This window comes from Schistocerca americana, chromosome X (genome assembly GCF_021461395.2).
Source record: "Schistocerca americana isolate TAMUIC-IGC-003095 chromosome X, iqSchAmer2.1, whole genome shotgun sequence".
In the NCBI taxonomy this organism is placed as follows: domain Eukaryota; kingdom Metazoa; phylum Arthropoda; class Insecta; order Orthoptera; family Acrididae; genus Schistocerca; species Schistocerca americana.
Genome location: NC_060130.1, coordinates 147,627,537 through 148,780,969, shown reverse-complemented (window position 1 = coordinate 148,780,969; position 1,153,433 = coordinate 147,627,537). Strand labels below are relative to the sequence as shown.

At 43.6% G+C, this 1,153,433-nt stretch overlaps 3 protein-coding genes, 2 non-coding genes and 3 pseudogenes across 5 annotated transcripts; 2 read left to right on the top strand and 6 right to left on the bottom strand.

The window, feature by feature from the left end:
- The first annotated feature begins 92,335 nt into the window (after positions 1–92,335).
- LOC124557505 lies at positions 92,336–92,453 on the top strand (annotated as a pseudogene).
- A 134,190-nt stretch (positions 92,454–226,643) lies between these two features.
- On the bottom strand, positions 226,644–276,207 carry LOC124554688 (Down syndrome cell adhesion molecule-like protein Dscam2). Its single transcript, XM_047128315.1, has 3 exons — positions 276,089–276,207; positions 261,677–261,835; positions 226,644–227,006 (listed from the first exon to the last, which is right to left on the bottom strand). The coding sequence occupies exons 1-3, from the start codon at positions 276,180–276,182 to the stop codon at positions 226,699–226,701; spliced, it is 561 nt and encodes a 186-aa protein (XP_046984271.1). The 5' UTR covers positions 276,183–276,207; the 3' UTR covers positions 226,644–226,698.
- Positions 276,208–335,578: 59,371 nt separating this feature from the next.
- Positions 335,579–335,696, bottom strand: LOC124557262 (annotated as a pseudogene).
- A 6,662-nt stretch (positions 335,697–342,358) lies between these two features.
- On the bottom strand, positions 342,359–538,229 carry LOC124555873 (Down syndrome cell adhesion molecule-like protein Dscam2). The gene is made up of 5 exons (XM_047129935.1): positions 538,219–538,229; positions 399,769–399,950; positions 388,738–388,901; positions 374,332–374,437; positions 342,359–342,558 (listed from the first exon to the last, which is right to left on the bottom strand). The coding sequence occupies exons 1-5, from the start codon at positions 538,227–538,229 to the stop codon at positions 342,359–342,361; spliced, it is 663 nt and encodes a 220-aa protein (XP_046985891.1).
- A 358-nt stretch (positions 538,230–538,587) lies between these two features.
- Positions 538,588–1,145,301, bottom strand: LOC124555871 (Down syndrome cell adhesion molecule-like protein Dscam2). The gene is made up of 7 exons (XM_047129934.1): positions 1,145,219–1,145,301; positions 837,113–837,183; positions 743,755–743,885; positions 691,897–692,095; positions 615,781–615,945; positions 602,226–602,361; positions 538,588–538,723 (listed from the first exon to the last, which is right to left on the bottom strand). The coding sequence occupies exons 2-7, from the start codon at positions 837,147–837,149 to the stop codon at positions 538,588–538,590; spliced, it is 804 nt and encodes a 267-aa protein (XP_046985890.1). The 5' UTR covers positions 837,150–837,183; positions 1,145,219–1,145,301.
- Positions 988,223–988,297, top strand: Trnas-cga. The gene has a single exon. It is a non-coding gene; the product is annotated as a tRNA-Ser (tRNA).
- On the bottom strand, positions 1,022,596–1,022,713 carry LOC124557099 (annotated as a pseudogene).
- Trnas-cga lies at positions 1,088,086–1,088,160 on the bottom strand. Its single transcript has one exon. It is a non-coding gene; the product is annotated as a tRNA-Ser (tRNA).
- Positions 1,145,302–1,153,433: the final 8,132 nt, after the last annotated feature.

Here is a 1,153,433-nt window from a genome sequence, read left to right as displayed (position 1 = left end):
AGACTGCGATGGAGCTCCGTATGCCACGGCAAACTGGCTGACACTGACGGCGGCGGTGCACAACTGCTGCGCAGCTAGCGCCATTCGACGGCCAACACCGCGGTTCCTGGTGTGTCCGCTGTGCCGTGCGTGTGATCTACATCTACATCTATCTACATCTATACTCCGCGAGCCACCTTACGGTGTGTGGCGGAGGGTACTTATTGTACCACTATCTGATTCCCCCTTCCCTGTTCCATTCACGAATTGTGCGTGGGAAGAACGACTGCTTGTAAGTCTCCGTATTTGCTCTAATTTCTCGGATCTTTTCGTTGTGATCATTACGCGAGATATATGTGGGCGGTAGTAATATGTTGCCCATCTCTTCCCGGAATGTGCTCTCTCGTAATTTCGATAATAAACCTCTCCGTATTGCGTAACGCCTTTCTTGAAGTGTCCGCCACTGGAGCTTGTTCAGCATCTCCGTAACGCTCTCGCGCTGACTAAATGTCCCCATGACGAATCGCCCTGCTTTTCACTGGATCATGTCTATCTCTTCTATTAATCCAACCTGGTAAGGGTCCCATACTGATGAGCAATACTCAAGAATCGGACGAACAAGGGTTTGTAAGCTACTTCTTTCGTCGATGAGTCACATTTTCTTAGAATTCTTCCTATGAATCTCAACCTGGCGCCTGCTTTTCCCACTATTTGTTTTATGTGATCATTCCACTTCAGATCGCTCCGGATAGTAACTCCTAAGTATTTTACGGTCGTTACCGCTTCCAATGATTTACCACCTATGGCATAATCGTACTGGAATGGATTTCTGCCCCTATGTATGCGCATTATATTACATTTATCTACGTTTAGGGAAAGCTGCCAGCTGTCGCACCATGCATTAATCCTCTGCAGGTCCTCCTGGAGTACGTACGAGTCTTCTGATGTTGCTACTTTCTTGTAGACAACCGTGTCATCTGCAAATAGCCTCACGGAGCTACCGATGTTGTCAACTAAGTCATTTATGTATATTGTAAACAATAAAGGTCCTATCACGCTTCCCTGCGGTACTCCCGAAATTACCTCTACATCTGCAGATTTTGAACCGTTAAGAATGACATGTTGTGTTCTTTCTTCTAGGAAATCCTGAATCCAATCACAAACCTGGTCCGATATTCCGTAAGCTCGTATTTTTTTCACTAAACGTAAGTGCAGAACCGTATCAAATGCCTTCCTGAAGTCCAGGAATACGGCATCAATCTGCTCGCCAGTGTCTACGGCACTGTGAATTTCTTGGGCAAATAGGGCGAGCTGAGTTTCACATGATCTTTGTTTGCGGAATCCATGTTGGTTATGATGAAGGAGATTTGTATTATCTAAGAACGTCATAATACGAGAACACAAAACATGTTCCATTATTCTACAACAGATTGACGTAAGCGAAATAGGCCTATAATTATTCGCATCTGATTTATGACCCTTCTTGAAAATGGGAACGACCTGCGCTTTCTTCCAGTCGCTAGGTACTTTACGTTCTTCCAGCGATCTACGATAAATTGCTGATAGAAAGGGGGCAAGTTCTTTAGCATAATCACTGTAGAATCTTAAGGGTATCTCGTCTGGTCCGGATGCTTTTCCGCTACTAAGTGATAGCAGTTGTTTTTCAATTCCGATATCGTTTATTTCAATATTTTCCATTTTGGCGTCCATGCGACGGCTGAAGTCAGGGACCGTGTTACGATTTTCCGCAGTGAAACAGTTTCGGAACACTGAATTCAGTATTTCTGCCTTTCTTCGGTCGTCCTCTGTTTCGGTGCCATCGTGGTCAACGAGTGACTGAATAGGGGATTTAGATCCGCTTACCGATTTTACATATGACCAAAACTTTTTAGGGTTCTTGTTTAGATTGTTTGCCAATGTTTTATGTTCGAATTCGTTGAATGCTTCTCTCATTGCTCTCTTTACGCTCTTTTTCGCTTCGTTCAGCTTTTCCTTATCAGCTATGATTCGACTACTCTTAAACCTATGATGAAGCTTTCTTTGTTTCCGTAGTACCTTTCGTACATGATTGTTATACCACGGTGGATCTTTCCCCTCGCTTTGGACCTTAGTCGGTACAAACTTATCTAAGGCGTACTGGACGATGTTTCTGAATTTTTTCCATTTTTGTTCCACATCCTCTTCCTCAGAAATGAACGTTTGATGGTGGTCACTCAGATATTCTGCGATTTGTGCCCTATCACTCTTGTTAAGCAAATATATTTTCCTTCCTTTCTTGGCATTTCTTATTACACTTGTAGTCATTGATGCAACCACTGACTTATGATCACTGATACCCTCTTCTACATTCACGGAGTCGAAAAGTTCCGGTCTATTTGTTGCTATGAGGTCTAAAACGTTAGCTTCACGAGTTGGTTCTCTAACTATCTGCTCGAAGTAATTCTCGGACAAGGCAGTCAGGATAATGTCACAAGAGTCTCTGTCCCTGGCTCCAGTTCTGATTGTGTGACTATCCCATTCTATACCTGGTAGATTGAAGTCTCCCCCTATTACAATAGTATGATCACGAAACTTCTTCACGACGTTCTGCAGGTTCTCTCTGAGGCGCTCAACTACTACGGTTGCTGATGCAGGTGGTCTATAGAAGCATCCGACTATCATATCTGACCCACCTTTGATACTTAACTTAACCCAGATTATTTCACATTCGCATTCGCTAATAACTTCACTGGATATTATTGAATTCTTTACTGCTATAAATACTCCTCCACCATTGGCGTTTATCCTATCCTTGCGGTATATATTCCATTCTGTGTCTAGGATTTCGTTACTTTTCACTTCCGGTTTTAACCAACTTTCCGTTCCTAATACTATATGCGCACTATTTCCTTCAATAAGGGATACTAATTCAGGAACCTTGCCCTGGATACTCCTGCAGTTTACCAATATTACGTTGACTTTTCCTGTTTTTGGTCTCTGAGGACAGACGTTCTTTATCAACGATGATAATGTCCTCTCTGGTAAGCCGTCAGGTATTTTATCGTTTCGCCCATGGGGGGGTCCCTCTAACCTAAAAAACCCCCGTGTGCACGCCACACGTACTCTGCTACCCTAGTAGCTGCTTCCGGTGTGTAGTGCACGCCTGACCTGTCTAGGGGGGCCCTACAGTTCTCCACCCAATAACGGAGGTCGATGAATTTGCAACCATTATAGTCGCAGAGTCGTCTGAGCCTCTGGTTTAGACCCTCCACACGGCTCCAAACCAGAGGACCGCGATCGACTCTGGGCACTTGCTTGTACAGCCCTCTCGCAGTGTCCGGAGCAAGTATGGTGGGTCTGACACACCGGTGTCAATGTGTTCTTTTTTCCATTTCCAGGAGTGTATATAGTTCAGACTCAGAACAGCCTTCATCTAAAAGAGACAGAAATGGCTTTGAGGATATAGAAACAAGAGGAGTCAGATGGGGTACAGCCTGAGAGAAGAATGGTACCTGGATAGAAACAAGTGGAGAGCAGTCATAAACCACACATGGGCAACTGGAATGGAAACCCAGTGATGAAGATTAGACACACAGATAAGATATCTTCACTACTACTACTTAGTCTTGCCACTCGTATTCAGCCTCCTGCATTTCATTGCTTATTTTTAAGCCACATTTAACATGGAAATTGTACATTTTTAATCTATAATGCTACTGCTGATTGTCACATCATTCAAATGATAAACACAGGTAATTTAGTATCAGAAATGAGTTTTACTAGAAATCAAATACTCTTGAAAAATCAAGTTTTATAAAGTCATTAGCAATTCTTTTCATTACTTTGACTCTTTTCAGTACATCTATACTGTCATCATTGGATCTTGTAACATTATTAGTTGTACATGCTTGTTACAATAATGACACTCACATAGTGATGTTATGTCAAATAAGCAAGATACAATGATGACAGCATAGATTTGTAAGAACGGGTCATAGTAATACAAAGAATTGCTAGTGATCTTGGTAAACTTGATTCTTCAAGAATAATATAACTTTCAGATCACCCCCAAAGCAACAGAATGTTTATTGTTACTTACCATTCCAGTCTGCTAATGAATGGTAAACAACTTTATATCCTTTCAAAATTCCATTTATTTCTGTGGCTGGTGGAGAGGACCACATAACCAAGATGCTTTGTGAAGTAAGTGCCGTACATTGTACATCAAGAGGTGCTGCATCAGGAACTGGAAAAGAAATTACCACAGCCTAATAATAGAAAATACTGCTTATACTATGAAACCCTGTCATTATTTTAAACAACCAATTATGCGGTAATTTCTGAAACATGGAGTAACCAAACATTGATTTTAATTTCTAGCAACAGTACTCATCATTAACAACAAAAGAAAACAACTGACTTCATTATCCTGTGTGCAAGAAAAAATCAATTTACAGCTTGCTATTTCAATACTCAAGTTCACTAATTCATTTCTTTATATTTCTAGATGGAACTTCTAATGCAAATCACATAGATCATAGATTTCAGTGTAGGTTACTTGAATCATATATTTTGTACCTGTTTATACAATGTACTTCTGCTTTTCATTACAACAAACTTTAGCACGTCATAATAATCAAATCTATGTAAAGAATTTTTCTGATCACCTATGACCTGTTTACTTATAGAGGTATTCGCTACAACTGGTTTAAACGTTATCTTTATGGCATGCAATAGAAAGCAATACATATTAATGAGTTTGTGGGTGAAGCTGATAATGAACCCCTGGTAGCCCTGTTGTCCACTATGAAGATTGTCTGATTATAGCTGGTGTGGTTGTGGAGAAATGTGTGTTTGAAGTGGTAGCCATCATATCTTGGTGGTCATCAGTACATCTATCTCTTTTGCATCAATGTATTTTTCAAGGGCAGAAAATGAGATAGCTCTCTAATGTTGTTGAGCTTCTATGAATATGCTCTAATGTTAATGAATTCTCAAATGTTCTTGGAAAGAACTTGGAAATAGCACATATTGCATAGATCCACACTTTAACAAACTTGCTTTACCAATGAATTGTGCAATACAGTACAAGATATAGCAACAACTAATCAAAAAAGTGTATCTACTTATAGGCAGACACTGTGTAAACAAATAATGGTTAAGTGAGTGAACAAACTTAACAACATTGACATAATTCAACAATCAAATCAGCTAATACTGAATATAACAAAAAGGTAAGAAAAAATATTTAAATCCATTGATACAGTGACAAACTAAGATAAAAGTGTAAACTTCCCAACCGAAATAGTAAATTCACTTGGTTTCCCTGAATGCTCTCACAAAATTTTTCTAAACCACATCACGTAAGTGTAAATTTTAAATAAAAAATAAAAATTGAATCAGTATTCATACCATGAATTCAACTCATTTCAAATAACTTACAATTCAGGTTTAAAAGCCACAAAATTCTGGTAATATTAGTGTACAAAATGGCTATCAATGAAGCACAATGGTAAACACTTGAATGTTGTGCAGTGAATTTCACAGAACTGCATTTATCACATTCGAATGACTGTACGTCACATTGTGTTTCTTGAAGTTTTCCAGTGGACCACATATTACATCTTTTGTTTGAGCAGGCATCCGGGATATTATTAATTCTTGTTGCAATATTTTGACTGAAAACCTTTCAGTGATAATAGTCTTACCTCTGATGCAAGCACATTTCCTCCACAGTATTGTGTAAAGGCCAATTCACAGTGGCCATCATGCCACATCCTGTCAAAACATTCTGCAATGCGTTTCAAATGGCAGCATCCACACTGGCCATCCCATCCCATCATGTCACATCACAGCACCAACAAAGTTTCTTGGCAAGAAAGTTTTGATGGCTGATGTCATCCACCTGTTGTTGACCCCCAGACTTATTTCCTCCTGATATATGGCCATGTGCAGATATTCGTTTAGTTGTGGTTTAAGCGGTTAATATCAGATGTCTTTCTGTTCATTATTTGTTATAAAACTGTTACATTTTGTTCTTTTCTTAAAATTTATAATAAATAACAAAAGATTAATTGAAGCAATGAGGCAGCTGTCTCATTTGTATGACATGAGCGTACTAAATTACTTGCCCTCTGCTTAATTTATAAAGTTGATTTTCATACATACAGTACATTATTTAATATTTTACAATGAAACACATGCAATATGGCTGCAACTTGGAGTGAGGAAAGTACTGTGGATAGAATCAAATTGCTTAGTAGGTGGAATTTATTTGTATATTATCAGACACTTGTGCCATTTCATAAAGAAATTGCCTGAAACCTTAAGACACTGTTAGTTGTTTAGTTAAATATGCATTTGTGACAGACTTATTTACTGTTAAGTAGCTCTCTGGATTCCATGTGAAACAGCTTTGCAGGGACCAGTGGTCAATATTTATGTGTTTTCATTAGCTTAATCCCAGTACAAATAAGGTATTTGAACAATTAAAAGCCAAATACAAGGTGCAAAGAAAAACCAATATATCTTCACGGGAAGGGTATTGAGGGAGCTATGACTATTGGACAAAAATATTCACTGGACTAACAATGAAACTTAACCTTCAAAAAACCAATTTCTCACAAGATGTAGTGGCAGCTCATAACACTGCGTTTCTTTTATTAATTATGGGTGCAATTTGATGATTTGACATTCTAAAATATAAAACGAAGATTCCTCTTCCTCAAGCTCCTTGTATAGTGTATGAAATACCCTTTCTGTACCACATAATGATATTTTTCAACCCACCCTCTTTTTTGTTTTGTTTTGCACTTCTGTCTTCCTCTCTGATATAAGAGCTATCCCTGCAATCTGCAAACCATATGAGTCCAATAAATGTCATTTTTGTACAAATGTAGACTCAAATATTCACTTATATAAGCTACCATGTTGTGTATGTCCACTTTGCACATAAAAAGTAAAAACTGTTGAAAATCAACTATCGAATACTGCAATTTCCACGGTGGGGGATATTGACTTGATGTGCCACAATACAATGGACAGTGTGAATAAATGTTGATGTGACAGTGCCGTGATGGATAGTGTGAATTGGCCTTAACGCAATTTAAAAATCTACCAAGTGACTCATCTTGAGAATGGCTGAAAGGTTTTCAGCTAAAACATCAAAACAACGCGAACGAGTGCATGCTAGGACTGTTGATATTTTTAAAAATATTGGGAATCCGATATATCAGTATTAAAAAGAAATCATTATCAGTCCTCAATATATTCAAAGAAAGTATCAATATATCAATGGAAAAAATATTGAAGTACTGACCTATAAAAACATTGCCTGCACATTGTAAATATATTTCCAGTATTAGACCAGCATATTTAAGTATTGGCACATTATTAGATACTATGCACATCAACAAGCTAGTGCCTGCCTATTCCTCTCAGAGCCAGAACTGAAAGGAAAACATTGCACATTCACACTTGGCGATAACCACTTTGCTAACAATGGTAACTGCATGTAAGTGCACAGTAAAAGGTGTCTGATAGGTCTGTCATTTCGTTTCATCACATATCAGATTTGTCAGGCACATTTCATGTTGATATCCCTGTTTTTTTTGTTTCTGCCAATGCCAGTGACCCAGCAGTGGAATTGTTAAAATTGTGTGGTGAATTTAAATATTGCTGTTTCTGTTGGTAGTGCCCAAGTACCGATCACATCAGCATTTCCCCTCATATGCCTCCACCCACTGCCAGTACCAATCTTGTCATTCAGATTTTTTTCATCATTTTCAGCAACTGTTCTTGCTACTTGCATTAAAAATTGTTTTCTAATACAACTGGTGTGCTAGTTCTTCACATCAGAAATCTTATTGTTCCATTCACAATGCCAGCCCCCTCCCCAAAGCAATCAGGAAGTGATGAAAGCTCAAAAATCAGTAAGACTCTTTCACACAATGAAATAAAATTATGTTCTACTACAATTTCAAATACTTAAAGAAAATTGGGAAAAAAATATAAAATAAAAATATCAGCACTCGATATTGCTGTTTTTATATCAATATATTGAGGAAAAAAACATTACTGAAATATACTGATATTTTTTGGAAAAAAATATCTATATTTTATCAACAGCCCTAGTGGATACCCAAAAGATGATGAAACATATGTAACTTGTTTGTGTGTTGGACAACTACAAAACTTATTCATCTTTGCACCAAAATGCAGCAAATATAGTTTACATAAATATCCTTTGAATATTTTGGATGGTATACAAATGAGATTATTCAGATAGGAAATGGAAAAATTGACAAACCAAAACAGGTTCTTCTCAGTGTACAACACAGATTATGTTGTTTTCCATAAAAATATTTGTTATTGAGTTTTCTAAAACTCTGTGTTATGAACGTTTTCATTCTTAGCTTTACTAAATGTTTTGCCAAGTCAGTAGAGACAGTGTGTTTTGTAAGTAATATTAACTCTTTTACTAAAGGGCACAGTGACGTTGATTTTGAATTCTAGTCCTATCCAAAAATCACTAAGCAGTTCTAAGGCTTCCATTTAGTCCCTTGTTGACCAGTCTAGTTTGGCAGTTGAAAATAGCATAGCGAAAGCTGAAGTGCTAAATTTCACATTCAAGAAAACATTCACACAAGAGAATCATACAAACATACCATTGTTTGACCAGCAGACAGACTCCAGTATGGACATCCCTGACATAGAGAAACAACTGAAAGATCTAAAAGCACATAAATCACCAGGTTCAGATGTAATCGCAATTCACTTCTATAAAGAGAACTCTACAGCATTGGCGCCTCACCTAGCTTGCATTTATCATGAATCTCCTACCCTGCGAAAAGTCCCAAGTGACCTGAAAAAAGTGCAGGTGATTCCAGCACATAAGAAGGGTAAGAGAATGGACCTGAAAAAAAAAAACTTACAGACCAATCTCCCTAACTTCAGTTTGCTGCAGAATGCTTGAACATATTCTCAGTTCGAATATAGCAAACTTTCTTGAAATGAAGAACTTTATGTCCACGAATCAGCATGGTTTTAAAAAGCACCACGCATGTGAAACTCAGCCAGCCCTTTTCTCACATGATATACTGTGAACTATGGATGAAGGGCACGAGGGAAATTCCATATTTCAAGATTTCCAGAAAGCACTTGAGATGATGCTCAATTTCAGGCTGTTAACAAAGTCATGAGCATATGGAATAAGACCACAGATATGTGAGTGGCTCAAAGACTTCATAAGTAATGGGACCCAGCGTTTTATCCTCGATGGCGAGTGTTCATTAGACACAAAGGTATCATCAGGAGTACCCCAGGGATGTGTGATAAGACCAAAATCAGTTTATGGAGGGTACAGAAAGCCCAAATCTGGATGACTAGAGGGGGACTTGAAGTGTTGCTCTCCTGAATACAAAACCAAAGTCTTATCACTGCATCATCTCATTCAGTATAAATAAAAACTAAAAGTTAGCATCATATACGTAATAACAAACACAAAAAGCAGTATCACACTAAAATAAGGGATTATGGCACAGATCAAAAATTTTTATAAACAGTTTCTAAGCATATCATTAGGTGGTCTCCCTCCATACTTGAGAAGTCAGCGGGTCTGGACTCTTGTCCAGTTCCTGGTACTGTCAGAGACCATTCCTTGGTGGGAGCAAAGAAACGGGGTGCACTCATTCTCATTATGCCAGCTGAGGATATGCAATAGAGAGCTGGCAATGGTCAAGAAAGGAGTGTGCTGACCGCACATGCTTCACACAGCATCCAAATGATGCCTACGGCAGAGGATGACCCAGTGGCTAGTCAGAATTGCACAGTCCTCAGGGCCACAGCGCAGATCATTAAATAGCCATTTGGGATGGAGAAAATATATAGCCCTTCAGAACCAAGAACTGATTATTTTTTAAAACTGTTTGAGAATTCATAAGGACTTTCCTAATGTGTAGCAATAGTAGGTATTGATGATTTTTTAATGGGATGGTAAGTGGCAGAAATCATCAAAAGAAAGTAGATTTCCAGTGTTTTGACAAAAGTGGTATTATTAGAAATTTAGATCTATTTCAGACAGTGAAATGCAGTGAAAGGAATAAGTTGAAATCTTACTGAAGTGACTGCTTCAGCATCCACTTCAAATTAATCAGTAGACTAACAAGCAGGAATATGAAATCCAGTGCTCTCGAATGTAAATCACTACCTTAACTACTGTACACCTCTTTTGGCAATGTCAGTAGTCTCCTCACAAAAGTAACTTGAGTCATACAGGGTGTCCCAGGAGGAATACTCAATATTCCAGAATATGACAGGAATAATCATTCGAAGTAAAAAGGTCTAGTAAACATAGGCTCCAAAATGCATACATTAAGAACTATGAGTACATGTTCATCTTTGGTACTGTGAAACAAATCTCTGCTACTGTATGCTTCCTGCCTGCCATATTTTGGGAGGAGGTAGTGAAGGCCAAATCAAGAAAATATTATCTTGGAAATGTGGACTCTAACATGCATATCTTAAGAGCTATGAGCACTTGTTCAGTGTAAGAGATACGTTTTGCACTAGTGAAGATGAACAATTGCTCATAGCTCTTATGGTATAAATTTTAGAGCCCACGTTTACTTGACGTTTTGCTTCAAATGATCATTCCTGTCATATCCGTGAATGTTGACTCTTAGTCCTTGGACACACTGTATACTACTAGAAGGCCTAAAATCCATACAGTAATATAAAATGCCTAGCTCTCTTGCATATAAAATTCTTAAATTCAGTTGCACTTGGGTAACAACTAACTGAATACTCATATATCCACTCTAATAATTTAGGAAAGGTAAGATGAAAACCTACCCCCATGAACCATGGACCTTGCCGTTGGTGGGGAGGCTTGCATGCCTCAGCTATACAGATGGCCGTACCGTAGGTGCAACCACAACGGAGGGGTATCTGTTGAGAGGCCAGACAAACATGTGGTTCCTGAAGAGGGGCAGCAGCCTTTTCAGTAGTTGCAGGGGCAACAGTCTGGATGATTGACTGATCTGGCCTTGCAACACTAACCAAAATGGCCTTGCTGTGCTGGTACTGCGAACGGCTGAAAGCAAGGGGAAACTACAACCGTAATTTTTCCTGAGGGCATGCAGCTTTACTGTATGGTTGAATGATGATGGTGTCCTCTTGGGTAAAATTTTCCGGAGGTAAAATAGTCCCCCATTTGGATCTCCGGGCAGGGACTACTCAGGAGGACGTCATTATCAGAACAAAGAAAACTGGTGTTCTACGGATCAGAGTGTGGAATGTCAGATCCCTTAATTGGGCAGGTAGGTTAGAAAATTTAAAAAGGGAAATGGATAGGTCAAAGTTAGATATAGTGGGAATTAGTGAAATTCGGTCACAGGAGGAACAAGACTTTTTGTCAGGTGAATACAGGGCTATAAATACAAAATCAAATAGGGGTAATGCAGGAGTAGGTTTAATAATGAATAAAAAAATTGGAGTGTGGGTAAGCTACTACCAACAGCATAGTGAAGGCATTATTGTGGCCAAGATAGACACGAAGCCCATGCCTACTACAGTAGTACAAGTTTATATGCCAACTACCTCTGCAGATGATGAAGAAATTGATGAAAGATAAAAGAAATAATTCAGGTAGTGAAGGGAGATGAAAATTTAATAGTTATGGGAGAGTAGGAAAAGGGAGAAAAGGAAACATAGTGGGTGAATATGGATTGGGGAAGAGAAATGAAAGAGGAAGCCGTCTGGTAGCATTTTGCACAGAGCATAACTTAATTATAGCTAACACTTGGTTCAAGAATCATAAAAGAAGGTTTTATACGTGGAAGAATCCTGGAGATACTAGAAGGTATCAGATAGATTATATAATGGTAAGACAGAGATGTAGGAACCAGATTTTAAATTGTAAGACATTTCCTGGGGCAGATGTGGACTCTGACCACAATCTATTGGTTATGAACTGTAGATTAAAACTGAAGAAACTGCAAAAAGGTGGGAATTTAAGGAGATGGGACCTGGATAAACTGACTAAACCAGAGGTTGTACAGAGTTTCAGGGAGAGCATAAGGGAACAATTGACAGGAATGGGGGAAAGAAATACAGTAGAAGAAGAATGGGTAGCTCTGAGGGATGAAGTAGCGAAGGCAGCGGAGGATCAAGTAGGTAAAAAGACGAGGGTTAGTAGAAATCCTTGGGTAACAGAAGAAATATTGAATTTAATTGATGAAAGGAGAAAATATAAAAATGCAATAAATGAAGCAGGCAAAAGGGAAGACAAACGTCTCAAAAATGAGATCAACAGAAAGTGCAAAATGCCTAAGGAGGGATGGCTAGAGGACAAATGTAAGGATGTAGAGGCTTATCTCACTAGGGGTAAGATAGATAGTGCCTACAGGAAAATTAAAGAAACCTTTGGAGAAAAGAGAGCCACTTGTTTGAATATCAAGAGCTCAGATGGAAACCCAGTTCTAAACAAAGAAGGGAAAGCAGAAAGGTGGAAGGAGTATATAGAGTGTCTATACAAGGGCAATGTACTTGAGTACAATATTATGGAAATTGAAGAGGATGTAGAAGGAAGATGAAATGGGAGATACGATACTGCATGAAGAGTTTGACAGAGCACTGAAAGACCTGAGTCAAAACAAGGCCCTGGGAGTAGACAACATTCCATTGGAACTACTGACAGCCTTGGGAGAGCCAGTCCTGACAAAACTCTACCATCTGGTGAGCAAGATGTATGAGACAGGCGATATTCTCTCAGACTTCAAGAAGAATATAATAATTCCAAACCCAAAGAAAGCAGGTGTTGACAGATGTGAAAATTGCTGAACTATCATTTTAATAAGCCACAGCTGCAAAATACTAATGCAGATTCTTTACAGACGAATGGAAAAACTAGTAGAAGCCGACCTCGGGGAAGATCAGTTTGGATTCCGTGGAAATGTTGGGACACGTGAGGCAATACTGACCCTACGACTAATCTTAGAAGCTAGATTAAGGAAAGTCAAACCTACGTTTCTAGCATTTGTAGACTTAGAGAAAGCTTTTGACAATGCTGACTGGAATACGCTATTTCAAATTCTGAAGGTGTCAGGGGTAAAATACAGGGAGCGAAAGGCTATTTACAATTTGTACAGAAACCAGATGGCAGTTATAAGAGTCGAGGGACATGAAAGGGAAGCAGTGGTTGCGAAGGGAGTGAGACAGGGTTGTAGTCTCTCCCCAATGTTATTCAATCTTTATATTGGGCAAGCAGTGAAGGAAACAAAAGAAAAGCTCAGAGTAGGTATTAAAATCCATGGAGAAGAAATAAAAACTTTGAGGTTCTCCGATGACATTGTAATTCTGTCAGAGACATCAAAGGACTTGCAAAAGCAGTTGAACAGAATGGACAGTGTCTTGAAAGGAGGGTATAAGATGAACATCAACAAAAGCAAAATGAGGATAATGGAGTGTAGTCGAATTAAGTCGGGTGATGCTGAGGGAATTCGATTAGGAAATGAGACACTTAAAGTAGTAAAGGAGTTTTGCTATTTGGGGAGCAAAATAACTGATGATGGTCGAAGTAGAGAGGATATAAAATGTTGACTGGCAATGGCAAGGAAAGCGTTTCTGAAGAAGAGAAATTTGTTAACATTGAGTTTAGATTTAAGTGTCAGGAAGTCATTTCTGAAAGTATTTCTATGGAGTGTAGCCATGTATGGAAGTGAAACATGGACGATAAATAGTTTGGACAAGAAGAGAATAGAAGCTTTTGAAATGTGGTGCTAAGGAGAATGCTGAAGATTAGATGGGTAGATCACATAACTAATGAGGAGGTATTGAATAGAATTGGGGAGAAGAGGAGTTTGTGGCACAACTTGACAAGAAGATATGTTCTGAGGCATCAAGGGATCACAAATTTAGCATTGGAGGGCAGCGTGGAGGGTAAAAATCGTAGAGGGAGACCAAGAGATGAATACACTAAGCAGATTCAGAAGGATGTAGGTTGCAGTAAGTACTGGGAGATGAAGAAGCTTGCACAGGATAGAGTAGCATGGAGAGCTGCATCAAACCAGTCTCAGGACTGAAGACAACAACAACAACAACAACAACAAGATGAAAAAAGGAGAAGGTAGAATTATGTGTATTAATTTTTTACACCAAAAGTACTGCATGGTAGTGAGTGCTCTCACACAGGAAGGTACAAGTTTTCCATATTCTGAAAACTTGTCCCCTGCTCATATATTGTTTCAAGAAAAATCACACATTTGGACTTTGCAGTGCAATTTCTCACATACTAACAATACAAAAATGTCTGTCACAAAATTTTGTCCTGCACTGGGTTGACAATCTAGTATTATGCAGTTGGCGCAGTGGATACCATTTTGGGTTATCATGCGGGAGGTCAAGGGTTTGATTCTGGGTCAAGGCATATTTGTTTTTATTTGCTAAATGTAGTCTGTGTGGTATGCTATCTGGTGTTTTAATTGTCATACGGTGATTACAGTAGGTCTTCTACAAAACATTTTCAGTTATGTGCTACGAACACAGAAAAGGAGGTACAACTGTTTTCACTGGTCAACTTTTAAAGAAGCCTTTTGCACATTGTAGATTAGAATTGTTTCACATCACTGCATCTACTAGATTCCAAACCTGTTTTCTGTGAACCCTTCCTTGATGGTTCCACCGACTATTACCAAGTGTTATTCTCACCACAGTCAGGTCCATTATACAGTGTGAGTCACTAACCATTTCCACCTAGAATAACTCTGAAAGTATGACAGGAGCTGAAAAGTTTGTGGGACAAATGCTGCATGGGACAATAATATGATGTTGGTTTTTTTGTTGCTAGGTGGGGTCACATCAGAGATATGAAGGTTAACTTTGTTTTTTGAAATGGGATGCTATAGTTTGGTACTTATTTCCTGATAGTGGCTGTCAAGATGAATCCAATGATATGTAACAGTAAGGTCTTTGAAGGTGAACAAAGGTAATAAAGGTAGCATGAACATCCATTTACAGAAGGTGTTCAAAGTGATGACCATTGGTATCAGTGCAGTACTGCAATATTCTTATCATAGATTGAGTGGTATTGCTTATCACTTTGGTACTTACCGAAGCACATGCTCTGACAATTCCCTCTCGTATATCTTTCAAATAGTAAATATTCACCGAATACGGCGTATCTATCTAAAGTGCCATTGACATGTAAACACCATTCGATAGTTGTGCGGTACAACACTAATAGGAATGGCAAGACTAGTATCATTGAATCAAGTGAATGTGACTGATGTATTCCTTCTTAGAACAAATTGATATGCTTCTCATTTATGGAGAATGCCAACGAAATTCAGTAAGAGCTAGAGACTTATATGCTGACAGGTATCTTCAACGTACTTACCCTACATGTCGTACATTTAAATATGTGTGTGATAAATTCAGAACAACTGGATCTTTAATCTTCGGAAACATATCCAGCAAAGGAAAGTTGCTAATGGGGAAATGGAAATTGGTACTCTTGCCACTGTGGTCCGAGATCCTTGTACTTCACGTCAAATCGCAAGGGCATTTGGCATGAGCAAGAGTAGTGTTGTTCATGTTCTGCATCACCATAAATATCATCATTACCATATCAGTCTCCACCAAGAATTAACCTGTAAGGATTATATGCTTCGCGCTGAATTCTGCCAATGGGTTCAACTTCAGATTCAGACGAATGACACATTTATTAGTTTGATTTTATTTACTGATGAGGCTAGATTCATGAACCATGGAAATTTTAATTTGCATAACATGCATTATTGGGCAACTGAAAATCCATGTTGGCTGCAGCAAGTTGCACACCAAAAATCGTGATCAGTGAATGTATGGTGTGGGATTCTGGAGGACTGGATTATAGGCTGTTATTTCATTGAAGGAAAACTTAATAGTAGGAAGTACACCACATTCCTGCAGGAAACATTAGATATGTTATTGGAAGAAATAGCTTTAGGAATAAGGAACAGAATGTGGTATCAACATGATGGGTGTCTGGAACATTTTTTGCTGATGGCTGGCAATGACTTTCAGAGACAATTCCCAAATTGTTGGATTGGACGTGGTGGAGATGTGTTGTGGCCAGCTTGTTCACCATACGTGATGCCTCTGGAATTTTTCTTGTGGGGATTGGTAAATGAAATTCTTTGTAAAGATGTTCCAACTACACCTGAAGAGCTGCAAGAGAGAATTGTTAGAGCATACGTTTTGTTAACTGCTGATATGATTAGGAGTACCATTCAATCCACGATAAGAAGATTGCAGCACTGCATTGATACGAATGGTCATCACTTCAAACACCTTCTGTAAATGGATGTTAATGACACCTTTGTGACCTTCACTGACCTTCAAAGACCTCACTGTTACATATAATTGGATTTGTCTCGATAGCTGCTATCAGGAAATAAGTACCAACTATAGCATCACATTTCAAAAAACAAAGTTAACCTTCATATCTCTGAAGCAACCCCACCTAGCAACAACAAACTGTCATATTATGGCCCCCATTGTACCCATGCAACATTTGTCCCACAAACTTTTCTGCTCCTATCATACTTTCGGAGTTATTCTAGGTGGCAATAGTTAGTGACTCACACTGTACTTCTTTAGCACCTTATACCACCAGTAGGGCTAGCAACATGGTTAGCAAATAATTTGCAAACTTGGTTACAGTTTGTATTTATTATCACCATAGAACCACTAATTATGCCTTTCAACACCAAGTCTGATGAGCGCATTATGTTTAGTATGTATCTCCATGCATTATTATTATTATTATTATTACTACTACTACTACTACTATCAATGGAAATGGAAATGTGGAAACATCATGAGCATTACCATTAGGGAAACAATGCAATTTGAAAACAAACGTTTCTCAATCAGTGGTTTAGGGATAAATCAGCAGAAAAAAAGCTGTAAGAGAGGTGATACATGTTGGGTGGAACAACCTGCTGTGACTAATGACATGTTTATACTGCATGTGCTGTTCACCACACAGGGAGTAGTTGCTGGTGGAGTAATGCACCCATGGAAGATTCCATATACATTCAGACACATATCTTATTTTCTTCTTGTGTTATTCTAAACCATTGTTGCAGACTTATGGCATACACAAAGATGAATATGTGGACTTACTACTGGTCCTTGGTGCAACTAACAACCAGGCTGGTGTTGCCACACCTGAATATGTAGCTAGATATCCTGGCCAACATCATCCACACAAAAATGTGTTTCATTGCCTGGAGCTTCGCCTCAGGGAGACAGGTTCTCTCCTTCCACCCTCACGTAACAGAGGTCACCCATGGACTTGCCATACTCCAGCTTCTGAGGAAGCTATTCTGAAGGTTGTACACCAAGAAGCCCATGTTACATTACATTTAGCATAGCAAGGAAACTGCGTGTCTCAAAATACATTGCATGAGCTTGAGCTGCACCCCTATCATTATTCTTTAATGCAACACCTGTGTCCTGCAGACTGCTGTCTGCAGATGCATTTCTATGACTGCTTCCTACAACAGCGAGAAGCCAACGATGACTTCATAAACACTATAGTATGACCAGATGAAGCAGCGTTCACTCATGAGGGCATCTCAGTATGCACAATGTCCACCACTGGTGTGACAATAACCCACACATTGCTCATGACTATGGATACAAAGTTTGCTTTGGCATCAATCTCTGGGCCAGAATATTGGAACCATGAGTTTGGGTCCCTACTTGTTGCCTGTCCGGTTGACTGCATGAAATTATCATGCATTTCTCTCAAGCTATTTGCTTGGTGCACTGGAAGGTGTTCCCTTTCTTGTTTGACAGAGGTTGTGGTTCCAACATGATGGTGCACCTCCACACTTTGGAATTAATGTGTGATGGTAATTAGGCAGAACATTTCCACAGATATGGCTCAGATGGGGAGGCTTCTGCATTCACCTCACATAAATCCCATGGAAATCTTCCTGTGGGGATGCTTGAAGGAGACGTGTATTCTATTCTGCCCACACATGTGGAAGAACTGATAATGTGTGTTCATGCTGCTCTTGCATCTGTGGATGCAGCCATGTTGCGAAGAGTCCAGAGCTGTATGATCTGGTGGACTGCGCATTGTTGGGTTGTGCAGGGCACTGCTTTGAGCATCTGCTCTGACAACGTATTCTTGTGTAAACATCATTTAGCCATTAATATGAAAGTTAATATTCTCACTGGTTGCCAATATGCCACATCTAAGCAGATGTACTGCATATAATATAAACGACGAGTAGATGTTGAGTTATTTAATTGTGCAATCAGCTTTATAATCTCAAATTGATATTGTTTTTGTAGTTATTCTGTCCTAGAACAGTTAATTTGTTTCAACTGTCTGTTTCTGACTTGTCTGACCACGTTTTTGGTACCCTCACTGTTACAAAGCACTGTGCTATGTAAATATCTGTGCGGCTTATGAAATCATGTATACTAAGGTATTATACAGCACAATGAAATTGGCAAATAAAAATAAATACGCCTTGACCTTGACCTACTGCACACTACCCCAAAATACTGCCCACTCCACCAACTGCCCAGCACTGCTCATATATACTGACACAGGTAGTAACTGTTTGCTGATCTTTAATGTCCATTTACTGTCAGAAATATGCATAGGATGAAATGTTGTAAGAGACATTTCTGTATTGCTATTATGTGAGGAATCATGCTGTGAAGTCCAAATGCGTGAATTTTTCTTCACCCTCAGAAATCTGAAGCTTTGGCATGTCTGAGGCTAATGCAACACACATTAAGATGGCAGATTACTGGCCTGAGAGAATGTGATGCTTCCATCAGGGACATTGCTGCTCATGTGGGACAAAGTATTTCGGCTGTGCAACAGGTATGAGCAGAGTGGTTCACAGAAGGTGAGACAATCGACAACTCATCAAATGGCATTGAAGGGCAGATCTGCATCCTCCTTGACTCTGGCACATCAGTAGAACAGTGTAACACATTGTACACTGTCAGGGGTGAAAATCTACTGACATTTATTAAGGCATGGGTTATGTGTTGTTGTCCACTTCTGTGCCTACCTTTGACAAATGTGCAGAAACATGCTAGGTAGCGATGGTGTATGGAACAACATTATTGGGAACAGGAAGGGCATCAGATAGTGTTTTCAGATGAATCCAGGTTCTGTTTGTTTGAAAAGGATGGCCACATTTTGCTTCACCACAGACAGGGGGACCGGCATCACAGTGACTGCACCCACACAAGATACACAGCGCCAGCTCAAAGCTTTATTGTGTTGGGTGCTATTGGGTACAACCATAAATCACAGTTGATGCATGCCCAGGGCACTGTGACCTACATGAATGACATCCTGCAACCCATACATTTTCTGCACAATACCCTAGATACCATTTTTGAGCAAGACAATGAATTACCAAATGTTGCTGCATGAATGTGTACCTTCTTGCTGTCACAGGATGTCAGCCTTTTGCTCTGGACTGCCAGATCACCACACTCATTGCCAAATGAAAAAGTGTAGGATGTGATGAAATGACAGGACTGTGACTCAATGCCAACCACCACAGATGAACTTTGGAGCCAAGTGAATGCAAAATGGTTGGCTATACCACAGAATGCCGCCATTCAGGCCTTATGTGTGTCAGTGCCGCCATGCATGGAACAAGTTATCAGTGCCCTTGGCAGAACCTGTGTCTACTAGGCAACAGGACACATGCTGAACCAAGGTGACTGAAATGTTAATCATTTCTGCAGAACATGCTAATGTACAACCTATGAATATGAATGTCCTATCTACAGTTGTTCAAGGTGTTCTGTTTTTTTGTGAACATGAGTGTGCTATCAACACACACAGAACACTGCTGAGCTGAATAGGTAAATGGATATCTCCACACAGTCTTGTAAGATTTATTCTCATATCAACTGCAGTATGACCATTCCCGATAACATGTGTAACAAGTATGTAGGTGTTATTTTCAGTTTTATTGACATATTATTTGTATTTTCTCTGTCCAATAAAAGAATTGTTAAAATTGTCACAATTGATTTTATATACAGATATTATACAATGTGCGTAGGCCTATACTAATAAATAAAGGGCAAACTTTGTTAGCAAAAATCTCAAAAAGTTCTTGACTCAATTACTAAAAATTTCTACCCAATGCTCTAATAAGCATTCAGACAGGGACAGGCTTTATTTTTTAAAATAATAGCAATAACAACAACAACAACAACAATAATAATAATAATAATAATAATAATAAAGGGTGGGTTTCATGTCACAACTGACTACAAGAACGAAAAAAAATGTGTGTGGTGTGAAGATGTCCAGTTTCATTTTCTTCTTCATAGTCATTATTAACTACAACAGTACAGCATGTAAACTATTCATAATTTTAAACAAAAACTACAGGCAGGACAATGTGCTGTTTTGATTTCTTCCTCGAAGTTAGTCCTAATAGAAAACCTGTATATTAGGAAAAATGTATTTATGGTTTATCAGCTTATGATTAGAATACTACAATGCTGTCACAGTCCTCTTACACATCGTAATGATACCCATTTCCAGATGTTACTGAAGCTACTGTCTTCACAGGTGCAGCAGCAGGAGAGATCACCCTCATACCCTGTATATCAATGATCACAACCAATTTCCCCACTCATTTGATGTGTGTGACCCCAAATTAGTCTAGTGTGATATTTGGCTTAACAATATACCATTGAACACTTAACATACCTGTATAAATTTGTTTCCCACATCCTCCTTGAGTTACTGGCTATGCCTGTGCTGTGTTCTTCTCTGTCAAGCATAACAACTAGTCTGTCTCTGTTGAAGTATCACTCATTCTTCATGTTTTGCTGTCCAATCTTACTATTAATGTGAATATCACACTAGATTAATGTGGGACTGCTTTGTTTGAATCATTAGATAAAAGCTCACATCATAAAACATTTATTTGTAATGAGTGCAGACTGGATTATATGCAACACAAAAACCTCAAAACAACCATTACAATGCATGTAGGCATGAAAACCGTCGGAACATGCAAGATCAAATAATAAAAAACATATTAGTTACTGCATGCAACATATATAACAGTTGAACGTGTGCTTATCGATTGCAAGGAAGAGCATCTGTCATGCAAATATCATGACATTTAGAATGCTGATCTCATAATTTGTATACTTTGTGGTGGAGGTTAGGCAAAGCCAGTTTTGAGAATAGTTTTTAAAAATTGTAAAAAGAAGATCCACACCTTGTTTCAAATATTGTTCCTTCTTTGCTATTGATGTTGGTAATAAGCATATGCAATACAAGCTAGTTGTTTCAAAACAGTCGATATACACAGGTCCAACACCAAGATATACTGCACACAGAGGGGCATGCACAAGAACTCTGTAATATTTTATTACAAAAACAACATACAACCAGGAATTTTTTGAACAACATTAACATTTAATTAATGTTGCTGGACTAAAGTAATATTTACAAATTATTTTATATTTTGCTCCTATTGTAAACATAAACAATCTGACACTGCTAAAAATGTTTGGTAGTAACACTGTGTCTACAATAATTCAAAACATTTTTATAAGCAGAAAAGGACCATTCTGCATCAATTGATGTAATTGGACAATATCTGAAATTGGGTGCTGTGTTGCAACTATTGTTTCTGACAAAAGTTCATCCACCCCATTAATAAAACTATAAGTTTGGGATAAGTAACCTTATGGGGGTTACAACATACATGAATCCCTTAGTTGAATAGGGAGTGATGTGGGATTTTTCAGGTGTACCGACTAGTTGATACGCAAGCAGCTCCTTGCAAGGGAACTAGACGGTGACAGGATCTAGCTGAGGGTTATCAGGTCTCTATTGTTGGAGACAGTACAGAAAGACTTGGGTACCAGGCTTGGGAGGTGTAAATGAAGAAGCGAGCTTCTGGGTTGATCCCTTGGCCTGATTTTATTGCTTCTTCCAGAGTTTGCATGAACATGTCGAACAGCACAGACACTGGGTTATAATTTTCAATGAGTGTAGAACATAGTTGAGACTTACCAGAGACTCAAATTACTAGGACAAATAGCCTGCCTCACCTATCACTTTGACTCAAATCATGAAAAGGAGCAAGTTGCTCAAATTGAACCCTCAGGTTGTGTTACACATCACACTGTAAGAGACAATCAGCTACTGGTATGAGTAAGCCATGACAGGCTAACTACTCACACCCCACAGGTACCTACAGTCAAGAATGCAAGTCCTTCTTAGCGTACAAGCTTAACTGAATAGATTTTTCACTGTGTCGGCTGATGGACATGCGAGGCTCATCTGCTGGCAGGAAGTCTTGCACTGTTGAACTCTGCCCTGCTGCTCAATTAGTGGCCTCTTTATACTGTGTTGGGGCTGTCTGCTTGTAGATACTACATGACTGCATTGTATTTTCTCCCACAATTTGCAGTCAGCCAGATTGAAATCAGTGGTTTCTTAATAATGTTCACAACCTCATATTGGTCTGGCAAAAGCATTAAGTACTGTATGTCTTCATCTATGTTTCCAGGCTCTACTTGTTAAAATTCTTACTGAGATGGCTTACTATCATTATTATTATTATTATTATTATTATTATTATTATTATTGTTGTTGTTGTTGTTGTTGTTGCTGCTGCTGCTGCTGCTGCTGCTGTTGTTGGCAATCCCTTCATGATTTGGTCTTCACTAGTTCAAAACCTGGGTTAGTGTCCAAAATGTTTTAAAATTTTCTTTACGTTTTCTTGGGAATATCTCTGGCAATGAGGAGTTCACTAGTCTAATTTTACTCATTAGACTAAGTAGCTTAATTCAACACCAAATGGTATAGAGATTTGGGGTGGGGCACCAACGGTACACATGGATAGGGCTTTTAGAGCCCAGAAAAGAGCAATTAGGATAATAGCGAATATTGGTAAACGTCAATCCTGTAGAGAATACTTCATTAAGTATAATATACTAACAGTGTATTCATTATATGTTCTAAGGACTACACTGTTTGTAAAAGAAAATATGGAGCACAGTATAATAAATAATGATATCCATAGTTATAATACAACGAAGAAAGAGGATTACCACATAAAATTCAGAAATAAAAAAAGCAACTGATCATAATCCATTTTCTGCTGGAAGATTTTTTTGCAACAAACTGCCAAATACCACAAAAATGTTAAAAGGAAACATATTTAAAATAAAATTAAAGCAGCTGTTAATTGCTAAATGTTTGTACTCCATCAAGGATTTTTAATGTTGTATGTACTTTATTTCTACAACTAAACTATTATTATTGTTCATGTATGTGCTGACTGACTATTTCCATGACTGTAAAAGTAATTATCGACAAGTAAACCATTATTATTATTATTATTATTATTATTATTATTATTATTATTACTACCTCTGCCCCAGACTGCTCACCACTCTTTGGTGAGTTTGTGCTTGGCTACCTTGTGGTCCCAGCCTTCGCAGCATCTTTTCCGTTTTGTGCTGCACGTCTATCATCCTGCTGTTCTTCTCCCCTCCCCTCAGGAAACATGTCTGGGATATTTTTGGCAATGGGTTCTGAATTTTCAGTAGCTTTACATCAGAACAGCCCCTCATCTGTTTCTTCTTTCTTTCTTTCTTCATTCTCCATGCATATCCTTCCTCAGCTTCAGTGTTTGAGGTTCCTCTTTGTTTCCTTTTCCTATATGTGCACTCATGAAGGCTGACCCACATGTCTGCCACATAACAGGTTGTGATGCCACAGCTGAATAAAAATTTTAATTTTTTAAAAAGTTTGATATATTTGTATTAGAATACTGAAGTATTGATACATTAAACTTCCTGGCAGATTAAAACTGTGTGCTGGACCAAGACTCAAGCTTGGGACCTTTGCCTTTCGTGGGCATATGCTCTACCGACTGAGCTACCCAAGTATGACTTATGACTCATCCTCACAGCTTCAATTCTGCCAGTAACTCATCCCCTACCTTCCAAACTTTGCAGAAGCTGTTCTGCGAACCTTGCAGATCTAGCATGCCTGGAAGAAAGTTCTGCAAGGTTAATGTATGGCTCAAACAGTGCTATTAATGTGTAGAAAGTGCAACCAATATTCGTGTGACAGCGGCATTTATCTCTTAAAGTCATCTCGTGAATTTTAAGTTTGGAAAGCAGAAGTCTCTGATTTTTTCATATGATGGAATCCAGCCGACACATCATCTAGTAAAGATGGCTACCTCAGGTTGCGTGTCTACCATATGTTAATTCCATCACTGGAGATGCGTAGAGCCAATCAAAATTATTCTGCAGGAATCACTGTTCAACCACTGAAAGCTGCTCAACAAAAGAAACATTTAGTAACATTTCCATCTCAGAGTGTATACGAGGTGTTACAGTCACAGTTTTGTTCTGAAATGGAATAGATTCATGTTAAATACATTTCTGAGAATATTTATGCCCAATTCATCACCATTTCCGTGGTTTCTTGTCATTTTTGTGTAAAAGTCACTGGTGCGTAAAGTAAATTTGTTTATTTCAAAAAATGTGCAAAATGCACAATAACTGAAATCTTCCACATTATAACTGCTTCACGGTGCATAAGAAAATAGTTTTTCAAAAGTTTTGATTAATTATAGTGTAACTAAGAATATATGGTCACATTGTTAAAGCCACTTAAAGTCAAATTTGATGAAGTTTTGCTGTTTCAACTCTCAAATTGTTTCACTTAAAAAGTGTGCACTTTTTGTAAATTCTGCTAAAAGTAAAGATGGCTGCCATAAGTTGCTCCATATTGTTTCAGAGTAAATTCACTTTAATTAAAAGTAATTAAAACTATTTAAGGTACCATAAAAAGTCACATAAACTGAAAGGAAGATTAAAAATTGCTCCTTCAGGGCTGTCGACCAGACACAACTTTTTAGAAATAGTTTTTCTTTCAGTGGGTCTCAGCCAAGGTAAGGTTTCATGTTTAATGTGGTGTTCTGTGGCAGTGTGGATGGATCTGATGCCAGCTAGGTCATACTGAGTGTGAAATTTGAGTGTTCCACCAATAATTGAAAATCAAGTCCCTTCATCAACATTGCACTTTGGAAAGAAGCCCAAAGTAAATGATAGCTTTGCACTCAAAATTCTGTTAGGTAACAGGAGCCAAAAGTTTGTTATTTATTGTTAATTTCAATAATAACATTAATAGTAACAGACAGTGTAAAATACATACTTCAGTAAGTTAGTGATAGTATTTTGTGCTTGAGAAGTGAACAGCAGCGAGGCCTGGCTATAGCTGTAGGCTGGCCGCTCCCACCCCAAAGTAAATTTCACATTCGTTGGCACGGCATCAGCCATAACTTTCGCCTCTCAGAAGAATATGATCCCTATTCTGGACAACTGTAAATTCATTTATTTAAACAAACTCAGTTATATTAAGGCTATAGGGAGAAGCACATGTAGGTAATAAGCATTTTCTTCCCCAACTTCATTACAAAAAATGATACGACTCTGTGCTATTTGTACACTCTTAATTACTATTATGAATTGCTCAGAAGGGGAATTGGTGGGTTCAGTTAGAACATGACTGGGTAACACATAATTCCTAGCTCTGGATTACAGTTAGGGTTTGCACATATCCCCCTGGTACAGGCCAGGCCCAGGGAGGGGCGATTGTCAGGAGTTCAGGAGATGTGAACAACCACCTAAGCTGGGTGAGCCTCCCTCTAAGGAGGGGGGGCTGTTGAAAGAAACATGCCATCAGAGATTCTGGGAATCATGAGGGATTTTCTTGCAAATGAGCCAATCACCGTCTCAGTCTACATCTACTAAACATAAATGGAATGAGGTTAAAGATTCCCAGACTCTCCCAGCTGCACTTCAGTTCCTTGGGGTATCATGTACTGGAGGAGGTCAGTCCTTTACTATGGTTAATCCATTAATAGTTCAGAAAGATGTCGATGCAGTTGCAGGCCCTGTGAAATTCTGTCATTCACGTAATGGCACTTTACTTTTGGAGACGAATTGTGATTCTCAAGCCCCACAACTGCTTGCAGTCTCACTTCTCCTTCATGGCTATCTTCTTCATGTTGAGACCCATTGAATGCTGAATTCTTCCCATGGTGTTATTTACACAAGGTTCCTTGATGGTCTCACCCAGGGAGAAATCCAAACTTACCTCTTTGATCAGGGCGGCACTGCAGTCCATCAGGTAATTAAAAGCGTTGATGCAACCTTAGTGTTACACTCACTCACATTTTCTCACATTTGATAGGATAGTCCTTCCATCAAAGATTAAAGCAAGCTATGAATTCATCAGAGTTCAACAGTACATTCCAAACCTTATGTGATGCTACCAGTGTCAACATTTCAACCACATGGAATGTCCTGTTGAAACGGCCAAACCTGTTACTTGTGGTAGGGATGCTCACGAGGGTAGTTGCCCACCTCCTTCTCCCTGATGTATCAGGCCATGTCGCCATGCTGAGGTGACAATCTTTCAGTTTGCCCCTCTTCCCATTTCCCAGTCATGACTCTCCTCCAATGGAATGTTTGTGGCATTGAATACAACAAGGATGAAATATGGCTGCTCTTGGAATCTCAGCATCCACTTGTTTTCTTTTCTGCCTCCAGCAAACAAAATTGGATCCTCTTGCATTTCTTTCCAGTCTACTTTGACCTTCCTTCTGAGGATGGCATTCCATCTCATAGGGGAGTCATGCTACTTATCCGGGTTGTGGTAATAGTCAAATCACCTCACTGAACACCCGGCAGCAGTCTCTTGCAGTCCACATTTTCCTTCCTTGCTCCACATTTTCTCTCTGTAACGTCTACATCTCTCCATCATTCAGTGTCACCAGGAAAAGTTTTCTCCAGCTTTTTGGTCAACTCCCTCACTCCTTTTTGTTGCTCAGTGACTTTAATGCACACCATCCCCTCTGGGGCTCTTGCAGAGCCTGTCTGAGAGGTGCTCTCTTGGCTGACCTTGGCAATCAACTCAGATTTATGCCTCAACACTGAAACACCCACATTCCTTTCAGACTCCACACACACCTATTCCCATTTGGACCTTTCATTTGCAGTCCCCAGCCTGCTCATAATCTTGGGTGGTCCATTCTCTCTGCCATGTACTCGAGTGACCATTTCCCATTGCTATCTCGTCCTACTCCACGTACATGTAAATCCAATAGGCAGCTTTCTAAGGCAGACTGGGGGCTTTATTGCTCCCTGGCAACATTCAAGGAACAACATTTCCCCAGTTGTGATGGACCACGTGGAATACCTTACAAACATTATCTTTACCACCACTGAACTTTCCATTCTCACACTTCACTTTCACTACGCTAGGTCCCGGTCGCTTGGTGGACAGACACACACACGATGCAATTTGAGCTCTGAGATGTGCTCTCCATTATTCTATGATGGCGATCTGCATTGGTTATAAACTGTTGCATGCACAGTGTTGTCACATTCTTTGGGATTGCAAAAAGACTAGCTGGATTTCATTTACTAGTTGTTTGAACAGTTCCACTCCCTTTTCTGTCATGTGGACCAACCTCCAATGACTCTTTGGGACCATGGCCCATTCACAATTTTTGGCCTAACCATAACAGATGACATCACTGTGGATCCCATTATTGTCTCCAACTCCTTAGGCAGCTATCTTGAGGAGATTTTGAGCTCTGCCTCATTATCATCACGCCTTTCCTCCACTGAAAATGAGTGGAGGAGGCTTAGGTGATACCCTTCTCCTCTAAGAATCATGGATGCTACAATGCCCCATTTACTGTGAGGGAGCTAGATCATGCTCTCCCTTCATCCTAATCGTCCACCCCAGGGCCAGATAATGTTACATTCAGATGTTGCAACACCTTTCTCTTGCAAGCAAGCACTTTCTTCTTCATATGCAGAATTGCCATCTGGGCAGACAAAACATTTCCCTGACACTTGTGCAAAGTCATTGTAAGTGCAAACACCTTCCTCACACCTACCACCCCATTTCTCTCATCAGCTGTGTTTTCAAGGTGACGGAATGTATGATTCATGCCTGGCTGTTATGGTGGCTGAAGTCTCGCAGTTTACTGACCACTGCACATTTCGGATTCAGAGCTCTACATTCTGCAGTTGACAATCTCATCACTTTGTCAACCCATATGATTAATTGTTTTCTGTGGAAACACCAGATTATGGTTGTATTTTTTTTTTATTTGGAGACACCAGCCAGAGGACTGGTATCCTCTGTAGTCTCTACATGTGGGGCTTCCAAGGCTGCCTATCCTGTTTCCTTCAGGAATTTTTAAAAGACAGAGTTTTCAAGGACCATGTGGGTTACACCTTGTCAAGCACTTTAATCTAGGAGAACGGGGTGCCTCAGGGATTGATCCTGAGTGTCACCCTCTTTGCTATAGCCATTAACCCTATTATTGGCTGTCTCCCACCGGGCATCTCTGGCTTTCTTTTCATCAGTGATTTTGCAATCTATTGCAGTTCTCCATGGACTTGGCTCCTTGAGCAGTCTCTTCAGCAATCTCTCAACTGTCTTTGCTTGTGGAACATTCACAATGGCTTTAGCTTTCTCTGACAAAACTGTCTGTATGAATTTCTGACAGTGCAATGACCTTCTCCCACTGTCTTTATATGTAGGGCCTGTTGCTCTACTGTTCACTGAAACTATGAAATTCCTGGGGCTCGTGCTTGATAGAAAACTTTCTTGGTCCTCCCATGTATCTTACCTGGCGAGGTCCCTCAATGTCCAATGTGTCCCAAGTGCTACTTCCTGGGGAGTGGGTCACACACACTCTTCTGTTTGTACCAAAGACTATGAGTCTTCTGTTTATTCACCTGCACACCCATTCTTCTTACACTGTCTAAATACAATACACCATTGTGGAATTGGTTTGTCCACTAGTGCCTTTTACAATATCCTGGTAGAGAGTCTCTATACACAGCCGTCAAGCTACTGCTGTCATACCAGCATGATGTTCTGCACAGCAGATATGCCTGCCATTTGTCTGCCATACCTGGCCACCCATCCTAAGCCTCCTCCTTCGATGTCTCCTTTGTCTGCCAGCACAGGACATGTCTCTCTTCTTTGTTCCCTCTTGGAGTTTGCTTTTGGCTATTGCTCTGTCAGCTTAACTTCGCACTTCCTGCCCTTTACCACCTTGGCTTCATGTAGCAGCCCATATTTAACTTGGACTTAATTCGATTCCTAAGGAAACTACTCCAAATTTGATCTATCATAAGTTATTCAACCTTTGCTTGGAACTTAGCCTTAGTAACTTTGTGTACACTGATGGCTCTTAGACTGACCATAGTGTCAGGAGTATACCTGTCATTGGCACCAACGAATTTTCATATTGGCTTCCAGGACCCTGCTCAGTATTTACAGCAGAGCTCTCCAGTCTGTATCAGGCCATGCAGTACATCCTATGACATGGGTTTTTCAATTGTGTGATCTACCCTGACTCTCTAAATGCCCTTAAGAGCCTCTTTCCTATACACAGTCCATCCCTTAATGCAGTGGGTCCAAGGAAGCTTTCGCTTGTACACTCATAAGGGAGCCACTGTGATCTTTATGTTGACCCATGGTCACTTCAGTCTGACAGAAAATGAGGCTGCTGAGACTGCTGCCAAAGTTGCAGTCCTCCTGCCTTGGCCTGCTAATTTTTCCATTCCTTCCGATGATCTCTGTGTTGCTGTCTGTCAGTAGGTGGTGTCACTTTGGCATCACCACTGGTCTTCCCTACATGGGAACAAGCTCTGGGGAATTAACCCTCTCCCAACGGATTTGCTGACCTCCTCTCAGCCCTCTCGCCACAAGGGGATCAGCTTAGCTAGGTTGTGTATTGGACATTGTCATTTAAGCCATCTCCATTAATCAGGTGGTGATTCCCAAACACTTTGGGGCCATTGTCATTAACCATTGACAGTTCGCCATTTCCTGATCAAATGCTCTTTTTCTTAACCACTTATGCTCTAATGTATGTTTGCCAAACTGATTATCGAGCATTTTAGTGAACAACGTGCTTGCTGTCACCCCTTTTCTTTTTGTTTTTTGTTTATTTTTTTATTTTTTATTTTTTTATCCATTGTACTAATATGGTGAATGACATTTAATCTTTAGTTCAGAACCTCTGTTATCTTTATGGTGTGTTTTATGGACCTTTCTCCAAGAGGAAATCCTTGTTCTTAGCTTTTTCCTCCCATCGATTGGACTTAAGATATAGTTATTTGTAACTCCTTTTTCATATTTGTGTTCTGTTCAAGATTTTTAATACTCACAAGTATATGGGAAAAAAGGGTTCCAGTCACAGCATTCTTTCTTTTTTTTAAAACAAAATTACTGTAATCATTAAATGCTTCCTTGCACTAGCAAATTTCCAAAGCCTCTGCTTTGTTGTTTTCTGTGCCTCTAATGGCCTCAAAAAGTTCACTGTAAAACAACACAGCTTAAACTCACAAATCCCAATGAGTTACCACTGTTCTGGGTCAAGGGATTTTTGGTAGTTTTTCTGAATAGGTCTTGATGCGAGCACATTCTTTGTGGATGTAATCAGTTTATTTAAATTCCCAAATGTGGATTGTACTTCTTCAGCAATGCAATGTACTCTGTGAACAAAACATGTCACATGAATCAAATTTGTGTAAAATATTTGGAGAGCTTTTCCTACTTTGATTATATAGGGAGCAGTATCTGAGAGAAACACAAACACCCTTTTATCTCAGGATTCTGGAAATACTTTTCTAATAACCTCATTAACAAATCTAGTGATTGTAGAATGATTTGTCTTTTCAAGTTCTTTGCAGGCAACTAAATGGGATGAAGAAGGCTCTTATTTTAATGCACTGACAATTAATTTTGCACTGTATCGGCCACAAGTGTCAGTATTTTGTCAACTGAAATCCACATAATATTGTCCTGGAGTTCATTGCATATTTCTTCCAAAACATGTAGGTGAATTATCAGTATGTAATTTTTACACAATTTTGATTCCTCTGGAATATTTTGATTTAAGCAATATCTGTGCAGGAAATCTTCGAGGATAGGGTTTGTAAGATTGTGAAGAGAAACATTACTTGTGATGAATGTTTCACATAGATCCATTTTAAAGCAATCTTTTCTGTTACCTTTGGAGGTTAAATCCCTGCTACAGCCACTTGTCACTATCAAAAGTTGTTGTCATGGGCCTTCCCTTTGCATTTGTTTAATACAAAGACTTGTCTTGACATGCTGATCTGTTTGAAATTTTTCTTTGCACAAAACATATTTCTTGCAAACATGACAATATAAACCATTTCTGTCATATGTAAATGTTCCACGATGGTCAGCTACCCATGAAACAACATATCTAGTAATGACAAACAAAACACATTTTCCACTGATCCTGGGTTTCACATGAAACATAGGATGCCCAGTTATTTGTCTTGGCTGCCTTCATCCACACAGTCCAAAAACAAAATTGAAAATACTTGCAGAGACAGCATATAAAATGTACCTGACATTGGATATGTACTTGGTACTTCTGAAGTCATGGAAACAACTAAAATATCGACAAGAGATAGTGCGATAGCTTGAGAGCATGTCTGATGGTTACTGTGCATCGAATACAAGAATTTACTTAAGTATGTGCCCCAAAACTGTGTACACAGAATTGCTATGACGCATTACACAACTTTATAAGTTTACAATATAGTGATTTCATCCACTGATTTAATGACAGTATCATATGAGGATAACTGCAACTGCAATTGATAATAAATGCACTGACATTTACGGTGGAAAAGTTTTAGGCTTGTCTGGCTAATGTAATTAAAACCTGAAAACAGATCTGACTAGGGGAAAGTTAAAAAATGACAAAAAAATTGCAGAAGTCAGAAGGAATTTTACAAAACACATCAACAATAAATTTGGGGAAACTCAAAAATATCTACCATGGATCATAATTATCTAAGGCACTGGTGTGTATCAGTATTATTCTGAGCGTATTCCTCATGAAATTTGTTTTGCATTTCCCATAGCAAATTTCAAAAGTTCACGAAATCACCCATACGCTAAGACTCACAGAAGGCATACAAATATCATTCCATAATTACAAAATATTAAGTTGGTCCACAAATTCATAGAATTTTTGTTTGCATGTTGATATTCTGGTTGCTGTGGGTTTATTTATCAACTGTCATTTTTTATTTTGTACTTCACTGTTGCTATCTGTGTCTACATATTGTCACTTTGTCATTTGGAGATAGTGAGTGGAGTTTTAATTACTAGAAATGGAGTGACAAGTGGAGAAACTGGTACATCTCTGACATATCGTTCTATTTGAGTTCAATACAGTGGAGACAGCCAGAAATATTCGTGCTCTGTTTGGATATAATGCCACTGGGCAAGCACAGTAAAAAAAATGGCTTTCTCATTTTGAGAAGGATCAAATTTGACTGTAGTGACTCTCCACATTCAGGAAGATGTTTGAGGTTTGATGAAGATATTTGTAAAACTAGTCCAGCCACAGTGAAAGTAGTTGTACATAATTGATTTATCAGTTCATACAGTATAACAGGTATTTACATACATTTGCTTATTAAAATATAAAACTGAATGAAAAGTCCAACAATCCAGTGTAACTGTATTTATCTAAGTCAATAAGAGACCCACACAGCTGATTTTGCAATTTTTAAGTTGCATCTGCTGAAGTATATAAATGCTATGTGATGTGATATAAGGAATTGTTACAGAATGTCGTAGAGTAACAGATGGCATGGCTAGACAGAGTCATCAGCCTTCCTCAACTGATAAAAACTATCATCAATTATTAATATCCAGTCTGTGCTAAAATCATGAACAATCGTCACTTTACTAATTAAAATATGTTCCAGGGGCCCTATGTCAAACAACAGATGACGCCACTTGTAAATGTTATCCTGGGCCCAATATTGTCATGGATAATATTTATGAGGGGCATTGTCTGTTGTTTGACGTAGGCACCCAGGAACATATTTTAATCAACAAATTGAGGATAGTTCATGAATTTAGCACACACTGCACATTCATAATTGATGATGGCTTTTTTTATCAAGACGTTTTTCTATCAATAGAAGAAGACTCGGAACTTGGCCTTGCCATAACAGTTTTTACTCTGTGGTATTCTGTAACAACTCCATATATCATGTGACACAGCATTTGTACATACAAAAAGATGCAAAACCAGTTGTGTGGATCTCTAATTGACTTAAAAAAAAAAAACATCTACAGTGGACTATTGAACTTTTCATTCAGTCTGATATTTTAATAGTTTTAACACTTGTACATAAATACCTTTTATACTGTATGAACTGGTCCATGAATTATGTATTGATTAAGACCATTTAAAGGAATGAATCCACAACTATCCATGTCAGTGACCTGAGCACTGGCAAATGTGATTAACTGTCATCATTTGACCACTGTGCAACATTTGCATGCAATGGTGAAGGGCCAAAAATCAGGTGTATGGATACCACATACTCTAAGCCTAAACCACAAAAATCATCAGGTGGCCATACATACATCTCTGGTTGCTTGTTATCAACTGGCTCATGAACAGCACAGACCATACAATTACTGGTGATGAGAAATAGTGTCTTTATATAAGGAAATGAAAGGAACTGATTAGTCCAAACAAAGCAACAACTCACCATGCAAAGACCTGCGCTCTTCCACAAAAGATAATGTTGTGGATCTGGTGGAAGAGTGATGGTGTGGTGTACTAGAAATCGTTTCACAAGATGTAACCAATGCTGCTGACATTTACTGACATCTTGCAGACATAATACAAGAACAATGACCAGGACGACTGCATGACATGATACTACTCCACAATATCACCTGCCCGCATTCTGCTAGACTTACAAAAACACTATACAGGAGTTGGGTTGGGAAGTCATTCCACACACATCTTATTCATTTGATCTTGCATTCTCAGCTTTTCACCTTTTTCACACTCTATGCAACCACCTCCAAGGAACTTCCTTTCCATATGAAAATGCAATCCGAACACGGTTCGATGAGCTCTTTACCTCAAAACCTCAATTTCTACAGTTGCAGAATCAAAAAGTTATCCCAGCATTGGCAGACTGTTGTCATAGGACCACATGGAGGAGCAAATCTCCCAAGGTCATGGAATGTGTCAGCACATGAAATTACCATGTAAAAGTAATAACAGATAAAAATAAAATATTTATGAACAATAAAAGGCCATAATTTTAAGTAAATGCAATCAACAATACAACGTAAGAATAAGCTTAATTTTTCACGTAAATCCTCAGCAGAATAGAAGGAGTGACCCATGAGGAAACTCTTCAGTTTCAGTTTGAAAGTCCATGGGTTACTGCTAAGATTTTGAATTCTTGTAGTACCTTATTGAAAGTGGATGCAGTGGTATACTGCACATCTTTCTGCACAAGAGTTAAGGAAGTCTGATCCAAATGCAGGTTTGATTTCTGCTGAGTATTAACTGAGAGAAAGCTACTTATTCTTGGGAATAGGTTGATACTGTTAACAAGAAATGACAGTAAAGAATATGTCAAAACACCCAGCTTGTTCGTGAACTTACACCACTCATTGCCCGAACTGCCCGTTTCAGAACCAAAAATATACTTTTAGAATGGGAAGAGTTGCCCCAAAATATAGAATCATATGACATAACTGAATGAAAAGAAGCAAAGTAAACTAACTTTCATGTTGAACAATCACTTCAAATTGTAAAAATGACAGCATTAAGTCTTTGAACAAGATCCTGAACATGGGCTTTCCACGACAGTTTACTATCTATATGAACACCTAGAAATTTGAACTGTTCAGTTTCAATAATCATAGGCCCATTCTATGAAATTAAAACGTCAGGTTTTGTTGAATTGTGTCAGAAATTGTAAAAACTGGATCTTACTGTGATTTAGCATTAGTTTATTTTCTACAAGCCATGAACTTAGGTCATGAAGTGCACTACTTGAAACTGAGCCAATGTTGCACACATCATCCTTTACTATCAAGCTAGTGTCATCAGCAAACAGAAATATTTTAGAGTTACCCATAATACTAGAGGGCATATCATTTATATAAATAAGGAACAGGAGTGGCCCCAACACTGATCCTTGACCATACCATTTGACCATATGCCACTCAGAACCCAAATCACAGCCATTCTCAACACTGTGAATAATGACGTTTTGCTGTCTGTTGCTAAGGTAGCTGTCTGTTGCTAAAGTGCTGTAAATATTTCATTTATCAACACGAGCGGTTTCACAGCATTTACCTGCAGCTTCAGGTGCAATCTGTACAAAGTAATAGACAAAACCTCATGCAAGGCAAGAAAACATAACTAAAATGAAAAGATATATGGGATGAACACATTCAAAAATCAAGTCATGCTCTGATTGAGGAAAGAGAATGAGATGATGCAACATTTATAGTCAGCTATTATTTGCTAAGTAGTGTATCTCAATTATAAAATAACATAAAGCAACATAGAATGCTCCAGTGGTACCTAGAAAGGACGAAAACTAAAATAAGAGCTTCCTAACAAGACACTATTTGGTAGGTACAATACCACTAAATTCCACTCACCACAAGTACCTGGTAAGCTAATGGGTTCCCATATGCTGAAGAACTGATCAAAAACCTATTGTGTATGATCATTTAAGGGATTATGTAAAATTAAGCAGCACCGGTCCCTCATCTATCTAAAAAGGATTGAAAAATGTACTGGTAAAAACAACAGTTATTCAGTCTTAAAATATGGTTCATTTGTACAAATCCAATATAAAAATATTTTAAGGCTTCGCATTACACTGACACGGAGTGAAATGAACCTGAATATCATGTTGTACCTGCACAAGCGTGTGCACTGGGTGTTACTAACAAGTGGAAGCACCATGTAACATCATGGAGAGAAGGTTTATGTGGAGAGCACATGCACAGCCACAGATAACCAGGCATGTAAAATGATGGCTGGGCTGATGGGAAAGCTGGATAATTCCTTACAATGTGTTAAAGCCTGCATAAATTCCTAAAAACTATTATTAGTGCCAATGTTGTCCACAGAAAAGCAGCATGTTAATGGTTGTAAAATGGTTCAATATGGTAGAATTTTTGGGGAATTAACCACAATTTATGATTGAATAACTGGGTTTTCTTACCAGTACATTTTTCAGTCTTTTTTACGTAAGTGAGGGACCAATGCTGCTTAATTTTACATAATCCCAGAGATGATCGTATACAGTTGGTTTCTGATCATTTTTTCAGTACATAGAGACCTATTAGCTTACCAGGTATTGGTACTCACAGTGAGTGCAATTTAGTAATATTTTACTATATATATTTGATATTAAGAAGTTTTCATTGTAGCGTTCATCCTTTCTAGGTATCACAGGAGCATTCTATGTTGTTTTATGATATTTTATAATTGATGTCTGATACTTAATGAAAAATTGCTTACTATGAATGCTGGGTCATCCTGTTCTCTTTTCTTAATGAGAACATGAGATGTTTGGTATGTTCATCCTGTATATCTTTTCATTTTAGTTACGTTTCCTTGTATTAGATGAGCTTTTGTCTATTAATTTGTACAGCTAGCACCTGATGATGCAGCTAAAATGCTGTGAAACTGGTCATGCTTATAAATACAGTACTTACAACTGAAACAGTTTTATCTATAAAATGATATATCCAGGCTGTGCCTGCCCTGGCTACATTGTCTTTGGCAGTTATTTGCTGTGTTTATTTAATGCACAGGAAAATACTATGAACTTATGCACCAACCCAATGGTAAATGAACACAGCTGACAGAATTTGTTTATTAATTTGTACAGCTTGCACCTGTTGATGCAGCTAAAGTGCTATGAAACCACCCTGCTTATAAATAAAGTACTTACAGCTGAAGCTCTCGTATCTTCAAAATGATATATTCATGCTGTAGCTGCCCTGACTAGAATGTCTTCTGTAGTTATCTGCTGTGTTTATTTCACGTATGGAAAAACACTGCAAACTTATGCATCAACCCAATAGTAAATAAACACAGCTGATAGAATAGTTATACAAGTTTTCTCACACGTCAGAGATTACAGACAACTATATACAAAAATATAAGCGAAGTAAAAAATAGTGCATAAAAGTAATCGATCACTGTAATGTATGAAAGCAACATTTGTCCAATTAGGCTGTATTTATTTAGACCTTTGAGTGCTGCCTGTTTTCTCCGAACCCCTAAGATTCAATAACAAAAAACAATATTATTTGTTTTGTTGTCAAATATAATCTACCACACAGTGCCTACTGTGAATACAGGCTTCAAACAAGCAACAAATCAGTCATAACAACACATGAAAACAACAGTAAAGGTACTCAATAAAAGTTAGGGCATTTGAAAGAGTGACCTTACAAATTATGTGGTGTCTCCAGAAAGTAATAAAATTTTATGCATAAACAAAAATTTTAAGTGTTAGAAACTTCAGAACTCTTTAAAGAGTCCCATCCACCATTTATACATTTTCCAATGACTGTGCCAAGCAATACAAATATCCTCTAAGGCACTAGCAAAAATCTCACTCTGGTCATATGAATGATAACATAGAGTCTATGTAACTGATAAGAAAACTAAGGATGAGACCACCTTAGAGAATCTCATTGGGGACAATCCTATACCACACATAAATGACCTATACAGTTAGGAAAATTACAGCCTTGTTCAGAAAATACAAATTTCATTATAGATTCTGCCACCCTAAAACTGACAGGAAGACAACAATGCCTTTCAAGATAGTCAAAATTGCTTCAGTGTAAACACATTAATAATTAATCTGAATAAAACACTATGCATGAAAACTAAAGCAGTAGGTGTTATAGTAAAATCATACATGATTTGAATATGGTTTTAAATGAACAAAGGAAACAAGTATCACACAGCAAAGATTTTTGAAAACAATGGAAATGACATGTTACACTGTGACAGACAACATTCCAATCTTAAGAAAATTCTTAATCATGGACATTTTCCCGTGAAGATCTCAAGCACCACTGCCTAGAATGCATACTTCAGTTCAGCCACAAATTGTGGAATATCTGGAGGAGATGAAAGATGAAGTGAATGCATGTTTAGACTGCATTCAAAATATTGACTGTCTAAAATGCTGCCAACTGCCTGTTAAAGATAGAAGAATTCTTCTCTTCCCAAGTTTGCATATCTATGTATCCACAGAACATATGGAGGTAAGCAATACACTTTTAAAAGCAAATAGTTACCAATTGTATCCAATAGTATTTTAATTCCCTGTCAAGCTGCAGTATCAACATGGAATCTGACATACAGTGGCTTGCAAATGGCCAAAATTTCTCAGGGCTCCACAGGTGGCACAAGCAGAGGGCACAATTGGCATACCTTTTGATGGAGTTGAGTCTTTAAACACAAATGTTTGGTCGTGTACTTCAGCCTGCACCATTTAATACAATGCCCTACTATTGCTTATTTTAAGGTTTTCTCTCTTTCAGCATCCATTCTGGACTGATGTGTGCTTACAATGACCCTGCTGTTTCCAGCTGTCCATTCATTATTATCATTTGTTCCATCAGTCACCATGTCACAGTGTGCTGAACAGTACTGGAGATTTGCTACCTGTATTGAGTAGGATGGTCAAGTGGACACAAGGAAATTATTCACTGTGCAACAGTGGCTAATGAATTCTGAGTTTTTAAAGTTGTGGCAACAGCAATTGGAAGTACAGCAGCAGCACAACATGGAATTGGAAAGCCAGCTCATCCACATGATACAACAACAACATAGACAGCAGCAACAGCTGTATTGCCTACCTCTCAGATATTCACCTGCTCTAATGAAACACGTGAGAGTTGCTTTATTTGCTGTCCTACTCTGTGTAGGTACAAACACAGTTTATGAATACTAGCACTGGTGATCATTAGGAGACTGCTGGAATGAAACAGGTATTAACAATGGTGACTGACAGTGGAGATCATGAGGTGAATTAACAACCAACACATGTGCAGACCATAGCTGATTCATCTGACAGTATACCACAATCCTGGGAAAGACCAAATCACAAAACATTAATCAGTCAAGGTCAAAATACACTGGTATCCAATGGTGTAAGTAAGACTTCAGTGATTAGCGAGGCACTGGACACGATTGCTGGGTGCAGTATATTGGCAGACACTCATCAGAGGGCAACACTTCCTCATGTACTCGCCACAGTGGCTGCACCACTTTCACCTGGACCCCGACTATCTCTGCCGTGTTCTCTCTGTTGATACACAGGCCAACAGGGAATCTGAGTCACCCCTGGATACTAAAATTTACCTGCATTGTTATGTACTCTATGGCACAACAAGTCAGATATCTGGCCCTAGCCATCTGAGTGCTCTTTTACTGTCTTCCATAGTAAAGATACACTATCATATAACTGATAATTGAAGGAAAGGTTGTCGGGAAAAGATCAGTAGTAAAAATATGAACACCATGGCTACATAATCAGAGAGTGGTTTAGATGCACTTCCCTAGAATTGTTTCAGCTGCCAAGTCAAAAACAAGATTAGCCATAATGACAATCAACCTCCAGAGAAGTAAAGTAGCAAATTGTATTGATTGGTTCAGGAAATATGGCCTGGTAGTTTGATCTTCACTGAAATTTGTGATCTGCTTATAGATTACTACAGTCAACAAACCCTTACTGGAGCTGCTAGGCTGGAATTTAATCAGTGTATTCAGCAAAATAAGCAAACAATGGAGCTTCTGCTGCAGACACACTAAGTGTAGCACACACTGGTGAACTTTTGTGCAAACCATGTGGTACATCTTATGGTGATCTCTACTCTATGACATCATTATTTGTCTTGGCGTGTCAGCACAAAGGCCGTAGTATTATCTGACTCAACATTGGGTTAAGTGTTTAAAATCTCTAAATCTCATTAAGTTACAGCTTTAGAGCAAACTTTGTTTCACAGTATTAGCGTATGAAATCTTTCAGGCCAACAGAGGCGGCCGATCCCACCTGTTAGTGGTTGATGTTTTGGTATCAGCACATGTGGTTGATTTATGTATCTTAAGGGAAGTACTCGATTTCAATTTTTTTGGTATCATCAGTTGTATTTGAGCTATATAGGTCAAGGGAAGTCTAAGATTCCAATGTGACATCGCCAGCTATGTGTTTTAGTATTGTGAGCTACAGTTGACATGATGTAAGGGTGTTGTGTTGTGTGATGTCATGATGGTGCAGAGTTTAGTTTATGAGTGTGTCATGATTGTAGATGTCATCTTGTTGCGGTTGGTGGTGTCCTCTGGTGGTGTGTGTATGGCCCACATGTTTTGTAGTGCATTGGGTTCATTTGAGTGTCAGTGGTTGAAGTGTGAATTTGTCAGTTGTTACTGTTGTAGAAGAATGGAAATTAGTTTCAGTGCATTAAGAATTAAGTTTCCATTGTGTTTATGTCATTGTGGTGTCATTTGATGTTATTGGTTTGTTGTTTGTCACATGGTAAGTCATTTAATTCAATTTGTGGCTTCTTTTGTTAGGTATCAATATGACTTCTAAGTTTAATAGTGTGTGTCTGTGGGCTGAAATGGGGGACGACATATTGTCCGTCATTAAGTTTCTGCAACTTTTTGGGCTTGTGCCGGAGATAGTGAAATGTGGTGTATGCAAGCAGAATATGCGAGTTGGGCTTTTTTTTTTTGTGCGTGTGTGTGATTGGGGTTGCTGACCTAGTGTGTAGTACCAGAACTTTTTTGTGGTAAGCAATCAGTTTTTTGGGTCTATTGTTCACATGTTATGATGTTCAGTGTGGTTTTTATGAGTTGTTGGGTCAATGTTATTCACTGCATATGTTAGTGGTTGATGTTTTGGTATCAGCACATGTGGTTGATTTATGTATCTTAAGGGAAGCACTCGATTTCAATTTTTTTGGTATCATCAGTTGTATTTGAGCTATATAGGTCAAGGGAAGTCTAAGATTCCAATGTGACATCGCCAGCTATGTGTTTTAGTATTGTGAGCTACAGTTGACCTATATAAGTCTTGGGAAGTGACCAATTCCAATGTGTCATCATAGCTATGTATTTTGGCATCAGGAGCTGCTGTTGACCTATATAGTTCAAGGGAAGTGCCCAATACCAATTTTTATTTTTGGAATAGTTGGTCTTTATTTTGTGGCATTGACAATTGCGGTTGAGCTACGTAGGTGAAGGGAAGTGACCGAATCCTGTCGATATTGTCTGTGTAGCGGTATTTGGGAACTTTCTGGTGCTTTTATGTTGTTGTTTTGTGTGGTTTGGGATTGTGGTGTGTGTCTGTATTTGTGGTATACACCACTTCTAACAAACACCGAACAACGCGCTCCAGTATGCGGCCGCCAAATACATCGCTGGCCGCACTTCTCAGGGCGGCCAGCTGCTTCCATCGCTGGCCGTCTTCACACGCACGCTCCCTTACGTGACCGAGAAATACATCGTTGGCTGCACTTCTCCTTGCAGCTCGCGGCTACCATCGCTGGCCGCCTTCATGTGTGCGTGTTTGTCAGCACACAGCAATTGGCTACGCCAGGAAACATTGCGATTGGTTTTCCCTGGAAAACAGCGACCCCAGCCGACGGCTCCATTAACTAGCAAGCCTTATATAAACTCGGCCACCGCCGCAAACGACACTTCTCATCGGGAAGTGCAGTACGCCGTGTTCCAGCTGCTTGTGGATGACTCGCCGCACCACTCGAGGTTACCTGGCTCCTCGGCGGAAAATCTTGTGACTTCACTTGGAGAGACTGAACTTCACTGGACTTGGGAATAATTACGGAATGTGCACCCTGCCATGCACATTCGGACATTGGTATAACCAAACTTTAATTCTGCATTACTTCTGAGTGTGAGCCTGGGTAGACGCTTGGCTAACATGATTGTTAAAAAGTGATTTGTGATTTAATAAACCAGACTGAAGAGGTTATTGTGTTATTCCTGGTTATAACAGTATTTGTTCATATTTAGTTTGTCCCCACCCAAAAACCCCCAATTTCCTGCGCTGGTCCCGTTAGTTTGATTATAGTTTTGGAGGCAGATGTGTTTGTTGGTTTTATACGTATTTTTGTGTTTGTTTTGTGTTTATGTAATGACGTCATAGGCTCCATATTGGAGATGTTGAGAATGGTTGTTTCTGCCATTTTGGTGACATCATGGGTCAAAGCAGACATGTAGAATCTGACGCTTCTGTAATCACCTTCTGCGGTCACTGTTTCTACTAATTGACTATATGTTCATCAATCAACTAATGACACTTAGTCTGTTTCACAGAGCACCTGGCCCTTCTGTAGTCTGGTGGTGCTGGATGCAGTACTTAGGAAGTAATTCACTCTCCTCCTCATCGGCACACACAGACAGAAAAAAGTGTTTATCTTACCATTGTTTCATCCCAAAACTCATGCTGTATTTCCCACACATCATTACCAATGATTAGTGCCAACAGTTAGAAGAAGCAGTGTCAAAATAAATCATCCCCAGACTACAGCATCCTGTGACAATGGCTGTGACAAGCCCACACACTTGATAAGTATATTCCACAGCTGTAAATCAACAATGCTCCCCACTGCATTTCTGCTCACAGCACAGAGTGATGACATGTAAAAACCAGTCAGTCCCATTGCAGGGCCAAACAACTTTCTCAGCTAAGTATAGGAAACTTAACCTTTTTTAGTGGTGAACTCCTGAACAGCTACTAACATTCTCAGGCTGGACGAGTTCACACTTTTTGGGTTCTGGATTGAATACCAAGTTGACCTGGTCTCTAGCACAATCCCATTAAGGGAACTTCTTTCACAATAAGGTTTCTGAACTTTGTGTGAGCTGTGAATTTGAGATGAAAATATCATTAACACAATCATCAGTACCAAAAGTCTCTGGGGCAAGTACAGTGCGATCTGTTATGTTTAAACAATTTATTTATGGCAAAATTGGACAGGTTGGAAAGTTTAGAGGTCATCTCATCTGTATCTTCAAGTCATTAGGGAGCACTAGTGGTTGTCATTCAGAACAGAAACATGGCAATTAGATTATTTAGTGATTTCAAAGTTAGTAGCAATTCTCAGTACTATGTACATCTGAAAGCAATTGCTAGGGTAGAAAAATTGCTAGCCAAGTTGTTTTGAAAATCATGTCTGGAATTATGTAGCTAAGGTATTGTGGATTAATAAGATAGTGAAGGAGCTGTGTGCAGAATCAATAGTTTACAAGTTGCCAGAATGTTCTCAGATGGTTATCTATTAAAACAGAACAAAACTTGTTTTTGATAAACATTGTGGTTTATTTACGTCTTGACAATACTAACACATAACAGTAGGTGGAAGGTTGAATTTGCAAACCTTTATGTGGAATTGAAGATTTATGCATAACAAGTGGTGGAAAAACTGTGTTCAGGAAACAGAGGTTTCATGGAAATCGGTTTACCAACAAAAAAGAGGAAGCAGCTCAAAATGAAGAACATAAGCTCTCAGCTTCAGCGTTGAAACTTGGGATGGGAAAATTCTACAGATGCATGAATGATGTTGATATGGATTCCACTGGATTCAGTCTTATTGATTTAGAGCTTTTCTGCCAGGCTATAAAGTTTCCATGTTCATGTGTTTGCTGTAAAAATATGGAGTGCATGACAATTGTTGAAGAAAGATTTTAAATTAATTTGTAATTCATGTGGTTATGAATTTACATTTTCCTCCTCCAAAAAACTGACACTGGTACCTATGAAAGCAATTTTAGGTTAGTATATGCTCTAAGATGCCTTGGACAGGGCAGGAAAGGAGGTAATTTATTGTGTGGTTTTCTGAACATGCCTCCACCGTGTGCAAGGTTTGAAAAAATAAATAAAGGTCTGATACTGTATGCAACACTGCCAAAGTTTCTACGAAGAAAGCAGTGGAGGAATTGGTGGAAATAAACGGAAAAGAAATTGATCCTGGGGTAGATATTTATGACAGTGAATCTCCTACAAATGTTACTGAGCTGTGTGTGCTGTAGATGGGACTGGATGGAAAGGGATCACACATCTCTGTATGGAGTTGCATCTGTTATTGGTATTGACTCAGGTGAAGTTTTAGATGTATAAATTATGTCTAAATACTGCCACCAGTGTGTGACAAGGAAAATGTCCAACAATGAAGACAGTGAGAATGTGGGGTCACCGCCATACACCACACTAGCTAGGTGGTAGCCTTTAAATCGGCCGTGGTCTGTTAGTATATGTCGGACGCGCGTGTCGCCACTATCATTGATTGCAGACCGAGCGCCGCCACACTGCAGATCTAGAGAGACTTCCTAGCAATCGCCCCAGTTGTACAACCGACTTTGCTAGCGATGGTTCACTGACAAAATACGCTCTCATTTGCTGAGACGATAGTTAGTATAGCCTTCAGCTAAGTCATTTGCTACGACCTAGCAAGGCGCCATTACCAGTTACTATTGATACTGTGAATAATGTACCATCCAGAGCAACATTCACCATTAATGGATTAAAGTTAAGTATTCCACCAGCTATGTCCGTTTCTTCTAAATTCTAATTTCCTTGTCCTGTTCCAGACCTCACGCCAGCGTGCGTGAGCTAAATCGCGTGCCTTTCGGCTTCCTCTAGTAACACGGTGTGGGCTCTCCTGCCAACCACAACAGAGAAACTGTGGCAAGAAAAGCATGCAGTAGCATGCTCTACAAATTATAGTGGCTCACATGGGGGCATGGAGGCTGCTGCATTTGTGAGGATGTTATCCAGATCTGAGGACCAGTATGGTGTTAGATATGCTAAATACCTTGGTGGCAGGGACTCCTCTTCATTCAAAGCTCTAACAGATAAAAATCCATTCAATACAACAATAGAAAAGATGGAATGTGTTGGCCACACTGAAAGGAGGCTTGGTGGCAGGGTTCATCGTTGCTGAAAGAGAAGAAATGTGAAGTACTTGAGGATGGAAATCCACTAGAAGGAAAAGGCAGGCTTACTCTGAAAGAAACTGATTCTCTTCAGTTACTTTATGGGACAGCTATTAGGAAAAACACACATAATTTAGAGGTAATTAGGTTGCTGTGTGGGCAGTTTTTTTTCTCCAAACTATCCACTGACGAAACACCAATGCACAATCTTTGCCCGAAAGACGATTGGTGTAAGTTCAATAACAGAAATGAGAAGTATTCACATAAACACTCACTACCAGAACCTGTTATCAATGCAATTAAGCCCATATTCAGGTTTCTTGCAAACCCTGATTTATTGAGGAAGTGTCTTCACAGAAAGACACAAAATGAAAATAAAAACCTCAGTAATTTAATTTGGACTCAAAGTACTTAAAATAGGTGTCTATGATACAGTTTTATCTGCCAACAATGGAAATAATGGCAGAAATGAAGTGCTGAAGAGAGTTGGTATAGATCCTGGTGTGTTTAAAACAAAAGCATTTTACACCATTGACAAGAACAGGGTCAAGAAATCTAACAGATCTGCAAATACAGGCCAGGCAGATTTGAAGAGGAGAGAAGAGAAACCTGGAGGATGAGGAGTGCAAGCATGGAGGATTTTAAAATTGAGGTACGCTTATTACATGTAGAAGTACGAGAAGAAAATCTTTGAACCTCATATTCTCTGTTTTACATTTTGTACGTTATTAGAAGCCTTTCCTCAAAAAGTATATTCGCTAATGCTATGAAATTTTCAGGAACTGTTTGCAACATGTTGCTGTCTCCCTGGAACTAAAAAATACGAAATCCTGCAATTACATTCTGATTTTTAGATGATTGCATGTAGAAAAAAAGTTAATAGTGTATGTGCAAAATTAAAAGCTCTGTTAAAGATACAATTTGTACCATAAATTAGTAACTGTAGTTCAGTGGCCTTATAACAAAATTAAAAATTCAATTTTCTGGCAAAATATTAATCCTGCATCTTTTATTATATTTTTCCGTTAAATCACAGCTCTTTTGGTTCACACATGCAAACTTTTAGATTTGTACATTAATAAATATGGCTGTAATGATTTTTTAAATAAATGTTTACATTTTCTGTTACATCCCCCCCTTAAATAATGATGTACATGTCTAGGCTTCTGTGCTTGAAATTCTTCTAACTAGCTGGTCCTCAAAGAATTAAGTCTTAAGTGAGAGTCAAATGCTCTGCGATTTAAGAAATTCGTCGCACATTCCCATATGTAACATAATTCATCTTGCATAAAGGAGAATTTACTTTGATAGTATGTACACTGCCTTAAGAGATCTTACATTACATAATAAAAGAAACGGGAAATCAGAAATCCAAGAGCATGAGAATTTTGTAAACCATACCAAAATTCAGAATTCGGCTTAAAGTGCACATTAATATATCCAGATTCAAAATAAGATAGGTCCCAATCTGATATTAAGCTTTTCAGTGTGGTTTTTGGGATGCAAATTTTCTTGGAGTACCTGTACTGTATTACATCATGTTCAGTTCTTTACTATGGCATAATTTAATACATGCCAGAATATGAAAAAGTGCAATTGAAATTCAGTGAACAGATGAAACTAGCCAATAGCGTGGAATGAAACATTTCATTTAATTTGAAAAATATGTAAAAATATGCCAACCGGTTGCATGATTTTTACATATTTTTCAAATTTGTGTATACAGTTGCTGCAAACGTCAGCCATGTTCAAAGTTTTACATTTCATTTAAAATAAATTGACTGCCTACGCAGGAAAAATTAATAAAAATCAAATTTCTTTACCAAACCAACAAAAATAACTTCACTAATGCTTGACTGCTAAATATACAGAAATAAAATCAAATCAGAAAACTGAAACTAATTTTAACCTTCCGTAATTAGGTGAAAGTAAAGCAGCAAGCATCTGGTTACTTGTTGCTACTGCTAGCACAGCTAACAGCTACACTTTAAGTAGCCAGAAGTGGCAGAACGCACTGCTCGTACATGATCCAACTGTGCATTTGCATGAGCTCACTGGCAACTGCTTAAAGGAACCTATATGCAAACAGTTGTGATGGCAGACTCATTGGAAGCCATTTATTGTTATAAAGTATTGCACCAACTTTTTCCTCAACCCTTTGACATATTTCGCAGTTGGAAGACACTTGTGTGTGTGCTCTGGATTTTGTTGTTGTAAATAGCGCATCTCCTTTGCAACTGAAGTCTTATTTTCATTTTTTTCTCTCATTTGTTTTAGTGCTGCTGTATCTCTTTGCAGTAGTAGTGTACAGTAAAATGCTTTGTTGGGGTATCAGTTCTTACCAATCAAAACTACAAAAACGTAACTGAAAAATAGAAAAATTACCAGAATTCTAAAAATTCCCGGGTTTCTCCGGGGTGAAAAAATTCCTGGTTTTCCCCCAGTTGTCCTGGGGCATATACACCCTGCGCAACTTAACATGTCTTCTTTACAGTAAGTAGCAATTTATCTTTCCCTACATTTTTGATGTTCCTACCTGGAGTTTCCATTGTTTGAGTATTTCAGAAATAATACACAAAGTCTAACGCTGTTGACAGATACACAGTAACATGAAATAACCTGTAGATGAGAATCTCATTGTGATCATTAATCTGAGTGGAGGAATATATGCCATGATACACACCAATCCAAGAGAGTGAGGCACATTCCTCTATAGTTCTTACCAATTCTCAGGTACTGTCAGCCTTTTTCATTTTTTCGTGCACATAGTGTGAAGTATTTGAAGAAGACACACATCTCAAGTGTGGAATGGAATTTGTGGCAATTTAAATAGGTAAACTGAGAAGAAATACCTTTTCAAGCATAACAGTAGAGTCTCTTAGGATTGTGACATGCTGCCCTGGAAGTACATCAACAGCCATGAAGTGTACATCTGAGAATATTAAGATGACTGGTGTGCAAAAAGAAGACTAGTTTTGTCAGTTGGTCTGGAAGCAGCTGTGCTGCAACTTTGTCATATATTGCATATATTCACTGACTAATTAATATGTGTATGATTAAACAGAAGCATTGGTATTGGCTGCTTATTTAAAGAGAAGTACTGTTTGTCCACGATAAGTTGACGATTAGTGCAGTGGCTGTTGGGAACGGCCATGCCTCTGTGTTATGGCTGCCAAGAGGAGAGGAACGGTGAGGGGAAGGCAGAGTTGGCTACTTGCGGCAGTGCTGGCACCACTACCAACATTTTGTGCTTAACATGAAGTCGGAGTTGGCATTAGCAGAAATATTCTCCGCTTAAGTGATATTTCCATCAGATCAGAAATCACTTAATTTGTTAACATAGTCATGCTGAAAGTTTTACCCACAACTTATGTATTATTTATTTATTGCAAATAATGAAAAATGAAAGTACATGAATGTACAACTTATGACACTATGAATCAAAAATCAAAAACTGATTTTTGAATCTGTTTGCACATTGCATTTATTATACACAACATAGTAGTAATGTTTACAAAGTGCTATTAATTGTGCCTGAATGAAGTATCAAAATGATGTTCACTACAGATCACTGTCATTTGTGTTTGGTTCTAGATCATCATCATCATCATCATCATCATCATCAACATACTTGAGAACATGGTATAGATGGTAACTTCATCGATTGTTATTGCCCTTACTCCATCTTGTATCCAGCACTCTTGTTCCTGCAGCTGTACTTTCACACAGTAACCTTTCAGTTGTGTGCAGTACCTGACAGCAAAGCAGCATTAACAAGATTCTGCACTCTTTCCTTTGGCACATCACCACTGACATTGTTCTTGCTGAAACTGTGTTTTATATTGGTCCATGCCAATTTCATCAGATTTACATCACAGTTATAGGGTGACAAATGGACTATTTTATGGCCTCTGCTTTCAGCAATTTGATCAACAATGTACACTTTCACCACTTGTTTGTTTTCCTTTTTAGATAACTGTTCAGTCTTGCCTGCCTTGCAATCACTCTAACTTTAGAATCCTGAAATCAAATTTATTAGGCATTCTGTCAAACGCCCCCCCCCCCCCCCCCTGCTCCCCTCACCCTACGTCGTCATCCGGTAGTTTCGTCAACTTCAAAAAATTTGCAAGTTGATGAAAACAATTTCTTGCATGTAACTTCCTGACAAACTACCCTGTTTGTGCCAGACCAGGTTCCCAGGTTCAAGTCCTGATCTGGCACACAGTTTAAATTTGTAAGGATGTTTCAAATCAGCATACACTGACCTGCAGGGTGAAAATTTGTTCTAGTTTCTTGCATCTTGCTGCAAGCACTTGCCAAATTGTTGTTTTGAGGAAATTTTTCTCAAACTTACAGAAATTGTATTTGTTCAGTACTGACATGAAAATGTCAGTTTCAGAAATGAGAATGGCACAAAGACAGGTGGGCCGAAACAAATGTACCATTGTACTGAGTGAAAATGTTAGAGTCGGAAATGAGAATGTGACAAAGACAGGTGGGGAGAAACAAATGTACCATTGGAACCCATAAACACATGTAATCAGCACCACCAGTTAAGGAAGTGTGCGATGAGTTTACCAACAAACTTCTTTCACCAGAAGGGAAAGCAGAATGGCAGTATAGATGTCTTTAAATTTAAGCTGATTTTTTAATTTTACCATAAGCATAAATGCATTACTGTTATCATAAAAGTGGTAAATTGTGCATGCATAAATCAAAAAATAATTAAAAGACAGTTCACAGTCTCTTGTTGAGATACCGCTGCATTTTTGTTTCCTGTTATCGATTATTTGACTACACAATAGACAAGAGAGGTTTGAAATTTGGATATGATACCCTCAAAGTTTTTAATTTATGTGAAATGCTGTGTTTTTTGTTAACAGAATAGCATTTCCTGGTAACATCAATATGCATGCTTGTCAAATTTTTTTTATTCTTATGTTTCATCACAATTTTTATTCATTAATAATAAGGCATCAACAGCGAAGACTGCTCTGGTTTCTAAGAATAACTGCTCTTCTGCAACAAGTACTTGCAGAAAGGTCCTGAAATAAACTAGCTCCAGTGGACTGAACAGGTAAACCTGAGTAAGATTTTGTTCTAATGCAAACACCTCAGCAAGTATTTACAGAAATTACTTGCTAGTAAACACAAGCATTGACATTGGCAGCACTCAGAGACAAATGAATATCTTTAAAGTGGTGCCAACTTTCTCTACTTCTTGTAGCACAAGCACAATCATCAAGTTATTGTGCCACATGGAATGGGAGAGCAGATTAAATTAGTGCATGCTGCTCAGAGTTATTGTTTTATTCAAAGAAGATTCTGAAGACTGGAGAATAGGTCAAGTATAGTTATTTAACTATATATATATATATATATATATACACACACACACACACACACACACACACACACACACACACACACACACACACACACACACACTCTCCTGGAAATTGAAATAAGAACACCGTGAATTCATTGTCCCAGGAAGGGGAAACTTTATTGACACATTCCTGGGGTCAGATACATCACATGATCACACTGACAGAACCACAGGCACATAGACACAGGCAACAGAGCATGCACAATGTCGGCACTAGTACAGTGTATATCCACCTTTCGCAGCAATGCAGGCTGCTATTCTCCCATGGAGACGATCGTAGAGATGCTGGATGTAGTCCTGTGGAATGGCTTGCCATGCCATTTCCACCTGGCGCCTCAGTTGGACCAGCGTTCGTGCTGGACGTGCAGACCGCGTGAGACGACGCTTCATCCAGTCCCAAACATGCTCAATGGGGGACAGATCCGGAGATCTTGCTGGCCAGGGTAGTTGACTTATACCTTCTAGAGCACGTTGGGTGGCACGGGATACATGCGGACGTGCGTTGTCCTGTTGGAACAGCAAGTTCCCTTGCCAGTCTAGGAATGGTAGAACGATGGGTTCGATGACGGTTTGGATATACCGTGCACTATTCAGTGTCCCCTCGATGATCACCAGTGGTGTACGGCCAGTGTAGGAGATCGCTCCCCACATCATGATGCCGGGTGTTGACCCTGTGTGTCTCGGTCATATGCAGTCCTGATTGTGGCGCTCACCTGCACGGCGCCAAACACGCATATGACCATCATTGGCACCAAGGCAGAAGCGACCCTCATCGCTGAAGACGACACGTCTCCATTCGTCGCTCCATTCACGCCTGTCGCGACACCACTGGAGGTGGGCTGCACGATGTTGGGGCATGAGCGGAAGACGGCCTAACGGTGTGCGGGACCGTAGCCCAGTTTCATGGAGACGGTTGCGAATGGTCCTCGCCGATACCCCAGGAGCAACAGTGTCCCTAATTTGCTGGGAAGTGGCGGTGCGGTCCCCTACGGCACTGCGTAGGATCCTACGGTCTTGGCGTGCATCCGTGTGTCGCTGCGGTCCGGTCCCAGGTCGACGGGCACGTGCACCTTCCGCCGACCACTGGCGACAACATCGATGTACTGTGGAGACCTCACGCCCCACGTGTTGAGCAATTCGGCGGTACGTCCACCCGGCCTCCCGCATGCCCACTACATGCCCTCGCTCAAAGTCCATCAACTGCACATACGGTTCACGTCCACGCTGTCGTGGCATGCTACCAGTGTTAAAGACTGCGATGGAGCTCTGTATGCCACGGCAAACTAGCTGACACTGACGGCGGCGGTGCACAAATGCTGCGCAGCTAGCGCCATTCGACGGCCAACACCGCGGTTCCTGGTGTGTCCGCTGTGCCGTGCGTGTGATCATTGCTTGTACAGCCCTCTCGCAGTGTCCGGAGCAAGTATGGTGGGTCTGACACACCGGTGTCAATGTGTTCTTTTTTCCATTTCCAGGTGTGTATATATATAGGGAAACATTCCACGTGGGAAAAATATCTAAAAACAAAGATGGTGTGACTTACCAAACGAAAGTGCTGGCACGTCAATAGACACACAAACAAACACAAATATACACACAAAATTCTAGCTTTCGCAACCAATGGTTGCTTCGTCAGGAAAGAGGGAAGGAGAGGGAAAGACGAAAAATTGTGGGTTTTAAAGGAGAGGGTAAGGAGTCATTCCAATCCCGGGAGCGGAAAGACTTACCTTAGGGGGAAAAAGATGGGTATACACTCATACACACACACATATCCATCCACACATATACAGACACAAGCAGAGATATTAAAAGGCAAAGAGTTTGGGCAGAGATGTCAGTCGAGGCGGAAGTGCAGAGGCAAAGATGTTGTTGAATGACAGGTGAGGTATGAGTGGCGGCAACTTGAAATTAGCGGAGATTGAGGCCTGGTGGATAACGGGAAGAGAGGGTATATTGAAGAGCAAGTTCCCATCTCCGGAGTTCAGATAGGTTGGTGTTAGTGGGAAGTATCCAGATAACCCGGACGGTGTAACACTGTGCCAAGATGTGCTGGCCGTGCACCAAGGCATGTTTAGCCACAGGGTGATCCTCATTACCAACAAACACTGTCTGCCTGTGTCCATTCATGCGAATGGACAGTTTGTTGCTGGTCATTCCCACATAGAATGCGTCACAGTGTAGGCAGGTCAGTTGGTAAATCATGTGGGTGCTTTCACACGTGGCTCTGCCACTACAAAACCTTTCACCTGACTCCATCAACCTCCTGACCCCACCGTCACCCTGCACCCCTACCTTCTACCTTCTTCCTAAAATTCACAAACCCAATCATCCCGGCCGCCCCATTGTAGCTGGTTACCAAGTCCCCACAGAACGTATATCTGCCTACGTAGATCAACACCTTCAACCCATTACATGCAGTCTCCCATCCTTCATCAAAGACACCAACCACTTTCTCGAACACCTGGAATCCTTACCCAATCTGTTACCCCCGGAAACCATCCTTGTAACCATTGATGCCACTTCCTTATACACAAATATACCGCACGTACAGGGCCTCGCTGCGATGGAGCACTTCCTTTCATGCCAATCACCTGCCACCCTACCTAAAAGCTCTTTCCTCATTGCCTTAGCCAGCTTCATCCTGACCCACAACTTCTTCGCTTTTGAAGGCCAGACATACCAACAATTAAATGGAACAGCCATGGGTACCAGGATGGCCCCCTCGTACGCCAACCTATTCATGGGTTGCTTAGAGGAAGCCTTCTTGGTTACCCAGGCCTGCCAACCCAAAGTTTGGTACAGATTTATTGATGACATCTTCATGATCTGGACTCACAGTGAAGAAGAACTCCAGAATTTCCTCTCCAACCTCAACTCCTTTGGTTCCATCAGATTCACCTGGTCCAACTCCAAATCCCATGCCATTTTCCTTGACGTTGACCTCCACCTGTCCAATGGCCAGCTTCACACGTCCGTCCACATCAAACCCATCAACAAGCAATAGTACCTCCATTATGACAGCTGCCACCCATTCCACATCAAACGGCCCCTTCCCTACAGCCTAGGTCTTCATGGCAAACGAATCTGCTCCAGTCCAGAATCCCTGAACCGTTACACCAACAACCTGACAACAGCTTTCGCATCCTGCAACTACCCTCCCGACCTGGTACAGAAGCAAATAACCAGAGCCACTTCCTCATCCTCTCAAACCCAGAAACTCCCACAGAAGAACCACAAAAGTGCCCCACTTGTGACAGGATACTTTCCGGGACTGGATCAGACTCTGAATGTGGCTCTCCAGCAGGGATACGACTTCCTCAAATCCTGCCCGGAAATGAGATCCATCCTTCATGAAATCCTCCCCACTCCACCAAGAGTGTCTTTCCGCCATCCACCTAACCTTCGTAACCTCTTAGTTCATCCCTATGAAATCCTCAAACCTTCTTCCCTAACCTCTGGCTCCTACCCTTGTAACCGCATCCGGTGTAAAACCTGTCCCATGCACCCTCCCACCACCACCTACTCCAGTCCTGTAACCCGGAAGGTGTACACGATCAAAGGCAGAGCCACGTGTGAAAGCACCCACGTGATTTACCAACTGACCTGCCTACACTGTGACGCATTCTATGTGGGAATGACCAGCAAGAATGGACACAGGCAGACAGTGTTTGTTGGTAATGAGGATCACCCTGTGGCTAAACATGCCTTGGTGCACGGCCAGCACATCTTGGCACAGTGTTACACCGTCCGGGTTATCTGGATACTTCCCACTAACACCAACCTATCAGAACTCCGGAGATGGGAACTTGCTCTTCAATATATCCTCTCTTCCTGTTATCCACCAGGCCTCAATCTCCGCTAATTTCAAGTTGCCGCCACTCGTACCTCACCTGTCATTCAACAACATCTTTGCCTCTGCACTTCCACCTCGACTGACATCTCTGCCCAAACTCTTTGCCTTTTAATATCTCTGCTTGTGTCTGTATATGTGTGGATGGATATGTGTGTGTGTGTGAGTGTATACCCGTCCTTTTTCCCCCTAAGGTAAGTCTTTCCGCTCCCGGGATTGGAATGACTCCTTACCCTCTCCTTTAAAACCCACAATTTTTCGTCTTTCCCTCTCCTTCCCTCTTTCCTAAAAACAGGTAAATAATGAAATGAGAATATGGATATCAACCTTATGATACTCTGCTAAGGTGTGAAAAAATTCACAAGATATATGTAAATTTAAATTTTAAATGCTCAAATGTGTGTGAATTCCTAAGGGACTAAAATGCTTAGGTCATTGGTCTCTAGACTTCCACACTACTTGAACTAACTTATGCTAAGAACAACACACACACCCACACCCGAGGGAGGACTCAAACCTCTGGTGGGAGGGGCCACACAGTCTGTGACACGACACCTCAAACTGTGCAGCCACTCTGCACTGCAAATTTTAAATAATGAAGAATCTGGTGCAGGTGTAACATATTCCTTAAATGTTGTATGTAAAAAGAGGAAAGAATCATGCAATGGCAGAGTGATAACTAAATAAAAAGGTGAGACACACTAAAAAAAGTACGCTAAAGGGTATAGCATAAGTATAAATAACCACACTGCTATTATACCAATGAAAATAATCAATTTTTGAAAATATAATATAACTGGATAGATAAAAAGTCTATTCAGCAAGTAGTGGGAGGAGAAAACATCTACATCTACATCTACATCCATACTCTGCAAGCCACCTGACAGTATGTGGCGGAGGGTACCTTGAGTACCTCTATCAGTTCTCCCTTCTATTCCAGTCTCGTATTGTTCGTGGAAAGAAGGGTTGTCGGTATGCATCTGCGTGGGCTCTAATCGCTCTAATTTTATCCTCATGGTCTCTTCGCGAGATATATGTAGGAGGGAGCAATATACTGCTTGACTCTTCGGTGAAGGTATGTTCTCGAAACTTCAACAAAAGCCTGTACTGAGCTATTGAGCGTCTCTCCTGCAGAGTCTTGCACTTCATCTGGTGCAGTCCCCAATCATCAATTTTTCCATCTCATCTTGTCCTGTAAGTCTCCCCTGATTCAGAGTACTGAACATATAGAGGTTAAGGAAATGTGCAAGCTTTTAGGACCAGTGGCTTCCTCTTCTGCAGGAAGGTCAAAGGGGAACAAAGAGGGATGAAGGAAAACAACTAGCAAGGTTTAGGCAATGGGGAGGGTTCTGAAAAGTCACCCAGTACTCTGAATCAGGGGAGACATACAGGACGAGATGAGATGGAAAGATTGATGGTTGTGGACTGCACCAGATGAGATTTGAAAACCTGAGACCTTAAAAGTGGAAGATAGGATGATAAGCAAGACAGAGTTTACTGACAAAACATTGTGAAAGAGTCAAATATTATGTGTTGTTGGGGTGGGTGATGGGTAAAACTAGAAAGATCAGAAAATAACATGAAAGATACATTAAACAAAAAAGAAGTGAAGAAAGGAATAAGGAAAAAGAAAGACTGCTATTCGCCATAAAGATGACACACTGGCTTGGAGACAGGCACATGTAAAGACTGTTACACATTTAACTTTTGCCCAAAGCCTTCTTCACAAAAGAATAATCACACACATGCTCACACAAGCAAGCACACCTCACACACACATGACCACCATCTCCAGCAGCTCAGACTGGAAAGGAAACAAACACACATTGATTCACACAAGCAAGTACATCTCCACACACACACACACACACACACACACACACACACACACACACACACAACCATCTCCAGCAGCTCGGACTGGAAAGGAAACAAACACACATTGATTCACACAAGCAAGTACATCTCCACACACACACACACACACACACACACACACACACACACACACACACACACACACACATATATGACCATCATCTCCAGCAGCTCAGACCAGAATGGCATTCCTGTTTGAGCTGCCAGTCATGTGTGCATGAGATGTGCTTGTTTGTGTGAATCAATGTGTGTTTGTTTTCTTTTCTGAAGAAGGCTTTGGCCAAAAGCTGAATGAGAGCCACCTGTGAAATGACACATGTATTATACTACCTGTTACATAAACACTGTCTGGCCTTTTACATTAGTATGACCACCACCAAGTTACCAGCTAGGATGAATGGGCATTAACAGTGTGTATACTGGTAACATACAATATGTTGTTGCAGAGCATGCTCTACAACATGACAGTCATGACCTCAATGCCTATTTCACAACAAATTGCATCTGGATTTTTCTGCCTGACACCAGTTTCTTAGAACTCATCAGGCGTGGGATCCGGTATCACAAAACATCCTTTGTTCATTCTGGAAACCTCCTTTGTTCTCGGCAACCATCTAGTTTTAATTTAATTTCTCTGGTCTCAGCATTTCTTCTCAGTAACTATTTCTTTCTTCATTCTCTTTTAGTTTTCTATACCTTACATTTTATTATCTGATCTGAGTAGTTTTCCCTGATCCCCACCTGTACAATATATAATACTCCTAGCTTTCCTCTCTTATGTTTTGGCAGTGATCTTTGTCTTTCCACCTTTAAGCTCTCAGGTCTCAAATATAATCTGGTACAGTCCCTAACAATCAGCTTTTCATCCTTATCCCATCTGGTAGGTCTCCCCTCCTCTGGGGTTCTGAGTGACTTTTCTGGACTCTACCCATTTCCCAAACCTCGCCAGTCATTTTCCTTCATCCTTCTTCATTACCCTTCAATCCTTCTGCCAGGAGAAGGAGCCAACAAAAGCTTGCACATCTCCTTTAACTTCATTTATGTTTATACATTTTCTACTGCCACCACTTGGTGGGTAGATATTTTTACCTATCCAATTATATTACAACTACAGGGCTACCCTCTGTTAAAAGGAAGGCACAATAGTGGTTACTATGTCCTGTCTTTGGCAAAAAAAGGGCAAAATTTAGATGTCCCAAATCTACACAGAAGGAAAAATTCAAGAGAAAGATGAGATTCTCTAACCTATTACAGCACACCCTACCTTCTAAATACAAAATAGGCAGAGAAATGAAGAAGACAAACGTCATAAAGAAACAAATTAATTACACAATTAATATCAAGGGTGAAATTTTGTAAGATGATTATACTGTTAGTTTCTGCAAATGTCAGCAAAATTTACAAAACTTATGATTAAACATTTTCAGCATTTTGATTTCTTCCCACATTCTAGAGATCCCTCTCTGTGGCATCCATGTGATTTATATTGCAATGTAACTGTAATATAACTAAATATTCACACTGCACACCATAGTAATTATCTGCTTGTAGGGAACTAATTATTTGTATATATTCTGGTATTTCCAGTGTTCCATATTAAAATGATGGATGAAATTGTCTATCTAATTATTCTGGTAATTTACTAATCAAGAACAGTAATCAAAATGCTCCTTCAGCATAAAGAGCAACAAGGGAAAGGTCCACTAACTGACATACATGGATCCAAAGGTTGCAAAGGCATATAGATATGAAATTATGACTAAAGTGTTAAGAGACAGGACTGTCTCATATGTAACCCAGGCAAAAGTACAGAAAAGGAAAATTTGTAAACTTCTGAATGGAGCTGATGGCTGTCTCCCAGGGTCATTGCCCAAGTATGATGAAACAATATACTATCAACAGTGGAGGTATTCTATGTCTGATATGTAAGAGTGATATTTCCTCATGCAAAGCACCACTTGGTAATAACTGTATGATGTCACTACTTTTGCAAAACATAGAGGTGTGTTATAAAGATTTTGAATGTATTGAACTATACTTACCATCTTCATCTGTGGTTGCTGCTACTTCTTTACTCCGAGGACCTGCTCCTACTCTATTATATGCCTGCACCAGAACAGTGTACTCAGTAAACTTGCAAAGGTTAGTTAATGTACTCTGCAGCTCTATACCAGGGATCACTTCAAATGTCTTGTAATGAAATGGTTCACTTGAATTTGCTAGTCTGTATCCAATGTAATATCCCATAATCTCTCCATGTTGGAGGTGCTTGTCTGGAGGCTAGAAGAAATTTATTTCACATTAATAATTGCCCATGTGTGACTTGTATGAATATTTTTTCCTACCTCATAAACACAAACACACACACACACACACATACACATACACACACACACACACACACACACACACACACACACACACACACACAGGTAGCATGCACCTAAGCTACTGCAGAGGCATTTAATGTAATGACAGTCAACATACAACAATCAAAGTTTTATACTTGATTGCCTCTACCATATAATTTTGCTGCATGTAATTTATTATCTTTTGAGGATGTCAACTACTAGAATAATCACTCAAAAATACCATCTGAAACTAAAGAAAGGTAGGTAGTTCAACTAAAAGGCTGACCTATTTCTCAAAACATTAGACAATGGTAGACACTGATAGTTCTTGAGTATTGTGTTTCCTATGTCAAGGAACTTTCATGTTTTAAGTAAAAAGAAAAGTCAAAAAAGAGTGTTACAGTTGTAAGAGGTACTACAAAGGTGGAGTATGGGCCATTTCTGTCTCTGTATTATCTTAATAATAATGATAATAACATTTATTTGTCCATAATAACTTTACAGTCTTGACACTGGCTTCTTTTCTACATTTAAAACAATTGATATCATGCCATACATATAATGATTATATACAACAAGTGCTATTATATAAACATATACCACCACTGATATATTGCAGTCTTTGAAAGTAGAACTACTGATAATGTAGCTCACAAATCTTTGAGTGAGGATAAATATATTTTAATTAACACCTGTTTCAATTTGCCCCTAAAAAGATTTATATAGAGTTGCTTCATATCGTTGGGCAAACTATCATACAATTACCTTCCAGCTTTAAGTGGACTGTGATCTGTAGCTCTTTTATTACTCAGTATCCTATGACAATCCCATCTGGTTCTCTGATTGTAATTACAAATGTCTCTATTCATTATGCCTATTTCATCATTATTTTTTACAAAAATAATAGTATGAAGGACATTCCATGTATACACAGTCAGTAAATTATGATTTCTAAAGTAGTTCCCACAGGACTGATATTTGCTTATTTTAGCAATTGTCTTGACTGTTCTCATCTGAAGTCTGCATTTCCTATCTGTGCCGACTGTTTTGTTCCACCCAAGATTTCAATCCCATATTGTAAATACAAGTGTATTAATTAATAGCACACTTGTTAAAGACAAGAGGTGTTAATATTTGACAGACTTCTAAAAAAGGGCTGCAGCTAATCTTTTTACAGATGTAGCTGATATGCCATTTCCATGTCAGATGTTCATCAGTCACAATGCCTAAAAAATGTTCTCACTAAATGGCAGCATGAGAACACAAACACACATGTTAAAAAAGGTTTTACATATGTGAGCTCTCGGATCCAAAGGCTCCTTCTTTCAGTTGAAGGAAGAGGAAGAAGGGTGAAGGAAAAGGACTGGAGAGGTTCAGAAAAATGGGTAGAGTTTGGAAAAGTCACCCAGAACCGCAGGTCAGGAAAAACTTACTGGACAGGAAGAGACCTTCCCATCCAGTCCTGTAAGTCTGGCCTGATCCGGGGTTCTGAGTGACTTTTCCAAACTCTACTCCTTTGCCTAAATCTCTCCAGTCCTTTTCCTTCACCCCTCTTCCTTCTCCTTCAACCCTTCTGCCAAAAGAAGAAGCCACTGGCTCCAAAATTTTGCGTATGTAACACCTCCTTATATATGTTTTTCTCCTGCCACCGCTTGGTAACTTAGATTTTTTTATCCGTCCAATTACATTATAATGCTTAAAATTGGTTATTTTCATTGTTATACAATGCCTCGAAACTTATCATTATTGGATGTTTCAACTACAGCATATCATTGGCTATAATTTAACAAACCTCATTACAACAGTATTGTCCTTATTCAATATAAGTTTATTAATTGTTAGATATTTTGTGATCATTTCAAAGTTCTATTTATTACTTTAGATTCCTAGTTGTGCAGTATGACCCCAAATAATAAATGATTTATCATCAGCACAATTCAGTAGCTTTGAGTTTTGCAGTTGTTTTATGTAATTAAGACATACAACAAACATGAATGGCCCCAGAATACTTCCACAGGGGAATCCACAGTTTAGAGGCTTGTAAGCAATTTTAATGTTAGGATCTTGCTTTCATTCTCATATCAAAATTTAGTACACTATCTTCCATCATGGATATAGGAACTTAAGAAATTTAGTGTTGCTATTATACTGCAAGTGTCTAATTTGGATAACAGTAATCCATGATTATCAGAATCAAAGGCCTTAGATAGATCCATAAAGTTCCAGTAACTTTCATTTCCTTCCTCCAGTCGGTTTACCAGTTCATTGAAGTACTGCTGTTATTGTGGATCCCTTGTATCAGAACCCACACTGTGAATTGCTTAATATGTTGTATTTATGGAAGAAAAATTCCATCTGGTCTAGAATTAATCTTTCAAGCAACTTGCCAAGTGTTGAAGTCAGTGAAATTGGCCTGTAATTATTTATGCTAATGATTGCTTCATTTTTATACAAGTGATATCATTTTTAAAAGTCCAGGTAAGGTCCACTGGCCAACTGAACTGTTTATTAAATGCATTTTTCATAATGTAGATGATATGTCATCACAACCATAGATGCTTTTATTTTGAGTTGTAAGATTATTTTGATTATCACATATCCTGATACACTCTTTAGCTAAAATGAATTACGTGTTTTAAATGAGTTTATTTGCAGTATTGGTTCCACAATTTCTTCTCTGCTTGCCTTCCTATAATGTTTTATGAAAGCCTCACAAAATGCCTTTGGCTCACTCACCAATTCTCTTCTAGTGTTCTACTGCTATTACTCTTTCTTAGGAGGTAGTGAAATTTTATCTCTCTTTATATTTTCCTTCAATTTGTCAATTTCTAACGGAATTTTAAGATCCTTCACATAACCTGATTTTCTTAAGTCTGATTTCCTTTAGTGTTTTTACTACTGGACATGCCCAATTTCAACTACAGTTAAATATTTCACACAAATGGCCCCATTCTTCATTAATATCATCCAATTTATCTATCTTCTGCTATTCTTTATGTGAAAGTCCTCCTTAAATTTATTATGATCAGTTTTTATTTTATAAGTGAGTAAGTCACTATTTGGTACTATTTTGTGATCCATATTAATCTCTATGGTCCGAGAAAGTTCTCTTTTGTTCTCACTATTAATTCTTCTTATTTAAGTCTGCACTGACATGGTAAATTGAAGATTGTAAGTCAAGTGTTATTCTGGTTGGTAACAAATTTGTATGTACGTGGTTATGGCAGTGTCACACACCAAAATCCCTCAGATAATGTACAGTATAGCTTGAAGAGTGTATGTTCACATATCCAGTTATTATTACCCTTTTTTGTTTGTTGGTAGTTTATCCAGATGTTACTCTAAATGGCAGGAGTCTTAATCTACATCTACAACACTATTTGATGATCTATACAGGCCAACAATTATGCTGTTTTGCCAAGCTTCATTTTTGCTGCTGCTCATTCAAATGTAATCTCCACAGCATGTTCATTAACCCAATCAATGTTTTCACACTGAACATTATTTCTAACTTAAATTTCTTACCACCACCCTTTTATAGCTTTCTACAATTTGCACTAACAATTTTGTAATTATTTAACTTACAAGTCTCTTGGGTCTTACACCCAAGTTCATTCACTGTATATACATGTGGTTTGCTCTCTCCTAGAAATTCTGCAAATTGTTCTATTTTATTAGTGATATACTGGACGTTCTGGAACATTATTTTACATTTTTTGTCTCCTTTGTTTCTGTCAGCGAGTGTTTTGCCTTATCTGCAAACATAATTCCATTTCCAAGGTTGTCTTTCTCTCTCAGATGTGCCACATGTTAATACAGAGAGTAGAGTAAGTTCAACGAAATATGCTTACCAGGGAGTACAGATCTGTATATGTTAAAATAAGCTACTGAGTCATCAGCAAGGCAAGATCACACTAAGTAAATAGATTACATTATCTTATTGTGTCAAAGAAAAATTCAGTCTAATAAACTACAAAATAATATGATACAAGTTCAAGAGAGAAAATTTGCAGTACTGAGGATTGATACATATAAAAGTAAAAGGGGTGCACCACTCTTCAGGGAAGAGAGGGGGATAAGGTCAGACACAGTTAAAAAGAAAGGGCGGGTCTCTCAGACCCTCTGTTCACCCCGATGAATGAACTAGTACTTCCAAAAGCTAGGATTGAGCAACATTTTTCCTTTTATATGTGCTTCCCAGGAGTGGTAACCTTTTTGCCTCCTCAGAGCAAGTAATTGTGTCTCATAATTTACTACCTTAGCTTACTCTGTTCAACCCTTTCATTGTTAAAATTTATTTTGCATATATTTGAAAAATAGAAGTTCAAGAACTGTGTTCCTTTGTGAAAACTAATTCATTTACACTAACAATCTTTAAGCTTTGAAAATTGTTAAAGTGGAACAGATTCTCCTACAAATGTAACTACATCAATGTTTTCATGCGAACCCAGGATTTTCAGAGCGAAATTTGTAATTTTAAAATGATTTTATCAGGATAGCAGTTTTAGAAAAAAAATAACAAATCAGTACCAAAACATATTTATTCTCCTGACAATGAAAAACTTGAAATATTGCACACAAGTTTACATCATATATGAAGATGGGTTAGGCATACCATACACCATTATTTTCTACAATCTGTTACACTTTTCGGGGGAATAAACATCTCACTAAATTCAAATTATGTACCAACCAGCTGAGTTACTGAGGTGTCAGGTATTGTTAGAATGGAAAAGGTGATCTGATCTGATTTTCATGAAGCAGATGGACTGTACCACCAAAAAATACATACCAACCTGTTGGATTGCTCACTGCCTTCTGTATATCCATCCTGTAGACTGTAGTATTTTCCTCCAAGTGCTGAAAACATCTTGCTACATCGTAACACCAGACAGATATGAGATATAGATATCCCAGCACTCAAAGCTGCAATTACTTTAGTGGGACACGTATCTCATCAACCATCAGTCAAACACTCAGGTCTAATTAACAGGAATGTACATAAAATCTCTCAGGGTATCTACATTGCCAGTTAGTCCAATGTCAGATCACTGAGTCACCAGAGTTCTCAGTGTTCCTGACTCTTGCTCAAACCTACATACTTTCAGAGTTTCACACATTCCTTGTATTGAGTTGATTCATAAGTTAGTAGCATTTTTCCATAAGTTTAATAAACACAACAGATACACATAACTGAAAGTTCAGTCATTAATGATATATTCCCCTTCACTATTTACAACACTCAGTCAGCATTGTAGTAACTTTCTGATCCTATGACATGTGGCATCTCTTTACTTAATGTAATAGTTTTTATGGTTTCTCAGTTATGCATAAGAAATAACAGTTAATGTTCACATGCTGTGGCAAGATTATTTAAGAGCAAGGAGAAAATAATTGTGACGAGAATATTTTTTTACAATTGAGATGTAAGTGATAAAACAATGCAGACTCTTGCATTATCATCCACATTCTCATCCACATTCATATTCCATTTCTTTGCTAATCTGATTCTGAGTGCTGAATTTATGTAAGTACATGTTGAAAATATAATTTGAAAGCAGAATGCTATGTTAACGACAAGTTCTTTGTGGGAGAGTTTTGAGCTGGCTTCAACGAAATTTAACCATACTGTGTATATGAAAAAGCAATCTGCAATGTTTGACATTACATTAAAGAAGTTCAATGATTTTCCTGACGGGCAGTGTGTTCAAATACTTCCAGTGATCTCATTCAAATCTCACAAGCTGAAATCATAGAGAACTTTGACTTGGAGTCAAATAATTATGAAATATTACAATGTTTTATCTCATTAGGATTTCATATGAAACAAAGTTTTCTTGATAACAATTTATGAACCAAGGATATAGCATGATCACTTTCCAACTTCATGTAGGATTTCATTGTTATAGCTAAATAAAAGTAATCATAAACTCCCACCACATACAATGTTTAAGTGTGAGTAGTAAAATTTAAAAAAAAAAAAATTATTTTAGTATTTTTATTTACTAAATGACTGCAGAAATCGTGTGGGTTTGAGATGAAGAACTCATTGGGCCATGTTCAGAGTGCATTTTCAACTGGAAAGGAAGTTCCTCTAAGGTTGTTTGACAGAGAGAGGAAAAGATGAAAATCGGAGGACACAAGATTGGGTGAATAAGGTACGGTGTTTTTTGTCAGTCTAGCAGAATTTGGGTGGGCATTATCATGGAATAGCATCAGTTCACACAGTCTTCCAGGTAGTTATTTGGAAATTTTGGAAATTTGTGGTTAGGTACTATGGGGGCAAAGTGCTGAGGTCACTGGTCCCTAGTCTTACACACAACTTAATCTAACTTAAACTAACTTATGCTAAGGACAAAACACGCACACACACACACACACACACACACACACACACACACACACACACACACACACACACACACAAATACACACACACCCATGCCCAAAGGAGGACTCAAACTTCTGACAGGAGGAGCCACACGAACCGCGGCAAGGCGTCTTAGACGGTGCAGCTACCCTGCGCAGCCCTGGTTGTTATTCTTGGATTATGTCTGCAAGGCATCTCAGTTTTTAACAATAATTGTCAGCAATAGGAGTTACACCTTGAGGAGGCAATTGTTGTACACCACAACATCACTGTTCCACCGGATGCTTAATATTATCTTTTGTGGAAGTGGACAGGTCTTCACGTGGGCAGTTGCTACTTTGTTTTGGCTCAATCATTCCTTTTGTTTCGTTAGGTTAGCATCTTCTTTTTATTTAGCATGTATACCACCTAGTGACAGAGACTGCTGAGTGGATTTGATGTCTGAATGAAGATTTACTGCTCTTAAGTCATTGTGCAGAGTCTTTCCCATGACTTCCACTGTGTACGCTGATTTATCAGTGGTATCATCCTCTGCACACAGAACATGTCCAAACCATCACAGATGGCTTTCTCACATTTTCTTCTGCATCAGTGTGACCCCAAAATGTTTCCTGATTGTGCCATTGAAAATGTGATTACATCAAATGACACCACCTATTCGTGTAAGCATCTTAGTCTCCATGACCCCCCAATAATCATTCTGCCTCTTTTTTAGCTGTTGTTAGTATAAAGACACTATTTCTAGTCACCAATAATGTTACATAATATGAATAGTCAGTGTTGTTCACGAGTCATTTGATGATGAGCAAGCAGTGATGCACATATGGTCACCTACTGATTTTTGTGATTCTGCCATAGATTGTGTATATCCCATACTCCCAATTTTTTAACCTTTCCTATTGCATCCAAATGTCACAGAATGGTGGAATGATCACAGTTCACCACATTTGCCAGTTCCTGAGTACACTGACGTTGATCACTGTGGATTCATGTCTTTAAATAGTCTTCATCAAATGCCGAATGTCTTTCTGAATGTGGAATGACACTTAAGTCAAAATGTTCCTCCTTAAAATGAGAAAACGATTTTCTTCTCATCCTCTGTTGAATGGCATTATTCCCATATGTGACACAAATGTTTCTAACTGCTTCTGTTACTGTCATCCATCTACTGAACTCAAGCAGGAGAATACGTTGGGAATGTTTCAATATCTCCACTTGGCACTCCATTTTCTAGCATCCACAGCTCCACTCACTATATCCACATGACAAAATGACAATATGTAAAATCAAATAGCAACATTGAACTACAAATAAAAAATTACAGTCAATAAATACACCAATAGCAACTGGAATAACAACGCGCAAAATAAAAATGATAACAAGGGAACCTCCCCATCGCACACCCTCAGATTCAGTTATAAGTTGGCACAGTGGATAGGGCTTGAAAAACTGAACACAGATCAATCGAGAAAACAGGAAGAAGTTGTGTGGAACCGTGAAAAAAATTAGTAAAATATACAAATTGAGTAGTCCACGCGCAAGATAGGCAACACCAAGGAGAATGTCAGTTTAAGAGTGCCGTGGTCCCGTGGTTAGCGTGAGTAGCTGCCGAACAAGAGGTCCTTGGTTCAATTCTTCCCTCACCTGAAAATTTTACTTTCTTTATTTTCGCAAAGTTATGATCTGTCCGTTCGATCATTGACGTCTCTGGTCTCTGTTCACTGCAATAAGTTTAGTGTCTGTGTTTTGTGACCGCACCACAAAACCGTGCGATTAGTAGACGAAAGGACGTGCCTCTCCAATGGGAACCGAAAACAATTGATCGCAAGGTCATGGGTCAACCGATTCCTCCACGGGAAAACACATATGATATATTCTATACGACACTGGTGACGGCATGTGCGTCACATGACAGGAATATGTTGTCGACCCATCTAACTTGTACACTTGGCGAATGAGTAGAAAGATTCTTCTATCTTGCCCGATTTAGGTTTTCTTGTGCATTTGATAATCACTTCCAAAAAAGTGATGAAAACATAAGAGTTTGTCACATAAACTGAAAACAAAAAATTAAAATTTTCACTCGAAGAAAGGGGAAGACTTGAACCTAGGACCTCTCCTTCCATAGCTACTCTCGCTAACCACGCGACCACGGCGCTCCTTGACTGCCAGTGTCCTTGATGTTGCTTATCTTGCACATGGACTACTAAGTTTGTATATTTTACTAACTTTTTTCATAGTTCCACACAACTTCTTCCTGTTTTCTCGATTGATCTGTGTTCAGTTTTTCAAGGCCTATCCACTGTGCCAACTTGTAACTAAATCATAGGGGGGTGCGATGGGGAGGTTCCCTCATAAGAACCTATGCACCAACCTAATATCATTACTTACACAGTGTGTCTAATCAACAGTCACAGACTGCACATGTCATGATAATAAGAGTTTTCATCATACTACATCTACGTCTGTACATCTACATGTCTACTCCCCAATTCACACTAAAGCGACTGGCCAGGGATGCTTTGAACTACCTTCAGACCATTTCTCTACCGTTCCACTCTCTAACAGAGCATGGGAAAAATGAACACTTAAATCTTTCTGTACTAGCTCTGATTTGTCCTATTTCATTATGATGATCATTTCTCCCTATGTAGGCTGCCAACGATAAAATATTTTCACATTTAGTGGCTGAAACATCCTCAAAAGATCTCTCTGCAAAGAAAAACGCTTTTGTTTTAATGACTGCTACCCCAACTTGCTTATCATATCTGGGACACTCCCTCCCCTGTTTCATGATGATAAAAAACAAGATGCCCTTCTTCAAAGTTTGTTAATGTCCTCCACTAGTCCTATTCCATATAGGTCAGCAATATTCTAGTACATGATGCACAAGGACGGTTTAAACAGAGTTTGAAAGACTTTTTGATAGGCAACTCCTTCTACTCCATAGATGAATATCTTAACAGAGACTGTTAAGTCAGCTTAAGTAAAAATATCTGTTAGATTTCAGTTTTGACAACATTTGGTCACAACAGTGAAGATTAGGTATTTTGCGTATGATAAATTTATTAATAGTGGATAACAGTGTTTCATTCTGACAGTCGAAAATAAATTAATAACCTGCAGTAACCTGGGACAGCTAATATTTACAGAATTAACACACTGTCTCCTGACAAATGATCAGGGTAGTAAGTATTATATTCAAATGTTTTATGTTTTTATTTAATACTTTCTGACATGTTCCACACCAACAATAATCATCTCATTTTATGGGTCTATGGAATGAAAACTGAATCTAATCTAATCTAATTGTAGGCAGTCTCTTTAGTGGATCTGCTGCATCTTCTATACACTCTGCAATCAAACATAGTCTTTGGTTTGGCTTCCCCACAACATTATCTATGTAATTGTTGCAATTCAAGTTGTTTGTAATTGCAATTCCTTGATATTTAGTTGAATTGACAGCGTTTAAATTTGTCTGATTTATTGTGTAACCAAAATTTAATGGTTTTATTTTCGTACTCATATAAATGACCTCACAGTTTTTCTTATTGAGAGACTTTTCACATCGTACACATATCATGTCTAAGTCATTTTGCAACTGGTTTTAATCTCCTGATGGCTCTACTAGACAGTAAATGACAGACCCAACTGCAAACAATCTAAGAGGATTGCTCAGACTGTCTCCTAAATCATTTATGTAGATTGGGAAGAGCAACGGGTCTATAATACTTCCTTGGGGAATGCTGGATATTGCTTATGTTTTATTCAATGATTTTCCATTGATTACTACATACTAAGGCCTTTCTGACAAGAAATCACAAATCCAGTCGTACAACTGAAGTGATACTCCAGAGTCAAGCAATATGATTAGAAGTCCCTTGTGAGGAACGGTGTGATAAGACTTCTGGAAGTATAGAAATACAGAATCAATTTGAGATTTTCTATCAATAGCACTCTTTACATTCTGCAAATAAAAAGCTAAATGTGTTTCACAAGAAAATTATTTTCTGAACCCATGCAGACTTTGAGTCAATAGACCATTATCTTCGAGGTAGTTCATAATGCTCAAACACAGTATATGATCCAAAATCCTACTGCAAATCAACGTTAGTGATATGGGTCTGTAATTCACTGAATTCCTTTCTTAAGTATTGGTGTGACCTGTGCAACTTTCCAGTCTTTTGGTACAGATCTTTTATCATGCAGCAGTTGTACAAGATTGCTAAGTATGGGGCTATTGTATTAGCATACCCTGAGAGGAACTTCTGGTATACTATGCGGACCAGAAAACTTACCTTTATTAAGTGCTTCAAGCTGCTTTGGTATGCCAAGAATATCTACTTCTAAGTTACTCATGGTAGCAGTTGTTCTCGATTTGAATTCTGGATTATTTACTTCATATTCCTTAGTGAAGGAATTTTGAGAAAGCGTGTTTAATAACCCCACTTTAGTGGTGCTGTCATCAAAAATATTACCATTGGTATAGCACAGTGAAGGTGTTGATTGTATCTCACCACTGGTGTACTTTACGCATGACCAGAATCTCTTTGGATTTTCTGTCAGATTTCAAGACAGACTTTCATAGTGGAAGCTATTAAAAGCACTTGCATTGAAGCCTGCACTATATGTCAATCTTCTGTAAAACATATCCAATCTTGGAGATTTTGTGGTCTTTTAAATTTGACGTGCTTTTTTTATTGCTTCTGCAACAGTGTTCTGACTCCCTTTATGTACCACGGGGGATCAGTACCATTTTTTATTAATTTATTTGTTATAAATCTCTCAATTGCCTCAGATACTATTTCTCTGAATTTAAGCCACATCTGGTTTACACTTACATAGTTGGGAAGAAGTGGAACCAGTCTCTTAGGAACACATAAAGTGATTTTTTTCTTTTTTCATGAATTTGGATATTGCAGTGGTCAGTCCCTCTACAACTACCTTGTGATCACTAATCCCTGCACTGGACTCGCATTCGGGAGGACGACGGTTCAATCCCGTGTCCGGCCATCCTGATTTAGGTTTTCCGTGATTTCCCTAAATCACTCCAGGCAAATGCCAGGATGGTTCCTCTGAAAGGGCACGGCTGACTTCCTTCCCCATCCTTCCCTAATCCGATGAGACCGATGACCATGCTGTCTGGTCTCATTCCCCAAAAACAACCAACAACCAACTAATCCCTATATCAACCATGATGCTTTTATTTGCTCAGGATTACCTGTTGCTAAGAGGTCAAGTATGTTTTTGCAACCATTTACACTTTGAGTGGACTCCCGAACTACTTGCTCTAAATAATTTTTGGAGAAAGTAGTATCATAAATGCAACCTGATGGTTGTTTTAGAGATTTGACAAATACAGGCAAACCCAATCATTTACATATGCTTCATAGATATGCTTGGGTAAGAAATCCAAACTCCATTTTGCAGTTTGGTGCTTAGATTAGCATTTACAGTCACTGATATAAAACAGAATACATTGACAGTGAACTTCTCAGGCTGAACAGTGATTTTTTCAGGCATTTTTATGTTTGTAAGAGCTTCACATCCCAGAAAATTCAGATCTGAATTGTCTAAACGAGCCTACACTAGCTGAAGCCAGTTACATTTTATGGTAATTCAGAAGATCATTTTGAAATGTTGCAAAATGTAAAGTAGAATTAAAACAGCAGAAATTGTTGTTGTGGTCTTCAGTCTAATGACTGATTTGTTGCAGCCCTCCACACTACTCTAACCTATACAAGTCTCTTCATCTCCAAACAGCTACTGCAACCTACTTCTGTTTGAATCTGTCTGTGATACTCATCTCTTAGGCTCTGCAATTTTTAACACCCCCCCCCCCCCCCCCTCCCCACCCTCTGCCCCTTTGCAATGCCCTCCAATATTACATGGATGATCCTTTAATATCTCAGAATGTGTTCTATTGTTCTATCAACCAATCGTTTCATTTAGAAACTTTATGCCACAAATTTCTTTTCTCCCCCATTTAGGGCCCATCAGAACTTACAAAAATTAAATGTGATATGTGATATGTGCAGACTCTAGCTGCTTAAGGTTTCATGTTCTTCTTCTTCTTATTCTATTTCTTCACAGCACTGAGTAGATCTTCAGCCTGTTTTGTCTTCATTGAAGTGATCTGTTCTTTGGTTGTCCTACATATCTCTTTTCTATTAATTTATAATTGAGTCCAGTTTCTCTATTGTTTATGTTTGGTCTCTAAAGACACATCCTATAACTCTCCTCAAAAATTTCCCTTGAGGAAACTGTGTTCTTCTTTCATATTTAATGACTAAGGTTCACTTCCATATATTTGAGTCATTTTTGTACTTAGTTAATATCACAACCTAACAGATGAAACTGTGCCTCCTGTCTTATAGACTGTTCATGCATGAGGGACGTTTGAAAAGTCTGTGCAAGAATAAAAACTACTTATGTGCTTGGGGTAAACCTTTTTTATTTTTCAACATAGTCTCCTTTTACACTCATACACTTCATCCAATGCTGTTCTAATTTGTTGATCCCTTCAGAATAATAGGAATTGTCCAAGTCTGCAAAATAGCTGTTAGTTGCTGCAGTCACCTCTTTGTTTGAATAAAATCTTTGTCCCACCAGCCATTTCTTCAAATTGGGGAACAAATAGTAGTCCATGGGAGCCAAATTTGGAGAATACGAGTGATGTGAAACGAGTTGGAATCCTGTTTCCATTAATTTTGCGACCACAACTGCTGAGGTGTGTGCTGGTGCATTGTCGTGATTGAAAACGACTATTTTGCGGTCCAATCGCCGGCATTTTTCTAGCAACTCGGTTTTCAAATGGTCCAATAACAATGAATAATATGCACCTGTAATAGTTTTACCCTTTTCCAGATAGTTAATGAGGATTATCCCTTGCAAATCCCAAAAGACAGTTGCCATAACCTTTCCGGCTGAAGGAATGGACTTCGCCTTTTTTTGGTGCAGATTCTCCCTTGGTAACCCATTGTTTAGATTGTTGTGTGGTCTCCGGAGTACAGCAATGTATCCGTGTTTCATCCATAGTGACTAAATGATGGTTAAAGTTCTGCGAATTCTTCCTGAACAGCTACAAACCATCCTTGCAACACTTCATACAATTCTGTTTTTGGTCAAGCATGAGCAATATCAGAACCCATCTTGCGGATAGCTTTCTCATGTCCAAATGTTTATGCAAAATATAATGCACCCATTCATTCGAGATGTCCACAGCACTAGCAATCTCACGCACCTTAATTCTTCTGTCATCCATCACCATATCATGGATTTTATCAGTTCTGGACTCATAACCTCCACAGGGCGTCCAAAACGTTCATCACTTGTGCCCGCATGGCCAATCCAAAAATTTTGAAACCACTTATAAACTGTTCTAAGAAGGTGTAGGGTTCCCATAATGCTTATCAAGCTTCTCTTTAGTCTCCTGAGGTGTTTCGTCTTATAAAGTAATGTTTCATCACCACATTTTATTCTTTTTCATCTATTTTTTGACAATCATTCGACTTCCTTCATTCACACGAATGGCAAACACAAAGAAATGTATCAATTTGACTGAAACTATGTGTATGATCTTTCCAAAGATGCTACTAAGTAAACATGACCTTGATATGTGCCAGTGGTGCCATCTCTCGGACTTTGCACAGACTTTTCAACCGCCCCTCGTAGTACCAATTTGGAGCTTATATCATTTGAAGGCCATTACTGTAATCTTTTGCTGACATTTTTAGATGATAGTTCTGAATTTTTAATTTATGCAATGTACTGCAAACTGAAGGTCATTTCCTGTAGTCTGAATAACTATTCGGTCATTGGCAAAGAGCATAGTATTTGTGTGTGTGTGTCTCCTGATATTAAGCTGCCAGTTCCCTGAGGTTTCGGGCTTGCAGCTAGATGATGTCAACATCTTGCCACAATGTCTTGGCTGATAAGTTTTACACTCACCTGAAGACCACTGAATGTTTGTCAATTGAAATATTGTGCCAATATGTTGACATCACCCAGCTGCAAGCCCAAAACCTGATGGAATATTAATTACCTAGGAAAACTTAAAGAATAACATTAATTGGATGCCTTTTGATTAACTTCCAGCATCCAGAAGGTTTATTCCCCTACAGTTACTACAGATTTTTCTTCATCCTCTTTTATGGAGCAGCATCACCTCCACTGTGTTCCTCAATTCAGGTACCATATTCCAGCATTCATTTAAGAGATGTAAGAGACTCAGTTGTAACTTTACTCCTATGTGTTTAAGTAGTCTCTATGTTCATTCCTCTAGCCCCTATAACTTTATATTCCTAACGCATATTTCTTTAGAGTAACAGCCCATAAAATATTTTCAGCTATCTTACCATACTGGATAATTAAACCTAAAAAGATTTGTATAGTACACTGCTCTGAACATTTTCTTCTCCAAGAGAACTCTGTTGTTTGTCTATAAGCTTCACACCAAAATCTGAAGTCTGTGTGTTCTCCTCCTCTCACACAATTAATGAAAGAAGCAACATGCATACCACATAGTGCTTTTCAAATAGAAATAAAGTGATTGTGCTTACTTTCAGAAAGAAATTTTAGTATCTGCACAGGTGTGACAATGCTGCTACAATACACTGTCAGCTGGTGCACTTTAGGGGTTGACAATGACTCAACAATAACCAGTGAACAGGACCCCCTGAGAAGAAACAAAATTTGTTATGTGAGTCAATCTCTGGGTAGCAGAAGTGCCAGGTGGAGTTCACGGTAGTTGAACTCAGAGTAAGCATTGACCTGCTTGGTTTACTGCCACCCCCAGGTAAACACTTCTGTGTGATGTCCACAGCAGGTTTCCAAACTAAGCTGCTGTGATACCTATGCCAGCTTATCTGTGTCCAGTGCAATGTTCACTAGTGGGGACACTAAAGCAGTTTCATTTATACTTCACTTAATGTAATGTTATTAGTGTCTACACCTCTCTTTCACAACCCAGAGCTTGGCAAACAAAAACTATTTCATCAGTTACAGGAAAATATCCAAACCTACTTTTGAAAAATTTAGGCTGAGTTTAACACAATGCATATTGTAAATACAAATCTATTTGTTACAGAAAGTAGTGACATACTTTGATAAACACAAGTTGCACAGTTCTGCAATGGGTTCATTACCATATATAAATACGAGTGATTCATATGTTATAAGGATGTAGACATGGACAGGAAAAAATTGTTCCCTGATTTCCCAGTAAAAAATACACTTTACTTGGATGAAAATACACTTTTTCCTGGGTGGAGATACACTATATCCTGGGTGAAAGTTATTTTTTCATGTTAAGTGACAATATACTTCCTCTCAGAGCTGTAAAACTTATCAACCCTTTGAAAGGTAAAGGTTTTATACACCAGTGCAGAACTTCCCGGCACTTTACAAAATGAAACCTAGCAATAAACAACACACTTTGGAAAGCTCTTTGGTCCATGGCAACATGTACACTGCTTATTTTCATACTATGAAAGTATAAATATGAATACAGCACAGTAGCTTCCAAAGCACTGAAATCAAGATTGTGCTGTGTGATGCAATTATGTCAGCCAATCATAGTGCATGTCAGGTGCTCTCATCAGCCAATGAAAACAGATATTCAGAATATAGGACATGTGATACACACTGCCAATAGCAATATCACCCCAAAGTAGTGTGAACACACAAAGAGGAAAAGTTAATGGTTTAAATTAATAAATACATATTATAGCAGCAAGAAAAACCAAGCTTTAAAAATCAAATTGGTTGCCAAATTTTTTTGATCTTTTCTTCTTCTTCTGAGGGTGTTATTAGACAGGATCCTAAGAATTAAGCTTAAATTGTAGCAGCTGAATATCTCTAACAAGCACGATTATAAATTTCACTGCTGTCCACCGAACATTTCAGGGTTTATCGGCCTGAAAATATATTCCATCAAGCACTTTGGTTCTTCAATAGAAATGTGTGAAATTGCTCAAAATCTCAACTTGCACTGTTTTGAATGATGATCTACCTGTTGCCATTGTTATTTTATAATTTGCAGTCTACATAAGATCTAAAATAAATATGAAAAACTAGCCTGGAAGCCTGGTCTTTTTTAGTGTATGTTGCCCTAATAGATATATCAAACACAAAGAAGCCAGTAAAATTTTAAATAATGGCATAAATTGCTGGTCTTCTGGGCCCACTAAGGCACTGGTCCACAAAGTCTTAAGTTTCGAATGAGAGACAAACACTCTGTGGTTTAACAAGTTCACTGCACATTCTCTCATGTAACTTAATTCATTTTGCATGGAAGTAAATTTACTTCAAAAGTAACACTTCTCAAACTACTATTTGCAATATTTTTCTGCTACCTCTTAGACATGTAAGCAGTTGTGACATCATTTTCATCAAAATGTGTTTGTTGTCATGAAATACTGCATGTGTTTATCCTAAAGCCTATGACACATTTCGTTAATGAGAATTTAAAAGGGAGCATTACACAAAGACTGACGGAAATAGGAGCAAGAGACACAATAGAAGACAAATGGGTAGCTTTGAGAGATGAAATAGTTAAGGAAGGAAGATTAGTGTTGAACGTCCCATCAACAATGATGTCATTAGAGACAGAGCACAAGCTCAAGTTAAAGAAGTACAGGGAAGGAAGTCAGATGTGTGCTTTCAAAGCAACCATCCTGGCATTTGCCTCAAACAATCTCAGGGAAATAATGGAAGACCTAAATCAGGTTAGATAGATGTGGATTTGAACCATAGCCCTCCAGAATGTCAGTCCACTAAGCTAACCAATGCACTGTCTCACTCAGTATGAAAATAATAAGACAGCAGAGACTCAAACAGCTGGAAAGACAAAGGCCAATAAATCCTCAGATAATTTCATCAATTTGTTCCATTTGATGACACTATAAAAATTCAGCAGATGCAAAAGGAAACAGACAGGTAAAACGTGAGATTGACAGGTAGTGCAAACAAGAAGAGTAAGAATGACTTGACAAGAAATTTGAAGCTGTAACAGAAGTGTACATGACTACTGTAAAGATAAATGCAGCACATAAGTAAATTAAAGAATCCCATAGGAAACCAGGAGTGCCTGCATGAACATTAAAATCTCATGGCAGATTCAGAAAATACTGGTCTTGTGAAACACAATTAGTTTTTATTCTCATGAAGCAATGAGTGCTAGCAACAGGAGATGTCAAACTGATTCCATATTTTTGGATTTCCAGAAGGCTTTTGACAGCATTCCTCATTAGTGACTTCTAATCAAATTGCATGGCAATGGAGTATCCTCTCAGTTGTGTGACTGGATTTGTGATTACCTGTCAGAAGGGCCAGAGTTTGTAGTAACTGATGGAAAGTCACCAACATGCTTGCATGTCTGAAGGGCAATTCAAAGTACATTAGAGCAATACATTATTGTATTTCATGCCTAATAACTAGGCTCCAACTTTAATCATATGTGTCTTCCTGTACGGGACTCCAGAACTCACAGTATCCATGTGGCTATAGGATGTAGATGACAGTGGTGATGTGAAAGCTTGGATCGGTCCAGGGAGTGTGCTTAGATGGCCAAGGCAGTCAATGAAACCACTTGCATCAAGTAGAAGATGCAGGTTGAATTCCCAGCCAATGCACAAATCTTCATTGTCACCAATGCATCACACTGCCAAAGTTTAACAATATTCACAAATGCAATTAAGATTCTCATATGTTTTAGATTGTCTGCAGATGATGCTGTCATTTACCATCTTATAAAGTCATCAAATGATCAAAACCAATTGCAAAATAATTTAGACAAGATATCTATGTGATGCGAAAAATGGCAAATTCAGTTAAATATTCTGGGATTAATCACAAATAACTTACATTGGAGTGATGTCATAAATAATGTTATGGGGGAAAGCAAATCAAAAACTGTGATTTATTGGCAGAACATTTAGAAAATGTAACAAGTCTACTAAAGAGACTGCCAACGCAATGCTTCTCCACCCTCTTCAGGAGTCTTACTGTACAGTGTGGGATCAGCATGAGACAGGATTGATGGGGGCATCAAAAAGTTTAAGAAGGGCAGGTTGTTCTGTATTATAGTCCAATAAGGGAGAGAATGGCCTGGACATAATACGCAAATTGGGCTGACAAAAATGAAAACAAAGGCATTTTTCCCTGCAGCGCGACCTTTTCACAAAATTTCAACACCAAGTTTCTCCCCAGAGAGTGAAAATATTTTGTTGGTGCCCTTAGGGAGAAATGATATCATATTAAAATCAGAGAAATCAGACCTTACATGGAGCCGGCCGGTGTGACCTTGCGGTTCTAGGCACTTCAGTCTGGAACTGCGTGACCGCTACGGTCGCAGGTTCGAATCCTGCCTCGGGCATGGATGTGTGTGATGTCCTTAGGTTAGTTAGGTTTAAGTAGTTCTAAGTTCTAGGGGACTCATGACCACAGATGTTAAGTCCCATAGTGCTCAGAGCCATTTGAACCATTTGAAGACCTTACATGGAAAGATATAAGTGCTGGTTTTTTCTGTGCACTAATCAAGAGTGGAATGAGAGAGAAAGAACTTGAAGGTAGTTCCAAGAACCCTCTGCCAGGCACTTAATTGTAAACTGCAGAGCAATCATGTAGATATAGGTGTAGATGGCTAGCACTGAAGGGAAAGCTGAAAGGTGGAAAGAATACACATATAGTCAATATAAGAAAAAAACTGAAAGCAATATTATGGGCTGGGAAGAGGGGGTAAATGAAAATGAAATGAGAGATATGACACTGCAAGGAGCATTTTGCAGGTCTCTAAAAGATCTAACTCAAAACAAACTGCCTAGAGTGGATAACATTGTTATTGAGGCCCTTCCAACAAATGTATTTCAACCTGTACCCAAAATGTATCAGATGAGCAAAATACCATCAGACTTCAAGAAGAACATAACAATTTCAATTCCAAAGAAAGCAGATACTGACAGATGAGGATATTAATGAGCCATCAGTGAAATGAGCCACAGCTGCAAAATACTGACACTAATATTCACAGAAGAATTACAACACTGGTAGAAACTGACCATTGTGAAAATCAGGTTGGGTTTCAAGGAAATGTTGGAACATATAAGACCATCCTAATCAATAATACAGTTATCTTAGCACATAAATTGAAGAAAGGCAGACTTACATTTACAGCATTTGTGGATTTAGGGAAAGCTTTTGACAAAGTTTGCTGGAATACTCTCTTTGAAATTCTGAAGACATTAGGGGTAAAATAAAGGGAGCACAACCTTCATTTTATAATTAAAAACTGCCTTTTTCTTGCTGCAATGTATTTTATTTGTTTGAGAGACATTTAGCCTTTTACTTTAAGGCATTTTCAGTGGAATTTTGTTTTCATATGCACTATTTGAAGATTATAAAAAAATGCATGTTCTCTTTTTTTCATAAATAAGTGATTAGTCACCGTTTTTCAAGCTTTTGTCTGGCGTCTGCTTTTCCTCTCATTTGGTCACTTGCTGGAAGTAGTACTATAATTTCATTTACGAAACATAAGCACATATTCATGTTACAATTTTTTTTCTTCATAAGTGTTATGTTCCTTATGCTAATTGCTGTCGAGAACTATTATTCTTCTGTTACTAGCTGTAGATATTTTACTAAAAACTGTAACTTAAATTCATAGCTACTGTGTGTTCACTTTATGTGTCTGCCTATTTGTTTTGTTTACCTACATGTCAGGAATGTAACGAAGTATATGCTGACAACTACCATCAATTTCTGTTCTCTTTATATCTGTGTGTGTGCGTGCGTGTGTGTGTGTGTGTGTGTGTGTGTTTGTGTGTGTGTGTGTGTGTGTGTGTGTGTGTGTGTGTGTGTGTTTGTGTGTGTGTGAGGGGAGGAGAGGGGAGGGGAGGGGAGGAGTGGAGAGGAGAGGGGAGGAGAGGGGTGGGGAGGTGAGGGGAGGGGTTGGGGTTGGTTAGGCAGGAGAGATGTAGAAAGTTGAATGTGGGCTGTCAGAGAGTGGTTAAAAGTTTTGGTATTCTGTTAGTTTTAGTTTAAATGTTTTGTGGAGAAGTTAATGGAAGAGTGAAAGGAAAGGGTTGGGTGGTATTATGATGATGATGATGCTCTGTTGGAGTGTTACTCTATTGTTTTATGTATTAATGTAAACAGTGAGTTGTAATATTCTTGCAGGGTTAGGAGGTGCTTTTATTGCTGATTCTAGAGGTTGGCTTGTTATTGAGTTCTGTCAAAAGTTCTGCAAATGTGGAGTGGGTTTTTTATACTTCCAGGCTCTTGTGTTGCTTGATTTCAGATACAAAGAGCACATGAGAGCCTGAAAGTATGGTACAAACCACTCCACGTTTGCACAACACCTGAGAGAACACAATCATAAGCCAACCTCCAGAGAGGAAGACATGAAAATAATTAGAATCAACAATAAAGACACCTCCTAAGCCTGCAAGAAAATTGCCACATACAAAAAACCAAAGCAGAAAATAAAACACTGTTGAATGGTCAAGTACACAGGACAAAGAACTCACTGTTTACATCAGCAGATAAAATAACAAGAACAACACTCCAACAGAGGATTATTATCATAATAACAGAGAACAGAAATGAACAGACATTAGTTTTCAGCATATACGTTTTAGATTGGCAACATGTACATAAACAAACCAAATAGAAAGAGAAAAAGTGAACACAAGGTAGTTATGACTTTAAATCACAGTTTTTGGCAAAATATTGGTGATTGGTGACAGAGGAATAATAGTGCTCCACAGCAATTAGTACAAAGGAAATGAAAATTGTGAAGAGAAATTTTTTTAATGTGAATATCTGCTCATGTCTTGTAAGTGAAGTTATCGCTCAACCTCCAGCATGTGGCCAGAAGAGAGGAAATGCTGATGCCATCCAAAAACTTGAAAACTGATCACTTATTAATGTAAAAAACAAGATATGAATTTTTTTATAATCTACAAATATCACATAAAAATAAAGTTCTATCATTCTAGATTCCACCAAAGATGCTTAAAGTAAAAGATGAAACACATCTGGAACAAATAAAATACATTGTAGCATGAAAGAGACAGTTTTTATTTACAAAATGAATATTTTCATCCTTGCTACAGATGACGGCCATGCAAACAAACTTATAGTAAAAAACTTTTTTACTTATTAAGGAATCTGTACCAAAATAAAATACTCATAATTTTTACTATCTGTAACACACCAACATCAAAAAATGGTGAAAGCATGATTGTTAACATTTAAAACGATCAGCAGAACAGTCTCTGTGCACGCTTGTGATGAACACATACAAGCACACACACAAGTTTGTGCTGGATGGTGGATGTGAACAAACATGCACAGAGCAAAGCCTTCTGATGGTTTTAAATATGAGTCATGCTTTGGCCAGTGTTGTACTACTGACATGTTACACTCAGCAACAATGATGTGGCCAGTGTTATCATAAATTCCTCACTATGCCTAGTATATCTTTTTATCATCCTTGTGTTTTAATATTTTTATAAATAATGTATGTTTTAAAAAATTTTAAGTGTTCACATTAGCTGAAAGGTAACTTTCAACTCATTGCCATACATCTGAGTTATACTACGTAACAATGATGTTGTGGTCAACATGGTATGCAGATATTGATCCTTCATTTAGTGTGGTAGAAATCATATTAATTTATGTTTTAATATTCTTTAAATAATGTATGTTTTTTTAAAGACTGTTAAGTTCACATTAACTGAAAGGAAATTTTCTCTTTATTTTCATAGATTTAAATATGGTTGTTAATCAACAAACACCTGCAACTAGCAAACTGTAGTTTCATTTTCTATTGTGATCAAGACTATCAAAAATTTTTAACAAATGATACAGATTGCTGTATTTCCTCCACCTGACAATGTCAGGTATTACAAACTAGTGTATATAACACAGCATTATATTCCTTATATGGAAGTCATATTTTATACCACCAAAAACTGCCGATGAAGAGTAGTTCATTCTGCTGTAATTAGCAAAGTGTTATTAACAACCATCGTTACACTGTACCTCAAATATATAAATGAGCATAGAAAAATAATTTCTGTCCATCAAGATTAAGTAATCACCTGAATATGCTCTTTAATTTTATATATACAGGGTGGTGCAAAAGTCACTGGACACAGACTAAAACAAAAGATTCAGCTGTCAGAGACTGTGGTCATGTGTGTGTGTGTGTGGGGGGGGGGGGGGGGGGGAGGGGGGGGGGCATGCAAGTGAGGTGTGTGTTGTCTACTTTGGACAAAGGCCTTGTTGGCTGAAAGCTTATTGTGTGACAGTCTTTTTGCTGTGCCTAGCTGCGACTCAGCATCTCCACTTAATGGTGTGAGAAGCAACTATTCTTTTTGTAATATTGTTACATTCAATCCTTGATTTTCCATTGTTTGATTTTGTTGTTAGAGTGAGTGTATGTTTCATTAGAAATACAAACAATACTTACAATTATTTTTATGTTCAAACTGTTTTCTTTCTTCATTCGCCCTTTGCACTCCATGAGGCAGACACAGGGCGACTCCGCGCGCTCTTATTTAAATCGCCGCTACCTGGGCGGCAGTGCACCGCAGAGATTTGCGCAGATCTCTTTGTGGAAACAATGTGGCCGCTGGCCAACAATTGGGGTATACATTAAAACAAAATGTGTGCTTTCATTCATATATTTACGTAAGCTTTTACAGTACAAAACTTTCCATTGTGTGGTATTTTTTGAAACACTCTTCAGGATGGAGAGCTGGGTTTCATGAGCATGTTTCACAGTAATACACAGTTTCACGCCTGCCACCATTCTTTTTTCTGTCTGAGCAATCCTTATGCTTGTTCCCAGGAAGCTTGTTGATTATGTGAAACTTTCCATTCAAGCGTTCCTCGTCATCAGAAGTTGAACGACGTCCTCGTTTCTGTCCTCGAGTTCTTTCTTCGGCAACTAATCCTCTTATAACACTTTTATGGAATGCTTTGTGAGACGGTATTGTCAAGTTGTTTTTCTCGCAGTGGTTCTTGTATAGTAAATAGCTGTGTACAAGTCCTACCTCCAACAGCCAGAAGTATAGTTTTTGCCACCACTTGAGACTTTTCATTAGAAAACCGTAACTGGAAATAAAATGGTCAGATCAATCAACTCAACCCATCTTTGAAGTATAATCAATAATCACATTTGGTTTCTTTATTTCTTCCCTTCCCTTTCTGTTTCTCCTTTCTATAAGTGACCCTGAGTTGTTGGCTTTTGTAGAAAGCATGAGAACTGTTCGTTTATCTTGCCATGCCAGAACCATCATTCTGTTGTTGCAGAGGCATTTTATTTCATGCTTTCTTAGACGCAGAGCTCCTTTCTTGATTGCAGCCGGAAGGTTTTTGTGATTGGCCTGAATCGTTCCTGTCAGATGCACGTTCTGTTTCAACAGCTCATCAGCTAATGCAACACTTGTATGAAAACGGTCAGTGTACAAATGATACCCTGATTGCCCTGTAGAATTTCTGATATTAGCTAGCAGCTGAAGAACTATTCTCTCAGAAAATTTCAATTGTGGACACATCAATGACTCAGTTGTTACAGCGCCAAAATAGGGTATCAAACTGCAGATATAACTGTTTGATGAATCTGAAATTACATAAACTCTGAGTCCCCATTTTGTTGGTTTTTGAGGATTTTACATTTTGAATAATACATGACCCTTGAACGATATTGTAGATTCATCAGCACCTAAATACTGATATGGTCGATAAATTTCGAGAAACGTACCAGACAAGTAATTCAGTACATTTGTCACTTTACTCAGACATGACTGAACCTGACTGTTGACATGTGTAGCACTCATCAGATTAGAAACGTTAAGTGCCCAGAAAATGTGCATAAATCATCGGCGACTAAAACAGTCTGGAAAGAAGTTGGATGATTGTAACCATTCTCTTGAAAAAAATGTCCTGCAAGTTCTTATACTTTTGTAATGCCATATTGAGTAGCACACCATGGAAGCGTTTCATTTCTTCCATGGTAACATTTCTCCAGTCCCACCATGCAGCATGTTGTGGAAGTGGTGTCACTTTACGTATTTTTGATGTAGCATACCTATTCGTTTCATCTGCTATTTGTTGAAATAGGTTATCTGTAAAAAATAATTGAAAGAATCCGACAGGTGATGATGGAACAGAACTACCTTCCGTTATAAAACCACACTTTGATTCATCAAAAGGAAAATTTGTGAAGTCAGTGTCAGTGTCGCTCCACATTCGCCACGAATCCTCTGCTGAATCACTAGAAACATGCACATTGTCACTGTTTTCTTCGTCATTGTCACTCGAATTGTTTTGAAATGAATCACTATCATAATCAAAATCATTTTCACTCTTGTTTTCACTTAGAGATTGCTCTAAAAGATCTAAAATCTCTTCCTCAGAAAGGACTGTACGTGAAGAACTAGCCATTTCGAGCACGTGGACTTGAAGGTAATAATTACAATCTTTGACTTAACACAGCTGCTACTGTTCGACACTGAGTTAACACTAGTTCTCCTAGATGGCAGCACACTGCAGCAGTAATGCGTAGTAGACTCAAAATACGTCTGAGAGCTTCGAAAAGTCGTGTCGAATGAGGCTCGACATCGGAGCGGAAAACAAATTTCGTGATGCCTAGTGGCACTCGACATTGGAGTGGAAAGGGTTAAAACATACTTGAAGTCTTTTTGGAATATTGTTACATACTCCAGGGCATAATGTGGTATCACTGTCCAAATCATGAGATGCATCACCTATATATTATTTTAGTTCTGCAATGGTCTGAGACTTTTGAAAATAAACAAGTTCTTGATGACGACCTATAGGAAAAAATCCATGGGCGTGATGTCTGGTGAATGTGGAGGCATGTCAATATCTGCACTTAAACCAATCACTTTTCTCTGGAAAGTTTCGTTCAAACAATCATGGACAGCCATGGTATAATGTGGAGAACTACCATCATGTTGAAAGTAAATTCCTTGAAATTTTTCAGTACAAGTCATAAGTCCCAGTACCATGTAAGTCTGAATAGCTATCTCCTGTCACTGTTGCTTCAAAAAATATGGTCCAAGTATGCCAATTGATCATATTGCCTCCCAAATACTCACACCAGTGTGATTTAGTGGTCATTCTAATCAAAGATTGTGATTGCCAGTATACCAGTAAGTACAGTTATGTCTGTTAACTTGTCCACTTAACTTAAAATTGGTCTTGTCAGACCACACATTTTTATTAAATAGGTTAGGATCATGTGATGTTGATCAAGCATCAATTCATAACACTAGAGACATTGCTCTGGATCATCTTGAAGCAACCCACATTTCAAAAGTGGAATGTAAACTTTAAACTTCCATTTGCGTAACATTCTTCGCACTGATCTTTGTGATAAATCCAGCTCAGTTGCTAATCACCTGGTTGATTTTTGCAGACTTTGCGTCACAGCTTAACATACCTGCAGTTCATTTTCCTCTGTCAAGACTGTTGTTGGGCAGCCAGTTGTTGGTACATCTGTAACAAATTAATTTTCTTCAGATCTATTTCACATGTCACACACTGTTTGTCTAAATGGTGATTCTGATATAAGGTGTCTTCCCCATTCATTAACATCTGTAGTAGCACCACTTTTATAAAATGTTTTTAACACAAAAATCCTATCTTCCTTCATTATATTAGTGACAACTTGGAAAAATACAGCTGTAAACATGTGTCACATATCATGCTTTCAACAATTCACTGCTTTGATAATTGCGTGTGGCCTTTTTTTTTTCCTCTGCATTGTATACCAACTTGACAAGGTGTGATTATCACCATTTGGTAATAATAACTTAACAGGTGTGTGTGTGTGTGTGTGTGTGTGTGTGTGTGTGTGTGTGTGTGTGTGTGTGTGTGTGGTGAGTGCAACTTCCCTTTTCATAATATTGATACATTCCATCCTGGATTTTCCAGTTCAAATGTAGACACACACAGACAAAATGAAAGGACATATATTTGAGTGACTGTGTGCTAGGCAATGTGTTGTCGTATTCCAGTTCCAATTGCTTCTACAGTGTTCTGGCAGCTTCTGAAGGCATAAAAATGCCTTCCACCCAACAAAGTGAACCTGTGTAGCACAATTTAAAGGATATTACTTCCCTTATAATTCTAAAGTGCTATGCTTATTGTTTTTACCTTCCAACTTACAAGCAGAGTCTCTGAATCTTTCATTTTAACTCGGACATATTGTGGTGGAGCCTCAGGAACTTCCTCCATTGTTGTTACTGTGAGAATATTACTGTAATTAGATGTGCCAACAGCATTTACAGCAAAAACTCTTATGTGATACACATGTGCTGGCATGAGGTCACTCAGTGAGGCTACCTGCTGGAGTCTGTCCACCTCAATATGTGGAACATCGAGGCTCCAAGGCACTGTCAACATGTGTAGACACTGGTAAGAATTATGCTGTTTCTGAGATAAGCATACATCAATGAAGACATATTTCTTCCAAACTAGAGAGAATTACACACAACAAACATACCTGACACATTTTTATATTGGATGATGTATGATGTAATGGCACTGTTTCCATTATACGGCTCTTCCCAACTCAGTTTTACTGAGCGACTGGTAAAATTATTTACATGGACATTTATTGGCGGTTCTGGAGACTCTTGTACTATCAATTTTACCTCCAGCTGGTCACTTCCATAGTTATTTGAAGCCACACATTCAAAAGTAGTAGTATGTTCTCTTTGAAGATCCCAGATAGTCAGTCTTGAAGATGTTTCATTTTCTGATTCCTCTTCCTTCAATGTGATATTTGAGTAAAGTTTTCTGTCAAGCTGGTGCCCATTATTTAACCAAGTAATTGAAACTGGCTTATCTCCTTCAGCAGTGCAATCAAGAACTGCTGTGCCACCCTTCAAAGCTGTCACATTCTGGTATCCTGCAGTAAATCTTGCCGGGACTGAAACAGTGATTTGATCAACATTTTGTAGTTGTCAACAGAGACATTCCCGTTAATTGTGGATTGTTTGCTATTGAAACAACTGCTGAATATTTTCATGAGATTAATGATAGAAGAATGTAACTGTTAAGACTGAAGATGAATCCAGAAAATTTAAACATATTAGTATCACTTGCAGTCAAAATTTGACCAACTGAGTCCGTGGATCTGAGCTATGATAAAAAAATGTCACGGCATACACTCCACGTGAAACAATGAAATTTGAGCCTCTGCTCTGACCCATAGGAAATACTGCACTGAAGTTACAGTATTCTGGAAATAACCCTTTGATTTCTTTTTAACTCTTCAATCACTTGAAGGAGTTCTTGATACAGTGCACTGAAACATAAATTTTGTGTTAACAGCGGCAAATTAACATCTCCCTTATGAAAACACTGTGAGAGTTCTATTGTATTGCATAAAGTAAACCACAAATGTGAAACAATTTGCATTACAATTGCTGCACTGTGAATTCATCAAACAACAATTATAGCTCTCAGAATTATTTGGAATTACAGTATATTTCAGAACAACATAATTATCATTATGAACATCCACATTATTCCTATTAATTTTTCCATGCAAAATTTTTGTCTTTCTAGCTCTTTGTCTTTCTTTCTGGCCTGTCAGGGTTCTTCTTTGAGGAACAGCCCAAAGCAAATATATTTTCCGTATAATAAGGGAAAATATCATACATATTCAAAATGGAGAAACTGAAAATTAGGGACACTTCAAATTTTGTGGTTATGACAACAAAGGGACATAAAGTTACTTCCATTTACTCCTCAACAAAAGTAAATGAGAAAATGACGCTAATAAACAATGTCTGTTGCCCTGGACTGCTTCGTCACTACGTTTCACTTTCCATTGTTGGCAACATCAGCAGCATAGCTGTTGTGGCATTGCAGCTGCCCTGTAAGTGTATGTTACTTCAAATAAAGTATTTGCAATATTTAAAGATGAACATCTACAGAATGTGATTTCATAAAATGTAATTACTTTTGTGTCATTTTTACCATAGCACCTGATCAGTACACAAGGCAGAAGTTGGTAGCACTCCAATTTTTAGTCTTCACATAGTGGAGATTTCAATATGTGATACAGAAGGTATCATCAGAGTTATGAATATGAAAGCATCTGCTTCCTCTCACCAGTATTAATGGCTAGAACATATATGATTTTTTTCTTTGTGCACATCTATGAGAAAGCACATTTCAAATCATACAAGTTTCATTGACCTCCATGTATAATTAACGTTAAAAATTGGTACCTCAATTTTTGTGTTCACACCTTAATATTGTGATTAAAAATTTAGTGAGCTCATCATCTGCATTAATGAACTTGCGTTTTGCTTAATAAGCACAATATTTATACAGAATGTATGTAGTTTCTTATCAACTGAAGAAAGCTTAACAAAATCTTTGATCAATAATTCCATTAAAATATGAGATCACAGTTGCTGTTATTCATTGTGATGTACAGCATATTCATAAGTCAACAGCACACATCAGCACCCTGTGTCCCCTGAAAAATGTTAGAGCTCACTTAAGTATTTTACTAAGTGTTCTTTAGAAAAATCTGCAGTTGAAACTGCGTAATCAAAGTTTCATAAGATACTTGATGCTTTTCATGCGATCTCTGAAAACAGGGTGGAAGTCATAATCCCAGTCATTTGAACATTTTAAATAGAATTTTGCACACCCCAATAGGTGACAGCTTTTTGCCTCTTGTTTCTAGCCCCTCCTCTTCCAAATGATGAGTGAGGGCAGTATAAACAGGGGGTGGGGGGGGGGGGGGGGACTTTACACCATGCCACTGTATATAGTGTGCAAGCCTGATTGGCTGCTGCAGCAGCAGTTGGTTGCTCCTAGTTCCCACACATTCTGAAATCCAGCAGAACATAAGTTCCTTAGATGCACACATATTAGGAAGTTGTGTGTGGACTGCACTGCTTTTTACTGCTGTGTGCATGATCTAGATGGCTTGAAGCTCACTCTGGGACAAGATGAGGTGAATCACAAAACAGTCATGGCTGTCCTCCTATTTAGACCCATTAGTATATAATGGTTTGCAGTGCAGTGCTGGCATTAGGTGTTATCAAATGATATTTTAAATATGTTGTCTGATGTACTCTCCTTCTTTGATATAGAAGTTCTAGAATCAGTCTGGCCATCTTTGGCATCTAAAGTGGAAGCTGATGCTATTGCTGTGCAGCTGCTATTGTGCTGGTGCCATCACCACTGTCATCGCTATCAGGTCACCAGGGAGGATTGAGTGGCTTCCCAGCCTGTGCTGATCATCCATCAGCAGAGATCCCGCCAGTGTGGTCCTCCTATTCTGTCCACCAACGCCATTGATACTGGCTCCACGGAAGAGTGTAAGGGTGTAGTGGTGCACTTGCGTGGTCCACCACCACAAAATTTATATCCTGCACCGGTAGCGGTTGGGTGAAGCAAGCATGCTGCCATTGCCCACAGCCAGCATCCCGGCCCCCAGATATGGACATGTCAGGTTGCTGCCAGTGGGGCCTAGCCCACTTGCATCTTCTCCATTGCACACAAAAATTCTTGAGTCAGACTAGCTCTGAGCCAGAGTGCATTCAGTTGTCAGTAATAGGACCCTGCATTTGGAGAGTTAATAGCTGTGTAATGTTTCGCCAACCTTGTCATTATTCAGCGCATAGTTATTAGCCAGTGTAATATTTGCGTACTTACAAGGAAACCTCCCCATCACACCCCCTCAGATTTAGTTATAAGTTGGCACAGTGGATAGGCCTTGAAGAACTGAACAAAGATCAATCGAGAAAACAGGAAGAAGTTGTGTGGAACTATGAAAAAAATAAGCAAAATATACAAACTGAGTAGTGCATGTGCAAGATAGGCAACATCAAGGATCATGTCAGCACAGGAGCGCCGTGGTCCCATGGTTAACATGAGCAGCTGTGGGGCCAGAGGTCCTTGGTTCAAGTCTTCCCTCAAGTGAAACGTTTACATACTTCATTTTTACAAAGTTTTCATCTGTCCGTTCGTTCATTGACGTCTCTGTTCACTGTAATAAGTTTAGTGTCTGTGTTTTGCGACCGCACCGCAAAACCGTGTGATTAGTAGATGAAAGGACGTGCCTCTCCAATGGGAACCGAAAACATTTGATCCAGGAAAACACGTCTGATATATTCTATATGACACTGGTGATGGCATGTGCATCACATGACAGGAATATGTTGTCGACCCACCTAACTTGCACACTTGGCGAATATACAAACTTCTACCTTGCCCGATCTAGGTTTTCTTGTGGATGTGACAATCACTCCCAAAAAAGTGATGAAAACATAGAAGTGTGTCACATAAACTGCAACAGATGAATGCAACAGTTTCACAGTCGCACAGTTTTCTCTGTGCTCTGTCAAAACATATGTTTTTAACGTTTTCAAATTTTTCCGTGTGTAGACCGTCAAATCCTGCATATGTACAAGCAAATCTGAACATGTCCTGGAATTTTGGAGAGCGAAGTTGATTATGTGTGAGTGCCTGAACTCTGATAATTGTCTGAAAATAAAAAATTAAAACTTTTCACTTGAGGGAAGACTTGAACCAAGGACCTCTCGTTGCGCAGCTGCTCACGCTAACCATGGGACTACGGCGCTGCTGAGTTCACATAACCTTAAATGTTGCCTATCTTGCACATGGACTACTCAGTTTGTATATTTTGCTTATTTTTTCATAGTTGCACACAACTTCTTCCTGTTTTCTCGATTGATCTGTGTTCAGCTTTTCAAGGCCTATCCACTGTGCCAACTTATAACTAAATCTGAGGGGGGTGCGATGGGGAGGTTCCCTTGTTAGTGATTGTTGATAAAGTGTAAATACAGCAAATAACATTGCAGGATTTTGTAATGGAAGTTTTTAAGGCAGTTATTATAAAACATCATAATTAAAGGAACAATATTCACAAAGTGTAAACACATGTAAACATCTGAAGATGGCGTGAACATAAATTGAATGTTCTCTTAGAAATTTTGTCTTGATGCATAATTTCTTGGCATGGCATGTTGTGAAAGGGGTGCCATTCATATTGATTTGTTACCCCATAAAAATTAACATCCTGGACGCTATAGTTTTGACTTTATGCACTAGGAGCACTGCCTCACATGATGTGAGAAAGCACCCAGTGATATTAAGTATGTGTATCAGGGCCAGCAATCACCAAAAGTTGCTCATTCCCAGTCTAAGGCAATGGTTCTGTGATAATGAAAGGTTAGTTTCTGTCACTGATGGCAGTCACTATCCAATATTGTTTAGCTTATATCTATGGTAGTATGGCAACAGTTGTTCAAAAATCAGTAAATGACATCTCTCATCTCACCCAGAATCCTGGGAGATGATCTATTACAATACAAATACAATACAAACTGAAATTTGTGGGGAGGTAGACATTTAAAAATTCTCCTCAAAATCTCTTTGTCTTCCCTCTATTATTTAGTGATATTTTATTCTTGCTATATAAAAGTAAAAACAGCAGCTTCACCAGCAGTTCAACAAGAACATACGTAAAACAGTATCAAACACTGTAAAATCTAGGATGGGATAAAATATATATATATATATATATATATATGGAAAGGATAAATTACTACTGTTCAGCTGTGGATAGGCACAATGAACAGATTACATTTAAACTTTTGGGCAAAAAGCCTACTCCACAAATAGAAAGCACGCTCACACACACACACACACACACACACACACACACACACACAGTCACTGGCCACTGTATCCGGAAACAGGGGCCATGTTATTTGTTAGATGTGATTGTGTGGATGTGTGTGCGCGCCTTCCATTTCCAAAAAGCCCTTTTGACTGAAAAGCTTAAACGTTTATTAGTGTTTTCAATGTGCCTGTCTGTAACTCCACAGCTCCTCATGTGGTGAGTAGTAATCCATCTTTTCATAATGTTGTTCCCAACAGTATCACCATACACAGCTACTGACAGTGCCCTGATAAACAAAACATATTGGCCAAATTAAATATTGCTTTCATTGAGTTGTAGACAGACTATCCAAATCTACAAATGTTGAATGTAACAAGAACTGTGATGTCTGTCAATGACATTGCCATTTTATCAGATGTGGGAAAGAACTTGGAAGATCTGAACAAAATCTTTAAAAGAGATAAGATCAATATCAATAAAAGAAAAGCAAATGTAGTCAAATTAAATGAGTTGAATCTGAGGTTATTCAGTTAGGAAATGAGACAGTGAGAGCAGTGGATGAGTTTTATTGTTTGGGCAACAGAATAACTGACAGTGGCTGAAGTAAAGAAGGATAAAATGTAAACTGGCAACAGCCTTTCAAGGAGCAACAATGTCAACACTGAATATAAAATAAGGTGTCAAAGTCTTTTCTGTAAGTATCTGACTGGAGTGTAGCCTTGTACAGAAGAGAAATATGAACAATAAACAGTGTGCTACAGAAGAACACTAAAGAATAGATGGATAGACTGGATAAATATACTGTTGGAAAAAAATTGCGGCACCAAAAAATAATTAATGTAGGATAATGAAATTTTGGGAATACATTTATCTAGGTAACATATTTAAGTTACTAACACTGCAAGACTGCAGGTTAATGAAAGCATGAGGTAAACCAGTGCAAATGTGAAGTGCTGGTAAATTAATAGCCAGCTTAGCTGCTAGAATGTTGAATGTAAGCATGAAAGATGCATGCATTATGTTGTACAGGTGCAGGCTGACAATTTTCGGGATGGAGTTTCATGCCTGTTGCCCTTGATCAGTCAGTACATGGATAGTTAATGCTGGTTGTGGACAATGCTGGAAATGTTGTCTGCTGATGTAGCATATTTTCTTGACTGGAGACAGATCTGGCGATCAACCAGGACAAGTGCTCACACACTGTAAAGCATGTTGGGTTACAACAGTGGTATGTGAACAAGTGTTATCCTGTTGGAAAACACCCACTGGATGCTGTTCATGAGTGGTAGTACAACAGGTCGAATCACCAGACTGATGTACATACTGGCAGTCAGGCTGTATGGGATAATGATGAGACTGCTCCTGATGTATTACAAAATGACACCTCAGACCATAACCTCAGGTGTAGGCCGAGTGTGCCTAGCAAGCAAACAGGTTGGTTCATTACCTCAACTTGTGTCCTCTTAATCATGTACAGTGACTACATTCCTGCCAAGTCTTTCTACAATATAATAGAAGGGACATTCAGCTTCCCTTAGCCCTTTTACACAACCTCATTCAAATTCAGTGAGTTGCTAACAATGCCATCTTTGTCACTTTGAAAACATTCTTGACTAACATCTAGTCACCATGCCCAATCTCAAAGGTAACTAACACTCATGACAATTACAGCAAACTTACAGCACTACTGGTGCCACTCTTGTATGACTGGTGCAAAATCTCGACAGGCATCTTTCAGATACAGAAATACACCTACCAACTTCCATTTACACAACTTCTTCTTGGTGCAGCAATTATTTCTTCCATCAGTATCATTAACAGGTACTGAACTGCACTGGATATAAAATAAGTTGATGGCTAACGTCACCAAAGGGGCCAACGGCCTTGCCGCAGTGGTAACACCGGTTCCTGTCAGATCACCGAAGTTAGGCACTGTCAGGCTGGGCTAGCACTTGGATGGGTGACCATCTGGTCTGCCGAGCGCTGTTGGCAACCAGGGTGCACTCAGCTCTTGTGAGGCAAACTGAGGAGCTACTTGATTGATAAGCAGTGGCTCCGGTCTAGGACACTGACATACGATCAGGAGAGCGGTGTGCTGATCGCATGCCCCTCCGTATCCACATCGAGTGACGCCTGTGGTCTGAGGATCACACGGTGGCCGGTTGGTACTGTTGGGCCTTCATGGCCTGTTCAGGAGGAGTTTATTTTAGTTTTTAACTTCACCAAAAGAAGGAATCGAGTGATAGAAGAATGTAGGTTGAAGTAATTATGTGGAGATGATGAGGCTAGCACTTGATAGACTAGCATGAAGAGTGGCATCAAACCAGTCTTCCATCTGCAGGAGGAAGGAAGGAAAGAAGAAAAGAAGGAAGACTGGAGTTTGACGTCATGTCGACAATGAGGTTATTAGAGATGGAATACCAGCTGGGGACAGGGAAGGATGGGGTATGAAATCAGCCACGCTCTTTCAAAGGAACCATTCTGGCATTTCCTTAAGTGATATTGGGAAATCATGGAGAACCTAAATCAAGATAGCTGGATGCAGAGTTGAACTGTTGTCCTCCATCTGAAGAAGAAGAAGAAGAAGATGATGACAAGCACAACCAACACGAACTCCACCACCACCACCACCACCACCACCACCAAATAATTTACCAAGCATCTACTTCAGAAGCTTCTTTCTAGTGATGGATTTCTCTGTTATGTGCTCAGATTGTGAAATGGCCACTGGAGTGAAAAATCAGAAACGTCATCTCTCTGAAGATTGTCTGTGTGAGTGTCAGAGCATACCAGAGGGCACGTTGTTTATAAAAAGATCTACAAAAGGGACAAATTAATTTACAACCTCACTGTCTAGTACCTGAAGTAGTGGCAGGTGAATGATTGGCATGTGCCCTACCATGACTGTTGGGTGCAAGATGCTGGTGATAGGGTTCATCACTGATGGATACAGCCACATCACCTTTAAACCTTTCCCCTCTAAGATCAGTCTCATTATGGAGACTATGCAATCCAGGCACAGAGACTTCAATGTACTTGAGATGAAATTCTTGGAGAAATGAAAACATGATCATTCACTTGCAATAAGAGTGTGAGTCCTTCCACATGCCACTGTTGTATGACTGAAACAATGGAATTTGAAGCATCTTAACTAGTTTGTTACATAGAGCCTCTGTGAATGTAGAACCTCTGTGATGGATTCAAAGAGGATTGGTATTTTAAATGTTAGCAAAACCACTGGCATCTTCTGTACCTAAGTACTTACTTTCCTAGATATATTCATGGTGTTGGTGATACAGACTGTTTCTTATTGTTTCAATTTAGTTTTTCATGAATATGATATCCTTGCACAGCACATCGTCTTTATTGCATTCAACAAATCAGGCAAGAATGTTGCAACTGGATATTCACCTAGGCAACTGCCATGTAAAAGTAATGAGCCCTGATGAAGATCACAATTACTATCACATGTGTTCCACTTCACAATCTCTCCATGGGTTTGTGTGTCCTCATAACCTCACATAATACTGTTTAAATGCAGGGCTACTATGAATAATTCATTTGTTTTCAGAGCTCTCTATATTTTCCAAAGTATTACATGCATATTTATGACCGACACATTAACAGAACCATAAACTCACCAAGTTTGCATTTGCACTCTACAAATGTTTTATGAGTGCCTCTCTGGTTGCACAATACATATCCAATCAATAGTCAAGTTCGTTCCATACCTTATGTAGGAATATCCTGTCAATGTTCATCACTGCAGCACTGATGTGTTCTTGGAGCTATTCAAGTGTTCCTGGCAGTGATGGTAAGTCCTCAATGAACCCCCAAAAGTAAAAAATTATGAGGCATTACGTCAGGTGACCTTGGGAACCAAGGAAATGGGGCCACATCATTTTCACCACTATGCCCAATCCAGCAATGCAAAAGTTTTTCTAGGGACACACACTGATGTTCCAATGAGGTAGGTGCCCCATCATGTTTGAAGATGAGATTTTAGGAATCAAAAAGCAGTTGTGGAAACAACCACAACTGCAATATCTCAAGGTAAGAGATACCTGTCACAGCCTCCTCATGGAAGAAAAACAGCCCACACAGCTTCATCTGTGACACCATACAGAAAACATTAATCTTTTGCAAATCCTGTTCATGTGGCACAATTTCATGAGGATTCTTAGTGCCCCACACTTTCACATTATGGTGACCAAGCTTTCCACATAAATGTAAGGTTGTTCCATAGCTGAAAATCAGATTGGAGGTAAAATGTTCATTCTCAAGTGCTTTCTACTTTGTAATGCAAAACTGAAGTCACTGGCCATAATTTTCCAGTTTTAAGCATTGCACAAGCTGCAGACAATATGATTTGAAATGACACTACCATCCAAAAATCTTCCATTCAGTTTTCTGTGGTGTTCCAAGTTTGTGGCTTGTGCAGACCATTCATTTTTTTGAACTGCATAAAACCTTTCCCACTCCTGCTCCATAAATTGCATCTGGCACATTTCATCGAATGGTATTTTTCTGTTTACAGAGACAACCTGTGTCCCTACCTGTGTCAGCAAAAACACACAATGCTCTTTTTACATGACAGCTCTCTTCTGTATATCCTCTTCTGTGGATAATGTACTGTTACAACAGATAAGCATCACACATAATCCAGTACACAAAAACTGTTTCCTTGTTTTGTTGACATTTTGTCATGGCATGCAATAATAACACCAACTAGTGGGCACAGTGCAGACTCGATGAGTTAACAGCTCTATTCATGATCATATTTGCATGTGCAATACTTTGGAAAATGTATACCTTTAAAAATGAATGGCCATTCAGTCCTGTATAAAAGAGTGACACTGCCTCAAACATAAATCCTTCATACATCAAAAATAAGAAAACATTCACACAAGTGACAAGCATTATGTTACAGTTTGTTTATGCACTTTTAGATTATGCATCTCTATGTAAAATTCTACTGAATCTGAAAAAGGGCCCCACTGGCTGTTCACTCCAAATGACAGTGTTCCTCAAAAATCATTCATCACACCAGCATGAAGCTCTCTTTGGTGTTGAGTATTTTTTTAGACACATTTGTGTGGTTTATGCAGGGCTGCTCACTACATACTTAGGGCATATGTTTTGTGGGCCAGGTATGACCATGTCTCACCATGGCAGTTGTTTGTGAATAGAAGAGGCAAGTTACTAAGTACAGTCAAGGCATCAGTAACTGCCACAGCATTAGGAGGGGGGGGGGGGGGTTACACCAGGTTCAGCACTATGAGTTGTGCAAATCAGAGCCCACAGTGCTACAGTCACAGGCACTAATTTACGCAGTCATGTGCTCACATGATACTGATAAAACTGTATCCTTCTGCTGCTCCTGCTGGCAGCTGAGGTGCCATGCTGCTCTGATCCTGAGTGACATGTGGTGCTGCACTTTAGTCAGGGCACCGCTTTGCAGTAATAATTGTGAATGCCAATGAGCTCATCTAATCCTGGGATGTGTCATTGTGGCTTCTTGCTCCTCACCAGTTGACTGCCTATGAGTCCCCAGCCATATAGTGGTCAGTGCAGCAGCTACTCATCAGGGGAATGACTATGAGTTCACAGCCTCATGGGACTGTGTCACTATTAATCTTCCCTGCTCCTCAAGACATTGCTGTTCTCAATTTGTGTAGAGATTCATTCCCAGATGTTGTGCATAGCTTGGTTCTTGTAATAAACAGTTGTTATTGAAAAGCGTGTGCCTTTCTTCAGCAAGCCTCACTCCTCAGCCGGCTGCTGTGGCCGAGCAGTTCTAGGCGCTTCAGTCCGGAACTGCGTGACTGCTATAGTCATCAGTCCCTAAGCTTACACACTACTTAACTTAAATTATCCTAAGAACAAACACACACACCCATGCCCGAAGGAGGACTCGAACCTCCACCAGGACCAGCCGCACAGAAAGGTGTAATTAATACATGAATTAAATGAAAAGCAAGAAAAAAAATTTGTGCACTACGATGCCACAAATCAATTAAAAAAATTATTCCAAATAAATGGCCCCTATATTTTAGAAGATCGATATACACACTTAACCCAGGAAACAAAGCAAATAGAGTACATGCATTAATCAAATGATAATAAATCTGTCCCTGCACCCAGTAGTGTTCCGATGCACACATAACAGCTAACACATGCCATAAACAAACATATTTCATTCAGACATAATTTCATATTAAAATGAAAAATTTTAGAGTGTCTGTTTCATAATAGAGAATTGAGGAGAAGATCCATACTAACCATGGACAGTGAGGAAGGCCAGTTTGCTAAGTCCAATACCAATGCTGTTTGTAGCTTGGCATAAGTAAAATCCTTTATTGCTTGACTGAGTGTTATATATCACAAGGCTACCATTTTGCAGCAACCTGGAAAATATTGGCTTACATTAAGACCAACAAATAAGTCCCAGGGCTACTAAATCTTCACCACAGAATGAAGTACATTCAACACATTCAGATGTAAGTCAAAAACATGGGAATTAACTAACATATTTTTGAAGAGATTTAAAACTGTACCTGACCACACATCAACTGTCATGGTATAAAATGATGCTCATTTCAAATAAGCCTTTATTCTTACAGCATGCAGAGATCTACCTCTTATATCTTCACAAGTAACATTAGCATCAGAATTTTTCCCTAATATAAAACTTCTTGTGTCAATTGGATTACATTTAATTGCACTTATCTAATGGAAAATGGAAAACAAAGGTAGCATGTAACTAATATGTTCCATAGATTGCTATCATTTTCTTCTGTTAATTTGTAACTTGGCTCATTTCATATCCTTTTATGATGGAATATTCATAACATAATTAATAAATTAATTATCACACTTAAAAGGTAGTTTTGCTGTATGTCACTTGTCATATAATTCTGTTGAATTCACTTCTCTTTAATAGTTTAAGACTGGTTGAAGCACTCAGTCTACATACATATGAATGCTTCTAACTGGAACCTCTTTGTTCCAGTAATTTAAATCTCCACTTATTAGAAGTAGGTTCTGATGTAAGGGAGCAGTTTGAAAAGTTTACAGAATCACCATAAATGTCAGTGCTAGCATGAGGTTTCTGCATAATATTAGGTCATCTTTTATGAATAAACATATGATGTGTTAATGCTCTGGATAGAGATCTGCAGTTCAGACAGCTCTCTGTTGTTATTCTCATGTAGTGTTATAAGAAGATGGAAAAAATCAACATTCAGGCACTGATTAAGTAGTAGATAAGGACAGATATGAAAGAGAACACTGGGGGACTCTGGTCCTTCACATTCAATTGTAGCCAAGTGGACACACAAGTTCAAATTTGGTTGGAGTAGCTTAGATGATGATCTGAATAGTGGTCGACCAAGATGCATCACTACCCCAAAATCATTGCTAAAGTACTTAAAACAGTCATGGAGGATTGCCAACCGAAAGTGCTAGAAATTGCTGAAGCTGTAAGGATGTCATCTGAACAGGCACATCACATTTTAATAGTGGAACTATATATGAGAAAATTAGCTGCCCAGCTGGTTCTGTGACTCTTAACACAGACTTGGAATGCATCAGAATGGACATGTCTGAACAATGTTTGGCCCACTTTCAGAGCAACCAAAATAATTTTTTGCACCAGTTTGTGATCACAAATTAAACTTGGGTTCACTACCATACCCCAGAGACAAAGTAGTTGAAACATCATGTTGATTCACCACCACCACCACTACCACCACAAACGAAAAAAAAAGGCAATACAGTCAGGCTGAAAGGTCACAGCATCAGTTTTCTGGTATGTCAAAGGGATTTTGCTAATAGATTTTATCTTCCCACTGTTCAAACAATTATGGAACAGTACTACACTAACCTATGAGGCCAACTACAGCAAAAGACATGTGAAAAAGGTCAGGTTTGACAAGGAAGAAAGTCATCTTTCATTAAGACAATGCACCCTTACACACAAGTATCATTTTCATTGCAAAAGTACATGACTATGATACAAAATTGTTGTCACACTCACCTTTTTCACCTGATACGGCTCATCAGACTTCCACCTCTTCTTCCCCAAGCTCAAAATACTCCTCAGTGGAGAGACATTCTCTTCAAATGAAGAACTGACAGCCAAAATTAAAAGATATTTTGCAGGTCTGGGGGAATCTAATTTTTGAGATGGGGTCAAGGCATTGGAACACTGCTGGATCAAGTGCACTATTGTACAGAGAGACTACATTGAAAAATGAAAAAGTTTCACTGAGGTAATATGTTTCTTTCTATTCCATTCTGAGAACTTTTGAAACTACCTTCATAACATAACATACAGTTCTGGCTACAACACAAAATTGCTTCAAATTATCTGTCTTTCTTCATACCAATTGTTTTATTTTTATCTACTCTATCATTTACCATTGAGTGACCCAAGTTTTCACTTTTGATTCCCTTTTTAGAAATTATGACTAATGTCAATAACATTTATGCAAAGTAAGAACCACTTCTTAACTGCAATGAGATAATATGTTCAGTGAACTACAGCTTTGATGAGTTAATGCAATAAAGCCTGAAATGAATGCAATACCTAACTTTACACTTTCTGGCAGACTCAACCTGTGTGCCAGACTGAGACTCGGACCTTGACCTTGTGACAACCATTTCTTTTTCAATTCCTTCACTTTTTCCCGCAGGCATTTCACATTAACTTCCTTGCACATGACTGCTGGCTATAAGACTAGCAACTTCATCTTAGTTCATTTAATAACACCAGAGAAAGCTAGAGCATATTAACAGGATATACTTAGGATGATATATCACATCAATCACAGAAGTAAAGTGCCTGAAGCTGACTCTACAGTTGCTTTGAAATTGGTGGCAAATAAAGGAGTGGAGGTAACACAGTAAAAGAACCGCCTTCGCACATGTGCTCTGTTGTTCAATCCCTTCTTTTCTGCCCTATTTAATTAAGTGCTTTCTCATTAGTTATCTGATCATCCATCGTATGAAAAGACAATGAAAATGATAGATTGCTACTCATCACATAGCGGAGATACAAAGTTGCAGATGGGCACAACAGAAAGACTGTGTCAAACAAGTAAGCTTTCAAGCAAAAAGGCTTTCAGCAGAATTAGAAAACATATACACACACACACACACACACACACACACACACACACACACACACACACACACACACACACACACACATGATCACAGTCTCTGGTTGCTGAGGTGTGTGTGTGTGTGTGTGTGTGTGTGTGTGTGTGTGTGTGAGCTTATTTGTTTGAATGTCTTTTTGTTGTTCCTATCTGTGAATCAGAATGTCCACTATACAGTGAGTAATAATCTATCCTTTTCATAATACTGTCATTATTCCAACCAGGGTTTTCGCCGGCCGTGGTGGTCTCGCGGTTCTAGGTGCGCAGTCAGGAACCGTGCGACTGCTACGGTCGCAGGTTCGAATCCTGCCTCGGGCATGGATGTGTGTGATGTCCTTAGGTTAGTTAGGTTTAAGTAGTTCTAAGTTCTAGGGGACTGATGACCACAGCAGTTGAGTCCCATAGTGCTCAGAGCCATTTGAACCATTTGAGAGGCAACCTGGGTTTTCCACTATTTTATCTTATGAAAAGGATAGATTGCTACTCACCATAAGATTATGCATTGAGTTGCAGACATGCACAACGAAAAGATTGTTACACATTGACTTCTCAGCAAAAGCTCAATGTGTAACAGTTTTTTTGTTGTGCGTGTCTGCAACTCTACATGTAATCTTTATGGCAAGTAGCAATCTATCCTTTTCACAATATTGTTGGTATTCCAAAGTGGACTTTCCATTGTTTGAGACAGCCATCTCATTGGCTCACCTGTTTATTGTTGAAGTTTCACTTCCATGAAAGGCAATCTGGCTTCTGTAAAAGTTATGGATTATTTTTTACTCACTGTATTTTATCACTGCTACTTCCTGAATTTCAAAGTGTGTATTCCAGTCAACACTGTCAAAAGGTTTCTCTAAATTTACAAAAGCTATAAATGTAGGATGGTCTATTTTTAACACATCTTTTAAAATTAATCAGAGGACCAGTATAGTTGTCAGTATTCAGCAGCCATGACATATTCACCTAATTGTCTGTTAATATTCCCTGATGTCAGCACCTCTCTTCTATGGAATTGGCATTATTAAATTATTTTTGAAGTTTATGGGTATTTCAGTTGTCTCATATATGGTTCAAATGGCTCTGAGCACTATGGGACTTAACTGCCGTGGTCATCAGTCCCCTAGAACTTAGAACTACTTAAACCTAACTAACCTAAAGACATCACACACATCCATGCCCGAGGCAGGATTCGAACCTGCGACCGTAGCAGTCTCGCGGTTCCAGACTGCAGCGTCTAGAACCGCATGGCCACTTCGGCCGGCGTCTCATGTATCTTGCACTCTACACGGAATTGTTTTCTAATGGTGGGTTCTTCCAAGTATCTTAGTAATTTTGGGGGATGTCGTCTACTCAAAGTGCCTTGCCTCAACTTACATTTTCCCATGCTCTTTTTTTTTTTTTTTTTTTTTTGTGGTTTTAGGGCGCACAACTACAGTGGTCATTAGCGCCCAGACTAAATTATGAATGCACTGCGAGGCACAACTAGAAAGAACAACATATAAAAGGCACATTAACAGGCAAGGGTTTAAAAGAAAACAGCATAATCAAATGTCCTTAGGTTTGTCAAGCGGATAAAACGAAGAATGCGAGCACCTGCTCCTGGGTCATCCGCTAAAATTTCTTCCAGAGTACATGGAAGGCCAAGATCAATGTGCAGTGTGTTAAAATTCGGACAGGACGTTAAAATGTGGCGTACTACCGTCAGCAATTGCCCACATGGATAGAACGGCGCCGGCACAGCCGTCAGCAGATGGCGGTGGCTGAACTGGCAGTGTCCAATCCGTAACCGGCCCAAAACGACCTCCTCCCGCCGAGAAGGGCGTGAAGAGGTCGTCCAAGCCGTGGGGAGGAGAGATTTCAAGGCCCAAAGCTTGTTTTCAGTAAGTGTAGACCAATTGGCATGCCACAGCGATAAAATGCGCTGACAAATGACCCTGCTAAAATCAGATGAAGCCACACAACAAGAAGCTGTCGGAGGCTGGAGGACCGTAGCCTTGGCCGCAGCATCTGCAGCGTCGTTCCCAGGGATACCGACATTGCCAGGAACCCACATAACGGTAACTGGAGAACCGTCGTCCGCCAGCTGCTGAAGAGAGCATTGGATCCGGTGCACGAAAGGGTGAGCCGGATAAGGATCACTGAGGCTCTGGATGGTGCTCAGGGAATCAGAGCAGATGACATAGCAGAATGTCGGTGGCGGCGGATGTAAAGAACAGCTCAGCTGTGAAGACCGAACAATGGCCATGGAGCCGGTATGTGAAACAGTGTGCCCCGACAATAAAAGAACACCCAACACCGTCATTGGTCTTAGAGCCATCTGTATAAATGAAGATCGTATTAATGAACTTCAAACGAAGTTCGACAAACCGCGAGTGGTATACCGAAGCTGGGGTAACCTCCTTTGGGAGTGAGCTGAGGTCAAAGTGAACACGAACCTGAGCCTGGAACCAAGGTGGCGTTTAGCTCTCGCCCACTCGAAAGGTTGCAGGGAGTGGAAAATCAAGTTGCTGAAGGAGGCGACGAAAGCGAACTCCAGGGGGTAGCAGGGCAGATACATACAACCCGTATTGACGGTCGAGAGAGTCGTCAAAAAAGGAACGATAAGACGGGTGGTCGGGCATTGATAATAGCCGACAGGCATACCGACAAAGCAGTATATCGCGCCGGTAGGTTAGTTGCAATTGACCGGCTTCAGCATGAAGACTCTCGACGGGACTAGTATAGAACGCTCCGATCGCAAAACGTAACCCCCGATGTTGTATAGAGTTGAGACGGCGTAGGATCGACGGCCGTTCAGAGGAGTATACAAAGCTCCCATAATCCAGCTTTGAGCCGACGATCGACCGATATAGGTGAAGTAGGACGGTTCGATCCGCTCCCCACGTTGTACCGCTGAGAACACGGAGGACATTTAGGGAACGGGTACAACGGGCAGCCAAATATGACACATGTGGAGACCAGCTAAGTTTCTTGTCAAATGTAAGACCTAAAAGTTGTGTGGTCTACACGAATGGGAGAGCAACGGGACCGAGATGTAAGGACGGTGGAAGAAACTATTTGTAGCGCTAGAAGTTAATACAGACCGTCTTCTCGACAGAAAAACGGAAGCCATTGGCGACACTCCAGGAGTAAAGACGGTCAAGACAACGCTGAAGACAGCGCTCCAGGAAACATGTACGCTGCACGCAGCAGTAGATGGTAAAATCGTCCACAAAAAGGGAGCCTGATACATCAGGTGGGAAGCAATCCATTATTGGATTGATCGCTATGGCGAAGAGAGCGACGCTCAAAACTGAGCCCTGTGGCATCCCATTCTCCTGGCGAAAGGCGTCGGACAGGACAGAACCCACACGTACCCTGAACTTGTGGTCCATTAAAAATGCATGAATAAAAAGAGGGAGGCAACCGCGAAGGCCCCATGTATGCATGGTGCGGAGAATGCCCGCCCTCCAACAGGTGACGTAAGCCTTCTTCAAATCAAAGAACACAGCTACTGTCTGGCGCTTCCGGAAGAAGTTATTCATAATGAAGGTCGACAAGGTAACCAGATGGTCAACAGCAGAGCGGCGCCTACGAAATCCACATTGTACATTGGTAAGTAGGCGTTGAGATTTGAGCAGCCAAACCAAACGAGAGTTAACCATTCGTTCCATCACCTTACAGACACAGCTGGTAAGGGAAATGCGTCGATAGCTGGAAGGCTTGTCCTACCCCGGCTTAGGAACCGGGACAACAGTAGATTTGCGCCAGTATGTGGGAACATGACCCTCAATCCAGATGCGATTATAAGTACGAAGAAGAAAACCTTTACCCGCAGGAGAAGAGTTCTTCAGCATCTGAATATGAACAGAATCAGGCTCCGGAGCGGAGGAGCGTGACCGGGCAAGTGCACTTTTGAGTTCCTGCATGGTGAATGAGGCATTATAACTTCCATGATTCGAGGAGTGGAAGTTAGGTGGCCTTGCCTCCTCTGCATGTTTTCGGGGAGGAAGGCAGGTTGGTAATGATCGGAACTCGAAACCTCTGCGAAAAATCGGCCGAAGGCATTGGAGACATCCTCAGGGGCCACAAGGACGTCATTCGCGACCGTCAAGCCAGAAACTGGTGAGTGGACCTTAGTGCCAGATAGCCGGCGAAGGCTACCCCAGACAACAGAAGAAGGTGTAAAACTGTTGAAGGAACTTGTGAAAGCAGCCCAGCTGGCTTTCTTGCTTTCTGTAATAACACGACGACACTGCGCACGTAATCGTTTATAATTAATACAAGTCGCCATCGTAGGGTGGCGTTAAAAGGTGCCTAAAGCACGTCGACGAGCACGTATAGCGTCACTACATGCTGCGGTCCACCAGGGGACCGGTACGCGATGTGGAGAAGAAGTAGTATGAGGGATGGAATAATAGCGGCAGTGAGAATGACTTCTGTGAGGTGTGCGACCTGACTATCGCAGCTTGCGAAGTTTTGATCCTGAAATGTCGCCCTGGAAGAGAAGAGCCCCCAGTCTACTTTGGAGATGTTCCAACTAGTTGAGCACGGAGAGGGGGTATGATGCAGGAGATGGCTAACACAAGGGAAGTGGTCGCTCGAATACGTATCAGAAAGAGCATACCACTCAAACCGACGTGCAAGTTGGGTAGTACATATAGATAGGTCTAAATTGGAAAAGGTGTGAGTTGTGTCCGAAAAAAAAAGTAGGGGCGCCAATATTGAGACAGACAAGATTGAGGTGGTTGAAAACGTCTGCTAACAGGGAGCCTCTCAGGCAGGATGCTGGAGAGCCCCAAAGGGGATGATGGGCATTGAAGTCTCCAGTCAACAAAAATGGTGCAGGTAGCTGAGCAATAAGTTGCATCGTGTCTGCCCTAGTAACGGCAGACGGCGATGGAGTGTAAATAGTACAAATGGAAAATGTGAAAGTGAGGAGAGTAATTCAGATGGCAACTGCCTGCAGATCGGTGTGCAATGTGATTGGATCATAGTAGATATCATCCCAGACCAGCAACATAACCCCTCCATGAGCCGGAATACCTGCCAAAGATCTGATCGCATGTATGCGTCGATACCTCCCTGGTAGGCCGAGGAGAGGCGAGGACGGTACTGTATTTCCCCGCTGGGAGCGGCGTGGGCTTCCTACTAGCAGAAAACTAGCGAGCAGCCGAGGTGGACACTTTCTCTTTCACGCGAATTTCCTGTATACAGCGTTCATCCTTGTAGATGGGACAGTCGTGAGAGGACACTGCATGGTCACCCCGACAGTTCACGCAATGGGGAGACGGAGGTGGACAGTCACCCTCATGGGCGTCCCTGCCACAAGTGACGCATTTTGCTGCATTAGAACAAGACAGGCGGGTGTGGTTAAAACGCTGACACTGGTAGCAGCGTGTAGGTGTCGGGACATAGGGGCGAACAGAAATAACCTCATAGCCCGCTTTGATGCGTGACGGCAGCTGAACACTATCAAAGGTCAAGAAAAGTGTCCGGGTCGGTACAAGGACATTGTCGACCTTTTTCATGACCCTATGGACAGCCGTCACGCCCTGCTCAGCGAGGAAAGACTGAATCTCCTCGTCAGTCAATCCATCGAGTGATCTAGTAGATACGACAACACACAACGAATTCAAAGTGCGGTGAGCGTCCACCCGGACAGGAAACGTGTACAGGAGTGTGGTCCGAAGGAGTTTTTGTGCCTCAAAGGCGCTCTCAGTTTCCAACAACAAGGTACCGTTACGCATCCTGGTACAAGACTTGACAGGTCCGGCTATGGCATCTACGCCCTTCTGAATAACGAAAGGGTTGACAGGTGAAAAATCCTTTCCGTCCTCAGATCTAGAAACTATGAGGAACTTTGGGGCAGGCGGTAGTACTTTTGTCACCGGTGGCTGGTCAAGTTTCCGTTTTTGGGCAGAAGATGAGAGAGAAGAAGAGGGGAAATCCATTGCGGATGAATCCCCCACGATTGCCCAGCGTCTCCGATGGCGCGCTCCTTCCTTGTGGGGACCCTCTCAGAGGGGGCTCCCGCCTTAGGTGAATGTTGACACCTCAGGTCACACCTCCCGAGAACCGGACGGAGGGACCAATCAGCATGGTCAGAAGGTGTCAGCTCGGGCAATCACTCCTCCCCGGGCGCGGCCTTTACCAGGGGGTACTCACGGGCCCTACTTGTCTACCCAGGGCGGGGAATTACGCTTTACCCCGTCACCGGCTACGCGTGCGAACACGTGGGTCGGCCTTCAGGCATGCACAGGGAGGAAAGAAGAACAGCAAAAAAAAAAAAAGGGAGAGAGGAAGGACAGACTGTCTCAAACGTCGAGGCGGAGACTATAGGGTGGACAAGAAGGCAAGGAGAAGAAGGTAAGGAAAAGAAGGCAAGGTAAAAAGTAAGGAAGACAATGAGAGAGGGAGAAGAACAAAGAAAGGAAACAAAGTAAGGAAGAAACCGGAATAAGCGAAAAACCAAAATGACCATAAATGTAACTCGTTGAACCGGCCGTCTCTGGACGCAAATTTTTACCCCGGACCCGCAGGGGGGGGGGGGGGGGGGGTCCCATGCTCTGACTTCCCGCAGTACAGTCTTCCCCTTCTTACCCCGGACCCGCAGGGGGGGGGGGGGGGTCCCATGCTCTGACTTCCCGCAGTACAGTCTTCCCAATCCCATCTTCATCTACTTCTGCTTCCCATTCCGCAATGTATTCTTCATCTGCAAGTTCATTTCCTTTGTATAATACTTCTATAAATCGCTTTCACATTTCAATTTTCCCTTCTTGGGGCTTGCGGTCTGAGCTCTTGAAACAAGGTGTTCATGATTATAGCTCCAGTTTGAAAATGCTGTAGAAAGAGAACCATCGCTCAGAATGATGTCGAATTTGAACAGCATATTATTGACACAAGATGAAACATCACGGAACAAAAAACACTTTGGCCAACAGATGGCGCTGTAAAAGTCAGAACATGCGCACCAACACAAACATGGCATATGACTGTTCCTCAGTTTGCATCCGAAATGCCCAAAATGACTGTCTCCATGGAGCATCACACGCTGCTAGTAAAGTGTTTTTTTGACCATGTGCCAATAGTCCTGCGGAAGTTCCAGACACTTAAGGGTATGAGGAAAGGCATTGGTCTGATGTCTGCTAAGTGTCTGGAGAAAACGATTGCAAAATTCGAAAGACAGGTTTTTTTGAAGTGCAACATGGCAGAGGGAGGAAAGCAGAAGACTCAATGTCTGTAAGAGATCTGGCCACAGCACTGCAGTAGGAGTTGAATGGTGATGTGCAAACAAGCTGTGGATAAGGAATTGACTGAATGTTAGACGTGCTTGCAAGCATACTACATAAAATCCTATGACACATCCTGCATTGCTATCTACACACAATCACATGTTCAGGAGTTGCTTCCTGTTGACCTGTCACCAAGACAAATGTTGTGACCCGCCAGAAAGACAAACATTACCTATGATCACAGAACATTCTTTGGACAGACGAAGCCCATTTCCACCTACAGAGACGTGTCAATACACAGTGTTGCAGAACATGAGCAACAGAAATACTGCAAATATGTCAACTAGCACCGCTTCAAAAATAGCTGTGTGGTGCGGGTATGGTGACATCTTTTATTATAAGGCCATATTTTTTTGAGATAAATCCTGTGGGTCCTATTAGCTGTACAGCCACTAGTAAATGCTATGATATCCTTTTGCACTCCAATGTCATTCCTACCCCTCAAGAGCGTGGATGTGTGGATAGGATCATTTTTATGCAGGATGCCACTACTCCACACATTGCATAGCCAGTGAAGCAGCTGCTACATTTTGGAAATGGAATAATTATCAACTGTCATTTCCCATCAAGATCACCTGATCTTAATCCGTGTGACTTCTGACTGTGGGTTATCTGAAAGATATTGCATTCAGTGCTCCAATTATAAACGTAATTTAATTGAACGCATGCACTGCACACCGCATCATGAATGTGATCCTCGAGACACTCCAATCTATTATGGAACACACTGTTTCTCGATTTGAACTTGTGGCAAAAAGTGATGGTTAGCATATGGAACATGTCTTGCACCAGTCTCACGACTCTGAACTTCTGCTACCCCGCACACTGAACAGTACAGATGGTGTAATTTGCAACTCAAACCGTAGCCGTCCTATTGCGATTCATCTTTCTTTTTAGGTGACTCCATTTACATTAGGACGATTACAGTGCCATCTATTAGACAGCCTGTATTCATAAAAGTTTTTCTCTCTTCTCCGAAGGTTTCTTTGATTTTCTTACAGGTGGCATCTATTTTCCCCACAGTAACTCATGCTTCTACAGATTTCCATTTATCCCATAGCCATTCCTGCTTTGCCATTTAACACTTTCTGTCGTAATTCCCTTTGCCTGTTTCATTTTGCTAATTTTCTTCTGTTTTCTTTTTTATTCAATGAAGTTTAATATATCTGCTTTGCTTTCTTTTGTATATCTGTTACTCTGCTGTCTTCACTATTTTATCGCTACCCATCTGTCCCCTGTTGTATTACTGTCTCCAAAGCCTCATTTCCAAATGCTCTCTTTGAAACTCTCCATAATCTGTGGCACCTTCAGTCTATCAAGTTCAGAATTCTATAATTTCTAATCTTTCTGTAATTTCTTCTGTCTTATCCTCCAGAAGCAATAAATTGCTTTATTTCACGGTCTTCATAATCTGCAGATCTAATAGGCATATAAATTTTAGTACTGTGGTGGGTGTGGGCTTTACATCTATTGTGGCTACAATAATGCATTCATTGTGCTGTCCATAGGAGCTTATTCACATACTTGTTCTCTTTCTCATTATTAGACCTACTCTTGTATTATCCCCATTTTGTGTTGTTAAGTCTATGATAGCCTGACCCAAAGTCTTGTTTTCCCTGTCATTGCATTTTACTGACTCCATCTGCATCTAACTTCACACTATTACTTTTTCTTTTGTGATCTTCCTACCAACTTATTGGAGATAACAATCCACACTTCAGCCTGTGAATGCCAGTTGTGTTTCTCCTAATGATAACACATTCCCACGTAGTACCCACTGGACACCCAAATGGAGGCTATTTTATCTTCGAATTACTTTACTCAAGAGGCTTCTGTCATCGTTAAACCATACAGTGGAGCTGCATGTTCTCGGTAAACATAATGGCTGTAGTTTCCTGTTTATTTCAGTTGTTCACAAAACCCACGTAGCATGGTCACATTGATTAATGTTATAAGGGCAAATTAGTCAATCATCATTGTCTCTGCAGCTACTGAAAATGATGCTGCCCCTCTCAGGGATTATGTTAGTCTACCCCTCCACAGATAACCTGCCAATGTGGCTGCATCTACAGGAAGGATAATTTGTATTGTGAGTCATGAAAACTGCCCCATGGTTCGTGAGGACAACCAAAATGTTGGCCCATTTAATTGTGTTCTGCAGATAATTTTGAATGAAATATTTAATACAGTTATTCATATATAAATAACTTCGATCTTGTGATGAAGCAAGCTGGGATATTTTTACTTCCCCTCTTGTTTTGCCATCTGCCTCCTTAAAATTCATTTTTTCATGTGTGACTAATTACAATTAACATACGTGAGTATAACCCGCATTTTCATAAAAGAGAAAGGTTGGCCCTCAGTTTTAAGGAATACAACACCAGATCTAGTATTGTGCTTAGTTTTGTGTATGTCATCCATTTCCTAATTTATTTTGACTGTGCCTAGTTAGTATCTTTCATTATAGGGTAAAATCAGTTATTGTTTCGTAACTTATATGCTATTGTTGACTTGTAAACAATTATAAACGCTGTACTAATTATAAACATTTGGGAGGCGAAACAATAGCATTCTTTAATTATTTATTTGGCTCTATTCGAAAATATGTTAGCAAAGCCAGCCCTTAATTAATTCCAAAGCAATTACCAGTTTTGTCAAAAGTATTGTTTGCATAACTATACCTGTTAATTTCATGATTTAAACAAAAAATTGGGCCTAACTCTTGTAGTAGAAGAAACTGTTAAAAAGATGGAATTTTTCCATGTTTTCAGTTAATCGAATGAGGCGTGTTTTAATTGTAAATTCTGTAAATTAAACATCGAAAAATGTGTAGTTTCAGTGCCTATTATTGTGATGGTATATAAGGGCCCTAATTTTGGTCCAGAGACAGTCAGTCCACGGCCAATTTTCAGATGACAAACATGTACTGGTTAAATCAGCAACAATGCATCAACTTAACTGTGAAATAAGTGTAACACAAATAGGCCGTGTGTTAAAACAATGACAGTGTACGTTCAATACATACTGTATCATTTGGCAAGAACTGTGAACTGTGTGGTTCGGTTTTTACTTCTCATAGATATTCAACAAAAACTATCGTAGCAGTGTGCTATGAGACTTCTTGGCAGATTAAAACTGTGTGCCAGACCGAGACTTGAACTCGAGACCTTTGACTTTCGTGGGAAGTGCTCTACAATCTGAGCTACCCAAGCACGACTCACGACCCGCCCTTGCAGCTTCAATTCTGCCCAGTACCTCGTCTCTTCCCTTCCAAACTTCACAGACGCTCTTCTGGAAACATTGCAGAACTAGCACTCCTGGGAGAAAGGATATTGCGGAGACATGGCTTAGCCATAGCCTGGGAAATGTTCCAGAATGAGATTTTCACTCTGCAGCAGAGTGTGCGTAGATATGAAACTTCCTGGCAGATTAGAACTGTGTGCCAGACCGAGACTCAAACTCGGGACGGGCAAGTGCTCTGCCACCAGTTTTAATCTGCCAGGAAGTTTCATATCAGCGCACACTTCACTGCAGAGTGAAAATCTCATTCTGGAAACTTCCCTCAGGCTGTGGCTAAGCCATGTCATTGTAATATACTTTCTTCCAGGAGCGCTAGTTCTGCATGGTTTGAAGAAGAGCTTCTGCGAAGTTTGGACGGTAGGAGGCGATGTACTGGCAGAATTGAGGGCGGGTCATGAGTCGTGCTTGGGTAGCTCAGATGGTAGAGCACTTATCCACGATAGGCAAAGGTCCTGAGTTTGAGTCTCAGTCCGGTACACAGCTTTAATCTGCCAGGAAGTTTCATACCAACACATACTCCGCTGCAGAGTGAAAAATCTCATTCTGATTATCAAGTACAGTTCATGAGAAAAATGTACCTAAAACTGACAAGTATAACATTGTGGGTATAGAAGATACAATCATCCCTACGGAATTCTGTTAACATGGAAGCAATCAGGACATTAAAAATGGACTAGTGCATGCAAAGAGGCCTTAATTTGAGGAAGAAATTTCTGAGAAAGTATGTTTGGAACACAGCATTGTACATTAGTGAATCATGGACAGAGGGAAAACCAGGATAGAGAAGGATCGAAGTATTTGAGATGTGGTGCTACAGAAGAATGTTGGAAATTAGATGAGCTGATGATAAGAAATGAGGTGGTTTTCTACAGAATCGGTAAAGAAAGAAACATATGGAAAACACTGGCAAGAAGAAGGACAGCTAGGAATAATATCCATGGTAGTAGAGGGAGCTGTGGAGGATAAAAATTGTAGGGGAAGACAGAACTGGAATATATCCATCACATAATTAAGGATGTATGGTGCAAGTTCTTCTCTGAGATGATGAGATTAGCACATGAGAGAATTCCTGGTGGGTCACAAATATAAGGGCCCGTACCAGGTAGGATTGACAGAGAAAGTCAAAAACTAAAAAGAAGGGCAGCTCATTTTGTATTATTGCGATGTAGGGGTGGAGTGTCATGAGTATGATACGGGCGTCACCCTGGCAGTTATTAAAACAAGGTGTTTCCCTTGTGGTAAGATCTTTTCATGAAATTTCAATCACTAACTTCTCCTCCGATCACAAAAATTATTTGCTGATGCCCACGTACATACCAAGAAATTATCATTGTTAAGAAGTAGCAGAAATCAGAGCTCACATAGAAAGAGTTATTTATTGGTTTTTCTGATACTCTGTTTTAGAGTGGAACAGAACAGAAGCAGTCTGCAAGTGGTTTGATGAATCCTCTGCCATGAACTTAAGTCATCATCATCATCATCATCATCATCATCGTTCGTATGGCACACATGTGCAGTACGTTTATGATATGTAATGAATGTCACTGCATAAAACAAAAATAAATCAGTTAAATATTAATAACTAGGTTTCTAATCCATTCCACTGCTGTTGCATTAGCATTTATAAAATCATTTCAGATAGCATTGTAAGGCGCACTGCTCTCTTATACATCTGGCAGACTGTTTCAGTGAACCACAGTCACAATTTGGAGACTCCACAATACACAATTTATAGAGTGAGTCAGAGCATTGACCACACCCTAGTATGGATTCTACCTAATTTGACCCTAGTTTTCCTGTCAAGCTGTTCAGCATATAGTAAGGGCAGGCGTCTCAAACCAAGCCTGTTTGTTCGTGAGACAGGTATGTCATGGTGAATGGGTAGTTCCTTGGTGAAGCCCAATAAAGGTTCAGCAGCAAAGATGCTGTAGCTCATTTAGCGTTACCCAGGGTGCATGTGCAGTATTTTGCTGGGGACGTGAGCTAGCTTTTCACCCCATCACTTAAGTGTGGATTGCAGAATAGTCATCTAGATGTAGATACCATACAAGGCTGTCCAACTGAAGAGGAATGGAGAGTCCTAAAAATGGTGATCACAGAAGCTGGACAGACAAATATAAGCAGAATGATGTAATTGCAAAGAAACCTTACACAGCAGAAGAAATAGTTCCAATGCTCGATAAAAGAAAGAAACACAGAATCATAAAGTTTCAGGGAAAGATAGGTACATAGAATTGTAAGTCACTTAGTCATGAAATCAGTAGGATGTATATGGAAGATAAAGAGAAATAACTGCAAGAAAAATATGAAGAACGGAAGAAGGAAACAGGTATCAGGAGGACTGTTCCCAGCATATACAAAAGTCTAAATAACTTTTGGTGAAATAGAAAGCAAAGTCATCTACGTTAAGAATGCAAAGGATATTTCACTATCAAAAGCCCAGGAGAGAGTGTATAGATGGAAAGAGTACACTTTTCCCTCGATGAGGAGCAGAAGCTGTCTGCAGACATGACAGATGAAGAACTGGGTGTTGTGACTTGGCAAGACAACCAAGCCACTATGAGGAAGCCGAAGGGCACGCGTTTAAGCTCACGCAGGCTGGCGTGAGGTCTGGAACAGTTAAAGGAATAGAGACTAGCAAAAAAGGTACGTAGCTTCTGGAATACTTAACTTTAATCCATAATTGGTGAACATCGGTCTGACGGTACATGCATCACAAGATAAATAGCAAATGATAATGGCGCCTTGCTAGGTCGTAGCAAATGACGTAGCTGAAGGCTATGCTAACTATCGTCTCGGCAAATGAGAGCGTAATTTGTCAGTGAACCATCGCTAGCAAAGTCGGCTGTCTAACTGGGGCGAGTGCTAGGACGTCTCTCTAGACCGGCCGTGTGGCGGCGCTCGGTCTGCAATCACTGACAGTGGCGACACGCGGGTCCGACGTATACTAACGGACCGCGGCCAATTTAAAGGCTACCACCTAGCAAGTGTGGTGTCTGGCGGTGACACCACTCTGGGTATCTGGATGACATGGATATCCTTTATCAGAGACAGAGTTTGATAAAGCTTTGGAAGACTTGCAATCAGATAAGGTGTAAGACATAGATGAAATTCGTACACAATTTCTAAAATCACTGGGAGAACTGGCAACCAAATGATTACCCTAATTAGTATGTAGAATCTATACAATTGGGGACATTCCACTGGTCTATCAGAAGAATAATATCCACATGATCTCAGTGATAGGAAAGGCACATATATGTATGTGAGAACTGTTGCGCAATCAGATTAGCAGCTCATGCGTCCAATTACTCACAAGAATAAAGGAACGCAAGATTGAAAATCCGTTAGATGACATTCACTTCGGCTTTAGGAAAGGTGAAAGCCACAGTGAGGCACTTTGATTTTGTGTTTGATAGTGGAGGCAGGACATAAGAAAAATCTAAGGACTTTAATCTAATTTGTTGAGGTAGAAAAAGTTTTCAATAACCTAAAGTGATGCAGCATGTTCAGAATTCTGAGATGAATAGGTTCAAATGGTTCAAATGGCTCTGAGCACTATGGGACTCAACTTCTGAGGTCATTAGTCCCCTAGAACTTAGAACTAGTTAAACCTAACTAACCTAAGGACATCACACACATCCACGCCCGAGGGAGGATTCGAACCTGCGACCGTAGCAGTCGCTCGGTTCCAGACTGTAGCGCCTATAACCGCACGGCCACTCCGGCCGGCGAGGTAAATAGGTATAAGCTTTAGACAAAGACTGGTAGTATATAATATGGACAAGAACCAAGAGGAAACAATAAGAACAGAACATGAAGAGAGTAATGCAGGGCGCAGCAGCGTTCATAGTAGGATATTAAAAACACACCATCAGGCAGTAACTTAATTTATTTATTACCTCTTATGTCAATTAATAGTTAAAAGTATGCCATTTACTAATGTGTAAAGCATTGTCAATTGCGTGGATTACTTTTTGAATATGACTCCTGTCAAATGATGCCCCCTCTGCACAACAATTCATCTAGGCGGCGTTGGAAGCTTTCCGTAACCCGGCGTAACGTATTCCCTGGGACATTGCCGACAACAGTTCTGATGTGATCCTTCAAGTCAGGAATGGTGGCACAACGTGTTTGGAACACTTCTTGCTTTGGTTAGCCCCAAGGAAAAAGTCTGCACATGAAAGGTCAGGTGAGCGTGGCAGCCAGGAAATGTCACCAAAACGGGAAATCACTCTACCGGGAAATGTCTGTCGCAAGAAATCCATGAAAATTCTGGCTGTATGCAAGGTTGAAACCATAATTGTTCCACATCCACATCGACCATACTTAATTTGGGAAGAACGAGATTTTGCAGCATTTTCAGTTAGCGTTCACTGGTGACAGTTACAGCCACACTGCTGTCATCCTCAAAGAAGTAAGGGCCAATAATCCCTAAGGGAGCAACTCAACATCACACTGTGGCATGAGAACTGTGCAAGGGCTTGATGTGCAGTTCATATGGGTTTACATCACTCCAATAATGCATATTCTGTTTATTCACTGAATCACATAACTCGAAATGAGCTTCATCTGATATCAGGATGGTATGCAACATTTGTGGATTTTGGCGAAGGAGATCATGCATGGTTAAGCAGAATGTTTCACGTGAAACCCAATCACGAGGCCTAATTTCCTGAACAATTCGTAGCTTATATGGATGAAAATGGAGATCTTTGTGCAATATTCTCCTGAATGAGCGATCGGACGTATGCACAGTTTGCGCATGACTACGAGCAGATATTTATGGGCTACGCAGTAGTGCAACACGAGCATTTTCCATAGCTTCTGGTGTCCTCACAGTTCTTTTACTTCTTCCCGGTTTGACATTGCAAACAGAACTTGTTGTTCGAAATGCATGTACCCACCTCGCAATGGGCCGTCCATCTGGAGCTTTCCCATGACATCCCAAGTTGAAATGTTGCCGAAATAGACGCTTGCCCCTCTTCTTGCAGCGGTGTACCGTAGGTCTCTAGAAGAGCGTAGCGTTCCAAAGGATTGGAAAAGGGCACAGGTCATCCCCGTTTTCAAGAAGGGACGTCGAACAGATGTGCAGAACTATAGACCTATATCTCTAACGTCGATCAATTGTAGAATTTTGGAACACGTATTATGTTCGAGTATAATGACTTTTCTGGAGACAAGAAATCTACTCTGTAGGAATCAGCATGGGTTTCGAAAAAGACGGTCGTGTGAAACCCAGCTCGCGCTATTCGTCCACGAGACTCAGAGAGCCATAGACACGGGTTCACAGGTGGATGCCGTGTTTCTTGACTTCCGCAAGGCGTTCGATACAGTTCCCCACAGTCGTTTAATGAACAAAGTAAGAGCATATGGACTATCAGACCAATTGTGTGATTGGATTGAAGAGTTCCTAGATAACAGAACGCAGCATGTCATTCTCAATGGAGAGAAGTCTTCCGAAGTATGAGTGATTTCAGGTGTGCCGCAGGGGAGTGTCATAGGACCGTTGCTATTCACAATACACATAAATGACCTTGTGGATGACATCGGAAGTTCACTGAGGCTTTTTGCGGATGATGCTGTGGTGTATCAAGAGGTTGTAACAATGGAAAATTGTACTGAAATACAGGAGGATCTGCAGCGAATTGACGCATGGTGCTGGGAATGGTAATTGAATCTCAATGTAGACAAGTGTAATGTACTGCTGTAAGTAGGCTGTTTAGGTTTTTTATATTGGTAACGCCACATAGCGCTCTGATGAAAATCTCTGGCTGTGCTGTGTGTAGTCTGTGGCTAGTTTGCATTGTTGTCTGCCATTGTAGTGTTGGGCAGATGGATGTTAACAGCGCGTAGCGTTGCGCAGTTGGAGGTGAGCCGCCAGCAGTGGTGGATGTGGGGAGAGAAATGGTGGAGTTTTGAAATTTGTAAGACTGCATGTCATGAACTGCTATATACACTCCTGGAAATGGAAAAAAGAACACGTTGACACCGGTGTGTCAGACCCACCATACTTGCTCCGGACACTGCGAGAGGGCTGTACAAGCAATGATCACACGCACGGCACAGCGGACACACCAGGAACCGCGGTGTTGGCCGTCGAATGGCGCTAGCTGCGCAGCATTTGTGCACCGCCGCCTTCAGTGTCAGCCAGTTTGCCTTGGCATACGGAGCTCCATCGCAGTCTTTAACACTGGTAGCATGCCGCGACAGCGTGGACGTGAACCGTATGTGCAGTTGACGGACTTTGAGCGAGGGCGTATAGTGGGCATGCGGGAGGCCGGGTGGACGTACCGCCGAATTGCTCAACACGTGGGGCGTGAGGTCTCCACAGTACATCGATGTTGTCGCCAGTGGTCGGCGGAAGGTGCACGTGCCCGTCGACCTGGGACCGGACCGCAGCGACGCACGGATGCACGCCAAGACCGTAGGATCCTACGCAGTGCCGTAGGGGACCGCACCGCCACTTCCCAGCAAATTAGGGACACTGTTGCTCCTGGGGTATCGGCGAGGACCATTCGCAACCGTCTCCATGAAGCTGGGCTACGGTCCCGCACACCGTTAGGCCGTCTTCCGCTCACGCCCCAACATCGTGCAGCCCGCCTCCAGTGGTGTCGCGACAGGTGTGAATGGCGGGACGAATGGAGACGTGTCGTCTTCAGCGATGAGAGTCGCTTCTGCCTTGGTGCCAATGATGGTCGTATGCGTGTTTGGCGCCGTGCAGGTGAGCGCCACAATCAGGACTGCATACGACCGAGGCACACAGGGCCAACACCCGGCATCATGGTGTGGGGAGCGATCTCCTACACTGGCCGTACACCACTGGTGATCGTCGAGGGGACACTGAATAGTGCACGGTACATCCAAACCGTCATCGAACCCATCGTTCTACCATTCCTAGACCGGCAAGGGAACTTGCTGTTCCAACAGGACAGTGCACGGCCGCATGTATCCCGTGCCACCCAACGTGCTCTAGAAGGTGTAAGTCAACTACCCTGGCCAGCAAGATCTCCGGATCTGTCCCCCATTGAGCATGTTTGGGACTGGATGAAGCGTCGTCTCACGCGGTCTGCACGTCCAGCACGAACGCTGGTCCAACTGAGGCGCCAGGTGGAAATGGCATGGCAAGCCGTTCCACAGGACTACATCCAGCATCTCTACGATCGTCTCCATGGCAGAATAGCAGCCTGCATTGCTGCGAAAGGTGGATATACACTGTACTAGTGCCGACATTGTGCATGCTCTGTTGCCTGTGTCTATGTGCCTGTGGTTCTGTCAGTGTGATCATGTGATGTATCTGACCCCAGGAATGTGTCAATAAAGTTTCCCCTTCCTAGGACAATGAATTCACGGTGTTCTTATTTCAATTTCCAGGAGTGTATATTATGACTTTTGCTGACTATTAAGGTAAATACATTGTTTGTTCTCTATTAAAATCTTTCATTTGCTAACTATGCCTATCAGTAGTTAGTGCCTTCCATAGTTTGAATCTTTTATTTAGCTGGCAGTAGTGGCGCTCGCTGTATTGCAGTAGTTCGAGTAACGAAGATTTTTGTGAGGTAAGTGATTTGTGAAACGTATAGGTTAATTTAGTCAAGGCCATTCTCTTGTAGGGATTACTGAAAGTCAGATTGCGTTGCGCTAAAAAAAAATATTGTGTGTCAGTTTAAGCACAGTTATGTATAATTGTTCTTAGGGGACGTTTCATACGTCGACCCTTAGCCGAGGATACCTCACTGGAATTTTCTGATTTTTTCAGGTAGTTTTTGTTTATTGCTAGCGCGTAATTATAGAGAGAATCTCCTTTGTAGTTGCAGTCTTTCATTGTTGTACAGTAAAACAGTTGTGGCGTGCATGTAGATTTGCACCAAGTATTTCGGAGCTGCGCTTGCAATTAACTAGATATTATTTGCAGTGCTATGTTAATGTGTTCTCTTATTTTTGCTCTTAAAATTGTGCTTTTCTGTGTTATCGTGTGAAATATTGTGACAATAATGGCGTGTGAAAAACGTAACACTAGGCTCCAAAGTAAACTGAGAAATAATAGTGACGACGAGCGTAGCTTATCAGCACCACTGTGTAGTGAATTAACAGACATTCGAAGTAGTAACTTGGTAATTGTGGATAGGGAAATGGAGCGGGCGGCAAATAATGGTGTAGACAATGAAACAAGTAGTGAACAGGGAAGCATTATCGATCGATCGATCGGCAACAGCTCGCCTCAGGAATCCGAAATGACAGAACACAATATTGCAAATACTGTAGACTTAGGTTTTGGGTCCTCACCGTTTTCTCAAATGAGTCAAGACACGTTTTCTGCTTGTCAAAATGTGAATGTTGCCGGTGAAAATGCACTGCCGAAAAGCATAGAGAAACAGATTCCAGACACTAATACATTATTATTGCAATTAATGCAACAAATGGAACAAAACCAGAGACAAACAGAGCAAAAGCTTCAAAAGTTAGACACAATGGAACAAAATCTTCAAAAGTTAGACACAGTGGAACAACACCAGAGACAATCACAGCAACAGTTAGACGCAATGGAACAAAATCTTCAAAAGTTAGACACCACACTTGAACAAACACGTGAAGATTTAACTACTGAGTTACATAAAATCGAATCGAAATGTCAAAAAGTCTGTAATGACGTAAAAATACAAATTTGTGAGCATTTCCAACCTATTTTTTGGCGTCATGAAAATGCATTACAGAATCACGAAGCAGCCATAAAGGAACTGCAAACTATAGTTCATGAAAATCACGACACCTTGGAAGCTAAAATTGACTCAGTTGCATCTACCGATTCGGTTACGCAACTTGCAAAAACTCAGAAAAATTTAAAGGACACAGTAGATACTCTGAAAATTGGTTCAGAAAGACAAATGGAGGAAATCAGTTCATTATCAGAGAAAGTAGTAGAACTTTCGGATCAGCTAAATAAAAGATTCAAACTACGGAAGGCACTAACTACTGATAGGCATAGTTAGCAAATGAAAGATTTTAATAGAGAACAAACAATGTATTTACCTTAATAGTCATCAAAAGTCATAATATATTTAGCAGTTCATGACATCCAGTCTTACAAATTTCAAAACTCCGCCATTTCTCTCCCCATATCCACCACTGCTGGCGGCTCACCTCCAACTGCGCAACGCTACGCGCTGTTAACATCCACCTGCCCAACACTACAATGGCAGACAACAATGCAAACTAGCCACAGACTACACACAGCACAGCCAGTAATTTTCATCAGAGCGCTATGTGGCGTTACCAATATAAAAAACCTAAACAGCCTACTTACACTGCGAATACATAGAAAGATAGTTCCGTTATCATTTAGCTACAAAATAGCAGGTCAGCAACTGGAAGCAGTTAATTCCATAAAATATCTGGGAGTACGCATTAGGAGTGATTTAAAATGGAATGATCATATAAAGTTGATCGTCGGTAAACCAGATGCCAGACTGAGATTCATTGGAAGAATCCTAAGGAAATGCAATCCGAAAACAAAGCAAGTAGGTTACAGTAAGCTTTCTCGCCCACTGCTTGAATATTGCTCAACAGTGTGGGATCCGTACTAGAAAGGGTTGATAGAAGAGATAGAGAAGATCCAACGGAGAGCAGCGCGCTTCGTTACAGGATCACTTAGTAATCGCGAAAGCGTTACGGAGATGACAGATAAACTCCAGTGGAAGACTCTGCAGGAGAGACGTTCAGTAGCTCGGTACAGGCTTTTGTTAAAGTTTCGAGAACATACCTTCAACGAAGAGTCAAGCAGTATATTGCTCCCTCCTACGTACATTTCGCGAAGAGACCATGAGGATAAAATCAGAGAGATTAGAGCCCACACAGAAGCATACCGACAATCCTTCTTTCCACGAACAATACGAGACTGGAATAGAAGGGAGAACCGATAGAGGTACTCAGGGTACCCTCCGCCACCAACCGTCAGGTGGCTTGCGGAGTATGGATGTAGACGTAGATGTCGAGGGTAGCAGTAACAGAGTCGTTATTCTTGAAATAACTTTCTCAGCCATGGCACGATGCTGTGCACTCCACCACTCCATACCTCTGTCACACTCGAAATGGCAACTCGTTAGTATATGAATGCGGCACGAGCTGGCGTGCATTCTTGCATTATGTCACTGTACTACGCAAGTCAAATTACGCTATGAACGCTGTCGCACCCTATTAAAAGAGCAAGAATAGAGTATTTCTCCAATACATTGCTCAAATGCCTGGAGATGAAGCCATAGTTTCTTTGAAGTCGATTGCAAATAGCCTAAATGAAGACAATAAACATAGATTAAGAGGTAGAAAATAGTAAGGAAATAGCCTTTGCTAGCCATAAGAAAGAGGCTGGAATGTGTCCAACTAATACTTAAGGACATACGATGGTGTAAGTGTGGTCCACAAGAAGCCATTCAGAAATACATTATGTATCAAAAAACACACTTGGTCTTGTTCCTGCGTGTTTACTTGAAACAGATCGTTAATTTTTGATTTCCGCCCCACATTTCTGCAATGGTAAAAAAGTAACGGGCAATATATTGGAATATTTTTCAGTAAAATGAATGAGCAACATCAACAAACAGTGAATAAACAGGATATCTCAGTTTGATATACTACTGGCCATTAAAATTGCTACACCACGAAGATGACGTGCTACAGACTCGAAATGTAACCGACAGAAAGAAGATGCTGCGATATGAAAATCATTAGCTTTCCAGAGCATACACACAAGGTTGGCGCCAGTGGCGACACCTACAGCGTGCTGACATGAAGAAAGTTTCCAACCGATTTCTCTTACACAAAGAGCAGTTGACCGGCGTTGCCTAGTGAAACGTTGTTGTGATGCCTCGTGTAACGAGGAGAAATGCGTACCATTATGTTTCCGACTTTGATAAAGGTCGGATTGTAGCCTATCGCGATTGCGGTTTATCGTATCGCGACATTGGTCGAGATCCAATGGCTGTTAGCAGAATATGGAATCGGTGGGTTCAGGAGGGTAATACGGAACGCCGTGCTGGATCCCAACGGCCTCCTATCACTAACAGTCGAGATGACAGGCATCTTATCCGCATGGCTGTAACGGATCGTGCAGCCACGTCTCGATCCGTGAGTCAATAGATGGGGACGTTTGCAAGACAACAACCATCTGCACGAACAGTTCGAAGACGTTTGCAGCAGCATGGACTATCAGCTCGAAGACTATGGCTGCGGTTACCCTTTACGCTGCATCACAGACAGGAGCGCCTGCGATGGTGTACTCAACGACGAACCTGGGTGCACGAATGGCAAAACGTCATTTTTTCGGATGAATCCAGGTTCTGTTTACAGCATCATGATGGTCGCATCAGTGTTTGGCGACATCGCGGTGAACGCACATTGGAAGCGTGTATTCATCATCGCCATACTGGCGTATCAACCTGTGTGATGGTATGGGGTGCCATTGGTCACACGTCCCGGTCACCTCTTGTTCGCATGACGGCACTTTGAACAGTGGACGTTACATCTCAGATGTGTTACGACCCGTGGCTCTACCCTTCATTCGATCCCTGCGAAACCCTACATTTCAGCACGATAATGCACGACCGCATGTTGCAGGTCCTGTACGGACCTTCCTGGATACAAAAATTGTTCGACTGCTGCACTGACCAGCACATTCTCCAGATCTCTCACCAACTGAAAACGTCTAGGCAATGGTGGCTGAGCAACTGGCTCGTCATAATATGCCAGTCACTACTGTTGATGAACTGTGGTATCGTGTTGAAGCTGCATGGGCAGCTGTACCTGTACACGCCATCCAAGCTCTGTTTGACTCAATGCCTAGGCGTATCAAGGCCGCTATTACGGCCAGAGGTGGTTGTTCTGGGTACTGATTTCTCAGGATCTATGCACCCAAATTGCGTGAAAATGTAATCACATGTGAGTTCTGGTATAATGTATTTGTCCAATGAATACCCGTTTATCATCTGCATTTCTTCTTGGTGTAGCAATTTTAATGGCCAGGAATAAAATTTAGCCTTTATTTAGTTATGCCCATAGGAACAGGCAGCATCTTCAACAAAAAAGACTTCTGAGAACTGATGACTGTGAAGTGTTTTTCTTGTTGGTTGTATTTTATGTAGCTGCTGGCTCACTCCTTGTATTTGAAGCTGCGCCAGGACAATTCATGAGATCTGTCATCCAAGGACAATCTAATATATTTACATTTTCTTTTAATCTGGTTGCCATAGTTGATTCTTTTCAAGTGGAGGTCCTGTTAATTAGTGCCTTTGAAATACTGTATTTAGCCAAGGAAAGGCTTGACTTCTTAAAGTTCTGCAGCTGTTATTGGAGCAAAAGAAGATAACTTCTACTCATATCACAGAAAAGTATGTCCACTACTTTCCTTTTACAAACATATATTTCCTTGAATGGGTATACAGGTCATTAGAGTGACTCATGAATTTGAATACAACACATTACACATCAGATACGGCTCAAGGGCTCAACGTGATAATCCAGATTACAATATATCTCATTTGTCACAAAACCATGTTGGGTTTTACTTTCATCTTTGGAGAGTGTGGTTTCCGTTGGACTGTCAAGCCACCGCCAAGCCGTGATGCCTAAACGTAAAAGGCCCCGCAACAGCAGGTGAAGCCATTTATTTGTTGTCGTACCTTGCTGTTTTCTAGCATTCCACACCTCGTGTTTAATTCCTGTGCATATGAAAACAAACACCGGCGCACATTGTATGTTCTGCGAATTACTCCCAACTTAGTATCATTCATTCATGATCGTCTTTCCTTGCACTACACAAGAAGTGTGAAATGTCAAAACAGCATATAACACTACAATTGACTTCCAAACGATTTCTCTTTTTGAACCTCAAGGCAAGATAGCAGGCAGTATTCTGCTGTCGAATTATTGCAAACTTTTTCTTGGTTTTCCTCATAGACGTTTTAAAAATGGTTCAAATGGCTCTGAGCACTATGGGACTTAACATCTGTGGTCATCAGTCCCCTAGAACTTAGAACTACTTAAACCTAACTAACCTAAGGACATCACACACATCCATGCCCGAGGCAGGATTCGAACCTGCGACCGTAGCAGTCGCGCGGTTCCGGACTGAGCGCCTAGAACCGCTAGACCACCGCGGCCGGCATAGACGTTTCAATTTTTCATAATTTATACTAGTCAGAATGCTTCCACATCTTTACAAATACTGGTACTTTCTTGCCTTTCATAACAGCTTTCTAATGCTATTACTAAACTATGTGGCATTTTCGGTCTTCTAGAAGAACTTACGGTACTCATCGTGCAAACTGTTTGTGGTGTACACCATAAAACCTATGCGGAGACAATTTTTTAGCAAATAGGCATTCGAGCAATCTGTTGCTTCCTTATGAAGTTTTGTAATTAATAGCTGTTCAGAACTTGAAAACAGTAGCATTCATAGATGTAACAGCACAAACAATAAAAGCTTTCACTAATCTGACTGCAGGACACAAAGAGGTGAATTATTCCGCCATAAAAGTGTGCAATCATTTCATCAGTGGACTAAAGGCGTTGATGGACAATATGAACAAATACAACAATTAACTGAAATCATTTTTACTGGGTAACTATTTTTCAGTTCATGAGTTTACCTAAACATGTTTTAAAGTCACAAACACCAACACTCACAGAAAGCATGCTTTCATGGTCAGTATTTGTGTAATTTCTGATATTTGTTTATGGACATAAAGCGTAAATTCCCGACTAACAATTTGTCTTGCAGTGCCTGAGACGTCATCAGAGGCTCTGACAACTCAAGAACCAGTTACATGCCCGAACAACCTCAACAAGCCAAACTGTTTATATGCAGCATGCAACACACAGTTGGTGACGTCATCAGACCACTGCCTAAGATCGCAGGTTCGCCCCGACGTCTGCTGTGGAGCTTATGGTGGGATAGAGTTGGCACTGTTTGTTTTACTTAGCACTAATTTCAATTTTCCTCCTTTTCTCTTCAAACTGTTTTTGCGCTTTTGAATTTCTATGGCCTGTCTGTACATCCTAGTTTAGTAATTATTAGTTCCTACTAAAGCACAGTCCCAGAGAAATGAATTGGTGATTTCCTGATCCTAGCGCACAATCTACTTCTGCTGGCTTATCCATCTCACCCAGGCAACATTTTCTTTTGTGTTCCTTGCGTATCAGTGCTTCTTTTTGTAGTTCCTACTTAAATTTGGTTGTGAGTGCGAGGTATTTCATTCACACCTGCTGTGGCAAACGGCAGGTATAGATCCTTTGCAGTGTTCAAATATTCAAATATTTGCACATATTTATTGTTGGTTTAAGCACTGTATTTCATTGGAAGCCCCAGATATTTTGCTGTGTAGTGCCCTATCTATCTAATGATCGAGCCCATCCTCGAAGTACTGTCATTCACTGATTCTTTTAGCTTGGTCCACCAAGTTTTTACTACTCCTCTTTTCTGCCTGAGATAGTGATCGTAATTCCTGTGTAGTATCTATCTGTGAGAGTGGGGTTCATGTAGACTTTATGCCCTAAAGTTCCATCAAGTTCTCCATGCACCTTTACATCCAAAAATGAAATTTGATCTCCTTTCTCTTTTCCCCTATAGAACTTCATATTAGAATTAAAGAAAAAGAGAGAAAGAGAAACGCCATCTTTAAATGGTCGAACCCATCCTCGAAGTACTGTCATTCACTGATTCTTTTGCCTTGGTCCACCAATGGCCTTCAGAAGAAATGGCTACTCAGACAAAGAGATAAACAGTGTACCACATCCTAAGAGGTCTTGAGCTTCTAATGAAAAAAGGACCAAGTAAAGAGAATGTTTTCCTTACGTTTGTAGAAGCTGTCACAGATCGCATGAGTAAGTACTCAGAAAAACGGTATAGTACTGATACAATGTTTAAACCAAGAATAAAACTGTGCAAATATTTGAACACTGCAAAGGACCTACAGGACCTAAACCCACTGCTTTCCTAGCGGGAGTATATACTGCACTTAGGCCAAGTGTACGTAGGAACTACAAGAAGAAGCATTACAACCTCACTTAAGGAACACAAGAGCAACTGTCGCCTGAGCAACACGGATAAATCAGCAGCAATCCTGGCACGGAAAACCACCAAATTAATTTCTCTTTCACTGTAGTTTATCAGTATCCAATAATTACAATGCTATGATGTACAGAGAGGCTGTAGCAATTCGAAAGCACAAAAACAAGTTTTGCAGAAAATAAGGGCTTAAGTTAGACAGGTAGAGATATTACTGCTAAATAAAACAGCGCAAACCTTTTTCTACTGCAAGCTTCATTGCAAATGTCGGTGCGACACCGCGGTCTTAGGCAGTGGTCTGATGCCGTCACAAACTGACCACTGTGTGGACACAGAGCAACAGTTTGGCGTGCTGAGCTTGTTCGAGTCTGTGATTGCTTTCTGGGTTGTTAAAGCCTCTGCTGGTGTGTGTGTGTGTGTGTGTGTGTGTGTGTGTGTGTGTTGATACATGCCTCCATATTTACTGCTCAATGCCTCTGTTATTCGGTGACTGGTTGTCATGGCCTTGTCATCATTCAGAATTAAACCAAGTATATAGTATAGTAAAAATCGCAATGAAGCTGAATCATAAAATTTCCTGTTGCTTCACACACCTGTAATTGCTCATCGCAGTGTCAAGCTCTTCATACACAGGTGGTTGGGAGCCGTCGTCTTTCTTCCACTGTATTCTGGGAACAGGGTAGCCCTCAGCAGCACAAGACAACACTACCGTTCTCCCAACTGTGGTTTCTGTGTCAACAGGCTCTGCTCTCCATGAAGGGGGAACTGTACACAAGAAAGTTTGTTTCCTATTACATACAAATAAAAGAAAATATCTAACTTTGAGCTTACTACATCATTCTAAATGTAAGAATAGCACATTTACAGAATTCAGTATGCAACAGCATAAAAAACTATAAACTCAGCTGATAAGATTTTATTATATAGAATATTGTGACTAAAATGAAACTGGCCTAAAAAGTATTCTTAACATTTAGTGACAATATAAGCTAAACAGAAGAGTTCATTAGAAACTGTCAATGATGTCCATTTCTGATATCATCTGTAAAGAAGAGTACTCTAATTCTCTAAATAAGGCAACTTATTTTATGTCAGACTTAACAACCATTCACTGGGACATCTTTGCTTTACAAAATGTTATTTTTCCTTACATGCTGAAACTGTTATATACTTGAACATCGCCGGCCGGAGTGGCCGAGCGGTTCTAGGCGCTTCAGTCTGGGACCGCGCGACCGCTACGGTCGCAGGTTCAAATCCTGCCCCGGGCATGGATGTGTGTGATGTCCTTAGCTTAGTTAGGTTTAAGTAGTTCTAAGTTCTAGGGGACTGATGGCCTCAGAAGTTAAGTCCCATAGTGCTCAGAGCCACTTGAACCATTTTGAACTTGAAAATCAAAGAAAGAATAATGCTGAAATCATAATGATGTTGCTTAAATAATCTAGCTGCAGTCTACAATCAGATTTCACTATAAGCGCAATAAGTTAAGATCGACACAAAAGACACTTTACCCACATCAGGATCATTTTTTCTCTAGGAAGACCTGCATCTTCACCTAGAAATGTACTCCGCAAGGCACCATAGGGCAACTACTAATCATTCCCTTTCCTGCTCCAATCACAAATGAAGTGTTGTGCGTCACAAAGAGTTTCACAACTGAAATTTTGAGAGAGAAATTTCTGGGAAGAGTGAACGACATATTACTTCCCACTACACACATCTTGCAAATTACCACGAAGAGAAAATTCGAGAAATTAGAGCTAATACAAAGGGTTACTGACACTCATTCTTCCCACACACCATTCACGAACGGAACAGTGAAGGGGAATCAGTTAGTGGTACCAGAAGGCCCTCCACCAGACACTGTTAGGCAGCTTGCAGGGTATGACGTTGAGGTAGATGTGGAAAAATTACTGTCTACTCGATTCTATATGAGCTATAATTTCTGTAATCTTCTCTTCATGGTCCATATGCAAAATGTACTTTGGCAGCAGTAGAAATGTTCCGTAGACAGCCGCAAATACTCATTCTCTAAATTTTCTCAATCCAAGCTTATAGAAGAAGACGCTTTGGTAACGAAGGCTGATAACAAACAAGAATATGTTGCAAAAACTCTACAGTTCTTTCAGGAAAACGATATTTCCGAGCTACATGAGGACCCTACGCCAACTTCACAGAAAGAAGTCAGAACCGCTATTAACGATGCCAAAGCTCTTCTTAAACGTTTCCATAAAAAGCAGTTAATCAACATGAATTTGCAGCCGAGAAAATTACGAGCTCAGTTTAAAGTCCATAAAAAAGACCATCCGATCCACACAGCTTGTTCTCACCCGATCCATCCTATTACTAAGGTCAGGTGACGGCGGTAAGATAGAGAAGGGTCCAGATACAAACTATCAGAAAGTGAATCTTTATTTTGTTTCAATTTCCTTTCCGTCCCAGAATATTACGTATATCAAAGTATACACTTTGCTGCGCAAGCTCTTACTTGGCGTAGTACTTTTTTGAATGATCGCTGCAGACTTTTTGTCTAGACTGAAACAATGTTTTCAAGAGACATAAACTATTACATGTTTAACATACATCAAATTTATGGCTTGCCACAGTGTGAGCACAGAATTGTGTCGAACAAAATTCAAGTGCATCTGAACTAGCGCTCTAATAACATGCATATATACAATACAATCTTTGATTTGAAAACTAGCTGAGTAAGTAGCATTCTCTGGGTGCATATTTATTCAAATCTTCTATTAGTTCATCGCCTCCTTGTTTGCTCTCAGTCCCCCTCCCCCTCTCTCTGTCTATTTACTCCGCTTCCTTCTGTCCCTCTATTGCTCTACCTGTCTCATCCATCTCCTCGTTTTTACTTTCTCTGTTCATGTGTTCCTTCCTGCCTCTGTCCATCTTCTCCTCCCACTCCTGTCCATCTTCTCCGCCTCTCTCTGTCAATCTCCTCCTTCTACCTGTAAGTTCATCTCCCGATCACTCCATCTTTCTGTCCATCTCCTGCTCTCCCCTCTCTCTGTCAATCTCCTCGCCCCCTGTCTTTACAATCTCTCTTTTTCCTTTCTGATCATTTCCCCCTCCCCCTCTCTCAGTCTATCTCCTCCTCCCCCCTCTCTCTGTCCACCTCATCCTCCCCACTGCCCTCCTCAAATTATAATGTTCCAATGGCATTGTTAGCTGCAAAAGGTAGAAGACTTGCTTTATTGGTCCTGCACATTTTAGTGATTTTGATCGGCCATTCTCCAATTTCATTGTACAGTTACGTGAGAAATAGGTTATTTTGAGATTTTTATGGCGTTTACAAAACTGCATTTTCGCAAGTTACCGGTATGAGCGTTCTGGATACATAATTTATTTCTTAGCAAATCAGCTTTTGTAGTTCACAGTTCTGCCAAAGAATACAGCAGCTCTGAACTTCGTTGTAAATCAGTGTAAATAAACAGGTGTTTTTGGGAATTTTCAGAAGATATCATTCTTCTTTGCATAATCTATTATCAGTTTGTAATAAATCGGTGCTTGTAATTTAGTCATAGGCTGTATGTGGGAACAGGGAAAGAATTATCCCATTTTTTCCGGATTTCTCGGTTAAAAATACACTTTTTCCCAGGTGAAAATACACTTTTTCCATGTTAAATGACAGTATACTTTTCCTTGGAACTGTAAAGCTGGGTTCACACACGCAACTAATGTGGCTCCACAGCTCAAGGCTTTCTGTAGTGGCATCATGATCTACCGTTCACACAGGATGCCGCAAATTATATGTAGTTGCACAGCTTTCAGTGTGGTATCATTGGAATCACATGACTGTTATAGGGCAGGTTGTGGCATAATAGCTTTGACAAAAATTAAATACAAGGAAGCCGAAGCCCAAATGTTGGATCTGAAAATGGATTTCGCACAGCGAAGAATCAGGGGTCACAAACACGTTTACAAAAGAAATAACACTCGAAGACGAAACTCCTGCCTGCATTGAGGATAACCAACAGATGGAATGTCAGTATCATCTGCAGACAAACCACTCTTCCAAGATTTTAGAGTGTTATTGTATTCGTTGATATAGGCACTTCAGTAACTAATTTTTAGTTCAACAGCTGCCATGTCACACCAGGGAGCTATTTCCTGTATATAATCCACACATTATTTAATGCTTGGTCTTACAGATCATAATGTTCATACGATTCGCTTGTTTGGTTACACATATTAAAGTTAATTTGTTTATTCATCAAAAATATTTTAAGATCAGGAATACGTCATTGGTTTGCTAAAATTGCCTATACACACACACACACACACACACACACACACACACACACACACACACAGACACACACAAGCGCGCGCGCGCGCGCGCGCACACACACACACTGCTGCAGAAAACCATAGGTTGCTGTTTTTGTCCAGCCGCTGTGATCGAGTGGTTACAGGCGCTTCAGCCCGGCGCCGCGCGGCTGCTACGGTCGCAGGTTTGAATACTGCCTCGGGCATGGATGTGTGTGATGTCCTTAGGTTAGTTAGGTTTAGGTAGTTTTAAGTCTAGGGGACTGATGACCTCAGATGTTAAGTCCCATAGTGCTTAGAGCCATTTTGATTTTGCTGTTTTTGTAGTTCCACAAGCTGAGATAGTGTACCTGCCGACCACTGTTTTCAGTTTGTTCAGTAATAAAACGAAAATACACTGAAATCGAATGGATTACAGCAGCAATTACTCCATGATAACTGTGAGATAATACTCGTGTTTCAAAATACTGCCACCAGGGAGCAGTGGTGGAAGGAAAGTGGCGCAACGAAGTACAACCAAGCTGAACTTTTTGTGGCATAACTAATGTTGCGTCTCTTGAGTTACGCCACTAGAAACTGGGAGTTCACACATGCAACTGCAGTACCCCATCAGCTGTGGTGACACTTTTGTTGCTTGTGTAAACCCGGCTTAACTTATCAGTCCTTTGTGTGATTAACGTCTTATATGAAACTTCCTGGCAGATTAAAACTGTGCGCCCGACCGAGACTCGAACTCGGGACCTTTGCCTTTCGCGGGCAAGTGCTCTACCATCTTTATTTTTTTTTTTTTTTTTTTATCCAATGTCAGGCTTACCACCTTTGCTGACATACATTTTGTTGTACTATCGCATAAATAGTGTCTACAAAGTCCATATGTTGACAAATAGTGGCTAATTAGAAAATAAATTAATTAAGGAAATGAATAAAACTGAAAATGCCCAAATGAAAGACATGACGACATTGCGGATGGTACAAATACAAAAGAAACATGCTTCTGTAGCAATGAAATGAAATTCGTGTCGGGGGCGACACCTGCTCACGACCCGATGTTCGATAGAGCAAGAGAGCCATCTATCGACTCGTTCTCCAGACGTTGGTGTAAGACTGGGTCGTCTTCTCGAAATTAACTAAGGGTCCGTAAGTGTGATCGATGTCTATCTCGGCTTCTTCGTCTATCTCATCTCTCACCCGTCACACCCCATCTGGCCGGCGGGTCGGTAAATGTAAGTCGCAAGTAATTAGCGAAGTCTTGCCTATATTTCTTATGCTGTTGCAGCTTCGTGTGTCCATCCAGGAGAAAATGCAAAAAATCAATTTTGTCCTTTTCCGATTCGTTATACACGTAGCCCACCACCATTCGCCGCACCCATGTCACTGCATTGGCTTTTTGGACCGGGAAATAAGATTCTTGGGGGAAAAAAAGTGTGTCTGATGAAATTGTGTGAGGGGCGGAGCGTAACAGGAACGCCAATATCTGTTGTGCCAAGTGCCACACAGGAGCCGTCCCACTACATGCTAAACGATGTTCATCAGTGTCCACTGTTGCGCAGCCTAAACATAGTGGAGTGTCTGCCAAATGAATCGCGTGCCGCCGTTGATTCGTTGCGAACTTCCTATTTATTACCACATACCATCTTAGCTACCGAAGCACGACTCACGCCCGGTACTCACAGCTTTACTTCTGCCAATATCTCGTTTCCTACCTTCCAAACTTTACAGAAGCTCTCCTGCGAAACTTGCAGAACTAGCACCCCTGAAAGAAAGGATATTGCGGAGACATGGCTTAGCCACAGCCTGGGGGAGGTTTCCAGAATGAGATTTTCACTCTGCAGCGGAGTGTGCGCTGATATGAAATTCCTGGCAGATTAAAACTGTGTGCCCGGCCGAGACTCGAACTCGGGACCTTTGCCTTTCGCAGGCAAGTACTCTACCATCTGAGCTACCGAAGCACGACTCACACCCGATACTCACAGCTTTACTTCTGCCAGTATCTCGTCTCCTACCTTCCAAACTTTACAGAAGCTCTCCTGCGAAACTTGCAGAACTAGCACTCCAAGTGCAAGTGAGTCGTGGCGTGAGTCGTGCTTCGGTAGCTCAGATGGTAGAGCACTTGCCCGCGAAAGGCAAAGTCCCGAGTTCGAGTCTCGGTCGGGCACACAGTTTTAATCTGCCAGGAAGTTTCATATCAGCGCACACTCCGCTGCAGAGTGAAAATCTCATTCTGAAAGGTCTTATATACTGGTGTAGATCTTCCCGGCACTTCAGGAAAGAGAAGGGGTTTGGAAAGATCTTTGATGTGCGCCAATACATATGCTGCATATTTTCATATTACAAAAGTGTAAATTAGAGTTCCACCACACACAGCTCTTTAGTGTCTGAAGCACTGAAATAGATCACGATGTGCTTTTGTAAGCCAATCACAGTTCATGTCACATGATGCCACCAAATGATAACAGCAGATATTCACAGCATAGGACACATGATGTAGTCAGCCAATAGCAACATCACTGTTCAGTAGCGCGAACACACAAATAGGAGACGTTAATGGTTTAAACTCATATACATTGCGTAGCTACAAGAGAAGCCAAGTTTTCACATATAACATTGCTCTTGAAAATTAATAAGCTACAAGACAAGTTAAGCTTTCACATATAATATTGATCTTTTGTTTTGTTACACTTTAAGATACATCACACAAATATGCCAGTAAAATTTTAAATAATGATGTAAATGTCTAGTCTTCTGGGCTTGAAATTCTTCTAAGTGGCTAGTCCTCAATTTGTTAAATTTTAAGCGAGACTCAAATGCTCTGTGATTTAAGAAATTCATCACATATTCCCACACGTAACATAATTCGTCTTGCATAAAAGGAAATTTACTTTGAAAGTAACGGTTGTTAAACGACCAGTCACAATATTCTCCTGCGAACTGCTAGAAACAGGTTCTTCTCAACAGTAGAGCGCCCGGGAAAATGGGCATTACTACGCATGCACAGCTATGATGTCGTAGGAAGCCCTTATGTTCGTATGCACGTAGCCTTAAGAGATGTTACATTGCATCATCCAAGAAACAGGACATCAACTCTACTAAAATGCACAATTCAGTTTAAAATGCACATTTGTATGTCCAGATTAACAACGAAGTAGGCCCCAATATGATATTAAGCATTTCAGTGTGGTTTTCGGGATGCAAATTTTCTTGGGGTACTAGTACTGTATTATCTCACATACGGTTCTTTATTATGGCATAATGTTGTGTGTGCCAGAAGATAAAAATGTGCACTTGAAAGTCAGTGAACAGTTGAAACTAGCCAAAAGTGTAAAATGAAACAGTTCGTTTAAGATCAATTGTCTGCCTCTGCGGAAAAGATTAACAAAAGCCAAATTGCCTTAGCAAACTGACAAAAAAAACTTCTTTGTTCTGCAAGGTGAATGCTTCACTGCCAAAAACATGGAAATAAAATAAAATCAGAAAACAAACTAATAACATATTCTACCCCTCTGTAATTATGTGAATGTCATTTTAATTCACTTCGTAGCTCCTAGCCACAGAAATCTGTTTCGTTTTCATTTCATGTGGGAGCTGTAAACGAAGAGGAATTTTCATTTCATGTGGGAGCTGTAAACGAAGAGGAAATAGCAAAGCCACTACCGATAAACATGGGTAACGTGGAGACTACTCCCCTCCCCGCTACAATTCAGACTGCTCTGCGCATGTAAGATGGGTGTACCAAAAAAAATTTCCTGGTAGCATCTGGCTGCTTGTTGCTACTGCTGATACAGCGAACAGCCATACTTCAAGTAGCCAGAAATGGGAAAAGGTATTGCTCACACACAGCTCAACTGCGCATGCGCGTGAGCCCGCTGACAACAGCTCAAATGAACTTATATGCAAACAGTTGTGATGTCACGCTCATCGGAAGCAGTTTGTTGTTATGAAAGATTGCAGTCTTCATCCTAAAGCCTCTCTTGTTTAGGTTTTATTGCTGCAACATCATTCTGCAGGAGTGAGGTACAGTAAAATTCTTTGTTAGGGTGTCAGTTCTTACCAGCCAAATTACAAAAATTTAACTATAAAATAGAACGAAGAATTCCAGGAATTCTCCCAGTTTTCTCCCGGATGATAAAATTCTCGGGTTTTTCCTGGTGCGTATACACCCTGCTATTGTAACAGATTTACTAATTAACATATTGTGTTACGTCTAGTTTCCCCTTAAAGCGGTGTAGCCCTCATATTATCTGCATTTATCATAAATTAACTCTGTTTTCGATTTTGCTAACAACTACGATTAACATGAAAACGTTTTAGGAAACTAATAGTTTTTCCCAAAGGTTTTTATATTGCATTAATAGAAATCTTGTTTTGTGTATTTGCTTCAGTTTTTATTGGGAATCAACAACTCATTAGCTCAGGAGATTAAAAGATAACCAGAGGGCATAATTTAAAGTTATTTGTTCATCGCCTTGTAATGCACTGTAAAAGCGACACTGCAGCCCCAAAATGAGTTCTCAGAAATGGGACGTGTTGTCTGACGTTGTAAGCAGCTGGGAATTTCCCGGAGTACTGTCAAGTGATTGGCAGCTGCTACAAATCGGTGTGCTGGAAGAGGTCCAGAGAGTCGTTCACCTGTGACACCTATACCAGGTACCTCATATTATCCTCTCCTGTAGATCTTGTCTCCTCTGCAGGAAATACAGTATCTGTCATTACTCGTCCACTTCACTGAGAGAGGCATGTCAATGGTAGAGTGAGGCATCCTGTACAGCACAGATGTGGATGACGGAGGACTCAGGGTGTTGTACTGATCCCTGTAACTAACAAATCTGAGGTGCTGTCTTTCACTGAAACTGAAACTGAGCCAGTGGGACTCACTTCACCAGTTTTTGGGAAACCTGTTTAGTCTGATGTCAAGAGGAGCCAAACGCAAAATGGTAGAGGTCTATTAGTTGGCAGTTCAAATGTGCAGCAAATGATTGTACCCCTTAGGGAAATGGTAGCAAGGGACAGGATAAAAAACCAGGTGCACTCACTGCATGTGTGGCTGAGGGCCTCATTCAACATGTTGAAGAGGTTATTCCGGCAGCCACTGATTAAACACTGTGCAACCAACTGCAGATTGTTGCACACATTGGAACAAATGATGCCTGTCATCTGGGCTATTAGGCCATACTTGGGTCATTCCAACGACTGGCAGAGAAGCTTGAGAACATCAGCCTTGCTCATGGAGTTTCAACGAAGCTCACAATATGCAGAATTGCCACCAGAACTCATTGTGGCCCTTTGGTTCTGTGTTGAGTGGAAGGACTGAACCAGAGACTTCGAAGGTTCTGTGACAAGCTAGGCTGCGACTTCCTGGAATGCTTCGTAAGTTTGAGAACTGTAGTGTCCCCCTAAATTGGTCAGATGTGCACTACACATCAGATGTTGCTACTCAGGTAGCTAACTGTGACAGTTCCACACAAGGGTTTTTTGGCTTAGGCGACTCTTCACCCATTCCAGATGACGATAGCTGTAGGAAACCCATACATATAATTGTAAGATCGAAAGAAATACTTCTCACAGGTGAGAGAAATAAAATCCTAATGGTAAACTGCCGAAGCATTCATAACAAAATGCCACAGCTTGAAGTGCTCAAGAAAAGCAGTGATGCTCAAATAATGCTAGGTACAGAAACCCAGTTGAACCCTGAAATTTTTGGGGAAAATTTAAGAGTGTATGAAAAGGATATACTCTGTAGTGGGAAATGGGATTGTGAATTTGACGCAATAGACAAGAAACTTAGATCCACCGAGTTAGAAACTGAAATGGCAGTCAAGATTATTTGAGGAAGACTCAGTATCAGGGATGGGCATATAATGATAATGGGATCCTTCTGTCACTCACCAGACTCATCACCTGATGTACCGAAAACTTTAGAGAAAACCTCAATTCACGTATAAATTAAGTTCCCCAATCATACTGTACTCATCAGCGAAGACTTTAATCACCCAACAATCAATGGGTAAAATTACAGTTATACTAGTGGTGGGCATGGTAAACATCCTCTGAAACGCCACTCTGAAAACTACCTGGAGCAGATTGTTAGCAACCCTTCCCATGATGGAAATATGTTGGATCTAATGGCAACAAACAGATCTGATCCCTTTGAAGTGTACACATTAAAACTCATATCAGTGACAATGGCATGGTTGTGGCAACAATGATTACCAAAGAAGAAAGGACAACTAAAACAAGCAGGAAGAATAGACTGAAAAAGCAGCCAACCACTTGCAAACAAAGGTTTATTATCCCTTGACCATGGTTTTGATACTTGTAAAAATATCTTCTGAAGAAGTATAGGCGCTAATAATACATACAAACATAATAAAATATTGATAGATAAATATTTGTGAAGTAAACATCCTCACTTATTACATCACATGATGCCACAACAGATTAGATGAAGCCGAATGGCTCTTGCTATAAGCAAAGCTGATAAAACAAGAGTTATTGCAAACGGTTCAAATGGCTCTGAGCACTATGGGACTCAACTGCTGAGGTCATTAGTCCCCTAGAACTTAGAACTAGTTAAACCTAACTAACCTAAGGACATCACAAACATCCATGCCCGAGGCAGGATTCGAACCTGCGACCGTAGCGGTCTTGCGGTTCCAGAATGCAGCGCCTTTAACCGCACGGCCACTTCGGCCGGCAGTTATTGCAATCCATGGCTATAGATAGCGCCAGATTACATATATCGTACTTCAGAAAGACTACTTGTTAGTAAATGCCCACAGGTAAAGGCTCTTGTTAACATATAAATGTAACAGGCATCACAAGATAAAATATTTTCGTAAGTTACATGTACCTTATGGCAGAGGGCCAATACTACTGACGAAGATATTTTAACAAATATCGAAACCATTGTCAAAGGATAATAAACCTTTGTTTCCAACTGGTTGGCTGAAATTTCAATCTATTCTGAATTACAAAGGTGCTGTTTCACAGCCATGTTTAAGATTTTCAAGCACAAAGACATATATGCTCAGTATAGTAGATAAAAAATCAGTACTGTCACTCCTTCATCTTTCCTATTCCCAAGATTTCGATTTCTTCTTCTCATAACAAATTTTGCAAATATTGCCAGTAACAAACCCCGAGTTCTGTAACCATTCTATCCACCGATTAGTGAAGAAACTACTGGATGTGACAAACTTAATAGTGACAAGTAAACAATAGAGGTATGAATTAATGAAAACGTAAATGTATCAGAGTAACAAGTATATATATATATATATATATATATATATATATATATATATATATATAATGGTTCCACAGTAACATTAAAAAGATATGCAAATTCGTTTGTAAGCAGAAGCTGAAGTGGCAATGAGACCTATTGTCTGCATTAGAGCTAACTAGTATATAGTAGAAGAGATTGCTTAGTGTTATGGAATATATGAAGATAAATTGTAATGATGAACTCACCTTGTATAGAAAGAAAGGACAATAATAATGAAATTAAACAGTGTTTGTGGTTGTGACGTTAAGAACACGTCCTTGAAGTATTTATGAGGGTGGAGCTGGCCATTATTTTGGTGTAGTTTGAGCTAGGACACGCCTACAAGCTTACGAGTTGGAGGCGTAAACGCGACCGTAGGTACCCTTATGTTAGATGAGACAAAGCAGCTCATGGTGTCCTATAGGTTTAAGGAATTTAGCATAACGTATATCCATGATTACTTAATGCACTTTAGTGGTAGTCGAGAGAAACTACCTGTGGTTTCAGCATCCGATCGAGTGGAAATGGATTGCCACGTGAGCAAACTTATCAGCTGCAGTACACCATAGAAATGAAATCAATGTGCTATCCTGTGCTTTAAATTGTTACTAGAGTGAGTATTACATAAGTACATACACTAGCAACGTAATTGAATAACATAACCGCAGACGTGAAACATCATTAATAGCTCAGCATAATTAAACTTCAATGAAATGTGGAACTGACACAGCAGCGAAAGACCAATAAGTTAATTTAGTAATCGGCTAATCATAGTGTGTTTTGAACACTCAGCAATTGTATTCCTATTACCACAAGTTACTGAAATGTACAGAGAAGCTAAGAATGACAACTAATAATTCAGTATACTCATACCATCTCTAAGAATGAGATAGTTGACGATGAGTCAGCCTGTAAATAAATATAGATGTGTCACGTATGTACCGAGCATTGGTTCACGGTTCCGCCCCAGAATTAATAATTTGAGATTTAAAGGTTTCATGATTGTATGCCTTGGGCATAAAAATTTCTTTAATACCTGCTTAATGGTGTACTGAGCCATTTGTTTACCGATTTAATTACGGTAATGTAACAATGAGATTGAAATAGAAAACCGTTCTGTTAACTTTGATTCAGTAACGAGTGAGAGGTAAAATGTATATATCCCCTTTTCATTGTGACCCTCCCTTAGTAATTAAGTGAACGGAGTCTGAGGCATTAGTTTTGTTTGTTCTACAGGACAAACTAAATGATGGCAGCCTGGTAGCTGCGTGAAAGTGTGGAGTGACTTGGACACAACTCACGGTGACCCCTCCCATTTCCCCATTGCAGTACAGAGTGGACGTGAAGGACGCACACCATAGCAACTTCCCCCTGTACCCTTGTGAATCGTAATGCAGAACGCCAGCCAAAGCGGCTGCAACAACGTATGTAAAAGTGGAAGTGTTATTATTCGTGAAATTCTTTCATGTGCAGAAAAGACTGCTAAGACTTCATTATTATTTATTTTTGTAACAAGAATAACCATGTCAGTTTCTTTGTACCTATGTATGTAAAAATATCTACAGACAATTCAATAGGTTTAAGATTTTCACCTAATTAAGTGAAACTTGAGCCAAACATTTTCATAATTTTACATGTTTATGTATTTGAGGCAATATGTATGCCAAATTGTTTCATTGATTTTCGAAACTACTTAAAAGTTTGAGTAATTTTCTAGGGAGTATCATGCCGTCCGTTTAATACAGGTATCATGAATAATTTAATATGCATAGCGTTAGTGCTATGAATGTTGCAGACTTGCAATTTAGTATTTTATAAATATTCGTGTCAGTTTTTCAATTTTGCTTAAGAGGCAGTGAACATGCCAGCAATCTAAATAATTGGAGTAGGTAATAAGTTTGCTTTTAATATTTCAAAATGTTTAAATTTCAATTTTTCCATTTTTGTAGGGAGTTAAGTTGTATTCTTGCTTCCCCTTTTGTAATTAAATTTTTTTCATTTACATTCAAAAAAATTAAGTAGAGGGTGATGTAGGGAAGCAGCCTACTCTCGCCATGTAGAATTAATATGCTTTCCATTGTGTGCCAGCCTAGTCCGCTGTAACTAGCTATGACGTCACGAATGTTGCGCAATACCTTAAAAGTAAAGTAAATGATCTAAAAAGTTGATAGCGTGTCAGGAATGATGCTAAAATGATAATGTTAAGTTTCAGTTCAGTAACTTTAACAGTTTTCGAAATTTGGACTTTTTATATAAAAATCATTGGCACAACAGGAAGGAGCTAGAAGCTTCAAAATTTATATTATGATTCCTTCTTCATTGTAATTTAATGGAAACAACATGCTGGATCTCACAGAGTAATATTTTGGTTGAAATTCATGATTTTCTGTTTTTGTGTCCTAAAACTACGGAAGCAAGACAGACTAAGTAAGTGATTTGGCAAAGCTAGGATGTTTAGATTTAGGTAGAATGGAGATACGCTATAATAAAAAAGATGTGAGAAGTTTCCAAAAGGTAGCTATAAAACTATAGCTGTAGCGTGTCTCCAAAGGGCACGTTCAGAGCTCATCTATTGTGTGCAGTGCAACTAAAATAATTCTCTCGCCAAAAGTATTTAGCCTAGCCACATCAGAATTTTATTACAGATACTTACCTGTGTGCTGATTGCACAATTAAATTGATATCTTCATTGGCCTTCAGCGAATGAAGCAAATAATTATTTAGTAACTTGAAGTGGTGCTTCGCTAGCCCGAGCGGCTAGTCAGGAAGGCAAATGTTATCGGCTGCGCCTTCTGCGGTCCGCACCGCGGCTATATAAATAAGAGCGCTGTGAGGCTGCCCCCCTCCAAGGAGGCAGCTGCAAGCAATGGTGCTACGGCGCCTCCTGGCTCCTCGCAAGTTGAGAAGCCAACAAAGAAGAGGAGGCTGTGCCTACCATTCCCTGGAGTGGACAACGTGCAGACCACCCTCAAGAACATTGCCGCGTCACTGCGAAACGGGTCATACCCCTACTCAGACCACCCGTACCCCTTCACCCCACCCGACCAGCCTAAGCCGCCCCTCCCCCATCGACCGATCCCCCTCCACACATCCAGATACCGTGACGCGTTGATAGAAGCGCTCACGAAGAAAGAGTTAGCCACGATCAATTCACACCCCATCTTCACGCCCTCTCAATGGGACGACCTAGTTGACATCATAGATCTATGGGTGAAGGAAGAGTTCCGGTCTGGTAGGAGGAAGGCGGATCCCGACGTACAGGAACCATAGAAGCCCTTGAACGCCAACAACGCGAAAACAAACGCCCCCAATTTTAGTAATGAAAACCATGCGAGGCCACCACCAGACGTAGCGGAGACTTTTGCTGAAACCACCGGCCAGCCATTTAGGCTGTTCGCTTTCTACTTCTCCCACTGTCCCTCTCACTATCCTTTAATCTTTCTTTTATTTAAAAAATAAAAAAATAAAAAATCACAAAAAAAGGAAAAGCACAAAGTCAAGCAAATACGATAAAGCCAAGAATTTTTCTCCTCAAACCATCATGTTAGAAGGAGAAGCGCCTCGCGCGCTAGTACTTCGTTCCCAGACGAGGACATCTTTCTCCTTGAAGTTTGCGCAGCTAGTGAGGCCTCAGTTCTCTTCTAGATTCGTATTAGCGGGCACTCTGTCGGAAGCCGCGTCACGTTTGTGGAGTTGCAAGGAACAGCCTCAGATGTCGTATTACGTAACTCGGTATGCACGTAACAGTGAGTTCGCGTTGGGGTTAAGTGTTAATGCGGGCCGACCGTTGTGGCCCTGCGGTTCTAGGCGCTTCAGTCTGGAACCGCGTGACCGCTACGGTAGCAGGTTCGAATCCTGCCTCGGGCATGGATGTGTGTGATGTCCTTAGATTAGTTAGGTTTAAGTAGTTCTAAGTTCTAGGAGACTGATGACCTCAGAAGTTAAGTCCCATAGTGCTCAGAGCCATCTGAACCATTTTTTGTTAATTTCGGAAGATTCCAGTGATTTATTCTCATTTTGCGTATGTCTTATTGTCACGTGTCGCCGCAGGACAGACCTTCTGTCATTACTAGCGTGGCGTCTGGTGAGTATTAACATCAAATTTTGGCGAGCATACACTTTGAAAATTTACATCGATAACGGTTATTGAACAGTGTCGTTATCTAGGGATAATAGAATCCACGCAATAGACTCTGAACAGCTCTGATAGTACAATAGGTGATAGTAGTATTGCTTGGTTAAACATTTATTTGAAATTTTACGCTTTATCGTTTTCAGCATATAGTGAAAATTTTTAGAGTAAACTGCATTTTCTATGTATACCAGACATCCTAAATCCTCAGAGTAATGACCTTTAATGATCAATAACTTTATTTCTCCATCATAGTGGGCACAGTGAACTTTAATTACAGGCATCACGTTTTTGCTAATGACTTTCTGGTTGCCAACAATGCTTTAGAGAGCCTGTGTTCAGAACAGCAAACAATACAAATATAGAAAAATAAATTTTGCACCCACCGCCCCACAAGATGGCTGTAGTCCATGTCCAATTTTATGAGTATGCAACCATACTCATATAAAACATGGGTTATAGTAATTAGACTTCAAATGTTTGTACTTTGCAACTGTCAGTCTTCTTATTTTTTTTTTAAGTATGAAGGTGAGTAAAAAAAATTAAATAAAGTGAAATTGCAACCCCACTGCAGCCAGTCCCAAGCCCAGTTGAAATAGGAGGAGAGGGAGGAGTAACACCTCTGGACCAGGTGATAGTGCGTTGTGAGGGCCTCTTGCCAGGGAAATGGCAAAGACCTCAACGATAGCGAAGATGACCATCGGTATGGTGGAAGAGGCAACCCTGCTTTTAGGGATAATACAAAAGCTACAGATTAACACCCAAATATGTCTGTTCCCGTATCAGGCAGCATTTGGTCAGTGTCTGTACTCCATGTGAAGAGCAGTCAAAAAGAAAAACTCTGTGACTTACAATCTCAGTTTTAAATATGAATTGGCACTCTCCAATTCCCCAACATGAATATCAAGTAGCTTATAGATGATGGAAGCTTCGCCAAATGGAACTACCCCAAGAGGTACCTTAAAAGGATATCCTCTCTCGCAGAAGGTGTCACACCTGGGCCATCAAATTCTGGGAAGCCCAAAACAGCATGCTAAGTGAAGGAGTCACAATGCTCTGGAAGTCCTATATGTAAATTAGGAAAAAAAGGAAAATACTTCTTGTGGTGTCACCGCCAGACACCACACTTACTACGTGGTAGCCTTTAAATCGGCCGCGGTCCGTTAGTATACGTCGGACCCGCGTGTCACCACTATCAGTGATTGCAGACCGAGCGCCGCCACATGGCAGGTCTAGAGAGACTTCCTAGCACTCGCCCCAGTTGTACAACCGACTTTGCTAGCGATGGTTCACTGACAAAATACGCTCTCATTTGCCGAGATGATAGTTAGCATAGCCTTCAGCTACGTCATTTGCTACGACCTAGCAAGGCGCCATTACCAGTTACTATTGATACTGTGAATAATGTACCATCCAGAGCGACGTTCACCATAAATGGATTAAAGTTAAGTATTCCACCAGCTACGTCCGTTTTTTCTAAATTCTAATTTCCTTGTCCTGTTCCAGACCTCACGCCAGCCTGCGTGAGCTAAAATGCGTGCCTTTCGGCTTCCTCTAGTAACCCGGTGTTGGCTCTCCTGCCAACCCAAAACATTGATGACGAGGCAAAACCGCGTTCTTAATTATACTGCCCTGATTTACTTGTGTAATGACTTCGCCATCATCTCCAAATGTACTGTCCGAATTTTATCGCTTACAGAAACAGCAGACGCAGGCCTTACTGGATGCCCTTGGACAGCTCGTCCAGGGTCAACGTGCAATGCAAAACGATGCAGCAGCCGCCGCTCCACCACTAACGCAGCCACAAAATGCAGTTGCACCAACTTTTCGTCCTTTTGATGCTGCACTGGAAAGCTGGACAGGGTGGTCACGCCAATTTGGATTCCATCTCGCCGCCTACAGAATTCAAGGTAACGAGCGGCAGCCGTTTTTGTTGCCTTCGGTCGGCATACAAACGTACCATGTGATAGTCAAATTATTTCCCCGACGCGACATAGCAACTCTGTCCTACGACGAAATTTTGTCTGCATTAGATGCATATTTCAAGGAATCCATCAATGTAGTTGCCAAACAGTATACCTTCTTTCGTACAAAACGTACAGCAGGTCAGACTAATCGGGAGTGAGTTGCAACCTTGCAAGGCCTTACTAGGGATTGTGCTTTTGAGTGTCAATGTGGACTCCCTTATTCAGATACTATGGTACGTGATGCAATTGCACAGAATGTTTCTGATGTTCATATAAGGGAACAGATTTTGAAACTAGTCAATCCCTCCCTTCAACAAGTGATGGACATATTGGATCGGCAGGACACACTTGACTTTGCCCAGGAATCATTTGAAACTTCGCCACCCGTGCGTCAGGTTAACTGGCCCACCGGGCGAGCTGCACGGAACAGTAAACTGTCCTCGCACCCGGCCGCGCCGCTGCCGCTATGCTCTCAGACACGTGTACTGCGCCGGCAAGCACATGCAGTGCTAAAATCATGCCCGCGGTGTGCTACGAGACATTCGCGTGAGAACTGCCCATCACGCCACGCTATTTGCTTTTACTGTAATAAAAAAGGACATGTTCAAAGTGTTTGCCAGAAAAAGCTCAGATCGGAAGCACAAAATCATTCCAGGCCCTTTGCTTCGCGCCGGAATCGGAATAGAACCAAGGATACTCAGGCTCGTGAAACTTCGCCCATGGAAATTCATATACACTCCTGGAAATTGAAATAAGAACACCGTGAATTCATTGTCCCAGGAAGGGGAAACTTTATTGACACATTCCTGGGGTCACATACATCACATGATCACACTGACAGAACCACAGGCACATAGACACAGGCAACAGAGCATGCACAATGTCGGCACTAGTACAGTGTATATCCACCTTTCGCAGCAATGCAGGCTGCTATTCTCCCATGGAGACGATCGTAGAGATGCTGGATGTAGTCCTGTGGAACGGCTTGCCATGCCATTTCCACCTGGCGCCTCAGTTGGACCAGCGTTCGTGCTGGACGTGCAGACCGCGTGAGACGACGCTTCATCCACTCCCAAACATGCTCAATGGGGGACAGATCCGGAGACCTTGCTGGCCAGGGTAGTTGACTTACACCTTCTAGAGCACGTTGGGTGGCACGGGATACATGCGGACGTGCACTGTCCTGTTGGAACAGCAAGTTCCCTTGCCGGTCTAGGAATGGTAGAACGATGGGTTCGATGACGGTTTGGATGTACCGTGCACTATTCAGTGTCCCCTCGACGATCACGAGTGGTGTACGGCCAGTGTAGGAGATCGCTCCCCACACCATGATGCCGGGTGTTGGCCCTGTGTGCCTCGGTCGTATGCAGTCCTGATTGTGGCGCTCACCTGCACGGCGCCAAACATGCATACGACCATCATTGGCACCAAGGCAGAAGCGACTCTCATCGCTGAAGACGACACGTCTCCATTCGTCCCTCCATTCACGCCTGTCGCGACACCACTGGAGGCGGGCTTTACGATGTTGGGGCGTGAGCGGAAGACGGCCTAACGGTGTGCGGGACCGTAGCCCAGCTTCATGGAGACGGTTGCGAATGGTCCTCGCCGATACCCCAGGAGCAACAGTGTCCCTAATTTGCTGGGAAGTGGCGGTGCGGTCCCCTACGGCAGTGCGTAGGATCCTACGGTCTTGGCGTGCATCCATGCGTCGCTGCGGTCCGGTCCCAGGTCGACGGGCACGTGCACCTTCCGCCGACTACTGGCGACAACATCAATGTACTGTGGAGACCTCACGCCCCACGTGTTGAGCAATTCGGCGGTACGTCCACCCGGCCTCCCGCATGCCCACTATACGCCCTCGCTCAAAGTCCGTCAACTGCACATACGGTTCACGTCCACGCTGTCGCGGCATGCTACCAGTGTTAAAGACTGCGATGGAGCTCCGTATGCCACGGCAAACTGGCTGACACTGACGGCGGCGGTGCACAAATGCTGCGCAGCTAGCGCCATTCGACGGCCAACACCGCGGTTCCTGGTGTGTCCGCTGTGCCGTGCGTGTGATCATTGCTTGTACAGCCCTCTCGCAGTGTCCGGGGCAAGTATGGTGGGTCTGACACACCGGTGTCAATGTGTTCTTTTTTTCCATTTCCAGGAGTGTAGTTCATTCCACTCTGCCCAGTGCCACTCTCTCTAACAGTGACTGTGTTCGTCCCACGAATAGTGTGCGTCGACATCGCCGGAACTCCCATCAAGTCGCAAGTGATTTTGACCCAGTGTCAGTTCAAGTTGTACGAGACAGTCGCTCTTGTCGTCAGCAGGGCAATAAACTTTTTGTAGACTTGGACATTAACGGCAAAGTGATACCATTTCAGCTCGATACCGGGACTGCAGTTTCACTGATCAATCAAGACACTTACAAACTGCTGGGCACACCTCCGTTGCGTGCCGCAACTGTTAAGTTAACTACCTATTCGGATCACAAGATCCCTGTGTTAGGACAGTGCAGCCTTCTTGCAACATACAAAGGACAAACAAAACTTGTGTCATTTTACGTCCTTCGTTCTTCTTCGGCAGTGAACTCGTTTGGTGTCGATTTGTTTCAGTTGTTTAACTTGTCTATAGTAAATCAGGTCCTATCAGTGAACTAGGCTGTGCCCTCCGACAGTGTTTCTCGTCTATGCGAAGAATTTGCAGACATTTTTGCACCAGGCCTCGGTTGCGCTAAGAACTATAAAGCACATGTGGAACTGAAAGTAAACGCGCAACCAAAATTTTTCAGAGCGCGCAATGTTCCCCACGCATTGCGTGATGAGGTCGCAAAAACATTACACGATTTGGAATCACAAGGTGTAATTGAACGTGTGCAGGCTTCTCCATGGGCATCACCCTTAGTAATTTTGCCAAATCCTTCTGGAAAGCCGGCCGCAGTGGCCGTGCGGTTCTAGGCGCTGCAGTCCGGAACCACGGGACTGCTACAGTCGCAGGTTCGAATCCTGCCTCGGGCCTGGACGTGTGTGATGTCCTTAGGTTAGTTAGGTTTAAGTAGTTCTAAGTTCTAGGGGACTGATGACCTAAGATTAAGTCCCATAGTGCTCAGAGCCATTTGGACCATTTTGAACCTTCCGGAAAATTGAGACTTTGTGTGGACTTCAAGGCAACAGTGAATCCACAACTAGTGACTGCAACTTTTCCTTTACCCTGCCCGAAAGATCTTTTTGACAAACTGTGCCCGGGTAAATATTTTTCGAAGTTGGACCTAGCGGATGCGTACTTGCAAATACCGGTGGACGAATAATTCCAGCGCGTTTTGGTGGTTAAAACGCATCTTGGTTTGTATCGATTCAAACGACTGCCATTCGGGTGTGCATCCGCACCTGCATTGTTTCAGCAATATCTACAAACTGTTTGTGCGTCGGTCCCTACTGCAGCAAACTATCTGGACGATATTGTGATCTCCGGAGAGACGGAAGAAGAACATTTAGCCAATCTCAGAACATTATTTCAGGTCTCGCGGCAAAATGGTCCTCGATTGCGGAAGGACAAATGTGTGTTTTTTGCTCGTGACTTGCCCTACCTGGGACATGTACTCAATGCCCAGGGCATACATCCCAGTCCCGAGCACCTCCGTGCCATACAAGACTTCTACATCTACATCTACATCCATACTCCGCAAGCCACCTGACGGTGTGTGGCGGAGGGTACCTTGAGTACCTCTATCGGTTCTCCCTTCTATTCCAGTCTCGTATTGTTCGTGGAAAGAAGGATTGTCGGTATGCCTCTGTGTGGGCTCTAATCTCTCTGATTTTATCCTCATGGTCTCTTCGCGATATATACGTAGGAGGGAGCAATATACTGCTTGACTCTTCGGTGAAGGTATGTTCTCGAAACTTTGACAAAAGCCCGTACCGAGCTACTGAGCGTCTCTCCTGCAGAGTCTTCCACTGGAGTTTATCTATCATCTCCGCAACGCTTTCGCGATTACTAAATGATCCTGTAACGAAGCGCGCTGCTCTCCGTTGGATCTTCTCTATATCTTCTATCAACCCTATCTGGTACGGATCCCACACTGCTGAGCAGTATTCAAGCAGTGGGCGAACAAGTGTACTGTAACCTACTTCCTTTGCTTTCGGATTGCATTTCCTTAGGATTCTTCCAATGAATCTCAGTCTGGCATCTGCTTTACCGACGATCAACATTATATGATCATTCCATTTTAAATCACTCCTAATGCGTACTCCCAGATAATTTATGGTATTAACTGCTTCCAGTTGCTGACCTGCTATTTTGTAGCAAAATGATAAAGGATCTATCTTTCTGTGTATTCGCAGCACATTACACTTGTCTACATTGAGATTCAATTGCCATTCCCTGCACCATGCGTCAATTCGCTGCAGATCCTCCTGCATTTCAGTACAATTTTCCATTGTTACAACCTCTCGATACACCACAGCATCACCCGCAAAAAGCCTCAGTGAACTTCAGATGTCATCCACAAGGTCATTTATGTATATTGTGAATAGCAACGGTCCTATGACACTCCCCTGCGGCACACCTGAAATCACTCTTACTTCGGAAGACTTCTCTTCATTGAGGATGACATGCTGCGTCCTGTTATCTAGGAACTCCTCAATCCAATCACACAATTGGTCTGATAGTCCATATGCTCTTACTTTGTTCATTAAACGACTGTGGGGAACTGTATCGAACGCCTTGCGGAAGTCAAGAAACACGGCATCAACCTGTGAACCCATGTCTATGGCCCTCTGAGTCCCGTGGACGAATAGCGCGAGCTGGGTTTCACATGACCGTCTTTTTCGAAACCCATGCTGATTCCTACAGAGTAGATTTCTTGTCTCCAGAAAAGTCATTATACTCGAACACAATACGTGTTCCAAAATTCTACAACTGATCGACGTTAGAGATATAGGTCTATAGTTCTGCACATCTGCTCGACGTCCTTTCTTGAAAACGGGGATGACCTGTGCCCTTTTCCAATCGTTTGGAACGCTGCGCTCTTCTAGAGACCTACGGTACACCGCTGCAAGAAGGGGGGCAAGTTCCTTCGCGTACTCTGTGTAAAATTGAACTGGTATCCCATCAGGTCCAGAGGCCTTTCCTCTTATGAGCGATTTTAATTGTTTCTCTATCCCTCTGTCGTCTATTTCGATATCTACCATTTTGTCATCTGTGCGACAATCTAGAGAAGGAACTACAGTGCAATCTTCCTCTGTGAAACAACTTTGGAAAAAGGCATTTAGTATTTCGGCCTTTAGTCTGTCATCCTCTGTTTCAGTACCATTTTGGTCACAGAGTGTCTGGACATTTTGTTTTGACCCACCTACCGCTTTGACATAAGACCAAAATTTCTTAGGATTTTCTGCCAAGTCAGTACATAGAACTTTACTTTCGAATTCATCGAACGCCTCTCGCATAGCCCTACTCACACTACATTTCGCTTCGCGTAATTTTTGTTTGTCTGCAAGGCTTTGGCTATGTTTATGTTTGCTGTGAAGTTCCCTTTGCTTCCGCAGCAGTTTTCTAACTCGGTTGTTGTACCACGGTGGCTCTTTCCCATCTCTTACGATCTTGCTTGGCACATACTCATCTAACGCATTATGTACGACGGTTTTGAACTTTGTCCACTGATCCTCAACACTATCTGTACTTGAGACAAAACTTTTGTGTTGAGCCAACAGGTACTCTGAAATCTGCTTTTTGTCACTTTTTCTAAACAGAAAAATCTTCCTACCCTTTTTAATATTCCTATTTACGGCTGAAATCATCGATGCAGTAACCGCTTTATGATTGCTGATTCCCTGTTCTGCGTTAACTTTTTCAAATAGTTCGGGTCTGTTTGTCACCAGAAGATCTAATACGTTATCGCCACGAGTCGGTTCTCTGTTTAACTGCTCAAGGTAGTTTTCAGATAAAGCACTTAAAAAAATTTTACTGGATTCTTTGTCCCTGCCACCCGTTATGAACGTCTGAGTCTCCCAGTCTATATCTGGCAAATTAAAATCTCCACCCAGAACTATAACATGGTGGGGAAATCTACTGGAAATATTTTCCAAATTATCCTTCAGGTGCTCAGCTACAACAGCTGCTGAGCCAGGGGGCCTATAGAGACATCCAATTACCATGTCTGAGCCTGCTTTAACCGTGACCTTCACCCAAATCATTTCACATTTCTGATCTCCGTCAATTTCCTTCGATACTATTGCACTTCTTATCGCTATAAACACACCTCCCCCTTCACTGTCCAGCCTGTCTCTGCGGTATACATTCCAATCTGAGTTTAGGATTTCATTACTGTTTACGTCTGGTTTCAGCCAACTTTCTGTCCCTAGTACTATATGGGCGTTGTGACCGTTTATTAATGAGAGCAGTTCTGGGACCTTTCTGTAGACGCTCCTGCAGTTTACTATTAGCACATTAATATTGTTATTCCCTGTTGCATTTTGCCTACTCCTACCTTGCCGCGTCTCAGGAGGCGTCTTGTCGGGCCTAGGGAGGGAAGTATCTAACCTAAAAAAAAACCATGTGCATTCCACACGTACTCCGCTACCCTTGTAACCGCTTCCGGTGTGTAGTGCACGCCTGACCTATTCAGGGGGACCCTACATTTCTCCACCCGATAGCGGAGGTCGAGAAATTTGCACCCCAGATCTCCGCAGAATCGTCTGAGCCTCTGGTTTAAGCCTTCCACTCGGCTCCAAACCAGAGGACCGCGATCGGTTCTGGGAACGATACTACAAATAGTTAGCTCTGATTTCACCCCGCGAGCGAGGCTTTCCGCCTTCACCAATTCCGCCAACCGCCTGTGCGAACTGAGGATGACCTCTGAACCCAGACGGCAGGAGTCATTGGTGCCGATATGAGCAACAATTTGCAGTCGGGTGCACCCAGTGCTCTCTATCGCCGCCGGTAGGGCCTCCTCCACATCTCGGATGAGACCCCCCGGCAAGCAGACAGAGTGAACACTGGCCTTCTTCCCCGACCTTCCCGCTATTTCCCTAAGAGGCTCCATCACCCGCCTAACGTTGGAGCTCCCAATAACTAATAAACCCCTCCCCCCTTGTGCCTGCTCGGACCTTGCTGAAGGAACAGCCACATGTCCACTCACAGGCAGAGCGGGTGATGACACACGGCCAGCCTCCACATTGACCCTCCGCCTCGTGCGCCGCGAACGCCGCTGAACCCGCCACTCCCCTTGGGGAGAGGCTGGCCCAACCGCGCCCAGTACACGCGAAGATGTCTCGACAGCAGGGACAGTGGGTGAAGCATGTAACACCTGGGATGTACCTTGCGACGCACCAGACTCCCCACTGCCGCTACACTGCGAGGCAGCAGCCTGAAGACGGCTGACCGCGGCTATCAACACGTTCAGCTGTTCGCGAACAGTGGCCAGCTCCTCCCGCGTCCGTACACAGCAGTCACACATCCTATCCATCCTAAGGTATCAATTTACTGAAGAGAGTTAATCAACCTTTAACTAGACTGATAATTCACTAAAGGCGGCTGTTTATTCACTAAACTGTGGTTGCTAGGCACTTCTTGTAGAAAACAATGAAAATAGCACTACCTGTCTCTGGACTGTATTGAAAACAAACACTAGCACTACTGGCACTATAGTTGACTAAAGGGACTATCTGTGTTCAAAACAAACACGAAATCTATGGAACTATTATTAGCACTCGACAATTAAAGCTTCCTAAAAGCAAATACACACGGAAGAAGAAGTGACAAGTAAGAAAAATACAGTTAATACTTAAATTAAGGTAGCTCGCTGCACAGCAGACGTGAAGCAGACGGCAGTTACGACGCAGAATTTGAAGCAGCTACAGAGTGTGCTGGGAAAAATTAACTATTATCACCGATATGTGCCACATGCCTCTTCCATTTCGGATCCGCTTCATCGCTTATGCCGTAAAGGTGTTCCGTTCGTCTGGACGACAGTATGCGAACGCGCCTTTCGCCAGTTGAAATCGGTGTTGCTTTTCAATACTTGCCTTACGCCATTCGATCCCCGGAAGAACCTTTTCTTGATGGTGGATGCATCGGATTTCGGGATCGGTGCTGTGCTTGCGCACAAAGAGGGATCACACGATCGCCCTATTGCCTTTGCGTCCAAATTGCTCTCGTCATCGCAAAGAAATTATTCACAGATCGAGAAAGAAGCATTGGCTCTCGTATTTGGTGTTACAAAATTTCATGATTTCTTGTATGGTCGCCACTTTACCATCATCACAGACCACAAGCCTTTGACATCGCTTTTTCATCCAAACAAGCCTGTACCTCCACGTACAGTGCAGAAATTCATTCGCTGGTCTATTTTCCTCTTGCAGTACCGCTACGATATCTTGTATCGGTCCACTGCTAAGCACGGAAACGCCGATACGTTGTCCCGTTTGCCTGTTGCTGCGGATAGAGCATTCGATTCCTCCGAACTTGCTTGCATGTTCATTGATTCGGAAACCGATGACGTGGTCGAATCGTTTCCGATTGATTTTCGTCGTGGAGCTACAGCCACAGCTACCGATCCTGTCCTTGCTACCGTTCTGCGTTTTCTTGCTACGCAATGGCCCTTGTCAAAGTCACGGATCGGGGACCCGTTGGTTCGCCGATTTTTTGCTCACCAGGAGAGACTTTTTGTACGACGTGGTGTTTTGCTGTTGCGTTCAGATAATGATCAGTCCAGGGTCGTGGTACCAAGTTCGTTACAGTCCTCTGTCTTACAGCTTCTCCACGAAGGTCATTGGGGTATAGTGAGAACGAAACAACTTGCTCGTCAGCACTGCACTTGGTTCGGAATCGATGCCGCGATTACGAATATGTACTCTTCTTGCACGGTGTGTGCCGAACAACAATCAGCACCACTGCGGAAATTCTTTGCATGGCCAAAAGCCACTTCTCCTTGGCAACGCTTACACATCGATTTTGCAGGTCCATTCTGGAATGCTCGATGGTTGGTTGTGGTAGATTCATTCAGTAATTTTCCTTTTGTTGTCTGGATGTCTTCCACGACGTCAACTGCCACCATCCAAGCGTTATCTGCTATCTTTTGCATTGAAGGCCTTGCAGAGACTATTGTTTCCGACAATGGCCCACAATTTATGTCCGCAGAATTTCAGTCATTCTGCAAGGCCAATGGTATTCAACATCTGACGTCCACGCCGTTTTCGCCACAGTCAAACGGTGCCGCTGAACGATTCGTCAGGACTTTCAAGTCACAGATGTTGAAGTTGAAAGAGTCGCATTCTCTGGAGGACGCGTTATTGGTCTTTTTGTCCTCGTATCGCTCTCAGCCCCGAGGTGGTCGCTCATCGGCTGAGTTGCTCCACGGTCGCCCTCATCGAACCTTGATGTCTTTGCTACATCGGCCGCATCAGGTTCCTGTGCAGCGGCGGACACCTGCTTTTGCCCCAGGTTACGTTGTCTACTACCGCCACTATCGAGGTTCACGGCGTTGGCTCGAAGGGCGCATTCTTCGCTGCCTCGGCCGCGCTATGTATCTGGGTTTGGGGGCCTCTGGTGAGGTGCGTCGGCATCTCAATCAGCTGCGCCTCTGTCGTCGCACGGGATCTGCCGCTCCCCGTCTGCTTTCAGCGACGGTGCCGTCCGGTCAGCGCCCTGGGGACCCATCTACTGGCTCGCCTCGGCCCCAGGTGTTACCGACGCTGCCTTCCATTTTGCCCCATGGCGACGCGCCGCCGCCGCCTGTTCTCCCGCCGGCGACGCCCGCAGTGGACGCGTCGCTGCAACCGCCGGGCGCCTCCCTGGGTCCCGCGCCGCCGATCGCTTACCGTGAACAGTTGTCCTCCGACATGGAACTCTTGCCCATTCCGGACCATATGTCTTCGCCCGTCGGGTGCCCCAGCCCAATGGAGGTCAACCCTTTGGCCCCTCCTGTCTCTCTGCGGGCGCATACACCGCATGTTGGCGTGCACCCTGGAGCAGGTTTTCAGGCGTTTCCTAGCTCCCCGCGGTCCGAATGGCTGGGTGCAGGTGGCAGAGTCTCGCCTGTTGTTAGGCTCCCCACCTCGTCGCATACGTCAACATGGGGTCCTCCCCACGGCGGGCGGAAGCCTTATGCCACAACCGTGCGCCGAATTGCGGGGAAGAAATGTGGTGTCACCGCCAGACACCACACTTGCTAGGTGGTAGCCTTTAAATCGGCCTCGGTCCGTTAGTATACGTCGGACCCGCGTATCGCAACTATCAGTGATTGCAGACCGAGCGCCGCCACACGGCAGGTCTAGAGAGACTTCCTAGCACTCGCCCCAGTTGGACAACCGACTTTGCTAGCGATGGTTCACTGACAAAATACGCTCTCATTTGCCGAGACGATAGTTAGCATAGCCTTCAGCTATGTCACTTCTTTGGCAACCTAAACATAAATTCACTTTTGGAAACAGGAAAAACATAAAAGACTAATTAAAGTATTGGACAAATACTACTACAACTCTTGACTCTTCAGGAAACTAGGTTCACTGAGGAAGACATCACAGAATTAGAGGGATATAGGATTATCAAAGGAACGAAAGGCTGAAATTGATGGAAAAGGCATTCGACATCTAGGAACAGGGTTAATTGTAAACACAACAGTTGATCCCGTCACCGATTTTTATTCCCCAACTGAGATACTTTCAGTTCTTATTTTGCAATGTGCATGTAAGACTTACACTTTAATAAATTGTCATGTTCCTACAAATGTGGACAAGAAACGAATCCAGATAAAGTTGAAAGCTTCTGGGATTCACTGAATTATGAACTATCAAAGGTTTTATTGGAGAACCTTAAAGTTATGTTAGGGGACCTCAATGAGCAGCTTTGAATAGCAAATTAAGTTCAGGAAAACTGTTAGAGACTACCCAGCACACAAAAGAACAATTTAAAATCTGGAAAGAGTGATAGAACCACGCAGAGGTTTCAGCCTCAAATTAATGTCCACAAATTTTAAGAAAGTGCCAAGGAAACAGAAAACTTTGAAATCACCTAATACAAACCTAGGACAATTTCAGATTGACCATTTAGCTATATCCCCTAAAAATCAAAAAGAAATCATGAATGTAAAAGTTACAAAGGGTGCGAATATTGTAACAGATCACTATCTAACCACAATAAAAATTGAATTTATTCCACATACAAGGATTCCAAGACAAGGACATAGGATTCATGATATAGATATAGATATGTCAAAAGTGAAGAAACAAGAATTCCAGGAATGGCTGAATATAGACTCTGAAGGCTGTGGAGAGATTAAAACAAAATTAGTCAAAACAGATCTGGAAATAGCACCACTCAAAATACACAAGCACAGATGGTGGAATGAACAGTGTGAAAAAGCATTAAAAACAAGCCTGGCAGAAATGGTACGCCACAAAAGAAGTGAAGCCCTTAGGACATTTCAACAACACAGGTCTCAAATATGAAAAACGATAACATGAGTCGAAAGGAAGTTTGAATGAAAGCAGCTATCACTAAGTAAAGAAGGAACTTCTACAAAGCTTTTAAAGAAAGCCTCCAAACGTACCAACCACCTACCTTTTGCTTCAAGAATGTAGATGGAAAATTAGCCCTAAACAACAAAGAAAACTATGAAATATTAGCAAGCTATTTCGGTAAGTTGTTAAATTGTGAGGAACCAAGAGCAAAGTTTCTAGAATAAGATCTAGGATACACTCACACAAATTCAGAACCACCCAGCATGGCGAAATCAAAAATATCATTAAAGAAGTGAAAAATGACAAGGCCCCCGGGGAAGACACAGTAATTGGTTCAATGTGGGAAGCTGCTGGTGCAGGAAGTCAAGTAACTACATGGAGTCTTTCAAAAATATGGGGAACAGAAGCTATACTAGAAGACTGGAAAACAGCATTAATTCAACCAACCACACAAAAGGAAATAAAACTGACCCCAACAACTATAGAGGAATATCTCTCCTTCCAGTGACTTACAAAATTCTTCTAAAAGCATCACAACACAGGCTGGAAAGCCAACACGATTAGCAGTTAGCAGAGTACCAAGGAGGGTTTAGAAAAGCATTTGCAGACTTCAAAAAAACATATCATTCAACTGGCAGAAAAACATTATTCAACACCTTAAAAGAGTTTTGAGCTGACAACAAATTAGTGGCAACCATAAAAGACACACAAGAGTACAATGTGCAAAATTAAATCTTTAGGTGAAACCTCCAAGGCTTCTGGGATCAAAACTGGCGTAAGGCAGGGAGATGGGACTATCCCCACTGCTCTTCAATTGTGTGCTAGAAAAGGTAATCAGGGTATGGAGGAAAACAATTTTACATTCTACATTCAGCAGAAGAAGTAGGAATTAGAAGAGCCACAACTGGAAGAAAAGGGGATAAACTGACTTTTGATTGTCTGGTTTTGCTGATGATCTTGGTATCTTTGCTGAATCTGCAGTAGATGCAACAATGCAGGTAAATCTCTACAAGAGAAGTACCAAAAGCTGGCCAGCATGTATCCTTTGAAAAAGCAGAGTGCATGATACATGTGAAGGAAGCACAGAAATATATGGAAGCTGATTGTGGTAGAGTAAAAAAACGCTACGCAGTTCAAATATCCAGGTGAAATAATACAACCAAATGTTTTAGACAAAGAAGTTAACCTAGTGAGGAAAGGAAAATGGTGGTGGCTTTTAAACTAACAACAAACCTGTATAACAAGGAATCTTTTTCCATAAATGCAAAACTTCAGCACTGCAATACTGCCGTTAAATCAGAATGCCTTTATGCACAGAATACCTTTTGTTAAACATAGCCAAACAATAAGGTGACATAGAAAAGAAGGAAAGAAGAATAATCAGGAAACTCTTGGGACCATAATTCGAGGATAGGAAATGGAATTTAAGTAGTAATAAAGAAGTTTATAAAGAATAGAGCAAATATTAGACATTACGAGGAAGAGAAGAGTTTCATTCTGTGGACACCTAAAAAGGCTAGATAAGAAAAGAATAACAAAAATAATTTTTAACTTCTTTGACAGGAACCCCGAAACATCAATGACATGAAGGGAAATGAAAATAATGGAGGGAGGAATAGGAGAAAGAGAAAGGCTTAGAGCAGAAGTAAAAGGTTTCAAGGGCTTCCAGGAGAAAATAAAGAAACTGACAGGTGCAATATGGACAGAAGGAAGAAGAGAAAAACATAGGGAAAAATGAAAAATTAGTGGACAGAAAGAATGGAGAAAAGAAAGAATACATAAGTTATTTCATGTGGTGCTTAGCAGACCACACCAATAAAAAATAAAAAAAATGAAGACAATGTTACCTACACAAGCACCACCTGTTGGCTAGAGCTTACATCTTTCTATACCATATTTACCGAAGTATAAGACGATCCTGACTGTAAGATGACTCCCCCTTTTTTTTAGAAGGCTCCTTGAAAAAACTTTATACTATTTTCTCACTAACCAAAACTACAAACTTTTATTGACCTGAGGTATCTATCTAAAAAGTTAGCATTACACCTATTCTAAACTTATGCCATTTATTTATTGTCTATGTACTGACAATACAAGGAAAAATAAAAGAAACAAAAAGAAATTGTTTACATTAATTTTTATCTTCACTGCCTCTTTGGTTAAGACTGTCTCCCCTATTTTTAATCGTCATCATCATAACGGGTCAGCTGTGGAACTTATATCTTCGTTGTCAAAAATATTTGACTGTTTTTTTTTCCAAATACGTAGCAATTTGTTTTAACACATGGCGGATTTCGCATCTAGACTAACGTGAAAATGTTACAATGTCTTTTGCTACAAAAAAATGTTGTCGGCCTGTGCCTGCCACTCTCTTATCGGCTGTATAGATCCAGCAGCTGACATAATGTGTGCTATAGTGTTAAGTACTTGGCCAATTTTGAAGTCAAACTGATTCAGGCAAATTGCAGTTTAACCATGGTAGATGTTGATAAAAAGCCGAAGTAAGCAGTAGAGATTCCCACGGTTGGCAGCAAGACGAAATTTGCTGCCCACTCATGACTACCCTACACTCATTATAGTTCTCTGTTAAGCTGGTGTCACTTTTCTCCCTCTAAGCCTTCCATAGTGCTGTGCTTGTGCAACAGTGAAACAAGGATGTCTGTATAGTCTAGGGTGCAGGTTATATATAACGACAGCAACTACTACAGAAACAAAAGATCACAATCATGATGCAGCCCAATTCTTGAACTTTTGCTCGTCCTGCGATCTAGTGCCGTCTGTTGGCATTCGCTCCACAACTGATCTTTCTGCTGTAATTTATTCTTGCTGCAACAATTGTAATCAATTAATGTGATTTGTTTAGTTTGTTAGACATTCAGTTCTGGATTAATTTTCTCTCTCGTTTCATCTGAATGTTACCATCTTGTTCTAAAGCGCATTAAAAGCTGGTAAAATTTTCCCCCGGTATTCTCAAATGTGACAGCTGCCGAATTTTCATTTGCAGCACACTTTGTAAATCATTAGTTTCTCCTAACCAAGTAAAGTACTGTCTTGACTTCAGAATCATGTAATGTTTTTTGAAGGACAAGACCTTCGCCTTTGAACGTTATCTTCACTTAAAAATCAGCATAAATGTATGTATACGGTACCCATACATGTCTGAGAACTTTTATAAAAAATGTATTCACATACAACAAAAGTTTGCGAGTTGACTGTTTTGATGCTATTTATCCACGCTTTGACTTAGTGTATGATGTTTCTCCACTTTCCCCTTATACCGCGTAAACCTTTGATACAGTGTGTCTTGAAACAACGAACATTCCAGTTACCTTGGTTATGGAGGCACCCACCATATGAGCTTGAACAATGTGCCTGCAGCCAGCTTAATGGTATTTCTTCCTGGGTTTCACAAAATTGTCAATTTTGTACGAAGAGCATTAGATTGCTGTAGTGGCTAGTTCATAGTTTCTCAAATATCCACTGGTTGCACTAGGGCTGCGAGTCAAATGTCACATGATTGATCGAACAGATTTGATACTGTATTGAGTGCTTCTGGGTATTGGGAAATCTAGATCATATTTGAATGGAAGGTATTGTTAGCTAAACTCTACACATGGAATTTTTGAAAATAAATTTGTACAAAACCACAATAGCTAAGGCATCATCTATTAATGTAAGAAGACCCCTATAAAATCTATAAAATGGTGTAAAAACGTTTACCTCAGCAGCGGTAGTTTAATCTGCATGTTTTGAGTCAAGTTATTAGTTGATGCCCTGGTTAGGTGTAGTTTCTTAATACTGAAAATTAAACACGTTTTGCATGTCCTAAGCTTTTTGGTGGGAGAACTTTAAAAAAGTATATTTTTTTAACCTTTTAATTTTTCTTCATGTTACAACATTAGGGAATGACTTCAATGGTACCAGGCTAGTGCAATTGTTTTTCAAGGAAGCACTGCCAATACCAAAGCAGAAACATATGCAGTTTAATAGCTAGAAATGCTCATTAAAGACCTTGGACTGCTTGAAGGATTCATTTCTGATGATGATGGAGATTTTGGTTGGACATAGTCAACAGCAAGGTCATCGGTACCGAAATGAAGAGTCAGCCTGTCATTCTCATGGGAATGGCAAAGACTGTTCCCACATGTGGAGTTCTTTATAATGCATTAAAGACTACCTCTTCTCCCCAAAATTTTAGGGATGAGGCCTGACAGTTCACAAAGCTTCAAAACACATGTGACATTGGTGTCAGTGTTGTGAAGGCAGTGGGTACATCTCCAGCCAACCGATGGCTGCCATGTTGGTAGTATACAAAAATTGCCAAAGTATGCTAAACTGAAAGTGCTACACCACGAACTTCACACAGTGGTCGATCCTTCAACTGGAGGACCAAACTGTGAGTTAAAGGGCTATGTCCTAAGCGTAGTCTGGTGAGTAATTCCTCCTACCATTGCTGTGGTTAGTATCATGAAGTCCGCCAGCCCTGTGTGATTGATTTGAGCGACTGCAGTTTGTTGTTTGCCACCTCCAGACATTTGGTCTAAGGAGATGGTACATCAACATACAACACAATCCCTACATGCTTCTTAGGCTACCTTATCAGGTATGCTATTTCCCTTATCCTGATATGTCCATGTAGACAGAAAAAGACCAAGGTGTTGGAGTCACTGTAAGGGACACAGATCTACATCTACATTTACGTTTATACTCTGCAAAACACCATGCAGTACAAGTCAGAGGGTGCATCCCATTGTACTTATTATTAGGGTCTTTTCCCATTCCATTCAAGTATGGACTGTGGGAAGAATGATTTGAATGAATTTCTCTGTGCATGCTATAATTATTCTAATCTTCACCTCACAATCCTTCTGTGAGTGATATGAAGGGAACAGTAGTATATTTCTAGTGTCACCATTTGAAGCCGGTTTGGAAACTTCGTTAGTACACTTTGTCGGGGAAGTTTACGCTTATCTTCAAGAGTCGGCCAGTTCAGTTTTTTCAGCACCTATGTGACACTCTCCCATGATTCAAACAAACCCCAACCATTTATTTTCCTCTTCTCTAAGACGTTCAATATCTCCTGTTAGTTCAGTTTGGTATGGTTACAACACACTTGAGATATATTCCAGAATGGGACATACAAGAAGCAATCTCGTTTGTAGAGCAACTGCAATTCCCCAGTATTCTAACAATAAAGAATAGTCTACCCCATGATTTATCCACAACTGAGAGTATGTGATTGTTCCATTTCATATCCGTACAAAGTGTTACACCCAGATTGTTGTAAGAGTGGGCCAATTCCAACAGTGACACACTGATGTTATAATCATAGGATATCACATTTTTTAGTTCTGTGAAGTGCGCAGTTTTACATTTCTAAGCATTTAAAGTAAGTTACCAATCTTTGCACCACTTTGAAACATTTTTAAGAACTGACTGAATACTTATGCAGCTTCTTTCAGACAGAATTTCATTATAGGTAACTGCATCATCTGCAAAAAGTGTGAGGTAATTATTAATACTGTCTGCAAGCTCACTGACGTACAACAAGAACAGCAAGGATTCCAACACACTTCCCTGGAGCACACCTGAAGTAACTTCCACATCTGTCGATGCTATTCCATCCAAGATTACATGTTGCATCCTCTGTACCAAAAAGTCCTCTGTCCAGTTGCGTATTTCACTTGATACTTCACATTTTCATACTTTTGACAATAAGCGTAGGAGTTGTAATTAGTCATGTGCTCTTCACCAAACCAAGAAATACTGCGTCTAGCTGACTGCTTTGATCTAAGCTAAGTTAGGTTTCACATGATCAATGTTTTCCAAATCTATGCTGGTTGGCATGGGGGAGGTAATTCTCTTTGAGATTTCTCATTTTCTTTGTGCTCAGAATATGTTCTGAGATTCTACAAGAAATCAGTGTCAAGGATACTGGGCAGTGGTTCTGTGGTTCACTCAAGAAATACTACATCTACCTGAATGCCTGAAGGCTTTGAGTATGTCATGTGAGACAAGTGTGACCTGGGTTTAACAGGATCAGTGTTTCCAAAATCCATTCTGGTTGACATGGAGTAGGTCATCATGTTCAAGATACCTAATTTTGTCTGAGCTCAGAATATGTTCTAAGATTCTACAACAAATAAATATCCCTTGTTGTAGCTGGGTGTGACCAGTGTTATCATCCAGCTAATGAGCTCAGTTTTCGGTTCAAGTGTTGTATGATAGATTACAGTTAGAATAGGAGTCAACTCAGCTGCAAATTCAGTATAGAATCTGATAAGGATTCCATCAGGTCCTGGAGCTTTGTTCAGTTTAAATAATTTCAGCTGTTTCTCAGCGCCACTGACACTAATCCTTATTTCGCTCATCTTTCCAGTTGTACAAAGATTAAATTTGTGCAATTCTCCTGGGTTTTCCTTTGCAAGGAAACATGGAGTTACACATTTCAGCTTTTGCTTTGCTACCCTCAATTTCAGTTTCTGTCTCATTTGCTAGGGACTCGACACTAACTTTGGTGCCAACTGCGTTTACATACAACCTGAATTTCTTTGGGTTCCGTGAAAAATCACTTGGCAGTATTCTGCTATGGCAGTTATTGAAGGCATCATGCATTCCTCTCTTGACAGACAAACGCATTTCATTCAGCATCTCTCTATCTATAGGCTTACTCTTTGTTTTACATATATTATGCAGTAATCTCTGTTTCCTTAGTAGTTTCTTTACAGTGATTGTATACCATCAAGATTTCCTCATATTATGAATAGTTCTGCTGGGCACATATATTTCCAATGCATGGTCAATTATTCTTTTAAACCTGAGCCAGAGTTCCTCTACATGCTCCTGCCTTGTGTTGAAGGTTTCAGGTTCCACACTGAGATATGACAGAACTGATTTTTTCATCTACACACATCAAATTTTTTTTTTGCATCATTCCAGTTCCCAGTACTCCTGAAGATAGACGTTGACAGTGGATATTGTATCACAGACACAGTCCCTTTGACTGTTCAGAGATGTCACTAAACCCACACAAAGATGTAAACAACCACGCATTAGCAGCGCCTATTAGACGGAGGGGATCCGACAGCCCATCAGTTCCAGTCATTCCACCAGTTCAACCATGCCTAGACGGTCAATACCGTGGTTTGATCGTGTCCGCATTGTTACTTTGTGCCAAGAAGGGCTCTCAACAAGGGAAGTGTCCAGGCATCTCAGAGTGAACCAAAGCAATGTTTGTCAGATATGGAGGGGATACAGAGAGACAGGAACTGTCGATGACATGCCTTGCTCAGGCCACCAAAGGGCTGCAGTGGATGACCACTCCTGCAGATTATGGCTTGGAGGAACCCTGACAGGAACGCCAGCATTTTGGATAATGCTTTTTGTGCAGCCACTGGATGTTGTGTTACAATTCAGACTGTACACAATGGATTGCATGATACGCAACTTCACTCCTGACGGCCATGGCGAGGTCCATCTTTGCAACCACGACACCATGCAGAGCGATACAGATGGGCCAAACAACGTGCCGAATGGACCATTCGGGATTGGCATCACGTTCTCTTCACCAATGAGTGTTGCATTTGCCTTCAACTAGACAATCGTGTGAGATGTGTTTGGAGGCAACCCAATCAGGCTGAACGCCTTAGACACACTGTCCAGCCAGTGCAGCAAGGTCGAGGTTCCCTGCAGTTTTGGGGTGGCATTATGTGGAGCTGATGTACGCCGCTGGTAGTCATGAAACGAGCTGTAATGGCTGTACGATACGTGAATGCCATCCTCCGACCAGTAATACAACTGTATCGGCAGCATATTGGCAAGGCATTTGTCTTCATGGACGACAATTCGCGCCACCACCGAGCACATCTTGTGAATGACTTCCTTCAGGATAACGACATCGCTCGACTAGAGTGGCCAGCATGTTTTCCAGACATGAAACCTGTCAAACATGCCTGTGATAGACTGAAAAGGGTTGTTTACGGACGATGTGAGCCACCAACCACTCTGAGGGATCTACGCCGGATTATCATTGAGGAGTGGGACAATCTGGACCAACAGTGTCTTGATGAACTTGTGGATAGTATGCCACGATGAATACAGACATGCATCAATGCAAGAAGACGTGCTACTGGATATTAGAGGTACCGGTGTGTACAGCAATCTGGACCACCATCTCTGAAGGTCTCACTGTATGGTGGTACAATATGCAATGTGTGGTTTTCATGAGCAATAAAAAGGGCGGAAATGATGTTTATGTTGATCTCTATTCCAATTTTTCGTACAGGTTCCAGAACTCGCGGAACCGTGGTGATACGAACCTTCTTTTGATGTGTGTAGTTTACTGAAGATATACATCTTCCTCCTTGTTTTAGTTGTCCTTTCTTCTTTGATAATCATTGCTGCTACAATAATGTCATGGTAATTGATGCCAGTTTCGATATGAACGCACTAAAAGAGGTCTGTTCTATTTGTTGCCACTAGATCCAACATATTTCCACCATGAGTGGGATTCCGAACTGTCAGTTCTGGGTAGTTTTCAAGGCATTTAGTATGTTTCACGGGATGTCTTATCATGCTTACCACTAACAAAACTGTAATTTTCCCAGTTGATCATGGGATAATTAAGTTCTTCACCAGTGATTACAGTATGATTAGAGAAAACCTCAGTTCGTTTGTACATAAGTTCCCCAAAGTTTTTAGTTGTATCAGGAGGTGATCTGGTGTGTGATAGAATGATCCAATTAGCATTTTATGCCTACCGCTGATACTGAGACTAGCCCAGGCAATCTTGCATGCAGCATCAACTTCTGCCTCAGTCGATATGAGTTTCCTTACTACCACCACAAATGCACCACCTCCATTTCCCATTGGCGTATCTTTTCGATATACTGTTGAATTTTCCCCAAAAATCTCAATGCTATCAATTTCAGGTTTCAACCAGCGTTCTGTTCCTAGTATTGTGTGAGCTTGATTGGTTTTCAGGAGTACTTCACACTCTCGCATTTTGCTGTGAATGCTTTGGCAGTTGAGCAATACGATTGTAGTTCTCTCACCTGTGGGAAGCATTTCTTTTGATCTTACACTGACACTTGTGGATTCCTTACAACCATCGTTATCTGGATTGCACGGAGAGTCACCTAACTTAAAAAACCCTTGTGTGCACTGAACACGCAGTCAGCTACACAGGTAGCAGCCTTTGTTGTGTAGTGCACACTTGACAGATTTAGAGGTACCCCACAGTTCTCAAACCTATGATGTAAGGTCAGGAAATTGCAGCCTAGCTTGTCACAGAACCTCTGAAGCCTCTAGGCCATTCTTTCTACTTGACTTAGAACCAAGGGACCATGATTAGTTCTGGTAATAATGTTGCAAACTGTGAACTTCGTTGAAACTCTGTACGTGAGGTTGGTCTCCTCAACCTTCTCTGCCAGTCGCTGGAATGATAGATGAATTGTCTCAGAGCCCAGGCAGGAGGCATCATTTTTTCCAATGCGTGTCACAATTTGTAGTAGGTTGCACCGTGTTCCCTGCTTTAATAGCTTCTTCAAAACTTTGAGTGGGGCCACCAGGCGCGCGCGCACTCAGACACACACACACACACACACACACACACACACACACACACACACTGAGCGCAACTTTATCCTTTCTGTTCATTGCTGCTATTTCCCTATGGGGTACCATCATTTGCCATGCATTTGAACTGCCACTATTAATAGACCTCCATCCTTTTGCATTTGCATCCTCTTGACACCAGACAAAACAGGTTTTCTCAAAACATGTGAAGTAAGTCCCACTGGCACAGTTTCAGTTTCACTGAAAGATAGTACCTCGAAAACGTTGGTTAGGGGTTTCGGTATAACTCACTGAGTCCTCCCTGGTTCCAATCCATCTCATACAGGACGCCTAGATCTACTAGCGAAGCATGGCTCGAAGTCAAGTGCACAATTAATGACAGATCACATACTTTCTGCAGAGGTGATAGGATCCACAGGACAGTATAGTACTTGAGGTACGTTTGGTACTGGTATCACAGGTACATGACTCTTGGGAGATCTTGCAACACAATGATTAACAGCAGCTGAAATAAATCAAATGGTCTACCAGGTAGGTTTGGTGCATGACTTATTGAGCACTGAGCAAATCAGAACAAACAAGGAACATTGTACCATGACGCATTTGAAACCGCTCCATGACCGTCGTACTGCCTTATAACGCCGCATCATAATACATTCCTGGAAATTGAAATAAGAACACCGTGAATTCATTGTCCCAGGAAGGGGAAACTTTATTGACACATTCCTGGGGTCAGATAAATCACATGATCACACTGACAGAACCACAGGCACATAGACACAGGCAACAGAGCATGCACAATGTCGGCACTAGTACAGTGTATATCCACCTTTCGCAGCAATGCAGGCTGCTATTCTCCCATGGGGACGATCGTAGAGATGCTGGATGTAGTCCTGTGGAACGGCTTGCCATGCCATTTCCACCTGGCGCCTCAGTGGGACCAGCGTTCGTGCTGGACGTGCAGACCGCGTGAGACGACACTTCATCCAGTCCCAAACATGCTCAATGGGGGACAGATCCGGAGATCTTGCTGGCCAGGGTAGTTGACTTACACCTTCTAGAGCACGTTGGGTGGCATGGGATACATGCGGACGTGCATTGTCCTGTTGGAACAGCAAGTTCCCTTGCCGGTCTAGGAATGGTAGAACGATGGGTTCGATGACGGTTTGGATGTACCGTGCACTATTCAGTGTCCCCTCGACGATCACCAGTGGTGTACGGCCAGTGTAGGAGATCGCTCCCCACACCATGATGCCGGGTGTTGGCCCTGTGTGCCTCGGTCGTATGCAGTCCTGATTGTGGCGCTCACCTGCACGGCGCCAAACACGCATACGACCATCATTGGCACCAAGGCAGAAGCGACTCTCATCGCTGAAGACGACACGTCTCCATTCGTCCCTCCATTCACGCCTGTCGCGACACCACTGGAGGCGGGCTGCACGATGTTGGGGCGTGAGCGGAAGACGGCCTAACGGCGTGCGGGACCGTAGCCCAGCTTCATGGAGACGGTTGCGAATGGTCCTCGCCGATACCCCAGGAGCAACAGTGTCCCTAATTTGCTGGAAAGTGGAAGTGCGGTCCCCTACGGCACTGCGTAGGATCCTACGGTCTTGGCGTGCATCCGTGCGTCGCTGCGGTCCGGTCCCAGGTCGACGGGCACGTGCACCTTCCGCCGACCACTGGCGACAACATCGATGTACTGTGGAGACCTCACGCCCCACGTGTTGAGCAATTCGGCAGTACGTCCACCCGGCCTCCCGCATGCCCACTATACGCCCTCGCTCAAAGTCCGTCAACTGCACATACGGTTCACGTCCACGCTGTCGCGGCATGCTATCAGTGTTAAAGACTGCGATGGAGCTCCGTATGCCACGGCAAACTGGCTGACACTGACGGCGGCGGTGCACAAATGCTGCGCAGCTAGCGCCATTCGACGGCCAACACCGCGGTTCCTGGTGTGTCCGCTGTGCCGTGCGTGTGATCATTGCTTGTACAGCCCTCTCGCAGTGTCCGGAGCAAGTATGGTGGGTCTGACACACCGGTGTCAATGTGTTCTTTTTTCCATTTCCAGGAGTGTATTTGTAAATTTTTCCAGAAGGCACACTTTGAAAACCTTACCACAGAAAACAGCCAAACAAACAAGGGCATTTCCTTGATGGGCTTCATTCATATAAACAACAATAATACTGTGTATCATACATAAAAGTGCAAAAGAAATTAGTTGTAGAAACATAATCTGGAGAACAAGTTTTCTTGTACCGCATCTGGTTTAAAATGATTTTGTGCCTCTGATGATGCCATGGTGGCAATTTGATCCATCCTTGGCTGTCTGTTCGGAGGTCTGATATATCCACATCCTTGAGACAGTCGGTAGAACATATACTGAATGACTTGTATGCATGGGCCCACTCCTGAACAACCGCTCAAAGTTGGGCTGGACTGCTGCACTAAATGCCAATGACTGCGACAACTCTGAGACTGTCAGAGTCTTGTCAAGTCAGAAGGAGACACCGATGAATCAGGAATCAGGAGTGGTGGTTCACCACACTCTACACACGGGCTCTGGACTGGGTTGGCCTGAAAGGCTCCATTCGATATCCTAATGCCCTAGTGCCTGATAGCATTTAACATCTTGAGGTAGGAAATATGGGATGATCTGTAAACCACACTGCCATAACCTAACTGTGATCTAACGAATGGCCTATCTATAAACCCACAGGAGGCAGGATCTGTCAGCTCTGTCACTTTACTGCTGAGACATTCAAAAATATTCAGTGATTTTAAGTCTTTTGCTTGCAGGTTTTCTTACTGCGGAAGCCAGGTTAATTTCGAGTCAAACAGAATACCCAAAGAGCACATATTGCCCTTAAAACGTAAAATACTGTCCCTCACCTTGAACTCTAGAGTGTAAAAACTATTACAAGCAAGATTGAAGTTGACGCATATTGTTGTGGGTTGGCAAGAGAGCCAACCCGTTTTTGAGAGGAAGCCGAAAGGCACTCGTTTTAGCTCACGCAGGCTGGCGTGAGGTCTGGAACAGGACAAGGAAGTTAGACTAGAAAAAAAGGATGTAGCTGGTGGAGTACTTAACTTTAATCCATTAATGTTGAACGTAGCTCTTGTCTGTACATTCTTTACAATATCAATAGCAACTGATAATGACGCCTTGCTAGTTCGTAGCAAATGACGTAGCTGAAGGCTATGCTAACTATCGTCTCGGCAAATAAGAACGTATTTTGTCAGTGAACCATCGCTAGCAAAGTCGGTTGTACAACTGAGGCGAGTGCTAGGAAGTCTCTCTAGACCTGCCGTGTGGCGGCGCTCGGTCTACAATCACTGATAGTGGCGACACGCGGGTCCGACGTATACTAACGGATCGCGGCCGATTTAAAGGCTACCACCTAACAAGTGTGGTGTCTGGCGGTGAAACCACACATATAGTCTTCTCAAGGGAGAATGTAAAACCAGCTTTATTGGCCAAAGTTTCTGGACTCCTTACGGTCAGCTCACATTGCCTCATTACTGTTGTAAGATGACAGGAAGAGCAGAATATCGTAAAGTCGTCGACAAACAAAGAACTTTTAACTAGGCTTCTGACTGCAGAGGAGATGCCAAAGACAGCAACTGTGAACGGTGTGACACTGAGTACACCGTCTGGAGGGGACCCTATTCTCCTGAACAAGGCAGTCAGACATGGAATCACGAATACAATAGCAAAAGCGCCTGTCCCCGGTGAAGGATTGAGTAAAAGGGTGGTAATTGTCCACATAGTCCCCATTCATGAAACTGATGAAGGATGTTGTCTCTCCTAGTGTTGTTGTACAGTTTATCAAGATCAAAACCCACACTGACTAAATGATTGCGGCGTGAGAAGGACTCTTGTATCATCATCTCCAGTAGAATTAAGTTGTCAAGCATGGAATATAAGTGCCTAAAACCATGCTGGGAGTGGCACAGATGACCCTAGGATTCAAAAAGCTATACAAGGCAGCAGTTGACTAAGTACTCAACAGTCTTACTCATATACCTGGTTTCCAAGAGGAAATTAATATTGCATCCTTCCACGTGACAGATTAGACTGAAACCAGGTAGGAGCTTATCTTTGGCTCCAGGACACAGAAGATGGAGTATGACATAATAAATCTGATATGGACAATATGGACTTAGTGCAGTGTCCCTGGCAACAAACAGACCTACGAATTCCCACGTGAAGCACAGGAGATTGCAGAACTCCTCATTACACTATAAGAAGTGGGTACTCCTATTCTCCACAGTCCTACAGGACACTTGTGACGCAGGACTTTGTCTGCATAACGCAGTAAAAAAAAAAAAAAATCAGCTAAAACCTGGCTATGTCTCTAGGTGCATCCGCAGGACTCCATTTCTCAACGAGATCATAAGGGGAGGTGTACTGTCCTGGCCTAAAATCTACATTATTAAGTCTCAAACTCATACACTGGCAGTGGACCAAGTAACAGAAGCTGTGAATTTCTTTGAGGAGTTCTCTTCCATTCCTTTATCACTCACCTCCCTTGTGCTCTCACAGATCAGAAGGCAGAAAGATTTTCTGTAGTTGGATGGTGTTTGAATTGCCATAAAGTGGCACGCCTGGCTCCAACTGTCGAACGTCATTCTGCATTCCACCATGGGACTGGCCATCCTCTGAGATGTCAGCTCATCAGATCACACAGGTGACACGGTCCACCATCTCCTGATCATATTCCTGTTCTTCAAAGATGGCTTCTGTCTGTATCACAACCAATTTGCACTTCAAAGCATCCATATAGTGGTCTCTTGTCGATCACTGTCTGAGGCAGCAGGTGGATCCACATAGGAAGGTGGTCACTAGAATGGAAATCTGTGGTCGCTTCCACTCATTTCTGGCCATTGGCTCCTTATCTCAAAATACTTACTTTAGAATAGTTTACAATCTGTAGTTTTGACCCTAGGGGTTTGCGACACACTGTATACTTCATGTCATCTAATTTGATATTAGTGTGTGACAGGGAAATTGTTTTAATATCAAAAGATATTCTGTTAATTAAAAGTATATATACTGATCATCCAGAACATTATGGCCATCTACCAAATAGTTGGTATGTTCACCTTTTTCATGGAGAACAGTGGCAACGTGTCATGTCATAGAAGCAATGAGCCATTTGTAGGTCGTTGGAGGGAGTTACCACCACATCTGCACATATGAGTCACCTAATTACTGTAAATTCTGGGGAGGGGGAGATAAGTTCTGTCCCCACGTTCAATCACATTCTAGATGTGTTTAATGAGGTTCATATCTGGTGAGCTGGGGTACCAGCACATCAATTGGAACACGGCACTGTGTTCCTCGAGGCACTCCATCACACTCCTGGCCTTGTGACATATAGCATTATCTTGCTGAATAAAGCTGCTGCTGTCGGGAAACGTGATCATCAGGAAGGGGTTTACGGGGTGTCCAACCAATATATGACACTCAAGCATAATGGAGCTGCCCCCCATCTTGTCTCTGTCCTGCAGTAAAGGTGTCAAGGAATTGTTCCCCTGGAAGGCGATGGATTCACATGCTCCAATCTACCTGATGAAAAAGGTATGAGTATTCATCAGACGATGCAATGCTCTGCCACTGCACCAACATCCAGTGCCAATGGTCGTGTGTCCATTTCAGTTGTAGTTGCGGTGCTAACACTGGTACAGGCACGGGTAGTCAGCTGCAGAGGCCCATCGTTAGGAATGTTCAGTGCACTGTGTGTTCAGATACACTTGTACACTACCCAGCATTAAACTCTGATGTTAGTTCTGCCACAGTTCGCTGCCTGTCCTGTTTTACCAGTCTGCCCAGCCTACATCTGACATCTGTAATGAGGGATGGCATCCAATCCCATAACATCTGGACATAATTTCAACTTGGTTTTGCCATGCGTTGAAGACACTTACCATGGCACTCCTCAAACACCTGACAAGTTGTGCAATTTCTGAAATGCTCATGCCGAGCCTCATGGTCATCACAATCTGCCCTTCATCAAACTCAGATAGATCGTGTGCCTTCTCCATTCTACGCAGGCTCACTGATACTACATGCGCTGTGTGTGTGTCTGATCAGCATTCATTCCTTGCCAGGTGGCACTGATGTCACCTGGATAGGCTTACATCTATAGCAGGCGGTCATAAAGTTCTGGCTGCTCAGTGTAAATAAATAAATGGAAAAGAAAAGAATCATAATAATGTATGGAAAGTTCTGATTGAGAATTATGAATTATTTGGGAATATAGGAGGCGGCTGACCGAAAGGCAGAAGCACTGTATCATCGATAGGTACACAAACAAAAGTTACAGAGCTTCTAGCTTTCAGAATAAACTTCCTTTTCCAAGTATGCAGGAAAAACATGGGCACAAACATACAGTCACCCACACGCACACTCCTATCTCCCTACGTTGCACCCAGTCGACTGACAGCTCTTTCCTTGCCCATGGTGAGTGTGCTGGAGCGAGGTGGGTGTGCCAGGTGGGGTGGGGAGAGGCAAGGACAGGGTTGCAGGGCACACGATTTCACAGACTAGGACATGAGACAGCAGCACACAATTAATTGACATGAACTGGGCGGGGGTACTGGGTCAGGGGGTGGTGTAAAAAAACACACACACACACACACACTGTTGGGTGGGGGGTAGGTGGACAGTGAGTTACCGTAGGTTTAGGCCAGGTAGATTACAGGAACAAAGGATGTGCTGTAAGAGTAGCTTCCGTCTGCTCACAAGGGAACCTCCCCATCGCACCCCACTCAGATTTAGTTATAAGTTGGCACAGTGGATAGGTCTTGAAAAATTGAACACAGATCACTCGAGAAAACAGGAAGAAGTTGTGTGGAACTATGAAAAAAATGAGCAAAATATACAAACTGAGTAGTCCATGCGCAAGATAAGCACCATCAAGGAGGGTGTGAGCTCAGGAGCGCCGCGGTCTCGTGGCTAGCGTGAGCAGCTGCGGAGCGAGACGTCCTTGGTTGAAGTCGTCCCTCGAGTGAGAAGTTTAATTTTTTGTTTTCAGAATAATTATATAAGTTCAGGCCACACGCATAATCAACTTCGCTCTCCATAATTCCAGGACATGTTCAGATTTGCTTGGTCATATGCAGGATTTGACGGTCTGCACACGGAAAAATTTGAAAACGTTAAGAACATATGTTTTGACAGATGGTGGTGGTTAGCGTTTAACGTCCCGTCGACAACGAGGTCATTAGAGACGGAGCGCATGCTCGGGTTAGGCAAGGATTGGGAAGGAAATCGGCCGTGTCCTTTCAAAGGAACCATCTCGGCATTCGCCTGAAACGATTTAGGGAAATCACGGAAAACCTAAATCAGGATGGCCGGAGACGGGGTTGATCCGTCGTCCTCCCGAATGCGAATCCAGTGTGCTAACCACTGCGCCACCTCGCTCGGTATATGTTTTGACAGAGCACAGGGAAAACTGTGCGACTGTGAAACTGTTGCATTCATTTGTTGCAGTTTATGTGACAAAGGCTTATGTTTTCATCACTTTTTTTTTTTGAGTTATTATCACATCTACATGAAAGCCTAAATCGGGCAAGGTAGAAGAATCTTTTTACCCATTCGCCAAGTGTACAAGTTAGGTGGGTCGACAACATATTCTTGTCATGTGACGCACATTCCGTAACCAGTGTCGTATAGAATATATCAGACGTGTTTTCCTGTGGAGGAATCGGTTGACCTATGACCTTGCGATCAAATGTTTTCGGTTCCCACTGGAGAGGCACGTCCTTTCGTCTACTATTCGCACGGTTTTGCGGTGCAGTCGCAAAACACAGACACTAAACCTATTACAGTGAACAGAGACGTCAATGAACGAACGGACAGATCATAACTTTGCGAAAATAAAAAAAGTAAACTTTTCACTCGAGGGAAGATTTGAACCAAGGACCTCCCGTTCCGCAGCTGCTCACGCTAACCACGGGACCACGGCGCTCCTGAGCTCAGAGTATCCTTTTATGTTGCCTATCTTACGCATGGACTACTCAGTTTGTATATTTTGTTTATTTTTTTCATAGTTCCACACAACTTCTTCCTGTTTTCTCGATTGATCTGTGTTCAGTTTTTCAAGGCCTATCCACTGTGCCAACTTATAACTAAATCTGAGGGGGGCGCGGCGGGGAGGTTCCCCTGTCAGCTCAGAAAAGCTGGTGGTGGTGGGGAGGTTGCAGATGGCATGGCTTGTGAAGCAACCACTGAAATCTCACATGTTGTGCTCTGCTGCATGTTGTGCCACTGGGTGGTCCACCTTCTTTTTGGCAACAGTTTGGCAGTGACCATTCACTCTCCGTGACAGCTGGTTGGTTGTCATTCCAATGCAACACACTGTGCAGTGGTTGCAGCAGAGCTGATTTCACAGGTGGTCTGGCGTCTGATGGGGTAGGATTAGCCTGTGACAGGACTGGAGTAGGTGCAGCTGGGTGGGTGGATTGGGCTGGTCTTGTATCTGGGTCTTCCACAAGGGTAATATCCCTGTGGCAGGGGTCTGGTTCAGGTTTAGCATTTGACTCAATACATCTATGATCATTGTGAAAAGTATGATGGTATAGGGTTCCAAGTGAAATTTGTGACTGGACTGAGGGTTTTTTGCTAGGGAGGTCACAGCAGGTTATCTAGGATGAAGAGTCAATGTCTTATGTAGAAGTGACTTTGGGTGTGTCCTAGGGGAGTGTGTTGGGACCCTTGCTGTTCATGTTGTGTATTAATGATCTTGCACACTACACAGGAACCTCAAACTTTTTGCAGATGATGAAGTTATCTATACTGAAGTACTGTCTGAAAGAATCTGTATGAATATTCAGTCAGATCTTGATAAGATTTCAAAGAGGTGCAAAGATTGGTAGCTTGCCTTAAATGCTCAGAAATGTAAAACAGTGCACGTCACAGAAAAAAAAGCGTTGTGTCCTATGACTATAATATCTATGACCCACAGTTGGAATCAGAAACTCATACAATAATCTGGATGTAACACTTTGTAAGGATATGAAATGGAATGATCACATACCCACAGTCATGGGTAAAGCTGGGGGTAGAATTTGGTTTATTGGTACAATACTGAAGTAGTGCAGTCTGTCTGAAAAGGAGATTGCTTACACATCACTCGTGCAACCAGTTCTATAACATTGCTTAAGTGTGTGGGACCTATACCAAATAGTCCTAAAAGGGGATACTGAATGTATACAGAGAAGGGCAGCATGAATGGTGACAGGTTTGTTTGGCCTGTGGGAGAGTATCAGCGAGATTCTGAAAGAACTGAACTGGTAGACTCTTGAAGGGTGACGTAAACTATTCTGAGAAAGTCTGCTGACAAAGTTTCTACGACTAGCATCCAATGTTGTCTGTAGGAATATACTACAACCTCCTACATATCGCTCATATAGGGATTGTCAGCATAAGATTAGAATAATTATAGTATGCACAGAGGCATTCAAACAATAATTCTTCCATATGTGAATGGAATGGGAAGAAGACCCAATAAATCGTCCAATGGGACGTGACCTTCAGCCAAGCGCTTCACACAGTGGTTTGCAGAGTACAGACGTAGATTTATATGCAAAATAGGATGCAAACAAGTGCAGTTTGTAGCCCACATTGGAAAAAATGATGCCTGTCGTCTGGGCACCGAGGTCATACGTGGGTAATTCCAGTGATTGGCAGAGAAGGTTGAGAAGTCCAGCCTTGCATTTAGAGTTAACACAAAGTTCAAAATTTGCAATTTTAGCTCCAGAACTGATTTTGGTCTCTTGCTTCTGAGTTGAATGGAATTACTGAACCAGAGGCTTCAAAGGGTCTATGACAAGGTAGGCTGTGATTTCCTGGACTTGCACCGTAGGGTTGAGAACTGCAGGATTCCCCTAATTGGGTCAGGCGTGCACTACACATCAGAAGCTGATTGCTTCTCAGGTAGCTGACTGTAAGTGGGTTGCATAAAACATTTTTTACAATTTAGGTGACACTTCAACCAATCCAGACAACGATGGCTGTAGGAAACCGAGAAGAATTAGTGTAAGACTGAAGGAATTTCTTCGCTCATATAAGAGTATTAAAATCCTAATGATTAACCGCCCAGGCATTCACAACAAAGTTCCAGAGTTTGAATGCTCACCAAAAGCAATGAAGCTCACATAATACTAGGTATTTGTTGAAACCTGGAATTGATAGTCGAGAAATTTTTAGGGAAAAATAGTGTATATCGAAAGGATAAACAAATGGGAAATGGAGGTGGTGTATTTGTCGCGGTAGACAAGTAACTGAAGTCCACCGAGATAGAAATTGCAGCTGCATGTGAGATTGTTTGGGCAAGACTAGTATCAGGGATGGGCGTAAATGATAACTGGAGCCTACTGTTGCCCACCAGACTCATCTCCTGGTATAACTGAGAACGTCAGTTCATTTGCACGCAACTTTCCCCATCATACAGTCACCACCGGGGTAGACTTTAATCATCCAACAATCAATGGGTAAAATTACAGTTTTGTTAGTAGTGGGCGTGCTAAAACATCCTGTGAAACATTACTCAGCGGCGTCTCTGAAAATTTTCTATAGCAGATGGCCTGGAACACTACCAATGATAGAAAAATACTCGACCTAAAGGCAGCAAATATACCTGATTTGTTTGAGGATGTCCACATCGAAACTGCTATCAGTGACCAAAAAATGTGTGTGAAATCTTATGCGACTTAAGTGCTAAGGTCATCAGTCCCTAAGGTTACACACTACTTAACCTAAATTATCCTAAGGACAAACACACACGCCCATGCCTAAGGGAGGACTCGAACCTGCGCCGGGATATCAGTGAGCATGACGTGGTTGTGGCAACAATGATTACCAAAGTACAAAGGACAATTAAAACAAACAGAAAGAAACACATGTTCAGTAAGCTAGATAAAAGTCAGTAGTGTTATATATCACTGGAAAACTTGAAACTTTCTCCACAGGGCAGGAGCATGCAGAGGAGCTATGGCTCAAGTTTAAAACAATATTTGACCATGCACCGGATAAAAATGTACCCAGTAGAACAGTTGATAACGGGACGGATCACTCCCACCCATCGTATACAACCACTGTAAATAAACTTCCAAAGAAAAAGAATTTACGCGTAATAGGTGTGAAATTACGAACAGGCGATAGAGACAGGCTGAATGAAACGTGTTTGGCTGTCAAGAGAGAAATGCGTGAAAGAAGCCTTCAATGACTACCATAGCAGAATGTTGCCACGTGATCTTTCACAAAAACCAAGGAAATTCTGGTTGTTTGTAAACGCTGCTAGTGGTACAAAAGTTTGTGTCCAGTCCCTAGTGAAATAGACAGGTTCTGAAATTGAGGTTAGCAAAGCAATAGGTGAAATACATAACTCCATTTCCAAAAGCTCCTTTACAAACAAAAGCCAAGCGAAATTGCCTCAATTTAATCTTCATGCCACTGTAAAGATGAGTGAAATGAGTATTATTGTCAGTGGTGTCAAGAATCACCCGAAATTGTTAAAACTGGACAAAGCTCCAGGACCCGATGGAATCCTATCACATTCTATACTCAATTTGTGGCTGTGTTAGCCCTCTTCTACCTGTAATCTATTATAGATCCCTCCAACGTAAAACCAAGACCAGTTCTTTGAAAAAATCACAGGTCACCCCTATCTGTAAGAACGGTAGAAGAAGTGATCCACAATACTACTGTCCAGTATACATGATTTTAACTTGTTGAAGAATCTTAGAACATATTTGGAGCTTAAATAAACTGAGCTATCTCTAACAGAATTATCTCCTCTATGTATGCCAACCATCATGGATTCCGTAAACATCGATTACGTGAAACCTAACTCGCACTTTTCGCATGACATACTGAAAGCCTTGGATCAAAACAGTCAGGTTGGTGAAATTTTTCTAGATTTCCAAAAAGCATCTGACCAACGTTATTGTCAAAAGTATGATGGTAAGGGGTATCAAATGAAATTTGTGAGTGGACTGAGGACTTTTGGTAGGGAGGATGCAGCATGTTATCTTGAGTGGAGAGTCATCATCAGATGTGGAAATAACTTCGGGTGTGTCCGAGGGATATGTTCTGGGACCCTTGCTGTACATGTTGTATATTAATGAAGAAGAATTAATTAAGAAGTATTAATGTTGAATAATTAACAGTGCACTAGTAGCAGCAAGTGGCTTATTTAGCGTTCATATAAGTGTAGTAGCCAAGTTGAAAATTTGTTTTGAGTGTTCCTAGCGCACTTGTTTAGTTAAATCCGTCAAATCATTGTGTAGTTCCGTAATTGCCAGGGGCAGATTTGCATTTTAATGTCTGTGACGTGTAAAGTCGCGTAGTCGTCTGTCATTTGTTTATTTCTTTCAAATAGTCTTTATACGCTACTGACAGTACAGTTAGCCTTCTGCCGCCGAGCAGTGTGTCAGCAGTGCGCAAGTAGCAGCATTACTGCATTTACTAGACAGTCTTGTATTTTAATAACCGTTTAAATTTTGTGTCGAATTGTTTGTGCTCCCTGTAGATTAGTTCAGACGTTCTTTGCACAATAGTATTTAGCATGGATAGGGACTGCGACTGTTGTATTCGGATGCGGACTGAGTTGGCATCCCTTCGCTCCCAGCTTCAGGCAGTGTTGGCTTCAGTCACACACCTTGAGGCTGTTGCCAGTGCGCATCACTGTGGGGGTCCGGACGGGGGTTTGTCGGGGACGGCCAGCTCAATTCTGGAGGGCTGAACGGAAGGCCTCTCCAGTTTGTCTGACGAACCGGTTTCAGGCTCTGTCTCCATCTGATACTGATCTTCGGCCAGACATGGCTGCTTATCCTGTTCCAGAGGTTGCCCCTCAGTCAGCAATATCTGGGCAGTCGCTGAGGGTGGGCTTACTGGTAGTTTGGAGCTCCAACATCAGGGGCGTAATGGGCCCCCTTAGGGATATGGCTGCAAGGGAGGGGAAGAAAACCAGTGTGAACTCCGTGTGCATACCGGGGGGAGTCATTCCAGATATGGAAAGGGTTCTTCCAGATGCCATGAAGGGTACAGGGTGCACCCATCTGCAGGTGGTCGCTCATGTCGGCACCAATGATGTGTGTCGCTATGGATCGGAGGAAATCCTCTCTGGCTTCCGGCGGTTATCTGATTTGGTGAAGACTGCCAGTCTAGCTAGCGGCATGAAAGCAGAGCTCACCATCTGCAGCATCGTCGACAGGACTGACTACGGACCTTTGATACAGAGCCAAGTAGAGGGTCTGAATCAGAGGCTGAGATGGTTCTGTGACTGTGTGGGCTGCAGATTCCTAGACTTGTGCCAAAGGGTGGTGGGGTTTTGGGTACTGCTGGATAGGTCAGGGGTACACTACACACAGCAAGCGGCTACACGAGTAGCAGGGGTTTTGTAGCGTGGACTGGGCGGTTTTTTTTTAGGTTAGATGGCCTCGGGCAAGTACAGAAAGGGCAACAGCCTCAAAGGGTGCGGGGCAAAGTCAGGACATGCGAGGACCAAGCAGCAATCGGTATTGTAATTGTAAACTGCCGAAGCTGCGTTGGTAAAGTACCGGAACTTCAAGCGCTGATAGAAAGCACCGAAGCTGAAATCGTTGTAGGTACGGAAAACTGGCTGAAGCCAGAGATAAATTCTGCCTAAATTTTTACAAAGGCACAGAGGGTGTTTAGAAAGGATAGATTGCATGCAACCGGTGGTGGTGTGTTTGTCGCTGTTAGTAGTAATTTATCCTGTAGTGAAATAGAAGTGGATAGTTCCTGTGAATTATTATGGGTGGAGGTTATACTCAACAACCGAGATAGGTTGATAATTGGCTCCTTTTACCGACCTCCCGACTCAGCAGCATTCGTGGCAGAGCAACTGACAGAAAATGTGGAATACATTTCACGTAAATTTCCTCAGCATGTTATAGTCTTAGGTGGAGATCTGAATTTACCAGATATAGACTGGAACACTCAGATGTTTAGGACGGGTGGTAGGGACAGAGCATCGAGTGACATTATACTGAGTGCACTATCCGAAAATTACCTCGAACAATTAAACTGAGAACCGACTCGTGGAGATAACATCTTGGACCTACTGATAACAAACAGACCCGAACTTTTCGACTCTGTAAGCGCAGAACAGGGAATCAGTGATCATAAGGCCGTTGCAGCATCCCTGAATATGGAAGTAAATAGGAATATAAAAAAAGGGAGGAAGGTTTATCTGTTTAGCAAGAGTAATAGGAGGCAGATCTCAGACTGCCTAACAGATCAAAACGAAAATTTCTGTTCCGACACTGACAATGTTGAGTGTTTATGGGAAAAGTTCAAGGCAATCGTAAAATGCGTTTTAGACAGGTATGTGCCGAGTAAAACTGTGAGGGATGGGAAAAACCCACCGTGGTTCAACAACAAAGTTAGGAAACTACTGTGAAAGCAAAGAGAGCTTCACTGCAAATTTAAACGCAGCCAAAACCTCTCATCAGACAAACAGAAGCTAAACGATGTCAAAGTTAGCTCAAGGAGGGCTATGCGCGAAGCGTTCAGTGAATTCGAAAGTAAAATTCTATGTACCGACTTGACAGAAAATCCTAGGAAGTTCTGGTCTTACGTTAAATCAGTAAGTATCCAGATACAGTGGGATGATAATGTCATTGAAACAGAGGATGACACGCGTAAAGCTGAAATACTAAACATCTTTTTCCAAAGCTGTTTCACAGAGGAAGACAGCACTGCAGTTCCTTCTCTAAATCCTCGCACGAACGAAAAAATGCCTGACATCGAAATAAGTGTCCAAGGAATAGAAAAGCAACTGAAATCACTTAACAGAGGAAAGTACAATGGACCTGACGGGATACCAATTCGATTCTACACAGAGTACGCGAAAGAACATGCCCCCCTTCTGACAGCCGTGTACCGCAAGTCTCTAGAGGAACGGAAGGTTCCAAAGGATTGGAAAAGAGCACAGGTAGTTCCGGTTTACAAGAAGGGTCGTCGAGCAGATGCGCAAAACTACAGGCTTTGATCTGTTGTAGAATTTTAGAACATGATTTTGCTCGCGTATCATGTCATTTCTGGAAACCCAGAATGTACTCTGTAGGAATCAACATGGATTCCGGAAACAGCGATCGTGTGAGACCAAACTCGCCTTATTTGTTCATGAGACTCAGAAAATATTAGATACAAGCTCCTAGGTAGATGCAACTTTCCTTGACTTCCGGAAGGCGTTCGATACAGTTCCGCACTGTCGCCTGATAAACAAAGTAAGAGCCTACGGAATATCATACCAGCTGTGTGGCTGGATTGAAAAGTTTTTAGCAAACAGAACACAGCATGTTGTTCTCAATGGAGAGACGTCTACAGACGTTAAAATAACCTCTGGCGTGTCACAGGGGAGTGTTTTGGGACCATAGCTTTCCACAATATATATAAATGACCTAGTAGATAGTGTCGGAAGTTCCATGCGGCTTTTCGCGGATGATGCTGTAGTGTACAGAGAAGTTGCAGCATTAGAAAATAGCAGCGAAATGCAGGAAGATCTGCAGCTGATAGGCACTTGGTACAGGGTGTGGCAACTGACTCTGAACATAGACAAATGTAATGTATTGCGAATACATAGAAAGAAGGATGCCTTATTGTATGACTATATGATAGCGGAACAAACACTGGTAGCAGTTACTTCTATAAAATATCTGTGAGTATGCGTACGGAACGATTTGAAGTGGAATGGTCATATAAAATTAATTGTTGGTAAGGCGGGTGCAGGTTGAGATTCATTGGGAGTGTCCTTAGAAAATGTAGTCCATCAACAAAAGAAGGTGGCTTCCAAAACACTCGTTCGACCTATACTTGAGTATTGCTCATCAATGTGGGATCCGTACCAGGACTGGTTGACAGAGGAGATAGAGAATTTCCAAAGAAGAGCGGCGCGTTTCGTCACAGGGTTATTTGGTGAGCGTGATAGTTTTACGGAGATGTTTAGCAAACTCAAGTGGCAGACTCTGCAAGAGAGGCGCTCTGCATCGCGGTGTAGCTTGCTCGCCAGGTTTCGAGAGGTTGCGTTTCTGGATGAGGTATCTAATATATTGCTTCCCCTTACTTATACCTCCCGAGGAGATCACGAATGTAAAATTAGAGAGATTCGAGCGCGCACGGAGTCTTTCCGGCAGTCGTTCTTCCCGCGAACCATACGCGACTGGAACAGGAATGGGAGGTAATGACAGTGGCACGTAAAGTGCCCTCCGCCACACACCGTTGGGTGGCTTGCGGAGTATAAATGTAGATGAAGATGTAGATGTAGATGAAGTTGCACACTATATTAACCTCAGACTTTATGCAGATGATGCAATTATCTATAATGAAGTACTGTCTGAATGAAGCTGCATAAATATGCAGTCAGATCTTGAAATGTTTTCAGAAGAGGTGCAAAGATTGGGAGCTTCGTTTAAATGTTCAGAAATGTAAAACTTTGTACCTCAGAGAACGAAGAAACGTTGTGTCCTATGAGTGTAATGTCAATGAGTCACTGTTGAAATCAGACCTGGATGTAACTCTTTCTAGGGTTATGTTATGGAATGATCACATATGCACAGTCGTGGATTAAGTAGGAGCAGTCAAAGAATCATTCTCTCCACACTCAATATGTGAAAGGAATGAGAAGCAGCCCTCTTAACAGGTACAATGGGACATACCATCTGCCATGTACTTCACGGTGGCTTTCCGAGTATAAATGTTGATGCAGATACCGGTACAGACAACAGACAGACAATGTCAGATATAGCCACACAACACAAGATATCTATTTGGAAGAGTAGAACTGAATATATATTCACATCACAAAAAATGTTAAGAAAAAATATTGAATGAAAAACTGGAAAGAGAATCAACTTATTTATTTCAATGCTCTGGCAGTGTAGTTAAATGAAAATAGTAACACATAAAAATAACTACCATTGTATATATATATATATATATATATATATATATATATATATATATATATATATATAGTTTTTGCCAATTTAAATGTGTACTATGCACAGAAAATTTTGTGTGATCTCTGATGTATTGGTTTCCGCATAATTGTAACACAAGAAAACTGCGAATGGAAGTTCTTTCTAAATTTTGTCACGAACTATGTGTACTGGCGTAAGCTGTCACCAGCACACTGGTCGGCAAAGAAGTAGCGCGAAGATCGATAGTAGGCACTGGATGAAGCACGCCTATCACGAGAGAGGCCAGAGACACATGGAAAAGCAACAGGCCACCAACACCCTCTCGACAGCATTTATTTAGGCCACCGCCGCTGACTGGAGGGCCTCAATAATTCACTGACTCTGACTCACTAACTCACACTCCAGTTTGGCGTGTGTCAGTCCACTCACAGAGCGGGTATAGTTATGGCAGAGTACAGTATATAGAGGGACCAGCAGTGAGACTAATGTTTGTAATTCCAAGATTATCAATACTGATTGCAAGAGGACTATTACTGAGGAGCTTGTACCACAGATCATGAACTCTGTTCAAGTTATGTAGCAGCGATCTGTTCATGTAAGTAAAGAACCATATTAAACCATGTGTGCATTTCTGTTGTAAAAAGAGGATACCGACCACCCATAACAACAACCTCTGACTTGCTACCTATGATACAAGACTCTATAGAGGCGACGAGGACTCTACAGTGGCGAAGAGGATAATTCAGTGACAATCGATGACAATCAGCTTGGCCGAAGATTTTGCTCAATTCTCATGTGTTTTAGCTTCTAGGGGCGCTCGTGTTCAACTGTTTTTCTTTGCTAAGTTGTTGTGTTCTTGCATGTATTCCAGGATGGGTGCCACAGAACTAATCAAATTTCTCTTTTCAGAGATTTTGCTTGCTTTTCGCAATTACGTAAACTATGAAACTATCTAAACTATGAACTCCCCGCCCCCTCCACCCCCTGGCCCCGCGTCTTAGCCGCAGACGGCCAATGTGATGGATCTAACACAAGCCTTTCTGCTTCAGAACCAGCAAATTATTACCCTCCTGATGACGGTACAACAACCAGTGGGTGCACAAGCTGCGTCAGCTGCACAACCAACCAACCAGCCCAACAAGTGCCGCCGACCAATATACCAATGTTCCGGCAATTTAAGGAAACAGACGCAGAATGGCTCCAGTATCTGACTCAGTTCCGAGCACATTGTCAAGTTACAATACTTCCTTTTAGTTGCGGGGTCCCAACAAAATCTATTCTCAACCGCGTCTCCCGACGAACTCAGCTATGGCCAAGTAATCATTGCATTAACTCAATGTTATGACCAGCAAGTTCAAGTAGCTGCAGCTAGATATTAGATCTTTCGCTTGCAGAAAAAGCCGGAACAGAAGTACTGCCAATAGTGCACAAAATTAATTGACATGAGTAGGAGGAGCAAATTTAAGCCTAGTTGTGGCAACTTTTACAGAGATTTAATGGTACGAGATGTGATAACGTTCATTGTCCCAGATGATAGAATACAGAAACAGGTCTTAAAGTTCTATGATCCATCAGTTCCCTAAGTAATGCAAATCTTAGAGCAATATGAATCGGGTGCCACAGTGGCCGGTAAGTTTGACCAGGCCCCGATTTGTCAGGTCGTGTCACTCCTTGTTCACGATCGCCCCTAGCAGCCACAATAACGAGCGCATACACAGTAGCGTGGACACCCACGTAGACAGGTAAAGAGACTGTGAACTTCGTGAAGTCTTGCCCTAGATGTTTTGCTCGCCTTAAAAAAAACAGGGATGCCCATCACGTAACTCAGTGTGTTACACGTGTGGTAAAAAAGATCATTTCCAAGCACTTTGTTTCCAACGGCACAAAAATGCCGATTTTGCTTGCTCCCAGAAATAACAGGATTGAGCACATGCAGTGAATGCTGTGTTTTCAAATCCTACAACAGGTTCTGACAAAAGTAAGATGAAGGCTGTGCCTCCTTCTCGCCCTAGTGCTGTGCAAGGATGTTCTAACAAACTATTCGTCTCATTACGAATTTCTGGAAGTCATGTGAACTTTCAGTTAGATGCAGGAGCCTCAGTAACTTTGCTTAATCGTGCCACGTGATAACATTTAGGCTCACCACGCCTTTCTAAAGTCGGCCGGTGTGGCCGTGCGGTTCTAGGCGCGTCAGTCTGGAACCGCGGGACCGCTACGGTCGCAGGTTTGAATCCTGCCTCGGGCATGGATGTGTGTGATGCCCTTAGGTTAGTTAGGTTTAAGTAGTTCTAAGTTCTAGGGGACTGATGACCTCAGAAGTTAAGTCCCATAGTGCTCAGAACCACTTTTGAGCATTTCTAAATCTAGCTAGCACCTCACTGCTTACAATAGACAGGGAATTCCAGTGCTGTTACACTGTAGTTTGCCTGCTACTTCAAAATCTCACACTAGGACAGTGGATTTTAATGTGTTGAAATCAAGAGACAGTGAGAACATTTTCGGTTTAGATGTCTTCGATTTGTTCGGACTTAGCATCCTAGACAGTGTACTTTCACTATCGGCTTTTGCACCAAAAGACAGTGTCGCTAGCTTGCTCAAAGAATTTTCTGAACTATTTTTAGAAGGAAAGGGAAAAGCTAATAACTTTGTAGCCCATGTTACACTGAAAGACAATGTACAGCCTAAGCTTCTCCAGATCCGCCCCGTTTCGATTGCTTTAAGAGACAAAATAGCCAGTGAATTGAAAGAACTGCAAGATAATGGTGTACTTGCTCCCATTCAAGCTGGTAAATGGGCCAGCGCTCTTGTTTTGTTGCTAAGCCTTCTGGCCGCATTCGCGTTTGTGTTGACTTCAAGTCTACAGTCAACTCACAGGCACTTAGGCACTTATCCGTTACCTCACCCTGAGGAATTCGTGGACAGGCTTGGTGCAGGACATTACTTTTCTTAGATAGATTTGCTTGATGCCTACTTGAAAATTCCATTGGATTAAAATTCACAGGAAGCCTTTGTTGTAAATATGCACTGAGCGCTGTTAAAGTATTTGCATTTGCCATTCGGCAGTGTTTCTGCACCCGCCATATTTCAACGTTTCTTGGAATAGGAGACTGCAAACGTGCCATTTTGTTTAAACTACCTCGACAATATTGTCGTTTCAGGTCGTACACCAGACGAACACATTGCCAATTTGCGTACTCTTTTTCAAGTGTAGTCAGAAGCAGGACTCAAGTGTCTCCTCGAAAGGTATGACTTTTTTCAAACTGAACTACGGTACTTAGGTCATGTGATAAATAGTCAGGCTGTGCACTCCCTCCAATCTCATTTTCTTGCTATCTGTGACCTGCCTGAACAGCAGTGAGTACTAGGCGAGATGATATACTACATTCTGTTCATACCGAATGCCGCACAGATCGCGGCCGCATTGCATCGCAAAAACATGTACCTTTTGTGTGGACTAAGGAGTGTCAAGACGCATTTCAGAAACTCAAAACTGCTTTGCTCAGTGACGGATGTCTATTGCATTTTGACCCTACCAAGCTGGTAGTTTTGCAAATCGATGCTTCTTCAATGGTTCGAATGGCTCTGAGCACTATGGGACTCAACTGCTGTGGTCATCAGTCCCCTAGAACTTGGAACTACTTAAAAGTAACTAACCTAAGGACATCACACACACCCATGCCCGAGGCAGGATTCGAACCTGCGACCGTAGCAGCAGCGCGGCTCCGGACTGGAGCGCCTAGAACCGCACGGCCACCGCGGCCGGCGATGCTTCTTCCTACGGAATCAGTGCTATGCTTTCGCATAGAATTGGTGCACAAGACAGACCCATTGCTTTTGCCTCAAAGTTGTTAGCTCAAACTCAGTGCAGTTATTCTCAAATAGAAAAAGAGTCTCGCGCTATTATGTATGGTGTGACCAAATTCTATCATTACTTGTATGGCCGCAAGTTCTTTTTAGTGACAGATCACAAGTCTTTGCAGTCCATGTTTCATCTGTCCAAACCGGTTCCTACACGCACTGCTCAAAAATTGCAACGTTAGGCTTCGTTGCTTTCGCAGTATCAGTATGAAATTGTGTACAGACCTACGGCAAAGCATGGTAATGGAGACACCCTATCTCGCCTTCCGATTGGTCCAGACTCTCATTTTGATCCATCTGCTGCATCTCGTTGCCAAATCGATGCACAAGACTCTGAATTGCTGGGTTCTTTTTCCTTGCACCACAGAAAAATTGCAGAGGCCACAGAAACAGACCCAGATATCAAGGTTTTGTTGCATTACATTCACACGTCTTGGCCTCATTCCTTGAACAGTATCCAGAACTGAGTTGTGCTCCGATATTTTGCACGTCGGCATAACCCAAATGTTCAAATGAGTGTGAAATCTTATGGGACTTAACTGCTAAGGTCATCAGTCCCTAAGCTTACACACTACTTAATCTAAATTATCCTAAAGACAAACACACACAGCCATGCCCGAGGGAGGACTCGAACCTCCGCCGGGACCAGCCGCACAGTCCATGACTGCAGCGCCCTAGACCGCTCGGGTAATCCCACGCGGCACGTCGGCATAGCCTTTCAGTTCAACGCGTTGTGATTCTAGTTCAGAATGACAGTGGACAATCGCATGTGCTTATTCCCAAAGTGTTGCAAAAGGATGTGTTGCCCCTGCTCCACCAAGAACATTGGGGAATTGTTTGGACTAAACAGTTAGCGCGACGGCAGTGTACTTGGCAAGGAATGGACGCCCATATTGAATAGATGATGTCACAGTGTCGCGCATGAGTAGAAAACCATTTTCAGCTTGGCCTAAGACTCAGTAACCATGGCAACGAGTGCACGTAGACTTTTCAGCTCATAGAGGTAGACTCTTTTAGCAAGTTCCCATTTGCGGTGCCTTCTTCTTCTACTACATCATGTAGCACCATTCAATCATTGTCCTCCATATTCTGCGTAGAACTTTTGCTAGTACTTGTGTCAGACAATGGACCACAGTTCACTTTGCGTGATTTTGAACAGTTTTGTGAACAAAATGCCATTTGTCATCTAAGAAGGGCTCCGTTTCACCCCCAGTCCAATGGAGAAGCAGAACACTTCTTACGCACCTTTAAACAACAGATATCCATGCTTCACACCACCTACACGCGGCAACAAGCGCAACTCATTCTCACCTCCTATCGGTCCCACCCATGAAACGGATCATCACCGGCGGAACTTCTGCATGGCCACTGCCATTGGATGCTGCTCCACTTCCCACACCCACTGCAGCATCTAATGGTACCAATGGTATGCAGTGTCGCTTTGCAGCACGTGATCTTGTTCTTTTCTGTGTTTATGGCAACTGTGGGCACTGGAGGGAAAGAGGCATGATCCAGGAACGCATTGGCTCTTTGATGTACTTGATTGCAGTTGCCCAAAACCAAATTCGGTGCTGCCACCAAAACTAAATTCGGCGCTGCCACCAAAACCAAATTCGTGCATGTCGATTCTGCTGCTTTTCTTTCCCCAGGTTCACGGCTTCACATGTATGTGCAGCCTTCACAGCTGCCTTCTCGGCACTCCAGGGGGAGCGGATGGACGACGCGCACTCGTAGGGACATGCCCTCAGACCTGGACACGTGCCCTGGCAGCAGTTTTCTGGAGAATGTTCCTGTTGCCTCGCAAGCCAGATGGGGGGGGGGGGGGGTATGGTTGGGAGTACTTCGTCCTCCACAGTCACATCTCCCAGCTCAACTCTACATCTGGTGTCCTTCCTCCCTTCCCATTGTTGTTCCCATTCTCCCAATACAACAATGTGCAGCATTTCGGTGTGTGTGTGTGTGTGTGTGTGTGTGTGTGTGTGTGTGTGTGTGTGTGTGTGTGTGTGTGTGCTGGCGTAAGCTGTTTCCAGCACACTGGTCAGCAAAAATGTAGAGCGAAGATCGATAGTAGGTGCTGGATCAAGCGTGCCTATCACAAGAGAGGGCAGAGACACACTGACAAGCAACACGCTGCCAGCGCCCTCTCGACAGCATCTATTTATACGGCTGCCGCTGACCAGCAGGCCTCACTAACTCACTGTTTCTGACTCACTAGCTCACACTCCAGTTTTGCGTCTGTCAGTCCATTCGCTGAGTGGGTATAGTTATCGCAGGTTACGACAGCATATAGAGGGACCAGAAGTGAGACTAAGGTTTGTAACAGCGAGATTACCAATGTTAACTGCAAGAGGACTATTACCGAGGAGCTTGTACCACAACTCATGGACTCTATTCAAGTTAAATAGCAGCTATCTGTTCAAGTAAATAGAGATCCATGTTAATTCACATGTGCATTTGTGTTGTAGAAAGAGGGTACTGGCCACCCATAACAATGTCCTCTCCCTTGCTTCCCAAGGTACAAGACTCTACAGTGGTGATACACCATGTGTAAAGATGGATAATTAATTACAAATATTGTAAAAGCCTTAGTACACTACAGCAAAAACAACAGAACAATGCAGTACTTCACACATGGAAAACATCATGAATAAATGGCACATGGAAAACGCACATGAAAATGGGAATCATTTCCTGAGAAGTGTCAGGCAAAGTATAAATAAAAAGGAAATCATGACTGGTAGCAGGAACCATATTTTATAAACAAATATTAACACAAGATTTGGTAATCATCATCTCAGAGCAGCCAAATTTCTATGAGCCTCAAAAATCTATCTTGAATGGAGCTCAGCATCCAGGAGAAACTATATTTCCACTGCCCACCCTCCACACCCCTGTCAGTGCGAGTGTTAAGTGACGTGAGGTCAGTAGGATACACTGCGATATCAGCAGATATAATTGTTAGACAGGTTGTGCGTATCCAACATTTGTGACACTTCAGCTGCAAAGGTGTGAAGTCATTCAGCTTTACACATGCCAGCATGGCTGAAGTATGTCTAGCATGAGTACACCTTCATAAAAAAAATATTGCTACAGCTGCTTGACTGCCTATGACAATAACATGTGAAAGACTCATCTCTGGCAGCTGTGAATAACAACAGATAGAGGGGCCACAATCCAAGAGATGAACTGCCATTTCAATGCTGGACTCCAATAAATAACGGGCAGTTACACCACTCAGAACCAACACCTTGCTAAGGACTACAGAAGCCACTGGCCCACACGTATAATTAGCTGACAGTCGACTGTACTGACGAACCTTGGTACATTCAGGTACACACATTGGCAGTGTATGGGTATGTTGAAAAATACGTGAGGTGAAATGTTCAGCTTTCATCCATTACGGTAATAGTGTTCTTGTATGTGTGATGTTTGTACAAGTCAAAATGGGACCCTTCATATGTCTGTCATGCCTTGAGTGCATCCACTTTGCCTACGGCCCCATACCTGACCTGTAACTCCAAGGATATAATCAGCAATCCTGTTGCTCACAGATTGTGCCAGAACGGTTTGGGGAACACCATACAGATAAGATTTTCTTAGTATGAACCCTCAGATTGCCCTGGTATAGATTTGCAGCAGGAATAACTCAGATCTGGCATCTGAGCTAATATTGACTATGCCCAGCTGTCACAGAGTCACTGTTGCTACCAGAGGCGGCAGTTTGCGTGTTAAGGTTTGAATTGTGTATACTTCCAAATCATGCACATATGTGTGTATTTTCTGCTATATTATGTACTCATAATAAGTAAAATGTTGTTATTTGCTGTTCTTCGTGGTGTAAATTAACTACTCTATGACGCATTCATTCATTCATTCATTCATTCATACCAGAAGGAAGGAGATCCTACAGGAATGTCAGAAGAGTCAAAGTATGCCCTATAAGGAACAATAGTTGTTACAAACAATATTATCAATTATTTTTGAAGTGTTGGTTCAGTCTGAATTTAAGATATACAATTAGTGGGAAAGCAGGCACTTTGATAATGCCACTGACTTAAATGTGAGACCTGTTTATCTCCTACTGCTGAAATAACAAATACACAACTTATAAACTGTGGGATCCACACACCCTCAGTCTAATTTTTAGCAGCCATCTCTCTATCACTATCTGTCCCAGTGACTGAACAGCCTTTCCAGCCTTTCTGTGAGGCAACAGACCAGTAATTTTTGTTGAGGTATGTAGATTTCTGTGAGTATATGATGAGTCAGCACTGAGTCTGCCAACTGTTTTGTGGTATAGAATTTTTGGTGAGGACTGAGAGATGCCAAAGAAGACAAATACAATGGCCAGCTGACACCAGCTTAGTTCAGGAAGAACATTTCAGGTGACAGCAAAAAATGCTACTCGTAATTATCCTCAAAACAGCGGATTTCTCGGCCCTGCATAAATATTTGAACAAACCCTGAACATTCGTGAAAAATGTGCCCAGCATACAAATATCTAATAAATAAATATCTAATAAATAAATACATCTGCTAACATGGAAGCAAATTGAGACAAATCTAATCGAGACTTGTTACCTGTGACTGATCCCAACAAAACACGAAACTGTTTTCGACATAATTATTACTGGTGGCAACACTTGGTGTTTTGTCTGTGATCCTGAAACAAACTATCAGAGTAGCTGGCAAAATATATGAAAGATCCAGAACTTTGTTTCTGAAAATCAGGGCGGATGATGATTATTATTTCTTGGATCAGCATGAGTTGTCGACAAAGAATTTATGGCTCGAGGCAGAACAGTAATGTAAATAAGAAATTTAAATGTTGACTGCTCTAATCTGTATTTGCCCAGATCTCAGCATTTCTCGTAAATCTTATCTTGCTGCAGAGAGACCATCTTCACTGATTTGGCAGCACTTAAAGTCCTGATTTGTAAATAAGAGGACTGCACTGTACAGAGAGAGGCAGACAGGGCTCTCTGCACTTGTTTCACGTTCCGGCCACAGCCCACCTTGCTAGCTGGCAATGCTGGTGTCAGCACTACACTGGGCGTCTGCCATTGCTTTTGGCTCTCTCTACAAACATGTGTATATCCAGAAAGCTGTCACTGTCACCTCTTAACATATTACTTGTCACGTTCGCTTTATGCCACTCATAATGGACACTGCAGCAACTAAGTACCCTCACCGGACCTAAACTAACATAAAATTCAATGATAAAAAGCTTCACACGCACGCCTACAGATAAAAGCATCAGACTGACGCTACTGGCTATAGTGCCAAGTATGTCGTGAGCTACACACCATTGCACATCGCCCTTCCACCTGCCTTCTTGTGTGCTCATCACTATAATACCAGTCCCACACACAAAAAAAATCAACATACACCTCATTCCAAATATTTCTCGAAAACAGACTATTTTCTCTTCCCACAGCTAAAAATATTTTTAGGCTTCAATATTCAGCTGAAGTGACCCAGAAAGTTTTGATTAATCAGTTCAAGACAGTTCTAAATGTAGACTTCTGAGGACATGGAAGCACAAAAACCTCCAGCTGAGATAAATATAACATCACATGATTCAAGACTCGGACACCTTTGATTTTGGATTGGGTTCTGCTTTAATCCACTAACCTATAAACTATACTACATAAAACATAAGTTATCACATGGATAATTTGTAGGAGTTACCAATAATTCATGTTCACAATTTTCTTTTGAATTCGTATTGAATCTCAATTTCTTATTTAATGACTGATGGCAGCTTGTTAAAGATTTTGATAATAGTAACTTGCACAGAAACCAATTCAAACCATGACCTTGAGGAAAAGTTTAAATGAACCATGATTTTTGTGCTTTTGATTGTGCAAATCACAGCTCTTCTGAAACTTGTTAATATTAGCAACACCATGGAGTAAAAATACGTTTAATTGCTTCTCGCACAAGATACTGCTTAACAAGTTAAAGTGTTACAGGCTGGAGGTGTTGTTCTGACAACTCTTCAATGTTATATTGAAAACTGAGAGCGGGTAATATCAGTAATGGAGCAATCTCCCTAGAACAAGAATTGTAATATGGATTACCCCAGAGATCCGTCATGTGACCTCTCCTGCTCCTTATTTATTTCAGTGATACTGGTTGTAGCAACCACTTATTACTGTTTGCTGATGCCATCATTCGTTTTGCCAAAGGAAAACTGCTGGAGAAGCTTTACTACAAGAGATGGGCTCTTTGGAAACATCAATATTGGTTCATCAAAAATAAAATCAAAACCATTGAAGAAGAAACATCAAATACGCAGCCTCAGCAATGTTGGATGCCAGTATGATGTGGAGGCTGTCAACCTGGTAGGCTTCATGGCACAGCAAACTATCAACGAATGAGCACAGTGTATGTGTGCTCCAAGCTGTCCCATGTAACATACTTTATGATGTGACTAAAGGGTATATAAGGTGACTAAAGGACTATTTCATAGCCACGTTAATTATGGCTCGCTGCTGTGGGGACACCATGAAATTTGCAAGAACGTGTTAATGCTGCAATAAAAGGAAGTTGGGATCGTCATATCGAGTTAAAGACTGGAGCACTGCAAGCCTATATTCCCGGGTTAGGAATAATGGCCATTTTCAGTCAATACGTATTTTTATCTCTCATCAGTGTAAACGTAGACCAGGGCCATTCAGCATGAGGCACGAAATACGTAATTATGACAGCCGCAACAAGAGGAACATTGAAATACTGAACTGTCGACTGACGGGAACAGAAGACATTTCTTCAAGAGTTGCTCTAAAAATGTTCAACATACTGCCTCAAGGTGTGTAATGTCTGCCGCCGGGATATTTCAAAATGAAAATTGCAGACGGCGTGAAACAGCATCCATTATACTCTACTGGACGATTTTTCAGTAGTGACTGGTCAAAATAATATTGATTTAATCTATTGTATATAACCTTGTTATGCACAATTTTTTTAATAATTATACGAGAAACTATGTTTTGACACAGTCTATCCAATCATGAGTGATAAATGCGTATCTAGTTAGATAATAAATTGTATGACTTGAATACCAAAATACATATCAAATATATTGAGATTAAGTTGAAGGAGTAGGCTCGTGACAAGAAATACAATAAACAAGTAAAGCAACAGACTTGACATCAGAATCGTCAGAAAATTTAATAAGTAATGAAATAAATTATGCTACCTTACAATCATTCATTAGTTGAACCACTGAAAAAGATACAATTACATTTGTGATCATTAATTTAGTTTTAGTTTGAGAGCATGTATGCTGGTTAAATAGCATTTTAATTGTACCAGTGGTGAATTCATCAAATACAAGACTACCTGTGCAGCACAGTGTCATATGTAAACATAGCTATGGTGTACTTGCATTGCAAATTGTTTTCCTTGTCCGTAACTATACACACTGATAGGTACTGAACTCATCAGTGTCAAGGTTCGCTGATGCATTAGGGAATTCATTTTTATGTGACTTCACATAACATATTAGTTCGTCCTCCATGCCCCAATTCTAAAGTTCGTTCCAAGGATTGTAGCGTCAACATTGTTACCCTGTCCTTTATGAACAGCAAATCTAACAATTATTTGATGTGTTTTGCACTTACCAAGATCAGTAATGTATAGGAAATATTACAGTATTATGTAGCAAATTCATAGCAGCAGCTACAGGAACCAATCATGTGTTAAACTGTAACGTGCTACATTATATACAAAACATGCCAATACAACAGAAACTGAATGCCAGAGTCCAAACATATCACAAAGATTACATTGATGACCAGACCACATAGCACGCCGAGTTATCGGTGAAATTAATTTTGTGGCCCCCCAGTCACAAGCGACGTCAATTTGCGCGATCGCAAGAAGCCATGGCGCGTACATCACAAGGGTAGGCCTGAGCTCACTCGCTCACCCAGCGCAGAACTGCATTTCTAGATAGGTTAACTCGCAATTGAACATTTATGTACAAACGAGAATTACACCTAGTACTGGCATCTGCTATTCTGTAGTCTTACCGAGTGACAGAACAACAACAAAACTCACAACTTGACAGTATGCTGCAATTTACGATCTATGCTTGATATAAATAGCATAACAGCCTGTTTATATCAGTTAGTCTCTTCTGCTTAACAGTCCCCTTTTCATACAAGATGTAGTGCTTCATACTACCAATAACCAGGAACTTTTTAGGTGGCCCCTGGACCGTTGATTGCTACCTCAGGCCTGTTAATGGTTTCGCTTAAAGTAAACCCATCACCGGCCTTCCTCTGAGTATCATTCACTGTGGTCGGTCCAAAGAGCTATTCTGGCGCTCCAAATATTCTGTGAGAAAGTACCTGTCTGCTCACACTTTTCAGTTCTATTTCTCTTGAAACACAAAAATGCTACATTAAAAAGAAAAATAGGTGGGTGATACTCCAGTTCTATAGACCTAATTATTGCAGCCACTGCACCGTTACACTGTGTGCAAGTCTGCTAGGTTTCCATCCAGTTCGTAAGTATTACATAACAATTTCTCATCATCGTCGATCATCTTATAGGCTTTACTGTCATCATCTTCTTTAACTGGTTCATTCGGTTCAGCTGTGGAACTCGTCTGTCTTACCAGCTGGTTCAGACACAAGGCTATGACTGCTACAACTGAATGTATCGTACATCTTATTTTCATCTCTTGGGTCACTGTTCTAAAGGAGGAAGGAAGATGAAGGCTTAACGTCTCGTCGGCGACACGGTCATTACCTACAAACGAGAACTGCGTCTTCTATTGTAATCTGCTACAATGGAGTCTTATCAATTACTAATATCACGACAGGAAGACCACAGGCGTACTACTAATTTGTTACGGCTGTACTAGATATAAAACCATGAAAAACAAGGCAAAATGATTATCGGCAGCATGAGCGACTACATCTTGCATGAATCGGGAACTGATAAGAGACCTAATACTATAAACAAGCCGTTATAGCATAGATCTTAAATTACAGTATGTTGCACAGTGTTTCGTTGTAGTACTAGTAATCAGTAATGCTCCAGAATAAAGGACTCCAGTAGAAGATGCAATTCTTGACCGTACATAAATACAGAATTCCAAGTTAACAGGTCTAGAACCACAGTTCGTCTGTTGCACTGAGTGAGCGAGTGAGTGAGAGCCGACATACCCTCATGATGCGAGCACCGCGGCCTGTAGGGCTCGGCGTGATCTGTCCGTAGATCATAGGTGTGTGGGAAAATTGAAGCGATCAGTTGCCGATCGCTCCTATTTCTCAACCAATCTCTGCTTTATTTCACTGGGTGCACAGGGAGTAATAACTTTATGTTAGAATGCAGGCCTATAGTCATTTAGGGAATACAGATACACTATAAAGTGAGGCTGAAAGTGGATAATGTTAAGAATGAAGACAAATATAAAGACATCAATAGGCACTCTTAGATTTTGCAGTAAAGTCTTTATTGTAGAATTACCTTTTTAGTAGAATCTATTAGGAAATTGATTAATTTATTTATTTCAAATCCTGTATTTTATTCGATAATGCGACTCAATTGGATGTACAGTGAGTTAAAAAAACTACATTTTGCAGAAATATTTAAAATATTATTACAAGGTACTATGCATGAAATACATAAGAAATATAAAATAAGAAACTATTCTGTTGGGAATAACTGTGATTTTTCTATGCTGATTCCTTGAAAAGCAGTAGTTTGTTAATTTTCAATTTTGGTCTTAACCACGGAATAAATAGTTTTGATAATCTAGGTTTCTGGCAATATTCTGTATGTGTGGATGTGAATTTCATTTATTGCTAAGTCAACAATATGATCTTGAATGAATGACTGATTGGAGTCAATATCCAATAGGTTAATGAAGTTTTTGCTTCTAATGAAGTTCCATCTGCTCAGAAACTGATAAATCAAGATCACTGATATCAGTGTGGTATAAATTCTTGTTGCTTTTACTTGTTAGTTCCTGAATTTCATGTGTGATCAATGTGGTGATATTGCATTTTTGCTCAGGAAATAAATGAAGATTTATTTGATTAATTAGCTGAACGTATCTGTGATGGCTTTTTGAGTGGACAATTCTGAAAAGTTGATGGTGCCGCTAACTACAGCAACTGAAAATTTACGACTGAAATGTACCGTACCTAAAACATGCGGTAATAAGGGAAAGAATTGCTGACACTGATGAAGTGGTGGTGGTGGTTGTTGGGATGTTTAAGGGGGACTAAACAGCGAAAGTCATCAGTCCCCCAACTGATGAAGTACCGCAGAATGTACAGAAAGCATTATCAAAAAATTTTTATAACTGAAAATTTATCTGTATATCAAAACATCGTTGAGCAATGAATACTAAAGAAGTATTGTAAAATTCACAATCAGTATTCGATAACAGTTAATCTAATTATATCTGGCTGCTAAGTGGACTTCCAGAAGATTTCTAACTCTTGATTATGCTGATTGAGAATTCAGGTCTCGATAATTCAAGAATCAATGAAACGTCCATTTGCTTTGACAAATGAGACTGCAGATTCTGTGCTGGCATCTAGTAAGCAGAGCAATAAACATGAGAAATCAAACATCAATAGTGATTCACAAAATTAGAGAGCTTTCACTTGTAATACGTGCCGTGTAAACAGTGCCAAGAGTCAGCTCGCCAGCAGTGTCTGACAGTGGGTCTGGATCTCAAGATTGTCGCGCTCTGCAAGCTTAGACCTCTGGTGTAGATGGAAACCTCCCTCTTGAGAGTTGCTCACTGTAGCTTTCACACAAGGAAAACTATACCGGTATTGTCGGGAGAGCTGAGAGTACTCAGAGAGTGCTGAACAGCCATATTACCCCCCAGATTTGTAACATCTTTCATGTTTGTACACTACCACATCTTGCTAATACGCTTGGCATACAGTAATTCCACAATACACTGCCAGAAAAAAATTGTACATCCTTTTAGAGGTTTCCAATTCACTCAAGATTTATTGTTGCAACAGTGCAGATGGAGTATGTAAAATGATTACATTTACAGATCATAGCACAAACGGTTCTGGGTTACCAGGTATGGACCCATGCTGAAATACCCACATTAGTTTGCAGTGTAGCCTCCATGGACATCGATGCAGGCGCTGACTCTAGTATCCAGTTGATCGTAAAGATGGAGAATCTGTCCTAGGATACGTTACACAGTGCCTGCTCGACCTGTTTACGTAGTTCTGTTGTTGGCTGACGAGTTCCACAAGTCACTTCACATCCCACCATATCACATATGCGCTCGATTGGGGACAAGTTCGGAGATAATACTGGACAGAGAAGTTCATGCACATCTTGAAGAGAGCACATTAAGTTTCATGGGCAGTGTGTGGGCAAGCATTATCCTGTTGGATTAACACGTCACTTTCCTGTTGCAAGAATTGCAAAAGACCATAATGCCTGAGGCGGGGCCAGTGTGTCTTGGACGAATGGACGCTACGAGACAGTGCTCACCAGGCTCACATCGTATTCACAGACGACCATCATTTGTGCCCCGGCAGAATCTGCTTTCATCGTTGAAGATCACAACACGCCATTCCATCGTCTACGTGATCCTCTGACAGCACCAGTCGAGCCGTGAACGTCGATGCTAAGGCGTGACTGGGACATGGGCTACAAGTGTGAGTGCCCATAGTCTGTTAATAATCAGTTCACAACAGTTCGTGTTGATACGTATGGACCAACAAGCCCTATTATCTGTGCCGCAGTAATTGTACGATCTGCCACTGCTCCCATCACAATACGATGACCCTAGCGGTCGTCTATGATGTGTGGACGTCCAGAATTTCATCTATCTGTGTGGAAATGTTCATGTGACAACTGATAACAGCATCATTGCACAACTGATGCAGCACGTCCAACTTGTGTGGCAGCTCTTCTAAAGGACTATCCCGCCACTCGGAAGTTCACAATTTGAACCCTATCCAACTCGCTCAGTTGGCTGTAGGAAGCACAAGTGCGTCTCTGTGGCATGATTGCCTGCTTGCTTCAGACATTTGCACCACCTGGTGCCTTCTGGCCCTGAGCATTCCCTGTCAAAAGGTATACACAGATGGTGCTCTGGTACCGCTGCCACTACGCTACCCTTTAGTGGATGATGCTGAAACCATCATCAGCACATCTCCTATCCCCTGGTGGCGCATGCCGTCATCGCATCGAAATCGGCATTGCCTGTTGAGGTGTTCTAATTTTTTTCTGGCAGTATATATTTTGCCATACTCATGCTCCCCTTATACAAAACTACCCACTAATCTGCGTCCTTTGAGCCATAATTTGTGGCCGTGGCATGTTTCTGAGAAATTCCCCGTTTTAGCTTCTGCATGAACAGCACAATTACCTTCTACGTGAACAGTACAATTTCGAAAGTTCTAGACTTAAACAACACAATCTAGCAAAGAACATGTAAGAAACATCGTAAACATATTACACAGAATTAATAAATTACAAGAAAAAACCCGTCACTGAAGATACTCAACCCCACAGTCATACAAAAATGTGAGTGCGTCACATTAACGCTGCAACAGACCGCTTTATAAACATGTACTGTCACTGCCAGGGCAGTTGAAACTACTGTCATATAAATGTACACAGTCAAGTAAATGTCAGTGACGTGTCGGCAAGAAAAGTGATGAACAAAGGACGTTCAAAAAGTTTGGCACAGTCGTATCTATTTCTTTTTTCTATTTTTTGCAGGAGGAGGATGAAATTTTTTGTCAACATATTTGGAACATTTAGTTATAAGTTGGTATATAAAAGTATTTTCTTTTATTTACAGGTGAGCCATAATGGACCGTAAAGTGGATGTCAGGTTGCGACAACGGTAGGTGATGGAGTTCCTCCTCAAGACCGGCGATGACTGTGCCATTTAGATTCATAGGAAGTTGCTCCCTGTTTGTAGGGAGGACGCAGTGGATCGCAGCAGTATCCAGCGGTGGTTGCAGAGGTTTACAGAAGGTGATTTCTCTGTATTTGACAATCCACGATGCGGTAGACCATCGACGGCAGTTAGTGATGTGAATAAGGAGACCATTGAGCAAATCATCCAAAATGACACATGCGTGACGACACGACAGCTTGCTGAAATGACTCGTTTGTCATCGGGCAGTGTGGTATCACTGGTACAATCACTAGGGTACAGAAAAATCTGTGCACGTTGGGTGTCTAGATTACTGACAAGAGAAATGAAAACAACGAGGAAGAATATGTGCGAGGGTCTCATAAAGACCTTCACTGAAGAGTGGAAATAGTGTTTTGACAGCGTAATTACGCAGGATGAAACATGGTTGTTTTTGTTCGAACCTGAGAGCAAAACCCAATCCATGGAGTGGCGTCATCCGGGTGTCTCTCGGAAGAAGAAACCAAGAGTTTCACGAACAGTAGGCCGAAAGGTGATGGCCTCCTTCTTCTGGGACCAGTGTAGTGTCATTTCCATTGAAATTTTGGAGCCTGGCTCCACAATTAACCGGAATCATCACTGTTTGTCATTGGACAAGCTGCGACGTGTCATCACGACCCAAGGACCACAACTTCATGGTCAGCTCATCAGACTGCATTATGACAGTGCCAAACCCCATACAGCCCTTATGACCCAGGAGAAAATCAGGAAAATGGGTTGGAAAATTGTTCCTTATCCTCCCTACAGTCCGGGCTTGGCTCTGTCTGATTTTTACCCCTCTGATCGACTGAAGGCCCACCTGCGCGGTAAAGCATTTGATAGTGAGAAAGACCTTATTTCCTTTGTCAAGCGATGGTGTACAAGTCAATCCACAGCATTTTACCAAAGATCATTTACATCATGGAAAGGACGTTGGGCCAGATGCGTGACAGATGATGGAGGCTACACTGAGTAGGCTCAATGTATAGCTAAATGTTCCAAGTATGTTCACAAAACATTTCATTCTCGTCCTGCAAAAAATAATAAAGTTAGAGATCACTGTGCAAAACTTTTTGAACGCCCTTTGTATAAAGTTTCCAGGAAGTGGACGATGTACGAACTTGTGCATTTTATTAGTTTGTACAAGTTAAGGCCAACATTTTGGAATGTGCAGTTACTAGCTTACAGTAACTGAGATAAGAAGCAAAGTTTGTTGGCTGAAACGGCTACAGTTTTAAACACCTCCAGAGAAGAAATTTACCATACATTCAGAATTTAAGGAATCAGGCATAGTGGTTTTAAAACACACAGTAATTAACATACAGTAACAAATAAAATTATAATTGAAAACGATTGTTTTACAACTCGGAAAATTTCCATTTGTTTTTATTGTGGTCTCGAGTCCAAAGACTTGTTTGATTCAGCTCCGCGTGCTGCTATATCCTTTGCAAGCCTGTTCAACTCCGAATAACTACTGCCACCAACATCCTTCTGAATCTAATTACTGTTCACATGTTTCTCTTCCATGCATTGCTACACTCCACACAAATACCTCCAGAACAGACTTCCCACACTCCACACAAATACCTTCAGAAAGGATTTGCTAACAGTTAAATCTATGTTCGATGTTAACAAATTTCTCTTCTTCAGAGATGCTTTTCTTGTCATTGCCAGTATAGATTTTATAGTTTCTCTACTTCGGTCACCATCAGTTATTTTACTGAAAAATAGAAAAAATCATCTACAACTGTAAGTGTCTCGTTTCCCTTAGAATCGCCCGTTTTAATTTGACTACATTCCATTGTCCTTGTTTTGCTTTTGTTAATGTTCATCTTATATCATCCTTTCAAGACACTCTCCATTCCATGCAAATGTTCCTCCAAGTGCTTGGCTTTCTCTGACAGAATCACAATGTCAATGGCAAACCCCGAAGTTTTTGCTTCTACTCCCTAGACTGTAATTCCTACTCCAAATTTTTACTTTAGTTCCCTTTATTACTTGTTCAGCGTACAGACTGAGTAACATTGGGGATAGGCTGCAACCCCGCCTCACTCCCTTCTCAACCACTGCTTCCCTTTCATACCACTCGACTCTTATAACTTCATTGTCTGCACATGTTGTATATATCCTTTGACCCCCTGTGTTTCACCCCTACTATCTTCAGAATTTCAGAGGGTATTCCAGCCAACACTGTCAAAAGCTTTCTCTAAGTCCACGGATACTATAAATGTTAGTTTGCCTTTGCTTCACCTTTCTTTTAAGACGAGTAGTACGGCCAGTATTGCCTTTCGTATTCCTACATTTCTCAGAATCAATACTGATCTTCCCTGACGTCGACTTCCAGTAGTTTTTCCATTATTCTGTAAGGAATTTGTGTAAATACTTTGCAAACATAATTTATTAAACTGATATTTCAGTAACATCCACACCTGTCAGCACCTGCTTGCTTTGAATTGGAGTATTACATTCTTCTTGAAGTCTGAGGTAGTTCACATGTTTCATACATCTTTCACACCAGATGCTGGCTCTCTCAAGGCTGTCAGTAGTTCTGATGGAATATCATCTTCTACAGGGGTCTTGTTTCAACTTAGGTCTTTCAGTGCTCTGTCAAATTCTTGTTGCAGTATCGTATCTCCCATCTCATCTTCATTTACATCCTCTTCCCTTTCTACAATACTGGCTTGAAGTTCATCTCCCTTGCACACACGCTTCCACCTTTCAGCTTCACCCTTCTTTGCTTAGAATTGGTTTTCCATCTGAGCTCTTGATATTCAAATAGCTGCTTCTCTTTTCTCTAAAGGCCTCTTTAATTTTTCAGTATGCAATATTTGTCTTACCTCCAGTGACATATGCTTCTAAATCCTTACATTTGTCCTCTAGCCATTGCAGCTTAGTCATATTTCACTTCCTGTCAAGGCTCGTTTTTTAGGCTTTGTGTTATCTTCCACCTGCTCCATTCTGCAACACTTTTATATTTTTTTCTTTCGTCAGTTAAATTCAATACCTCCTGCAATATCCAAGGATTTTTGCTAGGCCTTGTCTTCTTATTTATATGATCCTGTACTGCCTTCACTATTTCATCCCTTAAAGGTATCCATTCATATTCTACTTTATACCTTTCCCCAGTTCTAGTCAATCGTTGTGTAGTGCTCCCTCTGAAACGCTCAGCAACCTACTGTCCTTTCAACTTATCCAGGTCCTATCTCCTTATGTGAAATTTATTCATAGTTGCAAATACGACAAGGGAATGATGACAATGAAAATCTGTGCTGGACCAGAACTTTTTTATTTATTTTATTTATTTATACGTCAAAATCCGTAGGACCAAATTGAGGAGCATATCTCCGAGGTCATGGAACGTTTCAGTACATGAAATTACAGCATAAAAGTAATAACAGATAAAAATAAATGTTTATGAACCCGAAAAAGCCACTCCACAAGTTTAAGTAAACACAATCAACAATACAATAAGAATGAGCTTAATTTTTCAAGGAATTCCTCGACAGAATAGAAGGAGTTACCCATGAGGAAACTCTTCAGTTTCGATGTGAAAGCGCATGGATTGCTGCTAAGATTTTTGAATTCGAGTGGTAGCCTATTGAAAATGGATGCAGCAGTATACTGCACACCTTTTTACAAGAGAGTTAAGGAAGTCCGATTCAAATGCACGTTTAACTTCTGCCGAGTATTAAACGAGTGAAAGCTGTTTATTCTTGGGAATAAGCTAATATTGTTAACAAGAAATAACAGTAAGGAATATATATGCTGAGAGGTAGATGTCAAAATATCCAGACTCGTGAACAAGGGTCGACAAGTGGTTCGCGAACTTACACCACTTATTGCCCAAACCACCCGTTTCTAAGTCAAAAATATCCTTTTAGAATGGGAAGAGTTACCCAAAATATAATACCATACGACATAAGCGAATGAAAAGAAGCAAAGTAGACTAATTTTCGTGTCGAACGATCGCTCACTTCTGATACCATTCGAATAGTAAAAACGGCAGTATTAAATTTTTGAACAAGATCCTGAACGTGGGCTTTTCACGACAGCTTAATATCAAACACCTAGGAATTTGAGCTGTTTAGTTTCACTGATCATATGCCCATTCCGTGAAATTAAAACGTGAGGTTTTGTTGAATTATGTGTTAGAAACTGTAAAAACTGTGTGTTAGTTTATTTTCTCGAAGCCATGAACTTATGTCATGTACTGCACTATTTGAAACCGAGCCAATGTTCCACACAACTCCTTTACTACCAAGCTAGTATTACCAGCAAACAGAAATATTTTAGGGTTACTCGTAATACTAGAGGGCATTTCATTTATATAAATAAGGAACAGGAGTGGCCCCAACACTGATCCCTGGGGCACCCACTACTTGACAGTACCCCACTCAGACCCCACATCACAGCTGTTATCAACATTGTTAATATTGACCTTTTGCTGCCTGTTGCTAAAGTAAAAGGTGAACCAATTGTGAGCTACTCCTCATATTCCGTAATGGTCCAACTTCTGGAGCAATATTTTGTGATCTACACAATCAAATGCCTTAGTTAAATCAGAAAATATGCCAAGCGTTCGAAACTTTTTGCTTAGCCTATCCAGTACCTCACAGAGAAAATAGAATATAGCATTTTCAGTTGTTAAACGACTTCTAAAGCTGAACTGTACATTTGATGGCAAATCGTGTGATATGAAGTGATCAATTATCCTTACATACACAGCCTTTTCAATAACTTTTGCAAACACTGATGGCATAGAAATAGGTCTAAAATTATCTACATTATCCCTTTTATAAAGCGGCTTTAGTACTGAGTACTTTAATCGCTCAGGAAACCGACCATCCTAAAGGAAAAATTACAAATATGGCTAAATGAGGATTCTCGCTTTATGCAGCCAGTCGCTTTTATCGTTTTGGCCATTCATGCATGACTGACAGCCACACTCAAACAACCATATGTAGTCATTCATGCGTTACAGTCTGTACCTGTACACACATTATGTAATGACCATACAGCGGAGTACGTTTTAATTGAAAGTCGCTGCCTGGTCTTGGTGGGTAAATACGGTAGCGCAGTGCCTGTGTTATTAAGAAGAATGATGCAATGTTTTTTCGGACACACATGCAATGCAAGAACATTTGCGAATTACATAATGTGTGTACAAGCACAGGTTGTGATGCAAGAACGATGACATATGGAAGTTTGGGTCTGGCTGTGAGTTGTACACAGACAGCCAACATATTTAAGGCTGCCCCTGGCACAAAGTGGAAAATCCGGGATCGAGTCCCGGCCTGGCACAATTTTTCATCGTCATCATTCCCCTATACAGCTGATAGTCATTTGAAATCGCAACTGGGAACACATTTCATATATTTTATAACGGCTTTGCTCACTGCAGTGCCTGTGTTCTTCTTATCAACACAAGCACTCCAATATCATGCCCATATCCTTAATTTCTTAAGTTTTTGCAATTTCCTCTCTTTCAATCTACAGGTCATAACCAATAAACTGTGGTTAGAGTCCCCATCTCCCCCTGAATATGTCTTACAATTTAGAATCTGGTTCCAGAGTTTTTGTCTTACCATTACATAATCAGTCTGAAACCTTCTGGTGTCTCCTTGTCTCTCCCATGTATAGAACCTTCCTTCATGATTCTTAAACTAAGTATTAGCAACCATTGATATATGGTCTGTTCAAAATTCTATCAAACGTTTTTCTCTTTCATTCCTTTCCACCAGTCCATACTCACCTACTATTTTTCCTTCTCTTCCTTTCCCTACTATCGAATTCCTGTCCCCCATCACAACTAAATTTCGTCTCCCTTAAGTAACTGTGTAATTTCTTTTATATCTTCATACATTTCTTCAATCATATCATCATCTGCTGAGATAGTTGGCATATAAATATGTGCTACTACTGTGAGTGTGGGCATCATTTCTACCTTGGCTACAATAATGCGTTCGCTGTGCTGTTCATAGCAGCTTGCCTGTATTTGTATTTTCTTATTCTACCGGAGTAATTTCTTTTATATCTTCATAGATTTTTCAATCATGTCATTATGAGTAAAGACAGTTGGCATATGAATATGTGCTTCTATTGTTGGCGTGGGCTTCATTTCTGCCTTGGCTATGATAATGCGTTCGCTGTGCTATTCATAGCAGCTTGCCTGTATTTGCATTTTCTTATTCATTATTAAACCTACTCCTGCATTATATCACTATTCAGTTTTGTATTTATAGACCTGTGTTCACCTGACCAGAAGCCTGGTACCTACTGCCACCGAACGTCATTAATTATCACCATATCTAACTTCAGTCTACCCATTTCCCTTTTTAAGTTTTCTAACCTACCTGACCGATTAAGAGCTATAATATTCCATGCTCCGATCCGTAGAATGCCATTTTTTTTGTCCTGAGTAAACCTGCCTGGAAATCCGAATAGGCGATATTTTATCTCTGGAATACTTACGCAACAAGATGCCATCATCATTTCATCACACAGTAGAGCTGTACACCCTCGGGAAAAATTACAGCTGTAGTTTCCCCTTGCTTTGAGCTATTCGCAGTACAAGCACAGCAAGGCTGTTTTGGATATCCCCTCAGGGGGCTCGCGGTCTGTTCATAAGCTTTTGCGTGGTGCACACGGGGCCTAGAGCTACTGCAGCCTATTCTTCCTTCCTGGGCTTCATTTCCTTCACTGTACCCCTCCCTCCCCATCCTGGCTCCTTCCCTGCTGCCCCCTCCTTCCTTCTCCAGCTGTTTTCATTTATGTAGCCCTGGTTGTTAGCCTGGTTCCCTCTATTCCTTGCGATTTTGTTCTTGTTGCGTGTTCTTTCATTTTTTTTGAGGTCCCCCCCCCCCCCCTTGGGGTTTGTCCCCCACTTTTAAATTTTCTGTTTTTAGTGTGGGGTATTTGGGGTAGAACTCCCTCCCTAGCGTCTACAGCATGGATTCTTCTTCCCCCTTTCTTTCCCACCACAGCCCCCCTCGGCCCTACTAGATCACTAGCATGTGTAGCCATTCAATGTGGTGGGGCTGTTATGTATCTATCGGGCCGAGCCTTCTGACAACACAAGGATCACACTACTGATACCTGAGCTGTTCCCTCCTGATAAATGCCAAGGAGTAGTTGTTTGTCATCCTGGAGCACCAAAACTCCCAAGAACGGCTGCCATGCCAGACGACCACGGCTGTGGTTGGGTGGCACCTATGGGTAGAGCCCCTGGTCGGAGTGAGTGGTATCAGGGCGGATGCTTGGTGTGTGAAGCATATCAAGCTGCAAAAATCTGACCATTCTCAAATGGCTGTCTATCTGAGCAGAGCAGATTGTTGAATGCTGTTTCGTATGACCCTGCAGCCTTCTCTTCCCTGCCACAAAGCCATTGTTTTTTCTGGAGAATATGGAGAACAAGTTTGGCAAAGTGGAGTCACCCAGTAAGATGTGGTCAGGCTCAAAGCTTCTTCTGCTTCCCAACCAGCAGCCCTTTGTGCTTGTATTTGCCTTGGAAACAGCTCTGTGTCAGCTACCCCTCACCAATCCCTGAAGATGGTGCAGGGACTGGATTTTAATAGGGACCTCATCTTGCAAACTGATGAGAAACTGCAGGCTAATGTGGAGTGATGCCACGTTCATTTTGTTTGATGTGTGCAGAATGGTCATAAAGACAACCACACCAGTACTGGTGCCTTTATTCTGGCTTTCGATGGAGATATCCTCCCAGAGAAGGTCAAGGTCATGTGTTGCAGCTGTGAAGTGAAGCCATATGTCCCACTACCCATGAGGTGTTTTCAGTGCTTGCATTTTCGGCATATGTTTTCCCGCCGTATGGCGGACCCTCTGTGTGGTGACTGTGGCCACCCACTCTATGAGGGAAGCCCCTGTGCTCTAGTACCTAAGTGTGTCAACTGACATGACTGCTACTTTCCACGCTCGGCAGATTGTCCAGTTTACATGAAAGACATCAACAAAAATGCAACGACTCCACACAGTGTCGATTTCTCGTACTTCTGCCTCTGTTACATCCTTTCCCCCTTCTGTCTCTTCTTCCCACGTCCTCCCCTCTGGGTGCCGCTCTCCCTCCCTGGCTGAAGAAGTGACCCCCCCCTTCTTCGGCACCTGCTGGTGATGGGCCTTCCTCTCCAGGACTCCCGCCCCTAGCGTCTCTCAGGCCGGAGGCCTGCTACCACAAGTCGTCCTCAGGATGCACTGTCTGTGCACACCAAGGTCACCCACTCTCTTTCGGTTCCAGATATTGGGGAAGCCTGCTCTCTCTCTCTCTCTCTATGCCAAAGAGAAGAAGAAGAAACGTAAGTTCCAATACAAGGCCCTCCCACACTCCCTGGTGCCCCCAGAGGTGTCATCTCCCCCTTCACAGCCTTAGTCTGACATATTATTTATGTATGTCACACCCTCCTCATAGATGATGACAATTGACCCTATGATATGATGTGCCCTAGGCTTCTTTGTGTGTAACCTAAACTCTCACCACACGATAATCCAGCGGAATTGCAACGGATATTGCCGTCACGTATCGGAAGTACAACAACTTATTTCCTCATATTCTGCATTCTGTCTTGCTCGTCAAGAAACACACTTCTGTGATGACCAATCTCCAATGATTCGTGGTTATCTGGCGTTCGTTTGGGACTGGGCTGCCCCTGGGATAGCTTCTTTAGAGGTCTGCACTTTGGTTTGCACCAGTCTCATTAGTGACTCAATCTCCCTTCGTACCAATCTGGAAGCAATAGTGGTACGAGTGAGAATGGCCCCAGGAATCATCATTTGCAGAGTCTACCTCCCTCTAGGTGGACCACTTCCTTATGATGAACTGCCTACCTTAATACAGCCCCTGTATCTCCTCCTTCCTCCCCTGTATCTCCTCCTCAGAGACTTCACATCACTCAATATGGGGGAGTGCCACTTCAGCGAGTAGAGGTCTTCTAATTGACAACCATATTACAGACTTTGATTTGTGTCTTCTCAATGACAGTTCGCCTACCCACTTCAGTGCCGCTCATGGCACCTTTTCTGTTATCGATCTCACAATCTTCTCCCCTGCTCTCTTGGCTCGCTAGTATGGTCATCCCATGGTGATATTTTTGATAGTGACCACTTTCCGGTGATTCTATCGATCTCCTGCCACCAGTAGACAGGCCTCCGTGCAGGGCATTCCGCAGAGAAAATTGGCCTTTATATACATCTACTGTGCACTTAGACACCTCTCTCTCAGACTGCATTGATGCGGTAATGCAAGACACCTCTGTCACTCTTCTCCATACAACTGGCAGTGCTATCAGCCTATCAACACATCACTCTCGCTGTCGATCAGTACCGTGGTGGACCAAGGATGTGGCAGTCACTATCCAGGACCACTGAAGGGTGCTGCAACAATTTAAACAACACCATTCACAGACGAACCTTCTTGCTTTTAAGCATCTCCTTGCTAAGGCTCGCTACCTTATTAAGCAGCGTACAAAGGAATGCTGGAGGAGCTATGTTTCCTCCCTGGGAATGTACGCCTCATCATTGCGGGTTTTGTCTAACCTCCGTAGCCTTCTGGGCTGCTAGTGACAATCAACTGTCCAGGGTCTTATCCTACAGTGTGCTCTCTGCACTGATCAGTTGGTACCTCGCGACATACTTTGCGACCTCATCGGCATCCTCTTCTTATCCTGTGGCCTTTCTCAGGCAGAAATGACAACCTGAACAGACCCCCCCCCCCCCCCACACACAGACACACTGTTTCAGATCCCACAAAGCTGAACCCTATTATGACCCCTTGCAGGCTCTTACCCCTTCACATGACACGGCCCCAGGCCCCGGATTCCATCTACATCTACATTTATACTCCGCAAGCCGACCAACGGTGTGTGGCGGAGGGCACTTTACGTGCCACTGTCATTACCTCCCTTTCCTGTTCCAGTCGCGTATGGTTCGCGGGAAGAACGACTGTCTGAAAGCCTCCGTGCGCGCTCTAATCTCTCTAATTTAACATTCGTGATCTCCTCGGGAGGTATAAGTAGGGGGAAGCAATATATTCGATACCGCATCCAGAAACGCACCCTCTCGAAACCTGGACAGCAATCTACACCACGATGCAGAGCGCCTCTCTAGCAGCGTCTGCCACTTGAGTTTGTTAAACATCTCCGTAACGCTATCACGGTTACCAAATAACCCTGTGACGAAACGCGCCGCTCTTCTTTGGATCTCTCCTATCTCCTCCGTCAACCCGATCTGGTACGGATCCCACACTGATGAGCAATACTCAAGTATAGGTCGAACGAGTGTTTTGTAAGCCACCTCCTTTGTTGATGGACTACATTTTCTAAGGACTCTCCGAATGAATCTCAACCTGGTACCCCCTTACCAATAATTAATTTTATATGATCATTCCACTTCATACTCCCAGATATTTTACAGAAGTAACTGCTACCAGTGTTTGTTCTGCTATCATATAATCATAAAACAAAGGATCCTTCTTTCTATGTATTCGCAATACATTACATCTGTCTATGTGAAGGGTCAGTTGCCACACCCTGCACCAAGTGCCTATCGGCTGCAGATCTTCCTGCATTTCGCTACAATTTTCTAATGCTGCAACTTCTCTGTATACTACAGCATCAGCCGTGAAAAGCCGCATTGAACTTCCGACACTATCTACTAGGTCATTTATATATATTGTGAAAAGCAATGGTCCCATAACACTCCCCTGTGACACGCCAGAGGTTACTTTAACGTCTGTAGACGTCTCTCCATTGATAACAACATGCTGTGTTCTGTTTGCTAAAAACTCTTCAATCTAGCCACACAGCTGGTCTGCTATTCCGTAGGCTCTTACTTCGTTTATCAGGCGACAGTGCGGAACTGTATCGAACGCCTTCCGGAAGTCAAGAAAAATAGCATCTACCTGGGAGCCTGTATCTAATATTTTCTGGGTGTCATGAACAAATAAAGCGAGTTGGGTCTCACACGATCGCTGTTTCCGGAATCCATGTTTATTCCTACATAGTAGATTCTGGATTTCCAAAAAACGACATGATACTCGAGCAAAAAACATGTTCTAAAATTCTACAACAGATCGACGTCAGAGATATAGGACTATAGTTTTGCGCATCTGCTCGACGACCCTTCTTGAAGACTGGGACTACCTGTGCGCTTTTCCAATCCTTTGGAACCTTCCGTTCCTCTAGAGACTTGCGGTACACGGCTGTTAGAAAGGGGGCAAATTCTTTCGCGTACTCTGTGTAGAATCGAATTGGTATCCCGTCAGGTCTAGTGGACTTTCCTCTGTTGAGTGATTCCAGTTGCTTTTCTATTCCTTGGACACTTATTTCGATCTCAGCCATTTTTTCGTTTGTGCGAGGATTTAGGGAAGGAACTGCAGTGCGGTCTTCCTCTGTGAAACAGCTTTGGAAAAAGGTGTTTAGTATTTCAGCTTTACGCGTGTCATCCTCTGTTTCAATGCCATCATCATCCCGGAGTGTCTGGGTATGCTGTTTCGAGCCACTTACTGATTTAACGTAAGACCAGAACTTCCTAGGATTTTCTGTCAAGTCGGTACATAGAATTTTACCTTCGAATTCACTGAACGCTTCACGCATAGCCCTCCTTACGCTAACTCTGACATCGTTTAGCTTCTGTTTGTCTGAGAGGTTTTGGCTGCGTTTAACCTTGGAGTGAAGCTCTCTTTGCGTTCACAGTGGTTTCCTAACTTTGTTGTTGTACTACGGTGGGTTTTTCCCGTCCCTCACAGTTTTACTCGGCACGTACCTGTCTAAAACGCATTTTACGATTGCCTTGAACCTTTTCCATAAACGCTCAACATTGTCAGTGTCGGAACAGAAATTTTCGTTTTGATCTGTTAGGTAGTCTGAAATCTGACTTCTATTACTCTTGCTGAACAGATAAACCTTCCTACCTTTTTTTATATCCCTATTAACTTCCATATTCAGGGATGCTGCAACGGCCTTATGATCACTGATTCCCTGTTCTGCACATACAGAATCGAAAAGTTCGGGTCTGTTTGTTATCAGTAGGTCCAAGATGTTATCTGCACGAGTCGGTTCTCTGTTTAATTGCTCAGTATAATGTCACTCAATGCTCTGTCCCTACCACCCGTCCTAAACATCTGAGTGTCCCAGTCTATATTTGGTAAATTGAAATCTCCACCTAAGACTATAACATGCTGAGAAAATTTATGTGAAATGTATTACAAATTTTCTCTCAGTTGTTCTGCCACTAATGCTGCTGAGTCGGGAGGTCGGTAAAAGGAGCCAACTATTAACCTAGCTCGGTTGGTGAGTGTAACCTCCACCCATAATAATGCACAGGAACTATCCACTTCTACTGCACTACAGGATAAACTACTACTAACAGCGACGAATACTCCACCGCCGGTTGCATGCAATCTACCCCTTCTAAACACCGTCTGTACCTTTGTAAAAATTTCGGCAGCATTTATCACTGGCTTCAGCCAGCTTTCTGTATCTATAACGATTTCAGCTTCGGTGCTTTCTATCAGCGCTTGAAGTTCCGGTACTATACCAACGTAGCTTCGACAGTTTACAATTACAATACCGATTGCTGCTTGGTCCCCGCATGTCCTGACTTTGTCCCGCACCGGTTGAGGCTGTTGCCCTTTCTGTACTTGCCCAAGGCCATCTAACCTAAAAAACCGTCCATCCCACGCCACACAACCCCTGCTACCCGTGTAGCCGCTTGTTGCGTGTAGTGGACTCCTGACCTATCCAGCGGAATCCGAAACCCCACCACCCTACGGCGCAAGTCTAGGAATCTGCAGCCCACACGGTCACAGAACCGTCTCAGCCTCTGATTCAGACCCTCCACTCGGCTCTGTACCAAAGGTCCGCAGTCAGTCCTGTCGACAATGCTGCAGATGGTGAGCTCTGCTTTCATCCCGCTAGCGAGACTGGCAGTCTTCACCAAATCAGATAGCCGCCGGAAGCCAGAGAGGATTACCTCCGATCCATAACGACACACATCATTGGCGCCGACATGGGCGACCACCTGCAGATGGTGCACCCTGTACCCTTCATGGCATCCGAAGGACACTTTCCACATCTGGAATGACTGCCCCCGGTATGCACATGGAGTGCACATTGGTTTTCTTCCCCTCTCTTGATGCCATATCCCTAAGGGGCCCCATTACGCACCTGACGTTGGAGCTCCCAACTACCAGTAAGCCCACCCTCTGCGACCGCCCGGATCTTGCAGACTGAGGGGCAACCTCTGGAACAGGACAAGCAGCCATGTCTGGCCGAAGATCAGTATCAGCCTGAGACAGAGCCTGAAACCGGTTCGTCAGACAAACTGGAGAGGCCTTCCGTTCAGCCCTCCGGAATGTCTTTCGCCTCCTGCCACACCTTGAGACGACCTCCCACTCTACCACAGGTAAGGGATCAGCCTCAATACGGCAGTATCCCGGGCAACCACAGTCGTAGTCCGATCGGGGGATGCGTGGGACGAGCTGGCCGTCCCTGACAAACCCCCATCCGGACCCCCACAGTGATGCCCATTGGCAACAGCCTCAAGCTGTGTGACCAAAGCCAACACTGCCTGAAGCTGAGAGCGAAGGGATGCCAACTCAGCCTGCATCCGAACACAGCAGTTGCAGTCCCTATCCATGCTAAAAACTGGTTTGCGAAGAACGTCTAAACTAATCTACAGAGAGCACAAACAAATGGACACAACATTTAAACGGTTATTAAAATACAAGATTGCCTAGTAAATGCAGTAATGCTGCTACTTGCGCACTGCTGACACACTGCTCGGCGGCGGAAGGAGACTACGCGATTTTACACTATTCAGGTACTAAAACGCGATGCTACAACTCTCAAATACTATAATACGTCCGAAATTTATGAATTAAACAACGCAAGTACCAAAAACACGCAAAGAAATTAAGAATTAAACTATGTAACAAATGAGTGAGCTAGGGGTATACGACTTGCTGCTGCAGCTGCTTATCCAACGGCGGCAGGGAGCACACTCCATCCACGACCACAAGACATAATACTTGGACATCAGCCAGAATCAACATCTACTCATGATCTTCAATCACATGTGGCTCACAAGTGCTTCCCCCTCATAATGGCGAGGCGGCCTTAAGCCTGCGAAAAACCCAATGTCTCTCGACAACTACCACCCTATTAGCCTGACCAACACACTTTCCAAACTGCTTGAGAGGATGGTTAGCTTTTGATTATGTTGTGTACTCGAATCTCAGGACCTTTTGTCCTCGTATCAGTGTGACTTCTGAGAAGGACAACTTACAACTGACCATTTACTCAGACTGGAAACCGACAGGCTTTTGCAAACCTTTGGCACATTGTTGTGGCCTTTTTTGATCTACGTAAGGTATTTGACGCCGCTTGGTGCCATCACATTTCAGTTGCCGTCCATGACTAGCGTTTTTGTGGCATCCTTCCAATTTTTATCCCCGAGTTTTTATCTGAGTCTCTCTTCTGGGTTCGAGTTGGCACTTCATTCAGCATCCCTCGGATTCAGGAGGATGGTGTCATACAGACTTCTGTGTTAAGTGTCACACACTTCCTCATTGCCATCAATGGGCTTGTAACCTCTGTTGGGCCTCTGGTTACCCCAGCATTGTATGTCGACAGTTTTTCCATCTGGTTCAGTGCCCACTCGGTAGCATCTACTGAATGCCAGATCCAAGGCAACATTTGATGGGCCTCTGAATGGGCCATTTCCCATGGCTTCCAGTTTTCTCCCTCCTAAATGTGGGTTATGCATTCTTGCCATCAACCCAAAGTACACCCAAGTCCAGAACTTTATTTAGGCGACCAGCGCCTACATGCAGTGGTGACCCATTTCTTGGGCCTTATATTTGATAAAAAGCTGACGTGGGTCCCCTATACTTGTCACCTTAAGACAACATGTATGCGTAAGCTTAATGATCTCTGCCTCCTGACCCACATATCTTGAGATGCAGACAGTGATACTTTTCTACATCTCTACCACGCCATGGTTTTGTCCAGACTAGATTATGGTTGTCATGTTAATGGCTCATCAGCACCATCCACTCTGAAACTAATTGTTTCTGTTCATCATTAGTGGATGCACCTGGCTATTGGTACATTTTGCACTAGTCCCACTGACAGTCTCCTTGCAGAAACAGGGATTTGCCCTCAATAGATACGATGGAGCCAACTCCTAGTTTCTTATGCATTCACCATCCGACGATTCCCTGTCCATCTCGTGTACCCCATCCTCTTTGCAAATAAGGGATGTCTTTCACCTGATACCCGCCCTTTGGGTGGTACTGCTGGTTGGAATGTGTCTCGCTTCCCTCTGTCGGGATCACCATCTCTACTCACTGGAAATTGTCTCGTATGTCTCCTCCAACCTCCTTCCCCCCCCCCCCCCCCCCTTCAACAAGCGGGGTGGCGCACTGGTTAGCACATTGGAATCGCATTCGGCAGGACGATGGTTCAGCCCTGCGTCCATCCATCCTGATTTAGGTTTTCTATGATTTTCCCAAATCGCCTCAGGCAAATATCAGGATGGTTCCTTTGAAAGGGCATGGCCGACTTCCTTCCCCATCCTTCCCTATCCGATATGACCAATGACCTCACAGTTTGGTCTCCTCCCTCCAAATGAACCCAAACCCAACCCACCCCCACTTGGATTGCGCCTTGACCATTGATTGGCTGTGTGCACTATGGGACTTAACATCTTAGGTCATCAGTCTCCTAGAACTTAGAACTACTTCAACCTAACTAACCTAACGACATCACACACATCCATGCCCGAGGCAGGATTCGAAACTGTGACCGTAGCAGTCCCGCGGTTCCGGACTGCAGCGCCTAGAACCGCACGGTCACCGCGGCCAGCGACCATTGATTAGGACCGACCTATTCCAGGTTCTAAGCTCTCTCTCAACCCTGTGATATTAAAAATGTCGTCTTGTACATTCCACCCTAAAGAATTCCAGGGTGCTACCATCTTCTACTCTGATGGTTGTAAAGCGATAGATAAAGTGGGATATGCTTTTGTGTCTCCTACTGGCGTGGAACACCATTTACTGCCATGATCATGGAGTGTATTCACAACAACGCTGCTAGCCATTGGTAACGTCCTCCATTTTGTTTCTCAGGTCTCCTTCCAAATTGTTTTAATATGTACCGATTTGATGAGTAGCTTGCAGGCTATAGACCAGTGCTGCTCTCGTCACTCTTTTGCCTCTGCCATCCATGACCTTCTCTCTGCCTTTGGCCGTGCCATCTGCTCCGTTGCTTTCCTCTGGGTCCCTAGTTATGTGGGTATCCCAGGGAATGATTAAGCTGACCGTTTTTCTGGACAGGCAGATACTTACCCCCCATTCCTTTAAATGATTTCAAGCACAAATATGCGGACACACATCATGTCCCCTTTCCACAATGGTGGAATGACATCTAGTGCACTACTGCTCTCAGTAAAAATCGCCACAGAATCAAAGAGACTACCGCAGTTTGGTGCTCTTTCTTCCGCTCCTCTTGGGAGGAGTCCACTGTCTAATGCCACAAATACATAAGTCATACTAGGCTCACCCATTGATTTCTCTTGCATATCGAGCCTCCCACACATTGTGGCTGTGGAGTGAGAGTGACAGCATCCCATATATTCGTGGAGTGTCCTCCACTTTTAACCATTCGTACTAGCTACAGACATTGTCTTTAATCTCAGCAGACGATTCACATATGGCTGATCTGGTCCTCAGTTTCCTAAGTGAAAGTGGCTTTAATTTCAGTTATAAGGTTTCGCTTTATTCCTGGAGGAGGGGCAGGGATTGTGGTTGTGGCCTCTCTCCATGTTTTCTACGCCTGGGATCCATGACCAGTCCCCTGTGCAAAGACCGCTCTTTTATCCCTCTTTTTCTAGTTTTTAGTTTTGCCCTACCCTTTTACGCCTTGTATTGTGTGTGTTTTAACTTCATCGCTTTATATTTTGATCCTTCTCACTGGATCCGCCCACTTTTAGCGGACGCTCTATCTTACACAAACAACTTTTGAATTGCAGGACTGATGATCTCGCTTTTTAGTGCCGTACTCCCCCTTAATAAATCAATCAATCATTCATTCACGGCCGGATCAGACTGTCATCCACATTTGTTGCCTCTCCAGTTACAGGAAAGACGGCTGCCTCTTTCCAGGAACAACATGTTTGTCTGGCATCTCAACAAATACTACTCCACCTTTGTTGCACTTACGGCACAGCTGTCTGTATCTCTGAGGGACGCAAGCCATCCCGCTGAGGGTAAAGTCCATCTATGGTTCTCGAGATTGCCATTTAACTGCAACTAATACAACTGTAGCTACAAGTTTATAAGACATGGTATTTGCTGATTATGTTATTGTATTGGGCGTTGAAGAACTTCCAGAAATTTACGAGTGGTTCCTTAAGTCAATTAAAGTAAAATTGTTTAAATCAGTTTATGTCCAGAGATACTTCATTTATCAGGTGTTAGCCCTATTTTTCTTCTGAATGAGTACGTGTATCAAGATGAAATCTGGTGTAATGTTATTTCATCATTGAATATACCAAATGTTAAACAGGATAAAAGTACCTCATGCTAGAAATATTATTGTCACAAGCAGTCTTTCTTTAAGACGACAGGATGAATGAGAGACCCTCATTCAACAGTTTCGAATTGATCACAATTACAAAAGTTACAGCAGTAGATAACAGCAATCGCAGACATCAATAGGCAAGACTACGCAGATGACTGTTAATGATATTGCATGTGTTCCAAAGGCCTTAGATAAAAGTTGCTGTCAGTCAAATGACAAGCAGTGGGTTTTGCGTATTGTTTGATGAAGTACAGTGCGGTATTATGCAACAAAAATGATGAAAGATGATGTGAAGATTTTAAAGACATATCTTTTAATAGACGCAAATTCACAAAGGTCAATTGTGAAGGTCCTTGATGTGATGTTCACTGAAAATTCAAAACACGAATGCGGGAAGAACATCGTGAGCAGTAATCCGGCTGACAATAATGGTATGGGCTCAGGTACATAGAGCAGAAGGTATGGCATGAGCTCTGTCGGCGGCGTTAGCTAACATACTTAAAAATGCGGAAACACAATATTCTGATGTTACTAAAATGCAGTTTATCTCGAATTAGCACAAGGCGGCTCTAAGCAGACAATGAATGACAATGTTGATTGGAAAACTGGTCAATCAAATGCAGAACCAGTGCTGTCAGAAATTATAAAATCATCATGGACAAGAAAAACAAACCTCAGACATTTTATTGATGATTTTGCTTGTTTTCCTATTAGCCATGAACCACAATCATATAAAAAATCAATGAGTGGCAATGATTGTGAAAAATGGAAGAGAGTGTTAAATGAGGTATGTGAGTCATTGCTTAAACATTTGTATCTTGACCAGCTTGCCACACTTGTGTACCAATGAGTTCTCAGTCAAAGAAAAGTGAAATGGTGAAATTGAACATTATAAGGCTCATTTTGTTACAATAGGTGATTCACAAATGCCAAGAGTGGACATTGATGAAATATTCCTCTCTCCTGTTAGTCATTCCTCACTTTATGCCCTGTTATCTTTAGCACGCTGAACTTTATCTTGACACTGAACACGTGGATCTTTGGACCATATTCCTGTAGGGCGATCTCGATGAAGCAGCTTACATTCATGATCCTGAATGCTAGGTGAAGAAGGGGAAGGAGATGAAGGTTTGAAAACCAAAGAAAGCAATTTGCCGTCTAAAACTAGCTTCACACATCTCGAATGAGAAGTTATATATAATACCACACAAAATCAACCTAAGTATGTCAGAATGCGAGCCATGCTCTTACTGTAGAATACATTCATTTTGACTATTTGTGTCAATGACTTGACCATCTCCTCCAACAGAAATAATAATTGGAAGAAAGAATTAATAAATCAATTAAAGATGAGAGATCTGGGTGAACTCTGTTGGTGTCTTGGTATGAAAGTAAAATGAGACAGAAAACTGAGGATGATTTGCATCAATCGATGCAAAAATGCAGCAGACATATTCAAGAAATACTGTATGCTGAGGAAGATTGTAGTCTGGTTGCACATCCACTTGAACCTGGTTTGTAGCTACCTAAATGTGAAGAAAATTAGCAGATGGGGAAGAACTTCTGTTACATCACATTCCTTATCAGCAAGCCGCTGGTTAACTCTTACATTTGCTCAAGGCACAAGACTGGACATAGCATATGCTATGGGGTTGGTAAGCAGATTTAACTGCAATTTTATCGAAAAGTCCACTGCTAACAAGTCAAACGAAATATGAGATACACCAAAGGCACAGTCAGTGCAGGACTGTTGTTGTTTTGGTCTCCTAGTCCAAAGACTGGTTTCATGCAGCTCTCCATGGTACTCTACAACATACTTTTGAACCTGCTTACTATATTCATGTCACGCTTTCCCTCGACAATTTTTATCCCCCAGACCCCCCCCCCCCTCCCCACTTCCTCCCAATACTAAACTGGTGATTACTTGATGTTTCAGAATGTGTCCTATCAACTGATCCCTTCCTTTAGTCAAATCATGCCACAAAATTTCTTTTTTTCCATACTCTGTTCAGTACCTCCTCATTGCTTACATGACCTACTCATCTGACCTTCAGAACTCTTCTATATCATCACATTTCAAAATTTTCTGTTCTCTTCTTGCCTGAACCGTTCATCGTCCATGTTTCACTTCCACACAGGGGTAAACTTCAGACAATTACCTTCAGAAAGGACTTTCTAATACTTAAATCTCTATTCATGTTAAGAAATTTCTCTTCTTTAGATATACTTCTCTTGACATTGCCAGTCTACATTTCATATCCTCTCTACTTCGGACAACATTAGTTATTTTGCTGCCCAAATAGAAAAACTCATATACTACATTTAGTTTCTCATTTCCTAATATAACTCCGTCACTATTGTCTGATTTTATTCGACTAGTATCGATAATCCTCGTTTTGCTTTTGTTGATGCTAATGTAGAGCTAGCTTTATGAAAAAGTGGGACAACCGAAATTGAAGGCTTCCGGATGCTGATTATGTGTCGGATATTGATCAACGATGGGCTATAGTTTTATGTTGGCTGGGACGGCAATTTTGTGGAATTCAGAACAGCAACAAAGAGTTGTTGTATCAGCTATGGAAGCTGAATACATGGTCCAAGCAACAGCAGTGCAAGAAGCAATATACCTATTAGAACTGTTTCGTGAGTTGTGTGTTAAAAACAGTGAAACACCATTGTCTGGTCACTCGCAGATGAGACAGAACTGACACGGAGGGTGGGAAAACGAAACCAGAAACGCATAACTCCATTTCCAAATTTTCCTTTACAAAGGGAGACCCATGAGAACTGCCCCAAATGGTTCTGAGCACTATGGGACTTAACATCTGAGGTCATCAGTCCCCTAGAACTTAGAACTACTTAAACCTAACTAACGTAAGGACGTCATACACATCCATGCCCGAGGCAGGATTCGAACCTGCGATCCAAGCGGCCGCGCGGTTCCACACTGAAGCGCCTAGAACCGCTCGGCCACACCGGCCGGCAGAATTCTCCCAATTTAATTTTCGTAACATTGAAAATATGAGTGAAATAGATATTTGTCTCAGTGACACTGAGAAACAGGTTAAATAGTTAAAACTCAACAAATTTCTGGGGCTCAATGGTTCAAATGGTTCAAATGGCTCTGAGCACTATGGGACTTAACAGCTATGGTCATCAGTCCCCTAGAACTACTTGAACCTAACTAACCTAAGGACATCACACAACACCCAGTCATCACGAGGCAGAGAAAATCCCTGACCCCGCCGGTAATCGAACCCGGGAACCCGGGCGTGGGAAGCGAGAACCCTACCGCACGGCCACGAGCTGCGGACGGGGCTCAATGGAACTCATATCAGATTCTGTACTGAAATTTCACTATAATCTATCACAGATCGCTAAAACAAGAGTCATGCCCAGTAGCAGGAAAGTATCAAGCAAGATTTGTGACTGGACTGTGGATTTGCTGGTAGGGAGGTCGCAGGAAGTTATCTTGGACAGAGAGTCAACGACAGATGTAGAAGTAACTTTGGGTGTGCCCCAGAGAAGATTGTGGAGACTCTTGATATCCGTGTTGTGCAGTAATGATATTGCAAACAAAATTAATAATAATGTCAGGCTTCCTGCAAATGATGCAGTCATCTCTAATGGAGTACTGTTCGAAAGAAGTTGCTTAAATATTCAGTCAGACTTGATTTCAAAGTGATGCAAAGACTGGCAACTTGCTTTAAATTTTCAGAAATATAAAACTGTGTACTTCACAAAACGGAAAAAGGTAGCAGCCTATGACTATAGTATGAGTGAGGCATGGTCTGAATCGGTCAACTCATACGAATACCTCGGTGTATCACTTCACAGGAATATCACATAGGCGCAGTTGTGGGTAAAATAGGTAGTAGACTATGTTTTATTGGAAGACTTCTAGGAAAATCCATCCAATCCACAAAAATGGTTGCTTACAAATCAGTTGTTCAAGTATGTGGGACCCACAACAAATAGGACTAACAGGGAATACTGAACATAAACAGAGCAGGGCAGCATGAGTGGTCACAGGTTTGTTTGATCCGTGGGAGAGTGTCACAGAGATGCAAAAGAAACTGAACTAACAGACTCTTGAAGATAGACATAAACTAACCTGAGAACTTATTAATTTACAAGAACTGGCTTTAAATCATGACTCTTGGAATATACTATAAACGCCTATGCATTGCTCACACAGGGATCATAACGATAAGATTAGTATAATTACCGCATGCACAGAGGCATTTAAACAATCATTCTTCCTGCACTCCGTATATCAATGGAATGGGGAATAATCCTAATAACTGGTACAGTGGGATATACCCTCTCTTATACACATGACAGTGGTTTGCAGAGTACAGATGAAGATGTAGACAAGATACAGAAATGTGTTCTGTGGTCGTTGCACTGACAAGGGATCATTCACGAGTGTAAATGAATGATCTTGATGAAACATGGAAGGTAAGTGGAGGGGGCAAAATAATACAATAACATTTTTTTTATGTGCCCAGTTTCACATTTAAGGGGTAAAACACGTCCCTAAAAGATAATCTGGCATATTGGGTTCAGTGGGTATATCTTTGAAACGATGAAATGTAAAAGGGTTTGTCGTGTAAAAGTAGGTATGTAACCAACAAACGTGAAATCTGTATCATCAACTTTCGTAATAAATTGAAATTCTGCAAATACCCAACCACCATTAATTAATAACAAAAAATGAAAACTTTTGTTAAAACATAAATTAAAGAAGCTTACAAGGCACAATTGTCCATGTGTGATAAAGCTGGTTTCCGAAATACCATTTTTGGAAAATAAGATGTATCAGTGCTGTTGGCCTATTTTCAACATACCTAATTAAAGAATCTAAACAATCATTATTACTTATTTTATTTATATTTATGTTTCAGAGGGTAACGGCCTTGCTGCAGTGGATACACTGGTTTCCGTGAGATCACCGAAGTTAATCGATGTCGGGCGTGATCGGCACTTGGATGGGTGACCATCCTGGCCGCCATGCGCTGTTGCCATTTTTCTGGGTGCACTCAGCCTCGTGATCCCAATTGAGGAGCTACTCGACCGAATAGTAGCAGCTTCGGTCAAGAATACCATCATCACGACCGGGAGAGCGGTGTGCTGACCCCACGCCCCTCCTATCCGCATCCTCCACTGAGGATGACACGGAGGTTGGATGGTCCCAGTAGGCCACTCGTGGTCTGAAGACGGAGTGCTTTTTTATGTTTCAGATCATTAGTTTGTTAATTTAAAATAATAAGTAACTCATTATTATGATACCATATCATTACAATAATGTAAGGAAAAGCTTAAACTTTAACTTCTCTTTAACACAATGAACATAAAATGAACAAAATTTTTTCATATAATATACGTGACGGAGAATACAATACAAAACAAATTTCAGAAGGATTTAGAATTGTAGTGGTTGATTCTTTAAATATCCTGATATATGTCAGGCATTTTTCAGTACATTCGTAACCTTGGAAAAGATAATTAATTATGTAGTGGTCACTACAACTACATTATATTGTTTCTCAAGTGGAGTCATAATTATTAAACAGTCCTAGATCCGAAAATCTCCTCACAAAGTTCTTCTAATATTGGAAGCTGTATACATTCCACAGTTGTATCTGTGCCCTTTGGGTTCACCAGAGGCAGAAGTTTCTTGTCCTTGGGTACGACACTCTAAATGGTTTTTTCACACCGACCACCCACCTCTTCACAGGTTTGAAAGAAACTAATGGTGAGTTTGTACTGAAAATTTGAAAATCGCTTTTTGAAGTCCCAAATGTCTTTGTGTCAGCATCGAAATCTGGTAAACACATGTCTGACTACGTCAAAAGATAATTGAATGATGCTTTGTTTCCCAGTGAGGGAGAAAAATCTCTATTATTTTTACATTTTTGGGGTGGTCAAAGTGAAATAAGTGTTTAGAGTAATATGCCTGAGGATAAGGAACTCGTGCATCCGGCGAAACCAAAAGGAGTGTCAGCATGGTACAGCTGTGGGTTGTATATAGCTCTAAGTGTTTGAAGAACTTTGTGAGAAAATTTTCAGATCTAGTTCTGTTGAATGATAATGATGTTAATCTCTACTTGTGAAACAATATATTCAAGCTGCAGTCGCTAGCACATAAGAAACTCTCTTTGCCAAGAACTTACCAATACACTGAATATGCATAACACACACACACACACACACACACACACACATTATATATATATATATATGTATATATATATATATATATATATATATATATAAAATCACCTTATAATCAACTGCAACAATTTGAAATCCTGCTGAATTTTGTTTTGTATTGTCTTCACAGTCTTGTACCAGTAAAATATGTGCAGAAATTTCGTTCATTTTATGTCTGTGGTGTTAAAAACCATTATATTTTAAGTATTTCCTTACAGAGTTTTATTACTGTAATGATTTTGTATCATAATAATGAGTTACTCATTATTTTCAATTAACAAAGTATGCACATGTGAAAAGGTAAACTAAATAAGAATAATAGTATAATAATAATGAATGCAAAATATAAACCACTAATTTAAAAATGAAAACAAGTATGAGTGACATAAATAATTCGTACAATAATGAATGTTTGGATATTTTTAAAAAATATGTTGAAACTACTCCAACAACACACTGCTGCAGATTATTTTCCCAAAATGGTTGTTTCAGAAACCAGCTATATTACACATGAATGTATGTCGCTTGAAAACTTTTTTCATTTATGCTGAAACAGAAGTTTTCACTTTTTGTAATTAATTAATAGTAGGTTATTTTGCAAAATTTCAGGTTATTAAGAAAGTTTATAATATAGTTTACCAGCTCATTAGTTACATATCAACTTTTATGTGAAAAACTTTTTATATATCATCATTTCAAAGATATGCAAACGAAATCTAATACGCCAAATTATGTTTTGGAGTGTGTTTTACCCCTTAAAAGTGAAACTGGCACAAACAAAAAATATATATTGCCATTATTTTGCTCTCTCTAACAACCATTAAATTTCATCAAGGTTGTTTATTTACACTTTGAAATTTTCTATTGAGAGTCACAATGGTGTGCATTATGCTCAAACGGAACACACTGATCTGGTGCGCCACTATATTTGGGATCTAACCAACATAGGAAAGTTCAGTATCAAGTCTGTTAATGTGGACAAACAACAAGCTGATTTTTGACGAAGGTATCAATAAAAACTAAGAATCAGTGATGCTGCCAGCAGAAGACTTTGAGTTCACTAATTAACATCCCAAGAACTTATTGGGGTTCTGGGAACAATTATGGATTTTTTTACTTTGCTGATAAGTTGTACACTAGTAGTTTGTTGTTTCCATCTTTGATCTCTCTTGCAATTGTCTTGGATTAGCTTTGATAATCTGTGTTCTTGACAATTGGATATGGGAATTTAATTAATTACTAAGTCAACTTTATAATCTCTTATAGGACTGATTCGGTCAACATTCAATATGTTAGATCATCAAAAGTACTGCACAGAAGAAAATTAAGACAAAGTTTTTAAAATATGGAATGCAACATGAACAAATAAGATAGGATAACAACACTAAAAAGAAAATAGGGAATTTGTAAAAATAAAGAACCATCAGGGAGCATAAATACTTCACTGGTAATTTTTGATTATGCCAAATATATTTTAACAACTGTGTTTCAATAGCACTCCTTTCCTCTCCCGTCCCCCTCCATCTCTCCTTTTCTCTCTCTCACGACCACCAACTCTAGCACACGTGTGCATAACGTGTGCTTGTTTGTGTATGACTGGTGTGGTTTCGCTTTCTCTGATGAAGGCTGTGGCCAAAAGCTTTATGAAGTGCCTTTTAATTGTGCCTGTCTGCAACCTGATGTGTCTTTTTTGTGGTGAGTAGCAATCTGTCTTTTCCACGTTGTAGATTACGACTTTTGTGATGTACAATATTCCTACAGTCAGCAGAAGGTGCTGAGAACATGAGATTGTCTCTGTTATTACGAACTGTGATTACACTTGCTGGTGGTTCTGTATTATATAACTCAAGTGTGGGGTGTAGTACCCTTCGTACTGATAATGACAATAGATATTTTACGCTATCTGATCAAAAGTATCCAGACATCCTATGTGAAGCGGACCTGCCAGTATGAAAGGAGGTGGGGAGTATTATGTTGTCAGTAGACAAGCAGATAATGGGTCAGTCACGAGAGTTTAGTGGCTTCAAACGTGGACTAGCCTTTGGTTATCACCTGAGCAGCAAATCCGCCAGGGATATTTCAACTCACTTAAAGCAGCCAAAGTCGGCTATTGGTGATATGATTCTGAAGTGGAATGTGAAGAAACAACCACGTCTAAACTGACACCAAACAGGCTTTGTTTACCGACAGACAGGGATCGTCAAGCACTGAGCTGGGTGGCTGTACGAAATCGCATGAAATAATGGCAGGAATCACTTGTGCGTTCCAAAGTGCTACCAGCAACCCCGCCAGCACAATGACTGTGCATAAGAAGTACAAATGAAAGCGGTAAAATGGTCGAGTAGCTCCTTCTAAACCACAAATTTGTATAGTCGATGCTAAGCAACACTTGAGATGGTGTAGAGATGCCAATGGACAGTGAATGACCGGAAACGAGTGATCTGGAGTGATGAATATTGCTGTATCCTGTGGCAGTCCCTGTGCTCACGACTGAAGAAAGTTACCTGCCAGCATGTGTAGTGTCATCAGTGAAGTAAATAAGAGTTGGTGTTACGGTATGGGCCCGTTCATCACACTGAACACAGAATGCGACCAAATTTTGCAACATTGTGTAGTGTGTACAGCAGAGGGACAATTCGGAGACGACGATTGTTTGAATCGACATGGCACTGTCGTAAAGCAGCATCTGTGAGGCAATGGTTTTGGACAATAATAGCCTGAAAATGGAGTGGCTAGCACAGCGTCCCTATCTGAAACCGACGGAACACTTCTCGGATGTTGGCTCTTCATCTCAGCATCTGACACCACCACCTTCTCTAATTATTGATCCTTAGGAAGAATGGACTGCCATTCCTCACAAATATTCAGGCCCTCACTCAAACTGTTCCCAGGAAAGTTCAGGTCATCATAAAGGCAAAGCATGGACACACTCCGTATTAATGTCCATTGACGGGTGTCCAGATAATTTGGATGATGTCAAAGTTAGCGTAAGGAGGGCTATGCGTGAAGCGTTCACTGAATTCGAAAGTAAAATTCTATGTACCGACTTGACAGAAAATCCTAGGAAGTTCTGGTCTTACGTTAAATCAGTAAGTGGCTCGAAACAGCATATCCAGACACTACGGGATGATGATGGCATTGAAACAGAGGATGACACGCGTAAAGCTGAAATACTAAACACCTTTTTCCAAAGCTGTTTCACAGAGGAAGACCGCACTGCAGTTCCTTCTCTAAATCCTCGCACAAACGAAAAAATGGCTGACATCGAAATAAGTGTCCAAGGAATAGAAAAGCAACTGGAATCACTCAATAGAGGAAAGTCCACTGGACCTGACGGGATACCAATTCGATTCTACACAGAGTACGCGAAAGATCTTGCCCCCCTTCTAACAGCCGTGTACCGCAAGTCTCTAGAGGAGCGGAGGGTTCCAAATGATTGGAAAAGTGCACAGATAGTCCCAGTCTTCAAGAAGGGTCGTCGAGCAGATGCGCAAAACTATAGACCTATATCTCTTACGTCGATCTCTTGTAGAATTTTAGAACATGTTTTTTGCTCGCGTATCATGTCATTTCTGGAAACCCAGAATCTACTATGTAGGAATCAACATGGATTCCGGAAACAGCGATCGTGTGAGACCCAACTCGCCTTATTTGTTCATGAGACCCAGAAAATATTAGATACAGGCTCCCAGGTAGGTGCTATTTTTCTTGACTTCCGGAAGGCGTTCGATACAGTTCCGCACTGTCGCCTGATAAACAGAGTAAGAGCATACGGAATATCAGACCAGCTGTGTGGCTGGATTGAAGAGTTTTTAGCAAACAGAACACAGCATGTTGTTATCAATGGAGAGACGTCTACAGACGTTAAAGTAACCTCTGGCGTGCCACAGGGGAGTGTTATGGGACCATTGCTTTTCACAATATATATAAATGACTTAGTAGATAGTGTCGGAAGTTCCATGCGGCTTTTCGCGGATGATGCTGTAGTATACAGAGAAGTTGCTGCATTAGAAAATTGTAGCGAAATGCAGGAAGATCTGCAGCGGATAGGCACTTGGTGCAGGGAGTGGCAACTGACCCTTAACATAGACAAATGTAATGTATTGCGAATACATAGAAAGAAGGATCCTTTATTGTATGATTATATGATAGCGGAACAAACACTGGTAGCAGTTACTTCTGTAAAATATCTGGGAGTATGCGTACGGAACGATTTGAAGTGGAATGATCATATAAAATTAATTGTTGGTAAGGCGGGTACCAGGTTGAGATTCATTGGGAGAGTGCTTAGAAAATGTAGTCCATCAACAAAGGAGGTGGCTTACAAAACACTCGTTCGACCTATACTTGAGTATTGCTCATCAGTGTGGGATCCGTACCAGGTCGGGTTGACGGAGGAGATAGAGAAGATCCAAAGAAGAGCGGCGCGTTTCGTCACCGGGTTATTTGGTAACCGTGATAGCGTTACGGAGATGTTTAATAAACTCAAGTGGCAGACTCTGCAAGAGAGGCGCTCTGCATCGCGGTGTAGCTTGCTCGCCAGGTTTCGAGAGGGTGCGTTTCTGGATGAGGTATCGAATATATTGCTTCCCCCTACTTATACTTCCCGAGGAGATCACGAATGTAAAATTAGAGAGATTAGAGCGCGCACGGAGGCTGTCAGACAGTCGTTCTTCCCGCTAACCATACGCGACTGGAACAGGAAAGGGAGATAATGACAGTGGCACGTAAAGTGCCCTCCGCCACACACCGTTGGGTGGCTTGCGGAGTATCAATGTAGATGTAGATGTAGATGTAGATGGATCAGACAGTGTACACTTGGACAAACATGCTATCGTGCAGGCATCATTAACACTGCATATAACTGAATTGAATCATCCAAGACCAACTGTGCTGCTATGTACAGTCCATATGACCATAGTGTATTGTTTGTACGTGTTTACAGTAGTATGGGGGATCGTGGTGGAGACAGGTGTCTTCAAATGAATTTTAAAACCTCAGTTTGATGTGCATGCACCATTAACTCTTCGTAGTGTGAACTACTGCATATTTTTTTACAAATTATATCTACAATATGCTATGACAAAACTCCAGTAGTTTTAGTATTTTGCTCTTTATGCAACAATTTCTGAAGTTATCTGAGATAAGAATTACAGATCTCCTGTAATATTAGTGATACTGTCTAAAAAAATTAAAAAATAAATAAATAAGTAAATTCTAAAGTGAAATTATTTTGTATACTACTAATTTCTGCTAAAGGTGATACCATTAACAACCACTTCAACTGTGTAGTTTCTTGAGGCAGCAGCATTCGATGCTCGACAAGTGTAATTTCCAGTATGTTTCGTCGCAAGGCTGCTGAAACTGAGGGTGCTCGAATACTCGTCAAAAATCTTCTCAGACACTTCTTGTTCGTAATTTATTGCTACTCCATTTTTTAGCCATTGTATAGCAATCGGGAAGTCCCCTTTGCTCACGACACACATCAGATTCATCCGCATGCCTTTCTGGAGGTCTGGCTTCACTATTATTGGATCGATTTCTGGTGCCTCTGGAAGAAATATGAAAAGGAGGAGTTAATTGTGTCGCTGATATTCACAGCAATTCTTCCGCAGTTGCCACTTCAATTATGTTTATCGTGTGAACAACAATGCGTGTTTACTACTCGTATTGCTTTTAACTAAATACTGCTCACCTAATCATATTAGGCTTCATCAATAGTTTTTGTATCTTCTATTCTTTTTGTGTGCTTACTGGTTCTTGTGTGATGTGTGAGCACAAGACCGACATGACATAAATTTTAAATTAACTGCATGTCACAATTTTGAGTTTCGTGTGAAATGCCTTGTTTGTTTGTGTGCGGTACTTGACCTTGTTCAAAAAGAATGGAAGATTTAAAAACTACTGTTGGTGTATAGCATGAATAGGGGAAAGATGTTTTTTAAAACAAATAATAAATGTTTAGTTGCAAAAGACAGTTAATATCTATTCTTATCTACATAATAAACACATAATAGGATTAATAGTGTTTTTTCATTTGAAACAACAGTAACTACTACATTAAATACATATTGCAGTCCTGGTAGGGATGCTTAATGAAGAACATGCTTGACTGTACAGTTAGAAATAGTGTAGTGAAGGTGTTCTGTTTGGAAGCATTCCCAAACACAATTTTATTCCCAAGCACAATATATTAACTAGAAATGTTCTCAAAGGTGTCAGTGGGATGTATGTTCACAGTATTATCCGTTATCTACAACTAAACATCTGTATCACACTGTCTTTAGTTGCTTATGTAACCCATTGCTCAAATAAGAGAACGCAATTATGATGTCGATTGTGCAGTTCAAGTAATGTGGTTCTTCCATAAATTTACTAAAAATATATTTACTCGCCTAGCATTATACTGGCCATTTATACATATGAGAGTTGCCCAGAAAGAAATGCTCAACATTTTTCTTTCAACAATTATTTATTTCACACCATGAAAACACCATAAAAGAATGATGTTTTATCTAGACACCCTATTTTTCCGCATAATCTCCTTTCCAGTCCTATGGCATACCTCGAGTGAGACACAAGGGCATGTATGCCTTCTTGGCACAAGTCCTTGTTCTGGTCATGAAACCATTTCTTCAGTGTGCGAGGACGACACTATTCCAGTGAATGTAGATATATTTTTTCTCATGCTCAATTTGGTTGCATCATCTGTTACAATCTGCGATAAAGAGGCCTCCCCCTAAGCTCTGAAGTATTGTATCACCTCAGAACAAATGTATTAGTTTTTTTAAACTGTTCCTCTGTAAAGCAGTATGGGACCCACCATGCACGTACTCATCAAGAGCATGGATAACTGCGTCTACAGTTCCTTTGCAATGCCAACAGTCTCCCTGCTTGCTACAGTCATGAGGAGCCACTGAACCGCATTCTGATAACCTCACCTTATGTCCTCAGCAACCAACTGTACTTCTATTGAGTAGAGATGCTTGATAGGCTTCACACAAACATTTGCGACTATTCCTCACAGTTCCTTTCTCCGAAATAAGAAATTCAATAACAACACAATGCTTGTAGGGTACAACACTTAGAGATGCAATTTTGAAACCTTACTACAGCTACGCTACTTATTGGAGGAAACGGAAATTTTGCATGGGCACATGGGAAAATCGAAACAATTCATATCTATGGGTCCCACATACTTAACAATTTATTGGCCGACCGTCTGATAAACTGGCGTCTGTAAGCTTGTTGGCCGCCCGACCAATCAATTTTTTGTTGTTGTGCTGTTCATTGCATATGAACGCCTAAAAGCCGATCTGTGCACCACTTCAGCCTCACAAATTGTGCCGCATGTAGCAGCAGTATTGTGCCGATTACCTGACAAAGGATCCATGTCTTGTCACTGCGCTTACGATTACAGGAGGCAGCAAAAACATTGATGACAGTTTCTGGAGAAGTTTAAGGACTGGGGATGTTTGTGGGAAATGTCGTGCAAGTGGTAAAGCAGTGAAAATGCAAGGAATGGACTTGTTTCATTCTTAACGGATCCGTAATGGATTCACCTGTCACACAAGAAACTGTACAAGAAATATGGGTTGGTCAGGTCTGCAGAAGCTTTTGAGGGTGTTGCAGGGTATGTTGTGCTGAAGAATAATTGTTAAGAAAGAAATTTGATATGTTGCGCTATTTGTTAGTTAATTAACACTGAAGTCAGCGAATCAGACTTGTGTGCACAAATTCATGTGGCCCAAAAATACAGTTCGTGTCAGTTGTTCTCATAGCATAGATGACAGTGCACAAGACTGCTCAGCCTTTGGCTCAGGTTCTGTCCTTACTACAGACCCATGTCCAATTTATGTATCCCTCTCTCGTTTGGTTTGAGGAAAGCAAATGAAGACCATGCTTGGCAACACTGTCTTTTTTGGGCAGCACGAATGTGCATGTGCAAAGGCTTGATTGGCTAATTTCAATGCTAATTAACTCGAAAACCGTGCAACGTATCGAATTTTTACTGAAAAATTATTTCTCAACACAACCTACCGAGCAACACCCTTACAGGCTTTTCAGACAGTTCCTGACCATCATGTATATTTTTTATGAATAAAAGTCCATCCACTGTATGTATGTATGTCAGTTTTCTATCTGTTACTTATCGGAAATGAAATTATAGAAACCACAATAGAGAGATAAGATTTTATAATACTTTTTCCTACTAATAGAAAAAAAGAGCGAAATAGCGATATATGAACAGTCGATGGACTTTCTTTCATAAAATATACTTGCTTTGTTGTTGGAATTGTTTAAAAAGTCCAGCCTGTCACCATGTCTTCTGCTATGATGAGCAAAATACAGGACTTTTTTTACAGTTCTGACAGTTGCTACATGTTTTTCTTATGTACCTTTTGATGTATTTATTATATGATGTATCTTACCATTATTTGTGGCCTTTCTTCTTCTAATTTGAAATGAATTGCTTAAATTGTATAATGAATTATTCTCATGAAAAATTAGGCTGTTCTACAAGATGTGGCAAGTACTATCGACCCTGAGCTTTTTTGAGAACTGACCCAGTTCTTAACAGCCAAATACCAAAGTTGAGTTCTGCTCTAATTATGAATATTTGGCAGGGGATTTCCAGTTCGGCACTTGCCCTACGATCAAGGGAAGCCTCCCGAGAACCTTAGTTGGCACTGGGATAATGGAACTAATTGTAATGTGCCACTCAAGGCTTTGTTGGAGAAATTGATTACTTTGTATTTTGGGTTAGTTCCTTTTACCTTTGCACGATATTTGAACAGAATCCCTAGTTGTCTTCATCAAATGTTGAGTGCAGATTCAGTTGTCTGTTGTGTGGAAACTCACCAAACATTTCATTTACATCTGGGCAGTCCGTCTCGGACAAAAATGTGAAGATCTAGTGCACGTTTGATCAGTTATTTATGTGTGAAACTCGGTAATGTCGAAGAATTTCTCCACATGTGCACTGAAGTTAACTCGTGTGCATTTTTACTCTAGCTTAGAAACATCAACAGTGGGATATTTGAAGACAGTACTACAGCTGTCAACCACCTTTAAAAATGTGGTGGAGCTCTATGTCAAAACTCATTTGCACAACTATCTTACACTCTGGTTAGGGAGAAGTTCATATTCTGTACCAGCTAGTGTTCACTGTAATATGATCTTCTTCCTCACTGTAATACATTTTTCCTATTATTTGTTTTGTGAATATCACTGAACTAAAACAGCATATTCCATCATGCTACCATAACATACATTACATAGCATTTCAGAAGTGCATGAGGTACAGTAGAAAGCGCTTGCCTGTATATTATTACCAAGAAGCTTAATGAGACTGGTTGTCAACATGCACAAAGTTGGACAGACAGGGCGAAGAGTAAACCAATCGTCTACGAATTGATCTACCATCAAGAAATATCACAGTATATCGATATACCTCTCGTAGGAGGGTGAATGGCACAGTGTTTTTTGAGATTAAAAATTCCAGCAGACAGGGGTAAAATATCGATGAATAGAAAATGACGCATTTATCTGAATATAACTAACAGAGAATATTAAGAAAAAGTTATGTAATTTATCTCAAAACTGTAGGCTTCTTCCTGCTTATCTCCAACGTCCTTGTCGTAGAAGTTATGTTCCAATAGGTAAATCATAGTCCTTTTCCATTGTTGGAACTCCTGTTATTATTCTACAGCTAAATCTGTTTCTTAGCTTGGTTTTCATTTTGTTTATTGCCAGAAACACAAGCTGACGAGGGACTTACGCAAACATGCATCATCATGGCTGATAACTTGGGGGGTATGGGTGTACCATCTGACTGGTTTGACTCAGGGAGAGCATTCCAGAATCCAAACCCTAATAAGTACCAGGTGGTTATAATTAAATGTTCCCTATTTAACACGTTACAACACGGAAACTAATTACTGTACGAGTACCAAACTTGGTACCATTAATGTCAAGGCTCTGGGGAACAGAAATAATGCAGTATCAATTCAATTAAAATACTATTAGTGTGCTGCTACGGTACATCATAGTATTACGTAGGCCGGCCGGTGTGGCCGTGCGGTTCTAGGCGCTTCAGTCTGGAACCGCGTGACCGCTACGGTCGCACGTTCGAATCCTGCCTCGGGCATGGATGTGTGTGATGTCCTTAGGTTAGTTAGGTTTAAGTAGTTCTAAGTTCTAGGGGACTGGTGACCTCAGATGTTAAGTCCCATAGTACAGAGAGCCATTTGAGCCTTTTTTTTTTAAGTATTAGGTACCAGTACCATTACTACTACAGAAGGGGCTCAATATGGTGCCCATCAGTGTCCAGAAGAGTCTGAAAGTGCAGCTTGGATTCTGTACAGCGGAACGAAGCATGTCTGTAGGTATGCTGGCCACCTCTCTTGATTTTCTGCAGTTCAGATCAGCATATGTGTGAATGTTTCCCTGGTAAACCCTATCCTTCAGGTAGCCCCACAATCAGAAATCACAGGGAGTGAGATCAGGTGACCGGTCTGGCCAAGTTGTGCTGGCATAAGCACACCATGCGGCATAGAGGTCACAAGAAGAGTGATTGAGGCCAACGACAGACTCACTTGAAACGCGACGGCAACGCGCTCTCGGCCACCAGTATTTAGGATGGCTGCTGCGGACCTGAGGGCCAGTCAGTTCGAACCTGTTACACCTAGTGAGTTTCAGCGTGTCACCTAGTCAGAGCCACAGACTTAGCCTCTAGCACAGAGACAGGCAGCATATAGCAACCTTATAGTGAAGATGGCGGACTTCTACTTCAGTGGCAGTGAGGCTAAAGTGGACTATAGAGGAGACCTTGTACCACATCACATGCAAGCTTAAGTTAAGTAGTTCTTTATTTATGTTAATAAAGAACCCAGTTAGTAATTCCATGTAGTTTGCATTATAGAAAAAGGATACCGTCCATCAACCAACATCCTCTCCTTGCTTCCCATGGTACAGCTCTACAGAGACAACAAGACGACATGAAATCAGCTAACGAGGATTCCACACAAACATTTGGAGACAATTGGCTGGTAATTCAATTGTTTCCAAATGTGTTTTGGAGAAACAGGTGAACTTCACGAGCCATGTGTGATGGCGTCCCATTTTGCATGAAAACTGTTGAGTTCAATGCGTCTTTCTCCTGTAGGGCGGGTATCACATGCTGGCAAAGCATATCACAGTAACGCTGGCCAGTCACACTGCACGTCTTCGGTCCTTGAGCGCCAACTTGTTCAAAAAAGAGTGGGCCAATGCTGAATGTAGCTGTGAAGCTATCCATACAGAGGCACTTCATGTGCAGTGACAGAAGGTGAAGATCCCCACACTCGGCAATTCTGTTTGTTCATCTCATCCATCAGAGAAAAATGAGCTTCGTCTATCCATCAGATGGTCCAGGACCAGCCCTTGTCAACTTCAATCCTTGTAAGAAAGTGGGGAGCGAAGTCAACATATCATTGTGCATCCAGTGTTGCAAGCTGCTGTATGATATGGATCTTGTGTGAATACCGTTTGAGAATGGTTTGAAGCACTTTCCGTACAGCGGATCATGGGACGTTCAAATGTCATGACACAGCACGCGCACTGCCTAACGATCGGGAATTATGCACAACATTGTCTTCCATAGCAACGCCGATTTCATTAACCACCTGTGGTGCAACCTGTCGTCAGCTTGTTCCTGGACCGATGCCCAGTTCTCTAGTGCATTCGAACTTCTTGATCATGCTCTACACAGCAGGGGGAGAAAGAGGACCCTTCCATAATCCTTTCAGCTGGCGACATTCTCGAAGTGCAGCTGCAGCATTAATGTTGTTTTGATCATAGAGTGTCACCAATAATGACCTGCTCCTTTTGTCCAAGCTCATGTTGGCACATCAACAAGTGAACTGTGACTTATCAGGTGTGTGAGGCTATGAATCACAATTACTGATCACGGCACATGGTGGCCATAGTTGGAACTTGATGGTGGCGCTGTGATGCACGGAAATCATGCACCTGATACTCTGGACATTAGTGATACCAAGTTTGGTACTTGTACGATAATATATATATTATATATGTGTATATTGTGTCACTCTCCAGCAGTGTGTAGTTTGCCACAAGACCTATAAAATGTTTTCAGGGCATGATATTGCACAAGAAGTCTAGAGCGAGAGAGAGAGAGATTGGTTGGTTGGTTGGATTAAAAGAGGGGGGAAAGGGACCAAACTATGAGGTCATCAAACCCTTGTTCTGAATAAAACAATGCCACAAGTGTGAGAATAAAACAAACGAGACTGACAACTCAGAACGGAATGAAAGGAAAATCACAACAACGATGAAGAGCAACAAACATGTAAATGGACAATAGGGGACAAGAAAACCACATAAACGCAAGAAACGGGATGAAGAGATTAAAACAACAAAGCAGATTACCATGAGAATAAAAAAAGGAGAGGCCAGCCACTCTGCAACACATTAAAACCTCCACCCTAGAAGCACTAGGGTGGAGGACACAGAGTGACAAAGAACAGATGCTAAAACTTAGATCAAATTATATAGCCGACCCTCACGAATAAAACCTAAAACTAAATCAGCCTATGAGGTGTTGTCAGATAAAATTAGCGGCAATGAGTCCAGTAACCCAAGATTTCGTCGCTGGGCAGTCAAAGTGGGACAGTGCACCAGCATATGGGCCACTGTCAACCAGGTGCCACACCGACACTCAGGTGGGTCTTCACGGTGCAGGAGGTAACTGTGGGTCGCCCAAGCATGGCCAATACAGAGCCGGCAGAGGGCAAATGATTCCCTGCGAGAGGCCCGCATGGAAGTCTTCCACACATCCTTAGTCTCCTTAATGACATGCCGTTTGTTGTGTGCTGATATGCCATTCTGTCTCCCAAAGCCGAAAAACCCTATGGCGTAAGTCAGAACGCAGGTCAGGTTCAGAGATGCCCATCTCCAGAAGCGGTTTCCACGTAGCCTGTTTGGTCAGTCTGTCAGTAAGTTCGTTGCCTGGGATGCCGATGTGTCCTGGGGTTCAGAAAAACACCACTGAAAGACGGGACTGGTCTAGGGCATAGATGGACTCCTCGATGGACGGTAGCAAAGGATGGCGAGGGTAGCACTGGTCGATAGCTTGTAGGCTGCTCAAGGAGTCAGTGCACAGAAGAAACGATTCCCCAGGGCATGAAAGGATATACTGAAGTGCACGAGAGATGGCCACCAGCTCTCCAGTGAATACACTGCATCCATCAGGCAAGGAATGCTGTTCAAAATGGCCTCTGTGGACGTAGGCGAAGCCAACATGACCATCAGCCATCGAGCCGTGTGTGTAAACCACTTCAGAGCCCCCGAACACGTCAAGAATCGAGAGGAAGTGACAGCGGAGAGCGACAGGAGTAACTGAATCCTTAAGGTCATGAGAAAGGTCCAGACGAATCTGCGGCCTAGGTGTACACCATGGAGATGTATGCAGACAGAACTCGATTGGAGGTGGTAAAGGGAAGGACTCCAATTCAGACAAAAGGGATTGTATCCAAACCGCAATCGTTAGCCCTGAACTGGGCCGCCGATGCGGGAGATGAACTACCGCAGGTGGAAAAAGGAGACGGTAATTTGGATGCTCAGGAGAACTACAAATGTGTGAAACGTAACTGTAGAGCGGTTGTGCACGTCGGCTCCACAGTGGAGGGACTCCAGCCTCCACCAGGACACTGGTCACCGGACTCGTTATAAAGGTTCCTGTCGCTAGGCGAGCGCCACAGTGGTGTACTGGGTCAAGTACACGCAACGCTGAGGGAGCCGCCGAACCATAAACCAGAATCCCATAGTCAAGGCGGGATTGAACAAGGGCCTTGTAGAGCTGCCGCAGAGTAGAGCGATCTGCACCCCAGTTGGTGTCGCTCAGGCACTGGAGGGCATTGAGGTACTGCCAGCACTTCCGATTAAGCTGACGAAGGTGAGGTAGCCAAGTCAATCGGGCTTCGAAAACCAGTCCTAAGAATCGTTATGTCTCCACTACATTGAGTGGATCGTCATGAAGGTAAAATTCTGGTTCTGGATGAATGGTACAACGCCGTCAGAAGTGCATGGCACACGACTTAGTGGCCGAAAACTGGAAGCCGTGGGCTAGAGCCCATGACTTCCCCTTGTGCATGGCTCCCTGTAGGCGCCGCTCAGCAACACCAGTACTCGTGGAGCAGTGCGAAATGCAGAAGTAGTCTACATACAGAGAGGGTGAGACGGACGGCCCTACAGCTGCTGCTAGAACGTTAATGTACACTAACATATATTCAATACAGAGCCCTGTATGCCCTGTATGCCTGGATATTGGGGGAACTATGGGAGGAATCAACTTTGATACAGAAAGTATGGAGCGACGGAAATTCTAGATAAAAATCGGGAGCGGGCCTCCTAGACCCCACCCATATAATCTTGCAAGGATATGGTGTCGCCATGTGGTGTCATATGCCTTGTGTGGATCAAAAAAGACGGCAAGAAGGTCTTGGCGTCTGGAAAAGGCTGTTCGGATGGCAGAATTGAAGGAAAAAAGATTATCATTGGTAGAACACCCATGGGGGAAGCCACCCTGACATGGAGTCAGTAGGCCACGTGACTCCAGGACCCAACCCAACAGCTGATACACCATACATTCCAGCAGCTTACAAAGAACGGTGGTGAGGCTGATGGGCCGATAGCTATCCACATCAAGCGGATTTTTACGGGGTTTGAGCACCGGAACGATGGTACTCTCCCGCCATTGTGATGGAAAGACGCTATCGCACCAGATAAGGTTGAAGATGACGAGGAGAAAGCACTTGTAGTCAGACTAGAGATGTTTAATCATCTGACTGTGGATCCGATCTGGCCCAGGAGCTGTGTCGGGGCAAAGTGCAAGTGCGCTGAGGAGCTCCAACTCCGTAAATGGGGCGTTATAGGGTTCACTGTGGCATGTAGTGAACGAGAGGACTTTGCTTTCCATCCGCCGTTTGAGGGTGCGGAAGGCTGGGGGGGGGGGGGGGTAGTTCTCCAACACATAGGCTCGAGCATAGTGCTCAGGAAAGTGCTCAGCAATCGAGTTTGTATCGGTACATAGCACGCCATTGATGTTAACGCCAGGGACACCTGTTGGGGACTGGTACCCAAACAGACGTCTGATCGTTTTCCAGACTTGGGAAGGTGACGTATGGCACCCAATGTTCGAGACGTACGTCTCTCAACACTCCTGTTTGCGTCGTTTTATAAGGTGGCGTACACGGCCATGGAGCCACTTAATGGCTATCAGATGCTCTATGGAAGGGTGCCACTTATGTCGCTGTAGAGCAAGCCGACGCTCTGTAATTGCCTCAGCGACTTCCAGCGACCACCAAGGGACTGTCTTTCACGAGGGGCACCCTAAAGGGCGAGGTAGTGGTAGTCACCTGCACAACCATCACATCGATGTTACCATGTGGGGCAGAGTCAACAGTGACATCAGAGGTGAAAGTTTCCCATTCCACTTTGTTTGAAGCCCATCTGGGCAGGCGCCTGTGGGCCTGACGCCGGGGCAGTGACAGGAAGATGAGGATGTGGTCACTACCACACAGATCGTTATGTGCTCTCCAGTGGACAGATGGGAGAAGTCCTGGGCTGTAAATTGATAAATCAATGGCCAAGTAACTACCTCCAGAAACACTGAAACGTGTGGCGGCCCCAGTATTTAAGAGGCAGAGGTCGAACTGAGACAGTAAATTTTCGACATCTCTGCTTCAGCCAGTAAGCATGGTGTCACCCCACAAGGGGTTATGAGCGTTAAAATCTCCCAAAAGTAGGAAAGGTTTAGGGAGTAGATCAATTAGTGCAGCTAATACATTCAGGGGTACTGCACCATCTGGAGGAAGATGTATATTGCAGAGAGTAATTTCCTGTGTAGTCCATATTCTGACAGCCACAGCTTCAAGAGGAATTTGAAGGGGGTACAGTTTCACTACAGACTGAGTTTAGAACATAAACGCAAACTCCAACTAACACTCGATTATAGTTGCTATGGTTCCTGTAATATCCCTTGTAGCCACCAAGGGAAGGGGTCCACATGGCCAGGAATAAGGTTTCCTGGAAGGCAATGCAAAAAGCAGGTGTAAAGCTTAACAGTTGCCGTAGCTCAACCAGGCAGAGGTAAAAACCGCCGCTATTCCACTGGAGGATGACATCATCGTGAGACTGGGAAGACATGGAGCACTCAATGAGGCAGTTTACGCCTCAGGGTCACCTGCTGGCACTGACGTTTTGCCTGAGCAGTATACTCCCATTGTGTCTGAGGAGGGTCCGGCGAGATCTAGGTCGTCAGCGGACGCCAGAATCTCCACCCCATCCTCAGACGCAGAACTCTTAGGTAGTGGTGGCGTGGGTGCCATCGGAAGTTTCTTGTTCTTGGGGGTCTTATTTTTAGATTTCTCGCGCTGTTCCTTGGGTTTTCTTGGCTGGGAGGACTTCACTGAATCAGTCTCTAGGACTGAGAATGAGCGTGAAGCCCTATGACGAGCTGCTCTTGGGTTCTTCAGCCACTGGAAGGTGTCATCTTTCCCACTAACAGAAACCTTGTAAGGGGGTGACCCAAGGGACCCCTTCCTAGCGAGAGGGGTCGAAGAAGCCTTACGCTTCTGTGGCTCAGATGTGGGGACTGAAATCCCTGATGGTTGGGGGGTGTTGCTCACGAAGTAGGTGGTGTGGGAGCAACAGGGAGGGAAGTGCCCTGTACCATCAACGGGGCAGGTGTAGTCTCCCGGTTCTGAGAGGCGATAGGAATTCGAGGAACTGGTGGGGCGACAACTGTTCTCGTAGCGGCGCCGTATAAGGAGGTCATAGCCACAGGATATAGGCCCTCAGATTTCCTCTTAGCCTCAGTGTAGGTCAGTCGGTCCAGGGTCTTATATTCCCCTGTTTCTGTAAAATCCTGCAGTCTGGCGAGCAAGGTGAATGATGCTCTCCGCAGTTGACACAGATGGTAGGTGGGGCGCATGGAGTATTGGGATGTGATGGACGTCCACAATCTCGGCAGGTGGGGCTGGAAGTACAATGGGAAGACATATGGCCAAACTTCCAGCACTTAAAGCACCGTGTTGGGGGAGGGACATATGGCTTGCCGTCACAGCTGTAGACCATCACCTGGACCTTCTCGGGCAATGTGTCATCCTTGAAGGCCAAGATGAAGGCACCGGTGGCAACCTGGTTACCCCTCAGACCCCGATGGAAGCGCTGGACGAAATGAGCACTTCGCCGCTCTAAATTGGCGCGCGGTTCGTTGTCAGACTGCAAAAGAAGGTCCTTGTGGAATATAACACCCTGGAACATATTTAAGCTCTTATGGGGCGTGATGGTAACAGAAAGATCCCCCAACTTGCCACAAGCGAGTAATGCCCATGACTGGGCAGAGGATGCTGTTTTTATCAAAACTGATGCAGAGCGCATTTTGGAAAAGCCCTCCACCTCCCCAAACTTGTCCTCCAAATGCTCCACAGAAAACTGAGGCTTCATGGACATGAATGATTCTGCATCAACTCTTGTACATGCGAGGTACCGGGGCGGATAAGCTTCACTGCCTTCCTTAGCCTGGCATTCCTCCCATGGTGTTTCCAGGGAGGGGAACGATTTGGGGTCATATTTCTTAGCATTGTAGTTAGATATTGCTCACTTAGAGACTGCTGGCGGTGGACCACCAGCAAGAGATGAGGCACTACGCTTCATGGCATATCATCCAGCCTGATGCCACCCACTCCGACCAGGGAGCCTCCCCACGGGCGCTACCCAGCCACAGCAAAGGCCACCTAGCTGGATGGCCATTGCCAGGGGTCCTGATGATCGAGGGTGACGGGCATCCACTCCTTGTCATAGATGGGGAGCGATCCCTGTGTTGTCAGGGCGCTACAACCAACAGGGTACATGGCAGCCCCACCACAATGGACTGGCTACCATGCTAGATAAGAGGTGGAAAGAAGTCCATGGTCATCGTCGGCACAGAAAGTCAAATTGCACAGCGCATGGTGGAAAACGCATCAAGGAAGGTGTCCTCACCCAAGAGATGGAGAATAAGTGGGACTGCAATACGAGGACGAGAAAGTGAGCTAAAGATTTCAATGCACGATGGACACAATGCACCATGAAAGGTGCCCTTCCCCAGTTGGCTCGCACTTCGGGAAAATTTAGAAAAATTGAGGTCAAACTCGGCAGTGTTCCATCACATAAACGCCGAAACGTGTGAGACTCCTTTTAGTCGCTTTTTACGACAGGCAGGAATACCTCTGGTCTATTGTTAACGCCGCCTCGCAGGGGGTAGAGAGAGAGAGAGAGAGAGAGAGAGAGAGAGAGAGAGAGAGAGAGAGATATGAAGTAATTTGCGTCGTTTCACTTTTACAGAGTCCTGAAACTCAATCACCGAGGCACTTCAAGCTGCACTGCAAATATGTAGGACATTCCTCGCTATGAATTCCATATCGATAGGAAGAGATATAAATGGCATCTGCATTTCATCGAAAATAGCTCTGGACTATCTTGCCTAAGGAATGTGGACAAGGAATGACCTAACATAGCTTATTACCTGCTCACTGTGAAACGTATTATATTCTATTTTGTAAGGCATCACATGATGTACTGTCTCACTAGTAGCACCAGTAAGTGAAACCAGTCCTACAAAAGCATCTTTTGTTCTGCTGCAATGTACATGTTTTGTGGTCTGCGGATCGAGATATGCGGCATATATGAGTTTCGATAAATCTTTATACATAAAAATTCAGTCTGCAGATATTTATGCCCACAAAATTCGAAAAGTTATCGGATGACTGCTTTGAATTTTTGACACAAGGTTGTATGTGAATCGGCACTTGTTTTTATACTATGTATTTTTAAATATATGTCATATACACAAAAAATGTAATATATAGTATATACAGGGGAGACATTCTTACCACAATTCTCAAGAAGTTCTTGACAGATTTACTTTAAATTTCTACTCGATAGAACATGCCACGCGCCGTACCATGTTCTGTGTCACATGTTCACGTTAGCCAGGCTGTGTCTGTACATTGTGAAAGGCAGCATGAATTCGCTGCTCCAGAGTCTCCACATCTGGAAAGGTCTCTGCATACACGATACTTTTGAGATGGCCCCATAACCAGAAATTGCACGGGTTGAGATCTGGTGAATTAGCAGGCCATGCAGCTGGACCCTCTTGCTGATCTAACAGCCATGGAAGACACGACTAACATGTGTCCGTACATTAACAGCGAAGTGCGCTGAAGCACCATCATGTAGCAGCCACATAACCTTTTGAATTATCAATTCGATTTCTTCCAGCAGGGGAGGCAAATTTACCTCCAAGAAGCACCAATAGTTCTGGCTTCTTAAGCGACATGGAACTAAGACTGGTCCCAAATATGGTCACCAATTATCCCAGCCCACACATTCCAGCTGATTGATGCTGATGATTCACTGTCACCAAACCAGGGGGGTTCTGCATACTGACCCACAGATGTCTTATGAAAGTTGAAGATACCACCCCGCATAATGGTGGCCTCATCTGTGAATAGGATGGATGACACAAATCCGGGAATCACGGGTTTCTGGTGAAGAAACCAGTGACAAAACTGCTCCCGATGTGGAAAGTCTGTCACTAGTAAGCCCTGCGCACATTGTAAGTGATAAGGGTAGTAATAACTGCCATGGAGAATGTTCCATATGGTCCTATGGGTTACCCTGTACTGGCAGGCCAACTGCCTGGTACTGACACAGTGGACGCCTTCCACAGTGTTAATCACATTTCCTTGAAGTCTGGTGTCCGAACCTTTCTTGTATATCCTTATGGTTTCCTGCTTTCTGAAATGACACTGTCTCAAACAAACGGAGATACATTTAATGCTGTGGTTGTTGTCGCTAGGGATAGGTATCCTGTCACAACCTTGCTGCCTGCCACCCATTGCCATCTGCCTTTCTGTAAGTAAACACCACGTTGGCAAGCTCTCGATTCGAATACGGAACCATTGAGTACAATGCTGTATCACATACACTACATGGTGAGTCGGCAAGCTAAGTGAGTCGGACCCAACATTACCAATTACTATGGCAGGACAGGGTGCTAGGGCATAATGTAGAGGAACCATACCACCCTCTTGGAGGAAAACATGCATACTGTAACTGTGGCTGCATGGTACAGCGTATATTACACCACAGTGTCTGTAACAAAGTATGACTGAATAAATGGTCTCGAGCATGGAAACCATGCATTTCCAGACATAAGTTCGTTAGACTATTTTTGGTCTGTATCCGTTCATCAATCATTCCCTAGAGCTTGTACACGGTGGAAAAGAATACCTCTCTCTCTCTCTCTCTCTCTCTCTCTCTCTCTCTCTCTCTCTCTCTCTGTGTGTGTGTGTGTGTGTGTGTGTGTAGGGAGACATTGTTAACAAATACGTGACTGAGGTGCTTCAAATTTTTACATGTTACTCTAATAAATGTTTGGACGAATGTAGGACGTACACTATGTGATCAAAAGTATCCGGACACTTGGCTGAAAATGACTTACGAGTATGTGGTATCCTCCATCAGTAATGTTGGAATTCACTATGGTGCTGGTCCGCCCTTAGCCTTGGTGACAGCTTCCACTCTTGCAGGCATACAGTCGATCAGGTGCTGGAAGGTTTCTTGGGGAATGGCAGCCTATTCTCACGGAGTGCTGCGCTAAGGAGAGGTATCGATGTCGGTCGGTAAGGCCTGGCACGAAGTCGGCGTTCCAAAACATCCCAAAGGTGTTCAATAGGATTCTGGTCAGGGCTCCGTGCAGGCCAGTCCATTACAGGTATGTTATTGTCGTGTAATCACTCCGTCATAGCCTGTGTATTATGAACATGTGCTCGATCGTGTTGAAAGATGCAATCACCATCCTCGAATTGCTCTTCAACAGTGGGAAGCAAGAAGGTGCTTAAAACATCAATGTAAGCCTGTGCTGTGATAGTGCCACGCAAAACAACTAGGGGTGCAAGCCCTTTCATGAAAAATACGACCACACTATAACACCACCGTCTCCAAATTTTACTGTTGGCGCTACACACACTGGCGGATGATGATAATTGGGCATTCGCCATATCCACACCCTGCCATGGGATCGCCACATTGTGTACCGCAATTCGTCACTCCACACAACGTTTCTGCACTGTCGAATTGTCTAATTTTTACACTCCTTACACCAAGTGAGGCGTCGTTTGGCATTTACCGGCGTGATGTGTGGCTAATGAGCAGCCGCTTGACCATGAAATCCAATGGAGTTTGAAATCCTGTGTGATGGTATGGATAGAGGTCTGCTTATTACACATTACGACCCTCTTCAACTGTCGGCGGTCTCTGTCAGTCAACAGACGAGGTAGGCCTGTACGCATTTGTGCTGTACGTGCCCCTGTATGTTTTCACTTCACTATCACATAGGAAACAATGGACCTAGGAATGTTTAGGAGTGTGGAAATCTCGCGTACAGAAATATGACACAAGTGAAACCCAATGCCCTGACCATATTCAAAGTCCATGAGTTCCGCTGAGCGCCCCATTCTGCTCTCTCACGATGTGTAATGGCTATTGAGGTCGCTAATATGGAGTATCTGGGAGTAGGTGGCAGCATAATGCACCTAATATGAAAAACGTATGTTTTTGGTGGTGTCCGGATACTTTTGATCATATAGTGTACATTTTTAAGTATACTCAAGATATAAATAGATATATGTATATGATGTGTAGTAGTGAAAAGTTAGCAATAATATCAGGAAGATGTTGACCGATTTACTTAAGATTCTAAATGATATTATATTAAACATTCAGATGAATGTAGAATAAAATGAACATATATTCTGTCAAAACTGACGTATATTCTTTCCCACTATACAGAGCATTCATTTTAACTGAAGACACTGAAATATCTCAAAAACTACACATCACAAAAAATGTTACAATTCTAATTTTTTTGTGTGAGAGGGGGACATCAAATAATACCAAATTCAACCCGCCCTCCAATGCGTGGACGGTGGGAGCCAACTTTGAAATCTTCAATGGGAACCCTCGCTTTTTATTGCATATTATAATTCTACAACAAAACCTTAATACATTTTGTTGGAAACATTTTCTTCGTTCGCCACAGATGGTGCTTTAATCAGAGGAATATTCAATGGCACATGTGGTCCACCTCATGCTGCCAGGGTAGGACAGGCCAGTATTTCATAACTTCTAATTGGGAACCACATTCGCAATATTGTATTCCTCCAATGTACCGAACAGGGGAATGCTCGACACACCATTGTGGCTGTAACTTGAGGCGATCGGTACTCTACTTTTCCAATTAGAGTAAGTGTTGGAATGTAGTACCACCATAACTTCGATACACTTAGTGATCCGCTTTTCAAATGACCGAACACATGACAGAAACATATCTGCAGGAATGTCAGCACAGGTGTTTCTGATGCGGTCGACCATGTCTTCATGGCCTATTGGCACTTGCTGGTATACCTTATCTTCTAAATATCCCCACGGAAAGAAATTAGTGATGTCAAATCCGGCGACCTAGACGGCTAATTAATAGAGCCAACTCTGCTGATCCACCGACAAGTGTAAACACAGTCTAATGTCTCCTGTGCTTCAATTGTCAAATGCACTGGGCTGAAACCACATATGTTGTCGAATTTCTAGGGCAACATCCTGCAGTAGGACCCGCAGTTCCTGTTCCAAAATGTGTGATATTTGCGTCCATTCAACGCGCCATCGATAAAATACGGACCAATGAGTTTGTTCACCATGATGCCACACTACATGTTAACTGACCGAGGACACTGATGGTCAAGTTTCTGTAACCAGTGGGGATTGTCTACACTCCAGTAATGTATGTTATGCCGGTTAACACTACCATGGTTTGTGAATGTAGACTCGTCGGAAAATAGTACCTCAGCAAAGAACTTGAGGGTCATTTCCACTTGTTGGCGTGCCCATTCACAAAACCCCACCCTGCTATTGAAATCGGTGCCATGAAGTTCTTCATGCAGTGACACATTGCATGGGTGATACTCATGACGATGCAGTATTGCGACGGAATAGCGGTGTAACTGCCAGACACTTATCCGTGGGTTGTGGCGCACTGCCAGTGGTACAGCTATTTCATTAGCTTCTTCAGTAACACGTTTTTTTTTTTTTTCTTTTACCAGTCTGTACGCTGCCATCAGACATAAAGGTGTTCATAACCTTGTAAAAGAACGAATAAGAGCGAGCTTTCTGGTAGATGCTCGGTGTACACGGCAACGGCAGCCTCAGCATTTCTCATACATTTTCCATAAGTCGGAATCATTACAGTTTTTCCTGTGTGGTGGCCACATATGTTCTCGAAATGATAGGTGTGCAGGCAATAAACACTGTACAAGAACTGTAATGTCTAGATCCGCCATCTGTTCTATGTCTGGATGGTAGGTGAGCTCCAGTTGCAATGTACTACAAGTTATGATACGTAATAGTTCGCTACACACCCACGGTGGCACACCGAGTAGCCCCGGTTCGATATGCCGGAGGAATAGAATGTTGCACCCGGGGTTTCCAATTGGAAGTTATGAAATACTGGCTAGTCATACCCTCGTAGCATAGAGGTGGGGTTCCACATGTCATTGAGTAGCATGTCATAAATTACGATTGTGTACACGTTCATATTCCTCCAATTACAGCATCATCTGTGACGAAACGAAGAAAATCCTTCGGACAAAAGGTATGTAGATTTTGCCGTAGAATCGAAATCTGGAATAAAATATGGGGGTTCTCATTAAGGATTTCAAAGTTGCCCCCCACTACCCACACAAGGGGTGGAGTGGTGCGTTGAGTGTGCTATCGTTGGATGTCGTCCTCTGAAAAAAAAATGGAATTATTAGTTTTTTGATCTGATGTGTAGTTTGAGATATTTCAAAGACTCCAGTTAAAATGAACACCCTGCATATATTTTCCAATATAGTTTCTATACACAACACTGTACTGTTTCGTTTTCTTCCTCCCAGACAGTTTTCACAGAGAACTGGAAAATTGTATTTCTGGTTTATCGGCTTATGATTAGAATACTACTGATTAATCTGAATTCACAGTAACAATAAAGAGGGCTCAATGTGAGAGGGGGAGAGGAGATTGATAAAGCGGTGGAAGGAAATGGACAGAGTGAGGGAAGGAGTTTTCACAGAGAGCAGGAAAACTGTATTTCTGGTTTATCGGCTTACGATTAGAATAATACTGAGTAATCTGGATTCACAGTAACAATAAAGAGGACTCAATGTGAGAGGAGGGAGAGGAGATTGGTAAAGCGGTGGAAGGAAATGGACAGAGTGCAGGAAGAAGGAGACGGACAGAGTGGGCAGCGGTTGTTGGAGAGAGAGGAGGGAGAAGAACAATGACAGACATGGGGAGGAGATGATGGGCTGAAAGAGGTGGAAGGAGGAGAAGATAGGGAAACAGAGGGGAGGAGGAGATTCGATAGAGACAGGGGGCGGGGGTAGAAGGAGATTAGAACGTATACCCAATTCTCAGACATATTAGAAATGTGTGCTTTTTCTTTTCTTCCTTTCAATTTAGCCGGCCAGGGTGACCGAACGGTTCTAGGCGCTACAGTCTGGAACCGCGCGCCGCTACGGTCGCAGGTTCGAATTCTGCCTCGGGCATAGGTGTGCGTGATGTCCTTAGGTTAGGTAGGTTTAGGTAGTTCTAAGTTCTAGGGGACTGATGACCTTAGAAGTTAAGTCCCTTAGTGCTCAGAGCCATTTGAACCATTTTTTACCATTTACTCAAACTGACACTCAGCAATGGCAGCGCATGGCTGGGTACAGGCAGCAGCTATCACCTGACATACATTTATTGAGTGTCAAGTTAAATGTTTATCTTTTCACGAAATATATTTATTAAATTTCACGCATTTTTTTCTGTGTTTCAATTATTTGTAAGGGTAAATTGACTCAGTCTGTAGCGCAATAGTTGCTCACTAAACAGCCAGCTACATAGCTCATTAATGCATCAGCATCCATTCATGATACATCAGGAGGGTAGCAAGTTGCATATCTAGGATTCAGTCTGCTTTTATAGTTTATTTCTTCATTTAGTCTTGCTAGGATGGTTAGGATGTGTGCATGCTGTGTGCAGACGCAGGAGGAGGTGGCCACAGTTCGCGAACAGCTGAATGCATTTTTGGCTACAGTCAGTCACCTTCAGGCTGTTGCCTCAGAGTGTCGTGGTGGCTGAGAAACTGGCGCATCGCATGGCACACCTCTGGTGTCGCTTGTGTTGCCCACAGGCTCTGCTTCCGAGGCACCTCCTAGTGTACCCGACATGGTGGATCCACCCTCACAGCAGGGTGAGTGGTGAGTGATAATGCGTTCGCGTCGCTCAAGTAAGAGGGTCAATGTGGATACTGGCTGCCTGGCCTCGCCCATTCACCCTGTGAGTGGACAAGTGGCCACTCCTTCAGCAGGGTCGGAGTAGGCACACGAGGCGAAGAATTTACTGGTTATTGGGAGCTTCAGTGCTAGGCGTATTATGGAGTTCCTTAGGTAGATAACATTCAGGGTTGGAAAGAAAGCCAATGTGCACTCGGTATGTCTGCTGGGGGCCTCATACGAGATGTGGAGGCAGCCTTCCCTGTGGCTGTTGAGCATGCAGGATGTAGTCATCTGCAAGTTGTGGTTCACGCCGGCACCACCGACGCCTGTTGTATGGGTTCTCAGGCTATCCTCAGTTCATACGGCAGCTGGCAGAGGAGATGAAGACTGCTGGTCTGACGCATTGGGTGTAAGCAGAGCTCGCAATTTGCAGCACTGTTCCCAGAGTTGATTGGAGCCCAATGGAGTGTCTCAACCAAAAGCTTCGTCGACTCTGTTACGGTCTTGGCTGCTGGTTTCTAGACCTGCGTTATCGTGTGGGGATCTGTAGGACTTCCCTTGGTAGGTCATGGCTGCACTACACGAAGGAAGCAGCTATTCGGATAGCAGAGTACTTGTGGAGTGCACATGAGGGTTTTTTAGGCTAGACGGTAGTTTGAGGTTCGGCGACGAACCCTTGCCTGTCAGTAAGCAGCAAGAGAAGTCAGACCACGTTCAGAGGTAAGACACTTCGACTGTCATAATTTTATCAGTCAACGGTCGAAGTATTTGTAACAAAGTTTCCGAATTTATTACCCTCCAAGAAAGTTCTCGCATTCAAATCATTAGTCGGACTGAGAGATGGAAATCCGAAGTGTAAATCTCTGAGATATTTAGTGAGTCATGGAGTGTATATCGGAAAGACAGATTAGAGGATACGGGAGGAGGAGTGTTCACTACAGTTGACAAAAATATTGTCTCTATTGAGATCGAAGTTGAATCTGACAGTGAAGTTATCTGGTAACGTATAACAAGTGGAGATGAAACAAAGTTAACCAACCACACAATTCCCCTGTGACCGTTCCAGAGTCATTCAAAGAAAGTCTGCAGTCAGTAGCGCGTAAATACCAAGATTATGCAGCACTAGTTGGAGGCGATTTTAATCTACCAAGCACAGACTGGAATGACTATGGGTTCAGTAGGGAGGGGAGGGGGCGCAACAGACCGCCAGTAGTGCGAAATACTTTTGAACACCTGTTCTGAAAACTGCCTTAAACAGCTAGCTCGGCAGCCCACAAGCAATGGAAATATGTTAGACCTTGTAGCTACGAATAGGCCAGACCTTATCGACAGTGTCAGTATAGAAATGGGGATTAGCGATCATGATGTCATTATAGCAATTATGGTTACAACAGTTAATAAAATAGTCAAGAAGGGTAGGAGAGTGTATGTGCTCGATAGAGGACATAAGCAGTTGTTAGCAACTCACTTGGACAGTGGACTGACATCACATAGTTCCAGTAAGATGGACACTAAGGAATTAGAGCAAAATTTATGCAGATTGTAAATCATGGTCTGGGCAGGCATGTGCCTAGTAAGTGGATAAGGGATGGAAAATACCCACCATGGTTAAATAACAAAATTCATAAGATGCTGAGGAAACAGAGGCTGTTGCACTCATGGTTCAAAAGAGAACGCACAAGTAACGACAAGTAAAGGTTAATAGAGCTTTGTGTGTCTATGAAATGATCTATGCGTGATGCGTACAACGACTACCACCGTCATACCTTAGCAAAAGATCTGCAGAGAACCCGAGAAAATTCTAGTCACATGTAAAATCACTAAGCAGGTCTAAGGCTTCCATTCAGTCCCTTGTTGACCCGTCTGGTGTGGCAGTTGAAGACAGCAAAATAAAAGCCGAAGTTTTGAATTTCATGTTCAAGAAATCGTTTGCATGGGAGAATCGTACAAACATACTGACATTTGACCATAAGACAGACTCCCGAATGGATGAATCTCTTGCCCAGCACAAAGTTCCAAGAGACTGGAAAAAAAGCACAGCTGACTCCAAATATAAGAAGGTAAAAGAACATACCCACAAAATTACAGACCAATATCCCTAACTTCAGTTTGCTGCAGAATCCTTCAACATATTCTCAGTTCGAATATAATGAACCTCCTCGAGACTGAGAGGCTTATGTCCACGAATCAGCATGGTTTTAGGAAACATCGCTCGTGCGAAACTCAGCTTGCCCTTTTCTCACATGATATACTGCGAACTATGGATGAAAGGCAACAGGCTGGCATCTGCCATGCTGCCGCATTGCAGACTGTTAACGAAGGGACGAGCATAAGGTGTAAGTTCACAGACATGTGAGTGGCTCGAAGACTTCTTAAGGAATAGCACCCAGTATGTCGTCCTCGATGGCGAGTGTTCATCAGAGACAAGGGTATCATCAGGAGTGCCCCAGAGAAGTGTGACAGGACCACTGTTGTTCTCTATATACACAAATGATTTGGTGGACAGGATTGACAGCAATCTGTGGTTGTTTGCTGATGATGCTGTGGTGCACGGTAAGGTTTCCAAGTTGAGTGACTGTAGGAAGATACAAGATAATTGAGACAAAATTTCTACACCTAACTCTAAATGTGGAAAAATGTAAGTTCATGGACATGCGTAGGAAGAGCAAACCTGTAATGTTACGATACAGTGTTCATAGTGCTCTGCCTGACACAGTGATGTCGTTTAAATATCTGGGTATAACGTTTGCAAAGGGATATGAAATGGAAAGAACATGTGCGAACTGTGGTAGGGGAGGCGAATGGTTGACTTTGGTCTATTGGGAGAATTTTAGAAAAGTGTGGTTCACATGTAAAGGAGGCTGCATATAGGGCATATTCTTGAGTACTGCTCGAGTGTTTGGGATCCGTACCATGTCGGATTGCGGGAGGACACCGAGGCAGTTCGGAGGCAGGCAGCTAGATTTGTTACCAGTAGGTTCAAACAACACGTAAGTGTTACGTAGACGGTCAAGAACTCTAATGGGAGTCCCTGGATGGATTCCTTTTGAGAAACACTATTGAGAAAAATTAGAGAACTGGCATTTCAAGCTGACTGCCAAATGATTCTACTGCGGCCACCATACACTGCATATAAGGACCGTGAAGATAAGATACGAGAAACTCAGGCTCATATAAAAGCATATAGACAGTCGTTTTTTACCTCGCTCTATTTTTGAGTGGAACAGGGGAGGAAATAGCTAGTAGTGGTACATGGTACCCTCCACCACGCACCGTAAGGTGGCTTATTAATGTAGATGTAGTAATGCAGAGAGATAAATCATGCTCTATAGCAAAACCTGCAAGCTAAATTTCACTGGTCTTGTCTTTTACCCTTCATTTGCTACTAGGTGATGTGATATTAGTTCCTTTCTTTAAAGTCAGTACCGCCATTAGACTGTAGTTTATTTACAGTGTTACATTTAGACTTACACAATCATGAAATCGGCTTCAAAGTGCCATTGTCAAGTGTTTTAAGTGTCATAAATTGCCTAAGAGGGCAGAGCAGGCAATTTACAACACTTCAAACACTTGATAATGGCACTTTGAAGCCGAAATCATTATTGTGTAAGTTGCAAATGTAACACTGTAAACAAACAAAAGTCTAGTGGCGGTACTGACTTTAAGGAAGTATATTATGACTGTGGCCCCGCATTATGAAACAATTATGATATTATTTAAATTGAGCTTACCCTTGCTGGGCACCTAGTTGCATTACACTGTTCTTTCCATTAGAACAGTTTTCAATATCACCTTCACAAAGGTCATCTTTAGATCACAAGCACAAGCACAGCAGTACACATTATAAGGAGCTTTCTTTCTGTTTCTGACCCAACTACGATGCAGTGTTTTTCTTTTCTTATTCGAGATAATGTTTTGTAACATATTCTACCTTTTTGGGTGTTGTCACCACAGATCCAGAACCCGAATACGAACTCATATCTAGAAAACTCATACACAACCAGAGCATTCAAATATTTTGCACAAGTGCATGGTGTCATCAACAGCAGTTGCCTTTGATGCACCGAGCGAGGTGGCGCAGTGGATAGCACATTGGACTCGCATTCGAGAGGACGACGGTTCAAACTCGCGTCCGGAGATCCTTATTTAGGTTTCCGTGATTTCCCTAGATCGCTTCAGGCAAATCCTGGGCTGATTTCGTTGAAAGGGCACAGCTGGTTTCCTTCCCCATCCGTCCCTCATCCGATGAGACCAATTACCTCGCTGTTTGGACCCTTAATGTGACAGAGGAAGCAAAGGTCACCAGGCAATGTATTAGAACGTAGTAGTGGCGCAAAGTTGTACGGCTCGAAGTCTTCAGATAGAGATGGCATAATCCGTATCACTCCAGGCAGTGGGGAGGGGGGGGGGGGGGCTACCTTCATAGTCTCTGGGAAAGAAGTTTCTCTCGACGGCACTTATATGTAAAACATTCTCGGTATTCTTGCCTCGTCAGTTGTGGATAAAATCTCGAGCTTTCTACAATGACGTTCATCGTCATCGTCAGGAGCCGACTGCCTTCACTGCTGCTGTGGTAGCCTTATTTATAGTCCGTGGACGGCTTCTGATTGGTCGGCTTATGATTGGTCGGCGATTAGGTACTGCTGTCGCACACGGTGTCACTGTGTGCGCCGGTAGCTTCACCGCTTCCTTTGGAACTTAAACCTTGGAAGGAACGTCTCAGCTGCTTCTCTGCATCAAGCGCTCGTTTCCATGCACAGCTCAGACGGTATCCGCTATCGCGGTTAAAGTTGCTTTGGCTCATTCTTATTTCAACATCCTCATGGAGCACATGAACAGCATACATTCGAACATCCAGTTCACTGTAGAGATGGAGAAGGAAGGGATACTGCCTTTCTTAGACGTTTTAGCACAACGACAGGCGGACGGGCGTCTTGGCGACCCTGTATACCGTAAGCTGACGCATACCGATTTGTACCTGAATGCACAGAGTTTCCATCATCCTGCTCAGAAGGGAGCCGTTTTGAACACGTTGGTATATATAACAAAAAATGTTTCTGACGAGGACCACTTAAGGTCCGAGATTAACCGTCTGAAGTACGTGTTCCGAAAGAATGGCTATGGTGCACGCGATATAAAGGCAGCTTTCTCCAAAAAAAGGAAACGTGAAAATGCTGCACACTCACAGGATGAAACACCGATTGCGGTTCTTCCTTTTTGTGGCCCGATTTCCAGCAAAATAGGAAGAGTTCTGCGTAGACGAGATATAAGACCGAATTATCGTCCTCCTAAGAATATTAAGGACATGATACGCCCTGTTAAGAGCAATCTCGGCCTCAGGGTCCCTGGAGTTTATAATATACCCTGTGAGTGTGGAAGTAATTTCATACGTCAGACGATTCGTACCATTTCCGACCGCTGTGCAGAACACCAACGCCATGTTAAAAATAGAGAACTGGAGAAATCTGCAATTGCGGAGCGCAGCTTCACGAACAAACATAAAATTTTGTTCGATGAAACAAAAATTCTATCCCATGCCTCCACGTACTGGGATTCTATTATTAAGGTGGCTGTTGAAATAAGAATGAGCCAAAACAACTTTAACCGCGAGCTGTGCATGGAAACGAGCACTTGATGCAGAGAAGCAGCAGAGACATTCGTTCCAAGGTTTACGTTCCAACAGAAGCAGTGGTGCCACCGGCGCACACAGTGACACCGTGTGCGACAGCACTACCTAACCGCCGACCAATCATAAGCCGACCAATCAGAAGCCGTCCACGGGCTATAAATAAGGCTACCACAGCAGCAGTGAAGCCGCCCTCCGCCGCCGCCTGCCGGCGTTCGCCGCCGCCGCCGCCGCCGCCTGCAGCCGGTGCTCGCCGCCGCCGCCGCCGCCTGCAGCCGGTGCTCGCCGCCGCCGCCGCCGCCGCCGCCGCCGCCGCCGCCTGCCGGTGCCCGCCTCCGCCGCCATCTGGTCGCCGCCGCCGCCCTTCTCGCGCGCCGCCACCATGTCCCAACCCACCACCACTATCATTTTCACCTCTCCCTCCGCTGCTCCAACAACCATCACATGAAGCTCATCCTCCACCCCACTTCCTGTCCTTACTTCTCTCCCTGTCCACCCCACCCCTGCGCCACTTTCGGCTGTAACCACCCCCAACTCCTCCTCCCCTATCACTGTCGCCCCATCGACAGCTACTGACTTTCCGCCGCTCCCTGCACCGCCTCCGACGGGCTCCAAGCCAGCACGGATCTCGGCTCGACGTTCCACAGTCTCTGTGACGCCCACGCCCCCTCCGTCTGCGTCATCCGCTGCTCAGGGTGGTCCTGCCCCCGCCATCTCCCCCTGCAACCCGTCCCCCTGCCCCCTCTCCACCCAGTCGTGACCACGAAACCTTCAAAGCGCCCGAATGTTGACCCTTCCCCCGAAGTCTCCTCCGAAAAAACCCCAAATCCCCGTGACCCACCCACACCCATGGACGCTGTCCCGACCCCCACCCCCGCCACACCTGCCAATCACACCTTTGTCCTCTCAAATCCTGACCCTCAATTCCTTGATGCCCGCTCCCTCACCCTCGCCATCCGGAAATACTACCCCAATGCCCTCATCTCCCTTCTGATTCCTCGCAAGGACTCGGTCCTCATAAAATCCCCCAATGCTTCCTTCCACACCGATCTCCTCTCCCACATCCCCCGTATCCAATTTGGCCAACGTGCAACCCTCACCCCCTACCACACCCCGTCCTCTCCTCGTCAGCCTCAACCTCCCCGATGTCTGCCAACCTTCACCGCTGTGATCACGAAGCTTAGCCCCGTGAGCACGGAGGCCGAGGTGTTGGTGGAACTCAACTCCCAGCCCGACATTGAAATCCGCTCAGCCCATCGCATCTTCAATGATGCTGGGCCGACTTTTCTCATGCGGTTATTCACCGAATCCTCCTCCTCCATTGACCGCCTCCTCACCGAGGGAGCCCTCATCTACAATCAGCGCCATAAGGTGGACCCCTCCCGTTCCCCAGTCCAATCCTACCGCTCCCAACGCTGTCTCACCTACAAGGACCACGTTACCTCTGCCTGCAAGAACCCCCCTACTTGTCCCCACTGCAAAGCCTCACACTTCCTCAGGAATTGCCCCAACCACACCCTCCCCCCTCCTGCAACACTTGCAACGAACCACATCCTACCTACTCCTCGAAGTGTAAAGCGAAACCTCCACCAGTCACCCCTTAGCTCACCGTCCCTGTCCATCCTGTTGATGACCCCATCCACCCCAACAACTCACTCCGCCCTCCCCCTACTGCCGAGGACATCATCCGTTTCACCACCATTGTGCTCCAAAACATCCACCCCTTCCAGCGCTTACACACTCTTTCCCAAATCGCCCTCGCTGCCCGTTCCATCTTCCATCTTACCACCTATGCCACGTACTCCCACAACCAGGCCCACTTCACCTTCACCCCCCTCACCACCCTCGTCTATCTCTCCCCTCCCATGGTACAACAACCCTACCGTATCCTGTACCACAACATTCGCTCCCTGCCCACCCACAAACTCCTCTTCCTCCACACCCTCCATCAGCACCGTGTGGATGCCTTCGTCCTAAATGAAACCTTCCTTCAATCCCGTATCTCCATCTCCACGGCTCCTTACACCCTACACCGCACTGATAATCCGTACCCTCTGGCGCGTGGCGGAGTTGCTATAGGCCACCTCAAGCACCTCCCTGTCCGGCCCCAACCTCTCCTTAACAATCCTGCCGAGAATCTCACCCTCAGCCTCTTCTTCCCCACCCTTACCATCACCTGTGCCACCATTTATGTCCGCCCTCGCACCCCCATCCCGTACGATTTCCTGGGCCACATTGACTGCACCTTCTCCACCTATGTGATTGCTGCCGACCTCAATATCCACAGCCGTGATCCTGCTGACCTCCAGTGGTGGCATCAGTTTCTCACCACTCTCCAGGGCGACCTGGTTCCCCTGCCTCAGCACACCCGACCCGAATCCAACACCACTCCTGATGTGGTCCTTGCCTCTCCCAACCTCCTTGGGCGCATCACTGCAGATGTCCTTGACCTCATTGGCAGTGACCATGCTCCTGTTCTCCTCACTATCTCTACTGGTCGCCATCCCCGCAACGCTCCTCGCCCTGACGTCCCTCCTCAACTTGTCCATGATTACTCCCGTGCCAACTGGGATGCCTACCGGGACTCCATTCACACCCAGGTTGACGGCCACGACCTTACCCTCCAATCTCCTGATGACATTTCTCGTGCTGCTGCCTTCCTGCACCAGACCTTGTCTGACGCCGTCGCCACCCATATCCCCACCAAAGCCTCCCACCCTCACCGCCCCGCCCTGCCTCCACAGGCCGTCCTTCTCCTTTGAGAGTCCCGCCGCCTTTACCGCTCTTTTCTCCGCACTCGTGACCGGGATACACTTACCCACCACCGGCAATTACAACGACACATCCGCAACCTGCTTACTGCGAAGAAACACCGTGCCTGGTGCCAGACATGTACACAACTCAACACCACGCTCCCCATAAACTCTTCCAAGCATTGGTCTGCTTTTCACCACCTTACTGGGAACCGCCCCACCCCCCCAGTACCCTCTCCTCCTTAATGACCGTCCCTTTCCTGACAACCTCAGTAAGGCCAACCACTTTGCCTCCCACCTCTCTGATGTTTTTTCCATCCCAGATGATCCCCACTTTGATTATTCCCTCTTCCCTGATGTCATGGACCGTACAAATACCTCTGTTCCTACCCTTGCTCCTAGCTTCCAGTACTTGGGCCACACACCACCATCTGAACTTAACACTCCCATCACTACCCAGGACATCAGCCTCACACTCCGCACCAAACGCAACACTGCTCCCGGCCACGACTGTGTTACCTACCGCCACCTCAAACACTGCCCTCCCTCGTTCCTTTCAATGCTTGCCACCCTCTACAATGTCATCCTTGCCACTGGCTTCTATCCCGACCTGTGGAAAACCTCCCGTATCCTGATGTTCTCCAAACCCAACAAGCCTCCATCCAATGCCTCTTCCTATCGTCCTATCTGTCTCACATTGGTGTTCAGCAAGCTCTTGGAATCCATCCTTTCCCGGCGCATCCATCACCACCTCCGCCAAAACCACCTCCTCCCAAACACCCAATGTGGCTCCTTCCTTCTCTGTTGATGACCAACTCCTCCGCCTCACTCATCTCCTCTCCCTCCAGCTTAACTCCCGTCGCTCTGCCATTTTTGTCTCCCTTGAACTCGAAAAGGCCTACGACCGTGTCTGTCATCCCGGTCTCCTGTTTAAACTCCAAACCTACGCCCTTCCTATCAACTACATCCGTCTGGTGGCCTCCTTCCTCTCCCACCGCCCCTCCTATGTTACCATCCGTAATGTCACTTCCTACACCTTCTACCCCTCTGCAGGTGTGCCCCAGGGCTCTGTCCTCTCCCCTCTCCTCTACCTCCTGTACACGGCAGATATGCCCCAACCCCCCCCCCCCCTCCAGTCCACCTCTTGCAATATGCTGATGACACCGCATTCCTCGCCCTCGCTCCTATCCTTAAACGGTCCCAACGCCTTCTCCAGAATCACCTTGACCTTTTTGCTGCATGGTGTAACCAGTGGCTCCTGAAACTCAAACCTTCCAAGACCCAGGCAATCATCATAGGTCGTACCACTCGCTCCTTCCAGCTCCTGGATTTCTCCCTTACTGTCTGCGCCCATCCTGTCTGCCTCACCCCCACCCTCACCTACCTTGGCCTCACCATTGACCGTCACCTCACCTGGATCCCTCATCTCCGCTCCATCCAATCCAAAGCCCACAACCACCTCCGACTCCTCAAACTCCTCTCCGGCCGGACATGGGGGTTGCATCCCTCTACCATCCTCCACACCTACAAATCCTTAATCTGTCCCATCCTCTGTTATGCCAGTCCTGCCTGGATATCTGCCCCCCCCCCCCCAAATTCTATAAGTCCCTCCAGATCCTTGAGTGTCATGCACTCTGCCTCGCCTTCCGTATATGCCTCCCTTCCCCCACGCGGATCCTCTATGATCTCATTCCTTTCCCCCATCTGCTCCTATTCCTCGAACATATCCGCATCCTCTACACCTCCCGCCGTCTTGAACCCCCTCACCCCCTGGTTGCTCCTCTCCTCTCCGATCCCTGCCCCCCGCCACGTCTTCACTGTTGTGTCCCCCCTACCCTCCATCTCTACACCCTACATCTCCTTTCCCAAGGTGGCTTCCATCAACTCCCCCTCCCAGATGATGCCCTCTCTCCCTCCATTTACCCCTCCTATCAACTCTGATCCTCACTCCCCCTCCTTTCCTCTGTCCTTTTCCCGGGCCCCCTCTCCCCCCTGTTCCATCCTCTTTCTTCCCCACCTCCCCTCTCTTTGCCCCCTTCTCTCCCCCGCATCCTTTTCCATTTCCCTCCTCTGCCTCCTCTCATTCCCTCTCGTGTCTGCCCTTCTCCCCCCTTTATTAGTCCTCTCCCTCCTTGGTTCCCCCCTTTTCGTTTTTTCCTCTCCTCCCTCCTTGTTTTTCCCCCTCCTGCAGGTCCCCCCCCCCCCCCCCCATCTGCCTTCTGTCGCTGGGTGTGCCTTTTATTTCTTGCGAACAGAAACCAGTCTGTCGCCATGTTTTTTAATTGTGTGTCTAATATGTTACTTGTCTGATTCCTGTGTATTTTATCTACATTGCCAACCCCTTTTGCTTTCTGTTTTAACTTTCCGCAATTTTACGCCATTTTACACTTTAAATCACCATTTTATCGCCTGTTTTTCTTGTTTCTTTCTTCTTCCTTTATTTAAAAAAAGTCTGTAGGCTGTGGAGCAGCGCAGTAAGCTGCTGCCAACCCGCCCACTTCGGGGGGAATTTAAAATCAATAAAGAAAAAAAAACAGCAGTGAAGACAGTCAGCTCCTGACGATGACGATGGAGGTAATCGTCGAAAGCTCGAGATTTTATCCACAGCTGATGCAGCAAGAATACCGAGAATGTTTCACGTATTCAAAGTCTCTGATGTTATTGATTTAGCATACGTTAAAATTCAGGAGTAAGTAAGAAACACGTATTTTCTTGTTTTGTCAAAAAAATTCCTGCTCCGGGATCAGGCCTCCAAAGATGACACTGCGAACACCGTTTTGAAGATCCGAATTACGGAAATTTTTGAAAACTTCTGTATCTTTGTAACAGTTTTAGATATTTTGTCAGTTTTTTTTTTTTTTTTTTGTTTGAAAGATAATTGCTTTATGATTACAAAGGTATCCTCCATTTGGACATATCTGTCAAAGTTCTTTTACTGTCGCCTTTGAACTCTTTTTAAAATTTACAGAAATTTTTTTTTTCAAAAATGCCAATCCAGAAAAGTTAATTTTTTTTCTGTTGCTTAGTACCATGTAGTACTATATTCTCTGTAAAGGAGAGCTTCCACTTTTAAGTTTGACCGGTTTTAATTCTTTTAACTTTCAAGGGTAATGTATGTTTTCACTGAATTTGTTTCTTACTGATCTCTTTGTTACAATGTTTATTTCTATTGTCTTTGTTGCAGTTATTTGTTATCACTTTCTTTGTTGCAGTTATTTCTTTTCACTTTCATTGTTGCAGATATTTCTTACACTTTGTTGTAGTTTCTTGTCAGATTCTTTGTCGTGGTTGTTCATTACAGGTTTCTGTATTGTAGTTGTTCAGTGCTAATTTGTTTACTGAAGAGGCTTCTAAGAAATCTGAGACCATCCAGTTGAATATTGTGCATCCTACTGTAAAAAGGTGCAAGTTTTAACTACTGTTCCACAGGCATTTTCAGAGAAAACAGTTTTGAACAACGTTCTATCAGTATCAAAGTACATGGTAGACAAATCAAGAAATGTGAGATCTGTAAAAGGAGTCTTTGGAAGACGAGATCTCTATTATGGTCATCCTGTAGGAGCAGCTTAAGTTCAAATAGTGCAGTCATTTTATCTAGGAGATAAATGGGACTGTTCTCAGAAGAATGCCAACAAAAAAGACATTATAAATGTCACAGTTGAAGGTCAAAAAGTTGAGAAAGTGAAGAGTACATGACTCGCAGATTAGAGAAACTTTAGCAGTTTATAAGAGCAACTATACAACTTCACATATTGGAAGATCAAAATTTTATGTACTACGACCTAAGAGGATAGTTCCACACCCACCTAAAGATGTCTGTTTATGTATGTACTGCACGAATTTTGAACTTTGTGTGGTAACTTTGAAGAACTTACTGAAGCACGTGACATGTGACACCTTGGTTGGGCGTGTGAAGTCATTAGTAGGCTGTAACGTAAAGCGAGAGACTTGTTTGTTTCAAGAATGTGGTGACTGCCCTGGAAAGGGAGGACTGTCTTTACAGACACTTGGGCTGGAAGACATAGCATATAACTCTGCAGAAATTACATATGCAACATGGGAGGAAAATAAACTAATTAAGAAAACTGTTGCCTTTGACAGTGTCTTTGATGAACTTGGTGAATGGCCAGTGAAAGCAGTAACATAATAGCATCCGAAGAAATTGCAACAATAACACACTGTAGAAGTGAAAGGGTGTGTACAGGCTGAAGATTTATGTTTGGTGCTTCACTGTGATTTTACTGCAGAAATTACATATGCAACATGGGAGGAAAATAAACTAATTAAGAAAACTGTTGCCTTTGACAGTTTCATTGATGAACTTGGTAAATGGCCAGTGAAAGCAGTGACATACCAGCATCCGAAGAAATTGCAACAATAACACACTGCAGAAGTGAACAGGTGTGTACAGGCTGAAGAATTATGTTTGGTGTTTCACTGTGATTTTGCTGAGAACAGGTCTGTAATTCTCCCACAAGAAGTACAAGGGTATCATTGGAGTAATGATCAGGTTTCAGTTTTTACAGTAGTGAAATATTTTCAAAACAAGACCACGAGTTTTCCAGTTATAAGTGATGACACAGGACATGACTCAGCACATGCTTTGCTAGCAATACGCAAAATTCTTCAATTGCAAACAGAGGCAGAGAAGACCATCATTATTTCTGATGGTGCTCCTAGTCATTTTAAAAGTCGTTACCAGCTGTTTGAATTGAGTAAGTCACTTATGCCAACTGACTGGGCATACAGTGCAACTGGTCACACGAAGGGTTTTGTGATGGTGCAGGAGGCCTACTTAAGCACCATGCTACAAAACATAATATTTTCAGACCAAATACAGCTGAGATTCATAATGCTTAGGATTTTACATGTGTCGTGAAATCTTACACATCCGCAGCCCTTATTGTTTTGTCCAAAGAGGAAATCGAAGAGCCGGCCGATGTGGCCGAGCGGTTCTAGGCGCTACAGTCTGGAACCGCGCGACCGCTACGTCGCAGGTTCGAATCCTGCCTCGGGCATGGATGTGTGTGATTTCATTAGGTTAGTTAGTTTTAAGTAGTTCTAAGTTCTTGGGGACTGATGACCTCAGCAGTTAAGTCCTATAATGCTCAGAGCCATTTGAACCATTTTTGAAATCGAAGAATTCCGTGAGGAGAAAAAAGTAGAATGGTCGAAACAAACTACTCCTCTGAAAGGAATTCAGAAGACACATTTTCGGATTGAAAGTGATTGGCGAACTCATATTGCATACACTTTAAAGAGCTAGAAAGAAGAAATTTCGTTCGTCCGGTCAACACCTCAGAAACAGCAGGATAATATTCAGATTTACAACCTGAGAAGAGAGATGTTTGTGGCGTGTGTGTATGACTGTGACTGGTGGACTGCAGAGATTATAGACACCAGTTGTGAGTTACACGAAATTGTAGTGAACGTTATGCTACCACATGCCCCAGCTGCTAGATATACATTTCCAGCTGAAGGACAGCTACAATGCCATCAGTGCTCACTTCCTGTTCACAATGTTTTGAAGACTGTAAATGCTCCAGTTCCTATTGGTTCAACAGGAAGGCATTACTCTAAATCAAACAAAAATGCTGAAGCAGTGGAACATATTTTTATTTCATTGACTGGCTAATTTAAGTACAAAACAAAGTGCACAGAAGTTGTATAAATTGAAACCTTTAAGTCTTTGGACCTTTCACCTACATTTTAGAACCATTTAAAATGCTTGAAAAATGAGTCTCTTACTCATTTTTCAAAACTAATACTATGTTAAATAAGGCTAGGTTTTGATTTTTATGAACCTGTTATGTGATAATTTGGTAATAAAACATGTTTTACGTACAGCAAAAATTTCAGTTGTTTATAAAATCTGTTCAACCTAAAAGTAGAATCTCTCGTTTACAGGAAATTTAGAACTATATGGTACTAACCAACAGGAAAAAAATCAAATTTTTTTGGATTGGCATTTTTGGAAAGAAAGATTCCATAAATTATAAAAAATGTTCAGAACACTACAGTAAAAGAACTTTGACAGATAAGTCCAAATGGAGGATTTCTTTGTAATCATAACTGTTCTAGAGATACAGCATTTAAAATTTTTTTCCAAAATTTGCATCTTCAGAATGGTATGTGCAGTGTCATCTTTGAACGGCTGTATCTCCGAGCAGAATTTTTTTTGGAGAAAAAAAACGTGTTCCTTACTTAGTCCTTCATTTTAACATATGCTAAATTCAATAACATCTGTGACTATGAAGGTAAAACTTTTTCCTAGCCTGCCTGAATTGATATGAACTATGCCAGACAGAAATCTGCTAGTCCAGTAGCTATATAGCTGCTGTTCAGGAGAAAAAGGTTCTATTTGCAACAAAAAAGATAAAAATAAAATGGATTCTATCACTGGCAACCAGGAAATGAAAGCAAACAGCAGCGTTTTGTTTCTTACCCATAACTTGGACGTTAAGCTTGCTCCTGGCGGTGTGTCCGTCGGGATTTGTTGCTATACACACGTAACCGCCTTCATCTACAAATTTTTGTATGTCTTTCACAATCAGTGTTCCGTTTGGAAACACCTGATGTCGATGATGTTCTGGAAGCAGCTTCCCTGCAATGAAGGAAACTTTTAAGCATGCATCATATTTGTATTTATATCACAATCCTATTTTATTCTCAACTTTGGAAAGAAACTGGAAATCATGGGAATGGTTCACGTCGAACATAGCCATTTTATATCCACTAAAGATAGAGCTGCTTTTCTGGGGGTCGCCTCAGCGATCCATTCACTTTAACTTTTTTAATTCTCAAAGAGGAAAAAGATGCATTTCACTTATATTACAAGTGGTACAAGAATCATCCATCAGTGACATTATCAGCCAAAGCTAGTAATGATATTGGATTTCATCTACATCTAGGGCGTTTGTAAATGGTACATTGGTTATACTTTAAGGCGTCATAGCAGCTAGTCTCACAGCCTTTTCGGTACGTGGGTAGAATATCGATCTGTACAATATTTTTGAAATCGTTCCACACGTGAAATGTTAGGAGCCCGGAAATAAATAATAGTCTTATACGGCCAGATTCTGAAATCAGTTCGAGAAGGCTCTGTTTTTTTATTATGCAGTGATGTCGCTTGATCACTTGCTTATTTGGTATGGAAGAAGTTAAGGCGAAGTGCAGAATTCTATTAGAGTTTGAAAGGCGAAACGAATCCTAGTAAGACTACGCAGTAATTTTATATGCAGCGAATAGAACGATCAAGTTGTTTGAGGGTGATTGTTTGACGGTAACGTTGAAAATGGCAGAGGTAATGAAAGTAAAGAATAAAGTGGAAATGAAATCATATGTGATATAAATGTACCATTCGCGTGCAGGGCTGCTTCTGTAAATAGTGACCGTTGGACAACGGAACAGAAAGAAGATCTCTGTAAGAAAAATGAGTGGTTGATAGATACAAAAATTCATGAAACTGGGGTGCAAGAATTGTAAGAATGTTGGGATGCTGGGGCCAGTAAGAATTCGACAGCGAATGAATATGCCGCAGCATGCAATAATTTCTGTATCATGCATTGGAGAAAGTACAGCGGACCAGATGACATCTCTTCGAAACGAAATCTTTAATGAGAAACGAAGTTCAGCTTATTAGTCTCCTGCGAATATACACTCCTGGAAATGGAAAAAAGAACACATTGACACCGGTGTGTCAGACCCACCATACTTGCTCCGGACACTGCGAGAGGGCTGTACAAGCAATGATCACACGCACGGCACAGCGGGCACACCAGGAACCGCGGTGTTGGCCGTCGAATGGCGCTAGCTGCGCAGCATTTGTGCACCGCCGCCGTCAGTGTCAGCCAGTTTGCCGTGGCATACGGAGCTCCATCGCAGTCTTTAACACTGGTAGCATGCCGCGACAGCGTGGACGTGAACCGTATGTGCAGTTGACGGACTTTGAGCGAGGGCGTATAGTGGGCATGCGGGAGGCCGGGTGGACGTACCGCCGAATTGCTCAACACGTGGGGCGTGAGGTCTCCACAGTACATCGATGTTGTCGCCAGTGGTCGGCGGAAGGTGCACGTGCCCGTCGACCTGGGACCGGACCGCAGCGACGCACGGATGCACGCCAAGACCGTAGGATCCTACGCAGTACCGTAGGGGACCGCACCGCCACTTCCCAGCAAATTAGGGACACTGTTGCTCCTGGGGTATCGGCGAGGACCATTCGCAACCGTCTCCATGAAGGTGGGCTACGGTCCCGCACATCGTTAGGCCGTCTTCCGCTCACGCCCCAAAATCGTGCAGCCCGCCTCCAGTGGTGTCGCGACAGGCGTGAATGGAGGGACGAATGGAGACGTGTCGTCTTCAGCGATGAGAGTCGCTTCTGCCTTGGTGCCAATGATGGTCGTATGCGTGTTTGGCGCCGTGCAGGTGAGCGCCACAATCAGGACTGCATACGACCGAGGCACACAGGGCCAACACCCGGCATCATGGTGTGGGGAGCGATCTCCTACACTGGCCGTACACCACTGGTGATCGTCGAGGGGACACTGAATAGTGCACGGTACATCCAAACCGTCATCGAACCCATCGTTCTACCATTCCTAGACCGGAAAGGGAACTTGCTGTTCCAACAGGACAATGCACGTCCGCATGTATCCCGTGCCACCCAACGTGCTCTAGAAGGTGTAAGTCAACTACCCTGGCCAGCAAGATCTCCGGATCTGTCCCCCATTGAGCATGTTTGGGACTGGATGAAGCGTCGTCTCACGCGGTCTGCACGTCCAGCACGAACGCTGGTCCAACTGAGGCGCCAGGTGGAAATGGCATGGCAAGCCGTTCCACAGGACTACATCCAGCATCTCTACGATCGTCTCCATGGGAGAATAGCAGCCTGCATTGCTGCGAAAGGTGGATATACACTGTACTAGTGCCGACATTGTGCATGCTCTGTTGCCTGTGTCTATGTGCCTGTGGTTCTGTCAGTGTGATCCTGTGATGTATCTGACCCCAGGAATGTGTCAATAAAGTTTCCCCTTCCTGGGACAATGAATTCACGGTGTTCTTATTTCAATTTCCAGGAGTATGGTGGGTCTGACACACCGGTGTCAATGTGTTCTTTTTTCCATTTCCAGGAGTGTATTTAGAGCAAGCTGTAGCGATAACGGATCAGTGCGTATCTCAAAATGTAGTGTATCATCCGAAACTACATGTCTCGAACCTCGACTGAGCTAGAACGTACCGTGTTCAATTATTTGTGCTGCCAATCCTCCAATCCGTCACCCGTAAATTTACCGCGCCCAGAAATTTTGAGTTAACTGGAACCAGCAAACTACTTTTCTCAGTTTGGCAGTACATTCACACAGGTAAGTTATTACCCAAAAACTATAACATTACAAAAATTACACACCGAGATGATAAATCTAGCAATGTTCAGTCACTTATACTCTTCACCGGCCACGAATACTATAAGTATATACTGGCACGACAATCGCCTCCACTCTCTTTCTTCCCACTCCTGACTCTTTTTTGATGCCTTCTCTCCAGATCTATCGAAATGATTCGACATGGCTAATACACCTCGCTTCACATAACACGTTCGATTTTCAGTTTTATACAAAATCCGTGTCACTACGTTTACATGCGACACATCTTTCGAAAGACGATAATCGAATTTCAGAAGCCGTTTTTCACTGTCGTTATAAGGTCTGAAGAGCATTCGCTAGCCCATTCTAATACGTAATGTGGAAAACAGCTAATCCAGTTTCTGATTCTGTCAACAGAATCGTTATTTCTCTTCTCTTAAATATTACAGATAGACAGCTTTATGCTCAGTCTAATAATTCTGTTTGTGCTTCACTACACAATAAATCCATATTAACCGAATATTCTGAAAATAAGATGCAACCTGAGAACTCAAGCACGTTTCAAAACTGGTTGCATTTACATGGGAGCGAAAATCGATTGCGGAACTGGAAAACAGGCAACCAGAAGCGGATTTCCAGAATCGATTTTGAGTGTTTAGATGACCACCCAGAAGCGATTTGGGAAATCGGTTTACGAAATCCGATTTTGGGAACCCCACGTAAACGGGGTGAATTTTACATTCTTCTGTCCATAGAAAATGAATTCAAACAACATGATAACAAACTAGAAAGTACACAACAACAGAATATTTGACAATAATAGTAATCACGTTAACAACTACATTACATAAACAGAAACATAATTGTACCAGGAATTAACTTAGCAAAACTCATTTTGAAACAACCTTTTCAATGTGTGATGAAGATACAGCAGGAAAGAAGTAAAAGCAAATAATGTGAAAAGGAAAAAAGACTATCTATCAGCCTGTAGTGTTATCTCCACAAAGTGAAAAATCATTGGAATATGTGAGTGTTAAAGCACTGAAGGATGACAAGCCAGTAACAACTAGTGTTTTTAGAAACGCCTACAAAGTTGGCAAAAGGAACCAAAAGTAGGTGATTTTGAGTCGGAAATTGATGTTCAGGAATCAAAAGGCGTGTACATGAGTCGTATTCTTCGTTCCAGGTTTGCATGTATCAACCCATTGCTGCTGAAATGAAAGAAAGAGTCATCAAAAATATAGCTGAATCTCAAAGCAAAATTTCCTTGATACTTGATGAAAGCCAATTGCCTTCATTTATTTGTATACGTACAATGCTACCTGATACGATTGAACCTAGTAATATATTTCTAGATTTGACTGAAATAGAATGCACGACAGCTGAAGTACATTCAGTGCTGTAATGAATAATTTAAAGACTTCAGGTTTTCGCCAAGAGTTTTTGGATGAAAATATCATATCTGTGAGATTTAAAACTTTCTCGGCGTACATATTGTTCCACAAAATTTCGGGAGAACTGCCGGATGTCTGTAACTTCCTGCCACAGTATTTCGGCGCAGAGTCTTCTGGCCGTCTTCAGGTGATACTGGCGCAAACGCACTGAGCTCTGGTATTTAAGGCCTCGCTAGCACACGCGTGGTGGATTCACTTGCCGGCCTTTGTGGCCGAGCTGTTCTAGGCGCTTCAGTCCGGAACCACGCTGCTGCTACGGTCGCAAGTTCAAATCCTGCCTCGGGGATGGATGTGTCTGATGTTCTTAGGTTAGTTAGGTTTAAATAGTTCTAAGTCTAGGGGACTGATGACCTCAGATCTTAAGTCCCATAGTGCTCAGAGCCATTTGAACCGTTTTTAATTCACTTGGTGCTGCGTGTGTGCTACTTTGAGCCCTTTCGATTCTGCTGCGCTGCGTACCCTCCATGGTGAAAACTCGCCGCATTGATATCAATTCGATTGTCTTCCTGCAGTTCCATGAAGAGGTGCTTGATCATGTTGAAAGATGCAATCGCCATCCCCGAATTGCTCTTGAACATTGCAAAGCAAGAAGTTCCTTAAAACGTCACAGTCTATGCTGTGATAGAGCCATGCAAAACAACAACGGGTGCAAGCCCCTCCATGCAAAACACGACCACACCATAACACCATCACCTCCGAATTTTACTGTTGGCATTACACACGCTGGCAGATGACGTTCACCGGGCATTCGCCTTTCCCTTCCATCAGATCGCCTCATTGTGTACCGTGATTCGTCACTGCAAACAACGTTTTTCCACTGTTCAATCGTCCAATGTTTACGCTCCTTACACCAAGCAAGGTGTCGTTTGGCATTTACCAGCATGATGTGTGGCTTATGGGCAGCCGCTCGACCATGAAATCCAAGTTTTTTCACCTCCCGCCTAACTGTTATAGTACATGCAGTGGATCTTGATGTAGTTTGGAATTCCTGTGTAGTGGTCTAGATAGATGTCTGATTATTACACATTACAACCCTCTCCAACTGTGAGCGGTCTCTGTCAGTCAACAGACGAGGTTGGCCTGTATGATTTTGTACTGTGCACGTCCCTATGAGAGACTGCAGGGCACTTTCACTTCTGATTCGGTGTTACGCCGCTTCATTCTCTTAGGGAAGATGATCTTTATTACGATTTGACTTCATGCATTATGATGAAATGGTGGGCAGTAGTCAATGGTCTTGCTTGAGTGCTGTAGGGAAGGAATAATGGTAAGCTTTACTTGCGTTCAAAGGAATACGGTGCCGATTTAAATGACTGTTGCAAAAGCGCACAGCGACTGTGGGCTGAGGGAAGCGCGTTTTTTCTGCGAGACCTGGGTGGAAACATTTCCGGATGGCCGAGTTCCATGGTCTCACTGTGCAGACACGTTGGTTCGCGCTGGTCGGTCGGCATCCGCGTCCACTGCAATGTCCAGTGCATTAGAGACCGGCAGTAAATCAGAGGATGGACCCTTGTTAGGCAGGCAGCCGACGAGACAACTGTGAGCGTTCTGCAAAGGTCACTGGCGCCCAGACGTCCAGACTCTGTTACAAAACATATTTGTGAAAGCACGATGCTTTCAGCGACTTTATGGCCGTTCGTTGGAAACGTCGAAATGGACGCAACAGGGAGATAACAAGCCTTTTATGGAGGGATGTGGTTCCATCATGGTCATTGAGCCGTGGCGCGGCTCTCGGGCGCAAGACGCTATCGATTACTCCTCTGGTTGAGGTTGGCACTATGTGCGATCGCGAGCGCCTCCAGTCGGAGCGGGTCCTAACGAGGGAGTGAGTGCGAGTACGGGAGTCTGGGGCGGACAGCAGTGGAAAACGGACATTGCGGCCGCACTCTGAGGCGACATGAGAAGAGTTGAGCAAGGCGGCAGTCAGCTTTCCGGGGGGCGGAGAGTTGCGGTAGTCCAGCGAGCAGACACCAGCTCCGGGAGCAGTGCTCCGGTTTGTGGACGTGACGTGGGTCGTATTTTGGCGCAGTATAGTTTGCTTGGTACGCATCTGCTGCTCCCTTTATGCCCACGTGTGTTGTTCTGTCCGTATGTCCATTGAAAAGGTTACGCTCCGGCTGGAACAGTGGCTTGTGCTTTAAGTTCATGTACCCTGACTCATTTGTTTTGCTGCAGGCAGCTGTAATTTCAGAGATTTTTTTCGTCAGGATTGTCTTAGCCCGGTGGTGCCTAGTATCCGAGAACAAGACAGCTAACATGTGACCTGTTTTGGGTTTTGGAGTCCTTTTTGGGCAACGTAGCTATCATGCACACAAATGTATTGCTGACGAGTGAGGTTAGCCCTAATTTTGTGAAACTGTGCTTTCAGTGACTGGCTCGTCTGCTAAATTAATTAATTTAACCTTTGTTGTGGTGTTTTTTTGCTTTCAATGGTGAATTTCTTGTCATTCATTTGTGTACGTTTCGCCGTTAATGATAACTGTAAGATAGCAAGGTCTTGAAGGGCTTGCGTATCGTGACTGTATTTTGGCTACTGTTTAATTTGATTTCTTGTTTATCGGTCTGGTGAAAACTTATGCCAAGTTTACTAATTCCCGCCTGTGGTCCGGAAGTTGGTTTGAAAGTAAATCCGTGGGTAAATCTTTACTAGACCTAACTGTTAACTGACCTTGCGTTGAACTAATGCCATTATTAAATCGTTTCTTGTGTGCTATAAATTGTATTACCATAGACAAGGAGACAGGGCACATTCTGTGGTCGAGGGGTGGGCACGGTTGCTGCTTTGCGCGTGGCGTCTTGTCGCTCGCTATCATTTCCCGTGTTAGTACGGGCGGCGTGAAATTTGTTTGTTCACTGTTGTATGGCCGCTAGTCAGCTGTGCCTGCTCCCGCTTCAAGGTGTGCCGTGTTTCGTAAGGCGTACGCCGACTTTGTCACTGTTACTCCTGTGTTGTTGCCGGTCGCTTACCGAAACGTTAGTCTGTTTCAGCACGGTGGCCACTGGGCCGTGACGACGTCGGTTGATGACCAGCGTTGGGGCGGTCGTCCGCTCTGAGTGGCTTCGGTCGCTTGGACTTGGCAGTTACCTTCTGATTAAACAGATCAAATTTGTTTATTTGCAGTAAATTCCTAAGTAGTGTGTGAGCAAAGTTGTAACTGAGCTTTTCATGATTTTACACAATTCAAGCATTTTGGTAAGGCATTTTCCTATGTATGTTTTATTTAAATGAGAATTCTTTATGGGGGTTATTCACCTGTTGAAGCTTAACATAAAATTTGTAACTTTGCTCTCATGATTTTATTTTATTTAAGCATTCTTGTAAAGCAGTCCTTTATCTACGTTTTATTGACTGGTAATTCTTTATTGGTGTTATTCATTGGTTGAGGGTTAACATATGTTTGTAACCAAGTTTATGTCCTTGCTTAATTGAGATTTGTTAAGAGCCTTTATTGCTGGAAGATCATTAAAGCTTGGGTGCTTGTAATTGTGAATACTGTTGTCTATGTTGTGGGCTACCCTTCCACTTCCACAGCCAAGCTGTCCTATCTACCAGTACAGTCATGTTGTTAACAAAAGACACACCGTAAATGTGTGTGAAAGAGGCCGTCAAGCTGAATCTTTTTTCCTTTTCTCCCAACCAACCTTAAAGCCTCTGATTGGTCAAATCAGTGTATGCAGAGCAAGGGGCGATTTCTGAAATTTGAATGTTGCACTCCAGCCCGTGATTGGCTTGTGCTAAAGTGGGAGAAGTCTAAGATGTAAGTGGGCTTTTGCTACCGAGTTGAGGAGGAAAGCAGACAGAAAGAGATCACTCTTGTACTGGCGCTTCGCTAGTAAAGAACTGCAGGTCTCTACCTAAACGGTGAGACTTGTGTTTAGTGAACCACTTAGAGCCTGTGCCAGTCACCTTCTGAACCGTCAGAGGTATTGCTTTTAGCATCACGTACACAAGTGATGTGTGGGTGTACTTATTTGTCTTGAGTCGGCCGTCTAACCATTTAACATATTCCGTCACGCATAGTCATGGCACGGAGTCAGATTAGTTTGGCAGACCAGCAAATGGGTCCACCTGTTCATTGGAATCCACCAGGGCGTCAGAGGCTCATAGGGAAGTACCTGTATTCCGAATTAACCGAAAGCGAAACCGCGCACTTGCATTTTTCGGGCACATGCCATTAATAACAGACTGCAGCCGTCCATGACTTTGGTCACCAAACGCATTATGATGTGCCGCCCTGACCAGCAGGAGGGTAAAGTATATACTGCTACGGCGTAGGGCTCCAATTTATGTTTCTCAGCACCCTGTTCTTTCGAACGATATTTTTTTCTATTTTTGGAGTAGTAGAGTACAGATAATTGATGGCTCAAAAATATGTGTGAAATCTTATGGGACTTAACTGCTAAGGTCATCAGTCCCTAAGCTTACACACTACTTAAATTATCTTAAGGACAAACACACACACCCATGCCCGAGAGAGGACTCGAACCTCCGCCGGGACCAGCCTCACTGTCCATGACTGCAGTGCCTAAGACCGCTCGGCTAATCCTGCGCGGCTACTTGATGGTGGTGTAGTTCTTGTGCCATAACCCGGGTTCACATGTATGAAGTCAGGTAAAGCAATTAGTGTTCTGTTTAGTGTCGTGTGTCGATCCCCAGCTGATCACTTTGTCCAACATAAACCCCATGTTTGTGAAAGCAATTGTCAAATAAAAAATGTTTATGTGACGTTTCTTTAGTTATTTTTGTTGTCTTGTGATGTTAAGGATGAATAAATCTATTGTCATTTAGATCACAACTTCTCCCTGTGTTCTGATTAACAGTACCTTGCCATTTTTATTAAAGTCCAGATTCTAAAAGAGAGTAGCAAGCTTGCACCTTTAGGTTCCTATTTCACCATCACACCGGAAACAGTGGACCTAGGCATGTTTAAGTGTGTGGAAATCTCGTATACAGACATATCACACAAGTGACACCCGAGCACCTGACCACGTTCAAAGTCCGTGAGTTCCGCGGAGCGCTCTATTCTGCTCTCTCACGATGTCTGACTACTGAGGTCGCTGATATGGAGTAACTGGCAGAAGGTGGCAGCACAATGCACCTAATATGAGAAACGTATGTTTTTGGGGGTATGCGGATACTTTTGATCACATAGTGTAGCTGTAGTGAGGAACGTCTTCACGTGCAGTCCTGGAAAAGCACGTCCTGCCTGCACTAGGCAGCTCGTTAGAGTGGAAACGACAGGCACACGGTGTGTGTTCTGTTAAAGAAGGACCTGATCTGGAAACCCCATTTTATTCAGGTGTTATCGTTGGAGAATTGTGACAGGTGGATGGAATATGGGGAAATTATGCTGCCACGACGTAATGATTGGCTGGATTTGCTCAAGAACATTATCTGAAGAGGTGAAGCTGTGTTTCACATTGGGAGAGTCGTCAGTCGACACAACTGCCATTATTTGGCAGAAACAAATCCAGGAATGTCATCTGAAAAAAATAACAAAGTTGACCAAAATTAACATTCTGGTGCAATATGACCGCGGATTATCTCACTGGTCCATTCATACTGCGAGACATCGTGAACAGCTAGCAGTGTTTCCATATGCTGAATAAATATTTCTGGCCCCTGATAGCACAGTGGGACAATGATGTGGATATTCTTTTTCAGTAAGACAGAGCACGACATCTGCTTGGCTGCGTTGTTCGTGGCTGGCTAGACGAACATTTTCAAGGACATTGGTTGGGACTGCGAAGACCCCATGAATGGCCTCTGAGAGTCCCTATCTCACCCCTTGCGAATTCTTCTGGTGGGGTTGGGCCAAAGAAGACGTGTACCAAACAAACCCACGTACTCTGGACGGGTTGTACAGGATCACAGTTGTCTTCGCAAATATACCTGTGACTTTCCTGCAGAAACCAACTGATGACATTCCTATACGTTTACATCATTTGGTGAACAACACATGAGCATATGTGAAATTGTAGTGTAGTACACATATTCTCACGGCCCTGAGAACCGACTAAAACTTGTTCCATGTGCAAATATTCAATAATAGAAAAGTTATGGACATTTAAAATTAGGGCGCGACTTCTCACCCATCCTGTATTTACGTCATTTACAATCTAATCAAAACATTGACAGTTACAAAACAGTTCACTAACGAGGTAATATGGACGTCGCATCATTCTATACGTATTTCAAAATGGCGATAAATGATGAAGTAGTCTGTCGTTCATAAACATTAATTATCACACGAAGCTGTTCTGTTGCATTTTTCTAATAATCATTTATTCTAGTTCCACTCGCAGGAATTAAAGCTGTCTTCTTAGATTGCTACCTAACCACATACTCGGAAATAGCCTTCGGAAATAAACAGCCAAGTATGCATTTCTTCCTTCGATCTCTAATCACACGGGAATGTTGAATAACGTCTAATATTGCAGAACATACCTGTATTATCTTCATAAGAGAGTCTCAGATGTGTTAAGAACGCTAAGATGAATAAATATTAAGTATCGAACCTACATCCTTGAATTCTGTATACTAAGACAGTCATACGTTAGGTATTAGTCATTGTCAAATGTATCGGCTGTCATAGCGTATCTTGAAGGCTTATATCGTTGACGCGTTACATTTAATGATAAAGGGGAAGTGTTGGTGGCACATTAACAATGCGCCATTGCCTTAAAACGGCATACTGAATGTTATGTTACAAAACAGCTAACCAAACGAAAATGAGTATGGCTCTTGCCACATCTATTGTCGATATTGCTTGTGACTTTAAGATATCGTAAAGTTTGTAGAAAGTCTCGTGAGATGAGTGTTAGCATTCGTAGAGCACAATCTTGGCGGGAATGTCATGTGAAATGGACTGTCATGGTGGAAAAGCTATTGTAAATATAGCTAATGTGTTTCGGTAATACTTCTGAATGCCGAAGGAACTTTTTGATAGTCAGTCAGTATTTGAAAATGTTAGTGAATATAGTTGATTAAATCTTCAGAAACTCTATTTCATCGAATAATCATTGGAAGCTACCTCAGTAACACAATACTGTCACCAGATAATGTAGGGTGAGTCAAAAAGGACTTTATAACTTTGGAATGATTTAGAAATTCATTGAAATAACATTCAGAATCGGTAGACGTGTCATTTTGTACGAAACAACCTCAAGTTTCACATAAATGTGTCAAGTATCATTTTAGTTCAATGTGAGTACTGCATGTGACGCAGCAAACATACTACCGCTAATCCATATCTTCCCACACTCGGTGCAGCAAATCGGGCATAACTTATGCAGCAGCAGCTTAGATTCGACTTTCCATGTCGACTAAAGTGTTTGGTGGCAGAGGAACATACACATGGTCTTTAATGGAACCCCAGAGAAAGAAATTAGTTGTGTCATGTCTGGGGAGAGAGGTGGCCATCAACACGCGGATGACCTGCTGATTTATCACGTCGCAGTGAACAACCCGTCTCAAAAAAAGTTGTTGTGCCAAGTGTAAATTGTAGGCCCGCTTAGAGGTTCTTTCCCTTACTCGGTGCGAAATTTACGTCGAACAGTTATTGCAAAGTTCGTTTCAAGAAACCAAAACACACAACGAGCACGATCTGCTCCAGTGAAAGTAACCATTTGAACTGTACAACTAAGCTGACCCATCTGGTGGCGGAATGGGTGGTTGTTGTTGTGGTCTTCAGTCCAGAGACTGGTTTGATGCAGCTCTACATGCTACCCTATCCCGTGCAAGCTTCTTCATCTCCAAGTAACTACTGCACCCTACATCCTTCTGAATCTGCTTAGCGTATTCATCTCTTGGCCTCCCTCTAGGATTTTAACTCTCCATGCGGCCCTCCAATGCTATCTCGGCGATCCCGTGAAGCCTCAGAATATGTCCTACCAACCGATCCCTTCTTCTAGTCAAGTTGTGCCACAAATTCCTTTTCTTCGCAGTTCTGTTCAGTACTTCCTCATTAGTTACGTGATCTACCCATCTAATTTTCAACAATCTTCTGTAGCACCACATTTCGAAAGCTTCTATTCTCTTCTTGTCTGCCGGCCGCGGTGGTCTCGCGGTTCTAGGCGCGCAGTCCGGAGCCGCGCGACTGCTACGGTCGCAGGTTCGAATCCTGCCTCGGGCATGGATGTGTGTGACGTCTTTAGGTTAGTTAGGTTTAAGTAGTTCTAAGTTCCAGGGGACTGATGGCCATAGCTGTTAAGTCCCATAGTGCGCAGAGCCATTTGAACCATCTCTTCTTGTCTAAACTATTTATCGTCCATGTTTCACATCCATACATGGCTACACTCCATACAAATACTTTTAGAAAAGACTTCCTGACACTTAAACCTATTGTATTGTATTGTATGTTAACTGGGGACCTAGAAACGGCGGATAGGCTCCGTCCCCGCCGCAGCCGCAGTGGTCCACAACCCCACGACGACTACTGCAGTCCACTTCACCCCTCCACCGCCCCACACCGAACACAAGGTTATTGTGCGGTTCGGCCCCCGGTGGACCCCCCAGGGAACGTCTCGCACCAGACGAGTGTAACCCCAATGTTTGCGTGGTAGAGTAATGGTGGTGTACGCGTACGTGGAGAATTTGTTTGCACAGCAATCGCCGACATAGTGTAACTGAGGCGGAATAAGGGGAACCAGCCGGCATTCGCCGAGGCAGATGGAAAACCGCCTAAAAACCATCCACAGACTGGCCGGTTCACCGGACCTCGACACAAATCCACCGGGCGGATTCGTGCCGGGGACCAGGCGCTCCTTCCCGCCCGGAAAGCCGTGCGTTAGAGCACGCGGCCGACTGGGCGGGCACACCTAAACCTATACTCGACGTTAATAAATTTCTCTCCTTCTGAAACGCTTTTCATGATATCGCCAGTCTATATTTTATATCCTCTCTACTTCGACCATCATCTGTTATTTTGCTTCCTAAATAGCAAACCTCGTCTACTACTTTAATAGTCTCATTTCCTAATCTAATTCCCTCAGCATCACCTAATTTAATTAGATCGCATTTCATTATCTTCGTTTTGCTTTTGTTGATGTTCATTTTATGTCCTCCTTTGAAGACACGATCAATGCCGTTCAGATCTGTTCCAAGTCTGACAGAATTACAATGCCATCGGCAAACCTGAAAATTTTTATTTCTTCTCCATGGATTTTAATTCCTACTACAAATTTTTCTTTCGTTTTCTTTACTGCTTTGTAAGTTATCTCAATGAGCCCACCCGGTTGGCCGTGCAGTCTAACGCACGGCTTTCCGGGCGGGAAGGAGCGCCTGGTCCCCGGCACGAATCCGCCCGGCGGATTTGTGTCGAGGTCCGGTGAACAGGCCAGTCTGTGGATGGTTTTTAGGCGGTTTTCCATCTGGCTCGGCGAATGTGGGTTGGTTCCTCTTAATCCGCCTCAGTTACACTATGTCGGCGATTGCTGCGCAAACAAGTTCTCCACGTACGCGTACACCACCATTACTCTACCACGCAAACATAGGGGTTACACTCCTCTGGTGTGAGACGTTCCCTGGGGGGTCCACCGGTGGCCGAACCGCACAATAACCCTAGGGTCGGTGTGGGACGGCGGAGGGGTGAAGTGAACTGCGGTAGGCGTCGAGGGGCTGTGGACCACTGCGGCTGCGGCGGGGACGAAGCCTCTCCGTCGTTTCTAGGTCCCCGGTTAACATACAATACAATACAATATCTCAATGAATTTCTATATTATTCCAAAGTTGCAAGGTCCTTTTTGACTCAGCTGGTATTTCTTTTCATCAGAGACCAGCAGCGGATCCCACAGAAGAGAATGAGGCCACCGATGAAATACAAAAAAAAAAAAAAAATAATATTTTACATCTCTATACGTGGACGGGGAATTCGATGCAACTTACTTTACACAGCGATCGAAGTCTCGTTCGCAGACATGTCACCGGTCAGTAAGTATCGACAATCCCATTACAGACTTTACGTTATCAATCGAACAGTCGTCGGCCGTCGGACTAAGTACCCGAAATAGTGAGTGTAGAAGTGTGAGTGGTCGTAAGCTGACCTGCCTTCTGCCAGCGGACCTCGCTGACGGGGTAGCCGGTGACGCGGCAGTGGAAGGCGGCGTCGGTGCGGGCGACGACGCGCCGGTTGGCCATGGGCCGCACGCGCGGCGGGCCCCGAACGTGCAGCGGCGCGGCGTGTCGCGCGACGCCGCCGGCGGAGCTGGCCACGCACTCGTAGACGCCCGCGTCCTCCGGCGCCGCCGCCGCCAGCCGCAAGCGGCCCCGCACCGCCGCGCTGCCCTCCTCCACGCTCACCTGCACTCAGGCCCGACGCCCACACGCCGATATTAGGTAGCCGAAATGTTATGTGTCATCGACGATTTGTTCTGTGTACAGGGAAAGCAGAAGAAACATCTTCCAAGTCTCGACGTGGACGAACCATGTAGCTTATTTTTGGTATTCGATGAACGTGATGCGAACTCTATATTTTTATTTTCATATCTGTGCACTGCATATTTTTCAAACAACGTCTTTGACAGACGGTATGTTACGCCACAGAAGTTCTCAGTACGAGCAATGCGACCTTTAGCTGTCATCAGTCAGTGCTGGCTGGTGCTCACTTTCGTTGGTGGGGCCCAGGTAAAAAGTTATCAGACTTTATGACGGAATTGTTCTGAAGTGTTCATTATATAACTTTTATTTGTGTCATACTGCTGAAACATATTCTAAAGCTGGCCCAAGTGGCCGATCGGTTCTAGGCGCTGCAGTCTAGAACCGCGCGGCCGCTACGGTCGGAGGTTCCAATCCTGCCTCGGGCATGGATGTGTGTGATGTCCTTAGGTTAGTTAGGTTTAAGTATCCATCAGTAAACACTTCCGAGCTAAGTTGCCGTGGTCGATCTGTAGAACTTCTTCTCCCTGACGTTTCGTTCTCAACTACGGAGAACATCTTCCGAGGTGAGTCGACGACGTTGTCCGTATTTGAGAACGAAAAGTCAGGGAGAAGAAGTTCTACAGATCGACCACGGCAACTTAGCCCGGAAGTGTTTACTGATGAAGACGCCGGCCGTGAAAGCCTACATGGGATGATAGGTTTAAGTAGTCCGAAGTTCTAGGGGACTGATGACCTCCGCAGTTAAGTCCCATAGTGCTCAGAGCCATTTGAACCATTTGAACAATATTCTAAAGACAGTAAATATCGTAAATATGCAGTTATACACTATTGGCCATTAAAATTGCTACACCAAGAAGAAATGCAGTTGATAAACGGGTATTCATTGGACAGTTATATTATACTAGAACTGACATGTGATTACATTTTCACGCAGTTTGGGTGCATAGATCCTGAGAAATCAGTACCCAGAACAACCACAAAAAAATGGTTCAAATGGCTCTGAGCACTATGGGACTCAACTGCTGTGGTCATGAGACCCCTAGAGCTAAGAACTACTTAAACCTAACTAACCGAAGGACATCACACACATCCATGCCCGAGGCAGGATTCGAACCTGCGACCGTAGCGGTCGTGCGGTTCCAGACTGTAGCGCCGTTAACCGCTCGGCCACTCCGGCCGGCCCAGAACAACCACCTCTGGCCGTAATAACAGCCTTGATACGCCTGGGCATTGAGTCAAACAGGGCTTGGATGGCGTGTACAGGTACGTCTGGTGAATGGTGGCCGAGCAACTGGCTCGTCACAATACGCCAGTCACTACTCTTGATGCCGCGCGGGATTAGCCGTGTGGTCTAAGGCGGTGCTACATGCGGTCGTGCATTATCCTGCTGAAATGGAGGGTTTCGCAGGGATCGAATGAAGGGTAGAGCCACGGGTCGTAACACATCTGAAATGCAACGTCCACTGTTCAAAGTGCCGTCAGTGCGAATAAGAGGTGACCGAGGCGTGTAACCAATGGCACCCCATACCATCAAGCCGGGTGATGCGCCAATATGGCGATGACGAATACACGCTTCCAATGTGCGGTCATCGCGATGTCGCCAAACACGGATGCAACCAAAAATCTCGTTTTGCCATTCGTGCACTCAGGTTCGTCTTTGAGTACAACATTGCAGGCGCTCCTGTCTGTGATGCAGCGTGAAGGGTAACCGCAGCCATGGTCTCCGAGCTGATAGTCCATGCTGCTGCAAACGTCGTCGAACTGTCCGTGCAGATGGTTTTCGTCTTGGAAACGTCCCCATCTGTTGACTCAGGGATCGAGACGTGGCTGCACGATTCGTTAAAGCCATGCGGATAAGATGCCTGTCATCTCGACTGCTAGTGATACGAGGCCGTTGGGATCCAGCACGGCGTTCCGTATTACCCTCCAGAACCCACCGATTCCATATTTTGCTAACAGTCATTTGATCTCGACCAACGCGAGCAGCAATGTCGCGATACGATAAACCGCAATCGCGACAGGCTACAATCCGACCTTTATCAAAGTCGGAAACGTGATGGTACGCATTTCTCCTCCTTACACGAGGCATCACAACAACGTTTCACCAGGCAACGCCGGTCAACTGCTGTTTGTGTATGATAAATCGGTTGGAAACTTTCCTCATGTCCGTACGTTGTAGGTGTCCCCGAGAAAAGCTAATCATTTGCATATCACAGCATCTTCTTCCTGTCGGTTAAATTTCGAGTTTGTAGCACGTCATCTTCGTGGTGTAGCAATTTTAATGGCCAGTAGTGTAAATATAATCCACGATATACTGTAGCTAATAATAAAATATATACAGATGTCACTTCACCATTTTTTATCTTTTTTTGGTGTGTGTGTGTGTGTGTGTGTGTGTGTGTGTGTGTGTGTGTGTGTCTATCTCTCTCACTCTCTCACTCTCTCACTCTCTCTCTCTCTCTCTCTCTCTCTCTCTCTCTGTGTGTGTGTGTGTGTGTGTGTGTGTGTGTGTGTGCGTGTGTGTGTCTATCTCTCTCACTCTCTCTCTCTCTCTCTCCCTCTCTCTCTGTGTGTGTGTGTGTGTGTGTGTGTGTGTGTGTGTGTCGCCAGCTCTCCTTCTGCTGATGTTCACACCTATTCTAGTTGTGTTTCTTTAGTCTGAATGTGGGATAAAAAGAAAAATGGTGTAACTGTGGCAGGAAACATGTAATTTCTTCCCCATTGGGAATGCTCCAGACAGCAAATATGTGGACCCTCCTAGCTTTTACTTTACGGCCGAGGGCAAGTTCTCCGGGAAAACTCTTGGCTGGGGGTGGTTTCACGCGTATTTTACCAAAGTAGCATGTTAACTAATGAGGTCTGTACCCTGGCATATTACTTATACCGTGGTTATAAACACCTATTCTACTGACGGGCGAACATATCAGTTATGCTGTTGCTGAAGTTTTGAATTTCACTCATTTCCTCATTATGAATGGAACAAACAGCCAGTGAGTTCACCCTTTCCTAACCCATATTGTTCCTGAGGAACATTTTAATTCTTTTCAAAGTGCTGAAACTGCACTCTGCTTCTGCTGTTGTAATACGTGTAGTTAGCGCGATCTGTAGTGTCTTGAGCACTTCACTAAACGATCCTTTAAAGAAATGTTCCACGAGACAGATGAACAGCTCACGAACTGATGTAATGGCTGTAGTCATATGATTGCGATAAATCACTGACACTTCACTTTTCATTTTATCGTTGCAAATAATGAGACTGTAACTTTATGAATATGTACTGACTACAACGGCTGGAAAATGTTTTCTGAAAGAAGCAAACTTCTTTGAATCAATAATTTCCAAGCCTGACTACGTCAGAGTTTTGTAGTTTTCCTTTCAGTTGATTGGTCACAAAGTCACACAGTACTTCGGCATCGGCTGTTAGATTAGGTTCAGTGCTTTATTTGGAATGTTTTCTTGTAGAAGGAAAACTTTCATCTCCATAAACTGGAAACCTTTCAATGTTCTCTCTTATTTCAGAAACAGCTGACTCAAAAATGACATAATGCATTGGATATAGTAATGGCATTTGTACTCCTCATCTGAACTTTGTTATACAACAATTCAACATCTTTCATAATCTCGTAGAAAAAGTTTGGAAGCAAAAAAAAAATCTGTATCGTGAAATAAATTTCCTAAAGCAAACGCTTCTCTTATTGTAATATCATCCCGAGAATTTTCTTCCTCAATCTTATCAAAACATTCCAATAGGTGTAATTTGGTTTTTTGAACAGTAGTTACTACATGAGCGTGTAAGTTTCACCTATTTGCGAAGAACAAACATTCTGAATAACGAAATTCATTTGGTGTGCGTAACAGTGATACTTGGCGTATGCAAAAGTACTCTGTATCAGAGTCTGTACACTACCAATACCGCCGATCATTACTGCGGTGCCGTCGTATGCCTGAGCAATGTGATTTTCTCGAATATTGAAAGGTGCCAGACTTCTTTTTAGGATCTCACACATGTTTTCCTGTCACTAACATTTTCAAAGGAAAGGACTCTTTCAACAGTTGTCTTCCCCTTAATATACGGCAGTATAATAACAAACTGACTTCTGCGCTTAATATATATTGTATCATCTGCCTCCAGAGAAATAAAAGTGACAGCATTGATGTCCTAAAGCAGTTCTTCAATATAAACTTGATACATACAGTCTAAAACTTCATTTTGTATCGTGTCTGACCTATATTCACACATGGAAGTACTAGAACTACTCAAGTGATCATCTAACGGTGCTGCGAAGCCTTTCTAGAAGAGATAACAAATCTACGACGTTGCCACAGTTTGCTGACTCCCGTTTCTCATTGTGAGCTCTTAGTGCTATCTATGAGTTCCACAAAACATTAAGCACTCTGCTACTCTGTTTAATATGTGTTTATTCTTCGTAACTAATTCAAAATTATTCAAATGGCTCTAAGCACCATGGGACTTAACATCTGAGGTCATCAGTCCCCTAGACTTAGAACTACTTAAACCTAATTAACCTAAGGACATCACACACATCCATGGCCGAGGCAGGATTCGAATCTGCGACCGTAGCAGCAGCGCGGTTCCGGACTGAAGCGCCTACAACCACAACGCCACAACGGCCAACGTAACTAATTCATTATGTTTCTGAATTCACGTTTTATTCGCCAAATCAATCTGAGCAGCAACGTTAATTGTGCCGAACACTTTGTATTTACGGGTATTAACCAGTGTGGCTTCCAACCTTCCTTCTCCGCTGAAGACCAACTCCTTAACCTCGTCCACCTTCTCTCTCTCCAGCTTAACTCCTGTTGCTCCGCCATTTTTGTTTCCCTCTACCTCCAAAATGCCTATGACCGTGTATGGCATCTCTTTAAACTCCAAACCTACGCCCTGCCTATCAGTTTTGTCCATCTGGTTGCTTCCTTCCTCTCACGCCGTCCTTCCTATGTCACTCTCCACAACGCCAACTCCCGTATCTTTTATCCCACTGCTGGCGTCCCCCAGGGCTCTGTCCTCTCCCCTCTCCTCTATCTCCTGTACATCGCTGATATGCCCAAGCCACCCCCACCTGTCCACCTTCTCCAATATGCTGATGACACCATCTTCGTGGCTGTCTATCTTACCCTTCCACGGTCCCAAGGCATCCTCCAAACCTACCTTGACCAGTTCACCACTTGGTGTAACCAGTGGTTCCTTCGTATCAACCTCTCCTAAACCCAGGCAATCATCATAGGCTGCAACACCCGCTACTTCCGTCTCCACGATTTCTACCTCACCATTTACGGTTGTCTCATCCAGCTCACCCCCACCCTGAGATACCTTGGCCTCACACTCGTTCGTCACCTCACCTGGACCCCTCATCTCTTGACCATCCAGCAGAAAGCCCGTTCCCACCTCCACCCCCTGAAACTCCTGTCTGGCCGGGCATGGGGATCCTTCTACCATCCTCCACACCTGCAAATCCCTTATCCATCCTATCCTCTGTTATTCCAGCGTTACCTGGATCTCCGCCCCCCCCCCCCCCCCCCGGTTTCACAAGGCCCTCCAACTCCTCGAACGCCATGCGCTCTGCCTTGCCTTCTGTATCTGCCTTCCTTCCCCCAAACGACTCCTGTATGACCTCATCTCCTTCCCCCACCTCATCCTTTTCCTCCAACATCTCCGCATCCTTTACACCATCTGCAGGCTTGATCCCCCCACCCCTTAGTTTCCTCGTTCCTCTCCACCCCCCGCCCATTGCTGCGTCTCTATCACTGTATCTCTCCCTCTCTCCACCTCCACACCATCCATTGCCTTCATCAGGACAATTTCCAGCACCTTTCTCTTCCGGATGTTGAACTTTGCTGTGACATCTACCCTTCCTTCCAACTGTAACCTTGTCTTGTACCCCACCCCTTCCCAGGGCCCCCTTTATCATCTCCCCTCTCCCCTCCTTCTCCCAGAGTGGGTTTTCCTCGTGCCCTCCCTGAGTCCCTGCATCCTCTCCTCAGCTGCTTTCGTCTCCTGTCCCTTCCCTCCCCAGCCCTCCTTTGGCGCGCCCCCCACTTCATCCCCCTTTCTCTCTGCCCCTTCTCGCCTCCTTTCCTCTTCTCCCCTGTCCACCTCCCCCCCCCCCCCCCCCCCCATCAAATCCTCCCTGGTTTTTATTCATTATCAAGTGTGCTGCGTTCGTGTTGTGTTCAGTGCCGTTATACGGTGTCAACTAATGATGTGGTTTCAATTGTGTGATCGACTTGTATGTAGTCCATGATTGTTCATGTGCTTTTACACTGTGGCCGCCTTTTATGTTGTTTTTACCTTGAGTGTTTTTTATGCGCACATCAAAATTGCCAGCTGTGTTCTCTTAACTTTATGTCGACTTTTAACTGTCCCCCAGCGCATGTCCCCATATTAGTGTGTAATTTAACTTCCATCATCTCCATTTCCAGTAATTTTTATGTCCTCCTTTTTTATTCCCCTTTTTATGTCAGAATCCCCCTTTCTGTATTTTATAAAGTCACTTGGCTGAAGAGTGATGGACTTCATTTTTTTTCTTTATTGTAATTTCATTCCCCTGCCCCACACGGTCAGGGGAATGACATTACAATAAAGGAAAAAAATGAAGTTCTTTTACTTCCATCGTGCTTGTGTACTCAGCAGACCGAGGAGTTGCACTTGAGCAGCGGAGGTGCACGCATCACTGGTGAAGCGCGCTACCTGTGCTTGGCCAGAAGAAGAGCTGTTAAGCTGTACTTGGACTTTCGACGCAAGAACAAAGTGACAAAAGAGTGGAAGATCACCAGAAATCAGGCCACCAGGAGGTTGCTCAATCGTCTACAGAGAGAGCTGAAGGTAGCGCTCAATGAGCACAGAAACCAGCAATGGCAAAACCACTTCACAGGTCTCAAAGTAGACGATCACACTCTATGGCAAGCAACCAAGCAATTCACAGAAAAGAATGCTAGAATCCTGCCACTGCACGGCGAGCAGGGTCTGGCCTACAGCCATGCTGAAAAGGTCAACGCCCTCGCCGACTGCTCTGAGAAGCAGTTTCAAGCGGCAGAACCCCAGGGTGAAGAACATGAAGAGGTAGTCCTGTCTTCCTCAATGCTGAGGAGGACCCAGAGGACGAACCCCCACTTTTCGCCCCCTAAGACATGGCAAAAGTAATTAGGTCCCTCCCCATAAAAGGGTTCCAGGACGCAACAGTGTCACCAATCAGTTAGCTAAAAGCCTCCCACCCTCGTCGATCACACACCTCGCGAACGTCTTCAACGAGATTACTCGCTCTCACGAGTTCCCAGCTTGCTGGAAACACGGAGAAGTGGCCGCGATACACAAACCAGGGAAAGACCCTCTATTCCAGCAGCACTACAGGCCAATTAGCCTCTTGCCAATTCTCAGCAAGATCTATGAGCACCTCCTGCTAATACGCATAGAGGAACATATTATCAGAGAGCAAGTTATGCTGGATTTCCAATTCGGATTCCGGCAGAACCATTCTGCCCCACAACAGATCATGACAGTGGTTGAAGCAGCCAGAGGGATTCAACCACAGAGGCTACTGCGGGATAGTGCTACTAGACATAGACAAAGCCTTCGACTCAGTACGGCATAGAGGGCTACTCCACAAGTTGTACACACAAGGGTTCCCCAGGAGCATAGTTAAGCAGATTAAAAGCTATCTCACGGATAGAACTTTCTCTGTTAAATCAGAAACCCCCACCTCTGCCAAAAGGCGTATTCGTACTGGGGTGCCACAGTGATTGGTCCTGCGGCCCGTTTTGTACAGTCTATACACTGCAGACACACCAACGGCCCCCTGGTGCACACCGCATAGTATGCAGATGACACTGCCTACTACACACGTAATGCGAACAAGGACCTGGTCATTCGTAAGCTACAAGGGGTTTTAGATGATGCACAAACTTGGGCCCATCACTGGCAAATCATCATCAACTTTGAAAAGACGCAGGCTATGCTAATCACCCAGAGGCTTGGCAGGCATGGACCTCCTCAATGCCCACCACCCCTCCACTTTCACCTAAACGGAACCCAACTCCCCTTAGGCAGAACTGCCACGTATCTTGGCGTAACCTTGGACTCTCATCTTAAGTGGAAATCCCACATGGACGAGGTCCACAAGAAGGTCTGTGCCAGAATATCCATCCTACACCCAGTCCTCAACACAACCAGCTATCTTCCCTACTGTGTAGGAGTGAATGTTTATCAGGCCCTTAGACAGCCAGAAATGGAGTATGCATGCCCTGTCTGGGCTAACAACTTTGAGGCAAAAGCAATGGGTCTGTCTTGTGCACCAATTCTATGCGAAAGCATTGCACTGATTCGGTAGGAAGAAGCATCGCCGGCCGCGGTGGTCGTGCGGTTCTAGGCGCTCCAGTCCGGAGCCGCGCTGCTGCTACGGTTGCAGGTTCGAATCCTGTTTCGGGCATGGATGTGTGTGATGTCCTTAGGTTAGTTAGATTTAAGTAGTTCTAAGCTCTAGGGGACTGATGACCACAGCAGTTGAGTCCCATAGTGCTCAGAGCCATTTGAACCATTTGAACAAGCTCCAGAGGCTGCAGAACCGCATCCTCAGGAGAGCACTGCGTCTACCCCTGGGATTCCCCACCGACGATCTGCACGCCGCAACTGAAATCCGAGTCCTAAAAGAGCGTTTCCAAGATCTGGCAAGGGCCTTCTATGAAAGTTCTTCCAGATCACGAAACGTCCTCATCCACTCCACAGGTCGGTATGACATGTCCCGCGACAAGTACGAACGCCCAATGACGATCTTCGACGACTAAGTCGAAGAGGAAATCCCTATATCCAATCCCTAATCCTCCTCCCTGCCTCATAATGCCAATCATCTCGCCAGCCTCAGGCAAGTACCAGACACACACAGAACATTCATCACGTTACGCAGACACCCGAAAGTCACAGAAATAACCTCACATACAAGTAAACACTTGGAGTAAAAGGCGAAAGGCTACAAACTCCCCTACACACTTCCGTGCTTGGACTGTGGCGTGACGCTAAGCAAATTGTCGTGCGTCGTTATTACGACACGGCAAAATTGTCGTGTCCTCGCGTCACAGAATGGGCGGAAATTGGCAGAAGAAGAAAGTAGACAAAGAGATGAAGCCTTCGACACCGCAACCCACCAGGAATGCGGAACGGGAGCGCGACGAACGTTATACGCCTGTCCCCCCTCTGCACATCCAGTGCAGTAGAGGATCATGGGCAGAGATGTATGACAGTATAGCCAACTGCTGCAGGGAAGAAGTGGGGCGTAGAGTACCTGGACTCAAACGCCATCGTCCGGCTGCAGGCAGCGAGTGTGGCCGACCACCGCGCACTGGAGAGCGCTGTGGCCACCCACATTGTTGATCCACCTACAGTGAAGAAGACGACCGTGCCGAAACAGCCCGAGAAGCACTCCAAGACTGCCTTGGATCTGTGATGACAAGACGGTCCAACAGGGGCTGTCACGTGTGGGATTCCGGGGTGCAACTACTAAGCTGCACAACCGGACAAATAAGAAGAGGCCGCCGCTGTACATCGTCGTAGTGGAGATTGCGACGGATGGCAGCGACATCTTCGGGATGAGGAAGCTCTTAGACTTTCCCGTGACCGTCCAAGGTCTCTCCCTAGGCATGGAACCTAACCCTCAGTGCTTCAGGTACCAAGCTGAAGGTCATGTGGCTAAATAATGGCGCAACTCGCAGCCGTGCGTAAAGTGCGCCGGCGCGCACGACACCCGCGCATGTGACAGACTACGAGAACAGGCGCCAACTTGTGCTCGCTGCGGCTTTCGCCAGCGACGGCTGCGCTGGAGACAAGGCGCAAACCGAGAAGACGCGACGATGGCGCCGCAAGCGCCGCCGAACGGAGACAGAACCGTAAGGCTAGTAGAAAGATCCCACCTCCAACAGGTGGCCGGAATACCGCGCCAGTGAGAGTGGCTCGGGGAACCGGCCGTCGGCGCCATGCTGGCCGCCGCGAGGGAGGAGGCCTTCAAAGCCAACGTGGACGTAGTAGATAGGGCAGCATTTAAGGCCACCCTGTCTGCAGAGACGGAGGAGGCATGCAGGCAGCTGTGGCAATTGCTCTCGCAGCTGGCGCACGACATCTGTGCGGACGCCACAGGTGAAGAAAAGACACCTGCCGCCGCTCCCCTTACGGAGCAGCCGGCGGAAAAACACAGCGCGAAACACACGCCGCAGAAGAACGCGGGTGCCGCCGCAGGAACGCCGAAGCCTATCGGTTCCGAGCAGCTCTGCTCCGACAAGTGGGCTACCAGAGCGATCAGGACGCTCAAGGGCTTGGGCTACGTCGTCCGCAATACAGGGAAGACTCAACCGCGGTCCACACTGAGCCTGTCAGCGCAGCCAACGAGCGAGGAGTGGTGCCGCTACGCGACCGCACATCTGCGAGCACTTGGCTTCGACGCTAGCCCACTAGACACCTTTGGGCGACCTGGGCCTTCCCCCGCGCCAAGTCACCACTGACGCAGCGTGGCAGGAGGATCTCACAGCCTAAACCGCAACACACCGCGCTGCAGCACCGTCACGGACTGATATCTTATGACGAACATATGGCTTGACACGGTTTCCGCTTGCATGATACCCGCTTCTAACTTAACCCATCCTTGCACGACCTATCGCAGTTAGCAAGACATCCGCTACTGCTCTTACTATCTGACCTAACTATCGCAGAGGCTTTCTCCCTTGGCGCTTGCCTTGGCACTTTTTTCCCTTTGCCCTTCAAACCGCTACCCTTCGTTCGACTTTCGACACAGTCTATCTCCATGAGCGCGTGTAAATGGTTAACATTAACCAGACGTACGCAAACATCGCAGTACCCACATCCTGCGACACCTCAGTTTAGTGAAAATTAGCCCTTATGCAGAGATGACGGTAGACCTTTTGAGTTGACCATCATGCCGGTGTGGGCATGAGGGGGCTCCACCTCTTAGGGGGGGGGGGGGGGAAATGTGTACTCAGCGATCTCACCTGAAGATGGCGGCCAGACGGTCTGCCGAAATATCGTGTAGTGAAGACAATCATATCCAGCACCATACCCGTGAAGAGCATAAACAGCATGGTTTATTCATTTTAAAATCATTGTACGAACATTCGAGTTTCTACCAGCTCCCAGAATACGGGACACTACTGAGAGGTGGCCTCATTCGCTGTTTTCCACATTTCCCGCTGATGAATGACAGCAGATGGGGAATGCAATGCAGCAAGCCACGTAACAAGTACAGTTGTTAGGTGCTGCGGGCACGAGGTGGCTGGCCTCAAACACTGTGAAGACTAGTGGACAGGTGGGCAAGGGGAGGAGCGGAGCTCGCTGGGTTGCAGAAAAAGAGGGGCATGGCTGACGTGGTCTGTCCACCGGGCACACTCCAGCTGGCCCTAAGTGGCACTAGGGCGGCGACCGAGGTGGAGAACGGGAAACGGCTGCGACTGCAGTTTTAGGAGTCGTGGGTGCGGGGGGAGGATGGACTGCCTGCCGCTGGCCCCATGGCGCGGTTGCGAGAACAGAAACGACACAGGGTATCGATTGCACTATCCCCATCACGTCGTTGAAGCTCTAACCGAGTGACCAATGAAAAATCAGAACTGGAAGACCAATCGGAAAGCGTTACTTTTCACCCGCTTGCAAGTAAAAACAGCTGATTTTTGTTTACCGTCTTTGGCACTGCCGCTTCTTTGAAAATTTGCATACTTATTTGTGAAAAATCTTTATCTAAAAATTATTTTTATTTGCGATGATTGTACTTGTTTGTGAAAATTATGTTCATTTTTTTTCGTATTGCTGTTTTAAATAGTGAAATGAGATAAACTATGCGTGTATGAAGTGAAATGTGAAGCTTCTAGACTAGTCTCTACCACGAATGTTGAACCTTAGCGCTGTGGTAAAAACAAGCCCTATATCGTAAATGCTATCAAATGGGCGCCAAATAAATTATATGAAGTGCGATTATTTACACAGAGTGTAAACGCATATATGAAAAATTGGTATTTTTCTTAGTAATGTTTGATACAGTATACGACACGGCATATCTATTGCTCTTTGATGCATATGTTGTTCCAGACATTTCTGCATTTTGATTGACATGTTTGGTTAAAAAATTATTCTATTATGAACTATAGGCTTCAGTCACGTAAACTGAATCTCCTGAAGTACCTTAACCTGGGCTCCTTACTTTTTCACATTTAAAGTCTTCCCTTACTAGTGCACACTTTTATTCTCTTGAAACTCTCTTGCTGATTCCAGAAGGGTAATAGACAGCGTTGATCAAAGAAAGTGGAGTCTGTCTAAAATGACTAAAGCTATTGATGTAGTTCAAAACCGGTGAGTTGGAAGAAGGCCAATGAACTCTTATGAGAATGTCCAACGTGAAGTACAGTACATCTGACGAAGCAGCAAAAACAAAACGAGGCAGACCCACAGATCTTGAAGACGAGCCGGTTTAGTGTTGTCTTGGTATGGAAGCTTCTTTCTTCATGCTTACTAGCAATGCCTTGTGAAGAATGATTATGCAACTGGCAGAGAGAAATAACATTGAATACCCTTTCAAAGACGAAACTGCTGCTGAGATGGTGGTGGTGGTGGGGGGGGGGGGGGGGGGGGTAATTCTTAAACGACACAGAACCAAACTGTCAGAAAAAATCCCACAGAGGTCTTAGGTCTTGGGTTCAGAAAAGAAAACAGACACGAATTCTATAAAATTCTGGAAGCTGTTATATTATACCCGCTTTCAAACTAAATTATGTTTTCTCCAATTTAATACCTTCTTCTAATTTTGTTTATTGATATTTTGATTATTTGTCATGGGATCCGACTTTGGCATCTATATATATATGGAACTCGCTAAGTGAAATTTTTTAAAGGTATTTTTTCATAATAACTTGCGTTTATTTCCCATAACTAAAATGTACATGGTATATAACATTATAAACTAAATATTACTTGATTTTAAAACACAATTTTAACTATTTTCTATTTTGTAAACAAAAAACGAAATTCGAGTCCGCTTTTAGGCACTTTCCTCTCGAAATGTCACTGCTGGTCGTCCACTCTCAGCAATTTAGGCTGTAGTCTTAGGTTGCTGCCTAGCCACACCCATTGGAATCGGGACTTGGCCGGAAAAAACCGTAAAATATTGATAGGAAGTATGAATACAAATATCATTGCTGGTCTTAGAATCTGTGACAAAGGCGAAGATTTGACCTTAGACACGGTAATACGATGCTTCTAAGTACAGAACGTTCGATACGAAGGAATAAAGTTATTGTTCACGTTAGGATCTCCTGATAAATTTTTCCGTAGACGTGTCGTTGGTTGATATTTAATTATAAGAAATCCTACCAAGGGTGACATGTTTGCGATAAATTTTCAATGCACCAAAAAAACTATAGCAAGAAAACGAATATAAACCTGCACTGGGGCGAAACATAGTGCTTTCCGATTGGACTTCCAGTTGTGAGGTTACGTTGGTCACGTGGCTAGAGCTGGCACAACGTGGTGGGGAAAGCGCAAAATGGTGTGTCGCTTCCGTTCTCGCTGGCGCGTTTGGGGTGCTGCGAAAGAGGGGTACACGTACGGTAGCCAGTGCATCGGGCACGTGCTTGATGGCAAGGGGCGAGGTGGAGAGGGGGAAACCGCTCCATTACATCAGTGTAACTGTGGGCCAGGAGTGAGGAGGGAGTACGGGGCCACGGACCCTCGGCTTTGGATGAAGTGGATTGGGAAAGAAAAACTGGTTCGTCACTGCAGAAAGATACTCTTTGCGTGTGATATAAAACTCGAAAAAAGTATATCACAAAACTTTTGTTGGGGCCGAGCCTGTCTGGCCCTTTAGAACGAGCCGGCCCTGTCACTGGCATTGTCGTTGACAGTCACAGACACACAATACTATACTGGTAACACCGTATATAATATCACTGGTAGTAGTAGGGAACTGGTGGCGCAAGTGCAATTTTGGAATCAAATTGACATGGATTAATTATATTGATCAATTAGTCTCCCCCGCCCCCGGCCAAGCCCATTCCCGCCCCCGGATGACGTCACGTGTTTTCTCAGCTGCAAGTGTGCCCCAGCCCCCTCCTCCCCCTCCCCCCCCCCCCCCAACCAACCATATTGGCAGATATTTTGAATTTTGTCAGCAATTTCAAATTTGGTGGAAATTTCGAATTTTGGTGGGAATTTCGTATTTTCGTATGAATTTCTTTGTCCCAGGGCTGTGCTGATATTTTATTTATTCATCACAATTTTGTCTCGTTAAAATTACACCCGTTCGTTAACAAATGCATATCTTAGTAAGTACGAACTTGATCGGAAATCCAAGAACTGTGACGAAACTAGTAAGAGATACGGACTGTGCGCCAAAGTCGGCAGTCGGCGTTAAGAGCTCTTCCTTGTCTTGTTCGATGGTAGCCATGCTCTCGGTTACGAGTAGTTTGTGACATGAGTGTTTCATTATTGATCTAATAGGAATAAAAGTGATATGACGGCATTCTGAATGTTAATTTCGAGTAAATAGATACCCCAAAGTTGATCGACAGCAATTCCAGATCATTGGCTTCCACCGACAGAGACATCCAATGCGCCAATGAAGAATCTGCACGGGACGGCATTTACGAGAGCTGCACCGCGCACAGGTAGGAGGAAATCCGACGACACGACCCACCAAGGCGGATTAAGGAAGGTCCGACTTACACTCGCGAATTCTGGGTGGAAATGCTGACCAGTGACACTGTACGTCACATATACCACCCTCTACGGACTCGCGGCTAAGCTGAGTAATAACAGTATCAGTTTAGAAGTGAGGGGATCTTATACACTCTTGAGTTCCTATTGGTCCTATACAAAATTGAGGGTGGAGTCTGAAGCTATATAAAACCCAACCCCCACTACAATCATCATCAGTCTTTGACAGTGCATAGTGTGACTCCTACACCATGAAACGCTCAGCCAGCAGTAATGCCAATGGCAGTGGTGGTGGAAAACGGCCAAACTTGTGTCAGTTGCCATGTCAATGTTTATAAAAAAAAATTATGAGTTCAAATTGTGATAGTTATGAAATTTCGTAGCAAAGTATCCAAAAATTTTCGAGATTGTGATACGTTTTCGTAACAAATGGTTATAGAAGTTTTTTTTTCTTACTATTACAGGATTCATTTCAGAAATGCTGTTGTAATTAGAACGCCAGCTCGAGGCTGAAAGTCTCCAGCAGGCGGAAGAAGTTGCGCCAGCGTCGCGTAAGTTCATCTCAGAATTCTGTGTGTGATAGTTATATGTTCAGAAGCGTCTCTTAAAGTCTTCAAATAGTAACAAGTGCTTATAACATTTATACTCTTGTTCTAGCATTAGAGCAGCAGCAACTGGAAACTGAAAGTCCCCATAAAAAGGAAGAGCTTGTGCTAGCATCATGTAAGTACATCTCCAAATTCTGTGTGGTAGTTAACATGTTCAGAAAACAGCTCTTGATGTATTCAGATCATGACAAGTGTGTATAAAATTTTTAATCTCGCTGTTGCAGTATTAGAGCAGCAGCTGATGGACACTGAGCTGCTCCTGCTGCAGTCTGAAATGCACTAAAAAAGTAAGTACAGTTGTAATATATTTCGATTAGAATTTTTTTTAATCATATACATGTGTGAGGTATACTCATATATACATTCATTGTTGTAGATGTTTCTACTACTCAAGAGTAAAATGGGATTCCTGTAGGGATACGCGTCGAGAATGATGATCTGAAGTCATCAGTTCCATCTGGTATGAGTTTTAGTCATTTATTTAATTTTTCTCGTAGTTATAATGAATATTTAGCTGTAGTCAAATTCAGTGAAAGGCTACAGTACCGCGCGACATTGAAAATAGGTACAACATTCTTCATTATTCTTGTCAGTACAACATATTTTTTCTAATAATAACTCAATTTCAATTAATACAGCGAAGCCGGATACCAGTGTGGGAAAGAATGACAATTTATTTATTTAATTGATCACATGTGCACTCCCACAAAATAAATCCCTACATCCAGTTTGGTGAGATCTGTGAAATGAATGAATGTATGGTCGTCTGCTAACCGCAGATAGTGAATGTGAATATATGATCATCTTTGAGACGATCCTTTGGTCACCTTTGGTGGAACCAAAGAGATGAAATTTACCGGAGCTTCGAGCGCCTGAAATGTGGCTGACCAATACGGTAGCAAGGTGCTCCCCCACTCTGGCAGGGGTGCGAGAGGACCTGAAGAACGGCCATGTTTTCAGCACTCTGCCGCTGGATCTAGTGTTGGTAAGACCTGTCTTAGGTGTGCTCTGTAAAGACAAAAGAGTGTAGACATGGTATGCATGAGAAATACTTAAGAGTGGTTTGGAATAATAATTTCTCTATTTCAGGAACTTTTGTGAGGAGAATTAAACGTCAGGCAGGTAATATTAAGGTGATCGTAGTAATCTTCGGAAGTGACCAATGGTCACAATGAAACCACATGTAGCAATAAGTTCAAATACTACCGAGTGCTTAAGTTAAGCTGAATTACTAGCGTGTGTACTATAAGTTGGAAATATTTAAGAAATGGCGTGTGCAGAACTTGAAATTAGAGACGAGTACTTCCACGTGGTGAGTACTGTGTGAGTCTCAATCTGTGTATGAGACAAAGGATAAAGAGAAGTACTCGTCCATGGTATCAATTGAGGACTCGCGTGTGTGACGAATATGTTCTTAATATTACTTTGCGTGTTATGTTTCCGTGTGACGCTTAATTCAAACTATAATACTCTGAGAGAGAAGCAAGGTGAGTCAGCCGTCTATCCAGCAACGCCACTTGGCTTGCATTGCACAGGAAGAGGTGCATATATCCTCCAGAGTTCATAGTAGGAAAGAAAAGTTACGAAATGGGGCAGTGTCGTGTGAAACTGGGATAAATACTAATTGTAGTGGGAAAGCTGAAAGTGATGTGATTATAACGTTGTGACTATTCTTTGTATTGTATGTTGCCAGTGTGATGTATTTCAGGAAATTTAAGTATGTGTGGTTGGCATGGGAGAGTAACAAGGTAGTTTCAGAGGCAGTGGGTTATGCATGTTCTTTTTTGTACCACTCGGTCTGGAGGAAATTTTCGTGATGGTGGGTGTGAGAGTCGAAGTGTGAGATATAACAAAAGATAATCCATCCTATCCAGAAAGTGCACCGCAGCGTTAAACAATTACAAGACCATAAGATAGAGAATCACCAATGTCAAGCCATGCCCACTGGGCGGAATTTCTCATGTGTTTTTGTTGTAGGTTATAGAATTTGTGTGTTTAGGTTATAGAATTTATCGGAATAAATAAGATAGTGAAAAGAAAAAGATTGGTGGCCTTTTCCTTCGAATAGTATGTTATCATGATAACCAGAATTTATAATGTGTGCGCCATTCATATTCTGTGCGATGGCCACGTGTTGATCAAAGCCGTTAAATATGAAAGAAAATGTGGTATTGCCAGTGCGTAGTGAACAGTCAGAGTTGCGCAAATTACTAATATTCAGATGCACATTTCCGTTTCTGTTGCGTAATATTCAAACAGGAGAATAACTTGTAACTAAATTGTGAGTACTAGAGTACATGTTACTCGATAAATAAGAATGAGTCCACTCGCTTGGCAGACCACTCATCTTGCAGGCCTGACTGCTTGATGCCACAGTATGAGCAAGGCATGTGGGTGCCTCTCATAATTTCGACCCTGCCAGGATTGTGCTATTAGGGTTTGCTGTTAAGATTTTTGTTGATGGCATTTGTCAAGATTTTTATGTATATTGTGATAGCGCTAGGAAGTAAAATTTTTTGTTTGCGATTTCTATCTGGATTGGTGAGGATCTTTTATTTTTTTATGTAATTAATTGTTATATCGTCCAAGGTTGGAAGATCGTTGTATAAATTTTTTTGGCGTAATGTCCATAGTAACTAGGTCGCAGTCGAAAAGAGTAGTCACCATGGAGAAGAGTGATTCTGGGGTGAACGTAGCAGGCAGCATAGTGGAGCAGGAAGTAGTTGTCGACCTTGGGTTAATGAGCGAGAACGGCGAACATTCAGAAGGGTCTGAATTGGTCAGCGGACCGCGGCTAGGTGATCCGTTAGGCGGCGGGCTTTGTCCACAAACGGGGTCTTTTCCCGACGACGCGGGCGAGCCGGGACTAGGTGAGGTATGCAGTGAAAGTGTAGCTACCCTTAGCGAGGCTACGGTTTCTCAGGCGAACGAGGCGAGGGCACCAAAAGTAGCAAATAACAATGTGCTACTGCAGTTTTTACAGAGGATGGATAGAGATAATAAGGAAAGATTGGAAGCGATGGATAAAGATAATAAGGAGAGAGATAGGGAGACTAAGGAAAGATTGGAAGTGAATAAGAAAATATTGGAAGTGATGGATAAAGATGGTAAGGAAAGATTGGAGGCAATGGATAAGGGAAATAAAGAGGCAATGAGGAAGCTACACACAGTTATCGATGAGCGTCTGCATGAGTTAATAATCGGTTAGATGAGGGGGAGAAGAATCTGGGTGCGTTGAAGCAAGTATGTGACGCCGTGAAAGAAAAAGCCAATAATTTGGAGGTACGAATATTTGCAATAGAGAGTTATATTACAGAACATAGGGACGTGTTACCGGATGAGCTAATCAAAGAGGTAGTGGAGGACTTACTTGCAGATAATCAAGGGGCATTAGACAGCGTGGAACCTCAAGTCACCCGGCAGGAAGTGTCACTGAATAGACACACGGATGAAGTTGCGGAGGTAGTGGTCGGAAAGAATAAGATTAGTGCAGATGTAGAAAAGATCAGTATAAGAGGCGAGACAGCTTCTGACAGTACGCAGCGAGAGGTTTATGCCGACCAGGAGGAGATACAATCACTATTACAGTTTAAAGAGGCATAATTAGAAATAAATAGAAAACATAGGGAAGAACTAGCACAGTTGCAAATAACGTGCAGTAGGGAAGGTGACACACCACCGGGTAGATTGCAGGCGGACAGTGAGATAAATTCAAAAAAGGAAAATAGGCAGAAAGAGGAAGACGAATTCAGAGAGTCAGAAGAACGGTTGTGTCGGATAAAACAGGTGGCAAACCCAACTGGGTATAGTCCAAGGCTGACTCAATTTCGAGATTCATTACCTTCACCCTGGGGACCGCTCCTCAAAATGAAGTTTGTGTGTAATCATTTCAGGGATGAGGCTAGAGCGAAAATGCAGGAAGTTATTAAAGACTGTAATAGCTACAATATATTTTGTGACAAGTTTTTAAATGAATTCTGGTCGAAAAGTAAGCAGGACCAAGTTAAGCAAAGCATATTGATGATGCCAAATTGTAACGAAGGTGGTATAAGAGATCCAGTGTCGTGCTATCAGGAAATGCTGAGACGAAATAGGTATTTGGATGTGCCATACGAAACTGGGGAGCTCATTAGGATCTGTATAACGAAGTTGCCAGTGAGATTGCGCAGAGATATAGTGATAGCAGGCAGAGGCTTAGACGATTCCGCGTCATTTCAGCACTTGTTACAGGAACTGGGTAATGAGGGCAACATCGTGAACGGAGACACGACTCATTGGTCGGACAGAGTCGAGGATAGGAACGGCAGAAACTATCAGACTGACAGGAGAGCATGGAATCAGAGGAATGACGGAAATGGAAGATGGCGAGGGAATAGGGGGCAGAATTCATGGGGATATCGACCGTCAAACCGGGAAAATAGAAGATGGGACAGAGATGGAAGAAGAAAGGAAAATGAAAATAATGGGCGAAGGGAGGATAGGCAGTCATTGGGTTCACGACAGGAAGAGCACTGTCACAATGGCGGAAGAACAAGAAGGTGACTACATGATAGAGGGCTACAAGCCAGGACTATTAATGATGTAAATATTAGGTATATCGATTACGGAAAACTAAGGGAGAATCTGTTAGAGGAGGTAGGAGATGTGGGGAGTGAAGTCCACCCAGTAATTAGCATAGAAATAAATAATGTAATCGTACCATGTGTCATCGACACAGGCAGTGTAATGAGTGTTTTGAGGGAAGATGTGTTTAAGTGTTGTAGTCTTACAAAACCATGGCCAACGTTGCCATTGCAAAGGACAACAGTGAGAGGGGCAGTTGCAGGAAAGGGAACTGAGGTGAAGTTACAAGCGCAGGTAGACTTTGTGTGCCAGGCGAAGAGGTTTAGTACAGTGTTCATGATTGTGTCGTCACTAACTGTTGAAGGGATATTAGGCGTAAATTTTTTGAACCAATATAAAGCAGTCGTTAACATGAGAAATGGTTCGATGGAGTTGAAACGAGATTCGGAGGAAATTACATTAAGATTCGACGATTGCTAATGTGCTAAAGATAACGCACACTTAGCATTATGTCTCGCGGTAAAGTCCGGTAGACAGGCACAGAATAAGGGGTTCAAACAAGAGGAGGAGGAAATTCATAAATGTTTGGAAGAGGAGATCAAGGAGAAAATATGGCATTTACGAGTGACCACGATCTACGGCGAATTGCAGAAAATTTTATCCGAGAACAGGAAGGTATTTAAACATGATGCGGGTACAATAAGAAATTTTGTGTATAGATTCAAAGTCAAGCCCCATAAACAGTTTAGGGCCCAAGTGTACCCGATACCTGTTGTGTACAAAGAAAGAGTAGAAGCTGAGATCGAAAGCATGCTACAACAAGGGATTATCGAACCAGCATCCAGTCCGTACAACAGCCCATTAGTTTGTGTTGAACAAAAGGATGGGTCAATTAGACTAGTTTTGGACGCAAGAAGGATTAATAATATAATAGAGCCAGAGACAGATCGGCCACTGACACTTGACGAATTGCTACAAAAGTTTCACGGGATCAGAGTTCTCAGCTCAGTTGATTTGAGAATGAGTTTCAGGCAGGTGGAGTTAGATAGGGGGTGTAGAAAATACACAGCTTTCTTGTGCTACGGGAAATCGTATCAATTCCGGAAACTACCATTTGAGTTAAATGTATCATCCGCGGCATTTATCAGAGCGCTAAATACTGTCATTCCTAATTAAATAAAAGATAAGGTAACACAGTACGTGGATGATGCCCTGATAGCAGAAAGAAACTGTGAAGACCACAATAGAACGTTAAGCATATTGCTCGGTGCACTGGAGAGACATGGGGTAACCGTGAATTTGGGAAAGTCAGAATTCGGAGGAAAATAAATCGAGTTTCTAGGTCACATTGTGACACCAGAGGGAATAAGACCAAATCCAGACAAACTCGAAGCAATCAGAGATTTTCCGGTGCCAAGAACAAAACGTCAGCTACGGGGTTATTTAGGATTAATCAATTTTTACAGGAGGTTTATTAATATTGGGGGTGCAGCGACACCCAGACTATGTCAGCTTACTGGAAAGAAAACGGTATGGAATTGGGACCCCGTCGCGCAGGAAGAGTATGAGGCGTTAAAGAAGGCACTGCTATCGGCACCTCTTCTCGGGCATCCAGACCTAGGGAAAGAGTTTTGCATGGCCACAGACAGTTCCCGTAGTGGACTTGGGGTAACATTGTTCCAAGAGTAGGAGCAAGGAGGAGAAGTAATGCAACAACGTATTGCATTTGCGAGCCGAGTGCTTAGCAAAGCTGAGAGAAATTACACGGTAACTGAAGTTGAAGCTTTGCCAATAGTATGGGGTTTTAGTAAGTTTAGATACTATTTGTATGGGAGGCATACTAAAATCTATACTGACCACAAGCCACTACAGTTTCTGATGTCGGCCTAACTTAACCATAGACGACTCGCTAGGTGGGCACTCTATTTACACGAGTTTCAGTTTACGGTCATGTATATTCCTGGGCCACAGAATATAGTGGCAGATGCGTTGTCAAGGAACCAAGTAGGTCATGGTCAATGCTTTGATGAGGAGGTAAACGAGAACAGATATGACATATTGTATATGCAGGGCGGGCCGTTCGAGAAATACATAGGGGTGGTACTCACAAATATCGCGAAAGAGCAGGATGAAGACGCGTCATGGAGAATGGTGAAGGACAGAGTTAGAGCGAACTTAGATGCCAATATAGCGCGCTTCTATACAATTCAGAACGGGGTCCTTTTCTACCGTAGAAATCCGAACGCACAGTACTGGGTTTTGTGTATACGAAATGAAATATTCAACAAGCTGATCTGGTACACGCACCTAAGTTACGGGCATTACGGGGCAAGGAAATGCTGTAAGAAGTTAAGGGAATCCGTTTATTTCATTAGTATGGAGTGGAGGATCAATAACGTGCTTGGTAGTTGCAAATTGTGCCAGAAGGCAAAATCGTTAACTATCTCATGCAAAGCACCGCTTTTTCCGATAGTGCCAGGTAGATTGAGGGAATTCGGAGCAACAGATTTGTTTGGCCCGCTACCTAAGTCAGTGCAGGGATATAGATAGTAGCAGTGGAATTGGTGTCAAAGTATGTGACTTTTACCGCATTGAAACGTGCGACGGGAAGGACAGTAGCAGCAGTGATTGTTAAAAAACTTTTTGCGAGAAGTAGGAACTGTAGAAAAGTTCATAGCTGACAATGGACCACAATATAGATCCAGACAATGGCTAACCACACTGCAGAGAAGAAGGATAAAACCGGTGTTCATATCCCGATATCATGCTGCAAGTAACCTCAGTGAAAGTGTGGTAACAGAAATGGGAAAGTTGTGTAAGATCTATTGCCATAGGCAACATAGAAGTTGGAGTATTTTTCTCAAAGATTTTCAGGACATCCTCAATGAGCTACCATATGGAGCAACTGGTTTATCACCAATTACGGTACTAAAGAATGAACCACCACCAGATCGAGTCAGAGATTTTCCGCGATCAGGAAAGCAGAGGCACACAGAAATTGTCAAGATTGAGATAGAGCGTATTAAGAAGGCAGCTAAGGATAGGCAGGAGAAGCAGAAAGGAAAGATCGGTAAGATCGAATTAGCAGTAGGAAACAAGGTTCTAATTAAAACTCATCGATTAACAAAGAAGCACAGATTCCTAACTAGCAAATTCTTTACTGTGTATAGTTGACCACTCAGAGTGAGGCAGATTGTCCATGAAAATGCTGTACTGATTGAGACGATCAAGGGAAAACAATCTCGTGGGCTTCATCACAATTCTAACATCAAATTATCGAAAAGTTAAGGATAGATCGAAAGTAGGCAAGTTATGGTAAATAGTCAGTGTATTTGTTTGTGGTGTAACATTGTCCAGGGTCAAATCGAACATAAGAATTTTCAGGCGGGATGTCAGGAAGTATGACGGAATAGACTGGTCGAATGAGTCATGAACAGGATTCGAAAGAGTGGTGTATGTACGTATTTTTTGTCATATGAATAAGGATAAAGCAGAAACGACGTTATGATTAATGAGTGGATAAAGATGGTAGATAGAGAGAGAAGCGACGTAATAAATAGTAGTGGACAAAGGTAATATTTAAGGAGAGAAGCGACGTGAAACAGTGTGATTAATAAACAGAGATTCGACGTGATGAAACAGTGGTAAATAATGGTGTGTAGAATTAATAATGTGGAGATGTCTTAGATATATGTTACAGAGAGGCCTGCGTATGCTGCAATAGAGACTGATGCGAATGGCGAGGGAAAACTAGGAAATGATGGAGTAATGGACGGACGGAGAGCCGAAATACGAATGAGGAGAAGAGGAAAACTGCGCAACGTGAAAGAACATACAGGGAGTATGAGATCCAGATGGTGAACGTTGTAGAATACTGACGTAAGATGTAACATAAGTGTAAATCTAATTCTTACCATAAAATTTGCAATATGGCAAAAATAATATTTATTTGTTGTTGTTGAAGCCTAGTACGAGTATAACTAATCAAAACGGTCCCAAGAATGTTTAGAGTTATTTTTCAGGATGAATAATTTGTGTTTTTTTGTTCTTAGATGAAATGTCGCAATTCTAAAGTGATATTTAGCAGGATGAATAATCGGTAAAGTGAATGCAGAGGTAAGCCGATGAAGAGAGGTGCCAGAGTGAAAGGACGTAATCGGAGACTGGAATGCTATCTCCGAAACAAATCCATGTGTTATGTGGTTGAGTATAAGGGAGCAAAGGTATGGTATGTTGTCGTGAGTGTGGTTGTGTTAAGGTAAGCTGACTTCTAGACCTATTCTGTTGGTGCATTAATGGATTGAATGAGAAGGAAAATGTGATGTCTGGTGAGTGAGAGTCGTAGAGTAGTGTGATCAATGCGCACACTCCAGTAAAGGGGATGCTACCGATCTATAAATAAAACATTATTGTGCTTTATCGTTTGATTTGGACGAACCTCGGTGGCAGGTCAGGATATGACGTCATGTGGATGCTACATACATGTCCTAGAAATGTTTTTATATATAATAAAAGGTAAAATATGTAAAGAGATACTAATTTCTGTCTGTCACAGGCACAAAGGTGCGATGTTTGTTGTAGATTTAGCGTCATCAGTTTCTAAAATGTTTATTGTGTTAGAATGTTAAAGTAGTTTACCATTTAACATTATGTGGTAGGTAATTGTGAGCTGTATAGATTGTCTCTTATTTTTTTGTTAGAACACTTTCAAGGGGTATTAATTTCAGTCTGTCACAAGCACAAAGGTGCGTTGTATATTGTAGGTTTAGAATCAACAGTTTCTAATATGTTCGCTGTGATAGGATGTTATAGTAGTCTACTATTTGATATTGTAATTATGAGCTGTATAGATTGTTTCGTATTCCTCTTTTTTGAACACTTTCATGTTTTGTATCAGGGACGACAGGTACAAGCAATAGAACAAGTGTGGGCTGTACACAGGGTGAGTCACCTAACATTACCGCTGGATATATTTCGTAAACCACATCAAATACTGACGAATCGATTCCACAGACCGAATGTGAGGAGAGGGGCTAGTGTAATTGGTTAATACAAACCATAAAAAAATGCACGGAAGTATGTTTTTTAACACAAACCCACGTTTTTTTAAATGTAACCCGTTAGTTTTGTTAGCACATCTGAACACATAATCAAATACGTAATGAGTGCCGTTTGTTGCATTGTAAAATGTTAATTACAGCCGGAGATATTGTAACCTAAAGTTGACGCTTGAGTACCACTCCTCCGCTGTTCGATCGTGTGTATCGGAGAGCACTGAATTACGTAGGGAACCAACGGGAACGGTGATGGACCTTGGGTACAGAAGAGACTGGAACAGCACATTACGTCCACATGCTAACACCTTTTTATTGGTCTTTTTCACTGACGCACATGTACATTACCATGAAGGGTGAGGTACACGTACACACGTGGTTTCCGTTTTCAATTACGGAGTGGAATAGAGTGTGTCCCGACATGTCAGGCCAATAGATGTTCAATGTGGTGGCTATCATTTGCTGCACACAATTGCAATCTCTGGCGTAATGAATGTCGTACACGCCGCAGTACATCTGGTGTAATGTCGCCGCAGGCTGCCACAATACGTTGTATCATATCCTCTGGGGTTGTAGCCACATCACGGTACACATTCTCCTTTAACGTACCCCACAGAAAGAAGTCCAGAAGTGTAAGATCAGGAGAACGTTCTCGCCAATTTATGCGTCCTCCACGTCCTATGAAACGCCCGTCGAACATTCTGTCAAGGGTCAGCCTAATGTTAATTGCGGAATGTGCAGGTGCACCATCATGCTGATACCACATACATCGATGCGTTTCCAGTGGGACACACTCTATTCCACTTTGTAATTGAAAACGGAAACCACATGTGTATGTTTACCTCACCCCTCATGGTAATTTACATGTACGTCAGTGAAAAAGATCAATAAAAAGGTGTTAGCATGTGGACGTAATGTGCTGTTCCAGTCTCTTCTGTACCTAAGGCCCATCACCGTTCCCTTTGGATCCCTACGTAATTCGATGCTCTCCGATACACATGATCGAACAGCGGAGGAGTGGTACTCAAGCGTCAACTTTAGGTTACAATATCTCCAGATGTGATTAACATTTTACAATGCAACAAACGGCGCTGATTACGTATTTGTTTATATGTTCGTATGTGCTAACAATACTAACGGGGTTCCATTTAAAAAAAACGTAGGTTTGTGTTAAAAAACATACTTCCGTGCATTTTTTTTATGGTTTGTATTAACCAATTACACTAGCCCCTCTCCTCACGTTCGGTCTGTGGAATCGATTCGTCAGGATTTGATGTGGTTTACGAAATATATCCAGCGGTAACGTTAGGTGACTCACCCTGTATAGATAAGGGATAAATGTTGATGTATGTGTAGAAATCTAGGGTGTATGATTTTATGATTTTTAGAACAAAGATTCTTTTATTACCAATGTTCCTAATAGATCCTACATGTAATCAATGAGTATTTAAATACTGTAAGAATATCCTTTTGTCTGTAATGTTGTGAGGTGCACGGAAGGGTCTGACTGATTGGGTGTCGTAGCGCTGAGGTGCCCATGCAGAACGCGTCCGTACCTACATAAAAATGAAGGAGGCCAAGCTGACGTCGCCATGGGAGAGGCGACAGCGCTGCGGCGCTCCCCATTCCACTGCCGGTCGGCGTACACTCCACATGCCCGCTACAACAGGTCAACGGCCTGGGGCGACACGCACCTACCACTGGCTGCCATTCATAAGTTCCGCCACCGTTACGACTGGAGACAGTATCCCGCGGAGGCAACAGCGGGTGGTTTCTTCTGCTCAACGGCTCGTGCGGCGGCGACGCGACGGCAGAATGACCGACGCACGGCAGAGTCCGGCGGGCATTTTTTAACAGCAACTATTAAGCAGTACTGGGCTGTGGAGCCGAGAAACAAGATGACTGCTCGTGTGTCTCAATAAGTTGGAAAGTGAAGGACTGGTGTTTCCACGGTGTGAGTAGTGGGAAAGGACGATTGTTTTGTTTTGTCTTGACCACTGAGCGGTGGGACCCATAAACTTTTGGCAGTGACTTGTTAAGTGTGCTTTGTAAATTGCATGTGGGACGCTTGTTATACTTAAAGAGGACAGTTGTCGTATGGTGACTAATAATTGTCTGAACGCAAGAAACTAAAGTGGGACATTGACATTTGCATTTGTAGTAGGAGACATTTCTTCAACTGGTGCGGGAATGTGCTGTTTGTTGGAACTTAAAGACTTAATTACACCATGAACTGAAAGGGCACGACCGTGGATAATAGTAGTCGCAGGGCCATTCCTGGATGACCAGATTCATGTGGATGGTACTCTGAGAGCGACTATGAGATTTGCGTTTAATGTGAGATACATTTTACTGTACAGTGCATGTTCAAAATGCCGATTTGAGTGACTTAAAGACTTTCGCCCGGGTAACCATGGGAGAGCTTTGACACGGAGACAGTGTTTCTAGGAAAACTATCAGCAATTTCTTGACCCCAAGAAAATCACAGCATGAAATGATTCCGTGTGACTCGCAAGACAGGGAATAATGTATTTGTATTTGTAACTGTGTACATTTTTTATACGTTTTATTCCTGAAGGGACAGCAAGTGTAATTGTATTTCATTAACGTATGTGTTTAGAATAGTTAGTGTTTTTTTCTGTTTTTTCTGGGTTATCAAGTTCACGTAGCATGTTTATTAGAATATTTGGTACAAGGATGTTTTAATTATTAGCCAGTGGCGTAATACTAACATAGCTACTCTTGTTGCATTGTTCAGTAAGGTTGTCACAGGGGACAAGAGTTTGCATTGCTCAACAAATATCGGAATTAACTGATGTATTTTGATGTCGTGGACAGTAATAATCTAGTTGGTGTGTTGACTGAAGCCACTTATTTGCATTATCACAGTGGTGATATTTCACATTGAAGTGTAACGGAGGCTAGTCGAAATGCAAGTTCTTGTCGTCTAAATATGTAACAACAGAGAAATGAGCAGTAGAGTAAAAGACGAGAGCTACTGGTGGATTCAAGCACTTATTGCTAACTATTTACTGCGTGTATTGATCAAAGTTGATGGACTGACTAGCTCAGCAGCAGGTATTTGTACTGGTGGACAAGGATAAGGTTAAACTCACAGTCGAGTAGTGATGGTAATTGCTTAAGTGATGATAGTTAATGAGGTGTGACATGATGACTTAGATGAACCAGTATGTAACTTGTGGTATATTTCATTGTTTTTCTCTCAGTTTTATTTCTCTGTAGGTTTGATGTATATTTTAGAGTAATGGTATGGAGCCTGACTTCTACATGTAACTAGTGTACGCAAAGTTTTTGTTATGTTGATTTTGTTTTGTATTTCGACATTGCCGTGTAAAGATTATTACAACGCAATTTATGAATGTCAGATTACTTGCTCTGTGTTTGGACGGTGAGCTATTTAAATTTTTATGAGTACAACTAGTATTTTTGTTATTTGTTATAGAATTAGTGAAATTTGGATTACTCCTAAAAATAACAGAGATCCCGGTAACTAAACAAATTTTTATCTCACCATTATTTTTTATTTGTATGATTTAATGTTTTATTTGTCATTTGGATTGTTCTAAATTTGTATGTGTACGTTACTCCGGTTTGTGGAGAATACAATAATGCAACAACTGAGGCAATAATTTGGTAAAGTAACAGCATTTGGTAGTCTATTTGAGGTCACCAGGGGCTAAGGTCTCCTCCTGGTTATTATGATGACTTGCTACGTTTGTTCTAATACAGATTTCTTAAAAAAATGTTCGGAACTATCCTCGGATTGCAGGGATAGTACCGTGCCATTTTTTTCTGCATGGGTAGCCGGTGGTGAAAGGGTACAGTACCACCCGACATTGAAAATAGGCACAACATTCTTTGTTATTCTTGTCAGTACAACATATTTTTTTTCTAATAATAACTCAATTTCAATTAATACAGCGAAGCCGGATACCAGTGTGGGAAAGAATGACAATTTATTTATTTAATTGATCACATGTGCACTCCCACAAAATAAATCCCTACATCCAGTTTGGTGAGATCTGTGAAATGAATGAATGTATGGTCGTCTGCTAACCGCGGATAGTGAATATGAATATATGATCATCTTTGAGACGATCCTTTGTTCATCTTTGGTGGAACCAAAGAGATGAAATTTACCGGAGCTTTGAGCGCCTGAAATGTGGCTGACCAATACGGTAGCAAGGTGCTCCACCACTTTGGCAGAGGTGCGAGAGCACCTGTAGAATGGCCATGTTTTCAGCACTCTGCTGCTGGATCTAGTATTGGTAAGACCTGTCTTAGGTGTGCTCCGTAAAGACAAAAGAGTAGACACATGGTATGCATGTGAGATACTTAACAGTAGTTTGGAATAATAATTTCTCTATTTCAGGAACTTTTGTGGGGAGAATAAATGTCAGGCAGGTAATATTAAGGGGATCGTAGTAATCTTCGGAAGTGACCAATGGTCACAATGAAACCACATGTAGCAATAAGTTGAAATACTTCTGAGTGCTTAAGTTAAGCTGAATTACTAGCGTGTGTACTATAAGTTGGAAAGATTTAAGAAATGGCGTGTGCTGGACTTGAAATTAGAGACGAGTACTTCCACGTGGTGAGTACTGTGTGAGTCTCAATCTGTGGATGAGACAAAGGATAAAGAGAAGTACTCGTCCATGGTATCAGTTGAGGACTCACGTGCGTGATGAATATGTTCTTAATATTACTTTGCGTGTTATGTTTCCGTGTAACGCTTAATTCAAATTATAATACTCTGAGAGAGAAGCAAGGTGAGTCAGCCGTCTATCCAGCAACGCCACTTGGCTTGCATTGCACAGGAAGAGGTGCATATATCCTCCAGAGTTCATAGTAGGAAAGAAAAGTTACGAAATGGGGCAGTGTCGTGTGAAACTGGGATAAATACTAATTGAAGTGGGAAAGCTGAAAGTGATGTGATTATAACGTTGTGACTATTCTTTGTATTGTATGTTGCCAGTGTGATGTATTGCAGGAAATTTAAGTATGTGTGGTTGGCATGGGAGAGTAACAAGGTAGTTTCAGAGGCAGTGGGTTATGCATGTTCCTTTTTGTACCACTTGGTCTGGAGGAAATTTTCGTAATGATGGGTGTGAGACTCGAAGTGTGAGATATAGCAAAAGATAATCCATCCTATCCAGAAAGTGCTCTGTAGCGTTAAACAATTACGAGACCATAAGATAGAGAATCACCAATGTAAAGCCATGCCCACTGGGCGGTATTTCTCATGTGTTTTTGTTGTAGGTTATAGAATTTGTGTGTTTAGGTTATAGAATTTATCGGAATAAATAAGATAGTGAAAAGAAAAAGATTGGTGGCCTTTTCCTTCGAATAGTATGTTATCATGATACCCAGAATTTATAATGTGCGCGCTATTCATATTCTGTGCGATGGCCACATGTTGATCAAAGCCGTTAAATATGAAAGAAAATGTGGTATTGCCAGTGCGTAGTGAACAGTAAGAGTTGTGTAAATTACTAATAGTCAGATGTGCGTTTCCATTTCCGTTGCGTAATATTCAAACGGGAGAATAACTTGTAACTTAATTATGAGTACTAGAGTTCATGTTACTCGATAAATAAGAATGAGTCCACTCGCTTGGCAGACCACTCATCTTGCAGGCCTGACTGCTTGATGCCACAGTATGAGCAAGGCATGTTGTGTGATGTCCTTAGGTTAGTTAGGTTTAAGTAGTTCTAAGTTCTAGGGGACTGATGACAATAGATGTTAAGTCCCATAGCGCTCAGAGCCATTTTTTTTTTTGAAATTGTAAATCGCCAGTCTTTACGAATCTTTTCGTCCACGGCTTTGACCAAACGTTCTGAGACCACAGTGAACCGTGGATTTATTTTCAAGAAAATATTCTTAAGAATTTACTTTACTTACTAGCGATTCATCAAGAACATTAACGTTGTTAATCACACTATGTGAGCGTGGAAGTAGTTGCCACGGAGTAACTGATGAAATCGTAATCAAATTGCTTTTAACAAATGAGAATTTTATTCCTAAAAGCGTTTTTTTCAAAGAAACAGATTTAAAATTATAATCAGAAAGCACCCTCTAAACATCAAGTTACAATTTATTCAGAGGCAGAAAGAAAGAAATTTTTGACTGTATGAGCTTTCGGGCAGAAACCTTGCCGCTCCCTTTTGACACGGCCATAGTCACGACCGCTCACAACAACCTCTGAAAGACTACACTGGTGCAAATCTGCAACACACCAGATCACCTTAACTTAAAGTTTTGACAATTCACACAAGCACACAAACTATGCTCCCCGTAGGAGGGATGGAAATGGTACAAAATACTAAAATTAAAAAAATTAACTTGCCACCGAAGGTGCAACTTGATTTTAATTTCTAAGAAAAGTCTTAAGGTGGAAGGGTGGCAACTTTATATACTAAAATGACCATTTAAATAAAAGCCTATGAAATGCAATCTTTATACAAAATGATACAAGGTTGGCCAAACGAGTTAACACGCTCTACAGTACACGTATACCGCCTCTCAAGATGATAGGCAAGATCAAAACATATTCCAGGAATTAGGCCGTTACACTCCAAGCAATAAATTCGTTAACACACCGAATCCGACAAACAGGACAGAGGCAGCTACTAAGGTACGGCATATTGATAGGGAGATTACCGAACAACCCGAGCCGCAGGTTGCTCTAACCCGCCCCTACTCCACAAGGAAAAAAAGGACCACCCAATTCATAAATAACCACCTTCCCGCGGGTGGTCAAACGGAGAAGAATGGTGGGACGACCCCAAATCAAAGCGGCTGGTGACCTCACCAACAAAACAAGTAGGACTTAACAAGTACATGAAACAACATATCACCAATTGCGATTTCTGGAGAAGACCTGGCGCAGCAACCCCAAATCGCTCTCCCGAACCGTCCGCTGCCAGCCGCTTCAACGGACGCAGGAAGGCGCGCTTATCTCCCTTCTCACGGCGTCGCAGCTCGCACCGGCCAGACCGATTTCGTGCGTTGAATCCTGTTGCTCTCGTGTCGGCCGCGAAGCCACTACCACTCGCTATACGGCGCGGTCCACTGGACTCACGTGGCGACCTCACATGCACCGACACTCAAGGCGGAAAAGTCTTCTTGTGTCTCAGTGCGCGACCGAACAACCGATCGATCCAACCGCCGATGACCATTGCCTGAGCAACACGAGCAGACTGGCGGTCTAACTCGCAGACTCAGATGCAGGAACTAAGCCACAACCGGGCGACCACTCGCTGAGTTCTCTTACTGGCGGAGAGGAAAGACTCTCATTTATCCGGCTTTAAAGATTGATCCGAACGAAAGATATGCTAACACTCCGGACGACAAACAGACACTAACTGCCTCACAAATTCGGACGAGAAACAGACTAGCATGCTGGGGACGAGAGACTGACCCCAGACTGACTCCAGACTCACCCAGACTGACCAACTGGCGAGCTCATAGTGCCCCGTTAAATGCACGTGAACAGGCAACCTTTCCCCTTTCCCCTTTCCGACCAGAGGGAGACACCAAAGCTGCGATTGCCACAGCGGCGCCACCGCCAGAAACGGAGGGCGACTGCTTCACACTACGCGCTGCGTTGCTCTCTTCAAAACAGCAATTTTTACCACGGCTCACTCTGATTGTCGGCCTGATCGTGGTCCGTCACGGACGTTTTTCTGCCCATGCTCGAAAGATCTCACCCTCTTCCGCACTTTGCTGTCACTTATCGCACTGGGGCCTCACTTATCTATCGATGAATTTCTGCTGCTGCAACGTTCCTTGCTGTCAAAAACCGAACCACTGACAGCATTTGACGGTTTCCAGGCTGATCAATTGTTTTAAACGTTTTGAATTAATACTGCGACAATACCAATGCAAATGGCTTTGCTTCAAAATCAGGGCATGCCGGGAGCTGGTACGCATGAACGTTACAATGTTGGCGTCACATTCGACGAGCTACGCCGGTTCAGACCTGACTTTCCGAATAACCCTCGAACTTGTGGCTATATTTTCCTTCTTCTCCGTAATTCTTTTAAGTCTGCGATTTAAATAGCTAACAGTTCGTTCAACGCTCTCGAGTACAGTTTTAAATGAGATTTATTGTTTCCTCGTAGGCCTCTTCCGATAAAAATTTAATGACATTACACATAATCACAGGTGCCTAGATACGAACAACTTTCGATGCACTTACGGTGGACGTAGATTGTTGTAGCATGCTGTAGCCCAATATCCCAAAGAGGACGCTAAAATTGCGCAGATCTGCAGGTGGCAGTCAGCTGAGGCACCTCGTCTGGTACGGCCCAGCCATTAAGAGATAACGAATTTCTGCACGGATGCCGGGATACTTTGTGCGAGCTCCGTCTGTAAGTGACACCCGCCAACTGTTCAAATGTACACCACCCTTGTTCGTCCCTCTACGACGGGACTCGAAACAGTAACTTACGTGTGTAGCCCCATGCAAAAACCATTGCACAACTAGAGCGTCGCACTGTCAGAAGAGAGTACATTTTCTGAGTGCCGTGCCGGTACAGTTCTACTGTGCCACGGTTAACAGTCGTATCAGAGTTTGTGAATGAAACGGCGACGCATCTCGTAACTTCCTACATTTATTGAAGGATAATCCGCCTGCTTAGCTGAGTGATGACGTGCTTGCCTACAATGCAGAGGGCCTGAGTTCGACTCCCGGCCGAGTTGGAGATTTACTCCGCCTGTGAGTTCTATGTTGTCTCGTCATCACCACCTCATCGTCACCGAAGCGCAAGTCGCCGAGTGTGGCGTCACCTGAAATAAAACTCGCCACTGGCGGCCGAACTTCCCCGGACGGGGTCTTCTGGCCGAGTGTGCCACACGATCATTTCATTTCATTTTTTCGCTGAAGGATACATGTCAGTACGATTCTCGTGAGCACAACGTATAAACTGCACTCAAATTCACCATGATATTCTGTTGGAACATTGACAAACTGCAACGTGGCGTCCAGCCACAGTGCAATGTTGCCATTAACCTGAGGCCGTACATACGTGGCTGATGCTGGCTGCAAAGGAAGGCCATCGACATCGATCACAGACGGCAACGTCCAGGCAGTCGAAGAACTGATTCACAGCACTGGCAGATTTTCCAACGATGAGGACGTTCACGCAGCGGGTCTCAAAAGGCTCCGTGACGAAGGAGCGGATTTATATCGCCGTGGAATCGAACGATTGATTCCGACTAGGGCTGTTGATGTTTTTTTTTTAAACACATCGGGAACCTGATATACTGACATTTAAAAAACATTATTATCGGCTCTGGTTTATGAAAAAGAGTGTTGGCAAAAATATCGACGTACAAGCCTATAAAAATATCGGCTGCACATTATAAATATACCGCCGGTTTCAGAGCTGTATATTTAAGTACTGATTTATATTCAGATATTCTGCAACAAGCTAGCACACTGCCTATGCCCCTCACAGCCGATAGCCACTTCGCTAACTATAGTAACTGCACGTAAGTGGCACAATGAAAGTTGTACAATAGGTCCTCGCTTGGTAACAGCACACTGTTTCAGGATCATGTCACAATTGCAACTACGTTGCCAAGTGAGATGAAGGTGTGTGAAACTGGGTATTATTTGGAAAATGAAGCAAAGTTCAACACGGCACTAAGGGAGATGTAGTTACTCAAAACTCGCCACTGACGACGCATCTCTGATAGAAAAATGGTTAACAATTCAGGTGAAAACAAATCGCTCCTTCTCTTGCAAGTTCAGCGGAATCATCTAATACAGTGTGTTTTTTAACGAATGCCAGGTATTGAAACTGACAGAAGAAATCCTTCCACGCCTGATTGATATAAGAACCCCGTCTACCACTGTGCGCTGCCCCAGTTGCCACCGCCGGCCAGAGTGGCCGAGCGGTTCTAGGCGCTACAGTCTGGAACCGCGTGACTGCTACGGTCGCAGGTTCGAATCCTGCCTCGGGCGTGGATGTGTGTGATGTCCTTAGGTTAGTTAGGTTTAAGTAGTTGTAAGTTCTAGGGGACTGATGACCACAGCAGTTAAGTCCCATAGTGCTCAGAGCCAACCCAGTTGCCACCACGCTGCTTCTCGCATCCTCTGCTGTCCTGTGCTCTGCAGTAGCCTGCTCTGTGTGTGCGCCCCAGCGCCAGATATACTCTTCAGCCAGGGCCGCAAGCAAACACACCGCCGCCATCGCCAGCAAATTCGCTGCATGGCAGCGTTTTGTCTCTTCCCAAGCCTGCAGCTTCATGAAGGAGGCTTCGTCGCCAGCACAACGTACGCACAGCCTGGTAATCTGGTAATGACATGTATGAATGCACTCCCGCCGTAGCCCGCCTGTCAAAGCTCCATTTGTCTTTGAGTAACTAGTACTAAAATCCCTGGTAACGACACTGACAGCCATTCATCAACACTAATATCGCCTGTGCTCGGAATCCGACCAGTTGCGCCAATGGACCTGATCTCTGATGGGAAAGTCATTTGTCTTAAAAGTATTTGGAATTTTAGGCGCAGAACTGACCCCTGGAAAATGCTGCATTGTAGCTACCTGTACGTTATTCTTGAAACAATTCTTTGACGTCTCTTTAATTGTTCGATCATTTAATGGGAGTCTTTGATACACTGCGTTGAAAAATTAATTTTGTGTTTACGGCGGCAAATTAACTTTACCCTTATGACAACACATAGCGAATGCCGTTGTATCGCATGAAGACGTTAAATGATCTGCATTACAAACAGTGCACTGTAAACTCCTCAAACCGCAACTACAGTTCTCAAAATTACTTGTAATTATGTTCTGTGCAATGTATCTTTCAGAACGACAATAGAATTATTCCTATTACTTTCTCTATCAAAAATTGTCTCTCTCTAGCTCTTCGTCTGTCAGTCAGACCCGTTAATGTGCTTCTTCGAGGCACAGCCTAAAACAAATATTGCTTCCTTGTAATGCGAGACGTTGCAGCTACTCAAAACAAAGATACTGGATATTAGGAACTGTAAATTTTGTGGTGACGGCAGCAAACGAAGACAGAGTTAGTTCCGTTTACACTTAGACCAAAGTAACTGAAAAAAGGACGTTAGTAAACAACCTTTGTTGTTCCCGACGGCTTCGTTACTATGTTCGTTTTCCACTGTTGACAACATCAACAACGTAGCAGTTGCGGCACTGTAGTTGTGCCGTATGCATGTGTTACTGCTAATGAACTATCTGTAACATTTAAACATGGACTCCCTAGAATGCAACTCCACGAAACGTTGTGACTTTCATGAGTCTTTTCTGCCATAGCACCTGATCGTTACGCGTGGTAGAAGTTGATAACAATGCCAGAGACAAACGAGAATTTTTCACACGTCTGTATCTAGTTCCTTTTACCTCTCCTAATGGCTGTTTATACGCATTATTTTTTATTTTGTGAACATCAACGCAAAGTTGGCCTCCCTATATAATAAATTTTAAAGATCGGTACTTTAATTTTAGATGCTCAAAAGCAATCGCAAAATAATTTAACAAGATAACTGTATGGTGCGAAAAGTGGCAGTTGACTCTAAATAAGCAAAAGTGTGAGATCACCCTCGTGAGCGCTAAAAGGAATCCATCAACTTTCGGTTACATGATAAGTCACACAAATCCAAAGGCTGTTAAGTTCAGCTACATACCCAACTATAATGATCATTAAATAAAACGTACACAGTATCATTGTGAATGTCCAAATTGTTATTAATTTCTCTACGCAAAAATTGTGTCTTTCTCTCTGCCCCATCAGCATACTCCTTCTAGACATACCCAAAAACAAATACAGATCCCGCATTATAAGGGAATTCGGAAGTTTTAGTTGTTGTAAATGAAGAAATTAAAAATTAGGAACTTACTTCAAATTTTCTCGAAATGGCAGAAAGTGACCACCCAGTTATTCTTACAGATAAGTAAGCGAAATAACGACGCCAATATACAACGTATTTTACAGACTTCGTTACTACGATAGGTTGAGTTTTACTGCTGAAAAAGCCGGCCGGTGTGGCCGTGCGGTTAATGGCGCTTCAGTCTGGAACCGCGTGGCCGCTACGGTCGCAGGTTCGAATCCTGCCTCGGGCATGGATGTGTGTGATGTCCTTAGGTTAGTTAGGTTTAATTAGTTCTAAGTTCTAGGCGACTGATGACCTCAGATGTTAAGTCGCATAGTGCTCAGAGCCATTTGAACCATTTGAACTGCTGAAAACAACATCGACCAAGCAGCTGTCGCATTGTAGCTGCCCGGTATACATGTTTCACTGCAAATGAACCACAGAAACATCAAAGCCTTTAGAACGCTATTTCAGGAAATATTGTTACTTTCGTGTGTCATTTCTACCGTAGCACTTCATGGGTCCGCAGGACAGAGGTTCGTAGCTCTTCAAATTTCGATGTTCAGATATTGGAGATTTTAATGCGTGATAAGAGAATGAAACATCTGTGATATGAATGTGAAGCCTTCTGCTTCCTTTTACCACTCTTAACGGCTACATACACACATAATTTTTTCCTTGTGCACATCTATGGCAAAGAACATTTCGATTCATACAAGCATCAAAATTTTTTTGTATCACTCCGATTCCCATAACTTCTGAAGATAGACGTTGACTGCGGATAGTGTATCACGGACACAGCCCCTTTGACTGTTCAGAGATGTCGCTAAACCCGCCCAAGGATGTAAACAACCATGCATGAGCAGCGCCTATTAGACGGAGGGAGTCCCGACACCCGATCAGTTCCAGTCATTCCACCAGGAAGTAGGTACACGGCTCGTGTCGTCTGTAGTTCAACCATGCCTCTACGGTCAATACCGCAGTTCGATCGCGTCCGCATTGTTACTTTGTGTCAGGAAGGGCTCTCAACAAGGAAAGTGTCAAGGCCGGCCGGTGTCGCCGAGCGGTTCTAGGCGCTTCAATCCGGAACCGCGCGACCGCTACGGTCGCAGGTTCGAATCCTGCCTCGGGCATGGACGTGTGTGGTGTCCTTAGGTTAGTTAGGTTTAAGTAGTTCTAAGTCTAGGGGACTGATGACCTCAGATGTTAAGTCCCATAGTGCTCAGAGCAATTTTTGAAGTGTCAAGGCGTCTCGGAGTGAACCAAAGCGCTGTTGTTCGGACATGGAGGCGATACAGAGAGACAGGAACTGTCGATGACATGCATCGCTCAGGCTGCCCAAGGCCTATTGCTGCAGTGGATGACCGCTACCTACGGATTATTTCTCGGAGGAACCCTGACAGCAACGAGACCACGTTGAATAATGCTTTTCGTGCAGCCACAGGACGTCGTGTTGCGACTCAAACTGTGCGCAATAGGCTGCATGTTGCGCAACTTCACTCCCTACGTCCATGGCGAGTTCCATCTTCGCAACCACGACATCGTGCAGCGCGGTACAGATGGACCCAACAACATGCCGAATGGACCGCTCAGGATTGGCATCACGTTCTCTTCACCTACGAGTGTCGCATATGCCTTCAACCAGACAATCGTCGGAGACGTGTTTGGAGGCAACCCGGTCAGGCTGAATGCCTTAGACACACTTTCCAGCAAGTGCAGCAAGGTCGAGGTTCCCTGCTGTTTTAGGGTGGCATTATGTGGGGCCGACCTACGTCGCTTGTGATCATGGAAGGCGCCGTAACGGCTGTACGGTATATGAATGCCATCCTCCGACCGATAGTGCAACCTTATCGGCAGCATATTGGCGAGGAATTCGTCTTCATGAACGACAATTCGCACCCCCATCGTGCACATCTTGTGAATGACTTCCTTCAGGATAACGACATCGCTCGACTAGAGTGGCAAGAATGTTCTTCAGATATGAGCCCTATCGAACATGCCTGTGATAGATTGAAAAGGGCTGTTTATAGACAACGTGGCCGATCAACGACTCTGAGGGATCTACGCCGAATCGCCGTTGAGGAGTGGGACAATCTGGACCAACAGTGCCTTGATGAACTTGTGGATAGTATGCCACGACGAATACAATGGAAGAGAACGTGCTACTGGGAATTAGAGGTACAGGTGTGTACAGAAATGTGGATCATCACCTCTGAAGGTCTAGCATCGCTGTATGGTGGTACAACTAGCAATGTGTGCTTTTCATGAGCACTAAAAAGGGCGGAAGTGATGTTTATGTTGATCTCTATTCCAATTTTCTGTACAGGTTCCAGAACTCTCGGAAACGAGGTAATGTAAAACTTTTTTTGACGTGTGTATAAGGATCATTGGTCTCGTAGTACAATTAATATTAAAAATCGGTGCTTCAATTTTCGTGGTCACGAATTAATATTATGATAATAGGCCTACTGTTATTTTGTTACTGGCTAAGTACTCGACACTGCCTGGTATGTATTTATTCCAACCTTCTATGAGTTCATCTCTCTCTTGCCCTCGCCCAGTCCAACCCTCCCCCTCCCCCTCTCTGTGCTTCTCCTCCACCTCCTCCTCCTCCCCTCTATCTTTCCACCTCCCACTCTCTGTCCATCTCCTCCTGACTCTTTACTCCTTCTCCTCTATCCATCTTTTCCTCCCCTTCTAGGCCCTTCTCCTCCTCCCCCTCTTATGTGCTATTCCACTTTCTCAGTCCATGTCCTTCTCCCCTGTCTCTGTCCATTTCCGTCTCCTCCCCTCCCTGTCCGTCTCCTGCTGCCTGTTTACTCCTTCCCCTCTATCCATCCCCGCCTCTCCTTCTAAGCCCATCTCCTCCTCCCCCTGTCTCTGTCCGTTTCCCTCTCCTTCTCTCTCTTTACGTCTCCTCCTTCCCCTACCTTTGTCCACACCCTCCTTGCCCTTTTCCGTCCACCTCATCCTCCCCCTTCTCTCTGAACATAATCAAATGGTTCAAATGGCTCTGAGCACTATGGGACTTAACATCTGCGATCATCAGGCTCCTAGAACTTAGAACTACTTAAACCTAACTAATCTAAGGACATCACACACATCCACGCCCGCGGTAGGATTCGAACCTGCGACCGTTGCGGTCGCGCGGTTCCAGACTGAAGCGCCTAGAACCGCTCGGTCACAGCGGCCGGCTGAACATTATCACTGTTGTGGACTGGCAAGAGAGCCAATCCACTATGACAGGAAGCCGAAAGGCACGCGTTTAAGCTCACGCAGGCTGGCGTGAGGTCTGGAACAGGACAAGGAATTTACAGTAGCAAAGAACGTACGTAACTACTGGAATACTTAACTTTAATTCATAATTGGTGAACAACGCTCTTGACGGTACATGTTTTACAGCATCAATAGTAACTGGTAATGGCGCCTTGCTAGGTCGTAGCAAATGACGTAGCTGAAGGCTATGCTAACTATCGTCTCGGCAAATGAGAGCGTAATCTGTCAGTGAACCATCGCTAGCAAAGTCGGCTGTCTAACTGGGGCGAGTGCTAGGAAGTCTCTCTAGACCTGCCGTGTGGCGGCGCTCGGTCTGCAATCACTGATAGTGGCGACACGTGGGTCCGACGTATACTAACGGACCGCGGCCGATTTAAAGGCTACCACCTAGCAAGTGTGGTGTCTGGCGGTGACACCACAATCACCCCTCACCCAACATTCCAAGGGTATGGCTTCCCTTCTGCACATGCATGACACGTATATTTCACATATATTTAACATACGTTTGTTTACATATTTCATTCTCATCTCTGGTGAATTTCACGCAACTCAGTGGTTATGACATCATATCTCTTGAACTATGTGTCGACCAATGATATAATTCACCAAGCACATCCAGTGGTATATGTGGATACTGTCTGCTCAATGTGTTGCGAGCAGTAGTAAAGAAGTGATAGATTAAAACGCAGTGGCGTGCAGTGACCATTCAGACTGCCGAAGAACTGGATATTATAGCCGTATTACTAATTTCATTAAGTATTAAGTATAATTACATAATTAAGTAATTAGTTAACCGTGTCAATATTGCAGTTTTACGAAAAAATAAAAGATGAAGGGACAGGCTCATCTCGATTACACCCACAACTGGTAATATTTTAAATTAAAAGTACAATCTTAAATATTGAAATTGCATCTGGTAATAGATGCTCAAATAATTAGGCCTACTAGCAGTTTATATTACTACGTGCAAAAGTTCATAAAAAGTAACTAATTTCTAGCTTTAAACTCACCCTTGACACTTTGCTGGGTCAACTCTGCAATATCAGTGTAATTGAAGTTTCACTCTTCTCTCTGGGGAAGCAAATTTGGTAACCGCTTACTCAAAGAAGCGTTCATTCTTTCTCAGTTCCCCTAGCAAGCGACTTTTAACTGAAATAATTCCAAGATGAGACAGTCTTTTCCCCATTGGAATTTCGACATTAGCTTTTGATTTCCTTCACCTTCCTAATGAAGACGTTCTCACAGGAATTGTATACAGTAGTGACCCTAATGTATTTAACTGCTAAAAATTTTTATTTAGCGCTGAATAAGTGCTCAGTAGTTCTGCAAGTTCAGTCCTGTTATATTTCTAAGCTCTTCAGTACTGTACAATAATGAGATCGTTTTCCAACCGAATGGCGTCAGAAAACTTTCCACATGAATTTAAGGGACTTTGGAAGCTGCTCTCGGAGAAGTAGATTATTGTCCAGAGCTGTAATGTGATAGTTAATTGAAAAATTTCACTTTAGAATAATCTTAAATCCAAGCTGTCAATGTTATCAAACACTTCGCAGTAGATGTGTTTATAGTTGGTGTTTCCTCCACTTGAGACACGGTTTCTTGGAAAACTTGTTTATAGTTGTCACGTAGCGCGGCTATGGAGCGACGAGTTTCATGAATTTTTTGTTCATGGTGCAAAATGTCTCTTGCTTCGTTCTGCAGGACGTTGTACAACATATGATTGAAGGTAAATATTTTGTCGAATCCGTTCAAGAGAAAAGCAATTTTGAAATCTTCTAAAACTGCCAAACAGCTGTTAGCTTTCACTAAAATATCTGAGTCAATTTCTTAAGTTTTTTCTAGCATGGCACTAAACCAATCACAAAGTTTAGTTATATATATTCTATCCTCAGGGAGTCACACCTAGTGATACGTGGCTGGCGACCACGGGGCCCCGAGCTGAGTCCTGGCATTGCTTCCACTTACTTATGCCAGGCTCCTCACTCTTATCTTTCCTATGTGGCCACCCTAGGCCAGCTCTTGTTCTTTTCCGACCCTGACGCTATTAGGTTTCGAGGGCTAGGGGTCTTTCATTTTCCAACCTATACTTCTCATGCAGCGTCTGACCCGGAGCGGGCGGCTGCAAAAGGCGTCTGTATCCCATGTTAGGGGCGGCCTCCAGAACTGCGGAAGGCAACGGAATACCACCGCAGATTATCTTCCCTGCATAATGCAGTCTCCATTTTATGCACAAAAAATGGCTTCCTCTCATGTTAAATCAGTGTCCGGAGGTAAAATAGTCCCCCATTCGGATCTCCGGGGGGGACAACTTGAAAGGAGGCAAAAAATCAAAACGAGAATTGGTACCTGGAATGTCAGAACTCTGCTACAAGCAGGAAAACTAGAAAACCTTAAAAGAGAGATGGAAAAGAATCATATGGACCTCGTAGGAGTTGCTGAAGTAAGATGGAATGGACATGGAGAGTTGCAGTCAGATGAATATGTATTCTAATACTCAGGAGGAGAAGTAAAAGGAATTAATGGAGTAGGAATGATTATGACAAAGGAATTGGCTAAATGTGTGGAATATGTAGACTATGCAAATGACCGGGTTATTGGTGTAAGGCTGAAAGGAGCACAAAAAGATTTACTGATTGTCCAGGTGTATATGCCAACTTCAGAACATGATGACCAAATTGTAGAGGAAACATACAATGTAATAGAGAGAATAATAGACGAAAATAAAAAATGCTGCAAAATAGTAATGGGAGACTGGAACGCCATTGTGGGAGAAGGGAAAGAGGGAAACATAGTAGGCAGTCATGGTATTGGAAAGAGAAATGACAGAGGTGAATGGTTAATTGACTTCTGCAGGGAAAGGCAGCTGATAGTGGCAAACACATGGTTCAAGAGCCACAAGAGGAGGCTCTACACTTGGAAATCACCAGGGGATAAATATAGAAACCAAATCGATTTTATACTGGTAGAAGAAAGATACAGGAATGGAATCAAGAAGGTGCACACATTACCAGGTGCAGATATTAATAGTGACCACAACTTACTTATGGCAGAAATAGAAATAAGAATGAAAAAACTGAAAAAGGCGACAATGGTGAAGAAATGGGATCTAGAGAAGATAAGGTCCAACAAAGAAAAAATTACAGAAATGCTGTCTCGGGACTTTCTAATCACATTACGAGACAAAGAAGCACCTGATAATGCCAATGAGTACTGGAATATGCTGAAAGAAGGAATCATTAAAGCAGGACAGCAAAATATAGGATATGTAAAAGGGAAAAGGTCAAAAAAACCATGGGTCACACAAGAAATGATTTCCAAGATGGAGGAGAGAAGAAAATTGAAAAACAAGAACACTGAAGATGCAAGAAAGATATACCGAAGGTTAAATAACGAACTGCGAAGAGAAACAGAGCAGGCTAGGAAAAAATGGCTAAAAGAGGAATGTCATGAAATTGAAGAACTGGACAGGAAAGGAAGATACGACTTACTATACAACAGAGTAAAGACTATGACATGGGAACAAAACAGAGCAGGAAGTGCTACTATGGAAATTTTGAGTAAAGACGAAGAGGTAGCGTATAAAGATCGTGACGATGTCCTCCAGAGATGGGAAGAATATATAAAAGAGCTATATGACACAAATAGCAAACCAGAAACTCTAGAACTTGAACCACACAACAGTGTAAGTGATGAAGAGAAAGGACCGACCATCATAATGGAAGAAGTAAAGTCTGCCATTGATGCAATGAAAAATGGCAAAGCAGTAGGTACAGATACAATACCGGGAGAAATACTAAAATGCTTGAACCACAATGGAATAAGAGAAATATTGAGGTTATGTAATAAAATATATGACAGTGGTGAATGGCCTGAGGACTTTTTGACAACAGTAATGATTCCATTGCCGAAAAAACAAGGAACCAAGAAATGCAGCGAGCACAGGACAATCAGCCTCATTTCACATGCAGCCAAAGTGATGTTAAGAATAATTAATAAAAGACTTGAAAAAGTAATAGAGGAGAATCTCGGCGAGGAGCAGTTTGGCTTTAGACGGAATACGGGCACCAGAGATGCAATAGGGCTCCTACGAATCTTGGGAGAAAGGTTTATTGAAAGAGGAAGAGACCTATATATGTGCTTCATCGATTTAGAAAAGGCATTTGACAATGTGGTTTGGGACAAGCTGGCGACTGTTATGAGGGAAAAGAGAGTGGACTGGAAAACCAGAAGACTTATAAACTCATTGTACCTTAATCAAAAAGTTTCAGTTAAAGTGAGAGGAGGAAGTACAAACTGGATCAGACTAGGGAAAGGAGTAAGACAAGGATGCTGTTTATCACCTACTCTTTTCAGCCTGTACTTGGAAAATATGATTGACCAATGCTCATTAGATGACAAAGGAGTAGAAATTGGAGGAAGAAGAGTAGGGTGCTTGAGATTTGCTGATGACATGGTCCCTCTAGCCACAGGGGAAAAAGAATTACAGGATTTGGTGGACACCATTGCAACTAACGGAAAAAAATATGGAATGAAAATTAACACAAATAAAACAAAAGTATTGGCAATAGGAGGAAATAAGGAAATAAAAATTGTGCTGAATGGAGAAACACTAGAACAGGTGCAAAATTTTAAGTATCTTGGAAGCAGGATAGACACCGACTGGAAGTGCACCACAGAAATTAAAACAAGGATAGCAATGGCAAAAGAGGCGTTTTATAAGAAAAGGAGAATCTTCTGCAGCGGTGTGGACAGAGAACTCAGAAAGAGACTCATAAAATGTCTTGTATGGAGTGTTCTTCTATATGGCGCTGAAACATGGACTATGAGGAAAAAAGACAGGGAAAGGCTGGAGGCTTTTGAGATCTGGACATGGCGGAAGATGGAAGGAATAAGTTGGATGGACAGAGTAAAAAATGAAGAGGTACTGAGAAGAGTGGGAGAGAAAAGGCAGTTACTAGATGTAATAAAGAGAAGAAAAAGAAATTGGATTGGGCATATATTAAGAAAGAATGACGGACTGATAAAAACAGTTTTAGAAGGTTATGTAGAAGGGAAAAGGAAGCGAGGAAGGAAGAGATTCCAGATACTGGATGACATGATGGACGGTACAACATACAGCAGCCTTAAGAAGGAAGCAATGGATCGCAGAAAATGGAGAGGCAAAGGACCTGCTAATATAGCAGATAACTGATGATGATGATATATTCTATTTTTAAGCTGGCCGTCAAAAACATTTGTATTCTATTTTCCCCAAAAGCAGCTATAGCTACAGACGATCACAGATGGTTAACAGACTGTACATGCTCGTTTACCGACTTCAGTAAATTTCCCATATGCGTGGATCAAGTTTTGGTAAAACTAGTATTTCAGCCCTTTCCAAACATCAGACAATACCAGTAAACGGCCTCATTTAGGCCACTGTCACAGGCTAACTAATCAAATTTGGTGAAATACTACTCTGAAAATGTCTAGTAGCATCATTGGTCTTTTGAACCTATTTCGGTAGTTCTGGTGGTAGCTTTGAAATTTTAATGACCTTATACTTTTCTGATAAAGAATGCGCAGAAAAAGGCATGCAAGCGTGCACGCATTGTGTTGTATAGGTGTCGGATGTCAGTTTATGGGATGGAGTTCCATGCTTGTTGACTTGGTCGGTCAATACAGGGACGGTAACGCTGTTTCTGGATGACGCTACAGTTGTCACCCGATGATGCACCATATCTGCTCGATTGGAGACAGATCTGGTGATCGTGCAGGCCAAGGCAGCAAGTCGACACTCTGTAGAGCATGTTGGGTTACAACAGCGGTATGTGGGCGAATGTTATCCTAGAATGCTGTTTATGACTGGCAGCACAACAGGTCGAAACACCAGACTAACGTACAAATTTGTAGTCAGGGTGTATGGGATAGCTCCTGCTGTCATACGAAATAGCACCCCAAACCATGACTAGAGTGTAGGTCCAGCGTGTCTAGCACAGAGACAAGTTGGTTGTAGGTCTTCTACGGGCCACCCACTAAGTAACACAAGTCTATCACACGCACCACGGCAGAACCATCTTTCATCATAAAACACAACAGATCGTCGCCCTGTCTTCCAAAGAACTCTCGCTTGACACCACTGCAGGACTGAAGTCGCAATTTGCGGTGGTTTGATGTCAGCTGAATGCACGCTACAGGCTTCTGGCTCGGAGCTGTCCTTGTGGTAACCGTTATGTAACAGTTCGTTGTGTCACTGTGGTGCCAGCTACTGTTCAGACTGCTGCTGCAAGATGGATTACCATGCGCCAGAGCCATAAGTCGAACACGATGGTCTTCCCTCTCAGTTGAGCCACATGGCTGCCAAGAGAGCGGTCTTGTTGCAGCCGTACATCCTCGTGACTACCCCTGTCAGCAATCACGTACAGTGGCTACATTCCTGCCAAATCTTTGCGCAGTGTCGCAGAAGGAACATCTAGTTGCTCGTAGCCCTATTATACGACCTCGTTCAAGATCGGTGAGGTGTTGATAATGGTGTCTTTGTCGCTTTAAAAGCATTCTTGTCTAACATCACCTCACCACGTCCAATCTCAACGGTAAATAGCGCTCATGACCGTTATAGCGTGTATTTATGGCAAATCTGATTTGCATCATCATAATGGCACAACTAGCGCCACTGTTATGCGACTGTCGTGAATGTTGAACAACTATCTTTCAGATGTAGAACCATGCCTACCAACTTTCATTTATGTCGCAAAATATCTTCTTGGGATTGTATTACTAGTTAACACCGGTCACCCTAGCACCTTGACACAATTTCATAGAGCCGGAAAACCGCAGACTGAGCAAATCAATACTGTATCATTATTACCACAGTCGGTTGTTCTGTATTATATCACTACCCGAAGATAGGTTAGGTCAGAAAAACGGGCACACGGCGCATTACCAACAGAGTTGCCCACTGCTCAACTACACAAGTTACACGTACACTCGACGGCCCGAAAGCGAGCTAATCCTAAATTCCAATGTGTAGGCCATACCTGACTGTATTTAAGCAACAGAGCGTAGCCGTGCCGCAGGTCCTCTAAAACCTTTACAGTACAGTCGTTTGACTATACAGAATGAGTACCACAAGAAACTACCAGACAACACTGCTCTTTATGGCAGTCAGTACCGATATAACCCAACGCCATCATGCAGTAAACATTACAAAACATGTTATTAGAGGTGACACAGTACTTAACGCTTGTAAATTAAACATCATTACAAGAAGTCTCACTGCAGATGTCTTATCACATTCATTAAATGGCATGACGAGTTGTTGAGTGTGATTCGTTGGGTTGGAATCCACTATTAACCAAACAAAGATTTCGTGTCTGATTGAGACTCGACTAGGAACCAAGAGACGTAAAATATCGAAGTGTTTACCAGTATCAGTTTACAAGGCCGAATGTCCAAACCTGGAAACAAATGACGATACGCTTAGATCTGCTCTGGAAACCCAATGAAGCCTATACTGCCCCTAAGAAGTAACCATGAAAGATATGTAATAAAGTGAAATGCACAAGTGTGAAACGCCATGAAGTATAGTTGTGGTGATGGATGGGAGCGGGGCCGGCCGCGGTGGTCTCGCGGTTCTAGGCGCGCAGTCCGGAACCGCGCGACTGCTACGGTCGCAGGTTCGAATCCTGCCTCGGGCATGTATGTGTGTGATGTCCTTAGGTTAGTTAGGTTTAATTAGTTCTAAGTTCTAGGGGACTGATGACCACAGCTGTTAAGTCCCATAGTCCTTTGAACCATTTGAACCATTTTGATGGGGGCGGGGGAAGGTGGGGGGGTAGAGTCCAGAAGCTACATGAACTGTTGACTAAGCACAATTAGATGTCATATATATTAAATAATTCCACCAACAGCGTTAGATTGGTACCTGGAACGACGATAAAAATCACTTTTGCCTGGCAGGTATTCGAACACAGCATCTTTCACTATTATTTATTCTAAGTTTCTGCTACCAGTCACTTTTTATTTTATGCTTAATTTAACATAATGCAACGCGTTTCGAACATGTTATGTTCATCTTCAGGCGTTTATACATACATACATACATACATAGAGAAATGTTACTGAACAATAAACAGTCTTAAACTAGATTAATATAGAACACTTTGTCCATTGTTTTTTACTGTAGCTGTTGCTGTGGCATTTAGGGGGAAGGTGGGGGGCAGTGTATGGCTAGAAATCGAAATCAGTGATGTCTTCGGCTGGTTTTCTTCCTTGTGGTTGACTATGTATGATATCACAGCCTGTATAGGATGCAGATAGATTTGCATCATTTATATGTTACGAAAATAGTGTGAAAGGCTTTTATATGACAGTTGATCACTTGTAATTTCATCATCTTGCTGCTTCACTTGCGCCACTGATGTAATGGCGAAGCTGTTGGTTGTACACTATTGCAAATTATATTTTGTCACTGATTGCCAACGTAATTCACTGCACAAATTGCTTCGATGTTATAAACACAACACAAGATGGTGGACTGTAGCATGTGAGTCTGTATCTATTATCGAGGTTTTGTATCGATATTCTTGGTACTGACAGATTTGTAGTCAATTATTTACATTATCATATCTTGAATCTAATGAGTTAGAAGTGGCTTAAGACTGTTGAAGAATTTTGAGTTTTTGAATCCGGTTATTTCATTAAGGATGTTATCTTCATGCTTTGTGTTAGGTATGAAAATTTCCATTTCTTCCATGATATCCATTCTTTTACTTTTTCCTATTTTGTGTAAAATTTCGAGGTTGTCTTCGATTTTCAAAGGGTAGTCTGTGTCTTTAATGTGAGTTGCTACTGCTGATTTGTTACATTTGTCAAGCCTGTAGCAGTCTAAATGTTCTTTGAATTGGGTTCTGAAATTTCTGCCTGTTTGGGCGATATAATGTTTATTACATTGGGTGCAGGTAATTTTTTAAATGACAGATGCATCAAGACTTGTATCTGGAGGTTTTATATTGTGAATAAGCTTCCTACTTAGGTTGTTGTTGGTGCTGAAGCGGATTTTTACTTCTGTGTTTTTGAATAGTCATGCTAAGTTGTCAGATACTATTTCAAGGTATGACATTTTTACATATTTGACTGCTGGCAGTACTACAAAATCTGTACTGTACTGCAAAATCAGCTGCCTTCTTTCAACGTTTCCGATGTCCGCCGTCAATTCCGTCAGGTACTGACTGCACAGTGCTCAGCAGTATTTCAGAAGAGGCCGAATTACTGTGGTGCTGGCAGTCTCCTTAATGACCTCTTGGATATTACATTTTATTTATGTTCAGGATGAACTGCCAGAGTCTGCCCCATTCATATATTCTCAGCAGGTCGTTCTGCAGATTATTACTATCTTCTGGCGTTGCTACTTTGGTATAAGCAATTGTACCAACTGCGAATAGCCTTAAAGAGCATCCTACGGGTCGGCCGGTGTGGCCGTGCGGTTCTAGGCGCTTCAGTCTGGAACCGCGTGACCGCTACGGTCGCAGGTTCGAATCCTGCCTCGGGCATGGATGTGTGTGATGTCCTTAGGTTAGTTAGGTTTAAGTAGTTCTAAGTTCTAGGTGACTGATGACCACAGATGTTAAGTCCCATAGTGCTCAGAGCCATTTGAACCATTTTTTTTTTTTTTAGCATCCGACGCTTTCTACTATATCATTTATATATATTGTAAACAGCAACGGTCCTATCACACTTCCCTGTGGTACTCCGGATATTACCTTTACATCTGTCGATTTAGTTCCGTTAAGGGCGGCGTGCCGAGTTCAATCTGCAAGAAAGTCTTCAATCCAATCGCAGGTCTGATCCGATGCTCCGTAAGCTCGTATTTTTTTCATTAAACGGCAATGCGGGACGGTGTCAAAAGCCTTACCGAAATCAAGGAACACAGCATCAACCTGAGCGCCGTTGTCCACTGCGCTGTGGATCTCATGGAGGAACACAGCGAGCTGAGTTTCGCAAGATCTCTGTTTGCGTAATCCATGTTGATTTTTATAGAGGAGATGTTCATTTTCGAAGAACGTCATATTTGTTGAGCATGAACCATGTTCCATAATCCTACAACAGACTGACATCCACGATAAAGGTCTATAATTGTGTGGATCTGTCTTACGGCCTTTCTTAAAAACGCGAATGACCTGCCCTCTTTTCCAGTCGTTAGGTACCTTTCGTTTCTCAAGCAGTCTACGATAAATTACTGCTAGAAGGGGAGCAAGCTCTTTCACATAATCTTTATAGAATCTTATAGGTATCTCATTGCAATATTTTTTTACTTACCGATTTCTCAAAGCTTGACAAAATCTTCTTGGTAATCATATGGAGAAGCTCCAAAATTTTATGGTTTACGGTCAATTGTCACGTTTTGCACCGTGAATATGTACACTGGTGACCAAAATTACAGGAACAAACGGAAATTTTGCAAGGTTGCGTGTATTTTACCAGGAAACGGTATAAACAGATGATAATGAAGTAGAAACAATGTAAATTTTACGGAACATAAATAACTGCTATATACATTGTTGTGTCTAGACAAGACAGCCTAGACACAATGAGAGGAAGCGGAAAGGCACGCGCTAAGCTAAAGCAGGATGGCGTGAGGTCTGAAACAGGATACGTAATGAATGCTATAAAGAAAAGTACGTAGCTTCTGGAATACTTAACTTTAATCCATCCTTTTGGTACATCTGGAGATTGCGGCGATACAAGTGAGACTCTTTAGATACATGCAATGTTACTAATGGCGCCTTGCTAGATCGTAGCCATGGACTTAGCTGAAGGCTATTCTAACTATCTGCTCTGCAAATGAGCGAGGCTTCGTCAGTGTGCATCGCCAGCTACGTCGTCCGTACAACTGGGGCGAGTGCTAGTCCGTATCTCGAGACCTGCCTTGTGGTGGCGCTCGGTCTGCGATCACGCAGTGGCGACACGCGGGTCCGACATGTACTAATGGACCGCGGCCGATTTAAAACTACCACCTAGCAAGTGTGGTGTCTGGCGGTGACACCACATACATAACAAGGAAATCAGGCACAAGTACATAACAGCGATCTCAGAAAGGTACCAGTTAGTTGAATGTAGTCAATTACAGTCATTGGAAAAGGAATGGACAAGGTACAGGGACACAGTAATAGAAGTTGCTAAAGAATGTCTTGGAACAGTAGTGTGTAAAAGTAGGATGAAGCAAACAGCTTGGTGGAATGACACAGTTAAGGCAGCCTGTAAAAGGAAAAAGAAGGCGTATCAAAAATGGCTACATACTAGAACTAAGGTAGACAGAGAAAGTTACGTTGAAGAAAGAAACAAAGCCAAACAGATAATTGCAGCATCCAAGAAGAAATCATGGGAAGACTTTGGAAACAGGTTGGAGACTATGGGTCAAGCTGCTGGAAAACCATTCTGGAGTGTAATTAGCAGTCTTCGAAAGGGAGGTAAGAAGAAAATGACAAGTATTTTGGACAGATCAGGAAAACTGCTGGTGAATCCTGTGGATGCCTTGGGCAGATGGAGGGAATATTTTGAAGAGTTGCTCAATGTAGGTGAAAATACGATCAGTAATGTTTCAGATTTCGAGGTAGAATGGGATAGGAATGATGATGGAGATAGGATCACATTTGAGGAAGTGGAGAAAATGGTCAATAGATTGCAGTGCAATAAAGCAGCTGGGGTGGATGAAATTAAGTCGGAACTCATCAAATACAGTGGAATGTCAGGTCTTAAATGGCTACACAGGATAGTTGAAATGGCCTGGGAGTCGGGACAGGTTCCATCAGGCTGGACAAAAGCAGTAATCACACCAATCTTTAAACATGGAAACAGAAAAGATTGTAACAACTACAGAGGTATCTCTTTAATCAGCGATGTTGGTAAAATCTTCTCAGGTATTGTTGAAAGGAAAGTGCGAGTATTAGTTGAGGACCAATTGGATGAAAATCAGTGTGGGTTTAGGCCTCTTAGAGGTTGTCAGGACCAGATCTTTAGCTTACGGCAAATAATGGAGAAATGTTAAGAGTGGAACAGGGAATTGTATCTACGCTTTATAGATCTAGAAAAGGCATATGACCGGGTTCCTAGGAGGAAGTTATTGTCTGTTCTACGAGATTATGGAATAGGAGGCAAACTTTTGCAAGCAATTAAAGGTCTTTACATGGATAGTCAGGCAGCAGTTAGAGTTGACGGGAAATTGAGTTCATGGTTCAGAGTAGTTTCAGGGGTAAGACAAGGCTGCAACCTGTCTCCACTGTTGTTCATATAATTTATGGATCATATGTTGAAAACAATAGACTGTCTGGGTGAGATTAAGATATATGAACACAAAATAAGCAGTCTTGCATATGCGGATGACTTAGTTGTGATGGCAGATTCGATTGAATGTTTGCAAAGTAATATGTCAGAGCTAGATCAGAAATGTAAGGACTATGGTATGAAGATTGGCATCTCCAAAACGAAAGTAATGTCAGTGGGAAAGAAATACAAACGAATTGAGTGCCAAATAGGAGGAACAAAGTTAGAACAGGTGGACGGTTTCAAGTACTTAGGATGCATATTCTCACAGGATGGTAACATAGTGAAAGAACTGGAAGCGAGGTGTAGCAAAGCTAATGCAGTGAGCGCTCAGCTACGATCTACTCTCTTCTGCAAAAAGGAAGTCAGTTCCAAGACTAAGTTATCTGTGCACCGTTCAATCTTTCGACCAACTTTGTTGTATGGGAGCGAAAGCTGGGTGGATTCAAGTTACCTTATCAACAAGGTTGAGGTTACGGATATGAAAGTAGCTAGGATGATTGCAGGTACTAGTAGATGGGAACAATGGCAGGAGGGTGTCCACAATGAGGAAATCAAAGAAAAACTGGGAATGAACTCTATAGATGTAGCAGTCAGGGCGAACAGGCTTAGATGGTGGGGTCATGTTACACGCATGGGAGAGCAAGGTTACCGAAGAGACTCACGGGTTCAGCAGTAGAGGGTAGGAGGAGTCGGGGCAGACCAAGGAGAAGGTACCTGGATTCGGTTAAAAAATGGTTCAAAAGGCTCTGAGCACTATGGGACTCAACTGCTGATTTCATTAGTCCTTTAGAACTTAGAACTAGTTAAACCTAGCCAACCTAAGGACATCACAAACATCCATGACCGAGGCAGGATTCGAACCTGCGACCGTAGCGGTCTTGCGGTCCCAGACTGCAGCGCCTTTAACTGCACGGCCACTGCGGCCGGCGATTCGGTTAAGAATGATTTTGAAATAATAGGTTTAACATCAGAAGAGGCACCAATGTTAGCACTGAATAGGGGATCATGGAGGAATTTTATAAGGGGGCTATGCTCCAGACTGAACGCTGAAAGGCATAATCAGTCTTAAATGATGATACGTAACAACAGACAAAAATGTTCTTCGTTTTTCTCCAACTTGACGGATTCGCACGCATATTCCGACAACTGGTTAATGTGCTCAGGAAGCAATATAGGCCCAACAACGACGGGGCATGCTGTGAACGATGTCATGAATCTCATGTTGCGGCTATAATGCCCATTCTTCCTGCAGAGCTGCTTGCAAATCTTGGAGAGTGATTGGTGGACGCAGACATGATGCAGGTATCCCCGTAGTGCATTCCAGACATGCTCTGTGGGATTCATACAGGAAGAGCGAGCAGACCACGCCATGCGACCAACATTTTCCGTTTCCAGGAAAACATCAACCACCCATTCTCTATGAGGTCGAGCATTATCGTCCATCAATACGAAGTCTCACACCACACCGCCTGGTAACAACCGCGAATGAGGTCCCAAGATCTTGTCAGGATACCTGACAGCAGTTAACCCATGCCGATTCACCCATACAATCTCACGAAGAGGCGTTCCCTGCCAACAGCATACGAGATCCTCCTCGATATTGGTCTTTTCCACAACATTTGGGTCTCGAAATCGTTCTCCACGTTCCCTACAGATGCGAATGCTTGGAGAATCATCTAGATCAAATCGGGACTCGTCTGTGAAAAGAACATTCGGCCACAGTTCGACCGTCGAGTTAGCAAGTTGACGACTCCACTCCAGACGTTCCATTCTGTGATGACGCATCAGAAGTACACATATACTAGGTGTCTGACAATAAAGGCCACTCTGCCGAAGCCTTCTGTCACCGTTTGTCCCGATACAAGACGTCTAGTGGATGTTGTGAGGTCAAATGTCAGTTGCCATGCAATACTAAGGCGGTACCATCAGGTCCATACAGCCAAATAACACTCCTCTCTCTGATATCACACATGGTCGGCTCTGCCCTGGTCTCTAGGATACTGTTTCGGTCTTTATAAATTGTCACCACATCCAAGAACCAACAGAACGATTCACATTCAGCCATTGGGCCACATGAGTATGTGAATGTGCTGCTTCCATTCTTCTTATGGCCCTCCACGACAGAGATTCAGGTAGGCGTCTTATTTGTGCCATACCACACCCACTGTGACTGTATACATAGCGACTGCGGATGTGCAATTACCCGGCACACGCTACCCCATTTAAGAGATGCCCCGACGTCTTCACTGTAGTGGTTGTCCATTGACCGAAATATCACCTTCCGTGCACAACACGATCGTAAGGACATCTGTTGACAGTTTGTATGATTATACCATGAATTAGACGCATGACGGGAAATAGCGGTTTGTTGCTTTAATTTTGGACACCAGTGTATTTCCAACACAATTTTGCAATTCGCTTTGCTCTTCTGAGGAGCATCCCCTGCCACGAATCTGAGAGAAATAGGCTGATTGTCTGCTAAACAGTTGATATATATTAGAAAAAGCAGAAGGTCTACATCACTTCACTTGAAGAATCACACACATCACGTTAGTTTCACTGGGTGATGTAACGTCAGTTACTGCAGACTGTGACCTTTCAGACAGGAAATCACGAATCTAGTTCCAAAACTGAAGGCAATGTTGATGGAAGTCGCTTATGAGGAATGATATCAAAACCCTTTTTGGAAATCTATAAATACAGAATCAACTTGAGAGCCCCTGTATGCAGCCTTACAAAGTACGTCATTCGAATAAAGTGCCGACTGTGTCCCACAAGAGTGACGCTTTACATATTCATGATGGTTTGATGTCAATAAGTAATATATTTTGGGGTATTAATAACAATGGAACAAAGTAATTGTTCACATGCCTTGCTACATGTCGGTATCAATGAAATAGTCCAGTAACTCAGTGGGTTACATTCATTTTATTTCGTATACATCGCTGTAGTCTATGCAACCTTCCATTCTTCTCCCTCATCATACACTGCTGGCCATTAAAATTGCTACACCAAGAAGAAATGCAGATGATAAACGGGTATTCATTGAACAAATATATTATACTAGAACTGACATGTGATTACATTTTCACGTAATTTGGGTGCATAGATGATGAGAAATCAGTACCCAGAACAACCACCTCTGGCCGTAATAACGGCCTCGATACGACTGGGCATTGAGTCAAACAGAGCTTGGATGGCGTGTACAGGTACAGCTGCCCACGCAGCTTCAACATGATACCACAGTTCATCAAGAGTAGTGACTGGCGTATTGCGACGAGCCAGTAGATCGGCCACCATTGACCAGACGTTTTCAATTGGTGAGAGATCTGGAGAATGTGCTGGCCAGGTCAGCAGTCGAACATTTTCTGTATCTAGAAAGGCACATACAGGACCTGCCACATGCGGTCGTGCATTATCCTGCTGAAATGTACAGTTTCGCAGGGATCGGATGAAGGGTAGAGGCACGGGTCGTAACATATTTGCAGTGTAACGTACACTGCTGGAAGTGCCGTCAATTCGAAAAAGAGGTGACCGAGGCGTGTAACCAATGGCACCCCATACCACGCCGGATGATACGCCAGTATGTCGGTGGCGAATACACGCTTCCAATGTGCGTTCACCGCGATGTCGCCAACCACGGATGCGACCATCCTGATGCTGTAAACAGAACCTGGATTCATCCGAAAAAATGACGTTTTGCCATTCGTGCACCCAGGTTCGTCGTTGAGTACACCATCGCAGGCGCTCCTGTCTGTGATGCAGCGTCAAGGGTAACCGCAGCCATGGTCTCCGAGCTGATAGTCCATGCTGCTGCAAACGTTGTCGAACTGTTCGTGCAGATGGTTATTATCTTGCAAACGTCCCCATCTGTTGACTCAGGGATCGAGACGTGGCTGCACGATCCGTTACAACCATGCGGATAAGATGCCTGTCATCTCGACTGCTAGTGATACGAGGCCGTTGGGATCTAGCACGGTGTTCCGCATTACCCTCCTGAACCCACCGATTCCATATTCTGCTAACAGTCATTGGATGTAGGCCAAAGCGATCAGCAATGTCGCGATACGATAAACCGCAATCGCGATAGGCATCACAGTAACGTTTCACCAGGCAACGCCGACCAACTGCTGTCTGTGTATGTGAAATCGGTTGGAAACTTTCCTCATGTCAGCACGTAATAGGTGTCGCCACCGGGGCCAACCTTGTGTGAATGCTCTGAAAAGCTAATCATTTGCATATCACAGCATCTTCTTACTGTCGGTAAATTTCGCGCCTGTAGCACGTCATCTTCGTGGTGTAGCATTTGTAATGGTCAGTAGTGTAAATACTGTAATATTCCTCATGACGTCGTAGAATAAGTACTTAAGCCGCTGCATCGTTGATGCACAAGATGCACTCCTAAACTGTTACCACACTGAAGAATGACATTGCCTGTAGAAACATAATCGTCCTCCTACGACTATTATAGGCTCATGACAACACAGTGGAAGATGTCTGGTGACGCTGTGATAGTTTTGTTACTTGCTGGAATGACAGAGAATTATTTTGCATATTTAACTTAATTTATTCATGGTATACCAATCAAAGATTCTAAATGACTTCCACTTTGGTGCATCATCGACTTATCACAAATACGATTACTTTCACACAGCCACTACAAGTAATCTCGTTGTCTACATTGCGAATTATATGAATCAGCTATTACACGGGCAATGAGGAGGTGACGATCGCTGCAGTTGTTCACGTGCTCCATAAAAAGTCGACGCTCTGTAAAGAGTAAGAGGCAATAGCTCTCAGTTTCAAACTGGCGCGAGAGTAACATTTTACCTCCTCTGTGACAGAGCTACAAACATCTGTAGCGAACTCAGGACAACAGCTTTAGAAATTTTGTCATCATAAGACATCTTGCAACGTTTAGTAGCCAGTAGATATAGAGGTAAGAAACATAAAACACTGCAGAATTGCTACTGAAAATACACAGATCATATAATAAAATCATATCACTGAATACTCATTGAGCAACTACTCTCACAGCCACATTGTTTTATTTATTTTGTAGTCCGGTAAAGCTGCCTGAGTATTGGGAAAGACTACCTGTTTAATTAAGACAGGTGTTTGCCTCCACTGCTTTAACCCTTTTATTGATCACTAAGTGAACACACTGTCACATATGTTAGACTTTACTACGTTTTAGACTCAGTTTTCTAATGCATAATCGACGCTTCTCATAACGTCAAGAATGAGAAACATTCAAGTTGTCATGGCGTGACCTATCCTACATACTTGAACAAAATAAGACCATAGTTAAATGCACTTATAGCAACATGCCATACAATATCTCCACGGAGTATCGGCACACAAAGTTATATAATTTTATACTTCCAAATTCAAGTGCAGGAAAGTCCCTCGGAGATCATAGGTTCTATGCCCAATAAGTCACGATCACTTGGCGGTGCAGTGTGACTGTGTTTGGCTAACTACCGGTAGCGCACCCAGCCGGCTTTTATCTTACCGTTCCTAGAAGAGCTCCTGGTTTCCAGTAGTCGGTGGCCTAGTAATTTTTTGACTTCTGTTACATCAATAAATGGATCCGTCAAGTATGGGTATCACAGTAAGTGTAGCAACGAAGTCTAAGATGACGAGAGTATTTATATGGTGGAAGTTAGGGCTTCCGGTATGCGTTTGCTGATATCACATTCTCATAACAATGCCTCTTTTCCAAAGGCGATGCTTCTGAAGTGGTTAATAAATAGAGAAAATGTAGATATTTACGACATAGTGATTCGTAAGAAACGCATTGACACACAACGTAACTAAAGTCGCTCTGTTCGTCCACGAGACGCGGGGCGCCGCAGACAAAGGTGCTCAGCTTAATGCCGTGTTCCTGGATTACCGGAACGCATTCGATATAGATGTCGTTAGTGAAGAAACTGTGAGCTTACCGGGTATTGGAGCAGATTTGTCTTTGCCGACGGTACGAAATCGAAACATGTAAAGGCAATTTCGAAGGCAATACGCCAAGGCAGTGGCATAGAGCCGCCACTATTTATAATTTATGTTAATGATCTAGTACAAAACGTTGGCGGTTACGTGCGGCTATTCGCAGACGATGACGGTGTCTGTAGGATGGACGGCTGCAGTTCCAGGAGAATGTAGCAAAAATGGTTCAAATGGCTCTGAGCACTATGGGACTTAACATCTGAGGTCATCAGTCCCCTAGAACGTAGAACTACTTAAACCTAACTAACGTAAGGAATTCACACACATCCATGCCCAAGGCAGGATTCGAACCTGCGACCGTAGCGGTCGTGCGGTTCCAGACTGAAGCGCCTAGAACCGCTCGGCCACAACGGCCGGCAGAATGTATCAGAGTGCGGGAAGACCTGCAAGACTGGCGGAGGGACTGGCACTCGACATGAACAAACGTAACACACTGCGCATCGGTAATCGCAGAAACGCACTGCAGCTGGATTACCCAGATGGCGACAAACTAGTGCAAATACGTAGCAGTAGCAACGTAAAATGATACGAGGAACTGCAAATGACTGTAAAAACTGTAGTCTCCGTCCACAGGCCCTGGCGGACCCAACGGTACCGACCGGCCGCCGTGTCATCCTCAGCGAAAGGCGTTACCGGATGCGATTATGGAGGGGCATGTGGTAAGCACATCGCTCTTCCGGCCGTATGTCAATTTCCGAGACAGGACCCGCTACTTCTCAATCAAGTAGCTCTTCAGTTTGCCTCACAAGTGTTGAGTGCACCCCGCTTGCCAACAGCGCTCGGTAGGCCGGATGGTCACCCATCCAAGTGCTAGTCCAGATCGACAGCGCTTAACTTCGGTGATCTGACGGGAACCGGCGTTACCACTGCGGCAAGGCCGTTGGCGCAAATGACTGTATTAACAGGTTATGTCAGTGTAACCAGTACCTATCCAAATATCGACGTTCAAAGTCAACAGTTTCTCACTAGAGTCCCAAAAAATAAATCAAAGGATCAAAGAAAACGAAACACGTCCGCTCATGGGATGGCAGTAGGAAAAGCCACTAAATAAAATAGATGTGAAAAATGTAGTGCACTGGACACAGTTGCTTTCTACGATACTGACATTGTAAACTAAAGAAAATGGCTCGTTTGGAAATATTTTGTGCCGGTACCCTGACAATCTGTTCGTCAGTATGAACTAAACACAAAATTTTCTACTGCTCGTTCCACATCCCTGCTGCTATGATGAAGCCGTGGGACGTACTTGTAGCAGTGTTTCCCCCTCTTCCTTTAATATTTTTATTGTGTGATGGGAGATGCTAATGGTTCCTGAATATCTCTTAAGTACACTTTTTAAAGATATTTCTGCTTCCTCGTTTGTCTCTTTTGAGATGTTTCCCATATTGTAACACGTGCAGGATTGTGAAGAACTTGGCCTGCACGTACAGTGCGCTGAGACTTTTCTCTTAAACCTATAAAAAGTGTCACGAAAGCTGCTTTCAGAAACGGGGAGATAACCTTTGGTTGAGTGCAAAAGCTCCTGTTGCGCTTCTTAATGTGTTCATATACGAAATAAGCAAGTACTATCTACTTTCTCCTGCCTACGTGGTTACTGATCGGATTCCAATCTGATACTGCTGGGCGATTAACACTGCGATTTCGATTTGTGTCTAGGCACTGAAATTATTTCTGACGCTGTGATTTAGCTGCATCGAGCCTTTAATGTAATCTCCTGCTTATCATCTGAACACATTTGAAATTAGATCGCACATTGAGGGACATTGTCGCGCATTAGAGTAAGAAGTAAGGAAAGTTGGTAGTCTGGATACCGACTCGGCGTGTTGTCCAGCGCAGCTAAATGCGCCTATTGGAGCACAGAGACAACGCTGGTTAGCCTGCTGGTCAACGTGCAGCAGTGCCATTAGCTCCGTAGTCTGTCAAATACTATTTTACAAAAACTATTCATCAAACAATTGTGATTTTTATGTTACATATAAGTTTATATGTCAGCTTCAAGGAGAAGTGCCCATCTCTCTCCAATGGTCATACTTTCTGTAATATTTCCATTTAAGTAAGACACTGCGAGAAATTCGAAAAAATTTGCAATGAAAAGTATGGGTCTCTATTATTTTACGTTTGGTGCTTATTACAACATATGTTGCTAGGAATGAAATTTAGCAAAGATGTAGAATTTTTCTTTACACTTGGGAGGACGTCTCTATCTGTCTTCAGTCTCGAGAAACTGGAATTTATGTACCGCATTCACATCCGACCGCACTCGTGAGAGAACAAAATATTCTTAACATACCACTTATCTCCCAAACCGTTCGAGATATCGAAACAAGATTTTGGAGAATGATAGCATACGATGAGGAGAATATTCTGCCACATGATTATCATACAAAAATTTCTTATCTACGTCGAAACAGCTGAAGCTGCAGTTTTTTTTTTCAATCCAGTACTGCCGTCATTAAAAAGTCATTGATAGCTAGTGAAAAGAGAATTTTATAGTATAAAAATGGATGTGAAATTTCTATTCTTATGTTACAGCAAACCTACATAGTGAGATTTTGTGCGAGGTAATTGACCTCTCTGGTCGCCCATTGCTTGCGTAGTAAGACACTTTGTGTCAAGATTCTGTCGCAATAGCAATTGAAAGGTGAGTATGTGTAATTTATACTGTGTTTTGGCAAAAAAGCAAAATTAAACTTGTCGACTAGAGAAATGCAGCCGTTCCTCATAACTGATGATGCTTCTCCGAATGAGAAATGGTTAACAACTCAGACAAAAAATTTATATTGTGTTTTGACAAAAAAGCAAAATTAAACCTTCCGATAAGAGAAATTCAGTCATTCCTCATAACTGATGATGCTTCTGCAAATGAGAAATGGTTAACAATTCAGTCAAAAATAAATCTCGATTTCTGTTGCTATGTTAAGGGATTCTCGTAACACCATGTCTCTTTAATAATGAACAGATGGGACTGGAAATTACCAAAGGATTTTCTTTTTAACCTCAGTTGTATTAGACATATGAAAAGTTCAGCAAACTTCTACCACGTTTCCCACCTGCATAGAGTGAGAAAGTGAATCTTCTTATCACATATATCTCTTAAACTGCCAGTGATAGTTACTTTGACGAACAGTTGGCCAGGTTCTCCAAGTTGTCAGTGTGTTCACAGCATGAGAATTATGAAAGGTTTATTGGGTGAGTTGTACTCTGTAGCAAAAAGGCAGCATTGTTCCATTAGAAATACAAAATTTGGTGCCTGTGTACATGTGAGTAACAAAGTTACAAAAATATGATAGGCATTACTTTATGAATTGCTTGAGACTACTTATTAAGGTTAAACTAGATTATAAATAAATATAATAAATATTTGACACATCAAAAGACCATGAAGGTGAAGAAGGTCACCACTTCACTCTAAATGGGAATAAGGACAAAAGGTGGCGAATTATTTGCTGCGAATTATTTTCATATTCCTCAGATGAAGAACAGGGAGAAAATCCTTTGGTAAGTTTCCACTCGAGTCGTTCACTGTTAAAAATACGATGGGTTACAGGATTTTGCAAAAATTACAGTAGATTTACTGAGTTATTGTTGTCTGAATCGTTAACATTTTGTCATTTGAAGAAGCATCATCAGTTATGAGTAATAGCTACTTCTCTTGTTGGCCGGTTTAATTGTGCTTCTTTTGGCAGACCAGAGTATAATTTGGATACTGGTCTTGCAGTAGCTGTTGCGACGTAATTCTGAAGCAATGTCATATTAAACAAGCAATTGGCGATCAGAGAGGCCAATAGCTTGCAGTAAACCTCACTGTTTTGGCTTTCAGTAAAGTAAGAGAAGAAAGTTCATGTTTATTTTCATATTAGCAAATTCGCTTTTCGAAAGCTTTCGAAGACTCTTAAAGAACACCGGACTGAAGAAACAAAATAAAACCCATAGCATGTGCTATATCGCTATAGATAAGAAAGTTCTGTATGTTAACTATACCGCATGATACTCTCTCTTTGCATGCTATCACTTGCCAAAAGCTTTTATCGATATGTTCAGCATTTTAGGATGTATCAAGGATGTTATGAACACTTCAGTCTATCACCTATGAGGTCAGAAGTGAATGCGCTATATGAGTTGCTTTTTCTTGAGACTGGAGACAAACAGTCTAAAGAAAAATTCAGTATCTTAGATAAATTGCGTTCACAGAAACACATGGTGTAACATGTACCAAACGCAAAACCATATTCTTCATTGCAAACTTTTTCGAATTTCGCGCAGTACCTTTCTTAAATGGGAATATCACAATAAGTATGACTATTAGCGAGATGATGGGCACTTCACCATGAAGCTGACTTCTACTGCTATAAGTAACGTGAAAATCAATTTTTTTATCGATTACTTGCTGTGCAATCGTTTCAGAGAGACTGCAGAGCGTGCGCCTAGATTCTGTCGGTAGAACATGTAGCCAACTGGCGCGCCGAAAGCGGACAAAGAATGTCTACTATAAAAAAAGTCTGATTTAAAGTAGTTGTCACTTGACAGGCAACGGGCTCCAGGGCTCCCGCCACCAATTTGAATTAACCAATGACAGCCGGCGCTGTCGGCTGCCACTTCGCACTGCTGAGCTGACTAAGGCATTGTGCCAGCCAGCCAGTCCTCACAGTCCTCAGCGAGCCGTTATAGACGTGCGGGTGAGAGATTTGAGTGACTTGTAGCTTCGCGGGTTTACGATGTGTGATGAAAGCAGTAGCAAGAGAGGGAGGCCGAGACTGCACACTCCTCGAAAACCTCCAAAAAGTGGCGGACATGGCGTCGTTATACGCAGTCAGGCGCGTGAATACGTGTGTTCCTTAAGGGAGTATTTTGAGAGAGAGAGAGAGGGATGCAAGAGGGCCTCTCGTTCCTTTGGATAAGGTGGTGGAGAGCACTGCAGCTGCTCTGCAAGTTAGCGGACGATCAGTAATAAGAATCTGCAAGGAGAAATTCACGAAAGAAGGCTCAAGTGAATCATCTAAATTGGAGACACCTGGGAAAAAGAGGCGACTAGAGAAGAGGGTCACAAAACTTGACTCTTTTCAGGCAGATGCCATTCGTCGTCAAATATACGCATTTTATTCGATGAAGGATTATCCAACAGTCAAAAAACTACATGCTACCATCACAGCAGCTGATCTGTTTCAGGGTAGTAAATCGTCTTTGTTGCGAGTCGTGAAAATGTTAGGATTCCGCTATAAATTCATCTCTTGCAGAAAGTTACTAATGGAACGCCAAGATAATGCAGCCTGGCGATGCCGCTTTCTTAGAGAATTAGTGGGGACAAATTTTGATGATATCGTTTGGCATGGTGAAACGTGGGTGAATGCAGGACACAGTTTAAAAAAAGGCTGGACAGACCCATCAGCGGTAGTATGGCAGCTCCGATCGGCAGAGGAAAAAGGATAATTGTAGCACATGCCGGAAATTTAAAAGGTTTCATTCCAAATTGTCTGCTGCTGTTCAGTTCAAATTAGACCGACTACCATGAAGAGATGAACCACAATACTTTTGTGAAATGGTTTGAAGACTGTGTGCTCCAGAACTTAATCACTGTGATTGATAACGCTCCTTATGACTCAGTAATACAAGTTAAAGCACCCACAATTCAACGAGGAAAAACAACATTGTTAGCTGGTTACAGAAACATAAGGTACAGTTCGACAGTAATTTGACAAGGGCAGAATTATTAGAACTTGTATCGCAACACAAGCCAAAGACCCTGATTTACATTGTGGATGAAGTAGCAAACAAATACGGGCGTAAAGTGCTCAGATTGCCTCGTTACCATTGCCATTTAAACGCAATAGAGCTGATTTGGGCTCAGGTCAAACGGCATATTGCTGCAGAAAATAAGAAATTCACATTAACCGAAGTGGAACGCCTTTTGAAAGAGGCAGTTGTAATTGTGACACAGGAAGACTGGCAGAAGGTAATGCATCACGTGAAAGGAGTGATACAGGACGCGTGGAACAATGAAGGTATCTTACAGCAAAGTGTCGAAGACTTGATTATATCTGTCAAAACGAGCAGCGACACGGATAGTTCCACTGACTCTGACTCTGAATTAAATGGTGTTTTCGCATTGTTTGATTAGTGAGTAGTGTACTTACTGCCATTAAATATTGTGTTTGTGAATTTATTTCGATTAATTCTTATTGCTGTTGTGAGGCTAAGAAATACTGTTTGGCCAGCTCTCGTTATCTCCTTACGGTACGTTAGACTGAATTTTAATTCCATTTCATTTTGTATATACACCAAGCTGTTATTCAATGGGTGTAATAGTTTTCCAGATTTGCAATCTAAAGAAGAAACCTTTTCCGGACGCGAAAATTTCTCACACTTCAATAGTTAATGTAACAACGGCCTTAATTAGAATTAAGAGAAGATATTTGATACGCCACTGAGACCGATACTGTACGTAAATTTCAAAAAATTTACATAATATTTATAGGAGATAGAGATTTTAAACGTCACACTTGCTTCGAGTTCAGTACTGATAGGGTTGCTTAAAACGCTGTTTTCAAAATTTCTATACAGGAAACGTAATGCACTACGAAAGCTTTTAAGGATTCTTTGCCGAGTGCATTATTTTGGTTGGTTCAAATGGCTCTGAGCACTATGGGACTCAACTGCTGAGGTCATTAGTCCCCTAGAACTTAGAACTAGTTAAACCTAACTAACCTAAGGACATCACAAACATCCATGCCCGAGGCAGGATTCGAACCTGCGACCGTAGCGGTCTTGCGGTTCCAGACTGCAGCGCCTTTAACCGCACGCATTATTTTGGTAATGAATGGAAAAAAAAATATTTTGCTGTGACACCAATAGTTTTTCAGTAATGACGTGTTAAGTTAGAAGCTGTCTGCGAAACCGAGAATTTAAATGATTTCAAACAAATTAACGTAACTCTTGTCCTAATTAAAATTAAGAACAGATATTTGACAGATTGAGAGACACTGTAGAGATATACATCATATGTGGGTTTGAAATTTTTTACTTACTTTTTGTAGAAGATACAGGCTTTAAAACGATTTTCTATCGCTTGGGGTAGCGATGCGCTGAGGCGGCTGCCTCCAGCCAGTGCTTGACGTGACAACGCCGCAACTTCGCACCGCAAACGTCAAGTGACAACTACTTTAAATCAGACTATATAATTGCGTAGGATTCTACTGCCAGAGTCTGTGGACATAAAAATTTTCTGGGTATGGTACCACGTCATAATATATAAAACAACTGCTGCTGGAGAAAAATACTAACGTTTCGGCCACGGTTGTAGCGGCCTTCTTCTGGGTCTACTGGTCAACAGTAGACCCAGAAGAAAGCCGCTGCAACCGTTACTGAAACGTTGGTTTTTTTCTCCAGCAGCTGTAGTTTTATACGCCATGACGCAGTACCGTACCCCGATAACTTTTATGTCGAAAGAATGTCTCATTCATTCCAGCTCGCAGGTAAACCCCAGGCCGCGCCACCACCTTGCCACTGTATGCTGCCTCATTAGATAACAAGAGGATATTTTCTGTGCTGGGTCACGCCGTCTCGCGCCGGTCCTCCCTGTGTTTGGCATTCACACGCACCTGTACGTGGTCCTCTGAGGTGAGCGGACGGCTGTCGAACAGCCACGACACGGAGGGCAGCGGAGAGCCGGCCGCCTCGCACTGCGCCGACCAGGCGTCGCCGGGGCGTACCACGGCACTGCGGAACGTCGACACGAGCACGGGCGCCGCGTCTGCAACACAGGCCAGGCGCACCTCACGGACTCAGTCTCCCACACTTTTCTTTTCACTTACACCATTTGAAGGTCACTGCCTGGATATCAGTTCGATTTCCTGAAGCAGTACGACACAATTCTCGAAAAAAGGTTAAAGAATTTCCAACAGGTGAATGTGTAGCATCTAGTTATTGTGTTCGGAGGTCTTTAGCCCTAGTAGAAATTAACTTTTACTTTTATTTATTAATTTAGGTTTTATGCGATCCACAACGCCTTCAAAAACCTTGCATGAGATTTTCGAATTCTCTCGTTTGATATGTCCAAACTGTTAGTCTTACAGTGAAAATGAACAGCACATTTTTGTAGGAAATTCAGTGTAGCTAAATTTTGTACTGTTCTCTGTTTTCAATGGGGCCACTGTTTTCGAATTATTGAAAAAAAACGCATTTGAAGGCCACTTTTGTACATTTTTCTTGAACAATTTGAAAACTGTGACGTCTAGGGAAAACATATCCCAGTAAACAATTGAACTACATTAAATTTCCTACAAAAATAATCTGCTCATTTTTTTCTGTGGGATTGATAGTTCGTATGTAGTGACCAAGAGAATATTAAAATCTGGCACGTGGTATTTAAAGGTGTTTAAGTTCCATAAAACACTTGGGTAGGGGCAGCTCAATCACTCTATATGTATTATCAAATGGGAACGTTAAATGACAAATATTAAATCATATAGCGGAGATGCTGAGTTGCAAATAAGCACAATGAAAAGATTGTCAGTAAGTAAGGTCTTGGCCAAAAATGCCTTCATCATGCACACACAAAGTCATGCAAACGTTGCTCACAAACTCATGACCATAGTCTCTGACTGGCGAGCCCAGCTGGCCACAGCAGCCAGAGACTGTATTCATGTTTGTGTGTGTGTGTATGTGTGTGTGTGTGTGAGTGTGTGTGTGTGTGTGTGTGCGTGTGTGTGTGTGTGTATGTGTGTATGTTGTCTAATGCAGATGAAGGTCTTTTTGGCCAAAAGCTTACTTACTGACCGCCTTTTGTTGTGTCTATCTGCGACTTAGCGTCTCTACTACACTCATGGAAATGGAAAAAAGAACACATTGACACCGGTGTGTCAGACCCACCACACTTGCTCCGGACACTGAGAGAGGGCTGTACAAGCAATGATCACACGCACGGCACAGCGGACACACCAGGAACCGCGGTGTTGGCCGTCGAATGGCGCTAGCTGCGCAGCATTTGTGCACCGCCGCCATCAGTGTCAGCCAGTTTGCCGTGGCATACGGAGCTCCATCGCAGTCTTTAACACTGGTAGCATGCCGCGACAGCGTGGACGTGAACCGTATGTGCAGTTGACGGACTTTGAGCGAGGGCGTATAGTGGGCATGCGGGAGGCCGGGTGGACGTACCGCCGAATTGCTCAACACGTGGGGCGTGAGGTCTCCACAGTAAATCGATGTTGTCGCCAGTGGTCGGCGAACCCATCGTTCTACCATTCCTAGACCGGCAAGGGAACTTGCTGTTCCAACAGGACAATGCACGTCCGCATGTATCCCGTGCCACCCAACGTGCTCTAGAAGGTGTAAGTCAACTACCCTGGTCAGCAAGATCTCCGGATCTGTCCCCCATTGAGCATGTTTGGGACTGGATGAAGCGTCGTCTCACGCGGTCTGCACGTCCAGCACGAACGCTGGTCCAACTGAGGCGCCAGGTGGAAATGGCATGGCAAGCCGTACCACAGGACTACATCCAGCATCTCTACGATCGTCTCCATGGGAGAATAGCAGCCTGCATTGCTGCAAAAGGTGGATATACGCTGTACTAGTGCCGACATTGTGCATGCTCTGTTGCCTGTGTCTATGTGCCTGTGGTTCTGTCAGTGTGATCATGTGATGTATCTGACTCCAGGAATGTGTCAATAAAGTTTCCCCTTCCTGGGACAATGAATTCACGGTGTTCTTATTTCAATTTCCAGGAGTGTATATGGTGAGTAGCAACTACCCTTTCCTTAATCTGTCATTATTCCGTTGTGGATTTTTCATTGTTTAAATATTAAATCGTAACATTTTAACAGAAATGTCATCTTTCTAACTTGAATCACTAATTATAGGAAAGTGTGAGTAATAAAAGAAAATAAAAATTGGCTACAAAATTGTGGAAGATAAACAGAAAATATTTTTTTTCTTGAGACTGAACAATATTATTGATTTACATGTTTAACGATTGATTAATTGTTAATTAACTTATCACAGAGTGATAAAAAAGCTGGGCACTGACTGAAGGAGCTCAGAGAGAGTCGAAATACAACAACTTTGGTGCAAAATAAATGGCTCTGAGCACTATGGGACTTAACATCTGTGGACATCAGTCCCCTAGAACTTAGAACTACTTAAACCTAACTAACCTAAGGACATCACACACATCCATGCCCGAGCAGGATTCGAACCTGCGACCGTAGCAGTCGCGGGGTTCCGGACTGAGCGCCTTAACCGCGAGACCACCGCGGCCGGCAACAACTTTGGTGCAGGAGCTGGTGGTCTTTGAAGTAATCGTGAGCCAGTGAAAGCTTTCGAATGTCAGGAACAGCAAGGATCATGAACGTCCACACCCCTTTTAGTTCATCGAAGATAGGGTGCTGTTCAGTCAATAATGTAGTACATGACAGAAGATGTTGAAGATGACCACCACACTCTATAACAGCATAACATCTTCATAAAAAATTCTGCCGCCTTCCACTAGTACATCAGGGATGGCACGAACCTCGTCAGACGCTGCTTGTCTCCTGCCGACAAGCACTTTTACACGGAACTTTTGATATGCGCCCACACAGAAAAAGAAAAAAAGAAGCGTCAGATGAAGGGAGCGAACTGGCCATACGTTTGGACTTCCCTGGACCTCCCTTCTGACCTTTCATCTGGGATATGTGGCACCGAGTACGTTATACAGGGTGAGTCACCTAACGTTACCGCTGGATATATTTCGTAAACCACATCAAATACTGACGAACCGATTCCACAAACCGAACGTGAGGAGAGGGGCTAGTGTAATTGGTTAATACAAACCATACAAAAATGCACGGAAGTATGTTTTTTAACACAAACCTACGTTTTTTAATGGAACCCCGTTAGTTTTGTTAGCCCATCTGAACATATAAACAAATACGTAATCAGTGCCGTTTGTTGCATTGTAAAATGTTAATTACATCCGGAGATATTGTAACCTAAGCTGACGCTTGAGTACCACTCCTCCGCTGTTCGATCGTGTGTATCGGAGAGCACCGAATTACGTAGGGATCCAAAGGGAACGGTGATGGACCTTAGGTACAGAAGAGACTGGAACAGCACTTTACGTCCACATGCTAACACCTTTTTATTGGTCTTTTTCACTGACGCACATGTACATTACCATGACGTGGAGGACGCATGAATTGGCCAGCCCGTTCTCCTGATCTTACACCTCTGGACTTCTTTCTGTGGGGTACGTTAAAGGAGAATGTGTACCGTGATGTTCCTACAACCCTAGAGGATATGAAACAACGCATTGTGGCAGCCTGCGGCGACATTACTCCAGATGTACTGCGGCGTGTACGACATTCATTACGCCATAGATTGCAATTGTGTGCAGCAAATGATGGCCACCACATTGAACATCTATTGGCTTGACATGTCGGGACACACTCTATTCCACTCCGTAATTGAAAACGGAGACCACGTGTGTACGTGTACCTCACCCCTCATGGTAATGTACATGTGCGTCAGTGAAAAAGAGCAATAAAAAGGTGTTAGCATGTGGATGCAATGTGCTGTTCCAGTCTCTTCTGTACCTGAGGTCCATCACCGTTCCCTTTGAATCCCTACGTAATTCGGTGCTCTCCGATACACACGATCGGACAGCGGAGGAGTGGTTCTCAAGCGTCAGCTTTAGGTTACAATATCTCCGGATGTAATTAACATTTTACAATGCAACAAACGGCACTGATTACGTATTTGTTTATATGTTCAGATGGGCTAACAAAACTAACGGGGTTCCATTTAAAAAAACGTAGGTTTGTGTTAAAAAAACATACTTCCGTGCATTTTTGCATGGTTTGTATTAACCAATTACACTAGCCCCTTTCCTCACGTTCGGTGTGTGGAATCGATTCGTCAGTATTTGATGTGGTTTACGAAATATATCCAGCGGTAATGTTAGGTGACTCACCCTGTATACTCACACAGAAAATAATCCATCTGCTCCATCCACATCTGACGACAAATGTTACTTGCTAACCTATTACCATTTCTGCCGCAACAATTTCTGCATCTGATGAGGTCTGTGCGATGTCTTGTGTACTTGATAGAGTGAGTATGAATTTTCTATGAAGATATTATACCTGTACTAAATGCGCTGTTCACCAGTTTGATTACTTTCTGTGTGCACACTATTGCTGAGTAAACAATATACTGTCTTTTCTGACTGAGACCGTGGATGCATTGACAGTCCTTGTTGCTGACATTGCAGAGTTTTCACTTCGGAAACCGTAAGGTCCTATTCCAAAGCTGCATTTCGACTGCCTTATCAGCTGCTTCAATTAGTGCGGAACCTTTTGAATCAACCTGTGAAATCATAATTAACAATTATTAAATCGTGTTTTTTAGTTAAAATAAAATTAATATTTTCAAGCAGACATACGAAATGTCTTTCTCTTACGTCAAAAATCTTTATACATCAGTCATATTGTTCAGTTTGTAGAGAAAAATGTTTTACTTAGTACTGGATGTTTTGCATTTCTGCACCAAATTTTAATTTATTTTTACTACTCACAGTTTCATGTATTTAGTAATTAAAATTTAAAAAGTTAAATTTATGTTAAAATGTGATTCCATATTTGTTTAGCAGTTCCATCTTGAAATACATTTATTATTGCTAAATAATAGGAAAAATATATCATAGGTAGAATCGAACGTAAGACGTCCAAACACAAGACTTACATATTACACATTCAGCTACAAGCTTGTGTTTTTATATTTTGCAAATTTTTCCACTTAATACTGCTCAGAGACCAAATTCCCAAAGGTGATATCTCAACTTTTTTGAGAATTCTGACGTGCTGCTTTAGTAGACTGATCTTTTGGCCCTACCCTTGATACCCTATTACTAAGACGAAGATCAAAGAGGGCATAGCAGTCCATAAGGTATCATTGTAGGTTGATAAACTGTGAACTGTGATAATTTAAAGCAACACAAGTTCAGACTGTTTACATATAAGTTCAAAATGGTTCAAATGGCTTTAAGCACTATGGAACTTAACATCTGAGGTCATCAGTCCCCTACACTTAGAACTACTTAAACCTAACTAACCTAAGGACATCTCACACATCCATGCCCGAGGCAGGATTCGAACCTGCGACCATAGCAGGCGTGCGGTTCTGGACTGAAGCGTCAGGAACCGCTCGTCCACAACGGCCGGCTACATATAAGTATTACACTATATCTAACTTACACATTTGGTTATTAAAGTAAATTGATGAAAAATTTCGTGCAGCAGTTTCAAAAATGGTAACAGAAACTTTCTTGAACAGTGAACAAACAAATGTTAGCAAGCAGCCCACAACCAGTACAGACCACGTTATGGAATGCGTCACAAGTAGTGAACTATATTAACATTATGCATCCCAACAGAGGAGGAACTCTGGTGTTCCATATGACTCGACTATTCCATAATACACAAATGTCCTCTACGTTCAAATCTTTGTAAAGGGAGTTGATCGTGTGTCGAGATGATTGATATGTACTATCGATAATGGGGTGCTAGCGTCTGGTGCACTTACATGGCGGTAGCATGTTGTGCCTGGTCACGGATTTATATGTGGCGTGGTCCTGCTGAGATGTGGAGAACTTCTGTGTGAACTGAATTAATGCAGACAATCGGACGACATTGATCAGGGATAAACTATAAAAGAACTGCTATGTTTAAAGGAATCAACGTTTTTGGGCAGTGCTAAGGACGGCTAAGGACGTGAAACGTTTACTTGCAGTTGAAAGAGTGTGGGGGGGGGGGGGGGGATATTAATACGAGTGGCTCGAATACCCAGTGCTAAAGCTAGCTTTGAGTGCACATGTTGAAGAAGGCATCTACCATGCGACATACCCATATGTATACACTAGGCCGATATATCCTTATGTGGGGCATATTTCACACAATGATGTTGAACAAGGCATCCACTATACTCTTCTTGGTACACGTAACAGGGTGATATACCTTTATGTGGCATCCTGCACACATTGTGAACGAGTCATCCGCTGTGCTCTCGGTAGATGCAAACATGCCTACATAAATTTAGTAGGCTGATAAATCTCTAAGTGAGGCATATTTATGTGCCCATGTTGAACAAGTCAACCACTATGCTCTTGGTACACAGAAACACACCTATATACACTGAAGCGCCAAAGAAACTGGTATAGGCATGCATATTCAGATACAGAGCGATGTAAACAAGCAAAATACGTCGCTGCGGCGATATAAGACAACAAGAACCTGGAGCAGTTGTTAGATCAGTTACTGCTGCTACAACTGCAGGTTATCAAGATTTAAATGAGTTTGAGCGAGGTGTTATAGCCGGCGCACGTGCTATGGGACACCACATCCCCGTGGTGGCGACGAAGACGGGATTTCCTAGTGTGAGCATTTCACGCTCGTACCGTGAATAACAGGAATTCGGCAAAACATCAAATCTCCGACATTTCTGCAGCCGGAATAGATCCTGCATGAATGGAACCAACGACGACTGAAGAGAATCGTTCAACGTGACAGAAGTGCAGTCCTTTCGCAAACTGGTGCAGATTTCAACGCTGGGCTATCAATGAGTGTCAGCTTGCAAACCATTCAACGAAACATCATCGATATGCGCTTTCGGAGCTGAAGCCCCACTCATATGCCTTGACACGAAGCTTTACGCCTCATCTGGGCCCATCAACACTGACACTGGACTGCTGATGCCTGGAAACATGTTGCCTGGTCGGACGAGTCTCGTTTCAAATTGAACGAGTGGATGGACATGTATGGATGTGGAAACAACCTCATGAATCCATGGACCCTGCGTGTCAGTAGGGTACTATTCAAGCTGGTGTAGGCTGTGTAATGGTGTGGGGCGTGTACAGTTGGGACCCCCAATACATCTAGATATAACCCCAACATGTGACATGTACGTAGGCATCCCGTCTAATCACCTGTATCCATTCATGTCCATTGTGCATTTCGACGAACTTAGGAAATTCCAGCAGGACAATGAGACAATCCACACGTCCAGAACTGCTACAGAGTAGCTCCACGAACATTCTGCCGGGTTTAAACACTTCGGCTAGCCACCAAACTCCCCAGATAGGAACATTATTGAGCATATCTAGGATGCCTTGCAACACGCTGTTCAGAAGAGACCTCCACCCCTCTCACTCTTACAGATTTATGGACAGCCCATCAGGATTCATAGTGTCAATTCCCTCCAGCACTACTTCAGACATTAGTCAAGTCCATGGTACGTCGTGTTACTGCACTTCTGCATGCTAGCATGGGCCCAACACGATGTTAGACATGTGTACCAGTTTCTTTGGTTCTTTAGTGTACATATAGTATATGAACAAAGCAATGTTAGCAAATGGGCACAATCAGTTCAGAGCATTATGGAGTGCATCACAAGTATCTACTATATTCCGACGATGCAGCAGTAGGTAACAGAGGAGGAACGCCGGTATTCCATATGACTCGACTACTCCATAATACACAAATCTCCTCTGTGTTTACATCTTACAGTTTACATGTATAAATTTGTGACGAGGGTTGGTCGTGTGTCGAGTTGGTCGAGATGAACTATCGATAACGGTGAGCTGGTGTTTGGTGCACTTGATGGCGGTAGCCCAGTGTCCTTGGTTATAGGTTTATGTGTAGCGCAATCTTGGTGAGATGTTAACTTTTACGAGGGGCATATTTTTCCACAATTTAGCAAAAAATTGTTCCTATCCCCAGGCTCTGATCAACATTTTATGGAGGCTTTCCCTGGTTGTGTTGCTAACTCTGGAACTGGGAACCCCATCCATTTCACTCCTAATTGAGAACCACTCTGGCCTCACCACCAGTTTGGGTGAACAGTGCCATGAGTCTTTAATGGACTGTGTTTCACGCAGACAGCCCCCTCCTTGGAGTAGAGAATGCACCAAAAACAGGACTGTGATAGCTGGTTGCACAAGTGCTGTAGGCGCTGCCTGCTGCAACTAAACACGCAGCTCGCCTGCGCAACGTCCCACACCCATGCCAACATCACCCAAAGACTCACTCCAGCTGTTGCCGGAAGACGAAATGGCGACACAGGGTGTTGGGAAGGACAGAGTGCTGAGCCCCTTCTGTGCACCTACAAAGAAGAGTGAGCCCAGGTCTCACTGGTTATCCAAGTGACGATGACTATAAGAGCTTCCTACAACTGCTCAAGCAGTGGCCACCTCAAGATTATGCAGGAGGGCAGTGCAGACTGAAGACGTTGGGACCTGATGTAGTTTTCTCAGAAAGAGGAGTATATTTCCACTCATACTCTTCACTGTACCAATCCTGTTGGTTGTGCTTGGTGCTACCTCAGAAACTGCAGCATATTCGTAAATAAACAGCCAACTGTTGGTAACAAGGAAGAATATTAATTTCACTGAAACTCGTTTCACTCATTGCAATTTAAGTGCTCCTGTTGGGTTCCTGCCTAACAACGCACTTGGAAATCGCCACATATGGGGAAAAACTGGCTAATATTCCAGGAAAGACTTGTATTACATGAATAATAACATCTCAGAATATGTTACAAAGGCAGAGATGAAAAAAAAAAGAAATATGTTGCAAGACTACACTGGTCTTGTGGTTAGATTTGAAAGGCTGCAGGTGACTATCAGTTTATGCCCTGACAGCAGTCACCTTAACTAGGAAGCGTTCCACTTAACTACCTGGCCCATGCGTCTGCAAAATTGATTCTACCCTTTGACTATGGTTGTTGTTGTTAGCCTGCATTAGAGGTTATCACTTTTTCAGGATCTAAATTAACTTGATTTCTGAAATAACTTAATGAAATGGTGGTCTTGTCATTATTGATGAGAATTCCCGATGGGTGATAAATATGTTAACAGAGGATTCATCTTTTTTAAAATTGTGGCATACGTTTATTGATCATACAAGGGGACAAACAATACAAATTAATCAAGAACTGTTGGTAACACTAATACCCGCAACAATTAGTTAACACTCCACTAGGTGTCGATTGATCAGCAAAGACTAAGGTTTGTCTGATTAAACTATTTACTCTGGCTCAAAACATGGATAACGCAGTCTGAAATCATCTAACGCTGAAGAGACTTTGATGGATTTGTTCTAGACAGAAGTTATACTACGTTGGTGCAGCTGAGAACAAGTGGTGAGAATGCGATTCTGTTTCCGCTAACTAACCGGAGTAGCAATACTATACTCTGTTCTCGATGTGTAGTGCTGTCTCAAGTGAAGGTCTTGGTTCAAGCATCTGCTGAGCAGCAATATCAGGCTCCTGTGATTAGTTGTTGCATGCAAGAAATATGCAAAGTTGCGGCTGACGGTTTCTTAGAGAGATCGCAATTACTCTCTAATGGGAGCCCTTAAATCTTGGCAGATTGTAGCGTGTGGCACTCCTTTACGCTGGTCATACGATGGACCAATTTGACTCACTTATACTACAGTGTACACAAGGAGATCAAACGTCAAGACAGCAGACCTGACACGAGTAAGATTGACCTCAGCACAACGAATTGTTCGAGATGACTGAGGTCTAAACTGTCGGTACAGCAAATGTTCACAACAGGCTCCCCAGTCAAGACTAATGCTATTGCAAAGCTACACGCAGGACAAGTGTCCCAAATGCAACCTTTTCATAACAAGAGCCAAGACAAGAATTCTCCCAAGACGGAGTCTGAATCAGTAGACAAGAATCCTCTCTAGGGCGGAGACTGAATCAGAAGACACAGCTCCTCCTCTCCTCACTTTCCATCAAACTCCACAAAAGCACTCCTGAACCATCCTTACAAGGGTTTTGTGCCAATCACAAGACTACACGAGCTCCATGACTCCCCTCTAACTCATCTGCTCTGCCAGTCAGCCAGTTCCAATCAACGTTAGCAATATTCTTCTTCTTTCTGGAAGAGCAGCTACTCCCTGACTTATAAATTCGCACAGAGAAGAAAAGACACTGTGCTCCTGACTTGTTTCTTTTTTCTCCCACGTCCACTTTAGGCGGTGTGTTTCGAGTTTCCGTTTAGCTGTAAAGTGAACAACACATGTATCATGCGGATCTGTATGGACCAAACGTTACAGTGTGTCTGACCAGGCACCTCGGCTAAAGTAAGAGAAGTTCTTTTGTGTCCCAACACAGACTGTTTCAGAACCGCAATAAATGTTGTGTTCCATTCTAAAATTGTTTCGTAGGCCTGAGGCTTCCCAGAATCTCGGCAGGCTGAGGGACAACACCACCTAATAGTTCCTTCGATAGCGTCCAGTCAATGGTGAATATGGAGCCCCGCGAATTTTTATGGTCACCGTCCCTGTTCATAAAGGGCGTTTACAACACTGTCGAAAAGCCTTGGCCAGTCGACCTAAATTTCTCTCACGTGACGTGGTTATAGGTGCCTAACAGGTACGTCCTGGTAGGCAGTTTTTCCTCCTCTTCGGCTAAAAGCATTACCTGCACAGCGTTACGACAAATTCTTGGGAACAGCATTCTGTTCCTGCTAAGTGCTTCGAGATTTTCCTTTCCCCAGTAGATGCGCATGGTTTTCAAGGCCCAAACGTCCACTGGAAGATTTACTGTTAAATGACCAAACTGCCTGCTTGTTCTCAACTCCAGAAAAAACTATTTGAAGGAGAACAACCATAAAGATCCCACATGCATTAACAACATACATGCTCCCATCAATGCGTGCTCACATTGATAACTTTCTGTCATCTCACGACAATAATGCCTTGGTGTAAAAGCGACATTAAAGAGTAGATTTGAATATGAAAAATAGTGATAGGATGACTTGGCCTCTCTCAGTATTAGCAGGATGCGAACCTACTTCGTTCCACAGCTTAACTCGACCACTTTAACCACAAGATCATGGCGAATACACTCAACTCCAAACGTTATTATCGTTCATATTGGATCTCCTGAGAGCTTCACTGTCATTGCGTCATTAACTGAAATTTGTCATTAACTGACGTTTAATGTACCAACTGACATGTTTGTGATAAATCTTCAATATTCCATTTCATGACAACGCTTACTACCATAACATGCAAGTCAATATGATTTCTCCAAAGCTGTCGAAGATACGAGTACAACAGAGACAATGAGCAGAAATACACTCCTCTTTTTGAGAGGAAGGCACCAGGTCCCCAGCATCTGCTGTGGGGAATGATCTGATGTGAATCTGAGTTTGCAACACCGAAGACTACAACAAAGTGTCAAGTTGGGTGGCTGCACGACAATTGTTTTGTAAGTACCTAGCTACACCAAACAAAATAACCCAGGCGCTCTTTAGGGGTTCACATTTGGCATGTTATTGACGTACAGTGTCAGCGATCACACCAAATGTGAATCCTACAGATACTATCAGTCAATGCTTACATATATTATTTATTTTATATACCAATTTAGACACTTATGTCATTCTTAGTAGTCCATAGAACTTGTAAGCCTCCATAAATTTTAGAAAATAAACAATATACGTGAGTATTGATTGATAACATCTATAGATCTTTAGACTGTTTTGCTCGTCAAAAGCAGCCAGACCATTTAGCAGGAGAATTGTAAGAGACGGGTTTCTGCAGCTATCTTCACGAAATGTACAGATACCATCGAGAGCCGTGAAATCTACCAGGTCATGAAGATAGTTGGGAACATGGAAACCTCGATGTTGAAATGTGGAGCAGCCCAGTGTCACTGTCGTTGCAAGTGATCTGCTGTCACTGATCTTTCCTGCACATACGCAATAAGTACACAGACAACCACTCTAGCCACTAGTGTCCACACCAACACTCACCGTCCACGGTGAAAAAGCTGCACTGATCCGCAAGTAGCGAGCTACCGATTCAGAGCTGCGACAGTTGGTCCGCGCAGTCTGCCATTCAAGCCAGCAGCAACTGGTGACACTGGCGACCGCAGAGACGACAGCTGGCGACTCGCAAACTACAGTAGACGTAGGCCGGTATTACACTATCAAATTTCTTTGTCCAATATCTTTGTCCAATATCTTTGTCAAAGATTTTTGATAGTGTTATAGGGACTTTGTCAAATGTCGTCCAATATTTGATCAAATCTAGGGCCTCGCTGTATATTTGATCAAAGAAACCGCTTGTCTTCTGTTCACTGCAATGTGACATGTTACCACATGGAGCGCTAGCATCACTGCAGCGTTCTGTCGTCTGTAATGTTTTTATAACCATTGCCGGTAAATACAATTGGTGTGTGCCGACAACTACAAAATTAATAAAGATGTCTGAAGCTGATGAGACGCTTTACAACGTGAGGCACCCTGAATACAAAAATAGATTAAGAAGATTGGAGACCTGACCTGACCTGACCTAACCTAACCTAACATAACATAACATAACCCTCTCCTGTAGCAAGGAATCGGAGTGTTACAGTGAGCCTGTCTTCTGAAGATGTAGCAGTTCTTAAGTGAATATTGTGCTTTGTGATATGAGGATACACTTCACTGAGCACATACAGAAATGTATGCTCATCCATTCTTAAGTAATTGATGTACGACTTGACGTCTTCCACTGTAAGCTCACGTAACAAGTTTTGTTGAATGCTTTTATCGTGTCGTCGTAAAACCCACGGCTTCACCCAGATTAGATTAGTTTTTCGTTCCATAGATCCGTGCTGAGGAGATCCTCGTGGATGTGGAACATGTCGATTTTTTTAAAGCTGAAATAACAATACTAATAGTATGAATAAATACAATACACCATTTGTTTCTATTAAAAATTTCGCCAATGGAGTAGAAGGAGTTGGCCAGTAGTAAGTTTTTCAGGCTCCTTTTAAACTGATCTTTATTTCTAACTAAATTTTTTATGTTTCCTGGCAAATTATTGAAGATGAGTGTTCCTGAGTAGTGGACCCCTTTTTGAACTATAGTAAGTGCTTTTAAGTCCTTGTGCAGATCATTTTTGTTCCTGGTATTGTATGTATGAACTGAGTTGTTTGTTGGAAAAAGAGATATATTATTTACGACAAATTTCATTAAGAAGTAAATATACTGAGAGGCAGTAGTTAGTATATCCAGTTCTCTGAAGAGGTTTCTGTAGTACCTCCGTGAATTTACACCACAAATAATACGTATTACACGCTTTTGGACTCTGAAAACTTTTGTTTGACTTCAAGATTTACCCCAAAATATTATCCCATATGACATTATGGAATGAAAGTAGGCAAAGTATGCAAGCTTTTTCATTTTTATGTTGCCTATGTCTGCTAACACTCGAATTGCAAATACAGATTTGTTAAGGCCTTTCTGCAGTTCTGTGGTGTGCTCCTACCAACTGAATTTATTATCAAGTTGTAATCCCAGGACTTTTATGACTGTCAACCTCGTATATATGGTTCCATTTTTCCCCCACTTCTTTTCCGCATGTGCACACAATGCAATTGGGGTACGCACAACTGCTGCGGTTAATAACAAGTTGTCGTCAGCCATCTTGAACTTTGTCAAATATATTGGACGGAATATTGGATCACATCTTTGATCAAATCTTTGACAAAGAAATTTGATAGTGTAATACCGGCCGTACGAAAGGCCACTCGGCTGAGTTGAAGCAGGGTAAGCAAAACATACTGCCGTCGGAGGCTGCAGTGGCGCATGGGGTTAGTGTGGGGTGGGCGATGGGTGAAAGCAGTAGTGCTATGACCGCCCCACAGTGGACCTGGCTGCACGCTTTCTGACGTACGATCTGATGGAGAAGCTCCTCCAGACAATTTCTGAGGCGATGAGGATGGCTAAAGAGCCAAAAGAGCTGTCTGATAAGCAGTAGACGGCACCACAAACGCTGATCCTTGTGAGTTGCCTATATGTTGTGTGCCAGTTGGGTTGCAATGGTAGCACTTCCCGGATAAACAATGCAGAACAAGTTTAGTCAGTATCTGGGAACACGAATCTCCTCTGTGGAGATTTAATCTACATACAGGGGAAGGTAAATAATAATTCAGTGACCGAAGGCCAAAGGGAATTAAAAAAAAATTAAATCCAGCTTCATCAGCTGGAATGTTTAGGAGTTAATAACACAAGTAGCCTTCTTAATCAGTAAGTCAATCTCGACGAAGGCAGACAATGTGGACTCAGTTGGCGTAAGGCCAAATCTGAAGCAGTAAAGAAAGTCACTGACCTAAGCTCAATAGCGGTTAGAAGTTAAACAAAGTAGAGGGACTGTCTGTTGGTGGTTCCTTAGCTAGAGCTCTAATTGATGGATTACTACTGTGCTCAGCACCGTGCCCAGAGAACTTGAAGGAATGACTGGTCCATTACTCAAGACTGTCATTACATTCTCTTTCTGGGTATGAAGGAGGTAAAGCAGTGATTACCTCTGGGCATTTACTGGAACAGCAGTGAGTACTACTGTTCATTTATTTCTTCAGCATATCAGAGTGTTGTCCCACGAGCATTAATGATACAGACTGCGGGGTCATAGTGAGGTGATCTTACTATCTGTTGAGTAAGGCCATGGGCAATGAAAGTAGCCTCTGTCGTCATCTTGGCGTATGAGTGGGGAGGTAGATTCCATCGACTTCTCATACATCCTGTCAGCATGTTGTTGGAAGCGGATGAGGATCTCCATTTCTTGTGCCGTATTGTACAGGGGTTGTGCCAGGAACAGTCTAGATGCACTAAAAACACTGCATTGTTCCACATTCTGTGGCTGCTGGAGAGAGTGAAAGTGTCAGTTAACGATGGTGTCCCATGCCTTGCACGCATAGCACACTGTGGGCCAGGCATGAACCCAGATCAGTGTAAGCCCATAGTCGACTGGCAGGATGGATCCTTCATACAGATCAGAAGAAAGTCTCTAACCAAAAAAAGGCGCCTACACCACACCCAGTAGAGCTCAGCAATGTTTCCAGCGTCAATCCAGCGGTTAATCCAATGATCATGAGTGGATCTTCCGACTGTAAGCAGTTGGACGAACAACCACCCTGATTGTGATTCACTACCCAGAGGGTTACAAGAAGCCAGAGAGCGGGTTGAACCAGAATTTTACGCACCCCTTTATGGTGAAACAAGCCAGTGGCGAGAATTTGAAGCGTAGCCTCACCGCCACAGTGGACTATGTGAAGGCCATGTGCATGATGGACGAAACTGACATACCTAATCACACCTTCCCCATAGTCCGCTCGAAGCTTATCAAAGCAGCCATCCATGGCACTAGAATATCCGTCACCAATGAGGAAATCAGAGTATCTGGAAGACATTGTGTTTGTTACTACCAACATCATGAAGCGCAGCTAGTGTGATGCAGTGGACTCTGACGGTAATAGCCATACTGCTGAACACTGAGCAACACTAGAAGATCTTCATGGTGACGCACCTTGGCCGCATTGCGGTTACAGCTGAGAAACTCCAAGTTACAAGGGGCTCAAGGCAATGCTACTAGTGCCAGCAGTTTTCTCATGTGCCACTGTACTATGCTGCCACAGCGCATTAAATGCGGCAACGGACATAACAACCGAAAATGACCTCATCCCAAGACCAACTCACCAAAGTGTGGCAACTGTGGCGGCTCCTTCATTGCCAAGTATAGGTGGTGCAAACACTAAGAGGATGACAGTCTCGTGATGCGAGGGCATCCACAACTGCAAATGGGTGAAGAAGAGAGAAACTACTGCCACGAGATGCCAGTCTGTGGCTCCTAAGACCATCTTCGCCAGAAGTATCCCAGTGGTCCATTATTCTGGCCCCATCTGGCCCAGTGCTCTGATGTCTGACGCCATCAGAGGCAGGCTCTCAGTCGTCATACAGATGGATAATTCCTCCCACACAGCGACAGCGTGCATCTTCCAACACAGACTGTGTCTCTCCATTTGGGCTCGAGTTACACATTGGTAGATGCAGTGGGCGCCACTGCGTTCTGAGACAGATGTCCCAGATGCTACATCACTGATCGAACCCCTTATGAACCCACTCTCGGAAATCAGCCATGTCCTCCAGACTCTTCCAGAAGCCATCCCCTTAGCTGTTCGAGTGGCATTCAGCTGCTCACACCCAACCCAGAAAGGAACCATATCAGCTAATGCTGAGAAACAGAGAACTGGACGAGCTCACCATAGTTATGAAGAACGCCAAGTCTCGGTATCCACATTATTGGAGTTTCGGAACTTTCTATGAGAGCGTGATGTCAACATGTAATTGGTGACAGAAACCCATCTCAAGCCAGTGATCCGTTTCAACATTGCGAATTACGCCTGTATTGGATCGACATACCCATGGAAGGGAGTGAGTGACACAGCTTGCTATGTGAGCTCCTTGCTACAAAGCAACACTGCACCACCACCAGACTTGCAAGCGATGGAAACTACAGCAGTGGATCTTAAGGCACAGTGACATTCCTATCTGCCTTCAGGCCATCTGGAAGACCACTTAATGTCAATGATGCATGAGCACTATTCTGGCAGCAGGGCTGACTGTTTGCTGCAGGCAACTTCAATGCTAAACACATGACATGGAACTCCCACCTTAAGAACATCCATGGACGCCATCTTTTCCACGATGCAGAACACGGTGGACAATTCATTAGTCCTGAAAAACCCACACATAAACCTGAGAAGTGACACACAGCCAGACGTACCTAATTTCAGTATTGCGAGAGGTTTTTCGCTACTTCACCTCCTTCAAAGTGAATCATGAAAACAGCCTTCAGACCCTCTTCCAGAGGTCTTCTGGGTTGCTGAAGAGCCTGCACTACAGGGGCATAGTCTCAATCTGAAGAGGACCGACTGGCACAAGTGCAACGGAGCCCCCAGAAGAGTTGAATGCACGGTTCCATTGCCGCCACAGGAAGTTACCGCTATCATCCATGACAGGAACCGTCGATGCCGACACAAGGTCGTTAGTGAAACCTGACGCCACATCCTGGAACATGGTGCGCTACTTTCTTCGCTCACAGCCACTCTCCCACCTCTTCAGTCATCGGCTGGCCCAGTCTACAAGCCACAGGACAAAGCGAATGCTCTTGTGGACATATCTGAAGCCAACTACAGCGCTATGGATGAGCCACAGGATGCCTGACACATACAAATGGTTGAGGGCAGGCTCACCACGTATCTTACTGCAGTGGACGTCGCCAGCTCTCTACATCTACATAGATTCTCTGCAAATCACATTTAAGTGCCTGGCAGAGGGTTCATCGAACCACCTTCGCAATTCTCTATTATTCCAATCTCGTATAGCGCGCGGAAAGAATGAACACCTATATCTTTCCGTACGAGCTTTGATTTCCCTTATTTTATCGTTTTGATTGTTCCTCCCTACGTATGTCGATGTCAAAAAAATATTTTCGCATTCGGAGAAGAAAGTTGGTGATTCGAATTTCGTAAGAAGATTCCGTAGCAACGAAAAACGCCTTTCTTTTAATGATTTCCAGCCCAAATCCTGTATCATTTCTATGACACTCTCTCCCATATTTCGCGATAATACAAAACGTGCTGCCTTTCTTTGAACTTTCTCGATGTACTCCGTCAGTCCTATCTGGTAAGGATCCCACACCGCGCAGCAGTATTCTAAAAGAGGACGGTCAAGCGTAGTGCAGGCAGTCTCCTTAGTAGATCTGTTACGTTTTCTAAGTGTCCTGCCAATAAAACGCAGCCTTTGGTTCGCCTTTCCCACAACATTTTCTATGTGTTCTTTCCAATTTAAGTTGTTCGTAATTGTAATACCTAGGTACTGAGTTGAATTTACGGGTTTTAGATTAGGCTGATTTATCGTGTAATCGAAGTTTAACAAATTCCTTTTATCACTCATGTGGATGACCTCACACTTTTCGTTATTTAGAGTCAACTGCCACTTTTCGCACCATTCAGATATTTTTTTCTAAATCGTCTTGCAATTTTTTTTATCTTCTGATGACTTTATTAGTCGATAAACGACAGCGTCACCTGCAAACAACTGAAGACGGCAGCTCAGATTGTCTCCCATATCGTTTATATAGATAAGGAACAGCAATGGCCCTATAACGCTACCTTGGGGAATGCCAAAAATCACTTCTGTTTTACTCCATAACTTACCGTCAATTACTATGAACTGTGACCGCTCTGACAGGAAATCGCAAATCCAGTCACATAACTGAGACGATATTCCATTAGCACGCAATTTCACTACGAGCCGCTTGTGTGGTACAGTGTCAAAAGCCTTCCGGAAATCCAGGAATATGAAATCGATCTGAAATCCCTTGTCAATAGCACTCAGCACTTCATGTGAATAAAGAACTAGTTGCGTTTCACAGGAACGATGTTTTCTAAACCCATGATGACTGTGTGTCAATAGACAGTTTTCTTCGAGGTAATTCATAATGTTTGAACACAATATATGTTCTAAAATCTTGCTGCATATCGACGTTAACGATATGGGCCCGTAAGTTAGTGGATTACTCCTACTACTTTTCTTGAATATTGATGCGACCTATGCAACTTTCCAGTCTTTGGGTACGGATCTTTCGTCGAGCGTACGGTTGTATATGATTGTTAAGTATGCGGCTTGAAGACTTGCTATTATTAAGTGATTTGAGTTGCTTCACTACTCCGAGGATTTACCTCTACGTTACTCATGTTGGCAGTTGTTCTCGATTCGAATTCTGGACTATTTACTTCGTCTTCTTTTGTGAAGGCATTTCGGAAGGCTGCGTTTAGTAACTCTGCTTTGACAGCACTGTCTTCGACAGTATCTCCATTGCTATCGCGCAGAGAAGGCGTTGATTGTTTCTTGCCGCTAACATACTTCACACACGATCAGAATCTCTTTGGATTTTCTGCCGGGTTTCGAGACAAAGTTTCGTTGTGGAAACTGTTATAGGCGTCTCGCATTGAACTCCACGCTAAATTTCGAGCTTCTGTAAAGGATCGCCAATCTTTGGGATTTTGCGTCTGTTTAAATTTGGCATGTTTGTTTCGTTGTTTCTGCAGCAGTGTTCTAACCCGTTTTGTGTACCAAGGAGGATCAGCTCCGTCGTTTGTTAATTTATTTGGTATAAATCTCTCAATTGCTGCCGATACTATTTCTTTGAATTTAAGCCAAATCTGGTCTACACTTATGTTATTAATTTAGAATGAGTGGAGATTGTCTCTAAGGAAGGCGTCAAGTGAATTTTTATCTGTTGTTTTGAATAGGTATATTTTTCGCTTATTTTTCGAGGATTTGGGGATTACAAAATTCATTATCGCTACGACAACCCTGTGTGCACTAATCCCTGAATCGGTTTTGATGCTTGTTATTAACTCAGGATTATTTGTTGCTAAGAGGTCAAGTTTGTTTTCAAAACAGTTTAGTATTCGCGTGGTCTCATGAACTAACTGCTCGAAATAATTTTCAGAGAATGTATTTAGCACAATTTCGGATGATATTTTGTGCGTACCTCCGGAATTAATTTCGCCAACATATCGAGGGTAAATTAAAGTCACCACCAACTATTATCGGATGAGTCGGGTACGTGTTCGAAATCAAACTCAAGTTTTCTTTGAGCCTTTCAGCAACTGTATCATCTTGTAATCTCCCCACGGAAAATTACCCTCTACCACGCAATAATTAATAATGGTCAACCAAATCATCCACATGTATTTACGTTTGAAAAGTATCTGATCAGATTTTCTAGTAATATATGCGCCGACAGCTCGTCGACGCCAAGGTATTTTTCTAGTACGTTTATTCTTTGGAACAACAGAGGTACAGAAATGTATGCTCCATGGTTATTAGAGAGAGAGAGAGAGGAACAGCTTCGGAAGTATCGGTTGGAAGATTGTCGGATTGCTAAAGGAGATTTATTTACTCTTCTTCGCGCTAAAGCGAGCTAGGAAAGTTTGTGCCGCTAGCGTGATAGATAAAGAGAAAGAAAAACCTGTAAAAGAAAATTACATGAGACTTGGAACCAACAGAAAACGGAACATGTACGGAAATGGATTCAATATACAATTTTCCTCAGAAATAAGGTTTGTGACCATTTTATTCTAGAGTGAATGACGAATGAGTTCTCTGTCTGAACCATTGATGATTGTCTGGGCCCTGTAATTAATTGGGAAGTTTCAGCTGTGACGAAGAGAGCCTGCAATCTCTGAGTTTTTTTGAAATCGTCCAAAAAGGCTTCGCCCACATCTGAAATTTTAGATCTGTCGTAAACCGAACGAATTGTTCAAACGATCGATTTTCCCAACTGAATGCAGCGCTTAATAATAATAACAAATGTAAAGATCTTTTCTAGCAAGCCAGCCGCTGAATATTAAGACGAAGGGCTCCACCAGAGATTCTACTAGGCTGATTTCACGTAAATAATATATTTGAACTGTACACAGATAAAGGACAGAGAGAGAGAGAGAGAGAGAGAGAGAGAGAGAGAGAGAGAATCCTCCATTAGCATAATTGTTTCTCTGTCTTTTCACGGATCACCCTAACTAGAAAACACGAAGTCCTGACTTTATTGTACCGATTTATGTGTGAGAGGGAAAGAGCGATAAAGGCGACAGATACACTTCTGTACAGACAAAACATTACACCAAGTTAGCGGCAAGCTGCATTCACATAGACTTTCATCATTTACAAAAGCAGAGTAGAATTCATTATAATCTGAATTGGGAGGTCGGTAAAAGGATCTAATTATCATTTTATTACGGTTGCCAACAATGAACTCTGCCCATACTAACTCACAGGAAGTATCTACTTCAATTTCGCAACAAGGTAAACTACTTGTGACAGCAACAAATACGCCACCGCCAACCGTGTTTAGCCTATCCTTTCGGAACACCGTTAGGTTCTTCGCAAAAATTTCGGTTGAGCTTATATCCGGCTTTAGCCAGCTTTCAGTGCCTATAACGATTTGAGCATCAGTACTTTCTATTAGCGCTTGGAGCTCTGGTACTTTCCCAACACAGCTACGACAATTTACAACTCTTATATCAATGCTTCCTGATAACCCCATCCCACCTCTTACTCTGCAGGAAGTTCGCTCCTGTCTTTGACTTATGTTCATCTCCAAGGCACCAGGAGTTGATGCAGTACCAAGTCAGGCCCTGAGGGCGCTGCCGAGGGAGGCTGACGCCGTAGTTGCGAATATGTTCATTCTCTTCATTCTCAGCAAGATACATCCTCAAATATGGAAACACACTCTCATTTCTGCAGTTCTGAAGGCAGGCGAAAATAGAGCTGATCGCAAGAGCTATTGGACTATCAGCCTACTTCCCCATTCTGAGCAAGGTTTTGAACGATTCCTCCTGATACAGATCCCTCAGAAAATTACAGATTACATACTTCTATCTCTGGAACAATTTGGGTTCAGAGGACACTCAAACACCCTCCAAGCTCTTCAGTTGGTTGAAGAGATCGTGACTGCCTTCAGCTTAGGGAATACTGTGGTGCCCTCTTTCTGGAAGTGAAGTGAGTGATAGCGTTTTTCACCCAGGCCTACTGCCCAAAATTTTCGCTTTTTGATTTCATGACCAAAACATTCAGCTGATGGAAATTTATCTCCAGGAACCTCAGATTTATCCATGATGCTTCAAGTTACTCAGGTGGTTTATGCAAACACCACCACCCTCATTATGAGAATTTTATGGCTGCATGTCATCCACTGACGCTTGCATGAAGCGTGTTCTGACCTAGAAGACTGGACACGGAAGTAGAGAATAGGCTTCAATGTGACTAAGAGTCAAGCTATACTGTTTGATAAGAGATGGCGTCCAGTGATGCCACAAATGCAACTTCTCAACGAGCTTATACACTCCTGGAAATGGAAAAAAGAACACATTGACACCGGTGTGTCAGACCCACCATACTTGCTCCGGACACTGCGAGAGGGCTGTACAAGCAATGATCACACGCACGGCACAGCGGACACACCAGGAACCGCGGTGTTGGCCGTCGAATGGCGCTAGCTGCGCAGCATTTGTGCACCGCCGCCATCAGTGTCAGCCAGTTTGCCGTGGCATACGGAGCTCCATCGCAGTCTTTAACACTGGTAGCGTGCCGCGACAGCGTGGACGTGAACCGTATGTGCAGTTGACGGACTTTGAGCGAGGGCGTATAGTGGGCATGCGGGAGGCCGGGTGGACGTACCGCCGAATTGCTCAACACGTGGGGCATGAGGTCTCCACAGTACATCGATTTTGTCGCCAGTGGTCGGCGGAAGGTGCACGTGCCCGTCGACCTGGGACCGGACCGCAGCGACGCACGGATGCACGCCAAGACCGTAGGATCCTACGCAGTGCCGTAGGGGACCGCACCGCCACTTCCCAGAAAATTAGGGGCACTGTTGCTCCTGGGGTATCGGCGAGGACCATTCGCAACCGTCTCCATGAAGCTGGGCTACGGTCCCGCACACCGTTAGGCCGTCTTCCGCTCACGCCCCAACATCGTGCAGCCCGCCTCCAGTGGTGTCGCGACAGGCGTGAATGGAGGGACGAATGGAGACGTGTCGTCTTCAGCGATGAGAGTCGCTTCTGCCTTGGTGCCAATGATGGTCGTATGCGTGTTTGGCTCCGTGCAGGTGAGCGCCACAATCAGGACTGCATACGAGCGAGGCACACAGGGCCAACACCCGGCATCATGGTGTGGGGAGCGATCTCCTACACTGGCCGTACACCACTGGTGATCGTCGAGGGGACACTGAATAGTGCACGGTACATCCAAACCGTCATCGAACCCATCGTTCTACCATTCCTAGACCGGCAAGGGAACTTGCTGTTCCAACAGGACAATGCACGTCCGCATGTATTCCGTGCCACCCAACGTGCTCTAGAAGGTGTAAGTCAACTACCCTGGCCAGCAAGATCTCCGGATCTGTCCCCCATTGAGCATGTTTGGGACTGGATGAAGCGTCGTCTCACGCGGTCTGCACGTCCAGCACGAACGCTGGTCCAACTGAGGCGCCAGGTGGAAATGGCATGGCAAGCCGTTCCACAGGACTACATCCAGCATCTCTACGATTGTCTCCATGGGAGAATAGCAGCCTGCATTGCTGCGAAAGGTGGATATACACTGTACTAGTGCCGACATTGTGCATGCTCTGTTGCCTGTGTCTATGTGCCTGTGGTTCTGTCAGTGTGATCATGTGATGTATCTGACCCCAGGAATGTGTCAATAAAGTTTCCCCTTCCTGGGACAATGAATTCACGGTGTTCTTATTTCAATTTCCAGGAGTGTACAATGTACAAATGATGCAAAGTAACTTGGCGTTACCATTGACCCTACGCCCACTTGCACGAGCATATGCGTAATGTGTATCACTAGCCATCTGAGGCACTGCTCTTTTATCTGGATTGTACAAAAATGGTTCAAACGGCTCTGAGCACTATGAGACTTAACATCTGAGGTCATCAGTCCCCTAGAACTTAGAACTACTTAAACCTAACTAACCTAAGGACATCACACACATCCATGCCCGAGGCAGGATTCGAACCTGCGACCGTAGCGGTCGCGCGGTTCCAGACTGAAGTGCCTAGAACCGCCCGACCACAGAGGCCGGCCACATTGTACAGAAGTCGCGTTGAGGTCCATGCTTTTATCAAACAAATCTGTTTTGTAGTACCAGTCTCTGTATGTATCCATTTGCTGGGTCGGCCGCCATTCAGCTTCCTGTTGCTGTTGCCAGGCCATTGTTGGGTGGACGGCTAATGGGGCTACCAGATGGACAAGTCCCACTGCACAGCGATCAGCCTCCTCCTGCGAGGCTGGGGCAGCTACCTCGGCAGTGCAGGTAAGACACATTTGCCCGGTCTGACATCGCACGCACGAATGAACTAACTGTTGTTCCGAGGTTGTGCTCTTGGCTAGTTTTGTAAACTCTCGTCGCCAATTTTGTAAAGACCTCGTCATTACTGCTGTGGAGGCCGAGTTTGTGGGTTCGTGAAACGGCTTCTGGTCCAGTACACCGCTAAGACGATTTCTCCCTGCATTATTTCACAGCTATGCCCCAGGGTCTGGTAACAGGACACGAGAACGAAGACTCCAACAAATTGGCAACAAAATCACACAAATGAGATAAAAGGTTTACTTATCATTGTGACTAGTTGTGCCAGCCGGAGTGGCCGCTACGGTCGCAGGTTCGAATCCTGCTTCGGACATGGATGTGTGTGATGTTCTTAGGTTAGATAGGTTTAATTTATTCTAAGTTCTAGGCGACTGATGACCTCAGAAGTTAAGTCGCATAGTGCTCAGAGCCAGCCATTTGACTAGTTGAATAAGGAAGTCTGCGACACTACATGTAATATAACACATAAAAAAGGACCTTCAACATCGCAGCGCGTCAGCAATCGTTGGTTAATATATTTAAAAAACTAAAAACCTGCCTCGATTGCGAAAAAAGCACCTAGTGTTAACCCAGGTTTCGGCGTAGATAACTACACCTTCTTCAGAACAACAATAAAATCCACAAGTGCCTAAGAAGACCTTTGTCATTGATTAAAAGAACACCATAGCTATACATTTTCCTCTTACGATGAAGGTGATTTTAGCCCGTTGAACACCTCACGTTTTATCCCTATATCTTTATTACCACGACGTCTTTAGATTACGTCCCCTCAGCCCACCCCCCCTGGCTAACTACTGGCTTTAGGTACAGTTTTTAAGAGATCCTCCTGTTGTCATAGGTAGCTTCACATATGTTTCTTTCCTAGCATAAGCAACCGCGTGCGGTTATTTTTAGGTTTCGTCTCCTATTTAGCTCGTCAATTATTCTATCCATTCCCTTTTTTGATATACGTTGATCCACGGTTGGGAGTATATGGGCTATTTAGCCCCGACCCATGTATAAATTTTCTCATATTCGTATGCGCATGCGCATTCAAGTAACTTCCCTTGTATTGCGCATGTGCATAGGTAGCGGGTCGGGCTTGTAAGTGAGCGACCATTTGTAGCTGCAGTTTATGGCGGGTCATGGCACATCGAACATAGGCTGGTGTGAGGTGGAGTGTACACTATTAAGTTAAGTAGTGGTTTTGACTTTGTACATATGTACTGTTTGTGTTTTCCTTTTCTTTTTCGTTTATAAATGTGTAGCTATAGTGTTCTTTTAATCAATGACAAAGGTCTTCTTAGGCACTTGTGGGTTTTATTGTTGTTCTGAAGAAGGTGTAGTTATCTACGCCGAAACCTGGGTTAACACTAGGTGCTTTTTTCGCAATCGAGGCTGGTATTTAGTTTTTTAATACATAAGAAAGGCCCTCAGTGACTAAGTGCAAATAATAATAGGTAAACTTCTCAGTACATTGTTGCACATGCAATTCACAAGAACTGTCTGTTCACTTCTAAAAGTTCACTAAACAACGTTCCCTGTCTAAGTCAGCCCTGGATGGTGATCTATAACCAAGGGGACGAGAGCTGCTCTTCTATCTTCCGAGCGGGCTTCTGACCGTGGTCGTCCGATCATTGGCGGATTGTACTCGGCCGGCAATTGGCCAAGGCGAAGTCGATATCTTCATTCTCAGCGCCGCCCATGGCGTTGGCGGAACTCACGCAAGTGGTGAGTCTTTATGGCACTGGCACCAGCTCGCATATTTGCGACTGCTGTGCTTTTTCCCTGGCTGTGTCTTGTTCGGACGCCACAACACTAGATGCTGTCGCCACATGAGGATGCATCACTAGCTGTTAGTGGGCACATGATGTTGTGTAGGAAAATAGTGCCCACGATCACAGCACTGTGGACATAGAAGCACTCCCAGTATGGCAGCGGATGCCAAAAACTGCATGGACAACAAGTCGTCACGTTTTTGTCGAGAACGTTTACCAACATACGAGGCGAACGTGGACCAATGTTTGGCAACAGATGCTTGTGCCTGTTGCGGTGGACGATGCATGAAACGTGGCCATCCATGGGACGTGAGTGTGTGGTTTGCTGCAGGAAGGACACAGCACGTGCACTGGGACCACTGAAGCATGCTGTTTATCCAGCCACAGCTGCCAGTGCCGGAACGAGGACAAAAAGATAGCAGAGGCAACCTTATCAAGCAAAGCAAGGAGAGAGAGAGAACATCACAAGTGCTTGAATTCCGCATCATCAGCGGCTGAAGGCCTCTGCTGTGAAGCTCTGAGTAATGTGAGTGTCTGTGGACTGTGGTATTGTTATGTAACTAAATAAACCATTGCAGTACCGAAATTAGCACGAAATGTGGCAGTGCACGTCAGGTTATACTCATTGAGAAATTACGGGGGACGTCTCCATTCCACATATATATCTGGATAATAGAACGCTATAATATCAAGTTTCAACAAAACAGGAAAACAGTCTGAACATCAGCTAATATAAAATAAAAAGACATTAAACTCGAATTCCATCATGCCGATGGCAGACATCGTTACCATGTGCTTTGGAATGCACCCACCACATATACAGCAGCCTATTCAGAGAGTTTTGTGATGTACTAATATGAAAAGCAGGCACTCTCTTGCCAAATTATGTACAAATTCTTTCGTAATAAATATAAAGTAATATGTAAGTAATATGTACAACCACTGTTCATTCAGTAATTAAATAACTTCCATTTACCATTCCCATCCTCTCTTCAGTAAGTTTATAACTGCAGCTGATTTAATTTACCACAGAATAACTCAAAATAATGATTCACCGTACCAGTTCCCCTAAATTCTGTTTCATTTCGTAAATCAAGAATGACATATGCTAACTCCAAAGTGCACTTACAAATTTCCGTCATTAATACAGACCATATAATACTTTCTGTTGAAGTCAGATTTCATAAAATTCTCTTTTAAAACTGATCAAAGTTTTGTAAACAACTGCAAAGTTGATACTGCTATATTACATAAACATTCCAAAAATATAATCAAAACTCTCCTTGCATCATTTATTACATATCTGCTAGTAAATTTTACAATAATACACTAAATAACGTTTAATGCACTACTCTTAATATGATGGATAAAACTTGGTGTCAAGCATTATGCAATATGCGCACGAACCTACCAATAACCTCTGACTTGCTTCTCATTGGCTAACAATTACAGTCATCGTAGCACACAAACTTGACAGATAATGAACATGTCTTTCATGCTGATACTTTCACGTTTGCTTGTAACTTCTTATTGTTTACATGAGTATTGCCTCGTATGCTCCTGAACTTGTGTGTGTCTTAAAACATTTATCTCTCACTAACCGAGCTAAATATCGATAGGTAACAATTTATCGCCCATAAATTTTGGTTTTCATTTTCGGGTTAATGAAGTGTTCTAAATATTTGAAAAAATACAAGGCCAGTATATTAGTAAATCAATATTAGTGAATTAATTCAATTTTGTTGTTTACTTCACATTTGATATTTATGTATTTTTTCAACTAACATTTAAATACGAATATTCCAATCCAGACGAGAAATGGCCGTCACTTGCACACCCGGTTGTAGTGCTCGACAACATTTCTCAGAAAAAGGGCGTGGTATACCGTTAGGCTCTTCAAAGTGTGGAGGATGGCCATGTGAGCGAAATACAAAATATTATATTCAGCTTAGATGGACTTTGTAGAAACAATACATCAATGGGAATCGTCTCTTTGTACAGAGTCAAGTGAGAAGGCGCTACCTGTATGTGCAACGTGAGCAGAGAACGGGTACTCCACTTGCTGATGGAGTGCACTTTCCACGATGTCGCTAGCTGAGGATGCTTTGGAGGGGCCGTCATACAATATGCAAGCAGACCACTCCAACAGTGTCAATAGAATTACTAAAGACATGAGAGAGACTGGCTGATTCTGTGTGAATATCCAGATTAAGAGTTAGTGTCGCACGGTTGTAAATTGTAGTTGTGTAAGTTTATGGAAGAAAATATAGTGCTTAAACCAGAGTCACCGTCGAAAATAATTTACACAGCTAAAGATAGCAGAAACCCCGCTCTCTTTCAGTGGAGCACTCGCAGTTCGGATAAGAAGTTACCGAGCACGGCAAGAAGTCAGTTTGGAACTGACTAGCCGTGCAGCTCATAACTATTATTACATGCGATCGTCAATCCGTGTAAATACATCGTACGTTCAACCAGCCAAAGAGAAGGCGGAGCTACATCTGGTGTTAGGCACGACGAAGCACAGCAGCGCCAGGGAACATGATAAACGCCACTCAGTCATTTCAGATTTTATAAGCTGGGTCGAGCAAATCCTTTTGTTACACTTTTCATGTCCAAAACGAACAAAATCAATCATTTAATTGTTCTAGCAAGGTCGCATGTTTCGAGTTATCAGATGCAGAGACTCCTCTACAAAAATGTGTGATGAGTAGTTGAAAGGCTGTTGCCGACACTGAAGAGGGAAAGCGCGCTGCTGTGCGTTAGGCGATGTGCGACATCTGTGATGCTGCTGTTGGCGTCTTTACCCCAGACTCTGGAGGCTTATCTCACCGTCGTGATCAGATGTACGTCTTCCGCTACTACGGTCATTAAATTGGTTTTACAAGGAGAGACAACGCCTCTTTTAAATGCGAGACAACTCTGTGCCGGATTGCACGTAGAACAGACAACACAGATCAGACTACAACATCGGCAATAGAACGGTGATTGTCGTCCTCGTTACTGGTTCTAATACCTTTGGGGCAAAGAGTCGTAGGATAACAATTACAAAGAAGAGAGTACACAATTGCTCAAAATTAATACGTCAGTTTCAACTATTAATTTTAATCAAGCCCCGAAAAGTCGTTTCTTGTACCATTTCATCTCCTGCAAATCATAGGGTGTTACAGCAAGAGCGCAAGAATTCAATCCACACCCATATCATATATAAAAATTGCTTTCCTCCTAAACCACTGGACCGATTTCAACAAAACTTGATACGCATATCATTTACAGTCTGCGAAGAATTACTGTTGGGGTAAGAACCACCCACCTTCAAAGGGGTGGTACGGGGGCGAAAATCCAATGTAACCTGCGACGCGAGAATACTCATACTATACTAATCCAGTATCTGAGAACCAAAGCACTTAGAGAATTGCAAAAAGCTTTAAAGATCATTTTAAACCTTTACGAAACTTTCTTGCTGTTGACACATGCAAAAACGTGAAAAGAACATCTTTATCTCTTACTACATTTTGCTGTTCATACAATAGAAGTGCCACATACAGCACGACGTTTTAATTTATTATCTCTTTACCACTACCTGTATTCGTGACAAATTTTGCAGAAATATTCACATGTACTACTGAATGTATCAGAAAAAATATATAACTGTACAGCTCATATTTCAGGAGATACGACATAAGAAACATTGAGCTGCGTGAAAAGTAACTGTAGGCGAAATTCACTAGACTTAGAGATGAATAAAATATGTGTACATTTACATCTCAAGTATGTTAAATATGTGTGATACATATTTTACACGTGTATATGTGGGCAAAGCGACGGATTAAAAAAAATCATCATAACCACTGCAATGATTGGAACAAAATTTGGTATATGTATTAATTACGATCTAGAAAGAAATACTGTAGATGTAAGAACCACTAGCCTCCTACTGGCGTGTGTGTGATAAGAAGGAGAGGGAAGGGAGGGGGGACGAGGAGATGGACAGACAACGGGAGGTAAAGAGGAGGTAGAGGAGATAGGCACAGATAGTAGGAAGAGGACATGGACAGCGGTAGGGGAGGAGGAAATAGACAGAGAGAGAAGAGAGGAGGAGACACACAGATAGAGTAGGAGGAGGAGGTAAGCAGAGGGGGAGGGAGGAGGAGATGAAAAGGTAAAGGGAAGGAAGAAATGGACAGTGATGAGGAAGAGGAGGAGGTGGACAGTGAGAGAGGAGAGAAAGAGTTGGGCACAGAAAGGAAAGGGGAGGAGATAAACGAAAAGACAGGGGAGGAAGAAATGGACAGAGAAAGAGGTGAGAATAAGATTGAGACAGACAGTGGGAAAGTGGGAGACTGAAAAACAAAGTGGGAGGAAGGGACAGACGAAAGGGCAACGGACAGATGGACACAAGTGGGAGGAGCGGATTGACATAGAGAGATGGATGAGAAGCAGGACAGAGAGAGGGGCAGAAGGAGATTGACAGAGAGTGGAGGGTACAAAAGGTGGACAGAGAGATGGGGTTGTGGAGATAGGCAGAGGGGGAAGGAGGATTGGATTGGATTGTTTGGGAAGAAGAGACCAAACCGCGATGTCGTCGGTCTCAACGGATTAGGGAACGACGTGGAGGGAAGTTGGCCGTGCCCTTTCAAGGGAACCATCCCGGCATTTGCCCGGAGTGATTTAAGGAAATCACGGAAAACTTAAATCAGGATGGCCGGACGCGGGATTGAACCGTCGTCCTCCCAAATGCGAGTCCAGTGTGCTAACCACTCCGCCACCTCGCTCGGTAGCGAAGGAGGAGATGGAGTAATGGGAGACTGGAAAAAATACATACCTGACAACATCGGTTACTCAGCTGGTATATTATAAATGTGTATATGTGTATTACATATATATGTATGTTCCACATCTGGGGTGGCCTAGCGGTTCTAGGCGCTACAGTCTGGAACCGCGCGACCGCTACGGTCGCAGGTTCGAATCCTGCCTCGGGCATGGATGTGTGTGATGTCCTTAGGTTAGTTAGGTTTAAGTATTTCTAAGTTCTAGGGGACTGATGACCTTAGAAGTTAAGTCCCATAGTGCTCAGAGCCACTTGAACCATTCATCTCAAACCAATGAATCAATGTCGACGAAAGTTGGTACACATATCAGTTACTGTCTGGAAAGACGTACTGTAGGGGTAAGAATTATCACTCTCCTTGTATGGCGATTATAATGTCGTGAGAGATGGTGGTAGGAAGAGATGGACAGACAGAGAGGTGGAAGGTGGAGGTGGACACAATTTGTCTTTGTATGAGACGACGTATGTTTGTAATTACTACCACAGCGCTACATGCTGACTGGCTGTAACACGTATGGTGTTGATCTGAGAATCTGACTCTACATTCTGTTAATGATGTACGAACATGTGCTTGTATAATCAGTGCAATATTACATTGTTTTATGTCACAGTTATTTTATGCTTGACTTACTGATGTATCACTGTTCTGATGTTCATGAACTATCGTCCTGTGTTATGACCGGGTACAATATGCATTTGACTAAGATTGGGTAAAATGTATGTTATATTCCATGGTATAGTCCACATTTATGTAAAATTATATGACGCCTCTTTACATCTGATCCCAGTGTGCTAGAGTATGTTGATCTATGATTTAAAGGTTTCACGATGGTAATATAGTTTACTGAAACCAGTCATCAAAATAATTGCTCTACAATAGCGACCTTGGCTGTTTGGTGTCGTAGTTCAGTTTTTACATTATTTTCACATCTGATGAATTTGGAACATTATGTCTACCGAAAATTGGACACACTTTATGAATGGTAGGAACCAAACTTGGATTATTTTGATAATAATGTTTAACAATATGGACATGTATCGTGGAGCACTCCGTGTTATAACTTCTGTGTCCCATCGACCTGTAACAACTATCAACTTATCGAATCATGACAGCCAGAATGGCGCGCCGTTGAGACAGTGCTGCCGCCATAGCGCGCTTCACTACTACACAGGCCTGCACTCACCTCCCAGACTGATCTCTGCGGTGCCCTGGGCCGTCTCCTCGTTGTTGGACACGATACACTGGTACATGCCCCGGTCCGAGTGCTCCACCTGCACTATGCGCAGCGTCTGCAACAAGCAAAGTGCCACAAGCTCACAGGCACCAAAAAGTCTTTATACTGCTAAATTTCTGTCGAAACTCACGAGTACTTTCTATTACAACATTTATCTTTGCATAAACAGGAAGGCAAAAGGCTTTACGTGCTGTCACTCTAAAGCTTACGCTAGATGTCACCGTTGAGGACAAGATGAAGAACAGATAGTTTGTTTTCCCCTATTCAGACGATCAGACTAATGGCTGAAAGATAAGATCATATGTGAAGATCTTCAAAAACTCTGACCAAGCACAATGTGGTCATTTCTTAAACTAAAACAAATACAGAAACTGGAAAATAAACCTTTAGAAGTAAAACTTTCAATCAGTAATAAAATAGTGGGACAGGTAACAAATTTTATGAACAGTGATTGACAAAAAAGTGAAACACTCAAAATCTCAAGGTGGAAACAAAATTAAACTTCACTGGTTTAGGGGGAATTCCATGTCATTTCAACAATTGCAAAGTCGAGTCAAATTTACAACGAACTTGGCGGTGTGAATTCACTTGTCAGTATGACATTGGACACCTCTATGGACTGGATGGTGTAACACCTAAAACGCCTTTCGGTGTTAATAAACCAAAATAGCTCCCAAATTAGCTCACATGCCCTCGAAATATATATTCAGAAAATGTCCCAAGTCCCTCCACAAGTAGCAATTTACGAAATAGAAATAAGAGAAAAATAGAGGGAAATATATAGTAGAAAAATAATAGAAAAAAATTTTAATTATAAATTTTGGAAGCATGGGAGAGGGGAAAAATGACAGAAATGGTTAAATTATTAGTTATTCTTATATATGAGAAAATCAGTATTACAGTCACAGAACGTAGGTCTTGAACACCAAAGATAGCGTTTACTAAAGTATAAATAGACGTACAATGCAGTTATGATACTCCAGTCTCTATCCTCCAGTCTGTTCGAAGTCAATTAGGACGTACAGCTTTAGGAAGCAACAATAGGAGCTTTATTAACCCAGGGCGCAAGAACAAATCGCGACGAGATTGTTTTTTGGGAAGCATTAATTTCAGATCAGAATTAGAACTTTTGTCATATTAGAGGAACTGGGAGGTGACCAATAATCTCTCTGACTTTAACGTCACTTCGTGTGAAGATTTAAATATTTTACGGAATTAACGATTTTGCACAGATTCGGACTTTGTATTGTGATAGTGGAAAAGCTTTACTTCACGCGACTAGTAATCATAGTTCGTGACAGTTTATGGATATAAAACGGGAACAATCTTTTTATCGAAAGTGACAAAACATTGTTTAGTATCTCTGTTATTGACGGGATTCCAGATTAGATACTTACTCAAAGAACCCCTTTGAATGCATTCGTGTGAATGAACTGATTTATTAATAATTATTGTTAAATAAAATAACGTGTTAATCTGAAACTGACTATTCGTCTTGAACTTTATTTCGATTTAGGTTCATAAATAATTAGGTTACGTGATTTTCACCAAGAATAAACTGCAGACTAGTAACTGAAACAAGTGAACGAGAATCTATTGAAAACACTAGTGTTAATTTACTTATGGTTTTTTCCTTCACAACTGGGAAGACAATACGTGTAGTGACTCACTGGGGTTAATTTAAGAACTAGCCGGGATAAAACAAAACCCCTCAATACCAGTCAATGTATAGATAAATTAACATTCCTACTTTCATGCAAGATACGGAAGTCGGGATAGAAAAAAGGGTCGCTACAATGGGTGCACTGTTTCGATTGGGAAGAGTGTCATAAAGCCATTGTATCCTCTACTGTGGCAATATGGCAAACAGCTGTTGGAACTGGTCCTAGATACCCTTGATACTGGCACAGGGGCGAAGTTGATGTGCCAAGATGGTCCAACACAGGGACCGATCCGCGAATCTTCCCGGCCGCAGGAGTACTTCACCATCAAATATACAGTACACAGAGAGGCGTTCCATGTCTGGATGAGCACGGTCCTGTTAATAAATCCAGGCTGGCTAGGGCCTCATAACGGGTAGACTGTTCGCCTGGTGCAAGTTGACGCCACTTCAGCGACTTGCGTGTCACTAGAGATGAAATGATGATGATAAGGACAACACAACACCCATTCCCTGAGCGGACAAAATCTCTGACCCATCCGAGAATCGAACCCGAACTGTTAGGTATGACATTACGTCGCACTGACCACACAGCTACCAGGGATGGACACGGGCTCCCCATACAGCTGTCAGTAGGGGGACAACCTTCGTGTCAGGCCACTTTGCATTCTTGCCAAATTTATTCAAGATGGCGGCGATGATGTCATCCAAGATGGCGGCATGTAGACTTGGCAACATCGCATGACGTCATCCAAGACGGCGGATTCTGGCGGGAGAATAGTCCAATTGTGCTACGTCCACTAATCTAACCTCAAGAAAAAATGGCGGGAAGTTTGAATTTTGGCGGGAAAAAAGCCCAATTGTGCTACGTCCACTAATCTAAGCATCCAGAACAAAAAAAAAGAAAAATGGCGGGAAGTTTGAATTCCAACAGGATAATGCATGCAAAGACCGTACTTGTCTTTATTATTATTATTGATTATCATTCATTAACATTCATTATCATTCATTATCATTTATTAACATTCATTATCATTCATTGGCATTCATTATCTTCATTATCATTCATTATCATTTATTATTATAGGCCTACCTTCACTAGAAAATTGCGCCAAATTCAAGTTCCAGCCTGATATTCTCTCGAAAACTGTACTTCTGTGTATTATTATCATTTATTATTTATTCAAGATGTCCGATTTTCTCGGTGAGAAAGCCATTCTCCTTACACCCATAACAAAAATCTATCACAAGTTCAAATCCACAACACCATAATTGATCACATGTACGAGCTTTCACCGTCACTTATCTTTTTTTTTCACTGGTAGCCTATCATAATCGCGTCAAATAATAAACTGCACTTATAGTAACGTAATTCACGTCCTTTGATTTTGCAGGGGGGAAGGGACTGAAGACTCTATTTCAAGCAGTACGGTCATCACTTGTTCTCCAACACAGTCAGCACACACATCTTTGGTATCGCAGTGCAGTCACCACGACGTCCGCACTCCAACTGAATTAGTTCAAATCCTCGCCACCCCCTGGCCAGTGTGCGGAGACACTGCCTACGCCTGTCACGTGAGGCGGCCGGCCACTAGCGCGGATGGCGAGCCCAGCGATCAGTTTGCTCGACAGTGGAATCCGCCATGACTATATAACAGCACCTTTGGACCACACTAGAACGCCCGCTAATTGACTCACTCTCGTGCGCGCGTAATAACTGTACAATCACTGCACCACCACCCCGCTCACGTCACACACCCTCCATACATGCGACGGACATAGCCTTCTGTAAATACCTGGAAAATGACTCTTTATTTCAGACATTACAGTCATGCAGGTGTGTCCCAACTGACTTCTCCATGCTCACACAGCGAAACTCCAGAGCGCAGCTGACGTACGTGCGGACGGCTGAGCCCACTCCCTGGCCGGCTGACGTCAAGCGGTTTACGGTGCCCGCACAGCTCCCACAGCCAGCGCGCCAGGTAGCGGCGGCGAGCGGCGCCACAAACGGTCGGCCGCGCCCGTGAGCACTTAACACCAGACGTGATGTTTCCTGTCGACCGCGTGCCATACAAAGGATACGTTTTGGCGCCAGAGTTTGACCGACAGTGGAAGCCACCTTGACCATATAACAGCGCGTTTGCTTGTCGCGAGAACGCTCGCTAATTCACTCTCACCACCCCGCTATATTAAATAATTCCATTTACAATTTCATATACATATCAAACGTGTTCAACTCCGTAATATCAACTACTTTTCAAGGACCAGAACGCCACCTCCTACTCCTGGGAACCAGTGCCAAGTTTGAAATCTGCCAGTAAACAAAGCTCACTTGCGCTTCCGCCACCAACCTAAGAAAATTGTTTCAAACCAAGCCACCAGTGCCGGCCGCGGTGGCCTAGTGGTTCTAGGCGCGCAGTCCGGAACCGCGGGACTGCTACGGTCGCTGGATCGAATCCTACCTCGGGCATGGATGTGTGTGATGTCCTTAGGTTAGTTAGGTTTAAGTAGTTCTAAGTTCTAGGGGACTGTTGACCACAGAAGTTAAGTCCCATAATGCTCAGAGCCATTTTTTAAGCCACCAGCACTCAACCTCTTCCTACACGTTTCTGGTAAACAGAATGTTTTTTCTACCGAATTGGAAACTTCCTTGACGTCACAACGCATGATCGACCACATGGCTCTGTCAGACAAAGAACGCTCTCACTAAGAACGCAGGTATAGAGAGAGAGCTCACTACAGCATGCTGGTCCTGCAGCTTAGTGGACGGCTGTTTAGATGAACTGATATGTGGCTTCGACATGCCGCCAGTGGTGCTTGAATTTCAGGCGAATGGTAAGAAAGAACAAGGTCCTGTTGCAGTAACTGAGGTCATTCTGCTTGTAGACAGGCTGCAGAAGGTAACTGATATGCTTTTCTCTGACTTAAATTCCATATATCAGATGCGCAAAGATTTGGAAATGGGACCAGCTGTACGATGTGTAGGGTGTGACTAATGCCAAGTTGGAATTTTAATGTAGCATGCAGGTTCAGGAACGGTGACACGTTTCACACTGGGTGCAGCCGTCTTGAATAATGGTAATTGCGTAATCAACTGACATGATGACAGAGTGCTCTGGTGGTTGTCATAGGAGCTAAACACAGTTGAATTTGGAGCCATTTTTGTTAGGTAACATGATATAAATAACAATAAATAATAAATCATAATAAATAATAATAAATGATCATAAATGATAATAAATAACTGGAGCAGCTGTCCGAATGCAGATACCTGTTGGGGTGTATGGATCCGTAAGAGCGAACTTTGATGTCCTCTAGACGACCGAATAGCGAAGTAATATTATGTGTTATGTCCTCTAGACGACCGAACAGCGAAGTAATATTATGTGTTGGGCGGCTTTGGTGATCAAGTCAGAATTTGAGAAGATGATTGATTTGGGTTGGAGTGTTAGTAGATGGGATGTAGATTGTTCCGTTGACTACTTCTGCACATTTGCTTCCTTTATTTAGCTGAGTGAAGATCGATTGTGGTGTGTTGGATACATGCTTGTCTGTTCTCTAGACCTAGGACAGACCTTAGTTGAAGTGTAAATTATAGCCAAGATCTCGAAAATGTTACATGACGGAGACTGGTATTCAAGAGTGGAAATATCATTTTGCGTATGTTCGTTTCTAGTTAGTCAGTGGTTTACTGCATGCTGCACATAGATAAGGTTCGGCGTTTGTAGAAAATTAATTTGAAGTCTATATCTTGGGAATTATGATGAACTAGTGATAGGGAGGGTGTAGTCTAGTGCATGATATTGAGAAGTACAGCTAAAATGGTGTAATATTATGGAGAAAGTACATGTGTTCTTGCAGTCTATGAGTCGGAGGATGTTTGTAGAAAAGCGAACAGATAAGGAAGGAGAGAGAGTAAGGCGTTTGTGCTGAGGAGGGGACGATACCGAATTTGTAAAAAAGAGGTCTGAGGGTGACTTAGGTCCGCTGATGTAAGAGGGAAGATTAGCTCTGAGTGTCGGGTCTGTAGAGAGAACAGGTTGACGGTGCTTTCCTAGGATTGGGGAGCATTGCTGTATAATGACGCTGTAGGGATAGGATATTTTTTTTTCGCATGCTGTAGAGATATACTGGATAAGTGCACTGTTTTGTGTCAAATGTGTATATACTGTATTGTGAAGTTAATGTGGTTTACATTGTGTAGCGTTTGTATATACTGCACTGTAAAGTTAATATTGATTATGTTATGTGACGAGTAGAGAGGAAGTCGTAAGGACGGTAGAGATATTTCCAGAGTAACAGCGGTCAAGAGAGTGTATTTCCGATACTTAGCTCATTGTGGAATGCCAATCAAATGAGACCGCGATCGTAAGACTTGACTGTATAAGTATAATGAGATCAACGACTTCGGTATTCGAGAGTGCGAATATAATTTTTTTGGTCTGTTTGTTTCTAGTTATTCAGTGGTTTAAAGGATGCTGTACTTAGAAAAAAATGGTGTGTTCTTGTAGTCTATGAGTCTGGATAAGTTTGTAGAAAAAAAAAGCGAGCAGGCAAAGAAGAAGAAGAGAGAGTAACGCATTTGTGTTGAGGGAAAGCGATCGCGGAATTTGTGGAACAGTTCTGAGAGGGACTTCCGTCTGTTGATGCAGAAGGGCTGATTACCACTGAGTGGGGCGTGTGTAGAAAGAAAGACCAGTTTCACAGTGCTTCCTTAGGAATTGAGAAAATTGGGGTATTTAGTGAGTATTGTAAAGTTAATGTGGCTTGCGTTGTGTAGGTTTTGTATATAATGGATTGTAAAGTTACTATTGCTTATGTTATGGGATGAGTAGAGAGGATGACCGTATGTGTGTGTGTGTGTGTGTGTGTGTGTGTGTGTGTGTGTGTGTGTGTAGATTCAGGGGGGCTGTGGAGGTAATTTAGCGATCTCTGTAAAAGTAAGCACAGGAAGCATCAGAAAGAAAAGCGGGATGGTACTTTGATAACAGGTCCTTAGGAAATTAGGCCAGTAAATTCGATAAGAAGGAAGAAGAATGATTAATCGGTTGTGCTGAGATATTGGAGGGTTGAGAACATTTGCATATGTTGAGAGCTGGAAAGGTAGGAGGTGGGGAGCACATTCAGTATTATTTTGGTGAACAAGTTCTGTTAGGGTAAGAATTTGAATTTACAAATAAGCTTAGAAAACACGAAAGCGAGCGTTAAGTAGTTTTGGAGCACTATACAATTTCGGGGAGGTTGACTGTGCTCTTATTTTTTTTAATTTTGAAATGATCGTCTTACATTGAGAGTGGAGAGAAGCGCTGGGATGTGTGCGGACGGTGTGTGTGTGAACACGCTCTCGGCTATTCTGACAACAGACGTGAAGGTGGAGATGTGTCGCATATAGGCCGGCAAGCAGTGGAATGCGGCATTAACATGTGTGTTGGACCGCACTGAGTTAGGACGGTGACAGATGACTAGCGTGGCCTGGCTTGGATAGTCATGTTCGGCGTGTAGGTGATATGAATTTCTCAGGTGTTAGGTGTGAATGAGGCTGTCATCATGTTTGAAGGGTCGAACAAAAAAATGGTTCAAATGGCTCTGAGCACTATGGGACTTAACATCTGTGGTCATCAGTCCCCTAGGACTTAGAACTACTTAAACCTAACTAACCTAAGGACATCACACACATCCATGCCCGAGGCAGGATTCGAACCTGCGACCGTAGCAGTTCCGCGGTTCCGGACTGAGCGCCTGAACCGCTAGACCACCGCGGCCGGCCAAGGGTCGAACAGAGGCCTTTGAGCAAATTGAGAGCTGTCGGACGTGTGACTTAATGTGGGATAAGATGATTGCGAGCGTGTGTTGAGTTACTTTGCTGTGCGTTATTTGGACAGATTACGAGTACTGATGGTGTTTACAGTTATGTTCAAATGGCTCCGAGCACTATGGGACTTAACATCTATGGTCATCAGTCCCCTAGAACTTAGAACTACTTAAACCTAACTAACCTAAGGACAGCACACAACGCCCCGTCATCACGAGGCAAAGAAAATCCCTGACCCCGCCGGGAATCGAACCCGGGAACCCGGGCGTGGGAAGCGAGAACGCTACCGCACGACCACGAACTGCGGACTTACAGTTACGTGTAATGCATTAATTAGGAGCAGTTTGATATTCTGCACTGAAATTAGGAGCTGTTTGCGTGTCTGCCGACTGTGCAACATGACACCAGGTATATCAGGAAGAGTGTTTTTTGTATGAGAGTGATAGGTATACTCGATGCGTAAATAAAATGTACGTTCAGTATTTGTGGACTATATAGAATATGAGAGAGTTCGAGTTGGTTGTTATTTTTTCTACATGGAGGGTGTGTTAGATCGAATTGCTGAGGTGAGTAGCTACGAGAGCGCGAGGGATGTGATTGCAGCATATCTCCGTCTCTCTCAGCGGTTAATTAAAGATGGGGTGAGCAATGTTCTCGGCTTAGGTACTGGGGATGTGCTCTGGCCATGTGCTAGACCATGTGGATTGAACAACAGTATTAGGGTCAAAGTTTAGCTAGAATATTTATACAGGAGTATGTCCGACGCTAGTGTAAAGGCCCAGACTGTGATGTGGGCGGTCTCGCGCTCGTGGTGTGTGAGACAGGCAAAGCAGACGATTTTGAGTCATCACAGGTGACTTAGGTTAGTGGCTTCGTTTGCCACAATTTTCTTGTGTTTGGTAGCGAAACACGAACTGACCATCAGAATTGAAGCTTGGCTTATTTGTATAGACAGAATGTGATATAAGTTAATGTGGGTTAGTACACGTTAGTGCACGTTAGTAAACGAAAGCAAGCATTAGTACATGTTAGCCAACGAACATGGGTCGGTAAAAGAATGTGGTGGTCGGTAGGGACTTTAACTATTTCATTTCAAGTCCAGGTGGGTGTGGCAGTGGCGAAATTGATTCCAAGTCTAGGTGGACGTGGCAGTTTTCCGCATCAGAGACGTTAATTAATTGATCAGATTAATTAAATAGTCATGCAGACTTTGTTACATTCACTTGCGGAGGTACTAAGCTAGGTGCGCGTGATGGCTCATGTGTACGGATGTGTGTTTTCGCTAAGATCCTGGATTAGATAATCGAAGCATGTGGGCTGAATAATGAGAATCAGGTGATCAGTTAACTTAGTGAGAGCGTTCTTTGTCTGACAGAGCCACGTGGTCGATCATGCATTGTGACGTCAAGGAAGTTTCCAACTTGGTAGAAAAAACATTCCGTTTACCAGTAACGTGTAGGAAGAAGTTAAGTGCTGGTAGCTTAGTTTGAAATAATTTTCTTAGGTTGGTGGTGGAAGTGGAAGTGAACTTTGTTTACTGGCAGATTTCAAACTTGGCGCTGGTTCCTAGGAGGAGGAGGTGGCGTTCTGGTTCTCGAAAAGTAGTTGATATTAGGGAGAGGAACACGTTTGCATATGTATATGAAATTGTAAATGGAATTATTTAATATAGCGGGGTGGTGAGAGTGAATTAGCGAGTGTTCTCGCGACAAGCAAACGCGCTGTTATATGGTCATGGTGGATTCCACTGTCGGTCAAACTCTGGTGCCAAAACGTATCCTTTGTATGGCAGGCGGTCGACAGGAAACATCGTGTCCGGTGTTAAGTGCTCGCGGGCGTGGCCGACCGTTTGTGGCGCCGCTCACCACCGCTACGTGGCGCGCTGGCCGTGTGGACTATGGGGGCTCCGTAAACCGCTTGACGTCAGCCGGCCAGGGAGTGGGCTCAGCCGTCCGCACGTACGTCAGCTGCGCTCTGGAGTTTCGCTGTGTGAGCATGGAGAAGTCAGTAGGGACACACCTGCATGACCGTAATGTCTGAAATAAAGAGTCATTTTCCAGGTATTTACAGAAGGCTATGTCCGTCGAGTGTATGGAGGATGTGTGACGTGAGCGGGGCGGTGGTGCAGCAGTTGTACAGGTATTATGCGTACGCAAGAGCGAGTCAATTAGTGGGCCTTCAAGTGCGGTCAAAGGTGCTGTTACATAGACATGGCGGATTCCAGTGTCGAGCAAACTTTGCCGCCAAAAGTGTAGCACTGCGTTCTCGCTCGCACAGGGACACGTGGCGAACAGCTGTGTGAGGTCGGTATGGATAGGTTTGAACATGGTGCCGGAAGTGTTGCAGGGAAACAGCCGACCGTTGTGTGATTCAGCCCTGAGGGAGTCAATTTTGGCGGGAAAACGTGTGCAGGCGACGAATGCACGTGGTGAGAAGACAAGGGGCTGCTGTGACGTTAAACTCGACAAGTTCCAGCGTGCAGCGAAAACATGTTTACAATGTGGGAGCGATCGCTGGGCTCGCCCCCCGCGCTAGTGGCTGGCCGCATCATGTGACAGGCATAGGCAGTGTCTCCGCTCGCTGACCATGGGGTGGCGAGGATTTGAACTAATTCAGTTGGAGTGCGGGCGTCGTGGTGACTGCACTGAAGTATCAAAGATGTGTGTGCTGACTGTGTTGGAGAACAAGTGATGACCGTACTGCTTGAAATAGAGTCTTCAGTCCCTTCCCCCCTGCAAAATCAAAGGATGTGAATTACGTTACTATAAGTGCAGTTTATTATTTTTACGCGATTATGATAGGCTACCAGTGACAAAAAAGATAAGTGATGGAGAAAGCTCGTACATGTGATCAATTATGGTGTTGTGGGTTTGAACTTGTGATAGATTTTTGCTATGGGTGTAAGGAGAATGGCTTTCTCACCGAGAAAATCGGACATCTTGAATAAATAATAATTGATAATAATACATAGAAGTACAGTTTTCGAGAGAATATCGTGTTGGAATTTGAATTAGGCGCAATATTCTAGTGGAGGTAGGCCTATAATAATAAATGATAATGAATGATAATAAATGATAATGAATGATAATGAAGATAATGTATGACAATGAATGATAATGAATGTTAATAAATGATAATGAATGATAATGAATGATAATGAATGTTAATGAATAATAATCAATAATAATAATAGAGACAAGTACGGTCTTTGCATGCTTTATCCTGTCGGAATTCAAACTTCCCTCCATTTTTTTTTCTTCTGGAGGCTTAGGTTAGTGGACGTAGCACAATTGGGCTATTTTCCCGCCATAATTCAAAATTCGCGCCATTTTTTCTTGAGGTTAGGTTAGTGGACGTAGCACAATTGGACTATTCTCCCACCAAAATCCGCCATCTTGGATGACGTCATGCGATGTTGCCAAGTCCACATGCCGCCATCTTGCATGACGTAATCGCCGCCATCTTGAATAAATTTGGTAACAATGCAACGTGGCCTGACACGAAGGTTGTCCCCCTACTGCTGTCCCTCACTAACACATTGGAAGAATGGGACCTCCCCAAAGGACGCCGTCATACTTGACAATGATGGTCATCTACAGAAGTGCACAACCACTGACCACAATGTGTCGCCCTCCATCAGCTATTTATACCACCACTGCAAACGAAGCCATTTGTGCGATGGTGTTAATGGCAGCCTACGCATGGGATCATAATTCGCGTGTCTGGCTAATGCTAGTGTCAGAGCAATGGAGTAGTATATGTATGCCATTTCTGGTGCATGGATCGTGTTCATTAAAAATTCCCTCATATAAACGAAAATTTTGTTTTGCTGTATCCACCAACTAAAAATTTATCGATAATCATGAATTGAGTTTCCATTTTTCTTAAAAACTAAAAAATCAGATAAATTTTTTCTTGATGAACTTGTTCTACAAAACGTCGTCTATGTATGTCCAAGAATGAGATTTTCATTTTATTTAAAAAATAAAAAATCTAATAAAATTCGTTCCTTTATAACGATATTTTCATTTTATTAAAAAATGTATTAAATTTTTTCTTTATAAAGAAGTTGTCCAAGGTAGTGTGTATCTATACCCATAAACAAAATTCTCATTTATTTAAAAGAATTTAAAAAAATCTAATAAATTTTTCTTTGTAAATGAGTTCTGCCTAATGTCGTCCATCTATACAAAAGATTGAAATTTTCATTTAAAATCTCAAAGGTCCATTTTAATTTTTAAAAATCTGAAATTTCTTGTATGTAAATAACAGCGAAACAAAATGTACTCCAAAGCTGAACTATTTCATAACTTAGAAATCTATTGTAAAGAAAAACGTGTATGAAGCTATTCTGACATAGAGAATTATTGAAAAAAATAGTTCTTCAGATGTAACTACACCAGAGGTCTTAGGATTAAATGATTATTTTAATGTGGAAGAAGCAAGAGAGAACGAAGATAGAAAATACAAAAGAACTTCGATCAATTTGTAAAATAAAAATTTAAAGAAATATACCAAACTTAGCAAAGAAAAATTAATCAATGTTATTGTCACTTCTTTCGATAATATTGAGAATATTGATAATGAAGACTAAAAAAATCTTTAAGAAAAATTCATGAAATATGTAAAATTAAAAAATTATCCCAACCTAAACAAACAATTAATCACACTTATTGACAAATCTGAGGACAACATTAATAATAATGATAATCAATTGAATGAAAAATCTGTACATGGACTTCGATAAATTTTAAAATGATAAATTTGAAAAATTATTCTAAACTTATTTAACACCAATTAATCGGTCGGATCAAAAGATCTGAGGGTAATATTTACAATGACAAGTCTTTTCAAAATATTCTAGTAGTTAAATATCAAGAAATTAAGTTAAAAACTATCAGAAAAATTTTTCTGTTTACAATTTTCTAGATGATGATGGTTCTTTTAAGTTCACCTAAAAGAACGAAGAGAAAAGCATCAGCACTTATATCTAGAATAATAATTTATAAAATTAATACTGTCGACAATATTACTGAACCGCAAGAACCTTTAAACAAATTAAAGAAGTAGTCACTAAATTTAGGGATATTTTAAAACAAAAGGCAGATTAGAGCTAATGTGAAATTTTAAAGTAATTTTAAAAGACGATATGAAACACAAGATTTTAATTTGAAAATAAGTAATGAAGTTTTACTTTACTTTTATTTAGAACAAATGTTTTAGAAGGTTATTATCAAAAATATACGAATAAACAGTTAACTAAATTGAACAAATGCCAAAGAAAAAATCTGGTTGATCCTTATTTTATATAAATAGTTTAGAATAAGGTGTTAATAGACACTAGCCAATTTCTGGTTCTGATGACAATCTATCAAAAGAAATGAAAGACAAAGAAAGCTGTAATATGTGTTAAAAATGAAGATGAAAATTGTTTTCTTTATTCAACATTGTTTTAGAATTAGATAAAATTTTTCGAAAAGAAAAAATTCTGATTTTCTGTTCAGTTAACACATATGCCAAAATTTGAAAAGAAGTCAAATATTTCTATTAAATTTCGTTGTGTATCTTCTTACCCATACAGAAAGTAAAATATAAAAACTGGTCAAACTTATTTTAAACCAAAAAGAAAATAAATATCATTATTGATAGACAAAACATCTATCAAGGTTAATTAGTTCACAATCAACTAAAATTAACATCAAATTCACCGTAATTATGGATATTTAAAATACTGTTATTCTTAAGAAAAGTTAGACAATCTCGAAAGTGATTGTAAAGAACATCAAGAATGAAAAACAGATCTTTCTGTAGAATGTGAAAAAATTAAATTTCAAAATTATAAAAATTCATTGAGGGGACATTTTGTAATTTATGCTAATTTTGAATGTCTTTTAAAAGATATTAACACCTGTCAACCAAATCCTGAAAAAGGTTATATTAATAAATATCAAATACATATACGCTTTCATTTAGTTATTATGCCTAACCTGTAATATATGTTGGTAAAGATGCAGCGAAAAATTCATTGAAGTGCTAAAACAAGAATGTAGAGAAAATGCTGAAATATGTGATCGAAAAGTTCCAATGATAATGACGACAGAACAAATTATAAAAATTCAAAAACTTGTTTTATTTGTGAAAAAGAATTTACTAAATCAGAAGAAAGTAATAGATCATTGTCATTTCACAGAAAAATATCGAGAAGTTGCACATGAAGATTGTAACCTGAGCAGCTGAATTATTAAATTTATTACAGTTTATATTCATGATTTAACAAATTATGACATTCCTTTGTTTATCAAGGATTAGCAATAAATAATCAAGAAGGTATGTTATCCCAAATGATGAACAGAAATGTATTTCATTCAGTAAAATTCTGAAGAGAGCATAACATAAGATTTTGAATATGTTTAAATTTATGGGTTCTAGTACTGATAAATTATCTTCTAATCTTATAAAAGAACAGTTTAGAGAAACAGGAAATTTTTTTAAAGGTGAACAATTACATTTAATAATTACGAAAGGGTTTATCCTTAGAAATATATGGAATCTGAAGAAAAATTACAAGAACCAAATTTATCTAAAAAAGGAGAGTTCAGGCTGCCATGAAGGTTAAGGGTAGAAACATCTTATATTAACGTCCTGTACTAGGTGTGTGGATACTTTTGATCGGATTGTGTAGGTGGGGAGCTAATGTATACAGTTTATGTTGGGTATTCTGTCGTATTCCATTCCTAGGGTATAAGTAGTGTGACAGGATGTGGCTGTGCTTGTAATGGATATTTTGTGCAGGAGGACTGGACATAATATCCATATTAGAGCGACTTTCAGAATGCAGGTATAGCCTGGAGGTAAGTCATGCCAGAGGTCCACTCGTCCTTACCTGTGGGGTGACCAGCTTCACTCTGCTGGAGGTGTGCAGTGGCCGGCCATCCTTGAGCCAAGAGATGGCCAGCTGAGGATAGCCCTCTGTGGAGCAATTAAGCTCTGTAGTCTGGCCCATGTCCACCGTCTGCTGCTGTGGCACCACATATGCTGACAGCGGCGCTGCCACCACACAGAAAGTACGTGTATTACACTTATGGGTCTCTGCACTTTATTCAGTGCTGAAAAGAATTGCTCTCACTCTATGTTCACAGGTAAAAATCCTAAAAAAGGAAACTGTCAAGTGAAATAAAATGCACCAATCATAGTCGAGAACTGAAACACCTGACGAGAACGGTTGTATAAATCCAAACTCGAGGGTGTGCTGCATTGTATTCCAGCAATAACTGTTTGAAATTCAAAATCCTATCACTACTCCCAAATCCTCAGGCAGCAATCACTTCTTCTCTCCTTGTCTGTCTTTTCATCACCATACTCTCGAATCCCATACGAACTTAAGGATCTGCCCACCTCTTTCCTCTAATCCCCTCCACATATACATGACACATCTTCCGTTTTCAGTACTTCCCAAAAACTTCATGTGAACCAATAAATACACTGCGTAAAAGTGAAGCACCCAGAAGACATGGTTAGTTGTAAATGTAACTTCGGACACATACAAACTAACAGTGGGTATGTAAATGATTATAGTTGCAGTTTTCTGTAGTAGGTAGAACAGCAATCAGTGTGCAATAGCATTGTTAGTGTTTGCTGTTGTTACCAGCTCTAGTAAGGGAATGTAAGGAATATGATCACAGCCAGATTGTAGGTAATCACTTTGAAGGATGCAGAGATGCCATTTACTCTTGAGAGACCACTTTACCAGCACCTGACAGTGATAGGGGCCTCGTTGTGGGTCGCCTATAGACCAGCTGGGCAAATAGTGCAATATCTGGATTTATGGTACAATCGAGTGTGACATTGGTTCCACATTGGATTGCATGGGAATGCGACGACAGGTATACTCGTAGTCAAAACTCAGATGGACAACATGATACCCCCAAGAGAAAGTATCGCTGTGTTGGTGCACCAAACACATTGTAAATCCTTCACACCTGTGAGTGGTATCTGGGAGCAAATAATAGACTCCCTGCAACATTCTGTGTCATCCTGTACCGTTGGTCAGAGATTGCAGCACCCAGATTAGAGAATTAGCTGCGTTTGGAGTGGTGTGTGACTGGGAAGAATAGACTGCTGACAAATCTCATCGCAATGTGTTCAGTGACGAATCACGGTTCTCCATCAACGGTGCATATGTCGGTGACCTGGTTGTGAGATCCTAGGTTTTGGAGAGGAACAACGGCTTTACTCCTGGTGTCATGGTGTAGAAAGTCATTGGGAATTACTTCACGTTATGCCTGGTAATGACTGAAGGAACTCTGAACAACAGTATTTCGGAAGCACCTTGTGTCCTCACATGTTACCACTCGTATGACACAGGCATGGTGTCACATTTCCGTAGGTCAACTTTCGTCCACACATGGCACTACTTTCTATGAACGGTTTGCATGCTGTAACTTACTTCTGTGACCAGCAGGGTCTCCAAATCTGTCCCCAACAGACCATGTGTGGCACCAGCTCGGATGTCAGCTGCATCCTGGTACCTGTGTTCAGACTGTCTAGGACCATTTATGGCAGTTGTGTTCTGGGTTGCTTCAGTAGAGGATACAACGCCTTTGGGACACACTTCCCAATCGAATCATGCGTAATTATACCAATGTCTACAATGTGGTGGCCTATAGCCCTTTGACTTGCAATGGCAGTAACGTAACTAAATTGAATATATTAATTTTACATATGTAAATCGAACTGTTTAAATATATATACATTTATAATTAATGGTTTAACATCCCGAAGAATAAACCAAAATTAAAATAAAAATCATTGGTATCTACAGGAATCAAACCTGCTAGCAAGTGCAGCGCACCAGACTTCGTAAAAGAGGGAAAGTGGAGCGGTAAATATACACTCCTGGAAGTGGAAAAAAGAACACATTGACACCGGTGTGTCAGACCCACCATACTTGCTCCGGACACTGCGAGAGGGCTGTACAAGCAATGATCACACGCACGGCACAGCGGACACACCAGGAACCGCGGTGTTGGCCGTCGAATAGCGCTAGCTGCGCAGCATTTGTGCACCGCCGCCGTCAGTGTCAGCCAGTTTGCCGTGGCATACGGAGCTCCATCGCAGTCTTTAACACTGGTAGCATGCCGCGACAGCGTGGACGTGAACCGTATGTGCAGTTGACGGACTTTGAGCGAGGGCGTATAGTGGGCATGCGGGAGGCCGGGTGGACGTACCGCCGAATTGCTCAACACGTGGGGCGTGAGGTCTCCACAGTACATCGATGTTGTCGCCAGTGGTCGGCGGAAGGTGCACGTGCCCGTCGACCTGGGACCGGACCGCAGCGACGCACGGATGCACGCCAAGACCGTAGGATCCTACGCAGTGCCGTAGGGGACCGCACCGCCACTTCCCAGAAAATTAGGGACACTGTTGCTCCTGGGGTATCGGCGAGGACCATTCGCAACCGTCTCCATGAAGCTGGGCTACGGTCCCGCACACCGTTAGGCCGTCTTCCGCTCACGCCCCAACATCGTGCAGCCCGCCTCCAGTGGTGTCGCGACAGGCGTGAATGGAGGGACGAATGGAGACGTGTCGTCTTCAGCGATGAGAGTCGCTTCTGCCTTGGTGCCAATGATGGTCGTATGCGTGTTTGGCTCCGTGCAGGTGAGCGCCACAATCAGGACTGCATACGAGCGAGGCACACAGGGCCAACACCCGGCATCATGGTGTGGGGAGCGATCTCCTACACTGGCCGTACACCACTGGTGATCGTCGAGGGGACACTGAATAGTGCACGGTACATCCAAACCGTCATCGAACCCATCGTTCTACCATTCCTAGACCGGCAAGGGAACTTGCTGTTCCAACAGGACAATGCACGTCCGCATGTATCCCGTGCCACCCAACGTGCTCTAGAAGGTGTAAGTCAACTACCCTGGCCAGCAAGATCTCCGGATCTGTCCCCCATTGAGCATGTTTGGGACTGGATGAAGCGTCGTCTCACGCGGTCTGCACGTCCAGCACGAACGCTGGTCCAACTGAGGCGCCAGGTGGAAATGGCATGGCAAGCCGTTCCACAGGACTACATCCAGCATCTCTACGATCGTCTCCATCGGAGAATAGCAGCCTGCATTGCTGCGAAAGGTGGATATACACTGTACTAGTGCCGACATTGTGCATGCTCTGTTGCCTGTGTCTATGTGCCTGTGGTTCTGTCAGTGTGATCATGTGATGTATCTGACCCCAGGAATGTGTCAATAAAGTTTCCCCTTCCTGGGACAATGAATTCACGGTGTTCTTATTTCAATTTCCAGGAGTGTATATACATTTATAATTAATGGTTTAACATCCCGAAGAATAAACCAAAATTAAAATAAAAATCATTGGTATCTACAGGAATCGAACCTGCTAGCAAGTGCAGCGCGCCAGACTTCGTGGAAGAGGGAAAGTGGAGGGGAGCCGAGAATGCCACTAACGCTCAGGCGCACACACCCAGGTAAGGGAAGGGAGGCAGAGACTGAGAGCAGTCGAGTCTGAAGCAGGCAGACACACCAATACTCAGGGTGCGGCGGCGCGGGCTACAAAACTGATGTCTTCGCACATTTAGTGCTCTTAGTAGAAAGTTGTTAATATTTTTGTTATGAATTACTGTTGGATCTTTTTTAAGCACGAATAAAGGGGAGACTAAGTCTCAAAGTCTCCCCTCACGCTACGCCACTGGTGGCGAGACAGCTGTGAGCACACACGTTTTGCTGCTCTCGCCTCCTCCCCGCCTACGCCATAACGCTCCGGCGGCAACGGAGGAGCCTTCTCCTTCCTTCCAGAGCCACCTCCTTACTTGTAGCTCGTGCACTTGGTCACCGCCTTCGTGCCCTCGCTCACAGCGTGCTTGGCCAGCTCGCCATTCAGCAAAAGCCACACAGCGGTATGGATCTCGTGAGACGTGATGGTCGATCGCTTGTTGTAGTGCGCCAGGCGAGACGCCTCGGCCGCAATGCGCTCGAAAATGTCGTTCACGAAGCTGTTCATGATGCCCGTGTCAGGCCAGTCGCCGACAGTGCAGTCATGTTAATGGAGCCTTTAGAGTATGACCTTTTGGATTCAGTAATCTGTTAAAATGACTGACTTAAGATTAAATATTTGTTCTGGACACGCTTTTAGAATATGACCTTCTGAATTCCACCTTGATTTTCACCTAAATGTCCGTCCCTGGTAGCTGAGTGGTCAGCGCATCGGAATGGCATGCCTAACGGCCCAGGTTAGATTTCCGGCTGGGTTGGAGATTTTCTCCGCTCAGGCACTGGGTGTTGTGTTGTCCTTATCATCATCCTTTCATCCCCATCGCCACGCAAGTCACCGAAGTTGCGTCAACTCGAAAGACTTGCACCAGGCGAACGGTCTACCCGACGGGAGGCCCTAGCCACACGGCATCATCATCATCATTCACCTAAATTATTCTCCACTTTTTGTTTCTACTCTCTTTAAAACAAACTTGGAAAATATGTTACATGCAACTGGTTCCAAAGAAATTCCTCTGTTGTCGTTAAAACCTCGTTTATTGCCTTTTTTATATAGTGGATGTACACGGTGAGAGTTATTGAACTATATGAAATAAAATTGGCATAACTTCTGAACGGTTTGCGTTAGGACGTTCAAACTCACGGTTGGCCGCGGAGCGTGATGGGAATTAGTACGTGCATGCTTGGTTTGGTTCAGCGACGAAGCCCACTTTCATTTTCATGGGTTCGTCAATAAGTAAAACTAGTGTATTTGCAGGACTGAAAATCCGCATTTCGCGATCGAGAAGTCTCTTCATCCTAAACAGGTGACTATGTTGTATGCTGTGTCCAGTCACGGAGTAATTGGTGCGATATTTCTGGATGGCACGGTGACTACCGAATGGTACATAAAGGTTTTGGAAGATCATTTCATCCCCATTGTAAAAAGTGACCATGATTTCGACAAGGTGTGGTTCATGCAAGACGGAGCTCGACCCCATCGAAGCAGGAGAGTGTTTATGTCCTGGACGAGCACTTTGGGGACCGCATTCTGGATTTGGGGTAGCCAGAGGCCACTGCCATGGGCCTCGATTGACCGCCGTATTCTCCGGATTTGAACACCTGCGACTCCTTTTTCTGAGGCTATATTAAAGAAAAGGTGAAGAACAGTAACGCTAATCGATTGCTGAGTTGGGAACAGCCATTCAGGGGGTCATCGACAGTATCGATTTTCGGACACTTCAGCGGGTCATGTAGAATTTTGCTATTCCTTTGCGCCACTTCATCATCGCCAATGATTGCTAGCATATCGAACATGTCATAACCTAAATCCTAATATCTGTAGTTTACATGTTGAATAAAGTGTGTGCACACCGTAGTTTGTAACAAATTTACGTTTTCTTTTTTTAAACATAGTTCAATAATTGTCACCCTGTGTCAAGATCACCTTTCACTCTCCTGGCAGTTTTTCTATTTTGCAAGTTTTCTGAAAGATTAATTTTAGCTAATTTTTTTACATTTGGTAGAAGCCAACAGAGTCTTCCACACTAGCTTTATAAGGTTTTAATAACTTTTCAATTCATTTGATAGATATTCTTCTAGATTTTCAAGAGTGCTTGAGCGTTCAAGTTTCTAGATTGGTTCTGAACAATTAATAAGCTGATCAAAATATCCTGCAACTATTTCGAAATTTTAACTTTTACATATGCCAAATCGGCGAGCCTTAAGCCACGTCTGTTTGATATTAGATTTACATTAGAAATACTTGTAAGTACCTCTTTAATTTTCATTTTCTCCTCAATGGGTCTACAGCCAAAGGGCCTCCTTAGCCGATCATCTACGGAAAACACTTAATACTAAATTCCCTCAGTCCCTCATATATTCATTTTTTCAGTATAGAGCCATAGTCTTTTGACTTTGCTAGTTATCGTAAAGAGAGCATTACAAAACACGTTATGTCCATTTCATTTGCATACCAGCACGCATTCTAAGAGCAATAGCGTAATTTTAGTGCAATTTTCGGTTCGCATTAGAAGAAAGATGGCTTAATTTTAGTCCGATTTTCGTCTCGCATTCGAAAAGAAGTGTCGTAATTTTAGTGCGATATTTACAGGGTGGTGGAGAACGTTAGCACGCGATAACAGCCCGCCACTGTCAGTTCGTGCATCCAGGCCAGAGATGGTGGAACGTCACACTGGTAAGTGGGCTCATACTGCTAACTTCTTTGTAAATTTGACTCGATTTTATAGAAACTGAATTAACTTCGCCATGCCCTCTCAATACATGAAATTTCTTTGAATATCCCCTTCTCATTCAGGGTGTTCACTTTTTTTTGTCAGTCAGTGTAATCAACCCGCGAGCACTCGTACTACGAGCATTTTGCTCACAGAAATTTTAATACACTTGAAATTTTATCAGTAACGCCCACAAGGTTATCGTTCGGTCGGTAGCTGGGTTTTATACGCCCCCTGGCCTGCACAAACTGTTGTTGTGTAAGCAGTCACAGGTCAGTCCGTTGGTCCGATCCTGGCCGTGCGGCATTTAGCTCATCCGCGAATCCGGGCGTAAGTATACAGGGTGTTACAAAAAGGTACTGCCAAACTTTCAGGAAACATTCCTCATATACAAAGAAAGAAAATATGTTATGTGGACATGTGTCCGGAAACGCTTACTTTCCATGTTAGAGCTCATTTTATTACTTCTCTTCAAATCACATTAATCATGGAATGGCAACACACAGCAACAGAACGTACCAGCGTGACTTCAAACACTTTGTTACAGGCAATGTTCAAAATGTCCTCGGTTAGCGAGGATACATTCATCCACCCTCCGTCGCATGGAATCCCTGATGCGCTGATGCAGCCCTGGAGAATGGCGTATTGTATCACAGCCGTCCACAATACGAGCACGAAGAGTCTCTACATTTGGCACCGGGGTTGCGTAGACAAGAGCTTTCAAATGCCCCCATAAATGAAAGTCAAGAGGATTGGGGTCAGGAGAGCGTGGAGGCAATGGAATTGGTCCGCCTCTACCAATCCATCGGCCACCGAATCTGTTGTTGAGAAGGAGCTCCATCTGCATGAACCACATTTTGTGTCGTACTTGTAAAGGCACATGTTCTGGCAGCACAGGTAGAGTATCCCGTATGAAATCATGATAGCGTGCTCCATTGAGCGTAGGTGGAAGAACATGGGGCCCAATCATGACATCACCAACAATGCCTGCCCAAACGTTCACAGGAAATCTGTGTGGATAACGTGATCGCACAATTGTGTGCGGATTCTCGTCAGCCCACACATGTTGATTGTGAAAATTTACAATTTGATCACGTTGGAATGAAGCCTCATCCGTAAAGAGAACATTTGCACTGAAATGAGGATTGACACATTGTTGGATGAACCATTCGCAGAAGTGTACCCGTGGAGGCCAATCAGCTGCTGATAGTGCCTGCACACGCTGTACATGGTACGGAAACAACTGGTTCTCCCGTAGCACTCTCCATACAGTGACGTGGTCAACGTTGCCTTGTGCAGCAGCAACTTCTCTGACGCTGACATTAGCGTTATCGTCAACTGCGCGAAGAATTGCCTCGTCCATTGCAGGTGTCCTCGTCGTTCTAGGTCTTCCCCAGTCACGAGTCATACGCTGGAATGTTCCGTGCTCCATAAGACGCCGATCAATTGCTTAGAAAGTCTTCCTGTAGGGGCACCTTCGTTCTGGAAATCTGTCTCGATACAAACGTACCGAGCCACGGCTATTGCCCCGTGCTAATCCATACATCAAATGGGCATCTGCCAACTCCGCATTTGTAAACATTGCACTGACTGCAAATCCACGTTCGTGATGAACACTAACCTGTTGATACTACGTACTGATGTGCTTGATGCTAGTACTGTAGAGCAATGGCCGGCCGAAGTGTCCGAGCGGCTCTAGGCGCTAATGTCAGGAACCGCGCGACCGCTACGGTCGCAGGTTCGAATCATGCCTCGGGCATGGATGTGTGTGATGTCCTTAGGTTAGTTAGGTTTAATTAGTTCTAAGTTCTAGGCGACTGATGACCTAAGCAGCTCAGTCGCATAGTGCTCAGAGCCATTTGAACCAATTTTTTGTAGAACAATGAGTAGCATGTCAACACAAGCACCGAAGTCAACATTACCTTCCTTCAATTGGGCCAACTGGCGGTGAACCGAGGCAGTACAGTACACACTGACGATACTAAAATGAGCCCTAACACGGATATTAAGCGTTTCCGGACACATGTCCACATATCTTTTCTTTATTTGTGTGTGAGGAATGTTTCCTGAAAGTTTGGCCGTACCTTTTTGTAACACCGTGTATATTTCGCTATTCATATTCTTTAAAATGTAATTTTATGTCTATTGCTCTTTGTTTATTGTGTTTTCTATTATTTACGATGACAAAGTATAATTACGTGAAATGAGTAAACCAACATTATTGTGTATTTTTATAGGTGGATAGGCAAGAAGGAAAAATAAATGGCGTGCCTGGAAGGAGATATGTATAGGAGTATAATCCAAAATCTGCCTTATCCTCTACAGTAAGTTATAAAACGATTTACCAATGAAAGTGAAGTTTCAGACGCTGGAAAACCCACTGGCATATGTCACAAATCTGTCCAAGATGAAAATATTGGAAGACAAAAAATGCATGCCTTCATTGTAAAAAAAATTTGTGTAATGAACATACTGCAACATTAAGTGATATTATGCAAGGCAACAGATACACAGGGTGAATAAAAATTCGCCCACTCTGACTTCACAGCGCGCTTCCTCACGTACTGTCAATGCAAAAATGTCTGTCACAGACTTTTGTCCTGCGCGTATTTCTGGCAGGAAATGGACGTTAAAGATTGGCAACCTGGCAACACTGTAATCAAATGGTTCAAATGGCTCTGAGCACTATGGGACTAAACATCTGTGGTCAACAGTCCCCTAGAACTTAGAACTACTTAAACCTAACTAACCTAAGGACACCACACACATCCATGCCCGAGGCAGGATTCGAACCTGCGACCGTAGCAGTCGCGTGGTTCCGGACTGAGCGCCTAGAACAACACTGTAATCACGTGTACGGAAACTACCTCTGTCAGCACGTAATACAGTGCAGTGCAGTTAGTGCAGTGGATAGTGTTGTGGGTTAGCATGCAGGAGGTCGAGGTTTCGATTCTGGATCGAGGTTTATTGGTTCGTATTTGCTAAAAGTACTATGGGTGGTACGGTATCTGGCGTCTTGATAGTCATTCAGCAGCTACAGTGGGTCTTCTACAAAACATTTGCAGTTATGTATTACGAACACAGAAACGGAAATACAATCGTTTTCATTGGTCAGCTTTTAAGAATCCTTTTGGATGTCGTGGCCATGAATTGTTTTGCACCACTGCATCTACTAGATTCCAAACTTGTTTTGTGTTTAGCCTCCCCCGACGGCTCATCGATTAATACCAACTATTATTCTTGCCACGTTCAGGTCCATTGCATTCCGTTAGGGTCTTATGTCTCCAGCAGGACTAACAGTGTGCTTTGCAAATAACCTCGATGGGACCACTGGGGGGAGGATAAACAGAAAACGGATTGGGACCTGGTAGATGCTGTGGCGGGAAACAATTCGCGTCCACGACGTGCAAAAGGCTTCTCTAAAGCCGACCAATGAAAACGATTGTAGATCCATTTCTGTGTTCATAATGCATAACAGCAAATGTTTTGTAGAAGACCCAGATACCATACCACTCAGACTACATTCAGCAAATAAAAGCAAATAAGCCACGACCCAGAATCGAACTCTGAATCTCCTGCATGATAACCCAAAACGCAATCTACTGCGCCAACTGCGCAGGACTGCTGGCAGCGATAGTTATCGTACACGTGATGACAGTGTCGCCAGATTTCCAATCTTTGACGTCCGTTTACCGCCCGACATATACGCAGCACGAAATTTTGTGACAGACATTTTTGTATTGCTAGTACGTGAGAAATCGTACCGCGAAGTCCGAGTGCACGAACTTTTCTTCACCCTGAATGACGAAGATTATGTGACAAAAGTTGAATAATGAGAAGTAGTTGTTTTTTGTAATTTTTTTGTTAGTGAAGTCTGGCGATTTTAATTGTCCCGTGATTATTACCAACAATATAAGTATACCGATTGTTTCGAATTGCAAATAAATATTTTAAATAGTAAAATATGAGTGTTTTATTATAAAAATAACAAAAAAATATATTAATATACAAGGTTTAGGTACGTTTCAGGGTGCCTGTTGAGTGTGAGCAAAATGCTCGACGCCCAGCGATCGTGGAACTTTTAAAGGCACGGATGCTCGCGGGTTAAATACGTTGCTGTTTTACACAAAGGACTCACAGACATTGGCTGCGAGTGGGCACTGATCGAAATCAATGGGGCAAAGTTGAAACTTTCTGCAGGACCGGGACTCCAACCCGTATCTCCTGCTTACTAGGCAGATGCTTTGATCACTGTGCCATCTGTACACAGTGCTCATTGCAGTGGCACCGACTGCTCTAGCACGGCTCCCCTCAGGCCCAAATTCTCAACTTATCCGCACAAAATGTAGTGTCCTTTGCCCATTAACCTCACATTACTCGTGCCATTTCACCAAGTCCCGTAAGAGGTCGAGCCTGGAGTGCATCTGCACTGAAGAGATCATTGGCTGTCTCGCTTTGTCCTTTCGGACATGTCCGAAAGAACAGATACAAATTACATACATGATGCCATTTTAGTTCTTTAGTGTCATGAGTCTAGTTTGAGACGGAGAGGTTGGCACAGCACAAGTTGTCGTGGCGGGCCACATCAGGCTCCGAGACGACTGGAACACTAAAGAAAGAAACTAGAAACTCGTGGCGCAGCAGGCGGCCGCGGGGCGCTGCGCAACGGGCGACTGCAAGTCTACTCACTGGTGATGAGCAGCGCGGTGGAAGCGCGCTCGACGCCCACCGAGTTGTTGACTACGCAGACGTAGCGGCCCGAGTCCCGCAGCAGGGCGCCGCCCACGTACAGGCTGCCGCCCACCTGCCGCACGCGGCTCTGGCCCGGCGGCGGCACGGCCGCGCTCCGGCCGCGCACGCTACGGAACCACCTGCACGCAAGAGCAGGCGGGGATTCAGCCCACTGGCGTCGTAGGCTACTGTTTCAGGCAGCGCAATACTGGAAACTCCTTACTGGGATGCAAGTAATGCAAACACTAACGGGAAATCTCTCACCAAACAGGTGCCGCCCGGCCTGGCCGAGCGGATCTAGGCGCTTCAGTCCGGAACCGCGCGACTGCTACGGTCGCAGGTTCGAATCCTGCCTCGGGCATGGATGTGTGTGATGTCCTTAGGTTAGTTAGGTTTAAGTAGTTCTAAGTTCTACGGGGCTGATGACCTCAGATGTTAAGTCCCATAGTGCTCAGAGCCATTAGAACCATTTTTTTAACCCATAGTACTCAGAGCCATTTGAACCAATCACCAAACAGGTAACGCCTAAAGCGGTCGCCACACTGTCGTACACAGGGCAAATCACCTAAAACTTGTAGCACGTATGTTGCGGAAATGGAAAGTGGTATTGATTGGACTCGCAGTCAGAGGCTCGTACTGTTAAACAATAAACAGATTGTAATAACATTTAGAAAGTGTATTGTTTGTGAAAACTTACACTTTTTTAAATAGAAAAATTAATACTGACGCTGACAAATTAAAAGTACGATAAATCAATCAGAATGTCAGTGGTGTTTGTTGCAGGATTCGAGTGCGAGTCGTTTACCAGACATTTTGAGAACTTCACACACAGGCATTTGTCAAATGCCTTTGGTAGCATACACTAAACAACACAACAGCTGTATACACTAGCTATGTGGAGTTTGACCAGTAACGAGGCAACTGACCATCACAGGTGTTGTTCAAAGTGATCACTGGCATCGGCAATATACGCTTCCAGTCTGGTATGGAACGACTGCTGCAGACGCACCACCATTTCTGATGTCGGAGCTGGGTGCAGTTGGTATGTCGTTGTAGAAATCGTCTTTCAGCTTTCACCATAGAAAAAAGTTTATAGACGTCAGATCTGGGGAATGGGCCTACCGAGGCACAGGCCCTCTATATCCAATTCATCGATATGGAAACAGTTCGTGAGGACATGCTGCAGTATTACGTACAGTGCAGGCTGCACAGCCACCGTGTTGGTACCACAGGTTCCTCCTGCATTGAAAATTTTCCACAGTGACACTTATCTGTGCCAGTCAACCTGTATAGTTGCTAGGTATCGTGTTCTTATATTTACTTGGAGTGTGCTCGAGTGTTCCTTGAGCGCACTGCGATCTGCTAGTCAGTTTGCGTGTGACAGTCGATGCAGTAGGTCGTGAATGGACGATAGGATTTAGCAATGCAGAAAAACCAGCACGTGCTCATCTTGTATGGAGAGTATAGGGAGAATGCGGTTCCTTCTTGTACAGTTAATGCGTCAAGATACCCCTATAGACGTCAACGATCTCGGCAATTATTTATCAACCTCTTCAACCAGCCAGGTGAATGTGGTAGTGTAACATATAAGCAACGTAGTAGAAGGAAGCAAATCACGACACAAGATGGGGAAATTAATGTTCTAGCTGGTGCTGCAGCTGATCCGCGGGTTAGCTCGTTTGGAATCGCACGAGAAACTAGCACGGGTCAAGCGAGGGTCCTACACACTCTCCATCTACATAGGTTACATGCCTGTCACATCTCTTTCCATTAACAGCTGCGTAGAAACGGTTGTCAGAATTGTGTTAATTTCTGTACGTAGGCATTAAGACAGGATAGTACAGATGAATCATGCATCTTGTTTCGTGATGAAGCCAAATTTACCAGTCGTGCCCAGGTAAACCGCCGAAACATGCACTATTGGTCTGTTGACAATCCCTATTGGCTTCGTCTGGTGGACTGTCAGCATCCATGGAGTGTGAACTTGTGGTGTGGTATAGTGAACCATCAGCTCATAGGCCCATTTTTTATAGACAAGACACTGAACACACACGAGTATCGCAGCCTCCTAACAGACCATCTCCCACTGATCCTAGAAGACGTTCTCTGCAGAATAGGAGGAACATGTGATACAAGCATGATGGTTGTCCAGCCTGTATCACGAAGTAGTACGCCTTGTCTTCATGAATTATTTGCAAGTTCGCCTGTAAACTTTTTTCTGCAGGGAAAGCGGAGCGACGCTGTCTACAAGAACATAGCAACTACACCCTATAATACGCAACGATGTGATACTGCAGCCTGCTCCAACATCTCCGCCGAAATGCTAGCATGTGTGCAGCAGTCGTTCCATACCAGACTGGAGTAGTTCCATACCAGACTGGAAGGATGTATTGCCACTACCGGTGGTCATTTTGTATACAAACTGTGATAGTCAATGGTGTTGTTACTGGTCAGAATCAATATAAGTAATGTAAGAAGTTATGTTGTTTTTTATTGTGTGCTACCGCAGGTATTCTACAAGTGTCGGTGTGGGAATGTTTCAAAATACGATATCTCGTAAACGACTCGTACTAGAATCCTGCAGCAAACACCACCGGCATTCTAATTTACCCCGCTTTTAGTTTGTTAATACCAATAGGCATTGATCAGTTTAAAAGTGCAAGTTTGCGCAAAAATACGCTTTCTAAATATTATTACAATCTATTTATTGGCTAACAATGCAAGCCCCTGACTACGAATCTATTCTGTGAAAACTGCACGTCAGCAGCACCACCTATTTCCGCAACATCTGCGGTGCAAGTTTCAGTTGATTCGCCCTGCTTACACTGATGAGCTGAAGCATTATGGGCACAGCGCACCGCGCGCTTGAATGTTGCCTGGTGGCGTCGTCGGCACAAGACGAAGTAAGGAAAGTATACAGGACGAGCAGAGGCAAATGGGGCATCATTCCAGCTATGCTACGGGGAAATCAAATTACACATTTGAGTTTGTGAAGGACACACTGCTAAAACTGCTACTGCTCAGTGTCTTGGGACGAGCACCTCCGAAAGCTGGTCGGCTGTTCGAGTGCTGCTGTCGTGAGCACTTAGAGAAAATGGCTCCTGAATGGTGAAACCACCAGCAGGTGAGAAAGTGCTGGACGTCGACTCCTTTTCCTTCAACATCTGCTTGTAGGCCTGCCCGCTGTGTAAAGCAGGATAGACAGTGGTATGGGGCACATCAGCGATAGAATACAATGCTGTTGTAGGAACATGCATTTCTGAGCCCACAGTTCAGCGCTGCCCACAGCAGACGACCCCTATGTGTGCCATATTGACCCAACGAAATAATCAGTTACGATTAGAGTGGGCAGAACGATCATCCAGTGTGAACCATGGATCCACGGAATCAAATTTTTTATTCTGCGAGGTGGATGCCGTGTCTGGAATATCTGCTCAACACAGGCACCGCGCCACGGACGTAGACTGACGGGGGCATCTGAGTTCTCAATGGTCCTGTCGTTGTCATCTGAGGCATCGTGGCAGCTGTGAGCTACGTCATCATCGTGGCGGACCATCTGTATCCCTTATGCTTGTTATCTTCCCTGGCAGAAATGGTATCTTCCAGCAGTCTAACTGCCCATGTCATGCTACAGTTGTTTCAGTAACACGACTATGAACTCACATTCGTGTCTTGACCTCCAAATTCAGCTGATCTGGAACCCATGGAACACATGTGCCATGCTATCAGGCGCCACCTCTCTGCCCACAAATCACTCTCCCGTATTTTACGTGAAGTGCGTGAACTGTGAACGACCACAAATGGTTCAAATGGCTCTAAGCACTATAGGACTTAACATCTGAGGTCATCAGTCCCCTAGACTTAGAACTACTTAAACCTAACTAACCTAAGGTCATCACAGTCATCCATGCCCGAGGCAGGATTCGAACCTGCGACCATAGCAGGCGTGCGGATCCGGACTGAAGCGCCTAGAACCGCTCGGTCACAACGGCCGGCGAATGACCACAGCGCTGTAGCGGGACTGAGTGCCGTAAGATCCAAAAGCATTAAAAATAAACGCGAAATAACGGGTGATCAAAAAGTCAGTATAAATTTGAAAACTGAATAAATCACGGAATAATGTAGATAGAGAGGTACAAATTGACACACATGCTTGGAATGACATGGGGATTTTATTAGAACCAAAAAAAGACAAAAGTTCACAAAATGGATGGCGCTTCATCTGATCAGAATAGCCTGGTGAATTACAGACCCAAATAACTGACAGTAATTTTCAGCATGGTTTTGGAAGATGTATTGTGTTGGAACATTATGAATTACATCGGAGAAAAAATTTTATTGACATATCGTCACCACGTATTGAGAAAGTAACATTCTTGTGCAACACAACTAGCTCTTTATTCGCACGAATTGAGTGCTATGAGCAAGAAATCTCAAATTCATACCATATTTCTAGATTTTCATGAAGGCTTTTCATATCATTGTAATCAAACTGCGTGCTTATGGAGTACCATCTCACTTGTGCAGATAGATTTGAGATTTCCTGCCAGAAACGCCACAGTTCGTACTAACAGAGAGAAGGTCATGGTGTAAAACGTAAGTGATATCTGGCGTTCCCCAAGGAAATACTTAGGCAGTCGGCTGTTGTTGGCCTACACAAATGATTTAGAAGACAATCTTAGCAGCCATTAAAGTTGTCAGAAGATCAAAACAAACTGCAGAACTATTTAATCAAGATGTCTGTATGGTGTAAAAAGTAGCAATTGACCCTAAATAATAAAAAATATGTGAGTACTAAAAATAATTCATTAAATATCGGTTACACGATAAATTACGCGAATCCCAAGGCTGTAAACTCAACTAAATACATTTACGAGCACCTTATGTTGGAACGGTCATACGGATAATGTTGTGGGTTGGCAGGAGAGCCAACACCGGGTACTAGAGGAAGCCGAAAGGCACACGTTTTAGCTCACGCGGGCTGGCGTGAGGTCAGGAACAGGACAAGGAAATTAGACTTTAGAAAAACGGACGTAGCTGGTGGAATACTTAACTTTAATCCATAAATGATGAGCGTCACTCTTGACGGTACATGTTTTACAGTATCAATAGTAACTGGTAATGGCGCCTTGCTAGGTCGTAGCAAATGACGTAGCTTAAGGCTATGCTAACTATCGTCTCGGCAACTGAGAGCGTATTTTGTCAGTGAACCATCGCTAGCAAAGTCGGTTGTCCAACTGGGGCGAGTGCTAGGAAGTCTCTCTAGACCTGCCGTGTGGCGGCGCTCGGTCTGCAATCACTGATAGTGGCGACACGCGGGTCCGACGTATACTAACGGACCGCGGCCGTTTTAAAGGCTACCACCTAGCAAGTGTGGTGTCTGGCGATGACACCACAGATAATATTGTGGGGAAGGCGAACCGCCGGCCGCTGTGGCCGAGTGATTCTAGGCGCTTCAGTCCGGAACCGCGCTGCTACTACGGTCGCAGGTTCGAATCCTGCCCCAGGCATGGATGTGTGTGGCGTCCTTAGGTTAGTTAGGTTTAAGTAGTTCTAAGTCTCGGGGACTGATGACCTCAGATGTTAAGTCCCATAGTGCATAGGCGGACCAAAGAGTGCGTTTTATTGGCGGAACACTTAGAAGATACAATAACTCCACTAAAAAGAATACTACCACGCTGTATGCTATGCATACCAGATAAAATTGACGGACGACATCGGATAATTTCAGAGAACTGCAGGTACTTGAGTATTACCACGAAGTAGGGAAGAGAGTGCCACGGATATGATACGCTAGTTCAGATGGTAATCATTAAAACAAATATTTTTTTCTTTGCAGTGAGATCTTTTCAAGAAATTTCTGTCACCAGTCATCTCATCCAGTTCCGGAAGTATTTCATGGACGCCGGCCTACGTAGGGAGAAATGATCATCGTAATAAAATATGAGAGATGAGAGCTCGCACGAAAGTATTTAGGTATTCGTTTTTTTCGCGCGCAGCTCCATAGTGGAATGGTAGAGAAATATTGGCTTCTGTCTAGCGTTCTTCAGTCAACGTTCGTCTGCTGATTTTACGGACATTTCACCAGCACTCTTAGATCGGCCAAGGAGAAAAGGGGAACCACTTGTATTGGCGGGAATATACCGCATATCATGCACACGCGGAAAAGTTAATGTCGGAATGACTGGACGATCTACCAACACCAGGACCAAAGAACATAAGCGAAATTGCAGGTTGGGGCAGGGGGAGAAATCGACTGTGGCAGAATGTGAGACCGACCACATAGTAAAATTCGCCGACACGGAAGTTCTGGCTGCAGAGAAGCAATATCACAACTGCTTGTTCAGAGAAGCTACAGAAATACAAAAACACGGGAATAGTTTCAACAAGAAAAAAGAAAGTCTTAAGGTGAGCGAATACTGGCTTCCCGTGCTGCAGCGAACGACCGTTGCAGGTAGCAAGAGGAGAACCGCACCGGAAATGACCGCGGAGAAGCTCTCGGACGTTGGCGCGCCACGTACACAGTCTGCGGCCGCGACTCGGCTCCAGTTCACCACCTGCAATGGAGGGTGAAGCTTTGATTGACAGTGGCAGCCACTCGTGCTGGTAAAACGTCAGTAAAATCATTAGACAAACTTCGACTGAAGAATCGAGACAGAAGCCAATAGGCAGTTTGTCAACAAGTGGCCACGAAAGCCTTACCAATTTTGTGGTAGAGAAATAGTTTGAAAGTCTTTCGATGAACCCTCTGCCAGGCACTTAAGTTCGAATGTAGCTCTGGTGTCACATTCATCTGGAAACCTACCGAGGATTTTTTGAGTCCACTTCCGTGACTGCAAACTACAGGCCTGTGACGTAGGATAACTGTGGGTGGGACACCTGGGGCCACGTATCTGTGGAAACCTGCCAGGCACTCTTCGACTCCACGCCCTGCAGGATCGCTACTATGTGGCGTCCTGAATGAGGACGAACACGCCGCCAAGCAGGAGGTCAAAATGTTTTGGCTCATGAACTGAAGTCATCTACGACGTCGTCAGCTAGAATCTGTAATTGCTGAGCATTAAGGAACTATGAAGGTACAGTGAAAAAATGTCAAATTGGCAACGAGTGTGCCAGAAGTTTGGATACGCAAATGATAAGCGTTGCAACTCCACCGCAGAAAGTACCTAGGGATAACGCTGTCTACATGGTGTTCTAAACTCAAGGACGAAGTAGCTTTCGCGAAGTGTGTTGCTATCAAGTAACATAGCTCAATGAAACTTGCACCATACACAGAAAGAATTGCTGTCGTATAGCACAGAAAGTAATTGAAAAAATTGCGCAATGAGACGAAAAGAAATGACTAATTCGAAGAAAATAATTACACTGACGTCATGGTGATTTACGATGGTCCCCTGGACAAAAGGCTGGCCGTAATTTTTATAAGGGTGTATGATTACCACGGACGACACTGCATGCACTGCAAGGTGCTCCAGCAGTGGCCACAAGGTTGGTAAGGAGTTCTTGTGGTTGGGCGTTACTTCCCTCCATCAGCGGTGTTCACAAATGCTCGACACTCGTTGGTCCATGTGGATGTACTGCAGAACGTCTCCCCGACACATCCCAGAAGTGTTCGTTGCGATTTAAGTGGGGCCAACGGGCAGGCCGGTTCATTCGCCAAATATCCGTTCGTTCCAAGAGCTCCTCAGCCTGTGCTGTTTGATGCGGTCGCGCGTTGTCATCCGTAAAAATGAAGTCAGAGGCAAAATGCGCCTCTGAAAATACGCACGACGGGAAGGGGCACAGTGTCACACTTGTGTGTCTCTCGGCGTCGCCTTCGACGCCGCCAACCGCTGAAACGCACCTGTTCTTAGCGGGTTATCGTCACTTCGACTCCTGCGTTCAGGCTGGTTTCCGCGGTATGCGGCTGGGCCTGTAACCAGCCAGAGGGAGCAGAAGATAGCAACAGACATGCACCTCTTGCAGCATCTGCCGCAACTTCGATTTCGTTGTTGTTGTGGTCATCAGTCGAAAGACTGGTCTGATGCAGATCTCCACGCTAATGTATCCTGTGCAAGCCTCTTCATCTCCGGGTAGCCACTGCAACCTATATCCTTCTGAATCTGCTTACTGTAATCATCTCTTGGCCTCCCTCTATGATTTTTACTCTTGGTGCCTCAGAATGTGTCCTACCAACAAATCCCTTCTTCTACTCAAGCTGTGCCACAAATTCCTCTTCTCGTCAATTCTACTCAGTACCTCCTCTTTAGTAACGTGATCTACCCATCTAATCTTCAGCATTCGTCAGTAGCACCACATTTCAAAAGCATCTAGTCTCTTCTTGTCTAAACTGTTTATTGTCCATGTTTCACTTCCACACATGACTACATCCCATACAAATACTTTCAGAAAATACTTCCTGATGCTTACATCTACGCTCGATGTTAACAAATTTCTCGTCTTCAGAAACGCTTTTCTTGCCATCGCCAGTCTACATTTTGTATCCTCTTTCGCTTCGACCATCATCAGTTATTTTACTGCTCAAATAGCAAAACTCATTTACTGTTTTAAGTGTCTCATCTCCTAATCTTATTCGTTCAGCATCACCTGATTTAATTTAACTATATTTCATTATCCTCGTTTTGCTTTTGATGATGTTCATCTTATATCCTCCTTTCAAGACACTCTCCATTCCGTTCAGCTGCTCTTCGAAGTCCTTTGCTGTCTCTGACAGAATTACAATGTCGTCGTCAAACCTAAAAGTTTTTATTTCTTCTCCCTGGGCTTTAATTCCTACTCCAATTTTTATCTTTCCTTTACTGCTTGCTCAACATACAGGTTGAATAACATAGGGGATAGGCTACAATCTTAGCACACTCCCTTCTCAGCCACTGTTTCCTTTTTGTACTCCTCGACTCTTTTAACTGTCATCTGGTTTCTGTACAAATTGTAAATAGCCTTTCTCTAGAGAATATTCCACTCAACATTGTCAAAATCTTTCTCTATCCTATTGCTTGCGCCTGAGTCCCTCATTGTGCGCGGGGTTAGCGTGGTTAATTTGGATTTGGCATGTTAATGTGAAGGGGTGGCCGGATGCCCTTCCTGCCGCCACACTGTACCCCCCAGGACGGAATCAGAGTACCCCATCTGTCTGCGTCTAGTGTAAATCATGGAAAAGTGCGGACGTGTTTCAAATGTCTGTGAGTCGTGTAACTGAGGCGGAATGTGGGAACAGCCCGGCATTCATCTAGCAGGATGTGGAAAACCGCCTAAAAACCACATCCAGGCTGGCCGGCACACTGGCCCTCGTCGTTAATCCGGCGGGCGGATTCCATCCGGGGTCGGCGCGCCTACCCGACTCCAGGAAGCAGCGCATTAGCGCTCTCGGCTAACCTGGCGGGTTGTCAAAACCTTTCTCTAAGTCTACAAATGTTATAAAAGTTGGTTTGCACTTCCTTACCCTATTTTCTGTGAGGAGTCATAGGGTTAGTATTACCTCGTGTGTCGTGTGTTCCTACATTTCTCCAAAATCCAAACTGATATTTCATGAGGTCAGCTTCTACCAGTTTTACCATTCGTCTATAAAGAATTCGTGTTAGTATTTTGCAACCGTGACTTATTTAACTGATGGTTCTGTAATTGTGACACATTTCAGCATCTGCTTTCTTTTTAATCTATATTATTATATTCTTCTTGAAGTTAGAGGGTATTTGACGTATCTCACATATCTTTGTCATGGGTGGTCCTCTCAAAGCTATCAGTAGGTCTAACGGAGCCTTGTTTCGACTTAGATCTTTCAGTGCTCTGTCAAAATTCTTCACGCAGTATCATATCTCCCATCTCACCTTCGTCTACGTGATACGTCCTCTATCATTTCCATAATATTGCCCTCAAAATACATCTCCGATGTATAGACTATCTATATATTCCTTCCACCTTTCTGGATTACCATTTGCTTAGGACTGGTTTTCCATCGAGTTCTTGATATCCATACAGGTGGTTCTCTTTTCTCCAAAGGTCTCTTTAATTTTCCTGTAGGCAGCATCTATCTTCCCCCTAGCGATATATGCTTCCACATCCTTACGTTTGTCCTGTAGCCATTCCTGCTTAGCTATTTTGCTCTTTCTGTCGATCTCATTTTTGAGACGTTTGAATTCCCTTTTACCTGCTTCATTTACTGCATTTTTATATTTTCTCCTATCACCAATTAAATTAAATATCTTTTGTTTTACCAAAGTATTTATAATGGCCCTCGTCATTTTACCTACTTGATCCTCTGCTGCCTACAGTGTTTCATCTCGCAAAGCTCCCCATTCTTCTTCTATTGTGTTCCTTTCCTCTATTATTCTCAATCGTTTCCTAATGCTCCCTCAGAAACACTCTACAACCTCTGATCCTTTCAGTTTATCCAGATCACATTTCCTTAAATACCCAGATGTTTGCAGTTTCTTCAGTATTAATCTGCAGTTCATAACCAATAAATTCCGGTCAGAGTCCACAACCACCCTTGGAAATGTCTTACAGTTTAAAACCTGGTTCCTAAATCTCTGTCTAACCATTATATAATCAGTCTGAAAACTTCCGGTGTCTCCAGGTCTCTTCCACGTATACAACCTTCTTTCATGATTTTTAATCCAAGTGCTAGCTGTGATACAAAATTCTACCAGACGGCCGGCCGGTGTGGCCGAGCGGTTCTAGGCGCTACAGTCTGGAACCGCGCGACCGTTACGGTCGCAGGTTCGAATCCTGCCTCGGGCATGGATGTGTGTGATGTGCTTAGGTTAGTTAGGTTTAAGTAGTTTTAAGTTCCAGGGGACTGATGACCTCTGAAGTTAAGTCCCATAGTGCTCAGAGCCATTTGAACCATCTACCAGACGGCTTCCTATTTCATTCCTTTCCCCCAATCCATATTTACATACGACTTTTCCTTCTCTTCCTGTTCCTACTGTTGAATTCCAGTCTGCCATGACTATTAAATTTTCGGCTCCCTTAACTATATGAATAATTTATTTATCTCATCATACATTTCTTCAATCTCTTCATCATCTGCAGAGGTAGTTGGCCTACAACGTCCCCCTGTGTAGTCCCCGCCCGTAGATCTGAATGGGGATCTGTTTTACTTCCGGAAAATTTTACCCAAGAGGATGCTATCATCATTTAAGGGGGATTGAACGTCACATGGGCCGACTTGGGGCAGGAGAGGTACCACAGGACATTTTAATTTCTACTGTCTATACTTTTACACATAAATTCATAAAACTTTGTTAGCATAGCCAGGAAGGATTCAGGATTCACACTCATAGCAGTGGAAGTTCGAAAACAAAACTAAATAATTTTTTTTACATGTGAAATTTCATCATTTTTTTCACTTACTATTGGCTGCATTTGTTGCTATAGGTACAATTTTCTTCATAAGTAACAGAGATACTTCGATTAATTTTGCACAGCATACAAACCGTACTTACATGTGTATGAAACTCTAGAATTTATTTAATTGATGAAAAAATGAAGGAGCCGTTACATTTTAAACTTCGTGTTGAGAAAAAACTCCGCCACACAGTTTTAATCTGCCAGGAAGTTTCATATCAGTGCACACTCCGCTACGGAGTGAAATTTTCATTCTGGAAACATCCCCAAGGCTGTGTCTAAGCCATGTACTCGTAATATCCCGTCTTTCAGGAGTGCTAGCTCTGCAAGTTTCGCAGGAGAGCTTATGTAAAGTTTGGAAGGTAGGAGATGAGGTACTGGCAGAAATAAAGGTGTGAGGACGGGGCGTGAGTCGTGCTTGGGTAGCTCAGTTGGTAGAGAACTTGCCCGCGAAAGGCAAAGGTCTCGAGTTTGAGTCTCGGTCCGGCACACAGTTTTAATCTGCCAGGAAATTTCATATCAGCGCACACTCTGCTGCAGAGTGAAATTCTCATTCTGGAAACATCCCCCAGGCTGTGGCTAAGCCATGTCTCCGCAATATCCTTTCTTTCAGGAGTGCTAGTTCTGGAAGGTTCCCAGGAGAGCTTCTGTAAAGTTTGGAAGGTAGAAGACGAGGTACTGGCAGAAGTAAAGCTGTGAGTACCGGGCGTGAGTCGTGCTTCGGTTGCTCAGATGGTAGAGCACTTGCCCGCGAAAGGCAAAGGTCCCGAGATCGAGTCTCGGTCGGGCACAACGTTATAATCTGCCAGGAAGTTTCATATCAGCGTACACTCCGCTGCAGAGTGAAAAATCTCATTCTCAAATAGCATAGTTAATTATCTCAATTTTACCACAGTTTTTAATAGATTTGGAAAATTCTACAGTTTCATACATCTGTTAAGTATGGTTTGTATGCTGTGCAAAATTCATCGAAAAACGTTTATCTGACGTCTCAACAGATACCTCTCCATTGTGGTTGCATCTACGGTGGAAAATTGTAACCTTCCGCTGCGCAAGTATTTCTGCCCGCGTGGAGCCGGCTAGAGCAAGTTTGTCTTTGCCTGCCAGCGACTGATGTACTATCACCGTTTGCACACCGCCTCGAGTCGGACGTCACCTTCACCATCCAGACGGCTGCGCTTTCGCAATCCGTGCTCCGAACCTTGGTGTTCTGCACCGTGGACAAACCGTATTTTGCTTGAAGACAGACATTTCACTGGTCAAGAGAACGTAATCCACGCTCTCAAGAATCAGTTTTCCTTTCGTTGAAGAACAGCTGTTTGTGACGGACTTTTCCTTCAAATTGGTAACAAGAATTTCTGGAGACAGTTTATTTCTGTTTGTAGTACTGCATCAGGAACAGTAGACTGTTTGTGTTCGAAGTTTTCTTGTTCAAATAAACAAAGTTTAACTACACCTACTTCTGATCTTGTGGAAGTATTCTGAGGGAGGAATACTCCATTCACTAACGTTGAACCGCGAGTGTTCCCCGCTGAAAGACTTAGGGGTAAGTACGCTCATGCAACATACGGTAACACCAAAAGCGATCTCGTTCGACAATGTTCCCGGCTGCATTACGTGTTCCCACCGCTCGACATATGAGGATACGTCGAGAATAACTACTCAGTCTGAACCTACTCTCATCCGAGAAGAGCACGCTACCCCTCTCATACTTTCATTCCTTTACGCTCAATAGTTAACATGATATGTTACCTTGTCTAGCTCGTCCTAAGTTTTGCGGAGCAGCGAACATTGTCTATGAGAGAAATTATTACGCAACGGGTTTCTCATTCAGAAATCGAATTTCATTGTTGTTTCTTCTGGGAGAAGATATTATTATGGTTGATGCAACAAGAAGAAATACCAACCAGCACGAGTCTGAATCTGACAGCGACAGGACAGGGCCTCCTGAGGCTGCAGCCCAGCGCAGCAGGGCCCTGCTGGCCACGTGTGGGTAGCACGACTGTCGTGCAAACATACGAGTTGGTGGGGTCAGGAGGGCCGTGCTGGAGCGCTACGGACGGGGTTGTAATACACACATCAAAAAAAGTTTTGCATCACCTCGGTTCCGAGAGTTCTGGAACCTGTACAGAAAATTGGAATACAGATCAACATAAACATCATTTCCGCCCTTTTTATTCCTCATGAAAACCACACATTGCATGTTGTACCATCATACAACGAGACCTTCAGAGGTGGTGGTCCAGACTGCCGTACACACCGGTATCTCTAATAGCCAGCAGCACACGTCCTCTTGCACTGATGCATGCCTGTATTCGTCGTGGAATACTATCCACTAGTTCATCAAGGCACTGATGGTCCAGATTGTCCCATTCCTCAGAGTAATTGTGGGGTCACGTCGTCCATAAACAGCCCTTTTCAATCTATCCCAGACATGTTCGATAGGGTTAATGTCCGAAGAAAATGCTGGTCACTCCAGTGGAGCGATGTCGTTACCATGAAGGAAGTTATTCACAAGATGTGCACGATGGGGGCGCGTATTGTCGTCCATGAAGACAAATGTCTAGCCAATATGCTGCCGATTTGGTAGCACTGTCGGTCGGAGGATGGCATTCACGTATCGTACAGCCCTTACGGAGCCTTCCAGGACCACCAGCGGCGTACGCCGGCCCGCAAACAGCAACGAACCTCCACCTTGCTGCACTCGCCGGACAGTGTGTCTAAGGCGTTCAGCCTCACCGGATTGCCTCCAAACACGTGTCCGACGATTGTTTAGTTGAAGGCATATGCGACACTCATCGGTGAAGAGAACGTGATGCCAACCATGAGCGGTCCTCTCGGCATGATGTTGGGCCTATCTGTATCGCGCTGCATGGTGTCGTGGTTGCAAAGACGTCGGGAGTGAAGTTGCGCATCGTGCAGCCTATTGCGCACAGTTTGAGTTGTAACACGACGTCCTGTGGCTGCACGAAAAGCATTATTCAACCTGGTGGCGTTGCTGTTAAGGTTCCTCCGAGAAATAATCCGTAGGTAGCGGTCATCCAATGCAGTAATAGGCCTTGGGTAGCCTGAGAGATTCATGTCATTGACAGTTCCTGTCTCTCTGTATCGCCTCCATGTCCGAACAACAACGTTTTTATTCACTCCGAGACGCCTGAACACTTCCCTTGTTGAGAGCCCTTGCTGACACAACGTAACAATGTGGACACGATCGAACCGCGGTATTGACCGTCTAGGCGTGGTTGAACTACAGACAACACGAGCCGTGTATCTCCTTCCTGCTGCAATTATTGGAACTGATCGGCTGTCGGTCCCCTCCGTCTAATAGGCGTTGCTCATGCATGGTTGTTTACATCTTTGGGCGAGTTTAGTGACATCTCTGAACAGTCAAAGGGACTGTGTCTGTGATACACTATTCACAGTCAACGTCTGTCTTCAGGAGTCCTGGGAACCGGGGTGATGCGAAACATTTTTGATGTGGGTATATTCTACGGATAATGTTGAGTCTCGAAACTTTCAAACAAGGGAACATCACTAGTTTTACCTCATATTTTAAGGCGAAAACAGAACACTTGGAAGACGTCAACAGCAGTAATTGATTCCACTTGAGAAACTTGGCCATAATTCTGCTAGTACGCAGTTATGACCTTCTGAAAGTTTGTCTACACCTACGTGGTTACTCACACTTAAGTGCCTGGCAGAGGGTTCACCGAACCACCTTCACTATAATTCTCTAATATTCGATTCTCGAAAAGCGCACGGAAGAAAACGAACTTCTATATCTTTCCGTGTGAGGTATGATTTCCCTTATTTTACTATGATGATGCTTTTTTCCCATGTACGTCGATGTCAACAAAATATTTTCGCATTCGGAGGAGAAATTTGGTGATTGAAATTTGGTGAGGAGAGTCCGCGGCAACGAAAAACGCCTTCGTTTTAATGATGTCCACCCCAAATCCTGTCTCATGTCTGTAACGCTCTGTCCCCTGTTTCGCTATAATACAAAACGCGCTGCCCCTCTTTGAACTTTCTCGATGTACTCCATCAATCCCATTTGTTACGGATCCCACACTGCGCAGCAGTGCTCCAAAATAGGACGGACAAGCGTAGTGTAGGCAGTCTCTTTACTCGATCTGTTGTATCTTCTAAGTGTTCTGCCAATAAAACGCAGTGTTTGGTTTTCCTTCCCTACATCATTTGTTATGTGTATTTTGTTTAATTTACGTCCTTTAAATTTGAGTATTTTAACGTGTAACGGAATTTTAACGGATTCATTTTACCACTCATGTGGATGGCGGCACACTTTTCATTGTTTAGAGTCAATTGCCAATTTTCGCGCCATAGAGATATAGTATCCAAATCACTTTGCAATTGATTCTGATCTTCTGGTGACTTTACTAGACGATAAACGACAACATCAACTGCAAACAACCATAAAGGGCTGCTCAGATTGTCTCACAAATCGTTTGTATAAATAAGTAACAGCAGAGGGCCTATAACACTACTTTGGGGAACTCGATGACTTTCCGTCAATTACTACGAACTGACAGGAAAACACGATTACAGTCGCATAACTGAAACGGTATTCCGTAAGCATGCAATTTGATTGTACGCCGCTTGTGAGTTACGGTGTCAAAAGCCTTCTGGAAATCTAGAAATACATAACAATTTGAAATCCCTTGTCGATAGCAGTCAACACTTCGTGTGAGTAAAGAGCTAGTATTGCTTTTAAACCTTAGAGCGCAGCGGGTATTTGTCACTCGCTCCTCCCCACTGCAGCTGCCCGAATACGAAGTACTGTACAGTCGAGTAAATACGAGGTTTGTGAACTGCTGTTTACCCAGTGTTAATGTGCTTTCTTCAATGTGTGAAAGTGCGCGGCTTCTAACCTGCACATTGCTTTGTTTGCTTTTTATTTATTTATTGTTCCGTGGGACCAAATGAAGGAGAAGTCTCCATGGTCATGGAACGAGTCAATACATGAAATTATAACACGATAATAGAAACAGATAAAATGAAATATAAAAAATATATTCAGGCGACAAGTCGTAAGTTTAAATAAAGAAAATCAACAATGTAACACTGGAATTTGCTTAATTTTTCAGCTCTTCCCGGAGCTCCTCGACAGAATAGAAGGAGTGAGCCATGAGGAAACTCTTCAGTTTAGACTTAAAAGAGTTTGGGCTACAGCTAAGATTTTTGAGTTCTTGTGGAAACTTATTGAAATTGGCTGCAGCAGAATACTGCACTCCTTTCTGCACAAGAGTTAAGGAAGTGCATTCCACATGCAGATTTGATTTCTGCCTAGTATTAACTGAGTGAAAGCTGCTAACTCTTGGGAATAGGCTAATATTGCTAACAACAAACGACATTTAAAAAAATATATACTAACGAGGGCAATGTCAGAATTCCCAGACTATTGAATAGGGGTCGACAAGAGGTTCTCGAACTCACACCACATATAGCTCGAACAGCCCGTTTTTGAGCAAAAAATGCCCTTTTTGAATCAGAAGAATTACCCCAAAAATAATACCATACGACATAAGCGAATGAAAATATGCGAAGTAGACTACTTTTCGTGTTGAATTGTCACTTATTTCAGATACTGTTCTAATGGTAAATAAAGCAGCATTTAGTTTCTGAACAAGATCCTGGACATGGGCTTTCCACAACAGCTTACTATCTATCCGAACGCCTAGGAACTTGAACTGTTCCGTCTCGCTTATAATATGCCCATTCTGTCTAATCAAAATATCAGTTCTTGTTGAATTGTGATTTAGAAACTGTAAAAACTGAGTCTTACTGTGATTTAGCATCAAATTATTTTCCACAAGCCATGAACTTATTTCAAGAACTACATCATTTGAGAATGTTTCAATATTACACACAAGATCCTTCACTACCAAGCTAGTGTCATCAGGAAACAGAAATATTTTTGAATCACCTGTAATACTAGAAGGGATATCATTTATATACATAAGAAACAGCAGTGGCCCCAGCACCGATCCTTGGGGAACGCCCCACTTAACAGTGCTCCATTGGGACTGAGCATCACTACCACTCTCAATATTGCGGAGAATTACCTTCTGCTTTCTGTTCTTAAAGTAAGAGGCGAGCCAATTGCAAGCTACTCCCCTTAACCATAATGGTCCAACTTCTGCAGTAATATTTTGTGCTCAACACAGTCAAAAGCCTTCGTTAAATCAAAGAAAACACCTAGCGTTCGCAACCTTTTATTTAATCCGTCCAAAACCTAACAGAGAAAAGAGAGTATAGCATTTTCACTTGTTAAACCATTTCTAAAACCAAACTGTACATTTGACAGCAAATTATGTGAATTTAAATGCTCCAGTAACCTTGTATATACAACCTTCTCGATAACTTTAGCAAACACCGATGGCATAGAAATAGGTCTAAAATTGTCAACATTATCCCTGTCTCCCTTTTTATAAAGTGGCTTCACTATCGAGTACTTTAATCGGTCATGAAACCGACCACTCCTAAAGGAAAAGTTACGGATATGGCTAAGTACTGGGCTAACATACGTAGAACAATACTTCAGTATTCTGCTAGATACCCCGTCAGATCCATGAGAGTTCCTGGTCTTTAGTGATTTGATTATTAACTTAATCTCCCTCTTGTCAGTATCATGGAGGAGCATTTCAGGTAACAGTCTCGGAACACTTTTTTCTAAGAGCGCTATATGATTCCCTGTTGGGACAAGGTTTCTATTTAATTCACCTGCTATATTCAGAAAGTGATTATTAAATACTGTACATATATGCGACTTATCAGTAACACGGAAATTCCCACTACGCACTGATTCTATATCCTCGACCTGTCTCTGCAGACCAGCCACTTCCTTTACGACTGACCATATGGTTTTAATTTTATCCTGAGACTTAGCTATTCTATCTGCATACCACATATTTTTTGCCTTCCTAATAACATTTTTAAGCACCTTACAATACTGTTTGTAATGGGCTGGTGCATTTAGATTTTGCCTGTTTCTAACGTTTTGATATAATTGCCACTTTGTTCTACAAGATATTCTTATCCCTCTAGTCAGCCACCCAGGCTGCCTGTTTGTGCTCGTACCATGTTTTGAACATTTTTGTGTTGCGTTTCACAAATGCAGTGTAAATGAATAAAAAAATGTTTCATTAAAGAAGTGATGTAGCGCCACAGCTGTTCAGCCATTAACAACGCAGTTGTGCCGCAATTTTTTTGAATTTTAAATCTATCACTGTTAAAGTGAAGTGAATTTGCAGAAAATATGGGTCATTAAATTGTAAATAGAAAATCATTAACTTCATTTCATATTGATTCTAAAGTTGCTTAGAGTTATTCATTTTGATTTTGAAGCGTATACAGGGTGTACATCTCGCAACGTTCTGTTACTCAGTGATCGCGATTGATTGCCACTGTTGCCGGTGGAAGAGATGGAACTAGGTACTGCGTAAAAACGCCTTGTCTCCTGTGAATCTGATGCTCTGTTGCATCGGTGGATATTGGTTTCAGACAAAGGTTTCCATATTCAGTTTATTTTTCTCATGGAACCTTCTAAAATCTCCAGTGTCTCTCAGTGTACTGGAGAAAACGAACTGCATATGGAAACCCATGTCCAAAACCGTCAACCACCAAGGTATCAGGGCATCTCATTCATAGGAAACAAAGTCTCTCTACCGGCGATCGTGATAATCAGTCGCGATCACTGAATAACAAACAACATTGCGAGGAGTTCCGCGTACAGTCTGTCGGTCTACAAAGTCACTGTTTCTGCAGAAGGGGAGGGCTAGTGGCAGGCGCAGCTACCTGATATTTCGACGCTCTGTAGCGTCGTTGGATTACGTCTCTGGACAACGATTCCTATCCTCGACTTGTTCCTTGAGACACCATCCACAACCCTCAAAGTTTGTCGCAACATTTATGGGACACGCTGTGTATAGTTCCAGAATATCAGTACGTGAATACCTTCGAAATAGTATTGAAGATATTTGTGTGTGAGCCTGATCTATTATGTGCTCATATTACTTACTATTTTCCGTGTAAAATAACCTGCTCTCCAACAAGATTTCAAAGCACATTGGGCAGATGTGTCCGTCATCCGCCTCGTATTCCCTCGACTTCAACATCCCGCGAATACGTGGCTCTGGTTATTACTACGCTGTACAGTACTTCTTGCTCGTGCATTAGGCTGCTGGAGCAGCGCAGAGCGAGTGATAAGCAAATGGTATGCGCAAAAATTTAAAATTGCACTATTAGAAGGTCGTAACTCAGTCTTATCAGACTTATGGCCTAAATTTTCGTGCAGGATCGAGTGTTAGGGCTGAAATCTTGCACGTATGGTTTGCTATTCTTTTTTCACCTTCTAAATTAGTTGTGTCATCTTGTACGTGGCAAAATTTACGTCTATCTTGAAATGTCAGCCAGCTCAGTTTCTTCAACATCTCTGTGACATTCTCTCATAGGAGAACATCTTTGTATACATTCAGTATCCCATGTTTATTTTATTTGGTACGGACTCCACACATAAGGCACTCGTAGTTCAACTATTTTCGTAGTTTTGAAGTTAGCTGGCACCAGCAGCTACAAACTTAAAATTTGCACAGTAGGTGTAATTAACTGTAGAAACCCTGTCATGTAAGTCATTCCAAGGCATGTTTTTTAATTTCAAAATTATTAGCGGAAATTTAAACATAGATTAACTGTCCCATTAGATTAACAGAAAGTTTATAATTTTCGGCAACTTGTTTAAGAAGTAAATTAATGAAGCTGTTCCAACATTAACTTAGTAACTACTACACTCTTAGATACACTACGCTTTGACTAGGCCAGTTTGCAAACGAGAGAACCCTACCAGCTCCCTTAGAAAACCATTTATCTACACTGCCTAACAGAAATAAAAGACCACTTTTTCGAAACCCCGTAATTATTTCCAGTTGCGACCTCTAAGTTTGAAATTTGCCTTCCTCTCTAACGGTGCAATTGCGTGGCGCGCTGCGACGTCACCTGGTTAGGCTACGCGGCAAACAGCAAGACGCCGACGCATCCGAAAAAAGGCCAGAGCTCAAAAGTTCGTGTGAGGTGTAAGATGGGTTAACGATCTCACATTGGCACCGAATTATACCACAATTCTGTCCAGCGCCACCGTGGACGTCCCAAACATCGTGGATGTCGTCGCACCTCATCTTTTACTCATTTTACCCCTTATTTTGACCTCTACGCGACGGAGGTTAGAACCGCAGCGTTCAGCGTTGAAATCATGAGAATTTCTCGTGAATGATGGAGGAAAACATTTCAGACACAGCGTCGCTCAGAATCGACACGAAAAGGGCTCGGGGAGTGGCATGAAGGGCATCAGTAAAACCACACCTTCCCTGTGAGGGATGGTTCCCAAATATTTTGCAGCCAAAAACGACAACTCATAGTGCTCTGAACAACAGGACGGCGTTCTAGACAATATTTGACACTGCTAAAACCCCCAGACCGCTTCAACATCATGGGCCTGCAAACGAACCGAATGTGAGCGGACCATTTTGCAGTGCAGTGCAGCTGCAATTACTGCTTAGTTGTACAGCGCGGAACCACACGGGACCGTTCAAAACCATCCGATGAAATTGGAACGCGATGGAAAGCAGCAAAGGATGCTTATGCTTTTCAAGACCACCTCTCTGCATCCTCCTGTGGCGTGATGCAGACGGATTCGACCTTGACACATATATGTAAACAGATAGTATATGGCGATGATGGTTCAAATGGCTCTGAGCACTATGGGACTTAACATCTATGGTCATCAGTCCCCTAGAACTTAGAACTACTTAAACCTAAGTAACCTAAGGACAACACACAACACCCAGTCATCACGAGGCAGAGAAAATATGGCGATGAGGTCGGCAACGCCTGTACAAGACAATAAGTGTCTGGCGCAGTTGCTACAATGGCAGGTTATCAAGATTATGAGTATGAACGTGGTGGTACAGTCGGCGCACAAGCGATGGGACACGCCTTCGAGGTAGCGATGAAGTGGGGATTTTCCCGTGCGACCATTCCACGAGTGTACCGCGAATATCAGGAATCCGTTGAAACATCAAATCTCCGACATCGCTGCACCCGAAAAAGATTCTGCAAGAACTGGACCAACGACGACTGAAGAGAATCATTCAACATGAGCGAAGTGGAACCCTTCCTCAAATTGCTGCAGATTTCATTGCTGGGCCATCAACATATGACAGCGGCCGAACCATTCAACGAGACATCATCGATATGAGCATTCGGAGCCGAAGGCCCACTCGTGTACCCGATATAGAGCTTTACGCCTCGCCTGGACCCATCAACATCGAAATTTGACGCTCGATGCCTCATAAGACGAGTCTTGCTTCAAATTCTATAGAGCGGATGAACGTGTACGGTTATGGAGACAACCTCATGAACCCTGCATGTCAGCTGGGGACTGTTCAAGCTGGTGGAGGCTCTGTAATGGTGCGAAGCGTGTGCAGTTGGAGCGATATGGGATCTGTATATGACTCTGACAAGTGATACGTACATAAACATCCTGTCTGATTACCTGCATCTATTCATGTCCATTGTACATTGCAAAGGCAATTCCAGCAGGACAATGCGACACCCCACACGTCCAGGGTTGCTACAGAGTGTCTCCAGGAACACTCTTCTGAGTTTAAACACTTCCACTGACCACCAAAGTCCCCAGACATAAACATTATTGAGCATATCTGGGATGCCTTGCAACGTGCCTTTCAGAAGAGATCTCCAACCCTTAGTACTCTTACGAACTTAAGGACAGCCTTGCAGGATTCATGGTGTCAATTCCCTCCCGCACTACTTCCGACATTAGTCCAGTCCATGCCACGTCGTGCTGCGCGTTCGCGGGGTCCCTACACGATATTAGACAGATGTACAAGTTTCTTTGGCTTTTCAGAGTAGCAGGTGGCCAGGACTCTATCAGAGTTTGTCTGTGCAGGTACATTTTTACCGTGATCATACCACTGGTGGGCGCAAAACAGAGAACTAAAAAAGCATAAACACCCTTTGCTGCTTTCGGTTACGTTCAGATTTCGTCGGATGGTTTTGAACGATCTCTTGTGGTTCCACTTTGTACACCAGAGCAAAATTCGTAGTCACACTGCACGGCAAAGGGTTTTGGTTACATTCAGTTGGCTTGCTGTCCCACAAGGTCCTTAGGGAAGGGTTGAAGCATCCTTGGGGGTGTCAGAGATTGTCAAGAATGTCGTACTGTTGCTCCTAGCTCTGCGAACCGTCACTTTCGACCGCTAAATGTGTGGGAATCAACGCTTCGAGGAAAGGAGTGGTTTCAATGGCATCCTTCTTGTCACTCCCTGAGGCCTTTTCTTGACGGTTATGGGCGATGGTGTGTGTGAAATGATTTCCTCGGCCACACGGAAGAAAACCTCGTAATTTCGTTGCTGGACGTCTCTGTTCTCACATCCATTGCGGAGGCATCAAAGCAAGGGGGAAAGCGTGGGTAAGAGGGGGTGAGACGACCTTCACACCGTGTGACGTGTCCACGGTGGCGTGCCGCAGAATTGGAGTGCAATTCGATGCAAACGTGGGATCATTAACACTCCTTTCACTTCACGTGAACTTCTGAGGTCTGGCCTTTTCGCATGTATCGACACCTTGCTGTTCGAAGCGTCGCCAAGCTCGAGGGCGACGTCACAGGGCGCCACGCCTTTGCTGCATTACAAAGAAGGCTCTAGGCGTCTTTGAGCCACATGTCAAACTTATACGCCGCATTGGGGAATATTTATTGGGGTCCAAAAAAGTCATCCTTTAATTGTGTTGCGAAGTATATATTTATGAAACTAGAGGCATAAACTCATACCAGCTTCTCTGGATGTTCTCATAAAACTATGGAAAAAATTTGAATACTGTTTATGAACTCCCATCTGAGAAAGACATGTGTAATTTCATATTAAGCTGGAGACTTTTCTTAGCCTCTAGTCAAATGGTTCAAATGGCTCTGAGCACTATGGGACTTAACATCTGCGGTCATCAGTCCCCTAGAACTTAGAACTACTCAAACCTACCTAACCTAAGGACATCACACACATCCATGCCCGAGGCAGGATTCGAACCTGCGACCGTAGCGGTCACGCGGTTCCAGACTGAAGCGCCTTTAACCGCACGGCCACACCGGCCGGCTAGCCTCTAGTCGAGTGAGCCCTATGATACGAGTAAAAACGAGCTCTGGCTACGTTGTACGCCTCTGGGCATTTATTGAACGTGTGGTGGAATTTTCCCGACGTATTTATTTATATTTTTTCTTTAATTAACATTATCTATGTTATCATAAGTACGTAAACTTGAATATATATAAGTACTAAGCAAAGGAAGGAAAGCTGAGAAGTGAAAGGAATATATAAAGTCGCTATACACGGGAAGTGACCTTGAAGGCGATATTATGGAAAGGGGAGAGAAAGTGGGTAAACGTGAGATGGGAGATACGATACTGCGAGAGGAATCTGCAGGGCCCTGGAACACCTAAGCCAAAACAAGGGCCTGGAGAAGACGACATTCCCTCAGAATTGCTGATTTCTTCGAAAGAGCAAGTCATGACTGAACAATTCCACCTGGTGTGAAAGATACACTGAAGGGCCAAACAAACTGGTTTAGGTATGCGTATTCAAATACCGACATATGTAAACAGATAGAAGACTGCACTGTGGTCGGAAAACCTATACAAGCCTATAAGCGTCTGGGGCAGGTATTACATCGGTTACTGCTGCTAAAATGGCAGGTTATCAAGATTTATTGGAGTTTGAAAGTGTTGTTATAGCCGGCGCCTGAGCGATGGGACACAGCATCTCCGAGGTAGCGACGAAGAGGGGATTTTCCCGTACGACCATTTCACGAGTGTACCGTAATGTGAGGAATCCAGTAAAAGATCAAATCTCCGTCATCACTGCGTCCGAAAAAGTGTATGCAAGAACGGGACCAACAATGGCTGAAGAGAATCATTCAACGTGACAGAAGTGCAACGCTTTCGCAGATTGCTGCAGATTTCAATGCAGGGCCATCACCAAGTGTTAGCGAGCGAACCATTCAACGAAATATCACCGATATGGGCTTTCGGAGCCGAAGGCCCACTCGTGTACCGTTGATGACTGCACGACAAAAAGCTTGACGCCTCTGCGCGCCTCAACACCGACATTGGACTGTTGATGACTGAAAAGATATTGCCTGGTCATGCACATGAATACATGAGCCTTACATATCTGCAGGGGACTGTTCAAGTTTGTGGAGGCTCTGTAATGGTGTGGGGCGTGTGCAGTTGGAGTGATATGGGACCCCTGATATGTTTATATACGACTCCGACATGTGACACGCACGTAAGCATCCTGTCTGATCACCTGTATCCATTCATGTCCATTGTGAATTCAGACGGACTTGGGCAATTCCAGCAGGACAATGCGAAATCCCACACGTCCAGAATTGCTACAGAGTGGCCCCAGGAACACTCTTCTGAGTTTAAACACTTCCGCTGGCCCCCAAACTCCCCAGACGTGAACATTATTGATCAAATCTGGGATGCCTAGCAACGTCCTGTTGAGAAGAGATCTCCAACCCCTCGTACTCTTACGGATTTACGGACAGCTCTGCAGGATTAATGTTGTCAGTTCCCTCCAGCACTACTTCCGTCCATGCCACGTCGCGTTGCGGCACTTCTGCCTGCTCGCGGGGGCTCTACACGATATTAGGCAGGTGTACCAGTTTCTTTGGCTGTTCGGTGTACATGAGACAGGCGAAACATTCTCAGACCTGAAGAAGAATGTAATAATTTAACCCCAAGGAAAGTAAGTACTGACAGGTGTGAATATTACAGAAGTATCAGTTTAATAAGTCATTGCTGCAAAATGATGACACGAATGTTTGAGAAGAATAGAAATACTAGTAGAAGCTGACCTAGGGGAATATCAGTTTGCATTCCAGAGAAATGTTAGAATACCGACCATTCGATTTACCTTAGAAGATAGTTTAAAGGCAATGTTGACTGGAATGCACCCCTTAAATTTCTGAAGGTGACAGGGATAAAACACGGGGAGCGGAAGATTATTTGTCACCTATACAGAAACCAGACTATGGTTACAAGCTTCGAAGGGTATGCGAGGGTAGTAGTGCTTGAGAAGGGAGTGAGATAGGGTTGCAGTCTGCCGACAAAGTTATTCTATCCGGACATTGAGAAAGATGTGAAGAAAATCAAGAAGAAATTTGGAAGGGGAATTACAGTTCAGGGAGAAGAAATATAAATTTTGAGGTTTACCGATGATATTGTTACTCTGTCAGAGACAGCATTGGACTTGGGAGTGAAGGTGGACGGAATATCAGTGTCTTGAAAGGAGGATATAACGCGAACGTTAACAAAATCAAAAGAAGGATGACGTATTGTAGTAGTATCAAATCATTAATTCAGGCTATGTTCAGGTAATTCGATTAGGAAATGAGACAATAAATGTAATAGATGAGTTTTGTTATTTAGGTAGCAAAGTTAATGATGATAGCCGAGGTGTAGGATATAAAATGCAGAATGGCAATGGCAAGAAAAGTGTTTTCGAAAAAGATGTATTTGTTAACATGAAATATAGACTTATATTAAGGGACAAAAGAAAAATAAGAAAGAAAAAGCTAATCATGATATCATATGAGAAAAAAAATGTTATATAGATAGGAAAATACATTATACACACAGCCAACATGTAGCACATCCTGACTGAAGACCACAAGACCTCGGGAATTTAAAAGAGTTATTTTGAAAAGGGTTTGTGGATGAGATAAGATATACACCATACGCATTATAGTCCAATAGCACACTGAAGATTGCTTAGCCACTGGTGGACTTCTCCAGAGACATAGTGGGTGTCTTTAATTCCTCCTTTGAAACCGTGAATTACACTATTTAAAACGGGATCCACAGTCAGAAGTTCACTGCACTCACAGAAAGGGACGTATGGTATCGTCCAGAGATCGTGGTGCTACACCAGAGAGCGGCTCGATACCACAGACATCAGGGAGAACTTGCTGCAATCCGCAACAACTAATCGAGGACACTCCAGAAGACACGCCCTCTATCTCAGCACAGCAGCGTCCTCACGCAGACGTCAATAGAGTGTCGCGCATGCCCAGTTCGAGGGCTCAGCTACAGCAGTGAACACCATCGTGCAGGACAGCGAGAGGTGTTTAGGTTCCTGATGAAATATACTTTAGTAAATTTTGTGCTGCAAAAGAACAGTTCGCTAATTAGCGCATCAAGTGATGCTTTCAAAGTCAATGACTGTTGTAAACTATCAAACCATACTGTGCTAAAGAACTCTGTCAAAGATAAGGATATCTTTTATTCATCTAAGTAAACTAATATTTTATGTGTGCTAGTATGATGAGCCTTCTTCCAGTGCAAGCAACGAACCCAAAGTTATGGCCAGACGTAGGTAGTTTCGTTTGGTCACAACAGATGCCACGTAGTCATTTGACTCGTTCTGAATCTTATTTTGTTTAATCTCGTGCAGAGTCTTCTTGGCAGGTCAAAGCCAGGAACTTGTTGGTCTCTTCAGAAATGAGGGATCATTTTTGCTGGATGTTTCTGCGCCAGCCGGCCAGGTGGCCGAGCGGTTCTAGGCGCTCAGTACTTAACCGCGCGACTGCTACGGTCGCAGGTTCGAATCCTGCCTCGGGCATGGATGTGGGTGATGTCCTTACGTTAGTTAGGTTTAAGTAGTTCTAAGTTCTAGGGGACTGATGACCACAGATGTTAAGTCTCATAGTGCTCAGAGCCATTTGAACCATTTTCTGCGCCAGTGTTCATGCCAATCCATTTCTTCCTCAAAACTTGACATCTACATCTACATTCACATACTCACTCCGCAATTTCCTTCTCGTTCCACTCGCAAATAGAGCGAGGGTAAAACTACCGTCTTCAGAATGTATTCGTAAGAGCGCAAAATTGTAACAGGACATAGAGAATGCTCCACTGAACAATTTGAGGTAGGGAACCTGGGGTCGGAGAAGCCAGCTTAAGGAGATATGGAAGTAAACTTGTTTACTGCCTCGTGTAGCATTACTGTTTTCCAGCTAATTTATAACATGAGTACAAGATTACACTTACTGTGCTGTTTACTTATATGTACATTCTTTATATCCTGCAAGGAAACAAGGAGGACTAGCCGATTACCAGGAAGACATGATGCAAGTTTTGTTTACTTTTTCTTGTCCATACGGTGGCACTGTTATATCCCATGACACAACGTGCTATGAATCAACGACAGTGTCATTCATTACTCAGTGCTATTCAGAGACGTATAATACAATATGATGCAGCAGCACCGGTAAAATATTTCCTGGTCGCTGGATTGGAAAGAAAGGTCATATTCCATGGCCTGCGAGCTCACCTGACCTGAATCCCTTTGATGATTTCCTATGGGGAACCTAAAGTCACTTGTGCTTGACACCTCGGTGCATACGGAGATGGGAACAGTTGCCAGAATTGTAGGTGACTGTGATGTGATTCGAAACACACCAGGGATATTTGTCAAGGTGCGTCACAATCTTGTTCGCCGCTGTCAAGCACTCGTTGAGGTTGATGGTCGTCAATTTCAACACATTCTTAAGATACATTACAAACGGTACTTCATTGTGTCAACCATGCTATTTGCAGTTAATTAATGTAAATGAAAATTAATGTGATTTTATTCCTGTTATCTCTTTAACCTGGCTTCTCCAACCCCAGGTTCCTATCTCAAATTGTTCATTGGAGCATCCTCTATGTCCTGCTAAATTTTGGCACGTCATTACGGAAACACCCTGCGTATGTCTAATTTGTCTTATCTTTGTGATGCTTGTGCGAAATGTACGTTGGCAGAAGTAGAATAGGTTTGCAGCCAGCATGAAATTCTCTAAATTATCTCAATAGTGTCTCGCGAAAACAACGACGTCTTACACTCCATTTGACTTTACGACATATCTCCGTAATACTTGCGTGATGTCGAACCAACCGGTAACATATCTAACAGCACGGCTTTGAATTGCTTCTATGTTTTCGCTTAATCCGACTTTGCCAGATCCCAAACACTCGAAAGGTACTCAAGAACGGGTCACAATGATGTTATATAAGCTGCCTCCTTTATAGATGAATCACACTTTCCTAAAATTCTCTCAATAAACCGAAATCGACCACTCGCCTTCTCTACTACCGTCCTTACATGCTCGTTCTTCTGCCTATCGCTTTGCAACGTTACACTTACACTCCTTAATCAAACGTATCCGGACACATGGCTCAAAATGACTTACAAGTTCGTGGCACCCTCCACCGGTAATGAATTAATGAGCATCTTCATAGTCATCTCCATGCATTCATCGCGGGACACAAAGATATTGAGCATCTTTGGTCGGAATTTAAAGGTATTTCCCACCACGTGCTAGAGAAGTATGTGCCTAGCAAAAATATAGGGGAGGGAAAGGATACGCCACAACAAAAATATTAGGAAGTTGCTGAAAAAGCAGAGAATTCTGCACAGTCGTTTTAAACGTAGTCACTGCCCCGCTGACAAACAGAAATTATGCGAAATGAAAGTAGCTGTCAAAAGGTCAATGAGAGATTCTTTTAACGAATTTGAAAGCGGTATATTATCTGCAGATTCTAAAAATAACCCAAAAAATTTTTTGGTCGTACGTAAAATCTATGAACGCTACAAATAATTCAGTACCTTCTCGTGCTGACAGTACGGGTGAGGTAACGGACGATGATAAACAGAAGGCCGAAATTCTACACCTAGCTTTCAAATACTCGTTTACGGTAGAGGACTGCAGCACCATTCCCACTTTCAATTATCGAACAAACGCAAGGATGTCTGACTTAGTGGTTAGTGCATCTGGGACTGTAAAACAGTTAAGATCCTTAGACGCCAGGAAGGCATCTGACCCACGCGGTCCCCGAAATATTATGTTGACTATGCTACAAATATAGCACCATTCTTATCCATCATCTATCTGAGATTATGGAACAGCAGGAAGTTCCACGGGACTGGAAAAAGGCCCAGGTCATAGCAATCTATAAAAATGGTAGAAAATCGGATGCAAATTATTGCCGGCCAATTTCACTGATGTCGACTTGTTGTAGAATCATGGGAAATACTTTGTGTTCAGACATAATGACCTTTGTAGACTCTGAGAAGCTCATCTCCAGAAACCAGCACGGTTTTAGAAAACAGCGATCATGCGAGACACAGCTGGCCCTCATTGTGCATGATATACAACAGGCTCTAGATACCGGCTCCCAGGTTTATGTTATATTCCTCGACTTTCGAAAGGCGTTTGACTCAGTTCCGCACTGTCGCTTGCTCCAAAAAGTGCGCGCTTACGGTATATCCGATGACATATGTGGTTGGATAGAAAGTTTTGTAACAGACAGAGAGCATTATGTCGTCCTGAATGAGGTGACTTCAACAGAAACAAGCAAGATTCGTGACTGGTGCATTTAGCCATCGCGAGAGTGTTACAAATCTCATTGAAAGTTTGAAGTGGGACATAACTTGCAAATAGACGACGCTCTAAACGGTAGGGGCTGCTCACTAAATTCCGAAATCCGATCTTCGCCTAGGATGTAGAGCTTATATTATTATCATCAACTTTCAAATCGCGCTGTGACCACCATTCAAAGATAAGGCAAATTAGAGCTCGTACTGAGGCATTCAAACCGTCGTTTTCTCTCGCGCGATCCGCGAGTGGAACAGAGGGGGGGAATATGACTTTGGCGTGAATTGCGCCCTCCGCCTCACGCCACTTGGTGGCTAGCGGAGTATATATGTAGATGTAGATGTTGGTATTCAGTACGGCGTTGGCCCACCCTTAGCCTTGATGACAGCTTCCACTCTCGTAGGCATACGTTCAGTCATGTGCTGGTAGGTTTCTTCGGGAATGGCAGACAATTTTTCACGGAGTGCTTCACTGAGGAGAGGTATCGATGTCGGTCAGTGAAGACTGGTACGAAGTCGGCTTTCCAAAACATCCCAAAGGTGTTCTATAGGATTCAGATCAGGACTTCGTGCAGGCCAGTCCATTGCAGGGATCGTATGGTCGTGTAAACACTCCGCCACAGGTCGTGCACTACGAACAGGTTATCGATGGTGTTGAAAGATGCATCGCCATCCCCGAATTGCTATCAAAACATCAGTACAGGCCTGTGCTGTGATAGTACCGCTCAAAACAACAAGGAGTGCAAGCCTCGTTCATGAAAAACACGACCATACCATAACACCACCGTCTCCGAATTCTACTGTTGGCACTAAACACGCTGGCAGATGACGTTCACCGGGCATTCGCCATACCCACACCCTGCCATCGTATCGCCACATTATGTACAGCGATTCATCACTCCACACAAAGTTTTTCCACTGCTCAATCGTCCAATGTTTACGCTCCTTACACCAAGTGAGGCGTCGTTTGGCATTTACCGGCGTGATGTGTGGCTTATGAGCAGCTGCTCCAAGTTTTCTCCCCTCTTGCCTAACTGTCGTAGTACTTGCAGTGGATCCTGATGCAGTTTGGAATTCCTATGTGATGGTCTGGACAGATGTCTGCCTATTACACATTACGACCCTTTTCAACTGTCGGCGGTCTCTGTCAGTGAACAGACGATGTTGGTCTGTACGCTTTTGTGCTTTACGTATCCCTTCACGTTTCCGCTTCACTATCACATCGGAAACAGTGAACCTAGGGATTTTTAAGAGTGAGGAAATCTCGCGTACAGACATATCACACAAGTGACACCCAATCTCCAGACCATATTCGAAGTCCGAGTTCCGCGGAGCGCCTCTTTCTGCTCTCTCACGATGTCTAATGACTACTGAGATCGCTGATATGGAGCACCTCACAGCAGGTGGCAGCACAATGCACCTAATATGAAAAACGTATGTTTTTGGAGGTGTCCGGATACTTTTGATCACACAGTGTAGATATTTAATCGATGCGACTGCGTTAATCAACACGCTGCTAATGCAGTATTCGAACATTGCAGGGTTGCTTTTCCTACTCATCTGCATTAAATTACATTTTTCTACGATTAGAACAACTTATCACCTATCACAAGGACCAGAAATTTTGTCTAATTCAACTCGTATCCTCCTACAGTCACTCAACGACAATACTTTCCCGTACAACACGGCATCATCAGCAAACAGCCATTGATTGCCGCTCACTTTGTCCATCAGATCTTTTACGTATATAGAGAATAAGAACGGTTCTATCACACATCCCTGGAGCACTCCTGACGGTTTCCTTTTCTCTGAAGAACACCCGCCGTCGAGGACAACGTACTGAGTTCCTTCGAGCCACTTGCAAAGCTGGGAACCTATTCCGAGTGCTCATTTCTTCGTGCACCGTGCACCGTGTCAAATGCTTTTCGGAAATCTAGGAATATGAAACCTTTCTGTTGCCCTTCATCCACAGCTCGAAGAATGTCATGCAAGAGAAGGGCAAGCTAGGTTTCGTATGCCTTTTAAATCCGTGCAGATTTGTGGACAAAAGGTTTTCTGTCTCAAGGAAATTTATTCTATTCGGAACCAGAATATGTTCAAGAACTTTGCAGCATACCTGTGGTAAGGATACTGGCCTGTAATTATGCGAGTCTCTTCTCTTATCTCCCTTATACACCGATTCGCCAGAACATTATGACCACCTACCTAATCGCTGGTATTTTCAACTTTGGCACTGATAACAGCGGCGAAGCGGCATGGAATGGAAGCAGTGAGGCCTTGGCAGGTTGCTGGAGGGAGCTGGTCCCACATCTACACACACAAGTCATCAAATTCCCGTAAATTCCGGGGAGGGGTCGGCGACCACTGATACCACGTTCAGGTGAGTTCGATGGCATTCAGGTCTGACGAGCTGGAGGGTCATCACATTAACTGGAACTCGCTGCTGTGTTCCTCGAACCATTCCGTCACAGTCCTGGCCGTGTGACATGGAGCATTATCTTGTTCAAAAACGGCACTGCCATTGGGAAACTTGATCATCATGAAGGGATGTACATTGTCTACAAACCAGCGTGCGACACTCCTTAGGCGTCATGGTGCCTTACACGATCTCCATTGGACCCATGAGTGCCCACGCGTATGTTCCCCAGACCTTAATGGAGTCGCTGCCTGCGTGTCTCCGTCTCGTAGTGCAAGTGTCAAGGAGTTGCTCCACTGGAAGGCGACGGATTCGCGCCCTCCTGTCGGCATGATGAAGGAGGTATCAGGATTCATCAGACTATGAAACGCTCTTCCACTGCGCCAACGTCCAGTGACGATGGTCACGTGCCCATTTCAGCCGTAGTCGCGGTGTTAGCATTGTCTCCTATCGTTAGGAGTGTTCGGTGCACTGTGTGTTCAGATACACTTTGCCCAGCATTAAAGTCTGATGTTAGTTCAGCCGCAGTTTGCCGTCTGTCCTGTTTTACCAGTCTGCTCAGCCTACGACGTATGACGTCAGTAATGAGAAGTGGCCGCCAAACCCCCCAACGTCTGGACGTGGTGTCTCCTTGGTTTCTCCGTGTGTTGAATGCAGTCACTACAGCACTCCTCGAACACCCGACAAGTCGTGCAGTTTCCCAAACGCTCATTACGACGCACCATGCCATTACGGTAAAGCTGAGATAGATCCCGCTGTTTCTGCATTCTTTACACGGACAGGACGCCCACTGGTACTACATGCACCGTGCGTGTGTCTGACTAGCAGTCACTCCTCGCCAGGTGACGCTGCTATCGCCTGGATGGGTTTATGTCGATAGTAGGTCGGTGGACGTAATGTTCAGGCTGATCAATGTATACAGGAGTCACCTGCGCGTCTTCGCAGTCCCTTGGAAAAGCAAGCTAGGCAACGGGCCATTGCAGCAATGTGCTCTCTGTAAAAGCGAAGCGGTGTTCCATCCGCACCTGGCGACTTATTTGTTTTCAGTTATTTCACCTTTTGATGTTTTCAAGAGAGGTGTTCTCGATAAGCACTTGAGACAAGAAGACAGTAGAAAGTTTTGAAATGTGGTGCGGTACTGAATAGAATCGGGGAGAAAAAAAAATTGTAGCATAACCTAACTAACAGAAGTGGTCAATTGACAGGATACAATGAATCGTCAGTTTACTGTTGGGGGAAGTGTGGGGGCTAGTAATAGCAGAGGGAGACCAAGGGACGAGTTCGGAAAGCTGATTGAAATGGATGAGGGTGGCAGTAGCCGGCCGCGGTGACCAAGCGGTTCTAGGCGCTTCAGTCCGGAACCGCGCGACTGCTACGGTCGCAGGTTCGAATCCTGCCTCGGGCATGGATGTGTGTGATGTCCTTAGGTTCGTTATGTTTAAGTAGTTCTAAGTTCTAGGGGACTGATGACCTCAGATGTTAAGTCCCATAGTGCTCAGAGCCATTTGAACCAATTTTTGGTGGCAGTAGTCATTCAGAGATGAAGAAGCTTGTACAGTATGTATTAGCATGGACAGCTGCGTCAAACCAGTCTTCGGACTGAAGAAAACTACAACAAATCTTTTACATCCGCAATTTCTGCTATGTATAAAATCTGAGGAACAGGCAGTTGAAGGACTGTGAGTAAGGGGAGAATGTCGCGCGACGTTTTCTGGAGGTTTAATTATGAAAAGTGACGATCTGAACGACCCAAGCACTAAAAGTCATTGGAAAATGGGTATAAAGTTGGAGTTAAGAATGTGTGATTCCAAGTGATGAAAGTCATTAACATTCTGCATCGATGTCAGCTAATGTGTGATCTCTAAACGATGGTAAACATGGCCTTTAATGTAACACAGTCCACTATAATAGACTGCTAAACCACATTTTTGTGAAAATAGCACTCTCCAGTTGCTTAACACGTTTTTTTCTGTTTAAGGAAAGATCACGCGGTTACAATTATATATCGGGGGTTTGATCAAATATGGTCGAAAATCTACAGTTGTGAATAAATTCAAAATATTATTCGCATTTGGATATTCCTTCATGTTCTGCTCCGAATTTAAGTGCAGTTTTCAGAAAAGCTGTTTGATTCAAATCGCTTTGCCGCACAATGTGGTCAATAATTACATTGGAAAACATTCGCTTGAAATCAGTAAAGGTCCCACGTCACTTTTTTGTTAAGGCTTTCGTGGCCACTTGTTGACAAAGTGCCTATTGGCTTCTGTCTCGGGTTCTTCGGCCGACGTTCATCTAATGTTTTTTTCTGACGTTTTGCCAGCACGAGTGGCTGGCATTGTCAAAGCTTCACCCTCCATTGCCGGTGGTGAACTGGAGGCGAGCTCGCGGCCGCAGACTATATGTACCTGGCGCGCCAACGACCGAGGGCTTCTCTGCGGTCGTTGGCGCGCTAGGTACATATAGTCTGCGGCCGCGAGCTCGGTTCCAGTTCACCACCGGCAATGGAGGGTGAAGCTTTGACAATGCCAGCCACTCGTGCTGGCGAAACGTCAGAAACATCTTTAGATGAACGTCGGCCGAAGAATCCGAGACAGAAGCCAATAGGCAGTTTGTCAGGCTTACATGTACATAGCAACAAACAATATACTGTTTAAGGACTTCCTCCTCCCATGAAGCAAAAAAAGTACGTATTTAGGAGCAAAATTGCAATAGTAGTTAGCTGAAAAATTAATATATTTATTCGTTTTTTTCTGAAATACAGGTGCGTGCAAAGTAATAGTCAGACGTAGACTTCAATACCTGCAACAAAATTGTTTACGACGTGTATCACAGTAGTTGTACTACGGAAACCGATCAAAATTATGAAAAATCAACGGGCGTCGATGCTGTGTATCCGAGCAGTTGTATGATTTCCAATGCAGTTTTGCCACCGAAGCAAAGTAAAATAGAGGAAAAATATTAGTAAGGCAGCAAAGTAAGTGGAATAGAAAAACAGCTATTGAAGGAGAGTAATTTAGACTCAGAATCATACCGTAATGGTTTACTGATCAAAACAGTAAAGCATTAAGGACATAATTTTTAATGAAGTTGAGCTGAAATAACAATACGTCGGCTTACGATTATAAGTGACGGTTTTAGATTGTTTTCAAGTCACCTATTTATGTGAGCTTCAGACCCTTTTTGTGAACGTGGAAGCGAGAACTGACTGATATGAATTTAAGGGAACGAATAGTAAGCATAAAGTGAAAACCACAAAACCAGAACTCCAACGTAACGTTCCGCCCTACTTCTCGTTTCATTATCGTCCCATCTCACAGTAAGTCAAGCTTAGTCTGCATTCGAATAGTTTTCAATAAGCAAATGGATATTTTGGAGCCTACTCCATCTGAGTTTTTGACAGCACTTCGTAAGTTCAAATGGTTCAAATGGCTCTGAGCAGTATGAGACTTAACTTCTGAGGTCATCAGTCCCCTAGAACTTAGAACTACTTAAACCTAACTAACCTAAGGACATCACACACATCCATGCCCGAGGCAGGATTTGAACCTGTGACTGTAGCGGTCGTGCGGTTCCAGACTGAAGCGCCTAGAACCGCTCGGCCACCCCGGGCGGCACTTCATAAGTCACAGCGTTAGTAAAGGAACTGTCTTTAGTTTCCTCATGTAATATTACTGAAGTAGTGCCCAAAACTCAACAGATGTACCCTGATGAGCCAAAACATTATGACCACCTGATTAATAGCTTGTTTGTCCGGCTTCAGAACGAAATACATCACTGATCCTGCATAGCACGGATCCGCCACTTTGTTGATAGGTTTGTAGAGGTATGTGGCTTTAGATGTCTACGCACCGGCCGTGTAATTCGCGTAAATAACGGGCCACTGTTCTGCGTACTCGTTGATGGCGACCGACAGCGGCCCAGATGGGTTCCGTAGGACTTACATCAGGCGAATTTGGTCGCCGTGACATCAACGTGAGTTCACTATAATACTCCTCAAACCATTTTTGCACAGCTCTAGCTGCGGGACACTGACAATTATACTGCTGAAACATTACATCGCCGCCGGGGAAGACATCAAGAATGAAGGGGAGGAGGTGGTTCGCAGCTGCCAGCGTGTCTTCGATTGCTACCACAGGTCCCATGCAAGGGCAAGAGAACGTCTCGGGTAGTGTAATACTGCCTCCACCAGCCTGCCTCCGTGGCTCGCTGCAAGTTTCCAGCCACCTTTCACGTCGATGATAGCGTTTGTGGAGAAGACCATCGACCTAATGTAGAAAAAACGTGATTCACCCGAAGAACCGACATGTTTTCTTTGATAGACGGCCGAATCCCGATGGTCCTGTGCCCACTGCAATTGTAATTGACGGTGCCGTTTGGTCAGTATGCGAACACGTAGGCGTGGTCTGCTGCAGAGCTCCATGTTCAACAATGTTGGATGAACGGTGAGCTGCGAAGCCCTTACGCTTGTACCAACATTGTGCTGCTTCGGCAGAGATGCCACAGATCACCATCTATCCTACTTTACAGAGCAGACAAGCTTCCGAACCCCACGTTCTGCGAAGATTCGTGAACGTTCAACCATTTAGCACCTAGTGGTAGTTTCACCGTCCTTATACCTCGTTCTGTCGATGCTCACGACAGTTGGACGCGAACAATCGACCAGCTTCGCCGTTTACGAGATCCTCGTTCACAGATTTTGCGTAATAATAATCTGTCCTTGGACGAATTCTCTTCTCAGTGGATTTCCTCATTTGCGGCCCATATATTCGCTGGAGTGATCCCCCATGTGTCTCTGCTGCATTTACATAGTTTTCATAGCGCCTCACGTGGCCGCAACGTTACTAGACGGCATACAACACCGCAGTGGGCAGTGGTATTAATGTTTTGGCGTATCAGTGTATAACTATCGTTTTCCTGTAATCTGATTACCTGGAACGTTGACTGAATTAAAAATGGTGTTGTCCTTTAAGATTGCGAAATGAACTGAAAGTAATATGTCAATCACAAACTTACCCTTCAGCATTATCGAAGATTTATTAGCCAGGAGAACGCAAAGAAACACCTGTAGCGCGATATTTATTCATAGTTCACATTAAGAAATATGTAGTCTACGGACATACAGTATGCGCCAACGATGGAACACCTGGAGAATGTGAGCTAACAACACTTAAGATGTAAGCGGAAGTCACACAAAAATCACACCACTGACGATTAAATGAAGTAAACGAAACGCGTGTAGTAAAGCAAATATGCATTATTTAACCGTTAGAAACACGGATGTAAGTACTTTTAATAATACTATGTTAATAATTTTCCCGTTAAATCCATCTAGCCGGCCAGTGTGGCCGAGCCGTTGTAGGCGCTTCAGTCTGGAACCGCGCGATCGCTACGGTCGCAGGTTCGAATCCTGCCTCGGCCATGGATGTGTGTGATGTCCTCAGGTTAGTTAGGTTTAAGTAGTTCTAAGTTCTAGGGGACTGATGACCTCAGACGTTAAGTCCCATAGTGCTCAGAGCCATTTGAACCAAATCCACCTATATAATATGCCTAAATCGAAAATTTTTCTGAGATACAAGCTTCCCCTTTATTTTTTGAAGTGACCTGAAATACACTAAAAAATTAAACTAAGTATCAGGAAGACATTATTCTAACGGTAAGGAAATCGTTAGATATGATGTACTCGTATAGACAAACGAATGATTGCAATTTAAGGAAAATTGCTATTTATTCAAGACAAAGAGCTTCACAAATTCAGCAAGTCAATAACGCGTTGGTCCACCTCTGGCCCTTATGCAAGCAATTATTCGCCTTCGAGTTGATTGATAGAGTTGTTGGATGTTCTCATGAGGGATATTGTGACAAATTCTGTCCAGTTAGTCCGTTAGATAGTTAACATCAGAAGACGGTTAGAGGGCCTTGCCCATTGTGCTCCAAACGTTCTCAGATGGGGAGAGATCCGGCGACCTTGTTGGCCAAGGCAGGATTTATCCAGCACGAAGACAAGCACTGGAAACTCACGACCTGTGCGGGCGGACATTGTCTTGCTGAAATGTAAGCCCTGGATGTCTTGCCACGAAGGGCAACAAAATGGAGCCGCGCGGGATTGGCCGAGCCGTCTCAGGCGCTGTAGTCATGGACTGTGCGGCTGGTCCCGGCGGAGGTCGAGTCCTCCCTCAGGCATGGGTGTGTGTGTGTGTGTTTGTCCTTAGGATAATTTAGGTCAAGTAGTGTGTAAGCTTAGGGACTGATGACTTTAGCAGTTAAGTGCCACAAGATTTCACACACATTTAACATTTAACAAAACGGAGCGTAGAGTATCGTCGACAGTACCGCTGTGCTGTAAGAATGCCGCGGAGGACAGCCAAAGCGGTCCTGCAATGAAAGGAAATGCCACCCCAGACCCTCACTTCTGGTTGTCGGGCCGTACGGTGGGTGAAAGTCGGTTGGTACTCCACCAATGTCCGGGGTGCCTCCAGACACGTCGTCGATTGTCACCGGGGCTTAATTCGTATCGGAACTCCACACTGATGACAATTCTACACCAGTGGATGACGATGCAAGCCGAGTACTTGTCTGGCGACGCCCCGGACAGCGGTGGGATACCATCCTGACTGTCAGCCGCCATACGGCGCGACAACCAGAAGTGATGGTCTGGGGTGCCTTTCCCTTTCATAGCAGGACCCTTTGGTTGTCATCCGCGGTACCCTTACAGCACAGCGGTACGTTGACAATATTCTACGCCCGTTTTGTTAACCTTCGTGGTAAGCCATCCTGGGGCAACATTTCAGCTAGATAACACCTGCCTGCACACGACTAGAGTTTCTAGCATTTGTGTTCATGCTCTCAAACTCTACCTTGGCCGGAAACTTTTTCGTATCTCTCCCTATCTGAGAACATTTGGAGAAAAATGGGCAGCGCTCTCTAACGAGCTCGGGATTTTGACGACCTAACCCGCCAACAGGGCAGAATTTTGCATCATATCCCTTGGGAGGACGGCTAACTACTCTATCAATCAACAGCAAGGCGAACTACTGCTTCCGTAAGGGTCGGAGGGGGACCGACGCGTTGTTGACTTGCTCAATTTGTGAAAATCCTTCTATTGACTAAATCATCCAATTTTTCTGAAACTGCAGTCATTTGTTTGTCCGTACATGTACATCAAATCTGATTTACCGATTTGCGTTCCATTCGGACAATTTGTTCGTCATGCGTGTTCTTTTGTCTTAGTCTATATACGTATTTATGTTCACGTTATTTATTTTTAGACTTTAGACGCTGTACATTGAGGTTATAGACTGTTACGGCACCTTCCTGATTTTCTATAACGTATCAGTAGCTCAAATTTCTACTGAAAAATTTATGTTGATGCTGCCCTGCACGTGTTCTTCCTCGTTATTTTGGTTTTAGAACTGCTCTTTTGTTTTCTGCAAGCCGCTTTGAATATGAGCACTTTGAATATGAGCGCTTTGAATATCAGCATTAGTTTACTTCAAGTTATGTTTAGAATGTTATTTCCAACTACTGAATAGTATTACCAATTGTGAAATGTGTATGTGTTACCTCTCTCTGTGTGTGTTAGTGTTAGTGTTAGTGTTAGAGAGAGAGAGAGAGAGAGAGAGAGAGAGAGAGAGAGAGAGAGCTCTTGTCTATTATACGCATACATCAGGGCAACGAAATGGTCCTATCAGAACCATGAGGCGAGAAAAATCAGACTTTGACAGCTAAGTATGAGTATAACAGATCAAAATGTAACGATGTATCAAAAATCCTTGTAGGCAACAAGACTGACATAGTCGCTATCCAAGAGCCCATTTGGATAGCGAGGCCAAACTGAAGTCAGAGAGAGATCACCGGGACGTGAACTATTAGAAGCCGCATCATCACATTTATGGGTGTGTGACATATTTTCAGTAACATAGAAGACGTCTGTTAAGTGAATACTTGCACCGAAACCGACATCAATAGTATCTCCATAAACATTGAAAGGCTGTCAGTAACAATGATGTATGTGAACCTTCTTAAGTTGTCTGAAGAAGTCCTAACAACGCAGTGATTAAAGCGGAGATAAACATGTAAAATGGTCTGAAGAGAGATATCTAAGCCTTATATCTGATGCAAACACAGGAGTACACTCAGAAAAGCATTGCGGAAACACGGAGTACAATCCCCACCTGTGTTATGTACCACAACATACTGTAAATCAATATCTTCATATGTCTAGAAAGGTGCTCGGAGACTTTCCACATGGTCAACACCTATGTGAAACAGGAATACGAATAGCAGTAGTTAGGTACATTGAAAGACGACACGGAAAGCAAAAAGTAACATTTACAACTGTCGGCAGTACGCCAGACACTGCGATGTGATTGACTCCTGCGTAATACGGCGGGGAAAATCAAATTTCAGACATCGCCACTTTTTGTGCAGTCAAGTGTACTTTCTGTTTAACACCGTAAGCTACTCAGTAGAGTAAAAAGTGGATATGGATCCTCGGATACGTTGTCACACAATTAGCAAGCGTAACATCACGAATTCCTTTTGTAATTAGTAGAAGAACGGCCTGCTACAGCTGAGTGGACAGCCCCTTAGACTGTTGCACTACCTCAATAAAGGCCTCGATTGAAAAATTCGCATTGAACGGAGATAAATTTCTGTTGGCAAATTCTGCGAGGAAATATGTGTCCTTTTTGAGACTATTGAAGCGTTTAATCATCTATGGACTGTAAAAATTTCAGCTGAGGTTCCCAGCGTGCCGCGAAAATTCTCTTCGGAAAATTATCTGGATTTCAGTGTTATGATAACAAAAGGCAGTTCTGTTCCAACGGAAATAAATCCAAAATGGTACCCCATTTAGCGAGCAATAAAGACATATTGGCAATATTTGCGTTGATTTTGCAAATAGCGTGGCCAGAGCGACATCTCCCCCTCGGTTTGGCTGTCTAAATTGTTTTGTCGAATGCGCTGCGTGTTAGTTTTGTTTTTCCGCTGTGACGTCAACAAGGCGCCAAACGAAAAGTCGATCTTTCCTACCAACGAGTGGTGTACGCTAGCTTTGAGCCGGAACACAATGCGAAATTACTCTTTTTATTTGATGTCTGCTTCTCTTTTTGTTCACTGGAAATTGATACGTTGCGAATTTTGCTCGCCTTAGTGAGGGAAATAATGTGTTACGATTGCCAAGTTATCTGTAATACCCCAGCAGTGAGCTCTCCTTCAGGTTTTGTGATATGGCCGGTGGACAGAGACGTGAGCAGACACATGAAACGGACCTCAGCAAAGCATGGAAACAGGTGTCGAAGCTTCGAGACAACGGAGCTGCACTTCTTGCAGAAAAGAGTAGTGAGGACAGCTGTTACTCTTCCCGATCAAACGCGTCCGCACACCTGTCAGTGTGTTTCGCTTTTATGAAGACTTAAGCTCTGATGGGGACGCTTCCTGAACGAGCAAACTGCTCTTAAGCACGCAGTCCTGCTGAATAACTTCCCTTTTTTGAAGCGGCGTCCAGCCTCATTTCCTTCTCTCTCTGGTTCCTGATTGTTGTACACCACACATGTATATTTCTTAACTGGGTCTGTGGGCCGTAATTAGGCTTGACAAATGTACGGCATATGCCTGTTTCCTATAGTGAGGTCTGCAAGGTCCACCCACTTCATTTTACATAGGTGTAAAATGTACTTTTTTTAATAGAATTTTGCAAGTTTTTCGTTTTTTTATCCTATAACTATGGCACATTAGTGTGCTGCGTCATTATCTGTGTCCTTACTAATTTTTAAATTTACTCTGTCTTTCATGATGTAAAATTCGTCTCGGTCTTATCTTATGTAAGCCTCGATTAGATGTAGATTTTTAATTAGCATGTTTTAAACTGAAAACCTTTAATGTGTCCTTTTAGTGCTATTGCTACTAGCTTTTGATTGGCGTAATAGTTTCTGACAGTGTGGAGTGTAAGGTTTGCTACCTCCCTTTTGCTCAGCAGCGAGGTGCTTGTAAATAGGAGTGGCACAAAAATGGCTCTGAGCACTATGGGACTTAACATCTGAGGTCATCAGTCCCCTAGAACTTAGAACTACTTAAACCTAACCAACCTAAGGACATCACATACATCCATCCCCGGGGCAGGATTCGAACCTACGACCGTAGCGGTCACGCTGTTCTGGACTGAATCGCCCAGAACCGCTCAGCCACAGCGGCCGGCAGGAGTAGCATATACTGTATTTTCTTTTAACTGATGACTGTGGCTTGTTGTTCCTCGTCGCCACATATAGAGCCCCACTAAATTAAAAATTCGCATGCCACTCGTGTAAAGGGTAAAGTTTCATTGAGTTTTACCGTTTATACATAAATTTTGTGTCGGTCTGGCGGAGATCGGTCGCTTGACGGCGAGTTCGGAGCGGCCCTGCCCGTTGCCGGCGCGCCGTAAGGCACGGAGGCTCGCACTGGGGCGTATCGCTTCTAGTCGGGCGTGCCGCGGCAGTCCTCACAGGGGAAGTGATGCGTGTCTTATAGCCTCTCCCTCCCAAGTGGCTCTTTCCGCCTTCCCGTGGTGCCAGATGTTAAGCTCGGCATTCTGCCTTGCGACAAAAGGGAGAGCTGCGACCCAACCCGATGCGAAAGCGAAGGGTGCGTGGCACAGGGGGAGCTGTGTCTTGGGACCAAACACCAGTCCCTTTCTGTTCGCAGGGCACAGACCAGCAGGTGCTCCGCATGTCGGCGATCTCGTTTGTCGGCGTGGGATCGCGGCGCGAGTCGGCAAGGGTACTTCGCCGCGCCCCTGGGTAACCGGGGCGTGTTCTGCCAAACCCAGGAGGTGGTGACATCGCCTGGGCTAGGTTAGATGGGTCCAGACCGCCGAACGTCTGGGGGACCGGCCCGCCACCTGAGTAGGAGTGGAAACTCGGGCAAGTAGGCGGCGAAGGGCGAGAGGTGCATCCGCCTCTCCGGAGTGCGGGGTGCAGTTGCCGAGGAGCGTTGCGTGAAATCGTCGATGACGGGGTCACCGAGGGGGACCAGTGCACTGGCGACGGTGCGTTGAACCCGGCAGCTCGGAAGTGCCCTTGACCTAGGGGCGAGGTCGGTGGGCGAGCTGCAAAAGTCCCCCCCCCCCCCCCTCCTCCCTGCCAGAGGAGCCGGTCCGGTCCGGTCGTTACAATCATGGCTACAAACGAAACGAGTGATTCGTGTGCGCCTCAACGGGCTTCTGCTGCGCCTGATCCCTCTCCCCAGGACGAGCTGGGACAGGTAGAGAATGAGTATGTGCTACAAAGACATTAAAGAATCACGTTGCTCATGGAGAACACGTAAAGTACGGGAAAATAAGTCAAGTTGGACTTACCATCATTAAAAACGAATTGGCAGCGTGGGCCATTGGCCACGCTAAACTTGAAGGCAGAATAGAAGAGTTGGAAAAAGAAAATGATAGACTAAGGAGGCAACCGGCAAAGACGTGGGCGACCGTGGCCGCGCAAGCGCCCACAAAGCCAAACACAACGAGAGACACAATCGATAAAGTGACAAAGAGACCAGACACAGCAGTCTTCCTTAGGACACTGCCTGGTCAGGACACCAGCGTAAGGAAAATTCAGGAACTTTTCACAAAAAAAAAACATAGATCCCGTCAAAGACAAAATTAAAATAAAAAAATAAAACTAAGTAGAAACTCTGTCATTGTCTAAGTTGTTGCCTCTGAACAGGACAAAGACAAACTGCTGAACAATCAGAAGCTGAACTCGGTGGTCAAATGCGAACCACCGAGGAAAAGAAACCCTCTTGTAATATTATGTGACGTACCCACGATTATGACCAATGATGAACTCTCTGAAACAATCAGACAACAAAACTTTGATGATATGAACGAGGAAGAATTTAAGAATTGTTTTAAGTTAAAATTTAAGACTGGGCCACGGGGTCGTGATGTTCATCGCGTCGCCGAAGTAACTGCGCCAATGTGGAAAAATATAACAACGTTGGGCAGATTATATGTTGGCTTTCATGCCATCAATACAAGAGATTATGTCGTGGTACCTCGTTGCCACAACTGTGGTGACTTGGGCCACATCCTAAGGCTGTGTACCAGGGAGTCGGCGTGCACCAAGTGTGGTGAAAATGGTCATAACCGCAAAGATTGTAAGGCGGCGGCAATTTGCATACCACGTAAAAATCGAGGGAAAAAGTCTTGTGGAACCACAGGAAGGAACTGCCCGACATATCGGATGCTTGAACAGAGATTAATCTCTAGAACTGATTATGGTTGAGCCCGGAATACCGAACAGGATGCCAAAGCGAAAGTCCCCAAGCAAAAGGAGGAGGGACGTTATGAGGGCAAACAGATTCAAGGATTTTTTGAGGTTGCTTTCGGGCGCCGCTAAAATCGAAACAGTAGACAAAGCCATACAGACTGAATTCCCAACGATGGACGTAGGCATACAAACTGACTTCCCCCTCATAGCCGCAACTCCCTCCTCTGAAAGCCGGGGATCAAAGCCGATAATACACCAACAACGGCAAGGGCATCCTGTGGCTGTGGCAGTTTCTAAAGACGAACACACAAATAAACAACCAATTCAGGAAAACACAGTGACAAGCTCAAGCACGAGCTCTGCCACACAAGGCACACCAGTAGTGAGACTACCACCGGTCGATCTGGTAAGGGTGTTCCCCCGACTTAGAGTACACCTTGTAACTATCAAGATTGGAGCAGCCGGCTACCCTGACCACTGCCTTACGACATGTGGTCCGTGTAGGACATGAAGAGGGTAGGAAGATAACCTTCTCGGTTATGGAGGCTGTTGACAGAATCCAACTAAAATCAGTGAATCTCCCCACTGACTTCGGAGCCTTGCGAGACCTGCCTGAAGAAAGTGTTCGAAAGGCGAGGTGAGAAATTCGATTTCGACGACATTTACCAACAATCAGTACTAGCACATGGACGAATTGCGTTCGACTGGAGTAAGACCTGACCGAATGACCGAATACATACGTACTTCCCTTAATGACAAAAATAAATTTTGGACAACTTAACACACATAACAGTCGACTCGTGTGCAGGAGCTCCGAAGGGAGGTGGAGGAGAGGAGACTAGATGTACTCAGTCTACAGCAGCCGTACTCCCAAGCTGGTGAAATTGCATTTGCTGCTGCTAGCTGGCAAATAGTCAGCAGAGGGGATGGCCCGAAGGCGGCAATTATAATTACAAACAAACTTTTGAGGGTCATCACACTTTCACAGTTTACAACTAGCCACTGTAACGTCGTGGAGCTGCAATCCCCTGTGGGTATTATTACTCTCATAAACATGTATTTTCAATATGGTGACAACATAGAACAGCACATAGATCACGTAGCGAGGGTAACCACGGCGTTACAGGGAAGAAAAGTCGTGATAACAGCTGACATCAACGCTAAATCCCCCCTGTGGTACAGTGGCACAAGAGATGCGAACGGTGAAAAAGTAGAAGAACTCATAATGGCATCACAACTTGTGGTGGCCAACAGGCCTGGCAACCCTCCTACCTACGCTGCAGAAAGAGGACAAGGAACAAATATAGATGTCACTCTTGTAACACCAAACACAACTAATATTATTCAACACTGGAGAGTTATAGGAAACGCCACCACAAGCGACCACAACTTGATAACTTTCACCTTAGGAGAAAGAGAGTGCCGCTGGGCCATGGGATGGGAGGTACAACTAAATTATAAAAGAACTGACGGGGAACGCCTAGCAAGGGAGTGCGACATTCCTCCATTACCGGAAGGTGACATGCATCGGGACATGGACGTAGACCAGAGAGCGGAGGAACTGTTGAGTGCAGTGACCAGAGCGGTGAGGGCAGCTGTACCGACTAGGAGGAAGGCCACTGCGGCCTCTCCGTCACCATGGTCTGCCGAACTAGGAGAACTGCGTCAATCTGTCAGAAGGCTGAGGAGGCACTACCAGCGCAGTGTCGTCTGGCAGGAACGACAAAGGTGGCAGTTGCTATATAGGGAGGAAACGCAGAGGTTCCAAAAGGAACTACGCGAAGTAAGGACGCGAAGCTGGGAAAACTTCGTGCTAAACCAGCTAGTCATGGACCCTTGGGGGCTTCCCTATAAGCTGGTAAGAGAAAAAATCAGCTCTCCTCTGGAGCTATCAACAGTCAGGCACGGGGACAGGATGACAAGTCTTGGCAGGAGACTGCGGAGGTCCTCCTCCGGACCCTGCTGCCTGACGACAATGCGAATGGGGAGACTGAAGGGCAGAAGGAACTGAGAAACGAAGATCAAGAAGCATACAATAATGAGACGGCTGTCTACCCCTTCTCTGAGGAGGAGGTAGCAGCCCATATAAGATCGTTGCAAAGAGGAAAAGCACCTGAGCCAGACGGCATTGTGGCGGAGGTGGTGCAGTTCCTGGCGCCCCAGCTGACTGCGCCACTTACTCATCTTTGCAATGAATGGCTTAGGCAAAGAAAGTTTCCGAAGAAATGGAAAACGGCAAACGTAGTTATAATAAAGAAAGGACCTGACAAGGACCCCGCGGAAGTGAAGTCATATAGGCCGATTTGCCTTCTGGATCTGTTCGGAAAGATACTGGAGAAACTGCTAGCTGACAGATTGGGGGCACACCGAGTGTTGTGCGGGATGAGCAACAGGCAGTTCGGCTTCAGGCCGGGGCGGTAGGCATCTGTTGCAATCGCCCTGGCGACTGAGGTCTGCGGCTCGACCTCGCACAAATACGTGGTAGGCATCATGGTGGATATCAGTGGCGCCTTCGACAACCTGTGATGGCCTTCGCTCTTCTCCTGCTTGCGGGAGAAAGAGTGTCCAGGGCCGCTATACGATTGCCTAAGGAGCTATTGTAAGGATCGGAAGGTCTGGCTATCATCCCCTAGCGAAAGAGTTGGAAAAACAATCACCAAAGGATGTCCCCAAGGATCCGTTTTAGGGCCCCTCTTCTGGGACATTCACATGGAGCCACTATTAGACAGGTTACAACAAAGTGATGAGGTGCTAGAGGTGATAGGCTACGCGGATGACCTCCTCCTGTTGGTCGGCGGCCGTAGCCGGGAAGACATTGAACTAAAAATAAACAGAGCCGTAGACAAACTCCAACAGTGGTGCCATACGACTAAAATGACGCTATCGCTCAGCAAATCCACATACCTGTTGCTAAAAGGACATCTTATCAGAAATCCGATTGTCAGAATTGAGGGCTCACCAGTTCTCCGGCGGCGTGAGGCACGCTATCTAGGAGTTATCATTGATGAGAGGTGGAGCTTCGGAAAACACATTCACACCGTAACCCAGAGAGCTCTCCAGATATTAAATAACCTCATGTCAATAGGCCATAAAAGATTCCATCTCCCACCACATCTAATTAAACTCTACCACAATAGCATCCTAAACTCAGTTGTGGGTTACGGCTCGGGAGTCCGGGGGCACAGGCTCACGAGGGTTGTGTCCGCCATGGCAGTGAGAAGGGTCCAGAGAAGCATGATATTAAGATCTGTGGGGGGCCTGCAGAACATCTCCAGGGGGGGGGGGGGGGGCTATTAGTCATAATGGGGCTCCGCCCTCTGGACATAAAAACAAGAGAACAAGCGGCTTGGTACTGGGCCAAAAATGGAAATTATGAGAAGATTGCAGACATCATGGGTATTAGAGTGGGAGATAAAAGGAAAATAAAGAAAAGAGGTGAGGAACTCTGGCAGGAGTCTTGGGAGGTAGAAGAGGCTGGACGCAGAGCTTTCCAGTTCATACCTGATGTAAGGAAACGCTTGGAATGGAAATACTTTGAGCTCACACGAGGACAGATCCATTTTCTCACTGGCCATGGACCCAACCCGACATACTTATGTCGATTTGGGAAGAGGGCTACCTCAGCGTGTGACTGTGGCGATCCGGAGGGTACACCCGAACATGTAGTTTACGAATGCCCCCTCTTCAATGATGTTGCGAACACACTACGAGACAGACTACCAAACTATGACACATATCAACTACTTAGACGAGAGGAAACTTTTCAGACCTTAAACACATTGGCTAACGAGGTATCGCGAAAAGTTTTAACTGAATACTTGAGAGAGATAAACTAAATAACCGAGACAACAACCACTGATAGCGTCCATAGCCCTATTCCCATGCCGCCTGTGCGTGGATTGGCCGACTTTTCATCTCAGTTGGAATCCGCCAGGCGCAGGATTAGGGGGAGTAGGGGTCAACACCACCGATAATGACACGCACCTGAAATGACGTAGGATAAGTTAGTTTGTAGGACTTAGTTTTTAGGAAACTACGTTAGGAACTGCAGCGAATTAACATCGAGGCCTGCCAAGTGCGAGGGGCACGCTCTTCGGGATTGGCTCGAAGAGCAAGGCAATTTAAAAGTAGGTTTATATGTTTCACTGGCACACATGTGACGCTGCAGAATACAGGAATTAGTTATAGGAATTAGATATAAACTGTAGATATTAGAAATTAGATGCCCATTGTATGTTAAAATCAACTGTAGCTCACTCAAAAACTGAAACCAGCTGCGAACTAAGTATAAATGTATAAGTATTATGACCCACTAATTAAATAAGGAAGTGGGTTCAAATGGCTCTGAGCACTATGCGACTTAACTTCTGAGGTCATCAGTCGCCTAGAACTTAGAACTAATTAAACCTAACTAACCTAAGGACATCACACACATCCAAGCCCGAGGCAGGATTCGAACCTGCGACCGTAGCGGTCACGCGGTTCCAGACTGAAGCGCCTTTAACCGCACGGCCACACCGGCCGGCTAAGGAAGTGGGTTAACTTTGTATAATTATAATGGTTTGTTAATAAAAAATTTAGAAAAAAAATTATGTCGCCAGCTTCCACTCTGGTTTACCACACTTGTGTACTATCCTGTTAAACGTGTTTCTTTACCACGCATAATGCACTTTTAACGTTTCTCACGTAACTTCCTATATAACGTTTCTTTTTTTATTTTTGACTTTAAATGTAAATCACGAATTCAAGTTGTGAACAGCTGGGCTAGTAGCCCCGCGTTCTTCTTACCGTCAACAGATGTCAGTACTTTTGTCACTCCGGTTTACTAGTTTGCTTCCTCTTTCGCGTACGCTCTTCCATGCTCTGCGCTCGCTGGTAGCATACTGCGGTTTGTGCTCGTCCGCTGCGGCGCTTGGGGTCACAGCAATAAGTATAAGTGTCCTGGTATTCTGGTATGCTTTGCATATTTCTTTACTCAGGCAGTCGTTTGTAGTACGGTCTGGTGTCACTTTGGTATTGATTCAAATGGCTCTAAGCACTATGGGACTTAACATCAGAGGTCATCAGCCCCCTAGAACTTGAACTACTTAAACCTAACTAACCTAAGGACATCACACACACCCATGCCCGAGGCAGGATTCGAACATACGATCGTAGCAGGCGCTCGGCTCCGGACTGAAGCGCCTAGAACCGCTCGGCCACAGCGGCCGGCCTTTGGTATTGACTTAGGCTTTACAGCACCTAGTCCGACAGGTCGCATTTTAAAATTTTTTTATGGGATCTTTTTTTTTTTATTTATGGGGATTGCTGCGTGTAAAAATTATCTCCCGTCTCTTGCTGTTTTAAGGATGACACGTGAAGGTGGTCGTATAAGAGCCCGAAACCGGTCGTGTTCTAAATAAAAGAGCCTTAGAACTGTAGCGGTATTTTCAATTTCTGGTACTTCCAGTCACGTACCTGAATGTCTGCGGAGGGAAGGCAGCACATTCTTCCTCAAGAACCGACACCGGAGATGGTAGTGATCCTGTGAGAAGTCGACTTTCTAAATCATCCCAAAGGTGCTACGTTCAGTTCACGTCCGGGTTCTAGTCAATGAAGTCCATTTCAACAATGGTACTGTACAGAAACTGTTGCCGCAAAGAAGCTGCTTTATGACTTGGTGAAACTATGATACAGTCATCGTCTCCAATCTCTTCGTCTATTGTACACAGTACAGAGTGCTGTGAAACGTATTCTGATCTTTCCGAATTTAGCATTTTCATAAGCGACGACACGGCAACCACGAAAAATAGCCCAATACTGAAACACCAGCTCGCAAGTATGTTGTTGGTGGCACTACACACGATGGGAGCTAACGTTCTACAGCCATTTTCCAAACCCAGTCTCTACCATCACACTTGCCTCTGGGTACAGCCCGATCCTTTTTCACGCCAAACCACTCGTTTCCACTCCTCCGCTGTTCAGTGACGTTCGCCCTTTACACCACCTCAAGTGTCGCTCAGCAGTGACTGTAGAAGTGTGTGGGGGTTACGAAGAGACGCTCGACCGTTGTATCCCGTTCTTCTTAACTCCCTATGTACAGTCACTGCGCCAGCTGGACTTCTGGTAGCACTTCGCATTTCAAAAGTGATTCCTTCTCCTGATATCACGCGATTTTTTGCAATCACCCTCTGACTGTTGGTCGCAGCCGTGAACATTGCTCGTTAAAACTTACTTCGGCAGGACGCACAGAATTTGTCGTGTCCTCTGCTATTAAAGATGCAAACAGTTTGCGGCCATTGTGATGCCGGATTGGAGTCCGGTCTGGCCTTTGCAAGTACTGGACACGGTGGCATCTGCTGGATGATACCCGTGGGTTTCCGACTACGAGTAACCTTCGTTACATCCTTCTCTCGGCGCTCTCTAAGCAAGCGTTTGTCAATGGGTGCTGGATTTTACGAGAAATCAAGGTGAGCATCCCATTAGGGGGCAGGTCGCTTGGTGTCGTGTAGTTGCTATTTTGACTCCGAAACCTAGTTGCCGTTGTTATATTTATTAAAGTTTTGCCTGATACTACTTGAGTTCAGTTCTATTAATGTTTGTGAGCTTGTCGCTGTCACTATTCCAAACTGATTTTAGAATCTAAAGGTATAGAATGCAGATGTAATTCTTCTGATTTACGAATTGTACTTTATAGTCAGTGGAAATTGTTTAATCTACACTCATAAATTAAGGATAATTGCAGAGTGTGGTGCCACACAACATGGCACTACACAAAACTGGCGCTAATAGCATAGGCAAATAGGGAACACACGTGACACAGATCTGTAAGTCCACGCTATTGGTGATAAGTTGAGAAAATCGTCCCGAAACACATGTACTACAAAACGCCACTGTTTCCTGCACATGTACCCTGACATCAATATGGGATATGATCACCATGCACACGTATACAGGCCGCACAACCGGGTTGGCACACTCTGGCTCAGGTGGTTGAGCAGCTGCTGCAGTATAGCCTCCCATTCTTGCACCAGTGCCTGTCGGAGCTCCTGAAGTGTCGTAGGGGTTTGAAGACGTGCAGCGATACGTCGACCGAGAGCATCCCAGACGTGCTCGATGGGGTTTAGGTCTGGAGAACAGGCAGGCCACGCCATTCGACTGATATCTTCTGTTTCAAGGTACTCCTCCACGATGGTAGCTATGTGGGGCCGTGCGTTATCATCCATCAGGAGGAAGGTGGGACCCATTGCACCCCTTAAAAGGAGGACATACTGGTGCAAAATGACGTCCCGATACATTTGACCTGTTACAGTTCCTCTGTCAAAGACATGTAGGAGTGTACGTGTACCAATCATAATCCCACCCCACACCATCAAACCACGACCTCCATACAGGTCCTTTTAAAGGACGTTAAAGTGTTGGCATCTGTTTCCTGGTTCACGCCAGATGAGAACCCGGCGAGATTCACTGTTCAGACTATACCTGGACTCGTCCATGAACATAACCTGGGACTGTTCAAATGACCATGTACTGTGTTCTTGACACCAGGCTTTACGGGCTCACCTGTGACCAGGTGTCAGTGGAAAGCATCTTGGAGGTCTGCGGGCGAATAAACCATGTCTTTTCAGTCGTCTGTAGACTGTGAGTCTCGAGACAACTGTTCCAGTGGCTGTGGTAAGGTTCCTAGCAAGGCTACCTGCAGTACTTCAAGGCCGTTTGCGGGCACTGATGGTGAGATATCGGTCTTCTTGTGGTGTTGTACACTGTGGACGTCCCATACTGTAGCGCCTGGGCACGTTTCCTGTCTGCTGGAATCATTGTCATAATCCTGAGATCACACTTTGTGGCACACGGAGGGCCCGTGCTACGACCTGCTGTGTTTGACCAGCCGCTGGTCGCCCAAGTATTCTACCCCTCATAACGTCATCAATATGTGTTATTTGAGCCATTTTTAACACACAGTCACCATTATCAAGTCTGAAAACGTCTGCACACTTACTCGCTGCACCGTACTCTGACATGCACCAACACACCTCTGCGTATGTTGCCTGCTGCCAGCGCCACCGTGCGGCAAACCGCAAGTCAAATGCACCGCATGGTCATACCCCGAGGTGATTTACACGCGCAAACAGCCCACCAGAGCGTTGTTTCACCATGTATCAGCATTGTCCGTAATTTATGAGCATGAGTGTATCTACCTTAGTTCTGAGGCATGGCTATAGTTACCTGTTGGCTGGTATCACGAACTCGAACAGTTTACTGAATTGTTGGCATCTAAAAAAAAAAAAAAAATAATGGAAAATGTTATGCTTCAGTAGTCAAGTCAAAGTTTCCTGGATAACGTTTATACTTTTCTGCTTTTGCAGTATGTTTAATTTTTACTATAATTAAAGAGTAGTCTCTGTTTTACAGGATAGGTGATTGTATCTCTAGTTAACTGTGGTCTAGTTAAAGATTCCTGTGTACCATGATTGAAATTATTAATGAGGATTTCTAATACTGTGGTAGCGGCAACCTCCGCTCTATGTTAGTAGAGAAGGAGGAATTACTGCTAATGGCGTTGCCTCTGACACCACCTCTACCATCATAAATTTGAACCATATGTCATTTTGGCTAATTCGAAGGCAATAACGTTTTGATAATTACTGACGGTAGCCAATGGTTGATATTTGTGACATATTCATTGGATCATATGTTTTGCTGTTTGTAACGTAAATGTATTTTTTTTACTTCATTTAATATTCTTTACTAAAAGGAAGTGATTTTATACTGTTGCCGTTTTGAGGTGTTTGCTAAATGTTGTGTTATTGAAACTTAGTCTTTTCATTTCAGGAGGCAATTTGTTAATGTTATTCTTGAATATATGCTTTTTAAAAATAAATTCATTATTGTTTTTAGGAACATTAGTAAATTGTTTATGGCTCAGTACGATTCCTCTCAACACTAGCTCCCTACTGCATTTCAGTACGATCTAATTCGCATTGTACGAGGTGATTCTGTGATGACGTTACGGACTTTGAGGGATGCTGGAGAAGGGCAAATGCATCGATTTAAGGTAATGGACGGCAGTCCTGAAACGACCTAGTCAAAAGTTAAGTTACAAGCGAAGATTGTCCTGATACATCTGACAGTGGACCTCTTCTACTGCAAGGTCTTTGCTATCCATATTTTGGGAGGAGGTAGTATGTACCAAAACAAGGAAGAAACTGTCCAGTGAAGAGGGGTTCTAACAATGTAAATATTAATCCAGGGGTGGCCAAGAATTTGGCTCACGAGCCGTGACGCGGCACACTTGCTACAGTGCTATGTCTCGACTGCGTACTTCCCCCACTGCTACGCCACGCGGGAGAAGGGGGAAGAGGGCTAAACGGCAAACGTGCCGTATTTTGATGGCAATGCAGTCGCACTGCATATGAATTGTTTCATGTTTCATATTTTTCAACAACATAGATCACAAACGAAACACATTTTCAGTGTTATTTATTTTTGGTGCGCTGAAAACGTAAGTATCATAAATTTGTCTGGTACACATTGTCGGCATACGGACAGACGGAGTCAGTAAGACAGATATTTGCATTCAGATTGCCACGTAATTGTCCACTCATTTAGTTCCCTAACCGGAAAAAGGTCTTTCACACGCCTACGTTGATCGAAATATTTTATCACGTTTGCAGACTCATTATGGAGACGTGAAAAATCTTCCAGAGGAAAACAATGTCCTGCACAGTTTGAAAGCAAAAGGATTTGTCCTTAAGACGGGAATTACACTGCAGATCAACCAGTTTCATTTGCACGTACACAGGACCTCTTTCAGCTGAAACGACAGACGATCTCGAAAACGGCCAGAAAACAGATATGAGATTGGCAACGTCCTCAAAATATTTCTAACATTCTGCGTGGTGTCTGTTGTGCTATATCGTGTCTCCCTGCCACTTTCGCGCAACGACGCTCTGAGCGTGTTTTTTAGGGAATTGACTAGTTTGAACCTGGGACCTGTTGCTGGTAAGGAGACGCCAGACCACACATGACATGTAGAGTTCAGAAGAGTTCAGTGAGACTAGCGATGATATAACCAAATACTTAATGATTTCAGCGTCAGCTCCACTGAACTCCCTGTAAAAGAATCTTAATACTAACTAAATTTAGTGGAAGGGGTTCAAGGCTTTCCTATTTTCAGTCAGCTGGTAAAATAACGTCGAAAAAGCAGTTAAGTTTTACAATTGGAAATTTTATTCTACCCACAAAACATTGTTTATAAATTGCACTATTGATAGAAGGAAATGTTTTAATACAGGATGGTAAAAACCAACTGCGTTCAACAAAAATGTGAACGAATATTCCCTGAATGGGTTTCCAAGTTCTACAATGGATCGGAGGATGACCTATACCATATCACATCTATAATCTAGGTTTAAATTAAGTTTCACAAGAGAGAAAACTATCAAAATGGTCTACAGTGACCCTCAATTATCTATAACTACTTACCTAACTTGTCGTAAATTACAGTGGCTGATGTGGCTTCTCAATAACTATATAACAGAAAAATCATCACGTTTCAGATTTTTGCTTCAAGTGGCAAATGTGAACACCATGAGCTTTAATTGACGATCGACACTAGTTTTACGCAAAAAGGGGGTGTAACAGATGAGACTTCATCAGTTCTCAGTGAAGCTTTATGCGCTGTTATGCGGCATCGCGTGAGTTCATTACATTGTCGGTGTTCGTCAGGGGGCGGCGAACAGCACAGCTCCACTCACCTCGCCATCTCGGAAGCAACTCCCTCCTAACTTCTCCTTACTACAATTTACCGAAGTTGGTTTAAAAAAACTATCTGGTTGTGTTTTCATCTGACCAATCAGGGTCTCAATGTTAACCTTAAGCTCCGCCTACAAAAATTCTGTCTATCCAATGAGAAACGTTATAATTTTCGTGGTGGGGCAATGTTTTTAAAGTTTGCAACGTAACAGTGACGCGAAAAAGTCTCACGCTAAAACTTGCAGCTGGTGTGGTCCTTTTAGTGTTATCGTAAGGTCTATACTGTTCTTCTGGAGGGCTCTAGCTTTTAACATGGGCTGGGGGATGGTCCTAGCGGTTAGCTGGCGACGTGGGTGTCCGTCCCTTATCGTAGGGCCTTCAGCTTAACACGGTTCTGCTCTCGGCTTCTGTTCTCGTTTCTCCCCTCGGAACTGCGTCTGTCTCACGGTGGGAAGGAATGACATGCATTTAGGCATTCTTGTGTTAGTCTGTGGTATTCCATTTGCTCACTCGTTACTCGTATTACTTTGGTTAATTTAATGTCACGATTTATTCGGAGCTATGTGACATACTACTGGATTTGCTTATCATGTCAGGGTTTTCATGGAAGGTGTTGGAATTGCCTGACGCCTTACATATTAACATGGCTACCCTCGTAATTCTTCCTAGAGCACAACGAATTCTTCAAGCCTAGCGTTTCCTTAAATGGCTAAGGAACTGGGCTATGTTTGTCAGAATCAGGAATCCATTCCGGATGTTCTAATTTTTGTATCTGCGCTCCTGTTCCTTCATAAATTCAACAACAGCGGGTTTTAAATCTAAAAATCGTTTCACGGATCCCCCTTGATGGAAACAATCAACTTTGCAGTGATATGTAAAGTGTTTATTCTCTTCGTTCAGTTCCATCGAAATCTGTTGCAAAAGGCTGTGTAATAGTGTGTGCGACTTCAAAAATTCAATTTAATTTCTTCACGTTCGCTACACTTGCAAACAAGCACAAAGTGCTTCTCGGTGTACAGAGAAATGAACACCGTCTGTCGAACGTTGGAACTCGTTGCTCTTACATTGTGAAATAAGTCTTTAAATCCTTTCTGCATGGTGTTGCAATGTTGTTTCATAGCAAAATTGCAGAACATGTCGGTCATGCAATCGCATAGCAGATACTGAGAACGCCGGCCGGTGTGGCCGTGCGGTTAAAGGCGCTTCAGTCTGGAACAGCGTGACCGCTACGGTCGCAGGTTCGAATCCTGCCTCGGGCATGGATGTGTGTGATGTCCTTAGGTTAGTTAGGTTTAAGTAGTTCTAAGTTCTAGGGGACTTATGACCACAGATGTTGAGTCCCATAGTGCTCAGAGCCATTTTTTAGATACTGAGAACGTTCATCTCTCACATCTGTCATTCACATTCATTTTTAATGGCTTGTATGGATAGATCGCTATACAGCCTCTATTTGTGCCAACAGACATTGAGCCAGTGAACGTCCTCATACCTCGAAGAAATTGTTGTAACTGCGACCAGGACGGTCGCTGGGTAGCAATGACGGAAAGCGCGGCGGGACCCGTGGAGAGGCCCGCGAACAACAATACATCGGGAGAGGACGGACACGACCAACGAAGGACAGAACGAATACAACCAAACCAAAACACGGAGTCACAAGGAAACAAACACGTCCACTCGTACACAGTACAAGGAAGTTATCTGTCTAGCGCGAAGCGAGGTGTAAACCGACGAACGCGAGATTATACTGACTGGCTGAGCTTTTTTTTTTTTTTTCCTTATTGTAATTTTCATACCTATACAGATACATAGGTAGGCTGGCAGCAGCATCGTACGCTGCTCTTCAGCCTTCGATTTTCCAATGAGAAAAAACATTAAGAAGATACAGAATAGAGTGACGGGTAAAAAACGGTAGACACACAAAAATACAAAATACGGAGCCGTTCACACTCGACGAAAATTACACTGAAACACGTTGGCACGGCGCACAAACACTGATGATTCGGCGGCACAGGTGAACGTAGGAGTGTGACGGTGAACACTAACACAAACACGACGGCACACACGCGAGAAACTGATGGCGATGATCTCCGGCGCGCGAATGTCCATGTAACGTGTGCGAGTCCGGGGACCTGCAACGAGGGGAAGAGGGGTGAGGGGGAGGGAGAGGGGAGTGTAAAGATGCCAATGGCAGAGGGAGTGGGAGGAAGAGTAGAGGGACGTGGCTAGAGGAAGCCCGGGGGAGGAGTGGAGAGAAAGGGAGGAGGGAGGGAAGGGGGAGAGAAGGGAGAGAGGGTGCCCAAAGAAACAAACACAGGAAGAGGGAGGGCGGATCAAAGTTGATAGGAGGGGTAGATGGAGGGCAGGAGGGTATCATCAGGGAGGGTGAGCTGGCGGAGGCTACCTTGGGAGAGGGTGTGGAGAGTGGAGAGATGGAGAGCAGGTGGGACGTGAAAGTACAGGCACGGCAGCGGACAAGGGTGGGAGAGGATGGGAGAGACCAGCGGGTGAGGAGGATCGAGTTTGCGGGAGGTGTAGAGGATCCGTAAACGTTCGAGGAAGAGGAGGAGGTGGGGGAAGGGAATTAAGTCGTACATGATCCGTGTGGAGGAGGGGAGACAGATGCGATAGGCGAGGCGAAGAGCATGGCGTTCCAGGATCTGAAGGGATTTGTAAAAGGTAGGGGGAGGCAGAGATCCAGGCAGGGTGGGCACAGCAAAGGATAGGGCGAATGAGGGATTTATAGGTATGGAGGATGGTGGAGGGGTCCAGACCCCAAGTACGGCCGGAAAGGAGCTTGAGGAGACAGAGTCGGGAGCGAGCCTTGGCCTGGATTGTCTGGAGGTGGGGGGTCCAGGAGAGGCGATGGTCAAGGGTGACACCAAGGTACTTAAGGTTGGAGGTGAGGGTGATAGGATGGCCATAGATGGTGATGTAGAAATCGCGGAGACAGAAGGAAGGGGTGGTTTTGCCTAGAATGATCGCCTGGGATTTGGAAGGATTGACCTTAAGCAACCACTGGTTGCACCAAGTGGTGAACCGGTCAATATGGGATTGGAGAAAGTGTTGGGAGCTCAGCAGGGTGGGGGCAAGGGCAAGGAAGGCGGTGTCATCGGCGTACTGGAGGAGGTGGATGGGGGGGGTGAAGGTGGCGGCATGTCCATCGTATACAAGAGGTACCGAAGAGGGGAGAGGGCAGAACCCTGGAGCACGCCGGCGGAGGGGAAAAAGGTGTAGGAATCCGTGTTGTGGATGGTGACGTAGGAAGGACGTTGAAAAAAAAAGGAGCCGATCAGACAGACATAGTTGATAGGAAGGGCGAAGGTTTGGAGCTTGAAGAGGAGACCGGAATGCCACATGCGGTCATAGGCTCGTTCAAGGTCAAGGGAGAGGAAGATAGCGGAACAACAGGAATTAAGCTATTCGGAGAGGAGATGAGTGAGGTGAAGGAGAAGGTCATCGGAAGAGAAGGACAACCGAAAACCACACTGGGTAACGGGAAGGAGGCGGTGCTGGCAGAGATGTTGGTGGATGCGTTGGGCGAGGATGGATTCTAGGACCTTGCCGAAGACCGAGGTAAGGCTGATGGGATGGTAGGAGGAGACAGCAGATGGCGGTTTACCGGGTTTGAGGAACATCAGGATACGGGAGGTTTTCCACAGGTCTGGGTAGTAGCTGGTGGACAGGACTGCATTGTAGAGCCTGGCCAGGGTGGAGAGGAAAGAGGCAGGAGCTTCACGGGGGTCACAATAGGTGACACGATCATGACCAGGAGCGGTGTCGCGTTTCATGTGGAGTGTAGCAGTGAGATCCTGTGTAGTGATAGGGGCATTGAGTTCTGTGTGTGCAATGTTATCCAAGTACTGGAAACCAGGTGCGAAGGGGGGGGGGGGGACAGAGGTGTCAGTTTGATTGCGGACATCTGGGGAGTAATCGAACTGGGGATCATCAGGGATGGTAAAGACATCGGAGAGGTTGGAGGTAAAGTGATTAGCCTTACTAATAGCGTCAGGGAAGGGTTGGTTGTCATGAAGGAGAGGATAGTAGGGGGGGCGGTTTAGATCCGGTAATGCGGCGGAAGGCTGACCAGTACTTGGACGAGTTGATAGGAAGGGTAGCGTTTAAGCGGGTGCATGTCTGTCGCCAGTCCCGGGATTGTCGGATCGGTGAAGGAGGTAGGGCGAGGTGTGAACAGTGTGGTGGGGCTGAACAAGGGTTTCATTAAGGAGGAAGGCATCCATGTGGTGGGTGGCGAGGGTGTGGATGAAGAGGTTCTTGTTGGCAGGAAGGGAACAGATGTTGTTGAACAGGATACAGTGCTGTCACGCCATGACAGGGAATTAGACGAGGGTGTCAAGATGAGAGAAAGTGAAATGGGCCTGGTTGTGGGAGTAGGTGGCATACATTATTAGGTGGAAGACGGAACGGGCGGCGAGGGAGATCTGTTGGAGGGTGTGAAGGCGCTGGAAAGGGTGGACGTTTTGCAGAACAATAGTGAGGAACCTGATGATGTCCTCAGCGGTGGGGGGGGGGGGGGACGAAGGGAATTTCCAGGAGGGGTGGGGGCGTCCAGAGGGCAGACAGGGACAGTGAGTTCAGGAGTGGTCGGAGGAGGTCGGGCTTTACATTTTTGGGAGTAGGTGGGATGCGGGAGATTGCAGGTATTACAGGAGGGAGGGGACTGAAGGTTAGGGCACTGCCAGAGGAAGTGCGCTTGCTTACAATGCGGGCAGGTGGGGGCCTTGCGGCACTCAGCTGTTGTGTGTGCGTTGTAGTGGAGACGCCTCTGGCAGTGGAGGGATTGAGGAGGGGAATGGGAGGGGTCGACTTCGTAGACCTGGTTGAAGAGGAGGGCATCCTCCTTCAGGAGGCGGTCAATGGAGGGGGCATCCTCTGAGAAAACCCGCATAAGGCGGGTGGGGCCGGCGGAGTTGAAAATGCGGCAGACCGCCCTCACCTCCAGCGAGGGATGCGCCTTGAGCTCTGCCAACACCTTCTCCTCCGTGATTGTCGGACTACGTCGAGTGATCATGGCGGTGAGGGTTGGTGGGTGACACAGGGGTTGGAGTTGGTGGGTAGGAGACGGGGAAGGAGCAGGGGTGAGGGAGGCGTTGGGGCCAAACTGGGTTATGGGGATGCGGGAGAGGATATCAGTATGGAGGGTGGGGCTGGGGGAGGAGATGAGAACTTAGTCTCTTCTGAGAGTGAGGAGGGAGATGGGGGCTCCAGGAAAGTGTTGGCGGAGAAGGACGGAGAGGTTCCGGGCCTTGAGGAGGGAAGGATTGGGATGAGAGAGGAGGTATTTGTAGGAAGAGGGAGGGGAGGATGTGGAGGAGGAGGAGGCGGAGGGAGCAGGTCCTGGCGGGGAGACATCCATGGCATCCTGGGGGGAGGAAGGAGGACGGGGCGGGGCCTTTTTGGGTGCGGAGGAGGTGGTGGTGCCACTAGGTCGTCTAAGGGCGGCGGAAGGGTGAGTGGTGACATGAGGGACGGGAGCTACAGGGAGGTGGCGGGAAGTCGCAGGTCCTGGCGTAGACGCAGTAGTTCGCGCCGGAAACGGCGATGGTGAAGGTGACGGCGACGGCGACAGCGATGACGGTGATGGCGAAGGCGATGGGAAGAGCTGGGCATGGGTAGTGGTTCGTCGGCCACCACCCTAGCTGGAGCAGCAGTGACAGGCCGGGGGAGTGTGGGGAAAGGATCAGAGGTTGAGGAGCGGGAGGAAAAAGCTGGGGAGGGGGCGACAAAGAGCGAGGGAGAAGGGAGAGTTAGAAGAGGAGGGATGGAAGGAGGAGGGGGCGACGGGGCACACCATGTAACGGTGGTGGTGGTGGCAGAGGGCGAAGTATACACTATGGCAGTGGTGGTAGTAGTGGCAGTGGTGGTGGGGGCTGACATGACAACAGGGAAGAACTAAAACAGTACAGGACGAAAAGAAGAGGAAAAAACTGGCGACGGACGAAGACGAGGAACAGAGTCCCACGCTGCTGGCGCTGGCGACGGCCGGCAGGAACGCTGCAGCTGCTGCTGCCGCGGACAAGGCCGGCGCCGCTGCTGCTGCTACCGCTGCTGCTGCTGCTGCTGCTGGCTGGCTGGCAGGACTGCTGCTGCTGGCTGGACCGCTGCTGGCTGGCTGGCTGGCACCTGCAACCCTAACGCTTCGATTAGTGCACGGAAACACAAATCGAAGGGCGGTACTCGTAGCGAGGTACCGCCGGAGAACGCTGGCTGAGCGAGTGGCCGGCGCTTTAGTACGCTATCGGGGGCGCCGCTATTGGCCGCTGGGACCACGTGTTCCACTGTGGCGCCCCCACACTAAAAGCGGGCCAGGAGGCGCGCGCCGCCACAGCTTACGGCGCGATGGCGCAGAGACCTCTATGTGTCTTCAACGTCCAGGACGTCTGGCGCGGATTCAAATTCCGCGGCGCGCGGTACTAGAGAAATGGCGAAGGGAAACCACCGTTCTGCCAATGTCGTACCGACCGAAGAATGCCACACCAGAGTACTACATAAAATCTCGAGCTAAAGCAGCAGTTCGGCTGCCGTAAGGTCGCTCCACTCAGGATGTGATCGAGGAGGTGTGTCGCACTGCCCACTCAGCCCGATCAAAGTATGTCTTGGTTGTCACGGTGCACCTTTCAGGGGCCTTCGACAACCTGTGGTGACCACATCTCTTCTCTCGTTTAAGGGAGATTGGGTGTCCGCAGCTGCTATATGGGTGTCTAGAGGCCTACTGTGATGGAATACTTAAAAGGATAACGGACTCTGGATCTGAGGTATCAAGCGAATACCTGGGAATGCCCCCAGCAATCAGTGTGGTCCCACTTTCTGGCACCTTAATATGGAAACTCTGCTGATCACTGACCGTGACTTATACATCAGTATGACGAGAGCGAATCCGCCAAGGGATGTGGCGGCCACTCGTCGGACCGCCTGGGGAGTGGGCGCTCAGTTCCTGCTGGAGGGCTTAGGTGAGAGGATCGAGTGTTGTGTTGGTTGGCTTCCTCTAGCTGGAGACAGCAGTTGGGAGGTCACGGCATAGTATTCACGAATTAATCTCACTATCACAGCGTCTGTGCACTCAAGATCTGTAGCACAAAAAGTTGTACTTACGTAAATATTTTTGTAATTGACTTTGAATAGTAGTAGTTGGTAGTACTAGTGTGGTTAGTTCAACATGGTGGTGGACGGCCGCGCCGGGTAGTCGCGCGGTCTCGGGCGCCTTTCCACGGTCCATACGGCTGCCCCCGTTGGAGGTTCGAATCCTCCCTTGTGCATGGGTGTGTGTGTTGCCCTTAGCATTAGTCAGTTTAAGTTAGATTAAGTAGTAGACGTGGGATAACGTCTTTGGTTCAGAATCAAAACGTCTTTGGTCCTGGGTTCGAATGCTGCCAGTGTTTAAATTTTGATTAATAATCAGCATTGGGGGCAGAAGACTTCCGGCATAAGAAGTCACTCTCATTCTGCCAACGGCCTTGTCAAAGAGGGCGGAGGAGCGGACAGAGGTTCATGGCACTCTCTTGTGCTAGGGGTGGCATGAGGATGGAGATGGCAATGGAAACCACTGCACTACAGACACGTAATGTGTATACACAGGACATGTGGCCTGTATTGGAAGAAGTGTCATGATGGTCTCTCCTTTAGCAATAGAGTCCGGAATTGCCCCTTATTCAGTTCTCCGGGAGTGGACTGCCAAGGGGGAGGTTACCATGAGAATAAGATTGAATAATAAACGAAATGACAACATTCTACGAGTCGGGGCGCGGAATGTCAGAAGCTAGAAAGTGGTAGGGGAAATAGAAAATCTGAAAAGGGAAATGCAAAGGCTCAATCTAGATGTAGTAGGTGTCAGTGAAGTGAAGTGGAAAGAAGACAAGGATGTCTGCTCAGATGAGTATAGAGTAATATCAACAGCAGCAGAAAATGGTATAACGGGAGTAGGATTCGTTATGAATAGGAAGGTAAGGCAGAGAGTGTGTTACTGTGAACAGTTCAGTAATAAGGTTATCCTTATCAGAATCGACAGCTAACTAATACCGACAACGATAGTTCAGATATACATGCCGACGTCGCAAGCTGAAGATGAAGAGACAGAGAAAGTGTATGAGGATATCGAAAGGGTAATACAGTATGTAAAGGGAGATGAAAATCTAGTAGTCATGGGGGACTGGAATGCAGTTGTAGTCGAATGAGCAGAAGAAAACGTTACGGGAGAATATTGGTTTTTGACAAGGAATGCGAGAGGAGAAAGATTAATTGAGTTATGTAATAAACTTAAACTAGTAATAGCGAATACTCTGTTCAGGAATCACAAGAGGATGAGGTATACTTGGAAAAGGCCGGGTGATACGGGAAGATTTCAGTTATATTACATCATGGTCAGGCAGAGATTTCGACATCAGATACTGAATTGTAAGACCTGCCCAGGAGCAGCTATACACCCAGATCACAACATAGTAGTGATGAAGAGTAGGCTGAAGCTTAAGACATTAGTCAGGATGAATCAATACGCAAAGAAGTGGGATACGGAAGTACTGATGAATGACGAGATACGCTTGAAGTTCGCTAAGGCTATAGATACCGCAATAAGGAATGTTTCAGTAGACAGTACAGTTGAAGAGTAATGGACATCCTTAAAAAGGGCGCTAACAGAAGTTGGGAAGGAAAACATAGGTACAAAGAAGATAACTGCGAAGAAACCATGGGTAATCGATGAAAGGAGGATGTAAAAAAATGTTCCGGGAGTCTCATGAATACAGAAATACAAGTCGCTAAGGAATGAACTAAACAGGAAGTGCAGGGAAGTTGCACGAAAAATGTGAAGAAATCGAAAAAGAAATGATTGTCGGTAGGACTGACTCAGCATACAGGAAAGTCAAAACAACCTTAGGTGACATATAAAGCAAGGGTGAAAACATTAAGTGTGCAACGGGAATTCCACTGTTAAATGCAGACGAGAGAGCCGATAGGTGGAAAGAATACATTGAAAGCCTCAATGAGGAGGAAGATTTGTCTGATGTGATAGAAGAAGAAACAGGAGTCGATTTAAAAGAGATAGAGGACCCGGTATCAGAATCAGAATTTAAAAGAACTTTGAAGGACTTAAGATCAAATAAGGCAGAAGGGATAGATAACATTCCATCAGAATTTCTGAAATCGTTGGGGAAAGTGGCAACAAAACGACTATTCTCGTTGGTGTGTAGAATGTATGAGTCTGGCGACATACCACGGACTTTCGGGAAAATATCATCTACACAGTTATGATGACGGCAAGAGCTGACAAGTGCGAGAATTATCTCACAATCAGCTTAACAAGCCATGCATTCAAGTTGCTGACAAGAATAATATACAGAAGAATGGAAAGAAAATTGAGAATGCGCTAGATGACGCTCAGTTCGGCTTTAGGAAAGCGAAAGGCACGAGAGAGGCAATCCTGACGTTGCGGTTAATAATGGAAGCAAGACTAAAGAAAATTCAAGACACGTTCATAGGATTTATCGACATGGAAAAAGCGTTCGACAACGTAAAATGGTGCAAGATGTTCGGAATTCTGAGAAAAATAGTGGTAAGCTATAGGGAGAGATGGGTCATATACAATATGTGCAACAGCCAGGAGTCTTTCGCCCCTACTGTTCAGTCTGTACATCGAGGGAGCAATGATGGAAATAAAAAAAAGGTTTAGGAGTGGAATTAAAATTCAAAGTGAAAGGATATCAATGATAGGATTCGTTGATGGCATTGGTATTCTGAGTGAAAGCGAAGAAGAATTACGTGATCTGCTGAATGGAATGAACAGTCTAATGAGTACAGAGTACGGATTGAGAGTAAATCGAAGAAAGAATAAGATAATGAGAAGTAGTAGAAATGAGAACAGCGAAAAACTTAATGTCAGGATCGATGGTCCCGAAGTAGAGGAAGTTAAGGAATTCTGCTACCTCGGCAGTAAAATAACGAGTGGCAGACGGAGCAATGAGGACATCAAAAGCAGACTAGCAATGGCAAAAAGGGCATTCCTGGCTAAGAGAAGTCTACTAATATCAAGTGTCAGCTTTAATTTGAGGAAGAAATTTCTGGGAATGGACGTCTGGAGTATGTAGTATGTATGGTAATATGCATGGTAGTGAAACATGGACTGTGGGAAAACCGGAACAGAAGAGAATCAAAGCATTTGAGATGATGTGCTGCAGACGAATGTTGAAAATTAGGTGGACTGATAAGGTAACGAATGAGGACGTTGTGTACAGAATCGGAGAGGAAAGGAATATGTGGAAAACACTGATAAGGAGAATGGATAGGATGATAGGACATCTGTTATAACGTGAGGGAATGACTTCCATGGTACTAGATGGAGCTGCAGAGGGCAAAAACTGTAGAGGAAGACAGAGATATGAATACATCCAGCAAAAAATAGTGGACGTAGGTTGCAAGTGCTACTCTGAGATGATGAGATTAACACAGGAGAGGAATTCGTGGCGGGCCCCATCAAACCAGTCAGAAGGCTAATTACCACCCCCCCCCCCCCTCCCAAGAAATGTAGTGTGTAAGCCTAGGAACTGTTGACCTCAGCAATTTGGTCCCATATGGACGTACCGCAAAATGGTGGTGGGCGGATTAGTTCTATCGATAGTGGTTTCCTGGTACTAGCGGGCCGCCTCCACATGGCTGGGGATGAGCAACTCTCTGGGATTAGCCTAGAGAAGCTGAGTGGCCGATTGTATTGTGTATAGTTGTAAATGCTTAGTTTTATCATACACCCAGTGTAAGAATGTGGGTTTGTGTATCGTACAATAAACATAAAATACGCAGCGGGTACTTTGGAGAAGGACCGCCGAACAAAGCTGAGACAGGCCGAGGGTCGGGCAGGCGCTCACGCGGCTCTCACAGTGTGGCACGCCGTGCCCGGGCCTGCCTTAACCGCTATGACCACTTGTTCAGTGGAAAAAATGATTTCACAGTAGCAAAGATGAAAAAGTGCGCATAGCCCTCAAGGCATGCACTTTAGAGCCCATGTTTACTAGGCAATTTTTTCTTGTTTTGGTCCATATTACCACATCTCAAAATATGGTACGCGTTAGAAAAAGTCTACTGTCAGAGGTATCAAAACTTTTTGCTTATATCTTTCGACTCCGTCGTTTCCGGACTTACCTTAAACTGACACCTTCCCTCTCACCATCAGTCCTGAAAGTCCGTAACGTCATCACGGAATAACCCCATATGAAGGTGTCCGGATACGTGTGATGGGTATAAATGTGACGCTGTCGGGAAAACGGTGAGATTTTTGAGCAGATTTCTCGCCGTGACAAGGACAAGTGGAGGGTCCACCTTGGGGGGCGTATCAGACAAACGTCACGGGGCACACTCCTCTGATGGGAGGGGGGGGGGGGGGTGGCCGCTAGCCCCGAACGAGGGTACGTCTGTTTCTAGGCGACAGCAGCGCCTGTGATACTGAGCGGGGCGGGCATCTACCCACAAGGTACTTTTCGAACACCGGTTTGATACTCAATGGCCGGCCGGAGTGGCCATGGGGTTCTAGGCGCTACAGTCTGGAGCCGAGCGACCGCTACGGTCGCAGTTTCGAATCCTGCCTCGGGCATGGATGTGTGTGATGTCCTTAGGTTAGTTAGGTTTAATTAGTTCTAAGTTCTAGGCGACTGATGACCTCAGAAGTTAAGTTGCATAGTGCTCAGAGCCATTTGAACCATTTTGATACTCAATGGCAGTCATTGCCGAGCAGCACGTGGTAGATTTAGGGAAGTGCAATGCACGAGAAACGAATTAAGAGGGGGGAGGAAATTAGTAAGATTAACTGAACCATTGTTATAACATCGATGCACGCTCTTACTCCATTAAGTTGCTTAAGAGCAAGTGAAACGAAACGCTGACGAGGCAGAGCATTATGGCCGCCGCTCAACGCGACGCTGAACGCGTTCCGGTTGGGCCTAGGGCACGTGACGTAAGGAGACAGTACACTGATATGGCAGAAGTCATGCGATAACTCCTAATATTGTGTCGAACCTTCCTTCTACCTGACGTAGTGTAGCAACTCGACGTGGCACGAACTCAACAAGTAGTTGGACGTCCTATGCAGAAATATTGAGCCATGCATCCTCTGTAGCCATCCACAATTGCGAAAGTGTTTCCGGTGCAGGGATTTGTGCACGAGCTGACCTCTCAGTTATGTCCCATAAATGTTCTATGGGATTCATATGGGGCGATCTGGGTGGCCAAATCTTTCACTCGAATTGTCCAAAATGTTCTTCAAACCATTGACGAACAGTTGTGGGCTCGTGACAGGGTACATTGGCATCCATAAAAATTCCAGCCTTGTTTGCCAACTTGAAGGCATGAATGATTGCAAATGGTCTCCACGTAGCCGAACATAACAATTTCCATGATCGGATCCGTTGGACTGGAGGACCCAGTCCATTCCATGTAAACGCAGCTCACACCGTTATGGGGCCACCACCAGCTTGCACAGTGCATTGTTGACAACTGGGCTCCGTGGCTTCGTGGGGCCTGCGCCACAGAAAACTCCTACATCAGCTCTTACCAACTGAAATCTGGACTCATATAACCAGGCCAACGTTTTCTAGTCGTCTAGGATCCAACCGATGCGGTCGCTGAATGAATGACTGGATGATTTCGAACTGCTTACTGGTTTCAAGTAAGAGGAAAACCTCCTAGAGGCTTTACTCAGATCGGCTGACAAAATTTTACTTTGAAAGTCCCTGGACGCTTCTCTCACTGCTGCTCTTACACTCTTTTTCTTCACTTTTGGTGGAGATCTCATGTGCTTGATTATTCAGAACGTTGGGATTCTGTTGGTTGGTATTGCAGTAGGAAATATTTCCCACTGAATTACCGATATGCATATGTCTACAACGACCCATACTTCATGAAATGAGCAGCTGCTATGTCTTGAATGATATAAGTAAGTCTCGATGAAATTGTAAACTATGCTCTTCTTAACTTGCATTCGCTATTTAAACTCTGAATGGTGATGGCCGATTCACATCATATCATTCCCATCGCTAAAGTTCGTTAGAACATTCGCTGTTATTATGTAGACGCAGACGTTCAGTGCCTCGGAAGGCGTTTGACAATGCCCATCTCTTAAGACCTCGTGACGCTTAATTTGCATAAGCTACTAAAGCAAAAATGCTTACGATTTCCTAGTGGCTGTGTCTGCAGACAGGTTAAAGTAGTAGTTTTCCTTTCAACGTCGATACATCGAGAGCTTCCCTACTTGTCTTTGTCGTATGTCTAGAGTAGATTTCGTTGCTCGCTGTTTGGCTTCCGACTTCACTGGACAATTTGATGGCAAGCCACAGAACTAACTTGTGATGTAACGAGATGGCAACAGTTTGTAAGAAAACGACAATCTGGAAGCAGCCGCTACAGAAAGGCGTCACTGAGGATGCCGTACCCCTCGGCAATCACGTTCCAGTAACGACGAGGTGTTTTCTTTTCCATAACTCGTTTACCCCTCCCACAGCCTCGAGAGGTGGGAGATTCTGAATTAACAAAGAAATCGTGGAAAGCGATTATGGGCTAGAAAAACGAATACTAAGTTACGATTTATTATCATATTGAGAGACATGAAGTTTTAAAAAAATCTGTTAAAAGGAGAGCCAAATGTTATAAATGTTACATAATAACTCAGTATTTGCAGTAATGATCTGACTTGTGGTGGAGCATCATAAATTCAGATTCGTGCAGCCAAAGGGCTAGTCCACCTTGAAAATTTCAAAACACCGATTTTCTGCTTAATATCTCTGGCATTTCTGCTTTATTGTATTGTTCACTTCGAGTTGGCCGTAAAATCCGTTACCGAGTTGCGAAGCGATTTGAGAAAAAGTTCTGCGAAAACCAGTCGAGGCAGGAACAAAACAGTCGACACGTAATTTCAACGACGGCCTAACAGGCATTATTGAGATCATGGATGAGCTGTCAAGGAGGCCCTCAGGTCCGCCTCGGCCACAAAAGATATGGAAGAGTTCCTTTCGGATCTGGAAGGACTGCTGTAAGGTCCAGGGATCGCTGAATAGAGATACGTTTAACTGAACCACAAAAAATATAACCCAAATATCTAAACGAATCCGTATTTTTCAAACTAGCAGGAAAAGTAACTTAAAACGGTTTATACGATTTTGATCGGAATTTGATGCTGGCATTCTAAACTGAATTCTCTATCAGCGTACGTAACCGCTTTGCAGTGTCTTCAGGCGTCTATTTTCAAATGGTTCAAATGGCTCTGAGCACTATGGGACTTAACATCTCAGGTCATCAGTCCCCTAGAACTTAGAACTACTTAAACCTAACTAACCTAAGGACATCACACACATCCATGCCCGAGGCAGGATTCGAACCTGCGACCGTAGCGGTCGCGCGGTTCCAGACTGTAGCGCCTAGAACCGCTCGGCCACAGTGGCCGGCCGTCTACTTTCGGTGCATGCCGTTGACTCGGTTTTGTGGGTGAAGAAAATGACATTTCTTGTTACACCTCATCATTTTCTTTGAACTTAATGTTTTTCAGTTATCCTCGTACTCTGATATAAAGTAGATTCAAAATAACTTTATTTTGTTGCAAGTCAATTGGGGGGCGGGGGGGAGGTTTCCTCCGATGACCAGTGTTGGATGGAACAAGAATTTCCACATGGTGAAGCGGTAGAGGGGGTGTCAGATGTTGATGCAAATATGATAAAAGTGATTTCTTAAAGACAAAAGTGTAAGGAATAAAACTATATCATCAGATTTACCACTACTTTTTATTTTACTTGAAAAATAGTCACGAAAGCCGTCTATTTTCATTGTGTTCACAGAGGTCTGCCACCTTAAGTGCGAGGCGAAGGCCAATTCGCTTGATACGCTGGTCAGGAGCTTACTAATGATAAAGAAAGTAGGGCCCCTAGGTGCTCCCGCTAATGGTTGAGTAACTGGTCCTTGCTCTAGCACACGTGGATGACTTTCTCAGATTAGCTGTGTACACAAATAATGTAGAAACCTGTTCAAGGATCTTTGTATTCTAATCACTGCTTCCCAGTATATTTATTCGTTAATGAAATTTGTTGGATGTTGCGGTGTCGTCCGAACAAGACACAGCCAGGGCAAAAGCACCACGGGCGCAAAGATGCGAGCTGGTGCCAGTGCCATAGAGACTCGCTACTTGCACAAGTTTCACCAACGCCACGGACGACGCTGAGGATGAAGATAGCGACTTCGCCTCGGCCAATTGCCGGCCGACTACAGTCCACCAATGACCGGACGACAATGGAAAGGCCTACTCGGAAGATACAAGAGCAGCTCTTTCTCACATGGTAACAGATCATCGCCCAGGGCTGACTTAGACAGGGAACTTAGTTTAATGAACTCTTAGAAGTGAACAGACAGTTGTTGTAAATTGCATTTGCTATGTACTGTGAAGTCCACCTACGATTATTTGCACTTAGCCATTGAGGGCCTCTTTTTGTTTTATACACTGAAACGCCAAAGAAACTGGTATAGGCATGCGTATTCAGATACAGAGTAATGTAAACAGGCAGAATACGGCGCTGCGGTCGGCATCACCTGTCTAAAGTTACGTTGTGCAAGACGCGACAGTTGGATGCGACTGCGACGCTGCCCCCTCCTCTTTCCCCACCCTGGCAGACGGCGACACGGCCGCAACACGACTGGAGTCGTCGCCGTTTCCCAGGCTCCGGTCGGCGGCGGCGGATTCAAATACATAAGAAAAATAAGAATTCCGATTTTCTTGCTGTAAAAAATGCTGTATGTTAATGCAACAAAGTTACATCGGCTCCCAGAGTTAGTTTTTCGATACAGATTCTCCTTTAACTTTAAAAAATTGAGAAGTATCTCTTCCGGTTTTGCGTGTTTTTTTCGCTGTATATTACTTCTCAATCAATTGTGAGGAAAGTAAAAGGCACAAAAAATTGATGTTTGCGTATCTTACAGTTTCACATCACAGCTTGATAATGAGGTGTCTATTTTTCCGATATTCGTCACAGTTATCCCGATACTTAATTTACAAGTAACCTACTGCATAAAATTTGAATTGTGTACAGTGAAAAATGTGGTCGCTGGCTACTTTACGTATGGTTCACGTTAGGTCATACATCGTTGCCGATGAAAAGAAGCTAACATATCGAAATTATTTTTTAAGTTGAGATCAGATTGATATCGATCTCCGTTTCCGAGATTTGGGCTCATACACTCCTGGAAATTGAAATAAGAACACCGTGAATTCATTGTCCCAGGAAGGGGAAACTTTATTGACACATTCCTGGGGTCAGATACATCACATGATCACACTGACAGAACCACAGGCACATAGACACAGGCAACAGAGCATGCACAATGTCGGCACTAGTACAGTGTATATCCACCTTTCGCAGCAATGCAGGCTGCTATTCTCCCATGGAGACGATCGTAGAGATGATGGATGTAGTCCTGTGGAACGGCTTGCCATGCCATTTCCACCTGGCGCCTCAGTTGGACCAGCGTTCGTGCTGGACGTGCAGACCGCGTGAGACGACGCTTCATCCAGTCCCAAACATGCTCAATAGGGGACAGATCCGGAGATCTTGCTGGCCAGGGTAGTTGACTTACACCTTCTAGAGCACGTTGGGTGGCACGGGATACATGCGGACGTGCATTGTCCTGTTGGAACAGCAAGTTCCCTTGCCGGTCTAGGATTGTGGCGCTCACCTGCACGGCGCCAAACACGCATACGACCATCATTGGCACCAAGGAAGAAGCGACTCTCATCGCTGAAGACGACACGTCTCCATTCGTCCCTCCATTCACGCCTGTCGCGACACCACTGGAGGCGGGCTGCACGATGTTGGGGCGTGAGCGGAAGACGGCCTAACGGTGTGCGGGACCGTAGCCCAGCTTCATGGAGACGGTTGCGAATGGTCCTCGCCGATACCCCAGGAGCAACAGTGTCCCTAATTTGCTGGGAAGTGGCGGTGCGGTCCCCTACGGCACTGCGTAGGATCCTACGGTCTTGGCGTGCATCCGTGCGTCGCTGCGGTCCGGTCCCAGGTCGACGGGCACGTGCACCTTCCGCCGACCACTGGCGACAACATCGATGTACTGTGGAGACCTCACGCCCCACGTGTTGAGCAATTCGGCGGTACGTCCACCCGGCCTCCCGCATGCCCACTATACGCCCTCGCTCAAAGTCCGTCAACTGCACATACGGTTCACGTCCACGCTGTCGCGGCATGCTACCAGTGTTAAAGACTGCGATGGAGCTCCGTATGCCAAGGCAAACTGGCTGACACTGAAGGCGGCGGTGCACAAATGCTGCGCAGCTAGCGCCATTCGACGGCCAACACCGCGGTTCCTGGTGTGTCCGCTGTGCCGTGCGTGTGATCATTGCTTGTACAGCCCTCTCGCAGTGTCCGGAGCAAGTATGGTGGGTCTGACACACCGGTGTCAATGTGTTCTTTTTTCCATTTCCAGGAGTGTATATCTCCGGGAGCGTCGCGACTAGCCGCCAGTTCTGTCGACGCGCAACGAGAATCGTGTGGTCATCACACGATAGAGAATGCATTTGTTTTGTTTCGCTGACACATTTGGACCTAATGAAACCATTTTATGTCATATTCCTCCGGTATGAGTTACTAATATTTCTCCATATGCTCTTGACAATTTCATTTAAAATGCCACGAAACGTAGGTTTCTTAAAGCCAAGTGATCAAGCAGTTCCTGCGTGTTCTTATAGTAACCAACGTGAGACTCTACTCACAGGTGCCATGGAGTAATTGCAACGGGTATCATGTCATTAGTCATCAGAATGTTAACCAGTGATGAAATGTCCATTGTATTTGAATCCCAAGAAAATAGGAACCTTCTCACAATGGAATGTGAGGTGATATCAACATACAAAAATTAACTGCAGGGCTTTCATGTATGCAGTAGTAGCACACAAGGAAATATTATGTCTTGGAAGCGTATGAAGTGAGAAAATAAACACGAAAAACTAAAGCTCCTGAGAAGCATATCAGTCATTTCCTCTTCTCATATCATAACTTTTTTTTTAGTATGAAGTAAAAAAATAAATAGTTTGAGGCTGTGAAGCATAATATGACACCATATTCTTACCGTAGTCGCTATTGGAAACGCAAAAAGCAGGGAGCTGTCCACTCTTTTGTCCAACAGTCTGTCTCCTTCCATGCATTACTCCCGCTAGGAGATTCTTGTTTAAGGACTTGTGGGCATCAAGTTCTTCAGCATAACAAGCCTTATGTTATTGTGCTAATTACGGTATGGAAAAAATGCAACAAAGACGATTTCCCCTAAAGCAGCGGGGATATCCGCAAATGTCTGTATTCAGCAATGACTGCCAGCTGCCACAACACTGCACAGAATCCCTGCGGCAGGCGACACAACTGTGCGTGCACTTCAGACTTCATTCAGTAAGACGTCAGGAGATGGATGGAAACGTCAAATTATTGTCGCTTTCCGAGTCGTATTCAGTCCAGGATGAGGTGTTATTAAGGTAGTTGAGCGTTCTAGCAATTACACTTTTATAATTCCCATATGAGTATTCCGATAGCCAAAAGAACCCGTTACTGTGAAACTATCGGGAACTGCATTAATATCAAACTGCAAGAACTTGGGACAATACTGGGACTCTTCTCTTCGCTGGGTGACCAATTACTGTTATTTAGGATTCTCTCCGTCCTAGGCGTAATGCAAATGGAACATCAGAGGCGCTTTCCGCTATTCTTGACAAACATCAGCAACTTGCAATCACTGCGAGTTACAACTGCGTGATGATATGGCTCAGGTTGTCAGTAGTTGTGGTGGTCTTATGCTCTCAAACTGCTTACAGTAACGTTAATGGCGGCACACATAATTTTGCGCTGACTACCTGTTTAAGTAAAGATAGTGTTGTGGCGTCGTCGCTTCTCATTATTTGGCCTCAGCTTGAGTAATCCGATTTAACGTACATAGTACTCCATTCGCGGGCTGCTAATGATACAGTATGACTACAGAGATCATCGTGCGGGAATTACATTAATTCTGCAATGAATTGCTAAACAAATATTACCCTCAGCTATGCAGCTGGAATGACTCATTACACAGGTACTCTACGTTGCACTTGGTTAAGGGATCAGTTCGCTGCAATCCCGCTTCTACAGTTCGTAAATACATAAATACTTCATAAATAGTTCAAATGGCTCTGAGCACTATGAGACTAAACTTCTGAGGTCATCAGTCCACTAGAACTTAGAACTACTTAAACCTAACTAACCTAATGACATCAGACACATCCATGCCCGAGACAGGATTCGAACCAGCGACCGAGGGGTCGCGCGGTTCCAGGCTGTAGCGTCTAGAACCGCTCCGGCATACTTGTATACTGACCATTCGTTATTTGACTAAATATGAACTACAATCTGATTCGCATATGCAGGGTAGGTCACCTAAGATTACCGCTGAATATATTTCGTGAACCACATCAAATACTGACGAATCGATTCCACAGGCCGAACGTGAGGAAAGGGGCTAGTGTAATTGGTTAATACAAACCATAAAAAAATGCACGGAAGTATGTTTTTTAACACAAACCTACGTTTTTTTAAATGGAACCCCGTTAGTTTTGTTAGCACATCTGAACATATAAACAAATACGCAATCAGTGCCGTTTGTTGCATTGTAAAATGTTAATTACATCCGGAGATATTGTAACCTAAAGCTGACTCTTGAGTACCACTCCTCCGCTGTTCGATCGTGTGTATCGGAGAGCACTGAATTACGTAGGGATCCAAAGGGAATGGTGATGGACCTTAGGAACAGAAGAGACTGGAACAGCACATTACGTTCACATGCTAACACCTTTTTATTAGTCTTTTTCACTGACGCACATGTACATTACGATGAGGGGTGAGGTACACGTACACACGTGGTTTCCGTTTTCAATTACGGAGTGGAATAGAGTGTGTCCCGACATGTCAGGCCAATAGATGTTCAATGTGGTGGCCTTCATTTGCTGCACACAGCTGCAATCTCTGGCGTAATGAATGTCGTACACGCCGCAGTACATCTGGTGTAATGTCGCCGCAGGCTGCCACAATGCGTTGTTTCATATCCTCTGGGGTGATAGGCACATCACGGTACACATTCTCCTTTAACGTACCCCACAGAAAGAACTCCAGAGGTGTAAGACCAGGAGAACGGGCTGGCCAATTTATGCGTCCTCCACGTCCTATGAAACGCCCGTCGAACATCCTGTCAAGGGTCAGCCTAGTGTGAATTGCGGAATGTGCAGGTGCACCATCATGCTGATACCACATACGTCGACGCGTTTCCGGTGGGACATTTTCGAGCAACGTTGGCAGATCATTCTGTAGAAACGCGATGTATGTTGCTGGGCCCCTGCAATGAAGTGAGGACCAATGAGGTGGTCGCCAATGATTCCACACTATACATTTACAATGCACGCTCGCTGTCGCTCTACCTGTCTGAGCCAGCGAGGATTGTCCACGGACCAGTAATGCATGTTCCGTAGATTCACTGCCCCGTGGTTTGCGAAACCCGCTTCATCGGTAAACAGGTAGAACTGTAACGCATTCTCTGTTAATGCCCATTGACAGAATTGCACTCAATGATTAAAGTCATCACCATGTAATTGCTGATGTAGCGACACATGAAACGGGTGAAAGCGGTGACGATGCAGTATGCGCATGACACTATTTTGACTCAGTCCACCGGCTCTCGCAGTGTCCCGTGTACTCATGTGTGGGTTCATGGCAACAGCAGCTAACACACCAGCTGCACCCGCTTCTCCTGTGACGGGCCTGTTACGGATCCGTTTGCGTGCTACGACCGTACCTGTTGCATACAGTTGGCGGTAGATGTTTTGCAACGTGCGGCTCGTTGGATGCTCTCTGTCCGGGTACCGTTCTGCATACACGCTGGAGGCTTCAGCTGCATTTCGTCGACACTCGCCATAGATCACTATACTATCACAGACGTCTGGTAACAGGGTGTACTACAGTTGGTCTGCGTGCGGAGACGAATGCAGAATAAAAATAGCAGCAAGCGCTACATGCGGACACTGCGACAGCTAGACCAAACCACAACAGTGCACTACAGCCACATTCGTAAACACGGTCGTCATCGTAAACGTGTCCCTGCAGATGCTGCTCACCGACCGTGGCCCGTATTTGTTACAACACGCAACTGAACGTCGGAGATTTCAAGCGTCAACTTTAGGTTGCAATATCTCCGGATGTAATTAACATTTTACAATGCAACAAACGGCACTGATTACGTATTTGTTTATATGTTCAGACGTGCTAACAAAACTAACGTGGTTCCATTTTAAAAAACGTAGGTTTGTGTTAAAAAACATACTTCCGTGCATTTTTGTATGGTTTGTTTTAAACAATTACACTAGCCCCTCTCCTCACGTTCGGTCTGTGGAATCGGTTCGTCAGTATTTGATGTGGTTTACGAAATATATCCAGCGGTAACGTTAGGTGACTCACCCTGTATATGACATGGGTTAGCTCCGGCACAAAGCAATCACTAACGGTTGGATACCGTTGAAGTCCCGTTACACTGATGGAGAGACAAATGTTCGCAAATCACCTCTATTGCCTCAAAAAACACTTTCGTCATAAATATCGATGGACCGACGTCCACACAGTCACAGCGCGTTGAAATACAGCTAAGACGGCAGATGAATATTTGTGATCGACTGGGCTTCGAATCTAGACCTCCTGCTTACTAGACAGACATGATGATCACTGCACTATTTTTTTTTTTTTTTTTTTTTTTTTTTTTTTTTTTTTTTTTTTTTTAAAGTTTGAGACTTTCAGCACCAGGTAGGCGGAGGCAAAGAGGGCATGGCTCGAAGATCCGATTCCTGGCCTCAATGCCTCCCCCATGCCTGTCACTGAGCAGCTGCATTATTCCTACGTATTACATGTTTGCACCCATATATGCCTTTAAATTGTGGAACATAATTGAAGTAGTAATTAAGGTAAAATAAATTACAGATTGCCGCCACCAATGGCGTGCTTTCCTTGTAGAACATAACTTATAACAGTGAAAAGGGTGACGGAAAAATACATAACAAACACTCATTCAGAAATACATTCACAATTTAAGTTCTTATGCCCTTAACCACAATTCGAGTTGGAGTCTCTCTTCAGTTACAGCTAACCAGTGCGCACCTATTGCACTATTGTAAGAACCGAGATGCAGTATTTTGGATTTAAAATTATGTAAATTCGTTGTAAGAACTTATGAGACCATGCTGCTTAGGTCATCGGTCCCTAACCTTACACACTGCTTAATCTAACTTAAACTAACTTACGCTATGGACAACACACATGCATGCCGGAGGGAGGACTCGAACCTCCGACGGTGGGCTCTGTCGGGACACAGCAGCCAACCTTTCTTCAGCACCTATCTACACACGCTCCTCGTCAGACGCGAATTCCCATTTTTGCCGCATACCACATGCGCGGTACCCCCCGCCCTCCCCCCCCCCCCCCACCCACCTGCGGCCATTATTCCACTCGCTCGCGGCCACACTGTATTCCCGTTAGGGTTCGGACGATGTTGTGCGTCTAGCACTGAAAACTTTCGATGACCCGTCGATACCCAAATAATTATACAGGATGTTTGAGGAGGAATAGTAAATATTGTAGGAGGTGGTGGTATAGACAAATTGCAGAAAAAATATCATATAACCCCCTGTATGCGGATATATGTGTGGTGTCTGTTCTTTCGGGAATGTCCGAAAGGAAAGACACTACGAATCCGGGTTCTAACCTGATCAGGCACAAATTTTCACCTGACGCCGTTGTTCTATTTTAATGCTCATGACAGCCTGAACATCGGTCCTTCAATCTTTAATTTATTAACAAGGCTGTCTATTTCGATTCGTAGTGTCTGTTCTTTCGGAAATGTCCGAAAGAACAGACACACACACACACACACACACACACACACACACACACACACACACACACACACATTTTTATCTTAAGTGCTATTCGGAAAATGTTTGGCAACTCAGTGATAGTGCCGGACTGGAGCTGCATCAACCTACTCATTTGACTAGATATAGTTGTAATTTTCTGAACAATTCCTGTTAAATAAGTGACATCGATAGTGTCTCTCATCGTTTACTTTGTCGGAAACCTGCTTCTCTCTGCCCCAGCCTATACTATAGCAATGAGTGATTGCTCACATTCTTGATACCTCACTGGACGTGCTACTGCAGCTGTAGCCAAAGATTCAAATCCCGCTGGAAAAGTATGTTTCAAGTCAGATGGTTTTGCTCCTCCCGTACTGTCATTGAAAACGATCACAACGAAATTAAGTATAGGTATCCTATGAAACCCTTGAGTTTATACTGTGGTGCTGTGAAGTTGAAAAAAGTAGTTTTTCACAATTATCAGATGACAGATGGAATCTGTCAGATTTCACTAATTATGATTGCATTATTAACTTTTGATTCACAGGCGCTTTTCTGCCGCTTATGGTAACTGTTATTTTAATGTTAGAGCTGGAAGAATAGAAACATCAAATTTTCGCCAAATGGAATGTTCGAATTCACCCTCAGTCTTCACGTTTCGAATAAAGGCAGAATATCCGTCAGGAAAGCTGACAACAATAAGCCAGGCCTGTCTTCTGGTGGATGTGCCAATGACAATGATCTCAATAACAATATTGTACAGCAAATATACATTGCCAACTCAACCACTGGAGAAGCTCCAAAACTGTGAATCGCGTCTGGTAAATACGCTTTCAAGGTTTCGGTCCGATTAAGTGAGTAAAACACAAATAATTGCCGCAGTTATTAATTTGTGACATTTAGTTTGCATTCAGTGCATCGATGTATTACAAGTAATTGCTCTCTAGCCCCTACACCTAGTTACAGAAATGCGAATAAGACTCATTGACATATAATGAGGATCTTGCGGCCCTTGCCACCCGCAACTTCGAAACGAAGCTATAGTCACTTCCGATTTTACTCACAGAACACATCAGCTGGTATCCTTCCTGGCGGTATAACTGAAACTTGGCAACAGCGCAGAATATGTTTGGCAACTCTGTGACCGACGAGTTACTTCCTTGATGGCACAGAACTATCCTGCTAAATTCACTTGGTATTATCGTGTCATTTCAATTTAATATTGAGTGATTTTCGCTTGAGATGTGATATAAGAATATCAGTTAATCCTTTTGAGTCCACGAAAGTCGTTCCACATGGGAAATACAACTACTGTCGCCTCTTATGTTGCGGTTTATCTGCCATAGCGCTTACTGGGTCAATAAGTAAGTGGAAGACACCAAGCCTACTCGCTATCTCCTAGGTAACATGCATGCCTGTCAGGTTCATGCTGCCTCTGTTCGCCTGTCGAGCCTCGCCGAAAGCCAGATTTTTACAAATTCAATGAGGGAATCGTAAGACAACGCTCTAGCAAAATTCGTCTTGCTTCTTTTAGTAACCCTTAGTGTCAAAGCGAAAATCCTTGAGGTACTACCAGATTCAGAATGCCACGTTTTTGTTTTCTGCCGACATATTTTTTGTTGTTGTGAATACATAATTTTATCTATGAACTGCCACATTTTCATAATACTTGCGAAGCAAATCATTTGAAGTAACACTTCACCAACTTGTTGGGAACATGGAAAAAGCACTATCCTTTCTGGACGCTCTCTGTATCTTCTTGATGTCGAGTAATACGACCTTCGAGTACATGGTTAGAGATGGAGAACCTAGTGGTGAATGAACTCATAGATGAACTGAATGCGGGAGACTACTCTTGAAAAGAATAAGTAGACGATCTATTCACAGTAAGACTTAGAAAATTTGCTAGTACTGTTAAAGTAAGGGTGACGGCAAAATACATAACAAACATTCATTCAGAAATTTATTCACAATTTAAGTTATTTTGCACTGGATGCATATGAGGTCTGTAAGGAAGCCATATATGTTTCAACAAATGAAAAAAATTTCGGAGCCGAGGGGTTTTGCCAAATTAGAACAGTTCTGATTTTAGAACCAACGTAAAAGAATATTCCAGGAAAAAAAAACAAGAATAGTATTCTGCTTCTAACAAAAAAAACTGTCTACCTCTTCGTAGCCCATATAAAGCAATAGATAAAAAAAATTTGAAACCATTCCTTATATTTGTTATTCTTCTTCAGCGTAAAATGTTCTTCTGCAATATAAAACGTGTCCTCTTCTAAGTTCTGTTTGTTACGACGTAAACACAAACTGACCCAGAAGCCACGAGTAACCGTATTCTTTGCGGACGGGTAACATTTCCAGTTTGGTTGTAAAGCTTCAGTTACCGGTATATGACTTTCTGAGGTTCTGTTGATAGTGCTAATTTCTTCCTAGTCCAGCTCCAAATTCTGATTCTATTTTCACATAAGAAGATGTGTGCTACAGTTTCTACAAGCCGACATTTGTCGCAGTATGAAGATGGTCTCAATTTGATTTTCCATAATCGTTCCGCTGAGGGTATTGTTTCGTTTACAACGTCGCATCACACGGCACTGACTCTATTTGGTAGAATTTTATTGTTGATATTTTTCCAGACGTTTATCCAGTTTTTTTGTAGGTTAATTTACAGGAATTGTTTTGTGAAGACGATGTCTGCTAATATAATCATAGACGGTTCAGTGTTGGTTTGTGCTGGTGGAAGTCTTATACAGCTCCAATCACCATAGTACTTTCGGACGTAATCTAGGCTGGCATGCTACATTAACAGGAGCGTTCCTATGCCCAGGATCTAACGAGAGGAACAGAAGTTTCGTGATGCCTGTCTTAGTGGCATGTATTTGTTTCAAAGCACGTCTTTAATTCCAAGTACCTCGTTTGGCCTCTGCAAAGTCGCCGTGTGGAGGCATACTTTGAAGATATTTTGTTTCCACACACACCAAGAGGTTACAGCTAATATTTTATGTGCAGTGACCTGCAGTATCGGTAAGACTGCTGCGACATGATATATTTTGCTAAGTATGCAACAAACGGCACTGATTGCGTATTTGTTTATATGTTCAGATGTGCTAACAAAACTAACGGGGTTCCATTAAAAAAAAAACGTAGGTTTGTGTTAAAAAAACATACTTCCGTGCATTTTTTATGGTTTGTATTAACCAATTACACTAGCCCCTCTCCTCACGTTCGGTCTGTGGAATCGATTCGTCAGTATTTGATGTGGTTCACGAAATATATTCAGCGGTACTCTTAGGTGACCCACCCTGTTTATGCGAATCACATTGTAGTTCATATTTAGTCAAATAACGAATGGTCAGTATACAAGTATGCCGGAGCGGTTCTAGACGCTACAGCCTGGAACCGCGCGACCCCTCGGTCGCTGGTTCGAATCCTGTCTCGGGCATGGATGTGTCTGATGTCATTAGGTTAGTTAGGTTTAAGTAGTTCTAAGTTCTAGTGGACTGATGACCTCAGAAGTTTAGTCTCATAGTGCTCAGAGCCATTTGAACTATTTATGAAGTATTTATGTATTTACGAACTGTAGAAGCGGGATTGCAGCGAACTGATCCCTTAACCAAGTGCAACGTAGAGTACCTGTGTAATGAGTCATTCCAGCTGCATAGCTGAGGGTAATATTTGTTTAGCAATTCATTGCAGAATTAATGTAATTCCCGCACGATGATCTCTGTAGTCATACTGTATCATTAGCAGCCCGCGAATGGAGTACTATGTACGTTAAATCGGATTACTCAAGCTGAGGCCAAATAATGAGAAGCGACGACGCCACAACACTATCTTTACTTAAACAGGTAGTCAGCGCAAAATTATGTGTGCCGCCATTAACGTTACTGTAAGCAGTTTGAGAGCATAAGACCACCACAACTACTGACAACCTGAGCCATATCATCACGCAGTTGTAACTCGCAGTGATTGCAAGTTGCTGATGTTTGTCAAGAATAGCGGAAAGCGCCTCTGATGTTCCATTTGCATTACGCCTAGGACGGAGAGAATCCTAAATAACAGTAATTGGTCACCCAGCGAAGAGAAGAGTCCCAGTATTGTCCCAAGTTCTTGCAGTTTGATATTAATGCAGTTCCCGATAGTTTCACAGTAACGGGTTCTTTTGGCTATCGGAATACTCATATGGGAATTATAAAAGTGTAATTGCTAGAACGCTCAACTACCTTAATAACACCTCATCCTGGACTGAATACGACTCGGAAAGCGACAATAATTTGACGTTTCCATCCATCTCCTGACGTCTTACTGAACGAAGTCTGAAGTGCACGCACAGTTGTGCATGGAAGGAGACAGACTGTTGGACAAAAGAATGGACAGCTCCCTGCTTTTTGCGTTTCCGATAGCGCCTACGATACGAATATGGTGTCATATTATGCTTCACAGCCTCAAACTGTTTATTTTTTTACTTCATACTAAAAGAAAGTTATGATATGAGAAGAGGAAATGACTGATATGCTTCTGAGGAGCTTTAGTTTTTCGTGTTTATTTTCTCACTTCATGCGCTTCCAAGACATAATATTTCCTTGTGTGCTACTACTGCATACATGAAAGCCCTGCAGTTAATTTTTGTATGTTGATATCACCTCACATTCCTTTGTGAGAAGGTTCCTATTTTCTTGGGATTCAAATACAGTGGACATTTCATCACTGGTTAACATTCTGATGACTAATGACATGATACCCGTTGCAATTACTCCATGGCACTTGTGAGTAGAGTCTCACGTTGGTAACTATAAGAACACGCAGGAAGTGATATCCTCTCACTGCAGTCAGAGCCAAGGTGATTTCTTTCTGTTTATGGCGAAGCGTCTGCTGCAGTGTCCACGCTCAGCCAACATAAAGAAATCGCAGCGTCATTGGGCACTGCTAATCGCTGCGCTTGTCGCGAGCCTCGACAACAAGAGCGCACTGTCCTCTGCTAACGATACTATGGAGTTAATGCATCTTACTTAACGTAATATGCAGGTCGTGGGTTGAGTAAAAATTCAGTTTGTAACTTCCCATCGCATTAAAATACTTTACAGTCATATTTGTGGCAATATTTATTGTTGGTTGTCTCTATAATGTTAATAGTATTGATTCAGATTGTGCGTGAGCAGGAAAACACACACACACACACACACACACACACACACACACACACACACACACAAACAGTCGTTGATTCCAGTGAGGGTGACAACTACTGTGTGTTGAACAACACATGCACCAGTCAATTCCTCAGTTGGCGTCGAGTGGATGAGATTTTTAAATTACGTTGCATTGCAAGAATTGTAAGGAGGAGACTGAAAGTAAATGGACTTGTATCTAAAGAGCTGCGACAAAGCGAAGCTTGACCGACTATCAGATAATTGTCCACATGGGTTTTGTGGACGAGTATACTTTTAGTAACCAACCCACCCACGATCATTACGTAAGATTTCTCGAAGGCGTAGGGGCATTGATTTCATTAAGTCGTCGACAGTGTAGCGTGATGGTTTACTTCCCACCATACGTTTTCTATATTCGTCCAAAAGTCGCTTGCATTTGTAGGTCCACATGGCAATGACCTTGTTACCTCTGCCCACATGTTCTCTATCTGGTTGATGTTCGGTGATCGTGGAACAAAAGGCAACACGCACTGCTCTGCTATGATGCATGGGGCTCTGAACCTGTAAATAAACTGATATCTCCTTCGTTCATATATTTATCTTTAAATAACATATTAGTAATAAGCACATGGTATTATTGTTTTCCACAGTGTTTAAGAATTCAGGCCCTGTCATAAATAAGTGATCTAGATTCAACAGTCCGATTAAGAATGTGGTTTACCCAGTCTATCAAATGATGAGAGTCGTATTCGGATATCCACATTAAGTCTGACTGGCTGAATCCGATTAGAACGATCTGATATGGAAACGAAATTACAGAAATCGGATAATTTGAACGTCTGTATTGCAACAATGCTGCGCACATAAATTCCCATGATGGAGTAACAGGTAGCAACTGCCTAAGAAAAAGTGAGAAATATGTGTACTAGCAGCAATGTGACGTAAATATATCCCATATTTATGTGATGGAAATACTGAATCGAGCAATGCACTTCTATTTCAGTGGTGGAAAGATGCACCATATCGAAATTGCTGATGACATAATGACAATAACAACAATAATAATAATAAAAATCCCGTGGGGCCGATAGGGAAAACCCTCCCCCATGTGGGTGGTACCGAGGAAATCAAATACTTCGGGTGAACCAAATACTAACACAATCCTGAACGGCTACTCAATCCGTTGAACCCAAAATCCACGCACGTCTGAGTGAAAATCACCGCTACTCTGGTCACCGTCTGTTAGCTCAATGAGCTCGGCTGAAAATATTTCCCTACAAGCAGAAAACATGCATTTGAAAACTAAACATCGATACATTGATCCAAATACGAATACTAAATAATCTCAAAAAGAAATCGACCAACAAAAAATTCCTACTAATTCTTGTTAAAATAGGCTCAGTCGTCTTACAGACACTTAATGCTTTATTAAGATAGACTGTCGTCGTGATGTTTCTGTAGTAAGCTGAATTTAATTTGTATTAGTACAGTGAATATTTTAATTGCATTTTCCATTAGTTTACTAATCGCAACAGTAATCGTCAAAGAGAAAATAATCAGCAGCTGAATTTTCTTTCACGGTATCTAAAACAATCTGACGATCCTAAAGCTGGTTACAAATTCTACGCCCGTAGAAACCCACTGGTTCTAACGATGTCATTAAACCAGTGTAGTTTTAAGAGTATTTTCGTCAAGAAATGAATTGCCTTGACGATTGATCGATCAAGAGCGGGAAAGGTAAAATTTTACGAATATATGACTAGAGGGACAAGTGCTTGAGAGAGCACTTCCCTATCTATACAAGTGCCTGAGAGACGACTTTCCTATCAATCTCTTTGATAGTTTCGTTTCTCAAACCTCAGAGTGAGTTATCATGCAGTAGCATAGGTGATGAAGTTTTGTTGCTCAATTTTCTTACACTGCGACCGAAAGGTGTCTCAGTTGTTGACAATAAATTCCCGCTGTGTTGCACACACCCCTTGGGGCAGAATTCGTAGCCCAAAACACACTTTTGGAGCTATCAGATGTAAAATATTATGTTCACACTACTCTTTGCTCTAGTCTGCGTCTTTTGGTGGGGCACAGCATTTCATTTCTTCTTTGGAAGTTAACGATAAAGGCATCATAACACGTCACCAGTAACAGTACTGCATAGGAATGCTCAATGAGCGACCTAATGACGTTCAATAATAGTCACTCCGTTGACTTTTGTTGTTTCGAATTAGAGCATGCAGTACTCCAACACCAGACTTCTGAACTTTGCCTGTTGAATGCAAATGTCGCATGATGGTAAAATGGTAATCTGTCACATGTACCAGTAGTCGAGACTTCCTTAATGTGGAAAATCATTCATGCCAGAACGATCTTTGTTGAAACAAGAATATCTTTTTCTGGCGTATTTTTCCCAAAAGCACTCGCTCCACACACAGTTCAAATCTTTCTAGCTGCCTCCTCTACATTCACCCCTCTGTTATACCAAAAGTAAACGTTGTGTTGCAGATGTTACACCTTTTTCCACTTGCGACTCAATTTTACAATGCTTAACTGAAGTTCATGATTTTCAAGTACGCATAATCCAATGCTTAACTGCAAGATGATAACTAGAACTTCAAATTCGAAAGTGGCATTGATACGTACACTGACAGCGTGGCGCCGCCTTCACATGGGCGGCGCCGGATTTCAGGCGGCGGGTGGCGTCTGGCCGGTGGCCGGTAGCCGCTGCAGCGCGAGGAAACGCTCGAGCGTAAGCTGTTATGATCGCGACGCAGCCACGAGCTGTACTGCGGAATTGTTTCTGGAATACTTGTTATTGCGGGTGGGTAGAATGTTAAGCGAATTGTCTTCGATGTTCAATCAGACTCATAACTTTAGACTGAAATGTGGTAAATTAAAAAAAATACAGTTGGACGCGAACATGCGACTCTAAGTTTAAAATGCACGACGACTACCGCAAGACCACTGGCTCACTCCATGCATATCAACTCGGAAGTAGACAACACTTCGTCCTAACACTTCCGCATCTTACAGTGTTGCCAGATTGTGCAGATGGCCGGACTTAGAGTTGTCAGGGGCGGTCAGTTTTATTGGCCACCGTAAGTGAACGACTCGGACTTAGTCTCTGTGGCGGCCGGCCGGCGGTCACTTTTTATGTCTAAGACTGTACATTTAAACGGACATACGCAATTGCAGCAGGACAATGCTACGCCCCACACGTCCAGCATTGCTACAGAGTGGTTCCAGGAACACTCTTCTGAGTTTAAACACTTCCGCTGGGCACCAAGCTCCGCAGACATGAACATTATCGAGCATATCTGGGAAACCTTGCAACGTGCTGTTCAGAAGAGATCTCCACCCCCTCGGACTTTTACGGATTTATGGATAGCCCTGCAGGGTTAATGGCGTCAGTTGCCACCAGCACTACTTCAGACATTAGTCGAGTCCATGCCACGTCATGGTGCGGCACTTCTGCGTGCTCACGGAGGCCCTGCACGATATTAGGCAGGTGTACTAGTTTCTTTGGCTCTTGAGTGTATTACAAGCAATGTTGCAGACTTTCTCATTGAAATAGTCACAAAGATAAATAAACCTTTTAACTCATTTGTGTGACTTTGTTACTGATTTATTGGGGTGTTGTAGATCTTCGTTCTCCCATCCTGTTACTTGACCCTGGGGCATAGCTGCGTAAGAGTGTCAGGGAGAAATTTTCTTAGCGATGTACTGCACCAGAGCCGTTTCAAGAACTAACAAATTCGGGCTACCGTTACGACAGTGTCAACTCGGCTTCCATAGCTGTAGCGACAAAAACTGGCGACAACTGTTTAAAAAACCCGAGGTGCTCCCGCGAATGGCTGAGTAAATGTTCCATGTTGGTGCGATAGCACACGCAGATGAGTCTCTCAGATTAGCTGTGTGCACGACTCCTGTTTATCATTTACTATAGTACACTAAGGTGATAAAATTCATGGAATACCTCTTAATAGCTTTTCTAACCTTCTTCTCTCCGACGTAATGTAGCAACTCGGCGTGGCATTGACTTCAAAACTCCTGTATCAATATTGAGCCTTGATGCCTCTATAGCCATCCAGAATTGCGACAGTGTTTTTAAGTACAGGATTTTGTGCGCGAATTGACCTCTGGATTATGTCCTATGAATGTTACACGGAATTCATATCGGCCGATCTCGGTGGCCAAATCATTCGCTCAATCTGTCCAGAATGTTCTTCAAACCAACTGCGTACAATTGTGGTTCAGTAACATGGTGCGTTGTCACCAATAAAAATAACACTGCTTTTTGGGAAATTTTTGGAAAATTGTGGAAAGTTCCTATTGGACCAAACTGTTGAGGTCATCGGCCTCTAGGCTTACACATACTTAATCTAACTTAAAGTAACTTACGCTAAGGACAACACACATACCCATGCCTGAGGGAGGACTCGAATCTCCGACGGGGGGGGGGGGGGGGGGCCGCGCGAACCATGGCAAGGCGCCTGAGACGACGCGGCTACGACGCGCGGCTACGTTTTTTGGGAATACGAGGCCCATGAATGTCTGAAAATTACCTCCAAGTAGCCGAAGATAATCATTTCCAGATAATGATCCAAGTAACGACAGCCCACACAGTTATGGAGCCATCACCAGCTTACGCAGCGCCTTGTAGACAACTTGAGTCCATGGCTGCGTGAAGTCTGTGCCGCACTCGAACGCTACCATCAGCTCTTACCAACTGCAATCAAGATTCTTCTGACCAGTGCACGGTTTTCCAGTCGTCTAGGCTGCAACAGATATGGTCAAGAGGCGCTGCAGGTGATTTCGTGCCGTTAGCAAAGACACTCGTGTCGGTCGTCTTCTGCCATAGCCCATTAACGCTACTTTTCGCCACACTGTACTATCGGATACTTTCGTTGTATGTCTTAAATTGATTTCTGCCGTTATTTCACGCAGTGTTGCTTCTCTGTTAGCACTGACGTCTCTGCGTAAACACCGCTGCCCTCGCTCGTTAAGTGAAGGCCTTCGGCTACTGCGTTGTTCGTAGTGAGACGTAATGCCTGAAGTTTGGTATTCTCGGCACACTCCTGACACAGTGTGTGGTGTCACCACCAGACACCACACTTGCTAGGTGGTAGCCTTTAAATCGGCCGCGGTCCGTTAGTATACGTCGGACCCGCGTGTCGCCAATATCAGTGATTGCAGACCGAGCGCCGCCACACGGCAGGTCTAGAGAGACTTCCTAGCACTCGCCCCAGTTGTACAACCGACTTTGCTAGCGATGGTTCACTGACAAAATACGCTCTCATTTGCCGAGGTGATAGTTAGCATAGCCTTCAGCTACGTCATTTGCTACGACCTAGCAAGGCGCCATTACCAGTTACTATTGATACTGTGAATAATGTACCGTCAAGAGCGACGTTCACCATTAATGGATTAAAGTTAAGTATTCCACCAGGTACGTCCGTTTTTTCTAAATTCTAATTTCCTTGTCCTGTTCCAGGCCTCACGCCAACCTGCGTGAGCTAAAACGCGTGCCTTTCGGCTTCCTCTAGTAACACGGTGTTGGCTCTCCTGCCAACCACATCACAGTGGATCTCGGAATATTGAATCCCCTAACGATTTCGAAACGGATTATCCCATGCGTCTATCTCCAATTACTATTCCGCGTTAAAAGCCTGATAACTCACGTCGTTCGCCGGCCGGAGTGGCCGAGCGGTTCTAGACGCTACAGTCTGGAACTGCGAGACCGCTACGGTCGCTGGTTCGAATCCTGCCTAGGGCATGGATGTGTGTGATGTCCTTAGGTTAGTTAGGTTTAAGTAGTTCTAAGTTCTAGGTGACTGATGACCTCAGCAGTTAAGTCCCATAGTGCTCAGAGCCATTTGAGCCATTTTTTGAACTCCCGTCGTGCGGCCATAATGACGTCAGGAACTTTGTCATATGAATCGCCTGAGTACAAATGACAGGTCCGCCAGTGCACTGCCATTTTATACCTTGTGTACGCGATACTACCGCCATCTGTATATGTGCATATCGTTGTCCCATGACTTCTTCTGGCACGTGGGCGTATAACAGAAGCAGAGCCGACTGGGGGCTGTTGTAGCAACGCTACGAGTAGCATGCGCGGAAATGCACTGACATGAAAGACTCTGACAAAGTGCATGCGAATTAGCGTCTCCTAAACTGCGAAACTGGTCGACTGTTCCCGTGCTACTGTCGTGAGCAGCTTGGGAAAGTCACTGAAGGACGGTGAAACCACGTATGGGAGAGAAACTGTTGCATTCCCGCGCTTCATCACAGAGCATACAGCCAGGGGACGTTCTCGGTCTCTAAGGCAGAGTCCGCAGCTCGTGGTCTGGCGGTAGCGTTGTCGCTTGTCGAACACCGGGTCCCGCGTTCGATTCCCGGCGGCGTCAGGGATTTTCTCTGCCTCGAGATAACTGGGTGTTGTGTGTCCTTCATCATCACTGACTCGCAAGGCATCGATTTTATAAAGAACTTGCAATACGGCGGGCGAACTTCCCCGCATGGGGCCTGCCGGCCAACAATACCATATGACAATTTCATTTCTAAGACAGAATACGCACGACATGCGGCTGATCTGACTACAGGGCACGACGGTGGCGCAGCTGCAAGTGGTTTGGAGTCCACTGTGGAGCGCACAGTATTGAACACTGGATCTAGGGCAGACGACCTCTAAGAGTTCCCACGTTGACCCAACGACAGAATCATCACTTATAATGGGCAGTAAAATGAAAACCGAATACCCGGAACGACGGGATCATGGAAACCTTTCATTCAATAGTGCTGGTAATCACCACAAAGATTTTTATCCCGCTGTTAGACGAGACGATCAATTCCTGTTACGTAAGGCGCAGTCGGCTGCTAACGGATTCGCAACGTCGTCCACTCTTGCACTTCCTCGTCCGTTAAAACCGACGTCCATGTGTGTCTGTCTGCAGATCGGCAAATATGTGAAAATCACCCGGTGAAAGATCCGGGTTATACGGAGGATGTTGCAGTGTTTCTTCAGGTAACCAAAACATTAAACGACATCAGTGATGGTAGATAAAATGGAACGTCGTACAACAGTGATACAGAGACAGAAGATGAAGCGTGCACACACTAAGACAAAGCAACACGTAAGACAAAAATTACTACAAAACTACATACATGCGTAGAATAATAATAGAGATAGAAATATATACAAGCTCAGTTACACAGGACTTTACATATAAAGGAAATGCTGGTCATACATGCATAACTCGACGGTCCTATTTGGAGATCCACCTTCCTGACAGGACCGATAAGCACTGAAGTTATAAATAGTGTAATAAATGTTCTTGAACTGTAAGTCGCAATAATATGTAATCACTGACCGCTTACCGTTGCCTAAGCGTCACTTAAAAGTGTGATTAATTTACAAAACTGATTAATTAATTTTGTAATCAACTCGTACAATAAAAATAAAAATGTAACTTGTAGTGTCAAACTGAAAGAAAAAGGCTATCCTTTCCCTTGTGATCACTGACACTGGCGGGAAACCGTTTTATCTATGCTTTTCCATCTTCCTTTTGCTCTCTTATAAATTACTAAGATATTTACCTAACGCCTTCGGTTTCTTTAAACTAATTTGCTGTTTCTACTCTGTTTAACTTCCTTTTTAACTCGTCATTATTATTCTCTTGATTTTTCTTTCGCTCAAAACAAAGCTAGCATGTGTAATGGAACAATTATCATATTACATGATGAAAACTGTAAAATGTATGACCTGTTTTAAAGTGCAATAAGGGATAGTCAGATGAAAACGTGACTGAAAAGTATGTAAAGTGTTTGTTATTCAAAAGCAGTAGCCATAACTGTTAACATATTTATGCTACTGTGAGACAAGACGGTCAACACCATCATGGAAAAAGTTTTTGGTTGCCTACGAATCCATGATTTGTACACAGGCGTCCACCGTTTCGTCCGAAGCAAATCGATGGCCACGAATGTCTTTCTTCATGACTCAAAAAGTATGGTAATCGCATAGGGAGATATCGGGAGTGCATGGAAGATGTGTAAGAGCTTCCCAGCGAAATTTATGCAGAGCAGTGGAAACAACATTGACAACATGTGGGCCTGCCAACATGTTCCATATTTTTGGAACGGTATTAACTGTTATGAAGATTAGTTTCGAAACAAAAAACTGTTTACTTATTTTTTTTCCATCTGTCTCGTTTTAATTTGACTGCATCTTCTACGAAACTCGTCGTTAAAAATGCAATAAATTAAATTAAAAAATAAAAACCTTATCAAAAGCTAGAGGTACTGTCACTGTGGGCTTCAGGTAAGAGGCAAGTGCACCGTTGCCTAAAGTGAGTGTGTGAATGTCCCCCTGTGACTGGAAGCTCTCTCTCTTTCTCTCTCTCTCTGTCTCTCTCTCTCTCTCTCTCTCTCTCTCTCACACACACACACACACACACACACAAACACAAACACAAAATCGCTCTCCCGCTCCCTGCTGAGCAATTTATCACAGCGGCGGTAAAGGAAAGCTCTGCGGGAGGGTTTCCCTCCTAATTTTCCGGGCCACGTTCGCCGTAATTCGCCCCGTCACACACAGTTTTCTCGCCCGTACACGCCAAGTTTTCTGTCTTCTTTCACCGAAAAGAATAAAAACTCGTTCGTAGACGTGAATTAACCTTTGCCGGCTCTGTTCGTACGTTTCGCAGGCGAAGACCAGTTGGCTTCGATACTGTTTCTGGTAACAGTACCACTTACCAGTTACACTTACACACGGTCGCCGTATATCAGCCTCACATTAATTCCGTTGTCACACAGTGATATCAAGTGTACGGCTTATACTTCCGTTTTATAGGGCACACGTGGACCGCAAACATGGAACACAGATAAAACTTAATGTTCACAGCGCCTTGAAGAGAAATAAATTAGTCAGTATTACCGTTGTTCTGTCAGTACTAGCTAGGCACATTTTTAACATTCAGCTTGTCAGTAACGGATGAGAAAAGTTTAGTTTGCATAAAATCCCCCCCTCCCCCCAACCATCGCCGGCCGGAGTGGCCGAACGGTTCTAGGCCCTACAGTCTGGAAACGCGCGACCGCTGCGGTCGCTGGTTCGAATCCTGCCTCGGGCATGGATGTGTGTGATGTCATTAGGTTAGTTAGGTTTAAGTAGTTCTAAGTTCTAGGGGACTGATGACTTCAGAAGTTAAGTCCCATAGTGCTCAGAGCCATTTGAACCATATGAACCCAACCATCCCCCTGAACCTTAAATCTATTTCTTCGTCGACACTGCTGTGTTCTTCAGGATTCCATTGCTGGAAACAAAAACGTTCGTACATCTACACCTGCATGATCAGTCCGCAAATGTAACTTAAGCTCCTGGAAGAAGCTTCAAGAGACCACGTCTAAACTACTTACGTTGAGTAGCGCCTAGGAAAATGACTCGTTACTACAGTGTCTATAAAGTCCCTTGCCGTTTCTGTGTTAACCTTAAAATTTTTAAGTTTTTTACAGGTAATCTAAATAATTTTCACAACAGAAGGAACAATAGCTGCATAGATAGCCGTACGAGGAGGCATGAAACAGTTTCGAGCTTAAATTTAACAAACCGTTTCCTACCAGACGTGCCATTAACACCGTGGTCAAGAAATTCATGCGAACTGGTCGTACTACCTACGAGCAGCATTCAGGACGGCCGGATGTGGCGGACGAAACTTAGTAGCAGCCACGAAGCATCAACCAGAAGACTAAGTAAATAGCTAGCTAGGTAATCGCCCTCCCCCCTCCCAACACACACACCATATTGAAATAGGCTATAAACTTAAAGATGATGACTATGCCGCCAGACAGGCTATACGGATGCCGTTAGGAATGCAGATTTAATGCTGCACATTCTGTTCAGCGATGAGGCAACGTTTCGAATCTGTAAACGGAAATAACTGTGGGATTAGGCAAATGAAGATGGACTATTTCATCTGGGAATTTATCAAATCTAGGCGAATCAAGTGGAAATCTGTAATCTTCAACACCTAAAAAACTGCGGTTTTGCAGCTATGGGACAAGTAACGCCAGCTATGCTACAAAGGATGTTGATCGCTGCGGAGGAGCGATGGGACATATTGCTACATTTGAAGGGTTATCACAATGAAATGAACTAAACTTGTATTAATAAATGTTTCAAATGTATTTTCATGTTGCTTATAGTGCTTAATCAAATGTTTAACAGGAGAATAGTACGTAAATTTTTAAATACTCTCTATTTCTGTGCGAGGTTTGACTGCTCTTATTTTATCGTCACTCCCATTCCTGCTTTTGTACCCATTAGTTTTATGGACCATTATCTGAACTCGCCCATATGTGCAGGAAACTCTTTACCATATTTCGAGAGGATGGCACTTCAAATCCTCGCTTGTCCGTCATCCAGATGAAGCACTTAGAGGCTTGAAGAAAACTTTACCAATATTTTCAAACTTTTATGAAAATTTTCTCGCTGACGACTGCGTCAAAATGACGAAAGGAAAAAATTATTGCTTACTGCTTCTTCGCTGTTCATGCAGTAAAACTCGCGCATGTAGCAAGACGCTTTAATTTAGTACATCTATATTACTAAATGTATTTGGGAGACATTTTCCAGGCAGTGTTCACATACACTACAAAATGTACCAGAAAAATTATATTACTGTGCGACACATATTTCAGGAGGTAAGACGTCGTTAACAATGAAATGAGTGTAAAACAGCCGCATCATGTATGACATTTTAATTTATTACTTTTTTACGCCAAACTCTCTTCGCAGCAAATTACGCAGACTGTATCCAAATATATCGCTGAATGTACCTACAAAAACATATCATTGTACGGCACATGATTCAGGGATATGACGTCATACACACCGAAATACGTGAAAAACTGCCGTATGATGCGTGACATTTTGATTTATTACTTCTTTACTATTAACTCTATTTGTAACACATTTCCTAGACAGTAGTCACATATAGATTAGGAAATGAGACACTTAAAGTAGTAAAGGAGTTTTGCTATTTAGGGAGCAAAATAACTGATGATGGTCGAAGTAGAGAGGATATAAAATGTAGACTGGCAATGGGAAGGAAAGCGTTTCTGAAGAAGAGAAATTTGTTAACATCGAGTATAGATTTAAGCGTCAGGATGTCGTTTCTGAAAGTATTTGTATGGAATGTAGCCATGTATGGAAGTGAAACATGGACGATAACTAGTCTGGACAAGAAGAGAATAGAAGCTTTCTAAATGTGGTGCTACAGAAGAATGCTGAAGATAAGGTGGGTAGATCACGTAACTAATGAGGAGGTATTGAATAGAATTGGGGAGAAGAGAAGTTTGTGGCACAACTTGACTAGAAGAAGGGATCGGTTGGTAGGACATGTTTTGAGGCATCAAGGGATCACAAATTTAGCATTGGAGGGCACCGTGGAGGATAAAAATCGTAGAGGGAGACCAAGAGATGAATACACTAAGCAGATTCAGAAGGATGTAGGTTGCAGTGGGTACTGGGAGATGAAGGAGCTTGCACAGGATAGAGTAGCATGGAGAGCTGCATCAAACCAGTCTTAGGACTGAAGACCACAACAACAACAGTCACATATCCCACTGGATGTAACTGCAAAATTACACTACTGGCCATTAAAATTGCTACACCACGAAGATGATGTGCTACAGACGCGAAATTTAACCGACAGGAAGAAGATGGTGTGATATGCAAATGAATAGCTTTTCAGAGCATTCACACCAGGTTGGCGCCGGTGACGACACCTAGAACGTGCTGACATGAGGAAAGTTTCCAACCGATTTCTCATACACAAACAGCAGTTGATCGGCGTTGCCTGGTGAAACGTTGTTGTGATGCCTCGTGTAAGGAGGAGAAATGCGTACCATCACGTTTCCGACTTTGATAAAGGTCGGATTGTAGCCTATCGCGATTGCGGTTTAGCGTATCGCGACATTACTGCTCGCGTTGGTCGAGATCCAATAACTGTTAGCAGAATATGGAATCGGTGGGTTCAGGAGGGTAATACTGAACCCCGTACTGGCTCCCAACGGCCTCGTATCACTAGCAGTCGAGATGACTGGCATCTTATCCGCACGGCTGTATCAGATCGTGCAGCCACGTCTCGATCCCTGAGTCAACAGATGGGGACGTTTGCAAGACAACAACCATCTACACGAACAGTTCGACGATGTCTGCAGCAGCACGGTATATCAGCTCGGAGACCATGGCTGCGGTTACCCTTGACGCTGCATCACAGACAGGAGCGCCTGCGATGGTTACTCAACGACGAACCTCGGTGAACGAATGGCAAAACGTCATTTTTTCGGATGAATCTAGGTTCTGTTTACAGCATCATGATGGTCGCATCCGTGTTTGGCGACATCGCGGTGAACGCAAATTGGAAGCGTGTATTCTTCATCGCCATACTGGCGTATCACCCGGAGTGATGGTATGGGGTGCCATTGGTTACACGTCTCGGTCACCTCTTGTTCGCATTGGCGGTACTTTGAACAGTGGATGTTACATTTCAGATGTGTTCGACCCGTGGCTCTACCCTTCATTCGATCCCTGCGAAACCCGACATTTCAGCAGGATAATGCACGACCGCATGTTGCAGGTCCTATACGGGCCTTTCTGGATACAGAAAATGTCCGACTGCCGCCCTGTTCAGCACATTCTCCAGATCTCTCACCAATTGAAAACGTCTGGTCAATGGTGGCCGAGCAACTGCCTCGTCGCAATATGTCAGTCACTACTCTTGATGAACTGTGATATTGTGTTGAAGCTGCATGGGCAGCTGTACCTGTACACGCCATCCAAGCTCTGTTTGACTCAATCCCCAGGCGTATCAAGGCCGTTATTACGGCCAGAGGCGGTTGTTCTGGGTACTGATTTCTCAGGATCTATGCACCCAAATTGCGTGAAAATGTAATCACATGTCAGTTCTAGTATAATATATTTGTTCAATGGCTCTTTGGCTCTAAGCACTATGGGACTTAACATCTGAGGTCATCAGTGTGGTGTCACCGCCAGACACCACACTTGCTAGGTGGTAGCTTTAAATCGGCCGCGGTCCATTAGTACATGTCGGACCCGCGTGTCGCCACTGTCAGTGATCGCAGACCGAGCGCCACCACACGGCAGGTCTCGAGAGACTTACTAGCACTAGTCCCAGTTGTACGGACGACTTTGCTAGCGACTACACTGACGAAGCCTTTCTCTCATTTGCCGAGAGATAGTTAGAATAGCCTTCAGCTAAGTCCATGGCTACGACCTAGCAAGGCGCCATGAACCATTTCTAGAGAGAGTCTCACTTGTATCATCAAGAACGCTGTATACAAAAAAAAAAAAAAAATGATGGATTAAAGTTAAGTATTCCAGCAGCTACGTACTTTTCTTTATAGCATTCATTACGTATCCTGTTTCAGACCTAACGCCAGCCTGCGTGAGTTAACGCGTGCATTTCGGCCTCCTCTCTCAATTAGTGTGCGTTGTGTTGGCTAATCTGCCGACACAACAATCAGTCCCCTAGACTTAGAACTACTTAAACCTAACTATCCTAAGGACACCACTCACATCTGTGCCCGAGGCAGGATTCAAACCTGCGACCGTAGCAGCAGCGCGGTTCCGGACTGAGGCGCCTAGAACCACTCAGCCACAACGGCCGGCATTTGTTCAATGAATACCCGTTTGTCATCTGCATCTCTTCTTGCTGTAACAATTTTAATGGCCAGTAGTGCATATCATTGTTAAGGAGATAGGATAAAGTTTGAGTTGAGTGAAAATGAAACAGCAAGGCGAAATTCGCTACAAATACAGGTAATATATGTGTAGAAATATGTGTTCAGTCCGTTGTATGTATGTGAAATATATTTGACATGTGCGTACGCAGGCACAGGGAAGAGTAAATAGCTCACCCTAATGTACATATAAGTAACGATCTGGAAAGAAATACTACGGGGGTAAGAACCAACAGCCTCCTATTGTGGTGATTGTGATAATGTAGAGAGAAAAGGGGGGAGCAGGAGATGGACAGACAGAAAGGTGCAGTGAGGAGATGGACACACACAGGTGGGAGGAGGAGATGGAGTGAGAAAGGGGAGGGAGAAGTGGACAGAGACAGGGAGAAGAGGAGGTGGGCACTGTTGTGTGTGTGTGTGTCGGGTCGATGGGGATGGTGGTTCAGCTCTGGTGGACACAGATCGGCGTCCGTCGATAGCGACAACTCCGATCTCTAACTGTTGAAACAAACTCCTCGCTTTGTTTGGTTAGTTCAGGTACTATCTCCCTTTAACACATATCCTCGTATCAGTGGGGCAGCACGCCGGAATGCATAAGTGGCCCTCGATTATAATTGAAGCAGTAGTGTTCGAAGGATGTCTGTCTTCTTTACTGCCACACACAGCGACTGCACCACTCGGTACCACAACAACCTGTCTTTATCTGAAACAATAAACCAAATATCCCTCGCGTGTTCGCTACGGGCTTATATGCTTACGCGAAACTTGATAACAGTAGTTCTTTATGCCCGGTTTGCAAATGAATGTTCAAACGTAGATAATATGGTATTTCAAATCATAAGTTCCACCGTTCAAGCCGATACCACATTATACACTACTGGCCATTAAAATTGATACACCAAGAAGAAATGCAGATGATAAACGGGTATTCATTGGACAAATATATTACACTAGAACTGACATGTGATTACATTTTCACGCAATTTGGGTGCATAGATCCTGAGAAATCAGTACCCAGAACAAACACCTCTGGCTGTAATAACGGCCATGATACGCATGGGCATTGAGTCAAACAGAGCTAGGATAGCGTGTACAGGTACAGCTGCCCACGCAGCTTCAACACGATACCACAGTTCATCAAGAGTAGTGACTGGTGTATTGTGACGAGCTAGCTGATCAGCCACCATTGACCAGACGTTTTCAGTTGGTGAGAGATCTGGAGAATGTGCTGGCCAGAAATGCCCGTACAGGACCTGCAACATGCGGTCGTGAATTATACTGCTGAAATGTAGAGTTTCGCAGGGATAGAATGAAGGGTAGAGCCACGGGTCGTAACACATCTGAAATGTAACATCCACTGTTCAAAGTACCGTCAATGCGAACAAGAGGTGACCGAGACGTGTAACCAATGGCACCCCATACCATCACTCCGGGTGATACGCCAGTATGGCGATGACGAATACACGCTTACAATGTGCGTTCACCGCGATGTCGCCAAACACGGATGCGACCACCATGATCATGTAAACAGAACCTAGATTCATGTGAAAAAATGACGTTTTGTCATTCGTGCACCCAGGTTCGTCGTCGAGTACACCATCGCAGGCGCTCCTGCCTCTGATGCAGCGTCAAGGGTAACAGCATCCATGGTCTCCGAGCTGATAGTCCGTGCTGCTGCAGACATCGTCGAACTGTTCGTGCAGATGGTTGTTGTCTTGCAAACGTCCCCATCTGTTGACTCAGGGATCGAGACGTGGCTGCACGATCCGTTACAGCCGTGCGGATAAGATGCCAGTCATCTCGACTGCTAGTGATACGAGGCCGTTGGGAGCCAGCACGGGGTTGAGTATTACCCTCCTGAACCCCCTGATTCCATATTCTGCTAACAGTCATTGGATCTCGACCAACGCGAGCAGTAATGTCGCGATACGATAAACCGCAATCGCGATAGGCTACAATCCGACCTTTATCAAAGTCGGAAACGTGATGGTACGCATTTCTCCTCCTCACACGAGTCATCACAACAACGTTTCGCCAGGCAACGCTGGTCAACTGCTGTTTGTGTATGAGAAATCGGTTGGAAACTTTCCTCATGCCAGCATGTTGTAGGTGGCGCCAATCTTGTTTGAATGCTCTGAAAAGCTAATCATTTGCATATCACAGCATCTTTTTCCTGTCGGCTAAATTTCGCGTCTGTAGCACGTCATCTTCATGGTGTAGAAATTTTAATGGGCAGTAGTGTAGTCTTGCAAGGATGTTGATTTGTGAAGTATTGTAGCGTCGTTAAGACTTCGCTACGGTGCTAATTCAACAACTCCTACGTCGTAAATCCAGAGATAAGGTATTCTCTAAAAAACGTACAGAAGGCGTCGTATTTCTATGTAAACTTCCTGTTCCCTTTTAATAATGTCACTAAATCACCTTTAACTTCGGCGTTCTCTCAAGAAATAATTGTTTCAGAACTATATTGTAAAGTTATATTAAATGATGTAGCCGACACCAAGGATTAAAGTTATATCTCAGTTTGTTGAACTTCTGAATTATTTAACCACTGCACTTGAAAGTAAACCCATCTGTCATTCAGGGAATTGAATCTGTTTGTATCAGCAATTCTGACATTGACTACAGCTTCCGACAATACAACGTACCTGTGAATTCTTCATAATCGCGTGTAAATGTTTCCTACTCAAGGCTATTTGTAGAGTTTATGTCGGCGGTTGGTATGTTGCTGTATACTTCAATGTGCGTGACTATCACAGATCACGACGATTAAGTCCCAGAATTTAGTAAGTATCACACAACTTATTTCTCCTTCACATATAACAACTGTTCCGTTGTCTGGCTAAACGGTAACTGTTATCTTACATATGTTCATAATTCTGACTGGTACGTCAAGATGATACTGGAAAATCTTTAAGACTCCAGATCGGTCTGAAACAATCTAGTAGCGTTCAATAGGAGCACTGTTATCGCAACGTCTACAAGAGAGCAAATTAACATCTCCAATGAAGTTCTACATTGTAGTCGCAGCGTACTTACAGCTCGATGCGGCTACAACGCTCTCCTTGGATAAATGTTATCTCTGATCACTTTATCTAGTCTGGATGTTAATCTTCGTGAGGCATATATTCTGAATTCTTTATTTTGAGTTTCATGCTTCGTATCATCTGATAGTCTTTCATTTAGTTCTTTCCTTGTAATAAACGAAGTTAGTTACGTAGTATTTCTGTTAGTCAAACTTTTAATGGTGTTAATATTTTGTTGCCAGTAGCTCCCGTGAAGGTCAGAAATACTAATTTTTTTATATCTTTTGCTATCAAAGGGATGCCATTAGTGGCTCTAGATATCTGGGGTGTTATAGCAGAGAAAAGAAGGAAGGGGAGACGAATGGAGACAGGGGGAGGGAGAGTACAGCAGAGAGAGGTGGTACGTGGAGACGAACATATAGAGTAGGATGAGGAAATGGACAGAGAAAGCGAAGAGGAGCTGGAGAGGAGTGGGGAGAAGATGGACAGGGAAAAGAAACCAGAGGAAATGAACAGGGAGAGGAGAGAGGAGGAGAAGGATAGAGAGAGGGGAGGAGGAGATGGATAGGGAGGGAAGGGATGAAGCAGGAGATGGACAGCGAGATGGGGAAGGAGGGGATAGACTAACACGAGTCTGGAATAAAGAAATACCTGCGCCACGCCGGTACTCAGGTGATTGGATGGTAACATGAAACGAGCCACCCGTCCGTGAACTTCTTCCACGTCTAGTGTCAGTCCTGTCTGGTAAGCGCCCTGCATTGCGCAGTTATACTCCAAATGAGGATGAACAAACGTAGTGTAACGAGATACTTTGGTGGATTTGTTGCACATTCTAAAACAAAGTCTTTATCTTTCCCAAGACATCTTCTAGATGACCAGTTCAATTTACTTCCTAACTGTATTGGTGTCGTTTGTGCCCTACTCGACCACGCGATGTACAACAAAGAACATCTCTGCCTTTTCTTTATCCGTTTTTCTTCATTGTCTCATGAGATCTCTCTTCCTATGCTAAGTGCTTCCGACCTTCCCGAATTTTTCCGGTTGGCTAAAGGTACCGTTTCAAATTTTGTGCCTAAGATTGTTTGCATCTTGTGTTTTCCGTTGCGTTGTCCTTGTTTCTTTCAAGTCTTCTGTTATCGGTGTGAACCATTTTATTCTCTCAGTTTTAGCTTTACTGCAAGTTTTATAGAATTCCGCAAATTGTCTTGTTAATATGATTTTTCCATTCTTTTAGTATGCCTGATTAACATTCACCTTAGTTTTTCGTATTTGAATAAATATGGATATACTTCTGAATGTACTGAGCGAGGTGGCGCAGTGGTTAGCACACTGGACTCTCATTTGGGAGGACGACGGTTCAGTCCCGCGTCCGGGCATCCTGATTTAGGTTTTCCGTGATTTCACTAAAATCGCTCCAGACAAATTCCAGGATGGTTCCTTTGAAAGGGCATAGCCGACTTCCTTCCCCGTCCTTCCCTAATCCGATGAGACCGATGACCTATCTGTTTGGTTTCCTCCTCCAAATAACCCAACATCTGAATTTCCGTTTTTGCTCTTAGTCTGTATGTTCCTTCCTCTGAATATTTAGGACACAAAATTTTACCTATTGCTTTTGATTTTCTCCTTTCTAGATTACTTTATTGTTTCTCTTACCGTCTACAATGAGTGTTCCAACTCCATTAAGACACTATAATACGACGGTCGTCTTGTAGTGTTCCAACTATTTGTATACCGTGTTACTCCTTTTTCTGTTGTAAATGTCTTCTGAAAGCTGGTAGGCTTTATAACCACTTTTTTATAGGCTTGATTCTTAAACGGTCTTGTCTGAATATGCGGAATAAAAACGATTGTCGCTTTTTCTATATGTACTTTTTAGAACACTGGTTGAAAGTTTTTCATTCTGTTTTAAGACCTACCCTATCAATTGTTTCCGTATGAATTTATAGCGTCCTCGTGCTGTTTCAGTGTCATGACACGGAATGGCCAGGTCGTTTGCAAAAACGATAAGCAGATTACTGTAGAATTAATTCTTCTTGGTTTGATTAATGGGCCAATTTTAAGGTCTGATACCAGTTTTCACAGCGTTTGGAGTACTTTTTCCAAGACACAGTCAAAAATTCGAAGCGTCAAAACTAGTTTCATATGGTTCAGGCGGTGATCCTCCTCAACATTTCCTGCTTTGTGAGTTTGAATCTCTAATACTTCTTGATGCAGCAGATACGGGTTTTTTAGACAATTGCTATGTTTTTAGTTTTGAAATATTTTTCTTAAAATGAGATGAGATAACGTTGACACAAAAATTTCTACGCGGTTTTTCCGGACTCTTTCCATTTTGATTATTCCATTTGTGCGTACGATATTCACCATTACTTTTCTTGAATCTTCTGTCTTTACCTATCGGTGTCCATTAAAACTTTCAGATTATTTCGCAGAATTTTGGAGATGATATTTTGAACAACTTTCCTTGACTTATTTCCTTTTTCTGAATGTCGGTAGTTATTCGTTTATCGGCGTGTATTTACCTCGTACATTTTATTTTCACGTTTCAAGTAGACTGTACTGTGGGTATGGAACCAATAATATCTTGCGAAATTGCATTGAAACACCCACATGTGATGTGTTCCTAAGAATTATATTGCCTGGTCTACTGCTGAACAATCATCAGTTTCCATAATTTATTGAATTCCCAAGGTGTCAAGTGTTTCTTCTTATTCGTACAGCTTTCCTACCTTTAAGAGCGATTGTGACAAAGAAAGTTTTGATTTTCGGCTTGGGTTGGGGCTAAGACCTGGATTTTCTCTGGTTTAGGATATGGCAACTTAGCTTAGTCTACACATAATCAGACAGACAAGTTTCTTGGAAGACGGTGTAGTATTTGTTATCTCCTGGAGGTAATTCTGTGGTACATCAAACGTTCTGTCATCATGCTTCCACCGACCATTGTGACCGAGCGGTTCTAGGCGCTTGAGTCCGGAATCGCGCTGCTGCTACGGTCGCAGGTTCAAATCCTGTCTCGGGCATGGATGTGTGTGATGTCCTTAAGTTAGTTAGGTTTAAGTAGTTCTAAGTCTAGTTGACTGATGACCTCAGATGTTAAGTCCCATAGCCAGCTGGGGTGGCTGAGCGGTTCTAGGCGCTACAGTCTGGAACCGCGCGACCGCTACGGTCGCAGGTTCGAATCCTGCCTCGGGCATGGATGTGTGCGATAACCTTAGGTTAGTCAGGTTTAACTAGTTCTAAGTTCTAGGGAACTGATGACCGTAGAAATTAAGTATCGTAGTGCTCAGAACCATTTGAAACATTTTTTTTTTGTTAAGTCCCATAGTGCTCAGAGCCATTCCAACCATCAAGCCTGCAATTAACGGAGTGAATTTGGGAACTGTTAGGTGGTTAATACTCGAAGGATTGCTTCCACATTTAAATTACGACCGCCCCGTGAACTTACGCCGACCGCAGTGGCAGTTTCTGTACGTGTGACACAAACTGGGTTTCGTTGAGTGAGATTCCTATTTTTCCAGCTCCACCACACTGATGTCCATTCTCTCCGCGTCGTCACTCTCACCTTAGCAACAACTAGTTGGAGACATTTTTATTTTTGTTACGTTATTATTCCTCCTCTGCTTCCTTATCCCTAGCGCAAAGACCCCCGGGCATGGAAACAGTGTAGCGTACTTTCCTAGAAATTTATTTGAACATAAATTTGTGTCACTCTTCCGTATCAGAAATCCAGTAAAATTCGCTCAGCACTCATATGGATGACGTCACCCTTGTCGTTGTTGACCATTTGCTTACGTCACGGAACGGTAAACGATGCTATCATCATCAGACAATCTGACTTATTTCTAAGTTGGTTGTACAGCGGGCTAGGTTGAAACTATTTGATGTTGTTGTTGTTTGCTGTTATGGTCTTCCGTCCGAAGACTGCTGTGATGAAGCTCTCCACGCTGTTCTTCCCTGTGCAAGCCTCTTCATCTCCGAATAACTGCTGTAACCCTCGTCGATTTGACCGTGCTTGCTGAACTCGTCTCTCGATCTCCGTCTGCTAATTTTACCATCACACCCCCCCTTCCCCTCAAACTTCCGATCGGTACTAAATTGTTGATCCCTTGATGCCTCAGAATATGTCCTATCAGGCGATCCCTTCTTTTAGTCAAGTTATGACACAAATTTCTTTTCTCCCCGAATATATTCAGCACCTCCTCATTAGTTACGTTATCTACCCATGTAATCTTCATCACTCTTCTGCAGAAACTTATTTTGGAATTTCTATTGTATTCTTGTTAGAATTGTTCAGAGTCCACGTTTCACTTCCATAGAGCCTAAGCTCCAGACAAATGCCTTCAGACCTCCCAAATTTATAATACTATTCGATCCTAACAAATTTCTCTTCTTCAGACACCCATTTCTTGCTGTTTCCATTCTAAGTTTTATATCCTCTCTACTTCGGCCGTCATTAGTTATCTTACTGCCCAAATAACAAAACTCCTCTACTACTTGTAGTGCCTCATTTCCTACTGTAAATTCTTCATTCTCACCTGATTTAATTCGACTGCATTTCGTTTCCGTTAATGTTCATCCTGTATTCTCCTTTGAAGACACTGTCCATTCCGTTCAACAGCACTTCCAAGTCCTTTGCTGTCTCTGACGGAATTGCAATGTCATCACAAAACCTCAAAGTTATTGTTTCTTCTCCCAAAACCTTAATTCGTTCTCCAAATTTTCGTTCGGCTTCCTTTACTCCTTTTCGAACATACATATTGAATAAAATCGGGAATAAGCTACAGACCTGTCTCACTCGCTTCCCAATCACTTATTCTCTTTCATGCTCCTCAACTCTTGCAACTACCTTCTGCTTTCTGTACAAGCTGTGTGCAGGGTGAGTCACTAACTATTGCCACCGAGAATAACTCCGAAAGTACGATAAGAGCTGAGAAGTTTGTGTCACGGAGGTTGCATGGGACAATGAGGGCCATAATATGACTTTGGTTATCTGTTGCTAGGTGGGGTCGCTTCAGAGATATGAAGGTCAACTTTGTTTCTTTAAATGGGATGCCATAGTTTGGTACTTATTTTGCGATAGCGACTATCTAGACGAATCCAATGATGTGTAACAGTAAGGTCTTTGAAAGTCAACGAAGGTCAAAAAGGTGGCATAAACATCCATTGTTCGAAGTGAGGACCATTAGTATCAATGCAGTGCTGCAATCTTCTTATCATGGACTGAGTGTTATTCCTTATAACTGCGGCACTTATCGAAGCGCATGCTCTAACAATTCTCTCTCGCATATCTTCATGGGTAGTTGGAACGTCATTATAAACAATATCTTTCACGAATCCCCACAAGAAAAAATCCAGGGGCGTCAAGTCTGCGAACGAGCCGTCCGTGACACATCTCCTCCGCGTCCAGTCCAACGATTTGGGAATTGTCTCTGCAACTCATTTCTACCCATCAGCGAAAAATGTGCCGGACACCCATCGCGTTGATGCCACATTCCGTTCCTTGTTCCGAAAGGTACTTCTTCCAACAACAGACCTAATGTTTCTTGCAGGAATGTAGAGTACTTCCTACCATTAAGATATCCTTCGATGAAATAGGGGTCTATAATTCTGTCCTCCAGAATCCCACACCATACATTCACCGACCACAGTTTTTGGTGTGCAAGTTGCCGCAGCCAACATGGATAATCAGTTGCCCAATAATGCATGTTACGCAAATTAACAAATGGTTCAAATGGCTCTGAGCACTATGGGACTTAACTGTGGTCATCAGTCCCCTAGAACTTCGAACTACTTAAACCGAACTAACCTAAGGACATGACACACATCCATGCCCGAGGCAGGATTCGAACTTGCGACCGTAGCGTTCACGTGGTTCCAGATTGAAGCGCCTAGAACTGCACGGCCGCACCGGCTGGCGCAAATTAACATTGCCATGGTTCGCGAATGTAGCCTCGTCAGTAAATAATATACCACTCAATCGGAATCTGAAGTTGAGCCCATCAGCAGAATTCAGTGCGACGCATACAATCCGTACGAGTTAATTCTTGGTGGAGACTGATATGCTGCGGGCCGGTGTGGCCGTGCGGTTCTAGGCGCTTCAGTCTGGAACCGCGTGACCGCTACGGTCGCAGGTTCGAATTCTGCCTCGGGCATGGATGTGTGTGATGTGCTTAGGTTAGTTAGGTTTAAGTAGTTCTAAGTTCTATGGGACTGATGACCACAGACGTTAAGTCCCATAGTGCTCAGAGCCATTTGAACCATTTGAACTGATATGCTAAGGATGATATTTATAGCGATGCAGAACACGAACAACACTACTCTGGCTCATGCCAGATTCCATTGCGATTTGACACTAACTAACACTAGTATCTCGAACCACAGTGGCAAGAGTACCAATTTCCGTTTCCTCGTTAGTAACTTTCCTTTGCCGGATATGTTTCCGATGCGTTAAAGATCCAGTTGTTCCAATTTATCGTACATATATTTAAATGTTGAAAGGTCTCTGTTGGATTCCTTTCATGTTTGATTTCGTAAATCTGTTGTCATTTATGGAGTAAATTCCTCTCCTAAATTTACTGTGGCGTTTCTGACTATCTGGGAGGAGACTGAGTAGTGGAACGTGTTACTTTTACACATAAACAAGAACGATCTGTCACACTACTACACTTTAAAACACAGTTTATATGTAATTCATGTCACACAGTCTCATACGGAACCTACATCCGCTTTCTTTTATATACTGTATATGATAAGATACTGTCATCCCCCTTCCCTTCTGTGTGAGAGTATGAATGAGCAAATGTATTTGTAGTTGCATGCTTGAGGGTAGCAGACAAGGCTGTCTGCTAGAGAACAGTAGGACCAACGTCGGAACAGGTAGCTACGCTTTCTTAAAGCAGAGAGGTTTCTATCCTTAGTATGGTTCTGTCCGTCCGTTGTCATGTTGGTATAGGAAGCTGCCCCTCTGGCCCCTTCCGTTTGTCTTTGTGAGCCACCCTCAGGAAACACGCTCGGCTGTAAGGCAGTTGCAGTCTGGCGGTGGCGAGCGTCTGAAGTGGTAAGATCTCCGGCTAAGCGCGTGTCTGCTAAGTCCATAGGACAATGGATTTGTTAAGTTCAGCCTAACTGAAAATTTAATCATCTTTATTTCGGGTTTACCTCTAAAATATCTAAGGTTATCTTAAATTGCAGCGTAGTGTAATTCTCGTGTGAAGTTCAGATTATTTTGCGGTAGTTGCTTTGTCATTACTTTGTGAGCAAAGTGGAACCACGTGTTGATCAGTAACTCTAACTAAGATCAATCTTAAATGCGAATGCTTGTGTGATTATAACGTCTCGTCTTGACAATATTTTACAATATAGCAACTTTTCTTTATGCTTTTCTTTATGTTCAACCCACGTGGAGTGTACTTTGCGAGACCAGTACCACGTGCTTATATAACTGTTTGACCCATCAGGTTAATAGTAAGACGTTAGTAACCAGTTCAAGGTTTTTCTTTTGTCAATTGCTTTTCGATCGAATTTATTTTAATTATCAAAATTACTGTGGAGTTATACGCTTTCTGTAAACCAAGTTGACCACGTGGAGCATGTGGTGTAATCATCAAAGTAGCCTTCAGCTATTCCTTTTGGGAAGATTTTACAAAGAGTTAATATGAATTTAGTATACCAGTGTGTGGTAATTACATGACGGACAGGATTGTGGTATGAACGTAATTTCTTTGGGTAAAACTGAATCTGTTGGTTGTGGTTAATTTCTTCTTGCTTATGTTTCAATGTTCTTCGTGTGTTATTTTATGAATGTAGTGTTGTATGCAGTCTCCCAGTCTTGGCTCCATATTTTATGTGTTCCGTAAGATTACAATCTCACATTTTTTTTTCAATCGTAAATAAGGCACCAGCTCCGTTATAACTCACGTATAATATGCTGAAATCTCAATGAACAATCTTAAAATAAATTTCCAAATATAAACTGATTTCTTTCTTTTTATTCAAATTCTCTTTTTTTTATATATATATTACCGGTTTTGTATGACTATTAAAAGATTATCATTAATGTTAGTCTGTTTGGGAATTTGGTAAATTTAGACTAGATACCTGATGAAACAGTTGCTTAGTAATACAAGATTAACCTCCCCAGACAGCTCACGGCTTTTAACCCACTTTCATTGTCAATTAGCACCGATCTCAGCATACCAAATTAAAGTAACAACATTACAATGTATGACTTGTAGAGTGAGTACGTTGAGGATATCTTTCAGCGTATAAGTCTCCAGCCCTCACTGAATTTCGGTGGCATTCTCCGTAAATGAGAAGCTTATCGACATTTTCTTCGAAGGATTACATCATTCACATTTGCTTGATTCGGCATACTAATCTTACCATTCCTATGAGTGCTGTATTGCGAAACCGTCGAATGGTGTTTACATGTCAGTGGCACGTTAGATGGATACACCATATTTGGCGAATATTTACTATTTGCAGGATATACGAGAGAGAATTGTCAGAGCATGTGCTTCGATAAGTGCTGAAGTGATAAGGAATACCACTCAATCCATGATAAGAAGATTGCAGCACTGCATTGATACTAATGGTTGTCCCTTCGAAAACTTTCTGTAAATGGACGTTCATACCTCCTTTGTGACCTTCGTTGACCTTCAAAGACCTTACTGTTACATATCATTGGATTCGTCTCGATAGCCACCATCAGAAAATAAGTACCATACTATAGTATCCCATTATAAAAAACAAAGTTGACCTTCATATCTCTGAAGCGACCCCACCTAGCAACAAATAACCAACATCATATTATGGCCCCCGTTGTAACATGTAACATTTGTCCCACAAACTTTTCAACCCCGATCATATTTTCGGAGTTATTCACCCTATATAACATTTCGTTCCCTGTGTTTTACTCCTGCTGCCTCCAGTATTTCAAAGAGTGTATTCTCGTCGACAATGTCAAAAACTTTCTCTAAGTTTACAAAAGCTGTAAACGTAGCTTTACTTTTCCTTAATATATCTTCGAAAACCTGGTTTTCTCCATTCTTACGTAAATAATTCGTGCCTATATTTTGCAACCATGGTCTGTTAAGTCGATAGTTCGGTAATGAGCGTATCTATCTTCACCTGCCCTGTTTGTAATTGGAATTATTATATTCTTCTTGAAATTTAAGGGTATTTCCCCCATTCCATGTATCTTGCATACCAGGATACCAGGTGGAACAGTTTCGTAACAGCTGGCTGTCGCAACTGCTGGTAGCTCTGAGTCAATGTCATCTACTCCAGTGGCGTTTTATCAGTTTAGGTCTTTCTGTGATCTGTCAAATTCTTCTCGCAGTAGCATATTTCCCATCTCGGATTCATCCATGTCTTCCATTCCTGTAATATTGCCTTCAAGTTCATATGCAGTCTACACATCCTCTATATACTCCTTTCATGTTTGAGATTTTCCTTCTTTGCTTAGGACTGCTTTTCTTTTCTCCAAAGATCCCTTTAATTTTTCCGTGGGCGGTATTTACCTTTCCCCAAGTGAAATACGCTTCTATATCATTACATTTGTCCTCTAGATACTTTAAAATTCCTGTCAATCTCATTTTTTGTTTTTCTTTTCAGGTGCTTCATTTGCTGCGTTCTTATATTTCCTACTCTCGTCAGTTAAATTCAACATTTCTTGTGATATACAAGGAGTTTCACAAGACCATGTCTCAATCCTCAACTGCTTTCAGTATTTCATCTCTCAGAGCTACCCGTTTGTCTTCTACTGTATTCCTTTCCCCTGTTTCAGTTAATCGTTGCTAATGCTCCCTTTGAAACTTATCCAGTACTCATCTCTTTAACTTCCGACATTTTTGCAAATTCCTCAGTTTCCAACTACAGTGCATAACCAGAAAATTATGCTCAGAATCCACGTGAAAACAGATTATAAATTTAATATTAACAGACGCAAAACAAGGTTAATGGATGTAGTTGAATTAAATCAGGCGACGCTGAGGCAATTAGACTAGGGAATGGGATACTAGGGTAGTCGATCAGTTTCGCTATTTGGGCAGAAAACTAACTGAGTGGCCCTCCCCTCCCTCCTTTCCCCCGCCGAACTCGTCCTCTTCCCCTACCCCATCCTAGCACACAGACTACACAAAATTTTCATTGCTTGTTGCGGTTGTTTGCTGCGAAGTGTGCTTCACATGTGTTTACTGCTCAACTTTTTTACTTTCGACTATGCTACAATTGCACTCTCAGTGTGAAAGGTGCCTATTGTTGGGCCTTTCGTTTCCTCACCACTTATTTTGTCTTCTCAAGACTTATAATATTTATTATTGCAACAGTCCCTGAGATACATGGGGTGGACAATATTATGGAAATACGAAAAACACGTTACCATACTTAATACAGAGTAGAAAAACCGCTGGCATTCAAAACAGCTTTCAGTCGTCTTGGAATGGACAAATATAGTTCAAATGGTTCAAATGGCTCTGAGCACTATGGGACTCAACTGCTGAGGTCATTAGTCCCCTAGAACTTAGAACTAGTTAAATCCAACTAACCCAAGGACATCACACACATCCATGCCCGAGGCAGGATTCGAACCCGCGACCGTAGCGGTCTCGCGGTTCCAGACTGCAGCGCCAGAACCGCGCGGCCACTTCGGCCGGCGACAAATATAGTTCATGTGTGACTTTCAAGAGAATCTTATTCCATTCTTCCTGCAAAATAGTGGTAACTTCAGTTAACGATGCTGGACGTGAACAATGATCACACACCCTCATCGCCAAAGTTGACAACATAGGCTTAATAATGTTGAGATCTGCTGACAATGGTTACGAGGGGATGTGCGGCAATTCATCCTTCTGCTCACAAAATCAGTCCTGGGCGATACCACCAATGCCAGAGACGCAACGTCATCGTTGGTGAACAAACATTCTACCATTGAACGGACCTGATCAGCCACAAGGGTTACACAATTTTTGGCAGTAATGCGACTCTCGAGAATAACCATGGGGCCCGTGCAATACCACGAGATGACTGACCAAATCGTCACCGAACCCCTGCCATCTATCGCTCCTGGGACGTAAACTCGACCAGAAATGAAAACAGTGTGAAACACGTCTCATCCGACCAAATGACTTTCTTCCATCGCTCTGTAGTCCAGGTTTTATGGATTCAGAAGCGCGTTTTCCCGCTACAGGCATTTGCATAAACTGGTGACCGGTTTTGGAATTCCATCTCGCCCTTAAATTAATTACTTACAGAGCTCCCTTCGTGTTGTTCTGGTCTTGACAGGGTTCGCGAGTGCGACATTCAGTTCTCTAGCTGTCGTCTTCTTATTTTTCATCACTGTCATCTTCTATGGCCACCTGTGACGATCGGGCAACACTCACTTTTGTCAGTGATATGACTTAATGGATGATGTTTTACCGGTTTCCCTTTGTTCTGTGCAAATCCTAGATATGATGCTCCTAAAACACCGAACACTTGGTTTTGGAGGCACCCACCGCATCAGCACCACCAGTTTGCCAGTAGCAGGGAGATAGTGGCACGGGCACAATTTTGATATCAATCTGATATGCACATTATTTAAATTCAAGAATTAATTACCCCCCTTGATCACGCCCACACCCAACCCTGGATGATGTCATGTGTTTTCGTCAGCCTGCACGTGGGTTCCAGCCAACTCTCCCCCTCCCCACCCCTTCCCCCCACCTACCCTATTGGTGCCAATATTTCGAATTTCGGCGGCAATTCCGAATTTTCCTTCTACAATTCAATTTTTAATTCAGAGGACGTAATATTAACGGAAATTGTTGATGGAAATTGGTTATAAAACGGGGAAAGGTGTCTGAAATTGAAAAATCTATGAATTACACTCTGAGAAGGACATAATTTGCATTTTGTAGGACAGGAATACTCTTGTTTAACTTCCGATCGCTGTACACTACGTATAGCGAGATCACAAACTCATTAAGACACTCAGTGGCGCGCAGCCGGGCGAGGGTGGAATTCTGGTGTGCCTGGCTCCAAGCAGCTCTAGCGCCCCCTCTCCTCACTGCGTCAAGCAGCAGCCCCCTCCCCCCCCCCCCCCCCCCCATGTATCCTTGGGAGCTCGGCCCTTCCCAGCTGGACCACGTTCATGATGGCCACCTCATAGGACACTGCTGGGCCCGCCTCCTCACCTGCTGCGGGGGTTTGAGATGAATGTGCGCCATATGACACAACTGCACCACGTGCGCCGCTTGGCTAGGTGTCTGGCAGTCTATGCCTCCTAACAGTCCCCCAGCCCTCGACTTCCACGCCACAGGGGGGGAGGGGGGGCGGCAATCAGCAGTTGGAAATCGGCAGAAGATTTCAATGCACAATGCCGCTCTCAGCGCGTCCTTTGTTGGGCATCTGCTACAAACAATAGATTTGTTTTCGAAGGTTTGGGCATCCACCAAGAACAACAGATTTGTTTTCGAAGGTTGTCTTCCCCCACAGCTCTGTCCTAACGAAAACAGCAATGTATATTTCGAGGGATGCAGCAGGGATTGGGTGTGCCAGACTATCAATCTGTCTCAGAATGAACAAAGGGTGTTCTTCTAAAGATAGCAGATGTGTCCAAATTTCCGTCCACTTGCTGGCTAATAAAGGATGTTTTCAGAAGGGGCCTCTATCTCTTTAACAGAATTTTTTTGTTTTCCACAGCAACCACCTGCACCAAGTGTGCTTGAAGAAGAAAAAGAAAGTGAGGTTAGTGTCCTCATACCACAGCTACACCCTGACTAACAACAATATGTATTTCGAAGTATGCCACTATCGTAGTAAGTATCTGGCTATCTGTTTGCCTAAGAATGAACCAACAGTGTTTTTGTAAAGATAGCAGCTACGCCCAATTTTCCAACCACTTGCCAGCAAACAAAGGATGTTTCTCTAAACAAAAATTTTCGCCTTCACAGATGCGATATTTTGCTCAAACGCCTGTGCCAAGCCTGATTGAAGAAAAAAGAGGGCAAGTTATACCTTGCTGGTTGGCATTTTGAGTTACTATTGGTCCTCTGCAATCTGAAGGTACATAATGTCCAACCCCCACCACAGTTATCATCAGTCTCTGACAGTGCCTAGTTGTGCCCAGGTGATTCCTGAAATATAAAACAGTCAGCCAGCAGTGATGCCAGCGGAAGGCTCCAATTTGCAGCAGCATCGCCACAGCTGGGGTGCTCCAGCAGGAGCTCATCGCCACCAAGTCCTCCTGCACTGGGTCTGGCTGTTCACCCTCACGGACAACGTGCCTCTGCGTATACCCCTCCCCCCTGAAGGCGACTCCTCCACAGCTGTCTCCTAGCTGTATTAATGGTAATGGCTCTGAGCACTATGGGACTCAACTGCTGTGGTCATCAGTCCCCTAGAACTGAGAACTACTTAAACCCAACTAACCTAAGGACATCACACACATCCATGCCCGAGGCAGGATTCGAACCTGCGACCGTAGCAGTCGCACGGTTCCGGACTGCGCGCCTAGAACCGCGAGACCACCGCGGCCGGCATTAATGGTAATGTACCTGTGTCTAGTGGTAGTGCTCCATCCCGTCCTGACAGTGGAGGACATCAGATTACCGGCGACATGACCCCTCTAGAACACTCGGCGGTTGCTAGGCCTTTGAGGGCTTATCTCATTTACTAGAATTGAGAATCTGGCGGGGGTATCGCAACCCAGTCAGGTTTCTAGAACAATGCCTACCAGTGCTGCAGGGAGGGCTCCTCAAAGCCCTAGATGATCCGAGATATAATGCTATCAAATGTAATACAGTACTCTGCTGCGACTTGACTCACTACCCCCACCCAAACAGAATGGTGCTGCTGATGAGAAAAATCTGCACTATATCTGAGGTGATAATAGCGTTATATCTCAGAGTACATGAATCGCCGTGTGGTATTGGTGATTGATATACTGGTCCAGTTCTCTGAGATGGAAATAAGAGGGCCAGCTAAAGCACAGACAAATACCACAGCTCGACATCCACATTCGTGTCTGTGATCCGTTAAATGGAGGGTCCAGTTATAGCAAACGTCCTGAAGATATTGAGGAGAAGCAGGCTTGCACTAACATTCAAAATAAAAAGGATAACACTTGTTTTGCCTTGTCAATCCTGGCTTGTGAAAGAAAAATGAAACAGAATCCAGAGTGCACGTGTAGATACAGAATAGGTCTTAAGATTCTTGAATGTTGTAGCTTCGATGGTATCGAATTCCCTGAAGAGATTCAGGACATACCAAAATTTGAGGGACAAAACCCCAGAATACCGGTTCACGTTCGTGGCCTGAAGAAGAAGCAGAAAAGCAAACCAGATGAGCCGGACAAGCATAATGTAGTTAGATCACTCCATTTTTCGAAATATGCAAGTGAGCGCGATCTTCACGTAAACATGCCACTATTCTCAGAAGGTTATAAATAGCATTACGTGTGGATCAAAGACACGTCCCGCCCCCTTTACTGTCAATTGTCGAGAAATGAAGATTAAAACACATTTGTTTCAGATGTCTAAATACTTTTTGAGAAGAAAAGTATTTAAAAAAGCTTCTAGAGGACTGTGAATCCAAGGATTTGGTATGTGTTGTTATACTGTCGTTATACCTACAGAAGAAACCGAGTTAAATAAATTAAAAAATGATCACCACCAGGACGATGTCCATTTGTTGTATATGCAGACTTGGAATGTCACCTTGCCCCCATGACTCACTGAGAAGGGGGCCCCTTAGCCTCACATACTACCTTCACGCTAAAAAATATATTGTACGCGGCAGTGTACCAAATTGCATGTTCTTATGATTCAAGTCTTAACCACTATGAATCATATGTTGGTGATAATCCCTGCCGGCCGGAGTGGCCGAGCGGTCCTAGGCTCTTCAGTCTGGAGCCACACGACCGCTACAATCGCAGATGCGAATCCTGCCTCAGGCATGGATGTGTGTGATGTCCTTAGGTTAGTTATGTTTAAGTAGCTCTAAGTTCTGGGGGACTGATGACCTCAGAAGTTAAGTCCCATAGTGCTCAAAGCCATTTGAACAATTTGCATAATCCCGCGGTATGGTTGCTCACTGAGCTTGAAAAACTCAAATGAGCTTTACAGCACCAACATCCCCATTACCGAATCGAAGGAGGATCAAAAATTATACAATGATGTGGTTAACTTTTATACACCATGTGATCAAAAGTATCCGAACACCCTCAAAAACATCCGTTTTTCATCTTAGGTGCATTGTGCTGCCACCTACTGCCAGTTACTCCATATCAGCGATCTCAGTATTCATTAGACATCGTGAGAGAGCAGAATGGGGCGCTCCGTGGAACTCACGGACTTCGAACGTGTTCAGGTGATTGGGTGTCACTTGTGTCATGAGTCTGTACGCGAGATTTCCACACTCTTAAACATCCCTAGGTCCACTGTTTCCGATGTGATAGTGAAATGGAAACGTGAAGGGCCACATACAGCACAAAAGCGTACAGACTGGCCTTATCTGTTGACTGATAGAGACAGCCGACAGTTGAAGAGGGTTGCAATGTGTAATAGGCAGACATCTATCCAGACCATCACACAGGAATTCTAAACTGCGTCAGGAGGTGAGAAAACTTGGCTTTGATGGTCGAGGGGCTGCTCATAAGCCACACATCACGGCAGTAAATGCCAAACGACGCCTCGCTTGGTGTAAGGAGCATAAACATTGGACGACTGAACAGTTGAAAAAAAAATGATCAAATGTGTATGAATTCCTAAGGGACCAAACTGCTTAGGTCATCGGTCCCTAGACTTACACACGACTTAAACTAACTTATGCTAAGAACAACACAAACACCCATGCCCGAGGGAGGACTCGAACCTCCGGCACGAGGCACCGGGCAGTCAGCACATGACTCCTCAAACCACGCGGCCGCTCCGCGCGGAAACAGTGGCAAAACGTTGTGTGGAGTGACGAATCACGGTACATAATGTGGCGGTCCGATGACAGGATGTGGGTACGGCGAATGCCCGGTGAACGTCATTTGCCAGTGTGTGTAGTGCCAAAAATAAAATTCGGAGGCGGTGGTGTTATGGTGTGTGTTGTGTTGGCAGAAGAGCCAACACCGTGTTACTAGTGATTCGAAATAATATCTGTTCAGAATAGTTACTGAATATGGCACCTTGCTAGGTAGTAGCAAATGACGTAGCTGAAGGCTATGCTAAACTGTCGTCCCTGCAAATGAGAGCGTATGTAGTCAGTGAACCATCGCTAACATAGTCGGCTGTACAACTGGGGCGAGTGCTAGGGAGTCTCTAGACCTGCTGTGTGGCGGCGCTCGGTCTGCAATCACTGATAGTGGCGACACGCGAGTCCGACGTATACTAACGGACCGCGGCCGATTTAAAGGCTACCACCTAGCAAGTGTGATGTCTGGCGGTGACACCACAGTGTGATCGTGTTTTTCGTGGAGGGGGCTTGCAACCCTTGTTGTTTTGTATTGCACTATGACAGCACAGGCCTACATTGATGTTGTAAGCACCTTCTTGCTTCCCACTGTTGAAGAGCAATTCTGGGATGGCGATTGCATGTTTCAACAAGCTCGAGCACCTGTTCGTAATGCAGGTGTCCGGATACTTTTGATAACATAGTGTATTTGTGGGCTGCCATTACATAGAATAGCTGAAACTCCCCTTAGAGATCATCGTCATCTTATGGGGAGTTTCCGTGCTGCAACTCACAACGCATGCAATTTGAAGTATCAGTTACCGCGACACATACCCGTTTTGTTCCATAATTTAAGTGGCTATAACGCTCATTTTCTAGTTGAGCAACTGATTAATTTCGGTTGGGAGAAAAATCAGGTCAGTGTCTTGGTTGAGAAGGTTGAGACGTATATTTCATTCTCCAAACGAATGAGGACAAAAATTGTGCTCCGCTTCCTTGACACGCTACGTTTTATGCAGGCACCACTCCAGAAACTCGTTGGAACTCTGCCTACGGAGGATATGCATATCACTTTATCTGCATAACTCGATGAAGAAAACTTTCAGTTTGTCACTAGGAAAGGATTTTTGTCTTATGAGTTACTAGATATTAAGGCGAAACTTGATGAAACCAGGCTACCCGACATTTCTGCATTTACCAGCAGTCTCACAAGCGATGCCATAACTCTTGCAGATTATGCCATGCATGACATGAATGTCACTCAGGAATTCAACATTCCAAATTTGGGTGAATATGCAACACTATGTATGGCAGTGTACTCTCTGGGCGCTACCTTTTATTACACTCCACCTGGGTTGTCATGGGACACAATGCCCAAGAAAACGAGGCGCAGCATCGAACTTATGACTGATGCCGATTCGATTCTCTTCTTTGAGCGTGGGATCCATGGAGGACTTAGGCAGTCTGTGCATAGACACACAAAGGCAAATATTCCATATATGGGTGTGGGGTTCAACGTGGGAGAGGACAAGTTACTCTCTTACCTATTTTTCATAAAGGTTTTGATACAACGTTACGCAACTTGTACGAGACTCCATAAAGTTAGCAGTCTGAGCAGGCGTTGATGGATCCTGGAAGGGTACTAAATGTGTGGGGTACTTTTATGGTTCCTAGTTCGTAGAAACAGTATGTTTGGAAGTGGATAGTAAGTGGCGGCGAGCCAGTTCCTGATTAAATCTTGCCGCACAGGCCCACGGCCGTATAGGGCCGACAGAGCACCCCCTAGTCGGGACAGGTCTCCAGCAGGACAATGCCCACTATACCCGCATCGCCGCTAGCCGAAAGCTGGGCTGGGGGCGACGGCCTGAAATGACCTGAAGGGACGCGTCTACACAGTGGAGTTGTAAATTGGGCATTGTGGGCTGTGCCACGCCTAATAAAAATTTACACGTTTTCGTGTTTGCCGAAACTGTAAATAGGCCTGTGACCCACTTCCATTGGCTGCATCGGCTGTAAAGAGAAACTCTGGCGTCTGAGAAACGTTTAGAGATAGAATCTTTATTACACCTCATAGCTAGGACTAACTTGCTCCAAGGCACAGCCAATTTAGATAAAGATCTGTAAGACTGTATCTTTTCACTCGTTGCCCTGGGAAGCGACGTGACTTTGGAGAAAAACATCTTCTCCCACAGCGATAACTTAAAAAAAGTCAGTATTTGTGGTTTTTTTTCCCCCCAGAGATGCAGGTCTCTTAATTCTTGCGCTGGTTTGCTGTGAGTTGGTACTGTCGTGTAGGATGAGAGATTTAGCTCCTCTTAAGCTCTGTGGTTGGCTCAAGATGGGATGAACGTGGTGTTTTTCGTTGCACTTTGCGAAAAAACGGGAATTGTTTTTATCTGGAGAGGTGCGAGGTACTCTGGTTCTGGATTTTGACTGTAAGCAATTTCTGGTCGAAGTTATTTCATGTGTGAATGTGTGATTGGTACTTGGCGCCTGTCCTAAGACTGACTTCACTTGTGGGTAGTTATAATGGGGAGCCTGTGGTGAAGTTCTTACTGTACCAACAATGAGACTTCAAACATCTCGGACTACTCGTTTGCCGAGGGCACTCTTATTCGTTTTTTGGTTTACCAGTCTTGACGTTTGGCACCCTTGTGTGCTCTGCCATATAAGTGAGTCAGATTGGTCCTTGGTACGTCCAGCGAACGGGTGTGTCGCAGCCGCGAGGGATTAGCCGAGCGGTCTAGGGCTCTGCAGTCCTGGACTGTGCGGCTGGTCCCTGCGGAGGTTCGAATCTTCCCTCGGGCATGGGTGTGTGTGTTCGTCCTTAGGATAATTTAGGTTAAGTAGGGTGTAAGCTTAGGGACTGATGGCCTTAGCAGTTAAGTCCCATAAGATTTCACACACATTTGAACATTTTTTGGGTGTGTCGCACACTGAAATCTACCATGATTTTAGGGCTCTGGTAGAGAGTAAATTGCGATACGTCTGTCTGATCGCTAGATCGTGAGATTTTGCGTTTCTTCCGTGGCCGCGATCAATTCATAGATGCCGCCTTATGTCTCATCTGCCGCATACGTCCCGCCAGCTGCAAGTTACATCACTGCACGAAGCAAACAGGGTAACGTACTGTTGCTCCAGCCTTCCAGGGCGTACAAATCCCAATCGCCACTTGCTCTCAGCTACACCCGTATAGTCTTCCGTAGATGATCAATCGAAGTCTGCTCAGCGTCAGAACAATTTAGATCGCGTCATACACAATTTTAGCTCCAAAGTACTTGACTCACTTTTGCCACCCAGGATCCTTGTCAACTGTGATCTAAATCCGCCTGTTAGTTGTTTACGATATTCTAACATAATTTATATAACCTTAACTACGTCTCCCTTTGTTTTAGTGAAAATAAATGTGGTCAGTAAACTAAACTTTGCTAACATTCTCAATCAAATCATTGCTATTATATAGTCATTGTGGATGACCATGTCAGGATAACTTTCATTGTGCACGACCCCGCCAGGTTCTCAATCAAACATTTTTTTTATACAGCCCTCCAACGGGTTCACATTCATTTTGGCGTCCCCTGCCATGCTTACTTTAATTCTGGAGTCCCCTGCCAGGATTACCTTTCATTTTGGCGACCCTGCCAGGATCGTCTTTCAAAAGCATCCCACAATTCAAGTTATATTCTCTATTTGGATGTGAATAACTTATACAGGCAGGCCATGATGCAGCCACTGCCAGTTGGTGCGTTTCAATTGATGCCTGAAAACGATGTAGAGGGATTAGGTGGAAAAATATTGGATCTGGTGGCTGATTCTGATGTGGAGGCAGACCTCATATATCCTGTTAGTTTGTATGAAATGACAAGCGAGATGCCTTTATGTCCAGAGCAACAAGTTCCACGAGGAAGTACTATCCCTAAAGCGATGACCACTGTTAAACACAAGCAGAGGTATATAATTCATTATTGTAATCTCCAGGAGTGTCTCAGCTTAGGGATGGAGATAGGTAGAATCACCTGCGCTATCTGCTTCAGTCAGACCTCCTATCTGAAGGGGTATGTTGAATTAAATACCGAAAATAGGATGGGTGCGACTAGTGATTTCGAAAAAGATTTTTATGAATTTATGATTAATTCCATTTTCGGTAAAACGATGCAGAATGTAAGAAATAAACGCCATATTTTGATTAGGACAAATGCAATGAACCGTGGGACGTAAGAAAGTGCATCAGTAGACCAAAATTTAAGCAGGTCACCATTTTCAATGAGAGTTTCGTTGCTATGGAGATGTCGGAGGTTTCAATAGAGCTTATGAAACCAGTCTATTTGGGTATGTGTATACTGTATATCTCCAAACTCCATACGTAGCGCTTCCATTACGAGTTTGCTAAACCTTTTTTCATGGAACCAAAGTTACTTTATATGGATACAGACAGCTTCATCTATTGGGTGAAGAACTGCAATCCATATGAAGCAATCAGGTGTCATGGCAATGAATTCGAGACAATGGGATACATAGCCGATAATCGTTGTGGTAATGTTCCTTAGAACAAGAAGGTTATTGGCTTAATGAAAGATGAGGTGGATAGATTGACGATTGTGGAGGCTGTGGGTCTAAGATCCAAAATGTATGCATATAGTACAATAGATGGAGCCATCTAGAGGCAAGCTAAGGGTTTACGACGTGCGGCATCATGTGTCCTCATGGTCGAAGACTACTTGCAGTGCCTGAACGATGGTGTTCGCTGTGGTCTGCCGCAACCTCCTCATTTGATACAGCGAACTAGTACTCGCTCGCGAGGTCACGAGTTGTACACTTTGCTGCAATCTAAAGTCAGATGGTCACCTCATGACGATAAAAGAGCTATTTGTGATGACGGGATCGAAACTCTCCTATACTCACACTATTTACTTGAAGCGCCAGAGGGAGTGAGGGACTCAGATGATGTGAATGGGAGAGAGAGTGAGTGACTGGCTGAGTGAGTGCTTGTGCTGATTAGTATGGCTATTTTATCATAGTGTAAATATTGCGTGTGTGATGTATGGTGTGCCTGCATGTGTGAGTGCTTCTGTGTGTCTGTTTGTATGCTTGTGAGTGCATTTGGGTGTGGATGTCTGCGTAAATAAGTATGCCTGTGTGTAAATATATTCTGTTTAATTTTTGTTCTCAATAAGCAGCAGAATATCTATGCATGAATATGTAAGCAGCATGAGCTGAAAAATTATAAAAATCATACAAATATGTTAAAAATGTGTAACATAGAAAAAAGATTAAAAATTGAACTAAAATCATCAAACAAGTTAAAAAATTGCAAATGAAAAAGTAGTTTACCATCTTTCTCGCTTTTACACTTTATGTGCGTGTGTGATTGTGTGATTGCATGTATAAATATATTAGGTTTTAAATTTCAGCTGCTGATAGCTGTCCAGGTCATACTAGTTTTAAGTGTAAGCTTCACCCAATACATATCAGTGCAGCTGTTTTTTGGGATGAACATTTCAGAGCCATCCGCTTCACTGCATTATTAAAATATATCAACTGCTTGAGGTGGAAAATGTTCAGAGCCACCCAGATCAACCTATAAATTAAGTCTTCTGTTTGGGTGAAATTTCACTAGTAATAGTATTAGTGGAAGGGAAACCATACTTGTGTGATAGCTGTAATCACTACTGCAACGTACAGTAAAAAAATTCTTATTTGTAATACCGAGACCTGTGAATGAAAAAAAAATTTCAAACAATAAAAACAACTGTGAATTTAAAAGCAGTTTTACTTCGTATATTGTAAAAAACAGAAAGATTTGTGATTATAAAGCTGTATTACTACTGTTAAAATTTATGTCTGAATAAGAAATTGTTATTCTTTAACATATGTCTTTCTTCTTATTTGACAAATCCCTGCTCTTATAAGTGTATGTAAGGGCTGTGCAAGGTGCACAAGATATTATTTTGAAGCATGATGGCGGAGCCGTTTAAGATGGATGAAAACAAAGTATTTGTAATGATTGCATGGGATTTCGCCTGTCGTGTTGCATGCATAGAATGTGAGGTATAAAATTCATTTATTTTCATTAATCCAGCTTAAAAGGAGTTTTATATTTTCATAAGCAGACACTATTTTCACACATCTTCTTCTTCTTCTTGAACTGATGGATAGCAGGGGGCCCATAGAATTCCAGGTCTTGAATAGATCCTAACTTGAAGATTCGCTGCATCCATGTGATCTTCTCATCGCCTTTGACGTACATGATGATCTCAAGGCGATCAAATATTCGAAGTGACGTCATCGTTTCTTTATAAGCTATACCAGGATCGTCCCAGTAGAGTCCATGAAAGAAACGTGTTAGCCACTTTGCACTATTCCGTGTTTTAGTACAATTCACATCCTTGAAAGGCCTCGGTGATGCAATTTTTGGTGAGAATGTCTGTTATAACAGCATTTTCTGTGTATTCTAATAGTGCAACATCTTAAAGTGTGAATTATTTATACTCATCACCATACAAACCTTGAATGTTGGCAAGGATGTTCACATTGCAAATTGTCAATGTGAAAGGCTCTGGGTATGCCACAGAACTCGATCATTTGTATAGCACGCTGCTCAGTACCAGTAAGTGAGCAACAGTTAATCACACGGTCATGTAGGGTAGAGCATAAGCTGCAGTGTGTTCTGGGAAATTTGATGAGAATTCAGGTTTGTTTCGTACATCTATTAGTCCTGATTTAATTATCTCATTCTGTTTATACACTGAAGTGCCAAAGAAACTGGTATAGGCATGCATATTCAAATACAGAAATATGTAAACAGGCAGAATACGCTGCTGCGGTCGGCAACTCCTATATAAGACAAGTGTCTGGTGCAGTTAGATCGGTTACAGCTGCTACAATGGCCAGTTATCAAGATTTAAGAGAGTTTGAACGTGGTGTTACAGTCGCCGCACGAACGATGGGACACAGCGTCTCCAACATAGTGATGAAGTGGGGATTTTCCCGTATGACAATTTTACGAGTATAAGTTGAATATTAGGAATCTGACATTGCTATGGCTGGATAAAGATCCTACAAGAACGGGGCCAACGACGACTGAAGAGAATCGTTCATCGTGAGAAAAGTGCAATCCTTAGACAAACTGCTGCAGATTTCAGTGCTGGGCCATCAACAAGTGTCAGCATGCAAACCATACAACGAAAAATAATCGATATGGGCTTTCGGAGCTGAAGACCCACTCATGTAGCCTTGAGGACTGCACGACACAAAGCTTTACATCGTGCATTGTCATTGGATAGTTGTTGACTGGAAACATGTTGCATGGTCAGACAACTATCATTTCAAATTGTATTGAGCAGGTGGATGTTCACAGGTATGGAGACACCTAACGAAAGTATTTGGACAAAGAGTATTCTAGTCGACTCTGCAATGTTGCTAGATGTATCCATTATGGCGGCGATGACGTCATCCAATATGGCGTCGTGTAGACTTGGCTACAGCGCATGGCGTCCTCCAATATGGCGGCCATGACGTCATTCAAGATGGCTGATTTTGGCGGGAAAGTGCCACGGCCCCCTCCCCCATAAAAAATGGCAGGAAGTTCTAATTCCAACAGGATAATGCACCACACCTCTGTTATCTCCACTAAGCAAAGAAAATGGTGGGAAGATATCTCACTTGGGGTTCATCCACTAACCTAAGTCACCCAACCACCACTTCCTCCTATGAAATGGTGCCAAGTTTGAATTCCAAAAGGATAATGCATCACACCCCAGTTATCTCTATTAAGCAACGAAAATGGCGTGAAGATATCTCACTTGGCCTACCTCCACTAAGCTAAGTCACCCGACTGCCACTTCATCTTACGAACAAGTGCCAAATTACAATTTTGGCAGGAAGATGGCTCACTTGGTTTTTCACTGCTGGTGCGAAAGAAAATAGACTTGAACTAACCTCATTCGGCTCCTCCACCTAAGGATTCGTTGGAAAAAAGCACTTGTCTTTATTATTAAACCAATTTCAATCAGGTGTGTTCGCCACTGGGTCTGGCTTAGTTCAGTTTGCCAACAGCAGAGGGCACTCTCAGGACGTCAGGTCACGACGCAAGTACCATTATGCAAGATGGCTGTATACATTTTCTTCACCATGTGCTCTAGGACACGTAACCTCTGCAGGGTCACATTATGTAATCTCAGATCGTCTCTTCTATCTTGTGTCTGTTACCCACGAGTGCACGACAACTGATGTCACAACCTCCAGCCTGCGCGTTCACATGTGCACCTCAGATACTCTTCTGTAGATACCCTAACGAATGTAACTGAGTACATGTGACACCCACAGCGCGCATCTAACGTATCAGTTACATAAGCAATTAATTTCAATTCAGTTTTAATTATATTCCATAAATGAATGTACTATTTGTATATTCAGTTATCAAATGAGAATTTTCACGTATTCCTAATAGGAGCACAATGCTCATTCATTCATCACGTAGCACCCCCCAACCCCATCCCTAGAATGCTGCACTCCTATTGGCTACTGCCTTAGTCACGTGATTTTACACACAAGATGCGATAGAGGGGATGGAATACATCACATAAATCGAAGTGATCGCGTACATGAGTGCAATATGAGGAATTAGACGACAGGGAACATAGAGTCATCAGCTCGTCCGTCAGTGCGAGAGATGAGTCTAAATGTATAGCTCGTGAATCAACTTCAGCCTGTAGTTTGGTGACTTACGCCAACGCCGTAAAACTAATACAGTTTGCTTATGTTGTAGCTGTCTTTTATTTAAAATCATCCAGTGTTATGCTATCCGCCGTAAGAATCCGATTTACACTGTGCAACATCTATTTTCCTGCGAGAGGCCGTCCATTAGAACTTCTTAATGTCAGTTTAGAATCTCGCCCAGGTATCGAAGTCGTGACAGAAAAAAATGTAATGTTTGACATTGTAGAAAGGCGTGTTAGAAAACAGTGTTTGAAGCAAATAAGCAGAACCAGAGGGAGCGTCTCATACGATCAATCGCCTAGAGTAAAGGTGATCAAACTTTGAAGTGGCGTCTGCTGTTCCAGTATATTTAATAGGTGGCTGTAGCAGTAGCAGTTTGAGGTGATGGGGTTGGTAAACGGTTAGGAATGTGTGGATGTCTGCACGCTGCGGTATTCTGGGGGAGCATTGCGATATCTCTTTCTCCACGTTGGAGCGCTACAGCATCTTTGCGTAATTACGTCAGCATCGGTGTCTACGTGACTTATATATGGGATGAAGTTAGTGGAAGTTCAGTAGTTCATAATTTTTCTCTGTCTGGGGGGTAGAGAATAAGGTTGATAGCATGTTGGGCTGATTGATTTGAATGGATGCGGATCTGTAGTACTTCTGTGTAGTTTGAGGGCGTAGCACATTGCGAGCATTTCCGTCGAATGGGCAAAACACGGTCCTGTTGCACTAACTCAGGTCGTTCTGTTTCTGTACGGGTTGCAGAAGGTGGTGAGTATGGTTTTCTCTGACTTCTGCTCAGTCCCGACTTAAAATGGAACGATCACATGTGCGGGGCTGTAGAAATGGGATCTGGTGCAAGATGCGTAGGGGTGGCTAAAACCAGGTTGGAATTTTACTGAAGCAGCAAGGTTCGAGGAAGGTGACTCGTTTCGGGATATGGGAATGTGAGAAATATGATTCAGTTATGGGTGTGATCAGATGCAGGTATGTGCTTGAATAGAAAGACTGTATTCGAAATTATTGAAATTGTTTGTAGCGGATAGTGTAACACTAGAGATCTGAGCAGCTAGTGTACATTTTTCTTCTTACAACCTCAATCAGCGCATCATCTACTACTAATGATTGCGCTCGTTCTCAATCAGATGATATCACGTGACTCGTTTCGGGATATGGGAGTGTGAGAAATATGATTCAGTTATGGGTGTGATCAGATGCAGGTATGTGCTTGAATAGAAAGACTGTATTCGAAATTATTGACATTGTTTGTAGCGGATAGTGTAACACTAGAGATCTGAGCAGCTAGTGTACATTTTTCTTCTTACAACCTCAATCAGCGCATCATCTACTACTAATGATTGTGCTCGTTCTCAATCAGATGATATCACCGAAGCTCTGATATGGTATCGAGAGAGGATGTGCTACAGGTACTATAGAATTATCTAGTGAGGGCGTCGCAAATACCGCTTACATATCACGTTCCTTAGCAGAACCACTTTCAAAGTTCAGTGATTTTTTTTATGAGGTTGCATCGTGGACAGATAATACACGTTCGATCAATCACCGTGACAGTATTTCACCAGAAAAAACCACCTCATTAAGAGGTCATGTCGTACCTCGATTTGTAAAGCGAATATAGCTCTTAACATAGATATTTGTGTACACCTATAGAACCAAGACTGCTTGTGGCAATAACATGCATTAGTTGGTGTGATCGATTTTTTCTTTAACATGTAGCAGATTACTTGTCTCTTTATGGGACACAGTGGTAGGACTCACAAGAAAAATGTAATAGACATGCACACCAATCGTTGATTTTCGTTCGGTATTATTTCGTATCGTAGGCAATGAGTTATTGACGGAGTATTATACTCAGTAGTAAGGGATGCGTCATATGTTCGCATTTGAGCCAGCAGCGAAACCCCAAGAGATCTATCTTCCTGCCAAAATTGAAAGTTGGCGATAATTCGTAGGATGAAGTGGCGGTTGGGTGACTTAGCTTAGTGGAGGTGGACCAAGTGAGATATCTTCACGCCATTTTCGTTTCTTAATGGAGATAACTGTCTCATGATGCATTATCCTGTTGGAATTCAAACCTGGCACCAGTTCATAGAAGGAAGTGGTGGTTGGGTGACTTAGGTTAGTGGATGTAGCCCAAGTGAGATATCTTCCCGCCATTTTGTTTGCTTAGTAGAGATAACACAAGTGTGGTGCATTATCCTGTTGGAATTTCAACTTCCCGCCACTTTTTTGTGGGAGGGGGTGTGGCACTTTCCTGTCAAAATCATCCTTCTTGAATGACTTCATGGCCGCGAGCTTGGATGACGTCGTGCGCTGTCTCCATGTCTACACGATGCCATCTTGGATGAAGTCATCGCCGCCATCTTGGATCCATCTAGCAACATGCAGAGTAGACTAGAATACTCTTTGTCCCTATACACATGAATACCTTGTCCCTGCATGTCAGCAGTGGACTTTTCAAGCTGATGGAAGCTCTGTAATGGTATGTGGTTTGTGCAGTTGGAGTGATATGGGATCCCTGATATGTCTAGGTATGACTCTGGCAGTGATACGTACCTAAGCATCCTGTCTGATCACTTGCATCCGTTCATGTACAGGTTGCATGGCGACGGACTTGGGCAATTCCATCACGGCAATGCTACACCCCACATATCCAGAATTACTACAAAGTGGCTCCAAGAACAGTCTTCTGAGTTTAAACACTTCCACTACCCGCCAGACCCCCTCCCCCCCCCCCCCCCCCCTCCAAGATATGAACATTATTGAACGTATCTGGGATGCCTTGTAATGTGCTGTTTAGAAGAAATCTCCATATCCTCGTCCTCTTATGGATCTTAGGACAGCCTTACAGGATTCATGGAGTCAATCCCCTCTAGCACTACTTCGGACATTAGTCGAGTCGATGCCACGTCACAGGATACTCGCCTTCAGGTGGGCGAACGTAGAGTTGTGATGTATTCCGTACCACTCCATCACGGTCTTGAACTATGTACTGTAAAACTCGCCGCTGTGATCTATTTGAAGGTTGTCTGGGATTCGATTCGTCCCGTCTGCATCAATCCCTCAAACACATGCGCAATATCCTTCCCTGTTTTCTCTTTCATGGATAACGCTTAGGCATATTTAGAATAAGTATCAATGAGCATTAAAAGATATTTGAATACGTTATTCACACGTGAATATTCCTTCATGTCGACAAGATCCGCCTGCTACAGGTGATCCAAACCTTTAATCATGACATATCTATGAGGATGTGTTTTGTGTGCTGGTCTGTGCAGTTGTCGAACCACAATCTCCACACATATTTGATGATACCTCTCTCTCTAATCTCAGAAATCATTGCAACAACTTCATTCGAATGAGTTGTATTACCAGCGGCAACTGATTCAAAGAGCAGTCGTAGCTGGTCTATTAGCTCACTGGGGGCGTCGTGATGTATATACTGCGGAAGTCGACTGCTAACTCTTTTATGCTGAATGTCAGTACCATCACCAATGCTATTTTTTTCACTATCATTTATAGGTTTTATAATGGATTTCTATTTCACACTGCTTCGGCTTTTTGCGTTCTTACGCAGATCAGTCAAGAGCAATATTTCACGATGCATTTACAGATCTTTGGGCGAATTATTTATAGTTTTTGTGAGTCTTAGGAAAATAAGGTTCAGTAGACTGAGTGTTCTTTGAAACTGTTTATCGCCCATCTGTTTTGCTTTTTCATTTAAAGCTATAGGCTATGTGCCCAGCATTTATGGTTTTTCACCACTGACACCGAATTTTTTGTCAATCCTAGCGTCGCTGCGACGATTAATGAAGTCGACAATAGCGTCATCGTCGTCGTTGCGCAATTTCGCTGAGAGTTCATCGAGAGATTCAGTAACTGGTGTAAAGATTTCTCGCAGTGTCTGCTCCCGCTTCAAATGCCCTAACCTCAGCAACTGAAACTTCTGCTGAATATCCTTCCGCGCCTTGATGACGTTATGTTTATTCGACCTCTCGTTGTACATTAAGCGGACTTCTGTGCAGTGTGAGGTTTTATATACCCGCTCTTCTTCTTCTAATACTGCTCGATCTTCTCGGTAACACCTACTTTCTCTTCAGTTAAGTCGGCTATTTTCTTTTCAATTGCTTTAACCTGTTCGTACAACGTTCTCTTCTCAATAACTGCTGTTTCCCTTCCAGTTAAGTCATTCACTATCTTCTCGATTGCATTAACCCAATCATTCAGTGTACTGTTCAGTCTCAGAAGGGTATGACAATTCGTCTGTAGTTCCATGCGTATACCTTCTACTTTACGTTCGAGTGTTTGAATTTTCACGTCCGTGTACAAGCGAATGTTTCGTCTATGTATACCCATCCTATGAAACAGAGGTACCGGCACGCGTGTGAATTTATCCATGGTGATGCAAATACTGATGCACTCACCTCTTTGCATGTCTATATGTATAGGAACTCCTGGAAGTTCCGTCTATACCTGCCATCAATCAATTTTCTTGTTTTATCAATAATGAGAAACCCATAGTGTGAGAGATTCCAGCAATCTGCATATATCTTTACAAAATGGTTGAATGCACATATCAGTTCCTACATGAGCCGGTTAAATGTGTTTTAATTTCAGATCATTCTGTTTCAATGCTATAATTAGGTTTGCATTATCCATCACCAGCTGTTTTGGGATTCTGGAATAATTCTGACTTAGATAAAATATATCAACAGCCATATGGCGACCAAAACAGAAACATCGCTGAATTTGATCATGGTTTTCCACATGAAAATCATCAAATATGAACAACGTGTTTGGCTTTCCTTTTTCCGGTGGAGGGATATCACTGCCCTCACTGAATGTCGTGTATGTCACACCATCTACACCCTGCAGTATCTCCTGTAATACCTGGTATTTAGGCTGAAACAGTGTTTTTCAAAACGCACTACATACTCAAAGCAGACTCCATCTGGATGTGTTAGCAGTGACATGAGAACGTTTGTCTTGACGCATTTGGATGGACCTACAGCCATTGCACGTATACTGTCGGGAAGGAGTACGCCATTCTTCTTCTTCCAGTCTTCTTGCACACCCTCACAGCTCTAGTCACTTACAACGAAGTGTTGATGCTTCACTCACCCTGCCATGATACTTGCTACGTCAGGTACTGGCGTGCAATGGGTTTTTATAGAAAATAATGAACACTATGCCCTTCCATGATACCAACTATGTAAGGTACTGGCGTGCAACGGGCTTTATGGGGAATTTAGTTTAAATAACATAATTTTCTGCTGTTGCATGTTTGCAGTGAAAATACTGGTGAATATAGCTTTATTACTTGCAATATAATGAGAGGTAAGACATAAAAAACACACACATAGTTATATACATTTTTATTCAGTAATCATACAAAAGATGCACTACATCAACAAATTATCTCCTTATTTACCAGTACAGATATAGAGAATAAAGCTGTCTTGTAAGCACAGAATTCAGCATGTATTTCTCTCAAACTTATTGGGAGTACATTAGTTTTCTCTGGCACCATGATGACCCACTGTTCAAAGTCATCTACAGGCACACTAGTCGTACTTAGATACTCTGCAATGTCTCTATACACAGCTTTAACACAAGGCAACCATTTGTTCAGTCTTACTGACACAACACATAGTACGATCTGTAGTCCAAAACAGTTTTTAACAGTGGATTGCTGTAGATAAATAGATGTGTCGCCTGACTTCCCATGGCGTGCAGAGTCATTGTAGATTGTTGTAATTGATAGAGTTTGAGCAGCACAGTAAATGTCCAGATGACACTCGATGGTGAACTGCTGCTTGATGTCGGCCTTTGCACGATAGAGTTCATCCCATTCCACCTTCGTAAACAGCACTTTACCACTTTTAGATGCGTTCTCGATCTCTATCACAACACGGCATCTCTGTCCGTCGTTGCATTTATACCAGTACGTAAGGGCTTCGAATCACTAGCGGTAAAGCTATACACTGAAGTGGTGTATAGGGCTTAATTGGTGGCTTCTCATCCACTACATCCTCACTTTGTCCAGGCAATATCACTGGAATATTCTGCGATGGCGCGTATAACAGAGTCCATTACTGACCTGCATCATGCTGATTAGCCCCAGTACACTTCAGCGAGTCACGGGCTGTCTGGGGGGGTCTCCAACCGACAATAACAGCTGATTGTCCCGCTCCATCAATCTGATCAGGTGCGCAGCAGGATCCCAGGATGCTGCCGCTGCTGGAGCCGGCCGCTGTGGACGAGCGGTTCTAGGCGCTTCAGTTCGGAACCGCGCTGCTGCTGCGGTCGCAGGTTCTAATCCTGCCTCGGGTATGGATGTGTGTGATGTCCTTAGGTTAGTTACCGAGCGAGGTGGCGCAGTGGTTAGCACACTGGACTCGCATTCGGGAGGACGACGGTTCAATCCCGTCTCCGGCCATCCTGATTTAGGTTTTCCGTGATTTCCCTAAATCGTTTCAGGCGAATGCCGAGATGGTTCCTTTGAAAGGGCACGGCCGATTTCCTTCCCAATCCTTCCCTGACCCGAGCTTGCGCTCCGTCTCTAATGACCTCGTTGTCGACGGGACGTTAAACACTAACCACCACCACCACCTTAGGTTAGTTAGGTTTAAGTAGTTATACGTCTAGGGGCCTGATGACCTCCAAGGCGCTGCAGTCTGGAACCGCAAGACCGCTACGGTCGCAGGTTCGAATCCTGCCTCGGGCATGGATGTTTGTGATGTCCTTAGGTTAGTTAGGTTTAACTAGTTCTAAGTTCTAGGGGACTGATGACCTCAGCAGTTGAGTCCCATAGTGCTCAGAGCCAATTGAACCAAAATTGATGACCTCCGATGTTAAGTCCCATAGTGCTTAGAGCCATTTGAACCATTTGCCGCTACTGCGGATCCCGACGGGCTGGGACACGACGTTGTTGCAGACCTCGAGAGGGTATAGGACGTCACATCCACCGATCAGCAACGAAGAAAAACGGTTACATACGATGATAGAAGCAGAAAGACTCCTCTTCCTCATACGGCAGTAAACACAGACATTAAGCAGGGGTACTTAATCTTCCCTGGCTTCTTCCTATTCGGTTGTTGCTGCGGCTGGGTGGTGCTGGACGATCTTTACTGGCGCTTCATGCTGATTGACTGCCTGACCGCGATTTAGGCTGCATAGTTGCAGGCCCACCTTCTATCACCAATGTGATCAGAGGCTGCGTTTCTATTGGCTACTGCAAATTTCAAAAGCCTCTGGAGCTATAATTGTATTAGGGGTGTGCACTTGGGCTTTCCTTCCGGGAGGACCGGGTTCGAGTCCCGAAAAGGGCACCGCCATTATTATTTTCCGACCAATTCCCGGGTGGGGGTGGGGTGTGACGTCAGAACAGCCCTGGGACAAAGAAATTTCCACCAAAGTTCGAAATTCCCGCCAAAATTCGAAATTCTCGCCAAAATTCGAAATTCCTGCCAAAATTCAAAATTCCCACCAGTAGTGTAGATAGGGTGGGGAGGGGTGGAGAGGAGAGAGGGGGTTGAACCCACGTCCAGGCTGACGAAAACACATGACAATTCAGTAATTGATGAATTTAATTATTTGGATATCAATTTGATATCAAAATTGCACCAATGCTGCCATCTCCCTAAAACTTTTTGCCACATTGGATTTCACACAACTCCGATATAATGTACTTACAGCTACACAGAATATTGTTCTGATCACGACTGACACTTCCAACATATTGATTACATTGCACAGGCAACATTCGTGGTCCAATACAATGGCAGAACATGCACGCTTCGCTAGCATCTGCGTTTATGTACACACATGAATTTCTCGCAGAGTTTCCATATTTTGGTCCAGCCAGCTTCATTACTTATCGATTCTGGTACGTTTGTAATCTCTTTGCATGTCCACTACATGGGAAACTTGGTCTTTTGGGAGCGGTTGGCTCTCTCAGCCAATAGTATGCCGTTTGTTTCTAATTTGAAATGAGGTCAGCCGCTATAGTGACAGTACTTTCAGTGAAGAGTCCTCTTCTGTGTCTTGGAGTGATGAGACTTGCTTTGTACTGGAGTCGTATTTGAAGGAACCGACTGCTGTGGGGAAGTTTATCTCACTAATGTAGAACCGTGATGTTGAACAACTGCACGATGCATCAAATTACCGGTAAGGCAGTTTCAGTATAATTTATTGTTCCGAATGATGTGCGACTATGTATCCTTCCGCACGCTGGTTTTCACGAATGCGTATTTATATGAAGTGTTGTAGTGTAAGAGTCGCTGTAAATTATCAGATACCGAGAAGCTTGTTACCGCAGCAAATTTCATTTCATAATTAAGTTCAGTTCTTCTGTCCTAAGTTACATGAGCAAGAGAAGGTTGATTTCGTATATGAGATTGGACTGTGCGTCCAATGACATGAAACTGAATATGAACGCAGGTCTCTCTGTGACACTGTAATCTTGTGGTTTCATTTTGCTGAAGGTCGATATACTCATTTTAACTACACGCCTTGAACCGTCATTTCTAGCTAGATTATTTCCTCTATGTATGTTCTACGTAAGTACACGGCACATAGGGTGCCACCGCCTTGTAGAACTGAGGTTAGGAGAACAGTGCCAGACGTGAACTGAGTTTGATAATCAGCGTAACGTGCCACGATGTAAGGGTGGAAACAGATAAAACAGTGTGGCATAAGCTATTAACATGGTGTTATTTTTAGCCACCAGATAAGGTAAGGCTACAGTAGCTGCTGTTGGTGGACATCAGGATACCACATGTGGTAGCACTGCATCTAAGAATTACATCCATTTTACATATCAGAAATGTGGAAGTGTTATTAATTATTAGCGTACAAATGAAGTGAATACTGACGTAATATTGTCCGGTACACTTTCCTCAGTCACCAATAACTATATCTGCACTTGTACCCTTAGCACCCAGTACATACGCTCGATGTCTACGTCTCTCCAGGATAACTGCCATACTGCACTCAAGGCGCCATATTATTTGGCTGAAAAAAAAAACTGGGTGCAATGTCACCTAGAAATGGATAGTAGTGGTGTTTATTTGAAAATGTGTACATCATATTGATGTGCAGAAGAATTTAGGAGGCTGTTTGATGTGACGATGTTAGTACCTCGACTGCACAATTTCTGGGACTAATCTACAGCCCACGACCGACGTGGTAGGCACGGATCGCACATCAGTATGCGAGACTATAACAAGCAGTAAACGTTCCTGGTGTATTGGCCCATACTGGGTGAGGCGCTGAACCCACTGTGATGATCACTGGGGCGAAGTCCTATCAGAGCGGCATTCTCTTGTAGTGGTGAAAGTAACATACTTTTGTATTTCGCTGTGTATTCTTAGGTCGTTTGATCCTACCGTAGTTCGCAATTACCCTCCTCTGGTCATCGGCATTCCTGTAGCTGGTTCTTTGGATGGTTGTGTTCGGTAGGTGAGGACTCTGCCATTAACTACAGATATTCTTAGGTGGTCTTCAGACGGGTTAATTGTAGCACCTGGACCACCAATATATGGACTGGTGTCAGAGCTATCAATATGTTTTGCATTGTGTTGAGCAAAGTAGATTTGATAGCTTGTCCTACCATTAATAGTACTGCAGATCGCATATGTTATCGCGTCTCTTGACTTCCACTTTCTTAATGGTAGGAGAAGTGGCACACGTGGTACTTACGCAGGGGCGCCGACTTATAAAAAATATTGGGGAGGCCAATACTGGGGGTCTTGCCGCGGGAAATTTCCTAAATTTTAGATGAAAAACAGTGAGTTTTAAAGTTTTCTAAGCATTTTAGAGTCATATGATCAACATTAGAACCCCGAAAACTGGACTCTCAATAACTCGACACTCCGGGAAACTCGCCAAGGCTGACATTTTCTGGTTTTGAAAAAAGAAACAAAACATTACACGCACGGTATTTTCGTAAAAAGCTAATTTAATTTACAGTAATAATCATGCTTATAGACTATTACAGAGCAGTGAATATATGGCTCTGAAAATACTGAAATTATATTTCAATAAATCCTAAACTATCATTAAAAGAATAAAACATAAAATATTGCTGTCGCACGGTAATAGCACTTTGATTAATAAGTCAAATAACTGATGTAAGCTTACTTTGAATAACACTCAGGGTTTATTAAAGAAAACAATATCTCAAAGTTAATGCTTTAACAGAGTTAATAAAGTTAATGCCGTATGCCTAATACTTTCAATCAAGAAGTATGTAAATAGCCGGTTTTAATGGGTCTTAGGCCTACTCCCTAAAATATTTAAGTATTTGAAAATAACTAATACGGTACTATAGTAATATAGTAATACAGTACCAAACTAGTACTAATATTTCGAAACTGAAAATTTAACATTATGTGTGATTTAATTCTCTATTTTATAAAGATTTTTAATATTGCTCTAAATGCCATTTTTAAGGCTAGAGTGTCTTTAGAAATGTGCAAATTTCGGCCGTCTGACTGAATTACTGAATATGACGCCGTTGATGACTGGTCGGATGTCCAACTTATCCAAAAAATCTCTGTGGATATGAAGATCAGACAAGTTGTTCAACTGTTTCTGTCCCATTGTTGATCGGAGATATGACTTCAGACGTCTAAGGGCGCTAAATGACCGTTCTGCTGTTGCTGTCGTGATTGGAACTACTTGGAGAAGTTTAATTCACTTCACCACTTCACATAACCTTTCTCCAACAGAAAGCTCTTGCGTAATGTACTTTCTTACATCACGCATGTTTTTTAAGACCAGTTATTTTTTACTAGCGATATCGGCTAAGATATTCAAGTTCAAGCGCACTCTCTCATTGTCTACGTCATTTTTGAAAAACTCAGTTGATTTTTCCAAATTTGTTTCACCTCTGTTTACTAAAAGCAAGCACTCTTGTTCAACTGCAATGACCTGTGTGTGTCCAGTTGAAGCAAACCGCTCAGTAATGCAAGATTGCACCGTTTCACAAACTTCAAAGTAAATAGCTTTGTAGTATTCATTTGGGGTTTTGAAAGTGTGCCGTGAGGTGGCTTCATTTTTTCATACTTCTTTGGTATACTTAGATTCCGAGGATGTGAAGGATCATCAGATTGTGAAGGATATTCCCAAAAGTGTTCAAAACTATCACGCCTTCCATTCAATATACAAATCAAGCGCTCATATATTTTCCCAGTTTAGCAACACTTAAATGAGGGCATTGAATTTTTTCATTAACATCCTCTACTGGGTTCATTGCATGGCAATAAAAACGTAAAAAGAAATGTCTTGAATTTTAACATTGACTCAAGGTAGCCTGGACATCTGTAATCTGCCTCTGTTTTGTCCTCTGAAGAAAATGTTTCAAAAAAACTCTAGAAGTTCTACAAAGTTTTTCAATATTCTCAAGATACTAGAAGCTCGCGTAGTCCATCGAGTCGGGCAAAGGGGTCGTAGACCAGCTTGGTCGTTGGCGCTCTCACAGCGTATACTTCTGGAAAGCCCCATCTTTTTTTGGACTACCTTATGGTGTTTATTAAGTCCTTGGCCAAAGCCATAGTATCCCTCATAGACGTAAGATGGAGGAGACTGTCTACAACTGCCAAGTCTAAACTGTGAGCAGTGCAGTGCACATAACGTGCTTTTGGTTGTATATCCAAAACTAACTTTTTTAGTCCTTTGAACTTCCCTCTCATATTCGAGGCACCATCATATCACTCTCCTCTTAAGTTATCCATGGACAAATGAAGACGAGCAAAAACGTCTTTTGCCGGCCGAAGTGGCCGTGCGGTTAAAGGCGCTGCAGTCTGGAACCGCAAGACCGCTACCGTCGCAGGTTCGAATCCTGCCTCGGGCATGGATGTTTGTGATGTCCTTAGGTTAGTTCGGTTTAACTATTTCTAAGTTCTAGGGGACTAATGACCTCAGCAGTTGAGTCCCATAGTGCTCAAAGCCATTTAAAAACGTCTTTTAAAATACTAAACAGAGTTTGCGATTCAGTGCTGGCCATCTCGTATAAGCCAATAAAGTCTTCTTGATGATTAATGAATCATCGACAGTACGAATACAAAATGACACTTGTTCGTGAGTCGAAGAATCACTTGTTTCGTCAACCATAATAGAAAAATGTTCAGTCTTCTTGATTGAAGCCAATACCTTCCTCAACACAGACTTTCCTAGTAGATCAATGATCACGTTTTGAATATCGTGAGACGTCCACTTTTACCCCGAACCCTCTAACCAATCTTTAAACTCAGGCATGTCATTCTTTCGGAGTTACAACAATTGAAAAAAACTTGAGTTTACATCTTCGTGCCCTCTAATTGCTAGTCCTTGTTGGCATAGAAATTGAACGGTAGTAAAAATTGTCTCAAGAGCTAAACAGTCTTTCTTCATATCACTATCTAACTGTTCATTCAATTGGGAGGCCACACTTCGGTTAGTGATAGAATTTAGTTTCAGAACACCTTCTTTATGCATAAACCTATTTTCATGAAGAGGGAAATTTTCCAAAGCCTTTTTCCAGTTAGAAAACTCTATGGAAGTAAATGCATTTCTTTCATTTTTTTTTTTTGAAGAAAATTTTAATAGACTTTTAGCATATGTCTCTTGGCGGCTTTTGCAAAAAACGTTTTCGGTAGATGCTTCATATTCTAGCCAAGTATATTTGATCAACCAAGACTTCTGAAATGATCTTCCCTTACCGGATTGTCCAGGTTTCGGCTGTGAACGGTTCTTGCCTGGAGGTGACGAAACAATTGACGACACAATAATTGTTGGAGGTTGACTTGCAGCATCATCAACTTCCAAGCGCGCCTTTGGGTAACAAATTTATCCATTGCAAACTTAATTCACAATACGCTAAGAGAATAAAGTAAACAAATAAAATATACTCATGCAAAATAGTCCACTAGACACTAAAGTCTGAACACTAAACATGTCTGCAGCATGCACTGAACGAAACTATCCACACTGAATGACTGCGATAGCAGGGTGGGCTTTATATAGCCACGGTGTCGTAATGTCTCGAAGCGTCAAGGCGATGTGAGGCGGAGGGTTCCAGGCGCCTCTGCTCCAGTCCTTTTGATGTTGCCTTGGCCGCAGCGCTGGCCCGCCAGCGCCAGACTTTACCCCAAGGTTTGCCCACCGGGACAAATTCTAAGTGTGCCCGCAGCACCGTAACACTATCATGATTCACACCACTCGTTTCCTCTTAACCTGCTTACTACTATGATAAATATTTGTTTTAACTCATTACTGAATGTATTTTAGAAGGTAACTATCGTCAAACAAGGAAAATAAAAAATTCCAAAATAATTTTGTGATTTTACAACGCATATCATAAGTGAAATCCTCACAAAATCTACCCACAAAAGTATCTTTCAAAGATTTAACACTGATATCACACCTGTCCCAGAAAGAAAATGCGCGTACCGACACCTGGATGCCACTTTCATCAGCTTATAAATTTCTTTTACAGCTCACAACTTTGTCTCAATCTGAGCAGCCCAAAAATACTGGATACCGATACCCAGTCACTTGCAATAAAACACAACATATTTAACGGCTCCTATTATAGGCTTCTGGGGTTTATAGAGAGGACTTAGTAGATAATTTTTTCCAAACGGTACACATGTCCAGAAATGTACCTGTTGGACATGTGGCTAGAATGGAAAACAACTGAATCACCAAGAAACATTTGAAGGAACTGTCCAGGCAACATGACCATTGGGCCGACCTCGTACAAGGTGGAAAGATGACATAGAGAAAGACATCACAGCATTAGGAATTTCCGCAGGGTGGAGAGAGGCTGCGAGAAATAGAAGGCGGTGGAAGCAGATCGTTGATACACCGCGTAGTCTCCAGGGCACGTCATCGCTAAGAAGAGAGATAGAGATAATATAACTAATAATTTTCTTAAATTATTGAAGGGGGGGGGGGGGCTCCACTCTCCTCAAACGAATTTTTGAGGGGGCGCGTGCCCGCTCAGGCCCCATGGAGTTGGCGCCTGTGTTAACTTACGTGTAGGAGGGCAGCGGGAAGCCCTGGGCGGCACACGGCAGCTCCACGGGCTGTCCGTAGCGGGCCTGCACGTGGCTGCGCGAGTCCGTGATGCGCGGTGGCACCGAGCTCTGTGGTGACGTCACCAGCAGTCTGCAACACGGCGAGGCATAGGTTGTATGCAAAAAGCATAACAGCATCAGCATAATTATAAGCAATCTCATTAAGACTAACCTCAACCAATTTTATCAATCTGTTTAACTAATTAGACTCTGGGTGAGACGTCCAGTACTAATTAGTAGCGTCACTCCATATATGTGAAATCCACACAGAATCTACCCACAAAAGTCTCTTTCAAGGATTAAGCACTGATATCACATCTGTCCTACAATGAAAAAGCGCGTAGCGACACCTGGATTCCACATAAATCAGCTTTTAAATTTATTTTACAACTCACAACTTTGTCTCCATCTGAGCAGCCAAAAAATGCTGGATATCGAAACCCAGTCCCTTGCAATAAAAGACAACATATTAACGGCTCCTATTGTAGGCTTCTGGGGTTTGAAGAGAGGACTTAGTAGATAATATTTCCAATGAGTACACATGTCCAAAAATGTAACTGTTGGATACAAAATTAGTTTGGAAGATGAGATCACTTTAAAATCTCCCACTTCACGGTATGCACATACACTGAGAACAGTGTGCCACAGTCAATCCCAATTATAATTATTACATCACATACCACGTTCATCTGACTACAATAACAGATGGGAAAAACTGGTACATTCGCAACTAGAATAGGTGGAAAAGAACCTGATGACGAGTACTCAAAACATTCCCCATGCGTTGGGTTCAAATGGTTCAAATGGTTCTGAGCATTATGGGACTTAACTTCTGAGGTCATCAAAAAATGGTTCAAATGGCTCTGAGCACTATGGGACTCAACTGCTGAGGTCATTAGTCCCCTAGAACTTAGAACTAGATAAACCTAACTAACCTAAGGACATCACAAACATCCATGCCCATGCATTGGGCTCCTGCAGAGCACACAGGTCAGAGTTAATTGTTTACAACGTGTGTATGCCGTGACGTGGAAAACCTGAAAGTCAACTGACCTTCGAAGATGCTTACATCAAAACTCATTTCTGGACAGGGGTTCCTTATCATAGCTTTATCTACAAAGTCTCCTCTGCAACCGCCAGAACGGTCTAATAAGAATTCTGAAACACCCTGCATAGCCCTATCCCTACCCCTATACGACCATCTGATTAAGGTCTATAAAGTTCACTCACTGTCTGCACTGCAGAACTATAACAATCCCCCTACTATCATTACTGCTATCCCTATGTAATACTAGCAACCTACCTACCATACTAGGTCCAAATCACTTATCTCCATGCACCCTATCAATACACCATACCTTCCAAAAAACTGCGTATGGTATAATGTAAATGCTGAAGACATTATATTTGGCAACTGTCATTCCTTATTTCTCAGAATTTGAACTCTCTCACATCTTTCAACACCTCCAAAAACACACGTTATTCATATCAGATGCATTGTGCTGCCACCTACTGCCAGGTACTCCATATCAGCGACCTCAGTAGTCATTAGACATCGCGAGAGAACAGAATGAGGCCCTCCGCGGAAGTCACGGACTTTGAGCGTGGTCAGGTGATTGAGTGTCACTTGTGTCATGCGTCTGTACGCGAAATTTCCACACTCCTAAACATCCCTAAGTTCACTATTCCTGATGTGATAGTGAAGTGAAAACGTGAATGGACATGAAGCAGCATAAAAGCGTACAGGCCGACCTAGTCTATTGACTGACAGAGACTTCCGACAGTTAAGGAGGGTCGTGATGTGTAATAGACAGACATCTATCCAGACCATCACACAGGAATTCCAAACTGCATCAGGATCCACTGCAAGTATTATGACAGTTAGGCAGGAGGTGAGAAAACTTGAATTTCATGGTTAAGCAGTTGCTCGTGAGCCACATATCACGCCGGTAAATGCCGAACGACTTCCCGCTTGGTGTAAGGAGCGTAAACATTGGACGATTGAAGAGTGGAAAAAGATGTGGTGGGTGACGAATCATGGTACACAGTGTGGCGATCCGATGGCAGGGTATGGTTATGGTGAATGCTCGGTGAACGTCATTTGCCAGCATGTGTAGTGCCAACAATAAAATTCGGAGGTGGTGGAGTTACGGTGTGGTCGTGCTTTTCATGGAGGGGGCTTACACCCCTTGTTGTTTTGCGTGGCATTATCACAGCATTGGCCTGATGTTTTAAGAGCAATTCAGGGATGGCGACGCATCTTTCAACACGATCGAGCACCTGTTCATAATGAAAGCCTGTGGCGGAGTGGTTACACGACGATGGCATCCCTGTAATGGCTTGGCCTGCACAGAGTCCTGACCTGAATCCTAAAAAACACCTTTGGGATGTTTTGGAACGCCGAATTCGTGCCAGGCCTCACTGACCGACATCGATACCTCTCCTCAGCGCCGCACTCTGTGAAGAATGGACTGCCATTCCCCAAGAAACCTTCCAGCACCTGACTGAACGCATGCCTACGAGAGTGGAAACTGTCATTAAGCGTAAGGGTGGGCCAACTCCATACTGAAATCCAGCATTACCGATGGAGGGCGCCACGAACTTGTAGGTCATTTTCAGCCAGGTTTTCGGATATTTTTGATCACATCGTGTAAGTAAAGTGCAGCTGCTCACGGAGGTCCAGTGTGGAATGTAATTATCGTATGGCAACGAAACTTGGTAGATATTCTAATACATTAATGCGGAACCGATTTACGCTGAAAAAAAAAATAGTTCAAATGTTGTCCACCAGCTGCAAATCTGGCTCTGTAAAGCATCTCGTCGACGTCTCTGGTGCTCGTATTGAACAAACTGTATAAGCAGCGGTTAATAATATAATAAAACTTACACTTTTCTCACATGTTTGACTTTTTCTGCCCACATCCTATTCCTTATCTATTAGGTGTGGAAACGTTTCTATATGTCTTTCTTGTTTCTGCAGCGCCAGATTTGAACGTGGTGATCAAAATTGGAAATAATTTTTTGCAGTGCAATCGATTCCGCATTAACGCATTAGAATTTCTACCAAGTTTTTGTTCCATACTATGACTACAGCCCACACTGGACCTCTGTGAGTAAATTCACTTTAATTATAACCATCCAGTACAGGGTCGAGTTGGCGTCTCGTTACAGTTACTTTCGTAAATTAGAAGAAGAATAATTACTGATTCGACGAAAACACATATCATCATCAACGTACAGGTTAACTGCATTAATGCCAGTGAGAGTCATGATACAAGCTGGAGTGATACATCGTAGGACATTGACTACGACAATCAACAGAAGGATCATTTTTTTTCAGTTTATTAGTTTTCAGGACGTACCCATACAGCCATCTCAATAGTGTAATGTCACTTATGACGATACGAACGTGGGGACAAACAACACCCAGTCCCCAAGTGAAGAAAGTCTCCGGCCCCGCCGGGAATCGCACCCAGACCTTTCGCTTAGCAATCCGCCACGCTGACTGCACAGCCACCGAGGCAAACTAGCATCGCCAGTGAGCAACCTTAACCTGACGTCGATGGCATGAACAGCGAAATACTGGTACAGGAACACTACGTATGCTGCACAGCGATCTGAGATACATACTAGTAGAAGTATCCTTTAAGTCAATTGAATCTCCAACACATTGTCAGTTGTAAATTGAATATTGAGGAGGTGTAGTGGCTAATGTAAGATTTTTGTTCACTGTGGAAACTTTCCAGTCATCCACCTACGCAATAGTAATTGCAGAGTACACACTAATGGTTCGCCTATGACAACCGATAGTACGTACAAATCATTAACATAAGATAATGTGTTGAGCAACACTCCTGAGCGGACAGGCACAGCCACATGTAGGGGATTTGTCGAGTGCTAATATATGAAGAAACCGCTAGAGACAAAGTATTGTGGTGACGTGCAAGATCCAGAACTGCTACGGGCAGTACAGTACCTGGCCTGGACACATCCATAGCCTGGACTGTTCCAGCAGCGACAGCAGGCTGACAATACTCTGGCAGACATGGAGTCTCGGGAGGCCACTGCTGCTGAACGTGAAGTAAGTATGAGCATTGTTAACAGCAGTCGTTGCAACCTATTCGTGTTAGTCTGAAGCTCATAATTTACCAGAATGACAAATGCCCCTATTGCAGCACATTTAACTCAAAACATCTTGAAATACTCGAGCTTTTTTTACTTGTTGGTGTTAGTAACCACGTCTTGTAACATAATGCACCATGTCAAATGAAGTAACATGATACAAGATGTCATGTCATATAACGTCACACATGTCCTCAAGTCATCTGACAAGGCATTTGTCATGTTGTGTAATATGTCACAACACGTCATAAAAGTTTAGGATGCATGCATCCCTATTCTGGGATGCTTCCTATTATACATTCACCACCACGACCAGGTACTTCCTATTGTGGGTGCATCCCACTCTGTAGAAGCACATAAATTCATCAACAGGGGGGGTCCAAGAGAATTCACTGCGCTGGGATAGTAGGGTTAATTCATAAAAAGACGCGAGTATATCAACACGTTTTGATTTAAATCTTTGAAACCGTCAGATACGTCGGAAAGCTATTTCTTTTCTTTTGTATCCCTAACTCTGTCCAGGATATGTTTTTGGTGCTACGACAGCAGCATTTTTCATTCTGGTTCCCAACTGTTACTCAACTATAATTTTGACGTTAGTCAGCCGTAGCTTGGCAACCGATGTAGAACTTTGTTGATTCGGGTGACGACTGATCCGGCATACGTTCTTTTACTGTCTTTCTATCCATGTTGCTTATATCGTGGCAACGTATAAAGCGCTCACAAAACAACATGATAACCGTTAATGACATATATTTATCTACCTCCATATAAAATTTGAACCATCCTGCAAGCTTGAAACATAGAAGAAAAAACTCACAGAAAACGTGTTTTTTGGTAAAATCCTAAAGAGATTAGATTACTGAAACTGAGTTTTCAATAATATTGTAAGAGTATATCTTTTATCTATCTGGTTGACTTTAAACGGTTTCCGTGCATTCAATTGACGTAACAACGAATTTTACGCGCTACATTTAGCTCAGTTTTAAATCATCGTATCTCGACAACGGATAAAGTTTATTCCATAAAACAATTCCTTTTGACTGATTAATCTACCTTCGTGCTAAGCTTGAACCAATACGTGCAAGTTTAGTAGCACGCTTCAAAACCCTCCTAGAAAAACGAGTTTTTTGTACGTAAAATCTAGACGAAGGAAGATTTTCCCAAACGGTTAACACTTGTATTAGACCATGGACTGATACATCGGTGAACCAAATTTGAACCCTAAGCCTCAATCCAATCCGTAGTTATTTAAGGATGACTGTTTGACATGTAGGCCTAAGATCCGAACGAAGGTGACTATGCACGTAAAATTCGAAAGTTGCACATAGAAACGTTGCTATTTGCTGAGCATTAATTTGAGCCCAATTAAAATCTTTTGTGAAAGGTACTGATCGATTCGTACAATTTGCCTGGGCGCCAGTTCCTGTTCGTCGTTCAAACTTTGCTCAATACTGGAGTGTACTGTAACATAGGTACAGTACGACAAATGTTCGAATGTCCATACAAATGGTTCGTGGTTGGGGCTATACCAAAAACCTGTTACCCCAAGTTGCTTGCTCAAATAGGAACCGAGCACTAAGAACCTACAAACCGGCATTCTGCGGGCGGCTTTTACGGACATACTTGTTACAGCGCTTCCGCGCTGCAACGATATTGTGCCAGGCCGAGATTCTGTTTTGGTTGTGGGTGAATCTAATTTCGACTAACAATCAATGATGATCAGGTAATATATGGCGCAATGCGCGTATTATGGAAAGTCTTAGGATATAATCGAATTTGTGTTACAGTAGTTCTTTTGCTGATGATTTGTAGTTTGAAGATGTTTCAGTGATAGTGTTGCAGTTGATTACTGAAGTTCATCATCAAACAGTTTTATTTTAATGTGGCAATTTGTTCTTTAGAATATTCGGAGGGAAGTGAAACGTTTAGACTTCCCGTCCAGGGTATAGCTTCAACTACAATGCAGTCAGATTATTTTATTTAAGGCCGTCAATGTCATAAACCGTTGCGGGTGATTTTGCAGATTTAATATTATGCCCCCAGTACAGGTGGTCTCACTTGGACCGGAACTGATATTCTTTGAGCGTCCAGGATAGGAAGTGTGTAAGCAAACAGACAGATTGTACAAGAACGTTACTTAATCACAGCTAACGATAGGCAGAGCCCCACACTGGCAACCACAAGCATCTCGCCAGGAGAAACGCCACAGTACATTGTCTGCAACAAATAACATCGGGAACTGCACATCATACAAATACACGACGTTGTCATTTACGCTACAGTTTCAGTAAAACAGCGCTGTATAAGTTACATGGTATACATACAATTTGTACAAATGTCTTAAGGCTGTAACTACGGATGTAATTTTTTAATGTGTAACTGTCACAGACTGTGCCAAAAAAGACGCACTTTTGATATATCACCGATGCCCCGTAGCACTGAAACGGGATATATTCACAGCATGGAAGTTATAATACGAAAAGCATCGAATACGAGTAGCTTTTGACTATCTTTCCGTAAAATTATTATAATAAATCTCGCAAAAAATGGCGCGTTTTCGAGATATATTCAATGCGGCAGTGCTCTGGGGCAACTTGTATTCGTACCAAATGCGTTATAATTTAAAAACCACCAAATACGGAGTTCAGCTTCATACGATTTAATCCAATATGGCGCCTCCTAAGTTCTGCTTGTGACGTGAAACAGATGTCGCATTTCATTGGAAACGTTTTGTGGTGTCACCGCCAGACACCACACTTGCTAGGTGGTAGTTTTAAATCGGCCGCGGTCCATTAGTACATGTCGGACCCGCGTGTCGCCACTGCGTGATCGCAGACCGAGCGCCACCACAAGGCAGGTCTCGAGAGACTGACTAGCACTCGCCCCAGTTGTACGGACGACGTAGCTAGCGATGCACACTGACGAAGCCTCGCTCATTTGCAGAGCAGATAGATAGAATAGCCTTCAGCTAAGTCAATGGATACGACCTAGCAAGGCGCCATTGGTAACATTGCATGTATCTAAAGAGTCTCACTTGTATCGCCACAATCTCCAGATGTACCAAAAGGATGGATTAAAGTTAAGTATTCCAGAAGCTACGTACTTTTCTTTATAGCATTCATTACGTATCCTGTTTCAGACCTCACGCCATCCTGCTTTAGCTTAGCGCGTGCCTTTCGGCTTCCTCTCATTGTGTCTAGGCTGTCTTGTCTAGACACCACACGCTTCTCTCCAGTACCACCAGAACCGTGTCTTCCAGCAGGGGAGGGAGGGTTACCCGCAGGAAGTGCAGATGTGCCTCGCCTACGAGCAGTTGTGGAAAGACACTAGCCCCGTGGCGAGGTCGCCAGTAGTCTCCCATCCGCCCACCACATATACTGGGGCTGAACTAATGCTGATGGTGTGCTGCCACCACACCGTTGATTGTCTCCGCAGGACACAAGTGCGTTTTGTGAAGGTTGTCGATACCACACCTAAAAGTAGCCTGATCTGTGACGGAGATCGTAGCACTATGGTGTACTGCGCAACAAACCAGCCAGAAAATCGTCGTGCAGAGACAAGTCCGTAGATAATGAGGCCTGCACCTGATAACATCTGCGCATAGTGGCAGTGTTCCATGTGGCCACCTGGCTTTCCCAACGCTAGCGGGCCACATAATATATTACGGCAAGCGGAAAAGAGAGAAAAGAAAGAGAGAGATGTGGTGAGAGGAATTTATGTGTGTATGGTAAACCCCTCCCCTCGAATATTTCCTTCCATCATATCTCTTCTGTGTTGCCACAGGTGTACTAAGATTGCAGTACACGCGAGGTGCCTTGTTGCTTCCACTGCTCTGCGTGTAATGCATAAGTACTAAATGATGTTCACCAGCCTGCAGTCTTCTGTAGCTGTTGTCCCCTGTGCAGAAAACAGCACGTGTGTCGTGAATCCGTTATCTTGAGGTTATAAGAAACAGTTAGCGAGGTTCAAATGGTTCAAATGGCTATGAGCACTATGGGACTTAACAGCTGAGGTCATCAGTCCCCTAGAACTTAGAACTACTTAAACCTAATTAACCTAAGGACATCACACACATCCATGCCTGAGGCAGGATTCGAACCTGCGACCGTAGTGGTCGCGCTGTTCCAGAATGTAGCGCCTAGAACCGTTCGGCCATGTTAGCGAGGAACTGGTATTGTATAAATAATTAAATTTTGAACTGGTATTTTTAAACAGGATGCCACTCGCTTTTCATTAACAGAATACGAGGAACTGCACAATTATAGTCCATTTTGGGAATCACAAACAATTTCCAGTCTTCACACTTTCACGGAGAATAAACAAAATAATTAACTAAGTGTTTGCGTTATTACTATTAACCTAGTTCTCATTTGTCCGAAAAACCAGAGATTGCTGATCAAGTTCGTAACCAATGGCGACCACGTCAGACAATATGTCTGTTCTCCGAGACTACTGATCGAGCTCTTACATTTACAAACCACAGATTTGAAATTAAGTCTTAACTGATACCGACCGCAGCAGACGACGTGTCTGTCCTCCCAGCTTGAAAACCGAATGACCTCGCCCGCCATCCGAGTTGACTGCGACTCAAAGATATACGAAGTCCTTCGTCTGCTTTTCGTTTAGCAGTCGTTCATTATTCTGCTGTAATTAACACTTTTGAACTAACGGAATGATAGCCCGCCTCTGAGAGACACTTTCATATCAAATGCAAGTAAATTCACTGTTTAGTTATTCTAATATTAAAAACAACAGTTAACCATTTTGGCGTGCTGCTTCCGAACACAGCAGCCAATCGCAGAGAAGGATCACAATTTTGACGGCCTTTCTGACAATACGCGTTCCGAATACACCATCTGTCACCAGTACCTCATACCGATTCACGTCATACGTCATCTTCCCACTGATGCCTTCTCAACTGCTCTGATAAGAGCTTCTTGTAGCCGAATATGACGACTGTGAAACCAGAAATATTACAATCTGCTGACAGCGGTATCATATTCTACCCTGTTCAGCACTATGTTCCTCCAGTCCCGTACCAGGTGCATCCGCCAATGGTTACCCATTTACGTAAGTAAGCCTGTCTCACACAGATGACGGAACGCTGCTGGAAACAGTTTCTGGTCGGACTGCTAATGGAGGTTATGTATTTACCACTAAAAGTCGTGCTGCCGCCCGCCCACTGCCGTTTGCCAGGCTGTATGTAAGGATGATGTCGGCTTGTTTCTCGTTGGTATAACGGGACATTATCTCTCAGCTCTGTTATAAACAACACGCATCCACACTAGTGTCGGGAACAGCAGTAAAGCGGATGCCCACTATTAATAATAATGCGTGAGGGCGCTACCATCGTGGAAAACATTACTGCCTTCTTCAATGTGGAGCTAAAACACTGGTACAGACAAAACGCTCCCAGTCATGTGCTGCGTTCTCACGTCTCCTTTCATCCATTGAAACCTACACAGTCAAACGCCTTTCATCTCTATCTACAAGTGGATGTAGCTCCGCTATATTTCTGGCCTTACGTCAGTACGATATTTTTTCCTTCTTATCGTTTTTTTGCTGTTTATTTCCCCTGTGTAGCAGTTCACACGAGCATCTGACAGGCAGGTGGAGGTGGATGCACCGAAATACTGCAGGCGGCCGTATCTGCCTCGGATCCGTCCTCAGCGGTGGGCAGACAGACAGAATTACTTAGGAGGTGCCCGGCTCCACCGGTCATCGTCCGAAAGCGGACCACGTGATCGGGACTGGCGATGAGCTACACGCCAGTCACACAACACGAACGTACGAACCCACAAAGATACCTAATACTTCCATTAAATCTGAAAGGGGCATAAGGAATGAGATGATTACAGCAAGTGATAGCAGTATTTGTTCAGGATCTACATAGCATCAAAGTTACTTACTTACTTTCTGACAACACGCGTTCCGAGCACACCATCTGTCACCAGTACCTCATACCGATTCACGTCATAAGTCATCATCCCACTGATGCCTTCACAACTGCTCTGATAAGAGCTTCTTGTAGCCGAATATGACGACTGTGAAACCAGAAATATTACAATATGCTGACAGCGGTATCATATTCTACCCTGTTCAGCACCGTAGTCGGTCCGCCCCAGTAGCTGAGTGGTCAGCGTGACGGATTGCCGTCCTCTGGGCCCGGGTTCGATTCCCGGCTGGGTCGGAGATTTTCTCCGCTCAGGGACTGGGTGTTGTGTTGTGTTCATCATCATTTCATCCCCATCCGGCGTGCAGGTCGCCCAATGTGGCGCCGAATGTAATAAGACCTGCGATATGGCGGCCGGACCTGCCCCGCGAGGGGCCTCCCGGCCAATGACGCCAAACGCTCATTTCCATTTCCAGCACCGTAGTCGGTTTTTGGCATTGCAATTCAGACCTCGTTCGTCTTCCGCGGTCCATGAGGTCTTTCCCAGCTGCCGGCCGGAGTAGCCGAGCGGTTCTAGGCTCAAACCTCTTGGGATAATAAACAACTAAAATGTTACTCCTTGTCACTTTACAATGGCTTTTCCAGTCACTGTTACGTGTCCTCACTTTTCTTCGAACAGCTAGAAGGACGGTAGTTGTCGTATAAACATTCGAAACAAATATACTCGCGCCATCAAGAACATCTAATGAATGCAGTCTTTTGACAGCTGCACTGTTCCTTCCAAAGAGTCGGCGGACAACAAACTTGGTTTACATTTAAAAATATGCTTTTTCGGGAATTAATTTTGGTGCGTACCACGCATACGATATCATTGTCTGAAAAATCGGTGCTGAAAGTTGGTTATGAATTATGCTGTGAATAATTATTTCATCCGTGCGGTTGTGCAATTCCCGCTGGGTTTCCAGAAGCACACTACAATTCTGAAGCCTTGAAATAAAGTTTTTAACCTGGCGATAGAAATAAACATCTCAGGGCTGGCACACAGATGTGCTGTTTGGCGGTAATACGTTTAACGTGCACGTCGGTTGATCCGACAAAACTTGTTATCAGCAACGTACGGTTTACAAACATTCCCAATGAATGAAACTTCCTGGCAGATTCATATCAGCGCACACTCCGCTGCAGAGTGAAAATCTCATTCTGGAAACATTCCCAATGAATGTTCTGTAAATCGAATTTGGCAATTTCCCGGATTTGGAGCAAGTACTGTAAACATTTTTCAACGAGTCGGTTAAGCGATTGACCTCTTCTGTAACTTGAGGACCAAATGTAATATTCCTTTCTTGCAAATACAGGAAAACCTTAGGCAATACTTTTCCACGAGGCTGTGGTGTCATATTGCGCCGTATACGAATGTGTTAGTTTTTTCTTACGACTAACTGCGAAAAGAGTCCGTTTTTCTCCCTTATGCGATAACGTGCATCGAATGTTCACCCGATACTCGCATCCTGTTTCATTGGAGTTCATCACGTAATCACGATTAAAACCAGTCGTAAGTGGCGCCGTTTGCGTGCTGCAAAGAGCCGCCACTTTCTGTATATCTTCTATATTTTCTACCTCCTTGTCGGAGATGTATTTAGTGACGTGCCATTGACGCATTTTAAATTCCGATTTGAAATTCCTTGACCAAGCTAATGATGCAGCAAACGTAAAATCCTTGTTGGTCGTATACTGAAGAGCTGCACCTGCAGCCCACTCCTGGAGTATTCTCGTTGTTACATTCTCATTCCTAGGGCAAGATTCGACAGATCGGTCATATGTCCACTTATTTATCGCCTGGTATTTGTCATATCTTGTCCCCCCTTTAACGATATCATTTTCCCACAATTTTAGGCCCTTCTACCTTTTCAGGGCTGTTGTTGCTCCATTCTTTTGCAGTGTTTGTAGATTCCAATTTGGATGATTCCTGGCTAGCGCTACCGCCTTTACTTTTGCTTCAAGGGGTACAGCGCCGTAGTTCAATCGTTTAGTAACCGGTTCGTAGTACTCATCGCGAACAGATGAAACACAGATTGCCTGCGACGTGGACATTTCCAAAGTGTTATGACCATTTTGCGATTCATTAGTCGTTATATCTTCCACTGATTCACCTTCCACTTCGCCTTCATGGTATAGTTCTTCGGTATCAACAAAAGTCATTTTGTTCGACAGCTCCAAAAATCGCTCCACTATAGCCACTCCTATCAATCTGCAACGCCGAGAAACAGAACTGCCTGCTTCGGGTAGTGCATTGATAATACATCTGCCTTGCAACCCTTTTACAAACCGACACTTAGCGTCGGTAACTTCCCGCTTGCCGTCGTGTGTGACAGGCTCCCAACTATGTATTTCAGCGCTGTTTGAAGGGTGTTCATCCTCCAATATTCAGATTATGCAACTGAAAGATATGACACAACAACCACTAACTAGTTACTACGGCATAAACGGAAAAGCTAATTACCACAGACTATATACAATGCAAGTCATATGTTGCTTACGGAAGGTCACTGTATTATTTCACAAAACATATTTTATTCGGCGTATTAACGATGAAAAATCATTACATGTATCCTCGCGGTTCGCTGGAGCCTAATGATGGAGAACAACTCTTTCCGATTGGCTTCTATAAGGTTCGTACTGGACACCCTCACTACTCGAGGTTCACAATTATGATATGTTGAAGAGGCAACCAGGACGACATAACTCTCCCCGCGTGCATTCTATCCCCTGCCTCACTGTAAACAAACGTCGCGCGAGGAGTTCGCAGCACTCTTAATCGGAGTTGTTTTCATGTGACAAGGCTTAAAAGTTTAATTCTTTGCTAATTCACGTCGTTTGGGAAATTAGTTTTCTTACCTTATTACTATTATTGGTTCAGATGGCTCTGAGCACTATGGGACTTAACTACTGAGGTCATCAGTCCCCTAGAACATAGAACTACTTAAACCGTACTAACCTAAAGACGTCACACATATCCATGCCCGAGGCAGGATTCGAACCTGCGACCGTAGCGGTCGCGCGGTTCCAGACTGTAGCGCCTAGAACCGCTCGGCCACTCAAGCCGGCTTATTACTAGTTGCGTACCTTATTAGCCCTCTTATCCCTACGAATTCTGATATGAAAAAGTACAGTTTAAAAAAATGATAACCGTAGAGTTTTCTCGAAATTCGAGCCCGGGTTTTTCGCTTTCCGGGCAGTTACCTCGTGCGTTGCGCTATCGGCGCTCTCTGCGAAACGCATTTACCATGTGTGTACATAAGCGGTAGTTGTAAACATTTCTTCCCTCGACTTCTGGAAAAGTATGCGTTTGCGGACACAATACCCGATGTTGGAAAACGCTCTATTTACAATTATCTATCTATTCCGCCAATTTGAGTCGATTGCTCATCATAACCTTTATGGGTGATTTTCACAGAAACGGGAAGGTGTTGAGCCAAATTATTTTAGAGTCCTTCGTTTTTCGTTGTACACAAGCGACCTGCCAAATTTGAGTGGAATCGGTTGGCCGTGTCTGAGGCCTTCACCTTCTCAGTCTTCTCTCTCTAACCACAGCTACTATGTCCTGTGACTTGTACAGTTACTGCAATTTGCGGATTTTCCTTTTTCTCTAGTCATCTCCATTCTTCATTGGCCTAAAAATCTGTCTCAGAACAGCATTCTCAAATGTGAGGAGTGATCTTTCTATCTTTTGTATCATAGTCCACGTTTCTGCTCCGTATAGGACGAGAGGTTGTGTTACTTCCCTGCAGATTCTAATCTTTTTTGGCTCTCCACAGAAGTCGGGACTCCAGCAGGTTTCCTAGTGAAATCCTTGACCAGTTTACTGCCTGGATTTCTGCCTTTACTTCGTGGTTTCTCTCATTTCTTTCACTGAATACTTCCTGAAGATATTTGAACTCTTTTACACTTTCAAAGATTTTGCAATCTACATCTAAAGGTCTGTCATTGTCCTCTGTGGTCACAAAAAGGCAACTGGTCTTATCCATATTCATCTTCAGACCTGCTCTCATTGCCTCTTCCATTAACACCCTTGCCATACGAACCAGATCTTGTTCATTCTGCGCTACTGGAACTACATTATCTGCATAAGCCAGGATGTTGATTCTTCTGTCCATCTGAATTCCCGTTCTCCAGGCTTGTTACGTTTGTCAGTCCTGTTTCAAAAAACCAGATGAAACAGATAGAGCGGAGAGGCATTCTCCCTGTCACACTCCAGTCTTTACCTTGAATTTCTCTGACATCTTTCTATTCACTTTCGCCATGCATTTTGTCTCTTGTATACAAGCTTGTCTTATTTATGTTAGTTTACTAGGAACCTCCGCCTTTGCAATTCTTGCCATATTGCTATTATGCACTTTTTGGAAGTCGACAAAAGGACTGTGCTCATCTCTGTGAAATTCTCGTCTCTTTGATAGCATTTGCCTTATTATACACCGAAGCGCCAAAGAAACAGCTATAGACATGCGTATTCAAACAGAGAGATACGTAAACGAGCAGAAGACTGCGCTGCGGTCGGCAGCGCCTATATAACACGAGTGTCTGGTGCAGTTGTTAGATCGGTTACTACTGCTACAATGGCAGGTTATCGAGATTTAGGCGAGTCTGAACGTGGTGTTCATCGCACGAGCGATGGGGCACAGTATCTCCGAGGTAGTGATGAAGTGGGGATTTTCCCATACGACCATTCCACGAGTGTACTGTGAATATCAGGAATCCGATAAAACATCAAGTCTCCGACATCGCTGCAGCAGTCAAAAGATCCTGGAAGAACGGGGCCAACGACAACTGAAGAGAATCATTCAATGCGACACGAGGGCAACCCTTCCGCAAATTGCTGCAGATTTCAGTGCGGGGCCATCAACCAGTGTCAGCGTGCGAACCATTCAATGAAATATCATCAATATGGCCTTTCGGAGCCGAAGGATCACGCGTGAATCCTTGATGACTGCACGACACAGAGCTTAACGGCTCGCCTGGGCCCGTCAACACCGACATTGGACTGTTGATGACTGGAAACAGGTTGCTGGTCTGACGAGTCTCGTTTCAAATTGTATCGAGCGGATGGACGTGTACGGGTATGGAGAAAACTTCATGAATCCATGGACCTTGTATGTCGGCAGGTGACTGTTCAAGATGGCGGAGGTTCTGTAATGGTGTGGAGAGTGTGCAGTTCGAGTGATATAACACCCCTGATACGTGTAGATACGACTCTGACAGGTGGCACGTACGTAAGTATCTTGTTTGATCACCTGCATCCATTCATGTCCATTGTGCATTCCGACGGACTTGGCCAATTTCACCTGGACAATGTGGTACCCCACACGTCCAGAATTGCCACTGAGTGGCTCCAGGAACACTCTTCTGAGTTCAAACGCTTCCGCTGGTCACCAAACTCCCCAGACATGAACATTATTGAGCATATCTTGGATTCTGTTCAGAAGAGATCTCCAATCCCTCGTATTCTTACGGGTTTATGAACAGCTCTGCAAGATTCATGCAGTCAATTCCGTCTAGCACTACTTCTATTAGTCGAGTGCATGCCACGTCGTGTTGCGGCACTTCTGCGTGCTTTTGTGGGGCATACACGATATTAGGCAGGTGTACCAGATTCTTTGGCTCTTCAGTGTATGTAGTTGGTCTGTGGTTCATTTTCTCTTTCTAAAACGTGCTTGTTGGAATCCAAGTACCTCCTCAACGTATGGAGTTAGCCGCTTCAGCAACAACATGCTCAGGATCTTCTAAGTTGTGCACAGTGAGGCTGCTGCATTCATTGGATCTTCTTTCTTTAGTATTGGGCAGATGACCGACGGCTTCCATCCTGCTGCGATACTTTGTCTACTCAAAATTAAACTAATTACTTGCTATACTCTCTCTTGTAGGATGTCTCTGCCCTCCATAAGCCTCTATGCACGTATGCCATCTATTCTAGCGGCCTTTCCTCTTTTCATCATTTTTACGGGGTCTCCTATGTGCTTCTTCTTCTTTTGATGATGCTGTCACACGCTGTTGATGGTGCCATCCACATTCAGGAGATTTTCGAAACAGTTTTTCATTCCTCCATAGCTTTCGTTTCATTTGTACTTCATGGCATTTGATCACGTCGATCCTCACGTTACACCCTTTCTTGAAGAAGCTGACTGTTCTGCAAAAGTCTCTTGTGTTGTTCGATCCCTTTCTGCCAGCGTTATGTTGCTGTTTATATACCCTCGCTTTTCTGTTCAGATGACTTTCCTTGCTTCTGTAACTGCCTCCATGTATGCCAACCACAGTCTTTCGTCTTGTTCGTTTGTCAGTCATAACATTGCATCCTCTTTTCCCTTCTTTACTGCATATCTGAACTCATCGTTAAACTATCCTCTGCTCCTCCTTCTCTCCAATGGCTTCAGCACTTCATCTGCTGCGTCTTTGACTTCGACATCTGAGCTTGGAACATAGCTTGTCTACATCTCCCTCTACTTTGAGGGCAGCAAATTTGTTTCGAGTTTCAGTCGCATGTTTTTCTTTAGTATGGTCCTCTTTCAGTAGGTAGGTGTTCATTTTCCAGCCTGTATCTCCAGTTTCTGCATTCTGTCCTGTCACGAATAGTTGTCAGTACAAGATGATGGCCTGATCCTATTCCTGCACCTCTTTGAGATCTTACATTTTCAGAACCATTTCTGTGTCTCTCACCCACCAATATTTCGTCTATTTGGCTCTGCATGTTTGTGTTGGGTGATATCCAGGTTATCTTATGAATATTTTTGCGAGGAAAGTAGGTACTCTTAATCCTTGGGTTTTCTGACGTTGCCAAGTCGGCTAGTCGCATTCTGTTGTTGATGAAGGAATCGTGTAGGCTTTCGGGGCTAATAGAGCGTCTCAGAAAGGCCTCTTTTCCTACTTTCGTACTGGTATTACGTAAGATCATTTTCACATCGCAGATCATATATTGATTTTAGGTCTTCGTGGGAACTATTTTTCTCGTTACCGTCTTTACCTTCTGTAGGTGCGTGATATGAGACCATTGCTAGGTTGTAAAACATTCCTTTCATTCTTATCCAGCATATTCTTCCGCTGAGAGCATTGAAGTCCATGATATTTCGTTTTATTCTGTTGACTACTGCAAAACCAACTCCAATTTGATGTTTACCTCCTCTGTCTCCACTATAGAAATAACTGTACAACTAAGCTTTATGCATCCCTGTTCCAGGCCATCCTGTCTCTCATAGTGGGATTATTTCTAGACTGTACCTATTCAGTTCTTCATGAAGCACCTCCACCACTCCTGGAGCGCAGAGTGAACTCACATTTCAAGTGCCACATGTCACTTTGTGATTGTTCCTTGATATTCTTGCATTAACATTTGATTTCTTGGGGTCGTTTCCATTGTTGTTTCATACCGAACCCAAAATTATTTCTTGGCATTTGGTAACAATTGTTCTTTTATGGTGTAGGGGAGTTGGTCCCACGTCCAACCCATAACATGGAGGACCAGAGTATCCCATTTAGTCTGGATCATCAACTTTGAGCCAACTGGTTTTGGGGGCACCGATCAAGAGAAAAGCTACCATCGTCATAGTTCTCACGATCTTCTGACCACGCAAGCCTCACCATCACGACAAGGTAAGGCATGGGGCATCAAAGAGAAAGAGGAAAGAATCAGATATTTAGAAATTAATATCTTAGCTTTGTATGAGGTTGGCGCACAACTTCTTAGCGTTTTCCCATACGTTTAATAAGCCCAACAGATACTCATAACAAATACTTCTTTTTCCGTGTGTTTTAGGAAGCTTTAATTATCGAGTACTTGTAATACTGTTCCACAGATTTCGTGTCTGTTTTGAATACAGTCCACAGACAGTTAGTGCTTATTTTCATTGTTTCCAACAAGATGTGTCTAGTAAGCACAGTTTAGTCGGCTATCAGCCGCCTTTAGTGAATCAGCAGTCTAGTTAAAAGTTGATTAGCTCTCTAGAGTAAATTGTTGATTTCTTAGGATGAATGGGATGTGTGACTGCTGTGTACGGACGCAGGAGGAGCTGGCCACTGTTCGCGAACAGCTGAACGTGCTGATGACCGCGGTCAGCCGTCTTCAGGCTGCTGCTTCGGAGTGAAGAGGCAGTGGGGAGTCTGGTGTGTCGCATGGTACACCCCAGGTGTTTCATGCTTCACCCACGGTCCCTGCTGTCGAGACATCTTCGCGGGTACCGAGCGCTGTCGGGCCACCCTCTCCCCAAGGGGAGTGGCGGCTTCAACGGCGTTCGCGTCACAGGAGGCGGAGGGTCAATGTGGAGATTAGCCGTGTGGCGTCGCCCACTCTGCCTGTGGGTGGACATGTGGCCGCTCCTTCAGCAAGGTCCGAGCAGGAACACGGGGGGAGGTTTTTATTAGTGATTGGGAGCTCCAGTGTTAGGCGGGTGATGGAGCCCCTTACGGAAATAGCGGAATGGTCGGGGAAGAAGGCCACTGTTCACTCTGTCTGCTTGCCGGGGATTCTCATCCGAGATGTGGAGGACGCCTTGCCGGCGGCGCTAGGGAGCACTGGATGCACCCGACTACAAATTGTTGCTCATGTCGGCACCAGTGACTCCTGCCGTCTGGGTTCAGACGTCATCCTCAGTTCATACAGGCAGTTGGCGGAGTTGGTGAAGGCGGAAAGCGTCGCTCGCGGGATAGAATCTGAGCTAACTATTTGTAGAATCGTTCCCAGAACCGATCACGGTCCTCTGGTTTGGAGCCGGGTGGAGGGCTTAAACCAGAGGCTCAGACGATTCTGCGGAGACCTGGGGTGCAAATTTCTCGACTTCCGCTATCGGGTGGAAAAATGTAGGGTCCCCATGAATAGGTCAGGCGTGCACTACACGCAGGAAGCGGCTACAAGGGTAGCGGAGTACGTGTGGAGTGCACATGTGGGTTTTATAGGTTAGAGAATTTCCTCCCTAGGCCCGACAAGACGCCTCCTGAGACGCGACAAGGCAAAACGCAACAGGGAATGAGAATGTTAATGTGGTAATAGCAAACTGCAGGAGGGTCTATATAAAGGTCCCAGAACTGCTCTCATTAATAAACGGTCACTATGCTCACAAAGTACTAGGGACGAAAAGTTGGCTGAAACCAGATGTAAACAGTAATGAAATTATAAACTCAGACTGGAATGTATACCGCAGAGGCAGGCTGGACAGTGAAGGGGGTGGCGTGTTAATAGCGATAAAAAGTGCTATAGTATCGAAAGAAATTGACGGAGATCCGAAATGTGAAATAATTTTGGTGAAGGTCACGGTTAAAGCAGGCTCAAACATGGTAACTGGAGGTCTCTATAGGCCCCCTGGCTCAGCAACTGTCGTGGCAGAGCACCTGAAGGAAAATTTGGAGAATATTTCGAGTAGATTTCCCGATCATGTTATAATTCTTGGTGGAGATTTTAATTTACCAGATATAGACTGGGAGACTCAAAGGCTTATAACGGGTGGCAGGGACAAAGAATCCAGGGAAATTTTTTTAAGTGCGTTATCTGAAAACTACCTTGAGCAGTTGAACAGAGAACCGACTCGTGGCGATAACATATTAGACAGACCCGAAATACTTGAAACAGTTAACACAGAAGAGGGAATCAGCGATCATACAGCGGTTACTGCAGCGATGATTTCAGCCGTAAATTGAAATATTAAAAAAACGTAGGAGGATTTTTCTGTTCAGCAAAAGTGACAAAAAGCAGATTTCAGAGTACTTGACCGCTCAACACAATAGTTTTATTTCAAGTACAGATAGTGTTGAGGACCAGTGAACAAAGTTCAAAACCATCGTACAATATGCATTAGATGAGTATGTGCCAAGGAGGATCGCAAGAGATGGAAAAGAGCCACCGTGGTACAACGACAGAGTTAAAAAACTGCTACGGAAGTAAAGGGAACTTCACAGCAAACATAAACATAGCCAAAGCCTAGCAGACAAACAAAAATTACACGAAGCGAAATGTAGTGTGAGGAGGGCTATGTGAGAGGCGTTCAATAAATTCGGAAGTAAAGTTCTATGTACTGACTTTGCAGAAAATCGTAAGAAATTTTGGTCGTACGTCAAAGCGCTAGGTGGATCAAAACAAAATGTCCAGACATTCTGCGAGCAAAACGGTACTGAAAAAGAGGATGACGGGCTAAAGGTCGAAATACTAAGTGTCTTTTTCCAAAGCTGTTTCACAGAAAAAGACTGTACTGTAGTTCCTTCTCTAGATTGTCGCACATATATTATAATGGTAGATATCGAAATGGATGACAGAGGGATAGAAAAACAATTAAAATAGCTCAAAAGAGAAATGGCCGCTGGACCTGATGGGATAGCACTTCGATTTTACACAGAGTACGCGAAGGAACTTGCCCCCCTTCTTGCAGCGGTTTACCATAGGTCTCTAGAAGAGCGTAGCGTTCCAAATGATTGGAAAAGGGCACAGGTCATCCCCGTTTCCAAGAAGGGACGTCGAACAGATGTGCAGAACTATAGACCTATATCTCTAACGTCGATAAGTTGTAGAATTTTGGAACACGTATTATGTTCGAGTATAATGACTTTTCTGGAGACCAGAAATCTGCTCTGTAGGAATCAGCATGGGTTTCGAAAAAGACGGTCGTGTGATACCCTGCTCGCGCTATTCGTTCACGAGACTCAGAGGGCCATAGACACGTGTTCCCTGGTATATCCCGTGTTTCTTGATTTCCGCAAGGCGTTTGACACAGTTCCCCACAGTCGTTTAATGAAGGAAGTAAGAGCATATGGACTATCAGACCAATTGTGTGATTGGATTGAAGAGTTCCTAGATAACAGAACACAGCATGTCATTCTCAATGGAGAGAAGTCTTCCGAAGTAAGAGTGATTTCAGGTGTGCCGCAGGGGAATGTCGTAGGACCGTTGCTATTCACTATATATATAAATGACCTTGTGGATAACATCGGAAGTTCACTGAGGCTTTTTGCGGATGATGCTGTAGTATATCGAGATATTGTAACAATGGAAAATTGTACTGAAATGCAGGAGGATCTGCAACGAATTGACGCTTGGTGCAGGGAATGGCAATGGAATCTCAATGTAGACAAGTGTGATGTGCTGCGAATTCATAGAAAGAGAGATCCTTGTCCTTTAGCTACAATATAGCAGGTCAGCAACTGGAAGCAATTAATTCCATAAATTATCTGGGAGTAGGAATTAGGAGTGATTCAAAATGGAATGACTGTATACAATTAATCCTCGGTAAAGCAGATACCAGACTGAGATTCATTGGAAGAATCCTAAGGAAATGCAGTCCGAAAACAAAGGAAGTAGGTTACAGTACACTCGTTCGCCCACTGCTTGAATACTGCTCACCGGTGTGGGATCCGTACCAGATAGGGTTGATAGAAGAGATAGAAAAGATCCAACGGGGATCAGCGCGCTTCGTTACAGGATCATTTAGTAATCGCCAAAGCGTTACGGAGATGATAGATAAGCTCCAGTGGAAGACTCTGCGAGAGAGACGCTCAGTAGCTCGGTACGGGCTTTTGTTGAAGTTTCGAGAACATACCTTCACCGACGAGTCAAGCATTATATTGCTCCCTCCTACGTATATCTCGCGAAGAGACCATGAGGATGATATCAGAGAGATTAGAGCCCACACAGAGGCATACCGACAATCTTTCTTTCCACGAACAATACGTGACTGGAATAGAAGGGAGAACCGATAGAGGTACTCAAGGTACCCTCCGCCACACACCGTGACGTGGCTTGCGAAGTATGAATGTAGATGTAGATACTTTAGACATTGATAATATATTCTCCTTCACTATTTACAACAGTCAGGGGTAATTTTTCGATTGTGCGACGGTACATATCACACGATTTTGAGATGAAGAACTCGTCGAATCATATTCGGAGCGCATTTTCATCCAGCAAGGACGTTCGTTGAAGGTTGTCTGATAGAGAGATGAAAAAAGTGAACATTTGGGGCACAAGATCAGGTGAATAAGATGAACGCGCAATGATTTCCCAATGTTTCTACTGTATAGTGTTTTCTGTAGACTAATAGCTCCGGCTGGAGTGGCCGAGCGGTTCTAGGCGCTACAGTCTGGAACCGCGCGACCGCTACGGTCGCAGGTTAGAATCCTGCCTCGGGCATGGATGTGTGTGACGTCCTTAGGTTAGTTAGATTTAAGTAGTTCTAAGTTCTGCCAAACCCAGGAGGTGGTGACATCGCCTGGGCCAGGTTAGATGGGTCCAGACCGCCGAACGACTGAGTGACCGACCCGCCACCTGAGTAGGAGTGGGTCCTTGGCCGAGAGGAGGAAGCTCGGGCTAGTAGGCGGCGAAGGACGAGAGGTGCATCCGCCTCTCCGGAGTGCGGGGTGCTCTTGCCGGGGAGCGTCGCGTGAAATCGTCGATGACGGAGCCACCGACGGGGACCAGTGCGCTGGCAACGGCGCGCTGAACCCAGCAGTTCGAGGATGCCCTTGGCCTTGGGGCGAGGCCGGTGGGCGAGCTGGATCAGTCCCCCCCCCCCCCCCCCCATGCCAGAGGAGCCGGTCCGGGGCAAGAGACGGGCTCCCAACCTTTTCACTCGTCAAATGAATCATGGCTGACCAAGAGACGAGTGATTCGAGTGTTCTCTCGAGGTGTTCGACACATACTGTTCCCACCCCTGAAGAGGGCCTGGGGCAGAATGCAGAAAACGTCACTGAATGGCATACTAGAATCAACCAACTGCTAGATTCTAGTATAAAGAACGGCAAGATAAGTAATACAGCAGTTCTCTCTATTAAGAAGGAACTCGCCGCCTGGGCTATCGCTAGTGCGAAGCTCGAGGGGCGGCTAGAGGAGTTAGAAAAAGAAAATGAACGACTGCGAAAACAGCCCACCAAAACGTGGGCAGGAGTGGTCGCACAAGCGCCCACTAAAATACAGACAACAAAAGAGACCATCGAAAAGGTGTCCAAAAGGCCTGACACGGCAGTCTTCTTAAGACCCCTGCCAGGCCAGGACATTAAAAAAGTGCAACAACTTTTTACAACTACTGTAAACCCGGCAGCAGACAAAATTAAAATAAATTAGGTAAAGGCAACCAAAAATGTCGTAATAGTAGATGTTGCCACCGAAGAAGACCGGGATAAGATACTCAACCATGACAAACTTAAAAAGGTCGTTAAGTGTGAACCGCCCAAAAAGCGGAATCCCTTGGTGATCTTGTATGACGTGCCCACCACCATGAATGAAAACGAGATCTATGAAACAATAAGTCAACAAAATTTTGAGGAAATGAATCTAGACAACTTTAAAAAAGAATTCAAACTGCGGTTCAAAACTGGACCCAGAGAGCGCGATACAGTACATCATGTAGCAGAAGTTTCCGGAAGTATGTGGCGTAAGCTCACCACTATGGGCAGAATATACATGGGGTTCCACTCAATAAACGTAAGGGACTACCTCGTAGTTCCCCGTTGTCACAACTGCGGAGACCTCGACCATATACACAAACACTGTGAGCGAAAGCCGGCTTGCTCCAGGTGCGGCGCTGAAGATCACACCAGGAAAACTTGTGGCAAAACAGGGATATGTATCCCCTGTGCAAGAAGAGGGAAAAGAAATTGTAATGCCACAGGAAGAAACTGCCCCACATACAGGGCTTTAGAGCAACGGCTTATCTCGAGGACTGATTATGGCTGAGTCCATATCAGTCAACAGGAAGCCTAAAAGAAAGTCCCCGAGTAAAAGGGTAAGGGATGCACTTAGGGCCAGCAGATTTAGGGAGTTCCTACAAGGAGCCACTAAAACCCAAACCATAAAGGTAGAGACAAAAGATGCTGGTGTACAAACGGACCCATGTGGGCAGACCAGTGCTCCCTTCCCCCGAAACCGGGGACTAAGGTCGCTTGAAGAACTAGAACGACCGCAAGGGCGACCTGTGGCAAAACAAATAGTAACTTTGGATAAACAAAAAGTACAAGATAACACAATAAACAGCACATCACCTGATACAAACCCTCTCACACAAAAAGGTTCGGGCGTAGATCCCAATAGGGTATACCCCAACCTAGAACACGCATTACAACTTGCGCGACTGGAGGAGCCGGCGGTCCTCACCACAGCACTGAGGCATGTGGTACGTGTCGGGCATGAATATGGCAGAGACGTCACCTTCCCGGTAATGGAGACTGTCGATAGAATACAGCTGAAGACAATGAGCCTCCCTACGGACCTCGGAGCCCTGCGTGACCTGGTCAAAAAAGTTTTCGAAAGAAGAAACGAGAAGTTTGATCTTAATGAAATTTATAGTCAATCTGTCATCACAAATGGAAGACTAGCTCACGATTGGAGCAAGAACTGGCCGGATTCGCACATCAGAACATATTACGCACGTGACCCATTTAAACGTAGGACAGATTAACTCTCATAATAGCAGATTAGTCATGCAGGAACTCCGTAGGGTCGTGGAGGAGAGGAGTCTGGATGTGCTCTGTCTACAGGAACCATACTCCCTGGCTGGGCGAATCCCTTTTGCAGCAGCTAACTGGCAAGTCGTTCACAGCGAAGCGGAACCCAAAGCACCTATAATGATAATAAACAGAGCAATAAGAGCCACAGTCCTATCACAGTTCTGCGACGATCACTGCAACGTCGTGGAACTACAAACACCAGCTGGAGTACTGTACATCATTAATATGTACTTCCAGTACGGTCGAGGAATAGAAGAATTCCTAGACAAACTTATGCAAATAGCCACGGCGTTGCGGGGACGTCGATGTGTCATCACTGCAGATATAAATGCCAAATCCCCCCTGTGGTTCAGCGGCACGCGAGATGATAGAGGAGAAAAGGCTGAGGAGACCATCATGGCGTTACAATTGCTTGTCGCCAACAAGCAAGGAAATCCACCCACCTACGTAGGAGGTGGGGGCGAGGGCACAAACATTGACGTCACATTGGTCACGCCCAATCTCGCCACCAGATTAACCAATTGGATGGTCTGGGATCAGGTCACAACCAGTGACCACAACCTCATTACGTTTTCATTAGGGAATGAAGAGTGCCGCTGGGACATGGGGTGGGAGACACAGCTGAATTACAACAGAGCTGACTGGGACCGCCTGTCACGGTAGTGTGAAATACCGATATTGCCGGATGGTGACGAAAATGTCGAAGGATATGCTGAAGAACTGGTGCAAGCGGTTGTCAGAGCGGTAAAAGCTGCCGTACCAACCAGGAGGAGAGCCGTAGCGGCCCCCCCGTCGCCATGGTCTACCGAACTCGGACAGATGCGCCAGTCTGTACGGAGGGCTAGGAGGTACTACCAGCGGAGTGTCGTCTGGGAGGAGAAGCAACGCTGGTTGCAAAGATACAGAGAAGAAAAGGAACACTTCCAACAGGAGCTTAAGGCAGTTAGGCTACAGAGCTGGGAAAAATATGTAAGAACACAGCTAGCCACGGACCCATGGGGTGTACCGTACAAGTTAGTACGGGAAAAGATCAGGTCACCCATGGTGCTGTCCACCGTCAGGGATCAGGGCAGGATGACAGAGACCTGGCAGGAAACTGCTGAGATCCTGCTCCGCGTCCTGCTGCCTGACGATGACGAAAACGATGACTCCGAGGCACAGCAACAAATTCGGAGACAAGACCTAGAAGAATATCAGAACAACAATGTGGTATATCCCTTCTCTGAAGAAGAAGTAGCCGCTCAGATAAATGCCCTCAAAAGAGGCAAGGCTCCTGGCCCGGACGGCATTACCGCGGAGGTGGTGCAATTCCTGGCCCCCCAGCTGGTAGCTCCTCTCACAAGGTTATATAACGAGTGCTTGAGGCTCGGGAAATACCCCCAAATCTGGAAAAGAGCCACAGTAGTGATAATTAAGAAAAGCCTGGATAAAGATCCACAAGAAGCAAAGTCTTATAGACCTATTTGCTTATTAGACACACTGGGGAAACTTTTTGAGAGGTTGCTGGCAGACAGACTGGCAGCACACAGAGTTTTGTGCGGGATGAGCGACAGACAGTTCGGCTTCAGAGCTGGGAGATCGGCGTCTGACGCCATCGCCCTGGCTGCGGAGGTCTGTGCCGCTACCCCGCACAAATACGTGGTCGGCATCATGGTAGACATCAGTGGCGCCTTTGACAACCTGTGGTGGCCCTCCCTCTTCTCTCGCCTGCGTGAGAAGGAGTGCCCGAGGTCGCTATATGGTTGTCTGAGGAGCTATTGTGAGAATAGGGAGGTCTGGCTATCGTCCCCTAGCGGGAGAATAAGTAAGAAGATCACCAAGGGGTGTCCACAGGGATCTGTCCTGGGGCCACTCTTTTGGGACATTAATATGGAACCCCTCTTGGACAATCTACAGAACAGTGACGATGTGCTAGAGGGCATAGCCTACGCGGACGACCTCCTCCTGCTGGTTGGCGGCCGTAGCCGCGAAGACCTAGAGCCGAAAATTGAAAGGGCTATCTCCATCTTGAGTACATGGTGCCATACGACCAAAATGAAGATCTCACCAACAAAGTCCACGTACCTACTCTTGAAGGGGCAACTAGTCAGGAACCCAACAGTGAGAATAGATGGCTTGCCAGTTCTCCGACGCCATGAAGCGCGATACTTGGGAGTAATCGTCGATGAGAGGTGGACTTATGCATCACATATTGACACTGTCACACATAAATCATTAGAAACACTAAACAACTTTATATCAATCGGTCACAAGCGATTCCATCTGCCACCAGAATTGATCAAATTGTATCACAATAGCATATTGACATCTATTGTAGGATATGGGTCAGGAGTCTGGGCCCACAGGCTCACGAGGGTTATGCCTGCCATGGCTGTGAGAAGAGTGCAGCGGAACATGCTTCTTAGATCAGTAGGGGCATATAGAACAACACCGGGCGGAGCACTAACGGTGTTAATGGGGCTTTGTCCGCTCGACATTAAAATCAGAGAACAAGCGACATGGTACTGGGTTAAGAAGGGAAACAGGGAGAAAATAGTCGATCTAATGGGGATACATGTGGGAAATAAACTGGAAATTAAACGCAGGGGGGAAGAACTTTGGCAACAACAATGGGACAACGAAGAAACCGGTCGCAGAACATATGAACTGCTGCCCAACATTAGGGAAAGATTGCAACTAAAACATTTCACACCATCACGAGGACTGCTGCACTTCCTCACAGGTCATGGACCCTACCCGGCATATTTATGCCGGTTCGGGAAACGGGCTACACCAGCGTGTGACTGTGGGGCCACACCAGGCACCCCAGAACACGTGGTGTATGAGTGCCACCTCTTCGACGACGTAGCAGCGCAATTACGTCAACAGCTACCCAATTTTGACACGTATCACCTGCTCAGGCACGAGGACCATTTCCCAACTCTAAATAAACTGGCGAATGAGATATCACTTAAAGTAATTAAGGAATATCTAAGGAACAACGACTAGATATCATATACCGAACTTGACCCTGCGCACCTGTCCTGTTCCTCCGGGGCGTGGATTGGCCAGCCGCCTCACGTCTGGAATCCGCCACGTCTGGGATTAGGGGGAGGGTGCGCCCAACCACCGATCTAGACACTCACCATTTTTGACTCTAGGCTAAGTTAGGTTAAATGTAGGATAAGCTAGGATAACAAAATAGTATAGTACTGCAGCGAACAACAACTCCGGCCAGCCCGGTGCCAGGGGCACGTTCACCGGGATTAGCTCGGTGAACAGGGCCACCAAGTAGGTTTATACAACGCTGGCACACCTGTAACGCTGCAGGTAGATGTACATTAGCATAAGAAGAATGAAATAGCATAGAAAGACACAATTGATAATTGAAGTGCCCATAGTGAGAATACGGAAAACTAACATAGAGTAAGCTGTAGTAGTAATATCAAATTGTATAAACTAGGACCCACTAATTATATAAGGTGGTGGGTTGATATGTATCACATATATTGAAGAATAAAGAATTTTTTTTTTTAAAAAAAAAAAAAGTTCTAGGGGACTGATGACCTTAGAATTTAAGTCCCGTAGTGCTCAGAGCCAGTCTAATAGAATGGGTGTGGGCATTACCGAGGACCAGCATCACTTCACGCAGGATTCCTGGCACTTGTTCTAGAATTAGGTCTGCAAGACGTCTCAGCTGTTCACAATAAATGTCAGCAGTGATGGTTACAACTTGGGGAAGCAATTCGCAGTACACCACATCAAGGCCTCTCCACCAGGTGCGTAACATTACCTTTTGCGGATGCACGTAGGTCTTTGTACGGGGAAATTGCTGCTTTGTTTGGGCTCAACCATTTTTTTCTTTTCATTATGTTAGCATAAAGACTCTCTCGTCATGAGTAACGATTCGGGATACGAGTGATCGGTATTGTTCAAGAGCCAATTGATGACGAGCAAGAGGAAATACACCTAGGGCTACCCACTGAATTTTATAATTTGGGATTAGAGCAAGCGGTACCCATACGCCGCGTTCTGAACCTTCCCCATTGCATGAAAATGTCGCACGATGGTGGAATGATCAGAGAACACCACATTTGCCGGTTCTAGAGTACACTCACGTGGATCATTGTGGATTAATGCGTTTAAACGATCTTTACCATACTGAGAAGTTCATCATGAACGTGGAGAGTCACTAATGTTAAAAACATCCTTCTTAAAACGAGATGATGAAGACGATGTTTCGTTTGCGGGGCGCTCAACAGCGTGGTCATCAGCTCCCGTACAAAGTCCCGATTTTTTCCCAGTCCACTTTTTTTTCATAGTCCAATCTAGCTACTGTCACGAATGATGAGCATGATGATGAAATGATGAAGACAACACAAACACCCAGTCCCCAGACAGAGAAAATCCCCAACCCGACAAGCAGTCGAACCTGGGACTCCGTGATCCAGAGGTAGCAACGCTAGCCACTAGACAACGAGCTGCGGACTCTTAAAACGAGAAAACAATTTTCTTGACGTGTCAAATGGAATTACGCCCATACAAGGCGGAAATGTTTGTGGGTGCTGCCGGCCTGTGTGGCCGAGTGGTTCTAGGCACTTCAGTCTGGAACCGCGTGACGCTACGGTCGCAGGTTCTAATCCTGCCTCGGGCATGGATGTGTGTAATGTCCTTAGGTTAGTTAGATGTTAAGTCCCATAGTGCTCAGCGCCATTTGAACCATTTTATTTCTTGCGAGTTTTTTCCGTCAGTGTATTTCACATGCTACATAAGCATTAGAGGTTCAACACCTCGGTGTAGACACTTTATGATAGAGGTATTTGCTTGATTTAGACTACTCAGTGGTATCCGCCTTCAATGTGTGGTGTTAGAGATACTTCATTAAAATGTGTACCTTGTATGTTTGCTTATTTTTTTAGTTTATAGCCCGCTTGTGCAGGGCGTATGCGTCAGTGAAACTTTGTAGTTTTTGTCTGTAACACTGGCCCGTTTCAGGTATATTGCATTCTGACCGTCGTATAAAGAAACTAGAAGGTTGATGTTATAAATATTGCACTTTACGGCGCAGCGCCTTGAACCTAAACAAGCTACGCAAAAAGGGAAATGACGGTTCTAAATATTACTTCTGATCTTTGTTCAGTAGTGGATGCTAGGTCAAGCCATTTCGAATGTTTATTTGTGAGTTAAGTAAAGTCTGAAGAGCTGTGTACGTTGTCTGTTATCCTTCCAGCGGTTTTGGCGAGAGAACATTGTGCATTCTTATGCCTCTTAAGCAATTTAAGCAAATTTTATTTATGATAGACCTGTTAGATTCCAGAGTAGGAGTCAGATTTCGTTATTTGAGCAGTGTTGAAAGTTTTCTTACTTCTGGCTTCTTGTATTGAAAAATTATCGTCGTTCAGCTTTGTTAATTTGCTTATCGTTTGGATTATGTGTAAATTTCAAGAGAACTTCTTGTATACATAACAGGTTGTCAATTTGTTTAGGCTATGAGAATATCAGTAAATTTGCAACATGTTAAAGTAGCTGTTACTCAGTCAACCGTTTCCACCCCTTTTTAACCAGTGACACCAGTAGACGCTACACTAAAATTTAATTCTAATACATCATACCAAGAACACCGCAGTTTTTATTAATTCTAAATGTGTTGTTGCCTTGAAAAAGCATACTTTCGTAACACGTAAATTATAATACGAAAATAACCAAACACGAAAATTCTTTAACCAGCAATATGACATCTCTCGGAGTTTTATTGGAACAATAAAACGATGCATTTCTAGGAGATCCTCAAAATGATGCTGCTTTGAAATGGCATAAATTCATAGGACATGAGCTATAATAGAAAACTCTTCATCATGATGTCTCCCGAGTTCTCTTTGTGACGTTATTGCTTGAACGTTTCGTTACACATTGCCGAAATCTCACAGAAGTTCTTTCGTATTTCAGATGCAGCAGTGCTTCCTCAACGTGCAACATTAGCAACCGACGTCGCACAGCTCGTCCAGCTCCACGTCCATGTTCCGTGTGAAGGTGGCTTTAGGGATCCTCGCTGTAACCCAGGGCCGGCAGCGGAGAGCCAGACTTATCGCGTGCAGCGCGCGCGGGCTCTGTGTGGGCCAAGACCCGGAGTGTCACTCGTCTTCGCTCGGTTCTCTTCGGAAGTACCCGGAACTCTGCGACATGTCATTTACCATTGGCGTGCAGCGTTTTTTTGTCGGCACAACTCTCTGAGTTCGGGAGAATCGTGGTGCCAGCGCTGTTTACCCTTCGCTATTTGTTCGTAGTATGAAGGACGTTCACAGGTCGAGTGGCTGTTTGCACAAGAAAAGGCAATCTAGCGATCTATCGTCACATTACTTTCAAATGAATGGGATGACAGAAGAGCAGGATGAGGAATCTCAGTTCGCACTACTGACGAAGACTGTTTATTTGGTATGAAACTACATTACAATACCATACACGAAGAATTTAGAGATTTAGTTGACAATGAAGGAGCAAAAATTTACAAGGATCGACAGATAGGAATCATTGTTCTGAACATCAGACAGCACTTTATGCTAAATGTGCAGTCATCAAGCATTTGAAGAACTCGGTGGTACGAAAATTAAAATTTTTGCAGTCACATCCATTTTTCCATTGTCAGTTGTCATACATTTCAATGGAACTGAACTTAATATATTATTGCAAAGTAAGTTGATTAAGTCAAAGGACATATCTGGAACGGTTTTTCGATTTAAAACTCGCTGGTGTTGAATTTATGAAGGGAAAAGGAGTGCAGGAACGAAAATTAAGACATCCGAAATGGACTGCAGACTTCGCATTTTAAGTGGGCTTGACTGCACACTGCCCAGAGTAAGACATTGCAAGGTAACTTCTTTCTGATTTGATGGGGATGTACTTAAAAAGAAAACCACGTTGTAGGAGGGACACATTGAGACAAAGACAGTCCAGTTCCCTAAGCTCACTGACAAACACGACGTCTGAAGAATTCATTGTGGCCTCGAAAGAATTACGAGGATAGTTGTATGAAGGTTTTGAGGACACTGTCACTCCTACACATGCTTTCTAGCTGTTTTCGAGACCTTTTGCTGTTACAATATTTCGATCGAGATATTTTTGTGAAAGACCTTTTTGTGATAAAAGAACTCGGTAAGTCACAATTACATGGCAACTTGAATGAAAATCTGTGTGGAATTTTCTGCTTCTGACCATATGCCGACAGTTTGTGCCAGACAAAAATTACATTATGCCTTCAGCACGCCAAAACTAATGAAATACTACTAAAAATGTGTTTTGTATGTGATCTATGGCATTGAGAAACGTGAAATATAAAACCAATTCGAATCCAATACTGTTGCAATACCATTTCAATCTGGCATGTTTGCAGGTTTCCCCTCCTCCCCCATCACGCACTCAGACAGCGCGGTTTGGCAGTGGGGGAAATGTACAGCGAGGCCGAGTGCATTGACACTCAAGCCCGAGCACAGTGAAAACGAGCCTGCCGTCCCTGCTGTAACTGCAGTAGCTAAATGCGGAAGGCGGGGGCGGAGGGGGGGGGGGCAACGGTTGTTGTGCAGACAGGCCTATGTCTGGAGGAGTTCTAGCATCCTGGCCACATTTCCGCATCTCACAGCCGAAAACGCCGCGGTACTGCAGCAGCTTGCGCAGCGTTGGTAACGTACATTAATTGCACGGCGTCCTCTGTGACGGTGCGCCACGTCATTGCTGACCCTCGACGCCGTTTATCTGGCGGCTTCTTACGACAGACGCTGACAGTTGATACAGGCGAGGCTGTGAATGGGCAACCCATTAGGACGCCACACTGCTGGGTCGTGGCTGCACCGCAGCAGCACAGCACATCACGGCACAAAACGTAGCATAGCATAGTGTAGTGTGGTGTGGGCACTGGGAGCTGTGTACACACTGCACACTTTACGGCCAACATAACCCGCGCGGCCGTTCCCCACCTCATATTTAACGGGAAGGGGCCGTTCTGTGTGAAGCGACGCTAGCAAATTTTGAAGTTAATATGAAACTTTTTTCACGCTGCAAGCATTTGTTTGCTCGTTATTAAATTCAGAAGTATGCTGCTACACCTGCAACCGCGTTGGATATGTTGGTACGAGACTGTTGCCTAAATGCTCATTTATTATTCGTAGATATGCTCGGAAGGAATGTATGCGCACAAAATGTTGAAAGGTGGTGATATAGGAAGGCAGTTTGTCGTAGCGGCGTCTATGTTAGTTTTGGCAGAGGCCCTCTCCAAGCCTGCGCTGCTCTAACGTAAGCAACTCGTCCAGTTCCGGGATACTTTTAGACGCCAGTATCCCACTCCCGTGCTCCACCAATAACACAGGTATCCCAGCTAGGATGGCCAAAAGATAATGAAAGTGATGCAGATATATCAGTTCTACTGCCCAAAAAGGTTGTCTACAGAATTACAGGAGTCATAAATGAGGCATTACTTGGTAGAAAGCTAAACATTTACGTCCTGAAATATACACTGCGCAACACAATTAAGGAATTGCTTCTTCGAAACCAAATAATTATTCCCCCTTTGCAATGTATAAGTCTTAAATTTCGCTCAAAGTGTCCATTAAAAATACAGCTTTTCTAATTAAATAAAAACAAAATTTTTGAAAAATTTAAATGAAATAAAATGGAAAAATATTTGTATGATGTTTCTATTATTTTAATATTTATATTAGCTATAGTAACATTTGTCATTTTGTATCTTGAAGTGAAACATGTCTGGCTGGTTGGTTGGTTGGATTTATGTATGTTACATGTTGTTTTTAGCATGTTTGAAGTTTATATTTAATGTGTTTCAATATGAGCAAATATGGCATTTTAAATGTTTTAATTTCCTTAATTGGATATGGATAGAGTTTGTTAGTAATATTATTCTTTTTCTAGACACAAATAGGATAATATTACTGGTTTTCAATAATTCTAATTCTTTAATATTTATTTCTTTTGGTATTATAGAAAATAAACAATTACAGATGGAAAAATATGTTTACTCCAATTTTATAAAGTATTTTTTTTTACAGAAATTATGTTACTTGCCTCTTAATAAATTTCCATACAATTAATAGGCAAACAGTTAAAACTATAAGCAGGTAAAACAAAATTTAAAGTTTTTCTCTTTCTTCTTTATATCTCTCGCAATTTTTGTTTATATTCCTGTTAATTTTTTGTGTTTTTGTTGCTCCAGTACATATACTGCAATATGTTCTAGTAAATAAGACAACAAATATCTTGTAATGAATATCTTAATTTTTGCAACATTTCAGCTAATGGAACAGAATAAAAAGGAGGTTTCTCAAAATTCATACTATTATTTGTTAATAATATTAAACACTCTCTTCATGAATCGAATTCTTGTCCTTTTTGGAAATCTGGATTAATATAATTATAAATTGTTGCTTCTAATTTTGTAATTCTATTTTCTTTAGCTAATTTAGAGCAAAGGTTTCTTTTAATCTTTTGTCTAGACGTTTCAGATAATCTGTAATATGGTTGCTAAGTTGTTTATTAATTCCTGGCCTTGATAAAGGGCAACAAAATTTATTGTACATTTTGACTCCACAATTAGAATTCTTCCATATTAAACAATATTTTCCTACAGCATTATCGATGTTTACTATTACACTAAAACATTTTTTATAGTCTCCTTGCATATGAAAATCATAAGTATTTGCAAATATTGGCAAATTGCTTCCTTATTAAAAATACCTACAAAGTCTTGTGTTAAAACTAAATCTAATAAATAATAGTGGTTTTTTATAAGTTGTTGTTAAATTTCAGATAAGTCTCAGAAAATTGTATCTACTTTACAATCAGCTAATTCTATTTTGTTATGAATGGCAATAGGATTTTTATATATTTTTATAATTTTTATATCTTTGGTAATAAATTAACATCTTTTATTCTTTGTGTATTGTAATCTAATAGATAAGGAATTTTTGTTTTAACTCTATGTCTGCTAAATTAAATTTAGGAAAGCTAGACATTAAAAAAATCGTCAAGAGTTACGCAAGCTTCTTTTGTACAAGAAATTGTCTACTTTGCGTTTTTACTTCACAATCCATATCAATCATGTTATTTTCACAATCATGATTTTGTCGCAAAATGGTTCCGTGATTGGAATAAATTCTTCTGTTTTTTTTTTCTCCATTTGTGTATATAATGTCTCCAATATTTGTAATAAGATTATTATTATTTAATATTTTTGTAAATAAGTGTAGCCAAAATTTTTCATTAGTTGGGTTTGTTTTATTTCCATGAAGTTCTGTAACAGAATATTTATTTTGTATCTTTTACACATTCTACTTTCAGCTTCCATTTATATAGAAAAATATTTATTAGATTTGTGTAAAAGTAGTTAGAATTAGAGATGCAAAATTATTATTAATATTCACAAAAGCAATACTTTTCAAAAAGTAATTGAAACTAGGTAGTTAAAAGCATTGCATTGTACTGATCTTACCTATATGGAAAAGGGAACATAAGAAAAAAACTCCTCCTCAATTCTTTTCACATAATTTTATACATATTTAACAATAGAATGTATTTTCCTATAATTTTATATGAAGAAAGTGAGTCAGATATGAAATTTGGGGATAGTAGGAGCAAATTATAGGTTCAGAGTACATTTTAAAAGCACTCTAATCGAAGAATTTCTATTCTCATAATATAGTGAGTATACTTTTAAGGAAACTGAACCCAAACCTACAATTTTATTCAACTGATTTCTTTTTAAAATAAATCAAAACGAAAGGAGTGATTAACCATCAAAATAACACTTTATATTCCGTTTAAACTGTCTATTAAGTATGTAATCTGCAGTTTTGTCAAAAATACTTCGTTTTCAGCATTGTTATTCAGTCTCCAGATTGCAATAGTGTAGTTAGTTTTATCAAAAACTTCAATTAAAGAAATATGACAAAATTATGGCACCTACGAAGTATCTATTATGTAAAATTTCCACAGTGTTGCAGTTATTTGTGTTCGCCTGGGCATACGTCAATTTACACCTCCTGTTCTTCACTTTTGAAAGAACAGTTAGATTTTTGGAAACATAATTTGTTTGAAAAGCTTTCGCATCCTAAAATGTGCCTTAGTAAAAATGTTCTTTAGTAAAACTAAATAAGATCTGGATAATCAGTATTATATAGTGTGGGTGAGGAAGAAAGGTACATGCTCAAGGGGTGGTAGTATTGATGACTCCGAACAAAAATCTCCGAATGAACGTATCTGTTTCTTAATGGTATTCGGCACGTAGCTGCTTGAAAAACACTGGTGTCAGTCCCGCTTGCATCTTCACCAGAATTCACATAAAATTACAACAAAAGCGACACTATGATAGGTATTGTTGTCCTTACTGACCATTTCAGTGCACTCACGCAGCACACCACTCAAACGTATCCTGGGCGCTGGAACGACAGCAGCGGGATCATTTCTTGGCCACCGAGGTAACCCGATATTACCTTAGAAGATTACTGTTTGGGGGTGGGGGTCTTAGGAGCGAAGTCAACAAGCGCGGTGTGGACACAAAGCAGGAACTTTTCGCTCGTATTTTACATGCATGTGCCTAAGTAAAGGACCGAATGAATGAGTGCAGATCAGCAACACAGTACACAAATAACAAAACATCAGATCACAATGTTTCATTTACTATCACCTGCATTTGTTCTGTTAGAACTGTCTACATGTTTCCTCGGAACCTGTTAAAAACAGGACAAATTTTCATGGGACGCTTTTTGTACAGAATATCTATCACCTCTCAAAGGATGAACCTTTTATCCAGACTCACCCTGTGTTATACTAATCCTGACTCTTTGGTTTATAAAAATTTCTGATTTTGTCACAATGAATGTGCCTTTTATAAAATTATTGTCATTAAAAAGTTTCTGCTTCGCGAAAATTCTTGCGGATTTATGCGAGGTCATATCAAATACAGGGCACGCGCGCCAGTTTCGAGAGACTGTCCTTGCCACAGACCTGTGAAGATACTATCTCACTCACTCCTTTGATTAAGTTACTACTCGAAAGGCACCATGCCACTCGTCTGTAGAAGTTTGTCATTTCCCTGAATTGTTTGTAGAAATTGTGTCTTGAGCAGCTTATCTGATTTTAATTAATGACGAAAAATGTGAAGGAAAAAATGTGTTTCAGATATTGAATAATAAATCCGATGTCATATAGCGAGCAGGAAGCTCGAAAGGGAAGTAAAATATATTTTGGTTTTTATTATTTCTACTCATTCACAATTTAGCAGCAGGAGAATAGTGATTATTTATACTTAAAATACAGTCATTTTGTTTGATGTTTAACGCTGTTGGATACTCATTAGGATGGAATACTATAGTTCACACATGCGGTGCTTACAGACACACATTTCCCAAACTATAAGTTGCTGTTTTGTTGTACCTTCTTCCCCTGTTCGTCATCGAAGTGCAAACTTAGAATATTTCAAGGGCTTCAGTGATGTGATTCGAGCTCAGCGGAATGGAATAGCCCGTGGCATGTATGTTGAAATGTGATCAACGTGGCTTTTGAAACTGTGCTGCTGCACTGCGTGTACACAGAAGAAGACGTAGCTCGTCCACTCGTTGATCTTGGCATGCGTGCACGCCGTTCCAATTCAGTAAGGGAAGACCTTACAGCAACACAGCAACGTATTTATTGGGAAATACGACTCTGTAAGCACTGCTTGGTTAGCATACGCTGTTCCAAGCCAACGTTTAGGTCTTGTAGGTCCTTTGTTAGTCCTGTGAAGTTAGTGGTCACGTATATCTGTAACACGGAACCGCTGCTTCAACGACTTCTCCTTTTTGGAGTCTCAAGATTAGATTGACTTCAGTCATCGATCCCAAACAATAAATGAATTACTTTCTTGCGTCATAAAAGGAAGGACAAATCTCCATATTTTACGAGCACTTTATTCAGTTTTACCCGTTCGAGCTTAATTACTCCAAATATGATATTGTAGCTGCTGATCTCTATAGCCTGTCTCACGAGAGGACAGCACACGAATTTCGAATAACATTGCCGCGAGCAGGATGTGTTTGCACCAAGCTGCTCCCCAGCCAAACGGTTCATGACGTCAACTGCTCTAAGGGCTCTCATTTTTATATCAAATAAGAGGTCTAGGAATCTTACGAAGGCCTTAAAGTATAAAAAAGTATCCCAAAGCCTCACCTAAAGTGAGCCAGCCGGAGTGGACGAGCGGTTCTAGATGCTACACTCTGGAACCGCACGACCGCTACGGTCGCAGGTCGAATCCTGCCTCGGGCATGGATGTGTGTGATGTCCTTAGGTTCTAGGGGACTGATGACCTCAGCAGTTAAGTCCCATAGTGCTCAGAGCCATTTGAACCATTTTTTAACCTCACCTAAAGTGAAAATTAAAACAGATCGATCACGATTAAATCGACCCATGTAATTTTTTGAGCGAAGAAATTAAGAAGTGTTGGGACTGCAACTGCTGTGTTCGGATGCAGGCTGAGTTGGCATCCCTTCGCTCCCAGCTTCAGGCAGTGTTGGCTTCGGTCACACAGCTTGAGGCTGTTGCCAATGGGCATCACTGTGGGGGTCGGGATGGGGGTTTGTCGGGGACGGCCAGCTCGTTCCACGCATCCCCTGATCGGACTACGACTGTGGTTGCCCGGGATACTGCCCGCATTGAGGCTGATCCCTCACCTGTGGTAGAGTGGGAGGTCGTTTCAAGGTGTGGCAGGGGGCGAAAGACATTCCGGAGGGCTGAACGGAAAGCCTCTCCAGTTTGTCTGATGAACCGGTTTCAGGCTCTGTCTCAGGCTGATACTGATCTTCGGCCTGACATGGCTGCTTGTCCTGTTCCAGAGGTTGCCCCTCAGTCTGCAAGATCCGGGCAGTCGCAGAGGGTGGGCGTACTGGTAGTTGGGAGCTCCAACGTCAGGCGCGTAATGGGGCCCCTTAGGGAAATGGCAGCAAGAGAGGGGAAGAAAACCAATGTGCACTCCGTGTGCATACCGGGGGGAGTCATTCCAGATGTGGAAAGGGTCCTTCCGGATGCCATGAAGGGTACAGGGTGCACCCATCTGCAGGTGGTCGCTCATGTCGGCACCAATGATGTGTGTCGCTATGGATCGGAGGAAATCCTCTCTGGCTTCCGGCGGCTATCTGATTTGGTGAAGACTGCCAGTCTCGCTAGCGGGATGAAAGCAGAGCTCACCATCTGCAGCATCGTCGACAGGACTGACTGCGGACCTTTGGTACAGAGCCGAGTGGAGGGTCTGAATCAGAGGCTGAGACGGTTCTGCGACCGTGTGGGCTGCAGATTCCTCGACTTGCGCCATAGGGTGGTGGGGTTTCGGGTTCCGCTGGATAGGTCAGGAGTCCACTACACGCAACAAGCGGCTACACGGGTAGCAGGGGTTGTGTGGCGTGGGCAGGGCGGTTTTTTAGGTTAGATGGCCTTGGGCAAGTACAGAAAGGGCAACAGCCTCAACGGGTGCGGGGCAAAGTCAGGACATGCGGGGACCAAGCAGCAATCGGTATTGTAATTGTCAACTGTCGAAGCTGCGTTGGTAAAGTACCGGAACTTCAAGCGCTGATAGAAAGCACCGAAGCTGAAATCGTTATAGGTACAGAAAGCTGGCTTAAGCCAGAGATAAATTCTGCCGAAATTTTTACAGAGGTACAGACGGTGTTTAGAAAGGATAGATTGCATGCAACCGGTGGTGGAGTGTTCATCGCTGTTAGTAGTAGTTTATCCTGTAGTGAAGTAGAAGTGGATAGTTCCTGTGAATTATTATGGGTGGAGGTTACACTAAACAACCGAACTAGGTTAATAATTGGCTCCTTTTACCGACCTCCCGACTCAGCAGCATTAGTGGCAGAACAACTGAGAGAAAATTTGGAATACATTTCACATAAATTTTCTCAGCATGTTATAGTCTTAGGTGGAGATTTCAATTTACCAGATATAGACTGGGACACTCAGATGTTTAGGACGGGTGGTAGGGACAGAGCATCGAGTGACATTATACTGAGTGCACTATCCGAAAATTACCTCGAGCAATTAAACAGAGAACCGACTCGTGGAGATAACATATTGGACCTACTGATAACAAACAGACCCGAACTTTTCGAATCTGTATGTACAGAACAGGGAATCAGTGATCATAAGGCCGTTGCAGCATCCCTGAATATGGAAGTTAATAGGAATATAAAAAAAGGAAGGAAGGTTTATCTGTTTAGCAAGAGTAATAGAAGGCAGATTTCAGACTACCTAACAGATCAAAATGAAAATTTCTGTTCCGACACTGACAATGTTGAGTGTTTATGGAAAAAGTTCAAGGCAATCGTAAAATGCGTTTTAGACAGGTACGTGCCGAGTAAAACTGTGAGGGACGGGAAAAACCCACCGTGGTACAACAACAAAGTTAGGAAACTACTGCGAAAGCAAAGAGAGCTCCACTCCAAGTTTAAACGCAGCCAAAACCTCTCAGACAAACAGAAGCTAAACGATGTCAAAGTTAGCGTAAGGAGGGCTATGCGTGAAGCGTTCATTGAATTCGAAAGTAAAATTCTATGTACCGACTTGACAGAAAATCCTAGGAAGTTCTGGTCTTACGTTAAATCAGTAAGTGGCTCGAAACAGCATATCCAGACACTACGGGATGATGATGGCATTGAAACAGAGGATGACACGCGTAAAGCTGAAATACTAAACACCTTTTTCCAAAGCTGTTTCACAGAGGAAGACCGCACTGCAGTTCCTTCTCTAAATCCTCGCACAAACGAAAAAATGGCTGACATCGAAATAAGTGTCCAAGGAATAGAAAAGCAACTGGAATCACTCAATAGAGGAAAGTCCACTGGACCTGACGGGATACCAATTCGATTCTACACAGAGTACGCGAAAGAACTTGCCCCCCTTCTAACAGCCGTGTACCGCAAGTCTCTAGAGGAACGGAGGGTTCCAAATGATTGGAAAAGAGCACAGATAGTCCCAGTCTTCAAGAAGGGTCGTCGAGCAGATGCGCAAAACTATAGACCTATATCTCTTACGTCGATCTCTTGTAGAATTTTAGAACATGTTTTTTGCTCGCGTATCATGTCATTTCTGGAAACCCAGAATCTACTATGTAGGAATCAACATGGATTCCGGAAACAGCGATCGTTTGAGACCCAACTCGCCTTATTTGTTCATGAGACCCAAAAAATATTAGATACAGGCTCCCAGGTAGATGCTATTTTTCTTGACTTCCGGAAGGCGTTCGATACAGTTCCGCACTGTCGCCTGATAAACAAAGTAAGAGCCTACGGAATATCAGACCAGCTGTGTGGCTGGATTGAAGAGTTTTTAGCAAACAGAACACAGCATGTTGTTATCAATGGAGAGACGTCTACAGACGTTAAAGTAACCTCTGGCGTGCCACAGGGGAGTGTTATGGGACCATTGCTTTTCACAATATATATAAATGACTTAGTAGATAGTGTCGGAAGTTCCATGCGGCTTTTCGCGGATGATGCTGTAGTATACAGAGAAGTTGCTGCATTAGAAAATTGTAGCGAAATACAGGAAGATCTGCAGCGGATAGGCACTTGGTGCAGGGAGTGGCAACTGACCCTTAACATAGACAAATGTAATGTATTGCGAATACATAGAAAGAAGGATCCTTTATTGTATGATTATATGATAGCGGAACAAACACTGGTAGCAGTTACTTCTGTAAAATATCTGGGAGTATGCGTACGGAACGATTTGAAGTGGAATGATCATATAAAACTAATTGTTGGTAAGGCGGGCACCAGGTTGAGATTCATTGGGAGAGTGCTTAGAAAATGTAGTCCATCAACAAAGGAGGTGGCTTACAAAACACTCGTTCGACCTATACTTGAGTATTGCTCATCAGTGTGGGATCCGTACCAGGTCGGGTTGACGGAGGAGATAGAGAAGATCCAAAGAAGAGCGGCGCGTTTCGTCACTGGGTTATTTGGTAACCGTGATAGCGTTACGGAGATGTTTAAAAAACTCAACTGGCAGACTCTGCAAGAGAGGCGCTCTGCATCGCGGTGTAGCTTGCTCGCCAGGTTTCGAGAGGGTGCGTTTCTGGATGAGGTATCGAATATATTGCTTCCCCCTACTTATACTTCCCGAGGAGATCACGAATGTAAAATTAGAGAGATTAGAGCGCGCACGGAGGCTTTCAGACAGTCGTTCTTCCCGCGAACCATACGCGACTGGAACAGGAAAGGGAGGTAATGACAGTGGCACGTAAAGTGCCCTCCGCCACACACCGTTGGGTGGCTTGCGGAGTATCAATGTAGATGTAGATGTAGATGTAGAAAACCATATGTATTTGTCTCAAGAAAAATGTGGGACGAGAAATGGAGCAGAAAATGGCGAAGTCATCCTTAAATAAGGATTAGTTCACAGCACTCCTTACTACGGACTGTATGCTGTTGATACACGAACAAAGTAACCCTTAAGACGCTCCCCGAACTGATACCATTTACAGGGCGATTATAATTAAAGTTAACCTTTCAAAACGCTGTAGAAATAACGCCACTGGTCAGAATGACGTCAAATTGCAACGGAGTATTAACGGAGAAGGGGGAAAACGTATGGCAGAAGAACAAAAAATAGTGTGGAAATAGATCAATAGATGGTGGTGTACGTGACAGAATACGTAAATGGAAACACCTGTCTTGCGCACGACCCATGGAAGTTTCCTTCCTGTCGCGCCTGCGATGTTCGCCATGACTTGTAAAGCTGTATTACAAGAATGATAACTATGCGCAAGTCGCTCCGCGGAAGTTCCGGACACCGAAGGGTTTGAGAAAAGGCGTTGGTCCGATGATTGCCGTGGATTTGGGGAAAATTATTTGGGAAATTAGGAAAGACGGGTTCTTTTGGCATGCAACCAGGTAGAGGGAGAAAAGGAACTGATTCGACGTCAGTGGAAGAAGTGGCCACAGCAATGCAGGAGGATACGAGTGGTGGTGTGTAAACGTGTAGTGCACGGAGAACTGCCCGAACGACGTAACCGTGAGCACGGTGCTTAAAATCTACGAAGCATCCTTCTTTGCTACCGATTCAATATTATCCACGTGCACGAGTTGCTTCTTGTTCACCTACCAGCAAGAGAGACCTTTGCTTTTGAATTTCTCGCTCGCGTGGAAGTGGACAGTGATTGGCCGTAGAAAATTTTGTGGACTAAACCTACTCCCATCTGACAGTATATGTCAATACACAGAACTGTCGAATATGGGGAACGGAAAATCCACACGCAAATCAACCGTTAGCACTTCATCCTAAAAAGTTCACTGTGCGGTGCGGTTTTACGGCATCATTTATCATAGGGCCATATTTTTTCGAAGAGACAGGTACTACCGGTCCGGTTACCTGATTCGTCACTTGCAAGCGCTATGAGCGTCTTTTGCGCGACCACGTCATTCCAGCTCTCCAACAGCATGGCTGTGTGGATGGGATCATTTTCATGCAAGATGCCGCAATTCTGCACGTTACAAATCCAGTTAAGCAGCAGCTGAAGCGCCATTTCGGAAATGCTAGAATTATCAGAGCCATTTCCCTACAGCCAGACGGTCCCGATCACCTGATCTTAATCCATGTGACTTCTGGCGGTGGGGGTATCTGAAAGATGTTGTGTTCAGTGTTCCGATTGCAAACTCAGCTGCACTGAAGGGACGCATTGCGCAACACATTCTTAACGTGACCCCTGAAACACTTCGATCAGTTGTGGAACATCTGTTTCTCGATTTAAACTTGTTGTAGAAAACGGTGGACAGCATATTAAACATGTTTTGCGTCAGTCACATGGAAATTATTATCCGATATGATTTTTATTGATGCTTTTTATGCGGTTTTTGTCCTCAGGACAATTAAAAACCGATGTTTTCAATCCGACGTGATATGACCTTGCCGTGGTGGATGGCCTTACGTAACTAGCAGTACCAAACCTGTACACCCATGCACACTGAGTAGTACAGTTTGTTTAACTCAGACGTACACCTTAGGCATTGTTGTATGATTCATTTGTCATTTGTAGTCGACCACTATTAAATTATGGTGCTTACAGTGCCATTTATTGCTACATTTTGTAACTATTTATTTTTCTTCTGCCATACGTTTTCCCCTTCTACGATAATTCCTTTGCAATTTGACTTCATTCTGACCAGTGGTATTATCTCTACAGCGGTTTGAAAGTTTAACTTTAATTATAATCACCCTGTAAATGATATCAGTTCGGGAGCGTTTTAAGGGTTACTTTGTTCGTCTATCAACAGCATACAGTCCGTAGTAAGGAGTGCTGTGAACTAGTCCTTATTTAAGGATGACTTCGCCACTTTCTGCTCCATTTCTCGAGATAGCATTTATGTCTCCCATTGCTAAAATGACGTTCGGCAAGAAAGGATCAGAGAAAAATGGGGAGACGACCACGAAAGTCCCATTCATGCAACTGATGGCTTTTCAGTATTGGAAAAGATTGATACTAAATGCCGGTTAGGAGGAATGTTTTGTGAATGGCCACCTCCAGGACGGGATCGTTTGAAACCCGCTGGGCGGCTTATTAGGTGTCAAAGATGCTACGGTCCATGCATGACGGGAGTTTATCATCTGCTCTAGCGTGTTTAACACGCAGCTCAGAAGACCGAGACTACGCTACCTGCTATGGTGCGTTCACCCTTCTCCTTCAAATGGTTAAATATCATAGATTTAATGTTAATGTTTACTTTTTGTCAATAACATAACTAAAACACATGTTGTTTTGATGTCAGTAAATACTAACTAATATTCGTAAATAACGCCACCAAACGCAAATGCTTTTATTTTGGAGCCAAAATCGGATTCGGGCATTTATGCCGATCTTCAGACGGCTAACGTTTCTGGTTACATAAATGTTTTCGACAGCAGCGTGTCGTCAGCTCCGGTAATGCACAAAAATTTTTGAATTTTTAGTTCCACCTTTTATGTTATTTCCATGGTAAAAACATGCTAATATACCTTCCTTTATTGTTTCACCTTATATCTAAATAAATGCAGCAAAATTAGCACGTTTGTACCATCGAAACAACATAAAAGATGGCACGAAATCTTTAATACAGAGGCAATGTCCCAACTGACTAACTGACTCACTGTCTCATCATGGACCGGGATTGTTCCAAATTCCACTGCTAATAGGGGTGAAAAAGGATATAAAAGGCTCTTAGAAAATATGTCGCTATTATAGCAAGTTTGAAGACAGATCTACGAAAATTCGTATTCGATTTCTCAGTCAGAAATTAAAAAAATTATGTTGCAGCGCTTTTGTAAATTCAACCATTAAGGTGGTAAAATATTGATGTTGTCTTCAGTCCAAGGACTGGTTTGATGCAGCTCTCCAAGCTACTCTATCCTGTGCAAGCTTCTTCATCTCCGAGTAACTACTGCAACCTACATCCTTCTGAATCTGCTGAGTGTATTCATCTCTTTGTCTCCGTCTAAGATTTTTACCCTCCACCCTTCCCTCCAATACTAAGCTGCTGATCTCTTGATGCCTCAGAACGTGGCCTACCAACCGATCCCCTCTTCTAATCAAATTGTGCCACAAATTCCTCTTCTCCCCAATTCTATTCAGTACCTCCTCAATGGTTTCGTGATCTTCCCATCTAATCTTCAGCATTCTTCTGTGGCACCACACTTCGTCCTGACACATAAATCTACACTCGGTGTTAACAAATTTCTCTCCCTCAGAAACGTTTACCTTGCCATTGCCTGTGTACATCTTACATCCTCTCTGCGTTGACCCTCATCAGTTATTTTGCTGCCCAAACAGCAAAACTCGTCTACTGTTTTAAGTGTCTCATTTCCTAATCCAATTACATCGGCATCACCTGACTTAATTTGACTGCATTACAATAGCCTCGTTTTGCTTTTCTTGATGTTCATCTTATAACATCCTTTCAAGACACTGTCCATTCCGTTCACCCGCTGTTCTAAGTCCTTTTCTGTCTCTGACGGAATCACAACATATCCGGCAGACCTCAAAGTTTTTATTTATCTTCCCAGGCTTTTATTCCTACACCAGATTTTTCTTTTGTTTCCTTTACTGCTTGCTCAATATACAGATTGAATAACATCGGGGATAAGCTACAACACTGTCTCACCCCCTTCTCAAGAACTGTTTCCCTTTAGTGCCCCTCGACTCTTATAACTGCCGTCTGGGTTTTGTATGAATTGTAATTAGCCTTTCGCTCCCTGTATTTTACTCCCGCCACTTTCAGAATTTGAAAGAGGGTATTCCAGTCAAGCTTTCTCTAAGTCGACAAATGATATAAACGTTGGTTTGGCTTTCCTTAACCTATCTTCTAAGATAAGTCGTAGGGTCAGTATTGCCTCGCGTGTTCCTACATTTCTACGGAACTTAAGCTGATCCTCCCCAAGGTCACTTTGTATCAGTTTTTCCATTTGTTTGTAAAGAATTCGCGTTGGTATTTTGCAACCGTGACTTATTAAACTGATAGTTCGATAATTTTCATACCTGTCAATACTCGCGTTCTTTGGAATCGGGATTTTATATTCTACTTATCAAGCGCTTGTGGACTCGCGGTAGCGTTCTCAGTTCCCGAACACGGGGTGCCGGGTTCGATTCCCGGCGGGGTCAGGGATTTACACCTGCCCCGAGATGACTGGATGTAGTTGTGTCGTCTTCATCATCATCATCTACCCCCATTACGGTCGGAGGAAGATAACGGCAATCAGGACCTTGCCTAGTACGGCGAGTTTTGTCATGGCTGACTCTCTTAAGGCTATCAGTAGTTTTAATGGAATGGTGTCTTCTCCTGGGGCCTTGTTTCGACTTAGGTCTTTCAGTGCTCTGTCGAGTTCTTCATGCAGAATCATATCTGCCATCTCACCTACATCTACGTCCTCTTTTATTTCCGTAATATTGCCCTCAAGTACATCGCCCATGTATAGAGCCACTATATGCTCCATCCACCTCTCTGCTTTTCCTTCTTTGCTTAGGACTGGTTTTCCATCTGCGCTCTTGATATTCATACAGATTGTTCTCTTTTCTCCAATGGTCTCATTAATTTTCCTGTAGGCGGTATCTGTCTTATTTATAGTGATATATGCTACTACATCCTTATCCATTTGACATCTAGCAATTCCTCCTTAGCCATTTTGCACTTCCTTTCGATCTTGTTTTTGAGACGTTTGTATTTCTTTTCGCCCGCTTCATTTACTGCGTTTTTATATTTTCTCCTTTCGTCAATTAAAGCCAATATCTGTCGTGTTGCCCAAGGATTTCTTATAGCCCTCGTCTCTTTATCTACTTGGTCGTCTGCTGACTTCACTACTTCAGGTCTCAAAGCTACCTGTTCTGCTTCTACTGTACTCCTTTCGCCTGTTCTTGTCAGTCGTTCCCTAATGCTCCCTCTGGAACCCTCTACAATCTCTGGTTCTTTCAGTGTATCCAGATCCCATCTCCTTAAATTCTTACCTTACTACAGTTTCTTCAGTTTTAATCTACAGTTCATAACCAATAAATTGTGGTCACAGTCCATATCTGCCCGTGGAAATGTCTTACAATTTAAAACCTGATTCCTAAATCTCCGTCTTTCCAATGTATAATCTATCTGAAACCCCCGGTGGCCCCAGGTCTCATCCACGTATACAACCTCATTTCATGATTCTGATTAAATTATGCTCTATTCTAGCAGGCGGCTTCGTCTTTCATTATGTACCCTACGTCCATATTCAGCTACTACTTTTCCTTCTCTTCCTTTTCCCACTGCCTAATTCCAATACCCCATGACTATTAAATTTTCGTCTCCCTCAGTTATCTGGTAATTTCTTTTATTGAATCATACATTTCTTCAATCAAAAATGGTTCAAATGGCTCTGAGCACTATGGGACTTAACATCTATGGTCATCAGTCCCCTAGAACTTAGAACTACTTATACCTAACTAACCTAAGGACATCACACAACACCTAGCCATCACGAGGCAGAGAAAATCCCTGACCCCGCCGGGAATAGAACCCGGGAAGAACCCGGGCGTGGGAAGCGAGAACGCTACCGCACGACCACGAGATGCGGGCTTTCTTCAATCGCTTCACCCTCTGTGGAGCTAGTTAGCATATAAACTTGTACTACTGTGGTATGCGTGGGATTCGTGTCTATCTTGGCTACAGTAATGTATTCACTGTGCTGTTCATAGTAGCTTATCCGCCTTCCAATTTTTGTATTCATTATTAAAACTACTCCTGAATTACCCCTATTTGATTCTGTATTTATAACCCTTTCTTCACCTGACCACAAGTCCTGCTCCTCCTGCCACAGAACTTCGCTAATTCCTACTATTTCTAACTTTTATCTATCCATTTCCCTGTTAAAATTTGCCGGCCAGAGTGGCTGAGCGGTCCTAGGCGCAACAGTCTGGATCTGGGTGACCGCTACGGTCGCAGGTTCGAATCCTGCCTCGGGCATGGATGTGTGTGATGTCCTTAGTTAGGTTTAAGTAGTTCTATGTTCTAGGGGACTGATGACCTCAGAAGTTAAGTCCCATAGTGCTTAGAGCCATGTGTTAAAATTTTGTAACCTAGCTTCTCTATTTAGGAATATAACATTCCCTGCTCCGATCCGTAGAACGTCAGTTTTGTTTATACTGATAAGTAGTCACCGCCCGGAGATCCGAATGGGGGACTATTTTATCTCCGGAATATTTTACCCAAGAGGATGCCATCATCATTTAACCATACAGTAGAGCTGCATGCCCTCGGGAAAGATTACGGTTGTAGGTTCCCCTTGATTTTAGCCGTTCGCAGTACCAGCACAGAAATGCTGTTTTGGTTGATGTTGCAAGGTCAGTTCAATCAATCATCCAGACTGTTGCCCTTGCAACTTCTTAAGCCTGCTGCCCCTCTTCAGGAACCACGCGTTTATCTATCCTTTCAACATATATCTTTCCATTGCGGTTGCACCTGTGTCGGTGAGGCTCGCAAGCCTCACCACCAACGGCCAGGTCCATGGTTCGTGTGTGTGTGTGTGGGGGGGGGGGGGGGGGGGGGAGGGGGGGGGATATTGGTTGAAATAACATTGAAAATATATCGTTATTGAAGAACTACAAAAACATTTTAAGACTACGTCTACGAAAACTGACGTTTGACTTGTGGGTTTGAAATCAAAAAAATTCCTGTTTCAGTGTTTTCGGAAATTCAGCACCCTAAGCCGCTCGGGGTAGCCGTGCGGTCTAGGCACCTTGTCACAGTCCTCGCGGCTCCCCGCGTCGGAGGTTCGGGTCCTACCTCGGGCATAGGTGTGTGCGTTGTCCTTAGCGTAAGTTATGGGGGACTTAATATCTGAGGTCATCAGTCCCCTAGACTTAGAACTACTTAAACCTAAGTAACCTAAGGACATCACCCACATCCATGCCCGAGGCAGGATTCAAACCTGCGACTGGAGCAGCAGCGTGGTTCCGGACTGAAGCGCCTAGAACCGCTCGGACACAACGGCCGGCTAGCGTAAGTTACTTTAAGTTAGATTAAGTAGTGTGCAAGCTTAGGGGCTGATGACCTCAGTAGTTTGGTCCCGTAAGAACTTACCACCAGCACTCTGAAATAGGGAATGAAAAGCTTTATAAAATCATTCCACTATAAAGATATTTTCAACGCTAAATCTACCAAAATTTGTATCTGGCTTATCTGCTAGAAATTAAAGATTACATGTTTCACTGTTTTAGGAAATTCAAGTCCTTACTTAGGTGGTGAAATCGGGAGTAAAAATTTTTAAGATAGTATTTTGTTACATTAAAAATTTTTAGAAACTATATCTATGAAAATTAGTATTTGACTTTTGGGTCAGATATACAGAAATATGTGTTAGGGGATGAAAATTCCTACGGGAATATGACCGCAAGAACGCAGATGGCAGGATAAACATAAACCTTGCTCCTGTTACCAGAATCACTCCTTGGTCGGAAGTACATTCGGGAAACTCCTTGCTTCTACGGCTTTGATTAGCGTGAAAAGTTTAGAAGATGTTTCACTTTGAGATTAACATAAAAAAATGAATAAAGAAAAAAAAAATCTGTTCCAGCGAAGCTGCTGGCGCTAATCTAGGATGTACTATACCTGAAACTATACACGTGGTGTTATGCATATTAAAATCTGTTAGACCTGAACGTTGGGGATACTTTCACAGTTTCATAACAGAGAAAACCGTTCACTCACGTACACTGAACCAGACATTGATCCAACTTTGCTGACTTGTCCGTGCAATCTAGCACTGTAAATTCCTGGATTGGACTAACGGGACATTGAGCCGGGCACTACCTTATATGTCTGTCAAGTCAGAGGTAATGTGGAGGTACATCAGCAGCCACAAGCGAGAATGACCTGACAAATAAATTGAAATCGGTCATCGACGTGCAAACCCTTGAAATCTCTTTCAGAACTCATGACGAAGTTTTTCACTTATTGAAACGGAACTAGTCACGCGTGGTCGAGAAATGACTGCCTTGAGTTACGAGACATGTTATATGTCATTAACCTGAAGCTGATTTTTCCATAGGATTAACTTTGTTTCATAGCATCGATCTTGTACCCCATATCTGTTATAAAATCATTCTCCCCTTGCGTTAAAAGACTTGATGATATCAAATAATTGGTGATGTTGCCCATAAAAAATTCTGTCACTGCTCTATTTTCCCTTAACTCACAAGGAAGCCCTTGAGTGCGAGATCGAACACAACAATGTGTTAACGCATTCGTATACAATTATGACGACTGTTAATCTGGATGGTAAATTGTCCGGAAAGTTATTTATGGTCCTGCGAAAAGTTGTAGATGCTCTGACCCCTATGATTCTTTATCGTCTGCGTGATCTTGCGAGGACAGAAGGGAATATTTATATCATAGCAAGCAGGATTGGGAAAATGGGCGTAAGAGAACTACAAATATGGCACGAGCACTGCTTCTGGCCGAAATCTGTATAAAATAACTTACTTTTGGTTGATTCCTAGTTTGCGTACAAAAATCGTACTCCCTTAGAGGAAACTATACTTTCTGAGAAGTGTGTGACTTTGCAATTCATAGGACTTGGTACCAGTGGAAAAATTCGGGCTCTGGACGTTGGGTTTTACCGTACCTATAAAACATATTATCCCACTCTCTGTAGCTACGCCTTAAAGGATAGCCAGTTTCGCCGTAATCTCCACGACAGACTGTTTCGCATTCGGTTGCATGCCATCACATTCCGTTAGTTCTCATCACCCCGTTACACCAACATGATTCTATATGCATTCTTTAAGAGTGGATATGTAGCTGAACGTCTTGCACGGTTTGTAACTCCCAAGGACTTCGCTTTCTGTCTTGATGGTGCGAACCTCTGTGACGACTGTAGCGTGCCATTTTTCGCTCGGTGTTCATGGTGCAATTTAATGGTTTTGTTTCGAACATTTCTCGAATGTCGACGATGTCCATTTTTGAAATGTAGCGCGTACATCCCATGGATGGTTGACCTATTTTTCTATCGCTCTCCTGATGAACACGGCGAGTCAGTAGCAGATGATATTTTTCCTGTCATAATTGGCAACACAACAGAATCAAATGAGCCTTACTAAAGACTGAACTTGCGATCTCGTACTCAAGGGGTTCCTTGTCAGTTTTTCCCTAATCATATCGTCTTTTGCGCCTGGTGTTGTAACAATGTTGCAGTGAATGTTTTTCCCGCTCATAATATTGAGATGGTGTGTTAAGAAAATGTTCAAATGAGTGTGTATTCCTAAGGGACCAGATTGCTTAGGTCCTCGGTCCCTAGACTTACACACTACTTAAACTAACTTATGCTAAGAACAACACACACACACACACACACACACACACACACACACACACACACACACAAGCGCGCGCGCGCGCGCGCGAGCGCGCACGCACGCACGCACGCACGCCCGAAGGAGGACTCGAACCTCCGACTGGAGGGGCCACGCAATCAGTGACATGGAGCCTCTAACCGCCCGGCCACTGCGCGCGGCGGTGTGGTAAGAACTTTGCGTGGCGTTCAAAACGCAATTACCTTTCAGCATTGAATGACGCGACTTGTCTAATTTTTCTTATTTTGAACAAGTGCGTAGTCGCAATGGTGTTCCTAACTCAGAACGTACATCTAATTTAACACAGTTGGTATTGCTGGCAAACAGTGACAAACGGACTGCTTGGCTCCAGCGGCGTCCGTTTCTCCCGCCCCTCCGCGCCCCACGCCACAACTCGCCGTGGTGCTCGGAGCACCAGGCAGGAGCGCGGCAGGAGGCCTCCCTGTTTTGCCAGGCTGGTCAACACAGCACCGTTTCACTTTTCTTAAAATACGTACAATTCAACCAATACCTTTCTTCACTTTAGTGCGAAAATTAGCTCTTAAAGTGATGTCAACGTTTTCTTTGTTTTACGAAGAATAATGTGTGCCGTGGCGGCGGTATTCCCGATCGATTCTCGATCGTTGGGCCTCCGAGTGGTGTTTCTTTCTCCGTTGCGGGGCGCCTCCTGGCGGCGGGTGGCGCCGTCTCTGCCCGGTGGCGAGTGTGCGGGCAGTCAAGTTCGGGCGCGAACATTGCCTTTTGTTTCGGACGGTGGGTCCGTCCGCGATGTCGCTGGCCGGCGCTGGTGTTACTTGCTGCTCCCCGGGTCGGTGGTTGGAGTCGTCGCCTGATTACCAGCTTTCCTGCCCTGTCTGACTGCGCTTGCTGAGGCCAGGGTGACGATACTCGTGCCGGATCATCCTTCTCGCGGCGATTTCCCTGGATCGCGCCTTGGCAGGAGCTTGTGGCTGTGCTGCTCCCAGACATAGTTTACAGGGGAGTACTTTTCCGTCCTCGTAAGTTTGGTGCTGTTTGTGTGTTTCAGCGTGCTATGGCTAAGAAGATTATCTTCGTTGTTATGATTGTGTCGGAAACGTGGGCAAACCCCAGTGTTCGTGTTTCTCGGCATTCTGTGGGGTGGTGCACCTCACTTAGTGTGTTTTTCTTGGCGTTCTATTGTGCCATTGCAGAACTTTGTTTAACCTTTTCCCTCATTACTCTTCTGCAGAGTGCCTTCGTATTCTGTGGCCTGTAATTTTCCTTCTGGCAAGTTCCGGGGTTTTGGGGGAATTGATTGAACTATGTTTTGGAATTTATGGGATTCTGTGTGTTTGTCTGTGGTTTTTTGCTGGCCTGTGCACCCACGATTTCCCGTTTCCTCGTCCTGGCGTCGTACGTAAAATTTAAGGTGAGTGAATTTTGGTGATCGGTTCCTGACTTGTTTACTGTTTCTTGCCGACTTCTCTGCATAGACTGTCGAATTTGTGATTTGGTCTATGCCATGTTATAGTTGCTTCAAGTTGGTTTGCACACTCTCCTTGGCAATGACATCTGCGCACCTATGAGATTGAGTAATGTTTTGAACGATCCTAAGCTGGCGGTTGTCGCCGAGTGTGTTAAATTTTAACTTGTATTTGAGTTTTTGGTGTAATTGTATTTTGTTAACTGAGCTAATTTTATCTTGCCTACTGCTGCGATGTCAGAAAAAAAAACCTTTGAACAATCATAAATTTAATCCTACCTGTGAAGCCATATTTGTGGAGACTTCATTGTCTTCCCAGCTTGCCCTTTGTTATTGTATTAAAAGTGTTTGTTGTTTTGATTAATCGCAGTTGCTCGCCTTAAAGAACTATACTTGATTTTGAAACATTGAGAATTAGTGTTACTGTACACTCCATTAAAGCCACCCTGTTAAAAGAAAAGTTTTGGTGCTACCATTTGTTTCCCCCTTGTTCCCCTTCCACAGGTCATAATGAAACAAATGTTCTCAGATATATATATATATACGAGGTTTCAAAGATTTTTCCAGCACCAAATGCTGATTGGAAGTGTCTGCAGGCTGATAGGAGGTGCGCCTGTTTGGTAAAACATCCACACTCTCATCTCTGCGTGACTCATCACATACTTCCGGCGGGTCTCAAACGACTCCTAGAGGAAGAAGACGAGTCTTTGCCCGAATCAGTTGAGTGCTGTGTTGGTTCAGAAACAGGTCTACTTGTTTGCGCTGACGTACCTCGTGGTATGAGGGCCAGAAAACCTAAGGCTTTGTTGGGGATGTTTTGTACGTTTCCAGAGAATGGAGATTAAAGCTTTGCCCTGCTGCAAGAATTGACAGTGTGATATGATTTTTGAAGGGTGACCATGTGCAGTCTCGTTAATTTGAACCACTGAAATTATCAGCCTAATATTGAATTTTCGTGAGAATCTTTTGGTCCTTCTACCGATCTGATGTTTCCATGTTCATTAGTGCAGGACTGGGTTGAGTAGATAACTTGTATGTTTTTAGTTGAAAAATTCGCAGTGTAATGAAGATAAATGTGTGGTTATGGCTTTCCAGAATTTGTGAGCAATTACGCATAATGCTGTGGGCTCTTTTCTGTGAATTTTAACGCGCATTATTTTGCTCATGCTACTTGCAGTTCATTTTTTTTTAAATCAAATACACTCCTGGAAATTGAAATAAGAACACCGTGAATTCATTGTCCCAGGAAGGGGAAACTTTATTGACACATTCCTGGGGTCAGATACATCACATGATCACACTGACAGAACCACAGGCACATAGACACAGCCAACAGAGCATGCACAATGTCGGCACTAGTACAGTGTATATCCACCTTTCGCAGCAATGCAGGCTGCTATTCTCCCATGGAGACGATCGTAGAGATGCTGGATGTAGTCCTGTGGAACGGCTTGCCATGCCATTTCCACCTGGCGCCTCAGTTGGACCAGCGTTCGTGCTGGACGTGCAGACCGCGTGAGACGACGCTTCATCCAGTCCCAAACATGCTCAATGGGGGACAGATCCGGAGATCTTGCTGGCCAGGGTAGTTGTCTTACACCTTCTAGAGCACGTTGGGTGGCACGGGATACGTGAGGACGTGCATTGTCCTGTTGGAACAGCAAGTTCCCTTGCCGGTCTAGGAATGGTAGAACGATGGGTTCGATGACGGTTTGGATGTACCGTGCACTATTCAGTGTCCCCTCGACGATCACCAGTGGTGTACGGCCAGTGTAGGAGATCGCTCCCCACACCATGATGCCGGGTGTTGGCCCTGTGTGCCTCGGTCGTATGCAGTCCTGATTGTGGCGCTCACCTGCACGGCGCCAAACACACATACGACCATCATTGGCACCAAGGCAGAAGCGACTCTCATCGCTGAAGACGACACGTCTCCATTCGTCCCTCGATTCACGCCTGTCGCGACACCACTGGAGGCGGGCTGCACGATGTTGGGGCGTGAGCGGAAGACGGCCTAACGGTGTGCAGGACCGTAGCCCAGTTTCATGAGACGGTTGTGAATGGTCCTCGCCGATACCCCAGGAGCAACAGTGTCCCTAATTTGCTGGGAAGTGGCGGTGCGGTCCCCTACGGCACTGCGTAGGATCCTACGGTCTTGGCGTGCATCCGTGCGTCGCTGCGGTCCGGTCCCAGGTCGACGGGCACGTGCACCTTCCGCCGACCACTGGCGACAACATCGATGTACTGTGGAGACCTCACGCCCCACGTGTTGAGCAATTCGGCGGTACGTCCACCCGGCCTCCCGCATGCCCACTATACGCCCTCGCTCAAAGTCCGTCAACTGCACATACGGTTCACGTCCACGCTGTCGCGGCATGCTACCAGTGTTAAAGACTGCGATGGAGCTCCGTATGCCACGGCAAACTGGCTGACACTGACGGCGGCGGTGTACAAATGCTGCGCAGCTAGCGCCATTCGACGGCCAACACCGCGGTTCCTGGTGTGTCCGCTGTGCCGTGCGTGTGATCATTGCTTGTACAGCCCTCTCGCAGTGTCCGGAGCAAGTATGGTGGGTCTGACACACCGGTGTCAATGTGTTCTTTTTTCCATTTCCAGGAGTGTATTTTAGATTCGTGACTGAGCCATAATAGAATCCATTATGATTTCACTCATCAGAGACCAGTGGACTGATGTTACGGAAACCGGAAACGAATAGATATTTTTCTAACAAGACGTCCGCTAGGTGCTACCACACTGAGGTGTTGTCTTGTGTTCTAGTTACTAGATGTCACTTGTCTACATTATTAATCAGCTAAAACAATCACCGGAACACTTTTGCAGGATGTCCTTGAACGGCTGCCAGGGTCCACAAACATTTTATTATCAGTATTTCATATCTATATTACTGATCGAATTTGAAATTTTAAAATGATACGATATTTTACTAATTAATAGGTATAGACTTACGTTACATGTTTAACACAAGAAGCCAATTTTTAAAGTTAGGAACAGTGTACATGTCTTGAGGTAGAGTAACTCACCCAAAGCAGTGTTTGACAATGAGAGAACTTTACACATAATTTCAAATAACCTCAGACGTTTTCCTCACTGTAAACCCCCCCCCCCCCCGCCCCCCAAAAAAAGGGCCTTACTACAGTTTCTCTGTTCATTCAGTAAAACTTAAACATCAGACATGACTTTTTAATTTATTACTTCTTTACTACTAACTCTCCTCGCAACACATTTTGCAGACAGTATTTACAAATACCACTGAATGTATGTGCAAAATTATATCGTTGATATGCGTGAAAAATTAGCTTTCCTCAAAACGGAGCACAAACTGCCCAGACTATGCACATCTAGTGGATAATCCGAAACTAATAAAACCAACACAAGTAGGGTTGCTGCGCCTTCAACCAAATTGTTTTACATCTTTATCGTAAAATATATTAATTCATTTGTAAAGTAATCAGAAGTTTGAAGCTGTTTTTACACGGGAGTCCTGTGCTTATAAATAATCGAGGGTACTAACGCAATAATAAAGAAACAGTTTTCATCTACCTAAATACATAAAAGGCAAGTCTTGAGCGAATGACTGACTAGTCATCGCCCAGCCTGTACCGCTAAGGATAAAAACTTGACATTTGAAGAGGCTGTTGATCTTATACTGTAGGTGTCACTTAATAAGTAATTTTTCGAAATTACACTCCTAAGTGGGTGAAACAGAGGATGGAAGGTCTTTTTTTTAAATATGTCATTATTAATCCCTTAGTGTCTGAATTAATTTCTGCCAAAAGGAAAATAACATTTTGTGCTCATTATTGGGATGGTGCACGATTTGTAATGCCTAATGTACGAAATGTTATACATAATTGATATAAGTAGGTGTGAGTCAAATTTGCGACAGCAAGCATTTGAGAAATAAAAGACTTACAACTCTTCATCAAGAAAGTTGATTTTACTGAACTTTCTCACAAGACTCATTGGAAAAAAAGTAATTAATATGTGTTTTAATTATATTTCCTTTAATGTCTACAGCCAGTGCAAGACACTAATGTTGCTTTGCTCATGAAATTGCCTGTAACAATTTGAGTTCGTGTTTAGGCAAAGGTGAAGCAGGCGTTTTGTGCTCGTAAAGACTGTCTGCCCATTACAGCTGAGTCTTTTGCATCTTTGCCTTTGTGTTAAACAGGGCCAATGACCTACATCACAGTGACGGCCTACCTCTCTCATTTGCATGTCATGTCTTTACCTTGCTTGCTATTCTGGATTTTAAATCCGGAACATCATTTTGTTTGCGATGGGGAATTCCCAGAGTATCGCAGTCTGTTCGATAAAGCAACTGACAATTCGCTACAAGGTCCAGCAAGTGAAAAAACAACATTAGATAATATTTTCTTGATGTTTTGAAAATCCTGTAATATGAAATTAGAGCACCGAACAAATCTACCCCTCCCATGAATTGTAACAATGCTAGGGCATGATATCTGAGTATGTGCTTTTCGTGTTCTTCCTATTGCGTTAACTGGATGAGCAGATGCAGATGTACTGGTCAGAATCACACTTATGTTGTCAAACCACTTTAAGTCTCTGGTCTCTATCCCTTCAACCGTAGCCTCTTTTCCTTCTAAATACCCTTTCCTCGCTTCGTCAGGTTATTATCAGTTGAAAACGTACAAACAAGAAAACAGTCTGAGCGAAATATCCAACTGAATAAATCCCCCTTTACATCAATGCAACAATCAGATTTGTAGATGAAAATCAGTTGTCAGGAAACAAGAGATTGCCCTGACCATCTTCAGTAACGTGTGATAGGTGAAACACAATATTTCCAGTTGCATCTACGTACGGACAAAGTGGCACTGAAATAATTTTGACTGTATAAATCCAAAACTTTGCACCATTCCTTTTGTCACGTAAAATAAATGTTTTATAATCCCATTTATCGGACAAACTGGGCAAATATGGCTTCAATACAAACTGTCATTTGAAGGGAACCTTCTGCTCATTAACACACAACATCTGAGATTGAGGTATAGCTTGAAATTTGGGAAGAAATGAGTCAATTGCTGGATTTATTCTGAACAGTCGATCCATGTTTGGCTCTTCAGTGGTAGGCATTTTGTCATTATCATTGAACCGAATGTTTCTCTTGTTGTCTTCCCACAAATTACGCGACATAACAACAGCAACATGGGTCTGTCGAATTGCCATTGCCCATTACATATGGGTGCGAAGTAGACGATATACTGACATATATAAAACTGTGCCAAGAAAATGCTCGAGTTAATATACTGTTAGTTGTAGTGGCCTTTTTATGTCGTTATGAACATAAAATACACTCCTGGAAATGGAAAAAAGAACACATTGACACCGGTGTGTCAGACCCACCATACTTGCTCTGGACACTGCGAGAGGGCTGTACAAGCAATGATCACACGCACGGCACAGCGGACACACCAGGAACCGCGGTGTTGGCCGTCGAATGGCGCTAGCTGCGCAGCATTTGTGCACCGCCGCCGTCAGTGTCAGCCAGTTTGCCGTGGCATACGGAGCTCCATCGCAGTCTTTAACACTGGTAGCATGCCGCGACAGCGTGCACGTGAACCGTATGTGCAGTTGACGGACTTTGAGCGAGGGCGTATAGTGGGCATGCGGGAGGCCGGGTGGACGTACCGCCGAATTGCTCAACACGTGGGGCGTGAGGTCTCCACAGTACATCGATGTTGTCACCAGTGGTCGGCGGAACGTGCACGTGCCCGTCGACCTGGGACCGGACCGCAGCGACGCACGGATGCACGCCAAGACCGTAGGATCCTATGCAGTGCCGTAGGGGACCGCACCGCCACTTCCCAGCAAATTAGGGACACTGTTGCTCCTGGGGTATCGGCGAGGACCATTCGCAACCGTCTCCATGAAGCTGGGCTACGGTCCCGCACACCGTTAGGCCGTCTTCCGCTCACGCCCCAACATCGTGCAGCCCGCCTCCAATGGTGCCGCGACAGGCGTGAATGGATTGACGAATGGAGACGTGTCGTCTTCAGCGATGAGAGTCGCTTCTGCCTTGGTGCCAATGATGGTCGTACGCGTGTTTGGCGCCGTGCAGGTGAGCGCCACAATCAGGACTGCATACGACCGAGGCACACAGGGCCAACACCCGGCATCATGGTGTGGGGAGCGATCTCCTACACTGGCCGTACACCACTGGTGATCGTTGAGGGGACACTGAATAGTGCACGGTACATCCAAACCGTCATCGAACCCATCGTTCTACCATTCCTAGACCGGCAAGGGAACTTGCTGTTCCAACAGGACAATGCACGTACGCATGTATCCCGTGCCACCCAACGTGCTCTAGAAGGTGTACGTCAACTACCCTGGCCAGCAAGATCTCCGGATCTGTCCCCCATTGAGCATGTTTGGGACTGGATGAAGCGTCGTCTCACGCGGTCTGCACGTCCAGCACGAACGCTGGTCCAACTGAGGCGCCAGGTGGAAATGGCATGGCAAGCCGTTCCACAGGACTACATCCAGCATCTCTACGATCGTCTCCATGGGAGAATAGCAGCCTGCATTGCTGCGAAAGGTGGATATACACTGTACTAGTGCCGACATTGTGCATGCTCTGTTGCCTGTGTCTATGTGCCTGTGGTTCTGTCAGTGTGATCATGTGATGTATCTCACCCCAGGAATGTGTCAATAAAGTTTCCCCTTTCTGGGACAATGAATTCACGGTGTTCTTATTTCAATTTCCAGGAGTGTATATTACTCTGTTCAACTACATGCTCTAAAAGCGAGTCATCGAATAAGAAGCGAAAATAATCTATGGGAGCTTTCACGTCATCTGCTTCTTTATTCCAAACAGATGCAACACTTTCGCCACGAGTAGCTGGTACTGTCTGCCACAGCAACGGTCTCTTCACTGTACTGTTAGCACTTGCAGTTCTGAGAACAGCTCTCATATCTTAGAAAATGTTTTCAGCCTCAGTCTCAGCACCCGCAACCTGGGCAAAAAGAGGGGGTGGGAGGGCGGGGAGGCGCAGTAACGTAAGAAAAAGCTCCAAGCCTTACAGATTGCCTGAAGTGTCTCAATTCTCATCTGTGGATAACGTGCCTTCTACACTGTTTGTATGATATTCATCGCCGCTTTCAACAGTGTCACTTGGCAACTGTCATCACTTTATTCGGCAGATGGCACACTAGTTTTCAAATGTCCGTTTACTTTCCTTATATCATAAACGGACTTTGGATATATTGCTGAAAAAAGCTATGGAGTGGCAACAATTCATTAGAACTTCCGCAGCACCCCAGTAGTGGAGTGTAATCAAACAAAATCGCATTGAAACATATTGGCCACACGAATCCATTGATTACCGTTATAAATAAAATTGCAGAAACGTAAATCACAAAAACAATCTGGCATTGAAGCATGCTACCACTAAAGATAAATGGCAATTACCGTCCTTTCTTCATTTTATTCCGCCTCTTGCATGTGCCAAAGTGCCTGATGATGCAAATTTTATATAAACAGTCTTTTTGTGTTCATTGAAAGTTGTATCTTCTTTACCACATCTAACTATGAATTGCAGCACCTAACAGATATTAGCAAAACAACATATAATTTCCGCAATGAAATTTACCTCTTTATTTAGCTGTATTTCACGAAACAGTGATCACAGCCTCGAGTCTTTGTTCGCAACACACACACGATAAATGAAAGTCGTTGTACATGTAGAATCAATGCTCAGTAGATAAAAGCACACACCACACGCACTAGGCTCGTCCGTGTAGATTCTGCTTCAATTGGTACTGGCGCTGGAAAACATTTATTCTTCCACATCTAAGTATCACGATGGTATGATGCGAATTTGCAATATTCGGGATAAGGCATTTCTGAAGCTAGAACTACGAAAATTGATATCTGCTTTGTAGGACAGAAATAGAGAAACTCGTTTTTGAACATTTTTTTTAAAAATTTAACTCTTATGGAGGTAAAATAGTGGGTGACATTTTTTGAAAATAAATCATTATTAAGTAACTATTAAAGAAATTTTAAGCTACACCTATGAAAATTGGTATTTGACTTCTCGGTTACAAATAAAAAAATACGTCAGTGCTTTTGGTAATTCAAATCTTTAAGGGGGTGAAACAGGGGATGAAATACTTCATTATGGAAGCTTTTTAAAATCTAAATCTACGAAACGCCGTATTTGGCTTCTCCGTTACAAATATTACAAATAAAAAAGAAATACGTGTTTCACTATTTTTGGAAATTCAACACCTAAGGGGCTGAAGTAGGGGATTAAAACTTTTCAGAAAATATTTCGATATATTAAAAAAATTTTAAAGGTAAATGTATGAAAACTGGTATTTCACTTCCCGGATAGCTATAAACAGATATGTGTTATAATATAAAAGTTTCTATGGAAATATCGCCACAACAACGCAAAATACATGACTAACAAAAGCCTTGGACTCCAACTACAAGAACCGCTTTTTGCTGAGAAGTACATTCGGGAAAGACCAGCCCTCTAAGGTTTTAATTATAATAAAAAAGTTTTGAACGTGTTGCAATTAGCGAGTAACGTCAGAATTCGGATAAAGGAGAACAAAACAAAACAGATCGAAATCTGTACAGACTGTAACAGTTGTGACACTGAATGTAACTGGGTTTTCTCTTTTGACGCTGTCAGTTGTCAGGATGAGCATTCTAAAGCATTCTGTCAGGGTGAAAATATTAAATTAATCAATTTTTCTCTCTTAACAACATGTGGGCAGGGTGGGTTCTTCCTTGGCTCGGGTATGAGGTAGAATGAAACAGCATTTTTACATAAGATAACTTTTATTGAAAGTTTCGTACAACTGTATCTTACTGGATGTTCTGGCTCGGAGAACGGCAGCTGTGTCGTTTGCGTAGCCTTCTGCTCCGGCAGCGGAGGCGGCGGCGGCGTCTGATTACGCGTAGCGGTATGTATCTCGTGTCGCCGTCTCGCCCAGCTGACTGGAGACGCACAGCGCGAGGTGGCCCGTTTAATTATTGCGAGCGAAGTCGTGCATCGGATGGTGATACCTTGGATGTGGCGTCCCAGTGTTTCTCTTCTTTAAGCGGCCGCGTGTGTAGTGCCTCGGCCAGCGGAGTGGCGCGGCGGGGGAAGGCCAGTGTCCCGGACTCGAACAACGGACTCCCGCTTGCCAGTCTGCGACTGTCACATCTTCATCCCAGCTCACAGGTGACTGCTGATGTGAGGCCGTCTCCTTACCGTCCTCACGAGTCACCCGGGTACGTAAAAATCAGACTTCAAATACCTTTTAACTTCTGTCTTCTGGCGCCGAGGCTGCTGCTTGCTATTCCATTACAGCGGCGGACTTGGTGCGTCTGTGCATGATGTAGTCTCTTCTTGCATGACGGTCTTCAGCACCGAAACTGACTGAAAACAACTGCTACGCTTCTACACTTCTTCGTCTTCTTCGTCTCTCGTCTCCGTCTGTCGGGCCCACTGCGTCTCGCGTATTTATTCACTTCAGTTTACTGGAGGTGAACGACTTCACGGTCATTGTCTCTTCTGTTCTGCTGTTCTGACCGCTGTTTGCCAGTATGTAACTCTCTAAGCTAAACCAGGTTTTTCATTTATATTCTAATTTATACTTCACTTTGATTTCACTAATTTATTTACTTAAGTACCACTCAACAAGACCATTCAGTCTATAGCAGTGGACGCTAAGGTAGTATTCGAATGTTCTCGTTCGTTGCTGGAGCTGACGAGATGCCGCTGTTGAAACCATTACGCATCTGAAGATGGGCATGAATATCCGAAAGCGATTATGGCTCCAAAGTAAAAGTATCTTAAAAGCATTTGCAGTTGGTCGCGGTATTCACGAAATTTTCTTAACGGCGGCCGAGTTCACAAGATCCGACACGAATTAAATAGTATTTAAAACACTTTGTTGTCACCCACCTACATAGGGACGCACGATCATCACGATAAAATAAGAGAAATCAGGGCTCACACAGAAATATTTAAGTGCTCGTTTCTCACGCGCGCCGTTCGAGAGGTGAACGGTAGAGAGATAGCGTGAAGGTGGTTCATTGAACTCTCTGCCAGGCACTCTATTGTGGATAGCAGAGTAATCACGTAGATGTAGATGCAAATGATAATATTAATTTAATTGATAGATATATGTTCAGTTTCAGCTTAACACTGTAAAACTATAGGATAAAAATAAAGAACGTACGGTAATTCAAAAACTTAGCCGTCAGATACTAAGAACAGAATCAGCTAGAAATAATACGGAAATTAGAAGAGGAGCAACATCGTAATTGGGAAAAGCATAACAGCGAAACTGAAACACGAATAACAGCAGAGTTAAGAAAAGTATAACACTAAGATAGGCGAAAGAATAACAACGAAATTGAAAAACGAAAACACCAGAATTAATAAAACTATAACAACCATGATATGCAAAAGAATAACAACGAAATTGGCATATGAATAACACCAAAATTGACATAGGGAAACACCGAAATTGGCAACAGAATAATTTCGAAATCGGCAAAGAATAACATCGAGATTTGCAAAAGAATAACGAGAAAGGAATAGCACAAAATTGGCAAAAAGAAAAACACCCAAGTTCACAACTGACTCCGAAACTGACAACAAAAGAAGAACGAAATTTACAGCAGACTAGCACTGAACTTGAGAAAGGAAAACACCGAAACTGGCGACAAAGGAACAGTGAAATTGGCCTTATAATCAGGAACTGACTTTGCTGGCAGGATGGTGCGAACAATAAGACGAAATAACAGCACGCACCTGCCAGCTGCGGCGCTGAGCCGAGTCTCCCCGGTGAGCAGGTGCCTGGTCTCGCAGCGGTAGGGCAGCGCGCCGTCGGCCGGGGTCACGTGCCGGATGTGCAGCTCTCCAGAGGGAAACACTGAGTACCGGCCGCCTGCCGGCAGAAACCACAGGGGGAGGGCAGTCGAGAAACTGGAAAACCACCGAAAGAAGATGAGCGCGAGCATACAGAATCAAATCACACTACAAGTATGGTTCATTTACATATGTAGAAGAGATTCAGATGAGCAGCCGACTTCATTCTTCGGATGCCGACTGTCTTCTAAGCACGTCCGTCCATCTTTTATTGGTACTACTATGTTTTCTATAGGCGGCGAACGTTCGTCAGAGACACTGGTATCGTCAGGAGTGCCCCAGGGAAGTGTGGTAGGACCGTTGTCGTTCTGTGTATACGTAAATGGTCTGGAGGACAGGTCGGACAACTGTCTGCTGTTTTTTGCTGGTACGTTGGGTACAGGTTGGTGTCACGAGTGGCAGTTAGCGCTAAATGTATAAAAATGTAATTTAATGCGGGTGAGCAGGAGAAAACAAACACGTAATATTCGGATACTGCGTTAGTAGTGTCACGCTCGACACGGTCACGTCGTTTAAATATGTGAGCTTAGCGTTGCAAACCGATATGAAATGGTATGAACGTCTGAGGACTGTGGCAGGGAAGCGAATGGCGATGTCTTACTTTTATCGTATACAATGCCCAACGACTACTGGTCACGTGCGGAGTTAGTGTGCAGGAAGTCGTTGTTGGAGTTACGTATTGAGCGATTGAGTACTCCCGAGTCGTGCATACATTGTCTCCAGAATTTTAAAAAAGTAGGATGATAAATTGAAGGTATTAGGTCGGATCGTGATTTAGTATTCGGTTTATTCGAGGAAAGTTGTGTGTGATTATTTATTGAAGTCGTAGACGAATCAGCATTATTCAAAGATTTGGGAGACAGCACACTGCTTCATATTGTTACGTTCGGAATCGTGGGTGATAGTATTTATAACTCATGACGCCGCAAACTTTTCGCGCACTCTGCTAATGATCATCAGTGTTGCTACGTAGGCAAATGATGCTGAGTGAACGTTCTAGGTTGGGTTATAACAACTTACTTATGTTGTCAACACACACGGCTATCTCAAAACTACGTCTGGTTTGTTTAAAACTGTGGTAGTTAATGCCAGGTAAATAAATACTGTTGCAGAGAGAAACACGATACAATCAGCTGCGTAGCTGAACTATCGTGTTCTATGTTACGTAAATTTTTTGTTAATCACTGATCTTTCATGCTCTTAATTGTGATCTCAATAATATTTACGGCAGTGAAAACGAGATTTTTGACAGTCAGCGATTTACTCATAAGCAAGCCTGAGCCTCATATTATTATTTATTATCTTTGGGTTCATCATGAACGCATTTCTGCAAAACAATTTTCTTTTCTCGACAGAAAAATATTTAAAGTATCTTTTCTTCCTATCTTGTGGATGAAGCCCGAAAATCATGTGATTCATTAATTTCGCATAATGGCTGGCAATGTGTCATTACGTTAAGACAATGGCAGGTGATCAATGATAAAAAACTCGAACTCTAGCGATAATTAACTATTTTCACTTAATTATATTCACATGGAGGTAGACGTATGAAATGAGATTAAAAGGACAAACAATTTTTATACATACATTGTGAAAAAAAAACTTACGTAGAATTATCAATATCGCGTGCTCAGAAGCAACATGGTACAAGAGCCTGTAATTTTGTGGTAAGTTCCTATGGTACCAAACTGCTGAGGTCATCGGTCCCAACCTTTCACACTACTTAATCTAACTTAAACTAACGTACGCTAAAGACAACACACACACCCGTGCCCGAGGGAGGACTCGAACCTCCGACGGGGAGAGCCGCGCGAACTGTTGCAAGGCGCCCTAGACAGCGCGGCTACCCCCCCCCCCCCCCCCCGGCGAGCTTATAATAGGGTGGAGAGCTGACACAAGAGTGATCTTTTCATTCATCCACGTCCATATCCCATAATAATCTAGAAATTCCATGAGGTGATATGCACATAGTCTCTATTACTCTTACTATTTGTTACACAGAAATCTGTTTATTATTAATATTTTTATGTTCAAAACACATAAATGTGGAGAGTTTTCTCGTTCCAGAATAATATTCCATCATTGCGACCACATTTACATACTTAAACACACGAAGTTTTATTCGTTATTGACACAGTTCATTTTCGGTTATCGTAACATCTTACTATGGTTTTTAGAAGGCTTTCAAAGATGGTACAGCGCCCCCTGGAAAGTTAAAAGCATCCTTGTAGCACGAGTCCTGCTTTTAAGTTTCCACTCAACAGTCTCTTCATAAGTTTTATGCAGGATTAATAAGTACCAATTAATAATTCGTGTTTAGGCTGAAGACCATTCAGTATTGTTAGGTGAATATCATTTCGTTACATTTTATTACTTACTATTCCTTGACCGATACCCTTATCTCGCCACTTGCTATACTGTGAGCAATACAGTTAATCTGGAATTAAGTTAACAAACTGCCACGGATTAGAATACTTAGGTTCTCCATTCGGCGAGGCCCAAGAAAAATTCCTGCGTGAACCCTGGCGGAAGCCTCCGGACTGATTATACCTGACTTTAGCAACATCACTTTTAAAATCAGTCACACACATGAAAATACATTAATTTACAAAGTTATAGGAATGTATAATTGCGTTTTCACGAAGGATTCGTTAAAATATTTAACTTATTCAGTGCCCCCTGGAACAGTATGTAATCCACGTGCATGGCAATGGATAATTATAGGTTGACTGACGAGCCATAAAATGTTTCGAATTGTTCTTTGCACAATATCAACGTATATACCCACTTTAAAAGTTTTCAAGTGTACAAGTCGTTACAATATAATTTATTTTTCTGAGTTCTTGACACCACTAGTACCATGAAAGTGGCAAGCAAAGTGGGACTAGTTGTCAACGACGAGTAAACCAAATATATGATCATCTCACGCCGACTGGATTTCCCTACCACTATCAATATAGATGGTCACAATTTTGAACGAGTAGAGAAATTTAAGTACCTGGGATCGATTCTATCTAATAAAAACGAGGTTGAGAAAGAGATTCAACAGAGAATAATTAATGCTAATCGTGCCCTCTTTAGTCTCAATAACTTATTCAAGTCATGCTTGGTCTCACAAAACAGCAAGATCAAACTTTACATGGCACTGGTAAAATCGGTTCTGTTATATGGCTGCGACACGTGGGCGACTTCACAAACACTTGAAGAGCGCATTTGCACATTTGGAAGAGAAGTGCTCAGAAAGATCTATGGACCTACATTCAACGTAGAAAATGGAAGATGGGAAAGGTGCCAAAAAGAGGACTTGTACCAACGTTTTGGGAAAGCTGACGTTGGTAGGACCATGAGAGGACGACGACCCCAGTGGTTGGGACATGACTTAAGAGCTGGAGAATCTATCGCCAACAGAGTGTTCAATCCCCAACTGATTGGAAGACGTCCAAGAGGTCGTCCAAGGAATAAATGAAAAAATAGGGTGATGAGGACGTTGCAGAAGGTAGAACCAGCAGCATCCCTGGAAGATGCAATGGACAGAAGAAAGTGGAACAACATCTTCCGGAAATACCTGCAACTGTGATCAGGACATGCTCCTTCCTGTGTCACTGATTGTGTTACTGATATTTGTATAGTGTCTTATTCTGGTTTGTAATATTTGTATTGCGTTCTGTCATGGGCCTTTATGGCCAGTTATGTACAATAAATAATGATGTTGATGAAGTTTGTAATATACAAGATTTACACATTAATAACAAGTTTTCAGTTCTCGACGTCGGCGTGTGGCGTCGGCATACGGCGACGATGATCTGGAAGTAATCGCCTGTCCCCGCCAGTGGTTGATCCCACATGTGCCCCTACCGGCCCATACCAAATTGGCAGTCGCCGATAACGTTAACCTTCTGTGAAGGGTTTAGCTTGACCGTGATTGTAACTAATGATAAGGAATCAGACTATGATTTCGTAATCTTGTAGTAAGTGAAACAATAACAAAGCAAAGAAAACGTGTTTTGAACTGATGTTCTACTAATACGAAAGTGAACTCTAATAATACACTCCTGGAAATTGAAATAAGAACACCGTGAATTCATTGTCCCAGGAAGGGGAAACTTTATTGACACATTCCTGGGGTCAGATACATCACATGATCACACTGACAGAACCACAGGCACATAGACACAGGCAACAGAGCATGCACAATGTCGGCACTAGTACAGTGTATATCCACCTTTCGCAGCAATGCAGGCTGCTATTCTCCCATGGAGACGATCGTAGAGATGCTGGTTGTAGTCCTGTGGAACGGCTTGCCATGCCATTTCCACCTGGCGCCTCAGTTGGACCAGCGTTCGTGCTGGACGTGCAGACCGCGTGAGACGACGCTTCATCCAGTCCCAAACATGCTCAATGGGGGACAGATCCGGAGATCTTGCTGGCCAGGGTAGTTGACTTACACCTTCTAGAGCACGTTGGGTGGCACGGGATACATGCGGACGTGCATTGTCCTGTTGAAACAGCAAGTTCCCTTGCCGGTCTAGGAATGGTAGAACGATGGGTTCGATGACGGTTTGGATGTACCGTGCACTATTCAGTGTCCCCTCGACGATCACCAGTGGTGTACGGCCAGTGAAGAAGATCGCTCCCCACACCATGATGCCGGGTGTTGGCCCTGTGTGCCTCGGTCGTATTGTGGCGCTCACCTGCACGGCGCCAAACACGCGTACGACCATCATTGGCACCAAGGCAGAAGCGACTCTCATCGCTGAAGACGACACGTCTCCATTCGTCCCTCCATTCACGCCTGTCGCGACACCACTGGAGGCGGGCTGCACGATGTTGGGGCGTGAGCGGAAGACGGCCTAACGGTGTGCGGGACCGTAGCCCAGCTTCATGGAGACGGTTGCGAATGGTCCTCGCCGATACCCCAGGAGCAACAGTGTCCCTAATTTGCTGGGAAGTGGCGGTGCGGTCCCCTACGGCACTGCGTAGGATCCTACGGTCTTGGCGTGCATCCGTGCCTCGATGCGGTCCGGTCCCAGGTCGACGGGTACGTGCACCTTCCGCCGACACTGGCGACAACATCGATGTACTGTGGAGACCTCACGCCCCACGTGTTGAGCAATTCGGCTGTACGTCCACCCGGCCTCCCGCATGCCCACTATACGCCCTCGCTCAAAGTCCGTCAACTGCACATACGGTTCACGTCCACGCTGTCGCGGCATGCTACCAGTGTTAAAGACTGCGATGGAGCTCCGTATGCCACGGCAAACTGGCTGACACTGACGACGGCGGTGCACAAATGCTGCGCAGCTAGCGCCATTCGACGGCCAACACCGCGGTTCCTGGTGTGTCCGCTGTGCCGTGCGTGTGATCATTGCTTGTACAGCCCTCTCGCAGTGTCCGAAGCAAGTATGGTGGGTCTGACACACCGGTGTCAATGTGTTCTTTTTTCCATTTCCAGGAGTGTATATGCATGTAGTCACCAGCCTAATTAGGCAATGCGTATCAAGTTTTATGGCAAAGCGGAAAAAAACTTCACCTATGAAAGTTAACCTCACCTGACGCCCTAACTAATCTCTTCTAACACGGTTACTCTCAATGTTATACAGCAATTTGCTCTAGCAAGGAACACAACAGCTAACCCTCATGCACAACATAGGATGGCCAACAAATGCAGCAGTACATTCCGTCTCACAATAACATTTACTATTGGCAAAAAATACTATGCAGTATAATGAACAAATGCAGAAAGCCATGTGAACCTACTAACAAACCCTGACTGGCAGTAGCATGAACTACTATTATTTTAACTAACCATCACAAAAGGAATACTATTTGAAACAGTACTGATTACGATGAGCTTTAGAAATCTGCACATGAAGTTACTCTGCACAAATTAGCGGTACAGTTATTATTTATAAGAGAAGTTTTGGTGCTTCATGTTTACTGTCTACTGATACATTCTAGCATTATAGTATTGTGTTGTACAACTGTCATCATCGACTGTAAACAGTGTACTTCAGTGTCGGTAACTTATACTTCCTTTGCTACATGATGTCACTCTTGTGTATTCTGTTGTGCATGAATAGGTCTCTATGAGAATTGTGCCAATGAACAAGTGCAGAACAATCTTGGGACAACTTGTGTTCGTGTGCAAATGTACTGTAATAACTCTTGCTTGCGACTCTTCTCAGTTACATGGATGTGTAATGCGTGGTCTGACCCCTTTCCACTAGGTAGCACACGATCTAAGTTCGACATTTTTATACATCTGGTATACTGTAGCTTTTTCATACACACATTCACACCATCACACTCACAAGTATTTTTATACGTATAATTAGTTATTTTCGGTGCAGCCCTTATGCGTTGGTACCGGACACGTAACTATAGCGTTCCCTGTTTTACCCAAGACGTGAGTCTGCATCGTTCGCTGGATGTACATTTAAATACTAATTTAGAACTAAGTGCATATTTGCACGCTCGCTAATAATGCATCACACTTTCAATATTCATATATTAGATTTCTGTCAGTATGCAATTCATTCATTATCAGTTTATTTTATGAGTTGTAAGAGCACACATCATCGTTCTGCATTTGTCGTTTTGACTCACCTTTTTGCATGTGGAAAGAAAAGTGTCGTTGGAGGCGGGGCACAATGCAAGACTTAATTTATGTTCCTCCATTTCTCATGTAGCGTGTAAATAGCCACTTATACGAATGTAAATAGTTTGTACATAGTATCACAGTGTGTAGCTGGTTTCCTGTTTATAGTTTTTGTTTCATCCTCTGTATATATGTATATTCCTTAGCTTAGTTCTTCCCAATTTCTTAATCTTAGTTTAGTTCTGCGGTGTTGATGTGTTACTTCCTTATCAGTGCACACCTATTATAAGGGTTTCTCTAAGTGTAGATTGCTTGGCATTTCTTTGCTAAGCTACAATTGTCATCTGGTGGCGATCCATCAGCTTACCCTGTGCTGTGCACATGCATGAAGGTTGTTAACCTTAAAGGTAGCTACTGCATATGCGCCGTTCTGTCCGCACTCTATATCACTATTACATGAAAAAAAAAAAAAAAGTTCAAATGTGTGTCAAATCTTACGGGACTTAACTGCTAAGGTCATCAGTCCCTAAGCCTACACACTACTTAACCTAAATTATCCTAAGGACAAACACACTCACCCAAGCCCGAGGGAGGACTCGAACCTCCGCCGGGACCAGCCGCACAGTTCATGACTGCAGCGCCCTAGACCGCTCGGCTAATCCCGCGCGGTTATTACATGCACTGCGTCTCAATCGCAAGCCTACTGTGTGTCTAAACAGTACAGTGTCGGATTAAATAATTTCTTGCATTCAGCAAGGGTAGTGCTTTTTGAACTTTTCTGGCCCATACACATACAATAAAAATCTTACATAACTAAAAACTTTAATCCGAATAAGGCAACACACATGAAGTAGGCAAAAATGAAATCTTTCCTTAATGCTAAATGTCGGTTGTAATAAGTGCATTCAAGTAGGTAATCCGTTATATACACTTGAGAGAGGACAAGTTACTCTCTCACCTATTTTTCCTATACGAAAAATTATTAAAGATTTTGTTACAAACTTATGCACCATGAGCGAGACCCTAGAAAGTTAACGGCCTGAAGAGACATTGATGGAGCCTCGTAGGGTGCGTAAAGCATGAGATATTTTTATGGTTCTTAGTTCGTAGAAACAGTATGTTGGAAGTTGAAAGCAATTGGCGGCGAGCCCATCCCTCAGTAAATCTTGCCGGACAGACCCACAGCCATACAGGGCAGACAGAGCAGCCCCTAGTCGACACAGGTCTCCAGCAGGACAATGCCGCTATATCAGCATTGGCGCCAGCCGAAGGCTGGGCTGGGGGTGACGGACTGCAAGGACGTGTCTACACAGTGGAGTCATAAACCAGGCATTGTGTGCAGTCATGCGTAGTAAAAATTCACAAGCTTTCGTGTTTACCGATACTGCAAATAGGCCTCTGGCTCACTTCCATCGGCCGCCTTGGTCGTATAAGAAACTCCGGCGTCTGAGAAACGTTTAGAGATAGAATCTTTGTTACATCTCATAGCTAGGACTAACATGCTCCAAGGCACAGGCAATTTAGATAAAGGTCTTTATGATTGTATCTGTTCACTTGTTGCCGCAGGAAGTGACGCGACTTCGGAGAAAAACATCTCCCCCCCCCCCCCCCCCCTGCGAAAACTTAAAAAGACAGTAATTGGCGGTTTCTTTCTTTCCAGAGATACAGGTTTCTTAACTCTTGCGCTGGTTCAACATGAGTTTGTGCTATCGTGTAGGAGGGGAAATTAGCGCCTCTTAAGCCCTGTGATTGGCTCAAGATGAGGTGGTGTCATCCTTGAACTTTGCGGAATAACGTTTTTTTTTTTTTTTTTTTTTTTTTTTTTTTTTTTTTTTTTTTCTATAGAGGTGCAAGGCACTTGGGTTCTGGACTTCGATCTGGAAGGGATCTTCTGGTCGAAGTTTTGGCATGTGTGGCTGGTGCTTGGGACCTGTCCTGAGACTAAATTCATATGCACGTAGTTAGACTGGAGAGCCTGTGGTGAAGTTCTTACTGAACCGACAGTGTGACTTCGAACGTCTTGGACTACTCATTTGCCAAGAGCACACTTATTCGGTTTTGGTTTACCTGTCTTGACGTTTGGTATCCTTTTCCGCTCTGTCATATAAGTGAACCAAATTGGTCCTTGGTACGACCAGCGAACCAGTGTGTCACACACTGAAATCTACCGTGATTTCAGGGCTCCGGTAGAGAGTAAATTGCGATCCGTCTGCCTGATCGCTAGACCTTGAGATTTTGCCTTTCTTTCGTTGCCGCGATCGATTCACAGGTGCCGCCTTACGCCTCGCCTCCGCCGCACACATCTCGCCAGCTGCAAGTCACATCGCTGCACGAAGCAAGCAGGGTAATGTACTGCAGCTCTGGCCTTGTCAGGGTGTACAGATCTCAATCGCCACTTGCTCTCAGCTGCACTCCTGTAGATTATCAGTCAAAGTCTGCTCAGCGACAGATCAATTCAGATTGCGTTATTCTCATTTTTGGGGCCAAAGTACTTAAATCACTTCTGCCACCCAGGTACCTTGTCCATTGTTCTCTTAACCCAACTGTTAGTTAACTTTCATTGTGGCGCCCCATGCCCGGATAGCTTTCATTGTGGCGTCCCTGCCAGAATCTCGGATTGATGGCACCTTCTGTGACCGTCAGATGGTGTTGCCTAGCGTAGTCATTCAATTTGACGTCCCTTGCGCAGAATTGTGAATTAATGGCACCTTCTGTGACCATCATGTTGTAGATAGTGTTGCATAGTGAAGTTTCTGTTCCCCAGGTTTAATGTGGTGCACTGGGTAGAAGAGGATCGCGTTGCTGGCGCCTAGACATAGCACTAATATTTAATTGTTATATGTGTGTATTTTCATGCTGTGGTTGTGACTTCTGTGTCACTTGATTTTTTGTTTCTGACGGCGAACAGCGTTGTGCTGATTTGTTAGGACAGATTGAGATTTTAGTTTCTTAGCATAGAAAAGCGTGCTGTTATTCGAATTCGTATCAGGATCTAGGAATCAGTAGCTCACGGGAGCGTGATTTAGAGTAGAATCTGTGTGGCAGAGGAATGTGTAGTGTTTAAATTCGCTTGGGTCAGAATTAGAGTGCATGCTTACAAGAAGCAAGGCACGTTTGCCGCAGAGTAGTGGATGTAATTGTGTTTTGTCCACGTCAGAATATTAGCGATGGCTAGGCAGATATTACACACGATTCTTACGTAAATGCAGTTGCAGACCGGGCAGAGAAGTCGAACGTAGAACCTGCAGAGTATGTCAACATGTCTCCGTCAGGTGAGAGACCGCAGCAGAACGAAATGTTGGTGCTGCAGGTACGAGACACAGCATCAGTGAAATTAGCAGACCAGAACCATGAATGAAACCTCACGGAATTATGGAATCTCGTTCATCTAGTCGGGAAGGTGTTAGCAGTGGATCACAGTTTGAGGCTCTCGTGCAATTCATGCAAGAGGCAGCAAGGAAGAGACAAGAGGCAGAGAAAAAGAGACGGGAGGAAGAGGAGGAACGACACAAATAAGTCATAGAATCCAAGAAGAAATAGAGAAAGTCAAGAAAACGAAGGCAGAAACGCGTGAGGTCGCGGACCAGACGAAGTGCGACGCCAAAACAGCGCGATTAGTAGCGCAAATAGCACAAAAGGACGCATCAGTGGACAAATGACAAGTTAAACTGGCAAGAACCGAAGTGTGTAAGATAAAAAAGGCACTTGCAACTCTCCAAAAGCAAGGCAAAAATAGTTCAAGAAACGCAGTAAAAAATAAATGAAGCGACGAAGCGAATCGAACAGATAGAAATCAAACAGGCCGAGATCTCTGAAGTTAAAGGTCAGCAGGTCCGAGTCGCCGCGCAACAAATCGAGATGGCTAAGAACGTTCGGCAGGCACATTAGCGGGCCGCGCAATTGCAAACACAAACTCGTCCGGTAGAGCGCCATCGAGAGGATCACAGAAGTCAAGTAAATGTTTTGCGACCTTCCGAACCGCTATATGAGGACACACCCCCTGCACATGGGCCGAATGCAGCAGGAATATGCTCCTACCGCGGCGAAACGCGTAATAGAACACGCTCCGTCGGTAACACGCAGCATGTCAGAGACCGAGCCGCAAAACAATTGTACACGTCTACGGTGGTCAGAAACGTTATTACGTGAATCTGAAAACACGACGGTACACCATAACAGTGCACGAGGTTCGTTTGGGCACGGATAGATGGAATCACGCGCTGCAGACGAGGTGGAAAATTCGTACGGCGGATACGTCGAACCTTTCGACCACAAACTTTTCTTGACCACCCAGAATTTTCAAGTCTCGAAGGAGGCAAACAACGCTTTACATCTAAAGACCTGGATGGCACAGTACGATCACGTGCTACCAGAATCTTGGCCACTGAAGTACAAGCTCCAGTTTATCTGTGGTTTCTTAGAAGGGTCGATTGCAGGACATATGTGTGGAGTTGCAGAGAGTTGTCGCTCCTACCAAGAATTTAAGGACGCATTCCTTAGCGCATACTGGTCGCAAGACACACAGGACAGGATAAAATAGGAGATCATGTTAGGAAAGGATTTAGAAGTGTTAGGATTCCGCAGTCCTGTCAAATTCTTCGAATCATTGTTCAAGAAGAACCGATTCTTGGATCAACCGTATAGTCGCAAAGAAATTATGAGGCACTGCTACGTTAAATTACCATTACGTTACCAGCAACTGCTCATCCGTAGATGCAGCGATTCAATCGAAGCTTTCAAAAGCTCGCACTGTGAACTCGAGTGCGTGAATGAGATTCACAACTAGCGGGAAGGAAGTAGAAATAATGACCGTAACTGGCCAGATTTGCCAGAGCGGAATGAGGATGGACGAAATGGGGGAAAATATCGATCGAATCGAAACCAAAATTCAAACTTCAATTGAAATAACCAGCCATCATGGGAAAATAGAAGAAGACGAGGAAATTATAATCATAGCATCAACAACAACTACCGACCAAACAGAAAATGGAAAGAGCAACAGAACTCGAACCAGGGCCAACAGGATTCTAGGGGCCAACAGCAGAGCAATAGCAGAACATGCAACATGTCAGGTCACATCCTGACAGGCACAATAATTTTATTTATTTCTCATGCATTGAGCACAAGGCGGACACTATCATCTGATTTGCTAACGGCCAAAATGGGGCTGCAGTATGGAGATAAGGATGGTCGTATTATTACCCAGTTTAGAATTCTATTGATATCTTTCATCACAGTCTCCTTCTTGGCCCGTGGAATGGGGTAAGACGAAAAGAAGAAGATTTTGTGTGTGTATAACTCCATTTTGTATTTTTATCCTTTGATGGTGCCAGAGTGTCGTTCAAAAACATGAGCATAACATATTAAAAGCTCCTGCAGTTCTTCCTCTTGTTCTTCCGTAAGACATGCTAAATCACTTATTTTATATAATCATATCCACTACGATACATTTGCCACAAGAGGACGGCGCAAATAGTTATTTATATGTGTAGATCATTTAGAGAACCTACACAGAGAGAAAGAGAGAAGAGACAGTGATGGTGGGAGAGATAATGTGGCAGTGCAAGAGCAAGAGAGATAAATGAAGACAGTATCAAGGTGAGCCAAAAAGAGAGAACAGTGAGAGATAGTGGCAGTAAAAGAGAAAGGATGGTGATAGAAACAGTGGCAGCAATAGAGAGAACAGTCAGTGGAAACGGAAAATATGGAAGGCTGGAGACCATACATAGGTTTGGGAGTCTGGACACACCCAGACTGGTGAACTTTAACACGTAGGTGTAGCGGAGGGAACGAAATGTTACACATGTGAGAACAGGGGAAAAATATGTTGGATCCTCCAGAATTTTTCAACTGCTGTCAGTGAGACAGTAACAGTGGGAAAGGAAAACGAAAGGAGGCAATGTGAGTGAGAGAGGAGATAGGCGGTGGGGTATACTGTAAATCAGTCGTAAAAGAGGAGACAGTGAGAGAGAGAGAGAGACAGTGGCAGTGAAAGGGAGATGGCTGAATGTGAAGGCTTCACTACAAAGAGAAACTGGGTAAAATGATTTAGAATGTTCTGAGTTAAAACAGCAGAATATGTTGGCATGCCAGGACTTTTGGGGAGGATCGGTATGAGTACTGAGGGAGCTGGTTCACCACTTTTCTTTTAGATTATGTTAAAGAGGAACATATTCGCCTTTCTTGTGCTCCACCGGTTATTAATTATAAAACTACATTTTTCGAATTGACATTGTTTGCACATACATTCTCCTGGTGAGACATTCAGAGAACAAAACTGATTTCCCTAGGAACTCCAAGTTTTTTTTTCATTTCTTCATTCATTTGCGCTACAAGTTCTAATTTATATACAGCGTGACTAATGCTCGATAACGCGCGTGCGTTTCTGCTCACACCGCAACAGCAGGCCATAGTGCTGACGCTCGAAACCTGCGAGTTGTTAAGCCCCACTTTACGTGATGCAATGGCTTTCACTTTGTGTGGTCGTAAGGAAAAAGTTAATTTGCCACCGTTAACACAAAATTTATTTTCTCCACTGTATCAAGAATTCATTTCAAATGATCGTCCTTTCGTGCTCTTTTCCCCATAGAGGTAATGCAATCACTAAAATTCTGCGTAGCATTAAGATATGAACTAAGAATCTGCATATGCACAAATTCCAGTTTGTTATATAAGAATATTTGACTTTCGTTACTTTTAAACACAATTGTTCGAATATCGACCACAGACGATACTAGTTTCATCAAACACATTGAAAAACGTGTTGTTGACTCAAATTGAGGTATGGGGACGGCATGTATAAAGAAGGAGGTGAAGAATACAACGGTTGCATGCTCTCACCAGAGTCGATGTCGGTGACAATGCGGTCCGTGCTGCCTCGCAGCCACGAGGTGACAATGACGTAGTCCCTGACGAAGGACGGCACGTGACAGCGAAGAACCGCAGTGTTGCCAACCATTACGAACTCGTCGTACACCTGCACTTCATAGTACTGCTTCATCACCGCTGCAACAGAAAGGTAACAAGTGAACACTTGTCCTTCATTCATGTGCTATCATTATCTTCTGCATTGCTAATGGTAAATCACAGACCATTAAAGTGAAATCACAAGTACAAAAATGAATTATCAAACAGAACACACCATGTTGTTCTCAATGGAGAGACGTCTACAGGCGTTAAAGTAACCTCTGGCGCACCACAGGGGAGTGTTATGGGACCATCGCTTTTCACAATACAGGGGGAGTCACCTAACTTTACCGCTGGATATATTTCGTAAACCACATCAAATACTGACGAACCGATTCCACAGACCGAACGTGAGGAGAGGGGCTAGTGTAATTGTTTAATACAAACCATACAAAAATGCACGGAAGTATGTTTTTAACACAAACCTACGTTTTTAAAAATGGAACCACGTTAGTTTTGTTAGCACGTCTGAACATATAAACAAATACGTAATCAGTGCCGTTTGTTGCATTGTAAAATGTTAATTACATCCGGAGATATTATAACCTAAAGTTGACGCTTGAAACCTCCGACGTTCCGTTGCGTGTTGTAACAAACACGGGCCACGGTCGGCGAGCAGCATCTGCACGGACATGTTTACGATGACGACCGTGTTTACGAGTGTGGCTGTAGTGCACTGTTGTGGTTTGGTATAGCTGTCGCAGTGTCCGCAGGTAGCGCTTGCTGCTATTGTTATTCTGCATTCGTCTCCGCACGCAGACCAACTGTAATACACCGTGTTACCAGACGTCTGTGATAGTGTAGTCATGTAGGAACTGTGGCCATGGTGTATTCGAACTCCGAAAAGGCGGATATGATACTCATCTATGGCGAGTGTCGACGAAATGCAGCTGAAGCCCGCAGGGTGTATGCAGAACGGTACCCGGACAGAGAGCATCCAACGTGCCACACATTGCAAAACATCTACTGCCAACTGTATGCAACAGGTACGGTCGTAGCACGCAAACGGGTCCGTAACAGGCCCGTCACAGGAGAAGCGGGTGCAGTTGGTGTGTTAGCTGCTGTTGCCATGAACCCACTCATGAGTACACGGGACATTGCGAGAGCCGGTGGACTGAGTCAAAGTAGTGTCATGCGCATACTGCATCGTCATCGCTTGCACCCGTTTCATGTGTCGCTACATCAGCAATTACATGGTGATGACTTTAATCATTGAGTGCAATTCTGTCAATGGGCATTAACAGAGAATGCGTTGCAGTTCTACCTGTTTACCGATGAAGCGGGTTTCACAAACCACGGGGCAGTGAATCTACGGAACATGCATTACTGGTCCGTGGAAATCCTCGCTGACTCAGACAGGTAGAGCGACAACGACCGTGGACTGTAAATGTATAGTGCGGAATCATTGGCGACCACCTCATTGGTCCTCACTTCATTGCAGGGGCCCAAACAGCTGCAACATACATCGCGTGTCTACAGAACGATCTGCCAACGTTACTCGAAAATGTCCCACTGGAAACACGTCGACGTATGTGGTATCAGCATGATGGTGCACCTGCACATTCCGCAATTAACACTAGGCTGACCCTTGACAGGATGTTCGACGGGCGTTTCATAGGACGTGGAGGACGCATAAATTGGTCAGCCCGTTCTCCTGATCTTACACCTCTGGACTTCTTTCTGTGGGGTACGTTAAAGGAGAATGTGTACCGTGATGTGCCTACAACCCCAGAGGATATGAAACAACGTATTGTGGCAGCCTGCGGCGACATTACACCAGATGTACTGCGGCGTGTACGCAATTCATTACGCCAGAGATTGCAATTGTGTGCAGCAAATGATGGCCATCACATTGAACATCTATTGGCCTGACATGTCGCGACACACTCTATTCCACTCCGTAATTGAAAACGGAAACCACGTGTGTACGTGTACCTCACCCCTCATGGTAATGTACATGTGCGTCAGTGAAAAAGACCAATAAAAAGGTGTAACTCTTCAGGCTTTCCCGGCGATCTAATGACATCTTGGGTTGTCGGGTGTTCTGCCGGATATCAGCGTCGTACTTGCACGATATTTCGGTCACGTAGCTCGAGACCTTCATTGGACCTGGTCCAGTATTTATGCCTATGGTCTTCCCCCTCTACCAACGGCTGCAGGCGCTTCGTCTGTGGTCCGCGCCCATTCCCTGTGACGTGGTGAGCGGGCGCGGACCGCAGGGGGAACGCCTGGTACCCCAGACCGCAGATGAAACCCCCAGGAGCGGGTTTGGTGGGCGCGGACCGCAGAGGGAACACCTAGAACCGCAGCGGACGGAAAACGGAGCAGCAACGCTCCAGCAGGTCACAGGGAATGGGCGCGGACCACAGAGGAAGCGCCTGCAGTCGTTAGTAGAGGGGGAAGGCCATAGGCATAAATACTGGACCAGGTCCACTCGAGGAGCGAGGAGCAGTCGAGTTGTGGCAGCCGTAGCGCGCAGGTCACTGTTGCACGCGACGCTCAGCTACTGCGGGAGAGTCAGCGAGGAGATCGTACTGCGCGCGGGTGGCAAATTGTCGTGTTGCTGTTTTAACGGCAAAAAAGCAAATTGTCAAGCCTAGCGCGCAGTATGGTTAAGATGAGCAGCGTGGGACGTGATGTCGCAAGAGGCGGCAATTCGGCGACAGAAGAAGCAGTTTCCCCCGCTCCCGCCCTGTACATCAAATGCAGGGAGGTCGAGTGGGTGGAACTCTATGATGAGATGGGGCGGAGCTGCGACAAGGAGGTCGTCGTTGAGTCCGTTGACTCCGACGAAACCATCAAGCTCCAGGCCGCTGACTGGAACGACTACGGGGCCCTGAAGGTCCTTGTGGCCGCTCACACGGTGGACGCCCCGGAAAGAGGTGCGATGAGTCAAAAGACCCGTCACAAAGAAGTCACCAAGGCGCTCCTGAGGGGCCTGCCTTGGATCCTCATGGAGCGAGCGGTGAAAGGACTGCGCCGCCAAGGTTTTGTTGAGGCAACCCTCAGGTTGCACAACAAAACCAATAGGAAGAAACCGCCTTTGTTTATTGTCGCCACACCAGCGGCGGACAACGGCGGGGGCATTCTTGACATCCGGAAGCTCTTGGGCTTCCACGTGCAGCCGGAGACTCTCCCCCCCCCCCCCCCCCCACCTGGACACGAAGCCACAGTGCTTCAAGTGCCAGGAGGAAGGACATGTGGCAAAACACTGCCGCAACGCCGCCAGGTGCGTCAAGTGCGGACGTCACCATGACACCCGCACCTGTACCAGCACCAAAGACGTCAAACCGACGTGCGCCCGCTGCGGCGGTGAGCACGTCGCAAACTGGCGCGGATGTCAGGCCTTCAACGGCCGAAATCCCGCCACCGCAAAGGAGACGGCGCCCCAGGCAAAGAGGCGACGCCGCAGGAGAAGGAGGCGACAACGTTCTGCAGCCGCGGCGAACAACAGAGGGACGGAGGAAACAGCGAGAGGAGGAGGCAACGCCGCGGGAACAACGGCGGCAACCGCAGGAAACTCGACGACGGCCACCGCTCACGTGCGGCCGCCTTCCCCCGCCACCTGTGGCAAGGGCGGAGGAGGGGGGCGGCGGCACGACGCAGCGAGTGGGAAGACGGCGGCGACAGCTGGTCCCGACATCGAGTCGGCCCTCCGAGAGGCGGAAACACGATTCCGCATGGTTCTCCATGCAGAGATGGAGGCCGCCTGCCTCACCCTCCGTGAATCCCTCCGCCACGACACCACCAAGGAGACGCAGGCGCTGCAGACGGATGAGCTGCATAAAGACGACCAGGCCACACAAACGGCCTGGCCGAAGAAGATGACGATAAGTCGGGCCACACAGGCCACATTAGAAGGCAAGGGAGCACGCCAGGACTCATGTGTCCAAACCAAAGAGTTTGTGAATCACAGCCACAATCTTGTGGACAGAGAGATCCTGGACGTAACCATCCCGGACATTGACGACCGCAGTGAGCATCAGACGAGCTACTTGGTAAGCAAGGAGCTCATAAGAAGCTATGTGCGAGAAGAAAAATACAGAAGAGAGCGAGAGGCGGAACGCGAAGCCGCCCTTGCCAACCGTGAACGCCAGCGCCAAAGACGCTGGCAACTCGGTAAATAAAGAGAAGGAGAACATAACAAGCAGTCCTGGCCGGGTTTTGCAGGTTTTCCTTGGCCGCTAAGGTAAATACCGGAACTGTCCCCCACAAACTCCTGCAAATAAATTCCCAATTGGGAGAAATCCCCCCCTTCCTTGCACCCCAGCAAAAAATAATAAACAGTGCCAAAACAGAACAACTTCAACCCCATGGCTGAAAAGAGCCCAACGCACGCTCTATAACAGCCCGCCCTTCTCCATCTGAGAAGGGAATGAAAAGTGCAAAAAAAAAAAAAAAAAAAAACCACACTCGAGGAGCAGTCTCAGGTCGCACCTGATGAAGGTCTCGAGCTACGTGACCGAAATATCGTGCAAGTACGACGCTGATATCCGGCAGAACACCCGACAACCCAAGATGTCAATAAAAAGGTGTTAGCATGTGGACGTAATGTGCTGTTCCAGTCTCTTCTGTACCTAAGGTCCATCACCGTTCCCTTTGGATCCCTACGTAATTCGGTGCTCTCCGATACACACGATCGAACAGCGCAGGGGTGGTACTCAAGCGTCAAATTTAGGTTACAATATCTCCGAATGTAATTAACATTTTACAATGCAACAAACAGCACTGATTACGTATTTGTTTATATGTTCAGATGTGCTAACAAAACTAACGAGATTCCATTTAAAAAACGTAGGTTTGTGTTAAAAAACATACTCCCGTGCATTTTTTATGGTTTGTATTAACCAATTATCCTAGCCCCTCTCCTCACGTTCGGTCTGTGGAATCGATTCGTCAGTGTTTGATGTGGTTTACGAAATATATCCAGCGGTAATGTTGGGTGACTCACCCTGTATATATAAATGACCTAGTAGATAGTGTCGGAAGTTCCATGCAGCTTTTCGCGGATGATGCTGTAGTATACAGAGAAGTTGCAATATTAGAAAATTGCAGCGAAATGCAGGAAGATCTGCAGCAGATAGGCACTTGTTGCAGGGAGTGGCAACTGACCCTTAAAAAAGACAAATTTAACGTATTGCGAATACATTGAAAGAAGGATCCTTTATTGTATGATTACATGATAGCGGAACAAACACTGGTAGCAGTTACTTCTGTAAAATATCTGGCAGTATGCGTACGGAACGATTTGAAGTGGAATGATCATATAGAATTAATTGTTGGTAAGGTGGGTGCCAGGTTGAGATTCATTGGGAAAGTCCTTAGAAAATTTAGTCCATCAACAAAGGAGGTGGCTTACAAAACGCTCGTTCGGCCTATACTTGAGTATTGCTCATCAGTGTGGGATCCGTAACAGGTCGGGTTGACAGAGGAAATAGAGAAGATCCAAAGAAGAGCAGCGCGTTTCGTCAAAGGGTTATTTGGTAAGCGTGATAGCGTTACGGAGATTTTTAGCAAACTCAAGTGGCATGCTCTGCATGCGGTGTAGCTTGCTGTCCAGGTTTCGAGAGGGTGTGTTTCTGGATGAGGTTCAAATGGTTCTGAGCACTATGGGACTTAACATCTGTGATCATCAGTCCCCTAGAACTTAGAACTACTTAAACCTAACTAACCTAAGGACATCACACACATCCATGCCCGAGGCAGGATTCGAACCTGCGACCGTAGCAGTCGCGCGGTTCCGGACTGCGCGCCTAGAACCGCTAGACCACCGCGGCAGGCCTCTGGATGAGGTATCGAATATATTGCTTCCCCCTACTTATAACTCCCGAGGAGATCACGAATGTAAAATTAGAGAGATTCGAGCGCGCACGGGGGCTTTCCGGCAGTCGTTCTTCCCGCGAACCATAGGCGACTGGAACGGAAAGGGAGGTAACGACGGTGGCACGAAAAGTGCCCTCCACCACACTCCGATGGGTGGCTTGCGGAGTATAAATGTAGAATGCAGATGTAGATGAAATAAGATTTTGACTCAGTTATCTTTATTTGTCAGCAGTAGATCATACATGCAGCAGCAGCCAGTTATCAGGTGATAAAGCACACTGTAAATTTCTCAGTAAAGTTATGCCAACACGCTTCAAATCCATATCTGAAATCTCACTATTATTACCCTATTTCTCATCGAATGCGTGCTGGTCTGTGAGTAAAATGGAGGAAACTTGTCTTGCAGCGCTCTCACTACGATGACTGGCAACAAATGTCGAGTCCTTAAATGATGTCGAGCCACACTACGATCAATTCAGAGAAGCGGCACACCTCTCTGTTTTCTACTTCACTTGCTCTCACGTGGCATCATCCCTCCCGGCACTATCAGTTGTGCCTTGCTCACAGCGCCGGGTCAGTCTTTTTCTTTGAAATTGCGTATAGTGTTACTGTGCAAGCGTAGAGTATGAAGAGTCTTTAAAAGCACCATTGCAATGACTCCTCTGTGTGGTCTGATGCATAAATTGCTAATCCGTGGATCTGGGATCGATTCCCACATATACTATGATTCTCCCTTTTATTTTATTTTGTTTCTCGCAATTTTAATATATTAATTATAAAACTTAAATATGTTTAAATAGTTCAATTTATATACGTAAAATTAATAGATTCAGTTCAATTGTGACTACTACCATTGTAATTCAAAAGGCTACAGGCCATCACATTGTAGTATATTAGTATAATTTTGCACAAGCCACCACCGCATGCATAAATTTCGCAGCTGTGTAATTTATGACAGGTGGTAGACCACGTGCTTGTAAGCAGTGACCAGCACCTATATTCGACACCAATGCACAGCAGCCACGCACAGGTGGCAGCACTAGCAGTGGAGCGTAACACCATCGGCAATAGGGCTGAACGATGACTGAGGAGATGCGTATGGCCGAACAGACGTGGAACTGTTGAGCTACTGACCACCCAGATTAAAGAAAACGCTACCAACAATGTGTCCTGAATGATCCATGACCGTTCAGCGAATGTTGCTGCATATGAACCTCCACAGACGGCACATGCTTCATGCACCCATTGTGACTGCTCTTCACCGGCGACTAAAGCTGGAATTTGCACGCCAATACCGCAACTGGACATCCATTGAGAGGCGATAGGTGCCGTTTCCAGATGAATCACATTTAATGCTCCACCCGACAGATGGCCGTTGGCATGTATGGCGTGAAACGCCTGAAAGCATAACCCCTGCAACAATAATCGGAAAGGTCGAGGTCAGAGGAGGGAGTATTGTAGTCTTTGTAATGTTTTCGTGGCATTCCCTGGGTCACATCATCATTCTGGAAGGCACAATGGATAACACAGGAGTACATCTATCCTTGGGGACCATGTACACTCCTAAATCCAGTTTGTTTCTTGTCGCCCTGATGGCACCTACCAGCAGGACAATGCAGTGTGTCACACAGCTTTTAATGTACGTGCGAGGTTCAGAGAGCATCAAGATGAGTTCACCGTACTCCTCTGGCCACCAGACTCCTCGCATTCAAACCTAATCGAGAATCTGAGGGGACACTTCCACCTCGATCGGGCTGTTCGCGCAGTAGATCCTCAGTTGCGAAATCTAGCGCAGTTATCCCTGATAACTGGTGTCGGTGTGACCCCACATCCCTGTCGGTGCCTTCCAGAACCTCACTGACTCTCTTCCTGAACGTCTCACAGAAGTCCGCCCTGGAAAAGGTGGCTATTCAGGCTTTTGACAGATGGTCAGTTTAACGTAAATGGAGACTGTCAATTGATGTATAGTGCGTTTTAAAGTGACTGAAAAATTGCGGAGTTTATTTCTCGTGATTAGGTGACTAACACATTCCAAGGTGCTCAGTAGTAGCATATTAAGACTACCAGATGCATACTAGTACCTATGGCATAGCCGGCCCGTGTGGCCGTGCGGTTCTAGGCGCTTCAGTCTGGAAGCGCGTGACCGCTACGGTCGCAGGTTCGAATCCTGCCTCTGACATGGATGTGTGTGACGTCCTTAGGTTAGTTAGGTTTAAGTAGTTCTAAGTTCTAGGGGACTGATGACCACAGATGTTAAGTCCCATAGTGCTCAGAGCCATTTGAACCATTTTGAACCTATGGCATCGATGTCAGATTCGTCGCGACTTGCTGCGCACCAATTGTGGAGTAAACCTTTACAGACATTCATTCGACTGGTGCAGTCATTAGCTCATTCTAATATTTACGTCAATAGGCGTTTTATCGCACTGTTTCTCTTACAGCAAGAACTAAATGAATTGAAAAATAAATGAGCAATAACTCGACATAACGGAAATGGCAAGTGTTACTTGGACAGTATAACTTTGTTGTGGAGCTATTCATATCTGAATCCAGAACTAAAATGTACAAGTCAGGTAACTTCCTCTCAGAGTTGGTGGTCGTCTGTGTGTCTGTGTCACTCTACTCCGCCCAAGGAGCAGGATCGTTGCAGCGCGGAAAAACTATACCAAAATCCGCACTATCGAAGATTGGTGAAGAGACTGCGTGTTCATCCTGAACGTAAATAAATTTTACATTTTGGGCGAAAACAGACGCTGTTGAACCACTCGACTGACTATAAATCACTGGAAACAGCCACAGCCGTAAAATATCCGGCACTCTGGAGTGAGCTAAAGCGGAACGACCACAAAAACTGGTCGAAGGTCAGGCCGAGATTCACTGGAAGAGTCTTGCATCTCGATACACATTGCTTACCAAATACTCGTTCATTAGATTTTGAAGAGAAACGAAGACATCAGCCACAATTGGGCATCGAAATAAATGCAACGGTGACAAGTGAATGGAACACGAACCCGGATTTTCTGCTATACGCGAACGATCCCTCAACCGCCTTTTCGTTATTTTTCTTTCTTTTCTGATCTTATTTTGTTCGGTATTGTTCATTGTATTTGTTCGGGGTGGACGTCCCTTGACACCTGTTCAAGTTCATCGTTTATCCGTTCACTCAGTTTTCTTATTATTAGCCCTCTGACCGAACACACTGAGCTACCGTACCGGCAGCGCCTCGGCTATCTGGACACGCATTCCGTCCAACCCTAACCTCAACCTGTCGCACGATAGCAGCGCCCACTGTCCATTAACTCCTTTTAACTCCTTTGCTTGCAACTTTTGGCTGAAGCCCACAAGAGTTCGGAGGTAGTATACACCCGCACTGAAGTTACTGTGAGTCGTATATGCTCACAGATATTACTTTATACAGGGTGATCAGAAACAATATAAATATATTGTATGGGTATTGCAGGGGAGCTTGTGCTGATAAATAATTGTTATGAAAATAATTTTGGACGTTGTGCCATTTTCGAGTTATTTAGCACTGAAGTTAGCCAATCAGGTCGTCGCTTGCGCACCATCGAGCAACCTGCCAGATGCGGTGTCGCCAAACGTATTCTTCGTTTAGCTTCCTCAGACCGATAAACGTAGTTTTTCTTCACCTAGCTTAACCTTATAACTTTCGAGAAGGGCACAGTTTAACTGGTAATGAGCATTTCAACAAGTGCTAACTCACGGACGCACAGATGTCGGTCCATTACCGTATTTCAGCGCGTGAAAGTGCACAAATTTGTGCTCGAAAAGACCGGATGGGCTAATACTGCGGCAAATGCTGCCAGAAAGGCGATGTGCACGAGGGAGAAGTTAGCTGTTGAAATTTGAGGTCGTACTTTAGAAAAAGAGCTGACTACATACACTGTGATCGACAGGGGAACACACAAACAACCTCTAAATTGAGGTATATCACGAGAGCACCAGCAACGCGCGCCATTGCGTTATCTCGTTGAAACGAAACGGTACAGACACTTCGAAGTTAGGGCTCAACAACCAGGCTTAACAAGTCATAAAAGTGACGGCTGCTGCCCATATTACCGCCCTCGATAATGAACGGTGGTCCTGTTGTGTAGCCAAGGACACGCTGTACGATGACACTACCGCGATGGCATTTTTCGTTGTTGTCGGAGCCTCTACACAGGGATACACCCTATGCTGTTCGCAGAAATGGGTCTCGTCTCGACAGACGACGTAGTGCACTCCTCTGTCCATTGTTGTCGGAGAGGGCAGCTCTCTCCTGCTGTGATGTCGAGAGAAGCCGCGACCAAGCTCGCTGTACTAACAGGCCGTGCTGGTGCAGACGTCTGTGTCGAGTTCGAGAGTATCACGGAACGAGGCTCCCCAAGAACTGACAACGAAGTCAGGAGGACAACGAGATTATACCAGAAATGTTGCACTGCAGAAGAAAGAGCTCCCTGACTAGGCAGACTAAGCAGCAATTTAAAGACCGCCTGCGGCAGGCAAGAACAGAGAGCTGGAACCGATTTGTGGAACAGAACTTACATCCTGACCAAGGGGGTACGCCGTATAAAATGGTCTGCCAAAAGATAAACTCTCCAACATTGTTATTAACCCCAAATCGAGCAGACAGCAGAATTAAGTAGTTACGAATGGACACTCTGTGTCCAGATGATACCACAGAGGAGGAATCTGAAGCAGAGAACTGCGGAACAAAAGTAGGGGAGCACTGCTGTGATGGGGGTAGTTTCTCCATTTTTAGAATAGGTAGTGAGAAAAGAAATCCTGGAATCGAAAAGGAAAAAATCACGTGGCCCTGACGGCATCCCTACTGAAGTTCTACAAGCTTTCCGTACGCACATAACTTAATACAGTGACGGAAATAAAAATCGCAACTCCAAGAAGCAGTTGTGTGACATAAACCAAAGGCGATAGCCGTGTTTTTACATCTGAAAGATGATCGCGGTTCGTACAGTATTTCACGCCAGTCGCAGAGGACTGGCGCTGCTACCCCCACTACGAGGATACAAATCACGTTTGATTTAAATACACGCTATAACGGTCGTGAGCGTCAATTACCTTTGAGAATGGACGCGTTGAGTTTATATTAGTTGAGAATGCTTTTAACTCGACAAAGACACCATTATCAACACACCACTGAGTTTGGACGATGTCGTGTAATAGAGCTACGAGAAGCTGGATGTTCCTTCTGCGATATTACAGAAATGCTTGTGAGGAATGTAGCCACAGTACATGATTAGTGGCTGTGGTGACCACGAGAATGTACGCTCTCAAGAAGACCAAGGCTCTGGGAGGCCATGTGGCACTACCGAGACGGAAGATCATCATGTTCGGCGTATGGCTCCGGCGCATCGTACTGCATCCGCAGCAGCAATTTGAGCAGCAACTGGCACCACAGTGACACAACGGACTGTTACGAATCGACAGCTTCAAGGACAGCTCCGCTCTGGACACTCTGTAGTGTGTATTCCACTGACCCACCCCACTGCTTTTTGGGCTACAGTGGTATTAAGCTAGAGCTCATTGGAGAGCAGGGTGGGGGCTTGTTGTATTTCCTGATGAAAGCTGGTTCCACCTCGGTACCAGTGATGGCCGCGTGTTGGATACAAATAGGCCAGCTGAGTTCCTGCAACCAACTTGTCTGAGTATTAGACACGCTGGACCTACATCTGGAGTTATTGTCTCGTTTGCGATTTCGTGCGGCAGCAGGAGCACTTTCGTGGGTATCCTACGCACCCTGACTGCAAATTTGTACGTCGATCCGGTCATTCGACTGTTGTGCTGCCATTCATGAACAGCATTCCAAGCGGTGTCTTCCAACTGGATAACTCTAGCCCACATACCTATGTTGTAACCCAACACGCTCTACAGAGTGTCGACATGTTTCCTTGGCCTACTTGATCACCAAATCTGTCTCCACTCGAGCAAATACGGGACATCACTGGATAACAGTTCAGTGTCATCCAAAAACAGGATTAACCGTCCCTGTATTGGCTGACCAAGTGCAACACGCACGGAACTTCATTCCACAAACTGAGATTCTGCACCTGCACAATACAATGCTTCACTTGCGCACCTGTCATCTTGCAATATTAATAGCTTAAATAGGTTACCTAAAAAATGCATTCCCGAAATTAGGTACTGTTCGTTAATTAATGTCTGGCGTTGCGACATTTTTCCGCAAGCGCTTTTATGTCACTTCTACAAAGCGTGTTTTTGCGGAGGAGAGTACCAGATACATCGAAGGAATCAAATGTGATTAACTTGAAAATGGTTAGGACTGCGGTGTCGTCCGCCATCCGGCCGGGCGCAGTTAAAACAAGCACCCATCACGCTGCCGCCATCCCTACAGCCGCAGCCGAGGCACGGGGCTGCTGCCACAAACGATTACACCGCTCTAATAAAAGCCGATTCCCTCTAGAGCACGGCAACGGCAAGTGTTTTCCGCAGTGAGATGGCGGCTTGCGCGGTAGCCAATGACGGATCGCCACTGGGGAAACGCCCGGTGTATTTCATTAACTATACTGTGAACCTACATGAAGGAATGCAGAAATTGGATGAAGACATAGCAATTTTTTATTTTTTTACGATGTACTCTTTCACATATTTCATTATTCATGTTTTGTTATTTCACCATAAACAAATTTCATGACTACCGTTCATGATTGTTCACTATCTTATTAGAAAACCGGTCGGCCCATATCAGAAACTCATTGCTACTTACATAACAGCTTTTAGTATTGCAAATCGTAGTACCTAAACGAAGTTTACTATAATGATAGTGCAGTACCTGTTATCTGACAGTCATTTGTCTATAACCGAAAATGTCTGACAGTTGATCCTCAATATTTGCTATATTAAGATCATGTATTTTAACCACTCTGTGATTGTTGGCTACTGAAACCAATGAAGTAGTATCACAATACTCTAAACTGCCATTAACATTATCATTACCAAGATGAACGTGACGATAACACTCACACCACAATCATACAAGCTTACATGTCTACGTACACCACAGGCGATGGACAGATGGAAACAATGTACCATGAAAGTGATTACTCAGATAGTTAAGCGAGACAAAACTTTTAAAATGTGATGAGAGACTGGAACTCGGTAACAGGTATAGGAAGAGAAAACAGTAAGAAACTATAGGCTTGGGGGAAGGGTTGAAAGGGAAGCCACAACGCATAATATAATCATCGCCAACGCTTTGCTTAAGGATAATACATATTTGGAACAGAGTTTCCTAAGCCAGATTATAAATAGTAAGAGATTTCCCAGCGTAGACGCAGACCGACAATAGTTTATCGGTTACAGATGCGGCTTACAACTAAAGACACAGTAAACGGTAGCAGATTAAGGAGATGGAACAAGAATAAGGTAAGACCCAGAGATTTTCGGTAATCTTAAATGTAGAATAAGGTAAGGACTGACTGAAACAGAGGAAGGAATCTACTACAGTAAGAATGGATATTTTTGAGAGAAGAAGTGGCGAATGAAGCAGAGGATGTAAATGGGAAAAAAGCTACAGTAGAAATCCTTGGATAGAACATGATATATTGAATTTAATTGACAACAGGGGAAGATATATAAATGCAGCATATAAAGTAGGCCATGGGGAACAGAGACGTCTAAAAATGACCTTTGACAGAGAGTCCAAAATCGCAATAGCGATTGTGCACTTGGAAAAAATAGTTGCCGAAATTAAATAAGAAAGAAAATTTCGCTCAAAGGAGAAGCAACTGCCAAGAGTTCATTTGGCAAGTTGGAACTAAGCAAATAAGAGAAGGCTTGAAAGTGGAAGGAATACGTAGAGAGGAAAGGGGGGGCGGCTATACAAATTAACATGAGCACAATTTTAATCGTTTCTGGAAAAGAAAATTTACTCAAGTCGAACATAAATTTTAATGGTTGGTTAGTATTCTATAAAGGTATTTGTGTAGCCTTGTATATAAGTGAAACGTAGTCGATGAATAGTTCCGTCGGGATGACAATTTACACTATGAAATCATGGTGATAAAGATGAATGCTGAAGATTAGATACGAGGCTCGTATAACTAAAGAAGTACTGAATTAAACAGACGAGGAAGAGGAAAATATGGCACAACTTGCCTAAAATAGGGGTCAGTTGACAGGACATATTATGAGGCATCAAGGAATCGTCAGTTTGGTAATGGAGGCTAAATTGTAAAGATAGACCAAGGCTTGCCAACGGTAAGAAAACTAGAATGGATGTAGGATGCAGTAGTTACGTAGAGATGAAGAGGCCTTCGCAGGAGAGACTACTGTGCAGTACTGTATCAGCATACAGACGAATTGTATTTCTTGTTAATGCAGCCCAACACCAAATAACATCACCTTTCCTTAGGTAGGTCAGTTGCGTATATATTACAGAATATTTGTTCAACATAGCCTCTAGCACATATAGTTGTTATGTATTTGTATATACATCTCTATTACTCTAAAGAAACAGCCTTATGTTAAAGATAAGTTACAACTCGAATACAGTTTTCTTCTGGCAACTGTCAGGAAATGATAAAGTGGAATTACTGTTTTGGCCACTCTGACATTTGTAACATTTTCCAGTAGACATGTATTCCTTCATCAAACAACAAGTAATCATTGGTTACGTGATTTACATGGCTTTCGAAAGCACTGGAAGTTCTCAAACTGTGTAGAAGTCAGCGATGGAAGATGTATCGTAATGCAGTACCACATATGCTGCCATATGTTTTTTGTGTAGTGGAGGCTTTTGCGCTGACTTCAAATATCATATGAGCATCCTCAGGCATATTAAAGGATGCACTAACGTTGTATGAGACTATTTCCAATTGCCCTTTGTGTCCGGGCAAGCAGGTTAATCAAAAAATAAATACGGCATTTTGGCAACCAAATATAGAATCGGCAATTGGAGTATAACGCCTAAAGGGGTAACTGTGAAACCAGTTATTATGAGTGGTCCTTCATAATTACTTGCAAGACAGGGATCAGTGAGACTTTATGGATATTGAAGACGATTCACATTATTCACATTTGGTACTTTATGCCAAGGTGTTTGACACAAAGATTCTATCAGAGATATAAAAATCTTTAGCTAAAAGAAATCTTTTTATCAGAGGCTATATATTCTGCCTGTGAAGACTGCTTTAGCGATGCTGGAAAAGTAATTGGCAATCTTGTGTTATTGCATGTAATTATAAAGTATTCTAATCGTTGGAAATAAACAAAATGTATTAAGGCAAAACTAAATAATTAACAACAAGTTTGCTTACGTGTCCGTCACCATCAGCAAGCACAGAAATATTCGTTTTGTAAATAACGAACGCCATTTTCTTCCTGTGATGTATTTTATTTGTTCTAGACGCTTTTCGCGTTTTATTTTAAGGCATTTCCAGTGGAATCTTTGCGATTTTGGAAGATTATGAAACAGTTCACGTCTCTTTTCATGTGAATAAGTAATTACTTACAGTTAATCGAGTTTTTTGCTGGAGTCTGCGTTTCCTATATCATTTGGTCGCAGGCTGTAGGTCGCACTGTAACTCCACTTAAGAGACATAAGCACATTTTCAACTTACAAACTTTTTTCTTCATAATTTTTATGTTCTTTACGAATTTGTGAGGAGCACAATTCATCTTCTGTCACTGGCTGCCGATACGTTATCTAAAAATGATTTAAAGTCGTAAATACTGTGTGCTCAATTTACCTCTCTCCTTATTTGCTTTGTTAATGTACATGTTCCCAACCTAACGAAGTGTATATTCTGGTAACTGAGGTCGAGGTCTGTTCATTCTGTTCACCTTATATCTGTTTACATTTATGTATGTGTGTGTGTAATTAATTAGGGTGAGTTGTATGTGAATGTAATATCTGTCAGAGCGTAGTTGAAAGTTTTAGTGTTCAGCTGATTCGAGTTTTGGTCTAAATATTTTGTGGAACAGTTCATATAAGAGTGAGGACAAAGGGGTTGAGTGCTTATATATTCATAAAAATCATCGGTTGAGATGTTATTCTACTAGTTTATCTATTAATGCAAACAGAGAGATTACTCCTACATGAACCCCTCCACAGAAAAATTTAAACCAAAACTCAAATCAGCTGAACACCAAATCAGCTCTGACAACTACTGCGTTCACATTCAATTTCCTACAACTCGCACTGACTAGCAGTACACACATACGGATACAAGGAGAACAGAAATAAAAAGCCGTTAATTTTCAGCATATAATTCGTAGGGCTGGCAACATGTACGTAAACAAAGGAAATAGGAAGAGACATAAAGTAAACACACTGTAGCTATGACTTTAAATCACAATTTTCGGTAAAATGTCTACAGCTAGTGACGGAACGATAATAGTGTTCCACACCCATTATCGCAAAGAGCACGAAAATTGTTAAGAACGAAAAGCGAAAGTGAAAAAATGTGCTTCTGTTCCATAAGCTAAGTTTTGTTCAACCTGCAGCATGTGATCAGGTGAAAGGAAACGTAGATATACGTCAAAAACTCGATTAACTGTAATTAATCATTTATTTATGTAACAAATAAGATGTGAACTGTTTTACAAACTACAAATATGACATGTCAAAACAATATTGAATCATTCTAGATTCCACCGAAAACGTCTTAAGGGGGGACTTTGAAGAAAAACACACACTATTTAAAAAATTCACCAAATCTCAGTTATGGAGATATGGCAATGAAATTTTGTACCACACTTTACATGAAAGTAACACATTTACATATAATGTATATATATATATATATATATATATATATATATATATATATATATATATGTATGTATGTCACTTCTTCAGAAGGCAGCACATTTCTACTTTGGGTTGTCTTTCCCTTCAAGGCTTCTCTTCTGGTTTCTTTTGCAGGTTTTCAACTGACTTTTCAGCTGCAGAGACGAGCTGTAACTCTATTTTTGTCAGGATGTCTTGAGTAAAATTTCCTATCTTGAAGCCCTTTCTTTCTAACACCTTCATCCTCCCGAAGTTACCATCATTAAATACAATTACTGCATCAAAAGTTGCAATTCTCACAACTGTAGCAGATGCAAATGTGTTTTTAGGGCATCGTTTCCGTACGAGTGAATTTAGAGACTCATTTGGATTTTGGATTTTGCCATGAACACACTTTTTGAGAAGTGCATGATCGGCCAGAAACCTGTAAGTGGGCTTGACAAGAACCAGGATACAATTTGGAAGCCTCTCCTTGTGAATGTAGGGGCTGTTATCTCTCTGAGCTTGGCGTGACAGGGAGGCTGCGTCACACCTTTAATTAATTTTCAGGCACTTTGGATGCGATTTCCACATTGAAACTTTGGGAACTTATTGTCCATGAGTTGTACTAACAAATAAAAAATTAAATCGAAAATTGACATTTTTGGTCAATTTCATCAACGTCCCCCCTTAAAGTAAAAGGTGAAAGGCGTGTTGAACAAATAAAGGTCATTGCAGCAAGAAAAAAGTGTTTGTTACTATACGAAATAACCAATAGCTATAGATACTAAGCAAATTACATCTTATGACATATCAGCAAATTAGTTTCGGTTTAACTTCTGTGTGTCCATATAGAATATTGTATATATTAATGTGTTTCAAGTCATTATAATTCTCATTTCACATGCTATTAAATGCGGTTTAAGAAAATTCATCGATCCGTTTGGAAAACTGTAGTTACTTTGACATCTCGATAGATAAATAGATTTTGTATACTTGTCATGCGACAAAATACACGACTCTTTACGAGCTGTCATTTGCATAAAACCACGTTTCGATTTCTTGAACCGTGTACAAGATTTGAGGCTGATACAACCACACGGCTTACGACGAGCAGGGCGAAGTATCGATCGGGTAGCGAGCGACCCGCGCGCGGTCCGTCTGCCGACATGCTATCCTATATCTCGATAACGGTGATAGCTGTCGTTCTGCTCTCAACTTTAAAAACAATTTGGATATGTTGACTAAATTTCATATGCAGTAATGTATCACCTAAAATGAACTATACGGAAAACCACGCGATGCGTTTTTGTCTCTGCACACTCAATAAAATTACGTGTAATGGTTTACATAAAAGTGTACAGCAAGTAACTACGATGAATAACGAAGAGAAATTCAGTCCTTTATCAAGCTAATATATCAGACTGTAAAGTGCAGCAGAACCAAATTTTTCGCCACGTAGTTTCCCTGAAATCGGATGAGAAGTGTTTCATAGCTGCTGTAGCGCACGCGCAAGCCCTTCGGCGGAAATTCGTATAGCTGGTAGCTCTGTACCTGACGTCACGCTGTGATCGGCGACACAGACGTGCACCGCGGTACGCGGCAGCCGTTCGACATGGCCAAACCGCGATGCACAGCTAAAGGGGACTGAGTACGTAGTATTTTGAACAGGAACCCATGTTCGGAAACATCATCCAACGACCCTATAGAGCGTCAAAGTTATAATAGCCGGTGCCTGTAAACGTATGTATATACATTATGATTCCTTGATGAGGTTACGAACTTTCAAGGATGAAGGAAAAGAATAAATGTATGAATCTGAGGTAAGGAACCCTGTACTGGAAACGAAGGAGTTGCAAGGGAAAACCATTCTGATACCTCTGACAGTGGAACATATGCACTTGTACTGTTGTGGGTAAGGTTATAGGGTATGCCACTTTCCGAAGTGGTAGTACGGATCAAAATAAATAAAAATGTCCGTCAATCATTGACTGTAAAATATTACCTTCAGTGCTATGAGCACTCATTAAATAGAGGAGATGTGTTTCGTACGAGCGAAGACGAGAAAGACTTAAGGTACTAGGAAAACTACGCTTACATACGACAGCCTACGGTAGTTTTACAACTCTACATGTTAGTCATAAGTGAACGACGTTTGTTACCGCGCGGAGTGAGAGAAAACGTACTTCTGTCGGTCGGTTGGCACGACAGCGGCACACGAGGCACAGTTTATGGGGCGAAGTGGTGGAGCGGTCTGCTGTCTGGAGGTTGGTCGCTTGGCCAACTCGCCGGTGCACGTCCAGTTTGTCGGTCGGCCGGTCGGTCGTTTGGCCCGTTAAGCCAGTAGCTCTGGTCTGCCACAAGGATACCGGTCCAAATTGGCTCTGAGCACTATGGGACTCAACTGCTGAGGTCATTAGTCCCCTAGAACTTAGAACTAGTTAAACCTAACTAACCTAAGGACATCACAAACATCCATGCCCGAGGCAGGATTCGAACCTGCGACCGTAGCGGTCTTGCGGTTCCAGACTGCAGCGCCTTGAACCGCACGGCCACTTCGGCCGGCAAGGATACCGGAATACACGGTAGGGATCACGAGGTGCACGCACAGCACCAAGCTGCGCCGCTGACATCAGAGTGAACCCAACGAGCTTTAAGTAGCCCACAATTACCACAACGTATTTTCTCTTAATTGCGTTACGAGCGAAAACAGTATGAATTTTTATTAGTGACTGGCGATTGAGTAGAGAGTTACGTCGTAATTGTCAGTGTATTGAGGGATTTTTCAGCGAAAGTTTTGAAGTACAAAATAACGGTTGCTGTGCGATTGTCAGTTGTACTAACCGGATCAGAGAACTGGGTAAGTTAAGAATTAAGTTTCATGCGTTTCCTAAAAACAATGAGACGAAACGAAAATGGATAAATGCTTGTAAACGTGTAGATTGGTTTTCAGTCGAAAATGCTCGTGTCTGTCCAATACATTTTACTGATTAAGATTAGGAAAGTGATTTTAAAAGTGAACTGCTGAATATTTCTTCGAAACGTAAGTTGAAGGCTATTGCTGATCCAGCTCTAAATCTACCAAACTCCAGAGCTGATTTAGGGGGTAGTATTGAGCCTAACAAGGAGAGAAACATCCGGCCACAAAAACGAAGAAGAAGATATTTCAGAGGTATATATATTGCCAACTAATGAAGAAATTACTATCAGAAAAAAACGTTAATCGTGAAAAAAAAAAGCCACTGCTGTGAATGCGACACTGCGTGCTTACGCCAGCAATTAGAAATACGGAAACAGAAGTAAAACACCTTCTGCAATAGAATGCAGGTTCAGAGGATCGTCTCTCTCAAAGCAGCGCTGAGTTACTGAAAATAAAACATGGTCAGAAAGCGGTTCAGCGCTCTTCTTCACTCTGTCAACAAGTGGTCAGGAATGGACGGTGTACAAACTGGTCATCTGAAGGTATTGCAAAGGCTGCGATTTTACGTTGCCGATCTTATAAAGCGTTACCTTTTGTCATGATTTCGGTGTAATGTGTTCCGTAATGACACGCACTTTCGTCAGCATGAAAGCTATCAACGAGTGGAAGAAATGCGAAGGTAGTAAGCGAAGTGAGAATTAACGAAGACGAAAACTGAAAAAAATTAAAAGAAGTTGTAATACACTACTGGCCATTAAAATTGCTATACCAAGAAGAAATGCAGATGATAAACGGGTATTGATTCGACAAATATATTATACTAGAACTGACAGGTGATTACATTTTTACGCAATTCAAGTGCATAGATCCTGAGAAATCAGTACCCAGAACAACCACCTCTGGCCGTAATAACAGGCTTGATGCGCCTGGCCATTGAGTCAAACAGAGCTTGGATGGCGTGTACAGGTACACCTGCCCATGTAGCTTCAACACGATACCACAGTTCATCAAGAGTACTGACTGGCGCGTTGTGACGAGCCAGTTGCTCGGTCACCACTGACCAGACGTTTTCAATTGGTGAGACACTGGAGAATGTGCTGGCCAGGGCAGCACTCGAACGTTTTCTGTATCCATAAAGGCCCATACAGAACCTGCAACATACGGTCGTGCATTATCCTGATGAAATGTAGGGTTTCGCAGGGATCGAATGAAGGGAAGAGCCATGGGTCGTAACACATCTGAAATGTAACGTCCACTGTTCAAAGCGCCGTCAATGAGAACAAGAGGTGACCGAGGCGTGTAACCAATGGCACCCCATACCATCACGCCAGGTGATATGCCAGTATGGCGATGACGAATACACGCTTCCAATGTGCGTTCACCGCGATGTCGCCAAACACGGATGCATCCATCATGATGCTGTAAACAGAACCTGGAGTCATTCAAAAAAATGACGTTTTGCCATTCGTGCACCCAGGTTCGTCGTTGAATACACCATCGCAGGAGCTCCCGTCTGTGATGCAGCGTCAAGGGTAACCGCAGCCAATGGTCTCCGAGCTGATAGTCCATTCTGTTGCAAACGTCGTCGAACTGTTGGTGCAGATGGTTGTTGTCTTGCAAACGTGCCCATCTGTTGACTCAGGGATCGAGACGTGGCTGCACGATCCGTTACAGCCATGTGGATAAGATGCCTGTCATCTCGACTGCTACTGATACGAGGCCGTTGGGATCCAGCACGGCTTTCCGTATTACCCTCCTGAACCCACCGATTCCATATTCTGCTAACAGTCATTGGATCTCGACCAACGCGAGCAGCAATGTCGCGATACGACAAACCGCAATCGCGATAGGCTACAATCCGACCTTTATCAAAGTCGGAAACGTGATGGTACGTATTTCTCCTCTTTACACGAGGTATCACAACAACGTTTCACCAGGCAACGCCGGTCAACTGCTGTTTGTGTATGAGAAATCTGTTGGAAACTTTCCTCATGACAGCACGTTGTAGGTGTCGCCATCGGCGCCAACGTTGTGTGAATGCTCTGGAAAGCTAATAATTTGCATATCACAGCATCTTCTTCCTGTCGGTTAAATTTCGCGTCTGTAGCACGTCATCTTCGTGGTGTAGTAATTTTAATGGCCAGTAGTGTATAACCTCCCAGGATAGCAAATAATCCTGCTGATACAGTTAAAGAGTTTAAAGTGTCATTACAGAGGATTTCTCCGTATTACGAGTCTATATGGTCTAAGCCTGTGTGAGCCTCTTCCGCCAGGAAGAAGAGTCCTCCGAAGAGGTCAAAGAGATTGTCATTCGGAGGATTTACACTGTCATTTCGTCTCGATTGCAACCATACCTGCATATGTGTTAAACAGATGTGTGCCGTGTCTCCAGTGTGTGCCGTGTGCGTGTAAGCTTCAGTGTAGTATGTCGTAGCGAGAGGCATCAAGGTGACGTCACAGCTCGCAGCTCGCTTACGTGTGACCCCCACCGTGAATCCTAGCACCCGTGGTCTGGCCTACAGAGGGCGATACCTTCGCTGCTGTACTTCATCTCGCCTGACTCACATGCTCAGTATCATTCACAGGGGCTGCACGGCCCGACAAACAAATCCGACTGGATAGCCAATCGGTGACTGTACTTTAGGAACAGACGCCCAGCAGTCTGGTTATGACCGGCGACAGTGGACAACAGCCTGCCATCATATTCGAAGGCTGCCGCTCGCCCACCAACTCATCACTTAGAGATTGGACTTCGAACAATTTCTTGGGACTGTTAAACTTGTACCTTCCCTCGCATCGCTTCCAGACGAGAGTTAAGTATTGTAGGCTCACCAGCCAAAACATTATGAGCACTGATAACCACAACATTGGATACTGCCTGGTCGCTTTGCGGGCACGAGACTCTGGTGTTGCGTCCGTCTTGCTTCCTTACGTACATCGATGACAACTTCCTGATATGGCCTCACGGTGAAAATACACTGCAGCAGTTTGTGGATCACATGAACGGTGTACATCCCATCATTAAGTTTACCATCGGGATGGAGAATGGTGGCAAGCTACCGTTCTTAGATGTCTTAGTTGAGCGGGAGGCAGGAAGCCGGCTGTCATTCAGTGTATAGGAAACCGACACACACTGATCGATATTTGAACGCCGGTAGTTTTCAACACCCTGTGCAGAAGAAAGCGGTCCTGAACTCGTTAATACATAGAGCCAAAGTTATTACTGACAATCATCACTTACGGTCTGAATTGTAGTACTTGTGAGACGTATTCAGGAAAAATGGCTACAGCAAAAGACACATTGTAAACGCTTTCAGGTGTCACAGAAGAAGGACACCTTGTGAATCGGCAGAAGAACCCAAGCCGGCTGCCTTCCTGCCATATCTGTGGGGCAACGAACAGCAAGTCAGGAGGTATACTGCAGAGGTATGGATTGAGACAAATGTTCCGGCCCGCCCCAAGATACGATATATGTGGCACCCTTTTAAAGACGACATAGCTCTTCGTGTTCCCGGTGTGTGTGATGTCCCTTGTTAGTGCTGCAGCACCTATAGAGGCCAGATAATTTGCACAGTTGTAGAGTGTTGGACCGAGTACAAGAAACATATTAAGCTAATGGAGCTCGACAAGTCGGCCACAGCTGAACATTGCTCGAAAATGGACACAAAATACAGTTTGAGAGCACAAGAGTCTTGGCTCATGCCTCAACATACTGGGACTCCGTTATAAAAGAGGCGGCTCAGATCAGAACGAAGAGCAAAAATTTCAACAGAGACCAGGGCTACACACTGATTACGGCGTGGATCAGGTCTTTGGATGTTGAAAGGAAGCAACGGCGAACGCTTAACGCTTGCGGGGAGGCGGGCGTTTCGAGCGTGGTGCCGGCCTCTCGCACCACCTGACGTCACTCGGTCCTGGGGCGGGCTGGAGCTCCTATGAGCTGCTCAACTCACCTTCCTCGAATGCATCGTTTCAGCCCTCTCTGGTTGGTGCCAGCGCCCGTAATAGTAGATATGTAAGCGGTAAATAGTGCTAGTCCCCGCGTTGGCGGAACTGAATGCCCACCCCGCTCTGGAAACCCGCTCATCCCAACGGATCTATAACAACCTATGTTCCTGACACGTGAACTGAGTCTGCCTCCTCCATAGATCACCTCCTCATTGAGGGGGCCCTGATTTTTAGCTGTCGCCACCCCGTTGACCACTCCCATTTCCTCCTCAATCGTACCACTGCCAACACTATCTCCTCTACAATGATCACCTCACCTAAAACTGCAAAAACGCGCCCACATGCCCCCACTGTAAAGCCTTCCACTTCCTCAAACAGTGTCCTAATCTCGCCTCTTCTGCTTCCCGCAACGAATCCTGCCCCACCTACTCCTCCAAATGCAAGACCAAACTACCTCCCACCAACCCCATTCTTACCATTCAGGTTCGCCCCATCGATCAGCCCATCCACCCAAACAATTCCTTCCACCCAACCCCTACGGCCAAAGACATCATACATTTCCTCACCATCGTCGTCCAGAACATCCACCACTTTCAACGTCCTCACACCCTCCAACCGATCTCCGTTTCCGCCCACTACATCATATATTTGAACACCTACGCCACTTACTCCCACAACCAGGCCCACTTCACCTTCAGCTGCCTCAGCGTCCTCATTTAAGTCTCTCTCCTCCTCCCTTCACTTCCTTTCCCCTCCACACCCTGGCGTGCCAACAGTATTATCTCCCATACCCAAACATTCAACACCTCCTTGCCAACAAATACCTCTTCATCCGTACCCTGTCCGAGCACCAGGTCGACTACTTCATCCTTAATGAACCCTTCCTCCGACCTTACCATTTTTTCCGCACCTCTCCCCACTTCCTTCACCAACCAGACAATCCCCTTCCTATAGCGCGAGGTGGGTCGCAATTGGCCACCTCATCATGCATATCCCTATCTGGCCACAACTCTTGCTCAATGACCCGACCGAGCACCTAATTCTCAGCGCCTTTTTTCCCTCCCTCACCTTCACCTGTGCGACTATCTATGTCAATCCAGCAACTCCTCACATCTACTAATTCATCTTCCATGATGACCGCTCCTTCTTCACCTATGTGATTGCCGCAGACCTCAACATCAACAGCTGCGAGCGTGCCACGCCTTGGTGGTGGCCTAAGGTCCTTGCTACCCTCCAAGGTTACCTACATCTACATCTACATCTATATCTAAATCTACATCTACATGGATACTCTGAAAATTACATTTAAGTGCCTGGCAGAGTGTTCATCGAACAATCTTCACAATTCTCTATTATTCCAATCTCGTATAGCACACGGACAGAAAGGACACATGTATCTTTCAGTATGGGCTCAGATTTCCATTATTTAATGACGGTGATCGTTTCTCCTTATGGAGGTAGGCATGAACAAAGTATTTTCGCACTCGGAGGTGAAAGTTAGTGATTGGATTTTCTTAAGAAGATTTCTCTGCAATGAAAAACGCCTTTGTTTTTACGATGTTCATCCCAAATCCTGTATCATATCAGTGACTCTCTCCCGCCTATGTCGCGATAACACAAAACGTTTGGATTTTCTCGATGTACTCTGTCCCTCCTATCTGGTAAGGATCCCACACGGCACAGCAGTATTATAAAAGAGGACGGACAAGCTTTGTGTAGGCAGTCTCCTTATTAAATCTGTTAAATTTTCTAAGTATGCTGCCAATAAAAAGCAGTCGTTGGTTAGCCGTCCTCACAACATTTTCTGTGTGTACCTCCCAATTTAAGTTTTCGTAAATATAATTCCTAGGTATTTAATTGAATTTACGGCCGTTAGATTTGACTGATGTGTAGTGTAACCGAAGTTTAACAGATTCCTTTTAGCAATCATGTGGGTCACCTCACACTTTTCGTTATTTAGGATCAACTGCCAATTTTCGCACCATAAGGATATCATTTCTAAATCGTGTTGGAATTGGTTTTGATTTTCTAACGAGTTTACTAGTCGATAAACGATAGCGTCATCTGCAAACAACCTAACATGGCTGCACAGATTGTCTCCCAAATCGTTTATATAGGTAAGGAACAGCAAAGGGATTAAAACACCGCCTTGGGGAACGCAAGAAATCACTTCTGTTTTACTCGATGAGTTTCTGTCAGTTACTACGAATTGTGACCTCTCTGACAGGAAATCACAAATCAATTCACATAACTGAGACGATATTCCACAAGCACGCAATTTCACTACAAGCCGCTTGTGTGGTACAGAGTCAAAAGCCTTCCGGAAATCAAGAAATACGGAATCAGCCTGAGGTCCCTCGCCAGTAGCATTCAACACTTCATGCAAGTAAAGAGCTAGTTGTGTTTCACAAGAATGATGTTTCGTAAATCCATGTTGACTGTGTGTCAATAGACCGTTTTCTTCGAGGTAATTCATAATGTTCGAACACAATATATGTTCCAAAATCCTCCTGCATATCGACATTAATGATATGGGCCTGTAATTTAGTGGATTAATCCCACAACCTTTCTTGAATATTGGTGCCACCTGTGCAACTTTCCAGTCTTTGGGTACGGATCTTTCTTCGAGCTAACGGGTGTATGTGATTTTAAGTATGGAGGTATTGCATCAGCATACTCTGAAAGGAAACTAATTGATAGTCTGGACCAGAAAACATGCTTTTATTAAATGATGTAAGTTACTTCACTACTCCGAGGATATCTACTTCTACGTTACTCATGTTGGCAACAGTCATTGATTCAAATTCTGAAATATTTACTTCGTCTTCTTTTGTGAAGGCATTTCGGAAGGCTGTGTTTAGTAACTCTGCTTTGGCAGCACTTTCTTCGATAGTATCTCCATTGATATCGTGCAGAGAAGGAACTGTTTGTGTTTTGCCGCTAGCATACTTCAGATACGACCTGCAGAGAAAGCATTGATTGTGTTTTGCCGCTAGCAAACTTCACGTACGACCAGAATCTGTTTGGATTTTCTGACAGGTTACAAGACAGAGTTTCGTTGTGGAAACTATTATAAGCATCTCGCAATGAGTCGACGCTTAATTTCGATCCTCTGCAAAAGATTGCCGATCTTGGACATTTTGAGTCTGTCTAAATTTGTCGTTTTTTCTGTTGTTGTTGAAACAGTGGTCTTACCCGTTTTGTCTACCAAGGAGGATCAGCTCCGTCGTTTATTGATTAATTTGGTATAAATCTCTCAATTGCCACGGATACTATTTCTTTGAATACAAGCCACATCTGATCTACACTTATATTCTTAATTTGATAGGATTGGGGATTTTCTCTCAGGAAGGCGTCAAGTGAATTTTTATCTACTGTTTCGAATAGGTATATTTTTCGTTTATTTTTGGTGGATTTGAGCGTTACAATATTCAATCTTGCTACGACAACCCTGTGTTCACCAATCCCTGTATAAATAAGTTTTGATGCTCGTTATCAACTCAGCAACTCAGTAACTTTGTTGCTAAATCGTCAAGTGTGATTTCACAACCGCTTACTATTCGCGTGGGCTCATCAACTAACTGCTCCAAATAATTTTCAGAGAATGCGTTTAGCACAATTTCGGATTTTGTTTTATGCGTACCTCCGGAATTAAACATGTGTTTTCGCCGATATATCGAGGGTAAATTGAAGTCACGGCCAACAACAACTGTATGAGTTGGATACGTGTTCGAAATTAAACTCAAGTTTTCTTTGGACCTTTCAGCAATGGTATCATCTGAATTGGAAGATCGGTAAAAGTATCAAATTATAATTTTATTCCAGTTGCCAACAATGACCCCTGCCCATACTAACTCATGGGAACTATCTACTTCAATTTAGCCACGAGATAAACCACTTCTAACAGCAACAAACACGCCACCGCCAACCGTGTTTAGCCTATCCTTTCGGAACACGGTCTCGTTCTTCGCAAAAATTTCGGCTGAGCTTATCTCCGGCCTTAGCCAGCTTTCAGTGCCTATAACGATTTGAGGATCAATGCTTTCTATTAGCACTTGGAGCTCTGATACTTTCCCAACACAACTACGACAATTTACAAACTTTTACCGATGGTTCCTGTATCTATGTTCTTCCTCTGTTCCGCCGGCACTCTCTGTGACTGAAGCCCTTTTTGTGGTTTCTCGAGACCCTATAACCTAAAAAAACTGCCCCGTCCACCAGTCCACGCCACACAGCCCTGTATTTAGCCATATTTGTAATTTTGCCTTTAGAAATGGTAAGTTTCCTGAACGATTAAAGTGCTCTGTAGTAAAGTCGCTGTATAAAAAGGGGGAAAGGGATAATGTAGATAATTTTAGACATATTTCTATGCCATCAGTGTTCCTAAAAGCTAACGAAAAGGCTTCGTGTATAAGGATAATTGATCATTTCATATCACACGATTTGCTACCAAACATACAGTTCGACTTTAGAAGTCGTTTAACAAGTGAAAATACTATATTCTCTTTTCTGTGTGACGTGCTGAATGGATTTAACAAAAGGTTTCGAACGCTTGACATATTTTTTATTTAACTAAGGCATTTGATTGTGTTGATCACAAAATATTGCTCCAGAAGTTGGACCATTACGGAATGTGGGGAGTAGCTCACAATTGGTTCACCTCTTACTTTAGCATCAGACAGCATAAAGTCATTATTCACGCTGCTGAGAATGGCTGCGATGTTGGGTCTGAGTGTGGTACAGTCAATTGGGGGGGGGGGGGGGGGGGAGGGGGGTGTTCCAGGGATCAGTGTTGGGGTCACTCCTGTTCCTTATTTATATAAATGATATGCCCTCTAGTATTACAGATAACTCTTAAATATTTCTGTTTGCCCATGACACTAGCTTGGTAGTAAAGAATATTGTGTGGAACATTGGCTCGGTTTCAAATAGTGCAGTTAATGACCCAAGTTCATGGCTTGTAGAAAATAAACTAACGCTAAATCCCAGTAAGACTAAATTTCTACAATTTCTAACACACAACTCAACAAAACCTGAAGTTTTGATTTCGCAGAATGGACATATGATTAGTGAAACTGAACAGTTCAAATTTATAGGTGCACAGAAAAATAGCAAGCTGTCGTGGAAATCCCACGTTCAGGATCTTGTTCAAAGACTTAATACTGCCATTTCTACTATTCTAACGGTACCTGAAGGGAATGATCGTTCAACACGAAAATTAGCCTACTTTGCTTATTTTCATTCGCTTATGTCGTACGGTATTATATTTTGGGATAACTCTTCCCATTCTAAAGGGATATTTTTGACTCAGAAACGGGCGGTTCGGGCAATAAGTGGTGTAAGCTCACGAACCTCTTGTCGACGCCTGGTCATGAGTCTGGGTATTTTGACATTGGCCTCTCAATATATACACTCCTGGAAATTGAAATAAGAACACCGTGAATTCATTGTCCCAGGAAGGGGAAACTTTATTGACCCATTCAGGGGGTCAGATACATCACATGATCACACTGACAGAACCACAGGCACATAGACACAGGCAACAGAGCATGCACAATGTCGGCACTAGTACAGTGTATATCCACCTTTCGCAGCAATGCAGGCTGCTATTCTCCCATGGAGACGATCGTAGAGATGCTGGATGTAGTCCTGTGGAACGGCTTGCCATGCCATTTCCACCTGGCGCCGCAGTTGGACCAGCGTTCATGCTGGACGTGCAGACCGCGTGAGACGACGCTTCATCCAGTCCCAAACATGCTCAATGGGGGACAGATCCGGAGATCTTGCTGGCCAGGGTAGTTGACTTACACCTTCTAGAGCACGTTGGGTGGCACGGGATACATGCGGACGTGCATTGTCCTGTTGGAACAGCAAGTTCCCTTGCCGGTCTAGGAATGGTAGAACGATGGGTTCGATGACGGTTTGGATGTACCGTGCACTATTCAGTGTCCCCTCGACGATCATCAGTGGTGTACGGCCAGTGTAGGAGATCGCTCCCCACACCATGATGCCGGGTGTTGGCCCTGTGTGCCTCGGTCGTATGCAGTCCTGATTGTGGCGCTCACCTGCACGGCGCCAAACACGCATACGACCATCATTGGCACCAAGGCAGAAGCGACTCTCATCGCTGAAGACGACACGTCTCCATTCGTCCCTCCATTCACGCCTGTCGCGACACCACTGGAGGCGGGCTGCACGATGTTGGGGCGTGAGCGGAAGACGGCCTAACGGTGTTCGGGACCGCAGCCCAGCTTCATGGAGACGGTTGCGAATGGTCCTCGCCGATACCCCAGGAGCAACAGTGTCCCTAATTTGCTGGGAAGTGGCGGTGCGGTCCCCTACGGCACTGCGTAGGATCCTACGGTCTTGGCGTGCATCCGTGCGTCGCTGCGGTCCGGTCCCAGGTCGACGGGCACGTGCACCTTCCGCCGACCACTGGCGACAACATCGATGTACTGTGGAGACCTCACGCCCCACGTGTTGCGCAATTCGGCGGTACGTCCACCCGGCCTCCCGCATGCCCACTATACGCCCTCGCTCAAAGTCCGCCAACTGCACATACGGTTCACGTCCACGCTGTCGCGGCATGCTACCAGTGTTAAAGACTGCGATGGAGCTCCGTATGCCACGGCAAACTGGCTGACACTGACGGCGGCGGTGCACAAATGCTGCGCAGCTACCGCCATTCGACGGCCAACACCGCGGTTCCTGGTGTGTCCGCTGTGCCGTGCGTGTGATCATTGCTTGTACAGCCCTCTCGCAGTGTCCGGAGCAAGTATGGTGGGTCTGACACACCGGTGTCAATGTGTTCTTTTTTCCATTTCCAGGAGTGTATATTCCTTCTTACTGTCATTTCTTGTTAACAATATTAGCTCATTATCAAGAATAAGCAGCATTCACTCGGTTAATACTCGGTACAAATCAAACCTGCATTTGGATCGGACTTCCTTAACTCTTGTGCAGTATCCTGCTGCATCCATTTTCAATAAGCTACCACTCTAATTCAAAAATATTAGCAGTAATACACGCACTTTCAAATCGAAACTGGAGAGTTTCCTCATGGGTCACTCCTTCTATTTGTCGAGGAGTTCCTTGAAAAATTAAGCTGATACTTGTTGCATTGTTGATTGCATTTACGTAAACCTATGGACTGACTTTTCTTGGGTTCATAAGGATTTAGTTTTATCTGTTATTACTTTTATATTGTAATTTCATGTACTGGAACGTTCCATGACCATGGAGATTTGCTCCTCAATTTGGTCCTACGGAACTTGACGTGTAAATAAATAAATAAATATATGAACAGCCCTTGCTATACATGTAGCCGCCTCCTGCGTATAGTAGTAGTACATATTCTGCGGAACCCAGTACCCAACCACCCTATGGCGCAATTCGTGAAATCTGCAGCCTACACGGTCGCAGAACCGTCTGAGCCTTTGATTCACACCCTCCGCTCGGCTCTGTACGAACGTGCGCAATCGGTCCTGTCGACTAGGATGCAAATGGTCAGCTCTGCTTTCATCTAGCATGCAAGGCTGGAAGCCTTTACCACTTGTGTTTGCCGCTCAAAACCAGAGATAATCTCTTCTGATACAAAACTGGCGCACATCATTGGTACCGACGAGAGCCACAACCTGCAATTGGCTGCTCCCTGTGCTCTTTATGGCACTAGAAGGACCCATTCCACGTCTGGAATGACTCCACCCGGTATGCACATGGAGTGCACATTTGCTTTCTTCCCCTTCTTGGCGGCTATGTCCCTAAGGGGCTCCATAACGCGTCTAACGTTGGAGCTACCAACTTTCAATAATCCCACCCTCTGTGATTGCCGAGATGTCACAGGCTGAGAGGTTTTCTCTGAAACAGGACAGGCGACGGTATCTGGCTTAGCATCAGTGTCAGCCACAGACAGTACCTGTAACCTGTTTGTCAGACCAGCTGGGGAAGCCTTACGTCCAGCCTCCTGGGAAGTCTTTCGCCGCCTGCTATGCCATGGGGCGACCTCCCACTCGACCACAGGTGAGGGGTGAATCTCAGTGCGAGCTATAACTGGGCTGGCCACCGGTGAAGACCGATCGGAGGACTCAGACATGGTGGACATCCGCTGTATCTCAATGGCCAGCCCACAACAGTGGTGCCCTTCCACTGCGGCTTCAAGTTGTGTAACCAAAGCTATCACAGCCTGGGGCTGAGAGCGAAGTGTCAGCAACTTGGCTCACATCCACACACAAAAATCAAAGTCCCTATCCATGCTAAATTCTGTGGTAAACTAAACTACCCAGATAAATGGACTATCGACATGTGCTGCAGAACTCTACTGTAGAGCCTGACTCAAACGCAGGAACTGTGTCTAATAAATTAGTTTAATAAGCAGAGATTCAAAAACCTAACTACCAAAGCACTCAGGTGAAACTAAATAATTCGCCGCTGATTAGGAACTTCTAATATGACACAAAATCAGTTTGTTTTCCGACACAAACGAAAACGCAAGAACTGTGGCTGTTAGATATTAAATTAACATGCAGAAACTCAATAAAAGTAAACTATTAGAGTACACAGATGATATTATGCAATTAGCTTCTGGTTAGGAACTCGTAAAAGTCACTAAATCGGATACTTCCTTGTTGCTGCGCCTTTTTCAGCCAGCTGCTGCTGCCTAACTGACTGACTAACGCCAATAAGCCGTCACTAGCTTTCAAAACAAACGAACAAACGACCTTACCTTGTTCCCCTCCCACAGCAAACCCATCCTGAAAGTAACTTCACTCCTTGCTCGTATCACCACAGACATCCTAGATCCCATTGGTAGTGACCACCTCCCAGTCCTTCTCGCCACCTCCTCGGCCTATCGCCACCTCCTGCCCCCCTCCGTGCTGCCTCTCTGAAGCCCGTCCATGACTACTGCTGAGTCGACTGGGAGGTCTACCGGGAATCCGTTCTCTCAATTCGAAAACCACCCACTTACGTTTCAACATCAGCTGACGTCATCCATATCTCATCCTTCCTCCAGAAGACCATCGCTAGCACCATGGATGTCCCTGTTCTTACCAAACTTATCCATTCTCACCACCTACTCTTCTTTTCACAGACAGTTCTCCTTCTCCCAAAATCTCACAGGCTCTGCGCTCCTTCCTCTGCACTTGTGACCAGGATGCACTCCTTTGCCACTGGCAATTACAGCGACACATATCTAACCTCTTAACAGCGAAGAAACGACGGGAGTGTCCCCAGACATGTACATGACTCAACGACACCCTTCATGTAAACTCCTCCAAGTACTGGTCTGCCTTCCACCGCCTTACTGGGATGGCTACCAACTGTAACCCAACCTTGCCCCGTCCTCAGGGCTCCCTCTCCCCTCCTTTCCCCTCCCCTGAGCTGTGCTTTCCTCCATCCTGCGCAATAGGCAGCGGTAACTCGCGCATGCGCAGAAGGGTGTACCACAGTGCTTTCTGCTTGTTGTTTGGTTATTGTTAGGTGGATAGTGGCTGATTTCAGATTTTCGTGTTGGGGATTTTTCGCTTTCGGGAAATCCCGCATGTTTTTAAGTAATCAGATTTCATAAATGCAGAACAGAAACTCTTTTTTTTTTTTTTTTTTTTTTTTTTTTTTTTTTTTTTTTTTTTTTTTTTTGCAGTAACTCGTTTATACTAGCTGTTTGTGAAAGGATTTTTTCTGTTGATTGCTTCGTATTCTAGAAATGGAATGGAGCACAGAGGCGTTAAGCGTCTTAAATCAGGCATACTACGAGGAAAAGTGTATATATGACCCGCTGTATCATAATAAGGTAGTCGGAAATCGTTTCTTTCTGAGTAATATGCGTATAACATTATACAGTGATTTTTGATTTGTATCGTAATGCCTTAGCTTACGAAAGTTCATGTTTCATTTGATTACATCTCTTGCTTGATTTCAGCATGCCAGGAAAGAGAAACTGGCAGTGAAAGGCAGAAAGTCCTTGCAGTTTGGCCCAGTGGGACAGACGAGGACTGCAAAACTCTGAGTAGCATATATATATATATATATATATATATATATATATATATATATATATATATATATATATATAGTCCAAACTTCGCCGGCCGAAGTGGCCGTACGGTTAAAGGCGCTGTAGTCTGGAACCCGCAAGACCGCTACGGTCGCAGGTTCGAATCCTGCCTCGGGCATGGATGTTTGTGATGTCCTTAGGTTAGTTAGGTTTAACTAGTTCTAAGTTCTAGGGGACTAATGACCTCAGCAGTTGAGTCCCATAGTGCTCAGAGCCATTTGAACCATTTTATAGTCCAAACTTCGAAAAATAACACAGTTACACCTGTAAGTATTGGTCCTTTCAAGTGTTGCAAATTGCAGTGCATATATCCACAACTACTTTTGAAATGGTGGACTGTGCTATTCTGTGGCTAAAAGCTACACTCTTAAAAGATTCCCCAATCGTCAGGAAACGTAATGTTGCATCCATCTGCAACGTAACAGGGCATTTACCGGTATATTATTCGTGATTTACGCTGGTTTAATCACAAAACGTATAAACATATGATTTAATTCTTACTTTCGAGAATGTGAGACACCCTCCCTCATAACTGTGTCACACTTGCTAATTCCATCTTCTATCACAGACAGCAGCCTCTCGAAACAGGCTATGTCCATCCCCACGAAGCTCCGAAATTCATGCGGATCTTCGAACCTCAGTTCTTTCATAAGCAGTGAATTTGTCCCTTCTTTCCAGTCAGGATGGAATTCAACAACGTCTGGCTTTTTGTTTTCGTTGTCGTTCTGCCCTAATCCGTAGATATACTGTCACTACCAGGGTAATAGCTCCAAAAACAAGTGGGTCCTCAATGTGCAAAATGCTGTATAAATACGTGTACCTGTGTAACCAAGTGTCGTAGTATAAAACTAACAGTTGGGTCTGTAATACAGAACCGTAGTAACCTACGTAAGGGAATAGCAATTACTTAATAAATAATGATAAACATTTTCTTATGAAATAAGAACCTTGAGTCACATTAATAATTCGAACAGATGACGTTCCTATAAGTCAAACGCTCCCCCTTGAGTTTCTTGCGGTAGAACGAACGACTTGTACGAGAAATCAGACAGTTCTGTTGGCGTTTCGCGCGTTTCCACTTTCTACTGCGCGTGCGCGCCAGGTATATCCCGCTTGGATAGTGGAATACGTCTACGTGAACCAGTCAGTAGTTACAGATGTGCACGCTTGGGACGCTGGTGCATAGGTCTACGGATTAGGCGAATCGTGTAGTAAGGGCTTTAGACTTGCTTTATTCGCGGCGCCTGTTGTCCCAGAGCCGGCGGGCGATGCAGTTCCCAGCCGGCAACATGGCTCTCACAGTCGAAGAACGCGGCTAAATCCTAATGGAAGTGATTTTCAAACATGCAGAGGGGTCTGTCCTGCGATTGATTAAGGTCATCCATTTGTGAAGCTCTTCCTTTGTGTACACTCTCTGTCTGAAGGTTACCAAATTTGACCCTTAAACAGAAACATAGGTAGATACTACACAATTATAAACATACGGTCTGAGAGACCTCATTTTTCGTCCGTCATATCATTTCGTAGATTTATCGTTTTCCTTGATTTGTTTATATGTTTAAGATAACATTTTCTTTTTTGTTTTTTCTTTTTTTTTTTTTTTTTTTGCATGAAACACCAAATTGAGCGTTGTGTAAGTTTTACTTTTTCAAGATTAACTGCGGTTGTTACACAAACATTGTGGTTCATTTTCACTGAAGATTATTGCTATGGCCGCGGACCTAACCGAATCACGCGCGACCTGCCGTCGCTCAGACCGGCCGCACATGCGCGGTGGTCGGCCTTTAGCTTCACGTCGCGGCCGCCGGCGGTTCATGGCGTTATCTCCGGCTGAAGACGTCGCGCCATTCAATAGTTCTTGCCTGCAGCTCCCTCTATGTACACAAGATATAACGGGAACACAGACCTGACGCCACGGCCACTCGCTCTTGCTCGCTAGCTGTGTTAATATCGAAGTGTTATTGTATAGATCTTATATGATAACCTTGGGCTTAGAACTTAGTTACGATTTGGATAGCACTGTGGATTTGTGAATTGTATTGTGAACTTAATTACGTAGCTACTTGCTACGAGAGCAATAGACGGTGCCTGTTTCAGTGTGGAGAATAAAGATAAGAAATCTTCCCGATCGCTGGTGCCTTACTTTGAGACTAATCTTTTCTCGGCCATCAGATCTTGCGTCACACCCCGGTCACGTCCTGCTACCAATTCCAACTTATGTTTGCCACTCCAGACAGACATAAAAACTATTACTGTAACTGTTTATGAAAACCACCGTTTATTCATTACTGACAGCACATGTGGTGCACACTTTCCTACATCACTCCAGATGTATTGGCTTATTGCGTCCTGCACCCTTGTAGGATGTCTTATAGTCTTTTGAAGATGAACACTTAGAACAGATCTCGTTTTTCTCAAATTTATCGGTTGGAACTTGATCATCTCCTCCAGCAACCAGTGGCGGATACAGAAAAACCTCAAGGAGGGGGCGCTAAAGATACCTTGGGCTACCTTTACTTTTACAATAATAACAAATAAACAAGTCACATGCAAAGTTTAAGAAAGTATTATTTAAATTGATTATACACACATACAAGACAATGCCAACTCCTGACATAAAAAAGTTACAATTATGGTTCTCTCCCTTAAATGAGTTAAAAGAGTTACGAGTCTCATAACAATATTTTTACAGAGAAATTGCTATGAATTACTATTATTAATACTTCACAATCAACTGATCACTCTCACTCTTGACTAATCTTGACACTTGCACTTGATGCAAGTAGGACTTTTTACTTATTCATTCTTCAGTCTTAACATTTCTGCTTCCAAATGTAAACTAGCTCATTATTCGGCTAATAGTCCGTATTTATAACGCTATGTATCGAAAGTTCACTGTACAAGAAAACATTAGAATATTCGTGACCCTTCTCGAACAAATTGCAGACAGAATAACGTATCGAGACCACTAGAATGGCCGCGAATGTGTTAGCTATCTATGTGCCAGGCAGAAAAGTATAAAACACGACGACGCGGACGTGCGTGCTACATAGGAAAGTACTCGATAACTCGATTCAGTCGAGTCGACTGACGAAAGAAACGAACGAATAGCGTGCAGGCTGAATGGCGGGGGTGGCGCAGGTGGCAGTACGGGCGAACTTGCAAGGGGGCCGGGGGATAGGAGAGGGGGAGGGGCGGCGCGCGCCCCCATATGTATCTGCCTGTGTCAGCAACAAATTCCTCTTTACGGATACCTTGCCGTATGAGGTCGTTGATATCTTGGGTCAGAGTGGAAATGGTGATTCATCGTATGATGTGTGGTTCTGCGAGAAAGTATTCCAATGTTTTGATGAACCTTATGCTTTTGACAATTGGGTTTTGTCGATAGCACAAGTAGAGTTTGAGACTTTTTACATAACTTTTGCATATAAGTGAATGAAAGAAAGTTCTTGACCATCTCTTGCATCTCTTATGGAACTGCAAATAAAAATACATTACATTTAATACGAAATATCCAGTGTAAAGGACCGAGCCAGTTCACTGTAACATGAAAAAATTCGGTCAGATGGACCGCTACGAATTACGAAATTAATACATACATGACAACGAGAAGCCGGAAAATGAACTGTAGTGCTTCTGCTACGTAACTGATCTCCCAATCATAAGGTCCTGTGGAAGCGATAGCGTTGCCACACGACACATTTAAAACACCCTAAAGGTCTCTGAGACAGATGTTTCGGTTTAGAGGTTAAACACCACACCAGCACGGGTCGCTGAAAAAACGGTACCGTCTAAAACGAATGTCACCAGTAGGGATAAGAAAAACCAAACGGTTGAAACCGATACCGATATTTTAGTTCTAAAAAACCGGTATTTTTTGGTATTTTCTTGCTCTATGTTATAACAGGTAATTTTTTTTAATAATAGTCAGGTAAACGTACCGAAATGTCAGTGCCATAATTTTTCGTTTTTAAATACACCTTTCTCAAATAACGTGCCACTTTCGTTGGTAAAATTTTCATTGCTTTGAAGTATTGCCTCATTACAAAAAAATGGCAAAAGAGATCAGTGCCATTTTAATAAGAATGCTGGCAATTTGGAAATTTGTGGTGAGGTCTTATAGGACCAAACTGCTGGGGTCATCGGTCCCTAAGTTTAGACACTCCGTAACATAACTTGAACTAACTTACGCTAAGGACGACACACACACCCATGCCCGAGGGAGGACTCGAACTTCCGACGGCGGAGGTAGCGCGGACCGTGACAAGACGCCCCAGACCGCTCGGCTACTCCGCGCGGCCAAATGCTGACACAAACGAGCAGCAACAAACAGAATACCAATTGGTGCAGCACTGCTGAGACAATAAGGTACCCGTTACCATGTCACGTGGCCTACTGGATGGTACGCATACACTTGTAGTGAGCAAGACTGGTCTATGTGGTAGCTTCTCACTGTTGTCGTCAGACATCAGTTGTGTTACAGAATGGCCCCATTTCTAGTCTGGAAGTATTTTACGAAGTGCAATATCAGTGACGTACAGCGCACCATTTGTTGTGAAATATTAAAAATGGGAGAAGCAACTACAAACTTGCGACATAATATAAGGAGTAGACTTAAAGCTTAACAGTTCATTCACGATTTACAACGAGAACTGAAAGCAATTTATCTGTCGCCTGTGTCTACACAACATGCCTTTATCTGGTTTTAGACCCTGAAGACAGACAAATTAATACGGATAAAAGAGTTCTTTAACCTCAGTTTTCACCTTTTAGCACTGACCCGATTACAGAGTAATTTATGGCCTGAGTTTCTAAAAATTCAAATCAAGAGGAGAATTGTAGTAATCAATAACTACTCGTCACTTTTCGAGAAAAGCAGCGAACATAGGACGGGCTAAGTTTTTTTATTTGTCTTTTTAATATAAAATTTTGCTTCTATGCATCGTGAACTGAGGGAGTGAAAATTTTTCGAACTTTGTTCGATTTCTTCGTTTATCTCAGGAACCAACAGGAATCAAAAACTCAAAATCGGTTATTTACGAAACAGGTTATTTTGAGCAGATTTAACAGTCCAGTTGAACTGGCACTGAAAAAAACCGATGTAACAGAAAATCGGTTGTTTCAGCGATAACCGCCTTCTTCCATATCCAGCAGATTACTGTCACAAAAAAAAAAAAAAAAAAAAAAACTGCTTAGTTCAGAGAAACGCATGCTGATAAATTCAGTACCCACTTATAAGGTAAATTTTCCAGGTGTAAACTAACAAGCTTGATGCAACTTGTAGGGGGAGAAATAACGCAATACGCAGTTTTTTATTTGTGCCCAGTTTTACTTTCAACGCTAACAATCACACACATTTTCTACAACGCGCATTATCAAGGACGTTGCGAAGCACCTTAAAAAAATTAAAAAAGCCATATTCCTAATACTGTCGACGTATATCGACAACGCACTTTTTAAAGAGGTACTGATGTGTTGGTAGGATCCAGAACATGAAAATGTCTTTCAGCACACACTTATTAATATCAACACACTTTCAACAACATGTATTACCAACATCCGTTAATTGTTGTGCTTTCTGCCCACAACACACTTTTCAAAGAGTTACTAATGTGCAAGTAATCTCATGAACCGGAAAATACTGAATATGTCATTAGTTCAGGAAAGTCACTTCTAACACGAAGACTTACGTATTTGAGTAAAGTTTAACTGAAGAATTTAAAACATTTATGGAATATGCGAGAAAAATTCTTTAAAAATAGTAAATATTTTTTCAAACTTTTAACTATATTACAATATTTTCAAGAGGTGGGCACAAAGTACGCCTCCCCATTGGTATTGCGAAGGTTAAGGGGTAAAGCAGACGCCGAAGGATATTTTACCATATTATATTTGGAGGGAATATGTTCAAAGCGATGATATATAAGGCATTTCATTACAGTTTATCATTATTACAATGATTTTGTACCATAGTAATGAGTTAGTTATTATTTTCAATTAACAAAATATATGTACATGAAACAGTAGACCAAAAAACAAACACAAAAGAACAGAATGTGAATTAAAACGTAAAATAACAATTAAAAACATTAAAAAATATATAAGTGAAGAATGTACGATAACTCACCAACTTCTACTTTGTGAAACAAGTGATTCATGTGCTGACATATACAACATATTAAAAAGTAGTGTAACATATTCTGACAGTGGGAAGTACGAGGTGCATTCAAGTTCTAAGGCCTCCGATTTTTTTTCTAATTACCTACTCACCCGAATTCGATGAAACTGGCGTTTCTTTTCGACGTAATCGCCCTGCAGACGTACACATTTTTCACAACGCTAACGCCATGATTCCACGGCAGCGGCGAAGGTTTCTTTAGGAGTCTGTTTTGGCCACTGGAAAATCGCTGAGGCAATAGCAGCACGGCTGGTGAATGTGCGGCCACGGAGAGTGTCTTTCATTGTTGGAAAATTCCAAAAGTCACTATGAGCCAGGTCTGGTGAGTAGGGAGCATGAGGAATCACTTCAAAGTTGTTATCACGAAGAAACTGTTGCGTAGCGTTAGCTCGATGTGCGGGTGCGTTGTCTTGGTGAAACAGCACACGCGCAGCCCTTCCTGGACGTTTTTGTTGCAGTGCAGGAAGGAATTGGTTCTTCAAAAGATTTTCGTAGGATGCACCTGTTACCGTAGTGCCCTTTGGAACGCAATGGGTAAGGATTACGCCCTCACTGTCCCAGAACCATCATTTTTTCAGCACTGGCGGTTACCCGAAATTTTTTTGGTGGCGGTGAATCTGTGTGCTTCCATTGAGCTGACTGGCGCTTTGTTTCTGGATTGAAAATTGGCATCCACGTCTCATCCATTGTCACAACCGACGAAAAGAAAGTCCCATTCATGCTGTCGTCGCGCGTCAACATTGCTTGGCAACATGCCACACGGGCAGCCGTGTGGTCGTCCCTCAGCATTCGTGGCACCCACCTGGATGACACTTTTCGCATTTTCAGGTCGTCATGCAGGATTGTGTGCACAGAACCCATGGAAATGCCAACTCTGGAGGCGATCTGTTCAACAGTCATTCGGCGATCCCCCAAAACAATTCTCTCCACTTTCTCGATCGTGTCGTTAGACCAGCTTGTGTGAGCCCGAGGTTGTTTCGGTTTGTTGTCACACGATGTTCTGCCTTCATTAAACTGTCGCACCCACGAACGCACTTTCGACACATCCATAACTCCATCACCACATGTCTCCTTCAACTGTCGATGAATTTCAATTTGTTTCACACCACGCAAATTCAGAAAACGAATGATTGCACACTGTTCAAGTAAGGAAAACGTCGCCATTTTAAGTATTTAAAACAGTTCTCATTCTCGCCACTGGTGGTAAAATTCCATCTGCCGTACGGTGCTGCCATCTCTGGGACATATTGACAATGAACGCGGCCTCATTTTAAAACAATGCACATGTTTCTATCTGTTTCCAGTCCGGAGAAAAAAAATCGGAGGCCTTAGAACTTGAATGCACCTCGTATTGGCGAAAAGTAGAAGAAAAGCTCCCATAATGATATGCCTAGAAATCAACACCTGTTGACGGCTGGTCCCGGCGGAGGTTCGAGTTCTCCCTCGGGCATGGGTGTGTGTGTTTGTCCTTAGGATAATTTAGGTTAAGTAGTGTGTAAGCTTAGGGACTGATGACCTTAGCTGTTAAGTCCCATAAGATTTCACACACATTTTGAACAACACCTGTCAAGATATGGATCAGTCTCTCTTCTGATTGCCGTCTGTCTCTTAGAAGCATACATGCCTGTGGGTACAACCCAACCTGGTTTATTCTTCACCCCTTCTCTGCAGTGAATTACACTCTTTCAGATACACCTGGCTCCATTCGAATTGCATGACATGCATTGATCACACCCCTTTGCAAATTCTATACATTGTTGAGGGGTTAGGCATGTGCCAACGCCTTTAATGCACACTTAGCCGGAAATCCAACCAGTTTAGGTCCAGTGAATGTGGGAGTCAAGCTACCAAAACTCGTTAGCCAGTATATCTCCATGAAACGTTGCACTATAGAAAAGGGGTGGTACCCTGTCGTGCATAAACCGCAGGCATTGTCTTTCCGCAAGGGTAGCATTATCCAGTAGCACTACTAATGCAGCATGCAGAAATCGGTAATACACAAAACGTGTTAATGATTAGAAAGCATACAGCCCTATGAGCCCACCACCGACAATTGCTGCCTATACACTGACCAGAATGAAAAATGCTCTGTCTTAGCATAAAATGGCAGATATGTCTTGGGCAGAGTTGGTGATGTAAAAGAAGGAAACTAGCTTTTACACTTACCTGGCAGCTTCAAAGGCATTTAAATCAGAACATCTTGATATATTCGTGTCTTTGGTTAGCATTAGTAGCTATGTAATGTAAGATAATGCACTGCATCAGTTGTAGGCCAAAGACGACGCAAGAGCGGTCTGCATTGTTGCCAAATTTCTTCCCCTTCCGCCAGCCTAGTACAGGGTTGTACTGGTAGATGTGGCAACATTGCAATATAACCATTCAAATTAATAAATTTGATTATAAAAATTAGCTTTACCCGCCCCCTCCACTCCCCCTCCCCCTCTCTCACCTGCCCTATTGGTGGGAATTTAGAATTTTGATGGAAATTCCCAATTTTCTCTCTAAAATCGAATTTCGCGGGAATTTCGAATTTTCGTGTTAAAATTCAGTTCTCCATGCAAAGTATGTAATATTAATGAAAACTGTTGATGGAGATTGTTTATAAAATGGAAATTGTTGATGGAAATTGTTTATAAAATTGGAGTAGGTAGTAGAACCCGAAAATATTCAGAGGGCATTAATTGGGGAATTAATGCACTGCAGAGTACATAATTTGCATTTCATGCGACAGGGATACTCTTGTTGAACTTCCAATCACGTCGTATACTGCGGTTGAACCACTGTTAAGATGCTCTGTGGTGCACTGGTGGGAACGAGCACGCCGAGAGAGCAGTGCACTGACTGCATCTGCCCAGTGCTGGTATTCATGGGTGAACAGGCCTTGTTGTGGCGCAGACCACGCTACCTGCATGTCAGCAGCTCCCCTCCCACACTTCCCCACCTCCCACTATCGGTGTGTTAGGCTCTGCATCTTCCCCCTCCCGCTTCTGCTCCATGCTACTCACCCTGCACTGGGCCGCAGCTGTCTCATGTGACCAAATGGGTGCTCAGACCACCCACATGTAGCTGCATTTGTGACGGCTGCCGTAGTTGCTCAGTGCTACCTTGGTCAGTACGATCTGAATGTAACACAATGAAACAGCCCGTGACCAACAATCATACTCCCACTGAGACAGCCAGTGATCTAAGGGAAGTGCCAAACGATTGGGATGCGAGCCAAACCAATGTCCTTGTAACACAAAATAGTGGGCGGCTGCTGCCTCTAGAACGAACAAAAGGGCCCTCCTCCCACAGCTGTGCCCTGACGAACAAGGACATGTTTTTCGAAGGATGTAGCTGTTTGAAATCAGCCGCCAAAGGCTGATTTGAAACAAAACAAACTTCCTACGAACGAAAGATGATGCTTCCAACCACTTGCAGCAGGAACAAAGGAAGTGCCATGCTACCTTTTTGTCCCAGAATGAAAACTAAGCGTTCTTAGAAAGATAGCAGCTGTGTCCTATTTTCCAGCAACAAGCAACCACTTGCCAGCAAACAAAAGATGTTTGAAAAGTTCCTCCGTCTGTTCGTCCCAGAACGAATAAAGGGTCTCTTTTTGAAAGATCACTCTCCCCTCACAGCAGCGCTTTTTTTTCTCAGCCAGCTACATCATGCGTACTCCATCCTGCTTGAACTAAAAGATGTGTTCTAACCTGACAGTGTGGCATTCTGCATTCCTATTGGTCCTCTGAAAATTTGAGGTTGGACCCTGAAGGTATATAAATGCCAACCCCTCCACAACTATCATCAGTTTACCTTTGGGAGGGTCTAGCTGAGTTAGTGTGCTAGTCGCAAGATGAAACGATCAGCTAGTAACAACGCCAGCAGCAGTGGTGATGGAAAATGGCCAACCTTGGAGCAATTGCCTTGTAAGTTTTTGTGAAAAAATTATGAGCTCAAATTGTGACAGTTACAAAATTTCGTGACAAAGCGTTCAAATTTTTCGAGATCGTGCTAAATTTTCATAATAAATTTCTATATACAAAAAAAACAGCTTTTCCAACAAATTGTTGTAAAATTTTTCTTTTTTGCTGTTGCAGCATTCATTCTTGAAATGCTAGCTGACCTAGAGCATCAGCTGAAAGCTGATAGGAAGCCATGTAAGTACGTCTGTAAATTCGTGTGTGATAGTTTACCTGCTCAGAAAACATCTCTTAAAGTATTCAAATCCTAAGAAGTGCTTATAACATTTCTATTGTTTCTGTAGCATTAGAGTGGCAGCTGGATACTGAAAGTCGAGAGCAGCCGCAAGCTGAAGAAATTTTAGTGCCATCATGTAAGTACATCTCCAAATTTTTTGTGTATGTTAGTTTACGTATTCAGAAAACGAGTCTTGTTGTATTCGAACGGTAAGAAGTGTTTATGAAAGTTTTGATCTCTCAGTTGTAGCATTAGAGCGACAGCTGACCGAACTCGAGCGGCTGCTGGAGGCCAAAAGGCAGCGGTAGCAAGCTGCACATCAATAACGTATGTATTTCTACACTTGTATTATTTTGCTGTTAGAATATTTCTTTTCATTGTGTTCATCTATGTGAGACATATATTCATCGTTGTCGTAGATATTGCTATGGAGCAAGAGAAGAATCTAACAGAAGTATTTATCGGGGATGACGTCTAGTGGTCACCACTTTCATCTGGTATGAACTTTTTTTCATAGTTATGTATAATCAATATCTCATCATCGATAATCAATATCATATTAAAGACGACTTCAGTGAGATGGATCGATGGCTCCACGGCAGTGTAATGAGGGAGAAATGCTTGAGCTGGTCAAGAAATTAACCTATGAGAAATAGTCACAAAGGCGTTGTGACTTTGCGCTTTTCGCGGAGGAGAACTTCCCAGAGTGGGTGGGAAAAATTCCTGATGACATTAATGAAATGCTAATTCCGTGGACCCAGAGCATAAAAGGTAATTGTTTTTTGCTTACACTCACTCTGATTATAACGTTACAACCATCGATCTCTGTCTAGAACGCTGTACTTAATTGCTGTTATTCTTTCACAGAGGTGACACCTCAGCTTGCTGCGCCACGAGTGCCGAGGCCTGCGGTGGATGTTAAACTTGCTCCACAGTGGCATGCTCCACTGTGTAAGGCCATGTTGGTGGCTGAATGGGAAGCCGCAGCTGCAGCTGCCACCGCCCAACCCACCCCGGCACAAACGTTCTGGCTATATGGGTCAGCCAGCAGGAGCAACGGACTCCCACCCCGCAGGCTAGCAGATCAGGGCTGGAGCATCAGGAGCAAAGTTGCACGAATTGGCCTTCTTCTCCTCCTTCTCCCTCTCTAGCAGCTCAGGGGTACGTGCCTTAGCACGTACCCCTGTCCCCAACATCCCCAACACCATCATCGACTGCATGGAGCCTCTAGCTACTTGTAGTAGTATTGTTAGTGGTAGTGAAGAACCTGAGACTAATGGCAGTTGCCTCCTCCATCCTGTTAGTGATGGACATCAGATCATGGCATAACTAAACTATATAGTGATTGAGGATGTTTTTGTGGAGCGTATGTCGTTTTTTGTATAGAGAACCTGGCATGAGAATACACAGACCCAGTCAGGCTTCTGAAAGCATGTTTTCCGATCATAGAGCCAAAGCTCCTCAATAATCATAAGCGATCGGCGGTATTCCGCCATTAAGTGTAGTGCAGTATTCTGCTTCAAGCTCATTCAAACTCCAAACATGACGGTGGTGTTGAGGAGACAAGTGTTGTCTATATGTGAGGGGATAATGGCGTGATATCGCGGTGCATCTCAATTGCTGAGTGGCTCAATGGATGCTACCTGAGTGCTACGCTGGGTCAGTTTTCTGAGTTGGAAGTTAGATGTTCAGAGAAAGCACTCACCCTTTATTACACCCGCACCTCCACACTGTCTTCGATCCTGTAAATGGAGGTTCTAGCTATATCAAGCTTCCTGATGATATAGCTGCTAAGCATGCATGGATTAATGTCGAAAATGAAACCGACACCTTTTGTTTTGCGTGGTCTATCTTGGCTTGTGAAATAAATTACTAGATAAATTAGCAGCAGCCATCTCGAAACAGCAATGGTACTGATGTTCATGGGTTTTATAAATTTGACGGTTTGGAATTCCCCTTGAAACTTCAGGACACACCCAAATTGCGCGGCATGTGACTTTGCTCGAAAACGCAGTATAAGTGTATTTTGGTTAATGTTTATGACCTGGAGGAGAACAACCCAGATAACGATAATGACGATAGTGAAGTCACGCACAAAGTTGTTGGACCCCTCCGTTTATCAAAAGTTGCAGGCCAGTGTAATTTGCATATGAACATGCTATGGAGAAAATCTTCATTAAGTCTGATTCAAAGATTCGTCCCTACTCTTTTCATCCCAAATGCGTGCACATTGACATAAACAGCTTTTTTGTTTCAGATGTCTCAATGTGTCATCCACTAGCGAGTTATTAGCAAAGCATCTTGTCGACTACTCTGCTCAGGACGCGGTATGTGTTGAGATGCCCGTCATGGAGAATAAATTCTGAAAGTTTAAGCACGCCTACCATCAGGAGCGATGTCCCTTTGTCGTGTACGCTGACTTTGAGTGCCGCCTCACTCCTGTGACATGCAGCAAAGGCAACCTCATTGCCTCACATGCTACATTCATAGAGAAACGCGTACTATATGGAGTTGCTTGCCAGGTAGTGTGCTCCTTATATTTGAGTCTTAATGGCCACAGGTCATTTGTCAGGGACAGTTCTACAATTTGGCTGCTCGCTGAGCTCAGAAACCTTTCATGGGAACTTGATTGATTTTAAAGCCACAACGACCCCATGATCAGGTCAAAGAAGAATGATGATTTGTACAATAACGTGGTTGACTGTCATATTTTTGGACTGCCGTCTCACAAAAAGTGGAAAGTCCTTTTATGGGTCACTGTCATCTTACAGGGAAGTTCCGTGCCGCAGATCAAAATACGTGCAATTTGATGTATCAGTTACCAAGGCACATACCCGTTTTCTTCCGTCATTTAAGCGCGTATGACGCTCACTTTCTCGTTGAACACTTGGCTGGCAGTGGTTGGGAGAAAATTAGGTCAGTGTCCCGCCTGAAAGTGTCGAGAAATACATATCCTTGTCCAAACGCATGATGCCTAGAATTACGCTCCGTTTCCTGGACTCGCTGCGTTTTATGCATGCACCACTCCAGAAACTTGTTGAAACTCTGCCTCAGGATGACATGCACATCACTCAAGGTGCAAACTCCGATGACGCAACGTTTCAGTTTGTAACTAGGAAGGGTGTTTTCCCATACAAGTATGTGAATAATACTGGAAAACTCAACGAAACCAGGCTACCCGATATAGCTGCATTCTCCAGTATCCTCTCAGGCGATGCCATAACGATTGCAGAGTATGAGAGTGCTGCGAATGGCTGGTGGGAATTCAACATCCCAAATTTGGGAGAGTATGAAAGAGTTTACATTTACACTGACATGCGTTTGCTTGCTTGCTGATGTTTTCGACAAGATCAGGAGCGTATGCATGACCCACTACACTCTGGACCATACCTTTTATTACACAGCATCTGGGTTGTTGTGGGACGCAGTTCTCAAGAAAACGGAGCGCAGAATCGAACTATTGACTGATGTTGATATGCTACTATTCTTTGAGTTCGGATCTGTGGAGGACTTTGCCAATGTGTCCATAGGCATGCCAAGGTGAATAATCAACACATGGGTGCGAGGTTCGATGCATCCCTCGATTCTAGTTACATCATGTACGTAGACGTGAATAACTTATATAGGCATGCCATCCAACAGTTACTGTGACTGGCGAGTTTCGATGGCTGTCCACGACGGAGTGAAAGGAATTATGTGGAGAAATCCAACGTGTTGCGGCTGATTCTGATGTAGGGTATATTGTTGAGGCAGACTTCACATGACCTATTAGTTTCCATGATACACACAGCGACTTGCCACTACGTCCACAGCAACTATATCTGAGGAGGCTCCACCCCCAAGCCGTTGACAACACTGGAGAATAAGCAGAGAAACATTGCCCATTAATGAAATCTCCAGCAGGGTTTCAGTTTTGGGGATGAAGCTGGACAGAATCACCTGGGCTGTCTCCTCCAAGCAGTCCCCCTGGTTGGAGAAGTACATTGATCTGAATACCGCAAAGAGGGATTCTGCGATGTGTGATTGCGATAAAGATTTTCTTTAAGATAATGAATAATGCAATTTTCGGCAAAAAGATGGAAAATTTGAGAGAAAAAAAAGAAATTGTTATTAGAACCGAGTGGGATAGACGTTATGGCGCACAGATATATATAGCCAGACCAAATTTTAAGAGGGTTCCTATTTTCAACAAGAACTTTTTTCTGTGGAGACAGGGAAGGTTGCAGTAGAGTTCACGTGAACCTATCTATGTGAGAATGTGCATCCTAGACCTATTCAAACTCCACATGCGAAGACGCAGTTTGCTGATCTTAAGTTACTTTATATGGCTACAGACAGATTCATCAGTTGGTAGAATAGCTGTGATCCATATGAAGTAATGAGGTACTATGGTGAAGAATCCGACAAGTCCTCATAGAAAGCGGATTATCCTCACGCAATAGTTCTTCAGAACTTAAACGTTGTCGGTCTAAGAATTCGACACGTCCTGATACAAAGCCGATAATCCTTACGTTAAAGTTCTTCAGAACAAGACCGTTATCGGGCAAATAAAAGACATGGCAAATGGGTCTGCAGTTGTGGAATTTGTAGTTCTACATTCCAAGATGTATGTATATCGCACATTGTAGGTGACACCGTGATGCACTCAAATGACATTCATTGTGCGGCATCAAGGGCTCTCAAAATTGAAGATTATCTACAGCGCCTGTATCGAGATATCCGTTGTTCTCCACATGTGGTGCAGCAAATCAGTATTCGATCTCGAGGAAATGAGGTATACTCTTTGTTGTAGTCTAAAGTCCGCCTGTCGTCTTACGGCGATAAGCTGGCCATTGCGAGTATGGGACTGAAACTTGCCCACAGTCGCGCTATTCCTTGATGGGAGTGGGGGTATGGTGTACTCCGATTGAGAGAGAGAAACAGAGAGAGAGAGAGAGAGAGAGAGAGAGAGACTGAAAATAGTGTATGTATCTGGAATAGTATGACCTGTGTGTGTGTGTGTGTGTGTGTGTGTGTGTGTGTGTGTGTGTGTGAATATGTACATACGTTTACCATGTACATCCGTAAATACTTATATACATCATGTGTGTTACCTTGTCCAAAAATAAAAGTCGACATCCCTGTGCTGACGACGAAAAAATAGCAACCTTGCTCATTTGTAAATAGTTTCTAGTTTTTAACTTTTACCCAGTCCTAATTATCCAGTCAGATTAGTTTTTAGTGTAAATATATTTCGAAGTCCGTCGAAAACTGTGAAAGTACTACTGTGTCAATTGTATTCTGTAAGAACACTCCACCAGTGCTACTGCGTCACTTGTAAACTGCAAAACGGCTGTTGTATCAATTGTAAACTATAAATGCACTCAGCCAGTGCTACTGAATCAACTGTAAATTGTGGAATTGCTAGGTGGACTGTGGATTTAATGTATCTCTCATGAAATTCTAGTAATACTGTTAAGAAAAATATCTCTGCATTAGTTTTAGCCTACTGTAAAAACGACATAACCGGGAATTTAAAGCATCTGTGCCGAAATTGTGAAACCTATAACTGAAACTGTAACCAAAAATTGCATCACCGAAATTGTAAATGAAATGTAACGTTTATATCTATGAAAAAATGAACAAATTAAATTTGTTACCATATGTCTCTGTTGTGGTTATTGTACAAAAAACCCTTATTATCATTCTTTAAATAAGCAAATATATGTTTTTCCTACAATGTGCATTACACATGTCCTTTCTATAAGAATGATCACATTTACACTTAATTGAAATTTATGCAGACAAAACCCTGAACGTAGAATCAGGAGCAGTGCACATATCATTAAGGACAGCTTGAACATAAGTACACAGGAGGAGGAAACGAATAAGAAAGAGGTGCTGTTTAAGATGGAGGAAAACAAAATACACGTAATGACTGCATGGGATTTCGCCTATCCTGTTGCATATACAGGTTTTTGGGAGCAGGCGGCGAGTGATTGTATCCGCTTCCAAAGAAATATAGTAAACATGTCTGAAATTATATCCCCTGTGCTTGAACAAAGCCATAGACGTAGGATATGGGCAAAGTTACGTACTAAGTGGGAGCTAGGTAGAAAGAAAGAAAGAAAAATAAAGACTATGAGGTAAGAAATTCATTTTTCATTAATGCACCTTTAAAGTAATTTTACCTTCTCATAAGCAGACACAAACTATTTTCGCACATTTTCCCTTTTTTGAGTTGATGGAGAGCAGGTGAACCGTAGAATTTCAGGTCTTGAATAGTTGCAGACTTGAAGATTCGATGCATCCACGTGATCTTCTCATCGCCTTTGACAAATGTGATGGTATCAGGATGATCGAATATTCAAAGCGACGCCATCTCAATGGAGTCCATGGGAGAAATATGTTAACCATTTTGTACATTCCGTGTTTTAAAACAACTCATATCCTCAAAAGGCCTCAGCGATGCAATGCTTGCTGAGAGTGTCTATTATACCAGCATTTTACGTGTTTGTTACAATCGAACATCTTTAAATATGAATCGTCTGTACTAATCAACATAGAAACCTTGGTGTGAGCAATGAAATTCACACTCTGAGTTGCCACAGTGAAATGCTCTGTGTATGACACAGCACTTGGTTATTTATACAGCACGCACCACAACACCCGCTAGTAGGGAATACTTAACCACATGGTCATGTAGAAGTAGAGCATACGCTTCAGTGTGTTCTGCGAAATTTGATGAGGATTCAAAAATCGATTTGTACATCTATTGGTCCTGCCGGCCGCGGTGGTCTCGCGGTTAAGGCGCTCAGTCCGGAATCGCGCGATTGCTACGGTCGCAGGTTCGAATCCTGCCTCGGGCATGGATGTGTGTGATGTCCTTAGGTTAGTTAGGTTTAAGTAGTTCTAAGATCTAGGGGACTGATGACCACAGAAGTTAAGTCCCATAGTGCTCAGAGGCTCTATTGGTCCTTATTTATCTCATTTTGCTCAGAACAGTCTATTACAGTGATTGGTGTCAGCTCCTTCTGTTTCTGTAGACTGAGTAGGCATCATTCCTCTTCAGCACCTTCATAATAAGAAGCACAGAACCTTGCACACATATTAAATTCTAGACTATGCGTTCTGGTCCCACTGTAGCAGTGAACTGACGTACAGATAGAAATCTGAATTCAAGTAGACTCTGGCATTAGTCAAATTGCAGTTGTCAAGCACAGCAAAACCATTTACTAAATTCCCCCTTCTATTAGTCTGAAATGCAAGTATGATAAATCTCGGTGTCTCCAGTGACGTTTTAATAGCCCATGTTTGTCTGCTGACTGTCGGTAGCACTTGATACTCAAAAAGCTCCCATGAGCGGAATGTTAATGGCAGATATGTACCGATATTCAGAACTTTTAAAAGCTTCAAACGCTCCTCGTCTGCCACAGTGATATGTGGTATTCCCATATAATTTTATTGATGATGATCCAATCCCCCTCTTGAGCTACTCGAATGTATGAGTTGCTATCCATTGCACTCTGTAATAGAAAAAAGTTCCTGTTTAATATTCATAGTAATTCGCTGCATGTCCTCAAAGTACCCCACAAACATTTTTAGAGGTATGCATGTAGTAAATCGGTGGTACTCTTCCGCTGCTCTACTCACAGGCTCTTCTATGAACAGTATTCCATTTTCAAACCACTGAAACCCGAGGATGATGGTGGGACATATGTTTTAAGGGTTGATAATGTGCCCACATTACGTGTACGATCAATCTCAGCCTCATTATGTTCATATCGTATTCCTGGAACAAGAATGCTAAAGCATCACAAGTAAACCTTGATCCCACTGTAGGACTATCATGCATTTTTTCAAATGATGCATCAAATGTGAAACTCTTGCATGGTAGAGTTAAAGCGTCTGGGTGCTGGATGACAATCCTAATTTCATCGTTCTTGTTAAATATCGTTGGAGCATAAAGTCTATGCTAGAAGTATTCCTGGCATATGATTAGCTCGTTATATTCCATTGGGTGAGATATACTGAGTGAGGACACCATTGTGAGGTTTCAGGCCTACTGGTTTAAGAAACTCGTAGTTCACATTAGTTATTACCTTGTCGTTCTGCTTCAAAGTGCTGCGCTGTGCGCCGGATTTGTACCGTGCGCCCATCTTGTAGAGGTAGTCGTACAATGATTTCCTCACCACGAAAGTCAAGAAGGTAGAGTAGTATTAGAGTAGTAGAGGATTTTGTGGGCGCACGACAGCAAGCTCTTCAGCGCCCTCTCAGTAACATAGTGAGACGGGTGTCAAGAAACTACTCAGAACAGTAAGATAAAACAGAACATAAAACACAGGTAGCAAGCTTTGAAAAATACGTGCCTACCCACACCAAAGCGTCGGACGAAGCAGGGCGTCAGCAGTAAAATATGGACAACACAAGAAGAAAGGGAGCTAAAACAATGTAGGAGATGGTAGTGGCTGGCTGACCGCAAGGAAAAAAGGAAGGAGTCAGCCACTCTGCAATACACTAAAACCTCCAGCCTAAAAGCTTAGGCCAGAGTCCAGACACATCACAGAACTTTAAAAGCCTAGACACACACGGCTCATCGTTAGCTAAAACACAAGGCAGATCCCCATCAACTCGTGCTTCACGGTATAAAATGCAGTCTGTTAAAATGTGCCGGACAGAGATGTGCACACCACAAGCATCACAAAACAGAGGATCCTCCCGCCGTAATAAAAAGCTATGTGAGAGAGGACAGTGCCCCTATCCGAAGACGTGTGCGGGCCACCTCTTCCCGCCTGAACAACTGGCAGGAGGAACACCACGGCCGAGTTGTTGACGTCACCAACCGCAGTTTATTGGCCGTCACCGGCAGCCATTCTTCCTCCCACAACTCTATGCACTTCCTGTGGAGTACATAGATGACAGACTGCGTGGGAATAGGACACCTGGCCACATCCTGCTCTCTGCAGGCCTCCTTGGCAGCCCGATCGGCCTATTTATTGCCCCATATTCATACATGACCAGGCACCCAACAGAAGGATACCTCCTTGCCCCGCTGTTGGAGCAAGTACAGTTGGTCATATATCAGCTGGACCATCTCCTCAGTTGGGTACAGATTCTGCAGTGATTGTAAGGCACTAAGAGAATCGGAGCAGAGAAGAAATCGATCGCCCCGAACACGATTCATCTGCGCCAGTGCCTTCAGGATCACGTGGAGCTCTGCTGAGAAAACGGTATATTCATCAGGGAGGCGAAGCCGGGTAACATGATCAGGGAACACCACAGAACAGCCAAGGAAATTCTCCTGTTTGGAGCCATCAGTGTAAACGACGGTGAAACCGTGATGCACATCTAAAATGTTAAAAAACAGGGATTGGAATCTAAAATCTGGTGTGCTATCTTTCTTAAAAGTAGTCAAATCTAAAATAAGTTTGGGTCTCCGGAGGAGCCAAGGTGGAAATCTGCTCCAACCGCGACGTAAAATACGAAGACCAGCCATAGACATCGCAGCGAGGCAATCCTGTGCGCGAATCCCATAGGGCTGCGTCGCACGTTGCCGGTTATGAAATAGCCGTGCCAGAGGAGGCTGAGCAACGGTATGGTATGCAGGTGTGTATGGTGTGGACAAAGTTTTATACGCCTGGCGCACTGTAAGTAGCCGTCGCCGCATATGAAGTGGCGGTTCACTAGCCTCTGCACAGAAGCTTGGTATGGGGCTAGTTCGGAATGCCCCAGTGGTCAACCGAAGCCCTTCATGGTGAACAACATCCAACATCTTTAACTAAGAAGGCCTCGCAGACCCATACATCGTGCACCCATAATCGAGCCGAGATCGGACAAATGCCCTGCAAAACTGGAGCAGACAAGTCCTGTCAGCTCCCCATGTACTGTGGCTAAGACATTTTCAAATACTTAAAGCCTTAAGTGACCGTCGTTTCAGGTCTTTAAGATGAGGTAACCACGTAAGCTCCGAGTAAAAAATGAGCCCCAGAAATCTCACCGTGTCTTTAAAAGTAAGAATAGTGTCCCTCATCCTCAACTCAGGAAAGGTTAAAATCGAACGAGAACGGTGAAGAAGAACACATACGGACTTCTCGGTGGAAAACTTAAAACCACTCTTCTGCGACCAGTCATCCAAACGTCTAAGAGTAAGTTGCAACTGACGCGTTGTCGTTGCAAGGCTTGAAGAAGAGCAAAACAAAGAGAAATCATCCACAAACAAGGAACACTGGACAAGACCTTTCACTATGGACGTAATGCTATTAATAGCGATGGCAAAGATAGTCACACTTAAAACGCTACCCTGAGGGACACCGTTCTCCTGCTCAAAGCGATCAGACAGGACATCACCAATTCGGTATCTAAAATTTTCATGAAGCTGCTCCAGGATGAGACACCTCCAAGTGGTATCGTAGGCCTTCTCAATGTCGAAAAAGACACCTAGAAGGTGATGACGGCGTAGGAAATCTTGTTGTATAGCCGCCTCCAGGAGAGCAAGGTTATCGAAGGTAGAAAGATACCTCCTGAACCCACACTGAAAGCGACGAAGGATTTGCCGGGATTCTAACTTCCAGACAAGGCGGCGGTTAACCATCCGCTCCAAGGCCTTTCCCATGCAACTAGTGAGGGCAACAATACGGTACCTACTCGGGCTCGTGCGGTCTTTCCCAGGTTTTAAAAAAGGAATTAAAACTGCCTCACGCCACGAGTCAGGAAAGTGACCTGACACCCAAATGGCATTAAAAAGTGCGAGAAGGATTTCTTTGTTGCGCATGGTGAGGTGCCGTAGCATCCTGTAATGGATCCTGTCGTGACCAGCGGATGTGTCACGAGCTGCAGACAATGCAGAATCCAGCTCCCATATAGAAAATTGGTAGTTGTAAACTTCATGAGAGGTGGACTGGAAGTCCAGACTACACCTCTCAGCAACCGCTCTATGGCGCTGGAAACCTGGATCCTGACTGGTTGTTGTAGTAACTGTGGCAAAATACGCTGACATAGTCTGGGCAATGTCTCGCAGATCCGTGTGGAGAGTGCCGTTATTCATTACAGAAGCCATGGGGCATCTCCCTCCTCTGCCAGAAATTCTCCTCATGGTCTCCCACACAATGGAACTTTTGGTGGAACGGTTAATGGTGTTCAGGATCTTTTGCCACGACCTCCTCTTGCTCTCACGAAAAATACGGCGACATCTTGCCCTCTCCACCCGAAATGCTGCAAGATTCTCAGCAGTCGGCCGACAGTGTAACCGACGCAGAGCCGCACGCATGGTCCTGATTGCAGAGCGGCATTCGGCACTCCACCAAGGGACAGGTTGCCTCTTCCGGTGGCCTGTGGACTGTGGAATGGATGCTGCAGCGGTGTGGTGGACCGTTTTGGTAATATGATCCACCCATGCCTCAACATTCGCACAGTGTCCGAACTGGGCCAACTGGCTATAAAGTGGCCAGTCGGCTCCACTGAGCACCCATTTTGGTGGTCTTCTTTCGGGGGCCACGAAATCTGGCAAGTGAATCCAGATTGGGAAATGATCACTGCCGTGCAAGTCAGCAACCACTTCCCAGTGAGCACCGGCGGCAAGAGCTGGAGAACAAAGCGAGAGATCAATGGCAGAAAACGACCCAGTCGCTGTGCAGAAATGAGTGCTCTGTCCTCCATTGAGCAAGTAGGGAGAGGATGACAGGAGAAGCCTCTCAATTGCTCGACCCCTGGGGCAGGTAGCTGCAGAGCCCCAAAGCACATTGCGGGCATTAAAATCACCACAAACAATGAATGGCTGGGGGAACTGTGTAAGAAGGTCAGTGAGGGCCGCTTCATCAAGTGCATCATGTGGGTCAAGTAAAGAGAACATACAGTCAATGGATGACGCACGTGCACGGACACAACGACGGCCTGTAAAGTCGTCGTAAGCGAGAGAGGCGAGGAGTGGTAGTCCGTCCTGACGAAAATACCTACGCCTCCTCTATCTCTCTCTCCACGCAGGTCGTCCTTTTTGTGGAGCATATAGCCCAGTAGCTCAGGAGAGTATGATGGATGGAAATAAGTCTCTTGGAGACACAGACACAGTGGTCTACCCTGAGAGAGTAGACGAAGTTCCTCACATGCGTCCTGAACCCTTGAAAGTTCCACTGGAGGTTGGGAGCTATCTATGATGGGAGTAGCACCTTCATCCCATCTCTCCGACGGGGCGGGGAGACTGCTGCAGGTGGAGGGGCAGGCGTGGGGCGAGATGATTGCCCCACAAATACGTCGTATTCTGTCAACTCTGGGGAAGAGTCAGATGAAGCTTCACGTAAAACAACATCTGCATTGTCAGACGGTTTACCACGTGATTTGACCCGCTGTTGCTGCTGTACAGGAGCTTTCTGCGGTTTGGTGGGCTTTGAGGTAGCCGACGTGGAAGTGGTAATGACCGTACTGGACTTTGGAACACCCTCAGCTGTTGGTGGCGCCAGGGGCTGGCTCAAGTTCGCCACTGTACCTTTGTCTTCCGTTCGAGTAGGGGCTAAAGGCTCTGAAACGCTGGCTGCATTGTAAGTACACTGACAGCTGCAGGTGTTAGTGCCAACACTCACCACCTCTGTCTGTGTTGAGGCATCAGCTTTTGGAGTAGGCTTCTGAACCATGGATGCAAAAGATGTAGCAAATGTGGGAGGTTGCATCGACTTGTAGATCTTTTTGGCCTCACCATAGGGGATACGCTTGGTTGTTTTTATTTCCTGGACTATTGCGTTCCTCTAAAAATATTCGGCAGTCCCTACTCCAAACAGGGTGGTTTCCAGAGCAATTGATACATTTGGCCGGAGACGAGCAACCAACTCCTTCATGAGCAGTTTTACCACAGTTGCCACAAGTCGCTTCGCCTTTACATCCTAAGGTGGTATGCCCAAAACGCTGGCATTTAAAACAGCGCATTCGGGTCGGGAAATAAGGCCTCACACTAAAGCGAAGGAAGTCAGTTTTAACATGTTCAGGAAGTTTTGTGCTACTGAAGGTCAGAATAAAGGAGTCGGATTTGACAAGATTGCCATCAACCCTCTTCATGATATGTTGGACATCAACAATACCTTCTGGAGCCCACTCACGTTGCAGTTCTTTCTTGGGAATGTCAACTAGATCCTGGAATGTCACAACACCTTTGCTGTAATTCAAGGTGCTGTGCAGTTCAGTGTCTATGGCATATTGTCCAAGGCATTTAGCAGATTGGAGGTTAATTGCTTTCTGGGAAGTGGAAGTTTCCACTAGCAAGGTCCCATTACGTAAGCACTTCATCGATTTTAAGGATCCACATATTCCCTCCAAACCCTTTTGTATATAGAAGGACGAAACCTTCTCGAAACTACCCTCCTTCCGTTTCACAATGAGAAACACATTCTGATTACCAGAATGCATTGTGTTACCTAAGACTGGACTTGTCAAAGAAGTGCTGGAGTCAGTGGGACTGACCGCACGAGCCCTCTTAAGAGACTGGGTGTTAGAGCCTTCTAGCGACCCACCCTTTCCGCTGGGAGAAAGAAAAGAGGATTTCGAAGGATCCATCTGGGTCCCACGAGCAGCTAGGGAACTAGAAGTCCACCTAGACGGAGCCCCGCGTGCCTAGGTAAGCCTTATACAACTGAGGTGCGGCAGGTTCCCCAGAGGTTGGCCGCTAACGACTGTTCCACCTCAACAGCCATGCATCTCATCAGCGCGCAGCACACACCTTGAGATTGAGGGGTTGTTTATAGAGGTTTATGCCACCCTCGCGATCCGTGCGATCAATCCAAGATCCCCATTCTCTGAGAGACACAACGTTCCACCGCCGCGCCGCACGGTGGTCGCTGAAGTATGTCCAGAGCTTACGGTGACAGGGGACTGGCGGCACTTACCAGTCCCCAGCTCAGGAACCCCGGGGTCGCCAAGCCCGTACCCAGAAAATGAATGCTGAGCCCCTGGGAGCAGTCAAGAAGGTGCTTATTCTGATCAACAATACGCAGCTCCAGATACTCCAATGTCTGAACTGTCACTGGAAGGTATGTAGCGTTGGTAGAAGCCTCAACAATCTTAATCATGTTCCAACTGATACGAAGATTGCGTAAATTGTATGAACCAATCTACCGTTGAGGTATGAGTTCATTGCAATGTTACACTCATCACGTGTTGTACTGATAGATTTGTAAAATTTACTGGAATCTGTCTTCAAAACCAGTCCCTTTGTACAACCCAATAGTGGGCCTATTGAACCATTCTGCTTAAAATCAGTCGGAGCATTCGGTGCCCTTATTTCAGATTTAAGTATATTGATGATTGCACGGAGGTAAATCCAATTTCCAGATTGATTTAAAACTTCATTTACATAGTAATTATCGTACACACCAGGTTAAATTTCCGCAATTTCGTTTATTGTTGGCCTCTGTGATATTTGGGATGTTGTTGTGTGTCTCCAAACCAGTCAGCGCGATACTCCAACCTCCAGTGCTTAAATCAGTTGGTGGGAAGTAATTTGCACATAATACAGACAATCATTCTCTTAAAGTTAGAGTGTGCAACAATGCATCTAAACCTGAACTGGTAAATAGATGCTTAATTCCCATCCTTATACATCATTCATAAAGTTCATGAGTAACGTGATGCGTACATAACCACACAGGAATGTATTAAAGGCTTGATAGCGTCGAAAATTGTAGAACACATGTCTTCTACCGGTGAAGTATCATTGCAATTCTTGACGAGGTTGCAGGTCACCGAATGAGTAGAAATAAGAGACGTTATTTGTTTTTCGTTTTTTAACACATGCTACCCAGTGAGTTCCAGGTCCTCCTGCTATATCTAGACTGACAATTCCGCATTATCCTGTTTGCCACAAAAACTTCGGTAATGTATTCTACATAAACACACCACAAAGTCTCGGAATGTTGTATTTCCTCTTATCAATCTGAGGCAGATCTGTGTTTGTAAGAGCGCCGTTAGGACTGTTAGGGGGCTATTTTGTTTATGAAGAAGCCTAGTCATTTCTTGCTTGGTTTCAAGTATAGCCCTTTTCCGATGGCTGCTGCCTCCATCATGTAGTTACGTCTTCGTGCCTCCTTCAGTCGCTCCTGACTGTCCTGCCAATAGCTGCAGCACCCTCCGCCAGTGAAGAAGCCATTGCCGAGAGACCGGCTAGGGGAGAAATGAAGAAAGGAATAATTCCACCCGATGTCTTGGGTATTTGTAGATTCTGGGTGGTTTAATCGATCTTCTTTTTATCATTCCTTTCTGCTTCATAGCGCTTTTAGCTGCATACATCGGTGTCAGGATGCACATCTTCATGCACCCTTTGGTTGTAATCTTCTTCATTAAGGTACAACATGCAGCGCTCATAACTTGGCTGAACTACTTCACACCAAAGCCGAACATACTTAACCACACATGGTTTTTTCAACTGCAAAAGCTGCAGTGCATTGACCTATACCGATATCCCTTCTCACGCGTATTAGCTATATCAACTAGAATTCGATCTGCAGTGTGACGATCTTTATTTGCTACGTATGCGATGTCGTGTTGAAAACACACTTCGTCGAGCAGATTTATCTCGTCATCACTGCATGTCAACCAGTTTTGAAGATTTGTTCCAGCTGCACAGTAGTTACATCCAGCAATGTGTAATTCGACTGGTAGTTTGTTGAGAATACCACCTCCTCAAATGGGTCTCCTATCATACACGTTATGCTACTGGGGTGGTTGTGCTCTGTGCACCCTGTTATATAGTAAATGACCACCATCAGTCTCTCTCTTTTGAGATGCATGAAGACGAAGACATTTAACTAATGCTCTGTTCCCTCGACGCTTTATGACCCTCTCTACAAGATACACAGTTGGTTTCCAGCTCCTCTGCAACTCTTCTATGTAACAGCATCCTGCAGTTTCATTACCACTGCTGTCGTGTAAGAGGTCCGTTCTAGGATGCTGTCTCTGCACTTTGGAAACATGGCTTCTCAACTGCCATGTTGTGTTTTGAAATACGTACTAAAAAACACCAAAATTAGTTTGCTGTTTGTGTGGATCTAGAATTTTAATACGACTGTATACTGTACCTAGAAGTCTACTGTCACAAACTTCTATCGGTTTTATTTTTATTGTGCTATGTTTGGTTCGCTTATACAGTGCAATTATTTGTTGGAGGATATTGGTCCATTTGTGAGAGTCACGAAGATTGGATTGCCTCCACATTTGGGTTTTCACTGTTCCGCTCAGACGTTCCAAGACACTCGCCTTCAGGTAGGTGAACGTCGAGTAGTGATGTATTCCATACCGCTCCATCGTGGTCTTGAAATATCTGTTGTAAAACTCGCCACCGTGATCTGTTCAAAATTATCTGGGCTTCGATTCGTTCCCGTACGCAGCATTCGCTCAGACACCTGTGCAACATCTTTCCCCATTTTCACTTTCATGGCTTATGCCTAGACAAATTTAGAATAAGTATCAATGACCATTAAAATGTATTCGAAGCCATTATTGACACATGAGTATTCCACCATGTCGACAAGATCCGCCTGCCACAGGTCATCCAAACCTTTAATCATTTCTTATCTACAAGAGTATGATTTGTATGTTGATTTATGCAGTTCTCGAACTACAGCGTCTATAATTTTTCGATGAAACCTCTCTCTCTAAGCTCAGAAATTATTTAAAAAACTTGATACGAAAGAGCTGTATTATCAGTGGTAGCTGACGCCGTGAGCAGTCGTAGCAGTATATATATATATATATATATATATATATATATATATATATATATATATATATATATATATATAAAACAACAACTCCAATGAATTAATAGATTGTCTACTTACAGCGAGAATTGATTTCTCACTCTTTTATGCTGAATGTCAATCCAATCATTGCTACTGTATTTTTCACCATCAAATATAGGTGTTATAATGGATTTGTATGTCACATTGCTTTGACTTTTCGCATTCTGATGCAGATCGGTTAGATGCTTATCATCATCATCATCATCGTCATCATCATGTAATGCTGCTGAGAACAGACAGTGATTCTGTAGTCGAAGTCTTGTTGTATACTAATCGGACCTCTGTGCAGTGTAAGGCTTTATATACCTGCTCTTCTCTTTCTTATGCTGCTCCTGTTCTCAGTAACTTATTTTCCCTTCATTTAAGTCACCTACTTTCTTTCCAATTGCATTAATCTGTTCATACAATGTCCCCTTCTCAATAACAGCTATTTTCCCTTCAGTTAAGCCATTTACCTTATTTTCAACTGCATTGAACCGGTCATACTGTGTAATGTTCATTCTCAGAAGGGTATGACAATATTTTCTTGCGTAAGCCTCCAACTTTACGTTCGAGAGTTTGAATTTTCGCGTCCATGCACAAGTGAATGTTTGGTCCCTGCACATCCATCCTATCAGACTGAGCGCCCGACATGCATGTGAATTTACCCATGGTGATACGTATACTGATGTATTAACCCTCTTCCGTAGGGACATATATAGGAACTCCTGGAAGTTCCGTCTGCACTGACATCATTCAGTTTTCTTGTTTCATCAACAACAAGAAACCCATACTGTGAGTTACTTCAGCTATCTGCCCGTATCTTTACAAAATCATTGAAAAACATATCGGTTTTTACATAACCCTGGTAAATGTGTTTTACATTCAGATTGTCCTGCTTCACTGCTGTAGTTAGGTTTGCACTATCCCTCACCAGCTGTTTTGTGGTTCTAGAATTTGTCTGACTCAGATGAAATACATTAACAGAAATTTTTATGGTCATCAATCTTCTGACTGGTTTGATGCGGCCCACCATGACTTCGTCTCCTGTGCCAACCTCTTCATCTCAGAGAAGCACTTGCAAGCTATGTCTTTAATTATTTGCCGAATGTATTCAAATCTCTGTCTTTCTCTACAATTTTTGCACTCTACAACTCCCTCTAGTGCAATAACCGACCTGTGTCATGTTGTTTAGGACATCCAGCGCGCTTCTGCCAGTCAGGGACTGGCTGGTTGTCTCGACACTAAACAAAGAAAAGGGTTCCAAAAGAAATCCGATAAATTTTGGCTATACGATAAATCGCACAAATCTAATGGCAGTCAATTCGACTAAATACCTTGGTATTACAATTATGAGCAACTTAAATTGGAAAAACCACATAGATAATATTTTGGGGAAGGCGAAACAAAGACTGCGCTTTGTTGGCGGAACACTTAGAAGATGCGACAAACCCACTAAAGAGACAGCCTACATTACACTTGTCCGTTCTCTGCTGGAATATTTCTGCACGGTGTGGGATCCCTAGCAGGTAGGATTGTCGGAGGACATGGAAAAAGTGAAAAGAAGGGCAGCCCGTTTCGTATTATCGCGCAATAGGAATGAGAGTGTCATTGATATGATACGCGAGTTGGGGTGGCAGTCACTGAAACAAAGGCGGTTTTCTTTGCGGCGAGATCTATTTACGAAATTTCAATCACCAACTTTCTCTTCCGAATGCGAAAATATTTTGTTGACACTCACCTACTTAGGGAGAAATGATCATCGTAATAAAATAAGAGAAATCAGAGCTCGAACGGAAAGATTTAGATGTTCCTTTTTACCACGCGCCTTTCGAGAGTGGAATGGTAGAAAGTAGTATCAAAATGGTTCGATGAACCCTCTGACAGGCACTTAAGTGTGAATTGCGGAGTAACCATGTGGATGTAGATGTAGAACTGACAATTACAGCTCATTGTCCTGCTCAAACAAGCTGACCAGGTGCGCGACAGAATCCCAGGGTGCTGCTGGTGCTGTGGGTCCTGACACAACGGATGTGCCACCACTGCAGGTCCTGACAAGCTGGGACATGTCACTGCTGTAGGTCCCGACAGGCTGGAAGATGCCGCATCGACTGATGAGCAAAGAAGAAAAGCCATTACAAGTGATAATAGCAGAAAAAACACATTAAGCAAGGGTACTTATTCTTCTATGGTTTCTTCCTATTCCTCTACTGCTGCAATTGGGCAGCGCTGGACGATCTTGGCTGGTGCTTCATGCTGAGTATTGGGAACTAGACGAGTTGCTTGGTACTCTGGATCGAAGGCAGACTTCTATTATGAGTTGGAAAGCTGACTATCCATTTCAAAAATAGCAAGAAGTTATAACAATAGCATCAGTCTGCAAGTCATGCACCTTGATATCACGTTGCTGTATAGCTATTATATGCTCGACACTATCCCTCTTCTCCTTCAGTCACTCATCCAATAACTCCTTTCTGTTCTCAATATGGGCCCAGTCCTCGGCTGTATGCTTACAGGCCACAAGGTCAGACACTAGCAGCTCTTTGATAAAACACCTTCTGCACAGCACTGAGGATGGTAGGCGACTGATGATGGGATCAGAGGATGGGTTGGTTGAGGGGAGAGTGAATGGGGATGAGCAGTTGATGCTCTTCAGTGGCATACATTACATATACGAATACGCTTCCACTGAAGTGAATTAGCATCAACTGCCTGCGTCTTCCATTTTGCAACAGTTAAAGCTTCCTGTGGACACCTCAGCAGTTTGCATGTATTGCTTACAATATGGATCTTGGCTCCAACCCACTCTATTGTCACAATCTGCTGAATGTAATTCTGGTTCTTTCACCTACACTCTTCCATTATCATAGTCCTTAACCGCACAATGAGCTATTGTTACAGTTCTCCTACGAATGTGAACTATGAATACATCTATTGAAAGCTGCTCTATCCTTCACAATCATCCCGTTGATCGAACACATAGCGATGCTTCCACAACAGTTCAGCATGGACTGAAACTCTCCAACCAATTATGGTCACGTTAGCAGAGAAAAAAGTCCCACTCGCATTTGAATATAACACCAAATTTTGGGGAGGGCATGGGAAAGGACTTCTCCTCCTTTTCCTGTGTAGGTGGAGCAGACTGCCCAGAAGGACCAGGTTTAAAGTCCCAGAAAGAACACCCGCCATTTAGAATTTGCAGCCAATCCCTGAGCATTGGAGGGGGGCGGGGGGGGGGGGGAGGGGTGGAGGCGTTATGTCAGCACAGCATTGGGCCAAAGAAATTCCGACCATTTTTTTTAAAATTTCCATTCAAACTTCGTAATGCCTGCCAGTAGGGCAGGAAGGGGAGGGGAGGGAGAAGGGGCGAGAAAGGTATAATTTGCATAATTATATTGTTTAATTTGCATAATTGAATTGTGGTGTTCCCACATCTACCACTATTTCTCTGTACCAGGCTGGGAAGGGGATGAAATATGGAAATATGGCAACTATGCAGACTGCATTTGTGTCGGGTTTGCCCTGCTTTACTACAAGTAAAGTAACATGATACATGACGTCATCCCCTAGGAGCAAATCCACCCCCAGAAATTACATCGCTCCAGAAAATCTTATTTAGCTATTACATGTATGCTCCCCTATGTTACTTACTATGGTTGAATTTTGGACACACGGTGACGGACTTAATCCTATAAATTGCAGCTAAGAGAGCCCACTGCACTAGGAAAGTAGGGTTAACTCGTAAAAAAGCTCAACAATATGAAGATGTATTGATTTAAATGTCTTTGAAGCTGCCATATAAGTTAAAAAGCCAGAGAAGTTACCTAGTGGTCATTCTAAAAATTTCCATTCATATCAGCTGTGGTGTCACAGCCAGACACCACACTTGCTAGGTGGTAGCTTTAAATCGGCCGCGGTCCATTTAGTACATGTCGGACCCGCGTGTCGCCACTGTGAGATCGCAGACCGCGCGCCACCACAAGGCAGGTCTCGAGATACGGAATAGCACTCGCCCCAGTTGTACGACGACTTTGCTAGCGACTACACTGACGAAGCCTTTCTCTCATTTGCCGAGAGACAGTTAGAATAGCCTTCAGCTAAGTCAATGGCTACGACCTAGCAAGGCGCCATTAATCATTTAAGATAGAGTCTTACTTGTATCATCAAGGAATGCTGTATTCACATGAAGGATTAAAAGTTAAGTATTAACGCAGCTACGTACTTTTCTTGCTACCATTCATTACGTATCCTGTTTCAGACCTCTATCTAGCCTACGTGAGATTATGCGTGCCTTTCGGCTACTTCAGTGTGGCGTAGCTGTCTTGTTACGCCACAACATCAGCCATAAGATAAGGGGTGTACTATATTCATGTCTGGTGCTGTCTTACACATTTGCGCTCCTTGAGTACCACACTATCTTCTCCCCCAGGGAACCATTTCGAATTGATCAAGGTCACCCAGGGGAATGATCCAACAAACTGTACTACTTACATTCAAGGTCGCGTGACATAAAAATGACAGAAACACTCCCCCTCTCCTATGGGCCAGTGAGGACCACGCACCCCTTCGATACTTTCACCTTGTGTGGGAGGAGTTCCGTGGTATAGGTTGAGGATGCTTGTATTTGTTAATAACAAATAACGTTGTGTCATGCCACCCGAGTTTTATTGGTTAATCTAAGCACTACGTTACAGCAGCAGAGGCTACATGCAGACAGATACGTGTTACGTACTTTCCCACTACCCTCAGTTTTACGTATTTTCCACAGATACCACATTTTATAACTGACGGCACTCTGGAGCACAGGAAGAGGTTTTATCTATTTCTTTATAACAAATTACATCACCCTAAGTCTATTTGTTAGTAACAGTATTACGTGGCACCAACAGAGACCTCAACTACAGCAGGCAGATATGTAAGGACTCTCAGTTTTACGTATTTTCCAAATTTTTGTGCATTGTACCCAGTTACGCTAAGTATGTGTCAACATCTTGTTGCATCATGTCATGAAGGCGCATCATGATGTCGCGTAACAGTGTCGCATCGCGTCGCGTAGTGTAGCGGCGCGTTGCACCGTGTCGACGTAATGACGTCTTTAGCTTTGGTCCCGGTTTATCTATCATTGCTAATCCACTACTCCGTTATTAATGTGTGACGTCATAGTGCTGGAAACAATCACGTTGGTAGAAACATTGACGCCAGAAAGAATTTTGTAAGCCAAGGATATTGTATAAGAAATGTCACACTGCATTACTAGATTGTGTGACGTCATAGTAAAATGCAAATACCTCCAATCACAAATCGTCCGCGTGTAGCACAGCGCTACAGAAATCTTGCTCTTGAGAGAGGGAGCAGCATCTGTAACAACCCCTGAAAAACTCGTCACTCTTGCTGGAGGGTTGATCACCCTTCATAGGCCGTTTTGATTGGGTGTAGCCCCAAACGCCGATGCTTGCGAACACAGTGCTCCGAAAATACGGAGAAAATTGCGGTCTGTACCTAACATTGATGGGCGAGAGATATCCCGCCCGCAGAAGCAACAGCGAACAAATCCCAAGCCGTAGGTGGATATAACAAAGACTGGTACACACCTAGGCTGCGACTAACTCCTCACCTGTATTCGCTGGATAACGCTGATACCGTATGGAACTCCTGGTACGATGTTGGCCACCAGGTCACGAACGGGAGTGCTCCACCTGCCTGTCTAACACTACGCCACACCAGTTCCCCAGGAGTGGTAGAGAAAATTGCGCAATGTATGTGTAATCACCTCCGACTCGTCCAGGAAGAGGGCATCTAAACAGAGCAAGAACCTGTCATAGCCTGTTGGTGGTTTTGCAGATATTCAATACTAACATTTAGGTGCCAAGCACTCCCTCTCCCCACTTCTCTATAATTTCTCTATGGAACATCTTGACAAACCACACTTAACTCTTAGGCTAGTAAACGCTCTCCAGAGGAGATCTGTTGAGTCCTTGACAGACAACCGCCGCTAACAGTTTAAAAGCCAAGCACAATTCCCCCCACCATCCATTCTATCTGGATCAACCAGGAACGTAGTTCCCTCCTCCTCCCTCCAACCGTCGGAAGTGGCGGGATATTGTTCGGGCTGGATCCAGCGTGTAGTACTTGGGGAATATTGTTTGGGGTGGATCTGCCCGCACAATGTCCAGGGTAATGCTTGGGATGGATCATCCTGCATTAGGTCCAACGTGCCCGCGTCTCCAGCCCGCCTCTCCCGTCTCCGCCCCCTCCGCCCTCACCACCGCTTTCGAAGAGGCACCGGCGTCGTGGGGAAGGGAGGAGGGGCTACCCACCAAATAGCGTAACTGTGTGTTTACAGCAGAATAGCGTCAACACACTACCTCCAACAGCTATCAATGTGTTTTAACATTAGTGTTGCCATTTGGGGAATAAGTATATAAGTGATTCGGTTGGGGCTCTGTAACAACGTTGGATGTCAATAGGAAATTCCAAGTCACATCTGGCCACGTAAGCAATTAAGAGATTTTTTTAAACTTCTACGTTTACGTATGGGAATAGAGGATAAATTTCGAAAAATGTTGGAATAGGCTAAAAAATTCGATAGGAGATTTGGATACCATTTTGTCATGCAGGATATCTGAATCTATACTTAGAATGCGGTAGAAATGTGACTGTCTGGATAGATGTCTTGGATGTTTTCCTAGAAAGCTATGATAATGAGTGATCTATTAGAATTACTACACCATCTCTCTCCAAATTGACTGATATCTGTGGCCGGCTGGGGTGGCCGTGCGATTCTAGGCGCTACAGTCTGGAACCGAGCGACCGCTACGGTCGCGGGTTCGAATCCTGCCTCGGGCATGGATGTGTGTGATGTCCTTAGGTTAGTTAGGTTTAATTAGTTCTAAGTTCTAGGCGACTGATGACCTCAGAAGTTAAGTCGCATAGTGCTCAGAGCCATTTGAAACATTTTTTTGATATCTGTGCTAAAGGTTGATGGAGAGAGAGAGCTCGTCGTAGACATATGGAAAAAAATATATGAATTTCGTTAGTTATACAGAGGGAGCGGGAGACATGGCTTCACAGATACATTTAGAGAAAACATAATCATTATGCATATGCGACGCGATGTTGACACATACTTCGCGTAATTGGCTACAATGCACAAAATTTTGGAAATACATGAAACTGAGAGTCCTTGTATATCTGCCTACTGTAGGTGAGGTCTCTGTTGGTGCCACGTAATATTGTTATTAACAAATAGACCTACGGTGATGTATTTTTTTTAACAAATAGATAAAACCTCTTCCTGTGCTCCAGAGTGCCGTCTGTTATAACATACGGTAGCTGTGGAAAATACGTAAAATTGAGGAAACTACGAAAATGTGGAAAAGTACGTAATACATATCTGTCTGCAAGTACGAGTCCCTGGTGATGTCACGTAATACTGATATTAACAAATAGAACTCAAGTGACGTGATATAACGTTATTTATTATTAACAAGCAGAAGCATCCTCGACCTTCGCTGTGGAACCCCTCCCACCCAAGTGTCTCTGTTGAAAAAGATGAAGGCGGGAGGGTGTGGGTGGTCCTGATTGGTCCGTAGGTGAGAGGGGGGGGGGGGGGGGTTCCGGCCATTTTTATGTCACATGACCTTGAATGTAAGTAGCACAATTTGTTGGATGATTCCCCTGGATAGCCTTGATCAATACCCAATGGTTCTTTGGGGACAAGATAATGGGGAAGCAAGGAGAGCAACTGTGTAAAACAACACCAGACACGTATATGACGCACGTCTTATCTTGTCGCTGATATGAATGGAATAATTTATCTAGCTTCTCCACTCATATGGCACCTTCAAAGACATTAAATCAATACATCTTGACATTGATAGCAGATTCGAATGAAACAACACGTTTCCTGATTTATGTACGTCCTAAACGCGTTTTGAAGGCTTAAATCTCCATCATCAGATGGATTTACGTATGTTAGTATGACATATACGTGTGCTATGTTACGATTGTGTGTGTTGAGTGACGATTTTGTGGCACTGTTAGCAGTGCTGACAGCTTGCTTTCTCTGTCGTTGCACATCACATGTAAACTGTCATATGTATGAAAGTTTACAAATGATGTGTTACTACAAAGAAAGCAGCCAATGACCACTGGAGACATTGCCGAACGTTCCCCAAAAATTGCAACATAACACACACAAGTGTCATAGCAACACTTGTCAATCTACCTGATGATGAAGGTTAAACCTTCGAAACGCTTTGTGGGCATAAATAGACAGTGACTGGTAACAGTAAATTTGTTGTTTCATCGATATCACTAACAGCCACGGTAATGCCTACGCCAAAATGTTCGTGTTTAAAGAAATCAAACTGTGTAGGGCAAGGTTTGGTGGACATGTAATCAAGATGAACAGTGATACAATGATGAAAAGAGTTTGAGAAACAACAGGGAAGATAAGAAGAGAAACTAGAACCAGGTATGTTTGCCATTCTTGCTTTGGGTGGAATCGTTTGCAAGGTGTTCAAACTTTCTCTGGTCCACAACACAGGATGATTGTCACATAATTGTGTAATGGATGGCTTGGCATGGTGACCAGATTTCTTCTTTCAGCACCAACGACAACCTTATGACGCATGTTGGGCATCTGCACCTGTCAGATAATGTACACTGAAGTGCCACTGAAACTGATATAGGCATGCGTGTTAAATACAGAGATATGTAAACAGGCAAAATACGGCGCTGTGGTCGGCATTGCCTGTATAAGATAACAAGTGTCTGGAGCAGTTATTAGATCGGTTACTGCTGCTACAATGGCAGGTTATCAAGATTTAAGTGAGTTTGACCGTGGTATTATAGTCGGCACATGTGCGATTGGACACAGCATTTCCGAGGTAGCGATGAATTGGGGATTTTCCGGTACGACCATTTCATGAGTGTACTGTGAATATCGGGAATCCGGTAAAACACCAAATCTCCGACATCGCTGCGTCGGAAAAAGACCGTGTAAGAACGGGACCAACGACGACTGAAGAGAATAGTTCAACGTGATAGAAGTGCAACCCTTCCGCAAACTGCTGCAGATTTCAGTGCCGAGCCATCAACAAGTACCAGCGAGCGAACCATTCAACGAAATATCATCGATATGGGCCTTCGGAGCAGAAGGCCCCGTCGTGTACACTTGGTGACTGCATGACACAAAGCTTTACATCTCGCCTGGGTCAGTCAACAGCGACATTGGATTGTTGATGACTGCAACCATGTTGCCTGGTCGGACGAATCTCGTTTCAAATTGTAACCAGCGGATAGACGTATACGGATATGGAGGCAGCCTTGTGAATCCATGGACCCTGCATGTCCGCAGGGGTCTGTTCAAGTTGGTGGAGCCTGTGTAATGGTGTGGGGCGTGTGGAGTTGGAGTGATACGGGACCCCTGATACGTCTAGATACGACTCTGAGAGGTGACACATACGTAATCATCCTTCCTGATCACCTGCATCCATTCGTGTCCATTGTGCAATTCCAGCAGGACGATGTGACACCTCACACATCCAGAATTTCTACACAGTGGCTCCAGAAACACTCTTCTGAGTTTAAACGCTTCCGCTGGCCACCACACTCCCCAGACACCAACATTATTGAGCATATCTGGGATGCCTTGCAACGTGCTGTTCAGAAGAGATCTCGACCCCCTCGTACTCTTACGGTTTTATGGACAGCCCTGCAGGAGTCACGGTGTCAATTCCCTCCAGCACTACTTCAGAAATTAGTAGAGTCTATGACACGTCGTGTTGCGGCACCTCTACGTGCTCGCGGGGGCCTACACGATATTAGGCGGGTGTACCTGTTTATTTGGATCTTCAGTGTACTTTGGTAGCTGACGGAGGCTGCAGACATACAGTAATAAGCCAGCACGTAGCATTTCGTGTCCGGATTATGGACAGTCAAGATGATGATAAAAGTTTGACTGCTGCCTGATTACCATGTCAAAATAACACAATGGTCGCCACCATAACATATTCATCTGATGTAACAAACTGAACTATGTTGTTAAACCATGATGCGAATTCCTTTTGTATTCTGCCTGTATTTTTGATTTCAACAGACCATCGTCCCATGTCTGTTCATAACGTTGGTTAAAGTGTTAAGAATTTAAGATTGAAGCTAGCCGGAAGTAGTAAAAATTATTAAGGTAACAGATTTTGGCAGTATAACAAGTCTTTCCTGTAATATTTAAGAGCCATGGAGAAAGTATGTGGTAACCTACTTTCCTCAAAGGACAATGATTGCTGATTGCCAAGTTGATGAAATTAAACCAACAACAAGCAGATTTATAGACCGGGGACAAAATTAATGAAACATGGGTGGTTGGGAACTATATAAATTAAAAATTACCAATTACTACCTTACATTTTCAATTAATCAAGGCAAGAACACAGCTGTCAATTCCGTATCAGAGTCGTTTGCTGGGGTGGAAATGTACTACATATTAAATGTTTCAAGTAGAGCAATGGCAACGATAAACAAAGCAAACTTTACAATATACCTAAAGCAGCAATTGCCAAAGTTGACATTTCATCTACATCTACATGGATACTCTGTTCAAAAATATTCAAATGTTTGTGAATTATTAAGCGACCAAACTGCTGAGGTCATCTGTCCCTAGTCTTACAAACTACTTAAACTAACTTATACTAAGAACAATACACACAACCATGCCCGAGGAAGGACTCGACCCTCCGGCGGGAAGGGCCGCATGGTTCGTGACAGGACGCCTCAAAGCGCGCGGCCACTCCACACCGCTAGCTACTCTGTAAATCACATTGAAGTACCTGTCAGAAGCTTCACCGAATCACCTTCACAATAATTCTCTGTTATTCCAATCTCGAACAGCGCGCGTTAAAAACCAACACGTACATCTTTCCGTGCGAGCTCTGATTTCCCTTATTTTATTACGATGGTCGTTTCTCCCTATGTAGGTCGGCGCCATTAAAATATTTTCGCACTCAAAGTAGAAAGTTGGTGATTGAAATCTCGTGAGAAGATTCCATCGCAACGAAGAAGTCTTTGTTTTAATGATGTCCACGTCAAATCCTGTGCCATGTCAGTGACGCTCTCTCCCCTATCTCTCGATAATACAAAATGTGCTGCTCTTCTTTGATCTGCCTCAATGTACTCCGTTTATCCTATATAGTAAGGACACAACCCGAGCAGCAATATTCCTAAAGAGGAAGGACAAGTGTAGTGTAGGCAGTGTCTTTAGTGGATTTCTTACATTTTCTAAGTGTTCTGTCAATAAAACGTAGTCTTTGGTTTGCCTTCCCCACACTGTTTTCTGTGTGTTCGTAATTTTAATTCCTTGGTATTTAATTGAATTTACTGCCTTTAGATTTGACTGATTTATCGTGTAATCGAAGTTTAACGGATTTCTCCTAGAAGTCATGTGCTAATTTTTGCATCATACAGATATGTTTTCTAAATCGTTTTGCAGTTTGTTTTGATGTGTGTGTGTGAATTCCTAAGGGACAAAACTGCTAAGGTCATCGGTCCCTAGACTGACACACTACTTAAACTAACTTACGCTAAGAACGACACACACACCCATGCCCGAGGGAGGACTCGAACCTCCGGCGGGAGGGGTTGCTTTGATCTTCTGATGACTTTACCAGTCGATAAACGACAGCATCACCTGCAAAAAATCTAAGACGGCTGCTCAGACCGTCTTCTAAATCGTTTATATAGATAAGGAACAGCATAGGGTCTGTAACACTACGTTGGGGAATGTCAGAAATCACTTCTGTTTTACTCGATGAGTTTCTATCAATTACCTGATAGAAAATCACGTATCCTTTTGGATAACTGAGACGTTATTTCATAAGCACGTAATTTTACTACAAGTGGCTTATGTGGTACAGTGTCAAGAGCCTTGTATAAATTTAGAAATACAGAAACGATTTGAAATCCCTTGTTAAAATAACCCATGGAATTTCGCAGGGTGAGAAAGGTGCGGCAGATAAAATGTTAGTGTTTTTGCAAGGTAAGTTAGTGGAATGTGTGGTGTCGTATAGGCTCGACTGTGCAGACAACGTATACGAGGAATATAATTACCATGATACGTACTTAACAAGCGAAAGTAATGTTGAAACAGGTGTCGATGCATATAGTTCATCATTCTTGTCGAACAGGGGGCCATAAATCCCGTCACCACCGAAACGTTGTGAGACAACCGTTGTCGAAGGAAGGGCTACTAAACGTAATTACGTGCATGGAAGATCATCCGCAGCATAGCAAAAAGCAGTTATGAACAGTTTTAGAATAAACCCGCGCCAATATGAACCAGTAGTGCATAAGAGAAACTACGGATATTCAAGGGAGGACAAGGCACACTTGTTACAAAAACTGGTGTTTGCGCGTTTCATGGATGCTCTATACAGTTCACAGGATGCGTAACTTCAAACAGTAATATGGAACTGGAAGGCGTAAGACAACTAAATTTCAAATAAAACTCCAATTTGACGATGCAAAACAAACTGCGGAATCAGCTCGAAAAGTTGTAGATGAGGTAGACAAACTTATCCCAACGTTCCGTACGGAATTTGTTTCCAACTCCGACCAATTTGGATTTGAAGAGGAAATGCTTATGAAAGCAATCCTGAAAGTTACAGGTATCAAGAGAATTGTATCAAGATTAACTAGCATAAATGCCTTGGTGCATCCGTGTACAATTACACCGACTGTTAGTTTGGCTGGTAGATTGGCTGGAAAGTTATTTAATGCTCTGCGAGAAGTTGGAAATGCTCTGCCTCCTACGATTAGTTCTCGTCTGCGTGATCTAGTATGGGCAGTAGGGAATATGTACGTCACAGCAAGCCGGAGTGGGGAAATGGGAGTCAGAGAACAACAACTATGGTACGAGCACTGCTTCTGGCCAGCAGCTGATCAATATAACTTGGATTTTGCTTGATTGTTGGTCTGCGTAAAAAAATCGCACTCCCTTAGAGCAAACTATGCCTCCTGAAAAGTGTGTGACATTGCAGTTGATACCACTTGAAACAACCGGACAAATTCAGGCTCTGGCTGCTTGTCTTTTCCGTGTTTGCAAAACATATTATCGCACTATCACCAGCTACGCCGTAAAGGATAGCCAGTTTCACGACAAGCCCCACGACAGACTATTTCGCATTCGGTTGCACGCCATCACGTTCCATCAGTTCTCATCACCCCGTTGCACCAGTACCATTGTATATGCATTCTTTAGAAGTGGATACCTTGCTGAACGTCCTGCACGGTTTTTAACTCCAAGGACTTCGTCTTCGATTTTGATGGTGCGAATCTATGTGATCATTTGGTGTTCAAGATGTTCGTTTTGAACATTTCTCGAATGTCGACGATGTCCACTTTGTGACTTGTAATACACAGATACACAGAAGGTTCATCTCTGCACCTCCAGGACACTCATTTTCTGTCACTCACTTGATGCATATGGTGAGTCTTTAGCAGCTAATATTTTTCTTGTCATAATTGTTAACGCAACACTTTCAAATTAACCTTAGTAAAGATTGAATTTGCTAGCTCACACTCAAGAGGTTGTTTGTCAGATAACTGCCCAGGTTAGTTGTCAGCGACATCCCTTCAGCTTAGTTCGTGCATATGAACAGCGTTTTAGGAATTAACGTCTTTTAGGGCATTTTAGTGTAGACGAATTCTAATGAAACGTTTCGTGCAACAGGTACCGAGCGTTCATTGCTTGCGAAGATACAGCTGGTTAGTGATATAAGTTTTCATTTTGGGTGTTGGTACTCCAGTTGCTATGGCTTTCTTTGTCGACTGTCATTTTTGTTTTGAAATTCAAACTGTGAAGCTGTGTTTCAGTCCACATCACTGAATGTTTCAACTGTGTCTACCACTGTGATTTCTTGGCTAATTCTGCTGTAACGTTGAAGGATAACGCACTTACTTAGAATCGTTGGGTATCCCTGTAGAGTATCTTGTACAAGTTTTGCAGCGGAAAAGCTACAGCTGTTAGCAGAGGATATGATGCAGTTTGTGATTAACACATTCCGTGGGTACTTTTTTGGGTTCTGTTCTAACGCAATATATTTGTGAATAATAGAAAGTGTACACATCTTACATGGAATATTTTATTCAAGTTAGTCTATGCTGTCATGTCAACCTCGACATCCCCAAACGCATGAGAATTAATCGAGGAGAATAGGTTCAACTCGCAGCCCGATTACAGGAACATCTATCTTGGCTCAATCATCTGTGACACGCAAGCTGCGAACATGAGGTAGGAAGACAGATGACGCTAGCGCGAGCCCCCAAAAGCAGCTCACCGAGATCTGACAGAACAGAGCCATAACGGACAGCACCAAGGTTCGGCTTGTTCAAACACTCGTCTTTTCACTCTTCTTTTATGATTGCGAAACGTGGATCCTAAAGGCCAGGGAGAAGCAGTGTTTGCTTTAGCATGTGAGCTTTAGCGATGGCGCACGATGCTACACTTAAAACGTACCGAAAGAGGAACAAATGTGTCCGTAATTGAGCAAATCGTTATCTCCAGGCGCCTTTCTTGAATCAGAAATTCTCCGGTTCTTTGGCCATATGGTGAGAAGAGGTGGAGGAAATCTAGAAGAAATTAATCACGGGAGGGAAGATCGAAGGAAAGGGACCGAAAGGAAGAGCAGCGAGCAAGTGGATGAGTGGATGAATGAAATCGATAACATCTACATTCTACCTATTCATCAGGCTCTAAGAGACGCTGGTAATCTCCCAGTATGGAGACAGTCGGTTGGTGGGATCACGACACTCAGCAATGAGCACAACGACTTGTGATGATGTGACTACCTCCAAAACATTTACTTTTCGTCCTGAAACATCCTATATTCAGATGCTTTTAATTGTTAGATCTCACCCCTTCCGTACCTTCTAGGGCACCCAATTACTGCGAAAGAATGTCTCGATTCGCCCCCGATGAAGCTGTTGCTCGTGCTTACCAGACTTGTTACTTTTTCTCAGTGTATTAGCGATTATTTACAGCTCTCGGAGATCATTAGATTATACCAGAGTGTTTAAAAAAGCATCCTACGTTCCTGTCATTTCCATAGAGTAATCCGACTTCACATACGGTGAACGTGATCTGCAACAAGTTTACCCTGCAGTTCAGTTTTCATTGTGCAGCGCAGCGTCTGGTGTCCAGATGTATACTCACCCTAAAAGAAATAGTGAGGGTCTGCGAGATGAAACAAATGCTTTCGACATTCTTCTGCTCTAGCTAGAAATTTAAGGGGTTGGGCAGGCATTTAGAAAGGAAAGTCAGTGGACGGTTATTTTACAGGTACCTCGCTGAAGTACTGAGCACTATTTTCGCACGAGGCTAGGAGTGGGGGTACGAGGGCACTCTGGACTCACCGGCCCTGACGTGCACTCGCCGGCTGACGATGGTGCCCACCGAGTTGGTGGCGGCGCAGCGGTAGGCGGCGCTGTGCACCTCCGGGCGGTACTGGTCGGCCGAGAAGGGCGCCAGCAGCAGCGTGCCGTTGTCCAGCAGCTGCCGCAGCCCGGGCACCGCGGACGCCTCGCTGCCGTCCGACGCCAGCCACGAGATCCTCTGCAAAGCACCAGGCGGGGTGGTTAGCAGCGACACGCCCTGCGCAATACTTTTCTGGACAGGAGGACACTGGCAGCATCGTGCCACTCTCCACCAGCTAAGGTACAGTTTAAGAGGAAATGTGGAAAATACACTATGTGAGCAAAAGTATTGGGACACCTGGCTGAAAATGACTTACAAGTTCGTGGCGCCCTCCATCGGTAAAGCTGGAATTCAATATGCTGTTGGCCCACCCTTAGTCTTGATGACAGCATTCACTCTCGCATACATACGTTCAGTCATGTGCTGGTAGGTTTCTTGGGGAATGGCTGCCCTTTCTTCACGGAGTGCTGCACTGAGGAGAGGTATCGATGTCGGTCGGTGAGGCCTGGCACGAAGTCGACGTTCCAAAACATCCCAAAGGTGTTCTATGGGATTCAGGTCAGGAGTCCGTGCAGGCCAGTCCATTACAGAGATGTTATTGTCGTGTAACCACTCCGCCACAGGCCGTGCATTATGAACAGATGCTCGATCGTGTTGAAAGATGCAATAGCCAACCACGAATTGCACTTCAACAGTGGGAAGCAAAAAGGTGCTTAAAACATCAAAGTAGGCCTGTGCTGTGATAGTGTACCGTGTTTCGTCACCTCACACAACGTTTTTCGACTGTTCAATCGTCCTACGTTTACGCTCCTTTCACCTAGCGAGGCGTCGTTATGCATTTACCGGCGTGATGTGTGGCTTAGGCGGACGTTCGGCCATGAAATCTAAGTTTTCTTACCTCTCGTCTGACTGTCATAGCACTTGCAGTGGATCCGGATACAGTTCGGAATTCGTGTGTGATGCTCTGGATAGACGTCTTCCTATTACACATAACGATCTTCTTCACCTGTTGGCGGTCTCTGTCAGTAAACAGGCGAGGTAGGCCTGTGCGCGTTTGTGCTGTAAGTGGCCCTTCACGTTTCCATTTCACTATCACATCGAAAATAGTGTACCTAGGTGTGTTTATGAGTGTGGAAATTTCGCTTACAGACGTATGCCACAAGTGACATCCAATCAAATGGTTCAAATGGCTCTGAGCACTATGGGACTTAACTTCTGAGGTCATCAGTCTCCTAGAACTTAGAACTACTTAAACCTAACTAACCTAAGGACATCAAACACATCCATGCCCGAGGCAGGATTCGAACCTGCGACCGTAGCGCCGCGCGGGACACCCAATCACCAGACCACGTTCGAAGTCCGTGAGTTCCGCGGACCGCCCCATTCTGCTCTGTGTCTAATGACTACTGAGGTTGCTGGTATGGAGTACCTGGCAGTAGCTGGCAGCACAATGCACCTGATATGAAAAACGTATGTCTGGATACTTTTGATCACATAGTGTATATGCTGAGTCAGTCCTTGCGACAATCATTTTTTTCTATCGATTTCTTCACATTTCTTTCGTGCAGCCATTTCACCTTAGCTTCCCTACACTTCCTATTTCCTTCATTCCTCAGCGACTTCTATTTCCGTATTCCGGAATTTCCCTAAACACTTTTGTATTTCCTTCTTTCATCAATCAACTGAAGTATTTCTTTCGTTATCCACGGTTTCTTCGCAGTTATCGTCTTTGTACCTATGTTTTTCTTTCTCACTTTTGTGATTTCCCTTTTTAGAGATGTCTATTCTTCTTCAACTGTACTGCCTACTGAACTACACAATATAGACTCGGAAATTCACAGTTAGCACCCTATCAGTGCTGTAAATTTCAAATCTGCATATGAGCACATCATCAAGCTTCATAAGCAACCCTCGAAACCAACGAGCAGGTGGTAGTCATGAACAGCAGCGGAGAGAGACAGAGTCCTTAGCAAGGACTCATGAGCTCGTCCGGGGACACTCGCGGAGCGCCTCGCGATGCTTCTGGCTCCTTCGCCCTCCTTCCACACATATAACCGAACGAGATGGCTCAGTGGTTGCTACATGGAGGCTACGACGTCCCTTTACCCCTCCAACAACCAACGGAAAGCGCTAAATTTAAATATATAACAAGAACAACACTTTTCTTGTGACGTAAACTATTACTTACCCACACACACCCCTCCCCCACTTCACCACTGCTGTGTGCTGCGCGACGTCTTTCGGAGCACTGCTTGTGTCACTCGAGTAGAAGCTTATCTCACAACATCTTTCAACTCGTCAGTTGAACCGTAACAGCTTCGTGTAACCAAAACGTTTATGAACTACCATAGCGAATATCGTATGTGATGCGGTCCAGGCTTCAAGGTGATCGAGCAACTGGGATGATAAACGGTATCGTTTCACGAAACTGAGGATTGAGAGACAATATTTCACTCGCTTTATACCAGCAATGCTCCAAAAAATGTCACACAGTACCTGGAGGAGTAGTATTCTTTGGTAGAAGAATTACTGTGAGCAGACTGATCTTTCGAATAAGTAATGGTTCATATACCAAGAAAACGTCTCTTAAGAACTGTTCTTGATGTTATCTATTTAAGTTTAGAGGTTCATGTTGGTTATTATGGGTTGACGGGTCTTGGTGGCCACCCTGAAAGCTGGAATTATTTCCTGGGGGACGGCTGTCGAAATTCCCGTCCGACCAATCATATTTGCCTTTCCGTGGTTGCCGCTAACCGCTCTAGGCGAGTTTCCGGGATGGGTTGTCTGCTAGGACACGACCGATTTCCTTTCCTGTCTTTCTGCCCGCCCGGGTTTGTCTTCCGCCCGCAATGATACTGTAAGCCACGAAGTCTATGTAAGAGTCTGAGACCGTGATGCATTTACAGTTATTACTTCAAGTAGTAAATGCTTGTCATATGCTGTACGACGTGTTGATTTCTTAAGCACTTGATCTAGTGATGTCCGTCTGCTGGAACGCGTCATAAGAAGAAGTGAACTGCGATCTACATAGAGGAAAGCTTCCATCTGTGATGACCTGTTTGTCGACTGCACGCCGAGCCTTAGTCTTTCTTCCGTCCTTCCGCAGAGCTCACATACACGAAAAAAAGCATTGGTCTGTCGCGAAGAAAACTCCTTGCAGCCAGTGTCAACGATGCAGATGTGCGCAAGTCTCCTGCCCCTTCTCCTCCTTTCACTCCACAACCCCTCCCCCCTCCCCCTTTTATTGTCTGGAAGAGATCCTAATGGCTCGCACTTGGCAGCTGTAATGGCCTCCGTGGCGTTTGCCTCCTAGTTTTCAGCACTTTAAGACAGACTACTGTCTAATGGCTCCAAGTGCTTCCAGGACTGTCGGAATGTTGGTCGCGGTTACGGAAAAGTTGGAAAATTATTTTCAAAACACCAGAGCTCGAATGAGAGAGAAAATCTGGAACAGAAAGCTACCGAAAGACAGAAGCAACAATTCTGAGCTAAGACAATACTCATCTGGTGATCACGGCTCTTGCACTATTCATTTGACTTTTTACTACCCATTCACTTATGAAGCTTACAGTGAGATTTAATGCGGGTGTTTCTCGTGCACTTAAGAGTTCGAGACGGAAACTAGTGAACACCCCGTGTACTTGTATAAATTGTTCACAGTCGTGGCATTTTCCAACAGTGGAGTAATGGCAACGCTTTTCTGAATTAACGTTTTCTCGTGCTTGGATTAAGGGCACCGTGGCGGACATTTTTCATTTTCAGTAGGTTGTCACTAAAAAATCACAGCGGCAATATTGTCTTTATCAACGAAACTGCTGACAGAATGTGTTATACCGTTGTTATGGCCGGCCGAAGTGGCCGTGCGGTTAAAGGCGCTGCAGTCTGGAACCGCGAGACCGCTACGGTCGCAGGTTCGCATCCTGCCTCGGGCATGAATATTTGTGATGTCCTTAGGTTGGTTCGGTTTAACTAGTTCTAAGTTCTAGGGGACTAATGACGTCAGCAGTTGAGTCCCATAGTGCTCAGAGCCATTTGAACCATTTTTGAATCTTTGTTATGACGCACAAAGAGTATTGTTTGTACATTGTGTTTATTTCATACAACGTTGTAAATTAAGCAAGTAGAAAAGCCTCTTCATAAGCGTCTTGCTTTTTATATGCAATGTGCAAAATACCTAGGAACACAAAATTTTAGATTCTTTAGAGGCAATAAAAATGAACTCTTTTATTAGGTGACAAAAATATCACAGCTGCATCGTTTCCTCGCCATGGATTCATGAAGGTTTTGACATTAGGCTGTTCAGAGACGGTGTTCAAACTGCTGTGAGATGAACATTACTTTAAAGTTTTTGCTGGAAACGTCATCCGTTGAGATTAATGCATCTGTCTCCTAATGAGCGTCTAACACGCTGAAACTGCCAGCTGCTTCCCGAATAATGGCGGCAGCTTCAACCAAATGGCCAGCGAGACATTCTCCAACATTTCCTGTAGCACTTCATGGAGAAAGCTATGGTAATTCCCTTATTCGAGTGCAGGAGGTACGGCCGAATCAGATGGTCGTGATGAAAACCGACACACAAATCAGTTGCCGCATGCATGAAAGATCGTCCTCTGAGAAGGGGTTGAGTGAATTGGTTAATTTTTTGTTTCTGTGTTTGATAACGTCAGAAAAAGGTTTGTATGAAATAAAATTTCTGGAAAATCCACCGGAGAAGTCGGAAATTAAAATTAGTTGTGGAAGACCATCGCTTGAGGACGGCTCGATCGGTCTGGTTGTTCCTTCTTTTTTTGTGTTCGTAACTGTGGACGGTAATGGTATTTTTGGTATGAAAAAGAAAATTAACAAAAATTTTGCGTTCAGTTAGAAAATACTTGTGTCGCTTCTGTTCATAAAAAACAATTTTTACTGTTATATAAATCACGTACACGTATGTAATATACACTCCTGGAAATTGAAATAAGAACACCGTGAATTCATTGTCCCAGGAAGGGGAAACTTTATTGACACATTCCTGGGGTCAGATACACCACATGATCACACTGACAGAACCACAGGCACATAGACACAGGCAACAGAGCATGCACAATGTCGGCACTAGTACAGTGTATATCCACCTTTCGCAGCAATGCAGGCTGCTATTCTCCCATGGAGACGATCGTAGAGATGCTGGATGTAGTCCTGTGGAACGGCTTGCCATGCCATTTCCACCTGGCGCCTCAGTTGGACCAGCGTTCGTGCTGGACGTGCAGACCGCGTGAGACGACGCTTCATCCAGTCCCAAACATGCTCAATGGGGGACAGATCCGGAGATCTTGCTGGCCAGGGTAGTTGACTTACACCTTCTAGAGCACGTTGGGTGGCACGGGATACATGCGGACGTGCATTGTCCTGTTGGAACAGCAAGTTTCCTTGCCGGTCTAGGAATGGTAGAACGATGGGTTCGATGACGGTTTGAATGTACCGTGCACTATTCAGTGTCCCCTCGACGATCACCAGTGGTGTACGGCCAGTGTAGGAGATCGCTCCCCACACCATGATGCCGGGTGTTGGCCCTGTGTGCCTCGGTCGTATGCAGTCCTGATTGTGGCGCTCACCTGCACGGCGCCGAACACGCATACGACCATCATTGGCACCAAGGCAGAAGCGACTCTCATCGCTGAAGACGACACGTCTCCATTCGTCCCTCCATTCACGCCTGTCGCGACACCACTGGAGGCGGGCTGCACGATGTTGGGGCGTGAGCGGAAGACGGCCTAACGGTGTGCGGGACCGTAGCCCAGCTTCATGGAGACGGTTGCGAATGGTCCTCGCCGATACCCCAGGAGCAACAGTGTCCCTAATTTGCTGGGAAGTGGCGGTGCGCTCCCCTAAGGCACTGCGTAGGATCCTACGATCTTGGCGTGCATCCGTGCGTCGCTGCGGTCCGGTCCCAGGTCGACGGGCACGTGCACCTTCCGCCGACCACTGGCGACAACATCGATGTACTGTGGAGACCTCACGCCCCACGTGTTGAGCAATTCGGCGGTACGTCCACCCGGCCTCCCGCATGCCCACTATACGCCCTCGCTCAAAGTCCGTCAACTGCACATACGGTTCACGTGCACGCTGTCGCGGCATGCTACCAGTGTTAAAGACTGCGATGGAGCTCCGTATGCCACGGCAAACTGGCTGACACTGACGGCGGCGGTGCACAAATGCTGCGCAGCTAGCGCCATTCGACGGCCAACACCGCGGTTCCTGGTGTGTCCGCTGTGCCGTGCGTGTGATCATTGCTTGTACAGCCCTCTCGCAGTGTCCGGAGCAAGTATGGTGGGTCTGACACACCGGTGTCAATGTGTTCTTTTTTCCATTTCCAGGAGTGTATAAAGGAGAAACGTTGTTCCTGAAAATCAGAAAACGCTCTTCTCCGCTTTACTACAAATTTTTACCCGACACTTTAATGAACATTAGGAGGGAAATAAGCTACATACAGGGTGTTACAAAAAGGTACGGCCAAACTTTCAGGAAACATTCCTCACACACAAATAAAGAAAACATGTTATGTGGACGCTTAATTTCCATGTTAGAGCTCATTTTAGTTTCGTCAGTATGTACTGTACTTCATCGATTCACCGCCAGTTGTCCCAATTGAAGGAAGGTAATGTTGACTTCGGTGCTTGTGTTGACATGCGACTCATTGCTCTACAGTACTAGCATCAAGTACATCAGTACGTAGCATCAAAGGTTACTGTTCATCACGAACGTGGTTTTGCAGTCAGTGCAATGTTTACAAATGCACTGGCAGATGCCCATTTGATGTATGGATTAGCACGAGGCAATAGCCGTGGCGCGGTACGTTTGCATCGAGACAGACTTCCAGAACGAAGGTGTCCCGACAGGAAGACGTTCGAAGCAATTGATCGGCGTCTTAGGGAGCACAGAACATTCCAGCCTATGACTCGCGAATTGGGAAGTCCTAGAACGACGAGGACACCTGCAATGGACGAGGCAATTCTTCGTGCAGTTGACGATAACCCTAATGTCAGCGTCAGAGAAGTTGCTGCTGTACTAGGTAACATTGACCACGCCAGTGTATGGAGAGTGCTACGGGAGAACCAGTTGTTTCCGTACCATGTACATCGTGTGCAGGCACTATCAGCAACTGATTGGCCTCCAGGGTACACTTCTGCGAATGGTTCATCCAACAATGTGTCAATCCTCATTGTAGTGCAAATGTTCTCTTTACGGATGAGGCTTCATTCCAACGTGATCAAATTGTAAATTTTCATAATCAACATGTGTGGGCTGACGAGAATACGCACGCAATTGTGCAATCACGTCATCAACACAGATTTTCTGTGAACGTTTGGGCAGGCATTGTTGGTGATGTCTTGATTGTGCCCCGTGTTCTTCTACCTACGCTCAATGGAGCACGTTATCATGATTTCATACGGGATACTCTACCTGTGCTGCCAGAACATGTGCCTTTACAAGTACGACACAAAATGTGGTTCATGCAGATGGAGCTCCTTCTCAACAACAGATTCGGTGGCCGATGGATTGGTAGAGGCGGACCAATTCCATTGCCTCCACGCTCTCCTGACCCCAATCCTCTTGACTTTCATTTATGGGGGCATTTGAAAGCTCTTGTCTACGCAACCCCGGTGCCAAATGTAGAGACTCTTCGTGCTCGTATTGTGGACGGCTGTGATACAATACGCCATTCTCCAGGGCTGCATCAGCGCATCAAGGATTCCAGGCGACAGAGGGTGGATGCATGTATCCTCGCTAACGGAGGACATTTTGAACATTTCCTGTAACAAAGTGTTTGAAGTCACGCTGGTACGTTCTGTTGCTGTGTGTTACCATTCCATGATTAATGTGATTTCAAGAGCAGTAATAAAATGAGCTCTAACATGGAAAGTAAGCGTTTCCGGACACATGTCCCCATAAGATATTTCCTTTCTTTGTGTGTGAGGAATTTTTCCTGAAAGTTTGGCCGTACCTTTTTGTAACACCCTGTATATTTTGTAAAACACACACACACACACACACACACACACACACACACACACACACACGCACGCATGGAAGGGTGGTCCATCGATAGTGACCGGGATAAATATCTCACGAAATTAGCATCAAACAAAAAAATAAGAACAAAAAATCTGTTCGAGCGTGAAGGGGGAAAACAGATGGCGCTATGGATGGCCCACTAACTGGGGCTGCCATAGGTCAAATTGATAGAAACTGCATTATTTTAAACAGGTACCCCAATTTTTATTACATATTCGTATAGTACGTAAATAAATAGGAGTGTTTGATTTGGATCATTTGTTTCGGTTTGTGATGGGTAGCGCTGTAGTATTCTCAAAAATGTACCAACGCCCCCAATAACACTGTGTGAGGTTTATTACTTAAATTAGGTATGATAATAGGCTCGTCCAGTCATACTAATTCCGCGGAAGACATAATTTTGTTAAAATGGAGCGATTAACAGTCGCAGAAAAGGTAGATATGGTGTTTATTTATGGTTATTGTGATCAAAATGCTCAATAAGCTTGTGCTATGTATGTTGATCGTTATCCTGACAGACAGCATCCAGTGTCCGAACCTTTCGCCGGATACTTAACGTATTTAAAGAAACCAGAAGCGTTCAGCCAAAGAAGAAGACGCAACCAAGAACTGCAAAAAAAAATTTAGGTGCCCATATAAATTCTAAACTCAGATTGGAATGTATACCGCAGAGACAGGCTGGACAGTAAAGGGGGAGGCGTGTTTATAGCGATAAGAAGTGCAATAGTATCGAAGGAAATTGACGGAGACCCGAAATGTGAAAAAAATTTGGGTGAAGGTCACGGTTAAAGCAGGCTGAGACATGGTAATTGGATGTCTCTATAGGCCCCCTGGCTCAGCAGCTGTTGTGGCTGAGCACCTGAAGGATAATTTGGAAAATATTTCGAGTAGATTTCCCCACCATGTTATAGTTCTGGGTGGAGATTTTAATTTGCCGGATATAGACTGGGAGACTCAAACGTTCATAACGGGTGGCAGGGACAAAGAATCCAGTGAAATTTTTTTAAGTGCTTTATCTGAAAACTACCTTGAGCAGTTAAACAGAGAACCGACTCGTGGCGATAACATATTAGACCTTCTGGTGACAAACAGACCCGAACTATTTAAAACAGTTAACGCAGAACAGGGAATCAGCCATCATAAAGCGGTTACTGCATCGATGATTTCAGCCGTAAATAGAAATATTAAAAAAGGTTGGAAGATTTTTCTGTTTAGCAAAAGTGACCAAAAGCAGATTTCAGAGTACCTGATGGCTCAACACAAAAGTTTTGTCTCAAGTACAGATGTGTTGAGGATCAGTGGACACAGTTCAAAACCATCGTACAAAATGCATTAGATGAGTATGTGCCAAGCAAGATGGTAAGAGATGGAAAAGAGCCACCATGGTACAACAACCGAGTTAGAAAACTGCTATGGAAGCAAAGGGAACTTCACAGCAAACATAAACATAGCCAAAGCTTTGCAGACAAACAACAATTACGCGAAGCGAAATGCAGTGTGAGGAGGGCTATGCGAGAGGCGTTCAATGAATTTGAAAGTAACGTTCTGTGTACTGACTTCGCAGAAAATCCTAAGAAATTTTGATCAGATGTCAAAGCGGTAGGTGGATCAAAACAAAATGTCCAGACACTCTGTGACCAAAATGGTACTGAAACAGAGGAAGACAGACTAAAGGCTGAAATACTAAATGTCTTTTTGCAAAGCTGTTTCAAAGAGGAAGACTGCACTGTAGTGCCTTCTCTAGAGTGTCGCACAGATGACAAAATGGTAGTTATCGTAATAGACGACAGAGGGATAGAGAAACAATTAAAATCGCTCATAAGAGGTAAGGCCGCTGGACCTGATGGGATACCAGTTCGTTTCTACGCAGAGTACGCAAAGGAAAATGCCCCCCTTCTTGCAGCGGTTTACCGTAGGTCTCTAGAAGAGCGTAGCGTTCCAAAGGATTGGAAAAGGGCACAGGTCATCCCAATTTTCAAGAAGGGAAGTCGAACAGATGTGCAGAACTATAGACCTATATCTCTAACGTCTATCAGTTGTAGAATTTTGGAACACGTATTATGTTCGAGTATAATGACTTTTCTGGTGACTAGAAATCTACTCTGTAGGAATCAGGATGGGTTTCGAAAAAGACGATCGTGTGAAACCCAGCTCACGCTATTCGTCCACGAGGCTCAGAGGGCCATAGACACGGGTTCCCAGGTAGACGCCGTGTTTCTTGACTTCTGCAAGGCGTTCGATACAGTTCCCCACAGTCGTTTAATCAACAAAGTGAGAGCATGTGGTCTATTAGACCAATTGTGTGATTGGATTGAAGAGTTCCTAGATAACAGAACGCAGCATGTCATTTGATTTCAGGTGTTTAAATTAGATTAGATTAGATTTACTTTCATTCCAATTGATCCGTAGTGAGGAGGTCTTCCAGGATATGGAACATGTCAGAAAAACAACAATACATGACAAATATTTACAACTAAAACAAATAAGCTAATGTACCATTCCACAGGTCCCAAGTGGAATGATCGTCATTTTTTAATGAACACTATATCAAAGTCATTTTACAAATACTAATACACTGAATTTAAAATAAAAAAAGCTTTTTCATTTATTTATGAGGTAATAAACATGTAATACAACTACTATAATACTTATTTACAATGAACACATTACTGCACTGAAATGGTGCAGAAGTTAGATTTTGCTCACACACACACACACACACACACACATTTACAATGAACACATTACTGCACTGAAATTGCGCAGAAGTTATATATATATATATATATATATATAGAAATCAGTTGGTTTTATTGAGAAATTCATCAATGGAGTAGAAGGAGTTGGCCACCAATAAATCGTTTAGGCTTCTCTTAAACTGAATTTCATTGGTTGTTAAGCTTTTTATGGCTGCTGGCAAGTTATTGAAACTGTGTTTTCCTGAATAATGCACTCTCTTTTGTACAAGACTAAGTGACTTTAAATCCTTGTGAAGATTATTCTTATTTCTAGTACTGATTCCATGAATTGAGCTATTGGTTTGAAAAAGTGATATATTTTTAATCACAAATTTCATTAAGGAATAAATATATTGGGAAGCAGTAGTTAGTATCCCTAGTTCCCTAAACAGGCTTCTGCAGGATGTTCTTGAGTTCACACCACATATAACTCTTACTGCACGTTTTTGTGCCCGGAAAACTTTAGCTTGGCTTGATGAATTACCACAAAAAATAATCCCATGTGGCATTATGGAATGAAAGTAAGCATAGTATGCCAGCTTTTTCATTTTTATATCCCCTATGTCTGACAAAATTCGCATTGCAAACAGAGATTTGTTAAGACGCTTCAGCAGTTCTGTGGTGTGCTCCTCCCAGTTGAATTTATTATCAAGCTGTAATCCCAAGAATTTAACACTGTCCACTTCTTCTATCTTATTGTCATCGTATGTCAGACATATACTCGTGGGACACCCCTTACAAGTTCTGAACTGCATGTAGTGTGTTTTTTCAAAGTTTAGTGACAAAGAATTGGCTAGGAACCAGTGATTAATGTCCACAAATATTTTATTAGCTGATATTTCTAAGACTACACTTGATTTGCTATTTATTGCAATGTTTGTATCATCGGCAAACAAAACGAACTTGGCATCTGGTAATGTTACTGATGAAAGGCCATTGATATGCACAAGAAAAAGTAAGGGCCCCAAAATGGAAACTTGTGGGACCCCACATGTAATTAGTTCCCAGTTGGATGATGCCTGATAGCTTGATACATGTCTCTTTCCTGCCAGAGATATAAGATTTGAACCATTTTGCAGCATATTCTGTTACACTATAATACTCTAATTTACTTAAAAGGATATTGTGATTTACACAGTCAAATGCCTTTGACAGATAACAAAATATACCATTTGCCTGCAATTTTTTGTCTAATGAATTAAGCACATTTTCACTGTAAGTGTAGATAGCCTTCTCAATATCAGAATCTTTTAGAAATGCAAGCTGTGACTTTGACAGTATGTTATTTGAGATAAGATGGTTATAAAGCCGACTGTACATTACTTTTTCGAAAATTTTTGAGAATGCTGGCAACAGTGAAATTGGACGGAAATTTGATGCTATTTCTTTATCTCCCTTCTTAAACAGTGGCTTAACTTCAGCATATTTCAGCCATTCAGGAAATATTCCACTGATAAATGACTGGTTACACAGATAGCTTAATATGTTACTTAGGTCAGAATCACATTCTTTAATTAACTTTGTTGATATTTCCTAATACCCACTAGATGTTTTTGATTTTAAAGATTTTATGATGGACATTATTTCTGCTGGGGTAGTGAGGGTCAAATTCATATTATGGAAGTTACTTGAAATTTCTGGTCTGAGGTATTCCATAGCAGCATCTACCGAATCTGACAACCCCATCTTTTCGGTTGTTGTTGTTGTGATCTTCAGTCCTAATACTGGTTTGATCCAGCTCTCCAATCTTTTCGGTAACAGTTATAAAATGTTTGTTAAAAAGTTCTGCAACACTATACACACCTGTCACCAATTTATCATTTACTCTTAATGCTATTTATTCCTCTTCATGTCTGGTTCTACCGGTCTCCTCCTTCACTATATCCCATATTGTCTTTATTTTGTTATCTGATGTGACTATCTTTTCCTTGTAATATATTTGCTTTGACATCCGTATTACAGTCTTTAATATTTTGCAGTATTTCTTGTAATGTGCTATAGCATCAACATCGAACTGTTTCGGATTGACAGATACAGTTTTCTTTTTGTTTTACAAGATACCCCTATTCCTCGAGTAATCCATGGCTTTTTTGTAGACTTTGCTCTAACCTTGGTAAGTTTTGGAGGAAAACAGTGTTCGAAAAAGGTAAGCACTTTATTAGCACTTTATTAGGTATGCCGCAGGGGAGTGTCGTAGCACCGTTGCTATTCACAATATGCATAATTGACCTTGTGGATGACATCGGAAGTTCACTGAGGCTTTTTGCGGATGATGCTGTGGTATATCGAGAGATTGTAACAATGGAAAATTGTACTGAAATGCAGGAGGATCTGCAGGAATGATCATATAAAGTTGATCGTCGGTAAAGCAGATGCCAGACTGAGATTCATTGGAAGAATCCTAAGCAAATGTAATCCGAAAACAAAGGAATTAGGTTACAGTACGCTTGTTCGCCAACTGCTTGAATACTGCTCAGCAGTGTGGGATCCGTACCAGATAGGGTTGATAGAAGAGATAGAGAAGATCCAACGGAGAGCAGCGCGCTTCGTTACGGGATCATTTAGTAATCGCGAAAGCGTTACGGAGATGATAGATAAACTCCAGTGGAAGACTCTGCAGGAGAGACTGTCAGTAGCTCGGTACGGGCTTTTGTTGAAGTTTCGATAACATACCTTCACCGAGGAGTCAAGCAGTATATTGCTCCCTCCTACGTATATCTCGCGAAGAGACCATGAGGATAAAATGAGAGAGATTAGAGCCCACATAGAGGCGTACCGACAATCCTTCTTTCCACGAACAATACGAGACTGGAATAGAAAGGAGAACCGATAGAGGTACTCAAGGTACCCTGCGCCACACACCATCAGGTGGCTTGCGGAGTATGGATGTAGATGTAGATGTAGATAAGTGTTTTAGCTGCAGCTGAAGCTAATCCGCACATCAGTAACAGCCAAACTGAGCGGGAATCGGGAATTTCAAAAACGTCGGTATTGAGAATTCTACATCATCATACCTTTCACCCTTACCATCTTTCCATGCACCAGGAATTGTATGGCGATGATTCTGAACGTCGTGTAAATTTTTTCCACTGGGCACAAAAATTACAAGACGATAATAGGTTTTTTTTTTCGTCAATTCTATTTAGTGACGAAGCGTGATTCACAAATAGTGGTAACGTAAACCGGCATAATACGCAACGGAAAAATCCATGATGGCTGCGAAAAGTAGAACATCAGCGACCCTTGTGGATTAATGTATGGTGTGAAATTATGGGAGGAAGTCTATTTGGCGCTTAGTTTATGGATGACAATATAAATGGTGCAATGTATGCCTATTCCTTTATTAATGTTTTACCGATTCTAACAAATATGTTTCACTCCATGAGTTTCACTCCATGAATGGTGATGTACTTTCACCATGACGGATGTCCGGCACATAGCACGCGTGCAGTTGAAGCGGTATTAAATAGAATAATTAGTGACAGGTGGATTGGTCGTAGAAGCACCATACCATGGCCTGCACGTTCACCGGACCTTACATCTCCGGCCTTCTTTCTTTGGGGAAAATTGAAAGATATTTGCTATCGTGATGCACCGACAAGGCCTGAACACATGCGTCAGCGCATTGTCAATGCATGTGCGACAATTACTGAAGACCACCTACTCGCTTTTGAGAGGAATTTCGTTACGTGTATTGCCAAATGCAATGAAGTTGAAACACATCATTTTGAGCATTTATTACATTGATGAGGTTATTACGGTTGTTCACCAAGTTCAAATGGTTCAAATGGCTCTGAGCACTATGGGACTTAACATCTGAGGTCATCAGTCCCCTAGAACTTAGAACTACTTAAACCTAACTAACCTAAGGACATCACACACATCCATGCCCGAGGCAGGATTCGAACCTGCGACCGTAGCAGTCCCGCGGTTCCGGACTGATGCGCCTAGAACCGCACGGCCACCGCGGCCGGCTGTTCACCAAGTAACAGCATGCTTTCCTGTAATTTATGATAAGGTCACAAAAGTAAATGTATCACACGGGAACAACAGAAATAAAGTCCAAACGTGACTATTTTTTGCGTTTTAATTTAAAAAACCACATTGTTGCCAACTGTTCATCTAAATGGGTGAGACGTATAGTAAGTGTTGGAATATTACAGCGCCGGCTTGGTGACCGAGCGGTTCTAGGCGCTACAGTGTGGAACCGCGCGACCGCTACGGTCGCCGATTCGAATTCTCCCTCGGGCATTGATGTGTGTGATGTCCTTAGGTTAGTTAGGTTTAAGTAGTTGTAAGTTCTAGGGGTCTAATGACCTAAGAAGTTAAGTCCCATAGTGCTCAGAGCCATTTGAACCATTTGAATATTACAGCGCCATCCATCACAAAGCGAAACAAATGTTCCAAATCAAACATTCCTGTTTATTTACGTACTACACGAATATGTAATAAAATGGGGACACCTATTTTTAAAAAAAATGCAGTTTCTATCAATTTGACCTATAGCACCGCCATCTAGTGAGCCATCCATAGCGCCGTCTGTTTTCCCCGGTCACGCTCGAACAAATTTGTATTCTTACTTTTTTCGTTTGATGTTAATTTCGTGAGATATTTGGCCCGGTCACTATCAATGAACAACCCTGTATATATATATATATCTCGAAAATTTCTTTCTTTAGTTACTTCCAGATATACACATTACAGGTTCGAATCCTGCCTCGGGGATGGTTGCGTATGATGTCCTTAGGTTAGTTAGGTTTAAGTAGTTATAAGTTCTAGGGGATTGATGACCTCAGATGTTAAGTCCCATATATATATATATATATATATATATATATATATATATATATATATATATGTGTGTGTGTGTGTGTGTGTGGGTGGGTGGGTGGGTGTATGTGTGTGTGTGTGTGCGTAATATATAATGGCAAACGTTGCTACCAAAAATCTCGAAATGACGTTGACGGATTAACTTCAAGTTTTTACACGGTGCTCTTCTAAACACCAAGACGGAGATGGATACAGAGGAGGGGGAGGATGTAATGCACAGAGATATGGGGCAAAGTGGAGATGTATGGAAAGAGAGGGAGGATGACAATATTGGCAGAGAGAGAGAGGGGAGGGGGGGGGGCGAGGAATTTAGGATGTATATGCAATTTACATACATATTCAGCTACAGCGCAATATTGCTGGGTTCGCTAGTTTATCAGAAATCTTTGTTCATTGCGTCACACACCAGCTACCTTGTGGTTTTACACCTCCCAGAGATGTGTATTGTGTCTATCGAATATTCTGTCCCTTGCGAAGACGGCCCTGTCAATTAAGAAAACAAACGTCTGGAAGTGGGGAAATTTTTGCATTTTCATATATATACCAGAAGCAGAATGCGAAGCTCACCGGCTGATAGTTCTGGTACGTTCTGGTACTTCGAAAGACGTATGCGCGTCTTATGCAAGACGCCAGATTCATTGGTGCTGGAGGTACTTAGTGGTGACCTTCACCTCAGTTCGCTGTAACGCGGCTTCCTCAAACCGAACGGTTAGCACACTGCGGTGGTCTAAGCGATCCCATTTGACGAAGACTGCCGTCGAGTCTATGAAATGTGACATCGTTTGGTAACCTCCTCCCTGGAAGTAGTTCCCTCTACAGGCGACTTGCAGCGCGAATAAGCCATTCCTGCCTCTGCGTAAAGAGATGCATGTCTGCTGACTCAGACAGTAATCAACAGGGCTCGCATTTCAAGGATCCAACCTTACACAACCTAAAAAGGGTTCAATCGCGCCTTAAGACTTAAAAATGCGGCCGGCCGGTGTGGCCGAGCGGTTCTAGGCGCTTCAGTCTGGAACCGCTCGACCGCTACGGTCGCAGGTTCGAATCCTGCCTCGGGGATGGTTGCGTATGATGTCCTTAGGTTAGTTAGGTTTAAGTAGTTATAAGTTCTAGGGGATTGATGACCTCAGATGTTAAGTCCCATAGTACTCAGGGCCATTTGAACCATTTTAAAAATGCGCTAAATGGTACTTTCAAAGGAAAGATAGAGGCTAAGAGGACTTTTGCTGAAAAACGCGATTTTAAAATACATTATCTGAATCAATGCTGAGCTATATCAATAACGTGAATTTGCCCATTTTAAGGAAAGAGGTAATAAATGAAGTTTAACACAGCTCTGAAATCAGGAATGCGTATGGCGTAATGTCGCTTGTGTTTGTAACTCGGTAATGTTTCAGGGCGCTGTTTCATCTTCGACGCTTGGCGCCTTGTAGTTCGGCAGGTATGAGAACCGTCGTCCGTACTCAAACAAACACCATGTGCGCCGCGCTGCCGCCGTCGCTCTGACGATCCAGTGTGTCCACACGCCGCTGCGTCGGGACAAACCCAGCCAGCCTTTACTTAAATGTCGTCCGACAAGACAGCGGCATATTAGAGGAGCAAACAGCTGACACTTGACTTTACCACAAAAATAGCTAAAGTTGCGCGGTGTGTTGATTCAAACTGAGTAGAGCGCTTTAAGTGTAATTTTGTCATACCTAAACAGAAATCGTCGAAAGCTGACCTTTTCCGGCAGTTGATCGGGAATGGCTTCAGTTTCGCAACTGACAGCCGAGTAATTTTTTGGCAGGCCTGTCAAAAAAAGTAAGTACACATATGCTACTTTCATCATTCATTCTATTTACCAGTGTTCTTTGTATTATTCTTGCCTCGGCTTTTCAAATTTAAATTTAAAATTAGTTTACTGACATGCGTATGCTGCTCAATTGAAGTTGACATTAAAACACGATCATGTCCATTTTTTTAGTCACTCCCTACTTCTTAGAGTTCGTCTGCTTTAATTTTAGATGAACCAAGATAAAAAGCCACATTTCCTTCGACAAAAACATTCCGCGTGTCACGTTACGTGCTTCACTAGGAAGAAAACAAACAACAGATTCTATCATTAATTTCGTCTATAGGAAGCAGTGGAGTGGACAGCTTTGATGTAGACATGAGTGACGCTTTAATGACAGCTAATGGGCAGTGGACCTGCTAAAGGAGCCTACTTTTAAGGACTTACTGCACAGTATCAGCGGCCGCAGTTTACGAAACGAGTTGACATTGCGCAAAAAATTATTTAAAACAGGTGTATGACATTCAATCAAACAGGAGGGCAACCGCATCTGATGTAATTCATGTTTCAGAAAAGAATCGCTTTTAGCTGTATATCAACTTCTCTTTTTGTTTACAGGAGCGCCATCAGTTTCGTGATGTTAAAACAGATCTTCATGTGTATATCTGCAAGATGTAAAATAAACAGTCTACATTATAATACAAAACAGGATACCTGTTATAACAATCTATGGTCTGTGATAACCATTATGAAGTACTGACACGTCAGTAAAACATTAAGCCTCTGATATGGGAAGCAACCTTCTCAAAATAAAATACTTTTACCCACATCAAGTAGGGCGTCATAGATCAAACTGACCAGTTGAGAAACCGAGCGAGGTGGCGTAGTGGCTAGCACACTGGACTCGCATTCTGGAGGACGACGGTTCAGTCCTGCGTCCGGCCGTCCTGATTTAGGTTTTCGGTGATTTCCCTAAATCGCTCCAAGGAAATGCCGGGATGATTCCTTTGAAAGGGCACGGCCGACTTCCTTCCTCGTCCTTCCCTAATCCAATGAGACCGATGACCTCGCTGTCTGGTCTCCTCCTCCTCCTCCTCCTCCTCCTCCTCCTCCCCCCCTCCCACACCCCCACCCCCCGCTGTTGCCGAGCGGTTCTAGGTGTATCAGTCCGAACTGCGCTGCTGCTACGGTCGCAGGTTCCAATCCTGCCTCGGGCATGGATGTGTGTGCTGTCCTTAGGTTAATTAGGTTTAAGTAGTTCTAAGTTCTAGGGGACTGATGACCTCAGATGTTAAGTCCCATAGTGCTTAGAGCCATTTGAACCATCTCCTCCCCCAAATGGTCCTGAGCACTATGGGACTTAACATCTGAGGTCATCAGTCCCCTAGAACGTAGAACTACTTAAACCTAACTAACCTAAGGACATCACACACATCCATGCCCGAGGCAGGATTCGAACCTGCGACCATAGCGGTCGCGAGGTTCCAGACTAAAGCGTCTAGAACCGCTCGGCCACACCGGCCGGCCTCCTCCCCCAAAAACAACCCAACAATCAGTTGAGAAACTGGCATATTAAAGGTGCGGTTACATGCAATGATAAGGGCAAAATAATAATAAAATAAGGTAAAATGTCCCAGCTAGCAAAGCTGAGAGCTCCTTCCGGTATCACGGGCGTAATATTTTTACTGACGTGCGAGTAATTCGTATTGGTTATCACAGAGCATAGATTGATGGGATGTGTACCCGATTTTTATCATAATGTCCTATCTTGTAGATGTACACCCGAAGATGTGATTATTTTGATATCACAAAACTGGTTGTGCTCCTATAAACGAAAAGAAAAGTTCATACACTGCTGATAGCGGTTCATTTCTGAAACACGGATATTAAATCAGACTTTGGTGACCACTGTATTTGGCGTTCAGTCGACGAGACCACTGACAGTTGTGGCAGATTTATACGGTGTCTAATGTCGTAGAGGGGAAATTAGATTCTACGGCACCAGCAAATCTCCACCTATTCCTGTGTAAAATTTGGAGAAGACGAATCACAATACTGCAGTCTACACTGTCAGGTATTGGCTACGCGTCCAGCGGGCAGGGGACGATAGGTATGAGAAATTTCTGCTGATGGTGAGCATTGGCTGCTCGTAACTAAAATTAGCGGGAATGTTGTTCCAGAAAATTTTCTGCCTTTGTTTTAAAATTGTGTAACAGGAAACAAACACGCACAAAAAGAAATTTATTCACAAACTCGATAAAATGCTAAAGGAACAAAGCGCTCTGATTTTCTTGATTACAAACTAGCAGTTTCGAACACTGTTACACATTCATCTACTTCAAAGACACTGATTTATCGAGACTGCATTCGGTTGTAAGCTATTTCAAAATGCAATCAAGTATCTTATGCTGGATGGTCTGGGAAACACCTTTCAAGAGAGCTGATTTATAAGGCATTCATCAAATTAGATAGAAAAATTACTAAATATCCCCGGACTTCCCGAATCATCTCTGTCGTTATGTCCATCTGAGGTAGGTTCAAAGTTTCCACAAGAGAAAAAGCAGTCTATTAATTTGGACAAAATATCACTGGTCTTCTTAATCTTTGCATTATGCTCATTGATTGCCTGTCTGTACGCGTCAATACGTTTCTCCCTAATACAAATTGTTCCTAAATGTGACAGTGAAACAATATTATGCAAGCGCTTGTTTGACCCCTCATGGTCTTAAGTTTTTTGATGTATTTTGTCTATATTTCTAAAATCATCCCATCTGTGCACTACATCATCTTGAAACAGCGAACAAGGTAAGCAAAATTTTTGTACACTTTCATATTGGCTGTATATTTAAAAAAGGTATGTCGACAAATGGACAATGTGCAATGCATAATCAGAACTCCACCAGCGACTGACGGGGCACCCTGGCCCTCAGGGACTGCTACAACCATACGGCAATGCTGCTCAAACACTGCTAGAGTATTTGTTATTCTTCAAGTTTTACTGTCCCTGTTCACACTTATCGACAAAACGAATAGAGTGACGTGGACCAATCTATCAAAAGCGGATATAAAATTCTGCTTTAAAATCATATTATTTGTTCATTTGTTTATTAATGTAACCTGTTCTGATTAGTAACATCAGGCCATCTCTTATATCGGTCCAGGTTTTCACATGTAGTATACATTTTTACATCATAGTTACCTAAGAAATAACAATTTTAATATGACAAATAGCATTACAGTGATTTAAGTGTCTATAGTGACAATGGGAGTCACTAATACTGACTATGAACTAACAATTAATATTTGCAGCACTTGTGCTACTGCTGATGTTGACGCTAATGGTGATAACAGTAATAATGAATAGTAATAGTAATAATAATAATGACAATAATAATAATAATAATGATTCAAATCCAAATAGAGGTGTTTTGCTGGATATGCTTCCTGCAACCACCCTAGCAGGAATACAAAGACAGAGGATGAGATGGTCAGATGAAGTTAATCGACACCTCATGTTCTGTTATTACCAAGCGAAAAACCTAGGAACTGGATACAGATCACAAGTATACACAACATTTATTACCAGATACCCAGAATTAAAATTTTTAACAGAACAACGACTAGCTGATCAGATCCATGTAATAATAAAAAATAACAGGATACCCCAGTCAGAATTAGAAAACATTAAACAACAAGTACAACAAATACTGGAACAAAATAATGTGCGATCAGAAGAAGAAGGAAATACAGTAATGGACTCAAACATCCCAGAGCAAACAAACAAAGAACAACATGCATCAATTAAACAGTCAGAGGAAAACGAAATCTTAAGGCAGCCACCAGAACAAGCACAAATAGAACACGAAGTGACACTCATGTTAGATATAGAAGAAAAATTTCAGCTGACATATATAGAATACAAAGACACAAATACAGACATTAGACCATTCTTGGATAGACCGCCAAATAACCCACAAGTCGAAACAACAATAAAAACTATCAACACAATCATACACAACAAAATAAATGAAAACACAACAATGGAAGAGTTACAACTACTGGTTTATATAGGAGCGCTCACTACACTAAATATACACACTAGGCAGAGATCAGAACCAACCAACACACACAAGAAACCCACAAAACCAGCATGGCAACACAGGCTACAGATCAGAATAGAAAAACTGAGAAAAGACATCGGACAGCTAACACAGTTTATAAGAAATGAAATGTCAGAAAAAAAACGAAAAAGGGTAGGTAAAATCTCACAACAAGAAGTGATAGAGCAATTAGATGAAAAGAAGCAGAAATTACAAGCATTGGCCAAACGACTTAGAAGAAACAAAAAAAGTGAAACTAGAAGGAAACAAAACCAAACAATCAACACAAACCAAAAGGAATTTTACCAGACAATAGATAACACACACATTAAAATAGACAATCCACCAAACATAACAGACATGGAACACTTCTGGAGCAACATATGGTCAAACCCGGTTCAACATAACAGGCATGCACGGTGGATACAAGCAGAAACAGATGCATATAAGATGATACCACAAATGCCTGAAGTGATAATTTTGCAACATGAAGTCACCCAAGCAATTAATTCTACTCACAATTGGAAAGCCCCCGGAAAAGATAAAATAGCAAATTTCTGGCTAAAGAAATTCACCTCAACACATTCACATCTAACTAAATTATTTAACAGTTACATTGCAGACCCATACACATTCCCTGATACACTTACACATGGAATAACTTATCTGAAAGATCAAGCAGCCACAGCAAACCCAGCTAAATATTGCCCCATAACATGCCTACCAATAATATACAAAATATTACCTTCAGTCATTACACAGAAATTAATGACACATACAACACAGAACAAAATTATAAATGAAGAACAAAGGAGCACGAGGATGTAAAGAGCAACTGATAATAGATGCACAGGAGACATATCAAGCTAAAACTAAACAAAGGTCGTTACACTATGCATACATTGATTACCAAAATGCTTTTGATAGTGTACCCCACACATGGTTACTACAAATATTGGAAATATACAAAGTAGATCCTAAATTGATACAGTTCCTAAACACAGTAATGAAAAATTGGAAAACCACACTTAATATCCAAACAAATTCAAATAATATCACATCACAGCCAATACAGATTAAGCGTGGAATATACCAAGGAGACTCATTAAGTCCTTTCTGGTTCTGCCTTGCTCTGAACCCACTATCCAACATGCAAAATAATACAAATTATGGATACAATATTACTGGAACATACCCACACAAAATCACACATCTGCTATACATGGATGATCTAAAACTACTGGCAGCAACAAATCAACAACTCAACCAAGTACTAAAGATAACAGAAGTATTCAGCAATGATATAAATATGGCTTTTGGAACAGACAAATGTAAGAAAAATAGCATAGTCCAGGGAAAACACACTACACAAGAAGATTACATATTGGATAACCATAGCGACTGCATAGAAGCGATGGAAAAAACAGGTGCCTATAAATATCTAGGATACAGACAAAAAATAGGAATAGATAATACAAATATTAAAGAAGAACTGAAAGAAAAATACAGAGAAAGACTAACAAAAACACTGAAAACAGAATTGACAGCAAGAAACAAGAAAAAAGCTATAAATACTTATGCTATACCAATATTCACCTACTCATTTGGAGTAGTGAAATGGAGTAACACAGCCCTAGAAGCACTCAATACACTTACACGATCACAATGCCACAAATATAGAATATATCACATACTTTCAGCAACTGAAAGATTCACATTAAGCAGAAAGGAAGGAGGAAGGGGATTTATCGACATAAAAAACCTACATTATGGACAGGTAGACAATTTAAGAAAATTCTTTCTAGAACGAGCAGAAACTAGCAAAGTACACAAAGCAATCACTCATAAAAATACATCGGCTACACCACTGCAATTTCATAACCACTTCTACAACCCTTTAGATCACATAACATCAAAAGATACGAAGAAAGTAAATTGGGAAGAGAAAACACTACATGGCAAGCACCCGTATCATCTAACACAGCCACACATCGATCAAGACGCATCCAACACATGGCTAAGAAAAGGCAATATATACAGTGAGATGGAAGGATTCATGATTGCAATACAGGATCAAACAATAAACACCAGATATTACAGCAAGCATATTATTAAAGATCCCAATACCACAACAGATAAATGCAGACTTTGCAAACAACAAATAGAAACAATAGATCACATCACAAGCGGATGTACAATACGAGCAAATACAGAAGACCCCAGAAGACATGACAATGTAGCAAAAATAACACATCAACAGCTTACCTTACAACATAAACTTATATAACGACATGTTCCCACATACAAGTATGCACCACAAAATGTACTGGAGAACGATGAATACAAATTATACTGGAACAGAACCATTATAACAGATAAAACAACACCACATAACAAACCTGACATCACACTCACCAATAAAAAGAAGAAATTAACACAACTAATCGAAATATCCATACGCAGTACAACAAATATACAAAAGAAAACAGGAGAAAAAATTGAAAAATACATCCAACTGGCTGAGGAAGTCAAGGACATGTGGCATCAGGATAAAGTTGACATTATACCAATTATACTATCAACTACAGGAGTCATACCACATAATATCCACCAGTACATCAATGCAATACAGCTACATCCAAACTTATATATACAACTACAGAAATCTGTAATTATTGACACTTGTTCAATTACCCGAAAGTTCCTAAATGCAATGTAACATATACCATACAGTTAAAAGGAAGTCACACTTGATCAAGGTCCACGTCACCTTCCATTTATAACCAGACATAACGTCTGAGACAAGAAAGAAATAATAATAATAATGTCAATAATAACAATGATAGTGGCAGATAGACAGAAGAATTTATAGATGTACAAAATGTATGTTTTCTTATATAGCGAGATCTGGGGAAAGAAAATATCAAGGGCCTGTACCACCTAAGAATACTGGGAAATGACGAAAAGCTGGTTGGAGATGCAGGATGCACAAGGGCAATGAGTGTGCACAGGGCCGATGGCAAACATTGTTCATCCTTTATTACATAGATCATTAACTGCCTTCTGAAGCTGCAGCTGTTATTCAGTTCTCTAATATAACGCAAGAAGTTATTCCACATTTGAGTTCCTGCTGCTAAGAAGTACTTTGAGAAAGTGACTGAAAGGTGGAGTGAGACAGAAAGGATTTTGCTCTGATGGGGACCGGTGTTTCTGCCACATTGTTCAGGCAAGAGCGTTAAGGTTACATGTGTACTCACTTGATAAGACACTAGAAAAACAGAGGGTACAGAAATCTCTACGCTTGTCTGCATGCAGCCAAGGTAGTTGTGCATACGATGGCGAAATATGATCAAAGAGTTGAACTTCACAGATATTTCTAAATTTATAAGTATTTCCAGCTACTGTGAGCTTTCCTGAGAAAGGCTTTGGATGACAACAATGCTGTAATCAATAATTGGAAGTGTAAGTGTTTGTACAAGTTTCTTTTCCAGGTCAAGAGGGAAGGTCTTTTCATATTTTTGTAAATCATGGAGAGATGCTGATACGATTTTGCACATTATAGTTATGTGCTCAGATCAATTTAGATTTACATCATTATAACTTTTAGACTCTTCACTGAAGAAGAGAAGTTGATATTTGTCTCATTTAGCATTAAAGATGGTAGGGATTCCAGATAATTCGGGCTAATGAGCCTTGAATGACCTACTAATACCACTTGGGATTTGTGTAGGTTACGCCTTAACCCTATGTCAGTAGAGAGATTCAGCAGGTTCTGGCTCTATTTTTAATGCTAACTAGCTCACTCGTTTCACTCACTCACTCGTTAGCTTTGAAACATTTACCCAGACCTTGGTTAATATATGTACTGTCGACTAATTTTCAGGTCCAGCGCACTTACTTTCATTAAAGAAAGCATATTTTATTTTAAAATACGTAAAAATTAAGTGGAAAGAATATTTATTCCTATTACATTCTCTTATTATAAAAAATTAGTATTTTCTGAAAAAGTGAATGTAAGAAAATAAATAAAAACGGTTTTTCTGTGTTCTATCCTTGCCAAAACTTTCCTAGTTCTTTCTACCTGAGCAACTATAATACTTTTATGAACTGTTGACTCTTCATGTTTTTTGGCATAAGAATTCGCGACATTTCTACCACATTTACCTATAACTTTTATATTCTTGTACATATTTATGTTTACATCCCTTAGAAATGCTACATTATCCATCTGATCAATATTTATCTTTATAAAATTCATTAATATTCTTTCTATTGAGATTGTCACCACACAGCTTTGTCCATTTAAAGATTATAAAATTTAATAGGAAAAATATATTTTTATAAAATTTCATAGATTAATTTCCAAATCATGAAATTCTTTATCATTATTTTTGAGTTTTTTGATTCTTTTAAATCTCAATTTTATAGTCTCTTTTTCAAAAAACTGAAAATCCCAGTTACAAATTATTTTTGAATATCTCTTAGGTAAAATAAATTTAAATTCAATGTCCAGTTCCTAAACATATTTTTCTCCATACCTGATAGGTAAATGTTCACAAACTATGTAAAACATTTACTTGTAACTCACTAATCTTCTTAAACAAATTTGTATTTCTAATGTTGTTGACCTTTTTCAGAAATGATTCCATTTATGTAGAAAAATTTTCATTAGAGTTTTGTACAATGGTTCAAATGGCTCTGAGCACTATGGTAGTTAACTGCTGAGGTCATCAGTCCCCTAGAACTTAGAACTACATAAACTTAACTAACCTAAGGACATCACAGACACCCACGCCCAAGGCAGGATTCGAACCTGCGACCGTAGTGGTCACGCGGTTCCAAACTGTAGCGCCTAGAACCACTCAGCCACTCTGGTCGGCCTTTGTACAATGTGTAATGGCCATATGGTAATGTATTTTCATTTTCCAGAACGTATCGTTTATTATCATGAGGACTCAATGCTCTCTTGTTTACCTCAACTGTGTAGATTTCATGTTTTTCACTTCAAATCTAATCCATCATTCCAAACTGTTCTCAATTGTTAAACAATCTTCATAATCTTCTAAACTTATTCAATTTTTAAAAACGTATTTTTCACTCCTTTTGATTTTTTCTCTTCTTTATCACCAACTTCATAAGCATGCCAGTTGCTCTTCAGAAATGGAATTCTTTTATGATTTTTCCATTAAATATGTCTCTTATTTTTCCTAAGGCTTTCTTGTTGACTTACCGAATTCCATAAGTATTTAAGTAACATCTGTTAAACAACGACTTGTATCAAAGTGATCAATTGCCAATGTGTGTGTTCATAGGAATCTTCAATTTGTATGCTGTAGATATAACTATCTGTACCTTGATAACATAGCTCAAAATTATCTCCATATTTTGGTTTCATTATCCCATAGTGAGAAACACACATTCGTTCTTTAGATAAATCAAGTATACTCATAACAACATAGATTGGTTTATTAAATGAAATTCTAGTTTTATTCATATGTTTGGCAACTAGGTTTTGTTAAATATAGTTCTTCTTTGGAAGTTTGATTTTGCTATAAGTTTATCACATTTTTCTCCCTCTGACACTAATTTTCCATTGTCTTACCAAATACTGAACTATTCATTAGCCTGTAGTAATCTTTTTCAAAATAGTTTTGCTTCAGTTCTCATTTCAGTATTTCTTCAACCAGTCTGATTGATTAAATTTTAAAACTGCATGTATTTTTGTTAATTTCATTCCTAGAGACTGTTGACTTTTAATCACACAGATGCTTCTGTAACTTTGCTTAATCGTGCCACATAAAGGCTCACCATGCCTGTCAAACTCTAGCATGCACCTCACTGCATACAATGCACAGAAAATCCCAATACCTGGATAATGTGGTTTGCCTGCCACTTACAAATCTCACACAAGGACAGTGAGTTATAATGACTGGCAATCAAGAGACAGTTGAAACATTTTTGGCTTTGATTCGTTTGGCCTTATCATCCAAGACACTGCACTATCATTTATTGCTTCTAATCCAAAAGACAGTGTGGCTAATTTCCTTAAGAAATTTCCTGAACTATTTTCTGATAGACTTGGCCAAATTAATAATTTTGCAGCTCACATTACCGTGAAAGACAATGCACAGTCTAAGATTTTGCAGGCTCCGCCTGTTCCCATTGCTTTGCGAGACAAAGTAGCCAGTGAATGAAAAGAATTGCAAGAAAATGGTGTGATTGCTCCAGCACAAGCTAGTCATTGGGCAAGTCCGTTGGTTTTGATGCCCAAGCCTTCTGATCGAATTCGCATTTGTGTTGACTTCAAGACTACTGTCAATCCACAGACAATAATAGACACTTATCCATTGCCTCCCCCTGAGGATCTTACGGACAGGCATGCGCAGCCCTTAATTTTTCTAAGATCGATTTACATATGCTTATTTGCAAATACCACTACATGAAGAATCACAGAAAGTCTTTGTTAATACACACTTAGGCCTGTTCAAGTATTTGCGTTTCCCCTTCGGAAGTGCCTCCACACCCGCCATTTTCAACGTTTCTTGGAACAGCTGACTGCTCATGTGCTGTTCTGTTAGAACTACCTTGACAGTATTATCGTCTCAGGTCGTACGCCAGAGGAACACATTGTCAATTTGCGTACTCTTTTTCGAGTGTTGTCAGATGCAAGACTCGAGTGTCGTCTCGAAAAGTGTGACATTTTTCTGACAGAACTACAGTACTTACAGACAGTGATAGACAGTCAGGGTGTGCACCCCTTCCAATCTAATTTGTTTGCAATCCGTCTCCTGCCTGTTCCTCGCAATGTATCTGAACTGTAGTCAGTGCTAATGAAGTTGACATTCTACATTCCTTTCCTTCTGAATGCTTCATTGCATTTCTTGCGGAAAAAAGTGCCTGTCATATGAACTAAAGAGTGTCACTATGCATTTTAGGAGCTCAAAAATGCCTTGCTCAGTGACAGACGTTCAGTACATTTTCATCTAGCCAAACCAATGACGCTTTCTCTTACTGCATCGGCGCTGTGCTTTCTCACAGAATTGGTGCACAAAACAGACCTATCGCTTTTGCCTTAAGGTTGTTAACTCAAACTCAGTGCAATTATTCACAAATTGAAAAATTAGGTCTCGCTATTTTTATGGTGTGATAAAATCCCATCCCTATCTGTTTGGTCGCAAGTTCTATTTAGTGATAGATCACAAGCCCTTCCGGTCCTCGTTCATCTGTCCTACAAGCAATGCTCTGAACTTGCAACGTTGGGCTTCTCATCTATCTCAGGATCAGTACGAAATTGTGTGCAGACCTACGGCAAAGCATGGCAATGCTGACGCCGTTTCTCGCCTTTCAATCGGCCTCGACTCTGATTTTGATTCCTCTGACGCATCTTGCTGCCAGATCGATGCGCAGGACTCTGAATTGCTGCAATTTTTCCCACTGAATTACAGAAAAATTGCACAGGCTATGGAAGCGGTCCCTGATCTGAAGAGTTTGTTGCATTACATTTGCACGTCTTGGCCTTGCTCAGTGAACAGTATTCATAAATCAGGAGTGCGCCGATATTTTGCTCGTTGGCGTAACCTTTCAGTACAACAAGGTGTGACCTTAGTACAATGTGACAGTGAACAATCACGTGTGCTCCTTCCCACAGTGTTTCAAAAGGACCTGTTACAACTGCTTCACTAAGGCCATTGGGTAATTGTTAATGCGCCAGTACTGTACTTGGAAGGGCATGGGCGCCCACATTGAACAGATGACGCCACACTGTTGCATATGCGCGGACAACCAATCAGCTCCGTCACAGACATTCCCAGCTTGGTCTGACATTCAATCTCCATGGCATCGAGTGTACATATACCGGGTGATCAAAAAGTCAGTATAAATTTGAAAACCGAATAAATCACGGAATAATGTAGATAGAGAGGTACAAATTGACACACATGCTTGGAAAGACATGGGGTTTTATTAGAACCAAAAAAAATACGAAAGTTCAAAAAATGTCCGACAGATGGCGCTTCATCTGATCAGAATAGCCATAATTAGCATTACAAAGTAAGACAAAGCAAAGATGATGTTCTTTACAGGAAATTCTCAATATGTCCACCATCATTCCTCAACAACAGCTGTAGTCGAGGATTAATGCTGTGAACAGCTCTGTAAAGCATGTCCGGAGTTATGGTGAGGCATTGGCGTCGGATGTTGTCTTTCAGCATCCATAGAGATGTCGGTCGATCACGATACACATCCGACTTCAGGTAAACCCAAAGCCAATAATCGCACGGACTGAGGTCTGGGGACCTGGGAGGCCAAGCATGACGAAAGTGGTGGCTGAGCACACGATCGTCACCAAACGACGCGCTCAAGAGATCTTTCACGCGTCTAGCAATATGGAGTGGTTCTAATAAAACCCCGTGTCATTCCAAGCACGTGTGTCAATTTTTATCTCTCTATCTACATTATTCCGTGGTTTATTAAGTTTTCAAATTTTTACTGACTTTTTGATCACCCGGTACTTTGCAGGACCATGGTGGAACACTCTTTGGCTTATTGTGGAACTCTTTTAGCAAGTCTGTTGGCGGTGCCTATGAACTCTACCACGTCACGTAGCACCATTGAAGTGTTGTCCTCAATTTTTTGCACTGAAGGACTGCCTGAAGTCATTGTTACGGACAACGGGCCTCAGTTCATGTCACATGACTTTGAACATTTTAGTGAACGTAACGGCATTCGTCATCTAGCAAGTGCTCCGTTTCACCCCCAGTCCAACGGAGAAGCAGAAGCGCCTCCGATGCTCCGCGAGTATGAGATTGCACCACATGGTCTTGTTCTTTATAGGGGTTTTGGCCGACGTCAGCGTCGGGGGCGAGGCGAGATTCAGAAACGCTTTGCACATTTGTGAATGTAATTGCAGGTCCCGATGGTTTGCAGCGCCGTCATCAGAATGACATTAGCATTTGTCGCTTTCCCCGTGATTCTGCCGCTTTTCTTCCCCCTGATTCACGGCCAAACGTGACCACGCGGCCTTCGGAGCCTTCCGTTGGTGCCGCCAGGACGAGCCAATGCACGTCGCGCCCTCGCCTCCACCGTCGCCGCTCTCCGACACGATGGACCTGGATCCGACATGCCGGCCGAAGTGGCCGTGCGGTTAAAGGCGCTGCAGTCTGGAACCGCAAGACCGCTACGGTCGCAGGTTCGAATCCTGCCTCGGGCATGGATGTTTGTGATGTCCTTAGGTTATTTAGGTTTAACTAGTTCTAAGTTCTAGGGGACTAATGACCTCAGCAGTTGAGTCCCATAGTGCTCAGAGCCATTTTGATCCGACATCGGCGTCGCCATTACAGTCATCGTCCGAGGAGCGCCCTCAGGACTGGACGTGTATCCTGAGCAGTGTTTTCAGGAGGATGTTCCTCTGCTCTCGCAAACCAGATAGTGGGGTACGGTCGAGAGTACGCCGTCCTCTACAGTTACGGCTCCCAGCTCACCTCTATGTCCAGCTTCCTGCCCTCCTCACCCCCCCCCCCCCCCCGTTGTCTTTCGCATCTCCAGTACATGACAACGGTGTGTCGTTTCGGGGAGATGGGGGGAGGGGGGGGGGAGGAACGTGCTGGCGAACGCCTTCGCCAGCACACCAGTCGGCACTAGGAAGCACTGTATAGCAGACGTTGAACTAGGCGCGCCTATGACAAGAAAAGACGAAGCTTTGCAAAAACAGACATAATGTCTGATGTGATAACAGCAATCAGTGGTTTTGTAATGTTACTTGTAATCCGTCTTGATTGCAAATTTTTTTTTAATTCATATGACCGGTTTCGGTTCATTCAGAACCATCTGATATTTCAGTTACAGGAGTACCCCGTCCAAATCCAGCAACTTTCACATGCTGCGTCACATAAAAAAACCGAAACCGGTCATATGAATAAAAAAAATTGCAATAAAGACGGATTATAAGTAGCATTAGAAAAGATCAAGACACGCCCCCAGGCTACGCGCTGATAACGCCCACTGGGCAGCTTGGATATAGGCCGCCGCCGCCGAGCGAACTGTCTCAATCGCTTAACCTCGCACTCAGTAGCTCAGCACGTCGTATTGGGATTCAGTTCGCATCGCATCTCAGTAAGTCTAGTGCTCCAGTCCACAGTGATAGTCGCCGCCTCGCACCCGAGCAAGCTGTGAGGGAACGTCAGTCATTGTATATAGTTGTGATATGGACATGGACAAGATTCAAGACTTTAATTGAAGTCAAGTACTCGATTGGTTCCAATAATAAAGTGTACTTTAACCATGTGTACATTTTGTGTTGTAGTGAGAGGAAACCAGCCACCTACCTATCGTACCACCCTCTCCTCATCCAGCCAGAAACCACAAAACATAGCAGGAGGGCACAGCCACAACAGAGATAAATACTGGTTAAGGTTTCTGTAGTGAACTTCATAATTATGTTTGTCATTCAAGCTAGTCAAAAACTTATTTTCTCCACTTACTGGTACAATTTCATTTTCAGGACCAATTGGTAGATCTTTATGTAAATCATGTAATTCTTTGGATATTGTAGATCTACTTCAACAGTTTGTCCAGAAAGTCCAAGCATGCTTCCAATACTATATTTTATATCAATTTATAGCTTTACCATGCTCTCAATAGTGACTCTGCTTAAAATTTCATCTGCTTCAAATTTCAATAGCCCCCTTTTTTGTATGAATAAGTTTTTATAATTTTTTTTACTATACTGAACAACAGGAATTTCGATCGTTCCTCCATCACAGTATAATTTATTATTTTTTGATGAAATATTCAGAGTTAGAAGACCTGAATAAAAACCAACATGTGCCACATTATAATAACTTTCTCGCATGGGTACAGTAGATGTTTCTTTGAGAACAGATGATTTATCATTCAACTGAAATAGTTTATTGATTCATATTTAAAAAATTCTATTTAATCAAATAAAACCTAGTTGGCAACCGAAAATCAGCATTCCTGAGAAGAAGTCAAAATATAAGCATGGTCAACTATTACCAAACTCTGTTCGATGTGCAATCATAAGACCAAGCAGTTGTGGAAAAACGACATTAACTATTTACAATTATATTCTAGCACCAGGATGGTTAAACTGGGATACAATTAATCATTTGTACATTCATTCTAAAACCTTAAATAAACTGAAATACTTGGAATTAATAAAAAAGATATGAATAACTGAAGATAAGCATAATGAGAATATTGCTATTTTTATTGAAAATAATAACAAAATTATTCCATTACATCAACGTCAAAATATCTCAGTTGTTTTTGATGACTTCAGTCTTGAAAAGGAATAGATAGTTTTTACTTGGCTCAAACTTATTCGAAAATACCAAAACAATAAGTCAGAAAAAATGTCAATTTTTTTGATATTCTCAGACAGCATGAATCAAATTTAAATCATATTTAGCATGAGTTTGTTGGTAGAGATTTAAAGAAGTTTGACGATTTTAAAGAAATACAAGTGATATTAAAAAATTTAGATTGGTGGTTATGTTACAGCTATAAATGTAACTGAAAGAATGTCACAGTATGTCAACAACTGTGAGGGTACAACACTTGGATTAAGACCTTTTGGTCGATAAAGTTATGTTAGCAGTTTACTAGTTAAATTCGATTGTGGTAAAATAAGTACTGGTAATAAACAATGTGGAGTTACAGATGGATTACTTACTCTTTTAGTTAGAAAACATATTACTATGGATGATATGAGTGAAATACATGATGATATTGATTTATCTAACTGTGCAGATATCTTGTTCAAATCAGGGGTATTATATTCTGATAATAATCAAACTAAAATAACATTAAGTAGAGATAAAAAAATAAAGGTTTGACAAAACAAATTGTTGATGACTATTTCCCAAACTTATGACACAGGTACAAGTTCAGATGACAAAAAAGGTCAATGTGTAGTAAAGACATATTCAGAAAAACCGACTGGGTGTATTTGGACGGACGATGTCTGGCAGTTAATTGATAGATTACCAGTAGTTCATAGTAATGTATTATCTGCAGTTGAAAAGTTGGAATAACTCAAACATTAACTAATAAATGTAGTGATTTCATCATCAACAACCCTAAAGGAATTCCATGCATAATTAGTTTTTGAATATTCTTCCACTCACATTTTGGAAAAGTGAAAGACATGGAGAAGGAATCATATATTGAGCTTTAAATAATTTACCAACGCGTAAGATCCATCTACCAGGAAATTCATACTGCAGACCCTTTACTGAGCTAAAAGAAGGATTAACATGTGATAGTAAAGGAAATTAATCTACTAGATGAAGCCAGTAAAAAACATGATATTGCTTACAAAAAAATAAAAATCTGGGAAAAGGACCTGAAACAGATAAAGAACTTCATCTAATTGCAAGATAAAGACTGTGTGCTTCTGTAGGCACATTAGGTGAAAAATTGGCGGCAACTGCTCTTACAGGAATAATATATGGAAAACGAAAATTAAAAATCGGTTTCGATGTCTATGAAAATGGAAGGGGTTTGTAAAAGTATTAACAATTTTTATCTACATGAAAGAATAACGTCAGCACTGATTATACTTTGCCACCTAGTGGTAAAAAAATCGATTAAAGTTAAATTAAATAATGAAAAATTACTTAGTATCGATAATTTTTAAGTTACCCTAAAAAAGAGAGATTAAACCACAAAAACAGGTGGTAATTTAATCATAACTTTAGGTATACCTGTTGCAAAAAAGGCTATTGAATATTCAACAAAAAAAGAAAAAAGGTTATGCATCAACAAAACATTGAGGAGGATTTTTACAATTACTGCTGCTCACATTACTATATGTAGCAAATATTGGTTCACTAGTTGACGGTTCTACAGCCATTTCAAATGCAGTAATAGATAAAATGGAAGCTGAGGCGTAGAGCCTTTGCATTGCTCCTGTCACTTGTTAGGACGATATCGTTATAGGCATGAGTCATCGACAGATGTCACCAGCTGACATGGTCCTGAGTTACAGAGCTGCAAGTAGTTGTACTAGTAGGCGGCAGAGGTCAGCAGTTGATGGACAGTGCTAGCAGTTGCAGTCAAAACAATGTTGTAAAGTTATGTTTGACTAATATTTAATGTATTTGCATTATTATAATTGTTTTATATGTGTAGTAATTAGCAGTGTGAGTGTTGTATGAGTGAAGAAGAACAGAAGTAAATGAAAATTGTTTTGTTTATTCACAAAGTACCAGTTAAACTATACAGGGGATTTACTACAATTAAATGTGCAGTCACTTAATGGTACTAATGAATCGTGAGTAGAACACAAATTAATGGGTAATTTCAGAAGGAGTAATTTTATATTTGATACTTTTCTAAATTTATTTATTTAGCAATTGCCATAGAAAGAAGTGTTTTACTATGATTGGTCATTGAAGTAAAGCGCGGGTTAGGCCGATATTACACCATCAAATTTCTTTGTCAAAGATTTGATCAAAGATGTGATCCAACCTTCCGTCAAATATATTTGACAAAGATCTTTGACATAGCACTAGAAGGGGTATTACACTGTCATCAAATTTTTCGTCAAAGTTCAAGATGGCTCACAACACCAATTTATTAACCGCAGCAGTTGCACATACCGCAATTGCATTGTGTGCACATGCGGAAGTGGGGAAAAAAAAAGGAACCATACATATGAGGTTGACAGTCTTAAATTCCTGGGATTACGACTTGATAATAAATTCAGTTGGGAGGAGCAAACCACAGAACTGCAGAAACGCCTTAACAAATCTGTGTTTGCAATTCGAGTGTTAGCAGACATAGGCGACATAAAAATGAAAAAGCCTGCATACTTTGCCTACTTTCAATCCATAATGTCATATGGTATAATATTTTGGGGTAACTCTTCAAGTCAAACAAATTTTTCGGAGTCCAAAAGCGTGTAATACATATTATTTGTGGAGTAAATTCACGGACGTCCAGCAGAAACCTCTTCAAGGAACTGGGTATACTAACTACTGCCTCTCAGTATATTTACTCCTTAATGAACTTTGTCCTAAATAATATATCTCTTTTTCCAACAAACAACTCAGTTCATACATATGATACCAGGAACAAAAATAATCTGCACAAGGACTTAAAAGCCCTTACTTTAGTTCAAAAAGGGGTTCACTACTCAGGAACACTCATCTTTAATAATTTGCCAGCAAACATAAAAAAATTTAGTTACAAATAAAGATCAGTTTAAAAGGAGCCTGAAAGACTTACAAGTGGCCAACTCCTGCTACTCCATTGACGAAATTACTAATAGAAACAAATGAGGTATATATTCATACTATTAGTACTGTTATTTCATCTTAAAAAAATTGACCTTTTCCACATCCACGAGGATCTCCTCAGCACGGATTTGTGGAACGAAAAACTAATCTAATCTGGGTTTTACGACGACACTATGAAAGCATTCAACAAAACTTGTTATGTGAACTTATAGTGGAAGACGTCAAGTCGTACATCAGTTACTTAAGAATGGATGAAGATACATTTCTGTATGTGCTCAGTGAGGTGTATCCTCATATCGCAAAGCACAATATTCGGTTAAGAACTGCTACATCTTCAGAAGACAGGCTCACTGTAACACTCCGATTCCTTGTTACAGGAGAGGGTTATGTTATGTTAGGTTAGGTTAGGTCAGGTCTCCAATCTTCTTAATCTGTTTTGGTATTCAGGGTGCCACACGTTGTAAAGTGCCTCATCAGCTTCATACATCTCTATTAACTTTGTAGTTGTCGGCACACCAACTGTATTTACTGGCAATGTTTATAAAAACACTACAGACGACAGAACGCTGCAGCGATGCTAGCGCTCCATGTGGTAACATGTCACATTGCAGTGAACAGAAGACAAGCGACTTCTTTGATCAAATCTACAGCGAGGCCCTAGATTTGATCAAATATTGGACGACATTTGACCAAGTTCCTATTACACCATCAAATATCTTTGACAAAGATTTTTGACAAAGATATTTGACAAAGAAATTTGATAGCGTAATACCGGCCTTAGCATGGGATAATGCTGCAACCTGATTTGCTGTTTGTGATACCAGCCAATCAGAAAAATGCAGGCTCGCGCCAATCTATGCTGGCAACAAAGCCTTTGGTGTAATCAGGGTAGGTCGGGGCTGAGGGTTCGAACTAGTAACATGTCATTGAAAGCAGCTCCGACGAAAGTACTGTAAAATCGCGGAAAAATGCTAATTACGAGTTCGCGAAGTAGTATAAAGTGTTTAAGTGAACGGTATAGTGGAAGTCATGTGGAATTTCGGACGGAATATCAAAATTATTGCTTTTGACTGTTAATTAAAACCGCGTGGCGTGTTGTGCGATCTAAGACTGGAACAGGTATTACGTGTAGAGCTGAGCGCACAACATTTGAGCGAGCATTTTCATAACTAAACGATCCAGTGAACTCTATTAACTTCGGTAACAGGTATAATACCATAAACTGGCTACGTGTGTGATTGTGGTGTGCGTGGGAAATTTACATTGTGTAGTCACTTAGTACGGACTTGGCAGTATTAACTGTGATCTTTATCGTAAAAATACACCTGAAAATTTACATTGCCAAGTTAAAACTTTTATTTCAGTAGCTGGTTACATCCCGTTTACCGGACAATTCTATGTATGTTGCGACCTGCAGTACACAGTAGTGGTCTAGTATTTTCTACTACAGCTTTTAGCTAGACAAATGAACAATGGCGGACACCTGCAGGGCGGTAAAAATAAACGTGCCGCGCCGCACATGGTGCATCGGAACGGGAAACTATAAAGCTGTAGGTACCGAATTCGTGATCGAGAGGAACGGTCAATAAGCAGCTTTATAACAGTGACTGTAGGTGCGAGTCAGATATTGCTGTGAAGACGAACATACGTTTTTAGATGCAACGAGGAGAGAACCTGTGGAATGGAGATTTTATAGCGAACTGGATGTTACGGGACTTAAGGTGCAGCGTAGCAGTGGTCTGCTGAGCAACAGATGACACAGTAAGCGGACAGCAAGGCGCAGCAGCTTCCATCGCAGTGGCAGCGCATGGGGGCCCTGAATCTGCTACACTGTGGGAAGAAAGGCAGATTGCTGTTTCCAACACGCTGCGACGACGCCGGAAGAAGAAATATGAGCTAAGTTTATATAGTGTATTATTTGCATGTGTAAACAGACTTGCTAATATGGATGGGAATGATAATTCTGTGGTTGAGAGAGAGGGCGATGTAAGTCAGTTTGATGTGAGTGCTAGTCAGGCAAGTACTCCTGAACAAAAGCAAGTAGGGGATACCGTTAATCTTGGAGGTATTAAGTAACGATGTGCCTCAGATATCTCCAGTTGTAAAGGTGGAAGTGGAACATAATGTTATGACCAATTCTGGTATTGGTGACAGTTTAAATCTTGCCGATAGTCAGTTGAATGATTTCAGTATTAATAATTTGTTTGATGTCAGTAGTGTTAATGTGAGTGAGGAGGCTGACAGAACAGATACCAAACTTGGTTTTGTGCCTGTACAATTAGCTGAACAAAAAATTGTACAACAGGAAAACAAATCAGTAAATTTACAAGATATGTTTGCAGCTTTAATGACGAATATGAATCAGAATGTTGGGAAGTTAGATCAGAGAGTTGAACAACAGTCTGGTATTATTATCAAGCTAGCTAATGATCTGAAACAGTTTAAGACTGAAATTAATGAGAAAATAGAACAACAGGCTGCTGAGCTTAAGAAGATGTGGAGGACGGATTTGCAGGTGTTTGATACGCATGTAAATAAGAGGATTTCTGATGCAGAAAGTAAGTGTAAAAAATCTTCAGAAAATGTAAAAAGTGAATTAACAGAGCTGGTTAGCAAGGTTGCTATTGGAAGCAAACAGAATATAGATCAGATAAGAAAAGAAGTAGGTCAAGTCAAGTCAAATCTGACATCAGTAGAATCAATGTGTGAAACTGCACATGGAAATTCAAATAGAAAAATTGATTCTGTGAATGAAAATTTTTTGGGCAGTGTTAAAGTTGTGTCTGAACGAGTGAATGCGGGTATGAGTGGTGTAGAACAAATTACTAACAAAACTGAACAAATAACCATTAAATTAAATGAACATGACAGTAGACTAAACAAAGTGGAACGTAATATTAGACTGGGTGCTAACGGTGTGAACTGTAGTATGGTGACGGAAACTGCTGAAGTGTCTTATATTACAAACAGACAGTTTCTTCGTTTTGATCCAGCTAGAAATGTTCATCCGAAAGAGTTCTGGAACGATTTTGAAAATGTTTTGCCTAGTTTGTGGAGTGACCGACAGAAGATTGGTTTCGTAACATCGAAGTTTTTGGGTGAGGCTAGGATATGGGGAACGACAGCAACGGAACAATATGAGACGTTAGAGCAGTTTAAAGAAGCGTTTTTCAAAGAATATTGGGGCAAGCAAAAACAAATAGAATTGCAAAACAGTTTCTGGGCTGGGGAAAAGTTCAATCCCCGGAAAGAGAATGTAAAAAGATTTGCTTTAAGATGGGTGACTAATTTGTCATATTTGACGAACAAATTAGAGCTTCAGCAAATACTTATGGGGTTAGATGGAAAGTTGCCTCTAAGCTGGAGAAATACAATAGCTGCTGCTCCTAGGGACAATGTTGATAAGTTTATTAGCTATTTGGAAAGGGTGGAGATGCTTATGCAGGAAGAGGAGCAGACAAATCGTAGTTTTAGGTCTCAGAATACAGTTGAGAGAGGTCAGAACGTTAATGTGAAGAGAATGGGTGAGTCACATAATAGCCAAGGAAGGAGAGGAAGGGGTTGGCGCTATGCTCCAGTTCCAAGGACAATTGATAATGATCATGGGCATGCTTACAGATCGCGATCGCCAATTCATGATGACAATGATTTTCAGGAGAGAGATCAGGTAGGGGTGCGAGGCAGAAAAGAAGCAGAATCACAGGGCACAGGAAACTAGATCCCGTCTGTGAAGGGGCTGGCATTTGCAGAACGGGTAGCAGTAATTTGAATCCGCTGGCCATACCTTTTGTATACAATAAGAACAAAGTAACTGAACTCCAAATTATTTGACAATAGTGATACAAATGAAAGTAGTAAAGCGAAGGATGATAGAGTAGGCATGCTACAAGGTGGCTATGTAGATGGGAGCAGGTAAAAGGAGCACTGTACTGCAGGTTGTTTGGTGGGAAAAGATGTTGAAAGTGATGTAAAATCTTGCAGTGACGGAGAAGTGTACAGTAGAGTGAATGAGGAATCTTGCCAGGGAGAAGGAGGAGATACGAATATACAGGGATTGCTGGAGCTAGATGAGAAGTGGGTAGAAGAATTATTGATGACAGTAAATAGGGACTTAGAGGAAGCTATGGAAGCATTTCATGCCAGTGATGACCAGAAAGGGGGTCAGCCGAGTAAAAATAATGTAGAAGGAGAAAATGAGGTAGAAGAATTAGTGGATCAACTAATTACTGTAGAAAAGGGAGCTGCAGATTTGCAGAAGTGTTTTAATCTATCCATAGTGGATAGGCTAAAGAATGTAGGAAGGGAGAGTAGTGAAAGCAATCCTGTAGATATTTGTATAATCTCTGGCAGCAAGGAAGGTTCGAACGGCGTAAAATTGTACACAACTTGCTTGAGGAGGATGAAGTCACTGTAAAGGAAGAAAAGAAAGTTCGACCAGTAATCAATCTTTTAGTGCAAGGGGAAGAAGTACAGTGCCTAGCTGATAGTGGCAGTTATTTGTGTGCTGTTAGTGAGCAATGGTTAGATGCTTTGCCTAATAAAAGAGAGCTAGTAATTATGCCTGTCATGGGAATCCAGGTAAAGTGAAGAAGCATGTAAAGTATGAAGTGATGTTGCCTATCAGTATAAATGGTAACCAGTTGTATCATAACTTTCTAGTTATTGAGGGCTTAAGTATAGATATGTTAGTGGGAATTGATTTCTTAATGAAGTACAAGGGGAGGCTGGTCTTTAAAAATGACAGTATAAGCCTGGAAGTGAGTGGCAAAAACATTATAGTGCCTTTCTGTAAGAAAAGAAAGCTTACAAAGAGGGAAGGTGAGCAGATTTCGATTAGATATTGTGGGAAGAGAACAGATCTGGAAGGGTATAACGAATATGGGGAAGAAGTGGAGGTAGATCCTGATGAAATACTCTTAGTAGAGAATAAAATAGATGAGAAAGTTAGAGTAATGAGACAGGCGGATATAATTTGAAAAATAAAATGATGCATTTTGGTGATTTTGCAGTAGTGAGGTGTTGTCATGTTGTATATGAAGGTATACGTTTTGAAGTAGTAGTGAGAGACGTAACAGAGATGACTAATTATAGAGTATAATAAAAGGGCTCAGAGTAATGAGGAGGAAGGGCATAACTTGGTGTAGAAGGGAGTGTTATCCTGTTGGAAAATGGTAAAGGAATTGTGGAGTGTAGTTACAAAAGTTGATGTTTGAAAAGAAAAAAGGGTGTTAGTTAGCATTTGATTACTAATGGATAGCGAGTTAGATGATTTGCATGAAGATGCATGGTCATAATGGAAAATGTATCTATCCCAAAAATGACATGAAATTTACCAGAGGTGACTAATAAAATAAACCGATAGAGATGACAACCAAAATATTACTAATACTAATGCTACCAGGTGTGAAAGGTAAGAGTGAACGGGCGTATATAACGGATTTTGTAAATAGTTATATGAATTTGAATTTAATATCTTATGTGGTTTTGAAGTCATGCTCAAGCTTTGAATTTGGTGTATTATTTGCTGTTGTAAAAGACTTCTTAAAAAGTTTTTGAAGAAGAAATCATAAAGTTAAGCGTATTTATGGAACCTGGTAAAAGCTGTCATAAAGACTTTGCCGTAGTTGTCAAGTTTTGAGAAAAGATTTAGTGGATAGGGAATAATCAGAATTTAACCTAATTAAATGATTTCAGTGTATGCATTCAATAGCAACACATAATTTTGCTGAAGTAGTTAAACACTAAAAGAAAATTCAAATTTTGTTGCAGTATAAGAGTTAAATGTTCTGTTAATTTGCTTTGAATAGTTAAAATATAATTAATTAAAGAGTATAGCATAGGGAGAATAATTTATACTATGTGTTGAGACGGTTATGTATATTATTAGCCGTAGACGAAACTATGTTTTGTAGATAAAAACCCCTGTACAATAGGGACTGGCCTGAGAGAGGACCAATGTGCAGTGTTATGGACGCCAACCAACCAAGGTGTTGTGACATGCTAAGAGAAAAATCGTGAGATAGAGGACACTTATGCAGTGCAGCGTGTAAAGTAGAAGTGATTTCAAAATTACACCAGAACACCAATCAAAGTGCAGGTGGAGATTCAATGAAATATTGAGTTCATGTAAATAAGGGGAGGTAAAAGGCGAAAAATTTAATTATAACGGACAAGAACTATTTTACGTAAAGTCACAATTTGTGGAAAGTTTGGTTTTGAAGGAAAAAATTAATTAGTTCATTGAAAAGTTTTGTAAAAAATTAAAAAAAAAATCAGAAAGTTTTGTAAAATAGTAGACTTAGTTAGGCTAGTATGCCAAGTCCGAAGAAAGAATTCTGTAACTTAGATTAGTAATTTTCTAATTTCACATTTGTTTTGAGAGTAAGGACACAGTCGCGATGTAGCAAAATTATAAAAAGTTGTTTTCAACAATTTTAATAATTACAGGGGGTGTAAGGCGTAAAGCCTTCGCATCGCTCCTGTCACTTGTTAGGACGATATCGTTATAGGCATGAGTCATCGACAGATGTCACCAGCTGCCATGGACCTGAGTTACAGAGCGGCACGTAGTTGTACTAGTAGGCGGCAGAGGTCAGCAGTTGATGGACAGTGCTAGCAGTCGTAGTCAAAACAATGTTGTAAAGTTATGTTTGACTAATATTTAATGTATTTGCATCATTATAATTGTTTTATATGTCTAGTAATTAGCAGTGTGAGTGTTGTACAAGTGAAGAAGAACAGAAGTAAATGAAAATTGTTTTGTCTATCCACAAAATACCAGTTAAACTATACAGGGGATTTACTATAATTAAATGTGCAGTCACTTAATGGTACTAATGAATCGTGAGTAGAACACAAATTAATGGGTAATTTCAGAAGGAGTAATTTTATATTTGACACTTTTCTAAATTTATTTATTTAGCAATTGCCATAGCAAGAAATGTTTTACTATGACTGGACATTGAAGTAAAGCGCGGGTTAGCGTGGGATAATACTGCAACCTGATTTGCTGTTTGTGATACCAGCCAATCAGAAAAATGCAGGCTCGCGCCAAACTATGCTGGGAACAAAGCCTTTGGTGTGATCTAGGTAGGTCGGGGCTGAGGTATCGAACTAGTAACATGTCATTGAAAGAAGCTCCGACGAAAGTACTGTAAAATCGCGGAAAAATGCTAATTACGAGTTCGCGAAGTAGTATAAAGTGTTTAAGTGAACGGTATAGTGGAAGTCATGTGGAATTTCGGACGGAATATCAAAATTATTGCTTTTGACTGTTAATTAAAACCGCGTGGCGTGTTGTGCGATCTAAGACTGGAACAGGTATTACGTGTAGAGCCGAGCGTACGACATTTGAGCGAGCATTTTCATAACTAAACGATCCATTGAACTCTATTAACTTCGGTAACAGGTGTAAATACCATAAACTGGCTACGTGTGTGATTGTGGTGTGCTTGGGAAATTTACTTTGTATAGTCACTTAGTACAGACTTGGCAGTATTAACTGTGATCTTTATCGTAAAAATACACCTGAAAATTTACATTGCCAAGTTAAAGCTTTTATTTCAGTAGCTGGTTACATCCCGTTTACCGGACAATTCTATGTATGTTGCGACCTGCAGTACACAGTAGTGGTCTAGTATTTTCTACTACAGCTTTTAGCTAGACATTTGAACAATGCTGGACACTGGCAGGGCGGTAAAAAGAAACGTGCCTCGCCGCAGTTGGAATGAAAAAATTTAATAATCGAGTTCTATCCAAATCCATAAGAAAGTTTTAAACAGAAAAATTTGATAAGGAATTAAAAATCAAATAATTTCATGAGTATTCGTGGTTGACAAATTACCCAATAAACCAAAATATCTTCAATGTGGAATAGTAAATTTATATACAGGCGATAATGCTGGTACTCAATGGATTTACTATTATAAGTTGGACAATACGAAATTTGTTTGTGATTCGTTTGGTGGTAATATAACAGAAGATCTGGAAAATTAATCAGGAAAAAATGATATGTAATACCATTGAATGAATACATAACTTAAAAAAATTTATTAGCAGTCATTTATGTTTATATCTGTAAAACAGTTAGTAGATAATTATAATTGTAATGATATCATAAATTTAATAAGTGGTAATTTTGGGAAATAAACTGCATCAGTCTAAAGGTGGTATGAATGTCGAAAAAGTAACATAGAAAACATAAAAAATGAATTAGAAGCAAAAATTGATCCAAAAACGGAAAGTTCAATTAAACAACTTTATAAGGAATTACATAATATTTTTAAAAATCTCAACGATAAATTGATTTTAAAGGTAGAAGATTAGTAGATTTAAAAGATCCGATAAGTGATTCTGATGCAGTTACAAAACAATATTTAGAAAACGAGGTAGTGGCAGCTAAAACAGACTTTAGTCTGTGACTAAACAATCTTGCTACACAACCAGAATACACAAGAGTTCTAGCACAGCTCAGTAACTATGTAACTACAACACATTTTAATAAAAATACCAATCAACTTAATAAAACTACTATAACTGATTAGTTTAGAAAAAAGGAAATAGAGAAACCTTTTCTCAGTTTCCTTCTCAAAGGCAGATTTAGCACCAACTTAAGTCAGTTAAGTAATTTTTAGAGAAGACAGTGTGACACACAAAAACTAAAATTTTCATTTCTGTAGGGATGATAAAATATTGGAATATACATTTTAATACAATTTAAAAATCAAGAGAATTATTTTATTTGGGTTCAAACCAGATGGTGATTTGTCACCTACTGCTTTTAAAATGTTGAGGAATTGCAAACTTTATAACCAACTCAGTTGAAAAATCAATTGCTTGAAATTGAAATGAAAGATAAAATATTTATTACTGTAAGTCAATCACTTAAAACTGTACTTGTTTTATGTGAATTACTCATGGTTGGGGAACGTACTTAGAATCAAATGATGATGGAAGAATGGAACAATAAATTAATTTTTTGTATGTATAAATGGAAACCGTATCTAACATTTGAGATGCAAACAGTTTATACATAATCCTCACTGAGTAACAACTAAAAGTGGAAGAAAGGGCCAAAGCATTTGTTCAGTTTGTAAAAGTAAAAAGAGTATCTTCGATAAAAAGTATAGTAGGCAAAGGGGTGAACAAATGAGTTACACCTTCAACTATTTGTGAAGAAATTATTAAAATTTATATAAATCAATGAGAATAGGTTTTAAATGAAGAAATGTAATTTCTCTTGGCAGTGATGATTTATGGGAGGCTGATTCAGTCAAAATTTATTCACGTAGTTTGAAAGGAACATAAAAAATAAATAAAGGATATAAATGTTTATAAATTGCTATTGATGATTCTTAAAAATTTGCATGGGCTAATCCTTTTAAAGATAAAACGTAAAAATGTAGCTGATTCCTTTGAAAAAATATGAAGACCACACAGAAAGAAGGGGTTAGGTCCGTTTTATAGACTTTGCAGGAAAGCAATTTTAAAGTTTAAAATGTTACAGTTTCTTTGGTTATTGAAATATGCTTTTGTAATTTATACAGTACTCTCAATGACTTTTTCTTTAGGATGGGACAATGTATATATTTTTATCTGAATGACAATTTTTTAATTTCTTTGTATAATCCACTAATTAGATTGTAAAAGTCAGAATGTAATATGACATTGGGTGATACTTCACTATAAAACTTCCCTGCAACTCCTTTGACAAAAATTTATTTATCTTTGATTCTAGTCATTATTGTATAGAATGTTCATGACTAATCAGGTATTAGGAACAATATTGTTAATCAATATTCTGCTTTTATTTTCATTGGACTCATGTAAATTATAATGATTAATAAGCTCATGTCCCAACTTTTGTATCTTTAAATCAAATGGTATACAACTACCAACAATTACTCAATAAATGGTCACAACACACACATTAAAAATATAGTTAATAGGATGTAATTTCAGTTACCTGCATAAATCACAGTTTCTTAACCCACAGTCTTCATTTCTCACTTTTTACTTATTACAATCAAATAACACAAAATGTATTTGTAAATTCACTGCCAGAAAGGAATATTTCTATAGTACTCTTGGGCTCCTGTGTCACAGAACATCCTCAGATCTTGCAGATCATGGTACTTTTCCTTGGTGATAGGTAGCAGTCCTGAAACATTGGACATGCGACCTCCTATTAGCGTGGTATGTCAATAGGTTTGTTATAATAGAGCAGGACTTGCTATTTCACACACTGATATGATCTAGCTTCATTTAACTACTGTGACTAAAATCTTTACCAGCCTACCTTCATAACAGGCTGAAGGAAACAAAAACTCTCCTTCTGCAAGTTCTGGTTCCCCATTCATCCAGCAGGAGCAGAAAGAACTGATATGATCCAAAATCCGTTGTAAGTATCACGATCTATGATAAGCCTTGGATGGTGACGTTCTATCTTCATCTCAGTAAGAATTCGCGATGGGAATGAACATTTTGGTCAGTATCTTGGTTGCAAGAAATCACTCCAGTCACATATCACTGAGCCATCAACATCAGCAACCTTTAATTACGTCTGTCCAGTCCTTTGGGGCTCAGCTTTTGTTTTACGTCTGATGGGGCCCATGTCTTTGCCACTTTGCAGATATGAATGTCCACTTACTGAGAATGTCACATGAAGTGATTCAAATCGCTTCGCATGATGGACAGGATAATGGATGAACCCGAAAAGGGTGTAGTTTTTGCTTTGATCGTCACATGATTCAGAGAAGATTTCCAAATTTTCAACCTCAAGATCCAGAAACGAATTAACATAATGATGCAGAAAAGAAACTACTTCATTTGAACCTTTCTTCCCTATAGTCTCAGGATAAACATAAAACACTGTGTTACTGTCTGAGAGTGGATGTATGTTAAATATATATAGAGAAAGCTGTCACTTGTAATATACAATGTTGGTGCCGATGTTTGGTCATGCAAGGTTTCGTTGGACGTCCATACATATCGATTCTGTGTTTGTAAACTTTCTGCTTCACTGTCGAGGTTGTTTTTTACGGTGATAGAATACATCAGCTTTACGGCGGTGCAATTCCGATTCAGTCTTCTCTCTCTGAATATTACGAGTACTTTGAACGTCTGATCTTTCCTTTCCATTTATTGTATCTATGAGTTGTGCCTCTAGAGCTTTGAAAGTTACAGAAAACTTATCACACATACTGCATGTATCACTTCGAAGGAGAGCAAATGAGATATTAAATTTGTACTAAATATTTTACGATAAGTTTTGAATGATACGGAACACGTAGAATGTGTCTCTTGAAACATCTTGAACATCTTCTTGATTGCGAGTTCTTCAGGCAAATACAGTATCTGTGTGTCATTTGTGCTGTAATGACTGGACTGTCCCTTAAATGACTTGATGTGAGCGCAGATGTTTTGCTCTATTTCTGTTGAAAGTTTATGTAATCGATTTCCGTGTTTCTCTCGTTTATTAGCTGGCGCCATGCCTTCATTTTTTAAGGATTTCCCGATAGTTTCTAATCTTTTCTTTGAAACACCGTGCAGTGATATAAAGGCCTTTTGACAAACAGACAATTCTGTCAGAGTATTGTCTCTCATTATTCTGACCTTATAATGAAATGATTAATCACGCAAAGTAGCTGTTGTCTCATCTCTGCGAGGCCTTCGGCGTTGTACATTGTCAACAGAAATAAGTTCTGTCAGGTGACAACTTTGCTCATTCCAGTCCTTCAGCAAATTGAAATTAGATATTAATGTAGACTTGTCTGCATCAGTTAGCAAATGAATACAATTCTTCTTGCAGTGACAATGCTCTCCTATTTCATGTGACATAGTTCTTAGCTTTTTAGATACTTCAGATTGTATACCATAGCTCTATCTTTTTCTAGACTTATCACTGCAGCTTGACTCTGGATATTCTATACCAATTGAAAAACCAATCTCAGTTGGGTTTTACACGAAATTCAATTCTATCTATCACACCAGAAAGCGTTGAAGCGGTTGTCAAGTCTGCTCTGTGTTAGCACAAATCACGGCACGAAATTCAGTTCCACCACAGCAAAAAGCCAAGAAGTTGATGTCAAATCTGTTCCGCGTTAGCTTCGACAACACATAAGAGAGATCAACAATGACATTGCATTTAACAATGTCAACAATGAGACTTCCATAAAAGCAGACAAAAAAATCATTACAGCTCAGAAATCATCACCTGCTGGACTTCATCCTTTCTATCCGTGTATTGGACGGACTTGACCTGTTTTCTCCTTTTAATCTGGCTACAACTCTGTGACTATGCCAATCACATTCATTTAAGTTCACCCAACTGAAAGTACATCTGATGATCTTCATAATGATACCAGTAACTCATTTTCATGAGATTTGGACTTAACCCCTTCATTCTGTGCAGTCTTCATATTTAAGTCCTGAAAACCGAGAAATTAACAAACTGATGACGGTTAAGACTTTTACAATCAGGAATTTCAAGACTTGATGAAAAAATATAATATTAATCTTTATTCAACTTTTAAGGAATTTACATTCAACAATAAAATAGAAGCCAATAGAAGTCAATGAAGATATTATAAACCGGCTATTGGTGTATCTAATGAAAAACCGAAATTTAAAAATGGTGATAAAATTAGAATAAATAAGCGTAAAGAATTTTTTGAGAAAGGATACATAGCCAATTGGTCAATGGAATTTAAATTGGGATATTATATGAAATAAAGAAAAATTATCTCTAGTTTTTATAAGAGAATTTCAAGACAGAATAAATTGGAATACAGTCTCACAACGCAAACTGACCAAAAATTTTGTAAGAGAATTTCAGGACCAATTAGATTGGTCTTTTATTTCAAAGGAAAAAAATATTATCTGAAAAATTTATAAGAGAATATAAGAATAAAGCAGACGGGATAACATATCATATGATCAAAAATTTTCTGAAGATTTTATAAGAGAATTTCAAGATTAATAAAACTGGGAGAATATGTCAATCTTTCGGACATTATCTGAAGGTTTCATAACCGAATTTAAAGATATAGTCATCTGTGACGGAATATCAACTGATCAAAAATATCCAAAGGTTTTATTAGAGAATCTGAAGATACAATTAACTGGGAAAGATAGTCGCCTCTTGTCCATCCATGGCAAGCTTCAGGTCATCTCTTACCTTTATTAAGGCAGAAATTTACCGCGATGTTTACGGAAACATGATCGTTATTCGTGTTGGAGGTTGATTCTGGCTAGGTAGTTTGCTATCTGGTCGTGGACTATATACATTCTAAGGCCTTGGACAGTGCACGGAAAGGGTAAATATGTCAGTAATCAGTGCGCACTGTGGCAACAGCCTTGTTAGGTAGTGGCTTAGCTAGTGCCTGTTTCCAGGCTTCAGGGAAAAAACATGTGTTTAAGGAGTGCATGAAAATCTCTATTACAGAGGGCAGTAGCGGATCAGTTATTTATAACGAGAAGCAAATCAACACACTCCGTTGCCACTGGCGTCGAATGAAACATGTGCTGTGTAGCGTTGGTTTGGGCTGACTGCAACTACATATTGAAACAACGGAACTGAAAATATGTGCTTAAACAGCGAATAAAGTGCGTCTGACGACCCTTACGAGAGACACACTGTTTCTGTATGCTTTTGTGTGTGTGTGTGTGTGTGTGTGTGTGTGTGTGTGGTTCAAATGGCTCTGAGCACTATGGGACTCAACTGCTGTGGTCATAAGTCCCCTAGAACTTAGAACTACTTAAACATAACTAACCTAAGGACAGCACACAACACCCAGCCATCACGAGGCAGAGAAAATCCCTGACCACGCCGGGAATCGAACCCGGGAACCCGGGCGTGGGAAGCGAGAACGCTACCGCACGACCACGAGATGTGTGTGTATGTGTGTGTGTGTGTGTGTGTGTGTGTGAGTAAATAGATAAATACTGAACTTAGAGCGAGTCAGGCTGTGACGTAGACAGCGATCTTGGAATTCATTGGTCCATGTCCTCTAGTATGTGACCAAAATCGAACCAATTCATTGATGAAAAGAACACTTTTGTATAATACCGGATGGTTATAATTAAAGTGTGGCTACTCACGGAAGTCTAGTGTGGGCTGTAATTGTCGTATGGCAGCGAAACTTGGTGATATGGTAATGTGTTAATGCAGAACCGATTTATGATGCAAGAAAATTAGTTCCAATTTTGGCCACCATATGCATCTCATCGACATGTTAGGTTCTCATATTGGGAAAAAAAATGTGTAAACGGCGGTTAATAATAAAATCAGCAGTATGCTTTTCTCACTTGTTTGACCTTTTCTGCCCACGTGCCATTCCTCATCCGTTACAAATACAAACATTTTCATATGTCTTTCTCGCAGCTTGCCCACAGACGGCAACTACAGCACTTTCTTCGGCTGCAAACGGGACGCCCGCAACTTATGGGACTTAACATCTCAGGTCATCAGTCCCCTACAACTTAGAACTACTTAAACCTAATTAACCTAAGGACATCACATACATCCATGACCGAGGCTGGATTCGAACCGGCGACCATAGCAGCAGTGCGGTTGCGGACTAAAGCGCCTAGAACCGCTCGGTCACCGTGGCCGGCTGTCAGCTCTTATGTTGAGGGCAAACACACATCAGCGTGTCGGTTTTTCTGACTACAGGACCTAGTACTTCCCTGAATAACATCTATGAGGGACATTTTGCTGCCTGACATAGGCGGACAAGAGCATATTTTAACCAGAAAGCGTACAGTTTGCGACTTAAAACAGACATGACATTCGTTGTTAACGATGGTCTTTTTTATCACTTGACGATGGATTCTTATGAACTGAAGAGGGCTGAAAACTTTACCTAGCCACTCCAATTGTTACTCTTCGGCATTCTATAATCTATCGCATAGCATTTTATTTGTACCAGAAGATGCATCATTTTTGTGTGGATTTATGTGACCTGAAAAAATACAGCTACAGCGGACCACTGGACATTTCATTCAATTTTATTTTAATAATTTTAACACCTGTGTTTTAAAAAACTGTTCGCTGCGTGAATTATCAAGGAATTAGGGAAAGAGTTAAACTTATTCTAGACCAAGATCCGAATCTGAATCCTCAGTCTCTGTCCAGTCCAGAGTTATTTAAGGGTGACAGTTTTTGCACGTAAAACCCGAATGAGGTTCACTGTTTTTGCGCGTAAAATCCGAACGGTGCACATACAAATGCAGCAATTAGTTGAACATTAATTTTAGCCCATATTTTGCAAAAGAACTTAATGAATCGCACAATATGCCTGGACCCCAGCTCGGGTTCGTTGTTCAAACTCTGCCTAATATACTGTAGCTTAGGTACAGTATGACAGATGTTCGAATGGCTGTACAAATGGCTGTTGTTGTAACGGGGTAAAGCAGAAAATTTTTATGCAATGTTTGTCGCTCATATAGGAACCGAGTACTAAGACACCCCCTCTTCCCCCCCCCCCCCCCCCCCCCCCCCCGCCTCACCGCCTCAAACCGTGAGTTTGCGCCGACCTGTTCAGACATATTTGTTACAGTGCTTCCGACAATCCGGCACTGTTGTTGTGAAATGGTCTTAGCGTTTGACGACATGTGGAACTAAGCGTCTGAAGCCGCTACGTATCATCTGGTTATAACTCAAGTGCAATTACTCAACAGAGGTTTAGTGTGGCTGTCGTTTTCGCATGGCAGTTAAACTCGATAGATATTCTAAAGCGTTAATACGGAACTGATTTACACAGGAAAAAATTTGTTCCTATTTTGGTCAACAGGTGCAAATCTGGCGCTGTGAATGCTAGAAATGCGCATAGGAATATTTGTATGTGTAATGGATTAGGAACGAGAAACGGGCAGAAAAGGTCTGTATTTCAAATGCTCCCGGAAATGAAATCCGTCGTTCTGGTGACACAGATTGGCCCACCGCTGCGACCGCGTGCCGCGCGAGGATAACACAACGCCGTAGCAATGCTGACGCTGTCGGTATTTGTACCATCACTCGTTATGCGGCGCCACTCACCGGCGGCGGGTCGCCGTGCGCCGAGCAGTGCAGGGCGGCGCCCGTCGAGTTGGAGAAGTGTGCGCGATGCGGCGGCTCCTGCAGGAAGACCGGGCCCTGCCGGCACAGGCAGAGGCGCAGCCGCTGGCACCCTGCAACAGCACGCAAAGACGCCGGCCGCGGTCACTACACGTGCGTCACTTATCTACGAGGGGCGTTCAATAAGCAATCAAACACATTTTTCTCTCACCCAGTTTCCGTTTGAAAAATGCTGAGTTTGTTGTGCGACATTGTGGAATATTCCCGCTTCAACCCCTATAGTTTCATGAAGTTCCTATATGTGGAGGCGCTAAACGTAGTCTTCATAATGACGTCTGTAAGGGACAGGTATTCCAGGCAGAGAGCTGTTGATGTGTCGACGGAAGTGCCGACACAGTGTTATTTTGAGGGGGCCGATATGCACGCTATAAGCTCACGCAGAATCTCGTGACGTCTGAAACAGGACGCTAAATGAATGCTATAAAGAAAAGTACGTTGCTTTGGGAATACTTAACTTTAATCCATCCTTGTTGTATACATCGTTCTTGTTGAGACATGCTTTAGACGATAATTATCAATTGCTATGTAAGGCTAATGGCGCCTTGCTAGGTCGTAGCCATGGACTTAGCTGAAGGTTATTCTAACTATCTGCTCGGATAATGAGCGATTCTTCGTCAGTGTAGTCGCTAGCAATGTCGTCCGTACAACTGGGGCGAGTGCTAGTCCGTATCTCGAGACCTGCCTTGTGGTGGCGCTCGGTCTGCGATCACACAGTGGCAACACGCGGGTCCAACATGTACTAATGGACCGCGGCCGATTTAAAACTACCACCTAGCAAGTGTGGTGTCTGGCGGCGACACCACAGCTGTCACTGACATTCTTTCGGCAGAAAATCAGAGCATCTCAGATATTTCTCGGCGCTTGCAGGATGTCCACGGGTACCTGGCAGTGAACAAAAGCACAATGACTCGTCGGGCGAGGCTTCTGTCATCATCGCAACAAGCTGGCGCAGTCCTGTCCCATCTCTCACGTTACAGCTGGTCGTACGCAACTGTGACTTCTGCAATGCTGGAACGTACGGATGCCCTCATTCGAGGTGATGACCAACAACACCTCGCTGAACAACTGGATGACTCTGTTGGCAATGCTGACACACAAAATTTCACTGAATTGTTCTTCCTCATCGACCCCAGAACCCATATCTCATACCATCTGACTGCTATCTGATTGGCCCAATGAGGAAACAGTACGCTGATAATGGGGAGCTTATTGATGTAGCAAGACGTTGGTTCTGACGTCGATCGCTGGAGTAGTACTATGTGATTATACAGCCTTCTCAGTAACGTGGTGTAAGGCCATTGCACTGAGCGGAGATTATGTTAAAAAAAATAGGGTATTGAGCAAGGTTTAATATGGTATTTAGGAATCCTGAACAAAATCAACCTGCTCTCAGTAAAAAAAAGTGTTGCATTACTTGCTGAACACCCCTTGTAAATCTGTACGCAGCATGCCATCTTTACCTAGCGAAATGTCGCAGTGGTTAGCACACAGTACTCGCATTGGGGAGGACGATGGTTCAAACCCGCGTCCGGTCATCCAGATTTACGTTTTCCGTGTTTTTCCTAAATCATTCCAGGCAAATTCTGGAATGGTTCCTTTGAAAGGGCATTTCCTTGCTCATTCTTCCCCAATCCGAAGGAACCGATGAACTCGCTGTTAGTTCCCCTCCCCCAAACGAACCAACCAACCAACCAACCAACCATGCCTTCTTACAGTGTATAGTGAAGGGCACTACTTGTATCAATACTAGCCTTAAATACTAGAATATCCCGAACTGCTATATTCTGGGATCTTTCTGGGGTGTTTCATTGTGTAGATCATGTTCCTCTCTTACAAGTTAACATTCCTAAGTATAGATAAACGACGCTGATAAAAATGTGTGTGAATTCCTAAGGGGCCAAACTGCTGAGGCCATCGGTCTCTAGGCTTACACACTACTTAAACTAACTTATGCTAAGAACTACACACACACACACACAAACACATGCCCGAGGGAGGACTCGAACCTCCGGCGGGGGGTGCCGCGCAGTCCATGACATGACGACCCATATCGCGCGGCTGCTGATAAAATTTTGCATGTGTGTAGAAAGGGCAAACTAATGCAATTCGTACTTTTTCCTTTGTGCCCAACTTCATTTGTAGGCAGTAAAACAAACCTCAAAAGAGAATTTGACATTCCAGGTTCAAAAAATCGTTTTGAACATTGTACCCAAGGATAAGAAACTTATACATTAGGATCCTACGGCTCAACAGCTCAGGTGCAGCCATTGGACGTATGCGACTTTCAGTGTTGGAAGAACTTTGTGAGATGATTTTCAGATCTAGTTCTTTTCAATGGTTATGATGTCAATCTCCACTTGAGAAACAATTTAATGAAGCTGAAGTCACTACTACATAATCAACTCTCCTTGTCAAGACTTACCAGTAAATTGAAATATGACTCATACAAATGAGGATATTCAGAGGGTCACACGTGACAATTTCAAATCCTACTGAATTTTGTTTTATAGTGTATTCTCCGTCGTGAATATTATGTGTAGAAATGTCATTCATTTTATTTTCACAGTGTAATAAAATGTTATGTTTTAAGCATTTCTTTACAAGTTAGCACAATTTTGACCGTTTTGTACATAATAATGAGTTACTTTCTATTTTCGATTAAAAACGTACAAATATGTAAAATGATAAACTAAAAGAATTTTAATCATAAAATTACAATGTAAAATGTAAAACAAATACAAGCAAAGTACACACTTAAATTAATAGTAGTGAATGTTTATATGTTTTAATTATATACATTGACAGTATGGTGATAGCTCTCTTTTCAGAAATGGTATTTCAGAAGCCAACACTATGGCACCTGGATGTATGTGGCTTGAAAGCTTCTTTAATTTATGTTGTAACAAAAATTTTTATTTTTTACAGTTAACCAACGATGGGATTTTTGCGAAATTTCAAATTATTTGCAAAAGCTGATCACACAGTTTTCCAGTTCCTCAGTTACATATCAACATATATATAGTTTAAATACATCTAAATCTAAAAAGCCAAATTAGCCATTAAAATCGAAATTGGGCACAAACAAAAAATATGTATTGCATTATTTTGCCCCCTCCTAACACCTGCCAAGTTTCATGAAAATCGTTTATTTACACATGGGACGGTTCCCTTTGTTAGAATAGCTTATATTTTATGGAATAAATGGCCTTTCTCATAACTTGTTTGAATCACAATTAATAAAAACAGTGCAAAATTAATTCAACAACTGCACGAAGGAGAGAAAATTTTAGTGCCTAGGGTGAATTCAATAAAGGAGTCCCCATAGGATTCAATTTTGCATCCAATCCTATTCCTTGTATGTGTACCTGACCTTCCACTTCACATTCATCAAGCAGCATTGGTACTTTTTTGCAGACAATACTAGTTTTATGCTCAATCCCATGAGAGAGAGAGAACAGATAGTTAATCACGTTTTCCAAGGTATTACTCAGTCTGCCTCTGAAAACAGACTCTCTCGAAATCTTCAGAAAACAGTCACACTATGTTCTGTTCTATACAACGAAAACAGTCATACCAACAGTTGAGTTACCACATGAGCACAAGCCTGTAAACAGGGCAGAATTTTCCAAACCCTTGGGTGTACACACTGAGTTGGAGGCAGCACATTGCTGAGCTGCTCGACCTGTGGTATCGATAGCTACGATGCCACGGCGTAGGTACAAGTTCTTACGTTGGCACTACGAGAGCGGAAGATCTTCGCTATGACAGCGCCCTCTAGCCGGCGCTGTGCAGCTCTACGAGTGCCGCTCCAGATTCAGCCCATTTGGTCACGAGCAGACGACTTAGCAAGATTGTTTCTATTGGATAGTGGGTAAGCAAATACAGATTTTGCCTTTGTAACTTCTAGTCGATGTTAGCTTTGGTTGATGTACGGCTTCACACCTACGTGCTCATCTCAGTCAAAGTTAAGTAACAATTTATGTATTCATATTCTTCCTATAGTAAAGGTGCTTTAAATTTACACGCAGTACCGAAGTACTTCACCATTTCCTGTTCCTACTCGCGTCCTTCACTCTCGTCCTATTTTGCAGAGGCAGTTCACAGGAGCAGATCCACGCACCGCCTATCCAGGAGGGATACAAAAGAGTGCGACGAGTCTGTTTTGCTCGGTACTGCTTTCTTTTCGTGCTAGCCCAGTGTGACTGCGTGTACGAGTGCTTCCACCCTTCGCTCTGAGACTTTCATTTGTATCAACCATGGCTTCGCCACAGGAGCGGGCTTCGCTGTCCTATCTTGCATGTTTTCGGGCTCAGCAGATGACGCAGCTGCTTGCTGCTGTAAATGGACTGGTCACACTACAAACTGCACCTACTTTGGCGCCTCCGACGTCTCCACGTGCAAGACCGCCGACGACACCTCCGGCGCCACGATTTCGTGCCTTCAATCCTGACGTTGAACGCTGGCCTGAATACATCGTCCAGCTCGAGGCACACTTCGCAGCATCCAACATACCAGGTACAGAGCGGCTTGCCTTTTTATTGCCAACGCGGGTGTTGTGTTATACTGTGTGATCGTAAAATTTTCCCACCACCCGTCCAGAAACTAAACCTTACGACGAAGTGATTGATGCTTCGAACTCCCACTTCCGTGTCACTGTAAATGTGGTAGCTGCACGCTACAAATTCTTTCGTCTCCGGCGTGGTCCTACTCAATTAAATACACTCCTGGAAATGGAAAAAAGAACACATTGACACCGGTGTGTCAGACCCACCATACTTGCTCCGGACACTGCGAGAGGGCTGTACAAGCAATGATCACACGCACGGCACAGCGGACACACCAGGAACCGCGGTGTTGGCCGTCGAATGGCGCTAGCTGCGCAGCATTTGTGCACCGCCGCCGTCAGTGTCAGCCAGTTTGCCGTGGCATACGGAGCTCCATCGCAGTCTTTAACACTGGTAGCATGCCGCGACAGCGTGGACGTGAACCGTATGTGTAGTTGACGGACTTTGAGCGAGGGCGTATAGTGGGCATGCGGGAGGCCGGGTGGACGTACCGCCGAATTGCTCAACACATGGGGCGTGAGGTCTCCACAGTACATCGATGTTGTCGCCAGTGGTCGGTGGAAGGTGCACGTGCCCGTCGACCTGGGGCCGGACCGCAGCGACGCACGGATGCACGCCAAGACCGTAGGATCCTACGCAGTGCCGTAGGGGACCGCACCGCCACTTCCCAGCAAATTAGGGACACTGTTGCTCCTGGGGTATCGGCGAGGACCATTCGCAACCGTCTCCATGAAGCTGGGCTACGGTCCCGCACACCGTTAGGCCGTCTTCCGCTCACGCCCCAACATCGTGCAGCCCGCCTCCAGTGGTGTCGCGACAGGCGTGAATGGAGGGACGAATGGAGACGTGTCGTCTTCAGCGATGAGAGTCGCTTCTGCCTTGGTGCCAATGATGGTCGTATGCGTGTTTGGCGCCGTGCAGGTGAGCGCCACAATCAGGACTGCATACGACCGAGGCACACAGGGCCAACACCCGGCATCATGGTGTGGGGAGCGATCTCCTACACTGGCCGTACACCACTGGTGATCGTCGAGGGGACACTGAATAGTGCACGGTACATCCAAACCGTCATCGAACCCATCGTTCTACCATTCCTAGACCGGCAAGGGAACTTGCTGTTCCAACAGGACAATGCACGTCCGCATGTATCCCGTGCCACCCAACGTGCTCTAGAAGGTGTAAGTCAACTACCCTGGCCAGCAAGATCTCCGGATCTGTCCCCCGTTGAGCATGTTTGGGACTGGATGAAGCGTCGTCTCACACGGTCTGCACGTCCAGCACGAACGCTGGTCCAACTGAGGCGCCAGGTGGAAATGGCATGGCAAGCCGTTCCACAGGACTACATCCAGCATCTCTACGATCGTCTCCATGGGAGAATAGCAGCCTGCATTGCTGCGAAAGGTGGATATACACTGTACTAGTGCCGACATTGTGCATGTTCTGTTGCCTGTGTCTATGTGCCTGTGGTTCTGTCAATGTGAGTGTGATCATGTGATGTATCTGACCCCAGGAATGTGTCAATAAAGTTTCCCCTTCCTGGGACAATGAATTCACGGTGTTCTTATTTCAATTTCCAGGAGTGTGTATCAGGGTTAGCGGACCTTCAGGGACTAACGTCTGATTGTGACTTTAATTGCTTACGTGGACGCTCATAGGCGGATATAATGAGAGACGCTACTGCGCAGAATGTGGCGGATCACCACATCCACGAGAAAATCATAAAATTTTGAAACCCGTCTTTGCAGGAAGTAGTGGACTTGCTAGAGAGAGAAGATACGTTAGATATGGCTACTTCAGCGTTCGACGTGACCCCGCGTGTGTGTACTGTTAGCGCGACACAACACGTGCCCTCCCGCCTGGCCCCGGCACAGCACGCCACGCCGCGCCACTCGTGCACAAGTAAACAAGTTTCCAACCAGGCACCCACTAAGAAACTGAAATCTTGTCCAAACTTTTTTCGTGCCCACCCACGAGACAGTTACCCACCCCGTCAAGCGCAGTGTTATTTTATAATAAGAAAGGACATGTGCAAGCTGTGTGCAGTAACAGAAGCTCTAATTTGCAGCCTGTTTCCTGTTCGCGTGACTCGCGTGGCCGTCACCGCAACGGAAACCGCCGTGATCACGATTCACATCAGCCTATGGACACTAATGCCATTTATTTAAAGCCTTCTGCTTCACGTGCATCTACAGCTCGTCGTGTGAATCAAATTTTGCATACAGAGCGATGTGAGGAAACTTTTTGTCACTTTGTACATTTGTGGACGTTTTGATCGCATGCAGCTAGACACTGGTGGATCAGTTTCTTTACTGAACAGATGAATGTATGACTTGCTTGGTTCACCCCCACTCCTTCATTCACATTCCACAGTGACTGCATTTACTGGACAGGAAATCTCAGTGCTCGTCGTGTATAGTTTGCAAGCCACATATAGTGCAGCGACACGTACAGTGTCTTTCCACGTGCTCCACTCTAGTGATGCTACGAACATTTTTGACATGGGCGCATTTGAACTGTTCGGCCTCGCAATTCAGGACAATGTACTTTGCATCAACGCTAGTGACCATGCAGACAGTATTGCCACACTGTGCTATGATTTTGCTGAACTCTTTTTCTGATGGCCTTGGTTGTGCCACAGACTTTGCAGTGGATGTTGTAGTTAGACAACGCCATGCCTATTTTCTGGCCTGCACGCCCCGTACCGCACGCACTGCGCGACACCAAAGTTGATGAACTTAAGCATCTGCAAGACAATGGTGTCATTGGACCTGTTTGTGCTTCACGATGGGCTTTGCCTATAGTGTGTGTGAAGAAACCAAACGGTCGTCTCCGTATTAGTGAAGACATTAAGTCTACAGTAAATCCCCAGACAGTGGTCGCTACGTTTCCCTTCTTTTCAACGATTGACTTGCATACTTTTCAAATTCCGCTAGACGAACAGTTGCAGCGCTACTTTGTGATCAACACCCACCTTGGCTTCTTCAAGTTACGCCGCCTCCCGTTCGGTTGTGCTTCGGCTCCTGCCATTTTTCAGTCCTACTTGCAGCAGTTGTGTGCCACTGTCCCTGGTTGCTCAAATTATCTGGACGATATAGTTGTGTCCAGATTCAACCCATCTGATTACGAGCAGACGACTTAGCAAGATTGTTTTTATTGCATAGTGGGCAAGCCAGGGATTTTCTCTGCCTCGTGATGACTGGGTGTTGTGTGATGTCCTTAGGTTAGTTAGGTTTAAGTAGTTCTAAGTTCTAGGAGACTGATGACCATAGATGTTAAGTCCCATAGTGCTCAGAGCCATTTGAACCATTTTTTGGGCAAGCCACTACAAATTTTGCCTTTGTCACTTCTAGTCGATGTTAACTTTGATTGATGTACGGCTTCGCACCTACGTGCTTATCCCAGTCAAAGTTAAGTAACAATTTATGTATTCATATTCTTCCTATAGTAAAGGTGCTTTAAATTTACACGCAGTACTGAAGTACTTCAACTTTTCCTGCTCCTACTCACGTCTTTCACTCTCGGCCTGTTTTGCAGAAGCAGTTCACAGGAGCAGATCCACGCGCCACCTATCCAGGCGGGATACAAAACGAACAATTAAGTTCAGCAACTTGTGCTCTTTATATAATTGCTTGTCTTGCCTGGAAACGGATCGGTCTTTTGAAGATTCCCAATTTTAAGTCAATAATTTCACATGAATATATTTAATGGGTATATCATTACATAGAAAGTATTACTCCACAAAATCGACCACTGAGAATAGGTAGACATCTCATCAGGCAGATGCGTATTAAATGCACCATCACAACACATATATTCGCTAATGGAATTCGACATAAGGAATCCATCACAATTTGTGAAGAATAGTGATATTCACACCTACAACACTAGACAAAACTGACCTTCCTTACCCATTATTAACCCTTTGAGTGCTGCACCGGCGCGTGTGGCTGGCCGTGTCAAACCTGCCCCTGAGGCATATCGCAGTGGTCTACTGCTCCCATATTTGCATTGTAATCTACAACACATTGCGGCTTCATCACTTTTTCGCCAGTCGTCCTGTTTGTCTTTCCTGTGTCAGGCATTTCTGTAGTGTTGCAGGTAGTCAGCATGAACAATTCTCTCTTGTCGCACCACTTGATGGCAAGCATTGCGTCAGTTGACATAAACACAACTTCTCCTCGTTTCAGTTTCTTTTGTAGCTTCGGAAAGTTGCGCCTATTCCTACGTATAGTACCGCATGCTGCTGTTCTCTGGTTGGGAAGCCAGAGGAACAAGGCTGGACTTGTATATCAATTGTCGACGTACATAGTACGTCCGCGTTCAAGGTATGACTTCATTAGTGTTGCCACAATATCACCAGATTTCCCCAAATTATGGACTTCAATATTTGTTGTTGTGCCTGTGTATACAACGAAATCCAAGACGTATCCAGTTTTACAGTCGCACAACACTAATGTTTTGATTCCAAATCTACTTCGTTTCGTAGGAATGTATTGTTTAAAAGATAAGCGACCTTTGAAAAATAATAGGCTTTCATCGACAGTTTTCTGTATAGATTAAATGCACTGCCGAACGCCACACCAACTGTATCAATTATTTTCCTAATTTGAAACAAACTGTCATCTCCGCGATTGGCCGAGTTGTCACTAAAATGCAACATTCTCAATAGTAGCATAAAACGGTCAGGGGACATAACTTCACCAAAAATTGGAGTACTCAGAAGTACATCTCTGGACCAATAGTCCTTTATTCTCAACTTCTTAACACGAGCCACGAGAAGCCAAATACCAACGAAGGTTCAAAACCTGTATCTTTCCAGGTGGATAGTCGAGAACGAACTGATTCCGACGTATTTGCCACGGTGAAAGTGAAAAATCGGTTCGTTTCAAGTGCTATAAATTTCAACAGATCTTCTAATAGAAATAGCACGAAAAAGGACAGAACGCTTGAATCAGGCGCTAGTTGTCAATTATGTCCTGAAGATGAGCCATCAAATGCATGAAGTGCTGCACTGAAATCACGTTTTTGCCAATCAAATTTCTCATTCTCATTATGGCGTGTTCTTTTATGGATCGATTCGTCTTCACTTCCTGAATCAGAAGAAGAACTGTCCTGGCGAGCTCTACTAGGTGAAGTAGGTGGAGGTGTATTATTACAAGATTCTTCTGATGAATCTTCATCGTCACTTCATTCATTGAAGATGCCACACTCACTGTCACTCCTTGTCAGTATCTCCAGTATCTCTTCGTCAGTGCAACGACGCCGATATGCTATTTGTCTGTGGAACTCAAAAGTGACAGCACTCTAAAAATCCTGATGAAACAGCAGATAGCTAAACCACACCACACAAGCAGAATGCAGAAGATCATACGAACCAGCTAGCACGAATTTCGATCAGCAACTGCAAAATCCGTAGGAGAGTGTTTCCCAGATAGCAGGGACAGCGGCACAGAACAATAAATAGGGTACATCCATCCCAGGGAGTGCACGGGATAAATGAACTTGCGACGGGCCGGCATGCAGCCCTGAGCGGCTATTGTCGTCCGCAGGATCACAGGTAGTGGAACCGGCTGCGTTATAAGCTGTCATTAGGACTCAAGTACTTGCCAGGAAGCGCAGCGAATGCCGTCTGCAGGGCCCACGGGAAAGCCCACTTCAGCGGCAAACAACGTCCTCAGACCCCGTGGCAAGGTGGAGTGCCACGGCATATCACGTCTGCAGTACTCAAAGGGTTAAAGATGGCAGTTGCTCAGAAAGGAATTCAATATGTAGAAACAAAAGTCTTTGATTATTTCCCCAGCAGCAAACTGTCCGACAGGAAGCAAAGCAAGTTTTAAATGCAACCTAAAATCATTTTCCCTCCAGAACACCTTGTATTCTATGGATGAATTTCTATTTAAATGCTGGCAGCCTATAAAAATTATAGTTTTTAGGTGTAGTTGCAGTAGGTTTACGTAGTAATATGTTCATTAATGTTAACACTAATCATCTACACTTGCCCAGTAAATCTGCTCGTTGCATGTCTTTTCGACGACACATCATTCAAGTGATCCATGGAACATGTAGCTAATTATTTAACTATCTTTTTCGGTCTTCCTTGTTTCATTCACGAAGCCATGTGGGAGGAATGATTGTCGCCAAAGTTCTGCATTTTCTCCTTATGGTCACTGTCAGACACACATGTGGGCAGAAATGTGTTCCCCGTCTCACCTGGTACTTACTCTCTCGGAACTTCAACAGTAAAGTACTCTGTGAAACATAACGCCTTTCTTGTAGGATCAGTAGTAGGCAGATGGAGCTCCTGGCGCAATTTTGATACCAATTTGATATGCGAATTAATTAAATTGATAAATTAATTACCTCCACCCCTCCAACCAGACCCAGCCCCAACCCACAACCCCTAACCCTGCACACCAGGTGACGTATGTTTTCTTCAGCTGGCACGTGGGTCCCCACCTCCTCCCCTCCTCCCCCTTCCCCACCTACCCTATACGTGGAAATTCCTAATTTTTGCAGGAAATCCGAAATTCAATGGGAGTTTCGAATTTTACAGGAATTTAGAATTTTGGAGGGAATTTCTTCCCCCCAGGGCCATGCTGACGTCCCACCCCACCTCCAGCATTGGAACTGGCTATAAATTAAAAATGGTAGTGCCTATTCTAAGACTGAAACACTGGTCGTTGTGGACAGGAAGCCCAAGTGCAAACCCCAATGCAAGGAAACTGTCCTGATACAGGAGAGGAGGGTGAGGTTACTGTACTTCATTTATTTTGCTTGGGTAACTGAAGTAGTTATTATGTAATTGATTGTAAAGACCAGTCCTAATTACACAACTACATGCACTGCGCTACACAAGGGCTGCCTGAAACCGCATACAGCTCAAAAATTGATGATGCCATACAACTGTTGTTATCGTGCTGGGGAAAAGTTTCACAATACCATTCGAAACTATTGGCAGATGCACTCAAACTCTACCCTTCACCTACAAGCTGGCGGGGAAAAATGGTGGGGTGTAAGGTACTATTTATATTCTTTTTGGCGGGAACTATGTTCAACTGATAACATGCTTGTGTTGGACAGAGGAGTTAAAAAAGTGTATTACCTGTAAGTGTACAGCTGAGGACTGCATCTCACTGTTTGACGTCGGAGTTTCCTACAGATGCCTGTTCGACAAGCACCCTGGAGCCCAGCTAATCGAGGCCAATACATGCTACCACAGCTCATGAAAAATGTATCACTGTTCTAATTGCACATCGAAATTGTTGTGGGGGAAAAAGGCACTCATAATGAATAGGTCATAATGCAACACGTATACTGGTGAAAATCATCATCATAAAGGATTGCAGAGGGGCAGGTAGCTGAACGTGTATTCTCCTTGATGTATAATCTCCAACTGCCGAAAATCTGAGGCACCCTTACGTCCCCTCATCCCTCCCCCTACCTCCCTCCTTCTTTCCTTCCCTCCCTCCTTCCTTCCACGTATGAGGGTACATAGGCTTTTTCAAACGCCCACTGCTTGAAAAACAGGAAGCGCTCCAGTCCGCAGAGTCCAGAGCAGCCTCCCAGCAATCTGGTAGCAGAGTGTTGACCAAAATGTGCCCCCAATGAGGACATGGCTGGGTGGTCAGCGTTACCGATGCTGACAAAAGCTACACATACAACGGACCACAACACTGGCAGCCCTCAGAAAAAAACTGAGATAAGTGAAGTCTATCCTGACTGCAGGTTGTTTGTCTAAAATGACAGCTGCGACCTCCTATGGAGCTCGCCCACCATACCTCTAGTAGCCCTGCCAACAACCATTTCAAAATGCGTGTGTACCCTCATAAGTGGAGGGAGGAAGGAAGGGGGAGGGATGAGGGGACGTAAGGGTGTCTCTGATTTTCATCAGTTGGTGATTGTACATCAAGGAGAATGCACGTTCAGCTACCTGCCCCTCTGCAGTTTTTTAAGATGACTATTTTCACCAGTACACATGTTCCATTGGTACCTATTCATTACGAGTGCCTTTTTTTTTTTCACGACAATTTCGATGTGTAATTAGAACAGTGATGTATTTTTCATGAGTTGTGGTAGTGTTTTGGCCTCAATTATCTGGGCTGCTGTATGATTAAGCATGTGTCCATAGCGAACTCTGACATTAAACACAGATAGCGACAGTCCTCAGCCGTATGGTTACAGGTAATAAACAAAACTCCACCCGAACAGGCCACACAGGCCCAAGGGTACTGCTGCTGTGTGATCCTCAGACTGCAGGTATCACTGGATGCGGGTATGGAGGGGTATGTGGTCAGTACACCACTCTCCCAGCCATATGTCAGTTTATGAGACCGGAGCCGCGACTTCTCAATCACGTAGACCCTCAGTTTGCCTCACAAAGACTGTGTGCACCCTGCTTGCCAACAGCGCTGGAAAGATGCATACAGGTAGTACACTTACTCAACTCCTCTCTGTTGAGCACCAGCATCTCATCAGTTGAACATATTTCACGCCAAAGAGAATAAAGGTAGTACCTAAAACCCCAGCCATTTTTCCACCACCTTCTAGGTGAACGGTAGTGATTGGGTGTGTCTGCCACTAGTTTCGAGTGGTATTGTGAAACTTTTTCCCGGAAGAATAACATCAGTTCTATAGCATTGTCAATATTTGAGCTGTATTGCGTTATTTTAGGCAGTCCTCCTGCAGTCCTATGCGTATACTATATAGTTGTGTAATTAGGGCCAAAGTTTGTGATCAATTACGTAAACTAACCTGCCTCTCCTGCATCTGGACATCTGGACAGTTTCCCCGTGTTGGAGGGGGGAGGGGGGGGGAGCACCTGGGCTTTCTGTCAAGAAGGACCAGTGTGAGTCTCTGCAACTTTTAATTTCCCGCCATTTCTCTGGTGACGGGTTGAGGGGATCGTTAGCATGGCCCTGGGACAAAGAAATTCCCGCCAAAATTTCAAATTCCTTCCAAATTTGAAATTCCCGCCTAAATTCGAATTTTCCACCAATAGGGAAGGTGTGGGAGGGGGCTCTGGAGGGGGAAAGGAGGAGGAGGCGGCGGGAAACCACATGCTGGCTGAGGAAAACACATGACATTATCCATTCTTGTTGGTGGGGGAGGTTGGGGTGGGGGTGGTTGGCGTAGTTAATTAACAATTTCATTAATTTGCATATGAATTTGTTATCCATTTGATATTAAAACTGTCAGGGGCTCCATCTCCCTACTACTACTTGCATCTACCGCTGGAGTTTGTTGAGTATCTTCTATCCCTCTCACACTGAGTAAACTATCTCATGTCAAAACGCTCTGCTCTTCGTCGGATCTTCTGTCTCCATTGTGTTAACCCGACAACTGCTCGAACGACTGCTTCGTAGGTTACTTCATTCCTGGATGAATTACATTTTCGTAAGTTTCTTCCAGTTAATATCAGTTTGATGTCTGATTTACCTATATTTTATTTTTGTCATTCCACTTCATATCTCTCTTTATGGCTACGCCTAGATATTTCACAGTAATTACATTGATTTGTAGCCAACATCGTAATCCTAAGACACGCAATATGATATATACAGCTTAACCGCGAACCATAAATCTCTTGCAGGCTTTTCTGCATTTCACTCGTCTCCTGGCGCTACCTTCTCAGAGGCAACAGTACTCTGTGCAGAGAACTTCATGGAGATTCCCACACCACTCACTGAATCATATTTATAGAGTGTTTTTTTTTTTTAGGGTTATCTACACTTATACTCCTTCCAAATTTGAAATTACCGCCTAAATTCGAATTTTCCACCAATAGGGAAGGTGTGGGAGGGGGCTCTGGAGGGGGAAAGGAGGAGGAGGCGGCGGGAAACCACGTGCTGGCTGAGGAAAACACATGACATTATCCATTCTTGTGGGTGGGGGAGGTTGGGGTGGGGGTGGTTGGCGTAGTTAATTAACAATTTCATTAATTTGCATATGAATTTGTTATCCATTTGATATTAAATCTGTCAGGGGCTCCATCTCCCTACTACTACTTGCATCTACCGCTGGAGATTGCGTGAGAATTACTATGAAGGCACATGGTTATTTGTGGAAAAAACATCTATGTATTTGGTATTGCACTCAATTTTTCTCGTATATTTACAATAAAGGAAAACAAAATGCGTTCTCATTTCACCATTAGAAATATTCCGAGTAATTAGAAATTGAAAAAGAATGTCTTTTGGTTGGGAACGGATAGAAGTTGGTATTAAGGTAGGTACGCTAGACGACACGCACAGTGTTGAATACCAACAGTTCGCTACAGGTACAGCTTGGAGGAGTGTCCGCTAATGTCTTACGGCAGTTATCGTGATAATACCACGTGGAAAGCATCAACTGGGTGACGGGAAAGCAAGTACTACGGCGTGCAAAAAAATGGGGCTGTGTAATCGACAGATTGTTGGTTTATTCACAATTTCGTCAGACTGGGCGCACAGTATGGCAAAAATGGTAAATATGATCGGACACGAAAATTATCAGCATCAGATATGCGTTTGATTCTGCATAAAGCAAACGTTAACGGCTCAGTTCCTCCAAAATCTTGGTTGATTTATAATTATCGATCACTTTCAGACACAACAGACAAATCACGGCTGATGATATGAATCTAGCGTTCGAGAAACGGCTTCATAAGCCAACAACGTGCATAAGGAGGCTCGATTGAAGTCTGCGGAAGAACTTACTTGGACCATAGAATGGAACAAAGTAATTTTCAGTGATGGGGAGTAGTTTAATTTGTATGGGCCATATGATTTTCAGAGTTACTGGCATAATATCCGTACAGAAGAACACGTTCGGGTGAGTAGAAACTTACGGCGGTGGCAGCGTTATGATTTGGGCAGCATCTTGTGCCAAAGGCATGTCTACCACAGCATAGCTGCACTCCAAAATGATGTCCAATGATTATACAGGACTGCTGGAAATTGTATTGGTTCGTATGCATGAGGAATTTTACGATAGAAGTCACTAGTCCAATAGGGTAACTTTGTGATTCTCTGGTGTGCCAAGACAGTCATGGTTTCAATATAAAGGAATAGCACTTCTGAGCTGGCCATCGAGGAGTCCGGATTTATATCCTATGGAGAATGGGATCCTAGAACGACGTGTTTATCGTAATGGACGACTGTTTGAGAGTGTGGTGGAGCTGAAAACTGAAATTCGAATGGAATGGACCTCAATCTCGAAAAAAGAGATCACTGCCCTTATACAATCAGTACCTAAGAGGACTTTCGAAGTTACTAAAAACAATGGAGCTTCCACTAAATACTTGGTCACAGTTGTGATGATGATGGTGTTTGGTTTGCGTGGCTCTCAACTGCGCAGTCATCAGCGCCCGCACAAAGTCACAATTTTTACACAGTCCATTTCTTTTACACAGTCCGTTTCTCTTACACGGCCCGTTTCTTTTACACGGCCCGTTTCTATTACACGGCCCGTTTCTTTTACACGGCCCGTTTCTTTTACACGGCCCGTTTCTTTTACACGGCCCGTTTCTTTTCACAGACCATTTTTTTCACAGTCCAGTCTGACCACTGTCACAAATAATGACGATGATGATGAAATTATGAGGAAAGCACCAAGTCCCCAGGCAGAGAAAATCTCCAACTCAGCCGGTAATCAAACCCAGGACCCCGTGGCTAGAGGCAGCAGCACTAGCCACTAGACCACAAGCTGCGGACATGATTGTGATCTGTTTACTGTATACGTCAGGTTATCCTGCCAACAATTAATTAGCTCCTTAATGATTTCCGTCCTCTGCTGTGGCCTTCTCCACCAGACATCACGGCGCCTAGAGTATCAGCAACCAAACTGACAGCTGCAGCCGCGGGTTGCTCGCCTCGCAGGCACACCAAAGCACTACACAACCGACAGGCAATATTGATGAGTGGCCACAGCAACAACTACAACAACAACACCACAGCGAAGACACCAGCGGCCACCAGGGGCCACTACCAGCCCACATAAACATAAGGAAGAGATCGCTGCAGATCCCGGAATTATTTTCACACGTCAAACCACGTGATGGAAAATAGTTCCGAGGTTCTCATCCGCCGAAACTCTATAAAGGCGGCGCTCGGCCGCACATCGGCATCTCCGGCAGTACTCCGCAAGGTTACCATCCTTCGATTGTGCCATTCCAGCACTAATCGAAGTGCTAGGTTTTTCAGGTGCCAGCCAGCCAGCCCGTCAGCCCAGCACAGCACAGCACAGCACAGTCCAGCAGCAGCAGCAGCGGTCCCGGTCCTGGTTCCGACCAGCAGCAGCGGTCCGGCCGGCAGCAGCCAGCCAGTCCTCCTGCAGCAGCAGCAGCAGCAGCAGCAGCGTTCCAGCCAGCCCAGCAGCAGCAGCAGCAGCAGCCACCCCGGCCCCGTCCGCGGCAGCAGCTGCAGCAGCAGCAGCTGCGGCGTTCCTGCCACCCGCCGTCGCCGTCGCCATCACCGTCACCGTCGCCAGCAGTGTGGGACTCTGGTCTTCGTCCGTCTTCGTCTTCGTCTTCCTCCGTCTCCGTCTTCGTCTGTCCCCAGTTTTTGTCCTTTCTTTTTCGTCCTGTGCGCTTTTGTCTCTCCGTGTGGTCATGTAAGCCACCACCACCACTACCACCACAGCCATCGTTTATACTTCCCCCTCCGCCGCCACCACCACCGTAACATGGTGTGCCCAGTCACCCCCCCTCTTTCCATCCCACCTCTTCTCACTCTCCCTTCGCCCTCGCTCTTTGTCGCCCCCTCTCCAGCTTCTTCCTCCCGCTCCTCTCCCTCTGATCCTTTCCCCCCACTCCCCCGGCCTGTCACTGCCGCTCCAGCTAGGGTGGTGGCCCGTCAGGCCACTTCCCATGCCCAACTCTCACCATCGCCTTCACTGTCACCGCCACCACCGTCGCTGTCGCCGTAGCCATCGCCTTCACCGTCACCATCTCCAGCGCCGACTGCTGTGTCCCCGCCGGGACCTGCCCCTTCCCGTCACTTCCCTACAGCTCCCGTCCCTCACATCACCACCCACCCTTCTGCCGCCGTTAAACGCCCTAGTGGCACCACCACCTCCTCCACTCCCAAAAAGGCCCCGCCCCGTCCTCCCTCCCCCCCCCAGAATGCCATGGATGTCTCCCCGCCTGGCCCCGCTCCCTCTGCCTCCTCGTCTTCCTCCTCCTCCCCCCCCCTCTTTATATAAATACCTCCTCTCCCGTCCTGATCCTTCCCTTCTCGAGGCCCGGAATCTCTCCCTCCTCCTCCGCCAACACTTCCCTGGTGCCCCCATCTCTCTCCTCACTCCCAAACGGGATTCCGTTCTCATCTCCTCCCCCAGCCCAACCCTCCACACTGACATCCTCTCCCGCCTCCCCATCACCCGTGTTGGCCCCAACGCCTCCCTCACCCCTGCTCCTTCTCCGTCCCCTACCCGCCAACCCCAACGCCCACGTCGCCCGTCGACCCTCACTGCTGTGATCACTCGGCTTAGTCTGATGATCACGGAGGAGGAGGTGTTGGCAGAGCTCAAGACGCATCCCACGCTGGAGGTGCGCGCGGTCCGCCGCATTTTCAAATCGGCCGGCCCCACCTGCCTTATGCGGGTTTTCTCCGAGGATGCCCCCTCCATAGACCGTCTCCTGAAGGAGGGTGCCCTTCTCTTCAACCAGCGTTACAAGGTCGACCCCCTCCCATTCCCCTCCTCAATCCCTGCGCTGCCAGAGGTGTCTGCGCTATAACGCACACCCAACAGCCGAGTGCTGCGAGCCCCCCACCTGCCCGCATTGTAGGCAAGCGCACTTCCTCTGGCAGTGCCCTAACCTTCAATCCCCTCCCTCCTGCAATACCTGCAATCTCCCCCATCCCACCTACTTCCAAAAGTGTAAAGCCCGCCCCCTCCGACCACTCTTGAACTCACTGTCCCTGTCCGTCCTCTGGACGCCTCCACCCCTCCCGGCAATTCCCTTCACCTACCCCCTACCGCTGAGGACATCATCAGATTCCTCACCATTGTCCTTCAGAATGTTCATCCTTTTCAGCACCCCCACACTCTCCAACAGATATCCCTCGCCGCCCGTTCCATTTTACAACTCAAAATGTACGCCACCTACTCCAACACCCACGCCCATTTCACCATCTCCCGTCTTGACACCCTTGTCTAAATCCCTGACATGGCGCGACAGCACCGTATCTTTTTCAACAATATCCGTTCCCTTCCCGCCAACAAGAACCTCTTCCTGCACACCCTTACCACCCACCGCGTGGATGCCTTCCTCCTCAATGAAACTTTCCTCCAACGCCACCACACCGTCCACACTTCGCCCTATCTCCTCCACCGCTCCGATAATCCCCTCCCGATTGCGCGTCCTAACGCCACTATTCCCTTCGACTTCCTCTCCCATATTGACCGTACCTTCTCCTCCTACGTGATCGCCACCGACCTCAACATCCATAGTCGTTCCGCCGCACAGTTATGGCGGTGGCATCGGTTCCTCTCCTCCCTTCAAGGCGACCTCATCCCCATCCCACAGCACACCTGTCCTGAATCCAACTCCACTCCCAATGTTATCCTTTCCTCCCCCAACCTCCTTGGCCGCATAACGGTGGATGTCCTGGAGCCTATTGGTGGCGACCATCTCCCTGTCCTTCTCACCATTTCAGACGGTCGTCGCCCCCATCCCGACCCTCGTTATGACCCTCCCCCTAAGTACATCCATGACTATTCCCGTGCCAACTGGAATGCCTACCGGGATACCCTCTCCACCCAGGTCGATAGCCACCCCTTCACCTGCCACCACCCTGACGATGTAACCCATGCCACTTCCTTTCTCCAGCAGACCTTGTCGGAGGCCGTGGAGGCCCACGTCCCTACTGTCGCCATCCACCCCCAACGTCGTACCTTACCCCCACAGGCCGTCCTCCTCCTCCATGTATCCCGCCGTCTTTTCTGTGCCTTCCTCTGCACGTGTGACCTGGACACACTACGACGCCACCGGCAACTCCAGCGACACATTCGTAATTTGCTCGCGGCTAAGAAACGCCGGGACTGGCGACAGACATGCACCCGTTTAAATGCTACCCTACCTGTCAACTGCTCCAAGTTCTGGTCAGTCTTCCGTAGCCTTACCGGAACTAAACCCTCCCCCTACTATCCTCTTCTCCATGACGATCACCCCTTCCCTGACACCCTTAGTAAGGCCAATCACTTTGCCTCCTACCTCTCCGATGTGTTTTCCATCCCTGATGATCCCCAGTTCGATTACTCCCTCTTCCTGGATGTCCGCAATCGAACTGACACCTCTATCCCTCCCCTCGCACCTGGTTTCCAGTACTTGGACAATGTTGCACACACAGAACTCAATGCCCCTATCACTACACAGGATCTCATTGCTACACTCCGCACAAAACGCAACACAACTCCTGGTCACGATTGTGTCACCTACCGTCACCTTCGTGAAGCTCCTGTCTCTTTCCTCGCCACTCTGGCCAGGCTCTACAATGTAGTGCTGTCCACCGGTTACTATCCCGACCTGTGGAAAACCTCCCATATCCTGATGTTCCTTAAACTTGACAAACCGCCGTCCGCCGTCTCCTCCTACCGTCCCATCAGCATTACCTCGGTCTTCAGCAAGGTTCTGGAATCTATCCTCACCCAATGCATCCACCAGCATCTCCGCCAGCACCAACTCCTTCCCGCTACCCAGTGTGGCTTTCGACCGTCCTTCTCTTCCAACGACCTTCTCCTTCACCTCACTCATCTCCTTTCCAAACAACTTAATTCCCGTCGCTCCACAATCTTCCTCTCCCTGGACCTCGGATGTGCTTATGACCGCGAATGGCATTCCGGTCTCCTCTTCAAGCTCCAAACCTTCGCCCTTCCCATTAACTACGTCCGTCTGATCGGTTCCTTTCTCTCCCACTGTCCTTCCTACGTCACCATCCATAACACGGATTCCTACACCTTTTTCCCCTCCGCCGGTGTGCCCCAAGGCTCCGTCCTCTCCCCCCTTCTGTACCTTTTGTACACAGCGGACATGCCGCCGCCCTCACCCCCTGTCCACCTTCTCCAGTTTGCCGATGACACTGCCTTCCTTGCCATTGCCCCCACCCTGCAGCGCTCCCAACACCTTCTCCAATCCCATCTTGACCGGTTCACCGCTTGGTGCAACCAGTGGTTGCTCAAGGTCAATCCCTCCAAAACCCAGGCGATCATTGTAGGCAAAACAACCCCTTCCTTCCGCCTCCTTGATTTCTATCTCACCATCTATGGCCATCCTATCGCCCTCACTCCCACCCTTCAGTACCTTGGCGTCAACCTCGACCGTCGCCTTTCCTGAACTCCCCATCTCCAGACATTCCAAGCCAAGGCACACTCCCGACTCCGTCTCCTCATGCTCCTTTCCAGCCGTATGTGGGGTCTGGACCCCTCCACCATCCTCCACACCTATAAATCGCTCATCCGCCCTATCCTTTGTTACGCCCATCCGGCCTGGGTCTCCGCCCCCCCTACCTTTTATAAATCCCTACAAATCCTTGAACGCCATGCTCTCCGCCTCGCCTTTCGCATCCGTCTCCCCTCCCCCACGCGGATCCTGTATGATCTCATCCCCTTTCCCCACCTCCTCCTTTTCCTTGAGAGGATACGGATCCTGTACACCTCCCGCAAACTCGATCCTCCTCATCCGCTTGTCTCACCCATCCTCACCCACCCCCGAGCATGTGAAAACTGTGGTAAGGTAGGCAAATGGTGCGACCTGTTCTTGAGTAGTGCTCGACTGTTCCCGTTCCGTACCATGTCGGACTAAAGGGAGACATCGAATCAATTCAGAGACGGGCGGCTAGATTTGTTACCGGTAGGTTCGAACAACAGGTAAGTGTTATGGAGATGTTTTGAGAACTCAGATGGTAATCCCTGGAGGGAAGGCGACGTTATTTTCGACAAACACTAATGAGAAAATTTAGAGAACAGGCATTTGATACGAGAAATTAGGGATCATTCGGGCGCGTACATACATTCGTTTTCCCACGCTGTATTTGCCAGTGGAACAGGGGACAAATGGGAATCATTGGTGTAGGGTACCCTCCGTCATGCACCGTGTGGTGGCTTGCGAAGTATCTATGTAGGTAAAGGTATCTCATCATCAGTTATTCGATAAAAGTGTTTCATCTTCTGTGTTTTTCTATAATGTTACATTGCAAAAGCTATTATCTTCTTGTGTCTGCACTGAATCGTTCACGATTTACTTAGGGTTCATATCGGGTTACATTACAGACGAATACCTTAAATTTGTCTCTATTTCTACTGGCCAGAACAAGTTTTCATGATAGTGGAAGTCTGCATTGCGTATTGACTGTGTTCCGGCCATCGTTAGTTATTTTGGTTCCCAAGCAGCAAACCACACCTACTACTTCAGTCTGTTTTCCATATTACACTGCCACCATTTTATCATGATGTTCACTTTACAACCTGCTTTCTAGAAATTGTTGTCCAAAGGTCACGGCGCTTTACCAAGGTCAGCAACAGAGATCGATACCGCGGCCGTTAGCGACGTCTCGCTGCAATCCGCAACGACGAACGGGAGAAGCTGAAGAAGACACACCCTCTGTCAGCACAGCAGCGCCCTCGCACTCAGCACGTAAGAGCTCCGCATCATTTCGTGACCTCAGCTGACCCAGTCAGCATCAACGAGTAGGACTGAAGTGTTGTTCAGGTCTCATGTGGAACTGTACTTCTGTAAATATGAAGACTTTACTTGAAGAGAAAGGTTTGTTAATGACTGCATCAAGTGCTGCTATATTAGCGAATAACAGTTGTAAATTATTAATCTCTCCTGTGACAAAGGAATGTATAAAGTTAATCTTTTTATTGTTCATGTAATGAAGTTAATTAATATTTAATATTGTATTTCGAGGACCCTCTCCAAGAGCAATCAAACAAGCCACAATTACGGCCAGACGATCGTAGTTTCGTCTTCAAAGTGTTATATGAATCTTATGCAGTATAATCTTATTGATGTACAAGTGAAATGTGTGAAACTTTCTTTTGCCCACTTCAACTTTGATCTTGATGTTATGAGCGGTATACATCAAAACATCAAGATCACAGTTGATAATGATAAAGTGACAGGTGACAGTTCGAGATGTTTTAGTTGAACGTCAATCAGATCTTTGATTCAAGAAGAAAGTATATCAGAAACTGAGATTATTTACGTATTTAGGTAATTACTTCACTTTATTCACTTACAGGACATCAGTGTCCTGTGAGTGTTAACATTGTAATGTGTAGAGTTTATGATCTGTAAAGGATAAATATCGTAACAGTAATAGAGTAATTAATATAATGTATTACAATGATGTTAAATATATTTAAATCTTTTATGTATTACTGATGTTAAACACAGACTCTGATGAATAAAATGAATGAAACTTAACAGAAGGCACTGAAACTAGTGGTGGTTTATGGTTGAAAGTTTTATATTTTACCACTACTGTTTCAAGTCACCTAGAGACTCGTCATCAAATGGTGCAAAGTTCTTTAAGACGATGAGTGGCTAGGCTACTTGAAACTGGCATAGTAAAATATAAACATTTCAACCATCGCAAGGGGCCACTAGTTGCAGTCATTTTTGATAATATTTAGCCTTATTTACTCGTTATACAGGGTGAATATTAATAAATACGACAAACTGCAGGGACGGATTCCTGACTGTAAATGGAGGAGAAAAGGTGCTGTGAACATGTCTCTGGAAATAAATGGTGTGCGCGCAACGACAATAAATCGTGCGAGAACACAGTACTGAGCTGCATCGCGCTACATCACAACAGATGTTCAAAGTGGCTTCCATGGGACGCAGTGCACGCGTTCACATGCCGCATCAGGGATTGCCACACTCCTTCGCACGTCCCAGCCTCTCTCCGAATATCGTCAGCGGCGTCGTGAACACGCTGTTGAAGGGCCTGCACGTCAGGTGGAAGTTTTATGTTGGTAACGCCACGCCATGTAGCGCTCTATATGAATATCACTGACTGTGCTGTGTGCACTTTGTGGCTGGTTTGCATTGTTGGAATTTGCTATTGCAGTGTTGGGCAGTTGGCTGTGAACAGCGCGTTGCGCTGCCCAGTTGGAGGTGAGCCACCAGCAGTGGTGGATGTGGGGAGTGAGATGGCGGAGTTTTGAGAGCGGATGATCAGGACGTGTGTCCATCAGTTAAGACTGGATGTCATGAACTGATATATATAATGACTTTTGAACGCTATTAAGGTAAATACATTGTTTGTTCTCTACCGAAATCTTTCATTTGCTAGCTATGCCTATCAAGAGCTAGTGCCTTCAGTAGTTAGAATCCTTTATTTAGCTGGCAGTATTGGCGCTGGCTGTATTGCAGTATTTCGAGTAACGAAGATTTTTGTGAGGTAAGTGATTCATGAAACGTATAGGTATTGTCGGTCAGGGGCCATTCCTTTGTAGGGATTTTTGTAAGTCAGATTGCGTTGCGCTAAAAATATTGTCAGTTTATTGATGATCTGAATAAGTAAAGAGAGAAATGTCTGTGCACATTCAGTTTTGCTCAGCTGTTTGAAAATCAAATAACGTAAGGGGCTTATTAGCACAGTAGTTCATTAATTTTTCTAAGGGATGTTTCATACAGGAACTGGATCAGCAAACAACGTTTTGAGGTGCCTCCGGAAGTAAAAATCCAGGTGGTTAAATCTGCTGGCCCAGCAGACCATGCTACAGGGCCTCCGTGTCCTGTCCAACGTCAGGTGAAAACGCTGTCGGGGTGTTGGCGAACCGTAATTCGGAAATGATGGGGAGCTCCGTCATGCAGAGACCACAAAACCTGTCGCAATACCAAAGGAACATTCTCAAGCAACTCAGGGTGTTCTGGAGGAAGTCCAGTTACGCTCATCCGTCGAGGTGTTGTGGAATAGTAACCGGTCAAGGTACGTGGCCGCCTAAAATTTCTGCCCGCACACTGATGCCCAACTGATGCTGATGAGACGCCTGTCGGCCGCGGTGGTCTCGCGGTTCTAGGTGCGCAGTCCGGAACCGCGCGACTGCTACGGTCGCAGGTTCGAATCCTGCCTCGGGCATGGATGTGTGTGATGTCGTTAGGTTAGTTAGGTTTAAGTAGTTCTAAGTTCTAGGGGACTGATGGCCACAGATGTTAAGTCCCATAGTGCACAGAGCCATTTGAACCATGAGACGCCTCAACCATTCCTCGAAGGTCGTCTCTAACCCACAGATGACGATTTAAAGATGATAGAAATCAGGAAAAATGATGAGGTTGCGACGTTTCCTTTCGATCTGCGCACTAGAACGGCAGCTAAGTGCAGGTGGTTACCGGTGACGTGGCCTCCACCGGGTGTCCGCTAGCTGTCAACCTATCACGGCCTGCGGGTGTCAACAGGTGGCGGAGCGTCGGCTGCGACCTGTCACGTGATCTCGTGTATCGTTGTGCCGCCGCACACAGAAATGACAGGTCGGTAAATCTTGGAGTGTTGCAGTGAACTGTATGGCGGGCTGTGGCAGTGGTTCAGTTCTGATATTAAGAGAGTTCGATACTTCGCTATGCCATACGTATTAAATAAAGGAGCGCAATAATCCGAAAACTGTTCGCAATATACTTCCGCAAAGCTCTTTAGTTGCACTTCGAGAAGTCGTGAAGCTAATACCAACACCCTAAGGCAGGGATATCCAAGAATTCGGCCCGTGGGTTGTACCCTGGCACGAGCGACATGGAACTCAGTCTGGTTGACAAGAGTCCGCGCCGGCATACTATACCGTCTGAGCGTGAGCAGGGGAAAAGTGGGAAAGCACCGCATTTAAATGGCAATGCAAGCGTACTGCATACGACTTCGTTTTATATTTCTCATTTCTCAACAGCACAAATCAAGGACAAAGCAAATTTTCAGTATTATTCAATTATTTTTGGCTCGTTGCAGACATTTAGTTTTTATCTGGCACAAACTGTCTGCATACAGACAAAGACAGACAAATTCAGATTTTCGCACTCAGGTTGTCACGTACTTTCCTCCATACATTTAGTATCATAATCGGAAAACAGTCTTTTGCACATACCTGTTGATCGAAATATTGTACCACTTTTGCAAACTTCATTGCGGAGACGTGCAAGCTCTACCTGAGGAAAGCGATGTGGACGTCCTGCTCAATGTCAAGGCTAAAGACATTTGTAGTAGTATCATGAATAACCTAGTAGATAAATCACTTACGTCTGCACATGCACAGGAGCGCTTTCAACTGAAACAGCAAACGGTCATGAAAACAGCTCGAAAACTGATGTATGACTGGCAATGTCTTCAAAACGTGTACGAAACTATCCCTGTAACTCATAGAATGAAGGCTTTCACGACCGGATGACATAGCTGCTCGTAAACGTTTGGGGAGGTGAGGTCGTGGTCCAGGAGTTTCTTGGACCACGACCTCACATCCCTAAATGTTTACCAGCAGCTATCCTTGTAAGTCTTTCAAGGCCACATTGAATTCTTCAAACTTCGCGTTTGCTTTAACTCCTTGAGCTTACGGAACTGGATTGTGTTTGTGAGAATGTGTCCCTTCCGCAACGTGACGTTCTCTTTAAATGCATCCCCAACAAATCACGAATAGTTGGTTCCTGTCCTTGCAGTGTGATACTTTGAGCAGTGTGTAGTCAAGTCCATTTAAAATGCGAAGTCTGCTATCCATTCTGGATGTTCTAATTTTCGTTGCTGCACTCATTTTCCTTAATAAATTCAATAATAACGAGTTTTAAATTGAAAAACCGTTCCAGGCATGCCCCTTGTGTAGACCAATGTAATTTACACCAATGTATAAATTCTCCATACTCTTCGCCGAGCTCCATCTAGAACTGTCGCAGCTGAGAGCCGAATAATGCGTGTGCCTTCAGAAGTTTTGTCATTCATATCACCAATTTCTTGACGTGCTCCACGCCTGCAAGTTTAGCACTAAGTGGTTCTTGATGTAAAAAATAATGAATCTGTGCTGTCTATCGTAATTTTTGCCTGTTTTATTGCCAACCAAATCTTTAAATTCTTTCTGCATGGTACTGTAATCTGCAGTATTCATCGCGTACCAGACTGCATAATATATATTGCCAATTCTCATTCGTCTCCGCTACCATTCCCATTCATTTTGAAAGGCTTGTGATGAAAGATCACCAGACTCCCTCTTTTGTCCAAACAGTCAATGGACGTCTGAACATCCTGCATACCATGAAAAAATAGCGAAGGGTAAACGCGCTGACACAACGACTATGACGAACTGAAGATGTCGCCCTGTTCCCTCTACTTCCGAGAAGGGCCGAGCAAAGCCAAGGTAAGCGGCTCCGTGACTCACGCGCCAAGTTTGGTACGCTGTGGTCCGCCCTGCTCTAATGCAACTTCAGTACATGAAGAACCTCGTCTACAATCTCCTATGGTCTATGTTGCAGTGTCTTCTGACCGACTTTACTACCGTTCAGCAGCCTCAAACGTCGTAACTACTGGTCATTATTTAAGAAACTCCTGAATTTTATGAAATGAGCTACACATTAACGCTAAAAATCGTGATCTAGTAAATTAGGAGTACGCATTTCATCAGTGTTTATTTCAAAACGGTGGGATTGCGTTTTACATTGAAAAGTGTCTACAGGGTGTTACGGATATAAGTGTAGATATTCGGATCATTGGTACTTTAATATGTACCCACACTAATGTGCTACTTGCTGTTCCTCTGCGACAAACGAACTTGCCACAAACACGTCACATAATTTACCATAAGGTATTTTCTGCATGGTAGTAATTGCACCCCAAAGGTAACTGTGGGTATCGACTAACCGTTTTGCATCCACGTGTCCACGCTTCAACACCTGACGTGCTGCCGAGGGGAAAATAAGCATTAATGGCTAGCTCCTGCCACATGTGTTTGGAGGTACTAACAAACCGAAAAACACAGTACCCCTAATAGCCATAATTATTAGTCTGAAAATGAAGTAAATACTGATGTAATGTCGTCCAAATCAAATGTGTGTGAAATCTTATGGGACTTAACTGCTAAGGTCATCAGTACCTAAGCTTACACACTACTTAACCTAAATTATCCTAAGGACAAAGACACACACCCATGCCCGAGTGAGGACTCGAATCTCCGCCCGGACCAGCCGCACAGTCCATGACTGCAGCGCCTGAGATCGCGCGGCTAATCCCGCGTGGCAATGTCGTTCAGTACACTGTCCTCAGTCACCAATAAATATGTATCCTCTTATACAATTAACATCCTTTCCCGTCGGGGTTTCGAGTCCTTCCTCGGGCATGGGTGTGTGTGTTGTCCATTGCGTAAGTTAGTTTACGTTAGATTACGTAGTATGTAGGCTTAGGGACCGATGACCTCAGCAGTTTGGTCCCTTAAGACCTTACCACAAATTTCCAGATTTCCAATTAACATCCTCTATGTTACCTCGATATGATTCGCAGGTATCATACTGTCTTCCGCACTATTGTCCGTCATTACTCTCTGTATCTCTGTGGCTTTTCATGTTGCTGCCCCACATCTGTCTTGAAATATGAATACTTTGTGAGCGGCGAAAAATGAAATAAATGAAAAAGTAAAAAAGAAAAAAAAACAGACTGATCGACTGAGCAATCCGTGAGCAACATTGCTCGGCGACGCGTAGACTCTCACGAGGAGCCAACAGTGGTGTACCACAGAGCAATGGGCTCGCAGGTGTATCCGCATCTCCCCCGCCGCAACCCGACGTTTCGATTGTCGTATGCCTGGCAACGCTTTGCCGGCAGCGTCTAGTTGCTTCCCTGAACCCAACCAACTCATTCTGCTGTCGATTGTAGCACGCTATAAGCATTTCTAAAAGTTATTTTGGTGCGGTGGCCACTACAGAAGTTCATGCAGTAGATACTACTTAATTACGAGTTTATTCTTAAGTACCTCCAGGGTTCAGAAGACTACAGGACACATAAATGAGGTACAGGTTAGCGGGTAGAGCAGCTCTCCATGGTACGCGGCTTGGTGCAGTCGCACTGCAGTTAAGGGCAGGCCCGCACTAGTGCATCAGGCGGAGCGATAGCCCGCGCTGTCTGCCCATTTAAAAACAACGTGTTGATTCTACTCATAGCAGCTTGTCTGTGTGTTCATTACATTTTTATCATGTCCTTTCCTCTCGTGTGCTGATGACGAATACAATTTTGGAGGATGACGCATCAACATCTTCATTATATTATTTAATAATGTTGCTATGGATACACAGTGTATTTAAATTAACGAGACGATATTGTCACCCAATCTTTTACCTCCTTTTTCAGTGATGCATAAGGCGAATATCTGGCACAGAAAAGTCAAAATTCTTGGACCATATTTAGCAACAGCTGACGTTGCTAGATAGCAAGATAAAATATACGACAATAACATAAAGAACGAAATTATACATATTTCACACTTGGTAACTTTTGTATTCAGCCAACAGCCTGCATTGTTTGAAAAAACGCCGAGTATTATAATTTTGAAGATGACTGTATTGACTAGACCATCCTTTCTTGTATTGTAATTTAAGAACCTGTGTCTCTAAGCAATAGCTTTAATCTGAATAGTGAAAATATTTTCTTTTCTTTCTGTTAAGGAAATTGCTGACCACAATTACTTGGAAGTATTTATCTTTTGCTATTTGATTATTTGTTGGTGGACACTTGCAACTTGTTTAACAGGTCGTTAAACTACTTTCATAATTATTGACGACGCAAACAATTTTTCACAGTATGGAGTTTGTCATAAGGAATAATTACTCTAATGTCCGCCCCCGGTAGCTGAATGGTCAGCGTGACGGATTGTCAATCCTCTTGGCCCGGGATCGATTTCCGGCTGGGTCGGCGAATTTTCTCCGCCCAGGGACTGGGTGTTGTGCTGTCCTCATCATCATCCTGTCTTCCTCATCGACTGCAGGTCGCTGAAGTGGCTCCGAATTGAAAGACCTGTCCGACGGGGGACCCTAGCCATATGAATAAATAAATTAGAGGTAGGGGTGTAAATGTGGAAAGCCAGTTTGTTTTTGCTGTATAAAACAAATTTTTACTTCTTTCAGCTTCAAAAATTAGCTAAAGCTAATTCATAATGTTTTAGTAATGAATGTAATATTATGCAAGACAAAAACTAAATATGTTAAAAATTAAAAAACATTCTCTGCTTGCACAACAACTCATTAATTTTTCAAGAAGTGCAGGTAATGTGGAAACGCCTTAAAATTGTGGGAAACTGACTACTTCAAACGGAAACTATTAAAAATATTATAAACTATTTTATTTTATATTAAATTTAAACTACACAAAAATATTTTTAAAGGCAACTGTAATAGAAAAATGCTTCATAAACGAAGTTCACTTGCATAAATCGCATATGTAAATATCTCCTTCATTTCCGGCACACGAAGAGTGACTCCACTCCTCACACATTACACACTTAATCCACAATTCTTCTCGAACGTCTTTGGAAAATGCGCCTCCACAAAAAATACAAATGGCATCTTATTCAGTAGCTTTTTCTTCCCCATCTGGGAGATCCAAATCTGACTCGCCTGAAGAGACAGTTGGTGCACTGGGATCTTCATCTGAATCCTCAGATAACTTAAGCCGTTTTTTGCATGGTTTTCTAGGAGGAGCTTCACGTTTTTTCTTGCTTTTGGCTGGTGCCTTAGGAAGCTTCTGTTTACCCTTCAGTAATGAGTCTTCAAGGCGTGTTTTATAAGGCGAAGATGTCAAACAGCTGATGAACCTGGCTTACGACCTCTGTTGGAATCTTTCCTCTATAGAGGAGGGATTGGCATGATATCTTGTGGAGACACACACATGTTTGATGAGGTGTCTGACAACGATGTTGACCTTCTGCTTTCTCTTTGGCTATCTTCACTTAGGCTGTCAGTTGCCACAGGTCTGAATGCGTTCTGAGTGTGTTCTTGTCTGAGGTCATTACTTCCACCTGGAGATGTTAGTTTCTCATAAGTTCCTCTCAGACTTCTGGCGTCATCTAAAGCCGACGTGGCAGCTATAACGTCGATTTCTGCAAGACAGTCCTGTCACATGATGGCGCTCCTTTCAGTAGAGTATCAGTCCACTTCTTCCTGGGGAAGATTATCATTGTTAGTATGAAAGTACCGCCAGCACTCATACAGCATGTGACAATCACCAGGGATCCTCACCCTGCTGATGTGAGGGCACCTACTTGACTTTTACCTTTCAGTCCAATTACATGTGGTATTCTGCCCTGGACGACAGAGAGCCCAGTCTCGTCCACATTGTACACACGATTAGCACTACAGGAGTATTTACTGTACTCAGATTCCAAAACGTCAAAAAACTTGTCTACAGCTTCTTTGTTAAACCAGTTTGCTCCCGAGAATGAGGTTCCCATAGGTTTGTGGATTGTGAGTTTATTTCTGTGTCGTCTAAGAAAAAGGTCAAACCAAGCTTTACCTGCAGCATTTGAAGTAAAAGGATGATTAATATTATTTCTTTCCACTAGCTGATATGCCATTCTCTTGACATATAATCTGGTGAGGCCATTGAAGCGACTATTCATTTCAATGAGATACTGTACCAACCGTTTCTCAATAGTATCAGGTAGTACAAGCTTACGTCCAAGTCTCAAAGAAACATGTTCTTCAGGTGACATATCACTATGCAGAAACCTTTGAAGTGTTGTCTGAGGTCCACTGAAAGATTTTACTGTTCTTCTTAACCCCATCTGCTTTTCCCTTAAGGCTATTATAGCCTTAATCATGTTTTCAGCATCCCACTTCTTCACAATAGCTCTTGGTTTCCGATCAGTTAGCTTTCGTGGCATCTAGAAACAGACGCAAAACGTATTAGAAGTAATGTATTTGATGTTGTTATTGTGGAAACGTTTCCACAATGCCATCGTATATAAGCTTCCACATTACCTACACAATGGCCATTTTAAATTTCGGTTGGTTACATTAAGCAACTATCCATTTAAGGTTGACAAAGGACTACTAAGACTTTCTATGCACCTCCATTTATAAGTTATCAGACGTAAAGAAAGATAACTACAAAGCATGTAGATAAATATAATACCACAACTTACCTCGAAAAAGCTTTAGAATATGCGAGAACGTAAATTGCATCACTGTCACGGCGTCTGTTGCTAAACTGACTGCTAAACCTCTACCATGAGAAATAAGAACTATTGCAACAATTTCTCACTGTCTCACTAGAGTGCAGCACTCTGCAGGCCAGATACTAGACGTTTCCACATTACCCACACGATTCCACATTTACACGCCTACCTCTGCTCTAATTATCATTCAACTGGAATAACTACGAATCTTGGTGCAGTACTTTCATACAGCAATTGGCGCAAAGTGCACTGGTGAGTGTATGTAGGGGAAGTCTCATTGCATCATGAGATTCCGAAAACAAAGAAAAAATGACCTGTACAACAGTTTTATTTTTAAATGAAAAGAAAAAAATGACGTACTGAGCCAACAACTTTAGGTTGTGTCTCAATTTAAACCAACAGTGTGAGGTTATAGACCTTGACAATTTCATGTTGCCAGCAGCGATTTCTAGTCGCACAAGGTTAGAAAGTAAAATTCTAGTTTCGCGCTGTTATATTTCCAGGTCAAAATGTAACTAATTTTGTTTCAAAATAAAATTCATAGCAACGCAGGAGAAGCTCTGTACTGTGTTTATAAAAATATGAAAATATAAAGAAAAACTGTGTCTCATTCTGACATGTTTCTAACTAGCGTTTGGTAGCCGTAGGTGGATGTCATGACAGTGTCACATCTTGTAGAGAAATCGTCTGCCCCACAACGACTCACGGAATTAGACAGCGACTGAATATAGGCAACCCCATTAACAGCTTTCCAAAGTGGGCTCTTGTGGCGGCTCCCCGGTCTATTTGTGTCACCGATGTGGATGAGCTGCTCGTGGTGCTGACGTTTACCACGTCATAAATTGTGTCCATACTGAGTGCCTCAATTGTGAGTTAAAAACTTACTAACTGAAGTTATGACTTAAAAAGGGGTGTTGTCTACAACGTCACCCTACTGCATTCCCGTCAAGTGAACATTTATGTAGAGTCCTCGTGCCTTCTAAACTATCGCGTGACGAATCGCGCCGCTCTTTGTTGGATTTTATCTCTCTCTACGTGGTATGGAGCCCATAATTATGAACAATACTCAAGCATTGGTCGAACAAATTCCTTGTAAGGATGAGTTAAATTTTCGTAAGATCCTTCCCGTGAATCTCAGCTAGGCATCTTCTTTTGCTACTATATATTTTATGTGGTCATTCCACTTAAGTTCGCTCTGGATATTTACTCCTAGATGTATTGTACAGTAGACACTGTGTCAAGTGTCCGCAGCTCGTGGTCGTGCGGTAGCGTTCTCGCTTCCCGCGCCTGGGTTCCCGGGTTCGATTCCCGGCGGGGTCAGAAATTTTCTCTGCCTCATGATGACTGGGTGTTGTGTGCTGTCCTTCGGTTAGTTAGGTTTAAGTAGTTCTAAGTTCTAGGGGACTGATGACCATAGATGTTAAGTCCCATAGTGCTCAGAACCATTTGAACTGTGTCAAGCAATTTGTCATAAATAGGCTGGTTGTACAGTAGTGCATTTCTATTTCTATGTATGCGAAATGCGTTACATTTATTTACGTTCAGGGTCAACTGTCAGAGACTGCACTATTTATCATTCTTTTGGAGGACGTTCTGTGAATCGATACTGCCTTCTGGCGTTGCTAGTTTCTTATAGACAACCGCATCACCTATGAACAATTTTAGAAAGATTCCAACCCTGTAAACAGTGACGGTCGTATCGCATTTCCTTGCGGTACTTTAAAAATTACCTTTACATGCGACATGTTGAGTTCTATCTTTAAGGAAGTCTTAAATCCAGTGGCAAATCTGAACTGATACTCGATAAGCTCGTTTTTTTTTTTTTTTTTTTTTTTTTCCACTAAGCTGCAGTGCGCGACTGTGTCAAACGCCTTCCTGAGATCAAGGAACACGGCATCAATCTGGACGCCGTTGTCTGCAGCACTTTAGGTCTCACGGTGGAACAGAGCGAGCTGAGTTTTGCAATATCTCGCGGAATCCGTTTTGATTTTTGTAGAGGAGATTCTCGTTCTCGGAAACATGTTATAATTCCTGGGCACGAAACATGATCCATAATTGACTGACGTCAACTATGTAAGCGTATAACTGTGTGCACCTGTCCTATGACTCTTCTAAGAAACGGGAATGATCTGCGCACGTTTTTTGAGTCACTAAGTATCCTTTATTACTCCAGCGATCTACGATAAGCTGCTGCTGAAGCGGGTCAAGTTATTTCGAATAATCTTTGCAGAATCTTATAGGTAGCTCAACGGGTTCTGGTGCCTTCCCACTACTACGAAATTGTAGTTGCTTTTCTATTCCATGATGGGTTATCTCAACATCTACCAAATCGACTTTCGTACGACGACTGAAAGGAAGGATCGTGTTACAATCTACCGCTGTGAAAAAATTTCGAATGACCATAATCAGTATTTCGGGCTTGTTCCTGGTATCTTCCGTTTGGGTGCCAGTATGACCACTGAGTGAATGAATAAATGATTTCGAGCCTTTCTTGTTTCACCTAAGATGAAAACCTCTTAGGGTTTTTACACAGATCAGTTGACAAAATTTAACTTTCTAGGTCACTGAACGCTTCTCTCATTGTCCTGCTTACGCTCACGTTCGCTTCGATGAGCTTTTGTTTGTCAGCTATGTTGTCTTTTCTTTAATCTGTCATGAAGCTCCGTTTATTTACGTAGCAGTTTCCTAACACAACTGTTAAACCACGGCAAGCCTTTCTCAAACCTTAAGACCCTGTTCGGAACATATTTGTCTAAGGTATATACACTCCTGGAAATGGAAAAAAGAACACATTGACACCGGTGTGTCAGACCCACAATACTTGCTCCGGACACTGCGAGAGGGCTGTACAAGCAATGATCACACGCACGGCACAGCGCACACACCAGAAACCGCGGTGTTGGCCGTCGAATGGCGCTAGCTGCGCAGCATTTGTGCACCGCCGCCGTCAGTGTCAGCCAGTTTCCCGTGGCATACGGAGCTCCATCGCAGTCTTTAACACTGGTAGCATACCGCGACAGCGTGGACGTGAACCGTATGTGCAGTTGACGGACTTTGAGCGAGGGCGTATAGTGGGCATGCGGGAGGCCGGGTGGACGTACCGCCGAATTGCTCAACACGTGGGGCGTGAGGTCTCCACAGTACATCGATGTTGTCGCCAGTCGTCGGCGGAAGGTGCACGTGCCCGTCGACCTGGGACCGGACCGCAGCGACGCACGGATGCACGCCAAGGCCGTAGGATCCTACGCAGTGCCGTAGGGGACCGCACCGCCACTTCCAGGCAAATTAGGGACACTGTTGCTCCTGGGGTATCGGCGAGGACCATTCGCAACCGTCTCCATGAAGCTGGGCTACGGTCCCGCACACCGTTAGGCCGTCTTCCGCTCACGCCCCAACATCGTGCAGCCCGCCTCCAGTGGTGTCGCGACAGGCGTGAATGGAGGGACAAATGGAGACGTGTCGTCTTCAGCGATGAGAGTCGCTTCTGCCTTGGTGCCAATGATGGTCGTATGCGTGTTTGGCGCCGTGCAGGTGAGCGCCACAATCAGGACTGCATACGACCGAGGCACACAGGGCCGACACCCGGCATCATGGTGTGGGGAGCGATCTCCTACACTGGCCGTACACCACTGGTGATCGTCGAGGGGACACTGAATAGTACACGGTACATCCAAACCGTCATCGAACCCGTCGTTCTACCATTCCTAGACCGGCAAGGGAACTTGCTGTTCCAACAGGACAATGCACGTCCGCATGTATCCCGTGCCACCCAACGTGCTCTAGGAGGTGTAAGTCAACTACCCTGGCCAGCAAGATCTCCGGATCTGTCCCCCATTGGGCATGTTTGGGACTGGATGAAGCGTCGTCTCACGCGGTCTGCACGTCCAGCACGAACGCTGGTCCAACTGAGGCGCCAGGTGGAAATGGCATGGCAAGCCGTTCCACAGGACTACATCCAGCATCTCTACGATCGTCTCCATGGGAGAATAGCAGCTTGCATTGCTGCGAAAGGTGGATATACACTGTACTAGTGCCGACATTGTGCATGCTCTGTTGCCTGTGTCTATGTGCCTGTAGTTCTGTCAGTGTGATCATGTGATGTATCTGACCCCAGGAATGTGTCAATAAAGTTTCCCCTTCCTGGGACAATGAATTCACGGTGTTCTTATTTCAATTTCCAGGAGTGTAGAACTATGCTTTCGAATTTTTCTCATTTGTGCTCCACATATTCGCCCTCAGCAGTGAATATTTGATACGACAACTGAGATACTTTGCAGTTTGTATTCTGTCACCCCTGCTAAGCAAAAATACGTTCCTAGGCTCAACATTCCTTGTAATAACTGTGGTCGTAGTTACTATCGCAGGGTTTTGATCGCTGATATCTTTCTCTACTTTAATTGAATCGAAACGTTCAGGGATGTATGTTGCTAGGAGGTCTAAGACGTTACCATCACGACTTGGTTCTCTAACTATTGGCTCAAAGTTATTTTCGTACAAGACATTCAGTGTCATGCCAGACGAATCCATGTCTCTGGCACCTGTTTCGACAACATGACTGTCCCAATCTATATCTGTCAAGTTTGATGTTACCACCTATTTCAATGGCATGATCAGGAAAATTACTAACGATAATCTGCACGTTCTCTCTGAAGCACTCTACCACTATACCTCCTGAGCCAGGCGGTCTATAAAAGCACCCGAATACCATTTTGAACGACTTTGACGCTTGATTTCTCCCACATTAATTCACATTCGTGTCCAGTGGTATATGTGAATACAGTCTGCAAAATGGGGAGTAAATAGAGCTAGTAGTAAGCAATAATAAATTATATTGTCCTGAAAACCGTTGGATAGACAAAAAGGCAACCACGTGAATGTGCGACTGTGTTAGCCTTTTTGTGTATTCAGTTGAGCCAGAATTGCAGGTATAACATTCCGGCACGTAAAACCCTCCATATTCAGGTTTTGGCGAATAAGCTACACCATTTCTGACACGCTGTCGCGAACTTCAAATGACGGTGCAGCGCTACTCTTGAATATCTTCCGATAGTCCAACTTGATGTGCCGACGAGAAAAGCTTAAGAAGAAGTCGAACAAGGGTTTCCTATTGCGGCTGCAGCAGCAGCCGGCCCCACGTGTCTCACACGCGGGACACACCAGCTGGGATGCAACTGGCCCCTGTTATGTAGACAAGGCGAGTTTTTTCGCCGCCATCGTTCCCTTGGAGGGAGGAGCGTTCGAGCTGTGGCGCGGTGGACTGCCGGCCAATCGTCAACGTCAGCGCCACGCCTTGCATCGAACGCGTGAGGCAGTTCTGCTCAGACAGCTTGCCACTGCCACTCCACTGCTACTCCCGCCACTGTGCAAACTGCGTCCGTCGTCTACACGTAAGCTGCTGCAACGTCAAGCGACAAGTGCTGCCGGCAACTCGCGGCTAAAGTCACAACTCGCAGTAGCTCTCGTTGCACAATCCCTCACGCCCACTACTGTCTCCAGAGATGCGTGTGCTAGAGGCCGCGGGAAGGGATGTCCAGTACTGCGGAGAGTGCACAGTCCGGAACATTTACTTGACAACAACATTCTTTATTATTCAGCTACTTTAGTACTCAGAATTGTACAGGCATGTAGTTATTACAGTTCATCACCTGAACATGTATTTACCTGTACTACAATTCATATCCTGCTTCCCACTCCTTCCCCACTCCCTTCTGTCCCTCTCTACCCATTTCCTCCTCCCCTCTCTCTGACCCCTCCTCCTCTCTCGTTCCATCTTCTCACCCATTCTCTCTGTCCATCTCCTTTGTTTCCCTTTCTATGTCCAACTCCGCCTCCACCCACCCCCCTCTCTCTCTCTCTCTTTCTATCTCTATCTGTTTCTCCTCTCTCTCCATCTTCCCCTCCCCACTCTCTCTCTCTCCCTGTCCATTTCCTTTTGTTCCCTTTCTCTGTCCATATCCACCTTCCTCTCTCTTTATCCATCCCCTCTTGCCCCTTACCTGTGTCCATCTCCTCCTCCTTTCCTCTCTTTGTCTGTTATCTTTTCTTGCCCTCTTTCTCTCTCTGTTATCACTCCTCCCCCCCCCCCCCCCCCCAGTAGGTGATTCCTGATTTTTATGTCCCATAGTATTTTTCTCCAAACAGTAATTAATGTGTGCACCACTCTTATTTTGAAATCGATCCAGGGGTTTAAGAGTAGCTTTCTACGTGCAAATTAGCACACAGACACACGTGTTACATATATTTCATATACATTTAACATATTTCACACACGTATTTGTACAGAAATTTCGTCTGTACCACTAGCGAATATGTTTCGTTTTCACGCAGCTCAAGGTTTATGGTATCATATCTCCTAAACTTTGTGTCGTACAATCATATATTTTCGCAGGCCCTTCCAGTGGCAGATGTGAATACTGTGTGCAGAATGTGTTGCGAAAAGAGTTAGTAGTAAAGGACTAATAAATCAAAACATCATGTCTGACGCGGCACCTTTACTACAAAGGAGCGTAAACACACTAAGCGACAAATTTTTTTGCTTTCGTCATTTTGTGGGGGATCTGAGCGATAAAAAGACTGGTAAAGGTTTCAGATTATGTGTGAAGTTGGTTGCAAGCCATTAAGTTTTCTCATTTTAAAATAGCGGATGAATATAGTAAGGCTGTTTGCCCGCCGTGAACTACGCTTCCTTCTTACCCTCCCCGACGGTTTTGAGATGTATCCGGTGCTTACCCCTACAGTTCTTACTTCCAGACAGTGAGTCATGTGTGAACCAAGTTCACAACACATCGATCCATTGGTTTAGCATATGACATGTAACATATATAGACACATACATACGCTGATGAGCCAAAACATTAGGACCACCTAGTTAATAGTTTGTTTGTCCGTCTTTGGAACGAAATACATAACTGATTCTAGGTATCAGGGATCCGAGAGTTTGTTGTTAGATTTGTGGAGGTATATGGCATTAGATGTCTGTTACAGGTCACGTAACTCGCGTATGTAACGGGTCGCTGATTTTCGTACACGCTGATGGCACCCAATAGCGACCCATATTGGTTCCACAGGTGAATGTGGTCGCCGAGACATCAACGTGAGTTCACCATAACGCTCCTCAAACCACTGCAGCCCAGTTCAGGCTCCGAGACACTGACAGTCATGCTGCTGAAGGATGGTATCGGCGTTGGGAAGACATCAAGCATGAAGGGATGCAGGTGGTTCGCAGCTGTCATCGTGTCTTTGCTTACTACCACAGGTCCCATGAAACCGCAGGAGAATGTTTCCCACAGCATAATAGCACTCCCACCAGCCTGCGTCCGTCGCACGCTGCACATCTCAAGCCGCCGTTCACCTCAATGACGGCGTTTTTGGAGACGACCATTGACCTAGTGTAGCAAAAATGCGATTACCTGGCGAGTAGACACGTTTCCATTGATCGACGGTCGAGTTATGATGGTCCCATGTCCACTGCAATTGTAACTGTTGATGTCATTGGGTCAGCAAGTAGACACGTAGGGGTGAACTGCTGAGGAGCCCCATGTTCAACAATGTACGATGAACAACGTGCTCTAAAACACTTGTGCGTGCACCAGCATTGTGCTCTTTCGGCAGAGATGCCACGGATCACCATCCATCCCACTTTACAGAGCAGACACGTGTCCAAACCCCACGTTGTGTGAAGAGCGTGGACGTCCAACGACATGGCGCGGAGTAGTAGCTCTACAGTCCTACGTCTTTTCATGCATGCTCAGGCCGGTAGCACATCAAAATTCGACCAGCTTCGCCGTTTTCTAGGTTCTCGTTCACAGACTCTGCATAGTAATAATAATAATAATAACAATAATAATAATAATAATAATCTGCCTTTTGTCAAAGTCGCTAATCTCAATGGATTTTCCCATTCGCGACCCATATCTTCGCTAGGGTGATGCACTGTCCTTGTCTCATCTGCTTACATACTTTTGCTATCACGTCACGTTCCCGCAACGCCACCAGGCAGCATCCATCGTCTCGCTGGCCAGTGGTCATAATGTATTGGCTTATCAGTGTAGACACAAATAATATGTACTAGCTAGATACCAGCATTTCCTGGGTACGTATTGATTTCAGTCTTATTTGACCATCTCCTCCCTCCTCCTCTCCATCTGCCCAGATTGACATGCTCCTCTCCCTTCTATCTCCAAATTATCATCCCCAACCCCAACGGGAGACTGTTGGTTCTTACGGGCATAATATTTCTTTCCAGTTGGTAACTAATATGTGTACCGAATTTGCTTGAATCGATCCAGGGGCTGAGGTTGAGCTTTTTGCCTGTGGCTTTGCCTGCATATGCAAGTTTCACCTGTATGTCCAGCAAACTGCACACTGCAGTTTCCATTTCAGATAGCTCAAATTCAATGTTTATCCTGTCGTACTTCATAAACTAAGGGTCGTACAGCGATACAGTTTTTCAGGTAGATCCATTGGCATAGGTGGCTGCTGTCTGCGCAATGTGTTGCGAATAGTCTTAGTAGTAAATAAGTAATACATTAAAAGATTATGCATGATGCGATACTTTTACTACGCGAAGAGCGAAAATGTAGTAAGCAATAAAGTTTTTTCCGTTCATAATTTAATGTGTGTTGTCAGCGAGAAAAAGTTTTCTAAAGGCGTGAAATTATGTCTTAACTTCGTTACAAATCTCCAAGTGCTCTCAGTATTTAATACTGGACGAATAAAATATGAGTATTCGCATGTCGTGGGCTACACTACTTTTTCATTCCCGCTCCCACCAGTTTGACAGGTGTATGGTTCTTTCCCCACAGTAATTTCTTCCAGGTGGTAAGAGACATGTGTACAGAGTGTGGTTGAAAACGGCGCAGTGGTTTAGGAGGAGATGTAGAACACACATACATACATGTGTACACGCAATGTTATAAATGGTACTGATGTACAAATGCTCGTGTATAGGAGGCCGATGGCTGCGGCTCAGAAACCGACCACGGACGGCGGACAACAAGTGAATATTCTGTGGCAGCTTGGCGGCGTCTAGCGTCGCTGACGGAGTCCTGCGGATAGGAGTGAGGTATGCACTGTGCGGTTCAGTGATCTGTGCAGCAATCCTGGCGTACGCTGCTGCGGTGTTTGCCGGTTGGTTGGAACGGCCAGACTCCACTAGCTGAACCCAGGACTCTCGGAGACTGGTCGCAGTGTCGGAGGACTGCATCGACTTGGCGGCCTCCCCTCGGCGGATTCGGTTCGAACACTGGTGGAACCATCGGGACCAGTTCACGGCTCGAAGGTCTGCAGCTTGAACTAGCTGATGTCGCTACTCAATGGGGCTCCAGCAGCTCGGCCGCGCAATCGACGATAGACTGCCGTGCAGACTGCGCCGACCGAATGCACGGCCCCAATGGATCGCTGCTATCGTATGAGCTGGGGGCGGAAACCGGTTACTATGAAAGTGACCGTTTCCGAGTGCGGGCTGTATACATAGAAGAACACTGAAACGTCGTAATTAGGTTGCTTAATCGGTGCCCTCAAGGAGTATGATAAAAATATTAGTAGCGGCACTTTCTACCACGAGGTGAAAATATAGCAATGTAAGCTGCCAGAACGTGAGACGTCTCCTGTTTTGTCGTCAGTATGCTGTTAGTGCCTCTATGAAGTAACTGTTGGCGTAAAGGGTTAAGAAGGTTGAAGTTTCCCAAACGAAACTCTCTGGCTATTGAGAAGAAAGACAGTGCATTGCTGATAACGTTCTTTTATCAAAACGGCAGCAATAGCAACGCTGCATTGCGGAAACATCGCCGACAGTAACAGATGTGAAGAGGCCCCATCTTAAGAAATGGGCTAAAGAATATGATCAAGATATCTAAAGAAACAGCTGAATTAGCTGGTGCAGCAGAGAGAGGGAGACGGCGCATTCACATGCCATTTATTGATGAAGTTGCTGTAGATATAGCAAAACGTGCAGCAACTGCCTCAAATTCTGCAGCCAGTGTTCTAAATGTGTCACGGGAATTGTGTTAACCTGGTCAACAGTTCAAAAAGCCTTACGGAGAATTCTACACTGGTAGTCTTACAAGATTTATAAGGTGCACCAAATGAAGCCCCAAGATTGCCTACATCACCGTGACCTTGCCATTCGTTTTCTGGCACGCAAGGAAATGGATGGGGAATATTCTTTAGATGGTCAAAGCTCAATTTGCTCTGCGAGGTACCGTAAATGGACGGAACTTTCGCATACGGGGTTCTACTCCACCACATAATGTGCAGGAACATCCACTGCACTCAGCTTATATGACTGTGTGGTGTGGTTTCGCAAGCTCCTTCATTTTCGGTCCGTTCAGGAGATGACACCTCCTGGGTCTATTATGTGTGTAACAAGTGATACCAACTTTGCAAGCATGCAACTGTGTCTGCACCACAATTTTCATGCAAGACGTTGAACCACATGGTGCTCTCCAGACGAAAGGGTTGCTTCGAGAAACCTTCAGTAGTGACAGCATAATCACTAGACAATTTCAGCATGTGTGGCCTACGAGATCTTCCAACGTAAATCCGTGACTTTTGGTTATGGAGACATTTGAAAGATTGTTTCTATCAGGGAGTTATCCTTGCTCTTCCTGATCTGAAGGGTAGCCCGCGACGACACACCCCTCTGATTACATCACATATGCTGTGAGCAACCGTTACGCATGCAGCATGTTGTTGAGTCTGGAGATCGTACTGAACTCATTTTGTAATTTTTGACGATATCATAGTAAACATGCCAGAACACTATTATCATGTGTTTGACCGTTCCTCCCATTTTCCTGCACCTTACCACAATATGACTGCTTACAGCGCCATATTTTCACCTGGTGGCAGAAAGAGGCACTATTATTTTTTTGGCAAGCGCACCAATTGATGAACATACCTACGACGTTTCAGCGACCTGCGATGCGTACAGTTCATAGCGCAGCATTCGAAAGGCCTTGAATTTAATTTAACCATCGGGTATACTCGTTCTGGCTGGGTTGTGTTATGATACGAGGTAGTCGGCTGCGGAAATTCAGCATGTAGCAGTGCAGTCCACAGCTGACGGCAGAACGCTGTTTTTCAGGGCTCTGAGCTGGCGCTGTTGCAGTGGCCAGCGAACGAATACTCATTGTTTGGTTACGAAGATCTACGTGAGGTTGAGGCTGCGAAATTAAGAACATCGTTTTCATATTCCGTCTGGAATGTAGCCTTGTATCAAAGTGAAACGTGGACGATAGACGGCACTGACGAGAGGAGAGTAAAAGCATCCGAAACGTTGTCACTAGGGATCGCTGTCTGCTTCAGAAGAAGACATTTATGGGATAACTTGACTAAAAGAAGGTAACAAAAGAGGCCATAAGGCATCAATGAGTAGTTAGTTTGGTAATGGGGGGAAGTGTGGGTGATAAAAACTGTAGGACGCTAAGGGTTGAATACAATGAGGAGGCTCAAATGTGTGCTGGTTGCAGCAGTTATTCAGGGATGATGATGCTTGCAGAGGATACGCTAGCATTGAGAGGTGCATAAAACCAGTGTTCACCATATTCTTTTCTTGCATCTAGTGGCGCGAAGTACACACTAGAGAATTGTGAAGAGCACTATGAAACAGCTGCTTAATACGGCTCGTCTCCAACAAAAGACGCAATTCCACACTCAACAACACAATGCATAAAGAAAAGTCGTCTCTTTCGTCGCTATAGATAGAGCAATCGAAAACATGTCTCCTCGTTGAAGAAACAGTTTCAGACAACGGACTCTGTCAATTCGCAGCATAAATGCAAAGGAACTCTCCGTGTTCGAAATCAGTTCTTTAGTCAAAGTTTCAGTTGATGCGAAAGGTCATCGTTTCACAGGACTATTTTTTGACTGAGAATGGAATCCTTACTCACTTGAAATTAGGCTATGGAAATACGGATTTGGTTTTGATAGTGACTGCCAGCTGCCAGCCACTCTAACATTCGCCGATGCTCTGCTGGTCTTGCAGCACCTCCCTGCAGAGGGAAATCACCCGCAAACAGCCTAAGGGAGCTCCCCACCCTCCAGTTATACACTACTTCATTATCTTACAGTTCACGTGTGCTTATGTTTGTGCATTAGAGCAGACGTTGGCTGCAGTTCTTCTCCTGGCAGCAAAACACTGCTCTGCGACTCTGTTATCCTGTTATTGTTTGATAACATTTTACAAGTGAAGCACTCTTCAAAGGCTCTTCCCATGTCATAGGAGAAAGTAGATAGTTCTGTTTAAAATATGAATTTTGGTATCATGAATCGGCAGTTACAAGTGATAAATTGCACTTCATAGTGAGAGATACCCTTCAGATCCCTCTCATATCTTTCTGATTTTTTTGACTTTTTTTCTCGCTTTTGCTACTCGATACCTGTTTGCAATTGTAGACAGCCTCTCTGAAAGGAGCATGCCGTTGTATCCCTTAGGTATTCACGGTTAATAAATAACGAGATGGGCCCATACTCCTTACTTCTTTCCCAAGCCAGCTGATACGGACATTCTGTCTGACAACGAATAACAGAGAGATAAATTAGAAGAAGCTGGCGGGTAACTCACTATTTGTTTTTTGAGTGAGAAATCCCCCTACTGTGATGAAAATTAATTTCCATCTGTTATTTGAACGTAAGCCTAAACAGATCTCAGAGCAGAAGTAATTGCAATTACCCTACTAGCTAGCTCCCTTTTTACTACTATTTGTATATAATCAGACGCTCCTCTTAACATGGGATGGAATAAGCAAGTGAGATTATATTAAAATAATAAGATTTTCCATCTGATGTAGTGTTTGCACGATAGGATTTTCACTTAAAATCACGTGCCTCTTCGCTCTCTTCTCTAAGTGCAGATATTTTTATTGGTAACCAAGGACGGTGTACTGAACAACATTACATAAGTATTTACTTTTGTACAGACAAATAATTGTAGCTATGAACAGTAATATGCTTTTTGTTTGGTTACTATCTCTATTACGTTTTAAATGGTTATTTTACGTTCTACATTTATGGTATTAACTTCAGTATTTCGCATATGTGTATTTTATTAATTGTAAATAATAAGTAGCTCATTATTATGACAGAAAATAATTCAATAATGATAATCTACGTATGATTGCTTGTAATATGATGCACATGAAATGAACGAAATTTCTTCATGTAATGCACATGACGGTGATGACAATGCAAAACCAAATACAACAGGATTTCAAATCGTTATGGGTGATCCTTAAAATATCTTCATTTGTACCAAGCGTATTTCAGTACATTGATGAGCCTTGATGAAGAGAATTGATTATGTACTGACTGCAGCTTGAATATATTGTTTCTCAAATGAAGATTGACATAATCATTGAACAGAACTAGAGCTGATATTCTCCTCACAAAGTTGTTCCAACACCGAAAGTTGTATACACTCCACGGCTGTACCTGTGTCACCGAACCCTTTTGGATCACCAGATGTTTCTTGTCCTCAGACACGACGCTTAGTACGGTGATCCCGAAGGGCTCGATGGCAATATACAGCCATGGAAGGTTTACGGCTTTCGATAGTGGAAAAGCTTTGTGAAAAGATTTTCAGACTTAGTTCTGCTGAAAAATTATTAACTGAGCTTCACTTTAGAAATAATACAGTCAAGCTGTAGGCACTAATACGTAATCAATTCTCTTTGCCAAGGCTTACCAATGTACTGAGATACGCCTGATACATATCAGGATATTTAGAACACCTGGGACAATTTCAAGTACTGCTGAATTTTGTTTTATATTGTCTACTCTGTCGTGTATAGTACGTGAAGTAGTTAAATTGTTTTTATGTGCTTGGTGTAAAAAAACGTTATGGTTTAGTCATTTCCTTACAGACCATCATTATTATAACTATTTTCTGTCACAGTAGTGATTTACTTATTATTTTCAATAAACAACATACATGAATGTGCAACGGTAAAAGAAACGTAACAAAACACATGGATGTAAAATGTAAAATAGCAATTTAAATCACAAAACAATTACAAGTCGAATAAATAATTAGAGCAGTGATGAATGTTTAGATGTTTTAATGAGGTGTGTTGAAAATATTCCGACGACACATTGCGTACAGCTTATTTTCCAAATATCCTATTTCAGGATCAAGTTTTATTCCATAGCATATATAGGGCTTGAAAGCTTCTTTAACTTACGATACAACCAAAGTTTTCATTATTCACAATTAATTAATGGTGCTGCGGTGTTTTGCAAAGGCCGGCCGGAGTGGCCGATCGGTTCTAGGCGCTACAGTCTGGAACTGCCACGGTCATGGATGTGTGTGATGTTCTTAGGTTAGTTAGGTTTAAGTAGTTCTAAGTTCTAGGGGACTGATGACCACAGCAGTTAAGTCCCATAGTGCTCAGAGCCATTCGAACCATTTTTTTGTTTTGCAAAACTTTAATTTATTACAGAAGTTGATTATACAGTTTCAAGAAAATTAATTACATACCAATTTTTATATGAAAAATATTTTTATGTAGTATCGTTTTGAAGATATTCTGTTTAAAGCTAAAATGTAGAATTACTTTTGAGGTTGTGTTTTACGCCTTAAAAGAAAATTGGGCACAAACAAAAAAATACGTATTGCACTATGTTGCACCCTCCAAGTTTCGTAAAGATCATTTATGGAAACTTGGGAATGCCTTGTTAGTCGGGCAGTTACTAAAATGCAGATAGTAAATTATAATGACGTGTTTGCGAGAAAAGTGTTACAGGTGAAAAAAAAAAAAAACAACTAGCACATTGACGTGGGCACATATTTAGGTACCAATTATCACAACATCTGCAATTACTCATACACCATCATATACCCCTAACACCTTGTGTTAGGGGCAGTCTAATAAAAACGAAGTACTTGCCACAGTGGGGCCATGAAATGGTTCCATTCAAAGTGGTTACGACACGCGTTAAGACATTTATCCGACCGGGGGACGAGACGCTTAATTTCTTTTTCATAGATCGCAGTCGGATCCTGATGGATCCACATCCGCACCCACTCTTGCACTTCCTCGTCCGAGTGAAACCGACATCCACACATGTCTTTCTTCAGTTGCCAAAAATGTGAAAATCACACAGTGAAAGATCCGGACTGTGCGGAGGATGCCGCAGTGTTTTCCAACCAAATCGCTGAAGAGTGGCCTTCGTCCGATGGGCTGTGTGGACTGGTGTCATCGTACAACAGGGTGATTCCGTCCAACAGCATTCCTGGGCGTTTTGACTTCATGGAGTGTTGCAGTCTCTGCAAAACGATGTGCACTGATGTTGGTTTCATGCTCGACGAATTCGACGAGCATCCTTTTGCACGATAATGACCATCTCCACCCTGCCAACTGGATGAAGGCTACGCTTCGGCGATTTGGTTGGGATACACTGCAACATCCTCCGTATATCCCGGCTCCTTCACCGTGTGATTTTAACCAAAGATGAACGAGAGTTATAGCCTATCGCACCCGAGACCATGAGGTCTGGGTTGAGGCCAGTGTGTCTTGAACGAACTAACTTTACGAGACAGTGCTCATCAAGCCTACGTCGTATGCGCGAATGACCATGGCTTGCGTGCAGGCAGAATCTACTTTCCTCGATGAAGGCCATGGCGCGCCATTCCATCTTCCAAGCGATCCTCTGACGAGACCAGTCGAGCTGTGCACGTTGACACTGTAGCGTGAGTGGAAGACGGGCAAGAGTTGTGCTTATAATCGATTTGCAACAGTTGGTGTTGACACGTCTGGCCTCACTAGCCCTCTCATCTTTACGGTGATAGCTGCACGATCTGTCACTGCTGCCTTTACAATACGACGATCCTGGCTGAGATTTGTGCTGCTCGGACGTCCAGAAATTCGACTACGGTTGAGAGAATGTCTATGCCACCACTGATAACAACATTGTTGCACAACTCACGCAGCACTTCTAACTTGTGCGGCAATTATCCGAAATTCCCTCAGTTGGCTGTAGGTAGCACGAGTGCGTCTCCTTGGCACGGTTGCCTGCTTGCGTAACAAGTTTGCGCCACACTAACTGTTGTGTTGGCAGAAGAGCCAACACCGTGTTACGAGTGGAGGCCGAAATGCACGCGTTTTAGCTCACGCAGGATGGCGTGAGGAGGGAAGAACTATACTGACGTGAGGTCTGGAACATGACAAGGAATGAGAATTAAGGAAGCGGATGTAGCTAGTTTGATACTTAACTTTAATCCATTAATGATGAACTTCTCTCTTGACGGTACATGATTCACAATATTATCTGTTCAGAATACATTCTAGTAACTGAATATGGCGCCTTGCTAGGTCGTAGCAAATGACGTAGCTGAAGGCTATGCTAAACTGTCGTCTCTGCAAATGAGAGCATAAGTAGACAGTGAACCATCGCTAGCAAAGTTGGCTGTACAACTGGGGCGAGTGCTAGGGAGTCTCTAGACTAGACCTGCCGTGTGGCGGCGCTCGGTCTGCAATCACTGATATTGGCGACACGCGGGTCCGACGTATACTAACGGACCGCGGCCGATTTAAAGGCTACCACCTAGCAAGTGTGGTGTCTGGCGGTGACACCACAGTAACGCTTCTGGCTGTAAGCATTCCCCACTACAGGGTAGACACAGGTGGCGCTCTGGTAGCTATCCACTACGGTACCTGTTCACGGACGACGCTGAAATCGTTATAAGTACATCTACTCTCCTCCAGGTGGCATATATACTGGGTCAAAATCGACGTCGTCTTTCCAGGTACAATAATTCTTTACCGGTAATGTAAATACGGGAAGCGTGCGAATGTGAAATAATTAAGAAAGTAATCGTGCAGAAATTGTTGAGTCAGGGTGGCAGGATGGTGAGTGAAAGATAGCACTGAATTTGTCTGTTCGTTACCTCAGTAGCGTAGGGCGGGTGTAATGCACGAGCGTGCCACCCCTGACTTTACCTGTAATAGAATACAATGCGTATGAACGGGTTTCTTTAGATGGGAACAGAATCTGAGTAATTTATCTGATATGTGGAAATACTAGTTTCCTTGGGTCACATCTTGTGACACTACGGAGTTTTTCGTAATCCGTGCTGTCCCGCTATGTTTAATCAGTGTGATTGATTTAGAGGAAATTTCGATAAATTTTTATCTGTGAGTGTGATAACGTGTGGGAGCGTGAAGTTGAGACAAATTCGTCCCAATCACTGAATAATGGAGGCACATCCTGACCAACATTTTGTGTCCAGTTCACATATTCGTAGCAGACCATTTAGACTTAATTTGGAAGGAACTGACACTAACTGATTAGGAAATTGTGAGGTCTTGGCAGTTTCATGTTATGTTCAGTGCCACAGAGTCATTTCGAGGACGTGTTTGTTTCCAGCCCAATTTTGGTGGTTAGTTTGAATAAATAGACATGTTGTCTTAAGAATATGTGCTGGGCTCCCATATTGCTTTTCCATCCTGTCACATAGGTCTGTTCCGGCCATTTTGTCATTGTGAACCGCCATCACTCAGTTTGAACTTTGGAATATCTTCGATGTGTAAGTCCAGAGGACGTATTCACTGAGTGCTTCACTGAGGGTTGCCTTCACCATTACTTAGTTAATTACTGGCGTTATCCGTTGCTTAGTTGAATTATGATCCATCAAAAGGAAAAAGGATTTGCCTTAGCCAAGGTCGGAATACTTCCAGCGATAACGACGTTTGAAGGCAACGCAGCAGTGAGCGGATCTCAGTAGTGTTGATAATCACAGGAAAAAGGTACGCTATTATTGCCAACATCTCCTATCTAAGTGATCACTCCCTGAGATACAATAAGAGCTGGAGACTGAATGTGCCGGTGGGAACAGATAGACAAGGTTATTTAACTTACTTCAGTTATTTAACTTACAATCCGAGTAGTAAAGGGAGCTAATTTGTCATTCGATCGGCACAGTCATCTCTCACCGTCAGTAATTGTATTTGGCTTCGCCGCCTGACTTCGAGCGCGCAACGAGCTAATTGGCTAAATTTAATGTTAATTAACTTGGAAGCGATGCAATGTATCGAATTTTTCCTTAAGAATTACTTCTTAGTGCAATTCACCCTGCAAAAAAAAAAAATCCTCACTAGCTAATCAGACTGTTTCTGATCACCCTGTATAGGCCTCCCAGGTGTTGGTTCAATTTTAATAAACGTTGTGGGCTACAACTTAGCGAAAACTTTCCCTCCTAATATTTTCTCGTTATAGATATTCTTTGGGGAATCCATCTCAACAACGTCTAGTATCCCACGTGGAGACAAACAACTGAAAACGATACGTATGTTGTGATTGTTAATGTTGAAGCGGACCTACTTAGGAGAAGTACTCGTATAAATCCAGCAGTGCAGGCTAAGGGAAGTAGGAGTATATCAAAAGGAGGGTTTTAATTGGGAAAGAGATAGAGAAGACGGAAGTAATGTTGAAAATCAACGTGAAGGTTTTGTGGAGTCTGGTAAGGGGCATGGGAACACAATGAATGTTTAAAAACAAAATATTTATTTTAAAGTGGGATAAAAAAGACAATTTGGCTCTTATTTTCACGTTAGTTTTAAGGGAAGTGCTCGTGTTATATACAATATATGCCTTGTTGTATAAGGTTTAAGAATGCATTTACCACACCACGTATACCAAAATAAGCAAATGAGAAAAATCCTGAATTGTACGCTGCACATATAGTATTATAACCCAACACTGAAATCACTGCAGTAAATGGATAGCGCTGTTTCAAGGTCTTGCATAAACGCATTTGTTGTGCGTGTCTACGTATATTACTGATCGAGTAAAACGATCATCCAGTACCAGTTGCGCATTGCCTGTCTAACAAATTTCACGGGAAACAAACATTTGATTTTCGGTATTTCGTATAACTGTTGACCGAATATAAAACTTAAAATTCTAAAATGATCTACTCGTTAAGAGATGTAATTCTATGTTACTATTTTAGCGCAATAAGTCAAGTGCGAAAATTCGCTGACTCTACTCATGTAGCATTTCAGAACGAGAGCGCATGCTGACTTCCAAGAAACTTCAAACCTAATTTCAAACTTTTCTGAAACCTTTTCTTACTCACATTCTCCATAAAATAATGAAATGACAAAAGCTTGCCGTTTACTGCATTTCCGCTTTCTATGCATTGGAACTTCAGAATTTATTACTTGTTTTATATTTACTCTGTGCGCAACACATTGTGCGGACGGTACCCATATTACCGTACCGTGACCTGCGCAATTATATCATTGCACGACACACAATTCAGGAGATATGAGGTCATAAACATTGAGATGCTTGAAACGGACGTTTTATAAATATGACCGGCCGGAGTGGCCGTGCGGTTCTAGGCGCTGCAGTATGGAACCGAGCGACCGCTACGACCGCAGGTTCGAATCCTGCCTCGGGCATGGATGTGTGTGATGTCCTTAGGTTAGTTAGGTTTAATTAGTTCTAAGTTCTAGGCGACTGATGACCTCAGAAGTTAAGTCGCATAGTGCTCAGAGCCATTTGAACCATTTTTTTTTATAAATAGGAGTTCGATTCTTTAAAGAAGCGGGAGTGGACGGCAGGTTAATAGCGATTAGTGTGTTGTAAAAATGATCTCCTTTAACCTCCTTTTTCTACCAAAGTTGTGCAGTTCTAAAGCATCGACTGCACACCGACCAGCGCAGCGTTGCGAAACGGAATCAAAGAGGCCCCGACCCGCGCCCTACTGGAAAGAGCGGGCAGCGTCACACCTCCAGCAAGACAGAGTTCAGCGCTCCTTGTGAACACTGATTTAACGAGCCGTCCATCGCTGGTCAGCCTAGTTTGGTCGCAGTCTTCGAGAGCATCACTACTAAGTAATAGGAAGGCGTTACTTAGCCTGTGTTCTGTGAGTAGTAACGCAAAGTAAAGAATTTTCAAGTAGGAGGCACAGACAGCCACTTTATAATGAGAAGTTACGTTTATTTTCGTTTTAGAAATAAAGTGTACTTCTAATCTGAAAATGTTTTGTATAGATGGTTATGGATTCCTGCTCCCGGCCATCGCAATTTCTCTCCTTCCTTGTTTGTGTCAGTGCTGACTCCCATAGTAGCTGACACGACAGAAATATGGGCAGAATAGAGTCTTGGTACAGCCATTTTTGTATTCCTCGCATGGAGAGCTCGCGCTGTAATGTGAGAGAGCACTGCATTTTCTCCACACTGTTGCGAAGAGCCGAAGCGGTCCACAGTATTACCGTAGTGAAGAGCGCGCCGAAGCGACGAATAGAGAATCTTCGAAAGTTCTGAAGCGACGTCCGCTACGAACAAAAGACGCTAGGGAGTCAACGAGGACGGTAGCCATAATGTAGAAATTACACATACAGAATGGTTAATTCTAGTGTCATTAAATATTCCGCTAGCGCGATGCGTTGCAGTAAAACATACAATTTATTTTCACTTGAAGATTGTTTGAGGAGCCTTCCCCTATCTGGTATGCTTGTAAATCAAGCAAATGTTGAATTGAACATAGAAATCGTCGAGAGTTCATGTAAGAAACATTACTTTATAATTAAATCACGCAATCTCTGAAGACCGTTTTAAAGTGATCAACTAGATTAATTTTTCTTATTTTACTACCCGTACTTTTGGAGAAATAATATCCTTTTCCTGATATTTCATCTCTAACATAATTACATTTCATACCATCACTAAACACATGGTTCAAGTATGCTTTGTCCACTGAAAAACGTGTTAACGGGGGTAGTTATTTTATACAGTTGCATACAGTGTTTTCGAAACTCCGTAATTACCTACCATTGCGACGCAGAAGGTTGTAATTTCGCTCAAAAGTGCCTGAAACGTTTCTCTGAAATGGTGCAAAAGCGTGGCACCCTGGGACGTCGTCCTCGAGCTCGCAGTCGCTTCTAATTGCGAAGTGTCGACCCATGCCGAACGAAAGGGCAGAGTTCAGAAGTTCAAGTGAGGTGTAAGGTTGGTCAATGATGTCACATTGGCAAAAAAATTCACCACAATTCTGCCCAACGCCACTATGGACGTGTTACACGATAGGAAGGTCTTTGCACCCCTCCACTTACACACATTTTACCCCTTCATTTGAACCCTCCATAATGAAGGTTAGTACCGTGACGGCCAGCTTTGAAATCACGCGGTTTTCTTATGTGTGGCCGAGGAAAACGAATCGGACGCACCGCCGCTCTGAATCGATGCGAAAACCCCTCAGGGAGTGGCACAAAGGGCGTTAGTGAAATCACCACTTCTCTTGAGGCGTTGATTCGCACACATTTTGCGGTCGGAAACGACAGTTCACGATGCGATTAGCAACAGGACGGCAGTCTTGACGGCCTTTTGACACTGCAGACTCTCCACGGACGCTTCAGTCCTTTCGAAGGGCATTGTGAGTCAGCAGGAGCACCGACGTGATTGTACCCATTTGCGGTGAAGTGCGACCCCAGTTTTTGCTCTTGTGTACAGAGTGGAATCACTAGGGACCATTCAAAACTATTTGACGGAATGTTAACGCAATCCAGAGCAGTAAATGGTGATTGTGCTTTATCAGCTATACCGTTTCGTGTCCCGTGTGGAGTGATCATGGAGTGATGCAATACTGACAGGCGTGGAGAAAACAGCTTAGCCTCGTTGTGGCATCGTTGTCTAGGCGATGATTGATTCCTTTTCTGCTCTGGATGAAAAAGGTGCGGGTTTCGACTACTACCAAACTACCGAAATGATGAAGCAGGTTTCCACGATTTTTTTGTTTAGAAGAAGAACACCTATTTATTGTCAGAAATTTGAACTCGCAAGTAATGTAATAAATTTCACAATCTCGAATCACAAAAATAAAATACTACGTGCATTGTGGACACCTTACGTTTATCAAGAAACACACATAAAAACAACAACTCTCGACTGCGGCCAAAACACGAGTGGCCGAAATCACATTGCTGACCAAAGATCGCAGAGTCATAACGACAAAGAACTTACGATTTCTGTATAGATTATTGATACTGCATTTTTAAGTTACATGAAATATCAAATAACATAAAGGACAATTCAGTGACCATAATAAGATGAGTGACAAAATTGTACATATAAATAATTCAAGTCAATCTTTTACAAATAATAAAAGTCGTAATTTAAATATACACACTTTCAAATTTGCATTGATCGCAACACTTACCTTAACATGATACTCAGCGAATGCTTTTCGAAAACAACTTTAATTAGTGTATAATATCTCATACCAAAATGTGCTCTATTGGTCAGTTCCATTACAACCTGTCCGGAGAGACTCTGTGACGAAGTTGTAGGCATTTGCAGATAGGCGGTCCCTACGACAACGCCCCAATACCACAGGCGCACTAGAGGGCACAAGGGCAACAGTGTAGCCTTTTGCAGGCAGCTAGATCACAGGATGTCTCTGTACAAGTACATGGGCCCTTCACCATTTCACGAGTGTATCAATGGCGTAGGTCCTCGTCGTTACACCTCAGGAGCGCGCGAAACAGGAGTGCTGAAAAAATATAAGCGCCCTTTGCTGTTTCAGATAATGTTTAAAGCGGGTGGAATAGTTTTGAATGGTTCATAGTGCTTCCACCCTATACTCTATGGACAAAATTGATGTCGCATTGCGCTCCAAAGATGTGCGATCATGTTCAGTGGGGTTTCTGGCCCACGATCTGCTTAGAGAGACGTGCTTGAACGATTTAAACCAAATACGTTAACAAACAACGGAGCAGATCCCCCATGATACAAAAAACAGGTCAGAACACTGTTGCAGAAAAAAGAAAAAGCATGCAAATTCAAGTGAACGTCAAACCCCCAAGATTGGCAATCTTTAACAGAAGCTCGGAATTTAGCGCTGACTTCAACGCGAGATTGGTATAACAGTTTACACAACGAAACTTAGTCTCGAAAGCCACCAGAAACTCCAAACAGATTCTGGAGGTGTGTACAACATCCTAGTACCAAGACGCAATCAATACTTTCTCTGCGCGATAACAATGGAAATACTATCGATGGGAGTGCTGGTAAGGTAGAGCTACTAAACAGAGCCATCCGAAATTCCTTTTACCAAAGAAGACGATGAACATCTTCCAGAATTCGAATCAAGAACAGCTCTCAACATGAGTAACTTAGAAGTAGGTATCCTCGGTATAGAGAAGCAACTTCAGTCACTGAATAAGGGAAACTCTTCCATTCCAGATTGTATACCAATTAGGTTTCTTTCAGAGCATGCTGAGGCAATAGCTCCATATTTAATCGTATAGATACGCTCGCTCGACGAAATATCCGTACCCAAAGACTAGAAGATTTCACAGGTCACATTAATATTCAAGAAAGTCAGTTGGAGTAATCCACTAAATTACAGAAATTACACGCATATATCATTAACGCCAATATGCAGAAGGACTTTGGAACATATATTCTATTAGAAAATTTTGAATTACCGCCAGGAGAACGATCTATTGACACGTAGTCAAAACGGATTTACAAGACATCGTTCTTGTGAAACACAACGAGAACTTTACTCGCACGAAGTGTTCAAAAATGGTTCATATGGCTCTGAGCACTATGGGACTCAACATCTGTGGTCATCAGTCTCCTAGAACTTAGAACTACTTAAACCTAACTAACCTAAGGACATCACACACATCCATGCCCGAGGCAGGATTCGAACCTGCGACCGTAGCGGTCACCCGGTTCCAGACTGACGCGCCTAGAACTGCACGGCCACACCGGCCGGCGCACGAAGTGTTAAGTGCAGTCGACAAAGAATACCAAATTTGTTTGTATTTCAACATTTCCAGAAGGCTTTTGACAACGTACGTCACAACTGGCTTGTAATCAACTTGCATGCGAATGGAATATCGTGTCAGTTACGCGACTGGATTCGTGATTTCCTGTCAGAGACGTCACAGTTCGTAGTAACTAACGAAAAGTCATCCAGTAAAACGGATGCGATTTCTGGCGTTTCCAGAGGTAGTGTTATAGGTGCATGTGCTACATTGGGTTCGGTTGGGTTGGGTTGTTTGAAGGAAGAGACCAAACAGCGAGATCATCGGTCTCATCGTATTAAGGAAGGAAGTCGGCCGTGCCCTTTCAAGAGAACCATCCCGGCATTTGCCTGGAGCGATTTAGGGAAATCACGGAAAACCTAAATCAGGATGGCCGGACGCGGGATTGAACCGTCGTCCTCCAGAATGCGAGTGCTATAGGCCCCATTTTGTTCCTTACCTATATAAACAATTTAGGAGACCATCTGTGCAGCCGTCTTAGGTTTTTTGCAGATGATGCTCTCGTTTACCGTGTAGTAAAGCCATCAGAATATCGAAACCAAGAGTAAAATGATTTTGATAAGGTATCTCTGTGGTGTGAAAATTGGAAATTGACAGTAAATAATGATAATTTTTAGGTTATCCACATTAGTGCTAAGAGGAATCCATTCAACTTTGGTTACACGATAAACCAAGTCTAAAGGCCATAAATTCAACTAAATATCCAGGAATTACAATTACGAACAACTTAAATTGTTCAAATGTGTGTGAAACCTTATGGGACTTAACTGCTAAGGTCATCAGTCCCAAAGTTTACACACCACTTAACCTAAATTATCCTAAGGACAAACACACACACACACCCATGCCCGGGGGAGGACTCGAACCTCCGCCGGGACCAGTCGCACAGTCCATGACTGCAGCGCCCCAGACCGCTCGGCGAATCCCGCGCAGCTACGAACAACTTAAATTGAAATAAAAACATAGAAAATGTTGTGGGGGAACCCAAACCGGCCGGCCGAAGTGGCCGTGCGGTTAAAGGCGCTGCAGTCTGGAACCGCAAGACCGCTACGGTCGCAGGTTCGAAACCTGCCTCGGGCATGGGTGTTTGTGATGTCCTTAGGTTAGTTAGGTTTAGCTAGTTATAAGTTCTAGGGGAATAATGACCTCAGAAGTTGAGTCCCATAGTGCTCAGAACCATTTTTGAACCCAAACCAAAGACTGAGTTTTGTAGGCAGAACATTTAGAAGATGCAACAGATTTACTAAAGAGACTGCCTACTCTACGCTTGTCCGTCCTGTTTTGGAGAACTGTTGGGCCGTGTGGGATCTTCATCAGATAGGTTTAACAGAGTACATCGAGCAAGTTCAAAGGAAGGCAGCACGTTCTGTATCATCGCGAAGTAGGGGGAGAGTGTCACGGACATAATACAGGATTCGAGGTGGACATAGTCAAAACGGAGGCGTTCCTCGTTGCTTTGGGATCTTCTCACTAAATTTGAATCACCAACTTTCTCCTCCGAATGCGAAAATATTTTGCTGGCGAAAACTTACGTAGGGAAAAAGATCACCGTAACAAAACAAGGGAAATCAGAACGCACACGGAAGGATACAGGTGTTCGTTTCTTCAGCGCGCTCTTCGAGAGTGGAATAACAGAGAATTACTGTGAAGTGTGATTTGCAGAATATCCATGTAGATATCGATGTAGATGTAGATGTAGATAAGGGCTGATCGTCTGGGGCTTTGAGCAGTGTCACGGGTTGGCAAGCACGCCGTGTTGTTGCTCGTCACAGTGCGAACTGTTGTTTACGACCGCGAAATGTGTGGGAATCGCAGCTCCAGGGAGAAGAGTGATTTCGTTGACACTGTTTCTGCCGCCCCCTTTTGCCTTTTCGTATCGATTCTGAGCGGTGGATTGTTTGAAATGGTTTCCTAGCCCATCATAAGAAAACTGCGCGATTTCAGCTCTGTACGTCGTGGTTCTGTTCTCCATCACAGAGGCGTCAAAAGAAGGGGTGACACACTGGTAAGATGGGGTGCTACAACCTTTCCATAGTGCGGCACGTCCGCGATGGGGTGGACAGAACGTAGGTGAAACTTGGTACCAATGTGACGTCGTTAACCCACCTTGCAAGTCATGTGAACTTTCGAGCTCGATGTTCGAAGCATTGCCGGGCCTTTGCACAGTTACGGAGGAATATAGTTGAGACCTTTGAGCCAAATTTCTGAGTCGCAGCCGCCCATCGGTAGCCGCGCAGTCAGGGGCATCTTGTACCGGTCCGTGCGGCTGCCCCCGACGGAGATTCGAGTCCTCCCTCGGGCATGGGTGTGTGTGTTGTCCTTAGCGTATGTTTAAGCTAGATTAAGTAGTGTGTAAGCTTAGGGACCGATGACCTTATCAGTTTGGTCCCGTAAGACCTTACCAGAAATTAATTTTTTGCGTCGTAATGGGAGATAACTACGTGGCTGCGAAAAGTCACCCGGTAGTTATGTTAAGCTGTGGAGTAAAGTATGATCTCTAGAGTGAGGTTATTAGAAACGGAACTATAATTGAGTTTCAGCAACATTTTAAGAAGGAATTTGTACCGTAATTATAAAGTGAATGATTCCGTCGTCAGCTGGTAACGGCATTCTAAAAATAGAGAAGAACAGAAATTCCACTTGGAACTGGGCGTCTGTCGCCGCTCAGCCGCCGTTGCGTTATGGGTATGTCCGATATCTAACAGCCGTGACGAACCAAGCGGCACGCTACGTTAGGACGCGGCCAATTGGGGGCCGGCCGTTAACTCAAGGGTCTACAGTCTACACCGATGTCAGCCCGGCCTTTATTCCTTCACCGCTCGTTGAAAGCGCTGTACTACTGTGGTTGTAGGGTAGCCTGCTGTTCCAGCCCGCATAAAAATTCCAATATATTCTTCGGTACACACGTCACTGAAATCGAATATAAGTCTCAGTGTTGGGAAGTCTTTTTTAAAGAGTACTTGCCTTGTGTGTAGCCTAATATGGAAGCGGAAGGTAGATAACAACCGACTCAGACAAGAAGGGAATAGAAGATTTTGAAATGTGATACTACAGAATAATGCTGAAGAATGACTATTTTAGAGGTACGGTATAGAATTGGGGAGAAAAGAGGTATTATTAGAATTGTAACAGTTCAGATGCTTCCTGTAACGGGATACAGACTAGCTGATGATTTTTCAAGGACCTTTTGTGGAGTGGGTGAGTGCCCGTTACATGAATACCGGTATTCCATTTAGTCTAAGATCGCGATCTAAACCACCCTCACGCAGTTTCCTACTAAAATGTGTATGTTATGCATTTTAATGTATATCTGTATAAAAGACAATGTGCCGACTGACTGACTCACCGATTCATCGTCACCCAGACCAAAGCGCTAAGCATACAAACTTGAAACTTGGAGAGAATGTTTATCTTATAACGTACGCGTCATTTAGGAAGCGATTTTTTGAAATTCCGTCCCTAAGGAGGTGAAATAGGGGATGACATGTTTTTTGAAAATATGTCGCCAGTACGGCAAGTTTGAAGCAGACATAAGAAAATTGGTACTTGGTTTCTCCGCCAGAAATAAATAAAATACTTGTTTTAGAATTTTTGAAAATTTAACCAGTGTGAGAGTGCAACAGTGGGTGGAATATTTCTACGAAAAAAATCTTTACTAAAGGACTACTAAAGTATTTTTAAACCCACAAATAAGAAAACAGGCATTTGACTTCTCTGCTAGAAAAAAAAAAATACATTGTAAGTAAGGTTCCAGTGTCATAGTTTAAAACATTTATTGATTATTAGGACAGCTCTTTCCGAAGCTTTCCATTTTCAGGTACGTTTATGGTGTCGTGACCTATATATAGCACCTGGTCTAACTGTAAGTGGCGACTGTTCTTGTTATATTTGACGTGAAATTCTAAAATCTAGATTTCACGTCGATTCTGTGCTATTTTATACGGTGTGTGTAATATTTCGAGATAATATCGTAGATATTTCTTGTAACTGTTTTGACAGTTGACACCATAGATCTATGGTGTGAACTTTCAAAACAATTATCGGAAATGTCTACAATATTATATCAAAATGCTACGGCATACTGTATAAAACAACAAAAAACGACATGAAATCGATACTTCAAAATTTCACGCGAAATATAACGAGAATAGTCACCAGTTACTGTTGCATCAGATGCTGTATATATGTCAGAACAACCAAGACGTACTTGAAAATGGAAATCTTCCGAAACAGCTGTAGCAAAACACAATAAAAGATGTAAGCAGTGGTATTGCAACCTTACTTACAATGTCCGAAAATATTTCATTACGAAACCATTTTTTGTAGCTATTTCTATGAAAACTTGTATTGGATTCTCTGTTAGAAATAAAAGAAGCACGTGTTTCGCTGCTTTTGGAAATTCAACTCCATAAGGGGCGAAATAGCGGAAGAAATGTTTTAGGAAAATATTCGTTGTATTAAAGACTTTTCAAGCTAAATCTATGAAAACTGGTAATTCACTTCTCGGCTGGTCTGGTATCCCAGTCCGACAATCTGGACATCCCGCCAGAAGACATGGACGCAGACGACAGCCGCTAGGCGGCGCCCCTATAACCTGCGAGCTCTGCTGTCACCGACACAGCACTATGCGCAGGCCAGGCTCGCTGCGCCGGCCTACCGTCGCCCACGTTGGCCCTATAATGCCGGCAGCGCAAGGCTCAGACTAGCACTTCCCCTCCCGGATGTTGAACTTCGCCGTGACATCTATTCTTCCTTCCAACTGCAACCTGGCCTTGTTCCACCCCCCTGCCCCCCTCCCTTCGCCAGGGCCCTCTTTTCCTCTTCACTCCTTCCCCAAGAGCAGATTTTGCTCTTCCCCCCCCCCCCCCCCCCCCACTGGGTCCCTGCACCTCCTACTCGACTGTTTCCCTCCTATGTCCTTCCCGCCCAGGTCCTCTTCAGCCGGCCCCACCTGCCCGTCTTCCCCCCTCCCCAACCTCTCCGTCCCTTCTCCCTCATCTCCATGCCCCTGCAGACCCACTCAGTTTCCTCATTGTCTTCAGTGTGCTCCGTCAGTGTTGTGTTTGGTGCTGTTCTCCCTTGAAGTCAAGAGCTGTGATTTTAATTGTGTGCTGGACTTGTACATAATGTTACTGTCAGTGATTGTTAAGTGCTATGCCTTCCATCGATATTTCTATGTTCCGGCCATGCTTTGCCTTGTGTTCCTTTAATTGTCGCAGTGTGTGGTTTTTTTGTTCGGTACATTTTTACGGTTTTCATCCTCATTTTACAGTCGCCCCCTTTTTGTCTGTTCTCTTCCTTAATGTACCCCCTTTTTATATCTATGTACGCCATATTTTCTCCTTTGTTATTTTAAATGTTTTCTATTGTATAATTAATGTCTTTTGGCAGAAGAGCAGCGCATATGCTGTTGCCAGCCCGCCCCAGGTGGAGCATAGAAATACAATAAAGGATAAAAAAAAGTGATCAGACTGCAATCGTGTCCTGACAGCGTTCATGATCGTTTCTCTATTCATCATCGCTCTGGGCGCTGATAGTTCCTACGTCTCAGTGTCCGATTCGGTTTTGCTCTCTGGTCTTGGTATTTCGCCGTGTGGTCTGTGTTTTCAGACATCCCAGTTCTGTTTGTCTTCATTGTACCAGCGATTTCCCATTGATGATGTCGGCCGGTGCGCTCCAGTCTCGCTCGATTCCAGTTACTAGAATCGGCGACGAGATAAAAGTTAACAGTACACTATGGACGCAAAACCTGTACGGTTCGTCGAACAACGGCAACAGCTGCTCCTGAAACAGCAGTTCCAGCATCGAACGTATCATTTGCGTCAGGAAATTCAGCTTCTGTCACAGTAATTTCAGGTACAAGATTCACAACCCAATAAACTGTGGTCACTTCCCAGCGGAGTCCTGCCTACCACCATTTCCGACGCTTAACGATACCAAGGAGCACTGGGACACGCATTTGCAGCGCGCAAAAACAGTATTTCGCCGATTTTTTGATAACGCTCTCCAACGGTCACTCTTCCTTTCTTGGGCTTGTCTGGGGACATTTTCCTTAATTAAGAAGTTGGCTCCCCTCTCAAACCCACATGCACACAATGTTTAGGAAATGTGTTCGTTGCTGTTGACCTACAACTCGTAATGATTTTACGTGGTCGCATCACACCTCGAGTTCCATCAGTACCACATGCAAGCAGACCAGTCTTATTGTACATGGCTGACGGGTTTGCAAGGTCTGGGTCGTAGTTGTGATTACACCTGTGCCAAACCGTCTTGCAAAACCTCATATGCCGAGTACCTGACTCGTCGCGTAGTGGTCCAATTGGCTCCCTATCCAGAAGTTCGCACCGCATCCCTTAAGCTCGACAATTCTTCCTTGACCGACATACTGAAAATCGCGCACTCTTCCGAGATCGCGCAGGCAGCAAGTGAACTTCTTACGGCCCGCCCCTGGGTTTCAGTGGTTCAACCACCTTGAGAGGGATGGAATTCTCTAAAGCCTTCTTCCCAACGACGCTGGACTCGCATTCGCAGTCAAATGCCGGGATGGTTCCTTTGAAATGGCACGGCCGACTTCCTTCCCCATCCTTCCCTAATCTTGTGAGACCGATAATCTCGCTGTGTTGTCTCTTCCCCAAAACAACCAAAACCAACCCAATGACAGCATCATGATTCATAAATTTCAAATGTGTCAGTGACCTTTGAGCAGTCAGTCCAGTCACATCGACGCAAACAGCAGGGTCTGCATTCTTGTACCAATCCTAAGGGATCTCCGAGCTGCCTGCTGTCAAGTGTCACCACATCAGTCAAACCCCACCCCTAACCTGCGACACAGGACAGTGCATGAACTTCAGGCCATCGCTCCCCCAGCAATCCTTGCACCTCCAAACTGTTTACTGAGCTCATGATTGTTTGTCAGGACGTTCTTTTCCGAGTCGACACAGGAGATATGGTTTCCCTGATCAGTCTCCCGATACACACTCGTCTGGGTTACCTGGCGTTGGCCCCACCAACTCGCAAGTTGGTTACATATGATGACAGCTCTATTCCCCTCAGTGGTCAGTTCACCATTACGGCAACATACAAGATGGTTAAGCAGCCACTAATGATGTATGTTTTCAACAGTTGTTTAGCTGGCAACATTTTAGGCCTGGAGACTTTCTCGCTGTTTGGGTTCTCCACCACAGATGAAGTTCAGGGCGTCTTGGACACAGTCCGCTTCCAGGGACTTGATGACCTTTTTGTCTCTTTTGTATCTCTGTTTGAGCCTTGCCTGCAGTGCGCCACCGATTTTGCAGCACATATTTCCTTACATCCACATGCAGTGCCCCATTCTGTCGAGCACATGCTCCTCCAGTCTCCTTACGGATGGTCATTAAGCTCGACCTCAGGAAGTAATAAAACTGGTCAAAACTAGTGCTTGGGCCACACTCCTGGTTGTGGTCCAGAAGCCAAAAGGCTCACTCCGGCTTTGTGGAGATTAAGTCGACGATTAATGGCCAAGTTATGGTGGAAACCTACCCGATACTGCATCAAAAGCCACTCCTTCAAAGCTTATTCGAGGTGAATGTTTTTCTAAAATAGATCTTGCTGATGCTTATTTACAGGGTCCACTAGATGAGGAATCGCAATGCATTGTTGCCATCAGCGCGCCTTTTGGCTTATACAAATACATGCATTTAACTTTTGGGATCTCTTCTGCTACAGCGATCTTCGAGAGATACCTGGAACAGTTAGCCATGTCCATCCCAGCTGATGCAAATTACCTTGATCACTTAATTGTTATGGATATTATGCACCAAGACCAGCTGTGTAGGCTACATACCCTCTTTATACTACAATGCCTGATGCAAGGCTCAAGTGGCATCTGCACAAATGCCAGCTTTTTCAGGATTAAATGGACTACTTTGGCCACTTGCTCACCAAAGATGGGATTCAGCCTACTGACAATGTTGAATCTACTAGTTTCTCTCTTACATGTTCCCAAACCTTTAGGGGTTGCAGGCTTTTTTGGGGAAAATGAACTATTATTGTATGTTCCCTCCATAGGCAGCACATATTTTGTATCCTATCAACAAGTTCTGAAAGAAAGGCATTCCATTTCAGTGGTCAGTGGCCTGTGAGTAGGCCCTTACACCGCTGAAGCACATGTTTCGTTCTGTCCCCTGCATTTCCCCCATTTCCCAATTAGGCCCCCTTGCTTTGCCTGTGGACGCTTCTCCCTGAGGCATTGGTGCAGCACTGGTACACCATAATGGTGATGGTATGGAGCAACGAATCACCTAGGCATCCAGTACACTAGTGCTTGTCCAATGCAATTACTCCCAGATTGAGAGAGAGGCCTTGGCGTCCATTTTTGCTGAGAAAAAATTCTATTTAAACCCTTTGGGACCTGGTTGACCCTAGTTACAGACCATTAACCGTTAGCAACCCTCTTTGGGCTTCACTATTGGCTTCCAGAGAGGGCAGTCCAAAGTTTCCAGAACTGGGCTCTTTTCCTTACTGCCTACAATTATTTCATCAAGTACAAGCCTACTGCACAACATGCAGATGTGGAAGCCCTCTCGCATTTACTCCCAGGACCACACCCAGCGTCTGACCATATGGAGATCTCCTGTTTCCACATTGATGTGGCATGACAGCACACCTTGGATGAGTTTCCTCTTACCACTACTCACAATGTGGCAGACACGAGCCATGAATCTATCTTGTGGCGTGTAATACACTATGTATTCCACGGGTGGCTGACATATTTGTCAAAGTCGGCAGATCCTGAGCTGCAGGAAGCTGGTGGCCAAGCGGTGCTAGGCGCTTCAGTCTGGAACCGCGTGACCGCTACGGTCGCAGATTCAATCCTGCCTCGGGTATGAATGTGTGTGATGTCCTTAGGTTAGTTAGGTTTAAGTACTTCTAAGTTTTAGGGGACTGATGACCTGAGATGTTAAGTCCCATAGTGCTCAGAGCCATTTGAACCATTTAAGATCCTGAGCTCCAGGTCTATCTCGCCTGTTGCATCGTTTGTCCATCATCTTCAGTGTGTTCCAGCTGGATGAGTAGGTGGGTACCCACTGTGTTGCAATCATGGCTGCCTTATGCACTCATGTTGTGGAACTCCTCCATTACAGGCATTAGGGTATGTCATGGATAAAAGCCCTTGCCAGCCAATACGTCTACTGCCCAGGACTGAACAGGGATGTGGAGGCTATGGTGTGCCACTGTTTTGCATGTACTCACCATCAGGCTGCTCCACCTCAGTCTTTCGTCCCCTGGTCTACTCCCAGTCGCCCTTGGGATCTTGTTCATCTTGACTTTGCTGGCTCATTCCTAGGCTGTATGTGGCTCATCGCTGTGGACACTTATTGGAACTATCTCTATGTGGTCAGCTTGGTGTCTACCATCATTGCTGCTATACTCAATGCCCTTATGAAGATTCTCTCTATTGAAGGGCTTCTCCCCACTCTTGTAACTGATAATGGACCCCAATTCACACCTACAGTCTTTGAGTAGCTCTGCACCACCAGTGCTATCAAACACCTGTGTAGCTCTCCATTTATCCCCCCCTCCAATGACGAAGCGGAGCAGATGTTGAGCACATTTAAGCAATAGACATCAAAGTCCGTGGGTGGATCTAACATGACAGGTGATGTTCCGGAGTACCTACAGGTCCACCCATGTCCATGATTGCAGCCCAGCAGAACTCCTCCATGTTCGACAGCTGCATATCCACCTACATCTCCTGTTACCCCAACCAAAGGAACCAGAGACCAGACATGCTGAATGATGCCTTCCAGGTTCAGCTCTTTGGACACATTCCTATGTAGCAAAACCCTCACAGATGCTGGCTACAGTAGTGGCAACTCATGGGTGGCACCTTATAACAGTTGATATCCTCAGGGGTTTGGAGTGTTGCCACATGAACCGTCTCTGTGCCCACTTCTAGATTTCAGCTCCAGCGATGGGTCATTCTGAGTTGGAGTCCTTACACACCCCTCCGCCTCACAGGTACCATTTGCGCTCGAGAATAATATCGGCAGCTATGGTGGACTCGGGTATGGAGGTCGAAACATCACTATGACCTCTGTCTGCTCTGTGCCAATCCCCCACACTGTGCAGTGCCCAAAATCCTACGTTCCTTCTACCAGCTGGTGACCTCCTCTGACAGGACACCTACTGTCACCTCCCAAAACATTTTACAGGATGGTTTAGGCCCTACATGCCCATTTTAGGGGGAAGGGACCTGGTATCCCAGTGTAACAATTCGGATAGCCCGCCAGAAGGCATGGACGTAGGCCACAGCCGCTAGGAGGCACCCTATAATCTGCGAGCACTGCTGTCAGTGCTACAGCGTTACTCATGGGGCACGCCCGCGGTGCCGGCTTATTTGTGGTCCATAAAGCCGACAGTGCAGTGGCGCAGACCGCAGTTGCGACAGCGTGGTATTCATCGTTGCTCTGGTCGCTAATACTTGCTATGTCTCGGTATCCGATTTGGTTCTGCTCTCTGGTCTCGTTATTTCATCGTGCGGTCTGTGTTGTCAGTCCCTGTTGTGTGTCTCTGCACTGTACCGGCGATTCTCCGTTAACGCCGTCGGCCTGTGTCCTCTGGTCTTGCTCGATTCCAGTTACTAGATGGTTCAAATGGCTCTGAGCACTATGGGACTTAACTTCTGTTGTCATCAGTCCCCTAGAACTTAGAACTACTTAAACCTAACTAACCTAAGGACATCACACACATCCATGCCCGAAGCAGGATTCGAACCTGCGACCGTAGCGATCACGCGGTTCCAGACTGAAGCGCCTTTAAACGCACGGCCACACCGGCCGGCCCAGTTACTAGAGATCGATGAAAAGAAATAAGTGTTAAGGGATGAGAGTTTCTATGGAAATATCAGCACAAGAGAGAAAAAGGTACGATTAAGAAGAACGTTGGACTCCGGCTACATAATCGATTTTTGGCCAGAAGTACATTCGGAAAAGACCCTGCCTCCATGTTCTTAATCAGCAAAAAGCCTTGTAGGTGTTGCAGCTTCTGACCAACATAAAAATTTGATTAAGGAAAAAGAATCTGTGCAGACCACACAATCTACGTGAACTGCGCAGATATTATACAGTATGTACAAAAATGAAGAGGGAGCGATAAAAATGGAAAAGTAAAGACTAAGTGCTCACATTAAAAAGGGGGTTGGATAGGGATACAGTCTTTAGCTTCTACTGTTCAATATACACATTGAAGAAGCAATGGCGGATATCATATATGTCAAGGGGCGGGATTAAAATTGGGGTGAAAGAATGTAATAAGGTTCTCTGACGCATTCTGCTACCAGTGAGGCAAACATGGATTAAGGAAAGAGGACGTAGAAAGAGGGTGAGCAATAGTAAATTAGGAATTTGCGTCCAACAGGAGTCTACTAGTTTGTTTCCATTGTTTTCCAAAAGTGTAACTGTCGGTCCTAGTGCGCCAACTGGCAAAGCACAGTGTTCATGGGCAATCCCAAGCAGCAATCACCCTCTCCCGGCGTTTATACACTAAATATTATGGCCTGTCCCTGGAGGCACCACCTTATCGTAGCACTGTCCGTGCGGGTGGGAGAGTTTGCGTGTTCCTGTGATGCTGAGAGCTATACCGGTGGTAGCTTAGCTACTGGCAGATTCAACCTAGCCGGTCAGGTCTCAGCAGAGGAGCCAGACGAAGTGTGCCTCACAACAACCTACCGTCCTTTCCTCCCTTTCCCTTCCAGTCCCTTCCCTTTCCTTCTTCCCTTCTGTCAGTCTCTTCATCGGTGTAGGAGGCGGGTAATATCGATAGGTAAACACTCACGGCTTCTGTACCGACGAAGCAAGGCACCTGTGATGTACCTTAAGGGCGTATGTCAGGATACGTCCAGTGGCATATGGCCATTCACTTCATCCCCTGCCTCTTGCCAGTCGTATCGGCCCTACGATCCACTGCCAACCAGAGGCAGAGGACGAGAGAGTGGATCTGCATCTGCGCAACTGCTTGTCCACTTTAAATACCTTCACGCGCAGATGACTCCGGCAAAGTTTCAATGGACTATGAGCTTTGAAAGTCCTGCGGCGATGGAGTACTGATGGTGAGGCAAGGGTTTGGTGTACATGAACCTTAGTTGGTGCTCTGCACGTTAGGCGGTCAGACGGTGATGGTCGTTCTGGTACTCGTGAGAGAAGGGAGGACTGGTTCGGCAGCTCGTCAGACGACAAAGCAGCCCTATTTAGGATCGCTCTGCTTTCCCTAATCCAGGGAGGGGCTAGAAAAGGTGGCCTAAACATAGCCCGCCTCAAACCAGCACAAGTGGCAAACTGCGGTCACTTGTTCACTAACATATGCGGTCAAAAAAATAATAAAATAAACAGTTCCTTAGATATCTAATGATTTGAGTCTGGAACGTCCGTACTTTACAGGATAACGACCATAATCAGTGCCCAGAGAGAAAGGCAGGACTTATCGCAAGGGAATTGGCTAGATATAACATCGACATTACCGCCATAAGTGAAACACATCTTAGTGACTCTGGACAGTTATGTGAACAGCTCGGAGGTTATACCTATTACTGGAGTGGAAAATCATCCACTGAAAGGGCGGAAAGTGGGGTAGGCTTTGCCATACGCAATAAATTGGCGTGTTCACTAACAGAACTCCCAAAAGGTATCAGTGACAGAATAATAACACTCAGACTTCACCTGGCATCCAAGAAATATCTTCACTTGATCAATGTACACGCACCTACATTGCCATCTCCGGATGAAGAGAAGAACAAGTTCTGCCAAGACCTCCGACATGTCCTTAGGGATATTCCTTCTGCAGATAAACTTCTGTTACTTGGTGATTTTAATGCTCGTGTTGGGAATGCTTTCAGTGCTTGGAATGGAGTCCTCGGTCGCCATGGGATTGGAAAATGCAACTCGAATGGTTTGGATCTTCTAACTCTATGTGCCGAGTTTGAACTCTGTCTGACAAATACATATTTTCGTCTGCCTGAAAAATTTAAAACGACATGGATGCATCCGCGATCCAAACACTGGCACCTTCTGGATTATGTGATAGTACGGAAAAAAGATCTTGGTGACGTACTGGTCACACATGCAATGAGAGGCGCTCAGGGATGGACAGACCATCGACTCGTGAGGTCCAAATTAAAGATAACTTTGAAGGCACCACGCCGAGCTTCACACAAAATACCAACAAAATTGTCCTGCAAAATCTTGGCCAATGATCAGACTATGAGGGCAAAACTGGATGAAAAATTTGGTGTCGATGGCCTTTTGATATCTGAATCTGCCCCTATAGATGAACAGTGGAGTGCATACGCTAGCAGACTGCGTGGCTGTGCTTCAGAAGTCTTAGGAAAGCCTCAGAAGAAGCACCAGGACTGGTTTGACGACTCAGATCCAGAGATCAGAAAGCTAATTAACGATTTCAGAACCTCTCTTCGCACCCCTGATGATAACAAGCGTAGAGCAGCGCATTACAATGTGAAAGTGTAGGTACGTGCTCTCAAAGACAGTTGGTGGGCAAATAAAGCAAATGAAATACAGTCATATGCCGACACACACCAAACGTGCAGATTCTTTGAGTCCCTGAAAACTATCTTTGGTCCAAGAGTTGGGAAGATAGCACCAGTCTATAACAAAGATAAAAGTTGTCGGCTGACGCAACAGAGTGACATTCTGTATCGGTGGGCGGAACATTTTAATGACGTTCTTAATCCCGACCATCAGACAACCGATATTCCATACATAGAAGCACTTGAAGACCTGCCAGTTGAGGAACAACTTGCGGATGCCCCTTCCTACGATGAATTCATTTCAGCACTGGCTAAGCTGAAAAATGACAAAACAGCAGGATTAGATAACTTGCCATCAGAGCTATATAAATATGGGGGGCCAAACATCAAGAAACCATTGTTTGCTCTGATCTTAAGGATTTGGGAGTATGAAATGATTCCACAAGACTGGAAAGATGCTTGTATTTGCAAGATCTATAAAGGCAAGGGTGACATATCAGACTGCAGCTCCCACAGGGGCATTTCTCTTCTCTCAGCAGCGGGAAAAGTCCTTGCTCACATAATTAACACCCGGTTAACACACTTTGCTGAAAAACTGCTACCAGAGACCCAGTGTGGCTTTCGCCCAAACAGAGGCACAGTGGATGCCATATTTGTTGTCAAACAAATGCAAGAGAAAAGCTTAGAGCAACATCGGCCTTTGTTCATGTGCTTTGTAGACCTGGAAAAAGCTTTTGATCGTGTCCCACGGGAAGCTCTCTGGATCATACTAAAGAAAACTGGGTGCCCTGACAAAATTGTCAGTTTGATTCGGCAGTTTCATGAAAACATGATGGCAAAAATCCGCCATGAGGACAAGCTCTCAGAACAGTTTCCCGTGACATGTGGTGTAAAACAAGGCTGTGTTCTGGCTCCCACACTCTTCTCACTTTACTTCGCAGTTGTTATGAGAGACGCGACCAAAGCCTGTAGTAATCAAATTAGTCTCGACACATGGACAGACAAAAGTGTCTTCAACATCTCTCGCCTCAGAACAAAAAGTCGCGTAACCAAACTATCCATCTTAGAGATTCTCTACGCGGATGATGTATGCATGATGGCTAATTCTTGCGAAACTCTTCAGACTTACATAAATCTGCTAAATGCCTCCTGCAGAAGATTTGGCTTTGCCATTAGAATCACTAAGATTGCAAGTTCTCAAACAGCCACTTAGAGGTCTTAATGCAGATGACTCCAGTATTGAGATAAATAACAAACCCTTGCAAAATGTGTCAAATTTCAAATACCTGGGAATCCAAATTAGAAGTGACAACAGCCTGACAACGGAAATCGCAGCGCGTATAGCAAGCGCAGCCCTAGCCTTCGGTAAGCTTAATGACCGAGTATGGAAATCACATGATCTCAAACTACAAACAAAAATTGCAGTCTACAAAGCAGTAGTATTATCCACCTTACTCTATGCCTTGGAAACCTGGTGCTGTTACAGAGCTGACATTAAGAAGCTAGATATATTTCATCTTCGATGTCTGAGATAAATTCTGCGCATCAAATGGGAAGACCGTGTCCCAAACACGGAGATTTTGCGCCGCGTGAAACTGGCTGGTATTGAAGCTTTAATAATGAAACATCAACTGAGATGGAGTGGTCACATAGTACGCATGGATGACAGTAGGCTACCTAAAGCGGTGTTCTACTCGCAGCTCTCGTGCGGGAAGAGGAGGAAAGGTGGTCAACACCTGCGATATAAAGACACCATTAAACGCCACCTTGCAGCCTGTGGCATTCCAAGCAACCGTTGGGAGGAGCTAGCATTGCGCCGATCGGAGTGCCGATCAACTGCACATAAGAGCTTCGAACAATTCGAGCAAAAGCGTCTAATGAACCTGGATGCTAAAAGAGAGCTCCGAAAATCTCAGCTCAAGCCTGTCTACACGTATACTTACAACTCTGCTGGTCAACTTCACTGTGGTTCATGCAACAGGATATTCAAAGCGAAATTCGGATTCGCGAGCCACATCCGAGCCTACCACAACAAGGACAGAGAAGACTGACGGAGTCGCTGTCGCCGGACACGGCGAGGACGACATCATCATCATTATGATCCAACCAGTTACTCGTTGCACATTGACAAGTGCAACGCTTAATAACGATGTTGTGATGGTTGACACTATATAGGCACCAATGACAGTCCAAGTGCGGTAGGTTCCTTCATTGTTTCTATATATTTTTTTTTGTTCTAACGATAAGTAGGAGATTTTTATATTAACTGAAAGATAATTTTTCTGTTTGTTTCTGTAGATCTGAGCATCGTTGAAAATCACCGGAATCTCCTTACCATCTAATTGTCACTACATTGTATTGCCATCGACAGCATTGAAATTTATCATACGGTATTACTAGCTGTTCCGGGCCATTCGTTAGTATGGTTCAGTGTGACTACATGGAACAGAAAGGAAAGAGAAAGCCCACGTTTTCGATACATATGGGAATCGGATATAGGCCCTAATCTTCTTCTCTCCCCTGTCCCTATTCATCTCCTCCTCTCCCTCTCTCTGTCCATCTACTCCTCCTTTACCATCTCTCAGTCCAGCACCTCCTCCCCCTCTCTCTGCTTCTCCTCCTGCTCTCCTCCCCTCTGTTTCCCTCTCTGTGATGGTCATTTCCTCCCCACTATCTCTATCCATCCTCTCTTCCCCCTCTTTTTCCATCTCCTCCTGCCCTCTCTCTCTCTCTTCTCTCTCTCTCTTTTCCTCTCCCTCTCTGTCCCTCTTTGCTCATCACCTCCTTCCATTTCCATGTCCATCTTCTTGTCTCCCTCTTTCTCCACCTCCTCCTGCCCTCCCTCTCTCTCTCTCTCTCTCTCTCTGTCACCTCCTCCCCCCATTCTCTCTGTCCCCTCTCACCGCTTTGTGCATCATCTCCTCCCCATTCCTATGTCCATCTTCCTGCCTCCGTCTCTTTCCATCTCCTCCCTTCTTCTGCCCTCCCTCTCCCGCTCTATTTGTCCTTCACCTTTTCCTCCCTTTTCTACGTCCATTTCCTCCAACTCCTTTATCCAGCTCTTCTTCCCCTGTCTCCCCGACCTTGCTCTAGTTTAGTGTTGTTGCAAATCCAGATTCTACTGTATATAACGTTCTGTCAAAATTTCAGAGCAGACAAGTACTTTTGATGATTTACGATTTTTTTAAACGAACACTTATATATTTATTTATATAGATACTGCAGATCGCTGTGTATCCAACACCTGATAATGTCAGATCTTAGACATATTTCGTGGCTGTAAGGGTAGTAGTGTTACCAGAGAAAATGCTTCTCTATTCGGCACCTAAATTACAACAGAACACTTAATTTGAGTGACCGTTTGCTGTTTTTCGTCGTTTGAGAGCGTACTCGGTTTCCTTTTATCCCCATATGAGAGTACGTTAAATTTATCATCGGAAGCGCACTATTTGGTGACTCCACAGCGCCTGTACAGCGCTGCTCCTGCCGGGGGACCGCTCTGCCTGCTGCGGCTGCACCGGCCAGCCTCTGACTCCCCTCTGACTCTCGTCACCCGGGCAGCGCGAAATAAAACCGCCCCACTAAGTCTTTCTTGCACCTTAAGACAAGCGAGCCTGCTTGTATTATCCGCACTCATAATGGATGATTAAATTAGGTTGCCTATCGTACGGTGTCTGAGAAACCTTGGGGGCAGTTCTATACTCTATGGTCTCTGTGATAGAACTGTAGGTAACAGGAGGTACTAGCGCACTGCTCACAGACTGAGACTTCCTCACTGGTTAGTCGGGTCTCTTGGCCAGCTCTAGCTGGGGCAAACGAGTGAGGAATGTGAGCAAGGGGAAGCGGCAGCGGAACTCAGCAGCGTATTACCTCCTGTGTGACAACTGCCCACTTCCTAGCCACCCTATCTGTGTGGACGGGTCAACTTTGTATTTTTAAATGAGGAATCCCCCCCGCCTTTTATTGCACATTCGAATTCTACAACAAAAAATACATACCGTTCACTCAAACCGTTGTTTACCATTCGACGTAGATGGCGCTGTGATCTAAAAATATCAAGTGTGCATGTTTCTCCAATTGAGAACCGACCCGTTTGACTCTACGTTTCAGTTACGATGTAAATGTAAACATTCGTGTTCTAAGGGTTGATACTGATATTCAAACGTTACTTGAGTGTTGCAAATGTGATGATACAGAACAAATAACATGGCTAGACGTTGATATTTCTGGCAAATACATTACTTCTATCCCAACCTAGTTTTATTTTCCCTACGGGGATGATTGTGGTGAGACCTCAGACATTCGGAATGCTTGATTCCGTGGTCGCCCTCCAACCCCGCAATCAGGTGACTCATTTCGGTGAGAGTCTCCATCCAACCGCCGTAGCTCTCACACTGGCCGCTACGCAGTCACCGGCCAAATACTAGTCACAACAATTCCAGTAACGTAAGAAAATGTCCTGGAATTGACAGTGACAAGCACACCTGCCATGGATACTTACCGAAATCAAGCGCCCCATTGGTGAGAGGCAAGGGGATTCACCGAAATCAAACACCCCACTGGTGAGGACAAGGGGACTTACATATCAAGCATCCCGATGGGAACACAAAACTTATTACATCCAAGTCGTTGCTCCTGGATTACGTTAAAGGTAAATTCCAACCAGACATTGAAAAGCTTAACGATATTGTACTGTAAAATGAAATTTAGCCTTGCTGTTCTGTTCACTTTTACTACACAAATGTACAGTTCGGGTCAATGTGACCCGACATAATAAAATGCTGAAAAAACATTCCACTCACACGTATTTTTCGTATAGTTGTAAGCCATCGAGTCTGTTGTTATATTACAGAATGTTGTTAATGATCACAGCGATAATAATAGTAGTACTCATAACTTCTCTAAGGAAAATTTATCATATTAATATTCACGCAGGGTATGTTAGGAATAACAGACATTTCCACCAAAGAGTCATTTTCAACAACTATCTGTCTGTCTGCCCAAATCACTTTATTTCCTTCTTATTGACTGCAGTTTGGACACAAGTAGATGACGTGTGTTTAGCATATATGTTTATTACACTTTCCACACAACATGCTTGTTTTATAGTCATTGCTAGAAGCACAGAACCTGCAACATGCACATTTAGAAGAGTTTCTTGTTGTTACTGATTTAGCCACAGCCACCAGTTATACAGGGTCTTGGATGCTCCTGAGATTCTCAAAAAATCTCCAGTTTTTGCAAAGTGCTTCCTTGATGCAATATGCTCTGCAACCAGTGACTTTCCAAGTTCCTCTAAAATATTCTCCTTCTGGTCAATATTATTGCATTTCAGTTAGGGTCAATCGAAGTCCAACAAGACACATGCATTATAAGCAGCAACATCAAGAATATTGTACAAAACTGTCATTGGCCAACTATTGGTTTTCCGTTTGCATGTATCTGTTAGCTGATTGAGTTTGTCTACAGCCCCTTTGGTTGAATTGTAATCTAAAATGTCCACCCGTGGTAGCTGAGTGGTCAACGCCACGGAATGTCATACCTAACGGCCCGGGTTCACTGGAGCGTCAGTCACCTCGGCTCACTCTGAAGATGGCTGGACGGTATTTAGCCGAAGTATTAGAAGAAGAAGTCAAATTTATGCGGTAGCATCCCCTAAATTTTATGGATCAGTATTTGCGCCGCGAAAATATGAAGATGCACATCAAGTACCTCTTCGAGGAGGAGATGGTTTTAATCGTTCGCCGATTGGATAAGTGAAGACACTTAAAAGCGAGGTTTACTGAGCTCTTTAAGTTCTTATTAAAATGTCGTGATCATGGCATAGTTCCAAAGTTTGCCAGGTTAGTAAATTTTGATAGAGAATAAGATTTTAAGGAAAGCTGGTGCTGTTATTGTTAAGGAGAGGATCCGTTTTACCCTCCGAAAATTTGACCTGGTTTCGGAACAACTCTATTGCCTACATCTAAGGATATCTGTGGAGTTACCTTACAATTCATGGAACTGGATCGATGGTATAACGTGGATCAAGTCAGACTGGGTTCGTGAGGCAACCACATCGAGACAGATGGCAAAGTTTAGCCGGCTTGTGACGTCTTCGCAGCAAGAAACCGTTATTCGACGCTCCGTCATTAATATGACGGGTAAAGATTTGGATGACACTACGATAATGGTTTTAGCTAAAGGATTAAACTTTGCACCCACGCCGAAGGTATAACCGATACCAGCTATCATCAGTGCAGTTGGAGAAGCTGTTCGTCCTCTTCCTACAGAATCAGCAGAAGAAATAAGACGCGAAACTTGTCGAGCAGTTATAAAGGCTCGCCCACGAAGGAATATCATATCTGTGGCTGAGAAGGCTGCACTACGTAAACTTCGGTAGGATACCGAGACGGTGGTCCTTCCAGCTAATGAGGGTAATGCCATCGTTTTAATGTCTCGTGACGATTATCATCATAACATGAACAGTTTACTGAGTGACAGCACATACCGGAAGATCAGTACAGACCCCACCAACCAGGTGGTTAGGAAGACTGCTTCGCTTCTGAACGCTTCCTCCCTTCCACCAGAAGTTGTGCGAAGATTGAAACCAAGTGGTCCGGTGCCTCCAATGTTTTATTGACTTCCAAAGATCCACAAGAATGGTGTTCCTCTGTGTCCGATAGTGAGTAACATCGACTCTCCAACCTATGATTTTGCCAAACACTTAGAATCTTTATTAAGGCCTCTGGTGGGAAAATGCGCTCATCATATACGTAACTCTGTGGACTTCATTGGCAAACTGAAATCACTCAAACTGAGCAATTGTATGTTAGTCAGTTTCGATGTAGTGTCGTTGTTCACAAAGGTTCCTCTTTCGGAATCATTGTTTCTCATTGGAAAAAGTTTCGATAAAGAGATTTCAGCTTTGTTTGAACGTGTTTTGACCTCGACATATTTTTTATACAATAACCAATTTTATGAACAGACTGACGTTGTCGCCGTGGGTAGTCCTTTGTCGCCTTTGGTGACTTACTTTTTTATGGAGGTCTTCGAGGAGAAGGCGCTGGAATCTGCAAGCTTGAAGCCGACAGTGTTTTGGAGGTATGTTGACGACACGTTTGTGGTGTGGTCCCATGGTAAAGACAAGTTAAAAGGATTTTTAGATCGTCTGAACTCCATCCACAGACAAATTCAGTTCACGACGGAAATCGAAAAGGATGGATGCCTTCCATTTTTGGATGTCCTGGTACGGCGTAAGGATGATAGCACCTTGAGACACGCGGTTTATCGAAAACCGACTCATACGGATTTATTTTTAAGCGCAAATAGCTGCCACCACCCTTTACAGACGATGAGTGTACTCAGAACTCTAGTACACTGAGCACATGTCATTGCTGACGAGAGCAGTCTGGAGGACGAGCTTTTACACCTCAGAAGAGTTTTTGAAGCCAACGGGTACTCACAGCAGCAGATACATAAGGCGCTACAAATGAAACCAACTGTGGGTATAAGAAAATCAGAAGAAGACAAGGAAAGTTTTAAATCGATGGCTTTTGTACCATACGTGGGAAGCCTATCGTCAAAAATAGGACGGACCCTCTGTAAGCATGAAGTGAAAGTGATTTTTCGCTCTCCACCAAAGACAGCAGCATTCCTGGGTTCCGTTAAAGATGATTTGGTGCTCCGGAAGCCTGGGGTTTACAAGATCCCTTGTGAGTGCGGCACAGAGCACCGCAGGTACACCCGGCTCTTACAACCTAATAAATCTGCGGTGACCGAGCACTGTATTGACACTGGGCACTCTATGATGTACGATAACGTCGAAATTTTAGCCTCGACTTCATCCTTCTGGGACTCAGTAGTGAAGGAAGCAATAGAAATTCGCTTGGCGACGAATTTAATTAATAGAGATAGCGGCTTCAGTCTGGACAAATATTGGAATCCGGCATATTCTGTAATAAAATCGCAAAGACGTCGCGACGGTGTAGCTCGCAGTGATACATCGATATCACCGTGTGGAACGACTGAGCAGCCATAGATCTATTTCCATGCATAAGCCATACGTCTCTGCCGCCGATTAACGTCTCTGGCGCCTGTATATCTGCGGCCGCTTGCGCAGTGGTGCGGTCCACGGCTCTAAAAAGACGGAGCAAGTGCTTGAGCGCCAGTCACCTCGGCTCACTCTGAAGATGGCTGGACGGTATTCAGCCAAAATATTAGAAGAAGAAGTCAAATTTATGCGGCTGCACGCCCTAAATTTTATGCATTGGTATTTGTTGATTATAGTGCCATCTACAGCGAATGGAAAACAATGATTTGAGTAAACTGTAAGTAGTTTTTCGTGGGAAGTCAGAAATGCAGTTAAAAAAGAGGGGAAGGGGGGTTGTTCCTATTTCCAATACAAAGTGGACCTCTCCGATGCGGGAGGCGTGGTTGGGAGGTGGTCAGTTGTAGCACAGACAATATCGTCTTCAGTAAGATTAACTTTTCATTTATATCATTTTCTTCGTACGATGCGTCGTTTTCGAGATATTTAGTCGTCTAAAGATAAAACAAAGACCCTGTATAACCTGGCACAGATGTTGGTAATGCACGTAGTTCTATGTATAAAAGTGTTCTCTACTAGGAATAAGACGGGAACAGTGCGAACGTTCGCCACTGCGCCATTTACCTGTCAGACGTGCTCGACGTGAGGTCAGGTAGTCTCGCGTGCGCCCGGCTTCACTGTGGAGTCAGGGGGAGAGGAACAGCGAGGTGAAGTGCGGTTTTTGACTGCGGAAGGAGTGTCAGGAAGTGAAATTTACGCCGGCATGTCCGATTCACATGGCGAACACAGTGCGTCACGTGCACTTGTGTTTGCGTGAAATAAATTGTTTCGAGAGGGGCGGTTGTCACTGAAAGACAGCAGTCAGCCAGAACAGACTCATCATGTCATTTCCCCCTCTGTCACTGCTGTGGTGAATGCTGCCGTCAGGAATGACCGAAGTCCTGTGGTGGAAGAAATTTGGCTCATGTTGGGAGTCAGTCACGCGTAGAATTCGAGTACGGTATGCAATAAAAAAGGGTGGTTCCCATTTGCTCATGCCACTGTGAAGGAGTGTCTGAAAATTCGAAAAATTGTGCGTAGGGGGTTCCCACAGCCTGACGGAGGAGCAGAAATTGAAGACGACATCACTGCGACACTTGGAACGCTACCGCGATGGAGAACAGCATTCCCTGTGGCGTACTGTGGCGGGAGTTCAAACGCGGCCAGAGAGCGACCATCAGAGCCAACATTGGAAGCAAATGGATTCATCCCCACCAAAAAAATCCAAAGCCGTGGAGGTCAGCTCGAGATAGGCTGATGACCTTCTTCTTTGACTGAAGGGGCTAGCCGGTGATTGATTTCCTGGAACACAGCGCCACAATAAACGCTTAGCGACACAGCGACACTAAAAAAAGAAGCGCACTATCGAGTCGAAACGCCCAGGGATGTGGATTGGAGGTATCATTATATTCCAGGAAAATGCACACCAACGTGCTGCCAAGGTTGTTTCGACAACGCTGTCTAAATTTTGCGGGGTAGCTCTTACACTTCCACCACACAATCCCCGTCTCTCCCCACGCGATTACCATATTTTTCGGGCTCTCAAAAAAGACGAACTTGGCCGTCGACTTGCTTCGGTCGAGGAGGAGTACGCATGGATGCAATCGCGTTTCCGCAGGCTACCGCGAACATTTTTTCCTCGAAGGCACTGACCACCTTGACTCTCAGTGGGATAAACGTATTAACAGTTGTGTCGATTACCTTTGAAACAGTAAACATTTAACTTATTGTTTTCCATATGACTGCATCTTATATACAGGGTGTAAACGGTATAAGGCGCCAAAATTATACAGATGGTACATCTCGGTGTGCTTGACAAAAAAGTCTAATGACATTTTCTTGTATCATGTACTATATTTTTGTATTATTAAAACCTAATGTTCGTAGGATAGATAGTATACGCATTTCTGTTTACGTTGTCAACCGACAGTACACGGCGTAGCGAGCTTATTGCCTACAATGACCGGGCGGCCAGAGAAAGGCAACGAGCCGACCAGAGGATTGAAATCATTAGACGTGTACAACGACGTGGTGTGATAATCAGGTGGTACCGAGAAAAGGAATGTAAACGGTTTTTGGGTTGTCAAGAATGTGTAATTCGCTTTACGTGAATTGAATACAACCATTCTGTTTCTCAAGAAGTCGATAACGAAGGTCGTAGTAGCAAAATGGTTCAGATGGCTCTGAGCACTATGGGACTCAACTGCTGAGGTCATTAGTCCCCTAGAACTTAGAACTAGTTAAACCTAACTAACCTAAGGACATCACAAACATCCATGCCCGAGGCAGGATTCGAACCTGCGACCGTAGCGGTCTTGCGGTTCCACACTGCAGCGCCTTTAACCGCACGGCCACTTCGGCCGGCCGGTCGTAGTAGTAATGACAAGCTAATATCAAACACAATTTATTTCCATTAGTACAAATTCAGTCAATCACTAAGTAGATAGTTGTGCATTAATTACAATCAACTGTTTCACCTTTTTATGGCAATGCCATAACGAATACTAAATTCACATTATTTTCCTTCTGTACAACAACATCGTAATGAAAATAAAACCCATTACTTCGATTCCTCTTACACCAATACTACAATAAATGTTCGAAATGACCACCATTCGCTTCTACACATGGTTCATTACGGCGAACCCAATTTCGTCGCACTCGTTCACACACATGCACATTGGTCTTTATGGTATTGGCAGCATCTAAAATCTTCTGCGTCAATTCGTCCACATTATTTACTGGCTCAGCATAAACAAGTTCCTTCGTATGGTCCCAAAACTAAAAATCCAGTGGATTTAAATCAGGGTTGCGTGCTGGCCATCGACGTGGACCCGAACGCCCGAGCCATCGTCCTGGAAATCGACTATCCAAAAACTGCGTACTCTGTGACCAATGTGGGGTAGAGAACCATCGTGGAGGAACCACATGTTATGACGTATGCCTATCGGAATGTCTTCTAACAACGTTGGTAACAATGTTTCCTCTAGAAACGTTCGGTAATAGTTACCAGTCAAACGTGCAGGTAAAACACAGGGCCCAATAATGTAATTATCGAACATACCCGCCCACACATTTACGGAAAATCGTCTCTGAAAATGTGTTGCCACTACGTGGCAAGGATTGTGTACACTCCACGTGTGCATGTTATGGAAATTAGTTATTCCGTCGCGAGTGAAACACGCTTCATCTGTGACGAGTATTTTGTTGACAAAATCATGCTGCGCACTGTGTAACAAAAACCACTCAGAGAATTCACGTCGTGGAGGGAAATCTTGTTCTTCCAATGCTTGTACGCTTTGAATGCGGTAGGGCCGCAAAGTGCGATGAACGACAGTGTGCGATACACCCACGTGGCGGGCGATGCTTCTAGTACTCTGAGAAGGATCCTCCTGGATGCGGTCCAGAATTCTTTCCTCAGCTTCCAATGTACGATCGGCGCGTTGTGGGCCTCTGCCTTCTGCGCAGGGCAGGAAAGAGCCAGTATCTCTCAATCTATGAAATTAAATACGTACTCGTCAGTTGTATTCTGTCATGATGTAACAAAAACGGAAAGCATATCAGAACAGAAGATATGTTTCGCATACGGACGAAAATTTACAAAGGTACAGATAACTACTGTATTTTATTAAGATGTAAATGAATAATAATCGCATACAGGTAGAGAATTACAACGACACAAACCTTTGGTGCACAGCAGCAAATGTCTTTCGTGCAGGAAGTCGTCGTTGTGGGAATCGTTCTGGATAAATTCGTACAGCTGCCCTCGCAACACCTTTTGCCTCGTCATAAATTAAATGCATATCGCATAGTTCAGCTATAGTAAATCTCCTTTCAATCCTAACAGTTAACAGAGTTGCAATAACATCTGCACAGGCTACTCGCCTACTGTCGTCGCTCCGTGTATTACAATGACGCAGCCTCTCAGGCCGCAGTTGCCTAAGTGTTTACGATATACGCTCGCGATGTCAATACGCGCAGCGGGCAATGACAGGAACCGATTGCTTACGTACGTGTACGGCCAAGTATCATTTTCCAAAACCATTATCCTGAGACGGACTGTTTTTTTCTGGGACAACCGTAGGAAATACGCAAACATGTTACTAGACTTTTTTGTCCAGCATTGCGAGATGTGCCATCTGTATATTTTTGGCGGCTTATACCGTTTACACCCTGTATAAGTGGAATAGAGACGAATGGGAAATTATTCTAGCGTGATAGGGACTTAAGTTAGGAAATACACTGACATAAACGAATTTTATATACGCTGATGGAAAAAAATAACAACACTCAGAAGAAGTTGTGACATAAACGAAAGTTCGTAGGCCGCCTATACATTTCAAAGATGATATCTAATAAAATTTCAGGACACTAGCGAAAGAATAGCGCCACTATGAGAATGCAAATCAAGTTTGCTTTAAACACATGCTATAACGAGCATAATCGTTAGTTACCTTTCAGACTGAACGTGGTGAGTTCATGATACACAAGAAGTCTTTCAAGGCGACAAAGACCTAATTATCAACATCTTGCTGAATTTAAACGACGTCGTGTAATAGAGCTACGTGAAGCTGGATATTCCTTCCGGAATATTGCAGAAAGACTTAGCAGGCATGTAGCCACTGCACACCATTGCTGGCAGTGGTGGTCACAAGAATGTTCGGCCGGAAGAAGACCGGGCTCCACATGGCCAAGTGGCACTATCTAGAGGCAAAACCAACATATTCAGTGTGTGGCTCTGGTACATTGCACTGCATCTGCAGCAACAATTTGAGCAGCAGTTGGCACCACAGTGACACAACCGACTGTCACAGAACGGTTACTACAAGCACAGCCCCGAGCCAGATGCCCTGTAGCGTGGATTCCACTGATCCCAAACCACCATCGATTTACAACTTCATTGGTGTCAAGCGAGAGCTCTTTGGAGAGAAGGGTGGAGGTTAGTTGTGTTTTCTGGTGAAAGATGGTTCTGCCTCAGTGTCAGTGACAGCTGTGTGCTGGTTAGATGGAGGCCACTTGAGGGCCTGCAAGCAAGCTGTCAGTAGGGGGACAAGGTATGTTCTGCCCCACATTCCATTGTTGCAAAATTTATTCAAGATGGCGGCCTGTAGACTTGGCAACAGTGAATGACGCTATCCAAGATGGCGGATTTTGGTGGTAAGTTTGAATTTTGGTGGGAAGATAGGACAATTGGGCTACCTCCAGAAAAAAATTGGTGGAAAATTCAAATCCCAGCAGGATAATGGATCACAACACGAAAATGGAGGGAAAATAGACCAATTGCACTATGTCCACTGACCTAACCCTCAACCCCCTAGAAAATGATGGAAGTTCAAATTCCAGCAAGATAATGGCGGGAAAACCGGACTTATTATTTAAACAATATCATGCAGGTGTGTTCGCCACGAGGTCCGTACTCCAACTGGCTTAGTTCATATTCTTGTCAGCAGAGGGTGCCACCCTTACATCAGATCATCACACAACTACCGTTATTCAAGATGTCTGCACCCAGTCTGTGTTCTCCACTGGTCTGGAATCCAACTGTCTTAGTTCATATCACTGCCACCAGAGAGCGCCACCGCATGTCAGATCATGATGCAAGTACACTTATTCGAGATGGCTGCACCCACTGTGTCCACCACCACGAGGTCCAGAGTCTACTTCATATCGCTAACACCAGAGAGCGCCACCTACACGTCAGAATGTGACGCAAGTACTGTTATTCAAGATGGCTGCACCCAGTGTATCCTCCACGTGGTGTAAGATTGTACACTTGGCCTACCTCCACTAACCTAACCATCTCCCCAATATTAATTGTGTGAAGTTCAAATTCCAACATGACAATGAGACACACCTACGATAATGGCGGGAAAAACGGACTTGTCTTTATTATTTAACCAATTTCAAGCAGATGTGTTCTCCACAGGGTCTGGACTCCGACTGGCTTAGTTCATATTGGTGCCACCAGAGGGCACTCTCCTGACGTTAGATCATGACGCAAGTACCGTTATTCAAGATGTCTGTACCCGATGTATCCACCATGAGTTCCAGAGCTCAGGTGGCTTAATTAATATTGTGACCACCAGAGGACGCTACCGTGATGTCACGTGATGACACAAAATCGTCTGCTCTCTCTCGTGCGAGTTACAACTGGACACGTGCAGCGGCACCGGCCCGAGGGCGTCCAACCGCTTACATCACACACCCTCGTCCGCCACCTCCATACACGTGTCGGACATAGTCATCTGTAAATATGCTAATACCCACATCATGCATCTAACCTATCAATTACCCAAGTACTTAATTCCAATTCAATTTTAGTCATATTCAATAATTCAATTTACAATTTCTTAAAGGTATCAAAAAGGTGTTCATTATACTTTCAACTACCTAGTTTCAACTACTTTTCAAGGACCAGACCGCCACCTCTTCCTAGGATCCGTCGCCGAGTTTGAATTCTGGCAGTAAAGGAAGGTTACTTGCACTTTCACTACCAACCTAAGAAAATTGCGGGGAAAGAAAGGACACTTGTACTAACCTCATCCACCCGACCGCCATTTCCTCCTAGGATCAGGCGCCAAGTGTGAAATCTGTCAGAAAACAACGCTCACTCGCGTTTTTCGCTACCACCGTAAGAAAATTGCTGCAAACGAAGATCACCACCATTAACCTAAGTGGGCAGACCGCCACCTCTTCCTAGGGACAGGTGGTAAAAGGACTCAGCCCGCACTAGGCTGGTGGAGAGAGGAAGTAGTGTAGTTTATTTATTTGCGAGCAATTTATTTAGGGATGGAGTATATGTATCGCAGAACACACGCTCTGACATGCCCAGCATACAGACCTGCAAACCACTCCTACATAACTCATGTATAAAGCATACTCTAAATTGTCAGAATAATAATCCATGTAAATGACTCTGCTTGCTAATCGTCAGCTGTCGAAATCATACACCAGCCATTATTTAAACAATTAGAGGCAGCACCACCAACAAGTGTATTCGCCACTGAGTCCATAGCCCAACTGACTTAGTTCATATCGATGCCACTAGAGGACGCTGTAGTGGCACAAGTACTGTAATCTAAGATGGCTCCACCTAGTAGGTTTACCACGAGCTCTAGACCTAGCTTCACAAAAGAAGTAACAAATGTTGAATTGGAATCCCTGTTTGGATTGCTTGTGATGAGTGCTGCTAAAAAGGACAATCACATGTCAGTTGACGTTCTGTTTGATACAACGAGGTCCGGAGAAAGATATCGTGTTTTGGTTGGCAGGAGAGCCAACACCGTGTTACTAGAGGAGGCCGAAAGGTACAGTTTTAGCTCACGCAGGCTGGCGTGAGGTCTGGAACAGGACCAGGAAATTAGAATTTAGAAAAACGGACGTAGCTGGTGGAATACTTAACTTTAATCCGTTAATGAAGAACGCCGGTCTTGACGGTACATGATTCACAATATCAATAGTAAATGATAATGGCGCCTTGCTAGGTCGTAGCAAATGACGTAGCTGAAGGTTATGCTAAACTATCGTCTCGGCAAATGAGAACGTATTTTGTCAGTGAACCATCGCTAGCAAAGTCGGTTGTACAATTGGGGCGAGTGCTAGGAAGTCTCTCTAGACCTGCCGTGTGGCGGCGCTCGGTCTGCAATCACTGATAGTGGCGACACGCGGGTCCGACATATACTAACGGACCGCGGCCGATTTAAAAGCTACCACCTAGCAAGTGTGGTGTCTGGCGGTGACACCACATATCTAGCCGCAATGTCATCATCAAGATTCAAGTTTCTCATAAATTGAATGCGATTCGATGACAAAGAAACGAGAGCAGAAAGGCGAAAGATAGACAGCTTGGCCCTCTTGTCTCCAATATGGAACCCATTCCTTATAAATGGTAAAAGCAACTACAGACCAAGCCCTTATGTTACTATTGACGAGCAGCTGGTTGGATTTCGAGGCCGTTGTCCTTTCAAGATGTACCTTCCATCGAACCCCAATAAGTACGGGGTTAAAATTTTCATGATATGCGATCATTCAACAAGCTACCTGTTGAATGCTGAAATATACACCGGCAAAACAACGCTCCCATGAGAAATGTCCATAAGCGATTTCATCACCACTAAACTTGTGGAGCCTCTGAGCAATTCTAACCGTAACTTGACGCGTGATAACTGGTTCAGTAGCATACCTCTTGCAAAGACCTTACTCACTAGTCATGGAATAACTATGCTTGGGACAAGAAATAAAAATAAGCGAGAACTACCGAAGGAGATTGCAGATCCCAGGTTCATGAATAGGGACCTTGGCTCAAGCTTCTTCTTGTTTTCCGAGAACATTACCGCAGCTTCGTTCAGACCAACCAGGAAAAATAAAATGGTTATTCTTATTTCTACGCTGCATTATGACAACAGCATAAATGAAGAAACGGGCAAACCACAAATTGTAATGAATTATAATCCTACAAAAGGAGCAGTGGATACCTTGGACTAAGTTTGCAGTAATATGAATTGTGGTAGAAAAACTAGACGTTGGCCCCTCTCCCTCTTCTATAACATGGTGAACGTAGCTATTCACAACTCCTGTGTCATCTATGTTGCCAATCTTCCGAATAACCAAAGAGCACCTACAAAGTTTGCATTCGCCATGACATTGGCTGACGAACTGACGTCGCCTTGGATGCACATTCGACTCACACAACCAATCCCACGATTGCTCAACAGTATAATATGCAGATGCCTGAATGTGATGCAACCAGCTGATGATAGCCACCAAAAACCTATCCAACAACCTAGTCGTCTTCATAGCGACGTGTTTGTGTACTCGTAATTTACCGAGACTGATTGGCTGTAGTAGTATATAAAGTACTCGTTCAAAAGCATTTATATACTAGTTTTCAATTCACGAACATGCATGGTGAGGAGCCCCTGAAGAATACACGTTTATTTTTGTTTCTAAATCTGTATATAGTAACGTGTTTTTTTTTTTTCTTACAGTATTACTCTGATTGTTACAGAGGAATCTATTGTTATGCTTATTGTTACATAGTTATATTGTTCTTTTCTTACAGATTTTCAAGTGATTGTTGCCCAAAAGACAGAAGGAATTGAATTGTTTGCTCTTACATTATTAAACATAGAACCCAACCTACTTCTGACATAGTTCTTTACCTTTATCCCCATACTAGTCCTCGTTTGAACCCTACTTATTTTGAAATTTTGATATGTTATTGATTGTAAACGAGCATTACATACATTCCGAGGCTCAAATCTACATAAACTGCTGTTATTGTTGATTATACACATGAAAAGTGGTGGTGTTCGTCGAATTGACGAATGGGTAGCAGTGATCGTCAAAAATTCTTGGGTAGCATTCCACGGCTAAATCGAATATACCAATGTTCGAGTGTTCAATCTCCAGCCGGAAGTTGATGACAACTTCCTAAAGGACATATTGACTCTTTATGGTCGTGAGCGGTGGTCTAATGAACACAGATTACAGTGTGATTGAAGAATTCGTTACGAGAAAATGCATGTCAAACGCAATATTCCATCACATTTACAAGTGTGTGGTTACCGCGTCCGTGCCATGTATAATGGTCAAGAGGGAAACCTGCTTCCTATGTAATGAAAGTGGACTCGCTCGTTCCTATTGCCCACGGAGGGTTTTTGTATTAAAGCCGTCATTATTGCGCGTCGCAAAAAATGGTTCAAATGGCTCTGAGCACTATGCGACTTAACTTCTGAGGTCATCAGTCGCCTAGAACTTAGAACTAATTAAACCTAACTAACCTAAGGACATCACACACATCCATGCCCGATTCAGGATTCGAACCTGCGACCGTAGCGGTCGCTCGGCTCCAGGCTGTAGCGCCTAGAACCGCACGGCCACTCCGGCCGGCTGCGCGTCGCAAATTGACGGTTGCTGATCTTGTTCCTTCCACTCCCGCCATCGGACCAACTTCTGCTTGAGATCATAATGAACAGGATAGAACCTGTACCGATGACAAACCAGCGAAGTCGCACTCAGGACTGTAAGGATTTGGCTGTGCCTTCTGCGCCAACCTCCTCCGCATCAGTTGTGTCCGCTGCTACTGTCGATGTTACGATACCTCCCGTCCGTGGTACGGTGAGCGGCGAAGTGGTTATCTCCAGCATCCCTCCTGCTCGCGAAGTGGCTCTTCCTGAGCAACCTGTGTGTGGAGAGGGAGCGGAGTTCTCCCCCACCCCCCACCCCACCCCCATCCCTCTTTGTGTCTTCCGTAGCACCCAAATATTGTACGGGGCCGCCTTCTTCCTTCGCGAAGGCATTCCTGTTGCTGAGGTGGGAATGTTGGCTTCTGGCAGCGGCATAGGTTGTCAACTTTTTAATCTTACCTTGGTTCTTTTATGTGCTCCCTATGGCGCTGGTTGCGTTTTTATAAAGAGCATATTGTTTATGTGGTGCTTAAGTGTCCTCCGGGTATTCTGTTGGGTGGTGATTTTAACTGTGTGTTGCAGCCTGTAGTTCAAGCTCCAAAATTAAATTTCTGTCGCGAATTATAAGAATTTGCCCGGTTCTTACTCCTGCAAGACGGCTGAGTATGTAAATACCCGACGTTAGTTAAATTTATTTACTTTACTGCGACTTCTAGTAGCCGGTTAGATGGATTTTACTTATCAGACTGCCTGCGCGACTGCATTCTTAATGTTGAAGTCATCCCAGCTTCCTTTCGGATCACTGTGCTGTGACTACAGCCCTCAATCTAGAACTTAAAGTAGTCAAATTGTTTCGCCCTCCGTGTATGTTAAATGTCACTCACCTTGCTGACCCCTCCCTTTGTATCTTCATAAGTGAATTGGACAAAGGGAGACGTTGTTATGTCCCGGTGCCATCGAACGAGCATCTCGGAAATGGGTGTTGAATGTCCACGTCTCATTACAGAATGCAGCGGTCGGAGGCTTGGCCGCTCTGTAAAGCTGGATAGCAGACGATCTATGGTGGATGTGACGGAAGAGTACAGTGCTCGTGTAGGCACAAGTGATTTGGAGGACACCATTCAGCGCACTTTGTTGAACACGTGGCTCTGTAGCTGGCAACTACATCGTAAAGTACGATGGCAGTGGGTACAAGATAACTGAGATTGGAGCGTGGATCAATGGAAACGTGTTACAGCTGTAAGGCATCGGGATTGAGGACACCTTACATGTCGGGTCCGTCAGTTTTACGTGTAGTTTATAGTGTTGAAAGACACTGCTTTTGCAACGTGGGACGGGTTTTTGTGTGTATACTTTACTTGTTTGGGATTTAATGCAAGTGGCACCGAGAGCGACGAGAATAATTCCCTTACGTAAATTTTCATGTTTAAGTTAGGTAGAAACAGAGTGGAAGCATCACTGGAGACGAAACCAGTTTCAGCTGTCCACGCTGTGACGCAATGGCTTGCAGAGCCGCAGCCTGGTCCAGACGAGGCGCAGGTGACGGGCACGGCAGAGAACTGGGGAAAGAACAGTATATCACGTGAGTGGCATGTGAGGACGTAACTTAACACTCTTGTGGATGATGGAGTGTCAATAAAGGGGGTAAGAGACTTGGCTGTTCACTTGAAAGCCAGACAATTATACGACACTGTACTTAATAAGCCATTTGCTGACCGGGCAGCCATGGCTACTAGAAATGAAAGAGCGACTGCCATTGGCTGTTCAATCCAGAGTCCAATCCCACTGTACAGGGAATGGAAGCTAGGCTGAGGAGATGCGCAACTGCCTAGCCCGACAGGCACTTCCCCTTGAGACGTCGTCCAGTGTAGTCAGAGGGCTTTCCTGCCTGACGTGACGGCAGAGAAAGGAGATATATTGATGTGAACACTTTGTTCACCTGGCACCAACATTCGGTCAAGAGCTGATCGAATTCTTTTTGTTAATCTCCTGAGCGGAGAACGAAAAGAGCCAATAAAGTTAAATTCTTGAGAGAGTAGCGAGGGCAGAGTAACACGCGATATGCCAGGCTTGTGGGTGTGCTTAGTCATCAAAAGCAGACCAGGGTGAAGGTAACGTTTTTCGCTTCACGAAAACTTAGGTCTAATTTGCTGATATAGAATCAGCCAGGCTCAGTATAGGATTTTGATAGATTTACAGATCCGACGACATACGGCAGCAGCCAAGCCGATGACGCAGTGTAACACAAGGTAAAGAACGCAGCACGCCATAAAATGTAAATGTCGTGTCACAAGCCAGTTTTTATTCCAGTGACATGAAGCATAAAGTAGGGAGACCTGTCCTCCTTGTAGTATTTCCCGAAATTAACGTATTTCCTTCATGTGCTCGATGGCCACGTTTGGTTAACATTTGTGGGGAAAGAATAAAATTAGTTGAGCTGGTAGCGGTGTCCAACTCGACATTAGGACTGTCTTCTACCACCAGAGAGTCTTTCTCTCAGTTAAAATAATTAACTACCCTGAATTCTGTGATATTATTGATTTTTATATTTTATGTTATTTGAGAAATTGAATACCAGAGTCCCCTTGTCTGAGCAGGCTATACCTGAGATTGATCTAGTGCATTGTAATGATACAACAAGTGTAAAAGTGATTGCAAAAAAATATTCAAATGTGTGTGAATTCCTAAAGGACCAAACTGCTGAGGTCATCGGTCCCTAGACTTACACACTACTTAAACTAACTTATGCTAAGAACAATACGCACACACCCATGCCCGAGGGAGGACACAAACCTCCATGGGAGGGGCAGCAAAATGATTTCAATAAATACAATTACAGGGAACAGTAGTTCTCTATTCTAAGATAGATCTCCCCTTGCTACCTCATTAGAATATTTTAAGGACACTGATATCAGCTATTCTTCTGAAGTCTAAACCCTTGGGGAGTAATAGCACGTTTCCTTCCAGCTCCGGTTCAAACTGCATTATGGGTGCTAAGTGGAATCGTGCAGATAATGCAAACATAGCGTTCACTTATTACCAACCAGAGGCGTGTTTCGACAACACATAGTGTTCAAACCTTCCCAAGAACACCTCGTACCGTGATGTGCACGTGGGCGAGCCGCACAAGGCTGGAAGAAATGGATGAGTCGAGAAGTATTTAATGAATATGATATCAAGTCGCAGGTACGGGACATTCTGATGAGGAACATACCACTGATGCATCCGTAACTGCGTATCAGTTTCATTTCGAAGTACCCACAGATACAAACCATGAATTAAAGTGTCAAAAGACTTACAGAAACGAAAGAAACCTTGTAATGACAACTCTCTAGATACAGAGGAACTGAAATCTGGAAATATATTTCGGCTGCAGTCATTTTGAGAGGAATCGGTAATTTGCTCAATATGGCGGTGGTCATTAACAGGATTGAAGTTGAAACGGGACGTCTTCATGGTCTTGAGCCGCGAACGAATACGGGAAAGGATGTCGCTCCAACAGCCGAGGATATGCCACATTAACAAACCTCTGGGGCAATAAGGAAGCGGCAAGTTCTGTGGCCCAGTAGGTGACAGCTAGCTTCTGGACCGCCGAGAAAGTTGGAGCCAGAACTACTTCCTTCAGGTGTAGGCTCACTAACGTGAGGAGCAGCCAGCTAACAAATCCCCTGAGCACCGATGCTGAGGGGCATTCTGCAACATCTCATTGGATGAAACATGAGTTGCCGTCTCGCCCGTGACCGCGTCTTAGCTATAGGAACTCAGTGCCGCGCTGCAACAGAGTTTGTTCGATCGTTACTTCGTGCACAATTTAGTAATGACGCTCGAATTCGATCGTCATTTCGGCCGTTTGGCAATCGCGAGTATTTCGCGATACTATGGGAGGACAGGAGCGTCAGCCATGCAGTAAGGCACGGAGCCTTGCACGAGCTCCACTGGGCCCATGGATGTCCACATGAACGTTCCCACAGTGCAGCTGTCTAGGAGATGTTCCCCTGGCAGACGAAGGATTCGCGCCCTTCCATCGGCACGATGAAGAAGGTGCCGGTATTCAACAGACCGTGCAACGCTCTGCCACTGCATCAATTTCCAGTGCTGATTGTCACATGCCTCATGCCTGTTTCAGTAGTACTTGCCGATGACGTGGTGCTAACACTGGCTCATTCATATGTCGTCGATTGCGGAGGCACATCGTTAGGAGTGTTTGGTGCAGTGTGTATTCAGATACACTTGTACCCTGCCCAGCATTAAAGTCTGGTGTTAGTTCCGCCGCAGTTCGCCTTCCATCCTATTTTACCATTGTGCCCAGAATACGACGTTCGACCTCTGTAATGAGGGGTGGCCGCCCAACTCCATGACGCCTGGACATAGTTTCACCTCGGTTTCGCCACGTGTTGAAGAAGCTCATCACAGCACTCTTCGAACACCCGACAAGTCTTGCAGTTTCCGAAATGCTCGTGCCGAGCTTTCAGGGTATCATAATGTGCATTCAGTCACACTCGGATTGATCGCGCGCCTTCCCCATTCTACACACGGACAGCAGGCTCACTGATACTACTTGCACCGTGTGCGTGTGTGACTAGCAGTTATTTCTCGCCCGGTGACGCTGCTATCGCCGATAACATAACGGTGGTTCAAAAATGGCTCTGAGCACTATGGGACTTAACATCTTAGGTCATCAGTCCCCTAGAACTTAGAACTACTTAAACCTAACTAACCTAAGGACATCACACACATCCATGCCCCAGGCAGGATTCGAACCTGGGTTACCCCAGGTTTTTGTAGTGAAAGCTGCCCTCAGTTAGGAAGACATAATTCTATACTGATTTCCTGCAACATCTCTGTTTTATTTTTTAAACCTTTAATTTATTAGTGGTGGTAGTGAGTCTCACCAATTTGGAAGAGGCACATTTCTTATTACACGATTTGATTGGTCGCATCCAGTTACGCCATCGTCCATGCGACTGGCTTCTCGAAAAACGCACTGCAGCTTCGACGCAGTACTCTGTGTGCAGTATTATATTATAGAGAGCATTCATTTGCTCTTCCATGGGACCGTGGGCCTACAATGTGTGAAGATGATTGCATACCACCTGAATTCCTTCACGGTTGATGTCTTCCCTACTGGTGACGGCCTCTTGCAGCAGGGTAACTGTCAGACTCACAATGGCAAAATCTTGCAACCGTGTTTGATGCAGCATGATAGTGAACTCATCTTGACAGCTTGGGAACTGAATTCGTGTGATTTCTGCCAAATGGAATACATCTGGAGAGCTATTGGGCACCTGCTCTGTAATCACGAACAATTGGCCCAACCAAAGAATCGTTGAACCCATGCTACGCAGAACCTCTGTCGTACTGCGTTTCGAATGTGGATCAGCACACTTTTAAGAAGGTGGTCATAATCCGAAAACAGGAAACACCAAATAAACAGAGCAAGCAAGACACAGCGAGAGAAATAAAAATGGTCTTGGTGTGGCTGCTTCGCTCGCCACAATTTTTGCAGATCTATGGCAACACCATAGTTTCGCCATCTTTGTTACCGCCTGAGGCTTTCAGGCAGCATTGGTAGCAGCTACTTGTATCCCGCGCTTGAAAGTTTCCAGCAGCGCTGAGAACTGACTGCGATGTGTTTTCGTCATACCTAGTATAGTTTAAAAGCGAGATCTGTGGGCTCTCTATGTATCTTTTGCGCTGGCATTACCTGGCACTATCATCCAATGGCTTGTCGGTAGAGATGTCCTTTCACTCATGGCGGCCTTCTTCGTGCAAAGAAACCTAGCAAACTACCTCCGTCATGGCAGTGAAAATTAATAATTGCAAATTGAATTCAATTTTATCAAAATTAGAACTGTTTAAAACTACTTCTGTACCTCATGAGATGCACAATCCAATTTCCATCTCTCAGAAACGTTTCAGGAACGTACAAAATATCGCTATGGAAACTGTGGATCACATTAATTAAAATTTTATTTCTTAAAAAAAATGTCATACTTAAATTTAATTAATTGTCCAGCAAGGATTTATGATAGAGGTGTTACTTTTCCTTGATTTTGAACCATGTAATTTTAAAATTTTCACAACTTTGATTGTCTCCCAGTGATGGAATGCTGCAGTTCCTTTCCCATTTTCATGCAGAGGTATGGCTCATATGGCAGTTTTACCACTAATTTGGTATACAACAGGACTTTCTGGAAACACTGTTTTTCAAAGTATGTGCGATATTGTTTTGTGATTTTTGATGAATCAGATTGTAAGCCGGAGCGAAAGAATACATAATTTTATTATCTAAGAATTCAAGTAGCCATAACTGACGTTAGTCGTACTCACATAACAGGAAGATGAAGGCCAAGAAGCGCCGACTCATTGTCTTCAGAGGTGACGTGCTCGCAGTGGCCACCCTGCGAAACGAAGATGAGGTCAGTACATGGACTGCATTCAGATATGTTATTCTCAATAATTTTTCATGTTACAAAAAACATAGCAAATCTGAAAACTAAACGCTAACACAAAACCAATATTGAACAATTTTTAAATGACAATATTTCGATATCAGTGGCAGTTCTTCGTAATGATTATAGTCACGTTGTTTTGATACGAAACAAAGCATAAAGGCAACATACCAGCAAATCCCATAGTATCTTCATTTTCAGCCCATGTTACAAATTATCCCCAAAGGCAAAGGGATCGATCATAATTAAAACTAAGCTAAAAGCTAGTGACGGAAATTAAAATTAAAAACACGTTTAAACCTAGTCATTCCAACGTGAGCGTCACTGAATTAGCGACCAATCTGAGCCAAAGTGGTTTCTTTTTCTGTCAGCAGTTTATTGAATAAGATATGCATACAGGAGCGACGAAATAATCTCAGATACTACTCTGCAATTTGAGGGGTAACCCAGATGTACTTGATCATATATGGTTAGCAACAAGTACTCGCCTAACTCAAAATGATTTCTTTTCAGTGATAACATATGCAGTCAGTCAGATGGTCCACCTATGGGATTCGTCCTCACTCTAGTCCAAAGAGACTTCCTCATGGACAATTTTGTAAAATAATCCACTATCTTCCAAAGTTAGTTACTAATTTTCGGCATATAGATGATTTATTGTCCATATGGACAGGTACTAACAGACAGCTTCAAGGATTTCTCAAACATTTAAATCTTACACATAAAAATATCAATTCGAAATGTATTTTGTGGCTAACTCTATGAATTGTTTGGACTTAACTTCAGATATAAGAGACCTCCACCATAAATTTTAATATTTACAGAAAGTGTACCATCAATCACCTAGTAATACTAGCTAATTTTCAAAGCCAGCGACACGGAAACATCCTGCCTTTCATTCAATAATACATCGTCTAATGTCCACCCTGATGAGTAGTGACAAATTCCAAGTAGAATTACAGACAATTAAACATACAGCATCTAACTATGCTTACACTCAAGCCTTGGTGGTCTCACCACTATACTGAAAAGAAAGCACGTCTTGAGTTGGTGTGTCGGTCACAGGATATGCAAATATCCTGTGCCCGACTCACCATCTCAAGACCATAGCAAATCGTTCAAAGTTCCATGTTTAGGAAAAACATCTCAGTCTGTGACCAGAAAGCTTTAATGTAGTAACTTTAAAACATTTTTTTGTGCACAACGTTACTGAACATTTCCTGCAAATGGTGAGAAGAGCACATCAATTTTGTAGAATACAGAATACAAAATCACCTGTATTTTACTTAATTTCAGATCCTGTGGTTTACTTGTTCCATGATTTTACTTCGTATACTTACAGTTGTTTCACGTAACAGTTAAGTTTCATGATGTGTCTCACTTATGATGTTAGATCTATTTGAGATAATATCTACTTCAGTCATGCCCTTGAAACAAGTCAGCAAAGTTACTGTGTTTTGCTCAATTTATGTTTCCTTCCTTGACCAATAGTGGTCCTTTATAAGGTACTTAATGCACTCAATGTGTCATATTCCATTTAAGCACAATAAGTTTACATCACGTGTTTATCAAGCTAACTCTTCTCATTTTAAACTTAAACCAAGCTGTAATAATTGTCATCTTTGACAATCCATTCAGATACTCTTTGAAATGTACGTAATTTAAAATGCTTGGTGTCATTAAATTCACAGCCACACATCTTTGTACATTATCATGGCTTGACTGTAGAAAATCCCGTTGGTTAATTAATGGATACTGTAGAGTAGTACACATATGGCGTATATGTTTCATTCGTAAAGGAAAGTAAGTATTGTGCCATGACCAAACACAACAACAATTTAAGTCTTGCATCATACAGAGTGAATGAAACTAAAGCTACATATATTTCTAAGAATTGCGTGTGTTCATTTCTATGCGTAGACTTTAGATGGGGTTCGAAGTTTATTTTTTACTGAATATAGTTTTTGATCAAAACATCAAGTGAAAGAAATGTAGTGAAATGTGTTCTCTGTAGTTTCCAGTCAAGATATTTGCAGACGAACAAGAAAATATCAGTGAATATGTTGAACTTGTTCTTCAAATCTAGACGACCTGATAAAAACTCTTTTAAGTGAGTAATTCATCATTGTTTTCTTTTTGCACATCTTTCATTCCCTTTTCCAGAGAGTTGAGGGTGGGCTATTGTAAAATGGAATTTGCTTTTTTCCCTACCAAATATCCGATTGGGCGGGGTTGTGGCAGGGGAGAATCAAGTTGGAAATATTTTGGGATACGGAAAGGACAGTGACAAAATATGTTCCTGTGTTCAGACTTTCCTTGTTTGTTTTTGTATAGAAAATGGTCGTCGTAATTAGCATTAATATTCCAAACTGCATTTTCACGGCGTAGCAGAGTGTGCGCTAACTGAAAACTTCCTGGTGGATTAAAACTGGGATCTTTGCCCTTCATGGCCAACTTCTCTGCCGACTGAGCTATCCCAGCACGACTAACGACCCACCCCCACAGCTTCATTTCTGCAACTATCTTGTCACCTACCTTCAAGACTTTGAATAGGTTCTCGTGCATACCTTGCAGGACTAGCACTTCTAGAAGAAATTTTGTGAAGTATGGAAGGCAGGAGATGAGGTACTGGCGGAAGTAAAGCTGCGAGGGCGGATCGTGAGTGGTGCTTGGAGAGCTCAGCTCCTTCATCGCTGTGCTGCTGTCTGCTTATAAATACCTTTGACTGTTGATATGCACTACAACAATGTTGTTAGCGCTCTTTAATTGTACTGTGTAAAACCTGCTAGTTGTTGTTCGTTCTGCGGGCAGCTTTTCTGTTCTATAAAGGGGCAGAATCACCGTTCGCGAAGCGTGCGGGAATTTTTCTTTATAGAAAAAAGAAACTAGCATATTGAAGTTTCTACTAAGTGGACACACACCAGAATTTTATAATTTGTGTCTGCGCATTTATTTCATAAACAACTGCAGACTGCGCAATCGCTAAATCAAAATAATTCAAAATAATGGCTTATCTCACCCCTTCTCGTTCGTAGCCGAAAGAAATTAATTTCATTCGTCGTACAACACTTGTCTTTGTGGCACAGCACTGATTTTCGTACGAGACGTCACTGTCTAGTCTTCTTGCATTACCTTGTTGATTAATTCCAATGGTACCACTATTTTAAACTAATTGTGGAAGCATAAGATACAATTCAGTCTGCTATTTTCTTTCCAAAACACGTCCCCACTGTCTCTCTGACCTCGCTAACCTCATCTGTCTCCACTCGTTTCCGGATTCGTCTAAGATATTACGTATAGCAAATTCTTTTCCTACGTGCATAGTATATTGCAAGGAAGTTTTACTTTTCGTACGAAATATAAACTTATAAATATCATTGAAATAAGCACAAATGGATAAATTACGTGTATTCCTTTGTAGTTTCTGGGCAAATTTGTTGTACGTCGACATTTAATACAGTTTGTAAAGCGATGGGAAAAGTAAAAGTGACGCGACGTCTCAATCTTCATCGACGTACGTTACCGTTAAGATGTAACAGGACGAACTTCCGTATGGGGCCAAATTCAGCCAGTCACGAAACTAACAAGAGAGTCACAGTGTGAGGATGCACTTTTATTTCGTAATTCCGTGTCATACACAATCAAGAATTGTACTCGTATCTTATATTGTCGGGACTTGGTGACTACGAAAATTCGAAAATCACGCCGAGGCGTGCAACCAGACTTGTGACTTGAGACGTGCATTGAGACGTATGATTCCAAATAGTGAAGGCGCCTGCGGGTGCGCGCTTCGCAGCCACCGTGGGGCGCTCACGAAGTGATTTCGAGAAAAAGGAAGGTAGATTATGGCTGCTTTTTGCCAAGAATACTGTCAATATAAACTGAAGCCGTGTCTTTTTGACATCAGAAGTGAACAGGGACAAACGTGATACAACATCGAAATAAATCCTGAGTACGTTAAATGAGTGTAGGCCGCAGACAACATTGGTGTGTGGTGAAAATCAGAAAGACGGAATAACTGTGGGTTCATAGCACTACTGGGAACAATATGGCACTGAGACCTCAAAGAGAAGTACTGGCAGTGACAATGTCTACGTATAAAAAGTATGGTTTTTTGACAGGGCTGGAACCACTAGTGGTGTCGAATCTTTCAGTAGCTGATAAGTTCTAGGAGGAAACTAACTGCTTTTCTCCTCACAATATAATGCTTGGTTAATTTCTATTACACAAGGTCTGGTTTTTATTTCTGAGTCACCAGTCTCCTATGTCTTTCCTTCCCCCCCCCCCTCCACCTTCCCCTTCCGGCCCCCCTCCTTGCCCTCGCCACGAGGGCTCGCCGCTCTTTGGCGGGTTCGTGGTTAGCTACGAGGGGGCCCCAACCTTTGCAGCATAGTTTCCCTTCCGTGCTGGATGTCTATCCTCTTGATATTCTATTTCGCCTGCCTTGGGGAATATGTCTGAGATGTATTCAGAAATGTGTTCTGCATTTTCAGTGGCCAATATCGGAAGTCTGTAGACTGCTTTTTCTCTCTTTTTTCCATCGTTGTTCTCCTTCTCCTATCCTTCCTCCGCTTGTGCGTTTGAAGTCCTTCTTTCTTCTTCTTCCTCCCTGTGCACTCCCGAAGGCCATACTACACCTCTGACGCGTAACAGATGACTGGGTAACGCTTAATTCCCTGTTGCGGGTTGACATGTAGGGTTCGTACGCACCCCCTGGTGCAGGCCAGGCCCAGGGAAGTGTGACTGCTTGAGCTGCTACCTATCCAAACAGGCGATTAGTCCCTCTGTCAGGTGTTTGGGAGGTGTCACCTGAAGTGTGAACACTCATTAATTGCGGGCGCGTCCCCTTCTGGAGTGGACCCTCAGTTGGAGGGAGCGCCCTTTCGGAGACGCTGGCAGTCATGGGGGATTTTCTCGAAATGAGCCAATAATCATCTTCGTAGTCCACGTCTACCAAACATAAGCGGACTGAGGCTAACGATCCAAAGACCCTCCCAGCTGCACCACGGTTTCTCATGGCTTACTGAAAACGGTCAGTCCTTCGCTACGGTTTATTATTCAGAGAAGTGTTGATGCAATTGCTGGCCCTGTGAAATCCTGCTCTCGTTTACTCAATGACAATTTGCTTGTGGAGACTACATTTTATTCTCAATTACAAAAACTGCTTGCAGCTTCGCTCCTCTATGGCTATCCTATTCCCAGTCGAGGCTTATCAAACGCTGAATTCTTCGAGTGGTGCTATTTACACTAGGCTGCTCGATGGTCTGACTGAGGCAGAAATTCAAACGTACCTCTCCGATCAGGATGTGATTGGATTCCATTGGGTGATGAAAAAAGTAGATGCATCTTAAGTGCACATGCACACAATCATTCTCACGTTTGATAGAGTGGGTCTTCCATCAAAGGTCAAAGCAGGCTATGAAGTTATCACAATCAGACCGTATATATCGAAACCGATGCGGTGCTACCAGTGTCATCGTTACAACCACACCCAAGATTCCTTTCGGCACGCAGCCAAATGTGTCACCTGTGGTTGGAATGCTCACGAGGGCGATTGTCTGCCTCCTCCTCCCCGCTGCATCAACTGCAATGGCGACCACGCCACCTCCTCCGGCGACTATCCTGTGTATCTCGATGAGCGGGCTGTTCAGGATATCAGAGTGAAGGAAAAAATGCCTTACCCGGTCGCTCGCAAGTTTTTGGCTAATCCGAAAACCTACATTCTACCACCTGGCACCTACAATACTGTTCTTACTACTTCTTGCTCCACAAACGACATTGCCACGCGGACATGCGACTTCAAATTTAGAACCGTGGTTATGAAATCGCCCAGCGTCATGGTAGCGTCCATGTCTCCTCCTCCAGCTGTGCAACACGCTACCGCACATTCACCTCCCGGGGCGAAGTCACCTGCTACACAACTGGCAGGCCAGAAACGATAGACAGAATATTTACGTGAAGATTTCCTACGTCCCTCCAGCTGATCAACATCTGAGTTTGCTCTGCCAACCGGAAAGGCTCCAAGAAGTCAAACAAAGGCAAACAGCCTTCTTTGCTGACTCGGCGATCCTCTTCAACAGTGTCGCCACGTTATATCCTCGCCCAGTCGAGCTCCGAGTTTCTAGTGCCTACCACGAACTGTTTTTCTACCCTGGACTCCACAGGCCGACAGAAAGAGAATGCTGAACTTCCGTAGACCTCACGGAGCAGGATACTCCCGCATATGTGCCCTGTAGCAGTGAGACTTCAAAGACTCATCAACCGCCGAAGTGACACCCCTTCATTTTTTTCTCACCATGGTTCTCCTCCAATGGAACGTTTGGAAATTTGTGGTAAGGTCTTATGGAACAAAAACTGCTGAGGTCCTCGGTCCCTTAGCTTGCACACTACTCAATCTAACTTACGCTAAGGACGACACACACACCAGTGTCCAAGGGAGGACTCAAATCTCCGAGGGGGAGAGCCGCGCGGACCGTGACAAGACGCCTTAGATCGCGCAGCTACCCTGCGTGCTGAAATCTTCTTCTTCTCCTCCCAGGTGGAAGGGTGCACTGCCTGGGAGTACTGACACCCAGTCATCGAAAAGAACGACGGAGGCTAAACTAATAATCAACTTGTTGTCAGTAATAGGGCTCAAAGAGTCATGAATCACAATGTCTTTGTAGTGATCAAGAGGAACGAGAGGACATTTGAAAGAGTGTCCCCCTTCTATACCCATAAAGGTTTAGAAGGACTTGTTGGCACCCTAAAATCTATTAAGTGGTTGCGAACTGGTTCTTTGCTTGTTGCGACTAACCGTGCTAAGTAGCTGAAACTATTTAACAAGTTACAGATATTGGGTGAGTACGATATCATTGTTGAGTTGCATAACTCCCTTAACTCCAGCAAAGGTGTGGTAACCTACCGTTGTGTTATGGACATAGACATTGCCAAACTCAAAAAAGAATGGGCACCATAGGGCATAATAGATGTGGAACAAAGGACATGTAAGAACAATGGAGAGATTAAGCAGACTGCCACCTTTCTTATGACCTTCAATTCTCCAATGCTACCTGAACACATCATGGCAGATTTCCTCCGACTTAGAGTTAGGCCCTTTGTACCTAAACCTATGTGCTGCTTCAAATGCAGAGCAAAGTTTAGGCCATACAACGCTGAATTCCAGAGGCGAAGTGACTTGTGGGAAGTGTGTAAAGGCAGCCCATGAAGCTGAGACTGACTGTCCATCTCCAGCAGTCTCCACTGACTGCTCTCGGAGGCACCCAGTCAGGAGACGAGACTGCCCTGTTTTTGCAGAGGAATGCAAAATTCAGGAAATCAAAGTGACCAAGCAGATCCCCTATGCAGAAGCCAAAAAGGACTATCAGGTGATGAAACCTCCTGTCTTTGCCACTCCTTATGCTTCATGGTGCAGAAACTTGTTACAAAGGTCGACGCTTCGACTCAACCGACGTACTGTGTACCATTATCCACCTCTGGCACTTGTACTTGCACCTATATGTGCCAAAGCAATGTGAAAGATAGTGATGCAGGCAGCTCCGACGGCAAAGACCAGTAATGCTTCCACAATGCACAGCCTGAAGGCACCCCAAAAGCAGAGTGCCCCTCAATGCCAAATTCCTTCAAAGAAAAGTGGCTCTCACCACCCCCATTCCCACTTTTCCTTGCTGGGAAAGGGAGTAGGGAAAGGACTCCAACATTCGGGTCAAAAGCTGACCCAGGCGCCATTAGACGTCATTCTGGCACATCTGACTGATGATGAGGACATCATGAATTTTGATGCCTATCCACCAGATCCAGTCAGCCCCAAAACCCTTTCTCGCTCTACAAGCGCATCACCACCATGGTCCGAAGACAGGAGTAAATCAAGACCACATTGATGAAATGGCTCCCACACTCTAATGGAATTTAAATGGATATAGGACTCATCTGGAGGAACTGAGACTCTTTGTATAGGACACACCCTTTTGCCTCTGCCTTCAAAAGACTCATTTTAAAAAGACTGACAAATCTGTACTTGGAGGCTATCACCTTTATAGAAAAGATGACCTTACTGGTGACAGGGCAACAGATGGAGTTGCAGTGTTCATAAGGGACATTTTTCACTCCTCACCTGTTCCATTAACAACAACACTACAAGCCGTAGCTGTTTGGATAGTGGCCCATGTTGACATCACAGTGTGCTCTGTGTACTTACCACCCCATGTGACTCTTGACAGTGGGGTCCTCACTCATCTCCTTGATGTACTACCCCATCCGTCTCTTCTTTTGGGGGACTTCATGGAATACAGTGCACTATGGGGCTCTAACACCAAATGTCCAATGGGGCGGGTACTTGATGATATGCTACACACAATAGATCTTATACTGCTGAACATGGGTCAAGCCACACATTTAGCACCTCTACAGGTTCGTCTACAGCCATAGACCTCTACTACTGCTCACTTACTCTTGCAGACACTGCTCAGTGGGCAATGAACCATGACCTTCATGGTAGTGACCAATTCCCTATATGGGTTCATCTGCCAGCTGTGATTCACCATGCTGCTGATGCATCCATCCAAAAGTCTATGGAAACGTCTAGGGAGCGTCCTGTCCTTTGGTGGAACAATGAGTATCGTTTCTCAATCAGGCACAGGAGGGCAGCTATGTGCAGATTCAGTCGATTCCCTACAGATGGAAATCTTGCAAACTTTCGAAAGGCACGTGCAAAGGCAAGGAGAATAATTTGGCAGAGTAAGCAGAGGTCTTGGCAAGAGTTACTGAACTCAATCATTGTGTCCACACCCGCAAGTAAAGTATGGGAAGCCATCAGGAGTATCTCAGGGCACAACTCTCGACTGCCAATAGCAGCTTTACAAATGCAGGGGTCTCTTGTAACATCGACAATGGATATAGCTCAGACAATGGCTGAATCATATAAATTCATTACACCCGATTCTAGCTAGGGTCCCACCTTCCGTCGCTATTGGGAGGCACAGGAGAAGGCTGATGTTGATTTTCGTTCCAACAACATGGAAGAATACAACCAGCCTTTCTCTCTGTGTGAGATGGATTCTGCATTGTCAGTTGCTTACGGTATGTCCTTTGTAAACGACCTGATAACTTACAGCATGTTGCAACATTTGGACTGACGGTCAAAGGAGGTCCTCCTTCAGCTCTTCAATAAAATTTGGATGACGGGCGACTTTCCCAACTTGTAGAAAGAACCTATTTTAATCCCAATTTCAAAACCAGGTAAGGATCGGACAGACCCCGGTAGTTATCGCAGTATTAGCCTGACACGCTGCGTAGGAGACACTGGAGCGTATGGTGAAACGGCGCCTAGTGTGGGTTCCCTACTCAGTTGCGCCCAGTGTAGGTTCAGGAAGTATCGCTCCACGCTCGATAACCAGACTTTGCTCGAAGCTGCAATTCAACAAGCTTTCCTTCGAGAGCAGCGCCTTATCTGTGTTTTCTTCGATTTGGTAAAGGCCTACGATACTACCTGGAGGCATAATATTTTTGTCGCAGTTCCATCAGTGGGGACTCTGTGGACGTCTACCAGCCTTCATATGGCCCTTCCTCTCGGACAGATATTTTAGATACAAGGTTGGGAATGTCCTGTCTGACCGTTTTAAGCAGGAGTGGAGTAGGGCATCGCCCTGGATACTAGCAAGGCCCAAATCGCTTTTAGAACTGACTGCTTACAAGAAGCGTTGTACCCCAGACAATGTTTCTAAATTAAACTTAATGAGATTTTACGTAGCCACCCATATGTATTACTGTCTACACAGATGATTATAAACAGGGAGAATTTTTCGGTTGTTGTGTCATGTTCCTCGACATGGTCTCAGGATAGGGCTCCCAGAGCAGTTTTCAGTTTGTTACGTGGAACTGTTTGCTATCCTGAGAGCAATGGAGCAGGTGAGACAGCGTCATGACAGAAAATTTATCATCTCCTCTGATTCTCAACGTGCCCTTCTCGCTGTTGGACAGATGTACCCAGCAGATTGGATGGTGCAAGAGGTACAAGCCGCTCTCCTTCTCTCACACACGTAAAACAAGGAAATCATTTTTTACTGGTTTCCAGGGCACAAAGGCATACAGGGAAACGAACTCGCTGATGCTGCTGCCAAGGATGCTTGCTCCCTTCCTCGTCCTACTCGCTGTTCAGTCCCTCTGCGAGTTGTCACTTCATTTGTGACCAAGATGGCCATATGTTGGTGGGAGTCTCAGTAGCTGGAAATGAGGAATAATAAACTGCGTTCCATTAAGACTCAAGTGCGACCATGGATTACATCCTTCCGCTAACGACGGTGTGAAGAAGTGACACATGGCTTCCCTTACGTCTGGAGGAGACCCCAGTATGACAGAGATGCGGGACACGTCTGTCTATACGACATATTTTAACTGAGTGTGTTTTATATGACGATCTGACGGTGGAACTGGGCCTCCCACAGAAGTTTCCCTCTACTTTAACGGATAACGAGACAAGTGTTGTTCGTGTCTTAAGATTTTGTGTGATGTCCGCCCTCCCCAAAGTACTGGGTATGAAATAGTTCAAATGGCTCTAAGCACTATTGGACTTAACATCTGAGGTCATCAGTCCCCTAGACTTAGAACTACTTAAACCTAACTACCCTACGGACATCACACGCAGCCATGCCCGAGGCAGGATTCGAACCAGCGACCGTAGCAGCAGCGCAGTTTCGCACTGAAGCGCCTAGAACCGCTCGGCCACAGGGTGTGAAATCTTGATGTGTCAGAGTGGTTGGATCACGTCTTATTTCTAAGTCGTCATCCACTCACGGTTATTTGTCCCTTTTTTAACATCATCTCTACAGGTACTTTGTCCGTGGTTTGATTTAGTTATCCGTCTGTGTCTCGCTGGGATTTTATAACGGGCTTTTCTGAAACTCATCTTCTTGGGGTTGCTTTCTGATTCCTGTGATGGATTGAAACGTAGTTTTCCAGTTCATTGATCTCCTGCAATAGATTTTCACAATCTCCTTTGGTCTATCATTACTGCTCAAAATGGTTCAAATGGCTCTGAGCAGTATGGGACTTAACTTCTACGGTCATCAGTCCCCTAGAACTTAGAACTACTTAAACCTAACTAACCTAAGGACACCACACACATCCATGCCCGAGGCAGGATTCGAGCCTGCGACCGCAGCGGTCGCACGGTTCCAGACTGTAGCGCCTAGAACCGCTCGGCCACTTCGGCCGGCTATCATTACTGCCAGGACGCTGATGATCTAGCCATAAATCATCATCATCATCCCTGATGACCTTCGACTAACAACATTTCCCTTGTGATGACCAGGTAGAATATCTTACAAACGTTGTCCTTACCGCTGCAGAACGTTCCATTCCTCACACTTTCTCTTTACCACGCTGTGTCCCAGTTTCTTGGTGGACCGAGGCGTACAGCGACGCAGTTTGTTTGTGGAGAGATTCGGTTTTTAACCGTCATCCTTCGATGCCAAACTGCATTTATTATAAAAAATTGCCTGCACGGTGTAGTAGCGTTCTTTGTGATAGCAAAAACCTACGTTGATTTCATTCACTAGTTCTTTTAACAGTTCCACTCCCTCTTCCATCTTGTGCGCCAACCACCGACGGATTTCTGGAACCAAGCTCCATTCCCAAATTTCTGGCCTGACAGTAGCAGACGATGTCATAGTGGACTCTATTGCTAGCTCCAACACCTTTGGCAGCCATTGTGTGGAGTTTCAAGCTCCTCTCACTATCACCTTGCCTTCCTCCATCGTAAACGAGCAGAGGAGGCTAGGGCGATACCCTTCTCTTCTTAGAATTGTGAGTGCTACAATGCCGCCTTTACTATAAGGGAGCTAGATCATCCTCTCACTTCATCCTGATCCTCCGCCCAAGACCCAGACGATGTTCACATTCAGATGTTGCAGCACCTTTCTGTTGTGGGCTGGCACATTCTGCTTCATACGTACAACCCCACCTGGGCAGAGGGCACTTTTCTCCGTAGCTGGAGTGAAGCGACTATCATACCCATACCTAAACCCGATAAGGACAAACATCTCCCTTCTAGCTAACAACCCATTTCTTTCACCAGCTATGTTTCCAAGGTGATGGAGCGTATGATTCATGGCTGGCTGGAATGGTGGCTCGAGTCACGCAATTTACTAACCTCTCCAAAGTGTGGATTTCGAGCGCGCCGTTCTGCAGTTCACCATCTCGTCACTTTGTCCATCAATGTCATGAATGGTTTTCTGCGGAAATCCGAGACTGTGACCATGTGTTTCGATTAGGAGAAATCCACGACAGGCATCCTCCATACTCTCTATAGCTTCTGTGCCCGCATGCCCCGTTTCCTAAACGAATTTTTAAAAGGCCGAGGTTTCAAGGTATGTGTGGGTTCTGCCTTGTCGAACATCTTTCTCCAGGAAAACGGTGTGCCTCAGGGTTCTGTCCTGAGCATCGTCCTCTTTTCTATCGTTATTAATCCTATAATGGCTTGTCTCCCGCCAGAAATCTCCAGCTCCCTTTTCGTTGACGATTTTGCCATCTATTCCAGTTCTCCATGGACCTGTCTCATTGAGCGGCGTCTACAGCGATGTCTCGATCGTCTTTACTCATGGATCATCGACAGTGATTTTCGTTTTTCCTCTGACAAAACCGTTTGTATGAATTTCTGGCAGCACAGCTGGTTTCTTCCACGGTCTTTACACCTTGGGTCTGTTTGTTGTTCTACCGTTCTTTCAAACTATAAAATTCCTGAGGCTCATGCTCGATAGGAAACTTTCTTGGTCCTCCCGTGTGTCTTACCTGGCATCCCACTATACGTTACCTCTCAATGTCCTGTGTGGCCTCAGTGATACTTCCTGACGAGTAGATCGAACCACTCTCTTCCGTTTGTACTGGTCCCTTGTCCGTTTGAAACTGGACTACGGGTGATTCGTTTATGCATCTGCACGCCTATCCCTCTTACACCATCTCAATACTATCCACTATCGTGTAATCCGTTCGGCCACAGGCGCGTTTTACCCTAGCCTGGTTGAGAGTATGCCGATCTACCGCTGTCCTACCGCAGTGACTTTCTCCTCAGTATGCCATTTGTCTGCCATGCGTGGCCACTCATCCTGTGCCTCCTTCCTCGATGACTCCTTTGATTACCAGTATGGGGTTGCATCCCTCTTCTCTGTTACCCCCTGGAGTTCGCTTTCAGCCCTTGATCTGGCAGCTTAACTTCACACTACCTGCTACCTTGGCTTTGTGCAGTGGTCCGTGTTCACCTTCGGCTTCATATGCTCCAGCCTCACTCTATCGCCTTCAATTTCTCGACCTTCGCACAGAACTTTGCGATAGTACCTTTGTGTACATTGAAGGCTCTCGGACTGACGGTGGTGTCAGTGTGCCTTCTGCACTGGCATCGACGTTTTTCTGCATCGGCTTCTGGAACACTGCTCAGTATTTACAGCAGAGCTCTTCGCCCTTATCAGGTCATGCAGTAAATCCGGCGATAAAGGCTTTTCAATTGCGTCATCTGCTCCGACATTCTTTGTGCTCTTCAAAGCCACTGTGTGCTGTACACCGTCCATCCCTTAGTGCAACAGGTCCAGGAAAGCTGTCACATTCTCAGACATGAAGAGCCATTGTGATGTTTATGCGGGATCCCGGTCACGTCGTTCAGACAGGAAACGAAGCCGCTGACGCTGCCAAACCTGCAGTCGTCGTACCTCAGCCCACTAGTTCTTACATTCCCTCCGATGATCTCTGTGCTGTCGACCGCGTTTTACATTGTATCCGTCGTAGCAATATGGCGAACGACATTTAGTTCAGGACCTCCGTTTCTCTATGGCGTAGTTTTTAGCTGCCTTATCGTCCGGTGATCGGGATTAACGTGTGGTTGTTTTCAATTCCTCTCCTTGTCTTCGGGCGCATATGACCCTAGTTGTTTTTGCGCCCTAAAACAAAACAAACCAAACCAGAATCTCCTCAATCATTTGCTGGATGAATTGCAATCTCTATCTTCCCCTACAGGTTTTATCCACTACAGCTCCCTCTAGCGCCATGGAACATGGAAGTTACTCCCTGATGTAACACATGACATATCATCTCGTCCCATCTCATTGTTAGTGTTTTTCATATACTCTCTTTTTCGCCGATTCTGCGCACAATCTTTTCATTTATTCGTGGTCCGTCTAATTTTCAACAACTTTCTATAGCATTTCTAACATTGTGATACTCTACTTCTGCGATTTTCCCATTTCCACGGTTCACTACCATACAGCCCGTCCCCTTATATGAGTGGTCAACGCGTCTGACTGCTATGCCGAGGGTCCGAGTTCGTTTCCTAGTCCCGTCGGAGATTTTCTCCGCTCGGGGACTGGGCGTTGTATTGACCTCACCATCGTTCCACTATCACCGACACGCAAGTTGCCCAGCGTGGCGTCGACTGAAGTCTGGCAACCAGGAGGCTGAACTTCCCTAGGTGGGGACTACACGCTATGAATGCCATACTAGCATACAGTAATCTGCTTCACATATATATTGCTAGAAATTCTTTCCTCAGATTAAGTCCCATGTTTAATATAGTAGTTTTCGTCCTCTATCTGTGTGTTTTGCTTCTTCTAGTCTGCTTTTTATGACCTCCTAGCTCCGCCCATCATGGGTTAATTTGCTTCCATGCTAGCAGAATTTCTTCACTTCCTTTACTTCGTGGTCCTCAATTTTCATGGTCAGTTTGTCAACGTACTCATTTGCGCCCATTGCTTTTGTCTTTCAGTGGTTCACTTCAGTCCCTCTCCTGAATTATTAGATTGTTCATTCCATCCAACACATCCTATAATTCTTCTTATCGTACGCTAATGAACAGCAATGTCCTTAGTGAGCCTTATCATTGCTATCGTTTCATCCAAATTTTTTATGCTACTTTCAACCGTGTAACACGAATCAGTAACGAAAATATACGCTTATCTTCAATTTCAAAACGCGGTTTCGTCCTCTAGAAGTAGTTATTTTCGAAGAAATGTCAAGCTCCGTCACTTCTATCGACTGCTTATCCATTTTTACACCAATAACAGCAGTTTTCTTCTATTCAAGGTGTTCACTGCCACAGAACAAAAGGTAGTGGCTGTGGAGGAAGCGAGATGTGCTAATCTCTTTTCAGTACTCGAACTCAGAATAGCTCGCTCTCTGTGTGTAGAATACTGGCGCCCTCTTTGAAGGGCGTTTAACGACGGACGACTTTCCCAGTTCGCTTTTAGCGTTCTCTTTTTTGTATAAGTTAGGGAGCAAGTAACTGGACACAGACGTGACGTTCCGGTTAGAGACCCATCGTCAGAGATGTGTGGGAATGGGACACGTGTTCTGGGCGAGACAGGCCACCGCCATTAGTATTGGCTCGGCAGTAATACGTAGCGGCACGCCCATCTGTGGGGTAAACAATTAATGTGCGGTTAGCTTAGCATCGTCCCGGGGGGGGGGGGGGGGATGATGGTTTGGAGGGGGGTGAGATTTATGCATTGCACGCGGCGGCCCAGGACCCGCCATTATCCAAGGGCGGCTGCGCTCGCAGTGCCTGCTGTCCCGCTCACAGCGATCAACAGCTGCGGGCCGCCACGAGCACAGTGTCGGGCGTAGTGGGCGGTACTATTAACGGTGGGTACTGTGGCGGTTACCAACGCAGTAGCACTGTCTCTGTCATATCTTCAGCTCCATCTATAAGGTGGCCAAGATAAAACTGGCATCTTCAGCTAGGCCTCCAACTCGCACCACCCGTCCGAGGTGCGGATGATGTTAGTTGCGTGGCCTGACTGGAGGTCGATCAAATATTGTCCGGGATACTTTTGTTTTGCCACGAACATAGTCTGCAAGCCTGAATAAGGTGCATAATTGAGGGTATCTAATATCACTGCTAGCCATGCCCTTTCATGTTCCACTCCAACGGGAGAGAGGGGAACCACAGTCTGTGTGCTTCCGTTACAGCCATCTCGTCTCTGTGCTCCTTATGCGAGATGTGTGTTCGTGACTGCAAGATCGTTCTGCTGTCTGTTGCAAATGCCAGTTATCTATAAGATCTCAAGACTGTTCCGCGAGAAGAATATGTTCTTCCCATCCTCGGATATACAGAATTCCAGCATGCAATACTGCAGTATGCCTCTCATTTCTCCGATGTGTTCCTTTGGTCGGATGTAATGGGGCCAGTGTTCAGTACGTGGTGGCATTAATGGCTGAGTTACACTTCCCTAGAATTCTCCCAATAAACTCGAGTCGACAATTCGTCTACCCTATAATCACATCTACGTGCTCGTTCCATCAAATATCGCTTTGCAACGTTACGCCTAGATATTCACTTGACGTGGCTCCGTCGAACGGCACACCACGGGCCCTGTACTGGAAAGTTATACAGTTGTTTTTCCAATTTATCTGAATTAACTTGCATTCTTCTATGTTTATAGCAAGCTGCAATTCGTCACACCAAAATTCTATCCAAGTAATCAAGTATTGTCCAACGGTCACTCAAAGACGATACTTTCCCATACACGAGAGCATCATCAGCAATCAGCCGCAGAGTTCGGCTCAACCTGTCAGTCCGCTAATACAGGGTGCAATGGAGGAAAAAGGGTCCTACGAACATGGTCGGTTGGTGTGGGGAGTAAAGGGACCAAACCACGGCGTCATCAGTCCCTCCTACGAACGTATCTCCCGAAATGCATCGTTGCCATGCCACGACAGATAGCGCTGACAAATAAAAGTTCCTCTGACCACGTGCAGTGTGTTCCTTGTGCGTTGCAGGCTGTGTGATTGACGCAGTGTACTGTAAGTAGCGGAATGGTCCGATGGCCCGACATTCATGTCGAGAACAAGCCGAGATGATTCCAGAATGAGATTTTCACTCTGCAGCGGAGTGTGCGCTGATATGAAACTTCCTGACAGATTAAAACTGTGTGCCCGACCGAGACTCGAACTCGGACCTTTGCCTTTAGCGGGCAAGTGCTCTACCAACTGAGCTACCGAAGCACGACTCACGCTCGGTACTTACAGCTTTACTTCTGTCAGTACCTCGTCTCCTACCTTCCAAACTTTACAGAAGCTCTCCTGCGAATTTTGCACAACTAGCACTCCTGGAAGAAAGGATATTGCGGAGACATGGCTTAGCCACAGCCTGGGGGATGTTTCCAGAATGAGATTTTCACTCTGCAGCGGAGTGTGCGCTGATATGAAACTTCCTGGCAGATTAAAACTGTGTGCCCGACCGAGACTCGAACTCGGACCTTTGCCTTTCGCGGGTAAGTGCTCTACCAACTGAGCTACCGAAGCACGACTCACGCTCGGTACTTACAGCTTTACTTCTGTCAGTACCTCGTCTCTTACCTTCCAAACTTTACAGAAGCTCTCGTGCGAACCTTGCAGAACTAACACTCCTGGAAGAAAGGATTTTGCGGAGACATGGCTTAGCCACAGCCTGGGGGATGTTTCCAGAATGAGATTTTCACTCTGCAGCGGAGTGTGCGCTGATATGAAACTTCCTGGCAGATTAAAACTGTGTGCCCGACCGAGACTCGAACTCGGACCTTTTCCTTTCGCGGGCAAGTGCTCTACCAACTGAGCTACCGAAGCACGACTCACGCTAGGTACTTACAGCTTTACTTCTGCCAGTACCTCGTCTCGTACCTTCTTTCAGGAGTGCTAGTTCTGCAAGGTTCGCAGGAGAGCTTCTGTAAAGTTTGGAAGGTAGGAGACGAGGTACTGGCAGAAGTAAAGCTGTAAGTACCGAGCGTGAGTCGTGCTTCGGTAGCTCAGTTGGTAGAGCACTTGCCCGCTAAAGGCAAAGGTCCGAGTTCGAGTCTCGGTCGGGCACACAGTTTTAATCTGCCAGGAAGTTTCATATCAGCGCACACTCCGCTGCAGAGTGAAAATCTCATTCTGGAAACATCCCCCAGGCTGTGGCTAAGCCATGTCTCCGCAATATCCTTTCTTTCAGGAGTGCTAGTTCTGCAAGGTTCGCACGAGAGCTTCTGTAAAGTTTGGAAGGTAGGAGACGAGGTACTGGCAGAAGTAAAGCTGTAAGTACCGAGCGTGAGTCGTGGTTTGGTAGCTCAGTTGGTAGAGCACTTGCCTGCGAAAGGCAAAGGTCCGAGTTCGAGTCTCGGTCGGGCACACAGTTTTAATCTGCCAGGAAGTTTCATATCAGCGCACACTCCGCTGCAGAGTGAAAATCTCATTCTGGAAACATCCCCCAGGCTGTGGCTAAGCCATGTCTCCGCAATATCCTTTCTTCCAGGAGTGCTAGTTGTGCAAAATTCGCAGGAGAGCTTCTGTAAAGTTTGGAAGGTAGGAGACGAGGTACTGGCAGAAGTAAAGCTGTAAGTACCGAGCGTGAGTCGTGCTTCGGTAGCTCAGTTGGTAGATCACTTGCCCGCGAAAGGCAAAGGTCCGAGTTCGAGTCTCGGTCGGGCACACAATTTTAATCTGCCAGGAAGTTTCAAGCCGAGATGATATTTGTGTACGGCCAAGCAGATGGGAGCAGTCGAGATGCAGCACGTCTACACGAAAACAAATACCATCACCGACACCAACCACATCACATAACATTTTAAGCCCTTTTTGGGCGTTTGTGTTATCATCGGACGATCGTCCAGGGAGGCAGCAGAATGTCCGTATACCAGATTTGGAGGACCGGGTTCTGCTGGATATTGTCATAAACCCTAGTACAAGCTCTAGACCTTCAGCGCGCCAACATGGTTAAGGAAAAGTATGATTATGTGCATCCTGCATGGCAACAGTTACTATCCCTATCACCTGCAGCGAGTGCAAGGATTATCAGCCCCGCATTTCCCTCTGTGGGCAGGATTTTGTAGGTGGTTTTTGCACCAGATCATCACGTCCTCCTCACCGACAAAGCAACCCTCACCAGAACCGACATCATCGTCTGCATAATCGTCATCCATCGGATACAGACAATCCTCGGAGAATGGTTGTGGCGTCTAGTCAGCGTCTGTTCAACATCAGTGTGGGACTGGTATTCTTGGTGATCACGTACTTGGACCGGTTATTATTTCACATCTTCACAGAGGAACGAACTTGGAGTCCCTACGGAATACTCTGCCCAGTCTCCTTGAAAATGTGCCTTTGGCAAAGCCACAGGTTATGTGGTCTGTCCACGATGGAGCACTACTCGACTTCCGCATTACAGTTCGCCAACACTTTAACATCTTCCCGGACGTTCGATGGGATACGAAAGTCCTGTAGCATGGCCTGCTAGATCGCCAGACTTAAACACCTTGGAATTTTACCTCTGGGGGCATCTGTAAAGTGTTGTGTATGTTGAACCAGCTCCTGACATGCTGACCCTTCAACAGTGTGTTCACAACGCCTGTGACGTTACTCGGAGAGAGGCTAGAACGTGCGGAAGAGTGCGGAAATCGATTATGCGACTTGTGAAATCGAGCATTTTAGCCAATGGAAGCCTATGCGAACGTTTGTTGTTACGTGGATGCGATGCAGCTTTGTACTGTGTTCGAGGACGATTTGTTCGTTGTACGCACACCGTCTATTTCCGAACAAATGTTCATAGTACCTCTTCTCCTCCATTTCCTATCCAGAATCCGTCCCTGCAGTTTGTCGCTTTTAGTAATATTCACCCTGTACAGAAGAAGAGCGGTCGTGTCACACATTCCTGCAGCACTTCTGATGATACCATTGTCTCTGACGAAGACTCGCCATTGAAGACAATGTATTGGGATTCTGGGTTCTATTACTTAAAACGTCTTATAGACACTCACGTATCTGAGGGCCATATGTTCGGCCGTTCGTTAACAGTATGCAGTGGGACAGTGTGTCGAAAGGTTTCTAGAAACCTAGGAAGATATAATCAGCCTGTTGCACTTCATCTTCGTTGAAAATAAAAGTGAGCTTCGTGGGAGCAATATTTTCTAAATCCGTGTTGATTTGTAGATAGATTTTGTCTGCCAACGAATTAGAACGTCAAATGTGTTCACAATTTTTTTACTAGGAAGAACTATCTGTGTGACTGCTGATGGCGAGAAAACTGCAGTGAAAAGTCCAGCTGAAGGCATCCCACAGAGTTCCGTTATTTCGGCTCTTCTCTTCAGGCTACACGCCATGACCCGAAGTCTGCAGCCTTTATGATGACGACACTGCGTTTTTTACGTCGGGACGAAACATCGCTCACCAGAGCGCCACGGCAGACTCATGTCATGGATGCATATACACTTGCAAATAAAATTACCATTAGCGCCACTAAGATGAGATACGTCTTCTTCACGCGAAGGAGGCGGCCACTAATACACCTCTCACTGCCAGTTTTGGGACAACACGTTCCCTGATCAGCGTCTACGAAATACTTACAACGAACCCCTCGAGTACGAGGTCGCAAAAGGTCTTCGATGTTTACGGCATTCGACGCCCCACATAATGTCTAAGATGCAACCACAGTATTGGCTGATAATGGCTGAACCCGAGGTATCCAAAGGTGAGCACAACATGAGGTTGCAGAGCGTAGTTGAACCGCTTAGTCATTGTGTAGCTCACAACAGTGCTACAGTGCTAGTGGTGTTGATACAAAGCAGAGCAGTGGCAACGATGAACAAAGAAAACATTGCAGTATACCTACAGCAACAGTTGCCGAAGCAGCCACTTAGTCGTAAAGAGACCCAAGGAGTTTCGCAGAGTGACAAAGAAGTAACAGATGAAATATTAGCGTTTCTGCAAGATGGTCAGTGGAATATGTGGGGTCGTTCGTTTACGCTCGACTGTGCGGACAGTGAATATGCGGAATCCTATGACGACATGTGCTTAAAAAGTGAAAATGTTATTGAAACAGGTGTCAAGCCATGAATATCATCATCCCTGTCGGACAGGGAGCCGTAAACCCCATCTGTAGTGAAACGTAGTAAAGGACAATCGTTGTCGCAGGTGCGTGCACTAAACATAATATCGTGGATGGAAGATCATACGCAGCATAGCAAAAAAATTATGAACAGCTTTCGAATAACTCCGTGTGAACATAACAGCGTAGTGCACAAGAAAACTACGGTAATTCGAGGAAGGACAAGGCGCACATTTTACAGAAACTGGTGTTTGCGCGTTTCAAGGACGCTCGATACGATTTACAGGATGTGCATGCAGTGACCTACTACGTTAAACATGTCAATTTCGCACGACATAGATTAAAGTGATGTCAAGGGAAGCAGTGGACGGTTTGCACTACCTCAGACAGTACTACAGAACTGAAACACGTAAGACAATTAAATTTCAGATAAAGCGTCAGCCTGACGATCCCAGCAAGCCGCGGAATCGCCTCGAAATGTTGTAGACGAGATAAAGAACCATATCCCAACGTTCAGTACAAAATCTGTTTTCAATTCTGGGGTTGGGTTGGTTGGGTTCTTTGGGGAAGGAGACCAGACAGCGAGGTCATCGGTCTCATCGGATTAGGGAAGGACGGGGAAGGAAGTCGGCTGTGCCCTTTCAAAGGAACCATCCCGGCATTTGCCTGGAGTGATTTAGGGAAATCACGGAAAACCTAAATCAGGATGGCCGGACGCGGGATTGAACAGTCGTCCTCCCGAATGCGAGTCCAGTGTCTAACCACTGCGCACCTTGCTCGGTTTTCAATTCTGACCAATCGGGATTTGAAGAGGAAACGCATATGAAACAAACCCTAGAAATTACAGATACCAAGAGAATTGTATCAAGATCAGCTGACCTCGTTGCCTTAACTCATTCGTATACAATTTTGTCAAGTGTTAATCTGGGTTGCAAACTGACTGGTAACTTGTTTATTGTGCTGCGAGAAGTTGGAGGCGCTCTGCACACTATAATTAATTCTCGTGCGCGTGATCTCACATGGGCAGTAGGGAAAATGTGCACAAGGCAACTATAACTATGGTACGAGCACTGATTTTGACCAATAGCTGGTGGAAAATAACTTGATTTTACTTGATTCCTGGTCTGACAGTAAGTTTCACGTTAAGCTACACGACAGGCTGTTGAGAATGTGGTTGCAGGCCATCACATTCCATCAGTTCTCATCACCCCGTTGCATCAGTATGATTCTGTATTCCTTAAGAGCGGATACCTGGTTGAACGTCCTGCACGGTTTGTAACTCCAAAGGATTTCCCTTTCGATCTTCATGGTCCGAACATTTGTGATCAATGCGACGCGCCACTTTTCATTCGGTGTTCATGGTGCAAGTGAATGGCTTGTTTTGAAGTTTCTTGAATGTCAGCAATGTCCATTTTGTGAAGATGTACATCACATAGAAGGTTCATCTCCGCACCTCCGAGACACTCAATTTGTGTCGCTCTCCTGACGGACTTGGTGAGTGATTAGCAGGCAGTATTTTTCCTGCCATAATCGTTAACACTACACTTTCAAATGGACCTTACTAAGGATTGAACTTGAGACCTCGCACTCAAAGGATTCCTTCATCGGAGTTGTCTCGAACCAGTCAATAGCGTTTCCGCTTCATACTCAAGAGCAGGAGACACACACGGATAAAATGGTTTACGCCTTATTCTTCTTTGTCATCAGTAAGGACGTTAATGCCAAGACGAAATTGCAACTCTACAAGTGCACGCCAGAGAGAAAAGTTCTGTACGGATGTGGAGCATTACTTGTGATTCCAGCGTTGAATGCGTACAGACAATTCGAAGCCTGTGCCGGAGGTGGATGCTCTGGGTACCGCGTTGGAACAGGACTCGAGAAATTCACGAAGCATTTCTGGGAACTATACCTTAAGAACAAGATAACAGAATACGCCACCAAGTTATTCAACAAGATCGACGTGTCACGCGAACTACGCCTTGTCGGAGCGGTGCACCCACAACGATGGCGTATGGTACATATAATGTGCCGCTACTCCGGGACCCACCATGACCCCGCTCTCGTACTGGAAGAATGACGGCCAGAGCGTTGTGTGCTCTAAGATCAACATACCACTGATATACCGCCCGATGTTCCACACCTTCATGATAATAATGATAACAACTCTCCGCCCCCCCCCTCCCCCCGCGGTAGTAAGGATCCATTTTGTGTGCCCCAGTTTGATCTCAAAGTGAAATGAGCAAATAAAAAGAACATTTTATATGTGCACCCTTCATCCAACAAGAAAAAGCTGGCACAAACTGCATCGGAGGTCTGGTTGATTCTCTGCCAAAATACAACGTTTGGTACCGATATGACCGTGTGACATTTGGAGGTTTGTCAGTGCTAAGAACGTTCTTTGAAGTGGAGCAAAAGTACAGAATATAAGCAATTAGCAAGGAGGTGTAGTGTCCACGTCTATTTGAAGATCACAGCCTCTGGTGGTTGGGATGGGCTCCTAATCTATTTCTCTTCCTATCTTCTATTGTCTTCTATATCTTTTAGTTAAATATATGTATGAGTGAGTAACTTCGTTCATTTTTCCATGCAAAAGTGAAAGCGACGTACGTTACACGAACAATTTCTTCAATTACCTGCCTAGTTTATATTTTTAGATTAAAAGGTGAGGAAGAGTGATGAACATCGGTACAATATTCAGGTTTCCGCTTGTAGCCAGCCGTGTGACAGAAGTTCCATACATTTTCTTATTCAGTGTTGAAATGATGGCAGTAACTTCATGTAATCTGCAGTCTTTTTATGAATTTACTTAAATTACTCCGGAAAAAGTTGGCTTTTTCAAATGTGAAGGTCTATTGCTAGATACAACATGCTCACTTATCTAGGAATAAATATTCTATTCAAATTTAAAAGTGCTGCATTCGTGAAAATCTTGTCATTATCGTGTATATAATTCTACTACAAGCAAACAATCAGTAAGTGATATCAGATTAAGAAAAAGTATTATCAAAAAGAGGTTACAAGTAAAAATGTTTTTGCATCATAAGCTTCTGGCAAGTAAAATAAATTTCAATTTTCAACAAAGATAAAATTGTTAAGACATTAAAGAAACTTAGTTCATATGTGCATTTCCCGTGTTACATGGTAGAAGACTTCCGCCCATTACAAAGTGCAAGGTGATACACGACTGACAATGATTGGCTTAACTGTCACCCCTAAGTTATATAATTATTTTTAGAAATATACAGAATTTTACTGCCATAAAATTCTGTAACTGAAGAACTAACAGTATCTTCCAAACACCTCTAACACGTTACACAGCACTTGCAGTTATAGATGTCAAAATATTTACAAATGCTGCACAAGACATAAACTCGTGTTTAAGAACAACGAAAACAGTAAAAAATGCGGAAACTGTTTACGGTAGTCTCTAGTGCGTATCCCCTCATGTAATTCTAAAATTGTTCACTACGTTGGAACACCGATGAGGAAACGTGAAACGTTCCAAGGTACAAAACCTGCCCCTACTAGACTGCATAATACACTTGTTAGCCCGTTATTATTCAAATTACTATTTTAATTCAAACGACTTTGTACAAATTCGGTGAGATCAAAACCATACTGTGAAAAGGACGATTTTACTAAATGCAGCCGGCCTCTGTGGCCGAGCGGTTCTAGGCGTTTCAGTCTGGAACCGCGCTGCTGCTACGGTCATAGGTTTGAATCCTGCTTCGGGCATGGATGTCTGTGATGTCCTTAAGTTAGTTAGTTTTAAGTCTAGGGGACTGATGACCTCAAATGTTAAGTCCCATAGCGCTTGGAGCCATTTGAATTTTGCCAAATGGGAAAAATACAGGAAATGAGCCCGGGTAGGATAAGGAACAAAAATAATCACATGGTCACATGGTCAAAAATGCACTGTCTCTGTTCTACAGGGTACTTATTACTTCATTACACGTGTACGGTGCAGTGCACTACAGGTTGTGATGTGGAAACCGTTAGACAAGATGTTCAGTGTATCCCCCGGAAGCCTCTAAGCATACGCGGACACAGTGCAGCAATGACCGACTCCCACAATCAAATGATCCTCCCAGTAAACGAATGGCGTCTCAGGCAGCATGAACGCGTTGTTCCAGTGTCGGGGCTCCGTATACTCGACTTCATTCAGCTGCTCTCAAAGGTTGCCATGCGACTGGACCACCTTGTTTGACCCACCGGCCGGGCAGATGATGTCGGGAAGCCTCCGTACGTATATGAGGAAGTGAGTTAGAGCTGTATCGGTGGAAGGATCATCCACAGGAACTACAGAGATGTGGAAGTATGACTAGTCCCATGAGTCGGGCGCTCAGAATCCCCATCGACACAGTGAGACAGAACCGTTGGCAGTGTGAAAACACTACAGAAGACAGAACACTCCCGCTTGTCTGGCGTGTTATCACACGTACTGTCTGTCATTGAAACGTACACTTACAAAGATCTCTCATCTCCACCTTCAGGTGGGTGTACCACCCTTGAAATGCATTTCCATCCACATGTCCTAATGACCGTTCTCGCTCATTATCCTATCAGGATACTGCAGTTTGTGTCAAGTGTCATTGTATATCACGAACGTACATGACGGTGCTGAAAATTGGTTTATATATTTGTGTCCTATTAATGGAATGGAATGATAGCATATAGACGGTGCATAATAAGTTCTTGCACGCACTAAATAACAATAACATACTGCGGACGACATTTGCTGATGTGGGTTGTTACTACGGAATCTCCGACAGATTTTACACGGGATTTGTAACGGGATTGTCTTCCTTTTTAGCCATATAACGCCTTGGATCCTTTGACCAAAATCCGTGACCCGTAATTAGAAGAAAGCACAGGTCACACTCGCCTACGAAAAGGATATCCGAAGTGATCAACAAAACCACCGATCTATCTCACTGACTTCCGTCTCATATAGAATCGTAGAACATATTATGATCTGAAACGTGACGAGATATCCCGAACAGAATGATACCTTCCATGCCAACCAGCATGGATTCCGAAAATATCGATCATGCGGAACACAAGTTGTACTTTTGCCTCCTGACATCGTGGAAGGAAGGTTGGATTTAACGACTCTTCGGGATCGGGGACATTATAGACGGAGTACAAGCTCGGGTTGTGTCTAGAATGGGGAAGGAAATGGGCCGTGCAATTTGAAAGGAACCATTTCGGCGTTTGTCTGTATCGCTTTAGAGAAATCATGGAATATCTAAATCTGGAGGACTAGTCGCGGATTTTGAACCGTCGTCCTCCCGAATGCGAGTCCAGTGTGCTAACCACTGCAACATTACGACATCATGAAAGCTACGGATTTTATAATAAGGTTGAAACTTTTTAGGCTTTTAGTTAGTATCACTGTGGTGTCACCGCCAGACACCACACTTGCTAGGTGGTAGCCTTTAAATCGGCCGCGGTCCGTTAGTATACGTCGGACCCGCGTGTCGCCACTATCAGTGATGGCAGGTCTAGTCTAGAGAGAGACTCCCTAGCACTCGCCCTAGTTGTACAGCCGACTTTGCTAGCGATGGTTCACTGACTAAATACGCTCTCATTTGCAGAGACGACAGTTTTAGCATAGCCTTCAGCTACGTCATTTGCTACGACCTAGCAATGCGCCATATTCAGAAACCATGAATGTTTTCTGAACAGATAATATTGTGAATCATGTACCGTCAAGAGCGACGTTCATCATTAATGGATTAAAGTTAAGTATCAAACTAATTACGTCCGCTTTCTGAATTCTAATTCCTTGTCATGTTCCAGACCTCACGTCAGTATAGTTCTTCCCTCCTCACGCCAGCCTGCGTGAGCTAAGACGTGTGCATTTCGGCCTCCTCTCGTAACACCGTGTGGGCTCTTCTGCCAACACAACAATCACGCCAACGTTTTTCTGACAAAAGTGCGATGATATGGGGCACCAGACAAAATTTGTGAGATTTATTTTTAAGGCGTATAAGCATATTATCTTGGCTGAAGACTCACCGATAGAAATACCGGTATCTACAGCTATTCGCTGGGGATGTGTGTTGCGCCTCTTGTTCGTACTGTGTGTCAGTGACCTGGCTGCCAGGATTAATAGCAATCGTAGACATTTTGCACTTTATCTATAACGAAATTCTAACAGACGAAAACTCCAAATATATGCAGAAATCTCTTGATAATATTTCAAAGTGGTTGAAAGATTAGTAAACTGTTTCAAATGTTCGGAAATCTATAACACACGTACACTCAGAAAATACAGGAACTACATCACACCAGGAACCAGTCAGTTTATAGAAATACAGGAATCAAACAAAATGTGGTGATATGAAATGGGATGATGATATAGGCACAGTCATAGGTATGGCAAGTGACAGATTTTGTTTCATTGCCAGGATACTTGTAAATTGACCGGGTGAGGTGGCGCAGTGGTTAGCACACTGGTCTAGCATTCGGGAGGACGCCGGTTCAATCCCGTGTCCGGTCATCCTGATTTAGGTTTTCCGTCATTTCCCTAAATCTCTCCAGGCAAATGCCGGGATGGTTCCTTTGAAAGGGCACGGCCGACTTCCTTCCCCGTCCTCCCCTAATCCGATGAGACCGATGACCCCGCTGTCTTGCCTCCTCCCCCACAACAACCCAACCCCCAACTTGGAAATTGTTGACATTCTACAAAAAACGACTGCTTAGAAATCACTTGTACGTCCACCCTATGTGAGCAGCATCGCTCAGTTGTGTGATCCACACCAGGTAAGAATGAGGAGCGCTACTGAAGGTCCCTTGTTGACCAATCTGGTGTAGCAGTTGAAGATAAGAAAACGAAAGCCGATGTCTTAGATTTCGCGTTCAAGAAATGGTTCGCGCAGGAGAATCGTACAAATTCATTTGAACATCGGACAGGCTCCCGTACGGACATCATAGTAGCACGCATTCTTGGGCAGAGAAACAACTGAAAGGTTTGAAAGCAAATATGGCACCTGATCCGAATAGAACGCCAATTCGGCGTTACAAAGAGCACGCTGCGGCATTGGCTCCTTAGCTAACTGGCATTTATGATGAATCTCTCGCCCAGGACAAAGTCCCAAGCGATTGGAAATAAGCACAGTGACTCAAGTATATAAGAAGGGCAAAACAACGGACCCGCAAAATTGCAGGCCTGTATCCCTATATTCGGTTTGCTGCAGAATCCTTGAACACATTCTCTGTTCGAATATACTAAACTTTCTTGAGACCGAGAAGCTTATGTCTACGAATCAGCATGGTTTTAGAAAGCATCATTCGTGCGAGACTCAACTTTCCCAATTCTCACACGATATATTGCGAACAATGGATGAGGAGCAACAGGGAGACTCCATATTTCTAGATTTCCGGAAAGCGTTTGACATGGTGCCCTATTACAGTCTGTTAACGAAGGTACAAACATATGGAATAAATTCGCAGTGCGTAGCTCGAAGACTTCTTAAATGATGGAACCCGGTATGTTGTCCTCGAAGTCTAGTGTTCATGAGAGACAAGGGTATCGTCAGGAGTGCGCCAGGGAAGTGTGGTAGCACCGCTGTTGCTCTCTATATACATGAATGATTTGGCGAACACGATGGGCAGCAGTCTGTGGTTGTTTGTTGTTGATCCTGTGGTGTACGGTAATGTGTCGAAGTTGAGTGACTATAGGAAGATACAGGACGACTTAGACAATATTTGCAGTTGATGTTATGAATGGCAGCTGGACCAAAATGGGGAAAAATGTAGGTTAATGCTGATAAGTAGGAAGATAAACCCAGTAAAATTCGGATACAGCATTGGCAGTATTGCAAAGCCGTATGAAATAGAGCGAGCATGTGAAAACTGTGATAGGGAAGGTAAATGATTGGCTTCAATTTATTGGGAGAAGTTTTAGAAAGTGTGGAACATCTGTGAAGGAGACCACGTATGGGACCCTGGTGCGATCTGTTCTTAAGTGCTCCTCTAGTGTTAGAGATCCGTTCAAGGTCGAATCAAAGGAATTCATCGTAGTAGGTGAGAGGCGGGCTGCTAGATTTGTTATCGGTACGTGCGAACAGCGCGTAAGTATTGCAGAGATGCTTCGGCAACTCAAATGGTAATTCTCAGAGGGAAGTCGACGTTCTTTTTGAGGAACACTATTAAAAAATTTGGAGGACGGGCATTTGAAGGTGACTGCAGAACGATTTTGCTACCACCAACATACATTACGCCTAAGGACCACGGAGATAAGAGAAATTATGGCTCATAAGGAGGAGTCGTTTATATCTCGCTCTGTTTCCGAGCAGAATTGGAAAGAAAGTGACTAGTAGTACTATAAGATACCCTCCGCCATGCTGCTACTGTGGTATGTAGATGTAGATATGTATAGAGAGGAGCAGCACGAACATTCACGGTTGTTAATGAGTCACGGGAAATGTTTTGTGAGTAACGAACACGTTGAGAAATGTAAATTTGCAGAATATTTAAGGCAGTCTCAAATTATTACACAGAATCCAACTTACAAAGATTAGCAAAACATTGTTAAAGAAGACAAGATCAGCCTAATTTCAGAACGCACAGAGGACGTTAGTAAGTCACGCTTCTCGCGCACCATACGCGACTGAAAATGAAGAAACCCTAACATGTGATACAATGCTCAGAATCCTCTGTCACTTACTAAACAGTGTTCTTGGGTGCACGCTTGTAGATACAGACTTATACAGAGTTGAAGTTAATAAAACTGACAACCTGAGGGACTGATTCCTGACTGGAAACAGGAAAAGGTTCAATGAACATGTGTCTGGAAAAGGGCGGTGTGCGTGCACCAACAACAAATCGTCCCGGAACATAGTGTAGAGCTGCATCGCATCCACGTCACAATGAACTTTCAAAGCGGCGTAATGGGTTGCTCCACTCTTCTGCATGTTGTGGCCTCTTTCCAAATTGCGTCACAAGCGTCTTGAACGCGATGTTGAAGGGTCTGCACGCCAGGAACTGGTTCCGCATACACAACGATTTTCACATGCCCCCAGAGGTAAAAATCTAGGGGGTTTAGTCCGGCGGTTTAGCAGGTCACGCTACAGGGCCTCTGCATCCTATCCAGCACCCGAGGAATATGTTGTTGAGATGATGGCGAACTGTAATGCGGAAGTGGGGTGGTGCTCTGTCATGCACAAACCACATAACTTGTCGCTTTGTTAAATGCACATTTTCAAGCAGACCTGGTAGAGTATTCCGCAGGAAGTCCAAGTACGTTCCTACGTTGAGGAATAATAACCGGTCCAGGTATGTGGTCACGAAGAATATCAGCCCACACACTGACGCTGAACCGATGCTGACGAGACGCCTCAACCATTCTTGGAGGACTGTCTGTAGCCACAGATGGCGATTGTACAGACTGATGGTGTCAGTTCAGTTAAAGCTTGCTTCGTCGGTAAAGAGGACTGATGACAGAAATCGCATAATCATGATGAGCTTGTGAAAAAACCATCGGAAGAATCTTGCGCGTAAAGCGAAATCCACTGCTGTTAATCCTTGCACTCGTTGCAAGTGACAGGAATAGTAGCGGTTGTCATGCGGGATACATATAATCGTACTTTGGTTTACACCATGTTGGCGTGCCACTTGCCTCGAGCTTGTACTAGGGCTCGTCCCAATACCCTGTAGAACCAGGTTCTCCAAATCTGTGTACGCACAGTCAGCCGCCTCCGTGCACGTTTGTCTGTCTGAAAGGATCCACGATCACACAATCTCACAAAATGAACTTGAAATGTTGTGTGATGTGGTTGGTGTCTGTGAGGGTACTTGTTTTGATACAGCCGTGCTGGCTCTCGAGTGTTCTGCTTGGCCGTACACAAACACCATCTCGGCTTGTTAAAGTATGCCGGACCATTCTGTTGCTTACAGTACTCTGCGTCAATCACACTGCCTGAAACACACAAGCAACAGACGACACGTGGCCATAGGATCATCCACTCTTCAGCGCCAGCTACCATGGCGACGATACATTTCCTGACAGTCGTTCATAGGACCTTTTTTCCTCCATTTTCCAGTCAGGAATCCATCCCTGCAGTTTGGCGCTTTTATTAATGTTCACGCTGTTATGTTTGTTAGTGTCCTGGCGATCATAGTCACTGCTTATGTATACTGATTTTGCATTTTCTTTTTTTCCAACGTTGTCTATGTGTACGTTCGGTACTATACATTTCATAACGATGTATAATCCACAATTGCAACACCTGGATCCGTATTAACTTTGAGATACATTTCTATGCTGATAAAATAAAGCTACATTCACTAACATACCCAGAGACAATGATTTGATTCGCGGACTCTGTGGCAAGTCTCCAATGAAATTCTTTTAATTTGGTAACACAATATCCAATCAGAATGTGTCACGCACTCCTTTTGCTTGGTGTCTGGGGAGAGGTGCAGCTTCCCGTTCTCTGTGACGTTTCACACGGATTCCAATCGATATCGGTAGTATAGCTCTGAACCTATTGTGGTTTCTTCTGGAGTTCCGTCATGTTTAACCAGCACCTGTTTTGGAAAGTGCCTGTAAGTATTTGTTTATTCACTGTAAGTCTACAGCGTACTTGCACACCTGACAAAGTTTAACAAATCAGTGTATGAAAGCGTCAGCATATTTTCGCTATGAATTTTCTGTAGGCTCGCGAGTCATTACGATACTTCAACATCGCAACATATCTATTATGAAATCTCTTTTCGGCTGCCTCGTAAAAAAGGGTCAGTCGTTATTTTAACCCTGCCTCGAAAATATCTGTCTGTAAACGATTTAGAGTACGGAAATCTACAGTTTACTGCTACATAATTCTCAGAATGCGGTACATAGTCATATAATGGTGATCAATTTTCTATATGCTGCCGCTCACGTATTCACTTATGTTCCTACATTTTATATTAATTCACTTGTGTCCGGGTGTCGGTGTACTATGAACTTAGGTGGATTTCTTTTCCGAGTTACCTGTTTCCGCCGCAGCTATGCCCTTACACTTATCGGCATTTCTGCCAATGATATGATAATGAAGAAACGTATCTGATGTTAATTCTTTTGTTCCGACTAAGAAAGCGCTTGAAAATGATCATAAAAGCCGATTTCAGTTAACTGGGTCGTACATTTAGAGCCCTGTATAATCATTACAACTTAATGAGCAAAAAAAAAAGTTACTTAATAACGTATTAAAATCACTTCCCTTTTCTCATTTGTACTTGTGTACATACATTTAAGTCTTGGTAACACGATTATTCTAATTAAAATCGAATTTGTCCTCATTTTACTTAAGAAACTTTCTGTCAGGTGTAGGGCAGTTAATAAAACATATTAGTTATGTATTTCTCTGTGGACCATCCAAAAAATTAACTAATACCGATACAGCTCTATCTAACACAGGATAGTTGGAAGAGCTCTTAAAACCACCATGAGTAAGTTTACTATGTAGATACATTGAAGTTACTGCGCTTTGAACAAATGAACAGATAATGAATCTACTATGTTAATCATAAGAATAAACCTGATCTAAACATTGCCCCATGTATTTTTCCGCGTTAGCTTGAACTTCACTGGATTTCGTTTCACGTGGAGCGGAAGCCAAATTGTGACCAGTACAGTCAAGTACGATCGTAAGGGTACTTTTCTGCTGTGTTACACGAACATAGACTGAGCGATAACGTGCGGGACAACAGCTTTACCGGCGCATTAAACTTGGACAGCACTGGCCAACCGGTGATCCAACTCTCCTGAATGATATGAGCAGTTGCAGCTGAGACGTAAAAAGAGACGGACAAACAAACAATATACCTTCGAGTCATTTAATATTTAAAGAGAATGAAATAATATTCGGCAAAACTACCTCGCACTTTTTCGGTGACTAGACGGAAAGTATAAAATGCTCTCGTTCTCACCTAGCATAGTGTTCTAATTACAAACAAGAGTGATGAAAATTCCTAACTTAAGCCTGGTCCCTACTGCGTAAACTTGGAGGCGCAAATCCACCTGAACACAGAAAGGACGAAATATCTCCCAACAAGGTTGCATCCCGCATAGTTTCTGCGTCTAGAGCCCCACCAAATAGAAAGCACACAACAAAAGTGAAGAAAGACTTAAAAACATTAAAAAGGACCCGTGCAATGGACTCAGAATATTCATCAGATATTCGCATCGAGGAGGTTACCAATGCCCTGAAAAAGGTTAAATCAGGCAAAGCTCCGGGTTTCGATGGTATCCACCCTGAGTTCCTCATACATGTCGGAGCCTACACAAAACAATGGCTGGCTAAGTTCCTTACGGACATTCTCCAAGTGGGTAACATTCCTCCCTCACTTAAACGAGCAAAGATCATCGCAGTCCTGAAACCTGGTAAACCAGGCGATAGACCAGAGAGTTACCGTCCCATTGCCCTTCTCAGTATGGTCTATAAATTACTAGAAAGACTGCTCCTCAACAGAATAGGCCAGACTATACTAAAAAAAATCCCTATCGAACAAGCAGGATTCCGTCCATATCGCTGCTGTACAGATCAAGTCTTATCACTGGCAACATATATAGAGGCGACGTTCCAGAAGAAACATAAAGTAGCTGCAGCATTCACAGACCTAACAGCAGCCTATGATACAGTTTGGAAACAGGGGCTCATGTACAAATTAATCTGTGCCGTCCCCTGCAAGAAGATAACCAACCTCATTGATGATATGTTGTCAAATAGAACCTTCCAAGTAATAATGGGGAATGAGAGAAGTAAATACACTCCTGGAAATTGAAATAAGAACACCGTGAATTCATTGTCCCAGGAAGGGAAAACTTTATTGACACATTCCTGGGGTCAGATACATCACATGATCACACTCACAGAATCACAGGCACATAGACACAGGCAACAGAGCATGCACAATGTCGGCACTAGTGCAGTGTATATCCACCTTTCGCAGCAATGCAGGCTGCTATTCTCCCATGGAGACGATCGTAGAGATGCTGGATGTAGTCCTGTGGAACGGCTTGCCATGCCATTTCCACCTGGCGCCTCAGTTGGACCAGCGTTCGTGCTGGACGTGCAGACCGCGTGAGGCGACGCTTCATCCAGTCCCAAACATGCTCAATGGGGGACAGATCCGGAGATCTTGCTGGCCAGGGTAGTTGACTTACACCTTCTAGAGCACGTTGGGTGGCACGGGATACATGCGGACGTGCATTGTCCTGTTGGAACAGCAAGTTCGCTTGCCGGTCTAGGAATGGTAGAACGATGGGTTCGATGACGGTTTGGATGTACCGTGCACTATTCAGTGTCCCCTCGACGATCACCAGTGGTGTACGGCCAGTGTAGGAGATCGCTCCCCACACCATGATGCCGGGTGTTGGCCCTGTGTGCCTCGGTCGTATGCAGTCCTGATTGTGGCGCTCACCTGCACGGCGCCAAACACGCATACGACCATCATTGGCACCAAGGCAGAAGCGACTCTCATCGCTGAAGACGACACGTCTCCATTCGTCCCTCCATTCACGCCTGTCGCGCCACCACTGGAGGCGGGCTGCACGATGTTGGGGCGTGAGCGGAAGACGGCCTAACGGTGTGTGGGACCGTAGCCCAGCTTCATGGAGACGGTTGCGAATGGTCCTCGCCGATACCCCAGGAGCAACAGTGTCCCTAATTTGCTGGGAAGTGGCGGTGCGGTCCCCTACGGCACTGCGTAGGATCCTACGGTCTTGGCGTGCATCCGTGCGTCGCTGCGGTCCGGTCCCAGGTCGACGGGCACGTGCACCTTCCGCCGACCACTGGCGACAATATCGATGTACTGTGGAGACCTCACGCCCCACGTGTTGAGCAATTCGGCGGTACGTCCACCCGGCCTCCCGCATGCCCACTATACGCCCTCGCTCAAAGTCCGTCAACTGCACATACGGTTCACGTCCACGCTGTCGCGGCATGCTACCAGTGTTAAAGACTGCGATGGAGCTCCGTATGCCACGGCAAACTGGCTGACACTGACGGCGGCGGTGCACAAATGCTGCGCAGCTAGCGCCATTCGACGGCCAACACCGCGGTTCCTGGTGTGTCCGCTGTGCCGTGCGTGTGATCATTGCTTGTACAGCCCTCTCGCAGTGTCTGGAGCAAGTATGGTGGGTCTGAAACACCGGTGTCAATGTGTTCTTTTTTCCATTTCCAGGAGTGTATATGAAACTCAATAATGGACTCCCACAAGGCTCTGTCCTTGCGCCCCTTCTTTTCAGCCTTTACATCGCTGACATGCCTGCAACCAGATCGCGCAAATTTGGTTATGCTGACGACTGGGCTCTAGCAACAGCCCACAGAAATATAGAAACTGCCGAAGATATTCTTACGAGTGACCTAGGGATTCTCAGCGAGTACTTTAGAAAAAAAAAAAAAGGTTCAAATGGCTCTGAGCACTATGGGACTTAACATCTATGGTCATGAGTCCCCTAGAACTTAGAACTACTTAAACCTAACTAACCTAAGGACATCACACAACACCCAGTCATCACGAGGCAGAGAAAACCCCTGACCCCGCCGGGAATCGAACCCAGGAACCCGGGCGCGGGAAGCGAGAACGCTACCGTGCGACCACGAGCTGCGGACGTACTTTAGAAAATGGAGGCTACAACCTACTGCTACAAAGACGGAAGTATCTGCCTTCCATTTGAACAACAAAATGGCCAACAGAGAACTACAAGTCTATCTAGACGGGAAATTACTAAATCACAACAAACACCCATAGTACCTTGGGGTTACCCTAGATAGGACACTAACATTCAAAGGACACCTGACGAAAACTGCAGCGAAACTTAAAACACGCAACAACATATTGCAGAAGCTCTGTGGCACCACTTGGGGCTCAACAGCATCTACCTTAAGAACATCCGCACTTGGCTTGGTGTATCCAGTGGCAGAATACTGTGCCCCAGTGTGGCTCAACAGCAAACACACACACATGGTAGATAGCTAACTTAATGCAACAATGCGTATTATATCAGGCACAATCAGGCCAACTCCTACAGTGTGGCTGCCCGTTCTCAGTAATATAGCCCCTCCTAACCTGCGCCGAGAACACGCTCTGGCTAGAGAATTTCAAAAAATCATGACCAACCCTCAATTACAAATCCATGAAGATACACACGACATCCAAGGAAACCGACTCCGGTCTAGGCATTCTCCACTAAAGACCGCACAGGCTCTGCACCAAACCAACTTTAAAATAAATGACCTATGGAAAGAGGAATGGGAGAGCAGAACAGCAGTAAACTGCCACAGTATGCCATGCATCTTTAGTAAACCAAAAGGATTTGATTGCCCTCGCAAAGTTTGGTCAACTCTTAATCTCATCAGAACCAACTGTGGGAGATGCGCCGACTCCTTACACAGATGGGGTAAACTTCATTCGGCCGCTTGCGACTGTGGCGCTGAGAGACAGACGGTCAAACACATCGAGCAGGAATGCCCACTAAGGGCATACGAGGGTGACCCACAGGATTTCCTAATGGTGACCCAAGAGGCAATCGACTATTTATTATCTAAGCTGGACGTCTGCTTGTGATTGCTCTTCTGCGACTGAAAATTTACAATTGGCGGTGTCCTTATATACAAACTGTTATTTATTGCTCTGTTTATACATATGTGATTTTTTTTTAAATCGTGTTGTTTCTGTAATTTTTACTGTGATGTTATGAGCCATATGCTAAATAAAAAAATAAATCCTAACTTAAACACAGGGAAATTTTTCTGAGCGAGCTATGTGTAGTGCAAAAGCAAGCTCCAGGGATTTCACCGTTCTGTTGAATACTGAAACCATTGATGGCAGTAATTACAGTCAGTCTCTGGTAATCTGTTAGTTCCTTCCTTATGCGAATCCGAGAAATACATTTCAGTACTGGAACTGTCATCTGCTACGTTGATAACAAGTCGATCAACAACAGAAACCACGAAGCCAAGCAGGCGCCGCATTTGCTCCTCATTTTTTATGACGTGCCATTCTGTATCCCGCCAACGTTCGGCACTGACGTGTGAATAAGCTACGTGCGTACGTCTGGCAATTTAACAGTCTTGTTATTTCTCGGGCCAAATTCCTTAACTTTGCTCCAGATCAGTTTTGTTGGGTTCATGTTGTAATGGTACAGTGGCAAATGTAAAAAATTTGTATGGTGTGCTCGATGCTGCGAAAATGATTGTTTTTCATTTTTCTACGACACATATCTACATCTGAGGTATAAAACAATTGACATAGTTCAAATAAAGAGTGCTTCGTTTTCATCTTTGTCTTAAAAATTAAATTATCTTAATTTAAGCAACCTTTATTAATGCTCTTTAGTGAAATATCGATAATCGAGAATTTATATTTGAAATGTAAGCAGATATTTTGCGGACTATACGTAATTAAAATCAAGAAGACGTGTATTATTCATAAAAAGCGATGATAAATTTTACAATTACGAGATATAGGTATTTAAAATTGAAAGAGAAAAGAAATTGACTCTCGCGAGACTTGAACCAGCGAGTCCGCAGCTCGTGGTCTTGCGGTAGCGTTCTCGCTTCCCACGCCCGGGTTCCCGGGTTCGATTCCCGGCAGGGTCAGGGATTTACTCTGCCTCGTGATGACTGGGTGTTGTGTGCTGTCCTTAGTTTTAAGTAGTTCTAAGTTCTAGGGGACTGATGACCATTGATGTTAAGTCCCATAGTGCTCAGAGCCATTTGAACCATTTTTTTGAACCAGCGAATATTGTACCGTACGAAATTTACAAACTACTAGGCTACCGATTCTGCTATATATAAGTGTGCGGTTATTTTCCTAGGAAAATTTCAAAGCCGATTAACTTAGTAAATTTATGACAACATTAAGAACAACCTATTTATCGGCAATTTTTAACCGTGATCCACACGCGAGTTTCACTGCGGAACAGGAAGCAGCCTCAGCTATGTGATTCTTGAGTTTCTCCCGGCGTATTTGATAGTCAAAATATCCACGGGTGTGCTGCCGGTCTATAGTGTCCAACGGGCACAATATTTCGGCGATCATACATGTCGCCATCATCAGGTGAACTGACGGACTGAGCTCCTGTGAACGTGCCGGCACGGAGATCCGTACGCTATGGCTGCTCAGAGGGAACTGGGTTCGGTCGCGGCGGCGGCCGATTTAAATACCCTCCGCCCGCGGCGCGCTCCCTCCGCCGTCCGCGCCCCGCGCCACGGTTGCGCGGTGGAACAGATTGCGACGGCGTCTGAGATGACGTCGGAGTGATGGCTCTGTCCGCCGTGATCATCACAACTATACGTTTGCTCGATTTACTCTTTATTAACCCGATCGCTGGTTCCCAAGCCTTGCTAAGATTATAGCCACAGTCACGGTTTATGAGGTCGTCATTGGTGCGAATTTCGATGGCCTCTCTAACAACGCTGTCCCAGTATCTCGACGTCTGTACCAGAATCCTCGTGCGGTCATATTCCATGGCGTGATTTTCCGACAAACAATGTTCAGCGACCGCCGACTTGCTCGGATACATCAGGCGAGTGTGCCTCTGGTGTTCACGGCATCGATCCTCGACGGTACGCATCGTCTGACCAATATACGACTTGCCACATTGACACGGAATCTGGTACACGCCGGCCTTCCTCAAACCGAGGTCATCTTTGGCGCTCCCCACCAGTGCACGAGTTTTATTTGGAGGGAGCGCGCCGCGGGCGGAGGGTATTTAAATCGGCCGCCGCCGCGACCGAACCCAGTTCCCTCTGAGCAGCCATAGCGTACGGATGTCCGTGCCGGCACGTTCACAGGAGCTCAGTCCGTCAGTTCACCTGATGATGGCGACATGTATGATCGCCGAAATATTGTGCCCGTTGGACACTATAGACCGGCAGCACACCCGTGGATATTTTGACTAGTCTCAGCTATTATTGTACCGTGTATTAACAGCGCGACAATGAGAGCACAACAGTGCAGAGGCTGAGACTGTACACGGTTTTTTAAATAAAAATTGCATAACTAAAGAGTGACTAAGAAAAACGTTGATGGCTGTTAATGTGTTTGAATATTTTAAAGTTGGATTTAGCGTAAATTAATAAAAATATATCTAATACATACGTAGGGCCTACTTCTAATAGCGTAACAACACAAGTGTACGTGTGCTACAGCTTCTGACCAATCATCGAGTATGTGTTTGTTTACATTAGGTTCATTCTTGTGATGAACGAAGTATTGGGGCAGGTAAAATGTTCGGAGACTGGTCCTATATGTTAAAAATCGTGCTTGTTTGGATGAGATGACCGCACATTTGCAATGAGACACGTATCAAGAAGCACCCCTGCCCTCTCCCCCCACCCCCTTATCGTGCAAATCACCCGAGTAAAGCAGTGGAGCGCGCTTCGACGAGTCTAACGGAGTCAGTGTGACAAGCGTAATTGGAAAATGGAGCAACTAGTTAATGGGAATGTCTGACCAGAATCCGCAGTTTCTGGAAACCATCATTACAGGAGAGGAGACCTATTGCACTGTCAGTACGATGCGGAGACCAAGCGACAGCCAATGGCATTGTCTTCATTCGTCTTCCCAGCTTCCCTCCTCCCTCCCAACGCCCTGCCCCCCCTCCCTCCCCGCAAAAAAAAAAAAAAAAAAAAAAAAAAGAAATATGCCGGTTCACAAACTCCAAGATGAAGACGACGTTGGTCGCTTTTCTCGGCAGCAAGGCCGTCACCAAAAAAATGGTTGAAATGCCTCTAAGCACCATGGGATTTAACATCTGAGGTCATCAGTCCCCTAGACTTAGAACTACTTAAACCTAACTAATCTAAGGACATCACACACATCCATGCCCGAGGCAGGATTCGAACCTGCGACCGTAGCAGCAGCGCGGTTCCGGACTGAAGCACCTAGAACCGCTCGGCCACAGCGGCCGGCAGGACATCACCCATCACGAATTTCTACCCGACGATAAGTCTGACAACGCGAGTTTTCAAACGGCGGACTCTGTCAGAACTGTATCGTAGTGGACAATAGAATTTGCCTCACTATAACGCCCGTCCGCACACTGCGATCCGTGTGTTCGACATTCTCGCACAGTGCAAGGTGACTCTTCTTCGAGACCTTCGATATTCTCCATATTTGGCACCCCAGGTTTCTTTTTAATCCCCGTCTTAAATTAGCCCTGAGCCGCTTGCGATTCGCGAACATTGCGGAAAATCAACGACACGTGAGCATTGTGCTTCAAACAATTCCCCAATAAGCGTTTGCTGATAGCTTCCGGCAGCCTTAAAAACCGTGACAGCAGTGTGTTTCAGCTGGCTGTAATTACTCTGAAGGCGAATAAAGGTATTTTGTTGGTAACTATCTCTTCCTTTATTTTCTGAGTCCATTCACCGAATTTTTCGGGCGCACCGTCTAAGAAATTTCCTTCAACACAAGCTAACAGAAGTAGTTCGTGGTGCGAAGGTTTACAGACGCTTCACTTCTTGTAGTCACGTACGCACACAACATATATTTTGCCCGTTTCTTTTCTCGGTAGTGCCAGGAGTTGCCGGTGTATCTTGTGAGTGACAAGGTCTGATAGAAACCAGCATAGCCCATCGTGTAGCGACATTCCATTAGTGAATGTTAATGTCTGGCACACTAACGAGCAGTGTTATGAACGCTCAAAGTTATCATATTTACCAAGCTACTCACAGTGGGGTGCATTTTCGCCCCTCAGGGCCTGCGCCTCGGCTTACGATGGCATTAATTCTAATTTCGCGAAACGGATAAGGGCGTACCAGATGTAAATTCTGTTAGGAAGCAGATCCCGAGACAAATAATAGCTTATATCACAACAATCTTAGTAGCCGTCTTAATTTGTTTGCAGATGATGCTGTAATTTACGATCTTGTAAAGTCATCAGATGACATAAACGAATTGCAAACTGATTTAGATAACATAACTGTATAGTGCGAGATGTGGCAATTGAACCTGAATGAAGAAAAGTGTGAAGTTATTCACATGTATACATGTATGTTTGAACTGGGAACCTAGAAACGACGGAGAGGCGTCGTCCCCGACGTAGCCCTCAGTGGTTCACAACCCCACAACAGGCTACAGCAGTCCACTCACCCCACCGCCGCCCCACACCGAACCAAGGGTTATTTTGCAGTTCGGCCCCCAGTGAACACCTCGGGGAACGTCTCATTCCAGACGAGTGTAACCCCAATGTTTGCACCGGCCGAGGTGGCCGAGCGGTTGTAGGCGCTTAAGTTTGGAATCGTGCGACCGCTACGGTCGCAGGTTCGAATCCTGCCTCGGGCATGGATGTGTGTGATGTCCTTAGGTTAGTTAGGTTTAAGTAGTTCTAAGTTCTAGGGGACTGATGACCTCAGATGTTAAGTCCCATAGTGCTCAGAGCCATTTTTGAACCCAATGTTTGCGTGGTAGAGTGATTATGGTGTACGTGTACTTGGAGAAAGTGTTTCCGCAGCCATCGCCGACGTAGTGTAACTGAGGTGGAATAAGGGGAACCAGCCCCCATTCGCCGAGGCAGATGGAAAACCGCCTTGAAAACCATCCACAGGCTGGCCGGCACACCGGTCCTCGACATTAATTCGCCGGGAGGTTTCGTGCCGGGAACCGCCACGCCTTCCCGCTCGGAAAGCAATGCGTTAGACCGCACGGCTAGCCGGGTTGGCACCATTCACATGAGTACTAAAAGAAATCCGCTAAATTTCGATTGCGCGATAAGTCACACAAATCTGTAGACTATAAATTCAACTAAATACGTCGGGAGTACAACTACAAATCACCTAAATTGGAACGCTAACATAGATAATGTTGTGGGTAGAGCAAACCAAAGACTGCGATTCATTGGCAGAACACTTAGAAGGTGCAACAGGTCTTGTTATATCCTAGCCAGTAATGCCACCCGAGCCCGCTGCCAAAAGGTTGGCAGCATCAAAGTCCGGACGCCGTCCGCATAAGCAGCGCCAGCGAGACAGCAAATCGCCGCAAGTCTGCGCGCGCCACCGCTGGCTTCTGGCTTCTTAAGCGCTGGAGTCGCGAGCGCTAGGACAGTTCTGTATTCGCCGCTCAGTTGTATACTCGCCACCGAATTGTGTACTGGCTAGTCATTTGTGTGTTCATCGCAGCCGAGTTGTTGCTTGTCGTCAGCCGACGCTGACCTAGCCGCTCCGACTCGAACTAGACAGATTTCTGTAGACACGGAGTTCACTACTGTGTTACTGTATCTTCGTTAATAAAGGTAAGTACCGACTTTTATTTAATCAGAGTGTTTGGGTTTTCATCTTTCTGTTCACTGTTTCAGCGGACCGGTCGGCCCGCTACTAAAAGTGTGGCGGTGACTTCGTAAGCCGTTTCTACAGCGAATTGCTTGTCGCTACGAACGCCGCCACAAAACTGGCGACGAGATCTTCCGAACTCGTGTGCAGGGCTGGTTCAACTTGTTTCTGGTTATACTAATTATAGCGACAAAATTTTGGGGGCTGGTTTAATTTGTGTTCACTATGTCTGCCGAATTACAACTGTTGATCTTGTTACAGAGTCAGCAAATACAAAGTCTGGTGGAAGCAATCGCCAAACAAGCGGCTAATCCACCAACACAAAAGGAACAAGCACAGGCAGTACCACCTTTCCGTGCTTTTGATGCATCACGAGAAGAATGGCGAGAATATTTCGCGCAGTTGCAGGCGCACATGACAGTCTACAAAATCATAGGTAATGAGCGGCAGCTTTATTTAATTTCCACTCCAGGCGTGGAAGTCTATCGACTACTTTGTAAGTTGTTCCCGGAATCCCAGCCAGAAGCTTTAGACTATGACGTTGTTGTTAACAAGCTTGCTGAGTATTTCGAGTCGCGAGTTCATGTGGCAGCAGCCAGATTCAAGTTCTTCAGATTAAAGAAACTGCCACATCAATCTAATAAACAGTGGTTAACAGATTTACGGGGCCTCACCCGTCAGTGCCGATTTAATTGTGTGTGTGGTGCTTCCTACAGTGATGTCATGTTACGAGACGCTATTACTCAAAACATTGCAGATTCTCGTATTCGTGCTGCTATCTTAAAGTTGCCTGACCCGTCATTAGAGACTGTGATGAGCATCATTGAAGCCCAAGATACTTTTGACTATGCTGAGTGTGAGTTAGATCAGCCATGTATTTCTCAAATTGCCTGTGCTAAGCAAGTTCTGTCACGCCCGCGGCCCCACCGGCAGTCAGACTGTAAACACTAGCCGGCCGCGTCATGTTAAACACATTCGTCAGCCGCGTGTGCAAAATGATAGAGTTAAGTCTTGCCCTAAGTGTGTTCTTGCTCATCCTCGTGAACGTTGCCCGTTGAGAAACGCGGTTTGTCACTTTTGTCAAAGGAAAGGACACATCCAGACTGTTTGTTTGCGTAAACGCAAGAACAATTCTAGTGCTGCCCAGCCCATGGATATTCATGTTCTTCAAAGCCAGCCCGCCCAGAAGGTCGCGTTTAAAGACTCTTCCACGGTTCGTGTGGGTAATAAACTTGTTCGCAATAAGCCACCCACCCAGCCCTCTGCTATGCGACCCAAGCGTAATTCAAACGTTGTAAAAAGTAATGTACAGACTGCAAGTGCAGCGGGAGTTGTTGTTCCACCCGCCCAACCCACGTGTTGTCATAAGCAGCGAACACGCGCTAAACGCGCTGATTTTGTGTCTTCCGCCTCCACTGCACCGATCCAGAGACAGTGTAATAAACTATTTGTGAAGCTACGCATCCAAGATAAGACCTTCAATTTTCAATTAGACACTGGTGCGTCTGTGACTCTCATAAATAGTGCTACGTATGCGGCTATCGGCCGCCCTAAACTTTCAGCGGCAAAACATTCTTTGGCTACTTATAGTGGAGAACAAATTCCTGTGTTAGGTGTATGTAGCGTGCCAGCCACATTCCGTGGCAATACAAAAACAGTTTCATTCACAGTGCTCCGCGCTACAGACAGTGTAAACATTTTCGGATTAGACTGTTTTGACTTGTTTGGCCTGTCTATCCAAGACAATGTGTCGCAAATTAATTCTGTTGTTGTTCCTCAAGACAGCATAACCGATTTGTGTAAACGATACAGTGACATATTTAAAGGCGAACTAGGTTGTGCTGCGAACTTTGCCGCTCATATTACGTTAAAAGATAATGCTCAGCCTCGATTTTTTCGTGCTCGTCCAGTGCCTCACGCCCTCCGGGCACCTGTAGAAGATAAACTTCGTCGTTGGCAAAACAACGGTGTTATTCAACCCGTTTCAGCGAGCCAGTGGGCTTCTCCCTTAGTTATTATAAAGAAACCGTCTGGCAAGTTACGTTTGTGTGCTGATTTTAAGTCGACAGTTAGTCCTCAGACTGTCATTGATTCTTTTCCTTTGCCTAGACCGGACGAGCTGATGGATAAGTTAGGGGAAGCTCGTTTCTTTTCCAAAATTGATCTCCGTGAAGCATATTTGCAATTGCCCCTCGACGAGCAATCACAACAGTATTTTGTCATAAACACGTCGTTGGGGTTGTTCCGTTTTCTGCGTTTGCCTTTTGGTTGTGCGTCAGCTCCAGCTGTTTTTCAGCGTTTTTTGTCACAACTTCTGGCTAATGTGCCATCGTGTTGCAACTATTTAGACGATATTGTTGTCCGGTCGGACGCCTGCTGAACATTTCCGTAATTTGGAGTGTTTGTTTAAAGTGTTGTCTCAGGCAGGCCTACGTTGCAACATCGATAAATGTTCATTTTTCCTTACGGAGATGGAGTATCTGGGACATGTTGTTAATGCTCAAGGCATTCATCCCTCCCAGTCACATTTAGCAGCTATTCGTGATTTGCCCGCCCCTCGCAATCTGCATCAATTGCAAGCAGTTCTTGGCAAATTGACATATTATATTAGGTTTATACCTAATGCATCACAGATTGCTGCACCGTTGCATCGTCTCCGCCGTAAGAATGTTCCGTTTGTGTGGTCAGCTGATTGCCAATCAGCCTTTCAGCAGCTTAAAGAGGCTTTATTGAATGATCGTTGTCTGGTCCATTACGACCCTAACAAGCCTCTGGTGTTAGCTTGTGATGCCTCTTCTTTCGGCCTCGGTGCTGTGTTGTCTCACCGAGTCGGTAACACCGAACGTCCTATTGCGTTCGCATCTAAATTGCTAAACAAAGCTCAGTGTAATTATAGCCAATTGGACAAGGAAGCGTTGGCTATTGTGTTCGGTGTCACAAAATTCCATCACTACCTCTATGGTAGACCATTCTATTTAGTAACAGATCACAAGCCCCTGACGTCACTGTTTCATCCGTCTAAACCAGTTCCTCAGCGGACAGCTCAGAGACTACAACGTTGGGCTCTTTTGTTATCACAATACCAGTATGAGATACTGTATCGCCCTACAGCTCAGCATGCAAACGCTGACGCGCTTTCTAGATTGCCGATTGCTGCGGATAATGTCTTAGATTCCTCTGACGCCTCTTGCCATCAGATTGACGCCGATGAGCATCAATCCCTCCGGGATTTTCCGATTGATTATCATCAGGTGGCACGTGAGACAGCTACGGATCCTCATCTGAGTTTAGTATTACGTTTTGTTCAACGTGGTTGGCCGTCCAAGGCAAAGGACATATCGGATCCTGTGGTTCGTCGCTATTATCCCCAACGTCATCTGTTGTCTGTTTCGCACGGAGTTTTGCTGTTACGCACCGAGAATGACCAGCTTCGTGTAGTGGTTCCCCAAGTGCTCCAATCCAAGGTCCTCGACTTGTTGCATCAAGGTCATTGGGGAGTGGTCCGCACCAAGCAGCTTGCCCGCCGTCATTGTACATGGATCGGCATTGATAAGCAGGTTACGCAGATGTCTACAGATTGTTCGACGTGTGCCGAACACCAAGCTGCTCCGCCTCAACGCTATTTTGAGTGGGCACGCCCTGCCGGTCCCTGGCAGCGAGTACATATTGATTTCGCTGGTCCATATTGGAATTCTCGTTGGCTCATCGTGATAGATGCATTTAGTAATTTTCCGTTTGTTGTGCCCATGCAGTCTACAACGTCTGCACAAACTATACAGGCGTTGACTTCAGTTTTTTGCATTGAGGGTCTTCCAGAAGTTTTAGTGTCTGACAATGGTCCACAATTTACCTCTGCTGAATTTGAAAGTTTTTGTTCTGCCAATGGCATTCGCCATGTTCTTACTCCGCCGTTCCACCCTCAATTGAATGGTGCAGCGGAACGTTTTGTACGCACATTAAAGGATCATATGGACCGCCTTCGTGCTACGCACTCTCGTCAGCAGGCCCTCATCATGTTCCTGTCGTCGTACCGGACCACGCCACGCGACGGCCCTTCGCCTGCGGAGCTTCTCCACGGTCGTCGTCATCGCACCCTACTACGGTTGTTGCACCCCCCGGATCGACCCGCCGCTTCTGAGCATCGCACGCGTTTTCAGCGCAACGACGCCGTTTTTTTCAGAGTTTATCACGGTCGCCGTCGTTGGGAACGTGGTACCGTGATAAGTGTCTAGGGTCGCGGTTTTTATACTGTTCAAGGTGCTACTGGGGTGCACAGGAGGCATCAGAACCAGTTGCGCCGCGCTGGCCGCCCAGATTCTGCCGCTCGTTCTTTGTCCACAGATTTGGTCCGCGGCGGGTTCCAGCCGCGCCTTCCGACTTCGCTGCCGCCCCCAGGGCAGCAGCAGCAGCCGTCGCCGCTACCACGCCGACAGCCCGTCCCGTTGATGCCTCCCGCGCAGCTTCATCCGGGAGCGCCCCAGGTGGTCGCTCGGGCGCCTGCGGTCCCTCTTCAGTCGCCACCGCCTTCGGAGCTGATGGAAGTCGACCCCTCAGCCGGGCCGCCTTCCCAAACGGTGGCTGTGCAGCCTGTCCTGCAGCCGCTTTCCTTGGGCACCCCCAAGGAGTCTGACACCGCAGCGCCTTGTCCGGCGCCCACTCAGCAGCCGTCGACGCAGCGTCAGGAGACGCTGCCTCTCTTCGTGGGTCCCGACGCCCCGTCGCGACCAGTACCAGAAGCTGCGCCCGTGGTCACAGGCGTGCACCCTGACCTCGGTTTTCAGTCGGTGTTTCCCGAGGCCCCGCGCAGCCAATGCTGGGGTGCGGACCGGGGACTGCCACCGACAACAGTCTCCGCCCCGGTCTCTTCTGCTACGCCTGCGGCCAGACCCCTCCTCCGCCGTCGACGCTCGCCACGTCATTATTCAACGACGGTGCGGCGATTTGGGGGGGAGGAGTGCTATATCCTAGCCAGTAATGCCACCCTAGCCCGCTGCCAAAAGGTTGGCAGCATCAAAGTCCGGACGCCGTCCGCATAAGCAGCGCCAGCGAGACAGCAAATCGCCGCAAGTCTGCGCGCGCCACCGCTGGCTTCTGGTTTCTTAAGCGCTGGAGTCGCGAGCGCTAGGACAGTTCTGTATTCGCTGCTCAGTTGTATACTCGCCACCGAATTGTGTACTGGCTAGTCATTTGTGTGTTCATCGCAGCCGAGTTGTTGCTTGTCGTCAGCCGACGCTGACCTAGCCGCTCCGACTCGAACTAGACATATTTCTGTAGACACGGAGTTCACTACTGTGTTACTGTATCTTCGTTAATAAAGATAAGTACCGACTTTTATTTAATCAGAGTGTTTGGGTTTTCATCTTTCTGTTCACTGTTTCAGCGGACCGGTCGGCCCGCTACTAAAAGTGTGGCGGTGACTTCGTAAGCCGTTTCTACAGCGAATTGCTTGTCGCTACGAACGCCGCCACTAAAGGTCTACTAAAGAGACTGCTTACAGCTCGCTTGTCCGCCGTATTCCGGAGTATGGCTGTGGGGTGTGGGATCCACAACAAGTGGGACTGACGGATGACATCAAAAAGTTCAAAGATAGGCCGCTCGTTTTGTGTTATCACGAAATAGGGGAGATAGTGCCACACACATGATACGTGAATCGGAGTGGCAATCATTAAAACAAAGGCGTTTTTCGTTGCTACGAGATCCTCTCATGAAATTTCAATCACCAGTCTTCTCCTCCAATTGCGAAATCATTCTGTTAGCGCCCACCTACATAGGGAGAAATGATCATCACGATGCAATAAGAGAAATCAGGGCTCGCCCAGAAAAATTTAAGTTCTCTTTTTTCCCGCGCGCCGTTAGAGAGTGGAATGGTAGAGAGACAGCTTGAATGTGGTTCATTGAATCCTCCTCCTGGCAGTTGGTTGAATAACAGAGTAATCACGTAGACGTAGATGTAGGTGTAGTTGTAGATGTCAGAGCGATGCGCGAAGGCTTTTTGGAAATATGTATATTGCTCCTGACGAAGCAGTAGTTTGCGCGACTGCTACTGTCCCAGGCTCGAACCCTGCCTGGGACATGGATGTGTGTGATGTCGTTAGGTTAGTTAGGTTTAAGTAGTTCTAAGTTCTAGGGGACTGATAACCTCAGATGTTAAGTCCCATAGTGCTCAGAGCGATTTGAAGCAGTTGTTTCTATTGTTCACAACAGAGAAAAATAAATCTGCCAGAAGCAGACTGGTTGTGTTAATAATAGTAGGATCTCCTCTCTAGAGTACATTAGATCTCTACCCCTCGTCAATACCGAAGAACTGGTTCTGTCACTCATCGTTGTTTTATGGAAATAACTTGGTTTGTTACATGGTAATATTACAGACTCTTCATTTTCTGACCGAAGGCGAAAGGCAATATTGAACAGTGACTCCACCGAAATCAAATGAAAATATAAACGCTATAATGAATTTACATGGTACAAATACACTACTTGCCAAGAAAGAGGATCACCGTGAACGGGAGGGGGACATGAAATGAAACCAGGTGGATGGTGAGCATATGTAGTACAGTGATTACAAATTGGATTGAACTACAGAAAGATCATAAGAATATTAGCCCACTTAGTCCGCAGCTCGTAGTCTCGCGGTCGCATTCTCGCTTCTCGAGCACGGGGTCCCGAGTTCGATTCTCGAGATGACTGGGTGTTCGTGTTGTCCTTATCATTTCATCATCATACATGAATGTGGGGAGATTGGACTGAGCAAAGGTTGGGAATATGTACGGGCGCTGATAACCGCGCAGTTGAGCGCCCCAGAAACCAAACATCATCATCATTAGCCCACTTATAAGCTTGCCGTTGCACCCCCTCTGTCCTTTAACCGCGCATTCATGCGGTTGGAAAGGGTGCCATAGAGCTACTGTGTACACTACTGAGATAAACTGGTCCACAAAAGCTGTACCTGGTCCTTGCTACCTTGCACACTGGCACTGGGAAGGACTTAATGTCCTAGCTATGCGAACACATGTAACATTGGGAAACGATCCGGGGATCTTGCAGGCCACAGGAATACCTCGACATCTTTACATACACACAGCGCAAGCCACTACAGAGAGGCAGGGTACACTGCACCAGTACCAGCCATTTCCTTTCTTGTTCCACTAGCAAATAGGGCGAGGGAAAAACAACTATATGCCCCCAATTTCTCGTACCTTATCTTCGTGGTGCTTATGCGCAATTTATGTTGGCGGTAGTAGAATCGTTCTGCAGTCAGCCTCAAATGCCTGTTCTCTAAATTTGTTAATAATGTTCCTTGAAAAAGAAGCGTCTGCTTTCCTCAAGTAATTGGCATTTGAGTTGGCGAAGCATCTCCGTAACACTAGGGTATTCTTAGAATACTCCGGTAACAAATCTAGCATCACATTTGTAAATAGCCTCTCCATCCAGACAATTAATAGAGATATGTTTCAACGAGTATTGTCCTGTTGAAAAATGATACCAAGAAATGGTCGGCTAAAAAGTAACACATGGGAAAGAAAAATGTACGCTTGTCTAGTCAGAGACCCTTTATCCACTACCATCCGTTACCTGAACTCATAACCGATGTCTCCTCACACTATGACGTCTGGCGTAACACTGCTGTGCCTCTCCAAAACGCGTCACTCCAGACAGCCGTGATACTTGCCGATGATGGTCATCCCGGGCAGATCAGAACAGCAATTCGTCGCTCAATACACTGTCACGCTCACCTATCACGAACCGTTCCAAATGCAGCCGTTTGCGTTGTGGTGTTAACGGAAGCCTACACAAAGGAGAGTAATTTGGAAGCCCGGTAGCCGCTAGTCTCCGATCAGTAGTGCGGGATGATGCAGAATGTTGCAGACAGTCCAGTACTTGTTCTGAGACGGCAGTCGCACATGTGAAAGGGCTAGGGCGATTCTTACCAGTGGTGGTCACACGTGGTCGACGAGTGTGCCTGTGATCACGTTCCCATGCAGACCACTCTCACATTCCAATACCACACAAATCGATTCTACCAGCCAGCCGAATGGAGACCCACAATGAGGCCCGTCTGTATGATTCTGAGAAGCACTCAGACGAGTACGCGACATTTCTCTGCCCTTCCTTGTTCTCGCCCCTTTTATAACCTACCGCGCTTGGTAGAAACAGTAAACATGAACGACATTAATGCACACTTTTGGCCGCTATACCTACAGCATAACCAACGTGTACAAAGTTAGACTGTCATCGGACAAAGACTTGCGGATGCTTCACTTCTTTTCTAGCCAGGTTCTTATCATGTTTACCCTACCTCTATAACGATTTTGTCTCGCTGTCGATCCACTGTCTTCCATTTTTGGCATTCAGTGCCTCAGTCGGTAAAAACAGAACCCTTATAGGATCGTTTTGTTGTCCGGCCGTCTGTCTGTCTTAAGGGGGAATAGGACGTCAAACGGGCCGACTTGGAGCAGCAGAGGCACCACAGAACATTTTAATTTCCACTATCTATCCCTTTAAAAATAAATTCATAAGACTTTGTCAGCATGACCAGGAAGGATTCAGGATTCACACTCATAGCAGTGGAAGTTCAAAAACATAAGAAAATAATTTTATTTTACGTGTGAAATTTCATCATTCTTTCAGTTACTGTTGGCTGCATTTGTTGCTATAGGTACGCTTTTCTTCATAAGTAAGAGAGATTCTTCGATGAATTTTGCAAAGCATACAAGTCATACTTACAGGTGTATCATACTCTGGAATTTATTTAATTTATGAAAAAATGTATGAGCTGTTACATTTTAAACTTCATGATTAGAAAAAACTCAATTTTTATAATTAATTATCTCCATTTTTACCTCAGTTTTTAATAGATTTGGAGAATTCTAGAGTTTCATACACCTGTAAGTATGGTTCGTATGCTGTGCAAAGTTCATCGAAGAATCTCTCTTACTTACTAAGAAAAGTGTACCTATAGCAACAGATGCAGCCAATAGCAAGTGAAAAAATAATGAAATTTAATATGTAAAAATAATTATTTTGTTATGTTTTTCAACTTCCACTGCTATGAGTGTGAATCCTGAATCCTTCCTGGTCATGCTGACAAAGCTCTACGAATTTATTTGTAAACGAATAGACAGTGGAAATTAAAGTGTCCTGTGGTGCCTCTCCTGCTCCAAGTCGGCCCGTTTGACGTCCTACCCCGCTTAAAATCTTTAGACATGTCGAGTTCAAATTAATCTCCCATACTGAGATCTATGTCCCTTTGCCGATGTAAAACACTGAAGCTTTCAAGTCAGTACAATCAAAAGATCCGGCCATTTATGCTGCGTGTTTTGATACTCCCAAATTCACTCATCAAAAGCTGTCCGGATGACAATAATAATTAAATTTGGCAAGGAGCAATGTTTCACAGTAAAAGTAAAGGAAATTAATCCGAAAATCGTTAATTTGTAATTATATGGCACTAAAAATATTTTTTTCCATTTACTATGAAATTAAAACACTCAGTAGTTCTGCGCTCAGGCAGAGTGGGTCGCAACGGTAAAAGTCAACCATCAGCCGAAGAGTGACTTCATCGCTCGTATGACGCATTTCGGAATTTATCCATCAGTAGACATTCAGGAGCGATTACTGCATGTAGATATGGCGTTTCAAGTCGTATTTGAAAGAAGCATTCGCCTACATCACTCCTGGATATCTAATGATCACCTTGAAGAAAATGACTTATTAATACATAACCAACACGGATTCAGAAAATATCGTTCTTGTGCAACACAGCTAGCTCTTTATTCCCATGAAGTAATGAGTGCTGTCGACCAGGGATCTCAGATTGATTCCATATTCCTAGATTTACAGAAGGCTTTTGATACCATTCCGCACAAGCGACTATTAATCTAATAGCGTGCATACGGAGTATCGTCTCAGTTGTGTGACTCGATTCGTGATTTCCTCTCAGATTGGTCACAGTTCGTAGTGATAGACGGTAAGTCATCGAGTAGAACAAAAGTGACATCTGGCGTTCCGCAAGGTAGTGTCATAGGCCCTCTGCTGTTCCTGATTTGTATAAATGATCTAGGTGATAATCTGCGCAGCCCCCTTAGATTTTTTGCAGATGACGCCGTAATTTACCATCTAGTAAAATCATCAGACGATCAATTCCAATTACAAAATGATCTAGAGAGAATTTCTGTATGGTACGAAAAGTGGCAATTAGCACTAAACAAAGAAACGTGCCTGGTCATCCACATGAGTACTAAAAGAAATCCGATAAATTTTGGGTATACGATAAATCCCACAAATCTAAGGGCTGTCAATTCGACTAAATACCTAGGAATTACAATTACGAGCAACTTAAATAGGAAAGACCACATAGATAATATTGTGGGGAAGGCGAAACAAAGACACTTATAAGATGCGACAAACCCTCTAAAGAGACAGCCTACGTTAGACTTGTCCGTCCTCTGCTGGAATACTGCTGCGCGGTATGGGATCCTTACCAGGTAAGATTGACGGAGGACATCGAAAAAGTGCAAAGAAGGGCAGCTCGTTTCGTGTTATCGAGCAATAGGGGTGAGAGTGTCACTGATCTGATAGCCGAGTTGAAGTGGCGGTCACTGAAACAAAGGCGGTTTTCTTTGCGGCGAGATCTATTTACGAAATTTTAATCACCAACTTTCTCTTCCGAATGCGTAAATATTTTGTTGACACCCACCTAAGTAGGGAGAAACGATCATCATAATGAAATGAGAGAAATGAGAGCTCGAACGGGAAGATTTAGGTGTTCCTTTTTACCACGCGTCATTCGAGAGTGGAATGGGAGAGAAATAGTATGAAAATGGTTCGATGAACAATCTGCCAGGTACTTAAGTGCGAGTTGCATAGTAACGATGTAGATATATATGTACAATTCCGAAACTCGTCGTATGAGCAAGAACGTCGTTCCTCGTCTGATGTTTCACTTCTACCATTGCGACCCTACCAGCCTGAAAGCAGAACTGCTGATTATTATAATAATGGTCGCCTGCCTCCTGCATGTCTTAATGTCGCATTTATATTACTCAAATTAAAACATTCTCGAAAGTCTTGGAATCCCTATGATCGATATCTTGCCAGCATCACTAGCGATAAAAGAAAAAAATGGTCAGGATTCTCGACTTACGGGGTGGATAAACTATCTATTTACGTAATTAAGTATGCACGGGTCCCTCAGTGAGTGAATCCTGCTGGCATCTGGCCATTTTTTCTGTTGTCTCATTCTTGCTTACCGTTGAGATATGTGAACTCCTGTAGCAACCTCACACTGGTGTTGTGATTCACCTCATCAGTTACAGTTCTAACGGCCAGCAACAGTGTGTGAGCTGGTCAGCCGATGCGCTGCGTTGCTTTGTAAGTTCTCGCCTTCACTTTGTTCCCTGCTCTGAGCACGATCTACTGACACACTGGTTTCAAGGGTTAAAGAACGTAACGAATTACTGGCTTTTCTCTCCAATACCTCTCCTAACGCAACTATTTCGGCTGAGATAGATAGAAGTCCAGTAACCGCGTCATGAAAAGAGGGGCCTAAGTTGCATCAAGTGATGGTAGTAGGCATCGCTTTTTCGCTCCTTTTCCCATTTTTACCATGAAAGATTTCTGAACTAGATACAATTTTCAACAATTTAAAACCAAAATGTGCTCGGAAGATCTGATAGTTTTTCAGATATAGCATTTCAAAGTTTGGTAAATTTTTCAAACTCGACGGTTTTATTGGTTTGATGGAATTACATTTCCCTCAAGACATATGAGTGTCAACTTCATTTTCGATAATGGTAGAAGTTCAAGAAATGAATTAAATTTTGTGCTGCGGACAGGACTTGAAGCCAGGTCTCCCATTCATTAGACAGACGTGCTAGTCAAAACGTCGCAGTAGCAGTACAACAGTCACAGCCGCACGGACTTCCGTAGTCCAATGCCCACCCTAACATAATTTTGAATTCACGCCGTCAGCCTATTTTCCGCTTCTTAAACAGTCAGCTACTATCATTATCCAACATAAAGCTGAGTCATATTTCTCAAGGAAAATGTACATCCGTTCGGTCAAAAGGTCACCTATGCCTGAGGTACAGGCAAGATTTCCCCATTCCGTACAGAGCTGAGGTGCTCTTCCAATACTGGAGTGCCTCGCGCAATACTGACTATTGAAGAAGGGGAAAACAGGCTGAAGGCGTGAACTGAATTTTGTGTTGGACTAGACCAATAGAGAAGTTCAGACACAGGGTCAAGACCTGAGTGTGTCACAAATTTTATTTTCTAAGCTTCTTTTCTTGATGATTTTAAGTTAATTTTCGCGTTTCATCATATGAAATTGTCTTTATATCATCAATAACCTGTGTGGAATGATTCAGTAAAGTAAGCATTTATTCAACTTAGTAATTTGAAGGCAGATGACACATAGATATAGAAACAGAGGTAAGAACGTAATGATGATTTCTGAGAACCTAATATAAGTGAGTTGCTGCCAAAATTTTAAAGAAATTTGGTGCACTACAAAATTACTACGTCACAATGATTAGTGTGAATGATGTGTAAAGGAACGAACTGAACCAGTTTTTGTATATAGTCTCTCTAGTGTGCGCGAAAATGTTCTGTCAGAATGCTACAAATCTATATTTTTAAAAGGGCATGAAAATGAAATATTCCAATCGCTAGTAATAAACCCTTAGTGTCCTACAAAAATTTGAAGGCAACGGACCTATTGCACAGCTGCGGGTTACCTACTTTCGAATGGTGGCATTGGTGAAACAGTTCATGCGAGCATAGAGGTTGAGAAACTGGGGTTTACATTCGAATAACATCCAACAAAAGCACCCGTTCGTCCATGCTGCCCGGCCACTTTTTTATGTCAAGTATGCGCACCTTTGTCTGCAGGACGTGTTGGACTTGAGCAACAAGATGGATTCCACTGAATATCCACAATTTACAGCTTATGCATTCTTCGCCATCAGGCGTTCACAAAAGATCTGGTGAGGTATATGGTCAGACCATAACTGAAACTGTCCTCCCGTGATGGACACTGGGGATGATCTACCTACAGAACAGATGTGCAGCGAATGAGGATTTCTGCAGTGTGATCTCATAAACAGAGCAGCACGAAGAAATGGGATCATCGTGAATTACTCGAAATGAAGCTGATACAAAGAGACTATGCGACTGATTTTTGAAGTACCTTCCGTTTCGTGAAACGGGTGCGATAATGTCCTTAATCAGTGGAGATGTGGAAGAGAAAGGGGTCAACTGTCATATGGCTGGAGATATCGGAAAGAAAGCAATGTTGAAGATTGCAGGGGAACACTCCTGAAACACCAAATTCGAATATAAAACCAACGGTCTGAAAAAATCGGATGAAAAACTGACGAACTACTTCGCGTAAAACCTATCACCATTCCCGATGTCTCTGTTCACTCAAGAGGGAATGATGACTGCCACTAAGTCCTCATTCTATGCATCGTTCCAACCTGTCAACGTCCCTCCTGCGCGTCCGGGGGTTAGAATAGGCCCGAGGTATTCCTAACTGTCGTAAGACGCGACTAAAAGGAGTCTCACGCGTTTCAGTCTTTATGTGATGGTCCCTTGTAGTGTTTGACCTCCATCTTCTAAATTTTTCCGAAGAGCTAGCCAATTGGTGAAGGGCGCCTTACATGGTGCATTGTGTCCATGGTGCATGGAGATCTTTAGCCCACTTTCTCGTCGTCGCATTGCAGTCCTGCTCATTCTCCGTCTCTTGGGTGAGGACATCTTCCTGGGTGTGTTCTCCACCATGCACTATGCACTGTCGCTTTCTGCGCCGATGATGACCATGGACTTCTTCGCACCGCGTATACAGCAAGGTAGCCAGTCCGTTGTGGTGGGGCCGCCATGTACCCTGTTGGTTGTAGCCCCCTGATCACACAGGAATCGCTCTGCTGATGGCTGCGCCGTTATTTCCCCACATATGCCAAGGGGTAGATGCCCGTCCCCCTGGGGCATCGAGACTTCTGACGAAGGCCATCCCGGTCAGAGTGGGTGGCATCAGGCCGGATGACACGCGATGAAGCGTGGTACATCGTCTCTTGCTGGTGGTCAAACACCAACTGTCTCTAAGCGTTCACGGGCTCAATTCACTGCACAGAAGCACGACCCACAATCGTTCCCCTCCCTGGCCACACCGTAAGAGGAACGCCAGCCTAAGGATGGCAGCAAATCATACTCTCCCCAGTAACTATTATGTACGCAAACTGATGGGGAACCGTTTGTGTCCATGAAGCCTCAGTTCTTTGTAAATCATTTAGAGGACAAGTTTGGGGAGGTGGAGGGCTTGTCCAAAATGCAGTCTGGCTCAGTCTTGATAAAAACAGCCTCCTCTGCCCAGTCACAGGCATTACTCGCTTATGATAAGCTGGGGGATATTTCTGTTAGTATCACGCCCCATAAGAGCTTAAATATGGTCCAGAGCATTATCTTCCACAGGGATCATCTTTTACAGTCCGATGACGAGCTGTGCGCTAACTTAGAGCGACGAGGTGTCCATTTCATCTGGCGTGTCCACCGGAGTCCTAGGGATAATCAAATTGCCACTGGTGCTTTCACCTTGGCGTTCATGGGTGACACATTACCTGAGAAGGTGAAGGTATTATCTACTTCTATGATGTCAAGCCATATGTCTTCCCGCTGTACTTCCAGCCTCATGTGTCGAGATCGTGGTCGTCCATCCCATCCCAATACTCCATGTGCCCCGCATCAACTGTCAACTGTGGAGAGCACCATTCCCTTCGTTCGCCAGACTGCAGGATTCCTCAAAAGGAAAGGAAAATAATGGAATACAAGACCCTGGACCGACTGACCTACACTGAGGCTAAGAGGAAATTTGAAAGACTCCATCCCATGTGCATGACATCTTACACCGCCGCTATAACTACTGCTACATCCCCATCCGTTGCACCAATTCCAGTCAGCTCTCAGAACTGTAAGACTACACCTGCCCCCTTGATAGTGGGGGGGCACTTCCCTCCCTGCTGCTCCCACACCACCTACTTTGGGAGCAGTCCCTCCCCCCCCCCCCCATCCGTCGGGGCCGTCAGTCTCCACTTCTATGCTGGAGAAGCGTAAGTCTTCTCCGGCTCCTCTCACTAGGAAGGGGTTCATTGGGTCACTCCCTTCCCAGAATCCTACCAGTGGCAAAGCGGACACCCGCTAGTGGCCAAAGCAGTCACGGATAGCTGGTCATAGGGCTTCATCGTCCTCCTCAGTCCCAGAGACTGAATTAAAGAAGCCCTCCCAGCTAAAGAAACCCAAGGAACAGCGCGAGAAATGAAAAAAAAGACCCTGAAGACCTATTAAATTGGGGTGGCACCAACACCACCGCTACCTAGAAGCTCTGCTTCTGAGGATGAGCTGGAGATTTTGGCGTCCGCTGAGGACCTAGATCGCGCTGGACCCTCAGGCACAATGGATACAGACTGCTCAGGAAAAACGTCGGTGGCAGCAGGTGACCCTGAGACGTAAACTGCCTCATCTGCCTCATCTGCCTCATTGGAGATTACATGCCTTCCCAATCTCATGATGACGTCATCCTCTAGTGGAATTGTGGCGGTTCTTTCCACTGCCTGGCTGAGTTAAGGCAACTGTTAAACTTTACACCTACTTTCTGCATTGCCCTCCAGGAAACCTGGTTTCTGGCGATGCGGACCCCTGCCCTCCGTGGCTATAAGGGATACTGCAGGAACCGTAGCGACTATAATCGAGTGTCAGGTGGAGTTTGCGTTTATGTCCTCAACTCATTCTGTAGTCAAACGGTGCCCCTTCCAAACTCTCTTGAAGCTGTGGCTGTCAGGATAAGGACGATGTGGGAAATAACTGTCTGCAACATATATCTTCCTCCAGATGGTGCAGTACCCCTGAACGTATTGGCTGCCCTGATTGCTCAACTCCCTAAGCCCTTCCTACTTTTGGGAGATTTTAATGCTCATAATCCCATGTGGGGTGGGACCATGCTTACTGGCCGAGGCAGAGATGTCGAAACTTTACTGTCTCAGTTCGATCTCTGCCTCTTAAACACTGAGCTGTCACACATTTCAGTGGGGCTCATGGCAGTTACTCGGCCATAGATTTATCACTTTGCAGCCCAGGACCTATCCCATCTGTCCACTGGAGAGCACATGACGACCTGAGTGGTAATGACCACTTCTCCATCTTCCCGTCACTGCCCCAGCATCAGGCCCATGGACACCTCCCCAGGTGGGCTTTAAACAAGGCGAACCTCTGCTGCCCCCCTGAATCTCCCCCACACAGTAACATTGATGTGATGGCTGAGCAAGTCACTACAACAATCGTTTCTGCCGCGGAAAGCGCGATTCCTCGCTCTTTAGGGTGCCCCTGCCGAAAGGCAGTCCGCTGGTGTCCGCCGGATCTCACTGAAGCAATTTAGGAGCGTCGGCAAACTCTACAGTGGCATGAGCGGCACCCTTCCTTGGAGCACCTCATAGTCTTTAAATGGCTCCATGCCCATGTTCGCCAACCTAAGACAACGGAAGCAGGAGTTTTGTGAGAGATACGTCTCGGCCATTTGGTTCCAAACGTCACCTTCCAAAGTCTGGACAAAGATCAAACGTGTTTTCGGGTACCAGACCACAACAGGTGTTCCCGATGTTAACATGAATGGCATGTTCTCTACCGATGCAAACACGATTGGGAAAGTCCTCTCTTTCACTACACGCCACAGTGAATCCTATAACGCCCCATTCACAGAGAGGGAGCTCGTTAGTGGGCTTGCACATAGCCCCGACACAGCTCCTGGGCCTGATCGGATCCACTGTCAGATGGTTAAACATCTTTCATCTGACTACAAGCGACATCTCCTCGTCATCTTCAACCGGATCTGGTGCAATGGTGTCTTTCCATTGCGATGGTGGGAGAGTACAATCATTCTAGTGCTCAAACCTGGTAAAAACCCTCTTGATGTGGATAGATATCGGCCCATCAAACTCACCAACGTTCTTTGTAAGTTGCTGGAAATTATGGTGTGTCAGCAGTTGGGCTGGGTCCTGTAGTCACATGGCGTACTGGCTCCATGTCAGGACGGCTTCCGCCACGGTCGCTCTACCACTGATAATCTTGTGTCCCTCGAGTCTGCCATCCGAACAACCTATTCCAGAAGCCAACACCTGGTTGCAGTCTTTTTTGGTTTACAAAAAGCGTATGACACCATCTGGTGGCATCATATCCTTGCCACATTAAACGAGTGGTGTCCCAGAGGCCCACTCCCGATTTTTACCCAAAATTTCCTGTCGCTCTCTACTTTCCGTGTCCAAGTAAATGCCTACCATAGTTCCCCCAATATCCAGGATAATGGGGTCTCACAGGGCTCTGTATTGAGTGTCTCTCTTTTTTTAGTAGCATTAACGGTCTAGCAACAGCTGTAGGGCCGTCTGTCTGACCCTCTCTGTATACAGACGACTTCTGCACTTCGTACTGCTCCACCAGTACTAGTGTTGCTAAGCAGCGCTTACAGGTAGCCATCCACAAGGCGCAGTCATGGGCTCTTGCGCATGACTTCCAGTTTTCAGCCTTGAAGATGTGTGTCATGCATTTCTGTCGGTGTCATACCGTTCATCCGGAACCAGCACTGTACCTGAATGGTGATCCACTAACTATTGTGGAGACATACCAATTCTTAGGTCTAGTTTTCGACACTCGTTTGACTTGGCTTCTTCACCTTAGTCATCTTGAACGGAAGTGTTGGCAGCACCTCCATGCCCTCCACTGCCTGGGCAACACCAACTGGGGTGCAGACCGCTCCACGCTGCTGCAGCTCTACAGAGCCCTTGTTCAATCCCACCTTGACTATGGGAGTGTAATTTATGGTTCGTCAGCAACTTCAGCGTTGCGTTTGCTCGACCCATTGCACCATTGCGGAGTTAGACTAGCAACAGGAGCTTTTAGGGCAAGTCCGATGACCAGGGTACAGGTGGTCTACTGAAGGTCAGACGTGCACAACTGTTCGCCGGTTACATTGCACGCATTCATAGCTCTCCTGATCATCCTAATTACCGTCTTCTTTTTCAGACCACGGCGGTTCACCTCCTGCATAGGCGGCCCAGTTCAGGGCTATGGATTGCGGTTCGCTTCTGTCTGAACTGGTGTCCTTGCCTTTACCACCTCTCCTCGAGGTCCATTCATGTACACCTTCATGGTGCAGTCCTAGGCCGAAGCAGTCCTAGGCCGAAGCTTCGCCTGGACCTTCCACGTTACCCTAAGGACTCCGTTAACACTGCAGCTCTCCGCTGTCACTTCCTGTCGATTCTTGAAGTGTCCCGGGGCTCTGAAGTAGTTTACACCGACGGCTCGATGGCTGATGGTCGCATTGGCTTCGGTCCAAGTTCACGGCGACCATATTGAACAGCATTCCTTGTCCGATGGATGCAGTGCATTCACTGCAGAGATGGAAGCCCTATCTCGTGCACTTGAGTACACCTGTTCATGCTCTGGCGAGTCGTTTCTCCTCTGTACTGACTCCCTGAGCAGCTTACAAGCTGCCAACCAGTGTTACCCTCGCCATCGAGGAGTCCATCTATGCCCTGGAACGGTCCAGTCGTGTTTGTGTGGACCCCAAGACACGTCGGCATCCCAGGCGATGAACTTGCTGACAGGATGGGCAAACAGGCTACGTGAAAACTGCACCTGGAGATGGGCCTCTCTGAAACTGACCTGCATTCTTTTTTACGCCGCAAGGTTTTTCGTCTTTGGGAGTTGGAGTGGCATAACAGTACGCACAGTAAACTGTGTGCCATTAAGGAGACTGCGAATGTGTGGAAGTCTTCCCTGCAGGTTTCTCGCAGGGAATCAGTTGTCATTTGTCGACTCCGCATTGGCCATACGTGGCTCACACAGCGTTACCTCCTCCGTCGCGAGGACACACCTCAGTGTCGCTGTGGCTCCCAAATGATGGTCGTCTACCTCTTGCTGGACTGCCCACTTTTACCCGCTCTGCGGTGGACTTTTAACTTTCCCAGCACCCTACCTTCGGTGTTGGGCGACAATGCTTCAACAGTAGCTTCAGTTTTACGTTTTATTTGTGAGGGTGGCTTTTATCGTTTGGTCTAAGTTTTAGTGCATGTCCTTTGTCCCTCTGTGTCCTCCACCCTAGTGCTTTTAGGGTGGAAGTTTTAATGTGTTGCAGAGTGGCTGGATTCTCCCTTTTACTCTCGTAGTTGGCCAGCCACTGTAATCTGATTTCTTGTTTTACTCTTTTCTAATTGTTTCTTGGGTCTCTCTGTTGTTTCCTTGTTCCTTTTGGTTGGTTGGTTTTGGGGAAGGAGACCAGACTGCGTGGTCATCGGTCTCATCGGATTAGGGAAGGATGGGGAAGGAAGTCGGCCGTGCCCTTTCAGAGGAACCATCCCGGCATTTGCCTGGACTGATTTAGGGAAATCACGGAAAACCTAAATCAGGATGGCCGGACGCGGGATTGAACCGTCGTCCTCCCGAATGCGAGTCCAGTGTCTAACCACTGCGCCACCTCGCTCGGTTCCTTGTTCCTGTTAGTGTTTGTTGCCTTTTCTTCATTCTTTTTGGTTTATCGTTACTTTCGCTATTGTGCTGTACGTGTCTTTTGTTTTATTCTACCCCCTTGTGGACTTGTTTTATAGGAACATGGGACCAATGACCACGCAGTTTGGTCCTCCCCCCCCCCCCCCCAGTTCCCCCCTTTTCAACGAACCAACCAACCAACTAACCTGTCAACATTGATGAGTGATGAGGACAAACGAAATTTCTTGTTGTAGATGGTGTTCATTTACTTCACAAAGTAGTGTGGTCCAAGTACTCCTGGTATGTGCAGTACTTCGAGACATGGTATGGTCAGAACATAGCTGTAATGTTTGACGGCCAGCAAACATAGCTTGACCAGGAATCTTCTTGTGAGGTGACATTTGAGGAAACAACCACCCTTAATATTTAGCAAGAATTTTTTGTCCAATGATAAAAACAAATTAAGATTCATCCATATATTGGAGGAGAAAATTGAAACCAACAGTGTAGGTTTTCCAGGGTGAAGATGACGCTGACATGTTAATCATCACTATAGCTATCAGAAAGGCTTCTGAATTTCAGATTGTGGTTCCTGGAAGAGAGCACACAGACTTTTCAGTCGTCTGCACTGATCTCCGGCGTCCCACACGAGGTACCAGATACCTTCGGAAGTGAGGAAGAGCCAAAACGGCAGACCTCTTCATCTCAACCACATCAGCACTCGCAGACAGACACCTCATCACTTTCAGTCATGGGTTCGTGCTTCTTGGGCCAGGGGAAACTGAAGTTGCTTCAAATACTACAGAAACATAAAGACCTTAAACAGACAGCTGCTGTATTTTTTCTCATTGAGCTGTACGATGGGGAAAAGTCTAGTCGAACTCTTAACGACTTGCGCTACCAACTCTTCACAAGGGCGGCAGCAAGACCAATTTCAACCTGGGCAGAGTTTCTCCCACGCAACACGCTGAAAAGCTACATTAGTTCGCATATATCACCAGATGCAGCAGTGGCTGGGTTACAAAAAGTGTCCGCTCGAAAGTGTATAGGTTGCTGCAGCCGAAAGCCTTTCCACAAAGATGATATTGAGGGAACTAGCGCCTCAAACCTGCTAAACGTGATTTTGTGCAGTTGTAGGATTGGATGAAGTGATGCTTTCAGCTGCAGGAAAACATATTTGAAGTCTTCAGTTGTCCACAGAACCTCCACTGTCCAGTCCTTTGAAAATCTGATGAGCTGTATCTCGGACACCATTAGGTCTTCCGAGCTCATTTTGGTATCACCTTCTACAAAATTCAATCTTGTATAAAAATGTACCGAATGGTCATTGGAGAAAACGTGCTCCTTCGTTGTCTAAAGGGGGAAAAAAGGAAAAAGTGCGAAAATTTATCAGTTTTTGGGATATTCAAGAAACTTGCGTTTTGCGTCTCACTTACATCCCATTCAAGGACAAAAAGAAACCCACTACCACCAGCTGACGATGTACTGAGTTATTGAATTACAAGCCGCTTGCCAAAGTCCGAAGTATGGTTCGCAGCGTATGCTGCGTTAAGACCGTCTTCCCGCCGAAGTCGCCACACAAGGAACGACATGCTTGACAAGCACTGAAGTAAAACCGTGGCTCCTCAAGCATGCTTGAGCATGTGTGAGAGAAATTTCTGCAAGGATCGTAGCTGTACAAGCAACTTGATTCTTGATCGAACTTAGATTACGCATGCTTTTGGAAGCGTTCAAGCATGAGAGAATCCTTGATTATCTGCACCAAGCACAGGGAGGCTTGTGCAAGCGTTTGTCAGTGATTTGATTTGATACAATTTTCATTTGGCCCCGTTAAGATACATTCTGAACCAAGTTTGTTCTGTAATGGAGAAAAAGAAGAGAAAAAACGGAATTACTATGACACAGCTTCTGTAGCGTGTCTACTGTGAATAGTTAACCAAAGTAATATATTCGTCTTTTTAACGACTCTTTACTATTCAGACCAAGTTTCCTCTTGTGTTGTTTCCGTAACACAAACAAAAACAGAGCCGAAGCCAACCCATAGTCATGTGAGCTTGACATTTACTAGTACAAAAAACTGAAGCTTGCACAAGCATGCTTGTCTCGTGCGTAGGTGCGAGTAATTTGTGCATGTCTGCGCAACCACACTTGCCCATGCGAAAAGCGCCCACTCAGGGAGAATGAAAGTGATGTGGGCACTGGAAAAACTAAAATAAGAGCCTGGAAGTGACGTGTATTGAACATCACGTGGTCCAGTAGGGCCGAAATACATAGCCTGATGAGGGAATTTGCATAAACATTGTGTGAAGCGCAAATAGACGCCTTACGCACAGATGCTTGATACTCATTGCGGAGGACTGTGCAGCAGCATGGTACAGAACGAGGCAGAACAGCGAAACTAGAATGCTGGAACCTACACCTATGCCTTGGCTCCATGTCCTTCCAGACTTCGTTTCGCCAGAAACCAAATCAGAACGGGCCGCAATATCAGAGAGTGAAACACACTTAATGCTCCCTCATTCCCAAGAGCTCTCCCAGTTTACACCATACTGGATAGAGAACCCTCTGCAGCCAGAAACTACTCCTACCTTTGTGGGAAGATGATGTCCTGCTGCATCATGAACCATTTCTGCTAGACGAAGCCTGAAAACAGGGACCAAATTCTAACAAGGCACTACGAGACCGAAGCCAGGGTCATAAGCACCCACCAAGATTTCGTGCCGCCTAACCAGAATAGGCCTTGTCAGAACTGGGACTACCATACTGGGATGGATCAGCATTGACAGGCCTGGGTGTGATAGCAGGGCAGTGGGCTGCCCAACAGAGCTCCAAGAAGAGAAAGCTCTGAGAAAGGGAGTGATGTCCTAGAAGCTACAGCTGAAGTCGTTATTTACACATAGATTTGTGTTTGTGGAGCGCTTTGTGAAAAAAGGTGTTTCTTTTCTTTCCTTCGTAGAATTCGTGTTTTTATTTTTTTTTGTTGAGTTTGTAATTTTTAATACGTATTTACAAAATTTGTGATCTGTAATTTATATTCTCCTGCTATACCTATGATTTGGAGCTTGTAGATCTTAGTTTGCCATACGACAAGTGAGTGGCACACTCAGATTGAATGCGTGACAAGAGATACGAAGCGCACAGAATATGAAGGAGGAAACAAAATGATACTTTAGAGTTGTTATGCTACTCCAGTAATTTCAATGTGAGGCAGTCAAATGAAAAAAAGACAGAGGGAAAAATGTAAATAAGCCGTTTACTATTACAAAAGTAATCGCTCCAATTTTAATATATTTATAAAAAATCTTAGACACGGCTGCGAAACAGCAACTGTTTACATCTGAAGAGATTGAAAAAATCAGCCAAAAAGTTGCAAATAAAGGTTTATTAGCCATTAAGGAGGGTTTCGGTAATTATAAAAATATCTTCTTCAGAAGTAGTAGGCCTTGTTACATCTAATGTACTATCATGTGATGAACGAGGTCCACTACTTCTAAAGAATATATTTTTACAAATATCGAAACCTAGATCAAGGGCTAATAAACCTTTATTTGCAACCGGTTGGCTGAGTTTTTTTCATCTAATGTATTTATCCCGCTGTGAGACAAGACGTTCAGTGTTTACGAAGTTCATCTGGACACTTCGCAAAAACTGAAGCGCGCCATCAAAACGAAACACCCAGGTATGTTGACGGACGGCACTTCCTATTGCTGCAGAAATTTCTCTGGTAAGCCCTTATACATCCCCCACACTGCCCCGTACTCTCCCAATGCGATTTACATATATTTGTAGCCCATTCGTGATTTGTTTCGGACGAAGAGGTGCACCCATGGGTTCAACCGCAACAATTTTCCGTAAAGGAATGGACCATCTAGTTTCGCAGTGGGATAAATGTATTAACATCTATGACGATTAGTTTTGATATAATGAACAGTGAGGACGCAGAATGTTCGTTACGTACTGCCGTGCCACCAGAGTTCCCCCAATCACCAGCAGCCACGACCTGAAGTCATACTCTATGCCTCCCCACACTACGACTCCACGAATAACTGAGCTGCGCCTGTCTAAAATATTGTAAGAATAGATATTTCTCCATGTCGCCGCAACGCTCACCAACAGTGGTCACCCAGGGTATTACGGAGCAACGATTTATCGTTACACACAATGCGACTCCATTTATCAACAGTCCATGCTTACTAATCAACTCACCACACCAAACGCTGCCGTTTGTGCGGCAGTGTTAACGGCAGCCTACACATGGTAGCTGCTGCTGCTAGTCTTAGATCACCGTTGTTGGATGACACGGAATTTTGCAGGGGATGCACTACTTTCTCTCGCATGTGAAGGGGTTATGAAGTGGATCGTATACAAGACGATGACCATGTTTTCCGGCAGTCAAACGTGATTGCCTTGAACCTTTGAAAGGTCTCTGTTGGATTCCTTTCATGTTAATTTCTGAAATATGTTGCCATTTACGGCATAAATCCCTCTTCTAAATTTACTGTCGTGTTTCTGACTATCTGGGAGGAGACTGAGCAGTGAAACGTGTTACTTTTACACATAAACAAGAACGATCTGTCACACTACTACACTTTAAAACACAGTTTATATGTAATTCATGTCACACAGTCTTATACGGAACCTACATCCGCTTTCTTTTATATACTGTATACGATAAGATATTGTCATCCCCCTTCCCTTCTGTGTGAGAGGATGAATGAGCAAATGTATTTCTAGTTGCATGCTGGATGGTAGCAGACAAGCCTGTCTGCTAGAGAACAGTAGGACCAACGTCAGAACAGGTAGCTACGCTTTCTAAAAGCAAAGAGGTTTCTATTCTTAGTATGGTCTTGTCCATGCCTTGTCATGTTGGTATAGGAAGCTGCCTCTCTGGTCACTTCCGTTGTATTTGTGAGGCACCCTCAGGAAGGGACCAGGTCAATCTGTCCGCAGCGAGCGTCTGAAGTGGTAAGATCTCCGGCTAAGCGCGTGTCTGCTAAGTCCGTAGGACAATGGATTTCTTAAGTTCAGCCTAACTGAAAATTTAATCACCTTTATTTCAGGTTTAGCTCTAAAATATCTAATGTTATCTTCAATTTAAATGCAGTGTAATTCGCGTGTGAGGTTCAGAATATCTTCCGGTAGTTGCTTTGTCACTACTTTGTGAGTAAAGTGGAACCACATGTTGATCAGTAACTCTAACTAAGATCATCAATCTTAAATGCGAATGTGCGTGAGATTATAACGTCTCGTCTTGAAAATATTTTTCGATATAGCAACTTTTCTTTATGTTCAACCCATGTGGGGTGTACTTTGTGAGACCAGTACCACGTGCTTATACAATCAGTTTAGTGGTAAGACGATAGTAACCAGTTCGAGGTTTTTCTTTAGTAAATTGCGTTTCGATGTAATTTATTTTAATTATCAAAATTATTGTGGAGTTACACTGTTTGTGTAAACCAAGTTGACCACGTGAAGCATGTGGTGTAAGCATCAAAGTAGCCCTCAGCTATTCTTTTTGGGAAGATTTCACAGAAAGTTAGTATGAATTTAGTATACCAGTGTGTGGTAATTTCATGACGGACAGGATTGCGCTGCGAACGTAACTTCTTTGGGTGAAAATTGAATCGGTTGGTTGTGGTTAATGTCCTCTTGCATATGTTTCAACGTTCGTTGTGTGTTATTTTATGAATGCAGTGTTGTATGCAGTCTCCCAATCTTGGCATCATATTTGATGTGTTCTGTAAGATTACAAACTCACATTTTCACAATCCTAAAGAAGGCACCAGTTCAGTTATGAATCGAGTTTAATATTCTGAAATTTCAATGATCAATGTTAAAATAAATTTCCAAACACAAACTGATTGATTTCTCTTTTATATATATATCACCGGTTGTTGTAAGACTATTAAAAGATTATAATTAATGTTAGTCTGGTTGGGAATTTGGTAAGCTAGACTGAATACCTGCTGAAACAGTTGTGCAGTAATGCAAGGTTAACTTCCCCAGACAGTTCACAGCTTTTAACCCGCTTTCATTGTCTATCAGCACCGCTTTCACCACAAATTAAAGCAACAACATTACACATGGCGACCCTGTTCTGTGATTCCGCTAGACTCTGGAATCTCTGAAACGTTAGATTGTGATCGTTGTATAATCTTAATTTTTTTTCCCTGCAGCGCTCAAACAACTTCTGCATTGTTTCTAAGCAGACTTTCAAAAGATTCACGGCGTTGTTGAGCGGCGTTGTGTTGTTTGTCTTGTTTTGTTTTCTATATTTGTGTGTTTTATATGTGTGTGTATTTTTTTTCGCTTGTAAATTGCACTGCCTTCGATCAAAGACATAAATTTGTTTTGCGTGTGAAGAAGTGCATACTAGATTGGGTACCTTTCATGTGACTGTCGTGATTTTTGGGGGATATATTTATTCTGATTAGTGTGTTGCGTACTGGGTATAAATTGATCTAATGCAGACACGTAACCAAGCTAAAAGTAGGCAGTCCAACAACTTAAGCAACTTGGACCAAGGGGATAATCTGATTTCGAATATTAACGCGTCGGACGAAACCAAAATGCAATGGGGAATGCTTCAGACAAAATGCAAAACAGGACGAACGGGCTCACAGCAGAGCCAGAAATTAATTTGCCTCCTACTAACCAAATTGATTTGGCAGAGCTCATGAAAGCTTTATTGCAACAAAATAAAGAAAACGCAGAGAAATCTGAAAAATCGATCCGTGAGCTAGGTGAACAAATGACGCAGAAATCTGAAAAATCGATCCGCGAGCTAGGCGAACAAATAGACGAAAAACTAATCCAGCAGACAAATAAAGTCGACAAGTCGATGCAGAGAGTGTCCAATGAAATCTCACAAAGAATAAACAATCTGGCAAGTGAAATAAAAAGTGATATTATGAAAGAGTTAGGCCATACATTTGAACAAATCGATGACCGTCTGCAAGCCTTAGAATAGGGCAAGCGGAGTCGCGATGCGGTATCGAAAGAGAGCGAAGGACAGCTACTTACGAATTTCCAAGCGTTGAGAGAAGAATGCCAAAGGGAACGCCAGCAGGTACTCTCGAGGGTCTAGGAGGCGGAAACGCATTGTCCCGCGTCCGTTAGCAACACAGTAGCAGACAACAGTCAAGCGATTCACGCACTCTAACAGCAAGTAGAACAATTGAAGCAGACTGGGGCGGAGGACAACAGACAAATACATGATAAGATTGCGGCATTAGCGGACATCGTAGGCACGATGAAGGCGGAGGAGAGCGATAACAATACTACGCCAGTAGCGGTCATAGATACCGAAGAAGTGCGTTCGCTTCTTAGATTTCAGAAGGGACAGTTCGAAGTGAATAGGCGGCACACAGCTGTAACAGGCGAATTTCAAGAACGTGTGGCGCATCTGGAAAGCCGCATGGGGTGTGATTCCGAAGTCGCCAATAGCACTAAAAATAGCTGTACGAACAGTGCAGAGAGGGACTCCGGCCACGAGGGAGATTTTGACGACAGGGAAGAATGTATTTTGAGGGGCAGACATTAGAAAAATAGAAACATACAAGGGCCTCGCCGGGAGGAAATGTGGGGATTTGATTTCAAACATTTCCTTACGGTGAGAAAGTTTGAGATATTTCGAAATTCGCAAAAAGGAATACATCCACGAGCATAGCTCAAGCAATTTGAGTTCTGTCTTCCCCCCGACTGGGCAAGTTCACATAAGATAGAATATATGTGTGCCTATTTAGAAGGTGAACTGGCGATTCGCATGAGGTCGGCAGCGTGTCACTGCAACTCCACTCGGGAGTTTCGACAAGCCTTCTGTCCGGCTATTGGTCGGAAGCGGCACAAGATATGGTCATGTATGGCATAATTATGCTGCCAAATTTGAACCAGTCTGGTTTCTGCAGCCCAGCACGCCTATTCGACCACATGTTGCAGGCAAATCAATTTCTATACGACCCATATGGGCCTGCGGAACTAATTAGGATATGCATCACCAAATTGCCGATGCACTTGCGCCACGTCATTCTTGCGGAACGATGCAAAGAGGACGTGGAAACGTTTAAGACACTTCTCCAAGAGTTGGAATATATTACAGCAGAATGCCCGCCTAATCAGGCACAAAGTTATTACGGGGCACAGCAGCGCGATCGCAGTCGTGGCCGTAGTACTAATCAACGGCGTGACTGGTCGTCGCGACGCGAACGGAACAATAATCGGGACCGGCCGTATAGAAACTGGGGTAACAGTCGCTAACACAGGTGGAACAACGGAAATGATCGAGGGCGTGGACAAGATCGTGAACGCTACAGGTACGGCAACCAGAATCGATACTACGATGAATACGGTGGGAATAGGACTGTAGGCGGAGCATCTCATGATGTTGAAATTCGGCCGGCTAGCCCTAGACATAATCCAGCAAATGGAAATGAACAAAACCGGCAATGACGAACGATCAGCGCAGAAGGCGCCCAATCGGAACAAATGAACGACATGGCAAATGAGTAGAAAGGACAGTGAGAAGTAGAGAGGACGGTGAGCAGAAAGAATTGATTAGTTTAAATTTGTGACGTATGCATTTTGAATAATATGTTGGTAAAAATAATGATAAAGATGTTTCTATGTGATTGATTAAAGTGATGTTTTTAGTTTTTTTTTCCTTGTGCAATTAGGATTTAGGTTGGTTGAAATGTGAAGATAAAAGGTTTCTTTGTGAACAAGTGAAATGCTGTTTATGGTTTTTTTGTGTAAATTGAAAAGAGTCGCTCCTGAGAGAAGCAAGATCTGTGTTGAATTAATGCAAAACTCAGGGGAATATCCGATCTGTGGGTATTATGGGTCTGGCAAACCCAGGTCCCCAGCTGTTAGCAGCCTTGTTTCCGATTTTCTGCTTTCAGTGCTACTATCTATCTATTACTATTCTATATCTGTCAATATAAATGAGGATCTCTTACTATAGTATGCGTGCTGTATGAATATTTTAAGATAGGAGAACTCTGAGAAGTGAATGAGTAAGTTTGGAGTCTTGAAAACAGGATGCGATAATACGATTGTTTAACCAATGGCTTCCCAATATACGCTAATATGATAATATTGATGATATACGTCTTTTTTGTTCTTTGTAGCTGAGTACATAAAGTGCTGTTTGTGGATTTCGTAAGTAGATTGATTCCTTTCAAGGTGAAAGAAGAGTTGTGGTTTGTGTAATTTACGTGGCCCTGAAATATTATTGTGGTAGTCAAATACGAGCAGTCTTTCAGCAAATGTAGAATGGAACAGAAATATGGATCCTTTCTGTAGTCTGGATTGATGTTGAGCCAGAGCCTGAAAAATTATTCTGCGTTAATACTTGTCCTAGAAAAGCGACCTTTATGTGTTTTGCTGATGCTGTGAGCATTACAGCTTACTGTTTTCGCTGGTGCGGGATGCACTGCAGCTTATACGAGTTGAACTGAAGAAACTTCCCTCTTGAAGGTAGAGGAAGATTAAATAGTTTTGATTATGGGGCCGAAGGAAAGCTTGGTTTAATGTAATATGGATGAAGCAAAACATTTGTCATTTAAACTACAGGAGGATTCGGATCTTTTGTGTCAGTTGTAAGTTCAATAGGATGTTAAGATGAAACTGTTTTACAGAATAGAGGAGACCACAATTTTGCCATTCATGAGAAATGAATCCAGAATAACCACCACAGGCGAAATAACTGATTTGGAAGCGAAAGGTAACTTAAAGAATGAACGAAATGGGAGCAAAATGAGTAAGAATATGTAGTATAACCTGTATAATGAAAATATTTTTTACCCTTCTCAGAGTCATGTGTGTGATTAATTCTTGTGATAAGGTAATGTTAGATGAAATTGTCTTACTGTTTTATGTATGAACATATGAGTATGATAAATGTATAATTGCGAGTCTCTTATCAGGTGTGTCAACTGGTATAAATGTTTTGGCGTGTAAATAACCATTGTTCTTTTTACTGTGTATGTTTAAGGAAAGTTTCTCCATATTCATCATGTGACAAGACGTATGCCGCGAGCGTCAGGAAGAGGACGAATTAGAGCAATGTTGTAGGGGTATAAATACTGTGTAGTAGTAGCATTGAAGTAGGTTGTTGGATTAACTAGTAGTGGATTGAAGTAGAATTTTGAGTAATACACGTTTGTGGGTAGTTAGTTTGTAGTATAGACAACAGGTGTGCATGTGTGTGTGTGTGTGTGTGTAAATAACATGTGAACCCTATGCTGTCCTGACCTATACGTCCACAATTGAAGTAGAATTTTGAGTAATACACGTTTGTGGGTAGTTAGTTTGTAGTATAGACAACAGGTGTGCATGTGTGTGTGTGTGTGTGTGTGTGTGTGTGTGTGTGTGTGTAAATAGCATGTGAACCCTATGCTGTCCTGACCTATACGTCCACAAGACATAATCCGATTCATTTTAGTGAATTAATAAGTAGCATTTGATTTATTAAAACGCAAGTGAACCACATTAGTGATGTGGATTTAGATATTATATTGTCAGTTCATTTAATTTTTATTTTTATACCGTCAAGTACTTTCACTTTTATTTTTTATATTGTCAAATCATTTAACTCTTATTTTTATATTGTCGAGTCATCTAACTTATTGATTTAAAAAAAAATTAAGTCTCACTTTTGTTCTTAAAAATTGTGAAAGACAATACTAAGTGGTATTAAGTATGACATTGTGTAATCACATAACTATGATGAACAATTTCTGTGAATGCAGTTGAGAACGTGAAAGCAAACCGGCTCATTTCTTATGAGACAGCGGGAGCAGCGAGGAGGACTAGTTGTAAGCAGGTGGGTTTCCCAGCAGGACACACTTCGGGAACGTGGTCACAACAAAAGAAGGGTATGGGACAAACACTTTCCCTTGTGCCCGGAGCTAATGGCTGGCCGCACCAGTGCGACCCTTCGTAGAGGTGATGGCCTGAGATGGCCGAGCGGTCCACCGTGCGGAAATCCATCTGCTGGCAACGCACCACACGCACGCGACCATGGCGAGACTGCCGCGGTGAAACGACAGAAGACAGGGGATTAAGGGGCATGGAGCCTTTTGACAAGTACTGTCCAGAGAAACTTGCAGGCGTCAACGACGACTATCAACATTTCCTGGCGGATGCCCACTGTCAAGCGACAGTAAATCATAGTTCGATGTTCTCTGGTTGCTAAGGGTGGCTCAAAGAAGAGCCACTAAGTGTCATCCTTGCCCAGGAATATCAAACCAGCGAGCCAATTGAGGATAACTCAAGAATTTAACAACACAAGGGGCGTGGAGCCTTTTGACACATACTGTCCAGAGAAACTGGCAGACTTCAACGACGCCCATCAACATTTCCTGGAGGATGCCCACTGTCAAGCGACAGTAAATCATAGTTCGATGTTCTCTGGTAGCTAAGGGTGGCGCAAAGAAGAACCATTAAGTGTCATCCTTGCCCAGGAATATCAACCTGGCGTGTCAAACGTGGATACCGAACGAATTTGACAATACAAACATGGAACCAAACCGAGATGTACGTGACACGGGCCACCAAGAGAAACTTCATGAGAGGCCAGAGACGGCAGGATTGCACGCAACATATGGACAAAAAATCCCTACTGACAGCTGCAGCGACGAAACCCCCCCCCCCCCCCCCCCCCTTCTCACCTTATATTGTGCCCCAGAACAGTGGAACTACTGAGTGTGTCAGTGAACAGTGATTATACGGTTCTTAGTTCAATGCATATACGTGTGTTTCTGTCAGAGAAACATTGACTCGTGTGTTTTGCAGGGGTTCGATTTATTGGTGTTTATTAGACTGACTCTTGTATTTTGCAGGTGTTCAATTTATTGTTTTTTTTAGACTTTGACTCTTGTATTGTGCAGGTGTTTTATTTATTGGTGTTTTTTTTAGACGTTGACTATTGTACTTTCAGAGCTGTTTTATTGATCAATGTTTGTTCTTGTGTGATGTATTAGATTTGTGATATTTTGTTTCGTAAATTCATTCCTGTGGCATTGCTTCGTTTATCAGTCAGATAGCTATTCTTTCTCATTGGACTGTGATCGATTAGCCTTTGCATGGCGCATATTTGTAGTGAGGAACCCCATAACGATACCAATCACATAATTAATTGTAGTTTCAGTATAATGACACAGTGCTCATTGTTTGTTAACTAACTGAAATATAGTAGAGTGATTAAATTAGTGCCACAAAGTTATTTCAATTCTACAAATTAGTTTTATAAGATATAGAATTTTCTTGCGATAACCACTTTGTGAAACATGTTTCTTCTCTTATCTTTTTTTTTTTTTTTTGCTTTTACGGATTGTGCATTGTAATGTTCTGCTTTATAATACTGATATTATTTTCATGTTTTTTCTAAATGCTGTGGCAACTTTGCTATTTTCATAAATTTTACTTGTTATTAAACAGTCATAAATTTTCCTGTGATCAGTTGGCTCTTGCAATGAGCAAATACTGGTGAACTCCACAAGGGTAACAACCAGAAATTGTTTTCATATTAATGACACAGGAACCATTGTTTTTTACTTGCTGACCGCATTAGGTCTACACTATCTTTTAAATAGGTGTCACAGATTGATTTTTTTTCTTTGAAATTGGTAGATTCTAAAGATGTGCTGAAATTATTGTGTTTTAGCAAGTAGCTGGTGACCTTTTGCCTTTTCTTTACATTTTTGGTTTAAGTTGGGTGTGAGAAGCCTGCTTCGGAATGTCCTAGCATGGCCAGAAAATTCCCTGCACACTCTTTTCCCGGAGCATTGGGGTTCTGAAAGGTCTCTGTTGGATTCCTTTCATGTTAATTTCTGAAATCTGTTGTCATTTAAGGCATAAATTCCTCTTCTAAATTTACTGTCGTGTTTCTGACTATCTGGGAGGAGACTGAGCAGTGAAACGTGTTACTTTTACACATAAACAAGAACGATCTGTCACACTACTACACTTTAAAACACAGTTTATATATAATTCATGTCACACAGTCTCATACGGAACCTACATCCGCTTTCTTTTATATACTGTATATAACAAGATACTGTCATCCCCCTTCCCTTCTGTGTGAGAGGATGAATGAGCAAATGTATTTCTAGTTGCATGCTGGATGGTAGCAGACAAGCCTGTCTGCTAGAGAACAGTAGGACCAACGTCGGAACAGGGAGCTATGCTTTCTAAAAGCAAAGAGGTTTCTATTCTTAGTATGGTCCTGTCCGTGCCATGTCATGTTGGTATAGGAAGCTGCCTCTCTGGTCACTTCCGTTGTATTTGTGAGGCACCCTCAGGAAGGGACAAGGTCAGTCTGTCCGCGGCGAGCGTCTGAAGTGGTAAGATCTCCGGCTAAGCGCGTGTCTGCTAAGTCCGTAGAACAATGGATTTCTTAAGTTCAGCCTAACCGAAAATTTAATCACCTATATTTCAGGTTTAGCTCTAAAATATCTAATGTTATCTTAAATTTAAATGCAGTGTAATTCGCGTGTGAAGTTCAGAATATCTTCCGGTAGTTGCTTTGTCACTACTTTGTGAGTAAAGTGGAACCACGTGTTGATCAGTAACTCTAACTAAGATCATCAATCTTAAATGCGAATGTGCGAGAGATTATAACGTCTCGTCTTGACAATATTTTTCAATATAGCAACTTTTCTTCATGTGCAACCCACATGGGGTGTACTTTGTGAGACCAGTACCACGTGCTTATACAATTGTTTGACCTATCAGTTTGAGGTTTTTCTTTAGTAAATTGCGTTTCGATGTAATTTATTTTAATTATCAAAATTATTGTGGAGTTACACTGTTTGTGTAAACCAAGTTCACCACGTGAAGCATGTGGTGTAAGCATCAAAGTAGTCCTCAGCTATTCTTTTTGGGAAGATTTCACAGAGAGTTAGTATGAATTTAGTATACCAGTGTGTGGTAATTTCATGACGGACAGGATTGTGCTGCGAACGTAACTTCTTTGGGTGAAAATTGAATCGGTTGGTTGTGGTTAATGTCCTCTTGCATATGTTTCAACGTTCGTTGTGTGTTATTTTATGAATGCAGTGTTGTATGCAGTCTCCCAATCTTGGCTCCATATTTGATGTGTTCTGTAAAATTACAATCTCACATTTTCACAATCCTAAATAAGGCACCAGTTCAGTTATGAATCAAGTTTAATATTCTGAAATTTCAATGATCAATGTTTAAATAAATTTCCAAATATAAACTGATTTATTTCTTTTTATTTAAATTCTCTTTTTTTATATATATATCACCGGTTGTCGTATGACTTTTAAAAGATTATAATTAATGTTAGTCTGGTTGGGAATTTGGTAAGCTAGACTGAATACCAGCTGAAACAGTTGTGCAGTAATGCAAGGTTAACTTCCCCAGACAGCTCACAGCTTTTAACCCGCTTTTATCGTCTATCAGCATCGCTTTCACCTCAAATTAAAGCAACAACATTACACCTTGCGGACGAGTATGCCAGACTCTCACATTCCCATGCAGAGATTTGGAGATCCACGATGAGGCCCCTTTCAAATTCTATTAGGTGTTGATAATGCTGTCTCACACGAGGATGCAATATCTCCGTGACCTTGACAGTGGTCACGCAACGTGTTACCCTTGTATACACCGCGAGACCTGGTGACAACACTAAACACACACGGCAACAACGCGCTATGGTGGCTGCTCAACCTGTCACACAGAATTCCCAACTCTAATCATTCACATACCCACTAACGGTGCGTACGTGTGTGAAGTTACACTGGCATACGGCCATGTTTTCTGGGTGCTGCACTGTCTTGTCAGGCACTGTATAATTACCAGCAGTTCTGAATGTCGCCGATTACAAGCACAATCGGTTATCATCGTTTTGCAGGGGACCTGAAGACTTAGTTGATGTTATGCCACTTGAGGGGTGAGCTGATATTTCCGATACTCCGACACAAATGGATGAAACGAAACCTTCTTTTCCATGGGAGCGTATCGATAACGCCTCAGCTGAACTGGTGTGCAGATTATGGTGTTGGTTCTAGGTGTTGTGTCGGCTACTGTGAGATCAGCACTGACACAAACAGGGAAGGAGAGAAGTTGCGATGGCCAGTGGCAGGAATCCAAAACGATCTGCACATACACTTACGGATTAATAGAATTCTTTATTTCTCAAAGGGAAAGAAACATAACTTAACTTCTCGTTACGAGGTGGCTTGATGCGCTTCCTGTGCCTCCTACGTGCAATCACTTTAAACACTATTACGACTAGCGGAACGCAGGCTAAGTCTTGTCTTAGTACTGATGCTCCCGAAGTGTGTGACCGATCTGGGTCTGACCAGCGATGGGTGCCTGCTTAAGTCAGCCCTGACAGGGGGTCTGAACTCTGACTTCTTGGAGGTGTTGCGCTGGTCAGGCTTTCCATTGGGGTGCGGGTCAGCGCCTTCTTGATACTGCTTCGCGGGGCTGTGCTGGTCGATGTGCAATCGATGCTTCAGTACTGCACAATTGGCATTAAACAAGGAAGGCCTTCTGCAGGCAGTTCAGATCTTGTTATATTTTGGCGCCTGAGAGACTTTCACACATTGCGCTAGGGTCTTCAGGACACTGTAGTAACGTGCCTGACGATGGACACTGAGAGTAAACATAAAACGAGAAAACGGCTCGTATGGATTCGTTCTACATGTTATTACGACTGTCACACCCATTGGTGTTTTGGTGGACGAGGCATGCTCTTTTTGACTGTGTCGCAAACTTGTCATTCAGGCGTTCCAAGAGCTTCCCCAATTCTCATGCTCAGAAGGCCCAACGGCACCGGCCGATTGCTGTGTCTTCCTCAGATGATAGGCGTCAGTAGATGCGGTTACGTAGGGGCATGTCGTCAGCGCACCATTCTTCTGGCCGTTGTTAGTTTTCGCGATTGGAACCGCTATTTCTCAATCACGTAGGGGCTCAATTGGCCTTACAAGGGCTGAGTGTAGTCTTCATGCCAACAGCGGTCGGCAGAACCCGAATCAATTCAACTGCTAGACAAGCCCGACATTAATATCGGTGATCTGACGGGAAGGAGTGTTACCATTGCTGCAAGGCCGTAACTCCCATGCTCATAGGATCACAAAACCAAAGCATTGCCTGTGCAGCGATAAAAGTCATTAGAAGACGTTCTCGAATTTTTCTCTCTCTAGTAGAAATATTGCCCACCACATTAGATGACGATGAGGTGAAACTGTGGTTAAAAAGTCAAGCGACTGTGTTGCAAAGAACCAATGTAACAGGTGTACACGGTCTTCATAGTAGAGAAAGAGGCGAGACCATGTCAAAGCTGAGCACTTTCTCCGAGTCGTACACACTTATATAGACTGATGAAATAACCCGGTCTTAATGCGATGCGGAGTACGACTGGCCAGATAATTTGAGCTGGGTCCAGTGGTTTTGAAGAAGGGGCTGCAGAGGCATTTCCTTCATGAGTATTTTGGGCAGCCCGTAATGTGTAGAAGGTGCATGTGTCTGAGGCAGGAGATTCTCAATAATATTCCCTTCCAGCGCTACTGCTTTAGGATCTCCGGTGCCTTTCTCATTATTCTTAATGTTGGGTCCCGTGGAAATTTCAGTATATGCACTCCTACGACATGAGGTAATTTTCGCGTCGTAGTCCGCTTCTTCCAAACTAGCGGTTCCGTTGCACGTATCAGCTGGCGCGCAGAGTCCACTGTGCTCAGCCCCGGTCACGTTAGGTGCCCGTGGTTTGAGTTCCCGAAGGGTCCCACCCGTTTCGCGGCAAATTTCGTCCGTATTCTCATTGGGCATCTTGAATCCCATTCTTTATTACACAGATTAAGATACTCTGGCTACGGCCACATGTATGACCTGCGGATATAATATAGGTCATCCTCTCAACAGGCCTCACTTGTCGCTTTGGAACGCCCTAGAAGCCGTAAAAATGACAGCAGGCGCTCACGTGAGCTTCTAGAATGGACATTAGACACGACAGTGGAGTGCTGAGTATGTGTCAGTCAGCCGTATATGCAATCAGCGCAGTAAGATGCATCGATGTCGAAATGTAACGGAATCTCAGGAATGACCTAACGTGTTTGGACAGGCCTACCTCATGGTGACTCAAGCTTCCCGATTCGTAGGTGTATCAACAAGGACAGTCCAACGTCCGCACAAGGACTATTATCCACCTGCAGTCGTGTATCACGGCATAAAAATGGTAGTCGGAATATAATGATAAATCACAAGGACCGAAGAGGAGTGTAACGGTATGTCAGAGATAGTCAGTTTCAAGTCCTACAGGAACTGCTGCTGTCTGTGAATGCAGGGCCATCTCAACCATTTTTTGAGCGAACATTACGAAGGGAACTTCGAGCAGTGGGTGTTTGGAGCCAGATGCCTCGCAAGAGGCCACGAGCACGTAAAGCTGCGCGGCGTCAGTGGGTCAGACAACACGGGATGTGGACAGCGGCTGACTGCACGGCTTCGCTTCTTTCCAAATGACACGGGGCGCCGAGTGCACCGCCGTCCCGACGTGGCGGTAGTGCGTGGTGCCCACAGCTGGGTATGCGATACTTTGGCAGCGCTTGCCGTACCCTGTTGGGTATCACCGACTCTTCAGTCCTGAACCTGGATGATTATTTAACATTCTCAGTGACCAGGTGCAGCCCTTCTTCTGCATCTTCGTGATGGGTCTGCTACAGACCTCGGTGTGCAACCAGTGGCCCGCAGACGAGGAGAGAGAACTGCTCACACTGTACTCTGCCCGTGACGTGTTTTGGGACATTCCCTATTCTGTCGTTCGCTTTATTCTAGTTTGGCTTCTGTGTAATAAAGTCGATATATGCCAAGTTCGAGCGGTTTAGATGTTTGCACTGTTTAAAATGAACAGAGAAATGATGGCTTAATTTATTTTCTGTTACAGAAGAAAACCATACCATACATAGCGACCACCAAAAGTATTTTTGGACAAATATTTTAAAAATGCTGCCTGATAGTGTTCATTGATATTAAGATAACAAATTTTAATGGCTCTAATGACAAGCCTGTGGCCAAACTCCCAAAGTTGCTTATTTCATTCCTGTATTTTGTGTTTTTCGTATTAACGTTAGTAAATAGTGATTAGTAAACAATTATTAAAACACTTAAACTGTTGAAACTGTCTGTAATTTATAATGAATTAGGTGCATCCGGTTTCCTTTCAAGCGTTTATCTTTCCGTGATGACATTCATTTACTTGTCGTCAGCATTATTTCTTCACTAATTGCACGGAGAATTTTGCAACGTAAATTTTTCAGACAGCTACTGTAAAACGTTTGACGCAAAGAAACGATGTTCACGATGCGTAAATAAATACAGGTATCTTATGGTGGCGTGAACATAAAATGAATATTCTCAAAAACTCACGTTTTGAAGCACGATTCGTTGACATGGCTTATCGGGAAAGGGTGCCATTCATATTGGTGCATTACGCCATGAACACTAACATTACAGACGCTATAGTTTTGACTTTCTGGGATACGAGAGCTGCTATCACGTCACGTGACTGCGCGGCCCGCGAGCTTAAATAAATATGCCGAACAGACCCACGGATCACCAAAGGTTGCCCACACCTGCTGTAGACACTGTAATCATCCAACACGATAACATCCATTTTGACTCAGCTGCACGCATACACCCTGCTGATCCTCAACTGCATCGTTAAATGATCAGATCATGATTTGTTAGAAAATGTCTGTAACTGTTTGGAACAGTGGGTGAATTATATCGAGCAAAATCCCCTCGATTTAGTGGCTCTGCGAGATCTTATCACCGATGGGCGGCTGCAGCTTACACTTAAAGAAACGCGAGCACCACCTTTCTCGACGAATGGAGGCAAGTTTCATGTCTAGGGTCGGAGCTTCACGCGATGTTTCCTATGTTTAATTATGTTTTAGTTCAGTGTGCATATCTGACATTTAACTACCGACACTATCAGCCTAGAAGCTCATTAAAAACGGCGTATCTCATAAGATCAACTTTAATACTGGAATCAAAAGCGAAACCAACAAAGATTTTCTGTTTCCAAGTCTACCGACGATTACCACGTTCGCTTCTTATTTCAGCACATCCATCTGCAGAGGCTAACAACACATCATTATCAGCTTCTATTCATCAGACACCAGTGTCTCTTAATTAACATGATCGATCCAAAAGTATGATGCTATTTTCAGATTATACCCTGCAGGACACTGATGAAGTCGTCGATTAGAAGAATTAGATAGGATGAGCTGCCTCGTCGGTTACCACTATGCTGTCAGCAGATAGAAGATACCTATCATTCAGATCTTCTGGTCCACGACTGTGGCAGAATAAGAGGTCGACTCTAAAGCTGGCGACTCTGCCAGAAGAAGATACATAAGAAGGGACAGTGGGAAGGCCACAAACACGAAACAGACAAGCAGTAAACTGATGGTATAATTATATACTGACCTTTTAAAACGCATTTGAATGCCAGGTAACCTTGTCACAGCATGGAACGACATAAATCCACAATTCCAGATTACTCGCTGGCTAGCGACTCCTCAGCAGGAATTATACGAGTAAGTTAAAACAAAAAACAGTCGAACAAGAAATAAATGTTCGTCTAGCCACTAGAGTATCCTAAATATTGGAACGTGCGAAAACATCTTAAGAAACGTACAGGAGATATGGTTCTTCCTTGCGAGACGAGAGAATAGAATAGAAAGATCGGTAACTCTAGTCCCAGCAGCATCGGTGAGCGGTGAGAAAACAGCTTGAAAAGCTTGAAAAGAACATAATAACTGCAGCAGTTGCGGTAAGTGCGTGTATGCCCTTACAGCGTGAGTCGTTTGCTACCTTCGTGATTTTACACGTGACTGACTCCAAAGTAATGGAAGCCGTTTCATATTAGCTGAAAATGGTAGCGACTTCCGCACTAATGATTTAACGACACTGTTGTGAACCAGTATCCCAATGAGCTCCGTTGGAAATTTGCAACATGGTGTGTTCGGAGAGTAAGTATCTGGATTTTATTGTGCCGGAAGAAACACAGTAGAGTGGCTATTCTAGAAAAACCTAGTTCCTATAGCCAACCCTACCGGGGGGTAGCACTAACTGTTCCAGTGGCTTTTGACAGGAGAAGGGGCGCGGGGGGGGGGGGGGGGGGGGGGGAGGACTCCTTGGTGATCACGTTGGTCATTCTGCAATGGTGGTAGGAGGGTGACTACAGTGAACAAACTGTGTGCTTGCACACTAGTGTGTTTGTGTTGCCAATGTGGATGGAAAAGCCCTTTCCCTTGAGATATCTTGAAACTTGCTGCCGGCCGCGGGTTCGGAGCGCTTTTAGGCGCTTCAGTCTGGAACCACGCGACTGCTACGGTCGCAGGTTCGAATGCTGCCTCGGGCATGGATGTGTGTGATGTCCTTAGGTTAGTTAGGTTTAAGTAGTTCTAAGTTCTACGGGACTGATGACCTCAGATGTTAAGCCCCATAGTGCTCAGAGCTATTTGAACCATTTTGAAACTTGCTGAAACTGCTTCTCCGGCTGATTTTTGAACTGATTCCCTACTATCAGCTGCTGGTCCAGCATCTAGAAGCCACATTGGCTGGTCCAGAAGGTCGAGAGGATTCATACAATAGCTGAAAATGCCTATTTAGTTTCCAAGTTGTTAAACATTCATGCAACAGACCTGTGATTTGTAAGGTTGTCTCCTGTATGGACCCATCATTGAAAATACTACTACTCAAACATGTAAGTCGTCTTCGTTTGTAAGGGACTTGACAAGGCGTATAAAATGCCGTGGAAAGAAGTTTCAGGTTTAAGAGACGTATTGCAGATTCTCGAGATTTAGAAAGATTTTCCTGGTTCTTTCACATTTTGACAATGACTAGCCTGGATGCAAAGGTAGCCAGCTGTGGCAGCTGTTATTTTTGCACTTCTGAATGACATGGCGTAAAGTCAAGTGCCTGCACGCCAGTTGGGAACGATACAGATGAGATGGCAGTGAGACGATGTCAGCCAATCGCATGCTGACCGACCCTTTTCCATGACGACAACGTAACAGCAGCGACCCCTACATGAAGACGAGGGCTACCGAATGGCGACCTCCCAGATGAATGGCAGATTCAAGAGCAGTCACTTTTATAGCAGCGACTTAGGATTGTTTATACAGAAAAAACATCCTTATTCTGTATGTCGCCCTTTGTTTGCGACACATCTGTGTGGTTGCCAAGTCAAGTATTGTGTCTTTTCATTTTGTAATAAAATTCATTACTACAATTTGTTTGAATTGTTTGTGTACTGAACCGAGTACGTAGGATTCCTAGAATCCACATATTTGATGACAAGTATGGAGAAATAGCACTGGATGTGTTGTTTGTTGTTCAGATATTAAGAAAAGTTTAATAGGAGCGTTTGTCTCACCTTTTTTCCCTCTCCAGTTCACACCAGACACGCGGTGTCAGTGTAGAACGCAGCTTTCCACTACGTCGGTTGCATGTAACTAAACCGTTTCTCGATTTAGTGTCTCACACGGAGGGCGTGCATGCTGATTAACTTAAAGCGACCGGCATGTTTATTAGCGGCCGTTTCATTCAATTGATGAGCTGTGCGGCAGCGCCTGTTCAGTCCAGAGGTATGAGCGAGCGACAGCGTGGCGGCCGCTTCACCACAATTAATGAGCTGTGTGGCAGCACCTGTTCAATCCAGAGGTATGAGCGAGCAACAGCATGGCGGCAGCTTTGCCACAATTGATAAGCCGTGTGGCAGCACCTGTTCAATCCAGAGGTATGAGTGAGCGACAGCATGGCGGCAGCTTCGTCACAATTGATGAGCCGTGCGGCAGCGCCTGTTCAGTCCAGAGGTATGAGCGAGCGACAGCATGGCGGCAGCTTCGCCACAATTGATGAGCCGTGCGGCAGCGCCTGTTCAGTCCAGAGGTATGAGCGAGCGACAGCATGGCGGCAGCTTCGCCACAATTGATGAGCCGTGCGGCAGCGCCTGTTCAATCCAGAGGTATGAGCGAGCGACAGCGTGGCGGCAGCTTCGCCACAATTGATGAGCCGTGCGGCAGCGCCTGTTCAATCCAGAGGTATGAGCGAGCGACAGCGTGGCGGCTGCTTCGCCACCCCTCGCCTCGCTTATTTACAACGGTTTGTCAGTTCTCGTGTGCTGCTGTCTGTTGTGGTGTGTGTGTGTGTGTGTGTGTGTGTGTGTGGAATGAGGACGAAGCTTCCGAGTTTATTGTTGAACTGGGGGACCTTTGTGGTACCCTTTGTCGTTTTATTCATGCATGTGTTAACGTAGGAAAACCCACTCGATCACGCCAGAACAGGGCGTGCAACGGGAGCACTGAAAAAGCGTGAGAACCGTTTACTGCTTCGGATCACGTTCAAATGTCATCAAATGGTTTTGAGTGTCCATAGTAATTCTATGACATTAAAAGCAAGGAGGGTAACATTAAGAGTGGGACGGGAATTCCATTGCTAAATGCAGAGGAGAGAGCAGATAGGTGGAAAGAGTACATTGACAGCCTTTATGAGGGAGAAGACTTGTATGATGTGAATGAAGAGGAAACACGAGTCGATTTAGAAGAGATAGAGGATCCAGTATTAGAACCAGAATTTAAAGGAGCTTTGTAGGACTTAAAATCATATAAGGCAGTATGGACAGATAACATTCCCTCAGAATTTCTGAAATCATTGGGGGAAGTGGCAACAAAACGACTGTTGACGTTGTTGTGTAGAATGTATGAGTTTCGCGACACGCCATCTGACTTCTGGAAAAATATCATCCACACAATTCCGAAGACTGGAATAGCTGACAAGTGCGAGAATAATCGCACAATCAGCTTAACAGCTCATGCATCCAAGGTGCTGACAAGAATAATATACAGAAGAATGGAAATGAAAATTGAGGATGCTCTATATGACGATCAGTTTGGCTCTAGAAACGTAACTGCAAGAGAGAGGCAGTTCTGACGTTGAGGTTGATAATGGAAGCAAGACTAAAGAAAAATAAAGACACATTAATAGGATTTGTCGACCCGGAAAAAACGTTCGATAATGTAAAATGGTGCAGGATGTTCGAAATTCTGAGAAAAATACGTGTAAGCTATACGGAGAGACGGGTAATATACAATATGTACAAGAGCCTAGAGAGAATAATGACAGTGGACGACCAAGAACGAAGTGCTCGGATCAAAAAGGGTGTAAGACAGGGATGTGGTCTTTCCCCTCTATTGTTCAGTCTATACATCGGAGAAGCAATGATGGAAATAAACGAAAGGTTCAGGAGTGGAATTAAAATTCAAGGTGAAAGGATATCAGTGACACGATTCACCAATGACATTGCTATCCTGAGTCAAAGTGAAGAAGAAACACATTATCTGCTGAACGGAATGAATAATCTAATGAGTACTGTATATGGACTAAAAGTAAATCGAAGAAAGACAATACTAATGAGAAGTAGCAGAAGTGAGAAGAGCGAGAAACGTACCATAGGATTGAAGGTGATGAAGTAAAAGAAGTTAAGAAATTCTGCTACCTAGGCAGTAAAATAACCAATGAAGGACGGAGCAAAAAGAACATCGAAAGCAGACTAGCAATGGCAAAAGGACATTCTTGGCCAAAAGAAATCTACTAGTCTCAAATAGAGGCCTTAATTCGAGGAAGAAATTTCTGAGAATGTACGTCTGGAGTACGGCATTGTATGGTAGCGAAACAAGGACTATGGGGAGCCTAGACAGAAGAGAATCGAAGCATTTGAGATGTGGTGCTACAGACGAATGTTGAAAATTAGGTTTACTGATAAGGTCAAGAATGAGGAGGTTCTGCCGGAGACTAAGCGAATATGTGGAAAACACTGATAAGGAGAAGGGACAGGATGATAGGACCTCTGGTAAGACATGAGTGAATGGCTTCCATGGTATTAGAGGAAACTGTAGAGGGCAAAAACTGTAGAGGAAGACAGAGACTGGAATACATCCAGCAAATAATTGTTGACGTAGGTTACAAGTGCTACTCTGAGATGAAGAGGTTAGCACAGGAGAGGAATTCGTGGCGGGCCGCATCATACCAGTCAGAAGACTGATAATCCCAAAAAATAAGTAGTTCAAAATGGTTCAAATGGCTCTGAGCACTATGGGACTCAACTTCTGAGGTCATCAGTCGCCTAGAACTTAGAACTACTTAAACTTCTTAACTAACCTAAGGACATCACATACATCCATGTCGGAGAAAGGATTCGAACCTGCGACCGTAGCGGCCGCGTGGTTCCAGACTGCAGCGCCTAGAACCGCTCGGCCACCCTAGCCGGCAAAATAAGTAGTTCTACCAAGAACGCCAGAATAAAAATTGCGGTCGCCCTGGATTGCAGAGCAGTGAGATCACGTTCAGCGGTGTTTCTAGCCCACGACGTCCTCAGAGAAGGGTTGAAGCTTCAGGGAGAAGTCAGTAGTATCGAAGATTGTCAAGAGCCTTTTCTTGTTGCTCATCGCTCTGCCAACTATCGTTTCGTACAGCGAAATGTGTGGGAATCAACGTCCCAAGGAAAGAGGTGGTATCATTGACGCCCTTTACGCCATCCCCGATGTCTTTTTCTGTCGAATCCGAGCGGCGGTGTGTCTGAAACATTTTCTCTGCCCACTGACATGAAAACAAAGTGATTTTATCACTGGGCGTCGTGCTTCTGATCTGCATCGGAGAGGCGTCGAAAGAAGGGGTGAAACGTGGGTTAAGTGTGACGATCCTCCTATCGTGTGGAGACGTTGGGCAGAACTTTGGTGCAGTACGGTGCCACTGGGCTATTGTTAACCAACTCTACACGTCGCATCATCTTTTGAGCTCTGGTCTTTCTTTCGCACGTGTCGACATCTTGCTGTTTGAAGCGTCGTAGAGTCCGAGAATGACGTTTCAGAGCGTCAGGCTTTTGCACCGTTACAGGGGAAACAACGGGACACAATGACGGGGTTTCTAAAGAGTGATCCCTTAATTGTGTTCCGCAGCGTGTGTGTTATTCTAAAATAAGACAAACACTCGGAAAAGCGCCCACGTTTTTCTCATATGTTTTACGTGCCAGGGAGAAAATTGACGTTGGGAATCGCCGTTGTGTTTCATTCTCATATTAACGACATTTGATGTTCAACATATTGTGCAACTGTAAGCACCAATCCTAAACATAGATGGTCACTGGTTGGGTGTAATTACAACGCATCTCACCAGCGATACTCTTGATGCAACTCTGTGATTTAACCTCGCAGTAGAAGCCTGGGAAACATATCTTATCTTCGAAACCCATCCGTGGCACCAGCTGTCACGACTGCCGCCTGCCAAGCTGCGATGGAGTGGTTCCTTCGGAGCGACGCGTTAGGGACATAGTGTTCGAATATTGGGAGTTAAAGCCAGTGTAAAAATTCGAGACGAGAGAACCAGGCATTGTCTTTTCTGTCTTCTGACTGGAGCAGACGCGAGATGTTAGTGGCAAATTCATCTTGACAACTGGACAGTGTGCCCCCACCAAGTTTGTTCTCAGTCTGTATGTACAGGCGAGGCAACTTGAGTTTTACACAGAAGTTGTGCGGCGAGCATGAGAGGAGTTGCAGCGGAGACTCACTATTCTGTAAGTATGACGCCCTGCTTCTGTGAGCACTTGAACGGTAAATTTGCATGGGAGTTAGTTCAGTTTTGATTTAGGATTCACTATAAGGATTAACCTCTATAGTTAAAGCAGTGTGGGATTTTCGCGAGAGATATTTCCGCTACTGTTTTACTTAGATTCAGGTGGGACTGAACTTGTCCCTTAATCGGCCATGATTCACTTCATGCACTTTGTGCACCGTTAACTGTCATTATTCCTTACGCTACCAGTTACAAGACCGCGTTGAAGATTCAGTCATTACTAGAAAATGGTGGACTTTGCTTTCGACTTCTCTGTGGGTTTGAATCTTTGTGTATGAGCAATTGCGTATCCATGTCGCCTTTCGTAGTCATTCCAATCCTTTCTGAATGATCATGATCGATACTTTATTACAGTGTGATTGTAAAGAAACTTCGTTCGAATATTATATGCGTTCCATGTCATAGCCAGTTCAGAAGCACTGCCCACGTTTGTGAACAACTGTTTTCCTGCAGCTACATGGACGGGAAAAAATTCGCAACAGCAAGAAGGAGTTACGCGACGTAAAGGAAAGTTGTAAGATGGGGCTCTACATATGAAAGATGAGGTCTATTCAAATTCCTCATAGAGCGGTGCTAGTAGCACCACTATCATTATGTAAATTAGCTTTGCTTTAAATACGTGATGTAATGGTTGTGAGCGTTACTTTCATTTGAGATTGGACGATGTGAGTTGATGTTAGTTAAGAATCCCGAATCCCTTTAAGGCGACAAAAACGCCATTATGAACGCCTCACTCAGTTTGAACTAGGTCGTGTAATAGGGCTACGAGAAGCTGTATGTTCCTTCTGCGACACTGCAGAAAGACTTGGCGCCAATGTAGCCGGCTGTACAAGATTGCTGGCGGCGGTGGTCACGAGAATATAAGGCCGCAAGAAAAGCGCGCTCCGGACAGTCACATGGCACTATTGAGTAGAAGACCATCGTGCTGCGCTTATAACTCTAGAGCATCTGCAGCAGCAATCTGAGCAGCAGTAGGCACCACTGTGACACAAGGAACTGTTACAAATTTTTTACTTCAACGACAGCTCCGAGCCATACGCACTGTAGCGTGCATTCCACTGACCTCAAACCACCGCGAATTGCAAATTTCCTGGTGTCAAATGAGAGCTCCTTGAAGGGCAGGGTGGAGGTCTGTTGTGTTTCCTGATGAAATCTCTTTCTGCCTCGGTGCCAGTAATGGCCATGTGTTTTTTAGGAGGAGGCCAGGTGAAGGTCTGCAAACAACCTGTCTGCGTGTTAGACACACTGGACGCGCACCTGGAGTTATGGATTGGGGTGCGATTTCGTATGACACCAGGAGCACTCTCGTGGTTATCCCACGCACCATGACTGCAAATTTGTACGTGAGTATGGTAATTTGACATGTAGCACTGTCATATATGAACAGCATTCCAGGAGGTGTTTTCCAACACTATAATTCACGCCCACATATTGCTGTTGGTTACCCATGCTCTACAGTGTGTCCACATTTTGCCTTGTCCTGCCCGATCACCATATCTGTCTCCAGTCGAGCGCATATGGTCCATCATTTGACGAGAACTTTAGTGTCATCCACAAACAGCTAAATGTAACAGGCATGGAACTCCATCCCGGAAACTGATATCCGGCACCTGTACGACACAATACATACATGTTTGTATGATTGATTCAACATTCTGGCGATTAAATCGATTATTAATGCACCAGAATTTCACATTTGCAAGGGGCTATCTCGGACTTACATTACCCCGTGATCTTGCAGTGTTAAACAATTAAATATTCACCTATACAAATGCATTCCTAAAATTTCATTTCTCCACATTAATTATTTTTTGGTGTTGCGTAGAATACTTACTTCGTTGAACTTGGCCGCAATATGACCACCAGCACCGCTTCCTTCCTCCTGTTACCTCTAACATAATGTACCATGGTGTAAAAGAGAGTTATTAGGAAATACTTAGTAAAGCGTAATGCCCGATCGGTCGACCTGAAGTTCAGCAGATGGCTATTCGTTATGCATTTTTCTCTGTGGTAGAAATTATGGCTAAATTTCAGTTGACTTTTATGGATGGTGAGACCATTTGGCACTCAGGGGCCGGTACACAACACTGAACACATCGGCTGCTCAATAGGCAGCTCGTGTGTGTGTGAGAAAAGTTCCTGTTACAGGACGAAAGTGCAACATACCACAGAATTATAAAAAGTGGGGATTCCTTTCAACTCCACTAAGCCCACACACTCCTTACATATAAGTTGTAACAAAAATATACCAACAAAGTTGGAGTGACTGCAGAGGGCGATTGAACAAACTGAAGAGAGGAACCGACGTCTGGATACATTTTCCAACAACGAAGCTGAGCGTTCAAGTTACGCTTGGCACTAGGGCTCTCCTCCAGCAGCGATCGCGAGTTTCTGACACACCTCTGCCGAAACCTTCTGTTGCATTTATTAATATACTAGTTCTTTACTCGCGGCTTTGCCCACATACGCGTATGTCACATACGCTCCACACATCTTCTCCTCCACCTTCTCCCTGTCTGCCTCATCGTCTCAGCGCTATATGTCTATCTCTTCCTCTTTCTCTCTCCATCTACTCCACCATCACACATCTCTCCATCTCCCCCCTTTCTCCACCAATATTCTCCTTCTCTTTCCCTTTGGCCACATCACACATACTATTCATTTTCTCCTAGTTCCTTTGTGTGCTCATCTATGCCCATAAACATATGTAGCGCCTGGAGCATATTCTGATACTAGCCGCACAGCACACTGGTTCTACAGGGCAGTGGAAATTCAGGTTCTATCCAAATTTTTCATCGTCAAACCTATATCCACTTTGAGCTAAGTGGCTTTTCCCCCACAGTAGTTCTCTCCAGACAATAAGTAGTGTATGTACCAACTTTCGTTGACAGCGATCTAGTAGTTTAGGAAGATACGTGAAACATAAATATATACATTCATTTTTATAATATGGATGGATTTGTAAACGAATTTATCAAACAGTGCCTGCGTTCTTCTGTCTATCAAAGTAGTGCCATCATTAGGAACTTGCTTTAAATGTTTAGAAACGCAAAATCGTACTCTTCACGAAACGAAAAAAGAGACACGGAATCCTGTGACTTTAGTATTAATGAGTTACAACTGGAAGCGGTCATCTCACACAAATACCTGAGTATGATACTTTGCAGGGGCATGAAAAGGAACGAGCACATAGGCAAATCGTAGGAAAAGCAGGTGGTAGATTTCAGTTCGTTTGTAGAATAGTAGATAAATACAATTACTTTACACAATTAGTTTACACTGCTTAAAAACCACGTGTTCGACCCATCCCTGGATATTGCTCAGTTGTGTGGGACTCATACGAAATAGGACAAACACAGGAAATTGAACGTATAAAGAGAAGGGAAGCACAAATGGCCAAAAGTTTGTTTCACACATGGGAGTTTGTCATAGAAATGCTAAGGAATTGAAACAGCAGACACTTGAAGACAGGCGCAAACTGTCACGAGGTAGCCTACTCCCAAAATTTCAATAACGAGCTTGAAGTGGTGACCGTAGGAATATACTACAACTCCCAATGTATCGCTCCCGTAGGGATCATGAGGATTATATTGATTACAGCAGACATGGAGGCATTTAAACAGTTATTTTGCCAGCGCTCTATATGTGAGTGAAACGCATATGTAATAATGCAACCCTTTTGCCAAGTCGCTAAAAGCGGCCGTGGAGGAGGAAGGGGCCGGACTCCCTAGGGCGAGCCCCCGAATGCTGTCATTCTGTAAGCACACAGCGAGAAGCCGGGCCGACGTCTGAGCCTCACTCAAGGACGGACACGATGCGTAGGGTCTGTGTCACAGTGAGAAGCGTGCCGTGCCGAGAACTGATGGACATCTGCAGCCATTAGGACGGAACACCAAAAATGGACGCGTGAAAGCATGTGAGTTCTTCTGGCCTTGCGGCAGTCATTTTACCTGCCATAGGAAGCAGGGATGTGCCGACAATTCCAGCACCCCACGGGCACAGGGAAGAGCGTGCAAAAAAGCGCGGGGAATCGGCGCAAGGACGCATGTGAAAGAAGCCAGAATTCTTAAGAAGATATTTTTCTCGACAGGGAGAACATTCCTGGTAAATGACGGACACCGGCATATTTTGAGACGGAGCCCAAACATTAGTCTGTCCAGGACTCACGCAGACAGAGCGGTTATAAAGAAGTGTTGTGTAGCTGCTCTCCCAGCAGCCTCAGAATGCAGGAAAACATCTTAAGAATGTGAAATCGTGAGAAAGATGCCAGTTGACGAGGCACACTATAGCCCACACCAGATAGAAAATTTCCAACCTGCATGGAGGGACATGGTGATGAAATGGTGACCTGTCATTCGGCTACATTACAAATTTGGTCCACCAATGACAACGCCGAAAGAAATAATGTTTCGAAGAGGAGATGAGTTGAGAGGTGGATGAGAAGCGAAAGGGAGGGGTCGTGGAGCCACCGCGGAAGCGAGAGGACATGGACGCTCTTCCACCCATCGCTAACATCCGCCTTCCGACGTCGTGACAGCACAGCTTCGGCCATGCAACCGACGATGGGCAGACAACGCGGAGATTGTACCTGGGACCCGCCGCAAAGCCGCGATTGCTGATGGGGCAGCCGACACTCGCAGCACAGCTCCGAGGCGATGCCCTGTACTGACGCAGCACCTGGCTCCGACAGCACTGCACGACGAATGATAACGAAGAATGGTGAGACTATTCGTTCCCTCCTACTTCCCCTTAACAACTGAGTCGTGTCCACGCCCAGTCAAATCGGCCCATAGGATTATAATTTTGCTTTGTTTTGAGTAAACAGCACGAAAATAAATACAGTTCTTTCATACTTTGATCACAGAAGCAATCTTTTACATTCATACATGAACCCCTTAATTCTGTAGTTTGATTTCATTCAATTTCTCGAATTCACTACAGTTTTGACGCCCAATGTGGGGCGACCGGTATCTGATGATACACAATTATTCCTCTCGAGTTCACACTACAATACGGTCTAGTAATTGATACAATGGGAAGTAACGTCTGTCAGGCATTTCACAGTGGTTTGCAGATTATGGAATTAGATCTAGTAGGTACTGGCCGCCTTCCAATCCAGTAATACTGCGGCATTGTGGCTGCTGTGTCACAATCATGTGTGTGTGTGTGTGTGTGTGTGTGTGTGTGTGTGTGTGTGTGTACTGAAACAACTGCTGGGGCTATTAGGCGGCTGCGAGCGCGAGCCTTCGGCGCCACCTGACATCCTACTAAGATCCACTGTGGGGAGTCAGGTCTGTGGTTCACCACAGTTACAGCTCGCGTCTGCTGGCGAGGGAATGGACAGCGGCAGGCCTGTGTCTTCGACGCTTTGTACTGTCATGGGGTAACATATACGCGGTGAATCACTTAAAATTTGAACCGCAAGTATTGCGGAAGTAGAAAGTGCTATTGATGTATGGTTTCACAGAATTTGTTGCTAGTCATGGGTAATCAGTAGATTGTAATAATACTTAGAAAGTGTATTTTTGTGCAGACATACACTTTTTGAAATGGAACAATGCCTAGTGACATTAACAAACTAAAGATAGTGTAAATTAGAATGCCAATGTTGTGTGTTGCAAGATTCTAGTGCCAGATTTGTCTGTACCATTCAAACTGCGCGTAGTTGCTAGATACGATGTTGTCATGTTTTCTTACAGTGTGTTTGTGTGTTTCTGGAGTGCACTGCGACTTGCTAATCGGTCAGCGTGTGACAGCAGCAGGTCGTGAGTGGACAATTGGATTTACCATTGCAGGAAAAGTCGACATGCTCCTGGTATATCGAAAGTGTAGGAAGAATGCTTTTCGTTCCGGTACAGTGTACGGCAAGACATTCAAATTGATAAACATCTCGGTAGTTATTTATTATTCTCTTCAACCAGCTGCGTGAGGGTGGTAGTGTAACACCTGCACAATGTAATAGCAGGAAACAAGTGACGACAGAAGAGGGAGAAATTAATGTTCTTGCTGTTATTGCAGTTTATCAGCATGTTAGCTCCCGCGCAATCGCACGAGTACGGGGCTAAGTCATGTTAAGTCTCCATCAACACAGATTCCATCCCTATCAAATCTCTCTCCATCAAGAGCGGCATGAAAACGATTATATGAATTGCGTTAATTTCTGCACATGGGCATTAAGACAGTATACTCCAGATGTATCACGTATCTTGTTTATTAATGAAGCCACATTTAGCAGTCATAGCCAGGGAAATCTCCAGAACGTGCAGTATTGGTCTGTTTACAATCCCCATTGGTTTCGTCAGGTGAAACGTCAGCGTTCATGGCGTGTAAAGGTGTGGTGTGGGATAGTGAACCATTAGCTCATAGGCCCATGTTTCATAAACAGAACACTCAATGCTCAGAAGTATCGCTGCCTCCTAACAGACCATCTTCCAGGGATGTTAGAAGACATTCCTCTGAAGAGGAGGAATCTGTTGTACCAACATAACGGCTGTCCAGCCCTTACTACACGAAATATTACAGCATGTCTTCACTAATTGTTTGCAAATCTTTGAATTGGACGCAGAAGACTTGTGTGCTGGCCAGCTGGTTTCCCGGATTTTACGCCTGTAGACTGTCTTCTGTGGGTAAATCTGAAAGACACTGTCTACAAGAACATACTATATACGCCAGATGATGTGCAGCCTGCTCGGACATCTCTGCTGAAATTCTAGCACATGTGCAGCACTCATTCCGTACCAGACTGGAAGCGTTTATTGTCACTGCCGATGGTTATTTTGAACACAACCTGTGGTAGTCAGTTGGCTCGTTACTGGCCATAATCCACCCAAGTATTGTACGCACTTGTGTTGTACAGGTGTCGAAGGGGTACTTTCCAGATTACGATATTTTGTAAATAATTTTCACAAGATTCCTGTAAGAAACACCACCGGCATTCTAATTTACCCTACTTTTAGTTTGCTAATGTCGATAGGCATTGTTACATTTAAAAATGTATGACTGCATAGAAGTGCAGTTTCTAAGTATTATTACAGTCTGTTTATTGACTCACAATATGAACCTCTGACTACCAATTCATTCTGTGAAAATCGGACACCATCAGCAGTATACGTAGCTGATAATGCCTCGTCGTGGGCAGACGTGACGCTTGGCGGAGACGGAGCGCAATGAAGGCATAAATGCCTGTGAGAGGAGATTCGGGGTATCAGGACCTCACAAAGCAGATGTGGCGGCCATCAGACGTTCCTCGGTAACGCCGTGTATGTGGGTGCCACCTACCGGGCTCCCCAGCACCAGCCAGGCGGCATCTCGCAGCAGGTAGGCTTGCCAAGGGCTCGTTACTCATATACGCGTCATTCTCACGCTTGTCGCAGAAAATTTTCCTTGACACGGCTTTTTAGTATCTGTCAGAAACCTCTCGGTAGGGGAGTAACGTCCAGATGAGGCTGTGGCTAACTCACGAAGTTTGGCTGACAGCAAGTAATGTCTATGAGGCCAGATCGAAGTAGACGCATTTCTTGTCTCTCTTTTTAGTTATAAGAGATGAAAAAAATGGTTCAGATATGTGTAAGTACAAGTAATGTATGGCTAGTAACATTTCATTTTACGGAAGCTATGTGGATGATACCATTGTCATATTCAATGTCGATGTGAACGACTTCATATCTTTTAGCGTCTCTCTACATCGCTACCATCCGAAAATCAAATTTACGTACGAAACACAAAATCAGTTCCGTGAACTTCGTTTCTTCGACTTGAAATTGCGTCTTAGACGGAAAAATTAGTTTTGATATCTATAGGAAATCTACTACGACAGTTAACATCTTCCATGCTTCTTCCTGTCATCCTTTTAGGCAGAAAATGGCATTTTTTCATGCTATGATTGACCTCATGTTTCAGGTCCCTCTTGGTCCCTCTGGTATTGCCACAGAGCTTAACAACGTTAAACACATTGCTCTCAACAACGGATATCTGGTTAGTCTTACGCAAGAACTATATAAGGCTAAAACTAGTAAGAACACCAATTCTTCTGAATAATGTTGGTGCCACCGAACAAAAGTATTTTAAAATTCCTTTCCTTGAGGCATGTCATATAGGACTGCCAGATGTTAAAAAGATATGACCTAATGTGGCGTTTACCACTAACAATTTCAGTAACCTGCATTTTATATTCACTGAGGTGACCAAAATCATGGGATAGCGATATGCATATATACAGGTGGTGGTCGTATCGAATACAAAAGGTGTAAACGGGCAGTGCGTTGACGGAGCTGTCATTTGTACTTAGGTGATTCATGTGAAAAAGTTTCTGACGTGATTATGGTGAAACGGCGGGTATTAACAGCCTTTGAACGTGGAATGATATTGGAGCTAAACGCATGGGACATTCTATTTCGTAAATCATTACGGAATTCAGTATTCCGAGATCTACAGTGTCAGGAGTGTGCCGAGAATACCAAATTTCAGGTATGACCTCTCACCACGGACAACGTAGAGGCCGACGACCTTCACTTAACGACCGTAAGCAGTGGCGTTTGCGTAGACCTGTCAGTGCTAACAGACAAGTAACACTACGTGAAATAACTTCAGAAATAAATGTAGAACATACAACGAACGTATCCATTACAACAGTGCGGCGAAATTTGGCGTCAATGGCCTATGGCAGCAGACGACCGACGCGAGTGCCTTTGCTAATAGCACGACATCGCCTGCAGCGCCTCTCCTAACCTCGTGACCATATCGGTTGGGCCATAGACGACTGGAAAACCACCGTGGTCTGGTCAGATCAACCCTATTTCAGTTGATAGGAGCTGACGGAGGGTTAGAGTGGGGCACAGGCCCATGAAGCCATGAGCCCAAATTGTCAACACGGCACTGTGCAAGCTGGTGGTGGCTCCTTAATGGTGTGGGCTGTGTTTACATGGAACGGACTGCGTCCTGTGCTTCAACAACTCAACTGAGACCATTTTCAGCCACTCGTGGACTTCATGTTCCCAAACAACAATAGAATTTTTATGGTTGACTGTACGCCATGTGACCAGGCCACAGTTTTTCGCGATTGGTTTGAAGAACATTCCGGACAATCCGAGCGAATGATTTGGCCACCCAGATCGCCAGACGTTAAGCCCATCGAACATTTATAGGACATAATCGAGAGGCTAGTTTGTGCACAAAATCCTGCATCGACAACACTTTCGCAATTATGGCCGGTTGTAAGTAGGCTGTTTATGTTTTCTCTATGTAAGTAGGCTGTTTAGGTTTTTTATTGGTAACGCCACCTCTGTATGACAATCACTGGCTGTGCTGTGGGCAGTCTGTGTCTGCTTTGCATTGTTGTAATACTCGCCATTGTAGTGTTAGGCAGCTGGCTGTGAACAGCGCGTAGCGTTGCGCAGTTGGAGGTGAGCCGCCAGCAGTGGTGGATGTGGGGAGAGAGATGGCGGAGTTTTGTAATTTTTCATGAACTGGTATATTTATATATGATGATATCAAGGTAAATACATTGTTTGTTCTCTATTAATATCTTTCATTTGCTAACTATCCCTATCAGTAGTTAGTGCCTTCAGTAGTTTGAATCTTTTATTTAGCTGGCAGTAGTGGCGCTCGCTGTATTGCAGTAGCTTGAGCAGCGAAGATTTTGTGAGGTAAGTGATTTGTGAAAGGTATAGTTTAATGCTAGTCAGGGCCATTCTTTTGTAGGGAATTTTGAAAGTCAGATTGCGTTGCGCTAACAAAATATTGTGTGTCAGTTTAAGCACAGCCTTGTATAATTGTTCAAAGGGGACGTTTCATATGTCGACCCTTAGCCTAGGATACCTCACTGGAATCTTCTGATTTTTCTTGTAGTTTGTGTATTTAGTGTAGCTTTTGTTTATTGCTAGCGCGTAATTATAGAGAGAATTTCCTTTGTAGTTGCAGTCTTTCATTGTTGTATAGTAAAACAGTTGTGGCATGCATGTAGATTTGCACTAAGTATTTCGCAGCTGCGCTTGCAATTAACTAGATATTATTTTCAGTGTTATGTCAATGTGTTCTCTTATTTTTGATCTTCAAATTGTGTTTTTCTGTGTTGTCGTGTGAAATACTGTGACAATAATGGCGTGTGAAAAACGTAACACTAGGCTCCAAAGTAAACTGAGAAATGACAGTGAAAATGAAAGCAGTGTGTTAGCGCCACCGAGTAATGAATTAACTGATATTCAAAGTAGTAATTTGGTAATCGTGCATAGGGAAATGGAGCGGGCTGCAAACAATGGTGTAGACAGTGAAACAGGTAGTGAACAGGGAAGCATTTTCGATCGATCGGTCGGCAACAGCTCGCCTCAGGAATCCGAAATGACAGGACACAATTTCGCAAATACTGTAGATTCAGGTTTTGGGTCATCACCGTTTTCTCAAATAAGTCAAGACACATTTTCTGCTTGTCAAAATGTGAATGTTGCCGGTGCAAATGCACTGCCGAAAAGCGTAGAGAAACAGATTCCAGACACTAATACATTATTATTGCAATTAATGCAACAAATGGAACAAAATCAGAGACAAACACAGCAAAAGCTTGAAAAGTTAGACACAATGGAACAACACCAGAGACAAACACAGCAACAGTTAGACACAGTGGAACAAAATCTCAAAAAGTTAGACACAGTGCAACAAAATCTCAAAAAGTTAGACTCATTGGAACAAACTCTCGAACAAACACGTGAGGATTTAACTGCTGAGTTACATAACATTGAATCGAAATGTCAAAAAGTCTGTAATGACGTAAAAACACAAATTTGTGAGCATTTTCAACCTATTTTTTCGCGGCATGAAAATGCATTACAGAATCACGAAGCAGCCATAAAAGAACTGCAAATTATTGTTCATGAAAATCATGAGACCTTGCAAGCTAAATTTGACTCAGTTGCATCTACCGATTCGGTTACGCAACTTGCAAAAACTCAGGAAAACTTTAAGGACACAGTAGATACTCTGAAACTTGGTTCAGAAAAACACACTGAAGAAATAAGTACACTATCGGAGAAAGTAGCCGAACTTTCGGATCAGGTCACTAACTTATCTACAAAGGTAGATGATGATCTGAATGACACAAGACCCGTAGCCTTCACTGACACAGAAGAGTATGAACAAATAAGAAAATTCAAACAAAATCAGAATCAAATTAATACACAACACCAAAGAGAAATCCGGGAAGTACAAGATCAGCTGACACAGGTAATACAAGAATTACGTATTTCAGAGGACACTCGCGCCCCAATAAGGGAAGAGGGACATAGAAATACGGAACAGCCGCAAAATAATAACACAGGGCATTTCGGAAGTTATGAAAGAAATTGGCAATGTGCACCGAATTTTGAGATGGAACGGCCGACACGACCTAACAATGACCGATATGCGACTCGCCGACATGATGATTTTGACTATAAGCTGTTCATTACTACCCGTAAATTCAAAACATTTAAGAATTCTGGCAACGACATTCATCCACAAGCATGGCTCCATCAATTCTCTCATTGTTTTCCTCCCAACTGGTCGTTGGAACACAGATTAGAATTTATGTGTGGCTACTTAGAGAATGAACCAGCTGTAAGAATGCGATCGGTAATTCACGATTGCCACAGTGAAGGAGAGTTTTACCATGCCTTCCTCTCAGCATATTGGTCTCAAGCCACACAAGACCGTGTAAAACATAGCATCATAATGATGAAACGTTTCGAACAATCTGAATTCTCCAGTCTTGTGAAATATTTTGAAGACATGTTGCACAAGAATCAGTACCTGTCAAACCCATACAGCCCCTCAGAACTCATCCGCATTTGCTTACTCAAATTGCCTAAACATTTACGACATATTATTTTAGCAGGACGTTGCAAAGACGACATTGAAGCTTTTCAGGGACTGTTACAAGAATTAGAAATTGACACAGACAGTCGCGGGATGCGAAAACAGGAAAACAATCACTACAGGTCACATACGTCACAATTCCGTGACGACAGAAACAATAACTGGCCACGACAAGCCTATTCTTACCACACAAATCGTGACCAAAATAGACACCACCCGTATGACAACCGTTGGCAGAGTAGTAATAATTACAGGGAAAGATCACCTCTCCGCAGTAATGACTATCACAGAGACAATCAGAGAAACAGACAATATGGGAACCAAAACAAGTATTATCAAGCGAGGCAGAATAACTTCAGACGCAACAGTTCGGCGCAGAGTTACGATTCAGGGAGAAATTCTCCACCACATGACCGACAAACAAGAAACTATGTAAACTACCGACAAAACGACAGACGTGAATTTCATCAGAACTGGCGGGATTCTAACAGAGCTGGGCCCTCTCGGAGAGGCGAATTTGTGGAAGTTAGGCCTCCTAATCCCAGTAACGACGCGCGCCAACAAAGAAACAGACAATGACTCGCACCGCAGGCAGCCGCGTGCGCCGGCTGGTTCAGGGAAAAATAACATTGACGCTAACCTTGAGCAAAATTCCCGTATTCTTTACGGACGAATACCGCATGATAATTGCATTCAAGTTGAAACTCTGCGTATTGAGAAGAGGAAAAGGTTTACACCACATTTCACATGTAAAACCGTTTATTGAAAGATAATCTGATTTTAACTTTGTCTTTGCCATAAAACGTTTCACTTCACGTTACTAGTATGCTTTAGAAACTGTTACCATGCAACAATGTTTGAAGTTAAATATCCAGTCAAGAACCAAGAGAACTTATTTAAACAGAAATGACGAATGCATTGTTATAGTAAACAGACGTCACAGTGTTATTGTGTGTGTACATTCTTGCTTGTTTGTTGCACGATTACGTAACGACTATAAGGCTCACATACTTAGAACATTTACCAGTACTGCTAATGAGATTTTAATGCAACATTTTGGTTTACTTGAAAATACATTCCGGATTTAAAGTACTTTCTGTGAGATACCAGATGAGACAATAGTTAGTTTATGTGACAGCTACACGATTTTTATCACGACGCTACTAATGAGTGACAATTTACAATGTTGCTTTTGCGGTGTATCTGTTTTATATCTGCACAGTTTTCTGAATTCTTCTGGAAAGAAAAACATGTTTTAGTAGTAACTTTTGTGGTATAGCAACAATGAGACAGCCTTTTTCGTGGCACAACGATACGTTACTGTACAGTACTTTCTTCATCACGCCAATAAGCATAATAACTACGATATCTATACGCAAAGCATTTCACTTTTGTTTATCATGAGGTAAGTACATTGGCTTCTGCAGAACTTAGCTTTCGGAGGAAAATAACTACGACACTTCCACAGAGATTATCCTACAACAAGATGCACATTTAGCGCTACAGGACACGCATTTCAGTGATCAATTTTATACTTAAAACATTTATTTTTAAAGATTTTTGAATTACAAAGAAAGTTTTCCGCGATATATTTCATTCCATTGGTGTAATCTGTAACACCTGAGGGTATAATTACATTAATCCTCAGGGGGGTACACGTTTACTTTGTGTACCATGTGTGTGGCAACCACAAGGAACCCTAGCTAATATGGTATTTGCTTATACAACTTTACACATCGGTACCATATTTCTCTAACACAGAATTACACAGCTATCTGATTATTTAACTGAGAGAGACAAACATTTATTTTACTACATCAGTGACACATGTTTACGCAATTATACAGTTGGATAACTTCACACTTATGAAACTGTATTTTGTCTGTACTTTGTAAACTGTTCATATTTTTTCGGAACCATTGTGATACTATGAGAGCTTTGAATGATGTATTTGGTATGAGATCATGATTTTTAAAGTACGTTTGAGGCAGATGACACTTTTGACATGAGCAGAGGATTTTTTAGGGTTTGAAATTATTGCAGAAAGCTACGACGTTTTTGAGATTTGACTGAGGTGTAATGATGTTATTTTTACGACGACGATGTGCACTATGCTGTTGAGGTATGTTTATGGTCACTAAGCTGATGTTATATGAGGAATCTGATTATGCTATGTAGTTATTATGTGTTGATGAATACGAATATGTATATGTGTAATAAGGTAAGGAATAATGAGTAGTGATTAGGGACTCTGATTTGTGGAAAAGGTTGTTGGAAACCAAGAATCGTACTTTAAGAGTTATGAAATGTGTGACTGTATCACAATGCTGACGAATATTTTTTTTGGACACTTATATTTATAGGATTTTGTTTCTACAGATTTGCAACGCTAATTCTTGACCTGTGAAATATTTTTAAATGAGACTGCAACGGTAGCAGAATCTCCTGTCGTAAATATTTCCGTACGAAAGTTAAGTGACCACCTGCACGTAATGCGTCGCGGGCACCCAGCTGTGTCAGACGCCTGGAGAAAAAGCCATTATTGCGAGCCCTTTTCAGCGGCACAGGTAGAAAAAAAAAGGGGACGTGGGACGTGTCAAACACCTGGAGAACAAGCCATTAGGGTGTGCCTTTCATCGCTAATGCGACACCCTCGTTACTTGAAAACATATGATTACTCGCACTTTGTGCTAATTACTGAAATGCTTATGAATTGATGGGAAATATTCGTACATCTGCACACCTGATTACGACAAGCGTCTTTCTACGAGAGTTGAGAGCTACTAACTTATGAAATGTCACATGACTACTGAATGATATTTTTATGCTTTGCTTTTCATAGTTGCTTATTTCATTTGATATCTGGTTTCCAGCTGTGTTGCAGCATTGCTTTTATAAAATGAAATGCATTTGCTAATGTGAACACTTTCTGTCAACAGATCTATTAAATAATTATTTTATGATCCACATTCTTTAAAAAAGGAGCACTTGGAATGGAGAGAACAATAAGAAGGAACTAGTAACTGCATTCATAATTTTCTTTTCAAGTAATTGGTAACTTTTTGGAAGAATAACTTCTTGTGGTGCACCACTTTAGTTACTTAGACGTTAAGATGTGATTATACATTTGCCTTATCTGCATTGTTATCTTTAGTGTACTATTTTTTCTGCTTGAGCTATGTCATGTTTCGATATAAGCTGCTGTTTGCCAGGCATAGTGTTATTGAATTTGACTTTTGCTCATTTATGCTGCTAGCTTTGCCAATTTGCATTTTTTTGCATTGCTGTTTGTGTTGATTTGTTATGTGATGCTGCATTGCCTCGTCCCTTAGTTTAGCATCTGAGCTCAGTAGATTTAAGTTAGCTTAAGAGGGGGTAGACTATATAAGAAACTGACTATGGAGAATAGGTAAAGAAATGCATTGAGAAAACAGGTTTAGGTAGGATTTTCTTGGAAATAAATGTTGAGGTAAGAAATGTATGAACATATAAATACAGAAAGCATGCTTAGATAGAATTTTTTGGGTGGAAACAAAGGATGAAATAAGAGGAAAGATATATGAAGTTTTGGGTTGGACTGCAGTACCACATGTTACACTGAAAACGAACCCTATCCTTTCCCTTTTGTGTTATCCCACTATATGTTTGTGTACCCTTGTGTATTTGTTTTCTTCCTGTCTCTGTGCAGTTTCATAGAATTTTTTCTTCTATTAATATTAAGCTACATTCACTATGATGAGGAATACTGTTATCCTCAAATATAATTGGCATTCATAATATGTTATTTACCTTATAAATATGCTTACACATTATTTATTCTGTTTAAATGCTCATGTGTGAAGTTGATGTTTCAGTAATTATTCGGATCTTCTATGTATGTACTCATGTCATAATTCCTGTAACACTGATGTATATGTCTATATCTATTCTTTTGTAAAGCCTGTACTACAAATGTTATCTGTATTGTTATGTTCTTTAATGATGTATTTTGTACCTTTGTTATTGTATTCTTCTGTTATAAAATTGTAATTGTCACCAGTTCATGATATTATTAACTTGTAAGTTACATTTCACTGCACACGTTTCTGTTGGTCACAGTATATGGACAATATGTGAGAAGTAGGGACTGATAGTGTTTGCACGTGTGTTGGTAATTCAGCAAGGGACTGGATAACAGCATTGCTGGTTCTAAGGACAATTCCAAAAACTTTGTGAGTGCACAAGTGGTGGTTTATGGACTTGCTATATTCTCCGCAAGACTCTTCGAGGGTGATTGTGCACCTGCACAGTCGCAACAGATGGCTGCTGGCCGTCTCTACAAGGACTCCAGTGGGTCTGCACCTCTGGTGGCCCACCAATACCATTATCTCTACAAGGACTACAGTGGGTCTGCATCTATAATGACCTACCAACGCCATTATTTCTACAAGGACTGCAGTGGGTCTGCACCTCTGGTGGCCCACCAATACCACAATCTCTACCAGGACTCCAGTGGGTCTGCTCTGTGATGACCTACCTACCAATACTCTTCAAAACTTCGAATGACTCTGCTGTGGGTTTGCTCCATTGTGGCCCATTACCTGTCTGCATGTCGAGTCAGCACTGTCTTTCCATTGGAAGGACAACACTACTTCTTCAAGACTGCATGGAAATCCACTACTTCTATGTGCATTTTCTTTTACTGCTTGGACTTTGAGAAAAACTCTGCATTTTTACTGTGATGAACAATGTGGACTGTCTTTATGGACTGTGAGAAATTTTGATCTTTTGACCAACATAATATTAATAAGTGTGTGCATTTTATATCTTTGTTACTGTAATTGTGAAAAATTTTTGTCAAATCTGTATTGGCCAGTGCCCAACACCATTTGTAAAAAATTTTTGTGGGGAGCATGGGGGCTATGTAAGTAGGCTGTTTATGTTTTCTCTATGTAAGTAGGCTGTTTAGGTTTTTTATTGGTAACGCCACCTCTGTATGACAATCACTGGCTGTGCTGTGGGCAGTCTGTGTCTGCTTTGCATTGTTGTAACACTCGCCATTGTAGTGTTAGGCAGCTGGCTGTGAACAGCGCGTAGCGTTGCGCAGTTGGAGGTGAGCCGCCAGCAGTGGTGGATGTGGGGAGAGAGATGGCGGAGTTTTGTAATTTTTCATGAACTGGTATATTTATATATGATGATATCAAGGTAAATACATTGTTTGTTCTCTATTAATATCTTTCATTTGCTAACTATCCCTATCAGTAGTTAGTGCCTTCAGTAGTTTGAATCTTTTATTTAGCTGGCAGTAGTGGCGCTCGCTGTATTGCAGTAGCTTGAGCAGCGAAGATTTTGTGAGGTAAGTGATTTGTGAAAGGTATAGTTTAATGCTAGTCAGGGCCATTCTTTTGTAGGGAATTTTGAAAGTCAGATTGCGTTGCGCTAACAAAATATTGTGTGTCAGTTTAAGCACAGCCTTGTATAATTGTTCAAAGGGGACGTTTCACGGTTACAGAGGCAGAAGGCTAAATATTTCTGCAGGATCTTCCAACAACATGATGTGTCCATACCACGCCAAGGTGCTGCACTTCGGCGGACAAAAGCAATAGAAGGTATCGCATGACTTTTATCACCTCAGTGTGTAACGAGAGGCCTACATGGACAAATATATCAAATCTGGAACATATTAAATTCAGTGCCATGAGTTCCCGAGCTTTTACATAGGACAAACAGTGAGACCTTTTAAAACACGTTTTATCGAGCACTCACTCAACAAGATGGTGATAATTCGTATAACTCAACTTTCGCAGAACATCTTAAAATTGAAAACACACCTACAGCCCGCCATATTTACTCTACATGGAAATTTGGCATATTGCCGACAGAAGGTGCAAAATTAATCTTTTAGAAGGAGTTGAAATTTAGGAGCATTCCCACCTTATCTCTAAGGGTTTGGCTTGCTCACTGATCAACCCACACTGGAAAACAGAGAGTATTTTGATTGTATAGCCGTGGAGGGTCTTTGACTAGTAATCAAAATGAATTCACACTCCGCCACTGCTTAAATTTTTCTGGAAATCTTCGTCCGTCATTGATATTTACTTTTTATAATCATCAATGACGGACGAAGACTTCCAGCATAAGACGTTACCCTCATTCTGCCAACGGCCTTGTCAACCTGGATGAAGGAGGGGACAGAGACTGGGAAACTACCCCTGAAAGGCGGAAGAATTAGCAACGATCAAAGACGTGATGATTCAGAAGGCAATGGAAATCACGGCATTAAAAACACGTGGCCTGTAATCAAAAAAGTGTCATTTGATCTCTCTATTGGTAAAAGATTCCGAATTAGTTCCCCATTCAGATCTCTGGGAGTGGACTGCCAAGAGTAAGGCCATCGTGAGAAAAATATTGAATAGCCAACGAAAGGATAACGTACTACGGGTCCGGTCGTGACATGCTATAAGTTTGAAAGTAATAGGGAAGCTAAGAAATCTGAAAAGGGGAAACTCTAAGTTTCTGTCTAAATACAGTTAGGGTCAGTGAAGTGAAATGGAAAGAATACAAGGTTTTCTAGTCAGATGAGTATAGGCTTACATCAACAGCAGCAAAAATGGTCTAATCGGAGTGGGATTCGTTATGAATTGGAAGGTAGGGAAGAGAGTGAGTTCCGTGATAGCTTTGTTCTCATCAAAATCGACAGCTAACCAACATCTACAAAAATAGTTCATGTATACATGCCGAAGCCGCAAGGAGAAGATGAAGAGAGAGAGAGAGAGAGAGAGAGAGTATATGAGAATACTGAAGGATAATTCAGTACATAAAGGGAGGTGAAAACCTAATAGTCATGTGGAATTGGATTACGATTGTAGGGCAGGGACGAGAAGAAAGAGTTGTGGGAGAACGAGCAGATACAGAATCAGTTCATAATTTAGTAATGACGAAAAGTAGGCTGAAGTTCAAGAGACTAGTTAGGAAGAAATAATGTGAAAAGAATTGGAATACGGAAATACTCAGCAACGAAGAAGTAACCTTGACGTTCTCTGAGGCTATAGGTACTGCAAAAACGAATAGCTCGGTAGGCAGTTCAATTTAAGAGGAATGGATATCTCTAAAAATGGTAATGTCAGAAGTTGGAACTAAAAATGTAGGTACAAGAAAGAAAAATACGAGGAAACCATGAATAACAGAAGAAATACTTTAGAAAATGTTCAGGGAAATTCAGGAACATAAAAATACAAGTTATTTAGGAATGAAATAAAAAGGAATGGCAAGGGAAGCTAAGACGAAATAGCTGCATGAAAATGTGGAGAAATCGAAAAGGCAATGGTTGTCGGAAGGACAGATTCAGCATACAAAAACGAACTTCGGCTAAATTAAAACCAAAGGTGGTAACTTTGTCAGTGCAATGAGAATACCACTGCTAAATGCAGAGGAGAGAACGGATAGGTGGAAAGAGTACACTGAAGACCTCTATGACGGAAAGACTTCTCTGATGATGTGATAGAAGAACCAACAGGATTAGATGTAGAAGAGGTAGGGGATCCAGTATTAGAATCCGATTTAAAAGATTTTTGAAAGACTTAAGACGAAATAAGACATAAGGGGTAAGTAATATTCCACCGGAATTTATAAAACCATTGGTGGAAGTGAAAACAAAACGACTAGTCGTGTTGGTTTGCAGAATGTATAGGGCTGGCGAAATGACTTAAGACTTCCGTAAATATGTCAACCACACAACTCCGAAGATATCAAGAGCCGACAATTTCGAGAATTAATGCACAATCCTCTTAAAATCTCATGCATCCGAGTTGCCGATATGAATAATATACAGAAGAATGGGAAAGAAACTCGAGAATCTGTTCGATGACGCTCGGTTTGTCTTTAGGAAAGGCGAATGCACCATAGAAACAGTTCTGAAGCTGTGATTGATAACGGGAGTAGCACTGAAGAAAAGTGAAGACAAGTTCATTGGATTTGTCAATGTGCAAAAATCGTTCGGCAGTGCAAAATGGTGCAAGATTTTCTTTAAAAATGAGGGCGGGGAGTGGGTAAGCTAGAGGGAGAGACGGGTAATATATAATATGTAGAAGAGGCAAGAGAGAACAATAAGAGTGGGAGAACGAGAACTAAGTGCTCGGATTAAAAAGCGTGCAATAAAGGGATTTAGTATTTCGCCCGATTATTTAATCTACACAGCGTAGAAGCAAGCAATGATATAGAAATAAAAGAAAGATTCAAGTGCAGGATTAAAAATGAAGGTGAATGGGTATAATGATAAGATTCGCTGATGAAATTGCTGTCCTCAGTAAATTTGAAGAAGAAATAAGGGTCCGTTGAATGGAATGAACAGTGTAATGGGTATAGAAATTGGATTGAGAGTAAATCGAAGAATGAGGAAAGTAATGAGAACTAGCAAAAACGAGAACAACGAGAAACTTAACATTGAAATTGGGGCACACGGAGTATATGTAGTCAAGGAATTCTGTTATCTAGAAAACAAAATAAGCCATGATAGGCGGAGCAAGGAGGACACATAAAACAGAGTAGCACTGAAAAAAAGGAAGGCATTCCTGGCCAAGAGAATTCTACCAGTAGCAGACATATGCCGTAATTTGAGGAAGAAATTTCTGAGAATGTACATTCGGAGCACAGCATAGTGTAGTAGTGAAACAAGGACTGTGGGAAAAACGGGAAAGAAGAGAATCTAAGCATCTGAAATGTGGTGCTACAGAAGAACGTTGAAATGTATGTCTACTAATAAGGCAAGGAATGAGGTGGTTTTCTGCAGAATCGGCGAAGAAAGGAATGTATGGAAAAAACTAGCAAGAGAAAGGGACAGGACGATATGACACCTGTTAAGGCTCTAGCAAATAACTTCCATGGTTGTGTACGGAGCAGTAGAGGGAAGACAAAAATTGGAATACATTCAACAAATTATTTGAGGACGTAGGTTACAAGTGCTAGTCTTATATGAAAATTTTGGCACTGGAGAAGAACTCGCAGTTTTATTTTATCGTTTCTATTCACTACGTAGTAATGACTTTTACATAACAAAGATTTTTTTACTTTTTCACAATGTCTTCTTCGCATAGCTACCAAATACTACTCCTTTTTAGTGTATAACTGTCACACGTTGACTTGTTAAAATGCCTAGCAAGGTATATGACACTGAACAGTCAAAGAAACTGGTACACCTGTTTATATTGTGTACAGGGGTGTACCTAGGGGTTGGCAGGAGTGGACCCCGCCAGGGGCGCAAGAGCAAGGGGGGGGGGGGGGGGGCGCAAATTCCAAAGGCCGCCGACGATGACGTGACGGAGCGCCGCACCGCCCTCTGAAAAAATAACGCTGAGCCACGGCCAGTCTGGTACGAGAAATTGTGGGAAAATTTGCTACAGAACGGAGAAGAGATAGTAAAGGAAGACGCTCTGATGACGAGAATTCTCTTTGCTTTAGTGGGAGGCACTTTCCTCATGTCACTCCAAGTGAGAGTCCAAGAAATGCAGACTGTGGCCCAAGCTGAACCTCCTTACTCCATGAACTTTTTTATCAGAGCACGAGAGCACATAACTTTGCAAACCAGTTTTGACGTCTTCATCTTCCTTCAAATGCATAAAGGGCGATTGTGGTCAGATCCAGTTGACATATTTCTTGTTTAATTGGGCAAGTAAACGTACACTCTATATTCACGGTGAGTAAATATTATGTACTTGTTATATTAGCTTATGGCAACAGTTGCAAATTATTACCTTAACAAAGTACCCAGAAAGTCATATTAGACCTATTTAATAACAATTATCACATACACCTATTCGTTGTTAATATTACTGGTCTCATTAATTTTGCTATGGTAATTGCCATATCAAATCTTTTTACCTTATTCTTTTATCTCCGCTGAGTCGACAATTTATTAGCAGATTTGATGCTTTGAAGGAAAATAGATCCTTTTGGATTAATTGTACTCTCGTCAGGTAATTACGACTTGCCCAAACGTTTGGGGGTGAGGATTTTGAAGCACAAGGCCTTACGAGAGCGACGTAGAACAAGTCATGCTGAATGCACCATGTACACTTTCGGCATTACCTGGTTATCATACTGAGAAATAATTTAGTACTCGAAAGATCATTGGCAATTACGACTCGCCTACCTCCCCATCCAGGTCGGCTTTCCATCAGGTCCCAAAATCGCCACCCACCTTCATAGTGGTAGGTGTTTGTGTTAGGTGGCGAGCGGAAGTAATCCAGACCGGACACGAACCCCCGTGTTGTCTGTCGCCAATTCTCAGAAGGACCTCGGTACCGACACTAATCCTGTCGACCGTGAGGCTGATTGCCCCCCTCAAAGGCTCGCCGATGCTGCATTCACAGTTACACGGCCCTGCAAAACTCAACAGTTACCAGTTCATCTGTGGCTGTGTATCAAGAGGAAGCGCTCGGTTGTACAACAAGGAAGGTGAGTCATGTGTTCTGTAATAGCAATAGGTTTCCTGTGCTCATTCTCATGGTTATTAGCAGCTACGATTCATTCATGTTTGAATGAAACACTTATTTTGTTTTATCAGGCAGCTAAACATTTTCCCCGTTTATCTCGTAATAGAATCGCACTATTTATGATTTGACGCTTCTTACGTATATCTGCTTAATTTTTGCACTGTTTTTTTTTGCACCAAACTGTTTGCTTTGAAATTTGAAGCAATAGGTAAAACTACATTATATCAATATATACATATCGAAATCTGTGGAAAGTCATGCATATGTCACTATAGGTTTCAATCGACATAGGTGTTGCCAAAAGCGTCCCTAGAGAAGATACTAAAATTAACAGTCTTGTTGTTAACGAGTACATAAAAAACAAGAGTTTAACTTTTGATTATTCAAAACAATATGAACTCATTCGTCTACAATGCCAGTCCTGCAATTTTTCTTTCTCGCAACTACATTTCATTTACTATAATTAATAAACATGAACATACTCGTGTTTGATAATTGTAGCACCTTTATTGTTTATTTCAGTAACATTTGATATGCTATCTAAGGGTATTTGGCTGTTTTCCATATTGTTTATAACAGACCTACCAGTTAAAATTACACATAAGATTTATGGCTCTGAGCACTATGGGACTTAACATCTGAGGTCATCAGTCCCCTAGAACTTAGAACTACTTAAACCTAACTAACCTAAGGACATCACACACATCCATGCCCGACGCAGGATTCGAACCTGCGACCGTAGCGGTCGCGTGGTTCCAGACTGCAGCGCCTAGAACACATAGGATTTAAAAGTATTGAAGATGAAATCAGCTGTTTTATCCTAAATGTCATTACATTCGATAAATATCAAAGTGACGCTAATTTCATTATAATCTCAGATGAATGTTTTTGATAAAAGCAAGCAGTGTTAAAGAAGCAACTTTGATGTACGTGCCAAGCATAAGCGAGATATTGATAGTATCTCTGAATTTTTTCCACTGTACTACTATCTGCTGTTTTGCCACTTGAGGCACGAAGTGTCCCTTCGTGCATTCCACTGAGACTCTCCGGGTTAATAAAATCCAGCAGAATTTTCTTGCATTTCCCAAAGCGTTTGTATGGAATACAGAACACAGAGCGACAACAATAACTTTCTTTAAAACGGAAATAAAGCCTGACGTGTGAAAAATGCTAGATGTTTATTTCTGTCTTACAGTTTTTCTTTTTTTCCTCTTCACATTTTTTTCTGTACGTAAAGCTGGTATTATCAGGCGTGAACCAAAGTTTCTGGTCCATTCACACAGGTAACAATGAACCATCCAGATTAATAACGGGCATTATCGTGTAAAAAAGTGTCATTAGCAGACGTTGAATGCAAAGTGGCCTTTGTATTTTTCACCTTTGATTGAAACTATCCTTCTAACGCTCGTTCCCTTTTTAATATCAGATCTACGTGCATTGTGCATTAAAGGTTCACTAAAACTGGCGATACTGCACTAGTCAATTTCCATTCGTAAAACAAGCTATGAGCACTTCAGTTTCAGTCATATCGGGCTGCGATATGTTTCTCAATACATATCTCTCTATGGGAAATTTTTTTGAAGGAAATACGCTAACTCTAAATTCTCTAGCTCTTTCATCGTTAGTGTTGTCTACTATAAAGCAACATCGTGTGCGGAATGTGGTTTCCTTGGCAATAACATTTGTCTGAATTCAAAGAAATATTAGAAAGGCACACATTTATTGTCATCATTATTTCTGATATACTTCTACATTGTTTAGCTGATTTGTTTTTTTACCTTGATATTTGACATTCAGACCAAATGAAAGAGTCGATGGATAAGCTTTCTTTATAGCTTACTCCTATTTTCTTCAGAATTTCGAACATCTTGCACCATTTTACATTGTCGAACGCTTTTGCTAGGTCGACAAATCCTATGAAAGTGTCTTGATTTTTCTTCAGTCTTGCATCCATTATCAGTCGCAGTGTCGTGACTACCACTGTGGTGCCTTTGCCTTCCTTAAAGCCAAACTGATCGTCACCTAACGGATCCTCAATTTTCTTTTCCATTCTCATATATATTATTCTCGTCAGTATCTTCGATGCATGAGATGTTAATCTAATTGTCCCGGTGGTTCTCACATCTATCTGCCTTTGCTATCTTCGGAATTGTGTGCATGATATTTTTCCGAAAGTCTGATGGTACGTCGCCAGTCTCATAGAGTCTACTCACCTAGTTGAACAGTCGTTTGGTTGCTACTTCTCCAAGTGACTTCAGAAATTCCGATGGAATTATACCTATCCCCTCAGCCTTATTATATTTCAAGTCCTCCAGAGCCCTCTTAAACTCTGCCTCTAATACGGGATCCCCTATGTCCCATGTCAACACTCGTCTCTTTTTCTAGCACTCCATCTGACACGTCTTCCCCCTAATAGAGTCCTTCAGTATATTCTTCCCATCTATCTGCCCTCTCCTTTGCGCTCAGCAGTGGAATTCCCACTGAACTCTTAATGTTACCAACGTTGCTTTTAACCTGGCAGTGCACGCGCCAGGAAAGGGGACGCACAATCGTCAAACACTTAGCTGTTCTTTCAGACCCTTACAGATTACATAGATTTTTAATTACCATCAGACGACTCTTATTGTTATCTTTTATATGTGCCGACAAGATGGCTTCTTTTAACCAATTTTCAGACATTGTATTAATGTGAAGATTTCTTCGTGGTCTGACAGACCAACTGAGTTTACTGCCTGGTCAATTTTCCCGAATGTTGTTTTTACTTTTCTATATGCTGAATCAGTCTTACCGACGATCATTCCATTTTCAATTTCTTCACGTTTCTCCTGCAGCCATTTTGCCTTAGCTTTCCTGCATTTCCTTTTGCGCTTTAGAAATATAACATAGCCGATACAGTGCTGCGAAGCGAGCCAGCCTGGTACTGTGCAGAAATAGTGTCACTAGCTTTTCCACACCGCCGGCAGCAGAAGTGTTTAATGTACGTGCCGAAATTCTTAGCCGTGTGTGAAAGAGTATATAATATATAGCCATTTGTACTAAAATAACTTATTTCAATACGACAGATCAACCTGGCCACCGTACGGGCCGTCCACCGTTTGCTTCTATACCGGAGGTGTCCACCCGGAGCCACCACCGTCAGCCCAGGGTAGAAGCCGCGACCTCTAGAATAGTGGCAGCGGGTTACGTCACCAGTCAACCACCTTCCGACATCCCGGAGCGGAGTGGGGGAGGGTCGGGGGGTGAAATCACCGCCTCCGCACAAGGCGCCGTTGTGCACGAAGAAACGCGGCTGGCGGAAGAAGAGGAGGTTCCGTCACGAAGGCCACGGTCGACGAACACCGTGCCATCTTGAGCAAGGCCCGAGGCAGCAGCATACTTCGGCTAAGTGACTGCCATCTCGTACTGGTTTGCGGCGAGATCCATTAATAATGGGCCTTAAGTATTTGCAGGCCCTTTCCCTGGCGCTGTCTGAGCTCTATCAAACGTAGCCCCCAGCTACCGATATTATTACACGTCGGTCAGTGTGCTGTCTGTCTAAACACCTGAATGATGGTCGTTTCCCACAGTGTTCCAAGTGCGTATTCAAGTCAACCGGGTCCCCCAGATTTGATTTTGGATATTATGTCTGGCCCTCTACATAAATCATAGGATTCTGTATACGTTAGATTATCCATTCTGCTGTGGTTTTATTGTAGGTTCTTACAAATATCACTCTCAAATTAGTCGTTGAAAGATTATTTGTTTCACCACTTCTGATTTTGTTCATGTTCATATTTCAGAACCGTATGTTAGAACAGGTATGATAATGGTTCTTTACTATATCACTGAATTTCTTGATATAATTTTGCCTTTTATTATATTCAGCAATGCAAAATATGCTGTTCTTTTGCTTCTACACGTTGTTGTGTGTAGCTAACGTGGACCCAAGGGAAGGTTTTGAGGTATATGTTGCATTAAATTGTCAAAGTACACAAAGGTACTTGGGTTAATCGTAATAATTTTATTTGTTGTGAGGATAGTTTACATCAAATCCACTTCTTGATATTGCTGTATAGGGTTCGGTACTGTGTGCTTTTGCATTCTCCTGCTTGATACATCCACAAGTGTTTTCATTAGTTATTAGATCTCTGACGAAATGTTGTAGTGTGCCGAAGTTGTGATGTGGTGGAATGAGACTGGTCTGTTAATTAGTGTTGCGCAAGTTTCACACAGTGCTCTCATTTTCACATCAAGCAGAACTCACCTAATTAATTTCGTAAAAAGTCAAGGTGACAAGGAGACGACACAGCAGTCGGATAATTGTAATTTTTTAAATTTATGGTACACCAAGTTCAGAACTGAAATATTAGTCGACAAAGTTGTCCATGTAAGTCTCAAAAATTCTCGAGGAAATCGACTTTGAAGTTTCCCGTGCATCTTTAATACACTAAAGTAAGGTCGATTTTCTTTTTATACGCTGCGTGACTGCTACATGTCGTTCCTGGGTTCGATTCCTAGCTGATTGAAATTTTGAAATAAAGCCTCATGTTCTGCCAGCATTTCTATGAAACATTGAGAGGCACCCACATGCCTTGCTCATACTGTGGCATCAAGCAGTCAGGCCTGCAAGATGAGTGGTCTGCCAAGCGAGTGGATTCATTCTCATTTATCGAGTAACATGAGCTCTAGTACTCACAGTTAAGTTACAAATTATTCTCCTGTTTGTATATTACGCAACGGAAACGGATAACGCATACCTGACTATTAGTAATTTACACAACTCTGACTGTTCACTACCCACTGGCAATACCACATTTTCTTTGTTACCCAACGGCTTTCATCAACACGTGGCCATCGCACTGAATATGAATGGCGCATACATCATAAGTTCTGGATATCATGACAACATACTATTCGAAGGAAAAGGCCACCAATCTTTTTCTTTTCACTATCATTTTTATTCCGATAAATTCTATAACCTAAACACACCATTACATTTTCTACACCAATTGCACATGAGAAACTCCACCCAGTGGGCATGGCTTTACATTGGTGATTCTCTATCTTATGGTATTGTAATTATCTAACACTACAGTGCACTTTCTGGATAGGATGGAGGATCTTTTGCTATATCTCACACTTCGACTCTCACACCCATCGTCACGAAAATTTCCTCCAGACCGAGCGGTACAAATAGGAACATGCATAACCCACTGCCTCTGAACCTATCTTGCTACTCTCCCATGCAAACCACACATACTTACATTACATTAAATACACCACACTGGCAACATGGAATACAAAACAACGAATAGTCACAACGTTATAATCACGTCACTTTCAGCTTTCCCACTTCAATTAATATTCATCCCAGTTTTACACGACACTGCCCCATTTTGTAACTTTTCTTTCCTACTATGAATTCTGGGGGATATATGAACGTCTTCCTGTGCAATGCAAGTCAAGTGGCGTTGCAGGATAGATGGCTGACTCACCTTGCTTCACTCTAAGAGTGTTATAGTTTGAATCAAGCGTCACACGGAAACATAACACGCAAAGTAATATTAAGAACATATTCGTCACACGCGCGAGTCCTCAACTGATACCATGGACGAGTACTTCTCTTTATCCTTTGTCTCATACACAGATTGAGACTCACACAGTACTCACCATGTGGAAGTACTCGTCTCCAATTTCAAGTCCTGCACACGCCATTTCTTAAATATTTCCAACTTATAATACACACGCCAGTAATTCAACTTAACTTTAGCACTCGGAAGTATTTCAACTTAGTGCTACACGTGGTTTCATTGTGACCGTTGGTCACTTCCGTAGATTACTACGATCCCCTTAATATTACCTGCCTGACATTTAATTCTCCCCACAAAAGTTCCTGAAATAGAGAAATTATTATTCCAAACTATTCTTACGTATTCCACATGCATACCATTCTCTCTACTCTTTTGTCTTTACGGATCACACCTAAGACAGGTCTTACCAACACAAGATCCATCGTCTGAGTGCTGAAACATGGCCGTTCTTTAGGTCAGCTCGCACCTTTTCCGAAGTGAGGGAGAATCTTGCTACCGTATTGGTCAGCCACATTTCAGGCGCTCAAAGCTCAGGTAAATTTCATCTCTTTGGCTCCACCAAAGGTGACCAAAGGACCGTCTCAAAGATGATCATATATTGCACATTCACTATCTGCGGTTAGCAGACGACCATACATTCATTCATTTCGCAGATCTCACCAAACTGGATATAGGGATTTATTTTGTGGGAGTGCACATGTGATCAATTAAATAAATAAATTGTCCTTCTTTCCTACACTGGTATCCGGCTGCGGTGTGTTAAGTGAAATTGGGTTATTATTACAAAAAATATATTGTTCTGACAAGAATAATGAAGAATGTTGTACCTATTTTCAATGTCGGGCGGTACTGTGCCCTTTCAACATAAACAGCAAAAAGACACTGGTAATTGCTGGTTCGAATCTCATTTTGGTCATTATTATTTTCATTTTATTCCGTCCAGTTTGAATATCTATGTAATTTTAAAGTAAAATTAATCATATGTATGCTTATTAACACATTTAATAGGGATTTATTAAATATGTACGTATTCTTACTTATAATTGCATATTGGACCGAAAAATGCAATTTTCGTTGCTAATATAAGTTCTTAACTACTGATCTCTTGTATAATATTTCAATATTAATTATTGAAGCTAATGTACATACATTCTTTTTTACGCTCATGTATTTTAAGGTTCACTGAATGGGGCATGCAACATGAAGCTTTGTTTAAAAATGCACCACAATCAGGACTCGGGCTCGGGCATCACAAATGGTAGGCGAGCATTCTAGCATAGACCCACAGGGCCCATCGAAAAAAAAGAACGCATCTAACTTATGAAACACGCTCGGAAAACTTCAAAGACGATTTTTTTCGAGAATATTTGAGAGTTGCATGAAACGTTTTGGGTGATTGATATCTCAGTTCTGGAATCCGTGTATCATAAAAACCAAAAACTAGCTGACAAACCCAGCATTGTCCGGGTATTTATTTTACCAGTTTACTGTTAGAAACGAAGACAAAAACTAAGCTGTTTGTAGTGTAACATTGAAGAAAAATCATTTGTACGTATTCATGAAAACACAAAGGTACAGCATCGAAATTAAGAAATGTAGTATGCAAAATACTAATTCTCTGTATTGTTTATTTAACTTAGAACTTGATTATAAACAGTATTTCTAGTTGCATGTCTGGGTAACTGGGTACACAACGTGATTTTGTAGACATCTCCATCTAAAGCCTCTTTATAACTCTGTAGGCGGCTATTGTCTTCGCCTACAGCCATTTGCTTTCACAACTGAAAGCTGTGAAAAGGGCTGCCAGGTGTCAGAGATATCCGTAATCTGGGTCGACAACAGAAGTGTGTTACTACTTAAGAATAAATGTATTAAAACTACGTGCATGATGTGGGTTTTTTCACACATTCTCAGTGGTGATGACGTCATATCTCTTGAAAAATATGTTTTGCTATGATATACACTGATAAGCCAAAACATAATGACCCCCGCCCACCGCCCACCGCGACGTTAGATGCCGCCTGGTGGCGTTGCTTGCACGTGTCTCGGTAACCAAAGTGTGTAAGCGCAACCAACACGAACGGGGGATCGCCCTAGCGACGATATGGGCTGCAAATGGGGAAATCCATTGAGATAACCGATTTTTACAAAGGTCAGATCATTATTGCGCAGAGCCTGTGAACGAGTGTCTAGGAAACGACGAAATGGGCGAATGTTCACCTGCTACTGTCCTGAGCGTCTACAAAAGCAGATAGAAGGGCGCTGAAACTACCGCTAGGCGATAAATGGTTGGACGTCCACGTCTCTCGGCAGGACAGAACGTGGGGTTTGGAGACTTGCCTGCTCTGTAAAGTAGGATAGATGGTGATCTGTGGAATCTCTGCCGAAAGAGCACAATGCTGGTACACGTACAAGTTTTCGGAGCACACAGTTAATCGTATATTGTTTAAAACAGAGCTCCGCAGCAGACCATCCCTACGTGTCCTCTTGTTGACCCAACGACATCGTCAGTTACGATTGCAGTGGGCACGGGACCGTCGGGATTATACCGTCGTGGTCTTGCCGCAGAGTTCTCGCTTCCCGCGCACAGGGTCCCGGGCTCGATTCCCGGCGGGGTCAGCGATTTTCCCTGCCTCGAGATGCCTGGGTGTTGTTGTGTCGTCTTCATCATCATCATGCATCCTCATTACGGTTGGAGGAAGGCAATGGCAAAAGCATAGGACCTTGCCTAGCACGGCGGTGCGGGTCTCCCGCATCGTCCCCTACGCTCCTCGAAGTATGGGACTTCATCATTATCGTCAATGGAAACACATTGGCTCTTCGGATGAATTACATTTTTGTTACACTAGGCGATGGTTGTGTCCACAAACGCCATCATCGAGGTGAACGGCGGCCCGAAATGTACAACACGCGACGGACGCAGGCCGGTAGGAGCAGTGTTATACTATGGGAGACATTCTCCTACACTTGCATCGGATCTGTGGTACTAATCGAAGACACGTTGACAGCTGCAAACTGCCTCCATCCCTTCATGCTCGATGTCTCCCCCAACGGCGATGTCATCTTCCAGCAGAATAAATATCTGTGTATCGGAGCTGGAACCGTGCTACAGTGGTTTGAGGAGCTTTATAGTGAACTCACGTTGACGTCTCGGCGACGAGATTCGCCATATGTAAATCCTGTGGAAACGATATGTGTCGCTATCGGGCGCCATAGCTGCGTTACGCAAATCAACGGCCCGTTATTTACGCGAAGTACACGACCTGTGCATAGACATCTATGCATAGACATCTCGTACCACATACGTCCACAAACCTGCCAATTAACTGTTGGACCTCTGGCACCCAGAATCAGTGATGTAATTCGTTGCAAAGACGGACCTGTTATTAAGCACGTTGTCATAATATTTTGGCTCATCAGTGTATTTGTGTAGGTACATTCAGCGGCATGAATGAATACTCTCTGCGATATATATTGCAAATGGGGTTAGTAGCAAAGGAATAATAAATTTAGGTGTCATACATGATGCAGCAGTTTTTCACGTATCTCATTACTTACGACGTCACATGTAAACTGCTATAGGGGGATGGTTCGTACCATCACAGCGACTGTTGCCCGACAGTAAGGCACATGTGTACCAAGTTTGGTCGTAATCGGTCCAGTGGTTTGGGAGGAGATTTAGAACATAAACACATAAACACGTACATATATACACTTTTATAATTGGTTTGGTATTATGTCTCTATGCTCGTGGTTTAGGAATCCTACGTACTTGATTTGCTAGACAAACGATTTAAACAAATCGTATTAATGAGACTTATTACATAAAAGTAAATGACAATACTTAACTTCGCCAATTACACATATGTGTCTCAAGCAAAGGGCGGCATACAAAATAAGCAATCACTTCAGTATAACAATTCCCAAGTGTGTGTTGCAGAGAGTGTACAAGCGATGTGAATAGAGTTGACACTGCTATAGAACTGGGTCGGCGCCAGTCGGTCGTGGCGCTTATGTCCTATTCACATAGGGGTTGCTGCTGTCGCGTTGTCGTCCTGGAGAGGGGTCGGTCAGCGTGCGATTGGCTTACGTATTCTCTGTCGTTCTCGTCTACCGTCCAGGCGCTTGACTTTACGCCGTAATATTTGGATTACAAAAAAAAAGGTGCCGTGTGGCCAGCTTACGAGACAAATTCGATTTACTGATCTTCTGAAACGTTGCAGACAACACTGATGCACTGTTTCATTTTCGATTGCTTCATTTTTTATGCAAAGCAATAGCGATGGTACGAAGTTGCAAAACAAGGCCCGGAGCTGTTCGGCCTGGCGTTCCATTTTTTTTTCCCTTGGTTGTTATTGAATTATCGTCGTCCGATGCCAATCGGTACAGCGAAAGTGCCTCCGGTGGGGAGGGCCCAATTACAGAATTAAACGGCTGTGGGCGAGGCGATAAATCGGCGCAAAGCGTCTTTCGGTGGCGCCCGCGGCAGACCGATAGCCGGAAGCTGATAACAGACGCTAGGAGCAGACGGGCACCTGAGTTATGGCGCGGAAGGCGGCCGATTTCAATTACGTCCGCCGGAAAACACAATTTTCTCCGAGCCGGTCTTCAGCGACGCAGGGGGCATGGCCAACCAGGCGCGTTCACCACTTTAGGAGTATTTGGGTCGGTAGCGGCGGGCTGCGACTTTGGCGTCTTACGAAACAGCGTCCTCGGCTGTACGAACTGGTGGCAGTTAAATCAGTTAATGATGTGTAATACTAAAGTGATAAGAGGCGGCAAACAGAATAACGTCTTACTGAATACCGAAACTATGAATGACATAGTAGCGGAAACCAAATTGCGTATGATGGCTGAAGGAAAGAAAGGTAACAGAAGTACGTTGGCGTATGGGAGAAAGCTTTGTCCCGTAAAGCAGCTCCTCTGTAATACATTTCAGCGGAGCGCCTACGAACACTGGAAGTTGCACATATCACACCATTACCCAAGAAAGGTAATAGAAGTAAGTTGTTGAATTACAGACCCATATCACTAACGTCGACATGCAGTAGGATTTTGTAAAATATACTGTGCTCGAATGTTATTAACCACCTCAGAGAAAACGGCTTATTGACAAAGCGTCAACACGGATTCATAAAATACTTCTATTGTAAAACGTAACTAGCTCTTTATTCTCACGAAGTAATGAGTACTATCGACAGGAAAAGTCAAATTGTTTTCATATTTTTAGATTTCCAGAAGGATTATGACACCGTTTCTTACAAGCTATTTTCAATTAAATTGCGTGCCTACCGAGTATCGTGCCGGTTGTATGAATGGATTCTTGATTTCTTGTCAGAAAGATTACAGTTCGTGACAATTGAGGGAAAGACGTCGAGTAAAACAGAAGCAGTACCTGGCGTCCCCGACGGAAGTATTGTAGGCCCTCTATTGTTCTTCATCTACATATACGATTTAGGAGATAATATAAGCAGTATTTTTAGAGTGTTTGCAGATGATGCTGTCGTTTACCGTCATGCAATGTCATCAGATGATCAAAACGAATTGCGAAATCATTTATACGATCTGTATGGTGCAAAAAGTAATGATTCGAGATAATGAGAAAAGTGAAGTTATCCACACGAGCATTAAAAAGAGTCCGCTACATTTCTGTTACACAATAAATCACACAAATCTAAAGGCTGCTTACTCCACTAAATAGTTGGGAATTACAATTAGGAATAACTTAAACTGGAATGGTAGCATATATAATATTGTGGGCAAAGCAAAGCAAAGACTGCGATTTGTTGACCGAACGCTTGGATAATGTAACAGGTTTATTAAAGAGACTGCTCACACTACCCTTGTTCGCCGTCCTCTGGATTACTGCTGTGCGCTGTGTAATGCACATGAGACTGATGGAGGTCATCGAAAAAGCTTAAAGAAGGACAGCTCGTTTTGTATTATCACGAAATGGGGGGGGGGAGGAGGGGGCGGGAGCCGAGTGCCACGGATGTGACACACGAATTGGGGTGGCAATAATTATAATAAAGGCTTTTTTTGCTCCGCCAGGACCTTGTCACGAAATTTCAATCACCAACTTCCTCCACAGAGAGTGAAAATATTTTTTTGGTGCTCACCTTTATCGGGGGAAATGATCATCATAATAAGGTAAAAGAAATCAGAACTCGCACGGACATAATTAATTGTTTGTTTTTCCCGCGCGCTGTTCGAGAATGGAATAGTAGAGAAGTACGTAAAAGTGGTTCGATGAACTCTCTGGCAGGTTCTTAATTGTGAACTGCAGAGCAGTCATGTAGATATAGCTCTAGATGTAGATCTGCACGACACACACGTTAGGCAGATCTCGGACCAAGTTGCGGCCAGCCTGTTCTGTTCCCCGTGAAGCAGCCGGTATGCGGTAGCAGATCCGCTGCTAGAGGTCGTGGCGTTCACAAACTAGCTTTTAACGCACTGACACGCTATTAAAAATAGTGCACGGAGTATTCTGCCACGGGAAGCTCATTTAAGGTCTCGCACAGACCACAGGAGGCAGTCTTCACCGGCCAGGCAGCGAGAGCAAAAGCTCTCTCACAACCCGATGCTTACTTCGGTGCTTCCACGAAGACGCGTCGCGGTCCACCACCAGCTACGCTGCCGAGTCTTATTCACGGAGGAACCGTATGGATGTGGGCCACTACTAGTCGACGTGTGGCCTACGACGTCGTGTCAACAGTTTTGACTTGTAAATCTGACTACACTGAACTCCAATTGCTCTCGCCCATTGTGGACCTTGACTATCAGTGATTGGCGTTCGACTCCAGAAACAGTAATTGATCTACTTGTCATTGTCCAGGATTACGTTGACAGCCATCAGCCTAATTCAAGACGGTTTAAGTAATTTTCAAAACCGACGTTCAGCCATAACTAATTAGTTCATGTATTAACTGTTGATATCAGATATGATCTTCTGCCAAGACTTAATTTATTGTCCGGCCATTTAGTGAGAAATTATTTGTTATTTGTATTTCAGCCTTGCAACCAATTATTATTTCTTAATTACGCCTTCAGCCTGCAGATCACCTCCACTAGAAAGGGAGTTGTATTTTTAAGGAAATAAACTTTGTTTCTGTTACGTCTTGAGAAACATTCTTGTCCGCTGACTGCGGATATAGAACACTGGGATTAGAAAATTTAGTCTGAATCGGTTCAAATGAAACAAAATCATTTCCCTAAGCGCAAAATAAATGTGTCTCGCCGCGCGGGGTAGTCACGGCAACTTGTCACGGTTCGCGCGCCTCCCCCCCTCAGAGGTTCGAGTCCTCCCTCTGGAATGGGTGTGTGTTGTCCTTAGCGTAAGTTTAAGTTAGATTAAGTAGAGTGTAAGCTTAGGGTCCGATGACCTCAGCAGTTTGGTCGCATAGGATCTTACCACAAATTTCCAAATACGTCTCACACAATGCTACAGCAGGCGAAATGGTACTAACAGCATGCAATAGTGAATACGTAAATGCAACAATCTCATGACAAGCATCTGCTTCTGAAACCAGTTATTGCTTGAGTAAAACTGTTAGGTAAGGCAGGTCAAATTCTGCGATCTGACCCTAGGGGGGCCAGTCAGGCCAGAGCGATCTCCGAGTCATCTTCTGCCAAAGGCGTCATTCCATGCGGTGTGGAGGGACGTAGGGTCGGCACACAGCTCTCCCCGCTATTGTGGGGATTTTTAACCTCGACACCGCTACTAATCGGCACCGGAAACGAGCCCGGGACCTCCCCATGGCAGTCAGCATCACTGTCCACTCTGTTACAGGGGTGGATGAACAGAGAAGTAAATTTCATAAAAACATTTGTAGTTGCTTCTTAAGTATCTTTCGATACACGTGTTATTTCAAAGTCTTTGTAGGAAACATCTAGAGGTGGTAAATCACATCACGGGGCAACAACTTTTCTCAGAGACGCCAGGTGTCCTTTAGTATTGGCCATCCTGGGAAGGTACATTTCACCGAACTAGCGGGATCTACTGACCGGCAGGTCTGCCCGCATTAGGTTGACGGGTTCGGACGGTGGCTGTTGGGAACGGCAGCGGGAGTGCCTCGCTCCCAGCATTAGCACTGTCAGAGGGACAAGAGCGGTGAGAAGAAGGCGGCGGTGCCTGCTTCCCGAGGTGCAGCCACTATTACATTTAACAGTGAGTGCAGTTGGATGAGGGGCGTTTAATAATGCAACTCATTCTTTTCTCGGCCGATTTGGGTTGAGAAAATGCGGAATTTGTTGTGGGACATCGTGGAATATTCCCGCTTCAGACCCTACAATGTTTGTGAAGTTCCGATAGATGACGCCGCTATACGAAGCCTTCAAAAGGGGTTTTGTAACGGAGGTGCCTTCCAAGAAGAGAGCTGTCACTGCGTTCCTTTTGGTGGGAAATCAGAACACCGCAGATATTCGTAGGTGCTTGTAGAATGTCTACGGAGACCTGGCGATGAACTAAAGCACGGTGAGTCGAGTAGCCAAGCGCCTGTCGTCATCGCTACGAGGCCGCGCAAACCTGCCCGATCTGCCGCGTGCCAGCCGGCTGCACACAGCTGTTACTGCTGCAATGTTGGAACGTGCGGACACTTTCACTCAACTTACCATTAAAATGCAAGGTGTCACACAAGGTTGCGCACCCGAGAGGAACTCACAAAACTTCACAGGACTTTTCTTCGTCATCCACCCTACAGCCCGCATATTGCACTTTTCATCTTCCATCTGTTTGCTCCAATGAAGGATGCACTCCATGGGAAGAAGTATGTGGTTCATGCGGAGCTTACACATGTAGCCAGACGTTGGATCCGACGTCTTCCAGTAGAGTGGTACCGTGCGCACTCAGAGGCTCTCGCAGTAAGGCGACGTATGGCCGTCTCATTGAACAGAGATTATTTTGAAAAATAGGGTTTTGTAGAAAGGGGAATAATATGCTGTTTTGGGACCCTGAATATAATGAACCAGATTTCACAGAAAAATGTGTCACATTACTTATTCAACGCCCATTGCAGTACTTCCCGTACAGGGACAGCTTAATGTTGGCAGCGCTCGGAGACAAATGAATATCTTTCAACTAGTTCCGATTTTCTCCGCTTCTGGCAGCAGCAGTAATATCGTAAACTTATCGTGGACAAGGTAAACCTACCCCAATAAATTGACATGACTGAATTACAACAAGTGAGTCTCAAGAATGAGCATCTCTAAGCACAGAAAGATATTTTAGAAGCGAATCAGAAACTCTAGTTTTGCTGGCCCTGTCGCCCATCGTACGGAGTAGGTGACCGGATTATAGGCAACATACAAGGCGCACACATACCGCAGAATACCTACACCTTGCCGCCTCTCAGGGCCATAACCGAAAAAAAGAACGGCTGGTGTCGCCGGAAAGCGAACATTCCGTCTGTAACAAATGCTGGTCCCCATGACCTCATCTGACAGCTAGACAGTTACGTTTAAAGGAATGACTTCGTAACACCCTGTATGTGGTCAGTATATTGAGAAAGTCTTCTCGCGTCATCAGATGAGTCGTAGCATCGTGTTGTCACAACTTTTCGAAGACGTCCCCGTTGGTTGCCTTCAGGTGAAGTTTTTGCGCGAAGGACTTCGCCCGAAGATGACTAGTAGAAAGCTCTGCGAAACGTCGTGACAACAGGACGCCACGTCTCGACAGATATCCCAAGACCATTACGTCAGTGGTATTTACCTAGAAATTCTGCATTCTGATAGAATCGGTATAGTAACGTAAGTTAAATGGCTCAAATAGCTCTGAGCACTATGGGACTCAACATCTGGGGTCATAAGTCCCCTAGAACTTAGAACTACTTAAACCTAACTAACCTAAGGACATCACACATATCCATGCCCGAGGCAGGATTCGAACCTGCGACCGTAGCGGTCACGCGGTTCCAGACTGAAGCGCCTTTAACCGCACGGCCACACCGGCCGGCTAACGTAAGTTGCAAACACAGTATAAAATTAAGCCAGAGTATTATCTGTGGAGTTACGCACCTACTGGAAGCTGTTGTCAATGAAACATGGAAATAGGATGTTCGCAATCTAGAGATGAGTGAGTCTAACGACGGACGCATAGACCGCGAAAATCTATGACGTCTATATAAACGGAGTGGAAATAGCAAAACTCGAATGAAACAACAAGTTTACTGTTACCAGCCAGTCTTTATTTATATCCACAACGCGAGTTTCGAAGGCTTAAATCGCCATTATCAAGTGGATCTACATGTGTTAGCACCATACGTATATGTTGTGTTACGACTTTGGGGTAACCTGTGGCACTGTTTTGTGGAGAAACAAAAACATTATTTCAGAACTTGTTTGTGGAGAGGTTTCTGACTAAAAATTGAACCTATACCTGAATAAGAAAATTAAACAACTTAAATTGAATACCCCCAGTCATTACAGGTTCCGTTCTCTGTCATAACACATCACACGTAAACTGTCATACAAAGATGGTGTCTGCAAACTACTATTAAAGTCATAAAAGTATCAATTACATTTATGAACAGTGTAAGCCGGGGTTGTGTATTAATATTGTCGACTCACGTGAACATCGAAGAAGCAATGGAAGAAGGCAAGTTAAAACTGCAACGGGGACAGGTATCGGTGCTGAGCTCTACGGATGGTATAGGCCTTCGCGGACGGCATAAACCTTTGCAAACGATATGGACGTTCTATCCGAAAGCGAGGATCTCTTCTAGAAGTGGATAGGTTGGACGGTAAACTTCACACACATTAGTTTGAAAGAAAGGTAAGGCGAGGGAGATGTATTGAAGTAGACAGCAAAATCATTTAAAATTAAAAATATAGCGTCTGCTAACAGGTTAAGGAATCTTCACTTCAGATTTGTTTCTTATGGTATGCTTTCGAGAACGCTAGTTCGTCATTGTCTGACGACTGTAGAAATGACGACTGTGCTGTTTGGCGGTTCACAGAGATTACTGCAAAGTTTGTCGTATTTGAATGGAACATGAAGGTAAGTCCCATCGAATATGAATACGTGGTGTCTGTCCTTTCAAACAGTGAGTAAAATGGACAGGGACTGCGGATACGTGGCGCTCGATGGGAATGTGGATCGGCCGTGAGCCGTGACGAGATAGTCCGCGCAGTTACGATAACGCAGTGGTTACCGCACCTGATAACAAGCAGGAGATCCGCCATTGGAATCCCGGTCCAGTAGACATTCCCGCTCGTCGCCGCTGATTCTGCGTAACGTCTCGTTGCAGCTGACATCAGTGATACCCTTCAGTTTATATGTAAACTCCTACTGTCGTGACATATAAGCACTTCGTCGTGGTCGGCCGAAGTAACCGTGAGGTTCTAGGCGCTGCAGTCTGGAACCGCGAGACCGCTACGGTCGCAGGTTCGAATCCTGCCTCGGCATGGATGTGTGTGATGTCCATAAGTTAGTTAGGTTTAAGTAGTTCTACGTTCTAGGGGACTAATGACCTCAGAAGTTGAGTCCCATAGTGCTCAGAGCCATTTGAACTATTCTGAACTTCGTCGTGGCTGTATATTTGTTCGTTGTGCCGCAACTCACTGCGCGAATCGCCCAGTGACGCTGGCTCGTGAGACCCATGGAGAGAAACTACTTTTTTTGAGTCATTAGTCTTGTGACTGACTTAATGCGGCCCACCACGAGATCTTCTCTTGTGCCATCCTTCTCTTTTCAGAGTAGCTACTTGCGTCCTAAATTATTTTCTGGATGTATTGCAGTATCAGTTTTCCTCTACAGCTTTCACCCTCTACAGCTCTCACTAGAACCATGGAATTTATTCCGTTATCTCTTGACACATGTTCTCTTTTCCTCTCTTATTCTTTGGAGAACGTCCTCATTCCTTATCTTACAAGTTCACCTAATTTTCAACATTCTTATGTAGCACCACATCTCAAATGCTTCCAGTCTCTTCTGTTCCTATATTCCGACAGTCCACGTTTCATTACCGTACAATGATGTGATCCAAACGTACAGTCTTAGCAATTTCTTCCTCATACTAAGGCCAGTGTTTGATACTAGTAAACTTCACTTGATCGCGAATGTCCTTTTTGCCAGTGCTAGTCTGCTTTTTATGTCCTCCTTGCTTCATTAATCACGGGTTAATTTGCTTCCTAGGCAGCAGAATTTCTTAACTTCGTCTACTTCGTGATCTCCAATTCTGATGTCAAGTTCATCGCTGTTTTCTTTCTGTTACTTTTCATTATATTCGTCTTTGTTCGATCTACTATCAGTGCATATACAGCAGTCATTAGAGTGTTCATTCCATTCAGCAAATACTGTAATTCTTCTTCGGTTTGATTGAGGATACCAATGTCATCAGCGAATATAATCATTGATATCAAAATGGTTCAAATGGCTCTGAGCACTATGGGACTTAACTTCTGAGGTCATCTGTCCCCTAGAACTTAGAACTACTTAAACCTAACAAACCTAAGGACATCTCACACATCCATTCCCGAGGCAGGATTCGAACCTGCGACCGTGGCGGTCGCGCGGTACCACACTGTAGCGCCTAGAACGGCTCAGCCACTCCGGCCGGCATCATTGATATCCTTTCACCTTGAATTTTAATCACATTCTTGAACCTTTCCTTTATTTCTGTCATTCCTTCTTCGACGCTTAGATTGAACAGTAGGGGCGAAAGACTATATCCCTGTCTTACACACTTTTTAATCCGAGAGCTTCGTCTTGGTCTTCTAGTCTGACTGTTCCCTCTTGGTTCTTGTGCATATTGTATATTGCCCGTTTTTCCCTATTTACTTTTAGAGTTCTTCACATTGTTCCTGCAGACACTACGCCTTATCTTCCCTGCACGTCTTATTTATTTCATTCCTGAGTGACATGTATTTCTGTATTCCTGAATTTCCCTAAACATTTCTGTACTTCCTTCTTTCGTCGATCACCTTATTTCTTATGTTATTCATGGTTCCTTCACAGTTATCTCCCTGGTACCTAAGTTCCTCTTTCCAACTTCTCTGATTGTCCTTTTTAGGGATGTCCATTCCTCTTCAACTGAAATGCCTATAGAGCTATTCATTATAGTAGTATCTATAGCCTCAGAGAACTCCAAGCGTGAGTCTTCATTCCTTAGCGCTTGTGTATGCCACTTATTTGCGCACTGATTGTTCTTAACTAGTCTCGTAAACTTTAACCTTCTCTTCCTCATTACTAAATTCTGATCTGAGTCTATATCTTCTCCTGGGTACGCCTTACATTCCGTCTTATGATATTCAGATCTCTGCCTCACCTTGATGTAACGGGAAGCTTCCTTTATCTCCTGGCCTTTTCTTAGTACACCTCTTCCTCTTGTGATTCTTGAACACAGTATTCGCTATTACTAGCTGAAAGTTATTCCCGAAATCAATTACTCTTTCTCGTCTCTCATTCCTACTTTCAAGCACATGTTCTCCCGTAATCCTTTCTTCTACTCCTTCCCCTACATCCGCATTCCCATCCTCCATGATTACTAGATTTTCATCTCCCTTTACGTACTGAAATACCGTTTCCGTTTCCTCATATACGCTCTCTATTTCTTCTGCTTGCGACGTCGTCATGTATAACGATATATTGTTGTCGGTGTTAGTTTGTTGTCAATTCTGGTGATAACAAACCGATCTCTGAGCAGTTGACATTAACTCACTTTCTGCAGTACCTTCCTATTCATAAAGAATCCTACTCATGATATACCATTGTTATCCTATAGTCTTCTGACCAGAAATCCACGTAACCACTTGGAAGTGCATCGGATCGTCCTTCAGCTTCTCATAGCAAGATTTTTAAACGTTTTTAGCTGAGCGTTTTCTGACTACAGTCAACAGACGTGCCACGGACCAGGCAGAAAACCTATTGACAAGATGGGCGCGTTACTGTGTACTCTTCTACTAACCTGCCTACCACGATGGTTCGTAGATCGTGGGGTCCCGCAGAGGGTAGGAGATTTTATCTTTCTGATAAAGGTTGTTTGTTTCGCCCTCATCATTTCACCTCATCTTTATCACAAAGAATCTGACGTCGACGAAGTGGCATCGGATAGAACAACTTGTACTCCCGCTCAGTAATGCCATACGGTTATAGAAGTGGTCTAAGGCGCTGCAGTCATGGACTGTGCAGCTGGTCCCGGCGGAGGTTCGAGTCCTCCCTCGGGCATGGGTGTGTGTGTTTGTCCTTAGAATAATTTAGGTTAAGTAGTGTATACTTGGGGACTGATGACCCTAGCAGTCAAGTCCCATAAGATTTCACACACATTTTTCCTTTTTTTTTTTTGTTATAGAAGTAAACACATGAGGCGTCAGACCTGTGGTGTGAGGTCTCTGTGTTAGTCTTCCCGTGTAATGATTTCTGAAGTTGGATGAAATCCAGAAACCAGCAGTGATTAAGTGCTTTGTAAAGAAACATATGAAACCAAAGGAATTTCATGCCGATTCTCAAGACACACTGGGGAACTTTACTATTGCATCTATCACTGTTACCAAGTGGACACACGGATTTAAATTTGATCGGGACAGCTTAGATGATGGTTGACGTAGTGGCCGACAAGGTGTACCTCTCCCCCGCGTTCCTCCTCCACCAACTCCTCTGAAATTACTGAAAAAGGGCATAAAATCATCTTGGAGGACTGCCGACTCAAAGTGTGAGAAATTTCTGAAGCTGTAAGGATGTCATATGAACAGGCATATCGCTTTTTAACAGTGGAACTGGACATGAGAAAAGTATCTGCTAGATGGGTGCCGCAAAGCTTAACGCAGTATCACAGTACCAGAAACGAATCGAACGCCGGCTTGAGGGCACAGACGAAACTTGTGTCCACTATTATAGCCAGGAGACAAAACAAGAGTCAGAGCAGCGGGAACATGCTGAATCACCGCCACGAAGAAAAGCAAAGGTTGCACAGTTGACGGGAAAGGTCATGGCGTCAGTTTTCTTGGGTCCGAAAGGGGCTTTGCAGACGGATTACCTTCACAATGGTCAAAAAACTATGTGACAGTATTACGCTAACCCCCTGAATCAACTACAGCAAAAGTCAGGTGATAGACGGCCTGGTTTGGGAAGTAAGAAAGTCATGTTTCATCAAGACAATGGGTGTCCACACACAAGTGTCATTGCCATGGCAAACATAGATGAAATCAAATACGAACTATAGTCACATCCGTCTTATAACTTATTCGCCTGATTTGGCACCATCAGCTTCCATATATTCTCAAGGTCAAAATTTTCTCGATGGCCAGAGATTCACTTTAAATGAAGAACTTACAGTCACAATTTTTGCAGGCTCGGAAAGAACCAATTTTCGAGATGGGATCAAGGGCCTGGAACATCGCTAGACAAAGTGCATCAGTGTAGAGTTAGACTACATGGAAAAATAAAAAGTTTTCGCTCAGATGAGTCGTTTCTTTCCATTTCATATAGATAAATTTTCATACTACCATCGTAATCTTAAATTTTTGTTCAAAATGTCTTATGGTTTGTCTTTACACATGAGAGTTACAATCTTAGCAGGCTGTTGGCAGTATGAGTCAATAAACTGGAGCTAAATTAACAATAATAATAACAAAAAATTATCATAACATTTTCTTATGTTGCCTTCAGTTTTGTGTCAGATGTTAAATGTGTCCAATTCCTACTCTGACACTGTCTTCCACAGACCTACGAATCTCATTTCGACTGCCTAGACCTTACTTTCTGGTTGTTTGTAAATGATGTGTCATTCACTTTCGTACAGTAGTGTTAGCTTCCGTGTTTAGTTTCTGAAGTACCTATGTATGGAAACATATGTTTCCAAATTTTGCAACTATTTATTTCTTTGCCGTACTCATATGTGATACCAAATACCAGATAATTAAATGAATGACCTGTTTTATTATTGCACTGTTCGCCAACATTTTTATTGTTGTGGGATTCCTCCCAAAGAAGTTATTGTTTTAGTTTTATTTGTGGATGTAGTCATATTTTAGTATGGTAAATTCTGTTTTGCAGATCATTCTATTTCTGTATTGAAATTGTGACATCGTCTTGTGTTAGCAGAAGAGCCAACACGGTGTTACGAGTGGAGGCCAAAATGCACGCGTTTTAGCTCACGCAGGCTGGCGTGAGGAGGGGAGAACTATACTGACGTGAGGTCTGGAACATGCCAAGGAATGAGAATTCAGAAAGCGGACGTAATTAGTATGATACTTAACTTTAATCCATTTAAGATGAACGTCGCTCTTGACGGTACATGATTCACAATATTATCTGTTCGGAATACATTCTTGAAGATAGTAATCATAGTAACTGAATATGACGCCTTGCTAGGTCGTAGCAAATGACGTAGCTGAAAGCTATGCTAAACTGTCGTCTCTGCAAATGAGGGCGTATGTAGACAGTGAACCATCGCTAGCAAAGTCGGCTGTACAACTGGGGCGAGTGCTAGGGAGTCTCTCTAGACTAGACCTGCCGTGTGGCAGCGCTCGGTCTGCAATCACTGATAGTGGCGACACGCGGGACCGACGTATACTAACGGACCACGGCCGATTTAAAGGCTGCCACCTAGCAAGTATGGTGTCTGGCGGTGACACCACACATCGTATGTCTGTAAAACACAGACAGGAGTAGTCTTTCCGTTTATTATAATATCTGCATGAAATCTTGCCTGTTGCTCCTTTTATCTGATATTTAAAATATTTGCCATCGACAGAATTTGGTTCTGTAACACGAATTGTCACATCACTGGAATCTTGCATGTGACTTCAGCAGACATTTCAGTGCGAATGGACAACTGCGTGTTCAGCAAAATTCACGTTTTGGATTTTATGCAGAAGTTCAGAATAAGTCTGTGATTCCAGTGTACTGGACGATTTCCAACAGCGTGTGGCGCTGCACCTAAGAGCAGCTGCCAGTCTGCTGTGTCGCTGCAGTTTCACGCCGGGACCGGATCCAGCAGACGGTGTCTGGCCTGTAGCGGCGTCGGGAGGGAGGGAGGGATGCAAGAGGTCGTCGGTGATCGCTGCACCGCACTGCAAGCAGGCCGGCCGCTGAATATTCAGCAGGCGCAATCAGGACGAGCGCCTGGCCGCGTTACCCGCTACGAGGCCACCGCTGGCGCTGCCTCCGGGCCTCTGGCGGCTGGTACCCGAGTAGGGTCCCCGTTAGCTGCCCGCTGATCACTGCATTCGCCGAGAACAAGGGCGGCAGAGTTTCAGGGGCTGGGCGTCCGTAACATCTACGTTGTGATACAACAGCCTTAGTTTCCGAGTTTTAGTGTATTACTCGATACACTGTATTGAGTATTGTGATATCATGTAACTACTACAGTTTACATATACTGTTCATTCTGAAACTCCATCCTCAGCCTATTTCCGGCCTGGTTGGGGATTTTCTCAGCTCAAGGACTGCGTGTTTGTGATGTCCTCATCATTTCATCATCATCATTATCATTAGTGACAGTGTCTAGAGAGGACTGTGTAAAAAATTGGACTGTGTAAAAATTGGGAGTTTGTATGGGCGCTGATGACCGCGCAGTTGAGCGCCCCACAAAGCAAACATATCATCCTCAGCCTATAGGCGACACTGGATGCGGATATGGAAGAGCGTCTGTCAGCACACGGCTCTCTCTGCCGTGCCGGAGTCGCCAATTCTCAGTTAAGCGGGCCTTCGATTTGCCTCATGAGGACTGAATGCACCAAACTAACCAAGACTGTGTTAGCCAATACAGAAATGTTGTAGAGAAAATAGGATCTAAATGTTCATTAGAAGAAGCAAGGCAGTTAATGGAAGAGGCCTTACCCACACCATTTGATACAATTGAAATTCCACCCACCTCTCCATCTGAAATTAGGAAGATAATAAACTCTCTCAAGAATAAAAGCTCACATGGGATTGATGGCATTTCCAGCAGGATAATAAAAGCTTGTTCCCAAGAAATAAGTGGGATTCTTAGCCACATATGTAATAGCTCTCTGAAGCAGGGTATTTTCCCAGATAGACTGAAGTATGCCATTGTTATACCACTGCATAAAAAAGGGAATACGTCTGATGTAAACAAATATCGCCCAATCTCTCTTCTGACTGCCTTATCCAAAATTCTTGAAAAAGTAATGTATTGTAGAATAGCTTCACACCTTTGTAAAAATATAGTTTTAACAAAATGTCAGTTCGGTTTCCAGAAGGGTTTTTTAACGGAAAATGCTATATACACTTTCACTAATGAAATATTAAATGCTCTGAGTAACCGGAAGTCACCCGTTGGGATTTTTTTGATCTATCAAAGGCTTTTGATTGTGTAAATCATGGAATACTTCTAGATAAGCTCAAGTATTGTGATATGAATGGGACAGTGCTCAAATGGTTTAAATCATACCTAACTGGAAGAGTGTAGAAAGCTAAAATAAACAGTTCACATAATATGCCAAAAACTGGTGATTTCTCAGACTGGGGAACAATCAAGAATGGGGTGCCGCAAGGTTCGGTCTTGGGTCCTCTGCTGTTTTTAATATATATTAATGACTTGCCATACTATATTCACGAAGATGCAAAGCTGGTACTTTTTGCCGATGATACAAATATAGCTATCACACCCGACAGACATGAATTAACTGGTGAAATTGCAAACGATGTTTTTCAGAAAATCATTAAGTGGTTCCCTGCAAATGGGCTCTCGTTAAACTCTGACAAAACACAGTATATACAGTTCCACACAGTAAATGGAATGACCCCATTAATAAATATAGACTTCGATCAGAAATCGGTAGCTGAGGTAGAATATTCAAAATTTCTAGGTGTATGTATTGATGAGGGGTTGAACTGGAAAAACACACTGAGGATCTGCTGAAACGTTTGAGTTCAGCTACTTATGCTATTAGGGTCATTGCAAATTTTGGCGATATACATCTGAGTAAATTAGCTTACCAAATGGTTCAAATGGTTCAAATGGCTCTGAGCACTATGGGACTCAACTGCTGAGGTCATTAGTCCCCTAGAACTTAGAACTAGTTAAACCTAACTAACCTAAGGACATCACAAACATCCATGCCCGAGGCAGGATTCGAACCTGCGACCGTAGCGGTCTTGCGGTTCCAGACTGCAGCGCCTTTAATCGCACGGCCACTTCGGCCGGCAAATTAGCTTACCACGCCTATTTTAATTCCCCGCTTTCGTATGGTATCATATTCTGGGGTAACTCATCATTGAGTAAAAGAGTGTTCATTGCACAAAAGCGTGTAATCAGAATAATTGCTGGAGCTCATCCAAGATCATCCTGCAGACACTTATTTAAAGAGCTAGAAATCTTCACTGTAGCCTCACAATATATATATTCACTTATGAAATTTGTTATTAACAGTCCGAAAGAATTCAAAAGTAATATCAGTGTACATGGCTACAACAATAGGAGAAAAGATGATCTTCACTACTCAAGGTTAAATCTAACTTTGGCTCAGAAGGGGGTAAATTATGCTGCCACAAAAATCTTTGGTCACTTACCTAATAGCATCGAAAGTCTGACAAATAGCTACATAGGATTTAAATAGAAATTAAAAGAATTTCTTAATGACAACTCCTTCTTTTCATTAGATGAGTATTTGGATATAGTAAGTGGGTAATTTCCCAACCTCAAAAAAAAAAAAATAAATAAATAAATAAATAAATAAATTGAGTGTCATGTAATATTTTGTCTAATGTAGTATCTTGTATTGACACCTTTTATTAACCTGACACGTTCCACATCATTACGAAGTGTCGTATTCATGATCTATGGAACAAGTACTAATCTAATCTAATCTAAAGCACATTACTTCGGTGATCTGACGGAAACCGGTCTTACCACTGCGGCAAGCCCGTTGGCCATTTACTGTTTATTATCTAATATTATTTGGAATAACGAAAGCCATCTACATGAGTACCAAAAGGAGCCCACTAAATTTCGGTTACACGATAAGTCACACGGACCTAAAGGCTGTAAATTCAACTAAATACTTCGGGATTACAATTACCAATAACTTAAATTGTAACGAACGCATAGATAAAAAGTTTGCGAGTGAAGCAAAGCAAAGACTACGATTTATTAGAAGGACACAGAGAAAATTCAACAAGATTACTAAACTGACTGCCTACACTATGCTTGTACATCGTCTTCTGTTGTACTATGCGCAGAGTGTGATATGCATCAGATAGGATCCAAGGAGGATATCGAAAAAGTTCAAAGAAGAGCAGCTCGTTTTGTACCATCGCGAAATAGGAAAGAGAGCACCACGGATATATGTGAAATGAAGTGGCACTCATTAAAACAAAACCGTTTTTCGTTGCGCCAGAATCGTCTCTTGAAATTTCAGTCACCAAATTTCTGTTCAGAGTGTGAAAAAGAGTTCTAGTCTTGCAAGCTTCACAGGAGTGCCTCTGTCATGTTTAGAATATAGAGCATGAGGTACTGGCGGAAGTAAAGCTGTGAGGACGGGTCGTGACTCTTGCTTAGGTAACTCAGTCAGTAGAGCACTTGCCCGCGAAGGGTAAAGATCCCGAGTTCGATTCTCGGTTCGGCACACAGTTTTAATCTGTCAGAAAGTTTCAGGTTTCCGTCGTGACTATCGCCGCACGGCGGAAATTAATAGACTTTGAACGCGGAATGGCAGTTCGAGCTAGACGTATGGGACATTCCATTTCTGAAACTGTTAAGAGAATTCAGTATACCGCGATCCACAGTGTCAAGAGTGAGTCGAGAATACCAAATTTCAGTCGTTGCTTCTCAACATGTACAGTTCAATGGCCGACAACCTTCACTTAACGATCTAGTATACCAGCGTCTGCGTAGAGTTGTCAGTGCTAACAGACAAGCAGCACTGCGTGAAATAATCGCGGAAATAAATGTGGCACGTTCGACGACCGCATCTTTAGGACACTGCAACTGTAGAATATGTGGTTTATGGTGACTGGGTGCATTCTAGTACAGCGCTATACTATGCCGCCCGACTAGAAGAACAGTGCATTTGCACTAGGTGTTGGCAACTGTACTTTAGAACGCGGAACGAGGAGTTATGCCATTATCGCATGGGCAGAAGTGACATAAAATCTATAAAATTACCTAAAATGACGGAAAATACGTATAAACTGAGGGAAAATGCGCGTAAATGCAGGGAAATTGAGGGAGAACTTGAATGTCATCTACTTGGTGTAGAACAGTTCTTGTACATGGGAACGAGTGTGCGATAGCGAGTTTACTGCTGACTTTGATGCTTTCCTGAAAAGAAGAGAACCATCAGCCACTGAACTTACTTAGATCTGAGTTAAAGGATGACAAAGAGTCGATTGAGTGATGGGTAGAGACATCGGATGTAACGAGGCATGATGTAATGGTAGACTGATGATGCATTCTAGGGAGAGAGGGAGGCGATGCTGCAAGTCATTTGATTTTTTTTCCGTCGTTCTGCCGGGATGCATCAGTTGTGAGACATAACCCACGTTCGACTCCTATACGACTGCGTGTTCTGTGTGGGTCTTAGAGAACTCTCTACTTGCGATCGTTAACAGCAACCCTCTGCCATCAGAGGACATCCGTCTCATGTGTGATGAAACACGTCCATTCTGTTTCGACACATTCCTCTTGACGAACGAAGATTTATGCGACGTACTCTGCTGCATCTTGGGCATAAAATCAAATCTTCAGTGTCATAACTACGGTGATTGTAAGCTAGCCACAGATTTTTGTGAGGTACTGCAATCCCTGTGTATGCATCTGCTCGACAGGTGTCCTGCTTACGTAGTTAGTGGCGGCGTGACTGTAATTTCACATGTCAAACACTGCTACTATGTGTTTGTCTCTTTCTTTGTAAGATCGTTACTAACGATAATTTTATATAGGACTGATGTGGGCATAGTATAATTTCTGAACCGTTATCCGACGTGAACAGTGGGCGCTAAACACCGCTGGAACCCTATATTGTGCATGTGTAACAAAGAAGCGATGTTTAAAGGAAGTAGTTTTTTCATCTTACTGTTTGTCACCATAGTTTATCGTAGAGAAACCCGCAAGGAGAATGTGTCTTATCCTATGAAATAAAAATTTCTTACATTGGGATAGTAACAGCGGTGGATTCCACACGACTAGTAGGTTGAAAAATGCAACGATCGAACGTTATAGCGTGTTTTAAATGCAGAACCGTGTTGCCTTAGGAGTGGATGTGTTTATGTTCTCTCTTACCAATACCGTCTTGGTACTGACACCAGATACTAGAACAATACTTTAGAAATGATAGCACAGTTGATTTGCGTAAAATGCTTCAAACTCCGTCCGATCACAACACTTTCATATCTACTATAAGCGGTGCTAACATCCTCAACATTCGCGCACCTGGATGTGCTCTTGGGTGAGTGCGGGACAGAACTTGCGGACTTGGTCCGTTCTGTTCCTTCACGAAACGTGGAATCTAGCGGTCTACTTCCGACCAGCTGCAGATTAAACCAGAGGCAGTGTTGCAGGGACGGTTGTCAAAGACAGTGCAAGATCTTTCAGTCCCTAACTTTATTCTAAGAATGCCAGAATGCTCTGTGACTCACAGTCTCATAGCAAAGGATGGGCAATCGTAATCGTAAATTACGTACTATGACCGAAGTGCTGTCTGGTACACTGTGGTGTATGTATTCGAGAATTAAAAAAGGAATGGACGTGTTGCAGTCATCTATCTACATTGGCAATGGTACTCATAAATTAGAGGAGGGGCCGTTTAGTGATGATGCAGAAATTTAGAAGCATGCTGCCATGTTACTGGTCAGCGTTGTAAAAAACCGGTAAAACTGAAAAAGCTGTTGATTACCACATAATGATAGACTGACATCGTTTGTTTGAGATTGAGAAGAAGTCTTGATGGAGGGATAACACCTTCCAGGGATGGCTAGCACCGAAACAGTGATCACGTACATGACTGCAATATGAGGAATCTCTGGTACCGCGCGCCGCGGAATTTGAATCCGCGCCAGATGTCATGGACTTCGAAGACCCATAGAGGTTTCTGCACCATCGCGCCGTAAACTGTGGCGGTGAGCGCCTCCTGGCCCGCTTTTAGTGTGAGCTCGTCACCGTGGAACACGTGGTCCCAGCGGCCAATAGCGGCGCCCCCGATAGCGTACTTAAGCGCCTGCCTCGCGCTCAGCCAGCACACTTACCCGCCACCGGCAATTACAACGACACATCCGCAACTTGCATACTGCCGCGTCTGGCAACAGACATGTACACAACTCAACACCACTCTCCCAATAAAGTCTTCCAAATATTGGTCTGCTTTCCACCGCCTTACTGGGAACCGCCCCACCCCCCAGTACCTTCTCCTCCTTGATGATCATCCCTTTCCTGACAACCTCAGTAAGGCCAACTACTTTACCTCTCACCTCTCCGATGTTTTTTCCATATCAGATGATCCCAACTTTGATTATTCCCTCTTCCCTGACGCCATGGACCGTATGAATACCTCTGTTCCTCCCCTTGCTCCTAGCTTCCAGTACTTAAGCCACACACCACCATCTGAACTTAACACTCCCGTCACTACACAGGACATAGCCTCACGATCCGCACTAAGCGCAAGACTGCTCCCAGCCACGACCGCGTTACCTACCACCACCGCAAACACTGCCCTCCCTCCTTCCTTTCAGTCCTTGCCACTCTCTACAATGTCATCCTTGCCACCGGCTTCTATCCCAACCTGTGGAAAACCTCCAGTATCTTATGTTTTCCCAACCCAACAAGCCTCCATCTGATGCCTCTTCCTATCGTCCTATCTGTCTCACATCAGTGTTCAGCAAGCCCTTGGAATCCATCCTTTTCCGGCGCATCCATCACCACCTCCGCCAAAACCATCTCCTCCCTTACACCCAATGTGGCTTTCGACCTTCCTTCTCTGCCGATGACCAACTCCTCCGCCTCACTCGTCTCCTCTCCCTCCAGCTTAACTCCCATCGCTCCACCATTTTTGTCTCCCTCAACATCGAAAAGGCCTACGACCGTGTCTGGCATCCTGGTCTCGTGTTTAAACTCCAAACCTACGCCCTTCCTGTCAACTGGATCCGTCTGATGGCCTCTTTCCTCTCCCATCGCCCCTCCTATGTTACCATCCATAATGCCAATTCCCACACCTTCTACCCCTCTGCAGGTGTGCCCCAGGGCTCTGTCCTCTCCCCTCTCCTCTATCTCCTGTACACGGCAGATATGCCCCAACCCCCCTCCCTCCAGTACACCTCTTGCAATATGCCGATGACACCACATTCCTCGGCCTCGCTCCTACCCTCCAACAGCCCCAACGCCTTCTCCAGAATCACCTTGGCCTTTTTGCTGCATGGTGTAACCAGTGGCTCCTGAAAATCAATCCTTCTAAAACCCAGGCAATTATCATAGGTCGTACCACTTGCTCCTTCCAGCTCCTGGATTTCTCCCTTACCGTCTGTGCCCGTCCTGTCTGCTCACCCCCACCCTAACGTACCTTGGCCTCACCATTGACCGTCACCTCACCTGGATCCCTCATCTCCGCTCCATCCAATCCAAAGCCCACAACCGCCTCTGACTCCTCAAACTCCTCTCTGGCCGGACATGGGGGTTGCACCCCTCTACTATCCTCCACACCTACAAATCCTTTTGTGCGCCCTAAAACACTAATCATCATCATCATACAAATCCTTGATCGGTCCCATCCTCTGTTATGCCAGTCCCACCTGGATATCTGCCACCGCCCCCCCAAATACTATAAGTCCCTCCAGATCCTTGAGCGTCATGCACTCTGCCTCACCTTCCGTATACGCCTCCCGTCCCCCATGGGGATCCTCTAAGACCTCATTCCTTTCTCCCATCTGCTCCTATTCCTCGAACATATCTGCATCCTCTACACCTCCTGCCACCTTGATCCCCCTCACCCCCTGGTTGCTCCTCTCCTCTCCCATCCCCACCCCCTGCCACGTCTTCACTGTTGCGTCCCCCCTACCTTCCATCTCTACAGAATCGCATTCAGGAGGATGACAGTTCAATCCCGTCTCCGGCCATCCTGATTTAGGTTTTCCGTAATGTCCCTAAATCGCTTCAGGCAAATGCCGGGATGGTTCCTTTGAAAGGGCATGACCGATTTCCTTCCCCATCCTTCCCTCGCCCGAGCCTGCACTCCGTCTCTAATGACCTCGTTGTCGACAGGACGTTAAACACTAATCTCCTCCTCCTCCTCCTCCATCTCTACACCCTTCATCTCCTTTCCCAAGGTGGCTTCCATCAACTCACCCTCCTGGATGATGCCCTCTCTCCCTCCATTTATCCCTCCTATCAACTTTGATCCTCACCCCCCCTCCTTCTCTCTGTCCTTTCCCTGAGCTCCCTCTCCCACCCTTCCATCCTGTTTTCTCCCCGCCTAACCTCTCCCTACCTCCCTTGTCCCTCTCCCCCGAGTCACTTTGTATTCCCCTCCTCTGCTTTCCCCACTCCCTGTCGCGTCTGTCCAGCACCCCCCACCTCTCTTATGGGTCCTCATCCTCCATCGGCTCCTTTCCCCCCTCCCCCCTTCGCTTTTCCTCTCCTTCCCCCCTTTTTTATTTTCCCATCATCTTGTCCTGCTCTCGGCTGTAGTATGTCATATTTTCCAACCCTTTAGTGCAATGTTCCAGTGAATGTTCAGTGTTGTTTCGTCTTTCCAAGTATTGCGAACAGAAACCATGCTGTCACTGGGTGTGAATTTTATGTCTTTTGCGAACAGAAACCAGACTGTCGCCATGATTTTTAATTGTCTGTCTATTATTTTACCTGTCTGCTTCCTATGTATTTTATTAGCATCATCATCCCTTTGTTCTATGTTTTAAGTTCCATGATTTTTTTTCGCCATGTTACCATTTAAGTCTACGATTTTATCGCCTGTTTTTATTATTTATTATCTTCATCTTTTTAAAACAAAGTCTGTAGGCTGAAGAGCGGCATACTAAGCTGCTGCCAGCCTGCAGCCCCCTTCTGTGGGAATCGAAATTCAAAAAAGAAAGAAAAAAAAAGCTCAGCCAGCAATCTAACATCGCGTGCGTCTCAAGACATATCGCCTCAGACAGTGTATCGACTTTCGTGTTTCTGTTCCACTGGACATGGTTGCCTTGTTTGGTTTGTTACTCTGTTGTCCTTGTTGTGTCGTAACGTCTTCCGTTGGCCGTGCCAATCCCATCCCGTTGTGGTGTTGTTGTTCGCGGGCCGCTCCGCGGGTCCCGCCGCATTTCCATTACTACTACCCCGCGACCGTTCCGGTCGCCGTTACAACAGAATCAAAAGAAACGGAACACCGAGCCATCAGCTATCCCATCACTATGAAAGATGATTTTAAATATAGAGGGAGTCAGTCACCTGCGAACAGCAGTTTGGAAACTATCCACAATGCCTAACAACTCTTCCAGTTTCCTTATGTTATGAATGTCTTTTGTTTCAATCATTCAGTATTTGTGTTGTGGGAACAACAGCAACATGATTTACTATGTACACTGTCCAGTTTTCTGTTGGAGCCAATGGATGGAAACGTGTTAGTGTCAGTTTAGAACCTGACATAAACCTCGAAGTCGTGGTGCAAAAGACAGAATGTCTGGCGGTGTACAAAGCGTGTTATAACAGAAGAAAACAATGTAGCAAACAACAAAACAGCGACCGTCTCTTGCGACACATAGCCTGTGGGATATGGTTCTCCTACAGTTTAGGCGATGAAACGTTACACTGGTCTGTGCTAGCGACTTCGATCACTGGCCATCTGCTCCAATGGATCAATGCATATATATTTAGTAGCATCACTACAAATGCTCGATGCTAGTAAGCAGACGGTATCTGTTTTCGATATATTGGAAGAGAGAGATGCAGTAAAAAACTCTTATCGAGTTCTCTGTCGGATGAAGTTAGCGGAGCTTTTATAGTTCGTAGTTTTTCTCTTTTGGATAGTACAAAATAACGATGAAAGAATGTTTGGGTGACAGATGTGAATGTATCCTGGACGTAGATCTCCTTCGGATTGTAATACCTGTACGTAGTTTGGAAACGCATTGCAATGATGTAGCAAAATAAACGCTCTTCTTCCAGTTTCTGTCTGATGTGGAGTCTTCCTAATTTGCCTGATCGGACACACCACCCTAACTGTTCATATTGTGTTTTATATTACCTCATGTTGAAGAAGAAAGCTTCGTTTTGGCGCGGACCTTACACATCGTACATCGTTGGCGGAGCTACGACAACACGTTCCCATTTCCATCGATTGGTCAAACCACGGTCCTGCCGCATTAACTCTGCTTAGCCTGTTTCTAGATGGGTTGCACAAGGTGGTGGATGTAACGCTCTCCGAATTCTGTTCAGTCCCGACTTACATTGGAACGATCACACGCGCAAAGCTGCAGGGGTGGCGGGAAGAGACTGGGGAGCAGTTACAAGATGCGTAGAGACTACCTAAAATCACGTTGTAGTTCTATTGTAGCAGATAGGTTCGAAAAACGTGACTCGTTTCGAGATATGAGAGTGCCACGAATATGATTCAGTAGTGGCTGTAATCACTGAAAGACATCACCGCGGGATCCAAGGCAGGTATGTGGACGAATGGAAATATTTGATTTCAAATCGCTATACAGCATATCTACCAGAAAGCGTAAAACTCTCAGTGACTCTTGTGTGTACTTGTAGAGCCAATATCGTTTCTTATGCAGGGTGACGGTAAAATAGTCATTGTGATTGTGTTTTTAGTAGCATAGTCCTTCGGGTAATGTATGTTGCCGGCAGTAGAATCTTTTTGTGGTCAGCTTCAAATGTCGATTCTCAATAGCGTTCCCCAAAAAGAACATCGTCTTCCCTCCCTGGATTCCCATTTGAACTACCTGATGACTGTAATCCGATTACTGAGAAAGAGAAATTCCTAGCTGCACAAAGTTACTCTCATGATCAATCTAATTTATTAGCTCATCAATTTGATATCAATGGCTTGCCGCCTGGCGGGTGTAGGCGATGGCTATGGCACCACGGGTATGATTCTTCCCTTGGTATTCTTTTCGTTGCAGCAATTTCTTTTAACGATATTACGGACGTCCATCTATACAGGGAGACTCAACCATCGTAATAAAACCAGACGCGTTACCGAATTTATAAAGTGATACCTAGTATAAGACTTATATTTACAATTTCTCAGTGCTGTTACCTTAAGAGACTTCATATGCGGCGAGACATTAGGTTACTGTAAGAGAGAGTTCGAAAGTGAGGTGGTGTCCTGTGACAGTGATAGATCTTAGCACTCGCCCATGAGCCAAAAATGAGTTTAATATTCTAGTCCTGTGATGCAGGACGTGACAGATAAGGAAAGATATTATTCTAACTGATGACACAATACTTAAAGGGAGAATATCCTATGCCATAGTCCCGTACAGGACTTTTTGCAACTTTAGCGACGTGAAAACGCGCGTATTGTCTGATTTCTTCTGTCTTCGGTAATAACTCTTATAAACGGAGGAATGTACATTTTGCGTGCGAAACTAGAGGTCTATTGTCAGCAACATCGTTGCCTCGGTTTGGGTAAAATTGAAAATGATGAACGTTTGTGCTGGAGGTATTAATAACATCCGAGTTTCTACCACTCCAATCTTCCCTGGATGCCGTCCATGGCTTGGGGGTGGTACACTCTGGCATACAAGAGCGTCCAGGCCTGGTTCTGCGGCCACGAGGGTAATTTTCATTGACCTCTTTACGCAGCGCTGGCAGTGTACATGGGGGCAAGACCGAACCTAGGGACAGTAGCGCGTGGGGCGTGCGAGTATTTTCAGTTATCTCCGACATCTAGTCATGACAGCTACTGCTAAGGACTGGTTCGTGGTTTAAGTGTGTCGTGTGTAGTGCCTTTGAGTACACTGCAGTGGACTCTGTCTTGCAATGGTATTTTCTGTTGTCTCTTTCCTGCCATGCTGTAGGCCTTCCTCCTTCCGAATGTACTAGAGAGAACCAATTTAGGAATTCTATAGTGCTTGAAAAAACCCAATCGCGATATCAGATACCCAATTCATGGCGATCTCTGACATCTAGTCATGACAACTTATTGCCACGGACTGGACTGTGGTTTAAATGTGTCATGTTTAGTGCTCCTCAACACATCGCAGAGGCCTCTGCTCTGGGATGGTATTTGCTGTTGTGTCTGTTGTATCAAGCACCTTCCTCCTTCCTTCCGAATGTAGCGATGATGAGAACCAGTTTAGGAATTCTACAGTACTTTTAAAAACGCAATCGCGTTGTCAAAGTCCTGATTGGTCAGTTTATTGTTTCCAATAGTTGTATTACCTGTACGACTGCGTTCGAGTACAGTTACCTCTCCCTGCCAGTGCGGACGGGGGCTATGCTGTAGACGGCAAATGGCGTACGCATCGCGATCTCTAGTTTGTGTGATCGGCAGGAGTTTTTTTTCCATCATATATGTTTAGTGGAACGTTGTGGTTTAGGAGGGTGCTTGTGCTCTCAAACGTTGATGCGAACAAGACCTCCGATATATTTAATGCTGCTGTCTATTTTTGGTGGAAATTTCATTATCTGATTTGCATAATGTTTGTGTGTGATACTCAGACGTTGAAAAGGAGGGACCGATGGCCGTAGCAGTCTGGTCCCTTCAATCCCACAAACCAACCAACCAACAAAGAAGGATCATCGTAAGTGGGAGGTTGCGGCGGGGCGAGTTCTTTCTTCGTCCTTTCGTCTCCATACTCTCTCTCAGTAACTTTCTCCGAACAGTTCACATCCCTCTATATTTCTGCTTTACTTAGTCCCTTCACTCTGCAGTAGTAGAGACACACTAGGCAGTGTAAAGCAGTATTGATGTAACCACTACCTAATACCTACCACACAGAGGTCGCGTAACTCAAGTTGCAAATCAGTTCCTGTAAGTTCATATTAAAAAATTTCGGGCGTTCGGACGATACAGTTTAATTTCAGTAAGAATTTGAAAATTCTATTGAAGCGGCTTTTTATTCTTAATAAAGCACATGAAATGGCTATTAAGTTCGTATTTAATAAGGCAAAGGCTCAATCACTACAAGTCCACAGTCTATACAACATATTATCACACGAAAAAGCAGCCAGAATTTCTGCAAGTCTGACCCTATTAAATTTGCGATCTAACAGTCACTGACCCACCACTATTAGCGAGTTGAACAGTCGGTCGTTTCAGTAGTCTTCTGTGTCAGAAGTGCTCACCGAAGTATCCCATAAAGAACACTGAATATGTCACGAGGATTGTCTCTACGACCAAAAGATCACACGCTTATAAAACTTCAAATAACTTATTCAGAAACTTCAAACTTTCCTCAAAATGTTTCTAACTTAAACCGCCTTAGTCACGACACGTTTTAAACGCAATAAACTCACTAGTTATTCATTTTACATATTATTTTCAAGGAGACATCTAACATGGTGTTACTCGGAAGCAGGTTAGGGAGCGACTATATCGATGTTCATCTCCTCTCTGTCTATCTAATTATCTGCGCTTGGGAACTGCTTGACTCTGATTGGCTATTGATCTCAATTACCAATCAGAATGATCCTTCCAGATCATTCTCGCAGCAAAACTTGCCTGAGTCAACCACTAATCAGATAATCACTGACGTCATTACAAGTTCAATTTCTAATGTATTGCTTAATAAAACACAATGAAATTCAAAATATTCTTTAAATTAATATAGAAACTTTTTCTGCTTCACACTTTTATTCTGGCTGCTCTCTTACAAAAGCAAGCACACATCGACATATGTCATCAGTAGACCACGGATTTTTAGGTCGTAAAAAAGTGTGTTTTAGGCACCTAAAATAGGCTCCTTCAGTAGTTCATTTAGGCTATATAAAACCTAAAATAGGCTCTAATAAAAATGATGCAAAGAAAATAAAAATAAATTAAAATACACAGTGTTGACAGTATGAACATCTTATTAGTCATTAAAACAAGGATAATGAATATTTATACAGTTACAGAGCACAGCAATCTACAACATTAATGTTGAACATAACTCCAAACATTTTTGAGTTCCTGCAAGATAAAGATCTCCGTCAAAAACGATGTGGCAATGGTTTAATTAATACATTCGTAGTTCCACATATTCTGACCATAGTTAGCTTCACAATAAATAACCAAAATCTTTTCTAGGTTTTCTAGTGAAAAACTGTGGCGCTTGTCAGTCAGAATCAATTTATACGCTGAAAAAGAAAGTTCTACATCAACAGATGTGACAGGGGCGTACTTCATTTTCGGCACATGTTGGACAGGAACGCTGCAGTCAGGAGTGCTGGATTTTCCACTAAGTATGTCGGCAGCTGCACACAACTCGTTCAGGCCAGTGTTCTTCTGCAAAACCGTTTGCATTTTTGCCCGTACTTTTTCCCCTACTTCACCTGGCGCTTCATTAATTTTCATTTTGACTTCTTCAAGCAAAGAAATATTGTCGTAGATAGGTCTCCCTGAGCCTTCTAATTATGAAATTATTATTGCCATAAATGTGTAGTGGGCCCCGAATGTAAGATAAGTCCCGTTTTAAAGAAGAATCTTTGAGTAACTCCATTGCTGCAGTTGTGGATGCAGCATCCTCCAGTATATTTTCAACCACCTTCTGGACAGCTGAGAGATGCGTACTATAGTGTTCTGCTGCTATCAGCCACGTGTCCCAGCTGGTAACAACAGGCTCTGGCGGCAATGGGACATCTGGAAGCTGTTCTTTGAATGCCTGTATCTTGATGGCGCCTTAACAAAAATTTTCTTCACCATAGATATTACTTCATTTACTTTAGGAAATTGTAGCCTTACTTGCCCTGCTATGCGGTTGATACCATGCACTACACAAGTTACGTGCCGCATCAATGGGTAGAATACTTTCAATAGTTGAAACGCTGCTATCATATATGGAGCAGCATCAGTGACGGCCAGAAGCACCTTATTCTCATCCATTCCGTTTGGGTATAGCACCTTAAGCCCATTGTTCACAAACTGTGCTATTGTCTGTTGGTTAGTTTTTGCAAGCTGTTTTGAGTAAATCGAATGAGCCCTGGATGGAGCCTCTGGATCTAGCTTGCGAATAATCAGGTTTGCAATGTAACGGCCAAGACTATCAGTAGTTTTATTCACAGAAATCCATATACAAGACTATCCAACATCTTCTCGGATTCCGTGCAATGCAGCATTGTAAGCTGAATCCACATAATTCTTACGTAAAGTTGACTCTGCAGGAATAGACTGATGGCAGTACTTCTCAAGGAAACCTCTGAAAATAGGGTTTTCTAGTTTACGAAAGGGGATGTTTGCTGCCACAAGTGTATGACACAAATCACTGCAGAACTTGTTTTTTTTCGGAAGATTCAACAGATTTACTAGTTACAAGAGTTTGCTTCAATTTTTACTTTCGTTCAACATTAGCTTTATGTGCGATTCCATCTGCATGCTGAGTTAAGTGAGATTTCTTAACACTCGAAACCTAATACGAGAGAAAAGGGAAATGCAGTTTAGAATCGCATATAAAGAGTATTTCGTATTACTAAAGGATAGCGATAAAAAAAGAATCCTAAGTGACAGGGAAATAAAAAGTCTAAGAGAAACATCAACTAACCTCCTGGTTGCATGCTTGGCACAAAATAATTTTCCCATCTGTTGTATAATGCGGAAAACCTTGCAGCCACTGCCTTATATGAGTAGACTTTGAAATAGCTGTTTTTATCATGGCGTAGTATTCTCACACAGAAACTAGAATTTATTTTGCACTTAGAACGTCAGTAACACTTAACACGTCGGTCACTACACAATGTACTGTTTTGTTTTCGCTGGGAGAAAGTGAACGATGATCTGTTCTTTTTTTTTTTTTTTTTCTTTTTACTGCGGTGCATGGGAGCGGTAGGGGAAGTACCGTACTCGTTGCTGGACATATGGCACCTGACAGATGGCCGCCCCTTCTGAACAAGCGAACGGAATCCACCGGTGCTTCAGGTGAATACATCTAACTACTGGCAAGTTATTTTTCGAACCGGAAAATTCACGTATAATACCTTTCACGAAACAGAGTAGTTTGATAGGAGAAAATGCGCGAAGGGCAGTAATTTAGCTATAGAGGGCGTCTACGATTAACATTGTGATTTTTTAATCCGTGCTCAGCTTAAGGCCTTTGAAACCGGTTCTTTGTGAAAATACACAACTGGCCAGAATCCTACGAACGAAATATTTTCAAATATAACATTTAGTACTCCCACGTTCGATACTAATGTGTATCTCAAATCTTTGAACGGTTCCCATTCGCACACCGAAGTTAGGCACTGTCGCGGTCGGCGGGTACTTGAATGGATGACCATTCAACTGTGCCGAGTGTTGTTGGTAGTAAGGCAATCAAAGGAATTGTAATCAGTCTCTAACGACCTTTGCCTTCGACGAGACGTAAAGCCCTAAGTTTACTTCCTTTTTCTAATCTTTGAAAACACAAGAACTCTATGTCAGATTAACGAAATAGGTTCTTTTTAGTATTTTGATGCCGAAATAGGCAAAATTAGGCGTCAACGTCGAAATACGCAATTTTAGGTCCTATAGAACTAACGGTATTCAGTTTAGTTAGTCATGAAACGCTTAAGTACCAACTTATATTCAAATTGGAGCTTAGGGAAAAAATACGTTTTAACCTAAAGATCCGTGATCTATTTTTTACATATGAATAATAAAACACCTATAAAGAGTATTTTGTATTGACAGGGATAGCGATATAAAGAAATGAAAAAAGACCGAAGTGTTAGGCAAATACGAAGAATGAGCGCGTATCAACTAGCCACCTTGCTGCACGCTGGGCAGAAAATATTTTTTTCCAGCTGTCGTATAGTGTGAAAAAACTTGGAGCCACTGTCTTATATGATGAAATAGACACTTTTTAGGATATTAAAGCCGAAAGGTAAAAATAGGCACTAACGTCGAAATAGGCTTTTTTAGGTCCTATAGAATAAACGCTACTAAGTGTAAATAATCATGAAATGCATAAGTACAAATTTTCACGCAAATATGAAATTGGGAACAAAATAGGTTTTTACCTAAAATCCGCGGTCTACTAATGACTCAAAACAAAAAAAAGGTTAATGACCTGTTAATCAAAGAAAAACAATAGGTTTTCCCCTGAATGTACATTTGTCCCTGATGTAGGTAGCCTGCACTAACAAATTGTCCTGATGCCACCTTTGCCCTACTACTTGTAGGAACCAGTCCCAATTCGGCGATATCTGTATCTGACAGTATTGTGGAGAACAATCACCTGGATTAAGACAAATTCGTTTCTTCTGCTTTAATATTGCACTTCTGCATAATGTTGATATTGTCTTTGTTGGAGTCAGTGTTAAGAATCTCTTTGCAGGTAAATAAATTAAAACTGCATGCAGACAGAGCATAACTTATAAGTTTCTCTGGGTACTGAGAGTTATGCTGTCGTACTTGCACATCAATGAGTTTTCGGGTATTCTTATTACCCCAGCAGACACTCTGCAGAGCATTGTTAAACACCACACAGCAGCTGTACTGTAAGTTATTAGTTAGCTGACACCACATGGATGTGACTGGCACAGTGTGTAGTGGGGCACATTGCAAATACTGTTTACTAGAGTTTAAAACACTTCAGCAGTTTTGCACAGGGTCAATCACACAATAAATTGCGTATTTGTATATTGTACGCTCCATTCTGGTAATACCATGTTGTTTAGCCAAGTAGAATGTAAAAGTTTCTCATAATAGCATGTCTGGACACTTTATAAAATCTATAAGGTGATTACCGATAATTTTGTTCACACCTGTGCTTGTGATCTGACATATAAATTTGTTGCAAAAGTTTGCTCTACAGCTGGATAGCATCCACATTAAACAGTCTTTCCAACTGCCTTATCGTTATCCACAATCACATTGCTGCTTTTCTGGCGGCCTCCTTCTATGTACAAGTCGTGGTTTGATATTAGGTAGTCGTACATCTCCATTTTATTGAAAATCCCGTCGAAATCTTGTGTTATGCACAAACCCAGAAGGTCATAGTTGTCTGCACGTAGCTGCTGCAATATTCCCAACAGCTCTTCCATTAGAACATCCATTTTGAGGTCAGCCAATTCCGCTTTATGTGGTATAGCCACAGGACTTCTATATTTCTTCTAAATGGTTTCCTGTGTTTTCCTGGTGATTTTGGCCAATGTTGCTGTTGCTATCAAACTGTCGCTTCCGTGCAAGAGAACTGGTAGCTTCGCCTTGACCCCACGTCTTTCAGTGACATACTTGGAGAATTTTCTACACAGATAATATTTAAATCAGCCAGACATTGCCTTCATTAGCTTTACAGAACGTCAGTTCTCTGACTGCCCCTGACAGTCCACTTGATCACGGATTCTAACTACTATAAAGTTATCACAAAACGGTTCTGCAATACGCATAATCACATTTAAGTCCTTCTTGCTCAGGGGCGTACCATTTTCGCTGAAATTTATGTTGCCAATTTAGATATAGGACCGCCGGCCGCTGTGACCGAGCGGTTCTAGGCACTTCAGTCCGGAACCGCGCTGCTGCTACGGTCGCAGGTTCGAATCCTGCCTCGGGAATGGATGTATGTGATGTCCTACGGTTAGTTAGGTTTAACTAGTTTTAAGTCAAGGGGACTGATGACGTCAGATGTTAAGTCCCACAGTGCTTAGAGGCATTTGAACCATTTGAACCATTTGGAGACGTAGGACTGACTAGTTTCTCTAGCAGTAACTATAAACCAAAGCATTCGTCGGTTGGCCTCTTTCTTCTCCCTAACAGCTAAGGCATGTTTGGAAGGTAGGAGACGAGGTACTGGTGGAATTAAAGCTGTGAAGACGGGGCGTGAGTCGTGATTGGGTAGCTCAGTTGGTAGAGCACTTGCCCTCGAAAGGCAAAGGTCCCGAGTTCGAGTCTCGGTCCGGCACACAGTTTTAATCTGCCAGGAAGTTTCATATCAGCGCACACTCCACTGTAGAGTGAAGATTTCATTCTAGCATGTTAAGCACTTTTCAGGAATCCATGTTGACCCTTTCCACTACCGCAGAAGACATCATGATCTAAAGATTTAATGCTCTAAATATCGCCGGCCGGTGTGGCTGTGCGGTTCTAGGCGCTTCAGTCTGGAACCGTGCGACCGCTACGGTCGCAGGTTCGAATCCTGCCTCGGGCATGGATGAGTGTGATGTCCTTAGGTTAGTTATGTTTAAGTAGATCTAAGGTTTAGGGGACTGATGACCTCAGATGGTAAGCCCCATAGTGCTCAGAACCATTTGAGCCATTTGAGCTCTAAGGATCCAAAATGGCGGCACTTCCTGTCACGTGATCTGGTCACACATTCTAAATTTGGTTGTTCTTGCTATCCAGTCGTAAACTCCTAGCCGAATTGCGCTGTTTTGTGCGCAAAGTGTCGTTGCGAGGGAGAGAGAGTGCCCCTCGCGAGTGCCATCCTTATGTATGGGATAGAACCCACGCAGCCGCAATGCACAATACAGCGCTGTACTGGGACGAGGTTTGGGACAGAGGAGAGTATGGGGCTGTACCTGAACACAGTTTCAGATGGGGTGATACAGCACAGTATTCAGACAGTACGGTGTAGTTGTAAACCCGGCCATGGTTTCGGGCGGGATGGTACAGCGCAATAGACGCACAGTAGAGTATAGCGCTGCACTATACATTCCGGCTGCATGTATCCTATCCCATACATAAGGAGGGAGGGCGACGTGCCCAATCGACGAACATATTGGTTTTTGGCTACTGTTAGAGAACATGCGCTATCTTGTTTCTGACATTGGCAATATAAATTACACCAAAATTTATACGCTCCTTAGGAATAAGATTTTAAATGTGCTCACTCCTACTACAGAACGGTTTTGCGATGACATTATGGTAGTTAAAATCAGTTTCCATGTGGACTGTCAGGAACAGTCAGAGAACTGACGATCTGTGATGTTAAAGAAGGAGACGTGTGGCTCATCTAACAATTATCTAAGTAATAAATTCTCCAAGTTCGTCATTGCGAGACATGGTGTCAGGGCGAAGCTACCATTTCTCCTGCATGGACGTGACAGTGTGACAGCAAGATGAATATTGGATAAAAGCGCGAACGAAGCGCTGGAAGCCATTTCGAAGAAATATAAAAGTCCTTATCGTACAAAGCAGAAATAGCTGACGTTAAAATGGATGTTCTAATGGAAGAGCTGCCTGGAATAGGGCAGCAATTGTGTGAAGTGGACTATAATCTTTTGTTTTTTGTACATAAAGGAATACTTCACGAGGAAGGAGACTGCCAGGAAAGCAGCAATGTGGTTGTGGACAACGATAAGACAATTGGAAAAGACTGTTTAAGGTGGATGACGTGCAACTGTAGAGCAAACATTTACAACAAATTCATATGTCAGATCACAAGCACAGGTGTGAACAAAGTTATCGGTAATCACCTTATAGATTTTATAAAGTGTCCGGACATGCTATTACGAGAAACGTTTTTCATCCTCCTCGGCTGAACAACATGGTATTACCAAAATGGAGGATACAATATACAAGTACGTAATTTATCGGTTGATTGACCCTGTGCAAAACTGTTTTAAACTCTAGCAAACATTATGTACAATTTGCTCCACTATACGCTGTGCCAGTCACATCCATGCACTGTCAGCTAACTAATAACTTGCAGAACAGCTGCTGCGTGGTGTTTAGCAACGTTCTGCAGTCTGACTAGTGGGGTAATAAGAATACCCGAAAATTAACTGATGTGCAAGTACGAGAGAGAAACTCATAAGTTTCGCTCTGTCTGCATGCAGTTTTAATTATTTACCTGCGAACTATGTGGAGATTCTTAACACTGACTCCAACAAAGACAATATCAATATTACGCAGAAGTGCAGTATTAAAGCAGGAGAAACATACACTCCTGGAAATTGAAATAAGAACACCGTGAATTCATTGTCCCACGAAGGGGAAACTTTATTGACACATTCCTGGGGTCAGATACATCACATGATCACACTGACAGAACCACAGGCACATAGACACAGGCAACAGAGCATGCACAATGTCGGCACTAGTACAGTGTGTATCCACCTTTCGCAGCGATGCAGGCTGCTACTCTCCCATGGAGACGATCGTAGAGATGCTGGATGTAGTCCTGTGGAACGGCTTGCCATGCCATTTCCACCTGGCGCCTCAGTTGGACCAGCGTTCGTGCTGGACGTGCAGACCGCGTGAGACGACGCTTCATCCAGTCCCAAACATGCTCAATGGGGGACAGATCCGGAGATCTTGCTGGCCAGGGTAGTTGACTTACACCTTCTAGAGCACGTTGGGTGGCACGGGATACATGCGGACGTGCATTGTCCTGTTGAAACAGCAAGTTCCCTTGCCGGTCTAGGAATGGTAGAACGATGGGTTCGATGACGGTTTGGATGTACCGTGCACTATTCAGTGTCCCCTCGACGATCACCAGTGGTGTACGGTCAGTGTAGGAGATCGCTCCCCACACCATGATGCCGGGTGTTGGCCCTGTGTGCCTCGGTCGTATGCAGTCCTGATTGTGGCGCTCACCTGCACGGCGCCAAACACGCATACGACCATCATTGGCACCAAGGCAGAAGCGACTCTCATCGCTGAAGACGACACGTCTCCATTCGTCCCTCCATTCACGCCTGTCGCGACACCACTGGGGGCGGGCTGCACGATGTTGGGGCGTGAGCGGAAGACGGCCTAACGGTGTGCGGGACCGTAGCCCAGCTTCATGGAGACGGTTGCGAATGGTCCTCGCCGATACCCCAGGAGCAACAGTGTCCTTAATTTGCTGGGAAGTGGCGGTGCGGTCCCCTACGGCACTGCGTAGGATCCTACGGTCTTGGCGTGCATCCGTGCGTCGCTGCGGTCCGGTCCCAGGTCGACGGGCACGTGCACCTTCCGCCGACCACTGGCGACAACATCGATGTACTGTGGAGACCTCACGCCCCACGTGTTGAGCAATTCGGCGGTACGTCCACCCGGCCTCCCGCATGCCCACTATACGCCCTCGCTCAAAGTCCGTCAACTGCACATACGGTTCACGTCCACGCTGTCGCGGCATGCTACCAGTGTTAAAGACTGCGATGGAGCTCCGTATGCCACGGCAAACTGGCTGACACTGACGGTGGCGGTGCACAAATGCTGCGCAGCTAGCGCCATTCGACGGCCAACACCGCGGTTCCTGGTGTGTCCGCTGTGCCGTGCGTGTGATCATTGCTTGTACAGCCCTCTCGCAGTGTCCGGAGCAAGTATGGTGGGTCTGACACACCGGTGTCAATGTGTTCTTTTTTCCATTTCCAGGAGTGTATTTGTCTTAATCCAGGTCATTGTTCTCCACAATACTGTCAGATATAGACATCGCCGAACTGTGTCTGATTTCGACTAATAATGTTATACCTAGTGTTACCATATCTAGCTGGAACCTTGTTGGGAGACTGAGATGAGGGTGTAGAAGTGAAGTAAAAAATTTATTTAATGTAATTACTTTTTATTTAGAACAGAATTACGTGGAACTTCTTACTGCAGAAGTGGTTGGTACATCATATTTTTTCGGAACATTCCACATTTTTGAGCAAGCATTTTTTCCATTTTAAGTATGTATAAAAAACCTATGCATGTCAGCTTGTAGTTATACTGACACTGTAGGATTGATTCCCTAGTTCCTGGCAACAATCAATTTCTTTCATTAGTCCACTGGGCCGACATCAGCGAAGATTCTCTTTCCACAGTGGCGTTGTGTGTGGGAATAGAAAATAAATAGTCGCATAAGTTTAGCAGTTTACTTTCAAAATTATCTGAAGAAAGTGAATCCATCTTTCTTCCACGAAGTGTTTAGACTTCTGCTCTTCCGAGTCATGGTTACTATCTAAGAAGCTCTTCAGATACACCTATTCCTGAAAATAACTGTCACCTGAAATCTTTACCACGTTTGGTCACGTATATAATAGTGTTTTCAGACCTCATCCAATCTGGGGTATCAGATAACGTCATCCTTTAATTTGTTCAAATTCATCTTGGTTTGCATGCCAGTAAAATTGATAGTCTTTCATTCATTCAGACATCTTTAAGTGTCGATTGATATATTTCTTATTTCAGTTATCCAGACTTTATTCTTCTTAGAGCCAAGTCTGACCGCAGAAACATAAAGTAATTTTCATCAACCGGACTTCTGAAAAATCTGAAATTATTTTATTTGGCGTGTCTTCGTAGTAAAAAATTTGATAAATTGTTTTAATGGAATCCAGAACTTAATAATTCTCTCAACTGTGGACATTAACGAGACACATCTCGTTTTTGAATGAAACAGAAGAATCTGATGATAGACATCAAGGTATAAGCAGAGCTCTTTCAGCATCTCTGTTCTTACCATATATATTTAAAATAATAAAATATTTTCATGACGATTATTTCAATGTCAACAGTTAAGACTGGAGCAGCGCTTGATATAATTTTATTAAAAATATTGGCAGGGCATCCAACTCCTTCAAAATTTTTTCCTAGTTTTTCTTTAATTTGGTGAAACATTCCGCTGAGTGCGTCGATGAAGCCCTACGTAGTTAGTATTGGTATTGTCTCCATAAAAAGCGATTAACTTATCTAAAGGAATTTGCAGTTCTCTTAAAGTGTCTAGACAAAACATTGAAATTGTCTCCTGTGTTTCTTTATCCAGCAAATTAAACTTCAACAGCTTCTGTTGCATTCCGTCAGTTTGAGTAAAATATTGAACAACTAAAGGAAACATCTTCCCAGCCTTGTGGTTGGATAGATTGGTGCCTATGCCTTAAAACTGCAATTGATTTATGCACATGGATGCTGAGTGTGGTACAAGAATATTTTTAACAATCGCTGTAGCTTTGCTCCTGGCTGTAGAGTGCTTTGCTGTGACTTTGGAGTCAGGCTGTATTGCGGTACTCATTTCCAGGGGTCAGACTAGAAAACTGAAGGATTGATTATGCTTGAAAACTTTATAAGCTGTTGTTAGTTCTGCAGCAACAACTAGCAGTTCTTCCTAGGTATCTGCTTTAGTCATGAATCTAGATATAAGCTTTAATGTCGATGCTATCGCGAATCTGTCAGAATGAGTCTTCGTAGACATGCGACGCCTCCCATCTGCCTTACCTGCGTGAGCTACTGAGATGAAACAGCTAAAAATCTCACACAACCCTTCCCGATCAGTACGTCCTTTCTTGACAAAAAAAAGAAAAACACTCATTTGTGTAATCATCCGAGAAGTGGTACTTCCGCTTTACATCCATAGGGCCGGCCGGTGTGGCCGAGCGGTTCTAGGCGCTTCAGTCTGGAACCGCGCGACCGCTACGGTCGCAGGTTCGAATCCTGCCTCGGGCATGGATGTGTGTGATGTCCTTAGGTTAGTTAGGTTTAACTAGTTGTAAGTTCTAGGGTACTGATGACCTCAGCTATTAAGTCCGATAGTGCTCAAAGCCTTTCCATCCTTAGGGATTTTCCTAAGCTAAGATAAGTTTATTAGACGGTAAACAGTCGACTACAGCACTTTAGTCATCGTCGTACACGTCACTATACACTTCACGCCCAATATTCCAGCAGTAAACACTTCAAACATTATTAACTTGTACGCGTTCGTATTACGTTTAGGAAGAATCGTCTTATCAGATCGCTATTCAAGTGGGAATTGCCCGATTCTTCCGCGTGGCTCTGCTTAAATAGTGCCAATCGTGGACTACTGGAGAAGTCTGGTATTTTCTCGAATGATGGCACTGTATATAGGAGGTGCTTGCACCGTTGATACGGCATACGCAAGACGCAACGCCTTCTTTGAGACAACGTTGTCGACATAAACATGTTGACATAAATAAAATTGAGACTGCATTTACTTCAGTACTTGAGCCAAGCTGGTAACAGTATTTTGCAAAATTGGGTGTTGTCGGGATGTCGGGACATGAAGCTCCATAGCGGTGAGGGTCCCGATACATCGAGACGGATGGTAACCCTACTTATAACACAATTCTTAAGAAAAAGAACCAGTGTATTAAATATACTTAAACTATCCCAATTAAATAAATAACTCATTTGAGTGCAGTTAATATGTTAATTCTACGAAAAATAAAACTGGAAATAGAAGAGGTCGAAGCCAAAAAACGAAAACTGGAGTAAATTGCGAAAACAATTGCCACAAAGTAAGAGTGTAAACAGCTAGTGGAAAAAGGAGAAAACACAGCAAATGTGCAGGCAAAACTAACACATTACTTTGAACAGAAAGTATGGAAAAGTCTGGATACAAGTGGAGAATATAAGATACCAACATTTTCAGTAAATAGTATTGGTAAGCGGCCATATGTTGGAGTACTGGCTGAAAATGCCGGCATCGAGACGAGAAAGTTTACAACACTAAGAACAGACGAAGAATCTGTTTTTACAGCTCCTTTCACTCTTGGAAGTGCTTAAAAAGGATGGTTACATCCCTAAATGTTGTAGACTCAGTGTTGTTCACTTTGCAACAGAACAACCATATGCAGAGTTTAAAACTGAAGGAGTAACAACTTTTAATGGTAATGCGTTTGCAAAAATTCTAAAGTTAAAGTTCTATACGGAAATTCCGCAAGAATGTGAATCTGATGATTTGTCAACATACACACAGTATTATGTGGTGTGTTTTAGTAACGGTGGTATGCATGAAATAAGATGGAAGATTAAAATTCCCATATGTTCTCGGTTAGAAGAACTGCAAGAAGGAACAGAACTGATTCTTAAAGCCATGAAGGGGATAGTTTACAGGAAGAAAAACTAGATACGTATTAGAGTTCGAGAACATACCTTCTTTGTACTTGGCAGATTACGAGCTGGAGACTGAAATATATGATTCATATGTAGATTTAAATTGCAAGTTAAAAATTGAGCTAAATGTTATTAAAACTACACCAAAAATTAAAGACAAAGTTGTTTTGTGTGTGTAAATGCATATGCAAAAATTAATAAAAGTTTTTGTACAAGTATATTTGTTTCTGTGTTCTCTACCGAGTCAAGCATCATAAGATAGTCTCCCATTACAGTTATCTATGTGTGTCTTTCGGATTAAGGAGGAGGGGAGGGGTTATAGGGGGGCTATGACCTCGAAAAGTACTTGAATCTAGGTAACTAAAAGTATAGTAATCAATCTTTCTTACGTACATGCAGCCAGAACGCTTAGCGGTTCGTGAATTATTCTAGACAAGAATTTTGTTTACGGCTCTGCCGAGAAAGGTTTTAGCATTAACAGCAGAATGCTGTGGAAACAGCCGTATTGTTGGAGGCTGCTGTTGAAAGTTTTGACAACGGGGAGATTAGAGAGCTGTATCTCAGAGAGGACTTTGTCTGTGAAGATCATCGACGGAGTCCATAATTTGTGAACGGAGAGGACAGCCAGCTGGATACCAAGCACAACAAGATGTATGCTATTGCTCTAGACTTGCGACACCTTCTGTTTGCTCTCCTTCATCTATACCCGTGAGGCTGGGTGCGTATCTGTGCTTGGATCCTGCAAAATGGACACGTCGCTATTGCGAAATCATAGCAGGACTCCACATGCACCCTCACCAGGCAGTTGAGCCCACGCTTGCTGGCCGCTTTCGCAGACTCGCTTGCAGTACCTCCGCACTCGTTCGTCGTGTAATCCTCGGGCACGATCTGTAAGCGTATTTGGAAGGATTTCTGAGTGAATTTCCTCGTCAAATTTATGTGGACTAGGTTATACTGCGATGTGGCATTCCCATCAATTTTTCCAACAGCGGTATTGTGAACATATCTTATGTGATACTAAATCCAGCGAACGACAGACCACAAAAGTTTCCGGCAGGTACAGGTTGAAGGTATCAGCAGTGAGAAGCGTCAAAGAGTAGCTTTGACCAGTCTAACACATTATCTGAAGAGATGCAGAGAAGTTTAATGGCTTGCAAGAAACGTCCTGTTCTGCAGTAATCAATCTGCGATTGATTACTGCAGACTGGAAACAGAGGCCTCTCGTTCGATTGTGAGGTATACTGCCATTCTACACGTTTCCCGTCTTTATTTGATTGATAGAACGTCAACTGTGATGTGTTAGTTGCATCGACATTTGACTTTCTAAAGTACAAGGGGGATCTGGAATCAGTTATATATGTAATTAACATCGGTATTCGTTAAGAAAAAAAAACAATTGGCACCAACTGTTTCCTCTATTTTCTAATTTTGACATAAAAGTCAAGTTTGCAGTACACAATTGTTTGCAGCACATCCCATGCTAAAGATTCGGCTGTCTATAGGTGTAATTTACACTCTTTATCTTCAGAATTGTACTGTGCAGGCGACCGGCAGCGTACTGCTATGCGGTTGATATAGAGAACAGTCGCGTAAATGGTATGATATTCCGGCAAACCATGTGAAAATACATGAAATTCTGGAAATTTTCATATGCCACTCGATTTCAGCATAAAAGTGTCGCAAATGTCATACTTTTTCTTTTTTTGCGTGTAAAATAGGATATCGCAGCCGATATCGTTTTCGCGATCGGTAAATTTATTCGCGATTGTCGAAGGATTTCTCATCGACAGAGCTCAAAAAGTAAATATTCTTGCAATCTCAGAGTCTGGAGAAGGTCTCAATTCGTTGCAGAAATCACTGCAGCAAGCAGTTCCGGCTGGAAATAGTACTGCTAGCAGACGCTACGGCAAGAAAAAGGAATAAAAGTGAGATAGTGTAAATACTTTCATCCTTCTTTACCTCCTCTGCATTACTGCAGATGACGTGTCACTGAGCACATTTGTACTGTGCATGCAGTACACGTGAGGTGCCTAGTTGTTTCCACTGCCCTGTGTGGAATACAGAAGTTCTTGTACGCGTCACTAACCTGCTGTCTTCATGATGATGATGTCCCCAGCGCAGAAAACAGCATGCAGGTCGTGGATTCTTTTTCCTGAGGCTGAAATTAACTGCGCAAGGAACTGCTGCTACGAATAAACTGTAGCTCATTTGGGATGCCACTCGCGTTTTTATTGGTATAGACACGAGAAACTATTCTTGATCACAACGTATTGAAATATCTTTCCACAGTCATTATCTCTGGCTAAAATAACATGAAATACATCCTGCCACAGACAACATGTCTGTCTACTGGGACCGTCAGAACTGGAGAATAAAATTACATGAATCAAATACTACTATTACAGACAACATGTCTGTACCTAGCGACGGTCGGCACTGTAGTAAATAAAAGTGCATGAAACAAATTCTGCTATAACAGACAACATGTCTGTCTACTGGGACGGTCAGAACTGGAGAGCCGGACTGCCCGAGACACTTTGCGCGCCAAGCCAGCAAGGCGTGACCCGAACGCCACCGAAGTGCATCGGCGGTAATATCGTCCGTCTTTTGTTTTAGTAATACTTTGATTTTAATAATTTTGAAATGACTGATTGATAGCTGGCTGTTGAGAGATGTTTATTTAAAAAGTGAAGTAATTTGGATGACAGGTTTAATTAATAATAGCAACTAAAGTTTAACGTTTTGGCACCCTACCGCCGAACACAGTGACCAGTCACAGAGCAGCAGCATCATGCACGCAATCTTTTTCACGGAAATGGTACCGAATCTAACATCTGTCACCGGTACCTCATCCCACATTGCGTCATCTCTAAGCATCTCGCATCTCCACTGCCCTGGGAATAGCTTCCTGGAGTCTAATATGATGGCCGAATAAGCCAGAAATATTACAGCGCCTTCTTGCCAGAGGAATCAGCCAGCCTTTGCACACCAGTTCAGAGAGTGGCTAATGTCTGCGGAAGTCGCCCCAATCACACATCAGGCCAGGGCATGCCGGAGCACTTGTCTTGTGATCGCTTGTGATCGCTGGCCGTTGCGGATGTCTGACAAACCTCACGGGGGATAATGTAGCACTGCCACTATACATGGCGCATGTGCTTTTGTTTTTGGGATCGATGTGCCTTTGCGGTATGTGTAAGAGTGCCTGATGTTTAATAGCTATATACATGATGCGGAAGTGATGATTTTGTGTGATGCAGGATATGAACTGTGTTTACTATGGCGACATGGTATAGTGGTACAATCGTTTGTGGTGATGTAGCCTGGTTGGAGATCGGTTTAACGCAGAAAAATTCAAGCTTCCCTCGACAGTAGAAGAAAAGTGTAATTGGCTAAATGTCTTTAGCAATAGTTTCCGTACTTCATGATCTGTAGACCATTTTTGCAGGGTTTATCTAGGCGCGCAGTCCGTAACCGCGAGACTGCTACGGTCGCAGGTTCGAATCCTGCCTCGGGCATGGATGTGTGTGATGTCCTTAGGTTAGTTAGGTTTAAGTAGTTCTAAGTTCTAGGGGACTGATGACCACAGAAGTTAAGTCCCATAGTGCTTAGAGCCATTTGAACCATTTTTTGCAGGGTTTAACTGTCAGTGCAATATGACTGCTGTATGTTTTTCTTCGATCTGTACAAAAATAGATTTCCGCTGATATTCTCGTAATTTTCCCACCTGTAGAAAGTAGCGGACAGCGTTCCCACATACCAGGAGCCGCATTTTGTTAGGTAAATTCAGTAAGAACCGGTCGGGGTGCTCCATTCGTAGGAAATTCCACGACATCTGAAAGTCACAGGACATCCCTTGTGGGATGCATAGGCGTCTCTACAGGCTGGTTCGAACAAGACAGGGACTGAACACGGCATCTACGGAAACTTCCGTCATCAGAGAGTCACATGATGTCTTCTTTGTTTGAGTCTTCAGAGACAAGTTGAGGCGGACTAGCCTCCTTTGGTTAGGACATTAGGACAAGTGAGAAGCCGTCCCCCACCCGTCACTGTGGATAGAGCATTTCCAGACCAGTAGTTGTAAGACTACGAAAATTCCTGCTGTTTTCCTCGTCTGTAGGACAGTCATTCGAATTCTAGGGAAATCTTTTAGACAACCAATCTGCTACATTTTTGTTTCCTTTTTCTTCCACGATCTGTTCTTGGTTTAAAAATATGTCATGTACTTTTAGATGTGTAATTGTTCTGATTTTCCTGTCTGTTCTTAGACACGAGTGTGAGATTTCCATTGTAGAACTGTGCCTCGAAAAATGAGGAACATAAGAAATAAGTGCCTTAACATCCTTGACCAGCAGCGGATATAAACTAAGCGTGCTCAGCATTTCAGAAATGTGACGAATACCACAGCAATTTATTGACTTCAGCAGTACTTCTGGATCGGTTCCCGGTCAGTCAATTGCCTCATACTGATTTCTCGCCTGCACCGGCAGCCGAGCAATCCTAACGGTACCAGTGACCGAATTAGGCTGCACACGTTCTTCACACGTGGTTCGCGGTGGCACACTGCAGCGGTTGGCGCGTGGCCTAGCGGTTTGCGACCGGCAGGCAGCGCTAGCGGCGAGCGGGGAGAGGGAAGAAGGGGCGGCGACTGACGCTATTGGGACGTTTTTTATTTCACCAGACATGTTTTCAGCGATCTATTTGAGATCCAAAGCCATGCCCTTTGTTTAAATACTCTGCAAAAGAGTCAATGAGAGATTATGTGCAGTAATCAATATTGTTTTTACCCAGGAGGAGGTGGGGAACCGAACTGGGTGTTGAGGGATCAAAACAGAATTGATTTTGGCCTTAACTGCACCACTAGGATGCAAGGAAAGAAAAATAAGGAAACTGCTCCACATACACAAAAGGATATCGATTAAATCAATCAATTTGGTTGTCCAACTTTTTAATATCAGAATGTCACAGGGCTTCCAGGAGGGTGTGAGGAAGGCTGGGGTATTTTCAAGAGGGTTCGTGGACGGGCAGGAGGGGGGAAAGCGTGCCGGAAGTGAACAATAGGTTACAGGGAAAGTGGCATAAAATTCTCATTCAAATGGACGCGAAGTTGAAAAAGTGGCATATATCCAGTGGGGCAGTGGGAAGGGAGGCGCCACATACCAACTAGGGAATACTCATGATGTCATCATGGGAGAGGATTGCAAAATTAAAATAGTGGTGTCGTCCCGCCATTACCCTACTACCCACGAAGAGTCCATGTCATTCGTATATGACAAAAGTAAGTCCCACGAAAGCACCAGTTACCAGTATTTAGACTTTTCAGTATCTTATAGACAGTTGGCAGCTTTTACCGGGTAATATTAAAGCACAATGTGGCCACTAGCCACCCAGCCCATAGCACTTTAGAAGTTTGAATCTACCCACATGTATCTTGAAAACACAAGTTTCCTGTTCGTGGGCACAGAACACAGTGATCGCAGAGGACATCCACACCCCCATATGTGCCTTGTTTAGCTCATCATAATAAACGAACTGACGAAGTCAATGGACGCCCATTGAAAATATAAACAATTTACTGGTTCTGCGATGGGAGCGTATCTCTCCATCTGACCTTCTCAGAACACACACAGTATTCTAGGCATAATGGTTTACTCATAAATAATTTAAATACAAATTTGTGCACATTCACTCAAATTAAAAAAAACAGGAAACGTCAAAGAATAAATACTGTCAATAGGGATGTGTTTGAACTGTATCAAATGGTGGTACCAGAAGTTACATAAGTAGTACCATTTTCACGAGACTTACTCCATTACTAAAGACCAAATGACTATTTAATTAAGTAATTGGTAAACCAGTCAAAATGCGGGATGTAACATGTAGGGCTGCAGGTATTTCTATTGGTGACTGAGGACGATGTATTGAACAACATTAAGTCAGTACTGACGTCATTTCCAGACCAATAATTATAGCTACTACAAGTCACATGTTTTAGGTTGGTTAGTACCTCCGAGGATGATAAACAGTTTTGACAAGAAGAGAATAAAAGCTTTTGAAATGTGATGCTACAGAAGAATGCCGAAGATTAGGTGGGTAACTCAAGTAACTAATAAGTAGGTACTGAATAGAATTGGGAAGAAGAGGAATTTTGTGGCACAAGTTGACTAGAAGAAGGAATCGGTTGGTAGGTCACGTTCTGAGGCATCAAGGGATCACCAATTTAGTACTGGAGGGAAGCGTGGAGGGTAAAAATCGTAGAGGGAGACCAAGAGATGAATACACTAAGCAGATTCAGAAGGATGTAGATTGTAGTAGTTACTCGGAGACGAAGAGGCTTGCATGAGTAGCATGGAGAGCTGCATCAGACCCATCTTTGGACTGAAGACCACAACAACAACAACAACAACAACAACAATTTCTCCAAGTACATGTGGCAAGAGCAAGCCATTATTGCTTATTATCTCTTCAGTAGCAGGGCAACTGTTGGAGAGTAGACATGTGGACTCAAAATGATTCGTCTATACTGACAGGTGTGGTCTAATTACCGGTGCAGTTACGACTGTGCAGAAAACAGCAGTAGGTAAATTATGTAACATGTTTTCAAAAATGGTTCAAATGGCTCTGAGCACTATGGGACTTAACATCTGTGTTCATCAGTCGCCTAGAACTTAGAACTACTTAAACCTAACTAACCTAAGTACATCACAAACATCCATACCCGAGGCAGGAGTCGAACCTGCGACCGTAGCAGTCGCGCGGTTCCGGACTGAGCGCCTAGAACCGCGAGACCACCGCGGTCGGCTGTAACATGTTTTCGGGAAATTTGATAGACGCAGAGAAAAAGCAACCAACACACTGGTGTGTGTACATATTAGGGTACCACAGGCAAAAATATCTTCACTTTTACCAGCTACATACTGTATTTATAACCTATGGATAAATGTGGAAGGTTTCAGGGCACATCATGCTGCATTTGCTGTAAATGTGGCGGAATGTCCTATAATTGAGTCTGTAAAGTACACTCCTGTTCAGAAACAACAGAAGACTTTGAACAACTAGAGATAGGACGCTCATGTTCACCGGCCAAGTACATTAGTATGTCATGCAGTAATGACTAGCATTGCAGTCATCTCAGCTCAGCATGTGTCCTGTTGCCTAGTAGGCACAGGGACCACCATGAGCCCGGATAACTTGTTCCATGCATCATGTCATCGACACGTATAAGACGCGAATGGCGTCCTGTGGTATAGCCATCCATGCTGCATTCATGTGGTTCAAAAGCTCATGCATGGTGGTTGGCATTAGGTCACAGTGCTGCATGTGCCATTTCACCATATGCCACACATTTTCGATTGGTGACAAGTCTGGTGATCTGGTGGGTCAAGACAAAATCCTGTGACAATGAGAAAGCATGTGTTCATGCAGCAATATGTGGTCATGAATTGTCTTGCTGAAAAGTAGTATCTGGGGTGTTGTGCAGAAAAGATATGGTTACAGGACACGGGATGTCATTCAGATAGTTCGCACTGGTCACAATGCCCTGGAAACACACCAACTTTGATTTGTTGTTGTACCCAATAGCACCCCACAACATAATGCCTTGAGCTGCAGCTGTATATCTTGTGTGAATGCAGTCACTGTGATGCCGCTCACCCTGTCAGTGGCAAACCAAAATGTGGCCATCATTTTCAGACAAAGAGAAACTGGATGCGTCCGAAAACACTGTCTGATGCCATTCCTGTCCCCAGTGACGTCTTTCCATACACCACTTCCATCGGTCCCCAGTGACGTCGTTCCATACACCACTTCCATCTGTCCCCAGTGACGTCATTTCATACACCACTTCCATCTAGCAAGTTTCTGACAGTTCGTCAAAGGTTGGCTGAGAAGTGGATGAAGCGCACGTGACCTAAGCTATAATAAACGGGGACGGACTGTCACCTCTGATAGTGTGCGATGTGTTTCGCTGTTCCACCGTTGCGCCAGAGGTAAGGAGGACGCAGATCTGTCCTGCAATGACATTCAGGTGAGATGCCGATCGTCTCCGCGAGTGGTCTGGGTGGTGCGACCTGACCCAACTCGTCGTGTTCTATGGCCTTCCATGAACCATTGGCACACACTTTTATCACTGCCAAAACACCTCACCTACGCGAGCAGCAATTTCCCGGATGGATGCATCACATTCTCTCATGCCAATAATGCACCCTCTTTCAAACTCACCGATTTGGTGATACGATTCGCGATAACCTCAGCGGGGCATTCTGTATGTCTGGTCAAGTCACACTGATACATTACCTTCCATTTAGAGCGACAATCTGAGCCGCGGACACATTTTACCATTAGATGGTGTTGCACCAAGATATCAATGTTGACCTTGAACCCGAGAGTCGAAATTTCAATTGCTAATCATTTCTGCAGAACATACTGGTGTACATGACATGTGAATATGAACGTCCTACCTGCAGTTGCTCTACGTGTTCTGTTTTTTTTTCTGAACATGACTATGTTTGGTGATGTGTTACCTGCAATGACGATTGCTGTTGGCTTCATCTACCGTGTAACATATTTATCATAAATATCTCTGCAAATGTACACAAAATATTAATTTTTAAAGGTTTCCATAGTATACTGTAGTGGAAAACACTATAAAGGCATTAATATTTGTACGAAAATTAGCATTGCTAGTTGGAATAGTTGCGCACAATGTATATGCAATAGTATGAGATCCAACGCACTGACAAATGCAGTCAAATGGTGTCGCATTTGATATCAGTTGTAGTGTATATAACAGGTCATAAACGATTCAGGCAGTGGAGAGTGGAACTCCGTATAAAGCAGGCGGCTCTGTACGGTGTTACTGTACCTTTCCTGCAGACAGGAAACAGATACCATTAGTGACAGTGCATGTTGTGTACATGAACCTCGATTGTGACACAGCCATGCGGAAAACAGTAACCATATGATGAAAAAGCAAAAATCGATGCGTAGAAGGAAATGGGACTGTCTAATCATCAAGACGTTGAACAGTTTCAATTACAGTGATTTATAATTGTGTTAGATTCAGCGCGCATTGTGGGCGGAACGGGAAATGTGGGCCAAGAAGAAAATTATCTGAGGCATCGAAACTGTTACTTTTGCACATATCAAGAGCCGCAAACCGTTATTATTGTCAAGTTGCAGCTGTTTTAAAATTGCTAGTAACTGCAAGACAAATACGACAAATTTTGTCAAATGAAAGCATCTTGCATTGATGAGACGACTGCAGAAACCTGCTCGAACACCCAAAAATAATCGAGCCAGATTGGAGTTTGCTGAAGAACATTTGTCATGGACTTGATAATGAAATAAAATGATCTTCAGTGATGAGAAGAAGTTTAATTTGGATGGTCCAGATGAATTTAGATATGATTGGCACCACCTGAGATCAGAGCAGTAGGTAAGAACGAACAGAAATTTTGGTGTTAGAAGTTATACCATTTGGGCAGCATTCTGCACTGAAAGTAAATCACATATCGCTTAGGTGAAATCTAATATGTATTCCGATATGCTAAAGACAGAATGGATTAGAAGGTGTAAGGACCTAAGGGATGAAACTCTAATTTATCAACAAGATAATGCATCTGTACAGGTTTCTACACAGTAAAAAAGTGGTTTCAAGATAAAGATAGCGATGTCTTGACCTCGCCTGCGCATAACCTGCTTTTGAACCCTTTCTAAAACCCTTGGGAATACTTGCACGGCGTGTCTGTAGTAGTGGAATGCAATCTGAGGTCCCGTGTGAGATGAAAAGAGCGATACGAGAATACTGGGTGACAATTTCACTGCAAGAACTACAAATCCTAACAACATGAATTACGAAGTGAATTTTTGAGGTAATTGGGAAGAACGTACTTTGGACAAAGTACTAACAATGCAATAACACAACAGGAAAGTGAATGCCTTTATACTGCTGTAATTTCCATCTAAGAAACGCAAATGTCTAATTTTGCCACTCGTGTTATGAAGGAACCTATGTAATTCCGTCATAATTGTTTATGTCTTATATGTATTTATTACTTTCATAATAAATTGAATATATGTATGCTTAAGAATTTGTATACTGCTTTATTCGATACCCTGCCTGTATACTCATTTCCACAACTGTACTTCACATACTCGGCCGGCATATATTACATAGTGTTTCCAATAAAATTATTGTTAAAATGGCAATAAACCCATCTAAAAGTTATGATCATAGTGATGTACTAGGATTTTTGACTCGACATTGCTCTGATTTACTCTATAATTTCTAAGTGTTCTGATGTAGACATTATTGTCCAAGCTGTGGGGCCAACCACTTCACATGCCTGCACCTTTCGCCTCCAATCGTAGCCGCTTCACCACATCTCCAGTGTGAGCTCCAGCGCGAACACATCACCGCCACTACCGCCACCACCACCACCACCACTACGCAGGCCACTCCCACGTCGCGGCATGCCCTGCCCCTTGGTCGACTCTTGTGGCCGCCAGTGTTGTCTCACTGCCAGCTCGCCAGAAAGGGCGTTACCTCACAATCTCTCCATTATCGAGGTACAGCAAACGGCAAAAAAACTAACACTTACGTTTTTTCAAAGCGAGTAAAAGACCGAGGGTGTTGGCCACGGCCCAGCTGAACGTGTTTCACGCTGGAATTATCGTTCTCTTTGATGCGAGTGTCATTCTAAGAGTAAAGCGACGAGACACGCAGATCTCCCGTAGACCTCCCTAATAGTTGGCGCCAGTGTGACAGTAACAGCGAGCAGGGACGGTCGTTTATTGTTTATATGTGTGGTCTTCTCTAACGCAAGCTAGACGTATGGTTATACCCTCAGACATAACTTGGATAAATACAGCAGTCTACTGTCAGACCCTCCAACATTGCTCCGCACAGTTTAAAACAATCGGCGTCTGCGGGGTTTTCCGGCGGTATCTGCTTCTTGTCGATAACGCTCGCCCACCTTCTACTGCATTGGCGAAGGACCTGCTTCGGTAATTAAAATGGAAAGTTTTCGAACATCTGCGTTACAGCCGGGATTTGAACCCGAGTAATTACCATCTTTTTCCCCAAACTGAAAGGATATTTTGGGCAGAAAGCACTGAGGAAACGGCAAAAAACTGAGAGAGAACGTTCGTGATTGTTTGAACAACTTAGTATGCATAAGGAATAGGAAAATTTATGGACTGCTAGGACATGTGTTTCAATTTGAACGTCGATAGCTAACAAGAGGCCAAAGAGAAACAGGGTTTTTGTAATTTTTTACTTTAATAGTACATGAAGTTCACTATTCAAATATCAATCAGCCGAGACGTTCCACGCAACACTCAAAATTTCTGAGCGACTTACTTTTACTGATTGTTACCATAATCATTCGATGGGTTGTGTGGGTCTGTGATTAATGCTTGTCAACCAGGAGGGCGACCTGGGTTCGATGTTTCGCCTATACAAATCATTAAACAAAGGTGGGTGCCCTACGAGCATTTCCGTGAAGCTTAAAATACGTAAAAATCGAATAAAATATAGAAAATAAGAAAGCTTCGGTAGCTCTCGAGACTGGCAATCGCTGGTTCGAGTACCACTGCTGTCATTACTTATTTGTTTATTTTCTAGTTCAGTTCAGATATCTACGTCATTTAAAGGTGACATTCATCAAATAATAAAACATTTAACTATCGATGTAACTCTTCAGGCTTTCCCGGCGATCTAATGACATCTTGGGTTGTCGGGTGTTCTGCCGGATATCAGCGTCGTACTTGCACGATATTTCGGTCACGTAGCTCGTAACCTTCATCAAGTGCGACCTGAGACTGCTCCTCGAGTGGACCTGGTCCACTCGAGGAGCAGTCTCAGGTCGCACTTGATGAAGGTTACGAGCTACGTGACCGAAATATCGTGCAAGTACGACGCTGATATCCGGCAGAACACCCGACAACCCAAGATGTCATTTAACTATCATTTATTATCAAAAATGGATGCCTTCCAAATTATAATTAAATAAAACACACAAAATTCCAGTTTTCATTGCAATTATAAATTCTTTTATAAAAGGTTGTTAATAAACATTGTTTTAATTGAGGGAAACATACCGAATAAATATTTTTCCGGCAAAAATGAAAATAACATATGTTGTTTATGTGGACTGCGTCCTTTGATTTATACCACACATGATGTCTCACACTATCCATAATGATAAGAGTCGTAAAAAGAAGGGCAACAAGAAATTTCGTGGTAGTCACCGCGCTATACGAAGTCAGTAGGAATATAAAAAAGGGGAGGAAGGTTTATCTGTTTAGCAAGAGTAATAGAAGGCTGATTTCAGACTACCTAACAGATCAAAACGAAAATTTCTGTTCCGACACTGACAATGTTGAGTGTTTATGGAAAAAGTTCAAGGCAATCGTAAAATGCGTTTTAGACAGGTACGTGCCGAGTAAAACTGTGAGGGACGGGAAAAACCCACCGTGGTACAACAACAAAGTTAGGAAACTACTGCGAAAGCAAAGAGAGCTTCACTCTAAGTTTAAACGCAGCCAAAACCTCTCAGACAAACAGAAGCTAAACGATGTTAGCGTAAGGAGGGCTATGCGTGAAGCGTTCAGTGAATTCGAGAGTAAAATTCTATGTACCGACTTGACAGAAAATCCTAGGAAGTTCTGGTCTTACGTTAAATCAGTAAGTGGCTCAAAATAGCATATCTAGACACTCCGGGATGATGATGGCATTGAAACAGAGGATGACACGCGTAAAGCTGAAATACTAAACACCTTTTTCCAAAGCTGTTTCACAAAGGAAGACCGCACTGCAGTTCCTTCTCTAAATCCTCGCACAAACGAAAAATTGGCTGACATCGAAATAAGTGTCCAAGCAATAGAAAAGCAACTGGAATCACTCAACAGAGGAAAGTCCGCTGGACCTGACGGGATACCAATTCGATTCTACACAGAGTACGCGAAAGAACTAGCCCCCCTTCTAACAGCCGTGTACCGCAAGTCTCTAGAGGAACGGAAGGTTCCAAATGATTGGAAAAGAGCACAGGTAGTCCCAGTCTTCAAGAAGGGTCGTCGAGCAGATGCGCAAAACTATAGACCTATATCTCTGACGTCGATCTGTTGTAGAATTTTAGAACATGTTTTTTGCTCGAGTATCATGTCGTTTTTGGAAACCCAGAATCTACTATGTAGGAATCAACATGGATTCCGGAAACAGCGATCGTGTGAGACCCAACTCGCTTTATTTGTTCATGAGACCCAGAAAATATTAGATACAGGCTCCCAGGTAGATGCTATTTTTCTTGACTTCCGGAAGGCGTTCGATACAGTTCCGCACTGTCGCCTGATAAACAAAGTAAGAGCCTACGGAATATCAGACCAGCTGTGTGGCTGTATTGAAGAGTTTTTAGCAAACAGAACACAGCATGTTGTTGTCAATGGAGAGACGTCTACAGACGTTAAAGTAACCTCTGGCGTGCCACAAGGGAGTGTTATGGGACCATTGCTTTTCACAATATATATAAATGACCTAGTAGATAGTGTTGGAAGTCCCATGCGGCGTTTCGTGGATGATGCTGTAGTATACAGAGAAGTTGCAGCATTAGAAAATTGTAGCGAAATGCAAAAAATGGTTCAAATGGCTCTGAGCACTATGGGACTCAACTGCTGAGGTCATTAGTCCCCTAGAACTTAGAACTAGTTAAACCTAACTAACCTAAGGACATCACAAACATCCATGCCCGAGGCAGGATTCGAACCTGCGACCGTAGCGGTCTTGCGGTTCCAGACTGCAGCGCCTTTAACCGCACGGCCACTTCGGCCGGCCTAGCGAAATGCAGGAAGATCTGCAGCGGATAGGCACTTGGTGCAGGGAGTGGCAACTGACCCTTAACATAGACAAATGTAATGTATTGCGAATACATAGAAAGAAGGATCCTTTATTGTATGAGTATATGATAGCGGAACAAACACTGGTAGCAGTAACTTCTGTAAAATATCTGGGAGTATGCGTGCGGAACGATTTGTAGTGGAATGATCATATAAAATTAATTGTTGGTAAGGCGGGTACCAGGTTGAGATTCATTGGGAGAGTCCTTAGAAAATGTAGTCCATCAACAAAGGAGGTGGCTTACAAAACACTCGTTCGACCTATACTTGAGTATTGCTCATCAGTGTGGGATCCGTACCTGATCGGGTTGACGGAGGAGATAGAGAAGATCCAAAGAAGAGCGGCGCGTTTCGTCACAGGGTTATTTGGTAACCGTGATAGCGTTACGGAGATGTTTAACAAACTCAATTGGCAGACTCTGCAAGAGAGGCGCTCTGCATCGCGGTGTAGCTTGCTCGCCAGGTTTCGAGAGGGTGCTTTTCTGGATGAGGTATCGAATATATTGCTTCCCCCTACTTATACCTCCAGAGGAGATCACGAATGTAAAATTAGAGAGATTCGAACGCGCACGGAGGCTTTCAGACAGTCGTTCTTCCCGCGAACCATACGCGACTGGAACAGGAAAGGGAGGTAATGACAGTGGCACGGAAAGTGCCCTCCGCCACACACCGTTGGGTGGCTTGCGGAGAATAAATGTAGATGTAGATGTAGATGTTGCATTTTTATCTCTTTTCCTCTCTATTCACATGGAATTTTAATTAAAAGACATGTGTTAGATAGCATACAGGGGCATTCGGGAAGAATGTCACATAATTTGGTAGGCAATTCCACATGTGAAAATAAACAGAAAAGTCGTGTGAACAAGTGTCCGATTGTCGATAATTGTGGAGCTGAAGTGTACTGAAGACGTACACACATCCATGAATGAATATGAAGACAAGTGCGAATATTAATTACCGAAATGCTGTATAGGCGCTGTGGTATACAGAATAATGGTGAAACAGGTGACTGACCCGTCCTACAAGAGGAGTGGGGGTCCTACCAACAGATGGCAGCTCTGCGACATGTCACCGAGGCAATAGTGTAAGTCTACCCATTGTGCAATCGTGGGTTGGATCAGTGAGCATTTGTGAGTCATGCTTCAGTGTTGTTTAATTGAGAAAGTCCATTTCGTCCGTGATACCAACATGCCACATACATTTACCCATGTAGAATAGGCAGACATATTGTTTGTGCACGAATACTGTAATGGCAGTACCCTTGCGGCTGTGACAGAATACCAGAGACATCTCCCTGGTCGGCGATCCCCTCTGCCAGGGTATTTCCCAGGTTTTTCAAGCATTAAGTGAATCCAGAACACTAGCCATTGCGTAAGTAACATGAGAATATGAGCCCATCCTGTCTGTTAAGGAAAGGGAAGACACTGCTGCAATAGCCCAACACAGTCCCACCACCAGTAAACGGCGCATTAGCCCTGCTCAATATTCCACAAAGGCAAGTGTGGTGTACATTGCATTCCAAGGGTTTGTACCCATCCATGCCCCGCCCGTGTAACATTTGCGTCCAATTGACACAGTAATCAGACAAAACTTCCACGAATGTTTGGGTGTACACAAAGACATCGTCCGATACACTTTATTTATGGATGAGGCTACATTTATACATAGCGAACACCAGCAATTCTCATACATGGGCGCACGAGAACCCACATGACACTTAGGAAACAAGATTTCAAGTCAGGTTCTCAGTGAACTTCTGGTGCGATATGATTGATGATCTGGTGATAGGGCCTACGTTCGTGCGAAATTGCATGACAGCCGCAGCATACGCACATTCCCTGATACAAGACCTATCTGCACATTTGGAAGACGTGACATTAAAGCAAAGATGTCAGGTGTACCTGCAAAATGATGAATCATCGATTCAGTGTACCAGAGAAGTATCCCAGCATCTGAATAACACATTTCCTCAACTGTGGATTGGCCGTGGCGGACTTACTAACTGGCCTGCCAGTTTACCCGGCCTAACCTCATTAGACTTTCGTTTATGCTGCTGGTTAAAGGAGGATGTGCACGCTACGAAGGCGGGATATACGTGAAGAACTTGTTGCTTGCATCACCGAGACGCTCATGCCCGCTATAACGCCCGCAGAAGTGATGTTAGATGAGCAGCGCAACTCACCCTCCAACACGCTCATAAGTGCATTGAGATGGGTGGGGCAGTTCTTGAACATCTCTTGTACACTGAATCAGTCATCTGTCCCACCATTATTTTGTCGACCACAACACAAACTAAACTAAATCGGAATGTTATAGTAGCCACCTACAGAAAGAAGCAAAACAGCTTCGTTAAGTTTTTAATACACAAAGCGAAATCAGTTAATCTGTATGTCCTAGACGAGTAAATTCAGTATTAGTTTGTAATCGTAAAAATAAGATTGCGGCGTTTAATTCTGTCACTGACTTAAAACACCTTCTCTCACTGAGGTAAAAGGACAACACCGTTACTGGTTCTTTGGTGTCCTACAGCACCATCTACTGGTATTTTGGCGTTCTACACTGTGGTGATCGTGTCGCTGAGGGAGTCATCCGAACTGCTAAGCTGAGCAGACTTCTAAGATTTTAAGTTGAGATATCTGTATTTCCGTGAACCGATTTTGATGGATAGAAGCCTATATGTTGCCCCAAGCTACGTCAAATTACTTGCGGAAACCCCATGAAAATTCTTCTAATAGTTTTGGACATTAGCGTGTCCTAACAAACAGACAGACGCACCGACAGACAAAGTTTTTAAAAATAGTCATATTGTATTCTGTGATGAAAAAAGAGACAGCCAGAGTTGCAACTAAAACGGATGTGTGTTTAGTCGGTGATTGGTTTCAGGCTACGTCGATTCTAAAACCAATCAATGTTTACCAAGTAAAATGTCCATCCAAAATGGGAATGAACAAAGTTCGCACATATGTGTACAGTCCCAATTAATGTTCGTTAATTGTGTACTCATGTCTGAAGATGGTTATTACGAACCGAATTTAAATACTTGATGTATAAAAAATTCTTTGTGTTCCCTAACTGGAGTAAAATGTATAAATTCCATGTGAGGTCATCAGTCCCCTAGACGTATAACTAATTAAACCTAACTAACCTAAGGACATCACACAAATCCATGACTGAGGCAGGATTCGAACCTGCGACCGTAGCAGCTGTGTGAGTCCGGACTGAAGCGCCTAGGACCGATCGGTCACAGCGGACGGCTATTCAGTTTTACAATCGACATTTCTGCATTCATTGTACTTGCTAGAAGCCATTCTAAACAGTAGGAACGAATTTCCTTTTTGTTCAAGATCCTAAGAAGAATATGTCCGCTCAACCGTTATTTATATATGCACATGCTACAAATATTTATTTTGTTTACGGATTCTGACGCAGGAGAAACGCAGGTTGCCCCTATGCATACTAAGTTTATCCGTTAGGGCAAGTTAACGGAAGAAAACGTTGTCACTAAGCTTTCGATAAAAGAATGAAGATGAAATAAACCCAATATTTCTTCGTATAGCTAATGCGTACACTAATCTCATTTACATAATTATGATTTTCAGGCTCTATATTTATTGAACGCGAACCGTGTCTGGAAACGTCAACGACGCTACAGAGCGTCGAAGTAACAGGCGCCAGTGTTTGCCACAACACCACCCTTTCAGCAGCAAATGCGACTTTGTGCGCTGACGGACTCCCAATGTTGTTTGTTGTTCAGAGATCACAGGTGGAAACCCGTGTGTGAAAAGGCCAGCCCCCGACTCAACAGAGCATCGCATTCATAAGAGAAAGGGCTTTTGCACGCAGCAGCTAGCTCCATCGTCTCCGCTGGCGACCGTGGCAATCGTTCGCGATCATCGAATAACAAGTAACATTGCGACACGTTCCACCTACCGACAGACAGCGCACAAAGTCACGTCAGCTGTCGAAGGATTGGGTCAGTGGCAGGCGGAGGCGCCTGTAACCTCGACGCTCTGTAGTGCCGTACTCTCGATTGGTTTCTCAAAACAGCCTTGAAGGTTGTAGCAGCATTTCTGGTACATCCTGTATAAGTAATGGTTACAAATTAATAAAGGAATAATAGCATCTCTACAACAGTTCAGCTTCGCAAAGTAGTTCACGATTCACCTTGAGAAGCTTTCAGAGGAAACGTTGCTGGATCCGAAGTGAAATCAGTTACCGCTCATGTTTTAGCAGTGGGTGGCAAACTCTGCCTAGTGGTAGACAATATACTTGCAAAAAAGGAAGAGAGGCCTATGATGATAAGAAAAATCTCGGCTTCATCCAGGTGCTTGTCCAGAAGTAGTAGGAATCTAGGTTTCAGCCACGTTTTCTGTCGAGAGCGGGAGCAGGTATCGCCCTCCTTCCAACGTTAAAAACAATTTCGATATGTTAGCTATATTTTGTATTCAGCAATTTGTTACCTAAAGCCCATCAAAAGTAAACTGGGCGTTGGCCATATTCTTCACTTCAGACATTCCAAAAATACCCGATGGTTTACTTACTTGCCAAGTATCACCTTATGGCTCCCGGTGTTCCTTCATATTAGTAAATTTTTCTCTTCCACCTTCGGCTTTTAAAGGTTGCATATGAAACGAAGAAAGATGAAGCTGCTCCGCACTCCACATAGCAGGACATAGCACGTGGCAATAGCGTCGCTTGTGGTGCGTAGCTGCCGGCTTTATCGGAGACATCGACGTTTTTTTGTCGAGAGCGGAAGCAGGTATCGCCCTCCTTCCAACGTTAGAGACAATTTCGATGTGTTAGCTACATTTTGTATGCACCAACTTGTTACCTAAAGCCCATCAAAGGTAAACTGGGCATTGGATGTGTTCTTCACTTCAGACTTTCCAAAATTACCCGACGGTTTACTTACTTGCGAAGTATCACAGTAACGATGACCAATAACGAAAAGAAGATCAGTTCACAGTCAAGCTGTGATGTCAGAATGTAAGGTGCGGAAACATAATTTCTTACATATTTTCTTTTGTATTAGCGAATAGTTTCCTTAAAATCGAATGAGAGAAATTGCGTTGTGGAGAACATGCGCGATCCCCAAAGCAATGGGTTTTAACTTTTTGTGCGGAAAATAAAAGTCTTTCGGAGGAACTAACCACAGAGAAGGATATAAGTTCGCTTCCTCTACACAAAGTAAGGGGATTGTTCAATGAGTAATTCCCCACATATTTTTTTAAAGGCATTAATAAAGATAGACAAACGTCCTTGTTGGTGCTTCACATGTGGTGATTGTTCTGTGCGCCGGTGAATTTTCGAATCCTTATGACAGATGGCAGAGCCGTAATACAGCGTCAAAATGGCGTCTACATACGACTCACGTTGCAAGCAGCGTGCTGTTATTGAATTCTTGTGTGCAGAAAAAGAAACAGTGGTGAACATCCATAAACGTTTGTGTGTCGTGTATGGCGATGCTGCAGTTGATAGGAGTAAAGTTGGGCGATGGTTAAAGAAAGTTACAGCCTCAGGAGATGCCGAAACAGAGCTCCATGATCAGCCACGCTCGTTGGACATCATTGCCTACAGTCCAGACCTGGCACCCTCGGACTTCCGCCTCTTTAGGCCGCTTATAGATTCTCTACGGGGTACACACTTTGAAGATGACTATAGTGTCAGTCATGGAGTGAAAACATGGCTACACCTACAGGACAGGAGCTTTTCCCTGCAGGGAATACAAGTTCTTCCATAACGTTGGCGTACGGCCATGGAAAGTGATGGAGACTACGTTGCAAAGTAGGACATGGACAAGTCATATTGCTGTATATTGTCACCAAATTCTGACTCTTAACAATAAATGGCTTCTGAGAAAAAAAAATGAGGGGCATTACTTATTGAACGACCCTCGTAATTTTTGAGGCACATCGGATCACTTGATATATCCCTCCGCTGTATCGTATGACACGAGTTGCGTGGAGCGACCAGCACTCCGCGATGCGTCCGGCGATACGGCAGGAATAGGTTCCGATGCCACATCACTGTCGTCCCAGTGTCAGACAGCTCACTTCTTCTATTTTTCTATGCGCTCTGCCGACGTGTCGCATCACTTAACCCTGTCGTACGCTTACATCGTATGGCCTCAGTGTGAACTGCTCATATGGGGTGCTACACGGCGCCAAATGCGGTCACAGAGCTACGAGTTCTGACTGCACACCAACTTGACGAACTCAAGTGACGAATACAGCTTCGGTTCAGTTCACGGCAGTTAAAAGTCGGCTCTACTGGCCTGTCTGAAAACTGCGCTTCAGGAAGGTTTGCCACATACATCCATTCGAATGCCGGACGTCGGTGCCGCTTTCTCCGACCAACACAACGATAGTTGATTTCAAAACACATTTTATTCAACTTCAGGTATGCCGTTCAACAGTGCCGTTCAAGAGTGAGCACATGGAGGTAACGCACTAAACATCTTAACATGGTCACATATGAAGTTTCGTAAGTGCATGAAGTATTAATAAGTGTTTTTTAATGTTTGTTCCCAGATTCTCCTCTTTGTGGGATCGCCAAATGGTTTTTTGTTGTCTATTTTTGATAATATCCAACACGATTTCTTAAAATAATGAAGAATTTTTATATTTTTGATATTACGTTCACTGTCATTGTTCCGGCGTAACGACAAGCGTCGGTGCGAAGTTCAAGAACGATACAGCCGATAGTAAGCTGACTAGGACGTCACCAAGAGAGAAGCGGCATCTACACGAAAAGAATAAAAACGACGCGCCGCATAGCCGCGGTCGCAGTAGTAGACTCGGACAAGAAGAGAGTACTAGAAGAGCCACAGTGATATTAGCTCTAGGAGTGATTTACGAACTTGTGTGATGAGCTTGCATGGAAATGGTATCTATCAAAGGGCATTCATTATTTCAATGTCGCCAATTGCTTGCGACCCATCATGTAGAACTGAAAGTTAAGTATTGTCAGTTCAGTTACTGCATTAAACTCCATTAACATGATTTTCTTGTATGTTGTCTAGCTATCCGAGAAAACAGCTTCCTAGGCACCCTCCAAGACACGAGTGGGCAGGATCTCACAGTCATCCTAATATTAGTGGAACATAATAAATATTTTCATAATATTTTCTATCTATACTTCATAGTTCATTCACTACCCTGTATGTATTCATGTGATAATACAGTTACATATTGATTAAATAAAATTAGGCACCACCCATGTTCATATTAATAATACCAAAATATCGCATCAACTGCTAAAATATACTTTCCGTGTTGGTTAAGCTGTCGGGACCAGACAACGAGGTCATCGGCTCCATCGAATTAGGGAAGGATGGGGAAAAGTTGATCGTGTTCTTTCAACGGAACCATCCTGGAATTTTCCTGAAGCGATTTATACTGAAGAGCCAAAGAAACTGGTACACCTGCCTAATATCGCATAGAGCCCCCGCGAGACCGAGAAGTGCCACAACATGGCGTGGCATGGACGTGACTAATGTCTGAAGTAGTGCTGGAGGTAAGTACCACCATGGATCCTGCAGGGGTGTCCATAAATCCGTAAGAGTACGAGAGGGTGGAGATATCGTCTGAAAAGTACGTTGCAATGCATCCCAGATATGCTCAATAATATTCATGTGTGCAGAGTTTGGTGGCCACCGGAAGTGTTCCATGAGCTAATCTGCAGCAATTATGGGCGTGTGGTACATCGCATTGTCCTGCTGGAATTGCCGAAGTCCGTCAGAATGCACAATGGACCTGAATGGAAGCAGGTGATCCGACAGGATGCTCACGTACGTGTCACCTGTCAGAGCCGTATCTAGACGTCCATATCCCAGTTTTCGTTGTCGTCGTCGTCACCGCCGTCTTCACAACGAAGACCCAGCTCTCCACGATGCAACCCGTCCACATTTGAACTGAAGAAACTCTTGGTCCCCTTTTAGAGTTCTGATCCGTCAACTACCAAACTGATCCCTTCATGCCTCAGAACGTGTCACCTACCAGAGTCATATCTGAAAGTATCAGGGGCCCCATATCACTGTATGTGCACACGCCCCACACCATTACAGAGTCTCCACCAGCTTGAACAGTCCCCTGGTGACATGCAGGGTCCATGTATTCATGAGGTTGTCTCCATACCCGTACACGTCCATTCGCTCGATACAGTTTGAAAAGAGACTAGTCCGACCAGGCAATATGTTTCCAGTCGTCAACAGTCCACTTTAAGGCGAGGCGTAAAGCTTTGCGTCGTACAGCCATCAAGAGTACACGAGTGGGCCTTAGGCTCCGAAAGCCCATATAGATTATGTTTCCTTGAATGGTTCGCACGCTGACACTTGTTGATGACCCTGCATTAAAATCTGCTGTAGTTTGCTGAAGGGTTGCACTTCTGTCAAGTTGAATGATTATCTTCAGTCGTCGTTGGTCTCGTTCTTCCAGGATCTTTTTCCGATCACAGCGATGTCGGAGTTTTGATGTTTTACTGGATTCTTGATATTCGCAGTACACTCGTGAAATGGTCGTATGGAAAAATCCACACTTTATCCCTACCTCTGAGATGCCATGTCCCATCGGTCGTGCGCCAACTATAACACCACGTTCAAATTCACTTAAATCTTGATGACCTGCCATTGGAGCAGCAGTAACCGATCTAACATCTGCACCAGACACTTGTTGTCTTATATAGGCGTCGCCGACCGCAGCGCCGTATTTTGCGTCTTTATGTACACTACTGGCCATTAATTAGCACACTGGACTCGCATTCGGGAGGACGACGGTTCAATCCCGTCTCCAGCCATCCTGATTTAGGTTTTCCGTGATTTTCCTAAATCGTTTCAGGCAAATGCCGGGATGGTTCCTTTGAAAGGGCACGGCCGATTTCCTTCCCAATCCTTCCCAAACCTTCCCTAACCCGAGCTTGCGCTCCGTCTCTAATGACCTCGTTGTCGACGGGACGTTAAACACTCACCACCACCACTGGCCATTAAAATTGCTACACCAAGAAGAAATGCAGGTGATAAACGGGTATTCATTGGACAAATATATTATACTAGAACTGACATGTGATTAAATTTTCACGCAATTTGGGTGTATAGATCCTGAGAAATCAGTACCCAGAACAACCACCTCTGGCCGTAATAACGGCCTTGATACGCCTGGGCATTGAGTCAAACAGAGCTTGGATGGCGTGTACAGGTACAGCTCCCCATGCAGCTTCAACACGATATCACAGTTCATCAAGAGCAGTGACTGGCGTATTGTGACGAGCCAGTTTCTCGGCCACCATTGACCAGACGTTTTCAATTGATGAGAGATCTGGAGAATGTGCTGGCTAGGGCAGCAGTCGAATATTTTCTGTATCCAGAATGGTCCGTACAGGACCTGCAACATGCGGTCGTGCATTATCCAGCTGAAATGTAGGGGTTCACAGGGATCGAATGAAGGGTAAAACCACGGGTCGTAAGAAATCTGAAATGTAACGTCCACTGTTGAAAGTGCTGTCAATGCGAACAAGAGGTGACCGAGATGCGTAACCAATGGCACCCCATACCATCATGCCGGGTGATACGCCAGTGTGGCGATGACGAATACACGCTTCCAATGTGCGTTCACCGCGATGTCACCAAACACGGATGCGACCATCATGATACTGTAAACAAAACCTGGATTCATCTGAAAAAATGGAAGTTTTGCCATTCGTGCACCCAGGTTCGTCATTGAGTACACCATCACAGGCGCTCCCGTCTGTGATGCAGCGTCAAGGGTAATGGCAGCTATGGTCTCCGAGCTGATAGTCCATGCTGCTGCAAACTTCGTCGAACTGTTCGTGCAGATGGTTGTTGTCTTCAAACGTCCCCATCTGTTGACTCAGGGATCGAGACGTAGCTGCACGATCCGTTACAGCCATGCGGATGAGATGCCTATCATCTCGACTGCCTAGTGATACGAGGTCGTTGGGATCCAGCACGGCGTTCCGTATTACCCTCCTGAACCCACCGATTCCATATTCCACTAACAGTCACTGGATCTCGACCAACGCGAGCAGCAATGTCGTGCTACGATAAACCGCAATCGCGATAGGCTACAATCCGACCTTTATCAAAGTCGGAAACGTGATAGTACGCATTTCTCCTCCTTACACGAGGCATCACAACAACGTTTCACCAGGCAACGCCGGTCAACTGCTGTTTGTGTATGAGAAATCGATTCGAAACTTTCTCATGTCAGCACGTTTTAGGTGTCGCCACCGGCGCCAACCTTATGTGAATGCTCTGAAAAGCTAATCATTTGCATATCACAGCATCTTCTTCCTGTCGGTTAAATTTCTCGTCTGTAGCGCGTCATCTTCGTGGTGTAGCATTTTTAATGGCCAGTAGTGTATATCTGCATTTGAATACGCATGCCTATACCAGTTTTTGGCACTTTAGTGTAGATAAATCACGGAAAACCTAAAACACGACGACCGGACGTGGGTTTGTACCTTCGTCCTCCCGAATGCGAGTCCACTGTTCTAGCCACTGCACCACCTCGCTCGGTCTTTCCGTTAAAGTATCAAAATACTCTACACACAGATCGGAGAGAAAACTACATATGTCTTCCTACGCTAAGGGCACAAGGCATTTTCAGAAGAGAGTACTTGATCAAGGCCTGCTGTGAACACAGTTCCGCTGCGGTGCGGATAACAGGTGTGTCACAGTGTGCGAGTGACGTAGCGCGGCAACTGGAAACGCGCTGAAAAGTCGAAATACACCGGACCGTACGAGTCTTGTGGGCAAACATCTGAAATGCACGAGCCTACAGATTCACCGCGAAATTGTGTCAGTTTAGGGACAAAACGCAATGGCGCCAACAGCCGTGGTCAAATAGTGTCAACAATTTAATCGAGATCGCACAGACATCTGTAATGCTGATCGGGAAGTCCAGCTGCTGCACCGTGCGATTTCCATCCTTTTGGCAAGCTGCAACAAAATCTAAGGGGAAAGGTGTTTTATAACGATGAGGTTGTTCACACAGCAGTTGTCGAAAGTCTCCAGAACAAACGAGTAGAGGATATCCATCGTCGAGAAACTGAAAGATTCGTTGAATGCTCCAATCGTTGTTTACAGTTGACAAGTTTACATTTTGACTGTGGGGAAGAATAGTGTCATGAATGTGTGCCCCTTTGAAGTGAAGTGCAGAATTCAATAAAAGTTACATAGCCTGCCATAATAATATGCAAACTGTTTATTAAGTCCCCTCGTATCTGTAGAGTACTTAGTTGTTAATTATCATTCTTTTGAAATACAATTGGTTTTGTATACATCCAGTCAAAAACATGTAAGGACGATATGTTCTCAGACACCGAATCAGATGCATTGACCTGACAAAAACATATGTCAGGATATGCACATAGGAAGACGGTGGAAGTATCTCATACAGAATTATAAGAGGGCACTTCATTGGCGGAACTATAATTTGCAATCAGGTGATTCATGTCAAAAGGTTTCAGTTATGATTGTGGCCGCACGATGGGAATAAACAGGCTTTGAACGCGGAATGACGGACGCACTTACACACAGGGGCATTCCATGTCTGAACTCGTTAGGGAATTCAATATTCTGAGGTTTACTGTGTCAAGTGTGTTATGAGAACACCAAATTTCAGGCATTACCCATCACCGAAGTCCTTCACTTAACGACCGAAAACAGCGGCGTTTGTCTTGTGTTGTCAGTGCTAACAAAGAAACACCATGTGTGAAGCAACCGCATAAATTAATGTGGAACATACAACGAACGTATCCGTTAGGACACTGCTGCGAAAATTGACGTTAATGAGCTATGGCAGCAGACGACCCCAGCTGTCAACGATGCAAGCTGGAGGTGGCTCCATAATAGAGTGGGCTGTGTTAACATGGAATGGACTGGGTCCGCTGGTCCACCTAAAGCGATCATTGACTGGCAGTGTTTATGTCCGGCTACTTGGAGAACATTTGCCGCGTTCATGAAGTTCATGACAATGTGCCATATCACCAGGCCACAATTGTTTCGCAGTTGGTTTGGAGAACATACTGGACCGTTCGAGTGATTTAGGCACCCAGATCGCCCAACATGAATCCCTTCGAAATTTATGGAATGTAACAGAGAGGTTAGTTCGTACACAAAATTCTGCACCGGCTACAATTTCGCAATTATTGACAGCTATAAAGGTACTGTATATAAAAAATGGCAATTGCAGGCGTTTTTTTCCATCTCAGATAAGCTTCTGCAGACACCTGTGACTGTGCTACGAAAGATTTCCACTCTGTAGAGCTGGATTAATGTGTTACGTCTGCAGTATCTAGCACTACATCTCGTGCTTCCCTCTACGGGACCCCTGTAACCACCGCGACACAGATGCCCTCGTATGACAGAGTGGACACCGGTACAATAATGTACGACGGGACGGCGACCGCTAATGTATGGCGTTAACAATTAAGCGGTGGTTAATTATGTGGTGTCGGGCGCTGCCGATAGCGATTGTGATTTATGCGTCGGCAACTGGAGGCAGCGGAGCGCCATCTGGTCCACTACCAGCCTCGAGCGGCGGTCGAACACTATGACGCATTCCTGGTGTCACTAGAAACGACGGAGAAAGTTATGGGGAAGGGTTACCATTCTCTGGAAAGTACCTCAGGCGTAGAAGAAAATTTCACATGCTTTTCTTTCTTCTACCTCTCCGTGTGATCCTGTGGCTGAAAGGTGTCATATAGAACCTTAGTGATTGTGTGGTGGTTCTTCGCTTTCTTCCTCGCTTCCGAAAATCAAGTCTGCACTTTCCACCTACGAAACAGACGAGAACGAAGAAATCGGAAAGTGATTTTTGGGGACATTGACCTGTAGTATTATTTTGAGCTGATATACCTTATACGCATAAAACACTTACCGCACCGCACTGCCTTAATACCAAGGGTGAAATGCGAACCCGAAACAATTTGGTCTGGAAACTTGTTGGTAGTAATCGATATGCCCAGCCACTGGTGGTCCATACTTCTGACAATCAGCTAACCTCATAAATTTTTGCAGAGGTTCATGTCCAAATCATCAAAAAACATATTAATGGTGCAATGAGGAACGCAGGTGCAACGAGCGAGCGCTTGTCTATCACTCTACAGTACCTTGCTACTGGAAATTTCTTCAAAGATTTTAAATCTACAGTTGCAGTATCACCTTACCGTATTTGAGACGTATAAGTTGTTATGGAAACGTGTCACGTAATAAGAGGTGCATTGAAGCATTATGTTTCAGTAAGTAATGTATAAACATCTGCAGGCTCTTAAAAAAATCGCCGACAAATTTTAGGGACACTTTCCCTATGCAGAAGTAAGTAAAAAGATCTAGTAATAAAGCTCACCGTCATCAGGCCACAAGTGGCCCATCGGGACCATCCAACCGCCGTGTCATCCTCACTGAGGATGCGGATAGGAGGGGGGTGTGGTCAGCACACCGCTCTCCAGGTCGTTACGATGGTTTTCTTTGACCGGAGCCACTACTATTCGGTCGAGTAGCTCCTCAACTGGTATCACGATGTTGAGTGCTCCACGAAAAATGGAAACAGCACATGGCAGCCCGGATGGTCACCCATCCAAGTGCCGGCCACGCCCGACAGCGCTTAACTTCGGTGATTTGACGGGAACCGGTGTATCCACTGCGGCAAGGCCGTTGCCAAAATCTAGTAAACGTGGGCACTAAAAGCCAAACCATTAGAGATATAAGCACTTGCTCATCTTCGATATTGTAAACAGGTCTCTTCTACTTCAAGGTCTTTGTTTACTTATTTTTGGAGGAGGAAGTATTGACCAAAACTCTAGTAAACATAGGGTCTAAAATGCATAGTTTAAGTGCTATGAGGACTTGTTCATCCTTCTCTAGTGTGAAACGCTTTTCTTCTAATGGACAGGTACTCATAGGTTTTAAGTTATGAGCTTAAGACCCCATGTTTCCTTATTTTGGTGTGAGGAACCTGTCCCTGAAGTCTGTCGGTCTTGTTTGCATACGCTTACTTATGATCTTGTGTTAATTAAATTTCCCAAAACATCTTCCATCATGGTCGCTCCCTATATATCTTGAGCAACATATCATATGATGCATCATTCTTACATTTCTATACATGCGAATAATAATGCTCTTTCATCTTGGTTTGAACTCATTTTCCACTCACAACAACAAATCAACCGCAACCAAAGCTCCTTGGGCTGTGTATCAAGCGACAAAATGTCAAGGATGCTGTCAACATTGCCCATAGACAACACAATATCTCCAGGAAGCGCAATATACTTGCATAATTTTTGATCTTTTCAATGTTATTGTGGAATTTCTCAATCCCACTTCTAACCGGTCAGTATTATTGTCGGGAAGTATTGTCAGTATTATCGATCTTCTAGGCGTCGCTTAGCTCTTTTTCTGTACATGTCTTCCCTTCGACGTCTGCGGCTACTTCCTTACTTCCTGGTGTATATCAGGGACAGCATAGCCTGTGTGCACTACAATCCTCATGAGTTGGTTTCAGGCGTCCGGCTATTACTCCTTCACTTTCGTTTACGGCTGCTTCTACTTCTTTCGTTCGAGCGGATTTGTAGCACCCTAGGCAGACTTATTGTCAGCCGAGAGAGTGCTGTGACACTATGTATGGGGAGAACCATTTCCAGGAATGTATCAACTGTTACACCATCAAGACAAAAAATGTTGTAATAACCCTTTTTTTTCTTTCTACCTCAATTCTCTCAACAAGTTTTCGTGAGTGATCTTTGACGGTCCTTGAACCAGTCTTTCATCCAGCTTTGTTTCTGTTCTGTATGAAGTAGAGCAACTTTTACACCATCAGCAGCGTCTTTATCGCCCAACATTCCGATCCACAATAGTATTGAGCACTCTAGGTAGAACGTCATTATTATTGGCAATCTAGGAGGCAGTCTCCATCAAGACCTACGTTAAAGTCGAGAGCTTTTTACAGCCAACATCTGCGCTAAACACATCAATCAAGAAAGGCTGTTAAAAACTGTTAGCGGCAAAGTAAGTCTCCTCGAAGCAGGGCTGGAGCCAGACACTACTTGGAGTGGGCTACACGCAGATAACTCAACAGGTTGAGGACAAGCACTGGCAAATCTAAGAACAAGCTAATGCAATGGGTACTTATAACAATGTGGGAAAGTACAGACAATGAGACATCCTTCGTCGTCTATGTTATCGTGATTGTTGCAACGAGGAGAACTTGAGATACAGCAGCTACCAGTTCCTAGGCAAAGATCGTTTAATTTCTATTTCGTACGAGTGTATACGTATAAACTCCTTTATTTCCTTACGAGAATTGATAAATTTATAGAATCCTGTGTGTATGATGTTGACTCGAGTACATTAGAAAACCCTTTTTTTGCGTGCCGAATACTAAGCTACATCATCGGCATAAGAATTTTCTTTCCACGGATTTCCGAGGATACACTGGAAGGCAGAAAGTGGGCAGTCCAATCTGCGGTAAATGCCTTGAAGTAGGCTGCAATGATGGAGGAAGTCGTCTTCACCCTTCTGGCTCTCTTACTTCAGCGGCATGCAACTGCTTTTTCTCCAAGTCTACGAGTGTGCTCGTGTTGTTTACGTGGGCACCTGTTTGGAAGTTCTAAGCTTACCTGTAACAGGAGGGTCTTCTTCAGTTTTGTCGTCGTTATCCATACAATGTGTCCTGCGCTATGTGCATGATATGCCATTCGTCACAGGTCGGTGTGAGATTTTTATTGTATACAAGAGTTGTTCGTCAAATTGTTAGACCAGAAGTACGTGTTGTTTTACGCTCCTTGTTCATGGAGGTGAAGTTTATGCCAGACAAACATTATGCAACGAGTTTTCGTTGTCGTCGTCGTCGCCGCCGCCTTCACAACAAAGACGCAGCTCTCCTCACTGCAACCCGCCTGCATTTGAACGGAAATGAACTCTTGGTCCGAGTTCGATTCCCGGCGGGGTCAGGGATTTTCTCTGCCTCGTGATGGCTGGGTGTTGTGTGCTGTCCTTAGGTTAGTTAGGTTTAAGTAGTTCTAAGTTCTAGGGGACTGATGACCATAGATGTTAAGTCCCATAGTGCTCAGAGCCATTTGAACCATTTGAACTCTTGGTCCCCTTCTAGGGTTCTGACCCGTCAACTTCCAAACAGATCCCTTCATGCCTCAGAACGTGTCACCTATCTGATTCGTATCTAAACGTATGAGGGGTCCCATATCACTGCAACTGCACACGCCCCATACCATCATTACAGAGCCTCCACCCTGCTGACATGCAGGGTTCATGATGTTGTCTCCATACCTGCACATATCCGTCCGCTCGATACAATTTGAGACGAGACTCGTCCGACGAGGCGACATGTTTCCAGTCATCAGCAGTCTGATGTCTGTGTCGACGGGCACAGGCGTAAAGCTTTCTGTCGTGCAATCATCTAGGGTACACGCGTGGGTCTTCGGTCCCGAAAGCCTGTATCGATGAAGTTCCGTTGAGTGGCTCGCACGCTGACACTTGTTGATGGCGCGGCTTTGTAAAATGGTTCAAATGGCTCTGAGCACTATGGGGCTTAACATCTTAGGTCATCAGTCCCCTAGAACTTAGAACTACTTAAACCTAACTAACCTAAGCACATCACACACATCCATGCCCGAGGCAGGATTCGAAACTGTGACCGTAGCAGTCACGCGGTTCCGGACTGAAGCGCCTAGAACCGCACGGCCCCTGAGGCTTCCCCGCATTGTAGTCTGCAGCAATTTGCGGAAGTGTTGCACTTCTATCGCTCTGAACGAGTCTCTTCAGTCGTCGTTGGTCCCGTTCTTGGAGGATCTATTTCCGGACTCAGATTTGATGCTTTACCGGATTCCTGATATTCACGGTATACTATTGAAATGGTCGTACAGGAGAATACCCACTTCATCGTTCGGAGACGCTTTGTTCCATCGCTCGTGCGCCGACTATAACAGCACGTTTAAACTCACTTAAATCTTTACAACCTGCCGCTGTAGCAGTAGTAATCGATTTAATAACTATGCCAGACACTTGTTGTTTCATATAGGCGTTGCCGACCATAGCGCCGTATTATGCCTGTTCACATATCTCTTTATTTGAATCCGCATGTCCATACCAGTTTCTTTGGCGCTTCAGTGTATAATCTAATTCCATCACCGTAGCGTTATTTAATTTGACTGAGGTCTGTCATACTTGTTCTGCTTCTCTTGTTATGAACTTGGTGTCATTAACAATGAGATCTACTGTGTTGGCAGATTATTGTAGATTGGACAGGAATATTCGTCTGCAGAGAAATACGAGCCACTGACAGTTGTTTTCACAACAAGAGAGCTCCCATCTGATCGTCTGCATGCCAATTTCCCAAAAGTTTTTGTCATCTCGAATATAAACGCAGATGGAAGGCGCACACTTCAGCATTTGAAAAACAAGGTATGTGTGGGTTATACCCGCAACAAACTAACATGAAGGCCACACATATTGTTTATTTAGAGATTACTACATACACATATCGCTATTTACATGCTCAGGTGCTAAATTATAAAGTCGTAGGTTTGGAGCGTTTGGGATACACTTACAGATCGGCAGTGGCACTATATTTCTAAGGAATTTTGCGAGATACTCTACTTCAAATGTCCATCGTTTGCAGCTACTTCCGCGGTGTTTGAATGGAAACTACTTGAAATGGACATTGATTCATTGACAAAGACAATTCCGTTTCCTTTGCGGTCTGCCGGCCGGAGTGGTCGTGCGGTTCTAGGCGCTACAGTCTGGAGCCGAGCGACCGCTACGGTCGCAGGTTCGAATCCAGCCTCGGGCATGGATGTGTGTGATGTCCTTAGGTTAGTTAGGTTTAATTAGTTCTAAGTTCTAGGCGACTGATGACCTAAAAAGTTAAGTCGCATAACGCTCAGAGCCATTTGCACCATTTTTTGAACCTTTGCGGTCTGAACCAGTTTTCATTGAGAAGGTGTGAAATTTCTCTCTGGTCACTATCTTTTAGGACCTTCGCGCGGTCACTGTTCCTACACCGTGTTACGTGGCAGCGAATGCTACGCAGCTGCTATCAGGCATTTTGTGCGGTCCACGTTGATACAGCAACAACTCTAGCAAATTTCTTCACGTCCAGATGCGACAGCGCCTCCTATCTGGCATTCCAAGTCGAACCATCTCACTGCGCTGACTTCATACAGCCGACGGTCACACGGACGTCTCTTAAGTTCTTTGACTTCGCTTAGGGGTAGCGGGCAATATGACCTCCTGGTTCCAGTTCTTCACCACCCGCTGCATCCCTCAGCGACCGACGTACTCTTCTTAGAGGGAGATTAACTTTTCACGCTGTTGAGCTTGATGTGTCTGAAGTAAATCCAGCACACTTCTCCTCCCCACCCTTAACTCTCCTTTCCCCTACTTTTCTTTCCAGAGTGTCAGTGTGCTTATAAATCACTAATAACAGATGCTACAACATTATTTTTCGTATTAAGCTACTTTTTTCCTGTAAAAGCTACATAATATAAGGTTTTTAAGCGAGTTTTCCATGCGTCTAATCCCTAACTTTATTTTAAAAGTTCTAAAAGTATGTGAAGTGAAAGAAAAATTGATAATGTGATACATATAAAAATTGCTATTTAGCATCGACTACAGTAATTCTACTGTAGGATGACTTTTGAAACAAATGGTTTTTCTGTTTACACAAGCCGGCCGGGGTGGCCGAGCGGTTCTAGACGCTACGGTCGCAGGTTCGAATCCTGCCTCGGGCATGGATGTGTGTAGTGTCCTTAGGTTAGTTAGGTTTAAGTAGTTCTAAGTTCTACGGGACTGATTACCTCAGAAGTTAAGTCCCATAGCGCTCAAAGCCATTTGAACCATTTTTGTTTACACAAACGGCAGTCAGCTGTATTTCAAGTTTCAACTCTTCACATAAAGTGTTGTGTGATTTTCTTGTTATTCGTCACGTTTTGATAAACATCACTACTGCCTCGTATATTACATACTCAAGTTAATGGACTCTTCTTACGGAAGCAAGAGATTGAGTGGTGACTTCTACTGCGCGCTACATAACTTTATATCGGTAGCAACGTACCTTCTTTCTCAAGTATAAATTCCAGAATATAAATTACGGCAATTGTTTGCACTTCTCGCGCATTAGCACAACAAGGTCACCAAGCTACCGTACGTTATCCTGCCTTTATTTCATCACCTTAATTTTCAGCCACTGATGTTTTTAGTTATACAGATGTAAATTCTTTATCTCCTATTTCGATACTGCGTTTTTATGTCACTTACGTAGGTCGACTGTTACAAATGGACTTCAGTCTTCGGTCACAAGTTAGAGAATCTGTAAAATTACCGGTGTAACAAACTACGTTGTTTCCATAACAGAATGATGTGTGAGGGAGTCAACATCTTTCTACTTTAATGACGTCGTGTGTCACTCTAACGTTTCTAGGACAGAAAATGCTCGCTAACGACTATTAATACCAGATATCTGATCCTGGTAGCCATATTCTTCTCTGGTGTGAACAACACAAACAAGTACTTCGATAGGAGCATACTACATATTTCCAGAAACTCTTCTCTCGTAAGCTCTTACACGACGAAGTCTCCTGTCATTTCTTTCGTGTAACTCCTGCCTAATAGGATTTCCCATCGACCACGCACTGACGCGCGCTGCGGAGTTAGAATTAATGCCATCGTAAGCTGAGGCGCAGGACTCGGGCGGCAGAAATGTCCCCCATTGTGAGCAACTTGGCAGATTCGGTAACTTTGAACGTTGCGTCAGGGGTTCCCTAACACCCCCGCACCCCACCCCTCTGCCCCTCTAGTGTGGCCGGGGATTAGCAGTGTCGCTAATGGAATGTCGCTACACGCTGGGTTGCGCTGGGATTCTGTCAGACCGTGTCGTTCGCAAGATACGCCGAGCGTGAGTTTCAGTTCAGAGTGGAGGAACACAAAGAACACACGTCGTGCGCGCACCTGACTGCGAAAACTAGAGGGCCGATAATACCTTAGTACCACTTAATACTTCCGTTTGCTTGTGTTGAAGTAAATTTCTTAGAGTCATTACGTTTGTTGAAAGTAGAAGAAGTTCAGAGTATCTACGTAAGAAAGTTTCTCAGGGTGATTTATGGGTTAAGTCACAACTGTCTGTCGTTCATTATACAAATAAACCAGCCCTTGGAAATTCAAACGTAAAGAGCGACAGCAGTCATTCCGTAATTTATTCCTGGTATAGATTAGTAGATCATGTTTATGCTCAAACGTGGTTATGCCTATATGGCTCAATAGTGTGTTCATTTACATTGGTTTGTACACCTGCGATGTACTCGTATTTTCTACTCGTTCTTGTTTCTTTCTGTTCTTGTGTTTGAGAACTGATGACGAGTATGATATAGTCGAAATATAAACTCATCCCGAACAGCCCGCGAAGACCCAACGGTCACCGACCGACCGCCGTGTCATCCTCAACCCCGAGACCTCACTGCATGAGGGTATAGAGGGACATGTGGTCAGCATACCGCTTTCCCGGCCTTTGCGAATTTGGTGACCGTAGCCGCTACTTCCCAATCACGTATCTTCTTCATTGGCCTCACAAGGGCTCAGTGCAACCCGATTGCCAGCAGCCCTCGACAGACGGCAGAGCGGCCGCTCACCCGTCCAAGCCTGACAGCGCTTAGCGTCGGTCATCTGACGGGAGCCAGTTTATAACTGAAGTAAGGCCGTTCACTACAGTCGAAACCTAGGTCTGTAATAAACTGTGGATTCTACGACAGACTGCTGTCCTTCACATCTGAATAATCAATGGCTGCTGTGCATTGTGGATATGCAATGGGTTCGAATTTAATCAAACCTTAGAAACTAAATAGACACTGTCTTTGCTGCTAAAAATAACATACCAAGCGGCTCCAGACCATCTGTGGTGTTACATGGTGAACGCCTACTGTTGTAATGCAATCATAGACCCTACAGTTAACTATCGTTATGTTCATGATAACTGCATTCTGTTTGTTGCAGCTGTCATGTTCATAATAATTTCTGTAGTTACCACGGTTTTCAAACCGTGCAGTAAAGACAGATACACTGATTTTTATTTCGTGTTCTCCATTCATTTGTTACGGCCAATTGTGCATATCACACAGCTTTACGACGCTCGTGTACTGTTAAGAGTGTAGTACTCACCACATGGCCGACTCATACGTTTTTTTATTTTGTTATCTTTTATTTATTCTTTTTTTGCATGTGAGATACGGACCTGAAGTCGGATTTCAGCTTTGGTACATGTTTGGAAACCGCTTGCCTTATTACTGTTGATGTTGTTGACCTCCGGACATGATACAAGCCTCTGTATGAATGAAAACCTGAAGCTACATATTCGTTGCACAACGTGTTACAAATTACGTGTAGTCTAGTGACTAGAGATGGTGTATTTTACAGGCACATTTTATACATTCAGATTAGTCGTGAAATAGGACACTAACGTGTGGGACGAATGATACAAAAATTATATTTTACCTCTAGAAACAGCATAAATAGAGTGCTAGAAATGGAAATGATGAACGTATGGCATTATTGGACAGATGGTCACGAATGAGATTGTTCGATCACCTCGTGCAAGTCTTTCATTGGAGTAGGACTTAATGCAGACAGTATGCTGCTTGGTATTTTATTTTTGTACATAAGCTTATTTCATTTTTATTGCCTTCATCAATACATCTGCACCTTGCATTTTTAACTTCTCGCGGCGTAATGAATAATCCATTAAATTTCGTGCATGCAGCCGCACAGATATTACTTCGTCCACTGATATTTCGGGCGCGTACCGTCGGGCCATCCTCAGAGTGAGTTGCAAGACTTGCAAAGTGGCGAGCGTGACCACATATACGCCGGCTCTTGGGGTAATGAAATTGCAGAGAAGTCGTCAAGGTGTTACCGCCACCGAACATACATCGATAAGCGAATCGAATATCTCAACGCATTCACCACAGGTGGCGCGTGTCTAAATGTACCTCTTTGCCGGCAACCATTATCTGTGACGCGCACGCGCAATGCCGCCGTGGTGGGGCATATAGGACCGCTCTTGACGCCTTGTCAGTCTTGCGACCCACGCTGAGGACAGCCGGATGGTACACGGTCGAAATATCAATAGAAGATCTAATATTTGCGCTGCTGCATGCCCAAAAATTAAGGAATGTGTACCTTCTTTACATACCTAAGAAATGAAAACACGAAGTTGAAAACGAACTACAAATCCCCAAAGGTGGAATTACGAGTATTTTGGAGACAATTTGAAGTACACATACACACTGAGGATTATCCCCGCGATATACTGCATGAACGAGGAACAACATAAATGTCTTTCAGTAAATAACTCGCTGTCAAACTTAAATTTCTACAACTGTCAAAATAATAAAGAACGTATTACGATACACTAGCAACATCAAATGGTCGAAGAACTTTGAAACGTTACTGAAAAAATATTACATCCAACAGCTTCAGACAATAGCAGTAGTTTACTCACAGATTCGTCAGTTTACAACGTCAGGACATGAGAACAACGTCGAATTCAAGAAAGGTTTATAAATTTTGTGTTATGCAAAATATAAATAAATGAAATTTTCGAGAGATGTGCCGATGAAGGCAATAAAGCGGATATAAATACATATATAAAAATAAAATATCAAGCAGCATACTGTCTACTAAATCTCTGCATAATGTTCTAATGCTGAAGATCCAGTAATAAAGATACTTCCTACATGAAGTCACTGTGGCAACTTCTGCGTCTTCGTGATGAATATGCGATGAAGTGATTAAGACAACACAAACAACCAGTGCACTGGGTGAACAAAATTTCCGACTCGACCGAGTATCGTACCCGGAACCCCGTCGTTAAGACGTAGTGCCGCTAACCACTAGACCACGAGGCGCGGACTTACTTCAGTTAAAATTATTGTAAAAGGTGAGGCTTTCCTCATGGATCTTTCAGAGTTGTAATCTGTAACATATGAAGAGAAGTCGAATGAAAGCGAGAGAGAGGGAAAAAAGTAAATACACTGTTTAATGTCTACATGGATACTTTGCAAATAACATTTAAGTGCCTGGCAGAGGGTTCATCGAACCACCTTCACAAATGTCTATTATTCCAATCACGTATAGCGGCGTGAAAAAATATATTTTCGCATTCAGAGGAGAAAGTTTATGATTGGAATTTCGTGAGAAGATTCCTCCGCAACGAAAAACGCCTTTATTTTTGTAATTTCCATCCCAAATCGTGTATCATTTCGGTGACACTCTCTCCCCTATTTCACCACAATACAAAACGTACTGCCCTTATTTGAACTTTTTCGATGTGCTCCGTCAATCCTCTCTGGCAAGGATCCCACGCCGCGCCGAAGAATTCTAAAATAGGACGGACAAGCGTAGTGTAGGCAGTCTCTTTACTAGATCTGTTACATTTTCTAAGTGTCCTACCAATAAAACGCAGTCTTTGGTTAGCCTTTCCGAAAACATTTTCTATGTATTCCTTCCAAATTAAGTTGTTCGTTATTGTAATTCCTAAGTATATAGTTGAACTTACGGCGTTTATATTTGACTGCTTTATCATGTAACCGAAGTTTAACGGATTCCTTTTAGGACGCAAGTGGATGACCTCACACTTTTCGTTATTTAGGATCAGTTGCCAATTTTCGCATCATGCAGATATTTTTTCTCAATCGTTTTTCAGTTTGTTCGGATTTTCTGATGACTTTACTAGTCGATAAACGACAGCGTCATCTGCAAACAACCTAACACGGCAATAAATGTTAATACATTTATCTCGGTGTGACATTTCATTTAAAACTGTCTGCAGTTGATACAGAACCGTGATTGTACCAATTCGTGAACTTCTTCGTCCGAAGCAAATCAGTGACCACGATTGTAATGTCTCTAGAAATACGGAAACCGAACGGAGAGAGGTCGGGGCTATCTGGAGGATATGTAAGGGCTTCCCATCGAAACGTCTGCAGTGTAGTCAAAACAGCCATGGCAACATGTTGGCTGGTGGAGGGGGGGAGGGGGGGCCATTATCTTATAACAAAATGATTACGTTCGTCGGCCTGTTCATTGACTTCCTGGAACACGGCGCCACAATTATCGCATAGCGGTAGGTGCACACATCGCAAAAATTAATGCTCGTCATTACTTCCAAACGCCCAGGAAAGTTGATGGATGGCAGCATTCCGTTCCAGGATAAAACCTACCTACGCTTTGCCAAGGTTTATTAGACAACGCCGCAGACGTTCCGCTGGGAAGTCCTTACGTATCCTCCATACAGTGCCGATCCCTCAGCATGCGATTTCCATATTTTTGGTAGCCCGAAATTCGCGGCAGTCGATTTGCTTCGGACTAAGAGGGGATCGTCTGGACACAGTTATGGTTCCGTAGACAACCGCAAACTTTCTCCATGAAGGGATTGACCATCTTGTCTCTCAGCAGGATAAATGTAACAAAACTTACGACGATTAATTTTGAAATAATAGATATGGTACTTACTTTTCTTCCATCCGTCTCGTTTACTGCCTCATACAGTATTTACTTCGTAACGTCGTCCACAACTATTTCTTGTATAGTTTCGCTTTTATAAAAAGTCTGCAGATTGATTGTGAGGATGGCAGACAGATGATTCACTAACGCAGTGAACCATGTTCCACAAGACCATCACCGGTCATTCACCGAGTAAATAACTACTGCCTCCTCACGTAATGCCGGTGCTTCAGTATGACATCCGCTTGTAAAACAGAGGCATGTATAATGGCTGAAGTATCCTCTCAGGAAGAAAAGGTCTTGTGTTAGTTTTTGGCTTACGTGCGAAACCTGTGTGGTCACGAAATTACTCGCGACATATTGGCAAAAGCGAGAGACATTTCGTAATAGCGCTCAAGTCGCTATGACAAACGTGTTTTCTCTGCCTCGTGATGACTGGGTGTTGTGTGATGTCCTTAGGTTAGTTAGGTTTAAGTAGTTCTAATTTCTAGGGGACTAATGACCATAGATGTTAAGTCCCATAGTGCTCAGAGCCATTTGAACCATTTGAACAAACGTGATATGGTTCTCACTAAGAAACTGGGAGATAAGTACGACCCCAGTGTCCCACCGATAGCGAGGTCATTACTGCGGAGCACAAGAGTGGGCAGGGAAAAGAGGTCGTAACATCCAGACATTAGTGTCAGTCGGAGACGAAGAAATGTGAATGCGAGTGTTGCTCCTCCAGACAGAGCGCCTAGTGGTTCATAAGCACTGCGGCAAGCTGTTCGGTGATTCGTGATCCGCTGGTACAAAGATCTTCCAAGATTGCTCGTGACTCCGCCTTCGTCTTGGAAGTACTGCTGTTAATAAAGGTAAGGAAAAATTCGAGTATTTTCACTTTCCTTGAAGGTTTAACTGCAACTCATACTAAATCCCATTTCTTTTCGCAAATATAGCAACGCGTAGTTTCGTTCCTTCATGTGGTCTCCACTGAAGACTGCGATTCATCATGGTGAAGATAAAGTGAAAAGAAATTTTTCTGGGATACCGAGTAGATGTTTAAGGCCGTTCACAACGTGAGCTGCAGAAGCGACGTCATTAGGCCAGAAAACATAGTCGAATGTGTAGCTGTGTAAGCCCTCGCGGGCTAGCCGCGCGGTCTCGGGCACCTTGTTATAGTTCGCGTGGCTCCCCACTTTGGTGGTTCGAGTCCTCCCTCGGGCATGGGTGTGTGTGTTGTCCTTACTTTAAGTTAGTTAAAATTAGTTTAAAGAAGTGTGTAAGCCGAGAGACCAATGACCTCAGCAGTTTCGTCCCGTCGGAACTGACCACAAATAAAATAAAAAAATAAGTACCTTTGTAGGCGTTCTACTCGAGCGATGTTCGTAGAGCTTCCCCTCTTACGTCACAATAGGCGACGTTTGTATCCAAGCGTGACTGAATGTTCTCAGCAGTTTCGTCCCGTCGGAACTGGCCACAAATAAAATAAAAAAATAAGTACCTTTGTAGGCGTTCTACTCGAGCGATGTTCGTAGAGCTTCCCCTCTTACGTCACAATAGGCGACGTTTGTATCCAAGCGTGACTGAATCTTCTCGTTGGGGAGTTATTGTGCAATACGTCGAAAGATTTTATAAACACGTTGATATCAAATGCATTCAACACGCAGAGAAAATACTAAACATTTATATCTGTCACTGGCATCCCTCCAGCGTACCCCGCAGTGACGACGCCTTAATCTGACTACGCTCTCTTATACCAACGCCACCATATCCTTCAAATACACACATCAAAAAAAGTTTTGCATCACACTGGTTCCTAGAACTCCTGAAGATAGACGTTGACTGTGGACGTTGTATCGCAGACACAGTCCCTTTGACTGCTCAGAGATGTCACTAAATCCGCCCAAAGATGCAAACAACCATGCATGAGCAGCGCCTATTAGACGGAGGGGGTCCGACAGCCGATCAGTTCCATTCGTTCCACCAGGAGGGAGGTACATGGCTCATGTTGTCTGTAGTTCAACCACGCCTAGACGGTCAATACCGCGGTTCCATCGTGGCGACATTATTACTTTGTGCCAGGAAGGGCTCTCAGCAAAGGAAGTGTACAGGCATCTCGGAGTGAAGCAAACCGATGCTCTTCGGACATGGAGGAGAAACAGAGAGACAGGAACTGCCAATGACATGCCTCGCTCAGGCCACCCAAGGGCTACTACTGCAGTGGATGACCGCTACCTACGGATTATGTCTCGGAGAAACCATGACAGCAACGCCACCGTGTTGAATAATGCTATTTGTGCAGCCACAGGAAGAGTGGGACAATCTGGACCAACAATGCCTTGATGAACTTGTAGATAGTATGGCACGACGAATACAGGCTTTCATCAATGTGAGAGAACGTGCTACTGGGTATTAGAGGTACTGGTGTGTACAGCAATCTGGACCACCACCTCTGAAGGTCTTGCTGTATGGTGGTACAACATGCAATGTGTGGATTTCTTGAGCAATAAAAAGGGCGCAAATGATGTTTATGTTGATCTCTGTTTCAATTTACTGCACAGGTTCCGGTACTCTCGAAACTGAGGTGATGCAGAACTTTTTTTTGAAGTGTGTAGTAGAACGACCCGCACATTGCGTCGCACTACTTATCCGTTTATCCTTCGCCATCCGAGCCTCGTGCGAACTTACCAACTTCCCTCTCTTCTCTGCCAGATTAAATATCATAGTGTTTCCTACGGTTTCTTCCCACCAACCATCCTACCATTTCATCCCTGATTACCAACCCTCGCACTCAACCACATCTTCCCGAACATACACTCCTGGAAATGGAAAAAAGAACACATTGACACCGGTGTGTCAGACCCACCATACTTGCTCCGGACACTGCGAGAGGGCTGTACAAGCAATGATCACACGCACGGCACAGCGGACACACCAGGAACCGCGGTGTTGGCCGTCGAATGGCGCTAGCTGCGCAGCATTTGTGCACCGCCGCCGTCAGTGTCAGCCAGTTTGCCGTGGCATACGGAGCTCCATCGCAGTCTTTAACACTGGTAGCATGCCGCGACAGCGTGGACGTGAACCGTATGTGCAGTTGACGGACTTTGAGTGAGGGCGTATAGTGGGCATGCGGGAGGCCGGGTGGACGTACCGCCGAATTTCTCAACACGTACATCGATGTTGTCGCCAGTGGTCGGCGGAAGGTGCACGTGCCCGTCGACCTGGGACCGGACCGCAGCGACGCACGGATGCACGCCAAGACCGTAGGATCCTACGCAGTGCCGTAGGGGACCGCACCGCCACTTCCCAGCAAATTAGGGACACTGTTGCTCCTGGGGTATCGGCGAGGACCATTCGCAACCGTCTCCATGAAGCTGGGCTACGGTCCCGCACACCGTTAGGCCGTCTTCCGCTCACGCCCCAACATCGTGCAGCCCACCTCCAGTGGTGTCGCGACAGGCGTGAATGGAGGGACGAATGGAGACGTGTCGTCTTCAGCGATGAGAGTCGCTTCTGCCTTGGTGCCAATGATGGTCGTATGCGTGTTTGGCGCCGTGCAGGTGTGCGCCACAATCAGGACTGCATAAGACCGAGGCACACAGGACCAACACCCGGCATCATGGTGTGAGGAGCGATCTCCTACACTGGCCGTACACCACTGGTGATCGTCGAGGGGACACTGAATAGTGCACGGTACATCCAAACCGTCATCGAACCCATCGTTCTACCATTCCTAGAACGGCAAGGGAACTTGCTGTTCCAACAGGACAGTGCACGTCCGCATGTATCCCGTGCCACCCAACGTGCTCTAAAAGGTGTAAGTCAACTACCCTGGCCAGCAAGATCTCCGGATCTGTCCACCATTGAGCATGTTTGTGACTGGATGAAGCGTCGTCTCACGCGGTCTGCACGTCCAGCACGAACGCTGGTCCAACTGAGGCGCCAGGTGGAAATGGCATGGCAAGCCGTTCCACAGGACTACATCCAGCATCTCTACGATCGTCTCCATGGGAGAATAGCAGCCTGCATTGCTGCGAAAGGTGGATATACACTGTACTAGTGCCGACATTGTGCATGCTCTGTTGCCTGTGTCTATGTGCCTGTGGTTCTGTCAGTGTGATCATGTGATGTATCTGACCCCAGGAATGTGTCAATAAAGTTTCCCCTTCCTGGGACAATGAATTCACGGTGTTCTTATTTCAATTTCCAGGAGTGTATTTTCCTATCTGTACACCTAATCAGTCCCCGCGTACTTTCCCGATGAAAATTTAACCACCTTCGCGTCCGATATTAGGAAATTCACCTACCATTTCAGATTAAAGTGTATATTCGTTTTCCTCTGTGTAAGGCCCTCTCTTCTCCACATTTTGCCCTCTACTTTTCCAGAAACTTCACTCACCTTCTCCATCCAACGTCCCTTTCGAAACACTGGCCTACAACCACCCTCCACCCCCATTGCTCACTTCCTACTAGTGTAAAGTGCAGTGTCGTGTTAGTACAGGGTGTTTTACATAGGCACGAACGAAAGGGACGACTAGAGGAAAATGAAAGAAGCAAATAATCCGGGACCAAATATTTCTCCGATACGACATATTACGACTGAGTATACGAGCAGCTTGCAACAGAGTCCCAGAGGATCCAAACGGCAGATATGCATTTGACGACAAACACATTAATACTAGCGTTCAAGATAGTCACAATTCGTGTGAAGGCAGGTTTCAACACGTCTGCTGATCGCTGCTGGTGATCGTTAAAACATTGCACGCCATTCGCAATCCATTCTCATATTTCAGGTACACTGTCAACAGAACTGCAATACAGAAAAGCTTTTAAATATCCCCGCACAAAAGATCCCACGGCTTCATGTTGTGTTACCTGGGAGGCTATGGTACTGGCCAGCCAAGATCTGTACGCTTGTTCTCCAAGACTCGTGCTACGTATTCCCGAACATGTGCCACATACGCAGCGTTTCACCGTAAGACACATCTTCTGAACGTCGTTAACGGTGTTGTAATAGTGGCATAAGTAGACTTTTACACACATCATAGTAGAAAAACCATTTTTTTACCTATGCTTATCAGGATTATTTGAGTTTTTGAGGGTCATCTATCTAGCCGCCCTTTTGGTTTGTACCTATGAGACTCTGTATAATGGACAGCATGATTTTCTTTTGAAAGGTTTCAATATTTTACGTAAATTATTACGTGTGCAACTGTCCACTTTAATAATTTTAAAAACTTATACAGCTATAGGAATTATGTCTTTATATTTTATAGAATATAGATGCTGTCCGATGAAGAACGGTTTTGTATCGCTATCATTGCACCCTCACGTCTGTGACTGTAGTACTGCCAACTAAAACACCTCGGAATAAATGTTATTGTTTGGTGGAAATACATTTCTCTAGTAATTTGTTTGAATGTTCTCATTTTGAGAAGACCAAAAGAGCGATCTGTTTTACTTGCTAAAAACTTTCTATAGCCAAGGTCGCATAAATACTTCTTTATTTAAAACAACAGGTTTCGTCAGACTTTGCCGTGATTTTTAGGTCTTATAAAATCTTTTTGTTGTGAAACGTATTCATTTTAGGTTGTACCTCAGGCCAAATTGCCATGTAGATAAAAAAGTGCAAATTTAAAAAGGTAACTAAATATTTTAGTTATGATAAACAGCAAACTAAACATTTATGTTATACAAACCTTTTACTACGTGCTGTTTTTCATCCATGTGACAACGTTACTTGAGGTCCACCTTAAAATGAACACGTTTCATAACAAAAAGATTTTTTGAGACCTGAGGATGACAGCAATGCCAATCGAAACTGTTTGTTTAAATAAATAAATATTTATCTGATTTTCGTTAGAGGAAACTTTTAGCCAGCAATTTGTGTAGTACTGGCTGCACACCATACTCCATTCTCCACGTAATACCGAGTGTAACTAGTGAGGCTTATTAGAAATTCGGTTCTGCTCGTTCACGTACCCTGATAAACGCAGCCACAGTTCATCAGAAAAAAGAGTGTTCCCGGATCAACCTCTCCATCCCTGCACTACTGAGTAACGGTATTGACGTCGAGCGACTGTATGCGAACTGGACAGTCGATGTAATACTGCTCCTGTGCATAATTTTTGTATGAATTTGTGTAGATGCTGCTGACACAGTATTCTCAAGTTTCCTAGTACTTATTTCGAAAGCTGGTGGTAGCTGTTCCATTTTGTTCCGGTCTGAAACCGATATGTGACTGACAACACTGTTTGAAGTGCCTGCCCCCTGGCTATGGGCTATTGGCTTTCGGATACGGCTAGAGTCGTGCTTGCGTCGCACGTGACAAAATCTGTAAAAGTCGGCGTTCGTCGGCTCTACCTATAGTTCACACGGTAGCCGAACCACTAAGCAGGGTCCGATACACAGTTTGTTTCTGGGAGGAAGGGCGGGAAGCGGCTATTAATATGACCCTGTCTCGTTGGTCTTTTCCTCAGTTATCAGTAGCAGTCAAACGAAAACTACAGAAATGGAAGAAATGTGCGTAAACTGTGTATTATTTCAAAAGTAATCACTTTAACTGTTAATATATTAATCCCGTTATGAGGCAACACGTTCAGTGCCTTCATGGAAATATGTTTGCGATTGCCTGTGGAAACATGATCGTACCCAGTGTAACACCTCGGTTCAGTTTACAGTGATAAAAGCTATAGAAAGAATAATTTAAAATTAAGAATAGCATTTTTAGAGGGGAAAATAGTGTAGAATCAGAGTTTGGTAATTGCAGATCAAAATCATAGTACATCAGCAAGTAGTTTAACGTCTAAGTACAGTAAATCCACGGAAGCTCCGTCATGGAGAAGGCAGTGACGTTAAACTCTTGTGATGAAAAACCTGTTAAAAGGCCTGATCGTCATTATTGCCGCCTTTTTTTCTTAATTGTTTCGTTAAAGGGCGGGGAACCCGTGTCAGTCAGCGAGACAGTAATTAGACTGGACTTTATCGTGTTAAGATTGCGAGGTGCCGGGGCTAGCAGTGTATTTAACACCAAATTCTTCTAGAATCTACATATGTAAATGATGCTCTAAGCCCCCCCTATTCTAACTCCAACTTTTGCTGCTACACAAGGATTAAAAAAAAAATGCGAGCTGACTCTAATCAACCCTGCCAGTGGAGTAGAAGAGAGTTTGGCACCTGCAATAATTTAATTTGATAAATAAGTTAAATAAACGAAGGTTTCATTAACATAGTGAGGAATGATAGGGTTGCTCTACCGATTAACAGAATGAAAGTTCTGTCCAAAATAACAATATGATTTATTAAGACTAAACACAAAATAATAAACAAAACCACATGAAACATTTGCAATACATGAAATTGGCTCAAATTGGATACTCAAACAAACGCTGTCAATGTGAAGTTGTCCCTAAACTAGACTGTGAGGATTATGACGAAGTGGTATGTGGAGCCAATTCCTTGCAACTCCAATCTTAAGAGAAAACACATAGCCAACCCAACATTAATTGCTGCTACCCAAGACAGAACAAAGTTAAGAAAAGACGAACAGGTGCGCTCTGCTGAGCTCTGATTATCACCTAGGAAAATCCCTGTCTGCCGGTGCTGCGGACATACCTTACCAATCTGTCTTCTTGACTTCAAGAACACGATTTGGCGTACCGGAGGCGATGGCTGGTTGCTTCGACGTCCTCGACCGAAAGGCGAGAGCCGACTACCTAGAGCACCCGTACAGGCCGAACACACAACATTCCCGCCCCCACGACAGTGGCCGTGGTTAAACGTTCCAATCAGCAACTCGAAAACCGGCGGAAAATTCCACTCTAATGCCGGAGCACTACCATTCCACCAATGGAGATTCTTGGCGCCAATTTCTGCTCTGATTTTGCTACGTCACGGAGCTATGCCCTGAGCAAGCCAATCACAGTTACTATTTTGCAGAAAGCGCGGGAATTTTTCCGCCACAACTGCCTGGGTACACAAGTCAGTCACATGCCTCGCTGGTAGCCCGCCAGAAAGTGTTTTCGCTAAGTTTCTGCGAAGTAACGGAACCTCTAGCCCAGCCGCTACTTCAGACCCCTCCAGGCGTGTCTTTTGACAATGTCGGCGTCTGCAAAGCATTCACTCGACTTCCTCACACCCGTCGGCTTAACCCTTTCCAGATCAGCTGAGCCGGCCTGTCACCAGACAACCCGTGTGACGAGAGATGCTGCGTGGGAAGTCCGCGTGTGAAGGAATAGCGACTTTTCACTGCATGCAATTAGGGACGAAAATCGTAAGATAGAAATATGAGAGGGGGCTCATGCCACCTCTCAAGATTCACGATAAATTGTTAGAATATTCCGGAGATTTAAAAGTGATGTGGTGTACGATCACTGACTGTTGGTAGCAACGGAGTATTAAGGGGATTTTAGGACTTTAGTGCTAGATTGGAACTTTACGGACATATAGACGACAGAAACTCAAGTTATCTGCTGATACGAGTGAATTCAGAGGTACTGGTATTCAGATATTAACGTGTGGACTTTTGAAAGTGTCGTGTGCCGTTAGTTGCGAATCTGGACGTAGAGCGCGTGCATATCGGTATTTGCGTACTATTTAGATTCCTCCAGGCTAGGAACCTTTTAAATAGACCATCATCCATCACCATCTTAATCCTTGAATATAGAGTGAAAGTGAAATATAAGAGTGTTGTACTTATTTCATATACCTAGTACTAATCAGTGCAGGTTTTACGGAACCAAAGCTATTCAGCAATAAGTCAGCACCATCTAGCGGAAAGCGTAGGCATTAACTAACACGCTAACTGAAGTGAACGTTTACGTGTTTTTCGGACTGCTTAATATGAACTTTTCTGACTCTTTGACGTCCCCACTCCCTCCGAGAGGAGGCGAAGGCTGTCTTAATCATAAAAGAGGAGAGTTTTAGCCGGTCAAATTACTAAATAAAAGCGATATTTACAAGACTCGCAGTAATAGCAAAACACAAGGCCCACACCGCATCGGAGAGTCGTCGCTGTCACGTCGTGAAGTAAAGCCGGAAAACCTACCGACGATACGTATCTACGAGCAGACGCCGACGTGGAGTACCTAAAAAGGGAACCACAATGGAGTTGGGGATGCTTCAAAATGGCGCCCTGAACGTGGGGTTCGAAGAACGGGGAAGTCGGCATTAAACCGGCACGGGAAAGAAGAAACAGAAGAAGGAATGAGTGAGAAGATAATTCACTAATAAACAGTGGTGCCAAACTTCGAGTAAAACCTGCCTGTCCGAGTACCAGATAATCAAATGGTTCAAATGGCTCTGAGCACTATGGGACTCAACTGCTGAGGTCATTAGTCCCCTAGAACTTAGAACTAGTTAAACCTAACTAACCGAAGGACATCACACACATCCATGCCCGAGGCAGGACTCGTACCTGCGACCGTAGCGGTCTCGCGGTTCCAGACTGCAGCGCCAGAACCGCGCGGCCACTTCGGCCGGCCCAGATAATCAATAAATTGAAAAGGTACGTGAACCAAGTTATTGTAATCTTGTGTGTGTTACATAACATTTGTAGGAATTCATAACAGTGACTAATTGTGTTTGTGTGTGACCTTTATCTGTTCCATATACTGAGAATGCCAGTGCTTAAGTGTACTACCAGGTTATAAACGAGGACGAGTGTACAACCTGGAACATGAACACGAGTGCAGGAACAAGGTACTGTAATCGTTATCCAACGACTCGGCTGATTATTTTAGGTAATTGCGTAGTGTCGTTGACTAGCAGTGCAACTCATTCCTATGCTTGTCGTAGATTAGACATTGTGAATGTACTAGTGTGGGGTATTGCTTTGATTTCCCAACCACCGTGCCTGTTGTACTGTTAAGTGTATGTTTTATTAGTGTGATTAATTTTTTTGTAATCAGTGTGTGTCATTATGTTAAAAGGGGCTTATATGTTAAGATCAATGGACGACTTAGAGGAGAACGTGAGCGATAGGAATTGTGGATCAGAATGTGCGACGTGATGATTCTCTAGTACCTTCCGCCGCGGAAGTCGAACACGCGGCAGAACAAATGGACGTGGTCAGCCCATAGAGGGCTCCGCCTCCGCGGCGGCTATTCCGCACAGCGGCTCTCGCGCAGCGATGGCGCCACCGCTAAGCCACGTGCAGACAGCGGCCAGTAGCCGCTCCCTCCGGTTTCGTATATGGGGCCCTGCTCTGCCCTAGTCCAACCCCCCCCCCCCCCCCCATCTGCCTTTGGCTTGGGAGTGTCATCTCTGTGCCGCCACTTTCGTGCAGTGTTCTACAGTGAGTGTTCCATGTTGTGTTTTTTGGGAAGTGTTGCGAACGGCCATCATACCGTCGCTGGGTGTGCCTTTTATCTCTTGCGAACAGAAACCAGGCTGTCGCCGTGTTTTTTAATTGTGTGTGTACTATGTTACTTGTCTGATACCTGTGTCTTTTATTAACATTGCCAACCCCTTTTGCTTTCTGTTTTACCTTTCCGCATTTTTCCGCCATTTTACACTTTAAGTCACCGTTTCATCGCCTGTTTTTCTTGTTTCTTTTCTTCTTCTGTTTTTAAAATAAAAGTCTGTCGGCTGTAGAGCAGCGTACTAGGCTGCTGCCGGCCCGCCCCCTTCGGGGGGAATTAAAAAAAAAACCCTAGTCCAACCAGTCTGGTACTCCGTCTGGATTTCGTTTCTATCTCGGCGGTACTGCGTTCTGGTCATTGCTCGTTGTTGACATTTGCGTGGCGCTGGTTCCGAGTGGATTTACGTTTGGTTTTTGGTGTTGTGGTTTCCACAAGACTCCGTTGTTTATCTCTTCCTTGTTGTGTCCCTCATAGTCGGTTGTGGTCGGTTGTTCTCAGTTGTCATTGGTCTGTCGTCCCACTCGTCCTGTGTTTACTCGGTGGTGCGTGCTCCACCGCCGGCCGCTTCCCCGCCTGGCGGCTCCGATCCGCAGCCCAAGGCGTTCCCGCTATTGGTTGTGATTACTACAGATTCTATGAGTGTTGGATCAGTAGAAGGTGAGAATGATAATGCAAGGGAGGTAGAATCTGTAGATCGCGTTACTGCGATGGAAAGGAATGTGGATTCAGGCCGGGGGGCGACGGAAGGGACTAGTTCTTGCCCAACCTTAGCGGATAATTTCAGTACCCGAGATGAAACTCGTAGTGGACAGATACCGAAAGGTAGTACTAACACTAAGAGTAATAGTCTGGAGGACATGATACGTCAATTTATGCTTCAACACAGCGTTAGAGATAAAGAAAGGGAAGCACGAGAAGCGGAGAAGGAATAAGAAACGGAAGCTAGAGGACGAGAGAAAGATAAAGAAGGGAAGATTGTGATAAGATTAGAGACGACCTGTCAGCAAATTTTTTAGAACAGCAGCAGGAAAGGAACGAATCATTTAAAAAGGGACTTAATGATATTATTCAAGCGTACGAACGGCGCTATAATCAATTTAAGGAGCGTGTAGAGGAAAGAGGTACCTGAGTAGAAGACCGGGTAATAAAGGTTTCTGAAATGCAAGCTAAAATCAACGAGAGTGTAGAGCAAATTAACGAAGAGCTAGTAAATATAAAATTAGATCAAAACCAAACGAGGGAAAATGTATCAGTTTTAACGCAGAAGTTTCAAAAATTAAATACTTCGACAAAGGAAGAAGTCAAGGAGTTTCTAACTGAACAGTCAGGTAAATTTAAAACGGAAACGGCTCAGTGGCTAGAAACGAAAAACGCTGAAGCTGAAAAGGTAGTAACACAGGCTTTAATGGAAGGAAAACCATCCGTATTGGATAAGGTAAATAAAGCTAAAGAACCTGCAGCCGGCCGGTGTGGCCGTGCGGTTCTAGGCGCTTCAGTCTGGAAACGCGTGACTGCTACGGTCGCAGGTTCGAATCCTGCCTCGGGCATGGATGTGTGTGATGTCCTTAGGTCAGTTAGGTTTAAGTAGTTCTAAGTTATAGGGGACTGATGACCACAGACGTTAAGTCCCATAGCGCTCAGAGCCGTTTGAACCATTTTTTGAACCTGATTTTTGTGGAAAGAGGTACAGATGAATTTAAATCGATTAAAGACTCGATCGTGGCAGACATTATGACTGCCCGCAGGAAAAGTAGCAGTTTGGGCGGCCGAAGTAGCTGAGAATTAACATACGTGCGAGGAATTTGAAAAGTTATTCGTAGCTAAATACTGGTCAAAGAGTAGACAGAGCCGCTTCCGCAATGAAATTTATAATCCAGAGTACTATAACCCAAAAAAGGGTAGTTTGAGAAAGTACTTTGAAAAATATCTCAACAAAATCCATTACTGGAATGAAGCAATGTCACATAGAGAGGTACTGCGTATCCTAATTGGAAAATTACCGATCAGTATTAGAGAAAAGTTAATTAACGTGCTAGATGAAGATTTAGAAAATTTCTTATCAGTAGTAGGGACGATAGACGTAATATACGAAGACATAAAGCATTTAGGGCAGTATAATTGTGGTAGCTGTGGATTTAATATTAATTCTGTAGGTAATTTTGCCAATAGTAATTATTGCAATGGCTGTTGCAAGGGTAATAGATCTGATAATGGTCGTAATATCAATGGAAACGGAAAGGGGAATTTTAATAGGAGAAGCAACCAACCTAATAATTTCAACGGATATGGCTCGAATAATCAATGTAATGGGAATAATAATAGTGGTAATGTTAATACCGGTAACCGGAAACGAAAGTTGGAAGGGAATTCAGTGGACAATCGTGAACAGAGAGCGGTAAGGTGGAATAATTCAGCGCCGATTCCTAGGAAACAACCGCTAGGAAATATACCAAGTGTTATTCCCTAAATAGAATGGTACCAGAGCAAAGAGCACCAGAGACTATGCCATATGTCAATAGTAGTGAATGGGGTAATCAAAATCACGATTTACGGGTCGTAGTGGTCGAGGAGCAACCAGGTAAATCAAATCAATCGCCAACAAACTTAGCCCAGTCCATGTAAGCCTTCCGACACAGACTGGTGATGGGCAGGGGGGGGGGGGGGGGGGGGAAATGAATTCAACCATTCCAGCATTGAAGTTTAATAACGGCGTCGACATTAGAAAGGAATTATTAGATATACCAACAAAGAAAGCTCCATTAACGCATGAGGTTATACAGGCCATCATATAGGGGAACATTGTACCGAGCGAGGTGGCGCAGTGGTTAGACACTGGACTCGCATTCGGGAGGACGACGGTTCAATCCCGCGTCCGGCATTCCTGATTTAGGTTTTCCGTGATTTCCCTAAATCACTCCAGGCAAATGCCGGGATGGTTCCTCTGAAAGGGCACGGCCGACTTCCTTCCCCATCCTTCCCTAATTCGATGAGACCGATGACCACGCTGTCTGGTCTCTTTCCCCAAACAACCAACCAACCAACCAAAGGGGAACATTTGCAGAAGAGATATTGACATTCTGATAGATACCGGAATTAACACGTGTGTTATGAGCCGCAATTTGTTCGATCAACTTAGGAAAATGGAAGCTTTACACTTAGTTCTAGATGTAAGATGTTCCGATGATTTGTGGTCATCGAACCCGATTGGTATTGCAATGTGAAGCAATTGTGTTATAGTAATTGGTAAGTTACGTGTAGAAATGAGTTGTGTTGTTGATTAATTTCATTTTAATGAGTTAACTTTGATACTTCATTAATACATTGTTAGTGTTGGATAACGATTATGGTGTAAGGTACTAAAAATAGACAGAAGCCTACCCACCTTAATCTTCGATGTTATTAAGTGTTTCACTTTCACAAACAGTGTTATTCGGTGATGGATAGACATCAAGGTTATAATGAATAGTATTGAAAGACAGTAATCTTGAAGTGTTATCGTAAATTGACGTAATAATTAAAGTAGTCAGAGCATTAGGCACTGTGAACAGACGGAAGCCGACGTGCACTGTGACATAGATTTTCGTCAAAGTTCGTATTGCAAATGTGTAGTGTTCAGTAATCCTGATACAAGTGATATTCTAAGGATTTTATCACGTAATGGTACTAAGCAAAACTTATTATCAAGTGTAAATATGTGACGATGATATCCTAATTTTAAGTGGTGACTATAATAATATTTGTCGTAATTCATAGCTCTGAATATGACTCGATGAGATTGTGAATATTGCAATGATGATCAGTAGTGAATGAACTTCTAAATGTTAAAATGAAAACAGGCTCCTAAAGGAGAGCGAACTAAGATATATTTCATGCGTGTGTGGATTTACTGTATGGAATATTCTGTGCGATGTCTATATACTTAGTAAATGAATGATACAAATCCGGGATTTAAAACTCACAGTACTATATAAGGAACATGTCGAGAACATTTTCACGAAATTACCGAGGTTAATATATATACATGTGTTCGTCGTGGTGTGATACAATTAATAGTTTTTTGTTTCATAGGAGGAGTCAACGAGACAACTGAAATAGTGGCAGCCATGTGCCGAACAGCCAAGCTGTTCGCAGTACCACCGGTGATCCTGCCACAACAGTTCGGGACGCGTGCTCCAACAAGGGGCGACTGACGAGACAACTGAACAACAGTCAACTGTCGCAGCGAACAGCAGCTCAACAATGCAGAGTAATCTTAACGCGGCCGCGCTGCTACTACAAGAAGCGGTCGCGTGGAAGAAGCTTAAATCACGTCCACCGAGATGGAGCTGCGTTCCTGTATATGGTCGTGGAGTCATCTCAAGAGACGACCAGTTAACAACATCACAGCTAATTAAAGGCGGACAGATCGTCTAGTGAAGAACCATCCAGCCAACAATCATGAAGAACTTGATTGCACGAACGGATCGCGTAATCAAGAGACGTCCAACCAACCATAAAATGTAGCCGTACGTGAAGAATCATTTAGCCTACGATCATGAAGAACTTGATCGCACGGACGGATCGCATAATCAAGAGACGTCCGACCATCGTAAGTGGCAGTATACAATAACTGGTAATCTGCATAGTCAAACGAAGAGATGTCTAATCAAGAACACTAACCGTTCGACAGCATGGACGGATAGCGAAATCAAGAGACGGCCAGCTGTCGAATACATAAAAAGTAACACCTGAATCTGTCTGCCATTTGAAACTAGCGATCTAACTGCATTGTTATGTAGGCTCATAAGAAGAAAAAGGTCGTCACTGCATTCCGCAGTAGAGCTGCAGCCCAACCGGGTGATGTGATGTGGACCTTCATGACGCTGCTTGCTGCTGGGCCCCTATCAAGCCTCTAAACACATGAAATACATGAAATTTATAAGTGGGGGCTACCCACCGAATATGTAACAAATTAATGTATATTTTGTTTGAAATATTTGCGGCATTTACAAGCGCCGTTGTCAAAGATCGATGTATTCATTCTCACATCATCATAATGAAAGAAAAACTAAGACCCATAACAAAACAAAACAAAGCACCCAAAAGCCCCTTCACTAAAATAAATTATCCTCCCATGGCCCCTGAGATAAAATTAAAATAAAAATAAGAATGAGATCCGAAAATGAAATAAGAAAAAGAAAGAAGTCTTAAATAATACCCAAAATGAAAAATAAAGAAAAAATTATCATAGGTAGTAACCCTTATGGTATTAGAAGAATGCTAACAGTGTAACAAGTAAACGGTTACCATTCTGGGGGGGGGGGGGCGAATGTAACACCTCGGTTCAGTTTACAGTGATAAAAGTTATAGAAAGCATAATTTAAAATTAAGAATAGAATTTTTAGAGGGGAAAATAGTGTAGAATCAGAGTTCGGTAATTGCAGATAAAAATTATAGTATATCAGCAAGTAGTTTAACGTCTAAGTACAGTAAATCCACGGAAGCTCCGTCATGGAGAAGGCAGTGACGTTAAACTCTTGTGATGAAAAACCTATTAAAGGGCCTGATCGTCATTGTTGCTGCCTTTTTTTCTTGATTGTTTCGTTAAAGGGCGGGGAACCCGTGTCAGTCAGCGAGACAGTAATTAGACTAGACTTTATCGTGTTAAGATTCACGATAAACTGTTAGAATATTCCGGAGATTTAAAAGTGATGTAGTGTAAGATCACTGACTGTTGATAGCAACGGAGTATTAAGGGGATTTTAGGACTTTAGTGCTAGATTGGAACTTTACGGACATATAGACGACAGAAACTCAAGTTATCTGCTGATACGAGTGAATTCAGTGGTACTGGTATTCAGATATTAACGTGTGGACTTTTGAAAGTGTCGTGTGCCGTTAGTTGCGAATCTGGACGTAGAGCGCGTGCATATCGGTATTTGCGTACTGTTTATATTCCTCCGGGCTAGGAACCTTTCAAATAGACCATCATCCATCACCATCTTAATCCTTGAATATAGAGTGAAAGTGAAATATAAGAGTGTTGTACTTATTTCATTTACCTAGTACTAATCAGTGAAGGTTTTACGGAACCAAACCTATTCAGCAATAAGTCAGCACCATCTAGCGGAATGCGTAGGCATTAACTAACACGCTAACTGAAGTGAACGTTTACGTGTTTTTCGGACTGGTTAATATGAACTTTTGTGACTCTTTGACGTCCCCACTCCCTCAGAAAGGAGGCGCAGGCTGTCTTAATCATAAAAGGGGAGATTTTTAGCCGGTAAAATTACTAAATAAAAGCGATGTTTACAAGACTCGCAGTAATAGCAAAACACAAGGCCCGCACCTCATCGGAGAGTCGTCGCTGTCACGTCGGGAAGTAAAGCCGGAAAGCCTACCGACGATACGTATCTACGAGTAGACGTCGACGTTGAGTACCTAAAATGGGAACCACAAGAGAGTTGGGGATGCTTCACCAGAATTGCACCTCTTCATCCGAAGCCAATAAACGGCCACGCATGTTTTTCCTCCGGATTCCAAAAATGTGGATATACAAAGGGGCCTCTCAGCGAGACTTCTGCAGTGTCGTCTAAACAACAGGCACCCCAGCTTCGGTAAAGTCACGATAACCTTTTTCTCTGATGGCAAGGGTCCGCTGCTCATTGAGTTTCTGGAACACGAGTGGTACGTGGACACTACGCAAAAACTGAAGCGCGCCGTCAAGTAGAGTCGCTCATGAATGTTGACGGACGGCATCGCTGTGTTACAGGATAACATCCGCCCACATCTGTCAAGTTTGTTTCCACTACGCTGCAGAAGCGTTGCTCGGGAACTCTCGCGCCTCCTCCATACAGGCCCTTTCTCTCTCCATGCCATTTCCATATTTTTCGAGCCCTGAAGAAAACCAATCGTGGCCGTCGATTTTCTGCAGACGAAGAGGTACCCGCCTGGCTACAATCATGGTTCCGTAGACATGGGCAAACATGTTTCCCTAAAGGCATTGATTGTCGCGTCTCACAGTGGGATAAACGTATTAAACTTTATGACGATTAGTGTTCAAATATAAATAGTTTACTTACTTTTCTTCCTTATGCATCATCTTCATTTCATTGCCCCTTTACATAACTATACGTCACTCTGACTTTCAAGGTGTGATCTACGCCTACGACTTTCATAGTGGTAACAAAGCTCGGATTTCTAATCAAAATGCGCAATTTCTCCGCGCTTTTATGGAAAGCAGAAACATTATACTTCGTAAGGCACAGCTAGATAGGCGGTTTAACTGTGTTTGTTTGTGCTTATTTATGTTTATTTTGCAAGAAAAAGGTTTTTGCTTCCTTATTTTACCATTCTGAATTTAAACAGCACATTTAACCGAAAACTATGATTTCAAAAATGCATGCCTCACTCCTAGTCGTCGTTAATCAATCAGTGATATTTTTTATCGGCTTATAACAGTTAACTTCTGCTGAACGCGTAAGAAAGCACTGCTATGGTATAGGGAGGATGCTATGACGTAACACCGCCAGGACAAAACTTGCTGCGATTGCACAGGTGAGTCATCACTCACTTATTGCATCGCAATGATGTCACTGGCATGGCCGGTGAATCCCCGAGTTCCAAGCTGCACTGTATTGTGCAAAGTTTCTGTGACTGCTCGCTGTTGTAATCAGGGAATGCCACGAACAAAAACCTCTCGGTTAGCATTCTTACGCAACTGCGTAAACAAGTTAGGAAGAAATATTTGTAGTGAAGCCGATACTGTCTTATTTTGTTTGGAGTGTGAGAAGAGTTTTTCTGCGAAGAAAAGAAATCACATCGCGCAGCACATTAACACCACGAGGGAGAAGGAGTGGTTTAAGAATAAATCTGTGTTAAACAAAGAACTGATGAAAAGCAGTGTTGGCGAACTGTCGAGTTGTAGTGAAACACCTTTCAAACACTTGTGCTTAGCAGTAATGTGTTGCGACATTCCGTTGTGGCAACTGAATAATGCGCAGCTTCGCGTATTTTTAGAAAAATTCACAAACAAGGGATACGGAAGAAATCTACACTGTGCAAAAGCTATATGCCACAGTGTTTTCAAGAAGTAATTAGTAACATTCGGAATGGAGTGAAGTATGAAAACATATGGATTTCTATGGACTAAACCACAGATGGATCGGGACAGCGCGTGTGTAGCGCGGTACTTGGTGCTATGAAAGCATGCAGCAGATCATTTCTGCTTAATATAGAAGTGCTCGACAGAGGAAATCATTCCACTGTTGCCAAATTTTTCAGTGACTTGTTAGTTTTCTGCGGGTAGAAATGACACGGTATGACGTGTACTGTTATTTCTCAGTGACGCTGCTGCGTTTCTCGTTAAAGCGGGAAATGGATTAAAAGTTCTTTACCCTAAGTTACTTCATCTGCCTTGCTCAGCATTTACATCATGTCACTGAAGATGTCAGAAGTCACCAACATGAAGAAAGTTTTTGTCAAATCACTAATTAGAATTCAAAAATTCCACGAACTTCATCCAAATTTGGCTTCACCTCTTCAGTCTGTTTTAAATCACAATGGGCAACGTGGTTACAAGCTGTGTCATACTACGCGGAACATTTCAGTGAAGAAAGAGTTTCGAATTCCTTAAATGCAAAAGATACGGTCATTATTAGTAAAGAACAAGAACAGTTTGCTAAAAACGGCGGCCAACTAAAGGTACAGCGCATCCATAGTCATTTCTCCAAAATACCTGATATTTTAAAGCAGCTGGAAGTTCCAAGTAATTCCCCGGAACATTCACTTTCTTTGATAGACGATATTTTAGTAACATTGTCGTCAGAAACACACGGGATTGCAAAAGTTGCGTTCGACAAACTGGATCAAGCGCTAGAGGAAAGTTTGTGGTGTCACAGCCAGACACCACACTTGCTAGGTGGTAGTTTAAATCGGCCGCGGTCCATTTAGTACATGTCGGACCCGCGTGTCGCCACTGTGTGATCGCAGACCGAGCGCTACCACAAGGCAGGTCTCGAGATACGGGATAGCACTCGCCCCAGTTGTATGGACGACATTGCTAGCGACTACACGGACGAAGCATCGCTCATTAGCCGAGCAGATAGTTAGCATGCATTGCTCATTAGCCGAGCAGACAGTTAGAATAGCCTTCAGCTAAGTCCATGGCTACGACCTAGCAAGGCGCCATTTGTAACATTGCATGTACCTCAAGATAGAGTCTCACTTGTATCACCAAGAACGTTGTAAACCAATGAAGATATAAAAGTTAAGTGTTCTAGTAGCTACATACTTTTCTTTATAACATTAATAAGTATCCTGTTTCAGACCTCTATCAAGCCTACTTAAGATTACGCGTGCCTTTCGGCTACTTCAGTGTGGCGTAGCTGTCTTGTTACGCCACAACAAAGTTCATTCCAAAAAACAATTTTTAAAAAGCTTTCTGTTGAAGAAACAAATATTGAAGAGGGAGTTCACCGTCAAGCGACGTCAAAATAACATTTCTGCTGTACAAATCACTCTTCACTGATAGGCGCAGGAGTTTTACGCGGGAAAATCTCAAAATGACCTTCCTTGTGTACTGTAAGGTAAGAGTTCTGTGAAACTATCATATTTGCGTGTATTCATTTTTGCTTATTTTCACAATTTTTCCTGCGTATTTGCTTGCTTATTTTACTATTTTACTGTGCGTTGGAGAACGGTCTTTACTGATAACGTTGGAAATTGGTTCAAATGGTTCAAATGGCCCTGAACACTACGGGACTTAACTTCTGAGGTCATCAGTCCCCTAGAACTTAGAACTATTTAAAACTAAGTAACCTAAGGACATCACACACATCCATGCCCGAGGAAGGATTCGAAACTGCGACCGTAGCGGTCGCGCGGTTCCAGACTGTAGTGCCTAGAACCGCTCGGCCAATCCGGCCGGCTAACGTTGGAAATTAACATATATACCTTTTTACTATAGTTATTACTATATTTCTTTACATCGGTACTCACTACGTCACTGATGCGTAAGTTCGAAAAAATTGTGAAGCAGAAAAATGTTGTATTTGAAAAGACCTTTCGGAAAATTCGAGAAGCAGGGGTGTCGCGCAGTTGGTTCAAGAATTATAACAACAATAAAGTGGAAATATTTTGACAACAACATAAATTTCGCAATATAAGAACACAGGGCGCGCTCAGCTATGTCGTTATCTCGCTGTGAAGAAAATTCTGCAGTCCATGGCTGTGCAACGTTTAAATGAGGTCAAAGCCGTTTTCCTTTAGTAGCTTTGGGAACTCCCAGTGCCTGCTAATTTTCCTACTGAAGAGAATTTCCCTTTCTGTCTTCTGTTATGGGTATTCCTGTGGTCTGCTGGTTCCTTAAGATCGGTGGCCACTCAGCCACCACGGCCTCCTGAGCGGTCTGATTACAGATTTCTCTAGCGCCCACCTCTGAGTGTTCCATTGCGCAAGTCCCAACCCGTGGACGCTGGCATCTTTTTTGTAATTATATTTTTCTGCACAATTGATAATGGAATATAAAATATAGAAGAAAAGTATAAAAAATGTTTTGGTATTCAAGAAGAATAAAAAAACACAAGGTAGGAGAGATAACAGATGAGTTAATACCACCAGCATTGTGACTTGGTGAGAATACTTCTGAATTGTTCCCGTGACCGTCAACTACAATTCCTGAACTTGTGTTAATCGTTGATGAGGCACTGAGCAGTGGCTGCATGGTTGATACTGTAGCAGTGTATTCGTTAGTCTATTATTAGTAGCGCAATAATCTTTTACACTATGCTGCGTTTTAAAACTGTTGGAACGATATTTTAAGAGTGTTAGTTGATATTTAAAGTATTTTTCATTCTGATGTCACGTTTCATTTAGATTTTTCTGTATCACGTCAGATTTTTGTAAAAATCACTTTTGAAGTTTCAGGTGAAATCACGAGTTTCTTCTCAAAGGGAATTTTTTTTAACTGCATTAAAAATAAGTTATTTATTTTGTAATTTTGTGTAGAATTGGTGTAGACAACTGTATATGTTCACTTAAAAATGCTAAGTGTGACAATTTAATTTCCCTCCGCTATATTTCACTACAGAATGATTATTTTGACATGGGGCGACACCTGTCTTCCTTGGTTGTCTCCCTTGACGCGTGCCATCTCCCATTAGCGTAAAACAGTCATGCTCACATTTCGCCTTCACTGGTCTCTCTTTTCCATCTCTTTGATATCCAAGTGGAACCGTTCTCCTTATGCTGTCCTGAAGGGCAAGAAGCAATATGTGAATGTAGAAAACCAAGTTTCACGCTCATGTTACATCCTAATTTTGTGAAACTCTGTAATATTGGTTTAAACATAGTTTTATAATTTGGATGTCTTTTGTTGCTCAAAAAGTTTGCTACTACTTCTTTAAACGACAGTCAAGCTCTTTTCCTGCCCTGGATTCATTGCACTTTCATGCAATTTGTCTTTCACTAAATTTCAGATCCGCGGCCTCACGAAGACCACTCCTTTAAATTCCTCATAAGATACATTTGTAAGTCTTGTTACGAAGTTCAGGAAACAGTCACTCTCTTGTGGAAGTGATATAGTGGAATGTTTCATTAATCCAAGCTTGATATGAAGACGAGGTAATAGCACCTTGTTTGGTTCATTTATTATATTGAGTGTATCAGGATCGAAGGTTTTTCGTTCAGTTACCATCGAATGCTTGTCCTTGGCTCGACCGCCCCAGTCGCAGATGAGAGGCGGCGTTTTTTGTGGAGCCGGATATTCACCAAGTAACATGGAAATTACTTCCAAATCCTCATATATTGTCCATAAATGTATCTCATCTCCTGTATTTCACCACAGTTTTGAGGTTTTCAAATGGTTCAAATGGCTCTGAGCACTATGGGACTTAACATCTACGGTCATCAATCCCCTAGAACTTAGAACTACTTAAACCTAACTAACCTAAGGACATCACAAAACACCTAGTCATCACAAGGCAGAGAAAATCCCTGACCCCGCCGGCAATCGTGAGGAGAGGGGCTAGTGTAATTGGTTAACACAAACCATAAAAAATGCACGGAAGTATGTTTTTTAACACAAACCTACGTTTTTTTAAATGGAACCCCGTTAGTTTTGTTAGCACATCTGAACAAATAAACAAATACGTAATCAGTGCCGTTTGTTTCATTGTAAAATGTTAATTACATCCGGAGATATTGTAATCTAAAGTTGACGCTTGAGTACCACTCCTCCGCTGTTCGATCATGTGTATCGGAGAGCACCGAATTACGGAGGGATCCAAAGGGAACGGTGATGGACTTTAGGTACAGAAGAGACTGGAACAGCGCATTACGTCCACATGCTTACACCTTTTTATTGGTCTTTTTCACTGACGCACATGTACATTACCATGAGGGGTGAGGTACACGTACACACGTGGCTTCTGTTTTCAACTACGGAGTGGAATAGAGTGTGTCCCGACATGTCAGGCCAATGGATGTTCAATGTGGTGGCCATCATTTGCTGCACACAATTGCAATCTCTGGCGTAATGAATGTCGTACACGCCGCAGTACATCTGGTGTAATGTCGCCGTAGGCTGCCACAATACGTTGTTTCATATCCTCTGGGGTTGTAGGCACATCACGGTACACATTCTCCTATAACGTACCCCACAGAAAGAAGTCCAGAGGTGTAAGATCAGGAGAAAGGGCTGCCCAATTTATGCGTCCTCCACGTCCTATGAAACGCCCGTCGAACATCCTGTCAAGGGTCAGCCTAGTGTTAATTGCGGAATGCGCAGGTGCAGCATCATGCTGATACCACATACGTCGACGCTTTTTCAGTGGGACATTTTCGAGCAACGTTGGCAGATCATTCTGTAGAAACGCGATGTATGTTGCAGCTGTTTGGGCCCCTGTAATGAAGTGAGGACCAATGAGGTGGTCGCCAATGATTCCACACCATACATTTACAGTCCACGGTCGCTGTCGCTCTACCTGTTTGAGCCAGCGAGGATTGTCCACAGACCAGTAATGCATGTTCCGTAGATTCACTGCCCCGTGGTTTGTGAAACCCGCTTCATCGGTAAACAGGCACGTTGGATGCTCTCTGTCCGGGTACCGTTCTGCATACACCCTGCAGGCTTCAGCTGCATTTCGTCGACACTCGTCATAGATGAGTATCATCTCCGCCTTTTCAGAGTTCGAATACACCATGGTCACAGTTCCTACAACACCACACTATCACAGACGTCTGGGAACACGGTGTACTACAGTTGGTCTGCGTGCGGAGATGAATGCAGAATAACAATAGCAGCAAGCGCTACATGCAGACACTGCGACAGCTAGACCAAACCACAACAGTGCACTACAGCCACACTCGTGAATACGGTCGTCATCGTAAACATGTCCCTGCAGATGCTGCTCGCCGACCGTGGCCCGTGTTTGTTACAACACGCAACTGAACGTCGGAGGTTTCAAGCGTCAAAATCTCCGGATGTAATTAACATTAGCAACAATGCAACAAATGGCACTGATTACGTATTTGTTTATATGTTCAGATGTGCTAACAAAACAAACGTGGTTCCATTTTAAAAAACGTAGGTTTGTGTTAAAAAACATACTTCCGTGCATTTTTGTATGGTTTGTAGTAAACAATTACACTAGCCCCTCTCCTCACGTTCGGTCTGTGGAATCGGTTCGTCAGTATTTGATGTGGTTTACGAAATATATCCAGCGGTAACGTTAGGTGACTCACCCTGTGTATATGGTTCAAATGGCTCTGACCACTATGGGACTTAACATCTATGGTCATCAGTCCCCTAGAACTTAGAACTACTTAAACCTAACTAACCTAAGGACATCAGACAACACCCAGTCATCACGAGGCAGAGAAAATCCCTGACCCCGCCGGGAATCGAACCCGGGAACCCGGGCGTTGGAAGCGAGAACGCTACCGCACGACCACGAGCCATGGGTATTGCGTAAAAATTTTAAGTAAACGTCAAGAACTTTTCCCTTTTATAAATACATATTGAAAAATATATATCCAGTTATCAATTATTCGTTTCCCCATGTCTGGATGATGCTGATTCCTTAACTGTTCTTCAGTTAATTACAAACCACACCGCCGGCCGCGGTGGTGTAGAGGTTCTAGGCGCTCAGTCCGGAACCGCGCGACTGGTACGGTCGCAGGTTCGGATCCTGCCTCGGGCATGGATGTGTGTGATGTCCGTAGGTTAGTTAGGTTTAAGTAGTTCTAAGTTCTAGGGGGCTGATGACCACAGATGTTCAAATGGCTCTGAGCACTATGGGACTTAACATCTGTGGTCATCAGTCCCCTAGAACTTAGAACTACTTAAACCTAACTAACCTAAGGACATCACACACATCCATGCCCGAGGCAGGATTCGTACCTGCGACCGTAGCTGTCGCGCGGTTCCGGACTGCGCGCTTAGAACCGCTACGAGGACTGCAGCCTTGGCAGCTGCGTCAGCAAGGTGCATTCCTCCTAGCGTACCTAATGGGACAACGCGTCCGTCACCGAATTTACCTGTCAAAATGCTGCTGCTGGTGGTGTGGGTACACCCTTGTTTTCTGCAGACGACACTTTCCGCGGCAAAATTATTTTCAAGAGATTGCTAAATTACACGGACAGTTAAACACCGCAAAATTTGCCTCCAGATCATCAAATACATAGAACACTGACAAGGATATTGCAAACCAGGAACATGTATACCAGTGTAAGTACAATTAAACATTACTATTGCTGCTCCAGTCTGACACCTACCAATGTACAGGTAATGTCTCCTCCTGATGGCTGCGGTTCTAGAACGAATCGCAGTATCTATAGCGTGCATAATTTTCCACCTAAAAAATCTTTCTCATACCCTCGTGGCTACCTGTGTCCTCACAACAGGACACACCCTTATCTTCTCTGTTCATGACACAACGCAAGCAACACTGCAATACACAGGGTGAGTCACCTAACATTACCGCTCGATATATTTCGTAAACCACATCAAATACTGACGAATCGATTCCACAGACCGAACATGAGGAGAGGGGCTAGTGTAATTGGTTAATACAAACCATAAAAAAAATGCACGGAAGTATGTTTTTTAACACAAACCTACTTTTTTAAAAATGGAACCCCGTTAGTTTTGCTAGCACATCTGAACATATAAACAAATACGTAATCAGTGCCGTTTGTTGCATTGTAAAATGTTAATTTCATCCGGAGATATTGTAACCTAAAGTTGACGCTTGAGTACTACTCCTCCGGTGTTCGATCGTGTGTATCGGAGAGCACCGAATTACGTAGGGATCCAAAGGGAACGGTGATGGACCTTAGGTACAGTAGAGACTGGAACAGCACATTACGTCCACATGCTTACACCTTTTTATTGGTCTTTTTCACTGACGCACATGTACATTACCATGAGGGGTGAGGTACACGTACACATGTGGTTGCCGTTTTCAATTACGGAGTGGAATAGAGTGTGTCCCGACATGTCAGGCCAATAGATGTTCAATGTGGTGGCCATCATTTGCTGCACACAATTGCAATCTCTGGCGTAATGAATGTCGTACACGCCGCAGTACATCTGGTGTAATGTCGCTGTAGGCTGCCACAATACGTTGTTTCATATCCTCTGGGGTTGTAGGCACATCACGGTACACATTCTCCTATAACGTACCCCACAGAAAGAAGTCCAGAGGTGTAAGATCAGGAGAACGGGCTGGCCAATTTATGCGTCCTCCACGTCCTATGAAACGCCCGTCGAACATCCTGTCAAGGGTCAGCCTAGTGTTAATTGTGGAATGTGCAGGTGCACCATCGTGCTGATACCACATACGACGACGGGTTTCCAGTGGGACATTTTCGGGCAAATTGGCAGATCATTCTGTAGAAACGCGATGTGTGTTGCAGCTGTTTGGGCCCCTGCAAAGAAGTGAGAACCAATGAGGTGGTCGCCAATGATTCCGCACCATACATTTACAGTCCACCGTCGCTGTCGCTCTACCTGTCTGAGCCAGTGAGGATTGTCCACGGACCAGTAATGCATGTTTCGTAGATACACTGCCCCGTGGTTTGTGAAACCCGCTTCATCGGTAAACAGGTAGAACTGCAACCCATTCTCTGTTAATCCCCATCGACAGAATTGCACTCGATGATTAAAGTCATCACCATGTAATCGCTGATGTAGCGACACATGAAACGGGTGAAAGCTGTGACGATGCAGTATGCGCATGACACTACTTTGACTAAGTCCACCAGCTCTCGCAATGTCCCGTGTACTCAAGTGTGGGTTCATGGCAACCGCAGCTAACGCACCAACTGCATCCGCTTCTCCTGTGACGGGCCTGTTACGGACCCGTTTGCGTGCTACAACCATAACTGTTGCATACAGTTGGCGGTAGATGTTTTGCAATGTGCGGCACATTGGATGCTCTCTGTCCGGGTACCGTTCTGCATACACCCTGCAGGCTTCAGCTGCATTTCGTCGACACTCGCCATAGATGAGGCTCCGCCTTTTCAGAGTTCGAATACACCATGGTCACAGTTCCTACAACACTACACTATCACAGACGTCTGGTAACACGGTGTACTACACTTGGTCTGCGTGCGGAGACGAATGCAGAATAACAATAGCAGCAAGCGCTACATGTGGACACTGCGACAGCTAGACCAAACCATAACAGTGCACTACAGCCACACTCGTAAACACGGTCACCATCGTAAACATGTCCCTGCAGATGCTGCTCGCCGACCGCGGCCCGTGTTTGTTACAACACGCAACTGAACATCGGAGGTTTCAAGCGTCAACTTTAGGTTACAATATCTCAGGATGTAATTAACATTTTACAATGCAACAAACGGGACTGATTACGTATTTGTTTATATGTTCAGATGTGCTAACAAAACTAACGTGGTTCCATTTAAAAAAACGTAGGTTTGTGTTAAAAAACATATTTCTTTGCATTTTTGTATGGTTTGTAGTAAACAATTACACTAGCCCCTCTCCTCACGTTCGGTCTATGGAATCGGTCTGTCAGTATTTGATGTGGTTTACGAAATATATCCAGCGGTAACGTTAGGTGACTCACCCTGTATACACATTTTACACAAACAGTGCCGTTATCTTTAATATCTGCACAGCGCCCAAAAAAATTATCATCTGCCTACACTCACACCGGCTATATGTCTCGATTATCCCCAGTCCTAGAAAATTATCTGACAAAGTCTTAGAATCAGTGTCTCTGGAAGGTGGTAAAAATGGTCCATTGCAAACAAATGTCCATATTGAATGTTGTCAAATTTCCATTTGATCAGGGGACTGATGACCTCCGATGTTAAGTCCCATAGTGCTCAAAGCCATTTTCCCACTTTATCTCGAAAGTTGTCCAACACATACTAAGTATTAGTTCGCTATTCAAATGTCTAGAGGACAAAGCGGTTATGTCAGCTACATTCCTACACTTCTACAGCTTCTACCGTTAACAGGAAACGTGAATCATTCCCGTCACCGGCCCTGCATGCCAAGCATGCACAGGTAGAATCCTCCTAGGAAACCGATCACATATATGTTTCATCATTGTCCTTACAACTAAATGTTACGATTGCGGTCTCAGTTGAATGACATTCGACAATGAGCGAATTATCGGAAATCCACCCTGCTGATGGCTGTGGCTCTGGATATAGAAATATCTGTACCATTCTTATGAGTTGACATACTCTTCACTTTGCTGTAGCAGTACTCGACATCAAATCCATATCTTCCTTGTGACTGGACATAGACATTTCCTTTACACATGTCGGAACACAAACACATACTTTATAAGCCTGATGCTCAGGGCGAGCGTATCATGCACCGCCTATTACTAAGTATAATACTTCACCAATAAAAGACTGCAGACGATACAAAGTAACACTGACCGAAAATCAACGGTGGGTGGTCATGTCTCATAAGTTTTCCTTGTGAGTGCTAACACCGTGTCTTAGAAAGAGAGGCGTAATCGTCTTACAAACCGCTATATGTTAAAAAAAAAGAAAAAAAAACACAACCATATTACCATCACAAGCAGTCATGGTTCTACAAGTGCACAAAAGTATCCATGTTAAAAGTTATACCAGCTTTGTAAATCCACTTGTGGCATTACCTACAAATGATGTGGTTTTTCCAGACATTGAATATAAATACCATGACACTGAATATAGATGGTGATCGCCGGAGTGCACCCTCATAATAAAATCATCGAAGTTTGAAAGTGATTCAGCTAAGGAGCGTGGTATGAATCAGGTATGTGCAACCCCCTCACGCCGCCATCACTTGATATTTGTCCAGCATTTGTAATGCTTTCTGTCTTGATGCCATATCATATTTCTGCACTCTCATATCTGGAAATGAGGCACCTTTCTCGAACCTATCACCTACAGTAAAATTCCAACATGGTTATTGGTAGCCCCTATGTATCTTTCAACTACCCCTCAGACTCTGCGCTACCACCCCTACAGCTTTGCGCAAGTGATTGTTCCAATGTAAGTCGGAACTGAGTGGAAGTTGGAGAAAGCAATATGTACCACCGTCAGCAACCCGTGTAGAAACGTGTAAAGCTGACTTTCTGTGACAGAACTGTGTTTGGACCATTCGATGGAAACGAAGCCTGCTCCTGCAACACGAGGTACTATAAAAGACAGAACGGGAACTGGGGGAAGAACGTGGATTTTTCTACTGCATTGTGATGCTTCTCCCAACTACAAGTAGCTACTATAGATCCACATCCCTCAGGGTCTGTTCACGTCTATCATCCCAACATTCTATCATCGATATTCTGTTCCATCCACCAGAGGAAAATTACGAACTATAAAAGCTCCTCTAACTTCATCCGACAGAGAACTCGATAAGATTTTTACCACATCTCTTCAAATGGTTCAAATGGCTCTGAGCACTATGGGACTTAACAGCTACGGTCATCAGTCCCCTAGAACTTAGAACTACTTAAAGCTAACTAACGTAAGGGCATCACACAACACCCAACCACATCTCTCACCACTCATATATCGAAAGCAAATACTGCATGCGTGGTGGCTTCGAGCACATGTGATGATCCTATTAAATATACAGGTAATGATCCACTGCACAGAACAGTTTAAAGTTTCATCACCTATACTGTAGGAGGATTTTTGAAACATTGTTTTCTGCTGCAACACGCTTTTTACATTGCCATACATTTTGTTTTTCCGCCACAACAGCGAGATCTGTGTCAGGTTCTAAACTGACATTAACATGTTCTAATCCATTGCCTCTTGCAGAAAACTAGACGTCACACGATGTAAATCATGCTGTTACTGCGCCTATCATAACATGCCAAACATACTGGATGATTTTAAATAAAAGACAGTTACAACATATGGAAACTGGAAGAGTTTGGTGGCGGTTGTGGAGAATTTCCGAGCTGCTGTCCAAAAGTGATTGACAACCTCTACATTTAAACTCGTCTGTCACAGTGACGGAATAGCTGATGGCTTCGCCTTCCATTTCGACTGATTCCTCATACTGCGGTCATGTACACGATCATTGTTTCGGCGCTATTCGTCCCCAGAAGGTGTTGTCCCTCCCTTTCTCTAACTGAAACAAGCGATGTCAGTCAATCAATATGTGGTAACCTACAGCGTACCAGTGGACGGATGCTTGCGTTTCTGACCTATCACTCGTATGGAATGTAGCACTGTTAATATTCCAACGTAAGAAATATATTTCAAGCACATGACGTACATCCTTCTTCCCGCTTTCTCTACGATAAACTATGTTATCGAACCATAAAAGAAAAAAACTACTTACTTAAAAGTGGTTCAAATGCCTCTAAGCACTATGGGACTTAACATCTGAGGTCATCAGTCCCATAGATATAGAACTACTTAAACCTAACTTGTGGTGTCACTGCCAGACACCACACGTGCTAGGTGGTAGCCTTTAAATCGGCCGTTAGTATACGTCGGACCCGCGTGTCGCCACTATCAGTGATTGCAGACCGAGCGCCGCCACACGGCAGGTCTAGTCTAGAGAGACTCCCTAGCACTCGCCCCAGTTGTACAGCCAACTTTGCTAGCGATGGTTCACTGCCTACATACGCTCCTATTTGCAGAGACGACAGTTTAGCTTAGCCTTCAGCTGCGTCATTTTCTATGACCTAGCAAGGCGCCATATTCAGTAATTATAATGAATTCTGAACAGATATATTGTGAATCGTGTGCCGTCAAGAGCGACGTTCATCATTAATGGATTAAAGTTAAGTATCAAAGTAGTTACGTCCGCCTTCTGAATTCTAAATCCTTGTCATGTTCCAGACCTCACGTTAGTATAGTCCTTCCCTCTTCACGCCAGCCTGCGTGAGCTAAGACGCGTGCATTTCGGCCTCCTCTAGTAACCCGGTGTTGGCTCTTCTGCCAACACAGGAAAACTAACCTAAGGACATCACACACAACCATGCCTGGGTCAGGATTCGAATCTGTGACCATAGCAGCAGCGCGGTTCTGGACTGAAGCGCCTAGAACCGCTCCTCCACAGTGGCTGGAACTTCCTTACAGCATTTGCTCTGCAGGATATGAGCGCACTATAGCTTTCCGGAGTTGCATAGCGTCCACTGTTCACACCCGATCACAGTTCAGAAATTATACTATGCCTGCATCAGCCCTATATAAAATGATCGTTAGTAATGGGGGATATCTCTTACAAGGAAACAGATAAATGCATAGCAGCAGCGTCCGACATGTGAAAAGTACAAGCCATTCCACCACTAACTCTGTAAACACCACATCTGTCTAGTAAATGATTACACGGGGATTGCAGGACCTCACTAGCACCTATCGCTAACTTAGTTATGAAGCTGAAGTCTCGATTTTACAGCCAAGACGTGAGAGGGGGAAGGAGTACATCACATAAACCAAAGTTCGTTTAGAGGACTGTGTCACGTTTCATTACACATGAGAAGGAGGTCCTCTGATGACCGACAGGTTTGCAGTTAACGATCGCAAATAGACAGTGCTTTCAATCACATACAGAACATGTGGCTGTGTACGAGTCGAACCCAGGCTATGTCATGTGACTGATTCATCCTGACATAACAGTGGAAAAACTGACCTGCAGTAACTTCTCCCCCTCGAGAATGCATCATCAGTCTACCATTAAATCGTACCTCGTTACAGCTCCATCTCAGTCGATCACCACGTCCACTCTCTGTTATCCTTTAACGCAGATGAAAGTAAGTTTAGAGGTGGATAGCCATCTGTCTTCCTGAAAAGCACCAAATACAGTAGTCAACTCGCGTGTATCACTGGTACCTCAATAGACATACAGTATAATGCTAACTGACAGAAAAAAATGACTGCTTCCCTGATTCCTTTCGCTTAAATGTCCACGTTTTCTTGTATTCGTCTTGCTGCCATATACTTGTTCCCATGTAGAAGTTGATCTGTGCGAACCAGAAGATAAGCAAGTACCTCCTCAATTTCCCCACATTTTGGTGTATATTCGTTCAGTTTATACCTATTTCCCGTCAGTTTTCGCAATTCTATCGATTTTATTATGTCAGTTCTATCCATTCGATCATGACAGTGACTGAAGTCCTAAACTGCTTGTAAATGTGGCACAGCTGCCAACACCTACCCCAAATGCACTGACCGGGAGGCGTAGCATAGCACTGTACATTTGCCTGACAGGTGTGCTGTTTATAGAGCTAGTGACGGAATGACGCTGCTGCTTTGCATTTACCTGTTTCCTCGTAAGAGGCATTCGCCGTTAAATGGTTCAAATGGCTCCAAGCACTATGGAACTTAACATCTGAGGTCATAAGTCCCCTAGAACTTAGAACTACTTAAATCTAACTAACCTAAGGACATCACACACATCCATGCCCGGGGCAGGGTTCGAACCTGCGACTGTAGCGGTCGCGCGGTTCCAGACTGAAGGGCCTAGAGCCGCTCGGCCACAGCTGTCGGCTATTCGCCGTTACTAACGATCATTTTATATAGGGCTGATGCAGGCATACTACAATTTCTGAACCGTGATCGGATGTGAGCAGTGGACGCTATACATCTCCGGAAAGCTATATTATGCTCGTATCACGCAGATTAAATTTTTTAAGGAAGAAGTTTTTTCGTTTTACTGTTCGATAACATAGTTTATCGTAAAGAAACCAGGAAGAAGGATATATGTCATGTGCCTGAAATACATTTCTTACATTGGAATATTAACAGCTCTACATTTCATATGACTGATATGTCGGAAACGCAAGCGATCTAACATTATAGCCTGTTTTAAGTGCGGAACGTTGTAGCCTTAGGACTGCGTGTGTTTATGTTCTCTCTTACCAATACGTGCCAGGTACTGATCCTAGACTCTGGAATGATAATTAAAAAATTATAGCTTGGTTGATTTCGTAAAAATGCTTTGAACTCCATCCGTCTGGAGCTTCATTGCGCATAAAAACCATCCGTGTCTTGTTCTTCTTACCGCCTGCTATTACATTTTGACACTTTCAAATCTGTTGCTGTACATCGATGAGGAGTGCTAACCTCCTCGACTAGGGCGCACCTCGAGAAATCTTGTGCACTTCAATGGGTGCAGACTCGGCCAGACCCATTCATTCACGAGACGTGGAATGTAGCAGTCCACTTCTGGTCGGTTGTAGGTTAAATCGGTAACGGTGCTGCAGGGCGGGTTCGTCAATGACAGTGTTTGTGGGGTCTTTCACACTCTAATTTTACCCTAAGACAGAGAGAACGCTCTGTGACTCCCATACGCTGACAGATGGATCGTAAATTAATCACTATGTTTGAGGTGTTAGAAATATGTAGAGTGCAATCTGATATACTTTGATGGTGTATGTGTTCGCAAATTAACAATGAATGGATGTACTGCACCATCATCAGTCCACTTTCGCAATCATACTCGCAAAGTGGAGAAGGGGTGGTTTAGCTATGATACTGAAATTGGGAAACATGCTGTCATGTCACTGGTCTGTGTTGAAATTACTGTAAAATTGTTAAAATTGTTCACACAATCAACTGTAATGCTTTTTTTCAGTACATCGGGAGTGTCTTTTCCATCCCATCCCTGGAGCTTTTATAGTTCGTAATTTTCCTCTGGTAGATGGAACAGAATAACGATGATAGAATGTTGGGGTGATAGAAGTGAATGGGCCCCGAGGGACATGGATCTGTAGTACCTTGGAGAAGCACCATAACACAGTAGGAAAATCCACGTCCTTCCCCCAGTTCTCAAAGTGTGTTTTATACTACCTCGTGTCGCAGCAGCAAGCTTCGATTCTGTCGAATGGTCAAAAAACAGATCTGTCACAGTAAGTTAGCTTTGCCTGTTTCTACACGAGTTGCTGAAAGTGGTAGATATAGCTTTCTCAATATTCAACAAAGTTACAACTTACATTGGAATAATCACTTGTACAAAGCTGTAGGGGCGGTAGCGCAGAGTCTGAGTAGTAGTTGGGAGATACATAGGGCCCACCTAGAACAATGTTGGAATTTTACTGCAGCAGATAGGGTCGAGAAAGGTGGCCCGTTTCGAGATATGAGAGTACCAGAAATATGACATGGCATCAAGACAGAATGCGTTAGAAATACTGGAGAAATATCGAGTGGGGGCGGTGTGAGGGGGTTGCAGATACCTGATCATACCATGCTCCTTAGCCGAATCACTTTCAAAATTCGATAATTTTATTACAAGTGTGCACCGTTGGCAACGTGTAACCGCACTGCTGATGTGATAATATACACTCCGGCAATCACGGTCTATATTCAGTGTCATGGTATTTGTCTCGTAAAACCACGTCATTCGTAGATAATGACATATGTGGAACTATAAAGCCGGTATAGCTTTTAACATGGATACTTGCATGCACCTATAGAACCATGACCGCTTGTGATGGTAATATGGTTACGATGAAGATTACGCCTCTCTTTCTAAGACACGGTGGTAACACTGGCAAGAAAAACTTGGGAGACATGTCCACCCATCGTTGATTTTCGGTCAGTATTATTTTGTATCGTCTGCAGTAATTTATTGGTGAAGTATTATACTTAGTAATAGGAAGTGCGTGATAGTTTCGTCTTGAGCATCAGACTTATAAAATATGTGTATGTGTTCCGACATGTGTAAAGGAAATGACTATGTCCAGTCGTAAGAAAGCTAGGGATTTGACGTGGAGTTCTGCGACAGCAAAGGGAAGAGTATGTCAAATCATAAGAATGGTAGAGATATTTCTATTTCCAGAGCCACAGCCATCAGCAGGTTTATTTCCGATACTTCTCTCATTGTCGAATATCGTTCAACAGAGACCACAATCGTAACATTTAGCTGTAAGTACAATGATAAAACATATATATGACTGATTTCCTAGGATTCTACCTGTGAGTGCTTGGCATGCAGCGCCAGTGACGGGAATGATTCACGTTTCCCGTTACTGAATGGAGCACAGTTGGAGTGTAGGAATGTAGCTGACTTAACCGTATTGTCCTCAAGACATTTGAATAGCAAACTGTTACGTAGTATGTGTTGGGCAGATTTCGTGATGTGGAAACTTCACAAGATTCAATATGGACATGTGTTTGCGCGGGTCCATTATTCCCTCCAAAGTAAATTGTTCGGTTGACTGCTTCTTCACATTTGACTTCTTTATTTACTTGAGAGAAGATCGATTGTGGTGTGTGGGTTTGTCAGGAGGAAGACACGTTTGGCAGTTCTCTAGACATGAGAAACAACTTAGTAGACTTTGTAAATTATAGGGATGATCTGGAATCAGTTACATCACCGAAATCGGCATTTGCAAGTGGAAAGATAATTTCCCTCTATTTTTTTTCGACTTCTCACGTAAAGGTCTTCACAAACAGGATAAGTTTCTAGTTACTCAGTGATCTAGAGCAAGTTCCACCTCTCTAAATTTTGGGGTTTGTAGAAAAATAATTTCCAGTCTATATCATCAGAATTATGTTGCACAAGCGATGGGTAGGATACTCCTGTGTGGTTGATATCGAGAAGTACCGCGAAAATGGTATAATATTATGGCAAACCAACAAAAATACATGTGTTATTGTAATCCCAGAGGCTTGAGGTGGGTGTAGAAAAGCAAGCAAGAAGGCATACTAGGAACAGTAATGCGTTTGTGCCAAGGAGGAACGAGCCCGAATTTGTACAACAGTTGTGAGAGTGATTTCGGTCCACCGAAGTCCTTCTGGTCACCCATCGGGAGTGGATGACCGTAGACATTGCGTGGAAATATCTAGTGTTGGGAGGGGATATACGGTGCTGTCTGTCTTCGCGGTATATGTACAAACAATGTAAGAGGGCTGATTTTGTATGGCACAGGATATGAATTGTATGTTTACTACATTGTCATCGTATGCGGTGATATATTGATGGGTTGGAGATCTGTCTCACACTCTAACATTTAAGCTCTTTTCCTAAGTGGGAGAGCAGTGTAACTGAGTAAGGGTCTTTCCCTATCTGACAATATTAGGGCATTTTTGCAAGGTTTAGTTGTCGGTGTAATATAGCTAATAGTGTAATATAGCTTTGTGCCACTGAAAGTCTCATTTGCAGAAAGAAAGAAAAAGGTGGACAGTGCTTCCACACCGGTGGCATCAGTAATTCGGTGCGTAAATTCGATAAGAGCCAATCATAATCCCTCATTCATTCACAAGGCATCCTTTGTGCTGGGATATAGGAGTCTCTACAAAGCGGTAAGAACGTTTGTGTGCATTGAAAGCTGGATGAGTAACATGTGATGGATGGGGTGCCACATCAGGACTGTGAGGAAGAACGAATTCGCATTTTCCTTGTTGTTCTGTCGATACTGATGATGATTACAGTACACCAAACCGCGTCGGTGATGTATTTCCAAGCAATATGTCCATGGGTGAGGTATTCATTATCACACATAGTGCCAGATGCCTGTCCTCCATAACACTTGTTTGAGATAATTCTGGCAGGACAGCATCTTCCAGAAGCTCTGATTGTAAGATTTTGTCAGATAATTTCCTAGGATTGAGAAGAATTGACACATATAGCAAGTGTGAGTGTAGGCATACAATAATTTTTTCGAGTGCTGTGCATATATAAAAGATAAAAGGGGCGTATAGATTCAGCACACTGATAACCAGGAGGGTATGAGAGAGATTTTCCAGGTGGAAAACTATTTACGCTATAGATACTGAGATTCGTTCTAGAACTGCAGCTGTCAAGAGGAGACACTACCTGTACATCTATAGGTGTCAGACTGGAGCAGCAATCGTAATATTTAATTGTAGTTACACTGATAAATATGTTCCTGGCTTGCAATATTCTTGTGAGTTTTGTATGTATTTCGTAATAATTATAATGAGCGTATGGCATTGGTGGCCGGGAGACCCCTCACAGGGCGGTTCGGCCGCCGCTCCACAAGTCCTTTAACGCCACTACGGCGACTTGCAAGTGAATGAGGACGAAATGATGATGAAAGACACACAACACCCAGCCATCGCGAGACAGAGAAAATTCCTGACCCCACCGGGAATCGAACCCGGGACCCCAGGAAGCAAGAACGCTACCACAAGTCCACGAGCCGCAGACTATGTATTTAATGATTTGTAGGCAACTTTTGCAGGGATTAACTGTTAGTGTAATTTAGCGATCTGTGCAAAATAATTTTACCGCTGAAAGTCTCCTCTGCAGAAAACAATGGTAAACGGTGCTCCTACATGGGCAACACCAGCAGTTTGACAGTTAAATTTGGTGACAGACACGTTGTGCCGTTAGGATTGCTAGGAAGAATGACCCTCTGCTGTTCTGTGACACCAGCAATGGTAAACACACGTGCTGCCCAGAGGCATCCGTATATGGGACCGGCGTGAGCGCGCCTAGGAGTTCTATGACGTCAGTATAACACTCGAAGAACTCTAACTGTATACCCAAAAATAGACTCAACTTTCACCCAGTCACTGGCGAAGGCTTGTGCTGGCTTGCATCCAATGGTGGCCGTGACATGCACATGCCCTTGGAGCATCTGCGCTCTGCAAATAGGTCTTCTCTCCCATCCGGTCGGGTCAGCAATGGTGCCTAGGTGAACATGTATTTTGAGAGAAATTTCTCAAAAGAAAATGGCTCTGAACACTATGGGGCTTAACTTCTGAGGTCATCAGTCCCCTAGAACTTAGAACTACTTGAACCTAACTAACCTAAGTAAATCACACACATCCATGCCCGAGGCAGGATTCGAACCTGCGACTGTAACGGTCGTGCGGTTCCACACTGTAGCGCCTAGAAGTTTCTCAGGTGTCAAGTATGAAAGGGATACCACTGCCTCATCCTGACGGGACCCGAACTGACACCTACGTTTGGTTTGGCAAATGACGGCCATGTCATCACTCCACCAGGAGTGCCGGTGCATCCCAACTCCTTGGGACATGTCTGGCGTCGATGGCATATTCCATCGATTTCACAGACCATTATGGTGCTGCCAATTAAACAAAAACTACCCCATACATGTGAAGAATACCGATTTAATTAATTTGCATAATTTTTTTTTATATCAGTGTCATGTTAGCAGTCCAATAGTTAAGCGGAGGGTTTGTGTGAGTTGGTGACATGGAGCTGAGCTACAGGTTAAGTGGATAACACTAGGTAAATTTGAACAATTTTTATGTAAAATGCAGTACAATAATTTAATAGGTGGGTGACAGAGAAGAATGCGCCAGAAATGACATTCAAAAGCATGTGAAATTCGAAAAGTGTACCAGAAAATGGTGGAGGGACATGAGTAATTATTTAATTTGGTATCAAAGGCGGTACAACAGTCAAGGAAAATGGGGGTGACATGGAAAAATGGTTCAATTGGCTCTGAGCACTGTGGGACTTAACATCTGAGGTCATCAGTCCCCTAGAACTTCGAACTATTTAAACCTAACTAACCTAAGGACAACACACACATCCATGCCCAAGGCAGGATTCGAACCTGTGACTGTAGCGTCGCGTGGTGCCATACTGAAGCGCCTAGAACCGCTCGGCCAACCTGGCCGGTGGAGTGACATGGAAAACCAATTAGTAGAACAATACATTAAGTAACTGTCAATCAAAAGAGAACAATACGTAAAGTATCTGTCAATCGAAGGAGAACAGTAGGTGCGCTCCTGAGTGCATGCCTGCCCCTGATGTACGCAACCCACACTAACAAAATGCACTCGCTTAAGCTTTGTCCCCCTACTAACGTTGGCATGAAGGTGACTGCTCTTCAGCAGTTCTTTGTGTATTCTGCTGCTGTAAACGTGGAAGGCTTCCCTAAATAGAAGCCGCGTAAGTTGGAAAACATATACCTGTATTAACTTTAACTACCGCTACTCAGTCTGTTTCGGCCTCAGGGCGACCAAGGGGATGATTAATTCGTCTTTTTAAATGTGCACCACTTTGTTTGTACATAGTTAAATAAGCTGCATGTAAGATACTGCAGAACTTATTAAACTGAGACAACGGCGAAATGTCAGCATCAGATTATGCTTCAAATAACACATTCTACTGAGAACAGTAAACTGAAGTGTATCAAAAATGGCCTAAATAATATACGCTCTTTAGCACGTATTATGGTCTCTGTCGAGAATGTGTTGTATATAGTGTTCATGATACTCAGATATACCAAATGTCTTATTTCTCCTGCAAGACAAAACATTGAAAAACCAATCACTATTACCAGGTCATTAAAACTTCGTTATAAGACACTGGTGTACGTCCACTAATGTGCATTAAGGTGATCATCTTTCCGACTCAAAAATGGAATTCATAGCGCAACATTGCTGTTTTATAACTGAGATATGTACGAAATTTGCCAAACAACGAGCATTCATTACAAATTAGGCGTTAAAAGTTGTTGTTCTACTGCTAGGCTGCGAAATTTCTTCTCTCGCCAGCGAACGCTGCATAGGCCCGTGGTCTTAGAATAGGTAGTATGAACAACTCACTGTTGTTAAAACACTGAATAAGAATACATCGTAGATGTAAACTTAATTTAGAAGGGAAAATGACCTTTCATACAACGGAAAAATTCTGAAACAAGGCGTACAGCTAGAGAGATTTCAGCTTAAGAAAAACATGTTCTGAATCAACAACTCTTCTAAGAACTGTGGTTGCAGAATATGTCTTGGAAGCCAACTTTGAATCAACAAACTGCATAGAAGGTACATACCCTTATTCAAAACATTTGAATACATCTGTCAGTTTATCAAAATAATTCAAAAAATAGTCACCATAGTAATTTGTTATGGTGACCACAAGTACAGAAGTGCAGCGTATTAAAATGCCATAGCGTTGGAGTATACTGGAATATAAATACAAATATTACATTCAGGTGTAAAGGCGGTGCATTGGTAGTCTTCCTTACAAGTAAGGAACAAGCAGAATAAATAACGACGATCGCCATTAAGAGTGGCCAATAATGTGGAAATAGCGCTGCGCATTAGAACCTTTACTTTGTCACGTCACTGCAAAAACATTATTGTTAATTACAGCAAGCTGACGCACTTTGGACCCAAGGAACAAACATCGGCAGTAGAAGGGTGGGGAAGCCTACCATAGATTTTAATATTTCTCAGTCCCCATATAGCTGAAAAAGAAGGGAGGAAAATTTATCTTTGAATGTCACTGTATTTGGTTGGTGTTGTAATACCGCAGCCACTTTCGTCAAGTCGCCGCGAGCGGCCGTGGAGAAGGCGGGGTCCGGACTCCCTTGGGCGAATCCAAGGATGCAGTCACTCTGCAAGCACACAGTGGGAAGCCGTGCCGACGTTCTCGCCTAGCTCAAGAAGAGACACAATGCGAAGCGCCCGTCTGACAACGAGAAGCGAGCTGAGATCTGATGGACACCTGCAGCCATTAGGACGAAACGCCAATAATGTACGCGTGAAATCATTTGAGTTCTTCCGGCGTTGCGGCAGTCATTTCACCTGCCTTAGGGAACAGGGATGTGACGACATTTCCAGCTCCACACGGGCACAGGGAGGAGCGAACAAAAGTGCGGGGAATCGGTGCAGGGAGGCCTGTGGAAGAAGCCAGCATTCTTAAGAAGATGTTTCCTTCGACAGTGAGGACATTCCTTGTAAATGACGAACACTGGCAGATTTTGAGACGGAGCCCAAACATGAGTCTGTCCAGGGCTCAGGCAGAGAGAGCGGTTATAAAGAAGTGTTGTGCAGCTGCTCTCCCAACGGCCTCGCAATGCAGCAAAACGTACTAAGAACGTGAAACCGTGGGAAAGATGCCAATTCACTAGGCACACGCCAGCCCACTTCATGCAGAATATTTCCATCCTGCACGGAGAGGCGTGGCAATGAAACGGCGAGCTGTCATTTGACTATATTCAAAATTTATTCCGCCAAAGACAACGCCGAAACGAATAATGTTTCGAAGAGGAGTTGAGCTGAGAGATGGATGAGAAGCGAAAAGGGGGGGAGTCGTGAAGATACCACGGAAGTGAGAGGACATGGGCGCTCTTCCGCCCCGCGCAAACATCCGCCTTCCGACGCCGTGATATCAACTTCTGCCACGCTACCGACAACGTGCAGACAACGCCACAAACCCGCGACTGCTTATGAGGGCAGCCAACTCGTGCAGGACAGCTCCGACGCGACGCGCCACACCGACACGGCGCCTGCCGCCGACAGCAGTATACGCCGACCGACAATGAATAATAGTGAGACGATTCGTCCCCTCATCTTTCCCCTTAATAACTGAGTCGTGTCCACGCCTATTCAAATCGGCCCTGAGATTTATAATTTTGTTTTGTTTTGTCTAAACAGCACAAATATATATACATTTCTTTCATGTTTTGGTAACATCAGCAGTCTTTTACATTCATTTATGAACCACTTGATTATGCACCATTTGTGCTTGATTTCATTTATTTTCTCGAGTTCACCACATTTTTGGCGCCCAGCGTTTTGGCGACCTGATTAGTAATTTTGATGTTTCAAAATAATTTCACGAATACAGTACATTTTTGGCACCCTACGTGGGGCGACATGATTGGTAATTTTCATGGTTTCTGATGTCAGTGTGAGAACTTCTAAGTTTCGAGACACAAATCAGGAAGAATCCCCATTCTATTATTAGCATATGTTAACCTCATTGTGTGAGATGTCAGGCGCACGGATGGTGTGTTTGTGTGTGTTAAGTGCATTGCAAGTGAGTATATAAAGTAGATGCAACGGTAACTAGTGTAGTCAGTTTAGTTCCCACAGCCTCCTCGTATTTTTTGATATAGTTTTAGGACGTGTAGTTTGTTGTTGAGAATATTCTGTCCACGATTTCCATTGTTCTGTTCGCTGTTACCAGCGTTGCCATCAGCGCTGTACTGTCTCTGTTCGTTCTGTGGTGTGCATTAAAGTTTTAATAATGTTTTTCAATGCCACTGAGGTCTGGGAAACTGATAAATACAGGAATAGTTAAGCCAGTAGAGGAATGTTCGGGGGCGAGCGAGGAAACACAAGGCACGTTTATGGGGATGCGCAAAGTCAGAGTCCACTAGATCGAATATTGCAAAACCACACATCACAGTTAACAGCCATACGGGAGGAGAATAAAACACGGTCTTAAAGGCTGGAAACCGAACTAAAAAATTGCAATCAAAATCTTGATCGGGAGATCGCTGAAGTTAGGCAGGAATTGGAGACCGAAACCGAAAAGGTACGGACGGAGATCACCAACAACCTAGACGAGGTGAGAAAATAGTGTGGAACGAAGGTTGACAACTTAGAAACGCGGTTAAACGCAAAGATGACTGATTTGTATGTGTATAGATGAGGAAAGTAAATCAACCAAGGAAAGACAAACACGAGTGTCAGTCCTCGAGCAAGAAGCGCCTGCAATGCGACAAGATATTGTCCTCGTAACGCAGGTCGCGCCAACGAATTTGCAGGCCGCACTACCGATGCATGGGTGGGCATACCACTCCTAAGTTCGGCCGGACGCACAGCATTCACCCGAAAGCATACCTACAGAATTTAGACGCGTATCTGCTTGTGAAAGGAGTGGCGGAGTTTAATGCTTTACTCGTTGCACGCCAGACGCTTGATCAGGAAGAGGCTGCCTAGTTTGACGTTACAATTTGCGAGAACAGTAGTTACAATGATTTCTGCACTAAGTTTCTGACAACGTTCTGGAACCTGGCTGTACAGGCGAGTGCAAGATGAGTATATATCGGGGACAGTATGCACCACAGTCCCTCCAGTCCATGGCAACCTACGCTGCTTACTTTGTCGTTCTGGCGGGATACTTGGATGACAAAATGTCAGATGAGGAACGGTCAAGCATGACGCACTCACATTTTCCTGCTCATGTGCAACGTACACTCCTCGGAGCACGGTTGAGAGAACAGTTCCTCGATATTTTAAGGTCCTTGGACGAAATCGAAGAGCAAGAGAGGCAAAGAACAGCAAATGGACACGCAATTAGGACAGAAAATGGGGCGCCGCAAGGGTTTGTGCAGCGCAGTGGCAGACAGAATTGGAGCAATTACGAACGAACGAGAGAAGAGGGGAATAGGCGAGAGCGAGATAGACGCCATGGTCTACACCGTGGAGAAGAAGGCAGGAACGAGGTGCCAAACCAAAGACGCCACGTGAACTGCGTACAAGCGTCGCATTATGGGAGAGACAGTGTGAATAATGCAGGATCACCACCTCTGACCCCACCTCAGGCAGAGGAGCGTGAGATCACGCTAATGAATGATTAGAGAAAATGAGAAATAGCAGGGGACGCCACGGCAGAGAAGGGCCATCACATGCGCAAGACGACATTGACCAGTACTGTGATGAACCAGGTTGCCGGAGAAAGCTGACAATCGGTGTACCCTCATTGAAATATTCGTGGAATGAATTCAGACGAGAGCATGTCTGGATTTTGGGTCGGAAATGACAGCACTTTCAACGTCTCTTTACTCAAAACTGATAGAAAGTGGTAATAAATTAGCTGAGATACCCGTGAAAGGAATCTCACTAATTCCCGCTTTTGGGGCGAAAAGAAAGAAGGTAGAGAAAGAGGCCTTGGTGTCGTTAAGTGACGGAAGAAGTACCTTCCAGGTGAATGCAGCTGTCATCTGTGGGTTGTCGTTCGATTTTATAATCGGGAATAACAAACTCTCGAGTAGAGCGGTGGTCATGGATTGGACCACTAAAAGCGTGGTCAGTTTGTTAGAAGATCCGATCGCGTGGGGTGCATAGGGTAATTTAGTAAAATGTCGGGATAGCGAGAAAATTTTCATAGATACGCCACGGGGGCTAAAAGGTGATTTATTAGTGGGAATATGGGTTTCAGAAGAAGTCAGTTCGTTGTCCGTAAGCCGTGACGAGAATTCCACGCACCGCAGCCGACGAAAGTGAATCTGACGTACATGATGCGACTGGTCGTGGGTTAGAGACCATCGCACATTTACTATTAGGGTTTACAGCGCCAAATGCCTTTAATGATTGCGATCAAATGGCACCGCAAGCCGCCCATGCGAGTATGGAAGACACGCTCCGAAAGGATCATAATAATATACAGAGAGAGACCATAGTCAAATGCCATGACAAGAGCACCGAGACAATGATAAACGTTGAAGGTGAAGCACCCACAGCAACAGAGAAGCCCATGTGGAGTGCAGAATGCGAGTGCCGAGTGGCAGAGAAGCTTTGTGAAGTGCGTCACAGAAGTACTAACGCCTACCCGACAGTAGTAGAAGACAATGTGGTTCCCTCTAAGGTCGCAATATGTGCCAAACCCAGACGATTTTTGGAGGACTGCAGGTGTTTTCATGCGTCGAATTGGTGAATAAATTGATTATGTCTCACTCAGAAACGAGGCATACAGTAGATGGCGCCCTATGTGCAGGCGATCAGCCAGAAGTGTGCGTGGATAACGCAGAGGTTGACCTGGCGGCTATACGTAGAAAGGATATGCAAGCTAACCCATGGTTGAACCTGCAGCAGAGACAGGAGGTAGAGAAAACACTCATGGAATACCGGGATACAATCTCGTTCCTACCGGGAATATTTCGGGGAGCGGTCCATAAGGTTAGAGTAACGTGTGACCGGCCGCCGACAGGAAAAACGTACCCAGTGGCCTGAAGCACCTAAAAGCTCCTATGGAAGCAATACAGGCGATGTAGGCAGCCTGAGTCATATCGCTGGCCGCGTTGCAATATGTGAATCAGCTTGCGATTGTGCCTAAGAAAGATGGGACGGTACGTTGTTGCCTCGACACGAGAAAGTTAAATTATCATACTGAGGCAGTTGCAACAAGGCCAGAACCTATCCAGGTCATACCCGCCTGTTCTGTGGAAAAATTTGGCTGTCAGTCTTTGACATTACATCCAGTTTCAATCAAGCTGAGCTCGCTCAACCCTGCCGAAAATACACTGCCATATTATTCGAAGGGGAACAGAACGCGTACAACCGAGTACCATTCGGGCTGAAGGAATCAAGTTCGGCATCTGTGAGAGCTCTGAATGGTATAATCACTCCAGAGAGGAGGGAATTTTGTGTTACCTACATCGAAGACATAATTGTCGCGTCTGCAACTTTTGAAGAGCACGTGTGGAACATAAAGCAGCTGCTGGTGGTACTTCAAAGATATGAAGTGACTCTCACGACTGACAAGGCGAACCTGTGCGCAAACAGGGTGGTATGTCTCGGGTTCGAGATCTCGCCGGAAGTTATCCGTTCGGAAAAGTGCAAATTGGAGGAAATCACGAAAATGAAACGGCCGGGCTCATTTCATTTTACAAAGGCCACATTGCCAACTTCTCGCAGATGTTGAGTCCTTTGTACGCGCTGTAGAAGAAGGGCAAGAAGAGGAGCTCGGGAAACGAGGAGGAAATTGCGTCGGTGAAGATTAAAATTACATTTCATGGCAGTATGTGTAAGGCGCATCCTGACTTTACGGCACCTTTCCAACTCTTCACAGGAGCAAGAGCACAATACATTGGGGGATGTCTACAACAGGAAGACAAGGATGGGAACGTGCACGTTGTCGCCACATGTAGCCAGAAGCTACTGAACACAGAGACACAGTATTTCACTACAGAATTAGCAATGCTGGCCATAGTCTATGCGACAAAACAGTTTCGGAGTTACCTGCTTGGCCGAAAAACTCGTTTATTTACAAACCATCATGCTCTAACGTTCCTTAGAACTGTCAGATACACGAGTAACAGAGTGGTGCGTTGACCCTGGCGATTCAAGAATTCGATATGGAAATCGATAATTGCCAGGGTAAACACAACTAATTTGCCGACTGGTTAAGCCCAAATCCTTCGCGGGAAGACGACGACGAAGAAAACATCGCGCTAGAAAATAATGAAGTTATAATGGCAATGTTACAACAATGTGACCAGGCGTGCATCCGACCATACAGGACAGAGTTAGCCACAGCACAAGACCAACACCCTGAAATCCGGAGAGTAAAGGACTTTCTGATGTACAGCGTTGGTGGAGAGGATCTGCGAATTAGAAATACTGCCCTATTGTGCACGATAGAGCGGAGGGTAGGTTTCCGGTGGAACGTGAAAGAACGAAGGTGGAAAATTTTGCTCCCTGATGCCCTTTAGGAGATTTAATCGATCACTATCACCAGCATCTTGGCCACTGTGGGGCGACGAAGTTGTATGCGATAATCGCCAAGGAGTGGAACATACCATTCACAGACAGAAAGTTACGGAAGTAGTTAGAAACTGCGCGTAAAATATCCAAACGCGATTGTGCGAAGTGAAATGCATGCCATCACGCCAGAAGCACCGAATGACCTGGTATGGGTTGATCATTACGGTCCTCTGCCGAAGGGACAGTTAGGGCGGCAGTTTATTTTCGTTGTTGTGGACGCATTTACTAAACACGTCAGGCTTTACGCCACAAACCGCACCACAACGAAAAGCTGTGTAAAAATTTTGACGGAAGGTTATGTGTCCACATGTGGGAAGCCCAAGATGGTCCTCTCAGACCATGCCACAATTTTTACATCTCCGAGATGGAAGCCAGGATTAGAAAAGGAAGGGATCAAAGTGACATTCTGCTCAATTAGGAACCCTCAATCTAACCCTGCGAAACGATACATACGGCAGCTACAAGTGTTCTTTAGAATAACGATTCTGCAGAACGATACATACGGCAACTGGGAGTGTTCTTTAGAATAATGATTCCTGACACACACAGTGCCAGGATACAGCACCTACCGAAGATAGAGAGGTACTTCAAAGAAGTCGTGCATTGGACTACAGGATACTGACCTATAGACCTACAGTTCCACAAACCAGAGAAGTCTATTGCTGAAAAGATCGTCAAACCGCTGACGGGAAGAGAGACAGACACACCAGAAACACGTGAATCGAGCCTGAGAGTTTGAGAGATGGCATAAATTTCCGATGGAAACAATGACCTGTCCCCTCTCATAGTTACATCTTACTCTTGGTAATTTGATTTGGGGAAGTAGAGCCGAGAATGGTCATTACAAGGCTTGTATTGAGAATTCGGAAGATATGAATGTTTCCCCTCTAATTACATGCGGTGAAGAGTTGCTATTTCTTCCCCGCTGCGTCTCTCGTCGCCGGAAAGACCGAAGTACTCTGCGGGGGATGAAAGAGTTATGCCGGCTGGTCTGAGGAGCTAGAGTGGAGGCTGCACAGACACCGTCATTGTCATAAGAGCGGGCCGACACGCCCATGGAGGGGTGACATATTCCGTTAGTTCGCAGAAAGTTGGTAAACACAACATCTGACGGTCTACGAACGAATCGTTGGAACGACTTGTGTTCCCAGGCAGTCTTGACGGGAAAATTCCCGCATTTACTGTAAAAGAATAATTATGATTGGCTTGCTTCGGCTATAGCTCCGTGACGCAGCAAAATCGGCGTAGAAATTGGAGCCAAGTATCTCCATTTGTGGAATAGCAGTGCTTCGACGGTAGAGTGGAATTTTCCGCCGGTTATCAAGTTGCTAATTGGCACGTTTAACCACGACCACTGTGGTGAGGGCGGTAATGTTCTGTGTTCGGCTTGTACGGGTGCTCTTGGGAGAGTCTAGTCTTGCCTTTCGGTCTGAGTAGGTTAAAACATTGAGCACTCGCTGCTCTGGACAGCCTGCCTTCCGTTGGCTGTCCAACACACTTTCGTTATATAGTACCTGTTTGACTAAGTTGCTGAAGTTTCGACTTCAATTTAACTTTCCGAGCACAGTTTGCAATTGTGCGTTCTGCATACAAACGGCGTATGTTGTCCATCTTGAATAGTTTTGACTGAAGTTGACTGTATCGGAGCTACTGTGTGACTTCGGGGGTTAAAATCAATCACTGTATCGTGAGTGATTGTGAGACGAGCTTTCTTCGTCTCTCTCAGAGACGCGTTTGAACTGCTAGGAAGTGTTTAGTCTGGAACAACCTGGCCAGAATAATTTTTATCGGGCTACACCCACGATATTATCATCACCACAACGGGACGTTGAAGCAACCAGCCATTGCCTCCGGTACGCCAGCTCGTGTTCTTGCACTAAAGAAGACACCCTGGTAATCTATGTCCGCAGCACCAGCAGATTAGGGAATTTTGCTACGTGGTAATCACAGCTCAGCAGAGCGCGCCTGTTTCCGTTCTTTCTATCTTGGTTCTGTGTTTGGTTGTCATTGTCTGAGTTCTCACTACTGTTGTAGCGCAATTAGTGTTGAATTTGCTGGATGATTCTTCTTAAGATTTGAGTTGCAAGTAATTGGCTCCACATACCACTTATTCATAAATGTCACAAGTTAATTTATGGACAACTTCAACTTCACAGCAATTGTCTGTATATCAAATTGTCGTATTGAGATTGTTTCATGTGTTCTTCCATTTTGAATTTAGTCATAACAAATCCAATTGTTATTTTGAACAGAACTTTCTATCTATAGTTAGGTAGAGCAACCATTTCCTCAGTCACAACATTAATTAAACTTCCACTGTAAAATTAATTTTCATCAAACTAAAATTGATGCTGGTGCCAAACTCTTCTCAACCCTACTTGCAGGGTCGATTACAGTCAGTTCGCGTTTCTTTTTAATCCATGTGCAACAGCAAAAGTTGGAGTTAGAAAAGAGGGGGCTTAGGGCACCTTTCCCGTATGCAAATTCCAACCGAATTTAGTGTTAAACACACTGCAAGCCCCGGCACCTCGCATAAATTGTCAACCCTTAGCCTCAGATTTTTCCTGCAAATCGCTGATAAGCACGCAGTATTCTCAGTAGGAACATTCAAATTTTTTTCTCTGCTTTTTTAATGAGTAATACCCAATTTCTTTTTCTGGTAGTTCCGCGATTAGACTTAAGTAGCGGCGTAGGATTACAGCGTCTTTGTTTTCAGTGTATATATTTTTTTGTTTGTTCAGTGTTTTTGTGGTTCCTTGATGTGGTGTCTATACCATATCACACTTTGTCGGGTTTGTGTGCGGTTTCTGTATCACAACAAACCGTGCACGTGATTACAGCGCTGGACTGACGTGGTTGTAATTTTATGTCTATCTGGATAATATACATATAGGGGGTACATTATTTTTTTGTGCTCATTAGACATCATTCGCAGCAGTAGGCATGACGATTCTGCTGAATTGTTGTCTTTATTTCAGATAAATTTGTTTTTCATAAATGAACACGAGAAGTAAGGCACAACTATGAGAGAGCGAAGATAAATCAAAAGATGATAGCGTAATGGATACGGGGCGGGTTACTGACGGGTATAGGGTCGGAGATGATATGAGCACATTTCCAACAGGACAGGGCGACACGATCGTTGATGAGGAATGCGATTTGGACGTGATCTTAGAGCATCGTCGCGGCCGTGATTATGATAGTGAGGTAGAGGATGAAACAGAGACAGACACAAAGGTCGAGTCGGTAGCAGAAGTTTATAGTCAAACGAGCAAGAGCAGGCAGAGTCCAGCTCGGCCACGTCAGAGCTCTAGCGCCCAGGTGACGTGAGTTACATCTCCTATGATTGACGAGGATCAAAAGATGACATTAACCCAATACTGAGCTTCCTATGATCAATGAAAGAAGAAGCTGACGAACAACGTAAGAAGGAGATGGAAGAAGATGAGAAACGGCGTAAGAAGGGGAAGGAAGCAGATGAGATATAGCGTAAGAAGGAGAAGGAAGAAGATGAGATACAGCGTAAGAAGGAGAAGGAAGAGTCTGACGAACAGCCTAAGAAGGACACTCAAATGTTCAAATGTGTGTGAAATCTTACGGGACTTAACTGCTAAGGTCGTCAGTCCCTAAGCTTACACACTACTTAACCTAAAATATCCTAAGGACAAACACACACACTCATGCCCGAGGGAGGACTCGAACCTCCGCCGGGACCAGCCGCACAATCCATGACTGCAGCGCCCTAGACCGCTCGGCTAATCCCGCGCGGCAAGGACACTCAAGCAGTAATTTCGCAAATAGGAGAAATTCGTGAGGAATTACTAACAATAAAGAAAGAATGTGGACAAGTAAGAGAAATGTCAATGGTTGCACAAAAAGTAGCAGGCCTAGCCAAAACGGCAGCAACAGGGGCAATGAAAGTCGCGGAAGCAACTTCTAAACTTGCAGGGCACTTGCGACGTGCGACACAAGCCCATTCAAAATTCCTAGCGTTCTTAAAAACGCAAGCTAATATCGCCGTTACGAACACCACGAAACCAATGAAAGAAGTAGAGAGCTGTATAGCAAAACTAGAGCGAAACGGGCACAGGAACACTGCGCGTTCGGATACCAATGATGGAGTACACAGAATTGTGTCGCCGAGGAAAAGCCTGCTGTGCTCCAGCACGGTGGGAGTGCGGAACTAACAATGCATACTCAGAAACAGCGAGTAATAGCTCCAATAATTGCAGCCCACTTAGGAGAGTGAATGCTGAATGCCATTTCCACTGTGATACAGAGGTAGCACATCACAGTTATCAGCAAGATAGATCCGGACACTCAGCAGAAGTGCGAGTATCGGAAACGAGTGACAACACCAATGCGAGGATCGGACAGGATTTTGATCACAATCACTTCCTTTCGATACTAAAATTCCAGAAGTTCAAAGATAGTGGAGGATCGATGCATCCCAAGAGCTGGGTGATGCAGTTTACAAATTCATTACCTTCATCATGGCCAACCCAGGCAAAATTAGAATTCATGTGTGGACATATCGAAGGCCAAGCCGCGGAAAAAATGCGGGGTGTGGCAGCGACGTGTCGGACTTATCAGGAATTTGTTGATGCGTTCCTGCGGATCTACTGGTCAAAGGAAACGCAAGACAGGATTAAAGAGGAAATAATATTTTTTTCTGAACTGGAAGTGTTCGGAAAGAAGGAGCACAACCAAATTTTTTGATGATTTACTCAAGAAGAATCAGTTTTTAGATAGTCCACAGAGCAAAGGAGAAATTTTTGGATAGTCCACAGAGCAAAGGAGAAATCATCAAATTTTGCTTTTCCAAATTGCCAGTTAGGTACCAACAGACACTTGTCGGGATGTGTGGACGTGACATAGAGGCATTCAGTAGTCTATTGCGTGAACTCGAAGTACTTTTTGACAAACAAGACGCAAAGGATAGGAAGAAGGGGCAGAGTAACAAATACTAAGGATCAGCAAGGGAGGACGACAACAGATTTCATAATCGCACTGGTCAGTTAGGAAACCAGGGTTAGGCTAATCAAGGTTATGGAAACCAGAGACACGGAAACCAGAACGTCAGGGAACAGGGTCAAGCTAGACAAGGAATCTGGAACAGGAGGAATAACGAACGGCAAAGCGACCGTAATTGGAGAGAGGGAAACCAAGGACAACAGGGGAGCCAGGAGATTGCAAGTACCTCCTCAAATCCTAGTGCACGTCAGAGGAGGGGGAGTTTAATAAGGGATTTACGCGAGTCTATTGCGAACACAGGTTGCGGGAATTTCGCACTTAATCTCGGACCTGGCCCAACTACGGATGATAAATTACGAAGATTTATCGGAAATCCTGCTCGAAGAACATAAAACAGGAATGAGGTGGCCGAATCTGAATGGAAAGCATTGAAATTGTCATTAGTACAAGCACCCATCCTCACACACCCTAATTTAGCAGAAGAGCGTGGCATAGTAACGGACAGTTCATACTCAGGTCTGGGTCTCATGGTGTTCCAAGACCATGTACATGAAGGAAACAGGGTATGGAAGACAACTGCGTTTGGTAGTAGAGTACTAGCCAAGAGTGAGAGGAATTACTCGGTAACTGAATTAGATGCTCTGGCTGTTGTATGGGCTTTTGAAAAATGCAGGTACCTTTTACTTGGTAGCAAGACGAGGGTCTACACAGTCCACAAGGCACTCGAGTTCCTCATGACTGCAAAGCTTAATGACAGGCGGCTCATTAGGTGGGCATCATATCTGCAGCAGTACACTTTTTCCATAGAATACATCCCCGGCAGTCAGAGCGTTATTGCAGACGCCTTTTCACGGCCACCGATTGGATTTGACCACAACATGGAAAAAGATCTGGAGGAAAATCACTACTGCCTTTTCTATATGCAAAAACTAGCCTTTGAAAATTTTATTACCTGTAGTATGCAGGACATCAAGAAGGAACAAGACAAGGACACTGCCCTAGTGATAGTGAAACAGAAATGGATAGACAGAAGACACGCCACCGTCAGGCTGTTCTACCTCTTGCGGAAATGCATGATCTTCCACGGAAATTATGCCAATGACAGTGAATTTAGGGGGGGGGGGGGCTATGCATCCCTGAACACCAAATAAACAAGGTTATATGGCATACTCACCTCAGCTACTGACACTTCGGACCACGCAAGTTCAATCTCAAGCTAAGTACCGAGTGTTACTTTCGTAACATGGAGCATCGAATTCGGAGGGTACTATCGGTGTGTAAAGACCGCCAAAAGGCTAAGCACACCACTGTAAACAAGCAGGCACCATTATACCCAATCGTACCGACCAAATTAAGATAATTAGCGGCAACAGATTTGATGGGGCCTTTGCTAAGAACAAGAAAAGGATATACTTACGTATTAGTCTTTGTTGAACTAACGTCCCAATACGTTACCTTTACGGCACTGAAGACGGTGACAGGGCGACAGGACGAACTGTATCACGAGTCCCAATCCGTGATTTCCCACCGCAGGTTGCTGATGGGAGTAGAATTATTTGTGATAACGGGCAACAGTTTAAGTCAAAAACATGGAAGGAGACGTTGCGACGATGTAAAATTGATCCCATTTTTATATCATTACACCATCCGAGCTCGAATGCTGCAGAACGGGTTATTAAGGATCTCGGAAACTTGTGCTTGTTGTACTATAACAAACAGCACACGACATGGGACGTTTCCCTTCAAGAATTCCAGGAGGTGATCAATGAGGCACCCCATAGGGTAACAAAATTGGCACCCATTACAGTACTGAAAAACCGGATTCCTAAGGACTTGATAATCAAGGTCGTAAAAATGGTTCAAATGGCTCTGAGCACTATGGGACTCAACATCTGAGGTCACCAGTCACCTAGAACGTAGAACTACTTAAACCTAACTAACCTAAGGACATCACACACATCCATGTCCAAGGTAGGATTCGAACCTGCGACTGTAGCAGTCGTGCGGTTCCGGACTGAAGCGCCTAGAACCGCTCGTCCACAACGGCCGGCCAAGGTCGTAAACTTCACACCAAGGGCGCGGACGCAGCACCGAGCCGTAGTGCATTTGGCTCTCAAGAGGATACAGGCTGCAGCAGAGGTCAGGAACAGACATGCAGACAAGGGAGCTCGTGTACGACACTTCCAAATTGGGCAAAGGGTGCCCGTGAAATCTTCCCGACACTCGAACAAACAAAAAATGAAATGCCAAAAATTCTACTCTGTTTACACCGGCCCGTACCGTATAAGGAGAGCGGCTCACCACTATGCTTATGAATTGGAGACGCTGAAAGGAAAGAAGTCCATAGGACTCCGCCACATCTCTCACATAAAGGAATTCGTGGAATAATAGTAATTTACGTGGAGCACATAGCAGAATAGGCCAATATATGAACCTTTCTTCGGGTAACAATAGTCGTAGAATTAACAGATTAAGATTGTTAAAGTATTAACACGCTGCAATGTCTTGCAAAAGAATTTGCTGCTGCTATCCTTTTTGGTTTATGTTCGCAACATACAACGTCGATAGTGTAGGATGCACTACCACTCCATGAGCAATATTTTTGTCCTTTCGTGTCTGGTGTCCATTTTGAGGGATAATGATGAGTAACATGTCGCACAAACGGGCGCAAACAAGAACGTACTCATAAAAGCGTTCTTGGAAGTCATGGTACGCTTCATAGCGGCCGAAACCAGCTCGCGAGATGTTCATGCCAATGCTTGCTAGCACGCGTCAGTGCACTGCAAGATTGTGGTATTTTGCGTGATTTCGAGGATGAATATGGGCAGTATTGTTTTTACAGTGGTGTGCCAACACCGTTGACTTGTAAGTCGGGTTAACCTATAGTGCCCTAGACGGTCGAAATGCGGGCATAAGCCTACCATGCCAATGTGCTGGTTGGAGATTTGTGGCTCGTGACTGTCACAGATAAATAACCAAGAAAGTATGCTTGGAGATTCGTGACAAACTGTTTAGCTGACGTGTGGTGGGTAACTGTATCCTCAACAGGCACCAGTCCTGGCTTGGTCGTATTACATTGCCTCTGGAAAAGTGCACTTCGATCGCTAAAACCGCATCACACAGTAAAAGAAGTTGCAGCTATAAATTTATTGTCTTGTATAGTCACGGCTAACCCACTTTCTCGAGTTTCAGTGCGTCGTAGCGAGATCTCGGAGGCCGTGTCGTACGACGCGCACATCACTGTCGTCGTCAACAACAGCGAGCAGCGAGACATCTCAGCATAACAGGAATTCTGTAAAGGGTATTGTATGAAAATACATGTACCATATACTAGGATAAGCTAAACTTTAGGATTAAGCAATAACTAGACACATAATAATGTGTGGGTTTTCTACCAAAAGTAGGAATGTTTGGTGTGCGCCTACTGGAAGGCGATTTTTCAGGTCAGCAAACCACAGATCCGAGATGGAAGTACGACGGACGAGCAAACGTAAAACATAGCCAGAATGAGATTTTCACTCTGCAGCCGAGTGTGGGCTGATATGGAACTTCCTGGCAGATTAAAACTGTGTGTTGGACCGAGATTCGAACTCGGGACCTTTGCCTTTCGCGGGCAAGTGCTCTACCAACTGAGCTACCCAAGCACGACTCACCCCCTGTCCTCACAGCTTTACTTCCGCCAGTACCTCGTCTCCTACCTTCCAAACTTTACAGAAGCACGAGAGCTTCAGTAAAGTTTGGAAGGTAGGAGACGAGGTACTGGCGGAAGCAGAGCTGTGAGGACGGGGTGTGAGTCGTGCTTGGGTAGCTCAGTTGGTAGAGCACTTGCCCGCGAAAGGCAAAGGCCCCGAGTTCGAGTCTCGGTCCAGCACACAGTTTTAATCTGCCAGGAAGTTTCAAACGTAAAATAGTTACATGTTCTTTATTGTTCAGTAAACTTCAACCTGCGGAATTACATAATGTATTGAAAGACATAGGTTATATATAGTTAGCAAAGGATAGTTCATTCTTGAGCATGTATACTGTCGATCTATATAAGTAATAATAATGTTAGTGTGGGCCCTCACGTTTAGTTGACTATCCCACACATAATACCAGTTGTCAAACACCATGTACAGCAATGGCATCGATCTCTACACAAGTAATAGGATAGGTACTCTGTTTCCATGTCTAGATTAGATACAACAAGATTTTTGCTATAGTAATAGCCATAGATTTATTACTATAAAATTAAAATAAGTGTCTGAAATGACAGACCATCACTATATGGTTATGTAAATTCATTGTAACATAGAAGGTCATGGGAAAAAGTTAACATTAAGATTTTTGTTAGAATTGTGCAGATGACGGGTGCCGTGGGAATGCAGAGGCCAATCGGAGCAAAAAAGAAGGGCTCATAGACTACCTGCAAGAAGGGATAGCACGCCAGCATACGAGGAGAGAGCGTGAGCGTCCGGTCCTGCGAGCTGACAGTCACCTGTGTCGTATACCTGAAGGATTAGGAGGTGGTCAAGCCTAGACGGGCCACAAGCGAAAGTGAGGTTGACCGTTGACACTGACACGCGAGCAGCACATGGCATCCAGCGAGCTCTCCGGACGCAGCAGCCGTTTGAAGGGATTCCCTGTAGCAGAACACATTGTCGTGAGTACACGAAGAAGAACACGTACGGTGTCAGAACCTGCACCTCATGTGCCTCAGGACGGGAACGCATGCTATGTACTCACCTCTTCGAGGTTTCACAACTAACTAGCTGTAGCCGATCTGCATACACAAAGCAGTATTGTGCCACAAACTCAAATAAGTGATTTGCACATTTCTAACTTCTTCTCACACTAAGAGAGCAGTCGTAGCAATCGTCCACAAGTGAACCAGTCTGTTGCTCCTAGTTAGATCCTGTATGGATGAGCTCACACACTTGTGGAGTCACTCCACGTGCCATCACCCCTCGTCGAAATGCAATATTGGAAAACGTAAAGTACTGTCCACGGACAGCTGAGATCCAGTCTAATGATGCATCCCAACCGATAGACCTCAGTGACAAGTAATCGACGTGAGGAGAGCCTATCGCTACGCATTCCTCCCGCACTGCCGTGATCATATGTGTGGGTCTTGCTGCAATCTCAATAGTGTACTGCAGATGCTCCAGGACACCCTATTGCTGTGGCATCAACGTGAACAACACCAGACACTTAACACTATCACTTTACGCGGCAAAATTATTTTCAAGAGATTGCTAAATTACACGGACAGTTAAACACCGCAAAATTTGCCTCCAGATCATCAAATACATAGAACACTGACAAGGATATTGCAAACCAGGAACATGTATACCAGTGTAAGTACAATTAAACATTACTATTGCTGCTCCAGTCTGACACCTACCAATGTACAGGTAATGTCTCCTCCTGATGGCTGCGGTTCTAGAACGAATCGCAGTATCTATAGCGTGCATAATTTTCCACCTAAAAAATCTTTCTCATACCCTCGTGGCTACCTGTGTCCTCACAACAGGACACACCCTTATCTTCTCTGTTCATGACACAACGCAAGCAACACTGCAATACACAGGGTGAGTCACCTAACATTACCGCTCGATATATTTCGTAAACCACATCAAATACTGACGAATCGATTCCACAGACCGAACATGAGGAGAGGGGCTAGTGTAATTGGTTAATACAAACCATAAAAAAAATGCACGGAAGTATGTTTTTTAACACAAACCTACTTTTTTAAAAATGGAACCCCGTTAGTTTTGCTAGCACATCTGAACATATAAACAAATACGTAATCAGTGCCGTTTGTTGCATTGTAAAATGTTAATTTCATCCGGAGATATTGTAATCTAAAGTTGACGCTTGAGTACTACTCCTCCGGTGTTCGATCGTGTGTATCGGAGAGCACCGAATTACGTAGGGATCCAAAGGGAACGGTGATGGACCTAAGGTACAGTAGAGACTGGAACAGCACATTACGTCCACATGCTTACACCTTTTTATTGGTCTTTTTCACTGACGCACATGTACATTACCATGAGGGGTGAGGTACACGTACACATGTGGTTGCCGTTTTCAATTACGGAGTGGAATAGAGTGTGTCCCGACATGTCAGGCCAATAGATGTTCAATGTGGTGGCCATCATTTGCTGCACACAATTGCAATCTCTGGCGTAATGAATGTCGTACATGCCGCAGTACATCTGGTGTAATGTCGCTGTAGGCTGCCACAATACGTTGTTTCATATCCTCTGGGGTTGTAGGCACATCACGGTACACATTCTCCTATAACGTACCCCACAGAAAGAAGTCCAGAGGTGTAAGATCAGGAGAACGGGCTGGCCAATTTATGCGTCCTCCACGTCCTATGAAACGCCCGTCGAACATCCTGTCAAGGGTCAGCCTAGTGTTAATTGTGGAATGTGCAGGTGCACCATCGTGCTGATACCACATACGACGACGGGTTTCCAGTGGGACATTTTCGGGCAAATTGGCAGATCATTCTGTAGAAACGCGATGTGTGTTGCAGCTGTTTGGGCCCCTGCAAAGAAGTGAGAACCAATGAGGTGGTCGCCAATGATTCCGCACCATACATTTACAGTCCACCGTCGCTGTCGCTCTACCTGTCTGAGCCAGTGAGGATTGTCCACGGACCAGTAATGCATGTTTCGTAGATACACTGCCCCGTGGTTTGTGAAACCCGCTTCATCGGTAAACAGGTAGAACTGCAACCCATTCTCTGTTAATCCCCATCGACAGAATTGCACTCGATGATTAAAGTCATCACCATGTAATCGCTGATGTAGCGACACATGAAACGGGTGAAAGCTGTGACGATGCAGTATGCGCATGACACTACTTTGACTAAGTCCACCAGCTCTCGCAATGTCCCGTGTACTCAAGTGTGGGTTCATGGCAACCGCAGCTAACGCACCAACTGCATCCGCTTCTCCTGTGACGGGCCTGTTACGGACCCGTTTGCGTGCTACAACCATAACTGTTGCATACAGTTGGCGGTAGATGTCTTGCAATGTGCGGCACATTGGATGCTCTCTGTCCGGGTACCGTTCTGCATACACCCTGCAGGCTTCAGCTGCATTTCGTCGACACTCGCCATAGATGAGGCTCCGCCTTTTCAGAGTTCGAATACACCATGGTCACAGTTCCTACAACACTACACTATCACAGACGTCTGGTAACACGGTGTACTACACTTGGTCTGCGTGCGGAGACGAATGCAGAATAACAATAGCAGCAAGCGCTACATGTGGACACTGCGACAGCTAGACCAAACCACAACAGTGCACTACAGCCACACTCGTAAACACGGTCACCATCGTAAACATGTCCCTGCAGATGCTGCTCGCCGACCGCGGCCCGTGTTTGTTACAACACGCAACTGAACATCGGAGGTTTCAAGCGTCAACTTTAGGTTACAATATCTCAGGATGTAATTAACATTTTACAATGCAACAAACGGGACTGATTACGTATTTGTTTATATGTTCAGATGTGCTAACAAAACTAACGTGGTTCCATTTAAAAAAACGTAGGTTTGTGTTAAAAAACATATTTCTTTGCATTTTTGTATGGTTTGTAGTAAACAATTACACTAGCCCCTCTCCTCACGTTCGGTCTATGGAATCGGTCTGTCAGTATTTGATGTGGTTTACGAAATATATCCAGCGGTAACGTTAGGTGACTCACCCTGTATACACATTTTACACAAACAGTGCCGTTATCTTTAATATCTGCACAGCGCCCAAAAAAATTATCATCTGCCTACACTCACACCGGCTATATGTCTCGATTATCCCCAGTCCTAGAAAATTATCTGACAAAGTCTTAGAATCAGTGTCTCTGGAAGGTGGTAAAAATGGTCCATTGCAAACAAATGTCCATATTGAATGTTGTCAAATTTCCACTTGATCAGGGGACTGATGACCTCCGATGTTAAGTCCCATAGTGCTCAAAGCCATTTTCCCACTTTATCTCGAAAGTTGTCCAACACATACTAAGTATTAGTTCGCTATTCAAATGTCTAGAGGACAAAGCGGTTATGTCAGCTACATTCCTACACTTCTACAGCTTCTACCGTTAACAGGAAACGTGAATCATTCCCGTCACCGGCCCTGCATGCCAAGCATGCACAGGTAGAATCCTCCTAGGAAACCGATCACATATATGTTTCATCATTGTCCTTACAACTAAATGTTACGATTGCGGTCTCAGTTGAATGACATTCGACAATGAGCGAATTATCGGAAATCCACCCTGCTGATGGCTGTGGCTCTGGAAATAGAAACGTCTGTACCATTCTTATGACTTGACATACTCTTCACTTTGCTGTAGCAGTACTCGACATCAAATCCATATCTTCCTTGTGACTGGACATAGACATTTCCATTACACATGTCGGAACACAAACACATACTTTATAAGCCTGATGCTCAGGGCGAGCGTATCATGCACCGCCTATTACTAAGTATAATACTTCACCAATAAAAGACTGCAGACGATACAAAGTAACACTGACCGAAAATCAACGGTGGGTGGTCATGTCTCATAAGTTTTCCTTGTGAGTGCTAACACCGTGTCTTAGAAAGAGAGGCGTAATCGTCTTACAAACCGCTATATGTTAAAAAAAAAGAAAAAAAAACACATCCATATTACCATCACAAGCAGTCATGGTTCTACAGGTACACAAAAGTATCCATGTTAAAAGTTATACCAGCTTTGTAAATCCACTTGTGGCATTACCTACAAATGATGTGGTTTTTCCAGACATTGAATATAAATACCATGACACTGAATATACACTCCTGGAAATGGAAAAAAGAACACATTGACACCGGTGTGTCAGACCCACCATACTTGCTCCGGACACTGCGAGAGGGCTGTACAAGCAATGATCACACGCACGGCACAGCTGACACACCAGGAACCGCGGTGTTGGCCGTCGAATGGCGCTAGCTGCGCAGCATTTGTGCACCGCCGCCGTCAGTGTCAGCCAGTTTGCCGTGGCATACGGAGCTCCATCGCAATCTTTAACACTGGTAGCATGCCGCGACAGCGTGGACGTGAACCGTATGTGCAGTTGACGGACTTTGAGCGAGGGCGTATAGTGGGCATGCGGGAGGCCGGGTTGACGTACCGCCGAATTGCTCAACACGTGGGGCGTGAGGTCTCCACAGTACATCGATGTTGTCGCCAGTGGTCGGCGGAAGGTGCACGTGCCCGTCGACCTGGGACCGGACCGCAGCGACGCCCGGATGCACGCCAAGACCGTAGGATCCTACGCAGTGCCGTAGGGGACCGCACCGCCACTTCCCAGCAAATTAGGGACACTGTTGCTCCTGGGGTATCGGCGAGGACCATTCGCAACCGTCTCCACGAAGCTGGGCTACGGTCCCGCACACCGTTAGGCCGTCTTCCGCTCACGCCCCAACATCGTGCAGCCCGCCTCCAGTGGTGTCGCGACAGGCGTGAATGGAGGGACGAATGGAGACGTGTCGTCTTCAGCGATGAGAGTCGCTTCTGCCTTGGTGCCAATGATGGCCGTATGCGTGTTTGGCGCCGTGCAGGTGAGCGCCACAATCAGGACTGCATACGACCCAGGCACACAGGGCCAACACCCGGCATCATGGTGTGGGGAGCGATCTCCTACACTGGCCGTACACCACTGGTGATCGTCGAGGGGACACTGAATAGTGCACGGTACATCCAAACCGTCATCGAACCCATCGTTCTACCATTCCTAGACCGGCAAGGGAACTTGCTGTTCCAACAGGACAATGCACGTCCGCATGTGTCCCGTGCCACCCAACGTGCTCTAGAAGGTGTAAGTCAACTACCCTGGCCAGCAAGGTCTCCGGATCTGTCCCCCATTGAGCATGTTTGGGACTGGATGAAGCGTCGTCTCACGCGGTCTGCACGTCCAGCACGAACGCTGGTCCAACTGAGGCGCCAGGTGGAAATGGCATGGCAAGCCGTTCCACAGGACTGCATCCAGCATCTCTACGATCGTCTCCATGGGAGAATAGCAGCCTGCATTGCTGCGAAAGGTGGATATACACTGTACTAGTGCCGACATTGTGCATGCTCTGTTGCCTGTGTCTATGTGCCTGTGGTTCTGTCAGTGTGATCATGTGATGTATCTGACCCCAGGAATGTGTCAATAAAGTTTCCCCTTCCTGGGACAATGAATTCACGGTGATCTTATTTCAATTTCCAGGAGTGTAGATGGTGATCGCCGGAGTACACCCACATAATAAAATCATCGAAGTTTGAAAGTGATTCAGCTAAGGAGCGTGGTATGAATCAGGTATGTGCAACCCCCTCACGCCGCCATCACTCGATATTTGTCCAGCATTTGTAATGCTTTCTGTCTTGATGCCATATCATATTTCTGCACTCTCATATCTGGAAATGAGGCACCTTTCTCGAACCTATCACCTACAGTAAAATTCCAACATGGTTATTGGTAGCCCCTATGTATCTTTCAACTACCCCTCAGACTCTGCGCTACCACCCCTACAGCTTTGCGCAAGTGATTGTTCCAATGTAAGTCGGAACTGAGTGGAAGTTGGAGAAAGCAATATGTACCACCGTCAGCAACCCGTGTAGAAACGTGTAAAGCTGACTTTCTGTGACAGAACTGTGTTTGGACCATTCGATGGAAACGAAGCCTGCTCCTGCAACACGAGGTACTATAAAAGACAGAACGGGAACTGGGGGAAGAACGTGGATTTTTCTACTGCATTGTGATGCTTCTCCCAACTACAAGTAGCTACTATAGATCCACATCCCTCATGGTCTGTTCACGTCTATCATCCCAACATTCTATCATCGATATTCTGTTCCATCCACCAGAGGAAAATTACGAACTATAAAAGCTCCTCTAACTTCATCCGACAGAGAACTCGATAAGATTTTTACCACATCTCTTCAAATGGTTCAAATGGCTCTGAGCACTATGGGACTTAACAGCTACGGTCATCAGTCCCCTAGAACTTAGAACTACTTAAAGCTAACTAACGTAAGGACATCACACAACACCCAACCACATCTCTCACCACTCATATATCGAAAGCAAATACTGCATGCGTGGTGGCTTCGAGCACGTGTGATGATCCTATTAAATATACAGGTAATGATCCACTGCACAGAACAGTTTAAAGTTTCATCACCTATACTGTAGGAGGATTTTTGAAACATTGTTTTCTGCTGCAACACGCTTTTTACATTGCCATACATTTTGTTTTTCCGCCACAACAGCGAGATCTGTGTCAGGTTCTAAACTGACATTAACATGTTCTAATCCATTGCCTCTTGCAGAAAACTAGACGTCACACGATGTAAATCATGCTGTTACTGCGCCTACCATAACATGCCAAACATACTGGATGATTTTAAATAAAAGACAGTTACAACATATGGAAACTGGAAGAGTTTGGTGGCGGTTGTGGAGAATTTCCGAGCTGCTGTCCAAAAGTGATTGACAACCTCTACATTTAAACTCGTCTGTCACAGTGACGGAATAGCTGATGGCTTCGCCTTCCATTTCGACTGATTCCTCATACTGCGGTCATGTACACGATCATTGTTTCGGCGCTATTCGTCCCCAGAAGGTGTTGTCCCTCCCTTTCTCTAACTGAAACAAGCGATGTCAGTCAATCAATATGTGGTAACCTACAGCGTACCAGTGGACGGATGCTTGCGTTTCTGACCTATCACTCGTATGGAATGTAGCACTGTTAATATTCCAACGTAAGAAATATATTTCAAGCACATGACGTACATCCTTCTTCCCGCTTTCTCTACGATAAACTATGTTATCGAACCATAAAAGAAAAAAACTACTTACTTAAAAGTGGTTCAAATGCCTCTAAGCACTATGGGACTTAACATCTGAGGTCATCAGTCCCATAGATATAGAACTACTTAAACCTAACTTGTGGTGTCACTGCCAGACACCACACGTGCTAGGTGGTAGCCTTTAAATCGGCCGTTAGTATACGTCGGACCCGCGTGTCGCCACTATCAGTGATTGCAGACCGAGCGCCGCCACACGGCAGGTCTAGTCTAGAGAGACTCCCTAGCACTCGCCCCAGTTGTACAGCCAACTTTGCTAGCGATGGTTCACTGCCTACATACGCTCCTATTTGCAGAGACGACAGTTTAGCTTAGCCTTCAGCTGCGTCATTTTCTACGACCTAGCAAGGCGCCATATTCAGTAATTATAATGAATTCTGAACAGATATATTGTGAATCGTGTGCCGTCAAGAGCGACGTTCATCATTAATGGATTAAAGTTAAGTATCAAAGTAGTTACGTCCGCCTTCTGAATTCTAAATCCTTGTCATGTTCCAGACCTCACGTTAGTATAGTCCTTCCCTCTTCACGCCAGCCTGCGTGAGCTAAGACGCGTGCATTTCGGCCTCCTCTAGTAACCCGGTGTTGGCTCTTCTGCCAACACAGGAAAACTAACCTAAGGACATCACACACAACCATGCCTGGGTCAGGATTCGAATCTGTGACCATAGCAGCAGCGCGGTTCTGGACTGAAGCGCCTAGAACCGCTCCTCCACAGTGGCTGGAACTTCCTTACAGCATTTGCTCTGCAGGATATGAGCGCACTATAGCTTTCCGGAGTTGCATAGCGTCCACTGTTCACACCCGATCACAGTTCAGAAATTATACTATGCCTGCATCAGCCCTATATAAAATGATCGTTAGTAATGGGGGATATCTCTTACAAGGAAACAGATAAATGCATAGCAGCAGCGTCCGACATGTGAAAAGTACAAGCCATTCCACCACTAACTCTGTAAACACCACATCTGTCTAGTAAATGATTACACGGGGATTGCAGGACCTCACTAGCACCTATCGCTAACTTAGTTATGAAGCTGAAGTCTCGATTTTACAGCCAAGACGTGAGAGGGGGATGGAGTACATCACATAAACCAAAGTTCGTTTAGAGGACTGTGTCACGTTTCATTACACATGAGAAGGAGGTCCTCTGATGACCGACAGGTTTGCAGTTAACGATCGCAAATAGACAGTGCTTTCAATCACATACAGAACATGTGGCTGTGTACGAGTCGAACCCAGGCTATGTCATGTGACTGATTCATCCCGACATAACAGTGGAAAAACTGACCTGCAGTAACTTCTCCCCCTCGAGAATGCATCATCAGTCTACCATTAAATCGTACCTCGTTACAGCTCCATCTCAGTCGATCACCACGTCCACTCTCTGTTATCCTTTAACGCAGATGAAAGTAAGTTTAGAGGTGGATAGCCATCTGTCTTCCTGAAAAGCACCAAATACAGTAGTCAACTCGCGTGTATCACTGGTACCTCAATAGACATACAGTATAATGCTAACTGACAGAAAAAAATGACTGCTTCCCTGATTCCTTTCGCTTAAATGTCCACGTTTTCTTGTATTCGTCTTGCTGCCATATACTTGTTCCCATGTAGAAGTTGATCTGTGCGAACCAGAAGATAAGCAAGTACCTCCTCAATTTCCCCACATTTTGGTGTATATTCGTTCAGTTTATACCTATTTCCCGCCAGTTTTCGCAATTCTATCAATTTTATTATGTCAGTTCTATCCATTCGATCATGACAGTGACTGTAGTCCTAAACTGCTTGTAAATGTAGCACAGCTGCCAACATCTACCCCAACTGCACTGACCGGGAGGCGTAGCATAGCACTGTACATTTGCCTGACAGGTGTGCTGTTTATAGAGCTAGTGACGGAATGACGCTGCTGCTTTGCATTTACCTGTTTCCTCGTAAGAGGCATTCGCCGTTAAATGGTTCAAATGGCTCCAAGCACTATGGAACTTAACATCTGAGGTCATAAGTCCCCTAGAACTTAGAACTACTTAAACCTAACTAACCTAAGGACATCACACACATCCATGCCCGGGGCAGGGTTCGAACCTGCGACTGTAGCGGTCGCGCGGTTCCAGACTGAAGGGCCTAGAGCCGCTCGGCCACAGCTGTCGGCTATTCGCCGTTACTAACGATCATTTTATATAGGGCTGATGCAGGCATACTACAATTTCTGAACCGTGATCGGATGTGAACAGTGGACGCTATACATCTCCGGAAAGCTATATTATGCTCGTATCACGCAGATTAAATTTTTTAAGGAAGAAGTTTTTTCGTTTTACTGTTCGATAACATAGTTTATCGTAAAGAAACCAGGAAGAAGGATATATGTCATGTGCCTGAAATACATTTCTTACATTGGAATATTAACAGCTCTACATTTCATATGACTGATATGTCGGAAACGCAAGCGATCTAACATTATAGCCTGTTTTAAGTGCGGAACGTTGTAGCCTTAGGACTGCGTGTGTTTATGTTCTCTCTTACCAATACGTGCCAGGTACTGATCCTAGACTCTGGAATAATAATTAAAAAATTATAGCTTGGTTGATTTACGTAAAAATGCTTTGAACTCCATCCGTCTGGAGCTTCATTGCGCATAAAAACCATCCGTGTCTTGTTCTTCTTACCGCCTGCTATTACATTTTGACACTTTCAAATCTGTTGCTGTACATCGATGAGGAGTGCTAACCTCCTCGACTAGGGCGCACCTCGAGAAATCTTGTGCACTTCAATGGGTGCAGACTCGGCCAGACCCATTCATTCACGAGACGTGGAATGTAGCAGTCCACTTCTGGTCGGTTGTAGGTTAAATCGGTAACGGTGCTGCAGGGCGGGTTCGTCAATGACAGTGTTTGTGGGGTCTTTCACACTCTAATTTTACCCTAAGACAGAGAGAACGCTCTGTGACTCCCATACGCTGACAGATGGATCGTAAATTAATCACTATGTTTGAGGTGTTAGAAATATGTAGAGTGCAATCTGATATACTTTGATGGTGTATGTGTTCGCAAATTAACAATGAATGGATGTACTGCACCATCATCAGTCCACTTTCGCAATCATACTCGCAAAGTGGAGAAGGGGTGGTTTAGCTATGATACTGAAATTGGGAAACATGCTGTCATGTCACTGGTCTGTGTTGAAATTACTGTAAAATTGTTAAAATTGTTCACACAATCAACTGTAATGCTTTTTTTCAGTACATCGGCAGTGTCTTTTCCATCCCATCCCTGGAGCTTTTATAGTTCGTAATTTTCCTCTGGTAGATGGAACAGAATAACGATGATAGAATGTTGGGGTGATAGAAGTGAATGGGCCCCGAGGGACATGGATCTGTAGTACCTTGGAGAAGCACCATAACACAGTAGGAAAATCCACGTCCTTTCCCCAGTTCTCAAAGTGTGTTTTATACTACCTCGTGTCGCAGCAGCAAGCTTCGATTCTGTCGAATGGTCAAAAAACAGATCTGTCACAGTAAGTTAGCTTTGCCTGTTTCTACACGAGTTGCTGAAAGTGGTAGATATAGCTTTCTCAATATTCAACAAAGTTACAACTTACATTGGAATAATCACTTGCACAAAGCTGTAGGGGCGGTAGCGCAGAGTGTGAGTAGTAGTTGGAAGATACATAGGGCCTACCTAGAACAATGTTGGAATTTTACTGCAGCAGATAGGGTCGAGAAAGGTGGCCCGTTTCGAGATATGAGAGTACCAGAAATATGACATGGCGTCAAGACAGAATGCGTTAGAAATACTGGAGAAATAACGAGTGGGGGCGGTGTGAGGGGGTTGCAGATACCTGATCATACCATGCTCCATAGCCGAATCACTTTCAATATTCGATAATTTTATTACAAGTGTGCACCGTTGGCAACGTGTAACCGCACTGCTAATGTGATAATATACACTCCGGCAATCACGGTCTATATTCAGTGTCATGGTATTTGTCTCGTAAAACCACGTCATTCGTAGATAATGACATGTGTGGAACTATAAAGCCGGTATAGCTTTTAACATGGATACTTGCATGCACCTATAGAACCATGACCGCTTGTGATGGTAATATGGTTACGATGAAGATTACGCCTCTCTTTCTAAGAAACGGTGGTAACACTGGCAAGAAAAACTTGGGAGACATGTCCACCCATCGTTGATTTTCGGTCAGTATTATTTTGTATCGTCTGCAGTAATTTAATGGTGAAGTATTATACTTAGTAATAGGAAGTACGTGATAGTTTCGTCTTGAGCATCAGACTTATAAAATATGTGTATGTGTTCCGACATGTGTAAAGGAAATGACTATGTCCAGTCGTAAGAAAGCTAGGGATTTGACGTGGAGTTCTGCGACAGCAAAGGGAAGAGTATGTCAAATCATAAGAATGGTAGAGATATTTCTATTTCCAGAGCCACAGCCATCAGCGGGTTTATTTCCGATACTTCGCTCATTGTCGAATATCGTTCAACAGAGACCACAATTGTAACATTTAGCTGTAAGTACAATGATAAAACATGTATATGACTGGTTTCCTAGGAGGATTCTACCTGTGCGTGCTTGGCATGCAGCGCCAGTGACGGGAATGATTCACGTTTCCCGTTACTGAATGGAGAGGCCTGTTAGAGTGTAGGAATGTAGCTGACTTAACCGTATTGTCCTCAAGACATTTGAATAGTAAACTGTTACGTAGTATGTGTTGGGCAGATTTCGTGATGTGGAAACTTGACAAGATTCAATATCGACATGTGTTTGCGCGGGGCCATTATTCCCTCCAAAGTAAAGTGTTCGGTTGACTGCTTCTTCACATTTGACTTCTTTATTTACTTGAGAGAAGATCGATTGTGGTGTGTGGGTTTGTCAGGAGGAAGACACGTTTGGCAGTTCTCTAGACATGAGAAACACCTTAGTAGACTTTGTAAATTATAGGGATGATTTGGAATCTGTTACATCACCGAAATCGGTATTCGCAAGTGGAAAGATAATTTCCCTCTATTTTTTTCGACTTCTCACGTAAAGGTCTTCGCAAACAGGATAAGTTTCTAGTTACTCAGTGGTCTAGAGCAAGTTCCACCTCTCTAAATTTTGGGGTTTGTAGAAAAATAATTTCCAGTCTATATCATCAGAAGTATGTTGCACAAGCGATCGGTAGGATACTCCTGTGTGGTTGATATCGAGAAGTACCGCGAAAATGGTATAATATTATGGCAAACCGTGCAAAAATACATGTGTTCTTGTAATCCCAGAGGCTGGAGGTGGGTGTAGAAAAGCAAGCAAGAAGGCATACTAGGAACAGTAATGCGTTTGTGCCAAGGAGGAACAAGCCCGAATTTGTACAACAGTTCTGAGAGTGATTTCGGTCCACCGAGGGCCCTCTGGTCACCCATCGGGAGTGGATGACCATAGACATCACGTGGAAATATCTAGTGTTGCGAGGGGATATACGGTGCTGTCTGTCTTCGCAGTATATGTACAAATAATGTAAGAGGGCTGATTTTGAACGACACAGGATATGAATTGTATGTTTACTACATTGACATGGTATGTGGTGATATATTGATGGGTTGTAGATCTGTCTCACACTCTAATATTTAAGCTCTTTTCCTAAGTGGGAGAGCAGTATAACTGAGTAAGGGTCTTTCCCTATCTGACGATATGTAGGGCATTTTTGCAAGGTTTAGTTGTCGGTGTAATATAGCTAATAGTGTAAAATAGCTTTTTGCCACTGAAAGTCTCATTTGCAGAAAGAAAGAAAAAGGCGGACAGTGCTTCCACACCGGTGGCATCAGTAATTCGGTGCGTAAATTCGATAAGAACCAATCATAATCCCTCATTCATTCACAAGGCATCCTTTGTGCTGGGATATAGGAGTCTCTACAAAGCGGTAAGAACGTTTGTGTACGTCGAAAGCAGGATGAGTAACACGTGATGGATGGGGTGCCACATCAGGACTGTGAGGAAGAACGAATTCGCATTTTCCTTGTTGTTCTGTCGATAGTGATGATGATTACAGTACACCAAACCACGTCGGTGATGTACACTCCTGGAAATGGAAAAAAGAACACATTGACACCGGTGCGTCAGACCCACCATACTTGCTCCGGACACTGCGAGAGGGCTGTACAAGCAATGATCACACGCACGGCACAGCGGACACACCAGGAACTGCGGTGTTGGCCGTCGAATGGCGCTAGCTGCGCAGCATTTGTGCACCGCCGCCGTCAGTGTCAGCCAGTTTGCCGTGGCATACGGAGCTCCATCGCAATCTTTAACACTGGTAGCATGCCGCGACAGCGTGGACGTGAACCGTATGTGCAGTTGACGGACTTTGAGCGAGGGCGTATAGTGGGCATGCCGGAGGCCGGGTGGACGTACCGCCGAATTGCTCAACACGTGGCGCGTGAGGTCTCCACAGTACATCGATGTTGTCGCCAGTGGTCGGCGGAAGGTGCACGTGCCCGTCGACCTGGGACCGGACAGCAGCGACGCACGGATGCACGCCAAGACCGTAGGATCCTACGCAGTGCCGTAGGGGACCGCACCGCCACTTCCCAGCAAATTAGGGACACTGTTGCTCCTGGGGTATCGGCGAGGACCATTCGCAACCGTCTCCATGAAGCTGGGCTACGGTCCTGCACACCGTTAGGCCGTCTTCCGCTCACGCCCCAACATCGTGGAGTCCGCCTCCAGTGGTGTCGCGACAGGCGTGAATGGAGGGACGAATGGAGACGTGTCGTCTTCAGCGATGAGAGTCGCTTCTGCCTTGGTGCCAATGATGGTCGTATGCGTGTTTGGCGCCGTGCAGGTGAGCGCCACAATCAGGACTGCATACGACCGAGGCACACAGGGCCAACACCCGGCATCATGGTGTGGGGAGCGATCTCCTACACTGGCCGTACACCACTGGTGATCGTCGAGGGGACACTGAATAGTGCACGGTACATCCAAACCGTCATCGAACCCATCGTTCTACCATTCCTAGACCGGCAAGGGAACTTGCTGTTCCAACAGGACAATGCACGTCCGCATGTATCCCGTGTCAGCCAACGTGCTCTAGAAGGTGTAACTCTACTACCCTGGCCAGCAAGATCTCCGGATCTGTCCCCGTTTGAGCATGTTTGGGACTGGATGAAGCATCGTCTCACGCGGTCTGCACGTCCAGCACGAACGCTGGTCCAACTGAGGCGCCAGGTGGAAATGGCATGGCAAGCCGTTCCACAGGACTACATCCAGCATCTCTACGATCGTCTCCATGGGAGAATAGCAGCCGGCATTGCTGCGAAAGGTGGATATACACTGTACTAGTGCCGACATTGTGCATGCTCTGTTGCCTGTGTCTATGTGCCTGTGGTTCTTTCAGTGTGATCATGTGATGTATCTGACCCCAGGAATGTGTCAATAAAGTTTCCCCTTCCTGGGACAATGAATTCACGGTGTTCTTATTTCAATTTCCAGGAGTGTATTTCCAAGCAATATGTCCATGGGTGAGGTATTCATTATCACACATAATGCAGGATGCCCGCCCTCCATAACACTTGTTTGAGATAATTCTGGCAGGACAGCATCTTCCAGAAGCTCTGCTTGTAAGATTTTGTCAGATAATTTCCTAGGATTGAGAAGAATTGACACATATAGCCAGTGTGAGTGTAGGCATACGATAATTTTTTCGAGTTCTGTGCAGATATAAAAGATAAAAGGGGCATATAGATTCAGCACACTGATAACCAGGACGGCACGAGAGAGATTTTCCAGGTGGAAAACTATGTACGCTATAGATACTGAAATTCGTTCTAGAACTGCAGCTGTCAAGAGGCGACTTGCAAGTGAATGAGGACGAAATGATGATGAAAGACACACAACACCCAGCCATCGCGAGACAGAGAAAATTCCTGACCCCGTCGGGAATCGAACCCGGGACCCCAGGAAGCAAGAACGCTACCACAAGCCCACGAGCCGCAGACTATGTATTTAATGATTTGTAGGCAACTTATGCAGGGATTAACTGTCAGTGTAATTTAGCGATCTGTGCAAAATAATTTCACCGCTGAAAGTCTCCTCTGCAGAAAACAATGGTAAACGGTGCTCCCACATGGGCAACACCAGCAGTTTGACAGGTAAATTTGGTGACGGACACGTTGTGCCGTTAGGATTGTTAGGAGGAATGACCCTCTGCTGTTCTGTGACACCAGCAATGGTAAACACACGTGCTGCCCAGAGGCATCCGTATATGGGACCAGCGTGAGTGTGCCTAGGAGTTCTATGACGTCAGTATAACACTCGAAGAACTCTAACTGTATACCCAAAAATAGACTCAACTTTTACCCAGTCACTGGCGATGGCTTGTGCTGGCTTGCGTTCAATGGTTACCGTGACATGCACATGCCCTTGGAGCATCTGCGCTCTGCAAATAGGTCTTCTCTCCCACCCGGTCGGGTCAGCAATGGTGCCTAGGTGAACATGTATTTTGAGAGAAATTTCTCAAAAGAAAATGGCTCTGAACACTATGGGGCTTAACTTCTGAGGTCATCAGTCCCCTAGAACTTAGAACTACTTAAACCTAACTAACCTAAGTAAATCACACACATCCATGCCCGAGGCAGGATTCGAACCTGCGACTGTAACGGTCGTGCGGTTCCAGACTGTAGCGCCTTGAAGTTTCTCAGGTGTCAAGTATGAAAGGGATACCACTGCCTCATCCTGACGGGACCCGAACTGACACCTACGTTTGGTTTGGCAAATGAAGGCCATGTCATCACTCCACCAGGAGTGCCGGTGCATCCCAACTCCTTGGGACATGTCTGGCGTCGATGGCATTGGGCATCGAGTGGCGGGATGTGTTTCTTATTAGGTTTTTTTTGTTTAAACTATATTCCATCGATTTCACAGACCATTATGGTGCTGCCAATTAAACAAAAACTACCCCATACATGTGAAGAATACCAATTTAATTAATTTGCATAATTTTTTTTATATCAGTGTCATGTCAGCAGTCCAATAGTTAAGCGGAGGGTTTGTGTGAGTTGGTGACATGGAGCTGAACTACAGGTTAAGTGGATAACACTAGGTAAATTTGAATAATTTTTATGTAAAATGCAGTACAATAATTTAAGAGGTGGGTGACAGAGAAGAATGCGCCAGAAATTACATTCAAAAGCATGTGAAATTCGAAAAGTGTACCAGAAAATGGTGGAGGGACATGAGTAATTATTTAATTTGGTATCAAAGGCGGTACAACAGTTAAGGAAAATGGGGGTGACATGGAAAAATGGTTCAAATGGCTCCGAGCACTGTGGGACGTAACATCTGAGGTCATCAGTCCCCTAGAACTTAGAACTATTTAAACCAAATTAACCTAAGGGCAACACACACATCCATGCCCAAGACAGGATTCGAACCTGTGACTGTAGTGTCGCGTGGTGCCAGACTGATGCGCCTGGAACCGCTCGGCCACCCTGGCTGGTGGGGTGACATGGAAAACAAATTAGTAGAACAATACGTTAAGTAACTGTCAATCAGAAGAGAACAATACATTAAGTACCTGTCAATCGAAGGAGAACAGTAGGTGCGCCCCTGAGTGCATGCCTGCCCCTGATGTATGCAACCCACACTAACAAAATGCACTCGCTGTAGCTTTGTCCCCCTACTAACGTTGGCATGAAGGTGACTGCTCTTCAGCAGTTCTTTGTGTATTCTGCTGCTATAAACGTGGAAGGCTTCCCTAAATAGAAGCCGCGTAAGTTGGAAGACATATACCTGTATTAACTTTAACTACCGCTACTCAGTCTGTTTCGGCCTCAGGGCGACCAAAGGGATAATTAATTCGTCTTTTTAAATGTGCACCACTTTGTTTGTACATAGTTAAATAAGCTGCATGTAAGATACTGCAGAACTTATTAAACTGAGATAACGGCGAAATGTCAGCATCAGATTATGCTTCAAATAACACATTCTACTGAGAACAGTAAACTGAAGTGTATCAAAAAGGGCCTAAATAATATACGCCTTTTAGCTCGTATTATGGTCTCTGTCGAGAATGTGTTGTATATAGTGCTCATGATACTCAGATATACCAAATGTATTATTTCTCCTGCAAGACAAAACACTGAAAAACCAATCACTATTACCAGGTCATTAAAACTTCGTTATAAGACACTGGTGTACGTCCACTAATGTGCATTAAGGTGATCATCTTTCCGAGTCAAAAATGGAATTCATAGCGCAACATTGCTGTTTTATAACTGAGATATGTACGAAATTTGACAAACAACGAGCATTCATTACAAATTAGGCGTTAAAAGTTGTTGTTCTACTGCTAGGCTGCGAAATTTCTTCTCTCGCCAGCGAACGCTGCATAGGCCCGTGGTCTTAGAATAGGTAGTATGAACAACTCACTGTTGTTAAAACACTGAATAAGAATACATCGTAGATGTAAACTTAATTTAGAGGGGAAAAAGACGTTTCATACAACGGAAAAATTCTGAAACAAGGCGTACAGCTAGAGAGATTTCAGCTTAAGAAAAACATGTTCTGAATCAACAACTCTTCTAAGAACTGTGGTTGCAGAATATGTCTTGGAAGCCAACTTTGAATCAACAAACTGCATAGAAGGTACATACCCTTATTCAAAACATTTGAATACATCTGTCAGTTTATCAAAATAATTCAAAAAATAGTCACCATAGTAATTTGTTATGGTGACCACAAGTACAGAAGTGCAGCGTATTAAAATGCCATAGCGTTGGAGTATACTGGAATATAAATACAAATATTACATTCAGGTGTAAAGGCGGTGCATTGGTAGTCTTCCTTACAAGTAAGGAACAAGCAGAATAAATAACGACGATCGCCATTAAGAGTGGCCAATAATGTGGAAGTAGCGCTGCGCATTAGAACCTTTACTTTGTCACGTCACTGCAAAAACATTATTGTTAATTACAGCAAGCTGACGCACTTTTGACCCAAGGAACAAACATCGGCAGTAGAAGGGTGGGGAAGCCTACCATAGATTTTAATATTTCTCAGTCCCCATACAGCTGAAAAAGAAGGGAGGAAAATTTATCTTTGAATGTCACTGTATTTGGTTGGTGGTGTAATACCGCAGCCACTTTCGTCAAGTCGCCGCGAGCGGCCGTGGAGAAGGAGGGGTCCGGACTCCCTTGGGCGAATCCAAGGATGCAGTCACTCTGCAAGCACACAGTGGGAAGCCGTGCCGACGTTCTCGCCTAGCTCAAGAAGAGACACAATGCGAAGCGCCCGTCTGACAACGAGAAGCGAGCTGAGAGCTGATGGACACCTGCAGCCATTAGGACGAAACGCCAATAATGTACGCGTGAAATCATTTGAGTTCTTCCGGCGTTGCGGCAGTCATTTCACCTGCCTTAGGGAACAGGGATGTGCCGACATTTCCAGCTCCACACGGGCACAGGGAGGAGCGAACAAAAAGCGCGGGGAATCGGTGCAGGGAGGCCTGTGGAAGAAGCCAGCATTCTTAAGAAGATGTTTCCTTCGACAGTGAGGACATTCCTTGTAAATGACGAACACTGGCAGATTTTGAGACGGAGCCCAAACATGAGTCTGTCCAGGGCTCAGGCAGAGAGAGCGGTTATAAAGAAGTGTTGTGCAGCTGCTCTCCCAACGGCCTCGCAATGCAGCAAAACGTACTAAGAATGTGAAATCGTGGGAAAGATGCCAATTCACGAGGCACACGCCAGCCCACTTCATGCAGAATATTTCCATCCTGCACGGAGAGGCGTGGCAATGAAACGGCGAGCTGTCATTTAACTATATTCAAAATTTATTCCGCCAAAGACAACGACGAAAGGAATAATGTTTCGAAGAGGAGTTGAGCTGAGAGATGGATGAGAAGCGAAAAGGGGGGAGTCGTGAAGATACTACGGAAGTGAGAGGACATGGGCGCCCTTCCGCCCAGCGCGAACATCCGCCTTCCGACGCCGTGATATCAACTTCTGCCACGCTACCGACAACGTGCAGACAACGCCACAAACCCGCGACTGCTTATGAGGGCAGCCAACTCGTGCAGGACAGCTCCGACGCGACGCGCCACACCGACACGGCGCCTGCCGCCGACAGCAGTATACGCCGACCGACAATGAATAATAGTGAGACGATTCGTCCCCTCATCTTTCCCCTTAATAACTGAGTCGTGTCCACGCCCATTCAAATCGGCCCTGAGATTTATAATTTTGTTTTGTTTTGTCTAAACAGCACAAATATATATACATTTCTTTCATGTTTTGGTAACATAAGCAGTCTTTTACATTCATTTATGAACCACTTGATTATGCACCATTTGTGCTTGATTTCATTTATTTTCTCGAGTTCACCACATTTTTGGCGCCCAGCGTTTTGGCGACCTGATTAGTAATTTTGATGTTTCAAAATAATTTCACGAATACAGTACATTTTTGGCACCCTACGTGGGGCGACATGATTGGTAATTTTCATGGTTTCTGATGTCAAAAAATAATTTTTCGAATCCACTACAATTTTTGGCGCCTACCATGGGGCTCGATTTGACTTGATTCTCACGCTGTTGTCAGTGTGAGAACTTCTAAGTTTCGAGACACAAATCAGGAAGAATCCCCATTCTATTATTAGCATATGTTAACCTCATTGTGTGAGATGTCAGGCGCACGGATGGTGTGTTTGTGTGTGTTAAGTGCATTGCAAGTGAGTATATAAAGTAGATGCAACGGTAACTAGTGTAGTCAGTTTAGTTCCCACAGCCTCCTCGTATTTTTTGATATAGTTTTAGGACGTGTAGTTTGTTGTTGAGAATATTCTGCCCACGATTTCCATTGTTCTGTTCGCTGTTACCAGCGTTGCCATCAGCGCTGTACTGTCTCTGTTCGTTCTGTGGTGTGCATTAAAGTTTTAATAATGTTTTTCAATGCCACTGAGGTCTGGGAAACTGATAAATACAGGAATAGTTAAGCCAGTAGAGGAATGTTCGGGGGCGAGCGAGGAAACACAAGGCACGTTTATGGGGATGCGCAAAGTCAGAGTCCACTAGATCGAATATTGCAAAACCACACATCACAGTTAACAGCCATACGGGAGGAGAATAAAACACGGTCTTAAAGGCTGGAAACCGAACTAAAAAATTGCAATCAAAATCTTGATCGGGAGATCGCTGAAGTTAGGCAGGAATTGGAGACCGAAACCGAAAAGGTACGGACGGAGATCACCAACAACCTAGACGAGGTGAGAAAATAGTGTGGAACGAAGGTTGACAACTTAGAAACGCGGTTAAACGCAAAGATGACTGATTTGTATGTGTATAGATGAGGAAAGTAAATCAACCAAGGAAACACAAACACGAGTGTCAGTCCTCGAGCAAGAAGCGCCTGCAATGCGACAAGATATTGCCCTTGTAACGCAGGTCGCGCCAACGAATTTGCAGGCCACACTACCGATGCATGGGTGGGCATACCACTCCTAAGTTCGGCCGGACGCACAGCATTCACCCGAAAGCATACCTACAGAATTTAGACGCGTATCTGCTTGTGAAAGGAGTGGCGGAGTTTAATGCTTTACTCGTTGCACGCCAGACGCTTGATCAGGAAGAGGCTGCCTAGTTTGACATTACAATTTGCGAGAACAGTAGTTACAAAGATTTCTGCACTAAGTTTCTGACAACGTTCTGGAACCTGGCTGTACAGGCGAGTGCAAAGATGAGTATATATCGGGGACAGTATGCACCACAGTCCCTCCAGTCCATGGCAACCTACGCTGCTTACTTTGTCGTTCTGGCGGGATACTTGGATGACAAAATGTCAGATGAGGAACGGTCAAGCATGACGCACTCACATTTTCCTGCTCATGTGCAACGTACACTCCTCGGAGCACGGTAAAGAGAACAGTTCCTCGATATTTTAAGGTCCTTGGACGAAATCGAAGAGCAGGAGAGGCAAAGAACAGCAAATGGACACCCAATTAGGACAGAAAATGGGGCGCCGCAAGGGTTTGTGCAGCGCAGTGACAGACAGAATTGGCGCAATTACGAACGAACGAGAGAAGAGGGGAATAGGCGAGAGCGAGATACACGCCATGGTCTACACCGTGGAGAACAAGGCAGGAACGAGGTGCCAAACCAAAGACGCCACGTGAACTGCGTGCAAGCGTCGCATTATGGGAGAGACAGTGTGAATAATGCAGGATCACCACCTCTGACCCAACCTCAGGCAGAGGAGCGTGAGATCACGCAAATGAATGATTAGAGAAAATGAGAAATAGCAGGGGACGCGACGGCAGAGAAGGGCCATCACAAGCGCAAGACGACATTGACCAGTATTGTGATGAACCAGGTTTCCGGAGAAAGCTGACAATCGGTGTCCCCTCATTGAAATAATCGTGGAATGAATTCAGACGAGAGCATGTCTGGATTCTGGGTCGGAAATGACAGCGCTTTCAACGTCTCTTTACTCAAAACTGACAGAAAGTGGTAATAAATTAGCTGAGATACCCGTGAAAGGAATCACACTAATTCCCGCTTTCGGGGCGAAAAGAAAGAAGGTAGAGAAAGAGGCCTTGGTGTCGTTAAGTGACGGAAGAAGTACCTTCCAGGTGAATGCAGCTGTCATCTGTGGGTTGTCGTTCGATTTTATAATCGGGAATAACAAACTCTCGAGTAGAGCGGTGGTCATGGATTGGACCACTAAAAGCGTCGTCAGTTTGTTCGAAGATCCGATCGCATGGGGTGCATAGGGTAATTTAGTAAAATGTAGGGATAGCGAGAAAATTTTCATAGATACGCCACGGGGGCTAAAAGGTGATTTATTAGTGGGAATAGGGGTTCCAGAAGAAGTCAGTTCGTTGTCCGTAAGCCGTGATGAGAATTCCACGCACCACAGCCGACGAAAGTGAATCTGACGTACATGATGCGACTGGTCGTGGGTTAGAGACCATCGCACATTTACTATTAGGGTTTACAGCGCCAGATGCCTTTAATGATTGCGATCAAATGGCACCGCAAGCCGCCCATGCGAGTATGGAAGACACGCTCCGAAAGAATCATAATAATATACAGAGAGAGACCATAGTCAAATGCCATGACAAGAGCGCCGAGACAATGAAAAACGTTGAAGGTGAAGCACCCACAGCAACAGAGAAGCCCATGTGGAGTGCAGAATGCGAGTGCCGAGTGGCAGAGAAGCACTGTGAAGTGCGTCACAGAAGTACTAACGCCTACCCGACAGTAATAGAAGACAATGTGGTTCCCTCTAAGGTCACAATATGTGCCAAATCTAGACGGTTTTCGGAGGACTGCAGGTGTTTTCATGCGTCGAATTGGTGAGATAAATTGATTACGTCTCACTCAAAAACGAGGCATACAGTAGATGGCGCCCTATGTGCAGGCGATCACCCAGAAGTGTGCGTGGATAACGCAGAGGTTAACCCGGCGGCAATACTTAGAAAGAATATGCAAGCTAACCCATGGGTGAACCTGCAGCAGAGACAGGAGGTAGAGAAAACACTCATGGAATACCGGGATACAATCTCGTTCTTACCGGGAATATTTCGGGGAGCGGTCCATAAGGTTAGAGTAACGTGTGACCGGCCGCCGACAGGAAAAACGTACCCAGTGGCCTGAAGCACCTAAAAGCTCCTAGGGAAGCAATACAGGCGATGTAGGCAGCCTGAGTCATATCGCTGGCCGCGTTGCAATATGTGAATCAGCTTGCGATTGTGCCTAAGAAAGATGGGACGGTACGTTGTTGCCTCGACACGAGAAAGTTAAATTATCATACTGAGGCAGTTGCAACAAGGCCAGAACCTATCCAGGACATACCCGCCTGTTCTGTGGAAAAATTTGGCTGTCAGTCTTTGACATTACATCCAGTTTCAATCAAGCTGAGCTCGCTCAACCCTGCCGAAAATACACTGCCCTATTATTCGAAGGGGAACAGTACGCGTACAATCGAGTACCATTCGGGCTGAAGGAATCAAGTTCGGCATCTGTGAGAGCTCTGAATGGTATAATCACTCCAGAGAGAAGGGAATTTTGTGTTACCTACATCGAAGACATAATTGTCGCGTCTGCAGCTTTTGAAGAGCACGTGTGGAACATAAAGCAGCTGCTGGTGGTACTCCAAAGATATGAAGTGACTCTCACGACTGACAAGGCGAACCTGTGCGCAAACAGGGTGGTATGTCTCGGGTTCGAGATCTCGCCGGAAGTTATCCGTTCGGAAAAGTGCAAATTGGAGGAAATCACGAAAATGAAACGGCCGAGTTCATTTCATTTTACAAAGGCCACATTGCCAACTTCTCGCAGATGTTGAGTCCTCTGTACGCGCTGTAGAAGAAGGGCAAGAAGTGGAGCTCGGGAAACGAGGAGGAAATTGCGTCGGTGAAGATTAAAATTACGTTTCATGGCAGTATGTGTAAGGAGCATCCTGACTTTACGGCACCTTTCCAACTCTTCACAGGAGCAAGAGCACAATACATTGGGGGATGTCTACAACAGGAAGACAAGGATGGGAACGTGCACGTTGTCGCCACATGTAGCCAGAAGCTACTGAACACAGAGACACAGTATTTCACTACAGAATTAGCAATGCTGGCCATAGTCTGTGCGACAAAACAGTTTCGGAGTTACCTGCTCGGCCGAAAAACTCGATTATTTACAAACCATCATGCTCTAACGTTCCTTAGAACTGTCAGATACACGAGTAACAGAGTGGTGCGTTGACCCTGGCGATTCAAGAATTCGATATGGAAATCGATTATTGCCGGGGTAAACACAACTAATTTGTCGACTGGTTAAGCCCAAATCCTTCGCGGGAAGACGACGACGAAGAAAACATCGCGCTAGAAAATAATGAAGTTATAATGGCAATGTTACAACAATGGGACCAGGCGTGCATCCGACCATACAGGACAGAGTTAGCCACAGCACAAGACCAACAGCCTGAAATCCGGCGAGTAAAGGACTTTCTGATGAACAGCGTTGGTGGAGAGGATCTGCGAATTAGAAATACTGCCCTATTGTGCACGATAGAGCGGAGGGTAGGTTTCCGATGGAACGTGAAAGAAGGAAGGTGGAAAATTTTGCCCCCTGACGCCCTTTTAGGAGATTTAATCGATCACTATCACCAGCATCTTGGCCACAGTGGGGCGACGAAATTGTATGCAATAATCGCCAAGGAGTGGAACATACCATTCACAGACAGAAAGTTACGGAAGTAGTTAGAAACTGCGACATGCGCCAGCGCGTAAAATATCCAAACGCGATTGTGCGAAGTGAAATGCATGCCATCACACCAGAAGCACCGAATGACCTGGTGTGAGTTGATCATTACGGTCCTCCGCCGAAGGGACAGTTAGGGCGGCAGTTTATTTTCGTTGTTGTGGACGCATTTACTAAACACGTTGGCTTTACGCCACAAACCGCACCACAACGAAAAGCTGTGTAAAAATTTTGACGGAAGGTTATGTGTCCACATGTGGGAAGCCCAAGATGGTCCTCTCAGACCATGCCACAATTTCTACATCTCCGAGATGGAAGCCAGGATTGGAAAAGGAAGGGATGAAAGTGACATTGTGCTCAATTAGGAACCCTCAATCTAACCCTGCGAAACGATACATACGGCAGCTACAAGTGTTCTTTAGAATAACGATTCTGCAGAACGATACATACGGCAACTGGGAGTGTTCTTTAGAATAATGATTCCTGACACACACAGTGCCAGGGTACAGCACCTACCGAAGATAGAGAGGTACTTCAAAGAAGTCGTGCATTGCACTACAGAATACTGACCTATAGACCTACAGTTCCACAAACCGGAGAAGTCTGTTGCTGAAAAGATCGTCAAACCGCTGACGGGAAGAGAGACAGACATACCAGAAACACGTGAATCGATCCTGAGAGTTTGAGAAATGGCATACATTTCCGATGGAAACAATGACCTGTCCCCTCTCATAGTTGCATCTTACTCTTGGTAATTTGATTTGGGGAAGTAGAGCCGAGAATGGTCATTACAAGGCTTGTATTGTGAATTCGGAAGATATGAATGTTTCCCCTCTAATTGCATGCGGTGAAGAGTTGCTATTTCTTCCCCGCTGCGTCTCTCGTCGCCGGAAAGACAGAAGTACTCTGCGGGGGATGAAAGAGTTATGCCGGCTGGTCTGAGGGGCTAGAGTGGAGGCTGCACAGACACCGTCATTGTCATAAGAGCGGGCCGACACGCCCATGGAGGGGTGACATATTCCGTTAGTTCGCAGAAAGTTGGTAAACACAACCTCTGACGGTCTACGAGCGTAGCGTTGGAACGACTTGAGTTCCCAGGCAGTCTTGACGGGAAAATTCCCGCATTTGCTGTAAAAGAATAACTATGATTGGCTTGCTTAGGCTATAGCTCCGTGGCGTAGCAAAATCGGCGCAGAAATTGGAGTCAAGTATCTCCATTTGTGGAATAGCAGTGCTTCGACGGTAGAGTGGAATTTTCCGCCGGTTATCAAGTTGCTAATTGGCACGTTTAACCACGACCACTGTGGTGAGGGCGGTAATGTTCTGTGTTCGGCTTGTACGAGTGCTCTTGGGAGAGTCTAGTCTTGCCTTTCGGTCTGAGTAGGTTGAAACATTGAGCACTCGCTGCTCTGGACAGCCTGCCTTCCGTTGGCTGTCTAACACACTTTCGTTCTATAGTACCCGTTTGACTAAGTTGCTGAAGTTTCGACTTCAATTTAACTTTCCGAGCACAGTTTGTAATTGTGCGTTCTGCATACAAACGGCATATGTTGTCCATCTTGAATAGTTTTGACTGAAGTTGACTGTATCGGAGCTACTGTGTGACTTTGGGGGTTAAAATCAATCACTGTATCGTGAGTGATTGTGAGACGAGCTTTCTTCGTCTCTCTCAGAGGCGCGTTTGAATTGCTAGGAAGTCTTTAGTCTGGAACAACCTGGCCAGAATAATTTTTATCGGGCTATACCCACGATATTATCATCACCACAACGGGATGTTGAAGCAACCAGCCATTGTCTCCGGTACGCCAGCTCGTGTTCTTGCACTAAAGAAGACACCCTGGTAATCTATGTCCGCAGCACCAGTAGATTAGGGAATTTTGCTACGTGGTAATCACAGCTCAGCAGAGCGCGTCTGTTTCCGTTCTTTCTATCTTGGTTCTGTGTTTGGTTGTCATTGTCTGAGTTCTCACTACTGTTGTAGCGCAATTAGTGTTGAATTTGCTGGATGATTCTTCTTAAGATTTGAGTTGCAAGTAATTGGTTCCACATACCACTTATTCATAAATGTCACAAGCTAATTTATGGACAACTTCAACTTCACAGCAATTTTCTGTATATCAAATTGTCGTATTGAGATTGTTTCATGTGTTCTTCCATTTTGAATTTAGTCATAACAAATCCAATTGTTATTTTGAACAGAACTTTCTATCTATAGTTAGGTAGAGCAACCATTTCCTCAGTCACAACATTAATTAAACTTCCACTGTAAAATTAATTTTCATCAAACTAAAATTGATGCTGGTGCCAAACTCTTCTCAACCCTACTTGCAGGGTCGATTACAGTCAGTTCGCGTTTCTTTTTAATCCATGTGCAACAGCAAAAGTTGGAGTTAGAAAAGAGGGGGCTTAGGGCACCTTTCCCGTATGCAAATTCCAACCGAATTTAGTGTTAAACACACTGCAAGCCCCGGCACCTCGCATAAATTGTCAACCCTTAGCCTCAGATTTTTCCTGTAAATCGCTGATAAGCACGCAGTATTCTCAGTAGGAACATTCAAATTTTTTTCTCTGCTTTTTTAATGAGTAATACCCAATTTCTTTTTCTGGTAGTTCCGCGATTAGACTTAAGTAGCGGCGTAGGATTACAGTGTCTTTGTTTTCAGTGTATATATTTTTTTGTTTGTTCAGTGTTTTTGTGGTTCCTTGATGTGGTGTCTATACCATATCACACTTTGTCGGGTTTGTGTGCGGTTTCTGTACCACAACAAACCGTGCACGTTATTACAGCGCTGGAATGACGTAGTTGTAATTTTATGTCTATCTGGATAATATATATATAGGGGGTACATATTTTTTTTGTGCTCATTAGACATCATTCGCAGCAGTAGGCATGACGATTCTGCTGAATTGTTGTCTTTATTTCAGATAAATTTGTTTTTCCTAAATGATCACGAGAAGTAAGGCACGACTATTAGAGAGCGAAGATAAATCAAAAGATGATAGCGTAATGGATACGGGGCGGGTTACTGACGGGTATAGGTTCGGAGATGAGATGAGCGCATTTCCAACAGGACAGGGCGACACGATCGTTGATGAGGAATGCGATTTGGACGTGATCTTAGAGCAACGTCTCGGCCGTGATTATGATAGTGAGGTAGAGGATGAAACAGAGACAGACACAAAGGTCGAGTCGGTAGCAGAAGTTTATAGTCAAATGAACGAGAGCAGGCAGAGTCCAGCTCGGCAACGTCAGAGCTCTAGCGCCCAGGTGACGTGAGTTACATCTCCTATGATTGACGAGGATCAATAGATGACATTAACCCAATACTGAGCTTCCTATGATCAATGAAAGAAGAAGCTGACGAACAACGTAAGAAGGAGATGGAAGAAGATGAGAAACAGCGTAAGAAGGAGAAGGAAGCAGATGAGATACAGCGTAAGAAGGAGAATGAAGAATCTGACGAACAGCCTAAGAAGGACACTCAAATGTTGAAATGTGTGTGAAATCTTACGGGACTACTAAGGTCATCAGTCCCTAAGCTTACACACTACTTAACCTAAAATATCCTAAGGACAAACACACACATTCATGCCCGAGGGAGGACTCGAATCTCCGCCGGGACCAGCCTCACAATCCATGACTGCAGCGCCCTAGACCGTTCGGCTAATCCCGCGCGGCAAGGACACTCAAGCAGTAATTTCGCAAATAGGAGAAATTCGTGAGGAATTACTAACAATAAAGAAAGAATGTGGACAAGTAAGAGAAATGTCAATGGTTGCACAAAAAGTAGCAGGCCTAGCCAAAACGGCAGCAACAGGGGCAATGAAAGTCGCGGAAGCAACTTCTAAACTTGCAGGGCACTTGCGACGTACGACACAAGCCCACTCAAAATTCCTAGCGTTCTTAAAAACGCAAGCTAATATCGCCGTTACGAACACCACGAAACCAATGAAAGAAGTAGAGAGTTGTATAGCAAAACTAGAGCGAAACGGGCACAGGAACACTGCGCGTTCGGATACCAATGATGGAGTACACAGAATTGTGTCGCCGAGGAAAAGCCTGCTGTGCTCCAGCACGGTGAGAGTGCGGAACTAACAATGCATACTCAGAAACAGTGAGCTCCGATAATTGCAGCCCACTTAGGAGAGTGAATGCTGAATGCCATTCCCACTGTGATACAGAGGTAGCACATCACAGTTATCAGCAAGATAGATCCGGACACTCAGCAGAAGTGCGACTATCGGAAACGAGTGACAACACCAATGCGAGGATCGGACAGGATTTTGATCACAATCACTTCCTTTCGATACTAAAACTCCAGAAGTTCAAAGATAATGGAGGATCGATGCATCCCAAGAGCTGGGTGATGCAGTTTACAAATTCATTACCTTCACCATGGCCAACCCAGGCAAAATTAGAATTCATGTGTGGACACATCGAAGGCCAAGCCGCGGAAAAAATTCGGGGTGTGGCAGCGACGTGTCGAACTAATCAGGAATTTGTTGATGCGTTCCTGCGGATCTACTGGTCAAAGGAAACGCAAGGCAGGATTAAAGAGGAAATAATGTTTTTTTCTGAACTGGAAGTGTTCGGAAAGAAGGAGCACAACCAAATTTTTTGATGATTTACTCAAGAAGAATCAGTTTTTAGATAGTCCACAGAGCAAAGGAGAAATTTTTAGATAGTCCACAGAGCAAAGGAGAAATCATCAAATTTTGTTTTTCCAAATTGCCAGTTAGGTACCAAGAGACACTTGTCGGGATGTGTGGATGTGACATAGAGGCATTCAATAGTCTATTGCGTGAACTCGAAGTACTTTTTCACAAACAAGACGCAAAGGATAGGAAGAAGGGGCAGAGTAACAAATACCAAGGATCAGCAAGGGAGGACGACAACAGAGTTCATAATCGCACTGGTCAGTTAGGAAACCAGGGTTAGGCTAATCAAGGTTATGGAAACCAGAGACACGGAAACCAGAACGTCAGGGAACAGGGTCAAGCTAGACAAGGAATCTGGAACAGGAGGAATAACGAATGGCAAAGCGACCGTAATTGGAGAGAGCGAAACCAAGGACAACAATGGAGCCACGAGATTGAAACTACCTCCTCAAATCCTAATGCACGTCAGAGGAGGGGGAGTTTAATAAGGGATTTACGCCAGTCTATTGCGAACACAGGTCGCGGGAATTTCGCACTTAATCTCGGACCTGGCCCAACTACGGATGATAAATTACGAAGATTTATCGGAAATCCTGCTCGAAGACCGTAAAACAGGGATGAGGTGGCCGAATCTGAATGGAAAGCATTGAAATTGTCATTAGTACAAGCACCCATCCTCACACACCCTAATTTAGCAGAAGAGCGTGGCATAGTAACGGACAGTTCATACTCAGGTCTGGGTCTCATGGCGTTCCAAGACCATGTACATGAAGGAAACAGGGTATGGAAGACAACTGCGTTTGGTAGTAGAGTACTAGCCAAGAGTGAGAGGAATCACTCGGTAACTGAGTTAGATGCTCTGGCTGTTGTATGGGCTTTTGAAAAATGCAGGTACCTTTTACTTGGTAGCAAGACGAGGGTCTACACAGTCCACAAGGCACTCGAGTTCCCCATGACTGCAAAGCTTAATCACAGGCGGCTCATTAGGTGGGCGTCATATCTGCAGCAGTACACTTTTTCGATAGAATACATCCCCGGCAGTCAGAGCGTTATTGCAGACGCCTTTTCACGGTCACCGATCGGATTTGACCACAACATGGAAAAAGATCTGGAGGAAAGTCACTACTGCCTTTTCTATATGCAAAAACTAGCCTTTGAAAATTTTATTACTTGTAGTAAGCAGGACATCAAGAAGGAACAAGACAAGGACACTGCCCTAGTGATAGTGAAACAGAAATGGATAGACAGAAGACACGCCACCGTCAGGCTGTCCTACCTCTTGCGGAAATGCATGATCTTCCACGGAAATTATGCCAATGACACTGAATTTGAGGGGGGGGGGGGGGCTATGCATCCCTGAACACCTAATAAACAAGGTTATATGGCATGCCCACCTCAGCTACTGACACTTTAGACCACGCAAGTTCAATCTCAAGCTAAGTACCGAGTGTTACTTTCGTAACATGGAGCATCGAATTCGGAGGGTACTATCGGTGTGTAAAGACCGCCAAAAGGCTAAGCACACCACTGTGAACAAGCAGGCACCATTATACCCAATCGTACCGACCAAATTAAGATAATTAGCGGCAACAGATTTGATGGGGCCTTTGCCAAGAACAAGAAAAGGATATACTTACGTATTAGTCTTTGTTGAACTAACGTCCCAATACGTTACCTTTACGGCACTGAAGACGGTGACAGGGCGACAGGGCGAACTGTATCACGAGTCCCAATCCGGGATTTCCTACCGCAGGTTGGTGATGGGAGTGGAATTATTTCTGATAACGGGCAACAGTTTAAGTCAAAAACATGGAAGGAGACGTTGCGACGATGTAAAATTGATCCCATTTTTATATCATTACACCATCCGAGCTCGAATGCTGCAGAACGGGTTATTAAGGATCTCGGAAACTTGTGCTGGTTGTACTGTAACAAACAGCACACGACATGGGACGTTTTCCTTCAAGAATTCCAGGTGATCAATGAGACACCCCATAGGGTAACAAAATTGGCACCCATTACAGTACTGAAAAACCGGATTCCTAAGGACTTGATAATCAAGGTCGTAAAAATGGTTCAAATGGCTCTGAGCACTATGGGACTATCTGAGGTCACCAGTCACCTAGAACGTAGAACTACTTAAACCTAACTAACCTAAGGACATCACACACATCCACGTCCATGGTAGGATTCGAACCTGCGACTGTAGCAGTTGCGCGGTTTCAGACTGAAGCGCCTAGAACCGCTCGTCCACAACGGCCGGCCAAGGTCGTAAACTTCCCACCAAGAGCGCGGACGCAGCACCGAGCCGTAGTGGATTTGGCTCTCAAGAGGATACAGGCTGCAGTAGAGGTCAGAAACAGACATGCAGACAAGGGAGCTCGCGTACGACACTTCCAAATTGGGCAAAGGGTGCCCGTGAAATCTTCCCGACACTCGAACAAACAAAAAATGAAATGCCAAAAATTCTACTCTGTTTACACCGGCCCGTACCGTATAAGGAGAGCGGCTCACCACTATGCTTATGAATTGGAGACGCTGAAAGGAAAGAAGTCCATAGGACTCCGCCACATCTCTCACATAAAGGAATTCGTGGAATAATAGTAATTTACGTGGAGCACATAGCAGAATACGCCAATATATGAACCTTTCTTCGGGTAACAATAATCGTAGCATTAATAGATTAAGATTGGTAAAGTATTAACACGCTGCAATGTCTTGCAAAAGAATTTGCTGCTGCTATCCTTTTTGGTTTATGTTCGCAACATACAACGTCGATAGTGTAGGATGCACTACCACTCCATGAGCAATGTTTTTGTCCTTTCATGTCTGGTGTCCATTTTGAGGGATAATGATGAGTAACATGTCGCACAAACGGGCGCAAACAAGAACGTACTCACAAAAGCGTTCTTGGAAGTCATGGTACGCTTCATAGCGGCCGAAACCAGCTCGCGAGATGTTCATGCCAATGCTTGCTAGCACGCGTCAGTGCACTGCAAGATTGTGGTATTTTGCGTGATTTCGAGGATGAATATGGGCAGTATTGTTTTTACAGTGGTGTGCCAACACCGTTGTCTTGTAAATCGGGTTAACCTATGGTGCCCTAGACGATCGAAACGCGGGCATAAAGCCTACCATGCCAATGTGCTGGTTGGAGATTTGTGGCTCGTGACTGTCACAGATAAATAACCAAGAAAGTATGCTTGAAGATTCGTGACAAACTGTTTAGCTGACGTGTGGTGGGTAACTGTATCCTCAACAGGCACCAGTCCTGGCTTGGTCGTATTACATTGCCTCTGGAAAAGTGCACTTCGATCGCTAAAACCGCATCACACAGTAAAAGAAGTTGCAGCTATAAATTTATCGTCTTGTATAGTCACGGCTAACCCACTTTCTCGAGTTTCAGTGCGTCGTAGCGAGATCTCGGAGGCCGTGTCGTACGACGCGCACATCACTGTAGTCGTCAACAACAGCGAGCAGCGAGACGTCTCAGCATAACAGGAATTCTGTAAAGGGTATTGTATGAAAATACATGTACCATATACTAGGATAAGCTAAACTTTAGGATTAAGCAATAACTAGATACTTAATAATGTGTGGGTTTTCTACCAAAAGTAGGAATGTTTGGTGTGCGCCTGCTGGAAGGCGATTTTTCAGGTCAGCAAACCACAGATCCGAGATGGAAGTACGACGGACGAGCAAACGTAAAACATAGCCAGAATGAGATTTTCACTCTGCAGCGGAGTGTGGGCTGATATGGAACTTCCTGGCAGATTAAAACTGTGTGTTGGACCGAGACTCGAACTCGGGACCTTTGCCTTTCGCGGGCAAGTGCTCTACCAACTGAGCTACCCAAGCACGACTCACCCCCTGTCCTCACAGCTTTGCTTCCGCCAGTACCTCGTCTCCTACCTTCCAAACTTTACAGAAGCACTCTTCTGTGTCATTTAAGACTACCAGTTTTGTGTCATTCACATTATCATCTACCTTCGTAGATAAATTATTTAGCTGATCCGAAAGTTCAACTACTTTCTCTGATAATGAAATAATCTCCTCCATGTGTCTTTCTGAACCAATTTTCAGTGTATCTACTGTGTCCTTTAAGTTTTCCTGAGTTTTTGCAAGTTGCGTAATCGAATCGGTAGATGCAACTGAGTCAATTTTAGTTTGCGAGGTATCATGATTTTCATGAACAATAGTTTGCAGTTCTTTTATGGCTACTTCGTGATTCTGTAATGCATTTTCATGCCACGAAAAAATAGGTTGAAAATGCCCACAAATTTGTGTTTTTACGTCATTACAGACTTTTTGACATTTCGATTCAATTTTATGTAACTCAGTAGTTAAATCTTCACGTGTTTGTTCAAGCATGGTGCCTAACTTCCGAAGATTTTGTTCCATTGTGTCTAACTTTTGAAGCTTTTGCTGTGTTTGTCTCTGATTTTGTTCCATTGTGTCTAACTTTAGAAGCTTTTGCTGTGTTTGTCTCTGATTTTGTTCCATTGTGTCTAACTTTTGAAGTTCTTGCTGTGTTTGTCTCTGATTTTGTTCCATTGTGTCTAACTGTTGCTGTGTTTGTCTCTGACTTTGTTTCATTTTTTGCATTAATTGCAATAATAATGTATCAGTGTCTGGAATCTGTTCCTCTATGCTTTTCGGCAGTGCATTTGCACCGGCAACATTCACATTTTGACAAGCAGAAAATGTGTCTTGACTTTTTTGAGAAAACGGTGAGGACGCAAAACCTGAATCTACAGTACTTGCAAGATTGTGTTCTGTCATTTCGGATTCCTGAGGCGAGCTGTTGCCGACCGATCGATCAATAATGCCTCCCTGTTCACAAATTGTTTCACTGCCTACACCATTATTTGCAGCCTGCTCAATTTCCCTATGCGCAATTACCAAATTACTACTTTGAACATCAGTTAATTCTTTAGTCGGCGGCGCTAACTCACTGGTTTCGTCTTCACTGTCATTTCTCAGTTTACTTTGGAGCCTAGTATTACGTTTTTCACACGCCATTATTGTCACAATATTTCACACGACAACACAGAAAAGCACATTTTGAAGAGAAAAATAAGAAAACACATTAACATAGCATTGAAAATAATATCTCGTTAATTGCAAGCGCAGCTGCGAAATACTTGGTGCAAATCTACATTCATGCCACAACTGTTTTACTGTACAAGAATGAAAAACTACAACTACAAAAGAAATTCTCTCTACAATTACGCGCTAGCAATGAACAAAGGCTGCACTAATTACACAAACTGCAAGAAAAATCAGAAGATTCCAGTGAGGTATCCTCGGCTAAGGGTCGACATATGAAACGTCCCCTTAGAAAAATTATGGAATTACTGTGTTTAAACTGACACACAATATTTTTAGCGCAACGGAATCTGACTTTCAATAATCCCTGCAAAAGAATGGCCCTGACTTACATTAACCTATACCTTTCACAAATCACTTACCTCACAAAAATCTTCGTTACTCGAACTACTGCAATACAGCGAGCGCCACTACTGCCAGCTAAATAAAAGATTCAAACTACTGAAGGCACTAACTGCTGATAGGCACACTTAGCAAATGAAAGATTTTAATAGAGAACAAACAATGTATTTACCTTAATAGTGTTTAAAAGTCACAATATATATAGCAGTTCATGACATCCATTCTTAAAAATGTACTGTTTCTGATGGACACACGTCCAGATCATCCGTTCTCAAAATTCCGCCACCTCACTTCCCCACATTCACCACTGCTGGCGGCTCACCTCCAACTGCGCAACGCTACGCACTGTTAACATCCAGCTTCCCAACACTACAATGGCAGACAACAATGCAAACTAGCCACAGACTGCACACAGCACAGCCAGTGATTTTCATACAGAGCACTACGTGGCGTTACCAATAAGAAAACCGAAACAGCCTACTTACAATTGTTAGAAAAATACGAAGCACATTTCACTTCACAGTGTCATTGGTTTTTCTCAGAGGTTGGTCTATTGAGTCATATGAATTGATGCACGTCGTTCCACGTCTTGAGCATCGGAGAGAGGCTTTTGGAATGGTGCCACTGTACTAACATCAGATAGTGTTAAGTGTCTGGTGTTGTTGCCACGTTGTTGCCACAGCAATAGGGTGTCCTGGAGCATCTGCAGTACACTATTGAGATTGCAGCAAGACCCACACATATGATCACGGCAGTGCGGGAGGAATGCATAGCGATAGGCTCTCCTCACGTCGATTACTTGTCACTGAGGTCTGTCGGTTGGGATGCATCGTTAGACTGGATCTCAGCTGTCCGTGGACTGTACTTTACGTTTTCCAATATTGCATTTCGACGAGGGGTGATGGCACGTGGAGTGACTCCACAAGTGTGTGAGCTCATCCATACAGGATCTAACTAGGAGAAACAGACTGGTTCACTTGTGGACGATTGCTACGACTGCTCTCTTAGTGTGAGAAGAAGTTAGAAATGTGCAAATCATTTATTTGAGTTTGTGGCACAATACTGCTTTGTGTATGCAGATCGGCTACAGCTAGTTAGTTGTGAAACCTCGAAGAGGTGAGTACATAGCATGCGTTCCCGTCCTGAGGCACATGAGGTGCAGGTTCTGACACCGCACGTGTTCTTCTTCGTGTACTCACGACAACGTGTTCTGCTACAGGTAATCCCTTCAAACGGCTGCCGCGTCCGGAGAGCTCGCTGGATGCCATGTGCTGCTCGCGTGTCAGTGTCAACGGTCAGCCTCACTTTCGCTTGTGGCCCGTCTAGGCTTGACCACCTCCTAATCCTTCAGGTATACGACACAGGTGACTGTCAGCTCGCAGGACCGGACCCTCACGCTCTTTCCTCGTATGCTGGCGTGCTATCCCTTCTTGCAGGTAGTCGATAAGCCCTTCTTTTTTGCTCCAATTGGCATCTGCATTCCCACGGCAATCGTCATCTGCACAATTCTAACAAAAATCTTAATAATAACTTTTTCCCATGACCTTCTATGTTACAATGAATTTACATAACCATATAGTGATGGTCTGTCATTTCAGACACTTATTTTAATTTTATAGTAATAAATCTATGGCTATTACTATAGCAAAAATCTTGTTGTATCTAATCTAGACATGGAAACAGAGTATCTATCCTATTACTTGTGTAGAGATCGATCTCATTGCTGTACATGGTGTTTTACAACTGATATTATGTGTGGGATAGTCAACTTAACGTGCGGGCCCACACTAACATTATTATTGCTTATATAGATCGACAGTAGACATGCTCAAGAATTAACTATCCTTTGCTAACTACACTCCTGGAAATGGAAAAAACAACACATTGACACCGGTGTGTCAGACCCACCATACTTGCTCCGGACACTGCGAGAGGGCTGTACAAGCAATGATCACACGCACGGCACAGCGGACACACCAGGAACCGCGGTGTTGGCCGTCGAATGGCGCTAGCTGCGCAGCATTTGTGCACCGCCGTCGTCAGTGTCAGCCAGTTTGCCGTGGCATACGGAGCTCCATCGCAGTCTTTAACACTGGTAGCATGCCGCGACAGCGTGGACGTGAACCGTATGTGCAGTTGGCGGACTTTGAGCGAGGGCGTATAGTGGGCATGCGGGAGGCCTGGTGGACGTACCGCCGAATTGCTCAACACGTGGGGCGTGAGGTCTCCACAGTACATCGATGTTGTCGCCAGTGGTCGGCGGAAGGTGCACGTGCCCGTCGACCTGGGACCGGACCGCAGCGACGCACGGATGCACGCCAAGACCGTAGGATCCTACGCAGTGCCGTAGGGGACCGCACCGCCACTTCCCAGCAAATTAGGGACACTGTTGCTCCTGGGGTATCGGCGAGGACCATTCGCAACCGTCTCCATGAAGCTGGGCTACGGTCCCGCACACCGTTAGGCCGTCTTCCGCTCACGCCCCAACATCGTGCAGCCGAATTGCTCAACACGTGGGGCGTGAGGTCTCCACAGTACATCGATGTTGTCGCCAGTGGTCGGCGGAAGGTGCACGTGCCCGTCGACCTGGGACCGGACCGCAGCGACGCACGGATGCACGCCAAGACCGTAGGATCCTACGCAGTGCCGTAGGGGACCGCACCGCCACTTCCCAGCAAATTAGGGACACTGTTGCTCCTGGGGTATCGGCGAGGACCATTCGCAACCGTCTCCATGAAGCTGGGCTACGGTCCCGCACATCGTTAGGCCGTCTTCCGCTCACGCCCCAACATCGTGCAGCCCGCCTCCAGTGGTGTCGCGACATGCGTGAATGGAGGGACGAATGGAGACGTGTCGTCCTCAGCGATGAGAGTCGCTTCTGCCTTGGTGCCAACGATGGTCGTATGCGTGTTTGGCGCCGTGCAGGTGAGCGCCACAATCAGGACTGCATACGACCGAGGCACACAGGGCCAACACCCGGCATCATGGTGTGGGGAGCGATCTCCTACACTGGCCGTACACCACTGGTGATCGTCGAGGGGACACTGAATAGTGCACGGTACATCCAAACCGTCATCGAACCCATCGTTCTACCATTCCTAGACCGGCAAGGGAACTTGCTGTTCCATCAGGACAATGCACGTCCGCATGTATCCCGTGCCACCCAACGTGCTCTAGAAGGTGTAAGTCAACTACCCTGGCCAGCAAGATCTCCGGATCTGTCCCCCATTGAGCATGTTTGGGACTGGATGAAGCGTCGTCTCACGCGGTCTGCACGTCCAGCACGAACGCTGGTCCAACTGAGGCGCCAGGTGGAAATGGCATGGCAAGCCGTTCCACAGGACTACATCCAGCATCTCTACGATCGTCTCCATGGGAGAATAGCAGCCTGCATTGCTGCGAAAGTTGGATATACACTGTACTAGTGCCGACATTGTGCATGCTCTGTTGCCTGTGTCTATGTGCCTGTGGTTCTGTCAGTGTGATCATGTGATGTATCTGACCCCAGGAATGTGTCAATAAAGTTTCCCCTTCCTGGGACCATGAATTCACAGTGTTCTTATTTCAATTTCCAGGAGTGTATATATAACCTATGTCTTTCAATACATTATGTAATTCCGCAGGTTGAAGTTTACTGAACAATAAAGAACATGCAACTATTTTACGTTTGAAACTTCCTGGCAGATTAAAACTGTGTGCTGGACCGAGACTCGAACTCGGGGCCTTTGCCTTTTGCGGCCAAGTGCTCTACCAACTGAGCTATCCAAGCACGACTCACACCCCGTCATCACAGCCGACTCGATGATTTTGACTATAAGCTGTTCATTACTATGCATAGATTCAAAACATTTAAGAATTCTGGCAACGTCATTCATCCATAAGCATCGCTTCATCAATTCTCTCATTGTTTTCCTCCCAACTGGTCACTAGAGCACAGACTAGAATTTATGTGTGGCTACTTAAGAGAATGAAGCAGCTGTACGAATGCGATCGGCCATTCACGATTGACACAGTGAAGGAGAATTTTACCATGCCTTCCTCTCAGCATATTGGTCTCAAGCCACACAACACCGAGTAATACATAGCATCATAATGATGAAACATTTCGAACAATCTGAATTTACCACTCTTGTGAAATATTTTGAAGACATGTCGCACAAGAATCAGTACCTGTCAAGCCCTTACAGCCGCTCAGAACTCATCCACATTTGCTTAATCAAATTGCCTGAACATTTACGACATATTATTTTGGCAGGACGTTGCAAAGACAACATTGAAGCTTTTCAGCGACTCTTACAACAATTGGAAATCGACACTGATAATCGCGGGACACGAAAACAGGAACACAACAATTACAAGTCACATCTGTCACAATTCCGCGATGAAACAAATAATAACTGAACACGACAAGGCTAATTTACAACGTAAATCGTAACCAAAACAGACACCACCCATATGACAACCGTTGGCAGAGTAGTAATAATTACAGGGAAAGATCACCTCTCTGCGTTAATGACTATCACAGAGACAATCAGAGAAACAGACAATATGGGAACCAAAATAATTATTATCAAGGGAGACAGAATAACTTCAGAGGCAACGGTCCAGCGCGCAGTTACGATTCGGGGAGAAATTCTCCACCACGTGACCGACAAGAAAGAAACTATGGAATCTACCAACATGACGACAGACGATATGATCGTAAAGACAGACATGAATTGCATCATAAAATGGTTCAAATGGCTCTGAGCACTATGGGACTTAACATCTGTGGTCATCAGTCCCCTAGAACTTAGAACTACTTAAACCTAACTAACCTAAGGACATCACACACATCCATGCCCGAGGCAGGATTCGAACCTGCGACCGTAGCAGTCGCGCGGTTCCGGACTGAGCGCCTTAACCGCGAGACCACCGCGGCCGGCAATTGCATCATAACTGGCGGGATTCAAACAAGGCAGGGCCCTCTCGACAAGGTGAATTTGTAGAAGTTAGGTCTCCAAATCCCAATAACGACGCGCGCCAACAAAGAGACAATAGGCAATGACTCATACCGCTGGCAGCCACAAAACGTACTTATGAAACTGACGACGCAGCTGCCGTAGCTAGTAATTACGTAAAAATGGAAGACATTAGAGACATCTTACTCCAGCAACACGACGTAAAACATAACAACATTGCATATCCTGTGAATCACATTACAATAAATGACGTAAAATTTACGGCAGTACTTGACACTGGCAGTCCCATTTCAGTAATTAATGAAACAGCTTTTAGCAAATGCCACAAATCGAACGATTGCCCCCACTTCTTTTACGTAAGATTAAATTACAAGGTGCAATTTTTGGAAAAAGTGTAGATGTACACGAACAAACCAACTTCGAATTCTTTTGTCAAAGCCACAGCTTCTCTATGAACTTTCTTATTGTTCCATTATTGTCGACGGAAATTATATTGTGAGTAGACTTTTTCAATGAATACAAAGCAATCTTAAACTTTCACGATGCTGAAATAAGTTTAGAAAAAGAAGGTAAGTCAATAGCTTTGAAATTTGAAGATTGGCTCTCAAACCATGACGAGGAAATTAATCGCCTTTACCGTCTGTTAGACAACAGTTCGGAATATTCTACAGAACTAGACTCTAACAATCACTCTGCAAGTACTGACAAGAATGATATCGATGGCATATTTGATACTAATGAGTTAATTCAGAATAAAATTCAAACAATTGAGAATTGTAATGACACTGATGGGCAGGACCTTTTTGAGATTTTACAAGCACATTATCCACAGTCATGGATACCATAGTTGTATGTCCATATTTTCCTCTTGTAAAATGCTGGACCAACTGTTAGTTTAGGTGTGGGGAACGTTTGCTGCATATCCATTGCTATTACATGATGCTCTTTCGAATTTTCTTTAGCCAGAGCAGTTAAAGACGCAATCATATTTTGTCCTCTGTCAGCCTTTTTGAGATGCAGTTCATACTGTTGTTTCTTTTCTGTGACTTCTTCTGCACATGATTCTGGGTTATTTATTGCAATTAGAAATCCATCACATTTTGAACAGGTGTCACTTTTTGGTAGTTTGAAGCCTATGTTAAATTCAGATACAAAAATTTCTCTGAATTTACTTTCAGATACTGCATTAACCAGCTTTCCCTAGCAGTATTCTGAGTATTTATCTCGAAATAAGGAAGCAGTTGTGAGATCACAATCCAAATACACTCTATTGGGGCTCTGTTGCCTACTGTAATGACTGTTGTATTTCGGTATGGCGTTGAGAAATTCTCTAACACTTTGTACAGCTTCGTCTTGAAATTTATGTGGGTAGTTTCCATGTTTTCCTGAAAGAAAAAAAAGGATGAGCTTATATCCTCTGACTAATAGAAATATTTGTATAGTACTCAGTTTAAGTACACCCCTAACTTATAGCACAGAGTAACATACAAACCTTTTCCATCTTCTTTTGGCACTACAAATCGCTGCTTCATTTGATGCTGCAAATTCCTCACTCTTCGTGCATGTATCTGTAAGCCATGAACCCTTAGGAAAGCTTCCTTGCAGATCATTACTTGTATTCCGCATACCCTCACATTATAGGAAAATGTAACATCCCTGGATGATACTTTCTTGGAAGTCTTTTTTGGATAGCTTTGAAAGAAATTATGACAAATGTAACAAAATGAAATAAATATAAAAAATATTAAACCATTTTTATTTAAATAGTGAACAAACCTCCACTTTATCGGTTCCATTTTCATACATTTTCATACAGCAGGTAAGTATTCTGGGCATTAAAGTTTCCTATGTCCCAAAACGAATGAAAAATGTTTTCTTCCTCTCCAAGCAGTTTTGTGAAGCATTTATTTAGACAAGTGCAGGGACTTCCTATAGTAGCAGCCTGAACAGTCTTGTGGGTTTCTAAAGACTTATACTGCTGACCAGCATTTCGTCGACGTTTTGCTTTATTTTTCTTCCACTGATCAATATTTCGCCTTCTTTTCCGTGAAGGCTTTGGTTTTTCGGGTGATTCTTAATTTATTCTACTTATTTCAAGCTATAATATGAAGAGCAAAATAGTCTAAGAATTTCCATGAGATATAGTCATAAGCCACATTCATGAGAAAATATTTTTTACACATCTTTTACCTTTGAAACTACATTATTGCACCATTAAGTAGTAGTATAAATGTGCCCATCAAGTTTCATCATTAACACACAGGATGGCTGTCAAATGCGTTGGCAATGTTGAGAGAAACAAAGTCACAAGCCACAGGAAATTAATCACCAGAAGTAAACCATTTTATGTACTTACCGAAACATCATCTGAGCTGGAACTGCTGGTCGATGGATGCCAAGATTCATCACTGTCAGGATCCAAAGGGTCAAGCTCTTCACTTCCACTACTGTCTGTGTCAAATATGCGTTGAAGACCCGAAGACGCTTCAGACGTCCGTGACCCACCTGCCATTTTGCCGTGGCTTGTGACTATGTATCTTCTGAAACTACCACCAGATGGCACAGCATAGAACTGCACTCCATCATAGCCTGCCATCTGTTGCAGTAACATGGAACTTTTTCAACACATTGTGAAGAAGACATTGTTAAGAATGCCGCAACATGAAAAACTCAACTTCGTGACAGTTGTGGCTTATGACTATACCTCTCCGAGCCCTTCATATTTGTTTCTTTCACTCCCTTACGTAAAGCCACTGGACAGTCTGTATCCGACGCTTTTGCTAAAAATTTCTTACGTGAAGTTGGACACGTTAGTAAAGTCATTTCAGATAACGGACCGCAATTCAGATCTGGTGTTTGCTCACGCATGCTTCGGAACCATAAAATCAAACCTGTTTTTATTTCATTGTACTCACCACATCGTAACCCGTCTGAACGGGTTATGAAAGAAATCAATAAGCTTTGCAGACTTGATTGTCACAGAAAGCATCAGCATTGGGACAGATATTTACACTTATTTCAAAACGTGCTGAATGAAATGCCTCACGACTCTACTGCTTTACCACCTATTCTTGTACTGAAGAATGAAGAACCACCGAACAGAATCAGAGAGCTTGTACCTTTTCAGAATACACGTAAACTTCGACAAAAAGACATAATTGATTTGGCTATTAAAAATATAAATTCTGCAGCAGACAAAAGGAGAAAACTACATGGTAAAGCAAATGCAAAGAAATTATATATTGGTCAGAAAGTTCTCATTAAAGCTGATTCATTGTTACATAAGAAGAAACACTTGAATCACAAATTCTTTCTGATTTACAATGGACCTTACAGAATCCGACGTATACCACATGATAATTGCATTGAAGTTGAAACTCTGCGTACTAGGAAGAGTAAAGGTTTACACCACGTTTCACATGTAAAATCGTATATTGAAAGATAATCTGCTTTTTAACTTTGTCTTTGCCATAAAATTTTTCACTTCACGCTACTAGTACAATTTGTCACACTGAGAAACTGTTAACATGTAACAATGTTTTGAAGTTAACTATCCCGTCTAGAACCTAGGGAACATATTTAGACGGTATTTACGAGTGCATTTATATAATGAACAGACGACGCAGTGTTATTGTGTGCGTACATTCTTGCTTGTTAGTTGCACGATTACGTAACGACTATAAGTTTTACATACTTAGAACATATACAGGTACTGCTAATGAGATTTTAATGCAACATTTTGGTTTAGTTGAAAATGCATTCTTTATTTGAAGTACTTTCTGTGGGATTAAAGATGACTTAGCATTTGGTTTCTTTGACAGCTACACGATTATATCACGATGCTACTAATGTGTGACACAATTTACATTGTTGCTTTTGCAGTGTATCTATTTTTCTGATTCTTCTGGAAAGTAAAACATGTTTTAGTAGTAACATTTGTGGTATAGCTACAATGTGACAGCCTTTTTCGTAGCACAACAATGCGTTACAGTATAGTATCATGGTAGTGTATGTAATAACTACGATATCTATAGGCATAGCATTTCACTTTTGTTTATCATGAGGTAAGGACATTGACTTCTGCAGAACTTAGTTTTCGGAGTACGATAACTACGACACTTCCACAGAATTATCTTATAGCAAGACGCACATTTAGCGCTAAAGGACACGTATCTGAGTGACTAATTTTGTACTTAAAACATTTATTTTTAAAGATTTTTGAATTACAATGATACAAAGGTTTTCCCTGATACATTTCAATCCATTGCTGTAATCTGTACCACCTGTGGGTATAATTACATGAATCCTCAGGGGGGTACATGCTTACTTTGTGTACCATGTGTTTGGCAAGCACAAGGAGCCCTAGCTAATATAGTATTTGCTTATACAACTTTACACATCGGTACCATATTTCTCTAACACAGAATTACACAGATATCTGATTATTTAACAGAGAAACAAACATTTGTTTTACTACATCAGTGACTCATGTTTACACAATTGCATGGTTGGATAACTTTACACTTATGCAACTGTATTTTGTTTGTACTTTGTGAACAGTTCATATTTTTTTCGGAACCATTGTGATACTATGAGAGCTTTGAATGATATATTTGGTATGGGATCACGATTTTTAAAGTACGATTGAAGTAGATGACACTATTGAAATGAGCGGAGAATTTTTTTAGGTTTTCAAATTATTGCAGAAAGCTACGACGTTTTTGAGATTTGGCTGAGGTTTTATGATGTTATTATTACAATGAAAATGTGTATTATTTTGTTGAGGTATATTTATGATGAATAAGCTGATGCTATATGAGGAATTTGATTATGCCACATATTTATTATGATGAAATATTGAAGAAGTGCGACGAATTTGTATATTTGTAATAGGGTAAGGAATAATGAGTAGTGGTTAGGGACTCTCATTTGTGGAAATGGATGTTGGAAACCAAGAATCGTACTTATGAAGTTAGTTATGAAATGTGTGTAAATGCGTGAATGTATCACAATGCTGGCGAAATTTTTGGACACTGTTATATTTATAGGATTTTGTTTCTACACATTTGTAACGCAAATTCTCAACCTGTGAAATTTTTTTATATGAGACTGCCACTGTAGCGGAAGCTGCTGTCGTAAATATTTCGGTAAGAAAGGTAAGTGACCTTGACGTAATGCGTTTTGGGCACCCAGCTGAGAGATAGTCGTGTGACAAAAGAAAGCCATTAGATGGAGAAAAAAAAAGAGGCCATTACCCTCGCTATTGACATTCCTTTGAAGAAAGCATCGCAAATACGACACGCTCATTACTTGGAAAGATACTTACATCTGAACACCTGATTATGACAAGCGTCTTTCTACGAGAGTTGAGAGAATTTCTACTAACTTACGAAATGTCACATGACTATTGATTGATATTTTTATGCTTCGCTTTAGATAGTTGCTTACTTCATTTGATATCTGTTTTCCAGCTGTGTTACAGCATTGGTTTTATAAAATAAAATTAAATGCATTTGCTAATGTGAAAACTTTCTGTCAACAGATCTATTCAAATGGTTCAAATGGCTCTGAGCACTATGAGACTTAACTACTTTGGTCATCAGTCCCCTAGAACTTAGAACTACTTAAACCTAACTAACCTAAGGACATCACACACATCCATGCCCGAGGCAGGATTCGAACCTGCGACCGTAGCAGTCGCGCAACAGATCTATTAAATAATAATTTTATGATCCACGTTCTTTGAAAAAGGAGCACTTGGAAAGGAAAGAATAATAAGAAGGGATTAATAACAGTTACTGCCTACATAATTTTCATTTCAACTACTTGATAAATTTTTGGTAGAATAACTTCTTGTGGTGCGCCACTTTATTGACATAGATGTTAAGATGTGAATAGACATTTCCCTTTTCTGCATTGTAGTCTTTAGTGTAATATTTCTTCTGCTTGAGCTCTGTCATGTTTAGGTATAAGTTATAGCATTTTCTGCTGCTGTTTACCAGGCATAGTGTTACTGAATTTGACTTTGTATTACTCTGTTAAGCCAGTTTTACTATTGATTTATTTTTCTTGTTTGCTGCACAGTGCCTTATATTAGTTGTAACATTGCAATTGCTTTGCTAATTTAGATTTCCTGCTGCTTGCTTTGCCAATTTGCATTTTTTTTCATTGCTGTTTGTGTTAATTGTTTGTGCTGCTGCATTGCCCCATCCCTTAGTTTAGCATCTGAGCTCAGTAGATTTAAGTTAGCTTAAGATGGGGTAGGCTATATAAGAGAACGAGTTGTGATGAAGTGGAAGAAATGCATTGAGAAGCTATAAGAAAATGGTTTGGTCAGAAAAGTATTTCGAAAGAGGATATGAACAAAAAAGTAGGGTTTAGAAAGAACAGGTTTCAGTAGGATTTTCTTGGATATAAATGATGAGGTAAGATAATGGAAAATAGATAACGAGGTAAGAAATATGTGAACATACAAATACAGAAAGCATGCTTGGATAGGATTTTTTTGGTGGAAACAAATGTTGAAATAAGACGAAAGATCTATGAAATGAAGTTTTGGGTTGGACTGCAGTACCAAATGTTACACTGAAATCAAACCCTGCACTTTCCTCTCGTGTTATTCTGCTATGTGTTTGTGTACACTTGTTTGTTTGTGTTTTTCCTGTCTTTATAAGTTTATCTGATACGACTTACGTTGTAGATTTTTCTAATAGTCAGCTACATTCACTATGATGAGGAATACTGTTATCCTCAAATATAATTTGCATTTATAATATGTTATTTACTTTGTAAAGATGTTTAGACATTATTTACTCTGTTTTGTTTTTATGCTCACATATGAAGTTGATGTTTCGAAAGTTATTCTGACCTTTTATGTATTTACTTATGTCATAATTCCTGTAACACTGATGTATATGTTATTTCGATTCTTTTGTAAACCCCATATAACCACAAATGTTATCTGTATTGTTATGTTCTCTAATGATGTATTTTGTACATTTGTTATTGTATAATCATGTTATAAAATTTATAATTGTATAGATACCAGTTCTTCAAATTTTCATTTCACTGCACACAGCCGGCCGTGGTGGCCGTGCGGTTCTAGGCGCATCAGAGCCATTTGAACCATTTGAACCACTGCACACATTTCTGTTGGTCATAGCATATGCACAATATGTGAAAAAAAGGACTGTTAGTGCTTGCACGTGAGTTAATAATTCAGCAAGGGATTGGTTAACAGCATTGCTGGTTCTAAGGACGTTTCTAAAAGAAATTTTTTTTTGTGAGTGCACAAGTGGTGGTTCATGGACTTGCTGTATTGTCCGCAAGACTCTTCGATGGTGATTGCGCACCTGCGCAGTGGCAACAGATGGCTGCTGGTCGTCTCTACAATGTCTGTAGTGGGTCTGCGCCTTTGATGGCCCACCAATACCATTATTTCTACAAGGACTGCAGTGGGTATGCACCTCTAGTGGCCCACCAATACCATAATCTCTACCAGGACTACAGTGGGTCTGCTCTGTGACGACCTACCTACCAATATTCTTCAAAATGTCGACTGACTCTGAAGTGGGTTTGCTCTGTTCTGGCCCATTACCTGTCTGCATGTCAAGAGTCAGCACTGTCTTTCCATTGGAAGGACAACAACACTACTTCTTCAAGATTGCATGGAAATCCGCTACTTCCGTGTGCATTTTCTTTTACTGCTCAGACTTTGAGAAAAAAAAAGCACTGCAATTTTACTGTGATGAATGATTAGGACTGTCTTTATGGACTGTGATAAAATTTTAGCTTTTGACCAACATTGTATCAATAAGTGTGTTCATTTGATTTCTTTGTTATTATAATCATGAAAAATTTGTTTCAAATCTGTATTGGCCACTGCCCAAAACAATTTGTAAAATTTTTTGTGGGGAGCATGGGGGCTATGTGAGTAGGCTGTTTAGGTTTTCTTATTGGTAACGCCACGTAGTGCTCTGTATGAAAATCACTGGCTGTGCTGTGTGCAGTCTGTGGCTAGTTTGCATTGTTGTCTGCCATTGTAGTGTTGGGCAGCTGGATGTTAACAGCGCGTAGCGTTGCGCAGTTGGAGGTGAGCCGCCAGCAGTGGTGGATGTGGGGAAGTGAGATGGCGGAATTTTGAGAACGGATGATCTGGACGTGTGTCCATCAGAAACAGTACGTTTGTAAGAATGGATGTCATGAACTTCTATATATATTATGACTTTTGAACACTATTAAGGTAAATACATTGTTTGTTCTCTATTAAAATCTTTCATTTGCTAAGTGTGCCTATCAGTAGTTAGTGCCTTCAGTAGTTTGAATCTTTTATTTAGCTGGCAGTAGTGGCGCTCGCTGTATTGCAGTAGTTCGAGTAACGAAGATTTTTGTGAGGTAAGTGATTTGTGAAAGGTATAGGTTAATGTTAGTCAGGGCCATTCCTTTGTAGGGATTATTGAAAATCAGATTCCGTTGCGCAAAAAATATTGTGTGTCAATTTAAACACAGTCATGTATAATTTTTCTAAGGGGACGTTTCACAATGTGATGTAGTACCACATTCTCACCAGAGTCGTAAAAATTGTGCAATGGAGCAAGCACAACTTGACAACCCATGAACCTTCTTTTTCTTAAGTTTCTTTCTCTAGTGGTTTTTGTAATGTATGTTATATCTTGTATGTGTTTGTGTTTTTCACTGCAATTCTTATGTAATTGTTAGAGAAGGCCACACTAATTATTATATTGGTCTCTAGAAAAATTTTCAAATGTATGTGAAATCTTATGGGAGTTAACTGCTAAGGTCATGTCCATAAGCTTACACACTACTTAAGCTAAATTATCCTAAAGACAAACACACACACCCATGCCCGAGGGAAGACCCGAACCCCCGCCGGTACCAGCCACACAGAGAATGACTGCAGCGCCCCAGACCGCGCGGCCAATCCCGCGCGGCTGTTCTCTACACCATGTTTTTCTTTTGTATTCTGTATATACTGTTGTGTGTATACAAACAGTGTGCCTGGAGTCCCCGTAAACTGAAACAAATACCACCACTGTCATTGTGAATGGACCATGAGTTCAGGGAACATTTTGTAAAGGTTATTCTTGCTGCAGGGAGACAGAATGAATCAGGGGTCGTAATTAAATTCTGAAGGCTCACAAAGAGATTGTTAACTTGATTAGTATGATATGTGATAGAGTTCAAGTTAATTTGATCATTGGAATTGCTGTAACATCTTGGACACTTAACTGCAGAGCATTCCAGCTCTGATTGAAGAAAAAAATAAACTGTTCCATATTTCGCTCACATGGACAGGCCATACTTAAAGTGCGAATGTCTGTGTAAATCTGTGTCTGGAAGGGGCTCGCTGGGTATAGATGTGTGATGTGAGTGTTCGATTCCCAAATTAAGAAAGTGAAGTTGGCTATGTCATAATCAGTCCTCCCTCTATGAGCTGCATCATTTGTTGCAGTAATTTATATAGTGTGCGGCGTGTTGGGTCAGTTAGTGAGTTGGGCGATCGACTCATTTCCTTGCTCCTATGTGAACCAACCACTTACCAATTACAATCTGAAATAGCGTAGGGGCTATGAGAGGTGGCATACCTTTCCGATGGGCATAGTGACCTGTCCCCTCTCATAGTTACATCTTACTCTTAGTAATTTGATTTGGGGAAGTAAAGCCGAGAATGGTCATTACAAGGCCAGTATTCACAACTCGGAAGATATGAATGTTTCCCCTCTAATTGCATGCGGTGAAGAGTTGCTATTTCTTCCCATGCTGGGTCTCTCGTCGCCTGTGCGGTCCGGGAAGACAGAAGTGTTCTGCTGGGAATGAAAGTCTTATGCCAGCTGGTGTGAGGGACTAGAGTGGAGGCTACCCAGACGCCGACATTGTCATATGAGCGGGATGACACGTCCATGGAGGGTCTGAAGGAGCGCCTGGGGTGAGATATTCCGTTAGCTTGCAGAAAGTTGGTAAACACAACCTCTGGCGGGCTATGAGCAAGACGTGGGACCGACTTGAGTTCCCAGGCAGTCTTGGCGGGAAAATTCCCGCGTTTTCTGTAAACGAATAACTGTGATTTGCTTGCTCAGGGAACAGCTCCGTGACGTAGCAAAATCGGCGCAGAAATTGGCGCGAAGTATCTCCATTGCTGGAATAGTAGTGCTTCGGCGATAGAGTGGAATTTTCCACCGGTTATCAAGTTGCTGATTGGCACTTTTAACCACGGCCACTGTGGTAGGATTGGTAATGTTCTGGTTCAGCTTGTATGGGTGTTGTTGGGAGAGTCTAGTCACGCCTTTCGGTCTGAGTAGGTTACAACACTGAGCACCCGCTGCTCTGGACAGCCCGCCTTCCGTTCTCTGTTTACCATACTTTAGTTTAATAGTACCTGTTTGACGACGATGCTGAAGTTTCTACTTGAGTGCAGTTGGCAAATGAGCGTTCTGCATACAAACGGCCTATGTTGTCCGTCTTGAGCAGTTCTGGCTAAAGTTGACTGTATCAGACTTACTGTGTTATTTGGGGGGATTAAAATCAATCACTGTACAGTGAGTGATTGTGGGGCGAGCTTTCTTCGTCTCTCTCAGAGGAGCATTTGAACTGCTAGTTAGTCTTTAGTCTGGAACAACCAGGCCTGGATAATTTGTATCTGGGTATACTCGCGACATTATCATCACCACGACGGGGCGTTGAAGCAACCAGCCATTGCCTCCGGTACGTCAGATCGTGTTTTTGCAGTAAAGAAGACAGCCTGGTAATTTATGCCCACGGCACGGCAGATTAGGGAATTTTGCTATGTGGTAATGAGAGCTCATCAGAACGTCCCTGTTTCCTTTCTTTCTATTTTGGTTCTGTCTTGGGTTGTCATTGTCTGAGTTCTCACTATTGTTGTAGCGCAATTAATGTTGGGTTTGCTGGGTGATTTTTCTTAAGATTTGAGTTGCAAGTAATTGGCTCCACATACCACTTGTTCATAAATGTTAAATCTAGTTTATGGACAATTTCACCTTCACAGCCATTATCTGTATATCAAATTGTCGTATTGAGATCGTTTCATGTGTTCTTCCGTTTTGAATTTAGTCATAATAAATACAGTTCTTATTTTGAACAGAACTTTCATTCTACAGTTAGGCAGAGCAACCCTTTCCTCTGTCTCGACATTAATTAAACTTTCGATTGTAAAATCAATTTTCATCGAATTCAAATTTTTGCAGTTGCCAAATTCTTCTCTACCCCAGCTGCAGGATCGATTACAGTCAGTTCGTGTTTCTTTTTATCCATGTACAACAGCAAAAGTTGGAGTTAGAAAAGGGGAGGGGGGCTTAGGACATCTTTTCCGTATGCAAATTCCAACCGAATTTAGTGTTAAACACACTGCTAGCCCCCGCACCGCACAAGTTCATGAGGGAGAAGGCGACGAAGAGAATCAAAAGGGAGCAGGGAAATCGGACGAAGACTTACGAGATCAGGGACTGAGTCCTCGTGAGAATGCCGAAAAGAAAAGAATAGCAAAGTTCTTCTACCTGTATGTGCGCCTATACTTGGTTCGATGGGTAATAACACCCAATTCCTACACAACATATGAAGGTGAGCGCGAAGTTGGAATTTTTAACGCCCTCAGCCTGAGAGCGTACGTGACTCAATAGAGTATTGTACAGCAGTAGTGGTGTAGAAAATAGCAGATGTCTGTTGACAGCGTGGAGTTTCTTGTGAACAGACTTCATGTTGTTATAATTAACATGAAGTTCCTGTGCTCAGATAGTCATTTTTGAGTGTGTGTGGACTGTGAGCCACTTGGTGTAGATATGCAGAGATGATATGACGGTTGCATGTGTGTGTGCGTGGGTTCCGTGCGCCGTCGCGACGCGCAGCGCAAGGCTGAGAGGAGCCACTCGCATTTGACAGAATGATACTTCCCACAGCGCGGGATTCTCATGCAGCTGACGCAAGCGCATTGCCATATCCTTGTTATTCAATTTTTGTTTATTTATTCGTTGTATGTACAAATCAAAAGGCTCTGAGCACTATGGGACTTAACATCTGAGGTCATAAGTCCTCTAGAACTTAGAACTACTTAAACCAACTAACCTAAGGACATCACACACATCCATGCCCGAGGCAGGATTCGAACCTGCGACCGTAGTGGTCCCACGGTTCCAGAATGAAGCGTCTAGAACCGCTCGGCCACACCGGCCGGCTTTTTTGTATGTATTTAATTGCAGTGCGATGGATAAATGTTTTATTGTATTACCATGCGAGGCTTTCAGTGTAATGACTCTAGCGTGAGAGGTGAAAACCAGACACGCACCAGTATTTGATGTCGTTTCTGTTGCAGCATACAGGGGCATCCTATAAGTACTTTGCAGTTGGTAGAGAAGACAGTTTACCTTTGCAAAGCAGTGCATGAAACGTTAATCGAAGCACGTTAGGATGAGTTTGCATGTTAAAATTGAAGGGTTAGGTAAAATATCGCTAGTGTACAAAGTAACGTACACAAAACATTTGCCGGCCGAAGTGGCCGTGCGGTTAAAGGCGCTGCAGTCTGGAACCGCAAGACCGCTACAGTCGCAGGTTCGAATCCTGCCTCGGGCATGGATGTTTTTGATGTCCTTAGGTTAGTTAGGTGTAACTAGTTCTAAGTTCTAGGGGACTAATGACCTCAGCAGTTGAGTCCCATAGTGCTCAGAGCCATTTGAACCATTTTTGAACAAAACATTTGTTTTCAGATTGTGGCCATTCGAGATCGTTTCCACGGCTAGCACAGGTGACACTATTGAATCTAGTTTAAAAAATTACATGCTTAAGTTAAGGCAATAGAAAGTTAAGTACAGGAACAATATTTTTTTCTTGATATTCGAGTCCATGCACGTGTCTCGCATAGCTGACACTATGCAACATAATTAATGAGAAGGAGGCCTCCCAAAGACCAGTGATGAGTACTTTACACATATTGATTGTGGGTTCTGTGGAAGAAGAAAAGGTACAAATCTTACTTTTGTACATATTATAAGGTAACAAAACATGTGCATGGTTGACGAAAACGTGAAGGTGCTACCTGTCCCATCCTATCTATCGTATCCTTATTAGTTCAACACAGTGTGTCATCGGAAAATTTATTGTTTTGTGTAACCAGACGATTCAATTGACATCTATTCTGTATCGATTTTATAGAACTCTTCGATGAACAATGCCACTTAAGGTGAACTCTTATGTCACTTGCCCTTATTCTGTCTTACGTATTTTCCATGTTGCCATTTTTGTTCAAAAATGGTTCAAATGGCTCTGAGCACTATGGGACTTAACATCTGAGGTCATCAGTCCCCTAGAACTTAGAACTAATTAAACCTAACTAACCTAAGGACATCACACACATCCATGCCCGAGGCAGGATTCGAACCTGCGACCGTAGCAGTCGCGTGGTTCCGGACTGAGCGCCTAGAACCGCTAGACCACCGCGGCCGGCTGTTGTTTTTGGGGGAGGAGACCAGACAGAGAGGCCATCGGTCTCATCGGATTAGGGAAGGACGGAGAAGAAAGTCGGCCGTGCCCTTTCAAAGGAACCATCCCGGCATTTGCCTGGAGCGATTTAGGGAAGTCACGGAAGACTTAAATCAGGATGGCCGGACGCGGGATTGAACCGTCGTCCTCCCGAATGCGAGTCCAGTGTGCTAACCACTGCGCCACCGCGCTCGGTGTAGATTACTTGTTTTGATCTTCATATATTTGCGCATTTCTTGTGTAATGTACATATGTGATGGTATCATCACGTTCATTGGGTTCAATGTTATTTGTGTTCCTCATGTAATGTTTACTTGTCTTGATCCTCATTTATGTGTGCATGTCTTGTCTTGTGTACATATGCGATGTTATCGTCAAGTTCAGTGCAACAGTGTTCTTCATGAACAGTTTATTCGTAAGGAAATTTATTTATCTGTAAATGTCTTGTACCTCATTACTGAGGGCACCCATATATGTAAATGGTCATCTGGGTTTGACACACTAGGGCACGACTGAAAACATAATATGCCACAGTATCCCACATCAGTGAATGAAGTGTGTGTTTGTTTCTTTTTTTTAAGTCTGTCTGCGGCAGATGATGTGAACACAAATGTGCCACTTTGCCATGACTTTCAACCTTCTGTGTCAGAAGCTCAATAATCATGACAAGGAACTGTGTAAAACCGCAGCCACTTTCGCCAAGTCGCCGCGAGCAGCCGTGGAGGAGGAAGGGCCCGGACTCCCTGGGGCGAGCCCCCGGGTGCAGTAATTCTGCAAGCACACAGCGGGGAACCTGGCCGACGTCCTCGCCTCGCTCAAGAAGAAACACGATGCGCAGCGCCCGTCTGAGAACGAGAAGCGTGCCGAGAGCTGATGGACACTTGCAGCCATTAGGACGAAATGCCAATAATTTTCTTGTGCAGGCATCTGAGTTCTTCTGGCTTTGTGGCAGTCATTTTACCTGCCTTAGTAAACAGGGATGTACCGATAATTCCAGCACCTCACGGGCACATGGAGGAGCGTGCAAAAAGCGGGGGTAATCGGCACAGGGAGGTGTGTGAAAGATGTCTTAAGAAGATGTGTCATTCGACAGTGAGGACATTCCTTGTATATAACGGACACTAGCAGATTTTGAGACGGAGCCCAAACATGAGTCTGTCCAGGGCTCAGGCAGAGAGAGCGGTTATAAAGAAGTGTTGTGTAGCTGCTCTCCCAACAGCATCGGTATACAAGAAAACGTATTAAGAATGTGAAATAGTGAGAAAGATGCCAATTCACGAGACACACGCCAGCCCACGCCACATAGAAAATTTCCAGCCTGCGCGTAGAGGTTCAAATGGTTCAAATGGCTCTGAGCACTATGGGACTTAACACTTTAGGTCATCAATCCCCTAGAACTTAAAACTACTTAAACCTAATCAAGCGAAGGACATCACACACATCCATGCCCGAGGCAGGGTTCGAACCTGCGACCGTAGCTATCACGCAGTTCCGGACTGAAGCGCCTAGAACCGCACGGCCAGCGCGGCCGGCTGCACTTATAGGCGTGGCAATGAAACGGCGAGCTGTGATTGGGTTATATTGAAAATTTCGTCCGCCAATGACAACGCCGAAAGGAATAATGTTTCGAAGAGGAGTTGAGCTGAGAGGTGGATGAGAAGCGAAAACGGGGCAGTCTTGGAGATACCACGGAACTGAGAGGAGGACATGGGCGCCCTTCCGCCCAGTGCGAACATCCGCCTTCCGACGCCGTGATATCACAACTTCGGCTACGCTACCGACAACGGGCAGACAACGCTACAAAGCCACTACAGCTGATGAGGGCAGCCAACCCGTGCAGAACAGCTCCGACGCGACGCGCCACACATACACGGCGCCTGCCGCCGACAGCAGTATACGCCGAGCGATATTGAATAATGGTGAGGCGATTCGTCTCCTCCTCCTTCCCCTTAATAACTGAGTCGTGTCCCGCCAAGTCAGATCGGCCCTGAGATTTATATTTTTGTTTTGTTTTGTTTAAACAGCACAAAAAAATACATTTCTTTCATGTTTTGATCATATAAGCAATCTTTTACATTCTTTCATGAACCCCTTAATTACGAACCATTTGTGATTGATTTCATTTAGTTTCTCGAGTTCACCTCATTTTTGGCGCGCAGCGTGGTGCGACATGACTGGTAAGTTCATGGTTTCTGATGTCACAAAATAATTTCTCGAATCCACTACAGTGTGGAAACATTATATGGGACAAATATTGACTCAGGATGAAAGGATGCGAATTTCATTCGCTGAGACATGTATCTGTGTACAGAAGTGTATACATGAAAAAAATAGCTCTTCACGCTGAATGTGCAAATAAGAGTTTTTAAGATTTATTATACACAACTGATCCATTCGTAACAAATGTTTATGTTTCAGCTTGTCCTCAGGCGGAAAAATTCTATATGCGAGGAAGGCGAGGCTGTAGTTAAAACGATGAAGCTGTCTTTGAAATTCTGCGCAATACAGTGTTTCTGACTGCTGGGTCAAACACTGTCATGCTTGTCTGAACACTTTCACGACTACATTTTTGAACTCTCACTGATCAAAAGAATTTTGCGGGATAAAAATCACTTACTATGTCATATTACGAGATAGATAAAAGTCGTCGACAGATGATTTTAAATGACGACTAATACATTTTAAATAACATTTAGTACATTCGGCGAATGTTAATGTGTCAGACGTCATACTACTTATTTTCTAAGTAAAAGGAAAACAGTTCAAAATACAAACAAATTTGATAAATATGCTGCTACAATGCACTATTAGCCAATTTCTCTGTTAATTCCACAAGGGTTCGTAAGTAAAATTTGTGAAAATGTGGGGAAAAAAGTACGTTCCCTTTAAGAACGTGGTGCCTGAAGTTGTCAAGAACGATTGGTATCTTGATAATAACCGTGATGTCGGTTACATTGCGTGAAATCACGAGTGCGGCGGCCACAGTAGCGTAGGAGAAGCGCGGGCGCTACTCACGGCAGGCAGGTAGCGGCCGTCGCAGCGCGGGTGGCTGTCCAGCCCCTGGCCGACGCAGACCCACGGCTACGCTTGCGGCTACGAGGGACGCCGTCCGAAGACTGAGCGTAATTGCAATGCGCAGCTGCCTACCTTGCAGGCGAGCACAGCGCGCATGCGTCGCTGACTGGAGACGCGCGCCTAATCCACACTACACACAGCGCCTCGCTGCTCACAGCGGGGAAGGCAGGCGACGGCGGCGCTGGGCTGCGCGTCCACACGGAAGCCAGCGGGTGCCGAATACTGTCAAGTGAGCCGCGGTAATCTACTCACTTACGACGGTCTCTTTAAAGGAGCTCTCACACGCTCAGTGTTTATTGTCCAATAATATCGACCGATTGATCGGTATCGACGGTTTGCACAATTTACTGAAGGAGAGTACAGAGCTTTAAGAAGGTTGACGCTTGCGCAATATATTACGCAGCATATTGTCCAGTGTAATGGTAGTATTGTGCAATTAAAGGCAGTTCCTGCCGAGACCGAGGAAAATTCAGTTCGCTCCAAAAGAACTTCCACAAAAAAAAAAAAAGTTAATGAGAATAAATCAGGGAGTGTGCTGGAGGATGTCTATTAACCATCGCAATACCAACGCATTTGCCATGGGAGGTTGGGGGGTACTTCGTGCCCTGCGTAAAAAAGAAATAAAAGTAAAGAAATATTCGTAAATTGTTGTTATACTAAAATCTTACATTTTAGAGAGATTCTGATGTGTGAGTAGAGTCCAAAACCTGAAAAGTCTTGTAGCACAGTCTTTCAGCAAGATGTAATAGCAAGATGTAATAGCAAGATGTAATAGCAATGGGGCGGCTGTACGACCACGAAAAAATAAAAATTTAGACATTGCGGTTTTCATTAACTGTTGCTTACATTTACACATAACATACTTTTAAAAGAGATATTGATGTGTAAGGTCATGAATGTCGAGGTACTGAATATTACATTCACTGGGAAAGTGACATCTACTAAGAAGACAAAGATTTCGGTTAAGCATAACCGAAAAAAATTTAAAAAAATTATATAGCCTGGTAGCAGAATTCATTAAAATAATGCAAATATTTTAGAAATATTAAAATGTAAAGTAACGGAATCGACTACAGTATATAGAAAAGGTGGGCATGAAGAACCATTCCCTCACTCTTGATACTACGATGGTTAAAGCACCATTCGGTATTTTGAGAAATGAAATTCCTGACTTTTTAGGAAACGCCAGATTCATCGTTGTCCACAGTAACAGAGGAAACTGACGTTGATGGTGTAGAGACAGTTAGTAGTAGTTTAATTTTACTAGTTTTCAGAGTTGGCAAATAATATCGGGCCAGCATTCCAGTGAGCATTCACGTTTTTTTTTTCTTTCTCGCAACAGTTCTCACATCACGGACATAAGATCACGTAAGCTTTCAATCCGTAATCAGCAAATAATTGTTTTATTTCGCTTGCAACAGCTGAAACAGTAGAGAAACACGGTTCACTTGTTTAATTTTTTAATTTGTTGTTGTTGTTTGCGAATCTATGTTACAGTGAACGATTTCCTTAGCCATTGAAACGTTTACTAGAAACTTTTCAGACTTATTTCGTCAGTTCTGCATTATTTCTGCTTGTGTTCTCCAAGGTAAGAATCTCATTCGTAGTACACGCGAATTCCATACCGTCGAGCGGCGACATATTTACTGCGAAGGCAGAGTTCTAACTAATGAGTACTGGGCATAAATATTGCGCAATAACATTGTGCCGCTTTCCCTCAGTGTACTGACATAACGTAATTACGCAATAAATACTGGGTGTGTGACGGCCCCTCAAAAGTAATGGCAATGTTAGTAGCAGTAATTTAATTTACACGTGAACAACTTTTACAATTATATTGCTCATTGCAAGGTATTACAGCTTAACAACAACAAAGTAATGTAATTCCTGTACCTGCCAACGGCCTTGGCACAGTGGCCACACAGGTTCCTGTTCGATGGAAGCAAAGATTCAAAATGACAAATGTTCACTATTGATGGTGAAAGCTTGCGCTTTTCTGAAATTTCAGGATCACTTCTTAATCGGATTGTTTGTGTTGTTTGGACTATAGCAAAGTATGTGACAGGCAGGGTCCTCGACGTTTGAGATATGAGCCTAAAAAGCAACGATAAAACTCCAGAAAGAAGGCGCCAGTGAATGGAATGACATCATTCTCGATCTCGAACAAAACCGAATAAGCCTAAGGAATTCTAGGCGAGAACGAAGGTTTTGGCCAATGTGTTTGGGATCAAGATAGTGTCGTTCACATCTACTTTAAGCCCAGAGGATAGACGACCATAACTCCCAGCGGCCTATGGTCAGCCCCTTCACCGACTACGGCGCTGCTTTCAAAACCGAGTGGGTAGATTTCTGTCCGACGGCATGATACCTCTGCACTTTACGCTCACCCTCAATCTGTTGAGATGACGAACGGTTTGCTTCGGCAGTTTAAGTGAGAAGGTTTTGAACATCCGCCTTATAGCTTCGGGGAGAGTATACCACGGAAATGGCAGTGAACTGAAACAGGCTGTTGGTGGCTGGTTCAGCATCTTGGAGGGGGCGAGTGGGGGGGGGGGGGGGGGGGGGGGAGGCAATGGGTATGCAGAACGCCGTTTTAGCCTTTCTCAGACGCTGTGAAACTGAGAATAGGGTGCAAATGTGCTTTCACACTATCTTCTAGTGTCACGTTATTTAGACAGACCAAAGCCGCCATATTTCCTACCTTTTGGAATTAATTCCTGCACTACCATGTTTTTCCTGGAAATATCTTGCATCAACGACTACACTTTACATGAGAAAACTTCCTGTATTGAGATCTTGTAGGGCGCAATATACACTACTGGCCATCAAAATTGCTACACCACGAAGATGACGTGCTACAGACGCGAAATTTAACCGACAGGAAGAAGATGCTGTGATATTAAAATGATTACCTTTTCAGAGCATTCACACAAGGTTGGCGCCAGTGGCGACACCTGCAGCGTGCTGACATCAGGAAAGTTTGCAACTGATTTCTCATACACAAACAGCAGTTAACCGGCGTTGCCTGGTGAAACGTTGTTGTGATGCCTCATGTAAGGAGGAGAAATGCGTACCATCACTTTTCCGATTTTTATAAAGGTCGGATTGTAGCCTATCGCGATTGCGGTTTGTGGTATCGCGACATTGCTGCTCGCGTTGATAGAGATCCAATGACTGTTAGAAGGATATGGAATCAGTGGGTTCAGGAGGGTAATACGGAACGCCATGTTAAATCCCAACGGTCTCGTATCACTAGCAGTCGATATGACAGGCATCTTATCCGCATGGCTGTAACGGATCGTACAGCCACGTCTCGATCCCTGAGTCAATAGATGGGGACGTTTGCAAGACAACAACCATCTGCACGAACAGTTCGACGACGTTTGCAGCAGCATGGAATATCAGCTCGGAGACCATGGCCCCGGTTACCATCGACGCTGCATCACAGACAGGAGCGCCTCCGATGGTGTACTCAACGACGAACCTGGGTGCACGAATAGCAAAACGTCAATTTTTTCGGATGAATCCAGGTTCTGTTTTTACAGCATCATGATGGTTGCATCCGTGTTTGGCGACATCGCGGTGAACGCCCATTGGAAGTGTGTATTCGTCATCGCCATACTGGGGTATCACCCGGCGTGATGGTATGGGGTGCCATTGGTTACACGTCTCGGTCACCTCTTGTTCGCATTGACAGCACTTTCAACAGTGGACGTAACATTTCAGATTTCTGACGACCCGTGGTTCTACCCTTCATTCGATCCCTGCGAAACCCTACATTTCAGCAGGATAATGCACGACCGCATGTTGCAGGTCCTGTACGGGCCATTCTGGATACAGAAAATGTTCGACTGCTGCCCTAACCAGCACATTCTCCAGATCTCTCATCAATTGAAAACGTCTCGTCAATGGTGGCCGAGCAACTGGCTCGTCACAATACGCCAGTCACTACTCTTAATTAACTGTGGTATGGTGCTGAAGCTGAATGGGCAGCTGTACCTGTACACGCCATCCAAGCTTTGTTTGACTCAATGCCCATGCGTATCAAGGCCGTTATTACGGCCAGAGGTGGTTATTCTGGGTACTGATTTCTCAGGATCTATGCACCCAAACTGCGTGAAAATGTAATCACATGTCAGCTCTAGTGTAATATATCTGTCCAATGAATACTCGTTAATCATCAGCATTTCTTCTTGGTGTAGCAATTTTAATGGCCATTAGTGTATCATGAATCTTCTTCAACCACTGATCGCTGGACACTGTCTCCAGTGTTGCACGTCTGCTATTCACACCTACAATTGGAAAGGCGTACAAGAAAACGGAAAATACGAGGCCACCATACTAACGCAGTACCGACCCTGTCCGCTAAGTCAACCTCTGAGCATTTCTCTCGAAGAAAGTGTGTTGCAGAATTCGAAACGACAAGGATGAAAGCTTGGCATCAAACGGTCGTAATGGCTTCTCTGATTCTATGGTTGAATAGCACCCTTTATCATAAATAACACCTTCCTCAGGAAGAGAACAAATGTTTGTTTCAATTACTTTTTTCATAAAAATTTAATAAAGTGATCGAATTATAATTACAATATATTTATACAATCGTCTTATGATATTCCGCTCCCAGCATCAATCACACTGGAATTATTATTAATAAGGTATCCACGCTACTGAAAACACACCACGAAGGAGTAAATGCAACACTATTCCTTTACAAACTCAGCTGTTCCAAACAGATCGTTCAAAGAAGCAGACGCACAATGCTGTCGCACGAATTGTCCACTGGAACCTGTACCAAAATTACCATTGGCCAGTAGCAAAGTAATCGTGAGACCACAAGCCAAGAAACGTTGTCGAAGACAAATTCCTGTGGGACTTCCGACAGGTCGAATGCTGGAACGCTATACACAACAAATTACAACTGTGGAGAAAAAGAAAGTATAGAGCACTGACATTCCCGTCCCAAAACGGAATCGATGAGAGATAGCTTTAAAAACTTCTCAGATTCGAGGATTTCAGAATAGAACTAGAGCGGTTCTGGCTGATTCCAGTGAAGGTGGGCCTAATGGCTCTCATCCGAATGGGAACGGTGATAAAAGATCTAAGTTGGTGCAGGAAAACCGTTGACACCGATAAAATAATCATCCGTCACCTACATAAAAGCCGCATTACTGGACTTTGCACGAATTGTCGGCCAGTACATCATGCAGTCCTAGAAGCTTGGGAAGTATCTGACTAATGATAAAATAAGAAATCCAGTATCATGATCTCATTAGCTGTGCTTACTGTTGCATTAACAAGAATAAAAATAACAATAACAGTGTTACTTCATAGTATGTTTGTGTGGAAAAATATCTCTCAGAATCCGGTAGTGGTTTCCTCGACTTTAAGAAAGGCTATGAGTTGGTCAACCAGGAAATATTATTTTTAAATTTCCAGTATTTGAAGTGGACCCGAAAAAAGTGGTAATTATCAAGTAATCTCAAACAGACACATTCAAAACCGAAATTCACGGGAGAACTCTCCAAAAAGTTTTCGATTAAAATAGCAGTTCGACAGCATACAGCACTCTCCCCTGTTTTCTTCAGTTGCAGGTAATAGAAGGGCATGCAAGGATGGGAAAATGAGTTAGTTGGGAAAGGTTAACTGAACAAACGTCACGTTGTATTCTTAAAGAATGGTGTTGGAGTAAACCAAATTGCATTCACCAATGACCTGGAGATACTGCCAAGAGCCACAGATGCAGATGTCGAAGAAAAAAACATACTGGAGAACAAGCTGGGAAAACTGGCCTCCAATTTCTTGTGAGGACACAAAGCACATAACCAACATCCAAACAGTGCGTATTCGGCTAACAACAGAGTTTGATGAAGTGGACAGTTTGCAATACCTCGTGAGCTTTTTTTTTTTTTTTTTTTTGAAGTAGTCTTTGTACGTTACTGACAGAACAGTTAGCCTTCTGCCACCGAGCAGTGTGGCGGCAGTGAGCAAGTAGCAGCATTACTGCATTTACTAGGCAGTCTTGTATTTTAATAACAGTTTAAGTTTTGTGTCGAATTGTTTGTGCTCTCTGTAGATTAGTTCAGACGTTCTATGCACAACAGCATTTAGCATGGATAGGGACTGCGACTGCTGTGTTCGGATGCGGGCTGAGTTGGCATCCCTTCTCTCCCAGCTTCAGGCAGTGTTGGGTTTGGTCACACAGCTTGAGGCTGTTGCCAATGGGGATCACTGTGGGGTTCCAGACGGGGGTTTGTTGGGGATGGCTAGCTCGTCCCACGCATCCCCCGATCGGACTACGGCTGTGGCTGCCCGGGATACTGCCCACATTGAGGCTGACCCCTCACCCGTGGTAGAGTGGGAGGTCATCTCGAGGTGTGGCAGGGGGCGAAAGACATTCCGGAGGGTTGAACGGAATGCCTCTCCAGTTTGTCTGACGAACCGGTTTCAGGCTCTGTCTCCAGTTGATTCTGATCTTTGGCCGGACATGGCTGCTTCTCCTGTTCCAGAGGTAGCCCCTCAGTCTTCAACATTCAGGCAGTCGCAAAGGGTGGGCTTACTGGTAGTTGGGAGCTCCAACGTCAGGCGCGGCCCCTTACAGATATGGCTGCCAGGGAGGGGAAGAAAACCAATGTGCACTCTGTGTGCATACCGAGGGGAGTCATTCCAGATGTGAATAGGGTCCTTCCCGATGTCATGAAGGGTACTGGGTTCACCCATCTGCAGGTGGTCGCTGATGTCGGCACCAATGATGTGTGTCGCTGTGGATCGTAGGAAATCGTCTCTGGCTTCTGGCGGCTATCTGATTTGGTTAAGACGGCCAGTCTTGCTAGCGAAATGAAAACAGAGGTCACCATGTGCAGCATCGTCGACAGGACTGACTGCGGACCTTTGGTACAGAGCCGAGTGGTGGGTCTGAATCAGAGGCTGAGACGGTTCTGCGACCGTGTGGGCTGCAGATTCCTCGACTTGCGTCATAGGGTAGTGGGGTTTCAGGTTCTGCTGGATAGGTCAGGAGTCTACTACACACAGCAGGCGGCTACACGGGTAGCAGGGGTTGTGTGGCGTAGATAGATGGCCTCGGGCAAGTACAGAAAGGGCAACAGCCTCAAAGGGTGCGGGGCAAAGTCAGGACATGCGGGAACGAAGCACAGATCGTTATTGTAATCGTAAACTGTCGAAGCTGCGTTGTTAAAGTACCAGAATTTCAAGCGCTGATGGAAAGCACAGAAACTGAAATCGTTATAGGTACGGAAAATTGGCTGAAAGCAGAGATAAATTATGCCGAAATTTTTACAAAGGCACAGACGGTGTTTAGAAAGGATAGATTGCATGCAACCGGTGGTGGCGTGTTTGTCGCTGTTAGTAGTAGTTTATCCTGTAGTGAAATAGAAGTGGATAGCTCTTGTGGATTATTATGGGTGGAGGTTATACTCAACAACCGAGCTAGGTTAATAATTGGCTCCTCTTACCGAGCTCCCGATTCAGCAGCATTAGTGGCAGAACAACTGAGAGAAAATCTGGAATGCATTTCACATAAATTTCCTCAGCATGTTATAGTCTTAGGTGGAGTTTTCAATGTACCAGATATAGACTGGGACACTCAGATGTTTAGGACGGGTGGTAGAGACAGAGCATCGAGTAACATTATACTGAGTGCACTATAGGAAAATTACCTCGCGCAATTAAACAGAGAACCGATTCATGGAAATAACATCTTGGACCTACTGATAACAAACAGACCAGAACTATTCGACTCTGTAAGCGCAAAACAGGGAATCAGTGATCATAAGGCCGTTGCAGCATCCCTGGATATAGAAGTAAATAGGAATATAAGAAAAGGAAGGAAGGTTTATCTGTTTGACAAGAGTAATAGGAGGCAGATTTCAGACTACCTAATAGATAAAAACGAAAATTTCTGTTCCGACTCTGACAATGTTGAGTGTTTATGGAAAAAGTTCAAAGCAATCGTAAAATGCGTTTCAGACAGGTACGTGCCGAGTAAAACAGTAAAGAGAGCTTCACTGCAACTTTAAACGCAGCAAGACCTCTCATACAAACAGAAGCTAAACGATGTCAAAGTTAGCCTAGGGAGGGCTATGCGTGAAGCGTTCAGTGAATTCGAAAGTAAAATTCTGTGTACCGACTTGACAGAAAA

Coding starts and splice junctions, on each gene's coding strand:
- LOC124555871 (XM_047129934.1), bottom strand. CDS start 837,149: ATGAGTCGGCGCTTCTTGGCCTTCATCTTCCTGTTAT. Junction 615,946..691,896: donor GCGAGTGCACGTCAGGGCCG/GTGAGTCCAGAG, acceptor TTTCTGTTGCAG/CGGTGATGAAGCAGTACTAT. Junction 538,724..602,225: donor CTCAGCGCCGCAGCTGGCAG/GTGCGTGCTGTT, acceptor GCCGTGTTGCAG/ACTGCTGGTGACGTCACCAC.
- LOC124555873 (XM_047129935.1), bottom strand. Junction 388,902..399,768: donor CACCGCGCTGCTCATCACCA/GTGAGTAGACTT, acceptor GTGTGGTGGCAG/CGCCGCTGTCAGCATATGTG. Junction 342,559..374,331: donor CGCAGAGATCAGTCTGGGAG/GTGAGTGCAGGC, acceptor CCTGTGTTGCAG/ACGCGGCGCCCGTGCTCGTG.
- LOC124554688 (XM_047128315.1), bottom strand. CDS start 276,182: ATGGCCAACCGGCGCGTCGTCGCCCGCACCGACGCCGCCTTCCACTGC. Junction 261,836..276,088: donor GGTCCGCTGGCAGAAGGCAG/GTCAGCTTACGA, acceptor CCTTCATTGCAG/GGAAGCTGCTTCCAGAACAT. Junction 227,007..261,676: donor GCTTAACGTCCAAGTTATGG/GTAAGAAACAAA, acceptor TATTTCTTCCAG/AGGCACCAGAAATCGATCCA.